The 1153433-nt window shown below is 35.6% G+C and overlaps 4 protein-coding genes and 2 pseudogenes across 18 annotated transcripts; 3 read left to right on the top strand and 3 right to left on the bottom strand.

The window, feature by feature from the left end:
• Positions 1-90205: 90205 nt before the first annotated feature.
• On the bottom strand, positions 90206-97106 carry CCDC59 (coiled-coil domain containing 59). Its single transcript, XM_079143070.1, has 4 exons — positions 96854-97106; positions 95564-95873; positions 93059-93158; positions 90206-90616 (listed from the first exon to the last, which is right to left on the bottom strand). Exons 1-4 carry the CDS (start codon positions 97005-97007, stop codon positions 90455-90457), a joined length of 726 nt encoding a protein of 241 aa, XP_078999196.1. The 5' UTR covers positions 97008-97106; the 3' UTR covers positions 90206-90454.
• Positions 97107-97184: 78 nt separating this feature from the next.
• On the top strand, positions 97185-296024 carry METTL25 (methyltransferase like 25; the record flags this gene model as incomplete). Of its 11 annotated transcripts, none has more annotated exons than XM_079143067.1 (14): positions 97321-97446; positions 102591-102692; positions 104995-105085; positions 106292-106456; positions 108725-108831; positions 114075-114674; positions 117776-117923; positions 144424-144518; positions 148489-148518; positions 152608-152681; positions 174420-174513; positions 192136-192210; positions 192776-192847; positions 194685-196307. In XM_079143067.1, the coding sequence occupies 10 exons, from the start codon at positions 108751-108753 to the stop codon at positions 194775-194777; spliced, it is 1362 nt and encodes a 453-aa protein (XP_078999193.1). In that variant the 3' UTR covers positions 194778-196307. The 11 variants fall into 11 exon arrangements, 10 of the variants coding, with proteins under 10 accessions (XP_078999185.1, XP_078999189.1, XP_078999188.1 ...); XM_079143060.1 differs by lacking the exon at positions 97321-97446 and adding an exon at positions 97463-98675; XM_079143061.1 differs by lacking the exon at positions 104995-105085.
• Positions 177036-179512, top strand: LOC306662868 (AP-5 complex subunit mu-1-like). Its single transcript, XM_079143069.1, has one exon. The coding sequence runs from the start codon at positions 177245-177247 to the stop codon at positions 178715-178717; it is 1473 nt and encodes a 490-aa protein (XP_078999195.1). The 5' UTR covers positions 177036-177244; the 3' UTR covers positions 178718-179512.
• Positions 296025-296534: 510 nt separating the features above from the next.
• Positions 296535-755516, top strand: TMTC2 (transmembrane O-mannosyltransferase targeting cadherins 2). 3 transcript variants are annotated; one of them, XM_079143057.1, is made up of 13 exons: positions 296535-296702; positions 308258-308432; positions 529978-530548; positions 567219-568047; positions 590207-590321; positions 628026-628111; positions 628570-628754; positions 629873-629951; positions 646196-646317; positions 677835-677916; positions 698386-698500; positions 710389-710452; positions 752855-755516. In XM_079143057.1, the coding sequence occupies exons 2-13, from the start codon at positions 308416-308418 to the stop codon at positions 753032-753034; spliced, it is 2445 nt and encodes an 814-aa protein (XP_078999183.1). In that variant the 5' UTR covers positions 296535-296702; positions 308258-308415; the 3' UTR covers positions 753035-755516. The 3 variants fall into 3 exon arrangements, with proteins under 3 accessions (XP_078999183.1, XP_078999184.1, XP_078999182.1); XM_079143058.1 differs by lacking the exon at positions 296535-296702 and having other exon boundaries at positions 308178-308432; XM_079143056.1 differs by lacking the exons at positions 296535-296702; positions 308258-308432 and adding an exon at positions 374673-375485.
• LOC306661269 (AP-3 complex subunit sigma-1-like) lies at positions 329959-331082 on the bottom strand (annotated as a pseudogene). Its single transcript has one exon. The product of its transcript is annotated as an AP-3 complex subunit sigma-1-like (transcript).
• A 150986-nt stretch (positions 755517-906502) lies between the features above and the next one.
• LOC306661564 (ubiquitin-ribosomal protein eL40 fusion protein-like) lies at positions 906503-906977 on the bottom strand (annotated as a pseudogene). The gene has a single exon. The product of its transcript is annotated as a ubiquitin-ribosomal protein eL40 fusion protein-like (transcript).
• Between the last annotated feature and the right edge of the window lie 246456 nt (positions 906978-1153433).

Consider the following 1153433-nt stretch of genomic DNA (forward strand, 5'->3'; position numbering starts at 1 on the left):
AGCTTCCTGACATGAAGTAAATAGAGTGGGAGTAGAGAACCCTTGAGGATCTACCATAGACTATAAAACCAGTGGCACCAGCATCATTAAATATTGCTTCACAACAAACTTTAAATATTCACTTGCTCTAGTACTCCAGTTAATTTATTGACCTGTTTGCAGTCAAACTTCACAAAACCTTAAGTTTTAACTGGAAGTACAATCGAAAGTATTAATAAATATAGGCCTTTCTGATCCTTTTTTTCTTCAGATTACAAGAATAATGCATATACTTATTCTATGAGTTAAGTTAAACTAAACCATGGTAGTGCATTCCAGAATTTCTAGAGTTTAATCCACCATAGTGTATTTCATCCTCCTATCTTCCCTGAAATAGCTCAGGACCAAGTTTCCTTTCATCTTGTGGCTATATCATTCTTATCAGCCTGTATAAGCAGACAGAACTAGAGGAAAGAAATCATTAAAGAGGCCTACCCACTCCTATAAAAGTCAAAGAAGAGAATGACACATTTGCTTTTCATTCACACATTGAACATATAACACTTCCACCACAAAGCAGTTAGGAATAGGTAGTCTATGTTCATGATGATAATCCTATGTATACAAAAGGAAAGAATGGATTTTTGAGAAAAGTTCATGCTTGCTCCACATTTATACAAAATTGAGATGTAAAATGTGATTTTAAAAATAAATCACTCCTTATGACAATCCCACAAGGATAATTACCATAAAGGGTTTGTTACAAGTCCCTATGAAACTCATTGTAGTCATACATTTAACTATAATGAGTTAAATGAGTTCATAGTATACCTAACATTTTTCAACTTTAGAATAGAACCAAAAATTCTTCATAAATCTAAAAGGATGTCAAAGAGTCTACTTATGGACTTCATTGCCCCTCCTTCACTGCACAATAGCCACATGATGCTTCCTTCTGTTCTTAGGATATTCTCTTCTACTTTGCAATTTTCTTTGCCTGAAACCTTCCAAATGGTTACAGGAATGGAGCCTTCCTATTCTTCAGGTCTCAACTCATCAGACATCTCCTCAGAGAATTCTCTCTTCAACTCTGATCTGGGACAATCCACTCAGTGATTCTATCTCAGGAGTATATGTAATTATTTTGTAGCAGTTATCACCATCTAAAATTATTTTATTTATTTTTCTCTATAAGGATGTAAGTTCCAAGAAGAAAGAACCTTGTCTTTCTTGTTCAACACTGTTTCCCTACATGTAGAATGTCACCCTGGTACACAATAATTGCTGAGTGAGTCAATCAATCAGTATTTCTAAGGCTATGTGACAACCTGGCTGAGAATTTTGAGACTTAAATTAACAATGATTTCTTATTTCTTGACCCTGTGGATTATGAATTCAGACAGTGCTCAACTGAGCAGTTCTTCTGCTATATGTGGTATTGCAACTGCAGTCAACGTGGAATTAATCTAAAGTGGCTTCTCTAGCTCCATGCAGTCTCCAACATTCAATAATCTAGACCAAGTTTCTTTACATCATGGCTACTGAGATCCAAGATGGAGGAATGAAAGCTGTAGTCTGGTAACACATCTAATGTAGACATTCCAGAATGTCATTTCCACTCCATTCCTTTGGCCTAAGCCAGTCAAGTTCAGCCCAGATGCAAGGAGAGAGAAAGCAGAACACATTTCTTGAAGTTTCTGCATGCACAGTGAAGTGACTGAGGAATTATTGACAGCCATATTTGGAGACCTGTCTCAATAACTGTTATCAGTTAGGATTCAATCAGTGAATCACTAATAATTAATATAATGATCATAGAATAAGTTATAAAATAGTTAAAATAAAGCAACGATTTTATAGGAATTAGATCTTAAACAGTTGTGAAAGAAGCTCAAAAGTTAGAGTCTGAAAATGGAAGTTCGATGTTCAGCAGGAGTCATTAACAGTGTGACAAGCCAGGTAGATCCAGCTACCAAAGAAGAACCATAAAAAGGGAGCAGACTAGAAAAATCTGTGGAGAGCTGTTACCTCTGTGGATTCACATCAGAGTAGTGACAGTCCTAGGTTAGGGTCAACAATTCCAAAGAGGAGTTAGAGACTGGAGCAAAGCAAAGCAGGAATCCACTAGAACCTGTGTACTTCTTGTTAAGATTTGAAGCTGATATTGGTCAGCAGGACCAGGAATGACAAAGGGCTGGACCTGTGGTGAGGGGCAGGAAGACAAGACAAGGTAGAGTCCAACAGCAATCTCTATAACCACCCCCAGGTAATCATGACAACTTTCATAAAGTAAAATATCTGCTTTGATTCTACCTTCCATATCTCATGCAAATTCTTCTTTTTGTCAATTCTAACCAGAACCATATATGAAAGAAATTGGGAAAACTTAATTATATTGACATTGCAAAAATCACAAAAACATACTTTTTTGTTGATATACAACATATACGGTGTAAGCAGTATATCTTTCAAATTTTATACACGTAGCTCCTCCTTATTTTCTAATTTAAAATATTTAGGATGTCCTAGATATCAACTTTTCACCTGATATCTCCACATGAACTCTTTCTCTAGCTTCTAATCCCACCCAACTACTGTCCAAGTCCTTTCTCACCTCAAAACCTACCATGACAACTTTCTAAAATATAAACCAGAAATTGTTTCCTCCTTCCTCAAAACCTTCACACAGGGTCCCATTACACTTAGAAAAAAATCCAAATCCTTTACCCCAATTTAAATGGGCAATCATGATCCATGGTCTGGCATTTTTCTTGCACTTTTACATTATCTAATCACTCCCCTCTCTTGTTCACTCTTCAGCAACATTGGTCTTCTTCATATCTTCAAATAAAACACATTCAATTTTTCACTTGCTTATGCCTCTGATTTTCATGCGCCTAGCTTTTTGTCCTTTCACTGTCAATTTGGCACTTCCACAGAAGCTGATTTTAAGTAACTATGTGATCTCTTATATAAGGGGCTTCTTTATACCAATGGATATTGGTATTATGCACTGCCTGCTTAATTGTTTATTTGTTTTCCTCCACTAATAAAGTTCCATAAAAGTGGAGATCTTTTAGCCAGGATTTGCATCTTAAAAAACAGCCTTAGTGAGAATTTGTTAAATGCATTCATAAACATCCCTTTTTACCAAAAGGAGCTAAAACTTGAAAAAGAGCTATTTAAAGCATTTCTGGGGAAAAAATTGAAGATGTGAGTAATGACTTTCCCCTAAATGTTGCATTACCTTCTTTAATTGCCTTCTACATAAATTTTCAGTTGATTAGTGCTATTGAATTGCTAGTTAAATACTAACTGGAAGCAAAGAACCAAACATTAGATAGGATTCCTAACATCAAGACAATTGAGGATATGAATATACACATGAAAAGTTAAGTAGCTGCCTGGCAGCAAGCAATGGATGTTGGAATGACTGACACAAATATAAATAAGGAGAGCTATAGTGAAATTCAAATGCATTATTTTACAGATAATTATTGAGAACATTTTCCCTTCATGTTGAAATATAATTGCAATTTTTAAATATTTTGAGCCTAATTTCTTATACAATCTGGTAGCAAGTTTTTGAGAAACCTAAAAAAACTATGTTAGCCAATTCAAAAACAATAAAGACAAAAAATATAAATGATGTTCTCAAAAACAAAATGGAACAGAAGGGTAAAAATTGGTGTGTTAAGCAGAAATGGACATATTCAGCTATTCTAATGTATACATTGGGGAGATTATTTGAAAGCTAGTAATATGTTCTATAGATGTAATTTTTAAATAATGAGTTCATTGTATATTTATATCTGTAGAAATTTCTACCACCAGTGTCATTTTTTAAAAGAATTAAAATGTTTCCCCTAGTGTAACTCTCTGCAGTCATGACTTCAGAGTCTACATAATACCACTCAAATACAGTGATATGATTTTTAAAAATAAAGCACAGTGTGAATGGGATTAACGAATTCATTTATTACTGTTAGGAAGGTCTGAGGTAAGGTGATCAAATGTCTAAAGAAAATAAAAGATGCTTTACTGGGGAAAAGGTTAAAGAAAGGAAAGTGTAAAAAAGATAAATGTTTCCTACTTTTGAAAATAACCAGACTGAACATCCACCAATAGCAAAGTTCTTTAATTATTCTTAAAAGAAATGGCAGGGAGGGCGAGTTTAAGTAGAGTCTATCAGCAAAGACAACAATCTCAGTTCTCCCAGGAAAAAACTCGCAAGATGTAGACTTGAAGTCATTCTGTATGGCCATATCACCATGGTAACCTCCAGCTCAGGCTACATTATATCTGCAGAGCAGTAAGAACATTCCTTCAAAAAGAAAAGAATGCATGTAGGTCACACTTGGAGCAGGGAGACATGATGCCAGAGAAGAAAAGATTCATTTGCAGGGTTGTAGAAGCAGAATGTTGTAGGCATGAAACATTTGGACAATAAAACCTTTTCGAGTTTCTCATTATGAGGAAACATGCAAATTTTAACCTCAGCTACTGAAATTAGGAGTATGCCTGATATGGCAAGAAGGACAAACTATAAAATAAAAATGGTTGAAACTCATTGGCTATATAATCCACAATATTATTTTCTCCACCTAAAACCAAGGTGGAAGAAATGTTATTTGTCCTCATCTGGAATTACGAAATACTTTTTAGAAGTCATGTACATCCATACCTGGGCATTATGATAGAAAGACATTAGTGAGCTACATTTGTACATAAGGAAACATGCACCTCATTCATTAACAATATGTGTATCTGTTTGAGAAATGAACATGAAAAATTAACTAGAATAATTATGACATCAAACACTTGCATAATGCTTATTATTCGATCAATGTTTTATAGGTATTTGTTTTCTTAATTCATCCCTTAACACCAAAGAATAGATACCATTATTTTCCCTATTTCATAGATGAAGAAACTAAAACACAAATAGGCTTAGAAATTTCCCCAGGGAAACATAGCTAATATATGTCAGATGCAGATTTCAATCTGGAAGAGCTTTGTTCCAGAGTCTATGTTTTTTTCCTCTTTGTTGAGGTAAGACTATAATAACAACACATAATTCATTATTTTTTCTTTATGTACAAATGATCAAATTCCTCAAATTTGTTGTTATGTGAGTTACCTGTTCTTGTAGGCCATGAAGTCAAGAGTAGCATGATTCTGGCTTGGGGTTCTTATGAGGTTATAATTAAGATGCTAGATGAGGCTACATTTATCTGTAGGCTTGATTAAGATTGAAAACTCTGCTTCCAAAATGGTTCACTCATGGCTATTGGCTGGAGGCCTCAGTTCCTTGTTACTTGGACTTCTGAATATAGCTGTTTGTGTGTCTTTACAAAATGGCAGCTGACTTCTCCCAGCATGAGAGCTTCTCCCAAAAGCAAGACCCAAGTCAGCAGCCAAAACATCACATTTACCATCATGTTAGACAAATTCTGTTGGTCACTCAAAATGCCATGTATTTATAAACACCACATACAAAGGCATGAATACCAGAAGGAGAGGATCACAGGGAACCATATGGAGATCAACTATCACAGCTGTAATTGTAATTTCTCTGATTAGTGCAAAGCAGGACTGGGATCAGGGCAGGGCAATCAATTAAGGCATTTAGAAAGCGGAATGCAAAAAGGTACTTATCCTTGGTGCCACCTTGCATGAAATTTCATGTCCCAGAGAATGACTGCCTCTTTTTATTTTGTGTCCTAGGTATCTTGCTTTCTTTATTCCCAACCCTGGTACAGAGGATAAACACTTTTACATGTTTTATTTTACTATCTTTATTTACTGCCAGATCAGTCATTACTTATCTCTTACAATCTTTATCTTCTAATTTTGGTTGGTTGTCATTAAATATTAGATATATTAAGCCTATATTCTTGTCATAATTTTTAATAGTGCACTTTGTTTTAACAGATGTATTTAATATTCATGTATCAGTAACCTGTCTTAGGGGACTAGAATGGAAACAGTTTTTCCAAAGTATTCTTAACCTGGTTCTCACAAGTATGTTCTACGAAATATCATAATATTATGATATTTGGGTTATATTTATTTCAATTTTTATGGGGTAATCCTCTTTAATTTTAACCAAAAAAGTTATTTTATTTTTCTTAGTTGTAGGTGTACACAATACCTTTATTTTATTTATTTTTATGTAGTGCTAAAGATGGAACCCAGTACCTCACACATGCTAGGCAAGCACTCTACCACTGAACTACAACCCTATCCCCTTAACCAAAAATGTCTTTAAAAGTTACTTCTTCATTGTGAATTACAGCATCATATGCAGACTCTGAGGTGTTTGCCCTCATTTGTGCTACAAAATTCATCATTTTTCAATGCAAGAATACTTCTTTAATTAACTAATTATTGCTTGACAATATAAGAACTAGAATTCATTTTAAATTTAACTTTACTTAATTAAACTTTATGAGAAAGATTTATATAAAATGTTTAAGTTGATTTAAAATTTATATTTATCATATAAGAAATTCTGCAAAATAAAGTCAATGCCAGAGGAAAGAATGAATCCCTTCTCTGACATATCAGCTTCCTTTTTTAAGTGTATTTTCTCCTAGTCATGTCTTACTTGCACACAATAAATCACATTAGACCTATACTTGTCTATCTCTTATACCCTAAGTACTTCTCTATGTACTAAGCACCTTATCATATAATCCTTATAATTATTATTTCACATTTTATTTTTTCACTTTTACTTCAGAAATTTTAATTATACATAAATATAAGGAGACTGGTAAAATAAGCCTTCTGAACCCATTATCTAGTTTCAATAATTATCAATCACCTTGGGATAAATCTTAAATCAGAACCTTTCGCTGAGATGTATATCATCTCTCCAAATCTCATGAAACTATGAACTTAATTATTAGCTTGCAACATAGATTTTTAAGCTTTCCACAACTCATAAGATACTTTGACTACATTCCTGGTTCATCATGAGGTAAACCACATCACCATGGAAGTATCTTCCATGGACCATAGCTGACAACAGAGGTAAGAATGAGTGATACATCTCTTGAGTTGCCCAAAGAGTTGAGAATATATTAGAAATTTCTACATTGTTACATATTTTTAACTGAGTGTGAAAGCATATTAGAAGCAATTAAAAATCATCCCAAGTTAATTTAAAAATAGCAAAGCTTCAAGACTAATCACTTAATGGTGAATTGTTTATCCTTTTCAATTGCTTTAATCATTGTAAAAATGCAATTTTTAAAGAAAAAAATTACTGGTTTGAAAAATGATAAATCTGGGGCAAAAAAGAAAAAACCAAAATGTATTTTGTTATCTGAATCCTGGGGAGAGGAGCGATTGACCGCTGAGTTCAATTAAGTTTCAGCGAAGAAAGTCAGAATTAGCAAATCCTTAACAAGTCATTCTGGCAGGAAATTAATTTTTGATTAAATAACATGATTATAGAGTGAAAGGATTTAATTCATAGTGAGATACTGGATGGCTTCCAAATACGTTACTTATTTCTAAGAATTAAAGAATTACTTAAAATAGCCTAAAATGATATTTTAAACAGCCTAAAAATAATAACTTAAAAATTGGAAGCAAATAGTTATTATGGTTAATACTTAAATATGTTGGATTTGGCAATATATTCATTCTAGTGATTTTCTAAAACTTTTGTTTCAAATATGCCAAAATTCTTCCATTACTGATTTGAACACCCACACATCCCTAAAATAGGTAATTATGAAGCCTGGACTTCAGAGAGAACTGGAGCAGTAAAGAAAGGAATATGCTATAAAGGAGCTCAGGAATCATCATCCCACTCTAACAAGTACAAACTCCAATAGACATAAAACATCAGCCACCTTTCTTAGATTCTAGATCTGTCAGAGAAATGAGCTCACAGGGCAAACCACTCCCCCAAAACTGGAAAGACAGACAGGCAGATACCAAGAAATTCAATTTACCAAGAAGAAACTCTACAATAAACCTCTATGGGAATGGGTACCCAGGGTAGGAAAACCTGGACTGTAATTGACAAATTGCTGGAGGTTCTTTGTGAATAAGTACAGAGTTAGGACCTCTGAGAGGACTCCTTTCCTTTTGTGGATTTTACCTCCAGGAGCTCACACGTCTCACAGTAAATAAACTTCAGGAAAAAATACTCTCGTGCTCCCAGCAGGGGTAGGGGAAAAGTCATCATTTTGAACTACACCAGAACACTTGATTCTTCTGCATAAGGTCCATCCTCACAAGATGCTATTTTATCTGATACTAACATTTTGGGGGTCCAGCAAAACCTAACCTAACCAACTCTAATCAGTCCTTTCTTCCACAGAGAAAGGGAAATAAGCCACACTCTGCCCATTCTATCCTTCCCATCTCACCTAAGCAGGGGAGAAATCTGAAAGCAAACACTGGTTTACAGGTTCACAGTTTAGGGGCATGTGCTTAACAAAAGATCAAGATTTAATCATGGGACAGTATAATACTTTCCCTCTCCCTACATCATACCACCCTCCTGTTACCATCCAGTGGGATGTCCAGTTAGAGTCCAGGTTCTCAGTGTCCTGAACGAAGATATCAAGTAAGACACTCAGAAGTGACAAAGATATATTGAAGGTGAAAATAATAGTTCATAAAGTAGAGCAAGCACACTTGTATTAGTCGGGGTTCTCTAGAGGAACAGAATCAACAGGAAGTATGATTCTAAAAGGGGATTTGTTAGATTGGCTTTGTCCACAATGGAAGAACCAGCAGCTGCGTAGTCTGAGAGGCAGAAGTATCATAACAAGAAGGATCAACAGTGCTACCCTAGTCCAAAGCTTCTGGAAACTAGCTGGAGAATCATTGGCAGAGTCCGATTTGGAAGAATAAAGAAGCAAGAGTCTGATATCCTCAGACAATTGAAGCAGAATCAAGAACCCATTCAAGAGGAGCAAAGCTTGCATCTATATCTGCTTCCTTGTTCTTCCAACCTTTATTCCATCTTATAGGGCGGTGCTGCCCACTCTTAGGGAGGGACTCCACTTCAGTTCACTATCCCACATTCCCGTCATTCTTAGACAGGCCCTCATTGACACACCCAGAAGTCTCTTAATCTTTGGCATCTCTTAATCCAATCAAGTTGACAATTTAACCATTACAACTCTCCATAAAGCAGAGGGGAAGGGGGAGGCTTGAGGCCCCAATCTCAAGGGATTATTTTCTTATCTGCTGAGTTGTGAGGTATTCCCTTCCCCGCACAGACCTGATTGATCCTGCCTCAATTTTTCCCATCAGTCACTTTATGATACCAAATTAGAATACTGCCCATTTTGCCCCCATTGGTCACTATATTTTTACCTAATTAGAATACTAAACCTGTGGAGAGAGTTGTCATAGGCTATGAGCCCTCAGTTGCAAGAGTTGTCATGGTGATGTTACTTATTGTATGCAGGGACATGATGACTCCTCTCATCTTGTACTCCAGCCATTTTTCTTATACCCTGCCTCTACCATCTTGGTGTCCCTAAACTCCTACCTAACACTACTTACTATTAATGGCCTACTAATGGATGTTTGTTTTATACAATAAGTGAACTCAGGGACCAAGATGGCTTTATGGTGATACTAGCCATAAATCTGAGAGTGGAGCTGTGTGTCTTCTTCCGGCGCCGGAGCTGTTCCAGAGGCTCCGTCCACAGATAGTCCTGGAGATAGAAGCTGCTACAATCTGCCTAGTATTAAATTTAATCAGCTAAACACTAAGTTTCAGTACAAAGTCTTGTAGTGACCTCCTTGTCCTATCCCTAGTGAATGAAATCCTGTGCCGCACGATGCTGCCTGAGTTTGAGGTTGTGTTGGTGAAAACAGAGCCTTGAACTTCTAGGCCAGCACTAAGCTGGGTCAAACCTGAATCTTACAGCCACAAGGACCTGCACAGACTCAGTGGTGCACTGAGGCCCATTCCATAACTGGCAGTAATCCAGGTTCACACAAAAGTCTGTCCCTGTGGGTACAGATCTCTTCCTAATAGCAGAGCAATTCTAGAGTCCTGTCTGTGCCCAAGTTCATCATGAAGACACACAGATCTCTGCCTAGTGCCTGGGCAGATCTAGAGGTTCAGTCTGTGAGCTCTGATCTGTATGGAGGACCCTCATTTTCTACCCAGTGTTGGGTCTCACCATGGCAGTCCTGGAACTAGTCCCATGCTAGCTGGAGCTAGCTTTCATGCTTTGCTCCCCAGCATATAAAGTCTGGCTCCAAGCTCTACCCCACAAAGTTGGAGGGGTAGGTGTGGTTGCTGTCAGCCACCTGACCTGACCTAAGGCTATTCTACCATCTCAGGTACTGGCCTTTGGTTAGGGGATGTGGGGCTTTTCCTAACACTGGTTTCACCATGCAGGACTGGCACTGCATTTCAAGTCTCAGTCCTGGACTTAATACTCCCTCCCTCCTGCAAGCCAGAGGCCTCTTTCCCACACTGGACTGCTTAGACTTAGGTTAGGGGAAAGCTTGACACAACTTTCCTGCTTGCCTTCTTCTATACATATTTTTCTTTTAACTTTTTATAGGTTCTTTTTAGTTACATATAACAGTAGAATTCACTTTGACAAAATTATATAAGCATGGAATATATCAATTCTAATTCAAACCCCATCTCCTTCCCCTTCTCTTTTCTCTCTCTGCTCCCTTCCTTCCATTTATTCCTTTTCTTTTTTCATACTGTTAGAAATACTGAGGTGCTGCAAGAAATCAAGTGCATGCTCTGAAGTGCAAGATGGGCAAGGCAAACTTCATTTCTGCAATAAGGGCAAGCAAGCACACCTGGGTGGGCAGTCGGCCTGCTTTTATCCCTCACATAGCACTCCCCTTTCCCCAATTGGAGGTGCTCAGGGTTAGATTTACACAATTACCTAGTTTTAAAATTGAGACTGGCAAAAGGAAGGACTATAGTTAAAAATGGCTATAATTAGTTCTTTACATCCCAATTAAGGCAAAATACTATATTCTGAAGGATCATCAAACTTTCTATTTCTCACAATACTATAAGCAGATATTATGGTCTCTCACCTGATTTCCTTTGCTTTTATGAAGGTTTTGTGTGAAATAGCTGTTCAACTTGGAGTGTCTGTGAGGGGATGATCACAAGGCTCTGACTGGGCCACCATCTTGCTCCAACCTCGAGAGGAAAAAAAAAAAAAAAAAAAAAAAAAAAAAAAATTAACAGAACAGAATATCCAGGAACTGAGACAACTCCATATGATGCATATGGTATAATAATGCATAATGGAAGTGTCAGAAAGAGGTAAAGGAACAGAAGAGATATTTGAAGTAATATCTTTCACTGAATGGGATCTGAGGAGGTCCCCAGAAGAAAAGAGGACCTCAACTCAACCCTGGCAGTTTCTGGACTTAAACCACAGAAAGGAATTTCAGGAAGCATCAAGAGGTACAGGCAGAGATTTATTACGGTAGGCAAGGTGTTGTGCCATTAACATAAACCAAACATATTTGTGTCTTTCCACAATGTCAGAATTTGTTGATTAACAATAAAATTCACAGGCTACACCACTTCATCACTGGCAGTACACCAACTATGTGTCACCTTAGTCACAAACTGGGCAAACAAGTCTTTATTTCAATCTTAATTTCTAATATCTATAGTACTCAAGTCAACTTTATACACACACATATACACATACACATTACAGAAAGGCTAATAAAGGTTTGAGCCACAAGGATTCAGAGTGAGCATAGCCAAAGAGCAGACAAGAATGCAAAGAGTCACTGTAGATGATAGGTAAGGTAAGTAGGAATCAGCAGAAAAAATTTGTCAGGGCTTCCGGGCACAGAGATGTCAAAAACAGGAACTATCCAGGCTGAGGTCCAGACAAATGTTAGTTTCTGAGTGTCATGTCATCTTGAGGTGCTCCTCCTTTGATGAGCCTCATGTGAAGAGGTTGCTTCTTTCAGTGGTCTGTAATGTTTGATAAGTTCATGGGCCTGGTTTTTCTGATAGAAGTTTGATATGCCCATGTATCTGATATGTTTCTGATTAATCCAATATGTTCATAGGTGGTTATTTTTATTAGCATAACTAATTTATCATTTTGTGCCTTACAGTTGTACTAGGCAGATGGTGGTTTTCACTTGTACAAACCAGGTATAGAATCATTCTCTGCCCTAACACTTAAACTTAAAATGGAGTAGCTTATGGCAACCAACTGCTTTATAAAATGGAGTAACACAGGTTTAGGCATGACCTGAGGATTATTGTTCTACAAGTCATGAAGTAACTCAGAGCAGCGACTAGTCTATTCTCCATACAAGGAGATTTATTCAGGATATCAAGCTGTAAAGCAGGATATACTCTCAAAGGGAGAGCAAGCATGAGTCAAGTTTTGGGAATCCTCCGTCTTCTTCTCTTAAGGAAAATGTTGTAAATGGTAAGCATGAGAGGAACGTGGGATAGCATCAGCCCAATGAACTCAATTTTTTTTTATTATTATGGACAGCAGAACAGATCTGGTGGTCTGGTTCTTCTCAACATTTTCAGGTTGACATTGTGTAGTACTTCACCTATGCCCACAGCATGGATCTCTCACATTCTTGCTCTGTACACTTTTTTTTTTTTTAATCAGTCTAAAAGTACTTAATATAAACTAATAAAGTATATAGTCACAAATTAACTAGACTTAAAGTACTCTAAGGTTTATTGGACCTTCTAAGAATTCAGACCTGGAGGAAAACAGGCCTGGGGACTGAAGGTGAGGGTGTTGATGGAGTTTTTAGACTTGAACTTGTAGACCTTCTTTCCTTCCCTGTTTGTTTGCTTTCTACCTGTCCTTATTTATTCAATCCTACTTCAATAATGAAAGAAACTTCCCCAAATTAATGTCAGATACCAAACCATGGATTCAGGAAACTCATAGAACATCAAGGAGGATAAATGCTCAAAATACTATGCATAGGCATATCATATTCAAATTTCAAACATAAAGAAAAATCTTGAGGAAAAAACAAAGGAAAAACACCATATATAGAAAAGCAAAGTTAAAACTTACATAAACAGGCTAGGGTGTGACTCAGTGGTATAGCATGTGCTAAGCATACATGAGGCCCTAAGTGTAATCGTTCAGCCCCCAAAATACGAAATAAAATAAAATATGAAAAGAAGAATAAACTTGGAACTTAATGATAGAGAACATTCTTAGCATGCACAAGGCCCTGAGCTCAATCCCAACACCTCCTCCCACACCAAATTGTATATGATTTCTCCTCATAAACCACACAAGAAAAAAGAGAGTAAAGTAAAATATTTAAGTATGGAAGAAAACAAAATATGAACCTAGAAGTCTTTATTCTGAAAAATTATCTTTCACAAGTGAAAAATAAATTTAAAATTCTCAAAATTTTAAGGCATTTGTTACTAGTAGATCTTCCTAGTGAAAAAATTTTAAAAGTTCTTCAAAGAAAAGAAAATTGATGGAGCTTAAAAACTCAAATATACATAAAGAAGAGAATAAGGAAAGAAACAAAAGTAAACAAAATTTTTTCTCATTCTACATCAATCTACTAAAATGGTTTTTAAAAATGATAATAGCAGCAATTTGTTTGAATATCTATGCTTATATAAATATATGTACATTTATGCTTATGCATGTAAGTATATATGTGTGTATACATATATATATATATATGAGAAAGAATGAAAATAGTGATTTTTTTAGGAATGGGGAAGAATTAGGATTATTTTGTTATTACAAAATGTGAAGTGATATAGTGTTATTTGAAAGTAGATTTGACTTACCTGTAAATGTGAGTTCTAAAAAGTAATGAAAACTCTGGAATAACCACTTTTAAAAGTTAAAACAAGTCTAACCGGCATGCTAATAAAAGTGAAAAATGAAGTCATGTTTTAATTTAAATGCTTGATTAAGGCAACAAAAGGCAGAAAAAGGGTAATAAACAAAAAACAGAGCAAGAGTAACAAATAGAAAATAGTAACAAATATGATAGGTATTAATCCAGCTTTATCACTAATCACCTTAAATGTCAATCGTCTAAATGAACCAATTAAAAAACAGTGATCATCAACGTGGAAAGTATAGTGAAGTATCATAGAGGAAAGCAACAAACAACTGGGTTTTGGTTTCAAATTGATTTTTTAAAAGATCCATAAAATTGATAAGTGTCTATGCATGTTAATAAAAAAGAGAAAGCTCACAATTAACTAATATCAGAATTGAAAAGAGAGAGCATCACTACAGAGCCCATGGACTTAGAAAGCATTGTGACATATAACAACTCTAGACCCTCAAATTTGATAACCTAGATGAAATGGATCAATTCTTTGAAAGACACAGTCTGCCAAAACTCAAAGAAGAAATAGTAATAGAAAACCTGAAGAAGCCTATATCTATAAAAGAAATTGCATAAAAATAACCTTCTAAAACAGAAACATCCCGCCCAGATGGATTTCCCTAGTGAATTGCACCAAGCCTTTAATGAAGAAATTATTTACTTTTGTTACAATCACTTCCCAGAAAATAGAAGCAGAGTAAATGCCTCAACTTTTTCTATGAAACTATTTATTAATCCCATACCAAAACCAATAGACATTAAGAGAACAGAAAAATAGACCAATATGCAAAAGTTCTAAACAAAGTCAGCACAGAAAGGAAAGTTCTGGCATCTTGTTCCTTTATTATTAGAAAACAACAACAAAAATAAACTTGTACTCAGAACCAAGTTGAAAATATGGCTTCTATTTAACAACTCTGTGAAACCACTTGAGCTAATGATTTCTACATCTCAGTTTGCTCCTCTGTAAAATGAGGAATTATAAGTAAGGGAATAAATCAGAAAGATACCTATATCATATAGAGATATAAAAATAATATGTTGTGTAAAATATACTAGGTACAAAATTTTAAAATGCTACTCTAAAATATTAGGAAACATAATTGTATACAATTGAAACTATATAGGAAAAAGCATTGAGTTCTCAAGTTTGCATTTTCATCAGAATTGGTATTAATCTGCCAGTAAAAGGATGGAATTGGAGATTATCATGCAAAGTGAAATAAGCCAGTCCCCAAACCCAAAGGCCGAATGTTCTCTCTGATACGTGGATGCTAACTCACAATAAAGGGGAGGGAGGAAAGAGTAGAAATTCAGTGGACTAGACAAAGGGGAATAAAGGGAAGGGAGGGAGGATGGGATTAGGAAAGACAGTAGAATGGATCAGACATAACTTTCCTATGTTCATATATGAATACCAGTGAAACTCCACATCATGTACAACCACAAAAAGTAGATCCTAAGTAGGATAAGTTATATCCCATGTATGTATAATATGTTAAAATACATTCCACTATCATGTATATCTAAAAGAAAAAAAATTTTTTTAATGTTTTAAAAGAATTGTGTGTTAATCATACAGATAGAAAAAAGAAGAAGAAACAAATAGCAGAATACTCTGGATTCTTTTAATCACAAGAGTGAGAGAGGCCAAGAAAAGCAAAAGAAACTGATGAAGTTGAATATCTCTTGTGCAACTGCAATGTACACTCACCTTTCTTGGTTGTCCTGGTAGCAGACATCAACCCCACTTCCCTCTGCTTATGCAAATAGCATTGTAATGAGGAAAAGCACAAGTAAATAGAACAAGCATTAATTTGAGGTGGAGCCACACATGGTTTACACCAAGGAAGAACTGGGGAGGACTATCACAGAGAGACCCATGTCATCAGGGGAAGACTAGGTCCCATATATCAGTCAATTAGCTTGCACCTGTGAACCAGAGACAGCCTTTGACCTCTTCCTTTTCCTCATTAATCTGGTCAAATCAGTGTGCATTATTTAGACGGCCCTGAAATAAAAAATATATTTATCAATAATAGAGTGGCTTTAAATGTAGACATTTCTTTCTTTTAATCATAGTCTGAAGTGAGCAGTCCAGACCAATAGTCTGCCCTGCTCTCCAGTTAGTCAAAAGTCCAGGATCTTTCCTTGACATTCTGCCACCATTCCATAGTGTCTCACCTTATCTGTAGGAGAGAAATTGGGTACTGTCATACTAAGGTTACACTGGCTAGTGGGCAGACAAGATTGTGTTGGAACATACCCAGGACTAGGTCCTCAGGGGGCACACACTATTCCACTCACATATTTTCAAAGAAAATTTAACCACATGATCACTTCCAACTGAATAATTTGGAAATAGAAAGAGCTATAGAAGGAAAGAAGGAAATATTAAGGGCAACGAGATCAACATTAAAATAACTAAAAACTAAAAAGAAAGATAAATGGGAATTAAAATGTATCTTTAATTTTGAATTTAAAAAATTAAAGATTACATTGGTGCTTCTTTTGTCACTGAATTAAAGTGACTATGATGAAAGTGCCTTCCAATAGTTTTATTTGTATAAAAATTCTCAGACTATTCTAAAAACAACATAAAGAACATTCAATTTTTACAGAAAAATGTGAAGTATAAATCATCTCCACTATTTTTGGAGATATTGATTGAAACAAATATTATAATTATTTTATCTTCCTAATTATTGAGAAAATATATTTTTTAAATCCATATTATGTGATCTAATCTTTTAAAATCAAATTCTCTTTACATATAGCAATAGAAAGAATCCAAAGGAAAACTTTTCATTTGATAAATTCAATTCAAGACAATATATTTTTGTGGTACCTAGGTAATAGTTGCTATAACTCTGGAATACATGATAAGTTTAACATTATATTCCTAATTAGTGCTACATTATAGATTCAAGTTATATTTTAAACACAGTCATAACTGGATAGGTTAAATTTTTGCATTTTTCCCATCAATACCAAATATTCATATTTGTTCCATCATTGTCAATATTTCAAATTCCAATTTAAAATTTATTCTTTCCTGACTATTCATCCTAAGACCAACGAGTTTTATAAAATTTCTATATCTATGTTTGTATCTATGGATATTGGTCTTAGAGACATTAACACTACATAATTGAATTTATATAGAAATAAATGTCAAGTTAATTTCTGTACTAAGATACATTTGGAATATAGACCATAATCTCAAAAGATTTTTAATATGTTATTTTACTAAATAGGTCAAAAACAGTTATTTAACCAATCAACCTTTACTTGGAAAATCAAAAAATTTCACCTTAATTTCCATGTATTATTGTTTATATCTTTAGTTATTGGATTGGAATTCATTCTGAAGTACTTAAAAGTTTGGTGAGCACACAGGGGCATAAATAATTGTCCCTCTTAAACTATTTTAATCAAGAAGTAGTATTGCACATGAGAGTAAGTAAGAACCTAACGAAGGACTCACAATGAAAATTCCATGTCTGCAGCCATGTGATTTTGAGCAAAACCACCCAAAACTCAGGCCCTCAGTTTTCTTATCTCTAAAAGACTTTCACAGGATCATTTTCAGTATAAGCATGATAATACAAGTGGGGAAGAACTCCTTATAATAGTATAAGCCCAGACAATTACAGAAACTTAACCATCAATTAATTTTTCCTCTATTGGTTTAATTGTAGATCCAGAAATACAAAGTAATTGATGGTGCTTCAAACGCAGTTTATTAATTTGTATTGATTATTGATATATTTAGATGTAGGTATCCATAGCAGAAACTTCTGCATTAGAGAAATTTGTCCAAGTCTTTTTCCAAAAGCATAGTGTTTTAAAGAGTTAGTATTACCTATATTCTAAAACAACTGTAGCATAGAATAATTTGACTGGTTTCACCAGATCTCTCTTCTAGGAGAAAATAGAAACACACACACACACACACACACCCCACACAGCCTCTTTTTTCTCAAATTCTAATTCCCTTCTCCTTAACATGCTTTTCAAAAAGTCTTTAATCTGTGCTAATCCAGTGACTGACACTTCTCCTGTCAAAGTTGCTATTGATTTCCATTTTACCATTTCCAAAAAATCAACAATTAGTCCTCATTTTACATGACCCTAACCAGGAACAGTAGCATATGCCTCTAAACCCAGTAATGACTCAAGAGAGTGAGGCAGGATGATTGCAAGTTCAAGGCCAGCCTGGGCAACTTCGTGAGACCCTGTCCCAAAATAAAAAATAAAATGGTTGGGATGTAGCTCAGTGGGCAACGCCTCTGGGTTCAATTTTCAGTACCCTAAAGAAAAATAAGTGAGTAAAAAAATCCTTGGCTTTCCAGGACACCAAATCACCAAATCTCCTGGTGTCTTTCTACCTGTCTTACCGTTCCTTCTTTGTAGCTCTTGATATCTCTTCTTCTTAGTCTGAAGTTTTGAACTTTGTACTACTTTGGGGCTTAGTCAAATTACTCCTTAGTCACATGGCTTAGTCAAATTCACTTCTTAGTCACTTGGCCTCGAATCCATGGATGATCTTGCCTACTCACATGGTTTATACATTTCATCTCTGTGTTAATGACTCCCAGATTTAATCTCACATTCTGCTTCTCTTATAAGCTTTGAATGCCCTTATCAAATTGTTTACATGTCAGCTAAAAATTTAATAAGCATCTTCAATTTCACATACTCAAAACAAAACTCTATCTTACCACCTAGACCATAAACCTGTTCCTTTTCATTTACACATTTTCTGAGGCCATAGACCCAGGAGTCGCCCTCGATTTCTCTCTAATTCTCATTTCCCAAATTCGACCAAACAGAAAGTCATGGTCTTTTTTTTTTTTTTTAAATGTTTGTTGTTTGTTTTTGCTGCACTAGGGAGTGAACCAGGATATATATCTACCAATGAACTACTGAACTACATCCTGGCCCTTTTTTTTTTTTTTTTTTTTTTTTTTTTTTGAGACAGGTTCTTGCTAAGTTGCCCAGACTGGCCTCAAACTCATGATCCTCCTGCTTTGTCTGCCACATAGCTAAGATTACAGCGTGCACAGCCCCAAAACTATCCTTATTGTGTATATCTGATTTCTACTTCATCACACTACCCTATCACTAATTCCCTATTGCAAGTCACCACATTCTCCTGCTAGATTTTTATAAAAATGCAAAACTAGATCAGGGTACCCACATTCAAAACCTTCCACTGGCAATCCATGGTACTTAGAAAATATCCCAGTCATAGCCCTTATGCTCCTAGCCTCCCTTCCCAATAAGAATGGTATTATACGTGGTTTTCTCACCATCTATTTAAAATAATCTTCCTACGTCATTTTCTCTTCTTACCTTGATTTTATCTTCAACAAACTGATAGACAAAGACATGCTGCTCTTAAAATTTCCTTTAAGAAAGGATCTGTCTTTCCTCTCTTCAGAAGATGAGTGGGACTAACTGGCAGCCCCCAGCCAATAACTCCTTCAAGACCCACCTCAGCTTTTGAGTGCAAGTGATGCTCTTATCTGGGTGTTTTGGTCAGCTTTTTCACTGCTGTGACTTAAAGATCTGATCAGCACAATTATAGAGGAGGAAAGGTTTATTTGAGGGCTCATGGTTTCAGAGGTCTTAATCCATAGAAGGTCAGCTCCATTCCTTGGGGCTCAAGGTGAGGCAGAACATCATGATGGAAGAGCTTGGCAGGGGGAAGGAGCTTGCATCATCAGGAAGGAGAGAGAGAGAGAGAGAGAGAGAGAGAGAGAGAGAGAGAGAGAGAGAGAGAAAGAGAGACACTCCACTCTCCAGATACAAAATATATCCCCCAAAGCCATGCCCCAATTCCAGTCTCCTCCAGTCACAGCCTACCACTTCAATTACCACTTCAATTAAGACTCTTCCCCCTCTGAACCTTCCTACATTGTCTCACATGTGAGTTTTTGGGGGACATCTCATATCCAAACCATAACACTGGGTGACCTCAGTCAATAGCTGAGACATCAGTTAATACAGGGGCCTCACCATTTCTAATGAGCATTCTTTGCTAAGGAGTATTTCAATAAATCGGTAGAAACATTGTTGGATGCAGCATCATGGCTGACTTCACTCCAGTCCCATTCTCTCCCTTTTACTTTCACAAATTTACTACCCAATCTTTTCAATGCCACCTCCTCATGAGTTTCTACTTTCTAAAGAACCCCAGCAACATAGCAAAGTATATCACATTTTTTAATTTTTTGTCCATCAGTAGAATGCAAGTTCTATTAGGGAAGTGACTTTGTCTGTCTTATTAATCATTGTACTGGCACATCCCCAGTATTAGTCAGTTTCATGTTACTGTAATAAAATACTCAAGATAATTAACTTAATGATGGAAAAGGTTTATTTTATCTTGCAGTTTCAGAGTTCCAATATACCCTTCAAGGATAAGTCCCTAATGACCTAACTTTCTTCTAGTAGGCTCACCTTTTAAAGTGTCCACCATCTCCCAATAGTGTCACAGTCTGACAAACCAGCCTTCAACACATGGACCTTTGAAGAACACTGGTCCAAATCATAGCAACCCCTACCCCACAAAAAGCCTAGGATACAGTAGGTTGTCAATGCAAAATGACTTTGAATAAGTAAATTACCTAATCCACAAACAGCATTACGGCACCATAATTAAACATGAAAAGGGAAGAAATAGAAATACACAATTTTTAACCCAATGTATCAAGTTTAAAGTTATGTTCTTTTTCTTTCATAAAATTCTTACAAAATTAGTTTTATTCACAGAATTGCAAACATAATTTTTAGTCAGCTAATTCATTTTAACTCAACACAAAAAAGTTTTAAGTTTGCCAGAGTACTCAGATTATACATTTTAATGGTATCTGTTTCATTAGATACATCATTCATTAAATTGTTGGAATTTTAAAATCAAAAATTTTAGTGTAAAAGAAACAGTACAAGAAATTTCCTGTAAAGATCTCATTTTTTTCAGCAGACAGAGCAAGTTTAGGTATACTTCAGAAATATTAGGTTAGGAATAGAGAATAATTTTCTACTGTATAAACCCCAGTTTTTTGCACTTTGCCAAAGGCAATGAAATAAATGTTAGAAAACACTCTCGCATTTTGGATGGGCCTGGCAGAAAGAGCATAAATTGAAGGGAGAATAAGCTAAGAGTTTTATGTGACCTCTAGAATTGTAGTTGAATCAACTATATATAATCTCCAGAACTGCTTTTAAATAGGCAGGCAAACTTAGATGTGTGTCCTCCAGCTCTGTGCACAGAAGTTATAGATGCTAAAGTGAGGTTGTAAATTGATGGTACTAAGTTAAAACCACTGTAATTTGAAATATCTGGGCATTAATGCTCAAGTTGTTTGATTTTAATACCAAGAGCCTTTCTCAGTTCTAGACTCTTATAATGGTCTCAGAAAGTTGACAATGTAGCAAATGCATATCTTATAACACTTTGTGATATTCTGAGAAAAGTTGATTTAAAAACCCGCAATCCAGTGGTACTTCCAAGTCCTTGTTGTATTCAAGTAGGAGCTTCCTGACATGAAGTAAATAGAGTGGGAGTAGAGAACCCTTGAGGATCTACCATAGACTATAAAACCAGTGGCACCAGCATCATTAAATATTGCTTCACAACAAACTTTAAATATTCACTTGCTCTAGTACTCCAGTTAATTTATTGACCTGTTTGCAGTCAAACTTCACAAAACCTTAAGTTTTAACTGGAAGTACAATCGAAAGTATTAATTAAATATAGGCCTTTCTGATCCTTTTTTTCTTCAGATTACAAGAATAATGCATATACTTATTCTATGAGTTAAGTTAAACTAAACCATGGTAGTGCATTCCAGAATTTCTAGAGTTTAATCCACCATAGTGTATTTCATCCTCCTATCTTCCCTGAAATAGCTCAGGACCAAGTTTCCTTTCATCTTGTGGCTATATCATTCTTATCAGCCTGTATAAGCAGACAGAACTAGAGGAAAGAAATCATTAAAGAGGCCTACCCACTCCTATAAAAGTCAAAGAAGAGAATGACACATTTGCTTTTCATTCACACATTGAACATATAACACTTCCACCACAAAGCAGTTAGGAATAGGTAGTCTATGTTCATGATGATAATCCTATGTATACAAAAGGAAAGAATGGATTTTTGAGAAAAGTTCATGCTTGCTCCACATTTATACAAAATTGAGATGTAAAATGTGATTTTAAAAATAAATCACTCCTTATGACAATCCCACAAGGATAATTACCATAAAGGGTTTGTTACAAGTCCCTATGAAACTCATTGTAGTCATACATTTAACTATAATGAGTTAAATGAGTTCATAGTATACCTAACATTTTTCAACTTTAGAATAGAACCAAAAATTCTTCATAAATCTAAAAGGATGTCAAAGAGTCTACTTATGGACTTCATTGCCCCTCCTTCACTGCACAATAGCCACATGATGCTTCCTTCTGTTCTTAGGATATTCTCTTCTACTTTGCAATTTTCTTTGCCTGAAACCTTCCAAATGGTTACAGGAATGGAGCCTTCCTATTCTTCAGGTCTCAACTCATCAGACATCTCCTCAGAGAATTCTCTCTTCAACTCTGATCTGGGACAATCCACTCAGTGATTCTATCTCAGGAGTATATGTAATTATTTTGTAGCAGTTATCACCATCTAAAATTATTTTATTTATTTTTCTCTATAAGGATGTAAGTTCCAAGAAGAAAGAACCTTGTCTTTCTTGTTCAACACTGTTTCCCTACATGTAGAATGTCACCCTGGTACACAATAATTGCTGAGTGAGTCAATCAATCAGTATTTCTAAGGCTATGTGACAACCTGGCTGAGAATTTTGAGACTTAAATTAACAATGATTTCTTATTTCTTGACCCTGTGGATTATGAATTCAGACAGTGCTCAACTGAGCAGTTCTTCTGCTATATGTGGTATTGCAACTGCAGTCAACGTGGAATTAATCTAAAGTGGCTTCTCTAGCTCCATGCAGTCTCCAACATTCAATAATCTAGACCAAGTTTCTTTACATCATGGCTACTGAGATCCAAGATGGAGGAATGAAAGCTGTAGTCTGGTAACACATCTAATGTAGACATTCCAGAATGTCATTTCCACTCCATTCCTTTGGCCTAAGCCAGTCAAGTTCAGCCCAGATGCAAGGAGAGAGAAAGCAGAACACATTTCTTGAAGTTTCTGCATGCACAGTGAAGTGACTGAGGAATTATTGACAGCCATATTTGGAGACCTGTCTCAATAACTGTTATCAGTTAGGATTCAATCAGTGAATCACTAATAATTAATATAATGATCATAGAATAAGTTATAAAATAGTTAAAAATAAAGCAACGATTTTATAGGAATTAGATCTTAAACAGTTGTGAAAGAAGCTCAAAAGTTAGAGTCTGAAAATGGAAGTTCGATGTTCAGCAGGAGTCATTAACAGTGTGACAAGCCAGGTAGATCCAGCTACCAAAGAAGAACCATAAAAAGGGAGCAGACTAGAAAAATCTGTGGAGAGCTGTTACCTCTGTGGATTCACATCAGAGTAGTGACAGTCCTAGGTTAGGGTCAACAATTCCAAAGAGGAGTTAGAGACTGGAGCAAAGCAAAGCAGGAATCCACTAGAACCTGTGTACTTCTTGTTAAGATTTGAAGCTGATATTGGTCAGCAGGACCAGGAATGAACAAAGGGCTGGACCTGTGGTGAGGGGCAGGAAGACAAGACAAGGTAGAGTCCAACAGCAATCTCTATAACCACCCCCAGGTAATCATGACAACTTTCATAAAGTAAAATATCTGCTTTGATTCTACCTTCCATATCTCATGCAAATTCTTCTTTTTGTCAATTCTAACCAGAAACCATATATGAAAGAAATTGGGAAAACTTAATTATATTGACATTGCAAAAATCACAAAAACATACTTTTTTGTTGATATACAACATATACGGTGTAAGCAGTATATCTTTCAAATTTTATACACGTAGCTCCTCCTTATTTTCTAATTTAAAATATTTAGGATGTCCTAGATATCAACTTTTCACCTGATATCTCCACATGAACTCTTTCTCTAGCTTCTAATCCCACCCAACTACTGTCCAAGTCCTTCTCACCTCAAAACCTACCATGACAACTTTCTAAAATATAAACCAGAAATTGTTTCCTCCTTCCTCAAAACCTTCACACAGGTTCCCATTACACTTAGAAAAAAATCCAAATCCTTTACCCCAATTTAAAATGGGCAATCCATGATCCATGGTCTGGCATTTTTCTTGCACTTTTACATTATCTAATCACTCCCCTCTCTTGTTCACTCTTCAGCAACATTGGTCTTCTTCATATCTTCAAATAAAACACATTCAATTTTTCACTTGCTTATGCCTCTGATTTTCATGCGCCTAGCTTTTTGTCCTTTCACTGTCAATTTGGCACTTCCACAGAAGCTGATTTTAAGTAACTATGTGATCTCTTATATAAGGGGCTTCTTTATACCAATGGATATTGGTATTATGCACTGCCTGCTTAATTGTTTATTTGTTTTCCTCCACTAATAAAGTTCCATAAAAGTGGAGATCTTTTAGCCAGGATTTGCATCTTAAAAAACAGCCTTAGTGAGAATTTGTTAAATGCATTCATAAACATCCCTTTTTACCAAAAGGAGCTAAAACTTGAAAAAGAGCTATTTAAAGCATTTCTGGGGAAAAAAATTGAAGATGTGAGTAATGACTTTCCCCTAAATGTTGCATTACCTTCTTTAATTGCTTCTACATAAATTTTCAGTTGATTAGTGCTATTGAATTGCTAGTTAAATACTAACTGGAAGCAAAGAACCAAACATTAGATAGGATTCCTAACATCAAGACAATTGAGGATATGAATATACACATGAAAAGTTAAGTAGCTGCCTGGCAGCAAGCAATGGATGTTGGAATGACTGACACAAATATAAATAAGGAGAGCTATAGTGAAATTCAAATGCATTATTTTACAGATAATTATTGAGAACATTTTCCCTTCATGTTGAAATATAATTGCAATTTTTAAATATTTTGAGCCTAATTTCTTATACAATCTGGTAGCAAGTTTTTGAGAAACCTAAAAAACTATGTTAGCCAATTCAAAAACAATAAAGACAAAAAATATAAATGATGTTCTCAAAAACAAAATGGAACAGAAGGGTAAAAATTGGTGTGTTAAGCAGAAATGGACATATTCAGCTATTCTAATGTATACATTGGGGAGATTATTTGAAAGCTAGTAATATGTTCTATAGATGTAATTTTTAAATAATGAGTTCATTGTATATTTATATCTGTAGAAATTTCTACCACCAGTGTCATTTTTTAAAAGAATTAAAATGTTTCCCCTAGTGTAACTCTCTGCAGTCATGACTTCAGAGTCTACATAATACCACTCAAATACAGTGATATGATTTTTAAAAATAAAGCACAGTGTGAATGGGATTAACGAATTCATTTATTACTGTTAGGAAGGTCTGAGGTAAGGTGATCAAATGTCTAAAGAAAATAAAAGATGCTTTACTGGGGAAAAGGTTAAAGAAAGGAAAGTGTAAAAAAGATAAATGTTTCCTACTTTTGAAAATAACCAGACTGAACATCCACCAATAGCAAAGTTCTTTAATTATTCTTAAAAGAAATGGCAGGGAGGGCGAGTTTAAGTAGAGTCTATCAGCAAAAGACAACAATCCTCAGTTCTCCCAGGAAAAAACTCAGCAAGATGTAGACTTGAAGTCATTCTGTATGGCCATATCACCATGGTAACCTCCAGCTCAGGCTACATTATATCTGCAGAGCAGTAAGAACATTCCTTCAAAAAGAAAAGAATGCATGTAGGTCACACTTGGAGCAGGGAGACATGATGCCAGAGAAGAAAAGATTCATTTGCAGGGTTGTAGAAGCAGAATGTTGTAGGCATGAAACATTTGGACAATAAAACCTTTTCGAGTTTCTCATTATGAGGAAACATGCAAAATTTTAACCTCAGCTACTGAAATTAGGAGTATGCCTGATATGGCAAGAAGGACAAACTATAAAATAAAAAATGGTTGAAACTCATTGGCTATATAATCCACAATATTATTTTCTCCACCTAAAACCAAGGTGGAAGAAATGTTATTTGTCCTCATCTGGAATTACGAAATACTTTTTAGAAGTCATGTACATCCATACCTGGGCATTATGATAGAAAGACATTAGTGAGCTACATTTGTACATAAGGAAACATGCACCTCATTCATTAACAATATGTGTATCTGTTTGAGAAATGAACATGAAAAATTAACTAGAATAATTATGACATCAAACACTTGCATAATGCTTATTATTCGATCAATGTTTTATAGGTATTTGTTTTCTTAATTCATCCCTTAACACCAAAGAATAGATACCATTATTTTCCCTATTTCATAGATGAAGAAACTAAAACACAAATAGGCTTAGAAATTTCCCCAGGGAAACATAGCTAATATATGTCAGATGCAGATTTCAATCTGGAAGAGCTTTGTTCCAGAGTCTATGTTTTTTTCCTCTTTGTTGAGGTAAGACTATAATAACAACACATAATTCATTATTTTTTCTTTATGTACAAATGATCAAATGCCTCAAATTTGTTGTTATGTGAGTTACCTGTTCTTGTAGGCCATGAAGTCAAGAGTAGCATGATTCTGGCTTGGGGTTCTTATGAGGTTATAATTAAGATGCTAGATGAGGCTACATTTATCTGTAGGCTTGATTAAGATTGAAAACTCTGCTTCCAAAATGGTTCACTCATGGCTATTGGCTGGAGGCCTCAGTTCCTTGTTACTTGGACTTCTGAATATAGCTGTTTGTGTGTCTTTACAAAATGGCAGCTGACTTCTCCCAGCATGAGAGCTTCTCCCAAAAGCAAGACCCAAGTCAGCAGCCAAAACATCACATTTACCATCATGTTAGACAAATTCTGTTGGTCACTCAAAATGCCATGTATTTATAAACACCACATACAAAGGCATGAATACCAGAAGGAGAGGATCACAGGGAACCATATGGAGATCAACTATCACAGCTGTAATTGTAATTTCTCTGATTAGTGCAAAGCAGGACTGGGATCAGGGCAGGGCAATCAATTAAGGCATTTAGAAAGCGGAATGCAAAAAGGTACTTATCCTTGGTGCCACCTTGCATGAAATTTCATGTCCCAGAGAATGACTGCCTCTTTTTATTTTGTGTCCTAGGTATCTTGCTTTCTTTATTCCCAACCCTGGTACAGAGGATAAACACTTTTACATGTTTTATTTTACTATCTTTATTTACTGCCAGATCAGTCATTACTTATCTCTTACAATCTTTATCTTCTAATTTTGGTTGGTTGTCATTAAATATTAGATATATTAAGCCTATATTCTTGTCATAATTTTTAATAGTGCACTTTGTTTTAACAGATGTATTTAATATTCATGTATCAGTAACCTGTCTTAGGGGACTAGAATGGAAACAGTTTTTCCAAAGTATTCTTAACCTGGTTCTCACAAGTATGTTCTACGAAATATCATAATATTATGATATTTGGGTTATATTTATTTCAATTTTTATGGGGTAATCCTCTTTAATTTTAACCAAAAAAGTTATTTTATTTTTCTTAGTTGTAGGTGTACACAATACCTTTATTTTATTTATTTTTATGTAGTGCTAAAGATGGAACCCAGTACCTCACACATGCTAGGCAAGCACTCTACCACTGAACTACAACCCTATCCCCTTAACCAAAAATGTCTTTAAAAGTTACTTCTTCATTGTGAATTACAGCATCATATGCAGACTCTGAGGTGTTTGCCCTCATTTGTGCTACAAAATTCATCATTTTTCAATGCAAGAATACTTCTTTAATTAACTAATTATTGCTTGACAATATAAGAACTAGAATTCATTTTTAAATTTAACTTTACTTAATTAAACTTTATGAGAAAGATTTATATAAAAATGTTTAAGTTGATTTAAAATTTATATTTATCATATAAGAAATTCTGCAAAATAAAGTCAATGCCAGAGGAAAGAATGAATCCCTTCTCTGACATATCAGCTTCCTTTTTTAAGTGTATTTTCTCCTAGTCATGTCTTACTTGCACACAATAAATCACATTAGACCTATACTTGTCTATCTCTTATACCCTAAGTACTTCTCTATGTACTAAGCACCTTATCATATAATCCTTATAATTATTATTTCACATTTTATTTTTTCACTTTTACTTCAGAAATTTTAATTATACATAAATATAAGGAGACTGGTAAAATAAGCCTTCTGAACCCATTATCTAGTTTCAATAATTATCAATCACCTTGGGATAAATCTTAAATCAGAACCTTTCGCTGAGATGTATATCATCTCTCCAAATCTCATGAAACTATGAACTTAATTATTAGCTTGCAACATAGATTTTTAAGCTTTCCACAACTCATAAGATACTTTGACTACATTCCTGGTTCATCATGAGGTAAACCACATCACCATGGAAGTATCTTCCATGGACCATAGCTGACAACAGAGGTAAGAATGAGTGATACATCTCTTGAGTTGCCCAAAGAGTTGAGAATATATTAGAAATTTCTACATTGTTACATATTTTTAACTGAGTGTGAAAGCATATTAGAAGCAATTAAAAATCATCCCAAGTTAATTTAAAAATAGCAAAGCTTCAAGACTAATCACTTAATGGTGAATTGTTTATCCTTTTCAATTGCTTTAATCATTGTAAAAATGCAATTTTTAAAGAAAAAAATTACTGGTTTGAAAAATGATAAATCTGGGGCAAAAAAGAAAAAACCAAAATGTATTTTGTTATCTGAATCCTGGGGAGAGGAGCGATTGACCGCTGAGTTCAATTAAGTTTCAGCGAAGAAAGTCAGAATTAGCAAATCCTTAACAAGTCATTCTGGCAGGAAATTAATTTTTGATTAAATAACATGATTATAGAGTGAAAGGATTTAATTCATAGTGAGATACTGGATGGCTTCCAAATACGTTACTTATTTCTAAGAATTAAAGAATTACTTAAAATAGCCTAAAATGATATTTTAAACAGCCTAAAAATAATAACTTAAAAATTGGAAGCAAATAGTTATTATGGTTAATACTTAAATATGTTGGATTTGGCAATATATTCATTCTAGTGATTTTCTAAAACTTTTGTTTCAAATATGCCAAAATTCTTCCATTACTGATTTGAAACACCCACACATCCCTAAAATAGGTAATTATGAAGCCTGGACTTCAGAGAGAACTGGAGCAGTAAAGAAAGGAATATGCTATAAAGGAGCTCAGGAATCATCATCCCACTCTAACAAGTACAAACTCCAATAGACATAAAACATCAGCCACCTTTCTTAGATTCTAGATCTGTCAGAGAAATGAGCTCACAGGGCAAACCACTCCCCCAAAACTGGAAAGACAGACAGGCAGATACCAAGAAATTCAATTTACCAAGAAGAAACTCTACAATAAACCTCTATGGGAATGGGTACCCAGGGTAGGAAAACCTGGACTGTAATTGACAAATTGCTGGAGGTTCTTTGTGAATAAGTACAGAGTTAGGACCTCTGAGAGGACTCCTTTCCTTTTGTGGATTTTACCTCCAGGAGCTCACACGTCTCACAGTAAATAAACTTCAGGAAAAAATACTCTCGTGCTCCCAGCAGGGGTAGGGGAAAAGTCATCATTTTGAACTACACCAGAACACTTGATTCTTCTGCATAAGGTCCATCCTCACAAGATGCTATTTTATCTGATACTAACATTTTGGGGGTCCAGCAAAACCTAACCTAACCAACTCTAATCAGTCCTTTTCTTCCACAGAGAAAGGGAAATAAGCCACACTCTGCCCATTCTATCCTTCCCATCTCACCTAAGCAGGGGAGAAATCTGAAAGCAAACACTGGTTTACAGGTTCACAGTTTAGGGGCATGTGCTTAACAAAAGATCAAGATTTAATCATGGGACTGTATAATACTTTCCCTCTCCCTACATCATACCACCCTCCTGTTACCATCCAGTGGGATGTCCAGTTAGAGTCCAGGTTCTCAGTGTCCTGAACGAAGATATCAAGTAAGACACTCAGAAGTGACAAAGATATATTGAAGGTGAAAATAATAGTTCATAAAGTAGAGCAAGCACACTTGTATTAGTCGGGGTTCTCTAGAGGAACAGAATCAACAGGAAGTATGATTCTAAAAGGGGATTTGTTAGATTGGCTTTGTCCACAATGGAAGAACCAGCAGCTGCGTAGTCTGAGAGGCAGAAGTATCATAACAAGAAGGATCAACAGTGCTACCCTAGTCCAAAGCTTCTGGAAACTAGCTGGAGAATCATTGGCAGAGTCCGATTTGGAAGAATAAAGAAGCAAGAGTCTGATATCCTCAGACAATTGAAGCAGAATCAAGAACCCATTCAAGAGGAGCAAAGCTTGCATCTATATCTGCTTCCTTGTTCTTCCAACCTTTATTCCATCTTATAGGGCGGTGCTGCCCACTCTTAGGGAGGGACTCCACTTCAGTTCACTATCCCACATTCCCGTCATTCTTAGACAGGCCCTCATTGACACACCCAGAAGTCTCTTAATCTTTGGCATCTCTTAATCCAATCAAGTTGACAATTTAACCATTACAACTCTCCATAAAGCAGAGGGGAAGGGGGAGGCTTGAGGCCCCAATCTCAAGGGATTATTTTCTTATCTGCTGAGTTGTGAGGTATTCCCTTCCCCGCACAGACCTGATTGATCCTGCCTCAATTTTTCCCATCAGTCACTTTATGATACCAAATTAGAATACTGCCCATTTTGCCCCCATTGGTCACTATATTTTTACCTAATTAGAATACTAAACCTGTGGAGAGAGTTGTCATAGGCTATGAGCCCTCAGTTGCAAGAGTTGTCATGGTGATGTTACTTATTGTATGCAGGGACATGATGACTCCTCTCATCTTGTACTCCAGCCATTTTTCTTATACCCTGCCTCTACCATCTTGGTGTCCCTAAACTCCTACCTAACACTACTTACTATTAATGGCCTACTAATGGATGTTTGTTTTATACAATAAGTGAACTCAGGGACCAAGATGGCTTTATGGTGATACTAGCCATAAATCTGAGAGTGGAGCTGTGTGTCTTCTTCCGGCGCCGGAGCTGTTCCAGAGGCTCCGTCCACAGATAGTCCTGGAGATAGAAGCTGCTACAATCTGCCTAGTATTAAATTTAATCAGCTAAACACTAAGTTTCAGTACAAAGTCTTGTAGTGACCTCCTTGTCCTATCCCTAGTGAATGAAATCCTGTGCCGCACGATGCTGCCTGAGTTTGAGGTTGTGTTGGTGAAAACAGAGCCTTGAACTTCTAGGCCAGCACTAAGCTGGGTCAAACCTGAATCTTACAGCCACAAGGACCTGCACAGACTCAGTGGTGCACTGAGGCCCATTCCATAACTGGCAGTAATCCAGGTTCACACAAAAGTCTGTCCCTGTGGGTACAGATCTCTTCCTAATAGCAGAGCAATTCTAGAGTCCTGTCTGTGCCCAAGTTCATCATGAAGACACACAGATCTCTGCCTAGTGCCTGGGCAGATCTAGAGGTTCAGTCTGTGAGCTCTGATCTGTATGGAGGACCCTCATTTTCTACCCAGTGTTGGGTCTCACCATGGCAGTCCTGGAACTAGTCCCATGCTAGCTGGAGCTAGCTTTCATGCTTTGCTCCCCAGCATATAAAGTCTGGCTCCAAGCTCTACCCCACAAAGTTGGAGGGGTAGGTGTGGTTGCTGTCAGCCACCTGACCTGACCTAAGGCTATTCTACCATCTCAGGTACTGGCCTTTGGTTAGGGGATGTGGGGCTTTTCCTAACACTGGTTTCACCATGCAGGACTGGCACTGCATTTCAAGTCTCAGTCCTGGACTTAATACTCCCTCCCTCCTGCAAGCCAGAGGCCTCTTTCCCACACTGGACTGCTTAGACTTAGGTTAGGGGAAAGCTTGACACAACTTTCCTGCTTGCCTTCTTCTATACATATTTTTCTTTTAACTTTTTTATAGGTTCTTTTTAGTTACATATAACAGTAGAATTCACTTTGACAAAATTATATAAGCATGGAATATATCAATTCTAATTCAAACCCCAGTCCTCTCCTTCCCCTTCTCTTTTCCCTCTCTCTGCTCCCTTCCTTCCATTTATTCCTTTTCTTTTTTCATACTGTTAGAAATACTGAGGTGCTGCAAGAAATCAAGTGCATGCTCTGAAGTGCAAGATGGGCAAGGCAAACTTCATTTCTGCAATAAGGGCAAGCAAGCACACCTGGGTGGGCAGTCGGCCTGCTTTTATCCCTCACATAGCACTCCCCTTTCCCCAATTGGAGGTGCTCAGGGTTAGATTTACACAATTACCTAGTTTTAAAATTGAGACTGGCAAAAGGAAGGACTATAGTTAAAAATGGCTATAATTAGTTCTTTACATCCCAATTAAGGCAAAATACTATATTCTGAAGGATCATCAAACTTTCTATTTCTCACAATACTATAAGCAGATATTATGGTCTCTCACCTGATTTCCTTTGCTTTTATGAAGGTTTTGTGTGTAAATAGCTGTTCAACTTGGAGTGTCTGTGAGGGGATGATCACAAGGCTCTGACTGGGCCACCATCTTGCTCCAACCTCGAGAGGCAAAAAAAAAAAAAAAAAAAAAAAAAAAAAAATTAACAGAACAGAATATCCAGGAACTGAGACAACTCCATATGATGCATATGGTATAATAATGCATAATGGAAGTGTCAGAAAGAGGTAAAGGAACAGAAGAGATATTTGAAGTAATATCTTTCACTGAATGGGATCTGAGGAGGTCCCCAGAAGAAAAGAGGACCTCAACTCAACCCTGGCAGTTTCTGGACTTAAACCACAGAAAGGAATTTCAGGAAGCATCAAGAGGTACAGGCAGAGATTTATTACGGTAGGCAAGGTGTTGTGCCATTAACATAAACCAAACATATTTGTGTCTTTCCACAATGTCAGAATTTGTTGATTAACAATAAAATTCACAGGCTACACCACTTTCATCACTGGCAGTACACCAACTACTCATGTGTCACCTTAGTCACAAACTGGGCAATCACAAGTTCTTTTATTTCAATCTTAATTTCTAATATCTATAGTACTCAAGTCACACTTTATACACACACATATACACATACACATTACAGAAAGGCTAATAAAGGGTTGAGCCACAAGGATTCAGAGTGAGCATAGCCAAAGAGCAGACAAGAATGCAAAGAGTCACTGTAGATGATCAGGTAAGATTAGGAATCAGCAGAAAAATTTGTTCAGGGCTTCCGGGCACAGAGATGTCAAAACACAGGAACTTATTCCAGGCTGAGGTCCAGACAAATGTTAGTTTCTGAGTGTCATGTCATCTTGAGGTGCTCCTCCTTTGATGAGCCTCATGTGAAGAGGTTGCTTCTTTCAGTGGTCTGTAATGTTTGATAAGTTCATGGGCCTGGTTTTTCTGATAGAAGTTTGATATGCCCATGTATCTGATATGTTTCTGATTAATCCAATATGTTCATAGGTGGTTATTTTTATTAGCATAACTAATTTATCATTTTGTGCCTTACAGTTGTACTAGGCAGATGGTGGTTTTCACTTGTACAAACCAGGTATAGAATCATTCTCTGCCCTAACACTTAAACTTAAAATGGAGTAGCTTATGGCAACCAACTGCTTTATAAAATGGAGTAACACAGGTTTAGGCATGACCTGAGGATTATTGTTCTACAAGTCATGAAGTAACTCAGAGCAGCGACTAGTCTATTCTCCATACAAGGAGATTTATTCAGGATATCAAGCTGTAAAGCAGGATATACTCTCAAAGGGAGAGCAAGCATGAGTCAAGTTTTGGGAATCCTCCGTCTTCTTCTCTTAAGGAAAATGTTGTAAATGGTAAGCATGAGAGGAACGTGGGATAGCATCAGCCCAATGAACTCAATTTTTTTTTATTATTATTATGGACAGCAGAACAGATCTGGTGGTCTGGTTCTTCTCAACATTTTCAGGTTGACATTGTGTAGTACTTCACCTATGCCCACAGCATGGATCTCTCACATTCTTGCTCTGTACACTTTTTTTTTTTTTTAATCAGTCTAAAAGTACTTAATATAAACTAATAAAGTATATAGTCACAAATTAACTAGACTTAAAGTACTCTAAGGTTTATTGGACCTTCTAAGAATTCAGACCTGGAGGAAAACAGGCCTGGGGACTGAAGGTGAGGGTGTTGATGGAGTTTTTAGACTTGAACTTGTAGACCTTCTTTCCTTCCCTGTTTGTTTGCTTTCTACCTGTCCTTATTTATTCAATCCTACTTCAATAATGAAAGAAACTTCCCCAAATTAATGTCAGATACCAAACCATGGATTCAGGAAACTCATAGAACATCAAGGAGGATAAATGCTCAAAATACTATGCATAGGCATATCATATTCAAATTTCAAACATAAAGAAAAATCTTGAGGAAAAAACAAAGGAAAAACACCATATATAGAAAAGCAAAGTTAAAACTTACATAAACAGGCTAGGGTGTGACTCAGTGGTATAGCATGTGCTAAGCATACATGAGGCCCTAAGTGTAATCGTTCAGCCCCCAAAATACGAAATAAAATAAAATATGAAAAGAAGAATAAACTTGGAACTTAATGATAGAGAACATTCTTAGCATGCACAAGGCCCTGAGCTCAATCCCAACACCTCCTCCCACACCAAATTGTATATGATTTCTCCTCATAAACCACACAAGAAAAAAGAGAGTAAAGTAAAATATTTAAGTATGGAAGAAAACAAAATATGAACCTAGAAGTCTTTATTCTGAAAAATTATCTTTCACAAGTGAAAAATAAATTTAAAATTCTCAAAATTTTAAGGCATTTGTTACTAGTAGATCTTCCTAGTGAAAAAATTTTAAAAGTTCTTCAAAGAAAAGAAAATTGATGGAGCTTAAAAACTCAAATATACATAAAGAAGAGAATAAGGAAAGAAACAAAAGTAAACAAAATTTTTTCTCATTCTACATCAATCTACTAAAATGGTTTTTAAAAATGATAATAGCAGCAATTTGTTTGAATATCTATGCTTATATAAATATATGTACATTTATGCTTATGCATGTAAGTATATATATGTGTGTATACATATATATATATATATATGAGAAAGAATGAAAATAGTGATTTTTTTAGGAATGGGGAAGAATTAGGATTATTTTGTTATTACAAAATGTGAAGTGATATAGTGTTATTTGAAAGTAGATTTGACTTACCTGTAAATGTGAGTTCTAAAAAGTAATGAAAACTCTGGAATAACCACTTTTAAAAGTTAAAACAAGTCTAACCAGCATGCTAATAAAAGTGAAAAATGAAGTCATGTTTTAATTTAAATGCTTGATTAAGGCAACAAAAGGCAGAAAAAGGGTAATAAACAAAAAACAGAGCAAGAGTAACAAATAGAAAATAGTAACAAATATGATAGGTATTAATCCAGCTTTATCACTAATCACCTTAAATGTCAATCGTCTAAATGAACCAATTAAAAAACAGTGATCATCAACGTGGAAAGTATAGTGAAGTATCATAGAGGAAAGCAACAAACAACTGGGTTTTGGTTTCAAATTGATTTTTTAAAAGATCCATAAAATTGATAAGTGTCTATGCATGTTAATAAAAAAGAGAAAGCTCACAATTAACTAATATCAGAATTGAAAAGAGAGAGCATCACTACAGAGCCCATGGACTTAGAAAGCATTGTGACATATAACAACTCTAGACCCTCAAATTTGATAACCTAGATGAAATGGATCAATTCTTTGAAAGACACAGTCTGCCAAAACTCAAAGAAGAAATAGTAATAGAAAACCTGAAGAAGCCTATATCTATAAAAGAAATTGCATAAAAATAACCTTCTAAAACAGAAACATCCCGCCCAGATGGATTTCCCTAGTGAATTGCACCAAGCCTTTAATGAAGAAATTATTTTACTTTTTGTTACAATCACTTCCCAGAAAATAGAAGCAGAGTAAATGCCTCAACTTTTTCTATGAAACTATTTATTAATCCCATACCAAAACCAATAGACATTAAGAGAACAGAAAAAAATAGACCAATATGCAAAAGTTCTAAACAAAAGTATCAGCACAGCAAATCCATCAAAGGGTAAAAGGAATTATACACCATGACCTAGTGAGATTTATCCCATGTATTCAAAGCAGTTTCAAAAAGTCTGAAAATAAATTAATAAAATCACTAAGCTAAAGAAGAAAGCCACAAGATCATATAACTATATAGAGAAAAAGCATTTGACAAAATCTAATAACCACACATAATAAAAATTCTTAGCAAACTAGAGATAGAGGAGAACTTCCTCAGTTGACAGAGAATATCCACAAAAGACCTATGTACAACTACCATCATATATAATGGTGTGAAATATAAAATCTTCCCAAGAAAAATTATGAAAAAGGCAAGGATTTATCCTCTCACCACTATTTTCAGCATTGTACTGGAACTCTAGCTAATACAAGAAAATAACAAAAGGAAATTAAAAGTACACATATTTTGAAGGAAAACATAAAATTGTCTTTGCTTGCAAATGACATGATCATCTATGAAGAAAATCTCAAAGAATCAACAATAGCAAAAATGAAAAAAAAAAAAACAAGATTTCAGGATACAATGCTTTCCTACATACCATCAATGAACAGGTGGAGTTTGAAATTAAAAACACAATAATTTAGCACATCCAAAAATGAAATACTTAGGTACAAATTAACAAAATATGTTCAAAACTTATATGAAGACAACTATGAAACTCACATGAGAGTTATCAAAGAAGAATCAAATAAATAGATTCTATGATCATGGGTATGTTAAGATGTCAGTTCTTCCCAAAGTCATTCAGTCAACAAAATCTCAATTCAGACAGATCCCTCCCATTATTTTTGGACCTCAATGAACTGATTCTAAAGTTTATATGGGAAGGTAAAAGGCCTAGAATACCTTCCTAAAACTATATTGAAGAACAAAGTTGGAGGATTGACATTAAAATCTTCAAGACTCACTACAGAGTTATAATAATAGAGTGTGATATTGCTGAAATAATACACAAATAGATCAAAAGAACAAAATATAGAGCCCATAAATGGACCCAAAGACATGAACCATGAAGGAAATAATTCACATAAAACTTCATTAAAAGCAAAATCACTCTGCAAAAGACAATGAGAGAATAATCATAAATTGAGCCAGAGATGGGGAGAAAATATTTGCAAAAGACACATCTGATAGAAGACTGATATCAAAAACACCTAATCACTCTTAAAACTTAATTTAAATTTAAAATTTAATTTAATTAAAAAAAACAGTTATAAAATGGACAAAAACCTGGACAAGCTCCTCACCAAAAACGATAAAGATGGCAAGCAAACATGTGAACAAATGTTCAGTATCTTATCATTAAATATTTGCAAATTAAAACAACAATGAAGTACCACTGCATACCGAATAGAACAACCAAAATCCAAAATACTGACACTACCAAATGCTGAAAAAATGTGGAACAACAGAAGGAAACCTCATTCATTCTTGGTGGGAATGCAAAATAGTATTGTCATTTTGGAAGGCACCCTGGGAGTTCTTCCAAAACTAAATATACTCTCACTATATAATCCAGGAATGACATTCCTTGGTGTTTACCCAAATGAAAACTTATGCCTACACATAAATCTGCATGTGAACACTTATAACAGCCTTATTTATAATTACTAATATATAGAAGCAAAAAAAAATCAACAGATAAAAGGATAAATAACCTATGGTACAGCTAAAAACTGGAATATTACTCATCCCTGAAAATAAATGAGCTAGCAACCTATAAAGAGACATGGAGGATATTTAAATGCATGTTACTAAGTGAAAGAAAACCTGAGAAGACCAGATACTATATGATTCCAACTATATGACATTCTAGAAAAGGCAAAATGATGGAAGCAGTAAAATGTCAGTGGTGACCAGAATTATGGTTGAAAAATAGAGCACAGAAGACTGTTGGAAAAGGAAATTATGTTGTGTGATACAATGTTGGATACATATCATTGTGCATTGGTCCCAATCCTTAAAATGCACATCAAGTGAGCCCTAGTATAAACTGTGAACTTTGGGTGATAATGATACATAATACAGGTTTAGTAACTGTAACCTATGCACCATTCCATGGGTGGTGTTGATCATGGAGGCAATTATGAGCGTCAGCATTGGGGTTTATTGGAACTCCATAATTTATGAATTTGGCTGTGAACCTAAAATTGCTCCATAAAATAAAGTTCATTAATTTTTTTAAATAAAAAATGTTGAACTAAGTGCCAAAAGATTTAATTACAAATTTCAACTCAGTCTCTAAGTGGGTATGTTTTGGGGTCTCAAAATATCTATCTAAAAAGTATACAATGAACTATGTCAATATATGATGACCAAGCTAAAATATAAAATGAGAATGTGCTCCAATACACATAGAATGAAAGGACATGATGAAAATGTAAATGGCAATTCCATTTAAGCTTCTATTTCAACAGAATTTTTTTTAATCTTCATAATGCCAAAAGTCAGAGCGTAACTGATATTCAGACAAGGGGAAAAAGAAGTGTGTGTAACTATATGATAATGTTACAATATGAAATCACCAATTGGGCTTTCTTCCAAAAACTAAAACTAAAAATACATACTGAGCATAGCATAAGCCATTTTAGAACACCTTACTAATTATTAAATCTGCATTGAAACCTCTTAATATGCATTTGGTTGTAAATGCAATTAATAGTTCCCATTTGGAATGCAATGCTCAATAATGTGCCCAATTATTGAACTTTTGAAAAATGATTCTGGTGGGTATAGATTATTCGATACATAGTACAGGGCATAATGCATTACATATTCTGTGTAGGAATACTCACGAAATACTCTAGATTGATGATTTTCAGCAATCTGGGAACTTCTAATATTTCCATATTTGTAGATCCAACTCCATGCCTCATTCATCAGAAATTCTGGAACTAAAGTCAGATAATCTGTTTTTAAAAGCCCTTCAGCTCATTCTGGGTTATGCTAAAGTTTGCGAAGTTGTGCTCTAAATATTTTGTGGAAGAATGCACTTAATACAGGTTAGATACTTACAGTGTCATTAAGATGGCTGCAAGAGAGCTCAGAACAGGGTTTCCAGAAATAAAGAACAGAATAGAAATGACTTCACAGAGCATTACCACCTCTGGATCCACTACTAGAGTAACTGATTTCAACAACATGTGCTATGACCATAGCACAGTATCAGGATGCTGAAATTAAGCCACCATTGTCTACGTATATGTGCATCTCAACACTCAAAACTGGAGAATGAAGCCTGAAAAGCAGCAGCAGGCAAGCCTCATGTTCATGATTGTTTCTCACAGAATAAAAAAGGGGGTACAAATACTGATCCTGTCTCACAAATCTTGGATCACTGTATTTGTTTGGTAGATCCACAGTACACAACTAGAAACACAGTAAGAAAATAAACTTTGTGCTACTTATTGCCACCCAGTGAACAACCTGGTTAAATCATCACTTAGACACAATACATTGTGTTTTGAAGTCAGTAACTAGAATCATCTTTGGTTCTATAGCTATCTTCAAGCATGATTTAAGAAATACTAAGGCAACAACAGTTTAGATGCAATTATATGTTCAAGCAATCATTATCAACCTGTTACATGTCATTGCCATCAATTTGTGAATTTATGTGCTTGTATATTTACTGATTAAACTGATCAAATGAAATGATGCCCAGTTATGCCTTGGAAAAACACACCTAAGCAATTTACATGGAGTGGATGGATGGGTAGGTAGAGAGATAGGTCGATTAAACTCATTTTGTATAATATAGCACTTTGTTCTTTGTGTACTATAACTGAGAGAAGCAAGAGTACAATGTGTTAATTTTCAAATAAAGAAACTGAGTTCCAAAGCTGTAAACTTCCAAATGACCATGTGACTAATAAATGAGCAAAAGAATGTGTACCTTCCAACTTCTCAGCCAATGTTTATTCCAATACACTTAAATGCTCTTGGTTATGTTTTCTAAAATTCCTTACAACAGCAGCAAAGCATGACAGAAGAAACTGGGCACTGAGCGCAAGGCAAGAATATAGTGTGAGTGCAGAGCATCAAGAATATGGAGCAGTAGCTCAGGGAGAGGTTTAAGTAACTATCATATCTAAATATAAACATTGTACATCTAGTGCAATTCCATGTACATGTACACATTAGTCAAAACAAGCTTGACGATGCTGAGATAACAAGCAATCTCAAAATCCCACTGACTTAAACAATGAAGGTTTATTTCTTGCTCCACCGAGGGATAGATTAGGGCCTCAATTCACCTTATCTTAATTCAGGAACTCAGGCTTATGAAGCAGCCATTAACTGTAACATTGCTGATCATGAAAGCCCAAGGAAAGCACACTCTAGAGAACCACTTACTGAGATTTAAATGATACACATCACAACTACTCACACCTCATTGACCAGAGTAAATCACATGGCCTCATCCAATTACAATGGAATTAAGAAGTACAATCCTATCATATGCTTGTAAGGTAAAAGGAAAAATAGAGATAGTTGGTGAATAGCATTACTGATGATCACAACAGTGTCAAAGTCAAATTAGTAAATAAAATGTTTAATCAAAAACTTGAAATTGTAGGTCAGAAACAACCAACAAGGGTATATAGAAAAATGTTGATAGAAACTCATTATCTGTGAGTGACCATTTTCCATCGTGGATATGGAGAAATCGAAGTCAATTTATAAGGAAAGAAAAAATGAAGCAGATATTCTGGAAAAATAATTCAAGTCCTAACATCTTTCTTGATCTTGACTCCAGTCCAGAGACCCATGCTGCCCTTGATGCCACTGGATAACTCAATATCTGTCGTTAAATTTTCTATTTTTCTTAAAGTTGATTAAGTAAATTTCTATTGTTTGCAATCAACAGAGTTTTAATTAGGGCATTGACACTAATAAATTTTTAATATCTCTCTATCAAGTGGAAGACAATTAGGTTCTCACATAATATATTAAAGTAGTTCCTATCACAATTGGTGAGTTTATTTTATTTTCTCTGTATGTAATGTTGTGGCACAGAAAATCATTTCAAACTTGAAATTACTTATCTTAAATTTAAAGAAAGGGAAATTACAGTGATAGAGAAAGTGGATTTTTTTCAAAGTTAAAAAGTTGAGTGAGATTTATCTAAATGAACACCCATGAAGATGTTGTTACTTTTCTGTTTTGTTTTGTTTTGTTTTTTGCCAAAGCAGAAACAAACAAGTGAAACCATAAAGTACTATTTTTAAAAACTGAGAGAGTGCCAATTGATCAAGCAACTCTCATCTAGAATTTAAAATACTAAAATAAAATAACAGAGGACTAATTATTAGACTGTATAGTGATATTCAGAAAACTAAAAAAATAGAAAACTTAAAGAAGTTTTCAAATGAATTAAGCAAAAATAAAATGTTCAAATTCACAATGAAATTTATATTACCCCCACCAGAGAAAGTGGAATATAAAAGAAAAAGGTTCTAAAGTCCTTAACATAATTTGTATAGTAACATTTCATATCAACTATCCTTATCTCTGAATATAGCTGTAAAGTTTCTATAAATACTCAATTGGCAAAATAACAATTATAGGAAATAAGCCTTTTGTTGTTAACTTGATATACAAGAAAATCTTTTGGTTCACTATGTGGAAAAATTAGATAATCACAGAAGAGAGCCATCAAATAGGCCAAACTGTCTGTTTGGTTTGAACATTTCTCAAAAGAGGAAGTAATTTGACCAGAACTGCCAAAAATATGCCAACCACTTCAGTGCATGCTTGAATAAACATGAGAAAATATTTATATATACTGATTAAAGATAAGATTTTGTTATAGATTATAAGATTCCATTCAAAAATTTTTCTGTTAGAAGGTCCAGTAATGCCTTCAAACATAAAACAAACACTGAAATCTACTTTTTTAGAAAATATAACATGAAAATAGTATGATATTACTTATACAAATGTTGTTTAATGATTTAAAGTAAAGCATATGGCCTGCCTTATGATTAAAAATTTGACTCCCTGCATAATCTCATAGTTTTCTGCTACAAAACATCCTTCTCCAAATAAATATTTTTCTTCTCTACTTATGTAGGGTGTAAAATTGTGACTATCTTGTTTTTTCTGTTTTCCAGTCTCAAGCAGGTTCAAAACTATGGACAAGCCACACACATTAGCAAAGTGGGAGCCAGTGTTGAGTGGCTCTCTGCACTGAATTAGTATTGATTTATTTTTAAAAAACAGTTGAGTGTCTACTGGGTGCCAGACACTATTTTAAGTACTCAAGATTCAGCTGGGATCATTATAGGAAAGGTCTCTGCTTTAGTAAATATTGTTAACTAGTTAGAAAATATTTTTAAACAAGGAAATAAGTGATATGACTGCTACAAATAACAGTTAAGTCAGGAATTATGACAGAAATATAATGTGCCTTGTTAGGGCTCAAACTGGCTATTCCAACAACCTCTTTTAGTCTCATTTAATAAATTCAACATTACAACTTTAATTTATCTATAAACACTTTTAGCATGTGCACAAGTCATTACTTTTCCACACAATACCATAGTTTAACCATATATACATATAACCATATATTAAAACATATTTATATATAATCATGTTATATGTTTATATATAATCATGTTATATATTATATGTAAACATGTTATATATTATATATAAAAGCATGTTTATATGTATGGTTATATATGGTTTTATATGTTATATATTTTATATATAATGTTTATATATGTATATATATTAGCATTAGCCTATTTTGTCTCAAAATGCAAATATAGACGCTTACTTAGTTACTTTCCTTCATATTTATTGGTGCTGGGGATTGAACCCAGGGTCTTAATGCACCCTACCACTGAGCTGCATACCCAGCTCCAAGCAACTTTTTAAATATCCATTTTATAAATGGAGAAAATGAGCCTCAGGGACATTAAATATCTGACCCAGGTCTGTGTAGCACACCTGGGACTTGAACCTAAGTTCATTTAAGAAAATTCTTTTAATTAGTTGATATATCAGGCACATAATAGATATTATATATTCGTTTCCCTGATTGCTGAAGATGTTGAACATTTTTTCCTTTATTTTTGGCCATTTATATTTCTTCTTCTGAGCAATGTCTGTTAGTTCATTTGCCCACTTTATGATTACTGAAATTTCATCTCACTCTGGTTAGAACAACAATCATCAAGAATACAAATAATAAGAAATGCTGGCAAGGATGCAGGTGGAAAGAAACACATATCTTTGTTGGAAATGCAAATTAATACAACCATCATAGAAGACAGTATGGAGATTACACAAAAGTCTAGCAATGGAACTATCATATGACCCTGCTGTCCCACACCTCAGCATTTATTCAAAAGAAATGTCAGAATACTATAATGATACCTGCATACAGATGTTTATAGCAGTGCAATTCATAATAGCCAAATTGTGGAACTAGCCTATATGTCTGTTAATAGATGAATGGATATAGAAAATTTGGTTTATATATACACAATGTAAAGAAGAATAAAATTATGTCTTCTATTGGTAAATGGATGGAACTGGAGAAGATCATGCTAAATGAAATAAACCAAATGAATAAAATTCTGGATTGTATGTTTTCTTTCACATGTGGAAGCTAGAGAGAAAAAAGAATGAAGAAAGGATTTCATGGAAAAAGAAAGCTAGGGAAGAAGGGAAGCAGAAGTGAGAAGGAAGAGAAGGGGTGGTACTGGAAAATGAAATCAACCAAAATATATCCTGAGCATGGATGAAAATATTGCAATGAATCCACTCTTGTGTATAATTATACTGCACCAGTAAAAAATAGATATTATAAAAATAAATATGGCCCAATTCTGGCTTAAAAGTATTTTATCAAGAATGGTTCATTGTTCTTAATCCCTGAGTCGCAGCATGATTTGATCTTCTAAAAACAGCAGGGCAAGAACAAATGAACAAACAACACTAACTCTTGGAAGATACCGCATGAGCCTGGAAATAATTGAGATGCTTACTGTCAGCCATTCTTCCTATTGTTTGGGTAATTCCTTCACCTCCAGAAGCCATCAGAGGTTGGAAGCAAAATATTTTGGTGACCTGGTTTAAATTACATTTAAATTGCATCCCCGTATTTCATAACTTACAAATGTTACCTAAGGTGAAAGAAGAACCAAAGAATGAGAGCAAGAGGTCATCAGGGACATCCTGGTTTCCCCCACAGGTGACAGCGTATCCCATCTGAAGGCTGAGGAGTGTGTTTTGCACAGCCCCAGTGGGCATTGCCAGAGTTGTACTCAGCATCATGTGCAAGATAGGGGAAGTGGCTCTTCACCTGTTTAAATGTGATCTGATAAAAGTAGCTTCTTGAGATCATTGATGTGGTGCTAAATGATTTTTTGAGAATTGAACTTCACTAATTGAGAGACAATCCAATAGATTTCCCTAGAGGTGCACCAGATAGATTCTCAAAGTGAAGGGTTGTTGAATCCTTAAAGGTGTCATCTTTTGAATGAGATTCAAAATGGAAGCTTTCATGTTAGTGCTAAAAGGCCTAATACTGGCTAATGTCCACAGCAGGACTGAACGAATAGAAAATTTAGGAAATTGCCCTCATTGATGCCTCCAATAATATTGGAAATGATTGAATACCATCTTCTTCCTTGTTTAAATGATTTTATGTTCTTTAATAAGTAGCAATGTATCTTTTTAAAAGTATATCTACCTTTATTGTGTACTATACTGCAGGGAGATCCCTTATGTATCACCAAACATTACAAATTTGCATGAATAGCATTTAATCATTAGACTTAAAATATTAAAAGGGGAATAATTCACTATTTTTCATTTCTATTGCTGGTTTCTTCTCCTTTAGTTTTCTAATGAGCATAACCAGTTACCTTGAAGACTGTACTTCTATATAGCTTTTTGCACTTGGGAATGTGGTCAATCAAGGTTTAGACTTGAGAACAAAAACACAGGAATCTCTGTGACAGTTGCATTCACAAGTCCCTCCACTCCTCCCATGCAATTCTGGCACAAGCCAGACCCTCATCTGGAGCCTATTGTGTTCAAAGGAAACAGCAAAGAAGCGCTATTAAGCCAGTACATAGAAGAGATTGGTTCTTCAGATGACTCTAATACAAGGCCCCTGTGTAAGCACTTCTCCCATATTCACTACTAATGTGCATCTAAGTTTAAAATCTAGCTAACTGATTAAGGCAAGAAAGAAAAACAGGAAGAGGAGAGAGATAAAGAAAGAAAGGGGACAATGAATGATGATACTTGTCAAATCAATTAATTAACAGGTACAGAAAAGTGGAGGCATCCAAAAAAGCGAGCATGATAGTGTCAAATTTACAAAGCAGGTTAAAAAAAAAGTAAGTCAGGAAAAGATGATAACAATTTTTGACTTAATTAACATGACTTTGATAAATCATACAATGAGTAATATTCTAAAACTGACAAAATTGTAGGACTACAAGGGACTCTAAATATGCATTTGATTCAATTCCTTATCCTTGGAAAGGTGAGTTTCCACACTGCCCAACAAAATGGTTCTCTCATCTTTTCTAGAAAATCTCTAGAAACAAATGATTCGGATCTTCTTGAACAGATTGGCATAAAAATTTCATCAGAGTAAACCAGTGAAAGAGATGATTAATCACTGTGCCCTTTGAAACAATTTTTCTTAGTTTCCCATTAAATCATTTATAAGGCATATTTTATTTCCTTTTCATTTATCATGGTAAAAAAATTATAAATACTGTATAAAATTTAAAGTTCATTTTCTTTGTGAAAATATTGGAAAACACTAGAAACAATGGAAAAAATAAACCATTTATGAATCTACCAAATCCCAACATAAGATATTCTTTAATATTTTTGTGTAGTTCCTCTAAGATGTTATCAATTCACACATTTTAGTCAAAATTAGTACTATTTACTCAGAGTACGTGTGTGTGTGTGTGTGTGTGTAATACAATCATACAAACAAAATTTCTATCATCTTTTCTTAATTTAACATTAAAAATGAATATTTCTATAGATTTTAACACCAATCAAACTAAGATTTTTAATAGCACTGTAACAATATAACATATTGTAACAGGTTGAAGAGTGACCTCCCCAAAATATATGTCTACATGGAGACTTTGAATGTGACCTTATTTGGAAAAAGAGTCTTTTTAAATGTAATTAGAATCTCAAAATGAGTTTCCCCTTGATTAGAGTGAACCCTAAATGCAACCAGGATCCATATAACAATATAGAAGAAAAGACACCGAGAGGCGATTTGAAGACTGTGGTGTGGATTGTGGTTGTAGTCTCTGAATTAGGAAGCCTGAAACTAATTCTCCCTCAGAGTCTCCAGAGGAAATAGACCCTGCCAACATCTTCATTTCAGACTGCTGGCCTCACAGTTTGGGAGTTTCTAAATTTTCTGTGAGTTAAACTACCCACATAGTGGTGATCTGCTACAATGGCCCTAGGAAATTTGTACACATGGGGATGAATCACTGTTTATTTAACCACTTCCAGCCAAAGAGGGATGTTTCCTGTTTATTTCATTTGCTATCATAAATAAGGTTAGGATGAACACTTTTGACATTCAATCATTCAACCTATATTTATTATAAGATGCTCTTCCAGATAACTGGGGGAATAAGACACCATGGAACAAGACAAAAGTTTAAGTCTGTTGAGCTTAACATTCCACTGAGGGGAGACATTATCATACTATATATGAAAAACATACAAATTATATTAGGATATATTATGTGCTATGAATAAAAAGAAAGTGCAAAATTTGGAAGTATGGATTGGAAGGGTGAGATATACAATTTAGGTAGGTTGGTTAGGGAAGGTCTTGTTGAATAGTTGATATTTGAGTGATGATCAATGACAAGGTAGTGGAGAGTAAGGAGTGTCACATTATCTGAAGAAAAACCTCTAAAAAATACAAAACATCAATGTCTTCTGGACAAATTCTCAGAAAGGTAATGACCAAGTCAGAGTGTGTGAACATTTTTAAACAGCTTTAAAAAATCTTTCAGTTGCCTGAAAGATTGCATCAGATTAAACATTCATTGAAAACGCATATCAATTATCATGTACCCAGTTTCCAACTATTTATTATCATTGTTTTTGCCCACCAAATAAATGCAAAACCCAAACCTACATTGTTTAAGTATGCAATTTCTGGTGAGAATGCATCTTTTTCTCATATTCAGTAATTATTTGTATCTTTCTTTTAACAAATGCCTATACTTTGAAATGTATGTTTTATTGCTAAATATTGAATTGAGAAAGTTTATTCTATGATCAGGAGAGTATATTCTGTGATCTGTGGTTTTAACATCTTGTATTTATTCCATTTTCAGTTTGGAAGTTGCGCCTGTTAAGTTTGATTATATTTATTTTGATATGCAGAAATATTTTTAAGTTAATATACTAAAATATACTCAGCTTTTTCTTTCATTTTGAAATAGTACTCAAATATTTTTTTACCTCCAGGAAAACATAAATAATCAAATATATGTTTTCTACTTGTTTTATAAGCCTATTTTCAAGTGAATATATATCTATATAAGGATACTCACATGTTTTGTGAATTATGACTAGAAATTTTTAAAAACTACAATTAAATTTGTTTTTTTTAGCAAAGTTCAAAACCCAAGTGCTCATATTGAAAAAATATTCTGAAATGGAAGATGGAAAATTCAGTAATGATAATTTAAATATATTATTCTAATATTTACTATATAATTTTGGCTATAATCTAAATAGCATATATTTGAGAAATTTTAGTTTAAATATAAACTTACAAATCATTCTCAATGCATTATTGTCCCCTTGTTTAATTTTCATAATATTTTATCCTTTGCAAAACTGGATTGACATCCTAATATTAAATATTTAAATACATATATGTATATATACTTGTGCATCAGATAATGTATCTTAACATCAAACAGAACTAAATCTAGAACAGAAATGAAATGGATATATCAAATTCAGAGTAATGGAGTTACCCTGATAAAGCATTAAATTTAAGACTAAGCTTCCTGGCTTAAAAAATATTTGATACAACAAAATCAGGTCTACCTCTGCTATCACATAACAAGTGGCCCACAGGGCTTTTGTAACCTTTGCTTGATTGAATTACTGCCACTGAGACGTTCAGTGAAGCGTTTTCTACTTCATAGCAGTCTCCATCATTCTGATATTTATAAATAGCAAAGAGCAACAGACTGCAAACAAAAACTTGCCCTGGAATCACACAGCTTTTTCAAAATATCCATTAGCCCATTTATAAGTTCCTATTAAATTATTAACCCCTTTTTAGTTTATCATGTTTGCAATGTCTTCTAATTACTTTAGTGTAAAAGACAGGCACTTCAAAATATTTAGTGTTGTTCTTCAGCCAAGACATTCATTTGCTTACATGCATATTCTCAAGTTAGAGAACTGTATTCATGCGATCAAATATAATTAGTTAAATAACGTATTTATTAATTATTCTACAATCGCCTTTCGATTTCTCCTGACTTCAATCTCCAAAAACAAGTAGGAATAACGTTTAAAATACTCAATAAATTATTTCAATTTTATGTTATCCTTTTTGTGTGCATAAACTAAATTTTGCCCAAAATTCTCCTCATTCAAAAGGAGATTTAGGTTCATCCCTGAATTCTGTGATTTATGGAGGACTTTTAAATATTTAGGCAAGTTTTGATTATGTAGGCATACACTTTGATCAATAAAAATATCTGAGTGAATAGCTTGAATTTTTATATTATTCCATAAATCAGTAAAAGAATGCATTTTAAAACAAATTTTAATTTCTCAAGAGAAAAACAGTGCCTTGTACTCCCTCTGCTGGCTTTATGAAGGTAGTTTAAAAGACATAATATTCTAGCATGTAAACAGAAACACTTATAAGCACTTTAAATGTTACATAATTACTTCAATTATAATAAAATCCATGAAAAATTAGGAATGCTTATATTCTCTCAGCCTTAAAAATATACCTTGGAGTCATACGAAGTGAATATTGAAAGGATATTAAAATGAAACTACACCAATTAACATGGTTTAGGAAGGCAGAGGTAAAGACAGAAAGATTAGTATAAAGAGTAGAGCATCTGAAAGAGCCTTTTAGGAATTGAATAAATTTAAAAAAGAACAAATTAATCAACATAATGTATAGTTTATTAGTAATGTATATTAACCTAATCAGTTAGATTTCTGGAAGAAACCAAGCAATGACTTCTACCTCATACTTTATGCTACAGTAAATTGCACATAGAACTTTAAAACTTTAAGTTATAAATTATATCATATTTTAGAGAATTATTTATATCTTTAGATAGGAAAGATCTTTTTAAACAAAACAAGAAACTTAGAATCCACAAAGGAAAAGACAGTTGTATTTAACTACACATATATTCTGGTAAACAAAGTTAAAGGCAGATGATTGCTGGCAAATATTGCAACAGACATAATAGATAAAGGCATAAATTCCCTTACATGTGAAAAGCTCATACAAATTTATAAGAAAAAGAAAAGGAACTCAATAGAAAAATAAAGACTTACATTAAGGAAATTCATAGGAGAAGAAATATAAATAGTCAATAAGCACTGTATAAAGTTGCTGTTCTTCCCTAGGAGTAAAGGGAAATGAAAACAAAAATGAAATGCACACTAAGTTTACAAATCATTAATGGGATAGGTAGCTTAAGCTTTGGGCTAGGTGGCAAAAATTAAGACTACAATAACATTCATTGTAAACTGCTGCAATATTTTAAAAAATATTTTAGCAATATCTATAAATCAGTTATCCATGCAACTTTTGATGAAGTAATCCCACTTGAATGAATCTAGCCAATAAAAATAAAGGACCAACACCCAATAATATACATGTAGATGAAGAAAAGAGATAAAGAAAAAGAAGAGATAAAGAAAAAGTGTTATATGTATGCAGTGAAATATTATTCAGCCAGAAAAATGAAATACTGTCACTTGCAGCAAAATCAATGGAACTAGCGAATGTTATGTAAGTGAAATAAGCCATACCTAGAAAGATGGCTAATACATATTCTCTTTCATACATGAAAGCTAAAAATTGTTGAGGCAAAAGTAGAACAATTTTTAGAAATTGATATGGATATGGGGATGGTGAATAAAGGGAGGTTGAATTTTATCAGTGCATGTTGTATGCATGTATGGAAATATCACACTGTGAAACTCATTAGTATGTACAATTAATACACATTAATAAAAATAAAAGGTAAAAGGAATATACATGTAGTGACATTTAGTGTAATATATTTGTAGTAGCAAAAACTGGGAAACGTTCAAATATCAAAGAATGAACAAGTGAATAAATTTTAATATAGTCATTCTATAATTATTAAGTGGAAATATGTAATTAGATATATGGGTATTGATCAGAAAGAAATATAAATTAGTCATGTTGAAGAATCATTGAGATGAATCATGATGGATCTTCAAGAAAAGCCATAACAACAACACTCCAATTATACAGTTTTCATGTTTGTGTAAGCATAAAGTAAGTAGTGAAAAGAAAGAACTAAGCCCTTTATAGTAACAAACAAGGGGGGCAGGAGTAGAGAGGGAGCAAATCTTTTTATATATACATCTTTGAAAGTTTTTACTTTATAAAATGAACATTGATGTATCTATCATGTACTGACTTAATAATTTAATTTTAGTAAAGAAAAAAATTACAGAGAAAGTTAATATGAAGTAGTCATGTCTATCTCTGAGAACGTAAGACTTGTTCTACACATCTTTTATTTTTTTTATTTATTTATTTATTTATTTATTTATTTATTTATTTATTTATTTTTATTTTTTTATTTTTTTGGTACTAGGAATTTAGGAATTTAGGCCAGGACACTTTACCACTGAGCTATATCCCCAGCCCACCACCCTGCCCTGCCTTTTTACGCTTAAGGCCTCTCTAAGTTGCTGAGGCTGGCCTCAAGCTTGCAATCTTCCCGTCTCAGCCTCCCAAGTCACTGGGATTACAGGTGTGTGCCACCACACCCAGCTGTTCTACACATCTTTAGTTCATAGTAATTTTCTTAATATATTTTGCTTTTTTTTCCCACCAAAAAGTAAAAGAAATCTTAACCACCCAGCAGGGATCCATGAAATATGGGTGGGGAAAATATAGGGGTAGTAGGGGAACTTCCAGGGAAGAAGGAGATAGCAAGACCCCAAGCATACAGGTATATGGGAAACTCCCCAACCCACATCATGCTCTCTGCCATGAGCATTACTGGCTGGACAGAGAAAGCCTCCCCACTTGAGTTCACGTGTTTCTTTGGGGCTGGCTGTGATCACAGGTGCAGTAATACTGACTCCCAAAATAGCTTCAAAATTGTTCCAGAAATGTAGTGTAATACCTTTCCCTCCGCCTTGGCTTCACCTTAGAGATCACTGAGGAACAAAAAACAAACAGAACAGTGAACCATGAAAGACATGTGAAAACTGTCTAATCAGATGAAAATGCCTTTCATCTGATTAAATCCAAATCTTGGAACTGGGGATTGGATCTTCTCTACCAGTGTTTTTAAAAACTCCCCAGGTGATCCAGAAGCATTGTGTGGGTTGAGAACCATTAATAGGCTGAGCATCCTCTCCCTGATTCTAAAGCAGTAGCTCGAGTCTGTTGATGCCACCACCAGGCAGCCAGAAGGGAAAAAGACGGTTATAATGCACAGGGAAAAAAAATTTTGTTTTTAAACCTAGAGCTTTATAATAACGGCCATACATCTTATTTTCACTCTTTTAAAAACAACTTTATTGAGATATAATTTGTATATCAAACATTTACCACTAAACATACATTTGATAAGTTTAATAACTTTACACAGTTGCACAATCATCACCACAACCAAGTTCAAGAACATATTTATCATTTACCAAAAAGTCTCCTCATGTACATTTATAGTCTAACCTGACCCCTAATCCAATCTCAAATATCCATTGACTTTTCTTACTGTCTCACAATTTTGCTTTCCTGGAAACTTTGTTTTGTAATTGTACCATATATGCTCATTTTTATCTTGCTTCTTTTCCTTAACACAATATTTTTAAAAACCACTCTGCTGTTGCATGTATAAGTGGTCTATTCTTTTTTATTGCTAATAGTATTCCACATTAGACTTGACTGTTCTTCAGTAGAAAGGCATTTGGACTTTTTCCAAACTGGGGATATTATGAATAATACTGTTATAAATATTCATGTGCAGGTAGTTGTGTGTGAATATATGATCTCATTGTTTCATTAAATAGATACCAAAGAGTAGCTTCACTCAATTTTATGAAATGACAAAATTTCCAAATTGACTGTACCATTTGCATTCTCACCAGTTATGTGTGGTTGCTAGGAGATAGTTTTCACGTGTCTTTCATGTTTCTGCACATTTTGCAAGCACAGAAATTAACTGCTCTTTTGTTTCAAACTATCTTTTTTAAAAAGAATATTTGCACAGTGAATAGATTTGAAAAAGCCTATTATTCACTAAGCTAGTAAAGAAAATGTCTTCCTTTGGGAATAAAGTCAGGAAAATTTGTTTATAACCCATTACCAAAGATTCAGATTCCTCAGGCTTAGAGGCTGCGCGATATATATCTAGGCTTAGATATAAACCCATTTTATCCACAGCATTCACACGGCCCACCTGTCAGAATTTGAAGTCAGAGAACTGATACAAGAATGATAATACTCTGACCACTGCTATTTTTTAAAATAACAAACTGTTTTTTATCTCAGAGTCAGGAATCGTATGTTTTCTATCAGAATCCATATGACATAGAAGGAATACTCATTAACCTTAAAAGTAAGGTAAAATGTCAGACTGTTTACAGTTCTTGATAGAGGTTTCCAGTTTCTCCGCATCTTCCTCAACTCTTGATACAGACTATTTTGGATTCTAGTCAGCCTATTAAAAGTGTGGCTTTAATTTTCATTTTCCGAATGACTAAGGATACTGGACATCTTTTCCGGTGCTTTTTGCCATCCCTATGCCTTCTTTGGTCTATTCAAATTTTTGGTCCTATTTTAAATGAATTATTTGTTTTCTTATCAAGTGCTTTTTATATATTCTGTACAAGTCCTTTATCTGATGTATAATTTGCAAATATTTTATCCCAGTCTGTGGTTCATGTTTCATTCCCTTAATAAAGTCAAATTTATCAATGTTTTCATTTACAGATCTTGCTTTTGTTGTTATAGCTAAATAATCTTTGCCTAAGCCAGGATCACAAAGATTCACATATTTTGTAGATGTTTAATAGTTTTAATTTTGATGTTTAGGTCTATGCATTATTTTGTATTTTATACCAATTAAAATTCTTCTTTTCCTGGCATAAAAATATTCTACTAAAAGCGCTATGTGTGGGCTTCCCCAATTAAATAACCTTGTCAACAATGAAAAGCTTGATCAATTATATATGCACAGATCTATTTCAGGATTCAATGATATTCCATCCATCTTTATGACTATTTTCATGCCACTAGCACAATATCTTGATTACTGTAAATTTGTAGCAATTTTAAAATCAAACAGCTAAATTCTCTAAATTTTTTCTTCTTTTTCAAAAGTCCTTTTCTAGGTCTTTTGCATACTAGTCTATTTTAACATTTGTGACAATAGGCCAGTTCAGGATGGTAGGTTAGAGTTGAAGTAGGAATTTAATACAAAGAAAGGTCATTTTTTAAAATTTTATTTATTTTTATTTTTACAGACTGCATTTTGATTCATTGTACACAAATGGAGTATAACTTTTCATTTCTGTGGTTGTACACAATGAAGATTCACCCCATTTGTGTAATCATACATGTACATAGGGTAATGATGTCTGTCTTAGTCCACCACCTTTCCTTCCTCCAACCCCCTCCCCTTCCCTCATTTTCATCTACACAATCCAACATTCCTCCCTTCTTCACTTATAAGACCCCCCCCCCCTCGGTTATGTATCATCATCCATTTATCAGAGAAAACATTCAGCCTTTGGTTTTTTGGGATTGGCTTATTTCACTTAGCATGATATTTTCCAATTCCATCCGTTTACCTGCAAGTGACATAATTTCATTCTTCATTATGGCTCAATAATATTCCATTGTGTGCATATACCACAGTTTCTTTATCCATTCATCTATTGAAGGGCATCTCAGTTGGTGCCACAATCTAGTTATTGTGAATTGAACTGCAATAAACATTGATGTGTCACTGTAGTACATTGATTTTTAAGTCCTTTGGGTATAAACCGAGGAGTGGGATAGCTGGTTCAAATGGCAGGTCCATTCCAAGTTTTCTGAGGAATCTCCATACTGCTTTCCAAAGTGGCTACACCAATTTGCAATCCCACCAGAAATGTACAAGTGTGCCTTTTCCCCCACATCTATGCCAACACCTATTATTCCTTGTGTTCTTGATAATAGTCATTCTAATTGGAGTTAGATGAAATCTTAGTGTGGTTTTGATTTGCATTTCTCTAATTACTAGAGATACTGAATACTTTTTCATATATTTGTGGATCAATTATGTATCTTCTTCTGTGAAGTGTCTGCCCAGTTCCTTAGCCCATTTATTGATTGGGTTCTTTGCATTTTTGGTGTAAAGTTTTTATTTCCTTACTTTTCTCACTCTATTTTCCTTTTTGTTTACCTGTTTCCTCAGAGTTTCCTTCTTGCTTTTCTCATGCTAACAACCAACTTCTTTCAATTATACTTTCACCCTTTCTATGATCTAGAACTTCTATATACTCTTTTCTTATCCCAGTAACAGCTACATCCTACACCCCTCCCCATTCTCTTTTTCCTCCATTAGAAACTGCAGACCTTATTACAAATCTATTTGTTATACTGTAGATAATAATTGAACTCATTCTGTTTATTATGACAATATTGTTAATGCTTTCATAGGGGCTATTCAGTTTAGGGCTGCAGATTGTCTGTACTGGGCACTGCTATTATTGATCTCCCCCTTAAAGATAAGGTTTTGGAAACCTGCAGGGTCACTATAAGCCTATGGGGGGGGGGGGACTTTAATACCCCAGATCTGCAATGCTAGAGGTGAAGATACATGAACAACATGAAAAAACAAGGGAAGAAAATGATCCAAACAGACCTAGATTTTATATTAATAGAATCCAGTGATAGCATGGTAGAAAAAATGTCAGAAAAGGGATTCAGAATATACATAATTAAAATGATTCATAAAGCAAAGAATGAGATAAGAGAGCAAATGCAGGCAATGCATGATCACTCCAATAAGTAGTTGAAAAAGCAACGGCAGGAAGCAAAAGATCATTTCAACAAAGAGAGATTCTCAAAACAAACAAACAAACAGAAATCCTTGAAATAATAAAACAATAAACCAAATAAAACACTCAATGAAAAGCATCACCAACAAACTAGATCACTTGGAAGATAGAACTTCAGACAATGAAGACAAAATATTTAATCTTGAAAATAAAGTTGCCCAAACAGAGAAGATAGTAAGAAATCATGAACAGAATCTCCAAGAACTATGGGACATCATGAAAAGACCAAATTTAAGAATTATTGGGATTGAAGAAGGCACTGAGATACAAACCAAAGGAATGAACAACCTATTCAATGAAATAATATCAGAAAATTTCCCAAACCTGAAGAATGAAATGGAAAATCAAATACAAGAGGCTTACAGAACACCAAATGCACAAAATCACAAGCAGATCCACACCAAGGCACATTATAATGAAAATGCCTAACATTCAAAATAAAGAGGATTTTGAAGGCTGCAAGAGAAAAGTATCAGATTACAAATAGGGGGAAAACAATACAGATATCAACAGATTTCTCAGCCCACACCCTAAAGCTAGAAGGGCCTGGAAAAACATATGTCAAGCTCTGAAAGAACATGGTTGCCAACCAAGAATCCTATACCCAGCAAAACTAACCTTCAGATTTGAAGATGAAATGAAATCCTTCATGATAAACAAAAGTTAACAAAAGAATTTACAAGTAGAAAGTCTATGCTACAGAATATTCTCAGTAAAATATTCACTGAGGAGGAAATGAAAAACAACAATGTAGGTCAACAAAGGGAGGAAATACCTTAAGAGAAAAATCAATCAAAAGAGAAACCAAGTAAAGTTAAAAACCAAAAATAAGCCAAATGACTGGGAATACAAACCACATCTCAATAATAACTGTGTATGTTAATGGCCTAAACTCATTAATCAAAAGACAAAGACTGGGTGGAAGGGGTGGGGGTAAGGGAAAAATAACAGAATAAATCAAACAACATTACCCTATGTAAATTTATCATTACACAAATGGTGTATGCCTTTACTCCATGTACAAACAGAGAAACAACATGTATCCCATTTGTTTACAATTTAAAAAAATGCAAAAAAAGAGATAAAAAGACATAGACTGACAGACTGGATTAAAATGAAAGACCCAACAATATGCTGCCTTCAAGAGACTCATCTCAAAGATAAGGACATCCACAGACTAAAGGTGAAAGGATGGGAAAAAACCTGCCACAAACACAGACTCACTAAAAAAGCAGGGATTTCCATTCTTATTTCAGATAATTGGACTTCAAGCTAAAGTTAGTGAGAAGGGATAAAGAAGGACATTTCATACTGCTTAAAGGAAACATAAATGAGGAAGACATAAAGATCATAAATATTTATGCCTCAAACAACAGTGCATCCATGTAGATCAAACAAATCCTTCTCAATTCCAGGAATAAAATAGAAAACAACACAATAATTCTGGGTGGCTTTATCACACTGCTGTCACCACTGGATATATCTTTCAAACAAAAACTAAACAAAGAAACCATAGAGAGATCCAAGATGGTGGACTAGAGGGAGGCTGCATTCCTTGTCGCTCCGTAACAACGGATTCAAGCAGAGGATATCTGTTTCTCGGTGAGGCAGTTTTTGCTGCTTATCGATCCCCTGATGTTTACCCATTTGTCTGCTGTGATGACCTGCAGTCTGCCAGCATATCGATGCCTTTTTTGAGAGCAGATTGCTCACTGTCAGGTGTCTATCATCTGCCATTTGCCTGCCTCTTGCCTGTCCATCGCCTGCCTTACTCCTATCCATCACCCAATGCTCGAGGTTCACCTCCCGATCATCCGACAACAGTCAGCAAACTGATCGCCAACTACCAGTGGAGGACCAGCTGCTTGCTGCTGCCCGAAAGTTCACTGTTACAATACCTGCAGGTTTGATTACACGTGGCTGCCGACATTTTGAGACAACAGCCAGACCCTGTAGGACCCCTGGCTGGACTGACGGAGCCCCATCTCCAGGATCCCTCAGCCCGACCGATCACTCCCTGCCTCTGGGGCCTTCACATCGACTGACTGCTCCCTGCTGCCAGGACCCCCAGACCAACTGACTGAGCCCTATCACCGGGACCCCATTCAGACTGATTGAACCTGGCCTCCAGGATCCCACAACCACACCAAACACACAGGACCTCCAGGACCCCTGCTGGACCAACTGCATCCCGTCTCCAGGACCTCCAGCTGACCACGTCCACCCCTGAGCTGCAGCTCCCCATTTGCCAACACATTTAGAAGCCAGAGCAGCCATCTTGGATAATCCTGGAAGCCATAGCTCCCATCTTTGAGTGGGGCAAATCACATCCTGAGATGCCTGCTGGAGGCTTGAAGCTCATTGTCAGGTACTTCTCATGCATCAGGCTACTGAACACTGGGAGATTTCATTAGTATAAGACTGCTATACAGTAGATTTTCTTTTTTCTCCTTTTTAAAAAAATTTAAGTTTTTATTTCTTTACTTTTCTTGCTCTCTTTTCCTTTTGTTTACCTGTTCCAAAAGTCTCTTTCTCCCTTTTTTGCATGCTAACATCCGATTTCTTTTGATTACACTCTCACCCTTTCTATTTTCTAGAACTTCTGTATATTCTTTTCTTATCCCATTAACAGCCACATTCTACACCCCTCTGCATCCTCTTTGTCCTCCATTAGAAACTGCAGACCTTATTGCAAACTGTTTGTTTTACCAAAGATAATATTTGAACTCACTTTGTTTATTATGACAATTTTGTTATTGTCCCCATAGGGGCTATTTGGTCTAGGATTGCATAGTGTCTGATTTGGGCACTGCTAATATTGATCTCCCCTTAAAGAAAGGGTTTTGGAAACCTATAGGGCCACTATAAGCCTATAGGGGGAAATCTGCAATACCCCAGATCTGCACTGCTAGAGGGGAAGATACATGAACAACATGAAAAAACAAAGGGAAGAAAATGATCCAAACAAATCTAGATTCTATAGTAATAGAATCCAATGACAGTATGTTAGACGAAATGTCAGAAAAGGACTTCAGATTATACATGATTAAGATGATTTGTGAAGAAAAGGATGAGATAAGAGAGCAAATGCAGGCAATGCATGATCACTCCAATAAGTAGTTGAAAAAGTACCTGCAGGAAGCAAAAGATCATTTCAACAAAGAAATAGAGATTCTCAAAAAAAAAAAAAAAAAAAAAAAAAAAAAAAAAAAAAAAAAAAAAAGGAAATCCTTGAAATGAAGGAGACAATAAGCCAAATAAAAAACTCAATGGAAAGCATCACCACAGACTAGATCACTTGGAAGACAGAACCTCAGACAATGAAGACAAAATATTTAATCTTGAAAATAAAGTTGCCCAAACAGAGAAGATAGTAAGAAATCATGAACAGAATCTCCAAGAACTATGGGACATCATGAAAAGACCAAATTTAAGAATTATTGGGATTGAAGAAGGCACTGAGATACAAACCAAAGGAATGAACAACCTATTCAATGAAATAATATCAGAAAATTTCCCAAACCTGAAGAATGAAATGGAAAATCAAATACAAGAGGCTTACAGAACACCAAATGCACAGAATCACAACAGATCCACACCAAGGCACATTATAATGAAAATGCCTAACATTCAAAATAAAGAGGATTTTGAAGGCCGTGAGAGAAAAGCATGAGATTACATATAGGGGGAGACCAATACGGATAGCAGCTGACTTCTCAACCCAGACTCTAAAAGCTAGAAGGGCCTGGAAAAACATATTTCAAGCTCTGAAAGAACATGGTTGCCAACCAAGAATCCTATACCCAGCAAAACTAACCTTCAGATTTGAAGATGAAATGAAATCCTTCCATGATAAACAAAAGTTAAAAGAATTTACAAGTAGAAAGTCTATGCTACAGAATATTCTCAGTAAAATATTCACTGAGGAGGAAATGAAAAACAACAATGTAGGTCAGCAAAGGGAGGAACTACCTTAGAGAAAAAGCACTTGAAGGAGAAACCAAGCCAACTTAAAAATCAAAAATAAGCCCAAATGACTGGGAATACAAATCATATCTCAATAATAACCCTGAATGTTAATGGCCTAAACTCATCAATCAAAAGACATAGACTGACAGAATGGATTAAAAAGAAAGACCCAACAATATGCTGCCTGCAAGAGACTCATCTCATAGAAAAAGATATCCACAGACTAAAGGTGAAAGGATGGGGGAAAACCTACCACACACACGGACTCAGTAAAAAAGCGGGGGTCCATCCTTATATCAGTTAAAGTGGACTTCAAGCCAAAGTTAGTGAGAAGGGATAAAGAAGGACATTTCATACTGCTTAAGGGAACCATAAATCAGGAAGACATAATGATAGTAAATATTTATGCCCCAAACAATGATGCATCCCTGTACTTCAAACAAATCCTTCTCAATTTCAAGAATCACATAGACCACAACACAATAATTCTGGGTGACTTTAACGCACCGCTGTCACCACTAGATAGATCTTCCAAACAAAATCCAACCAAAGAAACCATAGAACTCAATAACACAATAAATAACCTAGACTTAATAGACATATATAGAATATTCCATCCATCAATGAGCAGATACACTTTCTTCTCAGCAGCACTTGGAACCTTCTTGAAAATAGACCATATGTTATGCCACAAAGCAGCCCTTAGGAAATGCAAAAAAATAGAGATACTGCCTTGTGTTCTATCAGATCATAATGGACTGAGAGTAGAAATCAATGACAAAATAAAAAAGGGAAATTACTCCAACACTTGGAGACTAAATAATATGCTATTGAATGAAACGGATAGCAAAAAACATCAGGGAGGAGATTAAAAAATTCTTAGAGGTCAATGAGAACGATGATACAACATATCAAATATCTGGGACACTATGAAAGCAATACTAAGAGGAAAATTCATTGCATGGAGTGCATTCCAGAAAAGAATGAAAAGTCAACAACTAAATGACATAACATTACAGCTCAAAGCCCTAGAAAAAGAACAGAAGAACAGCAAAAGTAGTAGAAGACAGGAAATAATTAAAATCAGAAATGAAATCAATGAAATTGAAACAAAAGAAACTATTTAAAAAATTGACAAAACAAAAAGTTGGTTCTTTGAGAAAGTAAACAAAATAGACAAATCCTTAGCCACACTAACAAAGAGAAGGAGAGAGAAGACTCAAATTACTAAAATACATAATGCAAAAGGAAATATCACGACAGACACCACTGAGATACAGAACATAATGAGAAGCTACTTTGAAAATCTGTATTCCAACAAAATAGAAAGTACCGAAGACATTGACAAATTTCTAGAGACATATGCTCCTCCCAAACTGAACCAGGAGGACATACACAATTTAAACAGATCAATATCAAGCAATGAAATAGAAGAAGCCATTAAAAATCTACCATCCAAGAAAAGCCCAGGACCAGACGGATTCTCAGCCGAGCTCTACAAGACCTTCAAAGAAGAACTCATTCCAATACTTCTCAAAGTATTCCAGGAAATAGAAAAGGAGGGTACTCTACCCAACTCATTGTATGAAGCTAATATCACCCTCATACCCAAACCAGGAAAAGACACATTAAGGAAAGAAAATTTTAGACCAATATCCTTGATGAATATAGATGCAAAGATCCTTAACAAAATATTGGCAAACTGTATCCAAAAACATATTAAGAAAATTGTGCACCACAATCAAGTGGGGTTCATCCCTGGAATGCAAGGATGGTTCAACATTCGTAAATCAATAAACGTAATCCATCATGTCAATAGACTTAAGGATAAGAATCATATGGTTATTTCAATTGACACAGAAAAAGCGTTTGACAAAATACAACACCCTTTCATGCTAAAAACACTAGAAAAAATAGGGATAGTAGGAACATACCTGAATATTGTAAAGGCTATTTATGCTAAGCCCATGGCCAACATCATTCTTAATGGAGAAAAACTGAAACTATTCCCTTTAAAAATGGGAAAAAGACAGGGATGTCCTCTTTCACCACTTCTATTCAACATTGTCCTTGAAACTCTAGCCAGAGCAATTAGGTAGACTAAAGAAATTAAAGGGATACGAATAGGAAAAGAGGAACTTAAGCTGTCATTATTTGCGGATGACATGATTCTATATTTAGAGGATCCAAAAACCTCCTCCAGAAAACTTCTAGACCTCATCAATGAATTCAGCAAAATAGCAGGCTATAAAATCAACATGCATAAATCTAAAGCATTTTTATATGCAAGCGATGAAACAGCTGAAAGGGAAATGAGGAAAACAACTCCATCTGCAATAGCCTCAAAAAAAATAAAATACTTGGGCATCCATCTAACCAAAGAGGTAAAAGATCTCTATGATGAAAACATTGAAGAAAGAAATTAAGGAAGACCTTAGAAGATGGAAAGATCTCCCATGTTCTTGGATAGGCAGAATTAATATTGTCAAAATGGGCCATACTACCAAAAGTACTATACAGATTCAACGCAATTCCAATTAAAATCCCAATGACGTACCTTACAGAAATAGAGCAAGCAGTCATGAAATTCATCTGGAAGAAAAAGAAACCCAGAATAGCTAAAGCAATCCTTAGCAGGAAGAATGAAACAGGGGGTATGGCAATACCAGAACTTCAACTATACTACAAAGCAATAGTAACAAAAACAACATGGTATTGGCACCAAAATAGACAGGTAGATCAATGGTACAGAATAGAGGACATGGAAACAAACCCAAATAAATACAATTTTCTCATACTAGACAAAGGTGCCAAAAATATGCAATGGAGAAAAGATAGCCTCTTCAACAAATGGTGCTGGGAAAACTGGAAATCCATATGCAACAGAATGAAACTAAACCCCTATCTCTCACCCTGCACAAAACTCAACTCACAATGGATCAAGGACCTTGGAATCAGACCAGAGACCCTGCATCTTATAGAAGAAAAAGTAGGCTCAAATCTTCACCTTGTTGGCTTAGGATCAGACTTCCTTAACAGGACTCCCATAGCACAAGAAATAAAAGCAAGAATCAATAACTGGGATAGATTCAAACTAAATAGCTTTCTCTCAGCAAAGGAAATTGTCAGCAATGCTAAGAGAGAGCCTACAGAGTGGGAGAATATCTTTGCCACTCATACTTCAGATAGAGCACTAATTTCCAGAATATATAAAGAACTCAAAAAACTCTACATCAAGAATACAAATAACCCAATCAACAAATGGGCTAAGGAAATGAACAGACACTTCACAGAAGAAGATGTACAAGCAATCAACAGATATATGAAAAAATGTTCACCATCTTTAGTAATAAGAGAAATGCAAATCAAAACTACACTAAGATTCCATCTCACCCCAATTAGAATGACGATTATCGAGAATACAAGCAACAATAGGGGCTGGCAAGGATGTCGGGAAAAAGGTACACTCATCCATTGCTGGTGGGGCTGCAAATTAGTGCAGCCACTCTGGAAAGCAGTATGGAGATTCCTTAGAAAACTTGGAATGGACCTACCATTTGACCCAGCTATCACAACTCCTCAGCCTATACCCAAAGGACTTAAAATCAGCATATTACAGAGATACAGCCACATCAATGTTCATAGCTGCTCAATCCACAATAGCCAGACTATGGAACCGACCTAGATGTCTTTCAATTGATGAATGGATAAAGAAACTGTGGTGTATATATACAATAAAATATTACTCAGCCATAAAGAATAATAAAATTATGGCTTTTGCAGGCAAATGGATGAAATTGGAGAATATCATGCTAAGTGAGATAAGCCAATCCAAAAAATCCAAAAGACGAATGATCTCACCGATAAGCGGATGATGACACGTAATGGGAGGGGGGCAAGAATGGAGGAAGGAGGGACTATATAGAGAGAAAAGAGAGGTGGGAGGGGTGGGGGGAAGGAAAAAAATAACGGAATGAATGAAACATCATTACTCTATGTAAATGTATGAATATGCAAATGGTATGCTGTTACTCCATGTACAAACAGAAACAACATGTATCCCATTTGTTTACAATAAAAATTAATTAATTAATTAATTTAAAAAAGAAACCATAGAATTCAATAACACAATCAATAACAGACTTAACAGATGTATACAGAATATTCCATTCATCAATGAGTGAATACACTTTCTTCTCAGCAGTATATGGAAACTTCTCAAAAATAGACCCTATGTTATGCCACAAAGCAGCCCTTAATAAATGCAAAAAATAGAGATACTACCTTGTGTTCTATCAGATCATAATGGAATGAAATTAGAAATCAATGACAAAATAAAAAACAGAAATAACTACAACACCTGGAGACTAAATAATATGCTATTGAATGAAGCATGGATAACAGAAAACATCAGGGAGGAGATAAAAAAATTCTTAGAGGTAAATGAGAATGACAATACAACATATCAAAATCTTTGGAACACAAAGAAAGCAATACTAAGAGGAAAATTCATTGCATGGAGTGCATTCAAGAAAAGAATAAAGTCAACAACTAAATGACCTAACATTACATCTCAAAGCCCTAGAAAAAGAAGACAAGAACAACACCAAAAGTAGTAGAAGACAGGAAATAATTAAAATCAGAACCAAAATCAATGAAATTGAAACAAAAGAAACAATTCAAAAAATTGACAAATCAAAAAGTTGGTTCTTTGCAAAAGTAAACAAAATAGACAAACCCTTAGTCACACCAAAAAAGAGGAGAGCGAAAACTCAAATTACTAAAATTTGTGTTGAAAAAAGATGAAAGACACCACTGAAATACATACATAATGAGAAGCTACTTTGAAAATCTATACTACAACAAAATAGAAAATATAGAAGACATTAACAAATGTCTAGAGACATATGATCCTCCCAAACTGAACCAGGAGGACATACACAATTTAAAAAGTTCAATTTCAAGCAATGAAATTGAAGAAGCCATCAAAAGTCTACCGTCCAAGAAAAGCCAGGACCAGACAGATTCTCAGCAGAGTTCTACAAGAACTTCAAAGAACTCATTCCAATACTTCTCAAAGTATTCCAGGAAATAGAAAAGGAGGGACCCTACCAAACTCATTCTATGAAGCTAATATCACACTCATACCCAAACCAGACAAAGACACAAAAAGGAAAGAAAATTATAGACCGATATCTCTGATGAATATAGATGCAAAAATCCTTAACAAAATCCAGACAAATCACATACAAAAACATATTAAGAAGATAGTGCACCACAATCAAGTGGGTCCTGGGAATGCAAGGTTGGTTCAACATCTGGAAATCAATAAATGTAATTCATCACATCAATAGACTTAAGATAAAGAATAATATGGTAATTTCAATTGATGCAGACAAAACTTTCAACAAAATACAACACCGCTTTATGCTCAAAACACTAGAAAAAAATAGGGATAGTAGGAACATACCTCCACATTGTAAAGGCTATTTATGCTAAACCCATGGCCAACATCATTCTTAATGGAGAAAAACTGAAAGCATTCCCTTTAAAACGGGAACAAGACAGGGGTGCCCTCTTTTACCACTTCTATTCAACATTTTCCTTGAAATACTAGCCAGAGCAATTAGACAGACTAAAGAAATTAAAGGGATACAAAGAGGAAAAGAGGAACTCAAACTGTCACTATTTGCTGATGACATGATTCTATAATTAGAAGATCCAAAATACTCCACCAGAATGAATTCAGCAAAATAGCAGGATATAAAATCAACACAAATAAATCTAAAGCATTTTTATACATAAGCGATGAAACATCTGAAAGGGAAATGAGGAAAACAACTCCATTCACAATCGCCTCAAAAAAAAATAAAATACTTGGGAATCAATCTAACCAAAGAGGTGAAAGATCTCTACAATGAAAACTACAGAACATTAAAGAAAGAAATTGAAGAAAAACTTAGAAGATGGAAAGATCTACCATGTTCTTGGATAGGAAAAATTAATATTGTCAAAATGGGCATCCTTCCAAAGGTGCTTTACAGATTTAACACAATTCCAATTAAAATTCCTATGACATTTCTCATATAAATAGAAAAAGCAATCATGAAATTCATCTGGAAGAACAAAAGACCCAGAATAGCCAAAACAATCCTGGGCAGGAAGAGTGATGCAGGAGGTATCACAATACCAGACCTTAAACTCTACTATAGAGCAATAGTAACAAAAATGGTATGGTATTGGCACCAAAATAGACAGGTAGACCAATAGTACAGGATAGAAGACACAGAGACATACCCACATGAATACAGTTATCTCATACTAGACAAAGGTGCCAAAAACTTACAATGGAGAAAAAATACCCTCTTCAACAAATGGTGCTGGGAAAACTGGAAATCCATATGCAGTAAAATGAAATTAAGCCCCTGTCTCTCACCCTGTACAAAACTCAACTCAAAAGGAATCAAGGATCTAGGAATTAGATCTGAGATCCTTCACCAAATAGAAGAAAAAGTAGGCCCGAATCTCCATTATGTTGGCTTAACAAGACCCCCATTGAGCACGAAATAAATGCAAGAATCAATAAATGGGATAGGATCAAACTAAAAAGCTTTTTATAAACAAAGGAAACAATAAATAATGTGTAGAGAGAGCCTACAGAGTGGGAGAAAATCTTTTCCACACACACTTCAGACAGAGCACTCATCTCCAAAGTTTATAAAGAATTTTAAAAACTTTGCACCCATAATACAAAGAACCCAATCAATAAATGAGCAAAGGAACTGGAAAGACACTTCACAGAAGAAGGTATACAGCTGATCAACAAATATATGCAAAAGTGCTCATCATCCCTAGTAATTAGAGAAATGCAAATTCAAACCACACTAAGATTTCATCTAACTCCAATTAAAATGGCTTTTATCAAGAACACAAGCAATAATAAGTGTTGGCATGGATGTGGGAAAAAAGGCACACACATACATTGCTGATGGAGTTGCAAATTGGAGCAACCACTCTGGAAAGCAGTATGGAGATTTCTCAAAAAACTTGGAATGGGCCCACTTTTTGACCCAGTTATTTTACTCCTTGGTTTATACCCAAAGGACTTAAAATCAGCATACTACAGTGATGCAGCCACATCAATGTTCATAGCAACTCAATTCACAATAGCTAGATTGTGGAACCAACTGAGATGCCCTTCAATTGATGAGTGGATAAAGAAACTGTGGTATATATATACAATGGAATATGACTTGGCCATAAAGAATGATAAAATTATGGCATTTGCTGGTAAATGGATAAAGTTGGAAAACATCGTGCTAAATGAAATAGGCCAAGCCCAAAAAACCAAAGACTGAATGTTTTCTCTGATAAGAACATGATGATATATAACAAGTGGGGGTGGCCAGGGGAAGAGAAGAATGAAGGAACTTTGGATGGTGTAGAGGAAAATGAGGTGGGAGGGGGTAGGGGATGGAAAGGTAGTAGAATGAAACAGACAGTATTTCATTCTATGTACATTTATGATTACATGAATGGTGTGAATCTACACTGTCTACAGACATAGAAATTTTTAAAAAAATTTTTAAAGAATCCAGAAGAATAGAAATTAGTTACATAGAATCAAATACATGAATGAGGCATTTTTAATTTTGGTCATTCTTTTGGCATGCTATTGATATTATTTCTAGAGATCTATTTTCTGATTAGTTTTTGAGGAAACATTCCCTGTACTTACAAATCTCTTTCTAACCTTCAGTAAAATGGACTGTGCTTTTACAAACTGAAAGGAAATATTTTTTAAATGATATTTGATTCTCACTTCCCAGAGTTCTGAAAAGATGCTTTCACTGAGTCTTCTTACTCTTCATGGTGATGCATTTATTTCATGAGTTTATTTAAGAATTCATCCTTCCTTAAATCAGAGTATATTTGACAAATTGATAATGCAACCAAGATCATAAAACAATGTTATATATGATGAAAAGTCTCTAGAGTTTGCCAATAAGGAGTGTCTCATGTTACATGTAGAACCAATATTCACAACTCCTCATACCAAATTGGACTGAGACCTATTATATGACTTATAAGATCCTGCTGTCACAGGGATGACAAAAGTCATTTTCTGACAAGCCACGGATTTCAGAATATTTGAGGAATTTTGAAGAGAGAAGAATTCACCTAAATTTAAAGACACTGAAATAAACCTTGTGTAAATAGACTTTGGTCTTTGGTTTTTCTAGATTCAGAAAAAAAAAAAAAGAGGAATTTTAAAACCCAATCCTATTTTTCTCCTAAATTTCCAGGCAAAAGTTAATTTCTAACCTTTATTTGCTCAACCCTGAATGTTCTCTGAGATTCATATTAATTAACACATTTTAGACCACCTAATATAAAGAAATAGGACCAAACACTTGTGAAATTAAACATCTTTTATTAGAAATAATCTTTGGGGCTTACTTATCATACAAGATGGGGGAAACTAGCTCTTTCAAAGTTTAGAAATAGATTTTTTGTGTTTATTAAACCCAAAATAATCATTTTAAGGTTTGTACCAGATAACCTTTCTCAACATCTTTCTAGTTTGAGGGTTAAAGGAAGAGCAGCATATTCTTTCAATGTCATATTGGAACATTATTTAACACATCAACCAAAGAAATATTTTGTTATCTAGAAGAATTAATAAGTCTACCGCTGTTAAATCATGATCTTCTATTAACTAAAGACCTAAACTGTGTGATTGTACATGTTAAATTTTGTATTTTTCTGTAGCATTTTGTTTCAGTAGATGACATAACCCCAGAAATTATGCTTTTATTGATCTATAAGGTGTTAACCATCTTATGTCTAACTGACAAGCTCATCTAATAATGTTTTTCCAATGACGATAAAACTCGAATGCCTTTGAACCAGCTTACGATTCCCGTTAGTTGAATTGAATAGGTTTTGACAAGCATTTATTCAATATTTTGTAGTAATCATATTTTTAACCTTTAGAAAAATATACTATGTCCATGGCACAAAACTAACAGAATCCTTGCTTTCACTAATTAGAAGTTGATCTGTGGAATTGATAACTGAAATGAATTCACTTATTCATTTAATATGTCAGTTAAAAGTATTTATTAATACCTCACACACAAGGATCTCACCTAGACATTATAGGCATAGTAGTAAATGTGGCATACTATTACCCTGCTATACAGGAATTTAATATATTCACATGAAGAAGGATGAAGCAAACACAGAAGATACATATACCTTAGTAGGTTTTTTTTAATATAATAAGGCAAAGAAGGAGGAAAAGAGATACATTTTGTGGATGGAGAGTATTGCACCCTTATAATCATTGTGCCAGGTGATCTTTAACAGGACAATCAATGTAGCAAGTTATTTACTATCTAGTAGAGGAATGATCTAAACATTAATTCTCAATCCTTTTAATATCAAAACTTCTCCTCTTTTAAACTCAAAGTCAGGTGTGATGCTGTACACCTGTAAACCCAGCTACTTGGGAGATTGAGGAAGGAAGATCACAAGTCTGAGGCCAACCAGGGCACATTGGTGACACAGTTTCAGAACAAAAAAAATAAAAGGAGCTGGGAACACAGCTCCGTGAGAGAACACTTACCTAGCATACACTGGACCCTGAGTTTGTCCGAGGATTTCAATACATAAATAAATAAATAAATCCAGATTTATTAAGTAAAGAAAAAATTTTATACAGACACAGACATACACACACATGCACATACCTGGTCTTACTATATTATAAAATATAACTGCATAATTTAAAAACTAGTTACGTATTTTTTAAAATAGCAGTAAAAACCCATTACATGCTAACTTAAATGATATAATTTATGCAAAAGAACACTTCTCAAAATGAAAGATGTGTGGTGAGAAAAATGGCAGTGTTCACTTTCTGCAACTCTTTTTAATGTTAGGCTAAGTAAGGGACAATCCAATATATGAATCTGCATTCAGTCTGTTGGAAAATGATGTTTCCATTGAAGTATATAAAGAAATTCCTGCTTCACATAGTTATGTAGTTGAGGAAACAATTTTTTATAATGGTTGTTTTAGATAATCAGTTTAATTTTAATTAAACCAGTCTAAACCTTGGTCTAACCTCTTAAAAAATCCACTCCCACACACACCTGTTGATCTCTCACCAATACAGACTGTGAAGCACTGAAACCCTTTGTGGGTACAGGCTGTCTTTTCTTGGTGCAATTCTTTTACTCTTCATCCATTCTAAATCTAGAAGCATTCATAGGTTGGTTATGAGGATCAATTACCTGTGAAGCAAATACATTCATTAAAAGGTTTTTATCAGAGGAAATGTGTCCTTTTAGTTATCTACATGTATTATATTTGAGAAAATTGATGGCAAAAATGGGGAGAACATCAAATTTCTCAGTCTCATCCATGCTGCCCAAGTGTCCCTGTCTTATGATTCAAAATCTCCACTCCTTCTCCACGGATATTTTTCCATCAGTGAGAGGGATTGTGGATGTATTTGAATTAAAACTCTGAAACTTCTCAATAAGACATTGGACCTAGTTTTCTTCCACAGCCTCCATGTGTCCCTAGGAAAATGAAAGATTCAAGATGGCTCCTTAAACTTTCTGATTATCCATGCATGATATCTTTTATCAATTGCACCTAAACTGTTCTGACCATCAAAAGAAGTCAGGTAATACCAACAATTTATAATCGCTTTTTATCATAGAAACTAACTTTTATAATTACTTGAGTTCTCAACACCTTAGCCTGCTTATATGCTTCATCCAGTGCTAACACCTGTGATCACTTGAGTAATAATACCACTTCATGTCATGAATTATCTATATCCCATTTCTTCTCAGCACTTCCCAAATATGTGAGCGATCTGTTCCTCTAATTTGCAGTTCTGTTTCCTGGGGCCATTTTTGGTAGTCAAGGTGCTGTCAGGGTACAGATGACACAAACGAGAGAAGAGATTCATAAAAAATAAAAACAATTTACACAGAAACAAATAAGGTATAGGGAAACCAAAAGGTATCATGCATAATATTGTAACATTCCAGATACTTAACCCTCACACACACATCATACACACCATGCTTGGAACTTCAGTTTACTTTTCACTCAAGATATAAATTGGAGTCATCCAAGATTCTCCCTCTGCATTCCACTCTTAATTGACTAAATACCAAGTCCTATCCACTTTGTCTACTAAATACATCTAAAATGTCTTCTCTTTTTTACACCAACCCTCCCCAATGGGACATTGTGGTTACGTGCTTACTAAGTAAAAAAAAATTTTTGTATAACATAGATTATACAACAACAATAGGAGAAGAAGTTGGAATAACGGGAAGATCAAGGTCATGGAGCAGGTTCCTACATCACGTGAGGAAGATCATTTTTCTTTCATTTACAGCAAAAGAAAAATATGGGCATAGCAGATTCATTTATATGTCCACATTATTTTTGCTTTTGCATTGACTGCTGAGCTTGAGAAGATGCATTAATACAACATCAGCATAAAAGATATGAATTTTAATATGTAGCACATCCAGTTAAAGCACTACAAAGAGAATTAGGAGAAAAGAAGCTATAAACATCCAGCTGCAGTTTAAACAGTCTCATGCTGTGACTTCAGAGAATGCAAATTACATGTTCTCAACTCATTTTAGAAACCAAAAGTACATTATATTAAGCTCAATCTGTGTTACGACCTGGGAATTATAAACTTCAACACTACTGAGGGAATGTATAAATTTGTTGAATTCTTTATTTTGATTAGTACCACCGAAGAAATGTTAAAGTACATTACATGACATAAAAAGGGCAAAATAACCCAAAGTGTCCCAGTCTGAACTATAGTAATTCGACAAAATTTCAAGGTAAAAACATTCATAGTTCTCTCTACCTATACTGTATTATCCATATACTTTATATTAACTATGATATAATATACTAGACTGAATTTATAACTTTATATTAAGTATAAGATGTGAGGGTAAAGCATATCATTAGTCTCCTACCTGTGCTGTAGCAATATTTATTAATATAAAATGAGCTGCTGCATTATGAGCAAATTAAGTAAAAATTCATGGATCTTAGTCTTTTTCTGTTTTTGTCATCTGAAGAGATCTAAAATATATCATTTCATAGTAACTTCTTGAATATTATAAAGAAGTAGCCTTGCAGGAGACTGTTGAGAAGGAAACAACATAATATCCAAATAAATTATGTATATGAAGACCGAAACCTAATTTATTCATCCTACTTTTCTTCACTCAATAGTATTTCTCTGGCTCATTTACTTTACCCTCAAAATTGAAGGCATAGACCTTTTTGAGGAATAATCTTCACTATGGAATTGGATAGAATCAACTCTTTCATGATACTCAACACACTCTTCAGTTGCTAGAACAAATTAGACCTCAGAATCTTGAACTTTTACAAAGCAGTATAAAATTTTTAAAAAATCATAAAACACAAAGGAATGCAGAATGGAGAGATCACTTTTCCTTTATTTTCTAAACTTCACAAAGGATTCTTCAGGCCAGACAGTCTTTAACAATTGGCTAGCTTTGGTGCATAGAGAACTTATCTGTTAGAAACAAAGGATAAAAGTCATGTGTTCCAAGGAAAGAAATGATTCCTTTTCAAATGTCAGGGTTTTTCCTACTATTCTGAAATTAATGAGTGCATTTTTAAGAGTTATTTATGTGCCCAGAAAGGGAAGAGAAAGCTGAGAAAGTTCATCTGGACATGGTGGCACACACCTGTAATCCTAGCAACTCAGGATCACACATTTGAGGTCAGTCTCAGCAATTTAGCAAGGCCTTAAGCAACTTGGTGAGAACAGTCTCAAAATAAAAAATAAAAAGGGCTGGGCATATAGCTCAGTGATCAAGTGCCCTTGGGTTCAATCCCTGGTACCCACCTACAAAAATAATAGTCCAGGCCTCCACTCTCCCCCATAAATTCTGCCCATCAAATTGACATTCTTAGATTCTCTAATTGGGTGTGCTTTGTATTTTCAAGACTTAAGGCACTTAATCAAAAATGTCATGTTGAGGCCTAATACTAATTACTTTAAATAAAAGTTATTTTTAAAATCATTTTTATAGTACAAAGTTTACTTTTGAATGCATGGAGACATCATTACACATAAAATATGTTAAATTATTGAAAGAAAATATTAATCATAGTACATATGGTAAAACTTTCTTGAGCATATTATAAATATTGAAAGGCAAGAATCATGCTGTTCTTCCCCTCTGGACTTGGCATTATACCTCAATTAGTGCTTTTGTAACAATATGTATTCAATAAATATATTTGATGAATTTTATTAATTACCTGTTTCTATGATGTTTTTTTTTTAAGTATTTTTCTTTTTAATTGACACATATAAATTATATATATTTATGGGGCACAGTGTGATGATAATTCAATACATGTATATGATGTGCTGATAACAGCAGGGTAACTAAGTATTACCATGTCCTTATATATTTATCATTTATTTGTGTTTGAAGATTTTGAATTCTTCTCTTCCAGTTCTTCAATAAGGATATAATAGGTTGTTGTGAACAATCATCACCCTATTCTGCTATAGAACACTAGAACTTATTCCTCCTAGTTTTTGAAACCCATCCGTCCTCCCACTATTTCTTCTTTCTTCACCCTGTGCAACCATCTAGTAAATATTGTTCTAATCTCTGTAAGGGTCAATGTTTCTACTTCTACACATGAGTGAGAACAGGCAGTATTTCTTTCTGTGCTTGGCTTATTTCACTTAATACATGTCCTCCAGTTTCATTCTTCATAAATATTTCTAAAAGCAGATTTCCTTTCTGGAAGATCTGGATAAATCAGAAACTTCTAGTGATTTGAAAGTTTCTAGAAATATACTACAATATGTCCAACATTATTGTGTCAAATTAGTTAAGAAAATGAAGCATTCTTCAATAAGTGGTACAAATTATTGTAGTTTCCGGTAACTTAATTAAGCATTTTCATCTTTCAATAAATATACATAAGAAAGAGTTGGAAAATATTCTTTCATTCTCTTTTAGAACTATGTGATGTTGTTTTTCTACATTTCATTTCCAATAGAATTAATTATTTAGATTGTCCAAGAGAGTTTTTTAAAAGCTCAAAAGAAAGACTTTATAACATACAACTGGTATATTTTTTAATTTTTAATTTTTATTTTTACAGACTGCATTTTGATTCATTGTACACAAATGGTTGTGCATGATGTAGATTCATACTATTCATGTAATCATACATGTACATAGGGTAATGATGTCTGTCTCATTACACCATTTTTCATACCCTGCCTCCCTCTCATTTCCCTCTACATAATCTAAAGTTCCTCCATTCTTCTCTCACCCATCACCCCCCCCACCCCCATTATATATCATCATCCACTTATCATGGAAAACATTTCAGCCTTTGGTATTTTGGGATTGGCTTATTTCACTTAGCATGATATTCTCCAATTCCATCCATTTATCTTCAAATGCCTATTATTATTATTATTCTTTATGGCTGAAAAATTGGTGCAGCCACTCTGGAAAGCAGTGTGGAGATTCCTCAGAAAACTTGAAATAGACACACCTTTTGACCCAGTTATCCCACTCCTCGGTTTATACCCAAAGGACTTAAAATTAGCATACTAGAGTAACACATCTACATCAACGTTTATTGTAGCTCAATTCACAATAGCTAGATTGTGGAACCAAACTAGATGCCCTTCAACAGATGAATGGACAAAGAAACTGTGGTATATACACCTGGTATACACTTATGATGACAGTTAGTATGCTAAAATTTTCCCAAATACTTATTTTAGTATGACCTATCATATTTATTTCTCTAAAGACATTTTGTATGAAATTGAAATTTGTAAAGGAAAACATAAGAACAATGTTTAAACATTTATTTACAAAAATATCAATATGGTATCTTTTTTCTAGGGTAGTTAAAATTCCAAAGTCAATTTTTGGAAGTAATTAAGAGATTATTGCTCAACATTATAATAAAATGTTATTTGACTATAAATTATTAAAATACCAATCTAGAAGAGTATGCAATGATGTAAAAAGATGTTTATACTACTATAATTATGATATAAAACATATTTGGAAGATGTGTATCAATACATTAATAGTTCTTACCCCTCCACATTTTTAAAAACATGCATTTTCATCTGTGACTAATATTTAGAAAAAAAGCAATATTCATGAACTGCTACTCAGTTATTCTTTAGCACAATTAACACCATACGAAAATTTGTTGGTCACCAGATAGCTGAAAGAACATTTTTGTGTATGGCTTTGATACAAGCAGATAAGAAGAATTAAGCGCAGCTACTTTTTGTCTACAATTTTCTTTGGAAACATATTATACATTAGAATGATAACTTTTAAATACACTTTTCAAATGTTCATAACTGTAAAATGATTCACTGTCTTAACAGAAACTTTCATCATTTCTACTTAAATCAATTGGTATACTAAATTTAAAATTCTGCACACAAAGAATAAATATTGAGAAAGTTAATTTGGATGAATACTATACATCCTGGCTTGCACATAAATTAATTCATCAAATACGATTAAGGGGCAAAAGGAATTATAATTTACTAAATTGTAAGAAGGCACCATTTATCAGAGGACTGTTGAGGGAATTAAATGAGAATGTACCTAAAAGTATTAGTACAGAATTATACAATATTAATATTATTATTTTTATCATATTATTGTTATTAGGCAATCATAGGATTGTGTGAAAACACAGGGTTTGTTGGGGAATTAAATAAGATATTTATAAATCTCAGCACAGTGCCAAGTAACTATAAAAACAATAATAACAGTATTTTACTTCCAAAATATGCACAATGTCAGAATAATAGTCTACAAATATTTACAAATTCCTCTAACATTTGTGTTTTTCTTGATCCCAGATTACTAGTTTACTGTTAAATGACCTCAACATGGTAAATATACTTTATGTGGAAATATATGATGATTATAAGGGGAAAAAAGTGTTCAACATTCAGCAACATTGATCCAAAACTCAAAATGTCTGAGTTCTTAGTTTATATTGTTAAAAAAAGGTGTTAAGAAATCAACATTGGAAAATTTATTTTTCAAAATAAGTCTTCACAATCAAATTTTGAGAAAGATAAAGCTTAATTTGTGTCATACAATATAAATTTATTTTTAAGAAACAAGTGCCTAAAGAGTTTTCAGAGATAAAGAAACATGAATGGATAATTCAAATGCAGACAGGTTTTATTCAGAAGGCATCTGGCACTCTGGATTTTTGTATGCTCCCTTTAGTAGCCATAATTGCCATTATTAATTGAATGGGTTTTTATACTGTAATAAAAATAACATGATGTCATGTTTGTCAATTAGGTACTGCATGATTGTCAATTAGGTACTATAAACATGTTACTAAAGATTATTCATGTAGAATATAAAGCTATAAATTATTAAAGAAAAATAATTGTAGTTAGAGGTAGTTGCAAGTGTTTTATATTGACAACATGCTTTTATCTAATGCCTTAAGTAATTTTGACATTTAATTTTTCCTCAACACAAATTCCATCAACAAACCTCATCCAAGACACATCCGGTGTAAAACTTTGGTGTAAATCTTATTTCCTTGCAAACAAGATGATTATGTCAATATGTAACATTGCAAAAATAAACCAAGGTACATAATATATTATTATTATTATTACAAACATATATGAACATTTAGTATGTGCCAACTACTTTTTTAATTACATGGCATGAACTAATTTATTTATTAAGTTGCCCTTTGATGTACATATTATTTCAGATCTGCAGTCTCTTACTTACAATTTTGAAAGCTGAAAATCTCTAAATACTTTGTTTTGTTTTGTTCCCACACAGGCTGAAATCTGATGAGAAGCTTTTCGTATACTTGAATTATCCCTCTTAGTTTGAATTTATTTTGCTGCAGCTATTTTATATTTTAAAATGCTGCCTCAGACCTTACTTTCTAAAATCCTAAATATTCTTAATTCTGAAATACCCCTCAACCCAAGAAAATAAGTATGAGGTCTTGAGGTGTGACAAGGTGGTAGAGAACTAGCCTAACATGTACAAGGAAGGAAGGGGGACGGCAAGGGGGAAATAAAATATGAACTGAACCATTATATGCTCATTTCACAGACAACTAAAGAACAGAGAAGGTAATTAATCTTGCAAAGTCACACAGCTAATAAGCAGTTGATATGTGATTCATTGATTCATTTCTATGCAAACAAAAATAATAGTATTTTACTTCCAAAATATTTATTGTGGTCTTAAATATTTTTCTTATCCTCCCTGCTTTCCCACTGAGTGCAACATCTAAAACATGGAAAGTAAGATGTATACCTATAGATGAATGTCATTTTAAAAATAATGTAGAAAACCTTACGGTTCCCAATGCTGCAGGCTAAAAACTAATTTTGTCCTCCAAGAAAGAGATCATATTGGTCATCCCACATAAGTCAGTTGAAGATGAAACATTAATTTATTTGAGAGTGTGTGTATGTCATGGTAGTGGCGACAGGGTAGTCAGCATGGACTGTCCAAAAAAAAAAAAAAAAAGCAGCCCTGTGAACTACTATCAGTCTGAAATTGTGATTACAGAGCAGGCACAGCTTCTCAAGGACTGAAATATATCTGTCTTGATTGAAATTTCACATATGAAATTTCTAGAGCTATCCATATAGTAGATTGAGATGGACGTCAGGAAACCGACTTTCTGTTTCTAGCTCGGAAACCAAATTGTTGTATGACCTTGAATAAATAACTAAGTGGTATTTTGCTTCATTTCTTTCTATTCCTAAATTCTAAATTATATTTAAGATTCTGTTGTCATGAATTCTAAATGGAATAAATGTACATGAGTACGGTTAACCAAGTCATTTATAGGAAGGTCTAAAAGTAGTATTAACTATTTTAGTGTGTAATCCTGAGAGAGTATGTCCTATTTCACAGTATCAGAAGCAAAAGTAGAATTTGTCATCTGCAGTATGCCCCAAGATATATTATTTAAGGTTTCTCGGAGACTTTAATAGCTTTTTAAGGACTGGCAAAAGAATAATAATTTCATAACTCTAAATATAAATGCCATCTTTAGTCAAGTTGTAAATGTGTAAGCTAATAATTTAGACATTTTTGGACCCTATCACACTCTTCATAAATTGTTAATGGTGTTCCTCAATTTCAGTAACTAGGGATAGCCGAATACTGAAAACTGACAAACTATCTCAAACAAGAGCAAAGACAAAGCTCACCTTTTACACTAGATTAGTGGTTTTTGATTCTAGAAAGTGCATATTCCATTACTGCTAATGGACTGAAAAGGTCTGTAGGCATGACTCATGTGAATGGCCCTCTTATTAGGCCACTAATGCAAAACATTCCTATGAAATCAAAGAATGTGGATAACTTTTTTCAGTTGGTTATAGAGAGTACACCTGTAAAGAATATGTGAATGTCCAGAATTATAAATCATGATTATTCACATCACATAATACTATATCTCAAATATTTTTCAAGGATACTCGAGGGTTGCTGTAAATAGTAAGCCTTTCTTTTAAAACTTAAATTTATTTTTTATAAGTTTATTAGTAAACTGTACCAAAAATAAATTTGCCTGGGAGCAGTTTGGAGAAAAGAATTAATAGATTAATTTAGCAGCAGTTTATCACTTTTTACTAAGGGATGACAGTTATTGTGACAGATTATAACTTAAAGCATAACTTAAGATGGTGTGACTGTTTATAACTTAAGACAATTGTAAACCCAGGACAAAAGAAAATTGAACTACTCTTCTTTTTTTTTTTTTTTTTTTTTTTTTTTTTTATTGTAAACAAATGGGATACATGTTGTTTCTCTGTTTGTACATGGCGTAAAGGCATACCATTTGTGTAATCATAAATTTACATAGAGCAATGTTGTTTGATTCATTCTGTTATTTTTTTCCCTTCCCCCCACCCCTCCCACCCCTCTTTACCCTCTATACAGTAGTTCCTTCCTCCATACTTGCCCCCCTCCCTAACCCTAACTCTAACCCTTCCCTCCCCCCCATTATGTGTCAACCTCCACTTATTAGCGATATCATTCGTCCTTTGGCTTTTTGAGATTGGCTTATCTCACTTAGCATGATATTCTCCAATTTCATCCATTTGCCTGCAAATGTCATAATTTTATCATTCTTTATGGCTGAGTAATATTCCATAGTATATATACCACAGTTTCTTTATCCACTCATCAATTGAAGGGCATCTAGGTTGGTTCCACAGTCTGGCTATTGTGAATTGAGCAGCTATGAACATTGATGTGGCTGTATTTCTGTAGTATGCAGATTTTAAGTCCTTTGGGTATAGGCCAAGGAGTGGGATAGCTGGGTCAAATGGTGGTTCCATTCCAAGTTTTCTAAGGAATCTCCACACTGCTTTCCATAGCGGCTGCACTAATTTGCAGCCCCACCAGCAGTGTATGAGTGTACCTTTCTCCCCACATCCTCGCCAACACCTGTTGTTGCTCGTATTCTTGATAATCGCCATTCTAATTGGGGTGAGATGGAACCTTAGGGTGGTTTTGATTTGCATTTCTCTAATTACTAGAGATGTTGAACATTTTTCCATATGTTTGTTGATTGCTTGTAGATCTTCTTCTGTGAAGTGTCTATTCATTTCCTTAGCCCATTTGTTGACTGGACTGTTTGAATTCTTGGAGTAGAGTTTTTTGAGTTCTTTATAGATTCTGGAGATTAGTGCTCTATCTGAAGTATGATTGGCAAAGATATTCTCCCACTCTGTAGGCTCTTTCTTCGCGTTGCTGATAGTTTCCTTTGCTGAGAGAAAGCTTTTTAGTTTGAATCTATCCCAGTGGTTGATTCTAGCTTTTATTTCTTGTGCTATGGGAGTCCTGTTAAGGAAGTCTGGTCCTAGACCAACAAGATGAAGATTTGGACCTACTTTTTCTTCTATAATCTGCAGGGTCTCTGGTCTGATTCCGAGGTCCTTAATCCATTTTGAGTTTAGTTTCGTGCATGGTGAGAGATATGGGTTTAGTTTCATTCTGTTGCATACTACTCTTCTTCATATGCAAGCATTAAATGCAAGTCACGCAAAAATGCTAATGTTTTTAAAATGGATTCACATTTTAGTCTACATTTAAAGCATGAAAATTAACCTTCAAAACTTACAGCCTTTATAATTAATTCAAGTAGAATTTCCAAAAGACTTTTAGTTCCAGGATGTTAAAAAGGAGTAGATGACATTAAAGTTGCATTTACTTGACTTTGCCCACTGCTGTGAACAGATAATTAGACCCCTATTCAGATATACACCCAACAAGGTCAGTATTTTCTAACCAAGCCAGGTTCTTCTAGTAGTTTCTGTATTCTTGTATTGTAGTAATTATATCTGCGTGTATGTGTTTGTGAATATAATTAAATAATAAAAGATCAAATATTAGAGATTGATAAAAAAGGATTTTAGGGAGAAAAAAGGGTTCAGGTCTTCTATAACCACAAAATTATGAACCATCCCTATTTCATATTAGGAAATTAAGAACTTTCAATGATGATTTTTATCTGAAATCATGGGTTAAATAAACACTGGGCTGGTTGGAATGTCCTTGTGGTGCTCATTTTAAAATTATTCCTTCTAAGTTCCTCTGCTTTGTGAATCCCATCCTTTGGAGTTGTGGCAGTAGGCTGAATCAACTGTATAGGTATTGCGCCCAAGGGAGCAATTTCTGCAATTCCTTTCTTTCAGTTTTTCTTTTATTCCAGAGGAGAAATTCTGACCACAAGGAATTTGTTCAACTCTGGCACAGAATCATCATTTAAATGTCACTCTACATCTGAGGTTCAGCTACAGATAAAACTGGTTCCTTTGAGTTAATGATTTTCTGGAAACTATTCAATCACACTGTATTATTATTATAAATATAACCATAAATAGAATTTTCCTTGAACCATGTGATCTGCATAACTAGTGATGAAAAATTTCTGATGGATGGAATATTGCTTTGTCATCTGTAATGTGTCTGTTAGCGGGGACAGGATCGTTTGGTCCAGAAATGTCAGAAAGGAGACCATGCTAGGTACTGTGGGCATACACAGCCAAGGCTTTAATTGAGGCTCCACTGAAGGGAGACAGCACTGATCAAGAGGGGGACCATGCTGCTCCTGGAACAAAGGCAGGAACCAGCTTCTTGTTGAGTGTGTATGTTGGACTGGGGACTGGTATTTCTTATTGGTCATGAATGTGATATTTTTTTCAAGGAATCTCTTCCTCGTGAAAGATACAGATCAATAGTTACATAGTTTATTCTTGGAGATGTTATGATATTAATATTCTGTGTTTTTGCACCTGGTCTCATGACTGTCCTGGTACTTGGAATAATATTGTTGAAAAATATGGGAGGAAAGGAGGAATGAAAGAATGCATTGCAATTTTAAAGAATGACAGGTTAGGGGCTTAAGGCCTTGAGTGTTTTTCTGTCATTTCTGCACACCGTTCTTTTAATGGATGACAAGTCAGAGGCTGAGGCTTTGGGTTTTTCATCTTCTGTTCCCATGGCAGCCCCTGTCTCAGGTCCTGTACAAGCTGCAAGGTTGACATAAAGTAGGCTAAATTACTAGGAGAAATCACCTAGCAGGTAACATCCATCAAGAACCAGTTCCACAAATCCAATACAAGGAGGAAGGAAATACTCAAAAATCAATCCCTAGGGAACTATCACCAAAGACATTTTGTGTTATTTTCCCCTATCATTTTTATATTATTTTTATCTCTTGAATATTGCTGAAAAATGACACATTTTTGATAACTATTATGTGATTATTTTTACTTCCTAAAATTCGATTTTAACAAATGCTGTCCACATTCAGACTCTCTGATCTGTGTTTTACAATTTACTTATTTTTTATTTGTTCTAATTAGTTATACATGACAGCAAAATGCATTTCGATTCATTGTGCACAAATGATTTTGATCAGGCAAATTGAACCTCTATTGAGAATCACAACAAGTTTTTCACGAAACCTTTTTTTTATGGATTATGATCATTGAAGACTACAGTAATACAGAATACTGCACCTAACTGGAATTATAAGGAACTTGCAGTATGGAGATTGATTGTATATTAAAGGGGAAGTTCCCATATACCTGACCATTTTTGCAACTGCAGATGCACAGGCTAATCTGAACCATATATTTTGAATGTACTAAGAATTGAATATGGTTAAGCTCAAGTAGGCTGAAGGAAAACAATACTTTTATAGTATTTGGACTAAATCACCAAAAAAGTAACATAAATTACTAAAAGAGAAATGTTTTCAAGGAAATTCATTTTGCTGACCCTTATTTTGTTTTATGAAGCACAGGAAATAACATCATGTTCAATTCATTGGTTCAGAGGGTCTTGAGCAGAGCTATATATGCTTCTAGAGACTTTTTTAAAAAAATATAGCCTTGGCTGAAGATCATATTGAATGGAAATCCACTTATTTGGGTTGGTAGTTTGTTTGCACAGAGACAAGAATCCTAAAAAGGAACATAAATTGTATTCCAGCAATAGTATAAAACATTTTCATATTGGTTTGAATTATAAGTTTGTGTTTGTCAGAAAAGATATGTTGGATTTTTAACCCCAGGGCCTTGGCATGTGGTTTTATTTGTAGATAGGGTAGTTACAGAAGTAATCATATTAAAAAGAGGTCATTGAATAGACCTTCCTACAATTACTAGTGTCCTTAGAAAAAGGACATTTGGACACAGAGTTATACTCACAGGAGGAACACCAGGAGGGACAGTTATGCTGCCATGACTTCCAGAAGTTAGAAAAGAGACCCAGAGCAGATCTTTCTCTAGTGCTTTCTCAGAGGGAGCATGACATTTCAAATAACTGGATTTTGGATTTCAGGCTTTTGGTCTCAAACTGTAAAACAATACATTTCTATTGTTCCAAGCCACCTGGTTGTGGTGATTTTTAATGGCATCCCTAAGAAAGTAACACATCATGTCTTCTAAAAGTCATGATTTCTGACTGAAAGTTTTGAGTGTTCCCTTTGGAAAGCTGTCTCATCCCTCCTGGGTTTCAGACCGAGTAAAACAGGTTATTCTCTGGCAGTATTTCGGTAGACCTGCATGTGCAAGAAAAGTATCAGTGGAGTCATTCCCAGTGGTAGAAAATGCCCTGTAATTATCTTATAGAAAGAAAGCCTGTGTGAGTTCTGATGAGAGAACTGTGTGGTTATTAATGTTAGTAGCAAAATTTAGGCCAGCTCCAACTCTGTTTATGAAAATTTGGACAATGTCATCTTTTATATCCCATTTACTCTTTCTATTTTTCCTTATGGTTGGGGTAATATTAATCATGACTTTTTGGATTAATGGAAGGATCAAGCAATTCCTCTTTAACTGTTCCCATAAAATCAGTTCCATTATTTGGGGATATGTATAGCATTTTAACAACTGACAATGTTAAGGAAGAGCACCTAGCCAGTCAAACATTTTACCAACAATAACTAATGTGTATATATAGCCTGAAGATTTGGACAGTTGTAAAAAGCCCATTTGTGAATCTTGAGAAGGATCTTGAGGGTAATTAAACTGTGTCTTTCTTTACACATTTAACTGGTTTATGATTGTTATTCACCATTATTTATTTAATGATAATTTTTTCAAAGTCCAACGTTCATGCCATTACACAGTGGAACCCACAAAAAACTTTTTCAGTTTCATAATATGAATAAAGTAAATTGACCTGGGTCCATTGAAGGGATTGTGATGCTACAGGGCACTTATCTCCAAATCACCAAAATCTATCTCTAGGGAAAATGAGTCTTTGTGATGGTCAATTTTATCTTTCAGGAGGTTGAGGTTATCATTGTAAGCCTACCATAATAAGTTTAAATTAAGACAATTACCCTTCTGGAGGTTTGATGGTTACATATGTTAATTTGAAAGCATTACATGTAACCCAATGGTAAAGCTACTCATCCAGCATGTGACTCTCCAAGAGCCAGTGCCCTCAGGTTTTGGTCTATATGTGCACTTCCGTCTCAAGAAATCATGTGTTTTTAGTAGCTTCCATGACCCACTGATCTTTCCCACTGGTAGTCAAAATATATGGAGGTCATAAATCCTCTGGTCTTCATATTATTCCAAAATCATGAACAATTATTAAAGTATATCTACTCCTTTTTATCTTTTAATATAGGCTTCAGCTACCTGGGAAAATTGAATACAATATAATGGAACTGCTTTAATGGCTGTATTTTCAGTCAATACAACAAAAGGGGATGCCATTGTAATTTTTAAAAGTAAAATCCATCTATAAACTTATTAAAGCAGGAATAACTAAAGATTGTGTGTAAGATCTGACCTGGGCATAATAAACTTCTGGGTTACTTATAGTCCTGTGTTTCATCTTCATCTCAAAGAGTGATATTTGAACAATGTTACATAGTGATAAGCAAAAGATGATAGGATTTCATAAATGGAGAAGTTGCTAAGAGAGAAATGTTGGATGTTCTTAGCTGTAACAAGGACTTTTCAGCAACTGCCAACTTCATAAACATGACAAATAGGTCTTCATTATCAAATAGGCATAGAAAGCTTCTAGTGAGTTAGTAAGCCCTATGCAACAATCTTGCCTTTTTTCAAACAAAAGAGAAGTTTTGACATAATAGGGACAAAGTGGGAGGTTGGTAAAGAAAAGAAGTCAAAGAGGAGAAATAGGGAGAGGCTCAAGAATTGTTCTTAGAAAATTCATGAAAGGACTGAACTATTATAGATATTTATTTCTTGCAATCGCCAATCTTTCCATCATCATTTAGCATAGTGCTTTATTAAAATGGAATTCTCTGCTCTGTGAAGGACAGAAATTACTAAGTGCTGACAGATTGTGATACAAATACTTTGCTCAGTTTTGATAATGACTTTTCTCTAAACTCCTTATGCCCCCTTTTCAGCTAATCTTGAAGAGATAATATACAGTCTTCCTGTAATCTATGCAGACCAAGTAGGTACAACAGTAAATCATCTACAAATTACATGAGGATGGATGCTCAAAGAAAAATCAAACCATTTTTTAAAATTTACATTGAAAGTAATATGAAGGAGAGTCAGTTAAACCCTTACAACTCTCCATGGATGCTGTTAATCTTCACACAAAAACAGCAAACAAATGACAACCACCTTTATCTACGTGTCTACTAAAGAAAGCTACACATAAATCTACTATTATAAAATACTTAATTCTTAAGCAAATGGAGGATGGAACACCTAATGTTATAAACTGCCAGAAATCTATTTCTTCCTCTAAGTTCTTGATCAATGTGGGTAGCCTTTTCTGATGAGCTTCCTAACTGGCTGTATGAGAATACCTCAAGAATTTAAATGTGGCCATAGGTATTCTAATGGAGACTGAACAATGGGTTTTATTCAGTTTTGAGTGGATATTAGGATGACCTCCCTAGGGGTTTATAAGAATTCATTTGAACCTTAGTAGGTCAGTTCCAAATATTCTATTACTGTCAGTAGAATGTTTAAGCCAAAATTAAAAGTAATCTGATCTAATAGTGCATAGGGAGAGCTCAGTGGATTCAGAACTGCTGTAATGTAGATTGTGCTGATGTATTGCCTTCTGACAAATGATTTCCTAATTCCCTTAGAGTTAAGTCTCGGTAAGTTATTTGGAGCAGAGACATAAAATTGAAATTGACAAAAAATTCAAGACTGGAAGGATCATATGTTATCAATATTTATTGACATCCTCCACAGTTGTATTATTGGTGCTCCGAAGAGCACATTGAGATCAGGTGGTGAGGTTTAAGGTAGAAAATAGAGCATGTGTCTCCCCTAGGAATTGGAAGGCTTGCCTGGCAAACCAATATAATACTATCTACCAAGGTACTACCTCGGAGGCGTATCACTGTTTAATTTCTCATTTAATTTCATAGACTTCTTTCTTGGTTTCAGCAGGAAGACCCTTTTTCAGTGCCCATCCTTTTTACACCCATATAAGAGACACAAATATTCAAGGTAGATTTATTTTTTATTTGATCTTTTATATATATATATATATATATATATAAAATGGTAGAGTATATTTTGACATACATACATGAAGTATAACTTAATTAGGATCCCATTCTTGTGGTTGTACATGATGTGGAGTTTCACTGATTGTGTAGTCATTTAAGCACATAGAAAGTTATGTCTGATCCATTCTACTGTCTTTCCTATTCCCATCCCTACCTTCCCTTCATTCCCCTTCATCTAATCCAATGAACTCCCCCGACCTTATTGTGTTAGCATCGGCATATCAGAGAGAATATTCAGCCTTTGGTTTTTTGGGATTGGCTTATTTCATTTAGCATGATAGTCTCTAGATCTTTCCATTTACCAGCGAATGTCATAAAGTCATTCTTTTTATGGCTGAGTAATATTCCATTGAGTACATATACCACATTTTCTTTATCCATTCATCTGTTGAAGGGCACCTAGCTATTGTGAATGGAGCTGCTATAAGCATTGGTAGGGTTGTCACTGTAGTATGCTAATTTTAAGACCTTTGTGTATATATTGAGGAGCAGGATAACTGGGTCGAATAGTGGTTCCATTCCAAGTTTTCTGAGGAATCTCATACTACTTTCCAGAGTGGTTGCACCAATTTGCAGTCCCTCCAGCAATGTCTGAGTGTCACTTTTCCCCCACATCCTCACCGACATTTGTTACTTGTATTCTTGATAATTGCCATTCTGACTGGAGTGAGATGGAATCTCAGTGAGTCAATCTGCATTTGTCTAATTGCTATAGATGTTGAACATTTCTTCATATATTTGTTGCATGGTAGCTTTACTTCTGAGATCCAAACACTGGGAACACCCACATGGCAATCTACAGGTGAATGAATAAACAAAGCATGGTCTACCCATATATAGAATACTCAGTGATAAAAGGAACAAACCACTGATAATACAATAACATGAATGAGCTGCCAAACAATGATGCTGATCAGAAAAGCTAGACAAAAGTAGAGGAGAGTATATAGTTCAGTTCCCATTATATAAAATTTTTGAAAATGCAGACTATATTGTAACAGAAAACAGATCATGGGCCTCCTGGTTTCAGTTTGGGAGGCCACTAGTATTACAAAGGGCCATGAGGTAAATTTGGGAGGTGATGGTGATGAATAGGTAATTGTTGTATTGATTTCCTGAGAGCATACATGTGCCCAAACTCACCAGACTATACATTTCAAATACATGTAATAAGTTAGAATGTGATTAATCTGTAAAATTTAGTCACCAGCCCTGTGAGGTGTGCATTTCTTCCATAGGGCTCTGTATCGGCTCTACGTATGATTCAATTAGTTGTTCTCAATGGGAATTACCCAAATGCATAAAGAGCACCCAGCAAAATAACAGTAAACATCAATGTTCCCCATTTTAGCATAAATTTTCTCCTTATCCAATTTCTAGAGGAGGAAAATGAGGTCTATATATTAAACTACCTTTTAAGTTAATGTCTAAAGACAAAAAAAATCAAACACCAGAATTAAATCCTCTTGCAATTATAAGGTTAAGAATTTTGGAAAATTAAAATTCTTCCAGTTAATTTCATTCCCTTAACCAGAAATGTTCTTAATGTCTAGGTAGGTTCCTTCAGTGGCTGTAGCCTATGTGACTTCTTAAGAAAAGATGTGACTCAATGAGCCCCTTGGTTAAATCAACTCAATATTAAGTCTAGAGTGTGCCTCAATTTTTAGAAGGTCCAAAGAGTAAAAAAACAAAGATAATCACACTAGCCTCATGCTCATCAAATTTAAAAGGCATTTACCCTATACAAAATTATGGTCCCAGAGCCCACTCATTAGTATTGTCAAATACAATAATGCAGCATAAACCCTATAATGGAAACTCACCAATCTGTAGGAAGATAGTTTTAGTTCAATAGAATGCTATTCAAATCAACTGCACACTTAAATAGGAAGACATTTGTCAGCAAGAAGTTAAATTTATCAGCATGGTACATTGTGTCTCCTCTCAGACAGTGGTGTTGGAGATACTGATACTCTTGCCAAATACAGAATTTGCAGTGGTGCAGTAACCAATCACTGGGTCGCCTTTGACTTAGTTCTGATCTTTCCTTTCTAAAATGTTCAAAATCTTTTTATTCAAAATTTTATCTTTAACACAGCAATTCAATGACCAGCATGACCAAACTGTACCTTGAGCTTCTCCAGAAGTGCCCTCAAGGCATCTCCCTTGAAGTTTAAAAGCGGCAAATATTGATAGTTAATGTTTAGGTTATCTATGCCATTCTATCATTAAGTTCTTGCAAATGAGATAACTTTCCAATCTTCTCAGAATCTGAGGCTCTTGCCACTTGAACATGCATATTTAATGCAGGTCAAGGTCAAACCATAATAGACTGCATCTGAGGCTACCTACTCAAGCCAGAGACTTTCTTGATGCTGGCACAGCTAGGGTAGCTTGCTAAACCTCACCTTAGCTGACATCTGCTAAGGCCATCCAGGAGGCCAGCTTCTGGGTGAGCCCTACTACATTCTGTGCTTTGCTGAAACCTGTATGTCTCCACCACACCAATCCCATACTTCCTTGTTTGTTGACGCCTGCACACTTTACAGTCCAGCATTGCACTCTGCCTTTAAAAAAACTGATTTCCTCTTTAGGAAAGAAAGCCACTTTCAATTTCAGGTCAAATTCTCACAAGCTTTAAGGCTTTTAAGCCTTTTACCAAAACTACAGCAATTAAAAGTCTACTCTTCACTTATAAAAACTGCCAAAATAAATACTTCCTGTGTATAAAGCCTGAAGCCTAAAACCAGACTCTGGATACCCCCAAAAGCTCTCCACTTGTGTATGCTGCTCCCTCAAATTTTATTTTTTGTTTTACTTGACACATGAGGCATAAATGAGTAGATGTTACATTTTCCAAAACATGGACCTCTCCCTTGCTCTGCATTCATTCTCCTCTTACTCTTCATTGATAGAGTCAATTTTTTAAAAATAATACACAGTATGACAATAGTAATCAAGAGTATGAACACACAGACCAAGTGCTGCAGGAAATGCCTGTAGTCCGTTACTTGGGAGGCTGAGGTAGGAAGATTCCTTGAATCCGGGAGTTAACAGGACAGTCTGGGCAATATGGTGAAGCTCCACTAAAAAAAAAAAAATTCTATACACACATACACAGACACACACACACACACACACACATATACATTATACATAATTATAATTTTACAATTACGTTCTTATATAAAATATTTTATATAAAATTATATATTTATACATATGTAAAAACACACACACGGGCAGGGGAAAGGAGTTCATGACTGCTGGCGTTATTGGTGTCTCCTTACAGAGGCACATTCAGAACAGACACGAAGTGTTACTTTCCATTAGCAATAATATATTTCATAACATTTTTTCGTTCTTTCAGTACTCAATGCTTTCTTTCCCTTTCTAAAATTTTCTTAAATTTTTCCTGATTTCTTTCAAATAAAACCTCTTTCCAGAGGCTCTGCCCTGATGCTTTGTAAGGTGTACCTGCAAATCACTTGAGGAGCCCATCTATATTAGCCAAATCTTTGAGGGTAGAGCCATTAGATACACTTTTAATGAAGTTCCTTGCGTGATTTCCTAGTTTACTAGAACCTTTTGAATCTGATACTGCTTACTTTTTGCCTTATAATGTCAATTGACATTTATTCCCTGTAAGATCCACGTAATCTTTCTTTTTAAGAATATCTCCAATAAAACCTTGCATATAGTAGCTGCTCAACAAAAAAGTGAAAGTGAAATTTTCACTCATCTCTCAAAATGACTAGATCCCCTTCCATGTTTTATACTAAACTATCTAGAGGAATACAAACTTGAAATGATTATAAAGTTCACTGCCATCTTTTACTAAGCATCATTATGTATTGTCTTTACCAACGTAGCCAAATATTGGTGGTCTTTCCAGTCTGCTTAAGTACAATACACTGTAGTGCAAATTTCTAAGTACTATTTTGCTATGCAATAGAAAATAAATTTAGTGTTTCCTAGGCATTCCCTACTGTACTTTCAAATGCAGGAAGAAATCAGCAGAGAATGAAGGTTCCCTAAAACCTTAACACAAGTTTAGACTGTATTTCCTATCATTTAAAAACATACAATGCTTTACAACTATTCTTGTACAATCTTTTTGCTTATAATGATATAGTCAAACTTTTCTTATTTTGTTGCAATGACAAGGCATAGAAACAGTTGTATTTTCTCTCAGCTTACTATACCAACAGGGTTACATGGTGACCATGCTCTCATGATGTACCTCCCACAGGATCTAGAAAGCTTAATTCTTACTGTGACCCTGTGGGGTTTCCATAATCACTTAAAAGATTTTACATTAATAAGCTATGTGTTTCCACTTAAGGGATTATTAATAAATATCAAACTCAATTCTTAAGCCAAACTGCTTTACTGAGCCTACCTTGTTATGATGGCAATAGGTTATTTGAGCACCCACGTATCCTATTCTCGGGTGTCTGGAAAATAAATTCTCCTATAGCATACAGTAATTTAAAACAAATAAAGAAAATTTAAAAACATTAAACATTCCCAAGGAGTCTCTGCCTTCCTCCTCATCAAAATGAATTTAAAAGCTATATTCGGTAGGTGATTACTAAATTGAAACATGTACTTGTACCTGAAATGCTTCATTGAAAGCTGATGCCCTTATTTTTAAAACATTTTATTTCACACAAATTTCATATGATACAAAAGCAGTACACGCTTGAGCATGTTTCGCAAATAAAAGGTTCTTTCAGTTCTTCAGGTCATCCTTCCTCCAGAGGAAAAAAAATAAAATCACAAAATCTATAGCATATATAGAAAATTTTCTTTTATAAGAACAAAAATATTTCCAGAATTTAGTAGATATTTAACCTTTAATCATTTTTCCTTAAGGAAAAATTATCTGCTTTAACTTTTTTCTTGTATTTTTTGAAGAAGATACTCCATTTGCAAATTCAAGTTTGGCTGGCCCTTTCTAGTCTTTTTGCTCAATATTTTGAACACTTCCATTTTCTTCTTTTTGTAGAGTCTTTGAGCTTCTTCTCTCTCTTTTTTTCTCCTCTCGAACTCCTGAAATTATTAACGTATGTGACATTCACTAATCACAAGCAGTAGAAATAATTTAGAAATGGTCCTAAAATAGCTATCACCATGCAGACACTCTTCAGGTTTGTCTCTTACATTCTGCAAGATGTAAACATGTTCCCAAAATTGAAGCAGTATATAACACTTCGCCTTCACAGCATAAAAATGCATGGTATGACATGGAATAATGTAAAGCCATTTTACATATTTATATGCAAATAAAATTATGTCAAAGAAGAGAGAAGATAGATATACCAATGTACTGATTTACTCAATTAAATCCACTGAAGAGTTAGAGGAGACTTTAAAGGTTATCTAGTGTAATTTTTCACATAACACTAAAAACTTCATTTCCAAAAACTTGCATCTAGTATTCCTCTTGTCATCTAATTTGCAATTTAATTTCAAAAAATTTGTTGACTACTTTCTATATATGTGTTAGACATTATGATTTTGACCACTTAAGAACTAGAGTTCTTTTGTATGCTAAAATAAATATTCAAGTTTGAGTATAAAGAAAAAAAAAATCAAAGTTTTAAATGGTCCTGAAAAGCCACTACTCAAAATGTACTATAATACTCTTGCTACATTAAATATAAAAGTTGAAAACAAGTTCTTAAATAATGTAATATGTGCACCGATTTCCAATTTCTCCTGTGATGCACATAGCCAAAAAATGACACATTACACAAATACAGTATTTACATTTACTCATAATTAACAAAGTACTCGCTCATAATTATGTGAAACCACAGTACATGCCATTCTTTTAAAGCTTTTAAATAGCTGGGTACAGTGGCACACACCTGTAATCCTAGTGACTCAGGAGGCTAAAGCAGGAGGATTCCAAGTTTAAGAACAGCCTCAACAATTTAGGAAGACCATAGCAACTTAGTGAAACTTGTCTGAAAATAACAAGTAAAAAAAAAAAGGCCTGAGAAGGTAGCATGGTGGTAATGTACTTCTGGGTTCAATATCCAGAAGACCGCTCCCACAAAATTAAAAATAAAACTTTTGATGCTAGTTTATTATGTTTATATTACAGATGAGGAGCTGAGCTAGGGATTTCTGACAGGGCAAGCTCTCTGACAAAGGGTAGAGATGACTCTCATATCCAGATACGGTAAGTTTCCAACATACTACATTATATCACTTAAAATTAATTTTTATATGGCATTTCATTTACTTCTATAAGCACTTAAAGATTTGAAACATATTTGTAAATTTAGGTATATGGAGTCTAGTTTACCCCCATGAAGTTTCTCTAAGCAAAATATATGTATTTTAATATCCTTACCATCAATTATGGGTCTGTATTTAACATTCTTAATTTCTCATGTGTAACAGTATTGGCTTTAAAATTTGAAATCTACACAAGTTCTAAGAAATGGCTAATTTCATGATACAAAGCCCTTGTTCTACATAAAGGAAAAATTTTAAGTATACTAAATGTTTTACAACATAATGGTGCTTACTATGCTTTATCTGATACACTGTTTCTAAGTAGATGCTTAGAAAAAAGCACAAGGGTCCAGTATTTCCAGAGATATTTCTGCTTCATCCTGGTCTGCCATTGTTAAACTCTGTTTTCTTAGCTACACGTATTTATTCTAAATCAAAAACAAAAAGGCAATTGATCTAACCACAGCCTCTATACTATGAAAATTTTGTTGAAGTTATAGATCACTGTTTTACTCTTTGGAAAAGGTTATTAAAATTCTGATTTTCTGAATGATAATTGAGTAGCAACTTTCTGCTAAGATAAAGTAGGTAACAAAAAAAAAATAAAGATTATACAAAATAGTGGGTTTTTTGGTTGGCAAAATCAACTCTCAATATTTTATTCTAACACCTCCCCTCTGGTTTTTACTTGCTTTAATGCAAGATTATGAAAATCATTCATATTATGTAGGTCAGTGGTTCTAAATTTTATTACGCTTAAGAATCTCTTGAGGTATTTGTTAAATGGGCCAGCTCCTGGATCATTATCCCAAGTGTTCACATTATTAACCCATAAACCGTATCTTTAAAATCCTATTCTTGACCTAGCAGTATTTCTTGAGATAATATAAAATAACCAATGTATGAGAACATGATGCAATTCTATCATTCAAGAAATATTTACAGTTGGGAGGCAGAGGCAAGAGGATCACAAGTTTAAGACTAGCCACTAGGCAACTTAGTGAGACCTTGTCTTAAAATAAAAAAGGGCTGGGATGTCACTCAGTGGCAGAGAACCCCTGGTTTCAACCCCAGTACCAAAAAAAGAAAAAGAAAGAAAAGAAAAGAAAGAGAGAGAGAGAAAGGAAAATATACATAAATTTATAGAGAGAATGCTATGTGTCCAACCCCAAGAATCACAGTTTACATATACATTCCAGGTAAATAAGGGAAAATGTACACAAGTATTTTAAAACTATAACTTACTTGTTTCTTGGCAGCACGTTTGGCTTGTATCTGTTCATATTCTTCTAGTGCTTTTTGATTTGATGTTTTCTTTTTATTCTTTTTTGGAACAGTCACAGAACTTTGCAAGATAAATTAAGACATAAATCCCAAGTTTTAAAAATGACTTAACCAAAATTATGACGCAATTGTATCAAATATACATTTATATAAATCTTTCCCCCTAACTTTTCATAGTCAAGTTTCTAGAAAGAATAGAAAATAGACTGTCATTCCCATTCACTCCTTAACTCTGATATCTTAATCTCACTAATGCATATTGAGACAATATTATTACATATTAATAATTAATAAGATACTAAAAACATACTGGCAGCTTTTAAGACTATGGATCAATTACAGGGGGGTAAATGGAAAATTTGGGGAATATTTCACCATGGAAAATACAGAAAGCTTTGAAAGATCCTAAAATGTTAACAAAATTTTAAAGACAGACTGAAAATATACATTACTTTGAAAGACATTATAGAAGTTGCTGGTATGAAGAAACTTAAATATCAAAGTTCTTTGACCTTGTCTCTCTTCTATTTCATTCACTACCATGCCTTAGACTTAGTTTCCATTTAGAAGTATTCTACCTTAAAGCAGTATCACTTCTTCGAATGTGTTCCTCCTGCCAAGGCTAATCCAACTACCTAGGACACCAATTATTTCTTAGGATACCTTACTAAGTAGTAATCTTTCTTTCCTTTGTCTCTCAACTTACTACTATCTTCACACCACCACTACAATAAAACATTTTTCTGTTGCTCCCTTGTTAATGTAAATAATAAATACATTCATTATCCATTATCAGAGTATATGTCCTTTTTTAGCTCCTTATCTTTTCCCCTAAATTTTCAAAGACAATTTCTTAGAAAGAATAAAGCATAGACTATGATTGTCACTTCCCATTTGTTACCTTTCTGATATCTCACTTCTTATCCACCACTCCAATTAAACTACCCAGGCCAAGACAGTGATGCCCTCCTACCCAAGGTTCATCAATGGGTCTTTTTGGTCTCTCTTAATCGAAATTCACTACTTTTAAAAATTCTACCTATTAGTTTGGGTGACTTCTTCTGATCCTTTCTAATTACTTCTTCTTTGTCATGTTAGAGCCTTTTCCTTTTCCTTACACCTGATTTTCCCCCAAGGTGGTTCTCTTTTTAGTTTCCATTCTTTGTCTTTGGGCAGTTAGATCCATGATCATGGCTTCAGATGCCACGTGTATGTGTCGCTGAATGCTTAATCCAGGTTATCTATTGAATATCTCACCAAGGTCACCAAGAATTGCCTAGGCCACAAACCTAAAAATCTGTTCTCAGTTCTGTTTTCTTAGACCTTATAGGATTTGACAGTTGGCTAATCCCTATTTCTCACAACTTTCCTCTGCTGACTTAGCTGTCCTTCCATTTCCCCAATTCTCCCATTTTGACAAGTTTATTTAGCTTCTTCAATGAGTATTTTCTTTTGTTTTGTTTTCACCTCAAAATAAAAAGCATTTTTTTCTTAACTTGATTCATGATTTAACTCTCCTCACTTCAAACATCACTGGAAATAACTTGAATCTATAGTGCTAGAGCTTACTTTTGTGTAATAATATGACAGACAAGTCTACTGAAAAAACCAGAACTTTCAGTGTCTATGCCTTTATCCCCAACTACACTGTTTTTCTATAGTCCTAGTGTATGTTAGTTTTAGCACAAATAATTCACATTAAAAGAAAAAATGGTCTCAAGTATTATCAGACTTCTTTGCAAGTTTAGATTTTTAGTATGATTTTACCTGAAACATATTGAAGAAACAGTTTTATAAGTTAGCTCTTACAATACCAAATTTTTTGTGGAGCCAAGTCATTTGTTTTTTAATTATAACCCATTTCCTATCCTCTGAAGAAAATTCAGATTAGTAACAGCAGTAGTAGTAGTTCACACTTATAAGCACTTACCCTGTGTTATACACCTTTTTAAATGCCTGCTATAAATTAACTCTGTCATCACATGTCACGAAATACTAATACCATTCACCTCAGTGAATGATCCACTCGAGTTGTGCATCATGGTAACTCTCAATTACATACTATTATCCTTCCCATTTCAGAGACACTATGAAACAACATGCTAAGCCTGGCTCCAAAATCTCAGCTGTTATCAACCACACTTAGAATAACTCCCAAATATTACTTAAAAATATTAGAAATAGGAGTTAACTATGGTCCAAGTAAGTTACATGTACATAAGGCAGAAAGCCAAAACTCAGATATCCTAATTTTAATTTCATCACTCTTTCATTTATGCTAACCTTGTCTAATTCAGTCATTTAAAGTTAAAAAGAATTGTCCCCTGAAAATATGCTTACCTACTTACACCTTGACTTCTAAAATATGTTAAAAACTATCCCAATTCCTATATAAATTATCCTATAATACCTGTCATAAAATACTACTTACATTTAAAATAAAAGATTTCAGAAGAACATACATACTTTTCTGTTTTGCTGCACTGTTCTGGTTGAGGCTGATGAACACTATATTGGTCTTCAGACAAAGTCTGGTCTATGCTATACTCTTTTTCAGGCAAAGGTTGATCAACTTGTTCTTCTGACAAAGGCTGTTTAACTTTTCTCAGTTCCTTTTTGAGTCTTTCTTCCTCAGCTAAATAAAGATGTTTTAGGTGATCTGGGTAGTGATCTGTGAATTGGGATTCCTGTGATGTTTGAGCCTTCTTTTTCTTCCATAGCAATTTCTTGTAATGTTTCTGAATCTTCAGTTTTCTCCGAAATGCAAAGCCTTGTCCTACATTGAAGGATATCAGCAATGATTACTTTCACAAAACATAAATTGAATGAAAAGATAAAGCTGTTAATTAAAAATGAAAACCTTTATACATTACATTCAAATGTTACAATTATTTGTTTCTTTAAAAATTCTTTTAAATTTGGCAACAAATTTAAGCAGAGGGGCTGAACAGCAAGTTGACCCTCTGCAAAAAGATTAGGCAGACATTTGTCATACAACCACCTAAAAATCTCAAAAACTGACCAGTTCAGACTTGAAAATTTGAATTTATAACTACTCACAAATCAAAACCAAATTTCTTTAGTTCATCTAACATAATCAGGACCTTCAACGAATACTTAGAAATAAACACATCTTTTTACCTTAGAGAAACTTACTACACAACGTATTGTAGAAAATAATGCAACTCAAAGAAAAAAGGACAGTGTATGCCTTTCTGAACAACTAGCAATTATCAGAAGGCTGAACTTATTTTATAGATATGCATTCAGAATGGACTCTGAGGGACCTAACACCAAGGAAAAAAAAAAAAAAAAAAAAAAAAAAACGAAGGAAAAGAAGACCGTGAGATGCGAATGGCTACTGGTAATTTGTAATCAGTAAAGTTTAGAGACTATTTCTAGCCCTATCCTCCTCTCCATCCTCTACCATAATACAAGTACAAAAGTATATACCTAACATACACCCAAGTGGACCTCTAGACACTCTCTGCTTAGGGCCATAGAGGAAGAGTTCTCATGATGAACGGTGTTACTTCGAAGGAGGTATTTTAACCAGATTTAAGATGATCAACACTTCCTTCATCTTCCCATCCAGAGCTCTGGGAAGCTCAGGGTTTTGGCGGTTTTAGGAATGGCTCCCTCTGCCCCCAGCAGGACCCGGTCTGGTTCCTAAAACCTCCTTTCAAGCTTAGGCGGGTCGCGCATCCCGCGACTTGGTAGGCCTGAGGACTTCTAAATGGCTGTCTTCTTACGTACCCTCGCGAACGCTTCCCGAGAAAGCCTGAGGAAAGTTAGGCCGCCAGGTCCTCCGTTTCACATTCTTATTCCTGCATCCGGCAGGTGAAACCCCCTCCACACGGGGCCCCAAACCACCAGTTCTCAACCTCGCTGCCGGCCTTACGGGCGCCATAGTGAACCAATTCTGTCGACCGATAACCACAACGGACGCTCCCAAAAGACGTCACCAAGCCGAAGCAATCAATCGCCAAACTAAAGGCCGGCTCGTAGCTCAACTGATCAGGCCTGCACTACTTTTGTCAGAGTCGAAGCCGCGCGGCCATGTTTGCGCCACCTACAGCCCCGGAGGATGCGCGTCATGGCCGCTGCTTGCCCTCTCCCGGCGACCCAGGACTTATCCATGCTGCATGCCAAGTTACAGGGACTGCTGCGGTTCCTGAGGGATGCACTGCCCATTTCCAATGCGCACACGGTGGACTTTTACACACAGTCCGTGTGGGAAGAGCTGATTGACTTGTCCCCCGAAACTGTGCTAGCGGCATTGAAGAGGTCCACTGGGGAGGCCGGGCTTTCGGAGGCGCGCCCCCTGGTGGAAGCAGAGACGCGAGCAGGTGAATGACGGCGTAGGCGGGGTGGGAAGGGAGGAGCGAAGGGGCCCGTTTGCGCCGCTCGCCTCCTGATGGAAGCACACTTGCCTGGTGCAGCGGCGGCGAATCCGGGGAAAACCGGGATCAGGATACTGAGGACTGGACTATGACCGCCCTTCTGCGATCCCTTTTTGTAGTAGGGTGTATTGCGGAGTACCATAATTTAAGGAAAACAAGCGACGTTCGTTTAGTAATAAACAACTTTTTGACTTGAGGGAAACCAGGGAACAGTGCTCTCACCGGGTTTATAGATTATAGATGGAAACATGGCAGGGAATAAAGTTAACAGAAAAAAGGTAATTTCAGATGTTGATGGTGGCCAAGAAGAAGAGAAAAACAGTATGAGGCAATAGCGATTGTGTGCAGAACCTGCCTCATGGGAAGATGAGAAGGTACTGGTGGTTGAGAGCCCCAGGAAGGGGATTCCAGACCGTGGGAAGCTCAGCCTAGATTATCCCGGACCCTGGCGAGGGCAGCAGCAGGTGCCCTCATGGAAGTACGCAGAGGACAGATCCCACAGACCTTTCTGGGCCTTACAGAGACTTGGTATTTTATGTGTGGTGGGAAACCTTTGGAGTCATTTAGGCAGCATGGTGACCTAGTCTAATATATATATTTGAAAAGCTGACTCTGAGGGTTTTTTGAAGAATAAACTACACAGTGGTGCAAAAACTAGTTAAGAAACTGTCATGCCACGCCTCTATGCCCGCGGCTCAGGAGGCTGAGGCAGGAGGAGTTCAAGTTCAGAGCGAGCCTCAACAGCTGAACCAGGCCTTAAGCAACTTAGGGAGACCCTGTCTCAAAATAAAAAAAATAAAAAGGACTGGGGATGTGCTTCAGTGGGTAAGCACCCCCTAGGTTCAATCCCTGGTACTAAAAAAGAGAGAGAGAGGAGAGACTAGTGTAGGAAAGTAATGACTTGATTTGAATTAGGATGGTAGCAGTAAAGATTTTGCATATTCATTAATGCAGCCATGAATTTTTGTGGGCTCTGGAATTTCCTGCCCTGGAGTATTGTAAATTCTACCAGAATCTATATTTCAGAAACAGAATGACAAAAGAATACCGCAAGCCTGGGATTTCTTCTACTTTGTTTCCAGACTTTCTAAGCCCTGCCTTGCTAGTGAACTTCATTCATCAAGCATTTTCTAAATGCAAAGAACCCCTGAAGTGGCCCCTTATAATGGCACTTGGTAAATATTGGTTCTTTGAAATCACTTTTTATTGTTGGAAAGTTAGGCATCTCTTCAGCTTGCTCTGATAATATCCTGCATTTAATGATAACATGACAACTTAAAGTCATAAATAGCAGGAACCATGTTTGTCTTGCCAGTTGATATATTCCCAGCACCAAGGAAATTACTAGGCATGCGTTAAGTACTCAGTGAATATTTATTGAATTGATTGATGACTCATGTTAGCTTTCCAAAGAAAAACTACCTTTAGATATGAAGTCCAAGAATTTCATATAGGTTTAACCTGGTCTCCCTATAATTGGAAGGATTGTCTTCCACACCTTAATAATAATTGGATTAATTGATAATTACTATGTACCCGGCAGTTGGCTAAGTACTTTCACGTGTATTTTCTCTCTTAATCTTTACATCAGCTTTGCAAGATGGGTTCTTTTATCCTCCATTTGTGGGATAGCAACTTGAGATAATTTGCCAAGGACACAATTTTTAATGGAAAATTCAGACTTAAACCTGTGTCCTCTGACTCTAGAGTTTGAGCTCTTCATATCCATTTAAAAGTTTACTCTGAATTACTTAGCAATTAATTACCAAGTGCATTTATTATCAAACTCATTATTTAATGGTACTAATACTTTATTTAATTATTGTGTGTTTCCCCTTCATGAATATGAGAATTGCTTTGTTCACTACTTTAACTCTAGGGCCTAGAATAATCCTGGTGAGAGTAGGTGATTAATAGGTATTTGGAGAGACTTAATTGAATGAGTGAAGAACACCACATATTTGTTTTTTGAAAGTCAGAATAAATGCTGACATCTTTTGGGAAAACTTTAGAAACATTTTTTTTTTTTTAATCTATCCAACAGCAATGGAATCTAAAGAAGAGTGTTAACTTTTGAAATATCTATAGATCTAATACTTTATACAAAATATTCAATTATACAACTGCTCAGCCACTTGTATTTAAAAAGTGAGTTTTAATAATCTGCATTGTAAGGAATCTTAATTTTTGGTGATGGAAAGATGGGTATTTCCCTGTTATACGAGGCCAATTATTTGTGTCAGAGAGGAGAATTAGAATCATTTGACTAGATTTTTTTTTTATTAAATAATTGTCAGTTATTATGGACATTATAAAGTAGCTGTGAAATTTGTAAACTTTGGAGTCAGAGTTGAAATTCCGTTTCTATCATTTACCAGTTCTGTGATTTTGGGGAAGTTCATTTATTACTTCAGTTAGTAAACATTTACCAAATGTCATCTGTGTGCCAAGTACTTTTCTAGAAATTAGGGGATTGTAAAAGGATGAAATAGACACCCCTCCCTCCAAAAAAAAATTTTTAAGTGCTAGAGAGACAAAGTAAATAAGGGGAGACAGAAGAGGAAGATATGTTTGCATTTTAAGTAGATTGTCCTGGCAAGACCTCATTGAAGTTAACTCAGGAGTAAAAGATGTAACTAAGGAGAAAAAAGAACCATCATAATAGTGGAGGGTGAGAAATCCAGATTGTGAGATAGAGTGTTCAAATGGGAACAGGTACAGTGTGTTTAAGGAGAAGCAGAAACAAATATGTCCAAGTCCAAGTAGAGATATTTGAGTCATATTTTATGCCTCCCCAGCCTCATCATCCACCTACCAACTTGATTTTTTAAAATTAGTTCACATTTTTTTTTTAGCGTAGTATAAATTATCACAGCTCTGGGCAATAAGCTAAGTCAATAAGAACTAGAAATGGCTGAATTTAAGCTTATTGCTATTTGAGAGGAATCGGTAGGCAATCCTTGAGCCTCTCTTCTGCGACTTCAGTAGGGTCATTATTCTTCAAAACTTATGTTGTCATTCATAGAGCTAAGAATACGTCAGTAGTCTCTAAGCCTTCCAACCCAAGTGTGCCTGATTATTTTTATTTTTGCAAAAATTACTTAGTATTTTCTGAGTAGAATGGTGAGCTAGGTGTTGTGAATACAATAGTGAACAAGGTATAATCTCTTTCTTCAAAAACTTACATCCCTGTAGGCGAGAAAAAGACTGTCAGCAATTGCTTAAAACAAAATGAAAAGATAAAATATTTCTTTTTAGGAGACTTTTATTCTGGTTTCTTCTTCTTTCATGTGATCTGGTAATTAAATTACTATACTTTTTCTAGCTCAAGTAATATGTTAAAATTCTGTGCTCTTGAGTATTGCTCTTGAAGTGCTTTTTGATTTATATATATGTATATATATATATAATTATGATTTAATTTCAACTGTGTGACAGTGCTCTTATCTAACATTAGTTGGTTTCATTTTCCAAATAAATGCTCAACCATTTTTTAATCTTTAAGATCGAAAATGTGTGTGTCAATTGTTGTATTGCTTTCTGAGTTAATTTTTAAAAATTTCCCTGCACAAAATTCTGGTCCCATATCCCACAAGTCAAGCTGTTCGTCCTTTATTATTCTACTCTTCATGTCCTTAAGAATTTTAGTGTCATTTTATTGGGAACCGAAATAATCTTCCATGACAACTTTTTACATAGTAGGTACCCCTGATTTAACTAACTTTTTAACTTGTTTATCTTTTTATTTATCAAATAAAAGTCTGAATTTGTTTCTTTGAATATTTCATTCCCCTCAAGAGAAAAGAATCTGATGGAGTTAAAATACTATGGTATATATTTAATGTCATTTTTATAAATATAATTAAATGCTTTTGGCATGATTAAATGAACTTATCCATTCAATGTGATGTTGATATTGGTGCAGTACAGCCATGACTGTGATTTCCTATTATTTCTTATTCCTTCCAAAAGCATGGTTTAAATATTTGTTACCTTCTTTTTAAAATTTCATATGCAACAGTAAATTAAGCTATAATAACTTAATCACAAAGTTTCCTAGCACATAATTGGGTGATATTAATTTCTTTTAAAAGTAACAGGGTATATTCTGTTTTTTTTCCCTTGGTAGATTATAGGAAGATAGATAAACTCAAACATTTATAAAATGTAGCTAAGCCTATCTTTAATTTTCAAAAATTGATGACAGATTTTAGCTTTTATTAAATTAAACTTTATTAAAGTTATTAAAGATTGAAGTCACAAGTTAAGCCAAAACCTTAAAATGCTTAACCTGTATTCATAGAGGCTCAGGAGGCTGAGGCAGGAGAATCTTGAGTTCAAAGCCAGTCTCAGCAAATTAGCAAGGCCCTAAGCAACTCAGTGAGACCCTGTCTCTAAATAAAATACAAAAAAGAGCTGGGGATGAGACTCTGCTTAAGTGCCCCTGGATTCAATCGCCAGTCCTAAAAGAAAAAGAAAAGAAAAGCTTAAATTTGAATAAAAGTAAGTGTTTATTTTAGAAAACATTGTGCTGTGGAACTTTAATCAATAAGGAAAATAAAAACTGTGAAGCCATTGCAGTAGCACTGATGAGAGTTAGTAGGCTTTGAACCACAGCAGTGATAGAGGAGGAGGTTTCCAAACGAAAGGCATTTTTACATCCAGATGAGGGGTGGCTGGATGTGTGCATTAAGGGCACAAGAAATATTTAAGATAATGTAAAGAGTTTTAATTTTGGCACTGAATGGAAATGCTCTTAAAACAGGAAATAGGAGAAGAGAAAGATGGGAATCTGAGAACATTCAGTTTGGTCTGACCCTTTGAACTGAAGAAATCCTTAGGACATTTGTGTAGAAATTAATACAAAGTATTTGTGTCCTTTTGAAGATGTTATGAAGAAGGCACTGTTGGTTTCTTGAAATTCTGATCCACAGGCTATGTGATTATTGGGTTTCCCCTCCTGTAACACAAATTTTAATACATAATTGCATTTTATCTTATATCACATTCTAAGTGTTCTAAATCTCTCTCACCTTACCCTACGGTTATAAATATTTGGGCTGAAATGAGATTTTATGCTTCTCTAACAGGCTCAGTGGTGCTATTGAAGTCCTCGTAGTGACCTCAGTGATTACATCCACAGAGTTTTAGGAGAATTCGTTTCTCTTTCTGTAGCTGATGATGCTACAATAGTAAGTGTATTGAAATATTGCTGTCATTCATGCATGCAGGCATTCATTGTTCATTCATTCATGCTGTGTGCAAAGTACTTGCTTTATAGTTGGCTTGTAGCAGTAGTATTTTGTCTCTAGAAACAGATACCACAGTAAAATCTTATGAAAAGATTTTTATTCCCCTTTCAGAGACTTATCAATTATTTTACATGTAAAAATTACTTCTCAATTTCTGGAAACTTTTAGAGCACTCTTGTGAAGAGGAAAATGTTAAAGGGGAATGAAGAAAGTGTTTATGAAGATAGAGTACAAATTACTTTTAAGATATTATCATATTATAAACTCTACAGGAGGAAATTATTGCCAAACCTAATTCTGACAGGTTTGCCTAATGCTTTTTTTTGTTTAAATGCTATTTTGCCTGATTTCCTTTGTTGTCCACTATACTTATTACTGTGACATGATAATAGAATGTGGAAATTAAGAGGAAGGTCTTTACTCAAGACTGCCTCAGTTTACATGCCCTGCCACTTAGTATCTGCAAATTTGAATCAATTACAGCTTCCCTATGTCTGTGTTTTTCTCTGTAAATGGAGATAAAAGCATTATCTAACTGGCTTAGAAAACTGTCTTATGAAAGGTAAAGTGTTTGGCATAGTACTTGGCACATAGCATATATGCAGTAAATGCTAGCAGTAATAGTGAAGAATTACTGTGAACCCTGATGGGTGTCATCTTCCTTAGTATTTCATAACATTCAAGTAAGAGACATTTATTTTTGAAACTTTGTTTTTACTATTAATTGTAAATGTACATTCATTGTATTTTTAGTTTTGAAATTTTATTATGAAATTGCCTGAAGACTTTCATAATATAATATGTATGAATGACTTTTCTATCTTCCCTTATAAATTGATCTCTGATATAAAAAAAGATAGTCTGGTTTCATATTTATAGAAAATACCTCCCTCCCCACGCTTCTCACTCAACTAACCTATCTTATAACAACTATCATACAACTTATCTTAGAAACTTCTGTGAAATAATAGATTACATGAGAAATGAGAATATGTAAAGACAAGAAAAGCATATAATGAAGCAGAACAGGAACTTCCAGTAGAGGGTGTTATGGACAAAATAATCAAGCCACATAATATACAGGTACATTGGGCAACAAATTTAACAACAGAGTTTTCCCTGTACAAAAAGAAAAAAAAAATCTAAGAATTAGCTGAATATAAGTAATACTGTTTCTGTTTTACTAGTTGCCAATCCCAAACTGATTATACAGGTACCCAAAGAAGTACTGTGCGGACTCTTGACACCATTATCATTGCCTTATAACTAACTTTTCACATACTGTTTCAGAGACAGAAGTAAAGACAAGATCATTGACATCTCTTTCTTTGAATCTCTAAAACCAGCAAGTCATAGAAGTTATAGGTGGGCTGAATCACTTGAAAACAAAATTTGTATAGCAAATACAGTTCCATAATTCAAAAATATTTTATTCATGGAATTCTGACCTGAGTAAAATGGTGTTAAGCCTAATGAGATAAACTTTTGGGCTGTATCAGAACACTGGTCTTTTGAAAGTTAATCATTGTTGAAAAATTATTATCATTGTAATTCAGACCTCCAAAACTTCTGAAGTAATGGTTTGTGTGGTGGGCTATTATTAAAAGTAAATTAACAACATTTAATTCAGGTTTGATTGGAATTTTTTCAAATATTTTCAGTAGGATAGTTAAGTTGATTTGAATCTTTACTTTTCCAACAGAAACATCACATTTCTTTCTGTTGGCAACATTGTCCAATAACTGACTTTTATAATAGTCCCTTTGCACATTGAGATTTAATACTCTTATTCTGTCACACTCTAAGAAATTGCTGCCCTGGAACCTGGGGATGTTGAGACTGCTCTTAAACCTGAGAGTTTCACTTAATAGTTGACTGAGTTTTCCCCTCTGTATCATGCCTAAATATTTTGATGTGGATTTTATTACTTTTGGCTTCATCAGTAAGTTCAGTATGTAAAATGTCCAAAGAACTTCATATAATACATAAAATATTTCTTAAATAAATTCACTATAGTAATTTTGAAGTCTTGTTTTTTTTTTTATTGATTCAAAAATAGAAGTTACATTTCCCTGCCAGTTTTCTATTAATTTGGTAAACATTGCCACCATCTACTTAAAAGATATTAGCTTTAAAAAGATAATAGCTTAAATATGTTGTTTTTATTTAGAATTCTATAAACCTACATCAGTTATCTTGCTTTCAGGTCTTGTCAAATAGCATCGTTATTCTTTGTGTTTAGGTGGATTTTTATAATTTTATAAGTAACTGTGAGGATCAGCTATGCTAGAGAAGACTTCAGTGGTATATAGATTGTACCATGCTTTCATAAGGTGAGCATTTTACATATTTTATTTTACCGCTGGATGGGGTTTTTGTTTTGTTATGTCAGTTTTTAAAAAAATAATTGTCAGCAAATTACTTTGACTCCTCTATCTAGAGTTATTTTGAACTACTACAATTAAATTGGAATGCCTTTTTTTTTTTAATCCTCTTAAATAAATTGACTTGACTTTAAAATGACCATAGAAAAGTAAGATTAAGCAAATCTATCAGTGTGCCTTTATATATCCATCAGGATAGGCAGGGTTATGCAATAGTAGTAAACCTAAAACCTCAGTGACGGAAAGCAATGCAATTTACTATTCATACATGTCCATAATAGTTTGACAGTACCGCTGACTTTGTCATAGTCACTCAGGGACTCAGGTTGAGATAAGTTCCATCTTCACAAATCACAGAGCTAGGGAAAGTTCTTCTGATTTTCTTAAATCTTCTGCCTAAAATGATATATTTCACTTACGCAAAATGTTGCTATACCTGAGTTTAATAGGGTATTTATACACACTCCTTCTACACAGAGGGACACTGATGTTTGTAAGTAGGTACCACCTTCCCATATTGTTTTGAATTCGTGAGCCTTTGGAAACTATCAACAGTTACTATACTAAACTTAGAGAATATGTGATTTCAAACTGACCATGAAGGAAAGTGAACTGTTTCACCAGATCATAACCTGATTAGTTTTAGAATTATCCGACTGACAACACCTTAAGCACAAACCTATACTCCCCCCACACACACATACATAAACAAGTGAGTCTATTTTACTGTAACATTCATACCACGGGGGTTATTACCATTGTTCTATAGGCAATGTGGATGGGAAGTTAATAGTGTTATAAGGATTGAATTCCTGAAAATGCATAGTCATAGGTCAGAAAGGACAATTCATAAGTTGAGTAACTATCTTACTGTTAAGATTTAGTCTTTTTTTTTTTTAGCTCTTGAAACAAGCAAAAATTTAATTTGACATTTAAATACGTAATTGAGTAAAATGTTAAAACTGGATGCTACAAATAGTTTAAATAACAAATATAAACGGAACTTTTAGAGATATTGCCAAAATTCATACTAAAACAAAAATATTGTAATTTGCTATAAAAATCTGACATTTATCATTTTAAAATCTCATACTGATTAGTTATGAATTATTTAGTTATTGCTAATGTTTCTTTTTTTATCCTGATTTTTTTTAGGTGTTAGTGATTTTCCAAAAACATTTTGTGAAACTTCTCGGAAGTTAGTGAGTGTGGAAGCCTTTGCTCTGGCTGCAAAATATTATTCTGTACAGAACTTGGGAATATGTACTCCTTTTGAACAGTTGCTTGTAGCTCTTCAAGGAAATAAAAAACAGAGGACTGGTATGTGTGTTTATGTGTGTACATGTGTTTTAGATATTTAGAAGATATTATCTTTCCAGCCTATTCTTCTATTTTTAGACCTTATAAGTCATGATAAATTAACTTACACATAGAAGAATTCGTTTTCTTTTATACCATATTAAACAGAATTTTTTCTTACTTTAGCCCCTATCTCCAGTTAGTGCCTGCCTCTCAAACATTGATTGCAGTGGAATAGTATAAATTGCAAAATTCTTCTATTTATTTTCATTGCAGTGGGCTACTGGTTGCTATGGCTGGTTCTTTAAGAAGAGGGTGGGATAAGTGGGCTGTGGTTGGGGATATGGGGGAGAAATCTGAGTGTGAGAAAGTAGGGATGGCACAAATTAAAAACCAAATGGCAGCATAGTAGATTAAAACTCACTTGATTAAATAATTATATTAAATGTGAATGACTTATATGCTCCTATTCAGATAGAGATCAAATGACTGATTTTTTTAAAACAGTCTGATGTTGAGGTAGGAACCAATTTTAATTATTATTATGGTAATAATAAAATAATGAATTACAACCACACTTATTGTCCACAAAGCTCCAAACTGTTATCTCATTTGATCTTCATTATTTCCCCACCTTTTTATTTTGAAAATTTCCAGACCTCCAAAAGGTTGCAAGAATAGTAGTGAACCCTGTGTAATTTTCACCTAGTTAAAACTTCCTCACGTTTGTTGTAGTTCTTTACACACATGCACGTGCACACACATACTTTTATCTGAATCCTTTGAACATTAACACTTTACTCTCAAGTATTTCAGTATATATCTTGCAAGAACAAGGACATTTCCTAAACATCTCATAACAAATTAACACACTCAGGAATTTAACATTGCTACAGTAATACTGTCTAATAAGCAGTTTATATTCAAGTTTCTCTTAACATTTCTTAAAAATATTTTTATGGCCAATTTTTTTCCTTAATATAGGAATCAGTCCAGGCTTATGTGTGGTATTTAGTTTTAGGTTTAATCTCTTCAGTGTAGAGGTCTCTTCAACCTGCCTTTTGTTTTTCCTGACCCTGCTACTTTTGACTCATATAGACTGGGTCTGTTTGATTATTTCCCTGTGATTAGATTCAGCTTATGCATTTTTTACACGAAGACTACTTACGTAATTCCTTTCTCATTCATGATACAACTAGGCACAAGTAATTTTGTCCCACTATTCGTGAAAATAAGTTTTACTCACTTGTTAAAAATGAGTCCACTGGAGTTCTCCATTATGAAGGGAGCTTTTTCCCTTTAAGTCTAATTCTTTCATTATTTTAGTCTTTTTCATTAATCTCTAATCATTTTAAGCAAAATTATTCCATAATTTTTCTCCTGGAGCAAATCAGAGGGGTTTTTTTTGGATAAATCATCACTCTTGGTAGGCATATTCTGGTTGCAAATAATTCATCAGCAACATTGCTATAGTGCACTGAGCACTTTTTAGCTCAGATGTTGCTGACTTGCAATAACTGAGTGGGCTTCTGCATCAAGGATAGCACCCTTGACCCTTCCCTTGATTATAAAGTTTAAGAACTGCATTTTGAGCTCAAAAGTGAACAAAACTGTCATTCTATAATGATCATCCCAGTACTACTTTTCACTTCCCTACTGCCCAATTCCCATATGTCTGATGATGTTAACTACCTCTCACATGCTTTTTGGCCATTTTTATAATGTTAAGTATATATCTAGTATATACTGTAATGTGCCATCCTGTGTGATGTTCTGCATTGATATAGAAATGTGCCTCTGTGCTTCTCGGAACAATGAAAACTAACATGATGTAGTTGTTGAGCATTTTAAGTGTACCTAATGCAGCTCAGAAACAATTTGCAATTTTACTTGAATTATTTTAAATGTAAGTTTAAATAATCACGTGGTTATTAGCTACTGCACTGGACCGTATATAAGATTTCATTTTGTTTTTGTATGTATTGGAAATATCTTTTCCTGCTTTGTTGCTTACCTTTTCACTTTTAAAGTTGTCGTTTAATGAAAAAGTTTCTTTCGTAGTACAGTTTGTTGGTCTTTATGAATTGCTTATATCAAAGGACGATATGTGGATCTTTATTAATTCAAATTAGATTCATAGCAGCTAAGCTAATAGAAATCTGTCAGACACTACAATAGGATTTCTGTCTTGTTTTCACATTTAATTCCAAAAAATGGGCATTGACTGATAATTCATATTAAATTTTACTTTAGTAGTGTTATTTTAATTTTGTTTTATTTTTCGTTTAGGTGAAAATTTGGAACCAGTTGAGTTTATGAATATGAAAAAATCTCATGAAGTTCAGGCAATGTCAGAGCTGATCTGCAGTATTACTGATTACTGTGGAATAAAGCAGGTAAGAAAATTTCCATGTATTTTTAGTAGCCAGGTGTGATTGGGCATGCCTGTAATCCCAGCAACTCTAAAGACTGAGGCAGGAGGATTGTAAATTCCAGGCACATTCCTGTAATCATAGAAATAGCAGTTGCTGTAGGGTACTTAATCCAGATACTCTCAGAGCTTACCATATCATTGTGCTAGACTGATTTCTACCTCCGCTGTCAACATTTCTTCCCTATGGGCTTTCTCCTATTGCACTGCTCATATACAAGTTCTAGAAGTTAATTCCTGCCTTTGAGCAGCTTTGAACCAGTAACTGATGTAACATTTCAGGTGGTATGATGTTTTAGTCAGCTTTTTTGCTTCTGTGACTAAAAGACCTGATAAGAACAGATAGAAGAGGAAAAGTTTATTTGGGGGCTCACAGTTTCAGAGGTCTCAGTCCACATTCTGCCAGCTCCATTCTTTGTTACTCATGGTAAGGCAGAACATCGTGGTGGAAGAATGTGAGAAGAAAGCCAGCTAGAAACAAGGCACCCAGGAAGCAGAAAGAGAGATATTCCACTCTCCAAATTCAAAATATATACCCCAATGGCACATCCCCAATTTCCCACCCTTTCCAGCCCCTTCCTACCTGTCTTAGTTAACCCTCAGTTAATCCCTACCAGAGGATTAATTCACTGATTGTGTTAAAGATATCTTAATCCAATCATTTCACCTCTAAGCCTTCTTGCATTATCTCACGTGAGCTTTTGGGGGACACCTAATACTAAACCATGACAGATGATTCTTAGGTATGTGCTTTTACACTAGGCCTCAGCTTCTGAGTGGGATTAAACACAAGTTGCCCTAAAGTGTTTTGTTATCTTGTTTAAAAACACGCCTTTATTAGGCTGCTTTTTTTTCTATTTTTCTCTTTTTTACTTTCCTTCCTGTGTTTTATCTACCAAATAGATCACTTACACTTCAATCTTTGTTGACAGATCTGCCTCTGGGGTAACACAAATAAAATCAGAGATATTTACTTTATAACTATTTATGTTTATATATACGTGTATGTGTATTGTTTATTTTTATCTGAAATACAGTGTGATTGTACATAAATTCATGTTGATAAGCCAGATTTATTTGTATTTCTGAAGTACATACAGAATATTTTTAAATAGCTTAATGTACCATCCATGTTAGACCTTTTTTAAGGAAATTTTTCATAGCAGTGAAGATTGTTCCTAGTAAATGAAACAAATCTAAAATTCATGACACTTATAAGGTCCAAGTTAGTACAGATTAGAGTGTCCTTAGCAAGCAAAGACTTTCAGGATCTTTCTCTTGAAATCACTTAATAAACATATTATTTGATTCTCTTAAAGTTTACATTTTAATGTATTCTGTGTATACTAATTATACTTTTAAAATGGAGATTAAATGCAGATTTGGTAGACTGAGGCTTAGATTCTGAAATACTTAACCTTAGCAGTAATCACAGAGAACTAGAAAGGAGGAAAAAAAGTTCATTTCTACCTTAACCATAGTACCACCTGAATCTCCAAAATTTTATTTCTCACATTCATATTACCAAGGCTTCTTAATTTGTATTTCTTAAATATGTGCATTCATTTGTATATTTTGCACATTTCCATGTATTTATTCATTTAACCAATATTTTCTTTAGTTTCTACCATGTTTCTTCATTGTTCAAAACTTGGTGTGGTGTTACTTATAGCCCAAATTTTCTTGATTCAGTAGAATTATAAACAGTTCTAGGAACAAAATCAATTGCTTCTTGGTAAGCAAACATTTTAGATTTAAGGGAACAAATGTGCTGGTGTTTTTACAAAGCAGCCCACCCGTTGTAAATGTTAAGCTTGTCACTGGCATCATGACTATGTTTTATAGGAAGAAGGAACTGGAGAACTTTACTTTCTCTTCAGAATAAGAAATGGGGGAATTGATGAATAGAGGTTCTGTATAACTTTTGCTTTTGTGGTAAATTCAGTTAGATTTTAGTTCTTAAAGTAAGAAGTTACTGTATAGTCCTTGGATTTGAGTACAGCTATTGAATCTTCAGAGTTTCGTTTCTTGCAGGATATATGTATGGTATATACACACATACAGTACTTCTCTATTTCTCATAGTACCTAGCTTCAAAATTAGTATAAAATAGGGTATAGAGGATGGTTTGTAAGCTAATCTCTTATTTATGGAAGTTTGGAGTCTTAGCTTTGAACTGGTCTAATTTTAAGACCATGAAATTTTTTAGGACTTAATGGCATTCACTGATTCACATATAGAGGTGTTTCCTAAATTAGTTTATACTAATGTCAGAGTTAATTAACTTTAGGAATTAAAGATGTGTGTATATCTGTATAAATAATAATATTAGGTAGTGGTTTGTTACGATAGTTGTTATGGTTTGGATGTGAGGTGTCCCCCAAAAGTTCATGTATGAGATAGGTAGGAATATTCAGAAGTGAATTGATTAGATTATGAGTTGTGGCCTAATGGGTGGATTGGTTTAATCCAATCAATGGGTAAATAATTTGGATTCATGGGTGGTAACTATAGACAGGTAGGGCATGGTTGGAGGAAGTAGGACATTGCAGGGGTTGTGGGGAGAGGGTATTATGTCCTTGAGGATTATATTATACCTGGCTTCTTGCACTCAAGCTGTTTCTGCTTCTTGGCTCCCATGAACTGAGCAGCTTTTCTCTCATGCCCTTCTGCCATGATGTTCTGCCTCACCTTAGACCCAGAGCTATGGAATCAGCTGACTCCATGCTTCTGAAACCATGAGCCAAAAAAATGTTCTTCCTCTAAGTTGTTCTTGTTCATTATGTTAGTCACAGCAATGCAAAGCACAACTTTCTAATTCCTTTTTTTTCTCATCTTTATATTTATTGAGGTATAGTTCAGCTATTCACCAACTTAAGGTTTGATGAATTTTGGTGATTATATACAGATATAAAAATGTTTCCTTCTCCAATTCTGTAGGATATTTCCTCCTTCATTCTCAGGGAACCACTAATCTGGATGTAGTATATTTTTTGGGGGGGGGGGTCAGGTACCAGGGATTAAATTCAGGGGTACTTGAACTCTGAGCCACATCCCCAGCCCTATTTTGTATTTTATTTAGAGACAGGGTCTCACTGAGTTTGTATTTTATTTAGAGACAGGGTCTCACTGAGTTGCTCAGTTTTACTGAGGCTGACTTTGAACCCAATTCCTCCTGCCTCAGCCTCTTGAGCCACTGCAGTTAGACTTGTGCCACAGTACCCACCTGATTGTAGTTTTGACTTTCCTAGTACATGGTATAAATGGAATCATAGTGTGTAGAATTTTGTGTTTTGAGGTCTTTTACTTAGTACATAGCTTTTGAGAGCCCTCCATGTTGTCTGTATTGATGACTTGTTGTTTTTTTGAAATTATATTGTAGTATGGATATAACACAATTTGTTTCTCTATTCACAAGTTGATAGATTTTGAGTTGTTTTCCTTTTTTAAAATTTACTTATTTATTTTTCTGCTATGAATATTCACATACAAGATTGTATGTGGACATATTTTCATTTCTTTTGGGTAAAAAGCTGGGATTGAAATTGGTAGGTTATATGTTAAGCACATGTATCAATTTGTAGTAAACTGTATTTTTCTTTAATCTTTGTATACAAATTGTCTATTACGTAAATTTTTAAAAATCTTGCTCTTTTTAAAGTTTTAATAGTACATAATGGTTGGAGTTCATTTTGACATCAACATGCATGCATGGAATGTAATTTGCTTTATTTCAGTCCAGGTGACCATATCATTTTACATTTGTGTATCTCATTGTGGTTTTAATTTACATTTCTCTGATGACTAATAACATCAGGCATCTTCACATTGACCATTTGTATATCATTTTGTAAAGTGTATGTTCACACATTTTGCCTATTTTCTAATTGCATTGTTTGTCCTCTTATTATTGAGTTGTAAAAGTTTTTCATATGTTCTAGGTATATGAGACCTTTCTTGGTTACATGTTTTGAAAATATTTCTTTTCCTTTTGAGCTATATATTTTGAATAGCAAAAATTTTATTTTAATAAAGTTTTAACTATTTATTTTGTTATTCAAAAGAATAGTTTCTTTTGTTCCATATAGGAAATCTTTGCCTGTCTCAGTATCACAGAGATTTTCTCATATTTCTTCCACAAAAAAATTTTCACTGTGTTATTTAGATCTGTGATTCACTTTTCATTAATCTTTGTGTTTGATGTGTGACAGGAAAAGTTCATTTTTTTCCTGTCACACATCCAGTTTTACCTACGAATTCGTTGAAAAGATTATCTTCTCCTTAGGCAGTTGGCAAAAGTCAGAAGACTATTTAAGTCTATTTTAATCTGTTTCCAGAATTTATTTTTTCCAGTGATTTTATATGTCCATTTTTATATCATTACCAAACTCTTTTGAATAGAGTAGTTTTACATTCATTCTTGAATCAGTAATATTCCTTAACCTATTCTCTTCCAAAACCTTTTTTGTTATTCTCGGAACTTTATCTTTCCATATAAATTGTAATATCTGCTCATTATTGTCCTTAAAAAGCCCTTCCAATATTTTTATTACGATTGTGTTGAATCTTTAAGTCATTTTAAAGAGAATTGCCATCTTAGCATTTGGCTTGTTATTTCATGAATATGATGTCTTTTTATTTAGACATGAATATGATGTCTTTTTATTTAGACTTTCTAAGTCTATTTAGACTTTCTAAGTTTTAATGTAATGTTTTTTAGTTTTCAGTGTGGGGGTCTTGTATGTCCTTTGTTAATTTATTCCTAGATATTCTATTATGCTGTCTTATTTCAATTATTTTTAAATTTTTCCTTCAAATTATTCATTACTACTATGTTGCATATATTTTAATGGTTCATTGTTAATTTCTATTGACTTTGTATCCTAAAACATTGCTAAGTTTACCTGTTATTTCTGTTAACCTTTTTCTGTTTTTCAGGAATTTGCTTTGGACACAGTCATGTCATCTTTGAATAAAAATAGTTTTTCTTTTTCTCTTCCAGCACTTATCTTTTACTGCTTTTTCTTGGCTTACTATACTAACTAGAACTTATAGGAAGAGGTTGAATAAAAATGATATTTAAAAGAGAAATAGTAAATATAAATGACTGTGTAAATATATAATCCATTTGTTTACTTGCTTTAAAAAATATCTAAACGCTTTCTATTATCAGCTGACATTTAATTCATTCTGTTTTTCTTACTTCAGGTAATTGACTTGGGTTCTGGGAAAGGCTACCTAAGCTCTTTTTTGTCCTTGAAGTATGGCTTAAAAGTTTATGGAATTGATTCCTCAAATACCAATACTCATGGAGCTAAGGAAAGAAACAGGAAATTGAAGAAACATTGGAAACACTATCATACTCAATCAAGAGTAGATGTCAATGGAGTGGCCTTAAAAATGGCAAAAGAAAGGAACGTGCAAAATGAAATTAAATGTAAAGCAGATATTGAAAAATCATATAATAACAGTTCTACAAATCAAGAAAAAATGACTACCTCAGATTATTTGCCAGATTTTTCAGGCTCTGTAATTGCTAACATCAGAAAAGAAATGGAAAACCTACACGCTCAACCACATGGAGAAGAAAATTTGTGTCTTGAAAATCCCTTTTCTCTCATAGACTTTTTGCCTATCGATGCTGTAGAGCCAACCTCTTCATCTCAAATACGCAATAGAGAAATAACTGAAGCAGATAAAGAGAGAAGAAAAATGGCATCAAAGTCAAATGAATCAAATATATATTCACCATTAACCTCTTTTATCACTGCTGATTCTGAACTACACGACATTATTAAAGATCTGGAGGTGATTTGACTTTTAAATTCTTTTATTTGATTTAAAAAAATGCTGTAAACATAGAATTTAGTAACTTACTTAACATTCTAATGTAATTTTATCCTGTCACATTATTCTAGAAAATAAAATCCTAAGCAAGCATTCATTATATACCCTCAGCTGAAAATCTGACAAGAACTCATTCCAGAATAGAGAGAGTACCCCTCTTCTAATTTCAGTTCTAGTAAGCTAAATCTCTTCCTCCAATTTAGGTATTGTTAAAATTCTAATTGAAAATTATGTGTTTTTATAAGATTTAATTCACATAAATATTTTACATGTTTATGGAGTACAGTGTAATGTTTTAACATATGTATACATGGCACAATGATCAAATTAGGCAAATTAGCTTGTGTTACCTTCAGCACTTGCATTTCTTTGTGATGAAACATATTTAAAGTAAAGAAGTTGCTAATACAAAATTAAGTTTGATGTTTAGACTTGGTGATTAAATATATAATTTCCTTCAGTAAAAATAACTACTGAGTATTCTTTCAAGCTTGAATTTTTTCCAAATTACAGGCATATCAAATTATGTAAGTGAAAGACAGTATCTTAAACTCAGGTAATATTATACTTTAAAAGAATGTTATAGAGAAGCTTCTAGAGATTATTTGGCTTAACTCCTCTCAAGAACAAGATAGATTTTGGAATTGTGTTCTTTCACATGTTAAAGTTTTTCGAAATTCTCCCCAAAGAAATGAAAAGATGCCAGAGTTCTTTATAAACTTAAATCCTTTTTTGATAACCTGCTAGTGTTTTGCCATATTTTAAAAGTGGAAGTTTTCTTTTCCCACCTATTTTGATGGAACACTGATGAAAGAAATCTAGTTAATCCTCATAAATTGTTTTTCGTATATATGAATCTGGTAATTACATTATCCTTAATTTGTTAAGGTTAAACGACCCCATTAATTTAACCTAACTTTGGAATATTTAGTGCATATTATCACTTTTTTTCATGTTTTTCCAAATCTATTTGAAATATCTGAAAATAGACAATAAAAACTACATGCAAACTCCTAAGAATTATTTAAAATAGAATATGAGACTGTTCCTTGGGTCCTGTAGTAAATTAGCAATTTAATAATCAAAATTAACCAATGTTCCTATTGTCCCTCCACTCACAAACAATACTTAAAAGATTTTACTATTAGGCTATTGTTTTGTTTATGTCTTTGTCTCCTAACTCCACCCTATATGATGAGTATAGTAAACAGTGAGTGAGAGTCAATGTTCTTATATTTTCTTTAATAAGAGTTTATCTAAGTTTAAAGAGAGAAATTTATACTTCTTAATTAGCAATAAACCTTTCCCGACTGAATTCTTTTTTATTTATAGGACTGTAGCATGGAAAAACCTATCCAAAATATCTAATCATCAAGAAAAGCAAAATGGTTACAATATCCCGTCAAAAACTACTTTGAAGAGAATAGTAGTTGAAACAATTGAGTTTTCTATCAGGTCAAAGCCAGCTTAGCTTAGGCACAATTTATTTCCTCAGTAATGTTAGATTTTAACCCTACTTTGTATCTAGACTATGTGGGCTGAAATAAGATTTTTTTTTAGTAAAACATTTCTGAATATGTAAATTTGACAATTATGTGTTCCCAAAGATAATTATGAAAAAATACTTGAGTCACAAGTTAATACTTCTATATTTTTGTATTTATAATTTAAAGTAAATAATAATAATGACAAAATAGAAAACATCTAAATTTTATTGTATGCCTATGGTTGCACTAAGTCATTTAGAGCAATTAACTAAATTTTCAGTTTTGCAACAATGCATCAAACTTAAGTACTGTTATTATCCCCATTGTTCTAGATGAGGAAACTAAAACACTGAAAAGTTAAAAATAAATTTATCACATCACACTTGTGACTGAATTGGAATTTAAACCCAGATTATCTGTTGCCCAAGACTGTGCTTTTCATGATTATAATATAATTCAAACAATTAAATTTATTAATAATTATTTGACACTCTTAAGTAAACATATATCATTAATATTTTACTTATAAAATATTTAATTTACTTGGTATTATAAAGAAATTGTTAGATTAGTAATATTTTAGTTAATATGTGAAAGACATGATGGCATAGTTTTTAAAATACTGAATTAGAAATTAATATTTAAGTCACAGGTCTTACACTAAAAATGTGACCTTTGGACGATAAAGGCCTACAGGTATCTGGAAAATTAAGAGGGCAATAGAAATTCTCTAAAACTCTTTAAGTTCCAAATGGTAAAAGTAAGTTCTAATAGGGCATTTATTTCTTGAGTAAAAAGTCATTTTTTCTTCTTTTTAACTAAACTTCCATGAATGTGTGAAAGACAGAAAGATATTTTATTGAATTCAACTTTTTAATGATTGCTAGACTGAACCAGGTTCAATGCATGTGTGCATTTGTACCTGTTAAGCATTTGTGTGTAAACTTTTAAATTAAGTTTTAGATAAGTAGAGGAGAATTTTTCCATAAAAAAAAGTTATAAAATTTAGAATGAAAATTTTTATATTGAATTTTATATTGCCATACTTGATATAGTGAACAAACTCAACTTTTTGGTGTTAGACTAGAAATACCAACTTTACACCATTTGTTTTTTATAACATTGTTTTAGAAGATTTTTAATGGGCAATCTGTGAAATTTAATCAATAAAAACTAGTATAGTAAAAGAATAATATAAACATGTTTCAAATCACAATTTTGTACTAGCAGTGCATGCTGTATTTGTTTGGTCCAACCTTTAATTAACTTTGTCTAGTTGTCAAGCAAAGAACTAGTTGTAAAAATTTTGCAACATGGTTGTAAAAGAGGTCAGAAAAAATAGAAATGGATAAATAACCCCAAACACTGAAAGAAACTCAAAAGTCATGATAAGGGATCACAGCCATTTTTTAAAAAAGCAATTATTTATTATAAAAATAAAAAGCATTTAATACTTTGTAGGTAGAATTTGGTAATTATGAAAAACTTCACATATTTGAATGATCTTTGCAATCTTAACTTGAATTGTTTTTAACCCTCCTTTTAATTGCCAAAACTTATTTTTCTTCTTTAAAGGAATGTTTAATGGTGGGTCTACATACTTGTGGTGATCTTGCTTCAAATACTCTGCGAATATTCACTTCCAATTCAGAAATCAAGGGAGTTTGCAGTGTGGGTTGTTGCTACCACCTCTTATCTGAAGAGTTTGAAAATGAACATAAAGGTACAAAGTTCTCCATCAAAATTTTTATTTATTTGAGTAAAAATAGCTGTTTTTTATTTCATGCACTTTTTTCTTTTTGCCATTGTTGTGATTTAATGTTTAAGATAAAATCTGATTTCCTTGCAAATTTATTATTACAGTATATTTGAAATTTGATGCAATATCACTTTATATATTTTAGTATCATTTATTTGCTCATAAAATGGTTCTAATTAGTGCTGAAAGCTTTGCAGATATTTGAAAATTTTATGTGATATATATTTTAGAGAACTTCTGTTTAAAAAATACTTGTGAGGTATGCATTTACTCAGACAGTAAAGCTAAGTTATTTTGTCATGAATATAGTGTTTCAGGATTTGCTTTTATTTCCATAGCCTTCCCCATTTCTAAAGGAATATTGATATTTCTAAAATAAAATAATAATTGAAGAGTTAGCTCACTAGGATTTTAGAAAACTGCAAGACTGTGCTTGCATTAATATAATTACATTCAAACTATTCTTCCTGGACTCAGATGCCTGCAGAGCAAAGTACAAAATAGGTTGGGAAATTTGAAGCACCTCACAGCGCTTCATCCAGAGGAGTTCCTGATTGGTACATTTTATGTATTAAATCTCGCCATAAAATATGATTCCAAAACTGCAGCTTCAGATTACATGGTTAGTCTATTAATATTAGCAGTTCTCTTTTATATTAGTTTAATGTCATCTTTACCAATATTTATCATCTCTTTCTAAGAATTTTTAGGTTAGAAAGTTGTATACATAAGATGACATTATTTGTTCTTTTTCTTAATATTAAAGCCCAGTTGAATGTGAAATTTTGATTATTTTTCATTTTGACAGGTTCAAGGGGCTAAAGTCATAATTATAGAAGTCTACTGAAGTAAGATCAGGTGAAATAACCATCTTTAGAAGTGGCAAAATATTTTATAGAATAGTTAATTGAATTAAAATTACTTTATCAAGGTTTTGAAAAGTATCTTATAGGAAAGATGCCTAAAGTAAAATTATGAATACATAGAAGTAGAACGAAAGAAAAGAAGAAATTGGCAAAAAGCTAGCTGTTGCTTAATTTAGATGAAGAATGTATGAGTGCCATGCTAAATACAAAAATTTTCAATATGAAAACTAGGGGAAAAAAGTAAACCTAAAAGTATAAAAAGAAAGAATTTCTATTAATTACGTACTCCAATATATTATAGTATTTCATATATCTTTCCAAAAGGAAATAAAGGAGAAAAATCTTGAATGCAGTCACAGTTCTATAGCTTTTTAAATATTAAATGTGTAATAGTTTTCTTAATCAGTAATATTATACAACTCTATATAGGTAAGCATTGGCTTCTGGAGTATATTATTTAGGTCTTTGTTCAAGAGTTTCCTATCTGTAGTCCAATGAAATTCAATTTAATAATTGATCCAGTTTGGGGGCAGAGGTAAATATTTGTTGTCTTTAAATTCAGAGATACCCTCCTACATTTTAAGATCTTTAATTTTATCTGCCTGCTTCCTTCTTGCAATTCATCATCATTGCCCCCAAGGATGCCTTTTTCCAACGTGCTTTCCTCTACTCTTCAGGCAGTATCTTAAAACTGCCGTCGCTGCTCCTGCTCACCTTAGCAGCCATTGCCTCTACTGTCAGGTCTCAGACCTAGTCTCAGTACTTCCCCACCAAGGATGAGATCCTCTTTTTGGGGCAATGTATCACTCTTGCACTCCGTTTTCTCCACTGTCCCCACCTTATTCTCCCTCTGGGGTGATTCCCAGAGCCGGTCATGCCAATTTGAGATGTTTATTTAGTAACATATTTAAATCAAAGTTCATTGTATAGTTGTGAGATATGATTAATTTTATTTCTTCTTTTATTTGTCAAATATGTATAGAGAGGCCAATTAAGGTGAAAATCACTATGTTATGGCAATTGGAAAGTATCAGTGGTATATTTTTTTATCTGATATCCTGTCGTTCAGTTCTATTCATAAAGAGATTGGCAGAAGCAACTTGCCAGGATTGAAGAAAATTAAGACATTGAATAGTTACTCCTTTGCCAATCTATTTTAAATCACTCTTCAGGTACCTTTTCTAATAGATTGTTAAGAAGTATTTATTGACCATGCTTTCTAATTAAAATGAATTTAAATAGGACATGTTAGAGAGTTCCTTTGAAGAGCCTGAAAGGAAAAGGAAAATTGGTATACCCACATATTCTGTCACTTCCGTTTCTTTCCTGCCAAGGAAAGATTTGTTAATTGATGAGCCTTAAGTGTATAGAAACTTTAGCTTATAGATGAGCCTATAATGTATTTATACACTTTTGTGTCTTTAGAACTAAGCACACTAACCACATTAACTTAAACATGATTGATGTAGCCGAATATTTATATGATGGGTATTGAGTAGATCATTGAAAATAAGTGACTAAAATAGAGTTTTATTCAGCCATGAAGAAAAGTGGAAATATGTTATTTGCAGGAAAATGGATAAACCTAGAGACCGTTGTATGAAGTGAAATAAGCCAGACTCAGAAGGTTAAGGGTCATTATGTTTTTTTCTCCTCATATATGGAAGCTAAGAAGAAAAAAGAGAAGAAGCGGAGGCAGGTATCTCATGAAAATCAAAAGATCAGTAGAGGAAAGGGGGGGCGGTTGGTGGGAGGGAGGGAGAAAGTGCTGGGGAATGATATTGGCTAAATTATATTGTTATATTGTGTGCATGTATGAATATATTACAGCAAATCACATCATTATAGACTACTCTAATACACCAATTAAAAATATGGAGGAAAGAAAACAAGTGACTATGAAAAATCACTGTTCCCTACCATGGCAGCTGCATTTCATGTTGTTAAGAGAGTATATGATTGAGATGAATAAACTTATATTAAACTGCTACTATTTTCAAAGGACAGTATTTGGCACTTTCTATATGATAAAGGGAAATTGGAGAGGGGCTCATAAAAAGTCAATACTTTGGGAAATATTAGAAAATAAAATAGAGGGGAAGCAGATTTCAACTCAGTAAACTTTCATTGAGTGCCAACTATGTTCCATTCTAAATGTTGATTATACAGAAACATGAAAGATGGTAACTTTACCCTCAGAGAACCTTTTTTTTTTTTTTTTTTTTTTAAGTTCTTAATTCTGGGAACCAGCTAATATTTGCTAGTAACTTACTTTAAAAAAAAAAAAAAAAAATTGTGGAAATTATTTAGACTAGAAATACAAATAGCAGAAAAAACTGAAAATACAAAGTTCCTACCCTCTCATCTTCCCAGAAAGTGGTATACATACACATTCTGTATTCTTATGTTCATGGAAACAAATATATAAATTTTTCCATTATCTTACTTTTCTCACATATATTTTGGTGGTCTTTCCCTAACAGTACAGAGAATGTTCTTTTAGTCTTTTTAGTGATTCCAAGGCTATTTCATACACTATATTTATGTAGTCCTAAAAGTTAATATTTATTAAAGCATTGGTACTTTTTTTTGCACCCCATGGACAACTATATACTATTTTTTTTTTCCTTTTTAGATGTACATGACAGTAGAATATATTTCGACATATTATATATACATGGAATATAACTATTCTATTATGATCCTATTCTTGTGGGTGAACATGATGTGGAATTACACTGGTCATGTATTCAATATGAACATAGTAAAGTTATGTTTGCATTCATTCTACTGTCTTTCCTATTCCCATCCCCCCTCCATTTCCTTCATTCCACTTTGTCTAATCCATTGAAACCTCTATTCTCCCCAGCCCCCCACCTCAACCCCTTATTGTATATTAGCAGCCACATATCAGAGAGAACATTTGGGCTTTGGTTTTTGGGGATTGGCTTATTTCACTTAGCATGATAGTTTCCAGTTTTGTCTGTTCATCAGCAACATGCCATAATTTCATTCTTATTTATGGCTGAAATGTACTCTTAATAAACCAAAATTTAGTGAACAGATGATTGGTTCAATGTAAAATTTAGAGATCACAAAATATGGCACCAGTGTTTATCTTTGTCTTCTTATCCTCAGATATTAGTTTCAAAATAGTGTAGTAAATGTTCTTACGATATAATATCTGTGTTGTTTTATTGCAGTGTAACATGTAGCTTAGTTTGTGAGGTTGAGGGTATAATCCAATGCAACCACACCCATTATCTCTTAAAAGATCAGTAGAATTTAATCACAGAAGGAAGAGGGAAATTCATTACAGTCAGAAAAAATAAAGACATGGGATAATAAGTGTTTCAAGTCAAATTTCCTTCTCTTTGACTTTCATATTAATTATTTCTCTTTGTAACTCTCTTCTCTGTTGTATTTTTTCCTGTCTTTCTCACAAATAGTGATAATCCTAATGTTCATTTAATTCTGGAAAAAGGCACAATTTGTAGAGCAAATGAGAAATCCTTTGTCATTTCAGTTTACATTATAACCTGTTTCCCCACAATCTCTTCTTGGTTCACTTAATTTACTTATTTAGAACTCAGTAATTCATAAGATAATCTTTTGAATCTTCTGAGTAAATTAGTTGAACAAAATAGTTCCACACATAATGGGGGGTAGGAGGGGGGAAAGAATGGAGGAAGGAGGGACTGTATAGAGGGAAAAGAGGGGTGGGAGGGGTGGGGGGAAAGGGGAAAAAAATGACAGAATGAATCAAAAACTATTACCCTATGTAAATGTTTGATTACACAAATGGTATGCCTCTGCTTCATGTACAAACAGAGAAACAAGATGTATCCCATTTGTTTACAATAAAAATAAATTTTAAAAAATAAGAAAATAAGAAAAAAAATAGTTCCAAATTTTTGCACACTAGAAATTGAAGCCTCTGTTAACATATTCTCAAGGATTGGTCTTCCATCCTACCTGGATAAAGGCAATTTCGCCATTTCTTACTGGAGTGGAAGTTAACCATCGTTCACTGTGGGTTAATAGACCATTTTTGGCCTCAAGACTCAGACAAAAAGAAGTGTTAGAAAGTTCGTTATACCAGAGACTGGTAGCTACAAACTCTTCATTTTCCCTCCCTGTAGGCATAATCAGTTTATGATAAGTTCTTCCTATCAAAAATACCCACAAGGAATCATTGATATTATCAAATGGGTAATGCTGGGCTTCAGTGGAGAAAAGCAAATATAATATCTTAGTCTTGCTGACTGTCTTCATACATACCTGAAATGAACTGAGGATTCGGTATTTTGTTTATTAGAAATGGAGAAACAGGACTGAGAAATACAATGAAACAGGTAGAGATGTGTGTAACAAGATTACCCTCAGTTACTTTGGAAGCCCATAAAAGGTTGGAAATCAAGCGAGAAGAGGAAAATGTAAAAAAAATAAATAGTAGGAAAAATAAAAGTAAAGTTGGTTCATAATGTGGTTTTGCCTAGCCCTGGACTGCCATATTTTTTCATCCCAAAAGCCAGTTGAGTGGTGGGGAGTGGGGCAGGGTGGGCAGCTGGAAAAGGTAACTTACTTTCTTCTTTACCACACTTCATCTCTATTCTCACCTTATCTTTTCAGGAGAAAAAAAAGAAGTTATTCCATTTCTGCAAATTTTTGACAGTGTTTCTCAACTCTTGCTGTCTAGTTAAAGCAAATGTGACCTTTTTTAAAATATATTTATTTTTTGGTTATCAATGGATATTTATTTATTTATTTATATGTGGTGCTAAAGATCAAACCCAGGGCCTTACACGTGCCAGGCCAGTACTCTACCACTGAGCCACGTGCCAGGCAAGTACTCTACCACTGAGCCAAAATACTAGCCCCAAATGTAGCCATTTTTAGTGTGCCATGGACCTGCTTCTGACCTGAAATGTAATTTCTAGATGTAAGACTTGAGTATTTTTAAGAGGCTCCATAGTCCATACTAATGAATAGCATGTTTGAAAATACTGTATTTATAATGATCATTTAAGAAGACATGTAGAATTCTGTAGGATGATTTGTAGAAGTATGCACAAGATAATACATATTTATTTCACCTTCTCCCATGTACACTTAGGTGGACTCTACTCAGAAGACAGTTTGTAGGTTCAAAGCAAAAATTGAACCCGCAAGGGCCCAACAGGGTACATCAAAGTCAGAGTGCAGAGAGCCCCAATAATTAACTCAGAACAAAATTCGTGAATTATAGAGTTCAAACAAAAACCTTGGGAAACCAAACACAGATCCAGGAGGGCAGGAATCTGGGTTTTAAATATGGAATGAAGTTAAGGGTTATAAGCTAGAAAAATTCAAGGGGAAACAAATCTAAAACATGCAAGGAGTATACAAGATAATTATTATGGGTACCACTGGAATTTTGATAGCTTACTTTTTATTGATAAACAGATGTAAGATACAGAAAACTGTGGAGGGTGGGGATAGTGTGTGAGAGAGTATGTGTATGAAGGCAGACAATAGCAAACAGTTTGTTCTGGGCTATTTAGCAGTCACTATTGTGATAGGAGCTTTATTGTAATATGCGATATATTTTATATAGTCCTACGGTTCCTTACTAAAATATGTATTTTGATCATTATATAAAAATAACTGACAAAGCAAATGGTTTATGTGCATAATATTAGTATATTTCCTGTCATATATCAAGTACTAGGTTCCATGGAGTTCTATCCCTAAATGACCAAATATGTCATGTGTCTCTGTCTTCATATCTTACACACCTGCCCCTTACCTTACTTTATTTGCACAGCTGTTTTTAAGTTTTGAATTGGGGCAGTGTTTTGCCCTTTGGGATGTAAATTTGAGTTATTAATAGTACATCATAGTATAGTAGAAAATTCTGGTATGTATACTGTAGCTTTTTATTTTGATATTTACTGTGTAAACAATAGGTGTTTTACATGTTTACCTAAAACCACTGTGGTAGACCATAGAGGTGGTCTATCATGAATGTCAGTTTTCAAAAATACCTCAGAGCTTTGTGCATCATTATGCATACTGAATTTATGCCATATGTTTTAAAAACTGCTTTTAAATGTTTTTGTTATGAGCCAGTAGGCCCTAAGAGAACAAGAAATACCAGAAACTGTTTTCTTACAGTTCTTTATAGAATATTCATTTTCCCAAGATTGACTAATATTCCCATATTTGTCCTAATATTGATTATTATTATCATAATTAACTTGAAATATTTGTTATTTTTTCTTTTAGAAGGTAGGACAACCAGTAAAACTTGGTTGTTTTTCTCAAAGAGGTAGAAACAAGGTGATGGAAACACTACTGGTTGCTGATCTATACTACATCTATATACCTCTTCCTAACTGAACCATAATTTTGTTCAGGTATCAGTTATCAGGGATATTGAGCCCTTCTGTAGCCACAAAATTAAGTAAATCTCAGTTACTTTAAATTTTAGTAATTTCATTGATTTAGGAATGAATATGAGACACAGTTATTACCAATAAGTCTTGTCTCCTAGGGTGTCTCTGTTAATTTTATTTTCTTATTTTGTTCTTAAAACTGAACCCACTTTTGTGGGGGGTAAGGTTCATCTGTTTGTTCAACCTGACAGCATTATTGTATCTGCTTACTCTTGGCTTTAAAAATGTTTTCTCTCTAAAACTGTTGTTAGTTTGCTGACTGAGCTTTTCAGATCCATTCAAAGGATTGAAAGGTAGTTTATGAGTTTATGTGATTATTTCAGTGATGTAAGAGTACAGAGAGATGTAGGAGTGTAACTCCTCCAAGTCTAGTATACTGCAGAACTGCAGTGTCAAATATCCAGTGTGGCCCAGGAAAGCCCACAGCCCAACTTCATATTAGCCATCACTCATTGATGTTATGAGATAATAAGGTGATTCTCCTATATAATTATGTATTCATTTATTTATTCATTTTATAGCCAGCAAATGGTCACAGCCACCTTTAGGTGGCATATTTAAACCTGGTGCTGCTATTTCCCTATGAAACAGATTTAAGGGTAAATGATACCTTTCCTCAAGTAAGTTCTTAGTTTATGTCAACTAGAATAATTTTAAAAATTTTTATTTGTTTTTTTAGTTATACATGTCAGAATGCATTTTGACGTGTTACACATTCTTGGAATATAACTTCCCATTCTTATGGTTGTACGTGATATGAAGTTACACTGGTCATGTATTAATATATGAACGTAGGAAAGTTATGTTCAATCCATTTTACTATCTTTCCTATTCCCATCCCTCTACACTTCCCTTCATTCCCCTTTGTCTAATTCAGTGAACTTCTATTCTTCCCTTCCTCCTCGCCTATTGTGTATTAGCATCCACGTATCAGAGAGAATGTTCGGACTTTGATTTCAGGGATTGGTTTATTTCACTTAGCAGGATAGTCTCCAGTTCCATCCATTTACTGGCACATACCATAATTTCATTCTCCTTTATGACTGAGTTATATTCCATTGTGTATATTTACCACATTTTGTTTATCCATTCATCTGTTGAAGGGCACCTAGGTTGGTTCCATAGCTTAGCTATTGTGAATCGAGTTGCTATAAACATTGATATAACTGAGTAACTGCAGTATGCTGATTTTCAGTCCTTTGGGTTTTGACCACAGAGTGGGATAACTGGATCAAATGGTGGTTCCATTCCAAATTTTCTAAGGAATCTCCATACTGCTTTCCAGAGTGGTTGCATCAATTTTCAATTCCACCAGCAGTGTATACCTTTTTCCCCACATCCTCATCAACATTTATTGTTACTTGTATTCTTCATAATTGCCATTCTGACTAGAGTGAGATGAAATCTCAGGGTAGTTTTAATTTGCATTTCTCTAATTACTAGAGATATTGAATATTTTTTAATTTATTTGTTGACTGATCCTATATCTTCTTCTGTGAAGTGCTTGTTCAGTTCCTTTGCCCATTTATTGATTGGGTTATTTGGTCTTTTGGTGTTCTTTTCAATATCTTGGCAATTAATGCTGTATCTGAGGTGCAGATGGCAAAGATTTTTCTCCCATTCTGTAGGCTCTCTCTTCATGTTCTTAATTGTTTCCTTTACCATGAAGAAGCAGTAAATGGGATGAAGATTTTAATGGGATGTTAACATCCCATTTATTGATTCTTCATTTTACTTCTTGTGCTTTTCAACTAGAATAATTTTACATGAGAAGGCTAGATACTTAGTCTTCTTTACTATCTTAGACCTTTAAAAATTGGTTTATTGTTTGAAATTGAGAAGTACTTCATATTGAAAAGGTATCATTAGGTTATAAAAAGACATGTTGAGCATATTGTTTAAATATATAACTCACTATTTAAAAACAGGTGCATCGTGTATTTCTGGACCTTTCATATATTTAGTATACAATATTAAAAACTGCCAAGACAGAATTAACTAGTTAATTTTAGCATTAAACCATGTGTTGTATCATATGGAAAGATATGACTAGTCAAGGAACTGGACATGAACCAATCCCATCACTGCAATGATGCATACAATTGGTTTCTTTTTAATATAGATCTGACAGTGTTTTCTGTCACATAGAAGACATATTTTATTAAATAAACCTGTTTGCTATGAATTTTTAGTACTGGAAATTTGAAGGCTATTGAGGAATAAAACATGGTCTCTCTTTTCAAAAATCGTGAAGTTGACTTAAATTTCTGCTAGTGTAGGAAGTGGGATTTTTCCTTAGGTAGCTTCCTGCTTAGGATTCATCTACAGCTGGCTAAATTAACTCATGTATTATTTTTTTTTTTCTTTTGAGACATTTCTGAGTCCACATAAAATAGGGAAATCTCCATGGATCAAGAAAAATCAAAACCAAAAACTTACAAAAAGAGGAGGGGAAAAGAGAGGAATGGGAATTGAGACCAAAGTAGGAAACTGTGAGCCATAAGATGGTAAACAGTATTGCTCTGAGGGAAGTGCTGTTCACTTTGGGATCTAGAGCACAGTATTGGGTCTCCTGCACAGTAGGGGAGCTGACCCTTTGACATCTATACTAAGGAATGCTTTTGAATCAAAGGAAGCAGTCTTTAGATTACTCCATGCATAAGCAAATTCAAATCATTATAGAGGAAAGGAGTACTTCACAAATGCAGGCCCTCTGAATTTCTACTGATTAAAATTTACCAAATATGAACTCCAAAACTAAACTACGATATACATGTGACTAAGAATCTTGGCTCATCCTCCTGTATGCAATTAAAAATACTGAATATAATTAGTTTTGTTGTTTTATAAGCATTCAAGTTCTGAAAAGATACTTAATATTTTATTATCAGGTCAATATATAGAGAAATGCCTGAGTTCAAAAAGACAGAAGAAGCACTGAAGCTACTGTGGGTATATATGTGTGGTGGCAAACTTGAGCATTGGTTTCATAGCTTTACAGGGGTGGGTTCCAAATGATAGAACTCATATTTAGGCAAACAGAGTGGAGTCTCATAGAACACACCTAATTTGAGACTAGAATGGTGAGGACTGAAATGAGGGCAGCAGTAGTTGTAATAGAATTTGATAAACATTGAAAATTGTTTGGGTATAGGAGGTAAAGGAGCAAAAATTATCAGAATTATTATCAAGTTTCTGTTCTGAGAAACTGGGAAAGTGACCGCTTATACAATTTGCATAACAGGAAATACTAAGGAAAGGGCAAGTTTGGGGGCAAACTTCTGAATATGTTTATTTTTATATTACTTTGTGCATCAGTGATCATTTAAGTTTTATAAATACAGTTACCTAAAAACATGGAAATAGAACTATTATGGCATAAACATATAAGATTTATTTTTGTCATGTTTTCTGGAAAAATCTGTAGGTAATAGTGACATTGGTTCATATGGTTCAAGAAAGTGAGGGCCAAGTATTGCAGTTTTATTGACCTTTCACATGTTTACATAAAAGCTATGACTGCTCTATTACAGTCTAGATGTAAAGAAATAATTATGAAGATGGAAAAGCTTCCCCTGTGATAGCCTCTAAATAACTTTCTTGTAAATTCTATCCAACTATTTCCTTTTACTTTTTATAGGCATGAGTAACAAAAGAGAAATTAGATATTGTGTAGGCAGCTAGCATTTTCTGCTGCAAAGTGTCTGTATGCATGTATGTAATATTTATGGGTAAGGCACTGGAAGAAGGGGAGTGACAAGATGAGTAGGCAGTGTAATAGTATGGAACAATGAAATAATATTCATTGTCCTCTTTTTAATAACATGACCCCTCTTTTAGCAGGGCAAACATCACTCGAGTACCTATTTCTCATGCGGACAAAGTTCAAGCCAGAAGAATGTGAATCAAAATAATGTGTGCAACTTGTAGTTCCTTTCCTTTACCCCATATTTTAAATAACAATAAGGAATAACAGTAACCTAGATGTGAAAGTCGATAACCAATTCTTGAGGATGCCAGAACAACCTTACCTGTCTGGCTTCCTGAACAGCATATTCTGTACTGTCTGCCTTCCTCTGGACTATGACAGAAGGAAAACAGACTGTCTTATTAAGAGCCTATATTCTAAGATCTTTTGTGATAACCTATCTAATACAGTTGAATCCAAGATCTGGTTCTAAATATTTATCCTTTCTTGTAAATTTTGTGAAATTTTTTCCTTGAGATCATAACTGTTTTTATGTACTAGGAATATACAAGTGTATAATAATAAAAACAAAAAGAAACTATGATTTATGCACATATATAAATATACATGATATGAATATAATTCCTAAGGGGAAAAAACCATTATCTATGTAAATAGTAAAGAGCCATTCTAACTAGAAGGGAAAAACTATTTCCTCTTAGGAAGGGATTTACCAAGGTAGTAACATTTGAGTTCTATTTGTAGGGAAGGATGTAGATAAACAAAATTATGAAGAGGAGCATTCGAAATAGGAGTGTCTTAGTCCATAAGTGCCGCTCTAACAAAACATCACAGACCAGGTTATTTGTAAATAATAGAAGTCTATTTCTCACATTCCTGGAAGCTACAATGACCAAGATCAAGGTGGCGGTAGGTTCAGTGTCTGGTAGAGTCCTGGTATTTCTCCTTCCAAGATGATGCCATGTTGTATCCTCTGGAGAGATAAAAACTGTCCTCACATCACATAAGGAACAGAGGCCAAAAGGGACCAATTCTAGTTCCAGCCCTCTTTTAAGGTCACTAACTGTGAGAGTGCTACCTTGGTGGCACAGTCACTTCTTAAAGCCTCAATTCATAATACTCTTTCATTGGAAATTGTTTAAACATACAGTTTTGGGGAATACATTCAGGCCGTAGCAAGGAATAGATACACCTAAGTTAAAAAGTGGTAGGACTTTCATTAGAAATGGATAGGTCCTCTAGGTAAGTGGTAGGTGAGGTAGAGAAATATGCTATAAGGTAGAAAAGAAAGGCAGGAATCAGTCTAACAGGGCCATATACAAAAAAGAACATTTTGGTAATAAGAACATTTGAATAGAACAATAACATGACCAAAAGCAGAGTTTGTCAGTACCAGTGATGCTCATCCATGTGATTCACTGGGACCTTAACAGTGGAACAGTGGGAAAAGGAAAATTAAACAAGAAATATTGTCACTGAGACTAGTGAAATTAACCTAACAAAAGCATTCACCCCAAAGAAAGTGCCAGCCATTTACACTGGTATTCAAAAAGCAAATTCCATTCAGATATGAGTTTGCATGTCTTATCAAGTCTTATTGGAAAATTGAAGTCATGCAGCAAGAATTTCTTACTAGATATAAAATTCCCTGTTAATAAAAGCAAGTGTTTTTAATAAGTATTTATAATTTCTGAAGCATAATTCTAAGTGCTTTACCTTTATTAACTCTTATTCCTCATTACATCTATATGAGGTAATAGTGTTCAGTTTCATTCTATTTCATAATACATCTGTTAGGTTATAATAATACTGTTATTATCATGTTCATTTTTGAATGAGAAAACAGAGAGTTTAGGTAACCTGCCTAAAATCACATAGCTAACAGTGAAGGAATTAGAAGTCAGTCTCTATAGGGTTACACTACTAGAACATCATATATGTAGGTACAAATTGTCCTCCTATGGAAATTTCATTAAGTTTAAAAACATCAGGACTACAACCCAATGGGTTAGCATTTCAGAATAGCCTCCAGTCTTATGGGAGGGTTAGAATCTCAACCAGAATTTGAGACAAAGGCATCCTGAGACTTGCTGTAAGTAAGGGTGAGTAGAGGGAGCTGCACTTTAGGGAATGTACAAATAATACTTCTTCCCAGATTTATAGTAAAAGTTAAGCATTCTCACCTGTTGGTAAGAATAGGGCCTCTTGAATGTGGAAAAGCTTGGTTAGTTTGAGTTTAGAAAGTGGGTAGGGGGCTTTGACTTTGGCAGAGTTTAAGATAGTTTGGTTGATAAATCTGTTTTTGCTAATATTGGTCTCCCTCTCTCAGTTTTGAACCTAATAACTTTCAGAGTTGAATAAAGTAACTGGTGCTGTTTTTCTTTCCTAGAATGTTATAAGGATAAGGTATGTCTGTTCTAGGTCATATGGCATTTGCCATATTTATAAACTTGTTTTTTGTATAGATATCAGATATTTTGTTTATTGGGTTTGAGATTGTGTTAAATTAGTATGATTGCACAGGCTACATGGGCTCTGGGAGAAATAGATAGAAGTTTAAGATAAGTGCAGGCTTTAACATAGGCGGTATGTGACTCCTGCAGAGCCACATCTTGGAAAAAAATAAAATATTATTTAGCCATATGTATTTCAGTTTTAAATACTTAGGAAGACAAAACAATAGAAAGTTTACCTAATAGTTGGGAGGTAGCAATTCTAGGGTTGGTTCACTGGTTCAATTACTCTGGAACCGTAGGGTGATAGTTAGGCTTCCTTCCCAAGACTGAAAAGTCACTACTACAGTTGTACATATCATGTCTTAATGAGAAGTGGGCATGTGGTAGAAATTTTCTTCTCAATTATCTCTTTCTTTAGGTCAAGGAGGGAAAAAAAATGTGTCCAGAAATATCTTAAAATTGCTTTTTGTTTCTTTGTTTGAAATGGTTCACAGGTAACTTTTAGCTGCAAGGGAATTTGAAAGCATGAATTTTTTTTTTTTTTTTTTAGCCTCTGTTGTAAGACAGGCAAAATTAAAAGGAGTAAAAAAGACTCTTGTAGCTAACTAATAGCATCTGCAAAAACATCCTTTTTCTTTCTAGCCCCTGGTCCTCTGTTTTAGTCAGCTATTTTGTTGCTATGACAAAATGACCTGACCAGCACAGCTATAGAGGAGGAAAAGTTTATTTGAGGGCTCATCGTTTCAGAGGTCTTAGTCCAGAGAAGACCAGCTGCATTCCTCAGGGCTCAAGGTGAGGCAGAACATCATGGCCGAAGAGTGTGGCAGAGAGAAGCAGCTCACATCATCAGGAAGCAGAGGAGAGACTCCACTTGCCAGATCCAAGTATATACCCAATTCCCACCTCCTCTAGTCACACCCTACCACTTCAGTTACCACTCAGTTAATCCCTGTCAGGGGATTAAATCACTGATTGGGTTAAGACTCTCACAACCCAATCATTTCTCCTCTGAAACTCCTTGCATTGTCTCCCATGTGAGCTTTTGGCAGAACACCTCACATCCAAACCATAACATCCTCCTTCCTCCTTTCTTTCCTATCTCCGCTCTTTAGTATCCTGTATTTGGAGTCTGAGCAAGGTAACATGAGAGCACTAACTCTTTATAAGGAGAGGGAAGATGATTTCTTTGTACTTTCTTGTGCTCTGGCATCCACTGCATTATTTAATCATGGTTCCTTTAGTGTTCATCTCTCATCATGGACTCTGAGTTCCTCTAAAGCAAAAAGCTTGTCTTTAATATTTTTCTTGTAATTCCTAACAGTTACCATAATATGTAGTATACAGATTGTACTTCAAACAGAAATGACTTGTGAAATAAAATTATAAATTAAAAAAAATTGATTTGTCACTGGTTAAAACTAAAGATATTCTGTGAGAAATCTTGAGAAGAAATATGTTGACATAATTTAGGTCTTATTTATCAAAATCTACACACACTCAGATTCTTTTGTGATCATAAATTAAAATTTTTCTCTTCAGTATTCCTTGAGAAGTAACAAGAAATTCCAGATATTCACTTATTAACTACAAAGCTTTTATTTCCTTTCCCAAGCATGTGATCTTTAACCATAAAGCAGTGGATGACTACAAAGGTTGTAAAACATGCTCATGGAAGAAAAACATTTTTATAAAAATTATAGTGGTGATATCACCTTTTTTTTTACTTAGGCCCATATTTAAAAATACATTTTATGTTACTACCTAATATGTGTAGTGAGAAAAAATCTAAAACTAACACATAAATTTTATTACAAAAAACTACTTACTCGCCAGGTGTGGTGGCACACATCTGTAATCCCGAGGCTTGGGAGGCTGAGGCAGGAGGATCGCAAGTTCAAAGCTAGTCTCAGACAAAGTAAGGAGTGAAGCAACTCAGCGAAACCCTGTTTCTAAATAAAATACAAAATAGGGCTGGGGATGTAGCTCAGTGATGAAGTGTCCCGAGTTCAATCCCCAGTACCAAAAAATAAAATAAAAACTACTTACTCATTTTCTTTTTGGTTAATATGTATTCTTTAATAGGTAGTCTTAAAACAATGCAGGTTTACATTTTTACCCCATTCCTTTCTCTTAATTTTATAAAATGTGCTTCACAATCCAGTAAATTGACTTCACAATACATTAGTGGGTTGTAGCCAGTAGTGGAATGGTGTTTTAATAGTTGTTTCTTAGAAAAACCCTAATGTATAGCATTTCCTGATTTCTGTGGTATAAATATACCCAGGTTGGCCAGTTTGAAGCTACCAATCTGATGTCACTAAAAGCTAAGTTGGGAAGACATGCACAAAATCAGGTTTTTCTGGAGCCACTAAAAACAAGCAAGGAGCTAGCTCCATCAGTACATTGCCTGTACCTGCATTATTGCTCCTTAAATTTATTTATCATAAGTAAGTGGATTTGTTTATTTAGACTGAAAATCACTTTATCTGTGCTGTGTTCAGCATCCTAATATCTAGTATGTAGAAGTTGTGTATATTTGTTAAAGGAATGAGTTGCTTTATTTTGAAAAGTACGAAAAAATATTTTTATCTTCCTAAGTTTTTCTTATTCAGTCATCCAGCTTTTCACATAAGAACTTCAATTTCTCAGTTGAATTTCAAAGGGATTTTCCAGATTGTAAACTTCTGAGTTGAAAAGGAAATATTTTACTTTGCTTATCCATCATGATGCCTGTAGCATCACATGTTCATTACTAGAATTTTCTCTAAGAATTTTAGCATGCAATTTAATAAAGCTTTAAATCAAGTTACATGATTGATGATATTTCAAAATCATAATTTGAAGAAAATCTTAAAAACAATAGTGATTATATTTTAAATCATTTCTTTTCATTACACTCTTGGCATTTCAATACTTGATCAGGAATCTGGAGATTGGAGCATGAAAAATTTTTAGCAATTCCTAATTGGAAACCAATGTGAAAATAAAATGAGAACTCTAAAATTAGGAGAGCATAGAACTCAGTACAATAACAGAGTACAATGAGAATATCACTGCACATTTTAGTGTAGAATTGTGCTTAGATTTAGAAAACACTCAGCAAATTCCATACTCATAGCCCACTTTGCTAGAGGCTGGAAATATCCAATTGAAATGATTTAAAGAAATGTATAGTATATAGTAGATTTTGTTATAGATAAGACAGTAATAGAAAGTGATAGGTGCTCTGATACCATAATATACATGTGATGTATATTTATATTGTATATTATGTGATTTATCTCCCACAGTGTGATATTAGAGTTATATAATAAGATATATTAGAAGCATAGGTAAAAATGATGACTGCTAAATATCTACAGAAGAGATCCTTTGACTGACTGGAATTCTTGTTCTGTCTCTGCAGCTTTGGATAAGTTAATTAGCCATTGTGGGTTATCCATAAAATTAGTGAAACAAGAGAAGGATTAAATTAGATTGTCTGTCTCTTATGACTCTAATGAAGTTCTGTGACTTGAATTAAGCTTTCCAAAACATGCCTATTGCTTAAACAGAACCTCACTTATCAAAATATTTCAACTTAGTTTTTTCTCAATTATATTGGCTTTGTATAAACAAATATTCTGCTTTACTGCTATGATTCTGCATTTGGATGATAATGTGAAGTTTTTGAAAAGTACACTTTAAATCTGTGTATACTAATGGCCATTAATGTTGTTATACTTCCCAGAGTGTTTTGTGTCTGACTTTTAAGAACTAAAACTATGTAATAATAATTCATGACAAGTACATGTTTAAATTTTCATTTTCTTAATTATTAATATTTACAGTTTATTAGCTAATTAAGTAATTCATTGAGAAACTATTCATTCAGGTCCTATCAGCATGAAAAGAAGTTTTGACGGTAGCTATTTTAGGGTATTACACTTTTCAGTCTTAGAGTAGATAAATAGATTCTGCTGCCAACTTGGTAGATTTAGCTGTTTATAAGTTTTTGTTACAATATCACATTACTTTTCAATGCCTGAAACTATGTCACAGAAAAATTCTTGCCAATTAATATGGGATGAATAGAGGTTTCTAGATGTACTTAGCGTTCTTTGTACAGTTACTGCACACTGACAGCTGTATCTGATCTTCCGTTAGCTCTGTTTCCTTGAATGTTGGCACTGATTTTATTTTTGCCCTGAGGCACCGTTTTGCTGCCTAGCAGTATTTAGAAATGGATCTTTAATGCAGTTTGCTCCTCTCTTTATTTAATTTGTACCTCATTTTTTTTTTTTTTTGTGATGAATATAAAGTGATTTTTGAAGCTCATACGTATTGGATTTGTTCAGCATAAGTTCTCTTTGCGTTCATGGTAAATAAAAGTAGCCAAGAATGTGATTAAGTTTAAAATAGAAATTAATATATCAACTTAAAATAAGTAGTAAAGAGAATTTATTGTGCTTTGAATATAAAGTAATATGAAAGCAAAGCTGATAAAAATTCACAGAGTTGATTGTGATTTTATAATATATAAAGCAGGCTTTTAAAAAATAGTTTACAGTTTACTCGTTTGTAATCTGAATTTGGATACTATAGAGCAAATACCTTCAAAACATATTTTGATAACAATATATACTGCTTTTAAATTTCTTTTTTCCCATGGTAATGAATTATATGCAAGTTGTTTAAATTTCCTTCATTGTCAGTCTGAAATTTTCATAGGAATGAGGTTACATGATCCATAATACTCTTACAAAGATGTTTCAGGTGTTCCATATATGTCTCAATATAACTTATTTTATCAAAAGCAGAGACTTAACAACAAAGCAAGCCTGTCATAAACAGTGAGAAACTTCATTGGTTTGTGGCTATCACAGTGTTTACCAAACCAACACAGTATTTTTTTTTTTAGCACCTGGACTTTGCCATTCTATAGTCATGCATAAAAATACCAAGAGAGTAGTATCTTGATTGATTTATTTATAAGCTGTTTTAATGTAGGTATGACTGTATTTAAGTAATGTGTCTGTCTTTTTACTGGGTTTTTTACCTTCTTTTGTACATACACTATAATTTACATGAATACCATGAAATTATATATCCAACTTGTGCTCTTAACCAAGGGATAAGTGAAATATTAAAAACATTGATTATATAACAGAACTGAAAATTGGGGTGAGATGTCTCTCTTATGAGGGCTGGAGACCCAGGAAAACTAGTAATGTTCTTTCCAGTCTGAGTCCAGGAGTGACAATTGTCTAAGTTCAGTTCAAAGACAGGAAAAAACAGATGTGTCAGCTCAAGCAACCAGGTAGAGAGGGAGAAAAATCAACCTTCTTCACCTTTATAGTGGATTAGATGATGCCTACTGGGGAGATCAGTCTAGTTTACTCACTCTACCAATTCAAATGCCACTCTCTACTCCAAACTTCCTTATAGACACACCCAGAAACAATTTTTTTTTTTTTTTACCAGATACTAGTACATCCTGTGGCATAGTCAAGTTGATGCATAATATTAATTACACTTGACATGGTCTAGAAGGAAACAATTAGAAACAATCAGAAATAATTATTCTTTTAATATTTCTGCAGTAATAAAATTACTATTTTGCCATTACCAGCTATATCCTTTAGAATCTTTTGTGAAGCAAAAGCCCATTTATGGAATCTATATCTCAAGTTACTTAAATTAAAGCTGCATTCTAGTGAAGACAGGAAAAGAGAATCTGTAGGGACTCAGTAAATATTTATAGTATGAATCAATTGACATGCGTGTGTGATCATTGTTCTATAATTTTCTTTAAATATCTTTGAATTCTTGGATTTTTCTCTAGTACTTCATTTATAACTTGAATCATCCCCATGGTTAGCATCTACATATAAACTTTTTAAGTTGCCAAACTTTTACATTCATGTTGTTTCTAATTATTTTAAGTAGATAGGGCAATTTTTAGAACTTGCCTGCTTTTGAATTAGCTATTTATTTCTTTCTGGTTATGCTATTTAAAAAAACTTATTCTTCGTTTTAGTATGATCACGATTAATGCTGAAGAGTATAGATGTGATTTATACAATCATTTAATTATATTTTTTGTTTAATATATTTGAGAAACCAGTAAGCTATTAGAACTTCGGAAATCTTGTCAGTTTGATACTATATTTATCCTCAAGTAGTATTTTGAATGCCATATACATTTGACTTCGTTTAAAAACTGAAATGATTCAGTTGATTTTGGGGGGAAAAGCTGAAATGAAAATCAAGAAATTCTCATAGAATTGGCCTATAGACTGATGCTAATTTTCAAACTGTCAAACTCTTAGGAGGAAAATTAGATTTTAAACTTACAACTAAAACAGAGATGTCATGTTTACTTAGGAGCATGTCAGTCATACATGCAATTCTTCAAATACCCTTGGAGGACAATTTCAAAAGAAGTCTAAGGAATCTGAGTGAATCATTAAAGAGAATAACACAGAATAAAGACTAAATTTTACAAACAAGGTAAAAGAATTGTTAAATAATATATACCTGACCTTTTAAAAAAAAAGTATTATTTTGTGGAAGACTGTTAAAGATGCCTACCAAATTTTATCTTTTTGTTACAGAGCATTACAAAATTGACATAGGTATATGCCATATAAAAAAAAATTTAATATACAATTTTAAACTGAATGACCTCAAATGTAAGTAATACATACATATATTCTTATTATAAAATAAATTCTGATAGTATACAAACATACCAGTAAAAACTTGGCATTGACAATGACATTGTCTTTGCACATTTCTTTCTCTACATGTACATATACAAATATGTACTTATACAAGTGTTTAGGGTTTTTTTAGCAAAAGTAATCAAACCAAAAGTAATCATTCATTTATCTGTTCTTTAAACAAATATTTATCAAGTGTCCACAGCACACTATAGAAGATACTTTTGAACTAAAGGTGGAAAATTTCCTGTTTTCATGTCATTTACATTCTGGGGTAGAGATAGAAGAGTATATTAACAAATAAATAGTATATTAGATGATGATAGGTACCATGGAGGAATATAAAATGAATGAGATTGGAGGGATGTTATTTATTTATATAGCATAACCAGAAAAGACCTTATTGTTAAGATAACATCTGAGCAGCCTGGTGAATGATAAAGGAGCAAACCATGCAGTTATCTTAGAGATTCAGTGGTCCATACAGAGGGAGTAATAAGTAAAAAGCCCTGAGACAAGGTTTGCTTGAATATTTTTAAGTTACATCAAAGAGACTGCTATCTCAATGCAAAGTGTCAAGACCAGAAGGAAGTAGATTCCTTGAGGAGCTATTACTGTAATCCAGATAAGAGCTGATATAAGACTGGAGAAGGGAGCATTAGGAGAAATGATTAAATTCTGGATATATTATTAAGTTTTCCAAGAAGATTTTATTGTCAAAATATCTGGAGATATGAGAGAAGCAAAGTATAAATCAATGGAAATATGGAGTTGTCATTTGCTGAGCTGGATATGACTATAGAAATAGAACTGAGATTGAAATTTTTCATTTTGAGGCAGCTTGAGTTTGACATGTCATTTAGAAATTCAAATATGAAAGTTCTTTTTTCAGTTGGATAACGATTTTGGATTTCTAAGGACAAATCTTAAAGATTGATAAATCTGTGAATTACTAACATACAGATGTTATTTAAATCCTAATCTAAATGAAATTAATTAGGGAGTACAGAGAATTTAAAAAGGAAGCAAATAGTCTGAACTTAAAGAACATTTCAAAGGAAATTGAAAAGAAATGAGAACAGCACGATAATCTGATAAGATAGAACAATGTCCTTTTATTTAGCAATATGTTGTGTAAATCTCATGGTTTTTGTGTGTATGTAAATAAATATATATTTATTACCCACATATGTATACATATACACACATGTAATTCATTTTACATACAAATATTCCATGAAATAAGTGAACTACATTCTGTTTAGCCTTTCCTGTTGTGATGTATTTTAAAATGTTTTCCTCTGACTTTTATAATTTTCATTTTATCTAATTTCATAATACATCTGGGTTTGTTTTGTTTATGGTTTGAGAAATAACTAATTTAATATTTTTCTAAATATTGTTTATGAATAGTCAGTGGTTCCTCACAATAATAGGAAATGGCTCCCTTTTCATACATTGTATTTTGGAATATATTCTAGTTCCTTAATATGTTTATTCCTAAAATAATACCATACAGTTTTAATTACTCATTTATTGGAACTTTTGAAATCTGGAAAAGCATCTCCCAAATTTCTTGTTTTTCAGAATTTTCTTAGGTTCTCATGCATTTGTTCTTGAAAACAAATTTTAGAATCAGATTGTTACTGTCCATAAAAATCCTTTGAGATTTTGATTGGCAAGAATTGTATTTATAAATCAGTGTTGAGATCTTATGTCATTGTGATTTACGTTTCCTTTTGTAACATAAATAGCCCTCCATTCATCTGATTCTTTTCTTGCCCAGCTTTAATTTGGTTTATTCCTAAGAATTTTACTTTTTCCATTTGTATATGAAATATTTATTGGGTGTCTGCCATGTGTTAATCACTGATGGTAAATAGTAGCTTTACAAGCTGTAAGGAAGAACATAACCCTAACTCCAGCATCCTCAATTTTATCAGTACAAGTCAGGAAACATACCTGAAGTAAGACCGTTCTTTACTAACCTCCATTTCTTCAGTGATAACTGAATGTGTTTCAAATGGAACTGCTCTCTTCCCTTGTCCTAGGCTGTATCATCTGCAAAATGAAGGGATTCTGTGTGTCTCTAAAGGTCTGTGTCTTCATCACCAGAAGTGAGAACTTGGATTTGGAAAGTCCAGAACACTCTATCATTCCATTAGAAAAATTCCCTCCCCTCTCTTCCTACTGTTACAACACTCCTAGCTTCACTACTGTCCCTGTAGGGACTCAGAAAAGTAATCCCATCATGCCTCTTATCTCTGTACATGTCAGCCGCCACCCCAAGTCTCATAGCCCATTCCTTATTTTCAGGATGCTAATCAAATGAATCTGTATATGCCCTTTATTTTGTCTGTGTTTTCCACTTCTCTCCAATTCCAAAGTGCTACTACAGCCTCTAGAATTCATTCATTCATTACCAAAATTGTCTATGTCTGCAGCAGCATCTCTGAAAGGTCATTTGTTTTCTTTTTTAATCCCTCACAAAAGAAAAATATTCCCATACTTCCCAAAGAGTAGATTTTTCTGTCTACATCTCTTGTATGGGATAATTACCTCCTCACTCCTCATTGCTACTTCTTGGCTGCATTTGTTACCTAAAGTTGTCTAAGAAATCACCCCTGAAACATAATGGTTTATAGCTTACAGCTAGAGATAATTGCTATATCGCATAGTTTTCTGCAAGCAAGTCAAGAATTTGAAAATAACTTGGCTGTGGATTTCTAATGTTATATTTTTTTTCTGCAAGTGATATACCCCTTCCAGTGTAATGCATTTTTCAGAAATACTATATCTTTTAATCTAATGTTACATAATATATTTTTTCAGCTCAAGTTTTCTTTAGCTTTTTTGCTCCAGGAGTATCTTTCTACTTTTTTCAGGGAAGTAGACATGTTTGTTTGGTTTTATTCTCTCTCCCATGGAAACCTAAGGTAAATTGCAATGGAGTTTATGGTCCACTAAATGTAACTTTCATTATAGATCCATTGTTTTTTGATTTTGTTTTGTTTCTAGTAAAATTTGTTTCATGTTCTGCAATAAGTTGTTTGTCATCTTCTCTTTTCCAGTATGACAAGCTAGCTTTTTGCTTTTTAGGTCTTTAGTTTGGATATTGGAAGAAGTTGAGAAATTGTTATGCAGTTATTTTGAATTGTTAAGATATTCTGTTGTTTTTGGAGAGCGTGTATTGTTTATTATAAGCTTAGTGGTTTTTGGTTTTTTGTTTTATTAATCATCCTTTTATATAGTTATCCCTTAGTTTCTGCAGGGATTTGGTTCAGAGGCTCCTAGAAACTACCAAAATCTGCAGATATTCAATCTCCTTATAAAAAACAGTATAATATATGCATATAATCTACATATATCATCCCTTACTGGTTGCAGATAATGCCTAATAAAATATAAATGTCACGTATATAGTTGTTATAGTGTATTTTTTAGGGACAATGACATGAAAGAAAAGTCAGTACATGTTCAGCACAGACTCAGTTTTTCATGTGTTTACATATGTATGTATTTTTTTATTAGCAATTGGATATAGAGCACAGGGCATATATATATATATATCTTTTTTTTTTTTTGATTGGTGATTGGATATAGAGCACAAGGATACAGAGTGGACTGTATTGTCTTGACTTGATTCCTCATTTAATTTTAATCTCTATTCAAACATCAGATCCTCAAAAGGGACTTGCATTAATTATGAGAGAATTATTCAACTGTTGTTGTATGTGAATGGTCCTGTGATAGTGTTTCCTTCATCTCCTGGGTTTTGCCTCTGAGCATCATCTGTTTATTTCAGTGTGATGTACAAAATTTGCTATATTCTAAGAGTGCTGAGCTAATAGGTTCAGAACCAAGGCAATAGTGACTTAAGACAGAGGGATATTTCTGTTTCAGTTCAGAAGTAGACAATTAAAGTGGGTGTGGAAGCTGTCTACCAACCCAAGTCTTATAAGAACCCAGGATTCTACTGTTTCATTTTTCTATTCTCCTAGTGGGCCTACAACCACAACCATATTCAGAGAAAAAATGACATTTAAAGGAATGGGGAGAGAAGAGGAGAAAGAGCATCACTCCCCAATAAGCATGTGACGTAGAATTTACTTATTCACATCATTTCTACCCACATTCAATTGACCAAAATTTAGTCTTGTAGCTATTGTAATAACTGCACGGGACACTGAGAATTTCAGTCTTTAATGTGGACAGCTGAGTAATCTGTTACTACAAAGAACAAGAATAGGATGGATTTGGGGTTGGAAAACTAGCTGTTTTATTGGTTGGTTCTTTTTCTAACCACTAGATAAAATAGCACACTCTCATTGTTGGGAGCCCTTGTGTGAACTATGGACATTGTTTGAGCCAAGGCAGGGGAGCTACTTTTCTGGGAACTCCATGAAATCCCCCATTCAAGAAAGCCCATCAGGCTAGTGCCCTGACCTTGCTCACAGCTCCAAGTTCAAACACAGCCTCCAGAGATGGGTGCAATCTTCCAGGCAACAAACAACTTATTTACCCTCACCCCATCCTGCTTTTCATGAAGAAGCTCCCTATGGAGCCCCTTTGGTCTGTACTGTTATAAATAAACCAAGCATGGACTTTTTCTCTGTTAGAGTCAGATCCCATTGATCTACTCAGTCTGTCTTGCCCCGGCTTCTAAAATAATTCTGGCTTTCTGTATGTATTTCATAATACTACTTTCCTAGCTTTTATTTCACAGCCATTCCACACCTCCCTTGGCTACCTGTTCCCTCGCCCATATAGGACGTGGGCAGGATCTCATCTCTCCAGCCCCTCACTCTTTACAGTAAGTACTTGCTGTAGTAACACTTTCATTTAGCAATAATCAGGTCACCTAATTAAGTCATAAAACCTTGAGTAAAATTCAAACCACTGTTTCAAATCATTTTGAAAATAAAAGTAACCCAGAGTTCCTAGGACCTGTGTAGGCTTCCAGGACTCTGAGTCCTGTGCAGTTATAATAAGTGAAATTATTTGTGAACATACATTTATGTAGCTTGGTAGTTAAGAGCATGGGTCCCAGAGTTAGATTTCCAGGTTTAAATTTTAGGTCTCTCGTGTGCTCGATGTGTAAATTAGGCGATTTTCTTAACCTGCCTGTGCTGTGTTTCCCTATCAGAAACATGAAAATAATTGTGTACCTGCTTCATAGGATTGCTGCAGGGACTAGAGCAAGTTAATACATTTAAATACTTACATGAGTGTCTCTCAATATTAAGTTATATATAAATAGTAGTATGATCATTATTTATATTCTGGGGGGTGCCCAGTTTTCAAATGATTAACAGTAGAGGCTATTATAAATTCTAATTTAATGCCTGAAAGAAACTGCTTTCACAGACTATGAACTGCATAAAATTTAAACTTTGGGAATGGGATGTAGCTCAGAGGTAATACTTGGCTAGCATGCACAGGGCCATGAGTTCCATCTCCAGCCCATAATATAAGTGAATAAAATGAATTTAAACTTTCTTTTAATCAAGTCATTTGATCCTTCAGAGTGCAGAAGTTTATTTAGTGAACTCTACCTCGGTTACACTTTTTAAAGAGTTGTCCTGTTTTCAAGTTTAGTTTTGTTTTTTTAACCTAATAGTAATTTATATTTGTCTTAGTTTTCTTTTAATTGCCATAGTTTTTATGAAATTCAAATCTATTTTCCAGACTTTAAGAAATTGGTCTTTTTTTTTTTTTTTTTTTTCCTTTTTAAATATCCTGTGGATCTTATAAAATGAGGGATTTGAACATGAGCAGTTGAATGTGTAGTAACTCCAAGTTGGGGAGTTTAATATGTGATTAAGCAAGAACATGTTCTTTTTTTTGAAAAGTGGTCATAGTGGCAAAAAAAAAAAAAAAAAAAAAAGCTTCAATATTGTTAGGAATGAATTCATATTATCCTACATAAGTTGACAAACTTCAGAGTCAGATCACAATAAATGTCTAGTATTTCATGAGTTACCTCCTACATTTACATCAGATTTGCATTTTAAATTCTTGCACTAAATCTTAGAGAAATACTTTTGGCAAATTGGTTGGTATGGGACCTGGAGCTTAAACACAAAGCAGCTGTTTTTGAGCAAATACTATTTTCATAACATTAATATGCTTTCAGTTTACAAACTGGAATGAACTGTTAAACATCATCACTTCCATGTTTAACAACTGTTTGACTTTCTCAATGAATGATTTGCTTTCTTAATAGATTATTTACTTTAACTGAAAGAGGAAGAATTTTATTTAAATATCCATATTTTCCCCTCATCTGCAGAATGTACACAAGAAAAGTGGGGATTTCCAATGTGCCACTATTTAAAGGAAGAGAAATGGTGCTGTGGTCGTAATGCCAGAATGTCAGCTTGTTTGGTATGTTTGTATTTTTTCCTAGAATAAGAGGTTTATCCAGATGTCGCAAAATTTATTATTTTTGGCTAATATATGTTAAATGCTGAAATTTCTAGAGCATCAACATTAGTGCTTTTATATATTGCGATGAGAAAAATGATTTGTTCTTCTGGCATTGACATAACATGTTTGTATGTAATTAATTACTGTGTAAAATGTACCAACTACCAGCTCTTAAACACAGAATCAGTTCAGTACTTTATACACAGCCATTTAATGTCTTCATGTTTGATTACAAAAAGTCTTTTATTCTTATAAGCACAAAAGGATGGGCAGCAGACCTCAACAGATTCAAAGAAGCCTTTATTCCTTCACAGATTCGGACACCATTCAGGCCCATTTTCCGAATGGGAAAATGGCCATTAATTATAGAATGTTTTTGGTTTTATAGGGTACAATGATATAATCATTGGGAGCTGTGTACGTGCAGTTTTGACAGTCAGGGGCTAGTTGAACAGGTTAAGACTTTAATTTAGGAGGGTACTTTTAAAAAGATTGAAACTGAGTGTTGTCCAGGGAGATGAGCCCAGATCCCAGGGATGAGTACTCAAATCTTGCCCATTGGTATTTGCTGTGCTTCTGTTTAGGACTAATTAGCCATGGGGGAAGGTCATGGTTTAGGGCCCAGCATTCAGTTTCTGCCCCTTTCCCCCCAGGGCCCATTGTTCTTTGGCTAGTTTCCCCTCCCTCCTCTTGAGCCGCACCTCTCTCCATTTGTCTTTGGAGAGCTCTCTTTTAGGAATATTATTTTCCATAACCCTTCACTTCTGATTTTTTATAGAATAAGAAAAATGCTACTGTACCTGGGACACGAAATAGCCATTGTAGTTAAATAAAACTATTTTGTTTGACTAGACTAACATCCTTAGATTCAGAACACTGTTAACACATGGTGTTCTTTGTTCAGGATGGAATGTTGTTTTATACAGGAACAATTTAAATAGTGTAAGTGGATTTTTTTGTCATCAGAAATTTAAAATGTAGTTATATAGGGTGATTAAACTAGACAGCTAAATAACAACATGAGGACTATAGTTAATACTATTATATTATATTTTGAAAATTTTATAAGAGTAAGGTTTTAATGGGTAACAGATATTTTAAATTGCTTATCTATAATAATATTTTGATATGTGTTTATCAAAATATTGCATACCTTAAATTTATACAATAAACTTTTACATTAAGTATAGTTGATTAGATAATCTGTTTTAGTGCCTAACCACAGAATAATTCTTTTACGGCCCATAATCTCTATGACAGTTATATAGCAACATGAGAAATAATATACCAATGTTCTAGATTACATAGCCTAGAGATCTATTTATACTCTTATTTTCCTATGTAACCCTACCTGAAATACTGTTCTGAAAATTTGTCTTGTTCCTTTATTTTATGTGTAAGTGATACTTATTCAGTATCTTGTTAGAATGACAGGTCATTCTTGGAACCGTGTAGTTTCTGGAATGCTAACAGCCAGGCTTACACCCTACAGGAAAAATACTAAAATAGTCTTTTTTAGGGAGTATGACTATCCTAAGACCAAATACTTGAGGATACTGGCATCCGGTATTTTACAATGAAACAGAATAGATCATTCCTCTATGGAGAGGCCCACAATCTAGTACTCACACATAAGCACAATGTATTAATCAGGTTTATGGTATACCCATTGTAATGAACAACAAACCATCAGAATCACTAGATGTCTAAGGAAAGTCCCACATTAAAAACAGATCAGATTTTGTAAAAATTGAAGAAAGGCAACTTGGAGGAAGTGGAGACTATTCAAAATAAATTAACTCTTAAGGTTCTTTAAAAAGATAAAAGAATATTTTTTACTCACAAAACAGGATAAAGAACTAAAGAAAAAAATTTTAAAAAATAAATCTCATACATAAAGAATTTACAGACCATGATGCTCTCAAGAAGTTCTCCTTATCAGTGTCTGTCACAGAATTCAGCTCCCTTGCTCACCTTGACAACTTTTTCTTTCTTTTTCTAATTCCATAATAACTTGGGAAAGTTTAAGGAATGTTTCTCTGGGTTTATCTTTGCTCTATAACTGAAATTTTCCAAAAATATTCAAAGTTTTAGAGGTTATTAAAAATTTGCCTTTTATAGGAACACTTACAGATAAAGTTACTAGCCAGAAATAAAATTTTAATCAAATTAGAACAACCTCATCAATATTTTTAAACCTAGTAAAACTGTAAAAATATTCTAGATTGGTATGAAAGGAACCCTTGATATATTTTCTTCATTACCTTTGTTAATTGCACAACAATATTAATGTTTACTAGAAACTTATTACCTATCTTCTATTATGTAATGGAAATGTATCATTTGTATTTCTAAAATAAGTTCATCAGTACCGTATACCAAAAGTCATTCTGTTTATACTTTAATTTTAATTATTTGATACCAAATAATTTCTTTTTGAAAATTCTTCTTTTTCTTTAGCCTTTAGAAAAATTCATAACAAAGATCAAATCTGAAAATTACCACAACCAGTACTATAAATGAAAACTCATTGTATCTTCAGTGATTAATTTGTTCTGGGCCAGTTGCTGCTTAACTTCATGTGAAAATTATGTTATAAATATCTGCTGTGTTCATAGCTTTCTGTTTGACTCTAAATGTTCAGTGAAGGTGTCCTTCGTGTAAGCATCAAGTACTTACACAGTATCCTATCCTTCAAGAACATTTGTTATGTAATTTTCAGAACAATTTTGGTGAAACATTTTCATCCAAAATTCTTTTTGTACCACTAAATCTACCTAGTAGGGGAGGACATAAGAAATAAAGCAGGAGAAAGTTCCTGCTCATTTGCTAACTAGGTATACAACTTGAGGCAAGTTACTTACCTTGTCTTGGACCTTATAAATCTGCAAAAATTGCCCTTACACAAAATAAGTTGCAATTATCTTTTAACAGTATATGCTTCAGCTATATCTAAAAAAACTTATTTATGAAAACCTAAAAACCTAAAGCATGACTGTCTAATATTTGAGTAGCTTGTATATGCAGATCCATTATATATTTACTACCTTCTTTATGATTGGGATATTTGCTAATTAATATTTCAAAAATAAAATTTAATTTAAATTTTAAAATTCTAATTTAGTTATAAAAACTGGAAATATGAAAATATATGTCTAGAAAAAATTAAAGTTTCAGAATATCCTATTCCATATTTAAATTATGACAAGTCTTTCATATATGTTTCATATATGTTGGATTATGAGATTTTATTAGAAATGTTAGGAAACATTTTGTAAAATTGCTATAGATCAACTACTATAAATGTAAAATCCAATACATATAAGATTATAAAAATATGTGTTATAGTGCTTTCTCTTCTTGACACTTGATCATCTGCATGTATGATTTGAATTTGCACAACATGCAGACCAAAAATAAACATAGTTTTCTAAAAAAATAAAATAAGCTATCAACCATAATCTGTTCATTTTTGTTTGCTAAAAGATGAAATTATATGATCATTAAAAATTCTAAGAAATACGTTAAATAGTATGTAAATATGTCTGTGTTTCTCTGTGTATACATACTAGCAACTTGGATTTAGTTGATTGTTTAGCTACACTAAAAATGAGGGAAGACTACACAGTTTCGTTCCTTTCCTGTTTCCTAGTCGCTTCTGAAATTCAGGTTGTATAATTGGAGTATGTATGTGTTTATATATACAACACACACCCATTATAAAATAGTCTTAAATTATATAAGTATACTAGTTAACTTTTTAATGAAATTAGCACTTTTAATTGTGTTAACTTACATTTTATCATTTAATTCATCCTTTTAAATGTCACTTTTACAAACCCTTATACAGTGTATTTGTAACTTTATAAATCTTACAAAGTAAGACTAAATATATCAAAGGTCCTTGTCTTGTTTTTTCTCCTTAAAGGCATTGGAGCGGGTTGCACTTGGCCAAGGGGTAAGTGAGAGTGTTTACTTAAATCCAGTTTATGAACACTGTAGTTTTTCTTTCAAGCCCTCTTCATACTTGACCTGCTGATGAATTTAAAACCTGATGAATTTTCATAAATATCCTCTTGTCAACACAATGTATTCAAAGCTATACAGGTTCTATACATTTACTTTACAAGTGAACTTTCCAAAAGTAAATTGAATTTTTAGGAAAATTTCCCCTTCATTCTCTATGCTAATCTCTCATTTCTTCATATTAAATTAAATGACCCATAACTATTTCTGAAGACATGTTATTGCTGACTGACCAGGTATTTATAGGCTTAGTTCAAGCAAAGATAAATAAGGGGTGCTGGGGATATAGCTCAGTTGGTGAAGTACCTGCCTTGCATGAACAAGGCCCTGGGTTCAATCTCCAGCACCACACACACAAAAAAAGATAAACAAGGAATATAACATTCTGTGTATTCTTTATTTGTAATCCAAATCAAGTGTGTCAGTTAGTTGATGACTTTTATTTTAGTGACTCAGTCATTAGTTGCAACAGTCATATGGTTTTGCAAGTATAAATAAAAGTTTACTCTCTCCCCCAAATATTCACATAATTGCATTATTCTACCATGTATCTGTGAAGTATATTAGGAATATTTTTAAAGGTTTTTAAAAGCTTATCACAAAATTATTTTTATTGGACCTAAATTTTGGAGATCCCTTTTTTGCTTCTTTTCAATGAACATTTATAATATCAATTTGAATTTTTAAAATTAATAATTTTAAAATAATAATAGCAATAACAAGTGTCATAGTAATTACTAATATAAACTGCGTGCTTACTCTAGGTGAACAACCTTGATAAATATTGTGTGTTGTTGTGGTTGTTGTTTTTAAATGTATTAATGTGCCTATCTGAAAATTGATAAAAACTGGTATTTTCAAAGTCATCATTTTTTATCAATTTTTAGAATTTATTAAGTGTGTGGATTTTAGTCTTAGACTACTGTTTTGCATCCTGTCTTCATCACTAACAAGTTTAATGGCCTTGGACATTGACATCATAATTTCTCTGTGCTTTATTTTCTTTGTGAAATAAGAAGAGTGACAATAATACTATTAATATTTTGCTCATAGTATTATTACAGTTAAATAAATGAAGGATGTGACATGGTTAAAACTTGGCTAGCACATAGTAAGTGCAAAGTAAATGTCAACTCTTTTGATTAATAATAATTTTAATAATGAAAATAAGTTAAATCTTATACAGTGCTTACCAAAGTACTGTTCATAGATCTTCGCATCTATTAAGGTAGTAAATAAATAGAACTATGAAATATGTGCTGTTATTTTCCCAGGATACACATGAGGAAATTGAAAAGTAGTTAATGCTGAAATTTGAATTTCTTTCTCACTCTGGATTTCATGCCTTTAACTACTACACTACATACCACCTTAGTGGTTCCCTATGGATTAGAAAAAAAGAACTTTTATTATCATAATGCTCCAATGGTGTGGTGTTTTTAATTTTCCAAGTGTTTGCTCATGCTTCCAGTCAACCTTACGAGTTGGTTATTTTGCCAAATTTATATGTGAACTTGCTACACAGCAGCATTTAAATTGTGATCTAGCTTCCTTAATTAATTACAAAGACCTTACTTCTAGCTTATTACCTCTTCTACTAGATCTGTAAAGTGCATCTCTGATACGTATGCTTTAAGAGTGTACACTTTTTGTTTCCTCCCATTTTTAAAATGCATTAAAAGCGTTAAGTAGATTTATCACTTGTGAGGGAAAGAACATAAACTCTGGGCTACTTTCAGCTTTTTTCTGGAATAATCAGGCTGCTTAAGAAATGTTGACTCCCTTCCCACTCACCCTCATCTGCATTTACCAGGATGGATAGTCCTAGTTATGCTAGGAATGTGCATTTAAAGGCACTGCATAACTCTTCTTTTTCTTTAGGAAAGCTATAAAGCCTTTATTTACTCAGGGTAAATTTGGAAGTGATGATTTATCCTATCCTGTTTGCATTTCTTTGTGCATTACATTTGTGTATACTCTCTTGCTTAAAATGCATTTCTTAATCTTTTGCCATTCTACAGTTTTTCATAAAAATATATACTTTTTTTATAAATTATGTTGATACCATTTTATATGATTTTTCTCAAAGGCATGATAAAGAATTGTTAAATTATTTTTAGGTATTTCATATAAAATCAAAGTTCTCATGTATTGTAGGTTATCAAACAGAAAGCTAAGAATTTTGTAAGCAATTTATAGTACAAAGAATATTTCAGTTCATGCAATAGTAGATTTAGCAAAATGCCTTGAATTTCAATAGAACATTTCAAGATTAGGTGTTAATATATGAAAAGGGATTTCAGCATTTTTGTGAGAGAAGTTATTTTCAAGGAATGAGGGATAGATGATAAAGTTGAGATTTTGGTACTGCAGCAAAGTATTTCTCAAGATGAGAAAATGTCAAATGGAAAATATGTCTGGATCAAAGAATTCAAAATGAAATATATGCCTTAGACTTTAAGGGAAGGAAAAATTTTAAATTAGTGAATTATAAAACTGTTGGACAGTTAGGTCCACCTTATTTGACTTCTCAAAAGCATTCATTATTGTTGGCCTCTTTACTTTAGCTCATTTTCTCTTTCTTTTCTTTTCTCAATAATAACTTTTCAGAAATCTAGATTGTTGTTGCTAACATTGTTTTGTGTTGTATGTTTCTGTACTGTTAATATCAAGAGATCTATAGGGGTGTGGTTGGGGTTTGATGTTGTAAGGCCTCCAAAAAGGAAACCCCAACTCTGTCCCATGGATCTACGGCAACCCCAATCAACCTCAGGAGGCGTCACTTGATGCAAACCGCAAGAGGTGTTTATTCCAGCACGCTGGGACCCAACTCAAGGAGTCGAGGAGTGGAGTCCCTAGCAGAAAATCTTATAGGTTTATAAAGGCAGAAACCACACATCGGGAGGGGTCGCACATGAAAGGGAAAAGGGGGACAAAGCTGCCGGGAAATTTCAAAGGGGGTCTGGGTTTGCTGATAACATACAACATGTTTCACAATGTTTTACAACAGGGCGTAGATTCTGGTCAATAGTTTCTGGTAATCCTACTGTTTGAGCACTATCTAGCTATCTGGCTCAATTTACCCTTTTACTCCCTGTTTGGGGCTGATTTCTTGGAACAGCTTTAGGGGCTTTGTTCCCATTACTGGGAGGGTGACTTTAGGGAGTTGAGACAATGGGAGGGAGACCTTAGGGAGTTGAGATAACTGGGAGGGTGACCTTAGGGAGTTAAGATAAAACAGACAGCTTAAAAAAAATGCCCATTCTTTCAATGTCCTTTGTAAGTTTCTTACTTCAAGAGTATCATCTCTGTTTTGCATCAGAATACTATTTCCCTAATAAATACTACAATACTTTTTTTACTCTATTCATCTTTGAAACTATTAGGTTTCATTGAGGCCTTTCTCTTCAGCCTTTTCTTCTTTTTTTCCAAAATCCTCTGAATCCTGGTGCGATACCACCCATCTCTCATTCCCCCAGAAGAACTGTCTTGCCAAGAACTCAGTTTCTTTTGACCTTTCCAAGCCTTTGCAGAAGCCAAAGTTATGATCTTCAGGCTTCAGACATATTTTTAATATTACCTTACATAGGTAGTATCTTCTCATGCAGTGTGTGAATCCTAATCCATATCTTTGTTTTACTTCCATTAGGAAAAACCTTTTTTTTTTTTTTCCTCTTTTACACACATTCTTTCTGACTCCTGTAGGCTTCAGAACTAATTGGCTGGTCTTAAAAGTTTATTTGTACATTTTTATGTTATAAGCAGTCCATTTGGGATACTAGCTTATTTTTCATTGATTATGACTTAACTTCCTCATTTACTTCTATTTCTCTTATGTATTCTAATGTTTTCTTGCAAAATTAGTTTCATAGTGAGAATTAATCTTAGGATAACACATAGAGTGGAGAAATTACAATGTCATCTTCTATGTATAACAGCAAAGTTAGGTTTCTCACATTCATTACGGACCCAATTCTCTAGTATTAATTTGATTTCTGGTTTTTGTCTGCCTTTTTTTCAGCTGCCTACTGAATCACTCTTCTATCGTGCTGTTCTTCAAGATATTATTAAAGATTGTTATGGCATCACCAAATGGTATGAGGATTTTATTTTAATAAAGTAAACTTATAAGTGAAATTGTTTTTCATCTTCTAGTGAATTTATTAAGAGTCACTTAGTTAAAAATAAAAGTGTGAATTTGAGCTAATGTAAGTAAAGAAGTATACAGTCACAGTATCTTAGGTAAATTCATTATTAATGTATAGATTCTAATAATTTCTTTTTTTCCTGAAAGGTTTTTGTAATGCTAAAGTGATGTATTAAGTGATATACTTAAAGCATACTTTAAAGTTTTGAAGTATTAAAATGTTATGTGTAAATAATTCATTGAATATTTGAGTAGCAGTTATTTTTAGTTGTTTCACAACCAGTGCAACATAAACACTTAACTGATTTGAACAAATATCCATCATAGGCAACCATTATAGCCATTCTAGTTTCCATTGATTGGTGGACTAGTAGCCCTGCATTATATCATTATTTTCATTATATTCTCTTTCTTTCTTCCTTTCTTTCTTTTTTTTTTATTTTAATGTTACTTTTCTCCAAATAATTTACTGGGCATATAGAGATACTAGGGGGTAGATTAATTTTTTCATAATATTGGTTTAAAACTTTCTTTATTCAAGCATACATTTATAATTTTGGCAAAGTGTATGAATGTCCTCTTGTTAATTATAATTTTAGGATTCTGGTAGTCACTTGGTACAAAACAGGATTCTTCTTTAATGTAGGGTGATTTTTAGGTTTTCAAAAACCAATCTATTGGCATAAATGGAAGGGATTTTTAGATTAGTTATCTCTTAGCAAGAAAAAATTCTTGATAGAAATTTGTAGGTGTATATATCTACATAGACTATTGGTTTCAACTATCATTTCTCTGCAGTTAACTCCCAAATCTTTATCTTTTTTTGGAGAGTGGGAGAGTGAAATGAGAGTTCTGGGGATTTAACCCAGGGGCAATTTACCACTGAGCTACATCTTCACCCTTTTTTTTTTTTTTGAGACAGAATCTCACTAAGTTGCTTAGGGTCTTGATAAGTTGCTAAAGCTGGCCTTGAACTTGAAATCCTCTTGTTTCAGCCTCCCAAACCACTGGGATTACTGGTGTGCAACCTTGTACCCAGCCCAAATCATCATCTTAATCTTTATTCCCTTTTGCATAAATTTACCAATCTTTGAAGTTTCTAAAAAAATGAATTCTTCATGTTCTCCTAAAAGCCATCTTCCTTCCTTGAACCCACCCAAAGATGTCATACTTGTTGAAAAAGTAGTCATAAAATTATGAAAAGTAGTCATAAAAACTCATATCCACTCAAATATTGACTCTCTGCCTAAGACCTCAAATCTGTTATTGATTTGTCTCTTATTGACTTCTTAAATTTGTCTCCATTCTTTTCTCAGTCATTATTTCACTTAAAAATTCAACTTTCTAACATTCCATATTTCTACCTACCTTTACTACACAGGAAGTAAATGGTATTTATTATAAGACTTCTTTCATTCCAAAGTCTCATTGATCATTCAGCCACATTTGACCATGTTGATAATTGTTTTTTCTCTAAACTTTCTTGCTCATTGTCTTCTGTTATGTTCCAACCTATTGTTTCTTTTTCCTACTCTAAAACATTCTTCTTAAATGCCTAGAGGGATCTGCCAATTTGTTAATAGGCAGCTGCCAATCAACAGGGAAGACAGACTGAGCACAGCTTTCAATAGGATAACAGTTTTAGTGAGGCAGAAGTTAAAGTTCATGTTCTACGTGGGATGAAGACTCAGGAATAAGCCAGGTAAACCACCCATACTTTGAGTTAGGTCCCTAAAGGTTCACACTGTAAGAATTAGATACACAGTAGTCCCAAGTTGGACTAAAGCCCCACTTCAGATCATCTCAAGCTGTGATTACAGTGTTTCTGATTATTGCTTCCACTAGCTCTCTGCAAGAAGCAGATTCTCTCTGGACAAAAATAATGTAAGTCCAGACGTCAAATTATCACAACAGTTTACTACATACAGCATCTGGCCGTCAATCTAAAATAACCATTCATGTTATGAAACAAGACAACATGGCCATAATCCAAGGTAAACTACGATTAACAGAAATAGACCTTTAGGAGATCCAGAGAAAAGCTTAAATAACTCTACTGGAGAGACGTACACTCTAGGAAAATGAAAGATATGTCTTTTTCTTGCAAAGTCTAATTAAAACCCTGCACATTCTATACTACAAACATTAGAAAACTGAAAGAGAAAATAAGGAAGACTGGCTATAGATTTTGGAATCCAGGGAACAACACAATAATTTCTTGGATTCTCTTTTTGCCTTATATAGTTCAGAATTGGAACTGGAAAAGCTCACAATCCAGAAACACCAGTGGGCACACACAAAAATTCCTGATGAGAGATTAAATGGTACAAAGAAATGTTTGGAATTTTTCAATCTTAAGAAATAAAACATATTAACAAGTACATAAACCCTTTGACAAAGAAAAAAATAGAAGAGTAAACATAATAATGAGAAGAAATCGAAGAACCACCAACTTCTAGACACATAATAGTAAAATTGCTGAAAACAGGCCAGGCACAGTGGAAGACACCTGTAATCCCAGCAATATGGGAGACTGAGGCAGAAGGATGGCAAGTTCAGTGCCAGCCTCAGCAACTTAGCAAGACTCTGTCTCAAAATTTAAAAATATAAAGGACTGGGGATATGACTAGTGGTGGTAAGCCCCTGAGTTCAATAGTTCAGTCCCTAGTACCAAAAAAAAAAAAAAGAAAGAAATGTGAAAAGAAAAGAACAAAGATTGCCAAAAGTAAAACTAAAGAGAAAATTATCAAAGCAGTGAGAGGTAGTAAATGGAAAAGGGGAAGGCATGATATCTTCAGTTAGACTGACCACTGAATTCTTAGATAAACAGTGGAAGCCAAAAGTTAGGATATCTTCAAGGTGTTAGAAGAAAGTCACCTACAACCTATGTGATATAAAAACATTCTCAGACACACAAAAGCAACAAATATGCAACTAGCACACAGCCCTAAAAGAAATACTAAAAGATTAAGGCAAAAAGAAAATTATCATGGGTTGAAGTTTGAGAATACAGGAAGGAATATAAAATATAAAATAATAGGAAAAATAAGTGTGCACTAAATCTAAATGAAAATTGATTATGTAAAACTACAAAAGCAAAATCATATATAAAAATAACATTAATAAAGTTATAATGTTCTGATTGCCTTGAATTGTTCATAGCAATATAAAAATAGTCACTTTACGTGGACTTCATACAAGTCAAGGATGTATGTTGAAACCTTTGATATCAAATAAATGGTAAAAGAGTATGTAACTAACAAGCTAATTGAGAAGATAAAATATAATGAAATATATTTACTTACTTAAAAAGAAGAATAAACAAGAACCTGAAAAGACAAAGACATGCCTTCATCGCTGATGGATGAGAACCGTAGCTCGAAAATTTATAGAGATTAGGCATTTAATATTCTTGTACAAAGTAGAACTTATTTTGATTGTTACTGTTATCAGCTGTATTAGTTCATTATTTGTGGCTATAACAATACCACAGATTGGATAAGAAGTTTTTTTGGCTAATTATTCTAGAGGTCCAAGATTGAGGGGCCACATCTAGTGTTGACTTTTTTGCTGGCAGAGTTTTAAGGTGGTACAGGATATCACAAGGCATAAGACAGGGAGTGCACGTGTCTCTTCTGCTCTCTCCCCTTCTTCTTAGAAAGCTACCAGTACTCAGTCATGGAGGTGTCACCCTAATGACCTTAACTGATCTTAATGACTTCCCAAAGATCCTACTCAAAACACCATAGTTGATTATTTTCATCCTCTTCAGGTATTAAGATGTGGATGATTTTTCAACTCAAGAAACCTTAAAAATGGGACACATACAAGTACAATACAAATCTAGAAGTAATGTTGATCTGAATATGCACAGAGCTCAAGAGTAAACAGCTCAATACCAAGGAATCGAATAGTCACAACAAAAGCATTTAGTGCAATCCTAAAATGTTTGAAATCTGTTAAAAAAAAAAAAATGGAGTTGAGGGCTATACACCAGGAAGGAAAACTGTGATAACTTTTCTTTGGAACCTTTGAACCTCTCTAGATTTTCTATTTTGGTTATGTGATATATCATCTAAAGGATAGTGTTTAATATAATACTGTTTCATGTTGGAGTAGTCAAGTCCACTTTTTAAATGCCAATTGACTGGATAGACATATTAATAAACATTTTGAACAAAAAAAAATTGTTAAAATGAAAGTTTACAAAAACAGCAAGAGAAGTAAGAGATTCAGTGCAGTTAATGTAGACAGTCAATACTCAGAAAAAGAAACATAATTGAGCACCTAGACAGAGGTATGTAGGGAATACCTAACTTGGTGCCAGAGTTAATGGTTTAATCAACATTACCATTTAGTACTCAGGCTCAGACATCTGATTTACTTCAGCAGTGAGCCCCTCTTTAATAAGGTATATGCAAGGAACACCAGAGCCTCTATTAGGGCAGGGATGGAAGGGGGTTCAGATTGTTAAACAGGAGCTCTGTAGTTCACTAAATAATGTTCAGCATGATTCAATTTTTATTTTATATGGAAGTTTTGTTCGTGTTGCCTTTATCCTTATGCTTTGAAAATGCTACAGGTTCAGCATATTATTGTAGAGGAATTAAATCAAATAACTGCAAATTATATAATTACCATTAGGCAGTTAAAACACAGCATCAACTATAATATTAGTTACTTTGAACCTACTATCCTACTGTGATTTGAGGATTAGCTAAAAAGGAAAGTTCTGAATTAAAATATCAACCAGAGTTGTATTTCTAGCAATATTGTGGATTTAAATGCCTACAAATAAACTATGAATAAAATAATAAATTTTTAATGCTCTCCTGAGCTAAAAAGAGGAGGGGGAAAAAAGGGGAAAAATTCTTAAAATCCCAAATCAAGTGAATACAGTGAATTCAAAGGTAACAGAAGGAAAAAAAGATAACTCTGAAACCTGTATTCTCCCCAGGGTTAACTCTTGAATCCTGATGACATTTAACTTTTCTTTGCACAAATGCCTGGGATAAGAGAGACAGGGACTAAATCCTGCTACCTCAAAATGAGTTTTCTAACAAAATCTCCCCTTACAAAGATAGGATAATGAAAGGCTATAACTTTATTTAAGGGTGAACTAAAAGTGAAGCCTTCCCACACAAAAATATAATAAACTTATCTTGATACTGATTTGGGGATAGAGGAGAAATCTTTGCTGAGAATTTATAACCATAGCCTTTATTATGAGGATTTTTGGGGAAAAAAATCACAACTTTAATGCAGAATTTATTTCAAGAAGTTTCAAATTAATAGTGTTCTTTAGTCTTCAGTAGAAAGTGACACAAATACCTATGGAGGAATATACCTTCAAAGTATACCAAGTGATAAAATTCCAAACAACATGACATTAAAAAAAAAAAGACCTCAAAATACTTTTGGAAAAAAAGAGTCCACAAGTCAGGAGAAAACCAACAACAGGTTGAGATGTCCACTAATATGATATAAACTTCATATATTTTATCATATGTAAGAAAAATGTAATTTTTATTCATAGGGATCAGATAAAGGGAAAATGTAATAAAATATGTGGCTATAAAATCATGACCAAACATACTTGAAAATGATTCAAAGCCAAAACTCAGTGTACAATATTGAAGAGAGAATTAATGAGTTGGAAGATGTATACAAAGAAGTTATCCACAATAGAAACAGAGATCAAGAAGTGGAAATTGTGAAAAATAAGATAGTGTAAATGGCCAACATTGATATCACTGGAAATACAAAAGAAAAGATGAGAAAATTAAGAGAGGTAATATTTTAAAAGAAGAGCTACAGATGTTTCAGAATTTGATGAATGCACCAATTTAGAGATCCAGAGAACTCCAACCAATCCCAAACAAACTAAAGGAAAAGAACCCCACATTTAATCTCCCTGAACTGAAAATCAAATCATCAGAATCAGAAAGATAAAAGCAGTCTGAAAGGAAAACAGGGGAACAGATTATATCAAAGGAGTAACTATTAAACTTTCTAATAGTGACAATAGAAACCAGAAGAGGCGGAATAATGTAATCAATATCCTGATTTGAAAAAAATTTTATCTTAATCTATATACTCATTAAACTTTTTTTAAGATCTTAATAATGCTTGAGAGAGTTTAGCTTCAACAGATCTGCAAAATGAATATACTTGAGGATATAGAAAATAAAACTTATATGGCAGGACCAGTGAAGAAAAAAATTGTTGCGCACAGAAACTGGCAAACATCTAAGCAAGCATTATGCATATGTGAAACTAAGTTATAAGCACATGTGAAACTATAATGATACTGGCTAATTGGTGAAATCTTTGAAAATTATAGCTAAGATACATAAGCAAGTACATATGTTTGGAGGGATTAATCAGAGCATCTATTCTTATATTATCATATACACATAAAAATGATGATTAAGATAACTCCTTTTAAGAGATTTGTGTTAAGCATTACAGTCTCATCACTTTAAAATATAGAATTTCTAACTTCCAAATTTGTAAATAAAAAAGAAAAAGAAAAATGCAGGACAAAATAAACATTAAATTTACCAAATAACCAAAGTAATCTTCAATAAAAACAACAAAAAGACATTATGCTACCGGAATTGAAAATATACTACATAGCTCTAATAAATAAAGCAACATACACGCCAATGGGACTAAATACCATGCTTAGAAATAAATGTATATATTTATGCTCAACTGATTTTTGACAAAGGCACCAAAAACACACAATAGGGAAGGGACATTCTCTTCAATAAAGGGTGCCAGGACAACTGGATATCTTTATGCAGAGGACGAATTAAATCCTTATCTCTGACCTTATAAAAAAGTTAACTCAAAATGGATTAAAGCCTTAAATGTAAGACATAAAACTGTAACATACCATAGGAAAATCTCCATAACGTTTGTGTGGGCAATGTTTTTTTTAAATGTGACCCCAAATACACAGGCAACAAAAGCACAAATAGATAAATGGGATTACATTAAACTGAAAAGTTTCTATTCAAGAAAGGAAATACCAGAGTAAGAGACAACATATAGAATAGGAGAAAATATTTGCCAACAATATACTGTCAAGGAGTTATTAACCAGAATTTATGTGAAACTCAAAAAACTCAATAGCAAAAACACAGATAACCCAATTTTTAAGTGAACTAAAGACCTAAATAGGCATTTCTTGAAAGAAGACATACAAATGACCAATGGATATATGAAAAAAAATGTTGAATAATCACTACCACAAGGAAGTGCAAGTCAAAACCACAGTGAGATATCACTTTTTGCTAGAATAACTAACATCAAAAGACAAAATAATTAATAAATAAATAAATAATGCTGGTGAGGCTGTGGAAAAAGGGGAGCTCTTGGTGGAAATATAAATTGCAGCCTTCATGGAAAATAACAGAGGTTGCTTAAAACAATTAGGGTAGAAGAGGGAAAGATGTTGGTCTGAGTATACACAATTTCAGTTAAGATAGGAGGAGTAAATTCCAAAAATCTATTTCATGGAGTCTGTAGCTAATAACAATTTATCATATTCTTGAGAAAACAGAGTAGATTGTAAGTGTAAACACAAAAAAAGATAAGTATGCAAGGTAATGCATATGTTAAATTAGCTCAATATCGCCATTCCACAATGTTTACATTTTTTAAAATAACATGTACACAATTAATATATATATAACTTTCTTTGTTAAAACTTGGGGGGAAAGGAGATATAGTTATAAAATTATGTTAGTAAATGGAAATAAACAGAAATGAATAAAAAAATCAAATATTAAATCAGTCCAAAAGAAACTGGAAGAATGAGGGCAAAAAGAAACAAATAAGAAATAATGGAAAGTACAAATTTAATATTCTTCCCTAATGTAAAACAAACTATCTTAGTAAATTACCAACAGTTTGTAAGGCTGTATCATTAGCTTGAAAATGAATTTGTATCTTAAAGTGTGCATGAAATGCCTTGCTAAATGGAATAACATTAAAAGTAGTCTGGTCAATATCAGGAACAAAGCAAGAATGCCTGCTGCTACAATTTAGAATCAGTATTAGGCTAGAAGTCATAGCCAGCATTGTAAGACTAGAAAAATAAGAACAGTGTAAGGATTGGAAAGGAAGCAGAAAAACCATGATTATTTTCTGCTGATATGGTATACTGTGTAGACTATCTAAAATAATGTACAAATTATTAAAAGAGCTTAGGAAACAAAAGGACTTGGCCAAATATTCAAAAAGCTGTTGCTAATTTTAATTAAAAAATGATATGTCTAGAAATAAACCTGCCAAAGGTGTGACAAAAATAATAAAATGTAAAAATATTAAATGCTCAGCAAAAGAACAAATATACCATGTTTATGGATAGAAAGATTTCATAAAGATGTCAACTCTCTTTAAAGTATTTTCTAGAGCACTGCAACTCAGTGCATTTAATGAACATCCAAAAAGGTATTGTGTATGTGTGTTTGTGTGCCAAATTTATAAGTTGTTTCAGAATTTATTTGGAAGAGCTAAAGACAAAGCCCAGACTTTACTGAAGAAGAAAAAAAAACTTGTGATTCACCAAATAATCAGCACTTTTGAGCTACAGTGATTTAGATGATTAGCAGTTAGACCAGTGGAACTAAGTAAAGTTCAGGACAAATCTTTTTTGGTGTATCTTTGTTGATCATTGGAGAAGAGAGTCATTAAATAGTAGTAGTAGAGTAGTAATGTATTCAATGTATCAGTTTCCTTTGTTGCTGTTACAAATTATCACAAACATAGTAGCTTAAAACAACACATTTATTATTTGGAGTTCTGGAGATTTAGAGTCCAAAATGGGTTTTCACTGAGCAAAAACTCAAGATGCCAGAAGAGAAGCATTTCTTTTGAAGAATCTAGAAAATAATCCATTTCCTTGCCTTTGACAGCTATAAAGGCACTCTGCATACTTTGGCCCATGGCTTCTTCCTCCATCTTCAAGTCCAGCAGCATAGCATCTTTTTCTGACTCTTCCTCTTCTGCTTTCCTCTTCTACTTTAAAGGATTCTTATGATTACTTTGGGCCACATGGATCATCCAGGATGCTGTCTTTACTTAAAGGTCAGTAGATTAGCAGACTTAATTCCATCTGTGTCTTTCATTCCTCCTTGCTGTGTAACATAATATGTTCATGGTTTCCATAATTTAAAATGTGGACATCTTCAGGAGACCACTACTCTGCTTATCTCTTGCAGAGAAAATTTAAATCTGACTTCTACTTTATACCAAACATAAAAGACAATCTACTGTGGATTCAAAACCTAACAGTGACATACAATGCTGTAGTACTTTTAGGAAATAGTATTGAAAAAATTTTGTGACTCTGGGATAGGAGAAGGATTTCTGAAATATAAATATGCAAATTGTTAATGAAAATTAAAACACTAATATTAAAAAATTCCATTGTCTTAAGATATCATGAAAAGAGTGAAGGAATATGACCACTGTCAGAAGCTAATTCTAAGACTTAGAGCTAACAAGATTAATATCCAAATAATACAAAGAATTATTGCTACTCTGAGGAAAATTAGCCTGCGTGAAAGGAAAATAGTTAAAAGACTTGAGTAGTTATTCACAGAGTCTCAGATGGTCAGTCAACAGAAAAGATTCTCAGTGTTTATAGAAAACAGAAAAATGTAAAATATAACGAAATAATGTTTTTAGAATATTAGATGAACAAAAATTTTAAGATTTGACTTAAATTAAGTCTTTGCAAGAACATAAAGAGCAGCTAGAACTGTCCATGTTGCTGGTTTGAAAAAAAAAAAAATAGTTGAAATCAAGTTACTATTAAGTAATAAAGTTGAAAATGTTTGTATACTTTATCTCAGCAGTTCTACCTCTCAGTATACATCCTGGAGAAAACTTTGTATTTTCCTGTATATTTATACAATAATGATCAATAGTAGCAGTGCTTATAAAAGCAAAAGTCTAGAAATGAAAAATTTATTAATATTAGAATTGATAAAATATCTTCATATAGTAAAATACTGTGGCATAATGAAAATTTATGAATTGTAACATCTATTAAAGTGAATAAATCTTATAATTTTATCACAAGTAAATTAAAAAATTCCTAAGATGGTTCCATTATGTAATTTACAAACAACAAAACTATATAATAAATTATTTAGAATTATAAATATGTGTTAAATAAGAAAAGCATAAGAATATGAAAACAGTATTTTGTTATGGGAGGGGCAACAGTGGATTAGGCAAACTAATGAAAAGAAAGAGAGAGTGCATAAGTCAATCAGTATACCGATAGAGGTATATTTCTCAGGTTTGGTGTTGAGTATAAGGGTTCATTTTATTTACACTCATATTTTATATATATTTTGTAAATGCCTATGATTATTTGTGTTCAATGTCATTAAAGTTTTAAACTTTTAACAGGCTACACCACAGGGTCAGTTTAGCCACTTATGACATTCCTAATATCTATTAAAGGCATTTTACTATAATATTTAAAAAATTAAAATAACAGTTAAAAGCTTATCTAAAGTTTTACAGCCTGAATGAACCAAATTCACAATCTGGAAGTGCTTTCACTATCTATCTTATGCTTATTTTTTATCATAAATTCTCTGAGATTTTTTTAATGTGAGTTGAGTTGCATGGTTCTTTATATTAGCATTATAGATCAAACTATATTTGTTTTTTTACTGTAACAAAACAAGTACTCAAGTTCAGTAATTATGAAGAAAAGAGGTTTATTTAGCTCACAGTTATGTAAGTTCAAGGACATGTATCAACATCAATTCTACTTTGATAAGGGCTGGTAAATGGCATCCCAGTGGAACATTTGCAGAGGGACAAATCACATGGAAAAATCGACATTATTACCCATGTACATGTATGACTGCATGACCAATGTGATCCTACAATATGTACAAATAGAAAAATAAGAAATTACACTCCATATACGTATGATTTATCAAAATATATAAATGCATTCTATTGTCGTGAACAACTAATTAGAACAAATTAAAAAATTTAAAAAAAAATAGGAAGATAGTGCAAGGAAGGTTTTGTTGTTGTTGTTGTTGAAATCACAACTCACTCTCTTAAGAAACAATTCAAGATCCCAGGAGAACTGTCTTAAGCCCTTACCAGGACAGCCCCCACTGGCCCAAATAACTCCTACTAGGCCCTGCACAGAGGACCAAGCTTTCTGTTCCTGAACTCAAAAGGATAAACCATCCAAATGATAGCACAAGGTTAATTTGATTGGAATCTCAAGCCAACAAGGGTATTGAAGACAGAAAATAAGATTACTTACTTTCTTCTCTCACATATTGTTTAGTTTGTTTCCTTGTGAACTAAAATAAATTGTTCTTAATTAACACAGTATTCAAATATCTGAAACATTATTCTGAAAGTTTCTGAAGTATAATTCTTCATATGACTTAAGATTAGAAGTAAATATTTTTCGTGGTCTTAAAACATTTTTACTGTATTAGTTATAGTTTTGATTTAGACAACATGTATGTTAAAAACCATAATTTATAGAAAACTCATTATTTTGTATTTAGGCCTTAGCTGGAAACTTTTTTGGGAATAAAATATCAAAAAGGAATTTCACGTGATAAAAATATCTTAAAACACTTGAAAAGAAGGCAGGAAAATACAATATGTACACAGTATTTTTCTCTTATTTTTTCCTGTATTAACAGTTAAATTTCAGACCCTTGCACGTGCTAAACAAGAGCTGTACTGCTGAGCTACTTCTCCAGCTCCAACTGTTTGTTCATTTTATTCTCATTAATAATGAGAACTGTATTATACAGATATTTAGGAAACACAAAATGTTTTTCTGCCTGTAACTATGAGTTACGGCACTTAATTTTGTTACAATCAAATAGGAAAATGAGGGACTGGAATTGTGGCTCAGGGGTAAAGTGCTTGCCTAATATATGTGATGCACTGGGTTCAATTCTCAGCACCACATATAAATTAATGAATAAAATAAAGGGCTATCAACATTTAAAAAAAAAATTTTAAAAAGAAAAAAACAATAGGAAAATAAAAGTCCAGGTCTTGAAAACTGTCTCACAAAATTAAAGCTAATTACTTAATCCATAATGTGTGGTCAAGTTGAAATTATAAAGTCAATATTTTTTAAATTGCAAACTAATTTAAAGATTTTTATGGAGCTCACATAAGGGGTCTTTTAAGTCTTTTAATATGTTTTAGCATATAAAAGGCACAGAACAATTTTTCACAGATAACTTTGTGACGATGGAGAAACTAAGTTTTGATAATTCTATCCTGCATGCACTTGTTTTTGTTTATTTTGTATGAATTCATTTTTTACTGTTTCCTCAGAGTCCCTGCAATAGTGCTGTTTCTTTAAACAGTGCTAGGAGTAACCATGCTCTTAAAAATTTTTTTTTTTGGAAAAGCATGTGGGTAGTATTGGATTCACTTGAATAGAATTTTAATTAGTTCTAGTGCATTCACTTTTATTAACAGAAAGAATACTAATTCGCTTTTAGCATTCTGACCATGCTTTTTTCTGACAGAGGGCCCCCTTCTAATCTCTTCTTAACTTCACATCATTTATTTTTCAGAAACAGTCATGTCAGTTCTCTAACATGTAGAAAATGTTTGATAATTATTCTTCATCCTCTGCAACCTGAGCAGCTGCCCATGCACACAGTCCTGGTTTTCCACATTATTTGCCATTGTTTGTGCACCTCATTTTGTACCGTATATGCTTCCTTAGAATCTACTGGGAATACCCTCTTCCCTGTTTCTGCCACTCTTCCTCAGAAACTATGGCAAGTTAAATCCTCAGTGTTTTTTAAAACCAGCTTAGAAGACATGTCTAATGCCTTTTTTTTCTCCTCCTTGCCCTCATCTCTCTTCCCATAACGCTTAATTAAGCTAAACTAAGATTCACTGTTCTCCATAAAATTATTGCTTTATCTATTCCTCTACTACCTTCTGAGGTCCTTGATGACTAAGTGAAAAGTTCTCTTTGGACTCCACTTTTTCCTTAACAACTTCTGCCTTAAATCTCTTCTTTCCTTTACAACAAAACTTGAAACTACTGCCAGTTTCTTATTAATTGCTTTTGAACACATTCCTTTCAGTTTTTACACTCTCGCTCCAGTAGACCACCCCTCTCAGGGTACTAATGACTAATGTCAATTAATTAATGCTGGTAAATCCCATGGTTAGTTCTCAAGCCTCATCTTACTTTGTTATCAATATCGTACCTGATTTACCTCTCTATATTGAAGCACATTTTCTCTCATTTTCTAGGGAAATACTTCACAAGGTACTCACTTTTTCTCCTTTCTCTTGCTTTTCTTCAATTCTTTTCCACTTTTTCCCCTTGGTTTGTCTTCCTCTTTCAAATCTCTATTTTTAGAGTACATTTTTTGTTCATATCTGCTACCTAGTTGATTTCATCCCATTTCATCACTCTAAATACCATCAATATATTAACAAATGCCAGATCTATAATCCAGTTAATGAAAGTGATATTCAGGTTGCCAAATCCAGAAGTGCTGAGTGTATTCATGACTTTTCTCTCACTACCTCAGTCCAATTGTTCAGCATCTTTATAAGCACTCCCTTCAAATATAGCTATAATTTTACTACTTTTCACCATTTATAGGGTCGTGGTCCAAACCAGCATCATCTCTTAACTAGAATATTTTAATAAACTCCTAATTGATCTTCCTGCCTTTGCCCCTGGAGTCTATTCTCTCTGTTAGTATGTTCAAGTGAGCTAATGCTCACAATCTTCCAGTAGCTTCTTTTTTTTCTCTGAAGTAAAGCTAACGTTTTTATTATGACCTGCAAAGCCTTATGTTATTTGACACCTCACTTTCTCCCTGACCTAATTTCTGTTCTTCCCTTTGTTTATGTTTGCATCAGGCATGCTAGTTTTCTTGAAAATGCCAGAAACATCCACTTCTAGGTCTTTGCATACAATGTATTCTCTGCTCACCCCAGACATTCACTTGGCTAGGTCACTCTCTTCCTTCAGTTTCTCACTCAAAATTATCACCTCTGGGGTATGCATCGATTACCATTTCTTCCTCCTGACATTTCATCCTGCTTTCTTTCCTCTATCACTAGGTTTTATTACTAAGATATTTTTCCCTGTTCGTGTTGTTGATTTGTCTCCCAATTCATATGATTTTTGTTGTTTTACTTGGTTCACTACAGGGGACAGAACCAAGTAACCTAGCTCTAGAGTATGTTAGAAAAGCTTTTGAAAAAGGATAATTCAGATTTTAATTATTCCATAACAATGTTCTCCAGATTGTTGTCATATAAAAGCAATGATTCTGTGAAAATATTTTGAGGAAATATTTCCTCACTAAGAAATATCCCTTCTCTTTGAGAGTCTTAGTGAACATTCACACTTTAAAGACTCAATAATTTGATGAGAGACAGCAAAGTGTCACCATTAAGGAACATAAGCACAGGAACTCTACTGTTTGGTTTCCAATCCCATTCCCCTCTGCATAATAACAGTATTGACTTGAGCACATTGTTTAACATTTTTCCTCTGTTCTACCATCTTTAAATTAGGGTTGATAATAGTACCTTAATGGGGTTTTGAAGATTGAGTTAATTCCATAAAATGCTTTAAATAATACTTGAAACACAAGTGATTATTTTTAAAAATAAATCAGTTATCTTTGTTGAAACCAGTGTTTATTTGTTAATACAACCTTTCTTCTCCCAAACTATACACATACATAATATTTGGTAACACTGTTTTGTGGAGTACACTGAAAAATAATTATTGTGACTCCTCCAAGGATCTTCTTTGGAATTTAAATCATTTGCCTATCACATCAAAGGAAATAACAAAATGGAGCTCTTATGATTCTTTTGTGAGTAGTCAAACACTAGGGAGGAGTCTTGTGAAATAAGAATTTTTTAAATGTTAGTATTTTCTGTTAACTGTATTAAACTCAGGCATGCTTTAAATCCTGGGAACACAATACCACATTCATTCTCTTTGGTGACTGGTCTTTGTTTTCCTTTTACAATCTTTATATCATGTCCATTTAGTGACAGAATTTCCTATTTCCATAAGACTTTAAATTGTTTTAAATTTTTCTTCTGGGTGGATTAAACTATTACTATGTAAATAAATTTTATTTTTATTTCAAGTTATTAAACATGAAGAGTAAAACTTTGTTAGAATGCATCTCTTGATGAAATTGTTGGGAGTGGCCTTTACAATACTTGTAGTAAAGGAATTATTTTATTTCTTTGATGCTTCAGAGGCTCTTACACCTTAGGATAAATCAGCATAGAAAAATGAGGGAGAGCTGTGCCTTTCATCTCTCAAGCTACAGTAGGAGAAGGGCTATTTATAAAGAGACATAGAAAATAAAATTTAGACCACAGGCACCTTCTCAGATGGATTTGTTCTAGGAAAATGGGTTTAAGAAAGTAGAGTCTGGAAATTGATTTCTTTAAAACCATAGCCAACAGTGTACCCCTTTAAAATTCTTTACAGACCTCTCTCATGCACTCATATGAAGATCCTACTTTAAATCATGACACTTAACCTATTGAATTGTATAAGTGGACACTGCATATTTGTACTAAAAGTAAACAAAACTTTTATCAATACATTGATATTTACTAACATACAGAAGGATTTCTATTTGTCTTCAAGCACTTCAACATAAATTCAGACAGCAGTGAGTCTGTGATATCAAAAGGCAGATTCTATAGTGTTACATAATGAAAAAAAGGTCACTTAATTTTTAGACTTATGTTCCTAAGGCACCTTAGAAGACCCTGATGTCCTAAATAATACTCTTCTAAAATTCAAAAGAATACAGTTTTTTATAGCAAGCTCTCACCAAAATAAGACTGACATTAAAGTAAAGATAACGTCCTATATTCCATTTGTGAATAATCTCTTTCCACATATTGAGTTATGAGGTTCTTGGGCCTGCCCCATTTTCTCTTATTAACTAATGAAATTATAATATATATCCATTAAATCATATACCTTATTAAGTACAATATATCAGATTTTTAGAACCTTTTGAAGTTAAAAGTTAGTTTTTCAGGACATGGCACTATTCTCTAATGTCTGGGTGTCTTATAATGCAATCAAAGGGGCATGGGAGTACGAATGATAGAGTGAAACATGTTACCTCATGTACATGTATGACTGCATGACAGATATGTTTCTACAATATGTGTAATCAGAAAAATGAGAAATTACACTTCATTTATATATGATCTATCAAAATGTATAAATGCATTCTACTGTCATGTCAACTAATTAGAACAAATTTTAAAAATAAAATAATTGCAGAAAGAATTTATGATATAGAATGTGATCTACTCATTTATAGTTGTAAAAAAAGGATAATGTCTCATTTATTAGGATTTAAAAGGGTGCTTCTCACTTTTCCCATCAAATCAATAAGATAAATTTTTTTCAGACTTCTTTAGCAGTAGAACTATTTTCAAATAGTCTCATACACACGAATTTTATAGACTTTAGGAAAAGAATTTATTACATATTACACTCATTTTATTTAAAATTGTAATCTGTTAAAACACTTCCTTGTAGCCCTTAAGAAACACAATTTTTAAACAAATTGTTGTACCCTCTAGTTTTGTGCTTTAGTCTCATTTTAGTATGTTAATTTATTGTGTTAATATTAATATTCACAATACTGTTGGAAACATAGACTTTTTGAAACTTAGTCATTTCCAGATAATGAAGTCACTGTCTGCTTTATGCTGTCCTCTGCAGTCTTTGAGTAGCTCTACCACCATATGTTTATCCTATCATATGATAGTATTTGTTCACCTGTCTTCTTTTTGGGGGATGAGGATGAGGGCAGGAGAACCAGATTGAACTTGGGCACTCAACCACTGAGCCACATCCCCAGCCATATTTTGTATTTTTTTAGAGACAGGTTCTCACTGAGTTGCTTATGCCTCACTTTTGCCGAGACTGGCTTTGAACTCATGATCTCCTGTCTCAACCTCCCCAGCTGCTGGGATTACAGGTGTGCACCACAATGCCTGACTCACCTGTCGTCTTTAATAAACTTTGAAAAAAAATCTTCATTTTTATAAAATGAAAAATTTTTTATAAAATCTTTATTTTTATAAAATGAATGGTTCAACCCTTAGAGCCCAGCATAATAACAAAAAAAAAAAAACCTGTCATTAATTGTTTGTCAGACATTGAGTCAAGCATACTACATAGAATAATTTGTCTTCAGCCTTATGAGATAGATTTAACAGCACTTTTCCAGTGATTAAAGAGAGAAGCAGGGGCTGGGGATATAGCTCAGTGGGTAGAATGCTTGCCTTGCAAGCACAAGGCCCCTGGGTTCAGTCCCCAGCACCGAGAAAAAAAAAAAGAGAGAGAAGCAAAGAAAGGCTAAGTGTTTAATAAATGGTAGAGTGAAGCTACAAACCCATTTCAGTGTTGGGTTTAAAGCCTGTGCTAACCCATTCTACTACCATGCATATACAATATTTCAATAAATGTTTTTAAAATAAATGAACAACTGACCTAATTAGCATGAGTACCATTTGGAATTCAAGTATTTCTGACTGACCATGAATCCTGAACAGTTTGGGTAATAAATCTGGCAATGACTTGGAAAGAGTAAGTCCCTTCTAACCACATGTTCATTCCCTTTTCTTCTCATATCATTTTTTTTAATTATTAGAATTATTTACCATTGTTTAAATTACAGTTATATCATTGTCGAACAAATGTACTAAAACTTTTTCTTAAGGACAGCAGGAAAGTCTACACAGCTTTTCTGTAAAAAAAAAACAAATACACACTTACTGTGGTGGGCTGTCATGAAATAGGCCTGTGGCTGTTTACCTAAATATTGAGGTGGCCATTGGTTATCATCAGTTCACAATATTGAATGTGAGTCCTATCCATACTATACTGGAGATAGTATTGACTAGTAGTTAATATCCCAGATTCTGAAGACAGACATTGGGTATTTTGCATAACCTATCTGTACTTTAGAATGGGACTAGTAATGAGATCTTAACTACATGGAGTTGTTGTATGAATTAAATGTGTAAATGCAGCAAATGATTTAAGAAACATTGGCACATAGTAAACATTAACTGCTGCTGTGAGTACTGTTTATTTTGCACTTTACATATTTACTCAGTAGTTCTGTGTATTTTAGATTAAACTTATTTGTATTTAGTGTATGCAATAAATAGGCCCACCTAGTAAATTAATGCATTCCCTATACTATGTAACAAGATATGCTTGTCTCTATAAGCTGAGAGATTGTCTATTTAATTATTTAATCCCTTTATTGAGATCCTGTTATGTGTGCAGCACAATGCTAGGCACTGTGAATATAGACATGAGCAAAACAGGTAGAAAATGCTCTCTAGTGCTTAGAGTAGTGATCTCAAACATATTTTTGAATATTGCACCTTTGTCAACCTTTTTAAGATGCACATAAAAATATTTAATTACTTGTAAGTGATATGCAGATGATACAGCTATGTCTATTCACACTATGGTATAGATTTTCCAATAAACTCAAAAATGGAAATTAAAAATGGGTAAAAAATGAAATAAAAACTAATATTCTGTTTTCTCATTGGAAAATATTCACCCCATTTGGAACGTCCACTGGCTTAAAATGTCAGGGGATAGAAAATGAGAAAAACAAGAAATGTGCGAAGGAAATGTATTCTATATCAGGACCTTCATCTGGAGTGCCAGAGAAGGCTACCCTAAGGAATCAACATTTGAGATAGAATCTGAATGGAGTGTAGGGTTCCTGAGGCAAAAATATTGAGAGTGAAATGTTCCAAGATAGTGTTTATAGCTAAAAGCATAGTGTGTTCAAGAAACAAAGAATGCCAGAGTTGCTGAGGAGGTAGTATTACAAAATAATCTTGGAAAGGTCAAACCAGAACATATAAGACTTATATACTCTGTTAAGGATTTACACCTTAAGATGTATGGGTAGCTCTTGAAGAATTAAAAGAGGAAAAGTGACCTGAATGAATAACCTGTGTAGTTCCGTGTGGGTGATATTTTTTTTCTTCCTGTTGTTGCTGAAAAGAGATAATAGTATAAGATGAATAAAGGATTTCAAGAAACAATTTTATGTAGAAAATTATTACTTAATGAATTAAAGAAATCTGAGGATAATCATGCTGTTTTTCCTTAATAGTAAAAGGTAGTATATTCTGAAAAGGAAAAGAGAAGGGCAAATTAAAGTACAAAATGGTTTTATTTTCAAGTGACCTGAAATACAAAAACCCAGAACACAGATCACTACCACCTATACTTACATTTTTTCTTCAGATGTGAACATCTTATTCTGTTTTTTTTTTTAATACTAATATAAAAAAAAATCTAGACTATAATTCCGGTAATGATAAAAACAACGATAATGATGGTAACAGTTCACATCATGTCTCTATTCTGAGCACTTTACATGTGTTATCTAGTTTACAGTGACTCGACAAAGTAAGTGCCATTGATGTCTCATTTTGATAATAAGAGAACTAAGAGATGATAGAACTAGTCTTAGTGGAAGCCAAACCACATTCTTTATTTTTTTAATTGTAAACAAATGGGGTACAACTTGTTTCTCCAGTTGTACATGAAGTAGAGGCGTACCATTTGTGTAATCATACATTTACATAGGGTAATGATGTTTGATTCATTCTGTTATTTTTCCTTCCCCCATCCCTCCCACCCCTTTTCCCTCTATAAAGTCCCTCCTTCCTCCATTCTTGCCTCCCTCCCACCCCGCATCATGTATCATCATCTGCTTATCAGCAAGATCAAGCCGCATTCTTATCCTCTGTGCTATACTTTCTCTCTTGACGTACTCCATAAGGCAGCAGTGAATAATATAAGAACTGGAATCATGGACTCATGGGAAAGACTTAATTGGTTGTCCTTTTAGATTAAAAAAGAAATGAAAGCATAAAAACTTTTTTAATGTGAGCGGCAAGAAGTAAACATTAAATGAAATCTTTTTCTGGCTATATAATCTATTTACTATTCTATGACACATAAGATGTACATACCTATTATATGATACCTATTATATATAAAAGATATAATTATGTGTGGAATCTGAGATTGACACAGAAATGTATAGTTTCTACATCCTGGGAAACCATACCTGTTCAGATGACTTTATTCATGGCAGTGGTAAAATAAGAAATGAACAGAAGACTAATAAGGTTGATAGAAATTCAAAACAAGAAAAGATTATTATCAGTCACTGTACAAAAAGAACATGTAAACGTAAGCTTTGTCATTAAGTATGACTCTAGTTCAACTAAGCTGAAGAGTAAAGAACCTCGTAATTCATTAAGAGGTGACTGCATCATCAAACACATCAAGGCAGAAATGTGGAGGGCATTTGGAATCAATGAGTATACTCATCTGAGGAGAGAAAATTAAATTCTGGAATGTAGTGGAATATGAGAGAATGGGAAAATGTGGTTATATATTGGGCCAAGATGGCTAAATTAAGGATTTTCAAATTTGTAACAAGAAATAATTATTGAAAGCTTTTGAAGCAGGGAAGTGGCAAAATAAAAATGTTCTTCCAAAAATGTTGCTTCTGAGAAAATAATATAGGCAGAAATGAAGGAGGAAGACTTTAGTCAGAGGCCCAAACTAGAACTAGTTGTAATAATCAAGACAGAAGTGATTCGAATTGAGGCAGTCATCTTGAAATGGAACTTAAGGAATATATTTGAGATCTCTCTCTCTCTCTCTCTCTCTTTCTCTCTCTCTCTCTCTCTATGGAGATTGAACCCAGGGGAACTTAATCCCTAAGCCACATCTTTGGGCCTCACTAAGTTGCTGAGGCTGGTCTCCAACTTGGATTCCGCCTGCCTCAGCCTTCCAAGTCCAGGGATTAGAGCATGCACCATCATGCCTTGCTTGAGATATATTTCAAAGAACGAACTAGTAGAATGTATTATGTTATTAGTCATAAGGCTTATATTTATTCTGCCAGGAGTAAATGAAGATTTATTCATTGTTTTTGATAACTTCTAGGTGGTGGACTTTTATCTTCAATTTTCACATTAACACCAGAACTGCAACCCATATCGTTAGATGTAATAGTCTAAGTTGTATTATTTAAGTTGAAACCCTTTCATGATACTTTGTTTATAATGCAAATACACAAAGTACAAATTATATCAAGTCAGACCCAACTCAGCATATGGTGCTTGATCACTGGTTGGCATTGAAGAAGTTCTCCACATAACTGTTGAATTACTGCCACCATTAGCAGGTGTTGCAGTGAAATATGCACTGTAATGTTAAGCCAGTAAAACCAAAATGTATTCTGTAACACAGTGGAAACATCTGAAAGACCTATTAGTTCCCTTTAAAAATGAGGCTAAATTTTTAATATAAGTTTGAAACTTCTTTCTCATAGCATTACCTTCATATTATCTTCCATTGCTGTATGTTGTAAAAATTCTCTGAAGCAAATCATGAAAATGTTTACCAAAATATTAATAGATTTTGATCACATCTGGATCTTGTGTTGTGTACACAGAAGATATTTTTAAACATGTCATGTCTGAATTTAAAACCATTTATAATTTAAATTGGAAAAACTAAAAAATTACTCAATTTTGTTTTGCAGCAATCAGCATGTTGGTAAAATTTATTCCAAATGTTCTTCTTTTCTGGATTATGTAAGAAAGTCTCTAAAGAAGCTTGGATTAGATGAGTCCAAGGTCAGTATATGATTGCCTGTTATTTTCACAAGAGAACACAAAACTTTTGTGGAGTAGTGAATAGAGATAATACAAAATAATTTGTCTTCTATTTTTTTCTCCCATTTATAAAAAAGAAAAAAGTCTAAATTATAATGAAGCCAAACTTCTGCTTTTTTGATTACAGTTCACAGTCCTATCACTATAGTCTGTGATTATATACTCCAGAAAGTTAAATTGTTTAGGTTTATTGAGTAAAACATGTACCTATTAACAAATCAGAATAGAGTTGAAAAATAAGACAACAGTACAAATGAAATTAGAAGTAAAGCAAAAGAGAATAGTTTTAAATATGCTTACTGAGAACCTTTATAACAAAGTTTTGTTTTTTGGTACTGGGAATTGAATCTATGGGCACTTTACCACTGAGCTATTTCCCCACCCCATTTTATTCTTTATTTTGAGACAGGGGTCTCACTAAGTTGCTTAGGTCTTACTAAGCTTAGGGCTTGCTGAAGCTAGCTTCAGACTTGGAATCCTCCTACTTTAGCCTCCCAAGTCGCTGGGATTGTAGGTGTGTACTGCCACACCTACACCCAAAGTAACAAATTTAAACCTAAAATATTAAGCTTAGAAAGATTTTAAATGGAAGAATTTTAGAAAGTACCATAACTGGAGTTCCAAGCTAATAATTGTTAACACTGTTAAAGACAAAAGGTAAGCTGGTTGCCTGATAGTAATAAATGTTCTGAGAACATAATAAACTGAATGTATTTCAAATGAATCAATAACAAAATATTCAGTTGAACTTGGATCATTGTATTTTGAATTGAGTACAAATTGAAGCGAAGAATCATGCAGGTGGTTAAAAGAATGATATTGTTCTATTGCAAGAAAAAAGTTACACAAAAAATAAAATTGTTATATCAAAATTTATTTATTTTGTCAATTATCCATGTAGTACCTATTTGCTTTATGAATTAAAGCAGTTGGAATAATAATAATCAGTTTCTTCTCCTGTAAAATCCAAAATTGTCAAGAGAACACTAAAGCAGGAAAATACCAAAACATCTACATCTAGGCAGATATTATCAAACTACAGAAAATTAAAGGAAAAAAAAAAATATTAAAAGAAACCAGAGTAGAAAAACACCTAACCAGTATAGGAGCAAAGATAATGATTACTTCCAAATTCTCCCCAGAAGCCATGCAAGCAATAAAAATATAAAGTGAAATATTTTAAATGTTGAAAGATAAAACACACAAACATAGAATTCTTTATCCTGTGAAACAGTTATTCAAAAATGAAGGAGAAATACTTTCTTAGACAAAATTGAAATAATTCATTACCAATAGATGTACCAACAATAAGGCCTAGTGGCATATGCCTATAATCCCAGTGAATCAGGAGCCAAGGGCAGGAGAATTACAAATTATGGCCAGCCTATCTCAAAATTAAAAAAAAAAGGTTTGGGGTTGTAGCTCAGCATTCAGTCCTCAGTACTGAAATAACTAATAACTAAGCAAACAAACCACATGCCAAAGAAATGTTAAAATAAGCCATAGTTTTTAAATGGAATCTGTCTGAGGTATACAAGCCCAGTTCAGCACTGAAATATCCAATTAATATAATCCATCTAATCAAACGAATAAAAAAGAAAAACCACATGATCTTATCAACAGACATGAAAACCTTTGACTAAACCAAGCACCTATTTGTGATTAAAAACTCACTGGATACTTGGGAACTTTCTCACTTGATAGAGAGTATCTACAGAACTCCTACCCACAGTATTATTTAATGTGAGAAGCTCAAAGCTTTTCCCAAAAGATCAGAAACAAAGTCCTGGAATATCATATATCAAGATCTGAAAAAAAATGGATGCCAACCAAGAATTCTATATCCAACAAAATTAAGCTTCAGATTTGAAGATGAAATAAAACACTTCCATAATGAACAAAAGTTAAAAGAATTTGCAACTAGAAAGCCTGCACTATAGAACATTCTTAATAAAACATTCTATGAAGATGAAATGAAAAAAAGGCAGGGGCAGGGAGGAACTACACTAAAGGAAGTCAACCAAAGGAGAAACTAAGTCAAATTAAAAACTAGAAATAAACACAAATGACTGATTTCAAAGATTTCAGTGCATGGTTGCTTGGCTCCATTGCTATGGCCATATGATTCAAGATACAGAAATCAATAAATCAGTAATCCATCACATCAATAGACTTAAAGACAAGAATCATAGGATTACCTCAGTATATGCAGAAAAAGCATTGGACAAAATACAGCACCCCTTCATGTTCAAATCACTAAAAAAAAACTAGGAACAGCATACCTCAACATTGTAAAAGCTATATACACTAAACTCAAGGCCAACATCATTTTAAATGGAGAGAAAAATAAAAACATTCCCCCTAAGAACTGCAACAAAACAAGAATGCCCTCTTTTACCACTTTTATTCACCACTTTTATTCCTTGAAACTCTAGCCAGAGCAATTAGATGAAAGAAATTAAAGAGATACAAACAGGAAGATTCTTAGCACTCTTTATGGTGTGATTTGACCAGGATAGACTCAGAGGTTTTATTCTCCTCAGTTGAAGGAGGCAGCTTCTCTAGTGAGCTCGTGTGTAGCGCAGGGCCAATCTCAGGACTTCCGTTAAGAGTCCTGCGGAGAAAGCCGGTCTGCGCTGTTGCTCGGTGGCGACTTTGATTCTGAGATGAGCTGATGCCTTAGTGGCTTACCATGGCCCAGCGGGCAGTGTGGCTTATACGCCACGAACCAGGAACTCCGCTTTGTGGCACCGTGAGATTCTCCAGACGTTATCCAACTGTTGAAAACAGAGCCAAAGTATTCAGTGGAGCAAGTTACGTGCCTATTCCCGAAGATGGTCCCTTTCTTAAAGCACTATTCTTTGAACTTAGATTACTGGATGATGATAAGGACTTCATGGAGTGTCGTGATAGTTGTACACACATCAATAAAACATCCATCTATGGACTTTCAGTAGGAAATGAAGAACTCTGGCCAGTAGTTGCTTTTCTGAAGAATGGCATGGTATATGCTAGTGTTCCACTCGTCGAACAAACTCACTCCCCTCGTCCATCATTAATTAGCATTAGTGGAATTTCACAAGGCTTGGAACTTCTTTTTGGGATACAAGATTTTCTTTACTCTAGTCAAAAAAATGACACTGAACTGAATACAAAATTGAGCCAATTGCCTAACTTGCTTCTACAGGCTTGTCCATTTGGTACTTTATTAAATGCCAACTTACAGAATTCAGTGGATAATAATAATTTTGCTTCTGTATCTCAGCCACAAAAACAGCCAGCTTGGAAAGCTGGAACATACAAAGGAAAACCACAGGTGTCTATTTCTATCACTGAAAAGGTAAAATCCATGCAATATTATAAACAGGATATAGCAGATACATGGCAAGTTGTTGGAGCAGTCACTTGCAAGTGTGATTTAGAAGGAATCATGCCAAACGTCACCATCAGCTTGAGCCTCCCCACCAATGGATCTCCACTTCAAGATATTCTAGTTCATCCTTGTGTGACTTCTCTTGATTCTGCCATTCTGACTTCTGGCAGCATTGATGGAGTGGATGATTCTGCATTTAGTGGGCCTTATAAATTTCCATTCACTCCGCCCTTAGAGTCATTCAGTTTATGCTACTATACTTCCCAGGTACCTGTCCCACCAATTTTGGGTTCTTATCAAATGAAAGAAGAAGAAGTACAACTAAAAATAAAAGTTAATTTAAAACTCCATGAAAGTGTGAAAAATAATTTTGAATTCTGTGAAGCTCATATACCTTTTTACAATAGAGGTCCAATTACACAATTGGAATACAAAGTTAGTTTTAGCCAACTTGAAGTATTTCGAGAGAAAAGCTTACTGATCTGGATTATTGGCCAGAAGTTCCCCAAATCAATGGAAATTAGTCTTTCTGGAACTGTAACTTTTGGAGCCAAGAGCCATGACGAGCAGCCATTTGACCAGATTTGTATTGGAGATACAGCATATGTGAAGCTTCATTTTAGCATCTTAGATTACACACTTACTGGATGTTATGTGGATCACCATTCAGTTCAAGTTTTCGCATCAGGAAAACCAAAAATAAGTGCACACCGGAAACTAGTATCTTCTGATTATTACATCTGGAATTCTAAAGCCCCTGCTCCAGTAACATATGGATCATTATTACCATGATTTTCTTTTCATATTTAAATGGAATTCATACAATAGTAACATAGCATAAATGAAATCGTAGGTTTTTATTTTCATTGTGTATTCATATAACCTGTGAGTGAAAAAAAATCTCTGAATGATTTTAATTATAAAATATTCATATTTAATGTTTTTAATCTGATTAGTTTGAAAGAATATCATAACATAATAATGTTATGTCATATATAACATTATTATATATTCCATAAGTTCTTTATTGTAGCATTAATATATAATTATATATTGTATGTATAGTGTGTATTACTGTTATGTAATATTATACAGTCTAATACCTCCTGTATTTGTTACCCTTTCATTTTCTGTCACTGTGATTCAGAATACAGAGAATTCGTAATTCACTCTGACTTATTTTAGACTCATCCTGGGTTAGTATGCCATATATGTTCCCTCCTGCCCCTGTAGCAGACATTGCTAATCAATACAGCCCTATTTCTACTGTGAGCTTTTCTGGGTAAGAGCTCAGACTTCTTAGTGCAGAGTTTTATAAGCAGCCATTCCAATGGTTTGTAGCTGGCATGCAAGATAACTATTTGCTCTTTCAAACCTAAGTACTAAGCCAGGGTTGGTGGGGCTCACCTGTAATCCCAACAACTTGGAGGACCAAGGCGGGAGGATCATGAGTTTGAGGCCTCTTGGCAATCTGAAGAGACCCTGTTTCAAAATAAAAAGGAATGGTGATATAGCTCAGTGGTAGAATGTCCTTGGGTTCAATCCCCAGTAAAAAAAAAAAAAAAAAAAAAAAACCTAAGTACTAATCTCCCAGTATATTGTGCTGGTACAGAAGATCAGTGACCAAGATAGAAACAACTATAAATCTCCTGAAAAATCAGCCAGTGGAGATACAGGAAAATTGCTTAAATAGTAACCTGTTCTTAATCAGAACTATCCCATTGACTAATGAAGAATCTGCATAATTCTATTAATCCCTGTTCTAGAGTTAATTTTTAATTAAGTTTGTTAATCGCCACAAAAACATTTTGCTTAAGAGTCTATAGGCATATTAAAAAAAAAAAAACAGATGGGTGGGATACCTTTAGAAGATGAACACAGTGTTTTGCAGTTGTTTAATGTCTTCAGCCAATTTCTGAAGATAAATGTAGATATAATATTGTTCTTTCCTTGTTTTACTGAATTAAAATCTATTAATGAATAAATTTATGTAAAAACTGAAAAAAAAAAAAAAAAGAGAGATACAAACAGGAAAAGAAGAACTCAAACTATCACTGTTTGCTGACAACATGATTCTCTATTTAGAAGATCAAAAAATTCCACCGAAAAGCTCCTTTGTTGAATGAATTCAACAAAGTAGCAGGATATAAAACAACACCCATAAATCAAATGTGTTCCTATACAAGAGTTATGAATTCACTGAAAGAGAAATTAGGAAAACTACTCCATTCACAGTAGCCTCAAAAAAATAAAATAAAATACTTGGGAGTCAATCTAACAAAAGAGGTGAAAGATCTCTACAATGAAAACTACAGAACACTAGAGAAATTGAAGACCTTAGAAGATGGAAAGATCTCCCATGCTCTAGGATAGACATAATTGTCAAAATGACCATACTACCAAAAGTGTTATACAGATTTAATGCAATTACTATTAAAATTTCAATGACATTCTTCGTAGAATTAGAAAAATCTATCATGAAATTCATTTGGAAAAATAAGAGACCTGGAATAGCGAAAGCAGTTCTTAGCAAGAAAAGTGAAGCAGGAGGCATCACAATACCAGACTCTAAGTTATACTCCAGACCAATAGTAACAAAAACAATATTTTGGTATTGGCACAGGATAGGAAACAGAGAGACAAACCTACAAAAATACAGTTTTCTCATATAGGACAATGGTGCCAAAAACATACATTGAAGAAAAGATAGCCTATTCAACAAATGGTGCTGGGAAAACTGGAAATCCATATATAGCAAGATGAAATTAAACCCCTATCTCTCACACTGCACAAAAATTGACTCGAAGTGGATCAAACACTTGGGCACTAGAACAAAGACCCTGCGCCTAATAGAAAAAAAGGTAGGCCTAAATCCCCACCATGTTGGCTTAGGACCTTAACAAGACTCCTAAAGTGCAAGAAGTAAAATCAAGAATCAATAAATGGAATGGAATCAAACTAAAAAGCTTCTTCACAGCAAAGGAAACAATCAGTAATGTGAAGAGAGAACCTACCGAATGGGAGAAACCTTTTACTACGTGAACCTCAAATAGAGCATTAATCTCCAGGATTTTTAAAGAACTCAAAAAACTGAACTCTAAAAAAAAAAAAATCCCAATCAATAAATGGACAAAGGAACTGAACAGACACTTCACAGAAGAAGAAATATAATTGATCAACAAATATATGAAAAAATGTTCAACATTTCTAGCAATTAGAGAAATGCAAATAAAAGTTCTCTTAAGATTCTATCTCACTCCAGTCAGAATGACAATTATCAAGAATACAGGCAACGAAAAATAAAAGAATGTGGAGAAAAAGGTATACTCATGTTACTGGTGGGGCTGCAAATTGGTCCATCCACTATGGAAAGCAGTATGAAGATTCCTCAAAAAACTTGGAAACTCACCATTTGACTGAGTTATACCCAAAGGACCTAGAATCAGCATATTACAGTGATGCAGCCACATCTATGTTTACAGCAGCTCAATTCATAGTAGTTAAACTGTGGAGCCAACCTAGGTGCCTTACAACAGATGAATGGATTAAGAAATTGTGGTATATATGCACAATGTAATACTACTCAACTTTAAAGAAGAATGAAATTATGGCATTTGCCAGTAAATTGATGGAACTGGAGAATATCATGCTAAACTAAATAAGCCAATTCCAAAAAACTAAAGGCCTAATATTTTCTCTGATATGCAGATGGGGGCTAGGGAAGAATAGAGGTACTTTGGATTATTCAGAGGGGAACGAAGGGAGGGGAGGGGTTTGGGGGTAGGAATGATAGTGGAATGGATTGGTCATTATTACCCTATGTGCATATATGATTACATGACCAGCGTAACTCTACATCATGTACAACCAGAAGAATGAGAAGTTACACTCCATTTATGTATGATGTGTCAAAGTGCATTCTATTCTTATGTATAACTAATTAGAACAAATTAGATAAAAAGAAGCACACATACAAAAGAAGAAATAAACAAGGATGCAAGGATGTTCTCTTGTAACACTGCTTTTCAACAGCATACTATATGTACTAACTAATGTACTAAGACAAGGAAATGAAGGTATACAGATTGAGAAGGAAAACTGGTCAGCAATCACTATGGTCTGATCATCTGTGTAGTAAATGTTGAAAAGAACTGATGAAAACAACTCTTTGAACTAATAATTAAAGAAAGTTTGTAGGGTACAAAGATAATATGTAAGACATCAGCCACTTTCCTATGTACCAGATATGAACAAGTGGAATTTGAACTTAAAAACACAATAGCATTTACATTTGCACCCTCCCCCCAAATGAAATATTTAGATTCAAAGCTAACAAATTATGTACAAAATCTATATAAGACAAGCTACAAAACTCTTACTGCAAGAAATAAATGGAAAGACATTTCATGTTCATGAATAGGAGAATTCAATACTGTCAATGTGTCAGTTCTTCTCAACTTGATCTAAAGATTGAATGCAATCTGAATCAAGATCCCAGAAGCTTTTTTATGAATCTTGACAAACCCATTCTGAAGTTTATATGGAAAGGCAAAATACCCAGAATAGCTAACACAGTTTTAAAGAAGAACAAAGTGGAAGTACTTAAGTTATTATGTAACTTCAAAGATTTGCTGTAAAGTTACGATAACCAAGACAGTTCAATATTGGTGAAACCATACCTAAATAGATCAAGATCAGAATTGAAAGCTTTGACAAAGAAGCAAAGACAATAATACAATGGAGCAAAATGGTCATTTTAACAATGTGTTTGAACAATGGGACATACATTTGTAAAAGATGAATGTAGGCACAATCCTTGCATCTTTAACAAAACTTAAAAACAATCATAGACCTAAATGAAAAGCACAAAACTATAAAATTTCTAGAAGATAACAAGAAAATCCAATTTTCTGCTCTCTGAAAAACTCTGTCAAGGGAATGAAAAGACAAGCCACAGAATAGGAAAAAGTATTAGTAGAAGACACACCTGATAAGAGACTGTAAAGTATATAAGAAAAACTGTTAAACCAACAATAAGAAAGCAAACAATCTAGGCGGAGATGTTAACAGACACCTCCCCAAAGAAAACATAAGCATATGAAAAGATGCTCCCCATCATATGTCATGTAAATACAGATTAAACCATTAATGAGATATGACTATATTCCTATTACAGTGTGCAGTGTGTCAGTCAGTTTTCCATTGCTATGACAATATACCTGAGAAATCAACTCAAAGGAGGAAAGATTTACTTTGGCTCTTGATTTCAAAGGTTTCAGTGCATGGTTGCTTGACTCCATTGCTATGGGAATATGATGTGGCAGAACTTCATGTGAAGGAGCACGTGGCAGAACAAAGCTGCTTACCTCATGACAGCCAAGAGAAAGATAGAGGAACGTCCAGGAGACACAATAAACCTTCAAAGATAAGCCCCCAGTGACCTACTTCCCCCAGTCAGACCCCAGCTCCTAAACTTGCCACCACCTACCAGTAAAGCCATCAGCCAGGAACCAACCCTTCAACCCATTAGCCTTTGGGCTCTTTGTTCAAACCATAGCAGCCAATACACTAGCAACAATAATGCATTGAAAATGTGGACCAACATGAACTTTCATTCATGCCAATCAGTATATAAAATGGTACAGCCAATCTGGAAGGTAGTTTGGTGATTTGTTACAAAACTAAACACATTTTTATTATACAAACAATTCCTCTCTTTAGTATTCACCTAAAGGAGTTAAAAACTCCTTTACACCATTTCCTGTATTGAATATTTATACACTTTGACTAAAAGCATCAAAGATGTCCTTCTGTAAGTGAGTAGATAAGTAAACTGCTACAACCATACGGTGAATATCTTCAAACACTAAAAAGAAATTATCTGCAAAACATTGAGACAGCATGGAGGAAACTGAAATGTATGTTACTCGGTGATAGTAGCCAATATGAAAAGGCAATGTACAATATTATTACAACAATGTGACATTCTGGAAATGTTAAAACTAGGGAGAAAGTAAAAAGTTAAGTGGTTTCCAGGAATGGAGGTAGGAAGACAGACTTTAGGGCAATGATATACTCTGTATTATGGTATAATGGTGGGTACATGTTGTTATACATTTATCCAGTCCCACACAATGTATACTGGCAAGAGTGAATCCTAATATGAACTATACTCTTTGGGTGTAATGATGTGTCAGTGTAGTTTCATCAACTATAAAAAACATATCACTCTAGTGGGTGATGCTGGAAATAGAGGAGACTCTTATGTGCACAGGCAGGGTCTATGGGAGCACTCCATGCTTTCTGCTCAATTTTGCATGAACCTAAAACTTCTAAAAAATAAAATTTGTTTAAAAAAACACTCATGATAGGTATTTTTATTCCCAATAAGTGATCTAAAAAGAATCTCAGAAAAAGATTCTGCTGCAGAGAGCCAGTTAAGGTCAAAACCCTTAACCACCACTAAGGAAAACAAAAGCAAAAAGGCTAATGTATGTAAAAGTCTTAAATGATTGCTTTATTAGTTAATGTGATAACAGTGCCCCACTGATTTTCTCATGAAAATCCCTATTTAAGCACATTTTTTAAAAATATGTTGCATAAAGCAAGTTTTTAAAAAGAAAAAAGAAAACCAGGAAACCCAAGCTAGAAGACATTGAAGGAGGAATATACCAAACTACATGATAAGACCTGAAAAAGATGTGCTGGTGTAACCATATAAATGAAAAGCAGTACCCCATTTGTGTACAGTGAATCAAAATGCAGCCTATAAAAAGAAAAAGAGATACTGGTGAAAGGAAGCAAATAAACAAATATGTAGTTGGGGAGACTTTTATTTTAAGCAAGAGATATTAAAAGAAAAATGTCTGTTAGGCCAGAACAGGTAGAAATATGAAGTTATCGAAACCAAAGTTATGTTTCCAATACAATATAAATATCTTATTTTACTGTCACATCAAGCACAATAAACAGATTGACATTTAATTTGACTTCAAAAATAATTTTCACATGAAGTTGCTGAGACTGGCTTTGAACCCACAATCTTCCCGTCTCAACCTCCCGAGCTGCTGGGATTATAGGTGTGCACCACTGCCCTGCTTATAACTATTTTTTACATGTATCTATAATTGGATGTGTAGTGAATGCATTGATGTATAATCTTTATATCTCTTTATATTTAAAACTATGTAAGCAAGCAAATTATTTAAAAATCTCCTATAATACTCTGGATAAGTTCTTAGCCACAAGAAATCATATTGAATGTTGAAGCCAACATAATATTCCCAATCAAATTCCAAAGGACACCAAAACTCCATGTACTGGATACATAAGTGCCTCATAAACAGCTTATAAGTTTAATCCATAACTCATAGAGTCAGTTGTGAAAAACAGCATTGGACATTTATTTGAGCCTACTCCATCAAACTCAGCACCATTGCATTTGGATAATTCTTTGTTGTGAGGGATTAACCTGTGCAGTATGACATTTAGCAGCATCTCGCCTCTACCCACTAGATGTCAGCAGTAGCATAATGATCAGAAATTTAAAAAAAAAAAAAACAGTCTCTAGACATGGCCAAAATTGATCCCATGTGAGAACCACTGTCTTCAAGCATTTGTCTTCTTAGTGATTTCATTTGTAGTCATCTACCATTCTCACCATAAATCCCATTTTTTAAAAACTTACCTTAAAAGGGGACTAAACAACAATTGAGGTAAATTGTTCTTAGGTTTTAAAGACTTTCTATACAAAATGATCCCTTCCTGAATCTCTTATTTAGGATAGCTGCCACCACTTAAGAATGATATTCTTTCAACATTGCCCCCATAAAGCATGTTTAGATTCTATAGCAAAATTAAGCCTAACTGCACCACTGAAAACAATAAGTTGTGTCAGAACATGGACTACTTTGTGGCAGTATAGTTTTTTGAAGACTAAATAATATTCATGTGTATGTGTGTGTGATCATGTTTACACCACAATTTCTTTATCCATTCATCAATGGACCAATAGGTTGTTTCCATATCTTGCTATTATAAATAATGCTGCAGGGAACATCGCAGTGCAGGTATATTTACAAGGTGATGATTTTTTACTTCTTTTGGATATTTACCCAGAAGACAGAATCTAAGTTCTTAATGATTAAATCCCAATCATTATTTGTAATGTCTCCAAATTTTATCTCAGTTAAATCTTCATCACTTTAGAATGAGACTTAATTATATTATTAATATTGCTGTTAATGTAGGAGAAGTCATTAATTTACATGCCATATTAGTTTATATTATTAGAATTATTGAAATATACAGATCTGCAAATGACAATTCATATGAAATATATAATAATTAGATGATGTGTTAATACTTATTTTTAGAATGAGGTGAGTATAATATATGTAAATTTTACTATTCAAATAGGAGCAGTTTCAAATTTTGTTTTCATTAGCTAGTAATTGAACAGGTGTGCAGTAGGAAAGATAAGAACTTTATTTTCCTTTCTTTTTTTTAAAGCAAACCTCTGTTTTACTGCCTGTAAATTTGAAGCTTAGAAATATTAGCTACATATATAATTATATCACTTCTAAAAGTAATAAACATATGAATCAACTTTGCTTTGTGCTTTGCAAAAGAGCATAGTAATAGTAATTTTTTGACTAAGAGCATGGATAACTTCCTCTGTCAGCCTAAGAATATCTGAACTGCTTGACTGCTTCAGCCTTCTTGCCCCTGGTTTTGTTTCTTCTTGCTCCCTTAGCAGGATCAGCTGATAAACCTCACCTCCATAACTACCTACCAAAGTTCTTGAGCCCATTATGATCTAGTCAAGGCTATACTGGCAGCTTCAGTCTCACCATCTAGTGATGAGATTGTGTCAAATACCAAGTCATCCTCTGATGATATATAATGTGGGGATGATGTCTGACAACTGTGTGTGTTATGTACTCATCTACCTACATTCCATGAAGTTGCAGTATGGTCCACCTTTGTTTTTCTGGAGACCTTTATGGATAGCTGGGTTGGAAAAAAATAGAATAAAAGAAGAAGAGACAAATCTCTTATGGAAAAGAATTCCAAGTAATTTATGCAGGTATTCTACCCTTGAGGAGATGGAGTATAGCTTCCCATTCATTAAGTGTGAGCTGTACATGGTGACTTTTCCCCAATAGTAGATTCTGGAAAGGGGGACAAAAAAAGGAACTTTTTGGTGAAGAAACCCAAGAAACACTGTTGCAGCCAGGTAGTCAAGGTCAACAACAAAATTCTAAGTCAGTAGAAGGGAGGTTTATCAACAGAGTAGAGCAAGCACATCAGGGAAGAGGAGGGGAGAGAAAGGAAGGTACTGCAAAATGAGAGTCATCAAATTGTGTTATGTGTATGTACGAATATGCCATAATGAATCCCACTCGTGTATAATTATAATGCACCAATTGAAAAAAAGAAAAGTCCAAGACCCCAAAAACATACCTTACTTTTTAATGTCTATACTCTTTCTTCTTTTGTGTATCCTGCTCTATTGTTTTCCTGGATAAATCTTGCCTTCCTACATTAAAAAAAAAAGAAGAAGAAAAAAGGATGATAAATCACATGGGTAACATAATTTTGATGCAATATGAGGATCATGACCTTCTGTGATCTTGCTTTTAAAAACTACAGCCTTAATCTGTAATGAGGAAAAAAAAAAAATTAACAAATCCAAATGGAGGAGTGCTAGGGAAATTGGCCAAGTTATTTTGTTATGTTTTGTACATGTACAAATATATAACAATGAATCCCATCATTATGTACAACTATAATGCACCAATAAAAATGTGGGGGAAGTGCAAATGGAGGAACATTCTCTAAAATATCTGAACAATATTCCTTAAAATTATCAATGTCATAAAAATAAGGCAGATCTGAGAAACTATCAGAATCAAGTGGTCTACATGTGATGAGGTATTCTGAATGGGATTCTAGAACTGAAAAAATCAGATCACAGGTGGAAAATCTGAATATAGTATCAACTTTAGTTAATGTATCAATATTGATTCCTTACTTATAACAAATATAACATAGTGTAACGTGAAGTAGTGGGGATAGAATAAATGGAAATTGTACTGTCTTCAAAATGTCTTTAAACCTAAACTGTACTAAAACATACATGTATTTCTTTTTAAACAGTATAAGATAAACCAATGTTTATCAATCTTTTGCTTTATGCCAGGTATGGTGCTAAAAGGTTTATTTATATCATCTTTTGGAATACTAAGGACAATAGGATTGAGATGCAGTTAAGTGGATTTCTTTAAAGAACAAAATCTAGGAAATTGGGGAAGAATTCTAATCTATACTATCTAATTGTATAGCCAGTGCTTCCTTTTATCAAACTTACATGACAAGAGACATCACACAAAAAAAGAATGATTATTTGACATTTTTACAAAACTAGCAGTCATCAAGTGAGCAAGCCTAAGAGGAAGAATAAGAAGAAAATTCATACTTACCAACAGACTAAGGAGTTTTTGTTTTGCTTTTCTTTTTGGAGTACTAGGTATTGAACCTAGGGCCTCATACATACCAGGAAAGTGCTCTCCCACTGAGCAACATATACCACCAGCCCTTTTATTTTATTTTGAGACAGCATCTAAGTTGTCCAAGCTGGCATTGAACTTGGAATCTTCCTGCCTCTGCTTCCTGAGTAGCTGGGTTTATAGGAGTCCCTCACTGTCCCTGGCTAAAATGAATGTACTTCTAAAGCATATTGAAGAATTGAAGTTTGAAGTAAAGGCAGATGAAATTCATGAAAAGATAAGTCTTAATGAAGAGTTGAAGAAAGAATGCTTGTATCTAGAACTTTTAGAATTCCTACAGACAGGATGAACTTGGTCAGTATGAAACATACACGTGCTGGTTAGTAAGACACACTCTGTGACCTCTTTGGTATATTAGAGTCAAATAGCTGTCAAGAAATTGCAAGGAATGGGGTGTGGACTAAAGAACTTGCATGATTGCTCAATTACTGTCTCCAATCCATTTTCTCTTTAGAACTATATATCTCCTTGTCCCTGATCCAAAGCCAGGGCCCTGTTACACAATTCATATTATTCCTTTTTTCTAGAATATAGGCTTTGGACAACAGGGAGCAAGGGAGTCATGTCCAGTACTCCAATCTGTCATTCATTTTACATTTTCAATTTATATGTTTTTGTATATGGCCTTGCTTGAGTTTGACCTCTGCTGGGCAGTGCCTCGGTTCTGATGCCTTCTTTAATCTCCATGAAGTTGACCCTTCATAGGCTCTCACTGATTTTAACACTCAGCAATGCCACCTATTAAATATATATATATCTTAAAGATTGATGTTGAGATTAAATGAGATGGTGTCTTTGTTTAAAAAAATTCTTAAAATTTCTGTGATATAATCTGAAGGGTTTTTAAACATTTTGATGAAAAAGTTGATCTAAGTATGGACTTATACCTTAAGCACTGAATTTTTCTCTTAGAAACACATGATTATACTTTTATTCATCAAATTTTTGGTGTCAGAAGAGGACCGTTTGTTTAGTTTTGTTTACACAAAGGTTTGTATTTGGTATCACTGCTTGAAGGTCTGCCTTCACTCCTTTTGCATCAAACATACTGTAATGTATAATCTATATAAAGTCCAGCCTTGGTTCACTTAAAGTAACACTTATTTTTTTTTTTAATAACAGAGTAAAGATAGTGTTCTCCCCTTTTCTCTCCAGAGTCACTCCAAAGCAACAAATACAATGAGAAGTGGAAGCACAGATTCCCTTTTTGATAAAATCATGAGGGCATTTTATCTCAACCTATGTGTATTTTAAAGTACAGTGGATGTAATAGAGGAATGAGACAGAAGCTGAGAGGAAATCCCAGGGTTAGAAATCTCAGATAAACCAGAAGACAGTTCTCCCTAGTAGCATCTCCTGAAAAAGCAAAATCAACAATCCCTAGTTGCAACAAAGGCAACTTTAGCACGGTTCTTCCTAGTTTAGCACAGAAAAATGAGAATCTAAGGAATCACGTTGAAAACTGATGTCCATAGAAAGCAAAATAGTAAAGATTATGAGTTCTAAGGCGTTGCTTCCCAGCTAATCTGAGGATGGTAGTCAAGTCTAAAGGCTATGATTCTCACATACAATTTTGTGAGATGAGAATTTTGGCTGCCTTGAAATATAGGCCTGAATTCAGATTAAGTCATTCTACTGTAAAAGTTTGTTATAGAAGATAACTCAATTTAATTCAAAGATGGGCAGGATTTTTAAAAGGGTGAGGGGTACATGATCTTCTTAGAGTCTATACCAAGGAGGAGATCTTTTCTGGAATGGTGTATGAGAAATTTGGTGCCACAGAGCTTTGCTTTTCACTGTTTCCTTTTTATAGTTTTTAAATTCAAAATAGATTTATGGAGAATATCATGATAAGTGAAATAAACCAAACTCAGAAACTCAAAGGTCAGTTGTTTCATATAGAGAAACTAGAGTAAAATAAAGGAAAGCAGGAGGGAAGGATAGGATAACATATAAAACCTATCAAACGTAAGTTAATAGAAGAACTAAAGAAAGTCTAATAGAGTAGATGAAGGCAAATGGGAGAGGGGTAGGAGGACCAGAGGGTAAAGGAGGCAATATCATGAACTGAAATCAGTTATCATGTATGTATGGATTTGTCTGAAAGAACCCAACTACTATGTATAACTATGAATCTCTTAATTTAAAAAAAAAAAAAAAATCTCTTAAAAAGAAGGTTTTAGTGCAAGAAGAAAAGGGACAGGGGACGGGGTTATGGCTCAGGAGTAGAGCGCTTGCCTAGTATATGTGAGGCACTGGGTTCAGTTCTTAGCACCACAGAAATAAGTAAAATAAAGGTTCTTTGACAACCAAAAAAAAAAAAAATTTTTTTTGAAAAAAAGGGACAGGGACTTTGAAAAATAATAAATTCATTTAGAGATTTGCCAGGAAATCTGGCAAATCCTTTCAGATTTTTGACTCTTTTTTATGAATCCAGGCTTTCATTTGTTTTGACATGTTTTGTTTTTGGTTTTTTTTTTTTTTGGAGTGCAGTTTTTCATTTCTCTGATTGTATACAGTGTAGAGTCACACCATTTGTGTAATCATACATGTACATAAAGTAATGATGTCCATTTCATTCAACCATCTTTCCCGCCCCACTGCCCACTCCCCTTCCCTCACTCCTCTCTGCCCTATCCAAAGTTCCTCCATTCTTCCCTTACCCCCTCCTCCACCCCACAGTGTCAGCATCCACTTATTAGACAAAGCATTTGGCCTTTGGTGTTTTGGGATTGGCTTATATCACTTAGCATGATGTTCTCCAGCTCCATCCATTTACCTGCAAATGCCATAATTTTTTTCTTCTTTAAGCCTGAGTGATATTCCATTGGGTATATATACCACAGTTTCTTTATCCATTCATCTATTGAAGGATATCTACGTTGATTCCACTTTTGACAGCAGTTTTCTTCTGGTGACTTCTTTGTTAAACCCTTCACAAAGTCATTCAACTTATTGAAACAACTTTTCCATTTGCATTCATCTTTCACTGGTTATGCAATATTTATATTTTCACAGTAACATAATAGGCATAAAAGATTAGAAATGGTAACAATTGGTTCAGTAAACAAAGTTAAACTGGTGGGTGCAGAAACATGAGCAAGAACTAAGTGGCCTCTTAAAGTAGGAGTGGTCAGCATACTGTGGGTACAACTTTTAGAGAAAAAAGTAGAAAGTAATACTTACCAATGAATTTGCTAAGTGTATATTATAAAAAATTCCGTGAAATATGAACATATGATATTGTGTTCCTGTTTTATCCTTAAATCTTTCTCTAGGATATAGTTTTAGTGTTTCAAACATTAATTTTATTCAAAAAATGTTTCTTGAAATCTTATTTATAGTATAGTAATAAATAAAAATAAATAATCACTATTGAATTAATATTAAGATATTAGTGATATTTATAATATGCTGAATAACCTTTATCAGTGCAGATTTAAGTGAAACAATTTAGTTACGTTGACTTGCTTCAATGTTACATTGCTTCAGTAGTTACAGTGACTTGCTAGAGGGAACTCTTCAGACATCTTAAGGATATTTTAAATTAACATTGTATTTATTTTAGAATGTATTTGATAAAGAAAATTTTTAACTGTTTTTGACTATTGATAAATTGTTATTATTTTTATCTTAAAGTTGCCAGAAAAAATTATAATGGACTACTATGAGAAGTATAAACCTAGAATGAATGAACTGGAAGCGTTCAATATGGTAAATCTTAATATTTAAACTTATTAAATTGGATCTGTTGCTAGACTTTGATTACCATTCTACTAAATTGTATTATGAGGCCAACCAACCTACATTGTTTTTCTCATTCTGTAGAAAAACTGTTTTGGATCATTTCCTTCTTCAGAACTATATTAGGTGTCAGTAATGTAATAAAGAGAGCACATGGTAGATTCCTCTTAAAATGTATTATAAATGCATGGAAAGGCATTTCATAGTCCTTTGAACACATATTGGTCTCAATGCAGTTCTTTCAAAGGCATTCTTTTTAATGAATTTCATTCTTAGGACCCCTTTAAAAGCTTTCTCACATGATTGCTTGTTGGATTCTACCTCAAAGTCACTTAAAGGACATTCTTTTCCATTATTAAAGAAAAACCTTTGATCTCTGCAGTATTCATTTTCTGAAGATGCACAATGGGTATTCAAAATTTGACCTATGTAAACTGTAGATGCATTTTCTTAAACATAAATATTAAGGAAATAGGCTTTTTTTTTTTTTTTTTTTTTTCTTAGTACTACTTTCTCTTCTTATTCTTTCTTTTAGTTAAAAGTTGTTCTGGCTCCTTGTATAGAAACATTGATTCTTCTGGATCGACTTTGCTATCTTAAAGAGCAGGTAAATTATATTAGTTTTAGATGCATAACAACTCTTTATTAAACGTACTAATATGAATCCACTCGTAGTGAGGATAATTATTTTGCACAAAGCTAGTAAGATAATTTTTTCATTGTATTTTTATAGTTTTAGATAATCATACCATCTTGTTCATATATAAACATGTACAACAGATATCTTCAGAAAAACTAATAAAGTTTACATTCTTTTAATTGTATGGTAATTACAATACATAGGCAGTGGACTCATGCTGCCATACATGACAGATTGTTTGGCCAAAATTAATAAAGGCCAGACATAAAAAAAATACACGTTTGATTTTGAAAGACTTTGCCTTTTAATTCACTTTTGGATTTTCGAACATATATATGTGTTCAGCAGTATTCATTAGTGGAGATTATTTCTTTTTTTTTCCACAATCTTATTCCATTTATGTGGAATGACAAAATATTGCCTTTGAAGTAATCTGTAGGGAAAATATATTTTTCAGATCCCACTTAGTGCTCTGTTTAAATTACTGTGAACTATTTAAATGAAACCCATTCTAAGATTTGGCCTAATGTTCTCACTGTAAACCCTTTACTTTAAAAAATTTTATCATATGGGTAGCTTTATTTTCTTTCTGCTGGAACAAATGGATTTTAATAAATGGGTTTTCACACTAATTTGGATTTTTATGGAAGTGATCAGTTTTTAAGTATTTAAATTGTGATGTACTTTCCTAAGTGAAATCACTTACCAAATCACTGAAAAGCTTTGATTTGCAAATTGTAGGTAACAGAACAATCAGTCCCTGCCAAAATACGTATTAATTTTCTTTCAAAACAATTTCCATTAACCTAAGTACAATAGTCAGTATGCACTCAGATTAATTGAGATCATAATAAAATAATGGCATATAATTATTGTTTAATATTTTAAATCTTCTAAAAGTAATACATTTATGTTACAAATCTAAAATACATAAAGATTTTTTTTCTATTTTTTTTATTGTAAACAAATGGGGTACAACTTGTTTCTTTGTACATGAAGTAGAGGCATACCATTTGTGTAATCATACATTACATAGGGTAATGGTGTTTGATTCATTCTGTTATTCATAAAGATATTTTAAAAAAAACAAATTAAAAGTAATCATAATCCTACCTTTCAGTATTAACTATTAAGTATTTGGTATATTTCTAAATATGCTTATACAAAGATATATGCATTTTGCATGTATATGTGTGTACACATTAATTCTTTAATTAAAATTGTAAAAAAATTACAAATGCAGTTTGTATGTAATTTGTTTCATTCATGTAAAATTTTCCCACCTCATTGGCTATCCTGCACAGTGTGAATGATGTTTCATCATAAAATAATTTATTTACTATACATTTGATTGTGATAGTTTTTCACAGTCACAGTAAAATAGACCTCGTAATTCAGTATCTGTGTGCTGCTTTATTTAATCTGCATAACTGCTTGAAGATGAAACTATAAATGTTAATTTTATTCAACAAAGAATAGTGTTCTTTTATACAGTTTGTTTTTTACATGGGTTTTGGTTTTTGTTTATTTGTTTTTGGTACCAGGGATTGAACCCAGGAGCACTTAACCAAGGAGCTTTATCCTCAGCCCTTTTCATTTTTTACTTTGAGACAGTCTCGATAAGTTGCTGAGGCCATCTTGAACTCTCCATCCTCCTGCCTCAGCTTCCTGAGAGGCTGGATTACAGGAGTGCGCCACCACACATGCCAAGCCATAGTTTTTGTTTTACAGTATGTAGTCTATGTCATCTCTCCTTTTCTGTTAAACAAATGGTTGTATATCTAAATCACTTATCAATTTGCAGGAAGATATTGCATGGTCTGCCCTTGTGAAGTTGTTTGATCCTGTGAAATCTCCCAGATGTTATGCTGTTATTGCTCTGAAGAAGCAGCAGTGATTTCAAATGAAGCAAGTTTTATCTGTTTGTATGACTTGTTGCTCACCTTGCTTTTCTAAACATTTGTGTCCTATTATGTAAATATTTTAAAGTAATTGCTATATATTTTAAATAAACAATAAAACAAATAATGGCTAACAATAGGTCATAATCCATTTTCCACTGAGAAAGCATGTATAAATAAGAACTTGTGAAAATATTATGAAAAAATCAACCTACATTTCTAAACTAGTGTTATCAGTAGGACAGGGTGATTAATCTTCATTCCTGTTCAATATTTGAGACCTATGGTATATGCTGTCACATTTTGATTGATATTTACTAAAAATAAAAAAAAAAAAGAAATGAAAGGTACTGGTTCAGATATAGTCAAATGCTGAGAATTATTTGCATTGTCCTCCACATTTTGGAAGGATTTTTCACATTACCATAAGGGGAAAATCCACATTTAAAGGGAAGAAATACTCACAAACCAGTCCTTTTATAAAACAGTTCCTCGTATAAAGCACATTTTATACTGCATTTTAATCTGTTACATAATATAATATTCTGTACCCTTAAAGGAGTGTGCTCCTTGTGAGATTCACTTTTGAGGCTCTTTGTCTTACTAAAATTAAGAATAGGTTGATATTTAAGGGAATTATTTTGTGCTCTATGAAAAACCAATCTTTGTAAAGCAAAATTGAATGGAAGGGGCCAGCACCCTGCCCAGTATGGAACGATTTCCTTTTATTAGCAGAAAACTTGATCTAATGTACACAGACGATATGGACAGCTGAGATAGTTTTCTTGATGCTCAGCTAGAGAACATCTCTGATTGTTTAGAGTAGGAAAAATAATTCTTGAATTTTGGAGTCTCTTCCTGGATGAGAAGAACAATCATTTTGCTTTGAATGGTAACATTATTGAGTTAGCAGCCAGTATAAATATAAGTGATCAGGTATTGTGTATATCTACTAAAAAAAAAAAAACATTTTTAATACTTTATATTCTGCAAAATTTCAAGCATATCTAAAAGTGCAAAGTAAATTTTAAAGAATTTACTGTGTATTCATTACAAACTTCAGCAATTATCAACATTTTGCCAGTCTTATTCCATCTATACATGTGTAAATGTACACACATACACTCTCTACCCAAACCTACCCCTGCCGGAGAATCTTAAAGCAAATTCTAGGCTGTTTGTTACGTGTCATAAATACTTTAATAAGTATTTCTAGCAGCTAAGGGTTCTTTTCTATAGTAACATCTGGTCAATCACATCTGTGACTGGCTCAAGAAGTCTTTTTAAATTCAGGTTATTGTTACATGTTTGTTTTTGTCTTTTGGCAAAAATACTTCACAGGTGAAACGTACTTTCTATTGCACCACACCAGGAGGCACATCAAGTTTGGCTGACCCACCTTAAGTGATACTAAGATTGATCAGCAGATTTCCATTGTTATAAGCCTGATTTATCTAGTATAAAGTTCCCCATCTCCTCTTAACCCTACTAGCAACTAGTTGAAAACAGGAAGGAAGGGAGGAAGAAAGAAAGGAGAGAAGGAAGGAAGGAAAGGACCACACACTAGTAAGTTCAGTTGATTATTCATGCTGATTGGTTGAGAATCTTCTCCAGTTTCAGTTTAACTACATATTTCATTATTCTGAGAAATTGCTTGTTTGTTGCAGTGTACTGTTTTTTTTTTTTTTTTTTTTGATGCAAACCGCAAGAGGTGTTTATTCCAGCACGCTGGGCCCCAACTCGAGGAGTCGAGTCCCTAGCAGAAAATCTTGTAGGTTTATAAAGGCAGAAACCACACATCGGGAGGGGTCGCACATGAAAGGGAAAAGGGGGACAAAGCTGCCGGGAAATTTCAAAGGGGGTCTGGGTTTGCTGATAACATACAACATGTTTCACAATGTTTTACAACAGGGCATAGATTCTGGTCAATAGTTTCTGGTAATCATTCTGTTTGATCACTATCTGGCTATCTGGCTCAATTTACCCTTTTATTCTCTGTTTGGGGCTGTTTCTTGGAACAGCTTTAAGGGCTTTGTTCCCATTCCTGGGAGGGTGACCTTAGGGAGTTGAGATGACTGGGAGGGTGACCTTAGGGAGTTAAGATAACTGGGAGGGTGACCTCAGACAGCTTAAAAAAATGTCCATTCTTTCATTTCCCCATTTTCTTTTCTGGTAAGTTCTAAGCATGGAACTTCTGTCTCTATATACTCTTCTCCAAAGCTATTTCCTTGGCGGAGGGACTGGTATTATTGCCTGAGCATTAGTACCTGTACAGCACTTATTCTTTCCCTGATGAAGGTGACTAGGTGATTTCAGGCAGGCAAGAGCCGAGGGGGCAGGCCACCAATTAGCAGCCCCTTGTTTGCAGTCCTTGATAAACAGTCCTTGATAAAGGCAGGTAAATTTGGTAATCAATGGCCTCCGGAGATCCTTGACATTCCATTCTTCCAGGGGCAGTCTCCAACTTGCAGAGGCAGATGACCTCATGGCTTCATTTCCTCAATTTGACCCGATCCCCTATTTCTACACTAACTACCTATTCCCAATTCTGGCTTCATTCCCCCCTTTAGCTTTAGGAACCCATAACTGCTTGTTAAGAAAATGAAAAGGGGCGTCGGTCATTCTGGCTGCTTCGAAGCTGAATGGGGGCAGCGAGGGGCAAGCAGTTTGGAGTTCCTTCTTTTTAAAAAATCGGGTCAATCGAGGGGTCCCAGGAAGAAGCCTGGTTGGGGAAGAGCAGGTTGTAAAGTCATCTGGGGGTGGCTGCTTCTATGATAGAAGAACAAAAAGTCATGAGTACTGAAATGAGATTAGTACAAAGTAAATGTTGCAGCATCTGAAACATGCCACTGAATATCATGAAAATGACAGAAGTTAATCTCTCACCAGGAGGTGAAAGAACTGAGAAATTGTTCCCATAACTAGGCCTAGCAAAGGCTGGAGAGGACAAGGCCTTTATTTGGGGACTTTAACATTGTCATAGATGTCCCCAGAAAATATAGTTAAGCTACTTAATGTCATCTGATTTTGTAAAATATCCCTTTATTGGTATAACCTGTGTTTAGTAGAGATCTCTATACTTCTGTTACTTAGAAATAGATAATCATACTGGCAAACATAGATTAAGTCTACCTGTGTAGCTTAGGAAGGTCTGCAGGCCTTAAACTGACTAAAAACTTCTGACTCTGGCAGTTTCTCTTGATAGTTATCAGGCACATTTGCTGAAGAATCTTTCTCTCATTTGTAGCTTCCAGCCTTTATTCTAGTGGGCTAATACAAGTGTACATCTTAAGTTACATTTAATTATTATTTCCTTTAAATGCTCAAGAATGGCTATAGTTTGGTTTTAACTGTTTTGCTGGGTATCTAAGATCAAGCTGGTCAAATTGACCTGGTTCCTGTCTTGTTAAAGAGTCAGCTGAGTTCCCACAGGGGTCACTCGTACAGAACTTAAGAGCGGCTCCTTAGCTCCACCAGTGACTTTGGTTAGGCAGGGTCTCTTGATGGGGTGACTTCCTTTAGAAACATCAAGGGATGTTTCCCCTTTTCCATGACCCTCCTCTGCAGCAGATGCACTGGATGATTTTTCATCCTCTAGTCAACAATCTCCTTGATCAGGAGGTTGTGTGACCCAGAGTTGCAACGCTCCTTAGAGAAGTTCTCTTATTCCCTGGGTTCAGGCTAACGTTGAGGGCAAGACCCAAATATGGACTTTTCTCGACCTCTGTATTTAACTCCAATTTCTAAGTTTGATCTTAATTATCCAGCAAGCCAGTCTCACCAGTCATAAATTAAGAGTAATGGGCTTTAACTTTAATGTCCATAACTTTACAGTTATTTATCCTTTTATCTAACTGGAGTCTGCATTAGTACTGGAAGTTACCACTATCTATTCTATAGGTGATGGCTTATTATCACAAGTTACCTAGGTTGTGTGTTCTTGGAGCAGCTACTTCTGCAAAACATTAACAGGTAACAGTTTTACAAAATGAAATTAGCAAGAGTAAAAATATATTCAGCTTGTATAATAGCTATCTTGAATTTTGATTGAGAACTACATTCTATCCCCTATTTGAGATCACACTACTTTTACAACAAGAACCAATCTTTTGACTATAACTTTAAATAAGCTGAAGTCTGGCTTATTTTGGAGTCACTCTAACATGCAGTAAGGTGGGAGGCAGAGCCTTATCTCAGGTAAGGCAGGGCTCTTTACAGATCTTAAGTGTTCTAATTCTGATGTTGATCTTTGCTTCTTCCTTAAATATCATTAAGTAGTTTACATATACTGTTTCCTGAGTCTATATAAACTTTATAATTAACACAATTTAACATAGTATCTAAAACATGAATCAAAGAAAGGCTGAGAGAGCTTTTAACTTTCCTTTTGTGATTAAGTGGCAAAATGTTTTCATGTTTCTTTCATATTTCACAATATTAACCTTTAAACGAATCAGACTCTAATGTTTAGAAATACATTTACATTTGAAATTCTTTATCTCAGTGTAAAAAGTAACAAATTTTACACATACCCTATTGATAGCAGGTCCTATAATAGAACATTAAATGATAGAAATAAATCCCCAATAAAATTTACTCTTTATAAGATTAAGATTACCATTACAGACAAGTTTAATCTGGAGGATAGCAGAGCTTAATAAATTCCTTGCTTTAAAAACTTGTGGTCCTGAAAAATATGAACACATTTAATATACAACTAGTGACCATTTCACAATTACCTTGACACTTTTATCTTACCAAATTTAGTTTTTAAAGAAAAATGTAGACTCTGTAACAAAGTACAATACTCTATAACAGTTGTTTAACCATAATTGTATATACCCCAATTTTTAAGACTAATTGTTCTAAAGAATAAAACTTAATAGACACAAAGTTAAGAGTAAATTAGTGTTTCAAATCCTTGTCATTCTACCATATAGATTAAACTTTGGTTTATATAAGAACGTTAGTATTTCACCTTAGGAAAAACCTTCAATAGTTTTAGCTGTCTCACATACATATAACCAACTTAGTTACACACAAACTTGTTGAAAATTGCCCTTTACTTACACAGACTTTCTTAGCACTTACTTAGACCCTCATGTATTTCATCACACAAGCACTTTCTTACCCAGAAACATTTCCTTTTTCCTTTTACTAAATATATTTCCATACCCAGAATCTTTTATTTTCTCTTTCCTATTCGTTGTCCCCTTTTTGTTCACATTCTGAAACAACTCTTATGAAATTTCTGAATTTAGATAAATTACTCTATTTTAATAAGATTAAATATTCTTTTGTTTATAGTACTCCAATTGAAACACAGTTGAAACTTTTGGGACCCTTTGTATATAGAATTGCACTTGTTAGGACATAACTCTTAGTAACCTTGTTTTTAGTTTAGTGATGACACAAAGCAAGTTTAAACCCTTTTATTTACCAACCTATGAAAACACCAATAATGTTTAAGTATGATACCCCATGGAATTTAAGGAGTTAAAAGTACTCGATGTTATTTAACAATTAGCATTTTAACTTTGTAAATTAATCAGATGTCTCTACAAACACATTAGAGTAATCCCATACATGTTAACTCTAATTCACTTATTCTGTAAAAACCAAGATATCAGACAAGTGTCCTGAACAGTATTTGCTGTTTCTTCCCTGTTGAAGAAAAGTCCTAGAAACAATTGATATTAGACATTTTATTAACATCAATATTTTATTAGCTTGACCACCTAGAGACTTGCAAGTTATTTTCAAAGACATTTTACTCTTATTAGTTTACCCAATTTGAACCTTTTTTAAATCACGTAAATTAAAAGTATCTGGATCCATTTTTAAATTTTAATTTTAGGAGCGCTCAGTTTTGATACAGACAAAACATGACATCAGACAGCACAACATACAAATAACACAAAATCAAGCCCTTGTAACTTTATAGGTGAATCTCCATTGCAGTGTAACAGATGTTCAAAAACTCTAGTTGAATAAAAAATAGAACTGATCAAAAAATCATGAGCTCAAAAAAACATATAATTAAAAATATAGCATTTACTTTGCTGGAGTTTTAAAGACTCTTTTTACCTTTTCTTTCCCTGGGTTTGAGACCGGTCTCCTATTGAGCATTTAGGCTTCTTTTATTTATATTTCATTGTAAGCCTTGACTGAGATCTGGAAGGATCTAACAGGTTTTAACAGAAACTCTGTGTCTAAGGCATTTTAGCCATCTCATCCGGACAGGTTGGATGTTAAAATTATGAGACCTTATTTCCCATTACTTTTGAGACTGAAGCTACTTTGCTAAGTTACCCTTCAGGGCTGTCGGGAGGGGGAGTCCAGAGAAGGAAGCTTTGGGGTCCACCCGAGAGTAGCCCGGGCCCAGAACCCCCCAGTTGTTCCAACCCTTCCTCCACCTCCGCCACAAACACACAACAGAACCAGATACAGACGGGCGCCAATCTCTGATCCACCAATTGAACCCCATCAGCGCCCTTACCGACGGAGACTACCAGGCGTCCCTGGCTCTCCTTCCACCCTTAGGGCGTCCCCCAGGGCTGCAACCTGTGGCCCCCCAGGCACGTCTACCGGCCACTGTCCGGCCCCTCTCACGAGTCACCGAACGGTTGCCACCGAAACCGAAAGCGCGCTCACAGAACCAGACCAACTAACAAAACACAAGACAAAGACAGACAACTTCGGGGTACCCCTTCTTACCTCCAAGGTCGACTCCGCGGATGAGGGGGGGGCCGTCTTATCCCGGACGAGCCCCCAAATGTAAGGCTCCCAAAAAGGAAGCCCCAACTCTGTCCCATGGATGGACGGCAACCCCAATCAACCGCAGGAGGCGTCACTTGATGCAAACCGCAAGAGGTGTTTATTCCAGCGCGCTGGGACCCAACTCGAGGAGTCGAGTCAGTGTACTGTTCTTTTATTTTCCCATACTGTTTGCTGTATGAGTAGCTATCTTAGAAAGAACAGAAAACCTTTCCAGCCTACTTTTTTTCCTTTTATCAATTTACCTATATAAAATTTTAAAATCTTTTCCTGGTACTCAAATATTTATATAACATCCATTTCTCATGACTTTATATGTGCAAAACACTATTTAGAAAAGTAAATTAAAGCTGTTTCATCAGCAAGGGAACTTTGTAGGAATTTCCCTATGTGTTAAAACATGGTCAGATGCTGGGCATGGTGGTACCCACCTGAAATCCCAGCTACTTGGGAGGTTGAGGCTGGTAGAGCATAAGAATATCTTGTCTTTCAATGAATAGAAAGAGGAAGAGGAACTCACTGATGTTCAGTTTGAGTATTCCTCATCGGAAATTGTTGAGACAAGACAATTCAAATTTTATATTTTTCTCAGATTTTGGAATATTTACATATACATAATGAGGTATCTTAGAGAAGGGAACCAGGTCTAAACAGAAAATCCATTTATGGTGTGTACACACCATATTCTCATAGCCTGAAAGTAATTTTCTCAATAGTTATAATAATTTCATGCAGAAAACAAAGTTATATGGTCTGGAATTTTCCATGTGTGGCATCATATTGGTGCACACAAAAAAATTGGAGTTTGGAGCATTTCAGTTTTCAAATTTCAGATTAGGAATGCTTATTGTGGAATACCTGAGTTTAGATTCATGTGGCCTAAAATATTTTGTATCATTGGATAAGTCACTTAACTGTTCAGTGTTCTTCAGTTTTCTCATCTGTAAGAAAAAAATAATAATAATGGAATTTACTCATAATGTTGGTGATATGATTTGTATGTGTTTGTTCCCTCCAAAATTCATGTGTTGGAAACTTAATCCCCACTGGAATGGTGTTGGAAGGTAGAGCCTTTTGAAAGATGTTTAGCTCATGGGGGCCCACCCTCATGCATGGATTAGTGCTGCAATAAAGAGGGGGCACAGCAGTGGGCTCACTCTTCCACCCTTATAATTTCCACCATGGGAGGACACAGTAAGAAGACTCAACACCAGATGCCATCACATTGATCTTGGACTTTCCAACCTCCAGAGCTGTGAGAGAATGTATTTATATTCTATAAAAATTACCCAGTCTCTGGTATCATGTTATAGCAGGGCAAAAACAAGACAGATATAGAGAACACTGCCTTGATAGTCTTGACGGTGTCTCTGAAAGAGGAAATCAGGAGGAATTTATAGGAATTGAATGTCTAGGCTCAAATGTAGAGAACAGACTAGGATTTGAACAGGTTCGTGACATAATTGTCTAGGATTAGTATATATAGCAACACACGGGTCTTGAAATAAGTTTTGATGAATAAACTGTTGCTTGATAACTGAACTCTTTGCCAAGGTGAGAAAATTGTTTGTCTGAGATAAATTAATATATAGGAATTCCTGAAACAAACAATGAAGTTATTTATTGGTATACAGTCTTATCTTTCCTAGGCAAAGTGTTCCCATAACAAACAAATAAATCATGTTGACACAGGGGGTTTCAGTTCTGGGACCTGATAGCTCTGTCATGCTGATACAGATGGTTGCAGTTCTCAGTATAAAACACTTAATTCTTGGAACATAATGCCTAGTATTTAATAGTTGCAGTTGTTAAATGACCTAGAGGGATAGAAATGGGAACTTAGCCATATTTATAACACTGATTTTGTGGAGGAAAGTGTGTTCTAAGTTCTAATCAAACAACTTACAAATGCATTTTTATTGTACACAGTTAAAATCTATGAAATTGTTCACATTTAAAACTGTATTTGGTTATTGGTTGGAGAATATTACCTTACATAAAATAGTCTTACAGTAATTTCGTTTGCTGAGGTAATGTATTGTCTTTAGATTAATATTTATTTGTAGGATAATTTCTGCCTACTATATATCATTTCTGACTTAGTGATTGCTCTGTATCTATAGGTATAAGTGCAGAGACTTATGTTAAAAAAGAAAAAGGCTTTTCCACATTACATGCATCTGAAGATTGTTCTTTGATTTGTGGTTCTAGATAATGCACATCATGATTTTTTACTATTATTAGTATGCACTATCACCCTGTTTAGCATGCATAGTCCAAAGTCATCTTCATGAGACATGAAGTTCCATCCTTTTCTATATTGTTATAAGCTTAAATTCACTGTTCTTTTTTGTTTCCTAGCTTTCTGCTATTCCCCATTCTTTGAAGTTTCTCTTCAAAATGTAAGAAAACACATTTTGTATCGATTTCCCCAACTTTAGTTCATTTTTCTACGACCACTTAATATTGTTGTCATCAATTCTTTTGTTAATGTGTGTAACTGAGAGACACACATAGTAGATACAGGTGGACAAGCTTCTAATCTAAAATTACTACTAGTAATCCTGCCTTAATAATTAGTATCCAGGAGACTCCTAGAATATATCTAGATATAACATCTAAAAAAGGACTCCACAAAACTGCCACTCTGAAATCATGGTGGATTATGTCACCCAAAATAAGGTTAAGCATATTTCTTTACCTAGAATCTAGCACAGTGCCTGCAACATAAAATGTTCACAGTATTTTCAAAATAAATGTATCATACCTTAAATTACTTAGCAAAATGTCTTATAGAAAGTAGTATTTGATGGATGTCACCACTCTAAAAAGCATTGATTTTTGTTTATGTTGTCCTAAGAATTTTTTATTTATTAAACCATTTGATCTTCACAATTCATAAAGTAGGTCTGTCATTATCCTCTTCATGTAAATTAGGAAACAGGCAGAAGCAAATCATCTCTGAAAAAAAATCTCATTCTTCATCAGGCATTATTTCTACAGTTTTACAAATAAATATCTTACACATTAGCAAAAATAACCTGACTTAGAGAGGTTAAGAAACATGAGAAACTACAGGATAGAGTTAGTCATGGGTCGTCCATATATTTCATTTATGAGATACAGTCAAGAAATGAAAGACAAAGAATTTCAGGAAAGCTGGAAACTATAAAGAAGTATCAAATGGAAGAGCTAGAAGTGAAAAAAATGCCATTAACCAAAATTAAGAATTTAGTTGATTAGACATCTGGAAGGAAATTCAAAATTAGATATTCAGAAGGAAGCCCAGAGACAGAGGGATAGAAAACAGTATGACACAGAGAATACATTAAAACATCTGACATACATATATTTGGAATCTCAGAAGACAAGAATATAATAGAGGCACTAATATTCAGAGAAATAATGACTAAGAACATATATTTTAACTGAGAACCATAGATTCAAGAAAGAATTTTTAAATACTATATCTAGGCATATTAATACTGCTAGAAACAAGAGACAGCATGAAAGTCGAAAAATTTGGCCAAAAGCAAAAAAAAAAAATTATTCAAAAATGAAAACACCATTACACTGAAAATGGACAGAAATAATGAAATGGAAGACAATTGAAAAATACCTCCAAGGTGCTAGGATCAAAAGAAGAAAAATTTCTCTTCCTAGTGAAAATACCTTCCGAGAAGGAAAACACTGATCTCTAGAAGAATTATAAAGAATACAGCTCCAAAATAATAGAAGGAAGCAAATGAAGTGATGAAATATTCTCAATGGGGGTCACCCCTAGAACAAGAAGAACAGCACTGGCAAAAATTTCTTGGCAGGATTTTTGTCTACATAAACAGTATGAATCACTCAGGATGAGTCTGTACCACTATGACAGCTCAATTTTGCAGAATTCTATGGAAAAATACAGTACTAGCCAGCAGTAACAACCCGTTTACCTGGCCACCCTTTTGGAACTGTGGCCTGTCCCCATATGGGGACATAAATGGACTTTATCAGAATAGTTCTCAGAATTTGGAGAAACATCTGATGTCTGAGTCCACACATGAGTTTGACGCTGGGAGGAGAGTGACTCGAGTGAGTTCTACTCAGTACTCAGGCTGCCCTGCCTAAATGAGACAATCTAGCTGTTGCTAGACACCAGAAAGGACTCCCATATTCTATGCAACATGAGGCTTGGGGCCCAGTACAAGAACCTCCTTACCTAGAGAATCATGTGATACTGATTCTTACATTTCCAAATAAAGATAATGAAAGAGAGGAAAAGAAACATAGGTCAGAGCACATAGTAAATAATAGGATAGCAGATGAAAGTCCAGATATACCAGCAATCCCATTACATGTAAATTAAATCCTTTAATGAAAAAACAGACTTGTTGGAAAAGTCAAGTCCAACAATATACTATTTAGAAGAGACATCTGAAATATTATACAAAACATTTGAAATTAATAGCAAGGCCATGCAAGGTAGTTTGTGCCTGTAATCCCAGCAGCTGGGGAAGCTGAGGCAGGAAGATCATGAGTTCAAGCCAGCCTCAGCAATTTGGCAAGGCCCTAAGCAACTCAGCGAGACTGTCTCTAAATAAAATATAAAAAGGGTTGGGGATGTGGCTCAGAGGTTAAGCCCCTCTGGGCTCAATCCCTGGTACCTAAGTAAATAAATAAATAATAGGAAAAAGGCATATTGCAAATACTCATCAAAAGCTATATTGATATCAAAGTGACTAATGGTTTAATTAATTTGGGCAAAAAGCATCTTTAAAGACAGAGATCCTTCATAATTTAAGAAAAAAGTTTCAAATTTGCCAGAAAATACAATAATTCTAAAGTCATGTCTTGTTGGTAACATGATCTCAAAAATAAAGTATTTTGAGAAATCAAATTAACTACAAAAAGAAATAGGTAAATCTACAATCATGCTGGGAATATTTTTGTGCTCCCATTTATTGAATGGAAAAAGCAAACAGGATTATAACAATATATGATTCAAAGAATGAAACAAAGTAGAACTTACCTAACAGACAAATATAGTATACCCAAGCACAGAACTTTTTAACTTTTGATTATGTGCTGAATTTTAAAGCAAATTTCAAAGATTAGAAACAAATAAGGTGTACTCTCAGACCACATGTAGAGTTAAAGAAAATTTTTTTTAAGACAAGTAGAAAATCTCCATATGTTTTTATTTTTGCAATTATGCAGCAAAATAACTTGTTAGGTCTAAGAAGTCAGAATAGAGATCAGAAAAATGAAATAAAAGAGTAATGAAATTTAATGCAAAAGTCACATCAAAACCTGTAGGATGGGCTGAAATCATACTACATGAAAAGCATTATCTTTGAACATATGTACTGGAAAATAAAAATTCTGGGGTGTGGTGTGACTCGGTGGTAGAGCACTTGCCTAGCATGTGTTAGGCACTGAGTTCAATTCTCAGCACCACATCAAAATAAATAAATAAAGGCATTGTGTCCATCTATAACTTAAAAGAAAAATTTTGAAAATCAAAAAATTAATAAAAGAAAAAACAGGCGATTAATAAAAGAAAAGTTTGTTCTTAGATAATAATAAAATTAATACAACTCTGGCAAGACTATTCATTTTAAAAGAAAGAACATTAAAATAACCATGTCAGGAATGGAAAAGGAAACATAATAAATTCCTGTAGAAACTAGAAAGATAATAAAAAATATTATGAACAATTTTTGCCAACGAATTTTTTAAATTACATAAAATGGAAATTTTTCTTAGAGAAACACAATATGCCAGATTGCCTCAAGAAGAAAAATAATCATAACTATTTAGTAATTTAATTGAACCTATAATTAATCTTTTATTGATTCTCTACCCCTCAGTAAAAGTACTTTGTAGATGTTGCATATATTTTGATCAGTCACAATTTGTTAGTTAGCTACTGTTATGACTAAGACATATGGTAGACACAAAAGGTTGGGGAGAAAGATTTAAAAACTGATAGTTCCTAATTTTAAGGAGTTGTAAATCTAGTTATTGAAACACATACAGTAGGTATATGGAAGAATTAAGGTAATGCCTTAGTCATTTGTTAAAGAATGTTGGGAGTAGAAAAAGAAAGTTGCTATATAAACACACTGTTACCAAGAACCATGTCCTAAACTATTTTACTTCTCTCCCATTCTCCCTGTTCATTATAGTTTCCTTTATGTTGTTTTTAAGTGTGCTCCATAGAATAACTTGTTTTCATGGAGTAGGACTGTTTAAAAAATAATCTGCTGTATGAAATATGTACTCTGGTTAACCTGTGACCAAAGAAACTCCAAGCCCCCAAGCCTCCCCAGATGATTTGTACTTGGCCAGTGATGCTACTGTCTGCATGCATGGGAATTTATTAGTTGATGTATTTATCTCAGTGGATTGCCTCATTAAGTTTGCAGATGTTCTGTCAATGGAAGACCTTTTTAAAAAATGGTACTGTTTATACTAGAATTTTCCAGTGCACAATCCAGCATAAGAGAGTTAACACATTTCAGCATAGAACAAAATAGCATGTATTTAAATCTCATGAGAGGAAACGCCTTTAACTTGTACTGAGACAGTTGTGATTGAACATGCTGCATTTTAGAAATGGAGAGAAAGTATGCAAATTCCAACCAAAAATTTACCACGTTGCTTTCCATTCAGTCAGCATGGGATTTTGTGTGCCTCAGCTAATCATATTGAACTAAATGCACATGTATTCTGAATTAACTGCCCTCAGAAAAAAATTCACAGACTTCTAATGGTGCTGTTACTCTTTTTAAACAGACTTGATCTGAAAGGTGGTATTCCACCTAGCAAAATATACTCAAATAATGTATTTCAAGGAAAAATAAAACAATTCTATAGCCCATTTGATGATAACAATGGACTTGTTTGTGTGGGTTCTGGTGGCTTCAGGATATTTTAAATTTTAGTAGGAAAAAAAATTAGTAGAAAGTATACTTCTGTGCAGGTAAAACTTCTGTGAGAATAAAATAATAAAAACTTCATGTGAGACAAATTTTAAATCATAAAAAAAAATTAGTGCTCTAATTCCATTTAAACTAACTCAAAAATTAAAGGCAAAGGGGGGTTCCCTTGTAAAGTATAGGATATTGAACATTTTTCTACATAAGCAAAAATGCCTTTAAAGAATTCACATTTACATTCACATTACCAGCTTATAATAGGTTTAAAAAGCTCAAGAAGCCATTTCTTAACAGCGGGTTATACCATACTAAAGAATGATCGTTAAGGATTTTGAGGGTCATCATTCTGAGTGTGAGAACTGAAAGCAACTGCAAGATAAATTATTTCTTAGCTAATTTTTCTCTAAGTAATGGCAAATGCTATTTGTCATGCAGATAAGCAGGCTTTAAAATTCTTTAAAAATATGTTTCATGTTTGGGTGGGGTATGTAGCTCAGTAGCAGAGTACTAGCCTAGCATGTGTGAGACCCTGAGTGAGGAGGAAAAAAAGGCTTCATTTCTTACATCTCTATAATAGTTTTGATATCCATATTTTGGTGACTTTTTTATTCTAATATATTTGTTATAAATTCTAAAACTGTTGTGATTAATAGCATAGCTCCTACCTTTAGGATAATTAAAAGCATAGCTCCTACCAAAACAAGGATAAATCACTCTTCTTTTCTTTTTTATGAAAATTAGAACTAATTCTCATGGAACTTTTTTAGTTAAATAAATGAGGCAGTGTTTTTTGAGTTCAAAAATCATATTAGCTAGCCTACTGAAATTACATTATATACATACACTTAATGTATGCCCTGATTTTTAGATCCTAAACTCTCTACAAGATGTTAATGCATAAGAGGGAGAAGATAATTGTTTGTAAGATCCAAAGTAGGAATATCATCTTGGAAAGAGGAAACAAGTGACCAAATCTCTATAACTTTTGAAAGAACAGGTAGGTACTAGTGTGTGTGTGTGTCTGATCAATTAAGACATATTCAAATCCAATGAAATTTTACTGAATATCTTCTATGAACTGGGCACTGTGCTGGAGAGTTACACTCATCTTAATCTCAGAACAATAATTTAATAATATGCACTAGGGTTATGGATCATTAATATCTAAACAGTAATAGATATTCAAAAAGAAAGCAATAATTCTTCAATTTCATTCATTACCTATTAACTCTAGGGATTTAATTATCTTGGAAGCATAATTATTTGAATGTCCAGCATCTGTATATAGACTTCTCTTTTGTTCTTTCCTTTTATCTACCTGTATGATCTCCAAACCTTAGGCCAAAGAACCTAAGGTGTTCTACTTTTTCAGACAAAAACATGTAAATGTATTTTTCATATGAATTTGTTTTTATAAGAAATACATTTTTTAAATCTTTCAGTTTACTGTTCACAGCCAAAAAAAAAAAAAATTCAGTAAAAGAATCCCATTGATTCCAAATAATGTATATTATTTTTACCACTTTGGGTAATATTTTTCAGACCTCACTTTTATTGTCCCATAAGTATGTGATAAGTTATAATTAGAACTTTGCAATTAAAAGTTTTAGCCTGAGGCCACTTTTGAAAGAATTGAACATTATGATAGTGTTAATTATAACTTACTTAAAAAAATCTTTGGAAACCAAGAATCTTCCTGTGTAAGATGTTAACTTTAATTTTTAATAAAGCATAAAGTAATTACTAAAAATAAAACTGAAGGTAATTGTTAATTAACAAATACTAAATACTTTAGCATTTTATAGATCGTATATCCAAGGTCAACCAAAAAATCGAAGAAGGGGTTTTATAAGGAGTTCTTGAAACAAATTCCAAAGCAAATTTTCAAAAGCAGCAACTAAACAGATGTCCATACATCACAATATTAAGGCAGTAATATTCCAAAAAGCGGGTGGACATACATTAATGTCTAAGACCTACACATTAGAAATACAGGGCATATTCCTTGGTTATCAATAATGATCTTTCTAGACACCAAAGTGTCAAAAACTGCAAAAACTTGTTCTAATATACAGTAAAACTTCTTTTTACATTAGAATTGACTCCAATGATTTGCTTCCTTGTCTAAAGGTTTGTTTCCATTCGTAGAAATAATATGAGAAGCAGAGATTATTGGGCACTTATCTCTTCATTTCCTCAAGTAAAATTAGCTTAGAGTCTTACTACTCAAAAGTCTAGTCCAGGGATGAACGGCATCATTATCACCTGGGAGCTTGTTAAAAATGCAGAAACTCAGTCCTCACTTCAGACTTACCCAATCAAAATCAATATTTTAACTAACTCCTTAGATAGCTTTATGCTCAACCACACAAAAGTAGACACCTTCAAGCTCCATAGTGTCTACCACATTCCAAACTTGGGGCACTCACTATATGGACCCACATCTTGGCTCATGATCAAGAAATCTATCAAAGATTGGACCACCACCTTTGTGGTCACTGTCAAAGAACAAATACAAAGTGGTCAGAATTTCCCAAATACATTCCATCTTTATTCTTTAATGGACATTGCTCCAAGACAATTTGTTAATGTATTTTGGTTTGGGAAGTATGCTTTTGTAATCATTTCTCAAAATTGGCTTTGTGTCTGTCTTTTAATTATAATGTAAAAGATTTAATTTGAAAGTAAAATTTAAGAATATAAAAAGTTCTGCATTCTCTAAAAATATAACTTCTAAATTCTGTGTATTGCAGTTAAGAAAACATAATTCTTCAAAAGCCCTTCCTATCTTTTGGTGTTCTCTGCACACTATATGCCTGTGCTTTTCCTGTTCATCTCTGATTATGATTATCTTTTTACACATAGAATCTTATCATATTCATAAAGGTAGCATTGAAATGTTCACAAAATTTATTAAGAAAGTCAAAATATAAAGCTCAAATTATCTTAACATACAAAGTGTGATTTTTGCAAATCCATGAAAAATGAACAGGGATATTGGCTCTTGCATAATAGTGAAGGCATTTAAAACTGTTTACTTGCCCTTTTTTGTCAAAGGAAAAGAAAATGGAAGAAAATGCATTTATTTATATTCTCACCACTGAGCAGAGATTTTCATTTGGTCTAAATGCATACATTGTTTATATATTCATGATTTTTGTATTGCCTTTATGATTATCATTTTAATGACTTCAAATGAGTTCTTCCTAATGTAATATACTCTGCTTATCCATTTGCCCATTATTTTATTGTTAGAATTTTAATTTGTCTTAATTTCTTGCTATTAACCTAAGACTTCTATGAGTGTATTTAGCCAAAACATTCTTTCTTTTTTCCAGTTATTTACTTTCCCAGAGGATATATTCCCAGATGTAGGATTGATACAGGCATTTTATACATTCTTATTTGGGAGCTGTTTTTTCCAAGTCCTTTTGAAATTTCCATGGCCAAATTTCCATTTTTAAACAAATATATGGGACCTTGAATTCAGTTACTCTGCATGTAAAAGCTGCCATCTTGGGAAATCATTGGTAGTTAAATACAGGATCCATAGACAGCTTCATGACAATGAACTGCAAACCTTGAATATTCCCCTGCCTAGATAGACATTTGTACTTAAAATACCAGATAACATAGGTAAGCAGTCTACTAATTATCTGACAAATCAATTTAGATAACTGAAGTGTTCTACATAAATTTGTCAAATGCATCTCATAAAAATGCCCAAATGAGGACCAGGCTCAGTGATGCACACCTGTAGTTACAGCTACTTGGGAGTTCACTTGAACCCAGTTAGAGATGAACCTGGGCAACATATTGAGTTCCCATCTCAAGGGAAAAAAAAAAAAAGAAAAAGCACAAATGACCAGTTGCCAAATATATACATAGCATTTTTTATGTGCCCCATGTAAAAGAAAACCTATAACTTCATATGTGCTGCAAACTGTTTTTTCTGCCCCAAGAAAACTAAATCTAATCTAAGAAATGCAAAAATGCAGATAGTATAAGTAAAATTATGAACAGCACAGAAGCCCAATTTAAACATGTCATAATCAAAACATTTTACCTTACTACCTGTATTAGTTAATAGATATCTAAATGGACAGCTTGACAGCAGAAGAATGAGGTCATTTCAGTTATAGATTTCATGAAACCCCTCAGAATTTCCATTTTTAGTGGCCTCTTTGAGTCCAAAGGTGTTGCATAAGCCCCTTCCTGGCACAGAGAAGCACGCCATCAATTTTTTTGACAGTTTTGAAGTTTACTGTTCTAATTGATGTTTCCCATCCCAGTCATGTTAGAAGGTTCCCACATGTTAACATAATTTCAACTTCACTCTTCCCAAGTGTGCTGGCATCTGAGCAGATCTCATTGAAGGAATCTTCTTGAGTGATCAAATCTGTTTTTAAAATATTGGAGGTGACTCCTACTGTAGATTTCTCCCATGCCCGTATATATCGTTCATACACAGTGTCCTTGGCAACTACTCAATTTTTAAAAGGTTTTTTAAATTCCAGATGACATGATGAATTATTAGAATAAGGCCAACTGAATATTTATTGGGTGCTTACTCTGTGCTAGGTGCTTGTTCTAAGCACTTTATATTTATTAACTTATTTAATCCTTACAACAATCCTAAGTGGAAGGGACTATATTACTTCTGCTGTTTTACTGAAGAGGAAATAGAGATACAAAGAGGTCTAGCAATTTGCTCCAAATAGGAGTAGTACGCAAACTACTAAATGATAAAATCAGAAGTTTTTAAAATCAGAAGTCAGGCATTCTGCCTTGAAAGTCTAACAACCATTATAGGCACTGCCTATCCCTTAATTATTTGAGCATGTTCTATGATGTTCTTCCATTTTTTCAGTTTTCTCTTGAGAAAAGATATTACTGGACACATAATCCTAGAGACTGTAAGCAGTTGATAATATCTTCATGTCCTGGCTCTTAATAGGTAGGTCTCATCATCCTTCAATTAGATTTTTTCCAAGTGAGTAGAATAATATTTTGCTTTGTCTTAGACATTAACTTTAAGGATGTGACCTTATTAAAATGAGGAAAAGATGTATACAACCAAAATCATATATAAATTAATTTTGAATTTTCTCTCTGAAATAGTAAGAGATAGTAATTTTTGTAATATAAAATTAAAGTTGAGTTATAGTCACTTTTCCCAAAATTTAAAACTTGAAGATGCTAAAACTCAAATAAAAAATTACCAGTGGTTTTCACACAGGGCCACTCAATTGCATATCTACAACAAAGGAAATCATTTTCATCCACTCTTCTTACTAACATGAGTGACTGCTACTTCTTAACTCTAGGCTTATTTAATCCTCTTGCTTCCAAAATTTAAAAAGAAAAATTAAGATTAGTTGTTGAAGTTTCCTAGCTTTTTGAGAATATCTAGTCCACAAACTGAACCTCATGGTTTTGGGTCCTCCCTATAAGCATGCATTTCAAACCAAAGCAAATGAAACAAACAAGAACGTGAACAGAGAGGCTACAGAATGGGAGAAAATCTTTACCACCTGCACCTCAGACAGAGGGTTAATCTCCAGGATATTTAAAGAAGTCAAGAAACTGAACACCAAAAGAATAAATAACCACATCAATAAATGGGCAAGTATTGGACTAAAGTGAACTGAAGTAGCACTTCACAGAAGAAGAAATACAAATGGTAAAAAAATATATGAAAAAAATTTTAACATCTCTAGCAATTAGAGAAATGCAAATTAAAACTACACTTGAGATTCCATCTCTCTCCAGTCAGAATGCCAATTACAAAAAAATACAAGCAACAGTATGTGTTGAGGAGGATGTGGGGGAAAAGGTACATTCATGCATTGCTGGTGGGTGCAACCACTCTGGAAATCAGTATGGAGATTCCTTGGAAAACTTGGAATGGAATCACCATTTGATCCAGTCAAATGGACTTAAAATCAGCATACTGCAGTGACTCAGCCATATCAATATCTATAGTAACTCAATTCACAATACCAAACTATGGAACCAACTTAGGTGCCCTTCAACAGATGAATGGATAAAGAAAGTATGGTATACATACACAATGGAATATTATCAGCCATTAAGAATGAAATTATGGCATTTTCCAGTAAATAGATGGAACTGAAGAGTGTCATGCTAAGTGAAATAAGTCAGTCCCAAAAAAACCAAAGGCCAAATGTTCTTTATAATATGTGGATACTAACCTACAATAAGGGGAGGGTGGAGAGAGGAAGAATAGAAGGTCATTAGATTAGAGAAAGGAAAATGAAGGGAAGGGAAGGGAAGGGGAATAGGAAGAACAACAGAATTAATTGAACATAACTTTCCTATCCTTGTATTTAAATACACAATTAGGGTAACTCCACATTATGTACAACCAGAAGAATAGGATCCTAATTAGAATAAGTTATACTCCCTGTATGTATAATATGCCAAAATACACTCTACTGTCATGTATATCTTAAAAGAACAAATAAAAAATTTTAAAAATCCTATAAGACTCTCCTGCCAGACTCCCTTTTACTGAAACAACCCAACCCATGGTTGCTTTGGAGTGCATTCTTTATGGCTGCCATATTTAGCAAATAAATCTAACATAGACTAGTGTTATGTTCCTAGTACTCTTAGGTTGATGGACTTTATTCATTTCTAGATTGACTTGATGAAAGGTGACACTAGGGCACACTGAAGAACAATACTTGGGGGAAAAAAACTGCCAATGTTATTTTAGACATGTTGAATTTAGGATACTGTTTAGACATGCAAGTAATTAAAGACGCATTGGTCTATATGATTCTATGGCACATAAGGGGTGCTTGTTTTCAAATTTAAAAGTTATCACATAAAAATTGAAGCTAAGATGTGGAAAACATCAGTTGGTATTAAAAAGTATAGGGAAAAATAATGAGGAAGCTAGTCCAGAATCTAGAATGACTCTAATATGAAGATTCTATAGAAAAGGATAAACTACACAGGCTGGAAAAGCACATTCAAAGATAAAGGCCAGGAGCAGAAAACCACATAAACCAAGGAGGACACCATTTCAAGACCCACAAAGTGGCCAGTGGTTGAAAGTATTTATGAGAAGAACAAGAAGACAATTTAAAAATTCCCTTTGGACGTTTTTTGTCATTGAAATTTTGTGTAAACAGTTTTTCAAAATTGTGATGGAAGCAGAAGCCAGATTAAATGAAGGGGTATGAAGTAAGCTTAAGCGTAAATAGTGCTATAAATGGTGGTTAAAAATGTGGAATTCTAGAGTTTAAATCACAGTTTTATCCCTTATCTGTTTGACCTTGGTCAAGTTACTTATTTGTGCCTCAGTTTCCCCATCTGTTAACTAGGGGAAATGCAGTAGCTGATCATATAGGATTATGAGAACTAACAGATCAAGTATTAGAAATTCTTGAATATAGAAATCTTTCAATATGCTGGGTGTGGTGTTGCACACTTTCATTCCAGTGACTCAGGAGGCTGAGGCAGGAAGATCACAAGTTCGAGGCCACCCTCAGCAACTTAGCAAGGCCCTAAGCAACTTAGCAAGACCCTATCTCAAAAAATAAAAAGGACTGGGGATATGGTTCAGTAGTAAAGTACCCCTAGGTTCAATCCCCAGTACCAAAAGAAAAAGAAAAACAATCTTTCAACACATATTAGAAAAAAATCACAAAAGAAAAACTAACAACCTGACATCACCAGGGGCTTAAATGTAGACCCGTGTGAATGTTGAGTATGGAAATAAGACCAGGTTGATGGAATTAACAGGATCCTACACTTGGAGGACTTTATATACCATGCTTCTGAAGTAAAGTTCTTCTTAAGTCACAAGAACAAAAAAAGGGGTAATAGATATGATATAGTTCTAAAATCAATGTGACTAAAATTGAACTTTTCTATCAAGTATGCCCTTCCTGTTAGTGGCAGGAAACTCAGCTAAAAGCCAAAGATCATCCTATAATTCTTTCTCCTTCCAATCCATTTAAACTTCAAGTCCGTTTCATTCTACCTCTGACAGTTCTCTTGACTGACTCCCCTCTCCAGTTCCACTGCTACTGTCTGTTCATAGCATCTGAACTACCTTTTTTGTTTTCCTTGGTATTGGTCTCCTAACCCTGCTTATCACTATTCTATGACTGCCAATATCCTACAGGAAAGCACTTCAGCATGTCCATCAAAACCTCCGTGATGCTTTCCCTGGCTGCTTCAGCAACACAGTCTCTTCCTACACGCCACCCAACCCCATGTTTCAAATTATCCAGATTCTTGTGACTCCCACAGCATCTCAAGCCATTACCTCCATCTGGACTTTACTCTCCCTGATCCCTGTTCAAGAACGCAAACTTCCCTTTTTCTTTCTGTCAACACTTCCCACTTCCCTGTTATCCATCAATATTTATGGTCCTGCCCCCACATTTAAATCACTTTCTTTTTATTATGTCCCAACAATCCTCCAGAGAGATGCCTATGACAACATCAATAGCACTTTACTGCACTTAATTTTTAAACCCTTGTGTTTAGCCTTGAGAGGCATAAAATATGTCATTTTAACTGTTTATCCTATGCCTCTCAATGAAGGCATTCAGAACATGCTTTGGAGCAAAGGAAGGAAATGCATATGCTGACCCTCCTGGGCAGGGGAGACTGGACTATCCTCTGAGAGAAAAGAATAATGTCAGGCAAGTGAAATCCGAAGATCTTATAGTTATAGTTTTAATACACTCCCCTCCTCCCCCAAAAAATGCCTTCCCACTGAGGGCAAGAAAGTACCATCCTCTTCTTCAGAACATTGTAATACACCTCGGTGGAAGGAAGCAGGAGTCTTCGGAGGGAAATCTCTTGTGTCCTTTAAAGATAACTAAGTGAAGGATACTATTCTTGAACTACAGAGGAATTCCCAGATAGGAAGACCTCCGTCTACTTATGTATCTTTGAAAGAATGCTGGGCAATAGGCATCTGGAATTTGCTCCATTTAGATACTGGTAAGCAAAATGAAAATGGAGCCCTTCACAGAGGTGTGGTTCCAAATACTCTGGCAGAAAGGAGGCAGAAAAGACTGTCATAGCTGATAACAGTGCTAAAGTGTCTGTTCGTGTCTAATTAGCTGAGGAGACCCTGCTGCTACCAGGCTTGAGAAAACACTTTAAAGACAGTTTAAATTGGAATGTCTCTTAGAATGTAATAAATAGCTTATATAATCAAGGGTGAGACAGGACCTCTACTGCTCTAGCTAGGTTAGGTCACATGAACTGAGGTACTGAAGGAGAAATAGGGTCTGTGAGTCAGAATCTGTTATGTCTACCACTTGCACCACTGTCATTAAGTGCACAGTCACGTGGAAGGAAACTGGCTAAAGCCAAGAAGGCACAGTGAGGGCAGGAGGTGAGGAAGGGCATAGGACACAGGGCAGCCCCTGTCAGGAGGACTTCTTCAGCCAAGGATTCTGCACCTCCTCACAGTTTCTGGAGGAAATAGGCTGAGAAAGAACTTTTTTCTGCCAGAATAAAATGGTAAACACAAACTGAACATTCTAGTCAAGAGTGGGAACCTGCTTTGGCTTCTTCATTTTGAGGAGCATTTCTTCCTTGGCACATCATAGAAAAGTTGGGGACAGCAAGGAATAATTCCTCCGTTGGCCATTTTGTGATCCCAGAATTTTATGCAGAGTTATTTATTTGATACTTACACTTGTTTCCTCTGTAGAAAGCACTCTCTTCCATCATTCCTTAATGCCTTCTTACTGTTCCAGTTAATGCAGGTTAACTACCGTGCAAAGCATTTCCCGATATTCTGTCCACACCTCTAGAACCACACAAGAATGTTGTTTATGTCACTCCCTGCTATAGTTATGATGTTGAATGTCCCCCATAGGCCTATATGTGTTAAAAGCTTGATCCCCAGGGTGCTGCAGTGGGAAGGTGATAGAACCTTAGTGGAAATTAGAGGTCTTTAGGTGATTGGGGTTGGGCCTCAAAAGATAGTGGTACCCTGAACCCCTCCTCACTCTTTGGCTTTCTTTTGTTCCACCATGTGCACCCACCATGACATGCTGCCTCACAACAGGCCCAAAGCAATAGAGCCAACCAGTCAAGGACCAAACCTACAATACAGTGAGCCAAAATAAACCTTTTTTCTTCGTAAGTTCGTTATGCCAGGTGTACAAATTATGTTATACTGATGGAAAAATAACACACTCCCATGTGCTCACATGTCCAATTAACAAAAGCAAAAGCTGGTAGTATCACAATATGTTAAATTGAATATTTTAAATTGAATATACTTGGCAGTATATTAAAATATAAGCAATAAGTCTGAGGAATGGGAATATAGAAGGCATACATAAAATATTTCTGTGCCATAGGCCCTTTGACACTATGGAAATGTTTTTAGATCTCTTCTCAAGTATTTTAAGTAAATAATAAACTATTTAATATGAAAAGCTGAATACTTCTAGAAGAAAATATAGGGGAAAATCATTGTGACCTTTTGGTTAAGAAAAGTTTCTGGGCCAGGTTATAGCTCAGTGGTACAGCACTTACCTAGCATGCATGAGGTCCTGGGGTTCAATCCCCAGCACCAATCAATCAATAGATAAATTAAAAGAACAAAAAGAAAAAAAAATGTTTCCTAGGATACAAAAAGCATACATCATGAGGAAAACTGTGACAATTGGATCTCATCAAAATGCAAATTTTCTTCTCTTCAAAAGACACTGCTAAGAAAAGGAAAAAAACAAGCCACAGGCTGATATTTTAAAAATTTGCAAAGCACATGCCTGATATAAAACTTGCATACAGAATACATAAATAATAAGACAACTCAGTAAATAAAGTGGCAAAAAGGTCTGGCTGAACATTTCATCAAAGAAGACAGGAAGTGGCCAAAAAACACATGAAGTTGTCAAGTAAATATGAGTTGAAAGTACAGAGACAACTTATCACATACCCCCAATAGAATAGCTAAAATTAAAGAACAGATAATACTAATGGTTGGAAACAATGTAGAATAAACCACAGCACTAATATGTTGCTGATGGGAATGCAAAAGAGTTATTTTAGAGAACAATCTGACAAACTTTTATAAAATTAAATGTACTTACCATATTTCCCAAAAATTCCACTCAAAGGTATTTACCCATAAATGAAGAAATAAAAACATATGTCCCCACAGTAAATGTTAATAGTTGCTATATTCATGGTATATTGCTATATTCATGGTAGCCAAAAGTCCATCAACAGGAGCATAGAAAATTTTGTGGTGTATTTGAATGGTGGAATACTTCTGAGCAACAAAAAAGGACAAACTACCAATACAGGCAATGACAGTGATGACTTTTAAAGAATTAAACTAAGTGGCTAAGTAAAATAAGCCAGGCACAACAGACTACATGTTGTAGCTTCCATCTATATGACATTCTAGGAAAGTCAGAACTGTAGAAACAAAAACCAGATCACTTTTTTTTAAGTCACTGTCTTTAAAGAGGCATGAGGGAACTTTCTGGATGGAGACATGAAAAGTATCCTATATCTAAATTTTGGAGGTGGATACCCAACTCGTGTTTTGATTAAAACACATGAGTTGAATATTATTGCTAAATCACAATAAAGCCTGACTTTAAAAAAATAAAGTTTAATCAGAAAGAAACTATGAGTGATATTTTGTTATTAGAGGTAAATTGTCCTACTACAGAATTTATCCTCAGGATGCACTTCTCCCACCCCAAATGGAAAGGCATCGGAGAATGCTCTAAATACAGAGAGAAACAGATGCATTGGCTCAGTGTCTGTCTAGGTTTGTGTGCTATTTGGAAATCAGATTGCTTTGATGAATTACTTGCTAGCCAGGAAAAGCATTAAGGGATTATTTGTTCACCATGATTTCAAATTTTTCCCTAATGATAAAATCATTTGAAATAAAAGAGTGCAGTCAAAGTAGTTTTACTCAGGGAGATATTTTTTCATACATGGATATGTCAAAAACACTAAAAGTATGAAAAGAAAATATACTCTGATTTTCTAGTTTTGTTATTTTAAGTATTATAAATAACAGTACCAAACAATTTTAATCCTACATAGTACATATTTCAGAATTCGTTTTACATACTTGTCATCTTAAAGACTTCCAGTCACCTGTGGATGTGGGTTTTGTAAACTTCACTCTGCATTTTGAAGCTTTACTTCGCAGTCATATTTAATACCTACTTTAATGCTATTTGAGGACATTACCAGATTATATTGTGGTTTTTACTTGTTTATATTCTCTTTTTTTCTACTACGCTATATAGCACATTTAGCTTTAAAGACCCCTATGTGTTTCATGCATTTCTTTGCAAATAAAGGGTATTTTCTTCAATACTGCACAGAAAAACTTTAAAATCTTCATAGAGGCAATTTATTTGTTAATAGAACATTAACATTTTCTGCCTTATCCAAAAAACTATTTTTCTCATACACAGTTCATAGAATGAATAATCACTGTTTAATTTAAATGAGTTCCTGTATAACTACAAGATTAAATTAATTTTTATTTTTAGGCATTTTCAAAGTATTGTCATAACATTAGTTGCTTTAGTGAACTTGTGGTAGAAATTGTAAATTTATTTTTATTAGAATTTTTGTTTTTTACCAGAAAGACCTAACTACAAATTTAAGCACATGTTTTTCAATTTTCCCTTTAATACAGTTAAACTCCAAGTAATTACTTTATTTACTCTATTTGCACAAAGTGTTCATTTATATGTTTAGATCTGTTGATGTCCACCACAGTAGCTGCTAGGCAGATGTGATTCTTTACATTAATTAAAATGAAATGAAAAAAAAATGTTCAATACCTCAGTCACACCAAGTTTCATGTCTCAATACATGAATATGTGGTTCCTATCTGTCCATTGCAGAGCACAGGGATAGAGCACTCCTGTCATCCTAACAGCTCTGTGGGACAGTGGTAGTCTAGATTAGGGTGAAAAAAATCCCTTAAAGGGCTGGGTAGTAAATATCTTAGAATTTATGGACCAATAGACAAAATCAAAGCTATTATTTAGGTACATATATAACCATTTCAAAAACAAATTCATCGAAAAATGGCGGGGAAAGCATTCTTCACGAGAGAGCCATTAAAAGCAGTTAGTGGCTAGATTCAATCCATAGTTTGCCCACCCCTGGTGTAGATCGTTTTATCTTTTATTCATTAAGTGTCTCTATACTGAGCATGCCTGTATTTCAAGTATTGGACTAAATATTAACTCTAGAGCAATTGACAGGAAAATATGATCCCAGCCCTCCTAGAGTTTGGAAAAGAACAAAATAGATATTAAATTAAAAATTACACTATTAATCATTTATTATAATTGAACAAATATAATGAAGATGTACAGGATGTTATGAAAGGAAGTAACAAAGGAACCTAAACAAATCAAAATGTTCACTCAATTCTAAAAATCATCTACAACTAGCATTTTTTAATGTGTCAATTACTATTTGTTATAACTTTACAGCTGACCTATGTGAAAAAGGCACCATAAAATTTAATAAATATACATAATATTGCTGAATAGGTTTATATTCATATCCATACAACATTCTTACATACCATGTATCATGTGTAAAATGTAGAACATCTAATAATAGAAATCATTTGCAAAATAACATGTTGATATTTAAATTTTTCTTTTTTCCATTATCTACAATCTTTTGTAAGAATAAAAGTAAATAAACTGCTTTCTTATGACCAGAAAAATTTGCCACAGATTATCCCTTAGTTGGTCCTAATTTCCTATAAACTACTGATGTCAAAATTCAAGTGGAGACCCTCATTAACAAAATATTATGATGCAAACAAAAGAATCTCTGATATGTGAATGCTAAATCACAGTAAGGGTGGGTGGGGAAGATGAGACGTACTTTGGATTAATCACAAAGGGAAATGAAGGGGGGGGTGGGATTACATGACCAATGTAATTCCACATCATGTACAATCAGAAGAATGGGAAGTTATACTCCTTATATGTATAATATGTCAAAATACATTCTACTGCATAAACTAATAAGAACAAAGGAAAAAACCACCAACTTTGACAGATTATTCTATGAATACATGACTTCACTTATTAGAACTCAATATGCATAATCAGCAAAACAAAACAAAATAAAAATGTATGGCCATACTGATCATTATATGTTGGCCATTGTCAAGATTACATTTGATTTTATGAGGTCTTTATTGCACTTTACAGCTCATTTAATTGTTCCCTTTTATTGTTGTTTTCAAAAAACTTCATATGAATCTGAATATTTGATTACTTAGGATATGAAAGAGAGTTGAGAGAAAAAAAGATGTCATTCTACACTGAGAATGCCCTGAATGACACAAATAGCCCAAATTGCAATGGTTTAGAGATTATCTTATGTATCACTTATCCACTTTCTGGCAATAAATAAACTCTAAATTGTTAAATACAGCTGATTATACATCGAAATTAGTATGAAATAAAGAGAACGAAATACTTCCCAAGGTCATGACATTGAGTTTCAATTCTTTAGTTTCACTAAAATTAACAGGTCCCCTATCAAATCTTTCTGCTGACTCAGGGTTTATATTGCTTTTTTATGGTGACAAATTAAGTGTAACAAGAATTAGAATTTGACATTCCCTTCATGGTTTCTTAAAACAATACAAGTTGGAATAGTGCCAAGAATACTAGAGTTTAGAACCAAATAAAAAATAGTAAGGACTGAATCTATCAAGAAAATAGATTCCCTTTCTGAAGCGGTATCCACAATACTGCTTTTCTTTTGATCATCTTAACACAATTTGTAGCCTAGAGCTGGTACTGCTATTCTTTAATGCAGCTTATTATGTATAAGTTAAAAGATGATTTCAAGCAAATCTTCTCAGTTTATCTTTATTGAGAGAAAAAAATTACATTCATTTAATTCATAGAATTGAAGGTCTTCAATAGTAATAAGGTCTTGATGTCACCTGAGTGGGTGCAGTGAGAAGGGATATTGTCAACTGGAATGTAATTCCTTGTAAAACATGGAACTTCTCCTGAGCACCTGGTAGTCACTCTGCAGAAGAGCTCATCTCGTGCTGCTTCTTTGCGTGGGTCTACTCAGTCCCCAGACAGGGGCTTATTCAATACCATCACTGCTGGACTCAGAGGTACTCTTCTGACAGTTTCCATTTGAGACCTTTGACATAGGAATGGGCACTCGTGCAGAGGTGGAAAAGGGAAACATCTGCTTCTGGGGTCATAGGAGGTGATAGTAATAGAATTAACCTCTTTGGGGCCTACTCTACCTTCGCTTTTGTATGAAAACTGCCTCAGTGGACTAGTAATCCTGATTCTTGAGGTTTTACCATATCAGAATGGGTTTGGGAGCAATTTCCAAACATTTCAATGCATTTCAAATATTCCACCATTATCTCTGTCACTGAGACACCCCACAAGTTTCCTATTGATTCCTCCAATCCCATGAGAAAACGAAGAGTTGCTGAGATCTCTTTTCCTAGCAGAGTCTTCCTGGGTCAAAATCAATCCTCAGTCTCTAGGGAAAATAATAAGCAAAAATTGCCCTTTTATTTCAAGTAGTTTTCCTTTCCTTGAAATTTTTTCCCATGATATTCCCTTACTATCTGAAACCCAGTCTCAAAATAAAAAGGGCTAGAGATGTATATGTCTCAGTAATAGAGCATTCCTGGGTTCAATCTCCAATAACACACACACACACACACACAAAATTTTATCTTTCTTGTTTATTTATTTTTATAATTTTTAAACCTTCTTACTTTGAACTCTTTTAATACATTTTTATTAATGTAATGTTTGAGAACTCACTTCTCACCCTTATTTCTGTTCTTTTAAATTTTGAACATGGGGATTATTGAGGAAAAGATCTAAGTATGTTAACTGGGTTCATACTCCTGCACCTAACCATCAGACACACACACACCACCTGCACATATATACGCAAATGGCACTTCATGGCATGTGAATTTTTTCAGTCTACTCTTAAGGACACATATTATTTTTATTTTTAAAAATAAACTTTTAATTTGGGGATAATTTTAGACTTACAAAAAGTCAATAAATTGAGTTCCCATATTCTGCTTTACCTCAGTTTCTTCAATGTTACATCTTACATTCCCAGGGCACCTTTGTCAAAACTGAGAAATCAATATTAGTATATGACCCTTATCTTAACTGCAGACTATATGGGTTTAAATAGTTTTCCACTTATATTTTGGCTTTTGTGGTTTTGTTTTGCTGTGTTTTTTTCTATATCAGGATCTAATCCAGGACACTATGTTGTATTTAGTGTTTTGCAATATTTTTTAAATTGATGTTTTGTAAAGTTCCATATTTCTTAATTCAGTGTTCTGTTTTTACTTCTACATGAGCATTTATTGCAAGTGTTCATTTGAGAATTGCTTTTGAGTGCCAAAGTGCCATGTTTTCACACTCTAAACTCCTAGGCAGACCTGTAAAGACAACTTGTTCTTTATTTATGACACTATATATTAAAGTCACAGAAAATATTCAAAATAATGCTTACTTTGTGCAGAGTCCATGAACTCCAACCAGAACACATAAATGTCAAATTTGAGCAATAAATTTTGATTGATTTTGAAATTCCACTTAAGGAACTATTTTTCTGAATAGATGCTCATGGAAAATATCTTAAAATATTGTTTTATAAAAAATTGTTTCCTATGGGATCTGACATTTCTTTAGGTAGACTTTAAGTAAAATGTATGAACAATTTAAATACTTTTTCAGATTGTCAGAATTACAAGTGTTTTTTAATTATTTCATTATTGTGATTTATCACTCAAAATGACAGTACTCTAAACATTTTTCACACTCCAAATAAACAACTGGCATTTTTCTGTTTTGTTCTTTTCCTTGCTGTGTACTCTTCTCTGAAACACTTTCGGATTTTAAAAAGGGGTATTTTATTTTGGGGCCATTAGTGAATGTGTATGAGCCATTACATGAAATATGCATTATATGATTAAAGATTAAGTAAGGGAGTAGATTATGGTTCCATTAAAAATGCCAAGATGTTCCTGGAAAAGCTATGAAGATACAATCTTTAGTTAAGGAAAAGCACTTACCAGTGCTGTCTGTTCTGGTAAAGATTATCTTCTCCACCACGAAGCAGACATTTCTTATAACAAACATAAGGGGTCATCTTCCAGGTAGGACTTCAACTTTTGAAAGGAACTTCATAACTCTCATCAAGCAAAAATTACTGCAAAGCTTGGCACCAGTTGAAGGGGGTCACCATGATCCTGATTAAAGGTCTGGACCGAGAGGGCCACATGGTAAGGCTCAGAATTAACATGACATAGCCTAAAGAAGCAGCTGCTAAAGCACTGATCACATTGTCTATAATCTCATATTATTTGACCCAGACAGTGAGTGGGTTTTTTTACAATATTTAAATAAATTGTTAGAAATTACACTATCAAAATCTAAATTGTCCTCATTTTTAGATGTTGCTAACAAAGAAGAGATGAATAGCAGGTCCTTTTTCCATTGGGTATGCCCTTCCCAGCTGCACAGCCCCACCACATCCAATGGTACCCGGTAACTACCACTACCATCACTACTTATACAGCTATTTTTTATGATAAAGAAGCTTTTGTCCAAGGTGCTGACAAAGTAGGGCAAGGACCTGTGGCTTGAGTGGACATGTTCTTCACTCGCTGATTTTTTTGTCAGTACCTGAAGATTCCTGACCTTGTTACCACGTGTAATATGGTGACATAATGTTCATCAAGAGGAGAGTCCTTTTCCTCTGGTTCTCAATTAGAACTGAGGTTAAGCAGTGGGATTTACCCCCTCTTAAGTTTCTTTTACCTTATTGCCCATGGCAAGTTTCATGGTTTTAAGCAGAGAATCTACAGCTAATCTACCTTGGTTCAGATTTCCTCTGTGCTACTTAAAATTATGTGACCTTGGAAAGTTGCTTAACTTCTCTATGTCTCAGTTTCCTTAACCATCAAAATAAGATAAAGATAGTAGTTACATCATAGGTTAGTCATCAGGATTACATGAATATATTTGCAGGGAGCACTGAAAATAGTGGCTGGTATGTAAAATGAGCCCTGTGTTAGCTATTGCAATCATTTATTTTCTGGTTTTGCTTGTAAATCACTTATATTGCTGGTGTTTCCTTTTAATTTTCAAGTAACTGGTGAAGAAACTTGTCTCAATGGTATCTGAGATTCACCCACAATTTACACCTCCATAGGTCTGTCCCCGCCCTACGATCTGGCAGTGTGTTTGCATATATCCAAAGAGGTAAATAGCTACTGTGAATAAAATATATTCAAATACATTCAGAAATTTAGCACCTGGACCTTAGAGAGCCCTAGCCCAGGAGTTGGCAAACGTTTTCTGTTAAGAGCCAGGTTGTAAACATTTTGGCTTTGTGGCCGCATGATCCGTGTCAACTATCTTAGCTCTGCTGTTGCAGCACAAAAGCAGCCACAGATGGTATGGAATGAACCAGCGTGACTCAGTGCCAGTTAACACTTTTACTGTGGACATGGACACATGAATGGCATGTAATATCATGAAATGTTATTCTTCTTTTGATTCTTTTCAATCAATCATTTTTAAATGTAAAGACTTCTTGAGTGATTTTTTACCATCTTCACACCTTATCTCTGAGCCCTAAAAAAATGGGTGAAGGATTGCACCCTGGAATTCCATCTGGGAGTTGTTTGCTGAAAAGTGAAGCATCCTGGGCCCTACTCCAAACCCTTGGAACGGAAACCTCTTGGGTGATGGGACCATGAAAACAGTATTGTGAAAATGCACGTGATCCCCACAGTGCACCTCTAGGGACCATAACTCTGAGAAACTACACTAGGTCTTCAAATGAGTAAAGAGATTTTGTGTCCCTCTTCACAGATCTAGAGATGATTTATGAAGGTTAAGTATAATAAGTACCACATTGTAAAAGTGAACATGATCACTTTTGACCTAAATTACTTACACTCGCTTTTTACATTCTTTTGTTGTTATTATCAAAATTTCCTGTCAGCAAAAGTCATTTTTCTCTTGTTTGAAGAATGTGGTAACACCTAAAAATTACTCTCAAATAACTGCATATTAAAGAAATCTCATTTCATCTTTTTGTCAGAGTAAGAACATGTGCATGTTTATTGGCACATTCTTTGTGGTGACCAGAAAATAGAATAGAATATGAAAACAACCTAACTGTCCTGGTGAATATATTCTGATACATGCTTACTTAAAATACAGTGCCTCGCTTAAAATATGATACCTCCATGTGAGGAATGTGTTCACACTGTAGGTATCACCCTAGAAAAGGGATGTCTATCGCATACCAAGAACAACAGAACAATAACCAAAGAAAAATGGAGAATAAAGAGCATGCACAACAGGTAAGAGGAAACTCATTGGCAATATTGGTTGCCTCAGACAAGACTGAAAATAGAAGAAAAAAGATTAATTTTTTCTTTAAACCTATCTTTATTATTTGAATCTTACAGGAATAAGTTTAAAACAGAAACACATTTTAATGTAAATTTGAAAAAAAAAATCCTCAAATAGCCTTCCTTGTATATTTGGGACAAGAATCCATTTTCCTGATAGGAAAGAGAAGTCTGCTTCTGAGACTCACAGACCCAGGCAAAGTGGAAAGGTTTAATTTATAATATGAATCTGGCTGCAAAACCACAGAATCATCATCTTTCTTTCCTAACTCAAGTCAGCAGTTCAAGAGAATCTTTGAAGTGGAATTACATTTATGTAAATCTCATCTAAAGTCAGGTAGAACCCTGACTTTGAGTAAGCCCCCAGCTTTGTCTAAAAAAGCCAGAAAGAGGCAATTCATTATGTTTTTCTGTCTTTTATTTTCAACATGGAGAGTATAATTTTAATACAGAGTTTGTTCCATTACTGAACATTACTTGGAAAAGTAATCCATTTAAATAATTGTGATCATGCACTCTTGTTAAACTTCCACTTTGCCTTAGTATTTTTTTTTTTCAGCAACAGAATTTGTAGGAATTGTGGAGGGCATCATTACCAAATGCTTCTCTAAGTTACTCTGCCTCACCCACTTGGATATACCTGTCATATCCATGCAATTATATTTGAGCATTAGAAAACATGCTCTCTTAAGAAAATAAAGAAAAATGAATAGATCTAATACATCAATGAAGTGGTCCAAATTAAATCTACTCAAGATCAAAGTATCAAAGTGATACTCCAGATGAAAAGGGGAACTACATTCTCTAATTGCAATTTACCCCTTTGTTCACCCACCATTTATTGAGTCTACTGTGTCAGAACCTGTGTGTGCTAGTAAATTTATATGTGATACGGCCCAAAGGAAACAGTTTATCCTCTTTTTATTCATTAGAAAAAAATAAGCTTGGAAAAGTTAGGTAACCTGCAGTCACATACTCATAAATTCACAAGCATGATTTAACTCAGGCCTGCATGTGAATTTAACAAGCATTACAACAGCACAATATCAGGAGCTATTCTAGATACTTGATAAATATTAATGCCTTGAATCTTCATAATTCCAGAGGTCAAAACTTTTGTACATACCACTTTGTAGGTGTTAGCACAAAATAACCCAGCCAGGTGCAAACTTCACAGATCAGCACAACCTTTATTCAGCAGTGGAGTCATACCTCTGGTGGACCCACTTTCCTGATGGAAGACGAGCCACTGTCTGAAGGGGTGTCTGTGCTATATATATGTTGCACTGAGAAGTGACTTAATTATTGACAGAGTATGCCAGTTTGGGCACTCAGGAAACAGGTTTGTGAGAATTGGAAATTTATTTTTACTGGGCAATATTTTTACTTAGAGAAGAATGGAGGGTCTGGGGTCAACGTTGAGTGCTTCTCTCTTTCACTTCTGTACTGTCACTGGGAAGGGATTCCTTTGGGGAAGGATCAATGCTTTGGCTTCCTCCAGAGACTGCCATTCTAGGCTTGACATCTCCTCCATAGCAATCACGGTGTCACTAGATGATATTTTCTTCCTTTCTAGGGATTGTCATGTCACTGGGAAAGAATATATTGGGAAAGGATCAATGTTATCAGTGTGTTGCCTTCTTCCTCACTCCCTCTTCCTGGGCCACTATTTCGGGGTTTGTCATTTTCCATATCTTACAATAGGTGAGTTCATTTCAAAGGAAGGAGGTGAAGCAAATGGCAGAACTGGAATTCAACCCCATGCAGCCTGCTATCAGAAATCTTGCTTTGAACCAACCACCAGAGGGCCTTTTCCATCCTAAAGGCATGTGGGACACCAAACTAAGGGGGATGCCCTCTCTAAATGTCGGTGGCACAATCCAATAGGTTGGGGGCCTTGATGCAACAAAATGGTTGAAGAAGGAGGAAGCCAATGCAGGATGGCATAGGAGCTATTTTTCTTGGGCCAGTGTTTCAATTGCTGCCATTGCCTGAGGACATTGGACTCCAGCTCCTTCACTCTGACCAGTGACTCTTAAGGGAGTTTCCAGGCCTTCAATCTGGACTGGAGCTGGTCCTTCATTTTTCAAAGCTTCAACTCCTTGGACTGAGCAGCTTTTTAGTCTGTAGTCCCTTGTGGTACTATCCAGCTTGTGATCCTATAAGCAAATCTAATAAATCTCTCCATTTTAAAATCAGATATGTATCTATATATATGTATATATGCATAAGTGAATATATATATATATACATCTATATGTAGATATATATTCTGTTGATTTTGTTCCTCTCTCTCTCTCCACACGCGCGCACACACACACGCACACATCTTTTACCAACCCTTGTATGTTTGTGCTTTCCTCTGAATTGATATTATTAGCTTAGTTCTGTCTGTGCTTCCCTCTAGGCTAGCGGTGCTCTTCGCGTATGGTCCTCATGAAATCTCAGGGAGAAAAATGCGTCTCTTTCCCCACAGTTCTAACAAAGGGTTGCAATTGAGCTCTACTGGCCTAGCTTGCGTCAGGTACCTACACCTGAACCAGACCAGTGCAATGATTACAATAGTTGGCTAAGCCTGGGTAGGTCTGTTTATCTACTCCTACGACCTCCAGCCTCAGATCAATCCCTGGGGAATTTTAGGATTTAAAAATTGGGTGAGATGTTCCATAAATCAGAATGGCTGCATCAAAATAGAAGTGAAGGGACATCAGGCAGACAAAACCAGGTCTACCTCAGTGAACTTTATACCAGGCCATTACTCATCCAACAAACCTGCATGCTGAAATAATTTGGGAGTTTGTAAAAACTCTGCAAATACCAGAAGCTTCCGTCAAAAATACTAATTTGATGATTTCCCTAGAACTCATTTTAGGACACAGGGACCAAGAACTCTTGTCTTACCTATTTTTTCTTTGAGTTTGATATATGCTGATATAAGTTATTGGGCAAGAGATTTCCAGTTCCATCATTTTTAAAATTTTTATATTGGTATAAAATACTCCTACTAAGATCCACCTGTGATTCCTTCAAATGAAAAGTAATGAGTAAAAGGAATAATGTTAGCCTTTAAGCAACAAAATTTAAGATCTATAATGAATGGATTCTAGTATAAATATGCAAAGCAAACCAGAAGAGCCAGAATAGTGCTCAAGACCAACAGGACAACAAACATACCAAGGATTCTTATGGATTCACTTTCGTGAATTATGATGTAAACATGGACAGCTCTTGGTGCTAAGAAGAAGCACTTTGTTATGGTTTAGATATGAGGTGTCCCCCAAAAGCTCATATGTGAGACAACACAGAAAGTTTAGAGGTAAAATGATTGGGCTATGACAGTCTTTAACCCCTGATAGAGATTAACAGGGCAGTGACTATAGGCAGGTAGGGTGTGACTGGAGGAGGCACATCATTAGGGGTATGCTTTTGGGATTTATATTTTGTCCATGGTGAGGAAAGCGCTCTCTCTCGCTCGCGCTCTCTCACTCTGCTTCCTTGTTACACATCCTGAGCTGCTTTCCTCCTCCACACCTCTCTGCCATGATGTTCTGCCTCAACTCAGGCCCAAAGCAACAGAGTCAGTCATCCATGGACAGAGGCCCTAAAACTCTTGAGGCCCAAAATATACTTTTCTTCCTCTATGTTGTTCTTATCAAGTCTTTTGGTCATGGCAGTGAAAAAACTGACTAAAATACTTCCAACAAGAAAAGATCTACAGTATATTTTACACGCAACTTTCTCCCCTCCAAGCATTGATCTCCGCTACATGTGCTAATTTTAGAATGTTCATTGATATCTTATTTCTATAGTTCTGGTTTATTGCTTATGTGAGAAATAAACATGGAAATAAAACTCAACCAAAATAAGCAGAAGAAAGAAGAGAAAGAAAGAAAATATTGAGTCCAGAAAAGTTCCGAAGGCCTGTCCTTCAAAACTGCCAAATTTTCTAGCTAGAGAAGCAGCATAGACATTCAACGAAAAGGCAACAAAGTGAACCTCTTTGGGCCAGCAGTTCTCAGCTGGTAGTCTTGCTCTGAAACTGTTGAGGGAAGAAATAGAAATGGGAGGTTACATAACAATGAGAAAATAGTTGCAATATTCTCTGTGAGCAACAGAAAATAATTTTGGCTTTATTCTTTAGAAATGGAGTTTATTAAAATAAGAAAAGTTAGCTCATAGAAGCACCATAAAATTTTAAAAATTCAGGCTTAGAATATGGGCAGAAACAAGGTCAGAGCAGTCAAAATCAAATGTGAAGCCGGTCTAATGATGAAACCACTGCTGCCACCATGGAAATGAGGATCCCCAGTCACAAGCATTCTATGGCTGGTCTTAGGTATATTCAGTATAAACCAATGATTTCCAGGATGGTAAGTCCCTCATGCAAGGTAAGTCGACTCTTGCCAGACTCTAATTAACTCATCTCAAAAATGTTCAATTTACCAATATCTAATACCAATAAGTATGTTTATAACTTATCAGTCAGTAATTCCACTTTGGGACGTATGTTGTGGCACACGACCCCCTCGACATCCACCAGCATCTACATTTCTGAGGACATTTTTTTCCTATTCAATTCTTTTATCAATGACTGAAGTGAAGATTCTTTTAAAATACAAACTATCAAAGGGTAAAACTGAAGTAGGGATTAAAAATATTCTAAAAAAAAAAAAACAGTTTGGCTGAATTTGAAGAGAGATTCCAAATATTTTCAAAATCCTGAACACTAGGTTAGAATTAACTTTTTTCATAACCAACTGTACAAGTACAGGATGGGGAAGAGCTGACTTGTGGGGGTATTTCCTATGAAAATTACTTGAGGGATTTGAGTTGACCACAATACTAACATGCATGTTATATGACAGCTAAATGAGCTCTGCTCTTAGGTTACATCTGGGCCTGGTGTTCAACTAAAGGAAGACATAACTGTCTTCTAATATTATGTGGAAGAGGGGAAACGCCTAAAACCATAGAATTCCAACTAAACATGAACTGTATTCCTCTAGGAGATAGAACATGAGTAAATGGATAGAAATTCTATGAATATGGATTTGGTTTTACTTTAAGAAAGAACTCTGACATCTGTAGGATTCTACTAGCCTAATAAGGTAGTGAGTTACTGCTGGAAGTAATCAAGAAGAAACTTGCTGGCTTTCTAATTATTCTCTACTGGGTGAGAGATTTTAAACATCTTAAATTTTGTTAATATTCGCTTGCATTTTAAATTTTTAGATCTTATTTATGAAAATAGGCCTACAGAGCAAAGAAAGAATACCAATAGCTTTGAAAACACAGGGTATTCAAGGTGTAAACAATGATTTTCCAAACAGTATAAGATACAGGGAAAGGAATAGTCCCACTGAGTAGGACCAAGGGACAAGAGAGAGAAACAGATTATTTTAAAACTATATCCCATTCTTTATGAGAACAGGATGAGGAAGACCTGGCTTGAGGGGGTATTTCCTATGAAAGAAACTTGAGGGGTGGGAGTTGACCACAAACCTAATATGCATGTCACAGAATAACATACATTATACAAAATTATTACAAAATAACCATTTTTTTTGTTTGTTTGTTTTGTTTTGTTTTGGTCTCCTTTCCCTTTAGTAGGGCTCAGCGGGGCTATTCATTTACTTTTTTTTGGATGAAATCTTGGGCCAGCCTATGCCTTTACTGGATACCTGAGATAGTAGTCCTACAGTTGCTTTAAATTGCATACGCAATCTAACATAATTTAAAACATCCGTTATTGTTTTACAATCAAAACTCCATGCCTGATTTAAAGCAAAAAACACTCCTGCCTCCTCATTCCCATTGGCCAGAACCTGTCTTTGGTTGGCTGCTTGCACTGGGCGAGAGCAGAGAAGGCTCATGAAGAGAGGAAAAGATTTCCCCCCACAGGCAATTTTGTAAGATGCCAGGGTGTTCTATAAGAAAGAGAGTGCAGGAGTGGGGCAGTTGTTTGACACTGACTTATCTCTGGGGAACCCTTTGATTGCCAGAAATTCCCTTCTGGAACCCTCCTCCCCTATTTTTATGGGTAGTACCTCAGCAACTGCTTTGTAATGGGCCAGGCCTCAGCTGGCCTCTGTTATCCACTCCTCACTTCCTGACTCAACTAGCATACTTTCCTTTTTTAAGGCAGTGCTGAAGATTGAACCAGAGGCCTCACACGTGCTGGGCAAGCACTCTACCACTGAATCACGTTGCCAGCCTTCCTGGTGAGTATAGATGCTTGTATCTTCCATTCCTTTTCTCTGGAAGACTGTGTATGTGAGTAGAATCCCTTTAAAAACAACCCCAAGTTGGTAACACAATCAGCTTCCATGTCTGGTCCTGGGTTCAGGGAACTTTAACCTGTCATTGGACAGGACGGTGACAGTTACTTCCCAAGAACACCTCTCAGCTCTGTGGTCAGCTGCTTTTATTTTCTTAGGCCACAACCAGGCAGGCTCAGGGATGCCTATCATAGTCTCTGAGTGGACTCTCACCTGACCAGCTCAGAGAGGTAGCACTTCTGTATTCCCCCAACCAAAGGGAGGTAAGACTAGCTCTCACCTAAGTCTCCTGACAAATCCTCCCCAAATGCTCTGGCTCTTAAGGTTGTTCATAACCATGCACTAGGTAAAGCACCCCCAAGTAAGGACAAGAGATTATTTTCTTCATAAATTTGCACAAGGACAAGGAACTATTCTCTTCATAATTTGGATTTTATGTGTCTTATTTCTAACATCTATTATACATTGATGCCTTGGTCAAAAATTCCATTTAGACCAGGTGTAGTGGCACACAACTGTAATCCCAGCAGCTTGGGAGGCTGAGGCAGGAGGATCCAAGTTAAAAGTTGGCCTCAGCCGCAATGCAAGACCCTAACTCAAAATTTTTTAAAAAAATTTTAAAAGGGTTGGGAATATGGCTCAGTGGTTATGTGACGCTGGGTGTAATCCCCAGAGCAAAAAAAAAAAAAAAAAAAAAAAAAAAAATCTAATTAAGCACCTCTATTATACTCATTTAGTTCCCTCAAGACATCTATATAATAGCTCTTAATAGCCACATTTTACACTCAGGGACATTGAGGCATTGAGAGATTAAACAATTTGCCCAACCCATAGTCATACAGCTGAAATTGTGAGACTTGACATGAACCCAGACTCTGTTCTCCACACTGTATAATATGTTGTTAGGATTAGCCTATTTCATTGTAGGGAAGAATCAATCTATATATCTGTAATTGTCCTGGGACGCTGGTGAGAATGGGAAAGATTTTGCTACTATGCAGCTGGAACCAAGTATAGAATTCTAAACACAATATTTTAATAAATGGCTACTTAAAGCTTTCCTTTGTATATGGTTATATCCTTGTGTGTGCAGAAAAATAGAAGCTCCATTTGTCTGTTATTCTGCCAATTTTTCAGTTACAGTTATAGGACAATGGATAATAATTAACATTTGCTAATTATTGCCCTGCACTGTTCTAAGTGCTTTATCCAAATTCTTTCACTCTTTTCCTATAACAACATCAGGACAATATTTTTCCCATTTTACAGATGAAGAAAGGGAAGCCCAAGAAAAACTGCCATTTGCTAGTACTCAAGAGTTTGGGGGACCAATCACATACCCCTTAGTGCAATATTTTTTTCATCTCTAAAATGGGAAGAACAATAACAATCCTATTTGTCCTGCAGGATCCTTGTGCAATTCAAAAAAGACAATGGATAGGTAAGAACTTCTAAAGCTCATTCTACTGTCCTGTTTCAAGGAATCCTTATGACTATTCTATTCCTAAGATCATCCTCCCATAGAAGGCAGCTGTAGTGGGTAAAACTGCAAGTTCATCCTTAGCTGAGTACCACCTGACAAGGACCTCAGAGATGCTACCCACAGAGAGCAGTTTGCACGTACTGCAGAGGAGAGACGATTTCCTGAAAATCATTTAAACATAAGGAAGGCAAACTTAGAAGAAAAAACCACAAAAATAATGTTGCATTGCTGAGACAGAGCCAAGTTGGGAAACCTTTGGGAAACTTGTTGCTCTTGAGAACTATTATGCTTGAAAATGAGAGCCAGGTGGGGAGGGAAGAGGAAAGCCACAGAGGAGGAGCAGCAAAAGAAGCACACACACACACACAACTTCAGGGCAAGCTAGCATAACGATGCAGAATAGTAATTTTAAATCTACTCAAAAACTGACAAGATATTAAGATACTACATGTTTGTGAAACGTAACTGCTTCAGTCCACAGTCTAGAAAAGAGATCATGGAAACTTTTCTCTTTTCCAAGACAAAACAAAAACAGAGCTGATGTGATTAATGAAAAAAAGATGGCTATTCGAAACAGTGGAGGCTCTGAACAACAGAATGGAATGGAAATGAAGTCCACATTTAGGGACAATTCATTATGTATCTGCTGTACTTTTTATGCATGCTCTCTCCAGGGAGAATACCCAACCAGGTTGGTAAGCAATGCAAGTATGAGCAGTTAGAGGCCAGGACATGAGCATTGGGTCAAGGGAATTATTTCTTGAATATCAATTAGCACAGTCCATCCAACCTGAAGACTCTTGCAATTGAATATTTCAACTTAATGGATCTCTTTTCAAATTCCCTTTAATGACCCTTCTGCGACCATAATATCTACTTTTCCAGACATCCTAAGTAGAAACCATTATGGACAATGTATGTGGAATCCCCTAAGGATCACATATGGAGGGGAGAATGTTAGTTGCCAAATTTAGCAGCTCTGGAGAGAGTGTTTTTGAATTAAACTTGAATCTATGGGGATTAGAGTCCAGTTATGACTGGCAAAACATATCTTCCCAATCCTGAAAGGTAAATCCCACTGATATACATGTGGATTTCACAAGCGTTTCTCAAAAATTGTAAGAAAAATATCCTTTCCACAAAAAAATGCAAACATTCTATAACTAATTTGGAATTAAAAGTCACATGTTACTTTGACAATGTTCTTACTAGTAAATGGAGAATTTTGTAAGTACTATGCCAACCCTCACCTGAGGAAGCTCGGATCAGAAGTTTCAGCCCTGAGATATTAGGGCAAGATGTTCATTTTGAAAGAATTAAGAAAGTGAAGGACTGATAGGGAAGTGACTACAGCCTTTGGGATTTTAAAAATAAGCAATATTTCAAAAGTGCACAGAAAGGAAACTTTTTAGGAGAAGTTTTTCTTTTGCTGGATAAGATCAGTTGAATTCTGATATTTTTATCAATTTTAATCTTATTCTATTTTCATTAAAAAGATGATTAACAGTACAAATATTTACTAAATAAAGCACAGGTCTTCAGATTTAATGTACCTACCTTCATGAAAAAATATATTTATCTTGGTGTTCTAATTTTACTGTGGACCAATGAAAATACAGTGGCAAACCCAAGCTAGTCTGTAGACCTCCAATTGGAAAGCACAAACCTAATTCAATTTTTAGTATGAGCTAACCAACCATTACACTCCAATTCAGAAACTTCCAAAGTCTAACTAAAAAGCAAACACCTGTAATTTTAGGACAGAATAACTTGATCTTTTAATGAATGTTTACATTTACTAGAGAATGGTATTTTATAATCATTTAGTAAATTCCTTGGATTAAGTTACTTTTTTTTCTTTATTTTCAAGGACTTGCTGTAACTAGGATTTTTATCCACCTTTGAACTGTGTATGAGAAACTTCGAGTTCACAGAAATTCCGATTTTCCATCTTTTTTCATTTTGAGTGTAAGAAAGCTCTTTTAAGACTGAGATTCATTTCTTATAGGTAAAATCAAACTATAAACTCCATTAAACTACTAAGATTCCTTTTTTTTTTTACTGGCATTATATTAAATATCTAGTAATAAATTGTCTACAAGCAGAGACTGAAGAATCCTTGTAATTCAGCAATTTTAACATTTCTAAAAGAGATTTGGCCTATTATAAAAAAATTTATTTTTGCTGGTTGAGGAGTTTTCATTGAAAGTTGAGTCTAAAAATCAGGTTTAACGCTTTATTAAACATGGAAAACCTAGACTTTGGTTATTATCTACCATTCAACACACTTTTGTTCTTTTTCCTACCCATTTAGAAATTAACATTAGTGCTACAGCACATTTAGGAGAAAGACCCAGTTAAGTCTTCCCCCTGCCAAAATTAGTAGGCAATCTCTTGGAGCTTTTGATTCTTTAAAGGAATGGAACAGAGGGGACTGTCTCTATGTATTTATTTATTCTTTTACTTATTTTTGCCTCCTTACCTTGTTACTCTGAAAGTCAGTGCATGATTAAATTCTACACATATAAACTAAGCCTAAAATCCAAATCAGGCAATCCACACATCAAAAATACATTTTCTCATGATAAATGATCTGATTTCTGGAAAACTGGACAAGGGGAAGTATTGACAAGGTGCCTCACTTTTTTTTTTTAATTGGTGTTCCTTCTGGTGTATCTGAATAAGTATTTAGAGATAGCTTGTGTCTGTTTTGTAGTAAGTAAAATGTATCAAGCATAGTCTGTTGTGGTAAGAATATATACTATGAGATGTACCCTATTAACAGATTTAAAATCGTACCACATGGCATTAATAAATACAGGCATTGTGGACCAGGTGTGGTGTGGAAAATGCCTGTACTCCTAGCGGCTCCAGAGGCTGAGGCAGGAGGATAGCAGCAAATTCAAGGCCAGGCTCAGCAACTTAGCAAGACCCCAAGCCACTTTGCAAGACCCTGTCTCAACAAATAAAGTACTGGAGATGTAACTCAGTGGTGAAGTGCCCCTGGATTCAATCCCCAGTACCAAAAAAAAAAAAAAAAAAAAAAAAAAGAGTAGAATGCATACATCCTGAAACACTGAAACTTTAAGCATTGCTTTTGAAATTTGAAGTATGTACTTAATGAATTTTATAGCAACTTTGTATTTACTCTCAAAAGTAAATAAAACAGATGAGTTAAGACCCAAATGCACTATTTGAACTGGAAAAATGATTGCTTATAGAATTGCAAACTATAATGCAATCAGCAAGGGACTGTTATTTTCATAAGTATTTACTTTCTACTTTTTAATACATTCTGGTGACTTTCCCTTGTGCATCATAGAAAAGCAACTACTATGTATGCAATTTTCAAGGTGATTTTGGCTACACTAGCTTATGACCAGTAGAGGTCGTCATGTACCACATTCTAGCATTTCAAAGCCAAAAAAAAAACCGACCAAACCCTGAATATTTGATTGGTTAGTAAAAATGTTCAAAAGGGTCAGAAGTTTTCAATATGAAGCTTTCCTCTTGGAAGCTTTGCATAATTGAACCAATATTTAAGTCAGAGAAAAAAAGTATAAATAAAAATAATGAATACAAGATGTTGGTGTTATAGAACTTCAAAAAACAGAATTTCTTAGAAATTACATAAAAATTCTTCTAGTTGACTTAGTTAATACAAACCCTTCTTTCTGTCAAAATGTTGAAAAGAAACCTCCAAAATGTTATCGAATCTAACATAGTAAAATCCATATATTTGTACAATGACATTGTAGTCTCTTTCAACAGCTATGTGTTTAAAACTCCTAAAAATCTCAAATGTTTTTTACCCTGATATATTCTATGACTTTTATTTTGTATTTTAGATTTTTTTTAAATGTGTGAGTTTTTTCAATTGCACAGTGAAAGTTAACTGGCAGACTGCTAATGTAGCTTGTGGTGATCACAGCTTACAAAGCACATTGAAACTTTGACATATAGTTACTGCTGCTAGTTTCCCAAAGAAAGTATAAAGTTTAATTTATGTTCTTTAAGAAATGACTGAACTGAAAAGAAAAGATACAGCTTGGAGGTAGACTCTATTCTTATCTTGAAATAATAAAAGAGTGCCCTTCACAGGAGGAAATAAGTTTATGCTTGGTAATTCTAGAATATGCAAATGAGTAAATATATAGAGATATGCAATTCAAACTACCGGAAACTTTTCCAATAGACAGGATATTTTTTAAAGTAATAGTTTCAGAAATTAGTAAACTTGTCATTATTATAAATATTCAGATGACTTAGATACTCACTTGGTGAGAATATATTTGAGATTTGAATTCTCACATCTGGGTGTGATGTTGTACTGAATTTCTAAGAAAAATCACTTTTAATTCTTAGGTTTTTAAACTTTAGTTTGATAAAGTGTTAAGATTATGTTGTATTGGGATAATACTGGCTGATATGACAAATAAATCTATAAGTTTTAGTGGTTTAACACAACCTTTTTTATTTCAAATTCATGTACTGGTCCCAAGATTTTATTGATAATTGGTGGCTTCTCTATGAGCAGATTCACGGATTCAGCTTCTATCCATTTTATGACTCTGCCATCTTCTAGGTTATTGAAGTACTTTGCCCCCACCCAGCAAAAGGGGAGAAAACTAACCACATGATCCCACATACATTTAGGGAGAAAGAGAAACATAAGTTTTGATCTACATTTAGCTGTCTGCTCCACTGTCTGTCCTTCTGACAATTAAATATCTATATATATTCTTCTATTCTATGAGATGAATGTATTCCCTCTAAAGAGATCCCACTTGGAGTTACATTCAGTATCACCTTTCACCTAAAAGTCTAGAAAATCTGGGTGCTCAGTGCTCTCCATGTGGAAGATTCGCATCTCTTCATTCTTGATGTGATATGATTCCTTACAGTCCAGTGACTGCATTTATTTCCTGAAGTAGACTGCAGCATTGACCCAAATCTTAGCAATTCTTTACATCTGTGTCCTTTGCCATGTAAATTTGCAGTATCCATGCATGGGGAATAAAGTTCTGTTCTCTCAGTCTTTAACACTGGGCTTGCTTTCACCACTGAGATGTTAGCAAACAAAATTTAAGCAGAAACTTGCCCTCATCTTATCAAGATGAGAATATGCTCATGGATAGTCTGCAGAAGGTTGAGTGATACATGAAACAGACCCAGTTGCTTCATCCAAGGCATCCTAGATTAGTTGACAGTCAGCCAACCTCTAGATAATATAAGTGAGCTAAGCAAGACAGACCTGCCTGGCTAAACCCTGGCTGATTCTAGGCCTATGAGTAATAAAATGCTTAATGTTATATGACACTTCAGTTTTTGTAATTATTCATTACTCAATCTTATTGGTGTCATAAACAACTGACAAATTTACTGAACTAAACCATGAACCCTTGACAGAAATTTGTCTTTTTTTAAATTCTTTTCTACTTTTTTCTTTGTTTGTTTGGTTGGTTTTGACCTATAGTCAGCATGATATAGAATACTGGGCTTTTGCAGATTAGAATTCAAATTTGTTGAGCTAAGTTTAATATATGGCAAAATTTAGCTAAAAAAATTGCATTAAGGATTGTGAAACAGATATGCAGGGATTTTTTTTATATCTTTATAGCACTTTTACCTTCTCAAATCACTGTGTCTTCTTTCATTTGATTTTCATAGCAAACTTGATTGAATTTTAAATAAATATTAACTCTGTATTCTTGGCTACCAAATCTCAGAATCTGAGTCACTTCTCCACTTGTAACTGATTAATGACAAAACAAAATCAAACACACTGGAATCTATGTATCCTGGCTCCCAGAATATACCTTCATTGCTGAACAGGCCTTATCAGAGAACTGAGAACACAACTATTTTTCCATAGGCGTACTATGATAAATATGGTCATTACACTCTTTTCTCTCTAGTGGAATACTTATACCCATATTTTCTACCTAAAGAATCTGTTGAACTGATAAGTAAATAAATATCAGATACAAAAGAATTCTCATATAATAGCAGGGTTCTCAATTTCAGCATTATTGACATTTTTAAAAAATCATTTTTATACATAGTTTTAGTTGTTGATGAACCTTTATTTTATTCATTTATTTACATGCAGTGCTGAGAATCAAACCCAGTGCCTCACATATGCTAGGCAAATGGTCTACCAATGAGCCACAACCCCAGCCCAGTAATATTGACATCTTGAGCTAAATGATTCTTTGTTGTGTTGTGATTCTCTGTTCCTTGTTGCATATTTCACAGCATCCTTGGCCTGTACCCAGTAGATTCCAGTATCATTGCCTCAGTGTGACAAACAAAAATGTCTCCAGATATTGCAAAATTTTCACCTCTGGTGGGATATTTGTCCCTTCTCACATGGGGAAACATAGATGTACAGGTTAAATGCAACCAGGATTATGCATGAGTGTCAGATTTCTAGACTGCAAGAATCATAGGAATGAGACTTGAAAACTTTTTTTGAGAGGGGGTTTGCTGGGGATTCAACCCAGAGCCTTGCACTTGCTGGGCAAGTGCTCTACTGTGAGCTTCCTTCCCAGCCCACCTTTCATTGTTTAAGGGAGGAAACTACACCCAAAGGAGTGATGCAAGACCATGGAATGGTAAGTCCCTGCCTCTCATAAAATAATTTTATATTCTATATATGTGTTCCATTTTACTCTGCAAACACAATTACCAGTTTTAGATAGTTCATGCACTTTCCAAGTCCCATTCTGGGTCCCAGTGATGATTTATTAGCTTGCATTTGGATTTCTATGCAAACGCAATCACCTGGATAACACCACAGACATGTCCTCAACTGACTTCTCTGCTTCCCTAAGTTAATCACAAACCTGACCATCTTTGTCACTGTTCCCTAGGCCAGGCCCTGGTGACAGTCTTTCCCTTTTATCTCCTCTTTCTCATCTGTTTTTAGGTCCATATCTCAATTGTTACCAAGATGATTTCTTTGTTGTAGCCTAGATTCTATAAGATTCTATCTACTGTTTGCCCTTTTCCTCTTTTAGCCTTCTTTTTCTATTCAACAATTCTAGTCCTTTAGGAATCCGCTATCCCAAGGCAACTCCTCCCCAACATAAGAACTCCTTTACAACCCCAAATAGGCATATCTATTTTTCATTACTATCTCCATCCCAAAGCCTATTCAGGTATTCATGAGTCATATTTACATCTTAAAAGACAAATGAGTTGTTTTTACTTAGAAGTTCCCAATGATCAATTTTTTTTAATTGTAAACAAATGGGGTACAACTTGTTTCTCTGTTTATACATGAAGTAGAGTCACACCTTGTGTAATCACACATTTACATAGGGCAATGATGTTATATTCATTCTGTTATTTTTCCTTCTTCCCACCCCTCCTACCCCTCTTTTCCCTCTATAAAGTCCCTCCTTCCTCCATTCTTGCCTCCCTCCCACCACCCCCTTTATGTATCATCATCTGCTTATCAGCGAGATCATTCTTCTTTGGTTTTTTGGAATTGGCTTATCTCACTTAGCATGATATTCTCCAACTTCATCCATTTGCCTGCAAATGCCATAATTTTATTATTCTTTTTGGCTGAGTAATATTCCATTGTATATATATACCACAGTTTCTTTATCCATTCATTAATTGAAGGGCATCTAGGTCGGTTCCACAATCTGGCTATTGTGAATTGAGCAGCTATGAACATTGATGTGGCTGCATCACTGTAGTATGCTAATTTTAAGTCCTTTGAGTATAGGCCAAGGAGTGGGATAGTTGGGTCAAATGGTGGGTCCATTCCAAGATTTCTAAGGAATCTCCACACTACTTTCCAGAGTGGCTGCACTAATTTGCAGTCCCACCAGCAATGTATGAGTGTACCTTTTTCTCCACATCCTCACCAACACCTATTGTTGCTTGTATTCTTGATAATGGCCATTCTAATTGGGATGAGATGGAATCTTAGGGTAGTTTTGATTTGCATTTCTCTTATTACTAGAGATGTTGAACATTTTTTCATATATCTGTTGTTTGCTTGTGGATCTTCTGTGAAGTGTCTGTTCATTTCCTTAGCCCATTTGTCAATTGGGTTATTTGTATTCTTGGTGTAGAGTTTTTTGAGTTATTTATAGATTCTGGAGATTAGTGCTCTATCTGAAGTATGATTGGCAAAGATTTTCTCCCATTCTGTAGGCTCTCTCTTCACATTACTGATAGTTCCTTTGCTGAGAGAAAGCTTTTTAGTTTGAATCTATCCCAGTTATTGATTCTTACTTTTATTTCTTGTGCCTTGGGGGTTCTGTTAAGGAAGTCTGATCCTAAGCAGACATGATAAAGATTTAGACCTACTTTTTCTTCTATAAGATGCAGGGTCTCTGGTCTGATTCCGAGGTCCTTGATCTATTTTGAGTTGATTTTTGTGCAGGGTGAGAGAAAGGGGTTTAGTTTCATTCTGTTGCATATGGATTTCCAGTTTTCCCAGCACCGTTTGTTGAACAGGCTGTCTTTTCTCCATTGCATATTTTGGCACCATTGTCTAGTATGAGAATACTGTATTTATTTGGGTTTGTCTCTGTGTCCTCTATTCTGTACCATTGATCTACCTGTCTATTTGGGTACCAATACCGTGCCGTTTTTGTTAATTTTCTTTGTAGTATAGTTGAAGTTCTGGTATTGCAATACCCCCTGCTTCATTCTTCCTGCTAAGGATTGCTTTAGCTATTCTGGGTCTCTTATTCTTCCAGATGAATTTCATGATTGCTTTCTCTATTTCTGTGAGGTACGTCATTGGAATTTTAATTGGAATTGCATTGAATCTGTATAGCACTTTTGGTAGTATGGCCATTTTGACAATATTAGTTCTGCCTATCCAAGAACATGGGAGATCTTTCCATCTTCTAAGATTTTCTTTAATTTCTTTCTTTAGTGTTCTGTAGTTCTCATTGTAGAGGTCTTTCACCTCTTTTGTGAGATTGAGTCCCAAGTATTTTTTTTTTTTGATGCTATTGTGAATGGGGTAGTTTCCCTAAATTCTCTTTCTGAAGATTCATCACCTATGAATAAAAATGCATTAGATTTATGAGTATTGATCTTATATCCTGCTACTTTTCTGAATTCATTTATGAGTTTTAGAAGTTTTCTGGTGGAATTTCCTGGTTCCTCTAAATATATAACCATGTCATCAGCGAATAGGGATAGTTTGAGTTCTTCTTTTCCTATTCGTATCCCTTTAATTTCTTTGGTTTGTCTACTTTCTCTGGCTAGAGTTTCAAGGACAATGTTGAATAGAAGTGTTGAAAGAGTCACTTCTTAGAGGTAAATGAGACCAAAGATACAACATATCAAAATCTCTGGGACACTATGAAAGTAGTACTTAGAGAAAAATTTATTTCATGGAGCGCATTCAATAAAAGAAGAAAAAAATCAACAAATAAACGACCTAACACTACAGCTCAAAGCCCTAGAAAAAGAAGAACAGAGCAACACCCAAAAGTAGTAGAAGACAGGAAATAGTTAAAAATCAGAGCTGAATCAATGAAATTGAAAGAGATACTTTTGGCTTGTGCATGAGTTAAAAAGGAACCATTTTATACTTAGCATATAGGGAAATTATTTTTAATGAAGGCATCTTATAAAGAATTTGCTTATAGCTGTATGTTTTTAAGATACCTAGTAATGAGTTTTTTTAAATGGAAGTAAATAGTATATGAATGAGATTACTAAATACATTTATTAAAGTTCAATTTCACACATAATGTTAGAATGAACATACTGAAAGCATGTACTAGATCTGTAAATTATTCAAATGTCTATAAAATGCCACAACAAAGTTTTAAGTGCGATAGATTTTTGTTTTAAAAAAAGACCACTGTTATCTGTACAGTACTATTTTACAGCTGCCAAATGTAATCCAGTAAGAGTGTGGGGTGCCTGGTCATTTACCAAGTTAGAATTCAGACTCTCTTAGAAAATATCCCTCTCCCCTTTGATTTAGAGAGGGAAAACAATCTTCCCTGACATGCTACCAGATTTTATTTTTACTGATTTTATTCTCTCGCTTGGAAGGCCTGATAGCATCTTGCGATTACAGTTGCTTGTTAGTGCAGCCTTTTACAAAGAACTAAAGTGTGCCACTGAGTGTCATTTAGACTCAGTCAAGCTGATTTATATAAAGTAGAATGAGTTGGAGATAAGAAAGGAGTAATAATTTTAGATCTTTTTAAATTTAAAAAGCTTTATGCCACCATTAGCATGTTCATTAAAGTATTCAATTATGAGATGGGGTTTTATGCATATATAATATATCAAATTAGGCAGAAGAAAATAACTTCAAACCTTCTTATTTTAACTGTCTTTGACTTTCACAGTTATTGGAAAAGTAATTCTTAATTTTTTAATTAATTTTTTATTACAGTCTCCCAATGGGAATGTCAGTTCACTGAATACTTTGAGAAAGAGATTAGTCTAAAGTAGTATTGTTACCTCTAGGGATGGTCATTTCCGTATTCTACATTGAAACAAGCCTAGACACTCTTTTTGTCCCCATTAACTATTGTGTTGCATTTGGGTATCAGAAACTTAAATGCTTGAGAAACCAGACAGGAAAATAGAGGGGCACGTGCTGGGGTAAGGCAATAGATATAGGAACAGTGGAAAACTGGAGCCAGTATGACTCATGTCAATACAGAAGGACTATTGAGTTCCAGCTAACTATGGAACTGTAGTCTGATTTTTGACAAATAGTCATATTTATGGAAATTCTTTAAGTTCCTAGATGTTGGAAAGTAATTCACATTCAAGGGGAAGATGTGTTGTGAAAAATCTAATCTGGTATGGGCCAAAAAGGAAGCAGCTAAGAGCCAGAATCAGCCCAGAGCCTGTCCAGGTACAACATCTGATCAAGAATGAAGTACAATTAGAAGACAGAACTGTCAGAAAGATCAAAAATAATATACAGAAAAGATAGGTCAGGAGTCCTTTGGTTGCCAAGGATAGAAATTCAACTACTGTTTAAAAGAAGGGAGAGATTTACCATCTCTACTACCTCATGTAAGTGAAAAATTAAGATGGGTTTAGATTTAGGAAGGGCTGAATCTAGCAATTCAATGATGTCAGAATCATTTCTCTCTATTCCTTCCCTCAACCTGTAAGATCGCTATTTAATCCTCAGGTTCCATATACTAGCACTCAGTAGATTCAGGCTTTTCCATAACACTCGAAAAGTAGCCATTATGACTTCATGAGTTCACCTTACACCTACTAAGAGAAGGATGATGCTTAAGTCCCTTAGAATAGAGATAAGTTTTCTCTTTCCAAAAAGGGCAAGAAATTGTTTTTGTAAATAACTAATTCTTATGAATTTATATACACTACCCTGCACAGCTACGACCAGGGGATGGAACTATCATTTAATTTAAGTCATTATCAGGGGATCCCCTGATACCATTACCACTCAATAATACACTATGAGAGGGTAAGTTCACAGTATTATTAGGGATTACCATTGTTGAGAAAGGAAAATGGACTCAACTACAACAATAGTTGTGTATCAGATTGGGGAAAAACAACTAAGAAAACAAAAAAGAAAATAATGAATTAGAAGGAAAAGTTAAAGAAAAATAGTGCCAATAAACATGAAAATTTTAATGAGGAAGGCAGTCATTTCAAGTAAATAACATACATGAACAGAAAATATCCACTATAAAAGGACTGGAAGAAAACATAAGAGATTTTTAAAATTATTTATTTATTTTTAAATTAAAAATCATAAATTTACATAGGGCAATATTGTTTGACTCATTCTGTTATTTTTTCCCTTCCCCACCCCACTCCTCCCACCCCTCTTTTCCCTCTATACAGTCCTTCCTTCCTCCATTCTTACCACCCTCCTTATCCCTAACCCTAAACCTAACCCTAACCCTAGCACTAACCCCACATGCCCCCCATTATATGTCCTCATCCACTTATCAGAGAGATCATTTGTCCTTTAGTTTTTTGAGATTGGCTTATCTCACTTAGCATGATATTCTCCAATATCATCCATTTGCCTGCAAATGCCATAATTTTATCATTCTTCATGGCAGAGTAATATTCCATTGTATATATATGCCACAGTTTCTTTATCCATTCATCAACTGAAGGGCATCTAGGTTGGTTCCACAATCTGGCAATAGTGAATTGAGCAGCTATGAACATTGATGTGGCTGTATCTCTGTAGTATGCTGATTTTTAGTCGTTTGGGTATAGGCCAAGGAGTGGGATAGCTGGGTCAAATGGTGGTTCCATTCCAAGCTTGCTGAGGAATCTCCATACTGCTTTCCAGAGGGGCTGCACTAATTTGCAACCCCACCAACAATGTTGAGTGTACCTTTTTCCCCACATCCTCGCCAACCCCTATTGTTGCTTGTGTTCTTGATAATCGCCATTCTAATTGGGGTGAGATAGAATCTTAGGGTAGTTTTGATTTGCATTTCTCTTATTACTAGAGATGTTGAACATTTTTTCATATATCTGTTGATTGCTTGTACATCTTCCTCTGTGAAGTGTCTGTTCATTTCCTTAGCCCATTTGTTGATTGGATTATTTGTATTCTTGGTGTAGAGTTTTTTGAGTTCTTTATAGATTCTGGAAATTAGCACTCTATCTGAAGTATGAGTGGCAAAGATATTCTCCCACTCTGTAAGCTCTCTCATCACATTACTGATAGTTTCCTTTGCTGAGAGAAAGCTTTTTAGTTTGAATCTATCCCAGTTGTTGACTCTTACTTTTATTTCTTATGCTATGGGAATCCTGTTAAGGAAGTCTGATCCTAAGCCAACAAGTTGAAGGTTTGGACCTACTTTTTCTTCCATAAGATGCAGGGTCTCTGGTCTGATTCCAAGGTCCTTGATCCATTTTGAGTTGAGTTTTGTGCAGGGTGAGAGACAGGGATTTAGTTTCATTCTGTTGCATATGGATTTCCAGTTTTCCCAGCACCATTTGTTGAAGAGGCTATCTTTTCTCCATTGCATATTTTTGGCACCTTTGTCTAATATGAGAAAATTGGGTTTGTGTCCATGTCCTCTATTCTGTACCATTGATCTACCTGTCTATTTGGGTACCAATACCATGCCGTTTTTGTTACTATTGCTTTGTAATAGAGTTGAAGATCTGGTATTGCAATACCCCCTGCTTCACTCTTTCTACTGAGGATTGCTTTAGCTGTTCTGGGTTTTTTTATTCTTCCAGATGAATTTCATAATTGCTTGCTCTATTTCTGTAAGGTACATCATTGGGATTTTAATTGGAATTGCATTGCATCTGTATAGCACTTTTGGTAGTATGGCCATTTTGACAATATTAATTCTGCCTATCCAAGAACATGGGAGATCTTTCTATCTTCTAAGGTTTTCTTTCATTTCTTTCTTTAGTGTTCTGTAGTTCTCATTGTAGAGGTCTTTCACCTCTTTTGTGAGATTGATTCCCAAGTATTTTATTTTTTTTGATGCTATTGTGAATGGGGTAGTTTTCCTAATTTCTCTTTCTTAAGATTCATCACTTATGTATAAAAATGCATTGGATTTATGAGCATTGATCTTGTAACCTGCTACTTTACTGAATTCACTTATGAGTTCTAAGAGTTTTCTGGTGGAATTTCCAGGTTCCTCTAAATATATAATCATGTCATCAGCAAACAGGGATAGTTTGAGTTCCTCTTTTCCAATTCGTATCCCTATAATTTCTTTGGTTTGTCTAATTGCTCTGGCTAGAGTCTCAAGAACGATGTTCAATAGAAGTGGTGAAAGAGGGCATCCCTGCCTTGTTCCAGTTTTTAGGGGGAATGCTTTCAGTTTTTCACCATTTAGAATGATATTGGCCATGGGCTTAGCATAGATGGCCTTTACAATATTAAGGAATGTTCCCACTACCCCGATTTTTTCTAGTGTTTTGAGCATGAAGGGATGCTGTATTTTATCAAATGCTTTTTCTGCATCTATTGAAATAATCATGTGATTCTTAACTTTTAGTCTGTTGATATGGTGAATGACATTTATTGATTTCTTGATGTTGAACCAGCCTTGCATCCCTGGGATAAAACCTACTTGATCGTGGTACACTATCTTTTTAATATATTTTTGTATGCAATTTGCTAAAATTTTGTTGAGAATTTTTGTGTCGATGTTCATTAAGGATATTGGTCTGAAATATTCTTTCCTTGATGTGTCTCTGTCTGGTTTAGGTATCAGGGTGATATTGACTTCATAGAATGAGTTTGGGAGGGTTCCCTCCTCTTCTATTTTATGGAATACTTTGAGAAGTATTGGAATGAGCGCTTCTTTAAAGGTTTTGTAGAACTCGGCTGAGAACCCATCTGGTCCTGGACTTTTCTTTGTTGGTAGGCTTTTGATGACCTCTTCTATTTCATTGCTTGAAATTGATTTATTTAAGTTGTGTATGCCCTCCTCGTTCAGTTTAGGTAATTCATATGTCTCTAGAAACTTGTCGATGTCTTTGTGGTTTTCTGTTTTGTTGGAGTATAGATTTTGAAAATAGCTTCTAATTGTTTTGTATTTCACTCGTGTCTGTTGTGATATTTCCTTGTTCATTCCGAATTTTAGTAATCTGAGTTTTCTCCCTCTTTCTCTTTGTTAGCGTGGCTAAGGGTTTATCAATTTTGTTTATTTTTTCAAAGAACCAACTATTTATTAATTTTTCCAATTTTTTCTTTTGTTTCAATTTCATTGATTTCGGCTCTGATTTTAACTATTTCCTGTCTTCTACTACTTTTGGTGTTGGTCTGCTCTTCTTTTTCTTGGGCTTTGAGCTGTAATGTTAAGTCGTTTAATTGTTGATTTCTACTTCTTTTGTTGAATGCACCCCATGAAATAAATCTTCCTCTAAGTACTGCTTTCAGAGTGTCCCAGAGATTTTGTTATGATGTGTCTTTGTTCTCATTTACTTCTAAGAATTTTTTAATTTCCCTCCTGATGTCTTCTGTTATCCATTCATCATATAATACCATATTATTTAATTTCCAGGTATTGGAGAAGTTTCTGCTTTTTATTCTGTCATTTATTTCTAATTTCAGTCCATTATGATCTGATAGAGTACAAGGTAGTATCTCTATCTTCTTGTATTTGCTAACAGTAACTTTGTGGCATAACACATGGTCTATTTTAGAGAAGGATCCATGTGCTGCTGAGAAGAAGTGTATTTGTTCTTTGTTGGATTGTATATTCTATATAAGTCGGTTAAGTCTAAATTGTTGATTGTGTTATTGAGATCTATGGTTTCTTTATTCAATTTCTGTCTGGATGATTTATCCAGTGATGAGAGAGGTGTGTTAAAATCACCTAGTATTATTGTGTTGTGGTGATTTCTGGAATTGAGAAGGATTTGTTTGACATACATGGATGAACCAATGTTCGGAGCATAGATATTTATGATTGTTATGTCTTGCTGATTTATGCTTCCCTTAAGCAGTATGTAATGTCTTTCTTTATCTCTTCGGACTAGTTTTGGCTTGAAGTCCACATTATCTGAAATGAGGATGGATACTCCAGCTTTTTTGCTGTGTCCGTGTGCATGGTATGTTTTTTCCCATCCTTTCACCTTTAGTCTATGAGTATCTCTTTCTATGAGATGAGTCTCTTGCAGGCAGCAAATTGTTGGATTTGTCTTTTTAATCCATTCTGCAAGTCTATATCTTTTGATTGGTGAGTTCAGGCCATTAACATTCAGGGTTATTATTGTGATATGATTTGTATTCCAGTCATTTGACTCATTTTTGTTTTTTGACATGATTTGGTTTCTCCTTTATTTGGCTATTCCTTTAGGCTAGTTCCTCCCGTTGCTGATTTGTATCATTGTTTTTCATCTCTTCCTCCTGGAATATTTTGCTGAGAATGTTCTGTAATGCTGGCTTTCTTTTTGTAAATTCCTTTAGCTTTTGTTTATCATGGAAGGATTTTATTTCATCGTCAAATCTGAAAGTAAGTTTTGCTGGATATAAGATTCTTGGTTGGCATCCATTTTCTTTCAGGGCTTGGTAAATGTTGTTCCAGGCCCTTCTAGCTTTTAGGGCTGGATTGAAAAATCTGCTGATATTCTTATTGGTTTCCCCCTAAATGTAATTTGATTCTTATCTCTCGCGGCCTTTAAAATTCTGTCTTTATTTTGTATGTTAGGTATTTTCATAATAGTGTGCCTTGGTGTGGGTGTGTTGTAATTTTGTATATTTGGAGTCCTATAAGCCTCTTGTACTTGGTTTTCCATTTCATTCTTCAGATTTGGGAAATTTTCTGATATTATTTCATTGAATAGATTGTTCATTCCTTTTGTTTGTTTCTCTAAACCTTCCTCAATCCCAATAATTCTTAAATTTGGCCTTTTCATGGTATCCCATAATTCTTGTAGATTCTGTTCATGATTTCTTACCATCTTTTCTCTTTGGTCAACTTTGGTTTCAAGATTAAATATTTTGTCTTCAATGTCTGAGGTTCTGTCTTCCAGGTGTTCTATCCTATTGGTTATGCTTTCTATGGAGTTTTTAACTTGGTTTATTGTTTCCTTCATTTCAAGGATTTCTGTTTGGTTTTTTTTCAGTATCTCTAACTCTTTATTGAAATGATCTCTTGCTTCCCGTATTTGCTCCTTTAACCGTTGATTGGTGCGATCATTTAATGCCTGCATTTGCTCTTTCATCTCCTCCTTCAATGCCTGCATTTGCTCTTTTATCTCCTCATTTGCTTCCCTGATCATTTTAATTATGTACATTCTGAACTCCCTTTCTGACATTTCTTCTGCTCTGCTGTCATTGGGTTTTATTGATATAGTATCTAGGTTTGTTTGGGACATTTTCTTCCCTTGTTTTCTCATATTGGTCAGATGTCGGTGGAACTTTGTGATATTGCAGAATTTTTCTATTGGCTTACAGTGTCCCTGTAGATTTCCAGTGTATCACTTTCCTGCCTTCAGTAGCCTGAAGTCTTGGAGTAACTTGATAATGCAGTGCTTCCAAAGAAAGCTACCCCTAACCTGCTACTGGTTCCAGGACTTAGAGCTGGCTCTGTGTGGAAAAGCTCTCACTGGGGGGCCTGCTCCAAGAAGCTAGCCTGGAAAGGCGCTTCCCGCCGGAGGGAGACGGGCTGATTGGGGAAGTCCCTGGCTGCCCTGTCCTGGTCCCTGAAGCAACCTGAGGGCAGGAACTCGCCGCGCTGGCTCAGGGACTTGGAGCTTGGTTCTGTGCAGAAAGGCTCTCACTGGGGGGCCTGCTCCAAGATGCTGGAAAATCTGGCCCTGTGGGAAGAGCCCACCGCCGGAGTCACAGGGCTGCCTGGGGAAGACTCTAGCTGCCCTGCCCTACTCTAATAAGCCACCCAAATCTGGGCCTGCCGCCCGGGCAGAGCTTCACCGGGTGGGGGAGACTCACTCCATGGCTCTATTTTAGTCCAAGTCTCTCAATGCCTCCCCTTCTTGAATCCTGGGTTCTGGAGCTACTGGAGATGCAGTCACCCTCTGGTCTGCCATCTTGGATCGCCCCGTGGAACAAGCCTGTGGCTGGGGGGTAGGGGGGAGGTCCGCCTGGAGAGGTCTCTGCCTGCCCTGCCCTGGTCTCAGAGGCTGCTTGCGGGTCAGAGGTTTCCGCTGGCTTGGGGACTTGTGGCTGGCTCTGTGTAGAAAGGCTCTCACTGGGCAGTCTGCTCCGAGAAGCTAGCCTGGAAAGGCGCTTCCCGCCGGAGGGAGACGGGCTGATTGGGGAAGTCCCTGGCTGCCCTGTCCTGGTCCCTGAAGCAACCTGCGGACAGGAACTTGTGGCGCTGGTTCAGGGACTTGAAGCTTGGTTCTGTGCAGAAAGGCTTTCATTGGGGGGCCTGCTCTGAGAAGCTGGAGAATCTGGCCCTGTGAGAGGAGCCCACCGCCGGAGTGCTCAGGGCTGCCTGGGGGAGACTATAGCTGCCCTACCCTACTCTAATAAGCCACCCAAATCTGGGCCTGCCACCCGGGCAGCGCTTCACCGGGTGGAGGAGACTCACCCCGTGGCTCTATTTTAGTCCGAGTCTCTCAATGCCTCCCCTTCTTGAATCCTGGGTTCTGGAGCAACTGGAGATGCAGTCACCCTCTAGTCCACCATCTTGGATCACCGTAAGAGATTTTTAACTCTTATGATTTTAAAGTGATGGAATCTTTCTGGTTAAAACACAAAACTTGGAAGCCATAAAGGAGTAGGTAGATAAATTTGGAAACATAAGTTTAAAAATTCCAGATGTCTACAATAACTTAATTTTGTTAAAAATATATGTGATAATATATTTGTAAGATACATGACACACAAAAATAATTTCCTTAATATTTAAAGAGCTCTTTACTAATCATTTTCATACATCACTAATGGAATTTGACATCAAGGACTGTGTCTGTCAAAGGGTACCAGGAATACATCTATACTGAACTAACTGAATTTAATATTTGTTGTAGCAAGGGAGAATGAATAATACAGAATTGCAGTATGTCTCAGTAAGAGGGTATGGTTCCTAACCTCCTGATATGGAATTTTAATTTTGATTGGATTATTTGGGAGAGAGTTAAAGGAAGGGGACTTTGCTCCGAACTGGATGTGATCCTTTTGTGGGGTGCAGCTTAAGAACAGATCGATCCCCACTGAGAAATCCAAATTTGAGAGTCTTTAATAGTCAACCAGTTGACTATCTCACAAAATACCCCAAAAATGGCTATTGGGAGAACAGCCCAGATCATAGGGTTACAGGGGTTTTTACACCATAAGTCAGTACATCAGTCATAAGTGTCTGTTGCTATGATTCAAAACTACAAACTAACATCATGAGATCTAAAATCGTAAGCAAAAGGGGTAGTGGGTCAAAATGACCTTAGTTGGATATAAGTTAAAGAATAGTCACTAACATCTAGACAATCACTGTTGACAGGGTACATTGTCTAAGAAAAATAGGAATCAAAAAGAGAACAATTTTACATTATATAAGAATTGCCATTTTGTGTTGCCAAACATGCTACGCTAAGCAACTATAGATGGGTACAGAGGTGGGGGTGTTCCCACAGAAGAAGCATTTCCTACATAACATAGAGTCTCAGGGTAAAATGGAGTCGGTTTAGTCATTGCCCATATAGCCTGGCCTATAACATTTCCATAGAGTCAAATATGTCAACCTGTGACAATTCCATTTGGGAATCTCAATCTTATCTAGGGGGAGGACTGAATACAAGGAGGCTAAAATTGTAATGAGTAAGGAAACAACAACCTACTATGTGGGAAAAGAAGATGTTTGGTATTTTGTGGTATATGTACAGTGTTCTTGTTTTTGTTTGTGCTCAGACGAAATTATGAGGTGGTCTTGTTTTGACTAATTTTCTCATAGTCTTGGAATGACCATGTGTAATGTTGGTGTTCTATGAGATTATTTATGTCCATTCCTTTCTTTCTCATATCTTAAAGATACATTCCTACTTATGCAAACAGATTGATGCATGAAGATGTTTAATATAGTAATATTTAGGGTAAATTCTTTCTAAATATTCACCAGTGGAAGACTGGCTAAAGAATTTATAATGGAACCTATACAGTGGATTACTCTATAACTATGAAAAATGCTGTAAACATGGGCTTATAGGAAGAATTCTAAAATATTGTTAGGTGATAAAAGCAAGATATAAAAGAGCATCTGTTCCTAATTGAATTGAAAGTCATTAGTGCCTTTTGATAAATACTTCTGTTCCATCCCCTTTCTAAGCCCATAATAGCAAAACATTTCTTCACCCTTTTTTTTTAGGCCACTTTGCTAGTTACTATAAATGAGTTATTGTGAGTTACTTCCAAATTGTAACACTTCATTGTTGGTCTGAGGCCTTCTGGAACTTTCCCTTTGTCAACCCTATTGGCAATGATCCAGATGGAAGTATGGGTCTTTTTTTTTTTTTTTTTTTTTTTTTTTTTCCAAGATACATGTTTTAATGCAATATTTTTTTTCCTTTTTTTTTTCCTTTTTTTATTGTAAACAAATGTGATACATGTTGTTTCTCTGTACATGGCGTAAAGGCATACCATTTGTGTAATCATAAATTTACACAGAGTAATGTTGTTTGATTCATTCTGTTATTTTATCCCTTCCCCACACCCCTCCCAACCCTCTTTTCCCTCTATACAGTCCTTCCTTCCTCCATTCTTGCCCCCCTCCCTAACCCTAACTCTAACCCTAACACTAACCCTTCCCTCCCCCTATTATGTGTCATCATCAACTTATTAGCGATATCGTTCATCCTTTGGCTTTTTGAGATTGGCTTATCTCACTTAGTATGATATTCTCCAATTTCATCCATTTGCCTGCAAATGCCATAATTTTATCATTCTTCATGGCTGAGTAATATTCCATTGTATATATATACCACAGTTTCTTTATCCACTCATCAATTGAAGGACATCTAGGTTGGTTCCACAGTCTGGCTATACTGAATTGAGCAGCTATGAACATTGATGTGGCTGTATCTCTGTAGTATGCAGATTTTAAGTCCTTTGGGTATAGACCAAGGAGTGGGATAGCTGGGTCAAATGGTGGTTCCATTCCAAGTTTTCTAAGGAATCTCCACACTGCTTTCCAGAGTGGCTGCACTAATTTGCAGTCCCACCAGCAATGTATGAGTGTACCTTTCTCCCCACATCCTTGCCAACACCTGTTGTTGCTTGTATTCTTGATAATCGCCATTCTAATTGGGGTGAGATGGAATCTTAGGGTGGTTTTGATTTGCATTTCTCTTATTACTAGAGATGTTTAACATTTTTCCATATGTTTGTTGATTGCTTGTACATCTTCTGTGAAGTGTCTATTCATTTCGTTAGCCCATTTGTCGAATGGATTTTTTGTATTCTTGGGGTAGAGTTTTTTGAGTTCTTTATAGATTCTGGAGATTAGTGCTCTATCTAAAGTATGATTGCAAAGATTTTCTCCCACTCTGTAGGCTCTTTCTTCGCATTGCTGATAGTTTCCTTTGCTGAGAGGAAGCTTTTTAGTTTGAATCTATCCCAGTTATTGATTCTTGCTTTTATTTCTTGTGCTATGGGATCTGGACCTACTTTTTCTTCTATAAGGTGCAGGGTCTCTGGTCTGATTCCAAGGTCCTTAATCCATTTTGAGTTTAGTTTTGTGCATGTTGAGAGATATGGGTTTAGTTTCATTCTGTTGCATATGGATTTCCAATTCTCCCAGCACCATTTGTTGAAGAGGCTATCTTTTCTACATTGCATATTTTTGGCCCCTTTGTCTAGTATGAGAAAATTGTATTTATTTGGGTTTGTGTCCATGTCCTCTATTCTGTACCATTGATCTACCTTTCTATTTTGGGACCAATATCATGCCGTTTTTGTTACTATTGCTTTGTAGTAGAGTTGAAGATCTGATATTGTAATACCCCCTGTTTCACTCTTCCTGCTAAGGATTGCTTTAGCTATTCTGGGTTTCTTATTCTTCCAGATGAATTTCATAATTGCTTGCTCTATTTCTGTAAGATACGTCATTGGAATTTTAATTGGAATTGCATTGAATCTGTATAGCACTTTAGGAAGTATGGCCATTTTGACAATATTAATTCTTCCTATCCAAGAACATGGGAGATCGTTCATTCTTCTAAGGTTTTCTTTCATTTCTTTCTTTAGTGTTCTGTAGTTCTCATTGTAGAGGTCTTTCACCTCTTTTGTGAGATTGAGTCCCAAGTATTTTATTTTTTTTGATGCTATTGTGAATGGGGTAGTTTTCCTAATTTCTCTTTCTTAAGATTCATCACTTATGTATAAAAATGCATTAGATTTATGAGCATTGATCTTGTAACCTGCTACTTTACTGAATTCACTTATGAGTTCTAAGAGTTTTCTGGTGGAATTTCCAGGTTCCTCTAAATATATAATCATGTCATTAGCGAACAGGGAGGATAGTTTGAGTTCCTCTTTTCCAATTCATAGCCCTATAATTTCTTTGGTTTGTCTAATTGCTCTGGCTAGAGTCTCAAGAATGATGTTGAATAGAAGTGGTGAAAGAGGGCATCCCTGCCTTGTTCCAGTTTTTAGGGGGAATGCTTTCACTTTTTCACCATTTAGAATGATATTGGCCATGGGCTTAGCATAGATGGCCTTTACAATATTAAGGAATGTTCCCACTATCCCTATTTTTTCTAGTGTTTTAAGCATGAAGGGGTGCTGTATTTTATCAAATGCTTTTTCTGCATCTATTGAAATAATCATGTGATTCGTGACTTTAAGTCTATTGATATGATGAATTGCATTTATTGATTTCCGGATGTTGAACCAAACTTGCATCCCTGGGATAAAACCCACTTGATCATGCTGCACTATCTTTTTAATATGTTTTTCTATGCGATTTGCTAAAATTTTGTTGAGAATTTTTGCGTCAATGTTCATTAAGGATATTGGTCTGAAATTTTCTTTCCTTGATGAGTCTCTGTCTGGTTTAAGTATCAGGGTGATATTGGCTTCATAGAATGAGTTGGGAGGGTTCCCTCCTCTTCTATTTTATGGAATACTTTGAGAAGTATTGGAATGAGCTCTTCTTTAAAAGTTTTGTAGAACTTGGCTGAGAACCCATCTGGTCCCGGACTTTTCTTTGTTGGTAGGCTTTTGATGACTTCTTCTATTTCAGTACTTGAAATTGTTCTATTTAAATTGTGTATGTCCTCCTCATTCAGTTTAGGTAATTCATATGTCTCTAGAAACTTGTTGATGTCTTTGAGGTTTTCTGTTTTGTTGGCATATAGATTTTCAAAATAGCTTCTAATTATGTTTTGTATTTCAATCCCGTCTGTTGTGATATTTCCTTGTTCATTCCGAATTTTAGTGATCTTGGTTTTCTCTCGTCTTCTCTTTGTTAGTGTGGCTAAAGGTTTATCAATTTTGTTTATTTTTTCGAAGAACCAACTATTTATTTTGTCAATTTTTTGTATTGTTTCTTTTGTTTCAATTTCATTGATTTCAGCTCTGAGTTTAAGTATTTCCTGTCTTCTACTACTTTTGGTGCTGGTCTGTTCTTTTTCTAGGGCTTTGAGCTATAGTGTTAGGTCGTTTATTTGTTAATTTCTACTTCTTTTATTAAATGCGCTCAATGAAATAAATTTTTTCTAAGTACTGCTTTCATAGTGTCCCAGAGATTTTGATATGATGTTTCTTTGTTCTCATTTACCTCTAAGAATTTTTTAATTTCCTTCCTAATATCTTCTGTTATCCATTCATTATATAATAGCATATCGTTTAATCTCCAGGTGTTGGAGTAGCTTCTGCTTTTTACTCTTTCATTTCTTTCTAATTTCATTCCATTATGATCTGATAGAATACATGGTAGTGTCTCTATCTTCTTGTATTTGCTAACATTAGCTTTGTGGCATAATATATGGTCTATTTTATAGAGGGATCCATGTGCTGCTGAGAAGAAAGTGTATTCCCTCTTGGTTGGATGGTATATTCTATAAATGTCCGTTAAGTCTAAATTATTGATTGTGTTATTGAGATCTATGGTTTCTTTGTTCAATTTTTTTTGGAAGATCTGTCCAGTGGTGAGAGAGGTGTGTTAAAATCACCTAGTATATATTGTGTTATCGTCTATTTGGTTTCTGAAATTGAGAAGGATTTGTTTGACATACATGAATGAGCCACTGTTTGGGACATAGATGTTTATGATTGTCATATCTTGCTGATTTATGCTTCCCTTAAGCAGTATGAAATGACCTTTTTTATCCCTTCTGACTAACTTTGGCTTATTATCCACATTATCTGAAATGAGGATGGATACTCCAGCTTTTTTGCTGAGTCCATGTGCATGGTATGTTTTTCCCCATCCTTTCACCTTTAGTCTATGGGTATCTTTTTCTATGAGGTGAGTCTCTTGTAGGCAACATATTGTTGGATCTCTCTTTTTAATCCCATCTGCCAGTCTATGTCTTTTGATTGATGAATTCAGGCCATTAACATTCAGGGTTATTATTGAGATATGATTTGGTTTCCCGGACATTTGGTTCATTTTTTAAATTTTATTTATTTATTTATTTGACACGACTTGGTTCCTCCTTTATTTGACAATACCTTTAGGTTAATTCCTCCCTTTGCTGATTTGCTTCTTTGTTTTTCATCTCTTCCTCATGCAATATTTTGCTGAGAATGTTCTGTAGTGCTGGCTTTCTTTTTGTAAATTCTTTTAGCTTTTGTTTATCATGGAAGGATTTTATTTCATCGTCAAATTTGAAGGTAAGTTTTGCTGGGTATAAGATTCTTGGTTGGCATCCATTTTCTTTCAGGGCTTGAAAAATGTTGTTCCAGGCCCTTCTAGCTTTTAGGGCTGGATTGAAAAGTCTGCTGGTATCCATATTGGTTTCCCCCTGAATGTAATTTGGTTCTTTTCTCTCACAGCCTTTAAAATTCTGTCTTTATTTTGTATGTTCGGTATTTTCATTATAATGTGCCTTGGTGTGGGTCTGTTGTAATTTTGTGTATTTGGAGTCCTATAAGCCTCTTGAACTTGATTTTCCATTTCATTCTTCAGATTTGGGAAATTTTCTATTATTTCATTGAATAGATTGTTCATTCCTTTTGTTTGTTTCTCTAAGCCTTCCTCAATCCCAATAATTCTTAAATTTGGCCTTTTCATGATATCCCATAGTTCTTGTAGATTCTGTTCATGATTTCTTACCATCTTCTCTGTTTGTTCAACTTTGTTTTCAAGGTTAAATATTTTGTCTTCAGTGTCTGAGGTTCTGTCTTCCAGGTGTTCTATCCTACTGGATATGCTTTCTATGGAGTTCTTAATTTGGTTTATTGTTTCCTTCATGTCAAGGATTTCTGTTTGGTTTTCTTTTCAGTATCTCTAACTCTTTATTGAAATGATCTTTTGCTTCCTGTATTTGCTCTTTTAACTGTTGATTGGTGCAATCATTCAATGCCTGCATTTGCTCTTTCATCTCATCATTCAGTGCGTACATTTGCTCTTTCACCTCATCGTTTGCTTCCCTGACCATTTTAATTATGTACATTCTGAACTCTTTTTCTGTCATTTCTTCTGCCATGCTGTCATTGGGTTTTATTGATGTAACATCTAGATTTGTTTGGGGCATTTTCTTCCCTTGTTTTCTCATATTGTTCAGGTATCAGTGGACCGCTGAGATATTGCAGATTTCCTCTATTGACTTATAATGTCCCTGAAGATTTCTATATATCCCCTCTTAGCCTTCAGTAGGCTGAAGTCTTGGAGGAAGTTGATAATGCAGTGCTCCACAAGGAAGCTGCCTCTCTAGGGATGGTGGCCTTCAGGTGGGGTATATTCCCTGCTAGTGGGCAGAGGTGCCTCCACTTTTTGACCAAATGGTCATCCAAAGGGGAACAAGGCTGCAGGCTGAGGCAAGGTCTGTTTGGGCCTGTGTCTCTGGTTTTACTGTCCTTGTGGGGAAACCTCACCTGCCAGGGAAGACTCACCTGGTGGGGAGGTCTCGCCAGTCAGTTCCCCTCCTAGAGGTTCCCCTCAATTTACAGCTACCACGTGGGCTGGGCTGCCTTCCTCTGCAAAGTTCCCAGGTGCCCGGCCCTACCTCCTGGGCCTTGCAGCCTCACCCTTCGCAGATGAATCTCCTTAGGCTGCCCCTCCTCAGAGAATCTGCCCACACTCCTGGAACCTTCGCTGTGCCCCTTAGCATGTCTCAGTGTGGCTCTTCCACCAAGAAGCCTCCTAGATCCTGGGACCCTGCTCTGCACCTAATCGCCTGGCTATGTGGCCCCTCCTCTGAGCAGCCACCTGGAGCCCCGTACAATCGCTCTGAGCCCCAGAGATCTGCCACACGCCTCTTCCTCCAGACAGCCGCCCGGTGTTCCCATGCGGTCACTAGGAGTCCAAGCAACTCACTGCGTGCCTCCTCCTTCCACCAACCGCCCGTACCCCTGGGCAATCAATCACTCTGGGTCGAAATGACCCTCCCTGTTCTTCCTCCTCCTCCAGGCAACCCCCCGGGTGTTCAGGAGCAGTCGCTCTGAGTGGCTCTGAATCCATGTGACCCGCTGCATGCCTCCTCTGGGCAGCCGCCCGGAGGTCTGGTGCTGCCACTCGAGACCAAGCAACCCACAGCGCTTCTCCTCCAGGCAGCCCCCCTGTGTTCAGGAGCGTTCGCTTTGAGTCCAAACAACTCACCAATCGCCTCCTTCTCTGAGCAGCCGCCTGGAGCTCTAATGCAGTCACTGGGAGTCCTAACAACCCTCTGCGCTCCTCCTCCTCCCCCTCCTACTCCTCTGGGCAGGCCCTGGGGTTCAGAAGTGGTCGTTCTGAGTCCATACAGCTCGCCACGCAGCTCCTCCTCTTGCAACCGCCTGTAGCTCTAGTGTAGTCACTCCGAATCCAAGTGGCTACGCTCCTCCTCCTCCTCCTCCTCCTCCTCCTCCTCCTCCTCCTCCTCCTCCTCCTCATCCGGGCAGGCCCTGGTGTTCAGGAGTGGTCGCTCTGAGTCCAAACAGATCTCCTCGCTGCTCCTCCCCTGGGCAGCCGCCGGAGCCCCAGTGGTTGCTCCGAGTCCCAGTGCTGTGCTGAGCGGCCTCCTCTACGACGCTCCCAGTTGTCTGAGTTCACTGCTCCAGCAGCAGGAGGGGTGTCTCACTGGGCAGCTCTACTTCACAAAATTCCCTGAGTTCCAGGACTACCGCCCCATCCAGAACACCTCCCCAACGGGAGAGACTCACCCAACTGCTTTGAGTTGGTCCCAAGTCTCTCAATATCTCCTCTTTTGAATCCTGAGTCCTGGAGCAACATGAAATGCAGCCACCCTTTAGTCCGCCATCTTGAAACGCCGGAAGTCTGGGTCTTAAAACAAGAACATTTTGAATCACAGCCTCCAACCAACCTTCAGTAGAGACACAGAATGAGAAAAAGCCTCCTTCTTTAACAAGCTTAGATTATGGGATTTTAGTAAACTCAGTGTAACCTAGTCTATCCTGACTAGTGTCTTATTACCATGCAGTAAGGAATATGTGTCATTGACTTAGAAGTAGGTGACAGTCCTTGAACAAACCTTTATCTGAGACTCTAAGGATACAAATTCACAGGAAACATAATGTCACCAGAAAGAAATTGGAAGGCAGTTCATATACACATTAGAACTGAAGCTTTTTGGAGATGAGTTGAAAGACAGAATGTTAGTAGTGTCATTCTTATTAACTGCATTTGACAAGTTTTTATGAGAAAGAGAGAGACAACTCAAAATAGAATTAACTATTTCATAAGCAGGAATACAGCATACTCTTTCAACATGTGGTTTCCAGGCATTTTTTGTTTCAGTAAAGTCCCTTGATGTATATGCTCCAGTATTTTTCTCATCTGTTACATTAGTCTTTGTTCTCTACATCTCCTTTTACCTGTATGTTGGATCTTCTTTGTATGTCATCTGGAATTGATGCTGTCTCTCAAACATCTTTTAACTTGTTATTTCTTTTTGTTTTTTACTTTATATTCCTGTTTCTCTTAGGACAGTCATTATTTGTTTTTTGACTCCCTCTTTTTTTCTTCCTTATTTGTTTTCAGTTCTGAAATTTCTTTTTCTATGAACAACTTTATAATTTTGTGAGCTCAAATTTTGAATCTTCCTACTATTTTCTCGCTTCTCCAATTATCTCGTGAGTTTTTGCAATTATGATTTATGTTGTTTCATAGCTATTGATGTTGCCTAAAATTCTTCTGTCTCTGAGATTTTTGGTTATAGTTTTCACCTTTATTGTGTATAGATTATCCTGTCATGCCTTTATTGTTGGCAGAAATGTTGTTTTATTTTTTATTATAAAAACTTTAGTGGGATCTGGTCAAACTTCTTTCCTGCTGTAATTTTCATGTTACTCATTTTTCTGAATTGAAAGGGTTGGTGAAATCAGGATATTCTTCCTAGCTTCATGGCTCTAGATCTCCTTTTAGTTATTTTCAAATGTGCTCAAAAACAAAAAATGGACGTCTTCCTGACATCTGGTGACAGGTTCCTTCTCCCTTTATTTTCTAAAACTTTTCTTTTCTCTGCTCATATTAAGGTTCTACTCTTAGTATTTTCCGCACAGTGCAGGATTTGATACTGAAAGGGACTTTTAGTTGGTTACTAACTAGGGATTTGAATACCAGACCTTTCCAGCACAGTCATGCTTTCCATGATCCCTATTTCCATGACTCCTAGTGCACATGCTCTCACACTCTTTCACTCTCTTATAGATGCCAACTTGTAAATGTCCTCCTGAGTGTCACAATGAGTACCTGCTTCTCGTGTAGTGTTCTTTAGCTCTCAGGCACATCAGAACCTTCTTTGCTCTCCTTCCCTTTCTCTCACATCATTGTAGATACCATGTGGTCTCTTTTGGTGGAGATGCTTGGTTCTCATCTGCTCATATTTGAGAGATTATGATTGAGTGCTTGCCTAGCATGCACAAGGCCCTGGATTCAATCCCCTGTACTAAAAAAAGGAAAAATTAAAATTAAAACTCTGCCACCAATGTCCTTGATGTTCTCTCTCCTCCATGTCTGAATGTTTAAAAATCTACCTTTTTATTTTATTCTGTTAGATATATATTATTCTTTATATAGTTATTTATATAGTTGTATAGATTCATATGAATGCATGTGTGTATGGGTACAAGCATATGACACAGTTAGTGAAAAAACAATTTAAATGCATGACATTCATTCTATCTTTATAACTATCATAACTATCATAAGTGATCAAATCTCATTATAATCAACTAGCATCCATGTTTTGGTGTCCAGTCTTCACACACAGATGCACACATACCCATGCACACACAATGAGGTGCCCCGTGAGAGGCAAATGAGTGCAAATTTTAGGGGAGAAAAAAAAATCACTGTGGGTGAGAAACATCTACTTGTTGCTCCTTATTTTATAAATGAAGAAGTTGAATTCTAAAAGTGGCTGTTGTTAAATGCAAGAATGCTTTTGTCTTTTTTTTAGGATGTCAGCGAAAGTGCTAAAATAAAACAAATTACTAAGGCCTTTATTAAACAAATGTATACAGTTTGAGCGTTAAATAAATGATGATGGAACCTGGATTATAACTTAGTGGTAGAATGTAGCTTAGCGTGTGCAAAGCTGTAAGATTGATCCCCAGTAGCAACTAAATAAGTAAATAAATAAAGATTGGCATAATATTTATAATTAGCTAAATAAGTTGTATCTAAGAAAGTCTATAACTTTCTAATAATTCTCAAACAGGAAAAGTTTACATAGGTTTAGAAAAAATATTATAATCCATCATAAGAATAAATATAACATTTTGCTTAATATTTGAATATGTAAAAAATAATAGATAAAAGAATTAATTATATATCTGTCTATGAAGCTTAAGTATGTCCTTTCTTTAATCACCACAGAGTCCATAAAGAAGCCATCTTATCCCAGCAAAAGTGAGTTCAGTAACAAGAAAGGGAAGGTTTAATTAGCACATCTAATTAATCAGATTCCAAGGGTATCCACAGCTAATCAGCTTCAGTGATCACACACAATAACCAACTAAAAGGAGGGTTCAGAGAGTGTTCTAAAATGACACATTAACCAAATGCACCAAAGAGGAGAGCTGACTCACAGACACAATCACTCGTCTCCTAGGAGTTGACAATTCTTGATGTTCCAACTAATTATAATAAAATACTAATAAGAAATATATTAGATTTTAATAGTACTAACAGACCACACTAATACATCAAAATGATGAGCCAATGAATAGGTAAAACTTAAAAGATTCCTTCATTCCTTGGAATGCTTCCAAATCTCAAAAAATTAAAATCTTTATAAAAGAAAAAAATAAAAGTTCCATTATGAAATGATTAGACTCTTATTATAAGAAGTAATTTAGCAGCTTAGAAATCACCTTAGGTTCCTTAGCCAAGGCCATCTCCACGCAAAGACTTTAATCTTTGTAACCCATCTAGTTAGCCTGAAATGATGCGATTTTCTTTTTTTCTTTTTAATTTTTAAAGTTCTTCTTTTTAATTATACATGACAGTAGAATGTATTTTGACATATCATATATACATGGAGTATAACTTCCCATGCAATTTTCTTAAAGATGGCAGATTATCAAAGCCCCAGGTAGGGGTTTAAATGAAAATCTAGGAAGACAAACTGAAAAATAATAAAAATAAGAACAAGAATAGTACAGGGCATATTTATCCCTAGTTTTAGAGTAAATGCATTCAACAGTTTTATAATTCTTATAACAATGTATTCACTTTTCTTGAAGATATTTAAAACATTGGAAGTAACCTAAAATATAAAATGTTTAGAAGATTTTTTTAATAAGTAATATTCAAATGTTTGGGAAAATTTACTTTGCTACATTCATAAATTTATAAAATCCTACCACATAATTGAAAGTTATTAATAAAATCATAGGGAAAGTATAAATTTATAAAGGAAACAGATAAGCAAGGGAATTTTCAGTAGTCGGAGAGACACAAAGTAGATTGATACGATAGGGCCAAAGAGAGTCTTAGACCTAGATAACAGGAAAGCATCAGTTGTATAAAGATCTGGTCAAATGGTGCTGACCAATAGGCAAGATGGATAGGAGAAAAGACCAGTCAAGTTCAGCCTTGTGAGTAACAGAACTGATGGGAATTTTATTCCAAATATAGAGTTATCAGAGGATTGGACACAAAGAAGTCAGAAACCTAATAACTTAGCCATTGTTCCTGTTGGAAGTATAGATTTGTGGCAAGTGAAAGCATAAGATAGGAGACCACTTAAACCTGTTTAAATGTTTCTTGTTTCATGAAGCCTTCTCTGTTCACATAAATGGACCGTTTCTTTTATGTTTATCTTTGGTAGCACTGTGCTGCTATTGTCTTATGATATTCATTATATCCAGCCTTATATCTTAGAACCTGTTATGTTTTATCTATCCTCACAAATCCTGGGGCATAAGATCCTACCGGGTAGAAATTATACTTTACATATGTTTGCATTTTTAACAAAGTTTAATCCAGTGGCTAATACAAAATGACTATTATATGAATATAAGGGAATAAAAACTTACTTTTTGGGTGACAATATATAGAATTGATTCAGGTTCAGCTCAGATGAGTATGGAATGAATTAAGAAATAAATGACTGTTGGTCTCTACGTTAATGGAATGTGGACAAGATGGGAGAAGAGGATGTTCCCATTTTTTACTTAGGACCAATTTATTGTCTCTTCTGCATGGATAGAGAACTTAGAACTGTTAAATTTTTTAAGGGATTAATTAATCTGAGTGGGAAAACAAGGTTGAAAATGTTACTGCAGTTGGACAAATTTCCCTAGCAAAAAAAGAAGAAAGAAGCTTATAGTTTATTGTTTATTGGTAAGAAAGCAAGAAAGCACCTCATGGACAGATCACTATCAGAAGAGAATAAACAAAGGTCGTCCAGGAATAGCAAGATGTATTGAAGTTATTGTAGAAAGGTGAGCAGTAAGGAGAATGAATAATGCTGCAGGGATGTCCAACACTAAGTCTGTTAATCCATTTAATCCATTAACAGTGTTTCCAAAAAGAAGCAGGAAATGAATAAGGTCTATAAAGCCATTAAGGAATATACAGGTTGACATGGACTTATTTACCTAGGGAAAATTCTGTGAAGTTAGAACAACCCCATTTGGGGAGGTGAAAAAAGTACACAAGAGGTGTATTAGTTATCCTCTACTGAACTCTTTCTTAAGTAGGTGAGGAAGTTGATATAGAAATATGAAATTGCATGCTGCGGTCCCACCATTAAATAATGGAAGAAGTGAAATTTGAACCCTGGTTTCTCAATTTTAGTTCGTCGCTCTTGCCAATATTCTCTGCAAATTGGAGGATTACAATACATTTCCCCTCATTTTTGACATAGCATTCCACATCCTTTTAGAGGAATTCATTCCTGCCAGTTGTCCCCAGTCCTGGGGGACTGGTGGTCAGGGTCTTCCCCAGTGAGAGATGAAGTACATGACAAATCAGATTCAAATGCCAGACAAATCAGATTCACTCTCTGGGACATTGAATCCCCAGCACATTGATTCTAGGACAGGAAAACTGATGGAATGGAATCATCGCAGCAGCAGCATGTTGACAAGCCTGTCAGTTACATTCAACTACTTGGATCCCTGGAGCCACCTCATTTTGGCTCCTAGTGAACCTAGTTCTTTTGCTTTTCCTTCTGTTCTGGAATTATCCCACATTATTCACATTCACTTATTTTGTTATATTTTTTATCTTTTTTCTTCGCACAGCAGAGTCTATTTCTTTTACTTACAACCAAAAAACCCTAATTGTTGCTATGCTTCTAAGAATGCAAACACATCAGAACATGAGATGAGAAATTAAAGAAACAGTAAAAGGAAAAGGAAATGACAAATCTGAAGTTTTATAAGCAAGACTGAAGCAGAATTCTAGATTAGGAGTATCCTAATAATTAGAACCACTCATGACTGAGCCAGACAGTTAATTTCCTTGGGTCTCAATTTCTCTTCTGTACAATGAAGAAACACTACCACTCTGTTTACCTCTGGAGTCTCAGGAAACATGAGAAAATGATTGCAATAGCTTGGTAAATTGAGAAAAAGTATCGAGATGAAAATGTTACTTTTCCTTTAGCATCATTTTCAGTCTTTGTTATGAACAGGCATTTCTCAACCATGGCAGAGAGAGGAGTTAAAAAAAAAAAATAGTGAACTAAAGAAAAGGAGATTGTGACAATGTAGCCGGCTTTGAGTTATGAAGCCCCTAGAAATAAGAACAGAACATAAGCAATGGGAAGAATTTTGACAGAAATTAAAGCACAAAAGTATACTGCAACTGAGAAATTAGCAGAGTATTTATTCAAAAATACAGTCATTTCCATTAAAAATGGTTTCTTTGGGGATGAGAATGTATCTTTTACTTCTGAATTCCTTGTATATAGCATAGATATATTACTATGAATAAATGAATGAATGAAAATTGCTCTTGTCTTGGTCCAAATACATATACTTGTTTTAATCCTTGTGCAGTGTGATACTCATGTCTTCTAAAGTTGTGCCTTGACATGATGTTCAGGATGGCAAAGTAGTTACAGAGGTTTGCCTATGATCCCTCTGGACTCTATAATTTTACATCACTGAGATAACATTATAGAAATATAAAACAATTGTTCAGTTCTTGGCTTCAGGGAGATCTTCAGAGAGGTCATATGAACTACTATGTCCCAGAACAACCCATTTTGGGGAAGAAAGATTGTTCTTCTAGTTTCTTTCTAGTCTGTATCTCCCACTGTTGAAATACATTCCATATCTCAGATTGTGTTACCCTTTACCTCCCTTTCTGGGTAGTTCTAGAAAACCTGCAAATCCAGTAAAGTCATGGCACAGGCCCTTGGTCAGGTCCTTCTTGACTGCTGGCACCATGGTTGGGCCACCTCAACTGTAGTGTGGCAGCAAACTGGTACTATGACTGTAGGAATGGTATTAGCCACTGCTGAGGTTACTATGAGCAAAAAGTAAGGACAGTAGGGGCTGGGGCTGTAGCTCAGTGACAGAGCACTTGCCTAGCATATGTGAGGCACTGGGTTTGATCCATAGCAGCACATAAAAATAAATAAAGTAAAGGCATTGTGTCCATATGCAACTAAAAAATATATTGAAAAAAAAAAAAAAAGAAGTAAAGAGAGTAATTGAAGCACACAGGATCTGGAGTACCACTTAAATTGCATCTAGTAAACATCCTTTTTCAAGAATTTCCTTTAGCCCAGCAAAAAGGAGAGAATAAATGTGAGTTCCAAGAAGGAGAAAAACAAAGCTGAGGATGAACGAAGGAAAGAATAACAGCTATGGTTAAGACTGAAGAGCAACCAATGAATAATAGAGAAGAAAAATGGAAGCTTCTGTGTGAAGAGTTGAGCTGAGTATGGTAGAGCAGACCTCTAATTCCATCAACTTGGAAGGCCAAAGTACAAGGATCATGTTAGAAGCAATCCTGGAAAACTTAGACAATGTCTCAAAATTTGAAAAAAATATGTTTGAGGATGTAGCTCAGCAGTAGAATGCCCCTGGGTTCCATCCCCAGTACCACAAATTAAAAAAAAAAAAAAAAAAAAAAAAAGAAAAGAAAGAAAGAAAAAGGGATACAATGATATACTTAAAAACAGTTTAAGATATGAAAAAGTCATTGTTCAAGAAAAAATGAAAGGCAATTAGAAACTCCAGGAAACAAAACCAACCCAAACAAAAAAATGCTATGAGAAAGTTATGACAAAACATAAAGTAAATTAATTGTGAAATGATCTTAAGTGATACAAAGGTAGTATAAGAAAATAAATTCAACTTTCATTCTGGAAACATTGTATTTTGATCAACCCAGAAAAGTAATGATAATAAGAGTGCAAATTTGGACCAGATTCAAATAATATTTACATTGCTACCATAACATAAATGCTACTTGGTGATTTCCAATATTTATAGTCAACCTATGAACAAAGTAAAAATGGTTAGTGGTTGTAGAGCCAATTATACATGATAATAACTTGAAAATCTCAATGCGAAAGTGTAGTGGTTAGAAATTAGACTAAGATAAAGACTTGAATACATAAAATAAAAGCTGGAGACATTCATATATTCAACTTACATAATGCAGAGCTGAGATATTGATAATCAAAAATAAATATGAATTATTTCAAATGTCTTTAAAACAGTTATTTGTACATTCCTAGCAAGATTTATCCTAAGAATGAAAGCATTAAAAAAAATTAAACAATATTTACTAATATTTTTATAACATTGTTATATTGAAAATTATATATTAGAGAATATAGCAAATTAACAACTGTGCTAATGTCTTATTGTTTTATAATAAGAAAAAGAAATAAGATAAAAGAAATTTAATAAAAGTCATGTAAGTTCTTTGTGAAATATCAGGCAACTTACTTATTTTATCCTGCTAAAATAACTAAAACAAAAACAATTTCCTTCCTGACAATATTGCAAAGATCTAGAATCAATGATAATCTGTCAGTGAGTAACCTCAGTGGTCATATTTTAGTCTCTAAATCTCATTTTCAACTAAAAAGATATAGGGGTTCTTCTAAAACTAACTTCAGATCTGTAACAGGAAAAACACAGTGTATACTGAGGTATCCTGTTGAGTTAAACACTACTACTAGTGTCATGGCAAAAAGTCCCAGGAACCAAAGTGAAGAAGTTTTAACTTCCTTAAGAAAAAAAAAAAAAAATTGAGAGTCAAAAGAATAATGACTTCACTGTATAAAAATATGTAGAAATCTGTAATGCTGGGGAGTGGGAAGATAACTTCATTAGTTTGGCAGGACAATAACCCTTTATTCTAAAAATTTATAACTAAGGAAATGCCAAGCATTTACCATGTCTTTCTTATGCAAATTGTATTTCAAGGTAACAGTTAATCTGAAACACTTCCTTATAGTAGAATATATCATTCCAAGACATAGTAAAATTGGAAAGTAAATATTTTGCAATCCTTAGTGAAATAAGAAGTCTGGTCAAAGACCATCAGTGAATTCTCTAAAAACATTAGGTAAATTGTTGGTGATAAAACTTTTATGATAAATGTATTGAACTGACCATTTTTGTACCCACTGATTAATTTTCATGACTAAAAGTAGTGCAACCAGACCTGTGTCCTCTTCCAAGTGACACAACAGGATGTATACAGCACCATCCTTGAAATATTTCTGCAAACAGAATATTTAATTTTACTAACATGAATTTACTTAACACTAGAGGCCTAAAGAATCACTCATTAAACAACAACTTGACATGATAAATCAAATTCAGCTATCGGTAGTTCCATTTTCTCTTTCTTCATGTGAAGAAAATCTGAGTTTGAGCCACCATGAAAAAAATTATGTCATTGGAGTCTAAAGGCAGGAGGATCACAAGTTCAAGGGCAAGTCTGGCAACTTAGTGGGCCCCTGTCCCAAAAAATTAAAAATAAAAAGGGCTGGGGATGTAGCTCAGTAGTAAAGCACCCCTGGGTTCAATCCTCAGTACCAAAAATAATTGACCAATTAATTTAAATGATCTCAAAAAGATGGTTTGATATTTATTCAGTGACTTATTCCACCACGTTTTTGTTTTGTTTGGCCATTTGTTGTAGCTCTGGCACTGTGTTAAGTACTGTGGATTCATAAATGCACATTAGAGAGTCTTCTGGATTTGATTAAAGTTCTCTCAAAAACTGGATTCCATTCTGTTAGATAAATTAACTGTTTAGAGATCTTCAAAAGGGAATAAGGGAAGAGAGCTCTGGCCTAGTTATCTAAATACTTCATAGCTGATAAAGTAGATATGATCCAGGGCTGTATTAATGTAAATGGCAGTTTTAATTTTAGAAATTAAAATGTAAATTTTTGTACCAATCACAACATGTTCAATCATAAATGTTCATGGTTTCTCTGATTTGAAAACCAAGAGAATTCAGGAATTTTGTGATCTGGTTATAAAACACAGCTATTATTAAAAATGAAATTATATAAACTTACAATTAAGTGAATCATGTTATTTAGGTAATAAATATTCAAGTCTCATCATTTCCTAATTATTTTCCTGTTATCTATTTTAATATTATCTTACATTTTACTACAGTCTATTCTCTGGAAACTAATTACTTTTAATGTGTTCGTATGTTAGTAATAATATATATTGATATGTTACTGGGAATCTCTTCTCAATTCTGCAAACAGAAAAATTTATTACTTCATGGATGGTGCTGTGTACTTTCTGTTACATCACTTTGGAGATGACACAGTTCTGGTTGCTCCACTTTTTGTCATTTTTAGATTAAATCAGGGGTTCAAACCATGTCAGTCAAATCCATTTATCATATTTATCCCACCATCAAAAGCATATCATTATATAGTATAGTCCACATACAAATGTAACAAATGTAATTATTTAAAGAGCATAGATAATAGTAAAATATAAAGTAGATAATATTAAAATAGATAAAAGGAAAATTGAGAAATGAAAAGGCTTGATTATTTAATACCTAAGTAATATGATTTACTTAATTGTATTATTTTTGTTGGAGTAAGAAGAAAAATCAGAAAATTCTTCACATTTGAAGATGAAGTTTTATGAGTTAGTCAGCAGATTTTCCCATTACAGATTATGTTTTTAAAAAATGCAGAAAAATACTCTTAGGATAAAAATCAACCAGTGGTGCTATATACATTTTGTGTCATTAGTAAGCAATGGATTTCTAGGAGAGTTAGCTGATTTTAAAATTTACAAAAAAAGAATAATGGAAGCTGTGGAATTTTATTCTCATGGCAGAATTCAACAAGGAATCCCTGAGTGGTGGCTTTATCCCTGTCAAGCAGATAGTGTATCCAGCTTTGTCGTGTAATTGGAATAATACATCACTTGTGTAGTGGGACTAGTTGCATCGTTCTGTACTGTAAGCATTTTTCTATCATCTTGCCTGGGAAGAAAGCTCAGGAGAGCCTCCAGTCTTCATAATAATTTTGAAAAAGAACGCTTCATATTTTATAAAATCCATTTTTCAACAAATTATCCAGAGTTATGAGAGTTTGGAAAAATAGTTCTTCTTGAACTTCCTGAGGTTAGTAAGAGTTTAACTTTCTTTCTGTTTCCAGAAAGAATCTCTCTGTTTTACCTGCTCTCTCAGGGCAACCTGAAAGACTGCTTCTGCACTTAAGTTTATGCCAATGTCCCATTTTAGAGGGAGAGACCAAGCTTGCTGCTCATGCTTGGTAAAAACAAACAAAACAACAACAAAACTGCTTAAGAACAGTGGCCAGAAGCAAGAATGAAGAGAGAATTATGATACCAAGAGGGGAACTGATTGGGACACTCCAAGCATCTTCATGGGGGAAACCTTCAGGAGAAAGCTCTGAACAGGGGATGTGACTTTGGTAATATAGTGGGTAATTTGGGTTTTATCTATGCAACATCCTTTTTCTGGAAACTTCCTTGTATCTCAGTTCATCAACAAAGCTATCTTGATAGTTGAGTCTTTGAATGCCTTCGTGAAATCTATGAATCTTAAAACCTCAGTCTGTGTTTCTTGCCAAATACAACTGGCTGATAGGAGGAATTGTAATGTATAAAGCTGTTCCCCTGCCCTTTCCATTGCAGCCATTTTCCCCGCCTCCCAACCACTTGTCAGTCTGTGAACATCCTAGGTAGCTATTGGTTCATCAGTCAGCTTGCAAGTATCCTTCTCCGTTACTGGTCCCCTGTTAGCCCCGCAGAATTCAACCACCATCTTTTCTCTCTTGCTTTTCTCTCCTGGACTCACTTTCTTTCTCCTCCTTGCTTTCTACTCTCTCTAGCTCGTGCCCTTTCTCTTTTCCTCTCATTTTCTCTCTTACCCTGCAGGGAGACACTCTGTTTGCTTAATAAACCTCTTATGTTCTTTCCTGTGTCCAGCATGGTTTCTGTGGGATCCCTTACAGGAACAATGAAACAGACATAAAAGGACAAGAAAATAGACCATTCTTTTGGGTAATAGTAAGAGTCCTGAACGGTGGAATGCTTGAAATTATTTAGCAAACAGTTCTGTTGTTTGTTCATTTAAAAAAGAGAAAAAGTCCTGATTGTAGCATTTACCAGTTTCTGTAGTGTAAATGCGCTGAACCATGGCTGTTTTCAAACTAATAATATTATGTAATTGAATATGAGTTGAAAATAAATGCCCAATAGCATATTATTATATATTATTGCCAACATACAACTACAGAAAATGTAATTCATTTAGGAGTAAAATATAAAATAGATAACAGAAAAATAATTAAGAAATGATGAGACTTGATTATTGAGTACCTAAATAATATGATTTACTTAATTGTAAGTTTGTGTAATTTAATTTCTAATAATAGCTGTGTTTTACAACCAGCTCATAAAATTCCTGAATTTAATCATTGACTCTGATGAGCTGGTAGGGCTGGTCCTGGTGATACCACTGGTGACGAAAATCAATCAGAATCAAGTTCCGTGTCCCCAGATATGAAGGTTGAACACCTGAGAAATGCCAAGGCAAGCGTAGAAAGCAAGTTTTATTTAAAGGATATGAACAGAGATAGACTTCTCTGCAGAGAAGGGGCCCAGAGCTGGATATCCAAAGAAGTGGGTGTGTCCTGCCCCTTTGATGCATTTTAAATTTCCTTTGTTCTCATGTTTTCCTTCTCCCCTTATCTTGCCTCTCTCCTCTCCCCATCCTGAGCACAGTGACCACTGTCCAAGAAATAAGCCAAAAGGTGAGAAGGAAGCCCTCCAGGGGTGCTTCTCCATGTCTGCCCAAACCAGCAGGGGAAGGGCTGCCCATGAAGTGCTTCATTAACAACCTTTTGGGAGGACAGTTCCCTGTAGGCAAGAAACCTTGGTAATGGGTGGAGGAGGAGGGGGAAGGGCTCTGAAGGTATTAGTGTTTCAATATCCCAGAGGCAGTCTCCATCTTCCCAGATCCAAATCGGCTTCCATCTCCCCAGTTTGACCTGACCATCTATCTACACTAACTGCCTGTCCTTTGTTCCTGCTTCACTGGAATACCAGTGTCCTGATGGCACATACCTGCTAGTCTGCTGCCTCTGAAGTCCAGCAACTCTACTCTTGTCCTTGGATTACCCAAGATAGCTCAGTGTCTTTATAATAAGTCCCCCTCCCTTTCTCTTCCTCCTCCTCTCTCTCTCTCTCTCTCTCTCTCTCTCTCTCTCTCTCTCTCTCTCTCTCATAAATAAGCTAATTCATGTTGGATTTCAGTCATGTGTAGTGTTTTTTTAAATTATTTTTTTAAAATTAGGGATTGACTCTTCTTTAGATATATGAAGAATATATATAGAATGTATATATATAGAATATATATATATAGATATATGAAGAATATATATATAGAATATATATATATAGAATATATATTGATAGAACTTACTTTTTTTGAGGGGCAATACTGGGGATTGAACTCAAGGACATTCCCAGCCCTATTTTGTATTTTATTTAGAGGCAGGATTTCACTGAGTTACTTAGCCCATTACTGAGGCTGGCTTTGCACTCAGGATCCTCCTGCCTCAGCCTCCCAAGCTACTGGGATTACAGGTGTGAGCCACTGTGCCTGGCTTAGAACTTTTTTTTTTTTTTACTGATACCTCTTATAAATATTGTGGTTATTATTTGATATAAGCTAACTTCAGTTTATTTTCCTCATGATTGCCTGTACTGATGATCCTTATTCTACCATCTAGGCAGCCAAAATAGCTTTGCATATGAATGCCCTCAGGGATAGAGAGAATATGACAGAGAATAATACTTAGCTTATCTTCTAGATTCAAATTAAACTTTTTCTTAAGTTCATGGTCTAAGAATAGTCTTAAAAACAAGCCTCTCTATTATAGAATTCGGGCTTTTGTGAATGATAAAATGGTTTTGTTGTTGTTTATTTGTTTTTGTTGTTGTTGCAGTGTTGGGGCATGAACTCAGTCTGACTTAGGCTAAGCAAGCACTTTGCCACTGATCTACATCCTCAGCTCTTGAATGATAAAATGTTCTGATGATCTCCAAACCTTGAGTTCTCAGACCACAATGTTTATTCGTAAATTAAAGAGTAGGAAAGAATATAAGATGATGTAAGGGCAATTTTCCATCTCTAAAAGATAAGAAAGTTCAACAGTGTTAATAAGGAAAAATTATTACAGACATGACTAGAACTAGATTGTGGAACACTGAGGGATGCTGAAGGGTTCTACATTTCAGGAATGAGGGTTAAGTGGGTAGCAGCATAATAAAAACTGTGATAGATACTCAACACATATTTGGCAGTCTCCCAGAATATAAAAGACCATAAAGTTCTGCAGGATATTACTGCAAGCTTCCAACACAATCCTGAGTCATAAAGCAGAATGACCAAGGAGAGTACACCAGTGGCTGGTTCTGAGAACAGTCTCATAGATTTTTGAGCTGCAAGGAGAAATGCCAATGCTAACAGACTAGAAGAAGCCTAGTAATAGGGAAAATATGCATGATCTACATTCATATTAACCAGAGACTGTCGCAGTGCTGGCAGTGTGGCAGTGAATTCAGTAAAGACCCACTGCCCATTTCCCGACTCATTGACTCACAACTGCAGAGCCCAGAAAGAACAGAAGAGGGACATGGACCAGAGACACCAAATTGGAGTATGGGAGTATGGGCATTGCTCTTACAAATATGCTCCCAGAAATTCAACTGTCTCCTCACAGATCAAGAGAAAGACAATGCAGTTGAGAAACAAAGTCTGAATTGACTGAGTAATATAGAGGTAGCTACACTTCTCAATGAAAGTGATTGAGTTCATCTAAATTGATTTTATTTTCTACCTTTAAAAGATGCAGGAACTGAAATATTGTGGTTAATATTTTGATGTAAACTAGCTTCAATTCATTTTCTGTTGGGGGCTGTGCCATGTTGGCGGCGCCGTGATGGCGCCTGAACACATCGGCATCGAGGAGGTTAATAGACATAAGCACACTCAGGTGATTTTCTCGTCCACGCACACAATGTATGCGCATGTGTTCCCGAGCACTAACTGCCTGCTCAGAGCGTCTCGCCTAATCTTTGCATAAGAGGCGTGGCCCTGCTCTCCGCGTCCTGGAGGTGATATAAGCGTAGGTGGAGCGAGACAGAGACAGCAGCCATTAGAAGCAGCCAGAGGGAAAAACACGGACAGCAGCCATTAGCAGCAGAAAAGCAGTAGCAGAAGACATGCCACAGCAGCCATTAGCAAAAAAGCCAGAAGAAAGAACACAGCAGCGAGTAGGGGCAGCGGTGGAAGGCAAATCGCAGAACAGAGAACTGAGACGCATCACTAGGGCACCTTAGGTGGACGTACCCTTAGTTCACAGGATGCAGGACTTTAAGGTGTAGCAAGTCTCTTCCTCTAAGCTCTAAGCAAAGCCTGTCTTTCTCTCAAAGTTTCTCTCTTAAGCAAAGTCTCTTTCTCTCTGATAAGCAAAGTCTCTCTCTCTCCTCTCAAAGCAAGTAAACCTCATTTCCTCTATCCTCTATAAATAAGCAAGAAAGCAGTGCACTAAAGAGAAAGATAGAAGTGCCTCAGTTTCCACTCCACCACCCATAAGACCCGTGCAAGTTGTTGCTGCAGGCAGTGACAAATATCCATGGATTTTGGAACCGCAAAGAGCCAGCGACAATTTTCCTCATGATTGCCTATATTGATTCTGAGCAAAGAAGTATTGTGTTATATGTATATGCAGAAATTTTAAGTTTCTTTATCCCGCCTGATTTTTTTTCCAAAATAATTTTATAGGTACTTTGTGTTGGAAATTTTTGGTTCATTTTAGCATCAGAAACAGATCATAGAGTTTGAGATTTATGGCCAAAGTATTCCTAACTCCTACTTTCTTGACTGAAATCTACTTAAAAATAAAGGTGGACTCCAAGGACCACCAGAGTGCCTATGGAATTTGTTGATTGCTCTGAGGTGTATTCTTTTCATAATAAACATATAAACCCATGAATACATGTCCTGATGATAGTTTTCTCCCTCCAGTTTTGACATTTCCATCAGCATTTGAATATTGGAGTAAGTCCAAAGTGAATATTAGGCTTTTTCCATTTTGAGCATTTTAGTCTGAATCCACAGTAAATGTTGTTTGATAACAAATTCAGAAATTATCAGTTATTTTCAAAAGAAATAAAGGAGAAAAGAATCACCAGTGGAGTTTATAAAGATGCAGGTTTCTGGGACTCATCTTCAAAGATTCTGATTAGATGAGTCTAGAATGACCCTCGGGAATGCTCACGTAAAAAGTAGCAGTCTCAGGAAGTAATTTTGCAAAGAATCAATTCTACTGATCTAAGCACAAAAATAGTCTCAGACAGTTTTGAGGTAGATCTTTTTTTTTTTTTTTTTTTTTAACTGAAAAGCCAACTGGGTGTGATGGTGCATTCCAGCAACTTGGGAGCCTAAGGCAGTAAGAGAGGCCCTAAGAAATTTAGCAAGACCCTGTCTCAAAATAAAGTAAAATAAATAGTTGGGATGTGTCTGAGTGGTTTAGTGCCCCTGGGTTCAACCTGTTGTACTAAAACAAACAAACAAACAAAACCTGGAAAACCAAAGTAACAGAAATTAGTACAAAAAGTTCTCTACAATATTCCTCTCCGAAACAATGAATTATACTCTTGTTCATTCATTCTCTGCTTCAGTTATGAAGTCAAGCTTCAGAAAGAGAGCATATCATAGGCTAAGTTATGTTCTTCACTTGACCGGGGGAAGCCAAGACAAGATCACTAGCAGTCCCATCAAAGGGGAAGGTAGGTCCCCAAACTATAAGGCATATTACTAGCAAACTAAAAGTTTGGTGATGGGACAACAAAACCACTGTTATCAGGTAACTCAGAGGCTGTAATGAAAACTACATGTAGGAAGATTTACAGTGAAGCTTTGATGACCATGTCTATATTGATTTCTAAGGACTGCACTAACAAATAATCACAAAGTGGATGACTAGAATTCTGGAGGCTAGGATTCCAAAATCAAGATGTTGATAGGGCTGAGTTTACTCTAAAAGCTTTGGAAAAGAATCCTTCTTGCCTCTTCCAACACCTAGTAGCTACAGGCGTTCTTTTGCTTAGGGCTGTATAATGTGAATCTGACTCTGCTTTTACATGGCCATGTTCTCTGTTTCTCTGTGTCTCTTGTCTCAAGTTTCCCTCTGTTTTTCTTCTACAAGGACCCTTTTTATTGGACTTGAGTGAAACACAAATCCAAGTTCATCTCATCTCAAAATCCTTAATTACATCAGAAAGGCCCTTTTGTCCAAATGTTACATTGGGACTTTCTAGAGACTAAGACATTGATTCATCTTTTGGGGTCCACCATTCAATATATTACGATGTCCTGAAAACTTTAAAAATTATATGATCGATTGCAAGGATGATATAACTTTTAACTATAAATCAAGGTACATCATGGGAAGTACCAAGCAACATTAAAAGGTTAAAAAAAAAAAAAAAAAGAAAACGGAGCTGAGACAATGATTGCAAAGGAAGTTCACTTTTTGAGAAAAATGAGAGAAGATGTTATGGAGAATGGCATTTGTAAGAGGTAGATTTGATAAAGAGTGCATTCTAGGCAAGGAAGGGAGGGAAAGAGGAAGGGAAAGGAAGAAGGAATTTTGGAACCTGGAAAGTGAAAAATGTATTCCACCAATTAGGTTAGTATAGGCTTTTTAATTGAAAGCAATACAAACACTGTATAATTTAATCCAAAAAAACATCTATTAAAGGTATTGAGTAAATCATAAAATCACCAGTAGGACTAAAGAACCATCTTTGAAAGCCAGGACCATCATCATAACCCTGAGCTTGTGAGGAAACCATGCTTTGGACCTCCATCCTGCAATTGGGCCACACCTTCTCCTGTTATTTTCCAGTGATACCACAGCTGCTAGACCTGGTGCTGTTGCTGGAAATTCTGCTACAGCTGACTCTGAAAGTGAGATGGAGTTTATACATTTTTGCCACCATGACAGTCAATTCTATGCAATCCCAGAGATTTAAAAACATATCTAGCATTGGTACACCTAGATACTAACCTAGGTACTAACCACAAGGAAAGCTGAGAAATTATCTATCAATTTCAGGTCTAAGGATGGTAGTGGTTTCCATCTTCCATCAAAACTCAAAAGCTGGGAGTCCCTCCAGATAAAGGCAGGACAACAGGAAGAAGAGCAATTCTCTGCTTCAGCTAGAGTGTATGTATACATATGGGTACAATAAGAAAAGTAGTTGGAAAGATAAACTATTCAAATTATAAAGTAACTTTTTTTTTTCTTCTTCCCAGTCTCCTCTTGAATTATTGTCAAGGACTGGCCCATTTTGTAGGTAGAAATCTGTGACAGTACTCATGATGTTCTACTCTGATTTCCAGAATTGTGAATGTGATGAGATATTGTGACTGTGATTCTGTTAAAAAACAGCCAAATAACCTGGCCAAAGGAAAAAAAAAGGATCTATAGATGTATTTAAGGTTACTGATCCATTGATGCTGGGCAGATTATCTGACTGTCCTAATCTAATCTATCTATTTTAAACATTTTTCTAATTTAATGACAAAAGGGAAAATCAGAGACGTAAAGCATAGGAAGGACTTGATATGCTATGGAGGCTATGTATGAAGAGAGTGGTCTCTAGGAGCTAGAGTTGACCTCTAGCTATCTGCTAGCAAGGAGCTGAATTCTGCCAACACTCTAAATGAGACGGGAAGCATAGTCTTTCTTCCCCAGAGCCTCCAGGTAAGAGCTCACCTAGATTCACACCTTGGTTTTGACCTTTAGCTATCTGAGCAAAGAACCAGATAATCCCACCCTGACTTCTGCCCTATAGCGTGGGATCTGTCTCCTGTAAGGAGGCCTATGTGACATTCTGTTGGGAGACAGACACGCCGAACAGGTCACTGGGGACTAGGGCTCTGCCCTGCCCCCTGGAAGGAGGCCAACATAGTGTGTGCCTTTCAGGCCACTTGGGGACTAGGGTCCCATACCCCTTTTCCTGTGCTTTGTGAACAGGATGTTCTTCTGCAGTTGGTAAAACAGTTCTGCTGTGTCAGTGAATCTGTCACCTGTGTTCACAGAATTGCTTGTTACTTTCTGTTACTGACCGATAATCTGCCAAATAGGCTGGTAACTACTTATGCAAGGCTTAACCTTTGAGATATATGGCTAGCTTCATTGTAAGCATATAAAAGATGATGTTATATGCAATAAAGACAGAAGCAGTTTTCTTTGTGACAAGCGCTCCATCTCCCCTGAGTAAAGCTCTTCTCCGGTTTTGGTGTGCGGTCTGAGTTCCTACGTTTCTGAAAGGTTGCTGCAGATTAAGCCCTCCGGTGTTGCAGCCCCATGCAATACTACAGAACTGTGAGCTAATATGTGGGCATCGTTGTAAGCCTATATGTTTGTGGTAATTTATTACAGCAGCAATCAGAAACATAGCCAGCTTCAAGAACACTTTATTAGATCACAGAGCCAAGATCAGAATCTTTCAACACTCCATTTTGTTGGAGTCTTATAGACTGTGCAGTAAGGTTATCCCTGCTACAAGAAGAGCAGGTCTCTTTTCTGCTCCACTTTGGATCTCTTTCTTCAGCTCTCTCTGACTGTGTCTCTCCCATGTGCCTAACCAAATTTAAATAGAAAGATAGAAAACTCCATCCTAAGAGATCCTGGAATGACCTGCACAGACCTTGGTGGTGTTAGGCATTTGATTGTACTAGCTTGCCCTTCTCTTCCAGATGGCTAGAAGGTACAGAGGTATGTGTGCTCACTTTTTCAACTCAGATTTTAAACCTCTTAAGAAATGAGAAAAATAATTGACAGAGAAATGTAAATGTCCACTTTATTCAGCCTGGGCAACATAATGAGACACTGTCTCCAAACAAAAGATCCATCTTTTTTTTTTTCCCTAAAACAACAGCAATAAAATTGGAAGTATTTTTTTAGTTGTTGCTATTTCTAGATTTACAAGTGCAACTAAAGCCTTAAACTGTGTTTTAAATCATAAACATCAGGTTTTATGTAAATTATTAAAACATTGCTTATGTGAAACTGTTGAAGTTTCATTGATAATTTCAAAATTTTGAAACTTATTGCCCTAACATAAAGTTTCTGAAAAGTATAGAATAATATTTTGCACCCAGAGGGACCAGAATCCAGATTGCAATCTTATGCTCATTTTGCAATTATCCTTTTCTTGAAATTCACTTAAGTAGAAAATGGTTACTTTTATTTTAACTCTCTAGTACATAATGGTAAAATTTCTAATAGCACTTTCTGAGATTTTTCATTCACTTTTTTCACATTCTTTGATTCAGAGTCTTGGTTTTCAGTTTGTAAATGTTTTATTGTGTGAAACTGATGTACTTTTCAATTTCGTCATTATTGGTAATTTTAAGTTTTCATTACTTGAATCATGAGCTTTAATCAAACATGAGAAAGATTCTGAAGGAATGTAGTATGGAATGCTTTTAGCTGGAATGCTGAAATAATGCAAACTTGGGCACCGTTTCCATCAAAATTTACATTACTAACTGTAAAAAATTTTTTTTTTAATTTCATTCACATTATTTAATTTTATAAAATTTCATTCACATTATTTAATCTTTATGGCTTCTCACTTATTATTGAAGACATTCTTGGGTGTTCTGATTTTTGTGATTTCAGATTGTGGTTTGATATTAATATCATTTCTTTTCAATTATCCTAAATATTTGGAATAATTATGTTTACAAAATGTGACATGTGCGTTAAGAAGTTTAAACATTAGCTGGGCATGGTGATGCACATCTGCAGTTCCAGCTATTTGAGAGGTCAAGGCAGGGGGTGGGTCACAGATTGAAGGATAGCCTCAGAAATAGAGAAATCAGTTTAAAAAAAAAAAAGTATAGAAATTTAGAAGTTTAAAGGAGAGAGTCTCTTAAATTCAGATATTCACTTAAAGTATTTTATTATAAACTCTTGAATTTCAATACAGCTGCTCCTCAATTTATGGTGGGATTATGTCCCAATAAATTGAAAATATCATATTTTTAAAATTCATTTAATCATCTAACCTAACAATCATAATAGCTCAACCATACAGTATACTTCAAAATATTAGTTGTTTTATCCCCCAAACCATGTGACTATCTCAGAGTTGCCACTGATGACCATTGAAAGAGAGAGAGAGAGAGAATTAGATTGCATATCACTAGCTCAGGAAATTATCAAAATTCGAAATATGGTTCCTACTCAATGTATATCACTTTCCCACCCTCTTAAAGTTGAAAAATTATAAGTCTAAAAATTGTAAGTCAGAGACATCTGTATAACAAATTGCAACCCAGTAACAATAAAACCAGTCAAAATTAGACTACTTTGAGGCAGTATCAACTAATGTGAAGAGAGTGAAAACTGACGAGGAACATTTGGTCAAGATTTTGCAACATACCTGCAGTACCTATTCTGATTTGGGCTGAACAGCCTGCAATGGATTTTCAGATGGCCCCATGAAAACAACATGACTTAATAGCTTTAATTATTTAGTTTATAATTATACTATTAATATCCCATGCCTCTTATAAAACACATAGAGAAGGATTTTGTTATTCTAACAACTCTGACAGTCATACCGGTGTGTAGGGGGTTTTCCATGTTTCGAGTGGGTGAGGGGAAGAGCTTCTGTTGGAGGATGATGGTGCCAATGATCAATTAAATATTAATAAACTTATCTAATCAATAAACACAAGATCCAATACTCTTTTCAAATCCAAGGGGGTATGATGGATCGGGCCATACCAGATCTGGCCTCCAACAAGATGGAGAAGCCCCACCTTCACCTTTCTTTATAGTCTCATGGATAAAGAGGCCAAGACTGGGAGGGGCTTCTTCTGTGAGAAAAGGATGGGGTGAAGTTAGGGAAGCCATTTGCTTAGAGTTAGCATTCCTTCAGGCAGTAAGCCTCCTGCATGGGGTCATCTACCCCAGGCTGTCTGAAATAGTCTCTCATGACTGCCAGTTTCTGGGAGTCAAGCCATGTATCCCATGGCTCAGTCAAGCCTGATTCTGCTAAACATGGATGGCTCCCCACACCAGTGTATTCCTGCTGATTACCTACCCATATTTTCTTTTTGTTTCTTTTTTTGGTCCATGTCATTCTTGATTATGTTTTAAAACATATGTTCTTCTTTTCATATTTTGTTTATTTATATTACAATGCCATTTTATCTAGGAGGCAGAGAATATTTAATAGTACACCCATATTTTCTGATAAAGGTGACATTGGAAAATATGGCATAGGTGTGTTACAACAATGTACTTTTGTTTTGTCTGCAGTAAGAAGGATTGAACCCAGGGTCTTGCACAGGGTATGCAAGCACTCTACCTTTGAGCTACAACCTCAGCCCTTTATAAATTTTTATTTTGAGACAGTCTTTCTAATACCCAGGCTGGACTTGAACTTTCAATCCTCCTTCCTTGCCTGCTTAGTAGCTGGGATTATAGGCATGTACCACTATAGCCAGTCAATGATGGTGTCTTTTTCCCCATTTTTAAAATTGATTCATTATAGTTGTATATATTGGCAGGATATATTGTTACATATTTATACATGCACACAATATGACAATTTAATTTGGCCAATATCATTCCCAGTATTTCCCCTTTCCCTCCTCACTTTCCTCTTCTTGTTTCCTTTCCTCTATTCTGCTGATTTTCCTTCAATTTTCATGAGATGCCCCCACCAAACTTTATTTTCCTTTTTCCTCTCTAGCTTTCGCATATGAAAGAAAATATAATGCCCCTGACTTTCAAAGTTTGTCTTACTTTGTTTAACATAATATTCTCAACATTCATTGATTTTCCTGCAAATGACATAAATTCATTCTTCCTCATGGCTGAATACAATTATACTGTGTGCATGTGTGTATAAATTTTCTGTATTCATTTATCCATTGAAGGATAACTAGGCTGGCTCCATATTTGGGCTACTGTGAATTGTGTTGCTATAGACATGGATGTGCATGTATCTCTGAAGTATAATGACTAAATTCTTCAGGATAAATACTGAGGAGTGGAATAGCTGGGTCATGTGATTGTTCCATGCCTACTCTTTTGAGGAAACTCCATATTGATTTCTCTAGTGGTGTACTAATTTACAATCCCACCAAAAGTGTAAAAGTGTGCATTTTTTGCCACAGCTTCTCCAGCATTTATTATTATATGAATTCTTGATGACTGCCATTTTGACTGGTGTGAGATGAAATCTTCAGTATAATTTTGATTTGTATTTCTCTAATTGCTAAGGATGTTGAGCATTTTTTCACGTATTTGTTGGTTCTTTTTGAGTCTGTTTATTTCATTTGTCTGTTACTAATTGAATTTTTTTTTGATCTTTAGTTTTTTGAGTTTTTAAAAATATTCTGGATATTAATCCTCTGTCAGGAGAGTAGATAGCAAAGATTTTCTCCCATTCTGTATCTGCTCTTTCTACATTCCTAATTGTTTCCTTTGTTGTACAGAAGCTTTTTTAATTTGATGCTATTCCATTCATTAACTCTCGGCATTTTTTCCTGAGCTTTAGGGGTACCATTGAGAAAGTCCTTGCCTGTGCATATCTGTTGAAGTGTTGACCCTACATTTTCTTGTAGGAGTTTCATATTCTAATTCTCAGATCTTTGGTCCATTTCGAGTTGATTTTTGTGCACAGTGAGAAATAAGGGTCTAGTCTCATTCTTCCACAAATGGATAATGGTTTTCCTATCATCACCTTTTAAAAAGACTCTCTTTTCTCCAATGTATGGTTTGGCACCTTTGTCAAGGATCAGATGACTGTATCTGTAGGTTTGTCTCTGTGTCTTCTATTCTCTACCATCTAACCATGGTCTTTCTTATATCAAACAACATACTCAGACAAATTTGGCCACCCTACTCCTTGGCAGTATTGGAACACTATAAGCCACCTGTGGGAACCCTGTGGAAGTTGCAGTAGTTTTGTAGTGGGTAACTGACCCAGGCCTAGATATAAAGTAAACTGAGGACCCTGCCCAGGGGAGAGTGAGAGTTCCCCTCCCCCTGTTCCTGCCAGCTGGGTTTCAGGAAAACTAATTAGCATCATTTACTCCTTCCTTTTAGAATGTAAAGGACTTTCCCTGAGACCTAACCATATACCCTTTGAAGTGAAAACACTCCTGTGTGTGAAAACTCTGGACTCAACCTAGAGATACCAAAGGCCTTGCAAGCCAGCTTCCCTAATCACAGTCTGCTTTTGTAAACTGTTCCCACTTGAAGAACCTAATACACAATCATGTTGTTTTGTAAAAACGTGTGTCCAATTATGTACTGTTTTAGACTAGAAAATTTATGATACTAGATAGCCTGTAAATGTTATGAAAAATTGGTCACAGGTGCTCAGAATTTTGAAGTGCTAATCTCCTCTCGGCCCACTGGTGTAAAATAAAGTTTGGTTTCTCCCACCCTTTAAGTGCTGCTTGCTATTTCCCACATTCTGAGATACCTAATATGTGTTGGAGCAAGTCTAAAAGCATTTAGATTCTGTGAGGAAGAGACTCAGGAAGAGGGTGAGCTACAAAAATGATCCAACTTACCAAGTCACTCTAAATCCACTGTAGAAAAGTTGGCAACAGAGTGGAGATCCACTGCGTGTGTTACATTAGCGGATGTCTCTCCTCATAGATGGATTCTTGGATAAAGGAACAGAAGGGTTTCCCTTGGAATATTGCTCAGAATTCTGTTCTTACAACCTATTTGGTTTGAGCTAAAGTGTGGCTATTTCTCTCAAAGGAGGAATTTGTCCAGAAAGTCCTGTTATCAACTCAAATGTCAATTTTCACAAGTGCACTTCTGCCTTATTGAGTGACCACCAGCACTGCTGGTATCCAGTATGTGTTTGACCCTTCCATGTTCCAAAATTTTTCAGAATACATTAATTCAACAACTCAAGAACATTCTCCCATCAGGGAAGAAAATTTGGTTTCAAATTATGTTAAACTGTGTTTTTCAAACAACTAATCAAAGATTCAACAATGAAATAAGAACATGGCATAAAATAGAATTGCTAACGACAAAAAAGATAACCTAGATTTTAGTATAAACCTCTCCTACTATGAACTTCCTGGGGAAAATTAAGTTTCAAAGATTAAATCTTGCTAAAATCTTTAGACATAAATTCAGAAATCTAATTGTCTATTCTCATTAGCTAAATTTCGAAAGAATTGAAGTTACAAAGTCTGCAAGATAAAGTCCAAAGAAACTAAAATTTAAAATCAAATACATCTGTCCCTATGAATTGTAATTCAAACGAAAGTCCAGAATTCATCTCACACGCGCGCGCACACACACACACACACACACACACACACACACACACACATACATCCCAGTTTCTTTTCATACTCAGTTTTGGTCAGAAAGTTTGTTAAGGTGACTACAATGCAAATACATTTTCTCACTGTAGCTGATAAAGTTACTTAGGGTTCATTAGAAGGGAGAACTCAAACAACTAGTGTGACAAAGAAAATTTCAACAACAGCTCTGGACTCACAAAATTTAGAAAATGAACCTATTATTCTAGGTTTCACATAGTTTCCCCAGATTTCAATCTTCAGTGTTATCAAAAACCATAGCACAGGCGATCCAAGATGGCGGACTAGAGGGTGACTGCATCTCCAGTCGCTCCAGAACCCAGGATTCAAGAAGGGGAGGCATTGAGAGACTCGGACTAAAATAGAACCACGGGGTGAGTCTCCCCCACCCAGTGAAGCCCAGCTGGGCAGCAGGCCCAGATTCGAGTGGCTTATTAGAGTAGGACAGGGCAGATAGAGTCTCCCCCAGGCAGCTCTGTGCAGTCTGGTGGTGGGCTCCTCCCACAGGGACAGATCCTCCAGCCTCGCAGAGCAGACCCCCCAGTGAGAGCCCTTCTGCACAGAAGCAGTGCGGCCAGCTCCGGCCTGCCCCGCTGCCAGCTCCGGCCCTCCCGCAGGTTGCTTTAGAGACCAGCACAGGGTGCCAGGGACTCCCCCAAGCAGCCCAGCCCCCTCCAGTGGGAAGCGCCTCTCTAGGCTAGCTTCCCGGGGCAGACCGCCCAGTGAGAGCCTCTCGACTCAGAGCCAGCCACAAGTCCCCAAGCCAGCGGAGACCTCTGACACGCAAGCAGCATCTGGGACCAGGGCAGGGCAGCCAGAGACCTCTCCAGGCAGCCTTGTCCCCCTCCAGCAGCAGGCTTTTTCCACGGGGGCGATCCAAGATGGCGGACTAGAGGGTGACTTCATCTCCAGTCGCTCCAGAACCCAGGATTCAAGAAGGGGAGGCATTGAGAGACGTGGACTAAAATAGAACCACGGGGTGAGTCTCCCCCACCCAGCGAAGCTCAGCTGGGCGGCAGGCCCGGATTTGAGTGGCTTATTAGAGTAGGACAGGGCAGATAGAGTCTCCCCCAGGCAGCTCTGTGCAGTCTGGCAGTGGGCTCCTCCCACAGGGACAGATCCTCCAGCCTCCCGAAGCAGGCCCCGCAGTGAGAGCCCTTCTGCACAGAAGCAGCGCAGCCAACTCCGGTCCACCCCAATGTCAGCTCCGGCCTGCCGGCAGGTTGCTTCAGTGACCAGCACAGGGCGCCAGGGACTTCCCCAAGCAGCCCAGCCCTCTCGGCGGGAAGCGCCTCTCTAGGCTAGCTTCCCGGGGCAAACCGCCCAGTGAGAGCCTGTCTACACAGAGCCAGCCACAAGTCCCCAAGCCAGTGGAGACCTCTGACCTGAAACCAGCCGCTGGGACCGGGGCTGGGCAGCAAGAGACCTCTCCAGGTCTCTCTCCCTGGAACCAGTAGGGGGCTAGGGGCAGCATTCTTCGGAAGCACTGCATTATCAAATTAATCCAAGACTTCTGGCTACTGAAGGCTGGGAGGTGATACACTGGAAATCTACAGGGACACTGTAAGCCAAAGGAGGAAATCTACATTATCACAGAGTCCCACTGACATCTGACCATTATGAGAAAACAAAGGAAGAAAATGTCCCAAACAAACCTAGATACTATATCAATAAAACCCAATGACAGCACAGCAGAAGAAATGTCCGAAAGGGAGTTCAGAATGTACATAATTAAAACAATCAGGGAAGCAAACGAGGAGATGAAAGAACAAATGCAGGCATTAAATGAATGCACCAATCAACAGTTAAAAGAGCAAATAAGGGAAGCAAAATGAACATTTCAATAAAGAGTTAGAGATACTGAAAAAAAACCAAACAGAAATCCTTGAAATGAAGGAAACAATAAACCAAGTTAAAAAACACCATAGAAAGCATAACCAATAGGATAGATCACCTGGAAGACAGAACCTCAGATATTGAAGACAAAATATTTAATCTTGAAAACAAGGTTGACCGAACAGAAAAGATGGTAAGAAATCATGAACAGAATCTACAAGAATTATGGGATATCATGAAGAGGCCAAATTTAAGAATTATTGGGATTGAGGAAGGCTTAGAGAAACAAACCAAATGAATGAACAATCTATTCAATGAAATAATATCAGAAAATATTCCAAATCTGAAGAATGAAATGGAAAACCAAATACAAGAGGCTTATAGGACTCCAAATATGCAAAATTACAACAGAGCTACACCAAGGCACATTATTATGAAAATACCTAACATTCAAAATAAGGACAGAATTTTAAGGCCGCGAGAGAAAAGAATCAGATTACATTTAGGGGGAAACCAATAAGAATATCAGCAGATTTTTCAATCCAGACCCTAAAAGCTAGAAGGGCCTGGAACAACATTTACCAAGCCCTGAAAGAAAATGGATGCCAACCAAGAATTTTATACCCAGCAAAACTTACTTTCAGATTTGACGATGAGATAAGATCCTTCCATGATAAACAAAAGCTAAAGGAATTTACAAAAAGAAAGCCAGCATTACAGAACATTCTCAGCAAAATATTCCATGAGGAAGAGATGAAAAACAATGATGTAAATCAGCAACGGGAGGAACTAGCCAAAAGGAATAGCCAAATAAAGGAGAAACCAAATCATGTCAAAAAACAAAAATGAGTCCAATGACTAGGAATACAAATCACATCACAATAATAACCATGAATGTTACTGGCCTGAACTCATCAATCAAAAGACATAGACTGGCAGATTGGATTAAAAAGAAAAATCCAACAATATGCTGCCTGCAAGAGACTCATCTCATAGAAAGAGATACCCATAGACTAAGGTGAAAGGATGGGGAAAAACATACCATACACACGGACACCGCAAGAAAGCTGGAGTATCCATCCTCATTTCAGATAATGTGGACTTCAAGCCAAAACTAGTCAGAAGGGATAAAGAAGGACATTACATACTGCTTAAGGGAAGCATAAATCAGCAAGACATAACAATCACAAATATCTATGCCCCAAACATTGGCTCATCCATGTACATCAAAAAAATCCTTCTCAATTCCAGAAATCAAATAGACCACAACACAATACTAGGTGATTTTAACACACCTCTCTCACTGCTGGATAGATCGTCCAAACAAAAATTAAATAAAGAAACCATAGATCTCAATAACACAATCAACAATTTAGATTTAACTGACTTATATAGAATATACCATCCAACAAAGAACAAATACACTTTCTTCTCAGCAGCACATGGATCCTTCTCTAAAATAGACCATGTGTTATGCCACAAAGCTACTGTTAGCAAATAGAAGAAGATAGAGATACTACCTTGTACTCTATCAGATCATAATGGACTGAAATTAGAAATAAATGACAGAATAAAAAACAGAAACTTCTCAAATACTTGGAAATTAAATAATACACTATTATATGATGAATGGATAACAGAAGATATCAGGAGGGAAAATAAAAAATTCTTAGAAGTAAATGAGAACAAAGACGCATCATATCAAAATCTCTGGGACACTATGAAAGCAGTACTGAGAGGAAGATTTATTTCATGGGGCGCATTCAACAAAAGAAGTAGAAATCAACAAATAACTGACTTAACATTACAGCTCAAAGCCCAAGAAAAAGAAGAGCAGACCAACACCAAAAGTAGTAGAAGACAGGAAATAGTTAAAATCAGAGCCGAAATCAATGAAATTGAAACAAAAGAAACAATCAGAAAAATTAACAAAATAAACAGTTGGTTCTTTGAAAAATAAACAAAATTGATAAACCCTTAGCCACGCTAACAAAGAGAAAGAGGGAGAAAACTCAAATTACTAAAATTTGGAATGAACAAGGAAATATCACAACAGACACGAGTGAAATACAAAACAATTAGAAGCTATTTTGAAAATCTATACTCCAACAAAACAGAAAACCTCAAAGACATCAACAAGTTTCTAGAGACATATGAATTACCTAAACTAAACGAGGAGGACATACACAACTTAAATAAATCAATTTCAAGCAATGAAAAAGAAGAGGTCATCAAAAGCCTACCAACAAAGAAAAGTCCAGGACCCGATGGGTTCTCAGCCGAGTTCTACAAAACCTTTAAAGAAGAGCTCATTCCAATACTTCTCAAAGTATTCCATAAATAGAAGAGGAGGGAACCCTCCCAAACTCATTCTATGAAGCCAATATCACCCTCATACTTAAACCAGACAGAAATACATCGAGGAAAGAAAATTTCAGACTAATATCCTTAATGAACATTGATGCAAAAATTCTCAACAAAATTTTAGCAAATCGCATCCAAAAATATATTAAAAAGATAATGCACCACGATCTTGTGGGTTTTATCCCAGGGATGCAAGGTTGGTTCAACATCCGGAAATCAATAAATGTCATTCACCATATCAACAGACTAAAAGTTAAGAATCACATGATTATTTCAATAGATGCAGAAAAAGCATTTGATAAAATACAGCATCCCTTCATGCTCAAAAAACTAGAAAAAATAGGGATAGTGGGATCATTCCTTAACCTTGTGAAGGCCATCTACGCTAAGCCCATGGCCAATATCATTCTAAATGGTGAAAAACTGAAAGCATTCCCCCTAAAAACTGGAACAAAGCAGGGATGCCCTCTTTCACCACTTGTATTCAACATTGTTCTTGAGACTCTAGCCAGAGCAATTAGACAAACCAAAGAAATTATAGGGCTACGACTTGGAAAAGAGGAACTCAAACTATCCCTGTTCGCTGATGACATGATTATATATTTAGAGGAACCTGGAAATTCCACCAGAAAACTCTTAGAACTCATAAGTGAATTCAGTAAAGTAGCAGGTTACAAGATCAATGCTCATAAATCCAATGCATTTTTATACATAAGTGATGAATCTTAAGAGAAATTAGGAAAACTACCCCATTCACAATAGCATCAAAAAAAATAAAATACTTGGGAATCAATCTCACAAAAGAGGTGAAAGACCTCTACAATGAGAACTACAGAACACTAAAGAACGAAATTAAAGAAAACCTTAGAAGATGGAAAGATCTCCCATGTTCATGGATAGGCAGAATTAATATTGTCAAAATGGCCATACTACCAAAAGTGCTATGTAGATTCAATGCAATTCCAATTAAAATCCCAATGATGTACCTTACAGAAATAGAGCAAGCAATTATGAAATTCATGTGGAAGAATAAGAAACCCAGAATAGCTAAAGCAATCCTCAGTAGAAAGAGCAAAGCAGGGGGTATCGCAATACCAGATCTTCAACTCTATTACAAAGCAATAGTAACAAAAACGGCATGGTATTGGTACCAAAATAGACAGGTAGATCAATGGTACAGAATAGAGGACATGGACACAAACCCAAATAAATACAATTTTCTCATACTAGACAAAGGTGCCAAAAATATGCAATGTAGAAAAGATAGCCTCTTCAGCAAATGGTGCTGGGAAAACTGGAAAACCATATGCAACAGAATGAAATTAAACCCCTATCTCTCACCCTGCACAAAACTCAACTCAAAATGGATCAAGGACCTTGGAATCAGACCAGAGACCCTGCATCTTATAGAAGAAAAAGTAGGTCCAAACCTTCAACTTGTTGGCTTAAGATCAGACTTCCTTAACAGGACTCCCATAGCACAAGAAATAAAAGCAAGAATCAACAACTGGGATAGATTCAAACTAAAAAGCTTTCTCTCAGCAAAGGAAACTATCAGTAATGTGAAGAGAGAGCCTACAGAGTGGAAGAATATCTTTGCCACTCATACTTCAGATAGAGTGCTAATTTCCAGAATCTATAAAGAACTCAAAAAACTCTACACCAAGAATACAAATAACCCAATCAACAAATGGGCTAAGGAAATGAACAGGCACTTCACAGAAGAAGATGTACAAGCAATCAACAGATATAGGAAAAAATGTTCAACATCTCTAGTAATAAGAGAAATGCAAATCAAAACCACCCTAAGATTTCATCTCACCCCAATTAGAATGGCGATTATCAAGAACACAAGCAACAATAGGTGTTGGCGAGGATGTGGGGAAAAAGGTACACTCATACATTGCTGGTGGGGTTGCAAACTAGTGCAGCCACTCTGGAAATCAGTGTGGAGATTCCTCAGAAAGCTTGGAATGGAACCACCATTTGACCCAGCTATCCCACTCCTTGGTCTATACCCAAAGGACTTAAAATCAGCATACTACAGAGATACTGCCACATCAATGTTCATAGCTGCTCAATTCAGTATAGCCAGATTGTGGAATCAACCCAGATGCCCTTCAGTTGATGAATGGATAAAGAAACTGTGGCATATATATACAATGGAATATTACTCTGCCATGAGGAATGACAAAATTATGGCATTTGCAGGCAAATGGATGAAATTGGAGGATATCATGCTAAGTGAGATAAGCCAATCTCAAAAAACTAAAGGACGAATGATCTCGCTGATAAGCGGATGAGGACCTATGGGGGTGGGTAGGAGGGGTTAGTGTTAGAGTTAGGGTTAGGTTTAGGGTTAGGGATAAGGAGGGTGGTAAGAATGGAGGAAGAAAGGAATGTATAGAGGGAAAAGAGGGATGGGAGGGGTGGGGGGGGAGGGAAAAAATAACAGAATGAATCAAACAACATTGCACTATGTAAATTTATGATTTTTAATTAAAATAAATAAAAAACATAGCACAAACTCAGTCACATATGAGGTAAGGGGGAAGACAGAATGATGAATTCCTGCCTCACTGGGCTACCTAAGTTATGGTTAGCTGTCCAAGATCAATGACCCAGCTTTTTTTTTTCAATAATCACTTTATCATTTTATTCACAAAATATAAGTAAGACTTAACATCTCCTTCCTATTGAGACTTTTCTTTCCCAATAATTTTATGTGGAGGGTTCTTTATATATCAATTATAAAAGATGTTGAAATGAAAATATTTTTAAAATTTGCCAATACAGACCTGTACTTTATACAAAGTTTGTTAATCAATGTAAAAAGTATTTTGTTTGAACTGAATATAAGGCATGTTCAGTTTATGTTACTCTACAGAATCATTTTTGACTCATCGGAGATATTTCTCTTCACCAGTCCTATTTTTCTTTGATTCTCTGGAATGGTCAGAGTATCTGCCAAATGTTTTCCATCATCTCTCAGCACCATTCTGATACCTATCCTCATCACTTTTAGAGTCTGAATGTTTTCTATTCTTTTATGACCCAGCTTTTAAAAATTTATTTGGAAAGAAAATTCATGGAAAAGTTAATTCTGATACTGATTGTAGTATAAGTGACAGGCAGATTTATCTGTACATATGGTTTTCTCTTTCAGAGAGTGACATTTTTGACATCACTGCCTTTAGTAAAGTTTTGAAATTTCCTGTGATGAAAACCCGGTTGTCAGATCTTAAACTAGGGTGTCATTTCTGTATATGAAATACATCATAATTTACATTTCCTCACTGATCTTGTGCTTCTGACCTACCAATGTTGAGTTGAGTGTAACTGTACCAAGTGACATAGTCTCGATTACATGTTATGTCCCCATACTTTGTTTTGCTACAGAAACATTTGACAATCCCTCTTGCTGTGGAATAACTTCATTCAAAGAAACCTTCCTCCTAGGAACTCCTTCATTTTCACATTTATTTCAGCTAAAAAGTTTCCCTCAACAGATTCAAAACCTGAAACTTCTCTTTAGCCCTCTGTAGTTTATACTTGTGGAGGGGGCAGTTTATGGTAGACACATAACTTTGCTATGTGTCCCAAAGACATGGAACTTTCTCACATTTTTAATGTCCTGCTACAAACAATCCTCTAATTCTGCCTCAGGCATCTCTTAGTTCTTTTCAGGAAGCTGAATCTGCCTCTTAAATGGACACTGTCCCTCTTTAACCAACAAAAAATCATTGCCCCCTGTTATAAGATTTCAAGATTTTATTTTATTTTTACTTTTCTTTCTTAACAAACATTTATTTCTCTAACAATTCTTCATACATTTGGTACAGGTGAGATCTTTCATAATGAGAAATAGGAAAAGAATGATATCTAGACCTGGTAACACAACTTAGTTTTCTAATAAATCTTGTCTATCTCCATTTCTAGGAACTGGATATTTTCATCCTGGAAGAATTCTCTCAAAAGATCAATGTCAGTCTAAGGTTTGGCCTTCATCTGCTATTCTCCTGCCCAGCTTTCTTTTAGTTCATTTGTTGCAACTTCTCTTGGAACCTGAATTCCATAAATCTCTTCATCAGTTTCCCCCAGGACAAAAGCAATAGTGATTGCTTCCCCTACACAGTTAAGAGTTTCATTTCACTTTGATCCTCAGTAATTCTTTGAATATTTTATGATGATCCTCTGGCTTTCCTCTTGAAGACCAGTCCAACTTATTTTATCACTTGGAACAGTTGTCATAATCATTAAGGGGTGATTCCCAGAAAAGTCTTATATGCACAACTGTTATTACCATAACAGGGTTTCCTGCAATGCTGAATTTTCCTGGGATATATCTGTTCCTTCCAGGGACATTTATTCTAGGAAACTTTTTGAGTCTATCTCTTTTTATCTGCCAGTTTCCACTAAAAACCTGCACAACTTTCATTTTGACAATAAGTAAAATATCAGCCCCATTTCAAAAACACATTTTAATGTTTTTATTCATGCATTATAATTACACATAATAGTGGAGTTTATTTTGACATAATCATACATGCATAGGATATAATCTGCTCCATTTCAATTCCTAGTACTTTCTCTTTCCCTCCTCCCTCCCTTTCTCTGTTCCACTTCCTCCATACTCTACTGGTCTTCTTCCCTTCTTTTTATTTATTGTTTTTTTCATGGGCAAAAGAACTGAATAGACACTTCTCAAAAGAAGAAATACAAATGGTAAATGAATGAATAAAAAATGTTCAACATCCCTAGCAATCAGAAAAATGCAAACCAAAACTACATTGAGATTTCAGCTCACTCCAGTTAGAATGGCAGTGATCAAGAATACAAATAAATGCTGGTGAGTATGTGGGAGAAAAGGTATACTCATACATTGTTGGTGGGACTGCAAATTAGTACAGTCACTCTGGAAAACTACAGAGAGATTCCACAAAAGGCTTGGAATGGAACCACCACATGACCCAGCTATCCCATTCTTTGGTATTTATCCAAAAGAACTAAAATCAGCATACTATAGTGTTACAGGCTCATCAGTGTTTACAAGAGTGCAATTCAAAATATCCAAGTTATGGAACCAGCTCATGTGTCTGAATAGATGAATGGATAAATAAATTATGAGTTTTATGCAACATAGGGTATCACTCAACCATAAGGAAAAATGAAATTATGGCATTCCAAGGGTTGAATGTTTTCTTTCCTATGTGGAAGCTAGAGCAAAATAAGAGATAAAGAGGGGATATCACATAAAAATTGAAGGGAGATCAGTGGAGTAGAGGAAGGGAAATGAGGGAGAGGGAGGAAGGATGGAAAAAGGAATTGCTGAATGAAAATGACCAAATTATGCTATGCACATACATGAATATACCACAGTGAAATCCACCTGTGTGTGTATCTATAAAGCATCAATTCAAAAATCAAAAACACATTTCAAGAACAGTTTGAACTAAGAACTTTCTCCTTTGTACTTACTCTATCTCTATTTGTTCCTTCATGGTTTCCTTTTTCCATTCATCCCTCTCTAGTGTCCTCCATGTTGATTTTTTTCTTGGTTCTTATCCTTATGCTGATCTTCTTCTGCTAGTAAAACTGGACAATATTTTTCAAACTACTCTACTTTCTCCTTGATTTCTGAGCAAAACAAACTCTTACAACCAGAAAATGCTAGAACCAAGACCCTTAGTAATATTAGTCATTTCTTTGAGCTGTTTCTCCTTTACCATGAGAAGATGACATATGTCTTTTTAAGAGAAATCTTTTTTCCCTTTTATTTTATCAATCAACTTGGGGCATAAATAAGTTTTTATGGTTTGGATATATGATAGCTCATGTGTAAGACAATGTAAGAATGTTCAGAGGTGAAATAATTGGGTTATGAGACCATTAACCTAATTAGTGGAATAACCCACTGATATGGATTAATTGGGAGGTAACTGTAGGCAGGTAGCATCTGTCTGGAGGAGGTGGGTCTCTGGGAGCATGACTTTGAGGTTTATATCTTGTCCCTGGTGAACAGAGCTCTCTGATTTCTGATTGTCATGTCCTGAACTTCTTTCCTCTACATACCCTTCTGCCAGGGTGTTCTGCCTCACCTTAGGCCCAGAACAATGGAATTGGCCATCTATGGACTGAGGTTTTTGAATGTGAGCCCAAATAAACTTTTCCTCCTTTACGTAGTTCTTGTCAGGTCTTTGGGTCACAGCATCACAAAAGTTAACCAAAACAAAGCTTGTATGATTTTATGAATCCCTTTAAAAAAAAAAATTCAAGGAGGCTGGGACTATAACTCAGGAAGAACACTTGCCTAGCATATTCTCATACCTGATCCAGCTAGGATTTTTAGGACCAACTGCAAGTTAAAGCATTTCCCTACCAAATTCAGTATGTAAAATCAGGAAGAAGTGACAGCATTTTCAAATGCTTAAAAAGCAATGAAAGACCTACAAGGAACATGAAATATTAAGGAAAATTCATGCTACCAAAGGAACATAATAAATTTCCAGTAATCAATTCTAAAGAAGTAGTTATCTATGAATTCCCAGGCAAAGAATTAAAAGTAGTTGTTTTACAAAGTCTCAATGAAGACCATCATTGGAATTTTGATGGTAATTGCATTGAATCTGTACAGTGCTTTTGGTACTATGACCATTTTGACAATATTAATTCTGCCTATTCAAGAACATGAGGTCTTTCCATCTTCTAAGGTTTTCCTCAATTTTTCATTAGTGTTCTGTAGTTTTCACTGTAAAGGTCCTTTACCTCTTTTGTTGCTTTGATTTCCTTTACCTCTTTTGTTCATTGATTCCCAAGGTTTTTTGGTTGTTGTTTTGGTGGTTGTTTTTGTTGTTTTGAGGTTATTCTGAATGGGATTGTTTTCCTAATGTCACCTTCAGCTGATTTGTGGATGTGGAGGAATGGAGGAGAATAGAAGTTCAGTAGATTAGACAAAGGGGAATGAAGAGAAGGGGGAGAGATAGGAAAAGGAAAGACAGTAGAATGAAGCTGACATAATTTTTCTATGTTCAAATATGAATATAGTGAATCTCACCATCATGTACATCCACAAGAATGGGGTCCTAGTTAGAGTAAGATATATTCTGTGCTTGTGTAATTGTATCAAAGTAGATTCTACTGGCATGTATAACTAAAAAGAACAATTTTTTTAAAACTGTGATACAATTTTTTTTAAAAATGTACCAATGGACTACAAGAGAACACAGTTAAATCAATCAGTGAAATTGGAAACAATAAATGAACAAAATCAGAAGTTCAACAATGTTAAGGCAAGATTGCAATAAATCACTCAGTCAATCTCAAAGTAGGAGGTGGAATTTTATTCACCAGCTGGTGGGCCAAAGGGCAGGATGCAAGTCTGGACTCTTCAACCCCCTCCAGGGGTTAGAGCACATCTTTTATAGTTCAAAACCACAAGTAAAGCATGTCAGTAAATTAATCATAAGTGGCTGTTGCTATGATTCAAAACCCACAAACAAAAATCATGAGATCTAAAATCATAAGCAGAAAAGGAAGTTGGCAAAAATAACCCTAGTTGAGTACAATTTAAAGAATTGTTACTAATGTCTAGACAAACATTGATATTCCATGCATTTAAGGCACATTGCACAGGTACAGTGTATAAGAATAAAAGGAACAACTTTGCCATTTTGCATTGCCAAATATGCTATGCTAAGCAACTGTTGGTGGGTACAGAGGTGGGGTTTTCCCATGGGAGAAGCATTTCTTACATGACATGGAGTCTCAGGATGAAATGGAGTCTGTTTGTTCAATTGCCCAAATCGCTTGGCCCATAATAGCAAAATGATAGAAATAAGAAAAATAATCAAATCAATTTTACTGTAGGTGAACAATGCAATGAAAAAAATAAAGACCTTCTAAAGCAGATTCAATCAAGCAGAGAATCAGTAAACTTGAGAATTAGTTATTTGAAATTATTCAGTCAGAAGAGAAAAAAAGACAAATAAATAAAAAGGGTGAAGAAAATCTATGAGGCACCATCAAGTGAATCAATAATAGAATATTCAGAAAAAGAATCAAAGAAAGGAGAACATAGCTTATTTATATATACTATGACTAAAATATCCCAAATTTGGGGGAAGAATCCCAAAGGGCCTCAAATAAGTTGAAGATAAAGAGATCTACACAAAGACACATTATAACTAGTAAAAGTCAAAGACCAAGAGAAGATTTTTGAAAGAATTAAGAGAAAAACAACTTGTTATTACGTAAAGGAACACTCATAATACTATCAATATATTTCTTTCCAGAAAACTTAACAGGATAGGAGAAGATAGAATGACATATTCAAAGCACTAAAAGGAAGAAGAAAAGGAATAGGAGAATGAAAAGAGGAAGGAAAAGGAGAAGGAAGGAAGCTTTCAAATAAGAATACCATACTCAGAAAAACTGTCCTTTAAAAAGTAAATAGGAAAATCGTAAACACCGAGGAATTCATCATTACTAGACCTGCCTTACAAAATATGCTTAATGCAGATTGAACCAAAAGTACACAAAAAAGTACTGTGAAAACATATATGAGCATACATCTTATCATGAAAAATAAATATATGATAAATATACATTATGTGTTATGTATATTATTTTTAACCCAAATATAGTTCAGAAATAAACATTTGCTAATGGATATAAGATATAAAAAGGAGCCAATAGACTACAAGAATACATAGCATGTGCTGGGACAAGTAAAAATATAGACTTCTTATATGTGTGTGATTGAAACAAGTTGTAATCAATTAAAAACAGATGGTTAATCTCCAGGATATTTTAAGCAATCCTCAAGGTATCTACAAAGAAAAATCATAGTTGATTCACAAAAGATAAGGAAAAATCAAAACAAATCATTCCCAAAAAAATCATCAAATAATAAAAAAAGATGATAAGAAAGAAGAAAGGAACAAAATAACTCCAAAACTGTCATAAAATAACCAACAAGATGGCAATAGTAGCTCCTCATCTATGAATAATTTAAATAATGTAAATGAATTAAATTCTCAATCAAAAGACATAGAGTGGTTGAGTGAAAAAGAAAGAATAACATCCCTCAATATGCTGTTTATAAAACACTCACATTATATTTAAGGACACATGTAGGATGAAAATGAAGGAATAGAAAAAAAATTTTCCAAGCAAACAGCATCCAAAAAAATAAATAAATAAATAAAATAAAAAATACCAGGAGCGACCATAACTTAAACAATAGACTTTAAGTAAAAAATTCCCTCTAGGGAAAAAGAAGGTCAGAATATAATGGTAAATGAGTCAATTCAACTGGAAGATAAAACAATTATAAATGCATCCAACATCAGAGTACTAAGTATACAAAGAAAATGTTTATAGACCTGGAGGGAGAAATCAATAATAATAAAAAAAGGATAATTTAATGCCTCAACAATTGATAGGACATCCAGGCAGAAAATGATAAACAGCTGACTTGAATAATGTTATAGACCTAACAGTCATATACAAAACTTCTCCCTTGGCATCAAAAGAATGCACATTATTCCCAGGTGTGCATGAAACATTCTCCAAGATAGACCACATGTTATTTCACAAAACTAGCTTTAATAAACTTAAGATGATCAAAATCATTCCGAGTATTTTTTCTGAACAGTGAGATGAAACTAGAAATCAATAGCAGAAAAAGAGAAAATTCACAAGCACCCAGAAACTAAATAACACATTTCTGAACTGTCAAAGAAGAAACCAAAAGAGAATTTTTAAAATATATTAACCAAAAGAAAAATGAAAACACAACATATCCAAACTTATGTGAAGCTGAAAAAAAAGCAGTAGTAAGAAAAAAAAATCATAGCAATAAATGCCTACACTGAAAAAGAAAGATTTTTTAAACCTAACTTCACACCTGAAAGAATTAGGAAAAGAAGAAGAGAGCTAAATCCAAAGTTAGAAGAAAGAAGAAAATCATAAAGATTAAAGAGAAGTAAATTAAATGGAATAGAAGCCCTTATCTAAACCAAGTAAGTAAATAAAATGAAAGAGGAGATATTGCTACAGATATTTCAGAAAAAAAAAAAGAAATTATACAGGACTTTTAAGAACAACAAATTGGATTACCTAGGAGAAAATGGATAAATTCCTAGAAACAGACAATCTACCAAAATTGAATCAAGAAGGAACAGAAAAACCTGTCTGTATAGACCATTATTGAATAAGAAGATTGATTTAGAATAGAAAACTTCCCAACAAAGAAAAGCCCAGGAGTGAGGACTTCACAGGAGAATTCTACCAAAATTCAAAGAAGAATTAAAGCCAATCCTTATTAAAATCTTCCAAAAAAATAGAAAAGGGAATGCTTCCTTTCTCATTTCATGAAATTAGCATAACCACAACAACAAAGCCAGACAAAGACACAGAAAACTACAAGCCAATATCTCTGATGAACACAAATGCAAAAATACTCAGCATACTAACAATAGGACATTAAAATAATCATACTCTGTGAGCAACTGGGATTTATCCCTAGGATGAAAGTATTGTTTAATAAATGTAAATCAATCAATGTGATACACCACATTAACAGAATGAAAAATAAAAACTCACTTCAATAGATACAGAAAAAACATTTGGCAAAATCAGATATCCATTCATGATCTAAAAAAAAAAAACTGTCAAAATAGTTATAGAGGGAATCTACCTCATTACAATAAAATCCATATGTAAAAAACTCACCATTAACATCATAAATATTTGGGGGAAATTGAAATCTTTTCTTCTATGATCAAAAACAAGATAAACACTGATTCTCACAATTCCTTTTTTTTAAATATTTTTTTCTAAATGCTGATGGACCTTTATTTAATTTTTTTTTTTATATGTGGTGCTGAAAATCAAACCCAGTGCATTACACATGCTAGGCAAGTCCTCTACCACTGAGCCACAACCCCAGTCCTCACTATTCTTCTTAACATAGTACTGAATGAAACTCCTGACTGGAACAATTAAAAGAAAAAGAAATCAAAAGCATTCTAATTGGAAAAGAATAAGTGAAATTATGTCTGTTACGTATGACGTAAACATATATGTAGAAAAATCCTAAACATTCTAGGGACAAAATCTGCTAAAACTAATACAGAAGTCCATTAAGTTAGCAGGATAGGAAACTACATGCAAAAACCAGTTGTGATTTAAAATATTAATGATAAATAATCCAAGAAATAAATTAAAGAAATAAGCCCATTTACAATAATAAAAACAAGAATAAATTTGGAATAAACTCAACCAAAGAAAAGAAAGGCTTGTACACTGTTAATTCCAAAACACTAAAGAAATTTTAAAAAGACAAATGGAAAGTCATCTCATGTTCATGGACCAAAATAATGAATATTGTTAAAATATTTATACTGCCCAAAAGAATATAGAGATTCAATGCAATCCCTATCAAAATCCCAATGGCATTCTTTACATAAATAGAAAAAGCACTATCCTAAAATTAATATGGGACCACAAAAGACCCCCAGAGCAACTTTGAGCCTTCCACTGGAAACTGCCCCTACAAATCTCATGGCATGGAGAAACAGAGGAGAATATATGTTTCCTGCATGTACTTGGTCCCCAAAAGGAAGAGTGAGAGACAGGAATTGAATGATCTATCCATGCTCAGTTATTTGTCCCAAAGACCCCAGGAGGAAAAAGGAGTTTAAGGCATTGCAAGGAGCAGGAGGGTTCTGCTCATACAACTTTCTTCAGGAGTCAGAAAGCATTTCCTTTCAGTAGAATAGTATCCTTGTTTAGAACTTTTCCCATAATGTGGTTAGTACCAAAGGAAAGGCAAGATTCACACAGATGTTAGGAGGGGAAAAAAAAGCAAAGGAAGCATTAAGTTTGCCTCTGGAATATGTAAAGAACCTATGTAGTTCAATTATGGTCACCATGAGACTGCTGCATTATGGTTTAGGGTTAGTTTCAGGGTGGTAAAGCATATGCATTAGCATGGTCTTGTCTTCTTTTGACTTAGTGGGAAGACTTGTGGAAAGGGAGGAAGCGATGTTCGGGGTCTTGCATTCATCTCAGCTCCTTCTCTGTCACCATCTCTAAAATAAATTACATTTGATAGTCATGAGTGGGTGAAACTTCTGGATTAGGGGAATAAATGTAGAATCATACTTTAGAGAGAAAACATTTACACACCCTGTTCTAATATGTTTCAAGAATAATACTACTTCAAAATATTTCTCCTTTAATTTTTATAATAAAACTGTGAAGGGAGAATTGTCAACTTAATTTTACAAATGGGGAAACATACTTAGAGATATTTGGAAACAATAAGTGATAGGACCAAAAATGGAACTAAAATTAATATTGTTCAACTCTAAAACTTCCATTTTCAAAACATTTTATATCTTATGTAAGATTGAACAAGCATGAACTTTCTGTTAAATTTTTTTTTTCCAAAATGGATTAATTACAAAGAAAAATATCTTTTCCTTCCTCTATGGTCAAATTCAATATCTAATGAGTTTTTTCAAAGCTGGGATTCCCATTTCAGGGGGATATTTTCATATTCAAGAGTCTGTCTAGACTTAACATTCTTATGCTTACAGTCAGGTCCTAGAAGTTAAAATCTCCTTTCAGTTAATCATATTGAAAAGTTTTTGGTCTTTCACATAAGCTAAAGAGCCTGTGTATATAAATGACATCTCTTAATATTTACAGACAACCAAAATGTTAGTTTATACAGTTTCTGTCAAGATTTCATATTGCTATTAAAAAGAGGCACTAAATACAAGATACTTTTATGAAAATACTTTCATATGTTAAGAATTACTCAAGATTTAATGTCGCAGAGTAACCTTATGCCTTTCCTGAAACAGAAGGATAAAACGAAATTGAATTTTTACAGTAATTTAGCTATCTTTAGGTAAATTATAAGCTCATTTACCCTGAAATATTTTCATTCTCCGTGACATTTTCAATTCATTTTACTGAATTGTTGAAATAAAATCAAGAATATTTGAGATAAAACATTTAATTTTATTAATATTATTTTTCTTTCCACTTTTTTATTGGTGCTTTGTAGTTGTACATAATGATGTGATTTGTGTTCCATTTTCTTACATGCATGCAATATAAAAATATAATTTGGCCACTATCACTTTGGGAGGTCTTACACTTGTTGGTCCCACTCTACATTATATCTAACACTAAAATACATTACATTCTGAAAATATGACACAATTAATACTAGCTAAATTTTTGTATCACTTACTGATGGGCATGATCAAAACATTTTATACATATGTAACTGTCACAACCATGTTAGTGGTATTATCCACATTGGACCAACAGGAAAAACAGCTAAATTACATACCAAAGGACACATAACTAGTATAAGAGGACCAGCATTTAAACATGGAACAGAATTATTCACAACACCACAAACTTGTATCAATTAGTGGTATTGACAGTGGAATGTTACCTAAATATTTATTTAAAAGTTGATTTTTCATATGTTGGACACAATGCATTTTTTCGAGCTTCCAAGTATTTCATATTTCCTTCTAAAAAGTATATGATCCCTTTGTTCTGTTTCCAGAGTGCCTAGTCAGTAAAACAACTCTACCTCCCCTCTCACATCATGCTATTCTTACATACCTGTGTCCCTTTATAGATTATCAGCTCCATATTTCTAGAATTAATTAAATGCCATACATAAACACTCCACAAGTGTTTAATAGAGTCAATTTGAAGAATGTCTATGCAGAGAGAAGAACTTAAACTGAGTTGTTTGCTAAGACAATGGTACAGTTTTTCTGAGGATGACCATATTAGGGTCTATTATTTGAAGGAGGGAAGTACACTAGGGAAATGGTCAATTAGTTAATCATGCAATAATTGGGCAGGAGTGGGTATGTTATAGAAGGATGACAAGGACATCATGCTCCAAAATCATACTTGCAAATCCAATGAAAGGTTTTATTTAACATTTTCATAAAGAATTTTAAAAAAGGAACATATAATATCAAAGATTACCAACAAGCAGATGATTATCTGACATCTTTCAAGGGGTCATATATCTCTAACATTTTATTTTTATATGCCTTGAAATTTATATTATGTATAAAATTTTACTCTATAATTTTATTATATCCATTATTGAATATTTCACTAAGCCTATATTTTATAATAATTATAGCACATTGTTATCAAATAAATGTATTTGAAGCCAATCCTTTAACTTTCTGAATTCAAGATAATATTGGTCATGCACAACCACAAAAATGTAAAGTTATACTCCATGTATGTATGATATGTCAAAATACATTCTACTGTCATGTATAACTAAAAAGAACAAATTAAAATATTTTAAAAAAGAGTTGGCCACCAGGCAGGGTGGAACATGCCCCCAGTACCAAAAAATAATAAAATTTTAAAAAAGAAAGATAATATTAGAAATAATTTGCTTACTTCCATAAGGGAGTCCATGAGATTAAATCATTAAGTTTTGACTACATGCTTATCATTGGCAAAGAGGCAGGGAAATTTGCCTTTTATTATCTAAGTGACTGAAAATACATGTGCATGCCACTTAGTGAAATAACAATGTTAAGCAACATACCATCACTACTTGTATGAATAATATGGAAAATAAGTGCCACAAATGAATGAATATTAATGTAGGTTGAAATCATCAAGGATGATTTTCCTGGGCAGGGCAACATTAGAGAGTTTTTACACATGGGAATATGAGTTTTAAAGTCAAAGTTACCTGAATTCATATCAATATTTATTTTCTTTATTATTTAGGACAGTTATTTATTATCTCATATCTCACCTAGAAAACAAATAATAGTCACTCATTGAATTGTGGTGAAGATTCCAATGAGACAATCATTGTAAAGTGCTCAATACAGGGTCAGGCACATCCTAACACACCTCACTATTGAATAGTGTAGAGATAAGAGTAAAAGATGGAGACATTGGCTGATCATAATCTTAGTGGTGTCAATGGTACATCTAACAGCAACTGCCTGAGTTGAGGGATGTGTATCAGCCAAGAGTAGAGAGAATATTCCAATGGTGGCAACATGGTGAACAGAGAAGGAAATGGTGATGAGTGCTTTGTTTTTAGATCAATGAGATTATCTCTTTAAAATATTTAAAGAGGCAGAAATAGAAAATAAAACTGCAAAAATAAATTAAAGATGAATTGCAAATTATCAAGGACAGTAACTTTTTTTCTTTGTCAAAGGTGAGAGTGGGTGAGACATCACCAAATAGCCCTAACAATTTTTAGTTGTCACTGAGATGCATACACCTGGCTGAATAGAATGGAAAGTAAGCTATTATCTTAAACTAAAGAAAAAGAATATTTGGGTACATTTTTATTCTCTGTCATTTAGCAATCAAAAGAATAAGAAAAAGCCTAAAATAATTTAGGCTTAGGATGCAAGGACACTATCAACTATTTGAAAAGGACACTGGCAGGTATTCCTATTATTTGTGTAATATCTGCCAATCCATTTTAATCATAAAAGTTTCTGAGGGAAAAAGTAAGAAAACAAGGTTTCCAGGGAGCTAGAAGTTTCTAGCCCAGTTAACAAGTAATCCCATGCAAAATAACTTTCAAACTAAAAAGGAGTTTCAAAAGCAGCCAGCACTGGTTGCCATGACACCAAGAGTAAGCTCTACGCCTGCCTTCAGATATGTCTGCTTGAGGGGATATTTTGTGCCATTTGTGCCCCAAGGAAGAACCAGGCAGTTAATCTGGGCTGGGATGTTTGGTCCTCTGGGAAAAGAAGAAAAGACTGATCATGGCTCAAGGGAATAGGGCTCATTCAGAGACAACGCTGGCAGGTGTTTTCTCTCTGAATTGACTAGTAACTAGAGAAAAACTTAGCTGTGGTGGATTTCCAATACATAAAAGCTAGTAGTGCAAGGAAAAGGAGAAGTAGACAGAAGGGATCCACCAACAGTGACCAGCCATCCCTTTTTGTTTACAACCAAACAGTTTCTTTGGATGTAGGTTTTTCAGTTTTAAAACTGGAACAGTCCTGGAAAAATTGGAATGGTTGGTCACAGCTTTATCTGTGCACACTGTACACTTCTGTACTGAACACAGAAGGATAAGCAGAACACAGGTATAGAGCACCAATCGGTGGTTAAACCATGAGCCAACATGTGCAAAACCATAAATAGTTCATCCAAAGTCCCCATCAGCAAATTAATAGGGAGACATAATATTTTAAAACTACAATATTGATCAGTAATAATTAATCTGACAGTATTCGAAAAAACATTTTTAAAAAATCTTTTTTCCTTGGTCTTGACAAAATTTTCAATCACTGTCTCCCACGTTACTGTGAGTGACTAAGTTTTCTTTTTTTTTTTAATTTTTCAACAGGAAAGCTGTCTCACTTCAGTAGAACTATGAAGGCAGCATGTTATCTGCTAATTGGGGAACCTGCCCTACAGATGTTGGACCCAGAACCAACCACCTCTGCCTTGATCAGTGCTTTCAAAATAGCTACCTCACAACCTGCTTCTCTTCTCTTAGAATAGAGTTTCATTCAGAGCTTGCATGAGAGCATCCAGTTGGTAAGCAACAGAAACTCTGGCTATAATATAATCTGAGAAATGTGTGAGCTTCTACCTGTTCTTTGGGGTCAAAAGAATTTCAATTTAGCCAATCCTTAGCTCCCACCAGGGTTTCTATGTCAGTTGTCCTGTTTTATTTACACAAATGGACAAAAACACCTATAATATTGCATTGAAATTTTAGCACACTCATTTCTTGATAATGCATTGTCTGGTCACTTAGTTTAAATAAGAGGTTCTTACTCTAAGACTACGCAAAAATAAATATTTGGCACTGTGCTAGTGTGTACTCAGGACATGTGAGGAAAACACGCCCTCTGTGATATGAGTTAGGTGCTTTCATTGATGGTCTACTTTCTCTGTATTTGGTTGATCTTTGGCTAAATCTAATTCAAATGTAGATAGAGGACAGGGCCTTTTGTGGCAATCATACATTGCCAATAACCAAAAACATTGCTAATGGTAAACAAAAACTCAGGAGCATGTAATTATCAGTGGTTAAGTAAAAAGGCTCTACATTGTCCAAAGAACTTTGCAACTCTTTGACCAGGTAGGTAACTGCCTAGATCTGAAGAGACAACAGAGGAATCTCCTTTTCTGAGATAGCTATCATCATGGAGAAAAGTAAATATTGATTGAGTTTTTATTCTGAGCAGAAGCAAACATTTGAGTGACATCCTAAATCATGGTTTGATGGGAAAATGATGATGATTAATTAAGCATGGCCAAAGAACATAGAAACTTAAAAAAGTATTTTTAAATTATGCATATCTTTTAGTGAATAAATTTAAATGTAGTGTGTTATCTAATGATGTGCCAAGCATTTCCCCTCTTTAAAATCAAAGGACTATAGCATTTAGAAATAATGATTCTTCAATGCAGTGGCTCTTGACAACATGTAAATGATATGTGATTGCTCCATAAAACCCTCATACCAGGTGCAAATGACAGACATAACAGGGATGATGACAGAGAGGTCTTGTAAATAGCAAAAGGAGGGTTAATTTATTAAGAGTTTCAGCATCCACAGCTGTTTCCCTTCAACTAATGTGACTGAGCTTTGTTAATAGACCTTTTAATATACTCTCTGATTATGTTACTTTGTTTCTCTGCTACATTTTTGAGTATCAGGTTGATATGGCACTGAAAAAGCACTTAAAAAGATTCTGATGAAACCCAGAAAGATGTCAAATCCAATGGCATTTGCTAGGTGCTGTGCTTTTCACTTATGGTTGCTTTAATCTAAATGGCTTTGCCCGGTGGGCATAAAAGTCCCTCAAGTGTTATTTTTTACTGTGAAGTGAAAGCATTTTTATTTGAGGCCTACAAAGCGTATGCTTCAATGGAATTTATCAGTGGTTCAGTCTTTGTTCAGGAATTTGAGTCAAATCATTTTCATCAGACTGATTGTAGTTATGACTAAGATTATTTGAGTCTGTTCACATTTCATTATTTGGTACTATGCAGGCTGTTGTGTTCTCTAGGGAGGTTATTCTATGGTCATAGAAACCAGGTCAACACTAACAATACAGATCCTTCTGAGTGCGTGGCTGATGGTACTGATTCACCACCACAGCTGGTGGAGGCTCTTCACAAACCTAGGACAGCACTCAGGTATTCAAATGATACAAAACAATCAACTTCAACATTTAAAGGAGCATTTATTGCCAATCTTTTAATAATACAAAAAGCCTAATATATCAAAAGTGAACTAAAGTAAATTACAATAAGACCTGCCAGATCCTGATGATTCAGTGACATTTCACACTGACCAAGGAGAAGCTATTTCTTCACTAGTCCTGACAAGGTAATGTAATGAAGGCAATCAATCCTATGGGGATTAAGGCCCCATGAAAGCAAGCAAAATTTTAAAACTTAGCTTCTGAAACATTGTGAGCATGTGAAATTATTCTTTCCTGATAAATTATAGGTTTCAGGTAATGAAACCTAAAAAGTTTTCTTCTGGGTGTAGGATAGAATAGAATTTGTTCCAGTTATCTACCCTCCTATGAAAATTAAAATTTGAACTCAAGAATTCAGAAAGATTGAGAATATTTCTATAGTGTTATCTGCTATTGTTAGAAATTTGATCTTGGTCTTTTCTCTTGTGTGAGCCTGGGAAATAGCTGATATATTGAAGACATATGGGGATATCTGTTTTCAATTGTATAATCTTAGTGGCTGGAATTATGCCAATGGGAACTAAGTTTAAGTAGTTACTAAGTACCATATCAAAGTATGCATTTATGTTTTAAGGGTTATAAGGAAATTTTGAACTAGCTTACACTAAACTCAAAAAGAATCATCTATGATCATAATTTAAGTTTAAAAAACTTTTGGACACATAGTACACATATATTCCATATAGTTATTTTCTTTAAGGTTTTTGTAAATCTTGTAACAACCAGCAGAGCCTAAATCTACTCTAAGATGTTCTATCTGCTTTCATGGACTTAACCTGTCAAAAACAGAATTCATCATCTTCCTCTCTAAAAAACACTTATGCTCTGAGTCATTTGACTTGGTAGAAGATGTCCAAGTTAGAAACCTGAATGTTATCTCTGATTCCTTCCTCAAATTCCTTCCTACCTAATCTAACAAAAATGCTCATCAATTCTGCCTCTTAAAAATGTTTTTACAGTTCATTCATTCTCTTAATGGATGCCTCAAGTCTAGGTCAGAGCCTTGAGTTGCTGGATTGGGTCTATACCCCCTTATTATATCTCTTTGTTTCTAGTATTTGTTTGATCTATTTGATTTTCTATACTGCAACTGTTTAAGTTAACTGTTTTGCTGCTGTGACCAAAATACCCAACAAGAACAGTTAGAAGGGGAAAAGTTTATTTTGGGGGCAATGGTTTCAGAGGTTCAGTCAATAGTTGCCAGCACCATTACTTTTTCCCTGAGATAAGGCAGAACATCATGATGGAAGGATATGGTGGAGGAAAGTAGCTCAGGACATGACAGTCAGGAAGCAGAGTCTTGCTCCATTGACAGGGACAAAATATATACCCCAAAGGCATGCCCCCAATGACCCACCCCCTCCAGCCACACCCTACCTACCACCCAGTTAATACATTTAACTGGAATAATACACTGATTAGATTAAGGCTCTCATAACCCAAACATTTCAAATCTAAATTTTTTTTGCATTGTCTCCTGCATGAACTTTTGGGGGACACCTCATATCTAAACCATAAACCACACCTCATATCTAAACCTCATATCTAAACCAAAAGAACATTTGTAAAATTCAAATCTGCTGCTCTTCTGCTTAAATCTCTTCAGCAATTTCCCACTATTCTCAGAACAGGTTCTAGACTCATTGTGAAACAAAAGACCTCAAGTACATCTTTCTACTCTGTCTTTTCCATCACTATAAAGGTAAGCTTTGATCTCAAATTTTTGTCCACTCAGTTCTACCTACACAGAATAATATTCTCCTTGAGTAAAACTTCCACTGGGCCTTAATGGGAAGCTCTAGTATTTTTCCAGGAATCTTTGTAATTCTCCAGCCTAAAGGCTACATCATGGTGTGTGCTCCCATTGTGTCTCCACAGCACTCTGTGTATTTTTGCCAAGACACTTGTCACTCAGTACGGTAATGACCTGCTTTTTTTGTCTGTATTTGTCTATTTCATGTAAACTCTCTAAACAACCAAAAAAAAAAAAAAGTCTTATTTCCTTCTCTGCACAACCCCAAAGCCTAGATGTATCTTGTACATAATAGATGTTTAATAAATATTTGTGGAATGAATTAATGGTATGCAAATTTAATTAAAGCACTTCAAGATGTAAAACCATTTAAGTCTTCTTTAAAATGCCCTTTTTATACATCAGAAAGCAGAATAATATATATCCTTTGTTTAATGAATACATCAGAAAGCAGAATAATATATATCCTTTGTAGAAAGGACCTAGCAAGGAGTAGTCTCTAGCTCCAAAAGTTTACAATCCAAAGCAAGGTTGATTGCTTGATTGCTAGGCATCCCCAAATTTTGTACATAATGATAATGTTATCTATGAAAGACAGATATATAAAAGGGAGTTAAACATCTAATAGACAGCATGAACCTCAAAAGGGATTTAAGAAGAGCAGCAAAAAATTATGAGAGAATAACATTATCAAAAAAACCTGAGTTCATGACTGAGGCTCTGTAATTTACTAGGCATGTGACCTTAAACAAATTACTTAATATTTCTATACATAAGGATATAATGACTCCTGTCCATAGATTATAGTTAGAAGTAAACTCAATATGTGTGTACTATTCTTAATACCTATGTATTAGTCAGAGTTCTCTAGAGGTACAAAATCAACTGGAAGTATATTAAAAAAGGGGATTCACAACCAGAAGCTGGATAGTCCACAATGACTGTTTGCAGCTGAAGTGCTGGAAGAACCAGCAGCTGTGCAGTCTGAGATGCAGAAGCCCCAGAACAAGAAAGATCAACAGTGCTACCCTAGTCTGAGACCAAGGCTTCTGGAAACTACCTGGAGAATCACTGGCAGAGTCTGCTTTGGAAGAATGAAGAAGTGAAAGTCTGATACCCTCAGACCATCAAAGCAACAATCAAGAACCCATTTAAGAAGAGCTGAGCTTGCATCTGCATCTGCTTCTTTGTTCTTCCAGCCTTTATTCCATCCTTTTGGGCAGTGCTGCCCATGCTTAGGGAGGGGCTCCACTTCAGTTCTTATCCCACATTCCAGTCATTCCTAGATACACCCTCATTAACACACCCAGAGGCCTCTTAATCATTGGCATCTCTTAATCCAATCAAGTTGACAATTCAAATTAACCATTACAACCTATTACATAAGTTCCCAATAAATGGTGTTTACATTATAACTTAACATCTACCGTATAATAGGTGTCCATTAAATCTTTGAATGAATATTAAGTCATGACAATGAAAACAAAATGTTGACATACACAGAACCCTAAAGTTGGTATAAGATGACAAGATAGGGAGGGAGTCACTTAACAGGTCCTTTACATTAGTCTAGGCAATGTTTTCTGACCACTGGGAGTGAAGCATTTTATCAGAGATCCACAGAAAATTTCCCAGCCAAAGTTATTTATAAATATTTTTTGCCATTAAAATCCATACAAATATTTGAAATTCTTCTTATAACATGATTTTCTGTAATTTTGCATCATTTTGTGAATCAAAATTTGAAAAGTATAGGAACTTTCTAATATAGTAGGACTACCCTGATAAATCTAGAGTCAAAGGAAAAGAATTCACCTAAGATGTTATACATTTAAGATAGAAATTTGTTTTAAAATAAATGTATTCCTTTTTAAAAAGGTATTCATTAAACGTTCTTTGTACTTCCATTCAATCCCAGGCAGTGGCTGGGTATTCCAAACAAAAATGAACATTCTGGCTTGTGATAAGTAACAGTTACGTGGCACTGCTAGACAGATAAACTGAGAATTATATGATGTGATATATTCAGTGGTATGGTTAGACATGGCTAGAACTGTGCTGTGGTCTGAATGCTGATGTCCCCCCAAAATTCCTGTGTTGAAACCTAATTCCCTTTGTGGCTGTAGTAAAGAGTGAACCCCTTGGCATGTGATTAAGTTGAGGACAGAGTCCTTGAGGGAGATTGTTCACCCTTTCCACTGTGTGAGGACACCTGTGGAAAACTGCAGCTGCTTGCCGACAGGGCTGCTTCAAGTGGCTCGCGGCGGGGCTTCTCTTACGGGAAACCGCGGCTTCTTTGTCTTTTCGCTTACCAACAACCGCTTGGGGAAAACTGCCGCTTACAGCCCGACCAGGGGAACAGAAGACACGAACTCTTTAGAAGTTCATGAAGCAGCTTCCCCTTTATTCCAATAACACTTTCAATATATAAGCAGTCTCATGCATAAGCAATTATAACCAGATTGTCCATCCAATCCTGTTAAAGGTCAAGCAGTCACTTGCTCAAGCATATATGTAAAGTACATCTGTCCACGTGCTAGGCAGCTGAACTGATTATCCTACAGCCAATTGTAAACGCGTTCTGCCTTTCTCCATGCATATTCAGAATGCCGTTTGCTCTCTGCCAGTTGCCATCTTCGGCATAACCCTGGGCCCCGGGTTCCACCGGCCACAGACACCAACAGTGCCATATTCATAGGAACCCTCAGTAGACACTGAATCTACTGGTGCCTTGATCTTGAACTTCAAATCTGTAGAACTATATGAAACATAGTCCCGTTGTTTGTAGACCATAAGGCTTATTTTTTGCTACAGCAGCCTGAGCAGACTAAGATAAGCTGAGATGGTCATAGGAAAGAGTTAGTAAAGATTTTCCTGAAATTACTCCTTGGCAGAGTCAAAATGTTATCCAATGTCATAAATGGATGAGGTAAAGATACTCTAAGCAGAGAAAAGGTGAAGATAGTGGTAGTGTGTTGGGACTAATGACACGTTAACTAACTCAGGCTGACTCCTTACTTCCTGGCGGGTGAGCAAGATCAAGGCCTCAAAGGCAGTTTCAAAAGTAACTGACGATAAATCAGACCACGGTCAGGGATTGGTTCACAACAGTTCCCCAAACGTGATCAGCTCGTGCTTGCCATTTAGTCCTATGGGACTCTCACCTGCGTGAACCCCATGCCTTGCTGACCTTTAAGCTGATTGGTTCCCGCCTAGCCCCCACCCTACATAAAAGCTGTGTGACTTCCTCAATAAATGAGTTCCTGCTGTGACTGGTCTCTCTGATGTGTCTGTCCCCCGCCCGGAGGGCTGGGTGCGGGCGGTCAGTTGGCCCTACCTTTCCCGGTCTGGCCTTGTTGGGGAGTGCTCCCTTCCCTTGTTGCAGGTCAAGAAGAGCAAGGGGGCTAAAGACCCCACAGTAGTGTGTTTGAGTGCTATAAACTGTACAATGTTAATAGAAAGGAGTAAAAGAAGGAGTTGAAGGGCAGGCAGGGGGGTCAAAACCTGGAACTCCTCAAATGGCATGCTAGAATTCTTGGAAGCCATCCTGAAGGCAATAGGGAGCAATGCAATATCTCATGCAAGGGAGGGATGCTGAGGATAAATGAGCATTTAAACAAAACGTGTATTTCTTAGGCTAAATGTAGGAGAGATTAGAAGCTTCCCCCTTTCTGCTCCAATAGGAATTTATTAAAAAAAAAAACAAAAAAAAACAAAACAAAACAAAAAAACCACCTCATATTCACCTTATCAAAATTCTTTGGCACTCTAGTAGTTTGTCTGCTTTTCCTTCTTAGATCAGTGGTTCTCAAACCTGAGTATAGATAAGACAACCTGGAAAAGTCATCAAAACGCAAATGTTGGATGAAGTTGGAGGCCTGAGATTTTACATTTCTAGCAAGTTCTAGGCTAACGATGCTTGTCCTTGACCATCCTATGAGAACCACGGCTTCACTCTATGATTTCATTTATCTTTTCTCCCCAAACAACTAATACAACCTCTGGCATTTAACAGGTATTCATTCACTATTTTCAAATAAAGGAATGAAGGGAGGGGAAAATGCCAAGTACAAACATTAAATATATTATAATCATTTCTATTTCTTCATCAGAAATTAGGCAAAATGATAAAGTATATGTGTTGATATAAATTACACTAGGAAAAATAGAGGTACAATAATAATGGTAGGAATCTGAAGACTACTGTTTGATTTCCAGTGCCTACATGAACAGAGTAACCTTGAACAAGCCATTTTACTTTCCATGGTGCCCTATCTGTGCCTTAGCTGGATAATAAAGTGGTCATTAGAAATTCTTCTTTGAATAGGTCCTTTTGAAAAATGTCTCAGAAAGAATTTATTCATGGAAAGCATATTGAATTTAACTTTAATATAATGAATGCTGCACATAGAATAAAGAACTCAAATGCACTACAGCAAAAGTTCTCTTGCATTATGTCTTAAATTCTTTTCTACTTGATGAATCATTTTACAAAGAAACTACATTCATTGTGTATTGATTCTGCTGTACTTCACATATGAATGCTTCAGTTACAAACTACACTTCACGTGGGTGGATTCTCTTGATTAGGAAGGTGAAGGACTCATGCTTGGGGTCTTTTTCCAGAATGGTTCACATTTATATCAAAGTTATATCTTAACTTTGTCAATCTGTACATAGTGATTAAATTTTCAAGAAGGTGGACTGCTTATTTGCTGTCATATGTGGTTGGAATTTGTCACTTAGTTAAGGTTAAAAATCTTCTTACCTGAAATTTTATCTGACTCGAGATCTTCCTAAACAGGAAGTGGAAAGTCCAACTCAGTCTTTTTCCAAGAGGTACTTCCTGTTATCTCAAGATTATGAAAAGAAACTGGGACTTATTAAACCCAGGAGAAGAGGAAAAACTTTGGTCTCATGCCCCCTCCAAAATTCATGTTCAAACTTAATCTCTAATGTAGTAGGATTAAGAAGAAAATGATTAGATCATTAGAGCTCCTTCATGGAGATGAAATTAAGGCCTTAATTTTTTAAAAAAAGACTTCACGTAGCCTTCAGCATTTTGCCCTTCCACCTTTAACCATCTTCTACCATGTGAAGACACAGTATCGTGGCACTATCTTGGAAGCAGAGATCCTGCCTTCATCAGGCACTGAGCCTGATAGTAGACTTTCAAGCCTCCAGAACTGTGAGAAATAAATTTATATTATTAACAAATTACCCTATCTCAGGTATTTTGTTTTAACACAACAAACAAAACTGACACTCTATAATGATCACCCCTGAGATGCTGCTTCCCCAAACCCCTAAAGAATACTTGAAAACCATCTCCCCTAAGGTTAGATGCCAAGCTCAACCACCGATCCTAAGCAACTGTGGAGTTGTTCTCCCCCTCTCCACATACCCTGAAGTTCTAGTACCTTCTTTAATCCCATCAGAGAACTGATCCATGGTCCTCAACTATATTCCTAAGTCCCCAGGACATTCCACCTTCTAATGTTGTTCCTTCTTCCCCAGCTTGAGTCACCACCCTTGATCCAGCCCTCTGTCTAATCACTCTAGGCTAAGTCTTTGATGGAGTTCAGTTTTCCTTTCTCAATTAAGATATTCAGTTCTTCATCTGCACTGAACCTAGTTCCACCTGGATTAATCCTATGGTGTCTTAGTGACTCTCCTTGCCTCCTCTCCCTTTTCATTCAAATGACTCTTTTATATCCCATAACCATCTGGAAGCATAGAACTGATTATTTTAGAACAGGAATTGACAAACTATAATAAGGTACCCAGGGCAAATATGACCCTCTCCTTTTTCTTTTCTTTTAATTACCCTCAAGCTAAAAATGGTTTTTACATTTTTTAATGATTAAAAAATTAAAAAGAATATTTCATGAGAAAAATACAGGAAATTTGGTTTCTAGTATCCATGAATTGTTTTATTGAAATGCATTCATGCTCATTCATGTATGTACTATGGTCTTTGGTTATTTTGACACTATAACGGCAGAGTAGAATAGTAAAGGTCATATACAGCACCTACTATATTTACCACCCGGCCTCTTAGAGCACTGTCAGAAAAACTTTAGTAAATCACAGTAGACAAGATCCATCTCAGAATATAATATATCTATTTCAGAATATAACAGTGAAGCAAATATTGGTATAGGCATTAGCATAATCACTAGTACATGGGGAGAACCCAGTATATCCTATTATTTTAGTAGGAAGAGAAAGGTTTTGCTTTTTCATTTGGGGAATGCGAAAAGTTTATATGATGCATTTCAAATTTTGTAAAGAATTGAACTTTTTTGTTTTTCTTAGAGAAGTGGGTATTTTAAATTAAGAATGGTTTTGAAAAGGAAAATCTGATCCATCTCAGTTTCATTGTATCCACTCATTCTAGGTCATTTTGACATTGAGGCTGATTAATGTGCTTATGCTTGTAAATTAATACTTAAGCCTCTTGTATAAAATTGTAGGCTATCAGACTAAAAATGATTTTCCAAAAACATAAATAATATCATAAATTGAACCTCAAATTATGTAGATCTACATATATATAATTGATGTCTTGTGAAAATGCCTAGAAAAGTTCATTGCATTGGGTACATTTAATAACATTTACTTATCTTTTGCTCACCTCTTATCCCATGCTTTCTTCTTACATTTACTAAGGATCTGGGCAATCAGGCCTAACACATAAGAGCTGAAGTTAATATTAGTTAAATTGCTTATAAACATAAGAAATGTGAAGTATTGTTACAGAAACTTAAGAAACATTCTGTAGGCCAGATTTTAGCAAAAGTGACTCTTGAAAATAATTATCTAATAGCAAGTTTACCACCACTCTAATCTGGAATACCTATTCCACTGTTGTGTTTTAGAAGAGCAAATTAATCACTTTCCCCCACATTTTCCTACCTGAAAATAACTAAGGCTGAAATGATTATGGATTTTCTTCTTAAACCCATACCTAGCTAGGTGGAAAGAATTAATATGTAAATAATTCCAAGGCAGATCAAAGATTTCCATAGACACACTCTATTTTGAAGGATAACTCTCAAACATTTGCCTTTGAGAGCAATTAAACTTACCAAATCTCTTAGAAAGTAGGTATTAAAGGTATGTTTGTTTTGTTTTCATATATTGTCTCATACTTGAAATGAAAACTAGATTCCCACCAAGGATTATAAGAAAGGAGTATATGGGGCACATGCTGGTAAGGAGACAATGGGACAATGATGTCTAGAGTCAAATAAGGGAAGAATATGTTGTTCATCAGAAAAGGATCTATATCCCATTCACAACACTTCCTTCTGCACCAGAAACCAGCAAAAGGAGAAATAGAGAAAAGAGTATATAAATGGTTTAGGATTCAAGTAATCAATAGTAACCCTCAAACACAAAAATGCCAACGCCATCCAAAATCAAAGTTAAATGCTATGTTCTATGAAACTAACTGTGAAGATGATTTAGAAAATTGTGCAAATTATAGTTTGTACCCTTCATTTATCTGCACTACTATTTGTATAACATTCCAAGGCAAAATTATATTCCTTCTCACATCAGCTTGTTGATGTCTAGACTCTCAAATAAGTGCTGGCTTCAGAACCCACAAATTTAGCTTTTGATTCTAAATAAGAGGCGATCAAAGAATGTCCTGAGTATCGTGCATTCTTGAGATTCCCTATGATTTTCTGATCTTCCTTTAGCTTAGTGACTGAATATCCTTTTCCTCCCTGACACAAATGAAGTAGATATTATTTTTATTTTACATAAATAAATATAAGTGTTAGTCTGTACCTTCAACTGCTTTAGTCCCAGAACAATTGCATTACATGCATCCAGGTTATAAAGGAGTTAAAGTTAACAAAGAATAGTGGAAATAGGAAGCAGTAATAGGAGAAATAGACTCTTGAAAGCCTAAAATAATTCCAAGTTATCTATTTTAACTTTTAATCAGATTGTAGAAATAAAACCCAGAATCACATAAATGTTAGGACCTAGAAAAAGTTCATTTGATTCAACCTTAAATCCTTTGATCTATATCAAAAACAAACTTATACTCAATTTCTTAAAGGCTCAGACTAAGCTGGGGGAAAAAATAATACTTTGGGAAACCAAAGGTGAACTGGCCTTGGGAAAGCAAAGGCTCTCTAGGACCTGACCACACATCCCTCCAGGCTTTTATTGACATAAAACCTGTTTTCTTCTGTTTCTATGCCCTTTCCCACGTACATTTTCTTCCAAGTCAGACCTCTGTGCCAGAAAGGAGGTTTGTGGTAGAGGTCAAAAAAACAAAAGTTGCTTATAGACAGCCTGCTTCCTGGGCTTTAGTTTTCTAAGGGGAGATATACAGAAGGAAAGGAGAGGTGGACAGTGCTCTTAGAATAGAGTGAGAGGACAGAGAGTAAAGGGGGACTGGGAGGACAAGAGTAAAAGTGCCAATGAAACCTGGAGACAGGAAAACCTCAGAGTAAGGATTGCAGAGCATCCCCAGAGAAGTCATTTCTCATGGTCAGAGCACAAAACATCAGCAAATTCCAAAGTGTTCAAACCCAGTACTGCGGCCACAGAGCTGCCTGCTTCTAAGGTCCAAGTGGACTTGGATGGTGATACTTCAATTCACTGAAGGGTCTGTCTGCAGAGCCAGGAACAATGCAAGTCCATTAACAAGTCCTCAACATGTGTTGAATGAAAAAACAAAATCAGTAGAGAACATGATGATCAGAAGCAGGACCATTCACTGGGGGCACTACACAAGTTAATTGAAGTTATGAGAAGTCTCATTTACCCAACCTCCCAAATCAATGGTGATGAATAACCATTCTGGCAAGATGCACTTTCAGAATCATATTTAATTTGGTTTCTTTCACAGTTGGATTTTGAGAATAGGATGCATACCCATACAAAAATGTACCCATGAGATACTAAGTTAATTCTGGTATCTGGGAGATGATGATAGAAGCAAAGATCCTTGGCAGGAGCCTCCAAAGATTCTTTTTTTTTCCCCAAAGAATCTTGATTTCCCTGTTGGTGGCAGTTCCAGAACTTTTATTTACATAACATTTTTTTGTCTTAGGGTTAGTGTAAGGTCTAAGGGGATTTAAGAAAAAAAAGAGTCCCCAAAATGCTATGAATGATCATTTCTCAAGCATTTGAAATTTTTTTCAACTAAATATTTAAAGAATCTCTCTTTGCACTTGCTAATATTTTTTATTGATAGGTAGCTGGAGTCACCATCATAAAGACCATAAATTTTTAACATGGAATAAGTAAGTAACTTTTTACTATGCACTAATGTGCATAGAATAGTAAATAAAGGACTGAACTTGAGCCAAATATGGTAATCTTTGACTTCTATGATGTCATTGGAAAACATGTTTCTGCATATTTCATTCATGTTATGAAAATCACATTAAACACATGAATGCTCTGGTTAATTTAACAACCACAAAACTACTGAAAGAATTTATTTTATTTTTTTCTCTTAGGTAATCCTTTTTAACATTTGGATAGATTGCACAACTATTTTCCTACAGTCATTTATTAAACAGTTATTGTTTATAATTTTTCACTATCAAAACTGCGATAGACATCTTTATACATACATTTTTTTTCCAGTTTTAGTAGTATTTCTTTAGAATTGATTGCACAAAATGAAATTACTGATCCAAAAGCTATTACCATTCAAAAATTCCTGAGTCATATAAGCAAATAGATTTAAAAACCAGTATAACCCAGGCATTGTAATTAGTCCTTGTGTCATTTCCCTGTAGTATGACTTGGGCAAGTTATCTAACCTCTCTAGAAGTTTCTCTGGAGGACTGGGTGGATTGTATTCAGCAATATACATACTTCTTCATAAAGACCATGAAAACCTCTCAGGAAATGGTTCTAAGAAAAATATTCTAACAGCCAAGAGTAGTTCATGATTGAATTATCTTGAATATTTGCAATTGTCTACTTCTTAACTATTCTGTTAGCTCTTTTGAGTACTGTCTACTAAATGTCAATTCTTTCTAATTCTCATTAATTTCAATATTTTTAGAGTTAAGAAATAATAGTTTTCATAATATTTGTCAATATTTTCCTCTTTTAGTTGTCACTTGAATTTTTAACTTATAATCTACTAACTTATTTTATCATATCTACTAACTTATTGCTTTCTTTGTTACTGCTTTTATTTCTTATAACTCAGAAAAGCTTCCTACCTCACCCCAAGACTTAATGTATTCAACTGTATGATTCCTTTTTTATAATGGAGTATTTTACCTTAAATCATTTATTATTAATTCATTTGGACTTTCTATTAGTATGCATCATTGGGTGGTTTAAAATATTTCTTCTAAAATGTTGGATCAAAATGTTAATTGAAAGTGAGGGAGAGAGAATTGTTAAAATGACCATGTTTAATCAAATGAACTTTTTTATTTTCATACTCCCTCCCTACTTATTGAGGTTTAGCTTCCACATATCAGAGAAAACATTGGGCCTTTGGTTTGGGGGGAATTGGCTTATTTCACTTAGCAAGATAGTATCCAGATCCATCCATTTACTGGCAAACGTCATAAAGTCAGTGGAGCAAACAAAGGGGAAAGAAGGGAAGGGAGGGGGATGGGAAAAGGAAAGACAGTGGAATGAATCTGACATAACTTTCCTATGTACATATATGAATATACTATAGTGAATCTCACCATCATGTGTAGCCATAAGAAATTAATTTTAAAAAATAACTATGGGTAAATGGCAGAAAGAGCAGTAGAGTACGGAGATGGGAGCATGGGGTCAGGGAAGGGAAGGAGAAGGGGAGGTAGTGGGAACTGAATTAGAACAAGATATATTCCATGCTTTTATGATTCGTCAAAATGGATTTTACCATCATGTATAACTAAAAAGACCCAATGAAAAAATAAATAAATGCAAAAACTGTTAATTGAAATACTGTTCTCATTTCTGTTTGGTTATGGGATCTCTTTGATTGTATATTTCTTATATGTAATGGAGTTTGGGGGTCTTTTTCTTCCTTTAGACTCTTCCTTCTCATATCACCATTATCCCATTTATTTATTTCAGTTTTTAATGTGTTCTATTATCTACTGAGGTTGGGTACTATAGTTGTTAATTCTTATTTTCATTTTTTTTAGCTATGTACTTCCCACTTATTTTCCATCTGATTTTTAGTAACTAACAACTATAAATATAAAATATAAATATAAATATAAATCTTTTTAGAGTGCTAAATGAATTGATATTAACTCTAATTACTTTAAAAATGTCATTTTTCAGACTTTCCCTTTCAGTATATATATATTGTCATATTTATACAAGTCTTTGGCACTCCATAAGCCTTCTAGAATTCTTTAGGTCATATATGTTTCATGTTGATTCTCTCTTTCTTTGTCCAACTCACCCTTTATTGATATTTAGAGGAGAATTCAATTTTTTTCTGTTTCTATCATCTGCATTTTGATTGTTTCATTTGTGAAATGCAGAGGATTGGAAGGATAGGTCCTTTTAGACAAGAATTTAATGAACCTCAACACAGGAGTTCACTAAAAATTGCTAAATAAGTAATTAAATGAATGAATGAACATGGGAAATTTCTATTGGATTTTAATTGCTTGCACTAAGAGAGGAAACACCATATTAATATAATTCTATTATTTTTATCTTGACTCCATCCCATCCTCGATGTCTATACTCACCTCTACCTCCTATCTTTACTTGTATTTCAAATATATTCAAGAGGAACCCTTCAGAACAGTATGTACATGCTCAGAAATTACTTGGAATGAATATTATTCATTCTACATATTATTCATGATGTAGAATGGGTGTTATCCATTCCCTTAAGAACATATCAGGGGAAAAGAAACACTTGCACATTGTTGGTAGGAATCTAAATTAGTACAGCCATTGTGCATGGAGATCCCTCAGAAAATTAAAAATATAACTACCATATGATTCAACAATCCCACTTGTGTATATATATATATCCAAAGGAAATGAAATTAATGAATCAAAGAGACATCTGCACTCCCACGTTCATTGCAGCCCTATTCACAAAAGCCAAGAAATAGAAATAACCTAAGTATCCATCAGCTGATAAATGGCTGAAGAAAATGTGGTATATATACACAATGCATTACTATTCAGCCATAAAAATAACAAAATCCTGTCATTTGTGACAACAAAGATGAAACTGGAGATCATGTTAATGAAACAAGCCAGGCACAGAAAGACATGTATAGCATAATCTTTCTCAGAAATAGAATCTAAAAAGGTTGATTTCATAGAAGTTGAGAACAGGGTGGTGGTTACCAAAGGCTGGGGAGGTGAGGTGAGGATGGGAAAGGTTGATGGGAAAGGGTACTAAGTTGTAATCAGATAGGAGCAATGAGTTCTGATATGCTAATATGCAGTAAGGAGACTACAGATAATAATAATGTACTACATATTTCAAAAAACTAGAAGAAAGGATTTTGACAGTTTTCACCATAAAGAAATGATAAATATTTAATAGCTGTGTTTCATCTGATTTAAACATTATACGGTAATGTATACATGTATCAAAGCATCATTGTTACCCCATTAGTATGTACAATTTTAACTTTTTAATATATCAGCTAAAAATAAATTTAATTTCAAAAATGAAGCAGATCATATCTCTTTCATTTCCTGCTCCCTGATGTCCAAATTCCATTACTTTCTCACTACAGGGAATGTGCACAGCTTTTTACTTGGTGGTTCTATGCTCCATGACTAAGATATCAAAGGTTTCTCTGACCAGGCTCCATTTATTTCAACTGGAGACATTAGACGGACAATTTGAGTTCCTATTCTAAGTTTATAACAAATGTTTCTTGCATAGTCCCTTCTTATATTGTTAAATTATAGCTCAATATCCCTAGCTTCACATTATAAGAGACACATATATCAAAATAAACTCTTATATGTAAAATGTGCCATTATCTCTACTATTACTATATCATATCTAGGAAATTCTTGTGTAGGAATTTGGGCAGTTCTTCAAGATGAATTTCCTCATTACACTGTGGTTATAAAATGCAATCAGTTAGCAGAGCCTCCTGTCATCTGACCATTAAAATGTGATGCCTGAGGCTTTTAGCTTTGCTCATTGTCCTCTTCTGATTCCTTTGTAAATACAGTTTGCCATTTGGATTGCTTTGCTAATTACTGAGGACTATTCTATTCCTACAAGCCAATTAAGTACACAATACTTCAGTGAAATGGAAGAAGAAATAATTTGACCCTTCAGCATCAGGATAAAATTAGGTGGAAAAGATAACCTGATGCATCAATTTTAGCACAGGGATATACAGAAGGACAGGTTCTGTTTGTCCCTCCATGTTCCTAGAGGCTTGAAGATAAGCTATTACAGAATCATAAGAAACTTTTAATAATGTACATTTGGTCTGGACATTCAAGTGATGCAGGCCTGTAATTCCAGATGCTCAGGAGGCTGAAGCAGTAGGATCTCAAGTTTGAGGCCAGTCTAAGCAAGAACCTGTCTCAAAATGAAAAATAAAAAGAACTGGGGATGTAGCTTAGTGGTTGAGCACTTGCCTAGCATGAATGGGGCTCTGGGTTCAATCCCCAGTACTAAAATAAAATCACATTTAGGACCTTTGACACAAACTGTTAAATGAGAATCTCTAGGGTCATAGTTTGCCGGTATGCATTTTATAAAGGCTCAAGTGATTCTTAAATACAAAGGTTGAAGAATCACTTATTAAGTATTATAAACCTACCAGCTCTTGAAACAGCATTATATTTTTCTATACAATGTTTTGATTAAAGATGTTTGAAGATCACCATCTTGTTTTTAGACTCAATTCATTGTGGTCTCACTGATGATTTTACTAGCACAGAAAACAAGTGATTATACCATTCAACTGATTAAGATTAATGCAATTTATGCACAAACCTAACAAACAAACATTAAAAATACCTTCAAATACCAAAATAAGAAAATACAATATATTCCGTGTTGAAAAATGTTGTATATTCCCTTTTGTGACCTCAGCTGTGATCTCACAGCAGTTCAGCAACATATTCATTCATCTGAAAGATGTCCTACCACATTCTCCACAACTGCTTCTGCCAACTGTTCCTCCATCTCTCTGAGCATCTGTTTCTCACTCCTGGGTGTCTGTAAAGTCAGAAGCTGTATCACAATTGGTGCTTCCAACTTCTCTTCTCTCTCCCTCAATATTTCTCTATATCATTTTGTCATTTCTGCATCTGTGTGCATGAAAAGTAAGCATCTTTCTTCTCTCCTGAGGATAATCCTTTCCCAATCCCCAAACTTTAAGTCCTTTTTTACTTAAAAGATAAGAATGTGTAGATTCTAGAAGGAAGAATGACCTCTGCTGCCCTTGAGCAGATGAAGGCAAGAGAAAGATGATAAGGAGTCCTCAGAATAGTGATAGGGTTGGAAGGTTGAAATATCAAAAGAATACAATCAAAGGGACAGATGCAGATGGCAGGATACCTACAAGTAAGGATGAATCACAGGATCCAGTAAGTTAAGATCTGAGAGATCAATAGAGACACTGAATCTGAACTTCACATTGGTAACAAAGCTGCAGTAGCTGAATTTATAGTCAAATAAAAAGAAGTAAAAAATTGAGGATGTAAGTGAATTCCGTCAGAGAAGACACAGGGATCAAAGATTCTAAGTGTAAATTTTGCTGAAAGTTTGTGCGTGTGTCGTTGTCAACCAGAGGATGATTCTTTACACTTGGTTTACTTATATAGTCCTATTCCTATATGCCTGAAGAATTACATCTTATGAAACTTTTCTATCTAAATTTTCTTGCCATTTCCAAGATGCTATATTATGTATATTTGAAAAATGTATGAAAATTATATTACACAAGGTGTGTTTCCTTTGGGTTTTTGTTGTTGTTGTTTTATTTTGTTTTGTTTTAGTTGTGCATCCTACCTTTCTGCTGTGTAATCCCCAACTCCTGTGAATGTTATTTGAACAAAATTGATCTCAGCTTCTGGCTTTCAGGATGAGCATGTAACTCAAGTTTGGCCAAAGTGCTTCATCCCTCTCGTCTAGTGATTGGATCATGTTTGGTGCATTTTCCAAATTCTGTTTACCAGAGATGATGAGCTTCCGCCTAAGAATGTTTTAAGTCAATAGGAAGAAAGTAAAGCTGAAATATGGAGGAAGAGAAATAAGATCCAAATGACAATGAACCCTAATTCTGTCTGAAATCTAATCCTGCTTTTTCTGTCACAAGACCTAATAAATTTCCACCTTTGTTTAAGCATGTTTTAGCTGGATTTATTTAATTTACAGGAGAAAGCAATCTCACTATTAGAAATTAAAATGTAGTATAATCCTATCAAGTAATCATGTGGGCTTTAAGGAATGTATAGAGTCACAACCACATCAGATAATATTGCAACTGTGTACGTATGCAGGATTATGTGGTAAACCTGTACCTGAACCTCATTCAACCTGTACTCTTTTAGCTTAGAAAGTTTCTTCCTTTCTCTGGTTGATATGTATAATTTGCATAATTTTGGTTTTGATGCTATGCTGTTTAAAAGACAACCCACTCTATGTATTTGTTTACTGAACACTTCATTAATTTTCAATATCTCCTAGTGGAATCAGTCTATCTTATTCTTAACCCAGACTGGATGGTGTGGACTGTATCCCAAACTCCAGGCTTGTGGGGTGCATGACCCAAATCAGGTCAATTCCCTGGGAATTTTGCTGGAGTTTTTAGAAAAAAGATCTCTCTATCCTCTAGGATTGCTAGCTATGAGTATATTACCAGTTTTAGGCTGACAATGGACACATGAGTGACACTCAGTACATATGTGAGATTGAGGTCATCACAGAAGAAAGTAAAGCCAAAAGACAAAAAAGGGAGCAGTTTATATAGCTATCTTTGAACATCAATCTGCCAATGCCTGAAACCATCTTTACCGCTTAGACTTTCTAGTCATGCAAGCCAACCTGTTTCCTTACTTTGCCCTAAACTGGTTTATGCTGGGTTTTTGACATGTGGTACCAAAATCTTGAGTAACTGTACATTGGCATGAAGGTTTAGTACTTATGGGTTATTGTCAGCTGTCACAGATTCTGAAATCCCATGTCTCAAAATTTGCTGAGAAGATATTAATGACTGACTGACTTCTCTGAAAATACCCTTGGTTGTCATGGTGATGAGAGGGAGCAGGTACCATATGAGAATTGTGAAATATTTTCATATAAAATCAGAACTCGGTAAGAAGCACATTTAAACCAGTTCTGAATATGCTACATTCATAGAACCCCTAAGATGCTTGGAGAAACAGAGACTTCACATTCTCTATGTTGTTCAAGGCATCTAAAGGGACAGTGTCATTTAAAGAGGGAGTCAAGTTTTGATATCCCCTCAACCCTAAAACCAAGACCAGTGTATCTCAGAGATTATCTAATTTATTCTTCACATTTTATCCCCCACTTTGTAACTATGACAGGAAGCAATACATAAGCAATGAGACTAGGCTTCGGAATTTTTTTTCTTTTTCTAAGACGTTAACATTCACATAATAACCTATGGAATTTACTTAAAGGATCAAAAATAAATTTAATTTTATCCCTAGTTTTCTGAAAGTTACCAATAATAATCATCTGTAATGACTATGAAATATTACTTGTGAAAATGCTGAGTTTCTATAGCACTTAGATGTTGCTAAATTTCTTATAGGACCCTGGTATTTCATCTCTTTCATGTAAGATCACATCTAAGATGGTTTAGTTCTTTGGTGATCACCTGTTTAAATCATAGTATTTCCAATAAAAATTATCAGGATCAGTTCTCAAATGTCTTATATTTAGGGGTAAATTTTATGGGAGATTAAGATTTGGGGGTACAAATATAAAATGCAGAAAACTAAAAAGAAGAGCTTTGGTTTTTTTTTTTTTTCAATTTTGAGTCTGTGCTTTTATGTAGCATAAGCAACACTTACAAATAGGAATTAGCAAATGATTACAAATCTTCCTTGTGCCATACTAATAGATTAATTTCTAAAATCACAAGAAAGTCAAGTTATCAGAGCAATTGTTTAAGTAGAGGAAAGTTGTGCTGACATTTCATAATCTACTTTTGGTAGCTGCTTCAATTCTTGAACTTGATAACATGACTTCAGGAACTAAGTTTCTTGGCCATGTATCTGCAAATAAAAACCAACATAGACTCCACTACTACTGATGAAGATGAGCTACTCAGTTGCCCTCCAAGAAAGGACTTGCTGACCAGAAAAGGGGAATGTGGTCTGCAGTCAACCTAGGCTTCAGCTTCCTTAAGGAGAGCCATAGCTACATGGAGGCACAGTCTGTATTCCATGACAAAGAGGGAGTATACGGCCCCAGTGCAGGACCTTCCAAGGATACTCTCACCCCAGGGATCCCTGTTGGGTTGATCCAAGCGTTTTTAGGGACTGAATCACAATTTAACTTCTCCCTCTGCCCAGTGCTGCTTCCTCCTCTTTCCTTTCAAATGTATTGATCCCTTATAAATATCTTATACATCAAACTCCATCACTGCAACTGCTCCCAGGGAATGCAGACTTGGACACTATAATTAATTAGAAATAATAAATCCATGCATTCATCTCTCTTTACCACACATATTTCCAGAAAGATTTGGGTACCAAAGTCCAGTTCAGTATTCATAAAGGTTATTTCTGGGTAGTGGGAGTATTTTTTTTTCAAATTTTCTTGGAAGTATTCTGTTTTTATTCAATTTTTCGAAAATGTTGAGCAAGTATATATATATATATATATATATATATATATATATACCTATATATATTTACCTATATATATATTTACCTAAAAATAAAGACATTACAAAATAAGAAAAATAAATAAGTACAGTATTAATAATACAATGGGGTAGGGAAAAAGGAATAAATACATAAAAAAGAATCATCAGATTTTTTAAAATTTTTATTTATTTTTTCAACAGTGATAAAATATACTTTTATTTACTTTGTTGAATCAGAGGGTCATAAAAAAATTATTGCTAAAGTAGGTATCAGGCAAACAGACAGGTGCTTTTAGAAGTCCAGTTACCTTGGAATTTATTTAAACTAAGAGAAAAAGGTCATAATGTTTTCATGCAATACACATTTGGTTCTTTAAATAACAATTGTGACAAATAGCAGAAAGAATTAAAGAATGCTGCACTGATGATTCATACAAAACACCAACATTTTAGGTTGTACATAATTAAAGAAATATCTTACTTTTCAAAATACTGTAATAGCCAATACACAGAGGCATGCCTTAGGTGGGCATAGGAATGCAATTTTTAAAAGGGAAAAAAAATCACACTGGAACTACTTAATTTCGTTAAAACCACTGAGCAAGAAAAGCAACATTGAACTTCCATACTGATTTTACACAATTTCTATACAGTACCTTGACTTAAATCCAAGAGCAAAAGTTAAGACTCTCCTCCTCTATTTTGGTAAACAACTGCATGGTAAACTTAGATGACTTTTCCCCCTGGATTTTACCTGGGAGTGGCCTTTTTAATGTCTTATTTAAAAGAGGTCAGGTTTGGCACTTTTATACTGATGTCACCAAAGTTAATATTTCTTGGGATCTCAGGAAGATTCATATTCTTTACAGCTGATACAGCACAGGCTGGAGCTCCTGCTAAGCCAGCCTCAGATTTCTCCAGTTTATTTTGTGCATCAATTTGTGTAACGATCTCATTCATGTTGGTCTCCAATATCATTCCCTCCATCACCATTTCTGCAAGAATGTTGTGAACCTTGTCTACATGGAAAATTAAACCCAGTTCACATTTTCAAAACATTTGTCTAAAGTTTCCACGAATACTTGAATTAGATCTAAAATGCCAAGTTCACTTTCTGAAGAATCCACACAGAAGACAAAATATAGGGTTGCATAATGTCTATAAATCAGTTTGTTGTCAGATCCTCCAATTAATAATCCTCCTTTTAGGAAATTACAAACATTTTCATCTCTCTTAGATACCAAATGGAAAGTCTCTCTGATGGTTCTCTGTTGTGTATCTTCACCGTAGGGTTGGTAGAACTTGGAGAGCCGCGGCTTCCCATGGTTGTTGAAGATGATCGCCTTGATCATGGCTGGGCCAGGTCGCCCGGGTGGGCGCTGGGGGCCAGGGCGGGGGCGGGCTCTCGAGCCTTGCCTAGGGATCTCGCAGTGATCCTTCCCCACCTGCTCCCTCGAATCATCGGATTTTAAATCACAACTAGTCTATTTATTTCTGACTATAACTACAATTGGAAGCATTGTAAGATTGTTATGAACTCTTTCCAATGTGTTTATCTCGTGTTAGTGTCCTTACAGAAATGAATACTAAAGATTCTTTGAAAAATTACATACTCTGAAACAATTTACCAGGCATAAGATAAGCAACACACCCAGCATTGCTATGGATTTTAATATTTGAAAGTTTGACAAAGCAAAAATTCTTCTATTAATAAATCAAATTTTGTACATGATTTGAGAGGGCTCAAGCTATAATAGCCATTATCCTACCCCATGTGCCTGCAAGTGTTTGTTATCTGAACAGGCAATAATTTGCAAGACCCTACATATCCCCACATTTTATGGAGAGAAGTTTAACAGAAATAAATAGGATTATATAAGCATATGTAAAAGTCTTTCCCAGACAAATTTCAGATGTCTAAGTATTAATTAGAATCATGTGTGATAACTAATATGGAGAGGGACCTTGTGACCATGATCAAGGTGTCTTAATATTTTTGTGCCCTGGATTTGCAGACTCTTGGTCAATTGCTCTAGTCTCAGTCCTACCAGGACCCCAAGCTCAGCATTACATCTGAGAGACTCCTTCACTTGCAAAGCCAAGCATTGCTGCTGGCAAAGAAAATTCTTTGGTCCTAAATAAGAATAAGAAGTAAAAATATCTCCTTAGTTCTATTCTAGAGTATTACCATTTTCCATCTATGCTATCCACTCTTTCATTAAAAACAAAAGCAAAAACAAAAAAAAATCACACACACTTTGTTTTCCCCAAGTACTATAAAATAAAACTGGAACTATAGTCTCATAAACAACCTCTTTCCAAACTTTTCTTTCTCCCTTTTTTCACAGGCACACTTATCAATATAACCTTTTTTCCTCTCTTGTTCTACAGAATGTCAAGGGCAATCTAAAGATCAAATTTCCTTATAATAAAAACTTCTGTTAAAAAACAACAAGAAAAAAAATGCTTGTTGAAATAACATTTGATAGATAGCCATTCCCACTATAAATAAAGAATGCAAAACCTTCTTTATGTTTGTTGTTATGGAATTTTTAGCCATAAAAATGGACCAAGTTAGAAACTAAAGAAGACGAAACTAAATCTCACTAATTGAAATGAATGGGCCCAGAGCAAGTGTTCATGATCAGAAACGTGGTCAGAACAATTTTCCCCAAGGCAGCATTTGTTAAAGGTCTCTCTGCAGTCACATTTACCAAGCTGCACCATATATGGAACAGCTTCCCATCCATACAAGTCAGGGCAAAGATGCACCCGTGGGGAAGAAAAACAATAGCTCCAAAAAGTGGCATTCCAGAGCTCTGGGGTGTATTTGAGATTTCAATTAAAAGTCCCTACCCACAGGTGGATTTCTTCCAAGCATTGCCCTTTGGGCCCTTGCTCTTTCATGAGCCAGAATGACGACCAGCCATCTATCTATAGAGCTGTGTTTTCTGGGTGTGTTGTGAGACAATGGAATAATGAACAGCAAATTCAGCTGGTGCCAGAGCTCTGTCACACAGCCTGGCATCTGGGAATCTGGCCTGTTTACTCAGAGCAGCTGTGTAAGTTTGGAAAGACATTCCAGTTTGAAGATCCATTAACCCCTGCAAAGGGCCACATTTTAGTATGAACATTTTTTAAGGGATAAATAAGTGTTGAATCCTATTGAACCCAAGCCCAGACGGTGCTAAAAAAGAGTTGCAGTAAAGTCTTCTCAGTCTCACAGGCTTGTGTGCTTCAAAATTCACATTTTGAGAGGTGTTGGCAGTTATCTTGATAATGTGGGTAGAATGGTTTTTTAATGTTGTGCTTTGTTCTGTGAAAAGTTTGAATATATATAAATAATGCCCTTCACTTAGAAGATGCCCTATACTTCTATGAATGAGTGAACAGTTTTATAGTTGTTGTAATTGCGATAGAAAGATAGTGCCTTCTTAATTCATTCCACAAATTCTTATGGAGCACCTACTATGCCAACCAGCATTTTTAGGCACTTCAGATTGAGCAGTAAACAAAATACAGATCCTGCTATCATTCTATTACCCCTAAACCAGAAGCGTTATTTCTACATTAACGCTAAGTCATGCATATGTGAAAAATAGGAATGGGGGCTCTCTCTTTGGACCCAGCTCATTATTCTGGCTTTTTCTTCCTATCTTCCACTCAAACCAGATAGTTCATTATAAAAAATAATTTTTTTTTACAGTTTTTACTACTTAATATTTGTACCTGTTCCTCCTTACTTTTGAAATACCATCACATTCATCTTTAAAACTCTTAAACTTTGTCATCCCTCAAGATTCTATTTAAAATTCCCTATTCTATGTCTGTCATCTCTATCCCTCAGGTTTAAAGGTTTACTTCCTCTTCTTCTGGGTCTTTATTGGAACACTTTTAGACACATTCTAAGTAAATTATTTTTATATGACCTTTCACCCTTCTCTCCTTCCCACACTCCCAAAAGTCCCCCAAACTCTTGTCACCTCATTCGTCCCATTCTTTTGGTAAGTGTATCATAATCTTTACATGTTAGTCTAGATACTAGATTACCTAATTATTATACATAATTTTAATTATATTAACCTTTTGTGCTATGGTTTGAACAGGATTTGGAGTCATCTATGATGTGTTATCAGTCAAGATTAATCAGGGAGGCAGAACCCACATCAGATGGTTAAATAGGAGAGACTGGAAGAATAGAATATCTACAGAAAATAATGAGACCATCCAGAAAATAGCAAGAGCAGGAAGCCAAAGGGAGGAGGCATGATTAACAGAGCCCAAGAGCCCATGTTCCTTTTGAGAACCAAGACCTTCACAGAGATTGTCCAACAGGATCCAGGACTACAGAGGGAGCAGTGTTCTGGTGGGAGTTAGAAGTATGGAGAAGATACAATTATTGCTGAGAACACTGCCTGAAGTGGAAAGGGGCAGATATCTTGGTTTCTTCATTTCCCTGCTGTACTCTGATCCTCAGCCAGTGCCACTCACACATAGAAAGCAGTAAGAAGCAGCAAGCAAGGGAGTTTGAGAAATACACTGGCCAAGCTTCAGTTACCTATAGTCCAGAGCAGAGAAGAACCATGGGCGAGACAACAGCCAAGTCACCAATGCAGCTGCTTAATCAAGACTTTGTTGCTCATGCCAGTCTAAACTGAGTAAATTGTCTACTTTACACATATTTTATCTTCAATTAGAAGCCCAATTTGATTATAAGATCCTTGAACATGGACCACTTTTGAGCTATTTATGAGACAGCAGTCTCAAAAAAGAAAGAATTATGGCATATAATGTTTATCACTACCATTCTGTCATCTTCTTTTTTCTAGATTTTCTATAATTTGGTTTGTCGTCTCCTCCAGGTACTTCCTTGCTATGGAGGCACATCTAAGTCTTTCTGTGAACAGATATCACAGGCAGAATTTCCCTGTCACACTCTATCTGATAATGCCTGGTAATGTAATTTGTAGAAAAAGATAGAAATAGCTCAGCATGGAAGTCAGTCTGCTAGATGGCCCCCAATTATTTCCACCTACTGGTATTCCACTCTTCATTTCTTCTTCTTTTTTTCTCTCCTTCTTCAACCCCTGCTAGTCATACTTGTATGTAGTATCTTCTGCTTTGAAACAGGGCTCAAAGTAGAAGTGATGATGTGTCATTTCCAAGAGTAGGTTACAAACAGCAGAGCAGCTTCATCGTGGCCTCTTGGATAATTTCCTATGGGGGATTCCAACGATCATACTGAGAAAACACTCAAGTAGCTCTATATGGAGAGGGGCAGAAGAAATATTGTTGCAACTAGGAGAAATTATAAGTGAGAAGTGCCAGATGAGCACTTTCCAAATTCCTGATCCCTAGATTTCATAAGCATAATAAAATTTTGGAATAACTTGTATGCAGCATTAGATAACTGGTGACTTAGTTACTATTCCGATGATAGTTTTTTAAAGAAGAGTTTGTAAAGTTGATGCTCAATATTGCTGATGTCCCCCATCTCACATTACTCTGAAAGTTGTACATTAGCTTTCTTCTTAAACATTACTCTTTTTTAAAATAAGTTTATTCTATTAGCTTATTTTTTTTTTTAATGTAGTGCTGGGGATGGAACACAGTGCCTCACATGTGCTAGGCAAGTGCACTACCCCTGAGCCACAACCCCAACCCCACTAAACATTATTCTTGTAAGAAGCTTGAGAGGTGAGTATGACAGAACTTTCTAATTAAATTTATCTTACAGTTGAAGAAGTGATACTCAGAGTTTAAACAATATGTCCAAATTTCCTTTGCATCAGATCTGCATCCAAAACTATGTCTTCCAACCCACTATTGTACATTGCTGGGGGTTTTAGCACTGTAGCAAAGCATCAAGAATTCCTGTTGATACTCAAAATTTTAGCAAGGATGTACCTGGATGATCCATGTTTGCAAGTAAAGGATCAAATGAAACAATACACAGTATAGTTGTGGAACTGACCTATGGTAGATAACTAGGTGAGAATGAGCTCTGCCTGTTACTAGAATACTCCACACAACTACTCTTGTTCATTCCTCTGTCTACTAATACTTTCCAGACCCTCAAATCTAAGCATCTTGAAAATCTAGCTGCAGCTTTTCCTTTCCAAGGATTTGGTCAAGATCATAGACACATGTGCTTGGAACAGCTTGACTCTCTGTGTTATAATGTGTTTCTCATTTGTGATTTAAATGAAGACTTCTAATATCTAGAACAGTCCCTCAGACTCCAAGACACTTAACACCAAGTCCTGTTTGATAATATATACATTCTTTTTCTCTGACAGATCAAAATAAATGTGCACACAAAGGTTTTTGCTGATTACTCATTCATATTGCAAAAATGAAAATTTACAGTTCCTGCAATACATTTATTTTCATGTCTACTACCACTTTCCAACACTAAGTAAGAAATATCTTGATTTCTTTTTCCAAGTTGGGCAATTTGATCAAAGGCAGATTTTCCATTAGGTTGTGAAGTCCAGTATGAATGACACACTCATATTCCACTACCCTTCCTATTTTTTAGGAAACCAAATTCAAATAAATATCAATGGTAGCAATGGAGAAACATATGTTATGAAATAATAGCTAAAAGTGTTTCTTAATGAGCAGGGTTTGGTCCAACTATTTTACTCTGATAAGTCTTTCTTTTTTTTTCTATTGAACTGTGATTAACTACTTTACCTTCATATTCAGAATCATCAGGAAATCTTAGAAGCATCTACCATTGTCCTAAAGCCTCACCTCAGAGCAATGAAATTAACTGAGACTCTCTGGGATGGAACTTTGGCGTCCAGGTTTTCAACCAGTTCCCTGGGTAATTTCAACATACAGCCACTGTAGGGAGCACCAGGCTAAAGCATGATATGGGGGTTGCTTGCAGATGACAGAGTTTTCTCATTTCCCCCCACCAGCTTGTTTTCTAGTCATGAATTGCCTCTGGCATAAGTAGAGGTAGTTGGGATGATCAGGTCAACCTCCTGGGTATGCTTCATGGTCCGGCCAGTACTGAGCCAGACTCCAGACTCCAGAGGTTTATGTTTTCTACCTTGCCCTGAGAAAGGCCGATCTTAAATGTCAAGACATTTCAAGTTTTTCTGGCTCTATTTGCCTTCATCACCCCCAGTTCTTGCAGGTACAGTTACCCAGAGGGCATAGTATATTTTATTTAACAGGCTGAGGGCAATGATGATAATAGCCCGAGCCTGTGTTAGTTGTAGCCACATTTTAGAAGTAATTGGGTTTAATGCTACCCATGTTTTAATAATAGGCAGGATATCATTATAAACTAAGTTCATTGTTGCTTTCAAATGGCTCCCATGTGCGCGCTTCCTGTCCTACTTATTTAATCCTGCCAGATACTTAGATGCCCTCATAGATCACTTTCTCTAGAAACTCCACTTTCTCGTAAAGTTTCCTCTCCTGTGAGAAAGGCTTTGTGGCTTTTTTCCTAATTGTCGTGTAAGTCATCAAAGGGTACACAGATATGTCATCATCCCTTTTGAATTTAAGCTCTGAAAGTAGTGATCTGTTTTTCATAACTCTCTATTCAAGTGACTATTACAGTAATCAGCTCCTAATAGATGTTTTACAGGTGCGAAAAATAAAGGCATGCAAATATCCTCTGCCTAATTTCCCCCTGTACTGGGGAAATTTTTTCTTAAGTTGGAAAAAGGAAAGTCAAAGTACAGAAGTGGTAACGCTATGCAATATATTCTTTTCTGCATTGTGTTGTTTTCCAGAATTTAGGAGTAATGAACAGTATAAATCCTTGAACATTAAAATTATATAAGCTTCAGCTTCTAAATGAGCCAGAAGCATAAGAATGACAGAATCTTAAATATAGCTGCTCTGGGAGTGCTACATTTAAATGGTTGGGAGAGGTAGTTAACCTCAGCTTGTATGCTAGATTCCTCAGGCTAATTTAATATCTCTTAGTGCCTACACTCTGTTTTCCAAATCATATGTACTGGAGACAGAATAAAATTAGAAATTTAAATTGTAAATATTTTTAAAGATGTCGGTTTTCTCTCTGAAATATTACCTTTAATTTTTTTATGTTCTTACCCACCTGAAAGTTTTGGAATGTTCATGATAAACAGAAACACTAATAGAGATCAAGTGGTGATTTATTATCCTATTTGCAATTTCCCTTTAATATATTAAATTGAACACTTCGGCAAATAATTATCAATTGTTTTATTTACAATGCCTATTGCAATATCACTCTACCTGTTTTACAAACATAATAGAAAATTGATTTTTCTCTTTCTATGAAGAAAAAATCAATAAAGATTAAGTACAGGCTAAACAGATTGAATAATAGGATTTGACTCAGAACAACATTTAAAAAAGGAATATTGTATAAATAATAGTATGAAAATGGAATACTTCAAGTCCTCCATATCTCAGCATTAATGATGCTATTCTGTGCTTTAAACCCCAACTAGAGAGCAAACAACAGGTGAAAAATACCTACTGATATGCATTATGATTAATGGGTATTTTTGTGTACCCATTTATGTGTATTCTTTTCCTGTCAATGATCCTTTCCAACCAAATTCCTTCAAAGAAATACACATATAACATATACATATATATACAAACACACACAGACACATCAACACAAACATACACACACACGTATTTCTTTGCATTTCAAAAAGTAGTAGAAAGAAGACAAGGCTTTAGGACTCTCTGATGGTTCTATGAAAAAACAATATAACATAACCAATAGATTTTCTTGTGTCCAGTTAAAAAAATATATAGATTAATTTTTATTTTAAGGAGAAAGTTCCTGTTTTTTATTTTGTTTCATATATTCACAAATTCATTGAGTGCTTACTGAACCAGGGAAACAGTCAAAACACAAATAAGGTTTCTACTCACATAAATATATGTTCTGTCTGAAGGAAACTGAAAATAGATAAGTAACCAATTTATAAATGAGATAACATTCATGTTTGGAGGAGTTAAAACCAAGTAAAAGCACAGAGTGTTTGGGCAGGAAATGCAAAGCCTTTCCAAGGAAGAGTCATGTGGGCAGAAACTAGACTGTCAAAAAGACTTAACCCTGTAAAACATAAAGCAAAGGAAACTTGCTTCAAGTGAGGGGAGCAGCTAATGCTAAGGGCCAGTGGGGAGTTAGCCAGTTCACAGCACACATCATTGTTTATGATGTCTGTCTGAATCGCCCTTTGCATTAGAGGAAATTACTGCTATCATCATCAAAGCAAGACTTACTAAGTCAGTCATTACCTGTCCTAAGGACACTGATGATTTGCATTTATTTAACCACTTTAATTTTCATACATTTTGATTCAGCAGACAATTTATAATTTTGTGTCCAACAGAATCTCCCTATCGCATTGTAGTATACCGATGAGAGGAAGCTTCTGATTTATCATTCAAGTCATCCAGTGCTCAAATCACAATCTATTTTTTTTAATTCCAGTAAAATAATATGACCATTTCAGTGCACTGACAGGGCTTTTCAGGATTCAGTCCATCTTGCAATTGCCCATTTCCACAGGATTTGGCCGGCCACCATCTGCAGCACGCATTTTATCATGAGAACAGTGCCAGTTCCACAAGATCAAACAACATACCCAGGGCAGTCATGGAAGAGAGACCATATCTGCCACAATTACTAGTAGATCTTTGTGCTGCTGTTAGAATTTTTCTTAAGAAAGATCACTTTCTAACATTAGAGCTGGAGACCGTAACTCATTAACAAGAATAAAGTCTCATTTGGTTTTGGTTAAATATGAGATGAGAATGTATTTTGAAGAGATGAAAGTCTAACTTAGAAGGCAGCAAGTGCAAATAACAACTGGAACCTGCCTTCAAAAATTTTAGGCAAACTGCGCCAGCAGGAAAACAGAAAAGAACACAAATTTAAGAATCAGAAGTTCGAATAGTTTTTACTTTTGACTCATCACTGTTTCTACATCTTATTAATAGTGTTATGCATGCTGAGAATTATAGCATATTTCTTATACCATAGGGGTGTTGTGACATAGGTAATGAAGAATAAAGATTGAGACATTCCTAAAGCTGGAAACCATCTGCACTTACACCTTGATAATTCTGAATGGTTTGATTACTAAAAAGTAATTAAGGGATATCTATAAAGACAGATTTATTACTTTCAAGGGCGCACCTCTCACTTAATGTAATCTATAACGAAGTTCTTCCAAGTAGAGGTCATGCAAGAATTTATAATTTGGGAGTGATTGTAATTAAGATGATTGTTTATGTGAAAGTATTGTTTTTTGTTTTCTTTTGTTGTTTGCTTTTTTGTTTTTTGGTACTGGGGATTGAGCCACATCCCCAGCCCTATTGTGTATCTTTTTTAGAGACAGGGGCTCACTGAGTTACTTAGTGCCTTGCCTTTGCTAAGGCTGGCTTTGAACCTGCAATCCTCCTGTCTCCACCTCCCAAGCGACTGGGATTACAGGCATGAACCATGGTGCCTGACAAGTATTTATAAACATTTAACCTTAAATGCATTCAATATTCCCTTATACTCTTTGAACAATGTTGATTCAACAATTTGGTTTTGCATTTGGATACATTAGCATTGTACAAAAATAAGCCGATGCCCATATTTCATCATTTACCTACATGAGAATATCAACCACCACCACAATAGGTAAGAGTGGCCCTATTTTCAGAACTCAAATTAGTACACATAGAATTAAAATTAGAATTTTAACAACTTTACAAAAATATTTTTTCAGGAGATAGACCTGACTATTGAACAAGACTATCCATCAAATTGCAGGACCCATAATGGTCTCATGAATACATTTTAGTTTTTAGGGAATTTTCAGCCATAGTCATAAATTTGTATTTTTTTATATCCTGGTTCCTTTCACTATCAGTCTTAATTTCTTCACCTGGTGAATTTTTCCTCGTTCTTCGGATCTAACTTAAAGAGTAATAATTTGTATATGTGAAAATTAGTTCCTGTCTATTGAGTAGTTACTAAATGCCAGGTATTAAGCTAAGCCCTTAAGTATTTTCCAAACACCCTGTCATATATTACTTAAAATAAATTTCAGGTCTTTTCCAGATAATTCAAAAAAGTAGCTAATCTGCAATGAAAGATCATTTTATGTAATAAGAATAAATTACTAAAACCACGACATTATAAAAACAATAAAATACAAGCCTTGCTTTATTTATTAATAGATAAATAAACATAAAATTATCAATCTGTTTTAAAGATTTCTAAGTATATACTTCTGTGCTTTTTTGTTCCTGACTGGATGGACCTGCTTCAATTCAGGGACTGTACTTTGAGTAGGATTATTTAGCAGCAGATTAAGATTCTTTTGACTCCATGTTTTGTTCTGAACTCTTAAGAACACAGGCTTCTCTGCATGCTTCAGGAATCTAGGCCAAATTGCCAATAGGCCTCAGAAAGAAATGCTTTTCTCAGACTCTGTTTCACACTAAGGCTTACCTCATTTCCTGTCCCCAGTCTAACCCTTTGTCTGAATGACTGACAGTGGAAACATTAATTTAGGAATTATTAACCACCTCCCACCAGGGTGTGGTCCTCTGACTCAACTGCACAAACAGAACACTGTGGCTGCAGTCAAGTTATCTAATCTTAGATAACACCACTAATGGGGTGTCTATTTCTGCTTGCAGGGGGTCCCTGGAGTGAGGTTTATTGCCCACTAGTGTTTCCAACATTCCCAATGATCTCAGTTTCAGATTTCCTGTAGACAGTTGCCTGAAGGACAACACCCTATGAATAAGTGATAATCTATAGCACTGGGCAGTTTTTGAAAATTAGCATTTCTCTTAGAGACAACCAAATCCACAGAGGCCAGGTTTTGCTGAAAGGTACTCCATTTACATTTCCAAACAGAATGAATAACTTCTAAGGCCCGAAACATCTGCATGCAAGTAATTCCCTGTAGATCTAGTTTTACAATTTTTATCACTAAAAGTCCTGTTGTAGAGTGAGTATGTGTATGTGTGTGTGTGTGTTTTCCAGAAAATAAGTGGGTGGTCTACCTCAAAGGTAGGTACAAATGATGCTAGAGATTGAACTTTTGACCCAGGGACAATAGAAATGAAACCAGGTCAGAGTAGGAAGCTCAGGAAAAGCTTCAGTGGGGTGGTTGTGGTTTGGGGTGGTAAGCCTCAAAGAGAGGGAGACAGCACTGTAAGAGAGGGATCAGGCTGTTAGCTGAATAAGGAAGGGACAGATCTTTATTTGGTTAGGTTCTGGCTGATCAGTATCTCAGTTCTGGTTTTGTCAAGTGGCTCTGGAGAAGTCCTTATTTCTTGTGGGGCAATTGGTTCCCATGAGATGGTTGTTCCTGCTTGGGGAGTTTTAGGGGACTGTGGTGATCTCAACAGGAGGTGATGTGCCTACAGGTTCCGCTGTTCCTTGGTGGTGAAGGTAAATGACTTCAGAATTCTAAGTGACACTCCAGGGTTTCTGGAACAGAACTTTGTAAAAACTAGCAGTTGAATGTCTCTGCAATTCTTGAAAGTACCTTAGGTACTCTTATTTTTTTGTTCTCAGTCTTCAAGGGGGAAGAAATAGGTGTAAATTTAGGGCTAACAAACCAGTTTTTAGATAGACATTCCTTGAGATCAATATGCCTATATACAGAAGGTCTCAGGAGTGCATCTGCCTTTTGTCCCTGTAGTGGTCTGTTATGGTTTGGATATGTGGTGTCCACTAAGATGCAATGCAGGGATGTTTAGAGATGAAACAATTAGATTATGAGAGCTCTAACCATTGGGCATCCATTTGACGGATTAAAAATTTGCATGGACTAGTGGGGTGGTAATTGTAGGCAGGTGGGACAGGGCTAAGGGAAGTGGATCACTGAGGGTGAGACAGGGCAAAGGACAAGTAGCTGATTATCAAAGAAAAGGAAATGGGTAGATAGACTTCCCTGTCTATCACCTGGTTGCTAACAGCCTTGGGAGAGGAAAAAGATTGCACTTTCCAACACAAGCAATCACCCCTTGGATGGCTGTCTTCCTGCCTTTGGGGTCACTTTTGGTTATGTAGGCCTGAGAAGGAAGGAAACCTAAAATCTACAAAGGTGCAAGATAACCCCACTCTCTCAGGCACCAGCTCTGCTCTTCCTCCTCTCTGGAGAAGTCTCGTGCTCCCTGACCCCCACCCCAGTTCTCTTTGTTAAATAAAATTTACTTTCTGCTCTTGTCTCTGCATTTCTTGGGTGTTCAATCTTCACACCAGGGGACCTGATCCTGATTTTCAAGACTGGTATCAGGGATGTGCCTTGGGATTATATATCTTATTCCTGGCTCCTCATGCTATTTCTCTGTTTGCTGTCTGCCATAACCAGAGCAGCTTTCCTCTGCCACACCCTTCTGTCACCTCTGGCCCAGAGCAATAAAATTCACTAACCATGGACTGAAACTCTAAAACCATGAGGCAAAAAAAAACCTTTTCATCCTCTAAATTGTTCTTGTCAGGTATTTTAGTCACAGTGATAAAAAGCTGACTGACACATGGTCATTGACTGCCTCACAAGTATCCAAAATTTAGACAACTAAATTGTATAGTACCATTTACTATTTTTTCCCCTAATCCAGACTCATTAAGTGTTTTTAAAAAAACTTAACACCTTCTTTCAATCATTATAATTCAGAATTGAATATATGTAGTCTATTTCAGAATTTAATAACTTGCTATAAATACCAATCACCTCCTTTCCTTGAAACAACCCAAACCTCAAATGAACATTGGAATACATTTCTGATACATTTACAACATGATGGGCATCTACTATAATTTACACACTGAACGTTACCACAGGAGAAAAGATAGGTGAACAGATACCTCTAATTTGATGTGAGTTTCTTGACCTGACACTTAATCAAGCCCTGAGCACATGTACTTAATGCTGCACTCATCCCTACACTTCTGTTTGTGGACATATGGATCCACGTTTCAAATAAACAACCAGCACAGGCCTGCAACCTCCCAATTCATGACACAATTTGCAGTGATGCGGGAAGAAACTTTCTTCTAAAATCAACTATAAACAGCCTGAGGCTGGCAACAAATTATCCTGTTGGTGGTCTCTATAAGTAACATTTTTAAATGTGGTAGCATTTTATCTTATAGAGACCACCAACATGAAAATTTTAGAATGTTCTAGAATATTCTTCATTGTTATTATTTTAATTATATATTCCACTACTTAATTATGTCCAAATGTTAGCCTAAACTTCTGCTTTTCTGTTTTTCTCTTTAGATGACTGCCTCATACGACCTAAATAATTCACTCTAAAGGTACATGGTCATCTTTCAGTTACCTGGGATGGAATTTCCAATTTGTGGATTATCCATTATTTTTACTTTTCTGGTCTGCTTTGTGTCCTTGGTTATTTCAGTAATTGATTAATGTTTACAGAAATCTAATGGGAAGTGGGTGAATGAATTCTGCCACATAGTAGACATTCTCATAAAGTGATGACTGGAACCAATGGATATGGTAAGATTTTTCTGTGCAATGCCTGCATATCATTAGCATGGAGAATCAAGAGTTATCTCAACACCCACAAGCAACCCAGCAATTTAGAGTTGTCCAGAGGCAATTTTCAGTTTTCTGGCTCCTTTCTTTAAAAGGAATTCTCTTCTCTGTAGGTATGTTTGTTTAGTTATTTATCTTGCATTTTCCCTTCTTTCAGGGGAACAGATTTTCACTCTTGTGTAGCAAATATTTTATAGCATTTCTTTTAAATATTTTACCAGGACCTCAAAAAACTTACATGCATATTGTATTAGCTTAGACTTTTAAGTTGCAAGAAACAGCTCAACTTCAGCTAGTTAAGGTAAAGTTGGTTTGCTGGAAGTGAACCAAAGTTTCTCCCAGAATGGAAACAGAATGGAAAGAAGAACTAAAACACAGCAGCTCCAAGGTCACAGGGACTAGCAGTGAAGACTCTTGTGGCATCTCTCCCATTTCCTTTCTTTCTGGATGTTGACCTTATTCTTTCAGGCTTTCTTCCTGTAGAAATATCATGGTTAGAGCAACTTTGTGTCACATCCGTAAGGTTATATGACCATAGAGAAAAGGGAATTTTTTCTATAAGGCCTGCTTAGAGAATCTTAAGGGGAACAATTTTCTAGTTTAGACTGGTCTAGGTCCTTGTTCTCAGTCTCGTTACTAATCAGATGCTACTGATTAGTATGCTGGGGCTGTTTCTCTTTATCTTTATTAATTAGTTGTTTTTTAAAAATATTCCTTTTGATCTCATTTTATTAACTTTGCCTTTCCATCACAAATTAAATGCCATTATCATTGTTGTAACAATTTTAATATTAGAGCTAACATTAGTTTAATGCTTACTATCAACTATGCCAAGTTTTATGAAAACTAAAATTCATATAACCACATTTAATCCTCCGATAACTATGTAATGGGTCCTAGGCTGATCAATTTATATTGAAAATTTGTTGAAAACGATTGTTTTACTGCTACTAGTGAACCTAAATTAATCAAAGTTGAAGAAGTCTTAGATATAAGGCACATATAGACACTTAACATATTGTTAGCATTCCTTATTACATGTGAGGTAAAGTCCTTCAACTATTCATCAAATTTGGCCTCTCTCCTTTGTGGACTCACATGTAACTACACTACATTTCTAAGTACCCTTGTTCTTAGGAGTAAATAAGCGACTAAATTTGAGTTCGTGGAAAGAGATATATGCATCTTGCAGACCTTGTTCAAAAGTCTCCCAGGTATTGCTCCAAACACTTTCCACTGGAGGAATGCAGACAATGACAAGGCATGAGGTGGGGGACCAGAAATGGACAGACCCAAAGGAGAGTTGTTCGGGCTACTTGAGCAGCTGCCTGGGACTGTACCCTGAGATGCCAAGGTCTGTTGTGTAGTGGAGGGAGAGATCAGCTCCCCTTCCCTCAGTTTTTAGGAGTGTTTTTCAGCTGCGTCTAGAACTCAAACAGACACAAGACAACTTAATAAGATAAAAGCATGCTAGTTTTATTAATCTTGTACATGGGGACCCTCACAAGAGAGTGAAGATCTGAAGAAATAGCCAGCACACATGCATGTATGTTTTTAGATGAAGGTTGATGATCTGTGAAGAAGTAACCAGGACAAAAAGATAAGTGGCTAGGAACAATAAATTTTAGGGGAAGGAATCCTAAGATATATTTGGTGGAGGAGGTATATGCAAATTTAGAGAATGACAAGGGTTACTTTACTGAGTTTCTTTATTCAGGTCCATTGCAGCCCAATTATCAGTCTCTGATAACAAAAGCTCTTTTCTTCCCCTGGTATGGATCCCTCTCCCAAAGGATTCTATGTGGCCAGCTGCAGTAGGAAAAAAAAAAAAAAAAAGTCAGATAACCCTTTCTGCAACTATAGTTTCGACAATCTTTTTCAGTACAAAATAATCCAGCATATTTGGGGATGGCATGTCTTTGACCTTTTCAGTGCCTATATAGTCTACCCTATTAGAACACATCCAAGATTTACTTAATACTTTATAATTTTATCCTAGTTACAATAAATAAACAATAATAAACTAACTTAAAAAATAGCATCTTGCGGATGGATTTCCAGAAGTTGTGCTCCACAGGAAGGGAAAAAAATTTTTTAATATATATTTTTAGTTGTGGGTGAATCTTTATTTTTATTTATCTATTTATTTATTTATTTATTTATTTATTTATTTATTTATTTATTTATATGCAGTGCTGAAAATCAAACCTGGTGCCTCACACGTCCTAGGAGAGTGTTCTACCACTAAGCCACAGCCCCAGCCCCCAGAGAGGAAAAAAAAATTTTTAAACAGATTTCTGAGTAATTCAGACAGCTAGGCTTTCACAGAGGTCTTCTTTGAAGAAATGAAGTGTCTTCAAGAATAAGTCTCCTCATCATAAGATTCAAATCTTACAATTAAAATACTTGGGTTATTTTGAGGGGCGAGTAGTTCAGTAATGTTTTAAATTTCTTTTCAGTGGCAAAACTCTTAACTCTACTTCAAACATGAGGATACCATATAAATTTTCTGTTGCTTTTATTAAAAAAATTGCCTTAAACTTAGTGACATAAAATACAGACATTAATGATCTTACAGTATTATAGGTCAGGAGTCTGATATGGGTACCACTTGGCTAAATTGGGGTATCTATGGGCCTGAATTGTTTCCCAGAGCCTCTATGGGTGAATCTGTTGCCTTCACTTGTCCAAGTTGCTCACATTCCTGGATTGACGATTCTCTTCCTCCTCCTCAAAGCCAACTATAGCAGCTTTGAAGTCTTTCTTGTACAACATCACTCTGACTTTTTCCTTTATCTCTGTCATCCACTTTCAAGGCCCCTTGTGCTTACATTGGATAATCTCCCTAGTCTCAGATCCACTGGCTAGCAAAATTTAATTCCACTGGCAAACTTAATTCCTCTTTGCCATATAACTGAACATATTCACAGATTCCAGGGATTAAGACTAAGACACTTTGGGGGGGCCCAATATTCTTTCTATCACAGAAACAGGCTCACTGATGACAAGTTGGCTTTACTGTTGTTCAGACACACCCCATGACTTTGTATTTGTATATTTACTATCTATTCTTTAGCTCTTCCTTGCTGATTAAATTCATTCTTTCTATCTCTTTTAGCTAAAATAAATATTTTTTTCTATAGTAAGGTCTCCTCCTTTTTAAAGAAACTTGAATTTTTATTACAATTTTCCTATGCAACTAACTCATTCTCATAATCCAGACTTACTTAGTACACACATATTGCCAACCACATTTCTCTAGACTTTTGGAATTGTTGAGATTTTAAATATCTCTTTCTTGTAGTACAATGAAAGTCTCCATTAATGGAGATACTTTCCCTCCCATGGCATAAATAGAAAATCTGACTGTGTCCACACTCTTTCTACAGATCCATTTTCTACTCTCCTCTGACACAAACTATTTGCACAAGAAGCTCAGCCCTGTGAACAGCAAACCCAAGGCATCCTTACTAATTGGCTTCAAATTGGGTTCAATCAATGGGAGAAAAGGGCAAAAGGTTAAGAAAGTACAGAGCATTTCTCCCCTGCACCCTGCCTACTTAGGCGCCATATTTATGTTGGGCTGATTTCACATTTTCCCTTGACCATAGTTTCTACGGGAGGCACCTGTTATAGTCCCAGCAGTTACTAAGCCTTAGGGTCACAATTTCCTTCTCTTTCTACTTTGGTACTAAGGGTACCAATAGTTTCCTGCTGATACTGTTCTCTGATTCTGTACCATCCCTAATTCATTTCCTTCATTTGCCCAGGTAGAGGTTTTTCAACAAGTCTCTTCATTTGAAATTAATCCTGTTTTCTCTAACACAAATCTCTGATACAACATCCCCAAACAAGTTTGTCCAAAAGGGCATTTTTAAAATCTTTTGTTAATGTTAAAACCAACAGATCTCCAGCTTTGATTATATATAACAATGATTTTGAAGGTAGTCAGTGTAGTCTTTCTGCACTCTCCTTTTACATTTTTTCCCTCTTCCCTCTCTCTGACATTGTGTTGCTTCCTCATAAGGATCATAACTATTCATTTATTCATTCATTCATTATTTAATATTTATTTGTAATAAAATAGTGATTTTATTACATCTGTGTACAAAAAAATGTTGATGCTTTTAGCAAAGTGAGGGAGATGAAGGGAGACAGTTCTCAATTAATCACAGAAATATAAAATTACAGATGTTCTTACCTATTAAAAAAAAAAAAAAAAGAACTGTGAGCACAGGAAGGAAGTGGCTAATGACCTTGGGGGAAAGGTTAAAGGAAACTTCCTGATGAAGTTCATTAAGTGATGTGTGTGCTGAGATTTGAAAGAAATAAGCAGAGATTTAGAGTGGAGGTAGAGACAGGCAAAAGCATGTAGTGTGGTTGTAAGAAAATCTGCAGCAGCGCACAAAATGTACAAGGCCTTGAACAAGCATAGGACACTGTGAAAAAGTAAGAAGCCAACGAAGCTCTATGGTAGAGTAAGGAGAACAATAAAGAACAATAAAGTCAGAATTCTAAGTAAACATGCTGGTCATCATCCTATGAACAATTAGAGTCCAGTACGTGATTTTCAAGCAGATAGGTGAATTTTGTGTTTTTAAGTAATAACTGGTTTCCACAGAAAGGATAGTATGAAAGAAGTAGCTGGACAGGAAGTTGAGAGTAGAGGTTTCTCATCCAGGCAAGTTATGAGGGCAGCCTGGACCAGGATAGAGGTGATAGATAGAGTAAAACAGAGACATGATTAAGATGGTCATAATGTTGATTTAAAAAAAAAATAAAGGATGAGGCATATGGAAGTATCAAGAATGGGTCCTGAATCTTCAGCTTGTGCAAATAGATGAGGCCTTTATTGAGACAGGTGCCTTAAGAAGAAATGGGGTTTAGAGGGAGGAACGGCACATGTTTAGTTGAAGATGTCATCTTAGATGACTGACATTTTGAGTAAAGAGTTTGGAGAACAAAATGAGAATAGAAGATGATTTCAAAGAAGTTTAGAGTTTAGTGGAAGTGGGTATTATAATTAATCCAAAAAACATTGGTTGAAATATGTCATGCTTTGTGTTTTAGGTAAGTTTACCAAAGTTTTAAGATCCTTTGTTTCTCTACTTCCCATTTCTTTATATGAGTTGCAAACTACCTCTTTCTAAAAGGAAATAACTTGTCGATATCTAATTGAAATAAATTAGGCCAAAACATTGAATTTTTTCCTCATATTCCAAATAAAATTAATATTTTGTTTTCTAGTAACTAATTATGACTTGGTTGTAAAAATGCAGTTTTTTCTTTTCTTTCTTTTTTTTTTTTTTCCTTTGTGGTACTAGGTATTGAATCCAGGGTTGCTCTGCCGCTGAGATCCCTCTCTAGCTGTTTTTATATTTTATTTTATGTTTTACTGAGACATGGTCTTGCTAAGTTGTCAAGGCTGATCTCAAACTTGCAATCCTCCTGCCTCAGCTGCCCAAATTGCTGGGATTAAGGTGTGCACCACCATGTCCAGCTAAAAATGAAAATTTTTATTTAAAAAATTTTGGAATGATGTTTTCTTTCAAGTGGATCTCAATAATGAAGTGACTTGGACTTTTGAGAATCAAAGGAAGTGGTAGAATCTTGTTTCAGGAAAAATCAAATATGCCTACATTCAAAATTTTGCAATAAAATTCATGAGGCTCAGACCACCCCTGAAGCCCATCATCCATTCCTGTATTCCCTAAGATGGGAGATTAAATCCTCCTGCCTTCAAGGGACACAAAAAGTGTTTTTCATTTTTCTTTTTACTTTAATGATAGACTGCCTTGATTTGGGACATATTAGCTATTTTTTAAAGTCTTGAATTCCTGATATTTTACATATGTTTTGTTTCAGAACTCATGGATTTTAATGGTTATATATTTTGATACTTTTCATTGTCATTGAGCTTCTCCACAAATGACACAATGAAAGATCAAAGATGTTTTGAAGGGGGAAAAAAGAAGCAACCTTCATTTCACAAAAACTCTCTCTCTGGAGAGTTACTTTCAACCTGATAAATTTTCCCTTTGGGAACCAAATCATTTTTTCTTTGTGCACAAACATATTTATTTGATTTTTCCTTATTCTTTTCCCCTGAAGGAGTAGACTAAAACTAAGCTGCATACAAAGTAGAGCAATCTCTTCTAGACCTTTATCTAAACTATAACAGATTGTAAACATAGTAATGTAAGATATGCAAAATTAATGTCTCTGATTTTCCCATAATTTTTTAAATAGCAACTATTCTTCTTTGTGACAGTGCCTGGCTGAGACTGTGAAGCCACCAGTTTTTATTGTGGGTTTTGGTTTTTGGCGTCCCATTTTAAAGCAACATACTGCTTGTATGTTAACTTTCTAGTGTGAAGTTGCTACAGATGTGGAAGATTCTTTAACATATGTATGTAGTCAGACATGTTTTATTCAGGGCCAGTCACCTGGATGTTCTGGCCACTGGTCCAGGCCCTTGAGTTAAGGAAAATTCAATTACCATGACCAAATTGGCAGACAGCAGTCCCTCGGTAAGTAATTGCTGCCGCTAAACAAGTCAAGCATGACTTAGTGATGGTAGAAAATCTAACTCAGATCGCAGCCTCACTCTCACCCCATGCGAAGACGGCACTCAGAAGCATTGGGTTGGTGAGACTGGTTCCTGTGCTTTGTAAACATTTCCTTGGAGAGAGAGTCTTGTGTCTGAAATGGAAATGAAGACAGCAACATTTCCAAGGCTACAGCTGTTCCAAAAGGAGGGGAGAGATGATCACAGAGTTGCCAAACAGAGAGCACATGGTAACCACAACAGAGGTGGTGGTTCAGGAGGTGAAAGAGAAAACAAAGCAAGACTAACACAGTGCTCTGGACCACATGTCAAAGATATGCCAAATTTTAAATTTATAACCGAAATATGACAACCCAAAAAGAGGGACAAGGCAGGAGATTGCTAAATATGTCCATGTTTTCAATTTTCCTTAAATATGTGATTTTGGAATTATAGAAGAGGACCATAAACAAACTCAAAGCTTCATTTTTAAGAAGCCTCTAGATTTATCCTCAAGACATCTGTGGTTTTAACACAAATACCTGTGGCAAGAATAAAATCCAGATGCAACAACATTTTCCTTCGTGGTTAGTTCTCAGAGGCTGTCACATGGTGAACCCTGAGATTTTGAATATTGGGGAATTTTGAAACTGACACACAGCATATCTAAGCATAGACATGCAATGCAATGTCACCTAAAGCAATCTATTAAGGTATATGTGCAGAGTGGGTCAGAGAAAGTGGGAGATTCCTACTGAAGAAATTGACTTTAAATATTAAATAACTATAGAAAGACCAAGTCAATCAGACTATGAAGCCACTATTCAGACTTAGATGACCAGAAAAAAGAAACCTATAATATTAATAATAGCTCACATTTATTGAGAACTTAGAATGTGATACCACAGTATGAGTTAATCCTCATAGTTATCCAACTAACAACATTACCCTATGTACATGTATGATTACATGAATGGTGTGAATCTACATCCTGCACAACCATAGAAACAAAAAGCTGTACTCCATTTGTGTACGATGAATCTCAATGCAGTCTGTAAAAATAAAAATTAAAAAATTAAAAAATAAAAAGTAAGTATCAGGATCAGTTATATTCCTACTTTATGGATGAGAAGACTGAGACTTAGTGCAGCTAAATAACTTGTCCTGGCCACACAATTAAGTGGTGGGGTATGAATTCTGATTTAGGCCTTCTGGTTCCAAGATCTGTGAAAATATTGACAGGGTATTGTGAGAGAAAGGACAAAGATATCTGACGTTGTGTGTTCAGTTCCTAATGCACATCCATGTGAAGGGTGAGAGAGATACATCAGGTGATTTTACCTTAGTGCCATCAGAATACATTCAATTCATTATTTGCCTCTTTGACAAATGCTACTGCATATGTATCATGGTCAAAACTGCAAAGCAAGCATTGGGATGCACAATCCTAATGGAAAACAGACACGATTATTTCCATTATGGAGCTTATAAATATAAAATAGCCACGATGATTAATGCAGTAAAGAAGAATTGAATGGGGCCATGAGAACCTGGACTAGGGCATGTCAGCAAGGCCTGCTAAGGCTTACTTGAGGAAGTGCTTTTGAACCAAGATCTGATACTGTGCGGCGGGTAACTGAAGATGAGATGGGTATGAGAGAGTGCTAGACAAGAGAAATGTTATGTGCCCAGTACTGTGTCTTGGGGAAATACAGCGAATATAAGAGGGAAGCACCAGGTGGTTGAAGCAGTGGAGGAGGAAGGATATGGAGGAAGATGAAGATGGAGAGGGGCACTTAGATCATGCCAAACCTCAACTAGCATTTAGGAGATTTTCCCCCTAATAGCAGTGGGAAGTCATTGCTGGAAGGGGCTATTGTATGATAAGCCCTTTAAATAAACCACAACATCTATAATACGAAGAATGAATTGGACAATGGAAATACAGAGATGATTAGATGCCAATATAGTTGGCCAGATGACAGATGAGGATCATTTGAATACAGTTTTGTGGGTGGCTATGGATTGAAGTATAAGCATTGGTGAAAGATTTTATTTACTTATTTATTTGGGGGAGGGAAGTACTGGGGATTGAACCTAGGGGCACTTATCCCCACATCCCCAGTCCTTTTTTAATTTTTTAATTTTGAGACAGTGTCTCGCTAAGTTGCAAGGGCTGGTCTTGAACTTGTGGTCCTCTTGCCTCAGCCTCCTGAGCTATTAAGATTACAAGTGTGTGCCACCATGGTGAGAGATTTTAGAAGCTAGAATCAATAGAATTTGGAGAAGAATTAGTTGAGGGTGATAAAAGAGAGGATGTTCTCAAGGATGACTCTTGGGATTCTGTCTTATTTAGCCAGATATATATATAGTGCCATGTACTGAGACAGAGAACATGAGGAGTGTTGACTTTGAGGGAAAAGCTTATGAGTTGACTTGGAGACATATTTACTTGGAGATGCAAATGGAAATGTCAAGTAGGTAGTTGAATATGTGAGTTGGAACTCAGAAAAGGTTGGGGGTATGGGAGGTAAATTTCTAAGTCATCTTCCATTCAGCAAGACTAAACGTAAGGGAGATAACTTGAGGACAGGATATGAAGTGAGAGAAAGAGTGTCAAAGACTTTATCAGAAGAAGGTTCATCCTCTATTCCAAATTCCTTCTCTCTGGTTTCTGCTTTCCAAGAAGGCTTCTGATTCTGGGATGTCCCAACTGCAGAAATAGAAAGCATATATCCTGGGAATATCAAGTGTCTTTTTCCTGTGCCAGTTCTCACAAAATAGATTCAAAGTTGTTTCTGGTAGTGACGTAGATCCTCATGTGAAGCCACACATGAGGATAAAATGTGCAGGTCGTGTGGATAATATTTTGTGCTTTAAATTAGTAGATGGGCATTCTGCTGTCCTCTTACTTTCATGCATTTCAGATATGTGAATCAGTTTCTCAGACCCGCACAGCAGAGTCTAGAGACGCTGTCACTTACAGAGGACCACGTCCAGCCTGACTCCTCCCTCCACAGACATCACTGGCAGACTCCACATCACTCCTTTATTTTCACATCCCAACTTTCAACATTCAGGAAACCAACAGCAAGGTTCTACTATCAAGAGATTCCGTAGAGACCCAGACCTGAAGGATAATGGAAATGGTTGGGATAGGTGTTATGAGAAAGTCTAGGGAATCAACATCATATAAGTGAATAATTGTTTGGCAGTGAAGGCCCAACTTAAGGTAGAAATTCTGAATTTGTAGAAAACCTGGACTGCTCTGTTACACAACATTTCCCCCAAAACCAGGCTGTCAAATCTTACAAGTTTTTATTAATTACTCTAGATGTTCTTTATGGGGGAAAAAAAAGCAGTTCATAGTTAAACACTTAACCATGATTAATGTTTACAGCAGGGAAATACAATGAGAAAATCTATTGTATTTTGGTTTATACTTTTATTGTCAAAGGCATTTTCTTTAAAAAAAAGCTTCTTCCCTGATTTTGGTTGTTAGTAGATGAACGTGTTCACTTCTCCATAATTATGTTCACATTTGACACATTTTGCTTTTAGACCTTTTGTTTTGCTGTCATGTAATCAAATTATGTCTTACAAATAAAAGTATAAATAGAAGCAAATTTAGACAAGTTACTTAACCTCTTTGTACCTCAATTTTCTCATCTCTCAAAAAAGTACAATAATACCTACAGAAGGGGAAAACAATTTTCTCCTTATTTTCTTATCTCCTCACATTTCTGCCTCAAAATAGAAACAACTTCTCCCTCTTAGGAATATTGGATTAAAGGTTTCTGCTCTTTTTTTTTTTTTCTTTTTACACCCTCTCTGGCTTTTCCCCACTGGATGAAAGTAATTTTTGTGCTTGGTATATGAAGAGAGCTTGACATTCCTTAATCTGTGTTTCTCCACTGGGCAGACATAATACATTAAAGTTTGGTGTTCACAAATGGCATTCCTATTTCTACCTCTATTTTGGTTAGGTAAGTCTACCTGCAATAAGCTTTAGACCTCTAGTATGGTGATTGGTCATATAAATAATCCAAAACAAGTGTGTCTGATTCATGGGTACATTACCTCCTTAAGGTAATTCAGAGGCTGAAAATGTTATCATCTGTGGTTTTTCAGTCCTCCAGCCTTGTAGGTATCTGCAACCCACTGGCAGAAAGGGAAAGACTAGATAGAGGGACCAAACCTTCTTTAAAGCCTTGGTTCAGAATGGGCCGCATCAGATCATCATATTTATTTATTTATTTTTTACAAGAGATTGAACTCAGGGGCACCCAACAACTGAGACGTATACCCATTCCTCTTTAGTTTTCTTTTGATGACAGGGTCTTGCTTAGTTGCTGAGGGTCAAACTGCATAACTAAGGCTGGTTTTGAAGTTGCAATCCTCCTGCCTAGCCTTCTGAGTTGCTGAGATTACAGGTTTGTGCCGCTATGCCTGGCCCACATCAGAATTTCTGGTGAACAGTCAGTAATTTCTCAGACTCTTGGCTTTTTAGCCTCCCCATGCTTGGTGGAATCAGGGGCAGCCAGTAATTCTCCACAGTACTCTCCTAGTCCGAATTTATAATGTGTGGGTCCAGAGACCTAGATCTAGGCCATTGTACTCAGAAGTCTCTTCTGACTTCAGAGCTAAGAGAAATTCTCCAATGCAACTTCAGAGAATACTGGTTCAGAGTGCCTGCTTCTGAAGCCAGACTTCTTGGGTTCAAATACTGGTCTGCCAAATGATTTCATTGTCTTGTTGCATAATCTCCCATGTTCCTATCTTTTTCCTATCTCTGTCTCTCTCTCTCTTCTAAACAGTGAAATGGGGAATAGTAATAGAACATACCACAAAGCATTATTAGGGTATTGGCTTAATTTATCCCTATAAAGCAGTTAATACACAATAAAAATGAACAAATACTGTGCCTAGTGAAACAGGTCTTACATCAATCTCTTCCTAACTGCTGTCTATAGTTTATCAATTGGGCTGGGATTTAAAAAAATAGAAGCACATTAATGATCATCCCAGTTCTCTAACACTTACTTTCATTGTGCCTGGTACAAACTAGAAATATGATAAAGGTGGAAATATTTGTTTTTCTAGTTTATTCTCAATTTGGGGGCTTACTTTGTGTTTTGTTTTATCTTGAGTCATTGCAGGCGCTGCTATGCTATTCTCATTTGTGGTCTATAACTTGCTCTATCAGGATGTTTAGATTTTTAAATCTGAACTTAATGTGCATAGATTCTTCACAGATGACTCCCGACTTGGTCTCTGTTTATTTCTTAATTGATGTTCAGCCATGCTTAGAGACTACCTCTGTCTCTTTAGTAGCCTGTGAGCACTGAACATGATTTTTTGATGCTTTCCTCAGAAGCTAAGAATCACTGTCTCTTTAGATCTTCTGGGGGAACTTATTACTTCTGAGTCTTCCCTTCTGAAGCTCTCAAACTCTTATCTAATTTCCTTCTCAGAATCAGATCCTCATTATTATGAATATGGATTCCCTTTGGCTGATTTTCCAAGGATATTTCAATCAGTTCATTTACTTAACTAATTACCACCAAACATTTATTACCTTGGATATGTAACTTGTGGAACCACAGTGCTACTAGAATGATCGGTCTTTTACCTGTACAGTGCTTCCCACTTCACAAAATAGTCATCCATGAAATCGTTTAATATCCAAAAAAGGTCTATATGCATGTAAACTCAATTTCTAGAGAAACAAAGGTAGGATCTAAGAGGCTGAGCAACTTCACAAGATCCCTCACTTTTTGGAGGAGCTTATGTGGCATCTCAGAAACCCCGGTTCCATATAGGACATTTTTTTTCCCATTCAGACCACACTTCCTTTGAAATTGTTAAATAGACAGGGTTTCGAATCTCAGTTCTACTCCTTCATTTACCTTTTATGTCCTCCACCTTTACACTTCAATTCTTAGATGGGATAAATAATATCAACCTCTTAGGATCTCTGTGAGACTGAATCCCAGCAAGCATTCAATTATATTTAAAAAAGAAAAAGAGACCAGAAGAAGCAGAGGGGTTAAGCTCTGAGAGAGAGAGAAAGAGAAAGAGAAAGGGGGTGGGGGGGGAGGGAGGGAGAAAGAGAGAGAGAAAATAATTATGAGATACTATCTTATGTTTTAATCTGGGCAATTTTCCAACTTCTCCCTAGATCTATATCTAAGAAGGTGTCCAGGGCTGCTGAGCTCCATGATCTTAAAGGAGTGCGAGGCACACCTGAAGGCAACACCCTCTTCCTGTCTAAACTCATAGATTAGAATGTGTTTTGGTATCTCCAAGATTACAAACTCATGGGATTGGTGGGAACACTTGGTCATTTTCAACCCACTTTCTTATAGTACCTGGAGAAAGTGAAAAGTCCTTAGAAAAAGCTTGGTGGATCTTGGAAAGTTGAGCAATTGGTTCTGAGATTTGAGACTAATGTGATTCTTAATCCCCAATCATGGCAGAAGGGTTGCTCAACTTCAAGGGTTTACATAAGCTTATGCAATGAATTATCTACAGCAACCATGATAGGCCTAGCATAAAGCACTCCACTTCCATTTTAGGGAGCCACATAAGATACTTGTAATAGCTTTTCATCACTATAACTGAATAACTAAAATAAGCAAACTTTTTAAAAACAAAAAGACTTATTTAGATTATACATTGAGATGCTAAAAGCCCAAATGTCATAGCACACGCTCTAGTGTGGATCACCTCAAAATGGATAGTGATAGCAGGAACACATGCCTAAGGAAGGGATCAGATCAAATAGGAAGTCAGAGACTCAGGGGTCAGATTCATGATTTTACAAAAACTCAGTCTCATAAGAATTCACCAGGGTCCCGTGAGAATATCTTAATTCCTCTCAAGGGCACACCCTCAGTAGACCAATAACCTTCCATGAGGCCCCACCTTTTAAAGCTCCACATTGCCACTCTAAGGACCAAGCCTCCAACACATGAACCCCAGGGGTTAAACCATCCAAACCAATACTGGATATTCAAGACTATTAAGGAAAAGTGGGGAGTTTTTAAAAAAGACAGAGTTATTTATTCATTATATAATTGATTTTAATCTCTAAACACCCTAGTGATAGGAACTCCAATGAAACTTCTTTAAATTAAACAATGTGATACTCCTTATCCAATTTATTTGTAGGTCTAAGATTTACATCCATTAAAATAACATAAGAGAGATAATGGAGAAGGCAGAAAGGTTTATACCAATGTTTAAATCATTAGGCAAGGAGAGAAATCTTCACGTGAGAGAAGGAGAGAATGCCAAAATATTACTAAAGGGGTAGAAGACCAGAGGTTTTAATGCCAAAGGACAAAATTCATGAATTTCCACAAATCTTGTTGCTATGGAATGAATGTTTGTGTCCTCCCAAAATCCATATGCGAAAAGCCTAACCCTAAGAGGATAGTATTAGGAGGTAGGATCTTTGTAAAGTAATTAAGTTATGAGGTTAGAGCCCTTATGAATATGATTAATGCCATTATAAAAGTGGCCCTGGGTGCTGCCTTGCCCATTCCACCTTATGAAGACACAACAAAAAGGCACTCTTTGTGAGCTAGAAGGGCCTCACTCATCGCTGAATCTGACGGGCCTTGATTTTAGACTTCTCTGCCTTCAGAATTTTGAGTGAAAAATCTGGTATTTATAAACATTTCTGTTGTTTATAAACCACCCAGTCAATGACAGTTTGTTATAGCAGCCCAAACAGACTAGGACAATTGTCAATTTGCCTGAGGAGTATCATCATAACTTCATATGTAATGGTCACTTATTGGGCAACTACTGATCAAATGCCTTTGTTCTTGGAAGCTTGGTTTAAGTTGTATCATCCATTGCAAAATACCAGAAAGTAATGTTATTCATCTTATTTCTGTGTTCCTTGATGATAGAAACTATGCTACTTCTTATTTATCTTTATGCACCCAGAACTTTATAAACAGAACTTTATTAAGTTTCCTGAACATGTGGTATACTGAATAACTGAATGAATTCCATTTTATATAATAACTTTGGGACATCTCCTACAGATACTATTATGGTTTGGATATGAGGTATTCCCCAAAAGTTCCTGTGTTAATGAAGGAATGTTCAGGATTGAAATGATTGGATTATGAGAGCTTTAACCTCATTTGGCCCATCCTAGTTTGATTGGACTAACTGGATGATAACTGCAGGCATGTGGATCAAGGATGGAGGATGTGGGTCACTGAGGGCATGCCCTGGGAAGGTACATCTTCCATTTATTCCCTTCCTGTTTTGCTCTCTCTACTTCCTGGTCACCATAAATGGAGCAGTGCTTTTCTACCATGCCCTTCTGTCATGATATTCTGCTTCATCTTGGACCCAGAGCATGGAGTTGACCAACCATGGACTAAACCTATGAAACCTTGAGGCCAAGTAAGCTTTTCCTCCTCCAAGTTGTTCTTGTCATGTATTTTGGCCACAGCCATGAAAAGCTGACTAACCCAGAAATTTCACTATGTACTAAATGGGGACCAATTAGTTTCATCAAAATTTGTCTAACAGAACTAAATAAGCCTAACCTCTCAACATCATTTTATGTTTACAATAATCATACCTTTCTGAGGCTGCAGCTTACTTATTCAGAGTGATCGTTGTTTACTAATCAAAACTCAGAAAAATACAGATTAACTTTTCTTTGCTTTAAAACAGTCAGCAGGATATAGAACACATAATCACTCTCCATCTGTTTCTTGATGATCACATATGAAATAACAAGCGTCCTCCTTGCAAGCAATAGCTCTATTATGAGCATCTGGTGGTAGAGTAAAGGAATGCACTGCCCTCTGGTTTATGGTTCCACTTTAGCAACTAAAAAAATAAAAATAAAAATAGGAAGACTGTGTATATTTCTCTCCCCTGTTGGTACTCATCACTTTCTAATAGAGTTAACGATTTAACATATGCTATTAACTTGGACTTTACCATAGAAACCATGTTTTTCTTTTCAAAAATCAATGTTTAAATTGATACTTTACTTTAAACTGCCTCCTGTAGAGATAAATGCAGGGAAAGGCTGCGATATTTCAGTTCAGCAAGCACTTACTGTGTACCCACTATGTGCCAGCCTTATTTGAGGAATTTGCCTTTAACCATATGAGGGGCATTTTGGTTTAATTTTTCTTCAGTCTATTTGAATATTTTCAGGTTGTTTGAATTTTAAAAACTCTTGATGCTCATCTCATGTTGGAGGTGGAGGAAAGGTCAAGCAATATGTTTAGCTTAACCGTGGGCAAAACAAAGATCTTATTTCTTCTCTGCCTGGAAATGGAAAAATAGATAAAGATCATCTTATTATTTAAAGAAAAAAGGTCAAGATTCTTTTGTGATCATCAGAGTCATTTGGAAGCAACAATTTTGGTATTCCTAAAGTCAGGAACTGTATCTGGGGCAAAAGAGCCTTGTGCTAACAAAAAGTGTTCCATGTGTGGCCTTTGTGTGGCTGTTTTTTACATACACACCACAGCTGACCAAAGCAACTGGTCTTTTTTGTAATCACCAAGAGGAGTGGATTTATCTCTTATAATTGGAATGTGTGGGAAATCTTAAATGCTTACAATAAGTATAATTTTTTAAAAATTAATAGACAAGTTATAGTCAAGTAAGGGAATAGGTTAAAATAAATGCAGAGCAGTCAGGAGTACTTCAGTGATGTCATTACTTATTTATTTACTGTGCACTGAGTTTTAGCATCTAAGTCCTAGGGTGGAGATGTATAGGAGCATTACTTGCTCTCCTGATCGTAGCTTCTTGTGCATCAGAGGCAGCAGCTGTTTTAACTGGCACATCAACACAACCATTCCTGAAGGGCAGTGTGTTAGGACAATGAATGTAATTGAAGCTGCAGAATTTAGGGAGGAAGCATACCATTGGCCAACTTGGAATGTAGCCAGAAGGTTGCCATTAATGCTTCTTTCCATGGAAGAAAGGCTGTCACCACACAGAGTCAGAGCTTCATCTCCACTGAAGGCCTTCTCTCCCCAGAAGTCCTCTGTCTCTCTCAGTGTTGACTTGCACCATTTTAGGATTATTTAAAAAATACCCAGTATGATAGATGAATGCCAACTTCCTCAAAATATGTTTTGCAAAAAAAAAAAAAAAAAACACTTTTGTAGTTTATGAAACCAGATCCAGATTTGTACAGAATACACAGAGAAAGATACATAACAGAGCAGATGAACTAGTTGGGATATTATATGGTAAAAGGATGAAAGTATTTTTATTTTACAAATTAAAAATTTTAAACAGATCACTTGAGAATTAGACAATTTATAATCCCACTCCAGCGATGTGCATTTATGGAGCAGGTGTTGTACGAAGGACTGGAGCACGAAAGGAATGAAGCTGTCTTTCAACATTTTTATCTCAAGGGAAATCTTACAGAGCCAATAGCATAGATGGATACTGAGCCAACAGATGACAAGAGGACTTGCTCCATTCTCTGGAAAATATGATGATAAGAAACAGATTTCAGCTGTTCCTTAAGTTTTTCCTCTACTGGACAACTAAGCTGCCAAGAAATGAGGATACACAGATTATGATACCCTCCTCCCCACCTGCATCATGTCCTGGCTAGTCACAGCCTTTCTTTAATTCAAGAGCAGAAGATCTACCCTTGAAGAGAAATCATTTTCTCATATGAAATATTGTATCTCATAGAAGAGTCAAGCAAAACCAATGAGTATTTCTGTCACATTCCTTAGAAATCCATTCAAAATACCTCTCAACATTGGTAATCAGCGGCTCACATAAACACTAGTCTAGAAAGTAGAATCCCAATTTCAAACAAAACCACAACCATAATAACACAGACAACTAAGAGAGATTACTGTAATTCCAAGTGTACATTATTTTTTAATTCTTGTGATTCAAAATGGAACTTAGACCTGCCCCTAACATTCATAGACCCCAACAAACAAATATTAAGGAAGACATATATAATGTCTTTTAAGTCATATAAACTGATTTTCCTTTCTACTGTGACAAATACACTTGCATAACAAAGAGAAAATTATGAAATATATGTAAAACTTTATATGACTTATTTTGGCAAAATGTGAAAACAAAATTAATTTAATTACTATTAATTAATTTAATTACTATTGCTTAGAGTGTTCAGTTGTTGAGCTGATGATATGGTAAGTCATAAATAAGCGGAATGCATACATTGTTATATATTTTTATAAAATTTATTTTCTCATTAATTTCAATACACTAAATATGTTTTTGAAATCAAGATTTTTACACAATTTGGTCTTTGATAATACTGATGATCTGAAAAACTAAATATGCAATTACATTTAAAGTATACAAAATTTGATATGTTTTCATAAAAATGTATGTAAAAGTATAAACATTTAAATTGTTTTGTTTTCAAACACAATTACATTTCTTCTAAAATATTCTTTAAAGGTAAATTTTAGTTATAACTTTAAATCAAACCAGGCACTTAGGTGCACACCTGTAATCCCAGCTACTTGGGAGGCTAAGGCAGGAGAATAGCAAGTTTGAGTGGGACTCCAGAGAGATCCTGTCTTAAAATTAAAAAATGAAATAAAAATGGCTGGGAATGTAGCCCAGGAGTAGAGCACCCCTAGATTAAATCCCCAATACCACACACACACACACAAATTATTCTTAAATCAATATTACTTAATAAATCTTATTAAATAATTTTATAAATACAAATCAATTTATAATCTTAAAATTCAAGGTCCATGTGGTTACCAAGGTAAAGAATAAGTATCACACATGTTATTGGACCTACAAATAAACATTTAAAAGAATGTCCTTCCACTGAAACAGTTGAGAAGACCACACTAAATTTGTGAATACCAACAGAATTATAAATAGGAACACATAAAGAAGCAAGACACAATTGGGACTTAGACAGCATAATGTGGTTGAGGGTGCTGGAAAAACAGTTACCAATGGAAGAGAAACTACCCCAGCTGTGGGGTGACTTCACAAAGAGAATCTCTTGTGGTCCAACTTACAGAGTCCAAAGATGTGTGATGAACTTGGGCTTAGTTCCAGAAGTTATAGCTATCCAAGGAAATTCAATCTGCTGAATGGGAACACAGCCAAAGGAGTCCATAGGCATCAGTCTGCACGAGGAGTCAAGAGACGGATGGAACTGTGGTTTAAAATGATATATAGCAGAACTTCCTTGAGTAGAAGGAAGGTCCAGGTAACAGAACTCAGTCTCCATATATGAGCCTGTCAAAATCAGGTAGAACGTCAGGGCAGCCAAGTGGGCTTCAGTGCAGGGAAAATATCTGTGTCCAGATGGCTTTCAAAATGATGAGAGAAAACAAAGCAGTCTGATATAAACATAGATTCAGCCAACACAACCAGGGTGCAGGGAAAGCAGTGGTTCGCTAGGCAAATGATGGGGGTGAAATAGGAAGCATATAGACTTGCTGATGGTATTGATGTATTTCCTGCCATGGTGAGAAATGCTTCTAGTTTTGGTTGAGGTTGACTATAAATATATGGAAAGGGCATTAGTGAATATAGGTGAGTAGCTCTCAGGAAGACATGGGCCAAGCAATATTAAAATAAAACAGTGCTATGGGGTGGTGCATAATTTTTAAAATATACATATGTAATTGTTGGGAAAATTGTTTATTATTGTTTTAATTCATAGGCCAAATATGTTGATAATGTTTAATTTTACTTTTACTGTGATGACATTTTGACCTGATATTTATGGGAAATTTTTGCATGAAATCATTAGGCAAGTTTTTATTATTGATTTCAAGAGGAAAGATATTAAGATCAATTTTGGAAAACTGATACAACTTAAGACTCACTAAATCGCTCTTCCTATGAGTTAATATGAGGTCTTGTGACTTAGCAATTACTTTATATGAGTAGTTTTTGTGACAATGCTAAATGGCTGAAAGTGTGTACTGATTCTACATCAAGCCTAAAAACCCATCTCAATTATGAGACTAAGTTGATCCATGAATTAGCTCTGCCTGTGAAAATGCAAATTTTAGAACACAAAATTTTAGAAGGAAAATTAAGTATATTCCTTCAAGCCTAAAAAATATTCTAGATTACCTTTACAATGCAAAGATGACTTTCAATACTACTGACATTATATTTCAGAGCAAAACAATTCAAAGACTTTTCCAAAAGATTTCATAGACCTTGGTGCAGTGGTGCACACCTGTGATCCTAACTTTTTGGGAGGCAGGGGCAGGAAGATCCTATATCTGAGGTCAGGCTGACCAAGTTAGGGAGATCTGGTCTCAAAATAAATCATAAAAAGGGCTGGGGGTGTAGCTCAGAGATAAAGCAACCCTGGGTTCTATCCCCAATACCATCTCTCCCCCAGCCCCTCCAAAAATGTTTCATAAAAGAAGGAATTTTAGATTTAGAACTTGAGTTCTAAAGAATTAGTGAGAATAATGAATTAACTTTGGCTTTCAAGACTCCAACTCAACAACGTTGTTTTTAAAGACCACTGGAGAAGCATAATCAAGGAGTGACGTGTTCACTTGGTCTGGGTGGGGGGGGGTTTCTGTGATTTAGTAATACATGGTAATAAGTAAATCATAAGAAGTAGAAATCATTCTTATTGACCCTTTTCCTAAAAGGTGCTATTTTAAATAACATTTAGCTCCACTAACTGATCTTTGACAAAAGATTGATTCTGCTGATATTCAGGAAAACACTTTGATTTAACTGTATGTAGTTCCATATTGCTTCCTGCTTATATCCTTTAAGAGTCAACCGATCCATTTGCCTGCAAATGCCATAATTTTTGACACATAATGGGGGGGGAGGGAAGGGTTAGTGTTAGGGTTACAGTTAGGGTTAGGGAGGGGGGCAAGTATGGAGGAAGGAAGTACTGTATAGAGGGTAAAGAGGGGTGGGAGGGGTGGGGGGGAAGGGAAAAATAACAGAATGAATCAAAGAACATTACTCTATGTAAATTTATGATTACACAAATGGTATGCCTTTACGCCATGTACAAACAGAGAAACAACATGTATCCCATTTGTTTACAATAAAAAAAAAAAAGAGTCAACCGATCCATATTCTTTTACATACACCCCCTATTATGTAGAAATTATTCTTTCCACAACTGTTGACATAAGTGTTGGCATTACAGAGATATGTGGTAACCGTATTTTGAAAACATATTTAGTAAGGTAACTTAAAAAAAAAAATACAAGTGAGCTGAGCATGGTAGCACATGCCTATAATCCCAGTAATTCTGGAGGCTGAGGCAGGAGGATTGCAAGTTTGAGGCCAACCTCAGTAATTTAGTGGGATTCTCAGTAACTTAATATGATCCTGCCTCAAAATAAAAAATTTTAAAAACCGGGGATGTGACTCAGTGGTAGAGTGCCCCTGGGTTCAATCTCCAATCTCCAGCATAGTGGGAGGGGGCTGTGGGTTGGGGGCAGTGAATAATAATTCTTAATTCCAATGACATCTGACAACCAGAATAATCAAATGACTTAAAAGGTAGTTCTCATTAATGATCACTTAAAAATCACTTCCTAGCACTACTTTTTTAAAAATTGTAGCGAAGAACACACAACATGAAATCTGCCTTCTTAATATGATTTTAAGTTTATAGCACAGTATTGTACAGCGATCTCTAGAACTTTTTCATCTTGCACAATTGAAACTTTATATCCATTGAACAGCAACTTTCTATCTCCCTTCTTCCTGGACTTCTGACAACTTCTTCCACCATCACATTCAGTGAATGACCCTTTACTTAATTAATTATAAACTTCTAGAATTCTTTAAAAATATCTATTCACATTATTAAAAGGGTTTTTGTTAGTTTGAGTACCTCTTACTAAATTATTGTTTCCAGAACCTCTGAATATTCCCAAGGATGGAAAGTCAATTTCATTTCTTTGTTATCCAGTGTTTCTGTTAGAAAACATAATTTTAAGAGGCAATTTTAATAAGATGCACAGATAAGAAAAGTAATTGGTATATCTTTGTATTATACATTCTATTCTTTAATCGCTATGTCTGGCCTCAAGGTAAAAGGCTATTTTTTCTCTATCTATACAATAGTAAGGTATTTCTTGATGTCTAGCTGTGTGTAATGGCATCACCCCCTGCTTGGCTCTCTATCCTAGACTGTAAGGTAAAACTTCAAACAGTGGTTGTCCATTCACCCTTTCACTGCCTGAATCTCAGCTTCTTGGTGTTCTCTATAGGAATTTCATTTTTCTTTTCCTTCTTTTTTTTCAATTCTGGGGCTTGAATTCAGAAATGCCTTACCACTGAACTACACCCCCATTTTATTTATTTATTTTTTATTTTGAGAGAGGGTCTTGTTAAGTTGCTGAGGGTGTTGCTAAATTGCCCGGACTGGCCTCAAAATTGCAATACTATTGCCTCAGCATCCTGAGTTACTGGAATTTGAGTCATGAACCACTGTGCTTGGTTCTCTACAGGAATTTATTGCCACTCCATTAGTTTTTCTATATTTTATATCCCAAATTCTTTATATCCTGTCAAAATTCAATAGCTCTCAGGACTTTACCTCCATTCTTGGTTATGCAAAAATTTTAAACCTGTCTGTGTTTGTATGGTCCACAGGTTTATCTCCTTCCATTCTATTCCTTCACGCAAAACACAAACTGAAACTCCCAAACCTTGTTTCTTCGCCACATTACAAAGAAGGAAAAAGGTGCCCTTTCCAGCCTAAAACTTTAAATTATGAAAACGATTCTTTCTACTGTTATTAAGATGGACATTGCATAAGATTTTTAAACAAAAGAAAAGGTCTTTGGAACAGATATGAATGCTATAGAAACCTAGGTAATCATTTACTAGTTGCATGATCTGCAACAAGTTACATAATATCTTTGACCCTTGTTTTTGTTTTTTTCATTTGTAAAAAGACAATTATAATATATATCTGGCCAGACTGCTGTGAGAATAAGTTCTAGAGTACATGTAAAATACATGGCACATTGTCTGTGGGTAATAGATGCTTTACAAATGCAAACACCTTTCCTTCTCTGTTCTTACTTTAGAACCTTGATTTGTTTTGGCAGCATGTAAAAGAAATAGTAATGGAGGTGGGGAGATGATTAGGAGAAACACTGCATTCAAACAAGACATAGGCATAGGTGTGGGTAGCCAGAGTGCTTAGCTTTTAGTAGTACCATTTGGGCAAAGAAACTGGCACCTTTACCCAGAGCCAGGTTAAAGGATCAAGAACCCAGAATCACTTGGGCAGCTGCCCAGTGCTTTTATCCATTGGGAATACTAAATAACCAATGAAACAAATTGGAAAATAATGTGCATGTGACTCCTTTCATAACTGGCAGAATACAAAAAATGATTGATCTCTTGAATTGTGATGCAAAATCATTTTGTGTTGTAATCAACCTATCTGTGTTAGATATTTTTGTGGTATGCTTCTGTTCAGTAGATGGCATGGTGCAATTACTTCCTAGGTCACTAAACCCAAGACTAGGGTCTGTAGTTGTTGGTGGTGAAAGTTAAAATTAGAGCCAGTCATGGTGGCACACTCCTGTAATTTCAGATTCTGGAGACTGAAGGAGGTAGATCTCAAACTTGAGGCAAGTCCAGGCCACTTAGCAAGAATCTGTTGCAAAACAAATAAATACAAATAGGGACTAGGGCTCAGATGTAGCTCAGGGGTAGAGCCAAAAACCCTGTTGAGCTGTGTTGCTCTTCTGATTACAGGGAGTTAGTGAACTTGTGTTGCATTAAGCAGGTAACATCCAAAAGAAAGAGAAGTGCCAAATGATTTGAAAGGCTACCCCACACTTAAGGGAATGTAAAATAGCCTAATCACTTGGGAAAACAATTTGACCATTTCTTAAAACATTAAACACTACTAACCATGTCCCAGCCATCTAACTCCTAGGAATTTGCCAAAGACATATGAAAGCATATGTCCATACAAAGATTTTCATGAATGTTTACAGCAGCATTGTTTGCAATAGCTAAAAACTGGAAAAAACTCAAATGTTTATCAACAGTCATGTGGCTAAAGAAATTGTGGTATAGCTACATGATAGAATATTTGTCATAAATATAAAAAAAATGAATTATTAATATGAACAAAGCATGGATGAATCTCAAAATAATGATGTAGAGCGAAGCCAAGCATGAAAACGAACAAAGGAGAGCACACAGACTTATTTATATTAAATTCTAGAAAATGTGCATCATCTATAGTAACAAAAAAAAATCCCAGATAAGTGGTTGGTTGTGTCCCATGTTTACAATGTAAATCAGGAGAGACACTGCCAAATCTTTGTTGGCAATGGATTGTGACCTGTGAGCCTAGCACTGTGATTAACTTTAGGAAAACAAGTTGAGTAGGGATGAGAGTCCTTGACCCAGGTTCTCCAGTGGTGCTTAGCCTATAACTGACAATTCAACATCATCTTCATAATTTGTCCATTTCAATTCAGCAACTGAGTTTCTCAAACTGATTGCCAAGAAAATAAATGTCTTAGGTTTAAATCCATTATTGAAGATGATCTATTTCATTAGTCTGTGTATCTTGGGGCACATCGCAGCTTTTGTAAGGGCAAACTGTGCAAAATGGGAAGAATAGACTGAACAGAACAAAAAAGATAAAAGAAAGCATTTGGGAAGAAAAATATAGGGTGGTGGGAATCTACATGTAAATCTATAAACACATCATTTCCTTGTAATCATTAAATAAAGTAACAGTATACAAATTACAAGATACTTAGTTTTTTTTTTTTTCAAATGGGCAACTGTATTAAATCTACTGGAAAAAATTTAAGCATATTGACCTTCTGTTATTTATTATAAGATTAATAGGCCAACTGCAAATTGACTTTCTAGTCATTTCATAGGAATAATAAATGGAAAGTTCTATTGAAAAATGCTAACTTAAAAAGGTCCATGTTGGATGAACATCAAAGCTAACTCTATGAATAACTTGTTAAACTAACGCTCACATGAAAACACGTCTTAGGTGCAAATTTATAGTGTTTTTTAAGCATAATATTGACTTTTATAAATCCTTTGTTTGACTTTTCAATTTGTAATTTACATTAATACTTTCATTATGATGTTGGAATTTGGGTTATGTTATGTATCCCAACTATTTTTCCGATAGTATGGATTATGCTAGAAAAAATGTAAATGCATCATTTGAATATATTCATTATTAAAATGTGTGTGTGTGTGTGTGCGCGCATTTTGTAGAGGATGGTTTCTACTATAAATTAGAGTATAATTTTTGTAAGTTTCCATCTAATGTAAAAAAAAAAAGTTAAAAAAAAAACGAGTTACACATATTTCATTCAAAATGATCTGAGGGATGATAGAAGAGGCAGAATATGAATATATTCAGAGCATCTTAGATGTAGCCAGGAATTCTTTCCCTTGAAGTTGGTCCTAAAGAGAATATGGCCATTCGAATGGGAGGATGAACAAGATGATGTTGTATTGAGTAGTGGTTAAAGCATAGAACTCTGGACTTAAAAGACATAAGTTCAAGTGTAAATTCTTCCACTTAAAGCTATAAGATTATGGACAGTTTACTAGACTTCTCTGTACCTCTATTTGCTTCTCTGTAAAACAAGGATAGTAATGGTACCTATCTCCCAAGGATTAAGTGAGATTATAAATAAGGTGCTCAGTACAATGACTAACACATAAAAGTACTCAATAGCTGGCAGCTATTTTATAAATAAAAACAGGTTACATGTGGGAGCAGAACAGGAAGAGGAAATGATTCAGGACTAAAGCTTGGACTAGTGGGAGGATGTTGGCAACTGGCTTTCACATGAAATCCACCTTAAGGCACACAGAGGTCTTCCAGGAGGCCCTCACAGCATAAGCTGTGCTGTTTAATATAGAAGCCACTAGTCTTATGTCACTAAGTTAATTGACATTAGATAAAACTCAATATTCAGTTCCTTAGTTGCACTAGGCACATTTCCTCTGCTCGAAAGCCACATGTAACTAATGGCTACAATATTGGACAACACAGATGTAAAACCTCCTTTGCAGAAAGATCTTCTGGAAAATGCTAGCTTAAAAGGTTGAGGTTGGACTGAATGAGGCAAAATCTATGAATAACTGGTTGATTTAAAGTAATGTTCACATCAAAATTAATTTTCCCTCTACTCCTTTTTGCTTTCCAGAATCTAAGTCTTATCAAAATTCTTGTTACCCAAGATTCTGTGCAATTTTTCAAGCTGTTAGAATATTTTTGATCACTGTTTATACCAGTGCATGTGAATGCATTTGGAGAGATTCTATGAAGGAGGCTGTCCTTGCTTTTCTTGAATTTCTGAATTCTATCATTAGCTTCAACATCTCTGCAATTATCCATATCTGGTTATTAACATGTTATTTCTACACTCCTCCTCCTCTTCTCCTCCTACCCAACCCCCACATCCTCTGAATTAGAAGCTAGGGAAACTGTGAGATTCTTAAAGTGATCATTATTTTGGTAGCAGCTGGTTCTTAATAGCCCCGGTTTTGTGACAGAGGTGACAGGATCTGTTTCTATGGCTGCATTGTCCTAATTATATTCCTAATGGATCACAAGCCCTGGGATAAAGCAGTGTTATATGCCGTAGTGTCTTCAGGGCAGCACTTTATGGTATGCTGGGAAACATCGAAATGTAACATGTGCAGCCAGTGCATTTACTGTCATTAGTTAACCAAGCAGCCCATGTGCCTCTTTCAGCTCCCTGACCCACATTTCATCCACGCTCTGCTGTTTTTCTCCTGCAGGGTTATTTCCTGAGCAAAGCCCAGAGCTTATGAGTCCCCTAGCAGAGTGCACCGTTCTGACCTCCCTAAACAGGCAGTTTCACCTGCTGGGCTAGTGTTTTTCTGCTACCTAGTCAATCTGTTAAGATTTTAGCAGGAGATTCCTGGATACCTTTTCAAAAAACATATGGGAGATTGTAATTACTGTGGCCTGCTTCAATTTTAGAATTGCGAGAGTAAGAAAGAGGTGCAAATCTTCTGTTCATAAATAGCCAAATCTGTGGGCATTTTAAAAAGCATTCTGTGCAGCACACAAGAATTTATGTGCCACATTTCACCCTTGGCACACTTTCCAAATGAATTGTTCAAAGAGAAGTTATATTAGGACAAATAGAAATGACGACCAACACCAGATGTGGATTTTTAGTTAATATTTATGCAACACCCAAAGGGAAGATGGTATTGCACAATAAACTAAAAATGTCTTAGGCAAATAAGGAAATCTTTACCCTGAGGAACTGGCACTGCAAAGGTATGAATTATACAACAAAGGCCTGGGAATGCAGAACAAATGCAGGGTAGGTCCAGGCAACTATAAAAAGGAATTCATTGAGGAAGTGGTGAGGTAGCAGATGTGTGGAACCTACTTGAGAAAATAAGGGCTTAGCACTTTTTTGACCAATCTTGTGTCTAAGGTAGAAAACTCAAGCCAACCAGTCTAATTTCCTTCATCTGTAGAGAGCAACAGTAGCTTTAAATAGACCATATATAAATTCAGAACTGAGGCAGCAATCTCACATTGGATAAGTACACCTTAATAAACTAAAAGAGCTATGTCCCCAGATTTGAAATGATCTTCAAGGATGTGATGACATCTTTAATCCGATTTCCTCCCTGCAGTTGTTCAAGGAAGGTAGAAAATGCAGGAATTGGCTGCTTCTCAGCCCTTGGAGAGCAATCTGAAAGAGACCATGGCTTAATGCACTGGAAAGATATTAAGACCCATGTTAAATTATAATAGAAATTTTGTTAAAAGCAACTGTATTGCTCAATCGCAGCTGGATTTTTAGCCTTCCATTTATCAGGGATGGTAAGGTGCACCAATTTACTGGCACATGTCATAGTCCCCTAGGCTTCCAATTTAGAGGAGTGGGGTGGGGAGGAGAAAAGGAGGAAATGGAGGAAGGTAGAAATAAATATTTAAAACTACTGGAGGTTTGAAAATGGACACAGCTCTGGAAAATGCTTACAAGCTTTTAGCATGCTGAATCTACAAGTCTCTAGTACCTTTTGTGCCTTTAAGTCTTCTTAATTATTGAAGAGAGCTGTCCATCTGTGACTTTCCACCACAGATATTCCTGCAGAGTCGATGCACTGTGAAGAATTTTTAACCTACTTCTTCCCTCTTGTCTTTGTTAATGTTTCATCATGTTTAAGAATGACAACACATCAGTTTATACTCTGATGAAGGATTTGTGGATTTTCAGTAATTTTATAGTTTCCCTTAATTATAGTTTCCCTTAAATATTTATTTGCTTATTTATTGTCAACTTTTTTTGTGTGTGTATCTTCTACATGTCCAGACATTATAGGCTCTGCTATTGTGTGAAAAATAAAATTGATAAGGTCCCCATCCTTATGAAACTTCCATTTAAGTGGTAATTTCAAAATCTAATGTATACTAAAATCATACAGAGTGATGAGATAGATACAGATGGTGGGGGGTGAGGCTCTTTATAGAGTAAACTAGGAAAGACTTTCTGAGGCAAGACCTAATGGTGAGGAGGAGCCAGAGAAGGTCTGGGAGCCAGAGAAGGTCTGGGAAGAAAGAATTTCATTTAGAAGGAAGAGAAACTGGTTGGTTTCCGAGGAGTATATATGGTTGTGTGCATGTGCGCTCATTGTGAAGGGGGAGAGGTAGTCAGGTCCAGATAAGCCATGGTAAGAATCAGAGAGTTTTCTTCAAAGTGCAATAGGAAGTCACTGATCATTTTATTTATAGTAGGGAGATGGTAATATTCAAAACTTTCTGTTTAATACCTGAAGTTAAGACTGCGGAGAGGGAAGAGTTGCAGGAGTGGAAGTAAGGAGACCACTTAGAAGGTACTATTAGTACAAACAAGCCATGAGGGTAGCTGGGACTAGGATTAAGGCAGTGTGGATTGATATCTTGGAGTAAACATCTAGGTTTTAGATAAAAAGTGACAGAAGAAGTGGGAGAAAATACCAATAATAGCGAATATCTTATTACACTTCCCAGGGCCCTTCTGGTGCTTTATAGTTTACCTCCTCTGATCACAATAATAGTACCCATAAGATAGGTGCTTATTATTGTCATTGTCTTATAGATGATGAAACTGAGGAATAAAGAGATTAAGTGACTGATCAAAAGTAACCCAAACAAGTAGCAGAGTGAGGACTCAAATCCAGGCATCTGATTCCTGAGTATGCTTTGTCTTTCTTCTCCCAGTGTCCTAGGATCCAATATCAACATACAAGACCAACAGAAAGACACAGAGGACTTTGATGGACAGACTGATATGACTTAAAAAACTTTTTTTAACAATGAGCTGAGATCATGGGGAAAAAAGATAAAAGATCAGTCATTGCCAAACTGAGCGTGGTGGCATGCCTGTAATTCCAGCGATTCCACAGTGGAGGCTGTGGCAGGACGATTGCATGTTCCAGGTCAGCCTGGACAATTTAGCCAGACTGTCTCAAAAAATATAAAGGACTGGGGGTATGGCTCAGTGGAAAAGTGCTCCTGGGTTCAATCTCTAGTATGCCCCTAATAAAAATCCATCATTGCCTTTAGTGATGTAATCCCTTGTATATCAGTGTTTACATTTTTTCCCAGGGCACATTTGCTTGTGGCAGATAACAAATATTTATCATTTCATCTGCATCTATACAGGTTTCATGGATTTTCTTGTAAAATCAGGAAAAGATGCAACTTTATTTGGCAGGCGCCCAAACTTTTCAGGTCACTGCCAGATATACAGGGAGCTCAATTTTTTACACTTCAGGAAAACTTGCGAGTTGGGTGCTGCTCTCTCAGTGTGGGCAAGTCAGCCTAACGTGGAAAAAAAGTACTTATTTTCCAAGCCTTGTGGGTGCCATGCAGCAGGGGGCGCTGCAGTAGTGTTCATCATGATCACAAGTCCAGCAGGAAAAGGGACAGAAGCCGGAGGAGGTGTGGCAGGCAGCCCGCAGTCCTCTTTGGTCTTGTAACTTTAGTACCCAGAGCTCGTTCTACCCGGGCCATTCTTCTACACCATATTTCATCATGTTGGATGCCGTCCATCCAGTACTGCATCCGGGCGGAAAGGAAAGGGCATTAGCGTTCCGCTTTGCTAGGTTCAAGAATAGCGCGATAACGGGTTGCACTAGCGGAGAGTCTCTTCTGTTTTCTCATGGTCTGCCTGGCAGTCCTGAAATCACCAAAGGCACCCCACCCGCAATACATGCGGGGTATGTGTGTTTCTTTTTTTCTCTTTTGAATTCTTTCTTTTTAAGCGCAACGAGGGGACATTTCTCTCCCAATACGTCTTTCCACTAACATTGGGGTCAGTGGTAGGCTAGGCTCATAGCTGAAATCTGTCGCTCCCAAGATGCCTCTCAAGCTCTCCAATATGCTCTTTCTCCCCATTTCGGTTCAAGCATCGGGTGCGTTTCTGAAAGGCAGCGTGTATGTTTGTGGCAACCAAAGCTTCAGCACTGGCCAAACCTGTTCTTCCTCTCCGTGTCCCCAAAAGTCTGTCCAACTGACCACACTTACGCCTGGCAGCGCTTGGCACACATAACGCTGGGTTTGAGATCTAGCCGGTGCTAGGCGCCGCCTGGCAGCAGCTGAGCGAGCGACCACCTCCTCCTGTCTCCTTTCTCCTCTTTGCTCCCCCTCCCAGGGCGCACTCCAGCTACTCCTTTGGGCTGTCTTCCAGCACTCGTCCTTGTCCCGGGGGCTTTCCAGACAGGCATCGAAGGTGAAAGAAACAAGAGGAGGGCGGGAGGTGGGTAGGAGGGGCCTCCAGCTCCGCGCCGAGTGGGAGGAGTCTCCAGCCAGTCGGGGACAGGGTGGGAGGAGCTTTCGCGGAAGATCTGGGTGGGGAAAGGGGCTGGGCAAACGCGGGATGGAGGGTTGGCCACGCAGGCGCCGGGGGCCGCGTCGAGAACCCCACGCGGGAGCTTCTGGAGTCCCCAGCGACCGCTTCTCACTTCACTGGAGAAGGGGCTGGGGCTGGGAGGGAGCTAATAAAGAGTGAATGTGCTGCAGCCGCTGTGGCGGCCGGAGTCAGTCCCAGCGACACCGGAGCAGTGCGCCCGGGAGGCGGCGAAGGGAGGCGGTTCGCCTTGTCCCTCCCACCCGCCCCTCTTTCTCTCTCTTCCTCCACCTGGTCCCAGAGCCCGGCTGGGTCCGGCCCCTCGGCTCCCATCCCGCACTCTTCCACCTCCTCCGAGTCCCACTCCTCACCTAGGGCTCCCCAAACTGCCATGGGTTAGGGTGGGGGCCGCAAGCCGCGCGAAGGACCAGCCCTGTGCATCCACCGGGGGGCGCGGAGCCCTAACGCCGCTCGCCGCTCGCGAGCGCCGGGCATGGGGAGAGCGGTGTAAGCCCGCACCCGGGGAGGAAGCAGGAGCTGCGGAGATAGGCGCGAGGAGGAGGCGAAGGAGAGGAGCCGTGGATTGGAAGGACCCGAGGGAGGGAGAGGCGGGAGGGTGGGGAAGCGAGGGAAAAGTGAAGCTGGGAGGAGAAGGCGGCGGAAGGTGGGGATTGATGCTTCTGTTTTTTGTTGCCGCTGCTGCCCTCTCGTTGGGAGCCGAGCCGGAGGGAAGGCGGTGGAGAGATGATTGCAGAGTTGGTGAGCAGCGCTCTGGGGCTCGCCTTGTATCTCAACACTCTGAGTGCGGATTTCTGCTATGATGACAGGTAAGGGGGCGAGAGGAAGGGACGATGGCTGCATGGGGACTCCACGGTGGCCCTGGAGCCTCCAGCTTTAAGGTTGAAGTGCATCTTGGAAGAACTGCCTACGCACCTTTAGCTTTAGGCGACATGTAAACATTAACACCTAAAGCAAACACCCGGGACGCGAGCGCGCTGGGCGGGCTGAGGGAGTTTCCGCTTCTAGTTTGCAGCAGGTTCTCTCTCTCGCTTCTAGCCTGTTGGCAGACGCCTAAGTTTCTTAGCGGAAATCCCGGCAGTTTGGGAAACTGTTTAATGAACGTGTTAAAAAAAAAAAAAAAAAAAAAAGTCTTAGGTATTCCTTGGTGTAACAAAAGCACATTAAATGGCTTTTTACCTATGGAAGAAAGCCTCTCCTCGCGCCCAAATAGATCTTCCTTGTACCGCCTCCTTTTATTGATAGGACACTTATTTCCCGAAGTTAAAACGCACGTTTGACAGTTGCCAGAATAGTGAAAAGAGAGACGGTACTCTGCTCCAACTTTTCCCTTTTGACGTGTGCGCTAGTTTGGGCGAAGATAATGCTGCTGATTGTATCTCCCGCTCCCCAGCCTCCTTCACCAATCGATTGGGCAGCACTTTATAAAACCCTTGGCTTCCATTTCTGTTTGGGAGTTTTGCATTAGGCATTAGTGATTCTCTTGTGCTAATTGGGGAAGAAGACGCCCCTAGAGACTGATTTGTCTTCTGCATTTAGGTTAGTTTGGGTGGCTAATGAGACCCGAACTGTGTTGTCAAAGAAACTGCATTGATTCCTGGAAAATGTCACAGTTGTGCTGGTGTCTCTACCTATTTTTTAAACTTTGTTAGTGTTTAGAAGCTAATGAAAAGCTCCAATAGCCATTAGGGAAAATTCCAATTTGTGCCTTTCCGGTGACTTAATCTGATTACAATTAAAACAGATGCATAATTAAAATATATTAGGGAGAACAGCACGCCTGGCTAAACTTATTAACTGTCCTGGGGTGTTTCATGCTCCATTGAAATTAAACCATCCAAAAAGTGAGCACAGATTTACTTTGACAGCTTTTCAGCAGCCTCTTTGGACTATGGAAAGTGAATGGGTCCCCAGGGTTAGGGTGAGGCAGAGTGAACTTAAGCAAAGTGGTCAATAGGAAGGGAGGTGAAGGCAGACTCTTCTTCTGGTGCTAATTAGCCATATTCTATATTTTTTCCTGCATCCGATCTCCAGCTAAAAGCATGTTCATGGATGTATGTGTATGCTTTAAATCTGTAAGTCTTGGTTCACACCCACATGTCTGTTATAAAGTCTGCTGATAATAGATATGAGAACATCCTGCAAGTCCTTCATAATGCATATTATGTAGTGTCTGTCAGAAGCCAATTGATAAGAAGGCACTAGTGACATAAACTTTTCCTCAACTTTTAAACAGTGTACTGATTTTAGCAGTTATGCTACAAGCTCTGACAAATGGTCTGTGTGTAAGAGTGAGGTGAGCTGAACTGGCTCTCTTTTGTCTAGTTTAGTATGATGTTGCACCTGCTATTTATTGGTCTCTTGTGGAAAACAGTCCTTGTTTCTAAAGATGGGTGACTTTTTGTTGAAATGAGCTTGGTGATGAATTTGGCCAGTTGCTGGCTTTGTTGGGGACAGTTTGAATAGTGAGCATTTAGACCAGTATTATAGAGTTTATAAGATATAAATATTATGTTATTATCTGTGTTACTGTCATCATTGTAGAACACTGTGATAAACCAACCATTCCTATTGTATGCTCCCCTTGATTGTTGTCCAGTTCTTAGAAGAGTCTAAACTAAATGTGCAAATACATTTTGTGTATGCTTTTAATTATGAGTCAAAAATGTTAGAACTTTGTAACTTTGGAAGAATGGTGTGGGTGTGATGATGAATTAGTTGCGCTTTGATGGTTGGCATTTGTTACAAGTTCTTCACATACTGTATGTAGGTCAAACTGAGTCTTAAAATTCCTGACTTCTATTTTCTAGCTACACAGATGAATTTAGTGTGATGATTTGCTCATATCATCTAATGGATAGCATGTTCAATATAATATTTAGACATTATGTGCTGATATAATGTTGAAGGCCTGAAATATGCATCATACTTTGCTACAATTTAAAAAGGACATTTTACCCAGAATTCTTAGCAGAACTACATGTGCCACCATGTATTGTTAAAAATATGAAATCTTAAGAATAGCAAGCTTCATTTTTATGTATTTTAGGGATTTTAGGATAAATATTAATGGAGCCCTGAACTTATTTGATGCATGCATAGCATATTAAAGTGATTAATTGCCAAGGTGCACTGTAAGTTGTGGCTTTTCAAATATGCTTTTCTAAGTACTATAACTCACTGGTGTGTGAAAGAGGACAAGAGCTAGGGAGCCAAGTGGAAACTTCAGGATGATGATAATGTGTTTATTTCCACTACTCCATTTTAGACTGCAAGGATTCATGTTTAAAATGTTGCTTAAATTGCCATCTGTGGATTCTGCTGCCCCCCAGGAACTTTTGTGAAATACAGTTGTGTAAGGAGAAGTCAATGCTTGAAGTGAAGAGAGAAGTGTTCTAGGAGAGAGAGATTGCTCTTATGTCTGACTTGCCTAACTAAATCAAGACTCTGCGTTTTAGCCTGAAGAATCTGGCATATATTTTAGGAGGACTTTATGTTGTTGGAGCTTAAGCATTATTGCTGTGGTACTTCTCAAAGTTATCATTTCTTTTAAATATAGTGATCGAGTTTACTTTATAAACTGTATATGTAATTACTTGTCAATGTTTGATGTAGCGTGGTTGAAATTAAGTGGTAACATGAAACTTCTTAAAGTAAAATCAATTTCCCTATGGTAAAATTTAATATTTTACAAGTGTTTCTATGCTGAACTTAAGAATATGTCTATGATGTGTTGAAACAAACAGTAGAAGAGTAGCATTCGCAGGATCTGATGAGAAGGCATATATGGTTTCAGCTGTGTTCTCCCTCCCCTTACATTCAGTGTGGTATAATGACTATGTTAAATGTTAAATTGTGGTTAGAGTAAAATTGGAATTATAAATATGCAATCTTTGCCAAATTTAAGTCATGTTGCATATGACTTCTTGAAGGAAGCTCTCTCTTATTTTCTGGAGAATTTTGGTGTTTAGGCCAGTGGAAAAAACATGCTGACCCCAAATTCTCTGTTCTCTTATATACTTGTTGACAATGACATGCATCATTTTCCCTCCTTCCTCTTTAAAAATACTATGATGAGTTTCTCATGAAAATAACACTACGATAGGAATCAGTGTACTTCACAACAAACAAAGGTAAAGTGTGAGCTTGTTGAAGTCTGATTTCGTTTTGCGTGTATCATCTCATTGATGACATGCCCTCTGATGACATATGGACAAGATAAAAATGTAGCTTCTGCATGTTTTTAATTCTCTCATGAGTAAAATAATTCATTAGTTAAAAAAAAGACAACTTGAGGTTTTGAAAGTGGAAAAAATATTTGTCACTTGTCTGAATAATTTTTTCTTACTGCTCATTTTGCATTTGTGAAACCCAGCCAGGATCATTAATATTACTTATAGCCCTCTTAGTTATTGTTTTGTACAATAACTGTGTGAACTTAGGAGAAACAATTTCACAGTAGAAATTTCTACTCTAGAATTAAAAGTACTACTCAAAATGCTTAATAGCACATCCCTGGTTTAATTTTCATTTGGATATAAATTTAAGTTTAGGTTTTTATAGAAACACTAGATAAAATTTTTTTTTCATAGTGATTATGATTAACTATATAAAATGAAGGAAAGGAAGATTTAAAGCATATTAGCAGATTTTTTAAAAACTTTTTTGTTTTGGTACAGGTTATTGAACCCAACAGTGTTCAACCATTGAGCCACATTCCCAGCCCTTTTTATTTTTTATTTTGAGACAGGGTCTTGCTAAGTTGCTCAGTACCTCACTAAGTCAATAGTTGCTGGGATTACAGGAATGTGCCACTGTACAGCTAAAACTTTATATTCCCCTAAAAATATTCAACTATTCCTTCTGCTAAGTCTTTTAGTGTTACTGTTAGTTTGGGTTTTGACCAGGTAATAAGAATCCTTTGTCAAAAGATCAATCAGTCATTCTGTTATTCTCTTTAAAAGTTCTTTTTAATAGATTTGCCTTAGGCATTCTAGTAGTATTATGTAAAAATTCCAGTATGTTTAAGCATTGAAGGCATGCCTGGCATTTAGTAAACAGTGAGAAAGAATTACTGAGAAATATGGGACAAGTTTGCTTTGTCCCTAAGGTCGTCTCATCAGGTAATTATCAGATGAAGCCAGAGTATATGAAAGTATTTTTTAACCCTTTGTTTTCCTTCCCAGTTTATAATACACTGAAAAAACAATGTATTTGGGAAGAATTTATAGTTTATGAACTATTTCATATGGTATTTTTTTCCTAGCTGTTTTGGTTGTTTAAACAAGTCTGTTTGCAAATGGTTCATCTTGCTATTTTGAACAAGTGTAACAATTGTTGGTAAATTAGAAATAAAATGAGGTGAAGTCCATATGGACTGCTTTGCTTTACCTGCATTGAGCCCGTCACATGGTGTTTATCGTAGCAAATGACCCAAATACAACCCTGATTGGACGTGCACAAATGCCAAAGGGAAAATTGCTTGCCAGCCATCTGTCCCTTAGTTGTTTTCATACATGGTTGCATGCAAACACACACACACACACACACATACACACACACACACACACACACACACACACAATCATTAATTTACATTGATGGTGCTATGGGCTGTTGTCTTGTAATCTACACTTAGTAGGTCAGTGCTAGTGTGCCCCTGTGCTAACACTGAATTCTCTGCTGCTATAATTCTGAAATAGCTACAACCTTTTGGATTCAAACGTGAGTTAGGAGCACAGTTTGTCTTCCTAATGTCTTTGGTGATGCTTAACACACTAAAAGCACTTGTTTAAAATGCTTGTGATGGTGTGACTGTTTATCATAAGACTAAGGGTGCATTACCTCTAAATCAGACACCTTCACAGTATTAGTAAAGGACAGAGTTTGTCCTTAAGGCACACTGAAAAGTCTCTGGCTGACAAACATGCATTATTATTACTTTATTATCCTCACCCAGAGTGCTTTTAACGGACTAACATTCATCCTTTAAACTTTCTGGTCCTCTCTTGGGATCTTGGTGGTGTATCAGCTTTGCATACTTATTTTAGTGGCTTTACAAAATTGACAAGTGTGTCAGCCTTGAAGGAAAGGGCTGGTGGGCTTTTTAAAATATAAATACCTCTACAAATAGCTCTCCTCATTTAGGGAATTAGATTTTAAAGAAAAAAGTGGAGTGACATATGATTAGAACTGCTTACCTTCAGTTTTTCTTAGGATGAAAGAGGTGTAATATTTTGGTTATGTACAGGTGTAATTATGTGCAATGCTAGATGATTTCTTTGAAGACATGATTTGTATGTGCTTTTGAGGGATAAACTTCTACATTCAGTAGATCACTAATTATGAATAATACTAGATGGGCTGCTTTTGTACGTGGAGCACAGTATAGCAGTTGCTCACCCTTGGTATCAAGCCTACCGCCAAATGTTGTCCTTTGCTGCCTGCATTCTAGCAGGTAAAGTATTTGCATCTGGGACTTTTATGATAGATCTATAAAAATGCTGAGATAGCCTCTCACTTAAATATTTGTCTTTCTTTAGTTAACTTTTAATTTCATATTCATGTCTATATTCATGGACATTCATGTTTTAAAGTTTTTATTGGGACTCTGTCACCTTCTTCCCCAGAACACTGTGTTGCAATTAGGACCTATGGTGGAGGCTTAGCCTAGCCTTATTTTTGGTCTGGTTCTGTTGGCACCTTATTCACAGGTGTGAGAGCTTTGCAGTGTCTCTCCCAAAGTAGTTGTCCAGTTTACTTGTTTTCAGTTTAGTTGTCTGCAGTGACTGAACTCTCCTATTAACCAGATTTGCCTTAACTGGACATAGGGATTAAAGCCTTTTGCCTCAGAGATTTTTGACTGTATTACCTAGGCCATTAATTCCAACAAGATATGACTTTATAAAATTTCTTTCAATTACTCTTCCTTCCTTTTTTTCCTTTCTGAGAGCTTAGCTTTTCAATCACATTTGTCAGTTTCCCTGGCATTCAAAGTTTCTAGAATAAAAGCTATAATTCATTTCAGTCTTGCAGAAGCTTTTCAGGATTATTTCTTTGGGTTTACAACTATGACCTTTTCTTTTTACAGATAAATGGGAAACAAGTAAACCTTGCTACACAGAAGATTTTTAAGGAAAGCAGGAACATTGAAATGTTTATTTTCAAAATTTGGCATTCAAATAGTTGTCATGTTTTTAGAGTAGTTTATTTTATTTAAAATGAACTTTTCATAAATATAGTTAATTTGCCTAAAAAAGTATATTTATATCTGTATATCTGGAGATTGAACCCAGGGGTGTTTTACCACCAGGCTACATCCCCAGTCTTTTTTATTTTTATTTGAGATGGGGTCTCATTCAATTGTTGAGGGTCCCCCGCTAAGTTGCAGAGGCTGAACTTGAACTTGTGATCTTCCTTCCTCAGCCTCCCTAGTTGCTGGGATTATAGGCACACATCAGAGTACCTGGCATATTCCTTTGAAGGTTATGAATATGCCACATTTGCTTAACACTAAACTACTATATCCATGTTAGAAGTACCTTAGTGTTTGGCAGAAGAAATGCTATTTGCTTACGATAATTTGATACAGGCTTGATTTCTTTACTGGTCCATTTTGTGATATCAGAGTTAGACAGGGTATGAAGTGTGGCATAGAATGTAGTTACAGTCAAGGTGACTGGCTAAATTACATGATTTGTCAAGTGAAACACACATTAGTGCCCTTAAAATTGCAGCGCTGTGCTAGGTGTTGTGGTCAAATAAAATGTTACTATCAGATCTCTTTGATTTTGATGATTAGCCTTCATTTCTGTGGAATTTATTAGGATCCATTTGTAATTACTCCTCAAAGCATCAAGTTGGAATATGAGATGACTATAGGTATATGCTCGTGGTTTATTTAATTAGAAAATGTGTATAAAAAGATTGCCTTGAGGGGGACATTCATGGGAGATTTGAACTGAAAAAGTTACAGGTTTTGATAATGAAGAGTGCTTTTTTTTTCCTAATGGTAATTCCAGAGATCATTGATTTCTTTAAAGTAGATAAGTTTAGATAAGTTTGACTGTACTAGCCTACGAGTTCACTTGGCATAATTTTGGAGTACTTTAACTTCAAAGGATATGTTATGTGCTGAGGAGTGGCCACTGGGGCGCAATATGGCTCTTGACATTTTGAACAGTATTAAATGATGAACTAAAATATTTCAAATAGCCATGTTTCAACATTGTTTAAAAATCCAGTGGGAAGAATGATGGTCCCTATAACCCTGCATACTTAAAATTCTTTGGGTATTAATTCTTAAATGCATTTCATAAGTTGATTTCTTACAAAACAAGTTTAGGATAAATAAGATGAGTAGAATCTTTACAGCTATGTCTTATGAAATTTTATTTTATTTTTCAATTGCTTTTAAGTATTCTGTAAAGAAGTGGGAAGGATTTGAACCACAGCCCTGTTTTTTTGCTTTCATGGTATCAGTTAGGTTATACGTTTGTTAATAAGTATGTTCTTATAAAGCATATTGTTTTGGAGCTTCTGTTGCAAACCCAAGATTACAAAACCAGTGTTTTAAGAGAGGCAGATAAGTGAGAACACTTTGAGAAAAGTAAACATCTTGTTTTTGTGAATTTCCTATTTGTTCCACAATGAAAGCATGTCCACCCTGCTCTCTTGTCTGTTAGTGGTGTTTCTTGGATTAAATATGAGAGTCAATAGTTAAGCCGTTAGTAAGGCTCCTCATGAGGGAACAAGGACTTATTGAATGTCTGTGCATGTTGAAGTGACAGCCCTGTATATTGTGTCCTCTGCAGGGGGTGTTGTAGGTGATGGCCACAGAGATCACATTCACAGGCCTGCTGCCTTCCTCATTTTGGGGAAGATGCTTGTCATTACAGAGCCATCTGAGAGAGGAGATTCTCAGATGGTACTAGAAGCTGCAGTGACCCGTACTGATTCCCTTGGGACATATCTACCTGCTCATTGTTTCCTACACTGCTTTTTGGCTACTCCTATCTTCCTGTTTTCTGGCTCTTAAACATTTGACTGTTTAGCCTGCTACTGGGGCTTGACCCAAGGTCACAACACTGAGCTACATCTCTAGTTCTTTTTATTTTTATTTTAAGATAGGGTCTCACAAAGTTGCTCAGACTGGCCTTAAACTTGTGATCCTCCTGCCTCAGCCTCCTGAGTTGGCTGGTTTGCAGGCCTGTGCCTGTGCCCCTTGGCCTGCTGCTGTTGATATCTTAAGGTAGAATACTGTGTCCACATCTTTTTTTTTCCAAGTGTGTTGCCTTTAAAACAGGTTACTTTTCTCCTCCCACAAATAATTAACTATAGGACTACTCACCCAAAGCAATGGAAAAGAGCTCATTTTGACAAAGCAAGCTTCTAATGACAAATATTCCAACTATAAATTTACAGAAGAAAGGTTTTCAGGTGATGAAAAAGTTTAATCAGGCAAAAAGACATTTTTATTTGCAGAAATAGGCCCCTTAGAGGGAGGCAATTATTTATAGCTGATGTGAAAAACTGGTATACCTGAATTCATCTGGTAAACTGCATTTAAAATAGGAAGGTTATTCTTGTTATTCTATTGAAGGAAAAAAAATTGCACTGAATTGTGTCACTGAATTTATATTAACGAAGCATGGTTTTATAGTTTAACTCTTCTAGGGAAACATGCTACTTTACTCAAAGTGAATTTGGGATTTGAATAAAAATCTCCAAAGATATTAAAGTCTTTGACATAGGTCTGAACTTCTGCATTTCTGTTATTTCTGAAATGACCAACTATAGTTAAAATACCTCATTTAAAGTGATCGCTTTTGGATTCTACCCTTGCACCTCTGCTTGAGTCTTTCTTTTTCCCTTTTCAAAACAGTGTTTCTTAATTTTGTTCTGTATCAGAGAAAGTTCCATTGTTTTAAAACCTCTTCTATGTCTCTGGCATGGATAATGTCAACTATTTCTATGAGTTTTCGATGGCTACTTTTAAATGTTCTAGTGGTTGATGTTGAGGTTGCCAGTGGCAGGCAAGGTGGTTTAGACTGGTCCTCTCTTGTAGCTTGCTTCCCTGTGTTCATAAGGGTAATTTAGTTTAAGAAAAGAAAAAAAAAAAAATTGAAGTTGGCGGAAACCTCCAGTTTCTTGAAATTAGGTGGTAGTTCCTAAGCCTCCCTTAAAAAGTCATTGAGAGCTGGGGTTGTGGCTCAGTGGTAGAGCACTTGCCTGGCTCTGGGTTTGATTCTCAGCCCCATATATAAATAAATGAATAAAATAAAGGCCTATCAACATCTAAAAAATATTTAAAAAAACATTGAGATGGGCGTTTGCTGGCTTTCTTTTTATGTATGTGCATGTGAGTCTAGATCAGCTCTTCCTAAACTTCAGTCTATATAGGAATCAAATGCAGATTCTGCCTGAAATAGGTCTGAACTTCTACACGTCTGTTATTTCCAGGTGCTGCAGATGCTATAGGCTTATGAACCACACTTTGGATAATAGGCTTTATTTTATTTAAATATATTACGAATCAGCTTAGTGATTTACAGGATCTTTGGAAAGGCTGCCTAAATTCCTGGGTCAAAAAAGGTTGAGGGTAGGTGTTTCTCTTCTGCCTAGAAAGTTAGCCAGTGTATTCACTCTGTGCTTCATTTTTGCTCTTTTACTTGCTCTATAAAGACATCTTCCATAAGTTGATCATATGGGTTTGAGTTTTTAAATTTTTTAAAATACTTCTTTGGAACTGGGGATTGAATCCAGGGGTATGTAAACAGAGTCACATCCCCAGCCTTTTTTATTTTTTGAGACATGGTCTTTCTAAGTTGCTTGGGGCCTTGCTAAATTGCTAGGGCTGATCTTGAACTTGCCATCCTCCTGCCTCAGTTGTCCAAGCAGCTGGGATTACAGGTGTGTGTCACGAAGACTGGCTAGTTTTTAAATTTTAAAAGGTGAAAAGCATGTTAAAATTCTGGAAGATAATCTTTATTGAAATGTGTGTCATCATCATATACAAGAATACCATCTTTGTAAAGTAAGTGTATATAGATACTGTATTCTGAATTTGACAAACTTTTTTGGAACTGGGGATTGAATCCAGGGGTATGTAAACAGAGTCACATCCCCAGCCTTTTTTATTTTTTGAGACATGGTCTTTCTAAGTTGCTTGGGGCCTTGCTAAATTGCTAGGGCTGATCTTGAACTTGCCATCCTCCTGCCTCAGTTGTCCAAGCAGCTGGGATTACAGGTGTGTGTCACGAAGACTGGCTAGTTTTTAAATTTTAAAAGGTGAAAAGCCTGTTAAAATTTTGGAAGATAATCTTTATTGAAATGTGTGTCATCATCATATACAAGAATACCATCTTTGTAAAGTAAGTGTATATAGATACTGTATTCTGAATTTGACAACCTGATATAGTCACCTTGGTATAATTCTGAGGTCTGGTTCCCTTGGGGCAAGAAAAACCTTTATTGGCAACAAGCTTGCAAACTGGGAGACAAGTCTTTTCATCCAAAACAAAACAATACAACACAACTGTCTTGGTTAGGGGGTCACAGGCCAAGGCTTATATAGAAATTTTGGGAGGTACATTTTTAGTCTGTGACAGGTGCTTGGAGGACAGGGTAGTCATAAATTTCGTGGGATTCTGCTTTTCTGACCCACATGCAAATATTTCTGAAGGTCACCAAATGTTCTGTGTTCTGTAACTCTAAAGAAATGTTACTAATTAGAACTTTTCTTGTTTCAGGAATAGCTAACATTGCAGTTAATACAAAACAGGGGAGAACAAAAGGTAACTTTTCCTGGAGAATAGTTTTAGTTATGCAGCTTCAAACAGAGGTATTGTCTCATATATAGCAGAGATATTGGGAGACTAAATATACTGCTTAGCTACAGTTACCTGCAAAATTAGTGATTTTTAAAGTCATCTAAAAGTAAGTAAAGCTAGGGTTTTGTTGTTTTGTTTTGAGATTTTCCCTAGTTTCATTGGGCTTATTAATTGTAGAGGTCCTGATGCCTAAACTGAGTCTCTAGAGTCAGTATCTATTGGTTCGTGTTTCTGCTGAACAATCTATTTTAAGAAAATTTGGCTTGCATTTCATGAAGACTTTATAAAGTTCAGGCAGGCAGCAGAGTATATAAGTTTATGCAGCTGAGAGTGTGAAAGAAATTTATAGATGATATTCAGGCATTTGGATAATGATATTGGGTGAAGGTTTCTACATACTATTGGAAATGCTTGGGCCTGGGTTGCAGATGTAGCTAGGTAGTAGAGTACCTGCCTAGCATGCACAAGGCCCCAGGATTGATCCTCAGCAGTGGGGTTGGGTGTTGGGGGAGAAAGAAGAAAAGCAGGCTTGGACTTCTATGATATTTTTAACCTAGTGCACTTGAACTTTAGCTTTCAGGCACCTGGGGGATTTTTGAATAGGTGAATGCCTCATAAAACTGAAATTTAAACATCCTACTTATAGAAATCTTTTTAAAGAACCCATGCAAAACTGAGTTACATTTTCTTTGTTCTTTTTAAAATACTGTATGTGCTATATAGTATTATAGTATTGAGGTAGTATTGTGAACGAACACTAGACTAAGAAAAAAGGTTAGGGTTTTAGTCTTGGAATTATCACTTGACTAGCTAAGTGCTTGAGGTCTTCAGCTCTCTTGAACTCTGTATTTTAATTGCTCAGGAAGTGAAAATAATAATAACTGCTGACCACAGAGTGAGGATCAAATGCAGTGGTATGATGGATGTTCTCTGGTTTTAAAAAGCTGTGTCGTTACATACTTAGATGTAATGTGTTGGACTGGAGGACTGAATGACTCAATTAATCACTGGATATGGAGTGTCTCACTCTTCACCCTGGGAACAGAGCTACTCTTTACTTCCTTGATGTAGCTAATTTTTTCACTCAGTCTATAGTTGAACTCCTGCCGTCCAAAGCTTTTATTGTATATCATATCTTCTTCCTTCTCCCCCAATCCGCCACTTCTGCTTATCTTTATCCACTTGTGTGGCCAGTAGTCCCTAGTCTCACCACATCAGCAGTTCGGTGGCCTTGTGTTTAGAAAAGCTGTATGATTGGTAACTTGGAGTTTTTTTGCATTGAGGTGTGTGTGTTCATCAGTTGTATGTTGAGAATTTGGAGTAAACGTGCTTAGCATGTGTGCTGAATGGCAGTGTCTAACATCGAGGCCTGGTGGTGTGTGTTAGTGATTTCAAATAGGTCTTTTTCTCAGGACTTTTCAAGCAACAGGATGCTCGAGTAAAGATTTTAAGAACTTTGGACTCAGACAACCTATAGAGTTTTAATCCCAGAACTGTTTCTTAACTTATGGTGATTTTGATTGTGTTAATAAAACTCTTTTAGCCTACTTCCTGTTCTATAGAATGGGGATGGTTCTACTTCCTACATGAAGTTATTGGGAGAATATGATAAGAATGAGATATGATAAGAATGAGATAAGTTACATAAAGAATATGGTAATATATGCAGTTTTGAGGCTATTGATTAAATATTTCTCTTAATCAAGAAATTATCTTTGGCTAGGCATGGTGGCACACATCTATAATTCTAGCTATGTGGGAGACCGAGGCAGAATTATCACAGCCTGGGCAACTTAGGTGGAACATTTCTCAAAATAAGAACATAAAAAGGGCTGGGGAGATAGCTCAGTGTTAGAGTGATTACTTAGGATGTATAAGAACTAAGATTCAATCCCTGGTACCATTCAAATTAAAAAAAAAAAAAAAGAATTATCACTAGCTGTGTTGCTGACAGATTAAGAAAACACCGTATAGTAGTATCTGAAAGATTTATAAAGCAAATAAGAATTCTTCTTAAAAGCAAATATGCAAAACTTAAACATTTCTAACAATATTTAACTTTATATTTCAGACAGCATAACTAAAAAGGTCCAATGAACTGTAAAAATTAAATAATAATTTTGGGATTTAATTTTCATCCTGAATTTTAAATTGAGAGAAACCTAATCATTTTACAGACACTTGTGTCTATGCATGCATGCACACACAAAGTTTGCTAAGAAATTGCAGTGAATAGTTAAAAGTATACAGAAAACGTAACAAGCTCTCTTCCGTATTCTTTACTGTAATCAACTTGTTCTTTTAAATTGAATGGTATGATATATGAAAACATATGTAAAATTATGATTTTTTAGCATTTTTAAAGAATGATTTCACTCTATGGTGTACAGCATAGACAATGACTCATCCTAGTGAAAATACATAGTCATTTTTGGTTCTGTTGGAAAAGATGACGTTAAGGGTTATCTCAAATCTCAGAAATACTTTATATACCCTTTGGTTTACAGTGAGCAGAATCGAATATGAAAACTCTGAAATCTTTTTTGGGAAGCTTTTTCTCCCTCTTGTTGCTTGCATTCCCATTAGGATGTACAATTTGCATTAATTTATTTACAAATTGCTGAGGTTGCCCATGAATTTGCAGTTCTTCTACCTCATTCTCCTAAGTCCCTAGGATTATAGACATGTGCCACCAGTCCCGGCATTATTTGTGTTTTTTTTTTTTTTTTTTAAGCAAAAGATGATGATTATACCAAAATCCTATTTGCTCATCTTTATTTATTTGGAATTTGAGTTCTGAGAATTAATTGGTTAGTTAAGTGTGTGTGGTGTGTGCTGGGGATATAGCTCAGTTGGTAGAGTACCTGTCTTGCAAGCACAAGGCCCTAGGTTCACTCCCCAGCACTGCTGGGCGGGGGGAGGTGTGTGTGTGGTTTTTTTTTTATTTCAATTTAAAGCCCAAGAGAGTAAATTTAATGTTAAATCAGATGGTTTATTCATCTACTACATACCTTACAGACTTAAGGTAGACCCTGGGTCTAAGCATAGTCTCAAGTTTAATTTTTATTTTTCCTGTTTTTGCATATGAAAACTAATTGAAAATGAAATTAAAAGATTTCCTTTAAATTATGAGATTTGATAAGAATATTGAAACATAATAAAAGTCTAAAAAGTATAAAAATTATAAGCCAGAACTTAGCCCAAATGTTTTTTTATTCTTTTCAAAATTTTTGGAAGTATATATAGAAATAGAATAAGTGCTTTGCATGTGGTATATTTATTTCATTCGAAGAAAATCTTTTTGTGGCCAGGCATGGTGACGCATGTCCATAATCCCAGTAGCTCTGGAGGCTGAGACAGGAGGATTGCAAGTTCAAAGCCAGCCTCAGCAACTTAGTGAGACCCTGTCTCAAAATAAAAAGGCCTGGGGATGGGACTCAGTTGTTGAAATGCCTCTAGGTTCAATCCCTGGTACCCAAAACAAACCAAACCAAAACAAAACAAAAATCTTTTTGTGTGTGTCTGTGATCTACTTGTATTTCAAAAATTTTCAGACTAGACTGAAATTGCTAGGAATAAATAGCACTGCAGCTGTAGTTCTATTGAAACCTGAATGGTAGTCTCTCTCTAAATCTTTAGGAAATGGCAATTAATGAATGCTTCTTTTGTGAAATAATATTTGTTTCCATTGACTTAAAGAAAATGATTTGCTTTTTAAGAATTTTTGTCATAGAAAATTACATCAGTTGCTGCTAAGTCTTTGGCACTCTTCAACAAATTTCTGTTCTCTCTCAATAGTGATATTGAGAATGAACATTATGAAAGCAATGCTAATGATTTGGAGATCACTGTCTTTATATTTGGGTCAACTAAAAAGATTTCATGACATTTGCTAATGCCATTGTAGATTGTTTTGGGTATGTTGAGTGCTTATCTCAGGGGCCAGAAATGACTGTTGTTACTAGAAATGATGGAAAGAAAGGTAAAGTAAGGGTGTGTTTACCATTTTAAGTATCCTGATGTTGCAGAGAAAGAGGAGTGATGAGTTCCATCATCTCTGCTCACAGACAAATATGGTGTGGATGCTTTGGAGTTTGTAATGCCTGTATCGCTACTTGAAATTGTTTTTGAAACTTTGTATAAAAATATGGTAATTCTAGTCAAAAATTTGGGGGAGAGATTTGATTTTGGTTCATTTTAAATTCAGGAAGTCAGCTCAAATAGGCATTGACCTTTATTTTAGAAGTAAGTCATTCTTATCTTGAAATTTTCTTTCTCTGAAGAAAACAGCAGTATGGGATGCTTTCAGTTCAGATCACCCTGTTGTTCTGATGGTAAGCATTTCTGGGTGCTTGACTGCATCGTGAACCATGTCAGCTGTGGGGCAGTGACCTGGAGGAAGATGAAGTTCGTAATCTTAAAGAGCACAAGGTCTTGGTGGGGAGGGCACTGAAGTAAACAGGCACAGTTACTCTAAGATCCAGATACAGTTAAGATCTTCCAGCCTGGGAGGGAGGAAGGCACTTGAGAGAGATTATTTTTGAATTGACTCTTGAAGGATAAGAATCAGTTTAATAAGGATGAAGGAGGAGGAGGAGTGTTTGGGAAAATATGTGTAGAAAGAGAAAGACTTTGTGTCTCAGAGCTGGGCAAAAAGCTAGAGGGGAGCTTGAGAAGAAGGGGAAACGGGAAGAGATGAATCGGCAGGTTGGTGGATCCAGATCACAAGGGCGTTTTATTTCATGACAACATTTGGAGAATTGTTTGCAGTAGGTGAAATTTAAAGCAGAGCTGGGAATTGTGACCCATGACTGTAGTCCCAGTGACTCTGGAAACTGAGGCAGGAGGATTCAAGTTCAAAGCCACGCACAGCGAATTAGTGAGGCCCTATCTCAAAGCTTAAAATAAAAAATAAAAAGGTTTGGGGATATGGCTAAGAGGTTAAGCACCTCTGGGTTCAGTCCTTGGTACCAAATAAATCAATGAAAAGGGTTGCGGATGTTGAGTGCCCCTGAGTTTGATCCCCAGTATGACGCCCCCCCACTCCAAAAAAATAAAAAAAAAAAGAAGAAAGAAATAAATTCGTTCAAGGTGATATAGCATTATGTAGGCTAAATGGAATTATATTGGAAGACTTCTATTTCTAGTGGTGATGAGGATTAAAATAAGGTAGAAAGAGAGCTCAAGATGAAATTTGAGTATATTAGAAATGTAAAGTTGACTTCACTTGGTAATCAACTAAATGCTGTGGTTCTAGGGGAAAGAAGAGTTGAAAGACTATAATCAGATTTCTCTCTGGGGCAAGTGATAAAAAGGAAACACAGGTGATCACATTTTGGTGAAGGGAGACAGAGGGACATGGTTCCTTTCCTGAGGAAAAAGAGGAGTGATGAGATGTTCCATCATCTCTGCTCGCAGACAAATATGGTGTGGATGCTTTGGAGTTTGTAAAACCTGTATTGCTACTTCAAAATATTTTTTAAAACCTTGTCATCCACACCTTTATTTTTGCTAACACATTATTTTGATAACAAGGAATCTTAGTTGCAATTGTCTAGTCTGTTCAGGCTGCTGATAAAATGCCATAAACCAGTGGCTTATAAGCAACAGCCATTTATTTCTCACAGTTCTGTAGGCTGGGAAGTCCCAGATCAAGGCACTTGCTGACACAGTATCTGGGGAAGACCCTTGTCCTGGACCACAGATGGCCATCTTTTCCTGTGTCCTTGTATAGCAAAGGGGGCAATGGAGTTCTCTGGTGTCTCATCAAATGGCACTAGTCTCATTTATGAGGGCAGGCCCTCCTGATCTCAACGCCTCTTACAGGGCCTTTATCACCTTGGTCATTAGGCTGTAAAATGTGAATTTTGGAGGAACACAAACATTCAGTCTTTAAAATATATTTTTCTTATTAGTGCATTATAATTATATATTAACAGTAGAGTTCATTGTTACATTGCTACGTATTTGTACATGCACATAATATGACAGTGTGATTTGGTCAGTTTCATTTTCCAACAAACTTTCAGTCAGTAGCAGTGATATAAGCCCAATTCAGGGAAGTTGGAGCTTTTTGCTCATCTGAGCAGACCTCTAACTAACCCATGTGAACTTTACTTCTTTCATCTCGTGATCAGGGTGTCATGGTCAGTGGGACCAGTGACAACCTACAGTTTTATCCCTAATTCTCTTAGAAATGTTCTGGAAAGGATTTTAATTATCCTGATTTAGGTCATCATCCATGAAACAGTTACTACCAGGGGGATGGGGGTAGGGTGTTCTGCCTAAGCCTGGGCCATGTGTCTGTACCTATAGTCTGTCTTAAGAGTGGAGAATTGGGACAGGACCTTCTTGGAAAGTCCTTAGGGGACAGAGAAGACTAGATGCCCATGAAACCGATGAGGTCCACTTCCATTCTCTTCTCATTACTCTTGACAATTTTAGTAGGACTTTGGTGCCAACTAGAATACAAATGTGATCTTAGAAATCAGATAGCCTTATTCTGCTGTGAGATGGTTATCCATATGAGGTAGAATATTCATATAAATATGTATATGTGTGTGTGTGTGTGTTTTGGATTAATGTCTAGATTGGAGGTGTGCACCTTTAGCACCAAATCCATTCTGTTTAAAAAGTATCTGCACCCATTCATTTGTTTATGGACTGTGTCAGCTTTCTCTCTGCAGTGGCAGTGTTTAGGAGTTGTGACAGAGACCTTGAGACTTGCAAAGCTTAAAATATTTACTGTATGGCCTTTAACTGGAAAAGTTTGCCAAGCTCTGATCTAAATGGAGACACATAGTTTTAAAACTCTTCTGGCAGCCGTACTGATCCCTGACAGCACATCTGGACACTCTTTGGGGTTTCCTGACCACAGTTGAGAAATACAGATCTGTGATATAATTGTTAGGAGCCAAAGCTCAAGGTCAGACTTAGAGATGTAAAATTTCACTGACTCCCCTTTCCCTCACTCTGTGGTGATATTTGTAGAACTTGGCACACGTGCTGCCTGAGAGACCAGGATAGCATTAGTGACTGGATGGCCTGGACCCCATGCTACTGTGATCCTTACAGGTTTTGTCCCAAGGAATCCTTTGATCCTGAGCCTGCTGGTGAGCAGTGGTTTTCATGTAAGAGTAAGGCTTTGTGAGCTGGTCCCCACAGTCCCTGTCAGTGGTCCTGGCAATCATGTTTGGCCTGCAGGAAGTGCCTGCTGTTGCCTCCAGGATGCTTGTGCGGCTGTTGGTTAACCTGGCCTCCTTCTGCCTCTGTAGCTGCAAGCCTGTGTTTCCAAGCAGTTGTTTCCCAGCTGTCTGCAGCTTTGTTACATTGTTTCAGGCTGTGTTTCAGTGTGCTCTCCAAGTGTTTTGCTTGACCTCCCCGTGGGTATCTGCCTTGCTTTAGTTCTGTGCTAAGCAGCTGTTTGGTATTCTTCTGGTATCCATTTTCTCATGTGGTCTGCCCACTGGTCGGGATTTTCTGTGATTGAGGTTTTGACACCTGCAAAGTGACTCTGCGTCATTGCTTGGTTGTTGACAGCTTCGTCTGGAAGCTTTTTTTGTTCTTTGGGTTACCCAGGAGGCACCCTTGGAAAAAAATGTCAGTAATGCACTGCTGTAATAGGAGGTTTTTGCCTATTGGCAAGGGAAAAGACCATCCGTTTTTCCTTTGATTCGGATTGCCATCTTCTGTCCTCTCTGAGAGGGCCCGGTTTGTTGAAAGGTTGCAGTTTGGGTGTAGTTGTCCTCAGGTAGAAATAGCAGTGTCAGAATGAGGATTGCCTATTGAAGAATTATATCTGATTTTTGTGTTTCAGGAATGTTGACTTAGGTAGCTAGAAATGGAAGTTTTGCAAAATAGTAGCATCTGGCCTTTCAAAATCTATAGCTTAAATATTGGTTTGCAGATTTATAATAATACACAGATTAATCCTTTCTGAGTGGATAATGCTGCATTAGATACGATTTTCAGTGGTGAATTTGAAAAATGACTAACTTTGTATATATCTGAAATGAAAAGACCTGATGAGAAAATGAAGTACATTTTAGCCAATGTTATCTGTCTGCTTAAAAAATATATATATTTAATTTAATTTTTAATAAGAACCTATTAAAATTGTTAATTCATAAGGCATTTAGTAAACGATTTCTGTAAAAGCACATGTTTAAGTGGAGAGGTTTTGACCTGAAGAAGCAAATTCAATTTAAAAAAGATTAAGCTAGAGGAGACATATTAAATCCAACATGTATTAGAATACTTGTTTAAAGGGTTTCATGATATTCTGAGTATTGGGAAAGTTCAATCCTAACATTAAATTTCATGAATAGATATATTCATGCCTGTATTCATTTTGTGGCATTGGGGATTGAACCCAGAGGGGCTTTACCATTGATCCACATCCCCACCCCTTGAGTCTTTATTTTTTTATTTTGAGATAGGGACTCACTAAGTTGCCAAGGCTGGAGTTGGGAACTTTGTGATCCTCCTGTTTCATTTGCGCCTTTATGTGTAATTCTGTACTTGCTACAAGCTGAAGAAGGAGCCACATATTGCCAAATAGCACAGAGATACAAATTTGTTTGTTATTATTCTATAGGTTGTGCCCCGCCTCCCACCAGTTAGCAAGTGGTGAATTGCTGATGTTACTAGGAACCAAAATTGTGGTGATATGTGAACATGTCCAGGAAGTACTTACAATATGTAAGACTTGGAGGTACTTTGATAGCAGTAAAATACTTTATGGGAGTAATAAGAAAATGTGAACTGTTAAAATCATATCCATATAGTAGTGTTTATGTCGAAGTCACATTTGAGGTTTACAGGTTTTGCTTGGTGCTCTTCATGCTGTGTGATCAATTGAGACATAGTTCCCCTCTGGCAGGTGTTTGTATCTGAACCCAGATATGATATTGTCTGTGCTCTTTTAATCTCAGTGACCATTTTGAGCTGTCATCAAGGAAAACACGACTTCTGGCATGGATGTTCTGTTTTCTCCTTTTAAGATTCAAAATACATTATGGTCTCTCTTACTTCTCCTCTTTAGATCTGGCTGACATAATTCATCTCTTTTGCTTAGTCCAGGGCGATTGCTATACACAGGCATAGGTTTGGGTTGCTGCTTCTTTGAGAGTCGTGCTTTCCTTTCTATGCAACCTAGTACTTCATCTCTAGTCATCTCCAATTTACTTTTGGAATTACCTAAATCAAGATATGAATGCATTATGGCAATTATGAGCATGTTAATTGAAGAACGCATTAAAAGAACAAAATTTTTAATGTATATTTTAATTCTCCAGGGAATAAGACATTGAGAAAACAGGCATTTTTTTTTTTTTTAAAGGAAAGAGAAATCATGTGGTATATCATTGACTAATGAACAGATGTCCTTAGGTTTAGGTTTATTTTCCAATCTTTCACTTTCTGGCACTATTCTTAGGACTGATTTTTACTCATCTGAACTTGGTTTGCATATCTGTGAAGAAGATAGTAATTTCTGATCTTTTGTGGATGGTATGCATGAAATCCAATTTGGTTTTATATATTTTGATTTCCCATCTAATCTGTCAGGCACTAACATATTAGAGTAATGTCGTGCAAATGATAAATAATATGGTCTCTGATCTCAGAAATCTCATAAATCTGCTGGATGAACATCATATATTCTGTTTTGCTACATGAATGAACATGTAAGAGATAAGAGAAAACACTGCAGAGAACTGCAAGAAGGAACAATTGCTTACAAAGGAAATAGAAAAAGATTCATGGAGGAAATGTCAGGTTGTTGGAATGGTAAAAAGCTCACAACTGTGATTTCAGAGTTGTACACGTGTCCACAGTATGGACAATGGAAGAAGAAAAGAAAGTTGCCCAGGATAGACCTTGGCCTAGAAGACAGTGCAGGCAGGAAGAGGCAGTGTGACTGGAATTTGGGGCTTAAATTTGAACTTATTATTGAAGCTTTCAACACAATGAAGTGAAGGTGGAAATAAGGACCAAGTCGATGGTGCTTTGCCTCCTAGCCTGAGATCTTTCAGGACCATGAATTATTTTGAGAATACATGTGCTCTGATTTTCAGATTTGTGGACAGAGTGATAGTACACTGGCATTGGAGAAATTTTAGAGATTAGTAAAGTTTTATGGAAATATAATTGTATTATGAAAAATTATATAAAAATAGGCACAAAGTATTGAGTCTTTGTAAAAATTATATGCAAAATGTCATATTCAGTTCTTTATATATTTTATTTCTGTTCATACCCTTCAACCCAATAAAGCAATTATTACTGTTACTCTCTTGTGAATAAGAAAACAAGTTCTACATGATTAAGTAACTTGCTCAAAGTCATTAGGCCATTACATGATGCATCAGATTTGAACCTAGTCATGTCTATCTCTGGTGGTCACTCTGCTTCTCTTTCTCCATAAAAGCCCTGGGATGGGGGAGTGTTTAGATCTGAGTGAATGCTATCTTTTCCTTCCTCAGCTATCTCTGTAAGCTTGTACATTTGCTCAAGCAACTATTTACTTATCCTTACCAACTTGTTTTTACAAGGCATACAAATCAACCTGAATGAATTTTTGCTTTCAAAGTGCCCATTTTGTGTTGTGGGACCTTTTGATCATTTGTTGAAAACAATGGGACTTCTTGCCTAGAGTAATATTTTAAATGCATTTTAAAATGCATATAAATAAATATGTTGAAATAGAATTACCAGAATACTATGTGTTAATATATCCATCCTTATTAAGTCATTTAGCAACAAAACCAGGTGTGGGCCCATTAGCTGCTATAACATCAAAATTGTCATGAGCATAAATGACTTTGAAAAATTTGTAGCAACTATATTGATAGAAAAGAATCTGTGTTTCTTATTGGTGACAGAACAGTGCAATGATTTGTTGCCTTCATTCATAATTGAAGGCAATGCCAAGTTTTGTTAGAGACTAGTGAAAATAAAGCATACCCTTTTTATTTTCCCATCCAAGTTCATGACCTCTTGGACGTCTCCCTGTATATCTCCAGGATGAGAACCTCTGGTAGGACAGGAAGATGTTTACTAAGATCCTGTGAAGAAACAACACAGAAAATTAGGGTATAAATGTAAATTTCTTGGGCTATAACCTTGAGTTTGGCTGTGGTCCGTAATTTGAGGTTTGAGAAGGGTGTGGGAACCTCAGAGACCACCCTCAACTTTCGTTAAAACCCCAAAACTTACAATTATCTGATAGAAGATTACTGAAGCTATCAAAATGTGGGGTTGTTTTGTTTTAGGTTTTGGTAAAAAATTATATAAATTCAAGAGTCTTAGCACTGTGTTTCTTATACAGGTCAGAAAATTTGATTTCTAGGCTTGAGTTTTGACTACTGGGGAATGGCATTATGGGGACAAAAAAGGAGAAGAAGAAGAAGAAGAAGAAGAAGAAGAAACAAAGTCCAAGAAATAATTTCAAAGCTGGGCCTTGGGTTGAATGGGAGAATGGATATGCTTAATGGGGTCTGTGGAGAAAATTCTAGAAACCACTGATTAGGATATTTTCTAATACCTTTAACTCTTGATTCTTTCACCTAAATATCTTAGCTACTTATAACATGTTGAAACAAGTCTAGTTTTTCATGGATCCTGATGAAAGAATAGGGGAGAAAAAAAATAGAAAATGTGAAAAGTAATTCACGGTTGATTGACGTAAATGTTTTAGGAAGAAAATGAAGTGTTGTCTCCAGAAGATGGAAGTGTATAAATTTTTTCTCCACTTTAGAGCTAGAATCACTGTGAGAGAAGTTGTAATATTATCATTTGTGGGAGTGACAGGAAGTGATCACATTTTTACCGAAGGCTCTTGCCAAAAGAAAGCCTTCCCTGAGATGTGAGACCTGTCTTTCCTCCTTCTTGTCCTCAGGGAGTACCTCCATTTTTTCTTCCTTCCTTTCCCTTCTCCCTTCCTGTTCTTTTTCTGCTCTCTGCTTCCTCTCCTCTCTGTGCCCTCCTCCTTTCCTCACCCTCTACCTTCTAGCTGATGCTGAAGTTGGGCTCCAGAAGAGGTGCCTTTCTGATTTGATGGCATTGAGAGAGCTCCTTTTTGTACATTATCTCTTTGAGCTCTGGAGAGAGGAGAGGTCCACAGATCATGTTAGGAGGTCTGGTGAAGAAAAGAGATAAGACTTAAAAGGCACATGGCAGACTTACAGAGATGCTGCATTGACTGGCTTGTTGGGAGGACTAAGGGTAACTCATACATTCATAAAGTTGTAGGATGATGATTTCAAGGATGTGTTCTGGAGATTGGCCAGAGGTAGAATCACATAGGTAGGCAGAAATCAGTTTGTGTGGACCCTTGGTGGTAAACTGAGGAGCCAACTGAAGGTTATGGAGAGGCTTTGAAAGAGAAGAGAAATGAGACTTGTATTTGAAGAGAGAGTTCTCTGACAGAGTAGGATAGACACATTGGGGAGGAGGACCCCATTTGAGGGAGGGAAGGAGAACAAGCAAGATACCAAGTCAGAAAAAAAAAAAAAAAATGTGAGGATTGTAACTAAAACCCAGGAGAGAAGAGGAAGAGGCAAATTCAAGGAAGTAAAGAGGTTGTCTGTAGGTGTTGGTGACTGGATGTAAGAATGAGTAAGAATTTAGGAATTCAGTGTAGTTTCTGATAACCTGGGTGTTCATCGTATTTCCTGTGTGAAAAACACAAGGAGGAAAGTAGTTTTGAAGTAATAGTTTGGTTTTGAGTATAATGAATTTGTAGCTATACCAGCAGAGAAACCATCATAGAGTTATAAGCAAGGAGTGTTAGCATCTGAACTACTTTACTGTTAGTTTATTGTGCACTTGATATGTGTTATCTGGATTCTGAGTACTTTACATGGATTATCTTATTTATTCCTATAGTACCTCTGTGAGGAGTAAGATATAATTATTGTGAGGAGCTAAGCTGAGCAAAGTGACTTCACTGAAATCATGTGTTTAGGAAGTGGTGGAATTTTGCATGATTCCATCTGTATGAAATGTCCAGAAATAAAGCGAATCTGTAGAGGTGTTATGGGAATAAGTCCAGGCTGCCCACCATTAGAAGGATAATTCTTGGGAGAAGAAAGTTGGCAGGAAGGAATCAGGGTTATTCAAGGGACAACACATCTGAGAAGTTCGGGGTTATCTTCTCAAAACTTCATCTTTGGGTGTTCAGGGATGCAAAGGACTTTTATAGGGAGGGAATGGAGGAGCAGGGTGGGAAGGCCATGTGCTAAGTGTGGTCTTCCTTATCCAGGGTATATGTCTTCATTTTTCTTCTGAATATTGCAATGGACCTTGATCTTCTGGGGCCAGCTTTTGGCACATCAATTGGTACATCAATTTATATGCTTTGTTTCAGTACTAAAGACTAAGGAAGGGAGTTACAAAGGTCACTAGATGCTCTAGATTCAGTAAATCCAAAGATTTAGCAGTTAAACCTTTACCATTTAGGTGGGGCTTCTATTTAGAATGCAGAGCAAAAGGAAAGGGACATAAAGGAATTGAGGGACAACAGCCTTGTGGAAGGGCACCAGAAGTAGCTGCCAAGAATCACTTCAAAGGAGTGGCCCTGTTATAAAGGCAGAAAATAGCTTAGTGGTTGCCTGAGAGTGGGAATGAGATTAATCTGAGTGAACATCAGGGGTCTTATTAGGGTGATGAAAATATTTTAAAATTGGTTTATGGTGATCATTGCCCTTCTGGGCAAGTTTGCTAAGAATCATTGAATCGTATGCTTGAAATAGGTGAGTTTCAGGATATGTAAAAATAAGCCTCAATAAAGTTGAAGAAACATGAAAGTGTTTGGAGTTGGAATCATTACAAATAATTTATTTTCAGCATTGTTTTCACAGGACTGTAATAGAAAAATGGTTTTAAAGGTAGCAAGGCACAGCACCGTGCTGCCTTTTCAGAAAGGTGCCCTCTACTTTTAAATAAAAAAAAAAAAAAGAAAAACAGATGTTTGGGTCTTTCCTTCTTATGTCAGACTTCCAGCTGCTCTTGATTACTGTGTGAAGCCCGTTGCCTCTTGTGACTTGCTCTTTCTTATCTCTGTGTACCACATAGCTTAGTTAACTTCCCCCTTCTCATTTTCCTTTGCTTCTCCCTCCTCCCTTATGTGTTCAGGAATGGAAATTAAAAGAATAATAATTAAAACATTCACAAGTAACTGACATTCTAAGATTAAGTATTAGAAAGTTTTTAGTGGAGCTCTCCTCTTCCTGCCTGGGCACAAGGGAGGAGGACCTTCATGGGCCTGGCTTCACTCTGTTGGGTGGTCCTCGGTTCATGAACCTTGAACATAGGTGTGATGCATTCATGTTTAGGAAAGTACACGTTTTATTACAGTCAATGCAGAGAGTTCCCTGTGACTGTGTTAGCTATGAAGAAGCCAGGAAATAATGATAAAAGAAAGTACTTCCTTCTTCATCACTCATCCTGAGTCTTATCATTATCACTTAGTTATTTTCATTGAAAGGTAGTAGATTATCCAGTGTTTTATATAATTGAATAAGAGGGAGATAAAAGATGATTCCATTCTTTGGCTTTGTTTTGGAAAACTGGATCTTTAAAACATGTCTTACTGTTTTGGTCAAATGGATCTAATTTTGAGTGCAAGAGGGAGTTTTCTGGTAAATCTTTGACAAATTGGGTGTACCTTTGGACGAAATGGCAACTTGACATATTAGTTTAAATATTGTATTCCAAAGGAATAAGGATTTAAAAAAAAATCTGTTAATATTTGTGTTCTCAGAGTATTTGCTGATGGTAGAATTGTGACTAATAATGATATTATTAGTGTCAGTAGACACTAGTCAAATCTTAAAGGTGTGTGCACATTTGGATTCTTTGAAATACTTGGTACATCATTTCTTTTTTCTTTTTTACTCATTATTGGGGATTGAATCCAGGGGCACTGTACCAGTGAGCTACATGCCCAGCCCATTTTATTTTATTTTACCTTTATTTTTTGGTACTAGGGATTAAACCCAGGGATGCTTTACCATTGAGGGGTACCCAGTCCCCTTTCTTAAAATTTTGAGATAGTCTCTTGTTAAGTTCTGAGGCTGGCCTTGAAGTTGCAGTCCGCTTGCCTCAGCCTCTGGAATTGCCAAGACTGCAGACCTGAGCCTTGGTGGCAGGCTCGCTGTTTCTTTGAAATGTGGGGGAGACATATGTCAGGTGGCTGGATTTATCACTGAATCTACATAGAGTATGGCTAACACTGTACAATTGTACCATGTGTTGCATCATTCATTAAATAGAAAATGAGAAGACTGACTCGCAAAACTAATTATTAAAGTTATGGAAATGCCTGTGAGACTTTTTGGCTTCTAACACACAGCATTGCTCCTTTTGCAATGTGTTGAGACAGGATTGAGTGGGGAGAAGGAAATGTATATACAGAGGAGATAATACTCACTGGTCCTGAGGAACAGAAATAAAAATCTTCACATTTACAGTATCGCAAATCTAAGTGTGGAAGTTGGTTGGATGATTTAGACTGCTTGGGATGTTCGTGCTGATGAAGAGTATATCACCTCCGCCCTTGTGTGTCCCAAGTTGAGGTCCTTTAAGCAGCCCAGTAATAAAATTCCTCATCATGCTGTGAACTTGCTCCCAGGACAAATTTATTATCTGTTTGCTGATTTTACTTGTGGGAATAACAGGCGAAGGATAATTTGTATATGTGTACTGTAATAGGCTTATCTTAGGTACCTAAATTGAAAAAATAAAAAGTACCTCTTTGAAACATTGGGAACAATCAAACAATGCAAATCAGGGAATGAACTACCCAAATACTTTGAAATTCTCAAGGTACCCGTATTAATTATCCAGAGCGTATTCACTCAGTAGATTGTTAAGCACTGACAATGTGTCAGACATTTCGCTAGGTTTGAAGTTATAAATTGGCAGCTCAGTTTTTAATTTATCCTGTATTGTGTTGTTAAAACAAAAAAAGAAAAAACAGAACAAAATAAAACAGTCAACAAATTAGTAGCTTAATTTTTTAAAAATTAGGACTTCCTGATTCATATTTCCAGCTTTCTTATTGAAAAAAAAAGTCTTTAAAGAAATTGGCAACAGTGGACTCTTAGTCCTGCATGGAACCAATTAGCAGGAACAAAAGAGTGGCTTCCCCTCATTACCAGTTTTATAGATGAGGCAACTTTCAGAACAGTGTCAGGCAGCATCCCCAAGGACATAGAACAGATTACTGTGGAGTTTGATTTCAAACTTCATCTGATCCAATTAAAAAATAAAAGCCAAAAAAAGTTCTTCTGCTCTTCCACATTGCAAGGTATTGTGGAAATTCCAAAACTAAGCAAGATCCAAATTCCTATTCCCTATGTATGGAAGTGCTCGAAAGTGATGAAACCTGAATTCCACCTGTGAGATCCAAATAACCACTTGTGAATCCAGGCAGGGGTTTTAATCCCAGGTTTCAGAAAAAGAGCTGCAAAAGCTCAAATATAGTTGACTCACAATCCCAAATATATTAGTTGACAGCATCTAAATTTGAACCTTGACCTCTGGCTTCTGGTGTTGGAGAATTTGAAATATTGTGAGGATCAAAAATTGGTTAACCAGCTGAACGTTAAGTTTGAATTCAGAAAGTGTGTACTTCTTATTGTGGGATGAACCACACAAAAAAAAGTGCCTTTTTTTCTGTCAGGATTGGGCCCAGATCAGCAATTCTTTGTGGTTCAAGGAGTACTCCTAAAGAAATCCACCTCTATGTTTATTTTTGATCTGTTATGGAGATTTAACTCTTCATAAGAAAATGGAAGTTAGAACTATTCTGTAGAATTCAAAGAAGTTTGGGGCAAGTTTATTAAAAGCCAAATAGGAATTCTGGATCCAAGTGAACAGATGAAACATATGAACCTAGAATTTATACCTGTATATACTAAATTCACATCTATCCTGGAGCCCGGAGAGTTAATCTTGTTAACTACAAAGAGGAAACAGCCCTTTCCCTTTTTATTATGTATTTTAAGAACACAATATTACCATATAGAGCTTAAAACATTTGTATAGCTTTTTGCTGATTATATGTTGAATGCGGTTGAGTTATAAAATATAGAAACAATTTAACTTAAAATTGAAAATAAATAAAATGGTCTTTATTTTGTGATAATAGGTATTGAATACAAGGGTACTCTACCTCTGAGCTACTTCCCCCATTCCTAGCTTTTTTTTTTTTTTTTTTTCCCAAATTTTGAGACAGGGTCTTGCTAAATTGCCCAGACTTGCCTCAAATCTGCAGCCCTTCTGCCTCCGCCTCCCTAGAAGCTGGGATTATGGACATGAATCACTACGCCTGGCTACACTATCACTATAAAGTTTTGTTTTGTTTTTTGGTATCAAGGATCGAATCCAGGAATGTTTACTCACTGAGTCACATCCCCAGCCCTTTTTATTTTTTTTATTTTGAGATAGGTTCTCACTAAGTTGCTTAGGGTCTCACTGAGTTGCTGAGGCTGCCCCAGCCTCCTGAGCCACCATGTCCCATCTGTTTTCAGTTTCTTATAGGCTTTGGAGTCACATTGCTGATCAGATGGTAACTCTTGTGTTCAACTAGTCAAGGAACTGTTGGACTTCAGCACTGGTCACCATTGTGCAGTCCCACCAGTAGTGTGTGAGCGTTTCCAACACTCTTTACGGTGTCTTTGACTCTAGCTCTCCTCCGAGTATGAAATGGCATCCTGTGATATTGATTCCCGTTTTGTTGATGAATGTGTTGTTGAAAAATGTCTTTTCACATTTCCTTGTCATTTAATCATGACTCACAAATGAAGCAGAAGGCTTTATTTATTTATTTATTTTGGAATATTTGTCTCTTCTAACACCCAATGGCCAGGCTGGTGCGGGGAGGATTTATTTGGGTGTGGGAAGCTCAGAACAGAATGATTTAATAAATGTTTCTCACCTCTGCTGTGTTTTAGCTGAAGCAGATCCGAAAAGGAAAGCAAGAAAAGAACTAATTGCTCATCAAGAGAGTAGTAACAAATATAAGTGCTTCTGATACGCATTTAAATTAGATTACATTTAATGAGAGGTTTTCTAAGTGGAGTTAATTTGAAAGGACACACAAGTCATTGGGTTTTAATCTGTGTACCATTGTAAATAGCTCTAATCCCTCCGCCCCTCTCCAGTTTTTGGTAAATAAAAGTTACTCTTCAGAAAAGCATTTTACTTCCATGTTTCTCCTACTCTCTGTGGATGGGAGCTGCTGGGTGTGTTTACAAGTAAGTGTACGTTACCGGTTAGACCAGTGTGCACTTCTCATGGGGACCAGAAAACATGGGCATTTAATAAAGTGGCAGGAGAAGTAAGAAAAAAAAAATTACAATTCTGTCTTTTTAAAAATTTGTGTTTTGGTCACTTTCAATATTAAAAGAAAATAAGAAAGATTTCATTTTAGTTTCCTAATAAGGACTGTGTCTGCCATTGTGAAATGAACCCATTGTCTGACAAAGACCCTCTGCATCCAACAGTTACTATGAGATAATTTCTAAAAATAGTAGAGTAAGGGGACAACTGATTTAGCAAACTCCTTGAAAAAAAATTCCGGGTTAATTTTGGTGAGAGAAGACAGACATAGGGATTAAAATATGCAAGCTATTTAAACATTTATGGAAATGTCAATGCTGTGTCCCCACTAAATCCCTCAGATTTCTGTAACGATACTTGTGACTATTTATATAGGATGTCATCTTTTATTTTCAAAGTACTTTTTCCATCCACGACTGAGTTTGCCTGCTCATGAGAACAATGTGGTATAAATAGGTCAAGCAGTGTTATCCTTATTTTAGAAATGAAGAATTGGAGGTCTGCAGATGGTAGTGAGCTCCCCAGGTCTGTCCTCTGGTTATTGATAGAGGCAGCATTAGAATCTGGGTTTCTAATACTACTGGTGCTCGGTGACTGTTTCACTTTTGCTGGATTGCTTCTGGAATAGCTGTGAGGTTTTTTCTTTGTGTATTTTGCAAATTGTTCACCAGCTCGCCCGCTCCTGCCATTATAAAGACTCTCCTCATGAATTATGCATCAGTATTTGACTTAAAACAGAAAAATCAAAGGACTTGGATTTAAGTAGTATTCTCACACAGAAACATACTACTTCTTACATGTTTTTTTTTCCCCTAAAATTGTTCATGAAAGAATGATTTAAATACTAATGTGAAACTTCATATAATGCTGCTGCCTCAAGAAAGCATGATTCACTAAGCTGTGGGATAGAGATAGTTTTAAAGAAAATTTAGTTTCAGTGGCATGAGAAGAGTTCTGGTTCTATCCTCCCTCAGTCCTTTTGAGTGTCAGTCAAATCCTTCCTAAGAAACAAAGTGGATTTTGACCAGCGGCCCTCACTGACTGCGTTATGTTATAATCATTTGAATTTATTCCATCTAACTCATCTAAAAGACTTAGATTTTTTCCATGCAAATATTTATTCCTTGTCTCTTCATAGCATAACAAAGATTTAGACTCTTCAATTTTCCCTGCAAATGTCCAATGGGTGACTAAAAGGAGGATTAGAGACTTGTCATCCTTGCCTCCATTTTGTATCCATCCTTTTTGCTCCCAGGCACCTTGAATCAGGAATAGGGTCTGATTGGATGGACATCTTGTGGTAATTGAAGCCACACCCCAGGCAACAGCAACTTTCTTTTGTGGGACAAGACCCTTCCTAACAAATCCAGAGATAATGATGGACAGGGCACACCTGAGCAAGATCACTTACTTGGCAGCAGTGTGATCCCTCCAGCTGTGAAATACCCCAAATGCTTGCACCCATTCCCCTTTGTGTAAAACCTCAAGGTCACTGTCAGCACCTCAAAGACAGGACTAAGGACGTGGGTCCCCTTGTACTCCTAGTGTAGCTACACTGATTAAAGTTCCTTTTGTGCTGTTTATCATTACCTTTTCTGTTTGTTTTTTTTTGGGGGGGGGCAAATGACAAATGACTAGATCTGATTTATCAGATCCTTAGAATCAGACCTCTGACAACAATAGTGCTTATCACAGAGCCTGATACATAATAGGTGCCCAATACATATGTGTGGGACAAATAAATGAAAATTCAGTGGTTCATAATCTGATGTGAAGAAGGAACATAACCATGGAATTTAAAGAGAACATTTATCAGTAACAATTATTAGACCATTGTTTTAGTCAGTTTTTCCTTGTTGTGGCCAGTATACCTGACAAGAATAACTTAAAGGAGGAAAAGTCTATTTTGGCTCATGGTTTTAGAAGTTTCGTTCATGGTTGACTGACTCCATAGGTTTGGGCTTGAGATGAGGCAGAACATCATGGAAGAAAGGCATGGTAGAGGAAAGCAGCTCAGGACATGGCATCTGAAAGCAGAGAGAGAGAGAGATAGAGAGAGAGAGAGAGAGAGAGAGAGACCTCTGCTCACCACCAACAAAATAGAACCCCCAAAGGCACACCCCTAGTCACACACATTCTGCAGCCACACCTTACCTATAGTTACTGCCCAGTTAATTCATCAGTGAGTTAATCCACTGACAATCTCTAATCTCTTATCTAAGCATTTTATCTCTGAAAATTCTCACATTGTCTCACATGAGCCTTTGGGGGTCACCTTATAGCTAAAACATAACAACCATAGATGTTGTAATTTGATGCTTTTCTGTTATGCTAGGCAAGTGCTTTATAACTGAGCTATATCCCCATATCTTTATTTTGAGACGGCATCTCCCTGTGTTGTTCAGGCTGGTCTCCAACTTGTGATCCTTCTGGCTCAGCCTCCCGAGTCCCTGGGATTATAGGCTTGTGTCACCACAGGCTCTGCTTGTTGTAATGAGGCAGCTCTTTGGAGCTGTCCATGGCAGAGTAATCCCTTTGCCCTTCCACAGATGGTTGCTCCCTCCCTAATCCATTTACCTCCTTTACCTTTCTCCTGAATTTTAAATTCTAAAGAGAAACCTCATCTCCGTGGTTAAGATGTTAACTGTTAAATTTTTCTTCACAGAACCCAGAACATCTAGTTACTTTAGTGTTGTTAGTTCATCGTTTTTAGTTCTATGCAGTCAATAACCACAGCATATCATTGACATGATGTTTTTAAAAAGAACTCCTATAGCTACTCCTAGGAGGTTGAGGGTCAATGCAATGTTCAAGAGAAGATAAAAGGAGGCACACCTCATGCATGAAGTAGACCTGGCTCAGCATGTAGCCTTCCTGTCTTGTTCCTCATTTCCCTCCTTATAAAAGTCTTTTGTGCCCTTGAGTATCCCTACCTCACTGAGTTGGAGCTTTGAGATTGAATTTCTCTGTCTTCCAAGATTGCTGGCCCTTGAGTAAACCTAATTCTTTTCTACCAACACTTATCTTCTGAATATTGGCTTTTGAGTGGTTGACAACCCAGACAGGGCTAACCCTGTCACATTGTCAGTGGTCACCCTGAGGAGTGGCTTAGTGTTGGACACCCACTGTGGTTTTCTAGGTCCTATTTACTTGACTGTGCAAAGACTGAGGGTTGGTATCTATTATGGCTTTTTCTGCATTACCAAACCAATGTCCAGGCTAGAGTACATTATAGAGCATCCTAGGGCTTGTTACCTAACCTGTTCTGTACTGGAGTCAGCTAGAATAATGGCAGAGTATAGGCTTCCTAGCCAAAGAACCACCTGAGTTCTTTGTGCCCTGCCTTGTCTTTTGTGGTTGGATGGTCCTGGATAACCCATCTAATTTCTCTGAATTCTGATTCTCTCATTAATAAAATGAGGATACAGAGGCCTTCTGGGTTTGTTGTAAGAATTAGTGATAATACGTGCAAAATGCAGTGGGGGTGGATAATCCTGTGTAGTTTCCTCCTGATATAGTTTAAGTTTGAGCACAAGGCATTGATATGATGTAAGTCAGGCTGAAATGTCAGAAGTGATCATTTATTAATTTTGGGATTTTAGAATTGGGTGCAATAGCATGCAAAAAGAATCCATCATTATCTTATGAGGAGTCTAGAGAGATTGACTTTTTTGTCAAAGCTTTTCATCTGTCAGTTTTAAATAGAAGGAACATAACAATTATGCTACTTGTTAGACTCCAAGAAAATCATTGCATGAAAAACTTGGAAGGCGACTGATAATCAATTGTCAGGTTCACATTCCACTGCAAGTTCTTAAAGATAGATTGTTTTGGCTCCATGAGAACATATAACTGTTATTAAATGCTCAGTAAACACCTTCATGCTCCTAATGGGGAGTGGATGATCCATGCAGACCATAGAGCATCAGGCAATCAGGGGATGTGAAGGTAATTAATAAGCTAATCACCTCAAAGTTTGGGAAGCATTTACTGTTCATTATTCAGAATTTCAGAGTGTTATCTTAGAAGAGAAGGAAGTTATAAATTTTGAGTGAGGGGCCTTCCTTTTAATAAAAGAAAAAGAAGTTTTGCCCATCAGTAGAGATTATATTTTGAAGGCATGCAGAAATCCCAATTTGGAATTGGGAATTGGAGGAGCCCCCCCCCCCACACACACACAAGACCTTTTTATTCTGTATAATCAAAAAATGTTTTTTACCAGTTACCTTTGTATAGGCCTATTTTCTATCAGCTTCCCAATAATTGGAGTTTTCATTAAATTTGATTTATTTACACTGAATAATTTTCTTTTGAGCAAGTTACCCTTAAAAATTGAAATTATAGTTTATGGATCACATCTTAGAAATGAATAGTACACAAAATTTTTATTCTCATTAATTCTTTGATGTTATGGCAAAGAAAGTTGTTGGGGGTCTTTTTGCTATTGAGTGGAAATGGTTCCATTTGTGCACACACTGGGGCTAAAAACATTGGGACAGCCGAGCAAATAGCACGCCTGTAATCCCAGTGATACAGGAGGCAAGGCAGGAGGATTCCAAGTTAAAAAAACAGTGTCAGCAACTTAGCAAAGCCCTAAGCACCTTAGTGAGACCTTGTTCAAAAAAAAAAAGAAAAGAAAAAGAAAAGGGTCTGAGGACGTGACTTGGTGGTTAAGTGTCCCTGGGTTCAATCCCTGGTACCAAAAATAAAACAAACAAAAAATTAAGATCACCAGACACAGGATGACAGTGAAGCATGCTTCCAGGTCATGATAATGAGATGGTCATGATGCTTGTGCTTCTTTTTTCTAGCAAAAACATGTTCTTTTGAACTTTTTGTATGTACCAGATATTGGATTGACTCTTTGCATATACTTTACCCTACCCCTCCACACTTCCTAGTAATGCTAGCAGGAAGGCTCTACTGTCCTATTTTGGCCACTGAAGCCTCCAGTTGTTAAAATAATTTGCCTTAAGTGGCAAAGCCAAGATTTAAGCCCAAATAGTACACTTGTCTTTTTTTTTTTTTTTTTTTTTTTTTTTTTAATTTTGGTACTGGGAATAGAATCCAGGGACTCTGCCATGTCTCCATGTCCCCAGCCCCTTTTATTGCCCAGGCTGGCTTTGAACTTGTGATCCTACTAGCTTAGCCTCCTGAGTTCTTGGGATTACAGGCATATACTACCACGCCTGGCCCAAATAGTGTACTCTTAACCAGTTATGCCACACTGCTTTTGAAAAGCCCCTCTACTTTCTTGAGCCAAAGTGGAGTGCCCTGTTAAATAAGGCAGGGCAGACTTTTTCTTTATTCGGCCTCTATTTTTGTTTTCTTTTCTTTCTTTCTTTCTTTTTTTTTATTTTAAGCAAGGATTTTGAAGGACTTAGAGGCTGCTTTTGCTGAAAACACTGACTTGGGCCTGCAAATGGACAAACCTTGGCATCTCTGCCTCTATTTTGCATCTGTGTCAGTTACCTTGGAGTCCAGGAACAACAGGTGTGGTTGATAAACATCTTGGGGCAAGTGAAAACTATCCCCCAGGCAACGGCAACTTTCTTATCACTACCACCAAGGCTGTGCCTGACCAGTCAGACCAGAGTCCGACCAAGACTGCTTGACTCCATATGTCTTGTCTCCTCTATGTAATATGGGAATTCCTGTACATAGGACTGAGGATGCTTTGTCTTCCCAGTATAGCTACACCAATTGCAGTTCCTTTTCTGCTTTTCACTATTAGTTTTTCTATTTGGTTTTTGGGGCGAATGACCAGACCTGATTTGTTGGGACACTCCCCAAAAGTTCAGTTTCTAGTTTAGGACTGGCAATATTTTGTGTTGGTTATTTAAAAAATATTATTCTTATAGCATACGCACGTACAGATACATAACAATGAATCTATTATGGATAATTATATTGTACCAGTAAAACTATGGAAAATAAATTAAACATAAAAACTGTAACATTTATTTTATTATTTCCCCTCTTAGGATGCTTACAGAAAATGGGGAGGTGGGAGAGAAATTAGACTGATTCTACCACCTCAACATGGATTCTGTCTTATCCCTTTGTTATGTTTTCTTATAACCCTTTTCCATGTAAGTATTGATATATTTATTTCACTGAGGTTAAACTACATTACTCACAAACATTTGTGTTCCACTTTCTGTACTTTAGATTTTTGATTTGATTCTGTTATTAATCTTTATGAGGGATGCCTTGGCTGAAAATGCTGGAATCATTCCCAACACTAGTGGAATGGGAAATTATTTTCAAGACTTTACCCAGAAACCGGGGGGATAGAGGATGGGATCACTACATCATAGAGCTCTACTTGAAAGTATACCAGCTACTGTATATTCTAAAAGGGGGGGAAATAGAAAATTCTAGAATACTAGCTGGCAGAACATGTTAAAGGTCTTAAGTGCTTTCATGTGTGTTCTTTTATTTGTGTGTGTGTGTGTGTGAGTGTATGTGTGGTTTTTTGGGGGGGGTGGGGTGGGGTGGGGTGGTCCTTTTCACACTCCTGAGCTGTAGTTTCAGGAGGCTAAGTCAAGGATGTGAAATTCCTCAGAGTGGCAGAGCCATGACTAAGGATCCCACCTTCCTTTCCTCCTTGACTGTTCTGGTGGTGCCAGTCGCTCTTTGGCATTTGTGTGCACACTTTGGGGTAGATGGGAGGCCGGGCTCCAGTCCTTTGCCACTGGCCACGTGCCTGGCTGCAGTGCCTGTCTCTTTGCTGGTGCTCTAGTTGCGAGAATTTTGGTAACAGAGATGAACTGTCTTCCGTATTTTTATTTTTTATATCCCCAAATATTTCTATGCCATAGGAAATGTAGTACTTAAAATTAGTTTGGGATGATCTAAGTGTCTTCGTTTTTGAAAGAAGTTGGTTTTTATTAAAGGGATCTTTCTCATTTGAAAAGTCAAAAGTACTAGAAGACTTTAAATTAAAAACAGCAGACTCTGCCTTACCCAGTCTCTGTATTATTTCCCAAAATAATCACTTTCATCTCCTTTGGTTTTTCTTATGGTGTGGGTATCTGTGTGCTCCAGTAGAAAGAAAATAGCCTTAGAGTTATGTAGACTTGAATCTCAGCTTTGCCACTTAACAGTTATGTCCCCATAGGAAAGGAGTAGAGGTGTGTGCCTTGTCTACACCCTCAGTCCACTTGAAACAACATTGACTTTAGAGGTGACAGATTTGTGCTTATGTCTGGTAAGCACACACTTTAATCCATGTCTGTTGCTGAGATTAACACCAGTTTAGCTGTTTTGTTCAGTTGCATATAGCATAAGCATTCTTTAGTGAAGCTACTAGATGTAACAGTGAGGTGGTTAAAGTAATCTCAGAATCAAAAGAATGGAATGATAAAAGAGGTTGTTTAGAGCCCTCTGGAAATTAAAGTTGTGGTCATATATCAATACTTTCTACTTTATTGTAGGCATAGCTCCTTTGGGATTCCGATTAACACACTTGAAAAGCAAGATCTTCTTGGAAACTCCGGTATAAAATTTTCTGGGGAGATAAAATGAAAAAGGGAGGTATATAGATATCTAATTTTCCTTTTCAAGTATACAAGTTGTTCTGATTAATGCGTTTGCGCATGGAAAACTGTTGCATTCAGAGTAGTTAACAGCTATTTCTAGTAGCTTTTGGAGAAGCAGACATCTTCAATAAGGTAATTACTTTAAGTGCAACTATAGTATGTAATGTGCACATGTGTTTGTAATTACAGTTGAAGAATTTTGAATCAAGTGCCAAATTTATCAGTGTTTGTACATTCAACAAATGAAAAAAAAAATCTCTTTAATATTGGCTTCTACCTTCACAAAAATGCATTGTCTCTGAGTTTGCAAAGCACACTACTTGATAGTTGTCACCACCTAAATTTGCTGCGTAATATGTAGCACAATAAGTTGTGCTGGGTATTCTACCAGGCTTATCGTTGAACTGAGCAGATGCTGCTGTGTAGGTTGCCAGCATGGGGCTCCAGCATGTCTGGCTCTGTGGTGGTGAGATTTGGCATGTATGAGTTCAGGGTTTGTTCTCATCTTTTAAAGAAAGAAAATTATACGTTAGTGAGTACAGTAATATTTTCAGTAAGTAGAAATAACATGCTGTCATGACATAATTTATGAGATTTAGTAGGCTGTGTACAAATTTTAGAACAGTGGGGATTTGGGGCTAGAAGTTTGCTCTTAACAAAATCGGAGGCATCAGAAGCCTACATCAAAATACTTAACATATGTCTTAGTGTGTGTCCCTCTCCATTGATGGAGTTTTAGGTGTTCAGTATAAATAATAGGCTTTACTTTGGGCAAAGTGAAAAAAAATAGCAAATGTAGAATATAGCAAAACTAATGTCTTAGATATGCAGTTATGTTTGTGTACTGCAATTAAACCGCTGTGTAATCAGGAACTAGTAAACCAAGTAAGTGTTCAGCTGACAAGGTTCTATTTTACAAGGAATGGTTTGTGTAATGAATGACTAAGTGGTGCTGGCTGCAGTTCCTCGATCATGCTAATATATGCAAAAACAATATACAGCCAATTCTTGATTAATAGGAAGTTTATCTAATTTGTTAGTCATGAGGGCTTTCCCTTTTCTTTCTGCTTGTTTATTGCCTCTTCCCCTGCTCATTTTCATGTTAACCAGGGTGGTTTTTAGAATAGGTTTGGGGTGGGAAAGTGAAGGGAATGTATTTGGTAGAGAGTTTGATATTTTTGGAAGCTACAAATTGTTAAAACATTTTGCTGGTGTTAAATTTGAGAATTAGTTATTTCTGTATTTAGAAATTATTCAGCCATCTTTATAAAAAATAATTTCAAGTCGACTGTGTAATACTGGTTCTGGGCATTTAAAATTCTCCTTCATGCTGTACTGTTGGGTTTTGTTACAGATTGTTGTTAGAGAACATGTCTCAGTCGTGTTTATTTCCTCTGTTCTGGGCTACTGGTTAATGAAGACCAGAGATGAAGTCTCTGTATTTTAGTTTTCTTTGTCTTTAAGGCACAGGGAACAACTGATCATGGTAACTGCTGATATATGAGAATTAATTTAGGTTTCCATTGTGTGGAAGGATGGTTTGATTTGTATTTGTGTAATCCACACAATTAAGTAATTTTCCAATTCTAATTTGGAAAATTCTAGTACCTTCCAGAATTTACACTGTTAGCTGGAACTTAGAATATGATAGAGGTTAGATTTGTTTTGGATGCTGTCCAAATAGGGTTAATAGCCCTAAAAGGACCTGGTTGTAAGGAACTTCCAAAGCATGAATACTAACACCAACATCATGGTGGGATGTTAGTGGACTATATCTACATAATTACAAAAATTACAGACATTGACTAATATATAAGAAATCTTTTGAAGGGGGTTTTGATTTTGATTGTTCTTGAGAGCATCTTATTTTTTTCAAAGTGCCTTTAATTTGTGAAGCGCTTTTTACATTCATTATGCACATGTAAATGTAAGAAACCAAGTTGAATAATAGGAATAATGCAATTAAGAAAGGGTGAGTTTTGAAAAGATCATTTATTTTAACCTGCTAAATTATAAATAACTCATTGCTGTGAGGTGAGGGTAGCATGTGTTTTTAAGGACAGCAAATTTTATAGTTCAACAGCATGTATTAAGCACTTACTATGTTACCTGGGGTTTTGATCAGTGATTCAGAGATGAATAAATACAGTGTGCACACTTGCTCCTTCCTCCTACAGAATTTAGGGTTACGATGAAGGTCAACATGAAGCAACTCATTACTGTAGTAAGATTTCAGTCTGTGTGATCATGCACAAGTGTGTAGGGTAGTCCACTTTCTAAGAACTGCTTATAATTGCTAGCTAATTTCATTTTTTTCTTCTGTAATTGATAGAAACTTTTGAGTATACCCTTCTTAGAAGCCAAAATCAGTTTTGAACAAAAGGTTTTACAAAGATTATGATGTTAGTTATTAAATTGGCAGCAAAGAAAAAGGTAGAAGACAGGGCAATTGGAATGAAGAGGAGTAAGGAACATGGTAGCATTAGAGATATTTTATAGCTGGGCACACACCTATAATACCATGGGTGTCTGAGACAGACATGGGAGTCTGAGACAGGAGGATCACAAGTTCAAAGCCAGCCTCAGCGAGGCCCTGACTCAGAATAAAATATAAAAAGGGCTGTGGATGTGACTCAGTGATTAAGTGCCCCCTGAGTTCAATCCCAGTACCCAAAAAATAAAAAAATAGAAACATAGACATTTTTTTCTATCATCTTTGTGGAAGATATAATGTCAAAGTTGATTAGTCTGTATCTAGTAGTGCTTAGTGAATTGAATTTGAATTTATAGTCTAGTAAATATTTTAAGTTTAGATTGTGATGCTGGAATTAGATTGTGATGCTGGAATTTAGCTGCCCACCAGGATATAAAAAGATAATTTTGGCTCACAAATATGGAGGGCCTATGTTATATGCAAGTCACTTCTTCCTAATTGTTGCTGTCAATACCTTAAGCCTTTCCTAATGAATAAGTATGTGAATTCCTTTATCTCTTCAGTCTCAGCTCTTTGCCTGGCCATTGACAAATCACACTGGAGTATGTGGGGAAATCCCTCAGCCTTGATAATGAGCCACATGTATGAATAGTTGTCATGTTTATGATATGACTTAGTTGTGTATGGGTTGATGTATTTGTCTTCTACTGTTACCTTGGCCAGGTTCTCTGCTCAGGGTTTAACAAGGCCAAAGTTAAGGTGTTTGCTAGATTCTCCTCCAGTGTCACTGGGAAAGTGCTGCTTTCTAGATTTTTCAAGTTGTTAGTGGAATCCAGTGCCTCATGATTATATGTCTGAAGTTCCTGTTTCTTTGCTGGCTTTCAGCAGGGGCCATGCCCTGTTATCAGAGACAATTCAGGTTTCTACTCCTATGTTCTCCTTCCATCTTTAAAACTAGCAGTGATATGTCAAGTCTGTGTTTTCTTTCTTTCTTTTGACCTGGGGATTGAATAGTTCTTTTATAAGAAATTTATTATTTTGAGACAGGGTCATGCTCAAGGTTGCCCAGGCTAACCTTGAACTTGTGAGCCTTCTTCCTCAGCCTTCCAAGTAGCTGGATTACAGGTGCATCCCCCTGGGCCTGGCTGTCAGATATATTTTATCTGACACTTTGAACCTTGTGATTTCCCCTTTTGCTGCCGGCTAGGGAAAACTCTGTCATAAAGGGTTCATATGAACCTTTTTGTCATGATTACAGCAATAGTACTGGGAAGGCAGGGTGTGAAGATCATAAGGTACAATCTTAAAAATTCTGCCCACCACATATGCTACTGGAAACAGAAGAGCAGCTTCAAAATCCTACTGGTGAGGTTTAGGAATGTCTTTCTGAAGAGTGTAGTTCCTGAACTGGCAGGACATGTACTTGGGATAGGCCTTGCTGTCTACTTATTGCCTTTGTCATTATTTATTTACTGAGGACCATGTCAGGGTCAATTCACTTCACCATCCAAGACTCAGTTTCCTTTGTCATAAAGTAGAAATAGTTACTTCTTCTTTAAATGACTCTTATAAGAATTGGAGGTAATGTTGAATAAAGGGCCTAACAGAGAGAGGCACTCAGTAAATGGGGTTATACAAGAAGACCTGTCTAGTATGTTGGGAAGAATCTGATTTTTATTCAGGTGGAAGGGAAATTGTGACATAGGTTAAATCACACTTTTCTGTCTCTTACTCAACAGATCTTTATTGAATCCTAAAGGACAAAGCTGGGTCTAGGATAAAGAGAGGGAGATACTTGCCTTGCGCTCAAAATTTTAGGGAAAGGAACCCTCAAACTCAGTAAGAAGATATTTATATACATACATATATATCTTCTTGGTACTCGGGATTGAACCCAGGGGTGTTTCTCCACCGAGCTACATCCCTAGTCCTTTTTTCGGAGACAGCATCTCACTAAGTTGCTGAGGCTGGCCTCGAACTTGTATACTCCTACCCCAGCCTTCTGAGTCACTGGAATTCAGGCCTGTGCCAACCTGCCCGGTTAGTATTAAGAGAAATCCTATGCTAATATAATGTAAAATAAAATTAATACAAAAATGTGTAACAAACCAAACACCAAAATAAAGGTAGTATTCATATCTGCTTGTATTGAGACACACTAGTCTGAGGCAAAAGGCAAACTGAGTAATGCCAATATTAGTCCTGTCTTTAACCATCTTTTGCATTTTAGAAAAATATTAATTTATTTTCCTGATTATTATAAATTTTTCTCCTGAGATGAGTGCCTCTCTGACGTCACCCTAGCCTTGGTTAGATCATCTGATGTATTTTTTTTTTTTTTTTTTTTCTGTTTAGGAACCATAGGAAGAAATGTAGACGTTAAATAAATGATTCAGAAACTTTAATCAAAGTTGAACTTTACTTAGGATATTATTTTGACTACATCTGAGTATTATTTTAAGTTAACTTCCTGGCATTCTTCTCAGTTTCTCAGTTTCTTCATTTATTAAAATAATTGTCAGCAATTGTCTATGTGATTAACTTTTTATTTTTTAAAACATGTATGTTTAAAGCACAGAATTCCTTTTTATTTGAGGGTTGCTTTAAACATCTTCCAATATTAATAAAGTCCTATTATAGTGCTCAGATAATAACAAGCCTGTGTTTTTGCTTTCTGGTTTAATTCCTCTTTGATTTCAGGGGCTTCGTAATGGTTCTTTTTAGCTATTGCTTTCTATGGTGCATACTTGCCAGTAATGAAAGTGGTTAGTGTAATTGTAACATAGTATCAGAATGACATTATTTCAGACCTTTACTACATTGTGTTTGCCTTCCACAGCCTTGTCAGAGATGGCTGAAAGGTTCTATGGTCTGGCCATTATTCCCAGGATGGTTATTTAGTGCCATGATTGCTATATTATTACTAGCATTTTAACATTTCTGAGAAGTACAAGCCAAGATTGCCACTTGCTATGTTGAATGTATGCTAAGTAATAGAGTTTGCGTAAGAAAAGATAGTCGGAAAAGGAAAATCCTGGAAACAGTTTATGCAAGGTGAAATGAGTTCTCTAATTTTTAACAATATACAAGTTATATAGCTGTTTTTTTTTTTTTTTGGATACTGGGGATTAAACTCAGGGGTGCTTAACCACCAAGCCACATCCCCAGCCTTTTTAACATTTTATTTAGAGACAGGGTCTCACAGAGTTGCTAAGACTGGCTTTGAACTTGGGATCCTCCTGTCTCAACCTCCTGAGCTGTTGGGATTACAGGGCTGTGCCACTGTGCCTGGCAAGTTGTACAACTTTTAAGAGATAGTAGGACTTGTTGGGGTGGTGCATGCCTTTAATCCTGGTAATTTAGGAGGTTGAGGCAGGAGAAGCAAAGGTTTGAGGCTAGCCTGGGCAAGTTAGTGAGACCTGGTCTCAAAATTAAAAATAAAAAAGGCTTCCCCACTACTGGGAGGTGGTATGGGGAATGACTGGGAGAGAGAGAGAGAGAGAGTAGGGAGACTTAGCCCTTTCCTTTTTCCTTATAAACTAACACAAGCCCTACTTTTACAAACTAACATGCTCATTATTTTACATGTTCTTGATTCATATAAAATGCAAGCAACTAAAGATTAGTTAGAATTTATAACATTAAATTAAAAACTCCATGTGGGAGATAGTATTAATAGATGTGAGGGAATATTTCCATTTAGAAATTGATTCTAAATGATTATAAACTGTAAGTGACTAATGCCATGAGTGTTTTTTTTTTTTTTTTAGCAAAATTTTTACTAGAGTTAATAAATTTTGGTATTGCTTAATATCTTCGTCCTTTTAAGAAACTTACATTATAAGGTAATGATAAATTTAAATAACAATAAGCATAACAGTAATTAACTTTACCCCCTCCCCCCAAATTCTTCCTATGCTATTGAACAGCCTAACTTTTTAAAAATGTCATATCTAAAATGACACTACTGGGAGTTTAATGATGATAATTAAAATCGCTATGCACAGCTCTGATTAGGAATGAATTTCAACCTGTACTCATGGCTTCTGGACTGTAAGACTCAACCATCATTTTTACTGCTTTAAAGCAGCCACTCTGTGGGAAACTTTTAAAAACAGTCACATTATCAATATATTTATTTAAAATGGTAAGCAGCTCTGTCTACTCCAGGAAATGAGCAGAAAGGAGATGTCACCATAAGGAACATAATAGACTGGTAACTTGCCTTGGTTTATATACATATTGCAAATAGTTCATGAAATACAAATGGGTAGTCAGAAACAAAAGATTAAAAACAGAACAGAGCTGTCTCTCTGTAGGTTTGAGTATTTATATAGAAACATGAGGTTGACTTAAATCTCTGATGTTCAAGTTTATGAACAGTCAGCCACAAATACTCCATTCATTTTTTGATGTTTTTAAAAAAGAATATTTTAGCTTTGTAATACCTAAATACCAGTCCCCAGTGGGAGATGATTCCCTGATGGTATTCTTCTAAGGGTGATATTCAAGAAGAGAACATTTCGGGCAATGTTGTGGAATAATCGATAGGTTTGGAAAGAAAGGAGGATGTCCATTTGTGTGGAAAACAAACTTTAAGTTCTCTCTAAACTTTCCCATTACTAATTTATTAGGTGACATCGCATGCCTACAGTATTTTAATTTTTGTCTTCCTTAGACATTTACAACAGTTCCAAGTTAAACAGTGCATTTGCAAGTTTGGAAAGGACAAATGACTGAGATTACTGAGTTCCTTTAAATTACTATGCCAGAGAATGGAGCTATCTTATCTGTAGTAAACAAATGGAAGTGTCTTCATTATTCATAAAAGTGCATCTGTACCTATGGTGAGTTGTTGGAGTGGATGTCATAGAGGAATTGATTTTTACCCACAATGTTAGATTCTTAGACTTCTCTTCAAGTTAGTTTATGAGGACAGTTTGATTATATAGGAAGAATGACATGTTGCTTTTTAAATTTTGTGATCTCTTACTAAGTGACGGAGACTTTTGTACTTTTCTGTAGTTTGGATCTTAATTGCCTCCAAAAGCCTGTGGGTTAAAGACTTGGTCTCCAGTATGGTGCTGTAGGGAGGTGTTGGAATTGTTAAGAGGTGGGGGCTTGGTGGAGGTCTTCAGGTGATTGTTACCCTTTAAGGGGATAGTGAGACCCCAGTCCTTTCCTAAGAAATGTTATCATAAGTAGTTAATATTGCATGATAAGAATCAATTCCTGTATGACATGCATTCCATCAGTTGCTCATTGGGAAAGATGTACCTTTATGAATAGTGAAGGCACTTCCATTGTTCATTATGGATAAGATAGATTCCCTGGTATAGTAATTAAATGGTAATTTCAGCCATTTGTCCTTTCCAAACTTGCAAATGAATAGGGGAAAATTACCTAAAAATTAATACTACGTAAAGCAATACACTAATTAAACTTGGAATTGTTAGAAATGCCCAAGGAAGAAAAAAATTAAAATATCAGAGCCACCCCAGTGTTACAAATAATAATGGGAAAGTTGAGAGAGAATTTAATTTTATGTGCCACCACACCCAGCTTGTTTTCTTTCATAGAGACATAGAAACAGGTTGACTTTTGTGTTCCTTTTAGTTATGCAGTGTATTTCAAGTTTTTGTTCTGAGTTTCAGAGTAGGAAACATTCTGAGTCACTTGGAATAAATTGTCTGTAGGTCTAGTAAGAAAGTACAATAGTTAAAAATGGTTAATTCACATGGATGAGAGTCCTCAATTATTTGAGTCAAATATTTAAACATTGTAAGGCTATTATTTTATACCAGAGACAACTATTAGTATCAGTTATTTACATATAATGGTGCCTATTTTTATTAGTGATGAAAAAATTAATAATGTGACACCATATTCTTTTTTGTAGTTAATTAAAAATGACACATGGAAAGATGTATGATAAATGCTTGCTATAGAAATGAATATGGCAGTTATTATGAGTATCTGATGCCCAACATTTTAAAACATTGCCAGATATGTATTTGGCACAAATATGACTAAGATGCATCTCTTTCCTCTAAGAACTCAGGTTCCCCAGCCTCATTTTGGGTAGGTTTGGCCATATGATCTCGTATCTGTCCAGGGGCATATAAATAGAAGAGTGGTGAGTAACTCGATTGGTGCCACTTCTTTTCTTACTTTCTTCTGACTGGAGCAGCAGTGTGATGGCTGGAAAGGGCTGGAGCAAAGGAAAATGCCGTGAGTTAAATAGAGCAGAGCAACATAGAAGGAATCTGGGTCCCTTATCGTGATGATCTGCCATTCCCAGCACTGGACTGTATATTTATGTAAATGAAATGAAATTCCATCTTGTTTAAATCACTATTATTTTGGAATTTCTGTTATTGTTGAACTGAATCCCATTTTAAAAGATGATGAAAAAGTTTTGTAATTGTTGGTTAGGAAGCCAGAAAGGCTAAGTGAATTGAATAATGGATAAAAGGGGCTATCTGTTAGGAATAGAGTATAATTAGTCAAGCGCAGTGGTGCACACCTGTACCAGTGACTCAGGAGGCGGAGGCAGGAGGATTGCCAGTTTAAGGCCAAACCTCAGAAGATTAACAAGGCCCTAAGCAACTTAGCAAGACCCTGTCTCAAAACATAAATAAATAAATAAATAAGGATTAGGTATAAAAAAAAAAAAAAAGGAATAAGGTGTGCTGAAATGTAATTAAATCAAGGATTCAGTTTTCTACCTTCACATGGGTAGAAGATGCTAGATAGGAGTCCAGGAAGACTGACTCAGGAAAAAAAAAAAAAAAGGGAAGCAGCCAGGCATAGTGGTGCAGGCCTATAATCCCAGCAGCTCAGGATGCTGAGGCAGGAGGATTACAAGTTCAAAGCCACCCTCAGGAATTTAGTGAGGCTCTAAGCAACTTAGCAAGACCCTGTGTTCAAATAAAATATAAAAAGGGCTGGGGATGTGGCTCAGTGGTTAAGTGCCCTTGGGTTCAATCCCCGGTACAGGGTAGGGGTGGGGGGGGAGGGAAAACAAAGAGGTATTTTTGGGTCTTGACTTTATAAAACAAGTAGAATCAGTATTGCTGTTTACTACTCTGTGATCCCTAGTTTCTTAAACTGTTGCAAGGGTGATTGTTGAAAATAAGAAATTGAACATGTTTTATGAGTTGTTTTGTAAAGCCTTTCTGGCAGTCAGCACATTTGAACACATAAAAACACAGATGAAATCACTGCAAATTTAAGTTGTGCTTTCTACTCTCCATTTAATATCTATTCAGAAAGGAAAGTTTATCCTCTGCTATTAGTGAAAATTCTAATAGGTCCTCTGATTTTTCTGGTAGTAGAAAGCATTATAATCTCTTTAATTCGGTATTACTATCTCATTTGGGAAATAAATCTTTGCCTCTGGTCGACCCTGTTATAGAAGTGAATCTGCATTTTGGAAAAGGGTGTGCTATGGGTTTCCATTCATTGAACAAATATTCACTGAACATCTGCTATATAGTAGACATAGTTCTAGGCTGGGGACTACAGTAGTAACCAAACTGACAAAACCCTGCCTCTCAGAGCGTACTATCTAATGACTGTGCCTTTCTTCATTGCCTTTTCTTTTTCACTGGTTGCTGTCACAGACCCCTCTGAGGTAGAAGGGCCCATAGGGAAGGTCTTTGTTTGTGTTGTGGAATTAAACTGGCTTTGCATAGTCTGGACCTAGCAGATGTTCAGAGCTGACTCATTTTCTTATGGGTATGCCTGAATTCATCCCAGCCTTCCCTGCCAGGATTCTCTGACCACAGTTGCCTTGAAGTGTTTTATTTTCCCTCTGGCTAACACTTCCCCTCAGTCCTTGGTTTGTTGGTTATCTGCTCCACAGAATTCTCTGTCTGACCCTTCTTGCAGCCTTCTTAGGAAGGATTCAAAATGGCTCTGTGGTGGTTGCTCCTTGGGCCAAGTCTGCTTCTCCACAGGAAGCAGTCTTGCACATTCACCTGCTCTAAGAAGGGAAGACAAAAGGTACTTCTCAGATTCGAAACTCCGGCATTCCATTCCAAGCTACCTTATATTTCTCAGGTTAGAGACACTAGTAAAAGATGGCTTTCAAACTACAGGGCAGCAGACTATACTCTCCATGAGGTTTTGAAGTGAAGGAATAGTGCTCTCACCCCGCTTTGAAATTTGCATTTTAGTTTGCATTTTAGTTTGTCTGATTTATCTTCTGAGGCCTCAGCCCAAACTTTTATTTTAATATTTGGCTCTATGTACTTTTCAAATATAATAGTTGTTTATTTGTATTTTCTCTCAAGAGGGCTTTCCTATAGATAGCTTTTTCTTCCCTGCCTCAGTAGAGGGAAAGTATAGCTTTACCCCTGATCTATACTCCCAGCTCTTTATTTTTGATTTTGAGAGAGGGTCTTGCTAAGTTGCTAAGGCTGGCCTCAAACTTAAGATGTTCCTGCCACAGCCTCAGGACTTGCTGGAATTATAGGCAGGTACCACTACCAAACCCAGCTAGGTAGTTTGAAAAAAAAATTTTTTTAAATGTTAATGCATGGATAAATTATTCCCAGCTCAGATATTTAGAGAAAAACCAGTAAATACTTCTCTATTTTCTGAGCTTACCTTCCTTACCATCTAATAATAGGGAGGGAAATCACTGTGTATCAAATAGAGGAAACTTAGCCCAAGGAAATGATTTAAATTGTATCTTTACATAAAATATGAAGACTGTAGGTCTATACCCAAAGGACTTAAAATCAGCATGCTACAGTGATACAGCCACATCAATTTTTATAGCAGCTCTATTCTCAATAGCTAAACTGTGGAACCAACCTAGATGCCCTTCAATAGATGAATGAATAAAGAAACTGTGGGGTGTGTGTGTGTGTGTGTGTGTGTGTGTGTGTGTGTATACACATGCAATGGAATATTACTCAGCCATAAAGGAGAATAAAATTATGGCATTTGCAGATAAATGGATGGAGTTGGAGAATATCATGCTAAGTAAGATAAGCCAATCCCAAAAAACAAAGGCCAAATGTTTTCTCTGATATGTGGATGCTGATCCATAATAGGGGAGGGGCAAGGGAAGAAGGGAGAAACTTTGGTCAGTGGGGAGTGAGGGGAGGAAGAGGGTATGGAAGTAGGAAAAATGGTGGTGTAAGACAGACATTGTTGCCCTATGTATATGTATGATCACACGAATGGTGTGACTCTATATTGTGTACTACCAGAGAAATGAAAAGTTGTGCTTCATTTGTGTACAGTGAATCAAATGCATTCTACTGTCATGTATAATTAATTAGAACAAATAAAAAAGTCATAGTACATTTAAACAGTACTATATTAAATATTAAAAAAATATGAAGGCTGTAGGGTTTGCCCTCCTATCTGTATTCCTATGAGATGTTATATGGGTATAGAGAGGAGGAAGTAGGTCATTGGGTAGAAGGGGAGGAGAGGTCTAAATGCATCCCTCTTCCTATGGCTTCTGTTAATGTTGTTAGGACAAACAATTGCTGAGATGCAAGAAGTTCTTTTTTATTGTTGAATTCTGTACAAATCCCTTTGTTTGGATCTCAGTATGCTTCTTCCAAACTTTGTACATATTTTTTAAGAATGGATATTCTCAGTCACATGAAAATTTGATGTCTACGTCATGTGATGTGGAGGACATCATAAATCTAGTATGGCCAAGGATAATTATCAATGTCCCTAATATTTGGGGGCTGCTCCTAAAATAACCCATCTGATTAAATGCAGGAACACAACACTTAACCCTCAAAACCCTCTCGTGTTCTGCATCCTTATGAACCAAATCCTTCAAGACAAATAGGCATAAATTCATTTTCTTCTTCCTGAATGTTCCCCTGTGTCATGACATCCTACTTAACATCTTCAGTCTCATGAGTAAGCCTAAGTAGCTGGTGGGGCTGCAAGGTAATGTAGAGACAAGGGGACCTAAGACAGGAGATCTTTCAAGAAAATTGTGATATCTACAATATTCATATTATATGCCACCACTGTATGGTAGCTAGCAAGAGGAAGTAACTGTATAATGTTCAAATGAGAAGAAATAAGAACTTAAAAGTAATTGACTTCTAAAGAAGATGATGTTCCACCCAATCCTGATATCTTTATTCTTTGGATCCAGTCCATTTTTACTACTACACCACCATTTCATACCCAGGCCATGTGATCCCCTTGTCTCTCATTTTTACTCACGCTGGTGCATCTCAATTGCTTCATATGTAGACAGTTACCTTTCTGTATCAATTTTTATTGTGACCTATTGGCCGTCCTGAATATCAAGTTTCTCCTGCAGGTGTGACAGAAGCTGTGTGGTTTTAGTATGTCACTTATTTTCTAAGACTTGGATTACCTTTGGGTAAATGAGGATAATAGTACCTACTTCACACAGTTATCATGATTAAATGAAAGAGCAGATTTGTCACATTGTAGGCCAGGCAAGAACTTTTAGGCAATCAGTAAATGGTAGTTTTAAAAATTATTATTATTCATTTTCATTTTTCCCCAACACAAGCCTTTCTTTTCATCAGGAAGGTGGTGTTACTTTCCTAAATAGTCCATGTCCAATTTCAATCTTGGTTCTCAAATTTGGCTTTTATGCTACAAATTTTTGAGTGCCCTTCCCTTCTACCTTGCAATTTAAGTTCAACTCATTTTTTTGAATCCACATGAGCCCGTTTTGTTTAACAGGTAGTTTTCTGAGAGCTTAATTTCCCACTGATCTGCCCTTTCTTTAAATTCCCTAATACTACAGCATATTTAATCCCCTTGTCACAGTGCATTGTGGTGTAGCTATTAGATTTATATTTTGTATATTTAGTTTTTCTCTAATTTTTCTTTGTGTTTCCTTACTTTCTCCAACCATGTAGTATGCTCATGGAGAGAAAAGCTTTGTTGTCTTTTCTTTTTATAATTAAACAAGTGTATATTAAGTGTGTGGTTAATTTAATTGTTAATTAGTAACAATTGTCATATAAATCGGTTAATTTAATGGTTACATAAATATGAAACCTTTATTCCTGTTGACTTGCAATAACTGTTAAATTGCATGTATTAGACACACATGGCTTCCCAAAGGTAGTATATATCAAACCTGTTTAGTTTTTATATGTTTGAGATATTAGCATGTATTTAGGAAGCCTGGAAGTTGAACTTTTTACTTTCCTTAAAAAGAATAAACATCAGGTAGACTTTGAGTTTGAAATACTTTTGTCTGAAGTAATAGGAAACTTGACTCTGGGGATGTTAAACAAATAAGGGTTTATTTTTCTCATATAACAAAAAGTCTGATGGCCAGCAGCAGTCCAGAGCTGCTCAGCCAGCACCAGAGACCAGGGTCTTCCTTTCTGCCCCAGCATTCCTAACTTGTGACTTGCCTTCTCACATGCTGTTTCATTTTTGTATACTACAAAATGTTGTCCCTACACTTTTAAGTGTTAGGTCCACATTCTGGGTAGAAAGAAGTAGGGGAGGTGAAGAGTAGAAAGGGGCACATCTGCCAAGCATTTAGATTTTTTTTTTTTTTAATTAATATTGCAACATAAATTTCTAAGGCCAACAAACCTCCACTTCCATTTCCTTACTTGGAATAATGTCATCTAGTGATCCCTTTCTAGAAAGCACATGGGAGCAGGGGCTTCCTGCTGGTTGGTACCAACAACCAATAGTATCCCACACAAATACTAAGCCTCAATTTAAGTAACTCATTTCCTTTGGAAACCCCACTATGAAAGTGCCCTCTACTATATGTCTCTCAGAAAAATAATGATGTGGGCTAATGAAACTACTAATTTACCTTCTGAAGGGAAGTTTGTACTTTTCTGAAGGGGTTTCTGATACTTATTGGCTTTCTTTTGTTGTCAAAGACTGTCTACAAAGGATATTGTGATTTTAGGTTTGGATTCAAGAACTATGCAGAATATAAATCCTTGTTTTATTGCTGGAAGAAGAAGAAGGAAGAAAAAAAAATGAGGCACTGATTAGCATCTTGCAGACACAACAGGGATTTATTTCCCCTTCTCTTCGTGTGTGTGCCCTTTAATTTTTTCGTTCCTCAAGCAGAGCTCAGGCAACCCTGAATTAAAACAGTTCATGCTGTGCAGCACATGATGATTAAATCTTATCTGACTGTTCTGGAGATGGACAGATAACAGTTCTTGCAGAAAACCTTTTGTAGGGTCTGAAAAGACAACTGTCACAAAGAATGCTGTAACTCCCCTGTGTTACAAGATAAAGTTAAATTGGATCTGCAGAAGTCCTTTGCAGGTAGTGATCCCTTTAACGATATTTGAAATGTGTTGATTGAAGGAAGTGGCCAGTCTTAAGTGAAGTTTCATTATCCACAGGAGCCAGCTATAAATACCACAGTGTTGTGATGTATGTTTAGCTAATTTCATGTCCTTTTGAAACTGCTCTTCAGTAGCTAAAAATGCTTATTACCAGTAAACATTGTACATTAGCACACAAGAAGTAGAGAAAAACATCACTTACCCTTTGGTAATGGACAACTGGATGATAGTGGAGGATGAGAATTAATTATCTTTATGTGGATGTCACATTACTCTGCAGTATAATAGGATTATTTGTGCTTTAGGAAAAAAAAAAAACACCAATTTGCTTTTATGAAGATGCAGAGCAGGCAGATAGCTGCTCAAGAATAAATTATTTGAATTGCTGTTAATTCAGTGACTTAGAGCATCCAGGAATATAGTGCACATTTTTAACACCGATCACTCCCTTTTGCAAATTCAAGAAGTACTGAAAACTGCTTGAGCCGTCTGAGTTAGGAAGTATAGCAGAATGACTTGCCTCTTTTGTCCTGCTCTTAACCTGGGCAGTCTGCTTGTCTGCATTCGGCAGATCCTAAATTTTACACCTATTGGCTCTGGCTGGAGAGAGCTTCACTGACCTGTCCTATACTGTGAGTGAGAGCATTATTCAATACATTTAAGAATTCTTATGGAGAGGCCTTTATACCAGATTTTTTCAGCAGTACAAATAGCCTGTATACCTATTAGAGAAAGGTATTGTACATTAGAATTTGGAGAATAAACAAGAACTGTATGTATATTTTAGAAATTCTTCTTTTCCTCTTTCTCTTATTTAGCTTTTGATTGGCATCTGGCATTTTTATATTGAAGCAACTAAGAATCTTACCCATTAGCCTAATAAAGTATGTGCTTTGATGTAGATACATCTCCTTTCTATCTCCTCTTGTTGCGTGTGCCCCCTCTTTTAATGCAGGCTGTGCCTGCTTTAGAAATTAATCTTGACACATTCGTATTCACACAGTGAAAAATTCTTGTCCTCCTGGATTTGTATTCTAGTGAGAATTTTTCATTTGTAATCTATTTGTTGACTCTTACCTGAGTCTGAACATTTGGATATAGCTCCACCTTGTAGATTTGATGCTTTATATGTAGATGGTCAGACTCCTGACTGTTAGGCCCAGGCTCAGCTAAGAACTCTGTCTCTGTTTCTCTTGTGTTTCTTGATGCAGATATAAGCAGTAGCATGGCAAATGTTTCAGGAATAAGGATAATGATTGTGCTTACAGATAGAAACTGTATATTTTATTGTAGTTTTTAAAGATGGAAAAGAGGATAGTTCTCACTGATCATCAGTTCATGTTTGTGTGATACTTCATTGTATACTTAATGTAATTTCCCCCCAATTTTTTATTCATATTCATATTTAGTTCAAGTTACAAGGTTTCTCTTTAGTTTTCTACTAGTGAACTCTGAAAGCTAAAACCATTTTTTTTATAACAAGGAATGATTGACTTTAAATGCTTTTTTATAGTTCTGATCAAATTATGCAGGCTTCTGTTAGAAAACAGCATGCATGATTAAGATCAAGGGACAAGGTGGTCCCTGACATCTTTTCTTCATGTTTTTGAGAGGTGACTTGCAACAGCATGGGCTTTGCCATTTCTAAAAGAACTTAGTGACCATCTTGGCATTTTTTTCATGCCATTAGTCCTACTCCCCACCTTTGGTAAGTAGAGCTTACATCAGAAATAATAATGATACTGATTTTTTTATTATAAGAATAACTGATATATAGAGAGATTTTTAAACCAAAGACTGTTTTGTATGATATAGTTTATTGAATTTTTATAATGTGAGATAATGATAGGTAGTTACCATCAATCCTGTGATATAAAAATAACTAGTATCAATGTTTTTTGTGACTGTGTGGCTATTGTGTATCGTCTATCTTTGTTTCAGACACTGTACAAAGTGCTATATGGGTATTATTTTTCTAAGTTCTGACCACAGTCTTCCTAAGTATTATTCTACCAGATTATAAACTCTGTGCATGCTGTGATTCTTTTCTTCTTTTGGGCTAAATGCCAGGACAGCAGTTAGCATAGAGCCTGGTGTATCCTATGAGCTTAGTGCATTGTTAATGAATGAACATGTCACCCCCACTCCCATGTTTTGGATGAGGAAACTTAAGCTAAGAGAAGTGAGAGTAACTGGCTCAAGTCTGGAATTTGAACCCAAGTGCATGTGACTTAAGAGCCTGTAGTCTTTATCTGGGCGCTGTGAGGGTTATTAATTCATTAACACATTTCCAGGAATAATGTTAAAATCTGAGGCAAAATGATGAGTACATGTAGGTTTTGAAAATAAAGCTTATATACCCTATGTACATGTATGATTACACAAATGGTATGAATCTACATTGTGCACAACCATAGAAACGAAAAGATGTACCCCATTTGTGTACAATGAATCAAAATGCAGTCTGTAAAAATAAAAAGAAAGGAAAAAAAAAGAAAAAGCTTATAGCATAAAGTTATTTTAGAATATTCAATGTTTTGAAATTGTAAATTAGTGGGAAAGCTTATAGGTTGAGTACTAATCTTCAGGAAATCATGGATAATAAGAGTGTTATTTATATAATATGAATATTATTATTTATGTGAAGGCAGGCATGGTGGCGCATGCCTGTAATCCCAGCAATTTGGAGACTGAGGCAGGAGGATTGCAAGCAAGTTCAAGGCCAGTCTTGGCAACTTAGTGAGAACTTGTCTCAAAATAAAAGAGAATGGTCTGGGGATATAGCTCAGTGGCAAAGTGCCCTGTATTCAATTTCTAGTACCAAAAAACCAATATATATATATATGTATATAATAAATAATATATATATAATAAATATATATATATCTCATCGGCTATTATTTTCAGAATTATTTCAATTTTTATAGAGGAATAATGACTTTACTTTTAAATTTGCATTCTTTGGTGAAGTTAAACAATTTTTTCATAGATTATTAACTAGATACACCTCTTCCCATTAACTACTTTTTTATTTATTGAAAGCACCATTTTGGCTTTTGAAGTTCTCTAGTTGCTTACAAGAATTTCTTGACTGGGGTTTTGTTGAGTTAATAATATATAAGTTGTTTATATTCTTGAGAGCATGAATTAGAGAGCAGCCAGTCATTCTTCTGGTGAACTGAGTTAGAGACTTCTTAAAGACCAACTATTGCCTCCAGAAAACTAAATCTGGGATGTAAAACTCTGTAACATCAAACAGAACGAAACAGTAAACATTAAAAAAACAAAAACAAAAACAAAAAAAACCCAGTGGACCAGTTTCCTGCTGTCCTTGAGGGTTGCTCTGAGAGTTTTCTCTTTGGGTCTTTTCATTGTCCTTTTTTTTTTTTTTTGTACCAGGGAATGAACCCAGGGGCATTCAACCACTGAGCCACTTCCTAGCCCCTCCTTTTTAAAAATAATATTTTTATTGTTGATGAACCTTTGTTTGTTTATTTGTATATAGTGCTGAGATTCGAACCCAGTGCCTTACACATTAGGCAAGCGCTCTACCACTGAGCCACGATCTCAGCCCCCCTAGGCCTTTAAACATTTTTTTTGTTTTTGAGACAGAGTCTCACTAAGTTGCTTAGGGCCTCACCAAGTTGCTGCGGCTGGCTTTGAACTGGTGATCCTCCTGCCTCAGCCTTGCATGTGCCACCAGACCTGGCTTTTCATCATGTTTTTTAATAAGCAGTGTTCTCTTAAGCCACCAAGATAGAGGCATATTACCTTGTCAACTTTGTGTCTTTTGTTTCTGATAAAAACCCTGTGGACAGATAGTGGCTCTATGAGTGGTCTTTTCAGCTGCTCACTTTCTGTGTTCATCACTCTGTCCTCCTGCCCTAAGGAACCAAGACATTCTCCATAGATGACCTGTGCCCAAGGAGGAAATCATTTATTTCTGCAGCCTTAGCATTGAGATTTTTATGTCAGTATGCTAGCTGAAAACAAAAATTCTCTGGTTTAAAAAAGAAAGAAAAAGACTGACCATAAATAAACATTCTTTTAACTGGTTCTTCATTTGTGGTTTTGCTGAGTGGAGGGCCAAAGCTTAAAAGTAAATATGATGTTGTTATAACAAAGCTTTATGACCAACTAGTCTTTCATATTGGGCAGTGTTTTGGTGGCTTAATAATTTTAACGGGAGAATATAATTAGGAAAATTGCTATTCACTCCTCCTTGCCAAGTTGGGAACAATCCATAAAAAAGAAACTGCAAAGATGTTCTTTTCTTTCAAAGAAGGTCTGAGAACTTTGCACATAACTTGCGAAATTTAGGTCTCTCTCCTGAGACAGCCAAAGCATTGTAAAATCTCTGGGAGGCCAAATTGATTAATGTTTAAAACTATAAATTTTCAAAGATCTTCTGAAACAGTTCTTTAGTTTTTTGATGCAAAAGTTGACTGATTTTGAATGATAGTCTTTGTCTTACAATGAAAATGTAAGTGCTTGACCTTCCTAGGACTATGTAGGTAAAAATAAATTATATTTTGTTATTTAGAAAACATTGATGGAATTAGAACCCACATCAAATAGATTCTCTAGGGAGTTTTAGTAGGTCATATTTTACCAGGCATTGGGACATTCTGGGATCTTATAGTTAGATCTGTGAAGGGACAAATGCAGATGTCACCAGCATCAAGAGATTGAGATTTATGCCTGGAAGTTCCCCTGCTTTTCTGGGAGATACCCCAAAGGAATGGCATCTGGCAACATTTTCACTATTCTATCTTTCGTTTTCCAGAATAAGTTGAGAGAAAATCAAGAAATTAAGACTTTCCTAAGAGTTTAAGAGTAATTGAGCTGTTTTATTAAATGCACTTCCCACTTAACGGCTTCTGGAAACAAATATTCCGTTATTGACTTTGTATGTGTGTGTGTCAGTTGTTAAATTCAATGTATTTAAAAAAAAAAAAAAACAAAAAACAAGAAAAACACATGGGGTTTTAAGACTTAGAAACTTTGTATTATAAGTAGATAGTAGATAGCCCTTGGTTAAAATAGTAGCTGTGTTCTGCTTATTTATTTTTAGAACAAAACTTTGCAAATTAAACATTTCCATTGTATTAGAGGTACTTGCTTTAAAAAAGTACTTCAGCTGAGTCATTTCATACACTAGTGCATCATTTTGGAATGTGAATAAGTACTCATGAATTTACGTGGCCTGGAAATTGGTTTTCTTATATTTGATTTTTGCAAAGCACAGAACGACTGCACTCGTCTGCCTGTGAACAGGAATGTTTGAGGCTGGGTTAAATGAGCTATAGAAAGCATCTCAGTAAAGGTGTCATGCAAAGCATAATTATTTTCCAAGTGCTATCTGTGAGCAGCTTTCACAAATCAAAGCTTCCTTGAAATAGAGATTACAATCAAAGTTCATCTGTACACCATTGTATTTGGAGTGCCTGCCAACATTCCAACTTGCAGTTACTTTGAGGGGAAAATTCTTCAAATTCATCAGTGTTGTAAGCAAATGTAATTTCAGTTCTGATTACTGGGAACCTTGTTATCGAGGAAGCAGCAGGCTGGTGAGTGGAGCTGCTCAGTGTGTCTGGCTTTTCCTTTTTGGTTCTTTTAAGTTGTGAAACAGCAACGAATTGTTGTGGGGATCTGTGTGTGCCTGGCCAGCACCAATTCCCCCCCTTTTATTTCTTATGGTGTTGGGAGTTTCTTTTGATAATCCTCTTCTGTCATCTCTATCTGGATTACTGGAAGGGTTCTTCTTACCCCATCCTTGTTGAATAGACAAAGATCCTTTCTCTTGCCCATAGGCAGATGACTAAGGAACTGAAATTGGTCAAGTGAGGGTCAATTCCTGGAATTGTTGTTTGAATTATTGGTAAAGACTGACTTTACCCCCTTGGGATTTATAGACCAGTAGTAAACAAGGCGGCCTAGTGTTGGTAGCTCTTTTGCTACCAAGGAAGGAAGGCGGGGCTTGGGGCTGGAGATGGAGAATCCTGACAACCCAGTCTGTGTATCTCATTAGTTATCTGAGCTAATGAGTTCTCCTGTTTTTGTGTTAGAGTTGAGTTTCTGTTGGCTTGTGAGGGAAACAGCCTTGATTGACAGTCTTAATACTTTTGTGTCAAATCTGCCCTCACTGTCAAAGTTCACTTCTGGTGGGTGTATCATTTTTTCTTGTTGGTAACTTAATTTTCTTTAATTAAAAAATGTGTGTGTGTGTGTGTTGCTAAAAAAAAAAAAAAAAAAAAAAAAAAGGAATAGCTACTAAACATAAAATGGTACAGTAGAAAGTAGAAAAACACAAAAACTCTTAAGTCTATGCTCCTAAGTGACATTAGACTGCCCTTGTCTACATTGGAAGTCAAGGTTATAGTAGCTCATAAAATGAGGTAGGAAACGTTCCCTCTTTTTCTATTCAGCTGTAGAATTGATATAAGAATAGAATTGTCTCTTTGAATATACAGTATAATTATCTGCAAAATTGCCTAGTCGTAGCTTTAATATTTCATTGTATTTTCTTTGGGTTTGCTTTGTGTAATTTTTCTTACTTGGTTTGGTTGCTTAATATAATATCTTTATTTACTTACAGCAGCCTGTAACATGTACAATTATAAAAATAAAATAAAACAGTACTCTCCTCCCATTCTTCTCTCATCTATATTGATTTAAAATGTTCTCATATAGGAACATCAGTACTTATCGCCTTCTAAGTCTTTGACTGGCAGAGTGAGTAGGCTAGTGTAGTCTGTGTCAAAGAACTGAAGGGAAAGCATTTTTTTTTTTTTTTTTAACAAAAGAAGAGGTTGGGTGTGTTTGGGAGCAGTCATCCTGCCAATAAAGCTGCATGAGGGTTTCACCTTACTGACATGGCCTCACAGCTTTGGCAGGTATTACTGCTTCCAGATTTGGTCCCAGCATGGGACAAAGGAATATACAGACCTCCCCCTGACTTTGAATAATTAGCATCAGCATTGCATCCTCAACAGTGAGGGATACAAACAAAGCAAGCACACGGAGGACCTGGAAGAGATTTGGCTTTGGGGAGTTATTTAGCTAGGATCACCACCTCTGTTGAGTGTGGAGGCATTTATGGATTTGGACAGCATTTTCCTTTGCCCTAGCAGTGCTTGCTCTGCTTTGGAGGGTACCCACCACATGGTGCAAGCGATGGCCCTACTGGCTGTATACACAGATGGGCAGCTACTGATCCAGATATCACACAGCTACAGAATTCATCCAAATGGCTCTAACTGAGTCCTCTGCCTCCAGGGCCTTTTCCTTCCTGTGAAGAAAATTTGAATCAGTGCTCTAGTAGTGATAATAAAAATATTGCTATTTTAGAAGTACTTAAAGCCTCCTGTGTATTTGAGTCCAGGTTGTTTTCTTAAAACTCTGATTTCCAAGGATAAAAAGAAAACGTGAAAAAACCCCAGTAGTCTCAGTTTTGACATGACTTACAGTGTGTGGATGGTTTTAACTTTATTTAATAGATATGCTCCTGTTAAGTTGAAAGTAAGTGGATTTTATTTTCAGCATAGTTGTAGAGCTTACTCTTTAAATAGTTCCACTGGGAATCTATTAGAGAGCAAATGAGAGCCTCCTCCAGTGATGCCTGGGAAGTGCTTAGTGAAGCATTCCTCTGTTATTTCTTGTTGTGCTTCGTTCATCAGGGTCTAAGTCAAAATAAATACTGCTTCATTTGTGCAGTTGTTTTCTTTTGCAATTTGCTCATAAAAAATCTCTTTACATATTAACATCTGATTAAATGTACTTGAAATGCTTAACTGTTTTTCACATGAATTGCCTTGCTCATCTTTAGAGCTGCATTGAGGAGCTTGTTCCTCTTGGTACATTGATGTTCCTCTTGGTCAGTTCATTGAAGAGCAATATGAGGCTCTGTAGAGGTTAGGAAATACACTTCATGTACTCTCTGAATCTAACTGGTACAGTGCTTGTTATCACAGTTCTGTGGTTATGAGTTTGCTCTTGAAAATAAGAAATTATTCATGATTTTTTAGATTACTCCTCATTCTTATCTTTCTTTCATCATCTTGATGCCAAGAACTTCTTCACTCTTTGGCATCAAGTGTTAATATTCCCTGTACCATCTTCTGTGAAAATCTCAAAACCATCCATGTACACCATCCAAATGCACAAATTTCCATCTTGAAAAAGATGCTGGATTCAGAAGTCTGTGAAGGTGACTCAGTAAAATCTGAGTTGATACACAAACCCACAGACACATGTGGGTATGGTAGGAGTGGATCAGGCAATTATCACCATGGGTTATGACAGGAGAAGTCCTTCAAAGGAATATGATTAAAATATCAAAGGATTAGAGGAGTCTCTCTGGAAATCAAAACTCTTGACTATTTTGACAGAAATTGTGTTTTTTAAGTTTTTACTATAAGTGAAGTGTGAAGTAAGAGTTGTGCAGGCTTGATATCATTTTAAAAATAGAAATTTTTCCTTATTTTATATATTCTCTAAAGAATATAGAAATTTTATACATTCTAAAGAATATAATATATGAATATCTGTGTGCTTCGTCAAATCATTTATTTCTGTATCACGAAAAACAATTCAGAATTTTGTTCTTATTTTTCCCACTTTTACAAAAAGTAGTTATAAAAGTATATGTGTGTGTGTGTGTGTGTGTGTGTGTGTGTATCTTTCTACATTAGTCTAGTTTTGAGCTTCATAAACATGATATTGAGCTCTATAAAGCCTTCTGGTATTTACTTCTTAAAAACTCAGTATAATGTTTTAAATATTCATCCATGTTGTGGCATGTAGCTCTATCATATTTATTTTTCCTGCTGCAATGATGTTCTACAGTATTACTCACAATATCACAAGTTGATATGGAGACATGGGGATTCCTACATATTGCTGTTGCGAATGTAAATTGATATAAAACTTTGAAGAACAGCTTGCAATTAACATGTAAAGCTGTTTGTGCAATTGATTTATAGATATATTTCTGGGCATAGATTCTAGATCCAGAATGATAAATTTGAGCTATAAATGTTAAACAATGATCCATGACAGTGTTCATTTTTAAATGTAGTGTATAGAAGTTTAAATATAAAACCTGTAAGTCATGGCATTGAGCTGCACATAAAGCTATGGAATAGTTATTTTTCCATTCAAACAGCAATTTAAATCCAAACCATATTATTCATTTTGATAAGAACAGATTTTAATAGTAATTAAAATCCTAATGACTTAATAAAATAATTTTAGGTATTTTGGATATAAATATTTATCCAGTGACAGATCCCAATTTGTTAAATATTTAACATGAACCTGATTTGTGAAATGCACAGTACTGTTTAAATACAAGATATCACTTTAGGAGATAGTATAGACATCTAGGGCAGTATACTGGATTGAGTGCCAAGAATTAGGATCTATTCTGCGCTCCACTTCTCAAGCTTTTATGATCTTAGTCTCTGAGCACCTGTTTCATCACTGGTAAATTAGGGATGACAGTATCAAGCATGCCTCCCTGCCTGGGTACCCATTAAGTGAAATAGAATATGGGAAGATATTGTCAATCATACAGTGCTATGCAAGCGGTTTGTTATTATTGTTGTCACCATTGTTGTTTGAAGAACCCTGCAAGGAAGCAAATCCAGTACACATATTTTGAACATTTAAATCAGGAGAATGTATCTTGAGAATCCTAGGGCATATCAAAAGCCTTTTAAAAAGATTGCCTTAAACCCTGCTTAATACCCAAACTTGCTTTTATTTCTTTACATAAAATGATTAAGAAGCTGTCATATGAATTTAAAGTAATTTTCCACTTTCAAATGGTTTGTCTAGAACTTATCTTTAAATAGACCTAAGATTCTAATTGTAAATTCTACACACTTTCTTTGCTCTTTATGGAAAAATTCCCAAGAATGATACGAGAGCAATTTTAGGTCAAGAAAATACCCTGTAACATTCAGTTCTTGGTCTTATTCAGTAACTCTGAAATTAATACATAAGCATGGGATTATGGTTCAAGCCTTCTTGCAAAACCCCAGTCCTTGATTGATATATTGTAAATTTTAATGATAGTGACTTAAAATTTTCCATTTGACTCTTGCTTGCTTTATGGAAAGGTGAAATGTAAGAGGTTAAGAATAATTGATGGTTTTTCTAAGTTCTAATTACAAATAAGAGCCACAGCCTTTTATAGATAACAACCTGGAGACTAATTCGTAAATTGTAAATAAATTGTAAATATCCATTGAGCTGTACCCAGAATGGATTAATGCCTATCAGTTAGAAACCCTGGAGTTGATGTATGAAATGGTTTAGATGAACACGGACATGTCTAAACCTTCAGAATGCCTTTAGATAAATGTAAAACAATACTATTTTAACAGGCTTTGGATTACCTTGATAACTGTTTCTGAAGATGTGTATCTAAAAGTATTATCTTGTGAGTATTGATGCCACTGGATTGTTTCCTAATTTGTCCTTTCCCTATGTGAAATTTCTTGGTTTCTCAGATCATACTAATATTTCTATTCAAAGTTAGGCTTTAGGATTAGAATAACAAACACACAAAGTAAAGTTGGAATGTAACCAACTTGTATAGGGAAAATAACTGGGGTTTCTTTCTAAATTTTTAATTTTTATTATAAAATTATAATCAACACTATCACAGAATTCTCTTAGTTAAATCTACATAGACCTTTGTGCCTAGCATCTTGCAAGCAAGGTTTCTGACAGACATTTGTGATGTCTTTTATTTATAATCAGTGTCAAAGCCCAGAAAAATGGCATATAAAATTTTGGATTTTCACTCAGTGAATTGTATTTTCTTAGCTTTAGGAGCATGTTAAATCATCTCTTGAAGTTATGCCTTACTGGACTTTGGTTTGCACTAGGCCTTAAGTGTCTTTGGAAATCCATCAGTGGCAAATTGATTGCCAGAAGGTGAGCATTCACCCACAGCAAGGGACATGTTAGCTGGAGTATGCAGTGGAGTGGACGGTAAGGAGTGTGGGGCATAGTTTTATCCTTGCCACTCAGCAACAGTGGGGTTGATCAAGTTTATTCGCCTCTGAGTCCATGTTCTCACCTCTGGGGGCCTGAATGTTAAAGGAGAGGCTGATGTAAAGTACTTACCATTCTGCCTGGCTGAACGATGCTCAGTGATGTTCTGTCATTAGGAGGATCAAGCGAGGGTGGTCAGGTAGGGGAAACTGCCTAGCGGGGAGGGTTGGATGAGTATGGCATCACTTGGAGTGGAGATGGCTTATCAGGAAGACACATGCAGACCCAGCCATGGCCATCCCACCCTCAGAGTTAAATAAGCTTTAGCTTGAGTTCCTGTCCCACATATGGTCGAATTCCTTGTGACCCTGTCATCTGTGGGGGTTTACAGAACACTCAACAATTCACACAGGTATAGCCAATTATAAATTTCTGATTTTGTTGAGGTCTTGATCTTGTTATAGTTTGTATTTCCCCCTTGCGGCCTCTTTTCCATTCCCTGGGATCCTGCTTTACTGAAATGACCTCTTTACTGCTAAGAGTCCTGTTGATGTCAGTTTCTGTGTATCAGAAATGCAGACCTGATGTAAGTGAGGGGGTGTGGTACAACAGATAACAACTTAGAATAGACCGTGACAAGTCTCAGCCTTTTAAAACCCTCAGCTCTGGGAAATGTTCATTGTTTCTTTCTACCCTCCCCTCAGGCACCAGCCTTCCCCTGCATTGCTGGGCCTTGTCTCTTTCCTGCTTGACTCACTCATCCCATGCTCCCAAGCACTTGTGCAGTTTTACTGGAAGGCTGTTTAAATGTCTCTAAGCAGCATGGTCTTCACATGCATAACACCAGCTGTACCCTCAGACACTTCTGAGAGGAATGCAGTGGCCATGCAACCTCTTATTTAAGGCATTATTTCCTTTGATGAAACTTGAGAGATTGAATAGAAAAGCTAAAGGCAAGAGAATCAAGTGATTGTAGAATTTCTAGATTGAGAGACTACAGGTCAAGTGGGATTTTTGTTGAAGGGAATTAACATAGTGATATAGGGGACAAGAATCTGAACGCTGTTATTCTGATTAGCTGACATTTTCTTTTGGTTAGATGTAGAATAATCTTCATAAAATGTAGGCTAATAGATACAACTGTGGAAGTGCAGATAGCTGTAAAACCAATTCATTATTAATCGTGGCTCCTCTAGGAAAGAGGAAATGAAGCGCAGGAACTAAGTCAAAACAGTGCAGCCAGTGATCACTCACGAGACAGATGTTTGTCACCTCTTCTAGGCTTAGGGAAGGATCATCACAGGGATAGGAGCTTAGTCAACACCGTCTTTTTTCTTTGGGACATTTAGTAGATGAAAAACAGGAAGCTGGGAGAGATAGACTAACATAGTTCATTAGGATTCTCCTAGGAATGGTAGTGTGTGGCCACAGCTGAGAGTGTATTGACTGATGTTCCGGAAGCCTACAGGGGCAAGCATGCAACCCGCAGGGCTGGCGGGCAGTTGGAATTTGAAGCATACTCAGCCCTGTGATGTGGGATAAATAGGTAGAAGGCTGGAGCATTTTAAGCATGAGCATGGAAAACCCAGGCACAAAGAAACTTCCAAATGCTTGTGGTCCAAAGCAGCAAGAATCTTTTAACTCTAAAGCTGTTATAGATCTCCAGGCTTGCAGAGCCTGGGCCGGGACCTGAAGCTGTTTTACTTTGTTTTCAAGTGTTGATAATTTGTTTTCTAAGTTTTACCCTAAAGAAGACTTGTATGGGGAGAACTCAATGATGTTAAGACCCCTGGAATTCTTAAACATTTTTAAGGGTTCTTAATTTAAAAATCTTGTTGAATTGTCTATCCCTATTTTGAGTTGTCTTTTCTAATAAATGAATTCTCTCTTCATTTTTTTTTTTTTTTTCTGTTTCTGACAAATACATTGGAGCCCCTAGTGATATAAACAGAATGAGAGTATGATGGTGTGATGACAGGGTGCCTGTTTTGATGGAGGTAATAATCTATCAGGAAGGAGGAGGGAAATTAAGCACCCAGCATGCTGTCCAAATGGAGGAAACATTTGATAGGTATTCACTGAATGGACCATTGAGTGCTGTGATGTAGAAGGGTGGAATGAATATACAGGCTGAGTGTGGGCTTTCAACAAAGTATCTTTGAGCATTTACTCTTTAAAAAAAATTCTTTTCTGGATATTCATTTGGATTTTTGTGAGAGCAGACGTAAATGCGTGTGTTCACTCTGTTGCCTTGAAGAGAAAGCCTCCATTTAAAAGAATGTGTATAAATAGCTGTCTAGTTACCCATATGTTTTTTTTTTTGCTTTCAGATACTGACGTAAAGAATTATGCTAATAATTTTCCTATAACTAAATGAATATTGCACCAGAGAATAAAACCAATGTAAATACAGCATGATAGATTAATACACTCTTAAAGTCTGTTTGTAAGTAGTTTATTTTTGTAGCTGTATTCATGAGTGAGTTTGGACTCTGGTTTTCTTTTTTTAGGTTGTATTTTTCAGGATTATGCCAGCATCATAAAATGATTCGGGAAGCTTTTATGTTCTCTGAAACATTTTATGTGACAGGAGTATCTGTCCCTTGGGTTTGTGTGAATTTATCTATGTAACCGTATTAGTCTGGTTCTCTTTAGAAGGCATTTCATTGACAACTTTTTATTGCTTTTGTGGCTATTGATCTGTTCAGTTTTATTTTTCTTCTTCATTCTTTTGAGAGTCATTCATGTCTTTGAGTGTTTACAATTTAGAATGTAATGGTTTATAATAATTTCTTATTAATTGAAAAATCCTTATCATGTATTTTGTGTCCCTTATTATTATCTTCAGCTTATTTATTATGCTTTAATTTATTTATTTACTCTTAGCTGGGTACATAACATTTTCTCAAATTCCCAGAGGATTGTTCTTGGACCATGGGTCTTAGAACCAGTGGGTGCTAGTTTATGGTTCAGGGGTAGAGAGCTTGCCGAGCATGCATGATACCCTGGGTTTAGCAAATGCACTGCAAATGGGAGTAAATAAAGTGACAGTCCTTACACACCATCCTCTATGACTGAGTTTGCATTTTTGATAATTTCCCCAAGTACAATAAAATTTGAGAACTAATTTAGAGGGTTCTGTTTTTCCTAATGCTTGCTCTTGGATGCATTAATCAGTTTTACTTCATTTTCTGTCTTACACTCAATTCATGATTCAATTTTTATTTCTTTGTTATTTTTCTTATATTTCTAGCCTCTTTGGTTGAATGCTTATTTAACTTTGATTTTCCATTTTTCTTCTATATTTATAGTTTTGAATCATTGTGATAAAAGAATGACTTTCTTTTTAAAATGTGCCAAAATCTTTTTCTGTTATAATGCATGATTAGTTTTAAAAAGACTCCATGAAAGTGAACGATCTATCAGTTAAAATATTCATATTCTCTCTATTACCTATTTCTTTTGCCTGATTGAATGGAAAAAGAAGTAGTATTCTCTGCCTTATTTTATTTCTCCACTTATTTTTTCTTTTATTATGTATTTTAATACTTTTTCTTGGGATACTGGAGATTGAATTCAGGGGTAACCTACCACCAAGGCACACTTCCAGCCCCTTTCACCCCACTTTTTTTTTTCTTTGAGTTGGGGTGTTACCATATTGCTGAGGCCTATGTCCAATGTGATCCTCTTGCCCACCAAGGTGCTGGAATTACAGGCATGCACCACCAACTCCAGCTTGTAATTTTAATACTTTAAGCATAATTTATATGAAAGCTTAATTTGTAGATATTTTCACTTGAAATTTAGGAAGAAGGCCTACTCCACAGATTTTGGTATTGCTCAGATGTCATAATGTAGGCATTCTTGGCACAGTTGCTGAAATTGTTCAGTAGAAAAGGTTACGGATATGTGTTTACCTTGCTTCTTTCTTTATCCTTTTTCCATCCCCCACATGTATCATTTTTTTTCGTAGAGTTCGATGCTTTTGATGGATTTTTATTTTTTTAAGTTGAGAGGAATGCATCTTTTATATTCCCACACATATCTACTTTACCTTTTTAAAGAACACAAACATTTTCTTAGTCATTTATTAACATAATAGACAAATTATTTAAAAACTGATATTATTTACTCAATTCTGCTTCTTTCACCACTTTTTTCCTGCTGATTTCACTTGACATCTTAATTTCATGTTTTTATATATGTACATGTTTTCTTTAGCAAGTACGTGTTCCATTTGCTTTCTCTTATGGCAGGATTTACAGGTTTCTTCATTCATTTGATGTTGGCTCTGAATGTGTGTGAATGAGCACTGGCTTTACATACAGCTGTGTGAGGACCCTTGCACCCCGTCACTTTTCTGTTTTTAATCATAAATGGAACACTTGTGTCATTATGTGGCTCTTGAGTTATAGTATTGCTTCCTTATCTTCTGGGAAGTTAGAAGCCAGACTGACATTTCTCTCTTTTTGTAACTTTTTGATTTATCTGTCTTGATGATTCCAGGATTCTTTTTAAGTTCTGTACTGATTCCCTTTAGCCTGCAGGTTAGCATTTCATCAGTCTGGGAAAGTTTCTTCCTCTCAAATGCTTCATCCTTTTCATTTGTCTGGTTACTTCTACAGTTATCTGTAGGTTGGTTTCCATTCTTACTACTCTATCCCTAGTATTATTTCCCTTGTTCATCTGTTTTTGTCTTTTCCTTGGTATAGAGAAAGTTTATTCTCCAGTGGTTGGCTCTATTGTTTATTTCTCCTTATGCGCACTTAAAACCTGCTGTTGAATTTTCAATCTTGGAAAATTATTTCTTTAAAAAAATCCAGCTACCTTGAAGTTCTGTTCCTTTGTCTGTTAGTCCCCTGTTCCTTTGCAAAATATCATTCTGTTTTGTCCTATCTCTTGTATCATACAGGCCATGTTTTCTCAAGTTGTACTGAAAATACAAAGGTGAGTTTAAAAACTCTTTTGTTCCTGGAAATCTTTTTATTTTATTTTATTTTATTTAGACAGTGTGTTCCTGTCTCCAATTCCTGGACTCAAGAGATCATTCTACTTCAGCCTCCAGAATAACTGGAACTGCAGGCATGTGCCATTGTGTGCAGTTCATTCTTTTTTCCAAAAGTGGGTTGTTCTTCATATTATTTTATGTTTTAAAGGATGCCATTTCCTTCTGTGCAAATGGAGAGGCCTGTTCAGAATAGAGTTCCGTGTCCTGCAGGATTGTCATGGGATCCTTCTCTCAGAAGTTGTGCTGGAGCACTAGCTGACATAAACCAACACTGCAGGTTACAGATTCTAGAAGTTACAGGGGAGCAGAGAGGAAGAAGCAGCTGTGCAAAACCAGCAGAAGAGTTTGAGTCTGCTTGTTTCCCTCTCCATTTGGTGTCTCTGCAGTGCCAGACTTCACACGGAGTGTCTTTGTTTTGCTTTGACCTTTGCACCTGGCTTGTGCTATGAATGTGTCTTAACCCCCTTTCTCGTACTTCAGCTTTTTATAGAAGGCAAAGGCCTTAGAACGCTTCTGATTTTCTTTATATGGACAAAGCTGTGTGAATCATGAGCCTTTCAGCACAGCTGCTCTGAGTTATGCTAAATTGTGTGTGTCCCATCTCCCATGGCCTGTCCACACTTCCAGCTCTCAGTCCTGCAAATTAAGATGCATTAGTGGAGTTCTGCCAAACACCTTTTATTTACTTCCCACAATGCTGGGTAGCTTTTCTGGTGGCGGGTCTGGTTTTTTAGGCCCTTAGTGTCATTTTTAATTAAGTTCCACAAGCAGTATATTCAGGAGAAATTCCTCCAATGTTTCTGGCATCTTGCTGGTGTGCTTCTTTAGTTTCTAGTGTCAATGCAGGCTTTTCTGTGGTTGTATATTTATTGGTCATTAAACTGGAGTTCTGAGACCCTACTCGTTTTTATTTTGGGTAGAACCAAGTGCGAAAGAGATACAGGGATGAAGGGGATCACACACTGCTTAATTCTAATAAAACTATTTCAGGTGGTACAGATTGTGACAATTGAACATGCTCATAATTTTTCCCTAATGGGGCTTTCACACCCAGTCACAGGCAGCATGACCAGAATGGTCCTCCTTTTGCAAGGTCAGAGCCTGCCTAGCTGCTGTGGGGCCAAGAAAACATACAAAATACATGCATCAGATTTCAAAGGGTGCCAAGAAGGGACTGAGCCACTGTGTGCAGCTCAGTCATTGGCAAGGCTCTCTCTTTCTCTCAGGAGGACCTGTCGAGGGGTCAGGAATGTAGCCATGTGCTTTCACAGCAGCATGGCATATAAGGGTTAAGTGCAGCCAGCCACTGGACCATTTGTGATAGCCACCTAGTAGTTGACCATGCTCAAGCTATCATCCTCTTCTAAATTTATCTGGAGCACAAAAGTCAGAAGTGATGGAGGAACACTGATGTTTCATGGCTATTAAAGTTTTGTTTTCTTTTGATGCAGTTTTCTTAAAACCTGAAGAATCAAGATGCCGATATCCTCAGTGACTTTTCATTGAAAATGACATATTTTACCTTCAGCGTAAAACGCTTACTACAAGAGTTTAATTTTTTGGTGTGGATGTGAATCACATTAGAATTTAAGTGTCCTTGAGTAATTTATTATTATACCCTTAATAAAATGCACAACTGCAAGTTAAACTGTGACTTTTACTTGAGTTTGCCTAGGAAATCATAAACCTCCCAGTCCATGAAATTTAGTATCCCATTTAGTATAATATGACTGTTATAAATGACTAGGCAATTAAATTTCTCAAACATATGCATTTGGTGAATTGATTTGCTTCTGATGGTGCTTGATCTATTGTTTATAAGAGTATCTAAAAAATTTAGGGTTTCTGATTTTTAGATATGTTTTACTTTATTATAGACAATTAGAATAGAGTAGGATTGTTCCATCTGTTTGAAGGGTCAATGACTTTCTCCAGTAGACTCTAGCATGCATATGTGGATGTATTAATCCTTAAAGCAAATTGCAGAGATTAAACCACTGACCTTACCTTTGAGCCTTCCTTGAGGTGATTTTATCTTTTTTTTGTGTCAGCAGAGTCAAAAGAAAGAGTGAATTGAAGCCAAAGGAAAGATTGAATTGCCTTGAGCATTTCATCCCCATGAGCCTCTCACTCTTTTGTCACACTGCTCTACTTTATTGATTGATTGATTGCTGAGGATCAAACCTAGGGATGCTTTACCACAGAGCTATCTCCCAAGCACCTCCCTTGTCTTTTATTTTTATAAGACAGTGTCTTGCTGAATTTTTGAGGCTGACCTCAAATTTGGGATCCTTCTGCCTCAGCCTCCGAAGTCTCTGGGATTACAGGCATGCACTATCATGCCTGCCACTAACTTATTTTCTTATTTGTTATCTGTTTGCCCTATCAAAACATAAGTTGTATCAGAGCAAGTAAAAATTTATTTTTGTTTTGTTCTTTGAAACAGGGATTGAACCCAGGGGATCTTTACAACCAAGCTAAGTCCCCAGCTCATTGTATTTTTCATTTTGAGATGAGTTTCACTAAGTTGCTGAGGTTGGCCTTGAACTTGCAGTCCTCCTGCCTCAGATTTCTCAGTAACTGAGATTACAGACATGCACCACCATGCCTGGCTGTAACAATGTCTTGATCAACAACGTGTTTCTAGCTGACATGAAACAGTAGTCATTGAATTCAAGAAAATGAATTTGCCTAGTGCCGTTATCTATTTGGGCAGAGGTCAGAAATCAATGACCTGTGGCATCTTGCCAGAATGTATTTGTTTGATACCTTCAGTATCATTTTTTCCTTTTAATTAAATAAGTTAAACATGTATAAGTTGTGTTTTAAATAAACACCTGAGATTCTGGCTGAATGAGCTGGCAGTGAACTAGCAGTGTTGATCCCATGTCCCATGTATCTCCATCAGCATGAACTGGGTAGTGGTTATGACATATTATTAGATGAGCATCTGGGAGTTTTATTATTGTTGTTGTTTGTTTGAAGATGCTGCTTGATCACAGAAGGCTTTTGAGTTTCCTATCCTTGGTTTCAAACTAGTGCTTGATTTTCTTATAGGCAAGAATAAATAATGAAGCTTAAATGCGGTGGTTTTGCTTTTTGACAAGATAAATTATATTGGCATATAGGTAAGAAAATGATAAATAATTGAGAAGGACAGAAAGGTTATTCATAAATAACTAATGAATAATAGAAAGTGATAAGTGCTATTTAAGTCAAATTCCATCATACCTATATTTAACTTACATGAATTGAAATATCTAGGGTGGTTGCCAGATAGAGGCAGAGACAGAGAAGGGAGTGGGTAAGGAAAGAGAGTAGGAAACTGAGAAAGGGAGAGCAGGTGAGAAAGAAAAAGACAAGAGGTCGCTATTGCATAGCTTCTTCGATCTCATGCTCATGTTGGCACTAGAATAAGGGGCTGAGGGGTGAGCGAATCATCTAATGTCATTGTTCATCTCATTCACTTTGTCTTTCTCATAGGAACAGCATCTCCCTCTGAGGTTGTCAATTGGATGTCTAGATGTGAATTTTTGTTATATCATGGTCCTTACATGCAAATCAAACTGCATTTGATGTTTAATTGAACAAGGGGAATTTGTTCCAACTTGAGAGAAAAACTGGCTAGGCTTAACTTTGGAATTACTGATTTTCTTTAAGGGATTTTTAAGAGTAATTTTGATTGGACTAAAGGTTTACTTATGCAACCTATGCAATCCTAACCTATGCAATTCCTCTGTGTATATTTATATTGCTGTGACATGCCAGATAAGAGACATTTAACTGCTAGGCGACAGGAGGAGGGACTGCTTCAGAGGAGGCAGCCCTTTCAGTGGAGACTTCAAAGACTGGGAAGATTGTGGAAGAACTTATTATTATTATTTTGTCACTCCTACGGATTGAACTCAGGGCCTTGAGCATGCTAGGCAAGTGCTCTACTGCTGAGCTACAGCCCCAGGCCTTTTTAAAATTTTATGGTGAGACAGGATAGGATCTTACTAAGCTGCTCAGGTTGGCTTTGAACTTGTGATCCTCTTGTTTTAGGCTCCAGAATATCTGGGATTACAAGTGTGCACGACTATGCCTGAAGAAAGAATGATTTAACTGGTATGTTAGCTGGTAGCCACATGTGACAATTCAAAATAATTTAAATAAATTAAGAATTCAGTCTTCCTTTATGCCATTGACCACATTTCAAGAGCCCAGTAAGCTCTGCTGACCAGTGGCTACCATGCTGAAATGTGCAAGACATTTCTGCCTTGCAGAAAGACGTACTGACGGTGCTGGTAGATGTAGCTAGCAGTTTGCATGTTGCAGAAGGAACCAGGTTTTGACTTCTGTAAAGGTGAACAGTAACCAGTTGACTTAGAGTTTTCTCCATCCCCTCCCTCCTCCCAAGAATAAATATAATTATTAATTTTTTTTCTCCTGGAACCTGAAACTAAAGCCAACTATTGCTACTTGCCTCAGAAAACTGTGAAATTTACAAGCATTTAAGTTCCATGCTGGATGCTTATTTTAGTTAATGATCTGTGGAATTACGTATATGTTGGTACCAACTGGAACACAGCATTGGGGTGGGGAGAGATATCTCTTTCTGGGAATAATGATGAGTTATTTAGAAAATTTGTTCCTTCTACTTCTTTATTTACAAAAGTTTGAAAAAAAAATTTTTGTGTGTGTATGTATGTTTTAAAATGTGATTTGGAGTTTTGATGTATATATAGTTTATGGTTTTTCTTCTTATAATTTATGTGCCATATTGGGTTTTTGATGGGAAAATTGAGCCTGAGTGAAAATTTATATGTTGCTGGCTGCTTCTAAACTTTCTCCTGCCTCTCTTCTCCTCACAGTTATTCCTGAGTTAGTTATGTTGGTTGTCACCAGGGACTACCAGCTTCTATGTCTTTTTGGCAGTTTTAGAGTCTTGTTTCAAATTATGTACAGTCAAAAGCTTGACAGTGATTTGTTACTGCTCAGCCTAATGTTCTTTTGATTGTATTGCAGTTTGTGATAAAATATCTGTTGATTTGTGATAAATAATTAATATTGTTCAGACTGTTGGAGTTTCCTAGGTAGTGGTTTATGTCCTGAGGACCAAAGAACATTTGTCTAGCATGTAATTTATCCCCAGCAAAATGAGAAGGGATATTTTTGTAGCCAGGATATTAATGCTGGAGCCCTAAAGTGGCCCCGGGAGACCTTCTTTTCCTTCATTTTGTTAAAGCACAGGTAACTTTTTTTTTTTTTTTTTTTTTCTTGGCAGTTTTGGAGATGACAATTTTAGGAACATTTTTCTGTCTCACAGTGACACATGGCACTACGTAAATGTATTTTTTAAATGTAAGAATTGAAAATTCTTTAGAATTGATATTGCCCTATCAATAGGAAGAATACCTGTATCATCCAAGGTATCTTCACTTTTTTCTTCTATTATTTCATCAAAGAGATAGAGAACAATGGAGAGAACAATGTATTTATTCAGTTTACAGGTTCATGCCTTTTTTCTTTAAAAAAAAAGGTCAAAATTACAGTGGCCTCAGGATGTATGATGGGAGTTTATTTCTCCCTCACATAAAAATTCTAGTCTAGGGCTTTCAAAATTCCTAAAGCCATCCTTGAGACCAGACATTTATTTCCTCTCTTGAATGGCTTCCCCTGCTCCAGCATGTCCTCAGCCCAGGCAGGGGAGAAGAGGAGGGAATGCTGGTCCCCATTTTCCTTCAAAGGCAGAACCTGGAGGTTATGTTTATTTCTTTTACTGTCTCCCATTTTCTAGAATTTGATCACTTGGCTGTACCAACTTCCAGGGATACTGAAACATAGCCTTTGAGTATTCCTGTCCTTGGCCAGAACAGGGTGTTCTGTTATAAAGGAAGAAGGGGAAAATCTTATCAGGGAACAAGCTGTTTCTATAAATCAACTACTTGATATTCATTTGACTTTCAAATAATTGTGAATTTTGTCATTGCTAAATTAGGGTTGAGTTTGGTGTGAATATTAAAAAAGAATCAATCACAGGGGAAAAAATTAAGGCAGGGGCTCCCTAGTTTTTAGAGCCTGTGTGGAATGGAAACAGGACTCCCATATTTGAGAGCCATATCTAGGGGCCTGTAGAGAGGAAGCTATTTGAGACATGCAAATGAAAGAAGAGTTAAGAGAGGACATATAGAGTAATTATTGCTGGTTTTAGGCCTCATGAAATACTTGGAGTTCTAAGGAACTACTAATGGTCACTGAAATTTTTCACAATCTCAAAAAGAAAAATATTTTTACTGGAGAATAAAAATGTTCTGCTTGAGGCCAGCCTTAGACTCTAGTAGCAATAAAAGCCTGTGATATATAATGATGCTCATATTTCTTCCATTTTCAGTAGCAATGTGGTAGGGAAAGTAAATGTACCAACTCGTATCTAGTGGAAGGAGACAAAATTCAGCCCGTTTTCCTTTTATGCTTGGTTTGATTTTTCTCTGACACATTTATAATCTTTCAGTTCCTTTAGTCTTTAGTTGAGGGCTGGCAGATTTTCATTTTTTAAGAGGAGTGTGTTCTTTCATTTTGAGAAGAAACATAATTTAGGAAAAATAAAGCTGGAAATGGGTTGTCTGTGTGTGCATGCGTGAAACCCACTTTTTGATTTTACCAAGAAAAACAGCTCCTATGTGTGTAGAATATCCCACAGAATTGAGTCAACTTTTATTGTTTCCAGTGATACATACATAAATGCCAATATTAGCAAATAGATCTTAGGAATGTCTTGGCATTTTCGTGTAAATATTTCAGATAATACCTGCTTTATGTTTAGGTTATTTTTCTTTTCAACATACATGTGCAAAACACAGCAGGGGATGGACTGAATGGTTCCAGGGCATTACCAGAAAGTCTGGTACCATAACTGATCCCCAGGAATGGGAGCCAAGCATCTTGTTTCCTCTTTGTTTATGTGTTGGGTTTGAGGTCATCTGTACATTTTATTTCATTTCCTAATGGGTATGTAGTTTGGACACTAAAATCTGCAAGACAAATGTGTGTCTCATTAAATGAAATTTAAAAGTCTACATACGAGCAAACACACTTTGACATCCATGGTACCCCTTTCTTCTGTGCTGGTCAGTTCCGAGAAGTGTCATATATCTATAGATTTCACTGTGAATGCTGCCACTTGAATGGAATGAAGTTTCTGGTCACAGCCTTGAAATTGCTATGTCAGTTGTAGTATGTTTTAGCTAGTATGATTTTATCATTTGTTGTCCAAGGTGGAGCACTTTTTGAGAGTGAGAGAGGATATGGTTAGTAACCATACTGGAACAGTGTGAATGAACTTGGACTCTTCTGGAAAACTGATTGTTTAGGATTATTGAAATCAAGAGCCTGGTTGGTTATTGAGATGGGTTGAATAAACTTCTCTTTAAAAATTTCCATTGATGCAACACTGAAAAAAAGAATGAAAAATAAACTAAAAAAAGAAAAGAAAGAAAAGAAAAAGGAAAATGAAATATATAAAGAATGATTTCCCCATTCCGTTTTATTTTCTCTAATTTTTAGAGGATGCTTTTTTTTTTTTTTGTTGTTGTTGTTGTTCCTTTGTTTTTGGGGGGCATCTTTACAGAAGATTCAAAATATTCCACTCTTTTGAGTCCAAATCCATGTTTCTCCAGCTGCTAAGCTGTTAAACATAGTGAATTCTAGTGAAGTTTTCTCATAAAATGTCCTGGAAGTGTGATTTGAAATATCTTTCTTAAATTCTTTAAATTTGGTGCTCTTGCTCTTAAACTGCCTGTAGCAACGTCTGTATACTGTTTCATTCAAAATGCCTTTTCTTGGCCTTGTTTCTCTGAGCTTCATTTCTCTTACCCCAGCTGAACTTTCTCTTGCTTTTATAGATCCAGCCCTTCAATGGCTGGCAAATTGTTGATGTCCGTGCTTTGTTTCCATCGTTTCCCACCATGACTTAGCTATTTTCCCTATTTCTCACTGCCTGCCCACATGCTTCCCATTCTTCCCAGCTTCTGTCAAGGGTCCTTTGCCTGCTTTCTCTGTGGGGACCGAATGTAGGAGAAAGTGAAGTGATAATGAGTTAGAATAATGTCATAAAATCACATCTGGGATCCACCATTAGGACTCACTCTGTAGCCATGTGACTCAATATATTTTGAGTAAATTGGGTAGAATATGAATCATTTCTCTACCCAGATACTAGAATTAAATTTGGTAATTCTTGGAAATTACTTTAAAATTAATTATGAAGTACTATATTAAAAGTTCATCATCATCCCAGTCCTTAACTTTTGATCACATTTTATTAGGGTCTACTAATTACATACAGCATTTTCATCTCCACATCAGTAGTCCTTATAAGGGCAGAGACTGTAACCTTATAATGTTTTTATTATCCCCCAATCTTGCACTGAGAGTGATGGACAAATAATTTCCTATTTATTTAAATATTGATCATTCTAAGTCCATCCAGCATTTTCTCTCTCCTTTAGCATTTCATCCTTCTGGAAAAGTTTGAAATACAAGTTGCCAAGAATTGGATTGGATGGTTCCTTTTACTGTGTTGTCAGTCAATTAAGAATTCCTGAGCAGCCTGACAGTTCAAGGCTGAGTAGTTCTTCTAGCAAACAATGTGGGAAAGGAGGGCCTTCCAGACAGAGCATAACATATGCAAAGGCAAAGAATCCTAAGAAGATGGCAGAGTGGAAAGGAAGGAGCTTTGAAATGGTTGCAGTGCTGGATGGGGATGTGGGTGATGGTCGGAGCCAAGGTGGGAAATATTGACAAGGACTAGATACTAATAGGATTACTGGAATTACTGATGGAGAGATATGGAAGGATTTAGGTAGGGGTGCCAGTTGTTAAATAGGATCTATTAAATAGACTATTCTAATGTACTCATTCTTTAAGATACTAAGTAGAATATTTCATGTGATCAGCTTTTCACGTGTAACTTGCATGTATTATAATGAGAAACTTGATATTCAGGGGACAGCTGTACACTGTAAAACCTATCACAGGAAGTTTGTAATTAACATCTCTGTCATTCAGAAAGCATATACTAGCAAGTGTAGGTTGAACTGTGATCTGGCATTGTAAAGGCATAGCAATAGATGGGATACTTTACCAATTTCACTTGGCATAGCTATTAAACTAAATAGCAACATTCTCATGATGTTACCTGTCAGAGTTTTAGCTTTGATTAGATTTCTATGTTGGGGTAAAGGCTGTTTCTTTAAATATGGCTGTGGGTTCTTTTCTGTACCATTTATTTGAAAATATTTAATTACAGGAAGGATTATTTTTACTAATTATCTATTCTCAGTCTTTCCTGTTTGCCTTTTAGCAATATGTCCTTGCCCACTGCTTGATTGAGTTGTTTAATACATCAAGCAAAAGAACAATATAGACTTCTTGCCAATATCTGCTTTTTAAACCTTTAATTAATTTATTTAGTTATTTTTGCAGTGTGAGGGGTTGAACTTAGGGCCTCGTGCATGCTAGGCAAAGTGCTGTACTACTGAGTCACATCCTCAGCTCCTTAAATCTTTATTTTAAATATTAATGTAAAACTGCTGCTTGCTTATCTTCCTTGGATGATCGCACAGTGGAATTTCTTGCTTATTTTCCTTATCAAATGAGTTTAACAATGTTCTAATGTCTAAGAAGAATGTTTTATTTTAGCTTCAAATGAGCAACAATAAAGTAATTTTTTTGCTTTTGTTAGAAATATGGAGTAGATAGCTTTGTGATAATTTCCCTAGAATATCAGACTCAGTGCTATCTTGTCATAGCAGTAGTGACTGTCTTGTTGAAGTCTATGTAGGCAGATACCAAACATGTTACTGAAGTGGGATGCAATATACAGATACCTTGTGGTATGATTATATAAAAGCATAAATAACATATAAGAGAAGTTAAGAGTTATGAATGACAGAGAAAGATGAAAAAATATGTTTCAAGATTTTATTTTATTTTTTAGAAACATAAGCAAAAAAAATGTTTGCCTCATGAGAAATTTGAACTAACACTTTGAGTTTTGTGGTAAAAATGTATTTGTATTCTCAGAGTCAAATTTAAGGAATGCAGGGACATAAAATATAACTGCATATTTGAATAAAACTGGTCTATTTTCCTTTTTACTATTTATTGCTCAGTGTTAGAAGGGTGTTTTTTTTTTCCCCCCTTCTTTTTTTTAAGTGGACTTAGTGGGCTTCTTGGATGCAGAAATTTTTATTTTTAAGTGACAGTCTAGTGTGGAGAGTTTCTTAATAGGGTTATATCTTGTATTTTTGTTGCAAAGACTTTTTCTATTTTAGAAAGTAGGACTAGAATAGTGTTAGATTTTCAGTATTTTGAAGTACTGTTTCTTTTTTAGTTATCTTACAAAAATGTTGCCTTTGCAATTTAAAATTTTTTTGACCTTAAATAACTTGATTGCTGATATATAGTCTATTCTCATTCAGAAATTCTGAATAAATTTCCCAACTTACAGAGGAACAAATGTGGAATTAAAAACAAACTTAAAGGACAGGGGATTAGGGTTATTGAGCAAATCAAAGTTAATAAGATTTAAAATGCAGAAAAGATTGCCCAGTTTTTTCCAAATCAAATTTCTGCAATTATCTTGCAGTCATTTGAGGAAGGCAGAATTTTTATTGCTAGGAGAATGGAAAAACCAACAGACCTATAGTACATTTTAAGAAAAGAGTTCTGTGTCACATTTGAATAGAGTATGTGTGTGAAGTTTGCTCTTTATTATTATTTTTTTTCCAACAGAAAAAAAAAAATCAACAAGTTGGCAGTTGGTTGTACAGATTTCCCTTTGTGGTGGAAATACTGGGGTGTTGTGGGAGAAAACCGCTGCCCATCCTAACACAGATGCTAATTGTATTCTGCCATTCTTCTTGGTTGCCATTGCGATGTTCTTAGCTGCCTTTTATTTGTTGTTTCTCCAGTACAGAAGTGATTACTAATTGCGTAGCATGCTGCACCGAAGAAGCAGGCCATTTGGTTTTCTTTTCTTTCCCTTTCTTTCTTTTTTAGGAGAAGAAAGTGGAAGGAGGATGGGAGGTTTCAGTGCTGTGGCTAGTCCCCTACATGCCTGGGCTGCTTCTCTAATTTGCATGGGTACCTTGGATATTGTCCTCTGGGGCTGGGGTAGCTTGACCTCCTCCTCAGTGTAGTGACCCTTGTCATCCTGCTGTTCATTCCTGGGGCCTGTTTAATGCTAATTAGGCCTTCAACCAGTTGCTGTTTACAACTGTGTGCTTTAGAAAGCAGGGCCTTCTCCAAAGACCACATTGGTGGTCTAAACTGAACTGGTAGGATTGAAGACCTCTCATCCCAGAGAAAAGCCTCTTAACATTCTCTTTATTTAGAAATATGTAACAATCATCTCATTAGCATAAATCAATTAACAGTGAAGAACTGAATTTTTGACCTGTATACTTCCTAAAGATGGCTGAATTCTCTTTAGGAAATTGTTTTAATTCTTAACTTTGGGGTCCTAATGAAACACATCATCTCAGCCTGCCCTCCCACTGGAAACATTGATGTCAAGGTAGAGTAGCCGTGCTAAAAAAGAGGGCATTTAAATGGCCCCAAGTTTAGGACCTGTTTATATTATGGTTATCTACTCTTGGATTGAATTGATTGAACATAAGAAAAAAAATTCATCGACCCCATGCATGATAACCTTGGTAAATATCAGTCTTTTAGTCCATAGACATTTTGTTTGCATTTCAGTTGAGAGCTTTGCCAGCCCTCCTGGTGCTTGGCTAATGGAAGATCAGGAATGCATTACAGACCTCTTTGACCAGTGCTGTCTCCTGTCATTCTAATCTCATGGAAGTGTCCCCTGATGCTAGAACAAGTTCCAGAACTTGCCCTTGATCACTTCTGAGAGCTGCTTACAAAGCCACGCTTTGAAAAAGAATCTTTGAGATTAGTGTTTGGTGTAGTCACTGACCCACACTATTTCTGGAAAGAAGACAATAGAAAGAAATCAGTGTTCTGTGGACAATGATACTCTCCAACATTCACAGACTAAGGATAACATGGGTAGCAGTTTGTAGTGTTAGGATTCAAGGCTTATGAGATATATAATATGTTTGGGTTGCTTCTAAGCAGCTTTCTACTTTAATTTTCATAATGTGATGTATTTACTGTAATGAAATTAACAAAAATTGTTGAATGTGCCTTTTTTTTTTAACAGAAGGAGTATGTGGAATTTATGAAGGAACATGCCTCATTTTAGTCTTTTGTGGGCATAATAAATCTCATGTTGATAGGTTACTTTGTTTAATAAACTTGTTTATGCTGTTTCTCATACAATGGAAACAGGGTACATTAGAATTTTTGATTAGAAATGCTTAAATTAAGGTCAGATGAGCTTGGTTGCTAAATGGATTTGAATAACTTCCTAGACTTAGGAAATTAATAGTTAAAAAAGCAAGTAAGGTGAGATGGATGATGCATGCCTATAATCCCAGCTGCACGGGAGGCTGAGGCAGGAAGATCATGAATTCAAAGTCAACCTCAGCAACTAAGCAAGGCACTAAGCAACTCAGTGAGACCCTGTCTCTAAATAAAATACAAAAACGGGTTGGGGGGTGTGTCAGTGTTTAAGTGCCCTGGGATTCAATCCTCAGTACCAGAAAATAAAGAAAAGAAAAGCAAGTAAAGCAGGCTATTTAAGTAAAGTCCTTAGTCCAAGACATATTAGGAGATAAAATATTTTTGTTTTTTTGTATAGGTTTTCATGTTTTAGAAAAGCTTTTGTAACAAAATGGTTATAAGAAATAGGGTATATCAGGCCAGGCATGGTGGTACATGCCTGTAAACCCAGCTACCTGTGTGACTGAGGCAGGAGGATCACAAGTTCAAGTCCATCCTGGGCAACTTAGTGAGATTCTGTATCAAAATAAAAAATAAAAGGAACCCAGGATATAGTTCGTGGTAGTGTCTGTAGATTCAATCCCCAGCATCCCGTCCCTCCATAAAACAAACAAGCAAATGAACAGAAGTTGAATATGTATATATGAGAAAGTGATATATAAAAGGACAGATGGACTGACAGGCTGGTCCTAAGGCCTCCTAAAGGTCCTCCCTTGCCTTTCTCATTTCTCAGCCTTGAATCCCAATCAGATATCAACAAGGAACTGCATGGGGGCAAGCCTTCTCTTTTGTCGCTGTTTGTTTCGCAGTAGATATTTGTAGCCCAGTGAATAAAAATGTGTCTAATCTATGCAATTCTGATTGTGGATTTTTCTCTATACCTGAATTCACATTCTTCTAAGTAGGGGATAGAATTAGGATTTCATTAGTATTTTTAATCTGGCTGGATGAATGGTTATGTGGTTGTGAAAATCTGGTGAAAAAGAGCTCCCTGCCAACTTTCAGTTTGGTAAATAGTTTATCTTACCGTCCCCCCTCGCCCCCAATGTACACACGCTTGAAGGATCTTCAGGGGTAATTTTTGCTCCAAGGATACTCACTTCTTTTTTATTTTTATTTGTTCTTATTCGTTATACATGATAGTAGATTGTATTTTGACATTATACACGTACAGAGTATAACTTCCCATTCTCCTGTCGTACATGATGTAGAATCACATTGGTTGTGTATTCATATATGCACATAGGATAGTAACATTCGATTCATTCTACTATATTCCTATTCCCATTCCTCCTCCCTTCCCTTCATTCCCCTTTGTCTAATCCAAAGTACATACTTGTCCAGCAAAGGAAGTGAAGGAGAGGATCCGAGAGCAGGCCAGGGAGAAGGGCTGGAGGAGCATTCGACCTCGGGTGGTCCTCTCCAAGTCCTGGTGTCCTCGTTTGTTAAAAACTGGGATTGTACCTCCTAATTGCTGTGTCTTAAGGTTGTGATAAATGAGAAAATGTTTGTAACAGTGCTCTGTAAGTAATAGAGTAGCATAGGCAAGGATGATGAGGTTTCTGGTTACTGCCTTATTGGTCCTTAATTCCCCTTGGTAGATACAAATATGTAAAGTGTGCCTTCCTGTACCAGAGAAGTTCTTTGTTTTGACCAATTTTCCTCATCATTCTGAGAAGTTTCAAAACATTTATATTCTATATAAATATTTATAAACATATATAATACTGTATTATATATTGTATACCATGCTAATACTGTAAACATTTATAAAACATATGTAATATATATGTAATACTATGGTAGTATATTTTGTGTCCTACAAGCCTACCAAAAATGGAAACAAAAATAGCAAAATCAAAGCTGCATCATTTTTTCTCCTGCACCCCAGTTAATTATCTTGTGTCAGCTGCTCTTCTCCGCTGTGTGGAAACCCCCTGTAAGCTGCTGGCTAGTGATTATGTCCTGAAGGAGTTGGTCCCTGTTAGTTTTGAAAATGAAATGGGTGCATGAAGTTGAGCTGTGTCCTGAAAGTGTATCCCCAGGTGGAGTAAGTGCTGGGGTCATGAATGACTGTGCTTCCGTGGCTTGGTAACAGGGTTTCCTCCCACCCTATCAGGATACAGTAGAAGGGCAAGATTTTAATCTGTGACTTGGTCTCCTGCTTTACGGCAGAGAGCCAGCTGAAGTTGTGGACATTCAAAGGAAGCACTACCCTCACCTCTTGTACCCAATTTAAGGCTGTCTTCAGATGCAGGCAAAAGTTGGTTTCCTTCTAACTTCCATTTTGAAGTCAGAAAGTGGTTAGGAAATGTAAAGTTAGTGTGATTCTATGATTCAGTTTTTGGTTTTTTGGTTTTTAATTTTCCCGGCTTATATTCATCTGGAGTTAACAACATATTAATTTCCGTAGTAGAGAACATTGGCTTTATTGCTGAATTCTGCCCTGGAGCTTTCTTAGCATCATTGATTTCTCTTCCTTGTGTGTTTTTTCTTTTGTTTTGCTTTGTTTCAGCCACTTTAGAGAATTTCCAGAAAACAACCTAGGTTGTAATTTTTATGGTCTCCTTTTTTTTTTTTTTTCTTTGATTTCTGTTTGGGAATAATAAGAGTGAATAATTGAAGTCTATTACTTGGCTTAAAAGGGAAGAGATTTGTCCTATCTTGTAGTTTTTGCTGCTTTTAAGGACACAGCAATGTGTGGGATTTGTTGATAACCATGTTAATAGGAAGAACTCAGTTTTCCTTTGAAGACTCTCATTAGGGCCTGAGGCTGCAGGGAATCTTGAGCACTAAAATATTAGATGAGACAGATTTAAAGGGAAAAACCATGTAGCTTGTGATTTCATCTAAATTGGGAAATACTACTGGAAGGAATTACCCTATCCTATTCCCTATTCTGAGCTTTGTTATTCTTTCCATTGGTATCATTTATTTTAATTTTAATCTAAAAATGAATGAACAAATTCCCATTTCCCACTGCTTCTAAAAACAAAAACATAAACACTAACAAGACAAAATAAACCTGAGCATGTTATTCCAAAACTAAGATGTGAGAGTGTGACTTTCACTTTTCTTTGTATCATGTGACCTATACTTACCTTACCATGTTGCTGACAGGGTTTGGAAAATGTACTTTGCAAAAACTATTTGAGAGTTTTCCTTCCCCCGCTTGAATCATAGGAAAAATAGTGTCAAATGAAGGAATTTCAAAATATTTTTGACCAGTTACTACTTACATTTTATAAATCCCTTTCTGAAGAAAATCTATTGTTTGTCTTCACTAATAACATTTTCTACATGGTTTGACCCTTCATGGAAAATTTGAAACTAATTTTGAACTCTTCCAATACATTTACAACTATAGAAAACTGTGGTGGGGAGAATTATAGAAACTCTTCTCTCTGTTCTGATAGATGGGAGTAGATTCTTAGATGCAGGAAAGTTTTTTTCTAAGAAATACTTGTGGTTTACATGTGTGTACATATGTATCTATGTGTCTCAGTCTGTAACCATTGTTTAACTGCATAATGAAAGCTGATGTCACAAACAGGGCAGCAGCCCAAGGAATAGTTTATTATTACATCCATTCTAAAATCCCAGATGCCTAAAAGTAATGATATTGATGATAAAATGACAGTCTGTCACAGCAAGCCTACCCTGCCAGCCTGAAACTTGGTTTTGTTTATGACTTTCCAGTTCTCTACTCTTCCTGATACTAGAAAGACTCAGAGCTGACTCCTGATCAGTAGAGGATTTGGTTCACTTCTGCAATGTTTGTTAAATATCTGATAGGTTGAAGTACTATACTGGGGAGGAACTTGTGTTCTTTTTTTTTTTTAATTAAAAATCATAAATTTACATAGGGCAATGTTGTTTGATTCATTCTGTTATTTTTTTCCCTTCCCCCCCACCCCTCCCACCCCTCTTTTCCCTCTATACAGTCCTTCCTTCCTCCATTCTTACCACCCTCCTTATCCCTAACCCTAAACCTAACCCTAACCCTAACGCTAACCCCTCCTACCCCGCATTATATGTCCTCATCCGCTTATCAGCGAGATCATTCGTCCTTTAGTTTTTTGAGATTCGCTTATCTCACTTAGCATGATATTCTCCAATTTCATCCATTTGCCTGCAAATGCCATAATTTTATCATTCTTCATGGCAGAGTAATATTCCATTGTATATATATGCCACAGTTTCTTTATCCATTCATCAACTGAAGGGCATCTAGGTTGGTTCCACAATCTGGCTATGGTGAATTGAGCAGCTATGAACATTGATGTGGCTGTATCTCTGTAGTATGCTGATTTTAAGTCCTTTGGGTATAGGCCAAGGAGTGGGATAGCTGGGTCAAATGGTGGTTCCATTCCAAGCTTTCTGAGGAATCTCCATACTGCTTTCCAGAGGGGCTGCACTAATTTGCAACCCCACCAGCAATGTATGAGTGTACCTTTTTCCCCACATCCACGCCAACACCTATTGTTGCTTGTGTTCTTGATAATTGCCATTCTAATTGGGGTGAGATGAAATCTTAGGGTAGTTTTGATTTGCATTTCTCTTCTTACTAGAGATGTTGAACATTTTTTTCATATATCTGTTGATTGCTTGTACATCTTCTTCTGTGAAGTGACTGTTTATTTCCTTAGCCCATTTGTTGATTGGATTATTTGTATTCTTGGTGTAGAGTTTTTTGAGTTCTTTATAGATTCTGGAAATTAGCGCTCTATCTGAAGTATGAGTGGCAAAGATATTCTCCCACTCTGTAGGCTCTCTCTTCACATTACTGATAGTTTCCTTTGCTGAGAGAAAGCTTTTTAGTTTGAATCTATCCCAGTTGTTGATTCTTGCTTTTATTTCTTGTGCTATGGGAGTCCTGTTAAGGAAGTCTGCTCCTAAGCCAACAAGTTGAAGGTTTGGACCTACTTTTTCTTCTCTAAGATGCAGGGTTTTGGTCTGATTCCGAGGTCCTTGATCCATTTTGAGTTGAGTTTTGTGCAGGGTGAGAGAGAGGGGTTTAATTTCATTCTGGGAAAACTGGAAAACCATATGCAACAGGAATTTGTGTTTCTGAGTCAGTTTAAGTAAATACCAAAATTTGGAGTGAGGCAGAACTACTTTGTATTGAGTCCTTTTCTGATTTTTAACTTTCTTCCAAGTTTTGGGCATTGCAGTGACTAAATATTTTCCATTATCTGTAAAACCACGCAGAAAGATAATGGTTATGTGATTCTTGATTTGCTAGTATCTTTCTTCTCTTGGTTTCCCTGTGTTGTTTGCTGAGGTTTCCTTTTCATTAAGAAGCCATAGATCAGATTGTCTGAATTTGTGTATATCTACGTGTGTGTTAAGTATTAGGAAAATCAACAACAACAACAAACAACCCCCCTACACCTTATCTTCTAGCTTCTTTCTTTAAAGGAATTATAATGTAGGTGAGAAGTCATGACCTACAATTTCCACCTTTCTCTAGTGAGATAAATGATTTCCTCCCCCCAGTTTAAGCAACAGTATGAGAAAATAACAGAAAGGAGATGTGAGGTGCGCTACATTATATATTACCCAGTATATTTCAAGGGCCCTCACAGTGCAGAAATGGGGATTCCTTGATTCTTTTTATTGTGATCATTTTATTATCATTTTATTCATGTTCACACAGACATCAATGGTCATGAATTCATTTTTTCTAATTTATACTTTGAGAATTATATATTTCAGTTGGCATTTCTGATACTAGATTTTGGTTTAAAGTTTGGGAGAAAATGAGCACCTGCCATTATTTTAAATTAACACAGATGAGGTAGTTTTTAAACACTACTTTGCAGACTCTCATTTACTGGGAAGTCCTTGATTAGAATATTGCTTGATATATCTCTTTCCTTTGACTCTAGCAGTGATCTGGGGCTGGTGAATAAAGTGTTTGAAGCCCTTTAGCGTTTTTTTTTTTTTTTTTTTTTTTTTGGAACTGGGCATTGAACCCAGGGGTGCTTCACCACTGAGCAACATCCGCTGCACTTTTTAATACTTTATTTTGAGACAGGGCCTCACTAAGTTGCTGAGGCTGGCTTTGATCTTCCTGCCTCAGCCTCCTGAGTCATTGGGATCACAGGTGTGTACCACTGTGTCTGGCCTTTTTTTTTTTTTTTTTTTTAATATGTTTTAGTTGTCAATTGACATTTATTTATTTGTTTATTTATTTATATGCAGTGCTGAGAATTGAACCCAGTTCCTCACACATGCTGGGCAAGCGCTTGACTACTGAACCACAACCCCAGCCCCCTTTAGCACTCTTAATAAGAAATTTTCTTAGTCTCTGCTGAGGAAGTAGAAGCGGATAACTCCAAGGAATCTTGTTATAGAAACTTTTAAATTTCTTTCTAAGAACATTTTTACTGTTTAGTTGATTTATGTATATAGCATTTTAAAATGAGTTCCTCATGCATACCTGTTTTCTGGATACAAACTGAAGCAAATGACAAGTGCCTACTGTGTTTGTCTTCATCATGCCTTAGAAGCCTGTGTAACTACAGTTTGCATTCAGCTCTAATACTGTTTTGTTGCTCAATGAGCTTTATCAGGCAGTTTTCCCCCCTGCTGTGGTACTAGAGATTGAACCCAGGGGCCCTGTATCACTGAGCTACATCAGCAGCCCATTTTGTTTTTTATTTTAAGACAGGGTCTTTCTGAGTTGCCCAGGTAACCTTGAACTTGAGACTTGAGATCCTTCTTGCCCCAGTCCTCCCACCCCTCCACCCAGCCCCAGCCCCAGTCCCAATCCCACAGACATGAGTCACCTCATCCAGATCTATCAGACTGTTTCTTTCTGACAAATGTTTTGCTTGGAGGTTGGGTTGTACATTTTACTTTTCATACCCAATGGGAACTAGTAATTGTGTTCATGTTTATGTATTCACTGTCTGCTAGATAAAAGTTTCTTTCTTTCTTTTTTTTTTTTTGTATTTCATGTTTTATTTTTCTTCCTAGAGTTAATTTTAATTGATGTGGGTAAATAGAGTGAGATGGCTAAGGAATATTATTTATGAATTGTCATTGTACTTATTTCTGAACTGTATATTTCCTTTTATGTGTGGTAGCATCTTTGCTGTTTTAACCCTTTCTGGTTTGGAAAGGAAAGTGTTAAGATACTGTTTATAATGATGTTTAGACCTTTATTTTTATGTAAGTTGTCAGTAATATGGAACCTATTTATATGTAAATGATTTACATTTTCCCCTGTAGTGTTAATGTTTGCTAAATTTTCTCAGATTGCTGCTTAAGTCAGATACTTAAAATTATCCCTTAAAATTATTTTTGACTGACTTCATTTTATCTTACCAACATGACTTTGTATTTTTATAATTTTTTTTTCTTTCGGTACTGGGGATTGAACCCAGGAGCACTCTACCACCAAGCTACATTTCCAGCCCTTTTTATTTTTTATTTTGAGGCAGGGTCTCACTAAGTTGCCCAGTCTGACATTGAACTATCCTCCTGCCTCAGCCTCCAGAGTCACTGGGATTGTAGGTGTGCATGCTATCTTCATTATGTTTCTATAATTCTCTTAACTGATGAAAAAGTCATTGGAAGTCAAATGTCCTTAGACTAACAGTAGGCTAAACTTTTATTTTGTTGCTCTATAAAGTATGTCCTATCTTAAGACAGTAATAATATGACTTCCAAAAGTGGTATTTTTATGTGAAATTGGAATTGTCTTTTCAGTATCCCAACAATCTTTAAATGATTTCTTCATGAAAAATCTGTATGGGTTTCCTTAAAGTAAAAGTTATACTTGCTACTATATTTTAAATATGACTTGATAAAAATATTCTGTAACATTTTGGATACATCTTTTGGATAAAGTGCTTTTTATTTTGGGAGTTGGGTTTATTACAGCAATATTATTTGATTATAAGGATGATGTGACAGTACTTTGACCTTTTTATATATTTAGAGTAAAGGAAATACATATTTTTCTCATTGAGAAGTCTTGCGTTGATGAATCTGTATGGAACTACTAGCAAAATTGAGGTTAAATTGCACAAATTTATTGAATTCTCCTGGGTACATGATTTTAAGTTTTTACTGCAATGTTTGGTAGCCTAGTAACAGCAATAAGAGAATCGTGGGGCTACTTGGCAGGTGGATTGGCAATGTGAAGAGTGTAATTGTGTCCCTTCCCTCTGTGCAGTTAGTTCTGCCTCTAAATTATGCTGCCTATACCTCTTCACCCTTTTTATAATTCCCTAAGTTTTTTTTTTTTCCATTCCTTGATGATATTTTTTACGTGAAGGCAAAGGTGACACTCAGTAGTTGCTGGCTCTAAGTTGCAAACTTGCTAATACAATGAGGAAAAAAACTACTAGCTTAGTTGCCTTGCCTTCATCTCCCTCTCAGCCTTCCCAGGCTCTTTTCACCGTCAAGAACTGATAGATCTCATCCTTTACTCTGGTACTTTAGCAGCACTGGAGCATGTCTATTACAGTCACAGGCTCACCTGTCTTCTTGCACTCACCAGAGGTACTCACTGCTCTTGGCCTCTCCACCTCCTTTGTGTCTCTTTCCAGAGTGCTGAAGTTTTAGACCTGGGCAGTTGTTCATGCTTCCCTTTCAGAACCAAGAAGCTTGGAATTGACTTTTAAAGGAAAGCCTGCCACAGATTTCTGTCAGTCACCAAATGTTCCTGACTCATTTAGGGATGCTCCTTTTAGGTGACGGAGCACTTGGTTTTGACAAAAATCTTCTTTGGGTTTCCGAGTTCATTCCTTTTGTCTTTTTGAAATCAGCTACTGAAATATGGAGTAAATCAACTTAAATGGGTTGTCTAATCTAGTGACTGGCAGATGTAGGAGGTCAAGCTTGCCAAGTAATCAGTATCATTCAAAGCAGTGTCAGGGAAAAAGAATTGAAACCTGTTGGCTCTGATTCAGCTTTATGGTGAATTCCAGAGGTGGTCAATAAAGAAGGAAGAACAAATAAGTTTATAATGGAGGTAGAACATTTAAAATAGAAAATAAGACCAGGAACTCTGATCACCATGAAGAATTAGCAACCTCAGCAATGGACAGATTCATTAAACAAAGTTTCCTGTCCATCTAGTATGAAGAACACTATTTTGAAGTGAAAGGCCATCCCTGATTTAACTTATGTAGAAATACTAACTCTCCACTTGGATATGTGGACAACACAGTCTGATGAATGAAGCTGGGAATCTAAAGAGACTTGTGCTATTAATACTGTGGAAAGATTCCTGGCTGATGGGCATATGCTTCCTTCCTTTGAATGTTTATTTGGACCTATTTTAAGATCATGATAGGAATATAGAGAATAAGAGATTATTATACTTCATGCTTTCAGTTTGGTCTCTGTGGTCTGTTGTGTTTGCTTTTCACATTGAACCTATGAAGTAGAAAAGAGATGAGTAATCTGCCCAAGGCCATGCTGTCAGGGATGCAGTCCTGTGTGTTCAGATGCTGAGCAGAGAGCTTCTATTAACAGTCCTGTTATCATAATTTTGGGGATGGGTTGCATTTGTAAGAGTTGGTTTTCTGTTTGGCTATGGTTTATTTTCCCTGTTTGAAAAAACTTGAGATTCGAAATTTCTCTTATGTTAGTAGTCTGTCGTGCATTTGTTTGGAAATGTTATTTGATAATACTCCCCTCCCCCCTTGTAAATTCCCTTTAGAAGAAGGGAATGCTGATTTTCCTGGGAAGAAGTCAATTGCTGGACCAGATTCACTGTATTTGAAAAAGCTTTCTTTCCTAGTCTCCTTGCCTCTCTCCCTTCTTTCTTAATGTATTTGGAACAGAGTGTAGTAATTGCTGGGGTGCTAGAGCTGCACTTAATCCCAGTTTAGGAGAATTGGTTGAGAGAGTTTATGCATACCTCTCGAATGACGTGAATGGGGGTGAGCGTCATCTCTGGGCTTCTGTGTTGTAGGGCCAGATGCTGTGCTCAGAAAGCACTCTAAATCCAGCCCAACAAACAAATCATCTTGGGGGTTTGTTTCTGCACTAGGGAGGGAAACCTGCTCACGAATACATGTTTTAAACTCCAATCATGAAGTAATATTCTTTCCCAGTTTCAGGCACTTTCAGTGAAAGAAACTAAGATATTATTAGAGTTTTCTAATTATAAAGCACATTCAGGAGGAGGTATATGCCTCTACTCTAGAGAGAAGCTACAGTTGTGGAAAAATGTATCCTCTGGGGGAGTTACTAAATCCCTTCCCTTTTGATTTTAGCATGTATCAGGGAAAAAAAGCTCTTCACCACTTTTTTGATGACAGAGAACATAGCTGCCACTAGTGTTGGTAATAGGTAGGTCTGACTCTTCGATATGAGAGGATATTCCTGTTTTAATTTAACCATTCATTCCATAACTTATTCTATAAAGTGTCTTATTTTGTCTACATGAGTTCCCCTCCAGTTCATCACTGATTCGTCAGTTCAATTAAAAGTTTCTTTCTATACTATGTTACATTGATTCTTGAACTACCTTTCCACATTGCTATGGTTTTCACTGAGATAGCTATAGGTCACGACTATCTTTACCTCTGCATCCTGTTATTGTCCCAGTTGAAGTTTTTATTGTTTTTTTTTTTTCACTTTGGATATTCTCTTAGTCTCTGCTACTGGTCTTAAATAACATAATATATATGAAATACAGTATACTGATAAAGTTACATTTTTCTTCTACTTAAAAACCTCTTATTCTGTAAGCTAAGGGTTCTGAAATTACAGTCAGTGGACCAGCAGCATCAACATCTTGGGAACTTGTTAGTAAAGCCAATTCTCAGATGCCACCCTGGACCAAGTGAATGAGGAATCTGTGTTGTATGAAGCTTTGCAGAGGTTGTGACACACCCTGCAGGTGGGCACTGCTGCTGTAGAGAGTGGCCTGGAGTTAGACTTCTCCAAGGCAGGTAAGACCTCTGACAGGCTTATGCCTCCACTGCTACTGGTTTAAGCTTTTTCTTTTCTACCTCCCTGCTCTGGCTGTCACTCTTATAGATATCTCATCATTTTCAGAACATGACATATACTTCCATGCCCTGCATTTGGCTATGCTCTTCTGACTTTATAAAGAGTATTCATTCTTGCATACCTGCTTGGTGAATTCCCACACAAGCAAGGAGCTGCGAAGTGCAGTGGAAGGAGTCTGAGCAGGCTTCATTCAGTTCAAGTCTGTCTGCTGTCACTTAAACCCAGTGTGTGTCCACTTCTAGCCTGGCTTTCAGTTTTAGTCAGCTTTGTCACTGCTGTGACTAAAAGACCTGACAAGAACAATTTTAGAGGAGGAAAAGTTTATTTGGGGGCTCACAGTTTCAGAGGTCTCAGTCCATAGAGATCCAGCTCCATTCCTGTGGGCTTCAAGTGAGGCTGAAGATCATAGTGGAGGAGTGGCAGAGAGAAGCAGCTCCCAGGATGATCAGGAACCAGAGGCTTGCCCCCAAGAACCCATCTCCTCCAACACACCCTACCTGCCTTTAGTTACCTCTCAGTTAATCCCATCATGGGAATTAATTCACTGATTGGGTTAAGGCTATCATGACCCAGTCATTTCACCTCTAAGCCTTCTTTCACTGTCTCTCATACGAGCTTTTGGAGGACATCTGACATTGAAACCATACCACTTTCATCAACTAAAAATGGGGATAATGATAAATCAGCCTCCTTGTAAAGACTGAGCAGGATGGTCTGAGCAAGCTGGTCTGTATAAAGTACCTATCACATATTCTGTGAAATAGAGTTCAATTTTGCAATTCTTCTTAAGGTGTTTCTTGAGGGAAGTCTACTCAAGAATAAATTCATATAACATAAAATTAACTGTTGTAAAGTATACAAGTGGTAGCATTCATTTCATTCACAATCTTGAGCAGCCTTCACTTCCATCATCTTCCAGACATCTCAGCACTCCCAGGAGACCCTGAACTCATTAAGCAGTCACTTTCCCTTTCTTCCTTTCCCCTTAGTGTTATTTTATATTTTTCTTTTTCTTTCGTTCTTTCTTTTTTTATTTTTTTCGTACAGGGTTTTAAACCATGTACTTAACTACTAAGCCATATCCTCAGCCCTTTTTATTGTTTATTTTGAGACAGGGTCTCTCTGAGTTACTTAGAACCTTGCTAAATTGTTGAGGCTGGCCTTGAACTTGCCATCTTCCTATCTCAGCCTTCCCAGTTGCTGGGATTATAGACATGTGCCACTGCACCCAGCTACTTTGTATTCTTTTATGTGATAGGTCATGAATAATCTCATATTCATCTTGGATTCTCTGAAGATATTATACAGTAGTTGCCACATACTCTGAATATATTATATAGTATTTCTCCAACTCAAGTTTAAGTAAGGTAAAGGCCTGAATTATTCTGCAGAACATGATTAATTTTTGCCAAATGAAATTAATATGTGTTGGATAGACATTATAATTCCTTTAAGATTTCGTCAATTATGTTGTATTTTTTTCTTTATGTGGGCAGAGCAACTTTTCATAGAATGGGTCATATATGCTTTTTATACAACCATTTCAATGTTTAACTACACAATAGCTGTATGGTTAAATATTCTGAGTCATTTCCAGAGTACACTTACTCCCTAGGTATTCACACAAACTAAACAGTTGATGATGCAGAGATGGATAATTATTTTCTTTTTAAGGCCCTTCTGTCTTTTGTTTTCTGAGTCTTGGGCTCCTAAGACTTCAAAATAATATTTAACATTATAAAGGACTTTATATTATTTTGAGTGCTTTCATTTCTGCCTCATTTACTCTTTATCCTAGGATAGGAAAACTATTGACTTAGTCTTTTTTCTTTTAATTAAAAGACATCGTCAGTTCTGCATTTAGGTGCAGATTTACTTTGAAAGTAATAAGTCGTAAAAAACATTATCCAATTAATGTTGATTGAATAATTTTCCAGTGACAATGCAAATGCAGTTCATCCCTGATATTTTCTATGCAGAAAATATGCTTTCATTCTAAATGACTGTTACCTATCTCAAATGACACTTGATTTTACTTTAAACATATTAGTTGTAATAAGGAATTAACAGCATGAACTTTGAAGAATTTTTCCAGGGCCTTCTTCCTGTGCTAGTGATGACTTAGGAGTTCAAAAGGTGGTGTGGGGGTGGGAAGAGGAGATTTTCAAGTTGAAACACTGGAGCTCATTAGCATCTTTCAAACCCTAATGCTGTTTTGTTTGAGATAGATTTATTACACTGTCTTTCTCCCCAATTCACTGCAGCATGTGAAGGCTCAGTTGTAACAAACAAAGGAGATATATAACCCTTGAACCAATTAGCATAGCTTACAATGTTCTTAATAGGCTTATCTACTGTATATGAGACTTGGGAAAATGACTTCACTTTTATGCTTCCTTGATCTCTAGGGAAGTTTTTCAATGTCAGCTGCTTTGTGCCCACAGTGTAAACCTCACATATTTGATTTTCAGCTTTCTGGTAGAAAACCTTTTCAGTTTGATGGCTCCAGGGTCTGTAGCCACTCACTTGCGGCTCTTCTCTTATTTGCACGGGGTCTGTTGATGCATGAGAAGATGGCACACGTGACTTGGTCCAGGGGCAGCTTGTTGGCCTCGGTTGGCGTGTGGGACAGGGCACAGGCCTGCAATTTGTTCAGCTAGTGCTGACTCCTGGGGTGCGCTCCTTGTTTCTAACCCCTCTGCTTAGCCTTTGTCCTTTCTCTTTTTACTGCTTGTCATTGGAATTTGGTTCATCTTTTGTTCTTGAAAGGTATAAATGATGCACATTTTCCCTCTTCCCCCACATCTACCCACTCACATAGAAAAAAGCATTTGTGTTGGGAAAATAAATTGAGACATATTGTTAGTGACATTTCATAGAGCAGCTGAAGCCCTGCCTTGTATACAGAATTTTGATTCCACAAACAAATGAAGGACTATACCTCTTGTGCATTTTGCTGTTTTATGTCTTAAGTAAAAGCATTTTCTAGTTTTATTCTGTTAGGTCAAAGAGTGTATTTATGTTATTATCCATGTTCCATATTTTATATATTATCTGTATTCCATGAAGGTTTATATTATAAACATATTAAAGTGATATTTACTCCAATTATTGTATAATATTTCAATTTGAGATGGTGGGTTTGACCCTCTTGAGAGTGTATTTGTTCAGAGATTGGCATGTGAAGCCAGATAGCCATGCCTTAGTTATTGAATGTTTAACTTTAGGGCTGTCATTTAACTGCTCTAAGTTTTAGTTTATACATCTGCAGAAAAAGAGTCAATAATCATAGAATCATCATATTTATTTACATAATCTACTGATTATCTGTACCATGTAGTAAGCACTGAAGAAAGAAATAGTAGCAGTGATGTTAACAGAAACTCTTTGGAAAAATATGGAAAAGGTGCCCAGGATCCTAGGAGATGGAGGGCAGCATGGAATAGTCTAGTCATGACTCACTTGAACCAGAAGAGGTTGAGAAAATGATGTCATGACAGCCTGTTCATTCTGCCCTTTAAGTCTACTATAGAAAATTCTCTCACATCCTGGTATCATGGTCCCATGTTCAACCTAGTTTTTTTTTTGTCCCTTATGGGTAGAAATTTGGTTGCTGGAAATGAATGTTGGGTTCTGCAGGTGCTGTGATTTGCATGTGTCCCTACAAAACTCAGGTGTTGTCAGTATGATGGTATTAAGAGGTGGGTCCTTTAAGAAGAGATCTGGCTACAGGGCCCCCTCCGAATGCTTCTTCTGATGAAGTGTTCCCCTTGTCTAGTGCAGGCTGCTCTTGCTTCCTAATTGTACCTTGCTCTCATACTGGATTCCAGAACTAAAAGAGAATAAATGTCTGTTCCTTACAATTAGTCTTCAGTATTTGGTGTTAGCAGCACCAGATAGGCTGAGACAGACCAGATAGGTAGACATCATGATTATGTGATCTCACCTGCTTTGCTTTTTTATACTGTAGACTTATTTAGGTTCATGTGTTATCAGGAATTTTGACCTTTCAGAAGTAATAAGAAATGTTAAAATGCCAGATGTGTTCTGAGAACAGTGCCAGCCAGATAACAGGCACTGAGACGGGACTGAGAGGCCTCGTCTGGGCCTACTGAGTCCTTGGATTTTAATAAGATGAGACGCGGGGAGGAGTCCTGGGGTGGAGACTGTGTGTAGCCAAGACGACCCAGCCAGACTTATTGCAGCCCTGTATTTCAGTGAGAGCACTGAGAACTGGAGGGGTGGGGGGAATAGAGCTGGTTACTAAGGTATCTTGAAACAAGGCTGAAGAATGATTTTATTTGCCTTAAGAAAAAAAAAAAGTTTTATAATAGATGGATACACCAGCTGAAGGCTCTCGTGGTAAAATTGAGCCCTTTGGCTTTTGGTTTTAGTAGTGAAAAAGTTTTAGACAAAGCTAGTGGCATTGGGCCAAAATATATAATGAGTAATTATTTCTTGTGTTTTATGTTTATTTTAACTTGGTCAACAGCTTCATTTATCTTTTGGGGAAAAGACATGATAAAATGTTAGCCTGTTCCAGCATTTTAATGTAAGTAGTTGGTCTAGAAAAACTTTGTTAGTGTGGTTAGTTAGGGGGAAAAAATACTTTCATAGCATATTTAATAGGTGTTTTAAGTAAGAAATATATTGGTATATCTTTTTGAATTAAGGTTTAGAGATAATCTTATTTATCCTAGAAGGTAGTATTTTAAAGGAGAGGTGATATTTGTAATCTATGCAACCTGTTGAGAATGGAGTAAAAAATGTACATGGTAAAGAATTTAAGAAAAGTATTATACTTTTAGCTGTTAGGGCAAGCTACTTAATTTTGTGAAGAAGGTGAAAAACGTACTTGGGTTGAAGTGTGTAGTAATTTCATAATTTAACTTTCATTCTTTATCTTTTAATATGTTGTAAAATATTTGAATAATGCAGTATATGAAAAGCACAGCCATTGCATCAGTCACACCAATGGGATGAGACAATGGAAATCTCAAAATCTTCTTGAACTGTTTGATGTCTCTGGTCATCATGTCCCTTAATATGGCATTGTGTTGTACAGAAATCAAACAGGCCTGGCTTTAGATCCAGCCTGTGCTTCTTAGTAGCCACATAATTTTTGGGACTGTCATTAATTTCTGCAACCTTATTTGTTAACTGGTGAACACAGTATCTGGCACAGAGTACTCACTGAAAAAATAAAAGTTCTCTCTTTTGAGTAGTACGTTTGAAAGCAGCTTGCACAATGTTTAGCACCTGGTAGGTGCTTAGTAAATGTAGATATATAGATATAGGTTAAATTTAATGTCTTACCACTTGAAGGTAGCTAAATGCCTGTGTTAACCAAGAATATGACTTCCACTTGATTGTCAGAGACTTGTTACTCAGAAATGGAAAAACAACTTTGAAGGCCTGGGAGCAATCTTGCCCTGTGACTGCTGCCCTGCAGTAGGCTGACCTACTAAGGCTGACCTTAGTACGAGGCTTCTGTTGATGTATAGGATATACCAGGGGGTGCCCTGGTGCCCAGCTACATTAAGCTCAAAGGGTCTGGAAGTTAAAGGGGTAAGGATGAGATTTTAATCAATAATATACTGTTGCAATAAGGAAAGAATCCTGTGTGAGTTGAACTCAACTTCAACTTTTACAGGTGGCTGAGTGTTTTAAAGGTAGAAAGAACTAAAAGAGGGGAGTGGGTAGGGTTTTGAAAAGTTACAAAGAATAGGAAGTTGGGGCTGATGCATGTGAAACCCATCTGGGTGTTTGCTCATGGGAACACCTCAGTGAGGCCGCTGTCTCCCTGCAGAGGCTGGAAGACAGGCCCTATCTTCAGGTGTTTAGAATAGACAGTAAATCCTTTAGGCAGCCTAGAGTTTCTCATGCAGCCATTTGAAGGGGACATAGGGTCATCCCAGGGATATGACCTTAAGGTATTAGATACTACATCAGTGTTTGTTCAAATATTTACAGGCCAAGGTTGAAGCCTAGTTGGGAAGAGGACTCTGTTGGGTCAAGGACACACAGATTTGCTCAGACCAGTCAGGATCAGTTTTAACAAAGAGGCCTCCTCAGAGGTTGTGAGTGTCCTCCTCCCTAACGTCTTTAGCAGAACCTTGGCTAAAACTTCTGCCCAAACCCCCTTTTTCTAAGTTCTTTGTGGAAGCAGGATGGCCCAACCCCCAAGAACAACCCCCATTCTGACTAGGATGCATGTATAAGTTCTCAGCTCACCACCTGGTTATAACCCTGGTTAGGTCATGTGACTCTTAAGCCCTAGTTGCCTCACCTGTGAAAAGTGGGTGTCCAGGTTTCTACATTTTCATAAGTATTTATTGAAAACATTTTATGAGTTGATAGAATCAACTCAAAAGTTAGCTATAATAAAGGATATCATGATATGTCCATGTAATATAAGGGCAAATGTTGATTCATGCTATGGTTTATGTGAGTGTGCAATAATAATTTTTAATTACCTTTCTCATGCAAACTATTTATACCATATTATCCATACTTTATATTATTCATAGTATTATCTTCCCTACCTTGCTTTGTGCAATACTTGTTATTTTTAGGAAGATTCTGGGTGTTCTACAAGTATTTGGAGTTTTTAAATACACACACACACACACACACACACACCCCACTGGAAAATAATATGATGAAGTAGTTCACATATCAATTAGGTGCTACTGTGAAGCAACGTGTTTTCATTACACTTTTAATAAGGAGGGGGAAGACTGTCTTCTCACTTATTGTTTTATTCACAAAGATAGCCATTGTACTTCTGTAGTATAATGTATGAGATAGTCACTCTTACCTACTTTAGAGAAGAAGACCTTTAAATCAAAGTGACATAGCACTACATTTCTCCTAGAAATGACTGTGGAGCCCTTCTTTTTTGTTAAACCTCACAGATGGTGTTTTTGGAAGAATGATTTTCTTCAGGTATCATGACATTGGTTGCTGCGTGAAATAAATTCTAGGCACCCACACAAAAAAGTCAAAAGCATGTGTAAGAACATCTCAGTATCTGTATTTTCTACATTCTGTAAATGACACAGTAAATCAGTTGCTAAGATAGTAGACTATAGTTTATCAGCTTTGAATTATCTGAGAATGGCTTATTCATATATTCATTGCATGGTTTTGAAGGGCTTTATGTAGGAACAACCAGGAAAATATTATGTTGAAAGATATGATCACACAATTTATGTAAAATATTGTGTAACTTGTGATTCCTAGGTACTGTAGATGTCTCTCAAATTTTGTTCACAAGGTAGTTTTCATTATTTTTTAGAGTGGTTGTTTTAGCATAACTGGTCCATCCTTTATTTTAAAATATGTAAAAATTTGCTGCTTAGAGAAGTTGTTCCTAATGGACAGCCAGAGGTAAAAGAAAAATGTATGTGTGAAACAAATCCAAGCCATGACATTTGCAAGAAATAGGTGGCTTTTAAGTGACCTCTCAGTGCACTCAGAAAACAATTGTTGAATTTGTAACTTCAGCAAAAGATGCAGTTCCTCTTCTTTAACATACAATGCCGTCTTCTGTCACTCCATGTGTCAGCCTGGCTGGTTGTCAAAGGATATTCTCATGGGAGAATTAATATCAGAGTATTATCTGCAGAAGGTGCTTATAATTTTATCTATCTATCTATCTATCTATCTATCTATCTATCTATCTATCTATCTATCTATTTATCTATTTATTTTTGGTACTGGGAATTGAACCCAGAGGTGCTTTCCTGCTGAACTACATCCTTAGTTAGTCCTTTAAAAAATTTTATATTTTGAGACGGGGTCTCACTCAGTTGCTGAGGATCTTGTTATCTTGTCCAGATGGACCTCAAACTTGTGCTCCTCCTGCCTCAATCTCCTGAGTTGCTGGGATTATAGGCATGTGCCACCATGTCCAGCACTACTTATACTTGTAAAACTTGCCTAGAATGATTATACTTTAGACATTAAAATTAAAATCTACTCAGTGGAGAAAAATGTACTCAGTCCATTAGTTTAGTGGTGCAGAGGCCTGCCTTAATGGGGATCACTTAGCTGTCCTGTTTTCAGCCTCCATATTGCAGAAGGAGAGGTTGTGTCCTGCTCTTTCCCAGAATTGATAAGAGAGCTTTATATACTAAGAGGCATTTCCCAGGGCATACATGGAAAGGTAGGTGGGAAACACCATCTCTAAGTACCATGAGTCTTTGAAAGGGGATGTATTAGTTATACTGGGCTGCTGTCATGAGTGTCACAGGGTGGGTGGCATGAACAGCAAAAATTTATCTTCTGGAGACTGGTCGTCTGCACTCAAGATCTCCGCAGGGCTGGTTTCTTCTGCCAGCTATGAGGGAAAGTTCTGTTCCATGTCTCTCCGTCCCTCAGCATCTGATGGTTTCCTGGCAAGCTCTTGTAGAAGAGCTTGGCTTATAGCTTGTATGGCTTGTAGAAGCACCACCCTGATCTCTATTTTAACCTTAATGGTCATTCTCTATGGGTGTCTGTGTCTAATTTCTCCCTTTTTAAAATTAGGACATCAGTTGCATTGAATTAGATCCACATTGATGACCTGATTTGAACTTGATTACCTCTGTAAAGACACTATCTTCAAAAAAGGTCACATTCTGAGGTGCTAGGTAGTAAGATTTCAGTATATATTTTTTGGGGCAACACACTTTAACTCATACAGGGTCTTGCCAGTGAACCCTACGTACTTGATTTTTTTTTTTCGTTAATTTTACCAGTGAGGACCAGGGTGAAGCAGCTCTCAGAACATGTATCAGCTGTTAGCCATGTTTCTTTGTTAAGGGTCCCAGATCCCACATAGTCTCTGGCCTTTTGTGATACATCAAAATAAACAATGCAGTGATGGATGGTAAATAAACATAAATCAGTATACTATATGTCTCTAGGTATGATGCAGAGAGTTGAAGAATTTAAGTCCCGGAATTGGACCTGTTTCCAAATTGTGGCTCTATTAACTGTAGCACCTTGGTCATGGCACTCAGACCTTCATACTCTCAATTTCTTCATTGGCCAGCTGAATACTTTAATAGTGTCTTCCTCACAGCAGATTGCAGTGGAATCCATGAGATGGTACTCTTAACAACCCTGAATACAGTGCCTGATTTATAGGAGGCGGTACTAAATAATAGCAGGGAAATGAACAAACAGAATTGCCACCCCCTTAGAGATGCTGGGAAGCAGACATATGACAGCCTGGAGGAGCACCTGGCTCCCTCCCTTGCAGTGGCTCACCTGTGTCTCCTACAGCTGAAGACTCTCCCCTGGTGCTCTGTGTTCACCTTTGTTTGAGCTGTCAGTCTCAGAATTGGCACCCAGCTGGACATCAGACTGCTTTCTTCTTCAGACTGTTTCATTTGTTGAGTTTTCAGCGGAGAGCTCATTTTTATCATTAAAGCTGGTTATTGGAGGAAAAGTGGAGAAAATGGTGAACATCAGAATTCTTGAACATCAAGTTCTTAAAATAATAAATAACTAGTTAACAAGTCCCCTGACGCACACCAGAGTCGGAGTAGTTTTAATGTTTCCGCACTTGAGAACTTGGAAATGTATGTATTATTCTCATTGAAGAAATAATAAAAATATCATCCCCATACCCCCCCCCCCCCCAGGGATTACACAGTTTTTTTTTTTTTTTTTCTTGTTGATTTGTAGAATCAAGTCCCATACAAATACATTTTTTTTTTTGGTTAGCATTTACTTGGAAATATGGAACGTGTTTGTGTTTGGTGTAGGGTTGTCCCTGTTGGTTGTAGATCATTCTTAAATAACAGAGAGCAGGTTAAATCAGAAACACACAGTGACATGTTGAGAAGACATGCTAATGTAAGTTCAGGATACCAGGCTGTGTTTTTCTTAAAACTTTTATGCATTTGTGTATCAACTGTGTTTATTTATAAACCTTTCAAAAAGAAGGAAGAGGTTTTGACAGCTTTGAAAATCTTTGACCGTTATTTTAAAGAGTGTCTTATTGCAAGGGGCCTTGGGAAGATTTCAGGCATAGTAGGATGAGGGAGACTTCCAGTGATAAGGGACATAAGGTAGCTGGTGAAAGACATTTGAAGGAGAATTGATTTCTAATTAGGGAAGTCAAAGAGACTTTTTCTTATTTTCCTTAAAGGATGAAACTGATTTTGACAATGAAAATAGAATGAAAAAGGAGGGAATTCCAAATGCATGACACATGAAAAGTGAATCACCTGACTTGATGAATGAAGTTTAGAGATGATGCTGAAAAGGCAGAATGACAGTTAGTTGCCCAAGTTTGGGAATGGAAAGTTAAAGAGTTTTCTTCTCATGGTAGGAAATTAGGAACCACTGCTTTGGGCAAGTAGTTGACTAGTCTGAAAATGTAGGCTACTTTGAGAAAATGGTCTGGTGATGGGGAGAGCTGGTAAGGAGCTTCTATAGTCTGTAGTCCAGATTTATAGTCCTGAGGGCCTAAAATTGTTAATAAAAACTGGAATGTGGATATAATGTGTGAAATACTGTTAAAGTGTTATCACCAGGGCTTGATGTATATCAGCATATGAAAGGGAGTCAAAGATGGCTTCCATGCTTTGACCCAGGGTGTCTGAGGAGACTGGGTGCCATCAGCAAGCATAAGGAATACTGGAAGATGTTACATTTTGGATGTTAACTTGGAGTCTCACTGTGACAGCATGGTATCCACATGGGTGTACCTATGCAGGCAGTTGGGAATGTGAGATACTTGGTGAGAAGAACTAACATTGGACTCATTCTTTTTTTTTTTTTATTTAATTTTTATTTGTACTAATTAGTTACACTGATAGCAGAATGCATTTGGATTCATTCTACACAAATGGAACACAACTATTCATTTCTCTGGTTGTGCATCATGTGGACTCATACTATTTGTGTGATCATAGAAGTACCTAGGGTAATGATGTCAATCTCATTACCCTGTCATCTTTCCTATTCCCCTGTCCCCTTCCCTCCCTCCACTCCCCTCTACCCAATCAAAGTTCATCCATTCATCCACCCCCACCACCCCCAGATTATGGATCAGCATCCATGTATCAGAGAAAACATTTGACCTTTAGTTTTTTGGGATTGGCTTATTTCATTTAACATGATATTCTCCAACTCCATCCATTTACCTGCAAATGCCATAGTTTTATTCTTCTTTATGACTGAGTAATATTCCATTATATATATATATATATATATATATATATATATATATATATACACACACACATATATATACTACAGTTTCTTTATCCATTCATTTATTGAAGGGCATCTAGGTAGTTCCAGAGCTTAGCTATTGTGAATTGAGCTGCTATAAACATTGATGTGACTGCATCACTGTAGTATCCTGATTTTAAATCTTTTGGGTATAGACCAAGGAGTGGGGGGATAGCTGAGTCAAATGGTGGTTCCATTCCAAGTTTTCTAAGGAATCTCCTTCCTGTTTTCCAGAGTGGTTGTACTAATTTGAAGTCCTACCAGGAATGTATGAGTGTTCCTTTCCCTCACTTCCTCACCCACTTATTGTTGCTTGTATTCTTGATCATTGCAATTCTGCCTAGAGTGAGATGATATCTTTGAGTAGTTTTGATTTGCATTTCCCTAATTACTAGAGATGTTGAACATTTTTCATATATTTGTGGATCAATTGTATATCTTCTTCTGTGAAGTGTCTGCTCAGTTCCTTAGCCCATTTATTGACTGGGTTATTTGTTTTTATGGTGTTAAATTTTTTTGAGTTCTTTATACATCCTGAAGATTAGTGCTATCTGATGCGCATGTGGTAAAGATTTTCTCCCACTCTGTACTCTCTCATCAGGTTATTGATTGCTTCCTTTGCTGAGAAGAGTCTTTTTCGTTTGAATCCATCCCATTTGTTGATTCTTGATTTTATTTCTTGTGCTTTAGAAGTCTTGTTAAGGAAGTCAAGTTCTAAGCCAACATGATGAATATTTGGGCCTACTTTTTTCTTTTGTTAGGCACAGGGTCTCTGGTCTAATTCCTAGATCCCTGATCCACTTTGAGTTGAGTTTTGTGCAAGATGAGTGAGAGGGATTTAGTTTCATTTTTCTGCATATGGATTTCCCAGCACCATTTGTTGAAGAGACTGTCTTTTCTCCAGTGTATTGTTTTGCCACCTTTGTCTAGTATGAGATTTATGTGGGTTTGTCTCTATGTCTTCTATTCTGTATCATTGGTCTACTTTGTTTTGGTGCCAATACCTTGCCATTTTTGTTACTGTGGCTCTGTAGTATAGTTTATGGTCTGGTATTGTGATGCTTCCTGCTTCATTCTTCTGGCTGAGGATTGCCTTGGCTATTCTGGGTTTCTTATTTTTACAACTAGATTTCATAATTGTTTTCTCTATTTCCATGAGGAAAGATGTTGGAATTTTAATTGGAATTGTATTGAATCTGTATAGTGCTTTTGGTAGTATGGCCATTTTGACAATATTAATTCTGCCTATCCAAGAACATGGGGGAGCTTTCCATCCTCTACTGTCTTCTTTAATTTCTTTCTTTGGTATTCTGTAGTTTTTATTGTAGAGGTCTTTCACTTCTTTTATTAGATTGATTTCCAGGCTTTTTTTTTTTTTTTTTTTTGAGGCTATTGTGAATGGGTAGTTTTCCTAATTTCTCTTTCAGAGGATTCATCACTGATGTATAGAAATACATTAGCTTTATTGGTGTTGATTTTATATCCTGCTACTTTGTTGAATTCATTTTTAAGTTCTAGAAGTTTTCTGGTAGAATTTTTTGGATCCTCTAAATATAGAATCATGTCATCCACAAATAGTGACAGTTTGAGTTCTTCTTTTCCTATTCATATCCCTTTAATTTCTTTGGATTCTCTAATTGCTCTAACTAGAGTTTCAAGAATGATGTTGAATAGAAGTGGTAAAAGAGGGCATCTCTGTCTTGTTCCAGTGTTTAGAGGGAATGCTTTCAATTTTTCTCCATTTAGAATGATGTTGGCCTTGGGCTTAACATAAATTTTACAATGTTGAGGTATGTTGCTACTATTCCTATTTTTTCCAATGTTTTGAACATGAAGGGGTGCTGTATTTTGTCAAATGCCTTTACTGCACCTATTGAGATGATCATATGATTCTTGTCTTTAAGTCTATTGATGTGATGTTTATTGATTTCCATATATTGAACCAGCCTTGCATCCCTGGGATGAACCCCACTTGATCATGGTACACTATCTTTTAAATATGTTTTTGTATGTGATTTGCCAGAATTTTATTAAGAATTTTTGCATCAATATTCATCAGGAATATTGGTTGGAAGTTTTCTTTCCTTGATGTGTCTGGGTTTTGATATCAGGTGATACTAGCTTCATAGAATGTTGGGGGTAGGTTTCCCTCATTTGGTATTTCATGGAATACTTTGAAGAGTATTGGAATGAGTTCTTCTTTGAAGGTCTTAAAGAACTTAGCTTAGAATCTGTCTGGTCCTGGGCTTTTCTTGGTTGGTAGGCTTTTGATGGCATCTTCTATTTCATTGCTTGAAATTGACCTGTTTAAATTGTGTTTGTCCTCCAGATTAAGTTTGGGTAGTTCATATGTCTCTAGAAATTTGTTGATATCTTTGAGATTGTCTATTTTGCTGGAGTACAGATTTTCAAAATAGTTTATAATTATCTTCTGTATTTCAATAGTGTCCATGCTGGTATTTCCTTTGTCATCACAAGTTTTAGTAATTTGAGTTTTTTCTCTACTTCTCTTTGTTAGTGTGGCTAGGGGTTTATCAATTTTATTTATTTTTTCAAAGAACCAACTTTTTGTTTTGTGAATTTTTTCAATTATTTCCTGTCTTCTGCTTTTGGTGTTGAACTGTTCTTTTTTGGGCTTTGAGATGTAATGTTAGGTCATTTGTTTGTTAACTTTTCATTCTTTTAATGAATGAGCTCAATGCAGTGAACTTTCCTCTTAGCACTGTCTACATAGTGTCCAGAGATTTTGATATGTTTTATCAGAATTCTCATTTACCTCTAAGAATTTTTAATCTCCTCCTCGATGTCTTCTGTTATCCATGCATCTTTCAATAGCATACTATTTAATCTCCAGGTGTTGGAGTAATTTCTATTTTTTATTTTATCATTGATTTCTAGTTTCATTCCATTTTGATCTGATAGAATGCTGGATAGTATCTCTATTTTTTGTATTAGCTAAGAGTTGCTTTGTGGCATAATGTATGGTCTGTTTTGGAGAAGGATTCATGTGCTATTGAGACAAAAGTGTATTTGCTTGTTGATGGATGGAATATTCTATATATGTCTGTTAAGTCTAAGTTCTTGATTGTATTACTGCTTTCGTTTTATAGTTTCGTTTTTTAGTTTTTGTTTGGAAGATCTGTCCAATGGTGAGAGAGGTGTGTTAAAGTCACCCGGTATCATTGTGTTGTGGTCTATCTGATTCCTGAAATTGAGAAGGCTTTTTTGTTGTGTACAGATGCTCCATTGTTTGGAGCATAAATATTTATAATTGTTATGTCTTTTTGATGTATGATTCCCTTAAACAGTATGAAATGTCCTCTTTATCTCTTCTGACAACCTTTGGCTTGAAGTCTACTTTATTTGATATGAGGATGGAAACCCCTGCTTTTTAATACAGACCGTGAGAGTGAATCCTTTCACTTTCAGTCTGTAGATCTCTTTTCCTCTGAGATGGTCTCTTGAAGGCAGCATGTTATATTGTTGAATCTTTTTTTAAAATCCAATCTGCCAGTTTTTGTCTTTTTTTTTAAATAAGTTTAGACCATTAACATTCAGGGTTATTATTAAGATGTGATTTGCATTCCCTGTCATTTTGTTTTATTTTAGGTTTTTAACTTGACTTAGTTTCTCCTTTGATTGGCTTTTCCATTAGTGCAGTTTCTCCCTTTAGTCTCCTTCATTCTTGTTTTTCATTTCCTCCTCATGGAATATTTTGCTGAGAATGTTCTGTACTGCAGGTTTTCTAGTTGTACATTCTTTTAACTTTTGTTTATCATGGAAGGTTTTCATCTCATCATCAAATCTGAAACTTAATTTTGCTGATATAAGATGCTGGGTTGGCTTCCATTATCTTTCAGAGCTTGGTATATGTTGTTCCAATACTTCTTACCTTTGAGGGTCTTGGTTGAGCAATCTGCTGAGATCTGAATTGGTTTCCCCCTCTGTGTAATCTGATACTTTTCTTGTGGCCTTTAAGATTCTATCGTTATTTTGTATGCTGGGCATTTTTATTATAATGTACCTTGGTGTGGATCTGTTGTACTTTTGTATATATTGTGTCCTTTAAGTCTCTAGTATTTGATTTTCCATTTCATTCTTCAGGTTTGGGAAATTTTCTGATATTATTTCTTTGAAAATATTGTACACTCTTTTGGTTTGTGTCTCTGTGCCTTCCTCTATCCTGATAATTCTTAAATTTTGCCTTTTCATGTTGTCCTATATTTCTTGGAGGTTCTATTCAAGGTTCTCACCATCTTCACTGTATGGTCAACTTTATTTTCAAGATTGTATATTTTGTCTTTATTGTCTGAGGTTCTGTCATCCAAGTGATCTAACCTGTTGGGGATGCTTTATGTTGGGTTTTTAAATTTGTTTTATCTTTTTCCTTCATTTCAAGGATTTATGTTTTTTTCCCCCAGTATCCCTATCTCTTTATTGAAGTAATCTTTTGCTTCTTGCATTTGCTCTCTTAGCTCTTTATTGAAGTGATCTTTTGTTGTCTGCATTTGCTCTCTTATATCATCCTTTACTTCACAGATCATTTTAATGTGTATATTCTGAACTCCTCTGACATTTCTTCTACTGTTATGTCAATGAATTATTTTACTGTGGTGTCTTGGTTTGTTTGGGGTGCTTTCTTCCCTTGTTTTTTCATGTTGTTCACATTTCTGCACCTTCAGCAGCATGGATCCAAGGTATTAAGGTTTCTACTCTATAGATTTAGAATGTCCCTATAGGTTTCCAATATCTTGCCTTTAAGGGGGAGATCAGTAGTGACACTGCACAATGCAAACAATATGTAGCTTTAAATCAATTAGCCCCTATTAACATTTACATTTTTGTCACAATAAACAGAATTGATGTGTTTGGTTATTATCTACAGTATAAACAGTAGGTTTGAAATAGTGTCTATGGTTTCTAATGGTGGACCAAAGGAGAATGGGGGGGGTGTAGGGTGTGATGTTTATGAGGTAGGAAGTGAGGATGTAGAGGTATAAGATCATGGGAAGAGTGAAAGAAGAATTAGTAGAAGTTGACTATTAGCAGGAGAGAAGAGAGGAAGGGACTCTCAGGTGTATCCAAGCCTATAGGAGCCTTGGAAATGGTCTTCCAGGTTCTGACTGTTGTCCCTAGATAGAAGGGGCCCTGTCCCTAGTTGGTGGTGGCAGTGGGGCTAACCTGTAGGTACCTTGATATTGGACTTCTAGTCCCTGATTTGTGTCCCACAATGGAAGCTGCCACAACTAAAGATGGTGGTGGTGGCAGCACAAGTAACCCCAGAGGGCAACAGAGGTGACCTAGGATGGATGGGACCATTTTCAGAGATGAGGCTCTGAGGGCAGGCTGTGTGATGGCCTGTTGCTATGCAGCACTGTGGTGGGCATTGTTGCAGGGGGCAGTTGCCTCCAGGCCCTGTCTGTTGTCCTGAGGTGGAGGCTATCACATGGGGGTGGGTGGCTGTGGCAGTGGCTACAGTGTCCCACGATGGAGGCTGGCCTGGAGAGCCATGATGACCACAGTGTGGGCGCTCTCTTCCGCGTGGACAGGTGCCCAGGACTCCTTCTTGTTGAAATGGGATTGATAAGATAGTTTAGTTCTGTGGGATGGGTGCTGTTTCGAGAAAACAATTGGATTAAAAACTTTAGGACCTGGAGAAGGAAGTAGAAACAGAAAAGGAGACAAAATGATCTTCAGAGAACAGAATAAGGAGTGCAGCTCCACAGAACAGTAAAGGAGGGAATGTTTTGTCTTGTTTTGCAGTATTGGAATTTTGTGCCCAGGATCTCCGGCATGCTAGGCAAGCCCTCTACCACTGAGCTACATCCCCAGCCTTTCTTATTTTTTATTTTCAGACAGGGTCAGGTTAGCCTCCAACTTGCCATTCTCCTAGTTCAGCCTCTTGAGTACCTGGGATTACTAGTGTGCACTGAGGAGACAGTGTTACAAAGGAAATGCAGTATTCCAAATTAATAAGTGTTTTTGTCAGATTGTTTGGTCACCTTTTGAAAAGAGTTTTTGGCTAAGAAGTTGGAGGTCTTGATCAAAGTATATTGAGTCAAGGAGTCTTTAAGTATTAAAGTGGAATATGCTTTTAACTTTTTTCCTCTTCTGAAAATTTCTAGAATTTGTTTGTGGGGAAAAAATCATGATGAATTATTTTTGTTACCAGAAAACTGTCTCAAAGAGACAGTTTTTATAATGGAAAGATTGATGCATCTTTATCCCTGGGAACTTTCTAAAGCAATGATGATGAAATTTTGATTTTAATAACAAAGGGCAGGCTTTGCTAGGGACATAAGAGTTCTTACATATTTTGAAAAATTGTTCTTTTGCAACACAATATCTTCATAAAAGGGCTTTTTACTAAGTAAAGACTCCTTAAATGCTCATTGATCAGCTGATTCCAATTTGAAATTGAAAGGTCAGTTTTCAGAAAGAGAAACTTCTTCCAGTGATAAATAATGCAACGAATTTTGTATAATAATGTAATAATAAAGAATGCTTTGTTACCCAGAAATTTCTTTAAGTGGAACTTACTCTTCATGAAGATCCTGGAAATTGAGTTTCTTCAGAACCATGGGCCTATATACCTAGTGGACCCAATCTGTGACAGGGTGTGACCCCTATGTAAACTTAGCAGGTTGCCTGTAGAGAATTTGCCTTTCCACATTCATTTTTTGCCCTGTATGTTTTCATTGCTCTTATCAGTGATGCAATATAAGATTTTTATGTTTGTAATTAACTCACCAAGATTTTAATGAAGATCTATTTAGTCCTAGACCCTGCTGGTTCTGGGAATGTAAAGATGAATGACATGGTTCTTATCCTTGAGGCATATGCAGTTTAGGTGGGGGAACCAGAGATGTAAACAGATACAGCAGAGTTCAACCACTATAAGAAATGAACAAAGTGGTAAGGGAGGCATTAGAAGGAATTGCATGAAAATCTTGTATTCTGTAAGTGGATTTGAATGTTGTCAGATAACAGCAACCTGAGTGGTTTGCAATTGATAAATAATTCAGAAAAATCTTTTTTATTTTTTAACTACGATCTGTCTACTCTGACAGCTCTACATTGTTCTAAAGCAAAATGGCTCAATTAGACACACAAGTAGGGTAACAGTTAAAATTACTTTAGTAGTTAGGAGTTATGGCTGACATTCCATAAGAAGTAGAGTTAAATTTTCCAAATCAAATGATAGTACTACAAATGATAGTATTTGGCATTTGTATTCATTTTCATCCTTGGCATTTGGCATTTCCATTTATGTTATTTCTATTCATGAGTACACTGATTATGTGGACATTTTATCTACTCTCAGAAAACACACCCATGATTGTATTCCCAGTGCAGAGAACCTTGCTCAGTTCAAAACAGACACAAAATATATATGATTGAGAAGTCATTTGCAGCAAACAGGGATTTGTATGTAGATCTTCAAATTCCAAGTGACTCAGAAATATTGTAAGATATGAATCCATGCTCACCCAGTATGGTTTTTAAACCTTGAGATAAGCACATAAGGTATTTTCTCTTTATAAAAGGATTCACCCAGGGTTCCTTTAATTAGGTAGTTTACCGAGTGCATTTAAGTGCTAGTTTCCAGACCATTAACTCCTTGACAGAAGACTAGAGAGGCAGGGAGCTTATTAGACCAGAGTGTTAGGAACAAACCTCTAAATTTTATTGTTCATAATGGAGCAAAAAGAAGAGCAAATAGTTCCCTTTGATTCAATGTCAGTTGTTGGGAAAATATCATTTCATTTTCATATCATATGTGAGTACTACTTGTATGAGAAAAAGTAAGTAGATCATTGTAAGTTTCATTAGTGATATAATGCATCAAATATAGACCTAGATATATCAAAAGGGTGATCCACAGGACAGTACATGTTTCTGTAGTTGATGTAAATGATATCCAAACATCTATTTCTGAATCTTAGTAAATTATATATGGTCTCTGAATGTGAGGCCAAATTAAGTGAGAGCATCATCTGAGACAGAATTCATTATAGAAATGGTCAGCAAACACAAAATATTCAGATTACTCTATTCTGGGATTCCCTAACTAAACCAGTGACAGAATATTAGTAGAAAAGGTAATAGAATCATCCTAATTGATAAGTTGAGATTTAGTATAGATGGAAATAGTCTGTATGAAAGAGTAATTACAAGTAAGTGAAATTAATGGAAAACTTTAAAAAATTTAGATGGACAATTAAAAGTAGAATTATATAATTCATGTTTGTAACTGAAATTATTAGGCTATTCTTATAATGTGCTTTAAAATTTTTGAAGTCTTATTTTGAAGTCTTATTTGAGGCTTTTTAATAATGACTTGGCTATTTTAATTGGGTACATAAATCGACATTTCTAGATTGAGTTTCTAAAAAAAATTGTTGCTGTTCTTTGGGGAATAAAAAGCAAAAGAAAATATTAATATAAGCTAAGTCAAAATTTCATTAAAATTCCAGATGTGTCCCAGTATGTTATTAACTAAATTACCTAAAAACAATATGAACTTTTTGGAAATGTTTCAGAAAAAGGAAAGTGTTTCGTAATCTTATTATTGCACATACATACTTTAGAAAATGTTTTTCTCAAATTTTTGTTATGCTTGCTTGAAAAATGGTTGACAGCATAATTTAATTTCTACATATGAGAAGATAATACCTTAATTACAATAAAATAACTTGCTGGCTCAGTACTTTGTAGTTTTAAGAGCCCTTTAATGTTTATAACCTTGTTAAATTTTAAAATAAGCAGTTGGTGAAGGAGTTACTGCTGTCAGTAGACAGGGAAACTGAGCCGAGACATTAAATAAATCAATCATCAAGTGTTATAAACTCTCTCATCTTTTCATTTATTGTTCAGATACTTACTGATCAACCCTTTATATGCCAGAGGCCCTCTATTGGTATTAGAGGCAAAACTCATGCTTAGGTCTTCTAATATCTAGTCTAGAATGCTTCCGTTGCTATTATTTGTTGCATCTCAAATGTAGTTTAAAATTATAATTTGACCTCCTTTTACCAGGCAGTTTAAAGTTGCTTTTTATTTTGTGATGGATGGATATATTTTTCTTTTCTGGTTAATTTTTATACATGATAGTCTCCTCTTATCTGTGTTTTACTTTTCTGTAGTTTTACTTACCTGTAGTTGAGTGAGATCTGAAAATATTAAATGGAAAATTCCAGAAAACATTCATAAGTTTTAAATTCCATATTCTTCTGAGTAGCATGATGAAATCTTAATCCAACCCACCTGGGAGGCCAGTAATCCCTTTGTCTAGTGCAAACACACTGCAAACCCAGTGGTTTGAGATTAGGATGTGAGTGTGAGTTGGGATTCTTATCAGGGGCAACTAACATATGTGAAATAATCCTTTCTTAACTATTTTCCTTGGACTCTAGAGTCTCTAGACACTAGAAACAGGAGTATTGTAGTTGAGATGTGAATCAGTCTGTCTTTTGTGTTGGATGAATATTTGTGGTATAGGGTTGCATAATTTGTATATTCTATAAAATGAACTTTTTTTGGTATCACCCTAATCTCTTTTCATTTTGGAGATGCTGATGCCCTAAAAATTTATGTACAGAACCTCTTTTCTCTGGAGAAACTTGGAGTGCTTTGGTCATACAGAATGCTATTTATTTTTCAATATGAAGAGGAAATGTTGATCATCAGATTCTGTATATGCTTGATGAGAGAAGGCTGAATTACAATCAGCTACTTTTACGTGCCACTGCCTTTATAAGCATAGTAAAAGTGAGCCATGCATAATGGCAAATGCCTATAACCCTAACTACTTTGGAGGCTGAGACAGGAGTGTTACAAATTTGAGGCTAGACTTAGCAACTTAGCTGAAACCATCAGCAAATTAGCAAGACCCTGTTTCAAAATAAAAAATAAAAAGGTTTAGAGATATAGCTCCATGGTAAAGCACCACTGGGTTCAATCCCTTGTACCTAAATAAATAAGTAAATGTATGGTAAAAGTGAATTTCCTCCCCTTTTTTCATCGTCCAAGGATGCTTATACTGATTACTATCAGATGTTAGATTTTTATTTTCTTTAAAATATAGTGGATGAGATTTTAATTTGCCTTTCATATAAAAGGCAATGCTCCCCTGAGTTTCACATTACAGACTGTTTCTGTTGTAAACATGGAAACTAATTACAATTTACATTAATAGAGCTGTTAGAAAACAAAACAAACATTCCACACACACAACATTGATCCCACAATTGGGTTTCTAAGATTCTCTTTAAAGTGGGGAAAGTTTTACATTCTCCAGCAAGGTTTTACAAAATAGAAATGATCTGTTTTTCATTTTACTTTATGCATGAAATATATATTGATCACCTATTGTGTATTGGACATTCTTGTAGGCATTGTGGTTGAGAGGCTGCTTCTCATCTCTTATAGAGATTATAGTCCTGTGAATTAATGAGATTTTGGCCAGTTTCTTTTTTATTTTTATTCTATAAGAATTGTGTTATTTTAGTTGCCTACCATACAGATTTCTTCAGGTGCTATGAATACATTATAATCAGTGTTGTTGGAATATGCAAGTGGACAAAGTCAATGTGACTATGTGCATTTTATAAGGAATTCTTTAAGAAAAATAGTTTAACACTTTATTATTTTCAAACTAAAGAAAGATCTTAAATTTAATATACTTACAAATTATTTTCCAAATTCAAAATATAATTTTTTTCAATTATAGAAATTTAAAATTACATAACAGGAATTAGGTATATTTTTCTGAATGAATGAATCATTTATGAAATGAAAAGTATTATCTCTGTTTTAGGTAAAATAATGCAGCTTTTGACATCTATTTGAGGGTTTTTTTTAGCATGCTCCAATTCTTCAGATATCTTAACATATCTGAAATTTTAGGAGAATGTTAGTGCCTTGCCTTTTCTTCCATAGTATCTAATGTATTTCATATATTGAAACATGCAGGAAGTAAAACCAGTTATTATAGTTGTCTTAGGCCGACTGGCACTGGAATTTATTTTAACTGCTTCTCTCTGTAATAGTGATTGTGTGGAGAAAATTGATCCATGAATCCTCAAGTTCCTTGGGAGTTTAAAAAAAATCATATTAGGAGTTAAGGAATTTATTTTAAAGTGAGGACCCACATGGAAATCTGGATGTAATACTACTTGTCCATTTAATAGAAAGCATCATCAAACTTAACCAACTCTTTTGAGTGGAAGAAATATTTAAAGTGACATTAAATCAATTTGAAATGTAGATAGAACTAAAATCAAATGGAGTTTTATTAACTTAATCTATTGGACATTTTCTGTATTTTGTGGAATAGTGATGTCAAAGACAGTTAAGCTAGAGTTTTGGAGGTCATCTTTTATATGTGATAAATGACTGTCTTTCTAGGTTTATTGAAATGAATGAATCAAATGAGATTAGATTGTAATTTCTGACTGCCTTGATTTGTCTCTATCCTTTTTCCTTCCTTTTCTTATCATGCCTAATTCTTTTCTGAAAATCTTGAAAATATAAGAAAGAATATTAATTGCGTATTTTTTTATGCAGGAAATGTGGTGGCTCTAAAACATGAGTTTTAAAAATTGACAAATTTTTTAAAAATAAATCATTTATAATTTTTATCCCTAAAGCAACCAATTTTTACTATTCATTGTTAGATTTAACTGGTATGTATAACTGAGTTATTTATTATCAAAGCATCCAGTTTTTATCATTGTGTCTCAGAGTTTCAAAACTATATTGGACCAGTACATTCATAAAATATCCAACCTCAGTTTAATGTTTACCAGTGTTTTTTTTCTTTGAATGTGTGATTCAGGTATGTAATACTGATGACAATGTATATATATACATACATATACTTTTATATATGTGTGTGTGTGTGTATATATATATACACACACATAAATGTATACACACATACACACACACACACACACACATTTTTGCGGGGGAGCAGTGTTCTGGGTTTGAACCTAGGACCTCACTTATGCTAGGCAAGCACTCTACCACTGAACTATATCCCCAGCTCTGTTATCCATGGTATCCTGGAACTTGTGATCCTCTGGCCTCAGCCTGCAGGGTAACTCAGGTTATAGGTGTGCATCACTGCCAGCTTTGTGAGGTGGTGGTTGTTATTTTAGAACTGGGGATCAACCCTTAGGGCATGTTAGGCATGTGTTCAAACACTGAGCTATATACCTCCAGTCTTGGAATATATTTTTAAATTTTCTAACATCTCTGGCAGATGTGACGCAGTTTCTGATTGAATGCTTATATTTATGGGGGACTGACTACTGTGTCACAGCTGCCTGTTTTGTGTCTGGGCATCTTTAATAGCATTCTGTCATGTTGACTCACATGTCCTGTCCTTTATGTTTTTCCTTCCTGAGCCTTGTGAGACCATATAGGAGTTAGCTGTTCTCTCTACTAACTAACAACCTTCTACGTATTTCAGGCAGAGGTCCTATTCCCATTTCAGTTTGTCTTGTCTGGAAGAAATACTTATTTCTTTTGTTTAGAAGTTGGTTTGGCTTAATTTTTCAACCAGTAAGCATCCTGGCCACCCTTTTCTTGACCCATACCATTTACTCAATGCCACATTTTAGATACAGCTCTACATTGACCATCACCGTGAGACTCCTAACTCCTTTGATCTGTGAACTGTATTTCTGCAGTTTCAAAAACTTTTCTGGCAGCCAGTTTACAGTATTGGGCTTAGGAAATTTATTTTTGTATTCCCTACTTTTAAATCTGTATTTCTAGCATGATTTCTATGTGCAGTCATGTATTTTAGACATAGTTGTACAGCTCACTTTCAGGTCTGTTTATTGACTTCATGTCTGTGGATGGATTTATTTCTGTATAGTTTCCAAAAAGATTTATTGAGCTCCTGTGTTACAGATGTTCTAGTAGGTACTGGTAGATAATGATGATCATGATAGAATACCAAACTCTTTAATTCATCTAAAGTCATGTTACATTGATGATTACCATCAGAGGAAACAGGGAATGATAAGAAAGAAGATGTTGAAGACATTTGCCAATTATGGAGCACTTATCAGGTGCTGACATCTTAAGCTCCCACACTGGTGCTTAAGGTAGGCATACTGTTATTCCCATTTTTCAGATGAAATCTGTGCTTACAGAGATAAAGTAACTTCCTCATGGTGAGCTATGGGTGGTAACTTTAGCATTAGAGTCTATGTAATCTGCCAGCAAAGTCTATTTTAGTAGCTACTCTATTAAGACAGAAACAAGTTGTTACAGAAAGTTTGTTTTCAGAATGAATGATGAAGACTTCCTGGAGGAAATGCACTTTTGAAAAAGATTTTTCTAGAAGAGAAACTCCCCAGATTGAGGCACTGAGGTGAAAGAGTATAAGGGAAAATCCTATTTGTGTGGTTTGGCTGTAATGTGACATATACATCAGGCATGTTGAGGATAGGAAATAGGGAAAAGAGGCTGGAAACACATTATTGAGAATCTTAAGTGTCATGACAAATGAGTGTGTTACATTGACACACAATATACATTCTCAATGTTTTTTAAGCAGGAATGTTCCACAGCCATCTCATACCTTAAAATTATGATCTCACTGTAGTGTTCTGGGAGGATTAGAAAGGAAACTTATAGATAAGAATCAGATGGGAAATAAATTGGGGACTTTCAAGTAATCACTCTGAAAGGAATGAGAACAAGACTTACAGTTATTAGTGGAAGGATCATAAAAGACAGATATAAAAGAGAACATTGTTAGAATTGTTTGACCAAGTGAGAACTGGAGCAGTTGAGAAGTGGTAACTGTAAATGAAGATGCTGTTAACAGAAATAGTCACATGTAGTTGAAGAACTTTTGTTTTGTTTTCTTTTAACAAAATGAGTTGACCTTTAAAAATGTTGAGTTTGAAGTACTGCTGGGGAATCCAGGTGCAAATATCTAATGGGCAATTTGAGAATCAGCCCTATAGCTCAGGAGAAAATGGGGATAGAGAAAAACATCTGAATATTAGTTGCCTAGAGGGGAGAAATGAAATATACCTGGAAGCAAAGATATAGGTGCGAGAGGGTTGACGGTAAAGCAGAGAGCACGGGGCATGAAGGAGGGCGGGGACTTTGGGGATACAGCTTCTACGCTTGATGATGATCATGGAATTTTCTGCCAAGTGGCATGGGACAGACACTAACTCAACTGTTTTAGTAGGGTCTTTGTGTACAATTTTAACTTCCTTTCTTTGTTCATGTATTTCCTAAATTTTTATGCTCTATTTCATGAGTGGGTCAACCTCAAACACTTCATTATGAAGACCAGATGTTAATTATATTATCTCTGCCAACATTTCATATTTACCTTAAATTTAACAACCAAGTCCTTGCCTTATTTTCATTCCCTTTATCAGCAGCAGCTTAAATTCTTTATAGTCATTTCTCTGAACTTTTCCTTCTGTAATCTATAAATTTTACTGTCTCTTCTCAATGCCTCAATTTTTTTTTCTTTGCATAATTTTAAAGTTCCTTATCTAGTCATCATTTTGTGGCCCATTGTCCCATGTATGCTTCAGTATTTGTTTCCTGTGTGCACAGATTTCTTTGAGTTTGCTGTGAAGTATTGCAGTTTATTGGTAGTTGAGAAAAGTAGCTTGATTTATGTTATTTGGTAATGACTTATTTGGAATTCCTGTGTGGTCTTCAGATTCTCAGCAATGCATGGCCTAAAATGCCATTAGCAACCTATCAAGCTTGTACTGATTAGTGGTTAGATTATTATATATGAAGGTATTCAAAATCATCCTCTTTGAATACCATACTTCTAATTTTACAAATTTTAGAGAAATAAATAAAACTTCCTTGGGGCTTGATCTGACCTTACATTTAACATTTATAGGGTATATATAGTTCCTCTGACATTTAGGGTCAGGAATTGAATTCTCTATTAACTTTGGATTTTAAAGAGATCATAATAGTCAATCCCATTGTGGTTTTATTCATGGAAATTTCTCCTTCAAGTTTTATTGGTGTTGGCATCTGTTCTGCGCAAGATAAATACATTTTTGTTTACTCTATTTCAGAAAGAAGCCAGAGTGAAAGTGTGTAGGTCAAAGCATTTAATTAACCACATAGTGAAAGTGTTACCAGCAAATGTAAAGAGCCCAGTGTACTTCAGATTGACAAGTTGAATCAGTCTGAAAGATAATACTGTTCATTCCCAGGAGAGAATAATGGGCTTCATTAACTTCTATTATGCAGGTTGATTCTTCATAGGTTCATCAGTTGAGGGTGAAGTGGGAACAGTTTAGTCTGAGAAAATCTCCCCCTGCCCCCGTATTCCCCAGGGATTCTAGTGGATCTATTTTGTTGCACATTTCTCCCTCTATAAGCAAATTGTTCTTCTCTTTGCATTTTTATAACCAAACATAATACTGATATAGTAGGTACATATGAGATAACCATATGTACACACACACCTGTATACATATACATATACATATATATGTAAATGCATGAATGAACCAATTTTATTTTAAGTTGACTGATCACAATTTTTTAACTGAGTCGAATGTGCTGTTCTTCTAATTCTTCATGTTAGAAATGAAAAATGATTTCCATTTGGAGAGTATTATACTTGCTATAAAATGTATAAAACCTCAGGATATTAGGAAAACCTAAACCATTTCAAAATGACCAGACGTAACAGTAGCTAAAATTCCTTCAGTGAAACTAAGCTTCAGTTGTAAAGACTTCATGTTAAATTTGAAAGACCTTTATTTGATACACATATGCAATTCCACATGTGTGTCTCCCCTTTGAATCGACTACTTTAATACTTGTTAATTCTTTGAGGGTCATAGATGTTGCAAGTGACTGCCAGGAAGTGTACAAAGACTTAGGGTCAGAGGGTGCCCTGGTGATATTTTTAAAATGCTGTGACCTCTTGAGACATAGGGTGATTTTGTATTAAGATAGAGTATGTGGGACTGTGGTTGTGGCTCAGGAGTAGAGCACTTACCTAGCATGTGTGAGGCACTGTGTTCTATTCTCAGCACCGCATACAAATAAATGAATAAAATAAAGGTCTATCAACATGTAAAAAATATTTTTAAAAAAGATAGATTATATATGTCCACTATTTTCCTGAATATGTAGGAAGGTGGCTCCATTACCTCAGCACCATCAAAAAATTTGTTTTACTTCAAATAATGTTAAAGATTAGGGAAGAGAACTTTTTTGGCCTGCAGTGCCATCTAAAAATAGAAATGGCAGGTTTGCAATTAGAGAAATTTCCAGTTGCTAGAAGTATATGGTAGATATTGGAAAAATAAGAGAAGATTAAACTTTGGGAAGAAGATTGGATAAACTTCATCTAAGCCAGTAAAACTTTTTATTCCAAGCCATATGATACAAATAGTTTAGATTGAATTGTTGAACTGAATATAGAATAGCATATGAACATAGGAACAAAAGTCAAAACTTTTTTTTTTTTTTTTTTTTTGGATGATACACATCCAAACACAGGCCTTGCATATGCTGGGCAAGTGCTCTTGAACTACATCCCAGCTCTTTTTATTATTTTTTTATTTAGAGATAAGGTCTTCCTAAGTTACCCAGGCTGCCCTTGAACATGCTAGCTTCCTGCCTCAGCCTCCTGATTAGCTGGGATTACAGGCCCAGGATTTTTTTCTTTTTCTTTCTTTCTTTTTTTTTTTTTTAACACTTAGTGTTTTGATTTGCCATAATAAGAAATTAGAAAACCCATGTTCTTTTGTTCTTTTCAAGCACATATAGAATATCTAAAAACATTGATCATGTACTGAACCATAAAGCAATTTCAAAGAGACAATATTATATAGATTGGTTTCTGATCACAAAATAATTAAGTTGGAAAAGCAGTATATTTTATTATTGTTATTTTTTTAGCAATTGTTTAAGGGTCTTTTATTTACCAATCCCCTTCTTGGGGAGAAAGTGGTAGGAAGGAATTGATAATGATGCTGAGATACCTAATGGATACCTGGATGAATAGAGGGTCCATTAAGCAAGATCCTTAACTAACTTATTTAATAGGTATTATTTAGTTCTGTTGTGCTGTGGTATATGACACTGAGAATCTATTGTGAAAGGTTATGGCATTTTGACCTTATCAACATGAACCCTTTCAAATGCAAGCCAGTCTCTTTCTTATGCTACAGAAAAAAGGTGGTTCTGAATGAAGGAGATCAGTCCTCACACCTCCACCCAGCTGACAATTAGAAAACTAGAATGGTTCTCCACAGGGAAGGAAAACAAATGAATTTCTTCATTTTCATACAAATACCTGAAATTAAAATTATCTGGATCTTGCTTCAGTCACTGGCGCACAATGTCTACATGAGTCAGAAAACTTTTTCTTATGCAGACTATCCCTGAATTTCTGTCAAATTCACCAAACCTTTCCCCTGTCCTCCAGGCTCCAAAATGTTCAAACGCCCTTGAAGTCAGATTTAGCCACAGGATCAAGTCCTTAGCAAGGAAATGTGTGCAGATGTGATTAAAACTCAGTATGGTCAAAAACTGCTGTATGTTCTCCTTCCCTTTCTCTACCCACTAGCTGAAAGAAGAGGAATACAAAGATTAGTTAAAAAACAGACCCGTTTTTGAAAGTAGTTTCTTTCCCCCCCTCCCCATATAGAATTCTAATCCTTCTACCTCTCAGTAACTTTTATTTACTTACTTTAATTGACCTATAATTATTACACATGCTTGTGGTATACCCTGTGATATTTTAATACATATATAGATTGTGTACTACTCAAATCAGGGCAAATTTATCCATCTCTTTAAACTCTTACCATTTCTTTGTTGTAATGATATTCAAGATTTCTCTCTTTAGGTCTTTTGAAACATATGGCACATGATCATTATTTTTAGTTCCCCACTGTGCATTAGAATAGAACACCAGGACTTTTTTTTTTTTTTCCTATCTAACCATAACTTAATACCTGTTGTTCAATAAGGAAATTTTTTTTCTATAAAAGTCAATGTTTTATATTTTCTGCATGGTATCTTATGAATTTTCCTGTTCATTTTATTGTTATGCAATATTCTTTTTAATAGGTGAGCCTGGAATTCAGTTCTGTTTGATATAGTTTGGCATACATCCTGCATGAATTTTTGAATGTGGAATGACAGAAGGTCATTTGTACTGTTAACATCTATTGCACTTGGCAAAGGAATAAAAGAATCACTCTATGCATGTCAGTGTTGACTACCAGTGACTTGTGTGAATCAGATTCTTCACTTTGATTCATTAGGTCATTTATGTCTTTAGTTGTTAAACTTTGTCTAGGTCCTCAGTGAGAGAGGGCACAGTGAGACCATAAAAGAAGAAACGGGTACTTTCATTCTTCCATAATAGAACTTCCGGTTTCCATCAGAATCTGAGTTGATTAGATGAGCCTGATAACTTGTCTTTTTAAGCTCTGGATTGCTTGCTTTTTGCTTCTCTTCATTTTCTCCCCAGCCAAATCTAGTTTGGTGGCTCACCTTTGTTCTTGGGTGTGTATGCTGACCTTTGTGATAATGGAAAACTTGTAATTTCCATCTCCACTATCTTGGGTAGCATTTTCTGTATTGTATCAGGTAACAGATTTAACTTTTATACCTTAAGGGAGAAAATGAGCTGGAGGTGTGATTTTAAGATGGGGGTAAAATCCCTGATTTCTCTCCTCATGCCTTATCGTTCAGTGCTTATATCTCATCTTTCCTTGGGAAAATAATTTTGCATTTTCATGCAGTTCTTCTCAATATAAGATTGTCATAATGAGTCTTCGTAAAATTATAACTACTTCTTATGAGAGGTTTGAAAATGATGTATGACTCAACTTCAATACTTCATTCTTCACCAAAAAAAATATTTTGCCTAAATAGTCCCATGCCCTTGACCACATTATGGACTGATCCAATGAAGAGGTCAGTTGTGAGGTTCTCTAGGTCTTTGGTAACAGTGAGCATGGATGTAGGTGAAGTCTCCGTGTTTACTTCATGTGTAAAGATATTGAGAGAAAGACATTCCTTGTTTGTGTACATTTAGAGAGCCGAGACCCTGAAATACTTGGTGTGGCAGTGCCTTATTAATGCTGTTATTATTGTTAGGGTGTTCAGTTGGGGTACAGGTCCTTGGTGTCCTGAACAAATAATTGAACAAGGCACATACAAGTAACAGGCACAGTACAGATTTATTGAAGGTGAAGGTGGAAGTATCTCTCCGTAAGGTAGAGTCTGGTGGGCAGAGCCCAATAAAGGGGCTCAGTGCCCCAATCTCTGGAAATTAGTGTCTTACGTGCTGAGTCATGAGGCATTGTCTTCCCTATACCTGATTGAAGACCTTACCCTGTTTGCCCCCAATGGTTATCTTCTGATGAGAATATTGTTCAATTTTCCCCCATTGGTTACGGTAGAAAACCTAATTAGAATACTGCTCACATTACCCCCATTAATCATTTTAAAATACTGAACCTGTTGCAGGAGTTGTCATGGTAATGGGACTTACTGGTAAACAGAACATGATTCCTCTCCCTGTCCTGTCCTTCAGCAGCATCTTTCTTATAAACAGCCTCTGCCATCTTGCTGTCCCTGAACTCTTACCTAGCACTATGAGATGTTAGATAGTTTTGTAGCATTTTCAGCAATCTTTTATTTACTCACTCATTCTCAGCCTATTAGAATTTTATGATGAAGTGGGGCTTGTTCTGAATAGATACCTGTTTTGAATCTTGTGAATTATAAGGTAATTATGTTATTTTAATGTGAAAATAAAAAGTGGATCTCTTGATCACTAACTGCAGACTTAGATTTATCTCAAATCCCAAAGATTTGTAATGTATAAACTTGCTTACCACCAGCATGTATTTACTTATTTTTAAAAATTTTGCTAAATAAAGGTAATCTTACAGCTCAAATTCATAGAATGTAGTTAAGACCTATTTTTTCATAAGGATTAGTTGAATGGACGTGTTACAGGGTGTAAATAGTGTCTCATTTAATTTTTAGAATTAATGGAGAATTCTTGATTTATGGCATCTACAGTATTACTTAGAAATTGTCACCTATCCTCTGTTTGAGTACTTTCTTAAGAGGGAGACTACTGATTTAGGACACAATTTTTTCCATTTTTGAAAAGTCCTAGCTATTAGACAATGTTTCTTTCAATTGAAAGATATTTTTCTTCCTTGTACCTTTCAACTCCAAGTCTGATTTATCTCCTGATGTGGTGTCTCTTTATCAGACTTAACACATCTCATTTTCTAGCCTCTGGATTCTGTGGTTCTGAGGACCCTTTCTCTTTTGGTATTCTAGATAATCTCCAGTTTATATCGTTTCCATTTGAAATGGGATATTCAGAACTAGACATTGCTAAAGACCTCATATTACTTTCTAAGGAAACTACATTGATACTTTATATTCTTATTAATTCACACTGTTTTTAATATTTTTTGCAAACTTAATCTTGAATAACCTTGTAAATAATTAAAATACTCATATTTTCTGCTATTTAAACTAGAAAATTCTGTGTCTTTTACTGGTACAGTTGATTTGTGGACCAGCATTCTAAGTTTTTATATACAAGTACATTAAATATCTTCTTGCTGGTTTTGATTCTTTTTACTAGTTTATAAACATACTTTTTTTTGGTGTGGGGGGTAACTGGGGTTTGAACTCAGGGGCACTTAATCTTTGAGCCACATCCCCAACCCCGTTTTGTGTTTTATTTAGAGACGGGGTCTCACTGAGTTGCTTAGTGCCTTGCTTTTGCTGAGGCTGGCTTTGAACTTGATATCCTCCTGCCTTAGCCTCTCAAGATGCTGGGATTACAGGGGTGCACCCCTGTGCCTGGCTTCTGACAACTGTTTGAATGTTGGCACAGCAAGCAGAAAATGAATCTCCTTAAATTTTATGCCAGAGACATCTCATTCTTGTCCCAGCCCCACTTTCTTCCTCCTTTTACCATTTGTATTTTGCAGGAACTGGAAGATTCATGACCCCAACTTTAGAATACTGTTTTAATGATCCTTTCATGGTAATAGTGAACATTGGCAACAGGTCCTTTAAAAACGTAGTTTTCTAATTCTCGCATTAAGAGAAAAACATTACCTTCATTTTGCAGATGAGGAAAATGAGGCTTTGAAGTGTCAAGGGATTTCATTTTTTATGTTTGTTCAATAATATAGTAATTCAACAAGGATTTACTAGATACTCGCTGTGTGATAGATACATGGACGTTTTAGAAAAGACAGATGTGGCCATTGCCTTGTACCTCTTCCATGCTGTGGTAAAGTTTTCATCAGAAATACTCTGATACAAGGTAATATTATTCAGTGCTAAAAAGAAATGAGCTATAAAGCTGTGGGAAGATATGGAGGAACCCTGGGTGCATATGACTCAGTGAAAGAATCCGATGTGTAATGGTTTTATACAACTTGATTCCAACTAGGTATATACTGGAAAAGGCAAAACTATGGATACTGTAAAAAGTTTAGTGACTGCCAGGGAGTGGGGAAGGGTGACGAAGTAGAACAAAGTGGATTTGTAAGTGAAACCCTTCTGTACTGTACTATAATAGTGGAATCATGTCTTTATATATTTCTAAAGCCAATAGAATGTATAACACCCAGAGTGCACCTGAAGTAAACTATGGATTTTGCTTGATAGTGATAGAGATTGATTGCTTGTGAAGCATGTATTGTTGTGGTGTGCTGTCTCCACAGTGGGGGAGGTCATGCGGGGGCAAGGCACGTGGGAGCTCTCTGTACTTTCTGCTAGGTTTTACTGTGAACCTGAAAGTGCTCTTTTAAAAAGTTTTGCTTAAAACCAGGCAAGGTATTGCATGCCTGTAATCCCAGCAGTTCCGGAGGCTGAGGCAGGAGGATCACAAGTTCAAAACCAACCTCAGCGAGAAGGTTGGTGGAATGAGACAGACATTATTGCCCTATATACAGGTATGATTACACGACTGGTGTGACTCTGCACTATGTTTGGAAGGAGAAGTTGTACACCATTTGTGTACAGTATATCAAAAGGCATTCTTCTGTCATGTATAACTAATTAGAACATATTTTTTACAAAAGTTCTATTTAAAAAAGACTTTTCTGGCCTCTGTTTCTCCCCTTTTTTTGGGGTGGAATGGTGGTAGGAATCTACAAAGATCACGAGAGCTTTATGAAACAGAAAACTAAAAGTCACTTGCCCCTGTAACAGGGTATTCCCTTAGTGGAAAAGTCTAACCTCAAGTCTGTGATGCCAAGTCAATGCTGTTAGGGTGATTTTTGTGACAAACCTGATTTTCAGTGATCATGTTCTTCAAATTCTCAACAGCAAGTAGAGATATTGATATTGTTACTAAAAATAGGTGACCTATTCCTGAAACAGTTTCGTACAAATGCTGTGACGGTCCTGCCGTACACAGAGCAGCAGAGCATACTTAGTACGTGGTATTCTTTTTCCACACAGTGGTCTTACCAAACAAATTGTCCTCCTCATCTTCACAGAGACTCGGAGTTTTCCACAGATGTGAGAGAAAAATGCCAGAAGACAAAAAAGAAAGAGAAGGGGGGGCATTTAAAAAGACTCCTTTGAAATGATATTAAGTGAAAACACAGAGTATTGGGAGCACTTTAACTTTAACTTTTGAACTTTATGGGACTGAGATTCAGCTGTGCTCCTTGGATTTCTCTTATTTCTTAGAAATGAAGAATCCCATGAGTTAGTTCTCTTATTAATAACATAATATTATTTTATGTCCTGAAACATTTCATTTCATAAGTTAGTGGGAAATCTTTCCAATATATACTGTATATTTACCTTCATAATTGAGTCACATGACTCAATAGCATTATGGTCACGAGGAGTGACATTTGCTCTAATATCTAGTCACATTCAGGAGCTTATTATATTTATAGGAATCTTTCTTCCTACACAAATTAGACCCAGACTGTTAGTTCTGTTTCAGTATTTTAAAAAATATCTTCAAGGGTTTTTTTCTATCCTAATTAGGCTGCCAGGTATTATTTCTTGCTGTTCATAGGGGTAATATAAGTGACTTTCCCACCTTTCTGGATTATTTAAATCTAATTTGCTATGAAATGAAAAAAAAAAAAAACACATTTAGCTTATTTGTATTTTTGAATGTGATTAATTATAAATATAAATATTTCCCTTAACTCAAAGAATAGGTAAAAATCTACAGTTGGTGAATATATAGTTATTTTAGAAATATTTTAGAAATTGGACTTTTCAGTAATTCTTATTTCTCATGTTGGCTGTCAATCATTATGTTCACAGGGAAACCTGAGGTTGTACTGCTCCTGAGAAGGGGATGTGTTGAAATTTCTTACTTTGGCCCAGTGTTCTGGTCCTACGTCTTCTCTCATACTTCTTTTGTCTCTCCCTTCTGTTCATCCATCCCCATCAGGAAAAAAAAAAAAAAAAAAAAAAGTAGTAAAGGAGAGACAGAAGAAATAGTATGTAAATATGAAGTCCTGGTGTTGGCCGTTATTCCATCTTTTAAATAACAGATATTTTTTCAGGGTCTGAAATTTATGCTTCAGAGACTTGAACTTTGAAGAGGGGATATACAGTAATTTATGTAACAGACTGAGTCCAGAGTCCTCTTTGAATGATGAAATTTGGTGGCCAGGCTATATCAAAGTGGGATCTTAGTTCACTAATAAAAATGTGCACTATTGTGAAGCACAGTGTGCATTTGCTACTTAGGAGGTGAAAGCAGGATGAGCCAAGTGTGAGGCCAACCTCAGCAACTTAGCGATACCCAGTCTCAATATAAAAACATAAAGAGGGCTGGGGATGTAGCTCGGTTGTAGAGCAATCCCAGCTCATTCTGTAGTATGGTAGATAAAAGGTAACAAAACAAAAACACCAAATAAACCACTATTTATTTCAATCATTTGTTTAAGGTCTGTATTATATTGAACTGTCAATGTGTCTAGCGCATAGCAGGCACTCATTAAAAATGTGTTGAGTGAATTTAAATGAAATGTTATTTGGGTTGTTTGGATGAAAATTAATTTGTCACATATATCAGTGTATGTAAAAAAGATACAATACCAATATATTCTGTAAGAAAGATACAGAATGGATTATAAAGAAGTTAATAAGAATGTTATGCCTTTAAAAATTTAGTAAAATTGAATGATCTTGGAAATTGCAGTTTACTAGGATGTTAAAAATGAATGTCGTAGATGGTATGAATTGTTATCAAATAAGCATTTGCATTTTAAATTCTAGTTAAGTAAGGGAGAAGCTAAATATCTATAGGATTATTTTCTGGAAAATAATCTATTAAAATAGAGATGTGAGCGGTTCAGACACCACTGTATATGTTCCACTGTGATTTAGCCCTTCTTTCATGGAAGGGGTAGAAACCTAAGTAGACTTTCTTAAGTAGAGTTATTATCTGAAGTCAATTTTATTTGAAAAAAAAAATTTAACTGTGAATAGTACTGAATTCAGAAAAGATTTATAATGGGACAAATGTGAAGTGGGATGACCATTTTCTTACTTTCCTGCTGAACCTGTATAAAAGGGCAGGCAGGACTCCAGGATTCAGTCAGCCACGAGAGTAAAGAGAAAATCTACAGAGCCAAGAGACAAGGAGGAACAATGAGGCTGTTTTTAAAGTAACTCTGATTTTTCAATTCAACAAAGTATTTTCCCTTCTTCATCAGTAGTTTCCCCTGTTACTGGTGCTTCCTTTTCTGCTTTTCATTTATTTATAGGTAACTGCTTTTTTTTTCTGCTCCCTTCTTTTCTAGACATACAATCTACCATTTCCCATCTGGGTAGGATGAAAAAAACAACAAAACTAGAGTGTTACTAAAAAAAACAAAAAGAAAATAAGAGAAAAATCTACTTACAAATATTTGTGTGTATTTACCTATGCTAATCATAATCATTCAAATAATCTATTGGAATACTTGGCAGAAGACAGTTTAAGAAACAGAAGTTTTCTTCTAAAAAGGAATTTTGTGTCCAGGTGCGGTAGTACAGGGCTATAATCCCAGTGACTCAAGTGACTGAGGCAGGAGGATCACAAGTTCAGGCCAGCTTCAGCAACTTAGACCCTATTTCAAAATAAAGAGGGATGGGAATGTATCTGGGGGTAAAGCATTCCTGGGTTCATTTGCCAGTTCTGCAAAATTTCTAAGAAAATTATTATTTCTGTTTGAGGTTTTATAGTTTTGCTACCTTTCCTTAATATGTTTTCCCAATTTGTTCACTTTGTAATAGTGGGAAAAAAAATTAAAGACCCACAAAACAAACCCACTAGGTTGCTGGAGATTATCCAAGTTTCTTCAATACCAGTAAATAAGTGAGTTGTAATTAATGAGTTGCAATTTTTATCATAGCTTCAAAATACTTTTAAGTGAGGATTAAATTGAAGGAGAAAGCAGATAATGTTGAATTTGAGTAAATTTGCACCTCTCATTTGATCTTCAAGACTTAAATTTTTAATAAAAGGATGTTTAACTTAAATAACCTATCCTAAAATGTAACTTAAATGTCTTTCATCCAGTGGAAGAAGTTGGCAAATGGGTGCCTTCCTCAATGTGGTTTGGGCTTTGCTAACAGCAGAGCATACTGCATATCCTGTCCTCATCTTGGTGCGTCCTTTGTTCTTTTGGAGAGTTCACAGAGAAGGCAAGTTATGATGAATGTATGTGAGAGAGCACATTGACATGCTGCTTCATACATTAGGGCCTCATAGTGCCATGCCAGTGTCCCTGTAGTGGCTTTAATGTACATGTACTCTTTTGGTTTTTGACTTTGTGCCTCTGAAGATTTTTCTTGTTCTCTGCTGAGTTTTAGAGTCCAGAGTATAATTTTAATGGTGTGCTTTAAAAAGATATTTTTAATTTTGCATTCCATTTCAAATCATTTACTGACATAAAAGGACTTGCAGAGATGGAGAGCTTCAATTATGTTCATATGTAATTATGCAGCAACATTTGCTTCAAATCATTGCACATCTTTGGTGGGGGTAGAACGTATTTCTTAATTACTGGCTGGACTGATTTTCCCCCCTCTGGTTGAATGTACATGGCCTTCCTGATGAGCTATTTGAAATGCTTTGTGACATGACCATGTAACATATATTTTGCTTACTGGAGATTGGAATGTTTTTGTTGGTGACCAAAGCATTTCAAGCCCATTTCCTGGAGCCCTGTCCATGTTTGCAACATATTAGAGTCTGAAATTTGGCCCCCTTTTCTCTGAAAAATACATGTATTTGATCATTATATTGTATTTTAATTTTATCCATTTTCAATGTTCAGAAGATTTCTGGGGGCTCTAATTTCCTTATTTTACTGATATGGAGATTGGAGGTTAAGGATGTTAAATGATTTACATCTAGTGTTTTTTTTTTTCCTTTTAATTGGTGTATTATAATCATACATACCAGTGGGATTTGTTGTTAAATATTGTGTCAAATTATTCTTAAAATTACTGATGTTATGACTTGAGTACAACTCTCTATAAACTTATTTTGAGATAAAATTATAATGCAGATTTATTTATTTACTTATTATAGATTATTTAAAAAATGATCAAAACATCCAAGTCTTAAAGATTAGCTAAACTTGATCCCTGAATTAAGTGACCTGTGGTAATCTGGTTTTCCTTTGTGTAGAGTTAAAAACCTTAAAAATGAATACTTCCTTCTTTTCTCTTTCGCATAATCAGAGCAAGAGAAATGTAAGTCACATCAGCCAAGTGCCTTCCTACTGCCAAGCAGTGGAGGAAAATGGGACACAGAGAAGTTACGGAAATAGTCCAAATTCATGCAATTAGTAAGGGGCCACCCTGGTACAGGACTCATGCTTGCTGGCATTCCAGGCGATTATGTTTTGCATCAGAGATTATCCCTGGCTGAGGATGTAGCTGGGTGGTAGAGTGCTTACCCACTGTGTCTGAGGCCCTGGGTTTAATGGCCAGTACCAACAACAAACAAACAACAACAACAAAAATCCCAGATGAAGATGATTTATTTTTTAAATATAAGAAGGAAACATCTCTGCAATTTCTGTGAAGTTTGAAGATACAATTTACTTTGAATAACTAAGGTTAGATTTTATCTTTGCATATTGTGGGGGGCCAGATCATAGATCTAGAGTTTTATGAAAAGATGAAGATATTTCTTGTGGGGCAGCATTGACTAGTAACCATGCTGTGTGATACGGTGCAAGGATGACCATCAACTCTGTATGACTTTGATGTACTCTGAGGAGAGAGCTTCTTTGTAAAATAGGCCAATATTTAAGCATTTATTGTCAGTGATAGACTTTGATAGGTTGTTTAAAGAAAATGGAGCATCATAAAGGGTTTGTGTGTTAAGACTATTGTGATTTAATGTGGTCTACTACTAGCACTCATAAAACCCTTGGACCATATGCACACTACCCAAACAGCTGCTCAGTTGGGTTACACAAAGTGCAGATGAGGGGGTCGTGACTGAAGGGGGAAAATCTGGATGTTGAGACATTGAGATAATATAATAAAAAGACTGATTCAGGAAGTTCTTATTCTCAGGGCCAGTCATTTGGGAGGTTACATAGTGTTCAACACAGTGATGAAAATACATGCAAAAGTTAGTGTCATCTTCTGAAAAGAAGTGTTCTCAGATCTTTTCATCTAAACCAAAATAGGAAAGAACTAGGACCCTGTTATAGAATCGAAGCATAATAATGTGAGGACTGACTAATAAAGCATTTAATGTGCAATCCCAAATGGCCAGCTATCTTGTTCTAGGGTTCTCTGGGTTAGGCAGTAAGTCTTTTAGTTCCCTGACTTTTAGTTCCTTGACTGCACTATGGTTTGTCAGTTTGCTTGCTTGCTTCCTTCCTTGCTTCCTTCCTTCCTTTCCTTTCTATTCTTTCTCTTTATTTGCAATGGAGGAATCAAAAACATAATTGATTATAAGAGCCTTTCAAGGTCCTCTGAAAAATTCACAATCAGAACCCAGCCTGCTTGCCAGCGCTTGAGTGGTTTTCATGGTCATACTGCAAGAACAGAGTGCTAGAGTTTGAAGGAGACTCAAAATAGTTGTCCTGACCTCTCAGTTATGCATGAAAAATGGCCTTTTGCTGCACAGCTGGTGAGTTGCAAATCCGGGATTATCTGCTAAGGTTTTGTTTGTTTGAATTTTGATTTCAGAGTGGCTTTTTGTTTTCATTTACAAGAGCATTGATGCCATCCAAGTTTTTTATTTTTAAAAAACATTTTAACAATATTTCACAGTGAAGAGATCATTGACTTTAAAAAAAGAGGCATCAAAGCAATCCCAGCTCTATGATAAAAATTAGTACTAATAACCATGTCATTAACTAATTTTGGCAAGTGCCACTCCTAATTCATATTACTTAAAAATTATACAATTTTATCTTGTTCCTGAATAATTTTTTTTTTTCTGTTTTTGACTCAATTTCTTAAACCTTTTTGAGGTTACATGACTTTATGTTTATAAAGTTCTTAGGACAGTGCCTGTTGTATACCATGGGCTACAGGTGTATTTGTTAAATAAGTACGTAAATATTAAATATATGACAGTTGGTGATATATGATCAATGTTTTCTTGTTCTTCAGGGAGAAGAGATAGGAAAAAAATTGAAAATCTCAGTATTTTGAATTGCGAAATTGAAAAATGTAATTTATAAATATCAAATCATTGATCACTTACATTTTCATCTGCCTTAATATGTTTCGATCAAATTGATGTTATTTCTAAATAGAATTAAAGTAGATGTGTGTGTACAGAGTGTACACATCAGGAGAGAATAACTGTAGCGCAGTCAAGACTGTGAATGAGAGTGTTTGTGAGAGTCATTCCATTTAACAATGATGATTTTCATAATGTTCATGTACCTGAGGAGGAAAAGACCAAAATGTGTGCTGCAGTATTTTTACTTTATATAGGTACCGAGCCTGTCACTTGGATTTCAAATGCTTGGTATTATTTGAGATTAGTTCATTGACTGCATTTACGGGGTGTCTGCTGTGTGGCAAATTCTATGACACTGGCTTTGCAAAATTTTACTATTTTTGAGGAGTTATTCAAGCACCTCATATGTTCCAAGCACTTCCTCGTGTTACAGGAATAGAATGGTAGAAAAACAGCATGATCCTTGCCCTTACAGCCTTTGTATTTGAGTAGAGGCGATAACCATTAAATTAGTATCATTGTGATAGGTGTTCTAAAGGCAAAACAAGGGGACCTTATCTACTCAGAAATGTCAGGAGGATTTCTGAAGTCAGCTGGAAAGTGAACTTTGAAGGATGAGAAAGGGAAAGGGAAAGGTGGATGGGGCAGAGATGGGAGGATCACTTTAGAGGGTTTTTACAAAGACATAGAGGAGCCAAGAGCTCTGTGACCTTGAGGGGGAGGATGAAAGTCCTGTGTAGCTGGAGGTTTGATATCAAGGGAGAAGTGGCTTCAGATGTAGCCAGAGAGGGCTGAGAGGCCAGATAATCCTGTACTATGTAGACAATATTAAAGATTTTCTTTTTTTGTCCCAAGAACAATAGATGCACTTGAAAACAATTTAAAGAATGGAGTTATAAAATGAACTTTGCAAATTTGCTGAGAAAGGAACCTGACACCACCCCCCCCCCCCCCCCCCCCAAAAGGAGTTTATTTGGTTTGGAAATGTTGAATGCAAATTTGGAAGGTTTGAAAAAGCATATTCACAAATTAAGCTGCATTGTCTCAAATTGAATTCTTCTGTATTTTTACTGGTATGCTCTTGTGTCTCTGCCCAAGACAGTGGCCTTAAAGTGTTCATTGACTAGTCTTTCCTTGGTCTACTATAAATATCTGTGCTATGTTGTGAAGTAGTTGTTTGGGTCCCCATTGATGCACAGTCCATCTTGCCATATAGTGTTAGGAATAGTTGATTGGTGACAGTGGCACTCGTTTGGAAAAAACTGGATATTATAGTGTTAGAGTATCTGACCACATGGTGTCTCCTGACAGATCATGGGTTCCTGTAGCCTTTTTCCTCACCGTGCTGTCTTACATTGTCCTAGCAGTTTCCCACGACGTGGTACTAGGTGTCTTTAGTCTTGATTATTTTTCTGTTTTGTGTATAATTGGCAGGCAAAGCAGGAGCCTTTGGTTTTATGTGTTAAAAGCATACATGTTGGATGAAAATGGAAAGATTCCCAGTGCCTGCTAGTACAGTTCTGGATGGTGTTAAGTGCCATTCATTGGTATGCTCTAGTACGCGATGGTGGAAAAGGCATATAAATACAGAGAAATCTTTGAATCTTGTGGAGTAAAAATGCAAATCACAGAATGGTGTTTGTTGATACTTCAGTAAGTTTTAAATTTATACAAAACAGGGTGACATCTTTTCCATGGAAAATGTTTAAGTAGTAAAAATTAAAAAAAAAATAAAAAACAACAAACAGGGCTAGGATTGTGGCTCAGTGGTAGAGCACTTACCTTGCATGCGTGAGGCCCTGGGTTCGATCCACAGCACCACATAAAAATAAAATAAAGGTATTGTGTCCACCTACAACTATATATATATATATATATATATATATATATATTTTTTTTTTTTTTTTTTAAGTGTCTGTTTAAAAAAACAAAAAAGGTAGAGAGTCATACCAACTTCAACGTGGTGGTGACCTCTGCAGGGAACATGTGGGATAGGATAAAGTTAGGTTAAAAAGTACATATTGACTATGTCTTTTGCTTCTAAAGAAAAGCATACTTGAGATTAATATCACAATAATGGAATATTTGTCAGTACAAGGCAGTGAATAGTATGTGTGAAATATTAAATAAGTTTAAAACTGGATTTTTAAAAATTTTGGTGACAACAGATTGTTAAAAATGGCTTAAGTATAAGAATGCATTTATTATTTAACAAGCCTGGGGAAAGCCATTTGAGGGTTGGTTTGATGATGTAACCATGATACCAAGGACTCATCTGTCTGTTTTTGTGCTCAGTGGTTTGTCTCATACTGTAAGGCGGCCATGGCTGCAGAAGTCAGGCTCTCAATTGAGGTCACCCAAAGTGGGAAAGCAAAGGGATGAGAGAGCTTCTTTCTGTTATCAGAAAGAAGCAATGAGCAATGTTTTCCCTCCCCAAACCTGTTAAGTCTTTTTGACCAGAACCTGCTCTAAGTCAACTCATAATAAATGGCCTGGCAACTGAATAGGTGCTAAATATGTGATAAATTGATGTTTAAACAAGTTGAGTGTGATTGTTTTGTGAAGTTTGGGTTTGTGTGTGATCTTCATCTTCAAGCTGGAATCTTCAATTGATGCTCATATTTTTACTGAAATGATTTCTGGTGCTTAACTTACACATTTTCATACGGTTTTAAATTTTTTAATTTATTTTGTAAGTAAACTGAAAGAGAGTTGAGAGATCCTCTCAATTCCATTTTTTTTCCCCAGATGAGGAAGTAGATGTTCAAACAGTTAAGGCAGCTGACACTGGAGAGCTCAGATCTTGATTCTTGGCCTTGGTGCTCTATCTGTTCATTCCTTGTCAAAGACTGGATGTTATTAGCACAGTGTATCTTCTGCAGGGTAGTACTAAGAAGTTTTGGTGAGGCTACAAGATGTGCTACAAAGATATTTTGAAAGTATAGAAGTCCTGGACTGGTGGTTTAGTCTGACCTTGAGACTTGATAGGTAATTGTTTCTGTCGAATGCTTTATCTGTGAAATAGCCAGCCATTCCTATTTCATAGTGACCTGAGACCTGGGTTAGATTCTCAGGCTAGACATTGAGGTTAATACCTACTTCTTTTTATGGATTTAAACATACCTGGGTCTCTGACTATTTTCTTGAGTCAAATTCATTTGGCTGTGAAGTTTTTCAAAATCCTAAAATATAAGCCTGCAAGTCAAGAGGTTATATAGTAAAATTTTGTGCTTGATTTCTTTGTTCCTCCTTTCTTACCATGGCCAGACTTTATGTGCAGTTTGTTTCATTTGTTTTTTTTAAATGCAGTTGCTGTTTTAGTTTAATGTGGAATTCTTTTGTAAGAGGAACTTATACTACATTTTTTCAGGCTGAATAAATAATATACTACTATATCCTGCTTCATTGGTTATTTATGTTACAAATGGTTATCTTAGTGAGGTCCTTAAAGTATTTCTGTGTCTTATCCTGTACAATGATTTCTCTACTTTTTGCCTGTGCTGTATCTTTCTGTAATCCCAACAAAACTTCTTTCACTAAGTAGAAGTGAAGTTTTATTTAGCTCTCATTAATTTATAATGCTTTGCCAAAAAAATTAAAACATTTCACTGAAAGGCACAAATCTTCACTGTAAAATGGTATGCCAATGGCAGCTAGTAATTCAAAGCAGTTTTTAAATTTGAGCAGAAAGTTTTTAAATTATCTGAATTACCTTTAACTTAATTTGTCATCCAAAGAAATGAAATGACTTCTTGAAAAGGAGGGAAGAGGGCTTGAAAGGAAGAGAAAATGTCATAGATCAGTGCTGGGAAGCAAAAGTTTTAGATGCAGATTTGTCATCCTAGTTCACAGCTGTGCTTACCCCCCAAGGCAATATAATGTACAGTTTGGACCATGCCCAGGGAAGGCATCCCAGAGATTTAGTACACTCCAAGTCCTTCCCAGGATGGCCTCTGTCTACACAGTGCTAGGTCTGTCGAGAGACGTGACTCTGTTTAGAGCAGAGTTTGTCTCCCTGTGCATTTTTGTTTTCTTTTCCAAAGTGTCAGTAAACTTTATGGAGTAGAACATATAATGTGGCCATATTTTCTGAAGTGTTTTTAATGACAAAGTTGTTTATTTTTTAAGGTAGCGAGATAGAAAATGTTTTGTTTCACCACAACATAATAAACCAATAAAAACAGCTGGACAAACATTTATTGACTAAAGTAGGTGCTAAAGTCAGGCGAGAATCCCCATATGAAGCTTGATCATGTGCTAAGGAGCCTTGTTTCAGTTTATGGCAGATTATTTTCAAAATGACTGCTGAGGCTACAAAGCAATGTCAACTAAATGTGAGCCAACTAAAAGCTTCCACATTTTAAATCTCAGTAGTTTGGCTCTGACTAGTTTTTATTATTTGTTGAAGTTCTTTCCTGAAGAAATTGTAAAAGCAAAACAATTAGGCACATCTCTTTGTTTTCCTCAAAATACTCCTTTATTCATTCAATTGATTTACTCTCACAAATTGTGTGGTATATTGCCAAATAAATCTGTAAGAAGAATGAAAATCCCAAACAAATATGCCAAATATACAGCTGTTAATCTGTTAGCTAATTGGAATATTGACAAATTCAATAATGTATTCAAGGTTTTTGAGCTCAACTTTAAGAAATTTTAATGTTGACCAGAGCTGTATGTTGACACTTAAGGCTGTTATCCATTATATACATAATTGGTTTCTAAAACGTGAAGCAAATATAGCCAAGTAAGTAGGAAGCCTGGGGAATGTTTTCCCACTATCCTCTTTAAACAAAACAGCACACTAGTAATACCAAACTGTGCTAAATGTAATTATCCACTAGGTCTCTTTAAGGAAATTTTCAAAGCTTGGAATATATCTAATTAAAAAATTTATGTGCTTTTGTAATTAAGTGAAAACTGTGTTTACAAGTGTGGTATATACGCTACTGATGTGAGGGGGTATACATGAACTTTTTGATATTTTAAGGATTATTAAAACTGGTGTGTCAGAGAGGCCATGGATACTATTGCTGAGAACAAAGCAGAATATACTAAGGAAAACAAAAAGGAAATAAGCTAAATCAGTTAGGTACAATTAGCACATGAATGTAGCCAGTATCATGAAGGGTGGATTTGAATGGCTCATACCTGGGAAACACTGTGTTATGATCTGTCTGTTTTAGAAGTGATATTCTACAGAACTATAAAAATGTCAAATCTCAAGGTTTGGGTTGCCCATAAAATTTGTCTGACATAGCCCTCATGACCATCTTGTTCGTTTTTTTTTTTTTCCTTTTTTTAAACATTTTTTTAGTTGTAGATGAACACAATACCTTTATTTTATTTATCTTTCTGTGTTGCTGATAATCAAACCCAGTGCCTCACATGTGCAAGGCAAGCACACCACCACTGAGCCACAACCCCAGCCCCATTCTTCGTTTTTGACCTTCCACTGATGGAGAACTCACTCCGTTCTGAGATGGCATGTTTCATCACTAGACATATCTAACAAAGTTCTTCCATATAACTTAATGCCTAGCAGTTAGTAATCCCAAGATTTCAGTCTTGGGATAAGTATAGAATAAATCTAAACCTTTGGTGTGATACATTTTCAGTAATTTGAAAAATCTATTATTCTTCCATTTCCAAGTCACTTTTACTGGATAAATGAGCCTATTTTCTGAAAAAGTTCTCAAAGTAATGCAGTTACAAGATGCTCATATCATCTTTGTTTCTTATTTGAATGCTTTCTACTTTTAAGGATTTTTCTATAATGGTTCCCTAACATTGAGTGACCTTGGATGATTCACCAAATCATTCTGAAAATAGGATAATCATTTAATTTTCACAAAAACTGTGAAGTGGATGGTGAATGAAGTGGATGTTGTACACTGTGTTGCATCAACTGTAGTGAATATTTGTATCCATTTTGTTAACATGTAGTAAGTCAATAGTAATATTCATAAAAACTTAACTGTAAGTACTATTCATAAAAGCTAGCCTAAGTACACCATAAGTACATAAAATTACTGAGGAAATGTTTTAATACTATATTCTATAGTACATACAGGATAGCTTTTTGATTATGTATTATATTTGTTCTGTCTTTTTTTTCTTTGTTGCTGTTGCTGCTTTTTTTTTTTTTTTTTTTTCCTTTTGGGTACTAGTGTTTGAACCCCAAGCCTTACTCATGCTAGACAAGTGCTCTACCACTGAACTACATACCCAGTCCTTTATTTTTATTTTTTATTTTGAGACAGGGTCTCACTTGGTTGCTCAATCAGGCCTCAAAGTTGCAATCTTCCTGCTTCAGCTAGCAGAATAGCCAGGGTTGCAGGCATGCGCTACCCCATAGGGCCTGTATATTTTTACTGAAGTCTGAGTTTGCATTGCATTTGGCTTTTTTGGTCCGTTGACTCTCCAGGTATGTCTCCATGCATTTGCTGCAGACTCACATGTTCTGTTCTGTACCTGGTGACCCAGTTTCTGGTCTTAGGATCTAATCCTTATCCCTCATAAACCTTGCTTACTTTAGTTCATTCTGACAGAATCTTTTTGGGCACTGTATTCTGCTTATCTCATCATTCCTTCTTCCTTAGAAGGACATAAACATATGATATTCTTCATCCTTTGCAATCTAACTTTATTTCCCTGATTTATAAATGTAGGATACATATACTTGCTGCAGTAGCCATTTGTCAGTTGTATCATTTCTGTTGGTGACACTAATATTTAGATAGTGTTTAAATGATGATCTGAAAATTGCCTTCAATAAATTACTTCTGCCTCTTCAGATTCTCCTCTTTGGACTTTCTGTACCCTTACCCAAGACCACATAAACCTCTTTGTGGCCCACTTACTGAAAGTTAATGCTGAACATAGCAGAGGCCCTGTAAAACTCTGCTCCAGTGCTGTAACCATTGCCTGTTCTGTACAAGTTGTTAAAATTTTGAATATCGCCCCTGGGTCTAACATAGTATGTGTGAATTTCAGTGTATGTGTGGCTCTCACACTTTATATCATGCTTTCTTTGTTTATATGATAGAGCTGAATTCTGGAAGTTGAAAAACTATAAAGAATAATTTGGAATATTTTAATTGCCTGCTTTTGAACTTGTTATTTAAAGACTTTTGGTTAAAAGCAAGGTCAACAAATGCAGAATGCCATGGCAAAACCCTTCCACTCCAGACAGCTTTCTAGTAGGTTGCGCTAATTTAGCATCATTTAGACTTTTTAGTCAATACCGGTAGTTGCAAAAGAAATGTACCAAAGGGAATTGACTGAAACCTCTTGTGCTGCTTTATTGTGCATTATTCTTCTTATGGAATAGCTTAAGTTTCCTTTATTTAAAATCATGAATTATAAATGGAATGGGGCAAACGGCCTCTCCATTATCTGGAGACCCCGTGGAGTAGCAGAAGCAGCACTACAGCAACCAAACCAGAGAAGTGGTTTATCCCTAATTCTGCTACATATGATGTTATCTTGGATAGCAATCTTTACTTTCATCACTAAAAAGATGGGAAAAACATTTGTCAGAACACGTGGTGTATATAGAAATTACTTTGAAAACCAGAAAGTTCTCTACATACATGAGTACTGGTGGTTATGGTATAAACTTCCCTATCATTTTTCTCATTTGGCCTCTTTGGGTTCCAGATGGGATCACACGACAAAGGGAGGCTGGTGCGGCCGTTGCTGACTGTATTGTGGGAACAGCATTGGTGCCCTGTTGGCAACACCCTGTGATGACTGGCTTTGTTATTCTGGTGCTGAATTACTCTACTCCTATCATTCCCCTCCCTCGAAACTACTAATGCACCATAATCAGTATTAAAGCAGTGTTAGTCCCAAGGAGGTTGTCTGTGAGCATAATGTAGATAATGAAACTCTTGTTTTGTTTGCAAGTTAGGCTTTTGGTTGACTTTTCTTCCTGCCATGATGATCATTTTCAGCATGTGGAGCCCATTAAGCCGTGTTGGAGCTTGATTCACAGTTTAATGTGCTAACATTGCATCTGTTTCTACCCTGATGATAACACCTGGATCAGCTTAGAACTTATGTAGAAGTTTAAGATATGGTGTAGTTAATTTCTAAAACAACTGTTGATCTTTATATGTGTGAACCCCATGGTCTTTCACATTCCAGACAAATCCATTGCCATTTGAACATGCTTATACCTGTGTATGCTTTCAGAATGGGAAATAAAAAACATGTGTCCTCTCTAGGAGTTTTATTTCCATTTAAATTCAGCAGAGTGACAATGACGAGGTTATTATTCTTTTTTATCTTTCCCTTTGGGGTGAAGAGGAAGATGCCTTTATGTTTTACATTTGCAACCTTTATCAAATGTTCATCTAAAGTGAATAGTTGATGGATGATTTTCTTTCTTGCTTTGTCAAAATACATGCATATTCACAGTTCAAGCTGTTTTTGATGCCATCAGTATGCCATTGATTCCTCTTGGGAGCTGTGAAATGGACAGGCATTAAAAATTAAAGAAAGGCGATTCAGTTACTGAGGCTGCACACCTTATCTCTGTGGCTAGCTAAAAGCAGAGTGCCAGTTCACTGGATCTTTGAAAAATGACTTTTCCCAATGACCTACTGCCTTTTAAAGACTGTAGAGTTTGGAGTTCCTTTTTAAAGTGGTGAATGCCCTCAGAGAGTTTTAGTAGTACAGTTTTATTCCCATTAGAAAGATTGAACTTCACCCCAGGATGCCCCCAGAAAGGAAACCATTAGAAGACAGAACCAATATAACTTTGGGCATGCCTGTTCTGTTATCTCCCTAAGGCAACACTTACTGTTTGTTCGTGTTTTTTTGTTTGTTTGTTTGTTTGTTTTTTTCCCAATGTAAAAATCCATCTGCTCTGGAGTGAGCATGGTAAAGTGTATGACATTGTCTTTTTTCACAGAGTGATCACATTTCTAATCTGAGACTCTTCTAGCTTATGTTCTAGGCCATCCCAGGTGATAGCCTATTTATTTCCCACCTGTATATGGTTGGCTTATGAAGACTTTGAAGGGGTCACTCTCAAATATTATGTTGACCTGTATTTTTTATTAGCGAACATACAAGAGGTTTAACATATATTGCCTCTTTGTCCTAAAGAGACTTTCTTTGAAAACATAATAGATATTATATGTTTTGAAATGCCTGGACTAATTCTCTTCCTACTGCATGCAAGAAAAAAATAGGCCTTGCATTTATGGCTAAAAAAAAATCCAGTGTTCACAGACTATATTATGGTCTTTTTATTACAAAGGATGAACTTTAGTCAAGAAGCTGTCCCCTTGTGGTAGTGTGCAACTGTGTCCCTACCATGATTCTCTTTCCCAGAATATCCTAATTAGGTTGTGAACTATGATGTAAGTCCTATGGCTTTTTCCTTCTTCTTTTATGTTTTTTGATCTCCTCACTTAACCTTGTATTCATCTGCCCTCCTGGCTGAGTTAGACTGCTGTGAACATCATTTTTATGTTTTTATATTGGCTAATGGGCTTAATTTATGATTAATACAAACACAAATCCGCATGGACGCCGTGGCGGGAGAGAGGAGTGAGGTCCTCGAGAGACCCTTACTCCTCTCGTAATCACTTATGTTAAGAGAAAACATAAGTGATTCCAGTAACTGAAGGCTGTGTGTGTCATGCTACTGACTAACCTTTGAGCTCTTCTCTTGTATCAACGAAGGTGAGGCAACTGAACAGTATAGCCCTATCACTTCTTAAACATATATTGTGTTCCAAGCACTGTGCTTTGGAATTAACCGGATGACCTTATTTAATCTTCATGAACATGGCCAGCAGTTTATAGATGAGAAAACTCAATCATACATGCTAGTGAATTCAAGAAGAAGGATTTTATTCGAGATTTGGTTAACTCTGAAGTGTGTGTGTATGTGTGCGCGTGCGCGCAGGTTTAACATTGAACATGAATTTTAGGAGTTGTTTCGCATAAAGGATGAACCCCCCGACACACATGCAGATTGGAGTGAAAAATTACATCTGTTTTGCCTTCATTTCTCTGACCAAACACCATATCCTAGTCTTGTTCTTGGGGTCTGCTTTTTCATTCTATGCCTTAAAAATGTAATTAGTATTGTTACTTGTAAGTTGAAAAAATTATTTTATTGGCAATGGCTGGGTGACAGAAATTATATTTATTGAATGCAGCGATGGTCAAGATTGTACTGTCCAGTGGTCCTAGTTTGGGATTTTAGTCTTATGGAGGTTAGCTGATTTAGCCATCTAGAGATCAAGTGTATCCTTGTATTCAACTGTTCTGAGTTTGCAAATTTGGAGTCAGTAAAAGGGTAAACTACACCACACTCAACATTCTGCTCTTCCTAAAGAAATATGGTAGTGTTTCATAATTTGTTCATAACATGAGACCTAAAAGAGCTGATAGTTTTCACATAGCATTTAGCACATGTGCATTGAGTGCCTACCATGTGATTTATTTAAAAGGCTACAGAGCAAAAAAAAAAAAAAAGTCAGCTCTCCAAAGTTTAATTTATTTCTTGATTATTAAAGTTTGGTCAAGGAATGACCTCGAGATTAGAAACTACTATATATTAGAATGTCAGAAAGTTTTAATGGTGGAGCTTAATACCTCTTCTCTCTTCATTTTTGAAAGAAATACCTCTTGCCTTCCATGGCAGATTAGAGAATGGCTGGCAGTTTGTGGACCAAATGTTTGGGCACTTTGTGTAGGCTCATCTGTGTTAGTTTTAAATTAGTGTGTTTGCCTCCTTGCTATCTGTTTTTCATCAGGGCTCATATATTCTTGTGTCCAAAAGGACTCTCTGATTTAGCTGTGAGGCAGATTTTATTGTAGGGATGTCTGCGTCCCCTGTCATCGCAGGCAGCGCTGGTGAAGCTTCCCATGTTCTCCGTGTGCGTTGCTGCAATATGTTCAAAGTCTGATCTTTCTCAGATGTATGTGTGTGTGTGTAACTGTTTTATAGCCGAAAAGAGATGCAGGCAGCAAGGTTTCTGCCAGGATATGTTTTCTATTAGATTTTGTAATATGAAATTATAGGTTAGTTTTGGGCTTTCATAAAGCTGCCTCTTTCACCCGTCATGGGAAGACAACTAACACCTTCCTTTGACTCACGTTTTCCAAGATTCCTTAGTGTTAAAAGAAGACTTTCTTTTTGAAATGCAGAAATTAAAAGAATATGGTACAAAAGCATTTTTATAGCTTTATTGAGTCTTGAGGGCAGATATATGGATTCCAGACAAAATGCAATAGAGTAGGATTTTACTTTCAAATCGCCTTACCAACACTTCTTGCTTGAGATTTATGGTACATGTGCAGGAACAGGGGCTGCTTTGAAGGTTAAATAGAGCAGTTTGGAGAACAGCGTGTAAGTCTTTTCTGCCTCTTATTAAGTGTGAGCTCTTCTCTGATTAACCCTTTCTGCTGGTTTCTCAGTTTGCAGCATTATTGCAAGAATAAAATAATATGTGTGCTTTGTAAACTTTGTTAATCTCAATGTAAATATGAAGTAGCACTTGTGCTTTATTATGTCTATTTAGTTAGCATTAATGCTCTCTGTGTTAGCCCCATTGGCAAGATGTGAAATTTTTTCTCAAAAAGAGAATCTGGCATGAATGAGAATAAGATACCTCTTAAAGCCCTATTTTTACTCACAAAGCAATTCTACCTATTGTCAAAAATGGAACACTAGGCACAGTACTGGAGAAATATGGCTTGTATAAAACGTAGTTTCCCTGAAACTCTGTAAGATAAACAGTAGTGAGTGTAATTACATATGATTGTATCTTTAGTGTAGTAGTGTGTATCAGTTTGCTGGAGTTCCCATAACATAATATTTCACAGACTTGGTAGCATCAACAATGGAATTTTATTTTCTTCTAGTTCAGGCAGCTAGAAAGCAAGGTCAAGGTGTCAACAGACTGGTTTGTCTTGAAGCCTTTATCCTTGACTTTGAAGACGGCCTTCTTCATGATATGTCTGCACATGGTCTTTGTGCTATCCACCACACATATCCGTGGTATCTCTCTGTATGTCCAGATTTTCTTTTCTTGGACACCAAGCAGATTGGATTTATAGGACCCACCGTAATGGCCTTATTTTAATTTAATCACCCTCTTTAAAGATTCTGTCTCAGCCAGGTGTGGTGGCGCATCACTGTAGTTCCAGTTTCTCAGGAGGCTGAGACAGGAGGATCTCAAGTTCAAAACCAGCCTCAGCAACTTAGCGAGGATGTAAGCAATTTAGAGAGACTCTAAGCAACTTTGTAAGACCCTGTCTCAAAATAAAACACAAAAAGAGGACTGGGGTGTGGCTCAGTGGTTAAGGGTCCCTGAATTCAATCCCTTGTACCAAAAGAAAAAACAAAAAAGATCCTGTCTTCAAATATAATCATATGCTGAGATATTGAGAGTTAGTGCCTCGACATACACATGTTGGGGGACGGGGAGGGGAAACCATTCAACCCCTATCAGGAAAAACAATAAACCAGGAGTGGAAACCTGGGTTCCAATGTTGGCAGCTCTGATCCTTGCTGAACTAATAGTTGTGGACAGGACTTTTAACTTTTCATGTCTGTATCCACATCCCTCCACATCTGTCTTACTCAGAACCATGATGAGGATTGGAAGAAAGTCGAACATGAGCACAATTTGTAAAATGTAAGACTATACAAATGCAAAGTGGTATTATAAATAATTGAGAATACCAGTGAAGGGATAAAATTGGCAGCATGTGAATAATTTTAAGTAGAAAATGCAAGGGATTGTTGCAAATATTTGGCTAAAAAATCTTCTTGGCTATTCTATTTGGCTGAGGAAGAGGTGTGGATAAAGACAGGTGATTTGGTTAAGACTCAACTCAGACAAAAACAGTAATTAGGTGAACAGATAAGCCAAACATCTGGATAATGGAACATGAATGTCTTCCCATCCCCAACACCTTATTTTTTAAGTTTAGCTTCTCTTTTAAAAATTTTTACTCCAATTTTCATGGTCTGGCAGGGTTCAGGCTGGAGACCTATAAGATTGAGAAGCAGTGACTGTAGCCAGAAGGAACGTCTCCTAATTACCTTAGGTAGAGATTATGAACCCTTCACAAGGATGTGACTTAAAAAAAAAAAAAAAAAAGGGTAATACAGTTTTTAGGATGTTCAGGTAATTACCCTGTATTTTAGTATGACTGTTCTGAAATTCATACAGCATATTTATCTATAGAGCTTCAGATTTAAACTGACTAGGTATATTCTCAGCTCATCACCTCTGCCTGTTTAGGGTGCATTGGATAACCAAATCCTTAAGTGCAAAGATTTTATCTTTTATTCTATAAAAGCACATTGAACAAGACCATGCACGAAGTAGGTGTTCTTAGAATTTGGTAATTGTACTTGGGTCTCTTTCTGAGCATTTAGTGTCTGATAGAGCCCTTTTATTTTTGAAAGCATTGGACTTCATAAAAAAAAGTTTGGTATTTGTTTCATCTCTTAAGTAGTCAAACATTTATACTATTTTTAATATAGAAAAAAACTATAAGAAGCAAGTTATACTTTGCAACCGAGTACAAATGCTCAATACCCTATCATAAGGGAATTACTTTGTAATATACAAAGTAACAAGTAAGTAAAACATAAACCTTTGTAGCCAGGCATGGTGGCACATGCCTGTAATCCCATCAACTCCAGAGGCTGCAGCAGGAGAATCCCAAGTTCAAGCTAGTTTCAAAATAAAAAATAAAAAGGGCTGGTGATGTGCAGTACTCCTGGGCTTAATCCCCTGCACCAAAAAAGCAACAATAACAAACAAACAAAACAAACCTTTCTATATAGTTACAGATTTATGAGAACCCACAAGACTGACAAATTCATAAATTGTATCATTTATTAAAGTGGTGCATATACTTGATTTAATTAGACAGTGAGAAAGCTTCATAATGCCCCTCCTAGTGGTTGTTATTAATTTCAGGTCTAGAAAATTAGGAAAAAAATTTCATTAAGCTTTTAAGCTGATACTGATTCAGGGTAGAACAGTGGGAAGCTGTGAAGTATGCTGTATTTTGTTGTGTTAGGAAAACATGGTATGGACATAATGACCAAATAGTTCTGTAGAAATAATAATTTTCATTGTGCAAATTGCAGTGATTTGAAAAATCTTTCAAGTTGGTCAAGGAATGAGTATCGAGGTGGAGGATTCTTTTAGTCTGTGAAGCTAAATGCTTGGAGCATGGTATTCCTGATATTTTCATGCTATTTTTGATTTTATCTTGTGAATGCTTTCACATAAATAACATTTAAAAATATCTGCAGATAACTGAAGTTATAGATGTAAATAAGTTTTCTTGTACATGGATTATTAGTTTTCAGGGACACTTAACAGTTTTTCTTTGGATAGTTCCTGCAGAAAGTTTGAAAATGCATCAACATTGCTTTATCTGAGTACTAAAAATTTTTATTTCTCTCTCCCTTTATTCTCCCAGTAAGAGGAGAGAGTAGAAAATTCTCGGGCTAAGAAAGGAGCTGCCTCACCCAGGGAAGTTCTAGGAGAGTGAATCTCCAAAGCTTGGAGGCTTTGTTCAGCTGTGCCAGGGTCATCTTTAAACCAGAAGTTTATTTTTCTTGCTCTCAGGAAAGTGGTGAGGGATAGGGAAGGATTGTTGTACAGTGTAGTTCATAAAACTCTTTTATTGCTTATGGGAAAAACTCCCAGAGGGATGGAAGAAGGATCCATTAAAAACATTCCTTTGGTTGCAAAGCTTATTAGCATTCTTAGGTTTACCTTTTCACTACACAGGCAGTTTACTCTGGGTAAACTTGGATGTTTGACTGACAACTGGCCCTTTGTTACTTCTTGTGATCTCTTTTCATTCAACATCCAGACAGTGACAATTTATTAAGTGCCAGTTGCTTATGAAGTCATCATTTCTGCCCTTGAACGGTTTACAATCTAGTTGGAAGAGATCAAGATGGAAGCAGGCAAATTCAGCAAGGTGTTATAGGTGTGATAGATACACACATAAAGCCTTGTGCCTTCTTTTGCCTCCAAGATCTGGAAACAACTCTACCCCAAAAGCCTAGCACCCAGCTCTAAAATGTATTTGCCCCACCTGTAGGAATCGGTAATACATTGCTTATCCCAAAATTAAGACAAGCTTAAGATGTTACTGTATTTTCCTCCATTCCCTTAAGCTATTAGCCAAGTATTTACATATTAACTGGAGCTTTCTCAATATAATGGCTTATCCCTAAAGAGGTACTCTAATGAAGGGATTATAGGTTAAGTGGCAAATGAGTGCCAAAGACATTTGGGTAAGCCAATTAACCTGATGGTTTTTCACAGTTAATTATCATAGTGTGGGCAGAGGTTAGTGCCCAGAGTGAGTGAACTACTTTTAGATGCAAGTGATAATTCCCTACATACTTGAAACAATCTAGAATTTTTACAGAATGTGAATGCAGCTTGTCAGCATCAATCATCTCTAATTAGAATTCAGTTCATCAAATATGTACCTGGTGCCTACTGTGTGTTAGGTTTTCTTTCTATTTCTAAGGAGTTAGCAGTATAGGAATGGTAAAGAAATCCCAAGAAGTCCATAAATGAATCAAACCTGAAGATCACTGGGGAAGATTCATGTCCTGCCAAATCTTTCTCCATCCCATGACAATGGTACCCAGCACAGTAACTCCAGTCATTCATGTTCTTCCATCCCTCAAATGTCTTTCCAGTCAAGATAGTTTGGTGTATTTTCAAACTTCATTTTCCCCACTTCCATGGTCTTTGAGAATAGTGACTATTGGTCTAGAAACATATTCACAATTGCCTACTCCTTCATTTAACTCCTTCCTCGGATGTAGGTGCACATTCTTGGGGAACTCTTGACATTCAGTGTCTGCCTTCTGTTTTCCTGTAGCAGTAACATTTGTGTTAGGATGGTATTTATCATCTCATTGTGACATTTCCTGTATACTTATTTGCCTCTTCTACCAGGCTGAATGTTTCTCAAAGTCAGGAAATCTACTCTGCTAACCATTCTATCTGCAGTGTCCTCAGCAGTCCTAGCTCATTATTGAATGGATGAATAAATGGGTGAATGAATAATTTTCTTACAAAAGAGTCAGTCTTTTCATTGGGCAATAATTTTCAATAGGGGATGAAAGCAGGAATGTTAAAAACATCTGTATGCTGCTCCTGAGAGCCTTGGTTGCTTCCTCATCCTCCTGAAATCTCTTTCACACATCATCCCATTCGAGATCCCTGGTATGTGTAGTATGAAGTCAGCATTGTTTATGGGAATGTGTGAGTAAAGTCAAACATATTCTGCAATAATTACTTAGGAAAGGCTTTGGGGAGATAGTAGTTTGCAAATGAACTTGAAGGTGGGTGTTAAAGCACAAATAGAAAGATAGCAGTTGAAGAACAACAATCCAGGCTAACCTGGAGGAAAGAAATGGTTTGAGCCAAGGCAGAGAGGCTGGGAAACTTGGCTGACATTAGGATGCATTTGTGTAAGTAATTAAAGATTGACCTGGAAGTCCTAAAGAGGGAGGCAGTGAATGCTGGTCTTTGAAGGGTATTTATTATGAAAAGAAATAGGGCGTGATAAGGGAATTTTGAGGCAGGGGGTAGAGTTGGTGTTATATTTCAAGAACTTTTTCCATCCATAGCATGCTTAATGGATCAAAGTGAGAACTAAAGCAAGCAGGGATAGCCATTCAGTTCAGTTTAACAATATTTATTACATGCTTAAGATGCATTAGACACTGGGAGGAAGACATAATTCCTTTCCTAAAGGGACCTGTAGTGTAAAGAAGGCAAGAGAAAAATGATCAGGCAATTGCAATGAGCGTGCTAAGCAATACAGACAGAAAATAATGAATGCCTGCCTGAGGGTAGCAAAAAGATAAGTTAGAAGCAATTCCAAGGGAAACCTCGGAGTTAGATTTTCTGATATCCTGAGAAACTTTTAAACATCTTTAACCAGTTTAAAAATAGAAGTAAGAGAAAAGAAACAGTGCACACCTATAATCTCAGTGAGTCAGTAGGCTGAGGCAGGAGGATCCCAAGTCGAGGTGAGCCTTAGCATCTTAGCATGACCCTCTCTCAAAAATAAAAAGGACTGGGATGTAGCTCAGTGGTTAAGTGTCCTTGGGTTTAATTCTCCATATAAATAAAAAAAAATAGGGTGGGGGGAGAAGGAGTTCTTACAGCTCACATACAATCTTGATTTCAGTGGTAGAATAATGATGGTACTTAATGATGGTAGTTAATGTGGGGATTGAATTAGAAGGAGATAGATTGTGGTAAAAATTGGTTTGGATTCAGACTTTTTAAGCTTAGGAAAACAACTACTAATGTTATATGATGATGACATGGTATTATATAGTTTACTGGGTATCATGTCAGAACAGCAACTCAAGCTAGTTTATGATTAACAGCATTTATTGACACAGTATGAGCCTCAGATGACTGGATCCAGCTACACTAGGAGTCGTCTCTGGCTTTTTGTTACCTTGGCTTTACTCTCAGATAGACATTGTCTTCAGGGAATCCTCCAATAGCCCTAGGATTCCCTCTTATTCTCAGAAAAAAATATGTTGCTTCTCAGTAGATATTAGTGTCATATTGACTCCGATTAGCCTGACTTGACTGTAAGTCCGTTGTGTGGCCACGGATGGAGATGGGGTGATACGGTACACTTATCAACTTTGTCATATGACCTTTCATAAGGTGGCAAGGTCTTCCCATGTGGACTGAGAGTAAATGTGGGCTCTTCTCTAAAGAAAAATCAGGATTCTTATACTTGCAAAATAGCAAGTGTCCATTGCACAAGGCTGTGTAAATTTCAAACCCATAAATTAACATTTCCTCATTTGCTTTTTAACAGAACCTTGTGTGAGACAAGTTGTTATTATCTGTACACCATAGGTAAGGAAGTGGAGTTAAATTAGAGCAGCTAAAGGTAACACACATGGTATTAGTAGAAGAACTAGGATTCCCTTACCCTTTCTTTCAGTGTAGATACCAGCTAGGCAGTAAGGGCTCATGAACAACATCTAGGCTCGAGGTGTGGAAGAAGTCATTCCCTGTTGCAATTGTTGGAGACAAAAACCTCAAGGTGGAAAGGGTGCTGGTAGAACCAAGAGAGAAACACCTGTATTTGGGCTGAGAAATGTGACCAAATGCTGGCAAGCAGAGTTAGGATAGAGGTCACCCAAAAGAGAGAATGAGAAACCTGTATTAAAAGACCAAAGGGGACACTTTGTAAATGGTTATTATCTTGCTTTGAAAGTGTCATTAAAACTTAAAGTAATCTTAAGTTAAATATTCTTGACCAGCTGAGCATGGTGGTGCATGCCTGTAATCTCAGTGACTTCGGAGTAATGGGAAGGAGTATTATAAGTTCGAGACGAGCCTCAGCAACTTAGTGAGGCTCTAAGCAACTTTACTAGACCCTGTCTCAAAATTAAAAAGAAAAAATTAAAAAGCTGGGGATGTGGCTCAGTGGTTAAGTAGTTAAGTGCCCCTGGGTTCTATCCCTGGTACAAATTAAAAAAAAAAAAAAAATATATATATATATATATATAAAAATATAAATATATATATATACACACACACACATAATTTTTTTTTTTCATGACCATGATTTTGAAACCTGTAAGTTTGTGAGAAAGCAGTACCATTGACTTTGATGGATTGATGGCTAGGTTCCATTGTAGTTGTCAATGGCATAGACAATAACAATAGCTAATATGTGTTACATATGTTGTGTTACACATTCACTGCATTACACACTGTAATCTCCTTTTTGTTTACCTTCTCATTTGCCCTCACTTATTTTACAGAACAAGTACAGTTATCTTTATTTTACAGACGAGGAGATCAAGGTACCAGAGGCAAAGGAATTCTGTGTGCCCACCCTCTCACCCTGTGTGTGTCCATTTGACTCTAAAAATCTTCATTGTGCTTTTGGGCTTGAGTTTGGATAAGCACATTTGGGTAGCACCAAGGTGGGACAGGTTAATGAAGACCCTTTTTCTTATAAAACAAATTTCAACCCATGGCAAAAAAAAAAATGTGTGTTTTTTACTTTGTTTTAGTTTAAGGTTTGGCCTTTATATAGCTTTCAAGTCGAACAATCAGAAGTGCCTCAGAGCCGTGTACCATTTGATGTTTGAAGCATCTAAGCATCCCTCCTGCTCTGAAGGACTAGTGGTCATCATTTATGTGGGCGCTTGTGACTGAAAAGGTCAAGGGACAGAAACAATAGCAGTGAGAAATGCACACACAAGGACGGTTTGGATGGCAGTGTCACATCATCCATCAGCTTTACAACAGCGCTGGCCTTTGTCAACATTTCCTAAAGGAAAAATCACAAGGCAGCAAAACAAAAGAGCCACAAATGAACACAACTGGAAACAGGTTAAGACCTCCTTGAAGACTTGAGAGACTGTTCTTCAAAAGACAGTCTCTGAGTCCCATGTTCCCCGGAGGACTCTGCCTGCGATTGTTTCTTTTTCACATCTGCTGCTCTGATTTTTCTCCACCTTTCCCAGAGTGGAGAATTTCCTCCTTCTTTAGTGTCTTTCTGAATTTTCAGCACCAACTCACCAAGAACACTCAGAGACTATATCAGCATGAAATTTTGTTTTGTGCTAAGGTGTTTCATTAGCTGCCAAATAGCAGAACTGAAGAGGTTTCACTGTTTCCATTTTGGACTCACAGAAGAAAATGCAAATGGATCAAAATCTATTATGCTCACTGTCGAATAACTACCTTTACTTCTCATTTCGCAGGCAGATTATACTGAGACTCATTTGGTCAAGATCTTTCTTAGTCCAAAGTTGAACGGTGGTTTAATGTATCCCTTATCACTAACTTGTGACATGAAATATACTAAAGCCCAATACCATTTAGTATTATTCTGTGTTCTTTTGCCATAATATTCATTGGTTAAATAAAAACATGCTGAGGCAGATAACACCCATTAGAGGGTTCTATCATGCACAGTCTCCCTTAAGTGTGTTTGGAACATGGGTGACGTGTTCCCTTTTTCTTCCATTTTGTTTTATTGACAGTGCTTGTTGTCCTTTAAATGTTTTTCTACATTGTAAATTTTGGGCCGTTCTTCAAAGTTTTCTTTCTTGTAATGAAATCTTGCAATTTATCCATTTTGTTCTTAGGTTTGAAACCCTCATTTCATGAGAGTTTGATGTAGTATGTCTTGTGGCTGCTACAGGTTACTCAGTCTTTTGCTATAAAATAAGACATTCCAGCAGCTCTGAACAGACTTTAGTTTTTTTTTTTTTTTCCTTCTCTGAAAGTCTTTACAGATTTGGTTCTGGCCTTGAACTAAAAGCATGTAGTAGAAAAACTGGTGCAGGAAAGACAGTTCTCCATCTATTCTGGATCTGCCCCTGAAAAGGTGCAGTACTGTCCCAAGTGAACTGTGCCTTCTTCCCAGTTGTCCTCTCAGTGCTAGGAAAAGCCTTGTCTCAGAAGCTTTGCCACAGAGCAGTCCACTGCCCTGGCTCTGGTAGGAAGGCTTTCTACGTTGACATTAGAGGAAGTCTAGGTTTATTTCTAGAAGAAGCCAGTGGGTTTTCATTCTGAATTACTTGGATTCAGCTCTCTCTGTGACAACACTGTTTGGCAGTTTGGCAGTTTTTCATATTTCTTTTAAATTTTAATTATAACCTATCAAGTCTTAAGCAATTACTTCTGGGTTAGACTCTTGATGAATGTCATAGCAGGGTGTTTTAATTTAATGGATCCAGAAAAACATCTGTTTCTAATATTTTAAAAGGCAATTTATATGGAAATTCATTTAATACACAGTCAATACACGGAGATTTGAAAAATCAAAATCAAATAGGAAAATCAATCCTCTGTGATGTAATCAGTCTTCTGTTAACAAAGGATTTCACTTATGACTAGGATCACCTCTTCTAGTTAACACTCAAAATATTGCAGTTTTAAAAAGGTAGCTATTTATTTCTCATTCTCAGGTAATTGGGAGGTTGTTAGTCTACAGCTAGTATACTATTGTATACTAGTAGTCTACTTTGACTGGGACTCAGTTTCCTTCCTTTTTACTGTGCTGCTCTGCTGTGCATGATTTCTATCCCTAAGAACACTTTATGGGCCAAAATGGCTGCTGGAACTCAGCTATTACATGTGTGCTCCACATAGCAAGAATGAGGTAGGGGATAAGGCAAAGGTTAAGGTTTTCCTTTTAAGGACGTTTTCTGGAAGTAGTAGCCAAAAGCCACATGACTACTTTTAGCATCAAAGGAAGTATGTCAGATGACCATGTGTCCAGGTATAACCTGAAATTCTATTAATGAGGAAAAAAAGAGAGACTAGATATTGGGAAACAGTAAACTATACCACATAGAGTAATTTTTAGGACCTGTTTTTACCAGATCTTCTGCTTTATTATTTGAGCATGTAGAAAAGGTGATAGTTTTCATAAATGGATAATATATGTAAAAGGACCCATATCCTATTTGGCACATAGTAAATAATCATCAGTTTGTTTTTTAATTATAACCCCCAAGTGCATTTAATTTTATAAGTTATGGGCTAAGTGGATTTTAATAAGGGACATTTTATAGATTATGCATTATATATTATTGTATAGTATTAATAAGCAGACAATAGAGCATAGATATTATTTGCACTGAGGTCTCCAAAATACAAACAATATTCTCTGCATCTCTACATAGAGGACAGAGGAACAATTACAAGTGTTAAGTGATTTCAAGGTAAAACTGATATTACAGAAACTGAAGCTCAGAGAAGTTAGTTGAGATGCAATTTAGAGATTGTCCAGTCATTTCATCCTAACTGGAATACTAACTCCATTTCCGTTGGCTGTGTCACTTTGGATGGGATATGTTTCTTAATCTGTTTGGATCTCTGTTGTGTTTTCTTGCTTTTTGAAGTCAGGCAGTAAATTACAGAGCTGGAGCTTAGGAATGTTTCCTCTCAAATCCAGGGCTTTTCCAGCCTGAAATTTGGTCATATTCATATGAAAGTTCCTTTGATCACACCTGCCTCATAACAGGTGGTGGACCTGGTGAAGGAATTGGAGGTAATTGTCCTTAGGGCAGCTTCCCACCACATGTTCTTCAGCTACATGAAGACCTAAACTTCCTTAAGAAGCCCTGATGTCAGAGGAGGCAGTTTTCTAGTTCTGCAGCTTTATAATCCTGCCTTTTAGCTCATATGCCTCTTTTGGGTCATATAGGTACTCTGGGTGCCACCTATTCACTGGAAACTGTAATGGCATAGGGATCTTCTGAACTGAGTGGTTTACATGACATCATCAGCATGTAGAGTTTATCCATATACAAAGCACTGTTATTTCTTTCATATTTGCCTTCACATTGACTTTTAAATTTTGACAGTGTCATTCTGAGAAAATATCTATAAAATCCACCACTGATGTGATAGTTAAATTTTCTTTCAAATACCCATTCAAATGGATGTGGCTATTAACCTTTTTGCAGTTTATGTCTATCTTCTCATGTGCCCTCATGTGTTCTAAAGTTTAGATGACAGATGGAGCAAAGGAGATCAATACAGTGCTTTGTAGATACCAAGTGCTCAGCAAATAGTAGGTCCTTCCTTCTTGAAGTTTGCTTGGAAATACAGGGCATGCAAGCCTGGCACTATTAATTCTTAAATCAGGTGACAGTGAAGTGCCATAATATACACAGTAAATCCCATGAGAGCTCAGAAGCAGGAAATTACTCTAGAATGCTGAAGGAAGCGAATGGCATGGGGGAGAGCCATTCTGCCTGTTCGCTCCAGCTCTGTGGGCTCTTGCTACTCTGTGTGATCCAGAGACGCAGCAGCAGCAGCAGCAGCAGCATCACCTGAAATTTCCTTACAAATGTGGAATCTCTGGCTTCTCTACTGAGTCTGAACCTGCCATTTAATAAGATGCCCAGGTGATTTGTGTATATTTCTCATATACACAAATATGCCCTGGGTACTATTATTCTATCTAGAATTAAATTTCTTTTTTTATTTACTAGGGGCTAATCCTGGTTCTTTGTGCATTCCCTAAACCAGAATTATCCCAGACTTAATCTTAATGCCTCATGTCAGCCTGGAGCCAGGAATCTCCATTTTCAGACAGTATGCTATGTGATTTTCAGAGAAATTGTTTGGCAATGGCCACACTAAGGCTGAAATCACTGATAGAAACCCTGTCTTTATTCCTCAAAGGTGTTTGCATTCCAACAAGGAAGAAAGCTTTCCAGGAAAAGAAATGTAGCCCTAATTGTGGTGTTAGTCAGCATTAATGGGAGGATTCAAATTCACCCATATGTACTTGGAATCCCACCTAAAACCACGTAATAATCAAGTTTCCAAGGAAGGCAGTATCTTAGCAATGTCATAGTATTTCTTTTTTTTTTTTTTCTTATTTTTGCATTTTACATTTGTTTTTTCTTAACATTTTGTTTTTTAGCCGTGCTATCAAGACTAATCAGGACCTTCTCCCAGAAACTCCATGGACCCACATTTTCTACAATGATTTTTGGGGGACTCTTCTGACTCACAGTGGCAGCCACAAGTCCTACCGACCACTCTGCACTCTTTCTTTTCGTCTGAACCATGCCATTGGAGGGTTGAATCCCTGGAGCTACCACCTTGTCAATGTCCTGTTGCATGCGGCTGTCACTGGTCTCTTCACAAGCTTCTCCAAGATCCTCCTTGGTGATGGATACTGGACCTTCATGGCTGGCTTGATGTTCGCCTCCCACCCCATTCACACAGAGGCGGTGGCTGGAATCGTGGGACGGGCCGATGTTGGGGCCAGTCTCTTCTTTCTCCTCTCCTTGCTCTGCTACATTAAACACTGTTCTACGAGAGGCTGCTCAGCCAGCACTTGGGGCTGGTTCCTGGGGACAGGACTGTGTGCAGGATGCAGCATGTTGTGGAAGGAACAAGGAGTGACTGTTCTCGCGGTTTCAGCAGTTTATGATGTCTTTGTCTTTCACAGGCTGAAAATGAAACAGATCCTACCTGCCATTTACAAAGTAAGTGATTGTTGGCTCTCGGGCATTGGATTACTGAGTAATCTGCTTGCTTGGTCCTTTGCCACCATTTAAAAAGCAAATTTGTTCCTCTTCAAGTGGAATTTAAAATAAGTTCCTTTTTGATCTTCAGTAAGTGGAAGTGTCCTTTTTGACCTTCCTCTACTAAGCAAGGTTTCAGTCACTGCTTGTTTTATTTCTCGGGTTTCTTATTTTCATGATTTCAAAAGTGGTAAAAGAAATAATTTTGCCTTGAAATGAATATGTATCTTTATTGATTTTAATTCACTGTTTTTGCCAAATTCTCTATAATCCAATAAATCACCTATAATGTATATTTGTAAAAATAACATAGCTGATAATTGAGCTAGATGCTATAGGGTATACAGGGGAAATCCTCCCTCATTTGTTAGTATTACTTTTCCTGAGTTTGGAAAACAACTGTTCTCTAGTGTACTGAGAAGTCAAATTCTTAAATAATGACTCATATTCACCTTTCTCAAAGTGTATAAGAATAGAAGAGTCAAAACAGAAAGTGGTTATTTTTAAGTTTTGTCCTGAGGCCTATTAAGACCTTTGCCTCAGGGTTTTACATTTGTTCTTCCGTATTTCCTTAGTGGTTTCAAAATGCTGTGCTGTTTCAGGGTCACAGAAGTGGCTTAGGAACCTACATGCTTAGAGATTGAACTGTTTTTGCTACTGCATTAGAGGGAGACTCTGGCAGGACAAGGTATCTCTTGAAACTGCCTACCTTCCTACCTCCTCAATCTTCCTTTATTCAAAAAACTCACCTTGGTTCGACTTTAGGGGTAAACACTGAACAGGGCCAGGGGTTGAAAACTTCAGCCATGTTTTAGGCAAGTTCCCACCTTCCTTTTGGACACAAGTGAGGAATATGTTTTTGTTTGGGAGAAGACTAGTTCTGTGTTTTCCAGGCTGGTTTTGAACTAGTGGCTCAAATGTTCTTCCTACTTCCACCTCCTCTGTAGCTGGGACTGCCACTGTGCCCAGCCAGCAAGGAATTATGTTTTAGATTCTTGCTTGAGAAAGCTCTCAAGTTTTCCTAGTTTCGATTACTTTTTCCTCCAGTTCCCAACTTGTCCTTAAAATTGAATTGGGAAGAAAAAAAAAAATTTTTTTTTTTTTTTTAAAGTGGGAGAAACAAAAGCCAAAACATTTATTTATTTTTAATTGCTATTTCTTTCACTTGGTAGGCAGTGTAATTCTGGCTGTGCTTTTGCTCTGTGGGAGGCATAACCTTTTCACTTAGAACTCAAGTATCAAGGGCTTAATGACATTCCTTTGTAATTTCAATTAAACACCAAATCTTTAAAGAAAACTCTGGGTAGAGTTTGATGCTGGAAAACAACATATGGTTTAAAAGCCAAGTTCTTAATTTCAAATCAGTTGTAATTCTTTCAAGGATATTTAGAAAGAGTAATCATTTTTTTTCCTCTAAAATGATATCATCAACAATAACAATCTTTTTAGGGATTCAAATAGAAAAAGTATGGCGTATGATCCTTGTCCTCATTCTCTTTGAGGATGCATGCTCAGAAGCTTTTAGGACCTCATGTTGCTAGCCTATGATACATTGTGGTTTCTTATGCACCATTTCCATTTTACCATCTCATTATTTTGATATGTTAATTTAGGACTTGCTTTTAGGACCTTTGAAGTTCTCTGAGATGTTTTCAGTTTTCGAAGCATATTTTTAAGGGCTGAGTTGTTTACTGTAGAGTTCCTTACTGTAAGAAAGTTCCAGGCAATCATTGGGCCATACTTAGAAAATTATCTGTTTATCTAAAATTAAAATTTATTTGGGCATTCTTTATTTTATCTAGAAACCTTAACTCATGTCACTGCTGCCTGATAAAAATGAGAAATACCAGTAGCAGAGGAATCTTAAGAGTAGAGTGTGTGAAGTCCCCTGTTTTATGGAAGGGACTTAATTCTATTGAGGGTTCAGGGTCCTGAGATGTTTCCAGATGGATACTTGCCCAGAATTCTGGCAGCTGCTGCTTACAGACCAGAAAACAGCTGTGATATCATTGGGGACAGCATGACCCCTCATCTGCTAGTTACTGTCCTATCTTAGCTCTTTGTCATTCTTAGCTTTTGGGCCACTGTGCTTAATAAGGTCATTGGGATAATAGATTTTGTGAATCTGGAAGGAATCATAGAGATCATTTTGCAATTCACCTCATTTCCAGTTGAGGTGAAGGTCACCCAAGAAAGGGTAGAATACTAGGATTGGAGACTGTCTGGTCATCTTTTTACTATATGTACCCTGAGGTGTGGAGATGAACAGATAGATGTATTCTCAGATGACTGCATGGTAGAAAGGAAATATCTTAGCTCATAAGGGCTGAGTAACCTTGGGCTGGTTGCATTATCTATCTGCTTCTTCATCTGGAAATGGAGACAGTTATGTTGTCCTGAAGTTGTTCTGATGATGATATGATTTGTGAGGTGTTCGGTGTGACCTGGAATGCTGGGTACATGGAAGGCACCTGATACATATCATTAGAGAGAAAGAAGAAACAGTGATGTATATTATAAGACTTTACCCTAAGAAAGTCAAGACCAGAAGATAAACTTCTAGTTGTCTTTAAATATACATTTGTTTGAAGCTAGTTTGGTGGTGAATGTCTGTAATCCCAGCAACACAGGAGGCTGCAGCAGGAGGACTGCAAATTTGAGGTCAATCTGCACAATTTAGCAAGCCCCTGTCTTAGAAATGTAAAAAGGGCTGGAGATATAGCTCAGTGGTAGCTCTACCACTACCCCTGGGTTCAATTCCCAGATACCCCCAAAATGAACAAACAAAAACCATAGAGTGATTTGACAGAGTATGAAAAAAGGACTGCTTAGGAATCCAGTTGAAGCTTATGGATGCAGACTTAAGCACAGGCTTTCACAGATGATCTCATGACTGTGAGGCTTGCAAACACTACAGAGCTAGCATAGGAAGTTACAGAAATCCCCATATTCTGTATGTAAAATATATGGGTTTTATGCCTAGGGTGAATGAAAAGAGATTCTTTCTAATAGAAGTGGATTGAAAGACATTAGAGGGTGTGTTTTAGTCTGAAAAGAAGAATCATTTTAAATCTCACCAGTCAGCTCTGCATCGCCAATTGTCATAAACTTCCTTACCCTATGAAAATATAACATACATGGACAGAAAACCCCAGTGTGCAGATGTTCAACTCTGTTATGCAAATTAGAGAACTCATTAAAAGTAGTGATCCTCTTGCGACTGGAGTTATGGCTTAGTGGCAGAGCACTTGCCTAGCATGAGTGAGACACTGGGTTTGATTCTCAGCACTGCATATAAATATATATTAAAAAAAAAAGCTCCATCAACAACTAAAAAATTATTTTAAAAAATAGTGGTCCTCTTAAATCTGGGAATTTTTAGGATCAGTCAGGGGTCTTCATCTTTACAGTTTAATCATTAATATTTTTATCAAAGTAAGAATACTGAGCCTCTTTCTTCATAATGTTGGTGGTTCTCGTTTTGTAACTTTTATAATTATATCCTGGTCCCCAAATTCAAATGTCTGCCAGGGCCAGGCAGAAGGAACTCTGGGGAACTAGAGATCAAGTCCTGGTACTACTGTCTTCTCATCTCTTGTTATTGCATAAAGAAATGCAGGTTTCTGTGTGACAGAGCTTGGAAGATTTCTTTAAGAAGAGAGAAATCTAAATTCTTCTGAGACATTTTCTATCTTTATATTTTTAAGTCTATCTTTAAATATTGGTTACTAATTAAAAACAAACCCTTTGGGAGCAAGACGAGATCTTTAATATGGTGGGATTTTGACACCAGCACTTGTTATAAAAGATACATATATTGTCTATACGGCTTTTACTCTTCTGCATAGGAAATGTTGGAAGTTATATTTTTCTTTGGTAAAGTATGAGAGAAATACTAAGTACCCAACATACAGTAGATGTGGATATTTTATTCAGTATTTAATGAATACTTGGAGTGTTTATACCCGCCAGGCACTGTTCTCAGTATACTAAAAATGTTAACACATTTAACTTAACAAATGCTTATTGAGAGAATATGACGTATGAAATAATATGGTTGAATACTGACAGACTATAATTTTTTCAGTAGTTAGATTTGTCAGAAAACATTAAACACAAAACCTTCAGAAAAGTGTGTGAAAAAAAAATCAGTGTTTTAAAATATTCTTAGCTGTTAGCCTTGGGATCTGTTTCATGTGCTTCTTATGTTATCTTTGGCCTCTTGTACAACAGCTAGCACATAGTAGGTACTTAGTAAATTATTTAATTCACACTTAAGACTTAGCTTTTTAAAGTACGTGACTGTAAGGGTAAAGTGAATCCTTGTATTCTTCCTTTACACAGTGAGAATTTCCTTCCTGGGCTAATGAGGTCTGGAAGGTGAGATTGGAAGACACACGTTAGAAAAATAAATTTTCTTGACCTCTCACCAAATGATTGTTTTAGCATTCCTTATATTACTTTCACTTACTTAGTCTCATATGGTCAAAAATAAGGGGTAGGGAGAGGATCCTTGAATTACTTACTTAAAATAGTCTTGATAAAAAATACCGAACTTTTTAATCTACCCACAATTTGTTTTTTAAATAAGCCTCCCATTATCCTAGGACCTAGGATGTATTTTGGTAATAAAATCAATAAAAACAATACTTTTCTTATCCCGAGTCAGTCATTGCTTGTCTAGTAGCCATTTTCTGTGCTTGTAAAACATCTGTTAACTGTTTTAATGTGGAAACATCTTTTTTAAAAAAATCCCCCCCCCCCCTTTTTAGCCTCATAATCATTTATTCAGTTACAGGTAGAAAAATGTAAAAACAAAGAAAAAAAGGAATCAGAAGGTCTTTGTAGTAATTCTGATACTAGCTTTTGATTTGGAAACATGGAGCCCTTTTCAGTTTGATCTTTTGAGAATTTCTCTAATGATGATGACGTTTGTTCTACTGTAATTACTTCCAAGATGTGCATTATCTTATAAATTTGGTGGCTGTATTTCACATGAACAAGATAAGAAGACTAAGTTCCTATACAGGACAATGGGAGGCATTGCTTCATTTGAAGAATGAGTCATGTGTTTCTCAAAGTAACTTTTTTCGTTTTAATGCCAAAAAAGATGTAGATTATGGAGGGTACCCATAGTCAATGAAGTTTATTATTCTTAGGTATTATTTAAGCTTGTTTCTGTATTCAAATGTAGTATTCAGAGTCAAACCTAACAAATGACCCATACTGCCAAGCCATTTGGGAGGTTTGTCTTGAGAATAATTTTCAAAGGTAAGAGTTTGTTGTGTTATAGGATTTGGATTCATCACTAGCTGAACACCAAAGATAGTATACATAGTGCTTGTGTATGTCTGACTCTTTTGTGTACTGAAGAGCAGAAGGGAGATGCATGGCCTATTTGCGTGTTGGCTCTCCATGTCCTTTTTATTTGCTTAACTGCTGGACTTGGCAAATGATGGAATCTTTTATCATTTCTGGCTCTGTCCCTTTTTGTTTCTAGACTAGGTTGTGATTTTGCTCAAGTTGTGGCCCTCATTTCAATTGCACTGAGTGAAATACAGTCTTATTTGGTGTTTCTGATTTTCTTTAATTAACATCTGTGCCACTCTATTTCCTTATGAATTTCCTTTCCTTTCCTTTCCTCTACCCTTACCCTTGACTTATAAGAACCTAGATGGAGCAGGATACCTGATTCTGATCTCAGTATTTCATAGACTTATTGAAACTGTTGGGCTATTTGTCATGCATTTAAAAATGAATTTGGATTTCCTCCCAGTAAACTGTTGTAGCATTTAATATTCATGACCTGTAGTACTATAAAACTTTGAACAGCTGCCAACAGTGCTAACCAGATAGTAACACAAATAAAGCCGAGGTTCAAAAATATTTTACAATTCAAAAAGTCAAAGATTAATAAGGTTGGCCCCTCTGCTCAACTGATTTAAGATGATTCCATAGTCTAGTTGTAGTTTAGGTTCAAGTTGAGTAAAATGGGAAGCTGATTACCTTCGCAAGCTTCTGTTGTGCTTGCAGTAGAGACTTCATACTTGACATAGTGATCTATTCACAAATTATTTTAAAAAGAAAAATTCATCTTTGTTTTTTCCCTTTTTGTTCCAGGGATAGAACCCAGGAGCACTTTACCACTGAGTTACATCCCCAGTCCTTTTTCATTTTTTAGTTTGAGATAGGGTCTTACTAAGTTGTGCGGGCTGACCAGTAACTTCGGATCCTCTGCCTCAACCTTCAGAGTGGCTGGGATTGCAGGCGTGCATCACTGTCCTTAAGGATGAAATTCCTCTTTGTATCAGGCACTGTATTGGATGGTGTGGGAATTCAAAGATGGATTGACAATAATCTTCTCTGAAAGACTTTATTGGAGTAGTGTGAAGATGCGATTGTGCATGTAAAATACAGAAACGATATTCATGCTGGAAAGAGGTGGGGGAGGTGAGGGAGTCATTGGGAGTACCAGAGGTGTTTAGAGAAAGGGGAAGATGCTTTCTACTGAGTTGGTTGAAGAAACACTTTCTAGAGCAGGGAAGTGAAAAATAGATACAAACATTTACAATGAATGAGACAAGCCAGAAACTGGATGTTATTACAGAATGAGCAGAAACTCACGGGTGTTACTAGGGACCATTGAAAAGTGGTTTTACTTATTTATTTACTTTTCTCATGCTGGGAATTAAATCTTGGTCTTCATGCTTGCTAAGCACATGCTGTACCCCTGAGCTAAATCTTCACTCCTAGGCAGTGGTTTCAGCAGCCTGATAGGGTGCATGAAGTTTACGGAGGAGAATGAATCAGGAAAGGTAGATTGAGACCTGCTAATGTGTGTAATGATAGGAGATCATTTTAAGGCATATTGTGGACCCCCAAAATGTTGGGCGACAGTACCTAGGTTTTACATGTATTTGAACTTTGGCTGGACCACAGGAGGAGTCTAGGAATGTGCAACCTTGCTCCAACTTGTTTCTTTGGACAGAAGGAGGGTCTCTAACCTCTGTCCTTCCAGAAACCTGAGGGAGGGTTTCTTCCCTAATGAAGCTGAGAAACTAGACTCAGGAGTTGAAGTTTATATCACATTCAGTGAGTATGCCTCATACTGGTGTATATCTCATATTTTAGTATTAAAAAAAGCATTTATTTTCTCAAGATAAGTATTATTTTGCTTTTTACTCAGTAATATTTGATATTTATTATATATCCCTAATGAGAAAAGCAGGGAGTCCTTAAGGGCTTTCTTCCATGTCCATTCTTCCAGCATTGCTGAACAATGTTCAAATATGAGTGTGAATGGCCACAAGTACAAAATCCCTCTTTGTTTTGTAGTCTTTCATACAGGAAGACAGAAAAAAAATTTAAAAGAGTCCTTTTTTACATTCAGCACTATCAGCACTGAATTTCAACCAGTTAACTCAATATATTGTCAGTGAAAATGACACCCAAATTGGACCTTGTGATGAATAAATAATGAGTCTCATTGAAATCGTCTATGCTGTTCTCATAACACCATGTCTGGGGTGCATATTACATCACTCGGCTCAATTTTCCATAACCTGCTGCCTGGCAGGAATCAAATTGACTGAGGGGGATCTTGTGATTATCAGGTTACTCATACTTAAACTCAGCGCTGTCAGTTTCACAGAAAACGATATGATTTGCACAAATTTGAAATCCTTGTCATTGCCTGGAATGGCTGATTCCTGCCTTTAAATCCCGGAACAATGGAAATGCTAATTTAGTGTTGACTTCTCAGATAAAATTTAAGCTACAGAAAGCCTGATTCCTTTGAGTATATTACAGATTCTTTAATAGATACGAATGGGATGGGGAGTGGGTTGGATAGAACTATTAAATCAAAAGCATCCCTAGCTACAACCCATATGGAATGTGATAGGATGGTAAGGTAGTTACATGATGTTATTTATAGGTTTTAGTTGTCCTTAAAAATTCAGGTTTTGTAATAATTGATCATAATACTCCTTTCTTCAGAAAGGAGAGCGAGAAATCCAAAGAGAAAAACAGCACCTTGAATTGGCTACGTCTGCAACGGTTTGGTGGTGAGAAGGTCAACGTGCCCTTGCTCTCTGTGTTTGTCTTTACAAGGCTGCGGCACCCAGATGGCTCTTGTATGCTCTGTTGGTCTGATTATAACTCTTGTATCAAGCGAGATAGCATGAATTCACAATATAATACATGTTTCTTCAATGATTATGGCCTTCATTAGTGAAGTCAGTGTTTCTAAAGAACAGTTTTTTCCCTTTCTCTAGATGTTTATCCACTTAATTTTATAAAAAATAAAGTACAAAGATAAAAATGCCTTGATAAGAGAGGGAATCTGTGATTCCTGTGCTTTGGTATATTAGTTGTCATTTTGCTTATAATTAACGTTAGGTTCAAAGAAATCAGCAGGAACAGCATGGGGAAAACGAAGAACATTTAAAAAAATAAATGACGGAGTTAGTTTTTAGTAGATGAAGAAATGGAACATACATCCAGAGTCTCCAGTGAGATATGGGTAAATGTAAACCACAAACCAGGGCACATTAAATGCAGAGATTTTGATTACCTGCAATATTAATTATGAATTTCAAAGTAACCAAATTTTGTATATTTAGAAAAAGAATGAATTAAATATTTTAGTTCTGTGAATTTTGAGTTGTTAAATCTGTTAGCAGGACCATTCTAGACTTTCCAGAGCATTATCTTAGTTTTTAACATATAGACACCTTACTTCATAAATGCCCCTCAATATAACATAATTTATATGATAACATGTTTGTGTTGTGTGTTCTGTAAGAAGCATTTGCATATATACAACCATGTATAATGAGTCAGATTGTACTGATCTTATGCATGGATGATTTGAATGTATTTCCATAAATTTTATGAAATGGAAAACTTCAAATTGCATGGAATTTTTATTTCTTCTAATTTGAAGATTCAGGCAAAAATCTGCAAGTTTATGTGTTCCATTGTATGTAATTGCTTTCTTTTTAAGTCCTCATAACATAGTGTGATAAAAATTAAGTACATTTAATTACGTAAAAGGAACCACTGTTTCCTTTGAATAACCATTTGGTGTCTGGCTAAGCTTTTCATGCAGACATTCTCGTAAGGTTGTTGTGGAAAAGCCATGGGACTAGAGCTTGCAGATTTAGACATTAGAATATGACTTTAGTTTCTGACTTCATTGGAAACTCAAGTCATTTTATAATCTTGGATAAATTACTAAACTTCTTGGAACATCAGTTCATGATCTATAAAATTGGGAATATATATTTATGTGGTGGTGTTTAGGTATGAAATAGTCAACTTATGCTTTTCCAGCCACTCCTTTTCTATAGAGGTATCATTTCTGCAGTATTTCAACATTCATGAACATTTTATCTGTCATTTTATGGACCACTCAGTAAGCATGGCTGTGTCTGTTTTTGACCCACATAGGCTAGTTAATGGAATGCATGGTGAAATGTCAATCAACAAAGAATGGAGTGTTTGCTATCCTGTTCATCAGTGCTGATAATTAAAGGAAAGTTGAGGAAAATCATTTTTTCCAAGGATAATTTTTCCGAACAGCATGCTTTGATAATTTATCTTTTGTTCTATTGACTGAAGACAGGTATATATGTCAGTCCTTTATTTTTCTCTGTTGCTGGGACCTTGCCATCATCTTACACTTTTATAGCCTGATTTTTCCCTTTTGGGCTCAGGAGGGTGCTGTTGCTTATAGATCTGAAAGTAAAGGGGAGCCAGGCTTTCCTGTTCTCCTCCCGCACCTCCCTATTTCCCACATATATATATATATATATATATATATATCCTTTTAGCCAGGTTTATAGTAAGGAAGATTAGTTCAGTGACTGCAATTGCTTGCAGCCTTCAAGTCTCATTCTTCTGAGAAGAAGGAAGTACTGTTATCACCTGAAGGTGAATGCTAATCTCTTTCCTCCTATTCTTCCACAACCTGGCAGGCAATACTGTTGCAGCTGATTCCAGAATCTCTATTACAACGCACCTTTTCACAGAAAGGTTGAAGCTGGACTTCTTTTTGTTATTGGCCAACTGTTTAGTTTATTTCCCTGCCTCACAGGGAAGACATAAAAAGCAGACATTATTGTCTTTAAAGCAATAGAAAACACTGACAAACTTCCATAAAATGTTTTGAACACCTTAAAACTCAGATGAAATTTATTTTGAAAGAAACTGAAATTTTAGTAACTTTGCCTTTCTGAGATAAAAGAAAGGTAAAATTGGTTTCATTTCAGAAAAATCCAGTATTTAAAATTCTGATTTAATTAGCAGATGACACATGAAACGGGCAGCCGGGTGAATAGGGTGACCATTTCCTTTAAAGATACTTTAGGATTCATCATGAATTTTCGTTGAAGACCAAACTTGGGTCTTCATCAGCCCTCCTGGGTAAGCTATTTTAAACTAGACCTTGTAGCATAAAACTGGTAGCTACTGAATATTTTGATCTGCTTATTTTTTTGTTTGGTTTTTGAGGGGTTGAGTAAGAGCTGGTGGAGAGGGAGCAGGAGGAAACTTTAAAAAGCTTGCTCCGTGATACTGATGAATAGCTCAGTTTGGGACCTAGTAGTGGACTCAGAATCTATTCTCCCATGTAATGTGATAAAAAATAATTTTCATAAAAACAAGGTTTGATGATGGGAGAGGAATGTGAGAAATCATGTATCTACATATCACCCTCAACAGAATTTGAAGCCCACAGAAATTAGGCACTTGATCAGTCAGGAGAAGAGCCAGCATTATAGCTTCTGACACCACACACATTGAGGCCTTTCTTTTAATATTTAAAACTTGATGCTGGACACCTGTAATCCCAGTGACTCCAGACGCAGAGGCAGAAGGATCTCAAGTTCAAAGTCAGCCTCAGCAGCTAAGTGAGGCCCTGAGCCTCTAAATTAAAAAGATAAAAACATCTGGGGTTGTGGTTCAATGGTTAAGCACCCCTGGGTTCAATCCCTGGTACCAAAACCAAAACAAAACAAATCTTGTTACTATGGAAGTGTTAATTGGCTAGTTAGACTTCTGTGACATGCTGCTAATGGAACTCCGTGTTCCATTAATGTATCCGTTACTCAAGTCTTCATTAATTGAAATTCTTTCCTTTTTGTTGTTGTTGGTACTGGGGATTGAACCGCTAGGCAAGTGCTCTGCCACTGAGCTATATTCCCAGCTCAATTCAGCCCTTTTGATTTCTTTAGGTTCTCTTTTCCACATTAATAATTCCAAGCTTCCTTTTGAAATTGTTAGTTGTTTTGTTTTTGTTTTCCTTTTGCTGTCAGGCTCCTCCTTTTTCTCCCCTCCCCTAAACTAGCTTCAATGGGTTTCCTTGTTTGAATTTTGTACTCTTAGTTTTCCAGCTTCAGTTAAACCCATACTCAGATGGCTTGTTTACTTTTATAGCAACTATGAACTTGACAGACTAAAATCACGTGTATTTTTCTTGTTAATTTGGTTCATTTCTTTTACTGACAGTGTGTCGTATGAAAGAGGTTATTCCTTAATAGCAGTCTCTTGTTTTTGATGATGCTAGGCTTAAGATTGGTCTAGAAGTGGAAAATTAATGAGTAGGCATCTCCTCTCCACCCTTTCCAACTCTTCCAGGAACCACTGCAAAAACTTGGAAGCACATATTGCTGCAGACACATCAGGAAGGTGTGTGGTCATTCATCTTGTTACCTGTAACTCCATGACTGAAGTAGAACTTTTTAAGATGACACGGCTATAGTCTTAATGCTTTGTAAAGCTTCTTTGACCCCCCAAATATGACTTTAGTTTCTTGCTATCTGGTGAATTTGAATGTGTGACCATCCTAATGTGAAACATGAGAACTGAACCCCCACCCCCCAAATGAACATATTTCAGAGGTAAAATAGCAAGAAAGGAGAAAATGTGGTAGTGCCAACTGGAAGTAGGCTGGTCGACTGAGGAAAGGGCTGAATTTAAGTTGTCAAAGCAGCAGCCTGAAGTTTCTGGATTTTGGACAGGATAATTTGTAGTCTTTGATTCTTTTGCATTCTGCAGTATAATCTTCTCCACTGCTGTACTGACTTGCATATTGTTCAAAGAGAAAGAGAAATAGCCCATCTGAATTCATTAGCTTTCATTTGCATATACACAGATCTGGTAGTAATCATGATAACACCCACCATTAGGCTTAGGGTGTGCTAGGGAAGAGTCTTCTGAGCATTATTTGGTTCCATTCTATGAGAGTAGGTATTATTAAGGTCATTTACATGTATGATAAGATAAACTGAGGCTTATGGAAGAGAAAAAATTGGTCCAGTGATTCACAGATCATACACATTGAGGAGGGAATCTCATTCTGAATGTCTGACTTCAAAGCTTATTGTCTTCCTATTATATTATTCTTGCACAATCTTAGTAAAAATGGAAGATCCAAATAGAATTATGAAAGAAATAGCCATTTTTTTTTATATTACTTGGCTTTAGGACCAATGCTATTTACCCATAATAATCTTAAACATAAATAATCTGTTCTTCCACATACAACAGCTAGTTTTATGGCTGCTAAAAATACAAAGATGTATCATCTTTTATCCCCAACCCCCAGGAAGTAGCAATAACTGCATTACTCTGCACTAAGTGCTAATAGAATTGCATATAAAGTGCTAGAGAAGCACAAGTGTCAGGCAAATTAATTTAGCCTGGTTACGGAAGAGTCAGAATGACAGAAAAGTAGTGGCATATAAACAACTCAACTCAGACAAGTTTGTTTTTATTTTTTTATTTTTCAAAATTAAAGACCATTTCATGCTTAGGTATTTCTTTTGGGTTCTGAGTCAACTTGACTTTTCCCTCAGTGTCTTTCAGGTGACAAGATATTTGTTACATGATTTTATATTTTTTGCTTTTGAATATGTAATGATTATCTTCTATATTCAGCACTCTCTTCTAGATATTGAGGATAAACTAGTAAAGAAAATTGGCATATATTGCTCCCTTGGAATTACATTTATTTTCTCACAACAGACTCAAGACTCAATAACTTTGTGAATTCATTATTTTTAATCCCATTTTGTAAAGAGGTTGAGTGAACTCCTCTAAATCACTCAGTATGCAGGAGGACTGAATTTCAAAGTAAAAAGTAGCCTAATTACTTAAGGTTTAGATAAGTAGTGGGGCTGGAAATGTAGCTCAGTAGTAGAGCACTTGCATGTGTGTGAACCTTGGTTCAATCCCTGGCAACACAAACACACACACACGCTGGATGAGTAGAACTGGCATTGTGTGTTCACTGCTTCTTCACTGGGTAGTCCTTTTCCTATGTATTCCTGTCCCTGAAGGGGACAAGGCATTGCAATCTTGGTATTCTGAGCCTGACATCACATTGCTCTATGGGTGTACATCATTTCCACTGTGGTCTTGCCCTCCATTCAACAGACCTTAAGGAGAGGCTTTGTGCATCTATCCTTGAGGTTGGACTTTACTAGATTTGCTTCATAAGCCTTTGTCAACTTCCCCTACCTCCTCTGAAATACATGGTATTTCTTAGAAGCAGGCAAATTAGAATTATCTGGAGCTAGTTTATATGGAAGCATTTGGTTTGTTTCTGAATTTCATATTCCTACATTATCACCCATTGACCATTTGACCATATTGACATTTATGTGTTCTTTTTTTTTTTTTTTTTTTTTTTTGTGGTGCTTGGGATTGAACCCAGGGCCTTGTGCTTGTGAGGCAAGCACTCTACCAACTGAGCTATCTCCCCAGCCCCATTTATGTGTTCTTGATGGTGCATTCCTAATGGCTTTGTGTGGGAAAGGATAAGTGAAATACAGAGATGACTTTGTAATTCAGATTTAAAAAAAAAAAAATATTTTTTTCCTGCAAATTTCATTAAAAATACGAAGTTGTTTAGGCCAGTTGTGATGACATGATGCCAAATAGTATTTATATGTCATATGGGAGTCCTAAACCGCACAGGACATTTGGTGTGGAGTATAAAGACTACTTTTGATGTCTGACCTTCTCTCTACATAAAAAAAAGGTCTACACATTTCCTGAGTCAGTGTCTAAAGCCCATGAAGTCATATACAATTTTACTTTTGAAAAAATTATTATTCAATGGCACTAGGGTACCTAAACCATGTGTTATATAACATTTCTAACATGGTAGTTCCTTGTAATAGTAAGTATTTAGTATGTCTGTGGCAATAATCATTATTAAAGTAAATAGAATAAGTAAAAACTGTAGATTGTCTCATTTCAGTTCAGGCCAAGTGTTTTTGTTTGTTTGTCTTTAATAGTTATTATTGAGATATAATTCATAATATCATAAAATTGGTTCAACCAAAGTACATATTTTGTTGGTCATGTGTATATTTAGGGTTTTTGCAATTATCATGATCTCAATTCCATATTTTCATTAAGGGATATGAATTTTGATGTGTAATTGCCTTTTTTTAAAAAATGTACTTTTGTTTGTTTGTTTTTGTTTTTCTTTGCAAGTCATAAAAAGGATCTGTATGGAGGTTTTGACCTCAAACAATGAGGGTCAGTAGACCTGGGTTAAGTCAGTGCAGTCCCTGAGTGTTTTTACTGCTGCTTTTAATATGTGTGACTGCCTCATTTACTGTTTAACAAATTCATAATGGAGTTTGGGTAACCAGGATATCTTCTTTAGGTTATGTTTGGGTCAGAAGGCTTAGATCCTTAATTTGTTTTTTCAAAATTATGATAAATTGTAGGCCCCTACATAAATGTCATTTTCTGTAAAAAAAAATTTCATATCACTATTTGATTCTTTCTTGCTTTGCTTGGTGCGTGCAATCCTTGATTTTTGAGTAACAGTGGCTTACCAGTGTAACTATGAGCACGGGCACTTCTTATTCTTTCCCACATGTTTGCTTTACTGAGTTGTTGTTCTATATGTCTTATACAAGTAGCAGTAATTAGGTTGTATTTCTAATATAAAATTGACTTGTTTTTAACTTTGACCAACAGTTTTGTCAAAGTGTGAAGATGCTTGTAAAATCTAGGGTAAACCAAATTTCTGGTTTTTTCATATGTGAAAAAAGAAAACCATTTTAGACAAACTAAACATATGTAAAGAAGAAACTGAATTTGGAGTATTTCCTGATGTCTTTAAAGAATTGACCATCCTAAAATACACCTGACCTTACTTCCTTGAGGCAAATTCACTACTGAGCAACTTTTAAAAGAGCACTAACATAAAGTTAATTATTGGAGAACGATTCCATAAAAATTTAATATGCCATTAGGATGTTTGCTGATTTACATCAGATTTATATAAAGGTTGCTTGAACCTGCTCCTTTGTGTCCAGCTGGTGGCCGTTTTCTAGATTAATTACGCAAAAGCCTCTGAAAAATGTTAGACATTTGAGAGAAGTTGTGATTTCAGAGATAAAGGGAACATGCTGTGAAAAGTATGGCCATATGGCATAATGACATGAACCCTGCAGTTCTAATCAGGAGACCCTGGCTCTCACACAGGTTTTGCTGCTACTTAGTTGTGTAATTGTGGACAAATCATTTAACCTCTCCAGGAGGGCATTTCCTCATATGGGTGTGTCTGAGGATGCTGCTTCAAGGCCCAAATGATTCCATTCTGTTTTCATCACTCTTAAAAAAAAAAAAAAAAAAAAAAAAAAAAAAAAAATTCTTGATTTTCTTTTACTTTTTAGTAAAATCAAAACTTTGCTTGTCTTTGAAATGATAAGATTGGAAAGATGGGTTTTTTGCACGGATATTAAGTTTCACATACATTTCCAGGAACAAGAGATTAAATCCCAAAGTTCTTACGATAACGTTTTGTGAGTGCCAAGTATTTACTGCAAACTGAAGAAAGCTGTATGTTTTGAGTTTCATCTTTCAGAAGAATCTATTCCTACTTAAAATAATACCCCCATATCTCCCTTTTGTCATGATGAAGTCATCTTTTTCATTGTTTCTTAAATTCAGTTAATACTTGATTATCTAAAATGGAATCTTTCCCAAGTCAGTTGTATTTTCTTAGCTTTTAATGCATGTCATTTTAAAATTAGCTTTGCTCTCATCTTATGCATTGAACCAGGAGTGACTTTGATCCTTTGTTCTTTGCAAGAAAAATAGCATGCTTTTCCTTAAATACTGAAATTAATTTCCCATTTTCTCTAGTGAAATTTTAAAAAGACCCAAAGGAATAATGTTATCCAATGTCAAACTCACCACTCATGATACTCAATCTCAGAGGTCTGCCTTCTCTCTCTCTAAAGAGCCAGCTGGTGTGGTAGTATATGCCTGTAATTGCAGTGGCTCTGAAGACTGAGGCAGGAAGATCTCAAGTTGAAGGCCAACCTCAGCTCTAAGCAGCTTAGTGAGACCCTGTTTCATAATAAAAGGGCTGGTGATGTGACTCAGTGGTTAAATGTTTTGGATTCAATCCCCAATACAAAAAAAACAGTAAAGAGCCAGGAGCCAGGTGGTAAATGTTTTCTGCTTTGATGGCTGTGGATTCTGCCACAACTACTCATACTCACCTCTGATGTTTATATTGTGGAAAACAAATAGAAGTGACTCTGGCTGTGGTCTGCTGATTCCTGATCTTTCTAGTAACTTATACTATAACTTATACCTACCTGTGTAAGTGATTCAGACTCTCTTTGGAAATTAATTTTAGAATAATGCTTTGTATCACTACAAGTTGCATGCATCTTACAAAGGACTTTTCCACTTACTTTTAAATTTTACCTGGACCTTTAACACTTATCAAGAGAACATTAATTTTTTTTTTAAATTTTCACTTTATTAATTAAATTTTATTATTGACTTATTTTTGCTTTGTTCTTTTATTTTTGTAGTTGAGAGAAACTAAGAGCAATTTAATTTACCCAGGCTGACCCCGAGGGCATGAGGTCTTTTTTCTATTTTTCTACTCCATATTTTATCAGAGTTCTAAGGGGCACATTGGCTGCAAATCTCCATTCCTGCTTTGTGTTAGTAGATTCTCCTTTATCCTAAAATTTTGAAACTAAGTCCAGACTTAGCACTACAATCATTCTTTTGATACTGAATTCATTCAAATAATCAGACAACATAAACTTCAGTAACAATTCTCCCCTAAAGAAAGCAGAAAGTGGTTTCCAAGAAAAACTACTTCTAGAAGTTCTTAGCAGCTGTAAAAATATATTTTCAGTTGAAATTAGCTTATAGGATAAGGGATATGTATATTTTTCTTTTTCATCTCTCTCTTTCCCCCCCAAGTTACTTAGATATATTGAACATATTTATTTGTTTTTCATAAAACAAATGCTAAGTACTTCTATCATGAAGAACTGTCACTGGAAAAAACCAGGAAGTAAATCTCGTATCAGCTTAATATCTTTGTTTTTCTTGTTTCCCCCTTGTTCAGAGTTGTTGGTGGTGGTCTGATGTGGAGATGGTATGTCTCCTACAGTGCTTACCTCCCAGGTAGATATGAAGCGATTGACTTTGGTGGTGATTATTTAAAAAAAAAAAATCTTGATGGTTAGAGCATAGGCAGTGGTGATATATTTCAGCTGGGTTGTAGCAGAGATTTAACAATGTTATATTTACTATTTTATCTCTGATTATATCTCTTTAAAAATAGGTCATGTGTTCTGTCCAAATCAGGAGCAGTTAGGGCACTCAAGCACCTTTAGAATTATTGGATCAGGTTTAGGAAAATGGAAGACTTAAATTTGGAAAAAATCAATGTGAATTTGGTATTTCCCATTGTCTTTCAAACTCATCAAGTCAAAATCTCAAATCCTTAATGTTCTATAAATGCATACTAATTACAATTGCTTAGTTGGTCTATTTTACCTTGTCCATTTCCAAAGTATTTCTTTTTCTTTTTCAAGGATTTATAGTACTTTCTTCCCTTTTTTGTTCAAGCGTGGGCTGTATGAGGCAAAATAATGCCTGTTCCTTTAAAAGCAGCCTGATCTGGGAATCCTGACTTTTGCCTCTTTGTACTTCAGTTCCAGCATTTCAAATAATAGGGTATTGAGGATCAAATGAGTGAATGCATAGAAACCTCTAAGTGCTTGCTACCTGTGCTCAACTAATGTGAGCCATTTTAATACTGTTACCCTCTCTGCATATTGGCTAACTTAAAAATATATGCTGGAGAGATCATATGTTTATACCCTTTACCATTTTTTTAGAAGTCAAAATTCATTAAAGAAATTTGCAATAATTGTGAATACTGTGATACCTTATGCACAAGGACATAGCCACCTATTTTTTTATTCTCAATTGTTGAATTTTGTCATTCCTACAGTGATAGGTAGGATGTAGCTGTATTTTTAACAGAGATGTTTACAAAAGAGATAACCAATAAGCTCCTGTCTGGAGCCACATGCTCAAGTAACAGGGAAACACACAGTTACATTGAAATTAGGTGAATTCCACAATTTCATCTTTTTTTTGAAGGAACCACTAGTTGCTATTCCAAGAATATCTTGTCTTTCCTATCAATAACCTCTGCTACTCTCTACTTCTGTATTGTTTATAAAACTTGATACCTGAGCTCACCTCCTGAAGACCCCAGGAAATAAAATGGATATTTTAAGATCTTTCATTTAGAGATGGAATTGCCCAGAGTCATTAAGTAATTTGAGTACTATCATCTTGTTCACGTGGAGAAAGTTTAATGATTTGAAGTCTCATTTTCTTGTCTCCCTTCCTTTATCTCTTCCTCTTTTCATCCTGAAGACACTGTATGAATCTGCTGCTCTTCAATGATTACACATAGCCCCAAAGATTAGGAGCTTGACCTGCCTTCATAGTTCAGGCATTTAAAAAATATATTGTAAAACATTTCTTCAGTAAGGAATAGGTCTTATTTACCAAAATGAGCTTTAAATGCTTTGCCATTGTTTTAAATCCCAAATTAATGTAGTGCCCTCTAGGGGGAAAATAATCAAACTGTTAAAAAAAAACAACAAGGGACCTTCACATGAAATGTGTAAAGAAACACAGAGCTGCAGTATCACCCAGCCTCTTAGACTTAGAAAATGCCAAAGAAGCCCCTCGCTATAGTAGTACTTGGTGTCTGTAGGTGGTAATTTCCAAGACTCCTGATCATGCAAGAAACCATAGATTTTCCACACCCTATATATACCATGGCTTTTCCTATACAAAAATAACACAAGTTTAATGCTTTTTTCATTTAAAATAAGTACTCAGCATGCATTGTGTTCATGCCTTATGTAGTTTGATGCATGACAGCAAAACTACCACACATTTCCTTAATTCTTCTCCATAGTTTCCCTTGGTGGGGGGGACAACAAAAGAAGAACATTCATTCTTACTGTAGATCTTAGCAGCCTTAGCATATTTCCTCCTCCCTAAAGGAACCACTTTACATCTTCTCTTTGCCATATCCAAATTGCCCACATTACCATTCTTGGACTTTGGAGTCATTATTAAGCAAAATAATTACTTGAACACAAGCACTGTCATTAGGACAGTCATTCTTATAACTAAAAATCTACTAAGTGACTAACAGGCAGGTGAGGTATGTAGCATGAGTACCCTTCATCTTGGGCAGGACCAAGAAATTTCATTACACTGCTCAAATATGCATACAATTTAAAACTTAATAGTTTATTTCTGGAATTTTACATATAATATTTTTGGACCATGGCTAACTGTGGGTAACTTAAACCAAGGAAAGTTAAACTGTGGATAACTACTCTATGCTGTTTGGTATAGGTCCATAAACTGTAGAGACCAATTTTGGCACTTTGATCATTGTATCAAGATTCTGATGTATCTATATAACTGCCCCCGACCCCTTCTAGTCTGCTCTCTTTGGTCATTGTGAGGGAGGAAGGTAGACCACCCATATGCTGATAGGATAAGGGCCTCAGAGAAGGGAAACAGTGAAGGAGACTGTGCCATCCTAGAAGTAGACTCAGGCCTGGGGAACATCCTGTCATTGCCCCTGACAGTTTCATCTACAATAGCTCTTCCTTATTTCCCCCGACCCCTAATACCAGCCAGCCACAAAATCTTCTCTAACGCTCTTCCTCTTGTACCAACAAACTCTCACCCCCATCCATATGTTAACAAAGGCCTGAAAACACTCTCCCCAGATTTGTTGAAGAAGACAAAATAGAGTTGATTGACCCCTTTCTGAATCCTGTATTTATGTGTCATCCCACCAATCACCTAGAAAGACAGATCAAGCCAATAAACCCCCCTAGAAAACAGACACCTAGACAACAGGCATCTGTCCTCTAAGACCTCCTCCCACTTCTGGAGTCCTTCCTTCCTTCCTTCCTTCCTTCCTTCCTTCCTTCCTTCCTTCCTTCCTTCCTTCCTTCCTTCCTTCCTTCCTTCCTCCCTCCCTCCCTCCCTCCCTCCCTCCCTCTCTAATCCTATTATTTTGCTCTCACCTTTATGTTCATGAATTTCATTCTTCAAATTCATTAGACAAAGAACCCACTTATCCATGCTCTGTGTTACAATTTTTAAAAAATTTTTGTTGTTGTTGGTGGTGTTCAGTCATTTGTTCAATCATTCATGTACTTACGCATCGACTTAATGTGGCATGCCTCCTCTAGCCAGGTGCTGATCTAGTTGCTGTGGATGGCCTCAGTCAGTGAATCAAATACCCTTACAGAGCTAGTATTCTGGTGGGAGTAGTGAGACTTCTTTCTGTAATAATGTGATAATAAGATTAAGGTTGTATGTTTAGTGTCACTTTGGGTCTTAACCACTGTAGATCTAACCTTTATAGTATTTGATATCTTTCATATATGGTGAGGATTATAATGCTAGAGAGCTTCAAGAACACAGTGATTAATGCAGCCTGGAGAAGTTGGGAAAATCTTGTGAAGAACTGGAGTTTAAGTGGGAGATGAGGAATATTTAAGAGATAGACAACTTTTGGTATATGGGTGTGAATTTGGTTTACATCTAGAATAATAAAGAGAATGGTAATAGAGGATTTTGAAGTTTTGAAGTAACAAAAATATCAATATATTTTGACTTTGGGGATTTTGAAACTTAAGTGTTTTTATCCTCCAAAGTATTTTTATCTTCCACTTTTTTTTTTTAGAATATGGAAAAAGAAAGTTTATTGCTTTGCTAGCAAAGGGGAAACACAGGGACTTCTGTCTCAGAGGCTGTGATTCTCAATCCCATACTACTTAAGTAGTGTGTTGAAAGCTTGGTTTCCAGCTGATAATGCTGTTGGGTGGTCGTGGAACTTCTAGGAGGTGAGGGCTAGTTGGAGGACATGGTTCACTGGTGTTCCTTGGAAGAGTAGATGCTGTTCCTGATCCCCCCACCCTGCCTTGGCTCTTTGGTTGCCATGCACAGGGCAGCTTTCCTCCACTGTGCCTTCCTACCATGATTTTGTTTCTCTACATTCCTAATAGCAATGGATCCAGCAGATCATGGACGGAAACCTCTGAAACTTTGAACCAAAATAAACATATAAGCTGTTATTCTTAGGTATTTTATCACAGCAACAGAAAACTGATTAATGCAGATAGTAAATATAGGTTAAATTGTGGACGACTTTGGACACTAGGCTGAAGACATTGATTGTTCGTTCTTTAGGGAATACTGTGTAGATTCTTGATGAAGAACAGCGGTTGACTATTTAGATGTATGGATAAAATACCACTTCGTAAACAACAAAGGAAGATGGAATTTCTAGGCCTGACCATGACTGAATAGCTCTGTGTCATTGGATAACACATGTAAACTGTATAGACATGAGTTTTGTCACTGAAAAATAAACATTGAAGAGATATTTTTCAGTGTTCTAGATTTTACAAGTATATAAATTGCTGATTTATATGTCTCTTCTAGCATTTACCACTTCGTGGCTCTATGAGCTTTCTGTGTAGGAGTTGACTTTTTTTTTTTTAAATCAAAGGTACTGAGTCACAACACTAGCTCTTTTTATTTTGTATTTTGAGATAAGATTTCACTAAGTTGCTTAGGGCCTCGCTGAGTTTCTGAAGCTGACTTTGAACTTGTGATGCTCCTGCCTCAGCCTCCAGAGCTACTGGGATTACATGCATATGCCACCACATGCGGCAGTTAATGGATTTTTATGTCAGATATTACCTTGAGGTCACAGAGGTTGAGGGTAACTTGAGGAGCTGATGTCAGGTGAAGAATTGGAGATGGTGTGTGTGAAGCATACAGGGTGTGCTCTGGGTGATTAAAAGCCACGGAACCTCATACTTAGAATCAGGGCCTTTGACTTGGTGTCTTGTTCTCTGCTGATTCTTGTAAAGTCTGAATAACACATTTAAACTTCCTGAATTCTACCTGTCTTTTGGAAAATATGAATTCACAAAGTTTGTAAACATCGCAAGGTTTTAGAAGGAACTACTTGAGATGAACATATAAAAACACTGTAAAATATTTAATCAACATTCTTAATTAGTGTTGTGACTAATAATAAATAATTTCCCCACATCCCATAGTGAGATACAATAACTGAATAGAATGTTTTCTAGGCACTGCTCTCTTCACTAGATGCCAGGACCCCATCTGGGAAGTATAAAATGACTTAACAGGTGTTTGAATTCATTAGGCAATTATGTACAATTCTCCCTTTCCTCATAATATCTGTTCTCTCACAGAAAAATATAATGGTGCTTAATTTGTTCTCCATTTATCATATCATTTGAGTGACCTGCATTTATTTAGATTGTTGAAGAAATAAGATATGTGGGTCGATTTGAGATATGGTTCAGAATAGAATAAAAATGGATTAGGAAATATGATCCTTACTATAAAATTTCTGGTGTTTTTAGTTTAGGAGTTATTACAGAAACTTATTCTTGAATGGAATTTCCTGCTGTTACTTAAAAGGGCTAGTTTGGGTTAAGGGCTAGTAAAGACTAGTGCATCTTGCAATTTTTATTGTTTTCTGGTAATCAGATTTACAGCACAGTGTTTATATATTTTGTCTTTTGGTTTTTTACTGTTTAACTTGCTCATGGCATAAGTTTCATAAATTTTCTGCACTTTTGAATGTAGTTGGTGCTCACTGTTACAATAAAGGTGCCTAAGAAGGCACCACAGAAGGGGACATGGACCGCCAATGCATTTTAACAAGAGTATGTTTAAATAAGGAGGTCCTCCCTAGAGGTCCTAGTAAGGTATCATAACTGATTCCTTCCACTTCCACTTCCCTTTTCCCTTCATTTTTGCCTAATCCAGACTTACTGTCAGTCACACACCTGGAAAAAACTTGTTGCTTGTCTCTCAGTAGGGTTCCAAGGGCAAGAGCCAGTCAAAAAATGATTGACAGTTCAGTCAGAGAGAGTCTGCTAAACCACAACTGTTAAAGCAGACAGAATTCCCAATAGACAAATGCTTTTTGGACTTAGTCCAATGATAACAATCTATTAAAACAAGTTGTCTAATCTTATGAGTTAACTTGAAAAGAGAAGTGGATGCAGGATGAATTGCAAAATGTTTGCACGTGTAAGTTCAATTTATTTAATTTTAAATAATTGGGGCATGGCAATGATTAGTGCTAATTGGAGCTGTGTCAGGCTGAAAGAATTATCCAAATATGTTTTGAAGACTCATGAGAGATTTGTGCAGTAAATCTTATTTAACTCTAGGGTTTTTATTGATAATGTAAAAAAAAATCAAAGACACATCTTAATGAAAAAAACACCAACTTTTAACTCAATCTGAAATAATTTGAAATCCAGTACTTTAATGATAACTACAAAGGCTAAGCATACTTGAAAAGGAAGATTGATGGTGAGAATTTTAATGGCTCTCAAAATAGGTATTTAAAAAATAGATAATTATTTTTTAACTAATTTGAGGTAAGATCATATTTGGGGGTTTCATTGAAGTCTCAATTTGAAGATAAATCTGCCATGGTTATGTGGGTTTTTACGGGTTCAAGACTTTTCTGTTTCATAATCTTCCTGGGAATTTGCCTGTGAACTCTGCACATTTCAGTTTCCACATATGATCTTCGAAAGGTAGTATATGATCAAAATTTAATTTCCAATATCACATTAGAAGAGGGAAAGAAAGAAATGGGGTAGATTACAACCACATAAAAATTTTATCTGTTTAGATTGGTAGCCAGCACCAAAAGCCTCCAAAAATTGCATATTGCCAAGTTGCTCCTGGCAAGAACACATATTTTTGGAAAGGCTACTAAAATGGAACCTTAACTAAAAAAAACTTAGTAGTGTTTTTATTTGTCCCCAAACATCTAACCAGTAGCCAATTGGCAGCTGCATCAATAATTCCTATTTCTGTGTAATATAAAATGTGTAACTAGTTTATAAAATGTAAAGCAGATATAATTTGAGGGTTACCCTTTTGGTGATTAATTCCACCAAATGAAGGTAGTCATTTAATAAATGCATATTTGATGGTGCAAATGTTCATGCTTTTGGAAAAGCCCATTTATTGGCCAGGCACCGTGGTGCAGGCCTGTAATCCCAGTGGTTTGGGAGGCTGAGGCAGCAGGACCCTGAGTTCAAAGTCAGCCTTAGCAATTTAGGGGGCCTCTAAGCAACTCAGAGATACCTTGTCTCTAAGTAAAATACAACAACAACAACAAAAAGGACTGGGGATGTGGCTCAGTGATTAAATGCCATTGGGTTCAATCCCTGGTACCAGGGGGTGGGGGGAGCCCACTTATTGGTAATAAATGCTGCCATCAACATTCATTGTTTTATCCTTAAAAAGGAACTTTGCCTTCAGAGTAGTAAGATGCATGGGCCCGGAAGATGACTTTTCTTCATATAAAAATCCAAATTATATTTTCCTATATCATCCATCCCCTGAGTCAGTTTTGTTTTGTCAGTGTTTGTTTAAAATGGTTGAAAGTAATGGGACAGGTACTATCACCATTTAGCATCTTCTCACGCATTTTCCAGTACCAAAGGAAGCAAACCAAAGAGTCCAAACCAACAAAGATTTGGAAGTTCGGTTGCTTTTTTTCTGCAACATTCTAGTAACTAACTGCTTTTGCTACTGTGATGTACTTCAAAATTTGGCATGACCATCCATTTATTCTGTTTTCTTTCTGATGGGGGTGGGGAACAGGTGATGACCTCACTGCTTGCTCAGTAAATCCAGAAGGTCCTATTTGGCTGACCTTGTGAACATTCCAGTTTGATTCTGCTCTGAATGACTAATAGCTATGATGACCCTGTCAGTGCCACAGTGTTGCCTGGGAATTGCTGAATAATCAAAATTGCTGGATGTTGAAACACGTCAGTGGATGTTTTCCATGTGAAAATTTTCTTTCAGACACTACTGTGCATCAGTTGCCCGATTAAGAAAACTAATGTTATATTTCATAGATCACTGTGGCTTTTTGAGAATAGACAAGGTTAAGGTGACATGTCTAAATAAAAGGTTGCATATTTGTGAGAAACAGTAAATAATCATTTGTTCATTTAACATTGAACTTACTCCACATTTAGCAGAAGACACATCTTTATAGTCAATCATATTCCCATATTAAAAAAAAACATTAAACTGATGCTATTATGAAAGAACGTGTATAAGGTATAGGTATATACTAAGTTGTATTTGTATATAAAATCTTTTCCTTTTGATGTCTTTTGTTTTTTCACAGGAAAACTCCCACACTCATTAAGTGGCTGTCCCATTATGATATCTTTGAGAGAAGACTGCTGTATCTTAGCCTCCCCACTGAGTGAAGTCTCATTATAATTTGTCTCTTTATGTTTCCAAAATGCTGGACTCACATGCTCAACTCATTAATGAGACTGGAACGCATCTCACAATGGCGAGTTTGTCGCACTAAAGCCACACAGTTAAAAGAATGTTGCAGTTTAATCCATTGGTGCAGGAAATGAATTTGAACTGTGCACTTGCCCAGTTGAGGAGAGATTGATGGAAAAAAGTTCCTTTTCAAAATTAAATTAATTGAGAGCTATTTTAATTTTATCCGCCCCCCCATTACGTGTATTCTTAAAGTATGGGGAAAGGAATTTAATACAAACCGAAGCGTTTTGCTAGTCAATCAAAGAAGTGTCCTCTCTACTTTTGTTTAAAACATTTTTTTGTTGTTGTTGTTCTTGTTTCTTAGGTCACAAAGGATATTTTCTTCACATATTTTCTTCATAAAGGCTGAATTGTTTTTGTGGCTAACCTGATTTGACCATAGTGCACTGCCTGGTGGGAAGTGTTAAACCTCTTATTTTAAGCTAAACAAGATTACTCTGAAGACTGGCATTCAGGGCTTGCTTTTAGTGTAATGGGTTAGGGGCTGTAGCACACCCCTTGCAGTTGTACTAATTGAACTCTTTGGGCACTTCAGTTTCAAATAGTTAGCTCTAGAAAGGGCTTGCCATGGGTACGCACGAAATTGCTAAGTGCTTGATTCCCCCATGTTAAGTTAATGAGGAAGAATGGGTCACCATGCCAACGAAAACACCATAGCAATGGGCTGAGAAGCATCTTTCCTGGGATATTTGCTTCCCATTTAGGGGCTTCTGATATGCTACAAACGCTGCAGAGTGTCAGACAAAAACCAAATAGGATCTGAAATCAGTGTTATCTCATGCAATGCACATATGCAAGTGTGGTCAGTCAACCTGAATTTCAGTTCATTCCATTTGGAAGGCAGTTAAAATGTTCATGTGGTGTTAATTTTTAATTGTTCATTTTTCTTTGGTAATAGCTTTCAACAGTGATTGAACAGAGACTATCTATTTCATTTCCTTTGGTTTCTAAGTGCATTTTATTTGAACTTTTAACAACCACTTTAAGTGGACTTTATTTTTAGGACAGTTTTAGGTTTGTTGAAACATCCAAAAGACAGAGTTCCCATGTACTTTACATTTAGTTTACCCTACTATTAACATCTTGCAGTAGTATCATATACCTGTAGCAATTAGTAAATCAGTACTGATACATTATTAACTAAGTCCATAATTTCTTCAGAAGTCCTTTTTCTGTTCTAGGGTACTGTGTAGGATGGTACCTTGCATTTATTTATCATGTCTGCTTAGGCTTTTGATCATGACAGTGCTTCAAACTTTGATTTTGAAGACTTGCAGTTTTGAGGATTCCTAGTTAGATATTTTGTACAAGTGTTTTTATTTGGAATTTGCCTGAATTTTTTTTAAGTCTGGGTTCATAAATTTTGAAAGGAAGAACAAAGATGTCAAGTGACATTGTCATCGCATCACAACAATGATCTATTTATTCTTTAAATAGCCTGTCCTAATGCTGACCTAAATCACCTGCCAGAGATGGGGTTTTCAGGTTTCTGTGCTGTTAAGTCACTCCATCTCTACTCTCTCCAAACCCTCTTCATCTTGTAGATTCTTTGGAAGAAAATCATTATGCACAGAACACATTTAAGTAGTGGGTCCTTGTCTTTGAGGATAACAAATTATTTGGAATTCTTCTGCAAAGGAGACTTGTCTCTATTATTTATTTATCATTATGGACTCCTGGATATTTATTGCATATTTTGGGTTACCTTATAATCTGATACTACTGTACTTTGTTGTTCCAATTGCTCTAGCTGCAGCCGTCCCAAGCCCTTGAGGCCAATGCCTGCTTCCCATTGATGCTTTGCTCTCCTTATAGCTGTGGTTTGTTAAGCATCTCCAGCCTTTCCTGCACTACAGCTGACTCTAGGCTTATCTTGTATATTTCCCATCAGTCCATTTCACCAAGAAGCTCTCCATCTTTTTCTTGGAAGGTGGTGTTAGGAGCAAAGATCTAGAGACAGGGTAGGAATCATTGAAGGAGTAAATGAAATATTTTAAAATCAAACAAATTTTAAGCAAAATTAATAAAAATTTCAGATATGATTAAAAAGAATAGATGATCAACTTAGGTTTTTTACTTATATATTTTTAATATTCTAAATAAAATATTTATTGCTGTTAGTTGGTGTCCGGTATGAATAAAGACTGTGAGAAATTTTAAACAGACTGATAGTTGCAATTGTAATTGAAAGAAGAAAAAGTGTATAAATTACTGTCCTTGGTGATCTTTTACTACAAATTAACTCAAATGTGTTTGATTTTAAACTTTGGTTTAATATCATATCATTAAATGAGATTCATTTAATATGCTTTGATGCCCTGAATTTTTGTGAGCATTGTCTCCTTTCAAGAAAACATTGCTTAGAAAATTATAATGAAGTCTAATTTTCTTGCAAATTTTCATAAGCAGATTTCAATCTGTAACTGATTTATTAAGCTACATTACGCGTTTAGATGAGATGTACTCATGGTTTCTATTGGTTATTTGTACTCAAAGAGAAACATGGTATGTTAGAGTCAGATTAAGTAATTGAAGAATTCCTCGAATCCAAAATGATGAATTTCCTAATAAAAGATTTTTATGCCCCTAGTGTTTAAATTCTTTCTTCACAAAGAATAGATATGCCCATTCATTGAAATTCTTTATATCTTTTGAAACACCAAATATTAAAATTCTGTTATGTTACCTGTTAGCATGGGTAATTATTAATAAGAAAACCCATTTTTCTTTCTTTCTTTCTTTTATTTTTTTGGTACTGGTATTGAACTCAGGGGCACTCACCCACTGAGCCACATCTCCAGCCCTATTTTGTATTTTATTTAGAGACAGGGTCTCACTGAGTTGCTTAGCACCTCGTCATTGTGGAGTCTGGCTTTGAATTCATGATCCTCCTGCTTCAGCCTCCGAAGCCATTGGGATTGCAGGTGTGCGCCACCGCCCAGCTCCTATTTTTTCTTTTAAAGGGAAACAGAACTGCCTTGATAACTTCATTATGGCAGAATTTTGATTAGTCTCATGAATACGACCTGGTAATAATTCCTAATTATATTTGTAGCCATGCATTTCTTCATGTCATGTATTCAGAAAATTGTGCTTTTATGTTCCATTTCAGGGGTGACTATTCAATGAGAACAATTTTGGGAAGAATGGGGGTTAAGAGAAATCCTATATTGATGTAAGGAAAGCTATGATTTCAGTGATGAATGGGGGATAGAAAATAGATGGTGCTGGGTTTTTGTTATGTCTGGATAGACTTTTCTCTCAGTCTTAAAACTTTCAGATACTGATTTTTATCTACTTCATTATTATAACTACTATCATTGCCAAGGGCTTAATTTGGAATTAAATGAGCCTTGCACTTAAGTAATTTATTCTCATTTGTTTGCCAAAACATGTGTCTCATGATGGTTTTAATACTCCAAGGCAGAATGTTTACATTTTTCTTTCATTGAAACTCAAATATTCCTTTCAATTTCATTTATGTCCCAGAAAAGCTGATATTCAAAGACAATATTGAGGCTGCCATCATCAATGGCAATTTTCCATGAGTAAAGGGAGAGGGTAGCTGTTGTAGATGAATTAGTTGTATTTTGAGTCACTTTTATTTTAGTTTTTTTAATCAAAAACTTCCATAGAAGAAGATAATCCACCACAGGGCTCTTTAAAGGCATCAACAGTAATTAATATGGCAAGCACTTTTCATGAGCTCCTGCTTCATAATTCAGGCGCTGCATTGGGAAGATTTTGGTGTTCTGTGATTAGTTTCGCATCATTTGCTTCTTAAGCGATGACTATGTTCTTTTACTCCCGTTAGTGTGTCAAAAGAGTAGAAATAAAGTTGTTAGCTGCAAACCTTATATTCTTGGCTGATTTTTATTCTATGACTTTTCTATGTTGGGCAGTTCCCACAAAACCCCTCTAAGCCAGTTATGGTGGCATGCACTTGTATTTCCGATGCGGCATGAGGATCAAAATTTCAGCAAATGTACTTCAGCAAAGCCCTTAAGCAACTTAGTGAGATCTTGTCTTAAAAAATAAAAAGGGCTGGGGATATGGCTCAGCAGAAGGAAAAAAATGAACTCTTAGAATTTTATAATTAGAAAATATTGAGAGTAGAGCTAATATCCCTCTTTATTTTAAAAAAGAAATCTAAGAAAGATGAAGATAGTGGAACTCAAATAGTTAAGATTTTCACAATGTCATTTTGTGAATATGTAAATTAAAACATGAAGAAACCTTGTCCATTTCATCAGTTGGCACGGAATGTGTTTGATGAGCATTTTTTTTGTGAATATGCGAAAATTTCCCATTTCTAATTTTGCTTTTAAAAGAAGTTGTAGTCAGGAAAATGTTCCTGAGGAACATATACCACGGCTTCACTATGTGCGATTCATGAAAAGAGGGATTGAGAGATGGTGTGTAAATGTGGACAGGTAAAAAGGCTCAGTTTCTATGTGGTGACAGTCAAGTTTTGGGTAATGGTGCATTGAAGTTGTATCCAGTATCACTTATTTTATGAGTCTTCATGTAGGTTATTGGGAGTACAGATTTTGTATAACAGGATTAACTTTCAAGTAAAAGTTTGAGAGTCAAAGTTAGTTTAAGAATCCTTTCGTCAAATGCCTACAAATGTCAGGCTCTATGGTACCCTCTTGGTGATTCAGAGATATGTCAACCTTTGTAGATTAAATCTAAAAGCAAGCTTTTGGATGATAGTGAAATTTTATAGCCCAACCTATGTGCATTGTGTGATGTGATTTTGTCAACTTGAAGGATTTTCTAGCAAAATTATGGTAAGTTTCACAAAACAATTGTAGGTAGTATTTTGACATGGCAAATAATTTTATTTTAATTTTGGAAACATGAAATAACTCCTCTAAATAACAAATATAGAAATGTACAAGAACTAACACATCAGATACCTAAGTTACTATAACCAGAACATAGATTTGTTAACTTATTATTTAAATATTGTTTCAAGCAATATTTCATCACATAAATATAAGTTTAAATGTATTGGATTATCACATCTGGTAGGGGGTTTTGTGTGTTTTTAGGGGCTGTGGATAGATAAAACCACTCACAAATTCTAAGCCAGTTTTGCCTCTTATCCATGGACCCATCTCTCAGAGATTTCATCTTACATTTGGTGTTTCACTTGGAGGAAAATGCCTTGTATACATATATATTCATTTATGAAAAAAAATTTTTTGAATGACCTCTATGCATATTTTGTATCTTCATTTTATATATAGTTTTTTTCCTTTAATTGCCATATGAATTCAAATTATATGGATAGTCTATGACTTATTTTTATAGTGCCCTATTGAAATTTTTGGCAGTTTTTTTTTTTTTTTCTTTCTTTCTTGGTATTGGGATTTAATCCAGGGGCCTTCTACCAGTCATCTCTATCCACAGCACTTTTAAAATTATTTTTATTTTAAGAGAGGGTCTTGATACATTGCTGAGGCTGCCCTTGAATTTGTCATCTCCGCTTTAGCCTCCTGAGTTGCTGGGATTACAGGCATGCTTCACCAAGACTGGCTCTTTTTTTTTTTTTTTTTTTTTTTAATAACAATTTTGCATTAGATGCTATGTATTTCGACTTGAGGGGTTTTACTACTATGTATGTAATAAATGCATATTATGAAATCATAGGTGAAAAAATTTTTATCTTACTATACTTCCAGTATACTATACTTCCAGTATACTATACTTCCAGATTCCCCACTAAAACTGACAATTTGTATTTTCCCAATAATTTGCGATTGTTCCTGTTTTGACACAATTTCAGGGATATTGTATCCTAGTGTGTAATTTTTTCATTTCTATCTCTTTGAAATAAATTTAACTTTTAACATTCATTTTAATTTTTATTAACTAATGAGATTGTGCATCTTTTCAGAAGTTTATGGTAGTTTCTGAATTTTCTGTCTTTATATATTTATTCATTTATTTACCCATACTGGAGATTGAACTCAGGAGCACTTTACCACTGAGCATTATTCCTAGTTCTCTTTTGTCTTTTATTTTGAGGAAGGGTCTCACTAAGTTTCCCAGGCTGGCCTCTATTTTGTGATTCTCCTACCTCAACCTCCTGAGTCGCTGGGATTGCAGGCATAAGTCATTTCATCTAGCTCTGTTTTTATTTTTAATTCCTTCTTTCCGTATTATTTTTGCTTTCGTTATTCATAATCAAGAGATTTTTATTTATTTATTTATTTATTTTTTGCAGTGCTGGGGATTGAACCCAGGGCCTTGTGTTTGCAAGGCAAGCACTCTACCAACTGAGCTATCTCCCCAAGCCTGAGTTTTTTTTTTTTTTTTAATTCTGTAAAGAAACCCTGTCTTTAATGTGTTGCAATAAGACTTGGATATTTCAACCCTAAGTTCTACTTACTATTATGACTTCAATGCCTTTTTAGCCTGGATACTGTGATACTCATTTATTACATTTAAGAATTCAATTTGTGCCAGAGTCTAGGTGAAAACATTACTTATGTTTTATTTATTTTAAATGAGGAAAACATACCTTAAAACTGTGAAATTAAAGTCAGAATCCAACAGCAATTTTATTGTCTATACTAAGAACTGGACTTGTACAGATGTGGAAAGATTCTCAGCTTTGTGCACGATAGAATCCAACAGAAATTTTACTAAGCAGAAGTTATTCAGTTTTTAAAAAGCTTATAATTGATATGGATGGACCTTTACATTTAAAAGTTGCTATCTAAGACACTATGACTCTTCTCCCAGAGTTTTTTTTTTTTTTTTTTTTTTTTTAAGACAGGGCAGAATGTGAAACTCCGACAACACATGGTCTCTCATTTTTCTAAGGAGAAGTCTACAAGTCATGGGTTGAAGAGTACCTATCCTATCCAACAACCTTAACCATGTGTTCAAAGAAATAATTACAGTTAAGCTCCTGAGCTGTAATTTTTACCTATTGCTCCTTGTCAAAGATTGTATTTAGGTCATGTTTAAGGTTGCCACACTTTGAAGTCTCACCTTTGTGTGGATTTTGCTCATTTTAGCTTTCAACTTTCTTATCAACTCATTGGAATGCTTACACCTCATCTCTGGGCTCATCTCAGGAAAGCCGTTGCTGAATCAGTCTGATACAACAAACAAGCAAAAAAGATGTCAAGGCAAACTGTATGGTTTATTAGTTCCTGGTCATAGCCCAATAAAAATTTGCTAATTTAATTCATAGGCTAGAGCATAGTGACAAAATTAGAAATTAAACCTTTTTAAGGCCTTAAAAACAAGATGAAAGAAAAGAAAGATTGTAGGATGAGTGAATGGGATTAGAGAGATTAGGTTTTATCAGAATCCCCTTTTTTATAGGTGATAATTTTTATAAAATTTTATGAGAGACCATTAAAGAGACTTGAAAGTTGCAATTTAAAATTTAGGCTAATGTACAGGTAGTAGTACATTTCAAGGCTTAGAAACTCTTCTATTGTAAATATTTTAGTATCACCCTTACTTACTGGTTGGCATATATAGTGGCATTTATATAATAACCCTTATAGATCGCACCATTCAGTTAGAATGAGTGGATGTGAACATTTGTTTCAGACCCTTTAGTACCTATTAATCTTAATTATTATGTCTGTTGTTGAAATGGAAAACTGTTTATGAAGTGTTTTCAAATATGAAGTACTACATTATTGTTAGCATTTTATTACTTGTGTTCATTTTATATATATTTTTTTATAATGGGTAATATTTATTTTCTTACTCTTTAAACATTTTTTTCATTTTCCATTATTATTTATTTAAAAATCATTTTGTTGAGGTCTAATATGCATCAAATGCAATACATAAATTTCAAATATTTAACATAATTTCATACATATGTACATATATAAATGCAAATGTACATATACATATGAAGTCATCATATAATATATATAATATTTCCTTCATGTACTTGCAATTTTTTAAATTTGTGCTTTTAAGATATACATGACAGTAGAGTATATTTTTATGTATTATATGTACATGGAATATACCTTTCCATTTTTGTGATTGTGCATGATGTGGATCCTTTTCTTAATTCTTAGACTTTTATATATTTTCATTAAGAAGTTTTCGTTATTCACATTTTTGTTTTGTAGTTCACTATATTTACATGTTATTTTAGCATTGTAATCACTATAATAATTTTGAACACATCTTCAATCCCAATGTTTCATTTTGATAATTACTAAGATTTAATAAATTATTAAACATAGTTTGTTTAAAGTTAATAAATGAATAAAGTAGTTTTGCCTTAGGAAAGGATAGGTAGCTTTGGTTGGGGAAATAAAATCAAATTGTATAAATGTTAAGGCTGACTTTATCTAGAGTTTCAGAAGTAGGAAAGAACTGGACCATACTGATCTTCCCAAGTGGAGCTTTTGCTGTCTACTTCTCTGATTACCAATGTTTTTGTAATGCTTTTTCTCTTCTTCCTTGCTTCTCTACTTATTGCCACCACAAAGTATCCACAAGACATTGTAATAGAACTGTCTTGTTTACACTTTGAAAATGGTCTTTTGGTACAAGTTCAGAATTTGATTTTTTTGGGGGGAGTGTATTGGGGATTGCAGGGGCACTTAAACACTGAGCCACATCCCCAGTCCTTTTTATTTTTTATTTTGAGACAGTTTCACTAAGTTGCTAGAGACATGCTTAGTTGCTGAGGCTAGTCTTTAGTTTGTGATCCTCCTGCCTCAGCCTCTAAATCTGCTGGGATTATAGGCATGCCACCACCATGCCTGGCTAGAATTTGATATTTTGAGATAAGTGTTCTACGTCCTGTGATGTCTTATCCCATTTATTTTTGTCAAATCCTATGTTTCTTCCTTGTGTAATCTAAAATACTCAATTATATATGACTAATTGAGTTGACTAAGATAGAATAAAGTATGATTTTTATGTCATTTTATTTTTATTTGCTGAAATTAAGAAATTCTTGGGCTTTTCTTGTGTACAGTTTCAAAAGAGCAACTGAATGGTTTGCAGAAGTGCTTAGGTATAATGAAGCTCTGCACTATATCATTTTACCAAGACAGACCTGGAAGTTCAAGATTCATGATGGCTGAACATGATTAATCCTTCTACCATTGAAAATTCAACATAGTATTTGGATTAATGTCAAGCAAAAGTCTGCCATGGGTAGTTGTAAAACACTAAGGCAGTTAATGTTATGAAATTAGCATTAAATATAACAGTCCTACCTCTTAAAATTGTTCATAATTTCAACCTGTTTTCTATTTCTCATTTATCTCTTTCTGAATTTTTGTATTCTAAATTCCTATCCCTTCACTTCTTTCATTCTCAGAATTACCTCTCACTAGATTTTTAAAAATTTTCTTCAAAGTAATTTTGGAAGAAAAAAGGGACATGATCACCAAAATTGGGGGAAGGGTGAACCAACACATCCTAAATGAATCACAAACTTTTGAAAACAATTGTTAGTAGAGGAAAACTTTCAAGATCTTAGGATAAGATCTCATTACTGAGTTTAAAATTGGGAAATACCATAATCTGTGTTTAACAAAGGTCAGAGTCATCAAGTAGAATATTGTGTTGCTCCCATCTTTAGATTTTGAACTAGAGAGGACAGAAGAGATGAAGGAAATGGGCAAATTTGGAATGAATTATGAAGTTGAGGTTGAGACGACTTGATAATGAATGGAATGGGGAAGGGAGGCCCTGAAGGAGACATGGTTACGTGGTCTTACCATTTTCTAAGGGTGGGAATGGTTGGAGTAGGACCTATTTATTAGTTTGCTGGAGGTGGGAAGTCAAGGGTTCTCTTTTAAGTTTTTCGGGTTTGAATATTGAGAGTGAATGTGCCTATCGGCAAGTCAATAAATGACAACAGAAGTTAAAATGCATGAAGGTGAAGTCTTGTAAAGCTTGGGATTCATAAAGAGTGCTAACAAATGTTGGATTCCACCAATGTCGGTGACACCATGGGACAGCCAATGGAAGCCTAGTTTATAAATTCTGCAGGTAGATTCAAGACAACGAAATGGAGACTGGCATAGACAAAACCGCATGCTCTGACTGCCTTAGATCTGAGAAGAATATTAACATGCCCCATCTTTTTTGCCATGACTCTTTGTTTTCCCCCCAAAAAATTTAAATTATAAACTTAAAGAAGACATTTATTAGGTGCCTACTATATCTTATGCAATGGAAGTACTATGCCAATTGTGGTCTTTTGATTGGACACCAAGTCTAAAAGGGTAATACTTTGAACCATTTCTCAGAGGTTATGATATAGAGGTTTTGGAATTAGGAAAAAAAAAAAAAAAAAGAAAAAAACAAGAAAGGAAAAGATAGCCAAAGTTGCCTACATACCAGGCATGGTGGCACATGCCTGTAATCTCAGTGACGTGGGAGGTTCAGACAGAAGGATCACAAAATTGAGACCAGTCTCAGCAATTTAGCAAGGCCCTAACAATTTAGCAAGTCCCTGTCTGAATATCAAAAATAGAAAAACAAACAAACAACAACAAAAACAAGGGCTAAGGATGTGTCTCAGTGGTTAAATGCACCTGAGTTCAATCTCTAGTACTAAAAAATTAAAAACAAACAAATAAATAAATGTTATATACAAACTAGGATTCCACAGTCCATTTTTTTTGAGGTTAATATTTCCCAAGCATCTTTAAAAGGCAGTGAAAACAAAGTCACATATTGGAGACATGATCCTGTGCATCCTGTGGTTTTACTGTGTATTTAAAAATGTATTTCATCTCTTACTGTTAAGTGAAAATGTCCCCATACTGTATTGACAATGACCTTTATTTTTCTCCCTCTCTTTTGGTTTCAGAGGAAGAACTTGTCTCTCTTTCTCAGCATTAGTTTGTTAACTTTCTGGGGAACCTCCCTTTTGGGGGCCCGCTTATACTGGATGGGAAACAAACCACCAAGCTTTTCCAACTCTGACAACCCGGCTGCTGATTCCGATAGCCTGCTGGCTCGCACGCTCACCTTCTTCTATTTACCAACCAAGAACCTCTGGTTGTTGCTATGCCCAGATACTCTCAGTTTTGACTGGTCAATGGATGCTGTGCCTCTGCTCAAAACAATTTGTGATTGGAGAAACCTACACACTGTGGCCTTCTATACCGGACTCCTCCTCCTCGCCTACTATGGATTGAAGAGCCCAAGCATAGAGAGAGAATGCAATGGGAAAGCTGTAACAAATGGCAAGCAGAATGCAAACGGACACAGCTGCCATTCAGACGTGGAGTACCGGAACTCAGAGATTAAGCCCAGCTTTGCATCCAAAGTAGAAAATGGCATTAAAAATAATGTATCAGAGAGAACTCAGCTCCCTTCTACGGAGAACATTGTTGTTCTGTCTTTATCTTTGTTGATAATACCCTTTATTCCTGCCACAAACTTGTTTTTCTATGTCGGCTTTGTAATTGCAGAGCGAGTATTATATATTCCTAGTATGGGCTTCTGCCTCCTGATTACAGTGGGTGCCAGAGCCCTTTATGTCAAAGTCCAAAAGCGGTTTCTCAAGAGCTTGATTTTTTATGCTACAGCTACATTAATTGTTTTCTATGGACTCAAGACTGCGATCAGGAATGGAGACTGGCAGAATGAGGAAATGCTGTATAGGTCAGGGATAAAAGTAAACCCAGCTAAAGGTAATATTTTATTTTATGCTTTTGCCTGGGCAGGTTAAACTTTTCATTTTTTTTTTTTCTCTTTGCTTGTTACCTTAAAACCCCAGTATTACAGACGAAGAGATCCTTTTATGTAATGCCTGTATCTTTCATTATTTTTTAAGAGATGTACAGTAAAACACATTTAGAAGCATATTCAGCATTGCATACTTGGAATAGGGGAATATTTTCCTGTGTTCCTGAAGAAGTAGGACTCATGTTCTTTAGACATATTGAGTGTCATCTGAATTTAGAAAATGCTTGGTTTCCACACTTCACAATACTGACTTTGGATATATCTTTCATCCAATAATAAAAGTCAGGTCATCTCACATTAAGAATGTTCTAGCTTTTCTGTTTTCTAAGGATTGCCTGAGGAACTCCCAGAAGCATTGGAGGTAAGGCTCCCTCTGAATCCTGGAGCTGTGTCTCTAGATGTCAGTGTGTGCACTAGCATTTGAGAGTCACCTCTACCTTACAAAGGTTAAATCATTCAGGTGTCACCAAACAGTTGGCCTATTCTTAGTAAACAATTCTTAAATCACTTAGGGAAACCATTTTTTCACTACAGAAAGAAAAAAAAATTGATTAGAGCTCTCTTTGTAAGCTTTTGGATTAGAAAAGTATTTTAGCAAATCTCAAAATTGATAGCATAGAAATTAGTTTCCTTTAAAGCAAAAATGAATAGTTAAAAGCTGTTACAGTGGATTATTCTAGTTTAGGCCATTTAAATGGTGATGGAAACCAGAGAATGATTGAATGAAAATAAGTGTATATTTTTAGTGCAGAAATATATCATAGTAAATAGTGCCAAAAAATCTTGTTCTACATAAGTCATTTTTTATTCACCCTTTAAATTATGACTGTATAGAATTTGAACTAAGATTTTTCTAGTCATTCCAATATAATTCCATATCAGTATTCAAATACCGAAGGTGGGAAACTGTTCCAAATGTATAAAATGGCCTGCTAATATGTATTGGGATATATATCCAAAGATCTAGATACCCAGAAGCAGCTTTGGCATCCTTGTCTGATTGGCACAAATTAAGTCAAGAAGTTCAGTAAGCAAATACACATTTCCTTAAGCCAAGGAACTAATTGTTGGTACTTACAATGCTTAATAGATTGCAGGGATTTTAATGGAAAGTAGAAGCATTAAAGTTGAGCTAGGGCATAGCATATAATTCCTCAATTCTCTTTAAAAAATCATTACCATGTGCCTTTTTTAGGTAGTGAGTACTGCACAATTTATTGAATGCCTGAATCCAAGTCTTGCTGTAAAAATGTTTGCAAGTCATTTTTGCAGGGTACTTTTCAAATTGTTTTTTCTTCACTCGAAGATATAAGTATGCGGAATCAGTCTGTGTTGCCAGTGTATTCTCCCGTGGTTTAAAACGGATGCATGGCAAGGAATAAAACAAAAATCCCCAGCATGTTATTTGTATCGGTGTTATTTTGAGGATTTATTAAAATTTTGGGTTAAATTTCAGGCTAAGCTAATGTCACAAAGGGTTAAGATAACAAGGGCTTAAATAAGATAGAACTGTATTCTTTCATGTTGCAATCTAAGTGTGTGCAGTGCAAAGCTGATAAGGTGGCGCCGTGGGTTTTCAGGATCTGTGTTCCTTGTTTGTTCCCTTGCCATCTCAGTGGTGTCACCCTGCCCATGTGGTCCAAGCTGTCTCATTATCACATCAGCACTTCAGCTGACAGGAAGAGGGGAGAGAAAGGACCAACTGTGGGTGTACCCGTTCTCACTGAGAGCAAATCACTGAGATTGCACGTACCGTAGCAGTATTTGCTTACACACTGTCAGCCACACCTAGCTACAGGGAAGGCTGTGAAGCGAAGTATCCAGCCAAATTTTATTAATCTAGAAGATACTCAGATACTAGAATGGAATAGCATCTCTGTCCCAGAGTATGCGAAAGCATTTTGTAAACTTATAGGTATTTTTCAGCACTATTTACTGTTACTGCTGTTATTTAGGATTTTGAATATATTTTTGTTACATGGTTAAAATGTTCAATCATTTCTTCATTCATTCACTCAAATGGTTATTACCTTGGTTTCTAAGATATTCCTAAATTTCCTAACCTTAAAAAGTGCTATAGTATATGGGAACTCCAAAATACTATTGTTAAATTAATGTATAACCAGTAACTTAAGTCCCTCGAGACATCAAAAATTGAATTCCTGAAACTAGCTGACCCACCCCTGTCCTAGCCAACTGCTTTGCTTGCAATCTTCACCATCTCCTTTGATGGCAACTCCATTTTCCCAGAAACTCTAGCCAAAAACCTGGAAGTCCTCCATGCCTCTTCTCTTCCTTTTCTACCATCACATCCATTCCACCAGTCATTCTTTCTGCTCTGTCTTCAAAAGTACATCAGGAACTTGACCCCTTTGTACTACCTCCAGTGCTACCATCATGGCCTAAGCACCACCATCTTTTACTTGGAATATTATCAAAAGACTCTTAGCTGATCTCCTAGCTTCTATTGTCTTGCCTTTCAGCATGCCTTGTAATATTTTATTTCAAGGCAGATGTAATGTGTTTTGTAGTAGGAAATGAGGCTTTAGTGTGAGGTTTTGTGTTAATGTGGCTAGGAACTGAACTATATTTCATGCTTGCTATAATCTTAAGTGGCAGAAGTGTCACATTCCTCTAGTGTCCTCATGTTTTGTATCCCTTGTTGCCTTTGAGCTTCCTTAAGGACTTAATTTATGTTTTGCATATCTCTATCTACAATCTATTATTATATAGGAGCCTTCTGGGTGTGGCATAAAAGTGTGGCAGAGGTGTTCTATTATCTCATGATTGAATCTCTGCTTCTCTGGGATGTGACCTTCACAAATGCTTCTTGACTTTCCCTGTGTGTCACTTCCAGTTGGGACCAGAAGGCTAAATGTTGCTGGAGAAGAGGATGCCCTTCTTCCATAATTCTGGGATAAGGCTTTGGTAAGGTCTTTCTCCTAGAGAGTAGGTATTTGTATGTATAATGCTGTGGGTATATTTCATAAAGCTTTTACTATCCCTACCATTCCCCTTGCCAGAGCTGGGAAAGCATTTGTCTTGTTTTTTTACGGTGATATCTCAAGCAACTGGTCAAAATTACCAGTTAATGGTTTCTAACAGTTTCTGTCTTCAGCAATTCCTGCTCTGGGTTAGCTCCCCTCTGCCATGACTCTGGATTTGCCTGACTCTCTAAATCTCAGAGTTGCAGTGACCTTGTGACTACAGAATGCTGATGGATCCAAGAGAAGTCATTGATTTTCAGTTAGCTCAGCTGTTGCTGCTTATAAGGATGGGAGTGATGACTTCCTAGCTCTTTAAAGTCTGAGTCGAACCTTTGCTTCTGATGTTGTATGCCTTGGGTCTACACTGAGCCAGCACCCCTGTGAAACATGTCAGAGCATGTGTGGCATCTGCTACCCCTCTTCTACTGGTTTTCCATTTCTTTCCAAGTAAAAGTACACAGTCAGGGATAAGACCTTATACACCTACAAGCCTCCCTCTCTCCACTCCAGACCTGTCAGCTCCTTTGATGTGCCTTCTATATGCCTGGCAGACTCCCAATACTGAGCAGTTGCTTCTTACTGGCATGTGTTTCCCCAGATATCATCACAGGGGTCTCCCTCACCTCCTTTTAGCCACATTATCAGGAAGTACTTTATGTTCAATTATCTGCCCTGTTGCAGAGTACAGCTACCCTCTACCTCCGCTTTTTGAAGCATTACCTGCCCTCTTTCCATGTCTTTATTTTTCTCACTTATCACTACTTGGCATACTGTGTTTTCTCTACTTCCATGTTTATTGTCTGAATGCATTGTTGGCATGCAGTAAAACATAAGATGCAACAAGGAGGGGATTTTTGCATTTTTTGAAAAAAATTCCATATATGTACTAATGACAGTGCCTGGTACAGAGAAGGCAAACAGCAAAGAATATGTTGAATATAAATGTCACAGTGATTGTCCTTCTTAAGGAATTTATAGTCTGGGTAGAAACAGAATGTACATGCATGAAATAAGGCAAAAGTGTGAAATATGCTGTTGATGTACCACGCACTGAGGGATGCTTCATAATAAGAGAGATAGAATTAGTAGTAGAGTTGGTTTTGGATTCCAGGATTCCTTTTCATGACATATGCTTTCATTTTGATACAAGCAAAACTCTTTCATTCCAGGTTTCTAAATTTTTCTATTTATAACATGCTAGCGATAATTCTGGCTATAGTTACTTCCTGAGCAATTATGAGACTGGCAGTAATCTTCCTTAAGGGCAGATTTTTTTTTTTTTTTAGTATATTATGTTATGTGAGCATAGCTAAAGATTAGAAACCCTTTAAAGTCAGTCTTTTCTGAAGGTTTTTTGAGATTACAGACTGCAGTTAGTTTTATTTATTTATTTTTACCCCTTTGAAAGCCTTTGCAGATTTTGGAGTACTTCAGTCTATCATGAATATGATTTTAAGCCTCATGAAGCATTATCCATTAAAACTGCTGCCTTCAGTAATGGGTCCTGTAGACAGCTGCCAGTCATTAACTGATTGGATGCAAATGAGGATGGGTAAAGCCTGTCATAGTAACTGTGCTGCTAATTTATGGTTTAAATCTGGATAGTGGAGAATGATAGCTGATTTAGACTATGTAAACCACAAGTCCTGTCTCATTATGTGGTTGATAATGTCAGGAAAATACTAGACATAGTTGATTACTCTAGTTTGCTGATTTCACCATGACTCTTTACAATTTTATGCTTAGCAAAGAGGAAATTTTCTGTAATGACTGCCTTAATGAGTAAGGTCTTTGTATTTGAAAGGGTTTTCCTTTTTTCTGCCTTTAACACATCTTAGAAGCCATATTGATTAATAGTTGCTTGATAAGAGCATTTCTTAACTCATTACTAATCATTTCAGTCTGTGATCATTCTTGCTTGGCCTCTGACTTCAGCTGAATCCCCATGTGTCCTTTTCTCTGGGGAATTTGACACCATTGATCTCTGCTGTTGTGGCTGTCAGGACTCTATGCAGTTTTGACTGTCTCTCATTTCACACAGCACTATTTTCTATGATTTTCGCCTTCTCTCTCAATCAATGTATTCTTTAGGTTCTGTCCAGAACTTTCCCTCACTTCCCTTTCTCTATAGTATCTAGTATATTGTCTGGTATTTAGTGGGTAGTAGTGGCATGGAAGTGGTGTCAATAAATATGTCATTGTCTTAGGTTAGGTTCCCCATGACCTCATGTCTATGGGGAGAATTTTCTACCTGGGTGATTTGCCAACCTCTCAACCTCATCACCTCTCCTCTCTAAAATGAACAAATTACAAAATCCTTTTAGTTAAGGTCATAATCACAGACTAACAAAGTTATTGTAGATAAACAGATCAGTGAGCACACAAACATAAAATAGAATGATAGCATATATGGCAGCATATGTGATGTAACAAATGGAATTTAAAAATTAAGTTATAGATTCAAAATTAAATCAGTGTTCTAGAACAGTTGACCTTAGAGAACATTTTACCACGATTCGTTTTTTTTTCCCCTTTCCTTTCCCATACTGGGGATTAAACCCAGGACCTAGCAAATGTTAGGCAAGGCCTGAGCTACATCCCCAGCCCTGTCTTATTTGTTCACCATGCTTGACTCTATGATTTTTAGTTGTTTGGAAGTAATTTTTTAAAAAATAGTGAAGAATACTAGGAGTGGTGCACACTTGTGATCCCAGCAACACTAAGGAGGCAGGAGGATTCCACTGCCAAGTTCAAGGCCAGCCTCAGCAACTTAGTAAGACCTGTCTCAAGGCAAAAAGAAATAGGACTTCAGATGTAGCAATAATAATGGGCCCCTGGATTCAAGTGCCAATATTCACAAAAAAAGTAGGGGGGATTAATCTAAGGAAAATTTCATGAACTAAAGTTTGTGCTTCATGCCTGTTTCTACTGTAAATATGGAGACTGTAGATATAAAAGATATATATATATATATATATATATATATATATATAAAACATGGTGAACATATTTAAACCTCTCAAGATAATTACTCAAGTATGCCAAGTTTGCCCCCTAATGCAAATGACAGCTATTACTTGTTTAAATAGGAAAATACAAACTGTTTCAGCTTTTCAATGTTTAACAATTTTTCTTTGTGTTTGATTACTATAAATCAATAGTTCTGTTTCAATTATACATGGTTTCAAATTTCAAGAAATAACTGAGTTGAAGAAATATTATTTTCTAAGAAATAACTCAAAATTTAAATTCTAAACTTGTAAATCATGTGAAAATTGACAGATTAATTTTGGATTTTATGGTATAATTTTGAATTGTATATCCTTTTTTAACCATGGTACAGTGTAATTCACCACCTAACTGTAATTATATAATAATATTTTTAATATATTTCCAAATAATTTGTCATAATAATTACTTCCAAAAGATGCAAATTTTTCAAAAGAGGTATAGATTTTTGTAAAACATAAACTTTACCCATTAAGCCAGGAAAGGAAACCATTATAGTACTTTGTTAAGATCAACTAGCCCTGGGGCTGGGGAGAGAGCTCAGTCAGTAAGTAGAGTGCTTGCCTTGCAAGCACAAGGTCCTGGGTTTGATCCCAGCACCGCAAAAAAGATTGACTAACCCAAATTAAAAAGCTGTAAAAACGAAAACCCAAATTTTCCCTGCCCTTCCTCTTCCCCTTCCTTCCTTCCTTTCTTTCTTTTGATGGAATCCAAGGGTACTTAAACCAAGTCACATCCCTAGACCTTTTATTTTGAGACAGAGTCTCACTAAGTTGCTGAGACTGGTTTTAAACTTGTGATTCTCCTGCCTCAGCCTTTCCAAGTCACTGGGATTATAGGCAGGTGCCACTGTGCTTGTTTTTAACAGAGAGACATAGTTGAAAAAAGCTACTGCTAAAAGAACTGGTAAAGGCTGATTGAGAGAGAAATAGTAGAAGGCTTACTCAGGCTTCTATAGAGTAAAGAAATTCTGTGCTTGTCTTCTCAGTTTATCTCTTTTCTATTGAATAGAAAAAGAAATGTAAAATAATGGGGCGTACAAGAATAAAGTGAAAATATCTCATTGACTGAACTAGACTAAAATATTTTTTTAAAATAATATTTGTTGAATTATTTAATTCATGCCCTTTAAGAATATCTTATTTTTTAAAAAAATCAAGTATGATCATTTTCCAGTTGGGAAAAAGTAGTCACAGAAGTTCAGTATACTTTGTGTCTTTTAAGAATGAAATGGCATGCACATTTTTCTATTGTCCCAGCTGTAAGGACTGTGAGTACAGTTTTTGTAGAAAACAATATCATTGCTTACAAACTCAATGCAGATGGCTCTATGGTGTCTTATAATGAAGTGGTTGCTATGCTGCCAATTTGAAGTCATTGAGATTACCCCTAACAAGACTTCCAGGCTCTTTATGGGCTTTTGAAAAACATCAATCCTAATACTAGTGTTGTCTTAGATTATTATACTTAAGGAAGGCTTATATACTGAAGAAATTGAGAATAGAATATGACTAAATGAAGTATGAAATTAAATTATTGTTTTCCATTTTAGTTTTTTGTTTCTTAAAATGCTCGTTCATAAAATACATTAAATATACCATTCATAGAAAAAAATGTGTTGTCACCTATTTGTATAAAGAATATTGCTAAAACAGGTATCCATTTAGTAGCCTAAGAGTATTACCAATATCTTCGAAGACCTCTTTCTGTATCTCTTTTGTCAATTTTGTTTCTTTAGATTCATTTATTTTCTTTTCCTGATTAGATCCTCCATTACTATGTTAAAAAGGTGATGACAGCAAATGTTTTTATTTTCCTACTTTCTTATTCTTGTCGAGAAAAAAGGGTTTTGACACTTTGCCATTAACAAAATGCATTTTATAGGTTTTTCGATAGATCACTTTAATTAGTAAGGGTTTTCCTCATATTTCTAGTTTAAGATTTTTTATGAATTAATATTGATGATGATAGGTTTTTGCTACTCAGTATATTAATGACATATCAGTAGATTTTAATGACACATCAGTAGATTTTCTGTTGTTGATGCTGTTTTGCCCTCCTGGAATAAACCCAGGAATTAGTTATAATGTATTATTGCTTATAATTCTTCTAAATTTGTTTTTTCGCTTTTGTTTCTCTGTTACTGATAGTTCCTGCCTTGTAATGTCATATTCTGGTATTGAAATCATCTGAGGGCTGGCCGTGTAGGTCAGTGGTTGAGCACTTGCCCAGCACTGTGCATATGCATACATGTGTACACACACACACACACACATACACACACACACACACAGAAGAAATAAAATGAAATCAGTTGACCTTAACCTTAAAGATTCAATTTGGAATTGTTATCTTTTTTTGTTGTTGTTCCTGAAAGATTTTTATATCAAATTGGAAATATGTTTTTTCTTTATTAGGTAGAAGTTATCTGCAGAACTAACTACACTTGAAGTTTATAAATGAACTTTTATTTTATTAATTTAATTTCCTTCATAGTTTTAAAAATAATTGTATTTACTTCTGGGCCAATTTTAATGACTTCTTTCCTGGATTTTGTTCAGTTTAACTAGTATTTAAAATCCCTTTGTACAAAGTTATATATAATATTCATATCTTTTTTGCAATCTCTACTGCAGCTATAGTTTAAGACCTAGTTTTGCTTTGAGACTCTTTGGGCATTGTATGTTGTGCTATGCCAGATTTTGTAATGGTAATGTATGTCTAAAAATTCTAAAGAAATTTATTTTCTTTTTTCTGTTTGTGTAAATTTGTTGGACAAATAGTGTATCCACCTTCTCAGCCGCTCAGTCTGCTTCCTGCTGGGGGGCAGGGTTTATGTGGCTTCTGCATTCTGACCTTCCACTTGCCGCCCAAACCCTGGCTCATTGTGCTTGGACAGGTACATGCAGGTGAATGGCATCTCCAGAGTCTGTTTATCTTTCCATATTCCTACTCACATCAGTTTATAGACTTCAGGATAGCTCCTATTTTCCTACTAATTAATACTTTTGTTCAAAAGATTAAAACATTTTTCTGTCTGCCTCTCTCATAGTTTCTGTAGAAGAATCTGTTCTCTGGACGTCAAACCTGACATGTATTAAGGAATAGCTAGCTATGTTAGGAGTAGTATTTGAGAATGGAGTGTTTGTTTTGGATCATAGAAGCTATTTTGAAATTTTAATTTAACAGCAAAACAAAACAAAGCTGCTAAGTAAGCAAAAAAAGTATATGAGAACTAGCATGTGCAAAAGGAAATTACAAGCATTGGTCTCCTATAAAGCACAGAAGGGTAAAATATGTTCATTTCTTGTTGTAATGTAACATGATAGATAAAATGTCACAGAGCAGGTTTTCAAGATGCTTTGTTTCAGCCTCCCTCTCCTGTTCCCCCCACCTCACAAATCTATCATGATGATGGATTTAAAAGAAAATTCCAGATATATCTTGAGGGATTATGGAGGAACTGAAATGTTCAGATTGAAAAGGGTTGGATGTGAAGGCATGTTTATATTTAATTCTGTTAAAAGATGGCTAAAACAAAGTGTGAGCCCTGTTTTTACCTTTATGCATGTGGGTGTTAAAATAGACATCTTTCTAGCTTTCTGTATCAGTTCTACACTTTTGTATAATTTTAAAGCTATGAACATTAACATTCAAGGGGTTCTAATAGGAAAATGAATGTTATGTGCTTACTAAAAATTAAATGATGATCAAACATACTAACATTTTTATTTTAAGGAATAACCCTGTTTTCCAAAGAAGTAAACTCTATGCAGATTTGATGAAACAATGGAGGAACATATGTGTGTGTACACACACATGCATACCTTCTGGAGAGCATGTCTATATTATAGACTTCTTTTGTTTTTAGTGTATATATAATTTTAGTTATATGTGGACACAATGCCTTTATTTATTTTTATTCAGTGCTGAGAATCAAACCCAGTGCCTCATACGTGCTAGGCGAACATTCTACCACTGAGCTATAGCCCCAACTCCTTATAGGTTCATTTTTAAGGAATCTAATTTCTGTTAATATTATCTGCCACTCTGAACATTTATTCAGTCATTTTAAATAGAATAATTAATACCTTTGTGCAAAACAACATTGGATATTATATTAAAATATCAGCATTAATATACTTTTTAGAAGCATTATATATGTGTGTGTTAGTATTTCACTAAATTTCCAACATACCTGACCAAAAGAACTTAGAGGAGAAAAAGTTGTATATTTTAAGCTTTTAGTTTGGGAGGCATAGTCCATGGTCCAAGGAGTCCATTGTTCTGGGCCTGTAGAAGAGAAGAGAAGAAAGAAGAGACACCAGGGCAAAATATCAAGCCAAAGGCACGCATCAGTGACCATAATCCACCTGCTTAGAGTTGTCACCCACTTAGTCCATTCAAATTTGGATGGATTGATTAGGTTACAGTTAGTTTATAACCTAATCTTTTTGCCTCCAAACATTCCTTCATTAATAAAGGAGATTTTTGGGGACACCTAATTTCTAATCCATAATAATATATATTTAAACTTTGAAAAATTTCTGTCTAGAAAATTTTAGAGTAGGGAGAAGGAACTGAGTTAGTTAATCAGTACATCACCTGAGAATCAGGTTTTGACAGAAACAGGTAAGTGAGGTGTCAGTGGAAGACATTTCTTCGTGAGTTGCATGGAATGCAGAGGAAATTTAGTTTCTTACAGTGTTGGGGGCACTATATTTTGTAAGTTAAAGTTTATACGATAAGAAATGGTGATTAAATTTTTTTCTGGCACTACTACTTCCTTGGGATAAGAGCAGATTGCTCAAACGTGTAGATCGTGAGACCACCAACAAAGACTACAAGGGCTAAGCTATTTTGATGTTTTCTGCTTTGTCAATTGACTTAATCTCCTTAAATTTTACAAATAAACTTTGGTAGTTTTCAGTATTGCAAATACTTCTCTTTTTTTTTTGGAATAATCTGAGTATTTTCTAAGGAAGACTTCAAGTCATATTCAGTTTGGTGGCTGAGATTGAATGGTATTGTCCATATTTATATATGTATCAAAACTAAATTTAAAGTAGAATGAGTTCCTGGGCATTTATAATGAAAACATTAGCATATTAATTACTGATTTTGTACAAACCCATGTATTCTGCATTTTTCTTATTGCTGGTCAAGTGATATATTTAAAATTACTTTTGCTTTTGAAACACTGTTATTTGGAAGGAACAATACAGGACTTAAAAATTTCTTGCTGTTACCCGTGAGGACAATGATTTTGAGATACATTGAGGGCAGTCGATGTAGTCACTGAAGTGGTTACAGTGCCATTCCTCTGCTTTCTGTGATACAGCTCCAGAATCAGAAGACTGTATAGTGCTTTGGTCAGAGGACTGTCTTGCTTTGGTGTGGCAGTTTCTCATTCTAAGCTCATTATGAACTTGAGCTTGGAGTATAAATTTATTTTCAAGGTTTTTTTGTCAAAACATAAGGCTAAACGAAGCATATCCTAACCCCAGTTCTGATTATTTGATAGGAAAATGTGACTTCTCATGGATTTTAATCATCTTGACTTGTAAATATTCTTAATAACAACATTATTTAAGGCTCGATGGATGGAATATATGGACTTAAATTTCTAAAGTCACAGAGTTATAATTACTAACTAGTAAACAACCAGTGGATGTTTTTGGTGGGGAAAAAAAGAAGCTTTTATGACCTTTGAACATTCCCTGTTAGAATTCAATCTAGTTAAGACTGCAGCTGCAGAACAGTAAATCGTGATGTGATAATGTAATTTTGATACATTGATCCCTCTTATATTGTCACATTTCCTGCGTTTTTCCTATTTGTCTTACTTAATCCTCTATATACTAGCTTTCTTTTACTTCTTTGAAGCAGAAGTTTCTGAGTTGAATATTTGAGACTGTTAAATAGGTAATATCCTTCCTTATTTCAATATTGCATTTTTCAATTCATGCAAAAGTGCCTCATGTTCAAGTACTTGCTGCAGCATCTTTCAAGAATTTTTGAAACATTTATCCTTTATCAGCAAAGAAGCCAAAGAAAATTAAACTCCATTTTTTTCAACAGTTAATAGTCAGCTGAAAGTACAGAAGACAACCATTAAAACAATTGTTGCCCAAGATTTATGCTTACAGCAAAGATATTTGATATTTGTTTTTACGAATCTCATAGTATATTTATAAATATTACTCTAATTCACACATATATTTTTCTACTTAACATACACATTTTAATTCTTGAAATTTATATTTCTACTTGCTGTTTCTTATCTTTTAAAGTCACCTTTTCTCTAGAATCATTTCCACTTTTGCACTGTTTAAAAATAGCTCCTGGGTTGATCAAAGTTAACTGCCAAAAATTAGAATATGCAAATTAACATAGGGTGTAGTATTGAGATGCACTATACTTGTATCTTAGAAGCAGCTTTTCTAAAAATTAGGACTTTCTTTTATTTTCAGTTTTAAATTTATTTTCTAGAGTATATTTAATATTCCTCTGGTGTATGGTTTTGTTGGCATGGGTTTGGTTGATAAGGTAATTCTTAGTAACACGCCCATAGACACTGAATAGAAAAGGCACATTCCAAAAAATGTATATCTCCCTGATTATGCTTTTTTATGTAATAATCTATGCAGGAGATACATCTTTTAGATAATAGTGGACTTCTCAGTGTTAGTGATCTAATTTAATCCCAGTGTTCCCAGAATTTAGTTTAAGTAAGCATCATTACATCCATTTTACAGATGAGAAATAAGGAGGATCAGGATGCTTACTGAAAAACAAAATGGTAATAGCTCATTAATAACTGTTAGTTTCCTCATAGTGTATCATCACAAACTCTCTGAACCTGAAGTAGGTCACCTGTGTAGTGAGTACATAAATACCATCTTGTGGGATAGTATATGTAGCATATCTAGCCCAGGACTTGGCTCGCATTGTATATCCCGTGCTTTTACTATTGCTAATGGTTAGACTGGTTAAGTAATTTACATGGGTATATCCAAATCTAGTTGGTGACAAGACTAGTACTAAACTCAGGTTTTGGACCTTTTGTCTAATGTTTCTGCATCAAAGTTCCTTTAGTGACGCATAGTAAGAAACTAACCTGAGGTCTAGGTGGCAGGGACTCACCCAAGATGGCAGGATCCACTGTGAGATAAGGTAGTTTATTGGACATTGGATTATAAAAGAACAAAGAGAAACTAGGGAAAAATTGGATGTCCCTTTTCCCTCTGGACTAATTTAGAAATCATAATATTGTTGTCTAAGAACTCATGCCCTTTCTAAAGGTTCTTCATCTTTTAGACCTGAACCAAACTCAAATGATCCCAGTTATCACAGAAGCAGACTGTAAAGACTCCTTTAAAATAATCCTGTTTGCAATATGCACTCAGAGAAAATTCAAATACTCTTTAGAATTTACCATCAATTTGTAGGTATTAGGCAGATGACTTTCATGGGCTGTGAGATCAGCCATGTATAAGCAATTTCTAAAGGCCTTTTGTGTTTTGGTATGGATGTAATATAAATAGGATTGACATTTATGGAATTTAATGTATATATTCACCACGTGTTGTTTTTTTTTTAAACTACTTGTTCTTTGTGATTAGCAAAACAAAAAGGGTGGGGGGGTGGTTCTTTGCACGGGTTGAAGTTATCCTTGATCTGCAAAATTTTTGATGAAGTAGCCCTAGTACTATATGTAAATACAGTTAATATAACTGCCTTTGCAAATATAATAACTGGCCAAGGGAGAAGAAATTTTGCAGAGAGCACATGGCTATTAGGGATAGGCAGGTATGTTTTAATGGACAGGCCATGGGAAAAATTCTACATAGAGAAGAAATTAATGAATGAAGGGAAATACAGGCCAAACCATGTATCAGTTACTCTAAGTGGTACTGACAGCAGACCTGACTGGATGTAGAGGTGGTTCATAGTCAAAGTTAGAAATATAGCACTTAGTAGATGGTGAAATGCTGAGAAGGATTCCTTAGATATATTAAAATAAAGACATAGATGATACATGTGAATACATACAATATGCATGTGGTTGTTATAGTAAGTAACCATGTTGTCAAGATGAACAGTGTTGTTACATTATTGAAATACTAAAATTAGGAATAAATTAAATTTCAGATTCCAAAGCAAATTAAATTTCAGCAACCAAAGACAGCAAAACAAGAGAATAACTGTGTATTATAACATTTCTATAAGATTGTATTTTGGTATCAGTATTCATGATCTTTAAATCATTTCTACTTCCACTTAATTTTTCAACTAAAGCTGTTATATTTACCCATTTAACATGATATTCTTTATTGTGATAATCCAAGGTATAATTGCTTTAGGGAAAATAAGTTCCCGTGGCTTAGAAGGGCTCTTACTTCCCTGATATCATATGAAGTGATTATCAGACAATTAGTATAAAGCCCAGACTACACATGTTGACCACCCCCCCCTTCTAAATTCTTATTAATAGATGAAGTAAGAGAGCATCTGATACACAAACACACACACACACACACACACACACACACACACACAGATGACCCCTCTCCATGTTATGTTTATCTTAAATTCCATGCTGTTAAGTGGCTTTTCCCCCTTCCTTTGCTTTCTTTAATCCCTCTCCATTGAGATGATTGGAAAATTTAGCACAGTTAACCTTTATATTAAAATTAGTTTATTTGAATTATAGTTTTGGCAAGACCATTTCTGGAACACATCTAAAGTCCATGTACTCCATAGTGCTTGAAACCAAGGACTTTAGAACCAGAGAGACACATGTGTCTCAGCTTGTTTTAATATTTTGAGTCTCACTTTGCTTCTCTGAGGCCTTGTTCCTCTTCTAGTACTAAGGGAATGATGTTACTGTTATAACAATTCAGAAAGACTGTATGTAGACAAAATGTAACCTAAAATTGGTTTTTAATTGAAATAGAAGTAGTTCTTATCAGATACATTAGGCACTAATATATTAGGGATAAATAAATTAATTATTTAATGTCTTTTGCAGTATTCCTGACACAGATTACTGGCAAAATGCCAATTTTTACCCTTTTTGGAAATAGCATTCTGATTCTAAACAAGTAACTCAAAGTTGGGGAAAGCGAAGTTTAGGATTAATCTCCTTATTTATGCAGTTAAATACTTCAATTTTGGCAGATCTTTACACATTAGTTAACATTTTAATATCAGGACTAAAGATAAAAGATTAACATTCCAAGATAAATTATAGCTAAGAGTCTAAGATAAGAGTCTTTACATATTTTGGCGTCTGTGTATTTTACTACTAAAATGACTATGCTGATCTGATAGCCCAAAGAGGCATGTTGACTCATGTAGACATGAATGTTAAGTAGCTAAAAATGAAATATTAATATTAAGGAATGTATTTTTAGCTAATTTTTCAAAGAGAAATATTATATGCCAAATCATGAGAAAAATGTTATATTTCTTTTATAATAAATGGTATATATGAAATTTCTTCAAATTTTAAATATAAAATTGAAAAATTCTTGAAATGTGGGTCAGATTTCCCAGTGTTGATTTTTTGATGTGAAATTGCAGTAGTTACTTCAGAGGAAGTTTGAATTTACTCTATGAACTTGAAAGTTTCGTGTATTTGGATGAGGACTATGAGAAACATTGGAAGTCCTTATTGACGCAGATCACTTAGCATTTTCAGAGGGACTACATCTTTGATTTTCTCTTTAGAACAAGTTTTACAGGATGTGAATATTTAATTGTTCCTCTGCTTTTCAAAGAACATAAAATAAACCGTGGCAGATTGTAGACTGAAATACAAGAGGAGCTTTCATTGTGAATTAAGGTCAAGTTTCTTAGTAAGAGGATACCTTTTAGATGTTGTTGAATATCAGTGTGAAGGGTCCTTCAGGTGTAAGAGTGAGTCCTACTTCACTTCCTGGTTTTTTAATAGAAGAGTTCCTTTTTGAAAATAAAGCAAAGCACATTTGCTAGGCTTTATTTAGTGATGTGTAGAAATGCCCTTTTGCACTCCCTTACTTTACTCTGTATGCATAGCCTAGGAAGGAAGTCTGACATTTATTAAACAGTGCTTGTTCAGTCTCTGCCACATCTCCATAGCACCAAAATCATTGTACCTGTATCTAAGTCCCCAGCATCTTGGTCACCTTTGAAGCAACAGCTGTTTGTTGACCGTAGGTTGAGTATGTTCTATTTCCATTGTGTTAACAGGAAAATGTGACCTTTAAGATTATAATCTCAAAGAAATGTAAAACAGTATATTTTTTGATATAAACTTTTCTCTGACCTGGAAAATATATTATGAATATGTGTACCAACTAAGTATTGGAAGGTAAGGTGGCCTTTCCTGTACATTCAGATACCCGGGAACAAATCTGGATCTCCTTTGTCATTAACTCTGTTACTTGGTGAGCCAGTCTTCAAAATTTTTCTCATCAGTAAATGGTATATTAATATACCTCAGATGTTTATATTAGCTTGAATAAGTTTAGATCATTTTCAAGTATATGGCAAGCTTTAAACAAATATAAGCACTATATTATTAGTTCATTATAACATTTTATTCTTTATCTTCTCCTTTTTCCTTTTCCTTTTTACTTGTTCCACTTCAATCATCATAGTGGTTTTTAAAGTATTGGGTATTCAACCCAGGGGCCCTCAACCACTGAGCCACATCCCCAGCCCTCTTTATTTTGTATTTTGAGACAGGGCCTCACTAAGTTGCTTAGGACCTTGCTAACTTGCTGAGACTGACTTTGAACTTGCAATCCTGCTGTCTCAGCCTACCAAGTAGCTGGGATTACAGGTGTGTGCTACCACCTCTGGTTCAGTTATCATACTGTGGCAAGGAAGGGCCATGAGATTGGGTAGCAGCCTCTCCAAATTAGGACAGTTTCTCATTAAATTCATTTGTATAATAGGAAGTAGATGTGTACTCTGAGTATTTGAAAACTTAAATTGAGAATTTTAAAAAATTTCAATGAGATTTTAGAGCAAACATTTTTTAACTTCAAATGAATGCTTTATTACCCCAGAATGTAAAGTGTGTATGGCATTCATCCATACTTTTTATTAAAAGATAGACTTTTGAAACATTGATAACTGTTTTGAGCTTTATCACAATTTTTTGGAAGAATTTTAAGCATTTTATCCCAATAAAACTACACTTCTGAAAGTCATTGCATGAAATGATCACATCAGTAAAATGTATTGACTTAAGTGCAAAAGATATAACATTAAATATTAATGAAAATGCAAGATGTTTATGTTCAGGTGGTCCAGTGTATAAGTTTGAATGTGAAAATTTGAAAATAATCCTGTACATCTGTTTTGAATTTTCATAGTATAAGAAAAAGTTTGATGTTAAAGCTCTTTATTTCTTAAGTAGGATATAGTATAATCCCATCTCTATTTTAAAAGAATGTGAAGTATGACTTTAATTTTCCATTTCTACCTCTCCTTTCCTCACCTTCCATCCCTTTCCTTCCCCCTTTTTTCCCCTCCCCTGGATCCCAGGCTGTTGGTTAGATTAATTATATTCTTTGGTTCATGGTCAGTTTTCAGGGTGATCCCTGCCAAGTTTTCTCTTTCATTCATCTCTTCATTCTCTTTTATCTCTATATCTAACTTCATTTTCCCTTTGCACCATAGGCAGCTGTTCTAATGCATTTGATTTGTATCCTTAGATTTACAATGTACCCTTTTAAAATATACAGTGATATTTTGAGTGTTAATTTTTATGATAATTATAAATGTTATTATGTCACAATACATTCCAGTTTTTAGTCTTGAAGACTTTTACAAGCAGTCATGTTACAGTATTTACATGCTTTATGTTGGTCATAACTGCAGCATAGTCATTCATGAAGTAGACCTCATATCATACACCCTTGGATGGACACACTGATTATTTTCCATTGTCAGCCAAAAATACGACTCTGAATTAAACACCATCCTATATGTTCTCATAGGTGAGAATTCTGGGTGGGAAATTTTTGGTCCCAGCTTATCTATGACTTAGTTCATTTGTGATTTGACTGAGTACTCTCAGATGGCATAAGGGACTGGCTGTTCCAGGTCACACTGTCAAACATAGCACTCAGGTTGCTTCTACAGTCCCATCAGTTTTTGGGTTCACCTAGTCTCATTTTTGCAAGCTGTGTATAAAAGACATCTTGCTGTTGTAGTTTGTGTTTTGCTGAGTTACTCAGAAATTTGGGTACTACTATATTAGTTTAAATACACAAGATTTATTTGGTTTCCCTTTCCAGTTTATTCTCTTTGCCCTTTTCCTAGCGGATTTGTTACCTGTTTCTTGTTGCTTGAAGGAGTTCGTTTACTTTCCAAGTAGAGTGCTTTCTCTTTTTAAATATTTGAAGTACATTCTCCAGGTGAATTGTGTTTTTAACTTTGTCTGTAGTGACAAAGTTATGGGAGCTCTTCATTTTGAAGTCTTCAAATTCACCAATTTTTTACCTTTTGAGTTTTACCTGGAGTCCTTTTATGGAGTCTTTTCCCATTCTATGAAGATATTCCCTACATAGTCTTCTCTTAGCTTTACCTTTTCAGGTTTAACTTTGTAAGTATCTGGAACTTACCTTCGTACTTGGTGAAAACACCATTAAAAATCCAGTTTCATTTTTCTCTTTTATATATGGTTAGGATACATTCTTTGAGTCCCTTAAATATTACTAAAATATTTATTTACATTATATAGAATTTATGGATTAATTTATACAAAACTGATGTTTTTATAGTATAAAATTGTCCCATCTGTGAACCTTAGAATATTTCTCTGTATCTTAGAGGTTTTGTAGTGAGACTAGTTAGATTTAAAAGTTGACATAATGTAAAAAAGGCACACTGAATAATTCTGCAAGTGAATTATATAGAAGTAGAATCAGCACATGGGCAATTAAGGTACATGTTTTATACTTTATTTCAATATATTTTCCTTTATAATATATCAAAATTGGCTGGAATTGAAGCGGGTTATCTGTTCAAGTGTGATATTTTATCAGTGGAATACAAAAAATGAATAGTGTTCTTGAAAACAATTGCTATTTAGATGACTGCTAATAGTATTTTTTAAATTTTGAGTCATATTCTCTGGGATAGCTTTATGTTTTCATAGTAAGCTCTACTTTATGGTAGCATTTATTGATAGCATTAATGAAAAAAATCAATCACTTTTATTTGTGAGTATGGAAACACAGAAATTTTCACACACAAAAAAAAATCATGGGACAGTTTTAGTTTTAAGTTTGGCAACTCTTGAACAGTTTAAAAATGTGTTTTGATAAACACAACATTGGGGACAAGCTACCTAAGGAAGAAGGGATTTTGAAAAGGAATTTTGATTTTTATTTGAACATGATGAAATCTTGTCATGGTGTTAGTGCCCTTCAACTGAAGGGACTGTACCTGGAGTAAAAGAATTGGCAGACTCCTCTCCTGCACACACACACAAACACACACAAGCACATGCACACAGAGAACATTACACCATGGAGAATCCTGGGGTATCACTTGTCCAGTTGCAGGATTTTGACTTTGGTCAGGTGTGATATATCTAAATTAGCCTCACATATATCACCTAACTTTGTCGTACTATTTATAATCCTTACCACTCTCTGAAGTTCATTCATTTATCTAATTGTACATATCGTATCTTCTTCACCCCTTCCACTTCTCTTCATCATATCATGGGCTCCATATAGGTGAGAGCTTGATTATTTTATTTCAGTATTGTGTACACATCCCCTAATAAAGTTCCTGGCAAACAATGTAATTAACAAGTACTGTTTAATCAGTGATTACATTTGTGAATTAATAAATGAACACACAACCAAAGGAGTGGACATATTTAAATGTAGCTGTATTCATGTTGACTACTAAAAAGAGCTTTACTTAAGAGTAATTAGCATTAATTAAGATACAAATATCTAATAAAACGAGCAATTTGCTTCTATGGACATATGTCCCAAAATATTCAAAGTAAATTTTTGCTCTGTTTTTCCTACCTTTGTGTTCTAAGACTGTGGTTTGAGTGGGATAGCATTAATATGATGTTTTCTTGGTGCTTAAATTAATATTTGGATGCTTTCTCTGGAGTATTTTCAATGCAAATCAATTTTCATTTAGTAATCCCACAATCAAAGCAGAACTTTGTGGAGGGATGAAGTGGGTTGGAAACTAGCCTAGGTATTAGAAGTTTCCACAGAGCCATACTTTATTAATTTGGGTGGAAAACTAGTAGATATAAAATGCATGTAGTGTTACACCTGTTAAGTTTGAAGATAATTATAACATTTTACTATTATGCTTACTATCTTTTAATTTCATAGCTCAACTGAACAATATTTTAAACTGCTTTCTGTGTGTGCATGTGTGTGTAATTGTGGATGGAACCTAGAGGTGCTTTACATCTCCAACTCATTTTTTATTTTTTAATTTTGAGAAAGGGTCTTGCTAAGTGCTAAGGGTCTTGATAAGTTGGTGAGACTGGCCTCACTCTTGCAATCTTCCACATGTGGCTTCCTTTCAGTTTAAAGATATGATATTTTATGAACTCATCATTTCAAGGCCTAATCCCTAATGTGTGAATGTCAGTTTGTAATAAAAGACAAAACATAGTGTAAGAATATCAAATGTAGCAAGAGTAAAATCTGGAAATAGTGAGCTGTGGGTTGGAATTTCTCCTCTAATATTTCAGGATCAATTTGGCAAAATCTTTAGTGCTTTTGAGTCTGCTTCCTCACCCACGGGACAGGCATTAGCTTTATGTACAGGACTCTGTAGACAGCTTAGTGAGATGACATATGTCAAGCATGGCATGGTAGGTGGCACTGTTAGATGTTGGATAATGATAAGTTCATTGCCTTTCCTGTTTTCCATCAGAAGCATAACTTGCCAAATATGAAAAATTAGGATTCTCTGAAGACAATATGAGGACAGAAAGTACATTATATTTAATATTATTTCTATCATCAGTGTTTGAAAATTGTAAATTGCAGAGCATCAACCTTGATAATATTAATGATAATAACCAATATTTATTGTTAACCATTGTTCAGGCATTGTCTGAAACATCTTATGGTATATTAACTAATTTAACCCTCATCATGAAGACAATAAGTCACTATGAACCCATTTTACAGATGAGTAAACCACAGTGCTGGTGTGTTAAATTACAGGCATGCAGGAAGTTCTGACTCTGAAAGATTCCAAACTTTTTAAATGCATTAAAAATTGATAACCTTTCATTATTCAGGCATGGTGAGTAATCATCTCAATAAGTGTTGATACACATTAGTCTTTCTTTTGTCTTCCTGATGAGGAAAGAGTCCATTTTCAAGATTCAATACCTTTCTCCTTGTGGGGAAGAATAACTTTTAATATTGAGAAACTCTAATTAGATGGGGAGAAAATTAAGGGCACACAGAAAAAACATGATTTTTCAACATGATTATGTGTGGTGAAATATTTTCCCTACAGCAGACTCATTTGTTGGAAGGGTATAAAGAAACATATCTGAACAAACCATATATACTTCACTGTTTTAAGAAGGGTAATGTTTTACTGATATATTCTAATGCCTACTGAGTATCTTTATAACTTTGATCTTGTTTAGATTTTGTGCTTTTCATCTTTAGATCTTCTATGGCATTTATCAGGTTTTTTTCATACTTGAATGAAATCTTTGTTTATTTTAAGATGATTTCTTACAGTTTCTAGTCCAATAAGTATACTGTACTTTCAGACCATGAAGACCCCTACGGAAACTTGAAAGAGCATGAAGTCTTTGTAGGTGATCTTAAGATAACATTGTTCTTGGCCTTATGATGAACTGTATATGTGTATCAGCTTCGAGACATAATAATTACTTTAATTATGTTTAGGCTTTGATTGTATTTAATCTTCTGGCTTGATGAAATTTTAGCGTATAAGGGAAATAAATTTTACTTCATAAAATGTTTTATGAAGGTTTTTTTCTCCCCATGGTACTTCCTGATGGCCTGATATTATGTTATGTGTAATTGGATTGACGCTTAGCCTGAATGCTTCTTTTTCTTCTTGCCAGCATGGGGTAACCTTGGAAATGTTCTGAAGAGTCAGAGCAAAATTTCTGAAGCTGAAAGCGCCTATAGAAATGCTTTGTACTACCGCAGCAACATGGCTGACATGCTTTATAATTTGTGAGTATGACTTGCTTTCTCTGATTGGGTTCATTTTTGAAACCTGTGGTGAGAGGGACTATTGATTTAACTGCTGGAAACAGAGATGGTGATAGCTGTTTTTCTGAAATAGTCTTTTCATTAATCATGCCTCTGAGACTCATAGGTGGATAGTATTTGTGATTTCTTTGTTTGGAGCTATATCATCTGTATGCATGAGTATTGATGTATTATGTCTGAGGTGTTTTGAAGTTGTATACCACATTATAACCTCAAAGTTGGTTTAAATGCTTATAGTTTTTCACAAAGTTTGTTCCACTAATACTGAGACAGGTATTAGGGTTCATAAAACAAGACTTTATGTATGATACTTATACAATTGATGTGTTGGTTGTTAATAATGATAGCTTTTGTCCTCATTAGGAAATTGCTCATGTCAGAGTATATATAGAATATTTGATTTTCCAGGGAGTTAATGAACAGGATCATGGCTGTAGTAATGGGGGTTCTTTTTCCTCTTCTTCATCCTCATCCTCTTCATCTTCTTTCCTCTTTGAAGGTACTGATGATTATCAGCAAGGTTTGGATAGAGGGGTAATTTAGAATACCTGCATGTTGAGTTAGAAAAATCCCTATGATTAAAATCGATTTTGTTCTTTGTCTGGAAAGTCTTAGGAGCTATTAAGAAGTTTGAGCTGGTAAATCCAAACTAAACTTAAGTCCTTGCTTGGCCTCTTATCTTTATGAGAACATTTTGTTTGTTTGTAAGAGAAATCTAGCTTAAACTTGCTTAGACACAGAAGAGAATTTATGAACTCCTGTAACTGGGAACTCTTGGGGTTGTCTAGATGCAGGCACAGTTAAGTCCCAGTGCCTGATTATGTTCTAGGAATCCCCCCCCCCCCCCCATTTTTGTGGCTCTGATTTTCTCTGGCTTTGTTCCATTTTCTGTGCTGCTCTGTCACTAGGGATGAGAAGGGGGCTCCTGCACCTTTATTTGTGTTATCTCCTGACTCTTCTCAGTCTTGGAAGAGAAGAGAATTTGTTTTTATTGTCACGTTGTCTGTATTAATCCTGCAAAAAGTTCTCTGAGTGACTCTCCTGGGTTCTCTGGGAAGAAACAGTGGGCAGTGTGGGATGGACTGAGAGACACTGCCATTGAGAGCTTTTCAGAGTTGGTATGGAGTGGAGGGGGACCCGTTTCCTACAGGAAGGTGATCAATCTGAGGCAAAATAGTTTAGTTCTACCAACTTGTTTAATGAATGTGGCATAATATCACCAGTATCAAAAAATGTGTTTTTAATTTTTGGTACATTTTTATACTGGCTACTTTAATCATTCATACTGGTTAAGTCTAAAAGCACTGAGATTAAAAAAAATAAATAAAGTACAAAGAGAAAAAAAATCCAGATATTTCAGGGAAGACAGAAGAAATGGCTCATTTCCTTTTCTGTTCATACATTTACCTTTCTTTAAATTCCTACTCTTCCCTACTGGGCTCTCAGCTGAGGGGCTGATGGCATGAATTAAGTTAGCAGATGTGTTTTTTGCTGTATTTCACACTGTTTAATTTTTCCTTTGTTACCTGGATTTCTTCACACGGAGCAAACTCTTTCCATTTTGCACCATCCCTTCCACCCACTCAGCTGTTTCATGCATCACAAATATATTACCATCCTCTTTCCTGAACTAATTTGAATGAAAATATTAGGCTCATGAGTATAGAGACTTGTGTACTCTGCATCTGAATAATACTACATTACTTTTTTGTTAATAACTGTTATATCATGACCAAGGCCTGTATCAATTTAATACACTTACACACACTGCTATTTATATAGAACATTTTAAAAATCTGAATGTGATGTCAAAATGCCTCTTACTTTGCAATGTAGAATATCAGTTTTTTTGGTATCTATTCTATATACACTTTCAGGGGAAAAAAGCAAGGTGAAAATCAACACCTTCTTATTGAACTTTGTTTTTTCTCTCTTATCCATAGCCATTGGTTACTTAAAAAAAAATAAAATAAATTTGGAGTGCTGAGGATGGAACCCAGAGTTTGGTGCATTCATGGCAAGTGCTGTGACATCCCCAGCCCCAACAACCACTGGTTAAAAAACTAGCAAGCTCTTCCTGGTATCTCTTGTGCAGGGGTTTAAAGGAAAAGGAATTGTGTTTATTCAGGTTGATACTTTTTTTCTTTTTTTTTTCCTTCTTTTTTTGCATTGCGAGAAATTGAACCTAAGGCCTCTTACGTGCTAGGCAAGGACTCTACCACCGATTTGAATCCCCAACCCCTCTTTATTTATTTATTTATTTATTTCTATTTTGAGACAAGGTCTTGCTAAGTTGTTTAGGTGCCTTGAACTGGTGCTCCTTTTGCCTCAGCCTCCCAAGTTTCTGGGATTACAGACTTGTGCTACTATGTCTGGCTTATCCAGGCTTGTTCTTTACTGAAATCATAAATTTATTCAGTTAGATAATCCCACTTCATATGTAACTTAAAATCTTCATCTCACAACTTCATGGGTCTCTATATAAGCTGGGAAAGCATATGGATAGTGTTACCCAGTCCCTACTGAAAAATCCTTGCTGAAGAAATAATTATTAGAAATAATTATTAATTATTATTAGAAATAATTATTAATTATTATCAGTTTTACCTGTAGTAAGTGGAATGTGTCATTAGGGCCACATATAGTTCCAATGTATTTTTACCAATATAATAGGTTTCTAAGTCAGACATAATTGTTAGCTTAAATGATTCCCCCTGAAAAATGTTACCAGTGATTCAGAAATACTGAGTTATGTAACCTATATGGTTGACAGAACTCTGATACTCACTAATTATTTTCCAAAATAGATGTATTACTCCATGATTTTAAAATCAGATATTAATAAAATGCACAAGGATAAATCTTTTACAACTTTCAATGTTAATAAGTTTGGTATCATATGTTCCTTTGAAACAGACTTTTTTTCTTTTTCTTTACATAGGTAGACAGTTTAGAAACTATTAAACAATTAACAGTTTTACTCTTTAAGATGTATATGCTATTTCCACTACATACTTTTCTCTGATGTACAGAAATTATTGCATATTCTGTTTCAATTCCTAAAATGAATTTGCTTTTCTCAGTCATTCTAGTAAAGTTAACCTGACAATTCTCCTTTGTGGCTAGAGGAAACATTAATTACTCTTCCTATTATCAGTCACACTTCTATCTCTTAAAGATGTTTTGTGAAAGCAGTTTGAAACTGATAAACCTATGTATAGTAATTGGTACAAAATACCTATATTTGTTAATGAAGCTTAGAAACTTTTGGGAATCATAAGTTTCTGTTATGTCCTCTACTTAATCATAATTGGTAACCTAGATTTTTTTTTAACATATTCAGTGTTCATAAGCCTACTTGCTTTGAAAATTACTGGAAAAGTTTTTTATATCTGAAATCTTTACTAGAAAAATAATCTGGAGGCATGAGTCATCGTTTCACTTGAAAGCTATACAATCACTAAAGTGAGGTACCCCATAACTGACCAGACACAGAGTAATTCTAGGTTAGAGATGATCCTCAAATTGGTCCCTTTATTTTATTTTTATGTTTCTATTTTAAAGATATAATTAGCACTTCTTATTAAGTGTATCTGAATATTTTCAGTGAGGAGGGAGAAAAAAAAATAGATGATTTAGAAAATAGGTAAGCAGTATGAAATTTTATTATCTTTTATAGGATGATAAAAATTTGAGGAAAGTTTTTTTAGGGAATGATATCAGATTATTGCTGACAGGTGCAGACAAAGGGTTGTGTTCCCTGCTTATATAATATTGGAGTAATTTTAATTTTTTGTTTCTCCAGTAGCTATTTATTTATTTCGTACAGGAAATTGAACTCAGGGGTGGTTTACAACTGAGCTACATTTCTAGTCCTATTTATTTGTTTATTTATTTGTTAATTATTTTAGGGAGGTACCGAGGAATGAACTCAGGAACACTTGGTCACTGAGCCACATCCCCAGTCCTATTTTGTATTTTATTTAGAGACAGGGTCTCACTGAGTTGCTTAGCTGCCTCACTTTTGCTGAGGCTGGCTTTGAACTCGAAATCCTTCTGCCTCAGCCTCCTGAGTTGTTTGGATTACAGGTGTGAGCCACCTCGCCCAGCCTTTTTGTTTTTATATCCTGATCTTGCACAGTTGCCTAAGCTGGCCTCCAATTTGCCTCCTGCTTCAGCCTTCTAAGTCATTGAAGTTATAGGCATGCACTTCTGTACTTAACTGTCAATTCCTTTAATTGCATTAACTAGTTGTGTGTGCCCAGTTCTCTTCTTGGTTCTTTCAATGTTATCCCAGTTTGCCTTCAAATGAAACTTACAAAATGAAGAAGATAAGACTTAGTTACTTTGTCTAAGGTCATACAAATAGCTTGTACAGGGACCATGGTTTGAACCTAAGATGCTTGGATTCTGTAGCCATGCAAAGCTTCTATTTCTGCTCAAATGGGCAGAAACTTCAATAACCCAGGTACAGTGGCACATGACTATAATTTTGGATCAGAGACTTGAGGAGGAGCACAAGTTTGAGGACAGTGTGAGCAATTTAGATCCTGTCTCAAAATTTAAAAAGTAGTAAAAAGGACTAAAGATGAAACTCAGTAGTAGGATGTCCCTGGGTTTAATCCCTGGTATTGCAAAAACAAAACAGAAAACAACAAAACAAAATATCCCAACTCTACAATATGTATGTTTCAATTAAAAAAATAAGTATATACACACACACATATATATATTTGCTTCAAATGACCTGTAAATGTAGAAAGAAAATATTTGACTTTCAATCTACAATACTACATATTAATTTTTAAAATAGTTACTGAGTTGAATTAACTCATGGTATATTATACTACTACATTGTCAGTAGAATTCGTAACTGCATTAAGAGTTGTTTTCAAGAAGAAACTGCTGCAAAAAGCAATTTTCTTTTCTTTTGGTACCAAGGTTTGAACCCAGGGACACTTAACCACTGAGCCACATCTCTAGTCCTTTTTAGTTTTTATTTTGAAGGTGGGATCTCATGAAGTTGGTAAGAGTGCTGCTCATATGCTGAGACTGACCTTAAAGTTGAGATCCACGTGTTTCAGCCCCCAGGTTGCTAGGATTACAGACATGTGCCACCACACTTGTTTCCAGGATTTTTTTTTTTTTTTTTTTTTTTTTTGGCACCAGGGACAGGGGTTGAACCCAGGGGTGCTTAACCACTTAGCCACATTTTATTTTGAGACAAGTTCTTACTAAGTTACTGAGACTGGCTTTGAACTTGTGATCCACCTTCTTCCACCTCCTTAGCTGCTGGGATTACAGGCATGCGCCAACTTGCTTGGCCTGAAAGCATTTTTAATTATAACATTATTTGATAACCTTTTAATCTTTGTGTCTAGACAGTGTTGTATCATGTTTAATATAAAACAATTATTGCCAGTTGCAGTGGCGTACACCTGTAATTCTAGCAATTTAGGAGGCTGAGGCAGGAAGATTGCAAAGTTTGAGGTCAGTCTGAGCAACTTAGTGAGACTCTGAGAAACTTAGCAAGAACATGAAAAATATATGATTTTGTGTTTTGTTTTGTCTCAAAAAAACAAACAAATGAAAACCAAATCACTATGTAGTGGTAAAGTACCCCAGGCTTAAATCCTTAGTATCAATAAAATAAAATAAAGTAATTCTTAATTATGATCTCAGTAGCACTCAATATCATACATTTTTCCATAGCTTATGGTCAACCTTTCATTTATATTTTCAAATTTACTAAAATTTAATATTTTACAGAAGACATTGTTTAAGACCAGTTTTAATGGTTCTTAGTGCTGATGTTGGTTTTTCTTTTTAAGCATAATAAATTTTCAGAGGCAAAGCAGTTGAGCCATTGCTCAGTGATTTACACTGTCAAATTTTATAAATACATAGTTGACTTTCAACCTTTTAACTGTACCACTCACCACTGTCTGAAAGATAATTGATTTTCCTGCAAAAAAAATACTTGATGTCCTTTATAGATTTGTCTCAGTCAGCCTGCTCCAAATGATATTTAAACAGGTAATTCAATCGAACATTGAATATTTCAGTAGGTATTATCTTTCAAAATGTGGATAATAAATTTTATGTAGTATAATCAATTGTTGATTATCTTACATAATGTAGAAATCATTTCTGTGGATAATGGGGATTTAGCCACCATTAGTTTTCCTTTTTCTTCTGTGTTGCAAGAAGCTAAATAAATATCCAGTCTGAGATGCTAGAAAAGGAGAACGAAAATAAGCCTATAAATTTCAGGGAAGTAAAAATGAAAATATTAATGACAACATTTGGAGACACAGAGGGAAGTAATGCATAAATCTGAGAACTTATTCTCTGAAATATCAGCAACAGAATAAAAAAACTTACATAATAATTTGATATGTGGAAGTTTAAAATAAATGGTAATGTATATGAAAAGCATGTAATATATGTTCTTTTCTGGGAAAATGTGAGTGATCAATATGGACCCAAGAGGAGACAGACAATCTCAATCAAAAGGCTTGGAAAAATTTGAAAACCATCAAAGAGTTTTCTCATCAACGAACAAAGTTAAGGTGCTTGGGAAGTGACTTCTGTCAAATCTTTAGTGAAGTGATAATTCCTACACTAATTACACCTCTCATTTTTATGAAGCTAGATGAATTGATGGTAAAATACTGACTAAATTTCACACACACATAAGCACAAAAGGAAAACAAACCCACCCACCCCCAAAAATATCAACAATCTAGAAGAAAACAGAACCCAAAATAGGCTGGCAGACACTTATGAATACAAATGCAAACATGTCTTCAATTAATATGGTGGATGCAGCAATGTATTAAAGATTAAAACACCACTGTTAGATGGAATTTTGGCTGCGATTTATGGTAGGCTGTTTGATACAGCAATCTAATTACTATGCACTTAATTTAAAAAGTCAGAAAATTAAAAAAAATTGATCATCTCTAGATATGCCAAGAAGGCGTTCAATCAACTACTGCTTAGAAAGCAATTTATTTATAAATTAATAAACTAGGAGTGAATAAATACTTCCATAACATAATAAAGAATATTCAGTGAAAGCAGCAATACTATGTTTAATATTGAAGCATGGTAATCTTTTCTATTAGTATTCTGCTTGTAATAGTGGCAATTTTTTCTTCTTTCTTGTGTCCCTCATACCTAGAGGACTTCTAACTATAATTGTTGATTTGATAAACGAGTTAAGGAATCCACAGTAGAGTAGAAAAGAGCCTGGTAATGGGTATTAGAGAACCATCTTCTTTGAAGTATATATTTTGATCAGTCACTAAACAATTCTGGCTTATAAAGAGCCTCCTTTTTCTGGAGGGGGAGGGTGCGATTACCAGGGATTAAACTCAGGGATTCTCAACCATTGAGCCACATCCCCAGTCCTATTTTGTATTTTATTTATTTATTTATTTATTTATTTATTTATTTTTTTTATTGTAAACAAATGGGATACATGTTGTTTCTCTGTTTGTACATGGCGTAAAGGCATACCATTTGTGTAATCATAAATTTACATAGAGCAATGTTGTTTGATTCATTCTGTTATTTTTTCCCTTCCCCCCACCCCTCCCACCCCTCTTTACCCTCTATACAGTAGTTCCTTCCTCCATACTTGCCCCCCTCCCTAACCCTAACTCTAACCCTTCCCTCCCCCCCATTATGTGTCATCCTCCACTTATTAGTGATATCATTCGTCCTTTGGCTTTTTGAGATTGGCTTATCTCACTTAGCATGATATTCTCCAATTTCATCCATTTGCCTGCAAATGTCATAATTTTATCATTCTTTATGGCTGAGTAATATTCCATAGTATATATATACCACAGTTTCTTTATCCACTCATCAATTGAAGGGCATCTAGGTTGGTTCCACAGTCTGGCTATTGTGAATTGAGCAGCTATGAACATTGATGTGGCTGTATTTCTGTAGTATGCAGATTTTAAGTCCTTTGGGTATAGGCCAAGGAGTGGGATAGCTGGGTCAAATGGTGGTTCCATTCCAAGTTTTCTAAGGAATCTCCACACTGCTTTCCAGAGTGGCTGCACTAATTTGCAGCCCCACCAGCAGTGTATGAGTGTACCTTTCTCCCCACATCCTCGCCAACACCTGTTGTTGCTCGTATTCTTGATAATCGCCATTCTAATTGGGGTGAGATGGAATCTTAGGGTGGTTTTGATTTGCATTTCTCTTATTACTAGAGATGTTGAACATTTTTCCATGTGTTTGTTGATTGCTTGTAGATCTTCTTCTGTGAAGTGTCTATTCATTTCCTTAGCCCATTTGTTGACTGGACTATTTGAATTCTTGGAGTAGAGTTTTTTGAGTTCTTTATAGATTCTGGAGATTAGTGCTCTATCTGAAGTATGATTGGCAAAGATATTCTCCCACTCTGTAGGCTCTTTCTTCGCATTGCTGATAGTTTCCTTTGCTGAGAGAAAGCTTTTTAGTTTGAATCTATCCCAGTGGTTGATTCTAGCTTTTATTTCTTGTGCTATGGGAGTCCTGTTAAGGAAGTCTGGTCCTAGACCAACAAGGTGAAGATTTGGACCTACTTTTTCTTCTATAATCTGCAGGGTCTCTGGTCTGATTCCGAGGTCCTTAATCCATTTTGAGTTTAGTTTCGTGCATGGTGAGATATATGGGTTTAGTTTCATTCTGTTGCATATGGATTTCCAATTCTCCCAGCACCATTTGTTGAAGAGGCTATCTTTTCTCCATTGCATATTTTTGGCCCCTTTGTCTAGTATGAGAAAATTGTATTTATTTGGGTTTGTGTCCGTGTCCTCTATTCTGTACCATTGATCTACCTTTCTATTTTGGTACCAATACCATGCCGTTTTTGTTACTATTGCTTTGTAGTAGAGTTGAAGATCTGGTATTGCAATACCCCCTGTTTCACTCTTCCTGCTAAGGATTGCTTTAGCTATTCTGGCTTTCTTATTCTTCCAGATGAATTTCATAATTGCTTGCTCTATTTCTGTAAGGTACACAATTGGGATTTTAATTGGAATTGCATTGAATTTGTATAGCACTTTAGGTAGTATGGCCATTTTGACAATATTAATTCTTCCTATCCAAGAACATGGAAGATCTTTCCATCTTCTAAGGTGTTCTTTAATTTCTTTCTTTAGTGTTGTATAGTTCTCATTGTAGAGGTCTTTCACCTCTTTTGTGAGATTGATTCCCAAGTATTTTATTTTTTTCGAGGCTATTGTGAATGGGGTAGTTTTCCTAATTTCTCTTTCTGAAGATTCATCACTTATGTATAAAAATGCGTTGGATTTATGGGCATTGATCTTGTAACCTGCTACTTTACTGAAATCACTTATGAGTTCTAAGAGTTTTCTGGTGGAATTTCCAGGTTCCTCTAAATATGTAATCATGTCATCAGCGAACAGGGATAGTTTGAGTTCTTCTTTTCCAATTCGTATCCCTTTAATTTCTTTGGTTTGTCTAATTGCTCTGGCCAGAGTCTCAAGAACGATGTTGAATAGAAGTGGTGAAAGAGGGCATCCCTGCCTTGTTCCAGTTTTTAGGGGGAATGATTTCAGTTTTTCACCATTTAGAATGATATTAGCCATGGGCTTAGCATAAATGGCCTTTACAATGTTAAGGAATGTTCCCACTATCCCTATTTTTTCTAGTGTTTTGAGCATGAAGGGGTGCTGTATTTTATCAAATGCTTTTTCTGCATCTATTGAAATAATCATGTGATTCTTGACTTTAAGTCTATTAATATGGTGAATTACGTTTATTGATTTCCTGATGTTGAACCAACCTTGCATCCCTGGGATGAAACCCACTTGATCATGGTGCACTATCTTTTTAATATGTTTTTGTATGCGATTTGCTAAAATTTTGTTGAGAATTTTTGCGTCGATGTTCATTAAGGATATTGGTCTGAAATTTTCTTTCCTTGATGAGTCTCTGTCTGGTTTAGGTATCAGTGTGATATTGGCTTCATAGAATGAGTTTGGGAGGGTTCCCTCCTCTTCTATTTTATGGAATACTTTGAGAAGTATTGGAATGAGCTCTTCCTTAAAAGTTTTGTAGAACTCGGCTGAGAACCCATCTGGTCCCGGACTTTTCTTTGTTGGTAGGCTTTTGATGACTTCTTCTATTTCAGTACTTGAAATTGGTCTATTTAAATTGTTTATGTCCTCCTCATTCAGTTTAGGCAATTCATATGTCTCTAGAAACCTGTTGATGTCTTCGAAATTTTCTATTTTGTTGGAGTATAGATTTTCAAAATAGCTTCTAATTATGTTTTGTATTTCCATCCTGTCTGTTGTGATATTTCCTTGTTCATTCCGAATTTTAGTGATTTGGGTTTTCTCTCGTCTTCTCTTTGTTAGTGTGGCTAAAGGTTTATCAATTTTGTTTATTTTTTCGAAGAACCAACTATTTATTTTGTCAATTTTTTGTATTGTTTCTTTTGTTTCAATTTCATTGATTTCAGCTCTGAGTTTAACTATTTCCTGTCTTCTACTACTTTTGGTGCTGTTCTGTTCTTCTTTTTCTAAGGCTTTGAGCTGTAGTGTTAGGTTGTTTATTTGTTGAGTTTTACTTCTTTTATTAAATGCGCTCCATGAAATAAATTTCCCTCTAAGTACTGCTTTCATAGTGTCCCAGAGATTTTGATATGATGTTTCTTTGTTCTCATTTACCTCTAAGAATTTTTTAATTTCCTTCCTAATATCTTCTGTTATCCATACATCATATAATAGCATATTGTTTAATCTTCAGATGTTGGAATAGTTTCTGTGTTTTACTCTTTCATTTATTTCTAACTTCAATCCATTATGATCTGATAGAATACATGCTAGTGTCTCTATCTTCTTGTATTTGCTAACATTAGCTTTGTGGCATAATATATGGTCTATTTTAGAGAAGGATCCATGTGCTGCTGAGAAGAAAGTGTATTCACTCTTGGTTGGATGGAATATTCTATAAATGTCCGTTAAGTCTAAATTATTGATTGTGTTGTTAAGATCAATGGTTTCTTTGCTCAATTTTTGTCTGGAAGATCTGTCCAGTGGTGAGAGCGGCGTGTTAAAATCACCTAGTATTATTGTGTTGTGGTCTATTTGGTTTCTGAAATTGAGAAGGATTTGTTTGACATACATAGATGAGCCACTGTTTGGGGCATAGATGTTTATGATTGTTATATCTTGCTGATTTATGCTTCCCTTAAGCAGTATGAAATGACCTTCTTTATCCCTTCTGACTAACTTTGGCTTGAAGTCCACATTATCGGAAATGAGGATGGATACTCCAGCTTTTTTGCTGAGTCCATGTGCATGGTATGTTTTTCCCCATCCTTTCACCTTTAATCTATGGGTATCTTTTTCTATGAGGTGAGTCTCTTGCAGGCAACATATTGTTGGATCTTTCTTTTTAATCCAGTCTGCCAGTCTATGTCTTTTGATTGATGAATTCAGGCCATTAACATTCAGGGTTATTATAGAGAAATGATTTGGTTTCCCGGTCATTTGGTTCATTTTTAAAATTTTGTTTATTTATTTGTTTGACACAACTTGTTTCCTCCTTTATTTGACAATTCCTTTAGGATAATTCCTCCCTTTGCTGATTTGCTTCTTTGTTTTTCATCTCTTCCTCATGGAATATTTTGTTGAGAATGTTCTCTAATGCTGGCTTTCTTTTTGTAAATTCTTTTAGCTTTTGTTTATCATGGAAGGATTTTATTTCATCGTCAAATTTGAAGGTAAGTTTTGCTGGGTATAAGATTCTTGGTTGGCATCCATTTTCTTTCAGGGCTTGAAAAATGTTGTTCCAGGACCTTCTAGCTTTTAGGGTCTGGATTGAAAAATCTGCTGATATGCGTATTGGTTTCCCCCTGAATGTAATTTGGTTCTTTTCTCTCACAGCCTTTAAAATTCTGTCTTTATTTTGTATGTTAGGTATTTTCATTATAATGTGCCTTGGTGTGGGTCTGTTGTAATTTTGTGTATTTGGAGTCCTGTAAGCCTCTTGAACTTGATTTTCCATTTCATTCTTCAGATTTGGGAAATTTTCTGATATTATTTCATTGAATAGGTTGTTCATTCCTTTGGCTTGTTTCTCTAGGCCTTCCTCAATCCCAATAATTCTTAAATTTGGCCTTTTCATGATATCCCATAGTTCTTGTAGATTCTGTTCATGATTTCTTACCATCTTCTCTGTTTGTTCAACTTTGTTTTCAAGGTTAAATATTTTGTCTTCAATGTCTGAGGTTCTGTCTTCCAGGTGTTCTATCCTATTGGATATGCTTTCTATGGAGTTCTTAATTTGGTTTATTGTTTCCTTCATGTCAAGGATTTCTGTTTGGTTTTTTTTCAATATCTCTAGCTCTTTATTGAAATGATCTTTTGCTTCCTGTATTTGCTCTTTTAACTGTTGATTGGTGCGATCATTCAATGCTTGCATTTGCTCTTTCATCTCATCGTTTGCTTCTCTGATCATTTTGATTATGTACATTCTGAACTCCTTTTCTGTCATTTCTTCTGCCATGCTGTCATTGGGTTTTATTGATGTAACATCTAGATTTGTTTGCAGCATTTTCTTTCCTTGTTTTCTCATATTGTTCAGATATCAGTGGACCGCTGAGATATTGCAGATTTCCTCTGTTGATTTACAATGTCCCTGAAGATTTCTATATATATCCCCTCTTAGCCTTCAGTAGGCTGAAGTCTTGGAGGAAGTTGATAATGCGGTGCTCCACAAGGAAGCTGCCTCTCTAGGAGTGGTGGCCTTCAGGTGGGGTATATTCCCTGCTAGTGGGCAGAGGTGCCTCCACTTGTTGACCAATGGTCATCCAAAGGGGACCTAGGCTGTGGGCTGAGGCAAGGCCTGTTTGGGCCTGTGTCTCTGGTTTTACCGTCCTTGTGGGGAAACCTCACCAGGCAGGGAAGACTCACCCAGTGGGGAGGTCTCGCTGGTCAGTTTCCTCCTAGAGGTTCCCCTCAATTTACAGCTACTGCCTGGGCTGGGCTGCCTTCCTCTGCAAAGTTTCCAGGGGCCCGGCCCTACCTCCTGGGCCTGGGAGCCTCACCCTTCGCAGATGAATCTCCTTAGGCTGCCCCTCCTCAGAGAATTTGCCCATAGGCCTGGAACCTTCGCTCCGCCCTAAGCCTGTCTCTGTGCGGCTCTTCCACCCAGAAGCCTCCTAGATCCTGGGACCTTGTTCTGCACCTAATCACCTGGCTGCGTGGCCCCTCCTCTGAGCAGCCACCTGTGGCCCCGAACAATCGCTCTGAGTCCCAGAGACCCGCCACAGGCCTCTTCCTCCAGACAGCCGCCCAGTATGCCGGTGCGGTCACTAGGAGTCCAAGAAACTCACTTCGTGCCTCCTCCTCCCACCAACCACCCGTAGCCCGGGGCAATCAATCACTCCAAGTCGAAGTTACCCTCCCCGTTCCTCCTCCTTCTCCAGATAACCCCCCGGGTGTTCAGGAGCAGTCCCTCTGAGTGGCTCTGAATCCACGTGACCTGCTGCACGGGTCCTCTGGGCACCGCCCGGAGCTCTGGTGCGGCCACTCAAGACCAAGCGTCCCACCACGCTTCTCCTCCAGGCAGCCCCCCTGTGTTCAGGAGCTGTCACTTTAAGGCCAAACAACTCACCACTCGCCTTCTCCTCTGAGCAGCCGCCTGGAGCGCTAATGCAGTCACTGCGAGTCCAAAGGACCCGCCGCGCTCCTTCTCCTCCTTCTCCTACTCCTCCGGGCAGGCCCCGGGGTTCAGAAGTGGTCAGAGTCCAAACAGCTCGCCACGCAGCCCCTTCTCTGGCAACCGCCTGTAGCTCCCGTGTAGTCACCCGAATCCAAGCGGCTGCTCCTCTTCCTCCTCGTCCTCAGGGCAGGCCCCGGTGTTCAGAAGCGTCGTTCTGATTCCAAACAGCTCGCCGCGCGGCTTCTCCTCTGGCAACCGCCTGCAGCTCTGGTGCAGTCTCTCCGAATCCAAGTGGCCACGCTCCTCTCCTCCTCCTCAGGGCAGGCCCCGGTGTCCTGAGTCCACACAGTTCTCCCCGCCACTCCTCCCCCGGGCAGCCGCCGGAGCCCCAGTGGCTGCTCCGAGTCCCAGCGCTGTGCCGAGCGGCCTCCTCTACGGCGCTCCCAGCTATCCGAGTTCACTGCTCCAGCGGGGGGAGGGGCGTCTCGCCGGCAGTTCTACTTCACAAAGTTTCCTGCGTTCCGGGACCCCCGTCCCATCCGGGATGCCCCCCCAGGGGGTGAGAGTCACCTGGCTACTTTGAGTTGGTCCCAAGCGTCCCAATATCTCCTCTCTTGAATCCTGAGTCCTGGAGCAACACGAAATGCAGCCACCCTCTAGGCCGCCATCTTGAAAACCCCTCTGTATTTTATTTAGAGACAGGGTCTCACTGAGTTGCTTAGTGCCTCACCATTGCTGAGGCTGGCTTTGAACTCAAGATCCTCCTATCTCAGCCTCCTGAGCTGCTGGGATTCCAGCCACATGTCACCACACCCGGCTTGTAACAGGCCTTCTTGTATCAGATATCTACTGTAGCATTTTCTTTCAGTTTCCGAAGCCAAAACTTTTATGTTAGGGTTGGTTTCTGTATTAGTTTTGTTGAGATGGTCATAACAAAGTGTCCTAAATTTGGTAGCTTAAAATTATAGTTATAGTCTCCCAAGTCAGGATGCAAGAAGTTCAAAAAGATGTCAGCAGGACCATCCTTCTCTGAAGTCTTGGGGAATCTTCACTGCTCTTTCTGGTGGTGCTGACATCTTTGGAATTTCTTGGTGTACAGCTACATAACTTCAGTTTCTTCCTGCATTTTCACATTGTGTTTCTCCCGTGTGTCTCTTGTCTTCATGTGGCCATCTTATAAGATGCTTGTCATGCTGGAGTAGGGGCTCATCCATGGTAACTAATTACAACTGTGATGTTTGCAAGTAAGGCTGCATCCTCAGGTCATGGGAATTAGGACATCGGCATATCTTTTTTTTTAGGGGAACCAGGCACAATTTAACCCATCACACCTCCCTATTGGGTTTAACTGAGGTAGTAGTTTTTAATGGGAAGGTAGACAAAAGGGACAGGAAAAAAGACAGCTTTAAGAAGTTAACATTTTGTACATATTTCTTTTTAAAATTTTTTTTAGATGTTGATTGACCTTTATTTTATTCACTTATTTATATATGGTGCTGAGAATTGAACCTGGTGCTTCACATCTGCTAGGCAAGCACTCTACCACTAAGCCACAACCCCAGTCCTAACATTTTATACGCATTTCAATGGTTTATATCTCATGATGCCCAGAAGTCTATCTTAGGGAAAGGTAATTTAGAGAGATACAGCAAGGTGGGAAAGGTAGTGTGTTAAGTTGTTATAGATCCAGTTTTTTTGAGGATATGAGAGAGTTATTTGCAAATTCAGGGATAAATTTTGAGAATCTTTGAGCGGTTAGAAGGGTCATAGATTGAAGAATACAATTGGTAGGACTACTTGGCAGAGTTCAAAAGCAGAGCTTGGTCCTTGAGAAGCGAGAACTTGTGGAAATGTAAAGAAGTCACTGTTAGCCAGAGGCCCACAGTTTTGGATGAGCTTTCCTGCCAAGATCCATGGGTGTAGGGAGGTGCCCAGGGAGTGAGAGGTGTCCGAGGAATGCCAGGTAAGCAGATTACTCTTCCAGAGTAGAGAATTCCTGTGATCTCACAGGTGTGCCCAGACGTGCTTGGTGTGCTTGACATGAAGTGAAGGGAATGAGAGATTTTTGTTGTGACTCCCTTGATTGAGGTCAGCTAGAATGAGCAACTCAACTGGCCCTTTACTTCTTCCCACAATGAGGTGGGGATTATTGCAGGTGCTAGCTTATGCACGTGGCATGAACAAGGCTAGCACTTACTACAGGACTTTCATTTTGATTTGCTTGATAATGTTCATTATACAGTTAGTACAGGAATATTATCTTATGAACCATTCAAATAGTACTAGAGAATATGGAATAAAATATTGGAGATCCTATTATTGGATTTTTGTATCCTTTTCTCTTCCTGTGGTATAGGTCATATAGGTTATTGATAAGCATTTATACACGTAGTGATAGGTACACATTTCTTAGTTTTCCCCTGCATTTATTGATCACCACTGACTTAAACGTGTGCAGATGCATCACTATTTGTGCGCTTGTTCCCCTTCTGATTAATATTAACTTGTTTACTGGAGCTTTTACATTGACAGCTTTAATGAGTATTCAATGGGATGATTTCAAAACTGTGTTGCTTCATTTTTCCATTTCCCTGATTACAAGTGGAGTTAAGTAATTTCATGTTTTTTGGCTCTTTGTAATTTTCTTTGGAATTAACTGTTCATATTTCTTGCCTATTTTTATTTTGGGTGGACTTTTTTTTTCGTATTTATTGGCAGTGTTGAAAGTAAAATTTTCTGCTTATGTATATACACAGACATTTGTTTTGCTTATATTTTTCTCCTAAATTTTGCTTGTATTTTTGCTTTTTAAAAATATTTTGTTTTAGTTGTAGGTGGATATAATACCTTTATTTTATTTTTATGTGGTGCTGAGGATCGAACTCAGGGACTCACGCATGCTAGGCGAGCACTCTACCAACTCAGCCACAACTCTAGCCCTATTTTTGCTTCTTATAACCTTTATTGTGTACAACTTTAATTTATGTATAGAAAAATATCTTTGTCCTTTCATTTAAAATCTCTATATTTTGTGTCTCTGTGAAGATTATTTTAGCCTAATGTTAAACAATTACGTATTTTGGGGATATTTTTAGAATTTCTCTTGCTTTCTTATTTTGGTAATTAATTCACCAGGATTTATTATTTTTGTGCTAACATCTAATTTTTTCCCCCACAAGAACCAATACTCCCATCATACAGTGCTGAACAGTTACTTATCACCTAGAGTAAATTCTTAGGTAAACATATATTATTCTTTGGACTCTATTCTAACTTATTGGTAACTGATGCCAAGAACAAGTTGTTTTATTGGCTGTATCCTCTAGTAAATTTGTGTTTTATCAGGTAAATTTCCCATTATTGCAATTTGTTTCCTACACTTCTTGATTATTCCTATGTGTTTTATCTTCGATATGAACTTGATCAGAGACTTTTTAAAATCACATTAAATGTCTAGTTGGGGTTTTGATTGGCTTTGAAATAACTTTCTGTACTAAAGAGAGATGAACTAATTTTGTTTTATATTCTTAATTTTCCCTTCTTGATACATATATTTGTACATTTCTTTCAATTTAAAAAATGTCCTTGTTTATAATTTTGTTCACAAAGGTCTTGCATATTTGAGGTTGATCTATTCTGTGTGTATGTGTTTGTGTGTGTGTGTGTGAGAAAATTCTTGCAAATGTGAATTGGGCCCCCACCCCAATTATATTCTAAAGTTGTTAATCCCAATTTCCTGGATTCTACTTTTTCTAAATGTGTATGATTTCAAGTTTTTGTTGTGAATGTTCTATTATATATGTAATTTTTAGTTGAAGGTTTTCTTTCCTTGGAATTTTCCCAAATGTTCCTTATTCTTACCCTCTTGAAGGCCTCTGCATATACTTTTTGTTCTGTCTGAAACATTCTCCCCCTTTCTTCCCTTTCTGAACCCTTGCCCCCACTCCCCACCATTTTGACAAGGCTACTCCTTTCTCAGTTTAAGTGACACTTCTCTAGGAATATTTCTGGAGACCTCTTTAACGCTCAGAGTTGGAAGAGAGGTACTCATTCTAAGTCTCACCGAGCAACTAGTACTTGACTCTTATTAGTCTAGATCATATTTGAATTTGTGATACATGGTTCCCCTTAATTATACTGTAGTCTCTTTAAGAGCCATGATTTTGGGACTGAGGTTGTAGCTCAGTGGTAGAGCACTTGCCTAGCATGTGTGAGGTACTGTGAGGGTTGGACCCTCAGCACCACATATAAACAAACAAACAGGCAAATAAATAAAAATAAAGGTCCATCAACAACTAAAAAAAATTTAAAAAAAGAAGAACCATAATGCTTAGGTACCATTTTATCCCCAGTACTTAGCACAATGCCAGGCACAAGGGCTTTAAGCTCTGTACATGTTGATTAATAAATGATGGAATTTATTTATAAACTAATGAGCTAAACTATATACATATTGATAATCTAATGGACAGATTAATGAATAATTAAAGAATGCAATTCAACAAAGTTTAAATTTGTTAATTCCATGTCTACAAACTGTCTATACTTGTTGACTCCTGTTCATTTTACCCATGTGATTCACTCCTTTCCTAGTCTGTATTACTCTCTCTGGTCACTGAGCTGATTCTCCATGTTGACTGATTGAAGAGCTTTTTCCCGTCATATGTAGCATTGAAAATAATCACTATCCCCAAAGTCTAAGAATAATGAAATTTTCTCCCAGAGACCTTGGCTATTATATATGTACTGATGTGGACTAAAGATTTTGTAATATATCCTCACAAACTTCAGTGTCAAGTTTTGTGTTCTTTTCCCCTTCCTACCACCAAACCCTGGAAATATTTTCTTTATTATGAACATATTGAAAATAAATCTTTTTTTCAAAATTGGTAAGAATTTAATGGATACGTTACTTAAACAGACAACCAGCCAAGTGGTAATGCAATGAAACAAATTCTAGTAGTTCCATTTGTTAATAAGATACAAAGCATATACTTATATTCTGAATTATTAGGAATATTAATAAATTTCATAGTTCTTGAAATATCAGTAGTCCCTTAAATTTCACTTGAATTATAATAAACTGTACAGTTGACTTTTGTTCTTAGAAACACATTGTTCAAATTCATCCTTTAGTAATTTTCAGTTCTAATTTGTAACATTACTGTAATATTAAATATCCCTATAGGACAAATAAATCTGATAAGAATATATATCTAACCTTTATGGAGAAAATTTTTGAAGGTAAAAATTAGAGATTATTTGAAACTAGGGCAAATTAACCATGCTTAATGATTTCATCAGCCAGATATGCATTTGTACACATAAATTCTTGAATATATTTTAGCATTAAATTATCCATTCTTGAGTTTTGGCCAAGACATACTGGATTCAAGAAATTTAGCTAAGTCTGCCTTGTCAAAATGCCAGGCATGGATTTAGGCAAACAAATTACTATATAATGACCCGGATGTCTACAGGATGGTAAAGGGGAAATCAGAAATGATTTTATGGAGAATCCAGAGTTAAATATACATTTGGTTCAATTTTAAAAATCAGCCAGCAAATGATGAGGCCTTTTCCTTTTCAGTTTTTATGGAATTAATAATCATATGTGATTTTTAGTTAAAATTATAAATCGTATATAACGTGAAAATTCACCTTGTACCATTTAGTGGTATTCAGTAAGTTTCTGTAAGTGGTCTGCAGGAAGAAGTTGGATTTGTTCAGATGGTTGGTACTCAGGTGCTTGGGGAATCAGTCCATAAGAGACCTACTTATATAAATAAAAGCACAGTAGGGCTGAGAAAGTGCCTGTGTGCCTGTGTTTTCATAGAATCTCCCTCATTATATTGCCACAGGTACTGTAGAGACTCGAAGTCCAAATAAGTCTGTGTAGGAATCACAAGTTTATTTGATGAGCATAGGTATTAGTGTGTTAAAACCACTTATTTATAGGAACATCCAACCAGGAGTACTGGACAAATCAATTTAAAATGGCATGAGTCTAAGACATCTCGATGCTGTAAAACCCCTGAGGAAAACTGCTTCCCTGGAAAGTGCTGGAAAAAGTACTCTTGTCATTTGCCTCTGTAAGTCTTCTCCCCACCCCCCAGTATAGGAGATTGCATCCACAGCCTCACACATGCTGTGGAAGCACTGAGTTGACAGGTTCTTGCTGAGTTTCCCAGTCTGGTGAAGAACTGAGATCCTCCTGCCTCAGCCTTCCAAGTTCTTGGAATTGCAGATGTGAGCCACTGCTCTAAACTTATTTCAGTAAACCTTTTGTAGAGCTTTCTGATTCTCACTGTCTCTTCTTCAATGCATACTTTCACATGTTCTGCTCAGCTCTTCCGTTAATAAGGTCAGTGTTCATATCCACTAGTTTCAGAGCCATCTTCTTGCACAGTTATTTGCATATCTGTTCTCTAATTTATTGTGAGTTGATTTTGGTTTAGCTCTTAACAAGAAGACTTCCCTCTACTCTAAAATTCCTAATTCTTGTAAAAATTATTTCAAACATCACTAGTTCTCATGGAGTTCTGAGAAAGAATGAGCTGCTATGAGGTTCAATCAATACCCATTATGTTTTTTATGTACAGATGTGAGCACATTCACATGTTGGAAGTAAGAATCTGTTCATTCATCCAACATTTACTGAGTGTCTCCAGAATGACAGTCATTGAATTAGAAGCTGGGAATAAGTTCACAAAGAAAATGTAGTTCCTCTTGGGCATTGTGGTGCACATCTATAATCCCAAGCTCTTGAGAGGTTGCAGCATTAGGATCACACATTCGAGGCCAGTCTCTGGACAATTTAGCAAGATCCTGTCACCAAACAAAAAACAAAAAACAAAAAACTTGGGGGCTGAGACTATAGCTTCATGATAGAGCACCTGCCTAATACATGCAAGGCCTTGGGTTCAATCCCTGGTACTGCAGTATAATATAAAACAAAACAATATGTTCAAAGAGAAAAACAGAGACGGAGACAGAGAAAATGCAGTTCTTGCTCTCAAGTAGCTTGAAGTCCGGATTTTAAAATACAATGTTACATAATAAAATGACATCTTTTCTAAGTGAAATGGTGGTATTTTTGTAAGAAGCTAGGTCAAGATTGTTAGCCTAGAGAAAAGGAAGGAAAAAAGAAAGGGGATCACACCAGAAAGACAAGTGAGTAAGGTTGTTTGGAGAGAAAATTTTTCATTTTGGGTTACTTAGTTCTGAGATGCTTCTCATTTATCTAGGAAACTAGAATTGTGTTTCTATAGCTCATGAGAGCTTTGGAACTAGATTTTGTGGCATAATTACTTAATTATAAACATTAAAACTTTTAAGTGTGTGTGTGTGTGTGTGTGTGTGTGTGAGAGAGAGAGAGAGAGAGAGAGAGAGAGAGAGGGGGAGGGAGAGAGAGAAGGATAAATGAGAAGGCTCATGGGTGGAACCCTGGAGATTCCCAATATTTATGGAGCTCGGTAGAGAAAGTACCATATAAAGTTTCTTCAAGGAGAAGGGTAAAGAACTGTGTGTATATGTGTGTGTGCACGCATGCATGCTCACACGTGTGTGATGTTATTGGAGCTGTTGGATCAAACAGTAAGAGGGGAGAAAATGAGCTAAAAATCAGGTACTAGAAAAGTTAAGTATTTCTATGTGATTCTTACTGCCCCACAGGGAAACAATAGTGGCTTCAATCCTGAGCCTGGAGAGTTGGAAATATTCCCTTTTGCGTATAATATTCAGATAACAGCATTATGTGATCACAAAGCAAAAGGATGTACCAGAGACGGTATTAATCTTATGAAATACATGGACACAATGACCAAAGAACTGACATCCATACTAGAAGCTCCTTGGCAGCTGGGGATGTAAATTATTTATGTTTTTATTTGTAGCACATAGTGAAGTCCTTGACACTTCTTTTGTGCTCAGCCAAATACCTTTGAATGGAACTGATCAAACAACTTATTGCACCCTCGTTCATTTTGCAACAGTGGAAACTATGCATTGTAGCATTGGTGTCTAAGATTGCCTGCTGAACTGTGAAGCCTCGACTCTCCCAGCCAACCCCAAAGTAAAATGGGGGACATCACAGTCCTTATAAAAATTCAAGCCTGGCAGGAGAATGAAGGTGCCTGAGTCATTCCTGGGCTCAATTTTACTATATAGGTTTCCTCTTACAAATGTAGTTGTACAATGCCACTATGTAGGTCATGGTGTTCTCGAGAGAAATATTCTTTCAATATTAGCTGTGTAGACTGAGTTAAACTACTTTCCATGTTGGAAACAGCCATGAAAGGCATTTTTTTCTGAAATCTCATTAAAAGGCCTTTAATTTTATAGTCATTTTCATCCCGAACACTGTAGGTAAAATTGAGATGTGTATTAGAAGGCCCATAAAGAGGTTTATAAAGAAGTTCATAATCACATCCTGCTTTAATGCTTCTTGTTTGATTTAACTTTAAAACTGAGTGAAAGTTGCTTATGGCCAGAAGCTTTTTTTGTTGTTGTTATTCCTAAAATTATGTTTGTGTGGAAAGAGCAGGGTGACGTGCAGCAGAATTTCAAGTAAATTAATTTCAGTTTTCTCAGAAGGAGGTTTTTGCATTATAAAAAAAGTGTCTTTCTTTCTCTGCTCCTGAAGAAAAATGAACAGATGTAAATTTCTTATTTGTGTAGTTCCAATCAGTACTCTGCAGATTTCCAATTACTGTGACTTAAGAATTATTTTCTAGACACACCAGGAATTATAGTAATATTGTCTTCCCCTTAATTTATTTTCTCTGTAATAGAAAACCTAACTATGGTTTTGCCTGTATGATGGAAACTTGCTTAAAATATAATTGAAGTCTGAGGACATTGGGATATTTAGAGATAGTGAATTTAAAAAATTAATATGACATCTGTTGCTTTTTTAAACATATTATTCATTGCAAAATAATATATTATTTCCATGGCTAAATTATATCTCATATCACTAATTTCAATTATTTACTTTGCTATTCCCCTTCAGATAAGTCCTCCAAGCCATCCACATTTATTTATTTTTATATATTTCTTGTTGGTGGATCATAATTATACATAATAATGGTACTTGCTGTTACATTCTCATGCATGCACACAATATAACAATGCAGTTTGGTAAATTTTGATACCCAGTTCCTTTCCCTTCCCTCCTCCTCCCACTGGTCTCCTTTTTTTACTCTACAAGTCTGTTTTCATGAGCCTCCCACCATTGTCCTTTTTCCTCCCCAATTTCCACTTAAGAGAAAACACATGCCCCTTGACTTTCTTTCCTTCCTTCCTTCTTTCTCCTTCCCTCCCTCCCTCCCTCCCTTCCTTCCTTCCTTCCTTCCTTCCTTCCTTCCTTCCTTCCTTCCTTCCTTCCTTCCTTCCTTCCTTCCTTCCTTCCTTTCTTTTTTGGAGTATGACTTATTCTAATTAGGATTCCATTCTTGTGGTTGTACATGATTTGGAGTTTCACTGATCATTTTCCCCCTACTCCCTTATTGTGTGTTAGCATTCATATATCAGAGAGAACATTCGGTTTTTGGGGACTGGTTTATTTCACTTAGCATGATAGTCTCCAGTTCCTTCCATTTGCCAACAGATATCATAATTCCACTCTTCTTTATAGCTGAGTAATATTCCCATGTGTATGTATATATCCCATTTTCTTTATCCATTCATTGTTGACTTTCCAAGTTTGGCTTATTTTGCTTAATATGATGTTCTCAAGTTCCTTCCATTTTCTTGCTAATGGCATAATTCCATACTTCTTTATGGCTGAATAAAACTCCATTATGTATGTATAATTCATTTTCTTTACTCACTTATCTACCTACAAACACCATGCTGGTTCCATGATTTGGCTATGATAAGTTGTAATGCTGAAAACCTGGGTGTACATTTATCACTATAGTATACTGACTTTAATTGCTTAGGATTGATACCTAGGAGTAGTATAGTGTGGTCCTATGATGGTTCAATTCCTAGTCTTTTAAGCAGTCTACATGTTGATTTCCATAGTGGTTGTAAGTATTCACAATCCTACCAACAGTGTATAAGCCTTCCTTTTTCCTCACATCCTTTAGAGCATTTATTATTTGTTTGTTGTTGTTGGTGGTGGTGATGGTGGTCCTGGCAATCCAAGGAATGTTCTACCACTGAATTACATCCCCAGACCTTGAACTTGTGATCCTCCAGCCTCAGCCTCCTGAGGTGCTAGAATTGAAGGTGTGGGGCACCGTGCCTGGCTATTTGTATTCTTGATATCCGCCATTCTAACTGGAGTGAGATGAAATTTCAGTGTTATTTTGATTTGAATTTTCCTAGTTGCTAAAGATATTGAACTTTTTTTGTGTATATTTATTGACCATTTATTTTTGAGAATCTTCTCAAAAGAAGAATTCTTCTTTTGAGAATTGTCTACTTAATCCATTTTCCCATTTATTGTTTCTTTTGTTTGTAAGCTTTTTATGTTTTATAATACGTTCTGCATATAAATCTCTTGTCAGAAGAGTAATTTGGCAAAAATTTTCTCTTATTCTGCAGTTTCTGTCTTCACATTCTTTTTGCCTTTGCATTCTTTTTGTGTAGAAGATTTTTATTTTGATATCATACCACTTATTAATTCTTGGTATGATTTCCTGAACTTTTGGTGTCCTGTTGAGAAAGTGTTACCTGCAACTATATGTTGGAGTGTTGACCTTTGTTTAATTTGAGCAGTTGCAAAACTTCTGGTCTAATTCTTAGGTCTTTGATCCATTTTGAGTTTACTTTTGTGCAGGATGAGAGATAGGAATCTAGTTTCTTCTTCTACATGTGGATAACCAGTTTAAAAAAAAAAAAAAAAACCTCACATATGTTTTTGGTGCCTTTGAAAAGGCTCTTATGAATGTATCTGTGTGGGTTTGCCTCTGTGTCTTCTATTCTACTTACTTGGTCTGTGTGTCTGTTTTTACATCAGTATCGTACTGGTTTTGCTACTATAGCTCTGTAGTGTAATTTGAGGTCAGTTTATTGTGATGCCTCCAGCATTGCTTTTTTTTTTTTTTTACTTTGAGTCTCTTCAGCTATTCTGAGCTGTTTATTTTTCCATATGAATTTTGGGACAGTTTTTTCTACTTCTGTGGATAATGTCGTTAAAATGTAAGGGAGATTGCATGGAATCTGTAGATTGCTTTGCATAATATGACCATTTAAATAATATTAATTCTCCCTATCCAAAGAACATGGGAAATCTTTCATCGTCTGTTGTCTTCTTCAGTTTGTTCAGTGCTCTGTAGTCTTCATTATAGATGGCTTTGACCTCCTTGTATAGATTTACTCCTAGGCTTTTAGGAATGGAATTGTTGCTTGATTTCTTTTTCAGAAAATAAAAAAAGTATTAGTATATAGCAAAGCCATTGATTTTTATATGCTGATTTTATATCCTGCTACTTTCCTGAATTTGTTTATTAGCTCTAGATGTCTTCTGGTGTAACTTTTTGGACCTTTCTTAGTATAGGATCATATCATCTGCAAATAGTGATAATTTGACTTCTTCCTTTTCTATTCATATCCCTTTAATTTCTTTCTCTTGTCTGATTGATCAGGCTAAAATATCAAATACTATATATACTAAATAGAAGTGGCAATGGTGGACATCCTTCTCCTATTCCTGATTTAGAGGAACTACTTTCAATTTTCCCCCATTCACTAGTATGTTGGTTTTGGGTTTGAAGACAACCCTATTTAAATTGCAACCTCTCTGCTACTCACACACTCCAGTTTACCTTTTTTTTTTTTTTTTTTCTTTTTTAAAATATCTATCACTATGAACTATATATTTTACTATCTGAAATTATAAATAATGATATTAAAAGTTAACATGGGTTGAATTTGTGGCTCAGTGGTAGAGTGCTTGCCTCATGTGTAAGTCACTGGGTTCAATTCTCAGCACTGCATATAAAGAAATGAATAAAATAAAGGTCTAACAACATCTAAAAATTTTTTTAAATGATAAACATATATTTATAGTTTATTTTGTGTATTGTTGATGTACAGGGGTAGAGATGTAGCTCAGTAGTAGAGTGCATGTTTAATATGTGTGAGGTCCTGAGTTCAATTCCAGCACCATATAGCCTCACACATATACACAAAACCAAAAAACTAGGAAAAACTTAAGATCCATAAAAGCATTGTTTTTGTATATAGCTGCAGTGCATAGAATACTGCTTAGGGTATATATGTGCTCAGTAAATGTTGCATGCATACTTACACACACTGCCCATGAATTAGGTATATCCATTTTCCTTGAATAGCTCATGTGTGAAGGGTATACCATGAATTACTTTAGAAAATTTTCTTTCCTTTTTATCCTTCTTCCTCCCTCTCTGTCTCATTCCTCTGCAGAATCAAACATCACCTAAGGATGTCCTTTTTGCTTCACACCTTCTTTGCTCCCTCATTCCACTTTGCCTCCAGGTCTCTTGTTGTTAGAGACGATTAGCCCAGGGTGTCGCATGACATGGGGTTGGGAGTTATCCCATCTTACCTTTCTGATAATAAGGAAAACTGTGAGGAAATGTCCACCAACCATCTGAAGAAGGAGAACCAGAGCTGGCCTAGTTGTTATAACCATATCTTCTCATCAGTCTCAGAAGGTGGCAGGCAGGCACTTTCTTAGACGATAGAAATTCCAACCTAAGGAAATAAACCAAGTTGCTCTGAGGCCTAAAGGGAGATTGGCCTTTAATTCCATTTATATTCTATAAAGAGCCCTTTAAAAATGAGTATGTGTTTTTTGTGTCTATTCCCTGTACATTTGTCTATTATAGGTAACATTTATTGGAAAAATATTTAAAATTTCAAATACCAGTTGTAACAGTGGCTGCCAGTCTTGGGTATAAAGTGTGTCCTCAGTCTCCTTAAACTTCAGAGAGTACAACTTTAATCAAAAGCAACAATCCATGGCTTCAGAAAGACAAGCAAGTTACCAATTCTTAGACCCTGTTTTCAAAAAAAGAAAAGTGAAGGGCAGTCCTTGTGACTGAGAAGTTTCTCTGGGGCAAGGCCAGTGCCTTATAAAACATGAATTAGAATGAACAGTAAGGAAAAGAGATTAAAAATAAGCACTCCTGAAAGTGTCCACCAGTTTTCTCTATTTGGCATCTTATGCACCAGCCTTCCACCATTTTATTTGTTCTCTGGGCTCTTTATTTTTTCCCGCATTAGCTACCATTTTGTCCCCTGTTCCCACCACTAGCACCTGTAAAGTGATGACCATGGTCATGGATTGATCCTTACTCTCTTGAACCTGTAAGTTGAGTGAAGGAACACCCTCCCTGCGTCAAAATTAAACAGGAAAGTACAGTTTGAGGAACAATTCTTATAAATGGTGTTTTCCCTCTGTTCTTTAAATACCTCAGGAGAAGTGTGTGAGTGAACAGTTTCTAGGTTGAAAAAAATCTGTTCCAAGCAAAAAGAGATAGACTCAGACTTTCATTTTTGGAACTCATCTTGCTTGTTCTTAAGTTAGAAACTGCTTGCATGACCTAACACCTATTCCTGCTGGTCCGTGAGACACATGATACCTTTTCCCCTTTTATAATTTATTGCTTCAACTGCAGACTTTTGTTAGAGCACTGCTGTTAAGGGACAAAGAAAACACCCACTTTGTTGAACATTTATGTTTAAAGTGAGTACATTGCACTAAATCACTGGGTGCCCATAGGGATATCTCTAACCCAAATTACAACCATATCTATGATGGAATCAGGCCCTGAAGCTTGCTTTTCTTTTGTAATATTTTTTTCAGTGTGTTGATTCCAGGGGAATTCACAAATGTTTTTTTTTTCCACCCTGCCTGAAACAAACTCCTTTAAGCTTCTTGCTATGGTCTTCCATAGAATTATACTATACCAAAGTATCCTTGACCCAGTGTCATGATGGCTTTTGGAATAATTTATCTTTTCCGCTAGTCGTTAAATATCCATAATGGCAATTTTAAAGTATATTTTGAATAACTGAATTAAAAATCCAATAAACTAATTACATTGAGTTTTATAGAACAGGGCAGGCTTTGGCTTCTGCCCGAGGGGTTCCATTTTTATGATTGTATGCCATCCAACTGATAAAGAGTTTTTCCTTCAAGAAATCACATTAGGATGAGACATCCATATGGGACAGCCACCATAAGTACCAAGGAGTAAGTTACAGATCTCTATGAAGTTTAAATTAAGTCATTGGTGGTTAGTGTTTTTAATTTGTGTTAGATACTTTTTAGTTCCTAATATTGTTTGTTTTAGAACTCAGAATTTTCCTAGAGGACAAAGAAAATATTTGAAAGAAATTTGACTGTGATCCCATAAAATATATGTAGGTTTACCAGAATAGTATTTGTTTTCATGGGGAAGAGAGGAATGGGGAAGAGGGAAAAGTTTCCTTTTATAAAAATTTACTTCTCTGGCATCATTTGCCTTGGAGGCAGTTTAGTGGAATACTTCAGATTCTGGGCTTTGGCATTATACAGACTTGGGTTCAAATCATCTGTTTATTGGTCCCGTGACTGACCTTGGGCAAATTGCTTAATCCTTCTTCCTCATCTGCTAAATTATGTTCACATTATTGTGAGAGGATTAAATAAAATATGCCTGGAAATGAAATAATTGTAAAAGCAGAAAAGTTTGTTAGGTATTTATTTTATTATCTTTCTAAATATTCCCTAGATTTGTGGAGATATGCCTAGATTCACTAGCAGATATTTCCATGAAAAGAAGTCGGTTAGGTATACAGTAGTCACCCAACAAAAATCCTTTCTGAGTATATTGGTTACAATAGATTTTTTTTTTATTGGTAAAAATATAGGTTGATTGACTTTGCAGGAGTTTATCTACACTGAAACAAATAAAAAATGTTTAGCTATTGTGAAGAGCAAGTATAATAAGGTGAGAGAAATTTGTTAACACAAATAATGAAGAAGTACTGGACATATGAACCAGAGGAAGAAGGCAATTGCAAATGCCTAAACTGTGAACAGGAATGCTTTCCCAATGAACCAGTAAGGGATAATGGAAAATCAGTTTGCTTTGAAGCCTGAGAGCTGAATTTTAATCTTACCTTGAGTCTAACTGACTGTGTTAGCATGGCAAGTTTTCTTCTCTCCCCTCTGTTTTCATATCTTTTCGTCAGAGTAATATTTCTATTGTTAATTATAAGGATGGGAAGAATCAATCTGGAATAGTTACTATCATGAAGATACCCAATATTAATTCTCTTTCTAGCTCTCTATGGAGTACTTTTTTTTTTAATCTAGGGAAATATATTCACACCTATTATTATTTTTGACATGTAGGGGAAAATATAGCCTTAATGTATTTGGAAGACAGGAATAAAATTGTGCATATATTAATATGCAGCATAGTTCTGTGAATCCTCCATCCAGCAGTAATTAGCTGTATGAATTTCTTTAACTTTCTTTCTGATCTTTGGGCTTCTATTTTTAAATGAGCATGATGTCTTTATGGGTTTATCATGAGAATTTATAAAGGTAGCAATCCTTAAGAATCTTGTTCAGAACCTGAGTAGAAATGTACTGTTACAGAATATATAGGTTTATTTATATGTCTTCCTCCAAATTCTACCTCAGGAGAAGTCACTTGTAGTAAATATTCCATTGAATTGAGACTTATAGATTTTTTAACACATACTGTAGCAAGATATATTTGTCTTCTTTAGACCATAAGAAAAAGCTGATAAAATTCATTTTAAAAGCTTTGACTTGTTCTCTTTTTCCTGTAATATTAATTGGCAGGATTTTTACATTTGAAATATATTAATTTTGATTGGATGTCTATTGCTTCACCTTTGACAGGTTGGAATAAAAATATAACTTCTTTATGAAATAGGATGGCATCATTGTACTTTATTTAGTTTTCAAAGGCTAAACAAAATCCAATTTTGAGCAAATAAACAGGTCTGCATCAGAGAAAGATAGCAGAGGGGAGACTTAAATGTATTTTTTGAAACCTCCTTGGCAGTTTTGTGACACTTAGAAGTGACATACTTTGAAAGAGTCTTCAGCTTTGGGGAGCTCTGTAATAGAATCATGTGTCCTCATCTGTCTAGTTCATGTGACGTGGTAAGTTTTTTTCCCATCTCCCTTTTATTATTCTCCATGCAGTAAAAGGACAGAGTGGAATAATGCACCCATTAATCTGTTTAGTGGAATTTAGCCTTTTCAAAAACAGCACATCTTTTTGCTCACAATACTCAGAGTACACCGTCATGTGCTGTGACTTAGCAGTAGTTTAAAGTAAGTTTCCAATTCAATGCTTTCTGTAGGAAACATATTTAGTATTATTGTAAGAAGTGGAAGTTATTTGTTTTAATTTAAAAATCATTTATATTTACTTCATCTTTTAGTACCTTTCTCCCCCAAAACAATCTTTGTATAATTTAAAAATCATTTATATTTACTTCATCTTTTAGTACCTTTCTCCCCCAAAACAATCTTTGTAATGATGTCATTTTTACCTTCTTTAAAATTGTTCAATTAAGTAAAAGAAAGGGAGAAAAAGAGTAATTGATTGGAGAAAAAAAATAAATAAGTATAAGGAGAATCCTTTTGCTTGACCTGCAAATAGTCTATTTATCCTCAGATGACTGAAAGGCCACACAGGACTTTGTAAGACCAGAAAATACAGCTTTATCTTTGATATGTCCCTTGGAAATCAGATCTTATGACTTATATTGCTTTTTTCTTAAATGCAAATCCTACTTATTTCTCTTCCACTTGATAATTTTTGTAAGTTCCATCTTTCTAGTATGTGAACATTGAGAGAATTGATAAACATTTTTAAAAAATACCATCAATGTTATTACTCCTTTTGGCAAAGAGTAATATCTCTGACCACCCTGATATCTAAGAGCTTAATTTAAGAGTTCCAATTTCATGCACCTATTATGCTCTTAAATTATATAATTTTAATTAAATATTTTAATTCCATATTTTATACTTAGCAGTTGCCTAGTCTGGTTATTACTCAAAACCAGACAGCTTATACTCTGTATTCACTTAAATATAATTAAAAGAAATTTTCCTTAAAATTATCTGAGACTGAGACTGTTATTTGATATTACATATTTTGTGACTTTACATAATTTAAAAAACAGAAAAACAATGCATATGGCACTTTGTAATTTGGGAAGAGGTTGGGTGACAAATGACAGGAAATTGAAAATAATAGGAGATTTAACTAGTTATAGTTTTATTCCGTGTCTTATAACTAGAAGTCCAGAGATGTGTAGTCCCATGTTGCTAGTTCAAATTCATGAAGTCTTGGTTTTGTGGGCTTATTTTATCTTACCCTCCACCATCCTCCATACAGGACTTCTACCTTAGAGTCAGCAGGTAAGAGAAAAGGTTAGGGAGGACATACTCATTCTCTTGAAGGACAATTCCAGGAGCTGCTTGGGACACTCACACTTTCATCTCATTGGACAGTTTTAGATACATAATGGAAGTTTGCTATGTGATTGTCAAGGTTCTTTATACATAATCAGTACTTAACAGAATGGCTCATTCATATTGGGTACACAATTTCTAAACTCTTTTGTCACTTTAAACCTTAGAATTACTGTAATTTCACGAATTAAGTAATGACTACTTAATTCAAGTAGTAGTAACACATTAACTTTGCTTATAGTCTCCATATTTAAAAAGGACTTTGAGTTTGATCCCAGTAATTGCTACTGTAGTCACTTGAAAATGTTGCCAGGTGCCTATTTCATCAAGCAAGATATGATAGCATTTGTGTTTTATGAGCGTGCCATGTGCTACTATTTATCACTTCTATTTGATATTAAACATTAATTTTTTCAAGTGTTTTATTGTAAATATTGCCTAAAACTAAGCATAAATTTTGAAGAAAAAAACAGAGGAAATGTATCTATAGTACCATTTCACAGTTAAAATATACAAAATCTCACATAAGTCATTAGCTAAATGAGCAGGTTTGAAAATTGAATAAATGTGAAGTTCAAATATGACTCTAACTTTTTAAAATTAATTTCTGTTGGGAAGTTTCGCATGTATAAGGGACTTGAGCACCTACAGATTTGGGCATCTGAGAGGGTTCCTGAATCCAATCCCCACAGATGCTTAGGAAAGATAATAATTGTACATATATAATGTTTTGATACATGTGCACATTGTGAAATGATCTCACGGCTCTATGCAGAAGTTGATCTTATTATAAAGAGGCACTGCCAGTTTGTTCAGAGGCAAGGAAGGGCATGCTTTCTCAATTTGTAGAAAATTTTGTTTTTTGTTTGTACATAATCAGTACTTAACAGAATGGCTGTTGACAACAGTCAGTAGAAAAGATAGGTTGGATTTTTATTGAAAAATAACATGACCCTTTTAGTTTGCTTCCTATATTCTGTATTCACTGAATATACACATGCATGATTGAAAGGGATATGAAGATCTTATTTTCTACAGAAATGAATTGCAGTTAGTTAATATGAAGTGCTAATCATAGTTTCTCAATTTCAGTACTATTAAGAGTTTGGACTGGATTATTCTTTGGTGAGGTGGGAGCATGGGAGCATCTACTCCTTGTTAGATGTTTAACAGTGTCCCTGTCCTTAACCCCAGAGATGCCAGTGGCATCCTCCCACTTGTGACAACAGAGATGTCTCCAGATTTGCCAAATACTCTGTGGGGTGAGAAGTCACCCTTGGTTGAGAACCACTGTGCTAAGTAAATATACCCATTCAGTCTGTGTCAATGTTTAGAATCCACTAGAGATTTGCATTCCTGTTAACATTTAATTTTGTATTTAACTCTGTCCAATCTACAATTAACATGAGTTTGACTGGTTTTCATCAATCAACTATCTGGATTATTGTTTTTTAAAAAATGATATTTTAGACAAACGGTTGAGGGAGACTGAATAAAAGATATGCTTTCTCAGAAAAAAGAAATTCTGTGCACACAATGGTAATTTCTAGAACATACAATCAAAATCAGAAAAAAAAATCCTAAAAGGACTTAAGGGAGAACATTTTGTTAATTTTTCTTGAAGTGAAAGTCTAGAATTTAAGATGAATAGAAGTATCTCATATGTTTATATATATTTTCTTTCAACTAAGAAAAGTCTTTATTCTTCCTCTTTCCCAATTTTAGTTGTCTTTACTTGCAATTGATTAAGTTTCTATTTTGAAAGACAAATCACTGGAGGAGAAACGTGATAAATAAAATTTTCATTAAACAAGCTATAGTGTACCTTCCTACATACATGGTTATATAAATTAATCCTATCACTTGTAATTTAGAGATCAGGATGATTTTTTGTTCCAATTTTTCCCCAAGAGGCACTGTGATGTCACATTAATATATACTCTTTGCATACTATGGATGAAATTATTTCTAACCAATTCTGGCTTTATGGTCTATGAAAATGTGTCCTTGTTTTTAATATCTAAAGAAACCAGAAGAATTTATTGCCATGATCAACATCCAAATAAATTACGTTATCAGTTTAAATAGCTATAGAAAAAAAGCCTTTGCTATGAATCAACTAAAATACAGTCCTAAATTACAGCCAGAATGTTGGGCTAGGATTTGGATGTACTTCTTAACACTAAATGTGTGACCTTTGTATATTATTTAATTTTTCTTTGCCCAGGATTCATCATCTATAAAATCAGGCCAGTAATAATGACTGCCTCTTATAAGATTACTGTTGACATATTGCAACTACTGAATATGTTTAGCTGCTATAGTATTATTATCACTATTAGTAAAGGATTTCTGTTGCTCTATCATATCTTCAGTGTAATAAGGAATAGTTTCTATCAATGCAGAAACATCAGTGACAGAAACCTAGTGGAAACAATGTTAGGATTGATCCAAGTTCATCCTGAACTTCCAATATGACACTTGATTCCTTCTCAGTATATTAAGACAGGATAGTGTTCTAAAAATTTGAGAGTTGTAGAGCAAAAGGAAGCATAACAGTGCATACATATCTAGAATTTGATTATTTTAGCTCTTCTCTTTCTTCTAGATAAGGCATGGGATTTAGTATCAGAATATGTTTTAGTTCTGGCTTTGTCTCTTTTTAACCATAAAAGCTAGAGTTAGTTAATTCTTTGAACTTCTGTCATATCCGTGTACTGTGGGGCTGATGACAACACTTTTAATGCTATTACGTAGCCTCTGCCAATGTCACTTGGGCTATGTGAACCTGCCCTTGTCTGTTCCTGGGCTGAGGCAGTGTTGGTCCACTGTCCTCTATTGTAGCAGTTTTCCACACCAGGAAATTCATCTTTCCCAGAAAATTGTGTCTATAGGTGTTCGCATCTCTTTCTTATTCACATTTGTGGCATACATACCAATTTAATCCTTACCCATGAGAAATCAGTCACTGTAGCCTTCTACCTTGGACTCACTTCATTGATAACTTTATTCAGATTATATAGGTAGATACTCTACTTCAAAACACCACATTTTATGTAATCCTGGAAACTTGCCTGCCGCATGGCTGCATATGGCTAGGGTTCTCCCAAGAACAAGGCAGGCATGACAGGATTTTCCAGGTATGGTTATAATACTATTTATTACTTCCTCTTCTGTGTATCTTTTATGAATTGGAAAGTGACAGAATGTAATATATCAGCACTGGGCATCTCATGGGGCTAAGTACATTAGTTTTCAGGGTTTATGGGCTTTGGGCACATTGTCAGAGATCTGTGCCTATTCCTTTCATGTTCAGTTCATCTAGCCTAATAGCATATTTGCCCTTTAGAAATGCAATTATGTGGAGACTAATTAGTGGACTTTGCAATTATTCAGGTGGCAGAAAAGATAAAAGGGTTCTGACAAAGCCATAAAGATGAACCTTGAGGGACAGAGTGAAGAGCCTTAGAAAATAAGGATCAGTGGGCTTCAGAGACTTTGCAAAGCATGTAATTGTTCAAATAAGTGAAGAATCAAGATTGATCATCAGGTTTCTGATTAAAGCAACTGAAGTAAATGATGGTGTTAATTACCGAGGAGATTTTTCTTCTTTTATTTCATTTATTTATTTACTTATTTACTTTTGAGTGATAGACACTGTTCAATTTTTGAATGTGTTGACTTTGAAATTCCAGTGAGCTCCTAGATTAGCTTGGTTCAGTCAGCTGTTGCAAACAGATCTGGATGTCAGGAGAGAGTCCATTACTTCAGCATGGGGAGCATGAGCTACATAGATGAGCCACATTTGTGCATGATGTCATGCAGAGACTATTTTCTAGAGAAGAGACGGAGAAAATTTTCTGAAACATAACTTCCTTTCAAGGAGTATAAAAGTGAAGTGGCACTTTTTTTCCCCTCATTCTGCACAGAATGGGATAAAAAAATGGAATAGACTGAGGGAGACTGTGGTATTCCAAAACCAAGGAAATAAAATTCAGGATGGAAGATGAAGTCAGCAGTCTCACGTGCTGTGGTTGAGTGGGAAGCTCTCATAAATCCACTGTTTTGGGGGGTTTGATAATTAGTAGAAATTAGATGTGAGTTTTCGGGAGGAATTCTGAGAATAGAACCTAAACAAGATTGAAGGGTTAAATGGAATTTGATGTATTAGATATATGTACCACAGACTATTTTTAAAGGAAATCTGACTTTAAAGGGAAGAACAGTAATAAGCAGTAAAGGAATAAGCAGATGAATGAACATTGTAGGATGTTTCCTTCCCCTTTATGCTAAGAGTCTCATGAACCTTTTTGTAGCTTTAGGAGAAAGGAAGCTGTAATGGGAAGTATAATGAAGGTATTGGACAAATAGGAGCTCATTGATAGACTTTATTCATAAAGAAAACCAGAAAAGATAGAATAAAATATTTGGATGCTATTTCTTCTCTGGTGCTGTTAGCCTTCTACCAGAGGAGAAGAGCCTTTTTATCTGAATTTGAAAGGAAGTAATAAAGACAAAACTACAGATCTTAGCTTCATTAACTGAAAAACATTATGTTCATACGCTTATTGTTATAAAGAATAGTATCCATTAATGCGTTCCTTCTCTTTTTCAATTTAGTAATGTAGGAAGCTTTGCCTTTTCTTCTCAAGCTATAATGGGCACCTAATAGCAAAGCATAGTCATTTCATGGTCAAATTAATCATTGCTCAAATTTTTTATAGAAATGTACATTTATGTTACATGAAAAGTGATTTAATATGTTTGCAAATTCTCTGATCTAGTCAAATGACACTTTGCAAATATTAGAGATAATAAGGTTAATATATGCTGATGACACAAATGAACATTCTTGTATTTCAAATTGATTTCTTCAAATATTTTCTCAATGTGTCCATTAAATAAGCTGAGTATTGCCAGATGCAATGGCACACGCCTATAATCCCAGTGATTCAGGGGCTGAGGCAGGAGGATGGTGAGTTCAAAGCCAGTCTCAGCAATTTAGTGAGAGACCCTAAGCAATTTAGAGAGACCCTGTCTCTAAATAAAATATAAAAAAGGACTGGGAATGAGGTTCAGTGGTTAAGTGCCCCAGGGTTTAATCCCTGCTACCAAAAAAAAAAATAATAATAATAATAAGCATTTTACAGTACTTGTATTACTCAGCTTTCAGTTCTTAACAAAACACCAGAGTCTTGGTAATGTATAAAGATAAAAAATTTATTTAGCTCACATTTCTGGAGATTCAAATTCCAAACAGCATGGTACCAGCTCTGGCTAGCTCCTCTAGCTGCCTCTCATCATGGTGGGTGACATCATATTTCAGGAGCACATGAGAGGGAAAGATCTGGTAGTGAGATGGGAAGCCAGAGAGTGGGGAGGAAGGGTCTTACTCTTTTACAACAACACTCTCTTGCAAGAATCGATTGCTGATTCCTTCCATGGGTGTTGCCCTCATGACTCAACCACCTCCCACTAGGCTTACCTCTGAAAGGTCTTTTCACCTTCTAGCATTACCACATGGAGTACCAAGCTCCCAAAGCATGACTTGGGGGACAAACTCCAACCATACCTGACCATAGTAATTTTCAACAAAATAGTGTTTTTATCAGTAGTATTCTTTTTTCTCAGATCTCCACTTACTACCCTTTCAAAAGTCTCATTAGCAGCCAATTTTGATGTGTAATTTGCAGTAATAGTAGGAATACTCAGGTTCAATAGATATGCCAACTATAAGATATATACCCATTACAAGAAAATGGGGATAGGCCAAAACGCTTCTGTCAGAGTATTTTGACATCTTATTATCATAAAAATGATTATGATTGATTTTCATTTGAGTCATTCAGGTGAGCTCTGGAATGGCTAGGATAATACATGTGGCTACTATTTAAGGAGCCTCCTAGGGAGGCCCATAGTGCCTTAGGGTTCATAGAGAAAGATGTTTCAAAAAAACAGTGAATTTGAAGTATGCACAGTATTCTGAAATATAAGTGTATTTGACTAAAACCAAATAGCAAGGAAATAGCAACGTGGATAGCCTTCAGTTCTATTCTTTATTCCTTCATGGCATCTGATTAAATTCTGACTGTTTCTTGCTGACCTAGACTACCTTTTGCCTTTCAAGGAGTCATGGACAAATGTTTTCCAAGGAACAGCTAGTGAGAGAGAGACATCTCACGTTTCTGACAGGTTTCCTTTCTAAAGTGATGAGAAAGTGTGCATGCTCCTAGAAGAAATACAGGTGGTTAGTGACTTTGTGGGAGGGAAGAGACACACAGGGGAAAGTTCAGGGTTATAGAAGACTTTTTGAAAATATTCAATACTTTCTAATGGAACAGAAGTGCAACAGTTCTCTCCTGAAGAATCATTTCCTTCTACTTAAAATTTGTTTATAATACCAGGTCAGCGTTTGATTGCACTCCTATTTTTATTTTTGGAATGTAAAATAAAAATTTGTGGTTTTATATACAGTAATATAGTCTCATCTCCAAATTTCTCTTTTCCTCCTGCAGAGGGTTACTTCTACAGGAGAACAGCAGGTTCGCAGAAGCCCTACATTATTATAAATTGGCCATTGGGAGCAGGCCCACCTTGGCTTGTAAGTAATATTTGAATTTTTTGTGATTTTTTAAAAATAGTTCTTTTCCATTTGTGAAAATTATCTTTGTGACTTACAGCTTCACAGAGAAAACCCTTGATGCTCCTTTTCCTGAGTACTTGCTAGTCAAGTGATAAATCTCTAACAGTTTTATTTCTCTCAATTTCATATTTTGATGTCCATTTCCACTTTCAGAAAATATGATGATATCTATAACTTTTATTCTACTAGATTTTAACCTCAAACATATTTGGAGTTCTGTGAAGGGAGAGACTATTTTATGTATATTTTTAGTGATGCTTAAGGTTCCCACTACTGTTCTGGGTCCCATGTATTTGTTCCATGAATATTTCTCATTTTTAATCAGAAATAATCTATGGAAACCAAACTGAAGCAAAGATAGCTATTCCATCCATAGCGTATATGATCTCCTCACACTTCTCTAATTTCTCCCACAGCTGCGTACTTAAACACCGGCATTATTCTAATGAATCAAGGAAAGACAGAAGAAGCCCGGCGTACATTCCTAAAGTGTTCTGAGATCCCGGATGAAAACCTGAAGGACCCTCATGCACACAAGAGCTCTGTGACCAGCTGTCTGTACAACCTGGGAAAGCTCTATCATGAGCAGGGACGTTACGAGGTTTGGCCACAACCTGTCTGTCCTTTTCCTGCCCCCTGTTTTGTTCCAGGCTTCATGTTTCTTAACCATAATCTCCTTACAGGGCCACTGCTGGCCTTGAGAAACTATGTATTCACAGTCAAAGGGTTTTGTGATCAAATTTCTTTGGGACAAAAACTTTTGCAAATAAAATTGTAACACGTTTGTTTTCTGTGAATTTCTCAGAAAAATGATGTCAATATATATTGTGACCATTGGAATAAAAGTCACATGCATTGTTTCTCAAGCTTATTTGCTCATTGATGATTTTATGATCCCAGAAACAGTTAACAGAACTGTTTCCATATAACCACTGTCATAATTTAAAAAAAATATACATTTTTTTCTTTGTATTCCAAGTATGAAGTGGCTTGATGTAAATCCTACCTGTTTCTCTTTAGTTCTTTTAAAACTTTTTATGACATAAAAGCAAATTATGTGTTTTTTTTTTTTTTTTTTTCACTGTGTGGGGGAGTAATGTAACTGTGTTGTTAGGAGGTGACCAGCCTAGTCTTCCCTTGCTCACAGAAGGCTGGTCTGCATGTGACCCTGTTACCCCTCTCTTCCTCCTTTCAAACTGGCCTCTACCCTGCCCCCCAGGGTCTCACACAAAGACTGCAATATAACAATGAAGGTATTACTTTTAAACTAATTGCATTTAATAATTTGAGCAAATGTCAGTAGCTGGAAGATTTATTTGTTTGCTGATCCCACTGGGTTGCCTGAATTAAAGTAACTATGGACTTTATGAATGATGAATAACTTCCATGTATGAACTTTTTTTTTCTTTTTTTATTGACTAATCCATGTGAACTGGAAAATTTATATTAAAAGAACCTTGCTAACATTCGATTCCTTGTTAAACTAAATTTTTAGATAACATTCTTCACTAGGCTGAGCATTTTCTTTGTGAAATTAAGGTAGTAAGCTACCAAAGGACAGCTCAATTATTTTCCTCTAGTGAACCATTTAGAAATAGCAATGGGTAGTTTTCACTTTGGAGAAATGTTATTATCTTGTTTTCAGTGAATATCCCTGTACTTTAATGATGATTTATCTCCTCTTTTTTTTTTTTCTTCTTCTTCTTCTTCTTATTTTAGGAAGCCCTGAGTGTATACAAGGAAGCAATTCAGAAAATGCCAAGGCAGTTTGCCCCACAGAGCTTGTACAATATGATGGGTAAGTAAAACTTTAATATTTCAATTGACATTTCAGTGACCTGTGGAGAAATTAGAATCTGGGCTTGTGATAAATGGAATTCTAATACATTATATTATTAGTACTAACAAAGAAAACCTTGTTCACAATGGTTGTCATGTTCAAATTCTGACCGCACTTTTTCTAACATTAGCAAAATAAATGCATTAAATTAGTGATTCCCAGCACATAGACCAGTTTCTAGAATTGTTGTAAGGGACTCTTAAAATCATTTGGCTACCAAGCATTGTCTATAATCTAGAAAATGAAAAAGTAATACCTTCTATATATGTGTATGTTTTCATTTATGTTTAGGGATTAATAAAGTATATATTCCTTTCAATTAATGTATTAAATTCTTTGTAATTTTTATTATGTTATTTTCATAATCAGGAGAGTCTCACAACTAATCCCGTGCTGGGTGCAGTGGTGTATATCTGTGATCCCAGCTACTTGAAGACTGAGGGAAGAATATCGTAAGTTCTAGGCCAGCCTTAGCAACTTGGCAAGACCCTGTCTTAAAATAAGGAATAAAAAAGGTTGAAGATACAGCTCAGTTGTAGAATGCTCTTCGGTTCAATTCCCCATACTCCCCAAAACAAACAAACAACAACAACAAAGAAATCTGCAATAATGTGGAGATTCATGAGCTTTGATGCACATAAAAGATAAGAATAACTGAGCCGCTTATATTGGTTTCCATTGATCAGGCCTTGGATCTCAGTAGGTTTTTTCATATAATATTTTAGAATGCACAAGAGTATGAAGACCATAAGTGCATTCCTATAATTATCCCTTTTTCTAGTTTGAGTAATTAGCTTCATTCTCTTGTCAGTCAGACAGCATATACATCCCTGGCACAGATTTTTCTAGGTATAAGAGGTCACGAACTAGAATAAAATGGCTTTTACCTGCAATTAATTCTGACTGTCCTATAGAAAAGTATTAGCACAGCTGGGGGCCAGTGGGCACAGCTGAAAACCACCTGCTCAGCATGTGATTCTCAGAAACAGAATCCCCAACATTTAAGGAACCCTGCTGATGTTTAGATAACTATTTCTAGATAAAAGGAACTTTTGTCCTCAAATCAAATACTTCTTGTTTTTTTTTTCCCCAAAGCACAAGCTGCAAACTCACATTTTCCTTTTTCATTAAATCTTGTTAAGTCTTGTACTATTTCTAGGCCTTCCTTATGCATATAAAAATGAGATCAGACTATGTGACCTCCAGGATTATATAACACTTCAAAATCCCATGATTTAACTAATTTGTGCATGCACAAAAAGTCCCAAACCCTCTCAGACTAGAAAACATGCGTCTGCAGGAACACTCATTCTTTTTTCCTAAATGACCAAAAATTTAGAAATAGTTCAAAGATGGAATTGGACTCAGTGTGGTTTTGTTCATTTGTTTTTACTTTTGTTTTCCAATAAACAGAAAAAAAATCTTCATTTGGAAAAGGAAGGTTAATAAATCCATTCCATGTTTCTGAGAGTCTCACCCTAGTTTGCCTGTTCAACTATAAAGCAATTTAATGTTCATGTTAAAAAGGACCCTGGAATGTTTTTTAGTTCTTTTTCCTCTTTGATATGATTACATGAGGTAGAGTCTAGTGTCATTAAAGGTACTTTAGCCCTTAATTTTGTATGAGTTAATACAGTGCCTTTTACTCTCCAGCATTTTGCCATTCATCTGTCCACAGGAGTGAAAGGTATATATATGTGTAAAATGTGTGCTGAGAATGTGCAACTTTACCAGAAAATTCACCTATCTTAATGCCAGATATTTTTCACACCAAAATGAATTCTAAAGGGATTGTTTTTTTAGCTTTGTGTAAAGAGGCATAGTGGTTTTACTTTGTGATTCTTTTTTCAACTGGTTCTTAGAAAGGCCTTATTCCCAATTTTCCTCAATGATCCAATTAGACATCTTTCTTTAAATTAGGATAGAATTTTGAGATCCTTGGCAACAGACTGCATGTAATGTAATATCTTTATTGTTAATGGAAAGTGGAGGTGTTCACTATAATTAGTGATTTCAGAAAATTCATTCAATTATTTTATGTAAATAAATTGGATTGAAAATTCAGCTGTTACTTTGGGATCTGTCTCTCATATGGTTTTACAAATGCTAAGTTCACACAAGCAGCAACAGATAAATGCATCCCTGGGGTTATTGCCTATTCCTTTGTCTTATTTTCCATTATAGAGGGAGGTGGTCTCTTTACCCAGACTTGAAAAGCACACTACCAATTTTCTAGAGGAGGATCTTCATATAATTTAAAATTCCAAATTTCTTCTATAATTATGGTGGCTGACTTCCGTTTAATTTTATGTGAAGATCTGTCAGCTGATCAGGTTTTATAGTTTCAGTTGTTCAGGAAACTATAATTTTCTCAGAAAGTGAGTTCACCTCCTAATCAAATGGGTTAAATCCCCTGAGTGTTTGCTTTAACTCCTAATACATTTTGATTAGCCTCCATTTGACAAGGAAAAAAATGGCCTAGGAGATAAGCTGCCCTATCAGTTCATCAGTTTCATTACTCTGTCAGCATGTGCTGATTATCCTATCAAGTTTATCAACAGCCTTGAATGTGTTTTCTAATTCACACATTTACATATTATTAGTGCTCTTTAGGGATCAGTGATGGATTACAATGTCTGGCTAGACTTAGCCCACAAGGATTCATTTTCTCATGTCTCATTCATTTACCCCTTCAGGACTACCTCCCCTCAGCACTTGTATGTATATATACAAACATTGGGTTTTTCTCCCATTCTGTTTTTTCTTTTTTAGGAAAAGTTTGAAGAAATAAAGGAACACGCATGAAAAAATACACTTGTACCTTTAAACATTTTGTAAAATATGTCTTACATGACTGCATGATGCATACTAGTTTACTCATCTTCAACACCAAATGAGCATACTTTTCTTACTTGTGAATTAATACAAAATGAGTTTGATTAATTTCCTCCCCAACTTCAATTTTCCATCTATTATTTTAAGGTTATTTATTGAATTTTATTGTGGTAGTTACCAAGCAAACTTAAACAATGTTTAAAGATACATTCTTAATATGCTCTTTGATTCCGTAAGACCAGGATATTTGAGTAACAATTAGGTATCTTTCCTTCCAGAATTTAGGTGAACTGCAAACACAGAAATATCATAAAACAGATATTACTTTATTTGCAAAAATTAAACTTTTACCTAGGTTCTTATACTCAGTAGTATGTGAAAAACATGAAATATTAAGAAATGAAGTCACAAAATAAATGTCAAAATTTTTCTTAGACAGTTCTGTCACTTTAATTCTGTGTGTCAGAGTTTCCTCTTTAGATAACAGGGCGAATTAATGACAATCTGTGGAACAGGGTCTCTGAAATGAGACAGGCTGGGTTCAGATTGTCTCTGACATTTACTGACTGAGTATCCCTGGGCAGACTACTTAATGGAAGCCTCAGTTTCCTTGTGGATAAGATAGCTGTAATAATATCAGTTTGAAAATTGCTTAGAATAATGAAGGTAGAGCATATTGGCCCAAATGCCTGACCTGGGTAAGTGTTTTATAAAGTGACCTTCCCCACTTCTGTGAGACTTTAAGCTCCTAAAGTGGATGATTGTCTTCTCTGTCAGTCCATTTTGTAGTTAGCTGTGTAAATAGAATTACTCCATAGATAAGATTTTTGTCATCATGATGGCCTTGCAGTCACCAAAGTTCAATAGGGATTCTATTTAGTTCTGACTTGTCTGGAATTGTGTATTTTCTATCTAGGCTCATTTCTGTATTTCTCTCAGCAGCCACAAAATCTTTCATTTATCATTAGCCATTTTAAAACAAAAAGTCAAATAGCATACTCAGCTAATGCCAGTTATTTTAGTTCCATTAATAGCGTTCTCCCTATAAATTAAAATAGTCATGTTTAGGTGAAATTTTTTTTCCTTTTTCTGTGATGTATTTTTCTTCTAGTCTTATTCACAGTGATTTTTTATTCTGTCAGCCATTTTTATAGGCATGTGTTGGATCGTGGTCTCTGCTCTTTTCATCTCAAGTTTTTGGTGTAACACATTTCATACATTGCAATTCACTAACATTGTCTCTTTTATTTTCCAAGATAGGAAATTAACACCCAAAGAATTGATTTGACCTGTTCAGGATTACAGTTTATGTTTGACCAGAAGTAGTATAGTCTCTTGACTTAAATTCAAATGCCATTTCTGTAAACTGGCATGTTCTATACTATGTCAAAACACATTTTCTGTATACATTCAATGACCAGTAAACACACACACACACACACACACACACACACACACACACACACACCTCCAGTTTATCTATAAAAAAATAAAGCATCGACAAAATTGTGTTTTTGTCACAAATGCAATAGACAGTATATTTAAAATTTTTTTTAATGCAGCGTAATTTTTGAACACTCAGTTTTTTTCTTCTTTCTCTAATTGTTTATTTCCCTTATTATCTCTACTTCAGCATTACTCTTGATAATCCTAAAGGATTATAGGAAATAAAATTAGGCTATAACTTCCAATTATTCTTATCAGTTTGAGCTCTTCTAATCCCAAAGGTCATTTTGCATCTATTTATTATTTAAAATAAAATTACTTCTCCTTCTCAATGCAAAGTAATTGTTGGGTTTAATTATACAAGCAATTTAGACCATTTTATCTTGGTAATATATCTTGACAACAAAGGGGCATAATCTGTATGGAGTAATGGAGAATTTAGGGTTACTGTCTCATCAAGATAGTCTACAATCACAGTTTAGAATAAGTTCTGAGAGTAAAAAAAAAAGGTATTTTTTAAAGTCACAAGTGCAAGGTGGTGGTAGGAAAAATAGTCAATGTCATTCCTGTTCCCATGGAGCTTTCTGAGAGTTCAGAGCTCTTTAGTGCTTCTCCCTTAATAGATAAATACCTACAAATGAAATGGAAAATTACTATTCTAACCTAGACAGTATTTTGCCTATCAGAAAGTAGGCTGTGCTATGCTGATTGAACCATATAAAATGAGTAAGAATTCAGGTTTATACTTTCTAATGTGATACTACTATCACAATTGGCAAACATATTTTTATGTTTGCTGAAATCTATGTCTTTATAATGGATGCTATGCATTCATCTTTGGGAAACATTACATTCTTTTTTTTCCTCCCAGAGTAATTGTATGATGATGGTCCATTTGTTTTAATTGCCTTATTTTCCATTATTTTTATCATAGTTTTTGACTCTTGTTAATTTCCAGTTTTGTTTTGTATATACTCCTGTTTTTCTTTAATCTCCACTTAATATTGGGAAATATGTTTTCTGCCATTAGCCTTCAGCTAACAAGTCTTTTACTCACATAGGTTTGAAATTGAAAAAATGTTTTCATTCCCTCATAAGGGCAAAATCTTTTGATTAAATTTTAGCTCTTTGAAGTAGCTTTTTAGTTAGAAAAGGTTTTTCTAATTGTATTGGACTGTTCATAGAGAACACAGAAACAATGAAAGGAAAAAATGACTTTTTTTTTTTATTAGAGCAGTGTATGGTGTAAAAAACTTGTGCAAATTTTAGAATTCTATTTTTGAGAAGGAAACTTATCGAGTTAAATGTAAATGTCTAACGAAGAATCTTTATTATTTTGCTAGAAAGAACTGACAAAAGAGGTGCCTAGTGTACCTTCTGAAAATAAAATGCAAAGTCTATTTGTAAATTCATCCCATCTCTACCTAAATATGTACATTATATGCTGAGTTCAGCAGGTAGAAAGGGTATAAAAGAAGTCTGTTTCTCTTTCAGCCATCTGTATAGGATGTGTTTTAGTTAAATCAGTTATTTTTGTTGGACTACTCTGTGTATGTGTGTGTGTGTGTGTGTGTGTGTGTGTGTGTGTGTATGTGTGTGGTGTGTATACAACCTTGCATATACCAGAATACATTTTAGAGTGAACATGTTTAGATTTTTTGCTCTGATGGTTTACATTCTTACTGTTTTCTGTGACTAGTTAAGTGACTTGCTCAGGGAAGTTAGCATTCTGACTGTGAAAAGAGATGGTTTTTAACTGTGAGATTGAACTTCACATCTTTCGAGTGTGGAAGCATTAACACTCCAGTAGTGTTAAGCTTCTTGTACCACCTGCTTCCTCTATTTTGAGTCTGGTGAGTTTTCCCATGATCGCTTCTGTTGGCACTCCTGACGACCCTGAGCCAGTCCTATAGATGTCAGTATGACCATATAAGTGGATTAGTCACTAATCTATACAACTCCCAAAAGAACATTAACTTCTAATTTTTAAGATAAGTCTACTTATTTCACTTCCATTTTTCTATCTTCAGAAAAGAAAGACCAGGAGATGTGGGCCAGATATGTAAAATTCATTAGTACTGAGAGACAAAATATAGATTTGAGAAATGTTAGAAATTTACTTCATAAGTAGCCAAAAAGAGGAAAATTGTGAACTTTTAGTTATTTATCAAAAAGAATGATTTTTTTTATGACCAAAACAAAAAAATCACAGATTTTTGTTCTAAAAAGTTCATTTTTCATTATCAAATTGCCATGGCTTAATTTCTTTCTTTTTACCATTCACACTTGGTAAAAATTCTGTTATGTACCATTTCAGACCTTAATTGTAAGCATTAGTCTATATACTACAAAGGGCAGCATCCAGTTCAGCTGCATTAAATAGGTAATATATTTTGTTTAAAGTTTCAATTAAATCCAGGGACAGAAGATATATGGTCCCGTTGGGGAGTGTGCACACTTGAATGTCAATAGAGGGGTTGCTGAAGGATCATGACTTAGGTCTCAATGTCGCTTACTTTCCTGGAAATATGATATGAGACAGTTGATTATATTTCATTGCTATTAAAACCACACAAGCCCACCTGTTACATTAATTCATGCTTTTTCCAGTTCTGTGGTAAAGTGAAAGGCTGAAGCTTCTTAAAAACTTTGTTTTTAAATTGAATTATGAGGAAATGAATGTACTCAAATTAATACCTAATTATATCCTCCTTATTCTCTGAATCCCAAATTGTTTCATTGTGTTCTATTTGAAAAAATTGTTTTCTGATGCTGCAATAGAAACAAATGAGAAAAATGTACATATTTTCACCTTTTGTTGGGCAATAGCCATGAGTGCGTGTTTTACTCAGTTGTAAATTCAGCTTGGATTGTATTTAGAAAATTGAGGTGATTTTATGTTACCACTGGGAAATTCATTAACTAGATTTCAAAATCTGGCACTCTCAAAGATGTCAGCTTTGATGTCATTTAGTTAAATGGACATAGTCATGTGAAAGAAGAAAATTTTGTGTGAAGGATAACATTGAAAATTAATGTCAAGGAAATGAGAAGTTACTGTTGCACATATTTAGAATAGGTAACTGTCTCAGGGCAGAAAGATGTGGTACTTTTCCTCATCCATTAAAACAGCCATCCCTGATACTCCTATAAAAGAGAGACAGGTCCGTAAAAAAAAGGCACAGCCGTTATATTTAATCAAAGTTTTATGTAACTGGAGTCTTCAGAAATGAAGATCTGAAGACCCAGGGGAAATTATTTTTAGGCTTAGGTTTGAGGAAAATTTGGCAATGGTATAGAAATACATTTGGATAAAAGGATGTGACCTAATGGTAATAAACTGAGAGGGAACCCAGCAAGTCCTGTCTGTCCAGGTACTTCTTGGTTTTCCTGGGTATCACTCCTTCCTGTCCCTGCCTATGGGACAGAACCCCTGTGGAATGAGCATCTTTGAGAAAGAAGGGAGAAGGGAGAAGAGAGAGATTGACCTTTCTAGGTCATTTGGTTTGCTTCTTTTTGGGGAAAAGAATTGTTTTATGACTTTACCTAGGAAAAGAATTCTAGTTTCTACAGAGGCAGAAGATAGTGGTACGGGGAAAAGGTCAGATAGACCTTGCTTCTGAAGTTCTTCCAGTCTCCTTCGGTTCAACTACTCAGCATGCCAAAAAGCCTTACTTTGGGGTATTATATTCTGATTCTCAAGAAGAAGAATAAAGTGAAGTTTAAAACTAAGTACGTTACTAATTCTGTGTACTTTACTGTGTGTGTATTTAATTCTATCTTTCCTAGAAGGTAGGAAAAATTGTTTTCTGCATGAAAATCTCATATAACTTTCCAAATGAGCTATTATTTAGTTTAAATTTTACCTGCATTGATAGAAATCATTGTCTTCTTCAAAACGAGTAAAGATGGACTAAAGCATATAGTGTTTTGTTCCAGAATGTAAGTTGTTTTTGCCAACATGTTAATTATGGAAATGGGATTTTTGTGAATTATCTTAGAATCTTATTCTCAAGTATTATCAAGTATTCATTAAAAAGAGGATAAATTTTGAATTTTCTGATATGCCTTAGGAATTAACACCAATATAGCAATTTATAGCACAAATGAATTATTCATTGCGTGTTATAGAGACATACTGCTTGATTTCAGGAATGCACATGAGAATATATTTCTTGAAATTTTGGTGTAAAACTGAAAAATCTTCCCTTGGACTCTTTTGACCCACAGGAGGGTTCCTTCTCATTTTCTTGCAACTGTTTGAATTCCTCTTTCTCTGATTGACAGTTTATTCATTAAATCTTTCCAGGCTAGTCTAACATTTAGTCATTCTTCTTTCCTCAGACCCTAAACTTGTTTCTTTTTAAAAACACAGTTAACACTTCTTTGCTTGTTTTTAGTATTCCCTAAGTATTCTAGTAATACGAAGCCATTTTATTTACTACATTGTAAATCTAAGTAGTATAATAGTACATTTGGGGGGAAAGGATCCTCACTTTCCTTTACATGCTCGTGAATACACACACACACACACACACACACACACACACACACACACACAGATTTCATACACGCAGGATTCTCACTTTCTCCCAAGTTTTGGAAGATCTGAGCACCTGATAGGGTTGACTCCAACACTGGTGGGTTGATCATTTTAGTAATGTATTTCCTTGAAAATATGAAGGAGATTAGCTGGGTGCGGTGGCACACACCTGTAATCCCAGCAGCTCAGGAGGATCAGACAGGAGGATTGCAAGTTCAAAGCCAGCCTCAGCAAAAGTGAGGTGCTAAGCAACTCAGACCCTGTCTCTAAATAAAATACAAAATAGTGCTGGGGATGTGGTTTGGTGGTTGAGTGTCCCTAAGTTTAATCCCTGGTACCTCTGCCCTCCCCCAAAAGAAAAGAAGAAAAGAAAGAAAGAAAATATAAAGGATGTTGATTAGCCTGGAGAACTTCAGAATCCCCAGTTGCAAGTAATGAAATGTTGACACAGGCCCCTGGTTTCTTTCCCAATTAAATTTTTGTGGCACATCCGATGCTCCCTATATATAACCTCACACTAGAAACCAGGAACCCTTGAACTTTCATTGAAGTTTAACCTATTTCTTGATGATTAGTGTTTTTAACTTAATGAAACACATATTCAGTTTTTTTCTTACATTTCTTTTGTTTACAATGTTTCTTATATTTCATTGGTTTAAATCTACTTCTCAGGCTTAGAATTTACGGAAGAATTACAATTTGAACCTCTTCGTAACCCTTCTTAATTTAGGATTTGGAAATATTTCATTTTACACCAATCTCTTCATCCCAGAAGCTCTAATTGTTAAAAGTCTATTGTCAGATAGAAAGTGGCCTCTTTTGTGATAGTGTAGATTTTTTTTTCGTTTATTTTTTTCGTTTATTTTTTTCTGGATCTGCCCTATAGCCATTGAGGATTTCTGGTCAGAACCATTTTATCTGGGCAACTGGACTATGTTATTTTATAAGAATAACACAAGGAAAAGATTAAGATTGAAACTCGAGAGATTCATAAAATCTGACTGTTAAGAGTTATAGCAATTTTGTGGCATAGATACATTAAAAACAAAAGCCAGACTCCCTAATGTTTCTATGTCAATGTTAAAACTGTGGAGTAAAAAGTGAGAATTAAAATCACAGCAAGTTAAACTCTTGATATAATTCACCCTGATGTTTTATGTTTCTGTCTGACTACAGATTCTGGAAAAAGGAATTATTTGGGGATTGCTCTTCAACAACTTAGTAAAAATGAAAGATCTAAATCCAAGTTGATACAAAATATAATTATCAATTGTATTTTGAGAACTCATTGGAGCCAGAGGCATCTGGACTTAGGTTGAAAGACAGGAAGAGATGAACAATTTTGTGTGACTTCTGTGCATGTCATAGTCTAGTTGGAATCAGATGAATATAATTGCTGGAGTGGATGCTAAGGGAGATAAAAGGGGGAGGGGCATTTGACTAAATGAAGAATTGCATACTAATCTTGAATGGGGAAGCTCTATTTTGTAAAAGTTCCCTTTTATCAAATTTATTCATAAATTTTAATGTAATAGCGATATATATTCCAAAAAGAATGTTACCAAAAACTTGAATAAAAGATTCTAAAGTTTCCTTCATAGAATTAAAAGAAAGTAGAGCCAAGAAGATTTAAAATATGATGGATGAGACTTGCTGTACTAGATTTTAAAATATCAAAAGAAGTTAGAACAATTAGAACAATGTCATAGTGAGATAAGAATAGGAAATCAGACAAATAAGACAAAGGCCCTAGAAACAGATCAAAACTTATGTAAGGCTTTTGTAGATAATAAATGTGGGATTAATATTTATGAGGGAAGGAAATCTTATAAAAGTTAATCTAGGATAATTAAATATCTATCTAGATAAGAATTAAATTAGAAACTTGCCTCCTACCATAAGGCAAAATATATTTCATATGGAATAAGTAACTAATTTTAATAATAAAACTATGTAATTAGAAGAGAATTCATATCCCTATTAGATAGAGAAGAAATTTTGTAGTATTAAAAACAGTCCAAGAATTCTGGCATTTTATATTTATATATATATATATATATATTTTATTCTAAGTTTATAAAAAGGATGTATTTTAAAAAGTTACAGAACAAGATAATTGATAAAGTAGGTACAATTGGTACATGAAAACTTAGTAGGGAAATTTGAATAAACAAATGAATAAATACTGATCCTGAATGAGAAAACAAAATTTTTTAAATCTTTCATAGTCTTATTTAGAATAATAGAGTACCAGAAGAAACTTAAGTACTTAAAGGTGACAAAATATTTTACTATCTAAGTAATTTTTTTCAAAATGTAAACTAAATTTTTGGGAAACAAAAATTTTGTCATTGCTTAACTGTGGGTGATATAATTTATATAATTTCATGAAATTATGATCTTTTAGAATTTCTACAGTAAGCAGGTGAGATGTTTATATTAAAAAATATAAATATAATAAAAAAGAATAATCAAGACTTGGTCTAGACACACAGATTCAATGGAATTCCCAAGTAATAATTAATTTAGAAAATTGTTTTGAGCACATGTACAATCATATTTAAGAAACACTGAAAATTTTGTTTCCTTATCACTAAATTGTAAGTACCTTGAAGGAAATAAATATCTTTATGTTACTAACATAGTATTCATGACAGTTCACTAAAATTTGTAGGCAAGATACCAAGAATTTTTATTTTTTATTTTTTTATTTTTTTACAAATATATGTAACAATTACTTTACTTTAGAAGTTGTGAAAGGGTAGTTTTGGTAAAGGTAATGACAAAGGTTTACCAAAACAAAATCTATACTGAATTTTAATATGTCCAAAGATATGCTCCATTCTTTATCTGTAAGTAGGAGCTGTCCTGTAATTTGAAACATAAGAAACAGTGAGATCTAGACTATTACATCATCAATAACCCAATATTTTTTCCTTCAGGAGTTGGCCTTTGCCTGGGTTATTTGACATGGGGCTTTCTAGGGAGGAAGAGTGACATTATTTGTTCTACATCTGAAACTGGTTTACATCTGCCTGAAGCCAGCCTAGAGACATCCAAATCCCTTTTGTCTGTGAGTGAATTGGAAATAAATCTGGGTGATGAACCTGATCGCTACATCATTGCACAGCAAATCTTCTCATTCTTATGAAAGGACCTCTATTATGTCATTTTTTTTCCAGGATGGGAAGGAAAAATAGTCATCATTGCTTCTTTGCCCCTGGGTATTATAAACACTTTTTCTATTATTGTAAGTTAAAAAAAAGTAACAGTACCAGAGAAGATAACTTAACCCTCTTTTCCCCAACCTGTTCCTGGCCACCTATCTTTATTTTCTTCCTAATTAAATTTACTGAAGTTTCTTTTCCTGTGGTTGTTGCCTTTATGGGATTTTAAAAATTTTATCTTTTTAATCAAGTTTGAAGTATTATATATATACCTCCCTTCTAAAAGTAAATCCACTTATGGAACTTTTGCAGTTATTTTATCCCCTTTAGGCTTATTTTTTGGTCTTATTTGTATAGCATGATGTAGTGGAAAGTGCCAGAGAAAACTCTTAATGTGAATTCTGAATTTGGCATTTGCTTGTTTTTGATTTTGAGCGAGTTAATTAAGCTCAGTGAGCCACGTTCACCTCATTTATAAAATGAGACTGATGTGAATTAGTATATGGATAATGTAGAAAGAAAGATATATATTTAAGATATCAGTAGGTAGCCAATAAATAATAAGCTTCATGTGTCAAGCAGCTTGGCACAATAGAAAAAACATCATGGCTTTAGAGCCGTTTGGACCTTTTAGGATGGCATTATTAATTGTCCCTGTGCAAGTCACTCCTCATTCTTGAAACTTCCTCTCCCTCCATAAAATGGGTGTTTTAGCCCTAATTGTAGATTGTAAATGAGAAATGTGAAGTTCTACCTTCCCAGTACTAGTACTTATTCTTGTATTAATTGTTGCTTAAATCTTTAAAGAGTTGTCTTTTTAACACATCCCATTTATCCCTAATTTATTTTCTTGCAGGATTTGTATCTTGATTTTATTTTCATATTTATGAGCGTGTGTGTGTGTGTGCATGCATGTGCATGCACAGGTTAACCATAAAATCAATTTATGTCTTATATGCCATATATTTTCCTCTTAAGAATTAAATAACATATGTGTAGGAAGCATTTTTAAAGGTCAGCCCTGGATCACTATTGCTCTTCCTTATTATTTTAATTCAATAGATAAGCCCAAGGCAAAATGAAATGAATCTGATGGCCAATATGTTACAGCTAGAAAACAATTTTCTATGAGCAAAAGTATAATTTTCACCTGAGCTGGGGAGTTGGACTATTTGTGATTATCCTCTACCATCTGGTTAAAACGATGTGTTGAGGACAGGTTGTCCTGGGCTTAAATTGCAGCTTTATTTACCACCTCGTATGTTTTTGATTTTTTGTTACCTAGTCACTCTGCTGCTCATCTTTTACTTCTGTAATATCCAGATAATGACATTCCTTAATAACCAGTGAGAAGTGTATATAAAGCAACTAATACAGTTTGAAAATATGTTTCAACACTATGAACAATTGATTAGTGGGATGATGGAGTAATGTGTTAACTCTGCTAATAAAGCTAATAGAGAAAAAGTTCTGTTTGTCCTTCCTTATGTGTAGAATAGGAGTGGGCATACATAAGTAGGACATCTGCCACTTGCAGCGTGGTACCCAAATTCATAGTTGACACTTATTGTAGAATTCTTACTGTCCTCATTTGCTATTAAAATATAGTGAACGATTATATGAAGTGTTTCCAAGCTAGAATGAATAGTACCTAAGGAGGCTAGTTATTTATCCATTTTCATATGCTTGCCAAGATGCATCATTACATTACTTATTTTAGCCCTTTAATATTTCCCTATCTCACGAACCATACAAATTAATTTTACTTGTGACTTCTTACTGAAGAAAATGGACCATCCACTGATTGTTTAGTAAATTAATATTTTATTTCAAAATAGTTTTCAATAATGATAAATTTCTGGCATAAAAAAAGCAGTACTACTTTCTGAAATGATTTTTAGACATTAACAAATGTAATAAATGTTTGAATCTCAAAAGTACTCTGGATTTGGGATTATTGTATGTTTTTTGTACAGGGGACCTACTGTTATTATTCTAAAAATAAGTTCATTTTTTTATAAATAAGAAGTGGAAGCCACATTAAATGCAGTCACTGTACAGCTTTCAAAAACTGCCCTGTGAACACTTGAACAGGTGAATTAGAAGTAGAACTTCAGGCTGATTCCAAATAGAACCTATGATGCAGGATCATCTTTCTTCTATCTTACGATCTGTTTTTGTTTTTTGTTTTTTTATAGATACATGTTTAGCCAAAATTTGTCATTAATCATTTTAAACCTCTCAATATTTTAGTGTTTGCATCTTTTCTGTTGTATAAATCATATCTTATTGTTTTAGTCTGAAAAAGTACCTCACTTCTCCTAAGAACAGTTATTTACCTTATCCGGAAACATTTGTTCAAACCCCCCCAAATCTATCTGACAATATACCAGTTTTCATAGAGGTATTAAAGTATAAACAAGAAAATTATTACAGAAATTTTGGAAAATTAAAACAAAATTCATTCCCAAACTATCATTCTAACAACTAAAAGCATTTTGGGGGTATAGTCTTTCCTATTCTTTGATCTTTACTTCACTGTATCTTGCTTCTTATCCTTAACGTGGGAAAAGAGCACCAAACATATTTTCACCTCTCTTTTTCATGATGGTGTAGTTTACAAACTTTCCTGAGAAATAAAAACACATAAATATGTTTGAGTATATACATACATTTTTGTGCATATTATACATTATTTGTCATTATTATTATTATTATTATTATTATTATTTTTACTAACCAACCTAGCGAATCCAAATGCAAAAGGTCAGGGGACTCAAACCAATTCAGTTCATCAGACATATTTGTATTGATAGTTACTGTGCTAATAAAAAAGAACATGACTTTTCAAAAGCTAGAGAGTTCTTTGAAGCAAAAAAAAAAAAAAGACAACCAATGTGGGTGATACATTAGGAAAGAGTTCTGTGCTTCTAATGGAAAAGACTATAATCATTATGATTAGTTAAGCTATAAAGGTCTATCTGGGAAATAGTACAAGTTACTAATCTATTTCCTGGAGTCAGAAACTGAAGAGCATCTACATTTGCAATATTTATTACACTACAATATTCAACTTAAATATACTAGTCATATTAAAATATAATTTTTTTCTATAGGTTGAATAACCCTCCATACTCTTTTAAGAGGGAGAGGGGAATGATAATAACCAGTCAACTGGTACTCTTTTGGCTTTATTTCCATATTTTTCTCTTGCTTAGTTATTGAAATGCTGTTTTGTAGCTAAAATTTGTATAACTTGAAAGTAATGGCTAATGACTGCGAGTCCCCAGAGTAGCTTTGTACAGGATCAAAGCTGAGCATGCTTGATAATTGTCATGCACTCATTAGATTTTTCCAAATGAAAGTGGTAAATTTTATTTACATAGTGATATATAAAATGCAAGTGATTCTGAAAAAAGTTGAAACCCAACACCATTGTTTAACTCCAAAACATTTTCAACTTTTTCTCAACAAGGTTATACTACCTTAGAGGGTAGGATATCACACTTTTGTCCTGTAGTCCCTACATAGGGCTCTCTACTTACTAGCTATTCAATAAATACTTGAACATCTAAAAGAATGAATGAATGAATAAATGTAAAGAAGGAAGAACCAATTTATGTCTGCAAAAACAAATGGTGACAAACGACCTGTGCTTAAGACTCAGTTGTCACTAGGTTAAAAATCAAAACTATACTGTTTAACAAATTTTTAGCATTAGTTATTTTACTTCATTTTCCAATCATACATTTTTTCATCTCTTAAATGAAAATCATAATGACTTCTTTGGAAATAAAATGAAAAAAATGAATGAAAGAATGGGCACAGTATCTGAAATCCCCTGGAGTGTAAATACGATAATGGTGGTGGTGGTGGGGGTGGTGGTGGTGGTGATGGTGGTGATATTGCAAATGCTATTGGAAAAGTCTATTGTCCATTTTTTTTTTCTTTATAGCTTTCATTATAAATTTATTTTAGCTGATGCTAAACAGCATTAAAATTATACATATTTATATGTCACCAAGTGTATGTGATGTAATGTTGAAATCAGATTAAACATATCTAACTCCTTTATTTATCATTTCTTTATTTTTAAAACATTCAACTTATTGTTTTTCTTGATTTATTGAAATGTTATCTACAATCATGCTGCTGTTCAGTAGCTCACTAGAACCTGCAGCCTCAGTTTGATCTTCAGATTCTCTTTCCAGGTGAAGCATATATGCGATTAAGCAAGCTCCCAGAAGCAGAGCATTGGTATATGGAATCATTGAGATCCAAGACTGACCACATCCCTGCCCATCTCACCTATGGGAAACTGCTAGCTCTAACAGTGAGTAACTAACTACCTTCCTCACTCTTTATAAGTTGGTTTTCTCCATGCATACTGGGATATATGCGTTTGAGGCAGTGGTTCTAAGCCTATTAACTCAGGTAAGGAGATAATGACCTGATATTGTTAGAACCCTGTACAGAGATTATAGAGCATTTGTTATCCAGTGTTTGGCCTAGATAAGATCTAAAATGTAATTTAATGGAAAAAAAAAATAAATGGAGAATACCATATATGTGATTTCATAATCACTTTGTCCTAACTGCAATATTTACATAAACATTGTGTTCTACAATCCAATGTTAGCTCTAAATTGGTTGTAATTAGAGCTAAATCTGATTCTTTCAAATGACCATCATCACATAAAACTTCACATGTGTTGGAATTTCATCTAATAAAATCTTCTGTGAGACAAGTGGAAGATAACACTTGGTCACCCACCGTGTGACAAACACTCCCCATGGGCACAGTTTTGTGAAACTGGTGTTAGATGAAGTATAAGAAATTGCTAATATTCTACCATTGTGAGTTGCAAAACTGGTAATTTTTATGTATTTAAAAGTAATTTTCATTTCTTTATTTTACACAATAGGGGATGGTTAAAAAAATTAAACTTTCTGAGCTCACACAACTAAGTGGCAGAATTTGACTTTATTCCTAATATCTGTATTCTTTTAGTTATTTCACCTGATCTTGCCAGTGTTAATAAAAATAAGTGCATGTTAGAAAAACAGAGCAAATGGTCAGGAAGGTGAATCCAAAGTGAATTCATAAATGAAGAGCCTAAAATGTAATAGATAGGAATTGAAACAAATTATTAGGTGAAGCTAACTTAAAGAAACCTTTAAAATAATAATAATCCTCGAACAGAGATGTTACCATAAGCGTTTCATAAGGGTGCTCTGAAAAATATAACTACCAAAAAACAAAGAGCTTTTTAGAAATAAAAATATAATACCAAAAACAATTCTTATTCGAAGGAGAGGAGGATAAAGGTTAAGAAATATTCTCACACACAAACAGAAAAAAATAAGAAATAAAAAGTATGACAGAAAAAATTGTGAAGGAAATCACTGTGGGGGTCCCACAAAGAACAGGAGATGATCATAACTCAGATTTGAAAGGTACAAGTTGCTATTTCTGTTTAGAGCATCCTAATGTACCTTGTTTAACCACTTAGAAAAATAATTATTTTACCTTATGAAAATCTTTCCTGGTTCCCACTGGTTTCACACAATTTCAAGTAAGAAAAGAATTCCTGTATTTTTTGTTCTTCCTTCTATCTAAGCTTTTGTTATGGAATGGAAATGGAAATATTTTAAGTTAAATGGCTAAATGATTACCTTCAAAAATAACTATAAGTTACAGATGCCTGATTCAACCCCCCCAAAAAAAGTTGGAAATTAAAAAAATTGAAGCATTAATATACATAATTCTGAATATGCCTAGACCCTGATACTGGATATAGAAACCATGTGTCCCTTTTTTTTCCCCCCCAAGGCTGAATATTTTAAGTTTCCTATACCCAAAATATGATTTTCAAGGCTGCTTTCTTCTTTTTAGAACTTTTTTTAAAAAACAAAACCAAGATTTAAAGTTTTACTTTACAGAAACATATGAAAGGGATGAAAAGATTCATGTATTACAATCCAAATTTTTAATTCCCCCCCAGTAAGACTTTTATACTTTCCAAATTGCTGATTAGATGAAATACAAACCCTATTATGAAATGACTTAAACTCACAATGCCAAAACCCCACAACCATCATTAATAGTTTCTTTGTAAATTATAACATTTGGCAAATTTCTGATCCCAGTAGATTTTTTTTTCTTTTTTTCTTTTTTTTTTTTTTTTTGGTCTAAATGTGGGTTTCTTAGCCTGGTAATATGCCATTTACTTAACATGGAATTGACAAGGTGGAAAATACCACACATTTGACTTCTGGATGTTTTAAATGTATTATGAAATGGAATTGGCTTCTAGTATCAGTAGAAGAATAATAGAAATGGATTTGTTGTGTTTTTACCCATTGGTCAGAACTGACCAAAAGCAAACTGTGTAAAAAGAACTTGTAGCTATAGTAGATTTACAATGTAGAGTAGGGTTTTTATATAAGAATTCTTTTTTATTAGACAAATTAAAGAAAAATGATTATTAGTACTTTTATTATATAGTCAGTGGAATGATTCACTCAATAAACTTTTTACAAGTTTTTCTGTAAGAATTCATGTATATTTATAGTATTTAGAAAAGTTCAAAGGGATTTAGGTTTCCCAGAATGCTTTGGAACATTCTATAGATCATATCCTTTTTTTCCATTCCTCTGCCAAAAATGTCCTTTTCCTTTCTCTGCCTGTTGAAATTTTATTTCCTCTGTAAAGTCTTGCCTGTCTCTCTCAGTGTATGTATATACATATATATGTGATTTTCCTTTCTCTGAAGTGCCTTTCACACTGTTCTCAGTATCTCAACATTAGCACTTCCAAAGAGAATAGCACACATAAATCTGTGTCTGTCTTTTGACCTGGGCATGGGGCAGGGAATAAGTCTTTACTAATCATTTTATTTCTTTAGTATGTGGCATTTCACTGTCCTGTCTTTTCAAGTTTTTTAAGAGGTATGTGCAAGGCTTTTAAAATATTTTTCCCTAGTCTGACACCCATTCCTTGGTTTGTTACTCTATGTCAGGCATGACTTTAATCCTCAGCGATCTAGTGATCTGTGTTGAGTAATAGGATGAGAGTGATGTGCTGAGAGAGTGGACACAGAGTCATCCTCAGAAGTGCTCAGAGGAGAGGTGTATACAAAAGGGATGTGCATGTCCTGAATTCCTGTGCTTGACACGTTATTCCAGATAAACTTGACAAACCTTAGCAAATATGATCTCCTTTCTATAAATGAAGAAACTGAGCTTCAAATATTTGAGGAACATCCCTAAAAGTTCTGTAGCAATTGAATAAGTAGAATTAAATCTAACCTCAAGGTTTTCTGAACATGTCACTGATTTTCAATCTATATTAGATAATATTTAAGTGTGGAATTTTTTCCCCTTGGTATGCCTGATAGAACCGATTAGAGATTCTGAAAAGTAAGTCACCCCATTTCACTTACCTCCTTTTTGTAACTTATTTTACATTTTTCCTTTAAATACTGGTTTAGATTATGTGGTTAAGCACATTTTTATTATGAGTTATGATAGGTCATGAACATAGGACTTCAGTTTTAGGCTATTGGCACTTTCAGATCCTACATTATACCTCGAATACAAATTTTCCAGGGTCCCCTGGGGAATATTTCTTCATTAAAGTCACTAGTAGCCTCCATGTTAATACAGTTGGACCCAAGTGACATCTCTTTTAATATATTTGGAACTTTCATGCCAATGTCATGTCCAATTAAAATACTAAACACAAGCTGAGTTAGAATTGCTCTGCTTAAAATCATGATTTATTTCTTGTTTGAACTTTGTTACCTAGGGCTAATGCCATGAATTTAAAATTGGACATGCATTAAGAGAGAAAGGAAGGAATAACATTTCCATTATTGTATTTCAAGTAATTCTCTAGCTGTTTCTAAAGCCGTGTGACTTCTCTTGCTTTGCGCACATGCTTCTGAATATTTTTTTCTTTCTTTTTTTTCCTGTTGAGTTTATTCAAGCCAAATATTTTGCAGTTTTTGTGAGCCAATAAAATTAATATTGATTTAAATTGTAATAAAAACTACTTGGCTGTTAGCTTATTTTCCAGATTTAGGTTAGTAGGAGAGAAGGAAGGATATTGGAGACTCTGACAGTGATTCTTGATACAGAAAACCTTTATTTTGGCTACTACATGGGAACAGTGAGCCAGACTTCTGTGTCTAGCCAAAGTTAATTGGGCTACATAAAACTCCAGTTGTGAAAGTACTTGAGGTTCCACTGAAAAACCCCATGCCCCAGGCTAAAATGGTGTCAGTGTAGTCTATCTGAAAGTACAGAGCTGTCTGTTCCTACTGTTCTTTTAAAATTATTATTACTATTTAGAGCTGAGTTATTGTTGTTGTTGTTTCTAATTTGGTTTTGTCCAGAGCAAAGTATTTTCAGTTTTGCCCGTTGACCAACATTGAGGCTGCTTTATGTATTTGATTGTAATCGCTGCATAGCCATGTTTAGATTGGAGAGAGAGGAGAACAAAAGGTAATTTTCCCTATAATTTTTACTCACCGATTGTTATGAATATAGTCAAGTTGCAAAATTAATTCTGTGAAGAGTGAAGACATAATACACACTTTCCATGCTACTGAAATAGATGAAATATTGAACTCCAGTACAATATTCAGCTAAGTTTTATGTGAAGTTGCCTTATCTAAACTTTATTACTTATTGTGGAAATATATAGTTATTGCTGTATTATTTTTACTCTGAAGGATAGTGAATCTGATGGTTCATTTTTTAGGACCCCTTCATGAATTCAAGATATTTATTTTGTTGTCTTATAAAAACTCTAAATTATTATGCCACTAAATGACAAGAATCCAGATCTCTCTAAAATATCCCAAATTTGTATTCTCCTTTCATATGTCAGTGAGAAGTTATCATTAGAGATTTTTTTTTTTGCTAGATATACTCAAATTCTTTGACACTAAAGCCTACATGAAAAAAATTTTTCCTCTTTTGTTTATAAATAAATGTGTTGCAATGTTTGAAAAGAAATGTTTCCTTTTTAATTTATGGGTAAATAAGATTATACTGCTTTTTAAAATAACTTATATTTTATTCTTTTATTTTGTTGGCTTGGTTGGTTAACTTTTGTATTTGTTCTGTAGTTTTTCTTTGATGCAATTTAAATAGTCAGCCAGCTCAAGCCCTCATAATTCCCTAAATGTCCTGATATCTCATGTTCTTGGAGAGAGATAGCTGAAGAAGTGACATGCCTCTTAAATAGAATGTGACATTCTTGCAGAATTCAAATAATATTAGCCTTTTTCAAAAACCTGTATTGGATACATATTTGCTGCCCCCAAACTATGTCTCAGCTCTCTTGTAAGCAGTGACAACACAAAGACCAACAGGGTACTTTCTTGACTTCCAGAAGATCTGGGTGCATTTTATTTTTATTATAAGCACGGGATCACACATCATTTTGTAGGCATGTTTTTTTCCCTCTATTTTGTAGTTCTTTAATTTGTTAAAGTACCATTGATACACTGTGATACTTGACTTCATGGCTTCCTGTCTTTAATTCTTTTAGGTATATCATATTGATTGTCTATCATGTAACAAAGCATGAAAATATTTTAATGTGAGTTAAACTTTGCTTTTGTACCTTTCTTTTTCTAACTTGATAATTTTTTTTATTTATCTATTTACTAGTTTATTTTTTTACAGACTGCATTTTGATTCACTGTACACAAATGGGGTAACTTGATAATTTCTAATGATCTATCAGACAGTAGAAAATTTGAGTATCTCTCCTTGTTTTCTGGTCTAAGAATATGTTCACTCTTGGGAAAGGTGGTACAACCAATGTATATTTTAACAAGGAATGCCCTTTCACACGTGGTTGGGCCAACACTTTTACAAATAGAGATTGTCTTTTTTCCTGTGGCATCTGGATATGGGTGGACAGGTGCTCCGCTACTCTGCATACAATTATTTTGCAGCAAACCCACCACAAGTTGAAAATATTGTTAAAAATCAAAAATGAACTTAATATACCTAAGATACCAAACATCCTATGTTAGCAACACAGTCTACATAGAGTAAGAGTTGTTTTCTCTTAACCATCACAAAGCAGACTATGACTTGCTGCTGTCCAGTTACACAGGACAGTATCATACTGCATCAAATTAGTCCAGGAAAAGATCAAAATTCAAATGTTTGAATGCATATTGCTTTAATACCAGTGCAAAGTAGAAAAATAAGCTAAACCATTATAAGTCAGGGACCATCTGTATGTATCTGCACTCACATGTGTAGTCCAGAATGCCACACCAGTTCCACGATATTAAAATAGTCATTTTTTGCAGACTCTTAAGAGGTTCAAGAGCAGCCCAGCCATGCCCGTGTTCACCAGCCTGTCAGATTTCTGTCATTTCTTATTGTTTACCCTTTTACGCTTGAGGCCTCTGAGCTTGTGTAGCGTGAAGCGTGAGGCCTGAGGAACTGTAGCTTGCATCCTTACATTTATTAAAACTACACTTGCTTCAAACACAATTAATTCTGGGGTCAGTGCCATTTGTTTTTCAAAGTCTTGAGCTTCTCAGACCATAGAAACTTGCCATTAACTTCATATATCTCTGGCATAAATCCCCAGAGGTTGCTTTCCTAACCTTTTAAAGAGTTAAATGTCATGCGCAGTAGAGGACGGCTCCTGGCCCTGCCTCTTCAGTGGTAATATCAATCACATTACCTTCAGAGATGAGCTCATACTCCTCTCACGAACAAGGTATCTGCAAACTAGAATCCCATTTTATAGATGAGGGAGCTAAGGTTCACTCAAGGTAAATCCAAGTCTGTGTTCAAAGCCTATTGTGTTATACTGCCCCTTCTTTTTCCTTCAATATAAGTTATGCCATTTAAATTACTATCTGCCCTTTCATTTACTTTATTATGCTGACACACATGCATGGTTAATTTCAGAATGCATAAACATTTGCGTTGAAAACAAATATACAGTTTCTGAGTGGGAAGGCATTTTCAATGTGTATCTTTAAATAAGAAGAATTCTAACATAGCTATTGGTAGAAGGATTTAAGTATCTGTACATGTGAAGTAAGAAAAAATAGTAAATGAAATTTAACACTTGAGTTTTTAACTCATGTATGGTGTGTATAGATTTCCTCAGATTTGAAAGTTTAAAGGAGACATTGTGGTATTGAAAATTGAAAGGAGTAGGGGTAGGGTCTTGGAAGGCCAGAGTAAAGTGACTTTGACCTTTACCTGGTAAACATTTAACTGGTAGAAGATTAAGTTGGAGCTGGAGCACTTACCTGCCTAGTAATTTATTTCTTCTCACATTGGAAAGGATAATTTTTAAAGGTTTAAAATTGCAGGATTCTCATTTCTAAGACATAATTGAGGCCGTTTGTCAAAAGTGACAGAATGAGATACATTCTTTAGTGTACACTGTAATTCAGTGTGCATGGTAATGATGCTACTTTTAGATGGCAGAGAGCAACGTGCAGAAGGAATCACATCTAGATAGGACCTTTTGGCCAATCTGACATTAGCCATGTGGCATAGATTTTAATGTAGGCACTGACTATCATGTAAAGCCTGTATTATAATGTCATAGGATGGAGAAATAGGTGTTGTAGATATAATTGATCTGTCTGAGAAATTTTTGTCTCTCAAAAATGAAACTTGAAGACATCATCTACCATATAGTTTGTTCTACTTGTTATTTTTAGGGATAAAACAGCAATAGCTAGATGACTTTCTGACTGCATCTGAAATTTACTTACTTTAAGCAGAAAATTACTGATGAGGAGCCTATGGTTTTATGTTGTGAGATTTCTTTGCATACTTCAAAAAGATTAACTGCAGACATATAAGATTAAGTTGATACCTGTTGCTTTGGCTCAAGATGCTAGCCTGTGGGTATTGATTTTCCTCTTTTCTATTTGGGATTCACATTCCCACATCCGCCATGAGTGGTAATTACCTTCTTCCCTCCATTTCCACTTATGTGGAAGAAGGGTCTTCCATCTAGTCCCCCTTTACCACTTTGTTTCCTTTACATGTATATAAAGAACAGTTTTGAATTCAATATGTACTATGGTTTGGATATGGTCTGTGTTTCCCAAAGGTTCTTGTGTTGGAAGATTGGTACCCAGTATTGATCTTAGATTGATATCTAATCAGAAGAGTGGTATTTTTAAGAGGTGGGTCTAGTGGCAAATAATTAGGTTATTAGAGGGCATTGCCCTCAGTGAAAATTAATGTAGTTCTCATGGGACTCTGGTTAGTTCCTGTGTGAGGGTTATTATAAAACAGCAAGACTGACCCTGCCTGTACTTTGGCTTCTTATCTTGCCATATGATATCCTGCTCTTGTATGTGTTGTGTTCATTTTAAATGCCCAGGATGCCTTCTCTAGAACTTATTCTATCCTGATTGGACTTTCAGCTTCCACAACTGTGAGCTAAGTAAACCTCTTTTCTTTTTAAAGTGTCTGGCCCCAGGTATTTTGTTATAGTGATAGGAAACTGACTAAAATATTTGTTCTGACTGTAAATACAACACTGATTCAACAAGGAATGTTACATGTTGTAATAGTTTTGCATCACTAATGAAACATCTGACACAGGGTACCTATGAAGTAAAGAGAAATTATTTTGGCTCTTTGATCCAAAGGTTCAATTCCAAGATCGGGTACCAGTTCTATTGGATTGGGCCACTTGTGAGGGTGGCATATCATGGCAGAATTGTGTTTCAGAGCAAGAGGGAACATCTTGAACAGGAAGCAGAGATAGAAATTGAGAGATGGGGTTCCCACATCACTTTTGAGGGAATATCTCTAATGACCTAAGGACCTCTCCCTAGGCCCTAGTCTTTAGAGGTACAACACATCTCCCAACACTGCCACTGTGTGGGTCAAATCTTTATGTAGTGATCTTTGGAGGACATTCAACATTCAAACTGTAGCACATTGAAGATTGTATTGTCATTGTTTGGAAAAGTTCTGTCGTGTAGCTTGATGGTAGAACTCTTCCCAGCACCACACACACACAAAAAGAAAAAAGAATAAAATGAAAAATTAAGAATACTAAAAAGATGTTATATCTTCTATTATTGCATTGGTGGTTTCTATTAAAGCAATATTCCCAAAATGTGCAAAATACATTCCTAACATATATTCACCAGAACATTTAGATTTAAGTGTTGAGATCTTTTCTTTTCTTTTCTTTTCTTTTTTTTTTTTTTTTTTTTGTGGTGCCTCACAGATAGTAGGCAAGTGTTCTATCACTGAATCATCCCCAGCCCTCCATGTTTCTTTAAAATAAGCAGTCAGGCAGAATGAGGTGGCACATGTCTGTAACCCCAGCTACTGGGAAGGCTGAGGCAGGACGATTGTAAGTTTGAGGTCAGCTTGGGCAACTTAGCCAGACCCTATAAAAAATAAAATGAAAGACTGAGGAGTATAACTCAGTGGTGGACTGTTTGCCATGCATACATGAAGCCCTGGGCTCAGTCCTGAGTACTGAAAAATAAAAAAAAATAGTAGTCAAATTAGTGTGGAAAAAACTGCATACTATATTATTTTCTTAAAATATGTATGCATATTATCCATTAAGTCTCTGAAAGCCTTTCTGCATTAAAGGTTCCATTTAGTATATTTATTATAAAACAGTAGTTCTTTTTTTTTTATCAAGTCGAACCTCTTACCATCCTGAGAGAAATAACTTCTGCTAAATATATTTTAGGGAATTTTACAATATATTAAATTGAAAGGTGGCAGGACATAGACAGTACAAAAATGTTAGGATTATGCATCAGTGAAAAAGACTGATTTTTACCTTGTCAACTGGTGAACCATGAAGTTGGAGCAGGAACACCTGATCTGTTGCTTATGAATAGCATATTTCTCATGTAGTCAGTATTAAATATCTAAAAATTTAGTAAAAATGAGTGTGCTTCTTTGCTTTCCTCTGTGATGAGTAGATAGGATAGGAGGAGAAAATTCTAGAAAATCAGAAGTACCATCAAAGTCAATATTTTGAAAGAAGAAGCTCTTACTGGTGTCAGGACAATATCTACCTAAAAATGGAAATATATATGAATTAGTCCAAAACAGTAGAGTTCAACTACCAGTTGATAATTTTATAATATGTTTGAGGATGTATTTATAGCCTTCAAAATGCTGGTAGAGCTCACTAACCTTAAGCCATAAATTTTAAGGAGGGAATTTTATTAATGTATAATCATAGGCAAATATATTTTAATTGTGTTTAGTTCTTAAAATAGAAATAGCATTTGTTGATTGCAGTATTTAAAATCTTTTCCTAATATATCTATGGTATGTTATTTTTTATATCCTATGCTGAATAATACATGAGAGGAAGCAGTTATGACTTCATTTGAAGTTTTAACTAACATGCCCTTACTCTCCACATATTACAGTTCAAGTCATTAATTTTTTAAATTTTATCTTATGAATTAATTTTTTTGGAAACACTATCAAACATGAAAAAAGAAAGCATTAAAAAGGACACTGTGTATTTTTAACTAAGATAAGCAAATTTTATGGCATTTATGTTAGATTTTTAATGTAGTTAATCTTTAATAAAATTTTTGAAGGATATTTTAGATTATAGAGCCAACATGAAGTTCTAAAGCATGTTCCCGTTGTCCCAACCCATTTTCTCCCATATATATCAATGATTTTATAATATAATCTTTTTAATATGCTGTTGCATTTGGTTCTAATATATTTAAATTTTTTTGTTTTAATTGTGTATGAACCTTTATTTTAATTTATTTATTTTTACATTGTGCTGAGAATTGAACCCAGTACCTTACACATACTAGGCAAGCATTCTACCAGTGAGCAACAACCCCAGCCCTATGGTTTGCTAACATTCCATTGACAATTTTTACATTCATATTCATGGGGGGTTTAGGTCTGTAGTTTTCTTTCTTGTAGTAAGTAGTGTCTTTGTCCAGTGTTGACATCAGTATAGGTGCTGATATCAATAGGTAGTATAGGGTGTTATACACAAGACATTAATTTGTTAGCATAGCTTCCTCCTCAAATTTTTGGAAGACTATGAGAAGTATTGGTGTTAATTCTTAATTGCTTGATGGAATTTATCAATGAAGACATCTGGTTCTAAACTTTTCTTTTTTGTGGGTGACAGTTAGCTCCATGATTCATTATCCATTATCATAATAGGTCTGTTCAAATTTTTCTTTAAATTTTTAATGGTTCAGTCTTGCTAGGTTCTATATATTTGGGAATTTATCTATCTCCTCTAGATTATCTAATTTGTTAGTGTATAATTGTTCAAGATTCATTTTTTTTCCTGTGACATCTATTGTAATGTCTTCTCTTTCATTTCCAATTTTTGTTATTTGAATCTTTTTTTTTTTCTGAGTCTTGCTAAGAGTTTCTCAATTTTATCTTTTCTGAAAAACAACTTTAGTTTTGGTTTTTTTTTTCTATCCTCTATTCTCTATTTTTTTTTTTTTTTTCTTTTTGAGACAACATAGCTGGGTTGCCAAGCCTGACATTGAAGTCTTATGCTCAAGTGATCCTCCTGCCTCAGCCTCCCAGGTAGCTGGAACTACAGGCAAGAACCACACCCCGCCCCTCTGGTTTCAGTGAAGCATTTCATCTGATTTCATTTTATTTCCTCTCCTAGAGTATCAAGAATAATTCTGTTAAAATTTTATAGTGTTTTCCCTGGAATTTAGAGTAGGCATTTTAAACTAATTTAAGTACACCTTTAAGTAACACTAACTGCTTCATGTTAGTATGGTTACCTCATAATGGAGTATTGCACATATTCATTTTACTTATATATATGCTATAATCACCCAATAAATTACTACTATTACTTTAAACATATAGTTTTCTTTTAGATCAGTGAAGAAAATATATTTTATTGTACCTTCACTTATTCTTTCCATAACACTTTCTTTATATAGATCCAAGTTTCTAACATATCATTTTCTTTCTGCCTGAAAATAAATTTTTTAATATTTCTTATAGGGAAGTTTGCTGGTAATGGATTTCCTCAGTTTTTATTTGCTTATAAAATCCAGAGATCTTTACTTTTAAAGGATCATTTTGCTGGATATAAGATTCATGGTTTCTGGGTGTTCCTCTCACCCCAACATTTTGAATATTTTACTCTATCCTCTTTTTGCTCAATAGTTACTGATTAAAAGTCCATTGTAATTCTTAGCCCTGTTGCTCTGTAGGTAAGGTGATTTTCCAAGAGTTCTTGTCTTGTCTTTGGCTTTCTGCAGTTTGAATATAGTATGCCTACATGCAGTGCTTTAGGGATTTATCTTGCCTAATGTGCTCTGAGATTTATGAATCTGTGGTTTGGTGTTTGTCATTAATTTTTGCAAAGTCCTCCATCATTATTACTGCAGCTCAGCTTTCTTTCTTCCTCTTCTGATATTCCAATTACCCATAACTGACATTTTTGGAATTTTCCCTCAGGTCTTAGGTGTCCTATGCTTTTCATTCTTTTTCTCTTTGTATGCCAGTTTGGGAAGTTTTTATTGACCTCTATTCAAGCTCAGTGATTCTTTCCTTGGCCCTGCTGGGGCTTCTGATGAGCCCATCCAGGACAGCCTTGATTTCTTTTACAGAACTTTTGATTTCTAGCATTTCCTTTTCCTTCTTTATAACATCTCCCTGCTTTCATTGCCCATCTGTTCTCTTGCATGTTGTCCACATTTCCACTAGAACCATTAATAAATCATAGTCGTTTTAAATTTTGACTCATAATTCCAAAATCTGGTTCATATTCTAGCATCTGAGTGGTTCTGATACTTGCTTTGTCTTTTCTGATTTTGTTTTCTTCCCTTTTGCCATGGCTTGTATTTCTTTGCAGGATCTAAGTCCTAGGAACTGGAATACATATGCCTTTCTTTTGAAAGGATATATATTAATCTAGCTAGGAACTGGGCATTGTTTCATGTTTTTTGTAACCATAGGTGCTAGAGGCTACACATTCCTTTAATGTTCTTATTTTTATTTTCTCAGGTGTTATTAGACTTGTTTTAATTCTTTTTCTCGGGCACCATCTCAGGTGTCTGCACTATATTACACTGGAGTTGCTGTGTGTGTGTGTGTGTGTGTGTGTGTGTGTGTGTATGTTCCACAATAATTCAGTTCAATCCCAGTCTTTGGGTGTGGGCTTGTTTCTCTGTCCTATGACCCTCCAACATTTTCTCACTTACATAGCTCCTTCCCCTTGATCCCCTTAGAGTAGACTGAAAGGAGAAGGGAGGATGAGGGAAGAAGAATGCCTTCCCTACAGCCATGAGCAAAGTCTCTGGTAAAGGCTGTCATGCTAGATAGTTGGTCTTTGTTAGTGAAAAGACTCTGGGAATAACTCACAAGATGACTATTCCCCTTCCCTTGCCATCACCAGGAAGGAATCCTCTTTTGGTTCTTCACTATATACCTAGTCCTGTGCCTGGCGGTTGAAGAGTCCCTAGGACTGGGGCGCTAGAGAGTTTTTCTCCTTAATGGTAGTTCACACTCAGCCTCCAGCAAATCTCAAATTTGCCATTTTTGTGTCCCTTGTGGTTTTTTGTCTTCACTGACTTCTGCGTCAGATGAGCACATCCATACTAAGAATTTCTAGACTCTCCTGTTCCACACTTCAGGGTGGCTTGTCTTTCAACTCAGTTCTCTGATGGGTCCAAGAAAAACCATTGTGAGCCTGTTCAGTTTTTTCTTGTAAGAACAAAAGTGATGGAGTTTTTAATGACCTGGCTCAGATTTATCTACCTTCCTTCCTCCCATCCCATCCCAGAAAACCTCTGTAAGAACTAATCTCCTCTTCCCCACACTCAGGACATTCTTTCATCCTCTTTCAAAGCACTCACTGTACATTGACTAACGTTACAGTGTTATTAGCATTGTGCAGGCACACGGTTTCAATCTGTTTATGTCGGTCTGTATCGAGGGCTATGTCTATGTATCAAGAATCATAAATATTCAAGGAATGTGTCACATTTTCCTTTTCCCATGGCACAAAGCATAATGTATGGTAGATGCTCAGTTTTAAAGCATTTAAAACATTGTGTGGTAGGCATGTTGTAAGATTGTAAGGACTCAGTAAATGGTAACCATTCACAACAAGAATATTATTGTTACTATTATGTCTTTGCATGACATAGAACATGGTTTATTATTTGACTGTAGCATTTCTTGTTATCCTCATCAATCATCAGCCCCACAATATCCAACTTCTAGGCCCCCCCCCCCCAAGGATGTTATATCCACTTACACATTATCTTTTCCAAAGAGTCTGCTCCCTTGTCCCTGAATATCTTTTTCTTGTCTCTCCATAGCAAGGTCCTAACCACCTGGGTTCAATCCCCTGTATTGCAAAAATAAATAAATAATTAAATGAACAAAGAAAAGGACTCAGCATGTAGCTCAGTGGTCCAGTGCTCCTCTACCACATATAAATGTGTATATACATATATTGTATTAACACAATTTATTATTATAAATATAAGTATATATACGTATAATACTTACATATTTATATATAAATATATTTGATATATTTAAACATTTATATATATTATATATAATATTTGATATATTTATATATATTGTGTGTTGGGGGAACACTGGGGATTGACCCTGGGGGTACTCTACCACTGACCTACATCCCCAGCCCTTTTTATTTTTTTATTTTGAGACAAGGTCTCCAAGCTGGTCTCAAACTTAACGATCCTACTGCTTTAGTCTTACAAGTTGTGTCTGGAGGTGCATGCCTGACTCACTTCCAGTGTTCTTGTCACATGTAAAAACCTAGGTGCTAGCTGAATCCTATCAAAATTATTATTTGTTTTTTTTTTTCAAGCAGTGGGAGTTGGAACCATGTCTGTCTATAATGAGTGCTAGCTTGGTGTTTTCCACATAGTTGGTCTATAAGTGCTTGTTGAATGAATGTAAGTTCAATGACTCAGAACAGTGATTGACCTTGTTCATGTATAAGCTATCTAACTATTGTACTGACATCACTGCCCACTGAGTTAATTCTTCTCTTATCTGTACCTCCCTGAAAGTGAGGTGCATCTTTTATTGTTGTTAGGTATTTTTACATCTGTCCTGCCCATTAGAAGGGGAGCTGGTGTAGGGTGTCAGCTCAGTCTTATTTATTTTTTTAGATGTGGAGGGAGGGAGCTGTAGGACAGCAATAAATATTTGTTGAACAAACCAATTAGTTTGGTGTTGCATGATAGAAGGAAAGCACAAGAGAAGTAGAACTTTGTTAAAATGTTGAAAGGGATAAATGGCAAAGTCAACCATTTGAACAAATAGAAAGAGAGAAAATGCTTTAAATGGGTTAAAGTAATAAAAATGTGAGAAGGTATTTTTTCATTTTATTTTGTTGTTTAAAATCCTGTTGGCAGAGATCATCAGTATTAAGAGGTTGAAGAGTACATTTAAAGGGTCAAGTTGTCAGATAAACATTTAGGGCATTAAATAATTTAATTCTATTTTTGTTTCAGTGAAAAATGATAAGGTAATCCTATGAATATAGACATAGTTATCATAATTGGAAGCTAGAAATGAAGGAACCCTAAATGGACCACATCCCTACTTGTTTCCTATTTGATAAAATCGTGGCCACCTTTCTTGTTCTGATAGCCCTAGAATAGAAACTCACAAGTGTTTAATATAAGCTATCCACTTTAGAGGGAGTTTCTAGAATTTCATGCACAGTAGTGATGATAATGAACATGTATTTTTTCTGACAGGTGTAACAGAACACAGATAATTCTCTGTTCTTTTATAAAGTATGATGTATGACAGCCAGGAATAAGATCATCTTTTATAGGAATTATCATAATATTTGTCTGTTTCATCTGAAGAATTGGCTTGGTATGTAAATTTGATGGAATGAAAGCAATATGAAACATTTTCTACAGGAAGTGGTTAGGTTGAATTTACATTGATGAAGATTACAGAAGAAGAAGATGGGATGTTGCTCTAATTTTGCTGAATTTCATTATGATCTTAGAAAGTATTAACTTTTGCTTCATGTTATATCATTTATTCAACTGTAACACTTATTCTTGTTCCAAATATTAAAATGACTATTGTTATAAACTATATTTAAGAAAACTTTATTTGGAATTCTCAAGAATATTTTTCCATAATAGGCAGAAGTTTCCAGATATTTGTGAAATGAATGGTTTTGTTATTATATTAAGCCACACAAATCTGAAACGCTCTAAGATGACTTTGTACTATTGTATAAAACCTTCCTTAGAGATAATATGATATTTTTAGGGGTAATAGGATTAAGTAGTCCTTCTTTAGGCATGTAACTTGTTCTCCTTATACTTCTCTAACTGCATTGGGTCATTAATCCAGTTGGTCTAGCATTACTAAAACTGCCTTTTTAAAATTTTATTTTCACTCTCTTTATTGCTTATCCTTCAGTACAAAAGCTATGTAATGTCTTCTCTGGTTATTTTCTGAACTTTACTTTCCCTTCTATTGCCTGTCCAATATTTTTATTTCATTATTATATTTTAAAAATAATAGAAATAATTAGCATGCTGTCTATAGCCATTGAGTTTAAGAAAAAAATCTGTGAAATATGCAGAAATGAATAAAATTGTATTTTGGTTAACTGATTTTTTTCTCCTGTGAAGTGACAAGTCTCTGTATTTTACAATATTCAAAATTAACTATAACTCTCCTTAGAATTTTAAGATTGGTAGCTGCTTAAACCTGAGCTTACCACCATGTCACCATTTTAAAGAGAAAATTGGCCTTCTGGAAAATACATACTTCTAGGGGATAGGTAGTAGGTGATTTCTTATATGTCACCAATATTTATATGAGTTTTCCAGTTTGATCAAAAGCAATCCCTAAGTTCTTTTAACTCCATCTTCCATCTTGGGTTTTGGTATTCTCTCTGCTTTCTGTTTTCTTCAAATTATTTGAAGAAATTTTCCCACAGTCTTCTAGAAAAAGAGGCACATGGTCTTCATGTGGTTGTGTTACAAGAATATTGTTTTAAGTGTAGTCAAAATAATTATATATGTCCATGATATGCCTGTGGGTAAGTAGATTCAGGTGGAAAGGTTCAGTTAAGAAGAGAACCAGTCTTTATTCTGTTTTGTTTTGTTGTGCTTTTTTTTTTTAATTTTTTTGAGCACTCACAAAGTGTCTCTGCGCTATTAAAATATATTTTATTTCATTTAATCCTTTTAAGATGTTATACTTTTGCTACTACCATCCCTATTGCACAAAGATCATAACAGCTAACATTTGTTGGGCACTTACCATATACCATGCACAGCTATAGGAGCTTTATGTGTACTTTCTCAGTTACAACTTTCATCAGGAGGTATCATTATTGCTGTAAGGAACTGAATGTCTGGAGACTAAATAACTCTCCCAAGTGGCCCAGCTCTTCTTAGATCATGCTCAAGGAGATGATCAAGCTCAGGTGTGATTCTCAAGTCAGTATTCTTTCCTTTACACCAATGCTTCTCTTTCTATAATACATCTGTGCTTATTTTAAAATATAAATGGCTTTAAATGATTTGATAAACAACTTTGATTTTTCCTCAGATTTCTAAAGCCCTGAGGTTTTCATATTCTGTGACAAGACACTGTGTATCCCAGTGTACGCAGTCATTTCATTTTGAGAGGCTGAGCAAGTCAACGTCTTTTTTCCACAGCTTGCTCTGTATTTGTAGGAGTTGTGCAAAATATGATGTCAAGTTTACTAAAGAGCCATCCTGTATACTTCCGCATTGCTTTGGTGAATTGCTCTAATGGCTAGTAGTGTCAGTTTAGTCCCTCCTGCGTCTCAAAGATAAACCTGCCAACTTGGGTGACAATTAAACTGCATGATGTGATGAACACCATTTGGGAGGTTGATGTTTAGTGTGTCCTGTGTCATCTACATCGTGCATTTTTCCTATCAAGGTCGAGAGGGTCTTTGACGTTGACAGTGATAATTTATCCCTGAGCCAAACTATACTATTAAATTGTCTATCAAGAGGAAAAGAAGTTGATACTGTCTATTTTTCATCACCCTGTTACCTCTCTACTCATTTTTCTTCTGAAATTGTGACCCACAATTTCTTGTGAAATTACACATTTTCTCTTACTGTCAGAGAGAAAGAATTTCATTTTGTAATCATACCAAAACACATGTGTGTGCTTCAGCTGCACGCTGTACTGCTAGGACTTGGGAGTGATCCAGTCCAGTGATATGCTTGTCATATGTATTTATACATACAGACTTGTTCTCTTGGCAGGGTGCCAGCCTCTGGCCATTGTGTGTGCTTTCCCCTTTCCACCTAGTTTAAAAGTTCCTGTCATCTCATAGGTACTGCTTCTAGTCCCTTCACCTCTGGAAGTGCCAGTGAGCAAGTGTTTCTTACTAACCAACACTCTTTTCAGTAGTTCCATCTTTCTTTGTAAGTCACAGAAAATTATTTGCAGAAGGTAGCATAATAATCATTAGTTTGGCAAAAAGTAAAACTTTCGTTACATTTGCTGTTAAATAACCTTATTTTCTCAGATAAATGTGTTTTAGATTGTTATCAAATCAATCTTTGGAAGCTGCAGATCCTTTTAAGTGGTGTTTAGTAAGAAAAAAATCTTACAGTTAGTAACGTTCTCTGTCCAGAGTCACCATGTGTAAGAGCAGGAATTATCTCAGGTAATCTATCCAGTGCCTGATACAATGCCAGGCATACAGTAGATACTTTTGTACCTGGTGAGGAATAGGTGGATAGATAGACTCATGAGTTTGTCTTTGCTCTCTATAAGACTTGTTTTGAAGTAGCTGATGGTTCTCCTTCCTGGTAATGAGCTACTAGAACATGCCTATGATGTGATAGCACAAACTGGGGAGCCAAATTATCTTGGTTTGAGTCCCAGCTTTGCCAAACCAATCTTTTATACATTAGGCAACGTACTTAACCTCTTCATGTCTTGGTTTCTTCTTCTGTCAAAGGGGTGTCTTAATAGAATCTCAGATGTGTTATGAGGATGTAATGTTACAATGAATGCAAAATACTCAAAACAATGCCTGGTGCATAGTAATTTGTTTCTGTTCTTGGAAAATCTACAAAGAGAAAGTAGAGTTGCAGTAAGCTATGGCAACAGACTATTTGAAAAATGTGTTTTGGTAAGCGGAGAGGATGAGTGGAAGCTTAATTATACTGGACAAATTCCCACGGTCTTGTGCTGTGAAGTGATGTCTTCGTTAATGCCAAATTTGTTAGGAGTGTTTGGGGAGTGCAAAGCTGAAGTCATAGTAGGTTCTAGCTGATACTTCTAATGGAGCCTAGTGGCTTCATCTGGTGGGACATAGATAGTATCATAAGCACCATCATTTGATTCATCTGATGTAAGTGAATACTTGCGAAAAGTAAGTTAAGACTAAGGGTAACTAGAATTTATGTCTGAATCAGGAAGGAACTGCTGTTATAATCACATTGGAACAGTAGACATGGACAGAAATTTCAGGGAAACTGAAATTACTTAGTGTTGGGGCAGGCTCCATAATGACTGTAGTTAGGCTCTCTCACTGAGTCTTCCAGCAGGCTGTGTTATGTTTTTAGTGCGTATCTAGGGCTGGGAACCAATTGTGTTATGCTTAGTCAAGGCCAGAAACACTGTGATTTAGCGTACAGACTCAAGGTCATAAACATTAACTTGTGAACATGTGCCTCCCTCCCCTATGTAACCTGTTGGCAGTGTGTTGCCTGTTTGGCCTGCATTAAAAAAAGGGTCTATGGAAAAGACCTGGGGCAAAAGGGCTAAAATGGAACTGGCTGGGGACTGAAGCTGAAGCTGGGGGCTGGCTAATGGCTGTGGCCATCCCTGAATAAAGCATGTCTGCTATCCTAACTGTGTCAGATCTTCCACCTGCCGAACCCCGACTGTTTCCTGGGTCAGAGCCCCTGCACGACACTTAGAGTCACAATATATACTTTCGATATGTAATATGTATGTATATTATAATAACCTAGGCTAGTCTACCTTTTATGGTCATCTTTACTTTAAAAAGATAAGTAGATCATTTATTCCAACTCTGTTGAGTTTCATTTGTTGGTGCAGAAAATGAACTTCAGGTGGTTTTAGGTGTCAGTTATTTTTCTCAGTCTCTTAGTTTCAGCTGAGAAGACATGAGGAAGTGATCCAGTTCCTTCTTTACTGTGGACTGGAAACCAATGGAAGCAGAAAAAAAAAAAAAAAAAAAATGGATGACATGAATTTTAAAAGATAAGTTTCCTTTAATCTAAATGTAACCACTTCTTTTGAATCGAATTCCATTTTTCTCACAGAGAATTATAACCTGTAGAGTTCAGTTTACCCAGTTTCTTTGATTTACAACTAAAGAAAATGAAACTTGTTCAAATTGGTGGCTTTCCTTGGCTGTTTACCTGCTTGTTGTCAGAATCAGACTAAAACTTGGTTTCTATTATTAATCCAGTGCTCTCTTCAGTACCCTGGTTAAATTACCAAAGAATTTTATGTCTAAATAAGTTAAATAACACTCTATGTTCTTTATTGCTGAAGTTTTTTTTTTTTTTTCCAAAAAATGAAATGAAACTAGGGAATTATTTACATCTGGCTTCATCCTCTTGCGAGAGCATTTGGATTTGAGAGCAGGTGGCACCCTGCCAGTGACAAATGGAAGCATCGATATTGCCTTCCCATCATACGCTACCTTTTATGGTGTCGAGAGATTTCTTGCTCTCCTTTTTGACCCAGCTGCAAAGCAGCTGTTGTTTGGGCTCCAGCCTTTCCACTCTCAAAAGGCAGCCATCCTGACTATCCCCACCGTGTTTGAACTTCTGCAGGGCGAGTGAGCTCAAACTGACCCCACAGGGACCAAGGCAGCCCCCTTGCCATTGCTAAACAGTTTGGATGGAGTAATTTAGTGAAAGTTTATAGATCTGGTCAGGACAAAGAAACAGCATCTATTACAGCAACAGCCCAGCCGTTTGGACATATTGCTACTAGTTAAGATTTGAGGGCATTCCGGTTGCACTAATTCCCTAATTCCCTACAGGAATTGACCACTTTATTCATCTGAAGTTTTTTCATGAACTTCTATTGCCATCTTATGATGGACCATGGAATGCTGACAAAGTCTGCATATTTTTTTTTTTTACTTTTTCCTTGTAAATGCTACCAATGATGGTAGTAGGCACAAAATTCTGAGTATCACTCAAGCATCCAGATTTGATCATATTTGCTCACTGCAAACAGTGCCTTCTGTCAGAGGGGCAACAGCACTTCTCAAGGAGGCTGTATGTTTAAAGAGACATCCTAGCCTCCAGAACCATAAGAAATGATTTTTTGTTGTTTACTTAAAAAGAAGTGTGATTTCAGTGTTTGCTTTTGCAAGATATTTAACGTTCTTCATGCATTTTTGACCACCTACTATGCATCTGGCCCTTGGATAAGTGTTGATTTAACAATCCTCCTAAAGTGGTTTATAATTAGAAGAGGAGATTATGAATGAATTAGAATTGGTAATTAAAGTACATATGGTAAGTGTCGAAACAAAAGTAGGAATAAAGTGTTGTTAGTGCACCCAGGAGGAAGAGACTCAGCTTGAAGCATTCCGGACAGGTTTAATTTGGCCACAGCAGTAAATGGAAATTCTAAGACTCCTCTAAGAGTAGATTTTTTTTTGGTTATTTTCCCATCTAATTTTCGATTTTGAAATGTAGGCATTAGCTGGGTGTGGTGGTGCATACCTGTCATCTCAGAAGCTTAGGAGGCTGAGGCAGGAGGATCACAAGTTCAAGGCCAACCTCAGTAACTTTGCAAGGCCCTAAACAACTAAATGAGATTCTGTCTCAAAATAAAAACCAAAAAGGGGGTGGGGATGGGCTGTGGTGGTTTAAGCACTCTGGGTCCAATATCCAGTACAAAACAACAATAACCAAAATGACCTAGGTGTTGTTTTTTCTGTTCTTGTTGTGAATTATGTTTTGATTTTCCATGCTTCCCTCTCCCCAAATCCTCATTGTTCTCATTTCCTGTCTGTGGCAGGTAGCCTCACAGACAGATCCACTGTTTTCTCACCTTCCCCTCTACTTTGCCTGTAACTTTTTGCTTTACAACCTATTAAGCACACCTTACTGAGATCACCCATGATCTCTGTCACCAAATCCAGTGGGCATTTTTCAGAATTGGACATGATCGGCTACTACTGTTTTTTTAAAATGCTTACTGTTTCACCTTGGTTTCAGCCTCTTGATTCCGCCTGATTAACAAATCACATTTGGACATCTCCTGTATCTCCTAAGTATAGTAATCTCTGCAAGCCTTAAAACTGAGCTGATAATCTTATCCTCTAAACCAGGTCCTCCTCGATTATTTAATATCTTCCCTTAGTCACAGTCTAAAACTCAGGGCTCATCCTTGTTCCCTCCATCTCCCTGGTCACATCCCCTCTCTAACCTATTTGTCATTGTGGGTAGATGACCAATTCTGTGTTTTCTCTCATGCCAGCCCTCTGATCTTGGCTTCTCTCTGTCTGTTGTCTGTGTCCTTCTGTTCCCACTGAACCTGTTATCCTCACTGGCCTGGGAGTGACATTTACAAAGCATCAGACAATATCTTCCTGTGACCTGTAAGCCAGGTGTGCTCTGCTGTGCCCTGCTTTTCACAGGGCTCAACCTCACTCCTGTCTGCCTCACCCACTCCCGACTTTGTGTGGTGTTTTTGTATTCCTGTCACAAGTATTTTATCTTTGCTGTGTCTCCACTTGGAATCCTTTGGTCTCTCCTTCAGTAAGTTAATCTCATACGTCTTTTGACTTTTAGATCAAGCATCGGTTCCTTTGGAATCCTTGCTGTATATTTTGACTCCTTCAAACCACCTGCTACGGGTCACACTCCCATCTCTTGTGTTTGTCATGGGACAGCTGCAGTTTTTTAAGTTTCACCAGGGCAGGAGTTGTGTCTGTTATTATAATTCATTTTCATCCCACTCAAAACAGTGCTGGGCATGTGGTAGGTGCCCAATAAATGTTGAATTAAGAGAGTCAATAAATAAATGCAATGAATTGCTAAAATTTCATTGTCTTAATTAAAAGTAGATGGATCTTTTGTTTTATAATTGAAAGATAAATCATAAGCCCATTTTTAGTGTCTAAAATGACCTATTTTAAAATTTGAAAGTATCTGCATAAGTTTAAAGTAAAAATTTTGTATGTATTACATGCAGTCTTACTATAAATTTGATATAAACAGAATTTCTACTTACTTTACCTCAGCTTTTTCAGACAATTTAATGAAATGTCTGAGTACTTTTCTCCTCAACTGAGAATATGGATGGATACGAGGTATGATAAGATGTTGGTGTTAGCTTGACTCTGAATGTTGACAACACAGTATAACAGCCTAAGTAATTTGCCCAGGTGGAGTTATGATGCAGTTGTTTTCCATCAAATTAATTATCTCCACTGAAATGTTATTACAGTATGTGTGGATGATTCCTTTAGGCTTGGAGGAAAAATATACAAGTGAACAGATGTAGAAAGGAAATGAAAATTGTAACATAACAGGAAGTCTACATAAGCTAAACACCTTCAGTTATGTACTATTTATAATAGTCATTTTGTGTTTCCTTTTTAAAATGTATCTTTATTTAACCTACTCTGAATGTCAAAGTTGTGTAAAAAACAAGTTAAATCTGAATTTTAATACATTCAGATATTTTAGATACTTCTTTATGAAAGATAAGTTTCTTATAATTTGAGATTTTTTTTAAAAAATGGTCCTGTATATTGATATTTTATATTGCTTTTTAATAATTTTTCTCAAAAATATTACAATTATAATGTAAATAAATGAGGTACAGGTTTTAAAATTTATTATTATTATTATGTTTTTTTGCTCCTTTCTTAGCATTTTAGCAAGTTTACTCCCTTTGCTTTCTTCTCATACAAGGTACCGGATATCTGTTGTTCTTATTTCCTGTCAGTGTTTGGTCTGTGGCCCCTCTCTGGCCAGTCTTTCTGAAGTCGTCCTCTATATTCTGTTGCCCTAGCATCTCCATCAAGCAGAACTAGTACTCCACTGCACATGGATGTTCCTACTAACACCAGCTCCCACAAAATCTTTCTCCTGTGAATGAATAATACCTGCATCCTTCCAACTGTGGTGAATGAAAAGCTGTAGTCATCCTCGATTCTTCCTTTTATGCTACACCCACATCGGATCCATTGGCCACTGCTCTTCCAAAGCTATCCCAAATCTGATCACTTCTCACTACTTCCACTGTTACCACCCTAGTGTAAGCCATGAGTATGAACAACCTCCTGAGTGATTTCCCTATTATTCATTGGCCCCTCTTCCTGTCAGTGTTCCACCCCAAATCTGGAGGTTTGTTTTGTTTTGTTTTAATAAAAGCGAGGTCACGGTGTACCTCAACTTAAAATCCTCCATGGTATTCCTTGCTCACTCAAAAGAAATTGCAGTGCCAACTCTGGCATCATATATACTAAAGTCCAAATGATCCAGAGAAGATTTGCATGGTCTCTGTACAAAAGATGACACACAGATGACTGGAGTGTTCCAACTTATGCAGTTTCCAGAGATTACTGTTGCTGGTTAACACTGATGAAAACATGAATCAAAATATCATGTGGCATCCAGTATTGATTGGTTTTTACCCTACCGAAAAGAAAAAAGAAAAAATTCAGAAATTACCAGCTCCTTCCAATGCCTGATAAGTCCTGCACCATCTATACCCTCCTCTCATGCCTCTTTCCTATGATTTTAGTGGAGTTTACTCCACTGCTGCCATGCCGTTTGTTGATGTTGTGTTTTGTGGTTTTTCTGAAAGTTCCTAACACTGCAGGCATGCCAGATCTTTGTGTGACCTGTTCACTCCCTTTACTTGGGTCACTTCTCAAATGTCACTAAAGGCCTTTCTTGGTCACTTTATCAGATATAACCCCAACCTATCCCTAGCTGTGGAGTATTGCTCTTTCTATGGAGCCTGTGTTGTTTTTCACCAACATATGTAAGAGTGATGTGTTACTTGTCTGTGTGTGTTAGCTGTCCATTCTGCAACCAGAAAGGAAACTGCGTGAGGGCAGGAACTGCCTTGATTACCAAGATCTGGAACACAGCCTGCCATATGACAGGAACTTAATCCAGTTCTATGAAGTGAAACCCACATTTGGGAAACCTTCTCTCCCTTCTCAGTAGACTAGGTTGTACTGTGCTGTTTAGACACTTGACTTGATGACTAATGTAGTACATTTTTTTAAAATCTCTCTACTCTAGATGTGTACTTCTCCCCTCCCAGTCTTAAAATACCAGTGGATTAACCTTTTCCTTCACCTACTGTTGAAACTCCAATAGTAAAGAGAGCCAGTGACACAGATGTTGCCACTAAGAGAATGTAATTGGGCTGTAAATTTCTATTGCAGCCTGCTTGGTTCACTTAGCAGTGGATCAGGAAGATCTCTTAGGGTTTAAATAATTTTATACGAACTTATTTTAATAGATGCACAGTATTTCATTGAAATGACATAGGTTAATCTAGTCCATGCTGATGGACATAGAGTTTATATAAACAAGGCTGCAGTGGAAATAAACAGCAACTATGTTGTATTTACATGTGTTTCCTTAGGACCAATGCCTGGAAATAGAATTGGTTTGCCAAAGTGTGTCTATGATTTAAAAGCTTTTGATACATGTAAAATTGCCTCCCAGGAGGATTTTATTACATTTTACTATATTTCAACAATGTGTTTTGGAATGCCTATTTTTATGGCCCCTTATCATTACCGAGTTCTCTCATTTTTTGCAACTTTATTGATAGATGAATAAAAGCATGTTAATGTATTAATTTCCATGATAGGCTAATTAAATGTTGCATATGTTTAACATAGTTTTAGAGGGATTCTGGTCTTTTTTTTTTTTTTTTTTTGGTATTTGCCAATGATTTGTTTGTGCTCTTTGTTGATTTAACACGTCTTATCATATAAGAAATGCAGTTACATATGCACAATATACTTACCTTTTTGCATGAAATTCCCTTTGTTGCAGTCTTTCAGCCCTCTTGGTCAGCTATTGCATTTCAGCTAGGTTTCAGTGATTCATAGGTTACCTACCTCTTCTGTCTGACTTGGCTGTAAATCAGAGATAACCATGAATGCCTTATGGAGTTCATTTTGTTAGAGTTGCTCACAGAAATGAAGAAAACGGATTACTCACTATTGCAAATTTATTACAGAGATATTTGAAAAAATACAAACGAACTGCCAGCTGAAGAGATACATGAGAGAGGTTGGTTGGAAAGGAATGTCTGCCCTGCTGGAGTTAGGGAGCTGCACCTCCTTCCTGTCACTTATATGTGTTCTTGTTTACCAACCCTGAAGCTCCTTGAATCCCATCATGCAGGAATTTTTACTTAGACTCATCATACAGGCATAATCATTCAACTTCCAGTCCCTTTCTCTTTCCTGGAGAATCAGGTGGGGGTTGGAGGCCAAAGGTTCCAAGCTTCCAATCATGAACTGGTGTTTCTGGTGATCTGATCCCATCCAGGAACTCACAGAGTGGCCTCATTAGAACCAAAGATGTTCCTGTCACTGAGGAGAGTCCTAGGGACTAGTAACTCTGGGTTAGGAATCAGGCTTAAAAGAGGAAATATTAGAACAAAAGATTCTTAAGCACCTCTATTACTTAGAAAATTAAAAGGGTTTTAAGAGTTCTGTGCCAGGAAATATTCATAAAAACATATATATATAAAATTTATGTATTATATATTTGTAACATATAATCATAAATATATTATTTGTAGTATATTATAAAACATTGTAATATAAACCATAATAGCACTATTTATATATTTAAACATATGTGCACACATAATGTATATCCACAGAACGTCATAATGTGATGCAGCAATTCAAGGTCTTGGTATTTTCAGGTGTCATTCAGTAGAATAGCAGTTCTGAGCAGTGGTATCAAGACACATTGTAGGTGTTGGATTTTGTCCTGAATAATTTGTCACTAAAAATAAGTACAAAGCCTTGAGTGTAGTTTACTGAAACCTTAATGGTATAATTCTCTCTTGCTTATTCCTATGTGCTTTCTTAAGGGAGGTTTCCAGGAATGATTGTTGGAGTCTGTGTGTGTGGGAGAGTATGTAAAAACCTCTATGTGACTGTTTTTATATTTGTAGGTTTTGTAGTTGGAAATAGCATTGACCACCACTGGGTGGGATGCTGTTTGCTTTGTGTACCCACTCAATGGGCTTCTGTTTCTGAGTTGTGATAGTATTAGCATTAGTTTAATAGGAAAATGTAGTATATTAGCTGTAAACTGATCCCACACTGTGGAATAACCTATATAAACTTTACTGGTTCTTAATCATACCTTCTTATGTTTTAACACTGCCAGTCAGAAGAGGACCTGATTAAGGTGGAGGTTTTCATCGTTGTTTTTCATGCGTTTCAACAATATTGTCTTATGTATGGTTTTGAATAATTAGCACATCCCTTTTTCCTTCCCCCCACCCCTCCCACCTCTCTTTTCCCTCTATACAGTCCCTCCTTCCTCCATTCTTGCCCCCCTCCAACCCCCCATTATGTGTCATCATCTGCTTATCAGTGAGATCATTCGCTTTTTGGATTTTTGAGATTGAACCACTGCCTTTGTCCAGACACCTATGAGTACACAAAATGCACGTTGTTTATGTTTTGCTTCCTGTATGGGGTTTGTTCAATTTGTGGCTCTTTCATAATACTTGCTTATAGACAATACTGATATAATCTCAAAGGTGCCATGAAAAAATCTCCTAAACAATTTTTTCTTCTCCATTTTCTTAATTACTGTCTCCATAAAACAGTGATAGTTGAAACAGTAAATTTGATTAAACATTGTATTACCTCCCAATAATCCTGACCCCTTCATAGAAACTGGTGATGTATTTACCTGATTGACTTAGATGGTCAATTGATTCCTTATTTTATATACTCTTGTGAGGGTTGTCTTTTCATTCTTATTATTTGGCAATTAGTCTTCATTAAACAAGTAGTGATCATATCCCTCTGCCCTAGAAATAATGTTCTACATGTCCAATTTGTATATAGGAGATTATGGGACTCGTTTCTTTTTTTTTTTTCTTATAAAATACCATGTTTTTGAAATTTTGTGAATATATGTTTTTCTTTTTAATTTATTTTTATTGTAAACAAATGGGATACATGTTGTTTCTGTTTGTACATGGGGTAACAGCATACCATTTGCATATTCATACATTTACATAGAGTACTGATGTTTGATTCATTCCGTTATTTATTTTCCTTCCCCCACCCCTCCCACCTCTCTTTTCCCTCTATACAGTCCCTCCTTCCTCCATTCTTGCCCCCCTCCCACCCCCCATTATGTGTCATCATCCGCTTATCAGTGAGATCATTCCTCTTTTGGATTTTTGAGATTGGCTTATCTCACTTAACATGATATTCTCCAATTTCATCCATTTGCCTACAAATGCCATGATTTTATTATTGTTTATAGCTGAGTAATATTCCATTGTGTGTATATATATATATATATATATATATATATATATATATATCACAGTTTCTTTATCCATTCATCAATCGAAGGGCATCTAGGTTGGTTCCATAGTCTGGCTATTGTGAATTGAGCAGCTGTGAACATTTATGTGGCTGTATCTCTGTAGTATGCTGATTTTAAGTCCTTTGGGTATAGGCTGAGGAGTGGGATAGCTGGGTCAAATGGTAGGTCCATTCCAAGTTTTCTAAGGAATCTCCACACTGCTTTCCAGAGTGGACGCACTAATTTGCAGCCCCACCTGCAATGTATGAGTGTACCTTTTTCCCCACATCCTCTCCAACACCTATTGTTGTTTGTATTCTGAGACTCGTTTCTTTTAATAACTTAGACCAGTGAGCAGCCAGAGATCACTGTCTCTGAGTACTGATGCATGTTTTTAAAGCTTCATACTTTTGTTTTGCCAATGAACAAGGAGTTTACTACCCAATTTACTGTGGCATTGATAAATGAACCAGTTTCTTCTTTTCTGTCCTTAAAACCTTGTGTGGAAGAAAGTTGAAAGCCCCTCTTTTATTTGCATATAAAATCTTTACAGATTCTTTATGAAATGATAGGTTATATTTTGTATATTTCTTTTATTATCCTCTTCTGCAAGTTCTTTGTGTATTATTTTCTGGAAATGACTTAAAGAATGACCCTATGTTTTAGGCTACGTATACAACAATACATATTATTTGTCATTCATAGGTCTTCGTTCTGTTCCATATTACCTGTGCGTATCAAATGATAGTTAACATTTGCTACAAACTTATACCTAAGTAGTATAATAAATAACTGCTTTGTATGTATTGGTTCAGATAACTCAATAATCTTTTGAAATGGGTTTTATCTTTTTTAAAAATTCGTAGATTTTATTTTCTAGAGCAGTTTTAGGTTTATTAAAAAAAAATAAGCAGAAAGTACAGAGTTCCCAAATTCCTCCCCTCCTTCCCACCACCATATACACAGTTTCCCCTATTATGATCAACTTGGGTTAGGTGGCATTTGTTGCAACTGACAAGCCAATTAAAGTCCATAGTTGGCTTTATGGCTCACTCTTGGTGTCATATATTTATTCTAAGTGTTTCGATACATATATGAAATTTATCCACATAATAGTATCACACAAAATGGTTTCACTACCCTTAAAGTCCCCTGTGCTATACCTATCCTCGTTTTTTTATATATAGAGAAAATTACATCTAAAAGATTAAATAATTGCCCTTAAGTCACATAGTTAAAACAAGTGTGCAAGCTGTTCTGCCTGTCTATCATCTCTGCTCCTAACTCATACATAGCCTGTCTGATTCTTTAAATTTATTGAATCACTTGGAGAACCCTTCCTTGGTAAAGCTTATTGCTAGGTCTTGCTGACTTTACTAAAGAATACGTAAGGGAAACATTTTGTCTTTTTCCCTTTGCCATTAAAATTTGGGAAATATTGAAGGTAATTTTGTCATTTTAGTTATTGGATAGTTGATGAGACTTATGAATTAGGGGGAAGTTCTTCAATGGAATAACAATATGTAAAAGGAAGAAGAAATGCAGAAGTCCATTAACTCATTATTTGGTTATCATTGTTTATGTAGGCTGGTCTCTAGTTGTTAGAACAAGGAATGAATGAATGAGATAGTTAACAGAGTGATTTTCTTTTAAGTGAATGAACAAAAAGTGAGGGTGTGGGGAAATGAATCCGTTGCATGGAATGTAGACACTAGGTTAATTACATACCTTTAACTTTTGAAAATTGATCACCATCACAGTGATTTTAAGAATATTTGTGAAGAAAGAAAAAAAATGCCTGGAATTCAATTGAGGGATAGTGTATAAATTAGAAGGAATGAGCAGGCGAGATCATTTCTCTTTACCACAATGGCATCTGGGCATCACCTTCAGTGTCCTGCTGATACCGCTGGATATCAGTGATGAGTTCTGCTTCCTCAAATGTTGAAGTTTGAACATTAGAGAAGCATGCTAAGGCAAGCATATAAAACAGGTTTTATCTAAAAGCAGTAACACAGACTTCTAGGAGGGAGAAGGGGGACATAGCTGGTATTCTGGTATCCCAAGAAGTGAGAGTGCCCTGTCCCTCTTATAGACTTTTACTTTCTTTGTTCTCCTGCTCTCTCCCCCTTATCTCTCTCCTTCCTGCACTTCCTGACTAGGCCCAGGAGATGCCAAAAGGTGAGAAGTAGACGGGCAGGAGCAAGGGCAAGGGTCAAATGGAGTACCCAGGCCAGAAGCAGCCCAGGGGGCATTAATTAACAACTCCCCATCTGCAGCCTTTTGGGAAGGATAGCATAGGCAGGTAATCTTGGTAATCAAAACACTCTGAAGGCACTGACATTACAGTCTCCCAGGGTGGTCTCCAACTTCCCAGATCCAAACTGGCCTCCATTTTCTCGGTCCATCATCCATCTACCTTACTAACTGCCTGTCTTTAATTCTGGCTTCACTACTGCCACTTTTAGTCAGCATAGATCTTCATTCTAACCATGCAGATGAGAGCTCTCCAGGAAGGTTCATCTTAGGGCTGTTCTACTTCAGGCCACCTCTTTATGTTACTCTGAATGTCATTGTGTTTCAGAAGCCATAACCAGGTAAAGAACGTATGGTTTTACAATCTACCTGGATCATACTGTTTAATGAAAAAGCTCAATTTATTGCAGGTAAACTTTCCCCTTATTTTTAAATTTATTTTCTTGTGAGTGTTACGATGTTCTTACTTAAAAATGTAGTTAGGCAAGAGACCTCGCATAAGATTAAATTCTGGATGAGCAGAATTTTCTATAGTAGCAATAAGGAGTAGCTGTTTCAGATCCAATGAATTGTGACCTTATTTCTTCAAATGATAAGGGTGTGATTAGAAGTGTATAATTAGGTCAAACTTCTGGTACAAGAAAAAATAAGAAGAAAATGAAACAAATTGAAGGGAGAAAATGATGGTTCCCGAAAGCCCTCTTATTCTTTTGATTTCTATGAAACTTTTTTTTAACTTTTTTTCTTACTTCGCTAGTCTCTTCTTTTTCTCCTCTTTGTGGGGCTCACACTTCTAAGTGTTTCCTAGGATTCAAACCTCCATCTTCGCTTTCACATATTCTCCTTCATCACCTTCATTGAGATAAAAACAAAACAATTCTTTTGCAAAGATGGCCGCCAGTCCACATGAGTCTGCCCAGTTTTGCCCTTGAGATGAAGAATCCCTCATGATTCATTGCTGAATCATCCATGTTCTCTGTTTTTCAAGGGTCGAAAGAGTGAGGCTGAAAAGTTCTTCTTGAAGGCTATCGAGCTGGATCCCACCAAAGGAAACTGTTACATGCATTATGGTGAGTGACTGATGGTTTTCTCCAAGTCCCCCTAATAATTTGCTCCTAATATGGATATAAGATTTACTGACATTTTTGATTACAGATATAGCTTCAGGCTACGTTTTTATCTTCCCATTCAGAGTAGTCACGTTAGGGCTGGGTGGTAGCTCAGAGCGCTTGCAGGCATGTGTGAGGCACTGGGTTTGATCCTCAGCACCACATAAAAATAAATAAACAAAATAAAAGGTATTGTATCCATCTACAACTAAAAAAAAAGTGGAAAAATAGTGGTGACATTAAAGCATCCTATGCATTGTATTTCCCTGCAGTAATTTTCAATGGGGAAGGCAATTTCACAGTTGTTTGTTTCAAGTTCACTGTGGAGTTCATATGAGATCTCATCAGGAAAGCATCTAGCCCCTTGCCTGATGTGTACTTTATAATAAAAATATTAGCTTCCCTTTCATTCTAAATGATATTGTGTTAGTCATTGAGCATGCCATTTTGAAATTTTAGAAGTTTACATTTTGACCAAAAAAACTTGCTTTCTGGAAGATCTGAATGTACACCAGTCTATAAATGCCTCTGAGTGAGGCCAAGGATAAGCTATAATGGGTATAAAGGATAACTGTCTCATTCTATGTAGTCTTGGCCTTCATCAGTCCAGAATGAGCTTATACAACTCTGTCACACTCCACTCTATCATTAGTAGTGAGTCATGTGTTTAGTGAGGCACAGTATATAGCTGGTTTGGTGTTGGGTAAGATATGCTTATTTCTACCAGATTTAGAATGGCTTTCAAGGAGCCAAAAAACATTTACTTTTGCTGATCCCTTGGAAAAAAATGTTTTTCTTTTATCACTATTGGCTTTGATGTTTTAGTTATTATCAAGCAGTAAACTTAAAAGTGGACGGAAATCAAATCTCAAGGAAATAAAAGTAATATGCTTGTATAATATTTAATTCCTTTTCCCAGTTTCCAGCTAGTAAAAATAAATCAGTGGCAGGCTGCATGTGCAGAAGAATGGAAATAATAAAATGGAGGAAACACTTAACCAACCACAAGAGCATTTTTAAACTTAGATTATTGTGTGTATTTGTCTATAAAGCTAGGGTTGTGATGCTTTATCTTCCTAACATAATGCAGGATGTAATTCCACGTAATGTATTATATAAACACTCCTGATTTTGTTTCACAATGCACTTTTACTGCTGTGTTAAGATAGCAGTCAACTAATTTAAGTTGCTACAGAATTTATTTTTATTTTCACAGGTTTTTGTGTATGGAATATTTTAAATTAGGATTTTCTCATGACTGTTATTTGTGGTAGTTCCATGATTATTTTCTCTGAGTGCTAAAGGACCTCTTGATATTGCATTTTAGAAAATAGGATCTCCCCATCTTTTTGCCTTTATTTCCTTTGCTTAAAATTAATTGCACTTACTGTATCCTCTAACCTTGTTTCCAACAACATTGTTATATAGTATGTAGGTATTTCACAGTAAATTTCTTGAAACTTCATCATTGCTGCATTTGAATTACAATTGCTAAAAATCACCATTATATCAATTTTAATAGGTGACTCCCTTATTATTCTGGCCTGTCTATCCTTTACCTACTTCCTCTTATTTTTATATTATATCATGTTCCTGAAATTTCCTTTCCCAGTGTGGTGGTAGAGAATATTTTTCTCATGAGAACTTTTTAAAAATTTATTTTATCAGAAAGTGTAAGAAACTCTTTTTTGTGTGTTATTTGTAAGATAGTAATGATACATGTCCTTAAATGCAGATGTAAAAATTGTTCTTGGTGCCTCAGAATGTTTTAAATTTGGGAACATATACACATTATTAGAAAGTATATTTATTTTTTCAGAGAACAACTGCATAATTTAGTATAATTGTATGAAATGTAATTTTGTGAATTTTGTGAAATTTTACAATTTTCAGCATTACTTTTCTACTTTGTAATCAGATACCTAGAGAATTCAAAACATGGCATCAAAAGAAAAGATTGGTTAAGGCAAAGAATCTAATTGGACAGGAAGCTCATAAGTGAGTGCTTGATAGTCCTTGCTTATCTGCTTGGGTTATTAAAAAAATGTACGTTTTAAGGAATTAATCATTCTCATTTTGGAGAATTCACTTCAAATAATTAAAATTTAAAACTGTTAACAGTTTCTTTTTTTTAAATTAAGCCCTCTGCTATACACACAAGTAGATTAGAATCTAGGGAAATGAAGATGATTTGACCAAATTAGTTGTAGGTGAATAAATTTTGGATCCTGTAATTACTTTCATTGCTTTTTATTCTATAACATATGTTATTTATTTTCATAATACTCGTAGAGAGGCAGGCAAATAAACAAACATTTCCGTCAGTAGGTTCTTCTGTGCAGTTTTAGAATGTCAAATTCCTATGTCATGACTTCACTTAAAATTCTTAGGGAAGGATCTTTATTTTGATATGTGTAAGATGTGTCTACTAGGTGCAAACCTCCATTTTCAGGAAGTGAATAGTGCTGTACAGTAAATAAACAGGACAATGCCATCTTTAGAAGGTGACAGGTAGAAAGTGGAGTACTTCTTGAGACAAGGTGGTCAAAGCAAATGGCTCTGAGTGTGTGGTATTTGAGATCTCAGAGCTTAAGCTAGCCACTTGAAAAGCTAGATTCAGACAAAAGAAATAGGAAGTTCAGTGGTTCAAACAAGAATAAGCTATGTTCACAGCAGGGAAACAAGTTTCATGTGACTAGAGTATGTTGAATCAGAGGGGAAAGTGGGAGTAGATGAGGCTGCAGAGGAACCAGAGGTAAAGCCCATAGGGCTTTGTGGACCAAACTAAGGAGTTTGTATTTTATACTAAGAATAATCGAAAAGATCACAAGGAGGAAAGGGGATTATAGAAAGGTCAGAATAGAGCAAGGAAAACTCTTTAGAGACCTATTCTGTTTTAGACAAAAGAAAATGGTGACTTCTACTTTGGAATGGTTGCATAATATAAATATTTATATTGAGGTTACACACTTACCTCCTTTAGAAGATTCTAAATTGAGACTAGGGAGGACCTGTTTTCCATTTTTGTACCATCAATATCTAGCATATTGCCACATTCACAGTAATGTGCAATAAATATTTATTGAGCTCAGTTAGGGATTGTCTCCATTCTAGAACTGGATCTGGGATACAAAATTCACTGAAAGAATTCTTCATTTGAATTTTTTTTATTATTTCATGTCCAAGAAAATATATACTATAATTCCTATATCAGTTCATTGCCAACTTACTGCCTATATATATTCTTAGGGTGTTTATACCCACAGATTGAATGAATAAAAACACTTCCTCAGTTTAAAAATAAACGTTTAAATTAAATATATGTGTTTTGAGTCTTTTAAAAATGCTTTTGCAAATGCCAATGAAAATGCCAGAGAGTGAGCAAATTTTGTTTTATGGGAAATTCACTCTCTTGGGTGATTATGTGTTTTTAGTTTGCTTGTTAATGATACAAGTGACTTGGAAAATACCATAGAGTTGGGACTAAACAGAGGGAATTATAGGAATTTATATTGGCTTCAATAGTGATTAGAAGATGATATTTTTAAATGCTATCAGTTACTTGTGTTTTGAATCCGTGGGTTTTGCATTCTGAGAAAGGAACTACATTGCAGAGTAAACCCCCTCCCCCACCCCTTTTCCCTTCAGGTTGACTTGCTGGTTGATTCCAAGAGTGAGTTAAATGTTGACCTCTGGGGTACCTATAGTCTCTGGAGGAAAAACAGAGTCTCTGGAATTTAGATTCCTTGTCTTTAAATTTAAAAGCTTAATGTGGGCTCCTAAAATGTTTTCCAGTATTCAGATTTCAGGTTGTCTCTAATATATATTCATTTTTCACTGTTCCATCAAAAATTTTAAGGAATGTGTAGAAAATAGGTTTCAAACCATATTTTTGTGTCCATATGTTGTCAAGCTTACAGTGTCCATGTCCGTGTGACAGCAATCAAGAAAAGTCTTAATGAAATTTAGTTTATAAATCTGTGTGAGGATTTGGTGTCTTGATGTCTCAAGTAGGTCTGTAATTCAAGGGATTCTCTGTGGATTCTCTTGTCTCCAGGAGAGAGCTTCTGCCAAAAGAACCAAGGTCAACACAAGCCCCTTTTTTAAAAAAGTGTAAGGAAAAAATATTTAATCATATAAAATATGTTATACATCTTTTCTTTAGGTATATAGTGGTAAATGTGATATAGATTAAAATAATTTAGTCATTAAATATTCTGTTTAAGGTACCTACTATTAACACATCCTGGAAGTTAGGAATTTATTAGATATTAAGGACAGGGTATAAAACTTTGAAAAATGAGCAGGGGCTGTAGCTCAGTGGTAGAGTGCTCACTTAGCCTGTGAGAGACCCTGGGTTCAATCCACAGTAATTAAAAAATAATGGAAGGTAGGAGGGGTTAGCGTTAGGGCTAGGGTTAGGTTTAGTGTTAGGGATAAGGAGGGTGGTAAGAATGGAGGAAGGAAGGACTGTATAGAGGGAAAAGAGGGGTGGGAGGGGTGGGGGAAGGGAAAAAATAACAGAATGAATCAAGCAACATTGCCCTATGTAAATTTATGATTTTTAATAAAAAAAATGGGAAAAAAAACTACATTTGTCATATGGCTGAAATCAGGAAGTGTTATTGTAGATGAAATCATATTTTTAATTTCTTTTTTGAATAATTCCTTGTGTACCTATTAAAACACTTTATTTTAAAAAAAAAAAGTGCTATTAGAACAAAGCGATCTTTTATGTGGACCTTGATAAGTAACTTTTTCTCCTGTCTATCTCTTATCTAAGAGTAATGCTTGTACCTTCATTGTCTGTATTGGTCTTCTCTGGGTGATGTTTTCTATTTCCAAAGGTTTGAGTGTATAGTAATGAGTCTTGAACATCTTCAAGTCTCCAGCTCCATATTTATCAACCACCATACTAAATACCAGGGCACATCAGGGAAAAGGCAAGCTGCCAAAGTGGTATCGAAGGTACAAATTATAAAAGTCATGATTTAATTATAGTTATTTTTAGAAAGGAGAAATAGTATAATTTAGGGGCCTTGATATGGGGGATTGGGATGCTGGAAAAATTCACCTGATGAGCTCATATTTACCAAATATTTGAATGATGAGTAGCAGCTCCCCAGTCAAAATGTAGAAATGGAGGTGCAGTGAGCATTAATCCAGAGTGTGCTTAAGGTAGAAGACAGCATGTGCCTGGGAAACAGTTCAAGGACAGAGCCAAGAAGACAGCTAGATGTGACTGTATAGAAGGAAGAGCCTCTGAATTAGGAGAGCTGCCAGGTTATGAAAAGACTACCCACGGAAAATTTCCAAATGTGGTGTTTATAAGGATATTAGAAAAATTCAGACATTGCCAACAGTGAGAGGGTTGATCTCAACAACCATCATATCATTTCCAAAACTGAGGCTCAGTTATTAAATCATTCTTCCTTGTGAGCCCACAGAAAGTATGGAATTTTTAAAAACTATAATTTTCCAGATTTTTATTAGTTGACTCTACTGTCAAATTTAGATTCCTGAAAACATCTTATTTATCACACACTTTGCCCTCTTTCCAGTGGTTTTTTTTTTTTTTTTTCTTTTTTACCTCTGATATTTTTGGTCATGATTTAATACCTGTGAGGTTAAAATGGATCCCAATTACATTTGACTAATAAAACAGAAGTTCCAGAATGTTTAAGTGATTTCCTGAACCAGAAATTTCCTAAATAATTAGTTGAAGAACAATTTGGGAAGTCCAGCTTTCCAACTTTTAAGTTCAGAACATTTTGCTGATAATATCCTGTGTTTTTCTGTAGGGTGGTTTATATATCATTTCAATTTCATTTTAAAAAGTAAGTTCTGGGGAAAGATCGCTAAAATATTGGGTTTAACCTTTCAACCATGAACACGGAAAGAAGAGGTTTGAAGTACTCCATGACTTGAATTGGTGAGAGGCCTGTGGATGCTTTATTAAAACAAATTAGAAGATGGACATGGAGTGATATCATATGGAATCATTTCATTTTCAGTCACTACAGAAGCAATAGTTTTTAAAGTTAAATAGTGAACAAAATTATGGTCTTGCCTTGATTAAAAATAAAAATGTGTTTTGGGTGACTCTGCAAAAATTACTTTGAGACTAAAATTATGCTAAATACTTAATATGGAAAAATGTGTATTTTTAATAAAGTCCCTTTACTGGTTCAAGTACAGCATAGGCAGTCCATAGAAGTACAATCAGTTAGGAGTTTTATAAATGTTGTTTTAAACTATTTCATGCCTCACCCTATTAAACATATATCTAAAATTAGTAAGATTTACTGTTCATACTTGTAAGATATTTTCTAAAACATTTTAGAATTAAAACTTGCCCATGTTTAAAATGGGAAGAAACAGGCAAGAGACTTTCTAAGTTTAAAACACAAAGAATGAAGGAAAAATTAAGGGATTAATAGTGTGTTTCCAAAAAAATATAATTAAAAGACAAACAGTAAACGTCTAGAAAATAATTTTCATTAAAGCAAATAGTAAAAGATTGATCAACTTGGGATGGGGTTGTGGCTCAGTGGTAGAGCACTTGCCTCACATGTGTGAGGCACTCTCTATTCTCAGCACCTCATATAAATAAATGAATAAAATAAGGTCAATCAACAACTAAAAAAATTTGTAAAAAGATTGATCTACTTAAGACACGAGATACTCTGCCTAAAGTTGGAGAATTTATTTAATTTTATGAAATACCTAGTATATAATATATGCTCAGTAAATCATAGCAATGAACATTTGTTATTTTAAAATTATAATTAAAATATATTCCGGAGAATGAATAAATTGTGTAGGAAAAATTTGGATCAAGTATATAAATAATGGACAGAAAGAAGTTAAGGAAAGAGGCAACTGAGTGAAAAACTGGGATTAAGAAAAAGGGGAAGGTTTATCCATCAATATACAGACAGAAGGCCCAGAGAGGAAGGAAGTAATTGCAAATGAGAATTATGAATAAATGACAAATGAGAGGGTAGATATTGTATTTAACAGCCCATATAGCCGCATAAGGTAAATAATGGATTGTTTTCATTATCCTAAGTACATGTTCACTTAACTGGGTCAGTCCCAAGGGGTTTTCTCCATAGCTGGCCATCTCAGTGCGGCTGTTCTGGGAGAATTTTGTAGCATCAGTGAAGTTTGTATTTTGTGATGATTAAATGGGAAGAGACACACACACACAATATGTGTTGGCTATTTTGATTTAGTGATGGGATGCTTTTTGAGATTCTTATTTGTAGTTCTTTTTTTTTTTTTTTTTTCTTGCTAGTTAATTAAAACATTTGTTCTCAAAGTTTGGGTTTCTTGCCATTAAGAGCTCTGTGCCTGGTGGGCAAGTCTGGAAAGCCCAGTGAGATGATATGGAGGCACAAGGAGAAGACTTTTAGCTCTTCCCGGGAAGCAGGTGGGAGCACTGGACTCTGTGAGCCACCCTGCTCCATGGCTATTCCCTGGTCAGGTTGGTCTCAGAGCTGTACTTCAGTGACTACAGCACCTGTGTTTGAATCCTTTTGTCTTCTCTCATCTCATTCCTTCCAGTGTCCTATAACTAAATGAGGCCACTCACTTCTGTGTCCTTCATGAGATCATACCCCTCATTAGTGGCTTCTTTCCCTTCATCTTTATGTGATAATACTGCACAGATGGAAGCCCAGCGTGGACTGACTTTCCTTTTGGAAGCACACTTGATCCGTGTTGAATCTACTTATTGCCTTATCCTTGCTAATGGGATTGTGCTACTTTCCCTTCTTGTCCCTCCGCTCACTTCTTTTCCTTTTTCTCCTCTGCCACCCTTTCTCTTCTCTACCTGATCCCATTCTAGTTCTTACTCTCCACTAGAGAGTCACCATATCTATATGAATGGTTTCTGGCATCTCCTAACCCTTTAGAAAAGAGTCAGGGGAAATAAATTGAATAACGCACTGCTCACCTTCCCAACCTCTTTTCCAGTGCTCACAGGGTCCTGGTCTGCTGAATCTCTAATCTCCTTTGCACTAGACACCTTCCTTGCCACCTGTCCAATTTGGGACACATTTTTGGCCTCCTGTTCAATTAGATTCAAAACCTCCTGACCTCACAACAAGCAGTTCAGATTGATCTCCTGGGTGTCTTTTCCTTCTTCACCTGGACTACCTGTTTTCTTGGCCAACAACTATGGCACATTTATCACCTTAGGCCTGTCTCAGGAAAATGGAATTTCTGTTAACTCAGACTGCCAAGAGGACAGACACTCAAGCAATAAAACTAATCAAAGAGGAAGGGAGAGAGGATGGTTTTAAAAGTGAGAGCACAGCTAAAATGCCAGCGTGACTAGGGGCTCAGAGAAAAGCACTCAGCAAGTCTCCCTCAGAGGCACAGAAGAGGATTCCTTTCCTATGTTTTTTAATCCTCCTAGGCACAGGTTGTGCACATTAACACACATCCTCTCTGCAGCAGCATCCCCTTCAGACAACAGATCTAAATCCTAATCACTGTTTTACCCTGATAATATGGTTCTCCCTTCACCAATGAACCACCCATGGAAGACTTTCATGCCCCCCTTTCCCTGCTCATCTCACTACCACCATGACACAGAAACCAGTCAATACAAATATTCTGTCATAGCCCTTTTCCAGATCCAATCATCTGAGTCCTCAAGATGGTCCCCAGGTGCAGATAGTTGGCTATTAGAATGCTGGTAATGTTCTGCTTCATGGTCTGGCTGCTGCTACACAGCAGTATAGCTATACAACTCTTGGTGACATTCAAGCAATTTCCTTATTTGGTCCCTTTATTCTTTGTTTATTCAACTTAAATTATAAGTTGAACAAAACCAAAAAATCACTTCCATCAAGAAATGATGCATTTCACCTGTACTATTTTGTACCTCCTCTTTCAGATTTATATGCTTTTTGAAGGTAAACTATCCCTGTAATCTACTTATTCCACTGATAGATTAGAACTATTTTAAGAATATTGCATTTAACTTTGCACTGCAAGTAGCTCTCCATCTTATGTATAGAAGGCACAGTATAAATTTCGTGGATATATTAATCCATAGAGGAAACTGAAAACACCCAGAAAGCCACTCCAGATGGTGGAACTGACACAAGAGATTTTATTAAGCAGATGAGTAGAGTATCTGCCCTTAAGGATGAGAGAGAGAGAGAGAGAGAGAGAGAGAGAAAGAAAGAGAGAGAGAGAGAATGGCAGGGCAGCTATTCTCAAGTAGTGGAAGTTTGTGGGCTAACGATCTGTACTAATGACTGACAAGGAAGTTCACAGGCTAACAATCTAGGTTGTAAAATGGCATGGGGGGCAGGCAGAATAATGGCAGCAGCAAAATGGTAGAGGAGAAATGGCTGCAGCCTTATTAACCCGTTGTGCCTTCATTCCCCTGTTTTTGTTTTTATAAGATCCCTTTTGGGCCTATGGGCAAAAAATCCATCTTCAGTAACTGCTTCCTGCTGGGCGTGGGCATAGAACTGATTCAGGGGAAGGAGATGCCATTGCAGTAGATGGGATTTGGGGACTGGATAGTTCCCCTGGGGAGTGAGTGCACTTGTAGCCAGGCTCCAATTCTTCCTTTATGAGGTCCCGATAGTCCTGTAATACAAACTGATTAATAGTCTGATTAGAAAATTTTTTTGAATCTCATTTTGTGGAAATTTCAATGCAGAGGGGGAAAAGGCCAGTATGATTGTAATTATAAGGATGGGGGACATAAATGTGAGAATAAGTTGCCATAATTGGTCTGAAATGAGCCACAAGGATCCTCTGGTAAATTTGTTCCTTCTCTTCTCCAAGTCCTTCTGCAGCTATTTGGTCTTGTCCTTAACAATACCTGATTGGTTGACATAGAAGCAGCACTGTTCCTGCGAGTGCTTCCCTTTTTCTAGTGAACCCATATGGTAGCTTCCATTGGAAGATATGCACATGGAAGCAAATTGGAATAGAGGCACTCCTTATAATTTTGGGGTGATATCCACTTTCTCTGAGGAGGTGCTGTTGAAAGTCAAAGAGCTGTTAAAGTCTAGGGTACTAGCCAGGAGATGAGAGAGCTCCACTCTCATGCACATCCAACATTCCTGCGCCATGAGAGAGTTAGTTAAATTGAGTAATTGGTGTGTGGTGGCGATTATGTGTGTTAAGAGTGGATCCTCTGAGCATCAACTGTGAACATATGTAAAATGGGCAAATCATCCCTGGGGGACAGTAGGAGTCTGTCTTCTAGAAGTCACATGAGCAAACTGGGAGAGAGGAAATGGCTGGCACCTGGACAGATCTATTGGGGGAAAATTCAATAGTTAGGAAAATGGCAGACAGGGCAAATGGCAAGGGAGGCAAGAATGTAGCTGGCAGTTCAGTCCTCATGACTTGGTGTGGTTGTCTGGCGCCGAGGTGTTCTGGTCCTCGGCCTCCCGAATGGGAAGAAGGGTGGAAGGCTCTTCAGCCTAAGCTGGAGAGGTCCCACTGGGGTGGCCAAGTATATGTTGGAAGAAACCTGAGGGTTAGATGCTGGAGAGGAGTTTGTGGATTGAGAGTAGTTTAACCAGATAAATGTGTAGCCATCCTGGTAAACCTCCCACCTTAACTGCCATTGGCATAGCCAGGATCACCACATGGGGTCTCTGCCACTTGGGAGAAAGAGGGGCTGTAGCCTCCTGAGGAGGAGAGATAAGAACATGGTCTTCTATTGAGGAGGCAGAGCCAGGGTACCAAACAAGGGTCTAGGCAGGGAGGAGTTGGCATAACCCCATAGAAACACCTGAATGTGTTTTAGGAGAGGAATGAATATATGAGAAGGAAGAGGGGAAGGAAGGGGCATTATCCCAGGGGGAAAGGATGGAATAACCGTACATCAGCTAAAAAGGGGAGATATTAGCAGGTTTCTTTGGGAGTGAGTAAAGATGCAGAAGATCAAGAGGAAGGAGTTTAACCCAGCCAAGGTGAAGTTCTAAAGAAAGTTTAGTTAAGACATTTTTAAGAGTTTGGTTTGTTCATTCTACTTTACCCAATGACTTTGGATAAAAGGGAATATGGAAATGCCAAGGGACTCCAAGAGCCCTGGCAAGTTTTTGGGAAACTTGGGAGATGAATCTGGCCCAATATCTGACTGGAAGGAGGTAGGCATTCTAAAGCAAGGAATGATTTCATCAAGGATGAAGGCAGAGACAGTTAGTACCCTTTTATTGTTGGTGGGGATGGCTTCAACCCATCCTGAGGAGGTGTCTATCATGACTACATGGTATTTAGAGTTTCTTACTATGGGCATGTGAATGAAGTCAAGTTGCCAATCTACCCCTGGAATGGTGCCATGGGCCTGGTGAGTTGGAAAAGTGGGGGGTCTGACAGCTGTAGGATTGGTTTGTAGGCAAACTCCATATGTGGAAGAGAATTCTTTCAGAAACAAAATATGAGGAGGATAGTAGCAAATAAGTCTTAGGAAATTGTGAGAGCAAAGAAAGGTTGGGGTGGAATAGACAATGGAAGTAGGAAAGTATCTCCCTGTTGGGTGGTGGTGGAGATAAGGGATCATGGGGAGTCAAGATGGGGGCTAGCTTGGATGATAGAGTCACTCTTCTAGCCTCCTCATCTGCCTTGTTGTTGCCTGAAGAGATGAATGATTGGTCTGTCTGATGGGCTTGACAATGTATAAGGCCTATGGTTGCTGGGAGATGAAGAACTTCTAGGAGGTTTAGGATATATCTAGAGTTGGTGATGAAGTTCCCTTTTGTGGTAAGAAGGCCCCTCTCTTTCCACATAGTGGTATGGGAAAGGATAATGGGAAAAGCATAGTTGGAGTCAGTGTAGATTGTGAGGGATTCTCCCTTTGTGAGGGTGAATCTGGGGCAGGGGAGTAACTTCCAGAGTCTCAAGGCAGCTATGGGTTACTGAAGCATGTATGTTGGAAGGCAGGAGTAAGAGGGTGTCTGGATTTAAAGGAGGGCATGTCTTAAAGGAAATGGAAGAGTCCTCAATAAGAGCAATTTGCAAAGCTAACACCTGACAGGGTGGTAGAGTTTGTAGACCTTTATAAGTAAGAAGTTCGAACAGATAATGAGGTGAGAGCACTTCAGTGGGAACCCCAAAGGAAAGGTTTTTTGATTCTTGGATTAAGACAAATGCTGCAGCCAATACCCTAAGACATGGTGCCAGCCTTATAGTGGGGTCTAGCCTTTTTGATAGGTATGCCACTGGGCCTAAGGTGGGACCAAACATATGTCCTAAGACCCCCAGAGCAAACAAACTTTTCTCAGAGACAAATAGGTAGAATGATCTGGTGATGTCAGGCAGGTATAGGACTGGTGCTGGAGGAAGGGGTTTCCTTAGGATCTGGAAAGGGGTTTCCACTGGGTTGAGGAGAGGTTTGGTGGTAGTGCCCTTTGAAGCCTCATACAAGGGGCTGCCAGGATGGAAAAATTTGGGATCCAGGATCATAGATATCCTGCTAGCTATAGAAAGGAAAGGATTTCTTCCTGGGTAGTTGGAGTGGGCATGTCCTGCAACAATACTTTTCTCTCTACAGTGATGGCTTTAAATCCAGGTGAGAGGCTGACTCCTAAGTAAATAACCTGAGGTTGGGAAAGCTGTACCTTTGCTGGAGAGACCCTATATCCTCTGTCAGCCAGAAAATTTAGAAGCTTAATAGTGTCTCCTTGAGAGTCCTCGAGAGAGGAGCTACATAGACGATCATCATCATACTGTTAAGAGGAAGGAGGAGAAAAAAGTAAGAGAGGCGAGATCATGAGACAGTGTTTGGCCAAAGAGGTGAGGGCTTTTCCAAAATCCCTATGGGTGAACTGTCTAGGACAGCTGAGAAGAAACTGAGTGAGAGGGTCAATCCAGGTGAAAGCAAAGAGATCCTGTAAGTCAGTATGAAGAGGGACAGTGAAAAAGGCGTCCCTCACAGAGAAGAATGTGATGGACAAGGGGATTCCACTCGCCTAAGTGGCGGTAGAAGAGCCCGAATCACAGCACCAGTGAAAGCAAACTACTCCAGACACGGGAACGCACAGAAGAGGTTTTATTAAACAGGTGAGCAGAATGTCTGCCCTTAAGGGTGAGAGAGAGAGAGAGAGAGAGAGAGAGAGAGAGAGAGAGAGAGAGAGAGAGAGAGAGAGAGAGAGAGAGAGAGAGTCTGAGAGAGAGAGAAAATGGTGGGGAGCTATTCTTAAGTAGTGGAAGTTTGTGGGGTAACAATCTGGATCAATGACTGATATTCTCTGACTAACAATCTAGAGTGTAAAATGGTGTGAGGGGGACAGAATAATGGCAGCAGCAAAATGGTAGGGGAGAAATGGCTGCAGCCTTGTTAACCCATTGTCACTTCAGAAACTATTTCCTCCTAGATTATTTCTTTCCTCTGTTCTTAGATTATTGAATACATTCCATAATATAATGGAATATAATAGATGCTAATCAAATTACATAGTTTGCACTGCCTTGAATTTAATACATCTTTGAAGATATAATTAAATCTATGGTCTAAGAGAAAATCAGAGATCTAAAAACAGGACCATATATTATTCAAGCCCAGAGGGAACTATCATAAAAAACTTCACTGTGGCTGGATGTGTTAGCCCACATCTGTAATCCCAGCAATTTGGGAGGCTGAGGCAGGAGGATTGTAAGTTCAAGGACAGCATCCACACATTAATGAGGCCCTAAGCAATTTAGTAAGATTCTGACTCCGAATAAGAAATAAAGGTGGGCACAGTGGCACATGCCTATAATTACAGCGGCTTGGAAGGCTGACGCAGGAGGATCAAGAATTCAAAGCCAGCCTCAGCAATTTAGCAAGGCATTAGCAGTTCAGTGAGACCCAGTCTCTAAATAAAATATAGAAAAGGGCTGGGAATGTGGCTCAGTAAGCACCACTGGGGTCGATCCCCTGTACCAAAAACAAAACAAAACAAAAAAATCTTCCCTGTGAATCATACTCTTGGAGGTGGTGCAGGGCCCGGCACTTGTGGGCATTTACTGCAGTCCTGCCTAAAATCACTAAGGAGTGAAGAACTGGACCCAAAGTGCATAGTGATGTATGCTGTCTTGTTCATTTGAAGATGAAGCAAGTAGCTACCAAAATGTATTATTATTTAGTCATGCCCTTAAAGGTATATTTATTAAATCCCCACAATGTGCTAGGAGATTAGAGGGTGATCCACTGGGACATCTGAAGAAAGAGCATTCCAGGTGGAGGAAATTGCAAAGTAAAGACTGGAGCAAGTCTTTGTTCCCCTGATGTGTTAGAGGAAGATTAAGTGGGGAAGGGTCTAATATTACAAGAGGTGTCAGGCCAGGGTAAGGATTCTTGGATGCTGGTAAAAAACTAACAGTGATAGCATGATGCACTTTGACCTCCATTTTTTTTTTCTGCATTTTGATTTTATTTTTTTAAATTCTGGATTTATTTTTTTAATAATTTTTTTTTTACAGACTGCATTTTGATTCATTGTACACAAATTGGGTACATCTTTTCATTTCTATGGTTGTGCACGATGTAGGTTCATCTTGTAATCATACATGTACATAGGGTAATGATGTCTGTCTTATTCCACCATTTTTCATTACCTCCCCACTTCAGTTTAATCAGATCACTCTGAATGCTCTTTTGAGAATGTCCTGTAGAGTCCAGGGCAGAAGTACAGGGATCATATAGGAGAATATTGCTGTAATTCAAGGTAAAATGATGATTTGATATAGGGTGGTACAGGAAGAGATCAGATAATTCTGGATGGGGAATTAGTGTACCTGCTGTGTTTTAATTGTTACTTTCTGAATAAGATTTTAATTTGTCTTTGAACATTTTTTAAAGCTGCATGGGTATGACATCTATTATAGATGGTTTTGGGTCTTTAATTTAGTTACATTTAATTTAAGAGTGAGTTTTCCTTAATAGTTTTTGCAAGAAATGGCTGATCCCAACTAATCTAGGGAGTTTATATAGAGAAATTTTACAAAGCATTATTTGACCTTATGGTTTAGGCCAGCTTACATTTTCACTGCTTTTTACCTCATGACACAGCTGCTTTCTTTCCCTATCAGTACTAGAGATTGAACCCAGTGGTGCTCTACCACTGAGCTAGATCCCCAGCCCACTTTTTAAAAACTTTTACTTTGAGACAGTATCTCACTAAGTTGATGAGGCTGGTCTTGAATTGCAATCCTCCTGCCTTAGTTCCAAGTCATTGGAATTACAGGCATGTGCTGCTATGCCTGGCTTAACAGAGCTTTTCAAATCCAGGAATTACTGAAAGATTGATCTTCACAGGCCTGTTGTATTGAAATATTGGTAAAAAACTAACAAGTAGTTTGTAATGGTTCATTGAGTGAAAAAAAAAAATGACCAGAGGAGATATGACTCTGATGTTGAAGCAGTTGAATCCTGAACTATCAGTTGCTTTTTCCCTCTTCCAACCTCAGTCTCTGAAGAGACTTAGACTCTTTATCTCTGGGTCTCTAGGGAATTCTTTCTCTTTTTGAATCTTCTGTTTTTCCCTACTCACATTTTTTTTTATAAGTTCTCAACTTGTTTTTTTCATTTTCCTTTGCTCTTCCTTTTGATTTGAGAAAATGAAGTAAAATGATGATAATTAACTTGGTATGACAAACTCCAAACCAAAGAAATAAAGTATGGTAGCAACAATAACAGATAAAAAAATATATTTTAGTTAAGATTTTCTTTATTTGCAATTTTTACTCAATTACCAAACACAAAGGATGTGCTGTCTCCCATATGTGGATAAGAAGTGATTTCTCAGAAATCTATTCTTGCATGTGAAAGATAAAACTCTTAACTCTCCTTGAGAGTTTTGAAAGAGTAAACGTATTTAATGAGTATGTCATCATGATACATGCATCTTCCTACCTGCACATGAGTGTAATCTAGTCATTGTGCCACATAATAGGGGAAAGGACATGCCAGGTGCAGTTGATGACCAGAAGAGCTAAATTGGACTGGTAACTAATCCCAGGTGTAATTTGAGTCCAGAGTAGGATGAAAATGTATCTTGTTTATAAGATAAGATACTAATTCTCAAAGTGTGGACATGGCCTATGAGCATTGGCATCTCTTGAGAACTGATTAAAAAGGCAAATTTGAGACTTTATCCAGACCTACTGCCTCTGAAACTCTGGAAAAGGACTCTTGCTCTTTTAGTACCCCAGGTGGTTCTGATGAACACTAAATAAAGTGAATCCAGGTAAATCCACCAGTTAGTGGGGACTTTATGATATGCCTGCCTTCCTCATTCTCTCTCTTTTCCTGCAGAATCCTGGTCCCATCTTGTAGTACCCACACTCTTTGTGTCCCAGCAGATATTCCTGCTGACCATACCACAGGATCTGTCTCGGTCTTAGTGGACTCAACCGTAATTTTTCATTGAAGAGCTCCCAGGTCTTCTGCTCCTGTGTCTTCTGCTAGCAGTGATTCAGTGCCTTATTATACAAACTGTTCACTTCCCAGTGGCCTGACTTGTCACTCGTGCTCTAAGGGGGTGGTCATCCTGGTACAGTTCTGATTAATACCCTGGTTCAAGCAAAATTAATAATATTCCTGTATTAAGTGTTCTGGTTTAGATGATAAATTATACTACAGTGAACTTATTAGAAATTGGAAAGAAAATATGTAGGGAACAAAAATGAAAGATACTTATTTACTATAGGTAGATGAGACAGAAATGGTGATTAAAAGGGGACAACCTTAGAGAACAAGAAACCTTAGAGGCCAAATAGTCCAGACCAATAAGCTTATGAAGCAGTAGAGTACACTGCAGGAAGCATGAGTAGTTCAAAGGAGTTGGTTTCTGGTGGAAGTAATAATAGGCAAATATGGTTACAGAGGAGTGATTTGAGTCTTCCAGAAGTGGTACAGGCAAAATTGTTCCTCATTATTCCAAAATCCATTCCAAAACAAATCCATTGAGTTTCTTTGGGATGTTATTAGGAAGAAGGCTAGTATATTTTTGTTTCTCCTTTCGGTTTGGTTCTGTATATTTGAAATGTTTACTACTCTATTTTCCAACAGTTGTGGACTGTATTCTTCTAAAAATCAGTCATTGTTAAAACCTGGAAAGGTCCAGTTTAGGAATGGGAAAAAGTAAATGTAGACTGTATCTTACTAAAACTCCAATACATTCTAACCATGCCCAGTTTTTAATGGGATTGTGGTCAGTGCCTCATTCCTTATGCCTAACTGAAAGAGAATCACCTTGTGGTGAAAGATAGTGTTATCTAAAACATCTATGGTTCTTAGAGGTTTTCCATGCAGTGTTCAGAATACAGTCCCAAATTACTGGGCATGTAGAGAGAGATTTTAATGGAAACCTAGAAACCCAAATGTCTATCAGTGAGTAAATGGATAAACGAATTGCTGCATATCTATGCAATAGAAGCAAATGGATTTCTGATACACAACACAATCAGTAGTTGTATAACGTGGCAGAATAATAATTTACTTTCAATGTTGGTAGAGGCATTTCAATTCAGTTTAAAAAATAGTAAACAATTCACACTTAATAATATGCCTTTATCATAGCAGAGCTCTTATACCAGACTATTGAGATAATATGGCCTGTTGAGAAAAGAGCGGTGGAATTATGGAAATGCTTAAATAATATGTTGTGATACCATTTTTTTAAAATAGTAATAGGATGGATAGAGTCTACTATAAAATGTTGACCTGGAAACGTTTACCATAATACATTATACATTTGGAATAGTTTCTGGACTTAGCAAGCAGTTTACAAAATGCATATTGCATGGCATTGCTACTTAAACATATAAAGAATGCTATTGTGATAAAGTAGAATATTTGATTTTACACAGTAGTACATGTTGTTCTTTGGTGTTGTCCTTGAACATAAAAGGTATGCTTAGCATTGACAAAGTTTTTAGAAGGCTTTGCCCTGTTCACACCTGTAAACTGACCCCATGTGTTACAAAGTATCATTATCTTCAGCACATAGACAACATGTCAGCATCCTTCTCTTTTTCTATGTGAATATAATAGAGCTATACTCTTTTCTTTCTTTTTGTTTTATCCAAAATTAATATATTTGCTTTTCCCCTTTCAGTCTGGAGTAATGAGTTTTAAGAAAATAGCCTTCATTATTCAATTAACTGTTGCATTTTCCTATTAATTTGTTACATTCAGCATTAATAGCTGCCTGGAAAGAAAAAGAATAATTAATTTCCTACATTGTTCTTTGTTCAAATGTCACAGAAATAATTATCAAAGCATTTATTTAGTTAAATATTGTTTTTTGAAGACAGGTAGTAATTAATACTGTTTTAATTTAAAAATGATCTCTAACAAAATAACCAGTGGGCTTGTTTGTGTCATTTATTAAGAAATATGTGAGGAGGTGGTATTTTTTACTATGCCATGTATTATCTAATTTTTGGTTTACTCTTTTAAACAAAAGCATGCACTTTAAATGCCATCTCGTATCTACATATATGTAAAATTAGCATATACAAGAATTTCATAAGTAATATTATTTTAGTCAGTTTTTGTGTTGCCATGACTCAAATAGTCAACACAAACAACTTAGAGGAGAGAAAGTTCATTTGGGGAACACAGTTTCAGAGATTCAGTCCATAGATGACTGACTCCATTGCTCTGAGCCCAAAGAGAGACAGAAAGAACATCATGGGGGAAACACATGGCAGAAGGAAGCTGTTCCCTTCATGGAAGCAAGGAAGCTGGGGTTGCAGGTAATAATGAGATGAACCATTCCAGGGAATGCCTCCAGTGACCCACCTCCTCCAGCCATGCTCTACCTTCTTACAGTTACCACCCAGTCCATCCATCCAAATTAGGATGGACTGATTAGGTTACAGTTCTTGTAATCTAATCATTTTGTCCAAATATTCCTGCATTTACTTGAACTTTGGGGGGACACTTTATATTCAAACCTTAACATGTTTCCTACATTGTTCTTCATTTAAATATCACAGAAATAATTATCAAAACATTTATTTAGTTAAATATTGTTTTTTTGAAAAACAGGTAGTAATTAATACTGTTTTAATTTAAAAAATAATCTCTACCAAGTATAGCTAACTGGAACACGGGCTTCCATCTTTTTTACTTATAAATATGTTTATTTGCAAATAACTCTGTTTCCTTAATAATTTTCTGGCCCAAGAATTATGTTTGTTTTGGAAGATGAGTAAGACTCAGAATGTAAGAAAATAGTGTGAAATATTTTGTAAAAATAGCTACGCATTGTCCAAGTCCAAGTCCCTGTCTCTTAATTTAAAATAGGCTTTATAATCACGGGTTTAACTTTACTCACCAGCTTTTAACTAATCAACATTTGAAATACTTAAATCAAGCCATGACTGCTGATTATTATAAATCCTTAAAACATATTTCCCCTTTTACTTTAAGAGGAGATATTTTGGGGTTGAAAGACAATTTATAATAGTTACTGGAGGAACAGTAAATAACAGGCTTTCAACTCTTTCAACTGCCACCACTACTTACCATTTTTATAGTTTTTCTGTTTCTGTATGCAGCTCATGGTTTGCAACTCATTTTTATAACTATTCTTTTCTAGTTGTAAAGCCTTGAACTTTAAATAAAAAGGGAATCCCAAACAACAAGAAATGATAATCAGACCATAACTCCATAAGTCTGGCAGTTGTATAGATGGCTTCAGCATATCCTTTATCCTTAATAATTTGGTTTCTATTTAAATATCCATATCAGATAAAGTTTAGCATCATAATTTTGCTCTTAGTAAATCTCTAGGTATAAAACGATGCCATCTATTGTTTCTGAATACATATTTGCATCCTTAAAATTCGACCCAACATTTTTCTTTTCCTTTGCAGTATGTTTCCAGGATAGTATTACATAGCAATTCTTGAGGTGCAATTTTAGGGAGTTGTGTGGCTCTGTCTGCAATAATTCTAACCTTCCAAAGCTGACCTGAAAGTAGTCTCAAAAATTTGAACTTATGAACATTTTCTCCACTTCTGTTACTAAAATTCAGAGTGAGTCATTGTTATGCCTGCCTATGTTCTTTCAATAACTTTAATGTAAGAAATAAGTGTATCAATATGTATAGACCTGCTTGTGCATGTGCGTCAGAGACAGAAGCTATTTTAGAGTACTGTTAAAAATCATCTCAACTCAAATTTGTAATATACCTTTAAATATGTTCATTTTTAGTATGCAAATAGTCTAGAGAACATTTAAGAAAAAAGAATTTTAAAAACAGGAATTCTTGCAATGTTCTGCAATTAAAGGAAAGGCATATAAAAATATGACTAAATAATGAGCATGACATTACATCTTAGCCTCAAATCACCTTTTCCACTGCACTTATTCTTCTTTAAATGCAGTTTTATCATTTTCTACAATTACCATTTTCTGAGTTGAAGCTCACTTGCTTTTGTACTTTGCAGGTCAATTTCTTCTAGAAGAAGCTCGCCTCATAGAAGCAGCAGAGATGGCAAAAAAAGCAGCCGAGCTGGATAGTACAGAGTTCGATGTTGTCTTCAATGCTGCCCACATGCTCAGGTCAGATTTTGCTACTGTACCTTAAAAGACCAATGCCCCGATTTGCCTATCATACTATGCATTCTGTATTATAAATGTAAATCAGGCTACAAATCCGTGTAAAAATCAAAACTATTTTATTCATTGTTGTCTAGTGACCAATGTGCATGGTGGATGAGCTCTCAGGATTCTGAAAATAACTGAGGACCACCCTCCCACTTGCTTTACTGGTCAGAAAATACAAACACATGAACTGCAAAATTGAAGTGAATAATTGTCTAATTAAATGCCTCCAAAACAAAACATTGTGTCAGTCAATTGCATATCCATATTTGTGGTTTTTGTATTAATTATAATTGATTGTGGCATTTGGATGCATTTTAATGTGTTTGATAGTTGAAAGGATTATCAAATACAAATATACATAAGGTCTATGAAATACTTAAAATGGCCCTGTAATCAGTACTATTGCTGTGCTGTGAAACAATACATTTTCTAAACCATTACTGTTTCTATTTTCAGAGGGTTGTTACATAGGCTAATTACAATAGTGAAAAAATAAAAAGGCACATCAACGATTTTACTTGTGAATATAAAGAGAGTCAGTGTATCCATTAGTGGTGTTTTAGGTTAAAGGAGGATATTTTAATGAAGCTCAAATGATATATACAGTTTTTAAAAAGCATTATTTGCTCTGTTTGCAATATGTATACTCCTTCACCCATATTCTTAATGAATTTCATTCCATTAAATTCCCTCCCACCAAGTGCTTCATTAAGTGACATTCATGCTATGGTCTTTGTGCTTATCATCTACTGATGGATTTGTAATTATGTAGATTATTCTTACAAGGTAAGAAAAATAGCAGAGGAGTTGGTTCACATTTGGGTGATTTTAAAATGAGGACTTTTGTTCTGGGGATGTAACACAGCAGCAGAACATGTGCTTAGTGTGCACAAGATCCTGAGTTTAACCCCAACATACATATATAAATGGCTTTTGGAAAAAGTAGAGGAACTAATTTGTAATCATTTATTTGGAGATCATTATACAATCACATGTACTTTTAAGATATAATACAGAGAAATCTCCTGTACCATTTATCCAGCTTCCCCATTGATAATATCTTACAAAACTACAGCATATTATCTGATTGCACAACTGGGGTGATTCTACATCATGTACACCAGAAGAATGAGAAGTTACACTCCATTTATGTATGTTGTGTCAAAATGCATTCTATGGTCGTGTGTAATTAATTGGAATAGATTAAAACAAGATACAGTATAATTCCATTGTCACAGATATACCTCATGTTCTTTTCTGATCACATACCCCTCCTTTCCCTTGTTCCCTAGGAACCAACATTTAAAGCAAATTTTGTTGACTAATTTGTTTTATCATTTGAGAATATTATTAGACTGTATATTCAGGGCCTCTTACTTAACTTTTTGTTAGTTTGAAATCAGAAATTTTGAGCCTGGCTGGGGGTCAAGGGGTCTACACTCTGAGGTTGAAGTTGGATGCCTACACTCTGTTGTTAATGTTCAGCATCCCTAAGGCACTTGTTTTATGATGACCCCAAGAAAGCTGACACTATACAGAAAAATCAAAATTCAATTGACTATTAGTTGTCTTTATAAAATGAATTATAGTCAATCTTCAAGAACTTTCAACGCAAGGGTAGTTTTTAAAAAAACACTTTCATTCTCATGACAAGGTTAGGTGATATTGCTGGGAAGAGGACTTTTTGTTCTTCATGAATAAAACGCTATGCTTTTTTTCACAATAAACCATTTGTAAGGATGGGAAGGCACAAGCTTCTGTAGGGCTAATGTATCTTACTTATAATAAGTATTTTCATCAACAGGTCATTTTGCTACATATTAAATCAGTATCTGGAATTCAAGGTCTACCAATGGAAACCCATTATAAGAACATTACAAAAAAATGTCCTTGTTAAATCCATCACTCATAATTTTTTCTGACTTACCACAGCTTTAGAAAACAGTGGAAAGTTTTTGTTACATGTTGGAGATGTGGAAATCTTCAGGATCGGTTTTTCAGAACCTTCCCTAACTTGCTGTGGTCTGCATTCCTCATTAAGTTTCAGTCACTCAACGCCCTCCTGTATTGACTGCGCACGTGACCATAGCAGCCTGACAGTGATATCCTACCCAGCTTGGTGGCAGTCCCAATGAATAATTTTATGTAGCTTTTCTGCTTTTCAACTCCATCAAATGCAAATATTTCTTGAATGTTTAATTCAAATATTTCTTGAGTGTTTTCTGTGCAAGCTGAACACCCATCTCTTATCAGTTAAGATAATTCAGTGCTTCATTTGCTGATAGAATAAGAAAGGTTTTTTATATATTTTAATGTATTTTTATCAAAATGGTTAGCTGTCAGAATTTTGTTATGTAATGTTCATATAAAGTTTCCTCTCAAAAACTGCCAAAGTCCTAAACTGATTTTGATAGTCATTCTTCCCTAAAGTGCTGAGTTCTCTGAGAGATGTTTAGGAGACAAAATTGGCAAGGTTTAATGAACAGTTGTATGTGAAGAAAAAGGTGAATTCTCCCTCTTTGGGACTTGGTTAGATAGATCCATGGTTTGTCTGAGGTACCAAATCTGCAATTTAGGGACAGATTATAGTTCAAGGTATAGTTCCACCATACAGATTTAACTTCCCTTTTTTTGGCTAATTCCTATTGAAATGAACAAAAAAATCTATTAACAAGGTGGAGAAAAACTTGTTCTTTCTAAATTTTTTTTAAAGTGACTCCCTCTGGATATGACTAGATGGAAAGAAATGAGAACCTGTGGCTAGCCCTCTAGGGGCATATCTTTATCTTATTGAGAAATTAAGAGTCTTGAAATTTGAGAAGCTTCTATCAGAACGTTTGCATTTTTCAGTAATACCCGAAGATCATCCTCTGTAGAATAAGCAGATGTAAAATTTTGAGATATATGGTTTGAATTTGGCATTTCGAGTAAGAATGACAAATCAGAGAGGTATCAGAGTAAGACTGCTTGATGAAGCAGACGGACTATAAAAACTGAAGGGTCATTTAGAACATACCTAGTTCTGTCGTTCTTGAACATACCTGTTTCAAGGTGATTCACAAGAACTCTAGGAGGTGTGGAAGTACGAGTAATTCTGGTTACCAAAAGTGTCTGGCTGAGAACAAAAGAATTGCCCTTTCCTGTGTTCTTTGAAGTTGAAGACCTCCACAGGCCTTCCTTAGGTGATGAAATGTGTGTGAACATGATGTATGTCACATACAAGCCAAAGATAAAAGAGTGAGCTCTTCCCTTTCTCCTAGTTGGAGACTGGAAACAAGAGGATTCAAATAACCAAAGGTAACAGAAGTAATCAAAGGAACTCAAACCTACCTTGTCACCTGCATAAGTTCAATGAGTGAGAAATAAACTTTTTTGTTTTAAGTCAGTGAGATTATAATGTGTTTATTACCATAGTACAGCTTAACTTACCCTGACCCAAAATATATCTGAAAGTAAAATAAGTAGTTGGAGAGTGGAACTTGATAACATTGGAAAAGTTAACAAAAAGATTAATAGGATATTTGAAATTTTATCTGCAATAGAAGCAGTGTACAATTTATAGACTGATAAAAAGAAGTTCTACATGTTTTCCCAACACTCAATGAAAAATCATAAAAATTTGAAAATGGTGACTGACAGATTCAAAGACTGGAAGATAGAAACTCACACTTGTAACTGTATGTAATTACACTAATTATATATACATCCATATATATATTCGTACAATTATATATTATAGATATATACTCATGTGTTTATATAAATCATATAGCATGTACAAAGTTTTATATAAATATATATTTAATATTTAGTATGTGATACTTAATTGTATTTGTGTTTATATAAATGTGTATATAATTAAATGCTGTAGATAGCATATATATTATAATTTTTGTGACATAAGTGTTAATAAAAGTAGAAATTTCTGAAGGAGAGCATGGGTCAAATAAGCAGTTAGCATTAAATAGGGAAATTTGCTAAAGCAGGATGGAGGCTTTCAATTACCATTTGAAAGCAAAATTGACAAAAATAGATCCACTCCTAAACTATCGGTCTTGTACAGGTCATAATTTTTTAAATGCAAACTAAATAATCCAGTCTGGCCAAGTTAAGCAGAAGCAGGGTGTATTGAGGCGTACTCTGGGATCCACAGATTCTCTCTAGGAGCTTGGGAGCTCTTTTGACACAACCAGGAGCAATGCCCAGCCACCCAGCCTTCCCCAGGCCTCAGCAGCTTCTACAGTCCCAGAGCTGTGCCACCATCATCTACAAGCAACCAAGCAGAGCAAATACCAACACCTTGTTAAAAGGCAATTGTCCTGGGCACAGTGGCCTCCCATAAGCAGATTTCTGAATCCCATTCTGGAGATTGCATCTGATTTATGAAAACGGAGTCATGTGCTGTAAGAAAGTTGGACAATGAAGGGACTTGTTGCTTCTGCCTTGCTTGGGAAGGTGGCATCCACATTGCTGCCAATCAATCAACTGTGTTTGCAGGGAGGGTGATTACAGATGTTGGGTGGTCTCATATAATGAATATTGACAGTACATGGTGTGATACTTTTAGTACTTTAAATCGAATGGGAAAGTACTTAGTGCTTCCAGATAAGACTTTCTTTTTCTTTTCTTCAAAAGCAGTTTGGTTATCATCAAAGGAAATTATCAAAGGAATTCAAATTCTAGAAATCAGTGAAGTTATGTCTATATAGTTGTGAGAATAAACAATTAAATCAACTATTCTGTTAGAAGCATTTTGTAGGAACAGATTTGTTCAGTTTTTTTATTTTTTTTAACTCAAAGCTGGAGGGAGAGCATGAATATATTTGATGCCTGAGAAGCAGGTACAACAAAACAAATTTTACCTAATGCACTTTTCATAGTCTCTGGTGGAAGAGTTATTTTTGTTTGTTTTAATCCACTTTTTTGGTAAGGAAGAAAAGCATTCATTAAAGAATTTTCCATCTGCCTGGCACTGTATTTTGCATTTATGTCTGTTACCCTCTTAATTCTGCTTATGTATCTGTCAAGTAGCTACTAATATTCCTATTTCATAGATGAGGTGCTGAGGTTCAAAGTTAATCCTTCTCAGAGTTGGTAAAACTAGTGTCTTCTGGCCAAGGATGATATGTGCTTTCACTGTGTCACATTGGCTCCCTTTGTCTTTACAACTGAGTGACCACCCAGAAGCTATGATTATTGAATTTATTATAGGACAAAAGATTTATAGAGAATAGCAGGTTGCCAGATGTATAAATCCTAAATAGTCAGACCTCTCTAAAATTGTTAAATTATTTTCACATGGTAAGTTTTAGAAATTATATTCATGGTCATTGGGGAGACAACTCCAAGTTTGTATTTTCAAAGGTATATTAAATTTTTAAAAATATCATCATGGTATAGTGTCTGACATGTCACACTTAAGAGCTGAGGAAAGCATGCACATTTTTCTTTTCTGGGTGTAAGGGTACAAGCTCTCACCTTCTTACTACCTGCTTACAATACAGTAAGAAAAGCAAGACTGTATCCCATCAACTGGTTCCAATTACTTCCCAAATTTCTAGAGAGCAGTCTAAATATATGAGAAAGAATCATTATCTTTTTAATTCTATAGTCAAGTAACATAGTATTTTTAATTGTGTATTTTATAAACATAGAATTTAGAAATACTAACTTCTTTATAAATTCTACTGTAAAGTGACATAAAATTCATGTGCTTTTTGCTTGGGTTAAGGTGGGGGGATAGTTGGAGGTTCAACCTAGGGCCTTCTTATATGTGCCAGGCAAGTGTTCTACCACTGAATTACATCCCCAGCCTTACAATTTAAGTTCTAAAATGAGAGAGAAACAGAATTGGATTGCTCTTTCAAAGAGCTCACATGTACATGTGTGTCTATCAATCTGTACATCATCAAGAGATATATACAATCTGCCTTATATATCCTTGGCTTCTACATCTATAGATTCAACCATGCATGGGTCAAAAATATCTGGGAACACTGTCTCTACTGAGCATGTATGGACTTGCTTTAATCATTATCCTCTAAACAATACAGCATGGCTCCTACTTGCGTAATATTTATGTTGTGTGAGGTATTAGAAGTAACCTGGAAAGGATCTAAATATAGGGAGGTTGTGCATAGATTATCTGTAAGTACTACACCAATTTATTTAAGGGGGTGAGCATCCTCAGATTTAGGTATCTGTTCACAGGTAGAGTCCTTTTGTAACCAATTCCTCAGGATAAGAAAGAACAGCTGAGTCTCCAAGACCCTGTAAGCCATATACTCTCTACTGTAACATTTTTTAAATAACCAAAAACCACTCAAAAGTCACTGGATTTTTCCAATTATAAATGCCATTTTACTGCCAACCTTGGTCAGGAGAGTCTTATTTCAACCACATTGTAATGAGCTGTTAAGGTCTTTAAAGCAAAGCAGGTTGAAAGGTGGGTGTCTTCCAATCCAGTGTCTCTCCAGTATTTACATGTGAGCAGATCACCCAGGGACCTTGTAAAATGAATATTCTAAGTTGTAGGTATGGGTGACACCTGAGATTTTGCATTTCTAACAAATCCAAGATGATGCTTATGATGATTCTGAGACCACAACCACAAGCAGGTTTTGTTCTGCCTCTTTTCATTTTTCCCAACTCCTTCTTCCCTCCCTAAATTACACCTCAAATATAAGTGATGATTTACTGTAAATCATCGTCAATACATTTACTCCCTTTTAATTTTTTCCAGTTCTCAACAGTATGTAGTCTTTCTAGATAGAAGCTTAACTGTCCTTAAGTAGTCTGCAAAAGGTTTGAGGCCATGGAAGAACGGGATCAAACTCTCATGCAGCATCATGAATTTCTGACTGAGAGGGACCTTTGGTGAAGTGACATGATCAGCACAATCTTTTTTTTTTTTTTTTTTTTTTAAATCATGTTACCTCTTCAACTTGCTATCTTGTACCTTAAAAATTAAGATGGATACTTTGAGTCCCGAAGGCACTTTTGGTGTATTGACAGAGAAGTTTTCATCTAAGAAGGGCTTAAAGGTCATAAACAATTTATTGTAGGAGTTTCATTGCGAGGATCTTTTTTGCTCCATTGTTTTTACTTGTGGGGCTCTGGTTTTGCTATCTTAAGATTTTCCATACATTTTAATGTCATCTATTTCAGTTTTATTTCTGTCCCTACTATACAACTTACCTAGAAATTAGCATTAGTGCAGCTTTAAGTAACTTAAAGCTAAGCCTTAGGTTATTGATTGGTAGGAATCAGAAAAACCTAGCTACTGTTTCCTTCGGCAGTTGTTATGAGAATGAACATCTGTCTACTTGGAAAAAAAAATTCCATAAGTTATCCTTGAAAATAATCACCTATATTTTAGTAAAATATATTTTATATAAATCAGTGGCTGTTGTCCATATTAAGTAATTTTTAATTCAAAATTAATATTTACAACTATTAACTATATAGTTAAAGAAAGGTCTACTTCTAAATGGCACTAGAGGTTTTTAAAAATATTTTCAAGGAAGTAATTTTAAATTTAGCAATATTTAGTTTTACAGCTCTCACAGAATACATAAAAATGTAGGTAATTGTGAATGATTCTTTTAATCAGATTCTCTTCAAGCATTCCATAGGGTATATTAACATTATTTCATAACCATTGATTCCCACATTTCTTTTATACATCTAATGGGTCATAAACCTGTATTCCAAAATATACTTTTCTATTACAAAACCGCACCAGAGAGAGAAATTAGGCACATGAAATATATGAAACAAATATATATGTAACAGATATAAGTTTTATGGTCTTCTATGCGAAAGTGGAGTTCAGTGATATGTAAATGATGATATTTGTGATTTTCGTTATTGTATATTTGTTTCTGATCTGCACCTGATTTTTCATGGATGGCAGAAAAACAGAATCAGTTCAGTCTAATTATTCCTTGGGAATTCACGGTCTATCCATAGTCCAGTTCACAAATACCATCTAGGTTTTTTTTCTACCTCCTTGCTTTTTTGGCCCTGAGAGTAAAGATAGTTTGAAGACAGGAAGTCTCAACAGATAAGATGTGTATATGAGTTGGTGGTGAGAAAAGAGCCCCCGTCTGAATCTCTAATTGGTGTCCATTATTAGATTAGTGACTAGATCTTTATTCTCTAGATATATGACATATCTTAATGTTGAATCCTAAGATGGCATATTTAAAATGAGGGTCATTGCCTGTCTGGACCCAGGGTAGTTTCTTGAGGTGAGTGAATTATATTTTCACCATCCCATTCATTCCTGCTTTGTCCTGTGACCAAAACACAAGGTTGTCTGCATCTAGCCTGGGAGTCTCCTGACAGCACAAAGTGTTTCCTTTTTTTACCCCTTTGTGAGCCTTCCACTTGAACATGAGGGAGATTTATGACTTCCCTCCATATCAAATTTTTTAACTTTCTAAAATGGGGAGATTGCAGGAAGTATGAAGGGAAGTATCTGTCCATGTTTTGGCTTTTTTTTTTTTTCCCCCATCTTTAAAATGTGGTTAATAACAGCAGTTGCTTCATAGGGCTGTTGTAATTAGTAAATGAAATAATAAATTCCTGGATTGAGAACTTACTAAATTTTTTTTTGTCCCAGGAAAGAAACAGTGAAGGAAGAAAGGATGAACATGTAGGAAAAGTATGATATCAAGCTGCATCAGCGGCTTTTTTTTTTTTGTGGTGCTGGGGATTGAGCCCAGGAGTACTCCACTACTGAGCTATATCCCCAGCACCTTTTTTTTTTTTTTTTTTTTTTTTTTTTTTATGGTAGCAGGGATTGGGGATTGAACCCAGAGGTGCTTAACCACTGACCCACATCCCCACGCCTTGAACTTGTGATCCTCCTGCCTCAGCCACTCAGGAGGCTGGGATTATAGGCATGAGCCACCGGGCCCAACTTTTTTTTTTTTTGCAACAGGGACTTGATAATTTGCCCATACTTGCCTCAAAGTTGAAGTTATCCTGCCTCTTCCTCCAGTCACTGTGTTTGCAGGTGTGTGCCATCATACCCAGCTTATCAGCTGCTTTAAATAGCCATATCCTAATAACCTGAGAACCTAAGTCCTGTAGTCAGCTCCTAATAATGTCATGGTTGAGGTGCTTGACAATATGAGTAGAAGCCCCCAAGCAATTGGCAGGATATTTCTAATTTCCCTAACTTTTCAAATATTTGTTAATGTTTTAGTCATCTATGAAATTAAGATTTATTAAGCACTCCCAATGCTTCTTGCAGAGGGTAGTATGAAGGATACCATACAGTGCAAACTGGACATTGGACAGGTCCTCATGAGTGCCTCATGAGTTTTCTGTTTTGTCTGAAATAAGGACATAAATGAGCATTCTGTGGAAACAACTGACATGATTTCCCTGCAGTTTCCCATGTTCACCCATAAATACCTTCTAATTAGCAGTCAATAAAGACTATTTAATAATAGAAGCAAAGTCCTAGAGTGAAAATTAATTTTCATAGTTATAGTTATATGATATATAATAAATTTTATTTTTTTCATTTAATTAGAATATAATCAATCCTACGTATAGTTTAAGAATTAGGTCTTCTAATGTAAATATTTTCTTCAGGCATTAAACGACTGAAGAATATGATAACTTTAAAAAGGAATAATAATTTGGGAGGGACCTTTTTGAAATTTGATTATTATTTTATAGACAGTTCATCTAATGGATTCCCCAGTTTCTCTTTTGATCCTTATCTACCTTATAAATTGAATGCCCATAAAGATGAATATTAATAGTAGTTGTACTTTTTGTGCTTGACATCTATTGGTTGATTGTGCTTCAAAGTAACTGACTTCTTTGTAGTATTAAGTTACTCTAATTTCCTACCTCCATGCCTTGTATTTTCCTCTGGAGAAAACCCTTCCAGGGCATGACCTAATGAATTCTGGTTCAAATTTCGAAATGAATCTGAACCAAAGCCATTCTGTAATTTGGTGGAGGGAACCTTCATTAAATACCCTAGTGAGTGAATTTTTACTGTTTCATACCAGACTAAAGAACTTTTCTTGACATATTGAAATTGAACTTTAACATTTATGAGAATATAAATTGCAGCAGCACATTGTAACATGTCATGGGTCCAGTGGAGCCTTAGGTCAAGGGTTTTTACTTTCTTTAAAACTTCCATTAAAAATAGCAGTGTTTCTAATTATTTTTTCCTTTAAAAATTAGAAAAATGTGTCCTGCTCTCCAGAGAGATGTTATCTTCAGTTATTCCTATAATTTATATGGTTACATGGGGTATGTATTTATGGTTTTTATTTGGCTTGACCAAAGTGCAAATTCAATTTTATAGGTATGGCTAGTTAGCCTTCTCTTTTAAAACTTCGGTGTGGTTTTCTAATTGACTAAGTTAATTTTGGTTTTCTCATCTTTATTCCTCACCCCTGTCATCTTGTCACCAAAGCTTAAGACACAGTTTTAAGAGACACTACTCCATGTTACATGTAGGCTACACAACCATTTACTGCTTTTGTCAAATCAATGTTGGGTGCATCCAACATTGCACACATGGAATTTTTCTACAGCATTTCTTTTGTACCTTTCAAATATGGTGCCAAGATTCTGGCTTCACCTGTACAAGCTCCCTCAATCTGCTGTCTTTGAAGATCTAATGATACAGGATAGTATTATCTCAAAACATTATATTTTGTTTTCTATAGTGCTAGGGTTTGAACTCTGGTCATCCTACATCCGCCTGCCCTTTAAAAAACAAAAAAAATTGAGGCAGAGTCTCATTAAGTTGCTCAGGTTGGCATCCAATTTACAATCTTCCTGCCTCTGCCTCCCAAGTAGCTAGGATTACAGGCATGCACCACTGCACCCAGCTTATTTCGTGTTTTGAAGACTAACTGGGTTTGTCAACACCCTGACACTGAATTTCTTCTGTTAATAAATTGGCTGAACCTAGGTTTTTGCTGTGAATTACAAGAACAGGCAGTGAGCGAATTTACCCATAAAATTCAGGTGCATCTTATTTGTGTAAGTCAACTGTGCCACCCACGTGATATTTGTCTTTAAGCAAGAACACTAAACGAGCTATTTGAAGGCTAAGGGAATTTAATTCACTATTGACTGGAAGGCTTGAAGCAACAGGAAATAAGGTAGCCCCAAAAGGCCAAGGGAGTGTGATATTGTAGCAGTCCTTTATAGGGAGAGTCTGACCAGGACACAGCCACATTGCTCCACCATTGTCAGTGAATTCTGACCATCCTTTCATCTTTCTGTCAGTCAGGAATTAAAATTCCAAGTAAAAACATTCACTTATCTGAGATTAGGTCATGTTGCCCACCATAGTGACTAGAAAGCAAATAGAAGGATATTCTGGCCCTGTTTTTTATTTTTAAAACTGTTTACTACACCAAATGCAAAGTTTCCCCCGAGACAGTGACTTTCTAGATAGAATGAACAGAATTTTTTAAAAACCTGCAAAGTTCACTGTTTCCCATAAAAAGCTCAACTAAATGTTAATTTTGACAACTTTTAAAAAGTAAGTGAGACATCATGTTAAAATTGAAGTCTCAACATTATTTGGGTTAACTTTGAAAATTGTAACTGTATTTGTTAATATGTAAACTTAAAATGCCTACCATCTGAATGGGATTATGTTGAGATACTATTTATAATACTTTAAACATCATAATGCATTCATTGCAATCACTCAGTTTTCTGTATGGGCAACTTATTGTTTAATTGGTGTGATTGTAATTTTTTAAAGTTAATGTTTTTTGCATGATGGTTCTGTTTGCTTATCTACAATTTTAAAATAAATGATATAATTTTTCTTTCTTTAACAGACAGGCAAGCCTGAATGAAGCAGCTGAGAAGTATTATGATCTGGCAGCCAGGCTGAGGCCAAATGTAAGTACATTTCTAATGAGAAGCGTTACTCAGAGGAACAGTCTCACTGAATATAGTTTTAGGATATAGATGCATCATGATGATAGGTTATTTTTCTTAATCTCCTATTTTGAATGCCAACTATACAGCTGCCAACAAAGAAATCTTTGGGTCTCAAGCTTCCCCCGCTGCCCCAACCCCAGAGGTAAAATTAATGTTTTCTAGCTGTGTAAAGTGCTATAAATTTTTATCATTTGCAAACAGGTTTTAGTGTTTCTAAATACTTTGCATTTGGATGACTTTTAAAATTCTTTGAAAAGTTATTTTTTTTATGTAGTTTTAAATACCTATTGTTTGATTCTCACATACATTAGACCTTGAACATGTATCTCTTTTCCACTTTATAATACCCATTTCTAAGAACTGCCTTTCAACTTTATCAAAAATGTTTTCATGACAAGTTTTCCTTGAGTAGTCACACATCTGTAACATAAAATAGATATAAATTAGATCATTACTATTGAAATAGAATAGCTATTTCTGAGAAAATAAGAATGAGTTTTGTATCTGTCTTCTAAGCATTGTATTCGCAGCACCTCACTGAATTCTAGCCCATTGCTTTTATTCTCGTATGCATTCTGCATCATTCTTCCACGCTAAAAACTTTGGCCCTGCTCTCCAGATCTAGACCATATATCAAGAAATGTAATTTTGAAACAGTAACAAAAGTACGTGTGTGAAGTGAGTACAAATAATGGGATCAGTCTCATTTCGTTCCAGTAGCTCGTACATTGGGCAAACATCTACAGAGTGCCTGCTTTGTGACTGGATGCAGAGATTTCATATCCTACCCTACAAGACTGCACAGTGTAGCAGAAAAGACCAAACATCATCAACTAATTAAAATACAATGATAACGGTGTACCAGTTCTTCTAGGGGCTATACAGTCCTCTGGGAGCACAGAGGTGGAAAATTGATGCTCCTGAAAGAAACGTACATGGGATGTGTTTTTGTTTGTTTGTTTTAGGGGAGGAAAAGTAATATAATATGTCTTCCTTAACCTATCACATGGTTCACGGCTGAGACCTGTGTAACAAAAAACATTAACGTACAAATTTGTTTAGTAGAAATTTTACCTGACAAGGGAGACTTCAGAAGTGAAGGCTCAAAAAAACAGGGAAACATATGTGTTTTTATGGCTGGTTGTACAGAAGTATAATTGAAGGACAAAGGGGTATGCTGTTATGGTAATTAATTGGGGGAAGCTTAGCAAGGCCTATGTGCTCAGATTCTTCTCTCTGTCTTCAGAAAGAAGGAAGTTAATGAAGATCTTAGGACTACTTCAGGGGAGAAAGTGGGGAGGTCACAAAGTGGCCATCTTGCTTCTGTGATTCTGTTAATTTCTTTGAACTTAAAGTACTCACTATCACAAGATACCATGTTTTGCAATGACTGTTCTGATTTCCCTTGACATTAATTGTGAGATGCTTTGAGAATTGATAAGTTCTTTACAACAGAAGAAAATAATTTAATAATCCTAATGGTAGGAACAATGATGGCTTAAAATCATTAAGCACTTTTTATATATCAAGCACATTTCTAGGTTCTATTGTTCTTTTTTTCCCACATTTTTTTCCACTGGTGCATTATACATGCTGATGGATTTTGTTGTTACATATTCATACGTGCATGCAATACACAATATAACAATATAATTTGGCCACTATCACTCCCAGCTCTTTCCCCCCTCCCTTATCATTTCCCACCCCTTGGTCCCTTTCCTCTACTGATCTTCTTCTGATTTTCATGAGATCCTCCCCATCTTTATTTTCCTTTTCCTCTCTAGCTGCTACCAATGAGAGAAAACATACAACCCTTAATCTTCTGAGTTTGACTTATTTTACTTACCATAGGACTCTAGTTCCATCCATATTCCTGTAACTGACATCATTTCATTTTTCTTTATGGCTGACGTTGCTAGGTTCCACATCTGAGATTTTTCATTTCTTTCTAGCAATAACCCACAGATACTGTTGTGATTCCCATTGTACGGAAGGTTAGATAAATTAAGGATCCATCTAGCATCATAATTAAGTGGAATCACGTTGTAATCAAGGGTACATAAGGGAAAGCTTTATGGAAAAAATGTGATCATATATTAAAGAGAAAATTCAAGCCTGAAGTCTGGGAAACAAAAATAACAGTAATCTTCTTATTCATTTAGTAAGCATTTACTGAGTCTCAGGCCTTATTCTAGGTGCTGGATATATAGCAGTGAAAATAATGGGCAAGAGTACCTGCCTATTAGGAACTTCAATTTTTCCTAACTTAAGCAGATAAAAAGAAGGATACAGTATGTCAGAAGAGATGAGGGCTTGGGGAAAACAAATGAAGCAAAGGCAAAGAAGTTAGGAAGTTCAGAAGGGATGGCCTTATAGATATCCAACTTAGGCACCTTCGTGCAGTCTTTCTAAGAAAAGGGTTGAATTTACAGTCTTAAACTTGTTATATTTCATAGAAGGAAGGGATCAAGGTTTTCTTCATTTGTTCTTTTTACACTGATTAATATAATGCTCTAAATACATAATACAGGAATTTAGTTCAACTTTTATTCATTTTGTGTCATTTGAAAGTTAATGTTATTTTAAGTGGTTGGGCAGATGGGGTTCTTCAACACAATATCATGGAATAGTGAGAAAAGAACTCTCTGAGCTATCTGACCTACACTAAAAATGAAAAAGACACTTGGGCACTGCAAATCAAGCCTGACTGATGAGATTGTTTATTCTAAATGACTAGAAAATCATGAAATCAATATTTAATCTCCAACTCAAAGCTATTTTTTCCTAGGCCCCCAAAATGTTGATTCATAAACATACTCAGACTGCTATTGAAAATGTATTTATTCAAATGATATTTTCCTTATCTAGTAACAGCAAATTAAGTATCTTTCAGACTTGACTAGAATATGAAGTTCGTATTTAACAATAAATAAGTGACATTATGATTGATGAATCAACAGATATATTTTTTCATAGTCTGCTTTAGGCTTGAGTTCTGATTTTCAGTAGTCTAGTAAAGTAAGGTTTCACTGAGGCAAGAGTGATAAAATACAAACCATGGGAATAATCTAAATTTCTATTCTGAAACTGCGAGACCTATTTAAATAATAGACTATGATTTATTAGGAGTTTTGCATTTAATCTAAATTAAAGCATCCACCTAACATTCAACTTGCTGTTTATTGCCTTTGTTCATAAAAACATTCTTTGTTATTTTTGTTTCAACTGAATAAATTTTAGTTACCTGCTTATGAAAGTATGGCAAACAGACCTCAATTTCCTTCTCTATTTAGGTAGTCTCATTGCCTTTTGTATTTTTCACATCTACATGGTAATATAATTTTACTCTTATTTTTAACAATGAATTTCCTTCCATTTTTTGAAATCTCCCTGCAACTACCATGACTAGGAGCTGTGTAGGAAGACTCTGAGAATCTTTTAGCAACACAATTAGGTCAGGTTATGACTACACAAAATAAAGTGTGTTTACAACTGCTTATTAATGTCATATTTAAAAAGATTGTTGATTATCTCTGAGATATAGATCTTTTAATAAAATACTGGTTTCTTTAATATTTTCCTTAATGAATTTGGTTTTTTTTCTACAAAAATCACATTGTTCTACATAAATTAGTTAATAAATTAGCTCTAAAATGATTGACTTTTTGATTATTTTATACGCAAAGAATTTCAACGATCAAATGCAAAAATGATGGAAGAACTCTATTAGGCACAATGTAAGTTTTAGACTATGGTCTTGTATCTTCTTCAGGAATGTTCACTCTTATCATTTACTGAAGTTCGTAGCTAGAGAATTGTATATTAGTTTTCAGTATATAATGCAGGCATTGTTACACAAATGGCAGATACCAATTTTTAAATCTCATTTAGTTGATCTTGGGGGTGGTTTCTCCAATATTAGACATCATTTTATGTTAAAAGATATTTCTATAACAGGAAAACTTTACCAAAATTCATTTTGTTTTTCTAGTTTTAGTTATCTATTTCTCTAAGTAAATTAGTCTTTCTGTGGAGTTATTTTAAAAAGACATCAATCTTCTCTGCCTTCTCACCCACTTTTGCACACCAAAAAATGCTGACTCTTGAGGACTATAGGGAACATGAAAATGGAACTGCTTTGTTCTTCCTGTGGGAACTAAGCCAAATTCTGCATTAACTTATGGATTCTAATTTTTTAAATGGGAAGAGTGAAAATGTTACCTAGTACAAAGTCTCTTTTACTTATTATCAACTCTGGAGTCAAGAGAATGTAATTACCAATGGTCAGAACTTGTATTCTTATGGATATAATTATTTTTAGTCAGAACTCATTTCTACTTATTTTTTAACAAGTTCCAACTTTATATGTAAGACTCTGCCAAGGGCAATAGGATTTCAAAGTTATGAAAAATTAACTCTGACCTTGAGAAATGTACAAGCTAATGTGGGGATGTAGGGGAGGAGAGAACACGTGCATCCCCATCCTTGTGCATCAAGGCAGTAAATAATGCTGTCTAATCAAGGCTTAGTGAGAGATAGAAGCTGGTGCTAGCAAAGTACACTGGAGAAATCACTTGCAGCTGAATTGATCTGGAAAAGCACCCAGTCAGAGTTGGCAATCTGAGAGCAGCTTGAAACAATAGAATGTTTATAGGTGAAGAATCTTGCAAGAGGAAGAGAAAGGAGGGAATCCTGGCAGGTAGATGCATAGACATAAATAAGGGCAGAGGAAGGGTAGCAGAAGATAGACCTGAAAATTAACATAAAACCAGAGGAAAGTCATGATAAAGATTAGGTGTTTGTATTCCAGAATTTTGTTAAGCAGGAGGACTAGTGAAAGCAGAAACTTAGGATGTCCATTAGATGCTTCAGTGAAAAATGTGTGTTGTGTTCAGGGATGTAGAGTTGGGAGATAGGGCCTTTAAAGAAGCAAGAAAATAAATAAAAGGACATCATCATAGTATAGGCATAATGGTGTAGCCACTAGAGTGTAGGAATGAGTGGAATGGAAAAAAACACACAAGAAAATATAAGCAATAGATTATTTGATAGGATGTGAGTAGGAAAATGAGTTAGCCACAACAAATGACCAAAATTTCGAATTTAGATTTAATTAGGAAAAAATATCATAAATAGACATAGGGTCATCAGAGTGGTATGCTTGTTTAAAGAGAAAAATCTTAAGTTTGGACTTAGCAATGTCAGTGTAAAAAGTAGCTATTCTAGTTTTCTAGGGAACATTCCTATCGAATAAACAGTTGGGAGAACATGCATAGATAGGGATAGAGATGTGGGAGTCATTTACAAAAACAAAATAGTACCAGCAAAATGAGTCAGGTCATCAAGGAAGGGATGCATGAAAGAAGAGAAGAGAGCCAGTTTCTAACCCCTGGGAATTTCTGTATTTGTAATACAGGATATAGAAGACAACCAAGACAGAGTCAGGACATAGAAATCAAAGTTGGTGAACAGTGAACACTACTGCTAAAAGGCACAGGAAAGCAAGCACTAAAAACATGCATCCATGTCAGAGAATAAGATGACATTGGTAGCCTTCAAGAGGGCATTTTCACAGTAGCAATGTGAGAAGTTTTTAAGATGTTAAGGAAATGGAGGATTGGTTTTGAGGAGTATAAAACTTATTCCGTAAATAAGTTTGGAGATAAATGAAAAAGAAGGGACAATACGAAAAACAAGTGTGAACTTATAAAATACCAAAGATAGTTGTGTGTAGATTTGAGTAGGAGATTGAAAATATGTCCCAATAAAGAGTAAGGAGGGAGCAAAGGGAATATTATAGATCTCAAAGGATCACTTTCTCCTAGGGACTATGAAAATATGGGATGGGACAGACCTGGATGTGGAGGAGAAGAAAGTTAGGTCATAAGGGAGTAGATCTCGGGGTAGATTACTTCAGTCATGATCATTTGAATATTTGCTAATCCCATGGAAAAAAAAAATAATTTGAACTTAGAGATGTTTGGACCACTCTGAGGTGCACAGCAGATGATATTTCATATAGGCCTGTCGTATCTGTGTGCCACCTGCAAGTGCCAGTTAAGGTGCATTTTCTAGTGAGACCCGGAATTCAGCAATTAGTCATCTCTAAATGAATTTCTGAAGTCATTAGTAGATTAATTCTAGTTTTGACTCAGCTCTCTGTGTCACATGCTAGATGTTTTATTCATACTTTGTATTTCTAATATGTATAATATTTTATAAATCTTCTGCATGTGTGTTCATTATATATAAATTACAAGGGAATGTATCCCCAGGGTTATTCCATAGAAATCTGTGTGTGCACATTTTACCTTTCCCAAGCACTCAAAATATAAATTATTTCAGAACTTTATTATATAATTAAAGCCAATGTTATCTAGTTGTGCTCTTTAGTAATGATTATATGTCAAAATAAAAATGAGGAACATAGGAAGAGAATTCAAAGAAATGAGCTTACTGTGACAAAGTGCAGCTGTGATATGGAAAAGTCCACATGTTCTGTGATATTTTACTTACAATTTGAATTATACATTTTATGGTAAATATGGTTGTGGGGAAATAGCCATGGAAAAGAAATAACCACCAAGAGTAGAATCTGGGGTGGAGGGGGAGAGATTGAGAATTAATGTATATGAGCTAGTCTAATGGAAGAAATATGAAATATTCCAAATATATAGATGTTTTCTGATGGGAAATGTATTTCTGAATCCTAATTAGAACAAAAGACCATGAAATTAAGTTAAACAGGACTGCTTCAGATTTGACCATATAAGGGATTTGGTTTTTGTATTTGGGGATGGGGGGATTTTGAGCTCATCATTTTGTTAGACAAAAAAAAAAAAAAATGACAGGGTTAATAATAATTTTCTGGTAAGCAGTTAAGGCACATTTCTTGTAAATGGGGAAGGACTCATATGGCTTCTTCCAAAACTTTGTATGAGCTTTGTAACATGGGAAAACTACAGACCATGCATCTCTTGACTTTTAGGCATTATTAATATATGATTCCAATATCACCAGATTGGATGAGTAAAATATGTTCTAATATTGAAAATATATTTCCCTTTCACTACTTTTTTTTTCAGTTTCTTACATTTTGTAGTTAAAAAGTGGAGTTAGGTAAGTTGGCAAACCCAGAAAATAATAGGTTGCCATCAAGAGAGAAACTTAGTTTTTCACTGTGTTTTATCTGATTTTATTAAATTGACCCAGAGATATTATTGAAATAACACCTTTGGTCTTGGGTTTATTCACACTTACCCAAATTTAGTGACCATACTCTTGTTCTCCTTTGTCACATAAGTAAGTTTCCTCGCATTTAGATTATGTATATAACCAATAGGAATCAAACGTCTTAATTCTTCTTGTCTAGTTTCAGCAAAATAGAGACTCCACTTCCCAGAGGGCTGCAGTTGTGACAGGATCAACTTTAATCTCATCCCACCTCTGTCTGCCTTCAAACCCCTTTCAACCATAGAGGTCTTTTTCAATCTATTCAGTTATAGTGCTTTTCTTCTAACAAATTTCCCGTTCTAGTTTTTGGTGCATTCACTTTTTTTTTTTTTTACATTTTAGTTACTTTGGTTAGACAAAATTAAACAAAATGTATTTCTAAAGTGTTTACTGTTTTCTTCTGTTTATCAAATTTTCTAAGGCTCATACTGGGAAGACAGGGTTAATATAACCCCACTTGTTGACTAATTGCTAGTGTGGACTAGTTGCAGCCCAGACCTGGGGCCAGATAGTCTGACTGAACTAAATTGAATTTATAGTTCTTCCATCCTTGGGGTATTGTCATGCATCACAATCCACATGCAATCATTTTTTAAACACTTATCTAAAAAAAATGTGGGTGGGGGGGGCAGGGCGGTACAGATTCACATCAGAAAAGCCCAGAGGAGGTAAGAGTTGGGGCAGGAACTTAAGTGGCTGTTGGTTAAAAGGAAAATCTACTTGAGTTTGATAGTTTTAAGAACATCCAAATCTTTGGGGAATTTCACTTAATTATATTTTTCTAAGCATGTTTATTTTTACTCACATTTTTTTGTCAGAGTATCCTTCGTAAGGAGATGTAGCTATAATTTGTTTGAATTGTGGGACCACACAGTAAAATCATTCTCTTCTCCAGAAAAACTCAATTCTTTGTTTCTTTGAAAATTCAGTTCTACCCATCCTGGTCCCCATTCCCACCTGGGAGGGTGGGCTCATGGCTGCTCCCCTACCCCCACCGCCAGTCCCTACGCATTCTTCAGAATCCCTTTTGGTTACTTCCTTAGCTCGCCTCCTCTGCTCCTTTTATCTTCATAGGCATTCATATTTCTGATCCTTGGTCTTATGGAGCGTTGTTTTATTCAAAATGTACCAAAAGTGATAAAAAGCTGCCTATGAGTGTAATCTTTATTCTTCCCTAAGCATTCCACCCCTCTTCTTCTATTTCCAGGACTTTCCTTCTCTGCTCCTAACCCATTGTTATATATTTGAACTCTAATCTGCATCTACAGATAAATTTTATTATACTTAAAGACAAATAGGTTGGCAGATCCTGAAAAACTAACAGACTGGTTGATTAATTTCTCTTGAAAGTCCTGTGTCCTTGTAAAAGAAAAAAAAAAATATCCTGACACATTTTAAAGTGGGAAGGAAGATTTTATTTAGCACTGTTGTGATAGGGTCAAGACAATTATGATCAGAAAGAGAAGTCAGGCTCAACTCTAAATATAGAAAAGATACCTGAGGGTGAATAGTGACAGGGTTCAGGAGATGCTGTTACAAAATATGGCAGCTTGGTATGTGGAATATTTTAAGCCGAAGGAATTTGAGAAATGGCAGGTGCAAGAAGGACTTTCTGACCTCAATCAGGTCATAAGACCCTCATGTGAGTGGTGTCCTCCATATACGTGGGGTTCCCTCATCTCCAAAGACAGAGTGACAGAGAGGAATCTGAACATAAAGGCCTTGCTAAATTCTCCCCAGTTTGCTACACTTACCCGATGCTCCTTGTGTATTTTCCCCACGCTATTTTTACTGTTCTTCAGTCCTAGCATTAAAAACACTTGGGTTTTAATGATTGTCTTCATTTTGTTTTGAAGGCTTCCACGTCGCAAGTCAGGTACAATGTTAATAAGTTTGTGTGCTTTTCACTTGTCAGTCAGTCTTTTGTCACAGGAACCCCTGTGAATAAATTAAGGGGGCAGGAAGAAATACTTTTCCTCTCCTGCTATAGCTCACTAGCAGAGTGAGGGGTGAGTGGATGGAAAGTTACTAGAAGACACCAAGGATAAGGGAGTTCTTGCTAAACTGACTTAACAGGGCTTTTTTGCTGAAAGCAGGCCAAATGATCAGATCTCAAGGGTAGGATAAGAAATGTGACCAGATACTGCATGTAATCAGATTCAGGTTGGGAGAATTATTGTTAAACTACTTAACAGGCTGAAGACAAGACTCAGGGATACACCTGGTCCAAAAGAGAGCTGAGAAGAGCCTGTCTGATGCTTGGTCAAGGAGAATCTTTGTCATACTGGATGACAATTTTCCCAGATGGAGATTTTACAATGTTAGACTTCTCACTTGGAAAAAGTCAAAATCAGCAGTTTCTCTTCACTTGAGTAGGATTTAAATACATGACTGCATCATTATCTTTGTTAAGCCCTAGAAAAGAAATAAGAAGAGCTACATATTTAGGAAGGGGGGAAATGTTTGTGTTATGAAATATTTCCATCTTTATCTTATAAACAACTATTATTTCCTTATATATCAAGTGTCAACAATGGGTGCTAAGAGACAGTATTCACAGTCTTAAAATTTATAGTGAAACTGCATTATGGTCACATTAAAATACTAAAAATGTAGACTAGAACTCATTTTCTTGAATATTGGACCTTTATGTTTGCACAACTTCCATTATTCCTTTGTGGTTTTCATCTCTAATTTTTGTCACTTTCTTAAATTATTTGTACTAAAATAACTCCCAGAAATGTACCTTTACTACATATGCATGTTTCCTTTTTGAAAAATAAATGGCAAGTTAAAAAGAGCAATTGTGATGTTGTTAGAGATCTTGTGAAAAGAACTTGAAATGGTTAATCACTCAGTTGGTTTCATTGGAAGAGTCACTTACTTAGCTTGGGAATGCTGAATTTCATAGAAGCAATTTTGAAAATATTTGTTAGAATGATTTAATAAATAATACATGTAACCTACTTTCAACAATTCTTAACTGATAAAAATTAATTGTTTCACTCATATGAAGAGGGATGAGCAATCTTGTTTTTGGAACTGTGATAATAATAGACCTCAGCAAGTTCTGAGGATACATGTAGAACATTATGGCTACTTCTGTCAGTTGCTTTCTCACTTATCAATCTAAATTATTCTACCCTTATTACATCTGTCTTTCCTCATACAAGAGATGATTGGATCTTCCTTTATGAAATCTACACTTATCCTAGTTTTCTTTAATTCCATTTGTAGTTTTTACTTGATTATATAAGAATCCTGATAAAATTCATAAAAATAAATATACAGAATTTCTTACCATATACTCATTTAGTTTCCTATTTCATGTGCTACAGTTTGTACTCTTCTAACCACAGGTATGCTATCAAACTATCAGCAAATCCTATTATTTTTTATATGTATTGATACTTTTTTACCTTGATTGGATGTACTATTCAATAACAGAAATAATTAAATTTTTATTTGAAAAGTGCTAATATGCAAATATTGGAAGCCAAAGTGTTTTAAAAATGCATTTCTGAAGCTCACTCTACTTAAGCAACAGACCTCAAATACTTGAATACCTATTTTTGTTTACCAATTTTCTTATGGGAAAAGAGATTAAGAATTCTAATTTCTCACCTATATTAAGTCACTTTTCTCCCATGTTATTGTCTGATTTTTTTATATAGACTTAAAAGGCTCACATAGCCTTTATTGTGTAATTAATATTGAGTATCAGAATTGGTAATGCTTAATTTTAGTCCTTAATGTAGTTGGAACTATAGCAGGAAGATGTCATACAACTAAATTCCATTAAAAACTTGGTTTGCATTTTCAGGTCTGCTTGGATGAAAATTTATCGCCTTCTCAAATATGTGCATGCTTTATCACCTAAGATGTGCTGGAAAATGCTAGGCTCTGTGAAGATCCAAAGCTGTGCCAGTTGGGTATTTGGGATGGCCTTGGGAAACAGCATGTAGGATTTTTCTGTTTATAGGTGTTGTTAAAAATAACACACCTCAAAGCATTCCTCAATTATATAACCCAATTTGAAAGAGCAGTCTACATGGACTTACGTCACTTACCTGACTGTTAGGCAGTATAGCTTACCAGTTTAGACTCTGGAATCAAATGGTCCACAATATTGATTGAGGCTTTACTGTCCTCTGGCTCCAGAACCTTCGGCATGCTGCTCAGCATCCCTAAGTTTCATTTGCCCATTCTGCAGTTGGTGGTAATAGTAATTACCTCAGAGGACTTGTTATGGAAATTAAGCAATACAATAAAGCACTTAGAAAAAAGCTTGGTCTATAGGAAGTGCTAAAGCATGTACATTATAGGAATCCTTCTATATAGTCTTAACACATGATCTCTATGTAATTTTAAGTAAAAGAGTCAATTCCACTTGCCAGACTATGGAGACAGTAAAAAGATTGGCATGGTCTGTCTTAGGCTCAAGCATGCTCCTTCCTGAGAGCATTGATGCCCACTCTTTCCTCCAGCTTCGGTGCTTCTCCTCCGAAGAGCAGTATGGCTTTTGCAGGCACTGTATTTAATACTTGCTCAAATAGCACCATGTGTCAGTAATTCATTGCATCACCAAGGCGTCCTCTTTTTTTTTTTTTTTTTTTTGACTCCTGTGCCCTTTTTCCCTGATGCTGATCATCTAGCCATATGTGCATGTATGATCTGCCTCTCCTCCCTGGATCATAAGCTCTGTGATGTCAGAGACTTTGCTCTCTTTACTTTGTGACAAGCACATAGAATGGTGCCTGGGTGCTCAGTCCATATGGTGAAGGAATCTGTGGGAAGCTCCTGTCCCCTCTGTGCTGGTTTCCTGTGCTTTCACAATGTGGACATCTTGCAGCACTGAGTGTGATCGTAGCATTTTAAACATGTTGCCTGCACCTCCCCCCACCCCCAATAAAACTTGGCCTCTAAACACAAGCCAACCACAACATGAGATGCTCAGCACAAACATGGTGATATTTTACAATGCAGGATATAAAACCAAAACACAGCAAAACTGATTGCCAAGAGCACGTTGAGAGGCTGTACTTGATGGTTTACTCCAAGAGAAATGTGAGAGATTTTTAGATTTTAAAAGATGATGTTTTCAGTCTTTTTTTTTTTTTTTTTTTTTGGTAATGTTCACTTTTAACTCTTACTGAATATAGATTCTTAACATGTCCTCTCCGTACCTATGATACGTATCCCTTGGGTCTCTTGGTTCTCCTTGTCTCTTTCTCTAACAATCAGGAGACAGTGGTTACAGTGAATTTCAAGCCCTAATTTTAATTTATACTCATGAAATTTAGAGTGATTCAGATAGTTTGGTCTTTCATTAAATGTTCATAACTTCAAATTCTGAAACCCAGCCCATGGTAGAAATGACAACAAATCCGATAGAATAGACAAATGTGAGACAGCTGATCTGGAGCTGTATATTCTAAATAAGTTACATTTTTATTATTAATTTGAAAAGCAGTATAACTCTTAAACATTTTTGCTTGGCTTGATAATGTACTTTACAGGCCTCATTCATGTTACTCTTGAAAAAAATCTAATAAGGTAGACACTGATTTACAAATTTTTGCAGACTTTTTGAAAACTTAATAGTGGTTTCAAAGAAAATTAACTGCAAAGGGGCATCTGTTCCTCTCCATAGGTTATTTACCTATGAAAGATTTCTTTATTTAAAAAATTATAAAATATTTCAGCAATGAAAATAATAAGGCTATGTGAAAAAATTTAGGAAATAAATAATGAACCAAAATAGTCCCCATTCATTAGTCAATTTTATGGGGTGGAGGAAAGGACTAGAATTTGTTTATTTCCCTCTGCTGTTGTCTATGGCTGACCTATTTGATATTTGGAGGAAAGCCCTACTGAATGCGGAAATTGAAAAAAAAAAAAAAAAAAAACTGGCATTACATGCATACTGAGAGGGAAAGTGTGTCAGGGATCTAAAAGAACAGGTCAGAACTCTGAATCATGGTCTTGTATCTACCACGTCATGATGAGAAAGGCATGCTCTCTAAAGAGAAATAGTTTGTTGCTTTACAAAAACCTGACTGTGGCTAAGAAATAATTTTAAAGGTGAAAGTAACAAATTGGCTATCCAGGGAGAATATTTTTTTCCCCAAACTTTCACTATCCCTGTGCAGCTGGCTGGGCGCAGTGAATCTCTTGGGTGAGGGAGCCAGGCCAAGCTGACTGTAGGCACCTCCTGTGTGGGCTGGCTGGGATGGCCTGTTGTTTTATTTTGTTTTGTTTTGTTGTCTTTTGTTTTGTTTTGTTTTGTTTGGTACCAGGGATTAAACCCAGGGGTACTTAACCTGAACCATATTCCCAGCCTTTTTTTGTTTTATTTTTTTAATTTTAAGACTGGGTCTTACTAAGTTGCTGAGGGCCTTGCTAAGTTGCTGAGACTGGCTTTCAACCTGCGATCCTCCTGTCTCAGCCTCCTGGGCCACTGGGATTACAGGTGTGTATCATTGCACCCAGCTGATGGTCTGTTTTTAGTGAACTTATGGAATCAACACTCTCATTGGAGATGAGCCTTCTGTTTTAACCCCTTCCCCAATTTACATGTGCTGTTAGTTCTTTTCTTAGTACAATTGATTGAAGACTCCTAAAATAAATGTTGTAGTGGGGACAGAGAATGTGGTTACATTTCGTTCACTGCACTTTTGAGAAAATATCTTGATGAAATCAGCATTTGTTCCCACTTCCCATAGCAGTTAAGGTTAATCAAGCATTATCCTTTATCTGCTTCACATTTTACTCAGCACTATTGATTTGCCCAGGAGAGAAAGGGCATAGTTTTTTTTAGGACATAAATGGACACTTTCCATTAGTCTACAAACTGTTTGACATCCAAGATTTCTCAGGGACTTCATTTGTTTGTGAAACTATACTCATAAAACAATGAAGGAAATACAGTGTGTATTCAGTTGTATTGAGAGTAATATTTCTTATTTCCAGAAAATCTTACCCTCTGAGTCTTATCAGAAATAAAGGGCCATGAGTAATAGGAGAGAAAGAAATGGAGATTTTAGAAATTATCCATTTGCTTGAGCTCAATTTTAGAAAGATCCTGCAAGACCTTTACTAACACAGTATTCCTGAACAATTTCAGGAAGCAATGTGGTAAATTTACTATCTAATTAAAACTGATAAAGTCAGCTTTGACATTCACTAAATAAACCCTGCACTCTACATCTACTCTGGGTTGCTTCGTTTTAGGTTATCTGCAATTTTCTTGTTTATAATCAATGCTAATAAATTTCCTACCACAGCAAAGACAATAGTGGTACAGTTGTTTTGTGGACTACTGATTTTTGAATCTACCTCCTGTCATTGACCTTGTACACAAACGTTATTTGTTGGAAATAAAAAAAAAGAATTTTGCCTTCATGTAATGCAGTGGTTCTCTGCTGTGACTGCCCATTAGAATCAACTGGGGAACTTTTATAACATACTGAGACCTGATCTTCACCAAACACTGAATTTAATTGTTCAAAGATGTAGTCCAGGATTCTGGTTTTTAAAGCACCACAGACAATTCTAGTGTGCAATTAGGACTAAGGACCACTGGTTCTTGCTTGGCTTTGCTTCTGTCACCCAGTTCCAACTTAACCATGTACTATATGACCTTGATTGTGTCACTTAACGTCTCTGTATTTCCATTTCCTCCTCTGTAAACTGGGCATTAGTATCAACTGAGACATAGAATTGTTTTGAGAATCCAAGGAGTTAATGAATTTTAAGCATTTACTATAGTTTCTAGAAGATAACAAGAGCTCAGTAAAAGGATAATAGTCATCAGCATTATCATCTCAGTTTTTTTAAATAAAAGTGATAATGATGAGCTTTTGGATTGCTTCTTAATGTAAATTTCCTAACTTGTGCTCTTCAGGAATATCTTATAATTCTCTGTGAAATTTTTGCTTTATTCTGATTTAACCACTTAAATGTATTACCTCACATGTATTAACTTGGTTTCTTTATTATATCCATTGTATAGGGTTGTTTTGAGAATTGAGAACATTGAATGTCACATAGTACGCATCCAATAAATGTTACTATAATTATTATTGCCTTTATTAGTTTTGTGATACCATTACTATTTTTAACTTTCAAGTATTTATGTTGATAGTTAGTACACAGTTCAACAGACACACTTTTGTATTTTATATGGACTTTAAGCCAAAGCATCCTGACACTCAATCGAATAAATAGTAATGATCTGCTCTTTAGCCAGCATGATGCCTAAGGAGAGAGTGTAAGAACAAAAATATAAGCCATGTACTATTCCTTAAAATCATTATAACCTCATGGAGAGAATCTCACTTTGAAGCATTGGGTGGTAGTGAGCAAAAGAAGCTCCTTGAAGCTCCAGATGCTGACCCTTCATAAACCATGCCTCTTGTGTAATGATGCTGACCCTCAGGGTTTCAGTCATACATCTTGACTTAGTAAGGGCAAAACAAGGGATCAGCTTGATAATAGCAAAAACAAAAGTAACCCCCCCCCCCCAAAAAAAAAGAAGAGAAAAACATATTTCTTATTTTGGGGGGGTTTCTGTGCATGCTTTTCCTACCCCTTCTGGGCTCCAGGAGACGTTTTGCAAGATTCAGTGTGTGTCTTCTAAGATGGCAGTTGGCCTGGGTGTATGGACTCCAGTTAGATTTGTGATAGCAGACATAGCATTTAGCATTTTTTCTGTCCCAAATTCTTAATAATGGGTTCAGAAGGGCTCTGAATAGTATAATATTCCGTAAGGTTGTTAATGTTGTTTAGGTGTTTTAAGTGTAGTATTAAGATATCTAATTTTCAGAAGCATTTGGAAGAGAAAATTAAATGTGGATATATTTTCCTAGGTTTGGTTCGTGTCTTGAAGACATTACGTAAATCCGTGTAGTAGCTGAGAGAGAAAAGAAGGAAACCAATTATGCTTGGAAAAATCACATGAAATATAATCACTAAAGTACTTTATTCTAACATCACATCCTGTGAGGAATGTCACGATCATGGCCTTTAGAGAGAAAACTCATTTGTTATAATTTAATATTGAAGGTTCTATTTCCATTGTTATGCATTAAAAGACCTGCAACTGATTTATCACGAGTCTCTGCATTTTAAAAAGCCAACCTCTTTGGATGAAATGATTCTTTAACCTCAGCTCTTTCTCCTGAATTCATGAATGGCACCATCATCTGCCCAAACACTGATGCAAGGGACTGAAAAAGCAGTTTCTGTTCATTATGTTAAGCAGTGTCTTGTTTCTCAAATCATTCTCCCTGCTCTCTCTCAGCCTCCCCTCTCTCTCTGCCATCACTGTCCTGTACTGACCCTTACCATGATCCCACTGTTGATCAAGTTGGCTCCTTCCTTCCTATTTCCATTTCTGACCTCATGCATAGTGGTATTTCTTAGATGAAATTTTCATCACTTCACTCTCCTGAATTAAGTTAACAATTGTCAGATTTTCTGACATAACTTTCCTATGTATGTCTATGAATACACCACAGTGAAACTCAACACCATGTACATGCACAAGACTGGGATCCTAATTAGAATAAGATATACTCCATGTTTGTATACATATGTCAGAATAAACTCTACTGTCATGTAAAACTAAAAAGAACAAATAAAAATTTTTTAAAAGTTGTCAGATTTTACCTACTCCAGGTATTGAACTGTTGTAAAGCATCAAATATATCCAACCAGATCAGATAAAAAGTGGATACCCCAAGACCTCAACATTCCATGATTGTCAAGTTCACCTTGCCTTCACTGAACTCTGTCACTTACATACCTTCAGGGTAGCAGAAGAGTAGCTCTGTGCGGTGCTTAAATGTCTGGGTGCTTTGCTAGTCACCATAGCCAGCCCGTCTCTATCGAGACTTGATTTGTTCTAAAGCCTAGCACATCATACCTTCCACTCTTCACTGCCATTCTCCCAGCATGCTTTGCCCCAAATCCCCTTTAATTTCCCTATGCACAGGTAACACTACTCTTTGGCACTTAACTGAACTTTGTAAGATAATGAAACGTGACCAAAGATCATTGTAATGAGGAGCAGAACTTAACCCATATATTACTATAATTTTGCAAATTTACCCTATTAACAAACATTTATTTCACTTGCTTCCTTTTTTCCCTCAACTGCAGTAATAAACAAAGCTGCAGAAATTCTCCTATGAAATATTTCCTACACGTCTTTCTCGAAGATAAATTGCTAAAGGTGTGATTGCTGAACCAAAGAAGATGAACATTTTTAATTTTAGTAGTTGCTATACTCCAAGATTACTTTCCAAAAAACTTATAGCAATTCATATTCTCACCAGCATGAATGCCAAATCTTAATAATGTCCATCTTTTATTATTAACCTGAAGAATAAAAATTGCTCTTATTGTTCAAGTTGCATCTTCTGGAATCTGTGATAACATGTCTCTTCATATGCTTATATATTAATCTTCTGTTTTTCATCTTCTGAGGCTTTTCATATTTTTTGCTACTTTTTTAGCATGTGTTCTTCATATCAAGTGTGTTTCTTTTTCACTGCAGCATTCAAGAAACCTGTCTTGTTTAGGAAGGCCTCCTTCACAATGAGATTTTGTTTTGCTTTTAATTTTCCATTTAGATTTTAATTCATATGGAATTGTTTATGGTTGTATATGGGGTCCATATAGCGATTGTTGCTCAGCTATTAAGCAGTATGCATTTGTATATGAGCTTTCACCCGGAACTGTACATGTGATTATTGGAAATAAAAGTTGTAGATGTGTCACTGTGATGCCATGCTATGGTTTGTGTGCACATACTGGAAAGGGATGGAGGAGCATATGTGAGAGGACACATACAAACATACAAATTTGGACGGGAAGGGAGAAATGGAAGTTCAGGATATATTTGTATTCCTTCAAGACAGCCGCCTTCTCCTGGGGCACCCCTCCTGCGTCACCCCTCATGGCTCCCTTCTCCATGGCTTCAGGCCTGCCACTGTGTTAAGGTGAGAATTCAGCCCTCTCCTAAAGTGTATGCTTTTGCTGTGTTCCCTCCTGTGCAGAGACCAGGCCCAACTGTGCCTGTTAATGCACAACAGTGGAAATAGCACCTTCACATAAAGCCTGAGGAGCTGCTTCTTTATTGTTTAGTCCTGTTCTTGCTCGGAGCCCTAGCCCTTTCTCCTGGGCATAGCTGACTGCAGGCATGACTCTGTCCTCGAGTATCAGAGAACAGAGGGAAGTTCAGGATAGAGTTTCCTTTATGCAAGTCATGCATGTTTATTCTGTTCATATTTCACTGGTGAGAACTTAATTATTTGGCTGCTGTGATTTGGATGAGCACCTCCTAAAGGCCATATGTAAAGGCCTGATCTCCAGAGTGGGAAGTTGTATAAACCTTTAAGAGGTGGGGTTATGGAAGGTACTTAAGTTAGTGGGGGTGTGCTCTCCAAAAGAACTGTGCTTCTGCCTCTTACTCATTGGGGAAATGAGCCCTTGCTCCAACACATGTTCCTATCATGGTGTGCCATCCTTACCAGTGGCTGAAACCACTGGGGCTGCCTGATCTTCACCTCAAATCTTCAGAACTATGAGTCAAAATCAACCTCTCTTTCCTTCAATAAGAAAGAAATAGGAAAAAGGAGAAATACAGGTATTTTGTTATAGTGTCATGTGGTTGATTAGTACAATAGCCAAACAAAGCCACAAGGGAAACTAAGAAATATTGCATCTAGCTGGCAGACATGAACCTAGAAAGAATGGAAAACCATATTGTATTGGGAGATCAATTAATCTCAGCAATATTATTTACTTTGTTTTTATTGTTTACTCTTATCTTTCTAAATACAACTTTCTGTGTATACGAGGTTGTTTTACATAGTTCAACTAAATAGAAAATAACTTCTCTGTTCTTGGTACTTCCATGGTTAAAAATGAACTTTTTATCATAGGCCCCTTATCAGTCACCCCTCTATCAAACATTGTCAAGTTGTATTTACTACAACTGTAAAGCAGCAGGCAGGTATTATTGGGTATCCCTTGTCTTGAGAAATAAACATGGCAAAATTAAATTAAACCAGAAAGCATTCTTTCCTTTCTGGTTATATAAACAGGTGTTTGAAAACTAATGGTAATTAGATATCTGTTCAGTATTGAAGTATTGGCTGCCACCAATGCCCTGAAAGGTCCCTGCCTTCTCCCTTGGCAGATGTACGGGGAGCTGTGTTGCCCTTTCAGGATGTCACTCTGTGTTTGTGTGTGCACATTCCCATGCCCCTCTGTGGGAGTCTTTTGGTCCTTAGAATCATGTGGAACTGTTCAGCAAGATGATGAATAATGAGGTACCAGAGAGAAAATTCTTCCAAACACAAGGTGCACAGCTAAATTTCTTGTCATCAATTCATCAATATCATAAAGTGATGTTTTTAAATATTACAGTTTTGCACATTCTACACTTGTCTGAACTTGACCAAAAAAGGAAAAAGGAGAAAAGGGAGCAGGGAATAAAATGCAATCCTCCAGATGTTTCCAGGCTTTTCCATTTCTTTTGTGCCCAGGGGCTGAAACTGCCAGGTTCAGTGAATAAAACAGCTCTTCCAATAAGTCCCCAAATGTATTATACAACAGGGAAGAAAAGGCACTAAAATATTTTTATATCTCTTATTCCAAACCTTTTTCTGTGTATTAAATAAGCTGTCAGCTTATTGTTGGGTCTGTTTCTGGGAGAGTGTAGAAAGGTAGCAAAGGATTGAGATAGATGATTTTATGTCAAGCTGGTACCTGCTAAATCTCTGCAAAGGAAAACCAAACTCACCTTATTCCTTTAACCTGGCAGAGGAGGTAAATCCTAGGTCTAGGAAACAAAGTGAGTTCTAATAAAGCTCCCTAAAAGCAACAGAAGAGAAGAGAATGCGTAGCCTGGGACTTGAAAGAGGAGTAGGATTTGGTTAAGAATTGCTTGGGGTGGGGATCATTCTCACATATAAAAGATGATGTGAGCCATAGTATAGAAGAGACAGTACCTCAGATTTAAGAGTATAAATCTGGACATCTGGAGTGGCAAGCAGAGAAGCTAGCTCATGAAAAGCGGGTGTGAGGTTATCAAAGTCCCCACCTGCCATACTTGGGATCTATTTAATGGTTATAAAGAGGGCAATACAATTTAGATAAGTATGTTCTGGTACCACTGTGAGGGTAAATTTTATGGCAGTAAGGTTAGGGCAGAAAAACCAGTACTTTTGCAGTAGTCTAGGTAAAAAATTATAAAGAACTGAACTAGAGCAATAGTAAGTAGAGAAGGAAAGGGAGGCATATCTGATTCAATTCAGGAGATCAAATGGGGAGTCATTTCTGATTCCTTACTAGAGATAGAAGTAAGGAAAAGAGAAAAGTTTCTAGCTTGAATGAATAAGTAAATTATGGCACAACTGTGTTTTAAATTGAGGATCATCTCACAGGAAGGACAGTGTCAGAGTTGACTATTGGATATCCTGGAGGCTTGTCAACTCAACTACATATGAGTTTGAAGATCAGGAGCAAGGGCTGGAGATAATTGGTTTTGGAAAAATCCCAGAAAGAACAGGAAGAACAGATGTTCTAAACCTGGGGTCCATGGAGAAATATCAGGAGACTGTGGATCCCCAAACTTTGGAAAAACTTGATATGCCACTACCAGTTAGAAGAGAATCTTCCAAAGGTGACTAAGAGGATTGTTCAAGATGCCGGAGGACTGAATGTGTATGTGTTTAAGCTGGAACCTAAAGTCCAGCTGATGATCGTTTACTATAGGGAGAGAGAGAGAAGCTGGTGCAGGGGTGCGAATAGGGAAAGGAGTCAACAAGATTTCATGTATATCAGCCTGAGAAATTTTCCCAAGGATGGAGTTGCCATCTTTTTAAGTAAGGAAGACTCCCACAAAGCATGTTTATTGAGTGTACAAGTAAATGAGTAGAAGAAAGAATGAATGAGTTATTTTTAAGAGAAATCTGCCTATCACGGTGACTTAACTAATGACCATTGTGACTTAACTTACTAGACCATTGTAAGGAACAAACTAATCCATATTTAGTAGCTTTCGTTTGCATATAAGTCACGTATTATAAAGTAGTTGGCTTTGAAAGTAGGTTAAATATGCCTCCAGGAAACCCTTTTTACAATATTAATTTACTTAACAAGATCTTTGTTCTTCAGTATTAGAAGTGGGACTTAAACTCAGATGAGGAAGACTTCATCTAGATTTGAAGTCAGAATTGATGATTTCTTGTTACAGAAATTTGGCAGTATGAGCTTTGTACTTGATTAGGAGGAAAACCCCTGCAAATACCAAGTATGTGCCCCTGTGTACCAACATAAATGTAACTTACTTTCCTTCACTTTACTGGCACCTCATAGATTATTCAAATAATGCCTTCCATATATCTAGAAGAGAATAAAGTTTATATTTATAGTTTTTGGAACCACACTTTAGAATATATTTTCTGCCACATTCAGACAATTTATTGAAATGCATATCCAGAAGTACATGTAGTGTTATCAGAATGGGATATGAAGCTACCATGTATGGCAGCCTGTAGGGTCTCCTTCATTCACCAGGGTCTCAGTTCAGGGTACCAGGCATCTGGAGGGAGATTGAATCTGGGAGATATCTAGCAAGGTTCCAGCCATGCTATAATGTGGGGAGGAAGAGCTCATTAAAGGCCTGAAGACAAGATAGGAAGCAGCTTGGAGTGCCAGTGTGAAGGGATGATATGAATGAGAGAGGGAGGGAGGTGGTGCTGAGGATGGAGTGATAGGCAGGGTTAGACAAAAATCACTTTGGATTTTATTTTAAGTATAGTGGGCAACCTCTTGGATGGTTTAAATGTGAAAGTAAAATACATTTATTCTTTTTTTTTTCTTTTTTTAAAATGTAATTTTTTTATGTTTTACAGACTGCATTTTGATTCACTGTACACAAATGGGGTACATCATTTCGTTTCTATGGTTGTGCACGATGTAGATTCATGTCATTCGTGTAATCATACATGTGCATAGGGTAATGATGTCTGACTCATTCCACCATTTATTCTTATTTTATAAGGATGTCCGGGGCTACTCCGTGGAGAGTGGATTAGAGGAATAGGCTGGAAAAGGGGGAATTAACGGGCCATTCCCACCATCCATGCTGTTGAGAGGGATGGTTTAGCCCTAGGTAGAAATGAGAAGGAATGGATATATTCAGACTAACTGACTCCATCCTTCTACCCTAGAACATCTCTGCTCCTGGATTCTTGATATCAGTTATTACATCCACCCTCCACTCGAGTGGCCATACTAGTCGTCTCATGGTTACCTTTAACTTTCCTATTCCCTCCCTCTCAACCTGCACTCCATCAAATCCTATTAGATAACTACAAAAAAAAAAAAAAATGGCTTGCTGTGATATTCCTTCCTTATCTCTCTTTTCACCACCTTCCCTTAAGGTTCTATAGTTCCTTGTGTGAAATTTTTTAAGAAGCCTGTAACTCCTCTGTCTGCCTGAAGCCTCTCGTCCCTCATATCTGTTCTCCAATCCTATCTGGAAAGCTACATCCGTTTTCCAATTGCTTTTAAAAATGCTCTTTGACTCCTCTTTGCTTATGACATTATTTTTCACCCTTTTATCTAGGGGTACAAATGTTTTTTTCCTGTGGTGCTATGGATCTTGAGCATGCAAAGCAAGCACTTTGCCACTGAGCTATATCCCTAGCCCCAAAAGCATTCTTCTAAAAATAGTTTTATCAGAAATCAAATATGGAGAAGATGAGCTCTTCTGAGCAGGGATGCCACACCCCTCCCTCCGTGAACACAGCCACAGTATGCAGGGCACCCCCTCTGGTCACATCCCAACCTTCCACCTCCCCTGGCCACCCATGCTGAATGCCGCGGGCTCTGAAATATGCACTTGACCCTTGTATTGTGGACATTCCCCTGTACATGTAGTCCACCCCATTCTTCTCCTTGGCCCCATGGATTAATCCTTGAAAATGTATATCAATACTATCTCTGGATACTTCAGTATTGCTGAATGGTAAAGAAAGTAGAAACAATCTAAATACCAAGAAGACCTTTTAAGATGAATTGGGGTCTTTCATATCCTTTTAATGAACTACTAGGCTACATTGGAGGAGTCCTTTTCAGTGGAGGAGAATGACTTTTTATAAACATAAGGTTTTCTTAATGCCAATATCTTCATGTAAAGTCTTGAGACTTTTTTCAGTTTTATACTTTACAAAACAGTGACATATAAGATTCCCCTTTCCTGGGGAGCTGTTAATTTCTTGATTAAAAGCTGAATTTCATTCTTTCTTGCACAGTTGGTGTTATTCTTGGGCATTTATGGTAAAGATTTATAATAGTAATGAAAGTTTTCAGCCTAAATAGAAACAACCCCATTGGCAAACAAATGAGTAAGCCTCAAATTTTTTGCTGTACTAAGAGTCTAACTGTGAACAACATCTCTTTTTACTTTGGATTTTAAATATATAATGGTGATTTGGAGCCAAAGTTCAAACATATGCTGTTTTGAATCTCCTTGTGCTTTTATTAATGTATTTTACTTTTTTCACAGAGTTAAATTCCTCCAGGATTAGGAAGGACATTTCAATGTATAAATCAAGCTGTTGAGTTTTATTCCTAAGATGTATATATATTTTTGTAGATGTCATATACAGGGGTGTCTTTGATCCTCAGGTGACTTTTGTGAGGAAGACAAATTAAGAGCTTCTCCAAGTCCTATTGTTCTTCTTCAACTTAAGGATTTACAAAACAGAATTTATTTTCATGTGTTTTTTAAAAAATGCTTTTCTTCCAGTCTTGGGTTATTTTGCCCTCTTTTGTAGCCCTTGATAATTTTCACCTATAATCTAGTTTTATTTCAGTAAGGAAGTACCACCTGGAAATTTGCATATTGCTACTGAAATATTACAGTTTTTATTTGGGTAGCATAATGTAAAATCATGTCTTCCATTTCTGCAGAGTATTACAATTATTCAAACTATTTCATTATCTACTCCATCACTTCTTTCTCATAATTCCCAATAAGGAAAGCTGAACAGCTGGTTTCACAGGTTGTTTGTTGTTGTTTAGTTGGGAAACTGACTTGGCCATGTTGAGTAGTTTTTCTAAAGTGACCTGCACAATAAATGCTGAATTGAGGATTAAAATTCATGTCTTCCTACTACTAGCCCAGAACTGGTCATTCTTGCCATTTTCCACATATCTCTGTGATATATCAAGGGTTTTAGTATATCCTTTGAAAACATTTTCTCTTCATTTAGGAATAAGTTTATCAATGTCCTTATAATCAGAGGTCTTCCTGTTATTTTCAGCAAGAATGACCTGTCTAAACAAAACATAATTATTTAGATGAAACAGCTTGGAAGAAAATCTTGGAATGTTTCCTAAATTAATGATGTAGGCAAGACTATTTCATATTTTACTTCTGGAACATTGTAGATTTTTTTTATTAAGGAATGCTAGCAAAATGGACAATAATTAAGATACACCTTCCATTTTCAAGACCTAATAAACACTGATGTTGCTGTTAAACCCCTCTGAATCCTTTTCTAGGAGAGAAGTATGCTGTTCCCAACACATCCTTGATGCTTCTGGTGATCAGATTTCTTTATTGTCTGTTTGGATTGCCTTAGCAGCACTGAAGTTCATGTTTTATAATCTTAGTTTTCCTCTTACTTCAGCAGCTAGCTATAAACAATATTGATCACACTTTAAATCAGTCTTCACTCCATAGAACTTGATAAATGAGAAGTAAAATTTTAAGTGAAATAAATTATAGCAACACAAGCATTTAGCATGATTGTGGGTAATATGATTTTACATTTAAAGACAATTCAAATTGACTATTTGGTATGATTAATCTTGGACACTAGCGTTTTGTTTTTAACTATCTAAATTATGGTTTTAACCCTACTGTTTGAACAATGGGCCAATTGTAAAGAAATAGATTTTGTAGATATTGATTCAAGTAGATATTGATTTACTTTCCTTTTTAGTGTTCATGAAGCAAAAAATAAGGACTAAATCGAGAACAATTTTATAGACCCCCAAATACTTTTTACTGTTTTTCAGAAAAATCTTAGAAAATTCATGTGGGTTCACATATCTCTCAGTGCCTTTCTCTCATTCTCTCCATCTTTCAGTTAGCATTATGCCCCTAAATTATGGCTTAGAATATTGTCAATGTGGTCTATCCAAATGCTTGTGACAGATATTTTGAATCACTACCAAGGTTTGCCAAAATAAAAGTCATCACTGAATAAACTGAAATAGTAAGAGTGGAAGGGAAGAGGGAGTAGAGTAGGGAGAACTGGGCTTTGGACTCAGCTGTACTGTATCCTCATTACGTTCCTTTGAAAAATTTACTTAATCCTTCAGGGCATAGATCTCTCTGGGTCAATTATGAGGATAAATTGAGACCATGGTAAGCATATATGATTTGAAAAATATGAAAGTAGCAAACAAATGGAAGGTACCTATAGTATAATTAACGGAAGTCAGACTTTCTTCCCAGAAGACAAAAGATCTAGGGACTTTTTATATAATACACATTGAACAAATAATTGCATGAGAATGAAAATGATGTGGTGCTTAAGGCTAACATCCTGCTAATGCTGTTTTCAGTACAGAAAGCAGGTAACAAATTAATATTATGGAGATAATTCTAAAATACTGCAGTCAACTGTAGTACATACATGACTAGCTCACATACTGGCATTAGCTCCTTACAACTGGGTAGACCTTTACCAGTTTCAGACTTTGAGGGTACAAAGAGGCGTGTGGGTATATTTGTGCCCCCATGAGAAAATAGTTTCCATTTTGATAGCAAAGAAAGCAGTTATATGAGTCACTTATCCATCCTGTGAACATCAATCCTGGCAGCAGGGAAGGTAGGCTATTTTTTACTCTTCCTCTAAGTGAAGAAAGGGGCAAATATATTTAGTCTAAAGTAGCAGTGCTTGTGCTCAAGTAGGACTTGCTCTATAATTTGCCGCTCAATGATAAAGGGAGAGGAGAGATGAAGGAAGGCAAATTAGAGTTTATCTTGGCAAGAGGTGGAATTGCTCTGCTAAAAATATAGTCTCAAATTGAAATTTCTCTATTATCAGAAAGTGGTTTTGTCGAGATGCAAAATAGTCATGTATGTGATAAGTATTCTTTAAAGGAAAAAAATAAACTGTGTATTGGTATCTTTGGATAAACAAACTGTGAATTGTATAATGATAATTGTAAGCTAAACGAAGTAAAGTACTTCCAAAAGTGGATAAGGCTCCAAGAGGATGTCAAAGAATTTCATTAGCTGTCTGCATGTTTTTATTTGCTAATGTTTCTTATCTCTGTTTGCCATTCCCTCTCTTCCCTTGAGTTTGACAAAATTTCCAGAGTAAAAGCCAGTTCCTTTTCACTCTCCCTATTAATTAGAATGGCCTTATAGGCAGGATGCAACTCCACAGTTATTGATCAACTCTTTCTTAATATTCCACTCTCAAATTATTTTGAAGCCAACTTAGAATTGTCGAAATTCTAATGACCTTTATAATTGCTTTTGTTAGAGCAGAGCTCAAAGATTCCCTTTCCTAGATGCTTGTTATAAGATAAAATACTATTCTCCTTCTGAAACGCTGTTGGGCTTTCAAGAGGGATATAAGAAGCATACTTCCAAAGGGGCACAGTGTTGAGGAGGAAAAAGAAAAGAGAACAATCACAAGCTAGAGTTCAGGATCTCCGTGGTGGGTCACCTGTGTGAGCAGGGTTATCCTGAGCATGAAGTCCAATAGCAGCCCCACATTCCAGCTGCTGATTCTTGTGCCTACACCAGTATGGTGAAGGAGAGCCTGTAATTTCCAACACTGAGTCAAGACCCTCAAGGGGGAATGTCGTGGTTTTCAGTTGTTAGTGCTTTCTAGCTATTTGCAAAGGCAGACAGAAATCTTCTCCAGAGAAGAGCATATCCAGCTTAACCTTCTGTATTCCTCCCAGTACAATCAAGAAATGAAAGAAAATGCAGAGGTCACCTGACCATAGGGAAGTAACTGCCATAAATGAGAGTCAGCAGAAAGAAAACATTTAGGCTTCCAAAGACTAGATATTGGAATGGTTAGAAAAAAAGTAGAATAGCTCTGTATGAATATTTAAGAAATAGAAAGTAGAATAATCTTGAAAGGAAAAACATAATATCAAAACTGAGTGAATGGATTAAACAGCAGTCAGATACAAATGAGAATGCCAGGGAAATTACAGATCATGTGCAAATGAGGTTGCCACACACAAAAAGAAAAATCAGGGAAATTAAGAGAAGTTAGGAAAACTGAATAAAATAATGAGATGTAAAATCTATTCAGAGCCCCCGGATGGAATGAAGTAGTGAATTTTTATGGTGGCTAAAAGATAAAACAGTCCGATATGTTCCAAACTGAATAAATCAATAGAAATCTATACCTTGGCTTACTCTGGTTATGCTATACGAGAGACAAAGATGGTCACCTGAAAGTATCCAGGAGCAAAAGACACTCACCTATGGAGTCATACCAAGATGACCCAGAGCACATGAAATCAACAATGAAGGGCAAAAGATGATGCAATGACCAGTTTAAGATGTTAAGATAAACTTTCTTTTTGCTCTTAGCATCTAGGTTAGCATTTAGTAGGTACTTTAGAGATTTCTTCAGTAAAAGGCTACTGGTGGTGATACTTTTTCATTTTTAAAAACCAGTAGTCTTTTACTTTGGGAAAAGTAAATAGTTTGGGCAAAGTGAGAATAATTCTAGAAGGAGATATTAAGATGCAAGATAAAATGGTAAGCAGATAAAATATTAAACATATATCTAAGTGATTATTGCATAATCTAATGTCAGGGATGACACATTTGGGTGCTGATGTTTGAGCAGAGGACATAGGAAATCTTCCAGAAATACAGTGTTCATGTGCTCTCATACATGCCTCATAACTAAAGATGTATGGCCCAAGTGAACTTTTTCTCTTAATGTGGGAGACTTCCTTTGAACTCATGCCAATAGGGAAGCCCTGTGGAAGTGTGATCTTACAAACTGAATATTTGTAAAAATCATATTTGTAATAATCACATATAATATCCAAATAATGAAATATTAGCATTTGTGAAATAAAATATGAATAATAGCAAAAAATATATGCCTCTGAACATATCATGTAACTTTAAAACTAATCTTTGTCACAAACTGTCATTTATCTGTGTTTTACCTGGTCCTATCTTATGTCTAAGAGGTAATCACTATTTGAATCACCACACTCAATAGGGAAGTTTTAGTTTTTTGAAAGAGAGTTGATACCACTAATTATCAAAGTAAATATATGGTTCCATATGGTTGTTTTACTTTATTTGACTTATAAATTTATTGTTCATTTATTAAATGATATTGCGGGGACACTAAGTAAAAGGTATCAATATTACTTTTAGCTAGGTATCAATATTACTTTTTCCTTGTACTGAAGTACAAGGAAAATTAACACAAAACATGTACTACAAGTCTACAAAAGCAATCCAATCATAACATTCAGAAATGCATTCATCGGTTTTCAGAAACAACTTAGGACATGCCTTTGGTACCACGTTTGCTTTCTCAGTGAAGGGTCCCAAGGCACAGAAACAGCTACTTCACTGCTTAAAGTTAGGCATTAACAAATGGAGACTACCTTCACTTTACAAAAAATCTGTTAGCATCTATTAATGAAATTATTGTGTTATTTTCTTCCTTGGTGCCAACAGAACGGATCTCACTGATCTTCTTTATCTCATCTCTGTCCTCTTCAAGGTCATACTCAGCTGACGACCTTATTTACTCTATCACTGGAAATTTAGAAGTAATAAGAACTTCCAAGGGCTTCTATCACCACATCTAACCATCTGTCAGCACCTGGTCCTTTCAGTGCTATATTTTCTCCTGTCATTATGGATAAACCCTTTATGCTTCTAACTCAAACCAAACTGCTCATTCCGATGCCTCCGTTATTGACTGGTAAAGGACATCACTCCAGCCCATACTCCCCTCTCCTCTCTCTCACTTTCTCCATTTTTCTGTCTGTCAGTGTTGCTTAAGCATGATAATATTTCTCCCAAAATTGAAAAGCAAACCTCTTAATCCCATTTCTGCCTCCAGCCGTCACTCCCTTTCTCCCCTTCTCTTTATAGTAAAACTTGCCATTTTCATTTGAGCCCACCCCGAACATGCTTTTTCCCCCCAATATGTCACCAAACCTGCTTTTGTCAAACATACTAGAACAATGCTCAGTGATCCTGAATCCATTTGTTTTTGTTCTAATTTTACGTGTCCTGTCAGCAGTATTTGATACAGATGATTACTTGTCCCTCCCGGTTTTAAGGATACCTGCTCTGATACCTCCTAACTCTATTCCCTTTTATTCTTTAACCCCTTGGCTGGTCTTTCCCATTCATCCATGTAATTCTCATTTGTCATGATGTATTTTTGAGTATTTCCTTTTTTGGATTAGTGGTGAACCAGACACGATTCACAGACAACTTTGCTGACTTCTCTTCTTCCATATTTCTTAAACACTACCTTTTATTTTTCTTTTTATCTTCTTTGTGTGTATTATAATAGAAAAAGTCCTATGTTTTACTTAATTTTTACTGTTTATTATCTAGTAGAATATAAGCTCCAGGAGACCTGAGATTTTGATTGTTTTGTGTTGTGTTGTAGAAGATGCTAAATAGTTAGATGTTGATAGAATAAATGACTAAAAAGTTACATTTAAAAAGATAAAAAAGTGAACCTATAACAGATGGGATGAACCCATATAACTTAAAAAATTACAATTAGAGAACTGCAGCAAAATATCATTTTAACTATTTGCATCCTAGAGAAAAATACTCAGTGACTTTCTAATTAAGCTTTTCATTTTATCTCATTGTTATAAATTTCATTTCATCCTCCCTAAATGCTAACTATGCAGTAAGAGATGCTTTAATGCACATGGTTCCTGTTCTCCCACAAACAGGTTTCAGAGTTGAGCTGACCTACACACAAAGCAGCCTGCATTCCTGTTCCTTTGCTGGAGGCTATTGCTGTAAGAGATTATGCTCACTTAGCATCCAGGACTTAATTTACTATGAATATTACCTTTATAATTTCCATTTAATTATTACTTCTCCTGGATGAACCAAGGAGTGAGCAAAGTTCTTAAACTTATATCTTTGACTGAATTAAATAAAAGTGTCGAATTATAGGCATTAGAGCGCAGCTTAATTTCTATGAGCCATTTCAAGATATTGAAATTGGATTTAATTATTATATGCAATGGGCATTATACATTTATGAGACAAATGGCCTACAATTTAATTAGATAGTTAGTGAAGTATTCATAAGGTACTTTGTTTTCAGGATGATTTGTAAGAGCAGGAAAGGATCATGACTCTGGTTTCCTACATAAAAGAAATGAAATGATGTGCCTTCTTGCAATTCTGGAGAAGTGTTTTTTATTTTGCTTGTTCACATACTAATCATCAGTAGAGGTGATATGTGGCCAAGTTTTAGTTGTCGTCAAATATCAGATCACTATTTCAAAGTTTTTATACTCTTAATACAAAATTATACTCTTTGAATAGGTAAATATATATTGCACTTTGATTCTGTAAACATATTTTATATATACCATATTATTATTATCTAACAGTATTGAACATGGGTCTAAAAGAAATCAGAGCTGGCATAATGATAGTAATTCATTGAGTCTGAAATTATTTACTTGGGTCTGCCTTCTTTTTCAAATCTCATTTTTTGTTATTTGAGAATTTGGGTCTCATCAATATATTTGAGACTTGAACTTCGGGCATGTGTACGATTGTATTATTGATTGCTAGTTATTTGCTTGCTTGTTTCCTTTTTTATATTAGCATGCTAGACCAGGGTAGAGAGGCAAAAAGATAAGGGTATAAAGTTTTCAAAAATAGGGAAGTGATGAGACATTGGTATGTATATTAGGCAAAAGCAATGCAAATTCTATATTAGGTAACAACGTGAGGCTATTATTCAGAAAAATGCCATCAAACCTGTCTTTAAAATCTTCTTAATAGAATAAAAATGTGCTGACCATACACACTTGAACTTAGGAGGTGCTTGATGTTGTCCAGTTGTGATAATTTCAGATGCAAACTCTTCAGAAATAAAGGCAAAGTATGCAAGGATATAGAGATCTTAAAGGCAAAATGTAAGCTTATACTGTGTGAGTGGCAGATATTTTGCCCTGAGTCCTCCCTTGATTGCCATGAGTGTAGACACACAAGCCACATTTATTTATTTTTACAGTTTCAGCAGGTGGGACACTGGCAAGTGTAATGACTTGCAATAGAGCATGGCTTCACCTTGATCAGTGTGTCCTGATGGAATATTTTCTGAAATGATGTGTGAAGATCTTGCATCATTATTTTTCCAAGCATGTACCAACATTGGCCCTATAAAAGTGCAAATAGAATGCCAGGCATCAGCCAGTGTGTTTGCATTTTATTTTTAGTCCCTGGAAAGATTTATAGTTTCTGGAGGATTTGCTTTGCTCCTGCCCATTAGATTTCATCTGGTCATCCTTATTCAGAGAACCTGAAACACTTCCCACTTGCCATGTGCATGAAGGCTGTGGAGAATTTGCTCAGTGAAATGTGTTTCTTCATATTTGCTCTGTGAGTGGACAGTTGCTGCCTTCTGATGTCACACTGAAGAGTGATTACTCTGAATGAAACTGTCATGTCTGTGTTAATCCTGCTTGCTCACACCACAGTCCGCATCTGTTTTGTGACAGATTAAACAATTGTATTGCCCATCTGCTGTGTATGGAATGTTTGTATCCTCCAAACACACAGGTTGAGGCCCTAACCCTAACATGATGGTGTGAGGAGGTGGGGCTTTGGGAATAATTAGGGTTAGGTTAGACCACGAGGGGAACCCTTGTGATGGAAATAAAGCCATCCTTAGAGGAGGTACAGGGAATCCCTATGTGTACACGCCAAGGAAAGTCACATGAGGACAAAACCAAGAAGCAGATCCTCACAAGAACCAGTCTAACCTACCCTGATCTCAGGCTTACAAATTCCAAGGACTGGGAGAGATCAACGTTGGTTGTTTAAGAAACACAGTATATGATGCTCTATTATAGCAGCTATCCCAACTGAGAAACCTTCTTTAGAATGTGTGTTCTTAATTTTCTGTAAATATTACCTCTGTAATTACTACTTAATTCTTACATCTCCTGAAATTCTAAATTTCACTTTAATCTATTATTCAAGGTCTCTGACATGCTTATTCCTGTATTTTTAAAAAGTGAATATTTTTCTCTAAGTCCTATTCAGGAATACATCTGTTATTTCCCCAATCTAGAAACCAATATCTCTCAGTTGACCTTCATCAAAAGAAATCAGTTTATTGCAAATGTAGAAGTCAATTAGAGAAGTGACTTGTGTACATTCAATATTCTCCCAGATGATTGCTGTGCCATCTGTTTAGTCCAGCATGCCTTTGATTGTGTTACTATATGTCTGTACCACCTGATATGTACACACACACAAACACATAACCTTCCTGATACACCTGTATATGTAGAAATAATCAATTTGCATAGCAAAAAAGGCCAGAAAATGAGTTTCTGCTTCTATCTTCCATGACAATGCATTCTTACATATTATAAATATAAATATCAATTTCTGACCGATCTCTGAAATATTGACTTAATAACAACATAATTATTCCAGTAATTTGTTTCAACTCCTTGGAATGATCAGTCATTTTATGACATCTATTCAAACTTGTGCCTCACACATACACACTTGAATGGTCAGTCCAGCTGGAAATCCTCCTCTAATATGATTATGATTGAGGAAGTAATCACATGTTCCTCCTTTCTCCTCATGCTAAAAAGTAATGGATAAAGTGTAGAGTGAATTATGTTGTTCAAATCACATTTGGAATAAAAACAGGCAAAGAATTTGGTTCAAAGAAAAGGACAAGAAGATTCTGTGGAATTTTAGTAGCAGCTGTCTAGATTGGTGTTTTGGACTTATAGATGATGCTTGTCTATCATACATATTCATTTTTAAGTTTCTTGGATTCTATTTATTTTCATTCTTATTCAAATCTGCATGCAGTTTAAGTCATCAGCTATTTTTTCTTTCATGTAGAAATTTTATTTTGTACTTTTACTTCAAATGATGAGCTTGATGCTTATTACAAATCAAAATAAACAGTGTACTGATTGCATTTTAACTAAAGTTATGAGTGCAACTTAGGTAGCCTTGGATCTAGGTGTTCCTTTTGGATCCTGCAAAAGATATTCCTGTGAAATTAAGGACACCAGAAATCCCAGCTTTGAAATAGGATGATCTTCAGTGAAGAGTAATGTCAGAGGTCATAGTCTTAATTTAGTAGATGCACTTTAGAGTCTGTTAGAAATAACCACCACCTTTGAAATTATTGTTACAATCAGTACTTACTATCCCCCAAACCACAGCTATTGACATTTTGATGGCCATAGAAATGAATAGTGCTTCACATGGTGGCAATCACGCCCATCGTAAAAGTTAAATGAACATTCTAGTAACACCCTCTGGGATGGGGCAGATGTAGGAGGGATTTCATCTGTGCACCAGATGAAATGTGTCACTGACAAATTGAAGTTACTCCCTTTACACAGTGTTGTGTCTTCCATGTCACCTGTATCTGTTTTATTTATTCAAAACTACTTTGAAAATACAAATACTGTGTTGGAACTGAGAATCAAAATGAATCATTTCTATTATCTGTCAGAATTTGCCATGCCATTGCTAGATTTCCCATGTTGTTTTCCTTTGCTCTAACTACAATTTGGTAAATCTTTTTGCAAAGATGCTCTGTTCAAAATATGACTGTAATCAAAATATGACTGCAAAACTATCATCTCTGAATTGAGACTCTTGCATTGCTGGTGTTTTGTCATAGTTCTTTGTGAAGATCCTTTGGTTGATCACATTAATAGTTCATTTTAATAGGGATTTTTTTTCTCCCAGTTCAGTCTGGTTCCAGGAGGGTTAACAACGTGGATATCATTTTTGACAACTTAATCTCCAAATTAATTGCAATTCAGACTCCTGTATATTAGGACTATTGTCCACACTTGGCTCTGCTCTCAGCAGCCTGTTGAAAATGCTTTTTAAAAGTAAAAAATTGATTTTGATGCCACCCACCAATTTCAAAAGTTTCATGTACCATTCTCATTCTGGAAGTGTAAAAAACTTTTGAAACAGCCTCATAATACACCTTGTGCTATAGCCTTAAAACCATAAGAAAATAATCTTCCCTGCCCCCCCACAGCTCAATCTTAATAGCTTCCCTGTAGACAAACCTGATCCTTCTTTGCAGTGGATGAATTTGTCTCCATGCACTGGACTGTAAACTCCTTGAAGACAATGAATCCTTCATGTGTGCAGACCTCTGTAGTGCTTACATCAGTGCATGGATAAAAGTTTTATCTACCTCTTCAAATTGAGGGGGCATAATTGAGATAATAAAAGTATATCGCTTTTGGTAAATATCAGGGTGCGTTACAAGTTAACCAAAGCCACATACAGAGTAAAAATAAAAATGTGTCTTTCTTATTCATTTCTTTATCTAGTGACTGGCAGAGATCTTGAAATATTTGTTAAATTGCATTGAGATTGGTATAGAATTTCTATTCAGGTCAGTTCTTTCTGCTAAACCATAAAAATTGTCTCCTTTCAACAAGTTTTCATTGAGGGCTTCTTTCATATGCCAATGCCTGGCACTAGCAATATAAAGACAATTAAAATAAATTCAATAAATGTCTTACCCTCCAGCAAAGAAGACAGAGAGTTATAACAAGTAGTTATAATTCATTGTAGTAAATGTTGCAATTAATGTATGCAGCCAGTACCATGGGAACATAGACAAGTAAACTATGAATAGAGATTGTTAAACTCTTTTTTTCTTTTTTTATGATCAGAGTTTGTCAGAGACAGAATGGAGGAAGGACTTTATCAGAGGAGAAGTCTGTGTTAAGAATGAACACAGCAAAAACCAAAGTTTCAGATGTCTCAGGGAGAACGTACATGGAGGGGTTATTTTAGACGCCAGGTTGTAAAGTGCCTCTTAGTTCTGGGCCAAAGATTCTGAACTTTTTACAGGCACAGGTTGAAATCTCTGGAACATCATTTGTGTATAAGAAAAATCAACATTTAAATGGGAGACACATTGGTGTAAGGAAGAAACTAAAGTGGGGAAACTCATTGGGGCTGATAGAGTTTCGGAATGGGGTGGGATGCTCAACTTACATGATACCAGTAGAAATGCGGAATGGTGAAAAGGTGAAATATTAAGCATATTGTTCATTTTCAATTATTTTCTCTAGTTGTCCCTGAAAAGAGAACTAAGAAGGAAGTCAGAGAGCAGCCAAGCTGGAGAAAGACAGAAGGGCTAGAAAGAAAAGTCTGTTCTTTATGCTGGCTTGCTGGGAGCTATCCTTGTTCTCCCAGAAACAGCAGTCCTGGATTTTACATAGTCACTGTGTGACATTCATGGGAATCCCTGTGGCAGCCCGGATTTCTGACCTTACCCTCTCTCACCACTGAAAATGAACTTGTATCAAGAATTTTTCGTTTTGTTTGTAACCTATTTTTCTTCTTAGAAGTGGTTGCTTGGTTCTCAGTCTTGGGAAATACCAGCAGGCAGTCCTTCTTAGGCTCTGTCTTGAGGAGGCTGTCTTTCAAATATCACCATGTGGGTGAAAACCCTTACCAAACTTATTCTGTCCAAATGTTAAAAAACAGATGGGTCACTGAAGAGAAAATACGTAAAGCAATAAATTTATGATAGTGGTATTAACTTCTCCAGTAATGAAGGAAAATAAACTAAGCACAGAACCACATACTTTGTCAAAACTTTCAACTCAGCGAAACTGAGTTAGATAATATTAAGTGTTATTAACCTACTCTGTCCCATTACCCCAGATATGGAACACCTGTGAAAACTTAAATTGAGCAACAGATATGCCATTTATAGTAACTCTGAAATAATATGTTTTTTTATAATATAGAATTGAAAACTCGGGACTTATTAGGTTAAGCATATGGAAAAAAGGTACCCCATGTAATTTGTCCACTCTGAAAGGTTATTTGGTAAGATTTAGCAACATCAAGGATGCCCTGTGATCCAGCAGATTCCTTCCCAGCAGCTTTGCCATATCCATGTGTAGAGATATGCACAAGAATGTTGTTGGCAGTACCCTCTTAGAGTCTGTAAAGAGGCAGTCCTTCATTGAAATTCATGCAAAAGAACTAAGCCCTACATCTATCAGGATGCTATATCTGAACAACAAAGTGATGAGCAAAAAGTTTGAGTTTCAACTGCATGCTTGGTAGAATGGATGGTGACAAATTTATAAAATTAAAACTTACAAAATAGTATTTGCATTTATTATAGGTATACAAGAAATAAACATGTAAAACATGCACTGGAATGATGAATACCTGCTTGAGGATAGTGGTCTTCTTTGGGAGGTATTTGGGCCTTCATTTTTTTTTTTTTTTTTGAGGTTTCTTTTGGTGAGTTATAGTCTCTGAAATTTTCAAATGCCTAAAATGTAAACTGAAATAAAACCCTGTATATGATTTTATTTTTTCATTTACTTTATCACTTACCATTCTGCTTAGCTACATATTCATTCTTTTCTGTCAAAGTAATTTTATTTACATTAGCAAAGAAAAGATGATTAGATCTTAAACCAAGGTAGAAGCAAGGGGCAAGGTATAATTAGCAAAAGAAAGATTAAAGAGATATTTTGAGGTGAAGTTATTACCAGGACTTAACAATTGGATGTAAGTATATATTAGTTGGTGGGAGGGATAGACAAAGAATCAAGGATCATTTATTCAGAATTCTAGGCCATTAAGCACACCAATGCAACAAGAGGAGTGATATTGGAACTAAGGAGAGTAAAATATCTGTTATTGCCTCTGCTTTTTCCATAAGCCTAACTGGTTGTCTTATCGCTGTGTACAATGCCCAAATATATATATGAGATAGTTTACATTTATGCATAAATGCTCTTTTCCATTAACTTGTTTCTTAAAATGTTTATACCATTAATTTTTAAATACGGTACCGTCACTGCTTCAGTAAATTCAATTGGGTGGCAATTTCAGTGGAATACAGTTGGATGGCAGCTGGCAGCCTTCATTAAGTTATCTAGTAACTATTTTAAAAATTCGTGAGAACCCAAGAAATACTTCACTGTGTGCAAACTCATCTGTTTGAAAATTATAGTCTGAAGGAAAATTGAAGGTGGTTGTCTTGAAAACATCCCCCAAATGTGTAGAATACTAACTGAGTTATGACTAGGTGAGGCTGGTTTCAGTCATTCTTTCTTAGAAGTTGTTTAAATCATACAAGAATAGATCTACAACTCCATAGATCATTTCAGTAACATGATTAGATCCTTTGAAAAGGATAAATTAGAAAAAAAATACTTAAAATTAGTAATATTGATCAGTTATCTCTATTTTCATCTTTTCCATAGTTTCTCTTGCCTGTCGATCAGCCTTCCTAAAAGGGAAATAGCCATAAGGGACTAATGGGGTACAGAGATCCCAACTATTACCTGTTTATAACATCTTAACCAGTCTTCCTTCTTTTCTCTGGGACCCTCCCAAGTCTTCTTTTCACAGTTCTACATTTTAGTCCCATTTCCAATAGAAACCAAAAATCCTACCATTAACTCCCCATACTAGTCTTCTTCCATGGCTTTCTTTGAAAGCCTACATGATAGGCTAAGGCCAGAAAAAAAGTGATGTTGTGTTCCAGCCCTGGGTAGTCAGCATACCCTGTGAGCTCAGTTGGGTTCATTGGAGTCTCAAGAGCCTTGGATCAAAATCAGACTTCCACAATCTTGCCTTTACTCTACCTTACCCCAATATAGATATCTGTTGTTTTAATTTTGCTTATTTTCTTCAACATTGAAGAAATAAGCCAAAGACCACAGTAAAATAGCAATTCAGTCAGAATCCCCTAGTTACTTGGAAAAGATGTCATTTGCAGCTTCAGTATGGCTGCCAGTCATCCCATTTGATTTGAAGCATCTGTTGTCTTCAAGGAATCAAGAAAGGTCTGGTTCCCCTTTCTCGTCTGTGAAGTGGGTGGTAGTGTCATTTGTTGTAGAAAGCCAGGAGTTCAATGTTACTGGCTGCAAGCTGCCGCCTGTCTTGGTTAACAGGCTGAGAATTTCATCGGCTGTCTTCAATAAAAGACAATGTGTGTAAGGCAAGAAATCAGCAGTTGTGGTTGGGTTTCTCTTCCCCAGCCCATGACTCACAGCTGGCAGAGAACAATGACACCAATCAGCTGGCCACCTGAAATTCTTACCTTCAGTTTCTTAGTGAGATTGTCTGACTATTTAGAAACCCCTGGCATGGTCTTATCTCCATTCCCTCTTCTTCTAGTAACATTTAATCCTTTATAGCTTCATTAATAAAATTTCATTTGAACATTTACTGACTTGAATAATTGCATAACCAAGAGAAAAATTCTACTTTATGAGGGGATAGATATTAAATCTAACATACTTTGTTCTATATGCTATAACCTCATACAGAAAATTTTATCACAAAAGTCATAAAATGATAGCATCATTGATCTAGAAGTGACCCATACAGCAGTACTTCTTTAAATTTTAATGAGGATACAAAGCACCTGGGGATCTTGTTAAAATTCACATTCTGATTCAATAAGTGGAGCCTGAGACTCTGCATTTCTGTTCAGAAAAAAAAAAAAAAAAAAGGACCCAAGCAATGCCGTTGATACTTTCTAGACTCCAGTTTGCTATCCTAAAAGGCCAGAAGGTGTTTGGATCAGTGGGCATCCACTAGCTGCCTTGGCCACCTCTGGAGGGGAGACATGACAAGCTTAAAAAACAAGACCCTGTCTTTGAAGAGATAAAACAACATCCAATTTATTCTGAAAATTTTAAATACTGAGGTCACTTATGTTTAAATAACTGTTGACACTTAAGGTGATGATACCCCTGTCACATTTTAGTAGAATTGTAAATTTTATCAATTTTCATTCACTCAAATAAGAAGGCATAATGATGTTTAAGCATTCTATTAAAAGAGAAAATAAAATATAAAAATAGTTCATACTGAAATGTACAACTGCTTGAAGATGTGGAATGATCTTAAATGTGGACATTTTTTATTTACATGTACCTTTACTCTTCAGGGAAAGCAGTTAGTGAGTATATGTAAGCGTTGATGAAATTTGTTATCTCACATTAACTTCATAATACCAGTTTGTGATTATTTTTGTTTGAGTAGCATGCTAAGATAGATAATGCAGAATTAAAGTTATTACAGAAACGTCATTATAATTAGCATTCAGAATTCATTTAATCAGAACAGGTTTAACTTCCTTTTTGTGTTTTCTTAGATTACTATTGAAATACTAAAATTGCATTCCTTATTTGATATCAGGAAGGTAACTCACACAGACAGAAGAACCTCAGGCTGTAATTTAGAAATAGCAGTCAAGTTTATTGATGTGGCTGGGTTGATGGTATTTCACCATTTATTTTAACTTCCATCTCTTAATGGCTTAATCTAGGGAAGTCCAGGAAGCCAGGAAGGGAAGAGCCAGTTTAAGAATCACCAGCATCTAGATTCGGTGTTGATCAGGCACATTAGCAGGAATGTCTGTGTTCTCATGATCTCTACAGCAACCCCATGAAGCACGACGGTTGTCATCCCTTTTGTAGAAGAAACTGAGGTCTCAATCCCTCACCTAGATTGTTCAGGTGCACACTTCCCTGTGGTGGAGCTTGGATTGAACCTAGGACATCCAACTCCATAGCCTCCATTGCATTGCATTTACAGGTACAGACACTGTAAGTACAGACTCTTGGTTACAGAGCGACTCAAGAAATCATGATTGTCCCCAGGGCCATCTGTTTTTCCTCAACCCCATCACTGGGCCTCTTCTATTTCTGGTTAGTGAGGAATGGTCTCCAGCAGTGGTTCTCCCTTCCTGTTTCCTCTCTTCCCACTCAGGATAGCAGGAAGTCTGAACATTTTATCTATTTAGCATCTCTCGTAATTCAGTCTGTGGATACACTTCACCATCAGTTTAGTAGCAGTTTATTGATAGTCATGCCAAGGACTGTAAGGGGACATAATTCAGAAATGTCTAGGCATCAAGGAACTCAAGAAAAGAATGGTGGTGTGTTAACAGTTCTCTTAGGAAGATGGAGTAGGTGGTGTTATTTTCAGTTTCCAATGTGGAGCTTTTCACTGCACATGTAATTTAGAGCTGTGTTTATTTGGACTGGTGTTTAAAATTAGAAACTGACCATCTGTATTTTTCTTGATAAGTATGGAGTCATCCTGACCAAAAGGTTTTCAAAGATCAGGAACAGCTTATATGTGCAACATGGTTTTTGGAAAGGAAAAAAGACTGTATAAAAGTCTGAAAAAAATGCCCAGTGGTTGAGAAGAGAATTTTGATATGCATGCAGAGACATATAGCTATTGAAATCAAAATTATGAAGGTTATACAATAACATAAAAAGTGCAAAGCAACATATGCAAAACCTCAACTAAAATAAGCCTAGGAAAGTAACCTTGACATTTGTAGAGTGTTTGCTTTGTACCTGCATTCTGCTATATGGATTTATTACTTTTTTCCTATCTTTCTAACAACATGCAAAAAAGTTGATGTTATTTCAGTATTTCACATCTGAATGAATTAGGGTACAGATTTATTAGGGGACTTCACCAAGGTCACAGTGGTTGAGCAATAATTCAAAATCCAGATCTTTGAAAATCCAATTCATGTTTTTCCCCAGTTAGTTTTTTCCAAGCTTTTCCACTCTCTCCGCTTCATTGTTTGGTTCAGAAATGTTTTTACAGTAGAGTGGAGTGATAGAAATTCAGCCAAAAAATGCATGCATTGTGAGAAGACTACATCGTAAAAATGATTGGGAATTATTTTAGGCTTTTTACAGAGTTGAAGGACAATTAATAGTTGACACTATCTGTAAAATGAAAGCATAATCATAACATGAAACATCTTATTTTATCTGATAGTTGAAATATGCATTGATGTCATTGCCAAAATGTTAGCTCTTCCTGTTACCCAGAATGTTTTAGAGACAAGACAAGAACAGCCTTTATTTTTAGATAACAAGCAAAATGTTTTTCCTTTGGGTAGTACTTTCATTGTTAACTGATGTCTCAGAATTTGAGGATGGAAACCTTTATATCAAACTATTTCTACATACTCATCCTTTCAAAATATGTTTTAGAAGCTTTTTAAAACTTTTCACATGATAGTTTTATATTGCAATTATCATACATTACTGAAAAGTCTATGAAAATTGTTTAACTACTTTTTTAACAAGTAATATGAAACCTTCCTTCTAAATGTTATATTTTTTACATTTTGAAATTGTGTTCTTTGCCATATTTATACTAAACATTTATCACTAGAAATTTACTAGCTTTAAAAATAAGGACTTTTCCTTGGTAAAATACTTAGGTTCGGTTTGGAAAGAACTTTAGTGGTTGCATTTGAATTGTTTCAGGATTTTACTCTGAAAACATCAATAAAATTTTATATTTTAATTTTTTGCATAAAAAGCCTGGAATATTGCTAAAAAAAAAAAGACAAGTGGCTTAGAGATTTTTCACTTAATTTTTTATTATGTATAAATTTAAAAGAAGTTTAATTCTTTCTATTTGAAGTTATATCACTATAACCTTTGTTTTCAAAAATATATTCTGACTAGATCACTAGACCTTTGTTACCTATGCTTTTTCATTAAAGAAAAAATACTATTTCCTAGGTGCCTATCCCCCTTACAAAGCATAAAGTACAAGGCAACTGTTCGAAAACTTTTTGTTTCTTCCAGTTATCTTTGTCAGTTTGTAAAAATGGCTAAATTTGCTTCCATCAAATGCCTCTAAGAAATGAGGGAATCATTTGCATAAATGGATGAAGATTTTTGTCTTACATGAAGGACAGCTTGAAATGGACACATAATCAATCCTTTTATGCCTTTTTCTTGTTACAGTATCCGGCTGCTCTGATGAACTTGGGGGCTATTCTGCACCTTAATGGCAGACTTCAGAAGGCTGAGGCCAACTACTTACGAGCTCTACAGCTCAAGCCGGATGATGTCATCACACAGTCCAATCTCCGAAAATTGTGGAACATCATGGAAAAACAAGGTTTAAAGACTTCCAAGACCTGACACAGGAGGACAGAAGCTCATCCTCTTCCATTTTCAAAATCTGGCTCCCTTAACAGACCAAACTTCTCAGAAGTGTTATGCGAAGATCTCACTTTGCACTTCCAGACTGGGGTAGAGGTCATTGAGGTTACCGCCACTTCTGGGAGAATTCACTTTGCTATTGGCACAGCCTTTAACACCAAAAAGGGGAACATTGAAAGCCTCCTTGAGAATGTAATTGTTGCCCCTAGACTGTAAACCAGAGCACTTAACACAGGATCTTTTGGCGTTCTTAAAGGGGAGGGGGGTAACTCAGTTTATAGATTTTGTTCATTTTCAAAAGCTAATTTTGAAATTTTATTGTTCCTTAAACACTGTGAGAGGAAGTCAGAGTGTCCATTCAGCCACAGTACACTATTAAGGTTTTTAGTAGGGATTGATTAACAAGGTGTGAATCACAGTGAGCCTCCGGTTGTCCTAACGCTGCTTCCATTTTTGGGACAGCCTGCTTCTCGGTTTCTGAAGCTTAGAAAACTTTTTGTTCGGTTTAATATTGTATCAGGACCTATCAGAATCTGCAGTTGTTTCTCAGCTAGTGCACAAGATGATTTGGATGTTGATTCTTTTGAACATCATTTGCTTTTCATGTTCTGAAAGGATATGGAGAATAGAGGTAGTCTTTTGAGAGGGCTAGAGAAGCCTTATATCTGTCAGGCAGGCATTTTTGTTTTAATGTTGTCAATATTTTCTCCAAAACTGCCCAGTAGAATGCATTGTATTAATTTCCTTTTATATTTCTTTTTTAAATGGCCGTTCTTGGTTAACGTACATGGTTGCGTAAGGATAAGAGAAAGGGAAACTTCTAAGTGTTCTAGTTCCAATAACTAATAGATAGCAGTTAGACAAAGGGGAAGGTATGTGTGCTTCCCAGATGTTGTTGATTTAAAAAATCAAGTCTGCACAAAGGAGTGTATGATGGTTATTTGCCAATAATTTTGTATTTTGCAAAGAATTGTACAAAATGATAACCAATTTCTAATAGATACCTAAACAGCAGTGCAGATCAGTTTTCAAGGGATTATTTTTATCTTATTTGTTCTTCCTGAATGGTGTCAAAAATAACTTATTTTAAACTGCAATAGAATATAGCATTAACCTGTGTATGGATAGGTCTTCTGCCAAGTGATTTTCTCAGATGAAAATTATTTTTCACTAGCAAATTGGGTATTTTATTTCATTACCTCTTATTAACCACTTCAATGATCATTTCACAAGTAAAAGACTATAAATGAAGCAGAGAAAAACATTTATTGAACAGTTTTTGGCTCGCAATCAAACTTTGCTACTAAAAATTAATTTCATAAAACACCAGTCTATTATCAACTTCTTTATAGAGAAATTAGCTATACTATGCCCTACATATTTATTTATTTATTATTATACCATAGAAGAATAACAAAAACAAAAAACTTGATTCATTAAGCTGGTTCTTTGCAACTGAAAATTAGTTTTTTCTCCTTCCCTTTCACACTCCCTGTATATATAAGATCAAGTTTCCATTAAGGGGAAGATAGACATGCAAATACATCATATTATTTCTCCATATTTTATGTGTTTTGTCATATATCTGAATACAGTGGGATAAAGAATTTAAAGTAGTGTTGCTATGGCACTAGTGTTTTTGTGAGAAAGGCAAATGTAGAGAGAGAGATTTTTTAATGGCATTAATAAGAAGGCCCTCCTGTAATGTGTGTATTATTTTGTAAACATTTCATTGAAGGGCCAACGTTAAGTTATAACTAAATCACTGTGTTTCCAGAATGATATTTAACACTTAGCAACCACAAACCCATGGTCAAACTGAAGTAGTGGGTTGAAGTTATGTTTCATCTTATAGTGCATTGGCAATTGCAAAAAAGAAAATTTAATATAAGGCTATAAAGATAAATTCAATGTCTAACATTTTTATTTATTTAAATAGTTATTGACTTATGACAACTTCCTAGTCTTAACATTTTATGTTTCTTTATTATTATTGGGTTTTTTTTTTTCCTTTCCAATACTTATTTCTTAATAGGTTCACTGAATGCACAGTAGAGGCACTTCATGTGACTCAGTTCCCAAGTAGCATTAATAATTGGGCCTGTGTCATAAAATGCATGGATTTTTAATAACTACATGTCCCTGACACTTTTCACTACAGGGCTGGACTTAGTAACTGACCAACTCGGGTTGGGGGGAGGGCTGGGGGGGGTGTCAGAACATGATCAAAAAATGTCTCCGCTCAGGGATTTATGGTGGATTATTGCAGACAGTGCTAAAAATATAGAGCACAAGACAAGTTTACTAAATTAAAATTTTATTTTTTGAGAAACTGTTATTTGTATAAATTATCAAGATTTGTAGGCTTTCCTTTTGTAGAAATAATTGTTTTATGTGCCAGAGAATTTCAATTTTGTTTTCAACAATAAAGCATTGATAACAAATACATTGTGTAAGCTTTTTTAAAAAATTTGGTACAGTAATGGTACTTAAACTCTGAGATTTTTCATGGAACTAGGAGAAAAGCTAAACAGAATTTGAGCATCAAAGATACATTATTTGAATGTATAATTGATAATGATAATTAATTTCTAGTAATTATAATAATAAAGGTTGCCAGTATCATCAATTTTACCTGTTAGGATGTTACAGTAGCAAAGTTTTATCTTCTTTGGTTGTTCAACTATTGGAAAAAGGTTCTTGGAAATATTCCAAGTATAGCATAATTGCCAGTTATTGCCTCAATCAATTGTTGGTTGAAACTGGCCATATTTAGAAGACCCTATTTCTCTAGTCTGTTTTTGGATGAAAGCAGAACCCTGTTCTGCTAATAAATGTCAGTAAAGCACATTTAGAAGTCAATAATGAAGAAACCTGGGGTTCCAGAGAAGGTAAAAACTGACAAGGAGTTTCAGTCTGGTTAAATTGTTGTTTTATAACACTGTGGTTATACACTGCCCATTTAGTTGTGCATAGGATAAATTACCTTTGAGCACTTTACTGTATGCTGAATATCCTATAGGCATGTGAGGTTATGTTCCAGTTTTACAGGTAAGAAAAACAAAACTCAGCAGTACGGAACAACTTGCCCACTGTCACCAAGCTTGGAAGCAGCAGTCCTGTCCCGGAGTCATCCAATGCTCACGTGTCCGCTGTCATCTGGGCTCTCAGGTACCAGAATTCAGAAGCCTGGAAATCAAGTTTCAACTCTCTTGGTATTTTCCTAGCTATTTCACTTCTACAAATCATACTCTCTGCCTTTGTCACTGCAGATGATCATGAAGATTAAGAGGTAATTTATAAGACACTTTTTAAAAATTGAGATTGTGAGAGTCATAAAAGATTTAAGTGTTCATGCAGCTAAATCCATTTACTTTCCTTCTAGGGAATGTAAGTCCTATGAGTTAAGTAATTCAGCCAAAATCCCCAAACTGGTTAGTAGCAGCACCCAGTAGGCTTTAAGAAATATCAGTTTATTAACAGGTCTTGGTGCACAAAGTAATTGTGTAATTAATTCTATTTTTAAATCAAAGTATAAATGTAACTTGAATTTGAAGTGCTGAACCAAAGGAAGGGACTTTCTTTTTTTTTTTAATATACAAGACTCTTTTTTTTTTTTTTTTTTTTTTTTTTTTTTGCAGTGCTGGGGATTGAACCCAGGGCCTTGTGCATGCAAGGCAGGCACTCTACCAATTGAGCTATATCCCCATCCTCATACAAGACTCTTTTATCTTTTTTTTTCAGACATTGTTTCTCCAGTCTAGCACATTGTTGCTGAGTAGACCATAAAATATACTATAAATGAAAATTCCATCTATTATTTGCTCATGAGCGACTTGATATTTTTTAGAAATCACTTTGTAAAAAGTTGAAATGTGGAATTTCATGACTCTCCATTTGATATTTCCACCAGAGTGATGACAGCTTTCATAGTACATGTTTCCAGTAAAAAGAAAGAAAGTATATTTGAGTCTTGACTGTTCTTGCTAAATGCAAGAAAAGAACCGGGGTTTCTGTGGATAATTTAAATATTATACTATTTCCAGTTCATTCGTATGGACCTTTGGAATATGATTTTTCACTTAATTTAAATATTATATTCAGTAATTATAGAACTTGCTTCCTACCATTTAAAACTTAATATAATGAAAGGATATTTGTAGAAAAATTGGCCTTTGTATAGAAAGTGGTATACACTATGGGAAGAGCAAGCTCAATGGCAATGCAGTTGTGCTGACTTAGGCTGAGATTTGCAGTAGAAAAGATGCACATGTACTAGGACTTGATCCTGCTGAGTCATTCTGGTTGATCTTCTTCAATAAGAGGGGTCTTTGATTCAGATTTAATGCCGTCCATCACTTCACCACTTATTGGCCTTTGGTTGTTAATGTTGTTCTATAGATATGTGGCATATGTTTTCCCCCTGGAGCACTGTTGGGATTTGTTTCTTGTTAACTTGAATTCCTGTGACATTTTTCTTCTAGGTTTCTCAAACAATTCCTTCAGCTTCTTCCAGCTGATCTCTGATATTATTCGTGTTATTGTTCTATTTAATTTTCTGCCTCCAAAGAGAGAAGAGCTTTTGTTGAGGAAAAAAAGACTTTGCTCAAGTAAGAAAACTATAAATATATGAGAGCATGTGATGAGATCATTAAAACATACCTAGAGGAAGCTAAGAAGCCAGTATGCTATATGAGAAAAGTTTCCAGACATTCCAAAAAGGAGAAAGTCAAGGTGGGGAAAGTGTAGACACATGGGGGAACTAACTGTAAATTGTCATTAATCATAAAACTGTTGCATTGTAGATATAGGAGAATTGATTAGTGTGAGACTATCTGTGTTCTTTTGGTTGCCCAATGATCTAGCAAATTTGGGACACTATACTGGGAGAAAAGCATGTAATAAATAAATAAGTGAATCATATAACTATATAGAGGCTAGAAAATGTTCAGCCAGTTTGAAGCCTAGTCTAGCACTGGCTCTCTGTTCTGATCTGAATATATTTAATTTGTCCCTACCTCCTTGGGATTTGATAGATCTATCATGTATTCAAGACAAAGATATCAGCCATTATTTATTTACCTGGAGAGAATACTGTTCTATATTTCAAGTAATAGTTTGGGACTCCTAGAAATGGTTTTTCTAATAATTTTCCATTGTGTCCTTTGCTTTTCCATCCTAGAGGACTCACCATGAAATTGCTCCCGTAGGACCTTTCTCTGGTAATATCATTGGACAACTAGAGACTAATGAAATTTTTCTAGAATGTACTAAGAGAGAGATATCAAGCAATTTCTATTGAAAATAAAAAACCAAAAACCTCAAAATACCAAAGAATTAAAGTATCCTTTTTTCCAACAGGACTTTCCTGTCATATATTATTAAAGATAATATAGTACCAGAAAATCAAAATTGGTGCAGGAAGAAAGGAAGGAACGTGGGGGTGGATGTGAAGACAGTGATCACCTTTAACTTTAACATGGGCCTTTTTCCTCATCTCATTTAACAAGTAATGGAACATTGACTGTCCTTAGCTTTTTAATTCTTCAGACATCACCTTACTAAATACATAGAGCCAGTAAATAATAGATTTCACTTGTTTATTTTTTGTATTATTTAAAATATATTTCTATGCTTAATATTTATGGACATTTTATATTTCCTTTGCAGTAGACTATTATTCTATAAATGTGCCCTAACATGTACTTTATGATAATGACAATTAGAAAAGTTCACTGGAATTAAGGTTTTTCAAACTATATTTTTAAGAAACTATCCTATGCCACCAAATAGTTTGATGTTATTAGATAATGTTCTATTAAAATTTGATGTTTGCATTATATGCTATGAAAGGGTACATTATTGTTATTTTTATTATAGTCTATTGTCTTTCTCCCAAATGCTCTGCTGATAAAGTGCAGTTATTCTAGCAAAGTTCATCTCTTTTTCTTTCAAGAGAAAGTTCAAGGAAGTTTCTTGGTTAACTTGTTGTCACTTCTGTTGATAGACCTGCTATGGTTTGAATATGAGGTGTCCCATGAAGGCTCATGATTAGATTATGGGAACTATAACCTAATCAGTGGATTAATCCATTTGATGGATGAATAATTTGAATGAACTAACTATATGGTGACTATAGGTGGGAGGGCGCATGTCAAACAAGCAGCTTACTGGGGGTATGCCTTTGAGTTTGTATTTTTGTCCTTGGCACCTCACACTATCTCGGCTTCCCAGTCACCATGAACGAAGTCGCTTTCTTCTGCCACTTCCGTCATGATGTTCTGCCTCACCTTAGGCCCAGAGCAATGGAGTCAGCTGATTGTGGACTAAACTTCTGAAACCCTGAGCTCTAAATAAACTCCCTCCTCAAAGTTTGGGTATTTTGGACATAGTGATAAAAAGCTGACTAACACAGACCCAGTTATTGTTTGGGCTCATTTTCCAAAATTTTGATCTGCGAGCAACAGTGAAGATGAATTAATCTGCTGCTATTTCTCAGGCAGCCAAAAGTGATGCTCTTAGAAATCAATTACAATATCAGAGGGCAAGAGGAAACTTAGATTTGGCCTCAGCACTGTACAAAAGAAGAAGCTGTTCTTAGGTCAGTTAATTGACATAGCTATACTTAACACACTCACAACAATCCAACACAGTATGTAAAAAAGTGAGGGGCTAGCTGCAGGTTATATTCCGCAGAGCCCAGTGCTAACCAGACTTTGTGAAGAATCTTCATTGGAGTAGAAAGGAGACAGAAGTTCTGACTAAATTCAGTTCTGATTCCTGATGTAAGACATAAAATTTTTATTTTAGGATAAATTTATAAATATTCTAACAAAATAGTGTGTCTAAATAAAAGTGGAACACAGAATCTTCTTAGGATAGATTAAGCTGTTTATAAGGATCTATTCCTGACACATAGTGACTGCTTGATTAATTCTTCTAACCTGTTCATTATGCATCAAAAATCTGCTTTCTTTGCCTATTGCAGATGGTTACAATATGTAAGAGTCACAGTAGACAACTAAATGGTGATTTTTTTTTTCATGGAAAAAAAAAAACTAGTTTGCTTCTTTTTTCTTTTGAGGCTATTCTTTATGAAATCGAAGGTTTCAGAGCTTACTAGCTAGTTGTAAGCTCTTCATATGCCAGAGAATTATAAAATATAAACTACATGTCATTTTTCTTTTGCCAAGTCACAACAGAAAATACATTTGCTACAATTCTTTATGATATTGGCTAGTTTGATTACCTTTCACCGACTTTGTTCCTCCTCTGTTAAACACATGCACACACATACACCCCAACTCACCATGTGTCTAGGAAGTCCACAGCTAAACCCAAGATCAAACATAAGCATCTGTGCATTTGATCTTCCAGGAGAGGAAGTCATTATGAGGAATGAGACATAATTTGAAATGTTTTGATTAGCAGAGGAAATAAAGTGAGAGCAAACCTCTTGTCCTTAGGTGAATGATTTAAATCCAGACAAACAAGTTGAGAGGAAATGAGGGCAGATACTTACCTCTCAAGATGTTGTTATAAACACCTTGTATATCTCCTTCACACTGTACTACACCTGCCACCATCGAACTATTGCTGTGAATCACCAAATCAATCCTTTACACACAGCATTTAGTTTTTGTTCTCATTTTGGAAAAGAAAATGCCATTTGGAGAAAGGGAAGATCTGACATATGTAGCTCTGTAGCTCTGTTTTCAGGATAAGAAATTTTTCCAAATTAACCTTTAAACATCTTTGTTTTCACTTTATCTTGGAAACGTTAGCCAAGTGATCAAACAGTACAGACTCTCTAATACAGAAAGCAACACTGTAATTCTTAACACTGGTGAAATTGAGGTGACCACTGGAATATCCTGATCCTATTGCCTTCCTTTCTTTTTTGACTTCAACTGACAGTTTATTCCATTGCTTGGCAACTCCATGCAACTTGCTTCTTGGAATTCCACAGCAGTTGGACTCTTCTCATAGAAATGAATCTGAATGAACAGAGTTTAATGATTTCGTTCTTTCATGCCCAAGGAGATATTGTTCCTGTTACATATGTTTTTTGCATGCAGTGTGTTTTACAGTTTTCAAAAGGTTCCATATCTTTTATTTTCATCTTTTAAAAATCTGACAAATTAGACAGGAAAACCATCATTATCCTCCGAGTCAAACTCCAGATGAGAATTCAGAAGCTCAGAATGTCATGTGACTTGCCCAGGATCACATCCAGTAGGAAAAGAGATCTTCTGTCTCCTAATTGTATGGCTTCAGCCTAAACCCAGGGCAGATATGGATGAGGATGGACACAATCAATACAGTAGGGGAGCCTTACATCCTTTTTTATTTCCTTATCCTTTGAAGTCCAGATATGATTCAAAAATGTTTCCATCTGAAAGACATTCCCTCAAAACTGGGGGCGGATTCCAATTACAGTTCTACATGGTGAGAAAGATAAGGGAGGCAGCCACGATTCCAACATGCCATAAAAATGACTTAGCTTTTGTCTGATCAGTTACTCTTATTTGTTTACCTGACCTGGGCGTTTGGTGTTAATTGCTTCTACTTAAAGCTCTGTGTCTACTGAAGCTTTCTCTTGCTATTCAGGTGATAGCCAAGCGTGACCTAATTTCTGGCATCACATTGCAATACAGAATGTCTGGTGCCATTTTCTAGCTTTTATGAATACCAGGTTTTTGCATCCCAAAGCTCTGAGTCCCTGCTTCTGGTATTCTCTTGCAGCTTTTTCTTCTTTTTGTTTTGCTATTTACCAGATGTTAACCACAAACTCTTTTCTTCTACCCCCAAGAACCATTTGCACAGGTCTTTGAGTGTGTAGTTGGCTTTAAAGATTTCTGGTGGCAGAGTGGTTTTAATCAAATGACTTAAAATTGAATACTGAACAAACTCGTTCTTACAATTCCTCAAACTGCCCATGCTGACCAGATTTTCCCACTGCTTACCTATTGCCATGGGTGTTTGCCTATTCTCAGACAGTCCTCTCTCTTCCATGGGTCACCTCAGTCTCAACAGTTTGTTGTGCAAAGCTCTCCAAACCTGTCTTACGATATGGAAAGTGGATTATCCTAGTGTTTTCCTAAAATGATTGAAAACCTGAAACCTATAGGCTGTGTTTGTCCTTCACACATGTTTTGAAATACATGAGCAAATATTTAGGAATCTAGAGTTAATTGTTTTATAAAACCTGAATTTCTGGCTTTTCTTGAAATACACCATATCTGGCAGCTGAGGGTTATATCTCTGCATGGTATCAGGGAGAGGTAGGTGACTAACAGCTGTTCTTCTTAGCTAGGACTTACTGTCATATATGCCACCATCCCAATCATCCCTCTCCTTATGCCACCATAGTATCTAAATGTAAGACTCCTTCTCTAATGAAAGACAGCTCCTTCCCTAATAGGTGACTCTGAAATATGCTGATAACTATATAGTCTTATAAACATGTATTAGAAGTGTTTTAAAATGGTTATTACCTAGAGTTTTTAAATATTTCAAAATATCTTTAAGACTAAAAATTTTATAATACCAATTTTTATCTCTATTTTAATGAAAATAAAAGTTTATAAATGAATTGGGTAAATAAGAGGTGACATTGTGAGACATTATTTTCTTCTCGAGTAGATTTAGAGTCATTGACAGATTCAGATAATGCCTGGATCATCAAACTTAACCATTCATTTGTGTTTGCCTAATGAATTTTTGTTAATTCATTATCCTACAGAAAAGACCCTTTCCTAATGTGCTATATTTCTCTAAGAATAGTTATTTTCCATATCCCTTATCTTGCAACTTTATAGCATTTAGCTAGATATATACAAATGGTATTAAATGATCCCAAGTGAAGATTTTAATTCTCATTGATGAAGACTCAGTTTCAAAGCTACAAAATATAGGATCCTGTGGTAACAAAAAAATGAGGCAGATACTTAAGAATATATATATATTCGATGTAACCTTTTGAACATTAACTGGAGATAATAAATGAACACCAATAAAATAGTTAAGATGCAAGAATTTTGCTCAAATTTTTCATGCTGCATATGATTTTATTTTGATTAATAATAAAATAAATGATAATCTTTGAATTCATAAGATATATGTATAGTATATATAGTATGTATAGTATATGTATAGTATATATAGTATATGTATAGTATTCATAAGATATACATATAGTATATATAGTATGTAAGGTGATTAAAGTCAATTTACTTATTTACTTATTTTCTGTGCAGAAAACTATGACATACCTTATTAAAAGTTCCACCATTTTAGAAATTTCTTATCTGAAGTGTCTGTTTGCCCTTTCTCTCCCCAAAATTGTCTTCAGTAGAGTGAACTTGATTAATGAGCTGTTTCATTTTTCAGGATAAAGCTAACATTTTCCTTTTCCCAGTAACACTGGCAAATTACTTGATTAATATCAAAAAGCTCTGATTCACACATAACCTTTGAATAAACAAGTTGTGATACTGTTGGCAACACGCTAAGAGGTATTCCTGTAAGTAGGCTTTAAAGGAAATTGCCTTTGTAATTAAATGTATAAAGAGGGAGTGTGTTATTTGCTTGCCACAAATCTTTTTTTTTTTTTTTTTTCCTCTTGTAAGTAGAGAATGTATAATGAGATTGGGCCGGAATATCTTTTTCTATACTACATTTCCATTTGCATACCCTTTCTACGTGAAGTCAAGGAAGAAAACTGAAATTTATCAAACTTGAATAGTTTCTAATTCATAATTTCAGGGTTTTCCAGTTTTCTCTCTAAGTATGTCAATAAGAGGTAATCAATTCCATGTTGACTGAAAAATATTTACCCTTCCAAAAGATGTTCCTAATAATTAATTACCTAAAGAACAAAGTCTGGATATCAACTAATCTAATAGGCCAGAAAAAAAGGTCTTTGTATAAGGAAAGATTGTAGTCTAAAGTGGAAGAAGGAGAAAGGAACCAAAATATTCTGCCTTGATCACTTACCAAATACTTGAAAAATGTCTTATTTCATGTAGAAAATCACAACTGTCTTTTATTGCAGCATTCATAGTTGTTTGTCCAGTATTCACTTTTCCCTTACAATTGTGAGAACACCAACTGACTAACACAGTCCCCCCCAATGCACGGTGCTGGGGTACCATAAGTCCAAGCCAGAGATTGACCAACTGTGGGTTCATGGGCCAAACCAGACCCTCCATCTATGAGATCAGATTGATGTGCACGTTTTTGAGTAGTTGAAGAAAAAAGATCAAAAGAATATTTTATTATATGTGAAAGTTATATAAAATGTCAGTGTCCATAAAGTTTTATAAGAACATAGCAATGCTCAACCACTGCCTATTGACTACGGCTGCTTTTCTGCGACAATAGGTGATTACACCAGCAACCCCATGCCCTGCAAAGCTTAAAATATTTATTATCTGGACTGTTAGAGGAAAAGTTTGCCGACCCCTGGTCTAAGCCAACTATGATACTCCTGTCTCTTGCTTTTCCAGGCTCCAATCCAGCTGGCAGTACCCATGTGACAATGAAACACAAGCAGAGTTCTGCTAGGGGGAATTCTGGAAAGGCTTTGCTTTCTTCACATAGGTTGGCATCTTAACTCCCCTTCCGGCCTTGAATATGAAAGCAAAGTCTGATTGTGAGAGCAGCCATCTCACAAGCATGGGGTGATGAATATAAAAGTAAAATTCAGGACCCTAGAGGAAGGGAAAGGACCTGAGTCCCTGATAGAATTGTTAAGCAGCTGGACCCAGGCCAGCCTTACTGCCGGCCTTCCTGTTATGTGAGAAAAAACAACTCCTGTCGCTGAGGCACTCATCACTGGGCATTCAGTTGCTTATGGGCAAATCCCTTTCTTACTAACTTGTCTCCTGTTTCTTCACTAAGCTCAGGACCCATTTGGTCTTGATTTTATAAGGAGAGTGTGGAGACTGAAGGACCCTTTCATATATTCTTCCCAGTTTTTTTTTTTCCTCCATAGGTAAAGTTACTCTTGAATTGCTCATACGTAACAAACTCGTGTCCTCAGCAGCATTATCTGGAGTTTTGGAGAAATAGTTTCAAGAACCATCTATTTCTCTTTGTAATTTCAAATAGATCAGAGCAGAAGGACAGCTATGTTGCTATTGGAGTGGTACCCTCCCCACCCGATCCCCATATCCTCAGTTAAGTTAGAAGCACCATCTTCTGCCCTTCCCAATGCTTAGGTCAGAATATTATTCCACACATGACACCACATGTTGGTTATGTACTGGGCTCTGAATACCTTAAGGACAGCAACCAAATCTCACTCACCCCTGTGACTCAAACATCTAGCACAGTGCTATATATACATTACAGGTGATGAAAGAATGAATGGAAGAAAAGCAAGTAGCACACTTGTCAGATACAAATACAATATGGATTGTACAAACGTATTCTTTAGTTTACCATATATCTATTGAGGGCCTCTTGTATGCCTTTTTCTGAGTGATGGAAATAAAGAATAAAACCAGCATCACAATGAAAAACTAGCATTAATTTCATAATAATGCCAGATACTGTTCTACACACGTTACATATGTTGATTTATTTAATCTTCACAATTCTACTGTCATTCCCACACCATGCATGAAAACCCTGAGACTTGCAGAAGTTAAGTAACTTCCCCAACGTTGAAAGTATAGAGTTGGAACCATGACAAATATCCAGTAGGTCTAGTTCCAGGATACTATTTACACACTTGCTACCATACTTTCAAGTTGCTTTTCTGATGCTTTAGGTGCAGGGAATACATACAACATAAGGAAAACTGTTGTACTCCACTATGGGACTCTAAAGCATAATAAAATAAGGTGCGGTTTGCATAATGGAAGGAAAGCACAGGTCGAGGGTCAGTCTGCAGGATTTCAAGTCCTGCCTGCAGAAAGTACTGTATGACTGTATTAATTAACCTCCCTTTGCCTGAGTCTCCTTATTGGCAAATTGGAATCACAATAATATCTAATTCCTAAGGTTGTTGTAGGTGTGCATGCATAAATAAAGTATGTAAACATAAAGAGAATTACTTTTAAAAATTAGCTCACATGATTATGGAGGCTCTGAAGTCCCAAGAGACCTATACTCAGTAAAAGGGAGACCCAGGAGAATCATTACTATAGTTTCAATCTGAGTCTGAGGTCAAGAAGCAGGCACAATGTTCCGTTTAAATCTGAGTCTGAAGGCAGGCAAAAGACCAAATGTCCAGGCTAGAAGACAGCTGGGCACAGAAAGCAAATTCTCCGTTACTAGGCCCTTTGTTCTATTTGGACCTTCAACCTCTTGAACTGGATACCATTGGTTGGCCCCCTGCTTTACTTGGTCTAGTGATTCAAATAACAATCTCATCCAGAAAGACCTTCACAGATATATCCAAAATAATGTTTAACCAAATGTCTGGGTACCTTGTGGCCCAATGAAGTTTACACATAAAAATTGCCCTTGTAAATCTGCCTCTTACCAGTTTGGCATCCATGCACAGCTTCTTCAATGATACTCCATCTCCAAACAAAGATCATTAAAAGGACATAATTCTGCCTAGCATAATAAAACTACCTTTCATACAACCAAAAATGCATGAAGAACAGGAAGTAAAGTCCTCGAGGAAATATATAATCTTATATCACACAACTTAAATGCTCTGATATAATATTAAAAGTGCTTAACAACTATGATACAAAGCCAATACCTAATTCATTACATAATAAAATAAGACAAGAAAGAAGACAAATACATTTGCTATTCATATTCAAAGCAAAATAAGGAAAGAATAAAAATGGCAATTAGAGTTCACATTTATATGACTGCTCACCTGGGCATAGCTGTTATTTATATCTATCTTCTTATACTACCCATTCTGTATACCATTTGCTGTCTTTAAGTACCTTAGCTGGCTGTGGTTCTTCACCTGGTAGTGAATTGGATTGTTGCTATTGACCTTATTCACAGGGCATGGTAGTATTAAGAGATGTTGTAAGGGATCTCCAAAATGCCACACAGACCCCTCTTTATATTCACTGTGCAGCAATAGTCCAAGTTTCCCTCAGTATTCAGGATCAGTCACTCCAGCCAGCAGAATATCTTCCTTCTTTGCCAATTGATTCAGAAAAATGAGGAGACTAACATGATCATGGGGTTGTCTTAATTTCCAGCTCAATGGAATTACTGTTGTATCTCCTGGTGGAATCATTTCTTACCTTGGTACTCGGACCTCTAAACCAACAGAGTATAAAGTCATAGTAACAGAAAGCAAAAATTTTGCTGGTGGGTCACTAGGTTAATAGGGAATGGTATAAGATGAAATCTTAGAGTTGTTTTAATTTGCATTTCTGTAATTACTAGAGATGTTGAACACTTTTTCATATATTTATTAATCACCTGTATATCTTCTTCTGTAAAGCATCTGTCCAGTTCCTTGGCCCCTTTATTGATTAGGTTCTTTGTATTTTTGGTATAAAGTTTTGTAAGTTCTTTATAAATTTTGGAGATAAGTGCTCTCTCTGAAGTACATGTGGAAAAGATTTTCTCCCACTCTGTAGGCTCTCTTTTCACATTATTGATTGTATCCTTTGCTAAGAAAAAGCTTCTTAGTTTGAGTTCATCCTATTTATTGATTCTTGCTTTGATTTCTTGTGCTTTGGGAGTCTGGTTAAGGAAGTCTGATCCTAAGTCAACATGATGAAGATTTGGGCCTACTTTGTCCTCTATTTGGTGGAGTTGCAAATTGGTGCAGCCACTCTGGAAAGCAGTGTGGATAATTCTCAGAAAACTTGGAGTGGACCCACCTTTTGACCCAGTTATCCCACTCCTTGGTTTATACTCAGAGGACTTAAAATTATCATACTACAGTAACACAGTCACATCAATGTTTATAGCAACTGAATTCACAATAGCTAGATTGTGGAACCAACCTAGATGCCCTTCAACAGATGAAGTGGATAAAGAAACTGTGATTTATATACACAATGGAATATTATTCAGCCATAAAGAAGAATAATATTATGGCATTTGCAAATACATGGATGGAATTGGAGAATATCATGCTAAGTGAAATAAGCCAATCCCAAAAAACCAGTTTAATGTTTTCCCTGATAAGTGGATGATGATATATAATGGGGGAGGGGTGAGAGAAGAATGGAGGAACTTTAGATTATGTAGAAGGAAATGAGAGGGAGGGAGGTATGAAAAGTGGTGGAATGAGACAGACATCATTACCCTATGTTCATGTATGATTACATGAATGGTATGAATCTACATCTTGCACAACCATAGAAACAAAAAAAAATACCCCATTTGTGTAAAGGAATCAAAATGCAGTCTGTAAAAAAATAAATAAAAAAAAAAAAAACAGGAAATGGTGCCCTACTTTTTGCACCATATGAGTCCTGAACTTATAGACCCTGACTCACATTCACATAGAACACAAATATCTTCCTTTCATTGCACACTTGACTAGGTCGATATACATGACTTTTCACCAGATTTCCTTGTCACCAAGTATCCAATCATGTTCTTTCAAAGTCCCTGCCCATCCTTCTGAACCACTGACCACAGCCCATGAATTGTTACATAATAGCACTTCCAGACATTTATCCTTCAAGGCAAAGCAAACAGCTAAGTACACAGCTTAGATATCTGCCCACTGGAGGATTTTCCTCCATCAATGTCCTTTAGCCCCAGAAAGAGGCTGTAGTGCTGCCAGTGTCTACTTTCAGGTAGACATGTTTTGCATAACCACCTGTAAACCAGAACCACATCTTCTTTTCCTCTGTCACCTGAACATGGCCTCCCCATGAGGCCATAGATGCAGGCTAAGAGAGAAAAGACACTAAGTAGAAACAACAGGCATTTGGAGGGTAAGATAAATGTTGCTCTCTCTTCCAACTCCTTTTCCCCATGAATTTAAGATGGTCTTTGATGTTGAATGATCAAGTGGTTAGACACTTCTGTCACACCCATGTCAAAGTTGTTACACATAAAAACATTTCATCAGAACATTCTTTATCTTCTGATTTCTAGATTTAAAAAGGTCTTGTATTATGTTGTATTAGCGTCTGCTGACATGAGGAGACCATGTGATGATGGAGACTCAAGGATGAAAGCATCACAGCTTGGGAAAATATGTCTAATTAATGAAGGAAAACATCTGGGCTGGGGCTTGAGCAGTTCTCCATTGGGTAGGCAGCAGGGGTTTGAACTTGGGCTAGACCTACAACGAACAGAGGAATGTGTGCCTCAAAGGAGGAAGAGCAGACATTTCCAATGATGTGCCTCAACCAAGGCCTGGGGAAACTGGAGGACCCATGCTCAGAGAATCAACCTCACGAGGCCACTAAGTGTAAGCATCAGAAGTGGAATCAGAAATAAAGAAAGGCCCCCCTGAATCAGAACCTGGATCCAGCCAAACTGTGAGTAGAAATGCCAGAGCAATTCAAGGTGTTCAGACAATTGCTGTAAAAAGTACCCAGCGTGTACTTGGGTTTTTCCAATGGGCCTCAGGTTGGCTATACTTCCCCAGATACTTAGAAGACTATGGTTCTTTAAAGCATGGAGTGAAATAGAGAAGATAAATAGAATCACCTGATATTCAAAATACCACAGTTTTTATAACTGTTTTTACCACAGTTTTTATAAGAGATTGTGGCTTTCTTCATTTATGTATAGAACTGTTCATTTGTTTATTCCTTACCTGTCCCATAAGGAGTGAAGAAGATTTTAAAAACCCGATGCAATACAAAGAAATTATACAATGGAAATAGAGATGGAGAATTATGTAAAAGAAAACATGAATACAAATGGAAAATTGAGATGAATAAAAAGAAGACAGGAATTGTGTATACTTAATTCCTCAATATTGAATTGAGAGCCTCGAGAAAAAATGACAGAAGTACATCTTAAAATATTTTAATGTACAATGGCATCAAAATGAAGACTGAACTGGATTTTCCTGACTCTAGTTTCCTCATTCCAGCTTTGTCATTATCTAGCATGTTCATTCTCTTTGAACAAATTGGTTTCAATATCTTCTTCCACAAGACAACCTATCATTGCTTAATGAAAACAGCCAGAGTTAAGATTCAATAATCTCTAGGTCTTCCTCTGCCACTTGACCTTGGAAAATTTATTCAATCTTTCATACCCTTAGTTTTTTCATCTGTGAAATGGAGAATAGTGTAGTTATTTAAAATATAATACATATGACACACTCAACAGAACACTCTTACTACGTTTGAAAATATCCTATCATTGTAGCCACTTAAAAATAAATGTTTAAGTAAGTGCTCTTTATGGTTTCAGATAGTTCAAAAATTCTGATTCTTTAAATCGACTTGTTTTCTATGAAATTTTAATAACTATTGCCTTTTTAAAAAATCCATGTTTGCTAGAAGAACTTATCTTCAAATCACACAACTGATTGTATTCTCTGTATAGATGAAGTAAAATAAATGCAAACTGATCACCAACTGACTGCAGAAGTTTGTAAATCCTTAGAAACGAATGGGCTAGGGATGAAAAATTTTGCCTTTACATAAAACAGCTTGAGGCAAACACTTAACCAAAATACTGGTGTAACAATAAAAAAAAAAAAAGATAAAGTATATAAAAGTTCTCTAGTTCTTTCTCCTTCCCATTCTATTCTGCAACAATAGGAATTCTCTTAAGGAATGAATTGGAAAGCTACTTTGGATCAAAAAAAAAAGTATGACAAAAAGGTAATTTGTCAAATGAGTATCATTGAAGTTTACAGAAAGAAAAAAAAACATACTTTCTGTATATATTTTGTAGTGAAAATACTTTTCAGTGGGGAGCAGTATGGAGAGTTTCTAACATAGTGGGCTTTGCAATGGATGATCCTGGTAGCTACTTGGCTACTACCAAAACAATACAAAAATTGAGATGGGATGAAATCAGGAGACATCTTTACTATAGCCCTAGGAAGTCACAGAAGCTATTAGAAACCCAATCTGTTTTCTAATTTAGCCTTTTGGTATCCTGAAAGGTAGTTCAATTCTTTCTAATTTAGCAGGAGGGAACCAAGTTCCAAGAATTTCAAGGACTGATTAACTTCCTAGGATTCAATTGCTGCTAGGTAAGCAGATATACCATCATTAGAAAACGAGTTTGAATATCAGACTTACACTTTTCCCCTGCTTGTCAGGCTGAGAGAAATTTCCTTTTGGGAAACCAGCAGCAAACCTATTTCAGCAAGTCCTGGCTGCTATTTATCACCAACACAGTAGCTGCCATCATCATGATTAGGATGCAAAATATTCAGCTGACCATGCACAGGGAGGATTATGTATTTGTTCTTTTATCTCCTTTATCTCCTTGGGGTGCCAAGGTGGGGAGCAATATGATAAAAACAGTCTGAAGAAGGACACAAGAATGCCTGTGGATGGCATCTTGCTGTTCCTTTCTCAACTTCCCTGTAGAGAGGGGAGAGGTGACTGATGATAACAATGTAAAAATGCCTTGTACACAGTCTTTTTATAATCCATAAAGAATTGGCATATATATTTATTATAGTCAATATATGTGAATATATATACACATTATTCTACTCATCCTAATGACCTTGATTTATGGTTGTGAAGAGGGTACTGAAACACAGAGATCTAAAATGCTAGCAACTGGCAGACACAAACACAGGTCTCCCAACTACTTTGCATTATAATTCCAACACTCCCTAGAAGACATCTGTCTGTTTTAATAAAATTTGCCAGTTCCATAGGGGAATTACAAAGCTTACTTCCTCTTTGAAATTAAGATCCTTTACTCTCTCAGAAGAAAGCTTCTACATCCAAAACATAATGGCATAATAATGAGATTTCCTGACTTAATCAACCATCTCTGCATACCCTCAAATATTACCTTACTTTTGCTTCCTGTGGTATCCAAAGTATAGTTCAACAAGAACAGTAGGAGGTTGGGAGGGCATGGAAATTAGAAATTCAAAAAGGTTGAATAACATATAAGAATAAGCCCTTATGAATAGTGAAATTGTGGTTTAGAAAAGCTATCTTTTTGGTAGAGCCCTCAGGGTGGAGAGAAGTGACCCTGTTACTGGGAGACAGATCTGGAACTTTGAACAATCTCTCCCTTTTTAGTTTCTTTTCTTTAAAAATGTGTGATCCTGCTAAAATAGTTCTTGGCAATTGAATATCCATCGAACAAAAGGGATAGATGGCATTCTGAGTAGGTATGAGATGCTGAGAAGATTTTTTAGATGCAGTTTCTCTGTTTCTTTTTAATTATGTACCATAACTGATATTTTGAGAGCAGCACGAGATATTTATTGGAGGTGAAATTAACATGTATCAGCAGTTTGGTGTAAGAAATAACTGTTCTCCACCTTGTACTGCTTGACAATAGACAAGAAGCAGTGTTATGCAAACACAGGAAAATCCCTTTTGGGCTCCTGATGAATCGTGTTGCAAAACATGAGATTTGGGTACAATGATTTTATTCATTTTTATTTCTTTATTGGAGAACATCAAGAGCTAAATATGTAGAAGACCAAACTCGTTCATCACAGATATTCAAAATTATAGAAGTGGAGAAAAGAAAACATTTATGGCAATGATTCTGAACTAATACTGAAACTGAAACATTACTTGATCTCAAATTACTTTTTTTAAATCAACTTGGGAAATGACATAACCATATTTAATTCCTCTGAGAAGAATTGTACAGTTCCAACCATCTGCTAAATTAAGCAGAGTGATTATAATGAACATTTACAACAGACCTGATACAAAAGGGGATAATAACTTTAGGCATAAAACAAAATCCTGGGAGGCCGCTGCAAACTTGAAAATGAAGATCAAAATTAGGAGAACAGATTTTTCAGGATCTACCTGCTGTAGGGGTGGTGAAGGTCAAAGTGTAATATAACATTGCCTTTAATTCTTTGTTTCTTTTTAGGAAGAATTGCCACCGAACTCTGTCAGGCTGCCACTTGTCATAATTTTTTTTCCAGCACGTCTCATCTACCCTCTAGTTTTATTTTGTTTTTCCTTATTCTTGGTGGTAAGGTAAATTTTGTTTCTTATTCCTTCATTATCCATGTCTGTACAGATGAAAACTTCAACAAACTCTTTAAATTGTCAGACCCAACAATTGAAAATAGCCAGTCAGTGAAGTACCAGCAGCCTTGTGAGATGGATCATTAATTAGTTTAGTGGTTTTCTTCTTTGGTATTGAATGTGTTTTCAGTGTTTCTGCAGTTTTTGAAGAGTGTTTATATATGTGTGCAGCTCTACCCTTAGACTGAGATAAAATAATAATGATGATGAGGAGGAGGAGGAGGAGGAGAAGGAGGAGGAGGATGTGTACTTGACTGTCTTGACATGTCTATGCCTAGAGAATTTATTCTCATAGCACAGGGTTGCATTACTAAACATTAGCAGGGATTCCTCATCAAAAATAGAAAGGAAATCTATGTTTACATGTAGTTCCAAATTCACAGAAAATAAGATTACAAGTTTTTTTTTCCCTTTTCTCTTAAAAGGCCAATGAAGCTAATATGGTAGTGGCACTAAGACATCTGATAAACAACTAATTTATGTCTTAGATTTTCAAAGATATGGTTCTAATTACGTTGCTGCCCCATTGACAGATGATGAAAGTCTGATAACGGGCAGCATTTGTCTCCTTCTTTATGTGCACACTCACCACTGTGAAAAATATTATTTATGAGTCTTTGAAATAGACTTGCTTCACTGTACTTTACAGTCTATGGAATAAAGAGGTCTAGAAATTAATCAAAAGTACCAATTACTGTAATTGTATTTATAGATGTGATTGACAGGGCAAATCCCAGTGAAAATTCAAACAGGGTCTCCTACACTAGAAACTTACTCATATGTTAATTTAGGAGAATTAAAAATTGTAAGGTTACATAATATTTAGGCAATGCTAGTGTGTTTAAAAAGCCCAGAACTCCTAAACAGCATGCCTTCCCTCTGTAGCACTAACTGTACTTAGTGGAGTTAAAGAAAAGGTTTAACAAGGCTTTTTTTTCTTTCCTTGGCATTAGCATATTTCCTTATGCTACTTTAAAGGGATATTAGAATTATTAATTTTAAATAATATTGATTTTTTGTGAGGCACAAAGTCTTTGAGAAAGTACCTGCTTAGTATTCCTCTACCTTCCACATTCATCCATTTATTTGCTCAACAAATATTTCTTAAGTCACTACCATGTTCCAGGCACATAATGAGCAAAAATAATATGTTTTTCCCTCCATGTGGCTTATACTCAAAGTATACAAGACAGAATATTGGTGTAGACAAGAATATTGGAAAGAATGATTTATAGCTTTTGACAGGCACTGTTTGATTCAGCCAAGGTGCAAAGATTTCTCTTGAATGCAGTTTCTTGTGAGACAGTATTCTAGGCACATGGACTCTTGGATGTCCTTAAGATTTCTTCCTTCTAGCTTTACTCTGACACAGAGACCTTCAGAAGTAAATAGCCACCTGGGCTAGTTCAATGTACATCTTTGTGGTGCCCTTAGAAGACAGGTACCAGGCATAGATGATAGGACACAGTGCCAAAGAGAAGGAAGTATGTGGTAAAACTCTGGAAGTATGCCAAAGAAACAGAAGTGGATGTTATATTTGCTGAAAGGTGTAGTACTCCTTAAATCACAAATACATTGAACACGATTTTGCCTCTTTAAAGTGAAGATTGTTACTTTTACGTTAAATAAGGCTATATAAAGAAAATGTGAATGTGTATTGCCCACAGAGGAGGAAAAGGATCCAAATGCTCTTCCTGTACATTTCTGGAATCCAGAGAAGCAACACTTATCTGGGATTTTTGCCTCTTCCTGGGGCATTGCTAAGAACTGCTTGAAGGGTCCACAGATTTCCATTCCCTCCCCATGTGGGGATTCTCTCACCCTCTCCTTCCCTGTGGTTGCAACTATAGCTGCCCTGGGGCTGAAATACAGCAAAGAACTTGCCAGTAAACAGGAATTTACAATCTACTTCAATGTTTATATACTAACAATTTTCTTTCTGCCTCAGCTTTCCCAATGGTTGGCCCATGCTGAACTAACTCTTCAATTTTTAGGCAATATTTGCACTATCTTGAAGAATATTTGCACTATCTTGAAAAGATCTGCGCAGATCTTTTGGAAATGAATGCATCCAATGAATTATTTATCAAAACTCTTGGGGATATAACTTTTGCCTTGACAATAACTTTAGCTCTTGAGTGAACAGTAGATAGGGTCCAGGGTATTGGCCCTAAGGAATGTCTGAGAAGGACAAGCAAAGTGGTATGTTTTATAACGACACTCAGGAAAGGGCAAGAAAAGTGAGACAGTAGGTTTAAAAAGCTGCCTCTTCAAACTGCTTATGCCTTCATTATCAGTGCCAGGTTTATATTCAAAAATGGCATTCTGACCATGAAATAATTAACAGAAAAACTAAAGCAACCATCTAAGCATGAGAATTCTGTCAATTCAGTGGTTTTGGATCAGAGAGACAAAATAACCCATTTTACCACAATCTGTTTTAGGGGGAAGAGATAATGTGTTTATTCAGTTCTGTACATATACACAGCACTAGTGAGTATGTCCTTAGGATGTAGATTATTTACTGTGACTGCAAAGGTACTGGAAAGTTTGGGGAAAGATGCTTTTATTAAAACCTGTAAATTGCTTGCAAAGTTAGATCTCTTTTTGCCTTGGGTCTGCTTTATTTGAAGATCTAAAACATTTCCTATTTCTGCATTTTAAATGAAACTAATAGCATATATCTCTGATTCCCAGCTCTGTCCCCTCGCATGGAATTGTGAAAATATTTTATATATTTAATCTCCATTTTATGATCCAGTGACAGATACTGAAGTGTTTGCATGACAGGGCAGCAGCAAGAGTAACAGTTCTTCATTTCTGTCCCTGTGCATCTACTCACTCTGTGATAAACTGACCTTCTCACATGGGCTTGTCAATCAGAACTCCTAACTAAGTTTTCTGTTCCACCACTTAGGTCTCTTCTCTGATTGCCACAATGATGTCTTCTGCTCCTTAAGTATCTAGCATTTGACTTCAGATCTGATTTTTCCTTCTGTGGTTCAGTCATTGTATGTCTAATTCCTGTTCATCCTGTACAAACTTGACACCAGATGTGAAAAGCTGAATTAGCATCAACCAAACCACATGCAGTTACAAATGCGACAAGGCCCTGCTGTTTTATGCCCTTCATATCTGGCAGATCTGTGGTAATGTGACTCATGTTTTATTAATTAAAAAAAAAATCATACAATTTTCCCTGGATCTCGTAGGGTCTCTTAGAGGTTAGGTGCTGGACTGGAGGGTCCGGCATCTCCTACCTAGCACTACTCATAATTATTCTCTGATACTTTCATTCTTTAGTGACTATTTATTGAACACCTATGTGCTAGACATCGTGCTGAGTGCTGAGAACAGAATGTTGGACGAGACAGATGCAGTTTCTCCCCTACAGGGTCTAATAATCTAATGTGCTGATAGATACAAATAATTAATCAGTAATAACATTTCTTGATGAAACAATTGTAAATGTGAGGGGTTTGCTACATAGGAAGTAAAGACTTCATAAGAAGGTATAAAGAAGGTAAATTAAACAACCTGAGAGGGTCAGGGAAGGATTCCTAAGAAAATAATACCTAAGCTGAGATCTGAGCAATTAGAAGAAATCAAATAAGTAAATGGCTATCTGAGAAATTGGGGGAAAAGCAAGAGTGCCTCAGGCAGAGGGCCCTGCATTCCCAGAGAGCAAACTTCTGATACCAGAGAAGAGCTGGAAAGCCAGTGAAAAGTGGAAAAAGGGGAGACTTATAATTCCAGATAAATGGCTTTATTTTTAGAAAATGAAAAATCACTGAAATTTCTACTAAAATATTTAAAATTAAGTATTCTAAAAGCATAAAATCACATAAAAATCATATTAAACTTCTCTGTTTTTTGCATTTGCTTCATAATTTTTGAAGAAATCTTTCATGTCAGCTAAAATTCAAAGCTATGTCCCTTCTTCCTCCCTCTCTTGCCATTTTTCTAGATAACTACTATCCTGCATTTGGAGTATATCATTCCTATGTAGTGATGCAGTACCTATTGAAGCTCAAAATGTGCACTCCCTGTGACCTTGCAATTTGTCTTCTAGGTATCTATTTTAAAGAATCTTTCACACATGTGCACAAGAGACATTTTCAGGAAACTTAATCACAGCATTGTTCCCTGCAGTGAAAAAGTGGGACAAATGTAATAGCCCTCAATGGAGGGATGAATAAAGAAACCTTGGTTTAGTCAAACAATGAAACACTATTCATTTGTTGAAAAAAAAAGTGCCTTGGAACTTATGAACTGATGAGGATAACATTAAAAAATAAGATGTTTAGTTTAGAAGACTTGTTGCAAAAGAATATGTAGTATGTATTTCATCTATGTAAATTTTAAAAGTATAAAAAAACAGTATCTATTATTTATGGAAACAAATATAGGTAGTAAGCATAGAGAAACATTACCGACTTCCGAGTAGGAAGCTATGTATTAGAAATTGTGTTTTAATAGCTCAGTCTGGTTGTGCTATTAAGAATGCATTCATGATAAGAGAATGATGATATATAATGGGGGTGGGGAGGGGGTGAGAAAAGAATGGAGGAACTTTAGATTACGTAGAGGGAAATGAGAGGGAGTAGGGTGTGAAAAATGGTGGAGTGAGACAGACATCATTACCCTGTGTACATGTATGATTACACGAATGGTATGAATCTACATTGTGCACAACCATAGAAACAAAATGTTGTACCCCAATTGTGTACAGTGAATCAAAATGCAGTCTGTAAAAATTTTTAAAAGTGCATTCATGAGGGGAGATTAATTAGGAAGCTGAGTACCATATTTTGATTAGAGAGAAAAGTTTACAGATTTTATAGGACTCAAAAGGACTTTTTGTTTGTTTAGGATATCATATTTGGCTTTGAGGGCATGAGGGATGGAAAGGAATCACGTGACACTCAAGTTTCTGGTGTGAATAGTGTGCTCACCTCTGCTTCTATTTACTGATGTGGGACACAAGGGTGGTGTGATGGGTTTTGGGTGGAGGTAATAAATACAGCATTTGAAAAATTAGTTTGGGTAACCCCTCAGCTGGAAAATTCAAAGACTTATGGGAAAAGTGTCTGAAGTGCAATATTAAATTCTGGAATTCAAATTCAAATCTGAACTTGAAGTCATCAGAACGTACTATAAAAGGTAATTAAATTGGAGTTGATGAAATTGATTTGGTACAGTATACAGGAGGAGAAGAAATGATGGCCTACAACTGAGCTTGAGGGATTTTGTTCAAGTAGTCTGGGAAGTAAAAGACAAAATTAGGCAGGAGCTGGGGGACTAGGTACCTAGGACAAAAGAAATTTTTCTATGTTTTGTGCATGTTTCTTTAAGATGAGGCAAATTTCAACATGTTGAAATGCTGCTGGGAAGGAGTAAAGGTGGGCTGCTGGTGGTTTTATTGTAAAGGAGTAAAAATAATCTGGGATGTAGCAGAGTTTATGGTGTACAAATTTTCATTATTGTTATTTAGTCATCATAAGTGAAGGTACAGAGAAAGAGAAGGCAACCAATGTGTGAGTTTCCCCAAGGAAGGTAAAACCAATCCTAAACATTAAGCAATGATTTATTACTGAATTAATTGGTATGTATAGGAAGAAAAATGCGATTTCTTTGGGATGCCAATAAGTTTTCTGATTGGGGCCGCGGAGGTGGAGGGTTTTTATATTTGATTGCTTCCATGGTTTTCCTGAAGTAGGAGGTGAAATCAACCATCTGTGGGGATAAAAGGAAAAAGGAAAGATTTCAAAGTTTTTGGAGAGCTGCATTTACAATAGTTATGGAGAGTTGGAGTTAATTTTGGCTAAGGAAACAGCATGGGCTTTCTGTTACAGATTGGTTCCAAGTTGAAGTTCAAGATTGTGGATTTATGGTAGTGTTAATCTCCTTGGACCACACTTGTGTATCCACACTCTATTCCCTTTGGATTAATTCTTTCGTAAGAGTCTCTTCATTTCCTCCTGCAGACAAACTACCCTCCAGATGCACCACACATGTCTGAATGTATATTGAATATAAAGCATAGGTCAGCCTCCTAGCCCACGTTGTTTCCTTATCTATGTCCAGTATAGTTGAGAGAATACTATGGAATGGTAATTCTCTGCAACTCAGCAGTCACTATGTCCTAAGCAACCATGGACTTCCATATTTGTGCTTCTTTATGACCTGAAGAAAGAATTGAGCATTTCAAAGCTCTCTATAAATCACAATGTGAAACCAAAAATTTATATCTTTCAATAACACTTTATATGGCCTTTGATATAGGTCTCATCAACCCTGTGACAGAAATAAAGGTCCTGTGCCTCTTGGATAAGGCAGGGTTCGTGGTGTGCAAATTTTAATTATTGTTATTTAGGCATCATGTTGATTTGGTAAACATTTATCCAGAAGTCTGAGACTACTGAGGAATATCTTATTATGGTTACTGTGGTCTGATTTACTCAGCGGTGTATTGACACACATTTGCTTTTCCATGTACCCAAAAGAACCAATGTTTTCTTTTTAAAAGTGACTTCATCCTCCATCATAAGTGCCTGTACTCTAAGCCCTGGTGAGAGAATTCCTTGGAAACCAAAGAACATTTAGTCATTTGGTGTGTATGTGGGTTCTTTTTTTCTTCTTTATGAAGTCCTTTGAGTGAGTAAATTAAAAAGTGGTGTGTCAGTATTTCACATTTTGTAATTTTTGAAGAGAACATTTAATCCATAAGCAAGTTTATAATCTAAACAGTGTTTGTGATCTTCTGTGAAACTCTTAGTTACATGTCTGTTACACAAACGAACTAAACCATTTTTACTGGATTTCAATCTGAATAACATAGGATGATGACTAGTCCTGGAGTAAGAAAACTTGAGTTCCAGTCCAAACCCTGACACTAATAACTATAACCCTGAGTAGTTCTTTGTCTGGACCCCAGTTTTCTAACCTTTGAAAAGAGGGGTTTTATTAGGTGATTCTCAAAACACTTTCCAGATCTTAATCTCAATTTTAGTAGTTGACGCAGCTGTTTGGCAGTATGAAGAAAGACTGAGAATTTTAAGATTATTAATTCTTATATGGTACAATTAAAATGTGAATGTTTAAGCATAGCATTTAAGTTTATACTATTCATTCATCCATAATACTATCATTCAATAATCAGTACCAGAAATTTAGAAAACAGCAATGAACAAGAAAATGTTATCAGTCCTTAACTGGTTCACACTACAGCAAGGACGATAAATGTCAACTAATTATGAGAATAAATATGGTAAGGGATCCTGTAATAATATCTACACCTCAAACCTCTCTTCTTAGGATAGCCAAACTCCTATCTGGGCTCTACACTTGGCCATCTGACAGTGCTTCAAAGTTTACCTCTTAGGTGGCACAGGTAACTTTAGTCCTTCCTTTCAAAACTCATTTCTTCTTATTTTTGTGAAAGACTCCTTGATTCCTGGACTTGCTCAAGTCAGAAACCTGAATAGTGCACAATTTCTGCCTCTTCATCACTTCTGCATTGAGTCTACCAGCAAACCCTGGTCAAACTACAGTTTCGAATTTCCGTAGTTATCACTCTTGTCAAAACCACCATCATAGCTTCCCTGGATTCCTGTGAGAGCCTCCTTTCTGTTCTGCCCACTCCCATTCTTAACCCATGCCAGTCTATTCCCCCAAAGCAGCTAAGAACAATCTATTAGAATATAAACCCAGTCATGTCACCTCCTGACTCCAGGCTTCCATTGGTTTCCAGCTGTATCTCAAATGAAATCGCAGAGACAAGATTTGCTCCTCCCTGAAGCTTGTATCGCATCATGGTGCTCACTCTAACTCTTGACTATGAATCTTGAGTCAGGTGGTTTAAGCCCCTCCTACCTCAGGATCTTCAAAAACTGGTACATCACTCTAGTGTGTTCATCTCTCCTCTCTAATTTTACCATGACTGGCTTCTTCTCATTCTTCAAGTTTGAATTCAGATATCGTAGTCTTGAAGACAGCTTCTCTTAGCATCCAAAGAGATGAACTTCCTTGCTTCTTTTCTCTTTCATTATTGGCATCACAGTATGTACCACACATTTTAATATCATCATGTTCTTATTCTCTTATTTTTTGGCTTACTCTATAGAATGACACCTGCATTAAGGCAGGAAGTTGTCATTTTTATTTACTTGGCATCTAAAATACTCCTTATTGCAGAGCTCAATAAATATTACTTGAAAAAATCCAGCCCAATTATTACTGTTTTTTTTCTATTTTGCAACTGAAAATATTGAGGAAATAAAGGCATCCTTTGACACTTCTAATAAATGACGTGTCTAAACCAGTTACCAATTATACAAAGATTGGCATGATTCAAACAATAATTTGCAATTTTTAGTCTTATACATTTGTTATTTTTTTCTTTAAAATGATGTTTATGAATAAACATAATAGGAGAAATTCTTACTTGGACTAGATCCAATTTTATTTGACTATTTATTAATATAGCAAGTTATCGGAGAGTTTTAATTAGTAATGCACTTAATGTTTGTCTCACAATTTTCACACAAGAAGTGGTTCAACTTTTACCTCTGTATACTTAAAAATAGTAATAAATTATTTCCTTTGAAAAATTTTTCACTCACAAAATCTACATGTTAATGTGTTTGTAAGTTACCCTCAATCTTACTGTGAAATAACTTATACACTTTTTGACTTTTTCTATTATGTTGCCATCTTATTTATGTTTATATAACATTTCATATCCTGATTATAAACCTTATGATTATAAATAATTAAAAAGAAAGGAGGTATAAAAATAATAAATAATTTTTCATTTGTATAGCTATTATAAATTATTGAATGTGTGGTTGATACAGATGAAATTATTTAAGAAAGAAAGATAAATATGGATTGTTCAAATTTGTAGTAATAAAATAGTATAGCACATTTTCTACACAAAATATACAGTAGGCTATCTAGATCCTATTAATATACAGATGTCTCTTTTTGTATCATTCTCATTTCCTGGAATAATTACAGTTCTCCTATTAATATCCACTATCTCTAGTATTCTTAGTGTTTAACAGAGTCTATCACACAGTAGGTGCCTGATAAAATTTTTCTGACCTGCTGTGAACTATTTCTTCAAATTATCATTTCTCCTAATTATTATTTCTCCTACAGTGCTTATACTGTATGCCATATGAATTATCAAAACATCCGATTTCTACTTCATATTGTAAAAATAGTATAATCACTAAAATCTCAATTATTTATAAATTCTATTAGTTTGTATAGGTAAGGCCTGCACATAATATGAAGTCAAAAGCACAAAAGAATAAACAGTGAAAAGTCACCCTGTTCCTCTCTCCAGGGATTTCTATTATCACTCATTTCTTGCATGGCTTTAGAAGTAGTCTAAAAAATTCAGGTAAACATATTTTTTTATTTATACAAATGAGAGATTTAGCTTTTATCATTTTAAATATAATTTTACATACATCCACAATAATATCTAGAGTTCTCTCATTCCTTTTATGAATGCATGGTGTATATACTGTATTAACCAATAGAGATTCTATATTGTATTAACTAATCCTATCTTAATAGACATTTCAGTTGTTTTCTAAACATGTTATAAAACTGCTTCAGTGAATATGTGTGTTTGGCTATGATATCAAAATACCAGTATATCTAGGTACATAAAATACCTAGAAGTAGAATTTCTACATCAAAGCTATGTGCATTTTAAATTGGATAGATAATGCCACAGATATTTAATAATATTAGGTGATTAGCAATGCAGGATTCTTTTCCTCCATCTCTCTGAGAAACAGTGGATCAAACTTTTGATATTTGCCAATTAATTTTTAAACATTAATCTGAAAAATCTAGTCAGTGCTCTCTAAAATGAATCAGAAACAAGGGAACATAATTTTTATATTTCCTTTGGATTTTTCATTTAACCTATCATACTGCTTAAGATGTTGTTTGCTTAATAATCTGGATTGTTTTCTAGATGTCAAAAGAATGTTGTGCATACACATCCATACATTTTTTACCTTGTTTCTGTACTGCCCAGGGGCATGAACTTGCTCGTGTGTGAACTAGGTCATGGATTAAAGAAAATATGATTAATCTACAGAGGAATTTACAATACACAGAGCAACTTACTCCACTTTTCCCTTTACTTCATTTTCCCCTGACCCCTTTAAAATGGCGTTCTCACCAACTAAAAGAATGCTTCACATGTTGGTCACTAGTACCTGTTTAAGAGGAAAATTCACACCTTGAATGATGTCAGTCTAAAAAAAAGCGCTGCATTTCATATCTTTTCTGCTTTTATTTACTTTGATATAACTGCATAATGTGTTACTGATAGAAAAGTTCAACAATAGGCTTCTCTTACCCACTTAACAGGTGAACATTTGAAGAAGTTTGTATCTGTGCACAAATATTCTGCACTGAACTAATCTATAAATCATCAAAAAATCTTAGAAAATATTTAAAATTTACATTATAGAAATCCTTATTAGTATCTCAAAATATAGAAAATGCATACAAATCTTCCCTTTTCTAAACATGCCTCTTTAGATTAACAGCTTCCTGTGGCAGGAAAGCTGAGTACACACAGAATACTTTATCAGGTGTACACCATGAATACTTGTTTTCTCATATATGTGGCCATATTGATATATTCAATCACTTGTTAACAGTATATTTCACTGATCTGAATACCATGTAACAAAATAAATGATCAAAGATAAATATAGAAGATTATCAAAGAATATCAAAGATGTCATTCTAATGAGGAGCTTTTAAACAAGGGAATAAAATATGGTGAAATTAAAATCTGTGTTAAGTGCTTTGTCTTTGAAAAGTTCCCATTTCCAAAAGTTGGAAGGACATAGAGATAATGGCATTATCTTTATGGGGAACTTTGCACCTTTTGGTTTTCTTTTAAAACAGATTAGATATATAGACAATACATATTTATATATATTGTTATACATATGTATGTATATATATATTTATACAAATGTAGGGATGGTAAAATTATATACAATGTTTTAAAATGTTTTAATATTATAAGAATTTATATTTATTGCATGAGTATGGGAGAGTAGACAAGCTTAAATAATAGGAGAAAAATATCCCACTATTATGCTTTCAGGGAGGGACAGCCACTATTAATATCTTGGAATACTCTATTCCTTTTTGGTATATTTTGTATGCATATTTTATTTTGTTAAGGTCATACCATACAGTGTTGTTGTTTTCACTTAATAAAGTACTATAAATATGATCATGATTTTTGTGTGTGGTGGTGTTGTTTTTGTACAAGGAATTAAACCTTCACACATGCTAGGCAAATGCTCTACCACTGAGCTACATTCCCAGTCCATCATGGTGCTTTGTAATAACTACACAATATTCTATCTGTAATTGTATCATGATACTTAATAACTGTCCTATTTTAAAATGGCTGGGTTATTTCTACTCTACATTAAATACCAATCAAATTGCAATCAATATCTTGTAGTGGGTTATCTTTCTGTGCACATTGGAACAGATGTAGCCACTGTGAAATAGCATTAAAATGCAACGAATTTTAATAATTGCGTATTTTCTCATTACACCTGTTAAGTAGGTATTGGTAATATTCAACTTTTTAAATCCAGGCTTTAGACAGCTCAAGTAAAATGACCAAGGTCACATTACTAGTTAATGCTTAAACCAGGTTTTAAGCCTGCTTTTTCATTTCCTTATGGTCTGAAATTACATATCCCTATACTATGACATTTGTAATATGTTGCTAAAGATGTTCTAACAAAATATCACAGACTGAGAAGCTTAAACAATGGAAACTGGTTTTTTTTTTTGTTTTTTTTTTTCCATGGTTCTGGGAGATAAACCTAATATCATGGCCTCAGCAAGTTGGTTTCTTCTGAAGCCTTTGGGGTTTGCAGATGGCCACCTTCTACTGTGCCCTCATGTGGTCTGTCTTTCCTCTGGGCCTGTGCATATGTGTGTCTTAATTTTCTCGTAAGGACACCAATCATATTGTAATAGAAACCACCCATAGGATCTCATTTTACTTTAATTAACTCTTTCAAAGCCCTGTGTCCAAATACAGTCATATTTTAAAATTTGTTCTAATTAGTTATTATACATGACAGTAGAATGTATTTTGACATGTCATATATGAATGAAGTATAATTTATTCTTCTGGTTGTACATGATGGAGAATCACATTGGTCTGCATATATGACTGCAGTCATATTTTGAGGTTAGAACTTCAAGATATGAATTTTAGGTGGTGCAGGGAACACAATTTAATCCATGATAAACAAACATTTTCCTGAACAAATAACCAACAGGACACTCAAATGTGCAATAAAATTTTACTTCCTTTGTAATGTAGAATAAAAGAGAATACCAATTTTTATTTTAATTAAAATATATTTTATTTTAATTTTTCTGGAACTTCTAGGCAAAACAATTTGACATAAAACAACAAAGTACCTGCATAGTAAAAAATAGCAAACAGAATTCTTATCTGCAGATGATATGACTCTACAACTGGAAATACACCCACCTGAATTAACTGAATATTCTTTTAAATTCTGAGGTATTTTTTAAGATTATGGAAACCAAATAAATATTCAAAATCAATAGTTCTATTTTCAATTTAAAGGATGTTGTTCAAAAGCAGTTACTTTGTGGTAAAAGTGTTTATTGTGAAATATAAATTCAGAAAAGTACATATATAGTTGTATATGTACTTCAATATATAAAGAAAAGGAAACACACATATATTTCATATCAATTTAAAACATGGAATAAGAACTGAACCTTGACCTCTGGCCTCTACCCTGGTGTCTCCTTTCCTCCTTCATGGTGGAAGCACCATTCCCTTGCATTTATCCTTCCTGTGCTGCTCTTCATAGATTTCTCTCATAGATGTGTATCTCTCAAGCATACACTCTTCATTTTGTTTGAGACTTTATATAAATGCAGCAATTCTGTGTATGCTCTTCCATGAGCAGTTTTTTTACATTATGTTTTTGGGATTCATCTGTGCTCATTAGTGTAGCTACAGCATATTTATTATTTTAGTCTAATATTCCATCATAAGAAAATACCACTGTGTCCTTATTTTCCTGTCAAAGAATGCTCAGAGTCGTCAGTATTATTAAATTATAAACAATGCTGCTATCAATGTTTGTGTCTCCTAGGATACATTCTAGAGAATTCTAGGGCAGTGACTTTCAAGCCATTTTGACTCTACTTTCAGGGATGAACTCAAGTATATGCAAATTTAACTAGAACAAAATTTTCACAAAATAATGGGGCATGCATTATTGCGTGACATTTGTTATTATATTCTATTTTATTTTCAAAAATGCTCATTAGGGCCCAATAAGTTGATTAAATGATGATGACAAAATAGCTAACTTAAAAGGAACTAAAGACTATAGAGCTTTACTCAAAATTTTGTGAACAGAAAAAGTACAGCTTTAAAATTTTACTAATATGGTAAAATGTTCATTAAATCCATTTTAATCATCTTTGTTCTTTTCTCAAAGTTTCTCTTAATTTGGTAACTATACATCTTTTACTTCTCTCTAATAAGTTTCTTTGTTTTTATTGCTTTTTTTTTGTTTTTTTGTTTTTTTGCTTTCCTTCCTCCATTTCTACCCATTTCTAGTGTTGATCCACCAATCTCCTTACCCTTTCAAAGTCTTTAAAGCCCTTGACAGGTCTTAAATCCTTTACTGTGCATAAAAATCTAGCCTTAGTATCAATCCACCTTGAATCAGGAGGTTTTATATAACTTATTTATCAAAATATAGATACTCTTCTATTAAAAGACATAAAATCAATGTGGTAAGACCAGTGTTTTTTCAGTGAAATAAAATAGAGATCAGAAGATGAGTTTTGTTTGTTAAAACTTTTGCTACAATCTGGGCATGTGTTTGTTGCTTTACAATAAAATATATTTCTTCTTTGAGATATGTAATTCCTTCCAATATATTCTTCTTAGTGAAAAAACTCTTAATTTTCCTTCACAGTGGGTTGTACTACTTTCTCTGAAAAATGATCCAACATCTCCCCAGTTTATCACTGAAATCTCCAGAGATGTTATTATCTGGCACAGACTGATTGAAGACTTTGGGACTTGGGCAAATATATTGGTATTAGAATTTCATTGTGACTGAGTGGAATAGTTACTTTAAATATTAGCTCTACTTATGTCTTCAATAGGGATCAGTGACTTTTCTCAGATTTACTTTATGATAATGAAATCTGTGGAAATTTCCAGTTCCCAAAGGTTCAGCAATATTGATTGAGCAATATTGGATTGCGTCTTGAATCATTTCTGTTTGTTTTGTGGTCTGGTTCTAATTCAACAGGGTCTAGGTGACTGTGTGATACTGTTTCCCTCATAAGTCACCACATTTAATGCAGATTCATAAGCCCAAGCTAATTCTGAGGAGCCCTTGGTAGGTTCGGAAACTTATGGATCTTCCTTTCTGGGGACTTGCGTGATCAAAAAGTCAAACTCAGGTAGCCAAGGCAGTCTACATCAGCTAGCTGATCTGGTGCTCATGAGTTTTCGTATTCCTTCAGGGCCTGAACACCATACAATTTGTCTCCCTTCATTCTGATTTAGCTTTACTAATCTATAAGATTTGGGATTTCTTTTGGGAAATCCTCAGATTTTTCAGTCCCTTGTGCTAATGTGCTCATACACTGTCCATTCCAATTTGTTCCAGGAATTTCTAATTCTTTAGCTTGAACACCACACAACCTTCCAAACCTTAGTCCAAAAATATTTTGATTTTGTATAGTTGATTAGGGAAAAACTTATCTAATGTTTTATATATGCTTACAAGAATCCACACATATCTCTACCTTTTCTTTAGCTCTTTTGAAAAGAAATACAATGTTCTTCTACAGACATAGAGACTTGGGGCATTGTATTCCCTTACAATTACAGTGATGAAATCCTGTAAACTCCTAGGTCATCTCTGTTATTGTCTATCTTTGAGCTTGTTATACCAATATAATACTCAGAGGCATGATCTAATCATGACTCAGAGGGTGATATTCCATCTTTGTGTATATATTTTGGTTTCAATATTTTAGGTATATAACATAGCTAAATAGGAATATGTCACATTTCTAAAGTAAATATTTTCCCAAACCCCAAGTTTTGTGTCAATCACAAACCCAGAATTTTCAGTGATTAAAATGTTTAAGTTTTTCTACATAATAAAACATTGCAGAAACCAAACGGGAAGATTTTGAAATGGCAAGGAGGATGACTAATCAGTATTTTCAAAACTTATTTGATGATTTAACTGCAATCTCTGGACATTTCTCTGATCAATGGATAACTTTTGAGCTGATGAAGCAGAGTGAGGGTCTAACCCTGTTCCAAATTTGTGCCTCATACCCAGAGTGCTAGAGACTAAATCTACTGGCTTGAGAGTTAATTGTACAAAATGATTCCAGACTCACCTTTATGACATCATGTTGGTAGGGTGAAATGGACCATGATGGGCATATTAACACCACAGATATTGGTTCATGTAAGTTATAAAAGAACAAAGAGTCTTTACTAGACATTTACTGAAATGTTTGTTCATACCTGATTTATGATCTTTCTTTTCCAAGAAATAACTATTTATTAAGAAGCATTATATCCAGAAAGATTGGGTTAAACTGTAATTCCAATCTGGAGTTTTTCATGGGATTGTCTTGCATTATTTCATGAGAGTAAGTTTTTATAGCATTGTGTCCATCTGCCTCTCTGATACAGACTGCTAATCTTGAATACTACTGCAACTCCCTCACCTATCAAAAATTGAAAGAATGATTGAGGAAATCTATATTTGATGTGGCTTTCATTATAGTTTCTGTCAGTTCAATATCCACTAACTTGTCCTTTGCAATCCTTATAGGGATGCAATCTTGACTCATATATAAGTAGATAATTCTAAACTGAGTTGCAATGGAATCTGCATTTGAAGGTAGATATTACAAACAAAACCTTCAAAGGTTAATCTGAATGTTATTGGATTCACTTGGAAACCTCTGCTCTTGCATTTGACTACATTGATCCTACTCTACACATCCAAGGAAAAAACAAATACTAAAAAAATATGTAATACAGATATGCCTACTAAAATTGCATATAACAAATCAAAAGAAAAACCATAAACCTTTACTAGAAGTTTTGAGATAATATCTGTGGTTCTCAACAATGAATGATTTTGCCCCCTACTGCCAACTCCACTTCAGGGGACATTTGCCAATGACTGGAAACATTTCTGGTTGTCATAATTAGGGGAAAGGTTGTACTGCCTCTGGTGGGTAACACCCACTGCTAAACATCCTGGATGAGTAGGAATAGCCCCACAATGCAGAGTCATTCAGTCCCAAATGTCAATAATACTCATCTTGAAAACCCTAGATTGGATGGAAATGGGGCTTACATGACCCATAACCTTGCAAAACTTCTTTAAAGTCCATTTTAATGACTCTGCTCTTTGTCTTTGGCAGCTGCCACATCTGTTTCCACAATTCCAATCTTTAGCCCACCCTTCCTCTCATACGCTATACTTCCTTTTCTTATTTGAAACAATTTAGCAATGATTTATATCTCTCTGTGCCTTCCTTCTCACCAGCACTCTCCAAAATTATTTTTGTGAGGTACTCTACTCAGCAGGGCAAGTGAGTATCCTTAAGATCTATTCTCCTTAGAGAGAGAGATACGGGAGAGGGGTGAAAAGGGTGGTTGTAAATAATAAACTTGATTTTCTTCTCTCGTACATGGGAGAGTTAATTTTAGAATGTATGAGTAATGGTTTTCTTAACTTTAAATTCAGCTTTTCTATTCAAGTTTGTCATGCTTTCAACTTTGTTCTTTATTTGGGTAATTAAAAGGTAGTAACTCAGCAGGTGGATTTTCCCCAGCTGTCAAATTCTTGCTAAAATATGATTTAGAACAACTTGACTCAAAAGGGATCTGACAATTAAAGTGGTTTTCTAAAGAATTGTACAATGAATGTGCTTCTTTGGAAAGTTTATTTTCTATCCATTACTATACTTTGAAGTAGAATTTCTAATTGTTATTCAACTATATTTCATTACCGTTAATTGGCTTCCTACATTTGAAAATGATTTACTCCCACTAGTTCAGAAGCTGCTAATAGCATCCCCTAAATCATAATCTTGACAGAACTGCTTCATTTTGTTTCCTGATTATATTGTCTTTGCAACTCCAAATTTAACAAGGTGATTATGTCCTTGAATTTTTGTAGTTTGTGCTTTTAGAAGAAGGTTATGGTGATGCTAAACAAATCCTTTTTTAAAAAATTGGAATCTTCAGTCTTCCTCTAATGTAAATGATGTTCCCAAATTTTGTCATTCAAATAGCAACAGGCTTAACCAGTTTCTGGGAAAAGTAGGCAGAGTTCTGCAAGGGTATTTAGATGTGATCCCAAGGTTGGAACTAGAAGCATTTCAAAGACAAATTTGCTTCACCCTAGACAGTTTTGTCATGGAAATCAAAGGCAGAGTTGCATACACCAAATCATGGGAACTTCAGGAAAGAAAAATAAGTAGACAGACACTGAGTAGTGGATCAGTTATTATCCTTCATGAACGGAAACTAGATAATCAGATTAAGTTGTGGTTCTGCTATTGTTTTGGTTTAGATGTGGTGTCCCCCAAAAGCTCATGTGTGAAACAGTGCAAAGAAGGTTCAGAGGACAAATGATTGAGTTCCAAGAGTCTTAACCTAATCAGTGATTTAATCCCCTGATAGGGATTCACTGAGTGGTAATTGAAATGGTAGGTTGTGGCTGGAGGAGGTGAGAATTGGGGCGTGGCTTTGGGTATATATTTTGTATCTGGCAAGTGGAGACTCTTTCTCTGCTTTCTGATCATCATGTAAACTGGTTCCCTCTGCCACTCTTCTGCCATGATGTCCTGCCTCAACTTCAGTCCTGAGGAATGGAGCCAGCTCTCTATGGATTAAGACCTCTGAAACCATGGGCCCTCAAATAAACCTTCCCTCTACAGTTGTTCTGATCAGGTCCTTTAGTTACAGAAGCCAAAAAGTTTACTAAAACAGCTACTGTGATCCATAGTCAACTCACTTTGTTTTTTGAAATGTCTTTAAAATGGGAACAGTAGTATCTGCCATGTATCTCTCAAGTGCAGAGTAAAACTTGTTGAAAATTCAGAATCTCAGGCCTAGCCCATATCCATAGAATCAGAATCTGTATTTTAATAAGATGCCTAATTAATTCACACATACATTCAAGTTTGACAAGTAGTAAAGTTAGGCAAATGCTATGCAACTATTTTGAAAAGGCAAAGTACTCATAAGACTAAGAAAAATAATTATTTCTAAAATTTCAAAGAATTATTTATGTATGTTTACATAAATCACATAATTTTTATTAAGTCTAAAGGAAAAGACTTTTTATTTAGATGATTATTAGACATTCATTTTAACACTAGAAAGGTGCAAGTATAAGATATGCAATATTTCCAGAGGAAGGTTTCAGTTGAAACTCATGTGAAAGAAAACAAGAGGAATGAAGCTGGCAGGTTCAAATCAGTTTAATCATAGAATCATCCTAAAGTGAATCTTGGAAAATATTATCTCATAGTGTGCTTGCTCTTTATGGAATCACAAGCAAAAACATGAAGGGGGAAATACTTCTTTCCCTTTTGGAGAAGAAAGTATAGCCAAGGCAGAGAATGAGAAGCTGGATGCTGGGAAGTAAATAATAGGGAAGACTTGAGACAAGAAATGAGTCTGAAAGGGAAAGAACAATTTAAAAAGTATATGTGGTGTCTTCTGCGGAGACTCCAGACATCAAAAAAGAGTATACAATGTATTTGAGGGCTTGATATTCCTGAACAGTCAGAATAGCCAAAACTGCTATCAGCAACTTAGCAGGGACAGTATGTCAAGGACAAAATCCACACCTACAACCTTCTACTCAACCAAATTGCATGCAATTGCCAATGACAGGTCCTTTTTTGGAATCCTCTTATCATGGCAAACATCCTCAGCATTATAAACAGTGCCATGAAGGCAGAAAGACATCTCTGAGCCTGAGGCACAAATCTCCTGTGAAACTAAGACAAAAAATTGAATGACTCTACAAGGAACTGTGGCTCATGTACAAGGATGGACATAAATCTTATAGAACATATACATATAAGATACACACCATGAGGCATTGTTTCATAAGAGCAAAATAAATAAAGGTGACTTTTGTTCATTGAGCAGTCAGCTTCAGTTTAAGAACTGAGAGGATTCAGGAATGGACCATCTTATTATTGATTTTAAGCTTGCTAAAAGAACACAAATACTGGGAACACAGCCAAAAATATTGTGCCAACAATATAGGATTAAACACTTTCCAAATTCTGCTATTTGAGCAGCACACTATTCAGTGATGGAGTGCTTAATAACAGAAGGAAACTGAATCCAGTTCACCTTGTCCTTGGGAGGTATTTATAGTGTAATACCAATATAGCTTCAATCCATCTACTCAATGAGTATTAATTAGGCCACTAATGTGTGCTAGTCATGGTGAGGTGAGCAAGTATTCAATCAAATTGAAGGTATGAAAACCATAATAGCAACCGAATGAATGTCAACCTCAATGTCTGGGAAATCAACCCCAGGCTTGTGTTAGCTGGCTGCGGTAACATCCCCTATCAGCAGTATTATTGTCTACATGTTGCCAGTGGTGGGATCAGTTAATTATAAGTCTATAAGGCATTGTATATGAAGCATTAACTTGAAGTCTGGAGGTAGGAGCCATCTCAAATAGGAAAGGCAAAAACAACTTAATATTAACCTTCAAACGTTTTAGAGCCAACTGTAATAATAGTCATTACCAAAAATTCATAAAGTGATGCAAATTGCAAACTAGTTGCCTCACTGGACCTGACAGAAATAATCCACAAAGTAAACAACAGCAAAACAACAAGAAATATTCTAGGGTAACATCTATCCTTTTATCCATCTTCTCAGCTGTAAGCTCCCTGAGATTAGGAATTGAATTTATCTTGGATAAGAATTTATCTTATCTATTTATTCTCTTTGTAGCAAGTAACACAAGGCTTGACATGTATTCATTCTGAAACTTTATTGAGCATGCTATATGCTTACGGCTCTAGCTACAGGAGAAAGGAATAGTCACAAGAAAATAATGGCCCCTGTATTCTCAACTTGTACAAACTATTGAGAAGGATAAATATTGATCCCATGATTTTACCTGAGATAATGATCCAGTGCTATAGAAATGTATTATCTGGCTGTATATTTCAATATGGGGTCAGGGACATTTTTCTTTAAGAAAGTGATATTAAGCTGTGACCAAACGAATAAGGTGTTAGTTTGTTGATATGGAGAAGGAGGAGACGTTCTAGGCAGAAGAAATTACAAGCAAGTTCCCTAAGCCTTGGAGGAACTTTATACAAATAATAAAAGCAAGACTTACTTCACTGGATCTTAAAATAAACACAGGGACAGTAGCCTAGGAGTAAACTGGAGTTTTTAGCCAGAGGTGTTTATGCATGACCTGGGAAGTCATTTAAGGATTTTAGTATTTATAATCAAGTCACATAGAAAGGATTTAAGCAGTGGCCTGATTTGATGCAATTCACACTCACCAAAAGACAAATTTGAACTGTATATAAAAAGAATTGATAAGAATGAACCATATTGAAAAGGCAAGATTGGTAGAGACTTGCAGTGGTGAAAGGAAGAGGACACTGAACGAGACCAGAATCTTGACAGTGGAGAAGGTGAGATTCTGGGGCACAGGCAATTAGAGAGAAATGTAGGGAGTAGAATTTACAGGACACTTTCTTTGGTGGAGGGAAGGATGAGAGAGACAGTGGTAGAGCCAGTGAATCGAGGTACTCATTTAGCAACTGAAGAAGGCAGCTGTTAAAAACTCTTTTTGAGACTTTTGTGTCCTGAAATAGAACATGTAACAAGTAAGTGAACCGGATACAGGATAAGAAACATTTTGTTAAACATACAGCTGTTTGGTGTAAAGGTAAAGAAATCCTTCAAAGACTATAAACAAGCAAATAAAAAAATCATCACTCAATCAATCAATTCACAAAGTGTAAACAAGTTTTTAAGATTTTGATTACTACATAGGTGGTATTGGCCAATCCCTAGAGGCTTAAGGCCAGAATTTCTTTTTTTTTCTAATGAAAAATTTCAAATATACTTAAAACTTGAGAGACATGTGCAATGAACTGCATGAACTCATCATTCTTATTTCATTCCTATCTCTCTATCCACTACCCTCCTGCCTACATGAGATTGTTTCGAATCATATCTAAGATGTTATACCATTTCATCTGCAAATATTTTAGTTTTTTGTTTCTAAAAGATAAGGATTTTTCTTTAAATATAGTCATCATAATATCATCACATCTGAAAAATGAACATGATTTTTAAATTGTGAATATGCAATGTTCAAATTTCCCCAATGGTCTGACTTTTTTTTGTGTTTTGTTTTTGTTTTTGTGTCTTTGAGTCAAAATCCAAATAAGATCCAAATTACTACTGATTGATAAATACTTTGTAATATATAAACAATTGGTTTCCCTGTGATTTATTTATTGGAGAAACCATATTGTTAGTCTTGCAGAGTTTCCCATGTTCTGGAAAATGGAGTCTGTATTTAAGGGCCATTTATTTAAAGATTGGGAGAAAATCCCTGAATAGAGAGTAGACACTGATCAAATAATCTTATTAAAAAACAAACAAACCAGGAAATTCAGTGACACCCTCAGTAGAGGAATTAAATAAAGGAATTAAATAAATATTTTTCAGAGGTAGAAAAGATATTTGCCTTTCTTGCACTACGGGAAGAAGAAACTGGCAGAAGAAAGCAAACATTATGAAAGGCTGCATTTAAAAACCTGTCTTAAAGTATTTCACCAAAAAAATTCTAAAGAATATAAGCTGAGTGCCAGGCACAGTGATGTAACCTGTAATCCCAGTGATTCAGAAGGCTGAGGCAGGAGGATCACTAATTGAGGCCAGCCTCAGCAATTTAGCAAGGCCCTAAGAAGCTTAATGAGACCCTGTCTCAGAATTAAAAATAAAAGGTCTGGAGCTGTAACTTAGTGGTAAAGCACCCCTGGACTCAATCCCTAGTAACATACATATACTTATCTATGTATATACATTTGTCTATTTATCAGTTCATCATCAAGAATCATCAAACGTATAAAGAAACAAATGCCATCAATGGGAATCATTAGAAAGAAACTGTGAAATAAGAGTATCACAACTGCTGGTATAAAAATTGTCCTTACAGAATTAGAAATAATTAACATTCCTAAAAAAGAGATACATTAAAATCATCAAGGAGAAGTCTGTCTTTGCTCTTAGATATAATCATTAACTGATATTTCACTAAATTTTTAAAATTAAATTTACATAGTGGTTTTCCTTAGAATAGAAAGAGAAACCTTTGGGCTGGGGATATAGCTCAGTTGGTATAGTGTTTGCCTTACAAGAACAAGGCCCTGGGTTCAATCCCCAGTACCACAAAAAAAAAAAAAAAGAAAAAAAAAAGAAACTTTTAAACTATTAATTCTGATAGTGCAATCTAATAAGTTTGATAGAATTTTTTAAAAAAACCCTGAATTAAATTACAATGTAAAATGTAGAGACACAGTAGCAACAATTGCACACAGTTGGAAAAAGTTGTAAATAGGTTAGATCTCAAGAGAGTATAGAAAACTCACACAAACATTTAATAGAGAAGTTCTATAAGATAACTGAAATTAATGAAATCAATTGAGAATGGAAGGAGTTGTAATTAAAGAAATGGCAGAAATTATTTTTAAAATGATGAAAGACATCTAACTCCAGATTCGAGAATCACCATGCCTGCCACAATCTCAAGCAGGATAAAAATAATCCACCTAGAAACAATATAGTGAATATAAGATCATTAAAGCTTAAAAGGGGGAGAAAGTAAAGAGAGATGGAGACAATCTATAAATATCTTTGGTTAGAATTAGACTCCAAGGTAACTTTCAAAGAATGATGGAGAATTTCTCAATATTGTAACGGAGAAAGGGAAATTATCTTCAACATGTTAGAAGAAAATTGTCATTCTAGAATTCTATTCTCTGTGGATTCTTATTTCAGTTTCAAGAAGGAAAGTGAAAAGTAGATGTTTTCAAATCAAGAGTGAGAATCTTTATTTGTCATTACAGGAATGTCTGAAGAATGTACTTTTAGGACAAGGAAACCAGTCCCAGAAGGAACACTACTATGCAAGAGGACAGATGATCACAGAGAACCCCAAAACATGAGAGAAAATCTCAACAAACTCCCTACAAACAATAGCAATGATGCTTTATGTCTTAAGTAGAGAAACCAAGAAATATTTACATAATTTCTCAGAAGTGAAAATGAATGAACTGCAGCCTTTGTATCTGTATGGATGAAACTAATACAATAATTTCTTATACGAGTGTTTTTCTCAAACTTGTGGTTTTAGTACTGAGTTGTGATAAGAGGGGGGGAAATGGAAGACAATCTGTTTTTACTTGTAGCTTGATTACAATGTCTGATTTTTGATATAATTTAATGAACTGGGTTACTTCTCCATAATTGCATCAGCCAATCTCATATAATCAACGAAAGAGAGTCTGGGTCAACCTTTCTTCAATTTACTAATTATAAGAATAATTTATCATTCCTTACTTCCTATCATCTTTGAATGTTTTAGTCAGATGAACCCTGACTTTCTAGATATATTGCTTCAGTTGATTGTCAACATGTGACAATGTAGTTAGATAAACACCAGGGGAAACATTTTTCTCTATCATTTCACTGCATATAAAATTTGATCTGAGTGTGGCTTTAAAAAATAAGAACTTCTCTGTGACCAGGAATAGCATCATTCCTACAAATTAACAAACTATTTATTATAGTCTTAATTTTCAAAATCTTTTCCCCCTTTCATTTAAATATATATTTAGTTTTTTCTTAGGCAATGTATACTTTGAGTTATATTTAAGTATGACTTTGACCAGGAGAGTTGGCATAAAAAGGAAAGACTAAGTCTTGGCTGCAAGCAATTAACACCCTTCATGTTTCTGGGAAATAAAAAGTGATGGCCAAGGTGAAATGTAATACATGTGTATGAGGAAAGGGGAGGGGCTCATCTATTGACAAGTTAATTAGGTAGAGTAAGTTTTAATATTTTATATAATTGTTTGTTTTAATAAATATATTAAGGCCATTCTATTTGTCAGTGAGAAAAAATGGGTTTCAAGTTCTGAAATGTTGTGGGATCCTATAGTATCTTTTGGTGTGTTTTATTGGATACCCATCATTTCTATTGCTCTGGTGAAATAGGGTTTCTTTGTCAAATCTGTTTGAAAATTTCTAAATATTCTTTTCATCTCTCAGAGACTAACCATATACTTTGTCTTATGAAGAGCTCTGAGAATTTATACTAAAGATAAATCTGCTTCACTTTGCTTGACTGACATGTCCCTGCCATCCTTGCGTATGGATCTCTTTTGTTATGATGATTTTTTTTCATGTGCTGCCTGCTACCATTTTATAGAAACATGCTTTGGGGAAGATGTGAGTGGTGATAATAGGATAAGTCTCACATTTGTTTATAACAATAAGTAATAGTAGAAGTAGTGTCAATAGTTGACATTTGTTAAGCATTTGTGTGTCAGATATTAGTATAGGTTATTTGTATACATTAATTTGCTTAGTACTTAAAGAACCACCAAAAATTGAATATTTTAATTCCCTTGTTTTAGAAATGAGAAAACTGGAACTCAGAATTGCCAACTAACTTTCCCAAGACTAAATGATTGTGTGAGTGGAGTCAAGACTTGAACCTGAGAAGCTTGGATGTCTCCATTAGCTTTATTTCTGTGTCTTAATGTCTTAACCTCATAATTTCCAAAGCTTCCATTTACATCTCTGCTAAAAAAAAAAAAAAAAGTCTTAACCTCATAATTTCCAAAGCTCCCATTTACATCTCTGCTAAAAAAAAAAAAAAAAAACAAAAAACAAAAAACAAATGGAACTATACTCCACTATACTCCAGTCTCCTCTTATGCATATGAAGTTCTACATTTGCCATCAAATGCTTAAAAAAAAATTCAACACAATTACCATTATCATTTATATAATGGTTTCTCTTAAAATAAAAAAAATTCTCTCTTGAGGAACCACATTAAGGACCTGAATTAATTGTTTGGATTTTTATGACTTTTTCTTGTTTACTGATGTTAATCTAAGGTTATAGACATTTTACATATTTGGGCACATATATTTAGCATAATTTTCAGGTTTAAGTTGTCTACAGTTTCATTTACGAATCAATTCTTCAGTATGGGAGGTTTATTCTTCCAACTTTGAGATATCATTATTAATTAAACTGATAATGAAGTCTACTAAGACTTTGAAGACTTACAATAAAAATAGATTGAAGGTAACTACAGAAGATGTTCTATGGAAAACATAAAATTTACTCTCAAATTTACCTTAGAAACAAATACATGAAAAATGTAACTTTTATTAAACATCTATCATGTACTAGTCACTATACTGGATTTATGTCTCATAAAAATTTTCTGGCCTGAGTCAACTATTTCGAAGACAAATAATACTGAGAAACTTAGTTTCAGAGGAATTAAATAAATTGCTCAAAACCATAAAATTAATAATTAAGAAAACTAGAATTCAAACCCAGATTTCTTTGATTCCAAATCCTGGACTACTTTACATTTCTAATCAACTGTTTAAGGAGTATTGAATTTAGTTTAAATGAAAAACATATAATTAAACCATAAGTATCTGTTTTCTGTGTGTATGAGACTATGTTGTGTTTGTTTTACAAGGACATTTTAATGTTATGTATTAGATTTTGCTATAAGGATTTTTAAAGTAAATGGCAATGGTTAATTTTAAATATGTTCTATAAAATGCAATATGCAGTTCTATGAATGGGGTTGCTTGTTTGATTTTGTTCATCCCGGGCACCAGAAGCTTGACTGCAGAGCCACGTAAATATATCTCATAAAACACCCAGAGTGTAATTTATAACAAAAGACTTTGTGCAGATGGGTCTAGCTTTAATCCAATGAACTAAATACAATTTTAAAGCAGTTTATTATAAGAAACAGTTTATTACAAAGTTTGTCTAAGTGAAAGAATACATCACAGATATAAATATAAATGTGATTCTTTTACAAACACCCTGTAATGTAGTACTGAGGAAATGAGGTGGTTCCTGGGTCTATAATTAATGAATGGAGGTCACAATGTTTTCTCTCATAGTTCCACTCATTATCTCTGCATCAATAATATCCATATTTACAATTCCTATTTTTCACTTTATTAGACTCTGGAACAGTGTATTTAATTTAACATTATTTATTGATTTTTCCCCTTGTCTCTTCCACAAGATTGTTAACCTCAACATATTCGATGGTGACAACATACTTTTATCTTTGCATACCAACTCTTCCTTCATTATTTACTTTAGCATACGATGATGTACCCAACTGCTCTTAACTCAGAATCTTGGGCATCACACTTAATTCCTTGATTTCCTCAACTCCCTATATCCAATCCAGTGCCAATTCTTTTCTTTTCATCCTCTAAATAGCTTATAAACTAGCCTACTTCTCCTCATCTCTATTTCTAACTCCTGAGTCTAAACCAAGATATCTTTTTCATGGATAACTTCAAAACTTCTCAACTGGCCTCACTGCATCTACTCCTGCCACCCATTCAATCCTTATGTTATAAATTTTTATCCTGTCCTTTCTGTGTTTAAAATCCTTCAGTTATTTCACATTTGTCTTAGAATCATGTCCAAATATTTTAAAAATAACTTACAGAGCTCTGCATATTATGATCCCTACCTCATCTTGAAACACTTTCCACAATCTCTACATTCTGTACTCTAGTCATATTGATATCCTTTCAGCACTTGCTATATGCCATATTCTTCTCTTCCCCAAGTAAAACAATTGGGAAGAATCAACACCTTGACAACATGGAGTATTCCTATCCATGGACATGGACTATCTCTCCATTTATTTGGTTCTTTGATTTCTTTTATCACAAATCTGTGATTTTCCTCATATAGATCTTGTACCTATTTTGTTAAATCCAACTATGTTTTTTTTTAATTAATCACTGAATTATCTGTAAAAAAATTTAAACTATCTTCCAGATATACTATTAGCTACAAGGGAGCAAAGCACATGACTATGCTGTTTACCACTGTATATCTACAGGAGAATGGTAGACATGTAAGAAATATTTTTTAAATGAATAAAATAATAAATGCATGCCATATGTGCTGAACTATATCAATATAATAAAAACTGGAGTTGTTTCTCCAACATTTAACTGTACCCCAAATGAATAGTGTAGCCACATGGTAACCAATTTACCCCTTGTCATTGATTTGTTTTGAAATGGACATGACAATTCTTGCCCATGAAATGTTAGGAGAAATCTGCTGGAAGAAATTTCCCTCACTCCTAAAAGAGGCTAAAAGAGATACTTTCTCTTTTTTCTCCACATGTGTTGGTTCTGTGTCCAAAACCTGATACTTAGGCAGTCATTTTGCTGATAGCCCCAGCAAGAAGACAACATGAAAGAGGGGCGTATAGAAACATTGAGCAAAAGCAAGTCGCAAACTGACCCCTGAATAATATATTGTGCTGAACTGATCAATCTTGAAGTCAACTTTTCCTGTGGATTTATATTCCCCTAATATCATGTTATATAATAAGTATTGTGGTTCTTAAAGTGAATTTTAGACTCTGCTTTAATGAGGAAAAGTTTAATATTTTAAAATCCTTTTAGTTTGAAACATTCCTGTTTGAGGACTACCTAAGCTGAAAACAAATACTCCCATTGGAGAGAAGCATAAAGGGCTTTATAGTCTTTGTTGACCCTTTTTGGTATATCTGCCTTCTTCTTACGCCCACTTCCAGAGAACACCATGTACTTGAGTTAAGTTTAAGTCAGTTTTGCACATGTATCTTTACTGGATTGTATGAGGTAAGTAAATAATTTCGTTTATGAAAGTATAACATAAATATAGTGTTTTAACATCTTCTCAAGTGGTTTTTGTTTTTAATTTTTAATTATCAAAATAAATGTCCTTCCTCCCTCTCTCTCTCCCTCTCTCTCACATACACACACACACACACACACACACACACACACACACACCATAATCTTTCTCACAAACAACCTTTTAAACTCCAACAATTATCTTCATGCTGCCTGCATAACTCTGAAATGAGAGGAATTTGAACTGTTAAGTGGATTAAAAGGTTAATTGCCTAATCGTCTTTTCTTTCCTGAAAAGACTATTTTGACCTATACAAGTTTCCTGTCAGGAAGCTAGGAATCTTTTGAAATATAATTAAATAAACCAGTCTTATCTCTAAGGTTAACTGCCTTTACATAATAATGTTAGTGTCCTGGCAGCTGATATTTTTTACATTCTTTTCTTAAGGAAAAAAAATCCTATTTCTTTGTGTGCTGTTACATGTGGAAAATTATGATGTGTAAGCTTTTTTCTACAAACAACACATATTTTGAGAAAATATTTCAGAATAGGCCATAAACAGTTGAACAAATCTTGCATATTTCCCTCTTTGCAAGACACTTGCAGGCTGGAAATAAGCAAACATCTGAAAATTTAGAGATGTTTCAGAAAATGTTCTATTTTCTGTTCTTATTAAATACTTATGATGACAAAATGACTCTTCAAAGGTGTTAGAGAAATACTTTACTCATAATATATTACATAACAAAAATCTTTGATAGGTCCCAGTATAATTCACTAAAGTGCTAATAAAAAATTGCAATTATTCTCAGCATATCATTAACATTTAAGTATTTCGTATTTAGTAATGTGAATTTGAAATATTTCATGTCTAAAATTTCCCCAAAGAGTTATTTGCTTGACTTTTTATTCATTATTTACATGATAAAACTATTATTGATTTTATTGGGCTTGGTTCATTCTAAATGATTATACTTTCACTTCTGCACATCTGTTATCTTTGGTTTGGTTTCAGAAATATTTAAAATGTACTGTTTCCTTGGGATATTAAAACACTACTGAAGAAGTGACATCTAAAAACTCAGTTTTTGTTTCCGCTTTTTTAGGAACTTACAGAAGTAAACAAAAACCTCTGGTAAAAGCTGTCAGAGAATGTTCTCATTACCTGGGAATATATATAATTTTCTTTTACTAGTTGAGATGACAAAGTCTGTAGTTAATGAATTTTAATTCTCACTTTCTTCTGAAATAGTGCCCTTCATTTGAAGAGAGACCAAAATCTATGTTTAGATATTTCCATGGAGGAAATGCAGTGGAAAGAAAGGTCTAATGCAATAGGAAGGAAAGATGAAAGTCAAAGTGGAAGAAGGGAGCTGAGGGTGTAAAGACAGGGAGAAATGAAAGAGTAAGAGAAAGGAGCGACATCAGGAGCGAGAGAATGAATAGCACTAAGAAAAGTGCTTAGATTTCTGATACAGGAAGTTTGCTAGGCCAGGGTGGAAGTCAGCTGCAGAGAAGGTGGTGATTAAAGAGAAAAAGCAAATAGAGTTGACTGAGTTGGGCTGAGCATAGTCATTACCTCATGAGAACATTTAATATGGCTTGTCTCTAAAGACCAATAAACTCACATATGATCTGGCCGACATGAAGCACTGAAGCAAAATGGGTCAATACATCAGAGGAAGTCTAAGTAGAAAATTGGATAGGAATTCATTTCCTATTTCCTTGGACTTAAAACAAATTTTTGAAATATAAAACGCATACAAAAGTGCACATTAATAGGGCAAGACAATGAAGACAATGCTTCTCCCACCTGAATATACATTAGAAAATAATATTAATACCCAGATACCTCGGCATCCTTTTTTTTTTTTTTTTTGTACTTTAGGCTTCTTATAGAGTCTCTTGTGCTATCTGGATTGGGAACCAGTAGTAAAAAAAATGATAACATAGTGAATACTGATAGATCTATTGCACACTTAGAATATTGAACACTGCTCATTTCTTCAAACCTTCTGTTTCTTTTAACAGAAGTACCAGTCACTTGTCTCCCCACACCAAGCATATAAGGAATCCATATTCTACATTTTACATCAGTTATTTTTTTGCTAATCTATTAGGCATCTCTAAACATTTTAATTTACAATTTTTTTGTCTTAGACCTCTATTATATCAATGGAGTCATACTGAATGAATTCTCCAATATATTTCATTGAATTATGTGTTTGGTTTTTTGCAATATACAAAGGCTACATCCCCAGCTCCCTTTCTTTTTAAATTTTGAGACGGGGTCTCACTAAATTACTGAGACTGGCCTCAGACTTGCTATCCTCCTGCCTCAGTCTCCTGAGCCTCTGGGATTATAGATGTGGGCCATAGTGCCTGGCATGGATTATGTATTTAGGCTTAATCTATCTAATGCATGTAGTTATTATTGTTTCATTTCATTGTTGATTAGCTTTTTGTTTTATGACTAATAGTCATTTTACTAAAATATCTTGCAGAATCTTCTGTGAAGAGGTCTAAGCAGTTTCTCATCATGCATTAGCTACAAGGAAATTTTTATGTCTCTCAGTGTGGACAGAGGGAGAGGGGGTAATACAGCAGGATGAGATTCTATGAGCAGCTGCACCAAGTTCATTCAGTTTACCTATACTTTGAAGATTTGCTTAACTTGCTATCTTTTATACCATTTCCATTTTGTTTTAAATTGCTGCTCTGCATGCTCAACTATGTTATGGATTAGTTTGAAAAAAAATCTATTTCACATTTCAGGATCTTCTGATGCTCAATGGTCAGTCTTTCCCAGAGCACAGTAGTGAGCAGGGGCTGTTTGTCAATAAGAAGAGTGATGTGCAGAAGAGGATATGATTTTGCTATGATTGCTTGTGGGTTTGCGTTGTGGTTCTTCTATTTGAGTTGGCCAAAAACTCTCTTCAGTGCCCTCCTGGCTCTGGATAGTTTAAGCATTATTGGACTTTCTGGGTCATAAAATTCAATTGGTAGAACAAATTTCACTGTGGTCAGAACTGTGGCAGTCATTGCTTGTTTTAAACCACAGTTCTTGGGTTTATAGTTATTTGTTTAATGAGTCAGAGCAGACACTCAAATATGACTTTTACCTTCCAAATCCAAAGATGCCTACTAATAATTGTGACTCTTCTTTAGTGATAGGTGGAGTTAAGTGTAACAATTTTTTTTTGTGTGAAGAGGATATCTCAACACTATCAATGAACCCCTAGAAACTTCACAAGAGGCCAGACCTCAGAAATTTATAGGGCTTTTGTCTTCTGGTTAAAATGACCTCCTAAGGTACATACCATTGTTCAACAGATCCTGTTAGCAGTGTTGGCAGCAATGTCATGAACCAGTTAGGGATGACAAAGTTACACAAGTTCTCTGTGGGCTGAGTGTGGCAGAGAGCATGGGAATTGAAATGGCTTTGGGGTAATGCACTGGAGATGACCTGGGCTGGTGACTAAGGACTTTTCACACCCACACTGCTGTCTCCCTTACCCACACTGCATCTTCCAGGAGGCCTCTTCTTCTGTAATGTCCCTCTCATACTCTGCACTGAGAAATCTCAACATTATGCTCATTGTGCAGGAGAGAATCTTAAAGGAATCTGTTGTTTGTCACAACACTTATATTGAAGGGTGCATTCAGCTGAGAAGCAATAAATCGAAAACAGAGTAGGCTTTAAATAACAAGACAGAATGACTCAGTCATTCTGCTCTTCACACAATGGACCCTTGCATGAAATAGGGATGGCGGCATGAATGGAGTTTCTAGGGGTTCCTCTTCATGACTGCCACTGTTGAACATTTTACCTAGCAGAAAAGAGACCAGTGTTGAACCACAACATGGTACCATTCAATGAGGATAGCAAAATATAGTAGCTATTTAGTAGGAAATTGAGTATACTGCTTTCCTTACATTTTAGAAGTCAGTGATTTATCTTGGCAGGAACTGACACATATTTAAAATCCATGTCATACTTGCCTGTGGAGCTTTATCCAGCACCACTCTATGAGGATCTGCAGTTGTTTGATCCACTGATGGGGGATATGGTGTAACACACTGAGCCCTATGAACACCCTCTCATGCAAAGGACTAGAAACCGTGGTCATATCACTTGGGATCCATTGATTCCTGTCATCTAGCACACCACTCCAAAGTGCTGGCCTAATAAGGCAAAGGAATGGGTTTTGAAAGATGCAGCTGAGATGACAGTTTGGAGACTGTGCTCTGAGGTCAGGGCACCATCCTCTAGGCACAGCTTATGTACACCCTAAGTTGCAAGTATTAAAAAGTGCTCTGTCTTTGGTAGTTAGACTACAAGGGACCAGAACCCAAGGATATAGGAATGACTTCACTAACCACCACTTGGTGATTATCTGGAAGGTTTTATATTTCCAAACCTGCAACTTTCAGTCTAGAGTTCATTATTCATAGAGAAGGAATGTTTCCAACAGACAGCACAGTAAGATTCCTATAAAACATTACACCATGGTTTCTAACTGATTTCTTTAGGGTTCTTACTCCAGGAGACCAGCAGTCAGGTAAAGGAGTCTCCATGCTGGCAGGGGTAATTGACCCTGTCCTTAGGTGAAGGAAAAGCTTCTGTTACACAGTGAAGGCAGGCAAGAATACGTTTGGCACCCAAATGACCCAGATATGTATCCATTGATTTCCTTGTCCAATTTTGATGGTAAATGGGTAAAGGACGCAACAGAGAAGATTATGGTGAAGAGGCTCAGAAATGAGTGCTTGGGTCACCCCACTGTATAAGCCACCTGTATGAGCAAAGGTGTGAGCCAAGAGTGAATCTGAAATGGTGAGTGGATGAAGGGAACAGCAAACATCAGTTATAGCTCCAAGAACAGCTGCACCAGTGAGGGCCCTAATGTGTCCATTAACTCTGCTTTTAAAATTTACACAGGAAAAGAAATAGACCAGACTCCTGGAGGAGTTATTCCCAGGTGGATGAACTTATTTTAAAAAGTGGCTCCAAACACACAGGTGTGCAGTCTGGTGGAGGCTGTAGTGGACCGCCCAGCTGCCCCACTTATTCTTAACATTCCCAGCTGTTAGGATCACTGACAGCTGACAACTCACAGCAGAGTCCCTTGCTTGGCAGGGCCCTCTGCCAACAAGAACGGCTTTACTTTTGTTCATGCTACCTCCCAGAGGCAACTGCATTAAACAACACACTGGGTAGTGGTAAAAATGCCCAATGCCTGTGCCTCAACTTGGGACATCTCTGAAGGACCATCTAGTTCCAGAGCGCCTATAGGAGGAACTACGGCCTTTCCTGTCACCGTAGCTCAGTTCAGCTTCTCCCTCTGCTCAATTGCACCTCACTCTCCTGCACTGTGGTTTCTGGGAGCACTCTTTCTAAATCTCCAAGGGCAAACCTTTTCAACCGAAGAGGCCCTCTAGGATACCTAAACAAAGACCACAGCTTATAATTTTTACATTCTTTTATGTATGTTATGGTTTGGATGTGAGGTGTTGCCCAAAGTTCATGTGTGAGACAATGCAAGAAAGTGTAGAGGTGACATGATTGGGTTATGAGAGTCTTAACCCAATCAGTGAATTAGTCCCCTGACAGGATTAGTTGAGTGGTAACTGAAGGAGTTAGGGTGTAGCTGGGAAAGGTAGGTCCCTGGGGGTGTGCCTTTGGGGTATATGTTTTTTATCTGGTGGGAGGAACTCTCTCTGTGCTTCCTGATCCTCATGCCTTGAACTGCTTTCCTCCACTACACTCTTCCACCAGGATGTTCAGCCTCAGCTCCAGCCCCAGAAATGGAGCCAGCTATCTATGGACCGAGACCTCTGAAATTATGAGCACCCAAATAAACTTTTCCTCCTAAAATTGTTCTTGTTGGGTCTTTTAGTCATAGCAATGAAAAAGCTGACTAAAGCAATGTATGTTCTTTTCATTTTTACTCCAATTTTTACAATCTATTTTCTAGTTTGCTAATCCTGTTTTCAGCTGCATTCAGTCTGTTCTTTGACTTATTTAGTCATTTCTTCTCTTCAGGTATGTTATTTTTACTTTCATTTTCAGAGGGTTCATTTGGTCCTCTTTTATAGATTTTAATTCTCCTCTGAATTCTCTGCCCTTTGACCAATTTTGTTTTTAACAGAAACTAGGTGTGTTGAAAATCCTTTGCTAACTCAGATATCTGAGTCTTCCCTTTCCTTTTCTCCCATGAGATGGTCATATGGTCTTGTTTCCACATTTCTAGTAATTTCTTAACGTGCGTTGGACACTGTAATGTAATATACCTGGAGAGGCTTTCAAAGTGGTTATTTTCCCTTGGTGGAAAACAGAGAAGGACAGAACACCTCAATCTGCTTGGGCATAAATGAGTGGGGCTGGGTTTCAGTTTTAGAGACTCAGTCTCCTTTTCCTTTGCCTTGTTCATGTTTTCTGTGTCCCCCACCCTTCACAGGTGTTTGGTTTTGAGGTGGTTAGAGTTTGTGTCTTTACGTTTTGAAGACTGCAGAAAATTCAACTAAGTGCTTCAGAAATCTCAGTCCAGCTTCCTCAGCACCTGCCTTATATGGTTGATGGAAACTTCCTTGAAGGTAGGGTGAGTAGTATGGCAGACTCCTGAATAGGAGCTTCAGTGACAACTGTTCAGGGAGAAAAAGCAGTTGCTTACATTCGCAACTCTTTGGGTTTCTAGTTTGTCACACTGGTACAGCAGAATCACTAAAATTTGCTAATTTCTGGTTTCCCTGGACAGCTTTCTGACTGGTCAAGCCAGATTCTCAGCAAGGAACTCAGTCAGAAAAATGTCCCAGGGGAAAGAAAGATGAGACTCCTTGTTCATATGAAAGAGTTTTTCTTCTTTCTGGAATTTTTGTTTGTTGATTCTGAAGTTCCCTTGTGATTTAAAAATATGACATTTGTAATTTCTCTGGTTTTGTCCAGTTTTGCAGCATGATTTTACCCATTCTGACTGAAACGATTCTAAACAGAAACCCTTTGGCATTAATTTTTAACTCCACTTATTATACATACTATTATTTTGATGGCACAAACCTTTCAATTATTTCTTCATGTTTACCATTGTCTATGCTAGCAGTACATTTTTACATCTTAGATTTTCTTCTTGGATAAAATTTATTCTCAAAGTGCAACTGTTAGAAGTTCCTTTCATGAACATTTGTTCGTCATAATTATCTTAGTAAATGTTTGCATAAAATGTCTTTAATTTACTCCAGTTCTTGAAATACGGTCTAATTGGGTATCCACAGAAAGTAATTTTCTCTCTGCACTTTGAAGATTTAATCCAATTTCTCTCTTCCTCCATTGTTGAGAAATACATTGTCAGTTCAAATGTTAGTTCTTTGAATTGTTTTGTCCTTTATGTTTGGCTTTTAATATCTTCCTTTTGCATTTGGTGTTATTCAGTTTTCCTGGATGGGTCTGATTGAACTTTCTGTTTGTTTGCTTGTTTTCTTTTCTTCCCTTCCTCCCTCCCTCCCTCCCTCCTTTCTTTCTTTCTTTCTTTCTCTTCTTTCTTTTCTTTTCTTTCTTTCTTTCTTTCTTTGGATATATTCAGCTTCCAGAATTCAGAATTGCATTTTTTAAAAAATATTTATCCTGGAAATCTTTGTAATCAAGTCTGAGTATTCCTTTCTTCTCCTTAATTCTAATTTCTTCTAAAAGTTCTACTAAATGTTTATTGTCTCTTATGTCCTCTAAATGTTTTACTCTCTTGTCTGTGCTTTGCTGCCTTTTCCCCACAAGTGTCATTTGGGATAATTTATTTTTTTCTTTTTCTTTTGTGGACTGAGGATTGAACTCAGGAGTGCTCTACCACCGAGCTACACCCCCAGCCCTTTCTGGACTTTGAGATGGGGTCTTTCTAAATTGACAAGACTGGCCTTGAACTTGCAATTCCCCTGCTTAGCCTGGAATAGCTGGAATTATAAGTGTGTAACCACACCTGGCTGAGATAGTCTGTTTTGATCCACTCATAAGATCACTAGTTCTCTGTATACTTATTCTACTATTAAACCTGTTCAAAGATTTTTAAATTGGGTTTATGTTTTAAGAGTTCTAGAACTAGTTCTTTTGCTAATCATCAGTGTCAAGTTTTATAAACAAATTTTTGAACGTCTACTGTATACATTTCTTAACCATTTCTTTCTACGCTACATTCTAAATAATGTCTCTATGTCTTTCAATTCCTTTTTCTATCTTGAGAATCAAACTAGTATCTAATCTGGAGTTTTTAAACTCAATTATGATATTTTTTTGTTTCTAGAAATTATATTGATTTTTTTCCAAATCTACATGGTGAATTTAGAAACTCTTTTAATGCTAAATTGTCATTTTAATTCAACATTTTATTAACACAAGCATTTTAAACACATCGATTTTATATTTTTTCTGTATTTGTCCTAATATTTGTAGCTTTTGCATTTCTACTTGTGCAGTTTGTTCCTTCTGCTATTTTGCTTACTGTGTCTTGTTTCTGACATAAAATTTTTATTTGTGATATAGTAATACTTCAAATTTTATTTTTAAAAATATTCTTTCTGAGATTTAAAGCCTGTTTCCTGAAGAATTTGAATTTGATTCTGCAAGGAACTTAAAGGACTCGAATAATTTGAAGTCACCTCTAATTTTTTGTGTACACTTATCTTTTTCCCTACCCTACCTATAAGCAGTAATTCCAGAATCATACCTGTGTGAGGGAAGATATTCCTGTTCTTTCTCTCCATGGGACAATTTGTTTTTCCTGGTTCATTTATTGCAATAATCAAGTCAGAGTAAATGCAGTTAAAAATAAACTCCATAACCTTTTTGTGGCTTGGGAAAGTTAGGATTTGTTTCCTGTATGCCAATTCTGAGGTGAAGCTGGCTGTCCTATATTTTCTCCTATTCTGTCTGGAATACATTACCTTCAAAGGACCACGTCTGGAAATGCAGGACAGTGATTTCACCCACAGTCTACTGGCCAGAGTGCCATCTACAATCCCAAATCTACTGCGGGGTGACTAGGAATTAAAGCCTCCTGTGTCTAGGAGGAGAGACGTGTATTGCCTCTGTCACTTTCACTGGGGGTCATAACCTTTCAGGTGTTCAGCATTATTTGGAAATCTCTGTATACCTCCCAACTTGCAAGAAATGAGAGAGTGACTTTTTTTTTTTTTAATGCTCTATTAAGTCAGGCTTGTGGTCCATTAAAACAAAACTCTTGGGAATGTTGGTTTTAGTGCTTTGGGGCTTTATGGGTTTGTACTTTGCTGACAGTTCTGGCCTCAGAGAATTTCCCTTCTACTTATGCCAGCTCACTCATTATTTTTTTCCCCTAAGAACTTTGTGTACAGTTCTTAGGTATTCTGTACCAGGAGGTTTCTTAGGAAAACTAGTGTGCCATGTGATTAAAACAGAAATCAACTTCAGTCTATTTGTGAGAGTATTCTGACTCCAACAACTAGCCTGATAAATGAAAGCTAAGTTTTCAAAGGGATTGCTATCATCCAGCTTTCATTTAAACTAGTACTATATCAAGTATCTCATTGTCTTTCTCAATTTTGTTTAATGTAGTGAATTTTAAAAACCAGGGTTATCTGTTCTTTATTTTTTTTTAATTTAAAAAAAAATTCTTACAGACTGCATTTTGATTCATTATACACAAATGGGGTACATTTTTTGTTTCCATGGTTGTACACAATGTAGATTCATACCATTTGTGTAATCATACATGAACATAGGGTAATGATGTCGGTCTCATTCCACCATTTTTCATACCCCAGGCCCCTCCTCCCTTTCATTTCCCTCTACATAATCCAAAATTCCTCCATTCTTCTCTCACCCTCCACCCCTCCACTCCCATTATATATCAGCATCCAGTTCTCAGGGAAAACATTTGACCTTTGATTTTTTTGGATTGGCTTATTTCACTTAGCATGATATTCTCTAATTCCATTCATTTATTTGCAAATGCCATAATATTATTCTTTATTGTGACTGAATAATATTCCACTGCGTACATATACCACAGTTTCTTTATCTATTACTCTGATGAAGGGCATCTAGGTTGGTTCCACAATCTAGCTATTGTGAATTGATGTGGCTGCATTACTGTAGTATGCTAATTTTAAGTCCTTTGGATATAAACCGAGGAGTGGGATAACTGGTTCAAAAGGTGGGTCCATTCCAAGTTTTCTGAGAATTCTCCATACTGCTTTCCAGAGTGGCTGCACCAATTTGCAACTCTATCAGCAATGTAAAAGTGTGCCTTTTCCCCCACATCCATGCCTACATCTATTATTTTTTGTGTTCTTGATAATAGTCATTCTAATTGGAGTAAGATGAAATCTTAGAGTTGTTTTAATTTGCATTTCTCTAATTACTGGAGATGTTGAACACTTTTTCATATATTTATTAATCACCTGTATGTCTTCTTCTGTAAAGTGTCTGTCCAGTTCCTTGGCCCCTTTATTGATTGGGTTCTTTGTATTTTTGGTGTAAAGTTTTGTAAGTGCTTTATAAATTTTGGAGATGAGTGCTCTATCTGAAGTGCGTGTGGAAAAGATTTTCTCCTACTCTGTGGGCTCTCTTTTCACATTATTGATTGTATCTTTTGCTGAGAAAAAGCTTTTTAGTTTGAATCCATCCCATTTATTGATTCTTGCTTTGTTTCTTGTGCTTTGGGAGTCTTGTTAAGGAAGTCTGATCCTAAACGTACATGATAAAGATTTGGGTCTACTTTGTCTTCTATTTGTTGCAGGGTCTCTGGTCTAATTCCTAAGTCCTGGATCCATTTTGAGTTGAGTTTTGTGCAGGGTGAGGGATAGAAGTTTAATTGCATTTTACTGCATATGGAGTTCCAGTTTTCCCAGCACCGTTTCTTGAACAGGCTACCATTTCTCCATTGTATGTTTTGGGCTCCTTTGTCTAGTAACTGTATTTATGTGGGATCATCTCTGTATCTTCTATTCTGTAACACTGCCTGTCCATTTTGGTGTCAATACCATGCCATTTTTGTTACTATTGCCCTGTAGTATAGTTTAATGTCTGGTATTGTGATACTTCCTGTTTCACTTTTTCTATTCAGGATTGTTTTGGCTACTTGAAGGCTCTTATTCTTCCATATGAAGTTTATGATGGCTTTCTCTATTTCTATGAGGAATGTCATTAGGATTTTAATTGGAATTGCATTGAATCTGTATAGTGCCTTTGGTAGAATGGCCATTTTAACAATATTAATTCTACCTATCCAAGAACATGGGAGATCTTTCCATCGTCTAAGGTTTTCTTCAATTTCTTTCTTTAGTCTTCTGTAGTTTTCATTGTAGAGGTCTTTCACCTCTTTTGTTAGATTGATACCCAATTATTTATTTTATTTTATTTTTTTTGATACTATTGTGAATGGAGTGATTTTCCCAGTTTCTCTTTCAGAGGATTCATCACTTACGAATAGAAATGCATTAGATTTATATGTATTGATTTTATATCCTGCTACTTTGCTAAATTCACTTATTAGTTCTAGAAGTTTTCTAGTGGAGTTTTTTGGATCCTCTAAATATAGAATCATGTCATCAGCTAGTAACAACTTGAGTTTTTCTTTTCCTATTCATATCCCTTTAATTTCTTTGGTTCATCTAATTGCTCTGGCTAGTGTTTCAAGGACAATGTTAACTAGAAGTGGTGAAAGAGGGCATCCTTGTCTTGTTCCAGTTCTTTCAGTTTTTCTCCATTAAGAATGATGTTGGCTATGGGCTTAGCATAGATGGCCTTTACAATGTTGAGGTATATTCCTACTATTCCTATTTTTTCTAGTGTTTTAAGCATGAAGGGGTTCTGTATTTTATGAAATGCTTTCTCAGCATCTATTGAAATAATTATATGATTCTTAACTTTAAGTCTATTGATGTGATGAATTACATTTATTGATTTCCAGATGTTGAACCAACTTTACATCCCTGGGATAAACCCCACTTGATCATGGTGTAATATCTTTTTAATATGTTTTTTGTATGCGATTTGCCAGTACTTTGTTAAGGTTTTTTGCATCTATGTTCATCAGGGATATTGGTCTAAAGTTTTCTTTCCTTTATGAGTCTTTGTCTGGTTTTGGTATCAGAGTGATACTATATAAATCTGCTGATATCCATATTGGTTTCCCCTTACATGTAATCTGATGCTTTTCTCTTACAGTCTTTAAAACCCTATCTTTATTTTGGATGTGAAGTATTTTTATTATAATATGCCTTGGTGTGGATCTGTTGTAATTTTGTGCACCTGGTGTTCTGTAAGCCTCATGTATTTGATTTTCCATTTCATTCTTCATATTTGGGGAATTTTCTGATATTATTTTGTTGAACAGTTTGTACATTCCTTTGGTTTGTATCTCTGTGCCTTCCTCAATCCCAGTAATTCTTAAATTTGGTCTTTTCATGATATCCCATGGAGGTTCTATTAATGATTTCTTACCATCTTCTCAGTTTGTTTAACTTTATTTTCAAGATTAAGTATTTTGACTTCATTGTCTGAGATTCTGTCTTCCATGAGATCTATTCTGTTGGTGATGTTTTCTCTTGAGTCTTTAATTTGGTTTATTGTTTCTTTCATATCAAGTATTTCTGTTTGGTTTTTTTTTTCAGAATCTCTCTTTATTGAAGTGCTCTTTTGCTTCCTGAATTTTCTCTTTTAACTGTTTATTGGAGTGATCATGCATTGCCTGCATTTTCTCTTATCTCATTTTGCTTCATGGATCATTTTAATTATGCAGAATCGAAACTCTTTTTCTGTCATGTCTACTGCCATGCTGTCTTTGGATTCTTCAAAATAACATCTTGGTTTGTTACAGACACTTTCTTCCCCTGTTTTTTCATATTGTTTCTGTATATTTCCTGCTAGCAGTAAAGATCTGAGGTACTGAAGTTTCCCCCCTGCAGGCTTATTGTGACCCTGCAGTTTTCCAGTACTGTTCCTTTGAGGGAGATCAATATTAGCCCCACCCAATACAAAGAAAATGCAGCCCTGAACCAGTTAGCCCCTATAAAGACTTTAACATTATTATTGTAATAAACAGAATGAGTTTGATTATTATTTACGGTCTTTCTAGTGGTGAGCAAGGAGGATGGGGAAGGGTGTAGGATGTAAGTGAGTAAATAGAGGTACCTGTCAAAGGGCCTCTGGTCTCCTGTAGGTGTTCAGGAAGGGAGCCACCCCTCCAATAATGGCGGCCATGCCCTCAAGAATACTTCAAAATGTCTGTACCAGCCTCCAAAGAAGCTGGGGAGCCACAGCGCAGGTGCTCTGAGTCCACGCATGGGCACCAGTGCACTGCCTATTCTATAGAGTGCTACATGAGTCTGTTTTATGTTACTGTAATGAGATACCTGAGGTCAACTAATTTATAAAAAAGTTTCTCACAGTTCTTGAGCTTCAGAGACATGACATCAATGACACCAGCATCTCTCAGCTCCAGTGAGGAACTTCTCTAGTGAGAAGCTCATGGTGGAATGTCATCACAACCGCGGGAGTTGTGGGGAGTCAGAGATCACCTCCCCAGTACCGGAAGCCACAACTAAGACACCCCATGAGGCTCCTCCTCTCTTTCCTTTTTTTTTTTTTTTTTTCTTTTTTGGTACCAGGGATTGAGCCCAGGGGTGCTTAACTACTGAGCCATATCCCTGGCCCCTCTTTATATTTTATGTAGAGACATGGTCTCACTAAGTAGCTTAGGGCCTCACTAAGTTGCTGAAGTTGGCTTTGAACTTGGGATCCTCTTGCCTCAGCCTCAGGAGCCACTGGGATTACAGGTACACACCACTGCAACCATATTGCCATACAGAGAACCCGACCTCCATCATGTGAATCTTTGGGGAGCAAACTACAAACTTTAGCAAGTGTTAAACTTAAGTTCTATTGTGAGAAATAGATTAAAATTATTTTAAAATATTTTTCATAACCGGAGGAAGTACCTGATTGAACTTCATTTTGCATTTTAATTCTAAATTAGCTCTAATTCAATATCTTGATAAAGTCCCTTGGGTTTTTGTAATAATATTTTTAAAAGTGAATCTCATTTTAGAAATATTCTTTTATCCACAGTTTTCTTTCTCTTTTTATGAACTGATTTCTGGAACTTTATTCTAAGTGTTTGCTGTGGAGTAAAATGACCAGCAAATAAAGCTAACAAACTTTTTCAAACTCATTTTCTGAAGTCATACCTTTTAGCTCTTCAAATGAAGAAGTTGACATTCCCTGTTAAAATTTTCTTATATTGCTTCCTTTGAATATTTAGTTTTCTTCTGGTTTTTTAAAAAGTTGATTTTATGGAGGAATTTTAGATAGCATAAAGATCAATGAGAATGAGGATGGGGCAGCAGTATGAAAGATGGTGGAATGAGACAGACATCATTACCCTATGTACATGTATGATTACACAAATGGTATGAATCTACATTGTGCACAACCATAGAAGCAAAAAGTTATACCCCATTTGTGTACAATGAATCAAAATGCAGTCTGTATAAAAAAAAGTTGATTTTATAACCATAATTGATTTAAGCTTACTAATACTATTACAGTTTCAATTGTCAAATTTATGATGTATATCAACACCATATCCAGTTTGGTTTTGGAGGGCAATCATTGTTACTTTTCAAATACCACCATTCTTGAAACTTTTTCCTGTCTTTTAGATTTGATAGATCAAATTCCCTTCTCTCACTGATTTTTTTTTTCTTCCCCCATGACAGCATTGTTGATGCATAGATAGGACAGACTACAGCTTACAGATAGTACTTAGAAGATAGTTTACTAGGCAGCATGTATTAGCAATGACCATAAAAAGGTCCTGTTCTATGGCCATTGTGTAGGTTTTTTCCTCAAAAGCTTTTCAATTTATTCACACTTTCAGCAAGTTTTCCAACTTCCATTATATAATTCACAGTTAAAAGGGGAAATATTGTCTTCCTAAAAACAAAATTGGCAAGATAGAGTTGGTCAGCAGAAACAGAAGCAACTAGAGGATCTCAGGAAAGGATGATGATATTTGGATTGGAGAAATCATGGAAAAGCCCAGAAAGGGGTGCAACTGGAGCTAGTGGATTATAGTTTTTTTTTTTTTTTTTTTTTTTTTTTTTTTTTTCCGTAATGCAAGTCTCTAAGATTCTAAAATTTTTATAGGTGATTTTTTTTTTTTTTTTGTATTCTTTATTTTTCTTTATTTTTGTCAGTTAGTTTGGCAAGGGAACTTTTATTTACATAACAAACACTGGGAAAACCACACATACTATTCATGTAGGCAGATGTTTGTGTCCTTTAGGAACTCTTGTTAGGGGACCCTATTGAGATTCTCTCACCATAAGACTTTATATGTACTTTGATTTTGCAAACCATATTGGAAGATTTTTGGGAATTATCCTCTGACCCCAAGTTAAGAACTTCTGTTCCTTTATTAAAATAATTTAGTACCAATTGAATCAAGTTTGAAAATCGCTTAAAGAAAAAGTAGACTACAATAAAATGAGAGAGCCAGTCCCTGGAAGTAGTTTCTACCACCTTTTCTGTGTCCCTTTCTAATGAATTATCTATGTTGCTTTGTGTCATTTTGGGAAAAGGAGTTCAGAGATGGTTACTGGAGTCTGTGTGTGTGAAGATCCTGGGTAACAGATTATGATAAAGACTGGAGACTCTCAGAATATGTTTTAAACCAATAAATAGCAGAAAAGAGCATTTCAGAAATCCAGATTCTGAGCCAGCTCTATTCAACTATTCTGGCAAAATAACAAAGCTCCATTTGTGTACTTAATGAAAATAAAATCTCTAGATTTTAGATAAGAATCTCAGTCTTAAATAATACCATCATGTGATTAATTTGTATACTAAATATGGAGAACCACTTACTTAAATATTTAGAAAATAACCAGTTGCTTTTAGAAAAATTCAAAGTTTGTATCAGAAAAACATTTTTAATGAGCATTTATTGAACTCATGCAATGTATCAATGCATGCTTAATAAATACTGTCTAATAGTTTTATTGCACCCAAACAATGAAAGAAAGTGTTTTTTTCTCCCCCTCAAAGTTTGCAGTGTAGTTTAATTTGATCAAGAGTATAGCCATTTGGGCACACGTGAAGAAAAGGAGGGAAAGGAAGGAAGGAAGGACAGCCAGACAGGAGGGCAGGCCTTGTTCTTTGTTGATACAGTTCACTCAAATTCCAAGGAGTAATGTACTAGAATTTAATGGAAAATTTTGAGGAAGGTAATGAATTTCTCATTGTGTAAAAGAATCTCAATACATAATAATAATAATAATAATAAAAAGGAAGCCTTTTCTTTAAATTGTCAGTCTCTCAAATTGCCAAATTTGCAGGAGGGTAAGATGAAGAGGAAGCCTGCCTTTTATTTAGTGAATTGATTATTGCACTGTCGGATGTCCAGGGGCAAAAATCAAGCAGGAGAAACGAGTTACTATTTGCAAAGTGTTAAAACAACAGCCAGATTGTTTCTTCTTCGCTTACTGTGCACAGTATGGTCTGGCACCACTGTGGTAGCTTAGAAATCGCAAATGCTGTCAGGAAAAACAAACCAAGGCCTCCAGATAGAATAAAAGGGTGAGGAGACAAGCCAGAGGGAAGACCAAGAATTTATCTGCAGTTAACAAAAGAATGATGTATTTGCTAACAGACTGATGGAAACTGCTCTGTGAGGAGGGAGTGATCTCGGGAAAATTCTTTCTCCCACTTTATTGTCTTTGTTCCAGAGTGTAGCATACATGTTGATTTAATTAGTGGTGAGTTCTTTTAAGATGTAAAATTTCCGTTATGACCCAAAAACTTATCTAGCTTGTGAGATAGTGTTGAATTGAAGAGTTTATATATTATTTAGATGTTTTGGAAAGAAGTGTCTCCTCACGAAATTTTGCAGTGAAATGACCTTGAATGGATCTAAATAGAAATAAATAAGAAATTATCTTTTGTTACATTATAGTACTTCTAAATTATTTACTGGGGGTATGCTTCAGGGCAAACATTTGTCATCTCTTGTGGTAAATAGTGTCTCTCTTTGTCTTCTATTCCTTTCTTCCCTGCTCCCTCCCATAAGAAATATTAAATCTGTGGAATTTTTTTTTTTTGGGAGGATAGTTGTATTACCAGTCTTTAATATTGTATGACAATCTCAGCATAAACACAAGTTTAAATTGTTAAAAATGTTCTTGTTATAGTGGCTGGAAAGATAAACCTTACCAAAATAATGCCAATTAGCCAGTGTTACTAGAACTATGAGTTGTTTGACAAAAATAGCCAAATGACCAATTTTATGCTTTCTATCATTTGGTTCATTTGCAGCATTTTTCTTTTCACTTAAATTGAAATGCGCACTATCTGCTCACCATACCTCCTGATCATGTTCATAGTATTTTTAGGAAAATAGTTTGATAAAAAGAATGTCTGTTCCTCTCCATGAAGAAATCTCCAAATTGGTTGGTCACCTTTAAGGTTTTATCATGTCATGTAGTCTAACTTAAAAATTAGAGAAGAGAAAAGATTTGCTAATATCAAGACACATTAACTGTGAATATCTACACAGATATTTCCCAATAATAGACTCTTTTACCAAATAATAAATTACTTACAAAGTAAAGGATAATTACAGTAAAGTGTTTTAGCCACAGGAAGACTGTGATCTGAACTTTGGAAAAATCATTTTTATTTGTACACACTTAGAAAAAAAAGTGCTCATTAAATGTGTCAAAGGAAGAAATGGAAAATGAATGTAAAATTAATATACTGATTAGCAATAAAAATTCACCTGCCAATCATGATTGGAGCAGCATGGGATAAAATTCTATGCTTCAGGACTTAGTAAAAGTTTTATGTCAGATTTCCATCAGGAATGCACACCTGTCAACCCCTCCAACCACCCAATTAGGTAGTGATAAAGGAAGCTGAATCAGAGGAGGATAATTAAAATTATCTTATTTCAATGTGAATTATTTTTAGCACAATTGTCTTGAAGTCTGAGACCATCAAATATTTCTATGTTTTCAAGTTCAAGCAACTATTCCCAACTATACTTTTGACTAGAAAATAGATGCTCAAAAATATCAGTTCAAAATGATGAGTGAATGTATGAATGAAACAACTTAAGAAGCAAAAACATAAACCTAACATTGCATGTAGCTGACATTACTATTCTTTCATCTTACTGCAAATTCCATTCATCATTCCAGGTGAATGGAGTCCAACTCCACTCTCCTACTTTTTAGAATGGCTCCCTTTTAGCTTCATATTATCGAGAATTTTAATTACATCCCTTCATCCCTTCATTCATCTCCCTTTTTAAATATTTGTGCTGCTGGCTCATCTGATGCCCTAGCCACGGAGTCTGTGATTCCATTCCAAATCATAGATGATTGCTGTCATCTGGAATTCCTAAATACCTCTGTAATTCCAATTTTCCCAAAAACTTCAGAATACCTCCTAGGAGTCCTACCTTTATCACCTTATTGAAAATGGCTGACTGAACGTTACATCACTCTAACTCCTAAAAACACTATCCTCTTTCTTGTATTATCCATAACTATCAAGAAATATATTATATGCTTAGTAACTTTATTTATCTATCTAAAATGAGGATTATTAAGAGGATAGGTGTTTTGTCTTATTCATTTCTAAACCCTAAAATCTATAACAGTTATGAAATGCAGAGTGAGTGTTTGATAAGATCTGTTGAATTGATGAATGAATAAAAAATTCAAGTGAATCAGGGAGGGTTTTTTTTTTTCCCCTAAGAAAGTATTACTTATCAACTATATCTTTCCATCACATCCACATCTGCTCTTGTTGCATAGAACTGGCTTCAGGCTCAGTCTTCACGGTAGAAATGATTTCATCATGTGACAAAAACATTGTTTACTTGAAATCATCTCAGCGTGCACATTGTAGGATGAATATTTCTGAGCATGCTTGTGCTTGAACATGATGATAAATTAGGCAGATTGTCCTTCATGATTGAGTGACATTCCATAGTCCTGGTTACCTTGATTACCCTCAGTCGAAAGACTTCAAAGGTTAAGGAGCCAAAAGAGCAACACATTTACTTCATTGTAACCAAAACTGTGAGCTAGGAAGTGATGCATATGTTACAGGAAATTTTGGAACAAAGCCTGGATAAATGATATGTGAAACTTCTTTTGCATTTCATCCAGAAATAAGAGTATTCTCTAATGCATTTTGGTTGGGGTCATCTGAATAGGTTATTTTATTTCCTTCCTTTTGTATATGAGAATGTAATTCTACTCAAAAAAAGTGTAATTTAATTGTGAAATGAGAATTAAGCAATGATGTGAATTTTCACTCCGTGCTGGCATTACTTATTTACAAAGTTTTGGGTAGCATGCAAGTGAGATCTCTGGAACAGCAGGGATGGCATTTTATTAATTTTTGTGTCACTCCAAGAAAGCAAAAACACCGTATTTGACATTTGGCAGGCAATAGGTGCTTGTAAAATGATCAATCAGATTTATATTTCTGAGATCTGACATTTAATATGAAGTTTAATTCATTTTCTCAATATTAGTTTTGCTTTTATTGTTTGTCTTTTGTTGTTCAAGTCACTTGCTCTGCGATGAATTTCCACAATCCAGTTAACAACCTAGAGTTGTGAGTTCAAAGCCTCCTAGGGAGAAACTTTGAAATCAGATTTTAGGTCCCAGTGGGTCGTCAGAGGTCAACTAGTACCACCTTTCTATTTTATTGATAGGCGAAAGTGTCCCTGAGAAGTGGGATGACTTAACTGATCTACAGCTTTTTAAATTGGGCTGAAATCTAGACACTCAGTTTTGGCCACCCTACTGGGTACCGGAAAATTCAGTGAGAGAGTAATAAACCCAGGCTGTGTAATGTTCTCTAAAGCAGTATTTCCACATTTTTGACACACCCTAATGAGTTAAAAATTTTGAGAATACCACAATATATCTAAAATTGTTCATTAATTACTTACTAAAGTACTATTATTTTCCTAATAGACTTTTAAAAGAATGAAACAAAGGCAATAGCACTAGAAATAATTTATTTTTATCAACAGCACAAACATCCTCATCTGCTTGCCCCAGGAATTATTAATAATATTTCAGAGAAAGAAGTGTATTTGATTATACTTCATTGTTTAGATACTGTTAGCTCCAGTAACTTAAAAATCAAATTCTAAGATCAGTATATTTTGATTATTAATTTTTAGTGGCTACCATAAGTAGTAGATTTAAATAGAAGAAATGTTTCATTGGCTGCAGGCAATGACACACAGAATTGTTTTTTAAATTGCTTTTACCAATTACACAAAGATTAGTAGCTGGAATTCATCTGATAAATTTTAATCTCCCCTGGGACCAAAAAATTCATTCTTGCAAACAAAATTCTAGGTTTTGAACAAATAGTTTAAATTTCTAAAAGTCCTCTTTTGGGTGAGTTAGAAAGATTTGTTTTCAATTTTTCAAAGTGTATCGGCATATTATTTTCTTTTTAAATGTTGATATGCACACTCTTTTAGAAGAAACCATATATGGAAGACAGATATTCTCTTTGTATCATGAAGTTCTTTCGAAAACCAATCGTTTTCTCACTTATCATTAATTCACAAACATGCTATAATAATGCTCATTGTAAATAATATGTAAATTCACATTTCAAGAGCATTTTAGATAATTTAAACTTTTTTTGCACCTTCTTGTCAGCTAAAATTAGATTGTCATTGTTTATCTTTCAATGTGATTAATGAGATGCTGGTTCCAGAGATCAGAATAATTGGTTCTGTAATTCTCAATGTCCAATTTTGGACCTCTTTATTGATAACGTTTTCAATCCACAGCATTTTGCAAAAATATGCTGTAGTTATTTTCTAAGTCAACAAGAATTCGTGTATTTAAAACGGAACTAGAATCCATGAATCTATTTCCTGGTTACATGTGCACTGAAACAAGATATTCTGTTTTGAGAGTAAATGAATGAATGAGACCATTCTTATTAACCACTCTAGTTGTGAAACTTTTTTTGGGATAACTGTCCTAAATGACATGAAATTTTCTGATAATAGACTGAGAACGTCCAAATGAAGCCATATTAATTGCTAAATACAGGTAACATTGTTTTGTTATTGTTTTCATTAAAACTATGAGATTCTAATATTTTATCTTAACAGACCATTTTACATAGACAAATGAGTGCACACAGCTCTCTTTAGAGACGAGCACTCTTTGTGTTACTTTTACCTCTTTTGCCTTATTTTAAAACTAGAATCAAAGCTGTCATAAATAATATAGTGAAAATTTATTCAGGTCAGGTTTCTACCCAGTTCTAAGATCTTTATTTTGGTTCAGTCTGGAATTCTCTTTGAGAATTGTCTAAATTTTGGTGATGTGTCTTGTTTGAGTTGTTCTAGGATATTGTTTTCTTTTATTGAAATTAAAGTACTCTTTACAACATCGTTTTTTGATGTTTGTAATTGTACAGTTAATGTTATGTTTCTTTGATACTGATGATACACTTTACACAAGATGGTCATCAAAATACTCAGTTCTGGTTATTTCTTACTTTGGAGATTGTGTTCTCTTATTTCTATTATTTTGGAGTTATTCTCTCTGCTGTAAATATTCTGTGAGCTGCTCAAGATTGTGATTCAAAAAGTGTTTATCTTGGCTCAGATGGGATGAAATGCCAATGATGTAACATTCCATTGTAACTCTGCTATGTACATCTCCTTCTGTCATTTAAAATACCTTTTAAAAATTCTTTTTCAAAATTTAGACTACATGTTTTCCATGTTCCTTAATATGAAACTGTTAGATATTATACTAAACCTTGAATTAAAAAATGTCTTAAATGTGGTATAAGTAAAATTTGGTTACATGCTTCAATGATATCAAAGAATAGTATTTTAACATTCTAGAAGTTCCCTACTTTGTACCATCTATATAAATTAACTCAAAAAACAGATAAAAGACCTAAATGTATGAACTAAAAATTTTAGAACTGTTAGAAAAAATAGAGGTGTAACTCTTGAATTAAACAATGGCTTTTTAGGTATGAAACCTAACCACAAATAAAGAAAAAAGGTAAACCAGAATTCATAAAAATGTAAATTATTTTTTATTATCTTTTAAAAAAATCTGTTCTAATTAGTTATACATGAAAATAGAATGCATTTTGACACATCATACATAAATGGATATATTTTCTCATTCTTCTGATTGTACTTGATGTAGAATAACACCAGTCAAGTAGTTACATATGTACATAAGATAGTAATGTCAGAATCATTCTACTATCCTTTCTTTCCCTATACTCCTACCCACTTCATTCCCCTCTACCTAATACAAAGTAACTCTATTCTTCCCTAGCCTGCTGCACCTTATTGTGAATTAGCATCTGCACATTAGAGAAAACATTTGGACTTTCTTTGTTGGGATTCACTTAGCATGATATTCTCCAGCTCTGTTTTGCCTGTTTTTAAAACTAGAATCAAATGCTGTAGTTTCCTTCTTCTTTAAGGCTGAGTAATATTCCATGATGTGTGAAAAAAATATATATACATATATATATATATATATCTGTTGAAGGGCACCTAGGTTGATTCCATAGTTTACCTATTATGAATTGAGCTGCTATGAACATTGATGTGGCTGCATCACTGTAGTATGCTGATTTCAAGTCCTTTGAGCATAAACTAAGGAGTGGGATAGCTGGGTCATATGGTGGTTCCATTCCAAGTTTTCTGAGGAATCTCCATACTGCTTTCCAGAGTGGCTGCAACAATTTGCAGTCCCATCAGCAATGTATGAGTGTATCTTTTCTTTTACATCCTCGCCAACAATTATTATTGCTTGTATTCTTGATAATTGCCATTCTGACTGAAGTGAGATGAAATCTTAGGGTAGTTTTGATTTGAATTTCTCTAATTGCTAGATATGTTGAACATTTTTTCATATATTTGTTGATTGATTGTATTTCTTCTGTGAAATATCTGTTTGAACCTTAGCCCATTTATTGATTATTTGTTTTTTTTTTTTTTTTTTTTTTGGTGTTAAGTGTTTTGAGTTCTTTCTATATCCTGGAGATTAATGTTCTATCTGAGGTGTGTGGGGTAAAGATTTTCTCCCATTCTTAGGCTCTCTTGTCACATTATTGTTTCCTTTGTGGAGAAGAAGCTTTTTAGGTTCTTTTATTGATCCCATTAATTGATTATTGATTTTACTTCTCGCACTTTAGGAGTCTTATTAAGGAAGTCAGATCCTGAGCCAACATGGTGAAGATTTGGGTCTACTTTTTCTTCTATTAGGCACAAGGTTTCTATTCTAGTTCCTAAATCTTTGATCCACTTTGAGTTTCATTCAGGGTGAATTCTTTGTGCTCAGAAAGACACCATCAAGAAAGTGAAAAGACAACCCACAGAGTAGAAGAAATATTTTCAAATCATTTACTGGGTGTCTCCATATCCATAATATATGAAGAACTCTTACTACTACAACAGGACAACTGAATCAGCAAAAAATGAGCAAGGTTCCTCTCTTATTCCAAAGAAGATACACAGTGGGTTAATAAGCACATGAAAAGATGTTCAACAGCACTAGTCATTAGGGAAATGCTTATCAAAACCACAATGAAGTGCGCTTCACACTCATCAGGACAGCTGTAATTTAAAATAAAGGTAAATATGAAGCTGTGGTGAGGAGGTAGAGAAATTGGAAGCCTTGTATATTGATAGTGGGAATGTAAAATAGTGCATCACCTTTTGGAAAATAGTATGACAATTTCTTGCACAGTTGAACATTAAGTTTCTATTTGTTCCAGAAGTCCTTTTGTGTATATATCCAAGAGAGTTGCAAACAAGTGTTCCCAGATATACTCGTACACAAATGTTCATAGCAGCATTAATTATAATAACCAAAGAGTGGAAACAATACAAATGTTCATCAAATGATGAACGGATAAGCAAAATGTGGTAATCCTGCAGTAGGATGTTATTCAACAATAGAAAAGAATGTAGTAATAAAAGTACTAAAATATATTACAATCTGGACAAATCTTGAGTATTGATTAAAAACTCTAATTTCTTGTCCCAGACAAAACATTTCTGTGTATAGCCAATGATTTCACCACACATCCTCTTAACCACATTCAAGCTTCCTTGACCACATTCATGAACCTCTAAGACTCACTGACCCAAAGCAGTAATCACTGGTCTGCAGGATGCTATATGAAATGATTTTGTCATAAATAATTCTTTTGCAGGCATCTGTGTACTAGTTACAACATTACGGTGTTCATAACAACCAAATTGACAACAACAACATCTAATGTTTACTGGTAATTTATTCTATACCAGGCACTGTGGCAAGTGCTTTAAAAGCATTTTCTCATGTAATCACCCCTGTGGTACAGATGAAGTATCATGGCTCCAGAGCACATACTTCTGATGTTATATCTGCAAAATGGTAATAATAAAAACCACCTTGCCTACCCCACAATTTAAGTGTGAAATTTTTAATGCATATAAGGCATTGAGTAGAAATGAGTGGGGTGTCTCCAGGTTGAGATAATTCTATTAAGTAGCTTGTATAGCTTTGAGTAACTTTTTCAGGTTTTTGAACATTGATTACAGGAGTGAGGTCAAGGAAGGTCATTTTTTAAATTTCCTTGAAGCTCATATATTATTTCCTAAGCATAAATTCAATTTTGTGTGTGTAGATACACATATAATTTATATAATGACATATTAATTGACTGTTATTCATACATGTGTATCCACACATATATAATATTTAATGGATGATGACTAAATTATTAAAAGGCAAATACAATATTTCCAAGTCAAATAACCTGCTTTTCAGAAGTTGTTTTGGGAAGACATACTAAAAATAAGAAGACTGCTTGAGCTGTAGGTTCAAGACCTTTTGGAGATTAAAGATGGTAGGAGTCCAAGATAAGAAAGAAGGCAGCTGCTTTGTTCATCTAGTCAATTCATCTACAACAAATAATTTCCCCAAGGTAGGCAACAATTAGTTCTAACTATTTGCTTAAGTACCAGGGGGACTCTACTAGGAGAGGATTAGCTAGGAAGTTTCAAAAGAAAATCAAGTGATTCTTGAATATGTTTACAGAATAAAATCAAAGTTTAAACTAGGCTATTCCCATAAAGTCTTATTTTCTGATTGAACATTTGCCTTAGCTGAGGGGTTTTGTGCCTTCTTCTTTCTGAGGTTTCTAAGTCACATATTAAACAGAGACAATATATATGGCTAGAAAATTGGGTCTTCTCTGTGACCCTTCTAATGGAAAAAAGAAAAAAAGTAGACTTAATCCTGAAAGAATAAAAATATCCCTGAACTAAATTGATTTCCTGTGACAATTGGAAAAAAGTGCTCAGGAAATCGAGTTGCTTTCAGTCAGACATTTTGTTACTGGGATAGTAGTTACCTGGTTAGAAATGGAGAAAGACGGTAAGGAAATTGAAGAATAGTTAAGAAGGGGTCCAGAGAAAATAAGCAATTGGGAAAATGTGAAAGAATATATAGAGCAGAAAGAAAAAGAAAAAATATCAGTGATACTGATAGCTTTTACTAGGGATTAATTGTATTTTTCACAGAGACTGAGGGAATAATAGTATATTCTAGAATTTTTTAAATAGAAGGTATGAAAAGCACAGCATCTTTTTTGTTTACAAGTAAAAAAGTGCTTCTAGTCTTAGCTTATTCTTGTTTTAAAGCAGTCATTTGCTTAAATGAGATACCCTCTTTGTTTCATAAAATATTATTTACCCAATATATTGGTCAGCTTTGTGTTATTACAATAGAATACAGAAAGCAGCTAACATATAAAGAGAAAAGGTTTATTTAACTCAAAATTTTGAAGGTTCAAAGTCCAAGATTTGGCAGAAGGAGTGTCTTCATTGGTTTGACCTCTGGCAGGGTGATGAATGATGGGGTATCATGGCAGGAGCATGTTTAGAAGCAAATAGTTAGCCTCCAGCTGGAACAAAGAAAACACCCTACAATGACCAAAAATCCTCCCACAAGGCCCTACTCCCTATGGGTTCCACCGTCTTCTAATATTGCCACACTGGAGAACAGCCTTTAACATATGGGGGACATTCAACATCCAAATCAAACCCCCCTTAAAGATCAAACTTTAGTGTTGCTTTTTCCCCTCTTTTCCCCTCTTCATTTTCTGAGGGCCTGATTACTGTCCCTTTATGATTCTGTTATACTGAGTACATTTGTACATATTTTGATCTCTGATATGCCTCATGCTGCATTGCATTAGCAGCCATTTGCTTAGCTGTAGGTTTTGTCTAAGTACATGAGTCCCTTGAGAAGGGGTTGTGTTTATTTTAATAGTATCTAGCCTGTGTCATGGCACATGGCATTCAGCCAAATTATCATGTGACTTAATGAAAATTTATTCCTATGATCTTTAAATTTTAGGAATAATAATATTGATAGTAACTATGCTTGATTTTGTCATCTTTTAAAAAGAGTCTTTTTGGTTCTGCAACCACCAAAATTGCAGACTTCCTGGACACAAAGGTCCTAGAATGTCATCTTCTTTAGAGACCAAGGGGACCAATCTGCTTTTCTAAGAGAGAGCTGATAATAGAGTGGAGAATAACATGACAGTGAATACACAGGCATGCACTTAGTCTATAGTTCGGGGCTTTATAAAATATGATACACAGAGGGGAAGGGACTTAGCAACATCTCAGCAAGTGTGGGCTAAGGATTGGTTGTGAGGAGGAAAGGGTTGCACATGGATTCTAGTTTAGAAATAGTATAATACTGCCTGACATGTACATGTTAAAAGTAGGTCACCAACTGTCCTTACCTTTCCCACTGATCCATATCTGTGAAATGTATCAAGGCAAATGGATTGAAGGAAACTTCATACACAGTGGGAGAAAGACTGTTGTTGATCCAGGTCATACTGGTTCTTGCAGATCAGAAATCATGAGGTCACACCACAGGAGTATGGAAGAGAGAGCTAATCAAAAGAAAGTGAAAAGGCATTTCACTTGAAAACTTTGCTGAAAAGGGAGATCCAAGGGAACTGAATGGTTGGGTCAAGAAAATGATTTTCTTATTTTAAAATGAGGAAATGATTTCAAGTTTGAAAGTCTTATAAAGATCCGTACATTCAGTAAAAAGTGAGCAAGGAGATGAAAAATCAATTAGTATAAAAAGCAAAACTACAGGTTGCAAGCAAATACATGAAACTATCATGAACTTTAATTGAAAAAAGAAGAAAATTCACTTGGACAGTATTGTTTTTCAGATAAAATATTATGCTTTATGTAAGATCAAATTCTCTTTTCTGACAAATAAGTCCACTAAGAGCGGTTATCAGCTTCATCGGTACTAATCATTGTATCAACATATTTTAAACAAAATTCTCAACTTCACATTTATTAATAATAAATTAGTTCTCATTAAATATAATAATAAAACACAATTGCCAATCAGAGGTTTTCATGAGAATGAAATAAAAAAACAGTACCACATCTACTTATGAGTTCAACCAAAAACAAAATTTAAACTGTTGTTAGATTGTTCATTGTGATCTTATATAAATACACATTAAGTTTTTAAAAGTTATTGAAAGTGACTCAAAATACCCATCGTTTCTTTTTTTGCATGGTTTCTCACCAGTGGTACTACTGACATTTGGGCCAGACAATCCTTTGTTGTCCGAAGGCTATCCTGTGCATAGCAGAATGTTAAGCAGCATCTGTGGCCTCTACACACAAATGCCAATAGCTTTCTCCTAATTGTGACAATCAAAAATAACTCTGGACATTACCAAATATTCCCTGAGGAGCAAAACTGTTCCCAGTTGAGATGTGATACAAAGAAGTCTGGATTGAAACTCAGTCACTTAAAGGGATCAGGCAACAAAAGAAATAACAAATAGAACCAAATAGATCCAAGAGGAGGAAGACAGATTTTAAGATGGAACTACCCATCTTCTTTCTAGGAAGCCAGCACTGGATGTAAGAATTGCAAAGCAGGGCTGCCATCTTTCTGCTGTCTGAACAGGAGTGCATTTTACATAGCATTGAATGACAAATTCAAACTTAGATTACATACACAGGAAAGTAAGGGGAGTGCCTCTTTGGGATTTTCCCCCAAAAGAGAAGTGATTATACAGAGAAAAGTAAGAGACTATGGATTTATCAGTTGATTGTTTCTAATTCAGTTGAAAATTCTGCCTGTCACAGCTTTGCAAAGGCAGAAGACTGATAAGAATTTGCAAGCTTTTCAGGCTTCTTAGAGACAAGCTTTAAATTACCCAATATGCTGTTCAACCTTTAACAAAATGCCCTTTGCAGTAATGTGTATTTGGAATTTTCTTTCTTCCCATCTATCACTTTCTAAATTCAGGGGTTGAATTCTACCTGAAACCAGAATCTCACATAGTCCTATCGTACAATATAAATATTGCTTATCAATTTTCAAGACTTTAACTTCTATAATAGTGACTGGGCAGATTTAAAAGGGTTCTATAGTCAGATTTTTTGGAACTATTTTATTCAGATTAAAATATTAACCCTTGTCTAGGAAAAGTTATAAATTAAAATTGAACATAAGGGTTTTCATATGAGCACTATCATTCTATCAGCTGAAGAATAAATCATGGAGGGTGTGGCCCCAGCTGGCTTTGAGCAGCCAGTTTATGACTAATGAACTGGCTTAGGCAACCCATTAGCAGGATAGAGCAACCAGAAGTGATCTGAAGCTGCCTGATTGAACCAGGAGTTTTAAAAGTAGATTGTGGAAACTGGGGTAATGTAGAAGAGAATTTAGCCTGGGGCTCTGACACCATAATTTTTATATACAGGAATAAGAAACAGAGGAAAATAGGTAAGCTCCACTGAAATCTTTACACATACTAAAGGGGGAGTGTTTCCAAATTCCTAGCTGAGTAGTTTGTTGCTGCTATTAACTTCTATTACAATTACTACTGCTGCTACCAACAAGAACAGTTGCAGCTTTAATCGATATATTAGCCTCTACAATATTCCAATACTTGGCATTTAAAATCATTATTTCAAATTCTCAATACCTTTAAAATAGTACTATTCCTAATCTAAGGATGAAGAAAATGAGTTTAGGACAAGTTACCTTCCTCAGATCAAATTGCATTAAGTGTTAAGTGATAGAGCCTGCATGGACCAGATTGATTACTTTTCAAACTACACGCAGGTTTTATTTTATTTATTTATTTTTAACCATATCACACAGAATTCATAGCAAAGTTCCTATGATGAAGAAAGACCAGGACAGAGGTGAGAAGACTGCTAAAAAATCAGCCTGCACACCTGCTGTTTCAGAATAGAAGACTTCTCCCGAAGGCAATCTCCTTGGTGATCAATATTCAGGAATTCCCTGACTCCAATCTCCTATCCAGTTGAATTTACACATAGGAGTTATTTTCTCCCTCTTATTTTCACTCATCCTATTGTTTCTCCTAAGACTATTCCCTTTGAGGCAATGAAACCTTACATATAATTCAACTTTGTGATGTTTTATTTAGTTTTGAGACACCAAATATCCATTATAGTTTTTCTTTTCCTGTTTTTGCTTGGAGGTAGATGTTGCTGCATATGCTAATTAGAAAGATTAGGACCTGAACATGTTCTATTCAGTATTAAAAATAAAATACGTAGTCACAATGGGAAAATGACAATTATCCTTAAGCTCAGTATGTGAAAATTTCTACTTTCAAATATGTATATATATTTGCCCAATTACATCATGTTGAGGGAATATTCATTTTTACAAGTTTGAGAAACATAAGCACCCTTTCTTAATAAATGTATTCTTTTCTACAGCAGAAAAAATCATCTAAATGATAAATCAGACTAGTACATGATTTTGGTAAAATTTGCCAAGAATAAACTATTCTGTGATAATTAACAATAATCCTTTGTTCCATGGTACCAAAGAATATGCTTATAAACTATTATTTATTAATGATGTCTAGTAAGTGGTTAGTACCTTCTCTGTCCATTTCTAGTGTCTCTGTCCCTTCTATTGCATGCTCCTCTATGGAAGTCTTATCTATGAGATCTAGGATTATGGACTCTAGTACCAAGATATAGCACTTTTGTTTAAGGAAAGGAAGAGAATTGACTCAAAGACCAGAGGCAGGGGATCACAGTATCGCATACGTGGGGATTGAGGATGCTCTGGATTATGAGGTATTCAGGTTCAATGGTTAATGGAAGTATAATTTTCCATCTAAGTTGTAATGATATTAATGAGTTGAAGTCAGCTTTAAGCAAAAGAATAGCTAATGGAAAAAGAAGAAAAACTATTAAACATTGAAAATGGAAAAAAGTTCATAATTAAATATCTAGCTCTGATCAAACCACAGGTTTTTCTCCCCAAGTAGTTTTTTGGTAGAAATTAGAAAACTATATCTAACTGGCACATAGTTGATGCGCATGTGTGTGCACTCTTTTTCTCTCTCATTTATACACACACACACACACACTGAACAAATGAATTAAAAACTCTCTCCTTGATTAAGTAAATTGTAACCCCCCCCCCTAGAAATAGTGACTTACAAAGAGTTGTAAAAATCAGCAGTTTTGAATTTTATTGATAGTGGTAAGGATTAGAAATCTGTAGTAATTTTGCATGAATGGGGACTTTTTAAGATACATGTAGGTTTTCAGAGCTGTCAACCTATGAGAACAAAGATACAAAGGCAGCAACTTTTTTATAGAGAAAGTATTTACCTTAGTTAAATATTTTGGAGATATAATGTCCTGAATACAGTATTGTAATCTACAATGACAATGCAATATCCAAGTGAACTAATAGGATTTCATTCTTTTGTCATGCAGTCCTTGTTGTTTGGCAATATTAATCAGAAAAAAATGTGTTACCTTATACAAAGAAGCATTATCCATTGGCTTAGGAAGTTCTCCAAACATGACTAATTCACTTAAAGCTTTTTAAATGTTATATTGTGTTGTTATTCAGTTTGTGATATAAATGTTCTTGTTGAATTTTACCCTTGTTAAAAGTCATTTTCCCTTGAAAGATAAATGTGAAATGGTCAATAGCTTCAAGTCCTTTCATTTCTGGATTTTAAATTATGATGAAGTTCAGATAATGTTTAATTTAATTGAACAATGATTTAGTAAATGCCAAGTTTTTAAGCAAGCATAATTAAAATTACAGACTTCTAGGGAAACTACTGAACATATATCTACTCCAAACCTACATTTTGGGTATTAGAAAACTAGAGAACTGAAGATTAAAAAAGTGTTCAGCTTAGGGTTGTTCGCCTTGATTGGCAAACCACTATTACTTCTACTAAATCACAATGCTTTATTTATCTCTATGGGCTGCTTTTGTTTCAGATAAAATAGTTTATGGAAGTTTACACACATTCTTAAACTTGACCTAGTCATATTTTTATGCTTTTTATTTGTTGTGTTTTCATTCTTTTCATAATTGGCTTGTCTCTTTTCCTATGACCTATGAATATCCCATGAAGAAATATTTTAAAGAAGGAACTGTAAAATAGAGATGGTTATTTGCAAGAAGGGTTAACATTTGACATGTATCAGTTGATGGACTCTTAACCATATTGAGCTTTAGTTTTTTCCATTACCATTCCTTAGACTCGCCTCTGTTCTTCCCTAAAGTATAACCCCATACAAATATAATGGCAAGATAGAATTGTTTGGTGTGTATTTGTCATTAAAATTTTCCCAGTATAACTGGGAATCTATTACTGAGGTTTTCCACTTATACTGAATAAAATATAAATTCTTTCTTTTCCATTGATGTGCATAGATAAAGATATCTGTTTAATCACATAGTTTATAAACAGCACCTGTTTCGAAAAACTTCATGTCGAACATGGCAGATAAAGTGGCATGTTAGTCAACCTTGCATTGCTGTGATCAATATACCCAACAATAACAACTTAGAGAAGGGAAAGTTTATTTTGGCTCACTGTTGCAGAGGTTCAGTCCATGGTCAGCTCAGCTGACACCATTGCTTTGGTCTCAAAGTGAGGCAGGTCATCATGGCAGAAGGTGTGCAAAGGAAACAGTTCAAGACATGTCAACCAGGAAGCAGAGAGAGCGTGACTGCAAGAAGCCAGGATAATTGAATCCCTGAGGGTATAACCTCAGTGATCTACTTCCTCTAGACATGCCCCACCTGCCTACAGTTACTATCCATTAATTCATTCAAATGATTAATCCATCAAGTGAACTAATTCACTGACTAGGCTATAGGCCTCATAATCTTAGCATTTCACCTCTGCACATTCCTGCATTATGTCATGTATAAACTTTCAGGTGACAACTCATATCCAAACCATAACAAATTGCATATGTGTCTGTTGACCAAAGAAGTCTCGCAATAGGGAAATGATTGATATATATTAGTTGATCCTTCCTCAATCAGGTAATATTGAGCCTATTTGCTTGTATGCAACACCTGAAAATTTTGCTTATAATTAAGAGACAGAAACTAAGTTTATTTTTGTTAGAAAAAGTCATTTCTCTGAGTAATATAGTTTATGGCAAATAAAAAATAAACAGGGAAGCATTATATCATTGTTGCTTTCCACTGCTACAGACAAAAAAATCCCATGACAATATCTCTCTGATTTATATTACTTCATCTAGAAATATCTTATTTTGGCATTGTTTTGTTGCTTATTTAGAAGTTTTTAAAATGTGCTCTTTTTAAAAAGTGTGTGTGATACAATGCCTATTTCTTCAGTTGCCTCATTAATAAAATCTAAAGTTGCCATGTAGATATTTCTAATGTTACTTCCAGTTCGAACACTCAGATTCTACTATTTAGTTATATAACACATAAAACAATTCCTCCTTGGTGAAATATATATGTAAGCACAAACACATATTTTTGTATGCATGCATATTTCCTGACTTATTTATTCAAATTTATTCAAATTTTAATATGTGTGTACCACGCACCTGACAATTTGTACATCAGGCATTGGCAAACTATAGTCCCAGACCATTATGTAGACTGAAACTTGTTTTTGTGAGCTCATTTTTTTTTTTTTTTTTTTTTTTTTTTTTTTTTTGCAGTGCTGGGGATAGAACCCAGGGCCTTATGCTTGCGAGGCAAGCACTCTACCAACTGAGCTATCTCCCCAGCCCCTGAGACTTGTTTTTGAAATAAAAATTTTTAGGACATAGGCACACTCATATGGTTGCCTAAGTCTCTGGCTGCTTTCACTTCATTATACACCATGAACAAACAGTAAGAGAGTTCATTGCTGTCAAAGCCTAAAATACTTTTTTTTTTTTTTTTTGGTACTGTGGATTAAACTGAAGGGTACTTAACTCTTGAGCCACCTCCCCTGTCATTTTTATTTTTTCTTTTGAGACAGGGTTTTGCTAAGTTGCTTAGAGCCTTGCTAAGCTGCTGAAGCTGACCTTGAACTTGTCATCCTTCAGCCTCAGTCTCCCCAGTTACTGGGATTACAGGCATGTACTACCATGCCAGGCAAAGCCTAAAATACTTAATGCCTGGTCTATTGAAGAAAAAGTTTGTAAACAAAAACATTTTATTGAATCTCCTTATGGATTTTTACTGATTTTATTATAATGAGATTTTTATAGATGGTGGTATTATTGTTTTGTTTGAGCGTTTGTACTCTTTTTTAAGTGTACCTTTGTTTTGTTCGTGTTTAAATGTTATTTTGCTCTCAATGTATTTCAACTGACTATACGTTGAGTTAACAACTGGTAACTGATCATTCCTGCATTAGTTATTTGGAAGAAGGGTTAAACCTCACCAATAGGGGATATACACACACACACACACACATATGTGTATATCTCTCTCTATATATATCTGTATCTGTGATTAATTATGGGAATTGGCTTACAAAATGATTGAAACCAAGAAGTCCCATAATCTGTTGTCTGAAAGCTGGGGGAGCAAAATTCTCTACCTCTTAACACCATTGACTTGGGAATTAGGATTTCAACATAGGAATTTGGGGTATGTGTGGGGGGACAGAAGCATTAAGACTATAGCCATCTACTTATTTATTCAAATACTAATCTCTTCTGATCAAGAAGACACACCTAGAAATAATACTTTGCTAGCCATCTGTACAGTCCTTAACCCAGTCAAGTCGACACGGAAAATGTAATTATCTCACTCCTCTTTTCACTTAAAATTATCAAGTCACTAATGTATGGGTCACAGTTCTCTTGCTATTTAAGGATGGTAGTTCAATCGCTTAAATAAAACTTGTAATTATGTTCACAAAAACACTGTACTGGATTGAAGATCCATTTCTAAGTTCTATGTAATTCTAATATGTTCCACTGGACTATTACCCTTATATGAAAATCACAGGGGATTATGCTAATTATAATTTTTTATTACTTTTTAGTTGATTTTGGTAGTACTTCTGGTAGATTGAAAAGTAAAATCCTATTTGATAAAATAGAAGATATTTAGCATGTTCTTTTCTCTCTGAAGCAGTCTTTCCATTTAAAGTCTATAGTCAATTTTCTTTGTGTTCACTCTTCCATATTATGTTTGTGAGAAAGGGAGGAGGGATGGAGAAAAAAGTTGCCAGAAATGTAACACACTGGGGCACATGAGGAAAGAGCCCTGTTTTAGTTAACATTTAGATCTGATAGTTGCTTAAGTTTCTCAGTTCCCCTCACATTCTTAGGAAATTAGACTTAATACAATTTTTACAATTGACTCCATTATATGAGAGGGTGATTAATGAGGATGACATTTACCCTGATTGTTGTGCTCTTTAAAAAGATATTCTCCATGAAGAGCTCGTGTTTCTAGGCTCCAGATGGAGATGACATTCTTCAAGGAAGATATACAGTTTAACTCTGTTTCACTAACCACATTTTCAGGTACAGATTCCCATCAGGGTGCTCCTTGTCAGACTCATCAGAAGAGATATATTTCTTTGAAGTACAGCAATCATCAGTTTCTGTGATTTGAATTACATGATTCATTTACCTTTTTAAAAAAAAGCTCATCAAAGATGCTAACATTCTGCCTTAAACTGTGTTGTTTGAAAAATTCCAGGAAACTTTTGTTTAAGAAGTGTGAAGGCTTCAATTGTGACTTTTCAGTTAGTAGCTCAGGTCATGAGTATCTAAAAGCAGACAAGGTTTATGTACCACAAGTTACCTTTTGGATCACAAAAGCAGGAAGGCTTACCAACCAGCTGCTCTAATCTTGCAGGGACCCTGACACCCTGCCCCTTGGATGTGGCTTTCAGTCATTTTCTCAAGTTGGCATCAGACATTAATAACCTTAGAGATATTTGGGAGATAGTGGGAGCTAAAGGGCCAGAAGTGGAGTTACTCCAACTGCAGTGCAATTAGACATAGAAAACAGCATTAATTCTGTACCAGTGGTGAGGTGGTCTGGAAAAGGGGAAACCTGTCTGAATTACTCTTGTGGACAAGCAGATACAATGGTTGTTGGGCCCAAACTAGATTTATTTGTTAAATAATAAAATATTGATTGAGTTCCTTATACATATCAGCTACTATATTTGTTGTCATGGAACTCAGAACCTAGCTGAACTTCAGAGGCTCAGACTCTGCCTCTGATCAGGACAGGAGAGATCCATAAAACTGATTTGAGAAACCTGGACTATGGATCAGGATAATCTAAAAGACAGTTTTGAGGGGACAAATCTGAAAATGAAATTCAGAGTTGATAGTATAAATGGGACATCATTTCAAAAAGACATGGCTGATAGGTAAAGACTAGATTTGAGTCCATCAGACTGTTACCAGAGTTATTGACCAAACGTGGGAGTCTTTGGATTAGACTATGCAATGAAGAGAGTTGGGAGAGGATCTTGGAAGGAGCTGTATAGGGTACAGAGCTGCCTACACAGAACTTGCCTTCTGTGGAGCTAATCCAAGGGAAGAGCCTCCGAAATACAGAACAGTCTTAATTGCAGAAAATTTGAAGAAAATGTTTTCTTAAGTTTTTGTTATAATTTCTTTATTTAGAACATGAAAGTATTTCCCAGCAGTGACCTCTTAGGAATAGTTTTAATGAATAAATGCTATGGATTTGTAATTACAACATAATGTGTTTGTATATTTGTTATTGCTTCTAATGTATTTTAAAATTCTTTTTGCATACTTAGATAAAATGTTTTCCTTGCAATTGAATTCACACTATTGCTTAGTTAAGCCTTTTTCTATGCATTGAGAGAATTTTTTTTTCTTTTAATGATGTAACTACTTGGTCTTAAATCTAAGATTACCAGATTTCAAAGTGAACCTTCCTTAGAAATATCTGTATGTTATTCTAAACTAGGAGAAATGACAACTTTTTATTTTTTATTCTACTCCTTTTTAATTATTACTAGAACTTTATCTTATTGTACAAAATAGTATGTATCAATAAGGGTGATATATCAAAATAGATTTAGAAAGATCGTACAATAAGTCTCCTGAGAATATAAAGCGTTCAAAGAGAAGACCTGTTTTAGAATATGAATGTATTTTCTCAAATACATTTTCCTATTTATAGAACCTAGATATATAGAAGATTTTTACAAGCTACAAGTTTTAAGATTTCCTTTCTCGTTAAAGCTTTCATTTCATTGACACAGTGCCTTGCCATTGAGGGTTTTGGGGGAAATGATTGTTTTTAAAATTCTTTGACTTTTTCATATTTCAGTTATCTGCCCTTTTGGATCTACCTCATTTCAACCAATAAGTCTGAGATAAACTTTTGCTTCTGACCCTAGTTAAGCATTCTGTCTCTACTCACCCCTTTGGTCATTAATAATTACTTTGCTCTACAACTTTATAGCCTTTCAGTTCTTTTTCCTCTTTCCAACAGGAACTATTACCATTTTCCTTAAGATTTTCAATTCATCCTTGAGCCTTCACTTTCAAAGGATGACCTTTTTGTCTTGATCAAAATAAAATGGTCTTGGTCAAATTTCTCCCTGTCTCCAACATCCTAAACTACATCTTTACCAATTTTTACTTCTATTATTTCTGTTGAAGAAAATGATTTTTCATTCCACACCTATTTATATCTAGCTCCTTTATTGACTCCCTTTTCCTATAACACCTTCCATTTTCTCTGTATTGATTCTTTCTCTTCAGATTTGGTTTATAACTGACTCTCTTGTAACTCAAAATTATGCTTAATTAATTTTATAAATAAAATTTGAACAATTTGTTGACCGATTTGCTTTGAAAAAGATTACATTCACTATCATTGCTGCCCACTGCTGTCCCTTAATCATTCTTCAAAGTACATTCTCTTTGTTGATGTTTCTCTTTGTGTTTGGCAATGCTGTCCTGGTTGTAACATCTAATGATGTTTTCTCAGAATTTATCCTTTTGACATGTACAGAAATTATGCTCATGGTCTCTCTCTTAAGCAACTTCTGTATATTTTTCACATTACCATTTTTTCTCAGCATCCTCAACTGAGATTATTTTAAATTAAAGAATGAACTTTAAATAGCCATATCTCTAGACATTTTGACATTTGGCAGGCAAATACCTCACCCTAAAAGAGTAGTTCATACAGGGTACCAAAGTTATGACTTAGATATGAGGTATCCCCCAAAGTCCATGTGTGAGACAATGTAAGAATTTTCAGAGGCAAAATTATTTGATTATGACAGGTGTAACCTAATCAGTGCAATAATCCACTGTATGGATTCACGGTAGGCAGGTGGGGTGCGACTGGAGTAAGTAGGTGATTGTGTTTGTGCTCTTGGGGTTTGTATTTTGTTCCTGGTTCCTTCCTTCCGCTGCAATGGTCTGCTTCCACTTGGGCCCATAGCTATGGATTTGGCTGACCATGGACTGAACCTCTGAAACGATGAGCCAAAACAAACCTCTCCTTCTCTATGTTGTTCTCGTCTTCTTTTTTGATCACAGTTATGCAAAAACTGACTAAAACATTTCATTTCTGCTTTGAAATATCATGGTTTAGAAAAAATTATTCCTAGATCATTGTGTTCCCACTTTCCATTTTATTTTTTATCACTTCTTGATTTACAATTTCATTTACTTTGATGTCTTAACATAGTTTTGATATACTGATTGCTATTAAATATATATTAATTTGCTTTCTGTATATCATTGCCTAGGTGGTTATCTCAAACAGTGTATCATCTTATTTTCAATATTATCTTTGATCTATAGATTTAGGAACCCACAAGACACTGCTAGTTATAATCAATTCTTCCTATTCCATTACTAACTCAATATATCACATAAAAAACAAGTCCTCCAAATTCTACCTTAAAAATATCTTTTCCTGATCTTTCCCTTTTTATCCTCTTATCACTAAATTTTTAGCTCAGTTTCTCATTGCCATAAAAAATTCAAACTCCATAGTCTGTCTCAAAGCTGTTCAAATTCTATTCCTGACTGACCTTTACAGTGTATTCTCTTGATGCTTTCTCCCCATTCTCACCATATATAATTTCCTGAATAAGAGTTTAAGAGGAAAATATGTTGAAAAGCCTACTACTTTTTTGCTCTTGATCACTCTGCTTCCTTGACTTTCAGGACCTGCCTTTCCTTCTTAACCTGGAAAAATCCCACTCACTAACAAAATTCCCAAACAAATGTTCTCTTTAAGAAAATCTTCCCTACATTTATACTCAGGCAGAAGCTATTCCTCCCTTCTCCGTGTCTCAGCTGTGACTTTTTTGTTTTTAAGTAACAGACAACAAAACCATGTGCTTTATTATCTGTTGCTGAGTAACAAATTAGCCCCAAACTTTGTGGTTTAAAGTAACATGCGTTTATTATATTGTAATCTCTATGGATGAGAAGCCTAGATATAGCTTAGCTGTATCTTCTACTTCATGGTCTCATAAAAGGCTGAAATTGATGACATCCCAGGATTTGTAGTTTTAATGCTTAACAGGGGAAGGATTCACTCCCAAGCTTAGTACAAAGCCCCTCAGTTCCATGAGCACTGGTAAACTGAGGGTTTTAGCTCCTTGCAGACTGCTGACTGGGGATACCCCCAGTTCCTTCCTTTGTAAGCAACTTCTTTAACCCAGCAGCTTGCTTCATCGAAGCATGTAGGAGACAAAGACAGAAGTTACAGTCATTTGTAACCTAATCATAGAAGTGGCACCCCATTATCTTTGTCCTACTCTATCAGAAGTATGCTACCAGGTTCAGCCCACATAGAAGTGGGAGGACTGCACATGGATGTGAGTACAGTAGGTGGAATTAATTTGATCCCACATTGGAGATCTTCCAGACCATTTGATCTTCACAAGATCCCTACAAGGTTGGTAGCAATGGAATCATCTCCATTTGCTACAAAGTTTAGTAACGAGAGTTTAAATAACTTGCTTGTGGTCACATCACCAATAAGTGGAGGAACTCAGAACTCAAACCCAAGAATTCTGCCTCAAGAATCCCTGTGCTTAGTCACCATTAACACCCAGGAAAGGAAAAAATCAGCTTAACTCAGAGAATGGTAGCAGCAACTCTGGAAAAACAGTATTAATTAATGTAGTGTTTCAGTCTGGCATTTCACTAATAACATCATTGAAGTCGCAACTTTCTGTGTCTATGTCACTTGGACCTTATTTTCACAAGAAAGTCCATTTCTTCCTGCCAGACAGTAGGTAGCTTCCTTTGGTCTGATTGTGGCCTTTGATCAAACAAATCATAGCCAAGAAGGTAGTTCAGACAGTATAGCACAGCTTCAAAATTTCTGGCAGAAGGGCTTTTCACAGAGAAGTTATATGTGAGCTAAGAAGATAGGTCTTGGAGCATGCCCTTAAAGTAGCATTCTTTCTATCATATTGTATCTCAGTGATTTAACAGTATTCCTATCTTCCAAAGCTGTTTAGAAGCAGGACTGATTATGCCTTAATCTCTTGATTCCTAAGTGTCTAGCACAATGGAATTGAGCCTTACTGAGAGATTCTGGGAAAGCTATATTTATTCACAAATGTGTTTGATCTTTATGGTACTGGCAACCTCAAGAGTGGGAAGATCTGAACAACAAGACTTTAAAAGGACTTGTTGGTGACAAGGACTACACAAAAACTAGTCATGCTCTTCTAGGGATTTTCGCTAAAGTTTTGTTCTGTTGTCATTGATATGTATCTGTGTAACTGTCCAAAATAAACAATTTTGCTCCATTCTGTGATATTGGCATGTGCTCAGAATGGGAGAAATAAAACCATAGTGGTAAATCCCACACTGTTTCTCCAAATTGGAATATAGTCTGTTAAGCACCTTTATTTTTGGAAAGTTTACACAAGCTGCAAACTTTCCCCTCCTTTAAGCCTTCAAAGATCATTTAACTTTCACTTTAAAAATGTGTGTAATATATGATCCAGAAGGCAAGACATTGATGACCTATGAATATAACGGTTCATGCTTCCCAGAAAATTGGTCCACTTAAAAAGACTCAATAAACAGACATAAAATATTGGTAAATTTATGTGATATTTATAGAAGGGAAAGTCAAATGTAATTTCTCTTTTCTAGATGATCTAGAATATTTGTATTTGAATAACTTAGCTGTTTCTGTATTAGCTCAATTCCTAGACAGTAAATTCTTGAATAGTGTTACTGAATGAGATTGTTTCCTTCAAATCTTAGTTTAAGAGTATCTTTCTGGTAAGCCTTCTTTGACTTCCCCCATCATATACCTCGTGTCTCCAAAGCCTCTGGCTCTAGCTCTATCTCCTTCTTTAGTTGGCAAATTCCTTATGGAAAATAATTATGTTTCACATATCTTAATCTGAAAATTTCTGGCAATGCACTAAATCCTGGCCATTCAAGGAGTGATTCATGGGATGACTGCATTGGCATCATTTCTGATCTTTTCAGAAATGCAGAATCTAGGATTCATCTCAGACTACTGGATCAGAATCTGCATATCAGCAATGGTTACCAATGACTATGAACACATGAAATTTAATTTACACTCTTCTGAAGGATATACTGCATCATAACATGCGGTTTTCCAAATGTAGATGAACAACCCTCTGTAACACAATTATTGTATTTGGTGTGGGGTCATGGTTTGGAGATAGTGGTGGAAAGGGCTTATGGATTTGTAAAAATTACTATTCCTCATCTCTACATGGGAACCTACTCAAAAAGGATGGCATTCATGTTTTTTGTATTTTTACCACCTTTTCCAAAGTGATTTAATTTTTTCTCATAGTTGTTCCAGAAGAGTCTGGGTGAACTGTTTGAACTTCTGGAGTTAGAGTACCTCAGTTTTCTGCTTCATAATATAGTACTGTGATAATACCCAACCATTTGCCTTGTAGGGCTGATGCAGGATTGTAGTAGGTAATATATGCATAGCGCTTACATAGCACATTGCTTGGTGTCTAGTAATCATATGGTAAAGTTAGCTGCCAAAAGCTGCTACACATGCTTGTTGTTCAACATATGCATGTTTGCCTTCTCAAGTTACTGGCAGTGGTAGCTACTCAGTAAATATTTCTTCAACTTCTTTTATTTTCTTCTTGCTTACTCCTTTGCCTACACTTATTTTGTGTGTTCCCCTCACCCCACTTCCTTCCTCTATTTCTTCCCTGAGATTTTCTTTCACAGTGTTTGACATAGAGAAATTCCTTGGGGAATTCAGTTACATGAAGCATTTGCTGACTGTAGTAATAAGAGACATGAAGCCGTAACCAGGCAAGGAAAGATAATACTGTAACCCTGAGAAAAGATGCATAAGGAAAACAATACATAGATCATAAAGAATCATTGTTTTATAGCAAGTTCGAAGAGACAGCCACAATTCAATTGGCCCTTAGAGGAAGCCATATAAAATGTACTAAGCATTTTCACATTTCACAGTCCAACTGGACATGACGACAGTCTGAACTGATCTTAAAATTTTCTGACTCCAATGTGCCTCCAAAGATATTTTTTGAAATTATTTTCAAAACATATATTTTATATTCTCAAGCTTTTATATCATTAATTGGTTAACTGTTATTCTAAAATGAAGACTGAGACCTGTTAAATTTAATAACACTCACTTCAACAAGATAAAATGTTGTAGAATCAAGTAGAATGCCCTACCTTTGCAGTAGCATGTACAGACTATGTTTATAGCCTAGAAAAGGAAGTGATATCAAGAAATAACCAGGTAGTCTGCTGTGGGCATTTTCCTTAGAAAAGCACGGTCTAATCAGTGATTGGCTGGAGCTTTCCTGCTGTGATTGTCTGAGACTCAGTTATTTGGTTACAAGGGTATACCTTTGGGTTGCAAGTTGTTTAGGAATTAAGGTAGGGTATGGTTCACTGGAGAAGGAAGCTACTTTGGTCCAAATTTTATCATTAAAGTCCAGACAAATGTTTTTGTCAAACTTCCTTCAGTTTAACAGTTATAAAATTCAAGATTTCCAAATGGAAAGAAGTGAAGAGTAGAAAAGATGGAAAAATGCAAGGTTTATGTTTTAGCAGAGCTTTTAAAGATATTTAACTAGAGCAGAAGAACAAATTCAAAGAAATGGATTGGTTTAAAATACAAATTAGATTGTGTCACTTCTTTATTTAAAAATTTTGAATAGTTTAATAGAAAATCAGCACAGTGCTCTACACCAACAAGGTTTTAATTTAATTTAGTTTATTTTATTTTACAGACTGTATTTTGATTCATTGTACACAAATGAGGTACAACTTTTCAATTCTATGTTGTGCATGGTGTAGATTCACACCATTCGTGTAATCATACATGTACATAGGATAATGATGTCTGTCTCATTCCACCATCTTTCCTAACCCCGTTCCCTTTCCCCTCTCATTTCCCTCTACTGTAATCCAAAATTCCTCCATTTTTCTCTTACCACCCACTCCCTCGTCCCCATTATGTATCATCCTCCACTAATCAGGGAAAACATTTGGCCTTTGGATTTTTGGAATTGGCTTTTTAACTTAGCATGATATTCTCCGACTCTATCCATTTAGCTACAAATACCATAATTTTATTCTTCTTTATGACTGAATAATATTCTGTAGTGTATATATACCACAGTTTCTTTATTCGTTCACCTGTTGAAAGGCATCTAGGTTGGTTCCACAATCCAGCTATTGTGAATTGAGAAGTTATAAACATTGATGTGGATGCATTACTATAGTACACTGATTTTAAGTCCTTTGGGTATAAACCAAGGGGTGGGATAACTGAGTCACAAGATGGGTCCATTCCAAGTTTTCTGAGGCATCTCCATACTGCTTTCCAAGATTTTTTGAATGGGCTCCTGTCTTCATCTCTGACTTCATGTCTTAGCACCAGTTCCCCAGCTCAGTTCTGTAGCAGGTCTCCTTCCCATTTCCTGAACATACCACATAGAAGTTTCTCCCCAAATACTGTTAAGTTCACTGATCGGATGAGTGAATAAGTGAATGATAAATGGATGATTGAATAGTGTGTTAAAATGAAAGTGTTTTGTTAGTTCAACAGTGTATTATGACAGAGTTGAATTAATAAATTTAAGAAAATTTGCAAGTATAACTAGTGAGATAGAGTTTGATAGTTTTGTCTTGTTGGACTGTATGACTTTCTCTCTACATCCAGGTTCCTCTTCTATGAACTTGAGCCTCAATTTCTCATTTTCTACATAACAAATCTACTTTATTTATTTAACTTCCTTCTGAAAGAAACATTTGCATAGATCAGTTACTCCTTCATATTTCAGATTGAAACCTAATCTAAATTTTTGAGAGGGACTAAATTTGCACCTGAGAGGAAGATATTGTTTCATTTCAGTTGTATAATTTATCAATTTGGGCAGGAAGCAAAAAATTCTCTATTTTTTCCCTAAGTAAATGTAGAAGGTTTGAATTGGCAGATGAAAAGTTATTTCAGTATTATGTAGTTTTAACAAAAAATTAACACCTCTATATTGGCAACCCCAAATATGTGTAAAAGTAGAGACTTAAGTTGCAAGAAAGGTCTGGGTTTAGCTTTGAATTAGTCTTTGAAATAATCTTTGAAATATTTCTTTTCACCATCAGCAGATACCTTATAATAGTTAATTTTATATAACTGTCCTTTCCTTTTACCTCATAATTAAACCTTCTAGTGGATGAGCCAATTAGGAAGCAAAGTAAATAAAAATAATTGTCTTGCTGTTGACTCCTCTAGTAAATGATGGCTATGTAGATATGAACAGCACTGAAGTTTGAGCTAACACTGTTGAGAACTTTGCACCAAAGACAGCTGGTACACCTCAAAGGAGTTTGTAATCACAGAAAATTATGCTTACAGAAAATGTTCACGGGACTTCTCCGGTGACTTGCCAATCGTCTCCATCTTTTATTGGTGCCGAAACCCGGGATGGAGTTAGCCTTCAAAGGCACTCCATTCCTCTGTTGGCAGGCCACCCTCGTCCTCTTGCTCCGGCGCTGGCTCTCGACACTCAACACCGGCTTCGAAAATTCGTAAGTTTCCCCCTGGAAGAGCACACCTTACCTCAGCTATACGCGGGAGTACTAGCTGTGACCGTCTGGTAGCCTCCCGACGCTGAGTTAAGGGGGGACAACCTCCCACCACGACTTTCATGGTCACAGTGGACCCCTGTGCACTTCCGTCAGAACACAAAAGAGGCCAATAGAAGACACTTTATGAGGAGTGAGGAGCTTAATCTACCCCCGGGGAACCCCAGTCACCTTTCCTCTCTAACTGCCTAAATCCAGTACTGGTAACCTCGTGGCCATCTGGGTTCCTTACCCCTTTGGGAATAGCGATCGAGGTGACGATCTCCATCGCGCTTTCCCTTCCGTTCCGTCTCCGGAACCTCCGGATCCTTCTCAAGGCATTGGGGACGCCCTTTACCTTGTAGATTGATCCCCCTCCGGGTCTCTCTCGAGGCATTGGGGACGCCCTTTACCTCGCAGACTGCACCCTCCTCGCCCGAGGTCTTCCGCTCCCTACACCCTTCTTCCCTCTAACCATGGGGACCTCCCCATCTTCCCCGGTGGCAGACACGCCCCTCCAGTGTCTCCTCAAAAATTTAGGACCTCTTTCCCTTAAACCCAAATTATTGACAAAATTCTGCACTCAGGATTGGCCCCATTACCCTCTAGATAACCAGAACAAATGGCCCCCTGAAGGCTCTTTAGATCCAAATCTTTTAAGGGACCTTTTCAACTATTGCCAGCGCCTGAACAAGTGGAAGGAGATCCCTTATGTCATCCTCCCCTCCCCCATCCTCCTCTCTTGATTCTTTTGACCCGGCTGATGAGCCTCCCCCTTATAGGGCCCCTCCTCTCAACCCTATACTCTCGGAGCCACCTTCCTCCCCTCTCTCCCCACCCCCGACCGCCTTGGCTCCCGCGCCCATAGCTCCTACACCCACCGCTCCACCTATTTCCTTCAGCCCGCTGCTCACGCGATCCCATGGACCCCCTCCGGCCCCTCCCACTTTTATGGCCCCATTAAGGGAGGTAGCTGGAGCTGAAGGTATTGTCCGTGTCCACGTCCCCTTCTCCCTGGCTGATTTATCTCAGATGGAGCGCAAATTGGGCTCCTATTCCTCCGATCCTACCACTTACATAAAGGAATTCCAATGGATTTTACAAGCCTACAGCTTAACTTTTAAAGATATATTTATGCTCCTCGCCAACACCCTCCTGACCGAGGAACGGCGAGGAGTTTGGGATGCAGCTCAAACTCATGCGAATGAAACACATCGCACAGACCCTACTTTCCCTTTAGGGCCTGAAGCGGTCCCAGAAATCGATCCACAATGGGACTACAATACAAATCAAGGCATACAAGCCCGAGATCGGTTTGCCTCGTGTCTCGTTGTGGGCCTAAAGAAGGCAGCCCGCAAAGTAGTTAATTTTCAGAAGGTCCAGGAAATTATCCAAAAAAAGGATGAAACCCCCACTGAGTTTCTAGAGAGGCTTACTCAGGCCCTCAGGCAATATACCACACTGGACCCGGACACAGATGAGGGCCGTTATATCCTTATGACCAGTTTCCTAGCTCAGTCCTACCCCGATATTAAGGCCAAATTAAAAAAATTGGAACATGGACCGGCAACTCCTCAAAGTGAGATTCTGTCGCTGGCCTTTAAGGTTTTCCATGGAATGCCTAAGGCATAAGGCCAGGCAAACTGATTTACTAATGGTTGCTCAAATGATCAGGGGGACTCCTCATCCTGTTCCCCATTCACAGAAATTCCCAATCCCTACAAGGGCCCATCCTGGAGCTTGCTTTAAATGTGGAAAAGAGGGTCATTGGTCACGCTCCTGTCCTCAGCCACGGCCCCCCAATAAACCCTGTCCCAAATGTAAACAAACAGGACATTGGGGCTCCGATTGCCCCTTCTCCCGAAGGGGTGAAGGGCCAATCGCTAGAATGCCCCCCTCTTGTCCTCCGATAGTGGGATTAGCTGAAGAGGACTGACGGAGCCCTGGGCCACACCCGACCCTCAATATCACCACTCGCGAGCCTAGGGTAACCCTTGTAGTGGATGGCCGGTCTGTCACCTTTTTATTAGATACAGGAGCAACCTTCTCACTTTTGACAGAGTTCCATGGTGCCACCACTCCTAGTTCCACTCCTATTGTCGGGGTAGGAGGGAAACGCATATATCCACTCAGAACTCCCCCACTTCTGTGTAGCCTTAAGAATTCCTCTTCACATTTTATCCACTCCTTTTTAGTCATGCCTCAATGCCCAATTCCCTTGTTGGGACGGGACATTCTTTCCCAATTCAAGGCGTCTATTTCCTTCCCACTTTTCGATGCCTCTACTTCCTTTTTTATGGCCCTATTGCAGGATCCTACCTCCTCACATCCACGTATTCCCACCCTGTTAACCCCTCAGTTTGGGACACGGACAATCCCTCCATAGCTCAGTGCCCCCCAGTCTCCATCCAATTACGGGACCCTACCAAATTTATTCATCAGCCTCAGTATCCCTTAACCACCTCTACCCTTCTCGGACTTTCTCCCATTATTTCTGACCTTCTTCACAAAGGATATCTACGTCCCACTCAGTCCCCCTATAACACCCCCATTCTGGGTATAAAAAAACCTAATGGTTCCTACCGTTTGGTACAGGACCTCCGCTCCATAAATGCCGCTGTCATACCCATCCACCCTCTTGTTCCCAATCCCTACACTCTACTCTCTCTCATCCCAGCTTCTTCCACTCACTTCTCAGTTCTGGACTTGAAGGATGCCTTTTTTTCCGTACCTCTAGACCCTTCCTCACAGGACCTTTTTGCCTTCACATGGACTGACCCCCACACACGACACTCCGAACAGCTCACTTGGACGGTTCTTCCTCAGGGTTTTAGGGACAGCCCACATCTATTTGGACAGACCCTCTCCCATGACCTCAAAAATTTCTACCCCACTTGTCCTCTTTCCACACTTTTGCAGTATGTTGATGATCTCCTTCTCTGTAGCCCTTCTTGGGATATCTCTCAACGGGACACGGCTGCCTTGCTTAACTTTTTGGCCCAACATGGATACAAAGTGACACCTTCTAAAGCTCAAATCTCAGCCTCCCAAGTCACTTACCTAGGGTTCTTACTCACACCACAACATAAATCCATTACAACTGACAGGAAACAAGCCCTTTCGTCCTGGCCCGTACCTAAAACCAAGGCTGAAATTCTCTCTTTTTTGGGCTTAGCAGGGTATTTCCGTGCTTGGATCCCTAACTTTTCTCTTTTAGCCAAACCCCTTTACGATCTCTCTAAAGGAGACCCAAATGAACCACTCCCCTCCTCTCCTAAAACGCCTTTTAATAACCTACGTCTCAAACTCCTATCCGCCCCTGCATTACACTTACCAGATTTAACAAGGTCCTTTCTTCTCTATGTTCATGAAAATCAGGGACAGGCCCTAGGGGTACTGGGACAAATGCAGGGCCCCACATTTGCCCCAGTAGCCTATTTATCAAAACAACTTGACCCCACAGTAAACTTTTAAACTTACTTTTGGAGCCCCCTTAACTATATGCTCTCCACACCATCTAAAGGATCTCCTAGCTTACAAGTCCCTGCATACTTTACCCCCCTCACGAGTTTTAGCCCTAATTACTTCCTTTTTAGAAAACCCTTCTATATCCTTTCAATCCTGTTCTCCTCTCAACCCAGCCACTCTTCTTCCTGTTCACCCTACCCCAGAGCCTCCACTTCACAACTGTCTAGAAACATTACAATCCTTAAGTCATTCTCCCTCTACCATTGTCGAGGGCCCCTTACCCCATGCGGATCACAATTGGTTCACGGATGGATCCTCATATAGAAGTCCAACAGCCCCCAAAGCTGGTTATGCCATAGTCTCCCTAACAGCCACAATAGAAGCCCAACCTCTCCCTCCGGGTACCACCAATCAGCAAGCTGAACTTATTGCGGCAACTCGAGCATGCATTCTGGCCGAAGGGAAAACCCTAAACTTATACACCGACTCTAACGCGGCATTTAGCGAGTCATCTGAGACCCCACCCCCCATTCTTCACTTGTCCTCTCCCAGTCCAATCCCGGACAAGAAACTTCTCTTTCAAATGCTGCATGACCTGTTTCACTCCAGTCCTCAAAGCCTGTCTCGTTTCTTACAATCCTTCTTTCCTCTCACATCCCAAGATAGAGAAATGCTAAAACAACTTTCTCAAACTGTGTTATATGCCAAAGAACCAACCCTAACACCACTACAGTTCCTTACCCATATCCCTCACATCAAGCCCGTGGTTCCATTCCGGCGGCAGACTGGCAAGTTGATTTCAGACACATGCCTCCTGTTCGCCGACACCGGTACCTCCTAGTTTTCCTAGATACCTTTAGTGGCTGGAGTGAGGCATTTCCTACTACCAACAAAAGGGCCTCCACTGTTGCCAATCACCTCCTTACCTCCATTATCCCACGCTTTGGGATGCCTACCTCCCTTCAATCGGACAACGGACCGGAATTCACAGCTCAAGTAATCCAATCTCTCTCTCAATCTCTAGCCTTACCCTGGCATCTACACTGCCCATATCGTTCCCAGGCCTCAGGTAAGGTTGAAAGAGCAAATCGGTCCATAAAGGAGACTCTCACCAAACTTTCCCTAGAACTCCACTTAGACTGGATTTGCCTCCTCCCTCTGGCACTCTTTAAAGTACGCTTACTTCCAAAGAAACCTACCAATTTGTCCCCTTTTGAGGTGATGTATGGAAGATCTCCTGTACCCCCCAGAATCGTTCCTACCTCCCTAAACATCCCAAATACCCTCAGCCTTCCTCTCCTTTCTCACCTTAGAGCTGAACTTTGGAAACATCAAGACTGGTTACTTCCCCGTCCTCTTGCAACCTCCCCTCCTCCCTCCTTGAACCCAGGGGATCTTGCCTATTATACTCCACCAACCACACCTGAACCCTTATCTCCTAAATGGCTGGGACCATACCCAGTAATCCTTAGTACCCCCACCGCAGCTAAACTCATCCTACCTTCTAACGAGACCACTCCTTGGATCCATATTTCCAGGTTAAAACCCTGCCCGGCTGACCAAGGAGACTCACCCCCTACTCCTCTGGATCCTGACCCTATAAATACGGGCAAGCCGAACATCTACTTTCTTCTCAGCAGCACATGGATCCTTCTCTAAAATAGACCATATATTATGCCACAAAGCTAATATTAGCAAATACAAGAAGATAGAGACACTAGCATGTATTCTATCAGATCATAATGGATTGAAGTTAGAAATAAATGAAAGAGTAAAACACAGAAACTATTCCAACATCTGGAGATTAAACAATATGCTATTATATGATGAATGGATAACAGAAGATATTAGGAAGGAAATTAAAAAGTTCTTAGAGGTAAATGAGAACAAAGAAACATCATATCAAAATCTCTGGGACACTATGAAAGCAGTACTTAGAGGGAAATTTATTTCATGGAGCGCATTTAATAAAAGAAGTAAAACTCAACAAATAAACAACCTAACACTACAGCTCAAAGCCCTAGAAAAAGAAGAACAGACCAGCACCAAAAGTAGTAGAAGACAGGAAATAGTTAAACTCAGAGCTGAAATCAATGAAATTGAAACAAAAGAAACAATACAAAAAATTGACAAAATAAATAGTTGGTTCTTCGAAAAAATAAACAAAATTGATAAACCTTTAGCCACACTAACAAAGAGAAGATGAGAGAAAACCCAAATCACTAAAATTCGGAATGAACAAGGAAATATCACAACAGACAGGATGGAAATACAAAACATAATTAGAAGCTATTTTGAAAATCTATACTCCAACAAAATAGAAAATTTCGAAGACATCAACAGGTTTCTAGAGACATAGGAATTGCCTAAACTGAACGAGGAGGACATAAACAATTTAAATAGACCCATTTCAAGTACTGAAATAGAAGAAGTCATCAAAAGCCTACCAACAAAGAAAAGTCCGGGACCAGATGGGTTCTCAGCCGAGTTCCACAAAACCTTTAAAGAAGAGCTCATTCCAATACTTCTCAAAGTATTCCATAAAATAGAAGAGGAGGGAACCCTCCCAAACTCATTCTATGAAGCCAATATCACACTGATACCTAAACCAGACAGAGAAACATCAAGGAAAGAAAATTTCAGACCAATATCCTTAATGAACATCGACACAAAAATTCTCAACAAAATTTTAGCAAATCGCATACAAAAACATATTAAAAAGATAGTGCACCATGATCAAGTGGGTTTCATCCCAGGTATGCAAGGTTGGTTCAACATCAGGAAATCAATAAACGTAATTCACCATATTAATAGACTTAAAGTCAAGAATCACATGATTATTTCAATAGATGCAGAAAAAGCATTTGATAAAATACAGCACCCCTTCATGCTCAAAACACTAGAAAAAATAGGGATAGTGGGAACATTCCTTAACATTGTAAAGGCCATTTATGCTAAGCCCATGGCTAATATCATTCTAAATGGTGAAAAACTGAAAGCATTCCCCCTAAAAACTGGAACAAGGCAGGGATGCCCTCTTTCACCACTTCTATTCAACATCGTTCTTGAGACTCTGGCCAGAGCAATTAGACAAACCAAAGAAATTAAAGGGATACGAATTGGAAAAGAAGAACTCAAACTATCCCTGTTCGCTGATGACATGATTATATATTTAGAGGAACCAGGAAATTCCACCAGAAAACTCTTAGAACTCATAAGTGATTTCAGTAAAGTAGCAGGTTACAAGATCAATGCCCATAAATCCAACGCATTTTTATACATAAGTGATGAATCTTCAGAAAGAGAAATTAGGAAAACTACCCCATTCACAATAGCCTCGAAAAAAATAAAATACTTGGGAATCAATCTCACAAAAGAGGTGAAAGACCTCTACAATGAGAACTATACAACACTAAAGAAAGAAATTAAAGAACACCTTAGAAGATGGAAAGATCTTCCATGTTCTTGGATAGGAAGAATTAATATTGTCAAAATGGCCATACTACTTAAAGTGCTATACAAATTCAATGCAATTCCAATTAAAATCCCAATGACGTACCTTACAGAAATAGAGCAAGCACTTATGAAATTCATCTGGAAGAATAAGAAACCCAGAATAGCTAAAGCAATCCTTAGCAGGAAGAGTGAAATAGGGGGTATTGCAATACCAGATCTTCAACTCTACTACAAAGCAATAGTAACAAAAACGGCATGGTATTGGTACCAAAATAGAAAAGTAGATCAATGGTACAGAATAGAGGACACGGACACAAATCCAAATAAACACAATTTTCTCATACTAGACAAAGGTGCCAAAAATATGCAATGGAGAAAAGATAGCCTCTTCAACAAATGGTGCTGGGAGAATTGGAAATCCATATGCAACAGAATGAAACTAAACCCATATCTCTCACCATGCACGAAACTAAACTCAAAATGGATTAAGGACCTCGGAATCAGACCAGAGACCCTGCAGATTATAGAAGAAAAAGTAGGTCCAAATCTTCACCTTGTTGGTCTAGGACCAGACTTCCTCAACAGGACTCCCATAGCACAAGAAATAAAAGCTAGAATCAACCACTGGGATAAATTCAAACTAAAAAGCTGTCTCTCAGCAAAGGAAACTATCAGCAATGCGAAGAAAGAGCCTACAGAGTGGGAGAATATCTTTGCCAATCATACTTCAGATAGAGCACTAATCTCCAGAATCTATAAAGAACTCAAAAAACTCTACTCCAAGAATTCAAATAATCCAGTCAACAAATGGGCTAAGGAAATGAATAGACACTTCACAGAAGAAGATCTACAAGCAATTAACAAACATATGGAAAAATGTTCAACATCTCTAGTAATAAGCGAAATGCTAATCAAAACCACCCTAAGATTCCACCTCACCCCAATTAGAATGGCGATTATCAAGAATACGAGCAACAACAGGTGTTGGCGAGGATGTGGGGAGAAAGGTACACTCATACACTGCTGGTGGGGCTGCAAATTAGTGCAGCCACTCTGGAAAGCAGTGTGGAGATTCCTTAGAAAACTTGGAATGGACCCTCCATTTGACCCAGCTATCCCACTCCTTGGCCTATACCCAAGGACTTAAAATCTGCATACTACAGAGATACAGCCACATCAATGTTCATAGCTGCTCAATTCACAATAGCCAGACTGTGGAACCAACCTAGATGCCCTTCAATTGATGAGTGGATAAAGAAACTGTGGCATATATACACAATGTAATATTACTCAGCCATAAAGAATGATAAAATTATGGCATTTGCAGGCAAATGGATGAAATTGGAGAATATCATGCTAAGTGAGATAAGCCAATCTCAAAAAGCCAAAGGACGAATGATATCACTAATAAGTGGAGGATGACACATAATGGGGGGGAGGGAAGGGTTAGTGTTAGGGTTAGAGTTAGGGTTAGGGAGTGGGGCAAGTATGGAGGAAGGAAGTACTGTATAGAGGGTAAAGAGGGGTGGGAGGGGTAGGGGGAAGGGAAAAAATAACAGAATGAATCAAACAACATTACTCTATGTAAATTTATGATTACACAAATGGTATGCCTTTACGCCATGTACAAACAGAGAAACAACATGTATCCCATTTGTTTACAATAAAAAAAAAATCTGAAAAAAAAAATGTTCACATTTAACTGAAAATTTTCATGCTGCTGTCCTGTAGGTGGGCACTATAAATATAAATCATTAAAACTTTACAAACCAAATGGTCATACTTTGTGATGATGTTTAAATGTTTGAGGATCCTGGCAACCTCTGAAATTGTATCCTAAATTTAATGCATTTAGAATATGTATTTTCTTGAGAGTCTATAGCTCTTATGAGATTTTCCAATTTCTATAATATCTTTATACTTGTTTGCATCAAATATGTTTTATCTATATTCTTCACTAAACTCTAATCATTATCAACTAGGAATCTTATTTACTATTGAAAAAGCACAGTACTTGGTACTGAAGAGGTGCTCAAGTTGATAAATAAGTGAATATATTATTGAGAGAACAAATAAATGGACTGCATCATTCATACACCCCAAATATTGAAAACTATCACTATATATTTTAGCCATACAATCATTGTGATGCATAATTGAAAGAGAATTTAGTGGACCTAGTGAATTGAGTCAGATATAGTAATTTTACCCGTTGAGGTAAATAGCTTACATATTGAACTGAGATTAAGTAGCACAGGCAGAGCAAGGCTTACCTGTCTAAAGCATGATGGTTTCTACCTTTCTGAAATATGGTTCCAATTACCTTACCCAGCTTTTACCTCTTCTCTTCAGTGTGGTCAGTCATCTTTCTAAAACATGAGTCTGACTGAATAATCTCCCTGATTTCAGCTTTTCAAAAGATCCACACTTAACCTTAGGATAAATGCATTAAAGAGTCTTCAAAACCAGTTTCTGTTTAAATGTCTTATTTTCAGCTCTAAATTGGAATTCCCTGCATTGGAACTCTGTGCTTTCCTTTTAGTATCCTCTCTTATTCTGGTCTTAGTAGATGGTATTTCATCTACCTGAGTGCTCTTCCCCTAATTTCTTCACCTGATTAAATTTCTTAGAGATTTTACCTTAGATTTCAAATCCTGAGATTCTTCCTTGCTCCTTCTCAGCAATTACTATTTGTAGCATGTCTGTCAAAGGTGGCTTACTATTCCTCACTGGACTCTAATCATTAACAAACAGGGGACATACTATCAAAACCCTGGTATCAAGCTCGGTTCTTAAAACTGAAAAAACACTCAGTGTTGATGAGTGAGTAAATAAATGAATGTATTAGTTGAATGAATGCATAAACTACATCATCTGAGGCTGGCATTTAGTGTCTTCTAGAGTCCTTCCATGCAGTTTTTTCCTTGGTATGGGGGAAGGATAATATCCAGATTGTTTTTACACTAAGGACTCCATATTAGAGTTTCACTTAGTAGATGTTTATGCTTCTGAAAGTTTTCATAATTGAATTGAGAGAAGAATAACTTTTAGCACATTATATAATGATACCATTTCAATTCTTGTCCTCATGAGAATTAACAAAGTTGATAAGGTTTTACAGAAACATCATCTTCCTGAAATTTTAATTTTTATCAGGCAGTTTATCATTAACTTGACAATCTTATTTGTAGTTTATCACATCAGTTAAGGTAGCTTACTCATGGACCATTTTTCAGACTTCTGGTATATGATCCTTCTCCTTTTCTGTGACATATTTTTAAAACATGCGAAGAAAGCATGTGTAATAGAATTAAAGCAAAACATTTACAACATTCATTATTTGTCTAATAGTCCATGCATTTAATGAAGGCTCTATGAGTGCATTCTCATATTTATCTCTACATTTCAACTTAATAAATATTTGCAAAGGAACATTTGATACTGAACAGTTTGGTCAACTCAGCAAAAATTTTGTGAGTCTGATGAGAAAAGGGTATGTGTTTGGAGGGGAAAGCAGTTTATGGGAATAATTCTGATGAGAATCAAGCTCATCAGGCTCATACCCAGATTCTGAGGCATTTTTATGGAACATTTTCTTCAATGGTGAAGTGGTCACTCCAATTTTTGATTACCCTGTCCCACTCAGCCAAGTAGAATAACCAATTCCAGTAGAGCTCCTTGGTAGTATACACACCCCTTCGCAGAGGGATAATGGGAATTTGGGTATATGAAATTTCTTAACTCAAGTATGTATTTCAGATTCATAAGTAAATACACATCTCAGGGCTAAACCATCTGCCATTTATCTCGCAACTGATATACTTGGGGAGGAAAACAGATAAGCACCATTTACATAGGAAGGAAGGAACTGGGTGCTGAAGGATTAGACATTTTCTCTCAAGTCATTTTTGCACCAGACTAAATTGTTACTTTCAGTCACATGGAATACACTTTTTCTCTTTTCTTTTGAAACCATCGGTATTAAGCATTTTAACATAATAATTCAGTTGTGCTTTTATTTACCTAAAATAACACAAAAGATGTACCAGCTAAAATTGTTAAAATATGTTGAAGTGTCTATCTTAAGTAGCTTTATGTCATTTCCTTCACTTTGTTTCTATCATCTGTTCTATTAACAGGTCATAAAAGTGAAAATCTAAACCTTTGCTTTTAGACAAAATGAGTACTTTGAATACAGAAACTTCCTTACTAAGATTCTAGTGTACACAAATGGATTTTATTTTTTTCTATTTTTGAAAGTAATTGTGGTGAGGCATGCTGGTCCTTTGTCATAATTTTTTGATCTGGAATCTCAAAAACCATGTAAAAAGATAAGATGTAGTGACATACAAAAGCTGCTCAGCTGGAGTATGTAAAGTTGGAAGTTGGCTCAGCACCCATGACAGAGGAATCCAATTCAGAGAAAAAATAACACTGCATTAAAACCAGCTCTGTGAGTTTTCAGCTGCCTGGCTTTTAACTTTCCATATGGGTAGAGGCTGTTAGCTCCAGGAAGGTTTTAGACCTTAACCTAATTTTTACCTTGAATTTATGGGAAAATTCAGGTCAGAGAATGTTACGGACAATATACCTTGTACAACGGAAGTCATGTACATATTTAGAATCTGAACTAGAAGTAGAATACTGGATTATTTATTGCACATATTTATTACAATTAAAACTGACTTCTGCCTAAATCTTTATAAGAAATACTTGAAGAGATTCCTCAGATGACTTTCCTAACATTACTGACTATATTAGTTAGCTAATTGTGAAAATATCATTCCAAGATAGTCAAATAACAAACACATATGATTGGAAAGTTTCTGTGGTTTGGGGACAAGTTGGCTGGATCCTCCAGCTCAGGGTATACCAGAAGGCTATAGTCTTCTCAGGGCTCCACTGGAAGGAGGGTGCTTTCAAGCTCACTCTATGATTTCTGGCAGGATTCTGTTCCTCTTAGTCTGTGGCCAGAGGTTTTCCTCTGTTCTTTGATAGGTTCCCATTCCTTAAAATGGTAACTTACTTCAGCAGAGCAAGTGAACAAAAGGGACCAGAAAAAGAGAGTGCAAGCAAGAGAAGAAGCACAGTTTTTTTTTAATAAAATATTTTTTTCTCTATTCATTAGCCACAATTCAGCAAGTCGATAGGTCCAACTTTCACACCAGGGTATGATACCAGAAGATAGGAGTCCCTTGGTGGTTGTTTTAGATGTTGCCTACCACATGGATCAAATAACTCCCTTTGTAGGATTTGACAGTTGCATTATTGTTTGAGTAGAAAAATAGATTGAGGTGTTGGCAGCAGGCAGTGATCATCTTTGAACTGGTCTCATTCATATGCCTTCTTATTAATAGCTCTCTCCTTCCTTGACTATGAGCTGCATGAAGGAAGTGCATGACCCTTCTCAGGATACCCAGGGACTGAGCCAGTTCCCCATGCCCCTTTCTCTCATATTTCACAAGAATAACTGAAGAATATGCTGAGGATGCAATATTTGGAGATGTGGGAGAGCTGTCCAAAATAGCCCAGGTTCTGTACAGTACCCCCTTTAGAAAAGAAGATTTTTTCCAGTGCTTTAGCCCAGTGATTCATAAACCCCAGGGAATAAAACCTTGTGTGGGTTGCTTTTGCAAGTTCCTCCGCTGTCATGCAAGTGGGGCATGTTTTCACAAGATTTTATCTTTTTCAAGGTTTTCTGTTCCTTAGGGAATAGTCTAGTGATGAATTTTAGACTCATATTATCCTTTGTTTCCTACCTATAAATAATAAACCTAATTCCTGTAACTTGTGTATAAATGTCTCACTGGATTCAAGATGGTAACCAGTGTACAGTGAATCAGCTTCACAGGCATATGCCTAGTCTTACTTACCTCTGTCTTCTTCTCTGTCCCCAACATGCACATACCCTACACATTCTATTTCCAGGACATCTCACAGTGAATGGCACAAAAAGGAATATAATAACTACTTCATGAATAAGTGATTTACTTGTCCTCAGAGAACATTAGCTTTGCATGTGGATCTCCTTTAGGGTGGTGGTGTGGTGTGGTGTGTGTATACAGAATGAAAGGCCACAAGGCATTTCCTTACCCATTAGAATCCCTTGGTCCCTCGTTTCTTTACATACCACTCTATACAACATCCATTCATAAATCTTACATCACTATAAGTATGAAGTTTATTCTTAATAAACAAACAGATGCTTTGAAGTAAGGCTGGGCTTTTTTTTAATCACTTAGTCCCACCAATCATCATGCAGTGATTTTGGAGATTTACCATGTGTTTTAGGTTCCCTGCATACTTTATGTGGCCCATAGTTAAATATACAAAATGTTCCCTCATGTAAAAGAAACTTATCTAATCAGTGCATTGAGACTGATAGTTGAAAAGACAATTAACTTTAAGTATATGTTGTAAGTGTGAAATAAATTCAAAGGACAGAGAGAGGTTAAAGGGTGATGGGAATTTTCAATGGAACTCATCAAGGAAGGCTTTACAGGATTTTCATAGTTCATCTGTATTTTCAAGGATGGCTAGGATTTAGAGGATGGCTAATGAGATCAGGGGAAAAGAGCATTTTTTTTTTTCTCAAGAAAATACTGTGAATAGGAAAGGGGCTGGCTTAGATAAGCTTAATAAATCCTAGAACAAATTAAAGAAAACAATGCTTGAAGGAGAGACAATTATGATAAGGTACTTATTTTCATTGGCTTCATCTTGAAAGGTAGAAACCATGGCCATGAAAATTTGTTTCTTTGAAGACCCTTCACTCTGGTCTTTCTCTAAGATGTGGGGATCAGTAAGACCAACCCTAGGTAAACTTTGGAAGAAGTAACTATATTCCTAGTATGTTTCTAAGTTCTGACTGCATTGATTCTCCTTTGTGTCACCTCAAACTCATTTACTTTAAACTGTAGGCAGGTGGGGAGTGGCTGGAGGAGGTAGGGTCACTAGGGATTTATATTTTGTCCCTGATGAGCAGAGCTCTCTCTGCTTCTTGATTGACATGTCCTGAGTTGCTTTCCTTTTTCACACCCTGCCACCATGATGTTCTGCCTCACCTCTAACACAGACCAATGGAGTTGGCCATCTATAGGCTGAGACTTCTGAAACTGTGAGCTTTGCCCAAATAAACTTTACTTCTTCTAAGTTTGTTCTTTTCAGGTCTTTTGATCATAGACCTGAAAAAGCTGACTAAAACACTCTTCTTAAATTTAAAAATACTCCAGGCAGGGGTTAATTCCATCCATTACTTTGGGAAAAATGAAAGCTTTCCCAGTTTTTGAGTTTCAGGAGGGAGGCCAGTCTGTATGCATGCACCTCTTTCAGATATTTTGTTTCTTCAAACAAACTGAATTCTGCCCAGTCCATTCATTCCAGTACCTCCTTTCAGTTTAAACCAATCATATTTTCTTCAATGAAGTTTCACAGGCTTCTATGCTGACCCACAGCAAGGACTGGACTTGTTTGTTTTATTACATCTTGAGGTTCAGTGTGTTAGATGTTTATATTAGTTTGTTAGGGGGAGCATATAAAATACTGCAGCCTGGGTGGCTTAAGCAAATAAATATATATTTTTTAATACTCTTGTAGAGGTGGAAATTCTAAGATGAAGGGGCCAGAGATGTAGATTCTTCTGTGATCTCTTTCCTTGGCCTACAGATGGCTGCCTTCTTTCTATGTCCTCACATGGATGGACTTTTCTCTGTGCATGCGCATACCTGGTGTCTCTTCCTCCTCTAAGGACATTCATCGAATTGGATTATCATGCTATGACATCATTTAACTTTTGCTCTTTAAAGGCCTTCTCTCCAAATATGATCACTTTGAGGGTTACAGCTTAAACATATGGATTTGTGGGGACAATATTCACTCCATGACAGACAACTTTTACTAGGTAAGTTCTCGAGGAATAGTACATAAAGTTACACTGTATAGTATCCTAGAGAAACAGAGTCAAGTCTCAAATTATGTCACTTTAATCAAATCTTGATTGGGTGCTTATTTGGGACCCAGTACTAGGTAAGACCTTAAATAAAGGCAGTTAAAATACTCTCACACTCCTTGTTTTCTCAATCTAACAGATAAAACAGAAGTATAAATATATATCGTGATGGGTAACTATGTATTGATTTGGCTGGGTCACCTTGCTCATAGATACTTGGTCAAATATGATTTTGTGTTGCTGAGAGTGTGCGTTGCAGATGAGATTAATATTTAAACTGATGGGCTTTGAGGCAAATGGCCTTCCATAAGGTGATGGGTTTCCTCTTGTCAGTCGAGGTCTTAACAGAGAAAGAAAAACTCTCTCCAGGCAAGAACTACTCTGCCAGCTGATGGCATTCAAACTTGAATTACCATATCCTATTTTTCTAACTGGTCCACCCTGGAAACTTTGGACTTGCAGCCTTCCTGATTGTGTAAGCCAATTCCTTAAAGTTAATCTCTCTCTCTGTCTCTCTCTCTCTCTCTTCCTCCCTACACACCCCCCCCCAACACACACACATGTCCTGTTGGTTCTGTTTCTCTGGAGATGTCTGACAAACACACAAGGTAAAATTCAATAACAGAATGTACCCTGTTCCTTCAGTCACCTGTGTTCCCCTCTATGGGCTTCTCCTGTTTAGATTGTGTCTCCGCTGGGAAGCAGGGGCAGATGCAAAGCACTAGAATGTCAGATTAATTGAATTCTGTTCAAACCACTAACCAGAGTCATTCCCTGTAGTCTGGTTTTCAAACTATGTGGTTTGATTTTATGGTCAACAATTCATAACTTGGCAAAAATTAGAATAAATAGACAATCAAATTCTTCTTTCTGACTTTTTTTTATTCTTTTTTTTATTTTTGTAAAAAAATGGGATACATATTGTTTCTCTGTTTGTACATGGAGTAAAGGCATACCATTTGTGTAATCATAAATTTACATAGGGTAATATTGTTTGATTCATTCTGATATTTTTTCCCTTCCCCACACCCCTCCCACCCCTCTTTTCCCTCTATACAGTCCTTTCTTCCTCCATTCTTGCCCCCCTCCCTAACCCTAACCCTAACCCTAACCCTAATCCTAACCCTAACCCTAACCCTAACACTAACCACTCCCATCCCCCATTATGTGTCATCATGCGCTCATCAGAGAGATCATTCGTCCTTTGGTTTTTTTTGAGATTGGCTTATCTCACTTAGCATGATATTCTCCAATTTCATCCATTTGCCTGCAAATGCCATAATTTTATCATTCTTTATGGCTGAGTAATATTCCATTGTATATATATACCACAGTTTCTTTATCCATTCATCAATTGAAGGACTTCTAGGTTGGTTCCACAATCTGGCTATTGTGAATTGAGCAGCTATGATCACTGATGTGGCCGCATCTCTGTAGTATGCTGATTTTAAGTCCTTTGGGTATAGGCCAAGGAGTGAGATAGCTGGATCAAATGGTGGTTCCATTCCAAGTTTTCTAAGGAATCTCCACACTGCTTTCCAGAGTGGATGCACTAATTTGCAGCCCCACCAGCAATGTATGAGTGTACCCCTTTCCCCACATCCTCTCCAACACCTGTTGTTGCTTGTATTCTTGATAATCGCCATTCTAATTGCGGTGAGATGGAATCTTAGGGTGGTTTTGATTTGCATTTCTCTTATTATTAAAGATGGTGAACATTTTTTCATATGTTTGTTGATTGCTTGTAGATCTTCTTCTGTTAAGTGTCTGTTCATTTCCTTAGCCCATTTGTCAACTGGGTTATTTGTATTCTTGGAGTAGAGTTTTTTGAGTTCTTTATAGATTCTGGAGATTAGTGCTCTATCTGAAGTATGATTGGCAAAGATTTTCTCCCACTCTGTAGGCTCTTTCTTCGCATTGCTGATAGTTTCCTTTGCTGAGAGAAAGTTTTTTAGTTTGAAGCTATCCTAGTTATTGATTCTTGCTTTTATTTCTTGTCCTATGGGAGTCCTGTTGAGGAAGTCTGATCCCAAGCCGACGTGTTGAAGATTGGGACCTACTTTTTCTTCTATAATCTGCAGGGTCTCTGGTCTGATTCTGAGGTCCTTAATCCATTTTGAGTTGATTTTTGTGCATGGTGAGAGATAGGGGTTTAGTTTCATTCTGTTGCATATGGATTTCCAGTTTTCCCAGCACCGTTTGTTGAAGAGGCTATCTTTTCTCCATTGCATATTTTTGGTCCCTTTGTCTAGTATGAGAAAATTGTATTATTTGGGTTTGTGTCCATGTCCTCTATTCTGTACCATTGATTTACCTTTCTATTTTGGTACCACTACCATGCCGTTTTTGTTACTATTGCTTTGTAGTATAGTTGAAGTTCTGGTATTGCGATACGCCCAGCTTCATTTTTCCTGTGAAGGATTGCTTTAACTATTCTGGGTTTCTTATTCTTCCAGATGATTTTCATGATTGCTTGCTCTATTTCTGTAAGGTACATCATTGGGATTTTAATTGGAATTGCATTGAATCTGTATAGTGCTTTTGGTAGTATGGCCATTTTGACAATATTAATTCTGCCTATCCAAGAACATGGAAGATCTTTCCATCTTCTAAGGTTTTCTTTAATTTCTTTCTTTAGTGTTCTGTAGTTCTCATTGTAGAGATCTTTCACCTCTTTTGTGAGATTGATTCCCACGTATTTTATTTTTTTCCGAAGCTATTGTGAATGGGGTAGTTTTCCTAATTCTTCTTTCCAAAGATTCAGCACTTATGTATAAAAATGCATTAGATTTATGAGCATTGATCTTATATCCTGCTACTTTACTGAATTCACTTATGAGCTCTAAAAGTTTTCTGGTGAAATTTCCTGGTTCCTCTAGGTATATAATCATATCATCAGCAAATAGGGATAATTTGAGTTCTTCTTTTCCTATTCGTATCCCTTTAATTTCTTTGGTCTGTCTAATTGCTCTGGCTAGAGTTTCCTGTGTGGTCACTCCAAGTCCAAGCAACTCGCTGTGCACCTCCTCCTCCTGGCAGCCACCCAGAGCCCCAGTGGAGTCGCTTTGAGTCCAAGCAACCCGCTGCATGCCTCCTCCTCCTCCCAGCAGCTGCCTGGAGTTCTGGTGTGGACACTCTGAGTCCAAGCAACTTGCTGCATGTCTCCTCCTCTAGGCAGCCACCTGGAGCTCTGATGGGTTGCTATGAGTCCAAGCGCTGTGCTGAGGCGTCTCCTCTATGATGCTCCCAGTTGTCTGAGTTCACTGCTCCAGCGGGAGGAGGGGTGTCTCGTTGGGCAGCTCTATTTCACAAAGTTCCCTGAGTTCTGGGACTACCGCCCCATCCCTGATGCCTCCCCAACGGGAGAGACTCACCCGTGGCTTTGAGTTGGTCCAAAGTCTCTCAATATCTCCTCTTCTTGAATCCTGAGTCCTGGAGCAACATGAAATGCAGCCACCCTCTAGTCTGCCATCTTGAAACCCTTCTTTCTGATCTTAATTGACCTGGTTGTAGTGCAGGGACTTCTCCTGTGTGATTCTGATGGGAACTTTGCATGTGGACATGGTACAGCACCATTGGGAGGCACTATGTATAATACATGGTGCAGCAGAGGTCAAAGGCCTGAACTGGGCTGTGTATGATTTTATTTGTAAATGGCATGAGACTCCATATCTCCAGAGAACATTTTTGGTAACTTACTAATTTATAATCTTTTTCTAGTTAGCTTCTTAACCTTGCCTGAGGAGTATCAATGGTATGCATTATTAACTCCTTAGTGGCATCTAGGGACAATGAAATGCAAAGAGGAAAGTGACCTGCCATATATCATGCTTCAGTTTGAAGAAGATTCCACTGTACTAAATACTCTTGAAAGCCACAGTGGGGGTCTGAAACTTCAGTCATCCCATAAAATAATATGGTCCCTGCTTTGTCTTATGGGAAACATTGCTATGATCTGTGTAATATAAAAAAAGAGAGAGAAGTTCTGAATGACAAAATTTTTCATTCCTGAAATGGCAAAGTCGACCAGTGTAAGGCTGTGTTGACTTAAAATGAAATATAAAAGAGAACTTTGTCAGTTCACATTATTGTGATATTTATTTCCCTATGCTATTTGCATATAGAACTGTAGGCTCCATGGGAACTAAAAAAAAAAAAAAAAAAAGGTAAGTTCTCTAGCTAGAGAGTATTTATAGGGGGCAAGCTGCAAGAACCCATTTTTTTTCTCTTCTGAAGGAAATATATGATTAATGTCTACCAAGAAGTTTTCTTTTCCCTCACAAAATCATGATTAACACATTGCATGTTATTTTTTCAGTTTTTGCCATCTTCTCTAGTATAATTGCCTTTAAGACAACTTGAAAATGGTTTTCCTTTTCTCGTATCCTAAAATCCTTACTCTAGAGACCTTCCTGCCAAATACACATTTTGCTTTAGAAAAAACAGATTCATGGATCCTAAATGACTTGCCACTTATTACACAGCTATTTCTATTTTATTTTGTGTATGTATATATGTGTGACTGATAAGGCTGTCTTCTTTTCTTTTCCAACATAGTGAAGTTTCCAAATACAAAAGCAAGATAATTTTTGCTGCCCTGAGTACTACTTTCATTTAAACTTTGCCAGTCACAACTCTAGTAAATTATGTAAAAAGTAACTGTTAGAGCCTATGGTGGAGGTGACTACTGTTCTAAGTGAACTCATGGGTACAACTGAATCTGAGCCAATGGTTGGGATAGGTATTATGGGATATGAAGACTGGAGGGTGCTCTTCTTTAATAGCATTATCCTATTTGGAGGGAGTTAAAATGGTCCCCAAGTCTCTATTCTATCTTCTCAATCTGCACACTGGATGATACCAAGGATTTTGAAGTCAAACAGACCTGAGGTTCAATTCTTGCTCTTTTGTTTTCATTTTTTTTTGTGACCTTGAGAAAGTAAATCAGCTTTTGATAAAATGATGCTTACTTTACAGAGGTTAAATCATATAATGTCTGTAAAGTGTTTCTGAAGATAGATTCTATTATTTTATGATTTTCATTTGTATAGTTGTTATTGATTTTTCTCCTTTCATTTTCTTTCATATAATTTTTCATTTCCTTTTGTTTTTGTAAAACCTACAATGTCAACTAGCACAGGGAACTGTCATGGTCAATGAAAAAGCCAGGGAATGGGGTGTATCTCAGGGAAAATGAGGGGTCAAAAATATGTTACAGTAAAAAATATCTCTTTACTTTCTCCAGAGGAATAAAAATGATAGCACCAAAAATAATGACAACTGCTATTTATAAGTATGTACAATATTCATCATTAGGCATTTTCCATATGGTACTTCATTTAATTTTCATTATAAATACCATAAAATTATTGTTATTATTCCAACATTTTGATAGGGAATTGTGACACAGATAGTAAGGTATTGTATCATTCGTTTTTCTGTTGTTATAACAAAATATCCAATATTGGGTAATTATTAAAGAAAAGAGGTTTATTTGACTCACAATTCTGGTGACTGGAAAGTCCAAGTAACATGGTACCAGTGTCCTGCCAGGACCCCTGGCTGCACCCCAAAATGTTGGAGAAGCAGAAATTAAATTGGCCATGTGCAAAAGGGTCAGGATTATGGGCTGGTCTGGCTTTATAATAATCCACTCTTAGGAGAATTTATTCACTCCACAAAGCTAGCATTAATCCCTTCTGAGGGTGGTGTCCCTGTGACCTGTCTTCTATGCGGTCACACCTTTCCAGGGTGATGTCACCTCAACACTGCCACAGAAGGACAAAGCTGCCAGGACATCAAACTGTGGGGTACTATGATGGTTTGAATCTGAGGTGTCCCCAAAAAGCTCACATGTGACACAATGCAAGAAGCTTCAGAGGAGAAATGATTTGGTCGTAAAAGTCTTAACCCAATCAGTGATTTAATTCCCTGATAGGGTGAACTGAGTGGTAACTGAAGTGGTAGCTTGTGGCTGGAGGAGGTGGGAATTGGGGCATTGCTTTTGTACCTGGAGCCTGGAGGCTCTCTCTCTGCTTGCTGATGATGCGAGCTGCTTCCCTCTGCCATGCTCTTCCGCCATGATGTTCTGCTTCACCTCCAGCTCTGAGGAATGGAACTGGCCTTCTATGGACTAAGACCTCTGAAACTGTGAACCCTCAAATAAACCTTTTCTCTATAATTTTGCTGGTCAGATCCTTTTAGTCATAGCAGTGAAATTAGCTGACTAAAACAGCAACACTCTCAAACCACGGCAAACAATTACTGAATTGTGGAGTTTGAATTCAAACCCAGGTGGGTATGATTTTAGGACTTTAAATATTTTAAAATATTATCCTATCGTATTCTAGAATAGAAAGATGAGATTAAAAGTTGATAAAACTTAAATCATTACATGCTCCATTTCATGAAGACCACAACTTCCTATGGGTATTTGTCATACAACTTCCAACACTGAAAAATCCAGGAAATTTTTCACATAATTTTTCAGTGAAAAAATGAAAAATTTCAATAAGTGATATGGGGCCAAAATAAAATGATATCTATGCTAGTTTGTTATGGAAAAGAAAAAGAAAATCCTTATGACCGTAGGAGAGAGAATTCCTTAAGTAAACACAAAGAAAAACCTATCCTAAATTAAAAGATGAACTAATTTAATTCATTCAATTACATTTAAAGTTATTATTAACTCTATTCTTCCCTAGCACCCCACTCCAGCACTGTGAGTTAGCATCTGCATATCACAGAAAACATTTGACTTCTGTTTTTTTTTTTTGCGTTTAGCTTATTTCACTTAGCATGATATTCTCCAGCTTCATCTATTTACCAGCAAATGCCATAATTTAATTCTTCTTTAAGGATGAGTAATATTCCATTGTATGTGTATACCACATTTTCTTTACCCATTCATTTATTGAAGAACACCTAGGTTGGTTCCATAGTTTAGCTATTGTGAGTTGAACTGCTATAAATATTGATGTGACTGAATCACTGTAGTATGCTGATTTTAAGTCCTTTGGGTATAAACCAAGGAGTGGGATATGACTGCATGACTGATGTGATCCTACAATATGTACAATCAGAAAAATGAGAAACTATACTCTATGTATGATTTATCAAAATGCATAAATGCATTCTACTGTCATGCATAACTAATTAGAACAAATAAAAAATTTAAAAAATATTATTATATGACAAGATACCATAGATTTAATAAAAGCAAAAGAGGCAGAAGAAACTTTTTCTAACAAATATATAACTGTCAAAGTTTTGTTTAGAGAACAGAAAAAAAAATTCCTACAAATTAATGAGAAATTAATTGAAAATACCTGAAAAACACACGAAAGATTTTATGGACTGAGCATCCTTCATCCAAAAACCCCAAAACTGAAATTTTCAAAATATGAAAATTTTTGAATGCCAAAATAATGCCATAAGTGGAGTGAAAAGTTCTATATCTAATCCCATGTGACAGGTTGCAGAAAAAACACAAATACGCTAAAAATGTTGTAGAAAGTTATTTATAGATTACATGCATAAAATCTTTGCAAAACATAATTGAATTTTGTTTTTAGACTTGGGTCCCATCTTCAAGATATCTCATGGAGCATACTGCAAAATCCGAAAATATATGAAATCTGAAACACTTTTGGTCTTAGGCATTTTGGATAAGGCTAGTTCAATCTGTATATCATTTCAAATGAGTTTTGGGAATTAAGACCACAAAGAACTCAAAAAACTTAAAACACACACAAAAACAAATAATCCAGTCAATAAGTGGGCAAAAGAACTGAACATACATTTCACAGAAGAGATAGGATTAGTTAACAAATATATGAAAACATGTTCAACATCTCTAGCTGTTAGAGAAATGCAAATTAAAACTACACTGAGATTTCATCTCACTGTAGTCAGAATGGCAATTATCAAGACTACAAGTACAATAAATGTTGGTGAGGATGTGGGGAGAAGGTACACCCATACATTGATGGTAGGAATGCAAATTCATGTAACCACTCTGGAAAGCAGAATGGAGATTTCTCAGAAAACTTGGAATGTAACCATCATTTGACCCAGTTACCCCACTCCTTGGTTCATATTCAAAGGAGTTAGAATCAGTATAGTACAGTGATGCAGCCACATCAATGTTTATAGCAGCTCAATTCACAATAGCTAAACCAGCCTAGGTGCCCTTCAATAGATGAATTGGTAAAGAGAATGTGGTATATGTACACAGTGGAATACTATTCAGCCATAAAGAGAAATTAAATTATGGCGTTTGTTGGTAAATGGATGGAACTATCATTCTGTAATGGTTAATTTGAATTGTCAACTTGATTGGATTAAGAAATGCTGATGATTAAGAGGTTCTAGGTGTGTCTATGAGGACATGTCTAGGAATGATTGGAATGTAGGCTAGGAACTGAAGTGGAGCCCTCTATAAACATGTGCAGCACTGCCCAATAGGATGGAATAAAAACTGGAAGAACGAGGAAGCAGATGCAGATGCAAGCTTGGCTCTTCTTGAATGAATTCTTGATTGCTGCTTTGCTCATCTGAGGATATTGGACTCTCACTTCTTCACTCTTCCAAAGTGAACTCTTGCCAGCGTTTCTCCAGGTAGTTTCCAGAAGCCTTAGTCTTGGTCTTGGACTAGGGTAGCACTGTTGATCTTTCTTGTTCTGGGGCTTCTGCGTCGAGGACTGTGCAGCTGCTGTTTCTTCCAGCACTTCCGTTGTAGATGACCATTGTGAACTATGCAGCTTCTGGTCATGTAAGCCGATCTAATAAATCCCCTTTTTGTTATCATACTTCCTGTTGATTCTGTTCCTCTAGAGAACCCTGACTAATACACATGCTAATTGAAATAAATCAATTCCCCCAAATCAAAGGTTGAATGTTCTCTCAGATATATGGGACGCTAACTCACAATAAGGGTGGGGTAGGGAAGAATAGAAGTATTTTGGATTAGACAAAGGGAATGAAGGTAAGGGATGGAAAATGGGAACAAGAAAAGACAGTAGGATGAACTGGACATTGTGTGCCTATGGTCATATACAAATACATGACCAATGTAACTCCACATCATGTACAACCAGAAGAACGGGAAGTTGTGCTCCCTATATGTATAATATGTCAAAATATATTTTATTGTCATGTGTAACTAATAAGAACAATAAAAAATTTGGGGGGTCATATAAGTGTATAACAAGGTCATCATCAACTATTTCAAAGGCTGGATGGCAATTCTATTATTAGTGGCCCATGGTCTTTTTAAACAGTCGATATGTCATCCTCTGTATGTAGTTCTCAAGATGACCAGCCTTAAACTCACATGAAGGCAATGGAAGAAGAGATGGGCAAACTTCACTTTATGGAAGTTTGTTAGATGCTACCACATTTCTGATCCGTTTTCATTAACTAGAATCTTGATGTATGACCACATCTAATTTCTTTAGAGGCCTACAAACGAAGTCTTTTAAAAATTAAAAAAAAAAATTTTACATTAGTAATTCATTGTACACATTAATGGCATATAGTGTGATGTTTCAATATATGTAATTGTGCAATAACAAAACCCAAGTACTGAGCATATCCATCACCTCAAACATCTATCATTTCCATGTAGTGAGAACATTCAAAAGCCTCTCCTCTAGTTCTGTGGAGAATTTGGGTGGTCTAACTACAAAGAGAGGGTTGTATTCCTTGAGAAGACAGCTATTGCTGTCCCTAGTAGGCTAAAGACATAATCAAGAATTCTACCAAAGGGGAAACACAAAAGGACAATATATACTTTAAAAATTGTTTCACCTCTTCAAAAACAAGGAATTATAAATGAAACAATGTGACATTTCATTTTATATGCATTAGATTTGTAACTATGTAAAAGCCCAAAATATTCATGTAGAAGATGTAGAGCGAATAGTCAATCTTATGACACTGCTTCTGGATGTGTGTAAATAGGCAAAAAAGCAACAATATTTATAATAGCTAAGGATGTACGTGCCTTTCAACCAAGCATTTCTACTTTTCAGTGTATTCCCTAATAATACCATGGCACATGCTTAAGAAAACGTGCTTAGGAATGCCATTGCAAAACCCAATATAAGTATGTAATAGATGAGAGATTGAATGGAAAAGATTAAAAACTTTCTAAAATTTATTATCAGGAGAATGAGTAAATCATCATGTTATATTTACAAATAGTAGCATGTGCATGTCATATTGAAAATAAATTAGCTCTAAATATATCAGTGAATCTATCTCTCCAACAATAGTGGGTGGGACAGACAAATGTAAAAGAATACACATATTATGATATTTAAATTTTAAACTTTTTAAGTTTAAAAAGACACAAAAACATCAGCTAATATATGTATGTGTATGTGTATATATACATAATGTGTGTATATACATACCGTGTATGTGATATACACAATCACATAAACATAAACATATGCATACACACACATACATACATATACACACACATAAAGCAACGCGAATTATGTTTGCAATGCTTCACTTCCCAAGCTGAGTAATGGGTAGGTCAGCATTATTATATTTTCTTTATACCTTTGTGTGACTAATAATAATATCAGGATCAATTACATTACAAATGAGCAACTTCAGATAATCACTAGGAGAAGAGTAGTTAGAGAAAGAAGAGGAAAAGAACCCAGCTACTTAACTAACTGCCAGGGATGCTTCTATTGTTTAGAAGCTAAGGGATCAGTCAAGAGGTGAATTTAAGGAGATATAAATATCAGGCTATCTTTTCGTGTGTGAGGGTCAGATCTTTAAAGTACTTAGCAAAGTGGTGATTATTCTAACAATCAAGAGCATGATTTAATAGAGGTTTCTAACATACTGAGTTTCCTCAAGGCAATATCTAATAGTTAACTGGGCTGCCACACCTGGTAACTGCATTTCCTTCTTGGGGTTTGAGGGGTAGTGGTCAATGTGTGGACTTTGGTTATCACAGTGAGGGAGGAACAATATTATCATTTGGTGGATAAGGACCAGGGAAGTTCTATGTCTAATACTGCCCAAAATATTAACAGCTCCTCAGGTGGGTAGTGAGGTGTTGTTGTTGGTGGGCACACTGGAAGAACTAACTTTATTCTCATACAAGAAGTGTGCGTGCGTGCGTGCGTGTGTGTGTGTGTGTGTGTGTATTACCTTAGAATTTTATTTTTACTTTTTAATTTTTTCAAAGTTTCATTGATTGATTGATTGATATTATGTGGTTCTAGGAATTGATCCCAGGGCCTTAGGCATTGCAAGGTGAGTGCTCTGCCATGGAGCTACAGCTTCAGCCCTACCTTAGAAATTTATGTCCTATCAGAATGACAGGTGTATAAAGGAATACTCCATAAAATCAAGGTAATTACTAATTTCCTTCTACATTAGAAATATGTAAAACAAAGTTTTTTAGACTACTTTCACATAAGATTTATTCACCCTACCATCTTGTTCTATCCTTTTGAACTTAAGTTTGTACAGAACTGGTTTTCAAATATTCCTCTCTGTTCAAAACAAAAGATAAAATCAGTAGGAAAAACACTGAGCAAGAATATCCACACAGACCATGGATTTATTGAAACTAGGTAGATCTACTGCCATTCTAGTTGTCATGTAACTAATGATCTTGCAGTTTTAACATTTAAACCAAGCACCCCAAACCTCTGTTTGGAATAAGTATACAATGTTTAATTTGGAAACTTCAGCTCCTAAGTGTTGCCTGGAAGTGAGATCTGCATTGTCAAAGAGTCTATTATGGATGTCAGAGAACTTTACATCTGCAGATGGAGCAATTTACATTCACTGTGGCTGCTACCACAGAGACTGATTCTTAAATTATTTATGCAAAGAAACAAATTGTTCTGTTCTTTATCTGAAATTATGCCAATTGCACATTTAACAAGGATAAACTTTTCACTGAAAGATCAGCCTCTTTCTCAAGTTTATATTTGTTATCTTGTCACTAACTGTTCGCACCGATGAAGATGAATCGTGATCACATAGCATAAGACTTTGCCCAGACTCTTGATAAGATAATAACTAGAAACCATGATGGCAGATTCCACTAGCAAAAACTAACAGGTTTTTACTTTAGTCGGCAGGCTATTAGGGCTTCTTGAAGTTATACTGCTGAATAAACAAGTTTTGGGCATTATTATTTTTGCTCAGCAGAATGTATTCTTAGTTAAAAAAAAAATTGGACATTTTTAAAAGACCGTCTTCCAAAATCTGTTTGCTATAAAACTAATGAACTTCACGTGCCAAAGAAAACTCAGATATATCAGAGTTAGGATTTAGTTTACTAAGGAAATTGGAAAGAACATAGCTGAAGTGGTTTGTAAGAAATATAAAAATTTAGAAAGTTGGAATTAGCTTGGCATTAATCATTAAATCCAAAACAAACCAACACATGGGGCATTCAAATTTGCTAGGTGTTGTGCTCAGTGTTTTTTTTTCTTTTACATAAACTGTCTTTTTTATTGTTAGCAAACTTCTGTGTAGTATACAAGATTGTCCAGACTCAGGCAGGAGAAATGGCTCAGTCATAATCAACAATTAATTGATCACAGAACAGAGCTGAACTTCTGAAGTTTTATTTTTATATGATGGGCATCTAATGCTTACTCAACTTGAGAATCTGTGATTTTCAAGGTTTCCAACAGTACAGCAAGAAGAACAATATCTTCTCTTGTATTTCTTGGAGTCATGAAGACTAATTGGTCTAAATAGGTCTTTTTTAAAAATTATTACTCAAACTGGATGTGATTACCTCTTTGGTATAAACTGCATGACCTCTCAACAATATAACTTTCCCTAAGCTTACACAAGGAAACATAATTCTTTGGAGACAAAAAAAGGCAGAGTCAATTTTTGTGGGGAGGGGCAAAATCAAATAGGTCTAACTTCATTTTTTCTTTTGTTCTCTTGGTCTATATACATTTTCTTCCTATGCCAGTAAACTGCTTCTATTTCAGTGGATTTAGAGTACATTTAAATCATACTTGGAAGTAAATCTGGCTACTTCTTCCTTTTACTATCTTTTTTTTTCTGGTTCCAGGGATTGAACCCAGGGGTGCTTAACCCCTGAGCCACATTCCCAACCCTTTTTTGTATTTTATTTAGAGATAGAGTCTCCCTGAGTTGATTAGGGTCTCACTAAATTGCTGAAACTGGCTTTGAACTCACAATCCTCCTGCCTCAGCCTCCTGAGCTGCTGGGGTTACAAGCATATGCCAACACACCTTGCTCATTTTATTATCTTTTTTCCTCTTGAATATTTTTGGTCATATTGGGGAAATTTGTTCATCTATATTAAATTGTTATTTTTCTATTTTGTTTTGGTTTGAATCTGAAAGTCCCTCAAAGGCTTCTATGTTGAAGACTTGCTTCTCAAAGCTGCAATGTTCAGAAATTGGGGCTTTTAGAAAATGATAGGCTCAACAGGACTCTAAACTCACTTGAAGATTAATATGCTAATGAATGGGTTTATAACTTGAATAAACTCTTGGGTGGAGGAAAGGAGTAGGAGGTGAAGGGAGTGGACCCTTGGGGATGTGTCCTTAGAAACTGCATCTCTTTCTGGATCTCTTTTTCCCATCTTCTCTCTATTTTCTGGTTGCCATGAGGTGAGAGCGTTGCCACACCCTTCTGCCATGATGTTCCGTCTCCTCTCAGGCCCACAGCAATGGAACGGGTTGGCTATAGACTGAAACTGTGAGCCAAATTAAATATTTTCCTCCTTTAAGTTGTTTTTCTCAGAAATTTAGTCAGAGTGAGGAAAAACTAACCTATACTTCTTGTTCAAAAAAAAAAAAAGTTCTTTGGGTTTTTAAATTGAAGTTACATTAAACTAATATTAATTTGCTGGAGAAATTGCCTTTTTATTATAGAGCTTCTCAGACAAGAATTTGATGTTTCTAAATATTTGATATTGCATTTTATTCTTCAATAAGACTATATAGAATTTTTTCACCCTTAAAAGTTGAATACTAATATCATTTGCATTTTAATTGGTTACTTCCATTAGGAAAAATATATATAGACATATATATATATATATATATATATATATATAAGAATATTTTCTTAGGAAGTTTTACATGACTTACAGGACTATATAAGAAGAAGTACTCAGGAAGCAGACATAGATTTTGATGAATGAAAGTGGATATTTCTTTTTTTGGGGGAACGCGTGCTGGGGATTGAACTCAGGGGCACTCAACCACTGAGCCACACCCCAAGTCCTTTCTTTTTTTTATTTAGAAACAGGGTCTCACTGAGTTGCTTAGCACCTTGTTTTTGCTGAGGCTGGCTTTGAACTTGTGAACCTTCTGCCTCAGTCTCCCAAGCCACTGGGGTTACAGGTGTGCACCACCACACCTGACTGAAAGTGCATATTTCAATAAGGAGACTTTGGTTAGGATGTTGCATGATTTCAAGAGAAAAAAAGAACTGAAGATTAAGAAAATTATGATTGTACAACCAGAGTGTAGTTTCCATAACGTGTCCAGCTGCATGTGTTAAGGAGTTAATTATTTAAAAATTCTACAGGATTATTAAAGTGGACTAGATAGAAATTTGCAGTTGTAAAATGAATAGTATAAAATGGAGGGTTTTCCCTTCTAGATATATATTTTGGGCAGAAGGGAGAGATGAGATTGAAGGTAGGAATGAGGTGAGGGAATAAATTGGGACCCAAATGTATTAAAGGCAAATGCCATAATTTCATTTCTTTATGGCTGAGTAAAACTCCTTTGTGTCTATATACAATTTTCTTAATCCATTCTTCTATTGGTAGGCATCTGACTGGCTTAATAACTTGGATATTGCAAATTGTGCTGCTATAAACACTGAAGTGGTTGTATCACTACAGTATGCTGATTTTAGTTCCTTTGAATAAATACCAAGAAGTGGGATAGCTGGGTCATATGATGGTTCTACTCTTTGAGAACTCTCCATTCTGCTTTTCAGAGTCATTGTCCCACCAACAATGTATGAATATGCCTTTATCCCCCACATAAATCCTTGCCAGTATTTATTGCTATTTGTATTCTTGAAAATTGCCATTCTGACTGGAGTGAGATGAGATCTTAGTGTAGTTTTGATTTGCCTTTCCCTGTTGCTAGAGTTGTTGAACATTTCCCCCATATATTTGTTGGTCATTTGTGTTTCTTCTTTTGAGAAATGTCTGTTTAGTTCTTTTGCCCATTTATTAATTGTATTAATTGGGTTTTTTGGTTTTGTTTTGTTTTTTAATTCTCTATATATTCTGGATATTAATCTTCCGTCAGGGGAGACGGAAAGGATTTTCTCCCATTCTGTAGACTCTCTCTTTACACTTTTTAATTTTATACCATCCCACTTATTGATTCTTGGTTTTATTTCTTGAGCTTTAGGGGTCTTATTAAGGAAGTTGATGCCTACACCAATGTGCTGGAGTGTTGGCCCTAGTTTCTTGTGGTAGTTTCTTTGCTTCTCCCCTAATTCCTAAGCCTTCTATCCACTTTGATTTGACTTTTGTGCTGCATGGGAGATGAGGATCTAGGTTCATTCTTCTATATATGTATATCCAGTTTGCCCAGCACATTTTGTTTAAAAAGCTACATTTTCCCTAACATATATTTTTGGCTCCTTTATCAATATCAGATGGCTATAAGAGTATGGGTTTCTCTGTAACTTCTGTTCTATACAGAAGGTCTTCATGTCTATTTTGATGTCAAAACCAAGCTGTTTTATTGCTCGGGAGTATAATTTGAGATCAGGTATTGTGATGTCTTCAGCATTTGACTCAAATTTGAAGTTAGGTTTTTCCAATTGAAAAATGTGTTCGTCACATGTATGAGACTCTTTATTTCATGGGTTACAGATTGCAAACAATGCTTTGACTACCACTAAATTTTTTACTAAATGATTTAAATATCAGACAGTATGCTTTTACCTTCATGTTAGACTGTGATGTGAATGTAAATAGTGTTTACTATGTGTCAAGTAGTGTTCTAATGCTTTGATGTGCACTATCTCATTTAAATTTCACAGTAATACTATGAGGAAAATAATAATCCTTTCCTTATTTTGATAGATGAGAAAGCTGAAACAGAAAAGTTAAGTAATATCTCAGGTTACAAAATTAATAAGTGGAGCTAGTATCTAAACTGCTGAAATCTGGCTCCAGCTAATGTGCTTTTACCAAATATATTTACTGCCTCATTTCATTCCTAAAATATTTGTAAATAACAAAGGAAAAATGTGCATGGTAAATGGAATAAATATATTTGGAATTTTGTAGAAATTTGGAATTATTTTACTAAATACAACTAGTTATAATGTACAAATAAGTCTTCAGTTCATTTAAAACATTTTGAATCTACATCATGTACAACCATAGAAATAAAAAGATATACCCCATTTATGTACAATGAATCAAAATGCAGTCTGTAAAAATAAATAATTAAAAATTCAACAACATTTTTTATAGGAAACCTTTTGGTTTATAATGGTCAACTTCATAGAATGTAGAACATATTTTATATATGTAAGTTTTACATGTAAACATAAACTTGGTATATAAATCTTGTGTTTATATATCACAAATTGAATAGAACATTGTAACCCAACAATGTATGGGCTCCATGCAGTTTGTTCCTATATTTCGATTTTTCTTTCTGTAATGTTCCCTCTCTGTGGTGTTTTTACCCTTTGGGAGGATTTATGTCCTAGTGCAACTGGACTCATGAGCAGTTATTTAATTTGCTTCAGTCGAAGAAATGAGCTCAAAATGATCTGTTTGTTGTAGGTAAGTTACAAGGGTCTATAGCTGGTTGTCCATGTTTTGCTTTACTCTGCCAAAGATTATCAACATTTCAGCGAAAGATCCCCATCCTTGAAAGAAGACAGCATGCAGCTGGACTGTAGCAACCCTTGACACATAGATAGCTTGAATGAAAATTAACCTTTGTTGTCATAACTCACTAAGATTTTGTGTCACTTGTTATCTAGCATATCCTAGCCAATTCTGCTAATAAAGAGTATAATTTGTTGATGTCATTGTTATGGTTCTGCATTAAAATTGCTTTTTTGCTATTACTGAAAATATTTTTGAACATGACTCTTCAGAGACCCAAATTTTGACTACATTTGATATTTTGTTCAGACAATTAAATGGATTTTAAATTCACAACCAGTATTCACAAGATGACAAAACTTATGATGATGATGATGATGAGATATTTTTATTTTATTTATCTTTTCTAGCATCTTGTATTCTTTCTTTTCTAAAGTGACTTCATATTCATTACATCATTTCCAGATTTGTTTCTGGAATGAGATAGAATACACAGTTGATAAGGTAATCTATAAAAAATTATATGAATTTACATGTATTGTTTTAATTTATATCTCAGTAACATAATTTGTCTCACTTTACTCTCAGAAGGAAATATTTTTGTTGAATGAATAAACTGGAACTGGTGTACATAGGCATGAAATTTAGAGACTCTTTAGGTAATTAATAAATATTTGATGACCAGTTGTTTTGGCATTGCTTGAGCAAACAATTCTTTGAGTGCACAATGAACAACTTTGAGCAACTACCAAGAGTTTCCTTTATGGGAAGCCATTTGATGGCAATACAGTCTCAATTTCTAATGATTCCTGTTATAATTCCATTTTGGAGCTCAAATCTCAAACTACGTAGTTTTATCTGACTTAACTGTGTGAAATGTTTATATTGATTGACAGTTCACATATGACTTTCTTGACATACCTGAGTGCCTGGTTTGCCTATCTTTATGAGGTTCTTACTAACATGAATATCCCAAAAGATTGTGCATATACTAAAGAGATTGCATTATAACATGCAAATCTCTAATATTGGTGAAAAAGTGACCTCATTTTTTTGTTGTGTGTTAAAAACAATGGTCAAGTCATAATTTTCATAAGTTAACACTGTAGATAGCTAGCAAGCTGGTAGTAGGTAGGTAGGTGGATGATAGGTAGACAGGCAGATAGAAAGATGATTATGTGATCATGGTATTTATTTTAGATGGGTGTTTTTTTTCTCGTAAATGTTTTCAATAAAGACCATCAGATTAGAGCTACTTAGAATATGTCTTGATTTATACTTTAGGTAAGATGTGGATGAAAATTTGTGAATGAGTGGGCAGAAAATGATTTTAAATCAGAGAAACAGTTTTACTTATATCCTACATTTTACTAGTGTAGGCTCTAATTATTCTGTCTAGTATTCTTATTCTATTGAATAAGAAGTAAATATGGAAGTAAATAACATTTTATTCTATAAGCAACTTCTTCCAATTTTGAACAAGTATACAATGACAGAACTAAAACAGTTGATGATTATTTGGCCCACTTCCCTTTTTTTCAGCAGTTAGAAAACAGATGTACTGAATGACTTGTCCAGTGTCTCATAGCTAATTAGGGGCAGACTCAGGAGGCTGATTCTCAGTCCAATATTCTTTCTCCTCTGCTCTTAAATTCTGCCCCTTTATAGATGCAACAAATTATTTTTTTGCATTTGGTTAGTTACTAGAGGAGTATATTTGGAGGGAAGTAATGGGGAATGAAGCGAGGAAATTTGTTGTTTCATTTGATTTTCAACAAGATAAGCACCTTGGTGGATGGACATGAGACATCTTATAAGCAAATGTCACATGTAAGGGACAGAATGGACAGAGTCAGAATGCACAAATCTGGTTTCTTTGCTTTTAAGAAAACAAAGGTGACTGAGAGAACACATAAACTGGAATGCAAATTTTGTGTTTCTAGATGCCTTAATTAAAATACCAGGATATATACTTGTTAGAAAGAAGAAATTCAGGATACTTTGTCATATCTAACAAGAAACAGCCAATTTTCTTTGTATCCCTAGACCCATAAAAGCATATTATACTTCTAGAGTCAGGATACCAAAATCATAAAATCTCTTGAATTTAGAAAGAATGTAGATATATAGTAGAATGCTATTTTCCTTATCTGACCACTTGACTAAATGACCACATCTAGACAGTTTTAAGTTGGTTTGTTTCCTATCCTCTAACATTGGAATACAAAATGTACACTTTATATATGTTCCAGGGCCCTTGGTAGGTCAGGATGAGCTAATGTCTGAAGTGGTTATGAAAAATGTAAAGACCCATGTAGATTTTAAGTCAGCGTTTTGTAAACAACTGAGTTCGGAGTAGTTATTGAATCTGTAAGACCTCTCTGTGGCTCTGACAGTTGTAGAAAGTGACACTGGCAGGTTATTTATAGTTTATTTTGGTAAAGGCATTTTTTTTTTTTGCATAGCACAGCATTGACAGGAAAGGTAAAAACTACTTCTGATATACACTATGAGGTTTTTTATTATATATTTTACATAAACATGCAAATAAAATACTTTGGTGTTATGGCACCATAAAGTTTCTGTAGTTAAATTTAATATGTAAATATTCATTTGTAGCTTCAGTATTATTCACTGCAAACAAAATAGAAGAAAGTTTAAAGTAGCATTTGGTACCTGTTTAGGGGTGGGGGTGGAAATCACATTTACCACCAGTTTTATAAATTGATGGTAATGAATACTGCTGTTGGAGGCAGTCTTCCCAGGTTCGAAGGCTCTTTGGATTTGCATACAGTTGCATTTTCTTTGATTATTAATAGCCTCACTCATTTGGGTCATGTTTGCATTTATTACTCTGTATGTCAATAGCATCTATCATATTGTTAGGAGGATATTTGGATAAGATTCTGGAAACTTTATGATGCTCTTTTGAGATATGTTTATAAGAGAAAAACACTCTGATGGCCTGCATAGTGATGTGAAAAATGTAATTCTGTCAATTGTCATATGGCTATAAATCAAGAACTAAGACACTACTTTTTCTGTTTCTCTAAGATACTGATCCATGTAAGTAGAAACTTCTGTATATCATAGCTATAGCATTTGAAGCAGGGATTAGAAACTAGAATTCATATTTTCTGCATAGAATAGTCATAACTATTAGATAATAAGTGTTGACTATGGAAGTTATTTATTAACTTTAAGAGAAAATAGATAAATACATAAGATGGGCATATACAAAGAGTACCATTCTTAGTAGAACATTCCAACTTTGATGTCTTAATCAGAATTACCAATACAATATACATTATGTAAATTCATTCTATATACGCATGTGCACACAAAATATAAATAATAGTAAGAAAAGCCTTCAGTTTTTAGGAATCTGTCATTGAATGTCTATCCATCCTCTATGTATTCAAACATTGATTCATGTATTCATTCAATATATATTTATTACACATGGATATTTATTTTTTAACTTCAAAACTTCACTCACTTCCATTTTGGCAAATTTCTGCATTACAGACCTGTTCTCTCACAATCTACTCATGTCCGTATCATTTTCAAAATCATGTAATACACATAAATTCTAATCTTCACTGAATTTTATGAGATATCATATTGACTTTTGCTTGATATATTTCTTCCCTGGTTAGAGTCTGGCAAATCAGACATTTTTATGGGTGACAAGGTGGGGAAAATGTGAATCGAATGCAATAAAAATCTGGATGTTTTTCTGGAGAAGGAAAAAACAAACCTCAAGATGTATTATATTTATCCACTAGGTTATATGGTGGTTTCTTACTAGCAAGATCTTACCAGCAAATAATCATTTTACAATTTAATCTGGTATTAATATTTTCATGAAAAATATTTGCTTTAAAGTTACATATATTGGTTCCTGGAAGGCAGTCTATGTATATAATACAGTGTCTATTCTATTGCTACTTAGAGATTTTGGTTTGAAATTTGATACTTAGATCCTTTTAATGCCACAAGAATTTTTACTGAGCAGTGATTCTGCCATCAAGGTCATTCGTTGGAGGTCACTCCCCCACCCCCTGCACCCCTCATTTTTTGCAGGTCTGCTATAGATCACTTATTTTGTGATTAATGCACGTTGAAGAGATTCTTCTGTCGTTTGGCAGTAAATTCCAGACACACTTCTTCTCTGGAAATAGTAGACAGCCTTCTTGAGATGACTGTGAAAATACCCATGAAAAATTCAGCTTTTAAACATTATCAAGGTGTCTCAAGTTTTCTGGGAGACAGGGCAAGAAAGGACTGAGAGAATCACGGAATTTAAAAGGTATGATTAATTGAAATTCTAGTCGGAGTCAGCAGGGCTTGGTGTCATTCATCACACTGATTTGATATGAGGGATGTGGGACTTCAAGGTTAGGCAAGGTGAGGTGGGAATTTCTTGGGAGCAGTGCTTTTCTTTATTCTCTTCTGAATGGAGATTATCAACCCATAATAGTCAAAAGAAAAGAATGAAAGGCCTTAAAGAGACTATACTCTGTGATGCCAAATCCTGTTTTTGATTCATCTTTTAAATTCATTCTTTTTTCTTATTTATGGGGAAGATTTTTTGAGCTTTAAATATGGCTACAAAAAACCTAGATTAAGCAAAACCATTGCTTAATTACCTTAAAGTCATGGTACAATCATAACAGGGGAGATGTGAACATTCATTAATCAAACCACCATGCCATTTAGCAAATTACAAGGAAAGTTAAGTTGGTCATTGGGTCAAGGCATAACTCACCTCTCTGTATCTGGAAGGACCTGAGAAATAGACATCTAACAGTTGTGATTCAAAACCATATTTGGAAATTCATGACATCATCTGTAATACAGAAGCTCATCATGTGTGAATTCAACCTACAACATAGTCACAGGCATTTCTAAAAAGTTGCTACCTCCCCACCACTATGGATTTGACTGTGTAAGATTTAGGGATAGGAGGGGTAGAGATTCTGTGCTTCCTGTGGACAGCTGCCTCTCACCAAGAGAAAAGAGAGATGAAGGGGCATGATGCATCCCTTCTTCCAAGGTCACGATCAAATGATTTGTAGCCCTCCCTGCAAAAGAATGAGTAAAGGGTAGGGATAGAGCCAAGAATTATATGCCAGGAAAATCCCTCTGCATGAACTTCTTGGGGGTGGAAAATGCATGTGTCCCTTTACTTGTTTACAGTATTGGAGATCTGGAGTGAGTTCAAAACTGCTAACAATTAAATAGTACGTTCTATTATGTTTGTTAACCAGAATCCCAAGAATGTTTATTAATTTCTCTTGCAAGAGATTGAATTTACTTTTCTGGGTTAATATTGAAGGACCTGCAAAAAGTGGGATTTTATTTTTCTGATTAATTCTTAAATTTTTATTTATACATTAGTTTTATATATTAATAAATTTCAGTGTGATATTTCTACACTTTCATCCAATGCACTCTGGTCGAATCCACCCCTCCTATTCTTCCCAATATCAAGTAATCACTATGGTACCTTCAGGTCAACTTTTTTTAGCTTGTACATATTAAAAATAACATGTGGTACTTGTCTTTCTGTGTCCAGCTTATTTTACTAAACACAATGATCTCCAGTTCCACATATTTTGCTGCAAATTACAGTATATTATTCTTCTTTATAGCTGAATAACACTCCATTGTGTATATATACCATATTTTTAAATCCATTTATTTGTTGATGGGTACCTAGGTTGATCGTATCAGAGATATTGTGAATAGTGCCACAATGAACATGGATATGCAGTTATTTCTACTGTAAGCAGAGTTAATTTCCTTTTGAATAACTAGTTCATATGGTAGATTAACTTCATAGATTTTCTTGTTACTATTTTATTTATTTATTTTGTTGTTGATGGAGCTTTACTTTATTCATTTGTATGTGGTGCTGGGAATCAAACCCAGTGCCTCACACATGCTAGGCAAGCACTCTACCACTAAGTGACAATGCCAGTCCCACCTATAGATTTTTGAGGAATCTCAGTGTGGTTCCCCATAATGACTTCACTAATTGGCATTTCCACCAACAGTGAATAAGAGTTTCTTTCTACATTCTCACCAGCATCTGTTATTTTTGCTCTTTGATCATAGTATTTCTAAATGGAGTGAGATAGTGTCTTCTTGTAGTTTTGATTTGTATTTCCCTAAGAGCTAACGTTATTGAGTATTTTGTTCATATATTTGTTGGCTATTTGCATTTCTTTTAGAAGTTTCTCTTTGGTTATTTCTCCATTTTGCTTTGGGTTTTAAAATATTTTGAGTTCTTTCTAGATTCTGGATATTAACTCTGCCAGATGAATAGTCAACAAGTATTTTCTCCAATTCTGTGTTATGGTTTGGATATGAGGTGTCCCTCCACAAATTTCATATAGAAAAGCAGGAATGTTCAGAGGTTAAATGATTAGAATGACAGCTGTATGTAACTGATCAGTGGATTAAACCACTTGATGGGTTAAAAACTTGAATGTAGACAAGTGGGACATCACTGGAGGAAGTAGGTCACTTGGGGTTTGCACTTGGGGATTATATTTTTGCCCTTTGCTTTCTCTCTCTTGCTGCTTCTTGTCTGCCATGAGTTGAGCAGTGTTTCTCCACCTTACCTTTCCACTGTGATATTCTGCCTAACTTTGGACCCAGAGCAATAGAACTGGCCAGCTATGGAATGAGACCTCTTTAACTATGAGCCCAAAATAAACTTTTTCTTTTCTGGGTTGTTTCTTGTGAAGTATTTTGGTCACAGTGATGCAAAATTGACTAACACATGTAGGTTGTCTTCTCATTCCCTTGATTATTTCCATTGCTGGGAAGAAGCTTTTTATTTTGATGTAATTACATTTGTTTATTTTTGCTTTGCTATGGAATTTTTATAAGTGCATTATTTCTCTTTGCATTATTTTTATAAGTGGATACAATACTCACTTTACAAATTCTTAGTTGTATGGAGGGAAAAATATACCAAAACAAACAAACAAATAAAAATTTTAAGAACATCTTTAATTCAAATATTTATTATGGTGTTTGAACAATGGCATATGCTATGGCTTGGATGTAGTTAGAACTTCAAGGGTTCATGTGTTGCAAGTTTGGTCCCTAGAGTGGTGATGTTGAGAAGTGGTGGAACCCTTGAGAGGTGAGGCTTGGTAGGAAGTGATTGGGTCATTGGAGGAATCACCCTCAGGAGGGGTTAATGCTGGTCTTGCATTGTTCATTTTCTAGAGATTAATTTGTTGTAAAATGGTGAACCTGATCCCTAAATAGATCTTTGGTTCTCTGTCTTGTTATGTAAATTGTCCCATACACGCTGCCAACATTGTGCTACTGTTTGCCATGAGGCCCTCAGCAGAGCTGAGCCAATGCAGATGCCATGTCCTTGAGCCTCAAAAACCTTGAACCAAATTAAACATTTTTTCTTTAAAAGTTGCCCAGCCTCAGGTATTTTCTTACAGAAACAAAAACAGATGAATAAAAAAAAAAATCTACCAATTATAGCATGATCAGTGAAGATTTGTCTTGAAGTGTTTTGTTAGGCAAACTGGAGATAATCTGTAGAAGTATTAAAAATTTATTTCTTTCAAAGTGTCCTATAATTACGATTTAAATAAATTATGTGTGCATACCAATTATGTGTGTATCAACTAATACTTTCTTAAGAAAAATTTCCATATGAATAACAAAACATGAAGAGTGCCTTCTGGAATGTTAACAAGGTTTTAACATGTCTTTCTTTGTGGGGGATGACTTATGCCTATAACCCAAGAAAGACATATTCTTTCTTTTTTAACCATTACTTATTGGGTAGGTTGTGCAGGTGAACTTTTCAAAATTTCAGAAATTTTCAGAGGTTCCAAAGTGGTACATTTTCTTTTCTTCTCTGTAACATCTGTCCCAGATGCAGGATTTTTCACTCTGTGTAACTCTTCTCCACAAATAACATTTTCTTTTAGTAGGAAACATACAGCACATTTTTGACTAAGTACTGCTTCACCATTTCAAGATAAATCAATATGAATGAAAGCAGAATTTTATGCTGTCCATTAAATACTAGACTGTATCAAACATTAATGATTTCTTGATATTCTAAAATATTTTGGTCACTTGTAAGTCTACATCTATGGAATGCCCTGTACCAGATCATCTTGGCAATGTTTTTATTTTGCAGAAAACAAAACAAAGTAAACAGAGTGTATTTCTAGGAAAGTTGGAAATTCCTGCTCCATTTCTGTTGTCAATTATTTAAGGAAAAACTGGTTCAAAATCCTAAGACCTCAGGGTTCAATTTAGTTGAACTCTCTTTCTTGCTTATTTGAAGTCCAAACTATTGTTCTTTTTCATTATCAGGGGTTCAACAGCTAATAGTCTTTCCTAATCATAATATAGAGTTTCAAGTATTACCCTTGATTCAGTGGGAGGACATGGGAAGAACATGGAGAATGTGCATGGGAGATTTTTTAAGGACAAGATTTGGAAGTGATGTACATTCTATGTGTCGCTTTCTATTGTCTATAACTCAGTCACATGACTTTACCTAACTGCAAGAAGGCTTGGAATATAGGTTGATACCCAGGAGTAAAAGAAATGGTTTTGATGAATTCTTAACCAGTCTCTACTATAAGTAGGTAAATCATGAATAGGTGCCAATTGGTGTTGAAGAAGGTAACAATAATAGCCATCTCTATTGGGTAATAACTTGTGCTAAAATACATTTAAAGTATACTTTCATGAATAAAATGAATTGATGCATAAATAAAAAACTTAATGCTTTAAAATTATTTATAAATATAAATCACACTTTAAACCTTGCAACAATCTGGTGTGATAGATAGGATTCTGATTTTTACAGATGAGGAAAAAAATTAACGTGATAGCCATCACCAGGCTTTGTGAAAGTCAGAAATAGGATACATGTTTAGGTTCTTCTAATCCTGCTTTCTTTTCATTCCATTTCTGGTATCTTGGGTAACAGAGTCAACAAAATAGTGGAAAGTGATCTTTCAAGGGTGATTGTCATGAGGATACCTATTAGATTGAATGTTCATGTAGTCCTTACTTTGATTATCATTAATATCAGAGAAAGTCCTTCTTTTCAAGGAACTTACATTTTGGTAGAAAGGGTAAAAATAAACACATTTGTGTACAAAATGTACACACATATGTCACTTATCCAGCAGCAGCAAGTGTTGTGAGGACAATTAAAGTCAGCTACGACAGGACAGAGGGTGGTAGAGGATGATCCTTTAGGTAGTGGGGTGTTACTAGTCTTCTCTAAAGTAGAGCTTTAGAGAGAAGACCTGAGTGGAGCTATGTTTGCAGAAGACCATCGTAAGTGCAGGGAGGAACAAAGGTAAAGGCCTCAAGAGCCTGCTAACATGCTGAGTGTATTAACAAATGGAACAAACAATAAAAAAAATAAAAAAATTTGGAGGACACACACACACACACACACACACACACACACAAAGCAGTGACAAGCTCATGAAACTAGCATGGAATGAGAAAGGAAAGCAAAGATTACTATGTTAGGTAGTACCAGGGTACAAATCATATATAGCATCACAAGAACTCTGAAAGTTATTCTAAATGGAGTAGGAAGTTACTAGAACATTTTGAGTCTCATGACCTGATTTAGATTCTAGATGTATCACTCTGTTACTGAATTGAGGATGGAATTTTGAGGCTATGGAGGAAAGCAGGGAGGAAATTTGCCCATTCAAAATATTTATGTAGTGTTTACTACATTCCTATTTTAGGAGGAAAAGATACATCATTGAATAAAACAGAAATTATCCCTGCTCTCATTAAACTTACATAAAAATAGATTATGATACATTAAGTGATACTCTGTAGAAAAGTAACACAGAGGAAAGGGACATAACGTGGTGGTAGAAGTGTGTAGAATACTTTAAAATGGCTAGAAAGAGGGTTCCCAGGATGGTGACGTTAGAAAAAAGACTGGAAGGAAGTACAGATAGCTGAGGGAAGAAACCATGAGGAAGCCTCCTGTGTGAAGGCCCTGCTGGATCATGTCCCTGAACTGCGTTGGATTCTGGTGAATGGAAGGAAGGGGTTGGATGAAGTCAGAGGAAATGAAGAGACAGATGAATTAGGATCTTCTAGGCCATGGAATTTATGAGTGCCATGAGAAACACGTGGAGGCTTTTGAACAGAGGAATGACATGATCTGCCTCACATTTTGAAATCTGCTACGTGTAGAACAGATGGTGAAGAAGTAAGAATAGATGGTAGGAGGGCAAAGGTGTCCCGGCAGAAGGAAGCTGGTGCCATTTTAATCCACTTCAAGAAGGACTCACTTTCCCAGATGAAAGTGTGGTTAGCTGACTGCCTCTAGTTGTTAGCTTACTCAGGGTTCTATCTCAGTTCTTCAGGTGAGTCAGACTCTTCTTGGAGCGGCCTTGGACACTCACTGAACAAGAAAGGTGCTAGACATTTCTTCCAAATGTGAGGCTCCTCTAGTGGGTAGACTTTGCCTCAGAATGCCCTGCTGGCCTGGCAGAGACTGCCAGGTGGTCACTGTCTGACAGTAACCTCTGCAGAATTCTGCTTCCTTTTCCTTTCACAGTCTTTTTCCCTGATAATCTTTTAGTACACATAACTCTGTCTCAGGTCTACTTCCTGGAGAACTCAATCTGCAACAGATGCAGAGAGGGAGATGTATTAAGATGCTCACTTAGGCAAGAAATGCTAAAGCTTTTGACTAGTTTAGTGAAAGTGGAGCTCTTGGGAAATATATTGTAGATGTACTCTAAAGGTGGACTCAACAGCAGTTGTTAAGTGGTCAAACGTGAAATCTGATAGGATGATAGGAGTCAAAGGTTGACTTCACATTTTGCCTTGAACAATTGAAAGAAAAGGCAGAAAATGGCAAAAAGAGTACCAGGGAATGGGGAATTGAGTTCAATGATAGCATGTCAATTTTCCTATGTTAAATTGGATTTACTAGTTTAGATTTTGGGTGAATGTTCATTGATGTACATTTGAAAGTTAGCAGCCTATTGCAGTACTTAAGCCAGAGACATGGAAAGCTCACCTAGGAAATGAGAATAGGTATATGAGAGAAATATTGTACTTCCCAGCACTACAAAGTTTAGAGGAGAAGTGAGTTAAAAAGTTTTAAAAAGCCAGGAACATGGTGCACACCTGTAATCCCAGTGGTTCAGAAGGTTGAGGTAGGAGGATGATGAATTCAAAGCCAGCCTCAGCAATTTAGTGAGGCCCTAAGCAACTCAGTAAGACCATGTCTCTAAATAAAATATTTTTGAAAGGACTGGGGGTGTGGCTCAGTGGTACCTGGGTTCAATCCCTGGTACCATTAAAAAAAAAAAAAATAAAAACAAACAAACAAACAAATAAAAAGGCTAAGAAGACATAACCACTGGGCTGGTAAAAGAGGCAGGAGAGCTTGTCCCACAGGCTAACTGAGGGAAGGTTTTTCCAGAAGGAAGGAAAGATCACCTGATCCAACTGTTGAAAGAAAGGGCTTGGTAACTTTGATAAAAATGGCTCTCAGAAGGTGGTATGGTGAAGACTGAAGATCATATGATGTGAGTTCAAGAGCAAATGCTAGACAGGAAAGTGAGCACATGTAAACATGTAGCTCCACTTCTTAGATAAACCAGGAACAGCTGGAGGCAGGTGTGGCTAAAGTCATGAATTATTTAGGTGATTACTGTTATTTTCATAAACACGTATATCCATTACACTGTTCAGACATTTTTAACTTGCCCTACAAACACAGCCAAGTTAATACTCAGGACTACTTTAGGAGGGCAGCACTACTGTTATTTGTTTTAGTTGGGAATTTGAAGAAAGAGATAGCAAGTATATTGTCCACAGTCACACAGGCAGTCAAGCGTGAAAGTGGTAATTGAACTCAGGTCATCAGAATTAATGGTCTTCTCCTCAGTCGATCATCCTAAATCTAAACTCATGCAGGATGTTTCTATGTCAGAGTTCAATACTGATGTGATTAATGAGTACAAGGATAATTTGATGATATAAAAAAGAGTGAGAGAATTGTAGGAGCAATTCCTTGAGTACATGAGAGAGGATGCAAAGACTGCCTAAATGGAGGCTTTGAATAGTACAGAGTGGTGGGCAGAGCTCATCCACTGTAATAGAGGAGAAGATTAAATACGTGAGTGCAGATGCAGGTAAGTTTTTAGCTTTGGTGCTGAGAGAATGAGGAAGTTCTATTCTGATTGTTTTTATTCTCCAGTGAAATGTGCAGAGAAAGGAGAAGGTGTGAAATATTTTCTTTCTGTTTATGGGAGAATAAAATGACTAGGAAAATATGAAAGGATTGCCTTGGAGTGGTAACAGCCTACGTGGTATTTTTGGTCATAAAAGAAAAGGTGAGTAAATCAGCACATTTCTCATAAATGTTTTCCTATAGCCAGTGCAGCTGCATATACATATCAGTAAAGGAGGTGAAGAATTGTACTTCCAGTGTTGGCAAATAATCTATGGAAATGAAAGTACTAGAAGGAGTCCACTGAATTTGAAGGCACACTAGCATTAAGTCTGTCAAAAATCAGATAACTCTACTTAAAAGTCAAAAGTAACTTCTAGGGTCATTAGAAACAGTTTAATTCATGGGAAATGAGGCTACTCAATCTCAATGAATAGATCTACTGGAATCGATTATTGTAGGTTTTAAATTTGGTTGTCATGGGAATGCTTTCCTATGTATTCAAAATATAAAGCAATTCTGCTACATGGATATGTGGTACTCAGTAGTACTGGCAGTGAAGCTGGCAAAGCAATCATTTGTCTGCTTTGGTGTATGAGATTTAAAAAGTAATTGCAATTATAATGGTTATATGCAATATTATTAAGTACTATGTGCAAGCATGGTACTAAGGACCTAACATTATTAATTTATTGTCTGATCAAGAATATAATTTTATAATTATTATCATGCCAATTTTGCAGATGAGAAAAGCAGGACAGAGTGAGCCACAAGAGAGCCTGTTGTCAGCGCTGTTAGCTAGGGATAGATACCAAAGATACCTATGAACTTCATAACTCACATAGGAGGAAAGTCCAGGTGTTGTCCAGCACAGCTGAGTTTAGGGTCTTCAAAAAGGTCATAAACCCCTGAATTTCTTATCTTTACTTCACTCTTTATTGGTCTTATTCTCTGCTCCAGTATTCCCAAAACTTTCCCATGATGGCTCTGGTCACTTCAGGCTCAACTCTTTCAACTTGGTAGTTTTGATGGAAAAATACCCTTCCTAATAGAACCTCACTATGTCTTAGGATCACCTGGGATAAATGATATCTCTGAACTGATTATTGGAACCAGTGGGATGAAATCACTGATTGGCTGACTTGGGTCAAGGAGGGATTGGTATTAGTGCACTTGAACTTTGTGGATTAAGCATTGAGGAGAGATTGTTTTTAGAGGAAAATTGAGAGGTTCTAATGAAAAAGGGGATTGGAAACAAGAGAGGCCAAACTAATAAGATGTTGTTTTTATTGACTACTTTTATTGACTATCTCTTAAGGTCATTTGTAGGTTCTAAGATCATCTGAACAAGCCTAATAAAAGAGCATCATATGTTTGTCGAGACCAGGAGAATCAGCAGTGTTTATTTTCTTAATATAGATGATTGATGCTATTTGAGTAAAATTATTATAGATTTTGTTTTTCCTAACACTCTTTTGTCCACTCCTGAAAATGTGCAAAATTACAAGTGTTTCTCAGTGTACTTCACTGAATTGTGCTTCACTGTTATTTTATTTAACTGCAATTTGCACTTATACAATGATGCTACTGTAGGAAGGGTTATCTGTGGTATTTTGGATAAATAATAACTGTAGTTTCATGCATGGAGAGACTGTTCTCAAACGTTAAGTTGTTAATTCCAAGATTTATGTGGGTCAAGATGGAAATAAGTACTCAGTTTTGACTTATTTTCTTATTCTTCCCTATTCCCATTTTTCTCTCAGTGATTAATTTTTTCTGTAGGAAAAAGTTGAAATTAGATTTAGCAATGTGAATAATGAGGATGCCATCAGAGATCTAACCTGGGGTACAAAATACCTAGATCTGTTTGACTCTAAGTAAGGCCTTTAATAGCAATGTATAGCTGAGAAACACTGTAATGAGCAATTGTTACTATCTTATTCTGTAGTTGTTATACAAATCTGTTCTGAAATTATTTTATGTGTATTTTCATATGCACAAATGCAGATTTCATATATGAGTTCTCATTTACATACCACCTATCTTCAAAAATTCTCAAATCATGACCATTTCTTTTTTCTGTCATGATCAAATTTGCACTTTATAAAGTAGCACTCTTTAGTTGAAAACTAACACTGGTAGAAATGATTTGAAATATAGTGAAATGAGTGTGAGAAAAACTTTTAAGTAGCAATGGTGCTAATGTAGGTGTATCTATCTATCTATATAGATATAGATGTAGATAGACACAGATACATAAAAATTATATATATATACACACATACACACACACACACACACACACACACACACATATGTATTCAGAATCTAAAGAACCCTGTCACTGATTAAATGAACTATGCTCTAAAACATTCTGACAAAAGAATGCTTGAGGTTATTTTACTCTTTTTTCCTTCTCTTTAAACACCACCGATATGCTATTCAACTATCTGATAGCATTATAGAACTCTCCTTGGCATCACTTAAAAATCACAATTATATACTTAAGTGATTTTCCTGATTAAAATTTGTGCCACACAATTTTGTTTAATGAAAAAAACGACTTGAATTTGTGTTTGATTTTTTCTGATCTTTAAGAGTAAAACACATAGGAAGGTACTTGACAAAAAATAGAGGCTTAATAAATGTGTTTTGGGAAATAAAGTAGTCCCTTGGTATCCTCAGGGATTGTTCCCAGGACCATGGAACACCAAAATCTGTTTATGTAGAAGCAGTGGTATTTAGAAGCAGTTTATGTAGAATCTTTAGTATTTGCATGCAACCTATGCAAATACTACAGTACACTTCTGTACAATTTAGAGTCTCTGGTTTACTTGTAATACCTCATACACTGTAATTGCTATGAAACAGTTGTTGTTTTATTTAGGAAATGATGAGAAAAAGAGTTTCTATATGTTCAGCAGAATAGAGGTTCCCCCCGCAAGCGTTTTCAATTGGTGGTTGTTTGAATCTTCCCGTTTGGAACGTGTGAATAGAGAGGTCCAACTGTACATTACCCATAAAATACTTAACAAATCTTTAGTTAACTGAACTTTAAAAAATCGTCTACATCTAGAAATTGAGTTTGTTTTTAGTAAGACTTCAACAGAATAAGACTGTGAAAGTTCAAATGAAAGAGGGAAAAACCAAACTATAAAAAGGGAATGAAGCAAGTAGATAATTAATACCTCAATTGGCTTAATTATGCTCCTTCTGGAAGTTAGGGTTTGGGCTGATTCTATTATCATTTTATGTTGCAAGTAATACATTTTTTTAATATACTAGTATTTAGTGACCCAGGAGGCTTACTTACAACAGAGCTTGGTTTAATATTTAGCTATCACAAAAAGAAAAGAAAAGGAACATGATTTGGAGTCCATATTGTCATTTCAAATACAACAAATCATGAAAAGTGACTCTCCTCCTACCCTAGCTTTAGATTATAACAACAGAGAGGAAGAGAAATCCTGTCCTTTGGTAGTCAAAATACAACATCTATATGAATTGAGCTCTTACACATAATATTATGTGAGTTGATACTTGGGGAAAACACACTGGAATAGATAAAGTGCAACCTTATTTTTTTGCCTTGGACATTTCATAATTCCTAATGTAAGAAAAACTCTTCCTACCCTTCTTCTCCCACCCCCACCAATAATGATAAAGCATATCTTCCAGTTATATGTTTGGATTCCTCACTGCCAGAAATTGCAGTGCAAAGCTATTTATATACAAATCTGATTAGCATTCTTTGGGGAGTTTCTACTTCATTGGTTCTATTCTGTCGGAGAGCAGACGGAGCTCTAAAGTGAGACTATTCTTATTTTTCAAAAGCATAACCTATTCTGGAAGTGTTCTCTTTTTAATGAAGTGAGCCATCAGAGTGAGGAAGAATTTCTTACTTGTCTTAGGACTAACATGCATGGATAATTGATCTTCTGATGTGAAATATATAAATCTCTTTGGAAACCATATTTTACTCCTCGGCTTAGGGCAAAGATTTATTTTAAAATTTAAAATATCATCTGGGATTGTCTCCATTTTAATTTAATTATATTAGGATTTTATGGGCTTTTTGGCATCCAACAAAAAGTTGGGATCCTTTGGACTAGCGGTCCCATCCAATGAAGAGTCCCTTTCCAATTTCAGGAAATTAGCAAAACTTGAAGATTTCTTGTATCCTTCAGACATTTAAAGTCAAAGTGGCCTTGTAGAAATGTGATTCCTTATTTATATTTACAAACATTATTAAAAATAGCCATATGAGGACAGTCTTTCCTTTTGATTAAACAAACTAACCTAATTAAGAAATTGGAGCTCTAGGAGAGATGCAAGTATTTATTTGATCATTTCCCCATTATATAATTCAATAAATATTTACTATCAATAATACATTTTATCCTGTGGTAAGATGTTAAAACTTAAAGGATGAATAAAATGCATCCATGCTTTATATCATACATCCACCATATTTAGTCTAAAATATGACCAGGTTTCATAGCAACAAGAATTTGAGTTTGGGCTTAAAATAGAATTCCCCCAAAGTAGAAACCCACTGACTTTCCAAGCACTGTGCCTATGAAGTTTCTACAATAGTTTGATAGAAGTAGTAAGCTCAATGAGCATAATGTGATGATTCCATGTTCAGCTTCTGAACAGATATCTTATTTCATTTCTGTATTTTTAAAATACTTTCAGAACCTAAAACAGAGACTGCCACAATAAACATTTGTAAAGGGGGTGAATAAAGCAGTAAATTATCAGTACGTCAGTCATAAATACTGATTGGGAAATTTTCATTAGTTCACATTTGTATTTTTAGATAGATAATCTCTCTTGACTGAAATTAAAAATTCAAGTTGACAAGAAAACAATTAAACTAATAAATGCAGCTTTCTACTTCCAGTTTTAAAATTGAGAATGTAGTGTGAAGAATAAAACACCATCTATGAAGTTAAGTGATGGTAATCAATTGAATTTTAATGGTTGTGTGGTCTTTTCCATACTTAATATATAAACATGTTTTTGTTTTGTGGTTATATAGAGATCCCATAAAATATTTATAAATAATTGTGGCTGTCACATATAGTTCTCCTTGAATGAATGCGAAAACTAACCTGTCTAGACTTAGATTTGAAGGCCACTTCAGATGGTAAAGGGCAGAGTGCCATTTATTGTGAGTGCATGAATGGACTGGCATAGCCTTTAGAAGTGGGACTGAGGATGAAAAAAACCTCTGTGAGCCATGTTATTGTTTACAGGGTCTACCTCTGCTTCCAGAAAAACATGGGAAAATTCCTCTTTAGTTTTTAGTTTTCACAAGTTAGTATAGACAGAGATCAGTAGAGAACATTTTTCCTTATTGTTCTACTATGATTAGAAATATTTGATTTGGAAATGAAGATTAAAAGCATTTAAAAACATAACTCAAAATCAGCAATACTCTAAATAAAAAATAAAGTAACCTGAGTATTTTGAGCACTAAATATGAGTCTGTCACAACTGTAGGTAGTTGGATTCGTCAATATAGACAACAAAGAACCAGACTTTATGAGCTGCTATTTCTGTTTATTTGAGGAGAGAGAAGAGAGAAAAAAATACTTGGATAGGGATTCAGAGTTGTATCCACACAGAGGCTAATTAGCTTTTGACATTGGCAGACATAGTGCCTTTACTTCTGTACCTAAAATGACTTAAATTTGGAATTTTTAGTTTGGATAACAGTAAGCTTATAGAAAAGTTGGTAAGAATAGTACAGCAAGCCCTCATAAAATGTTTATTCACAAAACACTTTCATTGACGATTATAGTAATGGCTTTTCTAGCGGAAGAACCCAGTCCAAGATTACATGTTGCTTATAGCTCTCACATCTTTTCAGTTGTCTTCCGTCTAGACCTGTTCCTCGATCCTTCCCTGAACTTTGTCACCTGTAGGTATTTGTTTATTTGGAGAATGGGGATTTTCTGATGTTTCTCTTATTCGATTCAGGCTTTGACTGTCACAGAAGTGAGTCTGTGCCCTTCCTCTGCATTCAATCAGTTGGCACATAAGGTTGCTTTTGCCTCGTGACTGGTGACGTTCACTTGTATCACTTGAGTGTGATGATATCCTCTGGGTTTCCTCTACTGTAGAGTGCTTCCTTCTTATATAAATGATGCGTATTTTGGGGAGATACTTCATTCAACATCACCCACTAGTTTTAACTAGTTTTGTTGATGTTTCTTACCTGAATTAATTATTATGAATGACAAATGGTAATTTGCAAAATTCCATTACTGTTTTCTACATTTATTAGTTGTTATTTTACTGTTCAGAAAATATCATTCACTTTCTTTTGCTTCTTTCCTTTCTTTTTTTTTTTTTTCCAATGTAGACTTAAGGATTTCTATTTTATACAGTTGGATATGATCTCTTACTATTATGAAGAATTTTGATCCTAAGTTACCCTAGATTTGGCCAGTGGGGTCCCCCTTCAGGCTGACTTTGGTATCTATCTGACACAGTCCCATCATTTTTTGTGTATTTCCTTAATTTCTGCCTAGCAAATTCTAGGATTTTATTGGTAATTTTTTGGCCCTAGTTCTAAAACTAACTGTATAATCCAGGGAGCCCTGAAAGGTCTTAGCGATGTTTGGGCTAATTGCTATTAGAGTGATACTGTTCCCAGACTCTCTCAGAGCACAGGGCTAATGGATCTGTCTCTTAATATGTCTATCTATATACCATCTAGGTTTGCCCCTTTAACATATATGACTTATTTCTCTTTCAGTGAGAAAGCTGACTTTTGTTTTTAATTTATATTTTGATTTGTTGGGATGGGCTGCTGTCCCACTAAAGATACTTTGCCTTGCCCTCTGCCATATCTTTCTTCTTACTGATAGGGATTATCTAATGGCTTTTTTTTTTTTTTTTTTTTTTTACTATATTATTAAGAAGAGAAACAAGGAAAGAAGAAAAGGGACACTTAATTTTAAACAAGGACAACAGTGGCAATCAAGGTTAAAAAAAAAAAACTAATGTAAGTTCATATTTGTTAAGTTTTCAGGGTAATACTGTGACACTGAACTAATAATGTCATATCTTATTAATAAAGCTAAAATTCAGAATACATTTCTAGTTTTCATATATGTTCCTTCAAGTGCCCTGTTCCTTACAATCTAACATTCTTTCCTAACGGCAATAATAATGTCTTTGGAGTCCATATTTGCTGTTTACACTATTTTTCAGTCTTCGAAGAGGAAAACAATGACTACATGGATGTCTTGATTTCATTTGGCTAACTACTGACGAACATGCTGTTCAATTTTTTGAAAAAAGAGTGAACAATTTTAATTCAAAAAACATGGGTAGATTAAAAATAAACTTGCTATGGAGAAAAGAATCTACAATCTCCCAATAGTTTGTGATCTTTGAAAGAAGTTAAAGACAGAAATGTTCTGACATTCTTGTTTTGAAAGGTTGAGTTTAAAAATAAAAGTGACTTGACAAACAGAAACCCTAGATTAGACATTGCACCAGAGCATTACAAGAACAAACAAGCTAAAAACAAATAATCCAAAAATGGTAGAGCGCTGTGGGGTGAGAGGCAGACAATATTCTCCCAAGGGGAAAGCAATGAGGAGATGCTGCATGTGTCTGACTAGTCATTTATGATTGGATAACACTCTGGGGACGGGTCTGGCATATGTGAGTACCCTAAAATTAACAAAAGAACCACAGCTTGAGAAACTTGCATCTTTGACTTTCTCAGCTCTCATTCGTTCATCCCTGTCATGTTTCTAACACCTGGAAACCTACCACTTCTGACTTACAGGAGCATTTCATTTTCACAGTTTTTTCCCATCACTACTTCTAAATCTTCAAAATATGGTTCATATTTTAAAAGAAGCTGGGTTTTAACAAGATAATGAGTTTCTCCAGCTATTTTCCAGGATCTCTGTTCCTGATTTTCCCCCCTGCCATGAAGAAGGTGTATCATAGACTTATCCCTACTTGGGCTGGTGGGTACCGAGTTTCCTGAGTGAGAGAATTTATTCAGTCATTAAGCTGTTTTCAGAGCACCTACTATGTGCCATGTCCCCATGAGACAACATTGCCTCATTAAATATTTTTACATTCATGGCAAAGATTAAAAACTATTATCACTGTATAGCCTCCCTGAATTCTTCTTTTTGATTTGCCTATTTCAGTAAGGTTCTTAGCTGCAAGTAGCAGAAAATAATTTTTTTTTTTTTTTTTTTTTTTTTTTAAGTAGAAAAGGGAGAGTTATAGAATCAGTAGAAAGTGGAGAAAACCCAGCTCAGGAAATCAACAGGAAACAAGGGTGGCCTGGTTATAAGAAATGGAGGCAAGATTTGGATGGGACTCTTCTGGATAATGGATGGATTATACTGAGAGGACTGGTTAGGTATGAGGCCATGAGGACAGTTCCTGTCCTCTCCACTATTTATAAGCCTGCAGGGTAACTGAGAATCCTAGGTCTTTTGGGAAACTCATGGTTTTAGCGCTGAAAGTCCTGTGTCCCAGGAAACATTTCAGTCCTAGACAAACTGAGATGGTTGGTCACTTTTTCAATAACATCTGGCTGAAGTTTCCTTGTATAAGAAAGAGATTTAAATGTCTTAATTAAAATATAGACAGGTATGTTCATAGTTAATATATAAAATGAATATATGGGGTGAAAATACAATGAAAATATGGGACAATGAAATTCTGGGGAAATAGCAGTTTAGCCCAGTTTAAGTTAGTGCTTTTAACTCAACCAGGTACTATGGCTAGCCTTATTGATTCACAATTTTATGTAGGTACAACCACAGTTATATTTATATAAAATTTCTCCACATACTTTATGATCCATTTCAAACTTGCTATTAACCATGTAATCTGAACAGTTCCTGGTCTCTACTGGTGTCTTCTTCCTACTAAAACATTCATATTTGTTAACACAAAATATAGACATTTCACTGTGTCTTATTCAATAGCCAATATTTTTTTACAGGAACTTGCAGAATGTTCCATCTGTATTATCTTATTTAATTCTCACAACTCTGAGAGGTCCTATAAGTATATTACCAAGAAAGCCCCTGAGTCAAACAGAACTTGCTCATGATCACACATCTAGTAAGTAGCAGAACTAAAATTGAATGCTCATTGACTTAACTCCAGAACACGGGCCTTAAAAACTTCATCTCATTGTCTCCCAGTGGTTACTAACAATTTTTAAAATTTGAATTATCTCTTTGAAAATAATATCCTTGAAGGCAGAAAATATCTCTGTAATAGCTGGTATATTAGAGCTGCAGTTATCAAACCTAGGGAACTGTTTAAAATATTGATATCCATGCTTTCTTCACAAAAAATCTTAGTTAGCTTGTTTGTTATGTGTCTTGGCCATTTAATTAATTTAAAAAATATCACTAGGTGTTCCTGTGTATTGCCAGAGCTGAGAAACTATTGTCATGGTGTATTGACAAATATCTTTCTGCTCATGGGGTTGTGAACAATTGAGAATGAAGAGATGATTCTGGGGAAATTGAGGTAGATTTGAAGAATCAGACAGGTGTCTAGGAAACACTTGTGAAACTTGATTTTGGTATTCAAACTAAATCAAACACACAGACACATCAGGGCTTAGATTATCTAACTAGGCAAACATAAGTCTATTAAGTTCCTCATCCAGATAGATCAACTCATAAATTTATTTAAAAAATATTTTCTTGAAATTATCACCTACAATGATGGCAGCATAATGGCTCTTGGAGGGCTGATAGAATTGCCCTATATTTGGGTTAGTTTGGTGTCTGTTTAAATTCATAGCACTGTCCATCAAAAAGTTAATTTTGTAGTATAATAATTAAGCAATGAGAAAGCATTTTTGAAAAGTCTCATAAAATAAAATGCTTCCTTAAAAGGAAGTTATTAACTTGAACATTTTGAACTCAAATTGTACATATATTCATGTATGTGATTATCTTAAAATTTAAATATCACCAAGTAATATCATTTGATCTCACTGAGATTTTTCTGAAGAATATTGATCTTTTAAAAAACTTTTCATATTAACACCAGAACTGCATTTATTTCATCTCTTTCCAATTTAAAAAAAAATTTCTTTTCGGTCATTCGCTGTTAAAATAAAAAGGCACCAGTGAAACGGTGCCTTATCAGCTTAAACAATTTATATGAACCCCTGTCTATATATAGAAATGTAAATGGGTCTATGTGTATGAATGATGTCTGAGCCGAGGGCTATGATGAGGTCAGAAGATGGAGAGAGAAGAGTTCAGCCAATCACCATGTTGCTGCCTTCCATCAGGCATGTTTCCTAAATGAAACTGCATTGTATCTGATAATAAGTGAGCACAGTGTGACATGCATCCCTCTTTCTTTGATTTCCAAATCCTGTTTTGAACTCTTCTCAGGTAGGAGAACAGAGACCATGAGACAGAACAAGGAGGGATATCAAGTCTAGACATCTGGGGAATGGGAGAGAAATAAAAATTCCAGGCAGGTACACAAATGATATATAGGCACTAAAATATAATGTAAAATAAACAACCAGAAGGGCAGTGACAATAATCTGGAGATTTGTATAACTGGTACCCTGTGTCCTAGGGCAGGGGCATTTTTGGAATCCTGTTGAGGCAGGACCTGATTCTTAGTTTAGCTAGCTTGTCAGGTTGAGTACTTGAGTGTTGTGGGCTCAGAGGCAGGAAAAGGAAAGTGATTTTTGACAGCATAATGGATGACCCCAAATCCTTTTTGATTGAATTATGTCATAGTTAAAGATAGGGCCATTATACTCTATTGAAACAATTAACCAACTTACTCTAAATTATCTGCATGACTGTTGATGGATAACAGCTCTTAGCAGTTAAAAAAAAAAAGCACACTGAATCTTTTGAATGTTTTCCTTCTGGATTTGGAATGACTACACTGAAATCTGAGTTGAAAATACTTTCTAGCAAAGGACTATATATATCACTTTATAGGAAAAACACGAACTCAGTATAAGAGCAGATGTGGTACTTCAGAATAGCACCAACAGTGCAATATAGTTGTTAAATTGGCCCCAAACACCAGCACATATATATTTTTTTAAAAAGGGCTGACAGGGAAAACATATCTCTTGGGAGTGTAGGCTAGACCATCTGTCAAATGGAGAATTGAAACCATATTTCCATTAGTGTTGGTCATTGATCATTTGTTGAAGATTTCTGTAGACAAATTGCATAGACTATGTCATCTTCCACTATCTTATCTTACACGTACAGGCCTCAGACATTCTTCAAGGAAAGGCAATTTGGAGCTCAGAATTTGAGCAGGATTGTTAAAAATGTGATTCCAGGAAAGGAGCTCTACGGACATCAGTTGGAGAAAATGTAGGTGGATAAAATTGATAGAGGCTGTAAGTTAGATCTGGGTACCACTAAATCAGTAATCACACTTTCTAAGGCCAAATCCAGAAGCAGTTCTAATTAAAAAATAATAATTTTATTTATCTATTTGGCAGTAAAGGAGAAAAAAAATACTTATAAATGAATTAGTTGGAAAATCAATGAAGAAAGATCTGCTTTCACTGAGACATATCATATAGGTTATTCACTTGCCTATTACTTATTACCAATTTTCCTCATTGAGAGTGGAAACAGGTAGGTTCTTTTGTGGGTGTTCAGCTTAAACAATTTATATGAACCCCTGTCTATATATAGAAACGTAAATGGGTCTATGTGTATGAATAATGTGTGAGCCAAGGGGTATGATGAGGTCGGAAGATGGAGAGAGAAGAGTTCAGCCTCTCTGTCTGCTGGCTGGGTACCCTCTTCTACCGACTACCTCTTTAGGTGATGACTTGACAGGGTTTTACCATGCACCTGAATGTTTTAAATCTTCTCATATTAAGACAAGTCTTGGGGACTTGTGTTTTCTGATTGACTCAGAGATCAGTGTTGGTCTTATGTGTTCATAATGTCTCTATGCCTTGGTAAATCACAGTGAGATATGTATATATATATATATATATATATATATATATATATATATAAAATCAGATACAATGGGAATTTAGAAGTACTTGCTTGAATAAAATATTTTAACATATGGAATTATATTCACATCTTGTAATATGAGCAACTTCCTGTTCCATTCTACATAATTTTTAAGTCTGTATACACACGAATAATTTGAGTTTTTAAAATGGTCATATTTTTCAGCATGAAAATTCAAAGTGCCAGTATTCTTGTCACTTGCATTTTAATTATTAGGCAGGTTTCTTTTCTTTCTTATTTGGGCATTTTTGTGATAAGCATACCTAAATCTTTAAAAATACTTAAAAATGATTTCAACACATATCTACCTTTCCTACATCTACCTCAGTACAAACTTTAATAATCATGAAAAAGTTTTTTGACTGATCATTTCCATTGTTTCAAGATTTTTATAGTTAGCTATGGACCTTAGTGATGAATTGGAGTAGTTTTTAAGTTTTATTCTGATTACAAGATTGTCTTTGGGTATATACCAAGGAGTGGGATAACTGGGTCAAAGGTGTGTCAAGTCCAAGTTTTCTGAGGATTCTCCATGCTGCTTTCCAGAATGGCTGCACCAATTTGCAACTCCACAGCAATGTAAAAGTGTGCCTTTTCCTCTGCATCCATGCCAACATCTATTATTGTTTGTGTTCTTAATAATAGCCATTCTAAATAGCAGTTCAATTCACAATAGCTAGATTATGGAACCAACCTAACCTAGATGCCCTTCAACAGATGGATGGATAAAGAAACTGGTATATATACACAATGGAATATTATTCAGTCATAAAGAAGAATAATATTATGGCATTTGCAGATAAATGGATGGAATAGGAGAATATCATGCTAAGTAAAATAAACCAATCCCAAAAAAACCAAAGGCGGAATGTTTTCCCTGATAAGTGGATGATGATATCTAATGGGGGTTGAGGGTGGTAGGGGTGAGAGAAGAATGGGGGAACTTTAGATTACATAGAGGGAAGTGAGGGGGGTATGCAAAATGGTGGAATGAGACAGACAACATTACCCTATGTACATGTACGATTACACGAATGTTATGAATCTACATTGTGTACAACCATAGAAATGAAATGATATACCCCATTTGGGTACAATGAATAAAAATGAAGTCTATAAAATTTTAAAAAATATAATTAATTAACAAAAAAGATTGCCTTTCTGTGAAATAGTCTCAGAAATGGTTAATTCTCCTCCTTTGAAGACATAATTTTTTGGCATCTTATTTCAAAGGATCCATTTAAAATTATCTTTAAATCTCTCTTTTAAGCTCATGAACTTCTATTCCTGAACTCCTACTCCTGAATTTTAGATAAAATCTTATTTCCTAAGACATCTTTTGAACATATATTAATGCCAGACTATCATGCTTAATGTCTATTTAAAGCTCAAGCATGCATTTTAACATGGAAATGGACTTTTAGTCCTTGCTGGGAATGACTTCCCCACAGTTCTAATCAAATCTCACTCAAAGAATAACAACTCCCTGATGATTAGTTCACAGAGTGGAGTGGGAGTCCATCTGCACAAAACGTAACATGAATTTCATTTCCATTTTCATTCAGCCACGCCACCTCTACGGTGTAATTCTAAAAGAGCCAAGAATTTAAAAGTTTTCAAAATTAACCCAACTGAAGAAAGTCATTCATGTAGATGTTTAAAAACAAAATCCTTTCACCTACAGTTTAGCGCTTTCCTAAACATCATTACGTGTAAGGAAAGTTCACTCAGGACAGCAAAGCATTATTGTTATCATTTCTGTTATAAAAATGCCAAATCCGAAGATATATTCACATAGTCTACCCCAATAGCGTTGCACTGAGTGAACAAAGGCAAGACTGTCATGGCATGTCTCTTGGGAAGACTCCTTTTCCCTATTCAGGCAAATGTATCACATTTTGAAAGGTTAGATCCCGAGGACAGAATAAAGCAATAAAACAAGACTAGGAAGAGCTGTTTCTCATGCTGTTATTAACATCCATCAAAAACCCAGAGTCTTTTTAAATACTACTTTCAAACTGACTCTTTCCCATCAAACGAAATTACTTATGACTTCATTCACAAAAATAGGTTTTTGGTTCCCCGTCAATAAGTGGCAACATGTTTTTGCCAATCCAACCAAGAAGTCAGTCTATTTTACGTCTGGTATAAAGTGCAGCTTCAGTCAGCAAAATCACTTATAGGTATAAGGCAGGAGAAGAAATCTTAAAGTAGACAGGGGCTAAATATATTTAATCCACCGTGTATATTTTGCTATCCCAGTGGAATCAGATGTAAGTATTTCTCTCACTAAGCCTTCCTTCACTGTTTAGAAAGGAGCTATGAAGTATGTTTATTATGAACTTTTGAACTGTCTGAACTTATTCAGTCCACTGAAATATTGCCTGGAAAATACGTTTTTTTTTTTTTTTTTTCCAAGAAGTGACATGACAGCTAAAGCTGTTGTGCTCTGTATCATTCAGCTGGAAGGTATTAGTCTGAGAATTACATTTACTAACGTTATCCTGAGTTCTCTGAAAATGGGTAAGTTGTGTGGTGAATAATTAATATTGGCAGAGTCATTATAAACCTTCATAGATAGACTCCACCATACTTCACTGGAGTACATCCCAAGCACAAAGCGGCTTTGATTTAATTCATTGTCCATTCCAGATTTGTTTTTCTTTTACTATCCTGCCCTCGATGCAAGACATCATATAAATAAAATTACTGTTTCTGGCTTGAATCATCACTAGGCTTGAGTTAGTGGTTGCATGAAAGACTAATTTAAACAACAGGCAGGGCCACTGCCTTGTGCAGAAGGCAGGAAGGAGCCCAGTCCTCGACCATCCTTGGCAGTGATGCTATGTCCAATTAGAATGAATCATATTCACATTATATGTAAAATATATCATACTAAGGTAAACCAAGAATTTGTTCTCATAGATTCCAGTATGAAAGCAAGCTTCAAAGGTCATTAGCCTGTCTTCTGGCTTTCTGAGGACTACAATTAAAAAGTCCTTGGGAATTATCTGCCAAGTCTTTAAAATTATTCAGACAAGTAGGCACCACAGTCTCCTTCTGAAAGTCATTACCAGGGCTGCCAGCCTTTATAGTTAGTAAGATCTGCTTGCTATTTAACCCAGCCATGAAAATAGTCTCTGGCCCAAGTACAGTGCTCCCAGAAAAAGATAGGCAGTAGATCTAATTTTAAAAATGGTATGGGAATAAAACAATTTAATTTTTTCTCTCTCTAGTTTCCAGAAACTTTTCCTTTTGGTTTTCTTGGTGATCAGCCTTTTTTGAAAAGCCTCAGCTTATTAAAGTGGTGAGACAGACTCTTATTACAATATGGTACTTTGACCCCAGCTAATGTGCCAAGTCAAAATATATTCCCTGAAGAGGAACACACAGTGAAGAGCCAGCAGCCTGTAACATTGACCCTATCTTCTCCCCAATATCAGCAAAATAGCATTAACATTTACTGAGCTTGCTCTATAATGGGCATGAATTTAAGAACCTGCATTATATAAAATTCTTATAATACCCTTATGAGATAGTTCTTCCACTTAAAAAGTCAGAGCATGAGATTCAAAGTATGTCAAAAGCTTTCATTTAAAATTTTGTTTGTTCTTTTTAGATATACATGACAGTAGAGGGTATTTTGACATATTATACATATATGGAATATATCTAGTTCTCATTAAGGTCCCAGTCTTACATGATGTGGAGTTTCTCTGGTCATATATTCATATATAAACATAGGAAAGTTATGTCTGATTCATTCCACTGTCTTTCCTATTTCCATCCCTTCTCCTTTCCATTCATCCTCCTTTGTCTAATCCAATGAACTTCTATTCTTCCCTCCCCTGCACTTGTTTTGCCTTAGCATTCGCGTATCAGAGAAAACATTTGACCTTTGGTTTTTTGGAATTGGCTTATTTAACTTAGCATGATAGACTCTTGATTCATCCATTTACTGGCAAAAGTCATAAAGTCATTCTTTTTTATGGCTGAGTAATATTCCATTATACATTTATGCCATATTTTCTTTATCCATTCATTTGTTGAAGGGTACTTAGGTTGGTTCTTTAGTTTAACTATTGTGAATTGAGTTGCTATAAACATTATGGGGATGCAAAACTGTAGTATGCTAATTTTAACTCTTTTGAGTATATACTGAGAAGTGAGATAATTGGGTCAAATGGTGGTTCCATTTTAAGTTTTTTGAGTGATCTCCATATTGCACCAATTTGTAGTCCCACTAGCAACATATGAATGAACCTTTTCCCCACATCCTCATCAACATTTATTATTACTTGTATTTTTTTTTTTTTTTTGTGATGCTGAGGATAGAACCCAGGGCCTTATGCACGCAAGGCAAGCACTCTAGAATTTGTGCTGAGCTATATCCCCAGCTCCCTTGTATTCTTGATAATTGCCATTCTGGCTGGAGTGAGATGGAAAATTGCCATTCTGATTGGAGTGAGATGAAATTTTGGTGTAGTTTTAAATTGCATTTCTCTATTTGCTAGACATGTTGAACATTTTTTCATATATTTCTTGACCTTTTGTGTTTCTTCTGAGAAGTACCTGTTCAATTCCTTTGCCCATTTATTGATTCGGTTATTTGGTGTTATAGTGTTTTCCTTTTTTTTCAATGTAAGGGAAACTTTATTGAGGTCCCAAGGCTATACATGGGGCTTGGGCAGGAGGCTGCCCTTTGGAGAAAGGAGTCAGCAGAGGGGCTTTATTTGATTTTCTTCTTAGGGCAGAGGTTGTTATTGTGGCCACACTTCTTCTCACGGCAGTTGACAGCACGGGGGTGCAGGCGGGCATAACACTTGCGACAGATCATTTGTCACAGTTGTACTTATGGGCAACTTATGCAGGGAAGGCTCAATGATGCCACCTCACAGGGGAAGCATCAAGTGCAGGGTGGACTCTTTTTGGATGTTGTAAACTGAGAGAGAGCTGCCATCCACCAGCTGTTTGCCCACAAAAATCAGACACTGCTGGTCAGTTGGGATGCCCTCCTTGTCTTGAATTTTGGCCTTGACATTCTCAATGATGTCACTGGGCTCGATCTCGAGGGTGATGGTCTTGCCCGTCAGGGTCTTCACAAAGATCTGCATCTCTGCATCCGCTTGGAAGTGCTTTTTGTGTGTGTGTGTGGTTCTGGGGATTGAACCCAGGGCCTTTTGCATGTGAGGCAAGCATTCTACCAACTGAGCTATATGCCCAGCCCTAGTGTTGAGTTTTTTGAGTTCTTTGTATTTCCTGGAGATCAATGCTTTCTCCGAGGTCCAGGTGACAAAGATATTCTTCTGTTCTGTAAGCTCTCTTGATCGTATCCTTTGCTGTGAAGAAGAGTTTTAGTTTGATACCATCCAATTGATTGATTCTTAATTTTACTTCTTGTGCTTTTTAGGAGTCTTGTTGAAGAAGTCAGTTCCTAAGCTGACACAATAGAAATTTGGGCCCACATTTTATTCTAGTAGGTGTGGGATCTCTGGTCTAGTGTCTAGGTCCTTGATCCACTCTGAATGGAGTGGTCAATAGGGTCAATAGCTTTCTTTTGTTACCTACTGGAAAATGGCAGATTTGGGGTCTGAACTTGGGTTTTTTTTTTTTTTTTTTTTTTTTTTTTCAGTACTGGGGATCGAACTCAGGGCCTTGTGATTGTGAGGCAAGCACTCTACCAGCTGAGCTATCTCCCCAGCCCTGAACTTGGGTATTTTGATGTCAAAGTCTATTAACTCCAACACAATAAATGCTATTTGATATTTAAATATTTACATATTTCTAGGCTTTGTGGGTAAAATCTGACATTAGAAGTACAGAATAGAGAAGGAATTTGTGGAGGAAAATTATTAATTGCCTATCTACATTTGACATTAAGTACTATGAGAGGTCTTTTGATATAGTGAGGAACTGCTTGTCACATAGTCATGCATAAGAGAATTCTGAGAAACATCTGTAGCACATTGTAACTTATCATTTTAATTATTATGATCCTGAACTACAAAATTGATAGAAATGGGCTATAGTAAGGTAAGATTCTAAATATGATACAACTTTTTGTTATCTTACAGGAACATTCCAATAGTCAATAACTCATCTTTTTTTGAGGGGGGATTGAACTCAGGGGCATTCAACCACTGAGCCACAACCCAGCCCTATTTTGTATTTTATTTAGAGACAGGGTTTCACTGATTTGCTTAGTGCCCGCTGTTGCTGAGGCTGGTTTGAACTTGTGATCTTCCTGCCTCAGTCTCCCAACCCCTGGGATTACAGGTGTGTGCCACTGTTCCCCGCAGCAATAACTCATTTTTAATTTAATATTTCCTGAGCTCTCTATTCCGTTTGTGGAATAACATCTTTATAACATCTATAAGCATTTTTATTTGCCTATATGTTTCTCAAATCAGCAACCCTTTCCCTAATTTTCAGCAGATTGCTACATATCCTATTTTAATGGGAACAGAATGACATAAAATAGAAATTTTTCCACCCATAAACCAACAAACATTCTCATCTCTGATTTCAGTTCTTACTATTCAAGACTCATCCTTCCACTTGTCTTCCTAGGAACCATCTTCTATGGATCCCTCCTTCTCTTTTCCCTCTTCTATTTATTCTTCCTATGCATGATTCTGTAAATAGGACTATTTTTGTTATTATAGAATGAAATAAGTAAGCCAAGAAAAATGTCAATATTTGACCTGTTTTCTGCCTTCAGTTTACTTCCATTTTCTCTCTTATCCTTTGCATGCAGCTTTCTTGAAATAGTTGTCTAATCTAGCTTGTTGTCTAGCTTGTTAATCTCCTCCTACATTTCTTCTTTAATCTGTCTGGCTTCTACTCCCCAGAATTCCATTATTCTTTCTCCTGTCAGAGTTTACACCTCCTTTTTAGAAAACACCATGGGTGCTTCTCAGAGACTTCTCAGCATCACTTACCCCTGTTGAGAGACCCTTCCTGAAATGCTCTCTCCTAGATTCCATGACACCTCACTAGCTTGATTTTCCTCTTATTTCCTTGTTCTTACCCAGTTGTCTTACATCTTCTTCTATTTGATCATGTAATTTTTATGCTCCATTCTCTCTTTCCTGAGGGAGAATTCCCGTTCAAATTATGTCCAACTTCATGACTTTAATTCCCAACTACTATATATGCTACCGATTCAAAGAAATAATTTCAACCAGATATTTTTAATTAACATCAAATTACCCATCTAACTTCTTACAGACTATACCACACGTGGCTAGTCTGACTCTTCAAATTTAATCAACAAAAATATGAATTTATAGTTTTTCTTCTGTACTTCATTGCCTGCCTTCCTTCCTTCCTTCCTTCCTTCCTTCCTTCCTTCCTTCCTTCCTTCCTTCCTTCCTTCCTTCCTTCCTTCCTTCCTTCCTTCCTTTCGTTGATTCACCTTAGCAAATGGCAAATCATTTACCCAATTATCCTACCAAAAGAAGGGTGTGTTCTTGACCGCTTCCTCCTCAGCTCTCAGGTCTATTCAGTATCATCCTGGCTGTTCAGTCTTCTGCAAGTCTCTCAAACCAGTCAGCTTTTCTCCACTGCTATTACCCAGGATCAGACTACCTCCATCTCTCACCTGGATTATTGTGATAGGACCCTAGTTTGTCCCTCAACCTTTAATATTCTGCCCCATTTTGCTGATTGTATGTTTCTAAAAGGCATATCTGATCATGTCACACTCTGTTTAACTTTCTTCTGTGGCAACCCATGATCTCATGCTAAAATTCAAAGGTAACAGATCTTGCAAACCACTTCATGACTAAGCCCCTGTGCTCTGCTCCAGTCTTACCTTATCCCTGAATGAACTACTTTGAATTTGTTGAATGCATGTTTTTTCTGTGAACGCTGAACTTCTACCCATTGTTTTCTTGATCTTGAACATTCATTTCTCCATCTTCCTTGGTTTTCTTTTACAAATTCTTCAGTTTAGATTCTCCTTGTGAATTATGAAATTTGGGTTTAGAAATTGTTGCTGTGATTTTTTTCAGCAGTATCCAGATCTACCTTCATTAGAGGATGTCTTTTCTACCTTTTTAAAAATAAATGTCATTTGAAATTATGAACTTAGTGAAGGGAGGAGACTTTTCTAGATTTTTTTGTTATAAATTCAGATTTTAGTGTAGTTTCAGGCAATGTGAACTTTAATGACTTATTGAACACAAAACTAAATGATAAGAATTCATGGGAAATAATATTTATTATAGGAGTTATGTATTTGTCTTTCTATACTATATTTTAAAATTTAACTTATTGATAATTCACAATGTGGGTTTTGATTTAGTCTTTTGAGAGTTCACATGATGCGCCATCTCAATTCATATGATCTTATGGTTCTAAGATTTATATCTTACCAAGGTTGGGATGGAAAATTTCAGAAATTACTTTATTTTGGATATTTGGGATGTCCTCAAAATGTGACTTGGTCTCTGGGAGAACATTACAGTTGTTGGACTATTATAGGGTTACTTTTTATTTTCCTCAGGGGAAGGAGAAGAAGACAGATGACCTGGTCTAATTATTGTCTCAACTGGCCTTTTGTATGAACAGATTAATACAATTTGCTAGGAGCAGAGACCTTATCTCTGACACACCCCCTCATATGATTTCATTGGCAAGGTGTTCATTCCTACAGGAAGTAGAACCTATTATTTAGAAGACACAGCTCACTGGGGAATGTCATATAAATCATGCACTTCTCTGAGATATAAATGAAATATAATTGAACCACCCTAGAACAGAAACACCTTAGCTTTGTGGAGGACTTCAGAGTGTCATGTAGAGATCTCATCTTTTCTGGGTCAAAGGACAACTCAGACGTGGGAAGGAAGTAGCTGAAGAATATTGTGTTCAATATTGTGGGCCTTTCAACATTTTCATATTTTGTTTGAGATCTCTGATTCTTGTAAGTGTGACTTGATCATCTGATCCTTTGTGTTACTTTGGACTGAATATTTTCTTGGACTAATTTAACATGTTTTATGTTGATATTTATACTATAGTATATGACTTACAGCAAGATAACTGTATTCATGCTCTGCCCCCCAGTTTGCTTAAGCAGAATACCTCAAACCAGTTTTTTTTCCTCATTTGATTATAAAATATTTGAAAGAAAACTCCAGCTTCGCTTTACAGTGCATTCATAACTCTAATAGTAAGTGCATTTTAAGCAGATTTAATTTAATAAATTTATTTCAAAAAGCATATATATATATTCTTTCAGAGAATAATGATAAGAACAAAAATGGGTATTTGTTGAACAGTATTACATGCTGATAATTTCATTAGCTAGTTTAATCATATATCTGTAAATAAAGACTGGATCACATATTGTACTTGGCCTTATAGTGTAAAAGAACTAAGTGTCCATTTATTACAGACGGGCTGTGGGTATATCAGCTATTCTGAGAGTTCCTGGAAATGTGGTTATCCTATATACCTTGTAAGGGGAACAATTGATGTTTACTGTCTTAGGGCTGATGTTGAGTGGAGGAAGGGATGGAAGGGGGAGCAGAAGTAAGTTATGAGAACAAGATGTATTGCCATGTTTGTGGCAAAGGCAGATTGAGCACAATGAGTCTCAGAAGATAGCATATAAATCAGAATATTCTGACATAATAATATAGGAGAGGTCTTTTAATGGAACTGATTTCATAGTCTTGGTGAGTCATAAAAAGTCTATTTGAAAAACTGCAATAATAATTAGACATCTGCCAAGTTTTCAGTGTTGACATTTGCTGGAGGACTGTGAACTTTCCAGAAATCCTTTTTTGTTTTGAACATTTCTCAGCTAATTACAAAAGTAGTTTTTTTAAAAAAAAATTTTTTTTTATATCAGTGTATCATATGTGAACCCTTTAAATAAAAATAAATATGAAGGGGAAATATGTCACAGTTTCTTATTGACATTTCTACCAACTTAAAGAAGTCAGGAGCAGATTCAACTCTACTGACATGCAAGTAGTAATTTTAAAATAGCTAACTTGCTGTAAGTACTTTACAATTTCCTTTGATAGTCTCTAAAATTTTACTTTGTAAAAATTGAAATGGAATTTGAATTTCACAGAAATAGCTTCTAAGAAATTAGCAAAATCATATTTGCTAAGAAACATTTACTCAATTCAACACAATACAGATAATTTTATGCTAAATGCATTAGGTTTGGAGAAGTGTGAAAATTTTGTCTTTCCCATCCCATCAGCAGAATTTATTCATTCATTGCTTTTTAAAATAAAGAAATTAGACTTTTCTGAAATATACTAAATGAATGATTTCATGAATTAGAAGCCTGTGAAGGATATTTTTTCCCTCTGCCCACTCATGAGCAATTACCATTTTATTTTAGCGACATGTTTTGATTTGTTTTTATGTGTGTATACAACATATTTGAAGTTGGGAAAAAAACATGCCTTTATAGTAGTTTAAGAAAATTATGTGAATTTAAGAGCATTTCTTTACTTCCAAACAAAATGCGGAGAAGTAAGTGTGCAAAGCTAGTGTGATTTAGTTTACAAGTGGATCCTGAAATGCCTCTCTGCACAGTAGAGCTGTTAGTTCTTACTCTCTCCTATACTTTTTGGTCTCAAATGGATGTGGCCATTTAATCCTCTCAGAATGAGGTCCAGGAAGGTAACTAACATGAGTGAAGGGGGCCAGAGCACAGCCAAAAGGGATAGATCCAACTTCTACCTAAGGCATGTAGTCTTTCCTCAGTGCCGGCTGATCGTGGCCTGCGGGAGTGCAGGTCAGTGGAGTACAGTCATTCTTTGAAGGACATTTGAGAATCACTACTGGTATGCAGATTCTCTCCTTTTTAAATGACAAATTATGAATGTAGCTTTTTAAGTGGCCTAAGAGTGGCAAGTTTACCATATCTAATATAGGGACTATATGTTCTACGTGATGCAGAAAATGAATTAGTTTACCTTCCTAAAATAATGTCTTTGTTGAATTTTATTTAATATATATTTAGTTTTCATTGATAATTGCACATAAACAACACTATGAAGAATATATTTGAATATGTTATAAAACTTGTCAGAAGACAAGTTGTAGTAGGTGTTATATGTCACTTTTATAAGGATTCATGAGATCAATTCATTTTAGAATTTAATACCAGTAAAATATGTGTTCAAGGTAATGAGCATTACATATTAAAAATTTACTTTAAGGATGAGAAAATTAAAAAGTAAGAACACTTAAAATTCATTCTCAGTCACTAAAATTATGAATTCAAGAAAGCGATAATTTGTATTTTTCTCCTTTTACAAGATTCAAGATTTCGAATTCATAGTAGTCTTGACAGATCATATGTGCATCTGTGCATGTTTGTGTGTCTGTGTATGTGTGTAAGTACATATATACATATGTTTGATTTTTAAAAATGCTTGAAATCATTCTTTGGAAGATGAGATACAGTTTTAAGTGGAAATAAAAAAATATTTTTGTTAGAATGTGTGAAAATATTGATAATTTATCAAAATCTTAAAATATCTGATTTAAAACCTTAATTATAATGAAATTGGGAATTGGCCAATATTTTTAAAATATTCTTCCTTTTTTAGTCAGGTCAGCATATTTTGTTTATTTTTATTTATTTATTTATCTATTTATTTATTTTTTTGCGGAACTGGGATTGAACTCAGGGCCTTGTGCTTGTGAGGCAAACACTCTACCAACTGAGCTATATCCCCAGCCCGCAGCATATTTTGTTTAGAAAAATCATATTGATTTTTATTATTATGGTGGGTAATTTTAGCCAGAAAATAGATATTTTCCTGAAGAAATTTTGAAATTTTTAGATTTCATTTGTGTTAAAGTTAGTGTTCCCCATTTAGTAAATTTACCAGGTAAATTTTTTTTTTTCACCAAGTTCAGATAGATCACATTTCTGGGAGAGAATCAGTTTTGCTTGTGATAGTTAGCTTACAATTTGTGTTTGAGAATGACTTCAACATATTTGTAATCCTTGTATTTGTAACCTACGGTCAATAACAGCCATATTGCTTGTTTTCTATAAAGGGTTGTTGAACTCTACTAAGGAGATATACTATATTTAATAATTTTAAAAATATAGTAATGGAAAAGCCTTACCATATACTTTTGAGCTAAGCCCAAGGTTATTTTTATGGAGAAATTTGGTTTCAGGTTAGAAACAGAATTTTTCCGAATGGTTATTTAGTAGTTTCCTCTTTTGTGTATTTTTTTATAATACGTGGAATCAGAATAATAAATATTGTGTTAAATTCTCATATTTAATATAATCTTTTCAGTTAGTTATTGACATGTTCATGAAGTCCAGTGGGAATACTCTAAAATTGCTTTGTTTCCCACATTTTTTATTGTTGTGCTGTGGTCGTACATACTGATGAGATTTGTTGTCACATATTCATACATACACACAATCACAATATAACAATATAATTTGGCCAATATCTGCCCTCTATTCCCCCTCCAAATTTGTTTGAATAATATTAAGAAATTACAGATTTCCAAATTCATTTTCAAAAGTATACATTTAAAATGCTTTTTATTTATGTTCCTTAGTTGTGCAAATGCTTCTCCTGAGATCACATTGAAAATGACTTTTCATTAACTGCAGAAGGGACATATTTTCTTCCAGTGATTTTGAGAAAATGCCTTTCCTAGCAATACTAACTTAACACAGTGAAATAGGGCTTTTTGGTTTAAAAGAAGCTTTATGTTCTTTATCTCAGGCTTTTATCCCTGTCCTGAGTGAATAATGGATTAAAAGATGGAGTTTCCAGCCTCCTCCCCACTCCATTTCTAATCTGCACAGTAGAAAAGTATGTATTTAGAAAAAAAGCTCAGTAGTCTTAAGTTTACGGTACTTTACAGAAGGTTAATGTCATTTACATTTCTAGATTTCCAGATGGCTACAAATTTGAGTATTCCTAAGGAATTGGTAGAGTGTATATAAACGAATTTATCCCAAATGCTGCTTGTAATTGGTATCAGTTAAGATCCTCATAGAATACCTTACATTTGCTATTTCTTCTGTTTGCCTTGCTGCTGAGTCGTTTATCCAACTCCATGTATCATGTGAAGAATAGTGTGAATTGTCCTCTATCCAATCCATGTTGCTCTACCAAGTCCCATCCAGCTTCTGATGTATAGTAAGCAAACATAATTGTATGCAGACTAATAGCTAATGTATAATTACCTTTACTCTTCATTATTCAGTTTAAATAGTACATTTCTTTTCTGGTTTTTTTTTTTTGGGGGGGGGCAGGTACCAGGGATTGAATTCAGGGACACTCAAACCCTGAGTCACACCCCAGCCCTATTTGGTATTTTATTTAGTGACAGGATCTCACTGAGTTGCTTAGTGCCTTGAAGTTACTGAGGCTTGCTTTGAACTCATGATCCTCCTGCCCTAGCCTCCCAAGCCTCTGCGATGACAGGTGTGCACCACCACGCCTGGCTTAAAGAATACATTTCTATGGCAAGACAGGTCATTTTTCTCAGAACACAGTAATACATTGCATGGCAAAGGGAACTAAATGCATATATGCATCATTAATAACTGGGGATTGGTTATTTGCCAGTTGAATTGAACTAAGCGATGGCTAATGAGTTTTTAATTTATTGTTTATTTTGTACTACAGGTATACTATTTACAAATAGGCTTACAAAATGTTCACATTTCCTTGTGGTACAGTAAAGGAGTCAGATTTTTCTCTGAAGATTTAAAATAAAATTTATTGTGTATACAAAGTATACAATTTGATGTTATGAGTTATATAATAAAATGGTTGCTATAGTGGAACAAATCAGTATATCCATCATCTCATAGTTATACATTCTATCATCCTATGGCAAGAACAATAATCTACTTGTTTAGCAAAAATCCTGAATACCGTACACTATTATTACCTATATTCCTCATGTTGTACATTAAAACTTTCAACTTGCTCATCCTTTATATTTGCTCATCCTTTTCCTTTTATCTACATCTACTTCCTCTCTGCAACCCTGACCCTGAGAACCACGGCTTTATTCTTTCTCCACGTTTGAGTTGAACATACTTACATAGGGAGAAAACTTTAGATGATGTCTCTGAGAAATCTCTCTTGTACCCAGGTCCTAGATCTCCTCCAGTGTCCCTGCTGTGCCTTCTATCTATAGTCCCACTTTTAAAATAATGTCACACTTGATTGTAATTGTTTCTTTACTTGCCTGTTATTCTCTTTAGACCTTGAGAGGAAACTGGTTGCTTTCTCTTTCTCATCATTTTATCTTCAGCCCACAGAGTGACTAAGACCCTAGTAGATAGAGAAAAATATTTGATGAAATGGAAGAATGAGTCAACCTCTTAAGGAAGTTTGTCCAGGCCAGCTGTTCTTGGTTTCCAAATTATACAGTGAGTATTTCCCCCTTCTATTTCTCAACTATTGCCTTGGTCTGTTCCTGTTGCTCTAACAAAAATACCTCAGAGGGAATCATTTATGAAAACAAGAAATTTATTTCTCACAGTTCTGGAGGATGAAGAAAGTCCTGGCAGGTGTGGTGTCTAGTGAGGGCTCATTCCTCACAAATGGTATCCAGTGTCCTCACCTGGCAGGAGAGAGAAGAGAAGGGAGAACCCTTGTTCTCTGTGCATTTCTGACTTCTACCACATGGGGACATGGCAAGAAGTTGCAAACCCTCACCAGACTTCAGATTTGCCAGTGCCTTCATCTTGGACTTCCCATCCCTAGAACTGTGAGAAATGTCTATAATTTGTAAATACCCAGTCTGTGATATTTTGTAGCAAAAATGGGATAAGGTGACAACTCCACTATGTGTTTGAGTCACTTAGTTCACTAAGAGGAAGTGATTTTTGTTTTAAAAGTATAACAAATATCTTCTATTTTCTAATTGGTTAGTAAGAATCTACAATTGTTTGTTAGGAAATTCTTGAAATTAGTGTAAATAATTTATCCAGTGAAGGTGATCTTTGTGGAAAACTTCAGAGGGATCAAGGAAGAGAGATCCCTAGGTTTATGTGAATTAACACTTGTTATTTAAATCTGGTGCTTTTAAATTAACCATGTTAGTCATTGAATTAATATACAAAGCATCCCTCAGTGACAGATATACTGTTTTTCAAACCAGGAAATTGAGGAGCAATGCGTTAGAATTACTCGTTGGGAATCATAAAGCTGCAAGCTACCCATGTATGTTTCAAACCTAGAGTTTCAGACATAAGTAGCATTCCCGTTTTGAACCTTAGTTATCTATGCTGACCTTTTCATTTCCGTGATGTCCCATGTTCTGAGTCTATTTTTTTTTTCAAGATTTCAGATTTGTAAATGTTCGTTTGTTCATCTACACTTTCCTGCTGGGGTCCCTGTTTAATTTTACTAAGATGCATTTCGGCCAGATGACTGGATTCACAAAACTTGGGAGAATTCTGGCCACAAATGCAAACAAGCTTAAATGGAAATTGACCCTATCATGTAAGACTTACTAACATTAAGTTCTCATTAAAGAAAATGTGGAAGACAATCAAATTTAAAGTGCATATGGATGAAGATGAAAGGAATAGTTGACTTCTACAATTCTCCAAACAAATAAGAAATGGTGCTGAGATTTTGAAAGAAATGCAGAAAGCAATACACTATTAATTTGTTTTGTTTTCTGGTTGCTACAAGACCATCAGTTTAATATTAAGACTTTAATAGTATACTATAAAACACAATTATTTACATAATAAATACATTATGTTTCAATCATCAACTCTCAATTCTCTTTTTTGTTCATGTTCATTGTAACAAATTTGAGGTCAGAAAGGCACAAAAATAAATATAAAGTTTTTCTTGTTAAATTAGTCCTAATTCTTTAATTATAAATGTTTTCCATTTTTGTGTCATCTTTATTGTTAGAGAATCCTATCTCTATGTGCTCACTTTGAAGAAGGAAAGTAGAGTTTAGAGCATAAGTTTTGATATTTGGAAAACACAGGAAATCCAGTTATAAAATGTCAATAAAATTTACTCCAATTTTACTTTACAAACTAAAATGAAGAACCACTCATGTTATCTAAAAATAACAATATATATAAAATATATTTTTAATAAACATATTTAGTTTAACTGTAACCTTTATTGATAACAAGATTTATCAAAGTAATTATCAAAAAATAGAAATTTGGTACTTACGTATTTTAGGAGAGTAATTTTACTTAGAAAAATATATGTGACATTATGTAATATAATAAAAATTCAGAATTATTGAAATTATTTGGAAAATAAATGACTAACAACTGGAATTATGATTCAACATACTTTTTTTCTAAAATGGTTTACTAAAAATACTTTAACTAAAACCTGTGAATCAGAAATAATGAGCAAGTTGGAAAGATGAAAGTCTTAAAAAACTTGAGTTGGAGACAGAGAAATTTTAGAGTAAACATCAAAGAGGTTGAAAGTAGATTTATTGAGTGGAAATTTTCCAGTTCATATTGCTGGTTATACTTCAAGATTCAGCCACAAAGTGCTTCTTGTAATTCAAATCATAGTCACAACTTATAAGCTGCATTCTTGAAGATTTTGGTTAAAGGTAACTACAGAAAAGGAAAAGAAAAAAAAAAACAGGAAAAAAAAGGAGAATTTTCAGAGTATCAAGAAAAGTTTTTGCAATAAAAGTCATCAAGAAAGATTTTTAACTTTGCAATCAAGTGCACAGAACTTCTGATTTTTCTGTCTTAAGGCCTGGATGTTCTGAGTTGTAAAACCTATGTCCAATAAACACAGACCTTTATTTGTTGTCTTCTTATTTAGGACAATTTGGATGAGACAGAAAGAGTTTGCTTGAGAAACTCATTGTCTAAGTTTCAGCTGTTTTAGACCTTGATGACATCATATTCTCAGATTTCACAGCCATGTTCCCTGTTCTATCTCATCTTGCTTCTTGTCCCAGTTTTTGTCAAATGCGAAGCCACAGTTATAGGTCAAAGGTATCCTTTTTGTTAGTTTGGATCTGAACGATTGAAACTAATTGACTGTATGTGTTCCTATCCTATTATGAGCTCTTCTCAGTATTTATCTAGAAGAATTATAAGTCAGCATACTTTTGTGATATGTGTGTGTTTATAACAGCACAATTCACAATAGCCAAATTATGGAATGAATCTAGGTACCTGTCAATAGATGAATGAAGAAAATAGGGCATATATACATACAATGGAGATTTATTTAGCCATGAAGAAGAACGAAATTATGTCATTTGCAGGGAAATTACTGGGACTTGAAAACATTATTTTAAGCAGTATAAGTCAAACTTGGAAAGGCAATGGTCATATTTTCTCTCATGTGGAAACGAGAGAGGAAATTAAAAAAAAGGAGAGGCGGGGGACAGGGGAGGGAGAATTTCAAAAAAATAGAAGGGATACCAGTAGAGTAGAAGAAGGGGACCAAAACAAGAGAGGAGGGAAGGGAAAAGGGAGGTACAGGGGAATGAAATGGATCAAATTACATTGTGTGCATGTATGAATATGTAACAAGGAATCCTACTTATATGAATAATTATAATGTACCAATAAAAATGTTTGCAGTATTTGCTAATTTCTATGGTGTAAGTATACCCACCATGACCAATTTGAGACATTGTTTAATGCAGGATTGAGAAGAAATCTGTAGTAGTCCTTCCATACAATATTTCCACTCTATGGATACAATAGATGTAAATAAGCTCAAGACTGTGCAATCGAAAAATGCAGTCAGTGATGAGGAAGCAATGATATATACATAAATTATTAACTTTATTTTAAATCTGATTTATTCAAGTGTTAATTTATATATTTTGATTTTTTAAATAATTGCTTTGTTAAAAATCAGTTGGCAGAATTCCTGAAAATTCAACAATCCACTCTCACAAACTGTTTTAAACTGGCTTCAGCATACCAGTGGAGGAGGTGTGAGTAGAGGAGACATCATCTATCTCCAGGAGGCAGTTGCCTTAATCCAGACAGAGACTAATGAGAGTTGGGCCACAGTGGTGACAGAGGCATGGAAATGGAATGAAGCCCAGGACATAATGTAAGGGCTCATGAGCAGACTGGGACACTGCCCTAGGAAAGGGAGGTCCCTTTAAGAGAAAGTAGTACTTTAAAGAAATGGTAAACTAAATCAAATGTAAAGGAAACATCTGGAATTGGGAGCAAAATTGGAAAATCTACTTGGCTTGAGTCAAAATGCTTCTAAGTTTCTGAGTGTTTTGGTAGACTGACATAGTAGTTAGAGGAAGGAGTTAAAACTAAACTTTTTAACTGTAACTGGGAGTGAAGTCCATTAGAGGAAAGTTAGTAAAAATAGACTAGTCTTTCAAAGAATGCAAATATTTTAAACGTGGGAAAAATTTGAATTTATTTTTAAGAAAAAGGAAGAAGCCAGTGTAGGAAACAAGATTAAGGTTACTGAATGTTACAGTTTGCTGTATTTTGAATCTCAGTTTTTCTATTAAGAATCTAGGAGATAAAATCACTGCTGAAATGAGCTCTTTCCAATGCAATGTAGTATCATCTGAAAATGTAATAACTGATGAAACTTCTTATTAAAAGGACAAGATTAATTCCAAGAGAGATAGAAAAAGCTAGCCTAGGACCACAATTTCTTCCTCTTCTTTCCCCTTTACTCTTTAAAAGATCTCTTTAGGCTCACTAGCTTAAAGCGAGCTCAATTAAATTTAATGGGTATTAATTTATAATTTGTTGAATATCATGTTCTCTTTCTTTTGTAAGAGAGCTCTGACTTTTTAGTTAGTTTTGAGAATTAAGAAAAAAAAAAAAAACTCAGAGTGAAAGAGTCATTTATTAGTCCACACTTCAAAAACAAGCTGCAATTTCTTTTGAGACCCTATTGTTAAAGAGCCCTGGAGGCCTGCTGTTTTGTGAGGTCATCTGTCTTCTTTCAAAGACGGATGCTCCACATCTTCCATGATTGAGCAAGAAAGTGACAGCAGGCGTGTTGTAAATTTACAGGTCAAAAGAAGCTCAGTGGTGTAAATTACATTACTTTGAAGTCTACATCTATTGCTGATCCCTTCGGAAATCTAATTTTCCTCAGTCCCTTCCATCATACAAATATTATTTTCAGTGAAAATGGTGACATGGCTTTAGAGAATAGAAGTGTCCACAGTAGAAGTTTTAGTCCATTTTGTGTTGCTCTGATAGACTATCTGAGACTGGGGAATTTATAAAGCACAGAAATTTAGTCTCTCGGTTTTGGAGCTTGGAAGTTCAAGATCAACAGTCCGGTATCTGATGAGTCTTCTGCCAGTATCATGTTGTGATGGAAGAGCCAAATGAGGGCGAGAGAGCAAGAGGTGGAAGCACAGCCTCAGACCTTTAATACTAGACATTCACCCATTCATGTGGGTAGATCCTCATGACCTCTGTACTTCCCATGAGGCCCTCTCTCCTAACCCTGCTGCATTGGGAACAAAACTTCTAACACAAGCCAGAGTGATAGGACACAACAAAGGAAAGAAATGTAACTATTCTGACTATGTGTTTAAAGAAGTTAGTTTTTGTTAGTACCACTGAATAATCAAGCTCAGATGAGTTTATCCTATTTGCCTGCTGTGAACTGGGGTGGTGTTGATCTTCATGCCCATGTGCAATCTCCTGCCCTGCACTGTAGGCTCCAACTGTTAAAGATGTTTACTTCCTTTTGATGAAAAGAGCATGACAAATATAATGGAAAGTCACATTACAGATGGTTTCAAAAAGACCCTGCCTTCCATTTCATTTGTTCACTTTGACTCTTTCCCTTGCTGACTCTAATCCCAGTCAGTTACCATGTAATGAAACGGCCTATGAAGAGGCCCATGACCAAAGAACAAGGATGGCCTATGAGTGACAGGTGCAAGAAATGAAGGCTACCAGCAGCCATGAGACTAATCTTGGAGAATCCTGTCCTTGTCAGGTTTTGGGATGACTATAGCCTACACTGATGTCCTGATTGCAGCCTGTAAAAGACCGTGAGCCACAGGACCCACCTAAACTGCATCCAGATACCTTACCCACAGAAATCAAGAGGGGGGATTTTTTTTTTTTTTTTTTTTGCGGTACTAGGGATGGAACTCATGGCCTTGTGCTTGCAAGGCAAGCACTCTACCAGCTGAGCTATCTCTTCAGCCCGAGAGGGGGATTATTTTAAGCCACTAAATTTTCTTGTAGTTTGATATATAGCAATGGATAACTAATGCCAAGCTAGGCCCTTTCTATTTACTTCATGTATGTCACGCTCGCATAAACGGGAGTCCAGTAATCATATGCTGCCTTCCGTTCACGTCTAGGAATGATCGTATCACTCGCGGGGCCAGGTGGGAAATAGGTTACCTCTCAAAAAGGAGTGCTGATGGCAGTCCATGAACAGACTATTTATAGAGGGGTAGAAAGCATGATAGGAACCAAAAAGGACGGTGAAATACTCAGAAACTGGCCTTACTGGAAGTTGTCAACAACCAAAGCATGGAAAGAGGTGTTGGTGCCCAGAGCCGGGCTGGTGCTGCGGACAGGGAGGCCCCCGTGGGAGCTCTACTTAGAATGCAGCCGCTGCCAGAAAAAGAAGATCACTGGTGGGAGGGTGAGCGAAGGGAATCAATAAGCTGATCTCTCTTTCTTCCTGACTTTAGATCTTCTCTCCACTTACTGTCCAAATGACTAGAAGCCAGAGGGTTGGCTATCCTGGAGTCTGCAGACCAGTTCAGGGAAGGGTGGGATATGGTCTCTACAGGACACGAAGAGAGACTAAACTGAACCAGTGCTTTGCAAAGGTGGAGATTCAAGGCAGCCTGGCAGTAGATGGTAATGGAGAAGAGTGGTTGAGTGAATTTGGGGGAAAGTTGGATATATGGCCTCTTCATCCTGGATACAGACCACCCTACATTCCTGTCCACTTTTGAAGTTTGCTATATTATAGTTGGCGGAAGGACACCAAAGTACTCAGACCTCTTTCAAATCTGACTCCCAGAAACCTTGACTACACTGCTTTATGTCCTTTCTTTACTTGCCACTGTCTTGGGAGAATCATATTGTAGATGGTAGAGCTTCTCCTAGAGGCGTGGTCCCTGAATGATGGTGTAAAGCAAAGTTGACAATCAAAACCACTCAGAACTACTAAGAAAGCATGAAACAAATGATTTTGTTCAAGACATGGTTTTCAATACTTCTTTCCTCCTGTATCCTAGTCAATTTTTTTCTAATTCAACGAGAAAGGGATGAAACCATACTAACAGGGCTTCTTCTGTATCACAAAAGTCACTGGCCACTTTGCCTTCAAGGAAGGCTGTCTCCTATCTAAATTGACTTAATAATAGCTAAATCAGTCAAGATTGTAAAGATCCAATAAAGACCCTTTAGTTTAAAATGACCAAACAAATAAAAATCCCCAGGGTGGGTGATTGTGCTGTACCAGAATAGATAAAATATTATCTTCAGTCCCACACAAGCTTCAATTTTGTCTTTAACACTTCTCTTACTGAGAAGTAGGGTATATGATGTTCCTTTTTCTTAAATCTGGAATGCTTATGACCATAATAAAGTGATGTTCTGTGGCTGCCAAAGCTAAGCTATTAAGGCAGTGCTGCTTCTGCCTCCCTTTCTTGGGGCGCTCCCTCTTCTGTGAGAAAACAGGCTGAAAGAAACTGCGCAGCTGCAAGCATGGGCTGGTTCCCCTGTAGGGCAGGCAGGAAGACTCAGAAGGCAGAGTCCAGAGGGCAGAACCAGGAGCTTAGAGGAAAGAGCAAGAGCCTTAGAAAACAACCCTCAGGCAGAAGGTCTTAGTTTTAACTGACAAACATGCTGGATTTCAAATTTGCTATGGAGCAATGCTTCCTGTGTGTTTCCTGGCTCCACTATTATGTGAATAATTGTGTTCATAGCTCTTATTCTTTGAATCTCCCACTCTTATATTTTGTTTGTGTGTTGGGCAGATAACTTGAATTTATAAGCTTTCAGACTGAGAGAAGTGGTAATGTAGAAGGTGCATGAAATAATCTTATATGAAGAATTCTATGTGCTTTTGAACCCATTTACATAAAAAGATGCTTAACTAGAGGCTGATAGTATAAATGGTTTAGATTTGAGGATTTTGATGGACATCAGACATATATTTTGCAGGTGAAAACTATGTGAATTTTTGGGGGTCAGAATGCAGACAGCAGGAATTATATTTCCCCAAAATATATTCAAAAATATTCATTTGTCACACAAGATGTCCTTAACACTGTTCCCACCAAGAGGTGGGGATGCTGTGGTCTCCACCAGGCATTTGGATGCATTTGTGATTACAGCTGCTACTTCCAAGTCAGCTTAAAGGCAAGAAAAATCCTACCTTGTCATCTTGAGATTGTTGCTCTTGAAAACCAAGGAAAATTGCTCTAGCCAAGATCTGCACATACCGTCTGTGTTACCTGTTGCATATATGAGATAATAAGTATTTATATGATTTCATCGTCCATTTGTTTTGTTACTTCTAGCCTTGAGTTTCTTAGCTGAAACACCAGACATTATGAAACAAAACACACGAACAAAAATAACAATTAAAAACTGTCATAGTTCCAGCTTTGCCCTGCACATTCTAAATGCCTGACCAACACAATCTGTGAACATAATAAAATTGCTGTTTGCATCACTGAATTTTGGGAATTTCATTTTGCAACCATAGAAATTGGAGCTGCTTGCTTTCATTCATAGCTCATTCTATAACAGACTGATTTTTGAGGAGTTTGAAAGATCTTAGAAAGGTCAGCAACTTTACAATCCTTTGTTTGTTCCTTAGCCATCTGTCTACTAATTCTGGATTATTGGATGATTCATCACCAAGATCATCAACCTAATTACTTTGATACTTTACTGATTCATTGACCAAGCAATTTGGGGTGATTGCCTGACTGCCACAAACATGTTTGCCTTGAGTTTATAAAACATATGGCATAATAATAAAAACACTACTCATACACCTACTGCATTATCATTCATATCAACATGTGTATATGTGTATATGCCAGTATAAGTATGTGTGTGTGTGGGGGGGTGTGGGTGTGTATATGGGCATATTCACATATACACATATGAGAGAAAGAAAGTTCATTCATTAAGATGTGACAGATACATCATAGATGATCACTTTTAGTTAAAAAGAAATGCTGGGGAGCCAGAAGACCTTCACTTAGTTTGTAGCTCTGCTATTTACCAGCTGCATGTAATTGAATATTCGTTGAAACTCTATAAACTTTAATTTTCTTTTGTAAGGCTATGAAACAGGGTCAGTTCAAGATTTAAAATGGGGTTGAATGAAAAAATTCTTTATAATATCTAATGACAAAACGCCCAAGAAAAGTACCTGGCTCAATTTCACAGTACTTGGAATTTTATGTTCAATGTATGGAAATGCATTCTGTCAAAGTAACCTATATTTAGAATTGTTAGTCTTAGGAATTAGTGAGTTCTTTGTTCCCAAGGATTTTCAAGGGCAGACAGAAATACCATAGAGTAGTTCAAATATTAGATGGAAGGGATAAACTCTTCGTTGTTGTTGTCGTTGACTTTCCCAATTTTGAGATTTTTTTTTTTGTTGTTGATATCATGCTGCTTAAAAGAATGAGGATTCACCCTCAACAAGAAATTCTTTTATACAAATAATGCTGTGTTTTCTTTAAGAGCCCCCAAATAGGCTTTTTCTTGTGCAAAACACAGTAAACTGAGAGAGACCCATCAGCACCGGGCAAGGGGAGGCCTGGACTCCACATGCATGGGATATTCGTCTCTTACCTCAGATTGAAAGAAAGATGTTTACGACTCTAAGAGATGTATGCAACTGTACATTAAATCAGCTATATAAATTATGAGCCACTTCTCATTTTTCTACTTGTTCTGTGACCATGTATCATATATGTTTTCAAGGTAGTAAATAAAAATAAAGAATGATACATACCTTTTCATGAATAGATGTTTGCTATTGTATCACTGTTTTCCTATTTCTGGAACAATATTCCTATGGTTCCTTTTTGCTTCTCTTTTGTAGACTAGGAACTTCTCTTCCTACCTTACAGGTGTCTCCTGTTAGTTAGAGCATCACTCCATGTTTTTGCTTTCTTGTGAGCTCTGTGCATTTCAAGGACTGGTGGCATATGGAGCAAAGTCCATTCAGGTGTTATCCCAGGGACAAAACTGAAGTTGCTACATCAAACCGGCAATTGAGTATGGATGGTTAAATGTAAGGCATAGGTTTTAGCGGTCAAGGTATAGGTAGGCAATCAAATGTAAAAAGCTCAGCTGTGTCTATTACACTTAGGCCTTTTTTCTCCATTCCAGATTCTAGTAGTGTTCAGTATTTGGGCATAATAAGACATGCTTCATTTGATTGCCTTCTCTAGTGGGAGATTCTACTTGAGTTGAAGTTAATTTAACTTACAATATTTGAAAGTACTGTTGAAATTGTACATGAGGGATCTATTTTCAGGAATACTGAAAGAACCTCCCAGGAAGGTGTCTCATACTCAAGGAAGACAGATTCAAGGTCAAGATACGTAGGCTTTCTTGGGACATCAAGAGGAACCAATAATAATTACTACAGTGTTAGCTGGGAAACCCATTTCTAACTGACTTGAGGAAATAAGAGCATTTACTGAAAGATCTGGATATCTGATTTTAGATCTGTATTAAGCTGAGAATCAAAGAATATCATTAGCATGTATTTTATCTCAACTTCTGAGTTCTTTTTTTACTCCCTCCCCACCCCATACCAGGGATTGAACCCCCCAATGCTTAATTCTGAGCCACATCTCCAGACCATTTTTAAAATTTTTATTCTGAGACAGGGTCTTGCTAAGTTGTTTAGAATCTCACTAAGTTACTGAGGCTGGCTTTGAACTTGTGATCCTCCTGTCTCAGTCTCCCATGCCACTCATAAATCAACTATAATAGGTCTTTCCATGATTATTGTTGAACATTAGGGAAATTTTTCCTACTTGACCTCTCCTATGATTCTTGACAGTTGATGATTATCAACTTCTTAAAAAGTTCCTTTTGTGTTTTCCTGAGACCTAACTCTCTTTTCACCTACCTCTTTGTTCCTTCTTAGTCTGTTGTGTTGGCTTCTCCTCTTTTACAACCATAAAAGTCGGAATGGCTCAAGTCAAATCCCTGAGCCTTCTCTTTTCTTCTCCATATTTCCCTGGTTGATGTTATTTACTTATATGCTCTGACAGGCTGCCTCTAAGATGGCCCCCCGTAATTTCTGCATTTTGATATTCATACGCTTGTGTAATCCTCTATCTTTGACTGTGGTCTGGACTTGGTAGTAAGTTTTCAACAAATAGTATGTTAAAATTGGTGTGATGCCAAGATTATTTTACAAAAACACTGGCTTCTTTCTCAGGTATGTAATTACTCAGATTTGTTCATCCTAAGGGAAGCCAATGATCTGTTAGGTATGGGTTAAGGAACTGAAGGATCATTTAGTCCAACAACCTAGGAGCAACTGAGTCTTGCCAAAAAACCACACAAGTCACCTTGAAGATGGATCTTCCCTTAGCTGAGATTTCAAATGAGATCACAACCCTGCACAACAATTTGACTGGAACCTTGTAAGAAATTATGAATTAGAGGTAGAAACCTCATCAATAGCATCTGTGAAATCATAAGCACTTGTTTAACCTTCTATGTTTGGGTTACTTTATCATTCAGCAATTGATAACTGCTAGTTAGTTCTCCATAAACAGAAGTTCTGCATCCATAAATTCAACCAACTAGGGATAGAAAATATTAGGGAAAAAAATTCTGTTTATATTGAACATGTATAGACATTGTTCTTGTCATTATTCACTAAACAATGCATCATAACAAGAATTTACTTAGCATTTATATTTATTAGGTATTATAAGCAACCTAGAGATAATTTAAAATTATGCCATGGAAATGCTATGCCATTATTATGTAAGGGACTTGAGCATCTGTGGACTTTGGTATGAGCAAGATATCCTGGAAATAATTATGGATACTGAGGGATAACTCTATGATGATTTCAAATATTACTTACATTGCTGATGATTTTGAAATCTAATACCTCCCCTCAGAAGTTGAAACTTTAATACTTAATGCTTGTTTTATATTTATATTGAGCTTTATCATGACTAAAATAGAACTTCTTTTTAAAAATTATCCTAGGTCAGTAAAGGACACTAATATCTCCCCACTTGCAAGTAAAAAAAAAAATACATATAAATATATATATATATGTACACACACACACACACATATATATATATATATATATTTAAAGCATATTTTAAATTTCACATGCTTCCCTCCATGTCCTTCATCCAAACTTTCTTCATCTCTCAGCTAGACTCATTTGTGCATTGGAGTTGATCAGTACCAACTTGGGAGTGCTGGTAGTTAAATTTTTAGGAATTTGGTGAGCTGGTTGTTAAACCTTTGGTAACTAAAACTAGGTGGTATTTGTTGTAGAAATTGGCAAATGTACAAATCTTCCTTTTCCCTTCCCTTAGCAGGTTGTTAAAATTTTTCCAGGATAACCCCTAGCTCAACTAGATTCTCAACAGGCTGTGCTGTTTTTGAACTCTCTCTCAACTTAGTTTATTACCATTGTAATAGTTATGGTGGAGATTTTGAAAAATTAGATTATGTGATTCCACTGCTTATACTCTTCAATGTCTTCCCATCTTACTTTGTTGTGGCATTGCTCAGCTTGCCCCTGTGGTTTCTAGCGTGTCCTCATGAATTCCAGCTTGTCCTTTCTCATCCCTCCTTTATGCCCATGTTTTTCTTCCCAAATGCCTGCCTGATGATCTCAGGATCAGAGCCAGACAAAGAAGCAACAGCCAAGCTGTTTAACCATCTTCCACAATTGTAATAACCTCCCCTTTTCTCTATCATTCTCCGTGGTTCAGCTTCTCTAATTGAACCCTCACTAATGCAACTGAGAATGAAAACCAAACTTCTTGCTTGCTTACCAACTGCAATTCAACTGCCTGCTCATCCATTTCTGACCTTGAAACAGGCCTCTCTCTCCCTGGTCCCCTATTGTTGCCATACTGGCTGCTTTTCTGTTCTGGAACACGTAATTCTCACTACTTTAGGGTTTCTGTGTAGTTTCTCCCTCGCTTGACCTGTCTGGTTCTTTTCTTTTCCTTGCATTTTGAGAGCAAATATCATCTTCCAAGGAGAGCTTCACAGATAACCCAATTTTCCATCTGAACTCAAACCTATTGTAATTCTTTTTTTTTTTTTTTTTTTTGCAAAGTCCTGGTCACTTGATATTTTCATTCATATATTGATTATTTATTATCTTCCTTCTCTCAGTAAAATCTAAAGACTTATGAAGCATAGATTTTTATGGCTTGGTTGATATTGGATGCTGAATAAATATTTGTTAAATTGTGTTAATACCTTCTGCATTGTTATTTACATCTTACACAAAGCAGAGAGAAGATAATTTCTGATGATCAGAATTCCTGTTAGGAGAGCACATATTTCTTAGTAAAAATGGCTTGATGGGTACTTTGAACCAAAGTGGGTAAAGAGAGCGTTGAGTGAAGGGAGTTCAGATAAAAGAAAAATCCTATTATGTTTTGCTTTGCACTCTGAGATTCTTTCATGTTTCTTCCTTAAAGATTGCTAGCTTGTTTAAATCGATGGAAGATAATTTTCCTCCTAACTCAGAGTTTGCTATATTGCATGTTATATTTATGTTAACTTAGAAGGAAAACAAAAATTGGCCAGAGTCAGAGAGAATTACAGGAACTTAGGTCTTGAGAGTATTAAAAATTATAGATGTCAATTTCTATCCTTACACAGGCAGAATCTGGGAATATTGAAGGAATTTTAGTTAATTTTCTCATGGAAGGGAGGTCCCAATTAATACCTTCATCTCAGAAGTCTGGAAGTTACCTTAGCTTAATAGTTAAGAGCACTGGCTTTGTGTCAAAATTTGAATTAATACTTTCTCCAATACTTATTTATTAATTTCTTTATATTCTCTTTGCCTCATTTCCTCATCTGGAGTTGAGGGCTAATGATAGTACCTATTTCATAGATTTACTGTGATGACTAAATGAAAATATTTAAAGCACTTAGAATAGTACCCAATATAAAATCATCATTCATGTGTTAGTTCATTTTAATCTGAATTAACATGAGTGACTTTTCTCTCCAATCAGAATTCAAAGTTAAATATTATACATTATATGTCTATGTTCTGTATACTTAATCAGGTTATATTTCTATAACAACAAGACAAAAACTGCTTATTAAATTATGTTTTCCAATTGGCTTTACTGGCATTAATATTTGTAATTAGTAATGTCCACAAACATTTTTCACATGTATCATGAGAAAGTATTGTATGCATTTGATAAAATTAGATGCATAAAGAATTTGCACTATAAAAATTCCTTTTGGTATCATTTATTCAATGAATCTATTTCAAAAAAAATTTAAACATGTTTAAAAGATTGATAATAATGGTTTGTGTTACCAAATTCACAAGCTGTAAAAGATTTTACAGTGATATATATGCTTGCTTCCCATACTAGTTGCCTAAGTCGTAATTCCTTCCTTCTGACTAGGCAACTATGGTTACCATCTGGAGATATCCTGTATCTCCTAAGGGTCTTCAGTGAATGTGAGACATAGACAATAGCTTCTCTGACTCAAACAATGGCCAGTACATTTTAGAGATGCAATATTATGTCTACACATCTCCTGATGACTCCTGACAAGGAGATATAACAGTAAAGGCACCAGAAGACTTTCTCTGCCCACAGAAAAAATTAAAAAATAAAAACATCAAAAAACTCCCAACAATAAAGCACAATGAAATACCACCTTAAGCCTATTATAATGGCAAATATTAAAAAAATACTGGCAAGGAAATGGAGAAATTAGAACCTTTGTGTTCTGCTGTTGGGAATATTAAATGGTGCAGCTCCTATGGAAAAGGGTATACCATGGAAAAGGCACCTCAAAAAAATAACAATAAAATTACCATATGGGCCTGCAATTTCAGGGTCTAGAAAAAATATCTGCACACTGATATTCATGGCAGCGTTATTCACAATAACTAAAAGATAGAAGCAACATTCTAGATGAACTTTTCAGTTAAGTGATTGAAAAGAATATCTGTAATATCTCATAGAAACCTGAGGTATATCCATTTAGATGGTAATAATTATGCATTGCCATTTAATTATTTCTGAGCAATATAAATTATGACATGTGAAGTGGTACTATTACAGAGTAAATTCAAAATATAAGCTAATTATAAGGTGCTAGAAAATTTTTCCTATGGGAGTGTCTACTTATTTGGGTATGGTAACTTCATTACATCATCTGAATTATTTTCTATAAGTATTTTTTAATAGAAAACTTACCTGTTTAAATGGGAATTTTTGATGCTTTAATTTTTTTCCTGAAAATAAAAGAATTACATACTTGTTATAAAAATTTTGGAAAGTATGGAAAAATATTACTGGCCAATTCATCACCCATTAGCTGCCTTATCTTCAAAGATTTTTATTCCTGTGTGTTCTGTGTGTGTATGTAATTAAAAATGAGACCATTCTATATATGTTATGATGTTTTTTGCTCTTTGTTATTTAATAGTCTATTGTGGGGATGTGAATATATATGTAACAAGAATATACCTGAGTTAAATGCACATGTACACACCTGATGGGCAAATTTTTAAAAACACCATTTTTTAATGACTGCCTGAGATATTGTTTCACTTAATGTATTATAGCTTAGATTTTGGAGTTCAATTCACTATGTACTACCTGTATGATTTTGGGAAAGTTATCTCGTTCCTGGAAATAATAAAGTTCACCTTTCCTGAACGTTTGCTATTTGCTGGCCTGTTGCAAGTGCTTCACATGTTGAAAAATATTCTTTTGACATATGCAAAATATGAGGCACAGAGATATTAGTAATTGCTTAGTTTAGAGTTAGAAAGTGGTGAAACCAGGATTAAAATTCAAATAGTTGACCTCCATAGCTGGTGTTCCTCATCAGATTATACTGCCTCATAGTATTAAACAGCATAATTTTCAGAGGGTGAATATAAGGATTAAATGAGAGAATTCACAAAGTACAAAAAATCAGATAGTGTTTTTTTTTTTTTCAATGACTTGCTCTCTTAAAAAGTTAATTATGATAAAATACACATGACACAAATTTTATTCTTATTTTTTCAGTGGTTATATTCAGTGGCATTAATATGTTCATACTGTTGGGCAATGATTACCATTATACAAATTCAGAATTCTTTTTCTCTTGAAAAACTGAAATTTTATATCCAATATATTTTGTTAAGTTCTACAGTAATTCTCTATTGTTCCTTTCTCTGAGTATGTTGCCTTTATTTTAATCTGCTTGTTTATTTTTTGGTTGTTGAGTTGTTGGAGTTCTTTATATATTCTGGACCTTAATGCTAATCAGATATATAATAGGTAAATATTTTCTCCCATTCCATGTAATGCCTATGATTCACAGAAGTTTTTAATTTTGATGTAGTCTGATCTATTTTTCTTTTGTTCCCTACGCTTTTAGTGTCTTATCCAAGAAATTATGTCAAATATAATTTTTTTAAAATTTATTTTTATTGTAAACAAATGGGATACATGTTGTTTCTGTTTGTACATGGAGTAACAGCATACCATTTGTGTAATCATACATTTACATAAGGTAATGATGTTTGATTCATTCTGTTATTTTTTCCCTTTCCCCCATCCCTCCCACCCTTCTTTTCCCTCTATACAGTCCCTCCTTCCTCCATTCTTGCCCCCCTCCACCCCCCATTATGTGTCATCATCCGCTTTATCAGCGAGATCATTCGTCTTTTGGTTTTTTGAGATTAGCTCATCTCGCTTAGCATGATATTCTCCAATTTCATCCATTTGCCTGCAAATGCCATAATTTCATTATTCTTTATAGCTGAGTAATATTCCATTGTACACATATACCACAGTTTCTTTATCCATTCATCAATTGAAGGGAATCTAGGTTGGTTCCACAGTCTGGCTATTGTGAATTTAGCAGCTATGAACTTTGATGTGCTGTATCACTGTAGTATGCTGATTTTAAGTCCTTTGGGTATAGGCCAAGGAGTGGGATAGCTGGGTCAAATGGTGGTTCCATTCCAAGTTTTCTAAGCAATCTCCACACTGCTTTCCAGAGTGGCTGCACTAATTTGCAGCCCCACCAGCAATGTATGAGTGTACCTTTTTCCTCACATCCTCTTCAACACCTATTGTTGCTTGTATTCTTGATAATCGCCATTCTAATTGGGGTGAGATGGAATCTTAGTGTAGTTTTGATTTGCATTTCTCTTATTATTAAAGATGGTGAACATTTTTTCATATGTTTGTTGATTGCTTGTAGATCTTCTTCTGTGAAGCATCTGTTCATATCCTTAGCCCATTTGTTGATTGGGTTATTTGTATTCTTGATATAGAGTTTTTTGAGTTCTTTATATATATTCTGGAAATTAGTGCTGTATCTGAAGTATGAGTGGCAAAGATTTTCTCCCACTCTGTAGGCTCTTTCTTTGCATTGCTCATAGTTTCCTTTGCTGAGAGAAAGCTATTTAGTTTGAATCTATCCCAGTTATTGATGCTTGCTTTTATTTCTTGTGCTATGGGAGTCCTGTTAAGGAAGTCTGATCCTAAGCCAACAAGTTGAAGATTTGGACCTACTTTTTCTTCTATAAGATGCAGAGTCTCTGGTCTGTTTTTAAGGTCCTTGATCCATTGTGAGTTGATTTTTGTGCAGGGTGAGAGATAGGGGTTAAGTTTCATTCTGTTGCATATGGATTTCCAGTTTTCCCAGCACCATTTGTTGAAGAGGCTATCTTTTCTCCATTGCATATTTTTGGCACCTTTGTCTAATATGAGAAAATTGTATTTATTTGGGTTTGTGTCTGTGTCCTCTATTCTGTACCATTGATCTACCTGTCTCTTTTGGTGCCACTACTACGCTGTTTTTGTTTGTCAAATATAATTTTAGGAGTTTTTCTCCTAAGAATTTTATACTTTAAGCTCTTATATTTAAATGACTGATATATATATATGTATATATATAATTAATTTTTGCACCTCATATAAAGTAAATATCTAACCTTTTTTGCATTTACAAATGCAATTGTTTTCTTAATTTGTTTTTTAGGATTTTTAAAATATTATAGAAATGCAAATGATTTTTGTGTTTTTATTTTGTGTCTATAATTTTGTTGAAATTGCTTGTTAATAATTTTAATGATTTTTATAATTTTTATACATTATCAAAATCCTTTAAAATTTTTTCAACTTTTAAGATATTAAAAATAAATGTATAAAATAAATTTTAAAAAATTATAAAATAATTTTTTTATTATTATAAATAATGTTGAAAAGGGTTACTGTAAATCTATCTCTCACTATATATCTTTAGGACAAATTTCTAGAGGTAAAATTAGTTGAGCACATGGTCTGAACATTTTTGTTTTTGTTGCTATCCAATGCTAACTAGCTTTGAAAGTTTGTTAAAAGATAATTCTCTGAAAAAAATGTACAATCATGCAGATATAAAATGAATACCTGTTTAAGGACTTACTTTCCTTTGAAGATGTAAAGGAATCAGGAAAATGTTGTAGCCAATTCAAAAGAAAAGTTGAAACAGCAAAAATCAGTATGGCATAAAGGGATGCTGAGGCAACAGCAATAGAGACAAGACTGGTTCTTTATGGTGAAGGGGTGGTGAAGTCAACAAAAACCAGCAGCATGCTTTTACATATGTTAGTTACCTACACTATTTTGCATCAAGACAATGAATAGTGCCATAGTATGATAATCCAGAGAAATGTGATAGGATGCAGTTTTTTCCGAAACACAAAAAATATTTCCGGTAAATTAACCAGAAAACCGGAGCATGATGATTTTCAAAGAAAAGAACCTTCAAATAGAAATTAAATTCTGAAACTGTTGCACATCTTTAGCATCTCACTTTCTAAAAGGTAACAAGGTGCATGAATATAGGGACGACTAATCTTGTATAGCACTAAACACTTGTTCATAGCTCAGGGGCTCAGAAAGATTTAAGATAAAATTAAATACAATAAGTCACAGATGCCAAATATCCATTTGCAACAAGCGTTTTAAAAAGCACAATGCCAATTTTATTACTTTTAGCATTATCTTCACATAATTAGGGTCCATTTCCCTTTGAGATTATAATTTATTCTTAAGTTTGCTCACTGGAGAATGAGGCAAAGAATATCAAATGTTTAATGTATGAAAATCCTGGTGAATCTGTATTAAGAAATGTCTGTAATCAAGCCATTTCTATTCCTGTGTACTTCTATGGTATATTCTAAATTTGTTAAAGGAGTAGTGCTTTCCCTATTTAAAAAAATATTTTTGTTTCCTAGTTTTAAATTGTTTGGATTGTTTAAATTATTTGGATTGTTCTCTTTTTTTAGTAAAAAAAAAATGGTTACCATATTTCTGTGCAGAATTATTTAAGCATCCAATTAGTCCACATTTATGAAAGAACACACAGAAATGATGATTGAAAAGAGATGAGAAAGATTTTAATATGATATTTTTCAGTTCTTTTTATAAACTTCTTTTGCCTTCCCCAGACATGAGCTTACCCAATCTGTCCCAAGATCACTCAAATAGTAACGAAGGAATGATGGCTTTCTCTTTATCACCTTCAGACAGGAACAGTAGAGAGCCAACAAAGAATTAAGGTCTTGACTTCTGATCTCTTAGGATTACTAGAAAGCTCTGGAAAAACCCTTAACCAAGAGCCATGGCACTCAGCTGAATGGAGATGCCACTATCTGCTGGGAGACGATGTGCTTGTTATTCTGGTTTTAATTCTGAAATCTTTACTTTTAACTCTAAGCACAAAATCCTACAGAATACAGAGTCTTAAAATATATTCTATAAACCTTAGAATGGAAAAAATTTTGAGGATATATAGTCCCTTCCCTCTTTCCATGCAAAAGCAATAAAAGGAATTAATGGAAAAAAATCTTGTGTTCCATTTCCTATGCTAAATTCTGGAGAGAAATTGCATGACAGAAAGTACAATTACAATGCCTGAGAAGTGGGGGAGGGACTAATATCAGCATACAGAATTGTGTCTGGCTAGCCTTGGGTGTGCCTTGGTCAAGAGGAAGCCCCTTGTAAAGAAGGTCAGAGTCTGGCATGTCTGACAGCAGCATTCCAGAGTCCCACTACATGACCCATTGCAACCTCTAGGAGGAGCTAGGACAGATGGATGTCTAGAAGAGAGACCCTGTGATGTGTTTGTTCCTGACAATAGCAGGTTATGGGAATATAGTGAATGAAATTAATTTCAGCTGAGTTAGATGACACAGCCCAACAGAGTGATAAAGAACAACTGGACAGAAATGGCAGAAAATCATTGTGGGTTAAATGCAGAGATATTGTATAAACAAATGAACAATGGCCAGCTCATACATAAAAATAATCCTCTGACCTACGACCTTTGGATAGTCATTCAATGAAGACAAACCACAATCTTCAGCAGAGAGTCAAAAAAGGCTAGGATTTGGGTCAATAACTATAAGTTTCTTGAATTATCACACTGACTCCCTCCCTATTTCCAGCTTAAGAGGGAGTCAAATAAGCTTCCCTAAGTAATCAAATACAATTCTCTGTCAGCAACATCAAGACAGGGCACGCTGAAATCTTCCCTTTTCCCTACCAACAGACTTTCCGACTCTTCTGCCTGCTTTCAAGCCTCAGCCAAGAATAGACAATCATGTCTGGCTCCCTTGCAATCTCTGAATTAATAGTCTTTGCTGGTTTCTATTTGGGTAGTCTTTATTTCTACAATATACATTCCTCTCGTGAGGGCACAAAATTATATATACTCTTCCCGAGTCTAGATACCACCTGAGGATAAAACAAGAAGTGGCAGGAGAACCCTAAATTGACTGAGGGTCAACCTACAGTAACTGAGTTTTAAACCAAATAAGACTGAGTTTTTGCAGGTGCAAGATTAAATTTTCTTACTCCAGGCAGAAAAGGGAAGTTGTGATCTAAGTTTAGATAAACAATTTTATATTTGCTTTTTTTTTTATTGTTCCAGTGCTACAAATTACATGATGCCATAAACTAATATGCTGGGTAAAATGTTTATTACATGGATACTATTGCCTTTGTCACTTATTTATGTCAAAAAAGAAGATTTAGCATTCATTTTTAATTTATCTATGCAATCATCAAAATTTATTGAGATTTTAGTATCTTCTGGATACCACTGGTATAGAGAAGAATGAAAACACCATATGCGCTTGCAGCCCCAGTGGGAACACAGCCTTCTCTTACTACCCATGTGACACAGGAAATAGGCTAATGTCATTATTTTTGTCAGAAGTTGCTTCCTTTAGACCTCATGCCTATTAGAAGAGAGGGCTGTGCTCTAATGCCCAAGTCCTATAGCTCTTCAATTCCTAGGCAAATCCTATATTTAAAACTTTTAGAAAACTAATATTTTTCTCATACTATCTCAGAAGTTACTAATGCATCAAGGTATCTAAAACTTTAGGTTCCAGATCTCTTGTCTGAATAACTCAGCACTTAAGTTGTCAGTCAATTCAGCTCACAATCTCTTTGAAAATGAATTTGAGATGAAAAGCAATTTAAGGAGTTCTTTTTCAAACCTACTGTATTTAATCAACTACCGCAGTCCAAAATAATTAGGAAACAGATATGTAATTTACATAAAAGCTGCTAAAGCAGATGTTTTTTAAAGTGCAATTTACTTCTTATAGAGCAATGAGAAATTTAAATTGAAGACTTGGAGAATGTGTTCCTTTTCACTCCAACCCATGCTTGCTTGATCAGGTGTTGTAGATTGCCTTTCTCTTAAAGCGCTTTTATTTTCTCCTTGAATAGCTTCATGTCTTTAAATGTGTTTCACCTGTTTGAGCACCTAATGCTTGCCAGACCCTGTAACCCTTATTCTCAAGGAGCTTACAGATATATAGGGGAGAGAAAAAAAGTAGTGGTCCTATTTAGATCTTAAATTTTTTTCTAATTATTCATATTTCACTAGGTATGAATTTTGATGCTATTGTAAAAAGTTGTTGCATTATAAATTACATTTTTGTTTATTGTTGATATGTGCAAATGACAATTGATTATTTTGTATTGACCTATTATATAATAACTTTGCCATGTTCCCTTATTAATTCTGTAGTTTCTTTTGACATAGAGCATGTATAAATCATGTCACCTGTGAATATGATAGTTTATTTTTTCCTTTGTGATACTTATGCCTTTTATGTCTTTTTATTATCTCATTGTGCTAGTTTGTAGTTTAGTGTAACACTGAGTAGAAATTGTAATTTTTCATGGGCTTAAGAATGTTTTTTTTTTGTAATCCTTTTTCATGGTATTATTTATTAGATTAAGAACAATTTGTTCTTTTCCTATATTTGGAATAGTCCAGATATTTTAAGTAGCATGGGTTGTAATAATGTGCATACAAAATATTATACATGAGTTATGTTGTGGTTATGAACTTGTTGGAGGTCCTGGAGGAGGCCATTTCAGAGGCTAACACTGGAGTCATTGATTTCAGGAACTTATTGCCACATCTATAGTGCAGGGATCAGGAAACTGCTGCTGGATTGCCTCATAATACTCATGTCTCCACTGCCTTACTTTCTGGGAGAACTGGTGTTGGGATGAAACTTCCACCTTACATAAGCTTCCAAATGTCCCCTGAGTGCTTCTAATTGGCAGAAGCAAATCCACAGCTGCAAATAGAAGTGAAATGCGAGATTCTGTAGTATAGAAGACAAGAGGATAGGGGTATAAAAACCCCAGGGGCTTGTGGATGATACTTGATTCTCAACATCAATTCATTTATGCTTTACCCATTCTAAATCTTTCAAATAGTAAAAGCCATGATCAAATTCTCCTGATGAACACAACACAGTTTTCCCTTGTATGAAGTTAGATGAACTCCTTTTCTACATCAAGACCCTGGCTCTGTCTTTCTATCCCTGAATGGGTAATGTTCATTTATTCTTGCAGTTTATTTATTGTCCTAACTTATTATCTTTAATAGAAGTAGACAGTCATAAAGTTAACCACTCCACTATCAACTTATAGTTGTATATTAGTTATGATGTATATGGAGATGAAAAATGAAAACTTAGGTGCTTACCTCCATCTTCATTTTTACTACTGTTCATGACATCAGAGTTTTGTTCTTTTACCTCCTTTTACTACAGCTCATTCCAGCTACCATTCATCATTAGCCAGTATTTTAGATAGTTAATTTACGGAAGTGTGGGGATGCATATTCACATTCCCTAGGATCTGACTCCTTCTTGATTTATTTTGGATTATAGTAGCCTCCTGTAAATGTTTAATACTGAATGTGGCAAACTTAGGAAGCTTCAGGTATCAACTGTGCTTCTTCCACTTTTGATTTTGTGCAGTAACATTATTTCCTTATGATATTCAGAAACAAACTCACCCGGTATTTCTTTTTTTTTTTTTTTTTAGTAGTTGGTTTCTTGACATGAGGATCTAAAAATGATCAGGCAGCTATCTGAATTTCCAGTTCAGGTCATTGGATTTCTAACACCCTACAACTAGCCAACATGTGTCCTATGGACAGGAAAAAAAATTGTTGGACTTAATTATAATAATGATAGTACCCTCTTCTCCATCTCTTGATTTTAAGTTCCATGTGATATTTCTTCTTTTTCCTAGGTACCAGGGTTGAACCCAGGGGGCTACTTAACCATGGAGCTATGTACCCAGCTTTTCAAATGTTTTTCATTTTGAGACAAGGGCATAAGTTGCTTAGGGCCTCACTAAGTTGCTGGGGCTGGCTTTGAACTTGTGATCCTCCTGCCTCAGCCTGCTGAGCTGCTAGGATTACAGTTGGGTGCCATCACACCTGGCTCCATGTGTTCTTTATAAGTCAGTAATCCCATAATAAATTGATAACTGGTTCAAAGAAAGTAGCAACATCTAGGAAAACACCCAACAGGGATGAGTTGTCAAAAAGATCTTGAGGTCTACCTGAGCAGGTAGACTGCCACCTAAATCTTTGGGACAACAGTCGGCTGGCATATTTGTGATGTTTAATAAGTCCTCTAGTCTGATGCAGTATTTTGTAGAATACCATAAAAATGAAGAAAGCATTCATTCAGTCCTCCACTGTGGATGGTGGTGAAAGCATGACAGGTGGGCTAAAGAAATGCATACCTAGAATCAATCAATACAATTTACAATAAGGAAAAACTGCCATGTCCTCTGTAAGTTCTTTTTTCAGTTTTTCTTCAAATCCTGCAATGTATCTCCTTTCCAATGATGTCTAAGTTATCTCCTGATCATTAGATCCCACAAGCATGACCTTACCAATGTAACTGAACAATAAGATATTGGTCTCTGAGGACGATATTATATTAAAAATTGAGAGAGCTCATTTAGTCTTGAAGTAGGACATTGGAAATGACCTGTTGTTCTTGTCAGATGAAAGTAATTGATTCTGATATTCTATGTTCATTGAGATACAGGAAAAGAAAGTTTTTTTTTTTCTGATATTGCATTAGCTTCCCATCACTGAAACAAAATACTTGATATAAACAACTTAAAGGAGGAAAGATTTATTTGTGTTCATGGTTTAAAAATATTCAGTCCAGGTTTCTTGGCCCTTCTGACTTTGGGTCTGCTGGTGGGTCAGGGCACCATCACAGAGAGCACGTGACAGAAGAAACTGCTTACATCATGGAGTTGGGAAGAAAAAAACAAACAAACAAAGGAAAGGAAGGAGAAATGATCTCAATTTCCCCTTTAAGGGCATAACTTTCCTTCATTTTTCTAGACCCTATTCCTAAAACTTCACCACCTCCCAATTGTACCACAGGCTAGTGACCAGGTCTTTAGCATGTGGGCCTTTGTGGGACATTTAAGATCCAAACCATAACAGATATGTAATGAAATGCCAGGCTCCAGGGACTGTTTTGAATAAAAATGATTATACATGGAATAGCAGTGGCTGCTATTAAAGTCACAGGATGTTTGTGAAAGTTGGTTGCAATTCTCCAAAATATGTCTATCTGCTGATGGACCAAACGAGTGAATTAAATAAGTATACAAGCTAAATCACCAATTATTGATCTTCAAAGATGTTGATGGTTGCACTATTTGATCTGCTAAAGAGTCTATGCTGCTTTTATTTTAATATTTTGATAGAAAGTGGCACTTAATATGGCATTTTTGATTTTCTTTTTATGGTACCTCTCACTTCATGGATCAGATGGTCAATATGGTAATTCTTCCAATCAGTAAGTCATCTCCAACTACGCCCTCTGGTATTGGAGAAAATTATGGGGTGGTGTTTTTAGAATCTCTTAATTTATTAGGAAGAAAAATTAGTTTCATAACTTCATGAATTGCCTGACAATCATAACCTGCTAGTCTGACCAGTGCAGGCAGCATTATTATTTGTGGTAGAGTGACCTAATTCTCTCTCTGTTGCAGCTGGAAGCTGGAATCACTGCCATGAAATGTGCAATGGCACAGAGATAAGATTTGGATAAAGGACTATGATTCTTCATTGTGTGAAGTCAAGGGGGACATTTTATTTCTCTGTTCAGATCATACACAACTTTCTTTTACTTTTCTCTTTAAAGCTATGCATCCATGTAAATCTTAATAATCTGTACTAGTTTTCTATGATTCATGGCAGACTGCCACAAACTTAGCCACTTAAGACAACACACACTTATCTTAGTATCTATGTGCAAGGTCTAGTTGGTTGCCATGAAGATATCAGCCAGTCTGCATTCTCATATGTAGGCTCAATGGGGCAGAATTCACTTTAAAACTCATTCAGTTTGGCAAATTCATTTTCCTGTGGCTGTATGACTGAGGACCCCAGATGCTTTCTGTTTTACTACCTGGACATTGCCCTTGGGTCCTAAATCCTACTGCAGTTTCTTGACATGAGGACCGCTCCAACATAACCACGTATTTCAAGATCACAGTGAGAATGTCTAGCCTCTGTTCTAGCAAGACAGTGTGTGTGTGTAGTAATCATGAGCATTACTTCCCTCAATGTTTGCCATATGATATAAAATCATAAAAGAGTTGCCTTTACCATATTCCTTATTCCCTTGGTTGGAAGCAAGTAGCAGATCAGTCATACTCAAGGGGAAGGGACTGAACAAAGGCACTCACACCAGGAGGTAGAAATCATTGGGGTCACCTAGGAGTCTGTCTGACACAGACCCCTTGTTGAATCAGCCATTACCAAAGGTCAGTGGTGATCAGATCTGGCTGACTGATGATCACTACCCAAAGAGCAGAGGGGCTCTCTCCCAGGTTATGGGCAGGATGTTGTGTCTGGTGGCACTATGTACCCGAGCACTTGAGAGGAAGCTTATTATTCACACAGAGGGAAGCTTATTAGTCTCTCCTAGAGAGAGCAGGGTAGGCACAAGCAGGTGTAATGTGAATGCTATGGTTTGAACTTCCTCTGGTGCCACTTTCCCAGATGGGCAGAAGAAGAAGAGAGAGGGGTGGGCTTAAAAGCTGTCAGCAATCATCAAAAAATGCAGCCATACTCTTTGTCATAGTACCACATTAATTCTTGTCCTGCCTGAATCTCATTATAGTAATTGCTCTTGCCCTGTTTCTGGTGGTGGAGAGCTGTGTCGTCACTCAGGAATTCTATCATGCCTATCAAACTGAGAGACCCATTCAACGACAATCTCTCTTCTCACAAAAGTCTATTCCATAGAGGATAGCCAATTTTGCAGTTTTCAAGGATGTGGTCGTCCTTCACCAGTTGTTTTCCAATGCTTTGGTAAAGGAAGTGTTCTGAGCTAGTTAGAGGATGAATCAGTAGGTTTTGAATGGTAAATTCATGACAACGCTCCTGTCTTCCTAAATATTTGAAATATTTCCTCTACATTTTACCAAAGAAGTTTTAGAACCTTAATTACTAATTCTAGGCTCCAGTTAAGTTCAAGTTTCATGAAGCTAATTGAGCAAATATTAGAAACGCATCCAACTGCTTTATTTAACATATTGAATCCAAAATTTCCAATCAGCATATCTGCTTAGATAAGTTTGACCTGATCTAAATTTATGTTCTTCATCCTGGACTAGGATCCACATATTTGATCTAGGCTTCTACCAATGAAAATTGGTAAAATTATGTAGATTGTTTTGGTTCCTAAGTTCTAGAACAAAATTTGGCCCTTCATTGAGGTATTTTAGGGATCATATGGTAGCTATGATGATGTTTTGATACACATATATATGCATATATATACACACACATATATAAGCTATATATAATATTAATATATAGGCTATATATAATATTAATATATAAGCTATATGTAAAACAGGAAGAGTAGGGATTTCAAATTGAACAAAATCAAGTTACAATTCCTTTATGGCAGGATGAAACAAGAACCTCTTCATTTGCTAAATTGCTTACTGACTATACAAGAGGAGAATTGGGTAGATAGTATTTTCTGTACATATTTGACAATGGGATCTTTTTTTTCCACAACCATTTTATGGAACCTTGGAAACTATAAAGAAATGAAGAACTCTAGGTATAGGGACACAAGATTTTAGCCTTGATTTATCACTAGCTGTTTGATTTGGATAACTCACTTTACCTGAATGTGCTTTATTTCTTCATCTGCAGTGGAAAAGAATGAATCGTATGGACTCTGAAGACCCTGTTCACCTAAAATTATCAAACTAGAAATGTTTCTTAAAGCATCCATAAAATGACATTTCTTGATTTTTAGCCACATGAAGTCTTTTTTTTTTTCAGTGAAATATTTTAATAATAATAAGTAGAGATGGACATAAAATTTTGATATTTGGTAAGTTGTGTATTGTATAAAAAGGACAGGAAAACCCTTCCACATTTGGAGATAATTCAATTATAGAGAACTGAGGGCAAGTAAAACTTTAAATTATTTTTTCTCAAGCCTTTACTGACTTAATATTTGACCTGTTTATACTCTTTCACAATTTAATCCATATGGTGGGATAATGTACTTGAAATCAGTAAATTGATTTGCAAGAATTGTTTGAAGTCCTAAAGCTCTTTGAATTTTCTTTAATCAGCTAAAATTTTCTTTCCTTTAGATACTGAAGAGTATATTTTTGTCTAAATTAAATCAACATAACATATTTCTAGTCACTTGGCTTAGGAAATAAGACCCTGACGTGATTCTGAGCAGTCTCTTGTAAATTCTTTTATTTCCCTTGCTTGCTTACCAGAATAGGCATTTCTTTTTATAAACTGCTCAGTAAAACTTGTTGTAAAAACCCTTCCCTGATTAATCTAGAATGAGAGAGTCTTCAACTTGTTCAGGAATTTAGAGATTTTTGAGTGAAACAGACTTCAATTTAAGATGAAGAATGTAAAATCCAGAGAGAATAAATGAGTTTCCAATTCATGCAGCTAGTTAGTGAAAAAATTAAAACTAGAATCTAACTTTACCAGGGTTTTTTGAACACTGCCTATTATGGAAAAATAATCCCCTGGTTATTAAAATGCCACTTCTTCCTATAACCATTTTTTCTTATTTAATTGAAAACTAGGCATTTCAACAAAGAAGTTTCCTTATTCTTAAATTTATATGCATATCTTAAAATGGTGAGCTATATTAATGTTTAATAGTAGCATTTACATTTTCTATATTATATTAGGCATGTATGCACAATTTCAAAGGACAAATCCAGTTTGTATAATACCCTTTTTCTAATCACCTGAACTTTGAATTGTCCACATTTCGATATAAATGGTCAACATTTACTATGCCTGATAAAGTCCTTGAATCTTGCTACCAACTTTGCTTTGTTATCTGGTATAATCTGAGGGGAAAGAAAAAGCAGTATGTGCCTTCAGAGTCCTGGCAACATGCAGCCTCTCTGAGAGGCATGACTGTGAAGAGCCAAGGCATGCAAAGAGGGAGTGTTTGTTTCCCTTGATGTTTGTAAAACACCTATATTAAGTGCCAGGATTTATTTAGGTAGGAAATAGCTCTAATTGGTTTCATCACTACAGACAAAAGAATAGACTGAACACATGAGCCTGGCCTGTAATAGAGTAGGTTGGAAGGCTGTCCTTGTAAAACTTTTCTGATAAGTAACTATAATCTGTTATTCTCATAATGTATTCTTTCTTGTATTCTATCTTTGTAAATGAGCAAACAGGACCCAGAAGGTGCATGACAGTGTTCATTTGGTTCGATCCCTTTTAACAAAAAGCCATCTGATGGTGGAAATTAAGATTTTATAAGAAGAAATCTTTTCGATATTATTTGGATTAGATGATTCAAGGAAAACACTTCTCTGGAGATCTTTTTATTTTGAAATTGTCTATTTTGATTTCATGAGAGGTGGTATCAGCCCAGGTCTAACGCTTTTTTTTTTTTTTTTACTATGGGAACCAGGAACAAAATATAGGTACTTTATTTTCCATTTACACTTTGTGATGGAATTTGGGACAGAAGGGAGAATTTGTGGCACTGAGACACCAACTTGAACATAGACACATATCCCGAAGACTTCACTAGCCTCTTAAGTTCACTGCATAATTCTCTAAAACGTGGATGTTTGAGTTAAAGAGCTTAAATTATAATTCTGAAAGTGTGGTCCAAATACTACCCAAAGTATATGTTAGACTACAGACTCCTGGGCTACACGACAGGCCTCCGGTTAGAATCTAAAGAGTTCAGACACTGAAACCTTCTGTTTAAAACCACCACTGGCTCCTCACCTTTGTGGACACTTGCCTGAGGTCCTGGTCTGGAATGCTTCTCTAAACAGCAATTCTAAAGTGCTTTCTGGGAATAATTATGGATTTTCTTAGTTAATTTTGTTTTTCTGAATGTTAGTCTGTCCTTCTCTGCTGTGGTCAACTTCACTTCAGCTCATACTCTTCTAACCTCTCACCTGGTATATTGAATATTGGTGCACCGGATGCTAGTTTTCAATATGCTATGTAAAATTTTACCTGAAACTTCCTGTTTGCCCTTTTCCTGAAGTTTTTGCCTAAAAAGATGAACTTAAAGAGCAAGTATGACAATTTGATAAACAGATAGTACTTCTGAAAATATTGTTTCAAGCAAAAACAAATGAACATATGGAAATAATCATTTGAGAAAAGGTTTACAGAACAGATCATCTTCTACTATGTTTAGAAACAGGTTTTAAAATCTTTTTTCTTTTAAGTATGATTGACAATCTCCACAATTTAAAACTTGAATCTAAAGTTAGCCTAGCTCTATAAATGAACATCTGTTGAGTAAAATAGGCTACTTTTGATAAAGTAAACAATATATTTGAATTTTGGCAAATGAATGTGGATTCCTAATACCCTCAAGCTCAACTGCAGATAGTTTAGATTTTTATGAGATTAAACTTTACTTCTAACTATAGATTCTGAGGACTTTCCTTGAACCCAGAAATTCAGAAATTGGGAGAGAGGGGAGGGAGTGGGGAGGAGAAAGAAAGAGAGATTTGTTCTTTGGTTTGCTTATAAAATAATGAAGACTTGATGAGACATTTGTTATGTAGACTGGTGGAAGATGATTTGTCATCAAGAAAACTGTGTAATTTTTTTTTTTTTGTTCTTTACTCTTTATAACAGATCTGAGAGCAAAAAACATTCTTTTAATATCACTATCTATTAGTCATGGAGCTAAGCAAAACGAAGGTACTTGGTGGTTGTCTGTTGCTTCCCAAACTGGCTTATTTTATTATCAACTATAGGAAATATTAAAATTGTAGATTTCTAGCTCATTGTCCACATTCTGACTTATTTGTTCCATGACAGGGCTTTAGGATATCTGATTTCTTTTTTCTTCTTAATTTATGTCACTTATATGATCCAGTAAGTTTGAGAAACACTGTTAGGAGTCCATTTTCTTCTTGGCCAAGATTTACCTTTTTAAAAATGTATGTTTTATACTTCAGAATTGGCTAATTCTTACAATTCCCACTTCAGCTTTTTTACTTCTGGTGATTATCAAGTTAGTTTGCTTATGCATAAAATTATATCTGTGTTCTGCTCCTGCTTCTGCAATTTAGTATGAACTACAGAAAATTATACAAACTTTTGTCTTCAAATTTGCTCATTTTATTTCACAAATATTTCTCTATTGCTTCTAGATATTTATAAAAGAAAGGAATGGGAGCAAATATCCCTTAAGTTCCTTTTACTTAAAGATACTATGAACAGAACTTAACTTTTTCTATTAGAATAATTTCTAAGATATGATAGATTTTATCTTTTTTTTTTTAATTGGCAAGTATGCCTATAACACACTCTTGCCTTTTGGCCTGTGGTTTATTTCGATGATTCTTATTCTTAAATAGTCCAATAACTTTGGAAGTACTCCTGTCTTCAGGTTATCTTTTGGACTACAAAACCTTTAAATATCAAGAAGTTCCTGGCCTAATACAGCTGTTTTTTTTTTTTTTTTTGCGGTACTGGGGATCGAACTCAGGGCCCGAGGCAAGCACTCTACCAGCTGAGCTATCTCCCCAGCCCAATACAGCTGTTTTAAGAACCAGTTTTTTTTTTTTTTTTTTCTCTAGTGACTGGGGAGGCTGAGGGAGGATTGCAAGTTCAAGGCCAATCACAGCAACTTAGTGAGACCCTAACCAATTCAGTGAGGCCTGTCTAAAAATGAAAAGGGCAGGGGATATGGCTCAGTGGTAAAGTGATCTGGGTTGTGTAACTAACAAACACACAAACAAAGTAGAAAAGAACCAGTCTTTTGGTAAAGTGCTCTTCAGTAGCCAAAAGACCTTCAGGTATGATCCATTTTTTATCAGTGACAGAATAAAGGTTGAACATTGGATTCACAGAATTTCATAGTCCAGACTTTGTCATATAGTATTATCAGTATTTTAAATAAAAATAACTTGGTCTGTAAGATCTGGTAATCTTGGAAATGATAATATAGGGATAATTGATAAACTCCATCTTCCGAAGTTTAAACTCGTTTCACAAGAAGCAAGAAAATGAAATATTTCTGATTTCCACATTTCATTTTGTGTTTCACAGTCTTTTCAATATAACACTCTAGGAGACACTCTTTGACACATATTTTCCTTGGGGAGTCAGGTAATAAATTAAAGCTGAAGGAAAGGGCATGGTGCATTGGAAGATGTGCTACTTACTGAAGGGAAATGAACAGTGAGGAGGATGGAAGTAGGGGGAACGAGTGTGGTGTTCATGGTGGTGTGTGGTCGTCACTGAGAACATCTCTCCAGCAGAGACAGGAAGGAGGGGAGTGTTGGGATGTCAGGATATCTGTATCAAGAATGTCCCAGGCACAGGGAAGGAAGAGTGCAAAATCCTGAGGCGGCAGTATGTTTGGGTAGTTCATGGAATTTCTAGGATTGAAGTGGAACTGGGGTAGGGAAAGCAAGGTAAGTGTTAAGACATGAGTTCGGAGAAATAATGAACTTAGATCATGTGGAATATCATAGATCATTGCAAAGGCTCAAGTTTTTAACTCTGAAGGACTTGAAAGCCCACTGGGGTGAGCTTTCTAGTTAGTTAATGAGGTTGCCAGGATTACTGTATTGCCGTGTGTGTCCCATGCCCCTTTCCTGCCTGAGTTTCTGTCTACTGTGCCTTTGGGTATAATGTGAAACTGACCAATAACAAAACTTTGCAGGAGAGGTTCAGCTATGTCATAAAGATAAAGTCATGAGACTGGTGAAACTGGTGGCATTAATAAGTCAAGAGATTTTCTGTTAGCATGAATAGCTGCTGACATATTACACAACTGTCTGTATATTTTTATACATTTGAATTCCTTTTAAGGAAACTGTTAGGCTGCCACTAATTAAGTTGCATATTTTTAAAATTCGTTCTGATTTGCTGTACATGACAGTAGAATGGATTTATACATTCTGATAGATAGTACATAAATGGAGTGTAATTTCACATTTTTCTGAAGATGCATATTTTATAGTTATAGTTTTTCTGTATCTGAATTTCTGTAGGATTAGGAAATGAAAAGATAAAAGGAGAAATGAAAAACTGGAAAGCTAGTATTCTAAATAGAAGCACATTCATTTGAGTTTTGTAGTATTTAAAATGCAAAGTATTTGAACATTTCCGTGACTATTTGGTTCACTTTTGAATGTACTTAACACAAGATTTTAATGATAGAAAATTCAATCGATTGACTTAAAGAACTTTTAATTTTAACTACTAGCAGAAATTTAAGAAAATACTCTAAGTCCTTAATATGCTAATATGCTTTAAAACTAAGGTTAAAAATTCAGCATTCATATAGAATTGAAGTTTTTCTTTTATTTTTAGAAATATTAAACCACAATTCTCTTAACTTCTTAGTAAGCATTTGCAAGAGCATATTAAATTTAACATAAGCTACTGGATATATTTTAAAATCTGTAGAGCAATAAAGCTTTAATATATTTTCCAACATGAAAAGCAAAACCTCATTTCTATATAAAGTTTAATAAAAAGGATTCTTAGATTGTACAGAATGGAATCATTTCATTAACAGGTTTCTTTCATTTTTTACTAGGAAAATCTCATACTGGTTTGAATAATGACTCATTTAATTAGAAAAAAAACTTTCTCTGTAAAACCATGTCCTTATTTATGAATCATTATATGTTCCAAAACATATAAGGTATATGATACTAGGTTTAAATTAAAGCAAACATCCAGGGAAGCTTGGAAAATTTATAGACTTCATTCTGTTGTTTAGTTTTGTAGAATAATAGCTTTTCTTTCATCTTTTTAAAAAATTGACATTAACCCCTCTCATTTTCAGCTTGATCTTTTCCATATATTTCTACACCAAAGCTGTGCATAGGAGGTCTAAGTTCAGGGAGTATCATTAAGGTGAACTGATACATTTTCCATTTTCTAGGAATACATCTTGTTGCACCAATGTTGTCTGATCCCACCATATGTTGTTTTAAATGCAAAGCACATTTCTCATCTGATATTTCCTAATCTTACTACAACAAAGTCAAATGCTTCCAATTTTTATAAACTTCAGAGAATGTTGTTCAGAAACACCCAGTAATTTATTTTTGCATTATTTTGCAGTACAGCAAGATTACCTCACCATTGTTAACAGATGTTTTTGTACCCACAACAGTTTGCTGTTATTTCATCAAGCACAAAGATAGAGAGAAATGCAATGAGAAATGTATATTCTTTTCTCTCATACCATTTATCACAATCAATACAGTCTTGGAGTGATACTAATACTTCTGTGGTCCCTTGAGGCTGGAAGTGTTTGTAGTGTAGCAATGGTGCTATGAGCTGGTGCCAGGATATATTCATGGAAACACTTAACGATAATACTGCTTCAGTAGAGGCAGTAATGGTATAAACAGGGCAAAGGAAATACCAGGATTGCAACAGATGCAATTGATTATATGCCTTGGGGAATATTCCACTCATTTATTTTAAGTCCAGTCCATGTAAATCAAAAGACTGCGATGTTGTCAGTAAGACATATCACAGACATAGTAATATGCTATGACAGTGCTCCTGCATTACTGACACAGCACATCATGTCTTTGGACACGAGAAGTCGTCTGAAGCACAGATCTTGCATCGTCAATTGTAGCAAGAATCTGACTGAAGTATCTGAATCACTGCAAACTGTAACATGGCTTGTTCCAAAACTATGAAGTGATAGGACTGCGTTAGGTAAAGTTAACATATGTATTTAAACTTTGTCATAAATCTCTTTCTCACTGAGGTAACATAATAATTTTCAATAACACTCATAGTTGTCAATCTACATTACTGCAAAACATTTTTAAGAACTATAGAAAACAACTCTTCAAATCAGGATCTTAAATGACATGTTCTCCTTGGAGAGAGGTTCTGAGTGAAGGAGAATTTGCTTCATGAAGACCAAGTGTCTTTTCCTTATTCCTCCCCTGTCAACTAAGTGGGTATTTTCAGAGTTAAAAATTTCTCTTCTTCTGTCAGAATTCAAAGATTTGTACCAGATCAAAAAAACTATGTCACATTTCTCTAATAGGATGCAAGGATGGCAACTGAGATCAGGAAAAATAATTTGCATTTCCTTTTATCTTTTACTGATCGAAAGATCCAGCATACCTGATTCACCTTGAATGTATGAGAATGGCCAGCTAGTTCTTTGAAAGTTGGACCTAAAGGAAATTACTAAGCTTTTCAATAGATGGAGGAATGAGAAGTCTTGTAATTAATGCTAATTCATGGCCTCATGAAGTTACACATTACAAGCCAATTAATTATGATTACCATTCCTTCAATGAATGGTGAAGGAAATCATAAAGATTTTTTACTTATTTATGAAATGTTGCCACATGATCTTTTCTAAAGAATGGGATTTACTTGCCCAATAGATAAAAAAAGGGATGTTCAATTCCCAGGATCATGAATTCCTTTCACTAGATAGTTCATAAAATAAGTGAGCAGTGGATTATTGAGATTCCACTTTGTTCCTTTTTAAAAAATCAGTGTGGCGATTTAACTTGTGACTTTGAAAAGAAATGTATCATTTCTTTAAAGTGAAAAATGGAATGCAAGCATATCTTTATTATTACCATTATACTACTTTTGAACCAAAGACACAACCTAAGCTCTCATCCAGTCTTGTAAGAACTTGGGAATGATGGAGATAAAAATTTGAAATTTTGTATAGGTGTTACCTATATACTTGCTTCTACTCATATACAGTGATATTCATATTAATACTTTATTTTTTATCAGTGGTGATTCATTGTCTATAAATTCAGAGCGGCAAATAATGACATTTTTATGTACAAACACAAACAACCTAACTTTGAGCTTGTAGGAAGTAAAGTTTCAGTTATCTAATCATTGTCAGCTGCACCCACAACTTCCACTGTAGAACAGAGATCTGACAACTGAAGGCAGACCTTCTTCTTTTGGTCTAGCAGTGCAGTTGTGAATGCACTCCTCACTGGAGCTTCTGGTTAATCATCTTTGTTGCTTTTATCCAAATATAGGCATAAGAACCTTTTTAGTGTCCAAATGTCTCTGTGAAAGGTTCAGTTTCCCCCAATGCAGCCTGCAACTGAAATCCTGCCACATCATGAGATGCTACTAGGGGCTGTATGGGCTCCTGCTATTCTAATTCTTAGAATCCAATGACCTCTGTCCCCCAGTTATGTGGCATCTCGGCTCCTTCCTTATTTATTTATTTTTCCCTTATCCCTGTCAAAACTCTTCTACTCTTTCTTTTTCACCCTATCGTCATCTCATCCTTGAAGTTTAGTTTTCGAAATGCCAAGAGTGGGAAAGGAATCTGCAGACAATTAATGCTGTTAGCCCTGTAACTACCAACTTCCCCTGTAATAAAGAGCAAAAGGACCCTGAACATCTTATGGGAACATAAGCAGGGAAAAATATAGTGAGAACAGTACACAGATTAATCGCTCAATAAATTACCCTGCTTCACATTGCTTGAAAATTCCCCCTGAAGTTTTTAATACATTGGTAACCATAGTTAATTTGGAATTATACATTCAAAAGCAGAAATGGAACACACACAAAGGGGAAAATGTGCATTGGCGCAATCATTTCCCAATCCAGAGATTCTGTGTATGATTCACAGGGAGACCTCGGCAGGCAAGTGAACCACAAAAGAGGTAAAGGCTGTGCTGTTTCTAGTACGTGCATATTTCTAAATGAGCTGTACCTTTCAGCAATCCTGATTTTATCAGGGAGTTCTTGGCTTTTAGAATTTTGAACCACATATTATAAATCTGGAAAATAATGGTCCCCCATCCAATTTCCATCATATTCAGACATTGGTTAAAAAAAATTCTTCCTTTGAGACAAATTTGATCTCACAGAGCATCTAAAACTTGGTTGCCAGTTTGGTTGGATTATACTTATACTGCCAGTCACCACTGTAACATAATGTTCATATTTTCATTGCTGAATATAAAAAAAAAAAAAATCCCTCAATGCCCAGGATTGAGAGTGGATGTAGGGAGTTGGCATAGTGAGTTACTGAGGACCTTGTAGGTTAGTAAAGTGATGCTAGCATTGATGATGATAACTGACACTAATAGGTTGTTTATCTCTGTAACAGAATGGTTCCAGGGATTTATAGATATCAATTATTTTAGTCCTGACAATACTCAGAGAGGCTGCTGGGATTATTATCCCCACTATGCAGGTAGAAGAGATGAGGTGGTGAGTATAAGTGATTTGCCCAAGCTCACATTCGTGACGGTAAGTCAATTGGGATCTGAGCCTAGTAGTTTGAGACCTGAATCACTCCTGTTCACCACTGTACTGTACCATAATTTCTTAGAATGGAAGACAGGTACCACCACCTTTATTCCTATCCTTTCCCAAGCCAACTTGCATAAAATGTATACACGAGTTCTGTTTCAAAAAAAAAAAAAAAGTAAGTTTATGCTTATTGAATGAAAAAAGTATGTAAAAGTATTTACACAGTAATGAAAAACATCATAGAATTTAAATAGTAATGATGAACATCTGATCAGAATGTATATTATACATATATAATGTATACACCTGATGTTTAACATATAGTTGTATATATTAAATTAAGTATTATGTAATGGATTGGAAACGATTGAGCCAATACACATTTTTCCCTTTGTGGGTGTTTCATTTGTACCTTTGAATGTATAATTCCAAATTAACTCTGAGAAATTATATATATATATATATATAAAAATATATAAAAATATATAAAACATCTGACATTTAATATACTTGTGTTATGAAACATGTATACTTAAGTGTAATGCAGTGTAGTCCCTATGAATTTGTATTCAAAAACATCTATATATGAAGTTTGAGTGTTTCTATTCTTTCATAATTCCAGGAAGATGTACTGAAAGAAATTTTTATCTACAATTGCTGCTACACATTTCTCATTGTGTATTTAAATATCTTTTCCAAAGGGAATCTAATGAGTAAATAATATGAACACCTATAATGTTTTGAAACACTGTCAGATTACCTCCTCAAAGTCTTCTTGCACATTACCCTATGTAAATTTATGATTACACAAATGGTATGCCTTTACTCCATGTACAAACAGAGAAACAACATGTATCTCATTTGTTTACAATAAAAAAAAAAAAGTTGTCTTGCTTTATCTTTCCACAAATAGTGCAAAAGTTCCCTTTGCAATATATCCTGGGAAATGCATGTTTCATTCAAATTTCTTTGTTATAAGCAAGGGAGAAAGGTTTACTGTATGTTATTGGGTTGTTTTAATTTCTTCAGTGAGTGACTGTTTTCCTTGGCACAGGAGATAAACTTTTTTTTTTTTTAAATTGTTTTCCAAGTATGATTTCCACTGTAAAAATAAGCAATCTTTGACTTTCCCATGTGTTGCAAATATTTTTTCCTACTTTGTTGTTTGTCTCTAGTATGCTTAAAGTCATTTTTAAATAGAAGTTTAAAAATGTATTTCAAAGACTTCAAAATTTATCACAGTGTTTTCTTAATTTTCACATCAGAGTGGATAATCTCACTTTAATATTACAGAAGTAATCAATTTACCATCTTCTCTGATTCTGTTTGCTTTCATATTTTAATTTCATATAGTATAATTAATCTGGAACTAACTTCGGCAAAATGATATTTAATTAATTTGCAGATAATGACATTTTACAACATTGAATTTTTCATCAGTTTATTCAGACTTTCTTTTATTTCTCACTAACTTTTTATGGTCTTCATGTGAACCCTGGTTTCTTTTCAGTTTTATCACAAGATATTATGCACCTTGGATGCTGTTTTTCCAACTCTTTATTTTTTTTTAGGTGGGGGGTGGACGGGCCCTGGGGATTGAACTCAGGGTCACTCGACCACTGTGCCACATCCCCAGCCCTATTTTGTATTTTATTTACAGTCAGGGTCTCACTGTTTCACTGAGTTGCTTAGTGCTTCCTTGTTGCCCAGTCTGGCTTTGAACTCAAGATCTTCCTGTGTCAGCCTCCCCAGCTGCTGGGATTACAGGCTCCGCATCACAGCACTCAGCTGTTTTTCCAACTTTTTCTATTTCCATTTTTAAAAAATATTTTTATATTCCATAACTTGCCTATATTTTAGAAGAAAATGTTAATAAACTTTATAAGTGAAATATAAAAATTGGTTAGCTTATTGAAATTCCTAATTTTCACCCTACTGTTCTAAGTCATACAAAAGTTGTGGGCTATTAAAAAATATGGTCATAACCATCTAAAAATGGAGTTTATCTTCATTTTTTTCCTACTTTTTATATGCCATTGCTTTGCTTTATAGTAGAATTTATTTTCTTCTGCCTTTTAATAATTGTTTACTCTTAATAAGAGCATTAGCTACTGTTGAGGTATTTACCCAAAGATATTCATTAAGCCCCTAATTTGTTCCAAGTACTTCTGGTGATTCTAGAGGAAGAGGCAAAGAACAAATAAATACAGGAATTTATTAAATTACTCAATAGGAAATGTTAAGGATAAAAAAATACACAAGAAAGAGAGTGAGGTGTTTGGGAGGTTAATTTCAGATAGAATGACTAGGAAAGAATTCTCAGAGAAGATGATTTTTGAACAAAGACGTAAAAGACACGAAGAGTCATGTTGATATCTGGACAAAGAGCATTAATTGAAGAGGAAACAGCAAATGCAAAGACCCAGAGGTGGGAGCTTGTCTGATATATTTAAAGAAAATGAAGGCTAGTGTTCCTGGCACAGAAAATGGAAGATGAGATCTGACAGTTACTGAGGGACCAAGCCATGTAGCCTTATAGGTCACAATAAGCACTTTGGCTTTTTCTGAGCAAGATGAAAAGTTGTTAAGAAAGGGTTCTTGACTTTTTAAGAGTTTTTTTTTTTTTTTTTTTTTTTTAATAGTAAGGAATATTGAATCAATGTAAAAATGAAGGGATTTTATCATGTGGATTTTCTCAGAAGGGTCACAAATTCTCTTAGCTCTGTCTCAGAATAAAAGTAAAAATAAATGTAAGCCTTAAGCAGATAATATAAGCGAACCTCCTCTTATTACAACACTGTGCAGCACTTTGAGGAACACAGCAGTGTGCCCATCTTAAGTCTTCTTAAGATGATTTAAATGAGATTGCATGTGTAAAATATCCAGCCTACTTGTTGGAAAACATGAAAAATGTTAGCATGTTACTAAAGTTATTTGATTATGTTATTATATAGCAAGAACATTGCCATAAGAATTTCATACACTATTTGTAAGAAATAGAACTTTGGTTTTTAATACAGAATTAAACTTCATTAATCAAATAATGGCCATCATTCCTTTAAATTTCTACTTGTAATTTTGGAACACTTCTTTAGTGGTCATGTTTGCCATGCAGAAAAAACCTTACCTTTGCTTGTGGTGGAAACAGCCTAGGTGTTTTAAATATAAGAAAGTGAGTAGCAAACCTAGTCTTTAGGAATCAAAAATTTACATAGTAAATCACTACCTCACTATTTTTGAATACTTCTCTTGTAATAGTGTAGATCCAAGAGAGAGAAAGCAAGACTTTTGTGAGAAACCTGGAATTATGCTAAATTTTCTGGGTCTTGAAATGATGAGAAAGGAATGCTGGTAATAATAAAGGGATATATATGTAAGTATGTGAGAATGTGTGTGTGTGTGTGTGTGTGTGTGCGTGCGTGCCCATGTGTGAATGTACAAAGTTATTTGGACATCATATAATCATTAGTTTATTGAATGCTTGTGTAACTTTTGGTCTTCATTGCATCCAGCTTCATAAACATTTCAAATTAGCTGGAACAATGAGAATGAGTAGACTCACCTCCAGAATATCAAGTCAGCAGTTTTCTTGACCTGTGTTCTAACTAGTAGTACCCAAGTAAACTTAGATTGATGGTTTGCAAAGGAAGCCATTCATTTTCCTAAAGTCTGCCCTTGACCTGGATTTTATTTAAAAATGTTTATACACTTGTGCATTCTGATTGAGCTGCTTACCTTCTGGAAACAAATAAAGTAAGAGAAGTCTGTTTTTATTAGACTTTATGGACATATAATATGATAAGGGCTATATACATTATCTGTTCTCTCATGTGAGAGGGTTTTGCTGAAAGCTAGTCTAAGCTGAAAGTGACAAGAGAGCTTTATCTCTTGTTTTCTTATCTAATATTAGATAAGAAAAATCTTTAGTTATGCAGGTGCCCAGCATATCCAGCAGTTTCTTGCAGTGTACTCAAAAAGGAAAGAAATCTGAGATAAACAGTCTTCTCTTGCTATGAGCCTTAAAGGATAAGGAATAATAAGTTATTTTCTGCTTGCAAAAAATACTAAAATAAATTAGATGATCAGAAACAAGATAATTTAGTCATATTTTATTTATTAATATATTCAAACATTTGAAATATTAATTGTGTTTGTTCTTGTTAATTCAAGGTGACTAATCCCATATATGAAAGCCAAGTTATTGTAATCATGAAACACATTCATTGGGCTGTGCTTTAATGTTAATGAAGTTGGTACCTTGTGAAATTCTGTTGCTGTATTTGCTCTTTGAATGTTTGAGGTTATTTTCTACATGACCATTTAAGATTGCACACTTTAAAGATCCATGTAAGGCATTTTCTTTATAATCCAGTTCTTGGGGGTGGGACGACTTTCTGAAACATAAAATTATGTAACTGACTATATTTTCCTCCTTCTAGTCTGATTTTCTGGGGGCTTAAACACTAAAGTGGAGCCTAGCTTTCTATTCCATTATGACTTACATGTTAGAATTCTTTTTAATTCTTAACTTTCTCTTCTAATCACTTTTTGTTTTCAATTCTATAATTGTATTTCCATTTTCTTGTGTGATTTTACTTGCTGTTTTAAATTGGTGTGTGTGTATGTGTGAAAAGCTAAAGTTTGTATATAAATATATGGATAACAAATGTTATGTGGCCAAATTTAATAACATTGCAAAAACCTCTTCAAAGTTTCTTTGTCTCAGTTAGTAAATTCATCCACAGAAAATTAAACTCTCTACAAACAGACTAATGATCAGTTAGAATGACCTAAAATTAAATTAAGGAACTATGCCAACTCAAGACTAAAGATTGATAAATCTTCAAATCAGCACTCAGAGCCTTTGTAACTTGATATAACCATTTAAATTTTTTTTGTCAGAATTTAATCTTATAGTAACTAGTGTGTAACAAGGCCTATAATATATTTTTTATGGGTTTATACTTGGGAATGTGTGGTAACATTGTATTGAATTTTTTACAATAAAGGAATATTTTAATGAAAGCCTTTCCATCTTTGATTTTTTAAAATAATATTATTTTAACATCCCAAAATTTGTATATATTTTAATAATTCCAAAGAATAATAATTCTGCTTTCCAAAACACCATTTTCTACAAAACCTCTTAAAAAGAACTTTATTTGAATATTGTGTCCAATTTGAAATCATACAAATCAGAAAACTGGAAAAGAGTCAAGAGAGCATAAATATGTGATTGAAGGAGTGAGAAAATTGAAGAGAGTTGGCATTATTTATTCTGGAAAGATGAATAAGAAGGGGTAAACTAATAACTGTCATTGAACTTTAAAAAATGTATTTACAAGGTGACATTCTTCTGCTTACCTGTTCATCTTTTCAGTGTGTACTTAAGAAAAATATGGATTCTATTTGTTGTTAAGAAAGTGTTCACACATGAGGAAAATGTTTTTGACAGTAATATAGATCAAGTACTGAAGTAGGTTACCAAGGATTGGTGGTTGTTGTGAATCTTAATCTCTAGGGATTCACTGAATTTCCTGACAGCTATGTGATTGAATGACTTAGACAGTATATTTGGTAGTGAATCCCTAGATGCAATAAGAATTGTGGGTTTTTCTAATTTATGGTTGAGTGATTTTATTGAAGCAGACATAGCATATCCAAAGAGGTATTGCTACTTCTTCATAAATTAAGCATAGAGACATAGACTAAATTTATAAAAATTTCACTCATGAAAAACAGCCATCTAATACCTCTTTTTAAAAGCTCTGTTACCCTCCATTGGGCTCCTAGACCATGTTGCATATGTATCTATTGAAGCATTTAATATGTTGCACTTGGGGTCATACATTTTGTTCCTTCACTAGATAGTAATTTGTTTGACAGCTGAGACTATGGTGAAAATTATTTGCATTCCCAGAATATAGCACAATGCTGCACATGATGCCTGCAATGAAGACATGGTAGATGAATGTAGAAAGGAAGAAATTCCCTTTCTGGCTCATGTCTTATAAAGCTGGTCCTGTAATATTGGCTTGCAGACATTAGGTGGCAGAAGTGTGTCATTGCCAAAAACTATTCACTCATATAAAATATGTAATTATAGTAAATAAATATATCATTAATACATATTGATCATACATATTGATGGGATTCGTCATGGTATTTCCATATATGTACACACCGTGCATTGGTCATTTGATTCCCGTATACATTGGAAGCTTTCCCTTTTCCTTTCCCTCAGAGCCATGGCTTTACTGGAGTCCTAGGAACTAAAATAAAAGCATTGTCTAATCTAAAAAATGTCTTACAAAACAAATATTTGTTGACTGAACAGTCTTAGGAAGTTGGAGGTATAATGGTGCTAAAAATGGAGCATTCACTAATTTTCTCTCATATTCTTGCTTTTCAGGTGCCAGAGGCACTATTTCTCTTGAAAGTCCTAGTTTTAAGTTGATCTAATGAAAGCATTCTAATTTAACTGAAATGTTCCTTTCACTGGTTTTCTACTCTATATTTTATGAAAATTTTCCTCTGGTAGAGAGAAAAAAAAAAAAAAAAAAACCTTACTGCTATTATTATTGGACTGGTTACCATTCATTGTATGTCCATAAGATATCACTTCATGTGCTTTATTACTTTTTCCTCCTGCTTTTCACTTTGATTTAATAGGTAAATGCCCTTTTATAAAGATGAGGAAACTGGGTTAATAAATATTTAAGGAATTTGCTCAATATCTCAAATGGAGTTCCAGGAAGAACTAGGAATTTATGCCTAGTTTTGAGTTGTTTCAACTATTTGGACTAAAACCAAAATGAGAATAGTAGAACAGAAAGATGGAAGAAACTGTTGTCGAAACTGATGTCACTATAGGTTTCTAAATGCCCTTTATAAATCCTCCTAATGTACTATATCATTTAATCATCAATTACCTTGTCTGCCATTTGTGTACCTAGGATTATTATAAATTTTCCTCTATGACCAAATATAGGTATAATTGTGACATACAAGAAACTTATAAGAAAATTCTTCCTCATAACCCACAAGTAACCAGGTACTTCTTATAGCTGTTAGGAAGGATCCAGACGCCACTCACTTGTAGCAGATATGGCTGTTTGATACAGGTCCAGGACACACTTCACAAGGCTACTTATCCACAGGTTGGAGGCTGTACAGTGACACAAAATTTGTGCTTTGCTCTGAAAAATTTAACAATATTTTCTTTCAGTTCAGCAAACTTGCAAGCAATGTAAGCTGTGTGACAATCCAGTCAGGGGCATAGCCAACACTGATCTGGCCTGAGTGGTTTAAAAGAATCACCTGAGCAGTGAAACCAACTGCTTCCATTGGCGGGTCATTTTTGCTATCACCAGCAACGTTGCCACAATGAACATCTTTGATGGACACATTCTTGACATTGAAGCCCACATCGTCTCCAGGAAGAACTTCACTCAGAGCTTCATGGTACATTTCAATGGACTGTACTTCAGTTGTGACACTGACTGGAACAAAGGTGACCAACATACCAGGCTTGAGGACAGCAGTCTCCACTCGGCCCACAGAAACAGTACCAACACCACAAATTCTGTAGACATCCTGGAGGGGCAGACACAAAGGCTTGTCAGTTGGACTAGTTGGTGGCTGGATGCAATCTAAAGCTTTGAGCAGTGTTGTTCCACGGCACTGCCATCTTTACAGGTGACTTTCCATCACCTGAACCAAGGTATAGTAGCACTTGGCTCCAACATGTTGTCACCATTCCAACCCGAAATTGGCACAAATGCTACTGTGTCAGGGTTATAGCCAATTTTCTTAATGCAGGTGCTGACTTCCTTAACAATTTCCTCATATCTCTTCTGACTGTAGGACAACTCAGTGGAATCCATTTTGTTAACTCTAACAATCAGTTGTTTCACGCCCAGTGTGTAAGCCAGAAGGGCATGTTCATGGGTATGCCCATTCTTGGAGATACCAGCTTCATTCACCAACACCAGCAGCAACAATCAAGACAGCAAAGTCAGCCTAAGACATGCCTACAATCATGTTTTTGATAAAGTTCCTGTGTCCTGGGCATCAATGATAGTTATATAATACTTGCTGGTCTCAAATTTCCACAGGGAGATGTCAATGGTGATACCACACTCATGTTCGGCTTTCAGTTTATCCAAGACCTAGGCATGCTTGAAGGAACCCTTTCCCACCTTAGCAGTTTCCTTCTCAAAAATTTCAATGGTTCTTTTGTCGATCTCACCACGTTTGTAGATCAGATGGCCAGTAGTGGTAGACTTGCCTGGATAGCATTCAATGACAATGATGTTGACATGGGTCTTTTTCTTTCCCATTTTGGATTTGATTTAGCAGTGTTTTTCTGGTGGCAAACCCATTGTGAAGAAGGTGGTTTATTTGATTCTTGAAGTTGAAAAGAGTTTGATGTACATAGATGCTCCATTGTTTGGCACTCATATATTTACAATTGTTATGTCTTATTTGATGTATGATTCCCTTAAGCAGTATGAAATGTCCTTCTTTATCCCTTGTAATTAACTTTGACTTGAAGTCCACTTTATCTGATATGAGAATGGAAATCCCCACTTGTTTATGAAGTCTGTATGAGTGGTATATTTTTTCCCAACACTTCACTTTCAGTTTGTGAATGTCTTTTCCTAGGAGGTGAGTCTCTTGAAGACAGCATATTCTTGAGTCTTTTTAAAAATCCAATCTGACAGTCTGTCTTTTGATTGATGAGTTTAAGCTATTAACATTCAGGGTTATTATTGAGATATGATTTGTATTTCTAGTCTTTTTGGTTTATTTTTGTTTTTTAACTTGACATATTTTCTCCTTTGATTAACTTTTCCTTTAGTGCATTTCCTCCCTTTGCTGGTCTTCTTTTGTTTTCATTTCTTCCTCATGAAATATTTTACTGAGAATGTTCTGCAGTGCAGGCTTTCCAGTTGTGGATTCTTTTAACTTTTGTTTATCATGAAAGGTTTTTATTTCATCTTCAGATCTGAAGCTTAGTTTTGCTGGATGTAAAATTTTCGGTTGGTATCCATTTTTTTTTCAGAGCTTGATATATGTTGTTTCAGGGCCATCTGGCATTGAGAGTCTGGGTTGAGAAATCAGTTGAAATTTGAATTGGCTTCCCCAATATGTAATTTGATTTTTATCTCTCGGAGCCTTTAAAATTCTATCCTTATTCTTGTATGTTAGTCATTCTCATTAAAATGTGCCTGTGAATCTGTTGTAATTTTGTGCAGTTGGTGTCCTGTAAGCCTCTTGTAGTTGATCTCCCATTTTATTCTTTAGATTTGGGAAATTTTCTGGTATTATATCATTGAAAAGGTTGTGTATTCCTTTTGTTTATACCTCCATGTCTTTACCTATTCCGATAAATCTTAAATTTGTTCTTTTCATGTTATCCCATATTTCTTGGAAATTCTGTTCATGGTTTCTTACATTTTCTCAGTATGGTCAACTTTATTTTCAAGAGTATATATTTTGTCTTCATTGTCTGAGGTTCTGTCTTCCAAGTGGTCTAGTCTGTTGGTGATATTTTCTATTGAATTTATCATTTGGTTTATTAATTCCTTCAGTTCAAGGATTTCTGCTTTTTTTTTTTTTGTCAGTCTCTCTTTACTGAAGTGCTCTCTCATTTCCTGTATTTTCTCTTTGATTTCACTCCTTATACTATCCTTTACTTTGCAGAGCAGCTTAACTATGTACATTCTAAATTCCTTCTACTGTTTGTTTTGTCTGCAAATTCTATTTTTGGAGCATCTTGTTTTGTTTGAGGTGCTTTGTTCTCTTGTTTTTCATGTTGTCTGTGTGTCTTCCCAACTAGCAGTATGAATCTGAGGCAATACAGTTTCTATTCTGTAGTCTTATAGTGTCCCTGAAGGCTTCTAGTACCTCACCTTTAAGGGGGAAGACCAATACTAACAGCACCCATGCAAACAATATACAACCTTAAACTTAATAGCTCCTATTAAGGCATCTACAATTTTGTCACAATAAACAGAAATGATGTGTTTGATATTGTCTACAATATAAACCGTAAGTTTGCTAAAAGCATTTACCATTTCAAATGGTGGACAAAGTGGGAACAGAAGTAGTGTAGGATTTAATGTTTATGAGAGAGAAGGAGAGAAGAAAATGGTTAAAAATTTATAGTAAGAGCTAAGGAGGAATTAATAGAGGTTGACCATGAGCATGAGAAGTGAGAAAGAGAATCCAGGGAGACAGATAAGTGAGAGAAAAGATATATACAGATTAACAAAAAAAAGGTAAAAATATAAGAATAAATACACAACCAAAGTGTACTATACTATTCAGATTCCCACTCTTTAATAAATTAATGCATGAAAAATATTTGAATTCAAAGATGGTAGAGTTTTGATGGGGGGGTGGATAAAAAGGAAAGTCTCTATGGAAAATTACTGATTGCTTCTGTTGGCTTTCAAAAATTTTCTCAGTTTCCCTTTTCCACTGGTAGGTGGGGTTGTCTGAAGTTTGATAGTAGGTCCAGTCTGGTGGGTGCTGGACCAGTTGGCAGGGTGAGCAGATAGCAAGACACCCTCACATTCTCTTCCAGTCTTCCCATTCCTTGTAGAGGGCCCCTTCAGTCCCTTCACCCTTTAGGAGTCAATGAGCTGGAGAAAGCCCAGTTTTCTCCAGTTTCTCCAACCTGTGCTCCCCCTGGGGAACTGCCTCTAATCTCTGGCTTTCCATAGGCTTGCAAGACCTAGATGGCCCACACAAACCCTGTTGCAATCTGATGGACTTGGGCTTCAGATTCCCCAGGTTCTGTCTTATTGCAGTCCCATGATGTCTATGCAGTTCCAACTTGCAGAGAGACCACCAAGGATGCACTCATACAAAGGAGTGATCCGGCAAAAAGCTCATCAGATGGTGGACATCAGCACTCGATGTACCCCGACAATATAGGGCCTGGTTGGTGTTCCCAGACTGACGGAGCCGTGCCCTGAGATAGCAGGAGTGACTGCAGCAAACCTACAGGCCCTGGACTCCCAGGTCCTGGTCAGTGTCCCAAGATGGTGGTGGCCTCATGCAACCAAACTTGCGGGTACCCTGACAATGGACTTCCAGGCAGCAATGGGCAGCGGGTGGTTCACAGGCAGTCTTTGGGTGGTCTGTAAGCAAATGGGAGGCACTTGGTGGGTGTCGGCAGGTGGAAGTCAGGTGGTGGGCGACATGCAGGCTAAAGGCTAGTGACAGGCAGGCAAAAGGCAAGGAAACAGGCACCTGCCAGGTGCCATGGAGGTCAGCGAGCGATTGCATGTGAAAGGCATGTGATCAACTGGCAAAGGGCTGGTAATAGGGGCCGACAAATGGGGAGTCAGTGGGGATCAGGGCTGTCTTACTGAAAAACAGTATTTCTTCTGCTTGAGTCTCGGGTCACAGAGCAACAAGGACTAAAGCCTCCCCCTAGTTCACCAACTTGGAGCCTCCTGGCATTTGTTTTTTTGAGGATTAAAATTTGGCAAATCATTTTTGTGTGATAAATCTGGAATAAACTTAAATATCATACATTATTGAGTCCTAAAATTTCATATACATCTATCTCCCAACTTGGAATCATTCAACCTATGATTTTTCATCTGTATGCTGCAGTGAAAGTAATATTCATTCTGTCAAAATTGATTTTGAATTTGAATTTTGGAGTGAGTCATATCTTCTGGTCAGCCACTATTACAAGGATAAAAAATGGCCACTCTGCAGTGTGCTGTGTTGATAAACAATGATGTTCAGCAGGCTAAGTGAAGTAAATCCATTTTTACTTGCAATACTTTTTAGTTTACGATGGGTTTATCAGGACATAATCATATCCTAAGTCAAGGAGCATGTGAATTTCATTTTTTAAAACATATCAGATAAGATCTTTTTGTTAAGTCTGATGAGTTTATGAGAGTAATTTTCTTTCTTTTCAGCCCAAATTTTTCCGATTTTTTTTTTTTAAAGTCAGACAGGAAACAAAATCAAAGGGTTGCAAAGTGATATCAGCAGTTTCACTAAATTGCCTTGCAGTTTGTCTTCTTGCAATTTATGTTCAGAAACAACACCTCTTTATTATTCCTGTAGAGAAGTTCTGATATTTATAAAACATTCTCTATTGTGACTGTCCTCTCAATGTTTTGAATATATGTACAGTTTCAATAATTTTGTTTTAAAATAAATCAATGTTGAGAAAATAAACTACAAAAATGATCTCTCCTTCTTTAAGTTTCATATTAAATAAAAGATGATTTATTTTTTAACCTGAGCAACCAGCTGTTATAGAAGAAAAGATACATAAATTTGGCATTAGATAAAACAATATCTGATTCTGCTCCAAGCTTTTGAGAAGCTCATGAGAATTAAAGTGTTATTGAGATTGAACCCTCTCTTATCTCAGCAGGGTCAGGAAACAGAGAAATAATTATTTTCCAGAATGGGATCTTGCTGGATTTTGCCCACTCCTGTCACTGACTTGTGTAGCAGATACATTATAGCTGAATGCATGCACATTGAGCTACCTATGTGGATTGTTGAATAGGAGAAAAAGTAGTTTGGCTGTACTGTCATAAATATGTTTCAATTGCTACAACCATAATTTTGTTAATCTTGGGCAATTTGAAATAAGTGCCCAGGCAATTGAAGCATAATTTTTTCTATTACCTAATTATTTATGTAATTGTGAAAAAGAGAGACTATTATACTGACCTCTACATTTACACCAAACCTTTCATTTTTGTACTTAAGAATTATGAGAAATTATTTTTAATATTAATTCTGTGCATGCATTTTCTATATCTTGTCTTTTGAAGTATATAAGATAAATCTCTTTTTCCAAGAATTTATCTGCTTGAAACACCTTGGTATTAAAATTGTGAAATTGTTATTATGATAATTTCTCAGTGGTAATGTATCAATATCTCAATTTGAGAAACATATATAAACTGTAATATTCAAAATTTCTGTTTTGGAGTACATATGCTATTCAGTTATAAGAGAATGCCAATGCTTAAAGAATATGCTGATTTTTTCAAAAGAGAAGTATATTGATAATTTAAAAACTTTTTTCACCCAAATTATTCCTCTACTATTTGCCTTGATTGAAAATATATACATTCTAGACCTATTTTCACTCAAGACTTCATTATATGATATGAATAAAATTCTTGATAATTTCCAAATCATTCAAAATGAAAGTGTTGTTTATCAACACTGATCATCACACAATAAAACAGTAAAGTCTGCTACACTGGAGAACCATTGACACATCCAGAATAAAGAAGAAAGACATTTAAGGAATTGTTCTGGAAAGTTTCCTTTATCACCAGATAGTGTGGCACAAACTTAGCCCAAAGCAGATCCATGGTCCAGGAAAGCACAATGAGTTATTGGGTTACAGAAAGTGCCAAACGGTCATTTTCCTTCTCTTTTCATAAATAACCCAGAAGATAATAAAGTGATAGATTTTATTTAATTTCTTAGTTAACAGATAATAATTAAATTATCTAAGTGTTCCTCAGATTTCTAGGTGCATTTCTGTCAACTCTAATACATGTACAAAACACATTAACTTCACTCAAAATTAAAACAGATATTAACATGTTCAAGGAATGAAGTCGATTTCCCCATAAAGTGATCCTCATTATTGTTTCAGAGTGCCTGTGTTAACTGTTGGGTCACAAGGAAATGGACCATTGTCAGTTTACTGAAATATCTCCTGGGTCTTAACATAACAGCAGTTTGTGGTGATAGTCCATTTGTAGTAAGTAAGGGTACTGTGTTCTTCACTGTAAGCAAACTTCATGCCACAATCTAACAGAATGAAAACTTCATTCAAGATCTGAATTGGCACATCACACAAATCCAGAAGCTACCATTAACACTGCTGTGCCCCATAGGGAGCTTGCTATTCATACTGCAGTCTGTGTGAACACCACTCTCAATCCCTGAAGGTGTGCAAAACATCATCCTTGTAGGGCACACACAGGTCTCACACATTATTGTTTTGTCTCCTCAAAGTAGCAGATGTCATATTCTCCTCTACATTACACCAGAGTCATAGTGATTGAAAGAATACATATGAAGTCAGACAACCTGGCTTCACAGTTTTACATGTTTATTTATATTTTTGAATTTTGGTTTATATTTATATAGTGATTATTATGCACCATGCAATATTTTAAGAACACTTATCGATATTAATTTCTTTGGTCCTCATAATAGTAGAGCAAATATTCCAACCCATAACCCAGAGTTAGCTCGACCATTTCTGAGCTCTGACATTGAGCAAGTACCATCAGTTTTGTAAAATGAATGTACAATTTTATCTCCATCATATTCTTTTGAAGGATACACATGGTAAGCACCTAGAGTCGTGCCTGGACTTGGCACCTAGTAATTGTAAGCACCCTTACCTCATCACCCTACCTACAATACTATATCAGAATGGCGCCTGGACTTCCCTCTCACCATTATCAACAATCTGTTCTATTTCTTTGTTGTTGTTGTTGTTTTTGTGTCTTTCTATCTTTTCTATGAACAATGGCTCTTTGTCTTATATTCAAACTCCCTGAGAAAAAGAATCATGTTGATTTCACTGGTGAATGTCAATCTACAAAAGATTGATTGCTAGCTTTTGAGCCAGTTATTGAGTCATCTATATAGATTTCTGGCTTTTTAGTTAGATTCCTATCTGTGGGCCAATGATCTATGGCTAGAATCATGCAGCCATGAAACAGCTTTTCTTAAAACAAGAATAAGTGCATAATTGACTCTTTTGTTCTGCAATATGAAGATACATTTTGTATTTTGAATCACTCCCAGCTTATACTCCTTTCATTATATATACATATGCTCTATGCCCAGTTTAACTAATTGTGTAGTTTGCTTAGGATCTGGCCACATTGTGGTTAGCCAGAGAAACTCAGATCCACCTCAACATGTAATCCCCTTGTTGTCATGAATTGCTTGTCATGTTTTCATGTTGTCATGATTTGCAAAATAACAGGTCTGATATTATTTTACATTAGATTCTCATTTTTATTTTATTAAATAAATTAATTACTGTTCGCATTAACAGGCTATGTAGAAAGTTACTTTTTACACTGTCAAATGTTATTAACTCTTTTCAAGCATCAATTTTGTTTCCCAAAGCAAAATATAAACTTACAAGTAGAATTGAGTCATCTCTCAAATAAAGCTATAACTTAGAGTGAGAGTGGGTGATGAAATGTTAGACCAATGGTTCCCAGGCATTGTGTTGAATTGGAGAAAGGACACTGGGAAGGGTAAGCTCCTAAAGACAGAGACTGAAGAGAGTGAGTAATTTCTATCACAAGTCAGTGGACTGGGAATGAGCCTTACTGCAACAGTTAGAAGGCAAAATTTGAAGCTAATTTTAATAAAGAGTGCTCTGAGACACAGGGACACAAATTGTGACCTTAATGGATAGATGACAAAACATGTCATTGAGACTTTAACACATAACTCTCATAACTGTGGAAGTCAGGATAGTCTTGATCCAGGAGGAAAGAAAGTTACTGAATTCCATTTTTGTCACATCTTTTCTTGGGATCTCTGGGAAGAAAGTGTAGACAACTATGAAGAGATCATCAGAGCTGACCCAGAACACATCAGTAGAAGGAACTTATGAAATTCATCATCTTTGAAGTGTTGAAATTAGTGAGAGGATTTATTTAGTCCATTTAAGGTGCTCAGACATGTCTGGAGTGAAGGATGAATGGAGCCACAGTAAACTGTTGTTGAATGCATTGGAGATATTTCTAAAGAGTCTCCCAGGAGTAAGGAAGAGGCTAGAAATCTAGAACTAGAGAGGTAGTAGCAATGTGCAACTGAAATTCTATTTTTATTTTTCATGGGGCTAACTTTGAATCCAAAGTGTGTTAGAATGTGAGAAAATATTATTTATGTACTGATTTTAAATAGGATACTTCTCAATTATACTGAGAAACTGGGTAATGGCACAAAAGGGAGAGATTATAAGTTTCAAAAGGCCATGAATGTACATCACAAAATAAATTCCAAGACTGGGGACTTTGTGAAGCAACTATTTATTTTCCACTATATTTTTTATGCTCTTTTCTGATTTTCTTCCTTCAGTGTTGGATGAAACTAAAAATCATATAATCAACTTTTTGAACTTCCTAGTGATATTTTTATAACAGAGTACAAACTTAAATCACATATTTAACATTAATTAAATATATAAATACCTATTTAAAAAAGACTAAACACAAGTTTTTATATTATTGCAATTATGAACACAACTTTGTTTTAAATATATAAACATGAACCCATGTGGTACAGGAAAAAGAAAAGACAATGTGGTATGAGTACTTCTATTTCTGATATAATCCACGATTCACTTCATTTCACTCTATCAGTTAAGATGGTCAGGACTTGTACTCATTCCCAGGGAACCGAGTCTTGAGTTAATGTAAGTTAAAGCAGAGACTATTTGAATTAAGGAAACTTAGATGCTGCTGATGATTTGGCCACATTGGTTCTCCAAGTATAATGGGACTTGGTGCCTTATCTCTATGAAACACACTATGGAAAGTACACATTCTTTACCTCTCCAAGTGAGGTAATGGGCATATCCCTGTAAGAGGTGGGTGAGTTGATCACAGGGAGTAGTTAGTGTATTAATTCTGAGAAGCTTTAAAAAATATTACAGCATCTCAGACACAAATGAAGTCAGTTAAAATAAGAATCTCAAAAGGTAGGACCTAGGCATCCATCATTTTGAATCTCCCCTGGTGATTCCAATGTGCTACAAGAGACCTACTCAGCTAGGGAAGCATGCTGGTCTGAGCCATCCTCAAAAGCCATACTTCACTTCTTGGTTTATATATAATTCCACAGTTGACCAACTCTACTTCTGATTTGAGTACTTTTAAAATTAGATATATTAGGACACCCTCATGTGGAAGTAATTCAGAATTCTTGAGGTGACTATATCTCTGTTCTCATTATTATGAATTGATTTATAGGTTCATGCAAAGACATAGTTTTGGGGTAGGGAGAATGGAGTGCACTTATATCACCAGTTGTAGAAAAATTCAGAAAGATAATAATAGAAGTTTAACTATACTGGCATTTTTTTTTTATTAATAGACTCATTAAATTTTAATTATCTTACCTCCTATTGTTGGAATTGGCTGAATGGATTTTAGAATGAAAGGAATTTGCCTGGTATTTGACTCAATAGAACCCTTTACATTGTTAGGAATTGCATTTGATACATTTGACATTTATAATTTCATAGGGATATATTAGTTTTCTAGAGCCTTCAGAAATCAGCAGGTTTATTTAAATATGATAGAAAATTCAGGTCAAATTGAGTGTTGTGGCATATATATGTAATCCAAGTGACTGCGGAGGCTGAGGCAGGAATATTTTGAGGCCAGCCTCAGCAATTAGGGAGACCCTGACTCAGAAAATAAAAAGGGTTGGGTATGTAGTTCCATAGTGAGTACCCCTGGGTTCAATCTCCAGTGCCTGGGGGAAAAATTGGGGTCAAATTTTTTGTCATTTCTTTATCTGACCATCCTGAAAGACATTGACCTGCCTGTGGAAACAGCTTTGAGTTTGGGGATATGTCTGTGAAGTCATTGTTTCTCACCATGGAAGGGAAACTATCATTCATTTTCTCACCATTGTAAAATTACATACTCCCTTTTTTAATGCATGTAAATTTGGGGATTAAATTTTCTTGGATAATGTAGTTTAATTTTATTCATAAGTTGAGGAATTAGGTGGAAAAGGATATAATATTGAGTTGTTGAAAATGTTTTGAAGTTAATGAAAAATACCAACCATACTTTAAACAGTTCAAAAACTATTTGAATTTCCATTCAATTTCCAAACTTATTTTTTTTTTCACAGAGGGCATTTTTAGTTTTCTCTTTAAAAGACTTTGTACTTGTCTTCAAGTGAAATTGGCTTTAAGGCACTTTATACTCAGCTTAAGAAGCATTCTTTTATATGTATTGGCTTTGATGTTTAATTATTACAAAGCAATCATAATACAATTAAATTGTGTTGATGTTTTCTTGAATTGTTTATCTGCTAATTTCATTGCATTTCACTTAATTCAATTATATCAAATAGTTATAATATATGCTTTTTATGATTGTTTCTATTATGGAAAATACAGTTTATCATTTAATTGGAAAAGGTTCAGGGTGTTCTTTAATGCCTTTTGTGTTTCTTAATTTGAGTTATTCAAATATATGAGAATGTGGGAGTTATGCCACTTAGGATGATTTTAATGCTGCAAGTTAACTGACAACTCATTTCATTTTAGTAAATAATATTTCATTTTATTGAAAAATCCAGAGCTATGTTAGCTTCAAGCAAAGTTTGACTTAGTGTCTAGAAATGTTATCAAGGTTCACATTTCTATTTATCACTCTGCCTTTCTTGGATTCAAATTCATTGGTAGTTTGGCTCCCTTTGTAGTTTCAAAGTGGCTACCAGCAACTTGTGGACTAGATGCTTCTAAGCATGCTCATCAGCTTTTCATACAATGTCTTAGGGTTCACTCTGAATATTCAATTCAGACCCTGTCCTAATTAAGCTCATCACCATGCACCTAGAGATGAAATATACTGATTAGCTTTATGTCCCTAATTTCAATAATGGAATCAATTTCTTTAGAGCATTATTGCTCCCCATATCAATGATTTGTTACTACATAACAAAATAAAACTCAGTGACTTACACCCACCACATTTATGTGTGGACTAGGATATGGGGAGGTCTTAGCTGGGTCTTCTGTCTCAGGACCTCTGTCAAGCACCGGGTGTTGCCTGGGGCCATAGCCACCTCAAAGCTCAACTAGGAAAGGATCTGCTTTAAGACTTTTTCCCATGGTTGTTGGTAGAGGTCACTTCCTTGTAGATTATTGGATTTAAGGACCTAGGTGCTTGATAGCTATTGTCCAAGACCTCTCAGTTCCTCCCCACGTGGTTCCCTTCAATATGGCACATTGTTTTATTAAAGTTTCAAGTAAAGAAGGCAATAGAGAAAGAATTCCAGCAAGAGAAAAAGTACACTTCTTTTTTAAACAATCTGATCACATAAGTTCTATTCATTACTTTTTCTGTATTCTACTCATTAAAAGCAAGTCACTAGGTTCTATCCACACACAGAAAGGGTAGCATAAGGGCTTGAATACTAAGAGGCAGTTTCCACTGGGAAATATGTCAGCAGCTATCTACTACCCTTGGTCAATTCAATTTGTCTGATTAGACTTTTACTATTTTATATAACTGGTAAAATAATTTTGAACATATGACCTCTAAGTACAGATTCACTATGGTTTTCAGTTAAAATATTATCTGTATGATGACTCATAGATTAAAATGTCTCTCCTTTCTGAGGCATTGCATTAATAAAGTAGACATCATTTGTAGCAAAAAGAAAAGGAATAATTAAGTTTCTGAAGCCAATAGGCTTAGAATATGGATTTAGGGCATCCAAATTATAGCAGAATAAATGATTGGTCCATGAAAGAAAGTAGCCTTGACATCTGTCATTCACCAGCCAACTCTGGCAACATAGATAAGGGAATGTTTTTCTCTGAATTATCAATAGAAGTTTAAAGGCTGCATCTCTATTAGAAAGGTGTAGGAGAATATTCGAGTCCTATAAACCTTCCAAATCAGATCAAAAAGAACTATTTTACTCATTTTAAACACACAAAAAATATAAAACCATGAGTCAACATTAGTTAACTGATTTCTCATGTCATTTCTCATGATTACTTTTATTTTGTTGGTACTAATTTTCAGGAAAGACAGTCAGGTAGATAAACAATTAAAACACAGAAAGTCGGTATCATGGGATAATTCAGAACCATTCTCTTGGTAGCTTAGAAATGTCTTCTTAAGAGGTGTTATGACTGAGTGGAAGAAGCTGTTGATCTGAAAATTATCAGATGTAATCCTAGCTTGAACTCTGACTCCTCTGAGACTTGAATGAACTATACATCCTCTATGCATATACACTTTCTTGTTTATGAAAGGAAGGTGGTAAAGCATCACTTCTCCTTACCTTTGCTGACAGAACTCTTATAAATCAAATATAAGTGTTCCAAATGAGTTATTACTCCATTCTTTCCAAGGTAACACTAAGATTTACAAGAACCCCTTTTCCAGCTTAAGTTTGATTTGGATTTGATACACTTAGATTAAAAATTTATACACACAAAATTTCAACATTTTCATTGGCAGTTACTTTTATTAATATTTACTGAATATTGATTATGCATAAGGCAATGATTTTCAGTTTTTTAGAGTGGCTTATAGATTTCTGTGTTGAAAGAAAAAAAAATTATGTCTAAGAGACAAAGTCAATTCAAACCAGTGAGTTTTCCATTTGAGAGAGTTAGAAATAAGTCTCCATAAGATGGGCAGTTTTAAACAGGATAATGAAGAAAGGATTCAAAATGGATTTGGTGTGGGACTTGCAGGATAAGTAGGATTTTAAATTGTGGAGATGATACATCAGAGCTTTTACTTCAGAAAGAAAAGAGGTCAAAATGTAGCTGGCAGAAGTATTGTATAAGCAACGTGCACACACTAATAGCTCCATGTGACTTGACTTGCATGTAAGGTGCGTACAGTGAAGTACTAGGGTTTGAAGTTCCTAAGTGGGCTGGGAGTCAGACTCTGGAGAACCTTGAAGGCTAGTTGAAGGAGTCTCATGTTATTTTGTGAGGTAAGGGTAGTTATTATGGGTTCTGAGTGACAGGAATGAAAGTGGAGAGGCAGAGTTCGGAAGCTGATGTAATAGTCTCGAAGTGGCTTACCACATTAAGTATGGTTTTCTTTACAACCAGCTGCTCAGTAAAAAATTGAATGACTAACCCTGAAAATAACTTCCAGCTTTAAGTGGCTGACATCACTTGAAATTATTTCCTCATTAAATTTCCATGTAGTAGGTCATTTCTAGCTTTCAAACTATATCTTTTTTTCCTCTTTGTAAAACTCATTGTTTTAAAAGAAGAATATAATGTTTTTGGTTGTTTCCTATGTCTTGTTCTTGATATAGGCTTTGTTTCATATGAGAACTCTTGTTTTTTCAGGCAAAGTAGATTCATCTCTCTCTCTCTCTTTCTTATAAAGGACAAAGTTTATAATCCTGTGGTTGTGACATCTTGTCTGTTTCCATGGGAATGGATGCAACAGAGCATATTTAGCACTATGGACTTGATCCAGGTGGAAATATCTGTAGGAGTCTGAAATGTGAGGTGGGTATAAGGCTATGGGTGTTCCTGGCTCTGCCTTGGTGTTAATATCTTCATTGAAAATGTCAGAAAGGAAATAAAATGGCAAAGATGGTGACAATCCTGCAGAAGTAGTTTCTCTAACACCAGCATTAAGTGGGTTTGGTTTGCTCTTAAGGATACTTAGTAGGGCTTGTGTGTTATTAACCAAATCAATAGATCCTTCTCTATCCTTATTTCACATTATGATTTTATCTACAGTAGAAATACAGTGAGGAATATTTAGAGATGTGACATTTTCCTCTTTTTAAGAAATGATTTTCCTTAAATACTTCCAAAAAATAAATGTAAAACAGTTACAGGAAGACAGAGTGCACTATAGGTCAAGAATAAGACTTTCCAACATGGACAGTGCTAGTGTGGGTGCCCCATTCTCTGGTGTATTTATGTGTCCAAATTTGGGAAGAGGATATGGATTCACAACTCTTCATCTTTAGCTCAAGTAGTTATCCTCAAGGATATCTTTGTGCAATCTTCTCAATTTTAGAATGTGAATAATAAAAAATCATTTATAGACATCTGAAACTTCATTATGAAATGAACAACTCTTTTTTATCAACTAATCACTATGGACACCTATAAATCACTTCTCCTCATATATTACCCTTCTTTCCTTAACAGCTGTCTTAAACTCCTTCCCATCTATTCAGTCTTATGATTAATGTGGAATTGTGCCCATCCTCAAATGTTAACCTGGGGATTGCTTCAAGGATAGGTAAGGGTTGTAGGTTGTGTTGTTTTGACAAATATTCACATGCTCCTATCCATTGTGAGAATACTTTCCCAACTCACAGCTGTTCAATTTGGTCAATGCCAATGGAACATGAAAAATGGTAATCTATTCCACATTTAAGCACCACTTTAAATGTGACCTTCCTGTCTGCCAGGGAATGGGAGTATGAGTCAGGATTCCAAAGGGAGACAGAATCAATATGAGATTTGTAGGATGAGGGATTTAAGAATTAAAAATTATACAAATGTGGAAGGAGATGAAGCAGTGAAGGTTTAGAAGAGATTTCTGAAGGTCAGAGAAGAAGTCAAGAGTCAATCTGAGAAGTCAAACACATTCAGACACAGAAAAGGAAGCTTGCAGGGTGGTCTTTTGCCATGTGCACCCACAAGCAAACATCTGGTGGTGATCAGGAGGCTACTATTGGTGAGAAGGACAGTATTCAGGAAAGATAATTAAATGCAGAACAAATGAGCAAGAATAAACTAGTGGGGCACTTCCCAATCTGTTCATCACGACATCTTAAATTCACAACTTTCAGAGAGTAGATAATGACTGCTTCTTTTGCCAAATCCTCGTCTGGCCAAAGGTAGCATTGAGCTTTATGGAGAAGGGTACTCTAGGAAAGAGTTCCCAGATTAACAAAATACACAGTCCACTTACACAATGGGCACGTGCCATGTTGGGAGAACTCCTTCAACCTGGGTCAGAACGAAGGGCACAGAGTATGGAATCACAGCTAGTACAGAGCCTCAGTCAGCTTTCATATAATGTGAAGAAGTTAATATTTGATGTAGTGAGCCACTGAGACATTGGGGTTGTAACTGGGAGTGCACTTGACCAATAATGAATTAATAGTGGAAGTGAGGGACTGTTCAAATTGAAAGATAAAAATATGGATTGTTTCTTTTGTTGTGGGCTAGGGAGGAAAGAATCTGGAGAAAGAGTGACCTGTACTTTTGATGTTTAAAGCAGATAATAGAAAGTTATAATGGATAACTTGCAAGAGGCATAATGACTTGATGAATTGAGGCTGTGGGTGCAAACATTTTGTAAAAGAAGTTACTAGAGTGAGCTGGTTGTTATCAGCTGCATTGAATAAAGTTTATGAGAAAGATACAAACTCAAAGAATTTATCTTCTTTAAGGAAAGAATGAGAAACAAAATAGATAACTTTGGAGGCTTGAAAATTGGGAAATAGAGTATTTCTCTCTTATATTTAAAATATGTGAATAAATTGTGTAAGTCACAAAATGTGATTAATATTGAGGTTAAGATAGTTGTGGAGCAAAAAAAATAACCAAAATGAAAAAAGTCATGGTTACCCTGTTATTAAATCTTTTAAGTTTTGATTAGATTAGTGTACTCCCCTGATAATTTTGAGTTAGACAAAATTGCTTAGGAAAAGAGAAAATTTCAAGGAAGCCTAAATAAAGAGCTGTAATTAAGTTGAGTTAAGCATATTTCATTAAGAATTGTTTAAGTGTAGCTATAATTACATAGACCTAAATAGAATCAGACAGATAATAAGATATAGTTTTTGAAGGGTTGTATGACCAAAACAACATCAGCCTGGGTCAAAATCTGATTGTGACTGAGGTGTTAAATAACATTTCAACTTCATAATGAAACTTTTCAAGTTCATGGCAATTCATCAGGAAGACCAAACAATTTTTAGTGCACATGAACCTAATAACAGAGCTACAAAATTTATCAGGCAAAACCAGACAGAACTAAGGGAAAATTTTTCAAAAAGCATTGGAGAATGAATTAACCTTCTCTTAGCAACAATTAAACAAGAAAATCCAAAACTGTATTTGTAGAAGATCTGAATAGTACTATCTCCCAACCTGAGCAAACTGACATTTAACAAAGATTACCATCAATGGCAATGCAGGAAATATTCAACAAGATAAAACATATGCCAGATAATAAAATAACTCTGAATAAATGTCACAGAATAGACATAGAGGTACTTTTTCCATAAAATCATAATGGAACAAATTAGAGATCAAAACTTTAAATTTGCAGAAAATTTCCAAATATTTGAAAATTCTCCTTCTAAGTAATTCATATGTCAAAGCGGAAATCAGAAGGGACAATAGTATATAAAATCATTTCAAACTTTATGTTAATGAAAATTTATGGGATGCAACTAATTAGTGCTTAGAGGGAAGTTTTAAAATTTAGTCCTATTTTGGAATATAAGAAGAAATTAAATTGCAGGAACTATATGCTCACTTTGGAAGTTAGAAATGTAAATGTAACACTTTGTAGGATAAATATGAGTAAATAAAGATAAGATCAGACAGCAACAAATTAAAAATCAGATGAACAGAGAGTATTTATAAAGTAAAAATTTGTTGAACTTAGTAAAATAGATAAACCCATAACTAATCAAGAAAAAAAGAGATATTAAACTAATGTATAATATCAAAGAACAAACAGAAAACATTACCAGATATTCTACAGAAAATTAAAAGATAATAAGTGACCATAATTTTTATGCCAATAAATTTGAAAAGATAGATGAAATGGGTTCATTGTTTGAATTATGCAAATTATTAAAAGTGGAGTTTTACCCTATTACTAAAGAAATAGAACACTGAAATATCCATAAATTTGTCAAAGACATTGGAGTTTTATTAAAAATATTCTTAAAAAATTTCTTCCTACATAGAAACTGCAGTTCAAGTAGTATCACTAGTGAATTTTATGCAATGTTTAAGAAAAAAAATGCCAATTCTACATAAACTATTTTGGAAAATTGAAATTAGGGAGTCCTTTCCAATTCATTTACTGAGGCCTACATATTCAAAAAACTTTTGATAAAAACATTACAAGAAAATTATTATAACCTGCACTTAGGAACATAGACACTAAAATCCTTAATAAAATATTTAAAAATCAAATTAACAAAATTAAACATATCTATGTTAGTTAATTCCAGGAGTGGAAAATTGATTCAATAGTGAAAATTCAAACAAAAAATTAATTATATTAATAGCATAAAGGAGATCATATCATATACAGTTGACAAAATTCAGTATGTATTTATGATAGAAATTCCTATGGACTAGAACTACGGAAATCTTCTTGGTGTGATAAAGAACATCTATAAATGTCCTTCATTAACATAATATTTATTGGAAATTATGTATGCTTTCTACAAAGGAAGTATTAAAGACCCTTGCCAAAGAGGAAAAAAAGAGACATAAAAAAGTAGAATGGAAGTATTAAAACTTTCTGCATTAGTAGGCATTCTCTATGTAAATTAACAAAACAAGGTTCTCAGAAATACTCCTACCATTAAGAAGTAGCAAACCCACAGGATAAAAGACCATTACAAAGAAAAGAACCAAATGTGTTTTTCTATAGAACAACTAAGAAATGGAAAATCAAATAAAAATAAAGTACCACTTCCAATAAAAAGACGTATAATATATAGGATTAAACTAAACAAAATATGTGCAAGACCTCTAACTCTAGACTGCTGTGTCAATTGAAGAAATAAAGGAAAATGAAGAGATATATCAAGTTCATTAATTGGAAATCTAAACATTATCAAAGATGACCAATCTCTCAAAACTCAGCTGAGGATTCAAGATGGTTTAACCAAAATTCCAACAGACTCCTTTTGTCCTTTTGGTAGAAAATTAAAAGATAATTTTAAATTACATGAAAATGCCAAGCACCTAGAATAGCTAAAACAGCTTTTACAAAGAAGAAGAAAAGTGGTGTACTTTTCTGGCCTAACTTCCAGAATTACATAATGGCAAACCCATAAGTTTATGGAACAGAAGATGGTGTCCAGAAAGAGAACCACCTCTACATTGTTATATGATGTCTAATAAAGGTAGTTACTGATAGTTCTTTGGAGGAAATGGTAACTTTTCAACACTTGGTGCTGAGACAACTGAATATTTTCCTAAAAAAAATAAAATTCACCCTAATGCTTTACACAGATTACATTCACTCTCAGTTATATACATAAATGTAATAGCAAAAATATGATATTTCTACAAGAAAATAGTAGTTTAGGCAGATTTCTTGGGTCACATAAAACATTAAACATTGCTGGGTATGGTGGCCCACACCTGTAATCCCACTTGGCTTGGGAGGCTCAGGCAGGAGGATCACAAGTACAAAGCCAGCCTCAGCAATTTAGTGATGCCCTAAACAACTCAGGGAGACCCTGTCTGTAAATAAAATACTAACAAGGGCTGGGGATGTGGCTCAGTGTTTACGTGTTCCTGGGTTCAATCCCTAGTGCCAAAAACAAACAGACAGACAAATGAAAAACCCCAATACTAAATATTTAAAATACAATAAATTGGGTTTTGTAAAAATCAAACACATTTTTAAAAGCACCAGGAAAATTGAAAGACAGTACACAGGAAGAGAATATTCTGAACACCTGTATTTGACATAAGAAACTTTTACAACTAAAGAACGAAAGAATATATGGACTAAAACAATGGGGATACATGTTGAATTTGACCAAACACTTCAAAGAGGATAATGTATAAATGGACAAAAAATACATAGCTGGAAGTATAAGGTGATCAGTCATTAGCAAAATGGTAATTAAAACTCTAGAGAAATATCATTTATACACAATAATGTGTAATGTGTAATTACACACAGTAATGTTTAATAAATTTTGAAATAATACCATAATGGATTTTGAGCAAATGGAACTATCATTAACTGGTATTAGGAATGTAACATGGTATAATTACAATGGAAAATAGTTTGAAAGTGTCTAACAAAGTGATAGGTACACTCACCATATGACCAGAGAATTCTTTTAGGTGTTTTTCCAAAAGAAAAAAAAAAAAAAAACACATAGATGTGTACTAGAATATTGATAGTATTTTATTTGAGTTATTTATAATAAATAATATGCATTAGTTTTAATAGCCAAAATTTAACACAGCAAAAGTTTTAATCAACAAAGTAGTTGATAAATTTTATTATATTCATGTAATGAAATACTACTCAGCAATAAAAAGGAATGACTGACCATTACGATATAGGAAACATGATGAATGCTTGAGTTGCTAAACCATCCTGAGGGAAAGAAGTCAGACATACAGTGCAAACTATAGAATGAGGTTTGACATTTTTTTTTTCTATGAATATTGTGGATATTTCAGGTTCTCTGAACCCTCCAGTCTCTATCACAAGTAGTCAGTTTTGGTATTTGAGTATAAAATCAGGTATAAACAAGATACAAATGAATGTCACTGTGTTCCAATGAAGTTTTATTTATGAAAATAGGCACAGCTTGGTTTGCCACATAAGCTATACTTTGCCAACCCCTGATCTATAATTTATTCATAAAAAATTATAGAGCAGAAAAATGTAATATCTAGGAATATAATTCAAAATAATGATAGCCCAGGATGGAAGTAAGGTAGTAACTTGGTTGCTAAGCAATGGGAGAGTGTTCTCTCTTGTGAACATGTGAAGTCAAGGTTCCAGATCTTGATTGGAGTGGTAGTTACTTGTGGCGGACTTCTTCCAAAACTCATCCACTTGTTTTTGTAGAAAGAAAGGCATATGTTCAGGTGTGGAGAGAAGAAAGTAAATCTTGGAGAGTGAAAGTAATCATATGAAAATTTGCATTAATGGAGCAGTAATGGAGAAGGCATAGCGAGTCAGAGTGTAAAGTTAGAAAGATTAAGGAACTGCTCATGTCCATGAACACTATGAAGTAGTAAATGGTGTATATCATACCATATTAGATTTTATGTACCATACTGCACATCATATTAATGTACATTTTAATTTTTATGTTTAATTTTGACTTCTGGTTTAGTTAGGTCTGTAACTTGATATTCAATTAGAATTCACTCTTAGTTTCTAACAACCTCCAAGATGATTTTTGCCAAATAGCTCCACATTCCCAAGGAAGAATAGAAAGTAACAGGACTTGCAAAGAAGGAGTGATCTATAATTTGTTTTGTAATCCTCACCCCTCACTTACATTACGTATATAGAAGAGTTGATATGAAAGTGACCAAATTTGTGGGGAGAATTCTTTGGAAAGAGTTGCTGAAATGCTGGGAAGCTCTTCCTCCACAGTGAAGAGAAGGCTTCCTCCTCAGCTAAGTCTAGAGGGCTTTAAGGAGACCAGCTGAAGAACTTCACCTGTGACCCCAGTAATTTCTGAGCTACAAGAAACTCACATCTGGGAAATCCAGAGGTGAGAAGGTGACTAGACAATGGTCCTAATGGTGGATCAGTAAGACAGGCTTTGGAAATAACTTGTACTCACAGGGTTATTCCAGGCCAAAGATGACCCTATTCTTCCGTGGAAATGAAAAAAATGAAAGCTGGGCTCAAGAGGAATGATGTAACCACCAAATAAAATGTCTCCCTACAGTTATTTAAACAAAGGGCTTTAATACAGGGCAGAGGGAGTGAGAAAAGTTAGCATTCACCCACAGGAGGCAGAGCCCAGAAATGTAAGGACAGAAAGAAGCTCAAGTAAAAAATAATACCTATTTTTTTTTTTTTTACTTTGATAAGTCTAGAGAAAGTCAATTTCAAATCACATTGGTGGCATTCAAGTGAGATTTTTATATCCACTACTGCTTTTGTATTCCCCTGCATCAATTCTAAAGGACCTTGACACAAGCCATGGAGTGCAGAAGCCGAAGTGAGAGGCTTGGGTCTAAAAACGAGAAGACCGTCTCACTTTTTGCATTGTGGCATCCTGTCTAGAAGAGGGTCCAATTTAAAAATCCAAGGCATTTACTTAGACTTACACTGTGAATATTAGGATATGAGGACCTTTGCAATAACTTTGTTAAGTTCCAAGGACCTATGACCAAGGACCCATAGGTTGAGCAACCACCTATCCTGACAATCTGTATAGATATATGACAGACACACATATACTTTTATAAAGCAATCTAGGCTGATTTCCTAGTCATTTCTTTAAAAATTTCTAATCCTTTAAGTCCTTTTACCTCTCCAGCCTTACCTCCTACTATATTTTATCATTTCTTACATGACTCAGGATCATTTAAACTCCCTGCGATTCTAGTCTTACCTCTTCTTTTAAATTTTTTTTTATTTAGTCACACATGATTCATTGTACACAAATGGAGTACAACTTTTCATTTCTATGATTGTACATGATGTAGTCATACCATTCATATAATCATACATGTACCTAGGATAATGATGTTTGTCTCATTCTACCATCTTTCCTTCTCACCCATTTCTCTCTACACATTTGAACATTCATCCATTCTTCCCTTACCCCTTCCACATAAACTCCTCCCCTGTTGTGTATCAGCATACACTTATCAGAGAAAACATTCAGCTTTGATTTTTTGGGATTGGCTTATTTCACTTTGCATGATATTCTCCAACTCTTTGCATTTACCTGCAAATACCATAATTTTATTCTTTATGACTGAGTAATATTCCATTGTGTAAATATGCCAAAGTTTCTTTATTCATTCATCTATTGAAGGAGCACTAATCTCCATGATTTATAAAGAACTCAAAAAACTTAACACCAAAAATACAAATAACCCAATCAATGAATGGACTAAGGAACTGAGCAGACACTTCATAGAATAAGGTATATAATCGATCAATGGATACATGAAAAAATGTTCAACATCTCTAGCAATTAAAGAAATGCAAATCAAAACTACCCTAAGATCTCTTCTCACTCCAATCAGAATGTCTATTACCAAGAATACAAGCAACAATAGGTGTTGGCGAGGATGTGGGGAAAAAGGTACACTCATACATTGCTGGTGGGATTGCAAATTGCTGCAGACACTTTGGAAAGCAGTGTGGAGATTCCTCAGAAAACCTGGAATGGAACCATTTGACAGAGTTATACCCAAAGGATTTAGAATCAGCATACTGCAATGACACAGCCACATGGATGTTTATGGCAGCTCAATTCACAATAGCTAGATTGCAGAACCAACCTCTCTCATTGTTTTGTTAAAACACCTCTAGCCCTTTTAAACAGTCCTGGTGAAACTGGGTGGCAATTCCCAGTGTAGATAATAACTAATTGGGTCAGATGGGAATGGATAGGGGCTGGTTGGAAAAGAAAGAAAATCAAATGCTAATCCCTTCAGAGCCTTCCTCCTTCTCCCCTACTCCTCCCCCTGTTGTCAATGTGACCTGCTTCCAGGGAATTGTTCCATTCATTAACAGGGGCTGTTAATGAGTGCGTGCTCCCTTCCTGACTGGACCCTGGGTGACTTCCTTTCTGCCCTTGGATCACTCCACCTTTGGCCCACCTTTCGGTTAGGAGTCACTATGGTCTCTAGTATGCAGGATGGGGATGGGGGATGAGGTCATGAGGACAAAGGAATTCTAAAATGCATAAAAGGGGCCAGACTCCCCACTTCCTTGGATACCAGCTCTGAATCCATTCTCTGCAGAGAAGTTCATCTCTGTTCTACCCTTCCAATAAAACTCACTTTCTAGGCTTACCTCAGCATTTCTTGGGTGGTCAGTGTTCACATCTGAGGAAACAGAATTTGACCCTGATTAATTTTCATCACAGGTAACACTGGCATACCTGGATTAATTTGTACTGATTTTTGTGCCCCTTTTTCTTTCGGTGTCTCTGTTGACTTAGTTTCCCCCATCTCTACCTGTTGAAATCCTACTCATCTTTAAAGACATTTTCAAATGCTACCCTCTTTATAAATTATTTTCTTACTCAGAAAAAAATAATTTTAATTTTAATTAATGAGAGACCCAGAATAGTCAAAGCAATCCTTAGCAAGAGAAGTGAAGCAGGAAGCATCACAATACCAGATCTCAAACTATACTACAGAGCCATAGTAACAAAACAGCACCAAAACAGGTACAGAATAGAAGCACCAATGGTACAGAATAGAAGACACAGAGACAAACCTACATAAATACAGTTACCTCATACTAGACAAAAGTGCCAAAAGCATTCACTGGAGAAAAGAGCCTCTTCAACAAATGGTGCTGGGAAAAATGAAAAGCCACATGTAACAAAATGAAATTAAATCCCTATTTCTTACCCTGCACAAAAATCAACTCACAGTGGATCAAAGACTTAGGCACTAGAACAGAGACCCTGCAACTACTAGAAGAAAAAGTAGGTTCAAATCTTCACCATGTCAGACTAGGATCTGACTTCCTTAACAAGACCCCTAAAGCTCAAGAAGTTAAATCAAGAATCAATAAATGGAATGGATTCAAACTAAAACCCTTCTTCTGAGCTAAGGAAACAATCAGGAATGTGAAGAGAGAGCCTACAAAGTGGGAGAAAATCTTTACCACATGCACCTCAAATAGAGCATTAATCTCTAGGATATATAAAGAACTCAAAAAACTTAACATCAAAAAACCAAATAACCCAATCAAAAAATGGGCAAAGGAACTGAACAGACACTTCACAGAACGTACACAATCATTCAACAAATATATGAAAAATGTTCAACATCACTAGTAATTAGAGAAATGTAAATCAAATCTACTCTAAGATTTCGTCTCACTTCAATCAGAATGGCAATTATCAAGAATACAAGCAACAATAAATGTTGGCCTGGATGTGGGGAAAAAGGTACACTTATACATTGTTGGTGGAAATGCAAAATGGTGCAAACATTAGGGAAAGCAGTATGGAGATTTCTGAGAAAACTTGGGATGGAACCACCATTTGACCCAATTATCCCACTCCTCAGTTTACACCCAAATGACTTAAAATCTGCATTTCTTTTTGAAAGAATAAAAACACATATAACTTATAGTCATTCATACATATAGGAATGAATGGAAAATGTCCATATTGAAATTGGAGGTTTACAATTCTTATTTTTGCTATTAAAAATGTTGCAGTCAACCTACTTTTATGTTTTTTGTGTGCAAAGACTCAGATGCGTCTGTAAAATGAGCTGCTAGTTATTAAGCTGCCTTGTCTGACACTCTTTTGTACTTTAATTGTATGAAGGGAATATGTCCTGGCTTTTGTGTTATGTGTATATTTCTAATTTAGGAAATTGAGTTAGTTGAGCCTTTCATTTTTAAGAGAAGAAGGAGGATGAGAAAATATTAAATTTTAAATGTTGTACTTAACTATTTTCCAGGTCTCATATTTTTCTATCCAAAATAAGAATGTGGGAAAAGATAAATTTGGTAAATCTGAGTATATGAAAAATTTACTAACTTTGGTATGATCTTAAATAAAAATATGGTTGTCTTTTAGCCTATTCATAGCAAAAACAGTGAATCAATGACTGTGTACTACAGAAATGGAATGCATAAAGTCCTATTTCTCCTTCACATTAATATCTATGACCAATTTATGATTGAATAGAATAAATGTGATCAAGTGCTGTATATAAATTTATTTTAACTAATTCTGTCCCCTTAAGAAAGCATTCATATAATTTTAGTAACATTTACACATTTTGGAATTTCTTCTTGTGTTTTTGTGAGTATGTGGGGCAATGTTTTACAAGGTAATTGTTATTATGCATCTTCATCATAAAGGGTGAAAGAGCTAAGCTCAAGGTAGGTGTAAAGAACCTTGAACTGACAACAGAAAGAATTAATTTCCTTAGAAATGAAAAGGTAATTAGTTCATGAAAGGTTTTCAGAGCATCTCCACTCTAGATAAAAGGATTTGTAAATATATTGGGGGCACAAGTTTTCCCTGACTGATGTTGTCGAGATTCTGATAAACCAAACAGATCAGAGAAGAAGAGGAAATCTTGTCAAACATACCTTTAGAATTTGTGTTTCTCTTGTAATGGGCCCTTCTTATTTTAGATCACCACCTTTAATAAAGTTTAGGTAGTTAGAGGATAGGAAATTTCAAGAATACATAAAAGCTATATCATACTAACGTTGAGTCTGGAATGATTTAAAATACTTTCTTTGATATGATTTCTGAATTCTATATAAAGTAAAGTAATAGTGCAGAAATAAAACATGATGTGGCATGTCTAGAACTTTTATAACTAGCCTGACTTTGAAACTGAGTGAAATAATAAGAGATCAAAGCTCTAATGATTTAGTTTTTTCTCCCTGGTTCTCTCTCTTCTCTCTTGCTATCCTTCACAGGCTCCACCTCCTTCTCCCTCTTCTTTTTGTCTCTCCCTCTCGATCCTCTTTTTGAAAAGTCTGATCTATGCAGAAATTAGCACATTTTACACTTCAAAGCAAAATCACATTTTTAGTCAGGTACATAAAATGGTCATCTTATTGTGAAGCTTCATAGGTAATGTGAGAAATAATTTTACTTAATTTTTTTCTTTTCTTTCTTTTTTTTTTTTTTTTGCAGAGCTGGGGATTGAACTCAGGGCCTTGTGCTTGTGAGGCAAGCACTCTACCAACTGAGCTATATTCCCAGCCCCTATTTTAATTTTTTAATTGTATTTATTGAGGTCATTTAGAATAAGTTGGCTAAATCTTTGCTGAAAAAAATGGGTGGGACAATTTTAAATATAGTAATAAAATAGCATAGCATAATGGAATGGTATAAAAACATCTTCTCCAGCTGAATATGTTGAATCTGTAGGAAATTATTGCTACATGTTATGATAGTGAACAATTTTATCAAATCATTCTCTTTTCCCTGGTCATAAAAATTCTTTCATTTTAATGCAGCAGATGTGTCTTTAGGAAGAAGTTGGCAATAGTCATCCCAAAGGGGAAAAAACATCAGATTTGGCTTTGTAAAATATTCCAAACTCTTGTAATAAATGTATCTCTTCAAAGATGTCTTTTTAGGGTGATCAATTCTAATAAGGTTGCATTGTTAGGGATGTCCAAACTGAAATGTTTAATTACTTATGGGTGATCAAATCATGATTGGTAACTAGGCCTCCTCTATTATAATTTGATCACAGGTCATCAGGTAAGATTAATTACCTCTATTAGGTCTACACCATGGGCTATACCTATTGTTCTCAAAGTTGAACTTGCATCAGAATTATCTGAAGGGCTTGTTAAGCATGTATGGTGCGGCCCACCTGCACAATACATAGTAACTGATTTTAACAGGTGTGGGGCAAAGCTAAGGATTTGGAGAGCTCAGAGTTCCCAGGTGATACTGATGGTGCAGCTTTGAGAACCCTTGACTTATATGCCCCCTCCTCTCCTTTGCTTCTGAACCTAATGGTGTGGAATTTCATCATCCTTAGGACCAACTGAAATCTAAGCAGCAGGGATGCACTTATCCAGTCCTCAAAGTCCACTATTGTAAATTTTGCTGACCTTGAACACCAGCTCAGAAAGTAACTTTATAATTTGTAACTGCTCTTACGTGTACCAACTTTCCCTTATGGTCTTCTTCAGTCTTTTACTTTATTTCAAGTCTTTGTCTCCTAACACATCTCCTGCCTCCTTTTTTCTCTCTTCTACTAGGTTTTATGTCTTATCCAGATAAATTTTCCCAAACATTGGTTTGCCTATACCCCTCCTTCCTGATTATGTGAAATAATGTGTATTTTTTAACCTTTAATATATTATTTACGTTGTTTTTGTACTGATATCCTTTCATTATTCCCAATACCTAGAAATATTTTAAAGCTGTTGATCTGTAAGCCAGGAGGACACAGGTTTTTTTTTTTTCCCCCTAGACTGTGCAAAGCTCCTTTATCTATCTCTTGGGTCTTGTAGTTGTTGCTCAGATTCTGTCCAGCATCCTAGGCTCCATGCAGAGGAATTAGTTTACTTGTTCACGAGGAATAAGACAGGGAAATTGAGTGAAAAGCAAACCTCCAAATCCTGAATGTGAAATTGAAGTCTCTGTTTTATCTTTTACTGCTCAAATTCTCTCCCTCTCTTTAGATCCTCTGGATTTGTTTTCCACCAGACAGACTTAAAAGTCTTTGCATACCACCTTTCTGCTGCACAAGGCTCACTGTTCCATTTCATTCCTCAATTTACCTATGTTCTACCCTTGCTTTAATCCACTGCACAATTCTTTAGCCTATGGAGTTTCTCCTGAGCCTCCCAAACTCCTAAAACCCATCCCTTCGTGGCTTGCCCTGGTCTTCTCTGGCCATCCTTACTATCCTAACTTCCTTTACTTAACTCGCAAAGACTGACCGGTAAGAGGTAGAGATTCTGTGACTGCTCTTGTTGTTATGTCCTAACAGTAACATTTGGTAATTTTTTTTTTTTTTTATGAGTATTGTAAGAAATTAAAATCTCAAAGACTTGGCATTCTGTGAAAGAAACAGATCCAACATTTTAGGTTTCCATATTTAAAGTTAGATATAGAGTATTATATGTATTGGAAGATGATTAAAAGAGAACAGTTTATGCTGTTCTCTGTCTCAAGAAAATCGGCCAGCATTAGTGTGGATGGATCACCCTGGTCACAGTGCCATGCTGGTGATACTGGATGCCAGCATGCTATCTTATTATGACCTCAGGCTGTTATCACAGCCGTCAACAACTGATGAGCATAGCCTGTGAAATTTCTTGTCATGTAAGGAAGAGTTCCACTGGTACCTAAAGTTGCTTTTACTTACTTTGGCTTATCACTCCTGATTAGTGAACTTCTAATTACATTATTTTAAATGGTTTGTATATTGATTTTGGTGTTTGCGTTTTTAAATATTTATAGATCATTAGACAATTAAACTCAATACACATTTAGTTCATTTTTTGAACTAATTTAAATTCACAGGTGAGTTCTAAGACCATAATGAGTTCCAATTTCCTTCTCAATTTTCCATTAATCTTTTTTAATTAATTAATTTAGGGCTGGGCCCTTCCATTTCCATTATAGAACTTAGCAATAAAATATCTCTACCAATTTTGCTAATGGTAAGAATGAGGTGGTTATACAAGTGTAGGTTATTATTTTACTACCTTTTAACTCGTTAGGCTATTAAGAAACAAGAGGAGAAGTAAATAAGTAGAAAATCAGATGATGTAGAGTATACCTTGGGAGGCATCCACACTAGCAAATGATTTACTTAATTTGCCTAACTTGACTAGTTCCCTTAAAAGAAAATTGCAGATAGGAATAGTTTGGCTTTTTTTTTTTTTTTTTTTTGGTAGTCAAATCCAACATTAAAGCAGTGAATTACAAAGTTCAGTTACTATGGATGTGACAGATTGAGGATCTAGATGTGGTGACATGACTGCAGTCAGGAATTTTTGGATGTTGAGAGAAATAAGAAAACCAATAGTGCTGTCTCCTATCTCAGTGTTGAGTGTTGTATGCATAAAGGCAGCAATGTTAGCATAAATGGCATGATGAGTCTGAACTACTAAAGTGATCCTCATCCTTCCTGAATCTTGGGTGTTCTGAGGGAATACATGTCCCATAAGGGGACTATTAAAAAAAAAAAAAAGGCAAAAATAGCCCTACTCAGTTTAAGATTGCATTTGAGGAACTCCTCAAATGTAATCCAGCCATTACAGGCAATGTTTTCCACAATACTGTATTTCCTAAGGTATAAACAGAATTTAACAGTTTTGAATATTTCATTGTTTCTGATTTGCTTGACTATCTAAGGAGAGTATTCTGTGTGTTACTTCTTTAACCAATTGTGCCATTAAGCACTTCCTGTTCTGTTAACTACTGTACTTCTTGGCAAGAGAAGAAAATAGAGATATAAAAGGAATGTCCAATAGGTGGCTTATGTTCATAGATAGCATCTATGTACTGTCTGTTATGCCATTCTGATATGCTCAACTTATCTTACTAGGCTTACCAACACCTTCAAGATGGTACTGATTCAAGTTCACACAAGGTCCCCAAAAGCCCATAAATCCTAAATAATTCCCTATTCCATTTCATGTACTCTCTGTTTTGTTTCCATGGCTACCACACTTCCTAGGGTAAAATAAAAAGAACAGGAGTGGGAGGGGGTTTCAAGATGGCGGCCTAGAGGGTGGCTGCATTTCATGTTGCTCCAGGACTCAGGATTCAAAAGAGGAGATATTGAGACACTTGGGACCAACTCAAAGCAGCCGGGTGACTCTCACCCGTTGGGAAGGCGTCCCGGATGGGACGGTGGTCCCGGAATGCAGGAAACTTTGTGAAGTAGAGCTGCCGGCGAGACACCCCTCCCCCTGCTGGAGCAGTGAACGCGGACAACTGGGAGCGCCGTAAAGGAGGCCGCTCAGCACAGCGCTGGGACTCGGAGCAACCACTGGGGCTCCGGCGGCTGCCCAGGGAAGGAGTGGCGAGGAGAGCTGTGTGGACTCAGAACACCGGGGCCTGCCCTGAGGAGGAGGAGGAGGAATGTGGCCGCTTGGATTCGGAGTGACTGCACCAGAGCTACAGGCGCTTGCCAGAGGAGAAGTTCCGTGCGGCGAGCAGTTTGGACTCAGGGCGACTGCTTCTGAACACCAGGGCCTGCCCTGAGGACGAGGAGGAGGAAGAGGAGCGCGGCCGCTTGGATTCGGGATGACTGCACCAGAGCTACAGGCGGTTGCCAGAGGAGGGGCTGCGTGGCGAGCTGTTTGGACTCAGACCACTTCTGAATGCTGGGACCTGCCCGCAGGAGTAGGAGAAGGAGGAGAAGGAGCGCGGCGGGTCCTTTGGACTCGCAGTGACTGCATTAGCGCTCCAGGCGGCTGCTCAGAGGAGAAGGCGAGTGGTGAGTTGTTTGGACTTAAAGTGACAGCGCCTGAACACAGGGGGGCTGCCTGGAGAAGGAGTGTGGTGGGTCGGTTGGTCTTGAGTGGCCGTACCAGAGCTCCGGGCAGTTGCCCAGAGGACCCGTGCAGTGGGTCACGTGGATTCAGAGCCAATCAGAGCGACCGCTCCTGAACACCCGGGGGGTTATCTGGAGAAGGAGGAGGAACGGGGAGGGTCACTTCGACTCGGAGTGATTGATTGCCCAGGGCTACGGGTGGTTGGTGGGAGGAGGAGGCATGAAGTGAGTTTCTTGGACTCCTAGTGAACACACCAGAATACTGGGAGGCTGTCTGGAGGAAGAGGCGTGTGGCAGGTCTCTGGGACTCAGAGCGATTGTTCGGGGCCCCAGGTGGCTGCTCAGAGGAGGGGCCGCACAGCCAGGTGATTAGGTGCAGAGCAGGGTCCCAGGATCTAGGAGGCTTCTTGGTGGAAGAGCCGCACAGAGACAGGCTTAGGGCGGAGTGAAGGTTCCAGGCCTGCGGGCAGATTCTCTGAGGAGGGGCAGCCTAAGGAGATTCATCTGCGATAGGTGAGGCTCCCAGGCCCAGGAGGTAGGGCCGGGCCCCTGGGAACTTTGCAGAGGTTGGCAGCCCAGCCCAGGCGGTAGCTGTAAATTGAGGGGAACCTCTAGGAGGGAACTGACCAGCGAGACCTCCCCACCGGGTGAGTCTTCCCTACTGGGTGAGGTTTCCCCACAAGGACGGTAAAACCAGAGACTCAGGCACAAACAGGCCTTGCCTCAGCCCACAGCCTAGGTCCCCTTTGATGACCATTGGTCAACAAGTGGAGGCACCTCTGCCCACTAGCAGGGATTATACCCCACCTGAAGGCCACCACTCCTAGAGAGGCAGCTTCCTTGTGGAGCACCGCATTATCAACTTCCTCCAAGACTTCAGCCTACTGAAGGCTAAAGGGGGATATATATAGAAATCTTCAGGGACATTGTAAGTCAATAGAGGAAATCTGCAATATCTCAGCAGTCCACTGAAACCTGAACAATAGAGAAAACAAGGAAGAAAATGCTGCAAACAAATCTAGATGTTACATCAATAAAACTCAATGACAGCATGGCAGAAGAAATGACAGAAAAGGAGTTCAGAATGTACATAATTAAAATGATCAGAGAAGCAAACGATGAGATGAAAGAGCAAATGCAAGCACTGAATGATCAAACTAATCGACAATTAAAAGAGCAAATACAGGAAGCAAAAGATCATTTCAATAAAGAGTTAGAGATATTGAAAAAAAACCAAACAGAAATCCTTGACATGAAGGAAACAATAAACCAAATTAAGAACTCCATAGAAAGCATATCCAATAGGATAGAACACCTGAAAGACAGAACCTCACACATTGAAGACAAAATATTTAACCTTGAAAACAAAGTTGAACAAACAGAGAAGATGGTAAGAAATCATGAACAGAATCTACAAGAACTATGGGATATCATGAAAAGGCCAAATTTAAGAATTATTGGGATTGAGGAAGGCCTAGAGAAACAAGCCAAAGGAATGAACAATTTATTCAATGAAATAATATCAGAAAATTTCCCAAATCTGAAGAATGAAATGAAAATCAAGTTCAAGAGGCTTATACGACTCCAAATACACAAAATTACAACAGACCCACACCAAGGCACATTATAATGAAAATACCTAACATACAAAATAAAGACAGAATTTTAAAGGCTGTGAGAGAAAAGAACCAAATTACATTCAGGGGGAAACCAATACAGATATCAGCAGATTTTTCAATCCAGACCTTAAAAACTAGAAGGGCCTGGAACAACATTTTTCAAGCCCTGAAAGAAAATGGATGCCAACCAAGAATCTTATACCCAGCAAAACTTACCTTCAAATTTGACGATGAAATAAAATCCTTCCATGATAAACAAAAGCTAAAAGAATTTACAAAAAGAAAGCCAGCACTACAGAACATTCTCAGCAAAATATTCCATGAGGAAGAGATGAAAAACAAAGAAGCAAGTCATCAAAGGGAGGAATTATCCTAAAGGAATTGTCAAATAAAGGAGGAAACAAGTTGTGTCAAACAAATAAATAAACAAAATTTTAAAAATGAACCAAATGACCGGGAAAACAAATCATTTCTCTATAATAACCCTGAATGTTAATGGCCTGAATTCATCAATCAAAAGACATAGACTGGCAGACTGGATTAAAAAGAAAGATCCAACAATATGTTGCCTACAAGAGACTCACCTCATAGAAAAAGATACCCATAGACTAAAGGTGAAAGGATGGGGAAAAACATACCATGCACATGGACTCAGCAAAAAAGCTGGAGTATCCATCCTCATTTCCGATAATGTGGACTTCAAGCCAAAGTTAGTCAGAAGGGATAAAGAAGGTCATTTCATACTGCTTAAGGGAAGCATAAATCAGCAAGATATAACAATCATAAACATCTATGCCCCAAACAGTGGCTCATCCATGTATGTCAAACAAATCCTTCTCAATTTCAGAAACCAAATAGACCATAACACAATAATACTAGGTGATTTTAACACGCCTCTCTCACCACTGGACAGATCTTCCAGACAAAAATTGAACAAAGAAACCATAGATCTCAATAACACAATCAATAATTTAGACTTAACGGACATTTATAGAATATACCATCCAACCAAGAGCGAATACACTTTCTTCTCAGCAGCACATGGATCCTTCTCTAAAATAGACCATATATTATGCCACAAAGCTAATGTTAGCAAATACAAGAAGATAGAGACACTAGCATGTATTCTATCAGATCATAATGGATTGAAGTTAGAAATAAATGAAAGAGTAAAACACAGAAACTATTCCAACATCTGGAGATTAAACAATATGCTATTATATGATGAATGGATAACAGAAGATATTAGGAAGGAAATTAAAAAATTCTTAGAGGTAAATGAGAACAAAGAAACATCATATCAAAATCTCTGGGACACTATGAAAGCAGTACTTAGAGGGAAATTTATTTCATGGAGCGCATTTAATAAAAGAAGTAAAACTCAACAAATAAACGACCTAACACTACAGCTCAAAGCCCTAGAAAAAGAAGAACAGAACAGCACCAAAAGTAGTAGAAGACAGGAAATAGTTAAACTCAGAGCTGAAATCAATGAAATTGAAACAAAAGAAACAATACAAAAAATTGACAAAATAAATAGTTGGTTCTTTGAAAAAATAAACAAAATTGATAAACCTTTAGCTACACTAACAAAGAGAAGACGAGAGAAAACCCAAATCACTAAAATTCGGAATGAACAAGGAAATATCACAACAGACAGGATGGAAATACAAAACATAATTAGAAGCTATTTTGAAAATCTATACTCCAACAAAATAGAAAATTTCGACGACATCAACAGGTTTCTAGAGACATATGAATTGCCTAAACTGAACGAGGAGGACATACAGAATTTAAATAGACCAATTTCAAGTACTGAAATAGAAGAAGTCATCAAGAGCCTACCAACAAAGAAAAGTCCAGGACCAGATGGGTTCTCAGCTGAGTTCTACAAAACCTTTAAAGAAGAGCTCATTCCAATACTTCTCAAAGTATTCCATAAAATAGGAGGGAATCCTCCCAAACTCATTCTATGAAGCCAATATCACACTGATACCTAAACCAGACAGAGATTCATAAAGGAAAGAAAATTTCAGACCAATATCCTTAATGAACATCGACGCAAAAATTCTCAACAAAATTTTAGCAAATCGCATACAAAAACATATTAAAAAGATAGTGCACCATGATCAAGTGGGTTTCATCCCAGGGATGCAAGGTTGGTTCAACATCAGGAAATCAATAAATGTAATTCACCATATTAATAGACTTAAAGTCAAGAATCACATGATTATTTCAATAGATGCAGAAAAAGCGTTTGATAAAATACAGCACCCCTTCATGCTCAAAACACTAGAAAAAATAGGGATAGTGGGAACATTCCTTAACATTGTAAAGGCCATTCATGCTAAGCCCATGGCTAATATCATTCTAAATGGTGAGAAACTGAAAGCATTCCCCCTAAAAACTGGAACAAGGCAGGGATGCCCTCTTTCACCACTTCTATTCAACATTGTTCTTGAGACTCTGGCCAGAGCAATTAGACAAACCAAAGAAATTAAAGGGATACGAATTGGAAAAGAAGAACTCAAACTATCAATGTTCGCTGATGACATGATTATATATTTGGAGGAACCTGGAAATTCCACCAGAAAACTCTTAGAACTCATAAGTGAATTCAGTAAAGTAGCAGGTTACAAGATCAATGCCCCTAAATCCAACGCATTTTTATACATAAGTGATGAATCTTCAGAAAGAGAAATTAGGAAAACTACCCCATTCACAATAGCCTCGAAAAAAATAAAATACTTGGGAATCAATCTCACAAAAGAGGTGAAAGACCTCTACAATGAGAACTATACAACACTAAAGAAAGAAATTAAAGAACACCTTAGAAGATGGAAAGATCTTCCATGTTCTTGGATAGGAAGAATTAATATTGTCAAAATGGCCATACTACCTAAAGTGCTATACAAATTCAATGCAATTCCAATTAAAATCCCAATGACGTACATTACAGAAATAGAGCAAGCAATTATGAAATTCATCTGGAAGAATAAAAAACCCAGAATAGCTAAAGCAATCCTTAGCAGGAAGAGTGAAACAGGGGGTATTGCAATACCAGATCTTCAACTCTACTACAAAGCAATAGTAACAAAAACGGCATGGTATTGGTACCAAAATAGAAAGGTAGATCAATGGTACAGAATAGAGGACACGGACACAAACCCAAATAAATACAATTTTCTCATACTAGACAAAGGTGCCAAAAATATGCAATGGAGAAAAGATAGCCTCTTCAACAAATGGTGCTGGGAGAATTGGAAATCCATATGCAACAGAATGAAACTAAACCCATATCTCTCACCATGCAGGAAACTAAACTCAAAATGGATTAAGGACCTCAGAATCAGACCAGAGACCCTGCAGATTATAGAAGAAAAAGTAGGTCCAAATCTTCACCTTGTTGGTCTAGGATCAGACTTCCTGAACAGGACTCCCATAGCACATGAAATAAAAGCTAGAATCAACCACTGGGATAGATTCAAACTAAAAAGCTTTCTCTCTGCAAAGGAAACTATCAGCAATGCGAAGAAAGAGCCTACAGAGTGGGAGAATATCTTTGCCAATCATACTTCAGATAGAGCACTAATCTCCAGAATCTATAAAGAACTCAAAAAACTCTACTCCAAGAATTCAAATAATCCAGTCGACTAATGGGTAAGGAAATGAATAGACACTTCACAGAAGAAGATCTACAAGCAATCAACAAACATATGGAAAAATGTTCAACATCTCTAGTAATAAGAGAAATGCAAATCAAAACCACCCTAAGATTCCATCTCACCCCAATTAGAATGGCGATTATCAAGAATACGAGCAACAACAGGTGTTGGCGAGGATGTGGGGAGAAAGGTATACTCATACATTGCTGGTGGGGCTGCAAATTAGTGCAGCCACTCTGGAAAGCAGTGTGGAGATTCCTTAGAAAACTTGGAATGGACCTACCATTTGACCCAGCTATCCCACTCCTTGGCCTATACCCAAAGGACTTAAAATCAGCATAGTACAGAGATACAGCCACATCAATGTTCATAGCTGCTCAATTCACAATAGCCAGACTGTGGAACCAACCTAGATGCCCTTCAGTTGATGAGTGGATAAAGAAAATGTGGTATATATATATACAATGGAATATTACTCAGCCATAAAGAATGATAAAATTATGGCATTTGCAGGCAAATGGATGAAATTGGAGAATATCATGCTAAGTGAGATAAGCCAATCTCAAAAAGCCAAAGGACGAATGATATCGCTAATTAGTGGAGGATGACACATAATGGGGGGGAGGGAAGGGTTAGTGTTAGGGTTAGAGTTAGGGTTAGGGAGGGGGGCAAGTATGGAGGAAGGAAGTACCGTATAGAGAGTAAAGAGGGGTGGGAGGGGTGGAGGGAAGGGAAAAAATAACAGAATGAATCAAACAACATTACTCTATGGAAATTTATGATTACATAAATGGTATGCCTTTATGCCATGTACAAACAGAGAAACAACATGTATCCCATTTGTTTACGATAAAAAAATAAAAAAAAAAAAAAAAAAAAGAACAGGAGTGGGTAAAACCAGAGAAAAACTGGGACTCTTGTGCTTGAGGCTCTCCTTTGGTCTGTTTCATTGAGTGTGTTTCTTCAGTAATAAATAGGAAGATTAGGAATATACAGTATTTTAAGTTATCTTCTGATTCTAGAGTTCTGATTTTTTGACTTCATATAATCTGAGAGGTGTTCAGAATATTAAAACCTTAGTTTTGAAAACAAATTTATTCAAGCAAGAAAATGATCGACTCATGAATATAAAGAGAGTGAACTGTGGAGACAAATGGAATTTTTTATTTTTCAGGAAGACTTCAATTCTTAGTTTGAAAATTCAATCGAGTTTTGATCACATTGAATAAATACATATCAATTGAGTTACCTGTAAAGCAAATATATAGAATGTATTGATGGACATAATCTATTCACATTTGTATTTTATATGTTAGAAACCTATAAATACACAATATTCATAAAAAACATTTGTTTTTCAAGTTAATTTCATTGCAATAAATGGAAAACTACTAATCTATTAATACAAAAGTATTTCCCTAGTGTATCTCTAAAAACCTGTAAATATGAATCAACTTACTGATTAGGAAGTAGGTTTGGCTGAGTAGATTAATGATGCAAATGCATTGGCCAAATTTCAGATCTATAAGACACCCATATAAATCTAATTTTTTGGTTAGGCCTTTAATTCTTTAACTCCTTTGTCCTTTTTCCACTTATTAGTTTGCTTGAGCTGCCATAACACAATACCACAGATTAGGTGGCTTAAAACACAGAATTTTATTTCTTATAGCTCTGGAAGCTAGAAGTCTAAGATCAAGGTTCTGGCTGATTTGATTTGGGATGAGGCCATCTTTCTGACTTATAAATAACTGCCTCACATGCCCTAACGTAGTACATGTGCAATGAGAAAGAATGCATGCACAAGAACTCTGGTGTATCTTCTAAGGACTTTGATACTATGGGATTGGTGCTCTGCCCCTGTGATCTCATTTTAACCTATTTACTGCCTTAGAAGCCCAGTCTCCAAATACGAGGGCAGAGCACTCCAACATAGGAGTTTTAGAGGAGTTACAAACATGATAGCCTGTTTTGCCTTTTTTCTCTGATAATATAGGTCTTTCTTTCATGCTGTGTGGTTTCCTAAGACCTATAGAATCACTATCTTTTGAGGCAAACAACGAAGTCAACACATTTAATGAGCATTTTAAGAATGTTTAATATATGCTAACATTTGAGATCAGTTGCTGTAATTTATGGAGTGTGTAGAGAAATTGTGTTCACAGATTTCTTAGATGTTGAAAGACTATATGTTTAACAATATAATAATTCCACGTGAACATAAACCTAGAAATAAAAATGATAACTTACTGCTAACTTCTAAGTGATTACAAACAAATGACTATGTGTTCCTAAGAAGCTGTTCCCATCAAGCTTCTATCTTTACATAGTATCTCACAAATTATCTGTCTAATGTCAATGGGTTTCCTTTTGGGCATTTTCAGAAAGCCAAGAAATTTCATGTTTGCCTTAAGTTTTCACTTGAACTTTCATTTTTTCCCCCTCATAATATATCACGTCATCTTTACATTTCCTTTCTGCTTTGGATTATAGACCTTCAGGTACTAAGAGTCTTAATAGTTCTCTATTTTTTGGTTAAGAATTTCTAGTTTCTTAGACTAGGGTTCAGACCATTGTCTGGTTTTGTAAATTAAGCTTGATTTAAGAAAATTATTTATTTGCTGGGGATTGAACCCTGGACCTTGAACACTCCCCCCACATGCTAAGAACACACTCTACTACTGAGCAACAAACTTAGACCATGTAAATAAAGTTTTATTGAAACACAGCCATACTCATTCATGTAATTACCTTTCACTGTTTTATTGCTGTAACAGCTGATTTGAGTAGTTATAAAGTAGTCTTTATAACCTACAAAGCCTAAAATTCTTAGTAAAGGGGAAATGAGTGAGGATGGGAACAGGGAAGGCCCAAGATGTGCCTTAAACATCTTATGAAAAAAAAATTATAAAGGGAATGCTAAAAAATAAAAATAGTGATGATGTCCCACAGTAGGGACCAAAGAAATCAGTTTGAAGGGATTCCCACTGGACAAATGGAGGGTGACTTGAGCATCAAAATAATGATTATAATGAGTTAACTCCCATTTAATAAAATAAAATACATGAATGTATATTGATAAGTCTATGTATCTTGATATATCAGTATACATAGAATATCAGTACACACACACACACACACACACACACACACACAAAGTAAAAGGAAGAGGAGTGGAAGATTCTTTCTCACAGTCGTGTTCCCACTAATACATGTTTGGAAATAGAGAATCTCCACTTGACAGCTATCAGAGGAGTTTGATTCAGTTGGGAATTGTCCAGAGATAAAGCTGGTGGGTAGATGAGTTGCAGGATATTACTATAATTTTGGCATACTTTCCCAACACACACACACACAAGACAAACAATTACAAGGGAGAAATCTGTGAATTGAAGGTAGAGAAAGGTGGTAGACACTGCCATGTCCAAGTCATGAAAACTGACATCCCCAGTGCCAGGACAGGTAGAAACTATGTGATACCAGATGTGATGCAACAGAGAAAAAAGTAAAACTTCTGTGGTATTCCTGCTGAGAATGCATGAGTGGAGGTGATCAGAAGGACTCTTGAGATGGATCTACAATAAAGGCCATTCTACCAATGTCTTCAAACTCATCAAGAACACAAAGGATAGAGGAAGACTGAAGAATTATTCCAGTCTGAAGGAGTCTGTAATACATAACAACTCAATGCAATACTATTTGTAGAATATTGGTCTGGCAAGAAAAATGAGAGACTGTGAGGTGTTTTGCTTATTTATTTAAGGGTAAATGGTACCATGGAATTTAGTGACACAGAACACACCCATTGGATGATATCTCATGATTATGCAGGTCAAGAATCTAACTAAGGACAGCTTAAGTGAATAATTCTCCTGTTCAGTGTTGTATTTACCATTGTCAGGTGGCCCTACCTAGAGAGGGTCTCACTGGGCTTGGATCACATTTTTTGAGTTTTGTATGGCTGGTTGGAAGGCTGGATTCAGTTGGGACTATAAAAGGAGTGCTTACATATCACATTTCTAGCATAATGGTCTCTGGAAATCTGACTTCTCAGGGTTCCTTGCATTGTTTTGGTGAAGAGTCATGTAGTTAGCTCAAATCCAAGGGGAATAAAGTCCCTTTGACTCTGAGTGAGAGAAGTAACAAGGTTATTGAAGCCCTCTTTGATCTACTGCTGTGGGGACAATTGGCGAATTTGGAATAGGGAGTGAGGAGTGAATAATGATTGTATATCGATGTTGAAAAGCTCATTTGGAGAATTATGTGATAATTATGTATTTCTACATTATATTTTGGGTAGTTATTTGTTTTACTTTTGGGTAAACAAACACTGGAATGTTTGGAGTATTTAGGGAAAATAAGACTTCTACAGTTTGCACTCAGTAGGTTCTGGAAAGGACTAATGTATGTGTACATACATGCACATGGGGTTTGTGTGTCTCTAAGGAGAGATTTAGGGAGAGGATTGAGAAGGAGGAGAATGGGACAAATGTGGTAAAATGTTAACCATTGAGTATTAATTACAGATGAAAGGAATATGGGGCATCTGGCTGCCTACATTTAAGTTTGAAATTTTTAAAAATGAATTATAAAATTTAAATTTAAAGAAATTTAAAAAAGGAGAGTCTAAAATAAGGCAGCTACTATGAACATGAAGAGTAGAAGACGGATCAATAACGGAACTGAGTGACCACATAGAGGTGGCATTGAGAGATGGGCTGCTTGGAATGCTGTAATCAGCACAGAAGTTCCACTGGCTGCTCATTTACAGACAGCAGCAAACAAGCAAAGCTTGCCAATAATGCTGCAGCTCTAACATTCTGCTTTGTCCTTTAATGATCACCCTGGAAAACAAACGACCAGCCAAGTTTAATTTTATAAAGCATTGAGACTATTTAGAGTCGGATTTACTCCAAAGTATAATGGATTCCTTAGTTCAGAGCAAAACTGTGGCTCTTCTTTATTTGTTGGAAAAATTCTTCTTCCACATAAGCTTATTCCAAATGGATAAATAGACTGCAAGTAATATGGTTTATTTTGTGCATAATATATATTTCACAGGAGAAGAAATCTATGGTAAAATTATATCTTATTGAAATGGAAATAAAGTACCTTTGGGGACTAAAATAATGATATCAAATGTGACATGGAATATGTTATAGTCTCCATAGGAGTTATTAAAATGTCAAAAGAAACAAGGTACAAAGCAATGAATTTTAGAGCAAGGAATTTAAGAAAAGTGTTGGGTTCAAATGTTTGGATAAGGAAAACTTAAGTGAACAACATGTGTGGCAAGAATGTAACCTCACAATATTCTGAAACCCTAAGGTAAACAATGCAATTGTTTCAGAATGTCTGCACAGGGTATAATGCTAACATCTCTCTCTGTGGGAGGTGCTGACATTTTGCCGAAACCTCATAAGAAGAGGACTCCTGCAGTGCACAGGAAATGCTCTTCCATCAAAAACGAGAAAACAGAAGTCAAAATAAGCTGTAAAATAAGTTCTTATCAGCTTTATTATCACTCTCTAGTCATTTTAACTCTGACTGAATTTTTAAGTCTACAGAGTATAATTTTAATTCATAGATACATAAGCAGCTGAAATTTTGGCAGGAATTAATTTCCATGAATCTAAGTAGTTATGGAAACATAGCAACCACAAAATATGAATCATCTCGGGTACTTTGTCTGTACCCTACAGCAATAGTAAACCTGGCTTGCAATGAAATAAGCTTCTCTGTGTGTGCATGTAGTGTGCACGTGAATATTGTTTGTGTCCATGTATGTACATGTATCCACAGTGGAGGAATTGGAAGTGGAGATGTAGAAGATAGATTCTACCTGACTGAAAATTGGAAAGTCTAATCAGAGACATAATCATGAGATGTCTGATATTGATTCTTAAGGACTCTACACTTGTATTTTATGTTTTCATAGGTAATGGTTATGTAATAAGCGCATAAACAACATGAAATCAAACATGAGATACTTGCATCTGCAGGTTATCCATCTCTGCATACTAAGTCACCCTAATCCTAGCATCTAGAAAAAACAAACATTATTTCAATTTTTCCAGGATGAGAAGTCCATATACAACTTAACTGTGTGTCTCTGACTCGGTCTTTTACAAGGCTGTAATCAAGGAAAGATCTGAGATCAAAGCTCCTTCAGTAAGTGGAGTTCCAAGCACATCCCCCTGGCTTTTGATAGGTCTGTTTCTTTCTGATTATTGGTGGGAGTCTTAAGCCTTTGCCTTTAGGACCTCTCCATAGGGCTCCTCAGAACACAGCAGTTCCAGTTCCTTGCACTCAAAGTGAGTCTGAGTCTGGAAATCTAAGATGAGAGGCATTATCTAATCACATTTGCAGTATTATTTGTTAGATGTCAGTCACTAAGCCCAGTGCATTGGAAAGGGAGGGCATTCCTCAAAGGCATGAAGACCGGGGGACAGGGGACATTGGGAACAATCTCAGAAGTCTAGCACAATGATGTTAAACAGTTTTTTTTGGTCACTAATTACTCCCTGTCCAACTCTCCACTATGCTCCAGCCTACTGCCAAGTTAAGGCATTGTCTCATTCCTTCCTGCATCTCTGCCCTTCTTTCCTATTTTCTCATCTTTTCCCCCATTCCCCAAATCCCTGGTTTAACTTGGTGGTCATCCAACAGGATTTCTAAGAGAGGCAGACAATTTCTAGCTCTTCATCTTCCTCATGTACTTCCTCAGTGATCTATGCTAAGATCACTCTGCCTGAGATATTCCTGATCTCACAAGACACTTCTACTGTACTTTCAAGAGAAAAGATCTAATATTATACTTTAATAATAAACTGTACAAAACCAAGGCATATCCTATTGTCAATCCCTAATCCTGCTCTGGTGTGCTGTTCTTGCATGTAAATATCTCTGGGATACAAAGAGTACATTCCATTTAGTAATTAATCAAGGAATCCTGAAGCCTGAGTGCTATGCATTTTCCCTTCCCTGTGAACATTACTTTTTAAAAATGAAGAATGATTTCATAAATGGATATTTTGGTCTTTTGTGATATTATGAATTCAGATATACATTAGTGTAGCATCTCGGAGATAATGACATTTTTCTTTCCAATAATTTTTTCTCCTCATCTTCATTACCATTCCCACACTCACCATTTAGAAAAAATTTGCATTTTCCCCTCTGTGAGAAAAAATACCTAACAGCTAAAATAGCATCTTTAAGTTAAACATAAGCAATTCTTTTTAGCTACTCTAGATCCTCATCTCTAGCATGTGTAATTAGCTAGAAATAAAAGCAGCCACAGAGTGAAATAGATTAGTAATGCTAATTCTTTTTAACTAAAATGTTTTCTGTGCCTACAAAAATTATCAATGTACATTGGATAAATCCCAAAGATAAAACTTTTATGTTATTGCTTTAAGACCTAATGTGGAATGTTAAAAAAGGTACAAACTGATCGTATCAAATCATATCATGAACTCTTTGTTCCAGTCTTAGTAAAACTTCATTTTATTTCTCTCAATGAGGTTTAATATTTTGTGTTTTATCTTGACACTATAAAATTTATAGCAACTGGGTCCATTTTTATAACAGTTTATAATTTTTCTTTGGCTAAAAACATAGAGAAGTACAATCATGATACATATTGGCATTAATAGTCATTGTTAATTTTTGTTTATTTAATGATTTTCAAAAGTTGAACACCAGGATTTTGATAAATATATGCATGTTCAAACAAATACATGCTAAAGGAATTCCTCACTTCATAAATGCCTTCTAGTGCTAATTGCTCATTACACTGAGGTATTATAAAATAATCAGCATATTGATTTATAACCTTATTTTTCTAACTCAAAATATCTAAATTAAGTATGTTAGATCTGTATCATTTTACTTTTGGCATAATTCCTTCTATTTTATTTACCTGTCTGCTTTTTATCTTAGTATTTTTAAAATAAAATTTATTAAATTAAAATTGAAATAATGTTATATTTTTATTTATTTATTTATTTATTTGCGGTACTGGGGATTGAACCCAGGGCCTTGTGCTTGTGAGGCAAACACTCTACAAACTGAGCTATATTCCCAGCCCTAATGTTATATTTTTAGACTTAAGAAAAGATCTTACTGATTGTTCTGACAATGTGGCCTGGCTTTGTCAAATAGCTTATATAGTTAAACATTTTTTTTTTAAATGAGCTCAAATTTGCAAAGGAAAGGTTTTAATTAGAATGTATTTAGATCATACTGAAAACAAACCATTTTATCATAAATATTTGCAACTTTGTGACAAAGTTAGTAATATTTTGATTTTCCAACTGTTTCAGATATACTGAGTTTAAAAAGTGCCACTAAGGGAAAAATAATAGGTAAAAGTGATAATGACTTGCTAGGTCTTGGTGAAGCCTACCTTGGTGTCCTTCCCAGAATAAAAAGTGCATGGTTCCAACACCGGGTCACCATCCTATGGCAACTAAAGTTGTTTTCAATTATTTGCTTTTAACCAAATTTGAAAGTAGACTTAATGGGATCTTTAAAGAGTAACTTTTTTGTTTCTTCTGTGATTTCATATTTTATTTTTAAACCACTAATTCTGGTGTTTCTAGACCTTTTGTTGTCCTTTAGTACACAAGCAGAAAGAAATCACAATTCCCATTCTCGATTTTCATTCACCCAGCAAAGAACTCAGCATGGTTATATAAACAGCAATTACTACTTCACACCTTCCTACCCACCACCCCTCTTGACAACTGTCCTTATTCAAAAAAAGTATAACTGGTGATGAGCATAAAGTAATTTTTTTTCAGTTTTATTTATTTATTATTTTTATTTTTTATTATTTTTATTTAGCTTTTGATTTTTCACAGACTGCATTTTGATTCATTGTACACAAATGGGGTACATAATTTCATTTCTATGGTTGTACACAATGCAGATTCATACCATTCGTGTAATCATACATGTGCATAGGGTAATGATGTCTGTCTCATTCCACCATTTTTCATACCCCGCTCCCTCTCATTTCCTTCTGCATATTCTAAAATTCCCCCATTATTCTTTCATTCCCCACCCCCTAACCCCATTATATATCATTCTCCACTTATCAGGGAATACATTTGGTCTTTGGTTTTTTGGGCTTGGCTTATTTCACTTAGCATGATAGTCTCCAATTCCATCCATTTATTTGCAAATGCCATAATATTATTCTTCTTTATGGCTGAATAATAGTCCATTGTGTATATATACCAGTTTCTTTATCCATTCATTTGTTGAAGGGCATCTAGATTGGTTCCACAATCTAGCTGTTGTGAACTGAGCTGCTATAAATATTGATGTGACTGTGTTACTGTAGTTTGCTGATTTTAGGTCCTTTGGGTTTAAACTGAGGAGTGAGATAACTGGGTCAAAATGTGCATCCATTCCAGATTTTCTTAGGGTTCTCCATACTGTTTTCCAGAGTGGCTGCACCAATTTGCAACTCCACCAGCAATGTACAAGTGTGCCTTTTTCCCCCATATCCATGACAACATCTATTATTGTTTATGTTCTTGATAAAAGCCATTCTAATTTGAACAAGATGAAGTCTTAGAGTTGTTTTAATTTGCATTTTTCTAATTACTAGGGATGTTGAACACTTTTTCATATATTTATTAATTGCTTGTGTGTCTTCTTCTGTAAAGTGTCTGTCCAGTTCCTTGGACCATTTATTGATTGGGTTCTTTGTATTTTTGTTGTAAAATTTTGTAAGTTCTTTATAAATTTTGGAGATAAGTGCTCTATCTGAAGTGCATGTGGAAAAGATTTTCTCCCACTCTGTAGGCTCTCTCTTCACATTCTTGATTATATCATTTGCTGAGAAAAAGCTTTTTAGTTTGAGTCCATCCCATTTATTGATTCTTGCTTTGATTTCTTGTGCTTTGGGAGTCTTTTTGAGGAAGTCTGATCCTAAGCCAACATGATGAAGATTCGGGCATACTTTGTCTTCTATTAGGTGCAGGGTCTCTGGTCTAATTCCTATGTCTTTGATCCATTTTGAGTTGAGTTTGTGCAGGGTGAGAGATAGAGGTTTAATTTCATTTTACTGCATATGTTTGCCAGCACCATTTGTTGAACAGGCTATCTTTTCTCCATTGTATGTTTTTGGCTCCTTTGTCTAGTATGAGGTGACTGTATTTATATGGGTGTGTCTCTGTGTCTTCTATTCTGTACCATTGGTCTGCCTGTCTATTTTGGTGCCAATATCATGCTGTTTTTGTTACTATTGCTCTGTAGTATGGTTTAATGTCTGGTATTGTGATACCTCCTGTTTCACTTTTTTCTATTCAGGATCATTTTGGCTATTCGAGGTCTATTGTTCCTCCAGATGATGTTCATGATTGCTTTCTCTATTTCTATGAGGAATGTCATTGGGATTTTAATTGGAATTGAATTGAATCTGTATAGTGCCTTTGGTAGAATGGCCATTTTGACAATGTTAATTCTGCCTATCCAAGAACATGGAAGATCTTTCCATCTTCTAAGGTTTTCTTCAATTTCTTTCTTTAGTGTTCTGTAGTTCTCATTGTAGAGGTCTTTCACCTCTTCTATTACATTAATTCCAAAGTATTTTATTTTATTTTTTTTTTGAGTGTGAATGGAGTGGTTTTCCTAATTTCTCTTTCAGAGGATTCATCACTTAAGAATAGAAATGCATTAGATTTATGTGTATTGATATTATATCCTGCTACTTTGCTGAATTCATTTATTAGTTCTAGAAGTTTTCTAGTGGAGTTTTTTGGATCTTCTAAATATAGTATCATGTCATCAGCAAATAGTGATAGCTTTAGTTCTTCTTTTCCTATTTGTATCCCTTTAATTTCTTTGGTCTGTCTAATCACTCTGGTTAGTGTTTCAAGGATGATGTTGAATAGAAGTGGTGAAAGAGGGCATCTTGTTCAAGTTTTTAGAGGAAATGCTTTCAGTTTTTCTCCATTAAGATTGATGTTGGTCATGGGCTTGGCATAGACAACCTTTACAATGTTAAGGTATGTTCCTACTATTCCTATTTTTTTTCTAGTGTTTTAAGCATGAAGGGGTGCTGTATTTTATTAAATGCTTTCTCAGCATCAATTGAAATAATCATGTGATTCTTAACTTTAAGTCTGTTGATGTGGTGAATTACATTTATTGATTTCTGGATGTTGAACCAACCTTGCATCCCTGGGATAAACCCCACTTGATCATGGAGCACTATCTTTTTAATATATTTTTGTATGCGATTTGACAGTATTTTGTTAAGGATTTTTGCATCTATGTTCATCAGGGATATTGATTGGCCTAAAGTTTTCTTTCTTTGATGTGTCTTTGTCTAGTTTTGGTATCAGAGTGATACTAGCCCCATAGAATGAATTTGGAAGGGTTCCCTCCTTTTCTATTTTCTGAAATACTTTGAGGAGTATTGGTATCAGTACTTCTTTAAAGATCTTGTAGAATTCAGCTGAGAATTCGTCTAGTCCTGGGCTTTTCTTGGTTGGTAGGCTTTTGTTGGCTTCTTCTATTTCAGTGCTTGAAATTGATCTGTTTAGATTGTGTATGTCTTCCTGATTCAGTTTGGGAGGATTATATGTCTCTAAAAATTTGTCGATGTCTTTGATATTTTCTGTTTTGTTGGAGTATAGATTTTCAAAGTAACTTCTAATTATGTTATGTATTTCTATGGTGTCTGTCGTGATCTTTCCATTTTCATCACAAATTCTAGTAATTTGAGTTTTTTCTCTCCTTCTCTTCATTAGTGTGGCTAGGGATTTATCAATTTTGTTTACCTTTTCAAATAACTAACTGTTTTGTCAATATTTTGAATTATTTCTCTTGTTTCAATTTCATTGATTTCAGCTCTAAAATTCCTGTCTTCTATTTTTGGTGTTGATCTGTTCTTCTTCTAGGGCTTTGAGGTGTAATGTTAGGTCATTTAATTGTTGACTTTTTACTTTTTTAATGTATGAGCTCAATACAATGAACTTTCCTCTTAGTTCTGCTTTCAGAGTGTCCCAGAGATTTTGATATGTTGTGTCATTGTTCTCATTTACTTCTAAGAATTTTTTAAATTTCTTCCCTGATGTCTTCTGTTGTCATTGAATCATTCAGTAGCATATTATTTAATCTCCAGGTATATGAGTAGTTTTTGTTTATTATTTTATTGTTCATTTCTAATTGCATTCCATTATGGTCTGATGGGATACAGGGTAGGATCTCTGTGTTTTTTTTTTTTTTTTTTTTTTTTTGTATTTACTAATGGCTTTTTTGTGGCATAGCATATGGTCTATTTTGGAGAAGGAACCATGAGCTGCTGAGAAGAAAGTATGATGGTGGATGAAATACTCTGTAATTATCCATTAAGTCTATATTATTGATTGTATTATTTATTTCTATAGTTTCTTTGTTCAGTTTTTGTTTGGAGGATCTATCCAGTGGTGAGAGCGGTGTGTTAAAGTCCCCCACTATTAATGTGTTTTGGTCTATTTGATTCTTAAAATTGAGAAGGGTTTGTTTGATATACATAGATGCTCCATTGTTTGGGGCATATTTGTTTGATATACATAGATGCTCCATTGTTTGGGGCATATTTAATGTCTTGCTGTTTTATGTTTCCCTTAAACAGTATGAAATGTCCTTCTTTATACCTTCTGACTAACTTAGGTTTGAAGTCTAGTTTATATGATATAAGGATGGAGACCCCTGCTTTTTTATTGGGTCCATGTGCATGGTATGTTTTTCCCCATCCTTTCTCCTTTAGTCTGTGGATATCTTTTTCTATGAGATGAGTCTCTTGAAGGCAGCATATTGTTGGGCCTTTCTTTTTAATCCAATATGCTAGTCTATGTCTTTTGAATATTGAATTTAGGTCATTGACTTTCAAGGTTATTATTGAGATATGATTTATATTCCTGCTCATTTTGGCTTATTTTTGGTTTTTTACTTGTCCTTTGGCTTTTGCTTTAGGGTAGTTCCTCCCTTTGCTGACTTGTATTGCTGTTTTCACTTCCTTCTTATGAAATATTTTGCTGAGAATGTTCTGTAGGGCAGGCTTTCTATTTGTAAGTTCTTTTAACTTTTGTTTATCACAGAAAGATTTTATTTCATTCTCAAATCTGAAGTTAGTTTTGCTGGGTATAGTATTCTTGGTTGGCATCCATGTTCTTTCAGAGCTTGAAATATATTGTTTCAGGCCCTTTTTGCTTTTAGAGTCTGGGCTGAGAAATCTGCTGATATTTGTATTGGTTTCCCCTTATATGTAATCTGATGCTTTTCTCTAGCAGACTTTAAAATCCTATCTTTATTTTGAATGTGAGGTATTTTCATTATAATGTGTCTTGGTGTGGATCTGTTGTAGTTTTGTGCACCTGGTGTTCTGTAAGCTTCTTGTATTTGATTTTCCACTTTATTTTTCAGGTTTGGGAAATTTTCTGATATTATTTCATTGAACAGGTTGTTCATGCCTTTGGTTTGTATCTCTGTGCCTTCCTCAAGCCCAATAATTCTTAAATTTGATCTTTTCATGATATCCCATAATTCTTGGAGCTTCTATTCATGACTTCTTAACATCTTCTCAGTTTGTTCAACTGTATTTTCCAGATTAAATATTTTGTCTTCATTTTTTGAGATTCTGTCTTCCATGAGATCTATTCTGTTTGTGGTGCTTTCTAAGGAGTTTTTAATTTGGTTTATTGTTTCTTTCATCTCAAGTATTTCTGTTTGGTTTTTCTTCAGAATCTCAATCTCTTTATTGAAGTGTTCTTTTGTTTCTTGCATTTTCTCTTTTAACTGTCTACTGGAATGGTCCTGCATTGCCTGCATTTACTCTCTTATCTCCTCTTTTTCTTCATAGATCATTGTAATCATGCAGATTCTGAACTCTTTTTCTGTCATTTCTACTGCCATGCTGTCATTGGAGTCTATCACAATAGCATCTTGGTTTGTTAGCAACACTTTCTCCCCCCGTTTTTCATATTGTTTCTGTATATTCCCCACTAGCAGTGAAGATCAGAGATACTGAAGTTAGCCCCCTGCAGGCTTATTATGACCGTTCAGTTTTCCACTACCTCTCCTTTGAAAGGGAGCTCAATACCAATATTAGCAAATATAAAGAAAATGTAGCCCTGAACCAGATAGCCCCTGTAAAGACTTTAACATTTTTAAAATAAACAGGATCAGTTCAATTACTATTTACAATATTTCTAGTTGTGAACAAGAGGATGGGGAAAGTGTGTAGGATATGTGAGTAAATAGCGGTAACTGTCAAAGGGCCTCCAGTCTCCTGTAGGTGTCTCAGGAAGGGAGCTGCCCTTCCAATGATGATGACCATGCCCTCAGGAATAATTCAAAATACCTGCACCAAATTCTAAAAAAGCGAGGGAGCCCCAGCAATGGTGCACTGAGTCAGCATGGAGGCAGGCGCAGTGTCCCTCAGCAGTAGGGGGGCAAGTGGGCGGGCAGGCTCAGCTATGGGCCTCTGACCTTGGTGTGGGGGGCGGGCTCAGTGACAACGTTCTACCTTGGTGTGGGTCAGGCAGGCTCAGCGCTGGGTCAACCTCAGTGTTGGGGGCCGGCTCAAAGAGTAACTTTTGATTTCAGATCACTATGTAGTTTTTGGCGCATACTTCAAAATGTGTTAAAAATTGAAAGACATTTCTGTAACAATGCCTCTGATTTTTACCTACATACTTACATGAAAAAATGCACATTTCTTATAGATATCAAAACAAAACAAGAATAAAATTGGTGCTGACAACTATATCCTTCTAGTATTAAGCCCTTTTCATTCAAAGGTATAAAAATTAAATTTAAAAATGTCCTTCACACCACATTGAGGTGAATTTCCAATATAGTTTTGTGGACTTAGTATTTAATATTAATTATCAATATTTGTCAGTTTTAGTCAATTGTAAAATGTTAACAATAATGATAACTTAGATACTACCTTTGGATAAAATTTTGTCAGATAAGTAGAATGAAACTAGTTCAAGGAGAACTATTAAATTTTGTTTGTAACTTAAAATATTGAATATAAAATTTGTATTTATTGGATTAATATCAGATTCATTTGGAGCATGATACTGCCCTCTTATTTATACTGTCAACATTTACTCTATAGTATAAATTATATCACACAATTTATTTATGAAGAGTTTTAAATATCAAATTAAAGATTTGTCAGGGTTATAAAGCTTTTCAGAATTGTTTTGCATTTTAATAGAACAAAGAAAAAGTTAGGGTCATTGTTTGAAATCTTAATGCAAAGAATGCTTGCTCCCCAGATATACTACAAATTAGCTTGCTAATGAAGTAAACTTTGTTGCTTATTGCAATAAAGGAAATCTCTACATTGACAGACTCTTAATATTATTTAGAAGAGTGAGGTGGGCATAAATTTTATGACATTTTGGAAGGCATTTCAGTGTGGATTTGATTTGAAGTAGGTAAAGTTCATGGTATAATAGCTGGCAATTATGGTAAAAGATTGGGATTTAATCACTCAAGTCAGAATGGCAATTATCAGGAATACAAATAATGAAAAGTGTTGATGAGGATGTGGGGAAAGAGGTCCACTCCTACACTGTTGGTGGACTGTAGACTATAAGCTCTTTGGAAAACAGTATGGAGACTCCTAAAAAAACTGGTAATGGAACCACCATATGACTCAGTTATCCTACTCCTTGGTATAAATTCAAAAGATCTAAAATCAACATACTATTAGAATGCAGTCATTTTAAGGCTTATACAGTACAATTCACAATAGCTAAGTTATGGAACCAACTTAGGTGACCTTTAAAAGACAAATGGATAAAGAAAATGTGGTATACATACACAATGGAGTATTACTCAGCCATAAAGAACAATGAAATTATGTGACTTTCTGGTAAATGGATGAAACTGGAAATAATCATGCTAAGTGAAATAAGCCAGATTCAGAAAGTCAAAGGTCAAACATTTTCTCTGCTATGTGGAAATTAGTCTAAAATAAGGGAAAAAAATTTAAAAAAAGGAAAAAAGGAGGGGGGAATTTGATCAAAATAAAAGAAAGATCAGTGGAGTATACAAAGGAAATTGAGGGTGAAGGAAGAGGAACGGGATAAGGAAAGAACAGTGAAATGAATCTGACATAAATTTCCTATGTACATATATGAATATTGTGGTGGGGGAAACCCGGGGCCCAGGGTTACGCCACGTGCATCCAAAGATGGTGACTGGCAGAGAGCAAACGGCGTTCTGATTATGCATGAGAAAGGCAGAATGCGTTTACAATTGGCTGTATTATAATCAGTTCAGCTGCCTAGCGCATGGACAGATATACTTTACACGTATGCTTGAGCGAGTGATTGCTTGACCTTTAACAGGATTGGATGGTCATATCTGGTTACAATTGCTTATGCATGGGACTGCTTATATATTGAGGGTGTTATTTGAATAAAGAAGCTGCTTGATGAACCTTTGAAGTACGTGTCTTCTGTCCCGCTGGTCGGGCCGTAAGCGTGAGAAGCGGCGGTTTTAGGTAAGTGAAAAGGGAAAGAAGCCACGGTTTTCCTCCATAACCGGAGCTGCTTAAAGCGGCCTGTCGGCAAACAGCAGTGGTCTTCAGTAGAATATTCTCTCCAGTGAATCTCACCATCTTGTATATCCACAAGACACTAACTAAAAAAAAAAAAAAAAAGAAAAAAAAAAAAAAAGAAAAAGAAAACAAAAAATAAATCCTATAATAGCAGAAATATCAATGGAGTAGAGGAAAGGAAACAGGGGAAGGGAATAGGGAAGGCAAAATGAAGTACCTGGGACTGAATTATAGCAAATTATATTCCAAAATTATGTCAAAATGAATGCTAATGTCATGTATATTTAAAAAGAAACAATCACACACACACACACACACAAGTTTAAAAAATTGAGATTTAAGACTAGGCTTTCAAAATGAGTTTTGCCTAGAAAACAATCATTACTATAAAATGAACTGTCCAATCATATTAAAAATACATTTTAAGGAAGCTCCTGAAACCAATAATGATATTCACAATATCTATCTTCCTGAGCAAGGGACCTTGGGAACAGTAAATGTGAATGTAGACGATTTTGTTTCCAGTTCTTCATGTGTTTCTCTTAATTGTCAAACCTGGATAAAATCTAATTCCTCCTCTCTTATTATTGTTGTTCAGTACTTTTTATTTGAACCTCCTGGAGCTGCTATTTGATATGGTTTACTCTTTGTTTGATGATTTTTTACTCAATATTTACCACTTTAATTTTTTGATACAATATTCTAGAATAATATTAGATTAATCTTCTAGACCAACAGTTTCCTTTTCTACAAAGTCCATTCTATTATTCATCTCACTTGTTGAGTTCTTAATTTTGGTAAAATGTTTTTAATCTAAGAAACAGAATTCCCTAATGATAACTTAATTTTTGATATGATTGCTCCACTTGTCTCCTTACTTTGGGAGTCTCCACACTGCATTTTGCAGGGAGATCCTCAGGAACTAATCTTGGTTTAACTCTTCCATAATTTTTTTACTTAAGAATCCCTCTGGGTAAACCATAGGCACCTGCCTTTCCAAGTCCCTGGTACCTCAGATCTTGGTTTTTGATAGAATTCCATGGGTAAAGTTACTTCTTCAAAGCTCCAAAGTTATGTTTTTCCAATACGATAAGAATGAACCTAGAATTTGTGAAGGATGCTGCTATTCCCATTATCAACTTCTGTGTAATCACGACCTCAAAATCTGTATCTTAAAACAACCACCAGAGTGTTATGTCTTAGAACGCTATTGGTCAGGTATTTAGATAGAAGCCTTGCTGAGCAGTTCTTTTCAGCCTCATGACATGGAGTGGAACCACCTGGAGGTATTTCATGGACAAATGGTCTGGGCTGAAAGGTTCAAGATGGCTTCACTCACAGTTCCTGGTGTCAGTAGGAACAATTGGAAATAGGGACTCCGCTAGACCCTTCTCCTTCTGCAGATATTCTGAGGGTCTCTCCACAAATTATCTCCTATAAATTGGTGGGATTTTTTTTACATGAGGAGAGTTTCTTCTCGAATAAACATTTCAGGAAATCAAGACAAAAGACACAGGATATTTTCTGACCTGGTTTTTGGTATCCATATTGTCATTGCCATTACATTGTATCGGTCAGAAGTATTCTACTAAAGCAATTCAAATTCAGAGGACGAACTAAAATTCACCTCTGGATGGGAAGAGTATTAAAATTATGTGTGTGTACATGTTTAGTCTGCTACAGTCTTTTACTGACAAAAATTTAAATTTCCAAGGAGTTAGAATGCATAATCTAATTAACAGTTTTTAAATTCGTATCAGTCACTGAAATCATATACTTTCATTTAGTATTAGTATTATAGACACAAATATTAGCTCTAAATTAGAGGTAGAGAATTATGAAATAAGACCTGTATCATATTATGCCTACAATATAGGAGTTATGCCCATAATACTTGAATGTTATTTTTATCCTCTCTATTGGTAGTTTTTGTCAGAACCAGAAGATCCTTCAAATAAAAAGTGAGATTTTATTCCAACATAGTGAAATATGTAGATTATTTCTTCCCCACAAAAGTTACCACATATCTTTAAGTGTGACTTCATTTAGAAATAGGGTCTTTGCAGATGTAATCAAATTGAGATGAGCTCATTCTAGATTAGGGTGAGTCCTATTTTAATGGACTGGTATCTTTACAAGAAGAGGAAAATGTGGGCACATGTATGGACAAATGGTCACACACACACATGTGAAGATGGGGAGAAATGAGATTGAAGCTATAAGTTGGGAAATGCCACGGACAGCAACAACTGCAAGGAGCTAGAAGAGAGACATGGAACAGATTCTCTCTTGTGCTTCAAAGAGGATGGCCTGGCTGACCCGGAGAATACGCTCCTTTTGATGGAAGTCACTCAGTTTTTGTACTTTGCTATGGCAGTTCTGGTAACTAATATAGATAATGTTACCTTATATTAAATCAAAGGCCCAGAATAATGTACTCTGATATGTCTCTATCAAAATTGCTTTTTAATATGCTGATTTGTGACTAATTTCTTATTGCTTAACATTAAAATATAATTAACAGGTCTGAACTGATGCCTTCTTAGGATTTTTCAATTACCTAAGTTATACGATAATTGGGAGAGAAGAATCAACGTTTATTAACATGCTACTCTATGACAGAGTGTAATTGGCTTTTAATGCTTATTATGTAACTCAACCCTCACAAAAAATCTTATGATATAGGCATTGATTTCCAAAATATGTCAGTGTAGAAACTGTGGTCAAGATATCAATGTCTGTTTTTTCCCCTTTGAGTCTAAGTGTCTTTCATCATGTTGTCAGTATTGACTATGTAATCTGGTAAGTATTATGAATTTAATGAATGTTTAATGATAGAAATTTGAATACCTGAATATCGTAGAATGGAAGAATATATATTTTTAAATTGGGAGTACAATCATGAGGAAAAATTCCTCATGTTGGATACTTTTTGTTTTGCTTGTTGTATCGGGATATGGCCTAAATCACTTTTTTAATGAATAAATGTAATTACTTTAGAGCAGCTCTAAATCCACAGCAAAACTGAGTTAGAAAGTAGAGTTTTCATATACTACTATTATTACTCCTCCTCCTCCTGCTTCTCTCTTTTTCAGAAACACACACACACACACACACACACACACTCCCTCGTCTACCATTAACATCTTGCACCCCAGTGGTACCCTGAACCACTTCAGCCACTTTGGAATCTGCGACACAGCTAGAATTTGACTTGGGATTCTTTGGTTTCCTACATCTATGTTCATGTCACTAGGATACCTGTTATTATTAAAAGCATTAAAAGCAACAGTAGGGAGAGGTCAAGGATTCTCACACAGGATCCAGTTATGGTGGACTTTTCAGATCTTAACTATGAAAAAGGCAACTATGGATACCTTTCTATTTGGCTTTGCTCATTCACCAGTGTAAGTTACTTACTAATTTTGTGATAATGTTGAATTTAGTATACTTTCTATATGTTTATGGAAATACTGGTTGCATTAGAGATAAATAATTTGCAGCTTGTGGTCTTTCAAGGAGGGAACAATGCCCTGTTTCTGCCTTCATCCATGATGCACATCACAATATCTGGCACATTGAAGATATTCAAGATGTTTATGAACTTAAATTTCATAAACACCATGCGTCAGGCTTTGAATTAACTATTTAATGCATTGAAGTTTTAATCCTAAAAACAACCACATAAAAATAACTACTCAGTATTATTTTAAGAATGAGAAAATAGAAACTGAGAGGATGCAATTGATTTACAGAATATCACATGTACGGTCAAGCTGTTGTGTCCTCTAGATGCTCTAGATACTGTATCTGGAGCTCACAGCCCTTTAATGTACATGACATGTAAATAACATTGTCAAAAATAAAGGCAACTTCAAAATCAGAAAAAAATAAATGCTTGAATGATCACTAAATTCAATAGCCTCATTACATGTAACACTTAACATTCATAAAATATTTATTATATTAACTTAATCTATTCATAAAAATTTTATTATGTTTAAAAAGAAATTGTGGGTAGATTTCTAACTTCATAGAGTGATTGCTAAGAAATCATATACAATGTTGAATTGATTTGTTCATTGACAAAAAGATCAAAATCAAAGTTATTTTAAAATTTTGAAATTTTACTTTATAGTTGTTATGGTTTAGATGTGAGGTGTCCCCAAAAACCTCACATGTGAGACAATGCAGGAAGGTTCAGAGGAGAAATTATTGGTTTGAATTAACCCCTGATGGGATTAATTGAAATGGTAGGGTGTGGCTGGAGAAGGTGGTGGTTTGGGCATGGCTCTGGGGTATATATTTTATATCTGGAGAGTGGAGTCTCTCTCTGCTTCCTGATCTCTTGTGAGGTATACTTCAAATTTTTCCTTGATGTTTCTTTTACTCTTCCTTTTTTCCTGGCTGCTTTGTGAAATCCATTTAGCATCTTAAAGCAAATTAGTTTGGATTACTGGTACCTTGTTTATAATAAATCCTAAACTTTGCACTAATTTCCTCCTCACTCTTTGTATTATTACTATTATGTAAATTTCATAATACAAGTTATGCATTCACAAAAACAGTTTTGTAATTATTGATACGTGCAGTTATCCATGAAAATAGAGGAAAAGAGATGCAATAAAAATAGGCTTATATAGGCTTTCATTAATTCCTATTTAGTTACTTTTATTGGTAATTTTTCTTTTTGTATGGATTTAGATTACCATCAAATGTCTTTTCATTTTAGCCCCAAACTCTCCATTTAGTATTTCTTCTGGGGCATATTCACTGGTAACGAGCTTTCTCAGTTTTTCATTTATCTGGCAGTGTCTTAATTTCGGCTTCCTCTTTGAAGGAGATTTTATCTGAACATAGAATTCATGATTGACAGTCTTTTTCAGAACTATGAAGATGTTCCATTGTCCATTTGGGTCAGAGGTTCTGATAAGAAATCCACTATTTTATTGTACAACTAATTATCATCTTACTGTTTTCAAGTTTTTCTCTTTCTCTTTGTCTTCTTATCAGTTTGCTGAAGAGGTGTCTAGGTGTAAATCACTGACTTTATTCTACTTGATCTTTCTGAATAAGTCAACTGATATTTATTCATCAAATTTGTGAAGTCTGGATATTTTCTCAAATTATTCTGCCCTTTTCTCTGTCTTCTCTTTCTGGAACTCTCATTTATTTCTTTGTTGGTTTTATTTTATTTTATTTTATTTTTTTTTGTTGGTTTGATGATATCCCACAGCTCTCTCAGGCTCTGGAACCCCCCTCCCCTTTTTTCATTTTCTTTGATTGTTTCTCAAAGTAAATAATCTCTATTGCTCTGTCTTCAAACCTACAGATTCTTTTCTATAGTTTCAATCTATTTGTTGAGTCCCTCTAAAGAGTTTTTGGTTAACTTATGGTATTTTCAACTGTGGAATTTCTTTTGTTTTTCCTTTGGAACTTTAAAAAGTGTTTTAATTAGTGTGTTATTGTTATATGCAATGGTAGGGTTGGTTCACTTTAACATGTTCATAAATTCATATAACATAGTTCGCTTCTTTTCAATCCCCAGTACCTCCTCTTTCCCTCCCCTCCTCTATTCTTCCATTCCCTTCCTCTACTGATCTTCTTTTGCTTATTGATGTTTTTAAGGTACATTAGAGTTATATATAAATGAAATCCATTGTGATATATTCACACAAGCGCATGGCATAATTCAATTCAGTCCCTGGTTCTTTCCCTTTCCCTCCTCTCCCCCTTTCCACTTGGTTCTCCATCTCTTTAATTGTAGAGTTTCTATTAGACATTTTATAGTTTGTACCACTATTTATTGATACTGATCTTCTATATTTTGGTGAAATGCTATTGTCTTAATTTTCTTTAGTTCTTTCAGCATGGCTTTATATCTTTACATGCTTAGAATACCTGATAATAGTCTTTATCTACTAATTCTAATATTTGAATCCCCTGTTTGGGACACTATCTGTGGCTGCTTTTGATAGTACTGTGCATGTGGCAGACCTTAATGCTTGTTTGCATGTGTTACATGGTTTTTGAAAAACAGAAACTGTTGGTAATATAGCAACTTTGGTATTAGATTTTTCCATTCTCTAGCATTTGCTGTTATTGCTATTTTTTTTGTTGTTGATGATGATGCTTATTATTTGACAGTCTTCCTTAATTAATTTTGTGGCTTCTAAAGCCTGTGAAGTGTGTGGAAATTGGGTTTTGACTAGCTTTTAGTTTTCTTGTTTCAAATTCTTGTTTTCATTTTTAAGTCGGCTTCGTAGGGGTCACATCTATGTGAGTATAATTTAGTAGTCTGCCAATGATTGGTTGGATTTCCTTAAATGACTTGCCTATGTGTTTTCTACTGTTTGCAAGCAGGATCTGTGTGATAAGGTTCACCTAAAATGTCACATGTTTTACAACACAATCTTATCTTTCACTGCCTGATTGTGCAGGCTTCCAGGGCAAGTGTATGTGAGCCACTGGTGCCTTCTCCTGTCCCATCTTTCCTGGGCAGGTACTCATCTTTCTAATATCTCTAGGGCTATATCTAAAAAACGAGTTTACCATTTATGTAGTTCTTCTGGGTTTCCATTAAGTTCCTGGCCAGTCCCCTGCTTTCCCCAATCAAAATCACTCATGTAGGCAGCTGAGAAGTTGTTAGTGGTTCATTATTGTTTGGGTAGTGTTCTGGGAGTAGGTTTACCTGTACTTGAAACAACGAATGAAGTATTGCATTATGTGAATGAATTACTGAGTTTTTCCTTAAAAATTCTATGCTGACAATGAAGATGAGTAATTAAGGTTTACATGCTCCTTTCACATGAATTAAGTTTTTGTTTAATCCTAATTGTGATGTGGACCTATGGACACTTCACATGGGAGATACTAGTCAAAGTACTTGGTACATGAAAGAGGAATAGCACTTTTCAGGAACTATTTATTGATTATATAATACCATATTCAACACAGTATTCACCCAAGAATACAGACTTTTTATGTATGTATAAAAATTTTTATGTATAAAAATGTTAGAAAATGTCGTAATTTTATTGAAATGTTACATTTTTAAAAAATTGTTTTTATTCCAAGTTAGTCTCCTTTTATCTAGTTATAGCCTGATACTTATTACAAGGAAGGCAGGCAGATGGGTAAAGTTTATGAGAAATGTTAGGATTTTAACTTATGTGTATATTCTTAGCAGGCTGAATTACAGATTCATTAATTACATTATTTATTATTTAAAAAAAATCTAGATTTCTATATATTTTCTCTGAAATAGAAGACCTTGGAGTACAGAAATCAAATCTATCTTTGTCTTTGTACTTCCCATTCTCTCTTAGCATAGTCAGTGCTCAGTTTATATTTTGCTCAATAAATGAATTTTACCTTAGATTCCTGCCTTGAGTAGACAGAGTATTTTTTTTTTCTCATATGAAAGCTTGTAAAACACTCACAGAGAGTAAATCAGTATAATGTAGAGGACTGCTGAAGGCTGCTTCCTTAGAATACTTGTCACATCTAGTTTTGAATATCTTCTTTCTTTTTCTGTTCAGCAATTTGCCATGGTTATGAATCTTTTTAGGTAAAGACCACTTTCAAAATTTCACAAGATATATGTGGGCCCTTCCCTCAGGGTAGGAGAAAGAATACAGTTCTTTATCCATCTATCCACACGTAATCTTTTTCATACAGTCTTGTGGTTATGAAGGAGGGTATGAGTTTAATAACCCTTTAAGATTCTATCAGTCACTTAAGGTTAGTTTTACTGTAGTAATAGAAGTTGAAAAACCATTGAAACAAGCAAAGCTGTTCTTTTATTTACATTTAGGTTCAATGTATATAAATCAGTCACAGCTCTAGATCCTGAGCCTTTTCACTTGGGTTCAATATTAAGGAGACGTGTCGTTCTAGGGCAAGTTCTTTATGGATAGGAGGGAAAATTCCATCTGCCTGTAAGTGGGATTGATCATATTCACTTACTGATTGCTATTGGACAAATCAAGGCACAAGGCATAGACTTATATTGTTAATGGAGTGGTGAAGTACGGTTCTTCATGGAAAGTGGTACCCCTAACTATCAATCAAGTCTGACTTTGGTGTTGTTCCAAAGGAGGGGGCGGTCATAATAGTGGGTAATATATATGCTTATCCTGGTCCCTGAGTAAGCACTTGAATTATTTAACTCTTTCTGATAGGTTTATTAGTCATGGTTCCCTAGAGAAATAGAATAAGTGGTATATGCATACACACAGACATAGTAATTTTTTTTAAGGAATTGGTCATGTGATTATAGTGATAGGCAAGTTGAAAATATGTAGTTCAAGTCAAAGGGTTGTTAGGCTGAAGATCTTGGGAAAGGCTGATGTTTCAGTTCAAGTCCAGAGTCCATCTGCTAGCAGAATTCCTTCTTGCTTGAGTGATGTCAATCTTTTTTATATCCCCATCTTTAACTGATTAAATGAAGCCCACCCACATTACCAAGTGCAATCCACTTTATTTATAATTCACCAATTTAGAAGTTATTATCAGTCCAAAACACCCCCACAGAAACATCCAGAATGATGTTTGATCACATATCCAGGCACTGTGGCCCCACCATACTCACTCATAAAATTAATCTTCCCATAATATATATAGCCGCCCTAGGACATTTATTTATCTATATCATATCATGTACATGGGTCAGCCCTCTCAAAATACTTATTGAGCATTTAGTTCAATTATGATATTATGCTTAGCACTGGAAAAGATTCAGTATATATGAGAGAGTCTGTTTCATGTAGCCTAAGTCCTGAGTATGTTGGTTTTTTTCTTGTAGCAATCCTAGTACTGTGTGACATAGAACATACTCATAAACATGGTGTTAATGAAAGAAAAATAAATGAAATTATCTGGGATGTCCCAAGAAGTATACAAGTAGCTATAAAATAATCTGGGATATATTATCGACATAAAATGTCAACCATATTCTATGGAGAGCCAAGCGAAGAATACAGTTAAGAGTTATAGATCCGTAATATTTGGAAAACCCTGCATGACATTTGGATACAAATTGAATCAGGTAGCAAAGGGAGGGATTATTAAGTGGGCGACATAGCTTGATTTGTGCACCAAAGTGAAGAGGATCTAGCATATTTAATTTGCTGGAAATAAACTTGTAAAAATGATTTGTTGCCTGAGTAATGTAAAAGTTGGGAAGAAAGCTCATGGACCTTGTATTGTGACAATGAATGACTCGATTGAAAACGTTTTATGAAAGTTTTTCTGACAGTTGTTCATATAAAGGATAGTCCCTGGATCTCCATCTTGAAATCAAGAAAGTGACTGTGCCCCAAGACTGATCCGTGGATGGCAGTGGAAGAGAAAACATGCCACCATGCATAGTAAGGGTTGCCATGTCCCTAGAACTCTGAATTAGACAAAGGAGGGATCTTCCTGTCTTCATTAGTGTTCTAAAACCTGCATTTCCCATAGTAAATTGTAATAATGTACCTTATGGGTGAGAAATACAACCACCGTGTTTTAGTTGAGTACAATGTTGGGAAACCAGAAAGATGAGCCCTACGAGAAAGAAATTAAGGAAAGAAGGTCTAACTTTTAAGTGAAAATCTTTTAAATTATTTTGATAAGACAATAGAAAAACAAAAATAATTCCATCATTTGAAAATTCTTATATTTCCTCAGATGTCTGAGAAGGAGATCAATATAGTGAGGTTAAAAAACATTATGGGTATTGGTTATGTAATTCAAATTAAAATTTAAGTATTCCATACCCAGAAGTTCTACTGCTTGAAGTGCACAGGAGGAACACATTTAGAATGTACTCAGGAAAGCATATTCACTAGCATTATTGAAATGACAAACATTTTGAAATGAGAAAATGTACATTAATAAGAATCAATTCACTGTGACATTCCCATCCTATAGATGATGATGAAAAGAATCAAGTAATGTGATAAATTGTGAAGACATTGCTTTGTCATGTTTAAAAAAAACCTTCATTATAATGCACGTTTTCCTATGGTGCATATACTATATGCATGCACAGACATACATACATATAATTATATTATCTAGGACTGGAATATATGATGTGATGGAAGGACTTTAACTTTTTCTGTAACTGAAATTATATTTTTATGAGAAAATTGTATTCACATATTACTTGGGTAATTTAAAAAATGTACAGAAGGAAAATGGTAGTTAAGACAGTAAGAGAAATAATTTTAATCTCATATGTACCTTTGAAAATAGGCAAATAAGTTATGAATCTAAAGCTCTCAGGCAGTTAATCATAGACAGTCTCTATTGTCATTTTGTCTTGAGAATTGTTAAAAAATGTCATGAAAGGACAATCATGGAATCTAAATTTATAAAGAAAAAGCAAATTATAAAAAGTGGAAAGAGTTGGCAGGAAAGAAATGGTAAATTATTGGCAAACAGAAATGTGAATTTCTGAATTCTAATTGGGCAGAGTAATTGGCTAGATCAATTAGTTGTCATGGTGGTTTGGGAAGAGGAATGATATTTTAGTATTCATGCTGAGAATAAAAACTACAGATGCCCTTTTTTTTGGCACATATAACTGAAAAATCACACAAAAAAGATTTAATTATGAAAGGAAAAACAAACATTTGTTCCATTGTCTGCCAGGTTTTGACCTAGAAAGAACTGCAACGATTCATGAAACAATTTCAACTCTTTCTTGTAAACACAGTCAATTCAGTGCTTTAACAATATATGGAATAATTTCTTTACATAGTCTAGGGCAGAAATAATATGTTCAAAGTTACTATATAAGAGGACACATTGAGTAGAATACAGTTTCCTGTAAGAGAGTTAGGCATTTATTGTGAAAGATATAAAGTATAACAAAACAGAGTATCGTATTTTTTTCCCTCTTCTTGTTCTTGTTTTAAGGACAAATAAGCAGGGACTGTGGAGCTACAGCACTCTACTTATAAAATAAGCAGGGACTGTTATAAAATAGCAGGGACTGTGGAGCTACAGCATTCTACTTAGAATTTTACATGTGATCTAACATACTTATGATTTTCTTGTTCTCTATCTTCTCCCTATGCCTCCATTATCTTGGCACTCTGAGTTTCTTTGTTCTATATGCTTGAATAACACCAGTATTAGAGAATTTATTTTCTGTAATTATAGTTCTATCTTTAAATTCTGTCTTTGAGCCATCCACACTGTTACTGATGTTTTATTTAGTTTTCTTGTGCCTTGGTCTTTACCAAGGCAACTATGGGGATTTTTTGCTCTTTTTTCCCCCAATGTATCTTTTTACAAGGGTTGTATGAATAACATGTTAAGGAATGATATATAAATATACATCTAATTCCCTATTGACATTTTAAATGTAAATAAGTCTCTAGTACTAGATGTTTTATCCAGTGTGAAGTTATGGAACTAGTAAACAGGTGAGATCTATGATGAAGGATAAGAATGCAGAAAGCGTACATAAATATGACCTTCTGGTGGGAAGTGAACCTGGTTTTTGTAAAGGGAAATCAGGCCTGACTATTGTAGATCTTTGAGTGGGTAAGTAAAATAATGGATTAGTGAGGGCAAGAGGATATATGTTATTTAGAATTCATTTTATATTTTGGCAAAGTTCCTAATCAAAGATTGTTTTGTAAGTGTGTGAATTACTGTGAAAATGAGGTGGAAAGTAGGGGGAGTTGTTTAGTCATGGATAGGGAATTATCTTAGTGACAGAAAACAATGATGAACAGGCACTTTCCTACATGGGCAAAAATAAATAGTAGAGTCCTCCATAGATAGCTGCAGGGCCCAGATTTATTTAACCTAATCTGGGGAAAGAGCAATACCTCAAAAAGCTCACAATCTCCATATGTTCTGGAGCTCTTTTGCATAACAAAGTTCAATTTTAATGGGTGTACAGCTGCAGAAGATCTCCTGAGGCAGGGTGTGCATAGAGACGTCACATATGGCTTTACATAAGAGTGAGGTTAAGGAAAAAGAATCTAAACTTTGAATATGTTTATAGGAGAGCAAGTCACAAGCAAACTTCATGACTAAAGAGCGGGATATATACTAACTCAACAAAGTTATTGTTCTGTAGTTAATGAGGTTATCATGACCGATGGCATGATTAGAAAGAGGAATGGATTAGACAGAAGTGTCTACTTTGGTCTATTATAAAGTATACTGAAAGAATGGACATTTTTTTAAGCTGTCTGTTTTATCTCAACTCCCTAAGGTTTCCCTCCCAGTAATGGGAACAAAGCCCTTAAAGCTGTTCCAGGAAACAGCCCCAAACAGAGAATGAAAGAGTAAATTGAGCCAGATAGCTAGATAGTGCTCAAACAGTAGGATTACCAGAAACTATTGACCAGAATCTACACCTGTTGTAAAACATTGTGAAACATGTTGTCAGCAAACCCAGACCCCCTTTGAAATTCCCCGGCAGCTTTGTTCCCCATTTTTCCTTTTTTCCCCCCTTTTTCCCCTTTCATGTGTGACCCCTCCCGATGTGTGGTTTCTGCCTTTATAAACCTACAAGATTTTCTGCTAGGGACTCGACTCCTCGAGTTGGGTCCCAGCGCGCTGGAATAAACACCTCTTGCGGTTTGCATCAAGTGACGCCTCCTGCGGTTGATTGGGGTTGCCGTCCATCCATGGGACAGAGTTGGGGTTTCCTTTTTGGGGGCCTTACAATACTTCCTCCAAGAGTACTATGGGAGTCCTCTCTACCCCCCAGCCTTTTAACCTAAGGGAAGCAGAGGTTAAGTCATTATGTGGTTACCATAATAAGAAATCAACGAAGTATAGAAATTAAAGATGTAGAATCTCTAAAGTCTTAAACATTATAAATTTAACTGCAAGGCACCTAAACATTTATTGTGCTTGGACAAAGCTTAAGAATATATGAAAGGAAGTAGTGTTTTGACATTAACAATGTATGAAGCTAATATTAATTAGTGCAGGTAGAAAAATACATTGAGAAATTGTCCTTTCCAGAGTAATTGTAAGTTAGGAAGCTAGGTGCAGGTAACTGAATATTTGTGGCCACTCCAAATTTATCACTGAAGTCCTAACCCCCAAGTTGATGATATTTGTGGGTTAGGCTTTTTGGAGGTAATTAGGTCAGTAGGGCAGGAGTCTTCATGAATGGCTTATACAATAGAGTGGAGAGAGATTATTATGCCTCTTCAGTCACATGAGAACACAATGAGAAGATGCCTATGAACTAAAAAGTTGACCCTCACCAAACAGAATCTGCCAGTGCCTTAATCATGGACTTCATAGTCTCCAGAACTGAAAGAATTATAAAGTTCTGTTGTTTATAAGTCATCTAGTTTATGATATTTTTATTATAGCCTTCAAAAGGGAAAGACAATGGCTTTTGCAATCACTTCCATGGGGAAACAATTATGGAATTTTTATGTGTGTTACCACCTGCATATAGCAGCAGACAAGGGTAAAAAGACAACCTCATTTTGAATTTAAATAAATTAATTCTATAATTTTAAAGCTTCTGCTGATTATTGTTATAGAAGAGTTTTGTTATTTCTCATTTGCTATTATATCTAGGTACCACAGACCCACAGAACTTAGAAGCTTTGTTCAGAGTGGTTCATTCAGCTGAGGTTAAATAATACCCTCATAAAATTCATATCTTTTACAGAACTTCTATATATAAGCTTATTTGTAAATAGGATTGCTGCAGATGTAACTAGTTAAGACAAGGTTATAATGGAGTAGAGTGGACCCTTTATTCAATAAGAACAGTGTTCTTATGAGACACAGAGGCAGACACACAGAGGAACATCATGTGATGATTGAGGCAGATCAGAGTGATACATCTTGAAGCCAAGGACTACTCAAGATCTTTTCCTGGAAGCTTCAGAGTGAACATTGTTCTGCCAAACCCTTGATATCATACTTATGGCCATCAGAATTTTGAGAGAATTAATTCCATTGTTCAAAGCAACCAGTCTGTAGTGCTTTGTTATGGCCATCATAGGAAACAAGTATAGGTAGATGGTTGTGAAGTCTTACCCTCTCTCTGCATAAAGTGGTACTGATGTTACCCATTGTTACTTGAGTATTTCTGGGTGTTTCCTTCCTAACATGGACCTTGACTATTCTCTGAAAAGTAAGAATGAACTATTTTCTATGAAGACATGGGGTAAGTGAATATGTATGTGCCAGAAAGAGAAAGAGTTGGGGGGGGGGGGGGAGAGAGAGAGAGAGAGAGAGAGAGAGAGAGAGAGAGAGAGAGAGAGATTGCATGCATGCACGTGCTTATAGGACAGAGGGAAAGAGAAATTTCTTGAATAATTTTGAATTCTCAAAACACTTCTTTCCCTCATCTCTTTTGTAACTCTACACCAAATAGAGACTTTTGGAAATGTCCTTCTTATGATCCACAAATGCCTGGTGAAATAGGAGATAACAAATTGAGGAGTTCAAAGGATATACTTTATCTAAAGGGGGTGAGATATTTGTACAGAATAGAATTGAAGATATTCAAGAGTAAAATTCATTTGATGACAAAAGTTAAACAGAATTAGGGTAATAGGATGTATTTACAAGGAAATTTCATTTTGAAGGGGTTAATATTTTGAATGAGTATCTTTTGGATGAAGATGACAAGTTTGCCACTTCTCATGTCTTTATGGTAGCAGAGGAAAATGCATCCTGTCCTACACTAATCTCTAGTGAATTTAGGCACCATTTGTATCTTACTCCAGGCCCCCATACTGTGGCCAACCAACAATGGAGACTCCAGGAGTCTCTGTGAATCACGATTTCTACATATATCAGGAATGGGTAATACTTTCAAGAGGAAAATGAAATCTTATACTTGAGTTAAAGCAAATTATTCTTCTAAATATTTTTTCAAGTGTTTGATGAATACCTACTATATGCCAGGCATTTATCTTGCTCCAGAAATACAGTATGAATAACACAGACAAGATCTACCCTCCTTGCTAATTTTGGTATCCTAAATCATAGTTCTGTTGAAATAGTTTATTCAAATTTGTCAAAATGAATATATTTGTAATGTTGTCTTAAGAGAGGTCTTCAGTTTTTTGTTTTTTTTTTTTAATTTATTTGTTTTTGTGAGGCTAGGAATTGAACCCAAGGCTTTGTGCATGATAGGCAGGTGCTCTACTACTGAGTTACAACTGAAAAATAGTACAACCACTCTGGAAAGTAGTATGGAGATTCCTCAGAAATCTGGGAATGGAGCCACCATATGATCCAGCTACCCCACTCCTTAGTATATATCCAAATGAACTAAAATCAGCATACTACAGTGAAGAGCCACATCGGTGTTCATACAGCATAATTTACAATAGTCAAAAACCTATGGAGGCAACCTAGATGACCTTCAATAGATGAATGGATAAGGAAAATATTGTATATACACAATGGAGTATTACTCTGCCATGAAGAAGAATGACTTTATGGTGGAACTGGAGACTATCATGCTAAGTGAAATAAGCTAGCCCCCAAAAGTCAAAGTTTGAATATATTCTCTGACATGTGGAACCTAAGTCAAAATAAGGGGGACAGAGTAGAAAAAAAAAAAAAAAAAGAGAGAGAGAAAGGGGAGAAGAAAGGGGAAAAAATGGGAAAGGGAATTTCATCAAAATAGAGGAAAGATCGATACAGTAGATGAATGGGATTAAGGAGGAGGAAGGAGAGAGGGGAAAGGGAAAAACTATGGAATGAATCTGACCAACCCTCTGTATGTACATATATGAATACAGCACAGCAGCGTAGTGAATCCCAACAACACAACAATGAGTATATCACAAGACACTTTTTTTTTTTTTAAATTCTAAGTTATAGACATATCAGTACAGTAGAGAGAGGGATGCAGGAGGAAGGGGGAAGGGAGGGAGTGGGGAAGTGCTGGGAACTGAATTAGAGCAAATTACATTCCATGCTTTTGTGATTATGTCAAAATGTATCCTAATGTTATATACAACTAAGAATAATTTTTTTAAATAAGAAGAGGGATCTTTAGGGAGGAATTGAAAAGGGATTATCAAAATATTGCATTTTATGTCAAACCAGAGCCTTCTTGATCAGTTCAAGATTAAACATATTTAAGTGTTGGGGAGAGAAAATGAGTTTCATTACAAAAGTGTTGAGCAGTAGAAGGACTAATACAGTTATGTAACTAAATGCATTTCAGGTTTATAGGGCATTTTATAAATATATGCTCGGTTCAATGGGGTTGAATGTAGGAATGGGTGATTCCATAGAATGGGCTGAAATTTCATCAAGTGTTCCATAGAAAGAATGGCACTTGAGTCAAAATGGTGAACAAAGAGAAAGAAGAGAAATGAGGTTGGAGAGGTACAGAAGAGTGGAACAGTGTGGTATGTTCATATTTTCATACTTTGACTATATTTCTACCTTCTCATCTTTGTTCTAACAAGTGATTCTCCATCCTGCAGACAGGGCAAAATTTTTCCAAATAAAAATCTGATGGTACAGATGGCTTTCCCTTAGGCCTAGGATAAAGCCTCAGTGCCTTACAATGATTTCTCAACTCTGTAAAGTTTTGAAAGTATACAATTTAAGAGATTTGTGTGTTGTAGTTCTCTTTAATTACTCTCAACCCTTGAGTAAAAAGTCTGCTAAAACCATACAGCTTTTGTATGGAGAGATGCTAATTCATGAACAATAGTTATGCAGTCACAGAAAGTGAAAATTCCAAGTAAAATTTTGCCTGAAATACATAAATAGTAGAGCGGAAAAGTTTACATTTTTGATCTTTAATTATCCAGATAATTACTTCAATTCTCCTTCATGCTTTTATGTACAACATTGGCTTGATTTTTTTCTTCTATCTTTTAAAAAGTTTTAGTTGTTAATTTTTTCTACTTTATTTATTTCTGGTTCATAGTTTAGACTGACTATTATCTGTTCCACTGCTATTATTATTGGAAACAGGACACTTATTTTTTTCTTGACCTGACAATATTCATCTATAGACATGATTTTTAAAGACTTTTAAGGCAGTTAATGTGATTATTACAGAATTCTTTATGGGTTTTGTTAGACAAGACATTTTCTTAAGTCTATTTTCTGGTATGTTTTAAGTTTTGTTTTTACAAGATCAATAACCTTTCTGTATATTCTTTCATGCATTTTGATTTTTTTTTTTGCAGTTTAGGTGTAGTCCTTGCTTGGAAACTTTTGACCTCTGACTACATTACTATTGTAGAAAAATTGTTCAAATCCCCCATGTACCAGGGCTGACAGTCCAAGAAAAAGAAAACATATACTAGCTGTAAGAAAAATAAATTCATAATCAATGTTTTTGTCACAGTTACTAAAAGTATTTCACATAAAAATGTCTTCATGTGGACTTTGTGGATTGATGTGTTTAAAATCTATGCAAGATTATAGAGGATCCCACTTTACATTTTAAAATTAGAGTTTTAGTATGCATTTAGTTTAGTAAATATTAGTTGTTAAAAACGTACTGTAAATGTATCTATAAACCCCTGCATGTTTTGCCATTACTTTTCCAGAGGAAAAATTTTGAGTTTAGTTATTTGGTCACAATTCCATTTGAAATTAATGAACACTTCACTTATGTATTTCTGCATGAGATATCTCATTAAATTTGCGTTGTTTTTAAGCCAAGTGTTGAAATGATGCTAAATGATTTTTTTATGTAACATCTCCCTTTGGTTTGATATACACTTATTTCATCCTCCCGTTTCACCATTTTTTAAAACGTGTTTGGAAAGCACCATGATCTTCTGTTTTAGGCTTTATGTTGCTGGAAGGTAGTGTTAAATCTTATTACATGCCAGAAGCTAACATAGCAAGGCAGGAGTTTATCATTTAGAAAGGAAAAATGTAATTTATCCTTGGTATTTTCTCTTTCTTTCTCTTTCTCACATGCGCACCTCTCTGTTAGTTACTATAACTTTAAGACATGTTTTTGTTTCTAATTTTTCATGTAATTTAAATAATTTACTTTAACATATAAGAAGTCACAGTTTTTTCTATTTTCCCTGTATTAGCTTTATATGCCACATATCAAATTGCCACAAATTTGGTGGCTTAAAACAATACTTTTTTATCTCACTTTCTGAGAGACAAGAGCACAGGTATAGCTTAGTTGGTTCTCATCTGGAAGCTCTCTGTTGAAGAGATGCACTTCCAGGCTCCCTCAAGTTTGTAAAATTCATCTCCTTGTTACTATAGGATTTATAGACATTTATTTTTCAAAATCCTGGGGTGAAGGGGCAGACAAAATAGGAGAGACAGAGTCCCTAGATTGAATAGATTACATTTTAGAAGAGCATTATGTAACATAATTATGGAAGTGACATTCCGTCACCTCGCTGTGACATTCTATCACATCTGCTGTATTCTAATAGACAGAAGCAAGTCAGTTTCCAGCCATACACTAGGGGAAGCAGTTTTACAAGGGAATGAAGACGAGGAGGTGAAATCACTGTGGCCACTGTATAGTCTGTCTCCTATACCACATCACTTCTTGTAGGCTACATTATGAAAACTTTATTTTAAATACTTTGCCTGAATGCATTGACAGGTTTTTTTTTTTTTTTTTTTTTTTGTGTGTGTGTGTGTGTGGTTCCTAATTTCAATCTACAGCAAGAAGAATTGCAAATTGTATGACTATATACTATTGATTTATAAACAGAGGAAAAAAATAGTAAGTGGTTTTAGATTTTACTTCCTCTTCTAAAGAAAATTGATTTCAATTTGAATAAGGCTACAAAGAAAAACTACTTCCATATTTTTCTGTTTCTGCTTTTTTTTTTACATAGACTTTTATTATAAATGTAAGTAAAATGTTCATGGTGAAATATTTAAATAGTACAGCTGAGAATAAAGGAAAAATATGCTATTAAGTGGAAAATCATGAAAGTAACCACTATTCATTCACTGTTTGTGTATGAACACTTACATGTGTATAAATAGATTTTTAAAAACTTTTCCAAATGACTCTATAGTGTACTTCTTAGAACTTATTCATACACTGGATGTGCATCATTAAAACTATGTATAGTTCTTTCTCTCTTTGTCTTTAATGACTGTTTCATGTTCAAGTGTTTCTTAGTTGTCATAATTAAAATTCTCTGCAGAGATGATTTTTCTATTTGTATACTAAAACACCATCTTTCTATTACTAAAATCCCATTGAAACCAATTTCAATAGAAAAGGAAATTTGCCATCACAAATCAATCAGGAGTCTAACTTTTGAGTGCAATTGAGAACAAGGCCTTAGTTAATATTATCTGTAAGTGATCACTCTCCATCTTTCTGCTTGCTCCCCTCTGGAATAAATCTCCCACTGAGCTGGTGATCTCCCTTTAAGATGGCAGAAGGCTGCCAGTAGTTCTAGACTCAGTCTCATCCCAGAGAACCAGCCAAAAAGAAAACCCCTTTCATGTTACCTCAAGCAAAAGTGATCGAAATAATTCTGCTTTGGTCTGATTTGTAAGCTCTTCTCAATCATTTTTTTTAAAGTTAAGGGAAGAAATATTCTGATTTTCAAGTTTGGATCATATCATAGTCTATTCAGACAGTGTAAAAACTGGGTAGCTTATAAACAGAATTTGCTTCTCACAGTTCTGGTTGCTGGGAAGTCCAAGATCAAGTGCCCGCATACTCAGAGCCTCCTAAGAGCCACTTCTCTGTTTCATAGATGGCAACTTTTAGCTATGTTCTCACAAGACAGCAGGGACAAAGGATCTCTCTGGGAATGCTTTGTTTTTATGCTTTTATTATTGCTTTATAGTAATACATAATAGTTGAATCCATTTTCATGTAATCATACATGCATGGAATTTAGGTTACTCCATTCCTGTCCCAAGTGTCCCCCCTTTCCCTCTCCACCTTCCTTCCTCTATTCCCCTTTTCCTACTTTACTGATCTTCCTTCAACTCATTTATTTATTTTAATTGGTGTTTTATAGATATACATACAGGTGGAATTCACTGTGGTATATTTATACATGCACGTAACATAATTTTGTTAAATTCATTCCATATTTCCTCCCTTTCTTGTCCCTCCTCCCACCTCCCTCTTCTCAATCTCCTCTGTTTCACTGATCTTCACTGGGAACTCTTGTAAGACACTGATGCCATTCATGATGTCTCTACCCTTATAACTTATACCTCCTGAGTACCCCACCTCTACTACCATCACTTTGGGTGTTAGAATTTCAACATATGGATTTTGTGTGTGTGGGGGGGAATCTTAAATATTCAAACTATTGCAGGTCACATGCTGTTATTGTAGCATGGGGCATCAGCCCCACTGAAAGAATGTGAACAAAAAGTTGGAGACAGGCAATTCATGCTGAACAAGCGGAACAAAACAATGTGTATAACTTAGTGTAAGTATAGCTTTATAAATATGTACACTATATTTGATAAAATATTAGGAGCACAAACACTGTGTTAAATATATGTATATGTGTATTTTCATGGATATTCTCATAACTTCCTGTATAATGAGTACCTCAGCTGACACTTCTGCTGATAATGCAGAACTATGTCCATTCTAGGTCTTATCACTTAATCTTTTCCAATCAAATAGTGAAGAAATTAAATCTCACTGTTGTTTCATTAGGCTTTCCTCTAACAATGATTCTTAGTGAGTGTGTCTTTTTATTTCCCTTTTAGTATTTGTTATGTGTGTGTTGTTTCTTTTGTTGCAAACCCCCTACTTGTATGGCTTCTAATTGTGCCAAAGAAAGTAAGTGTTAAAAATTAACTTAAATATTTGTCAATTTGTGTTATTTTAACTCACGGATAATTTTACCTATTCATCAGAAATTAAGTTTATGATTTGGTAACCAGATGAGGCAAAGAGGGATTACAGAGAAGGGAGGAAAATATTTTCAGGGTCACATTTTTTTTAATGACACTGAACTCTTACTATGATAAAACTTCATCAAATAAGAGAATTGTTGATTACAATAGTTGATGTTCTGTTCTATTCTGAGCAGAAATGATGATTCGCTAAGAAGCTTCCTGTACATTTTTCAGAGCATGACAAGGTGTGAATCTAGTCAATTTCTGGGCAACCCAGAGGGAGAAGGGCCATCCAATAGAAATATAGTTAAGGAGGGCTCAGTCTTTTTGAATATTAGAAGCCTTGAGATCTATGGGATTGAAGATGGTCAAAGACAAACTTCAAAGTAAACATAGAAGAAAACAAAAAGTAAAATAGCCCTGTGATCTAAAGCCTAAAACATTGTTTTGCAGAGTTCAAGTGTGCAGAGGTCAAGAGAAAGTGTTGTAATTTCAATAGCAACAATGGTAACATAAAACATTCGCCTGATCAGTTCTTCAAGCAAATGATAATACTAGCTTCTCTGAAAGATAAGATGTGATATGACTCCCTAAAATTAAAGCCCCTGATGATATGGAAAACTATGGGAGCTCCATATTAAAAGATTAATTATTTTAGACAAAAACAAGGCTAAAAAAATGTGTAAATGTATTTGATGAATTTTAGTTCTGTTGCTTTATTAAGAATACATTTAGTACTTAGAAAAAGAGTAGTTATATAATAGATAAATCAAAATTACATATACATCTACATTAATTGTCAGTGAATGGTTATGAGGTATACTTAAGGCAATGAGTCACATTTTTCATAGTCAAAGGGAAAAAGAAAACCAGCTAGGTTTGTCTTTTGGAGTTTTAAAAATCTATTTAAATATAATTTCTCAGTTCAGTAATTATTTATTGCACATATACTAGGTGCTAGACATTGTGTTTTTCACTGAGTTTGCAATGATGATATGTATATAAAAAAGAAACAAATACACCTGCTTAATGGAGTTCTTAATGATCCAGGGAACACAGATTAAGAAAAAAACCAAAAAGGAGCAAACTTATAACTAAGTAATCAATCACTTTGAACTATGACAAAAAGTAAATTTGGGTATTGAAAAAACAGTGCCAGAATCAGTACTATGTGTTTATTTATTTTAACTAAGTCAACCTTCTCAACATATGAGGCAGGTACTGCTGTCATTTGCCCTTTATAAATGAAGTGACAGAGGCACAAAGTGGTCAAAGTGATTTCCCATTGTCACACAGCAGGACGATATAAAGCTGGGCTGTAATCTTGTGTAGTCTGTGTTCTCAGCTCTTATGGTCTATTGAACAGAGAACCACGATAGGGAACAGACTCTATTGACAAGGTGGTGAGGGAAGGTTTCACTGAAGAAGTGACATTTGCATTGAGAATTGAAGAATAGATTCAGAACCTGGAGACCAGCATTGCAGGTAGCAGAACAATATCTTTTGTGTCCCCAAGTTGGGAGGAAAAACTGGTAAATTTGAGGATATCAAATGTTGCTAATAATAATGAAGAGAGGATATAAAGAATTGGGGAAAACGATCAAGAGTCACACTCTGCAAGGACTTGTAAGCCAGTGTTGCATCTAAAGGGCAATGGGAAGATATTAGATCTGACCTGACCTGATTTGTGTTTAAGTACCTGCTGTGTAACAATGGATTGGAGAAAACCACAGGAAGACACGGGAGGACACCTGCAAGGAGGCTGTTTCGGCAACCCTGGAGAAAATTTTTGATGAAGGTGGTAAAAGATGTGAACAATAGACATAGTCCACATATATTTTTGAAGTAGAAATCATGAGATTTGCGGACAGATTGAATGTGGGTGGTGAGGAAGAACATTGAAACTAGGATTACTCCCAGTTTTCTAGAATTATCACCTATGTGGTATCACTTTAAGCAATTTGAGTATGTAGCAGTGTAATCCAGACCTGGTTGTGAAATGAAATTACAAAAACGTTATGCTAAGAAACCAGTGCCTGGGAAAGGGGTCAGTTCCGCTTCCCTCTCTCAGCCTTTCTCCAGCAAGCCTGATTAACCTGGGTCCCTACCTTTTGGATTGTAAATAACTGTCCTAAGAGTCTGACTACTCCCTATTGAAATGTAACAGATGCCTGTTAAAAGAGTCATTTCTTATCTGTTTAGAGACCCTGCACAAGGCCTTCAGCCACATAGGTTAGGATTTTTTTTAAAAAGAAGAGGAAAAAGTCCCAATGATAAGATGGGTATAAGATGACATCAGATAACCTATAAATATTTGCTGCTACTCAACCAGTCTGTTTCCTACAACTGCAATATGATGTAAATTCAGAAAAAAACAAAAAAACAAAAAACAAAAAAACCAAAAACTGACTGTGAACATTGTACAGTGTTTGATTTGGAACTTATTTAAATGCTTGTAAAACATTCAATTAAACATATCATACAGGAAATTGAATATGAGAGCCTGGAATCCAAGGAGAAGCAGGAAAAAGATACAGTTTGGAAATTGTCAGTGTAGAGAAAATTTGAAGCTATAAAGTTCATTAAAGTATAATATCCAACATCTGTGGGACCCTGGGTTCAATGATCTCCTAGCACAAAACAAGGATAAAAAAGTGTATCCAGGTAAAGGATTCAATACCCTTGACAGAAAAACTCAGCAATGGGAGATGATGGGACTTGAAGACCAATACAGGAGAAAAAAAATTGAGGAAATGCATCAGAAAATAAGGAGAAATGAGTATAAAGAGTAGGGATTGATTTTATTGTCAAAAGACTTTGAGATGTTATGTAAACTGAGAGCACAATAATCTAGATATGTTCTTGATACCTAAGCATCACCCTTTCGCCCACCTCCAGTATGGGGGATTAAGCCAAGGGACAATTTACTACTGAGCTGCACCCTATTATTTATTTTGAGACAGAGTCTCACTAAGTTGCCCAGGCCAGTCTTGAAGTTGACACTCTCCTGCCTCAGCATCCCGAGTTGCTGGGATTACAGGCGGGTCTGACTGCATCCCTATTTTATATTGACCCATTCAGGCCATAGATTACAAACCATAGATTACAAACTGGTTAGCAGCAACTCAAGGAATGCCCTTCAGTTGACATGCTTTCATTTGTTTAATAGCCAGTTGGCTATTTATCTCGTATTGCATTTCTTTCTCCTAGATTCACCATAATATTTATCTCTCAAAAACATCAACAACCTAAAACCAAAAACTGTGAAACATTTGTAATTAATACTATCAAAATATCTGTCATTGCATAATTAGTCCAAGAAGAAAGAGCACATGTTTAGAACTCTTTTGAGACATGGCCAAGGAACTGGCTTAGAGACTTAGGATTCACATTTAAGAATGATATAGATGAATCAAACAAAAAGGGGACAGAGCTTTCTGAGCTAATTGTTTAGAACTGGATTTTTGCTCCAGCTGCTATAAAGTAGAAGATAGATGATGTGAGAATTTGTAATTTGTAATTTAAAACTTCATGAACCTTGAAACTTTCTGGAGACTTTGGTCAGTCAGTTGATTTACTAGAAATGATGAGACCACCATAATCCATAAACTATCTATTTTCCCACCACCATGGCAGTGAAATAGAGGAGAGAAACATGCAAATTGCTCATTTATGGTTTTTTTATTTGCTTTCCTAAATTGCTTCTAAGCTCACTGAGTCGGATTTCTATAACATCTTTAATTATGATGAAGTCTTGGCTTAAAAAAAGAAAAGTTGTTTAGTTAGAACTTTATAATTGGCAATGAAACATTGAACCAAAGTGCCAGCTCTCACATTTTTTGTTTTTTATTTGGACTATAGAAATAGCATCATGGGATCTACAGAGTTTGATATTAGAACTTTAAAATGCTAGTATAGAGATTTATAAAATAATTCCAAACAAAATCAACCATTATACATAACATGGTGAAAACATGAACAAAGTTCTGAATATATTTGAGTAATGTAACAGATAATAAAGTAACAGAACAGCATGGATTATTGAGGTTTTTCTCTCTTTTAATGGGAAAGACAATGTAATCTGTGAAGCAAAATCTGCCATTTGTGAAGTAGGAATCAGCTATTCTGTGGGAATTCTTTTGAATAACATTGAATTGACTAGCATATGCAGCCCTAAGGCAACATTTTCAATTCTAAATTTCTCTTTTCTTGGAAATGTCAAAAATATTAATGAGAAATTAGCATTAGATAATGTTCTCACAGCTACTTTCTTAATAATTGATTTATCTTCATTTTTAATAAACATTACATATTAAAATTAGATTCTCAAAAGCAAATAGTCTGATATGAAGTCTTAATGTTCAAGACTTAATGTTTCAGTAAAATTAAAGGAATGATTGCTTCAGATTTCCTGTTCAAAGATTTACTGAAATGAAGGTTTCAAATGCTATAGGTGCAAGTGACACTTTGATCTGTTCTTGTTCAATCACTTGAGATTAAAGGGGCCACAAATTCTTTATAATTCTGTTACCTGTTTAAATAGAATGCTTGTCCTCATTTCGAGATGATTCACACTGTGCCATTTTTTTGAAACTTTAATCCTGCTTCTGAGTAGAGTCCTAATGATTGTATCTTCACTACAGAAGGTTAAGGGAAATTTCAAGGTTCCAAGTAACTTGTGACATTTCTGTTTTTCTTACCCTTCTCATCCTCTCTCCTTCCTTCCCTGCTCTTTTGTTTTAAACAGTTAAGTCCATAACTGACGTCAGAACCAGTTTATGAGGAAAGTGTTTCTATTATATATTGATAATAAATGCAGATTAGGTTTCTTCAAAAATAAACAAAGTGTTAAGCCACACATTAATTGCCTTAGAGGATTGGCAGAATTGACCAAGCCCGGAGTCTCTGACTCCTCTAAATACATCTCTTCTACAAGTGTTCTTGTAGCTTGATGATATGGTATGCTTGTCATAAGAGGGGTATCTTAGACTGGACTAAAGCATGGAATTCTGGGCAAATGGTCTTATCATCACTCCAAAAGGTCTGAGGCTCCAAGTTTGCAAGATATTTAGGAAATAATTAGATTATAAAGGGAATTCTAATTACAGTCAAGAATAACAGGAAAGTTATTCAAGCTTACATCTAGTGAGGGTTTGTAAATTTAATTTCATAAAAGATCTAGGTTTTTCATTTTGGAAAATTGTGCTCAGTACTTAGAATTAGTGGTTACTTTTTCTCTTTTTTCTCTCTTAGATGAAGGTTTTACTATGATGCTTTCTTTGTAGATGAGTGGTAAATCTTCAAGAACATATTTATCTCCTTCAGTTCATACTGAATTTGTAAACTATTTTTTGTTTTTATACTATCCTAATAGTCATTGGTTCTCCCTGAACTTATTCATCTTTTAATCAATTTGACTTCTTATATAATGAGAATAAAAAAACTATCTTGTTATTAATTTGGCACTTGGAATTATCATGATTAATAATAACAGATCTTATGCACAACAGATATATAAGCAATATTGTCATGAATTGAAGCAAATGGCATAATTTTATCTTAAAGTCAATTAATTTCTCTTTAAAAATATGTCACTTTATTCAATACTATCATGACAAAAACAAGGTGATTCTTAGTTGTTTATAATTAAAAATCCATAATTAAAAATCATTAATCATGCCTGATCTTGAAAAACTGACAAATGTTGAAAATCATGAATTATTTTGTCTTAGATAAAAAAAATTTGAAATATGAATTTATAATTTTAAGTTAGTTTCTTTTAATATAGTGATTAACATTAAAGTATCAATTTATAACACAAACAATAATTATAAAAGACTTTTTTAAAGTTTCACAGATTAATAATTTGCATTTCACTGAAACACAAATATATTTTTTGTAATCTATTAAATACCCTCTTAATTTTGGGTCTCTCCATGGATTCTCAGGTGACTATCTTGATTGTACACATACATATGTGTGTACATATATAAGTGTATGTATAAAATTTTATTTTTCTAATTTTAACTTTTGAGTAAAAGCCAAAATAATTGAAAACAAAAAGTCCTACAAATGGCACTATGGATACCAAAACAAAATGCTTGTTTATTTGATTAATCAAATATAAGGAAAATATGAGATTTTAAGGAAGAGAAGAAAAACATTATCTCAATTACATAAAAAGTTAAAGAATTAGAAGATGCCACCATATACAAATCTACTTGAACTTATCACCTATTGGTGAAGTGTCTTTTAAGTGAAAGAAAGGGGTCATTTCCCATCAAATTAGAAAATATCAAAATTGACCAAGAAGATGCTTAAATACTTCAATAAATAAATTAACCTAAAAGATAGTGGATAGACAATTCAATATTAACTATTAGCAAAGTGACCTGCTAGGTTCACCGCTAAGTATTACCTAATTTTAAGTGATGGAGAAATGCATCTGTGCATATGCAAGCCCATGTTCATGTTGTGTATGGTTATTCCAATAAAACCGAAATTTGGAATGATTCAGACTCCTCAAAGGGAGATAAATTAAGTGAGAGGAGAAGGGAAAGGAAAATAAAACGTATGCACCTCCAAAAGAGCAAGGTAATTTCAGACGGTAATTAAAAATACATGCCAAGCAAAACAGGAGGAAGAAGGTGACATGTTGTTCAAGGGTCATGTGGTTTATAATGGCATATTTTTATGTAAAATTGCAAATTTATGTAAGGCATATGTGAACAAATGAAAAACAGAAGAGGGTGAAAAAGGAAGAAGGAAGAAGAAAATGAAAACATGACTCTAGCAACACTTCTTTAAGGCCTACATAAGACTTTTATGTAGAAAGACAAAGAATAACACAAAACTTTCTTACAAAGTGATGCCAAGATGTAAAGACGCTGAGGTCCAATACTGGAACTAGTCGCCTTTCCTCTTTAGAGCTGGGTAACCCTCACCTGTACAAAAGACAAAAGTGTTAGAGAGGCAGAAATTGGGAATATATTAGTCAAGGATACAAACATTCAGTTAAATTGGAGGAATAGGTTCATGAGACCTATCATACAACAAGGTGACTATAGTTAATGTATTATATACTTTAAAATTGCTATTAGAATAAATATTATCACCAAAAAGTATGTGTATTACACAGTGTTTATTTCAAAATACTGTGTTTTACACCACAAACATGATTTTTACTTGGTAAAGTAAAATAAGAATCAATAATGATAAAAAGTTAGTAAATTTTGAATTATTAATTTGTGGTAGGCATTGATTCATTTAATTTTTACATTAACTGTATGGCTATTGACCATATTTTAGATGAGGAGACTAACGAACAGAGAACTGGAATTAATACCTTGCCAGAATTTGGGCCTTTTTAGTCTTTTTCTCATTAAAATAAGGCCAAATTTATTATTTAAATACACACAAATTTCTGTGAAAAAACGGTCATCACATTTATATTGAAGACATTGAGAGAATGACCATTCTAATGGTTTTAAGATGTTTATTATCTAATTTAAAAGAGTCAAAATGCCAGCTTTTACTACGTATTTAAAATGCTTCTATTTTTAGATTTAAAAATAGAAGTAGTTTGAATATAGTCATATGATTCAAATGTACAAAAAAGTCAAAGATTGCTTATAGACTTTCTTTAGGACTTTGTTATAATGACAGCATGTTCCAAAAGTTTTCAAGCCAAAAGATTAATTTAGATTTCTATTCATTAAAACTTTAAATCAGCCCTTTTAGCAAGACCATTTTTAAGTAACGTTGCTGAGTAAAACAAAACGTAGACATTTCAACCAGATATCCCTGCTCCTCTTTGAAATATTCCTCATTTTGTCTACCTTTCAGCAACAGATCATTTGACAGATGAATTCTAGCACATCACAAGAAGCCATGAATTATTATTGTTATTATTATCACCATTGTCATTTTGCATTTACAGAGCACATTTTCACTGAGAGAGAGAGTGTGTGTATGTGACATGCATGGCATGAATTTGTTGATACAGAATGGAAAAAAAAATAGCTTAAGACTTTTGAAAAAAGTATTCATCATTATAAGTCAGGGACAAAAAAATTAGTCCCCAACACAGAATTTCTGTTAAGGAAAAATACCATTCAATAAATACCTTGAAGTATTCTTTAGGAATGAAAAGGAGAAGTCTTCTGTGACATGGCAGTTATGGGGGTAGTTGAAACAAGATTTCTAAAATGCACTGTGTTGTGAATGAGAAGAATTCGAAGTTTCCTATTGTAAACTGGAGCTGGTGTGAGGAGTTACAGAGAGAATAGAGGAGTCAGAGAAACTGCTGTGTTCCTGAAGGCTAAGAGGACAGTCTGAACAACCACTTCCTCCAGGTCAGAATGACAAAGAGCATTTGGAAAAGAGATGATGATTGACGACTTAAAAGCAGGTTGTTTTTATCTAGCTTAAGTGAGAGTTCCTAGAAGAAAGGTAGCAGAGATGGTGCAGAAGGGAAGGCAGGGATTCTGACTGTGGGAAGGATTTAGGACACCATTGCTGGGTCAGGGATACAGGTGCCAACTGCAAGGAAGAGAGAGAGATGTCTCTAGAAGTTAAAGAGAGCCCAAGCTAGCAGCCAGTGAAGAAACAGAAACCTTTTCCCTACAAGCATAAGGGACTGAGTTCTTCCAAGGAACTAAATGAACTTAGAAGTGTTTCCAAGAATCAATCTTTAGAAAATTTCCATCTGGTTCTTGTGAAACCTGCACCATAGGAACCAGCTGAGCTACACTGTCTTCTGATTTCTGAGTCATGCAAATGGGGAGATAATATATATTGTGTGTACTTCTAAATTTGTGATAATCTGTTATGATAATAGAAAAATTTGATGTCTAAAACAATCATAAGAAAAACAGGCAACATGGACTTCTCAAGTAATGCTGTGTGTTACGAACTTTGCTAAGGGCTTTATAAGCATTTCATTTGATTGCGTGATAATCCATGAAGTAGTGTACTTGACACATTCTGAGAAGTCTTTCAACCAAGGCCTCTAATCTCTGAGCATCATTCCTCACTTGCACATAGGAGTGTGATTTTGCCAGTGGTGGTAGTAGTTTATGATTTCATTGCTTGGACCTTAAGTAGTCCAGTGGTGATCATCTAGCTGAAGGTGGGTCAATAAATTCTATCCTTTTGGGTTTGAAATTCCTTCTGAGAGATCTTTGTTTCATGGACATGGATATATAAAATAAAATTAAAAAAAAAATCCTGTAGAAGGTATGTGCCTGGAAAGGAAAACTAGAATAATGAAGATATATAAGGTAAAATATTTATTAAAGATTATGGGGCCAGAGGTGAGAAGAAAAGATTTATAAAGTGACTTCTGAGGTTTTAGATGGCTTTCCTCATTTCTGTTTAGCTTAAAACTAGCTTGAGTGGAACCATGTTACTCCCAATCAACACACGTTAGCTAAGGTAGGTTGTATTTTCATTTAAAGAGGTTTTATTCATTTAAGGTGGGTTAAACTGCTGTAATAAATAGGACCCCTAGAATTCAAAGCAATGCCTTCAAGTAGAAGTCAAAAAACATTCCATGTCACCAGGAAGTTGTTCTCCATGGTGATTTCAGAAACTATGCTATTTCCAGTTTATTGTTCCAACATCCCTCAAATTTTCACCTGAGTCAACCAGTCAACCTGTGTTTAAAAAGGAAAATAGAGGAGAAATATTGGCTTACAAAGCCTTAGTTCTAAAGTCACTCATTGCTTTTATGTTCATGTTCCATTATTAAGAACTGGTCAGATGTCTGTGATTCACTGTGGAAAGGTTGGGAGCTAATGTCTAGTCAAGAACCTTGCTGCAAATGTCATGATTTTATTCTTCTTTATGGCTGAGTAATATTCCAGTTTGTATATATATCACAGTTTCTTTATCCATTCACCAATTGGAGGGCATCTAGGTTGGTTTCACAATCTAGCAATTGTGAATTGAGCTACTATAAACATTGATGGGGGAGGATCCAAGCTGGTGGATTAGAAGGAGGCTGTGTTCCTTGTTGCTCCATAAATCTGGTTTCAAGCAGAGGATAAGTGTTTCTTGGTGAGTCAGATTTTGCTGCTTATCAATCCCCTGCTGTTTACCCCATTTGTCAGCTGCGATCACCTGCAGTATGCCAGCATATTGATGCCTTTTTTGAGTGCAGATTGCTCACTGTCAGGCGCCTATTATCCACCATTTGCCTGCCTCTCGCCTGTCCATCGCTTGCCTTACACCTATCCATCACCCAACGCGTGAGGTTCACCTCCCGATCATCCAACAACAGTCAGCAAACTGATCGCCGACCACCAGTGGAGCACCAGCTGCCTGCTGTTGCTTGGAAGTTCACTGTTACAGTACCTGCAGATTTGATTACACATGGCTGCTGCCATTTTGAGACAACAGCCAGACCCTGTAGGACCCCTGGCTGGACTGACTGAACCTCGTCTGCAGGATCCCTCAGCCCGACCGATCACTCCTTGCCTCTGGGCCCCTCACATCAACTGACTGCCCCCTGCCACCAGGACCCCCAGACCAAGTGACTGCGCCCTATCACTGGGACCCCAGACTGACTGCACCCAGCCTCCAGGATTCCACAACCACACCAAACACACCTGACCTCCAGGACCCCTTCCTGACCAACCACATCCCACCTCCAGGACCTCCAGTTGACCACATCCACACCCTGAGCTGATGCTCCCCATTTGCCAACACATTTGGAAGCCAGAGTGGCCATCTTGGATAATCCTGGAAACCATAGCTCCAATCTTTAGGTGGGGCAAATCCCATCCTGAGATATCTGCTGGAGACTTGAAGCTCATTGTCAGGTACCTCTCATGTATCAGGCTACTGAAGACTGGGAGGTTTCATTTCTATATGACTGTTATACTGTAGATTTTCTTTTTTCGCCTTATTGAAAAAATTTAAGTTTTTATTTCTTTACTTTTCTTGCTCTCTTCCTTTTGTTTACCTGTTCCCACAGAGTCTCTTTCTCCCTTTTTTGCATGCTAACATCCAATTTCTTTTGATTACACATTCACCCTTTCTATTATCTAGAACTTCTGTATATTCTTTTCTTATCCCATTAACAGCCACATTCAACATCCCTCTGCATCCTCTTTGTCCTCCATTAGAAACTGCAGACATTATTGAAAATCTATTTGTTTTACTGAAGAAAATATTTGAACTCATTCTGTTCACTATGACAATATTGTTATTGTCCTCATAGGGGCTATTTGGTCTAGGAATGCAAAGTGTCTGAATTGGGCACTGCTAATATTGATCTCCCCTTAAAGAAAAGGTTTTGGAAACCTATAGGGCCACTATAAGCCTATAGGGGGAAATCTGCAATACCCCAGATCTGCACTGCTAGAGGGGAAGATACATGAACAACATGAAAAAGCAAGGGAAGAAAATGATCCAAACAAATCTAGATTCTATATTAATAGAATCCAATGACAGTATGTTAGAGGAAATGTCAGAAAAGGACTTCAGATTATACATGATTAAGATGATTTGTGAAGCAAAGAATGAGATAAGAAAGCAAATGCAGCTGAAAGAGCAACTGCAGGAAGCAAAAGATTATTTCAACGAAGAGATAGAAATTCTAAAAAAAAAAAAAAAACAAAACAGAAATCCTTGAAATGAAGGAAACAATAAACCAAATAAAAAACTCAATGGAAAGCATCACCAAAAGACTAGACAACTTGGAAGACAGAACCTCAGACAATGAACACAAAATATTTAATCTTGAAAATAAAGTTGCCCAAACAGAGAAGATGGTAACAAATCATAAACAGAATCCCCAATTACTATAGGACATCATGAAAAGATCAAATTTAAGAATTATTGGGATTGAGGAAGGCACAGAGATACAAACCAAAGGAATGAACAACTTATTCAATGAAATAATATCAGAAAATTTCCCAAACCTGAAGAATCAAATGGAAAATCAAATACAAGAGACTTACAGAACAACAAATGCACAGAATCACAACAGGTCCACACCAAGGCACATTATAATGAAAATGCCTAACATTCAAAGTAAAGATAGGATTTTGAAGACTGTGAGAGAAAAGCATCAGATTACATATAGGGGGAAACCAATACAGATAGCAGCAGACTTCTCAACCCAGACTCTAAAAGGTAGAAGGGCCTGGACCAACATATTTCAAGCTCTGAAGAACATGGTTGCCAACCAAGAATCCTATACCCAGCAAAACTAACCTTCAGATTTGAAGATGAAATAAAATCCTTCCATGATAAACAAAGTTAAAAGAATTTACAAATAGAAAGACTGTGCTATAGAATGTTCTCAACAAAATATTCCATAAGGAGGAAATGAAAAACAACAATGTAGGTCAGCAAAGGGAGGAACTACCTTAGAGAAAAACCACTCAAAGGAGAAACCAAGCCAACTTAAAAACCAAAAATAAGCTAAATGACTGGGAATCCAAATCATTTCTCAACAATAACCCTGAACGTTAATGACCTAAACTCATCAATCAAAAGACATAGACTGGCAGAATGGATTAAAAAGAAAGACCCAACAATATGCTGCTTACAAGAGACTCATCTCATAGAAAAAGACATTTACAGACTAAAGGTGAAAGGGTGGGAAAAAAACTACCATGCACATGGACTCAGTAAAAAAGTGGGGGTTTCCATCCTTATATCAGATAAAGTGGACTTCAAGCCAAAGTTAGTCAGAAGGGATAAAGAAGGACATTTCATACTGCTTAGGGAACCATAATCAGGAAGACATAACGATAGTAATATTTATGCCCCAAACAATGGTGCATCCCTGTATATCAAAGAAATCCTTCTCAAGTTCAGGAATCAAATAGACCACGTGCATAATTCTGGGTGACTTTAACACACCGCTGTCCCACTAGATAGATCTTCCAACAAAAAACCACCAAAGAACCATAGAATTCAATAACACAATCAATAACTAAACATAATAGACACATATACATATTCCATCCTTGATAGTGAATTCACGTTCTTCTCAGCAGCACATGGAACCTTCTCGAAAATAGACCATGTGTTATGCCACAAAGCGCCCTTAGGAAATGCAAGAAAATCGAAGATACTGCCTTGTGTTCTATCAGATCATTATGGACTGAGAGTAGAATCAATGACAAAATTAAAAACAAAATTACTCCAACACCTGGAGACTAATAATATGCTATTGAATGAAACATGGATAACAGAAAACATCAGAGAGGAGATTAAAAAAAAATTCTTGGAGGTCAATGTGAATGATGATACAACATAGCAAAATCTCTGGACACTATGTGGTACTAAGAGGAAAATACATTGGCATGGAGTGCGTTCCAGAAAGAGATGAAAAGTCAATAATTAAATGACCTAAACATTACAGTTCAAAACCCTAGAAAAAGAAGAACAGAATAACAGCAAAGTAGTAGAGACAGAAAATAATTAAAATCAGAGCTGAAATCAATGAAATTGAAAAAAAAGAAACGGTTCAAAAAAATTGACAAAAGAAAAAGTTTGTTCTTTGAAAAAGTAAAACAAAATAGACAAACCCTTAGCCACACTATGAGAGAGAGAGAGAAACTCAAATTACTAAAATTCATGATGAAAAATGAAATATCACGACACCACTGAGACATAACATAATGAGAAACTACTTTGAAAATCTATATTCCAACAAAATAGAAACTACCAAAGACATTGACCAATTCTAGAGACATATGCTCCTCCCAAACTGAACAGCAGGACATACACAATTTAAACAGATCAATATCAAGCAATGAAAGAAGAAGCCATTAAAAACCTACCATCCAAGAAGAGCCCAGGACCAGACGACAATTCTCAGCCGAGTTCTACAAGACCTTCAAAGAAGAACTCATTCCAATACTATCAAAGTATTCCAGGAAATAGAAAAGGAGGGTACCCTACCAAACTCTTTCTATGAATCTAATATCACCCTCATACCCAAACCAGGCAAAGACACATCAAGGAAAGAAAATTTCAGACCAATATCCTTGATGAATATAGATGCAAAGATCCTTAACAAAATATTGGCAAACCGTATCCAAAAACATAGTAAGAAAATTGTGCACCAAAATCAAGTGGGGTTCATTCCTGGAATGCAAGGATGATTTAACATCTGCAAATCAATAAATGTAATCCATCATGTCAATAGACTTAAGGATAAGAATCATATCATTATTTCAATTGATGCAGAAAAAGCATTCGACAAAATACAACATCCCTTCATCCTCAAAACACTAGAAAAAATAGGGATAGTAGGAACATACCTGAACATTGTAAAGACTATTTATGCTAAGCCCATGGCCAACATCATTCTCAATGGAGAAAAACTGACACCATTCCCTTTAAAAATGGGAGCAAGACAGGGATGTCCTCTTTCACCACTTCTATTCAACATTGTCCTTGAAACTCTAGCCAGACAATTAGACAGACTACAGAAACTAAAGGGATACCAATAGGAAAAGAGGAACTTAAGCTGTCACTATTTGCGGATGACATGATTCTATATTTAGAGGATCCAAAAAACTCCTCCAGAAACTTCTAGATCTTATCAATGAATTCAGCAAAATAGCAGGCTACAAAATCAACAAACATAATTCTAAAGCATTTTTATACACAAGTGATGAAACATCTGAAAGGGAAATGAGGAAAACGACTCCATTTGCAATAGCTTCAAACAATATAAAATACTTGGCAATCAATCTAACAAAAAAGGTAAAAGATCTCTACAATGAAAACTACAAAACACTGAAGAAAGAAATTAAGGAAGACCTTAGAAGATGGAAAGATCTCCCATGTTCTTGGATAGGCAGAATTAATATTGTCAAAATGGCCATACTACCAAAAGTGCTATACAGATTCAATGCAATTCCAATTAAAATCTCAATGATATATGTACCTTACAGAAACAGAGCAAGCAATCATGAAATTTATCTGGAAGAATAAGAAACCCAGAACAGCTAAAGCAATCCTTAGCAGGAAGAATGAAACATGGGGTATCACAATACCAGAACTTCAACTACAAAGCACTAGTAACAAAAATGGCATGGTATTGGCACCAAAATAGACAGGTAGATCAATGGTACAGAATAGAGGACAAAGAAACAAACCCAAATAAATACAATTTTCTCATACTAGACAAAGGGGCCAAAAATATGCAATGGAAAAAAGATAGTCCCTTCAACAAATGTTACTGGGAAAACTGGAAAACCATATGCAACAGAATGAAACTAAACCCCTATCTCTCACCCTGCACAAAAATCAACTCAAAATGGATCAAGGACCTCAAAATCAGACCAGAGACTTTGCATCTTATAGAAGAAAAAGTAGGTCGAAATCTTCAACTTGGTGGCTTAGGATCAGACTTCCTTAACAGGACTCCCATGGCACAAGAAATAAAAGCAGGAATCAATATCTGGGATAGATTCAAACTAAATGGCTTTCTCTCAGCAATGGAAACTATCAGCAATGCAAAGAGAGAGCCTACAGAGTGGGAGAAAATCTTTGCCACTCATACTTCAGATAGAGCACTAATTTCCTGAATATATAAAGAACTCAAAAAACTCTACATGAAGAATACAAATAACCCAATCGACAAATGGGCTAAGGATGTGAACAGCCACTTTGCAGATGAAGATCTACAAGCAATCAATAAGCATAAGAATAAATGTTCACCATCTTTAGTAGTAAGAGAAATGCAAATCAAAACTACACTAAGATTCCATCTCACCCCAATTAGAATGGTGGTTATCAAGAATACAAGCACCAGTAGGTGTTGGAGAGGATGTGGGGAAAACAGTGCACTCATACATTGCTGGTGGGGCTGCAAATTAGTGCAGCCACTCTGGAAAGCAGTGTGGAGATTCCTTAGAAAATTTGGATGGACCCACCATTTGACCCAGCTATCCCACTCCTTGGCCTCTACCCAAAGACTTAAAATCAACATACTACAGTGATACAGCCATATCAATGTCCATAGCTGCTCAATTCACAATAGCCAGATTGTGGAACCAACCTAGATGCTCTTCAGTTGATGAATGGATAAAGGAACTGTGTATATATAAATAAAATATATATATATATATATATATATATACTGTGTGTGTATATATATATATATATATAATGAAATATTACTCAGCTATAAAGAATAATAAAATTATGGCATTTGCAGGCAAATGGATGAAATTGGAGAATATCATGCTAAGTGAGATGAGCCAATCTCAAAATACCAAAGGGCAAATGATCTCACTGATAAGCGGATGATGACACATAATGTGGGGTGGGAGGGGGACAAGGATGGAAGAAGGAGGGACTGTATAGAGGGAAAAGAGGGGTGGGAGGGGTGGGGGAAGGGAAAAATAACAGAATGAACCAAACAACATTACCCTATGTAAATGTATGATTATGCAAATGGTATGCTGTTACTCCATGTACAAACAGAAACAACATGTATCCCATTTGTTTACAATAAAAATAAATTAAAATTAAAAAAAAGAATCTTGAAGAAATGAAAATAATTGTGATGATTAACTAGTAGCCTCTGCAAACAGATGTCCACTAATTTGTTCAACATTAAGACAACTGATATTAACAGAGGTGGGAGTTGAAACACAGATGTCCAACTCAGGAATTTAAGATCTTAACCATTTTTCTTCTACATTTTATATTTTACCAGATGACTTCCATCTCCATAGTTAGTTGATTTAAAGTTGCAAACCCATTAAATTGTCAGCTCAGATATTTTTTTCCTATTGTTTTACTTTTAATTTAGATAATATTGGAAAAAACCTCGAGTACTCACTGTATTTGAACAGGGTTAGCAACACAAGACTCAATTAGGCTACTGAGTTCAAAGCTCAAATGTATAAATCATGGGCTAGATTACTTAATGACAAATCATAGCCAAAAAGTTGAGACCCTATGTCCTCTTTCATATCAGTACTTTTGATAGCTCAACGTAGTCATTTGTTTTTACTCTATTGGTATGAACTATATGATAGTAGGTAATCAAGTTACATTACAGTTAATTGATCTAAAATTTTTTTCTGAATATATTTTGCCATTGTTGACTTCTGTCCTATCAAATTTCAGGGGTTGATATGGTCTGGATTTGGTTTGCGGGTGCCACCCATGGTTTGTGTCAATTCCCTTCATGAGGTATTAAGAGTGTGGGAAACATAATCCAACTACTGTGATTAGAGATAGGCTCTTTGGGACATGTTTAGGATTATATGGGGTTGTCAAGATGTTTCCCTCATGACTGAATCTGGTGACTTTATCAGAAAAGGGAGAGTCCAAACCAGACATCCACATGTGCTCCACATCCCTTGCCATGTGCTATCCTGCTCCACCATGGCTGTCAACCAGTAAGAAGGCCATCAAAGATAAGAACCCTTCAACCTCCACAACTGTGAGATAAATAAATCACTTTTCTTTATAAAGTTATTCAGTCGTGGTTACTTTGTTATAATATTGAAAAGCAGATTAATACAAGGTTTATTGGTATTGACAGGATGGCTGTGATTGGTCTGCCCCTAAACATATATGGAGCTTAGATTAAACATTTAATTTAGTGAGAAAAGGGGCAGCAATGTGGACGGCCTGCTTGAAAAATGTGTACTTATAATACGTGCTATTGGGGGCATATGAGATGGATTCCACAAGTCTACAAGTCATCTCTATTTATTATTCAGGTAAAATAGTTGGCTAAAAGGTTCCAAGATAAACAATTGAAACAGGGAGGAAAGAATTGGTAGGTCATCAAGACAGGTGTGTTGAGCAGGTTTTACTGCTCATGTAAGCTATACTGTGTTTTCAGTAACAATATATTGATAGTTTGACATTGGCTGTGATATGAATATTTATTCTATGAAATTGAAAATATTTATAAAATATTTATTCTTAAAATACTACAGGAGATCCAAGATGGCGGACTAGAGGGAGGCTGCGTTCCTTGTCGCTCCGCAACACTGGATTCAAGCAGAGGATACCTGTTTCTCGGTGAGGCAGTTTTTGTTGCTTATCGATCCCCTGCTCTTTACCCCATTTGTCTGCTGTGATCACCTGCAATCTGCTAGCATATCGACGCCTTTTTTGAGAGCAGATTGCTCACTGTCAGGCGTCTATCATCCGCCATTTGCCTGCCTCTCGCCTGTCCATCGCCTGCCTTACCCCTATCCATCACCCAACGCTCGAGGTTCACTTCCCCATCGTCCAACAGCTGCCAGCAGACTGACCGCAGACCGTGAGTGGAGAATCAGCTGCCTGCTGCTGGCTGCAAGTTCACTGTTACAGTACCTGCAGGTTTGATTACACATGGCTGCTGCCATTTTGAGACAACAGCCAGACCCTGTAGGACCCCTGGCCAGACTGACTGAGTCCCGTCTCCAGGATCCCTCAGCCCAACAGATCACTTCCTGCCTCTGGGGCCCTCACATCAACTGACTGCTCCCTACTGCCAGGACCCCCAGACCAACTGACTGCACCCTATCACTGGGAACCCAGACCAACTGATTGCACCCAGCCTCCTGGATCCCACAACCACACCAAACACACCAGAACTCCAGGACCACTGCCAGACCAATGGCATCCTGTCTCCAGGACCTCCAGCTGACCACGTCTACCCCTGAGCTGCAACTCCCTATTTGCCAACACATTTGGAAGCCAGAGCAGCCATCTCGGACAATCCTGGAAGCCATAGCTCCGATCTTCGGGTGGGGCAAATTCCATCCTGAGACGCCTGCTGGAGGCTTGAAGCTCATTGTCAGGTACCTCTCATGCATCAGGCAACTGAACACTGGGAGGTTTCATTACTATATGACTGATATACAGTAGATTTTCTTTTTTCTCCTTTTTAAAAAAATATTGAAGTTTTTATTTCTTTATGTTTCTTGCTTTCTTTTCCTTTTATTTACCTGTTCCCTCAGAGTCTCTTTCTCCCTTATTTACATGCTAACATCCAATTTCTTTTGTTTACACTCTCACCCTTTCTATTTTCTAGAACTTCTGTATATTCTTTTATTATCCCCTTAACAGTCATATTCTTCATCCATCTGCATCCTCTTTGTCCTCCATTAGAAACTGCAGACATTATTGTAAACCTGTTTGTTTTATCGAAGATAACATTTGAACTCATTTTGTTTATTATGACAATTTTGTTACTGTCCCCGTAGGAGCTATTTGGACTAGGATTCCATAGTGTCTGATTTGGGCACTGCTAATATTGATCTCCCCTTAAAGAAAAGGTTTTGGAAACCTATAGGGCCACTATAAGCCTATAGGGGGAAATCTGCAATACCCCAGACCTGTAGGGTTAGAGGGGAAGATACATGAACAACATGAAAAAACAAGGGAAGAAAATTACCCAAACAAATCTAGATTCTGTAGTAATGGAATCCAATGACAGTATGTTGGAAGAAATGTCAGAAAAGGACTTCAGATTATACATGATTAAGATGAGTCATGAAGCAAAGGATGAGATAAGAGAGCAAATGCAGGCAATGAATGATAATACCAATAAGCTGAAAGAGCACCTGCAGGAAGCAAAAGATCATTTCAACAAAGAGATAGAGATTCCCCCCCCCAAAAAAAACCAAAAAAACAAAAAAAAAAAAAAAAAAAAAAAAAAAAAGCCAAAGGAAATCCTTGAAATGAAGGAGACAATAAACCAAATAAAAAACTCAATGGAAAGCATCACCAAAAGACTAGACCACTTGGAAGACAGAACCTCAGACAATGAACACAAAATATTTAATCTTGAAAATAAAGTTGCCCAAACAGAGAAGATGGCAAGGAATCATGAACAGAATCCCCAAATACTATGGGACATCATGAAAAGATCAAATTTAAGGATTATTGGGATTGAGGAAGGCACAGAGATACAAACCAAAGGAATGAACAACTTATTCAATGAAATAATATCAGAAAATTTCCCAAACCTGAAGAATCAAATGGAAAATCAAATACAAGAGACTTACAGAACAACAAATGCACAGAATCACAACAGGTCCACACCAAGGCACATTATAATGAAAATGCCTAACATTCAAAGTAAAGATAGGATTTTGAAGACTGTGAGAGAAAAGCATCAGATTACATATAGGGGGAAACCAATACAGATAGCAGCAGACTTCTCAACCCAGACTCTAAAAGGTAGAAGGGCCTGGACCAACATATTTCAAGCTCTGAAAGAACATGGTTGCCAACCAAGAATCCTATACCCAGCAAAACTAACCTTCAGATTTGAAGATGAAATAAAATCCTTCCATGATAAACAAAAGTTAAAAGAATTTACAAATAGAAAGACTGTGCTATAGAATGTTCTCAACAAAATATTCCATGAGGAGGAAATGAAAAACAACAATGTAGGTCAGCAAAGGGAGGAACTACCTTAGAGAAAAACCACTCAAAGGAGAAACCAAGCCAACTTAAAAACCAAAAATAAGCTAAATGACTGGGAATACAAATCATTTCTAAATAATAACCCTGAACGTTATTGGCCTAAACTCATCAATCAAAAGACATAGACTGGCAGAATGGATTAAAAAGAAAGACCCAACAATATGCTGCCTGCAAGAGACTCATCTCATTGAAAAAGACATCCACAGACTAAAGGTGAAAGGATGGGAAAAAAACCTACCACACACATGGACTCAGTAAAAAAACAGGGGTTTCCATCCTTATATCAGATAAAGTGGACTTCAAGCCAAAGTTAGTCAGAAGGGATAAAGAAGGACATTTCATACTGCTTAAGGGAACCATAAATCAGGAAGACATAACGATAGTAAATATTTATGCCCCAAACAATGGTGCATCCCTGTATATCAAAGAAATCCTTCTCAATTTCAAGAATCACATAGACCACAACACAATAATTCTGGGCGACTTTAACGCAGCACTGTCACCACTAGATAGATATTCCAAACAAAACCATAGAAACCATAGAACTCAATAACACAATCAATGACCTAGACTTAATAGACATATATAGAATATTCCATCCATCAACGAGTGGATACACTTTCTTCTCAGCAGCACATGGAACCTTCTCGAAAATAGACCATATGTTTATGCCACAAAGCAGCCCTTAGGAAATGCAAAAAAATGAGATACTGCCTTGTGTTCTATCAGATCATAATGGACTGAGAGTAGAAATCAATGACAAAGTAACAAAAAGAAACTTACTCCACCAACATGGAGACTAATAATATGCTATTGAATGAAACATGGATACACAAAAAACATGCAGGGAGGCGATTAAACATTTCTTATGAGGTCAATGAGAATGCTGATACTCCATATCAAACTCTCTGGACACTATGTGGTACTAAGAGGAAAAAGAATGAAAGGTCAACAATTCAAGGACACGCCTAACATTAGAGTTCAAAGGGGGGGGCCCTAGAAAAGAAGAACAGGAATAACCGCCAACAAGTAATAGAAGGACAGGAAATAATTAACTCAGAGCTGAATCAATGAACTTGAAACTAAGGAACTATTCAAAAAATTGACATAACAAACAGTTGGTTTCTTTGAGAAAGTAAACTAAATAGATAAACACTTAGCCACACTAACAAAGAGAAGGAGAGAGAAGACTCAAATGACTAAATCCATGATGCCAAAAGGAAATATAACAACAGACACCACTGAGATATAGAACATAATGAGAAGCTACTTTGAAAATCTGTATTCCAATAAAATAGAAACTACTGAAGACATTGACAAATTTCTAGAGACATATGCTCCTCCCAAACTGAACCAGCAGGACATACACAATTTAAACAGATCGATATCAAGCAATGACATAGAAGAAACCATTAAAAATCTATCATCCAAAAAAGCCCAGGACCAGACAGATTCTCAGTCGAGTTCTACAAAACCTTCAAAGAAGAACTCATTCCAATACTTCTCAAAGTATTCCAGGAAATAGAAAAGGAGGGTACCCTACCAAACTCATTCTATGAATCTAATATCACCCTCATACCCAAACCAGGCAAAGACACATCAAGGAAAGAAAATTTCAGACCAATATCCTTGATGAATATAGCTGCAAAGATCCTTAACAAAATATTGGCAACCGTATCCAAAAACATAGTAAGAAAATTGTGCACCAAATCAAGTGGGTTCATTCTGGAATGCAAGGATGGTTCAACATTCGTAAATCAATAAACGTAATCCATCATATCAATGGACTTAAGGATAAGAATCATATGGTTATCTCAACTGATGCAGAAAAAGCATTTGACAAAATGCAACACCCCTTCATGCTCAAAACACTAGAAAAAATAGGGATAGTAGGAACATACCTGAACATTATAAAGGCTATTTATGCTAAGCCCATGGCCAACATCATTCTCAATGGAGAAAAACTGACACCATTCCCTTTAAAAATGGGAACAAGACAGGGTTGTCCTCTTTCACCACTTCTATTCAACACTGTCCTCGAAACTCTAGCCAGAGCAATTAGGCAGACTAAAGAAATTAAAGGGATACGAATAGGAAAAGAGGAACTTAAGCTGTCACTATTTGCGGATGACATGATTCTATATTTAGAGGATCCAAAAAACTCCTCCAGAAAACTTCTAGACCTCATCAATGAGTTCAGCAAAATAGCAGGCTATAAAATCAACACACATAAATCTACAGCATTTTTATACGCAAGCCACGAAATAGCTGAAAGGGAAATGAGGAAAACAACTCCATTTGCAATAGCCTCAAAAAAAAAAAAAATACTTGGGCATCAATCTAACCAAAGAGGTAAAAGATCTCTACAATGAAAATTATAAAACACTGAAGAAAGAAATTAAGGAAGACCATAGAAGATGGAAAGATCTCCCATGTTCTTGGATAGGCAGAATTAATATTGTCAAAATGCCATACTACCAAAAGTGCTATACAGATTCAACGCAATTCCAATTAAAATCCCAATGATGTACCTCACAGAAATAGAGCAAACAATCATGAAATTCATCTGGAAGAATAAGAAACCCAGAATAGCTAAAGCAATCCTTAGCAGGAAGAGTGAAACAGGGAGTATTGCAATACCAGAACTTCAACTATACTACAAAGCAATAGTAACAAAAATAGCATGTTATTGGCACCAAAATAGACAGGTAGATCAATGGTACAGAATAGAGGACACGGACATAAACGCAAATAAATACAATTTTGTAATACTAGACAAAGGTGCCAAAAATATGCAATGGAGAAAAGATAGCCTCTTCAAGAAATGGTGCTGTGGAAAACTGGAAATCCATATGCAACAGAATGAAACTAACCCCTATCTCTCACCCTATAGAAAAATCAACTCAATATGGATCAAGGACCTTGAATCAGACCGGAGGACACTGCATCTTATAGAAGAAAAAGTAGGTCCAAATCTTCACCATGTTGGCTTAGGATCAGACTTCCTTAACAGGACTCCCATAGCACAAGAAATAAAAGCAAGAATCAATAACTAGGATAGATTCAAACTAAATAGCTTTCTCTTAGCAAAGGAAACTCTCAGCAATGTGAAGAGAGAACCTACACAGTGGGAGAATATCTTTGCCACTCATACTTCAGATAGAGCACTAATTTCCAGAATCTATAAAGAACTCAAAAAACTCTACACCGGCATTTCAAGATGGCGGACTAGAAGATGGCTGCATTTCATGTTGCTCCAGGACTCAGGATTCAAAAGAGGAGATATTGAGAGACTTGGGACCAACTCAAAGCAGCCAGGTGAGTCTCTCCCGTTGGGGAGGCATCCCGGATGGGACGGTAGTCCCAGAATGCAGGGAACTTTGTGAAGTAGAGCTGCCCAGCGAGACACCCCTCTCCCTGCTGGAGCAGTGAACTCGGAAAATTGGGAGCATTGTAGAGGAGGCCGCTCAGCACAGTGCTGGGACTCAGAGCAACCACTGGGGCTCCGGTGGCTGCCCAGGGGAGGAGCGGCAAGGAGAGCTGTGTGGACTCAGAACACCGGGGCCTGCCCTGAGGAGGAGGAGGAGCATGACCACTTGGATTCAGAGTGACTATACCAGAGCTACAGGCGGTTGCCAGAGGACGAGCAGAGCAGCGAGCTGTTTGGACTCAGAGCGACTGCTTCTGAACACCAGGGATGCCCTGAGGAGGAGGAGGAGGAGCATGACCACTTGGATTCAGAGTGACTATACCAGAGCAACAGGAGGTTACCAGAGGATGAGCAGCGCAGCGAGCTGTTTGGACTCAGAGCGACTGCTTCTGAACACCAGGGCCTGCCCTGAGGAGTAGGAGGAGGAGGAGGAGCACGGCTGGTCATTTGGACTCGCAGTAACTGCATTAGAGCTCCAGTTGGCTGCTCAGAGGAGGAGGCGAGGGGTGAGTTGTTTGGGCTCAAAGCAACCGCTCCTGAACACAGGGGGGCTGCCTGGAGGAGAAGCGCGGTGGGTCGCTTGGTCTTCAGTGGCCGCACCAGAGCTCCAGGTGGCTGCCCAGAGGAGGAGTGCAGCGGGTCACGTGGATTAAGAGCCACTCAGAGCGACTGCTCCTGAACACTTGGGGGGGTTACCTGGAGGAGGAGGAGGAACGGGGTGGGTCACTTGGACTCAGAGTGATTGCCCAGGGCTACGGGCGGTTGGCGGGAGGAGGAGGCACGCAGTGAGTTGCTTGGACTCCTAGTGACCGCACCGGAATACTGGGCGGCTGTCTGGAGGGAGAGGCATGCGGCAGGTCTCTGGGATTTAGAGCGATTGTGCGGGGCCCCAGGTGGCTGCTCAGAGGAGGGGCCGCACAGCCAGGCGATTAGGTGCAGAGCAGGGTCCCAGGATCTAGGAGGCTTCTTGGTTGAAGAGTCACACAGAGACATGCTTAGGGGCGGAGTAAAGGTTCCAGGACTGCAGGCAGATTCTCTGAGGAGGGGCAGCCTAAGGAGATTCATCTGTGAAGGGTGAAGCTCCCAGGTCCAGGAGGTAGGGCTGGCCCCTGGGAAACTTTGCAGAGGAAGGCAGCCCAGACCAGGTGGTAGCTGTAAATTGAGGGGAACCGCTAGGAGGGGATCTGACCAGCGAGACCTCGCCACCGGGTGAGTCTTCCCTGCCGGGTGAGGTTTCCCCACAAGGATGGTAAAACCAGAGACACAGGCCCAAATAGGCCTTGCCTCAGCCCGCAACCTAGATCCCCGTTGGATGACCATTGGTAAACAAGTGGAGGCACCTCTGCCCACTAGCAGGGAATATATCCCACCTGAAGGCCACCACTCCTAGAGAGGCAGCTTCCTTGTGGAGCACCACATTATCAAATTCCTCCAAGACTTCAGGCTACTGAAGGCTAAGAGGGGATATATATAGAAATCTTCAGGGACACTGTAAGTCAATAGAGGAAATCTGCAATATCTCAGCAGTCCACTTTTACCTGAACAATATGAGAAACCAAAGACAGAAAATGCCGCAAACAAATCTAGATGTTACATCAATAAAACCCAATGACAGCATGGCAGAAGAAATGACAGAAAAGGAGTTCAGAATGTACATAATTAAAATGATCAGGGAAGCAAATGATGAGATGAAAGAGCAAATGCAGGCATTGAATGATCAAACCAATCGACAGTTAAAAGAGCAAATACAGGAAGCAAAAGATCATTTCAATAAAGAGTTAGAGATATTGAAAAAAAAAAAAAACCAAACAGAAATCCTTGACATGAAGGAAACAATAAACCAAATTAAGAAGTCCATAGAAAGCATATCCAGTAGGATAGAACACCTGGAAGACAGAACCTCAGACATTGAACAAAATATTTAACCTTGAAAACAAAGTTGAACAAACAGAGAAGATGGTAAGAAATCATGAACAGAATCTACAAGAATTATGGAATATCATGAAAGGCCAATTTAAGAATTATTGGGATTGAGGAAGGCCTAGAGAAACAAACCAAAGGAAATGAACAATGTATTCAATGAAATAATATCAGAAAATTTCCCAAATCTGAAGAATGAAATGGAAATCGAGTTCAAGAGGCTTATAGGACTCCAAATACACAAATTACAACAGACCACACCAAGGCACATTATAATGATAATACCTAACATACAAAATAAAGACAGAATTTTAAAGGCTGTGAGAGAAAAGAACCAAATTACATTCAGGGGGAAACCAATACGGATGGATATCAGCAGATTTTTCAATCCAGACCTTAAAAGCTAGAAGGGCCTGGAACAACATTTTTCAAGCCCTGAGAGAAAATGGATGCCAACCAAGAATCTTATACCCAACAAAACTTACCTTCAAATTTGATGATGAAATAAAATCCTTCCATGATAAACAAAAGCTTAAAGAATTTACAAAAAGAAAGCCAGCATTACAGAACATTCTCAGCAAAATATTCCATGAGGAAGAGATGAAAAACAAAGAAGCAAATCAGCAAAGGGAGGAATTATCCTAAAGGAATTGTCAAATAAAGGAGGAACCAAGTCGTGTCAAATAAATAAATAATTAAAATTTAAAAAATGAACGAAATGACCGGGAAACCAAATCATATCTCAATAATAACCCTGAATGTTAATGGCCTGAATTCATCAATCAAAAGACCTAGACTGGCAGATTGGATTAAAAAGAAAGATCCAACAATATGTTGCCTACAAGAGACTCACCTCATAGAAAAAGATACCCGTAGACTAAAGGTGAAAGGATGGGGAAAAACATACCATGCACATGGACTCAGCAAAAAAGCTGGAGTATCCATCCTCATTTCAGATAATGTGGACTTCAAGCCAAAGTTACTCAGAAGGGATAAAGAAGGTCATTTCATACTGCTTAAGGGAAGCATAAATCAGCAAGATATAACAATCATAAACATCTATGCCCCAAACAGTGGCTCATCCATGTATGTCAAACAAATCCTTCTCAATTTCAGAAACCAAATAGACCATAACACAATAATACTAGGTGATTTTAACACGCCTCTCTCACCACTGGACAGATCTTCCAGACAAAAATTGAACAAAGAAACCATAGATCTCAATAACACAATCAATAATTTAGACTTAACGGATATTTATACAATATATCACCCAACAAAGAGCGAATAAACTTTCTTCTCAGCCGCACATGGATCCTTCTCTAAAATAGACCATATATTGTGCCACAAAGCTAATGTTAGCAAATACAAGAGGATAGAGACACTACCTTGTATTCTATCAGATCATAATGGATTGAAGTTAGAAATAAATGACAGAGTAAAACACAGAAACTATTCCAACATCTGGAGATTAAACAATATGCTATTATATGATGAATGGATAACAGAAGATATTAGGAAGGAAATTAAAAAATTCTTAGAGGTAAATGAGAACAAAGAAACATCATATCAAAATCTCTGGGACACTATGAAAGCAGTACTTAGAGGAAAATTTATTTCATGGAGCGAGCGCATTCAATAAAAGAAGTAAAAATCAACAAATAAACGACCTAACACTATAGCTCAAAGCCCTAGAAAAAGAAGAACAGACCAGCACCAAAAGTAGTAGAAGACAGGAAATAGTTAAACTCAGAGCTGAAATCAATGAAATTGAAACAAAAGAAACAATACAAAAAATTGACAAAATAAATAGTTGGTTCTTCGAAAAAATAAACAAAATTGATAAACCTTTAGCCACACTAACAAAGAGAAGACGAGAGAAAACCCAAATCACTAAAATTCGTAAAGACAAGAAAATATCACAACAGACAGAATTGAAATACAAAACATAATTAGAAGCTATTTTGAAAATCTATACTCCAACAAAATAGAAAATTTCGACAACATCCACAGGTTTCTAGAGACATATGAATTGCCTAAACTGAACGAGGAGGACATACAGAATTTAAATAGACCAATTTCAAGTACTGAAATAGAAGAAGTCATCAAAAGCCTACCAACAAAAAAAGTCCAGGACCAGATGGGTTCTCAGCCGAGTTCTACAAAACCTTTAAAGAAGAGCTCATTCCAATACTTCTCAAAGTATTCCATAAAATAGAAGAGGAGGGAATCCTCCCAAACTCATTCTATGAAGCCAATATCATCCTGATACCTAAACCAGACAGAGACTCATCAAGGAAAGAAAATTTCAGACCAATATCCTTAATGAACATCGACGCAAAAATTCTCAACAAAATTTTAGTAAATCGCATACAAAAACATATTAAAAAGATAGTGCACCATGATCAAGTGGGTCTTATCCCAGGGATGCAAGGTTGGTTCAACATCAGGAAATCAATAAATGTAATTCACCATATCAATAGACTTAAAGTCAAGAATCACATGATTATTTCAATAGATGCAGAAAAAGCATTTGATAAAATACAGCACCCCTTCATGCTCAAAACACTAGAAAAAATAGGGATAGTGGGAACATTGCTTAACATTGTAAAGGCCATTTATGCTAAGCCCATGGCTAATATCATTCTAAATGGGGAAAAAACTGAAAGCATTCCCCCTAAAAACTGGAACAAGGCAGGGATGCCCTCTTTCACCACTTCTATTCAACATCGTTCTTGAGACTCTAGCCAGAGCAATTAGACAAACCAAAGAAATTAAAGGGATACGAATTGGAAAAGAAGAACTCAAACTATCCCTGTTCGCTGATGACATGATTATATATTTAGAGGAACCGGAAATTCCACCAGAAAATTCTTAGAACTCATAAGTGAATTCAGTAAAGTAGCAGGTTACAAGATCAATGCTCATAAACAAAACGCATTTTTATACATAAGTGATGAATCTTCAGAAAGAGAAATTAGGAAAACTACCCCATTCACAAAAGCCTCAAAAAAAGTAAAATACTTGGGAATCAATCTCACAATAGAGGTGAAAGACCTCTACAAGGAGAACTACAGAACACTAAAGAAAGAAATTAAAGAACACCTTAGAAGATCGAAAGATCTTCCATGTTCTTGGATAGGAAGAATTAATATTGTCAAAATGGCCATACTACCTAAAGTTCTATACAAAATCAATGCAATTCCAATTAAAATCCCAATGATGTACCTTACAGAAATAGAGCAAGCAATTATGAAATTCATCTGGAAGAATAAGAAACCCAGAATAGCTAAAGCAATCCTTAGCAGGAAGAGTGAAACAGGGGGTATTGCAATACCAGATCTTCAACTCTACTACAAAGCAATAGTAACAAAAACGGCATGGTATTGGTACCAAAATAGAAAAGTAGATCAGTGGTACAGAATAGAGGACACGGACACAAACCCACATAAATACAATTTTCTCATACTAGTCAAAGGTGCCAAAAATATGCAATGGAGAAAAGATAGCCTCTTCAACAAATGGTGCTGGGAGAATTGGAAATCCATATGCAACAGAATGAAACTAAAACCATATCTCTCACCATGCACAAAACTAAACTCAAAATGGATCAAGGACCTTGGAATCAGACCAGAGACCTGCAGATTATAGAAGAAAAGTAGGTCCAGATCTTCAACATGTCGGCTTAGGACCAGACTTCCTTAACAGGACTCCTATAGCACAAGAAATAAAAGCAAGAATCAATATCTGGGATAGATTCAAACTAAAAAGCTTTCTCTCAGCAAGGAAACTATCAGCAATGCAGAGAAAGAGCCTACAGAGTGGGATAATATCTTTGCCTATCATACTTCAGATAGAGCACTAATCTCCAGAATCTATAAAGAACTCAAAAAACTCTACTCCAAGAATTCAAATAATCCAGTCGACAAATGGGCTAAGGAAATGAATAGACACTTCACAGAAGAAGATCTACAAGCAATCAACAAACATATGGAAAAATGTTCAACATCTCTAGTAATAAGAGAAAAGCAAATCAAAACCACCCTACGATTCCATCTCACCCCAATTAGAATGGCGATTATCAAGAATACAAGCAACAATAGGTGTTGGCGAGGATGTGGGGAGAAAGGTACACTCATACATTGCTGGTGGGGCTGCAAATTAGTGCAGCCACTTTGGAAAGCAGCGTGGAGATTCCTTAGAAAACTTGGAATGGAACCACCATTTGACCCAGCTATCCCACTCCTTGGCCTATACCCAAAGGACTTAAATCAGCATACTACAGAGATACAGCCACATCAATGTTCATAGCTGCTCAATTCACAATAGCCAGACTGTGGAACCAACCTAGATGTCCTTCAATTGATGAATGGATAAAGAAACTGTGGTATATATACACTATGGAATATTACTCAGCCATAAAGAATGATAAAATTATGGCATTTGCAGGCAAATGGATGAAATTGGAGAATATCATGCTAAGTGAGATAAGCCAATCTCAAAAAGCCAAAGGACAAATGATATCGCTAATAAGTGGATGATGACACATAGTGGGGGGAGGGAAGGGGTAGTGTTAGGGTTAGAGTTAGGGTTAGGGAGGGGGGCAAGTATGGAGGAAGGAAGTACTGTATAGAGGGAAAAGAGGGGTGGGAGGGTTGGGGGGATGAGAAAAATAACAGAATGAATCAAACAACATTACTCTATGTAAATTTATGATTACACAAATGGTATGCCTTTACGCCATGTACAAACAGAGAATAACATGTATCCCATTTGTTTACAATAAAATGAAAGAAAGAAAGAAAGAAAAAAATACCAAAAAAAACTCTACACCAAGAATACAAATAACCCAATCAACAAATGGGCTAAGGAAATGAATAGACACTTCACAGAAGAAGATGTACAAGCAATCAACAGATATATGAAAAAATGTTCAACATCTTTAGTAATAAGAGAAATGCAAATCAAAACTACACTAAGATTCCATCTCACCCCAATTAGAATGGCGATTATCAAAAATACAAGCAACAATAGGTGTTGGAGAGGATGTGGGGAAAAACGTACACTCATACATTGCTGGTGGGACTGCAAATTAATGCAGCCACTCTGGAAAGCAGTGTGGAGATTCCTTAGAAAACTTGGAATGGACCTACCATTTGACCCAGCTATCCCACTCCTTGGCCTATACCCAAAGGACTTAAAATCAGCACACTACAGAGATACAGCCACATCAATGTTCATGGTGGCTCAATTCACAATAGCCAGACTATGGAACCAGCCTTGATGCCCTTCAATTGATGAATGGATAAAGAAACTGTGGTATATATATACAATGGAATATTACTCAGCTATAAAGAATAATAAAATTATGGCATTTGCAGGCAAATGGATGAAATTGGAGAATATCATGCTAAGTGAGATAAGCCAATCTCAAAAATCCCAAAGAGGAATGATCTCACCGATAAGCAGATGATGACACCTAATTGGGGGTGGGAGGGGGACAAGAATGGAGGGAGGAGGGATTGTATAGAGGGAAAAGAGAGGTGGGAGGGGTGGGGGGAAGGAAAAAAATAATGGAATGAATCAAACATCATACTCTATGTAAATATATGAATATGCAAATGGTATACTGTTACTTCCATGTGCAAACTGAACAACATGTATCCCATTTGTTTACAATAAAAATAAATTAAAAAAAATACTACAAACCATTGGGTTCCCACATCCACCAGAGAGGTGATGCTTAAACATTTACCTGCATGTCACTGGTGTCTCTAGCCTAGGTCGACTAATAATAACCATTTGAGAGTGTTTTCCCTAGTTACTGTTACTGCCCAGCATCAGAGTTACACTTGCTGACAAAAAGCAAGTGATTCTCAGTTAATGGGCTACTAGAATAAGAACGAACGATCAGTGTGGTCTTAGACCTTCTCATGCAGTGGAGTTATGACGGCTTGAAAACCCTATTGTAAGAATGTGTGAGTGATAGAATAGTAGGCAACACACAGGCAGCCTCTGCAGGGGCCTTTGAACTAATGCTATTCCATTATCAGAGATAATCATGATTTAATACTAACTCTGTGTTTGTACTACTTGGGAAAGATGGGGAGAAAATAAATTCACCTGCAGAGGAGATAAAAAGACACATAACAGGGTTATACCTGTGTGATTTTAGATCTTTCTCTCTTCTCTTGGTGGTATCCTAAGGACCCCTTTTTTGACTTTTTCTCCTCAGCCTTCAGTAGGTGTTACATATCATATTCAGAAGCAGAGACTAAAAATTGAGAGAGAAATGACAGAAATACCAGTGACTCAGAAGCAATTTTGTTCCCAGGGAATAAATGACCCTTAAGTTGTGGGCGCAGCTCATGAGAGAAAACAGACTGGACACATCTCAGTACTCCATGCATGTGTGGGAGGCAAGGAGAAGAACATGATGATTAGTATGACCCATTGTCTAAAGATCTAGGTAAATGCATCCTTAGAAATATGAGTTGCTTTCTTCCCTGAGGGAGATCCTGATACTAGGTGACCGGGAGATGTCAGAACGCATGTCCAGTAGCCTGGTAAATGTACCTCAACGTTGGCATATATTGTCTGAGAAATTATTTCCTCTTTTACTGAAAGAAACCATAATAAAAAGATGGGATCTTTTTTAGGGACTCTTACCCAGCATCAGGTTGGGGACCTGACCCAGGGGTTTCAGTGGGCTTTTGCTGGATAGAGAAATATCAGAGTCAGAAAACATTGTACTTTGACATGCTGGGCCAAACCAAAGCATATAAAAATAAACAAGTCAGTGACTGTGGAAAAATGTGTAACGTCTTCAAGTACTCAAGTGGACTTTTTGGTGAGTAAACAGCTGGAGGGCCGTTCTGGCTAATTTCTAAATCATTTCCCAGAATACTAGGGAAAAAAGATTTTCATAGAATGAAAATCTATGGAATCTGGAAATAAGTTCAAATATTTTAAAATCAGTTTTAGCTGCAAACTTTTCCAAGTAAATTGCTCCAAGGGTAGAGTATGATTCCTCTCCTTCCCCCTCAACATCTTTTAGACTTCCCATCTGATCAAGGAAGGAGAAGGGTTAGAAGTCACTGAGGGAAGGGACACTGAGGGAAGAATAAATAATAAATTCCTTGGAAGAGTATGTGGACATGACGCAAGTCACAGTTAAACCCACCAGTGCCAGTGAGAACATAACAAAACAGATGTTAGTTTCAGTGGTTCTAAGTTTCAGAGAGCTCAGGGTGGATGTTCCAGTTAGGGGACGTTGATCTTGTCCTTCATCCAGGGAATAAAGAAGCACAGTGATGGATGAGAATGAGGAGGTTCAAGCAGAACATGTTCTTTGAAAATCATGGGAGACATCTCCTGGTTTTTACATTGTCTTTTATTATTTTCTTATGCACTTTTCTCACATTTTTTAACCTTCCTTTATTTTATTTTTTAATTTTTTGGTTCAGTTCCTGAACCTAGGCATATCTAGGTAATGACATCACTACATCAGAAAGTTCTTAATGGTTAATAATGACATTTGGTAGGTAGCTATTGCTATAAATACATGCACAGACTTGGAATGGAATGAGTTCCTAAGAATTTAGGCACTGATTGTGATAAATCCCAACATTATTTTTAAACTACTGACTCAGCACTCAACAGCAGGAGGGATTCGATGCTAGATGCTTTTCTTTCTCACATTCTGTGTACAATGCAAGAGAGGTAGAGCAGAAAGACTGCCTTGTCATTCTCTTCTATTCTTTTCTCTCATAAGGGTGGCAACTGGAATATTCCCTATAACAAATGCCTAGAAAATGTGATTTGTGAACTCCTCTCCCAGTATATTCAGAAGGAAAGAAAAATCTGTGGAAGAAACTCCAAACCAGAAGAAATGACTTCTCCTTCCATGCATAATACAGAAGAAAGTTGAATGGACTTAGGAAATTTTGGGAAAAGGAGTACAGTGTTGTTTGAAATCAAGAATTTAAAGAATCGCTGAAAATTTGCAATTTAGCATCAGAATCTCCCTGTTGTATACCATTTATGCATATTTATGGTTGTATAGGAAAAATAATCAAGTAGAACTACACTAAAGTGAATGAATACTTCATGCTCTGAGTTCAAAATTCACTGGAAAGATCCTTGGGGACCAGTGGTCAATTCTAAATTCAAGGGATTTTTAGGAAGTAGCAAACTTGTGAGGACAAACAAAACCCTGCCACCACCACCACTAAAAACTACCTCATAGAACTATTTAATCTCCTTAAATTTGTTAATTTTAATTTGGTGATAAGACTTCACTTGAAATATTATTATGCTATTTAAGTTAAATATTGACAAAGCTATTATTGGTACTAGGTTCCTTGTAGTGTATAAGCTTAAAATGTCTCAGATAGGTATTAATTTTTCCACACTTCTATGAAATATAGGTTTGGTATTGTCTAAGCAATTGTTTGACTACCAACCTTAAAAACTATCCACCATCACTGATGGATCTTAACCTATTCATTACAGAAATTGGTCATTTGCCAGGGTAGTGGTTACTAAGGGAATACCGAGGAGTGTAACTTGACTATTAAGCAACTGAGGGTTTATCTCATAATTATAAAAGAAGGTTCAGTTGCCCCTAAAAGAGAAGATTGTTCATTAAAGATCTGAAGATCTTTCTAAATTGGAATGATGAAGGAAGATGCTGTTATCCTTTAGATCTGGAGTGTTCCCCAAGAAGTTCATATATCAAAGGCATGATTCATGGGTGGTGGTTCAGAGGTGGGGCTTTCAGGCATTTATTATAAACCTCTGACCTCATCAGTAGACATCCATTTGCTGAATGGACTCCTGAGGGTGTGGGAAGAAGTTGAAGGATGTAGTTTACAAGGTATTCCCTGAAAGGGTTTATCTTTTCCCTGGCCCTTTCTCACCCACTACTGCCCTCTTTGTCTTCCTTTCCTCTACTATGTGCTGAATATCTTTCTTCCTCCATGCCCTTCTACCATGATGCTTCTGCTTTGGAGCCAGCCAACCATGGACTGAAACCTCTGAAATCATGAGCCTCAATAAATCTTTCCTCCTTCAAGTTTATGTCAGTGACAAAAAACTGACAGGCACTTAAAACATGAGAAAGCTATTGTTCAAATGCTCTTGTTTTAGCTTTCTTGGATCTTGATAAACTTACTGCAACAAAAAATTAAGTGTGAAGGAAAATTAATGTGCATACTTGAGGGTAAGAACATATCATGGGATGCACATAGGTAATAAAGTGGTTACTATAGTAAAGTAAAGCACATTAACGTGTCTGTCATCTTACATATGTTTTTGTGATAAGATCATCCGACATCTAGTTATTTAACAAAATTCCCTACAACAATAGGGTTTTATTAACTATAGTACTCATGTACATTAGATCACTGGACTTGATTATCCTAGATATTTGCTACTTTACTGTGACCTATAGCTGCCCCCGCAACATCTATGATAACTACTGATTTACTCTCTATCTGTGTATTTGAACTTTTCTGGCTTATTTGCTTATTACAGGTTCCATATGTGAGATCATGTAATATTTTTCTTTCAGTTTTTGGTTTATTTTACTTAACACAGTGTCTTCCAGTTCCCTTCATGTCATGGCAAAGGACAGTTTCCCCTGTTTTAAAGGCTGCATGATATTCCATTGTGTGTGCATGTCCAAGTGTGTGTATCACATTTTCATTATGCATTCATTCATACTCACTTGGATATGTGAATAAGAAACACAAGAGTGCAGGTGTCTTTATGAGGTAGTGGCATCATTGACTTTCGGCGTATACCAAGAAGACAGCTGCTAGATTGGATTGCAGTTTTAATTTTTTTCTGGAATGTACTACCACTTTCCATACTGACTATATATTAATCTACATTCCAACCAATAGTGTGCTTCAGTTCTCTTTCTGCATACTTAACCAACACTCATCTTCTGATAATAGGTATTCTTATGTGGGTGAGACAATAGCTCTTGGTGGTTTTAATTTGCCTTTTCCTGATGACTACTGATGTTGAACATGTTCATATACCTGTTGATCATTTTTATGTTTTTTTTTTAGAAATATATGTTCAGATCCCTTGCCTACTTTTTAATTGTTACTTTTCTACTATTGAGTTATAAGAGTACTTTACACATTTTAGATATTAATCCCTTAAAATATATGTTGTTTGCAAGTAATTTTATTTTCCATCCAAAGCCATTTCATTTAGTTGATTATTTCCTTTACTGTGCAGAAGATTTTTTTAAAGTTTGATATAGTCCTATTTGTTTATTTTTACTTAATGTAACCTTAACTTTTTTGTCATATTCATAAAACCATTGCCAAGCTGTTTTTTTATGTATTCTTTTTAGGAATTCTATGGGTTTGGTCCTAAATTTAGGTCCTTATCCATTTTGAGTCAAATTTTCTGTTCTATATAGAATGTCCAACCTCATTCTTAGCTTTCCCAAAACTATTTTATTGAAAAGACCATTCTTTTTTCATTGTGTCTTCTTGGTGCCCTTTTTGAAAATCATTCAATCATGTGCATTTGTACTTATTTTTTTTTTTATTGTAAACAAATGGGATACATGTTGTTTCTCTGTTTGTACTTATTTATGGGCTCTTTCCATTCCACAGGTCTATGTGTCTCCTATGCCAGTAATATACTGTTAGGATAGCTTTGCTATAATAATTTAAATTATCATATGTGTTGCCCTAACTTTGTTTTGATCTCTTGGTGTTGCTTTGGCTATCTAGTGTCTCTTGTTGTTCTACACAAATTATATGACTTTTTTTCTATTCAGTAAAAATAAGAAATTGTATTTTCTATTTCTGTAAAGAATTCCCTTGGTATTTTGATAGGGACTGCATTCAGTCTGCTGTATGTTGCTTTAAGTGGCATGTACATTTTCACAATGTTAATTCTTCTAATTCATAATTATGGGATATCTTTCTTTTTTTCTTTTTTTCCTTTTTTCATTCCTTTGTTAATCAGACCATCATCATTATAACAATGGGATAATTTACATAGAGAAAAGCTTTATTTTTGTTCTAACTTTAGAATTCCCAGTCCACGATCAGGCAGACTAATTGCTTTCTTTTGTACCTCTGGTGGGGTGCTAGATGTCATTCATGGGGAGCTGTAGAAGAGCAAAACTACTCATCTCTCAGCCAGGGAACAAAGGAGCAGAAGAAGGTAGATCCCACCATCTCCCTTGAGGATACACCTTGCATCACCTAACGGTCTTAAACTAGGCCATTCCTCTTAAAGGTTCTACCACAGCCCAACAGTACAGCCCTGGAGATCAAGCCTATAAAATATGGGCCTTTGAGGGACATTTAAATCTACATTTAAATCTATTTAAATCTCTATTTAAATCTATTTAAATCTACTTCCTTGGTTGAATTCTATTTTTTGGATGAATAGAATCATTCTCCTATTTCATTTAAGTGACCATTCACGTATAGGAATGCTACTGACTTATGTGTATTGTGTTTGTATCCTGCAACTTCACTGAAACTGAATTCAAACAACTCTTTTGGTACAGTCTTTGAGGTTTCCTACATATAGCATCCAAAAAGAGAAATAAGTTTATTTTTTCCCTTCTGATTTGGATGCCTTTTATTTCTTTTTGTTGTTGTTCCATTGTTTTTGCTAATTCTCTCAGTAGGTAGTACTGTAGTATGTGTTGAATAGAAGTAGTGCCTTGTGTTTGGTTTTAGTGAAAACAAACTTGAGTTGTTCCCCATCAGTTATGGTATTTACTATGGGCTTTTCTTAAATGATTTTATCATGTGGAAGACCTTTTATTCTATTAAATCTTGAGAGTTTTATTCTATTAACTCTTGAGAGTTTTTATTTGATTGAATATTGAACTTTGTCAAAAGCTTTCTTTTTGGGGGGTTGGGTACCAGGGATTGAGCTCAATGACACTCAACCACTGAGCCACATCCCCAGCCCCATTTTTTATTTTATTTAGCAACAGGGTCTCACTAAGTTGCTTAGTGCCTCACTTTTGCTGAGGCTGACTTTGAACTTATGATCCTCCTGCCTCAGCCTCCAGATCTGCAGGAATTACAGGCATATGCCACTGTGCACTGTGCCTGGCATTTTTTTCTTTTTTTTTTTTGTATTGAGGATTGATCCTAGGATTGCTTTACCACTCAATTACATTCCCAGTCCTTTCTGAAATTTTTATTTTGATATAGGGTCTCACTAATTTGCTAAGATTTGCCTTAGTTTGTGATCCTTCTGTCTCAGCCTACGAAATTGTGGGGATTACAAGTGCTCATCACCATGTCCAGCATAGATATGTTCTTTTGAAGAGTTTAAGAACTAGTGAGAATAATTCCTCTTTGAATTTTTGGTAAAATTAAGCAATAAAATTATATAGTCTGAGGCTTGTCGTTAGTGAAAGGTATTTAATTTTCTCTGAAGCGCCATTAAGTCGAGCTTTTCCTTGCTAATTTTCTACCTAATTGATACATCCATTATTGAAAGTAGAGAATTTCAATCTGTGAGTACACTCTTATTGATGTATATTTCTCTCTTCATAGCCATGAATATTTGCATTATGTATTTAGGTGCTCTGATATTGGGTATATTTATAATTGTTATGGCCTCTTGATGAATTGACTACCTCATTATTAAATAATGGCTTTCTTATCTTTTTCTGAGATAGAAGGATTGAAAGTTCAGGGCTAGCCTCTGCAATTTAGCAAGGTTGTAAGCAACTTAGAGAAACTGTGTCTTAAAATAACAAAAGGGCTGGGAATGTAGTTAAGTGGAAAAGCATCCCTAATAATAGTAAAAAATAATAATAATAATAATAATAATAATAATAAATTTTAAAAATCTGTTTTAGGTGAATGTAGCTGTTTCTGGTCTATTTTCTTACATTTGCATGGAATATCTTCTGTCCCTTCACTATCAGCTGGCATGTGTCTTTTGGGGTAAAATGTGTCCATCATGGGGGCAGCATACAGGATTTTGTTTTGGTTTAATCCATTTAGGCATTTTATGGTTTTTGATCAGAGAGTTTAATCCATTTAGAAGCAAAGTTATTTTTAATGAGTAATGATTGCTAACAACATCCTGTTGATTATTTTCTGGTTGTTTTGCAGATCTTTTGTTCCTTTGATTTTTTTTGCTTTTTCTTGTCTTTGTGATTTGGTGACTTTTCTGCAGTGATAATTTTTTTATTTCTTTCTCTTCCTTGTCATTTTTGTGGTTATTAAGAGGTTTATATTATATTTCTTATAATTATAGTACACCACATTCAGTTGATAAACACTTAACTTTGGTTGTGTACAAATACTCTATCCTTCTATACTTCCCAGTATAATATATATTTTACTCATAATTTACATCTTTTGTATTATGAATTCTTTACCAACGTATTGCAGCTATTATGTTTGACCATTTTGATTTTAAATCTTCATGCTACAGATTTAAAAAATTTACACACCATCAGTACAGTAATAATATTCTGAATTTGACTATATATTTATCTTTACCAGTGAGTTTATACTTTCCCATGTTTTCATGATACTAACCATTAATTTGTTTTCAGTGGAAACCTTCTCTTGTAAGGGAGATCTAAGGTTACAAATTCTCTCAGCTTTTGCTTGTTGGAAAAGATTCCATTTATTTTTCATCTTTTAAAAATATTTATATTCATTTATTTATATTTTTTAAAATCATATATGAGCATGGGCATTTTCTTTTCTTCCACATCTTTTTTATTGCTGCATGATAGTGTACGTGTGGTGGGATTTGTTGTTATATATGCATATATGCACACAATATCACAATATAATTTGGCTAATATGGCTCCCCAGTGTTTCCCCCTTCCCTCTCCACCTTCCACCCCTTGGTTCCTTTCCTCTACTAATCTCTTTTCTCTTTCATCTTTTAAGAACAACTTTTCTGAATTTAACACTGAGGCCTGGCTATTTTTTTTTTTCAGTGAGGATTTTTAATGCATAATACCATTCTCTGCTGATCTACAAGGTTTCTTCTCAGAAATTTAATGATAGTCTAATATAGATCCACTTGTATGTCTTTTGACACCACTCTTCTGCTCGATTTAAAATTCTCTTTGCCTTTACTTTGGACATTTTGATTATAATGTGACTTGGGGAGAACATTTTTTTTTTTATTGTTTGTTTGAACCTGTTTGGAAGACTTTGAGCTTCAGGGATCTGGATGCTTATTTCTCCCATGATTTGGAAAGTTTTCTGGAATTATTTTATTAAACAACTTTCTGAACTTTTCTCCTCCTAGCTAAGACATTTCCTCTCAGTGTTGGGTATGACATGGGTCACAGGCAGCCACAGTAGCACCATGTTGTAAGGCATGGGTGCTTAGCATGCTTGTGGAACTATGGTCTCATCTTAATGTCTTATTGAAGTACTGTGAAACCTGCAAAATGAGTGCAGGCTCAGTTTCTGAGGAACAGGTAGATGCAGATCTCCCATAAATTAGAGAATTCTGTCTCAGAAACATTCCTCAGAAGTTTGTGATGTGGAGGCAAGGAAGTAGTTATGACCCTCGTTATGGGGATCAGAGTATAGCAGTACCACTGCTCTGAGAAAGAGTAGACATTCCATGGGCTCAGACCCTGTAAAGCAAAACACGGATGTAATTTGGATCTTGGAGTCAACAGGGCACAGTAGCTACTTGGACCTCATGAGAATCTATAGTGTTGAACTTGGAACCCTGGAGTGCCAAGATAGCAGTGGCCTAGGCTCTGAGAGGCTGCATGTGGCAGCATCAAAGGACTCAGAAAAGGTGGGGCACAATTGTAGCTTGGAATCTGGGAATTGGGGAATAGTGCAATATTAGCATCACTTCCAGGGAGGTAGAGCTCCTCATTAGCTTAGACTCTAAAGGGCTGCTTCAGACTCAATGATGTGAGGCTTTCTGGCTATTTTACCTAGGTGGTGGGACAACACATCTCAATCAAGGTTCTGTTTCCCTGGGAGTAAGGTAACATGGTGGCTCAGGTAACCGTGGGCCCAACTACTTTGCAGGGCTGAATTATGGGTCTTCCAGAGGCTGTGATCAAGACCATTCTTTGGAGAATAAACTCTAATTTAGGAGAGTGAGCAACTCGTTTTGGGCATGACTTCTCAACTGGGCCTGGGCTCCTGATAATGACAGGGAAAGATGGAAAAATGAACTACATGGGCTCAGGTCCTGAGGTTACAGCTATAAGATTGAGCTAAAACTCTGATTACATGGGACCAGGATTCTGGGTTGGCTAAGATGCTGTGGGGAGGGGTATAGGTATTCCACTGGACATAGGAAACAAGTAACAAGGGTCAGGGCATCACAGCAACTCAGATGGGATAGATGAAGTGACTCCAAGATAGCTTGTTTTCAGGGGATAGGGAGTTTAATCATTTTGGCTGGTACACTACTGAGTGCACAGTTGCATGCTGCACAGATGGCAGAGCCTCAGGGATGAAGGCATGAAGTGACTACTAGCCCACAGAGCAAGACAGATGCTAGCAGGTGCTCTGGTATCAGGATGCTGAAGCACGATAGCAGTTGGACCACCGAGAGTAAGGTATAATATGGGCTCATTTCTGGAATGAAAGTCTTGTGAACTCTAGGCAGCTTCCTGAACCGGGTTCAGAGTCTGTGAGGATTCCAGGATTCTCCAGTAGTAAATACTACGGGTGTCTATGAAGTGATGAGCACCACTGGTGGTCTCCTGGTTAAATTTTTTCCATGGGAGATGTCCTTCCTGGTTTAAACATATGCCAACTTTGGAGATGAAAGCGTGATGGTAAGGTGTTCTATTTCTTTCTCTATGGGGCCATTCTCAATTCTTGTGCTCCACAGGGTTTCTACCATTTCCTTTCCATACTCCAGTTCTCTCTTACAGTTACCCTGGTTGAAATGTAGTTATTTATCCATGATTTAATCTTTCTTAGTTGGGGAGAGATTAGTGTTAGTGGTCTCTATTTGGTCATCTTTCTGATGTCATTTTTGTGTGTGTGTGTGTGTGTGGTGTTAGGGTTTGAACCCAGGGCCTCACATGTGTTAGGCAAGCACTACACTACTGAAATCCTTCCCCAGCCTTGATGTCATTCTTAAACTCACTAATTCTACACATGAATTTGGAGACTATAGAAAATTTGGTCTCCATTAAGATATAAATGCTATTAGATTATGCAAGTTTTGACCAGTCTGAAATTAAAGTTCAAATTTTTACTTGTGAATTATTGATCTTAAAATTGGTTATTAGAGACATATTTTTAGAAATTTATGAACTGGATGCTAATGAATTTATAATAATTTACTTATATTATCAATTTCAAGTCTCATACTAAGGTTTATTGATTAATGCCCATAAAAGTAACTTTAACTTTGATATTTAGTACAGGTCATATCTTAGTAAACAAGATACATAAGCCATTTTGTTTGCTCCTGGGTAGAAAAGGGTGTCAGGTCACATGGAAAGCAAAGAGGTACTCATGATGAAAGAATTATACCCAGAAGCAGCCTTCTAATAGCAGTCAATTTAATGTGAAGTGAAAAGATAGACCTTTTATTTCCATGAAAGATGATTGGATTTTGTTTTGGCACTGAGCTATTACTGAGTAAAGATTAGCAACTATCAATGAATGCATGTGTCTACCCAGTTTTATTCTTTGATTTCTGGTTGATAAATATTTTGCAGTTCATATCTTATCCAATGATTCAGACAAAAGTAAATCCCATAGACACCATACGTTTTGGTGAGATCAGAAGACCTTAACCCTATCTGATAAAGTTGAGATTGGACACAGTGGGATGGAGGAAGGTCCTCTATGAGTTAAGATAGCAGAATATATGCAGCTTCTGGTACATAGTCCTTATCACAAGCAATTGTTTTCAAACAAGTAAGCGATGCAGTTCCAAAATACTATTCCAGAGATCTATTTTGTCTATTTATGGTATCAATATTCTTCACCTAGGTCCTCTAGGTAATAGTCTAAAATAGGGATTAAAGTACTGATATATGTTTGAGAAGTTCAAGCCGGGAGTCCTGCCTGGGAGGACTAAGGAAAATAAAGATCATAAAGGGAGGTTGCTATGCATTACTCCCAAGCTACTGCTTCTCAGTATGTTGGAATGAGAAAGCAGGCTGCTAGTTATGTGTACATGTTTGCAGTAAGGACATCAGAATGTAAGGAAAACTTCAGCTAGGTGTCATTGGGAGAGTAAATCCCCTCTCATTTCCTACTGGTCAACACCTATCCCTCCCTCTCCCAGGAAAAAGTTCCTGCCCTTTCTATTTGAATGATGAATCCAAACATTTAAACTCATAATGTGATGTTTTATTCAAATCCAATATGGTTTGTATGAGAAGGAGGCAACTGAGTGAAATTGAGAGCATATATAGGGTGTAGGTCCTTATACAACATCATCAACAAATTGAATTATCTGGATGCAACCAGGTCCTAGGGACATTTGACAGTTTTACTTGTATGTGTATACACATAAAACAAAGGTTAAGAACTACACTTGGAGTTCTTGTTTTGATATTCAGTTTCTGGAAACAAGGGAAACAGGCAATAGAGTTGGCAAAAACAAGAGCTCTGAAATCATGCAGATTTGAGTTTCATACTCACATAAGCCTCCGAATCTTCATATATATAATGAAGAAATTGTGCCCAAGCAATAGTTTTGGGAAGGATTAGCATAGTGCCTAATTCATAGAAATATTGGATTCATTTTTAACGAAGGATTCTAATCCCACTCTTACCAAAGATCCTTTAATTTATTTCCAGTATTAGTTCTTACAAATTATATTACTTAAAAGAATAGCAAAAACTTTTATTTGTCCAATCAGGAGTCAAAATACATTTTGAAGTAGGTACTTAGTGTTGTATTTGTCAGTCCTTAAAATCTAACTTATACTGAGAAATCTAATTTTTATATGAGAGACTTTCCTGTAGGACATTTTGTAAAGTACTGTCCCCTCTTTACTCGTTAACCACAGAAATAATTTCTTTCTGCTAACTTGATTCTCTCTCTCAGAAAAGCAAAAGGAAAGCTTTTATTTCTGCTCCTTTTGTCAAGAAATAGACACTTCTTTGGAGACTATAAATGGAAAAGGAGCGTCCTATGGCGCAGTATCAATACACTCATGGGGCACCGACCTAAATGTGCTCAGGGCATCAGTAGGTCAGGACTGTCACTGTTTAAGTATATTAAACTTGACACTCTTTGTGCTACCCTGAGAGGACCAGGTAAAATCAAAGTATTAATCAATTAAGATCTTTATAACAGTGTCTGTAGCAAGGCCTCCCACTAAATACTCCAGGACCAAGCCAGGGAGCCTAAGTGAGTGAGGCTGGCAAGAAACATTTTTTCCTCTCTTCCGAGAAAATAGCAGTGTAATAACAGACGGCAATTGATCCTCAGTGAAAGGAGTCGAGCATCTATTGTAGAACTGGCCAGAGTGACCTCCTCAGCAAGAAAAATGAAAAAGGTGTCTTTCTACAAGAAAAAGTCCTGAGTGTTGCCAGATGTTCATATTTTTCAAAACAAAGCAGACAAAAATAACCAGAATCCCCATTTTTATGCAAGATATTTACAGTAAAAGTAGCTGTAGCAATTGGTGACAGATTTGATAAAAGGACTGAATGGCTCTCCAATGGTGTAGATAAGAGAAATCATCTGTGGTTCATTTCTGTCCAGTAGACAATGTTTCCTTATTGTTAATTTTACATGGTTAACCTCATAATTTTGAATAGATTTACTGCTGTGTAAGTGAAACATAAAGTTGGACATATTTAAAGAGCATAATGATATATTTTTGCATATGCATGCACCTGTAAAACCATCCCCACACACAAAATAATAAACATCCCTATCACTCATAAAAGTTTCTCCTTGCATCTTCCCAATACCTCCCTCCTGTATTGACTCTCCCTGACATCTCTCTCTCCAGAGGACCATTTATCTATTTTTGCCTTTATGATAATATTTTCTTATTATCCTTTCAATATCTGCAGTATCTGTAGTATGTCACACCATTTATTCCAACTTTGGTAGGTAGCATCTTCTTTTTTTGTTTCCTATTCAGTCCGGATAGAGGTTTATCAATTTTACCTGTATTTCAAAGAACCAGAGTTTAGTTTCATTGATTTCTCTTTTTTCCTATTTAATCAATTTCTGCTCTTAATTATTTCCTTTTTCACTCACTGGGTTTAATTTGCTTTTCTTTTTCTCTTATTTATTTGAAGGTAGAGGATGGGGTAGTTGATTTTTGATTCCTATTTTTTTCTAATACAGAAGTTTAATATTGTAAATTTCCCACAAAAATCAAACTTTATCAACATCCCCAAAATTGTGGTATCTTGTGTTTTCATGTCTATTCAATACAAAATACTTGATAATTTCCCTTTTTTTCTTTAAGAAAGATAAGGATTCTAAATGTTATTCTGTTACTGATTTCTGATTTACAATTTAATTTCATTCTAGTGAGTGAACATTTGTATTTCTTTTTCTTTTCTTTCTTTCTTTCTTTTTTTTTTTTTTTTTTTTTTTTTTAATTTGGCATCAGGGATTAAACCCAGGCATGCTTAACCACTGAGCTACATCCTGCATTCTCATTCCTTTTTACTTTTTATTTTGAGATGGAGTCTTACTAAGTTGCTCAGAGCCTTGCTAAGTTGCTGAGGCTGATTTTAAACTTGTGATTCTCCTGCTTCAGTCTCCTGAACTTTGGGGATTACAGGCAAGTTCCACCATGCCTGGCAAACATTTGTATTTTTTAATTCATTTTAAATTTTGGAAACTCTTTTATAGGCCAGAGTGGTCTATATTGTTAAAAATACTCTTTGCATTTGAAAAAATATGTTTGTGTGTTTTGTTTGTGTGCATCTACACACATACTGATCTTTAGTGGTGGAGGATTCTATAAATATTAGCAAGGTCAAGTTGGTCAATAATGCTGTTAAAATTTTAAATGTTTTTACAGGAATATTTTTTCTTTTATAATTTATTGAGAGTTATTGAAATCTACAGTGATTACTCTGGATTTGTCTGTTTCTCCTTGAAGTTTTAGTTTGTGACTGATGTTTTGAAGTTCTCATATTGAATGCATAAACATTTAGTGATCACTGTGGTTTTTAATGTTCTTTCCAAAACTTAGGCTAAAATTTAATTGCCATTTTTGTGATATTGGGAGATGGGGCCTTTAAGAAGGTCTTAGGTGATTAGAGTTTTGTTCTTGACCTGTATTAAGAACTCTATCATGGGATTGGGTTACTTATGGTGAGAGTGAGTTCTTAAAAACCTAGGTTTATTAATTCATATAAACCTGGTTCTTTGGCTTTCTCTGACTCTCATCACTCCTTACATACATGCTTGCTGTATACCAATACATCTTCCATGTGATACCATCTTCCATGTTATGATGAATCAGAAAGGTTCTTAACAGATGCCAGCACCTTGATATTGGACTTCCCAGTATCCACAACTATGGGAAATTATTTATTTATTTATTTATTTATTTATTTATTTTGCGGTTCTAGGGCTTGAACCCAGGGCACTGTGCTTGCAAGGCAAGCACTCTACCAACTGAGCTATATCCCCAGCCCTAATAATTTATTTTAAAATAAATTACCCAGCATGTGGTATTCTATCAGAGTAGCATGAAACAGACCAAGATAGTATTATTTATGAATTGGTTTTTAGTTAGTATGAGATGACTGCCCCTGGTATTCTTCACTTTGATCTACTTGACTCATATTCACATTGAGACTCTACCTCATTTGATTATTGTTGTCATATGGTGTCTCTGTCCATCCTTACACCTGTCATGTATATGGGTCATCATATTTTAAAGAGGATTTCTTATAATTGTTTCTTGTTCTTTTATCTAACCTGACAATCTTTTAATTGAGAATGTTTAGATGACTCACTTTAATGTGGATTTGATATAGTTAAGTTTAAATTTATCATCTTGCTCTTTGTTTTCCATTCATCTATTGTCCTTTATTCTATTCACTTATTTTTTTTTAATTTTCTTTTGCCTTAGTTGATTGTTTCTATTTTTAACTCTTGTTGTCATAGTATCTGGAAATCTTGCTTAATTATTTTAGAGGTTGCATGGTTTATGGATTTTGAACCCTTATCTTTTTACGATATTATTTCTGATCTATTACTTCACTACTTGTGTAAGAACTATCCAAAAGCATGCTCCTGGCTGTGGTGCTATTGAGTACATATTTTACTTTTGTTTATGTTATAAAACTCATACTGTATTATTATTTTTTAAAGAGTAAGTATTTTTTCCCATTGATCATGTACAATTATTTAGTTTTAAATGTTATGGATACTTGGGGGTTTGTGTGTATAAATTCTTTCACTATAGATACATGTAATAAAGAAAAAATTAGAAAATATAGATGAATTAAAAAATAAAATATTCTTACTCCCTCTGGGTTAAAATAACAGTGAGAATCTTTCAAATCAGATGAAAATAATAGGAATCATTTTGCTGCTGAAATATGAAAGGAGATAATGCTATATATTTTATTTTCTGATCTAATTTCCCCTACACATTATATCAGATACATTTTTTCATGACACTAAATAGTCTCCATCTTTTTACATGCTATTATATGTAATTTCATATTTTGCAATGGAAATATCACTCAATATTATTTAACATTTTTTGTTGAAGTTGCATGCAGCTTTTTGTGCTTGATTTTTTTATTTTGCATAAAAACTTCATATAATTTTAACTCAATTTTTTGAGAGAAATATAGTTTGCATGTAGTTGTAAGCAATCATACCAAGGATTCTCTTGTAATTTTTACTCAGTTTACCTCAATGGTAACATCCTGTGAAACTATAAAAATATCACAATTTGGATACTGACACTGATAGAATCAAGGGAAGCATCAATCCAAATTACCATAAAGATTCCCTCCCTTTTGAACATGCCCTCTTCCATTTTTCCTGCCTGCCCATGTCCTGTACTTAAACTTTAGTAATATTAATCTGGTTTCTGTTCCTATAATTTTGTCACTTCAAGAATGGTATGTAAAAGAAATTACACCATGTGAAAGCTTTGGGGCATTGAAATTTTTCTTTCAGGATAATTATCTAGAAATTCATGCAAGTTCTTATGGATATTAATAGTTTATTCCTTTTTATCTGAGTAGTATTTCATGGTATTGAATGTATGACAATTTGTTAATAATTCATCTCTTCAAGATGCTGAGCTATTTCTAGTTTGAGGGTATAATGAATAAAGCTGACATGAACTTTCAATTTTAAGTGACAACCATAGTTTTATTTTCTGTGTGATAAATTCCCAGGAGTGCAATTTATGGGTCAGGTCATATTGTAGTTGGTTACTCAGTTTATTAAGAAATTGTCCAACTGTTTTCAAGAGTGACTTGTACACTATTGCATTGTCACCAGCAATGTATGAGTAATCCAGTTTGTCCATTTTAGATATGTCATTTGAGATATGTGTAGGGATATCTAATTGTGGTTTAATTTGCAATTTTCTAATGATTAATGATGCTGAACATATTTTTAAATGTCTTTTCTTTCAACATTTGTATTATTTTGTTTTTTTAGGACTTCCAAAATCAGGGTCTCTACCTGACAAGTGGAAAAACAGAAAGGTCTACTATCTTTAAAAGGCAACTAGGAAAAACAACGACTTACTTGGGAAAGGAGCTCCTAGGGCTGGAACAAACACTAGAGTTCGGCCACGGCACAATGTTGTCTGCAGTATTGCTGCAACAATAGAAATTAACTGTGTACCTCTTATCCTGAGATTTGAGACTGACATTTCTCTTAGAGGTGGGGCTGCAGTGAGGAGGCCTGTCTCACCCCTACTAGCTAGCCCAGTTCTAGAAGCAGAAGCAGGCCCTTGTTCTTTTCCACACTGCTGCTGGGTGAGGCTTGGGCAGTCAGGATGAAATTCTGGATCAAGTCTGGTGAGTCGTTGCTCTCAAACTTCCCCGTTCCGTAGATCACAAAAGGGAAACAGGGACTATGGTCTGGCTGTGATACGGCTCCATCATGAATGTGCGGGCAGTCTGCTATGTTGATTTGGAGCTCACTGGAAGACAGCATTTCCAACTCAATCAAGAATTCTTGTCATGAAACAGAATCTCTGTTTCATACCTGGGTGGCTGTGACCATGTACAGGTAGCATAGAGACAGTGCAGCTTATCCGTGGTGGTAGAGACACACTGACAGATTCCTCAGCAACTCTGCAGGCCTGATCCATGTAGGTCTTGAAATGCACAAATGTCAACTCCGGATCTGTGAACAGAGGCCTCTGCCCAGTTGTCCCCTATGACTTGGGACAAGGGTCAGTGTGGTGCTTTCTTGGACCTTGTGTACATCTTTGACATTGATATGCCTTCTTCAGTTAGGCTCTTTGTTTCTTTTATCTTTTATTTATTGTTTAATTTGCATTTCCCTAGTGCTGTGGAAAACCTTTTCATTTGCTTACTTGCCTCTTTTATGAGGTGTCTATTTAGTTCTTTTGCCCATTTTTAAATCAGCTTATTTGTATTCTATTACTCAGTTTTAAGAGGTTTTTCTTTATTTTGGATAACAGTGCTTTATCAGAGATATCTTTTGCAGATTTGTTTCTAGATTTTCTCATGTCATATTCTAGGAGTTTTATGGTTTTGTTTTTTACAGTTTGGTCTATGATAACTTTTGAATGAAAATTGTGAAGAACGTGAGGTCTACAGCTAAATTCATTTTTTTTTTTTTTTTGGCATGTGTATGTCTCAGTCCAGTGCCAACTGTTAAAAAGACCATCTTCAATAGATTATACTTCCTTTACTCCATTGTCAAAAATGAGTTGGATGCACTTCTGTGAATCTAATTGGAAGCTCTCTATTCTCTTCCATTGATCTATTTGTCTATTGTTTTTCCTACACCGGTCTTTGACCACTGTAGCTTTACCATCATTCTTAATTTCTTAATAGCGTCTTTCCTCTATTGTTGTTATTTTTTCAATATTATGTTGGCTGTTTTTGATTTTCGTCTCTTTGTGTAAATCTTAGTTCAGTTTGTTGACATCCATACATTGGGATTTTGATTGAGATTGCTCTAATATATAGATCAAGTTGGGAAAAATTAATGTCTCTAAAGTCTTGAAATTTCTTATTCATGAATAGGTAATATTTTTCCATTTACTTGTTTCCTCATTGGTTTCCTCATTATTTTTCATACAGACTTTGTTTAAAGCTAAATATTTCATTTTGGTGTATGCTTATGTAAATGGTATGTGTTTTTGATTACAAATTCTACTTGTTCCTTGCTGGTATACATCGAAGTAATTGACTTTTGTATATTAACTGTGTATCTTGCAGCCTTGGTAAAATTGCTTTTTAGTTCTAGGAACTATTTTGTTGTGGTGGTTGATTGATTCATATTTTATACATAGACAATCAAGTCACCTGCAGATAGTTTTGTTTCCTCCTATCAGTATACCTTTTATTTAATTTTCTTATTGCAGTAACTAGGACTTCCAGTACAATGTTGATAAATAGTTGTGAGTAGACACATTCTTGCCTTATTCCTGATCTACTGAGACTGTTCTAGTTTCTGATCATTAAGTATGATGTTAGCTATTGGTGTTTTTAAAGTTCAAGTTGAGATTTTTCTGATTCTTGGTATGACAAATGATTTTTTGAATTGGCATATGGACATTGTTTTGTTATACTTTGCGAATCTGGATCACGTTTAGGTTTTTTGTTACTTCTTTCTTGCTAGTATTCACTGGAAGCACTTTGTGGGGAGGCTTGTTACTACCTAGGAGAGATGAAAGTCCTTCCTTTTGGGTCTCTCTGACACCACCTTGGCAGTGGTGGGGTGTTGGAATGCCTCATTACATCCTTGCTAGCTGACAAGTCTGACTACTCAGCCTGAGCTACAGTTTATGTGACTATAGGGTTTTTAGGGTTTTTTCCCCCTGAACTGTTTGGATTAAATAGAACAGTTATTGCCTCAACATTTTCTGAACTGCTAGCCTGCCCCTTTCCTGGTCTATCAGAGGCTGTGTGTGTGTGTGTGTGTTTGTGTGTGTGTGTGTGTGTGTGTGTATGTACATAGAGGCATTTTTGCTGTTTGATATTCACTGTTTTTAAAATCACTTGTTTCCTACACTAAGCCTGTTCATTTTGTGATTTTTAAGAAGGGTAAATCCAGTTTCTGATATTACAAGTTGGCCAGAAGCATAAATCCTCATTTATTTTTAAAATAAATAACTTTCTTCATAAATGTTCTTTCTGTGGGTTACTGACTTCTGCTCCAAGTTTGTGATATATGAAGCAAAAAGAAAACCCAGGAACTCACCACCATCTCATTCCTTGGGTCCCGAGTTCCCTAACCAGTCTGCCTTCACTTTCCTACCTTTCAAAATCTTCTTATATTTGTTTTATTTGTAATGTTGAGAGGTTTGGGTTGTGCTTAGCAGAAGAAATGGAGAAAAGCACTTCTCCATCTTTCTGGAAGAAGAATCATAGTTTTTTTCTATTAAATAAGTTTACATAGCAGAAGAAAATAGTTTTATCAATTTAGTGTATCTGATGATCTTCAACACATTGTTTAGGTCTAGACATTGTGAATTTCACATTTTTGTGTCCTGATATTTTTTTAGTGTTCATAAAGGTATACTTGAATTCTTCCCTGTCGCATGGTTGAGTTACCAGGAAAATTATTTGATCTTTTTGGGGTCTTGCTTCTAAGATATATTAGGTAGAACCAGATCAGTGTTTTTACTGTGACTAATTATTTTTTTCCTACTACTGATATGAAGTTTCCCTGAGTCCTGTACCCAATGTTCTATGGAATAGAGGTTTTTCATTCTGGCTCAGAGACAGGTGCTATTCCTGTTCTTCTGTGTACTTTGAGTAATATTTCTTCTAATGCTTTTGGGTAGCTCTTTCCTGGATTTGAGTAATTTCCTCATACACATGTGGTTCGGTACTCTGCTGAACACTTCAGTGGTCTTGCTACAAGTCTCTGGAATTCTTATTGTGTGTAACACATCCCTCACCAGTATTTTGCCCTGTGGATTCACTTTGGTATCCTGGCTCTCAGCTTCACTTCCTCAATTGAGGGAGACAATTGAACTCCATCTGGATTTCCTCTTCTGGCCTCACGTCCTGGACCGTCTCTGAAGATAGAAAGCAGGTGCAGTTGTGGGACTCACCTCATTTGCTTCCTGCCTCTGAGCAATCACTGTTCTTTGTTGCTTGGTATCCAACATCTTGGAAATCAGTTTCCTTCACTTCGATTGTTTTGGATGTAGTTTTTGAAGCTTGGGTTTTTAGTCAAACATAGTTGTGAAAATCAGCCCTACCCTTTACTAAGTGATCTTGAATGATTTATTCAATGTTTTTGGTCTTAATTTTTAGTTGTTAAATCTATAAAAGTTAGTGGTAACCTTTTAAAATGTGATGTAAACATTAAATGAGATGATTTAGCACAGCTTCTAGAATATTGGGAGTGCTAATTTAGTGATTCCCATTATTAAGCATTTCTTTGAAGTTTGATTTATTGAGTATAACAGACATATTTTGTATTGTTTTTGTCACAGCACCTGGAACAGGTGGTGTCTGATATGTTTGATATTGTCCATTGGGAATGGTGGCTATACCTAGGGGTAATTGGTACCTAATAGGGCTAGCTTTGGTGGTTACTGGACTTGAGGTGATACGGAGAAAATTTTGGGTCTCGGAAGAGGTTAACAGTTTTGGAGAGGACAGCTCTATCTGAGGGATTTACAATATACCAGAGAAAGACTTTGAAGAAACTATCTGAATTTGAGAGATGGCCTAAACTATCTCAGGAATTCACCATAATTCTGTATGGAGCAAACCAGGAGTCCTATTTTGGCAAATGAAAGGAGCAAACAATCAATAGAGCTTATTGTTGCTCATGAATCTCCATATTAAACCTTGGGTTGTGTGTCAAGGACCAACAGTTATTCAGACAGCAGGTACATATTTGATTAATATAGACTTACAAAAACAAAATTCATTTCCCAAATTAACTTCAGAAAAAGGGTATTATATAAATGAAAGATAAGTTGGAGAAATGCATCATCAAACACAAAGTTTGGCAACATAAACTTAGAGTTTGCAAATATTGGCGCACATCACAAGTTTTCACTTATATAATTGAATTGCACAGACCTTCTTTTTTGTAAAATTGAACTGTGGAAAGTTTTGTTGTTTCATTGACTTGATTGCAAGGATCTTTCACCTTCATTGAACCTTGCTAATGTAGAAAAACACAATATAGCCACAGAGTAATTATTTTGAGTACAATCAATGCTTTCAGGTATTAGTCTCTTGAGAAAAACTATGGCAGTAGATTACTTATAAAATCACCCTTCTAAATGAAAACCTTGGTAGAAGAATGCATCAGTAATAAAAGATAGCAATAGTTTTCTTGGGATTTAGTTTTCTTTTTAATGTTAAGTTATCGCTTTGAGCATATATATGTATCAAGTGTGCTGTTAAGTGTTGATACCATACAAATGTAAATGCCAAGATTATTCAGAATGACAAAATAATTAATGTCATAAATATGAATAAAATAAAATAAATCCAGAGGCATATTGTTTTGAAAATAATATGTAAGCAGAATGTTTAATAGAATTATTTTAAAGAATACTGATTGTGTTAATTTTTTAAACATTTTTAATGCTTATTTTATTTTTGTATTTATTTATTTTATATATTTATGATATAAATTAGATTCCTTGTGATATTTCCACACATGCATACCATGTGTACTCATTGAACCAACTTTCCCTTATCTACCTTTCTTCAATACATACCCTTTCCAACTTTCATTAATCACTATTCTACATTCAGTTTGACTAGTTATTTTTTAGCTTCCACATATGAGAGAGTATAAGACTTATTTCACTTGACATAATGTGATCCATTTCCATCCCTTTTGCTGCAAACTTCAGTCTTTCTTTCTTCTTTATGACTGGATAATATTCTGTTGTGTGTATATGCCACAGTTTTATGTAGTCATTGATGAGAGTCTAGGCTGTGTCCATTTCTAAGCTGTTATGAACAATAACAGCACAATAAACATGGGTGTGAAGGTATTTCTTTGTTATGCTGTTTTCATTTCCTTTGGATTTATATTCAGAAGTTGGAAAGAAAAGTTACAATGAGGTACCATTTCATCACAGTGAAAACAAATATATGGGAAAACAAAAATTTACAAATGTTAGTGAGCATGTCTAAAAGAAGGAATTCATACACTGTTCATGGGAATATCAATTAGTATAGCAAAATGGAGAACAGTGTGGAAATTATTTTAAAAAATTCATTGATTAAATTCTGAACAATAGCCACAGCTTAAGTCCTTGTCACTTTATCTATGTACATCAAACAAACCCTTCTCAATTTTAAGAATCAAATAAACCAAAACACAGTAATAGTGGGTGACTTTAACACATCACTTTCACAACTGGATAAATCTTCCAAATAAAAACTGAACAAAGAAACTTTAGAACTAAATAGTACAATCAATAATATAGACTTAACGGCATATACAGAATATTTCATCCATCATTGATCGAATACATTTTTTTCTCAGCAGCTCATGGATCCTTCTCTAAAATAGACCACATGCTATGCCACAAAGAAGCCATTAATAAGTGCAAAAAAATAGAGATACTACCTTGTATTCTATCAGACCATAGTGAAATGCAATTAGATATCAATGATAAAATAAAATAAAAAAACTACTCCTACACCTGGAGACTAAATAATATGCTACTGAATGATGCAATGATAACAGAAGACATCAGGGAAGAAATAAAAAAAATTCTTACGGGTAAATGAGAACAACAACACAGCATATCAAAATCTCTGGGACACTCTGAAAGCAGTACTAAGAAGAAAGTTCACTGCATTGAGCTCATAAATTAAAAAAATAAAAAGTCAACAACTAAAAGACCTAACATTACACCTCAAAGCCCTAGAAAAAGAACAGATCAACATCAAAAATAGAAGACAGGAAGTGATTAATTTTAGAGCTGAAATCAGTGAAATTGAAACAAGAGAAACAATTCAAAAATTGACAAAACAAAAAGTTGGTTATTTGAAAAAGTAAACAAAATTGATAAACCCTTAGCCACACTAAAGAAGAGGAGAGAGAAAACTCAAATTACTAGAATTTGTGATGAAAAGGAAATATCATGACAGACACCATTGAAATACATAACATAATTAGAAGCTACTTTTCCAACAAAATAGAAAATATCAAAGACATTGACAAATTTTTAGAGACATATGATTCTCCTAAACTGAATCAGGAAGATATACACAATTTAAACAGATCAATTTCAAGCACCGAAATAGAAGAAGCAATCAAAAGCTACCAACCAAAAAAGGCCAGTACCAGATGGATTCTCAGCCAAATTCTATAGCACCTTTAAAGAAGAACTAATGCCAATACTCCTCAAGGTATTTCAGGAAACAGAAAAGGAGGGAACCCTTCCAAATCCTTTCTATGAGGCTAGTATCATTTTGATACCAAAACTAGACAATGATTCATCAAGGAAAGAAAACTTTAGACCAATATCTCTGATGAACATAGATGCAAAACTCCTTAACAAAATACTGGCAAATTGCACACAAAAAACATATTAAAAAGATAGTGCACCATGATCAAGTGGGGTTTATCCCAGGGATGCAAGGTTGGTTCAACATCTAGAAATCAATAAATGTAATTCATCACATCAATAGACTTAAAGTTAAGATTCATATGATTATTTCAATAGATACTGAGAAAGTGTTTGATAAAATACAGCACACCTTCATGCTTAAAACTCTAGAGAAAATAGGGATAGTAGGAACATACCTCAACATTGTAAAGGCTATCTATGCGAAGCCAATATCATTCTAAACAGAGAAAAACTGAAAGCATTCCCTCTAAAAGCTGGAACAAGAGAGAGATGCCCTCTTTCACCACTTCTATTCAACATCGTCCTTGAAACACTAACCAGAGCAATTAGATAGACCAAAGAAATTAAAGGTACATGAATACAAAAAGACAACTCAAGTTGTCACTATTTACTGATGACATGATTCTATATTTAGAGGATCCAGAAAACTCCACTAGAAAACTTCTAGAACTAATAAATGAATTCAGCAAAGTAGCAGGATATAAAATCAACACACATAAATCTAATGCATTTCTATTCATAAATGATGAATCCTCTGAAAGAGAAATTAGGAAAACTACCCCATTCAAAATAGTCTCAAATAAATTAAAATACTTGGGTATCAATCTAACAAAAGAGGTGAAAGACCTCTACAATGAGAACTACGGAACACTAAAGAAAGAAATTAAAGAAAACCTTAGAAGATGGAAAGATCTCCCATGTTCTTGGATAGGCAGAATTAAGATTGTCAAAATGGCCATTCTACCAAAGGTGCTATAAAGATTCAATGCAATTCCAATTCAAATACCAATGACATTCCTCACAGAAATAGAGAAAGCCATCATGAACTTCATCTGGGAGAATAAGGGACCTCGAATAGCCAAAACAATCCTGAGCAGAAAAAGTAAAGCAGGAGGTATCACAATACCAGATCTTAAACTATACTACAGGGCAATAGTAACAAAAATGGCATGGTATTGGCACCAAAATAGACAGGTTGACCAATGGTACAGAATAGAAGACACAGAGTCAAAAACCACATAAATACAGTTACCTCATACTAGATAAAGGAGTCAAAACATGCAATGGAGAAAAGACAGCCTGTTCGACAAATGATGATGGGAAAACTGGAAATTCATATGCAGTAAAGTGAGAAAAGAATGGAGGAACTTTAGATTATTAGAGGGAAATGACAGGAAGGAGGGGATATGTAAAATGGTGGAATGAGAGACAGATTTCATTACCCTATGTACATGTATGATTACATTAATGGTATGAACCTACATCATGCACAACTATAGAAATGAAAAAATGTACCCCATCTGTGTACAATGAATCAAAATGCAGTCTGTAAAAATAAAAAAAAAGAAATTTTGTATTTTAATGTAGAAAAACCTTTTCATAAAAACATTATAAATCTCATTTATAGGTTAAAAAAAAGGAAAGTGAAAAAAAATGCCTCTGGCCACACAGTGATAAACATACTCAAATTTTGTTTAAAAGTACTTTTCATATTTTTTTTTTTTTTTGCTAATAGTTAGTGCAGGTAAATCTGTTGCTTCTTTTACAATTGTATTTTTAAAATTTTATTTTATTGGTGCATTATAGTTTTATATAATGGTTTTATTTTAATTTATTCATACAAGCACAGCTCACACTTCTGTGTTTCATTCCATTGTCTCCCACTTCCTCTTACCTTGTCCCTTCCCAAATTCCCTTCCACTAGAGTGCTGGTCTCTTCTATTTTCAGGAGGTCCCTTTTCTTTCTTTCTTTTCTCTGTAGCTTCTATACATTCCAGAGAAAATCATATGGCCCTTGACTTTCTGAATTTGGATAATCTCACTTAGCATAATGTCTATTTTTAATTGATATAAAATATCTGTACTTGTTTATTGTATGTATAATTCAATACATATGTAGAATGAGTGATCATCAAAATCAAGGTAATTAGCATTCCCATTTCCCCATTATCATTTCTGTGTGTTCAGAAACTTCAAAGTCTTCTACAGTAATTAAAAAATATCTGATTGATTGTTGTAGACTATATTTACCCTACTGAACATTAGAGTTACTTTTTACCCTCTCATTGTATTTTGGCACTCAATGTCTACCCTCACTCTCTCCTTTCTTTTCCTGATTCCCTTCCTAGAATCCAGTGACCTCTATTCTATTCTCTACTTCTATAAGACCAAGTTTATTAACTTCCACCAATGAGCAAGAACATGCAGTATTTTTCTTTCGGTGTACCATTCACAATAACCAAGATATGGAGCTAACCAAGATGTCCATTGATGGATGAATGGATTTTCAGAAGTCTTATGTACACAATGGGAATATTTTCAGTCATAAGAAGAAATGAAATCTGTCTTTTGTGTCATCATGGATAACACCAAAGGATATTATGTTAAGTAACCATATGCTTTGATTGTTGTTATCTTTCTTTTTTCTGAGCAAAACTGTGGTCTGGAAGGGAAGTGACAGATATCTCATGGAACTTGCTTCCTGGTCATGCTAATGAGTTTAGAGGGGGCCACTCTCTTAAGTGCAGCTAGTCATACCCATTCCCTAGGAGATTTTAAACTATTTTCAGAGGAAGAGCTTCTTTAGCTCTTCAAAAATACATGAAAATTCAATCAAGAAGTTATTGGTATTATTCCTCTGACAGGCAGAAGATATCTCTTAGCAGCAAGAGCAAATTAAATCAACGCACAAAGAAACGTAGAGATGAAAATGAAAGGGACAGTTCCAGGGCCTGAAGCCTACAAAATTACACTAAACCCTGACTTTCCAAGAATCTAATTTTTCTGACATCATTTTAGTTTGATGTATAACACTATATAAAGATTTAAAATCTATGTTTGTCTCAATTTCTCATTTTTTTTCAGATTGAGGAACAATTCTCTTCATAAATAACAATTTGCATTATCTCCTTTCTTATGCATTCAGTTTATATGTATTCTCTAGATTTCCTAGCCATATGCTAAAGTGGACAATTTTAAACCTAGTTTGTACTAAAAGGGAGGAAAAATGATAAAAGATCATCCCAAGGCACAGACTGAATCACATCATCCTCTTCTACTAGAGAATTATTTCAGTAGACATAGCCCCTATACAAGGTATACAAGGACATTAAAGTTCTAATTTTGGATGAAAACATCAGGATTAGGTAGACATTTGAAGAAATCAATGAAAAAAATAGAAGCTGAAATATTATGTGTAACTCTCAGACTCAGAAATTTAGAATCAAAGTGTTTACTCACTTCTTTTCAGGCTTCCACTTTCATATATATTTTTTTAATGTCTTCTGACCTTTCATTTTATCTTCTTTTATGGAAAAACTTCTGAATGGTTTAACATTGATGGTCGCTGTATTTGACTGGCTTTTGAATTTTTTTGATGTAATCAAAATTCATTTTTTTTAAATTAAAAATTAAGATAAAAATACCTTAAAATCCGTTATCATGTCGCTCTGGTGCTGACAGTGTAAGTACAGATAACAAACACCCTTGCATCACATTGCAGAGTAATTTTTTGCATGAATTTTCTGCTTACTGCCTTTCACCCACTGTATGAGTCATGCAATTCCCTCATTTCCAATTTTTCTATGTTAAAAGTGAATACAGTGGTTTCCTAAGTCCTTTAGAGGAATTTTCTAAAACACACTTACAAGAAAATGAGCATTACGTCATACACCTGAATGCTTTATAAACATATTTAGTACTATTATTAGAGGTTGGTAAATAGAAAAAAGACATGATTAAAAACCAATTGTGCAACAGAAATGTACTTAAGTTAGATAAAGAATTGAGGGGTAAATCATATATCAGAAGAATTACAACTATATGATGTTTTATTATCTAATATTTCTGTTTTATCAATATGAAAAAAGTATCAATTTTCTACATATATTGCCTCTTTTTCTCTCCTACTAAATTTTACAGTTTCAGTCTATAGCTCTAAAAATCTGTCACTAATTAACACATTCATTCATTATTATGTAATGCTTTCTTTATTCTTCATTCAAGAAATTCTGAGTTCTTTATGCATCAATAACTCTACTAGTTTCTGACTCAATGTATGTTAGATTGTACATCTGAGTAAATGGTTTTAAATGCTATGGAATTTTGAAAATGTATATTAAATTTATTTCTAACTCATACACAAAATCATAAAAATTATATACATTCTAAAGTTTACAGTACTTGAATGAAAAATGACCTGGACAAAATCCATTTTTATTGTTTCTAAGAATGACAGGAAATATTTTCTTGCATTAAAAGTAAAAAAAAAAAAATGAAAACAGAAAAACCTCAAATTGTATCATTATGATAATATTTTTGAGAAATTTATGGCTAAGATCAAGGAGAAAAATCCTAAAGGAAGTTACGGCATTATTTTAATTTAAAATTTAATCTATAATTAAACTTACAATTATTTTTCCTTGTCAATAAATGTTTTAAGTGTTTTCAGCAAGATACTATTCCGTGGCCCTTCATACACAATAAAAAACAGTTTCTAGATCTTGAAGGTAGAAAATTGCACTTAAAAGTACTCTAATCCATAGGGTCATTTGTGTCAGCCCAGTACCAGTTAAGTTGACCAGTATTTTGGGGGAATCAGATAGAATTATGATCACATAAATTTGGTTGGCACCAGATGTCTAGCTGTTCAAAAGATCCTAATTACCACACACACACACACAAATGATAATGAGATGATTTTTAGCACATGTGTGTCAGAGACTATTCTAAGTTAATATTTATAAAGGTAATTTTAGGTGACCAAAAGCTTAGGAAATCATGTTAGCAGTAAAGTGAAGCAATTCTATTTGGATATGGTAAATCAACATTTTAACAATTGTTCTTGATTATTATAGTAAAGCATAAGGATAGTTTCTAAACAGTCATTCATGTGCCTAAATGGCAGAGTCCTTCAAACCAGCATTGAAGGATCATAGCTTCCTGGGGTATTTAGCTTTCAAAGTTCAACTTTCATATCAATATAACAAACTGAACTGAATCTGTTGACAAGTGAAGAAGAAAGATGGCTTTGGGGGATGTCACATTTGTTTTGCAGCCAGAATAACACTGCAGATTTTCTCTGCCTTACAGGGCTTTGTGAATCAGTATAAAAACTGTAAGACTTGAAAGAAGCAGCCAAAATCACTAAAATAAAAGCACAGTAAATGCTTTCATTTATACTGAGTTGTGAAAACCTATAGATATGATTTTATATTCAGTAGATAATGAAATACTAGAAACATAGTTTTCTCTGGTTATATTTATAGGAAAAAATGTGATATTAATTATGTGTGCCATTTATATTTCTTCTCATAAAAATATCTTAGTGAATCATCTACCTTACTTAGAATATAATTCAAGCAATGTTTAAATGGTTGAAATAGTTTTTTTTTTTTTTTTAAATAAATATTCCCTGAAAGCTTGTTAAGTGTGGGGCACAGTGTTACATTCGGTGGTGCATTTAGAGATCTGTGAAGCCTGGGCCTTGTCTTAAGAGGAGCTTTATTTTCTTGGTGAATTAATCGACAGCACCTCATCTCTGAAAATATTCTGATTTATGACTGCAATGCCCTAATTGCTCAGGGTGACTCTTGAATATTCATGTACTTTTGCTCTCAGTAATTGAGTTGTATGCCTACTAAAAAATCAGTTAAGTGTGTTCCAGAATCAGCTGTATTTGCTTTACAAATAAGGTAATTTAATTACATTGCATTTTCGGTCCCCAAGATTGCTTCCAAGTCCAGTGATTTGCTAGAAGGACTCAATATACAGTTGTAATCGCAGCTAAGATTGATTGCAGGGAACGGATACAAAGCAAAGTTAGCAAAGGGAAACAAAAAGGGGTACGAAGTTTGGAGAAACAAGGCACACACTTCTGGGGATTCTCTCCCAGTGGCGTCACCCAGGATACCTTTGTCTAGCCATTACCTGTGAGAATCCATGTAAAATGGTGTCATCTGGGACGCTCATGTGAGCCCAAGGGTTCAGGGTTTTATTGAGGGTCAGTCACATAGGCACCCTCTGCCGGGTGCATGCCAAACTTCTAGACTGCCAGAGGAGAGCAGGTGTTTATCACAAACTATGTTGTTGACACAGTTTTGACACAGTGAGCCACTTCTATCATCTAAGGAATATGTCAGTGTAGTGTATGCACTGTTGACCAGTCAAGTTCTCTAACTCCAGCCAAGGACCAACTTTGCAAGCAGACCTAAAGATACCAGTCTCAGGCCTGCTATGTGAAATATTCTGCATATGCATAAACAGATGAAATGTGGGAATAAAAAAGAGCACGCAAGAGAGCTGTTTTTATGAAAGCAAAGTTTAATATTTTGAAAGGGCTTGGTAAAGGCAATTTGTTAAAAATAATTGCAGTTGAATTAAATATGTACTAAACCATTACTTACCCAATTTTCATGTTTACAGGAATCACTTGGGGATTTTGTTAAAGTGTGAATTCATATTGAATTAATTCTGGTATAAAGCCTGAGATTCTGTATTTTTAATGAGTTTCAATTTCTGATGAGGAGAATACTAACACACAGGTTATTCTTTGAACAGGAAGGTTCTAGAAGACTCTAAAGACAAGTAATAATATTAATAAAACTTTAAGGATTCTGCCCTCAGAATTTTAAAGAGATTCTTTAAGTAACTCTTCAATATTAAAGAACTAAGTTGAACTTGGTATGCAAGGCATTATAAATGTGGTTTATGTGGGACCATGGAAGCAAAACTCTAATCAATAAATCTTCATTCAAAGAAAAGGTGTTGGCCTTACAATAAAATATGCACCATGAAAGTACAACTATGTTTTAATATGGTTATGATGTGAAAAATCTCATTAATGGCTCCCCATTTTTATAGACTTTGTTTATTTGATTTCTGCAAAGTTGTGTGGAATAGTAAGGTATCTGAGGAATGACACAGAAATAAGGCCTCATGAGGAAATAAAAAGGATATAAAGACTTGAGGATAGTGGAATTGCTTCAATCAGAAATATCTGCTTTTTTGTAAAGGAGGTGGCATTTGAACCTTGGAAGGCTTGAAAAATGATTGGATTTTGATAAGCAGTGACAGAATAATGAAAAATGATAACGGGATCTTTTCTTAGAGAATAAAGAGGTATGGAAAAGTACAGTTGAGTAACGTTCAGGGAGTAGATTGGTTCTAGATTGTAGAGCTTTGCTGGGCAGAATAAAAGCATGCATTAATAACAAAAAGAATGGACTCATCCTTCTTCTATGCCTTCAATACATAACTCTCCAATGACTTTCCATGTATAACATTGAGAATGAAAAGCAAAATCTTGACAAGGCCTCTACAAATGTCTTACCTGATCTGGATGCAGATTTGCTCTCTGATAGACATACTGGCCTTTACATTATTTAATGCGCCAAACATTATCATCACACACATTACTGTGTCAAACATGTTATTGCTATATGACAGACATATTATTGTCATACACATGAATGTGTCCAACATACTATTATCTCAGGGTTTTCCTATCTGCTGTTAACTCTGCCTGGTAGTCTTTTCTCAGATTTTCTCTTGTCTTTGCTTCTGCTTCATGTTTTCTTTGCCCATTCTACAAAGGCTCCCTAGATTGCCTAATCTACAATAGCAATGATCCAGAAAGTTCTTCTTTTGCTCTGCTTTAATTTTCCTGTATAGCATCCATCATAATCTAGAATTATTGTTATGCTTTTTCACATGTTCGTCCTTACCAGTAGGATGTAAGTTGAGTTCACTGAGGTATCACCCAAGCCTAGAATGAGAAACAACAGGCCTTCGATAAATATTAGATAAACATACATAAATATATTCATTGAAATTTTTCTTATGTCAGAGGTGATTTAATATGATAATAAGACTTATAAATTGAATGGCATTAGTGATTTAAGTTTTCTCCCCAGGGCTAGAATAATTCTTGGATGTATGTTAGGTGTTCAATAAATGTTATGTGAAGGGATATATATTCTAATTTTTATGTATTTAATTTTTCAGTCTAATGATATTGCTAATTTTATGCAATTAAGTAATAATATGAAGTGATTAATATTAATGACACACATTACATAGTATTTAATTCAGGGATCAATTGCCTTATAATCACCTTAGAGTTGTAGTTTGGGCTGTTATAACAAAGAATCACAAATGGGGTAACTCATAAACAATATACATTTATTTTTTCCAGTTCTGGAGATTGGAAGTCTAAGGGAAGGTTGCTGGCATGCTTGGGTTCTGGTGAGAGGCTTTTTTCTAGGTTGAAGTCTGCTCTTTTCCTATTTTATCCTTCCATGAAGAAAAATGTGAGAACTTTCTGGGGTCTCTAATAAAAAGGCACCAACCCCATTCACGAAGGTGTCACCCTTGTGACACCTCACTCCCCAAGTCCCCACCCTAACACCATCTCACACGGAGCATGTGTCTGAACAGGAGAAAGGTGCACAATATGCATGGCCTTCTCTTCTCCTTGTCACCCCATTAGCAGGAAGCACATGCAGTACCCCATGAGCACAGCATACTGTTGGTCACAGGACATGTGGAATTACCACAAGACTCAAAGTCAAATCCTGGTAGATGTGTTACATTTTTGACTGAAAGAGCAGGGCCTGACCCCTCCAGAAGGCCACACTTTCTGTTCCAACCAACACTTGTTTCTAAACAGATGAGAGGCATGATACTGTGTCATGAAGGACCAACAGCCTAAATAACATTCATACTTGTGTTAGCTAAGCAACCTCACCCAAAATGATGGTACAAGAAAACAAAAATAGGAAAAGCTACAGTTCTTTTTGTCCTTATTCATCAGTTACTAAAAGCAGAGTATGTTGGTGGAATGTGTATCAAAATGTGAAGTGCAAACAACTGAGTTGGTTTTGTGTAATCTTTTCACATGCACCAAGTGTGAACTGTATGTTCAGTGGTTCTGCCTACTGGTTAAATGTTCATAATTGTATTCAAAACTAGAATTGCACAATATATACATGAACAGTAAAATTTATGTTAATAATTGAACATTTTAATTTTTCTTGAGCGAGAATTGCATTAAGATGCAAATAGAAAACACCACGGTAAGTCAATTCAGAGATTGTAGAAGAGCAAAATGTATTTTATTTTAGAATCTAGAAATCTATGTTACTTTCAACCTTGTTCTTTGAACAAGGGGAGCTACATTTTAATTTTTGCACAGGACCTGAGAAATTTTGTAGACAATCCTTCACCAGTTTACAAATGAAAAATGCTGAGTATGTCTAAGTTTTTGTTAAGAAGAAATAGAAGCCTGTGTCTTAGTAATGTTATTCACTCCATAGATAACCCCTGCTTACTTAAGTATTTGGACACAGGAAAGTAGAAGGCATGAAATATGCTATAAACTCACAATACTTTAATGTATGTTCCCAAAAGTTTCTACTCCAGGGAGAAGAAATCTGTGGGATACAGCAACAGTTTCTTTTCTGCCCCGACCCAATTTGCCATCTTTTCACTTTCAGAAATAGTAAAATGAAAATATTTTAGATTTTATTTCAATTCATAGGAATTTTATACAATTAATTTCATCATTAGAAATATGAACTTTTGTAAAGAAAATTTCTATTTAAGACTAAAATCTAATATAGACAAGAGAAACAATGATGGGGGTGGGTGGATTATTCAAAATAGTAGATAATTCACTTTACTCATTACTCATCAGTATAAATGTTGTTTTGTTTTCCATCTCCCCAGGTAGACATATTTATAAGAGATTGCCGTTACATTCAATGGCTTTCTACAACAAATGTACTAATGATGAATAATTTTCCCAGAGTTTCGTCAGTTATGTTCATTCATTCATCACATTTCCTTTGTTCAGCATTTAAGCTGATCTTGATTTATTTGTTTTGGCACCATTTTACTCAGTGCAGATAGAAATAAATGCTTTATAACCTGAGACAACCCTTAAATCCCATCAATTAAGGAAAGAACAGACCATGGCCATTTCAATTACATTTAGAGGTAAAAAATAAATAGATTTCATGTCTTTTTCTTTTCAAATCTAGTAGTTTCTTGAGCCAATGATCCAATTTTTTCTATTACAATTAATATTTACATACGACTTGCTCTCAATTTTCTTTTCCTCATAGACATTAGGTTGGTTCTCTGTAAATGTGCCTCTATGAAATCCTTCTAATACTATTACTTCATTATATTCCTTTGTTTTTTGATGATTACCTAGAAGTTTTGTCTCTAAGATCCCTTTATTAGTCAGGTTTTAATCACTATAACAAAACACTTGAGGCAAGCTAATATTAAAAAGAAGTTAATTTAACTCACAATTTTGGAGGCTGAAGGAACAAATGGCATAGCACTGGCTCTGGCAAAGGCCCCATGTAGAGAACATGTGAGATGAAGGAGTGGGTCTTGTACCAGACAGTAGGGCTGAGTGGGGCCAGCCTTGCTCCTAATATAATAATCCTTGCAAAAGAACTCTCTAGGGTTCTGTGGAAAAAATATTGAAGAGATTTAAGAATCTCTTTTGAGGGCATACCCCAATGATCCAAGGACCTTCCGCCAGATTGCGTCTCCCAGCACTACCATCCTGCCTGGGGACCAACACTTAGACCTTTAGGGGCAACCAAATCATATCCAAATGGTAGCAGTCCCCTATTAAAGAGTGTTTGCTCTCCACAGTTGCAGGTTCTTTTTCATAAAGTTGTCAATGTATCTCTTTTTCATTAAGAAGTATTTTTCTTGTTACAGATAAGAGCCATACTTTGCTTTCTTGGATTATCTGTTTTAGTCAGGTATAATAATAGTACTGACTATTATTATTTTACCACTTTGTGATCAAAAGACCTGACAAGAGTAATTTTAGAGGAGGCAAATTTATTGGGGGCTTACAATTTCAGAGGTCTCAGACCAAACATGGGAAACTTGTTTCTCTGGCCCTGAAGTGAGGCAAAAGATCACAGCAGAAGACAGTGGAGGAGGAAAGCAGCTCAGAAAATGGCAAAAAGGAAGCAGAGTGAGAGGTCCACTCACCAGGCATGAAATATATTGTGTAGAAGACCAAATTCCACCTGCCTATAGTTATTGCTCACTTAATCCATATCAGAGGATTAATGCATTGTTAGGTCAAATCTCTCATAACCTAATTATTTCACCTCTAGACTTTCTTGCATCATCTCAGATAGGAGTTTTGGGGGGACACCTCATATCTAAACCATAATATTGGCTTCACTGATCAGTCTTCTTACAGATAAGGGACTGGGGCTTAACTCTGGGGAGAAATGTAGTAGGGTCTACCTACTTGAGAAGCAGGAGGGCCAAATTTTCTACATCTTTTTGTTTACTAAAAGATATAAGAAGTAAAGCCCTGTCTGCTTACAAAGTATTGCTTGTAATTTAATTATATTTATATTAAAGTTGTAAAAATAATTTATCCTCCTTCACCAAATAGAATTGTAAACTTTTGGCAGGGGTAAGTAGAGCAGGGTGAGCACAAATTACATCTTCATTCTGCATTCTCAGCACTTAGCATTGTATTTTTATAACGGGCACTTAATATACATATGTTGAATGAATGAAGAGGTAGAATTTTAATCTAGATTTCCAGGGGGTCACATTCACAGTTGTAGCTCAAATATTGTTGGCTTGCTGTGTTTACTTGCATGCTACAGGAATTCCAGCTCACTATTGTGGTCTGTGTTACGTATTGTTGTAACTTCTGTGCTCATCAACAGTGTTAACATTGCCTAAGCCACAAAGCTAATGGAAGCCATGTACTATTGGTAAATTGGCAGGGACTTTCCAAAACTGGAAGATCTTGAGTTGTCAAAACAGTATGGGTTCCTTTCCGTCAATACTGTTTTCCACTTAAAATAAGGTCTATGGACTTCTCTACAAATCTGTGACAGGTGTTGTCATTGTTTTTAATGAACGACTATGTGTTGAAATTCTTCTATGCATGAATCATTGTTCAAATCCCAGAAAGACCAAACAATGACTAGGATAGTAAAGGTAAAACAATGAACAAGACATCAGAGGTCTCTTATGGTGGTATTTATATTTACAGGAAAGGAGAGACAATAAATACTTGACATGGTTTTGGATAGCAATATAACACAGAATGTGCTCCATACTTCAAATGCTTTATTTCTTTCCATCTGAGTCACAATATTTATTCATATTTTATAGTTTCTGAAATCAAAATATATTACACTGATATGTAAATTTAATGTAGTGTATTTTTTTTGTTTTCTGTGAAAACTTGTTATTGATAGTATATATGATGAAGAATGGCTTCTTAGTTTCAAGGAAATATTGCAGTCATGTTGAAGATACAGTTTGCAAGTTTCGTTTGATGTCTCTCATGGAATATTGAAAATTAGTTCATTCATATCCTAAACTGAGGATATATAGCCACTATCCACCAACTATCTTTCCTCTAAGATCCTGTATTCAAATATTCTCTTAAAAGCCTTACCCACCCCTTTGAATTAGTTTATACAGTGCATTCTTGATAAGCCTATATGATCTCTTTATTAGTTATGAATGCTTCAGACTTAATCATAGGCTTCATGTATGTTCAGGCTGTAATAATTTGCAACTGAAAATTATCTTGTCGAATTCTTCCCTTCACAGATAAGAAAACTAAAGACTCAGAGGTTGAAATAGTTGAAGTCTGCTCCAGTTTAGAATTGTGATTGTGTCTTATCAACTCAGTAACTAGTAATCTTTCTATGAGACTATGCTACAACTTAATTTAATATGTTTAAAATCATTTCACCTTGCTTCTACACAGTATTCTTTCTAAATTACAAATGTGAAATCCTTAAGATAAAATATCCAAGACTTTGAAACAAGCTATTGGGTGCCACCACTGTTGAGGAGCTATATGGTTTTGGAAGATACACAAAAAGCTCTCTAAACCCTTGAGAATCTGTCTCATGAACAACTGGATATCAGGGCATTGTAATGTACAATCATCCCCTAAAACCACTTGTTGAAGAAGAAAGTATTACTATTTTACAACAAATTTTATTTGATAATCAAAATGATTGTGAATTACCAACTATACCTACATTGGATGCCATTAAACACCAAGGACAGAATAAACACAAAGGGCAATTTAAAGAGAGGGCATAATGTTTGATGATGAGGAAGAAAAGTCATATTAAGTGCATTCAGGGAACTTTATTCTACTCTTTCTTTGAAGTTTAGTTTCTGCCAAGCTGTGGTAAAGGTGATAAAATCCTCCCTTTATGAAAAAACCAACAGTCATATCTAATTTCTTTCTCCTAGTAGTCTACATGCACCAAAGCATCAATGGAAATGATACTCAGAAATTTTGCTCAAATAAAATATGATTTTTTTCTAAGTGTGCTATGGGGAAAATTATTTGAAAGACTCCTTTTGATTTATATTTTAAAGCCACTGAATATGAATAATGCTGTTTTTATAAAAGGTGGTAGGATGACACACTTAATATTAAAAGAACTTTGGAAGAATGCTTCAGTGTTTCCCATTCTACTCTATAGTCTTGATCTTAGGATGATGGCTTTTGTTAAATACCACTCAAGAATTATTTCACAGGGGATTACATATATCATCAAGCACATGTTTGATAGGAAGTCTTGGAAAAGAGATCTACATTTGTAGGCCATCTTTGCTCATCTTGGAATTCATCTTAACACTGTTCTTTAAAATAATAAAAGAGATTATATGAGGGGAGCAGATAATATAAAATAAGCTTGAGAACTTCTATACAAAGTTCCAAGCTACACCCTAGCCCTGAAATCTTTTTTTAATACCAGTAAAGGATAGCTAATTACTTAATTTTGATTTTACCTAGGATGTTTTTCTTCTCTCTCTCTCTCTCTCAACAGAATAATTGCTATGTTCTGAATATTTGTGTCCCCTAAATTTCACATGTTGAATTCCTAACCTCCAACTTGATGATTTTAAGAGGAGAGGATTTTGAAAGTTATTGGGGTTATTACCCTATAAAAGAAGCCGCCAAGAACTAGCTTGCCCTTTCTACTATATAAGAACGCAGTGGACAGGCATTATTTGTGAACCAGAAAGTTGCTCTACCAGATACTGAATCTGAGAGTACCTTGACCTTGGACCTATGGCCTCCAAAACTGTAAGAAATATATTTCTGTTTGTAAGCCAAAGAATTTTAGGTAGTTTAATACTCATTTTATGGTATTTTGTTATAGAACTCAAACAGACTGAGACAATACTCCATTCCTATCTTCATCTTAATATCTTATAAAATACTGTTAAAATGAGGCAAAAGATAAAATTGAGAAATAAAATGTAGATGACTAAACTTAAAGTCATGGTGATGTGAATAGGAAAGAGGACTTGAGATGAAAGTTGTATAAGTAATTATGAAGTATAATGAATAAAAAGGGAAAAAGAACTTCCAGACAAATAGGATATTGTGTGACATAGCACCTGTTGGTGTGAGGACTGCCTTTCAATGCAGAAGAGACCACCCCAGACCTTGATGCCCTCCAGCTAGTCTGTGTGGAACTTGGCTGCCCACTGCTTTCTTATGTATATGCATGGATTAGTTCTGTTCCATGTGTCTCTCATTCTCCCCAGGACGAGTAGGTATGCCCAACATGTCCTTCCTATGGTAATGGGAAAGGTGCAGGACATGTATCTGAGGCCCCTTGAAGCCTGGGCTTGGAATCAAACTGCACAACTTTGCCTGTGACTCAGCCTATTAATTAGAATTTTAGTGGCTCAAATCCTACGTTTTTGTGTGGCTCAAATGCATAATTCTGGAATAGCTGCAGCTTAGTGCCCATACAGTTCACACTTTTTATAAAGTTCACCATTAAAGATGAACATATACATACACCAGATATTCCCTTGGCCAGCCTTTGATTCCGTAGGTCTGGGCTTTAGTTAGCATCACAAGAGGTCATAACTGCTAGGAGGAATTATAGGTTGAAGATATGAATTAAAAATGTAAAAGTTCTAAAGCTGATGTGTCTTTTGTGTGTGGTAGTACAAAACTAACATAATTCCTTTTGCTTTTAGCTTGAGGTGAAATGGATGATGGGCAAAGTTCTTTAAATATGAACGTGTATGCTTTTTTATCTTTATTCTGGGTTCTATTTCATGTGTGTGTGCGTGCGTGTGTGTGTGTGTATAAACCCCACACATATAAAAAACATACATTCACTTTATACATTGGTAAATAAAAACTTTGATCTCTTCAATATAATAAATTACCTGCTTTTTTATTCTCTGCTTCTACTTTCTTACTTTTAAGTAAAAGCAATGTCTTTTACTTCTCCCTGTTGGACCACATTTTCTGATACTGTGTACTCCAAGAAACAAATTGATGGGCTCAGATATTAAAGCTGCAGATATCCTTGGAGATATATACAACTCTTGTGAGCAAGGTGGTAATCTTCAACAACCATTTATTTACTAAGACATAAATATCATAATAATGGTCAGAAGAGACCAGAGCCCACCTGAGAAATGTACCACCAGCATATGTCAAAGTTTTCCAACAGGTGAATTCACTAATAGAATAATAGGCCCAATAATGTATAAGTATCTGTTTGATTCTTGGCTACTTGTGTAGCCAGCTTTCCCATATATGCCACAGGATTCTTGCATTCCCCAGTTTTTCCTCCTGATAAAATAATTTTTCTGGTCTTCATTGATTAAGTTGTTCTGATTCTTGTCTATCTCAGTATTTTATTCTGCTACTGTTGCCAATGCTGACCTCTCCTTTTAAAATCACAGGACCTTGTTTATGCCTTGGCCTTACACACTGATGCTTTGTATATATCTTTTGCATGTTTTTTCTGACTTTTAAGGAACGTTTGTTCTCAATTTGAGAAGTTGGTAATGTAAGGAACTAGGTGAAATAAAATAAATGAGAATAATAATTAAAGAAACAAGAAAACACAATGAAGAAGAGGATCAGATTCTGTAATATTGAAGAACTGGCAAACAGGATGTATAAGGAAGTTATGCTCAGAAAGCAGAAAATTGGTTTGAGGTTTTAGGTAGGGGTTTATAAGGAAGTTGAGTTTGAAGATGTGACATCATGGGTGGATTGACTGACCTGGATTGAAAGGTTGAAGTTGAGTGAGTAAAAGAACTTTTATTTTGTCTGATTATGAGAGAATAGAAAATGTTCTTTAGAGGTTTTAATAATAACTGCAGGGTTCTTCAAATCTTAAAATGTTTTTCGTCAAGCATTCAAAAGGTAATTTCGTGCTTAAAAGCTGCCCCATTAAGGGAGCTATTATCTTACCTTCTCAATGCCCTAATCACCCATAAATTGAATTAAAAGCACTAGTTGCCAGATTTTCTTTTGGATTAATCATAATTACCCAGCAAATAGTTTTCAAAAATCATTAGGTTGCAAAAATAGTATTTGGTTTGTACAGTATTCTTTAATCCCTTCCACATTTATCAGTCAGTTGTATCCCCTGTTGACCTCCTTTGACATCTCAGAGCAACCCTGAGTAATTAGACTTGAAAGCAAGAAATACCTTATAGCATCCACTGTGCGCATGTCTGTATGACATCATAGCTATATGGAAAATGTAAGAAATTAATTCAACTCTTGTTTGAACTTTAAGACTTTAAGAAACGCATTTCTTTATTGCTCTTATCAATCAATTTTTTAGTTATATTTCTCTTGAGAAATAATTTGCTGCAGTCACATCAATAAGCAAACTTTATAAGTGGAGTTTATCTTACTGAGTTGGTATGGAGTTATTTCATTAGGTTTCTTTTTGGAAAACAACATTTTTTTTTTTTTTTTTTTTATTCTCCTGAAGGACCAATTCAGAAAAGCAAAGATGTTTGCCAGACATATTTTAAAAATTACCATAACATTTTCTTTTAAGGAGTTTCATAGAAAATTTATTTTCTTATAAGAGATTTATTATATATCAAATAGTTGAATGTATTTTGAAAAGTAACCCTATATTTGAAGTACTAAACATTTTTAATATCTGGGCATGTTTTAGAAGTAATAGTAAGACTGTTCTCTAGTATTTAATCCCTTATATACTTTCACATTTTAAAATAAAATGTGTTCACTTCAGGTATTTCATTTTGACTTTGCAGTAACTTTAAAATCCCTAAAATGCAGATAATATTTTTGACCCTCAGACAATAAACAATTCAGGGCAGTGAAATAACTTCCCAAGAAGTCACATGGCAAGTTAGATATAGAGGGCACTTGAAATAGTTTATTTCATTAAGTAAAATTGTGGGCTATAGGTACAAACTCAGGAGTTAGGATGTAGATGATAGAGCATCATGAGACAAGAAAGGACCCTGAAAATTATCCCAGGGCAACTCAAAAATTCAGAAGATAGAGAATCCATGTGAGCTGATTAAGAACTCTGAAAAACAAAACAAACCAACCAAAGGAGTGGAGTGAACAGAAAAGTGACTAAGTGGAGAAATGTATGAGAGGGAGAGGAGGGTAGACTCTGTCAAATGCTGCAGCTAAATAAATGAGATCATGACCAGAAAGCAGCCATAGGGTTTAGCAACAATGGAGATAATTGCCACATTTGTCAACTGTTGTCTCAGTGGAATAGCAAAGACAATGCCTGATTGGATTCAAGAGAGAATGAGAGAAGTGGAGCACAGATGACAGAAATGTTTTAAATGCATTTTGCTAACACAGGAACAGAAGAATAAAGACTAGCTGACAGACCACGCAGACCTCATGGGGAAGTCTTTGTTTTGTTTCAGATGAGAGATATTTCAAAATGTTATCTGGTAGGAATTATCCTAAACAGGGGGAGGCATTTATTATTAAGAGAGAGGATGTGTAGAATGCAGAAAGGTGTGTAGATAAAAGAGATCATAATGATGTGTCATAGGAACTGAGGTATTTGCAGAATCTAGGGGTCCCTTTGGTCACTTGGATTTGTCCTTGACTTGCTCAGTATTAGAAACAGATGACAACCTCACTCTGGGGTGAGATTTTGCTACAGATAGTATATTTTTTGTATCGTTTTGCCTTCCAGGCCTATAAGAGATTGGGAAATTGAAATGCTTTCATGGTTTTGTCTTAGTTCCTTCATCTTACATGGTTCTAAGCACTTTTTCATAGAAACTTTTTTTTTGCCTTGAATTAATGCTCCAATCCCTAAAGAGGGTCTTGATATCAAGCTGTTCTGTCTAGACGTGTGTCTTTATATATACTTGGGACAACTTCACAGAAAAGTGGTTTCCAAAACAGGTTACGTGGGATGTGATTGTGGATCAATGGGATGGTAGTGTGGGAGGGAATCACATTGTGTTGAGGGATTTGACTAGGTTTGCCCATAATTTGCCAAGAAAGAAAAGGAATAAGGAAAGGAAGATAAAAATGAATTACTGAAATAATACAGTTCTATAGTCACTGATAAATAAATATCAGTTCCCCACTCATCACCCTCCTGAAAAAAAGTTGGTGATTGGGAAAATCAAAAGAGAAATATGGAATGAGTCATTGATACTATCCTGTATCCATACTATTATAAATTACCTATCAATTATTTTTGGTAAATTATTATTAAATAATATTTTTCTATTGGGGTCTTTTTTTCCTGCAGTGCTAATCTTTTACTGAGCCTTAAACTGAAGTCTACATGACTTCAGTCAGACCCATGCTGACTGGGAGGAAGAACTTCAGCAAGCAGTGAAAGGCTGCTTGGACAGGGGATATGGGAATGGTGCATGTCAAGTATCCCTTGTCCCCAAGTGTAATGATGTGAGTCTATTCAGTTTAGCTCCCTAGGAGAAAGATTTGAGAATTCCTCCCCAGTATCTTGCTAATTGCCAGGGGCTACTTTGGGGCTTAGAGTCTCTCTCCAAACCATGGAAGAAGATTTGCACAAGGGACAAAACAAGATAAGGTCAGATTAATGTTTTGTGACATGGCTCAGTCATTTTCCTGTGGACCCTCATGGAAAGATCTGTGAGAAACACCTTCATGAAGAGCAAAGGGTCTGGATAGGACTGATAGCAGTCTCATCCAGGTAAAGCTGAGTGGTCAGTTGCTAAGAGTTCTGATACATTATGATTTTAGCATTCAGTGGTCATTATGGTGGACTTCTTGGGTCAACTATTCTACATTTAGGCTCAAGTTCCTCATCATTACAGACACCACTCTAAGACTGCTTCCTCTCCTCCCCCACATCCTGAATTCTGCCTATAACCATTCTGCTAGGTCTTTCTAACTTCTTGTATTTGACAAAAATCCCTTTTTATTCCCCCACATGGATTCCTAGCCTCAAATTCTCTCTCATGTAAATCTTAATGAACCAGGAAGTCAAGAGCCTGAACTACAAGGAGCCAAAACCAAGTTTCTTTTCCCTTAAGGGCAAGGAGGTGTATGTTTAAATGTTCAAATACTCAGCAAAAACAAAGTAAAATATTTTTATACTGTTCTCAGAGCAGCGATCAGCGATTGGCAGTATCCCTTATGCTTGTTTGTTTTCTTTTTTAAATGGGTTTTGTCTTTCTGAGACCTTGAACAAAATAAACAAAATGCAGAAAGTTAATTACCTTTTTCCAAACAGACTATTTACACCTTTCTCCATTTCTTATGTTATTCGTTAGATATTGTGCTGAGTAATTAACAGAGTATTGCTGAAGCCAAATACATTTTGATTTACCCAGATTTAAGATCTTCTGAAAAAAAAATCATTCATCTGCTCATGTCTAATAAAAAGAAAGAGGAAGGAGTAGGAGCAGGACAAAAAGGAGGAGGGACGGGGACAAAAGGAAAGAGAAGAAAAAGAAAAGTAAACAAAATGAGAGGAAAGAGAAGAAAAGAAAAGTAAATAAAATGACTTGTATTCCAAAGAGCTGTGGAGAGGAAGCACTTATAATATACATGTGGAGATTGTGGTATTTGTGAAAAAAGGAAAAAAAAAATCCTTTTCTTTGCTTAGCTTTTCTTCTTTACAATGAGCACCAGGGCTTCTAAGCAGGAAGATCTGACGAACCCCTGAGGAAAGGTACTGACAGAAGTGAAATGTTTTTGGTCAGAGAGAGTCTGAGTCTTACTCAGAATGAACAAGGCACTGCTGACCAGATAGTTTATTTAGTAATTGTAGGCTTCCCTCTCTGAAAATATTTAGTGCTGGATACCTTATTTGCTGGTGATTTTGTGCAGCTGGTGTGTCACATCTGGGTGGGCCTGGAAGCTGGTGCAAAAACAGGTTGCATGGAGAGCAGAAACCAAGAACTTTGCTTTCATTCACAAAGAGGCTAAAATGGGTCTGTGCCCTAAAAATGGTAGAATGTCAGGGAGTAGGAAGAGGGAAATGAAGTTAGAGACATTGGGAAGTGAGGGATAACAGGCTTCGTGATAGGATGAAGATAAACAAAAAGGAGAGGGAAGCATAAATGAGGATGGATGACAATAGAAAATCAACTACACAACCTCACACAGTGAATGCCTGCTCTTTTTCAGAGCAGAAAAGACTCTTTATGTGTACAGACTCTCACAGAAGGTGGGTGAGGAAGCCATGGTAAAGGGAAGTCAGGATGAAAGTTCAAGCAGTCTGCTCAGGTTCAGCAGCTGGAGCTAGAGCTGGGCTCCAGGTGGCTGTCTCATTCCACACCTGTGACCTAGACAGCTGTTTTCCACTTTGGAAGCCAGGAGAATTAGATACCATTCACAGAAATAGGGAAATGAATACCACTATTGGCAGGGAGGGTGGAGATGCGAAGAGGGGAAATAGATTTTATGATCATAGTGATGCATACACTTTTTACAGATCATTACTGCCTTCGTGTTACATATAAGGTTGCTCTGCATATGTGTTTGCAAGTATTCCTTGTACATACCAAACAGCCAATCCTTCCAAGAAGGCTCAAACATCAAACCTAAAAATTCTTCAAATAAATCCCTCCACTCTTATTTGTTTCTCTGAGCAGACGTTAGTGGCCTGCCACAGCTGACATCTGCAGAAAATCACTATGAAAGAAACACTTCTGCCTCAGTGTGATTGGTGGTATTTGTTACTTTTCATAACACATTGGGGAAATATGTCTTTCCACATGGCATGGTTTTGCTTTTTCCTTCATGCTTATTTTTCTTGTGGATTGTTTTGCTCTACACCTAACCCATTGTTCTTTTCTTTCATTTTTTTTTTCTTCCAAATAAACAATATTGTTTTTCTAGAGTAGTATTTTCAAAGTCAAAATTAACCCTCCCACGTACCTCAGGGTACTTGTTATAGAAATATGTCTCTTGTGAGATATTTCCAGCAGATTCTTATTTGACTGTCTCATCCTTTATCTTGTGACTCTGCTGCTGAGATGGACAGGGACTTATGCTGAACATAGTCATAGTCATGTATTTAAGAAAAACAAAAAAAGATAAAACCGAAACACTCGAACAAGTTGGAATGAAGATGAGCTTGAGCCATTGTTATGGTTTGAATCTGAGGTGTCCCCTAAAAGAACACGTGTGAGACAATGCAAGAAGGTTCAGAGGAGAAGTGATTGGGTTGTAAGTCTTAACCTAATCAGTGCTTTAATCCCCTGGTGGGATTAACTGGGTAGTACCTGAAGTGGTGCAGTGTGGCTGGAGGAGGTGAGAATTGGAGGTGTGGCTTTGGGTTATATAGTTTGTACCTGGAGAGTGAAGACTCTCTCTCTGCTTCTTGGTCATGATGTGAGTTTACCTCTGCCACCTTCTCTTGCCATGATGTTCGGCCTCACCTGGAGCCTCAAGGAATGGAGCTGGCCTTCTATGGACTAAGGCCTTTGAAACCATGAGCCCTCAAATAAACTTTTCCTCCTAAATTTGTTCTGCTCAAATCCTTTTACTCACAGTAGTGAAAAAAACTGACTAAATCAGTCATTGTGAGAAAATGTCCCACATTTCTCTTAGTAAAATTCTGAGATATCATATGAGGAAAATACTCTAATATAAAGTCAATCACCTGACTTAATGCCCAAAACAGACTTGAACCCATTCGTTTATTTCCATATAGACATTACAGTGTTTCAATCTTGACTTAAAAGTATATTGAAGCTTAGTTACCAAATTTTGAATTGTTAAAAAAAAATAGTGAGAAATATGTCAGCTTTCCTCACTGCCCCATGGTCAGTCCATGATTCCTTCAAGTGCTTCTCTGCTTTCTACCACATTATGACATCTGTCTTTCTTGTTCTCAGTTGTTCAATGCTTCCCTAGAATTGTGAATATTTACGTCTAGTTCACCATAGTTTACATACTATTGGCAAGAAAAAAATATCTGAAGTGTTAAGCAGGCATTCAGAATATCTATAGGATGAATATCTGTATGTAAAACAGTATTTGAGCAGATTATGTGTATGTGTGCATGTGCGTGTGTGTGTGTGTGTGTATGGACACACAGTGGCTCTGGGTACAGATTAAAATAAGATAAAATCCTCTAAGTCACAGAAGTTGTGGGCTTGAAATATGTGGTTATGCTTCTCATTCAACAGGAAATAAAATTTCCACTCTGAATAACTTTGCTTTTATTTTATGATGTTAAACTTTCTAAATCAGCCAGGCATGGTGCTGCATGCCAGTAATCCCAAGATTCAAGAGGCTGAGACAGGAGGATTGCAAGTTTGAGACCAGTCTCAGCAACTTAGTGGAACCCTGTTTCAAAATGAAAAATAAAAAAGTACTGGGAATGTAGCTTAGTGGCAAAATGTCTAGTAACAAAAAACAGCAACAAAATCCTTACTAAATCTTCTGAAACATATTTTATTTGACTCACAACCTGTATTTAAGGATAACGTGATATCAAAGATAGTTATGGCACTGAGTTTGTGATTTCTAATTGCAGGTACTTGTAGCTCTTACATTCATAATTTTATGCTTTTAAAATCTTAAAGAAGAATTTCTGGGAGTGGCTCTTCCTTTTGCAAAAACCTTATAGTGTGTCCTGCTTTTTAATGAACAGGAAAGTATTATTTAGATAAAAATATAAAATGTTATGTATATATTCATGTGGCTAGTCCATGATAAGCATTTTATAATTTCTTTCTTATTTAATACATGTTAGCAGGAATAAAAAGCACAGCTTATGATGTAATCAATACATGACTATTTCTAAATCACATATAATCTCAACTCAAATTAGAATGTCTGGTACCTGTAATTAAACTGAGTTTGCATGCATTAAATCTTTTCTCCTTCTACTATTACCCTGTCTTCACTTACAGGGGCCTGTTTTATACTGGATATTATAGGGAAAGGAAGAGGAGGTATGTAGAGTGAGATTAGCTTCTCCTTCTCTTCTCCCTTAACAACTACTGTTTGACTTCACGAAGTTGAGAAAGGTTTGGTCAGGGTTACGACCAAACCTTAATTTTCTTCGTCTTATTCTCCACCTGAATACTGTTGGTGGGAATGTAAATTACTACAAACAGTATGGAGGTTCCTCGAAAAATTAAAACTGGAACAACCATATGAACCAGCAATTCTATACCTGGAGATATCTGTCTGCCTATCTATCTGCCTATCTATCTATCTATCTATCTATCTATCTATCTATCTATCTATCTATCATTTCCAAAGGAAATGAAATCAGTATGTCAAAAACATCATCTGTACTTCCATGTTTATTGAAGCAGTATTCAAAATAACCAAGAAATGGAAACAACCTAAGTAAACCATAGCTAATAAATGAATAGAGAAAACACAAACACAATGGAATACCATTCCATTATAAAAAAGAAATAAATCCTTTAATTTGTGATAACATGATGCAACTGGAAGTCACTATGTTAAATGGAAAAAGCCAGGCACAGAAACACAAATGCAGCATAATCTCACTCTTATGTAGAGTATTAAAAAGTTGATCTCAAAGAAGTGGAGAGTAGAATGGAGAGTACCATTGTGAAAGAGTGTCATCTTACATATCCCTAGCTTGGGAAAAGATCAAATTTAAAAAATTAAATTATGTTCCTAATGAGTATGTATCATTTTTGTGACATCATAAAGTCAAGAAATCTTAAGTCATTGTAACTTGGGGACCATTTGTGAATTTTTCAATGTAAATCCAAATATAGTCCAAATCTCCCCAGTGGATCTCTCTATATATTGGAAGTAATTTTGTTTGTGGAACACTTTTATGTATCACAACTTACAATTTGTATTTATAAGAGAAATTTTAGTCATCTGGAGAGATTTCTAGGCAATACACGTACAATGGATAAAGCATTCAACATATTCTTCTCAAGGTGTCTTTATAGTTCAGTAACAAGACTGCATTATCATAAAACTTCCATCATAAATTCACTTTATTTCAAATTGTCTTAAGAAATGATCCCTCTTCTAGATAAAATCATCAGTCATAAAAGAATTGAATGTGTTGAATTTAGAGGCATAGTATTAAACATAAGAAGGAAGCCAATAGAAAATATAGTACTTATTTTCATACCTCACTCATTTGCTGCTAAGAATCTGAATCATTTAAAGTAAAAAAAAAAAAAAAAAGTGTTTGCTTCTTCTAGCAAGTACATATAGATCTTCCTATTGTTTCTTCTTTTCTTATGTGAGCTCAACCCTTCTCAGTTATGCAAATGAAAGAATTACTCTATGGGAGTACACACAGAAGATATGTATGTAGGTCAGATAATATAAGTGATTTTTCTTGGCAATTTTACCTACATGAGGTCTTTACTTAAGACTTTGATTATAGAAAATGACTGGTCCCATTTACCTAAAAGGTGGTGTCACAGTGGCAAGGCCTTTTAGTTCAGGGCAGTCAAAGAGTTACTAGTGCAGACTTGAATGACAGTTATTTAAGTGTATAAAGGAGCTGGGTCTCCCAGGCCTTCCCTTTCTAGTGTGCAAGAAGCAGGAACATCCATTTGGAGATATCTCATTATACCTGAAGTGGTAGGATCTCATTTAACCCACTTCTCCAAATTTTCTGTAAATACAAACTCCATAAACTATGAACACCACTTAATATGAGAGCAGGTGTGATATGAACAGAAGAATTAACATTCTAAGGAATTTAGGAGACCACAAACATGTAGCTGTCACTATTACCAGTCCAATCTTAGACACATCATTTAAATGTCTCTGGGCTTTGACTCTTGAAAATGGAGGTAATTAAGACAATAGTAACAATTTTGGCTCATATAGTGTTTTGCTTATAAGGAGTACATTCACTAAACTTCCTTTGATTCTCGTGAGATCCCTGTAAGACAGAAAGTTTGGACTAAAATTTCTGTATTTGATAGGAAAAGAAGCTGAGATTCAAAAAGTTCATGTATCTTACCCAAAGCCAGAGAGCCTGTATGGAGAGCCTTCACAGTTAAGTTTTGGATTTGCATCTAGAATATAGACTGTAGACTCCAAATATAGTTATTTTTCCTCTATCCTCCCTTCCCCTATTCTATCCACATTTTCCGACAAGTGATGTCACAGATTACCAATTTTTCAGTCTGTGCTCCAAATGTTCTATTATAACCTAAATATATTTTAATTGACTCTCTTATAAGTAAAATTAGATACAGCTATTACAAATGGATAATCAGTAACATTTGCCATAAATGGGAGGTGTCCATACAGCACACACACAGCATAAAGCCAAATCTAAATCAGTGTCATCAAAGGCTTGTCTGAGGTTTGCTCTCTTTCTTAAAAAGGGAAATTAGCAAGCCTTAGAAAGAGGTCGAAGACACACTGACCTCAAACTGGGAACTTTCTTAATGTAATCAAAGGCTTTGAAAGAGGACAATTTTCTCACTATGCGATTAACTGTTATGGAAGGCCATGCCTCTATGCCTTCTGAAATCAATTTGTGTACCACCAGTGGGTGTTTCTCCTGCATTGTGGAGCACACTGCACAGCATCTCACCTAGCATGACTGCCTCTCAGGGTCACAGTGAGTTTCCTATAATATGTGTGAAAGCACTTCAGTGGCATTAGCAATAATTGCCACAATGTGTCAGAACCCATGCTCAGTCATTTACATATATTTTATTATTTAATGTCTACAATCTTATGAGGTAGGTATTAGTATTCACATTTTACTGATGAAGAAATGAAAACTTAAAGAGATTAGGTTATGACTAAGTAATTAATAAATGGTAGTGCAGGGATTTGAACCCTGGCTTGTCTAACTCCAGAGGGTGTGTATGTAATCACAATGTCACAGATTTGATTTACATTTAATATTACAGAAAAATTAATAGGAATATTAGGCCAATTCAATTTTGCTTTCTGATCACTTCTTCACTAAAACAGCTGTATAATTCTTTAATCCTTTTAAGTTTTCTTCCATAATTGTATGTCACCTCATTTCCTTTCTATAATTTCTTATGCAAATACACACACACACACACACACACACACCACACACACACACGCACACAGCACTTAAAAGGGTAGTGAGATGTATGAGTTTTTACTAACTGAACATAGCCATTTAGCAGCACTAAGATCAGGAAATAGACCTTCCATAGCACACTAGGAATGCTCTCCTCTTTTCTGCTAATTCCTGCTCAGCTTATCTATTGACTTCTAATGTCATAGGTTAGTTTTGCTGAGTTTTAAATTTGATAACAGAATCATGCATTAGGCACTACTCAACATTATATATATATTTGGTACCAGGGATTGAACGCAGGGACACTCAAACACTGAGCCACATCCCCAGCCCTATTTTGTATTTTATTTAGAGACAGGGTCACACTGAGTTGCTTAGCACCTCACATTTGCTAAGGCTGGCTTTGAACTCTGGATCTTCCTGCCTCAGCCTTCCGAGCTGCTGGGATTACAGTTGTGCACTACTGGATGGGGCTCTTTTATATTTTTTTTAAAGTGGTGTTTATACAGTTTACTGCTGATAGGCAGTTGGATAGCTTCTAGTTTTGCCCACTATAAATAAAAAAAAAAAAAAAAAAAAAAAAAAAAAAAAAAAACATTGCTCTGAATGTTCTTGTATACAGTTATAGGAAACATATTTTTGGTGACAAACAGTGGTATTATTGGGTCATAGAATTTTCATATAGATAGTGTAGGGAACAAATTTATTTAGTTTTCTTTCTTCTTCCAAGCAATATCGATTCATCCTTTGTTACTGCATCCTGGTTTCTTTTGGGGAAAAGACTCACCATTTGTCTTTTAAATTCAACAAATCAGGTTTTTCTACTCCAGAAGCAGACAGGGTCCTTGGAGTCTTCTTTTACTAGAACTTTATTAGAATTTTCCTTTCTCCAGGAAAAATATAGAGGCTTATGATCAAAGCTTATTTGGCAAGATTCTCTCTTTTTGGGTATTTGAATCTTGAGCAGAATAATTTGAAACAGAACAAATGGCTGGCATTGGATCCCAGCAGCAGCAGTGATGACTTGCAGAATCTGGTACGATTTGTAGTTGCCTGCTTTTTGTCACCACCATCCTGGTTCTTTGCCTTCCTATATTATTTTGTCTGTCCCAATATACCCCCCTTTTCATTTCGATCAAAATATCTATGTTGGTTTCTGTTGCTTACAACCAAAGAAACCTGTGCCATTACACAAACTGAACAACTACATATCAGTAGAAACATTTTTCTCACTGTGCTACAAATGATTATCCATTTGACTATATTCTGATGAATACAATGGATGTCAAAATAACCTTGGCAGCTACATAGAGATGAAGATTTCCTTTAAAGCTGTATTTATGCTTTCTGGAGAGGGTATAAATGCTTTCTACTAATGAGTCCTGGGAAAAGTGGCCATATGGAAGAGATAGGTATTTAGAGGGAATTTTGCAGTAAAGGAAACTTTGTGTTCTATAGTTGATATTTACTGACTATAATAATAACATGTTATTTAAAAATGTTATTTTATCTTTCACATTAAGCATATTAAATGATAGTGTTCACAGTATAGCTTTTGTGTCAGGAGTGGTGAGGAAAAGAAGTAGATCAGGGTAGTTTGCCATAAAATTAATAACTTGGGAAAAATCTGTTAAGTATACTAAGATATATTTCACTTGTTTAAATTACATTAATTCTACTTAAGGATTTAGTATTGTTTTCCTCAATTCTTAAATTTTAACTCTGCTTCAATTTGAAGTTGACTTTTCTTTTTTTAATTCATCTTGAATGTCTACAAACAGGAATTATTAGATTCTAGTATCCTTATTTTACCATTGTTTCTAAACTTTAGTTCTTTGAAACGTACATTTATGGAGTTGGATAAGGATTGCTTTAATTCATAAATGTCTAATCTCAAGTATGAGTACTAAACTGCAAGGGTATTCCATATGATTTTTCACAGGATTATGTGAACAAATTGGATATCTGCTTGAAACACCATAGTCACCAACACTTCTCAGCTAAATGACTGTGGCACTAATTTCTAGCATTCTCTTGCCCTGTGGTCTCCCAATTCCATCCCAGATCATCATGAGAATACTTAGTTGAAAAACCAATAGATACTTTTTAGAAGAGTTGTGCCCTAGGGCTCTGGATATTGGCTCTGGAACTCTAGGCTAGGCAGAGGTAATCAGGTACCCTAGGTGACCTCTGAGGGCACAGGTACTGGAGGGAGACTAGTAGAGTTTATATCCTGATAACATCACTTACAAGCTTTGTGTTCTTCATCCAGTTACTTAAGCCACCAAGATTCAATTCTAGACCAATAAAATGGGGACCAGAATGTCTGGTTTGAGGTGATGATTAAGTAAGAGAAAACCTGAAAAATAGTTATACCAGATATTAACCATTAGTACAGAAAGGTTCCCCCATTGCAGTCTGGAGATGTCTCAAAGAGTGTACTCTAGATACAAAATGTGGAATCTCAAAAAGCAGGTGATCATTTTCTAGTCTATTATTTTAAAGTTTCTTATACATATTCTTTAATGCACATGGTATATCTACTTATGATCTCATGATTTTTATTTTGTTTTAGTCTATTTCTGTAATTGAGACAAACTTCATTAGGGCAATGATAGTGTGTATTTTGATAAAGAATTCTCAATACCTAGGCAAATACTTAGCATGTATTAAGTACCAAGCAATACTTGTACATGGAATGAATGAATAAGCTAATGGATGGAAGAATTAAAAATAGCTATATAGGATAACTATAGAGATCCTAAAAGGCCCCTAAAATTGCAGAGGATTTCTTTACACATCAGGCTCAAATTGTATCTCCAATGACTATAATGTATTTATAAACACAGAAGTTATTCAACAAATATTAAATTTAATGATATGAAATTATAAACATTCAATGACTTCTGACCTAAAAATGATAATTTAATATCATTTAGCATAGTATTTGTTGAACAGAGTAGAAAATGTTGTCATTGTGACTTTGATGTTTAAATACACAATGTGTATTTATGTCTTGATTATGTATCAGAAATAACTCTCAGTTATATAATTGTCACCAAAGGGTTTCATTCTATATAATCTCAAAATTTCTGGTGTTAACTTATAAAATGTAGTATTTTAAATAAAACTTCCCAGGATCTTCAGATAATTGCCAAATTTGGGAACTACTAATCTAAATCTTGTCATTTGTGACTCACCAAAACAAAATTATTCTTCCTTTAGAGAATCTTATAGGGTTCTGCTTACTGGGTTTTGATTTCAATCCAGTATTTGCAAATGGACAGTCTAGTTTGTGGAGGTTTTCAGAGTAATACATGGAGAATTTAGAGTTTAATATTTTCTTTTGAAAATTAGTATTTATTGAAGATTATGAAGAATTTTTTGGCAATGGGAAACCTTTAAGGGATGAGCAATATGTACATTTTCTATTTAGATGTAATTATGAGCAACTATAATGTTCAGATGGGGTTTCTAATATTAATTTCTAGTTCCTCTGACCTGGAAAGTACTTATAATCATTAACTTTGCACCCAAGGAAGTAGGCCCTTTTCTGACATGATTCAGACTCTTTATCTAAATTCTACTCTTCCTCTTTTCAGTCTTATGACCATGATTTTCTGGATCGGTGTATGGTATATATGCTTTTGAATAGGAATCATTACTAATAATCATGTTCAGTTCTTTTTGTTTTTTACTAATTGTTGAAAATACACTCAACACAATGAGACATTATTTGTAATTTATACAGAAGACTTTGTGTCACTCCTATCAATATGCATGTCACAAAGTATCACAGTTTGCTTTTCATTTTAAAATTTATATATATATGTATATTTAAATTAGTGATAGTGGCTGTGACTATTAGAAAGTGTGCATGTCTGAATTTGTTTTTCTTGCTAACAATGAACCATATTTCTTTACATTGTGGTTATGGTAAGTGAGATTGTTTCAGCTGGAATTCAGAATCAGGACCTCTGGTTCTAAATTCTGCCTCTTTTTTTTTTTTTTTGAATTTCAAAATATAATCTAAGCTCATTAAGAAGTACAGATGTATGCCAAGGAAAAATGTTTTTATTAAATGCCAAGTAATGTGCCTGGTTTGCCTTTTAATAGTCATGTGTTTGGAAGAAATATCCAAAAGTCTGGTGAACATCTTGGTATTTCCAGAAAAACTCCATTCCAGTTATGTGATCAAATGAAATCCTATTTAATGTTCAAATATCTCCAGGCAATTTATTCTGTAACTTTACTTAGAGTTAGGGTGGAGTTTATCTATCTTTATTATTATAATATGTTACTATAGGACTACACATTTTGCTCTGCTTTTTAATCCTATGTCTTACATAAGCTTCTGTATACTTTGTAAACAATATTCATTATGTTCTGATACATCGTCTTTCCAATGTATCAAACTCTTTTCTAGGTATTTCTTCTGAGGACTTCCTAACCCTTGTGCATTTTCCTGTACTTAGGTAATTTAGAAAGCTTCACTTTCCATCCATGTTGCCCTTCTAGTACATATAAAAACACCTCAGTAACTCATTAACTTTAATAGCAGAAGCACAGCGATGATTTATATTTATTTAGCATACTAATCAGTATGACCTTCAGGACTTCAATTTCATTTTGGGAGACTTACAGCACTGAATTCTCCTTAATTATTTGCTTAAATATTGCACTTGATATTCACTGTTTCATTTTACTATTTATTTTGTGTTTGTTAATCCAGTTAAAATACAGAATGCCTACATTTCCACACTGTAATTTAGCACTGTGAAGGCAATAAACTTTAGTACAAAATCTATGAATAATTTTAGTCTAATGCTTTCTCCTAATATCTGTTAGTTTTGATCTTTGAATTTATAAATATATAAAAAGTTTAAAATTTAGAGACAGGCTTCAGTATGCAGTGTATATATTAAAGTAGACTATGCTAAGGTAAATTAATTTTAGAATTTTCAAGCAATATACTCAACTAAAGATGAAAAATATTGAGCATATTTATGCTATTGTTTTTACCTTGTTCTAACTGAATATTTCAAATCGATAAGAGTTGTTAACTTCAAGGTAGCAATAGAAATTTATTTTATGATATTGTGCTTTTAATTTTATTAATAACTTATGGTGACTTATTTGTTCTAATTCTAAGTCAGAATTCAGATCAAGTCATATATTACAACATGATAGCTCCTAGATTTTAGGAGAAACTACTTTGTGAGTAACTGCCCTCTCAAAATGTTTTAGAAAAAAAGAGTAAAATAGGTTTAAGAGAACAATCTTCTTGATTTGATCATATAAATTATTCTCTGCAGTCAATAAAGAACATTTTTTAGATACATGTAGAGAAGTAAAATATATGCAGAGGAGAAAAGTCCTCTGAAAATAAAATATGTAAAGCAAACTGTAATAAATTAGAACAGATGTAGACATGAGTTTAAACTTAGTTATTTTATCTCTGACTATACTTTCCAAAAAGCATAATATAAAATTATGCTTAAAATTATGGCATAGTAATTTGATAGTATAAATATGCAAACTTGTGATGGAACATAGTCAGAAATGGGTCAAGATCAGACAGTAGCAGCCAGAAATATGATTTTAAAAGACTGGTGGAGGGCTGAGATAAATGTCCTAGATTTGAGAGGGACAAAGATGTGACAAATGGCAGGAAATGCTGTTAGGCTGTTATTTTAGGTCTAGGGAAGTCAGATCCTAGGATGACTATGATTAAATTTGAGTAGTATTCATCTTTTGAACATCATATCAAAGTAGTGCAGATTAGTAACTATCCACAATTTTTAGGTTAAAGTTCATAGTTAAAATGTTCCTTACTAGTTTTATTACTTACCCCAGACCACCACAAATATACTATTTATGGCACAGAAAGCGAGGTAATAGAATCTTCAATAGAATGAAAATTCTGTGTTGCTGAATTTTGTCTTGAATTTTTCTGTTTTTCATTCTTTCAATACTCAGTTATTGTGATTTCATTATTTACTGGGTACTAATATAGTGATAGATTAGCAAGACAGGACCCAAGTCCTTATGAATATATAACTGCTTGGTAGAGATAGTCAATAAACAAGTACATACATATATACTATTTGTGGGGGGATACTGGGGATTGAACTGTTGAACTCAGGGACACTCGGACACTGCGCCATATCTCCGATCCTATTTTGTAATTTATTTAGAGACAGGGTCTCACTGATTTGCTTAGCACCTCTCTGTTGCTGAGGCTGGCTTTGAACTATCAATCCTCCTGTCTCAGCCTCCCAAGTCACTAGGATTACAAGTGTGCACCACTGCACCTGACATATATATATGATTATAATATGTCTTGGAATACATGCTAGGAAGAAAAATAAAGACTATGAGCAAAGAATGAAAGAGGAGGACTATTTTAGAAAGGACTCTCTGGAAAGTAAGTCTGAAAAACATGAATGAACAAGGCTTCCAAATATACAGATGAGGAGAAATTAAGAAGGAACAAGGGCAAATACATTGAGTGCAGGGAAAAAAAGGGATATTAGGAGATGAAGTCTGAGACAGAGGCATGAGGTCCTGGAGAAACTGCTAGGTTCCCAAGGAAAAGAAGCATAAGGTTTCCAAGGAAAGCCAGATGGGAAGCTGTTGGAGGGTTTTGACAACAGAAATGTCATAACTGGATTTTTTAAATTAAAATCACTCCAGTTACTGTGGACATACTTAAGTGCTCACAGTGGAGTTAAAGGGTAATCAGTTTCAGATATATTCTACAGACAGTGAACAAAGTTCACTTATGGTTTAGGGTTTGAATTTTGGATCCGAGAGAAAGAACATGTTTCTCAGGTTTTTGGCCTGAGAAATTATTTGAATAAATAATTTGTCTCCCCAGTTTTAGGAGAGATTTGGGGCAGGAGAAGTAACTGAGTTTCTATTTTGAATACATTAATTCTGTGGTGTCAAAGATGCAAATGAGGGTATAGAAATTTGGCCGTCAAATGAATAAGTCAAGAGATTGGAAGTTCTGAGATGGATTGAAATATAAATTTAGGAGTTATTAAATTATATATGGGACATGTAATATACATAATTATTTATCTATGGGATATATATATATATATATATATGAATGACTGGATGACATCACCTAGGAAGTGTGTGTGCATAGAGAAAGCACAAAGAAAATGATTAAGAGCTGGATCCTTCCAGGATTAATAGGAAGATGAAGAAAACACAGAACATGAATCTATGAAAAAAATAAAATAAAATAAAAACAGAATTATGTTGTGTCTTGGAATTGAAGAGAAGAGTGTTTCAAGGGAAGGAATGTCTGTGTTAGAGGCTGCTAAGAAGTAGAGGAAAATTATGACTAAATATAGACAAAACTCCAAACAGAACAAAAAGCAACCAGAGTTTACCAATATGGAGTTTGTCATTTTCCTTGAACAAAACAATTTTAGTGGAGTGGTTATGATCAAAGTCCTAAGAGATGACATGGAGACAGTAAACAAACAAATCCTTTGAAGAATTTTGCCAAAATGCAAGCAGAAATTGGTCAGTTACTAGTACTATCTGGGCACGTAGAATGTAGAGTTTTTTCTTTTTCTTTAGTGAGTCATTACAGGATGTATGCAAATAGAAATGATCAAATAATCAGACAAAATGGAAAATAATTACATTTGAGACAGTATATTAACTTTAGGTAGATGAAGGGACTTTTCATGTATTTTAAAAGAAGGATCATTCAGGATACATACAGATGGGACCATGAGGGGAGATCATTTTGATTGATTGAATTTGCTCGATGGACTTACAATGAGGTCTTCACCCAAGAAGGAAAGGTGGGTGTTGGAAGTTTGAGGGATTCGTCTTTGAGATTGGGAGAGTGAACTCACTGGGGATACATTTATTTCAGAATCACAGAGCACAGCTGATGTCCCAATGGAGATAAGTGGTCACATATGTATAGTAAGACAAACAAACACAGTTGCTCGCTTTCTAGTCATGCTGAGCATCATGACTGTTGACCAGATATGGTAAGATAGTCAGGTGGAATAAGTATTGAGCTGTTGTTATTTTCTAACTAGTGTAGGCAAAGGACCTAAGAGTTGTGAGCCAGGAATTCAAACTGGATAAAAACAAAATGAGAACATAAAAGGATGGATAGTCAACAAAAAATGTGCCTCATAAGAGTTGAATAGTTGTTGGAATGGGATTAAGATTAAAGTAAGTGAGCTGGAAATAGAAATTCATGTGTAGAGTTCTGAACTTAAGATATCAGATCTTTGAAATAAAGAGAAATGTTATGTTAGCTATCACATGCTCCTGCAGTCATGTGCATCTGCCATTGCAGCTCTCTGTACATGTACTGAGGGTAGTGTTGCTGTTTCCATATTAACAACTGAAACAGATCATCTGTAATGTGATCTGTTGAGTGACAGAAAATTTGAACTTTGTTTTCAAGATGGTGCTTGTTAACATTCATACTCTTTTGTAAAGGCCCTTTCTTGAAATATTTTGCAGTTAATATGATTTAAAAATAAAATTCATAATTCTGAATAGCTTTTATTTAAACCAGAAAGGTTTGAAAGATTAATATAAAATGTAACAAAACCATCTTTATATGCAACCATTATACATATCTGCAGTCATTATTATGAGATAACAAATTTCTACACTGTTAAGACAGTAGTTTAGTTAATATCTTATTAGTGCAAAATCATTCTTGGAACTTATTTTGTTTCATCTGCATATTTTATCTTAGTGGTCTGTATAATTTACCTTTCAGCCTTGGATAAATAAATAGATCATTTTATGCATTAAAAGGCTTCAAAAACAGCACATTTTAAGAAAATTTTGCTTTAATTCTTGATTTTGCTCAAAAACACATTCTTAGTAAATGGAAACTTTAACCCTTGAGTAAATATTAAAAAATTATAGGAATTTGAAGATATTGTGCTGTTTTTGCTTATTTTACATACACATTATTTGTGTATTTAATGTATGTTGCAATGGTTCTTTTTAGAGAAAATGGCAAATTCATTCAATTTAGTCATTGTGAAAAATGATTTTGTATGTTTTCTCTAAATACTAGCAAATTAGCTGTTTGGTTTCAGAGATTAAAAAACAAACACTAAATGTAAACTCACATTAATTGTAATTTCCTAAAAGGTAGGTACTTTCATCAAAATAATTTTAAATATTTAAGGATCATAACAAGTTCTTGGCACTAGTCTGTTCTTGTGATTTAAATCATATTTTCATACAAACAGCATACCTGATGCTTTTCATATGATGATTGCTTTCATAGCAATCATATGGTTGGATTTGGTTTATCAAGTAAGAAAATCTTAGCATTGCCAGAGTAGCACCTGTGAGTGGCTTCTAAAAATTTTAAGATGGTTTCAAGAATATATATATATATATATTTCTAAAATATATTGTTTCTAAAATGTACATAATATTTCTAGAAGTATATCAAGTGTATAAACACATATATATGCATATATATACCTATTTACAGATTAAATCTTTTTGTCTTATATTCTCAAGAATATAGGCTGTTGTCTCACTCACATAAAAATTTGAACTCCAAAATTCAGATCCGAGTGTACCTGATTAAAAAAAAAAAGCATTAATGAAAAGTTTGGGTTTACTTTCTTTGAAGTTTTAGGCATTCTTTTAGACCCTAATTTGATTGTTTATTCTATTATTTCTGCTACTGTAGCATTCTTAGTATATGTTTGCATCATGGAATTTTAAGGATGAAGAAAAGAAGTGAGAAACATTCTGTTTTTCAAAGCAAGAAACTAGTGAAGATAGAGTGAGCATTGCTCAAAGGCCATATCAATAGCAAAGGGCAGATTTTGAACTAAAACTCTGACTTAGAATCTTGTGTCCTTTCACATGGAGTTGCAGCAGGCCCTGAAGTATATTGAAAGGGTGTAATGAAGGAATTTGACCAATAGGAAGTTCATCTGGAAGAGGAAAGCAAGAGCTTCATGAGAAAAACCTGCTGGAGAAAAAGCAAAATAAAATGTAATGTTACTCAAAGTTTGGAGGAAAAAAGAGCAAATGAAATATAGATAAATTTAAAAGAGCATTGTATGTGGCTGATAGCATGTCAATTTGTACTGTTTATTTTGAGCAAGTTGGTGACATTTAGAGAGAAGCGAGAATTCCTGCAGTTTTCAGTAGGTGGTCAGTTTGACATTTCTGTATAATGTCTCACTGGGCTAATAAAACCTGTCGATTCCTGCTGGTTCCATTTTCATTTTATTCTTTCTGTTCATTTTAAAGTAACAATTTAGTAAATCACAGTGGATAGACAAGTGCTAAAGTTAAGTGTTTATACACACAAAAATGTTTTATGCCTGAAAGTTTTTTACATAACAGATGAAAGAAAAGTGAATAATTTTGCCAGAACTCTGTAGTCTTTTTTAAAAATTTCATTTGTCAATGTTTAAGTATTCAGTTTATGTCCAATAAAACAAATCATATTTTAAATAAGCCCCACAATTATTATCAAAACAGATTCATGTGTCTTGGCAACTAGAAAATAACATGGACATCTGTTACTGGCAAAATAAACCAAAATAAATTGGACCATAGTGAATGTTACTATAATTTGGTAATTAATTGATGTTTTAAACTGTAAATTTGTACTACCTAACATGAGCTGAACCTTTGTAATTATGTTCTATTAACAGCATGTTATGTCACCCCCACAGATCTCTTTTAATAATGCTCCAAAAATCTAAAACATAGATCCACCATTCTAACCAGCATTATCTTTCCACAAAATTAACCAGTCTCCTGTATTTCTGTGAGCCTTGTTGCAATTCAGTTAGTTCCTTCACTTTTCTTAGTACTTCCCTTGATTTTAGTTCCTTTTGCTTCCCTCTACCTCTGAGGAAGTATTCCTACTTTCTAATGTATGTTTAGCATCTATCTTTGCTCTTGATTACATTGTCCCTCCTAGGACAATTTTATATCCACTGTCATTTTTTTAAGTGTAATCGGAGTAGCCTCAACACTGCCTCTGTTTGGGACTGTTGGAACTATGGAGTCAATTTGGCTTATTCCCATCCAAGTCCAGAGTTTTATGGAAGGATCTTGCTTCTTCCATCTACTTTTGCTCTGGTTTTCCAGTATCTTATCTTATTTGGAGAGCACATGAGGGTCTGTAGGACACAACAGAATAGATTTCCAGGGGTGGGATTATAAAGGGGGTTGGTCCTCCTGAAGATTGTCAAGTATTAGGATAATATCTGTAGAGCCCAGCCTGCAATAAGAAGACTGCTTAAGTAGCTCTTCTGCTCAGCCATTGTCTCTCTCAAACTAATAGTAGGTATTTATGGAAGAAGAACAGTATTGTTACTGATGTTTCCATTCCCTAACAGGAATGGTCTTGTTAAGTTGGGGAAAACCCAAACCTGCCTCCCTTTTCTACTTCCATGAGTTTTACTATTCTTTAAGCTAGAACCAACATGATCAACAATACTGTAAGATATTGTTTTTTATCTTCTAAAACTATTTTTATGAATAAACTCAATGCATTGCTTCTTTAGGGCTTTGAGTTTTCTATTCTTGATCCTTCTCTCTTTTTTTCCTTCTTGTTAATCATTGTTATTATAAATCAAGATTTTGATGTGCATTGGAGAAATGGGCTTCACATGTTTGTTTGAAAGGCAAAACTGTGCATTGGCTGTTTTCTATGCTCTTTCTTCCAGTCATAGAAATCTTAATTCTCTCCAAGGCAATGAATGGTACCTGCAGTTGAGTGAGGGAGTCATGCACTTGTATTTGTGCAAAAGTAAAAGAGTCAATCTACTTTAAAGTATAATTGAAAATTACATTTTCATTTAATTGCACCTCTGCTCTGTTTTCATTAAATTCTACATCTTTTCATGCTTTAAGCATTTATTGGCTTATATCCATCTTCATCCATCTTATATTTTCATCTTGCCCCTAGAAAACTCATTTATGTTTTCACCACTGATATTTTAAACCAACATGACAACATCATGTCTTTTCTCTGAATTTTTTTTTTTTTTTTTTAACCACGGTTCCAACAAGGAAATACCCACATCCAGATTCACTTACCCTGAAATGTTTCTTACAAGGTGAGATGTTTCTCCTTCTATTCAAGGTTCATCTCTGCACTTATTCTTTGGCTCTCATGAACAATATCCTCTTTTCTCTATCTCCAGAACTTTCCTGCATCGATTGATATTTTTTTCCCAATCTTCAAACTAACTCCAGCTCTCAGGCTCTTTAGCTTCTGTATATAAATAGGTGAAACTTTACAAAAGAATGATTTCACGCAATCCTAGTCTTTGTCTAAGTTATTGTTTTAACTGTCTTTGAAGTTTTTTTTAAACTTTCATTCATTCAGTAGATATTTATTGTTTATTGTGTGCCAGAACACTGTCCTAAGCACTATATATACACAGCAAACATGACAGACTATATCTTGAAGGAGCTCTGTTATCCTTGTAGGAGGAGATGATAATAAACTAAAACATAGAGTGTGCCAATGGGTAATAAGCACAACAGAGAGAAATAAGAGCAGGGGAAGGATTAAATTTGGCTGGGCAGCCTTGCTCAGGAACTGCCTCCAGGAAAAGCCTCTTGAATGACATCACGTACATCAGACAATCAAAGTTGGAAGAACGTCTGAAATAAGAGAAGTTGCTCTAGTCTTTGGTGAGAGGATATCCCAGCAGAGCTAGAGGTTCACTATGTTGAAGTCCTCACAGGATTAGAGAACTGACTCAGTGATGGACATGCTTACTCTCCTCGGATTTCTTAGCTCCTGTGTCATAATTGTTTCACCCTTGATAGTTGCCTTGCAGGTCACCTATTCTGTCTGTTGTTTTATTTGACCCTCAAAATAGTTCAGGTCCCCAATTTTCTTCCTTCAGTTCCTCTCTAATCTTCCTCCTTTCAGTTGATCTAGGGGTCTACTTTTACTTTCAAGTCTTTAATGACCATATACTAGATTGGTCACTCCCAAATCTAGCAGTATAGCTAAGGTAGTATTATCACAGTAGCTCTAGGAGTGTTTTGTACTTTAGAAGTATTACTTTAGTAATAGTAGAAAAGTAGCCACATGTTGATAAGGAAAGATTGTGAAGAAAGTCCACGTAAAAATCCACACATCACCATTTTATTTTCTCTCTTGTTAAAGCAGAACAGTTTACCCCAAAGACACTGAGTAATCCAATTTTTAATTTTGCATTTGGGTTTTAGTATTTTCCAGTTTGAAAATATTACTTATTAACTCTTATTTATTCACTCAGACATAGCACTATATTGTATGAAATGTTTTTGAGGTATTCTTAAGTATAACATGGAAGTTTGTTATTGATTTTTGTCCACCATGTATAAGGAGGACTTTTCTTAATTATTCAAGTCCAAAGTGATTTCTCCAAGGTTTCATTTTAGATTTCTTTTAAATTTGAGCTATGTGTTTTGACCTTTTCTTTCTTTTCAAATAGTGTTATATATCTGGTTATATTCTAGGAGTTTTCTTACTTGTAGAATAGCCTTAAGGTATCTCAACATCTTTGATTTAGGCATTTCAATGTGAAAAACTGAGCTTTGTATCTTAGCTTGTATAGAGGATATACATTTTTCATTTATTTTTAATTTTTTTTTAATTGGTTATATTTGATAGTAGAATGTGTTTTGACACACTATACACAAATGGAGCATAATGGCTCATTCCTCTGGCTGTACGTGGTGCTGAGTCACACCAGTAGTGTAATACATGTTTATAGGGTAATAATGTTTGTCTCATTCCACTGTCCTTCCCATCCCCACTGCCCCACGGCTCCCCTCACTCCCCTCTACACAATCCAGAGTTCCTTCATTCTTCCCTACCTGCCCTCACCACTAAGGATCAGCATTTGCTTATCAGAGAAAATAATTGGCCTTTGGTTTTTTTGGGGATTGGCTTATTTTACTCAGCATGATATGCTCTAGTTCCATCCATTTACCTGCAAATTCCATTATTTTATTCTTCTTCAAGACTGAGTAATATTCCATTGTGTATAGGTACCACATTTTCCTTATTCATTCATTGGTTGAAGTACATCTAGATGGGTTCCATACTTTAGTTATTGTGAATTGAGCTGCAATAAACACTGATGTGGCTGTGTAACTATTCTATGCTGATTTTAAATCCTTCAGGTATAAACTGAGGAGTGGATATCTGGGTCAGAGGGTGGTTCCATTCCAAGTTTTCTGAGGAATCTCCATATGCTTTCCATAGTGGTTGCAGCAATCCACAGTCCCACCAGGAATGTATGAGTGTACCTTTCTCCCCACAGAGGATATACATTTTATCCTTACTGCTACGAAATATTTCTCAGTCAAGGGTTGAGTAAGTGGTCATATTTCTGATTTCCATAGTGATATCAAGCCCTAAATTATTATTTTTGTGATATAAAAACTAATAGATTAATTCTTTCATTAGATGAAAATCCTGAAATGGATAAAGGATAAACACACCTTTTATCTTAGCAGAACTGGTGGTCCCAAGGATAAACACACCTTTTATCTTAGCAGAACTGGTGGTCCCAAGGATAAACACACCTTTTATCTTAGCAGAACTGGTGGTCCCAGTTAGTGCATAAATAAGAACATAGACAGCACTGTAAGATGAAAACATGAGCTTGACTTTGAAAAACCTACTAACTTGCCCAAAGCCACAAATTCAAACTTCTCCATTTACTTTTTTGGAAGATGATAATAATTCAGGAATTGTGTTAGCTTATTGTATGACAAAATACCCGAGAAAATCAACTTAAAGGAAGAAAGATTTCTTCTAGGTCATGGTCTCAGAAGTTTCACTTTGTGGTCACTTGGCTTCATTGCTTCTGGACCTGTGATGAGGCAGTACATCATGGTGAGGAGCATGCGGTAGAATAAAGCAGCTTACCTCATAGTGGACAGGAAGTAGAGAGAGAAGGAAAGCATTCATGGTCAAAACATACCCTTCCAAGGCATGCCCCAGTGACCCACCTCCTCCAGCGAGGTTCTACCTTCTTCAGTTTCTACCACCTCTCAATAACACGACCATATTATGAACCCATCCATGGCTGAATCAACTGGTGAGGTAAGTTAAAACTCATGATTCGATCACTTTCCAAAAGCTCCACCTCTGTACATGTTTCAACACATGAACTTTATGAACTTTTTTTTTTTGTGGGGGAGGTGGCATTCAAGATCTAAATTAAAACTGTTCCAAAAAACAATAAATCAATTTGAATTAGATAAGTTATTGTAGACCATCTAACCTTTATAGCGGACTCAATTTGCTTAATTTCCTATAAGGGAAAGAAAAGTTACTCAAAATTACAGATCCATAAGTAGTTAAGCAATGTAAGGAGTTTTTCCCACAAAAGAACAATTTTCTCAATAGAATTACACATTGCACTTTATATCTTTCAAAACAGGAGGGATGGCAAGAATTAAAGTGTTTAAGAGTTCATGTTTCTTAGTATTCTAAATAACTAGCCATATTTACGTAGTTTTAAAATCCTCATTTTTTTTTTAACCTTGTTTTCTTTATGTATTATTCCTAGAAGGAACACGCTAAATTGTAAGGTAAATAAAAATTTAAGACTGTATTTAGTGTTTTGGGAAGTGGGGAAGTAAAATCAAAACAATGAAATAAACACTGCCTTCATATGAGAACATTTTGGTAATGTTAAAAAAGATAGCATTCATTTCTTAAAGAACAAACAAGATGACATTTGGCAGGAATTGAATGACAGAAACTTTAAGAGTTGAGAGTCATAGAAAATTTAAAAATTAATTTTTAAAAACTATTGACACAAAAAAGTAAAGTATTTTAAAGTGAAAATCACACTGCTATATCACAGCCTTGAAATAATTTCTTATATTGGTGCAGAAATCAGAATTTCAAATATTGCTGATAATAGGATATGACATATTCTCAGACTTAAGTCAAGAATTTGTTGTTGATCCCAAGAGGTGCTCATAAATTAAGCCATATAATTTGATATTTAACTCAGTATTTGAAGATCGTGGATCCCTAATTATGGAGTGATATCCCATGAGAAAATTTCTAGATAACTTCTTTGTTAAAACAGATCCTATTTCAGTAGCAGTAATGTATACATAAGAATTTCTCATGAAAGACTATTCCCTGGGGTGGGGGGAGTATCCACTGGGTCAGTAATGGCATGAAAATATGCATTCAATATGAATTTAGGTCACAAATTTTGATACATAATTTATATTTTTCTTTAGTATAAATTTAGCAATCCAAAAGTGGGCTTACCATGTGTAAGATGAATTACTAGGTGATATGGGAGATGTAGCACTGTGTAGATTTAAAGAAGGGCTTAATTTAAGAGGGATTGGATAGGCACAATACAGATGTAAATATAACACAAATTTATGATCATTTGGTTCCATAATTTCTCACTATTGCCTGAGACAACATCTATCACTTAGTAGATACTCAATATGTATTTGTTGGGCAAATGCATATGATAGATATCCTCAGAGAACAAAAGTGTTATACACATTCAAAAGGTAGGCAGTAGTATATGGTGTATGCAGAGTGACTCATGAATCTCACGCTTGGCAGTCACTCAGTGCCGTGTTTAGTTCTGCTGGATGCGAAACCTATGATGCACAGAACCAGGATGTGAGGGAACTGAATATCTTCCCCATTCATTTGTCCACATTTGTCAATTTGTCATGCGATTGCTAACTGAATTTCTCCAATATGACATCACCAGAGCACAGAAGTGAAAGAAAAGATCAACCATTAGTAAGGTTACCATGGTATGGTAGAAAGAAGTCATTAAAATTAATTATAATAAATGCCCTATTGGCTTCTATGAGTGTGTGAGCATGTGTACTCACAATGTGACAAAGTTTGGGGCAGCTGATATTGTCTCCTGACTGCTGAGCTAAAAGGAATAGGAACTGCTCTCCTGCATTTATCTCTCAGGGTAACATTAATGCTGAACTAGCTCCAATTCTTCTCTAAAACAACATCTTAACATTTGTGTTATGTTCAATATATATAATAGTTTATTGCCATCTCACTCCACATTATGCCTTATTGATATTCCATTTCATTATTTGAAATTTTCACTGTAAAGTTTCTTATTATACTCCAAGTATGTATAGTATGTCAAAATGCACAACTGCCATGTATATCTAAAATGAACAAATAAAAATCTAAAAAATAGTTTTAAAAAGTTTCTTACTATTGTATATGAATCTTAAAAGACAAATAGGAAACTTGCTAACCAATGCATTTAGTAAGTCACATTATACATGCATATTTGCTTTGGACTTCTGCCTTGATGTATGACAGGAAATTGTCAATTTTCATTTTGCTTGGTATTTCTTTCAGTGTTTCCTTTACAATTGTCTGACCTACCTTAAAACTGGGTGCACTTAATAAATGAAAGAATAAAAAACAGAAACTTCTCCAATACCTGAACATTAAATAATACACTATTATATGATGAATGGATAACAGAAGATATCATGGGGAAATAAAAAGATCTCAGAAGTAAACGAGAACAAAGACACATCATATCAAAATCTCTGGGACACTGTGAAAGCAGTACTTAGAGGAAGATTTATTTCATTGGGCGCATTCAACAAAAGAAGTAGAAATCAACAAATAAACGACTTAACACTACAGCTCAAAGCCCTAGAAAAAGAAGAGCAGACCAACACCAAAAGTAGTAGAAGACAGGAAATTGTTAAAATCAGAGCCAAAATCAACGAAATTGAAACAAAAGAAATAATCGGAATAATGAACAAAATAAATAGTTCGTTCTTTGAAAACATAAACAAAATTGATAAACCCTTAGCCACACGAACAAAAAGAAAGAGGCAGAAAACTCAAATTACTAAAATTCGGAATGAAAAAGGAAATATCACAACAGACACGAGTGAAATACAAAACATAATTAGAAGCTATTTTGAAAATCCATACCCCAACAAAACAGAAAACCTCGAAGACATCAACAAGTTTCTAGAGACATATGAATTACCTAAACTGAACCAGGAGGACATACACAACTTAAATAAATCAATTTAAAGCAATGAAATAGAAGAGGTCATCAAAAGCCTACCAACAAAGGAAAGTCTGGGACTAGAGGGTTCTGAGCCGAGTTCTACAAAACCTTTAAAGAAGAGCTCATTCCATACTCCTAAAAGTATTCCAGAAATAGAAGAGGAGGGAACCCTCCCAAACTCATTCTATGAAGCCAATATCACCCTGATACCGAAACCAGACAGAGACACATCAAGGAAAGAAAATTTCAGACCAATATCCTGAATGAACATTGACGCAAAAATTCTCAACAAAATTTAGCAAATCGCATCCAAAAATATATTAAAAAGATAGTGCACCACGATCAAGTGGGTTTTATCCCAGCGATGCAAGGTTGGTTCAACATCCGGAAATCAGTAAATGTCATTCACCATATCAATAGACTAAAAGTTAAGAATCACATGATTATTTCAATAGATGCAGAAAAAGCATTCGATAAAATACAGCATCACTTCATGCTGAAAACACTAGAAAAAATTGGGATAGTGGGAACATTCCTTAACATTGTAAAGGCCATCTATGCTAAGCCCATGGCCAATAGCAATCTAAATGGTGAAAAACGGAAAGCATTCCCCCTAAAAACTGGAACAAGGCAGGGATGTCGTCTTTCACCACTTCTATTCAACATCGTCCTTGAAACTCTAGCCAGAGTAATTAGACAAACTAAAGAAATTAAAGGGATACGAATTGGAAAAGAACAACTCAAACTATCCCTGTTCGCTGATGACATGATTATATATTTAGAGGAACCCGGAAATTCCACCAGAAAACTTTTAGAACTCGTAAGTGAATTCAGTAAAGTAGCAGGTTGCAAGATCAATGCTCATAAATCCAATGCATTTTTATACATTAGTGAAGAATCTTCAGAAAGAGAAGTTAGGAAAACTACCCTATTCACAATAGCCTCAAAAAAAAAAAAAAAAATAAATACTTGGGAATCAATCTCACAAAAGAGGTGAAAGACCTCTACAATGACAACTACAGACCACTGAAGAACAAAACTAAAGAAAAACCTTAGAAGATGGAGAGATCTCCCATGTTCTTGGATAGGCAGAATTAAGATTGTCAAAATGGCCATACTACCAAAAGTGCTATACAGATTCAATGCAATTCCAATTAAAATCCCAATGATGGACTTTACAGAAATAGAGCAAGCAATTATGAAATTCATCTGGAAAAATAAGAAACCCAGAATAGCTAAAGCAATCCTCAGTAGAAAGAGCGAAGCAGGGGGTATCACAATACCAGATCTTCAACCTTACTACAAAGCAATAGTAACAAAAACGACATGGTATTGGTACTAAAATAGACAGGTAGATCAATGGTACAGAATAGAGGACATGGACACAAGCCCAAATAAATACAATTTTCTCATACTAGACAAAGGGGCCAAAAATATGCAATGGAGAAAAGATAGCCTCTTCAACAAATGGTGCTGGGAAAACAAGAAATCCATATGCAACAGAATGAAATTAAACCCCTATCTCTCACCCTGCACAAAACTCAACTCAAAATGGATCAAGGACCTCGGAATCAGACCAGAGACCCTGCATCTTAGAGAAGAAAAAGTAGGTCCAAACCTTCAACTTGTTGGCTTAGGATCAGACCTCCTTAACAGGACTCCCATAGCACAAGAAATAAAAGCAAGAATCAACAACTGGAATAGATTCAAACTAAAAAGCTTTCTCTCAGCAAAGGAAACTATCAGTAATGTGAAGAGAGAGCCTACAGAGTGAGAGAATATCTTTGCCACTCATACTTCAGATAGAGCACTAATTTCCAGAATCTATGAAGAACTCAAAAAACTCTACACCAAGAATACAAATAATGCAATCAACAAATGGGCTAAGGAAATGAGCAGACACTTCACAGAAGAAGATGTACAAACAATCAACAGATATAGGAAAAAATGTTCAACATCTCTAGTAGTAAGAGAAATGCAAATCAAAACTACCCTACGATTCCATCACCCCAATTAAAATGGCGATTATCAAGAACACAAGCAACAATAGGTATTGGCGAGGATGTGGGGAAAATGGTACACTCATACATTGCTGGTGGAGCTGCAAATTAGTGCAGCCACTCTGGAAAGCAGTATGGAGATTCCTCAGAAAGCTTGGAATGGAACCAGCATTTGACTCAGCTATCCCACTCCTTGGCCTATACCCAAAGGACTTAAAATCAGCATACTACAGAGATACAGCCACATCAATGTTCATTGCTGCTCATTCACCATAGCCAGATTGTGGAACCAACCTAGTTGTCCTTCAATTGATGAATGGATAAAGAAACTGTGGCATATATATACAGCTCAGCCATAAAGAATGATAAAATGATGGCATTTGCAGGCAAATGGATGAAATTGGAGAATATCATGCTAAGTGAGATAAGCCAATCTTAAAAACTGAAGGACGAATGATCTCGCTGATAAGTGGATGATGACATATAATGGGGGGAGGGAGGGGTTAGCATTAGGGTTAGGGATAGGTTTAGGGTTGGGGTTAAGGAGGGTGGCAAGAATGGAGGAAGGAAGGACTGTATAGAGGTAAAAGAGGGGTGGGATGGGTGTGAGGGAAGGACAAAAAAATGACAGAATGAATCAAACAACATTACCCTATGTAAATTTATGATTACACAAATGGTATGCCTTGACTCCATGTACAGAGAAACAATATGTATTCCATTTGTTTACAATAAAAAAAAATATTGGCATTCAAGTTAAAAAAAAAAAAAAAAAACTTGTGTGCACTTGTATGAGCTGCCTAAATAGAACATGGCTGGTCTATATTTACACATATCCTCTTCTCTCTCATTCCAGATAAGCAGCTTAGTAGTTTTCGATAATCTTTATCAACTTCCTCATCGGTTATTTAAAATGTTTGACAGGTGCTTGAACACAGGTAAAGAGCTATGCATTTTCAACCTCAATAATAATCTGAAAGGCTGGTCTTAAAGAGATGCATAATATCTCTGTCTGCTACCATTTACAGTGAGAATTTAAGGCCACCCTTCTCTGTGGGACACACTGTAATTTCTTAGAGATAGGAATGTCAAGAATTGTTGTGAAGTGTAAATGCATTACATGTAAAATATTTAGAATGACATCTGCTAATATTAGTTACTTATGTTCATCTTCTAAACAGATTGCCACACACCATTGAAATATGTAGCTGCTAATGAAAATAATTACAACAATGACTAATACTCAGAGATGGATTTGCCATGAATATAATGAAGCTTATTCTTCAGGATCTGTGTCTTATATGAATCTCTTGAAGGCATGTACTTCTGGTAAAATTTTCAAAAGTAGTGTAATAATTGCAACATTGAGAACATTGTTTCTTCCCTATATGAATTTTCCTTCTATTATGCTTCCCTTGTATCATGACTGGGTATTGGCCACAGGCATTACTGGGATTCAGTTAAGGGGAAATTGTGTTGGGGATACACACAGTTTGAGTTTAGTAGGATTTAGTTAAATGGTTCATGGTACCTTGGTTTATAGCTGAATGCTAATTGTCTCTCTTATGAATAGCTTTCAAGAATTCTGTTACTGTTCACCATGCAAAACTGCCAGGGCATTCTGACAGGCCAGAAATTATGCTGAAATATGAATTATGTTCTATGGTTGTTGGCAACAAAAAATGTGTGTGGTAGAGGAGATTCAAACGAAATGTGTGAAGCTGGAATTAGTTGGTGGCAAATCTTTTAATCATAGAGTATAAAATCATATGAGGAGGTTTTGTCTTATCAATTCCTTATTAAACTAACAATAACTTAATAACAGAAAAATATATTTCAATTAATTACATTTTCATGTTTTATACAGAATATGACAAAGTACTTTTGACGTGAAGGGACACTTAAGGAGGATGTAGTCAAAACGTGGACAACAGATTTTTGTGTTTTAGGCAATTAACACAATATTTTTCAAGATATGTATGGTATTTGCCAACTTCTTAAATTTTGTCGTTCTTTGTGACTTTTTTTTATACTCTATACAAATTACAGAGAAGTTTGTAAATTTCATTCTTTTAATTTTTAATGTATTCCTCTGAATTACATAAAAATTTAACTCACAAAACCCTGATTCATCCAGTTGAACAGGAAATGAGTGTTTTTATGGCTTTCCTGGGCCAGGTGTTTGTTTTTCCTTTTTGTGGTGCTTGTGATTACACCCAGGGTCTTTTGCATGCTGGGCAGGTGCTCTAAAACTAAGCCACAGCCCCGGACTTAGTGCCAGGTGTTTAAAGAACCATATAGGTAAACATCACATTTTACAAATCTACATGGTAAAACAGTTAAATATGTAAGAAAACTGGATTTTTAGGGCTTTATCTGAACAAGTCAGTATGATAATTTTTAATTCCCTGAATCCCTTCTCCTCCCTTCCTGCCATCTAGCTTTAGCTCACCTCTTTTTTCTCTCTTTTAGCATAACTGTGATTTTTTTAAATCGCTATGTGACATTCTAATTTTTTTCTTTCACATTTTGTTTCTCTTGCCATCTGCTACTTTGAGGAATTATTTATAACTTAATCCCCTTAATTTGAATCTCTGATCCCTGTGTTAAACACTCCATTATTTCTTACTTCACCAGTTGTCAACCTTCATAAGAAACTGAAATCATCTGGGTGGGTTTTAGAGCTTCTCAGTACCCAGGTGACACCCTGGAGAAATTAAATCAGAATCTCTGATGACTGGCAGGAGGCATCAATATACTGAAGGGTGAACCCAATGGTGAGGCAAGTTGGAGAACCAGTGACTTAGTTGAACTATGTATGTTTTTGATTTGGTATGAAAACAGAGAATGGTTCCCTGAAAAAAAAAGAAAGCACACAGGAAGGCAAAAGTATCCATGTGGAACTCCAAAAGAGTGGCCTTTGCTTTGTAATAGCTACTGGAGACAATAAAGGCAGAAATGTAAATTTGGACCCTGTAACTTTATCAACTTTATGGGTCAGAGGAGCAATGAAATACTGTGCCAAATCTCAGGATCCTTATTTATAACATGGGTAAAATATGTACCCTACAACTTGTGCAAATTAGAAATAACAATAGCAAAATAACTTGTGATTAAAATTGATACTTTCTAGATGCCCTTCAACAGATGAATGGATAAAAAATGTGGCATATGTACATATGATGGAATATTACTCAGCTTTAAAGAAGAATGATATTATGGCATTTACTGGAAATAGATAGAGTTAGAGAATATCATGCTAAGTGAAATAAGTCAAACCCAAAAAACCAAAGGCCAAATATTTTCTCTGATATGCAGATGCTAATTCACAAAAATGGGGGTGGTGTCCCCATCGGCAGAAAGGTGAGTGACTAGAATTTGGTTCCAAACAAGTTGGCTTTATTTGATACACTTGGGACAACACAAACCTTAATATTCCTAATATCACAAATCAATCAAATTGTATGGCACATAAACACACCTCAATCAAATAGTCCAAAGTCCTCTCTGCCTTGTTGGTTCGGTCGACCCCGAATGCGAAGTATCTTAGTTGGAGAGAAGACACGGCTGGTCTTGGAACTTCCTTCAGGTCATGGTCTGGGACTGGAGGACAGGCAGGCCCCGCTGGTCATGAAGCCACCAGAGCAGCGGAGTCTCGGCAGTCTGGATGGATGGATGGGGCTCCCGAACCTGGCTGACGAGGATTCATCAGGAGATCTGGGCTGAGCTGAGGAGCTGTCGGAGAGGAGAGTTTATATCCCTTCTTCTTGGCTTGTTTCCAATTCTGGTCCAGATGGTGTCTTATCTCCCTGGTGCAGCGCTCTCGTGACACTTATGTCTTTTTGGCTTGCCATCCACTAGGGACTTGCCATTTATTTGTCAGGCGTCCAAGTCTGCTCCTTTCAGTTTACCCCCAGCTCTCCAGGGTGCCCCTGTGTAATGCGCGGGGTTCCATGGAGGCCTAAAATTAAATCTATGCATAACGTACACACAAATGTAAAGGCATATGCATACATAAAATATCACAGCAATCAATATAATTACATTAGCGAATTGTTGTAGCATAATTGTTTCAAAATCACACTTGGTCGACATAGGACGGGAATAAATAGAGTAATGGAAGAAATTCCAATGTATTAGGCGTAAAGTTAGTAAGTCCAAAAAGTCTATGATACTATTTAGATATCACTATTCTGTAGAGGGTATTTTGAGGAATTACAGACTGTAATGTGCAATGTTCCGGTTGTCCAATTGGAAGTATTCACGAAGTTTTGTAAATATTGCTAAAAATAGAGGGAGAAGTTACATGTCAGTAAACCAATGTTCAATTTCTGGCAGGGACTCATTATCATAAGGGTCCTGTTGTACAAATGTCCATCTCTTGAGAGGCATGTCAGTAAGTCCAGGGGTAGTAAAATGCATACACATAAGCTTCCACAAATATGTAACATAAGGCCATATTAGGTTTCTGGTAGCACATTCAAACAATGATGGGCTATTTTTTAATGTGATATTTTCATTTGTTTCCCAAGGTAATCGAAAATGGTTATGTGATTGTAACTTCCATAATATTGGTCTTAGATCATAAAACTTATCCATTCTTAGCCATTGTTCTCCCATGCATCTATCAGCATATTCAAAACAAATCAAGGCACCTGAAGAGGCTTTCTTAGCCACATATGTACTAGTAAGTGTACCTAAATAAAAAGGAATAGTAAAGTTAATTTTATGTCTTCCCTACATGATAATATCATCATCAGATATCATGTTGGCAGAATGGTTCCATATATGGTTAACAATAATATGTGTTGTTAACTGTGCTTGGATTGATAATGGTGAGTATCCTTGATCACATAGTGGGCAATCAGTCTCCCAGGGTGAAGTGATGGAAATCAGTTTCCTAATCAGGGGGAAATTGTGTGAGTCGTATTTCTGGGCTGCTATCACAAAAAATTGCCTAACATGGAATTCATAACAGACAGCGCAATGGTTGTGATGTCTTGACTGGTTCTTGTTGGTGGTCCTAATAATACAATGCGATGGAACTCAGCGCCTGAAAGATGATCTTTTTTTCCTGCTTCCTGAATTCATTGCTTGCAAATCATCTGCAACAAAAGAGTTAAGAGTTAATTTTGAAGGTTAACAGTGCAAAGATCAAGAAGGCAAGGAAGTATATTGCTTCCTTGATCCAGTGCCAAGGGTTCCATCGTGTAATACATGCCATGTCTCCTGTAAAGGTTCTCCTAAAGAAGTTGAGAAAAGAGCAGTCCCTACGAATGTTCCATTGTATGTGATCTCTGGTAAGTATATTTTATTGAATGATCATTTTCACATTGTTGGCTGTGTGTGGAAGTGTTTTTATCTCATGCACTATGTCCTTGTGTATCGGTTGTAAGGGTTTTTCATTTTGTTGGAATATCCAATTCAGTTTATCAATGGATTTTCGTACTGTGTTGTATGTTTCTGATTCCGTAGTAGGTGTTTTGAAATAATTAATTCCAAACGTGTGGTTAGATATGTATGTAAATTGAGTTACTACTCCTTTCTGGAGACTATGGTGGAATACTTTCATAGGGTTCTGTGTAATGTGGCAGCCTTCTGATAGTTGAACATGCCTGCTTTTGTGACATGTTGCCATACTGTGATGACATATGGTTTGTAGTGGCAAGTAAGTATTCTGTAATTCCCAAGGTCCTCTATTTTCAACGGTCCTGTATACATAGAAATTCTGGAATATAGTGGTGTGAAATTCAAGATATTAAAGGCAATGTAGGATATTTATAGGATATAAATCCGAAGTAGGTATAAACCAACTTTTCTTGTTTAACTCTGCCCAAATGAAGGTATCATAAGGGATAATCCATTGTCCTTCAATGCATTGTGGAGTGTTGTGAGTACAGTACCCTACTATGGCTATTGAGGTAGATATGTCCCATAGGTGTATTTCACAGTGTCCATTTTCATAAAAGGATTCCTTAGAAGGGTCTAAAATAGATACAGAGTATGGTGTTTCAAGTCCTTTTTCTGTCAGAAATAGGTTGGTAATTTCCTGGTTTGCTTGTTGGAAGAGTGCCTGTATATGTTAGCATTCTTGAGTTGTTTATAAGTTTTTAACAGCTTCATTGAGTGTGTTCAAAGCATCTCTTGTTGTGTCATGATATGCCATTCATTCTTTCCTGAGTATCTCCTGTTCCAGATGTAATTTTTGTATTAAGGCAGAAGCTGAATATAGTCCCTTGGAGACAGAGGCTAATGCTCTAGTTTGTTGTTTCGACAGTGTCTTCAATGTAGTAATCTGTACTCGAATATCCACGACCATGGCACCTGCAATTGCAGCTCCAATGGCTGCTGCAGCAACGAAGGTGCCTACTGCTGCAAATGGCAATGGTCTTCTGAGGTTTCTTGCTCCATGTAAGTTGTAATATAGGTTGGGTGCCAGTACCGGAGTATGAGCACACAAAATTGAGAATCTTGCTGTGTCATGTGTCCTAGATCCAGTTTCAGGAAAATGGGTGTTATCATGGGTTTAACCAGTAATCTAACTGGTTTATATAAAATAGGTTGAAATGCAGGGGCACGGGTTACCTCAGGAGTTTGCCATGGAGGATTCAATACAGCTCTTTTATAGTGTGTGGTGATCCATGAGTGTGTTTCATTAAAGCCACCACGGTGTATCAGGCAAGGTTCTACCCCATCTGGTTTCTGATAGCAGTCTTCCTGTGTCATCTTGTATGAATATACTGCATCCTGAGTTGATCTCAAATGGTCTTTAGAATCAGTTTGATTATGTAAGATAGAGTGTGACACCATATCATAGACATACCATTGATTATTCAGTCCTGGTGCAAGCATGTAAAAGTAGTAAGGGAGTTTTCCAATCGGAGTTTTATATGACCATCCACTGAAGTCCATACCTGCAGTCATCCACCATTTTAGGTTCCTATTATCAGCTTCTTGTATGGCATAATGAAGTATTATGGTGTGTAATAAATCACAATCCATATCTGTCCTTAATATAGTTTCCTCTAATCTGGGTGGTTGATGTCCAAGAAGAGTGACGGGAGGTGTAAGTGGTCTTTGTGTTCCATCAATTCTGTAAGTGTGGTTAATGAGAGATGAATTATAAATGTCCTGTGGAATGTCAAATAGTAGCAATTCTGGGTGTTGCAAGTCTCGATGCATAAATTTCAAGCGTATATGATCTGTAATTGGTTTCATACATTTCAGAGTAGGGCAAGATATATTATGCAATTTTTTCTGTAGATTTAAGGCATAAATGTTAGAAAGATTAAAAATTGGTGTGTAGTCATAGAGGAAGTCTGGTTGTAGATTGTGTCTGACTAATCGTGGATAAGGTTTTGGTCTGCTGGCAAATCCAATCTGGAGTGGTAAGTCACTTTTGTTTAAAATTAGGAGCGGGAATTTGGGTGTTAATCTATTGGTAAGATTCAAAGGCCAAAAATGAAGGTTAATATTGGAAGGGTGGGAGGCATTGGATCTGTTGTGAAAAACGAAATAGTTCATATTCTAAGAGAAGTTTCCTTTCAAATGTTCTGTTGTATTGGCAAATGTTGACCAATACCACCAGGAGATATATGTATTTTTAAATGGAGTTCTGTTTGTGTCCAGCATCTGTTCTTCCTTAAGAGTAAGGTCTTCGAAGTCAGTTTCTGTGCCATTAATAATGGTACAGTTGACAGCTCCAATGAAGACTTTTTGCATGTCATCATTATCTGAAAAGTTGGAGAAGGTTGAGTGGAAGGTAACATTGAAATAATCAGGAAATGCGTCAGTTGTGATGTTCCAGCAATAGTCTTCATTTGTTAATCTACGTCTTGTATGCCTTGCTGTGTCAGAACATTTAAAGGACTGGATTTGTGGTATGCGTATTAATCGTTGGGTTGCAAAGGTTGCTATCGCATTTTCTGAATGATGATTGGTGATATCTGCAAAAACGGATCTCAAACAAACATATGGTTGAAGGTCAATGGGTGTATATTGAAAGTGACTGTCTCTCAAGAGTGTTGGGTATGGTTGTGGAATAGGGTCTTTAAGTACAATCGGATATCTCCATGTTTGTGTGCCCAAAGTCATTATGTTCCACCAGTCTGGGATTGGTAAGAAGGATTTATTTTTGATTGTTAGGTCTGGTTGATAGGCATTTAACAATTCAAATCTTCCAAATATTGGTAAGTTAGTAAACTCTGCAATACAAGTTACTTTGGCCATATTGCCCGATTTTCCCTTTAAGTCATCCACAACGTTAGATGCATGAAAATTTAGATTTAACTTTTCAAATAACACAGCTATATTTTCTGGGCAAAATGTGAGCCAAATGGTTCACTGATCGATGGCAGCCATCTGAAGACTGGTTCTAAGAAGTTAATCCTCGTTCCAGTATGCATCCAATTATACGGTCTGATGGTTAGTGAGTAGGAGCTGGTAGTTGTTGGGCTAGAACTAGATGATATGGAACTAAGTGTAGTGTCCTCCTCATCATCGTCACCTTCAAAATCATAATCATTGTAATCATCATAATAATAGTTGAAACCTTGTGGGCCTTCATTTTCCCACAACTGGAACATCTGATTTGGAAGAGCAAACGTCATAGCTTTTTGGCATGTGAAGTCTGTATCATCCTCTTCCCATACCAGTACCATTGTCATATTTGTATAATTTTTTGAATATGATAATGACTGAACCCAATACTGAGGTGTAAACTCTCTGTAGTGGAAGACGTATATCAGATGAGACCCCCAATTTTCTTGTACTATTTCCATATTATGACATCATAGTGGGTTATTTTCTAGAAGATTGGTGTTAATAGGGTCATCATCTATGGAATGCAATACTGGTAAGTATTGTCCAGTGACATTTGCTTGATGGTACAGTAAACATTTCATGGAGTATATAAAGCCATGCATCTGCACACAAAATTGATATTTATTCCAAAATGCTTGGTTATATGCTGTACGGTTATAAAGCCATGGATCGCTTCTCCAGAAGTGTGATATGTGTCCTCTGGGAACAATGTATTGTTTAACAAATGTATGGAGGTATGATGTGTGATTCAATGAGGGATTTTTAGGTTTTTGTGGCAGTATATTTGTAGTAGGGTTAAATGTTATAGGAGGTGTTGTCGTAGTTGTAGAAGTAGAATCAGCATTAACGTGGCTGAGAAAAGGCAGAAGTAAGTATACTAATAAAAAATGCTTTCTAGGGGGCATAGGTATAGTTTGTAAATTTGCCGCACACATATTTTGTGTTGTTGTGGCAATTTCTGACTGTGTGGCACTATGTGTAATGCATTGTAAGTAAAAATGCATACATCAGAACTATGAGTATGATGGTGTATATAAGTGCTCATATGTATATCTGAAGTTGAAAAAAGCTTGGCATTATTGAGGGATGCAATCTTTAAGTTTAGTGAGTTGTAGTGAGGTTATCAGCCAGTGAGATAGTTTTATCGTCTCTTGATCGTCGGATGCACTTATTCGGTAGAATTCTTGGACACTCTTCGACTTCAGGTATTTCTAGGAGGGAATGCTTTGTCAAATGGTGAGTGTCTATGCAGGCGTTGTCTGTTATTCAACTCATATACAGATATAAGGATTGCTTTGTCTAATCGTGTGTCTTTAAGATTAGTAAGTTTGTTTTTTAATAATCCATTGAAACGTTCCACGTAACCTGCTGCAGTAGGGTTGTAAGATAGGTGAAAATCCCACTGTATATCCATGTCTTTAGCAAGCTTTTGTACAGCTTCTGGTAAAATGTGGTCCTTGATCTGAACTAATTATTCTTGGTGTACCATATGCTGATATCCATGACCATAGTGTGAATATAGTGGCTATCTGGTGTGGTTTAGTTGAAGATCTAGCCAGGCCTAGGCCTGTATTGGTATCTACCATAGTGCAGACATATTTCTTGTTGGGTAGAGGTCCAATGAAGTTTATTTGGACATGAAAGTTGAACGCTCTTGGGGAGGCCATAACTGCTGGTGGTTTAGTCTGGAATCTTAATTGTAATCCAGGGCAATCTGGGCAAGTTCTGATTGCCTCTTTCATGGAGTGCCAGGTGGCGCCTAAGTTTCTTTCAGCGCACCACTGAAATAGGCCATGAGTGCCTAAATGTCCTAATGCTTTATGAATGTTCTGGAGTTTATGAACAGATATTTTAGCTCAGGGTTGATTATTAATTTTCCATTCTGGTTTCCTGGAAAGTTTAATTTTAGTGGGCCCCAATGCAGTAGCCTTCCATGGGGCTTTATTGGTAAGTGTAATAGTGTATGTTCTGGCCAACTGATCAACTATATCATTCTGTTTGGATTTATAGACTGTCTTGCCCATATGAGTGTCAACATACATTCATGTTCAACATATATTTTTAGATTGCTATTAGCTATCGTTTTCCAAATTTCTTGTCCCCACACTGGTTTACCATTAATACAGAAATCAGTTTTATGCCATTTGGCTGACCATATGGCTATACCATTGCAAATGCACCATGAGTCTGAGAATATATAAATAGTTGTTAATTTGTTGGAAATGGAATGTTGAATTGCTAAGTTTGTGGCTATCAGTTCCGCTATTTGTGCCGACTTGTCCACCCCCTGGTCCAAAAGGATAGTTTTAGTATGGGGGTTGTATGCTACGGCTTTCCAGTGTACTTGGTTATTATGTATTATAGATGAGCCATCCGTAAACCATGCATTATGATGCTCGGCATTTGCTCCCCATTGTCCTATAGGTGATATGATTTCTTCTTTAATGGGTACTGGGGATGGAACAAGGGGTAGTGACATATTCTGTCAGGTGTCCTACAGTTTTGGAGGAACTAAGGATAGTGTCCTGCAATGTTTGTTGTAGGAACCATTTCCACTGCAGTTCCATGGGTACTGATGCTATGTCTTTTTCATTCATCTTTATACATTCCAGCAGTGGTATCAGTGTACATATTATTGTTTTGTAATTTTTTAGTGAAAGTCCTAACGTTTGTATGGCAGTACATAAGGTCCATGCTAGCTTTTCAAATAGAGAGTATCTGTTGGGTGCATAAGGAAAGTGTTTGCAATAAAAGCCAAAGGGTCTCACGTAGCCAGGGTTTTTTATATATATTCCCCATGTACCATGTCCATCTACAAATAATATATCTATGATAATATCATCACCAGGTTGTGGGATATAAAGTTGGGAGTATAATTGTAAATATTCTTTAGCTTGAGCAAATGCAATCTGTTGGGGTTCTGATCATTCAAAATCTGCCGCTTTCCTCGTGATTTTGTATATGGGTTTCAATATAATTTGTAAAAAGGGTAAATGCAATCTCCAATATCCAAACAATACTATTAAATGCTGAGCTTCAGTTTTGTTAGTAGGGTGTTTTAGGTTGCTAATCTTATTAATTACATTTTCTGGTACCTTGGGTCCTAAGGCAATCCAATGGATGTCAAGGAATTTGACTGATTGGGATGGAGCACTCGCCGTACAGCAGGCATCAGCTGGTTCCTTAAGGGTGTCATATTTGGGTCTGGATCATATATTTTGCATATTACTGCTAGTTTTCTGACAGCTTTAATGCCTTCTGCTGGTGTTCTCCATCTACATTTATCTTCAAAGTCCTAGATCTAAATTGGGGAAAGCTATTACCCACGCTTGGGCCACCCAGTCGAATAAAGACATTACAACGCCTGGGCTAGCTTCTATGAGTCGGATCAGGGCTTCCTGTACTCGTGCGTGCTCTGCTATAGTTACCAAGTTGGTCATTTCTTTGGCACTTAGTCAGACTGCAGTTCCTCCTTTGTGCCACAGCTTCGCCAGGAACTCCCCATCTGTCATTTCTCTCTGTGCAAAGTCCATTCTAAACTGTTGCAACTCAGCACAGGTGAGGTCGCGAGTCTCCACCGCTTTTATAGTGGATATGGGGTTCGCATCGTATATAGCTTTAAGGAAAGGGTTATTTGATTTCTGTAAGGCTTCTCTGACTAGTCTTTTACCTCTAAGTCTGTCATTATCTACGTCATCTACAATTTTGCATAGTATTCCTGGAACTTCCCGTTTTTCAGCCCTAGACAATATGGGAGCGACAACTTCGGGGTTCCTTAATGGGATTTTAACAGAGGTTCCTTTTTTGTATTTAGGTATCTTTCCTTGTACCAGTTTTTCACACTGTCTCCATGGAGATTGAGACTTTAATTCCCTAGCTTCTTTGCCTAATTTCATATTTTTAAACAACTTACAAAATTTGTTCATTCCTGTTTTTCCTTCACAAGCCATTTTGCCGTCCTATAGAGCACTCTTAATTTTACAATTTGCCCATTCCACCTTATGTAGGAATAATTATCAATATTGTAAGCCAATTTGTTCAGTTCTCTATCATACCAATCAATCATATAATTTAGGGTCCAGGTTTGCACGGACATCCGTCCTTTGACTTAAGTCCTGGGTCCACCTTACAGTCCATTCATCATCTGGGGTTCGGCTACCACTATAGCTAACCTCGAGCATCCGGTACCGATGCAGCGTTCCCACGGTTTCCACTACCACTGCTTTGGCCGACCTAGTCGCACCATAATCCTGACCGCTCTTAGACCAGGTTTCCCTGGTAGTGGCTTTCGCAGTCTCACCTGCAGATGGTGGACCAGAGTACTTGAGGCTTATTCTTAGTAGGTTATCGGTTGAGTTTGGACCTATTACCAATTTGGATCATAGCTGAATTACAGATGGATCCTGCCCACTCCTCCAACTGTCATGAGCGGCAGAGAGGCAGAGAGAATTTGGTTCCAAACAAGTTGGCTTTATTTGATACACTCGGGACAACACAAACCTTAATATTCCTGATAGCACACATCAATCAAATCGTATGGCACATAAACACACCTCAATCAAATAGTCCAAAGTCCTCTCTGCCTTGTTGGTTCCGAGGACCCAGAATGCGACATATCTTGGTTGGAGAGAAGACACGGCTGGTCTTGGAACTTCCTCCGGCCCATGGTCCGGGAATGAGGACAGGCAGGCTCCGCTGGTCATGAAGCCATCAGAGCAGTGGAGTCTTGCAGTCTTGACGGATGGATGATTGGTGGGGCTCCCAAACCTGGCTGACGTGGATTCGTCAGGAGATCTGGGCTGAGCCGAGGAGCTGTCTGAGAGGAGAGTTTATATACCCTTCTTCTTGGCTTGTTTTCAATTCTGGTCCAGATGGTGTCTTATCTCCCTGGTGCAGCGCTCTCGTGACACTTACGTCTTTTTGGCTTGCGGTCCACTAGGGACTTGCCATTTATTCGTCAGGCGTCCAAATCTGCTCCTTTCAGGTGGATAGGGAAGAATCGAGTTACTTTATATTAGGTACAGGGCACTGAAGGGAGGGGAAGGGGTATGGGGGTAGGAAGGATAGTAGAGTGAAAGACAGTATTACCTCATGTACATATATGACCAATACATTTTACATTATGTAAAATCAGAAAAATGAGAAATTACACTCCATTTATGTATGATCTATCAAAATATATGTATGCATTATACTGTTAACAGATTAGAACAAATAAAAAATATAAAAAATTGATAATATTATGGTTATTTTTATAAAGGCTTATAATATACAGTTATGGCTTCAATTCAGTTGCAAGCCTTAACAATAGTATAATGATCTTTACCGAGAGAATTCCCTGACTTCTCTGATTGTTAAGAACTTCTGTCTTGTTCACTGCTACAATCATAGTTCCTAACAAATTGCTAGATATGAACTATCACTTAAAAATATTATTGACTAGATGAATGTATCCTATAGCTTAATCTCATTATTTTAAAATAAAAGGATGAACCCTTCTATTCTACAACTTTTTTTTTTTAGTATTTGATATAACAGTAACAAGAGTAGTTTACTCTGTTTCAGGTCCTATTCCAAAATCTTTACAAAATTAGCAGTTTTGTAAATTGTACAAAATTACAATCCTATGAATTAAAGATCATGATTATTTCCATTTTAGAGATAAGTGAAGGACAAAGAGATTAACTTATTCATCCATGTCACACAGCTATATATAGCAGAGCAGTACAATTATTACTTTTCTTAAAGAAATTATTTTTACTTTGCAAAATGGATAGTATTAATTTTTACTTGTCTTAGACTAAAATGTATAGACTCAAATCAATATGGCTATTTCTTTTCAGTTATTCTGCTTCTGATGAATGACAAATTTAGAATCTTTTCCTTTTTAGTATTGTGTCACATTTCATCAGTTAACAATCATATTTGAGTCTTTTACATTAGAAACATTAGGTTTGCTTTTTTAAAAAATGTTTATTACTTGTAAGGTATTCTCTAAATAAGAGCTTGTGTCCTTTGCCTTTCTCCTAAAAAGTAGAGATCTGAAGATATAGCCTATAGATTTTGTAATTTAATTTCCTCTAATATTCTTTGGAAGATAAAAATCAGTTCAAGATAAAACTTCTCTGGACAATGACAGAACTCAGGAAAACATTAGTTAAGTCCCTAAACTTTAAATCACAGTGAGAAAAATCTCTTTAATGTCTAAAGTTATTTTCACATGGATTAGGAAAAGGGCTGATTGTCTTTAAAATGATATTCTTTTTCCTTGACAATGTTCTAGTCGTTTTTATGATTTGGGGGGCAAAATGAGATAGAAAGTTAGAAGCTTTCTATCTCATTTTTATTATTTTTTAGTTGTGTGGATGTAGCCAAATAAAAAGATTATAGAATTGAAGAAACATTAGTTAAGTGGAACACAGTTGGAATTCTAAGAAATATTAAGGAAATGGTTGGCTATTCTTAATAACAAATATGTTTGTCCATGATGAATGGTAGTTGTTTCTGATGATGAACCACTGACCTATGTAAAATTTGGAGAAATAAAACGGCCCATCTCTCTCCTTCCAGCAGCAGATGTTTCTCTGCTAATATTGAAATAATATTTCTGTTGGAAACATCTGTCAGAGTAACATGTCTGTAATTGAAATGAACATTGAGGATATTAGAATGTGCCAATTAGGGAAAAGACACTCACTGAAAAAAAAATGCTATTTTTTAAAAAAGATTTTGAGGTAAAATTTTAATTATAAATCTCAGTTAATAATATTTACTGTGAAATGTCTTTTGTAGAGTATTCTACCACATGTTATCTGGAGGCAGCTACTTTTTGGTGATGTTTAATTTTAAATACTAAACATATTAAGTTATGAATTCTGTTTGTGTACATTGCCAAATAATGTAGCTAGTTCCTTATTTTGCATAGTTTTGATGTAGTCTAATAAGGAACTCAAACAGTATTTATGAAGAAAGTACAGGGGAAGGAGTTAACATTGTGGAATGTAAGACTTAACATGAGTAGTGTTTTTTCATAAAAATAGCATGCTGCTATACCTCTACAGAGGCACACACTAGAAAAAATAAAATTCACTGAAAAAAATGGAATTTTTATATGAGGTAGCAAGTGATGGATGACATTTAATACAAAAGAATTTTATCATTATAACCAATTCATTTTGTTCATTTCATTTGTCCTACTGGTAAAACATATCAAGTTCATGCTTACAAAGATTAAATTAACACTAACATACTGCAAAAATTATACTGACTTTTATCTTACAACTACCATAGTATCACAAGAAGTCATTTTAAATTTTGAATTTTTCTTACACATGAAACTTTTCGAAGTACTCATTTACAGGTTTTATGGTCACTTCTATGCTGCTTATAGTTCACATGATAATTCCTCACCTTTCAACCAACGGCAACAGAGGTTGCTCTGCCCTTGCCTTTTACTCTGGGGCACATAGGTTGAATATAATTCTCAGACTCTGTAATTCTGCCCAGTGGAATATGGGAGAGAGTGATGATATGTCACTTCAAGTGAGGCTTCCAAAAATCGTTTATACACAATACTTGACTCTCCTACTCATTCTTATCAACTGACTAGAGACACAGGGCAAGGCCAAAACTAGGAGGCAAAGAGACCCCTGAATATATTAATGGGAGGTGCTTTCCAATAGAAATGTCCGCATCAGAGCAAGGAATATGTTTTCATTGAATGAATGTATTAAGATTCTCAGGGGCTGGGGTTGTGGCTCAGTGGTAGAGCATTTACCTAGCACTTGTGAGACCCTGGGTTTGATCCTCAGTACCACATAAAAATAAAAATAAAGGTATTGTATCCACCTACAACTGAAAAAATCATATATATATATATATGAATAAAAAAAAGATTTTCAGATTTGTTATCACAGTAGTTTGCATTATTTATCCTAGTTCATGCACATAGGTTAGATAATTACAGATGAGCACCTCAATCTTTATCTGTATATTATAATGGCATTTTAAATTATAGTTTCAAACAGAATCTTAGATTTACCAACCAATCAATTTTCCTTTACAACATTCTTGTTTTCCTGTTAAATAGCATCATCATTCTAAAAGTTGTCAAAAGTGAAAATGTGATGCAGTCTCTCTAGTTTGGGATTTGAGTGAGACTGGCAATCAGAGGTGTTTCAACAACAATATAGGAGAATTAATTTTTCTATAAAGATTGGGTACATTCAGGTATATTTTAACACATATTGTTTTGAAGAAAAATGAAACCCTGTATAATAATGAGCCATGTTTTATAATAATTTATATCAGTTTTGATCTCAGAAAGATAGTTAGCTAAGGATATAGCAAGCTCCTCTATACTGAAGTCTAACAGAATTCAAATCTTTGAGAGTATTGTACTAGTGCATCCTCTCAGAATTCATTAGAATAAATAGTGTTATGGAAACTATCTGGACACCCATTTCCTGAGTTCAGGGCAGTGATCACTCACAAGGATACCACTGGGTAGTAAGATATGCAAGAAAGCCTCTAATCACATGAGTCATACCATCTCTGCAAATGTAGACAGAGTACGTAATTCCTTTTTACTTCTGAAATAATCAAAGGAATAACTCCAGACATGATTATTACAAAGAGCTGGTGAGTTTCTACCACTGTGGCATGGTTGGCAGCTGTGCTGCAGTTGTTAGAATGCCAAATCCCAGACGTGGCATGATTAAATTCAGTGTCTGATCATTTTGTTATAGTAAATTCACAAAGCAGTCTGATTACAGCATGGCCTGTCTTCATGGTGGTACACATGTTATACATTTGCTATGAAATTACTAGTGTGAATTTGTAACCAAAATGTATTGTTTACAAAAGATGTTTCTCCTACAAGTTTTTCTAAAACCGATTTATATGTTCTACTAGTGTTTTTGGTAAAAGCCATAAAATTAATTGGATCTCTCACTATATTACTGTTAGTATTTCTCTTATTGAACTATAATTTAAGGTTTTCTCTGTTTTCCTTATTATAAAATTTTTATGCATAAGATGTGAAAGGCATCTGTTTAAAATTAGAATGCTCAAAAACATATAGGACTAATATTTATTAATTTATTTCTCTAATACAAATATTAGAGTTGTTTAATATGTACATATTAACAAGTTTGCAAAAATAGATTCTGTGGCTTTAGGTTATAATGGAAAAAATATTTAGAGTTATAACTTATTTTAATATCTTGGCCAAGAAGATATATAGAAACATTTTAAGAAAATATATTAAATCATTTTATTTATCTCTGCATACCACATTAATGGGCAATAGAACACATTTATTAAATTCTCTTGACAATATGTAATATGTTAAATAAATCATTAAAGTTTGGCTATGGATCTACTGTTACAGTGTTTTTTTATGAATAATGGTATATTTGCTATAAATATTTTCTTCTAGCTCATTTCTACCTAAGAAAAACACTTCTAAAAATTGACTTTTAATTTTCTTTTGAGGCAACTTTCCTATTTTGTCTTTGTATTAAAATGTCACTTTATATGTGGAATCTAAAATAGTCAAACTCAGAAAGAGATAAGAATTGTGGTTGCCAGGACCTGGAGGTAGGGCAAAATGGGAGATACCAGTAAGAGGCACAGTTTCAGTTATGCAAGAT

The sequence above is a fragment of the Sciurus vulgaris genome, assembly GCF_902686455.1.
Source record: "Sciurus vulgaris genome assembly, chromosome: 5".
Taxonomy (NCBI): domain Eukaryota; kingdom Metazoa; phylum Chordata; class Mammalia; order Rodentia; family Sciuridae; genus Sciurus; species Sciurus vulgaris.

What these genes read in the sequence shown, in the direction of transcription:
- LOC306662868 (XM_079143069.1), top strand. Translation starts at nt 177,245, where the DNA reads ATGGCCCAGCGGGCAGTGTGGCTTATACGCCACGAACCAGGAACTCCG.
- CCDC59 (XM_079143070.1), bottom strand. Translation starts at nt 97,007, where the DNA reads ATGGCGCCCGTAAGGCCGGCAGCGAGGTTGAGAACTGGTGGTTTGGGG. An exon ending in CTCGGGAAGCGTTCGCGAGG is followed by an intron (nt 95,874 to 96,853) that starts GTACGTAAGAAG and finishes CCTTCAATGTAG; the next exon opens with GACAAGGCTTTGCATTTCGG. An exon ending in CAGTGCAGCAAAACAGAAAA is followed by an intron (nt 93,159 to 95,563) that starts GTATGTATGTTC and finishes TATCTTGCAAAG; the next exon opens with TTCTGTGACTGTTCCAAAAA.
- TMTC2 (XM_079143056.1), top strand. Translation starts at nt 375,403, where the DNA reads ATGATTGCAGAGTTGGTGAGCAGCGCTCTGGGGCTCGCCTTGTATCTC. An exon ending in TCCTACCTGCCATTTACAAA is followed by an intron (nt 530,549 to 567,218) that starts GTAAGTGATTGT and finishes TTTTGGTTTCAG; the next exon opens with AGGAAGAACTTGTCTCTCTT. An exon ending in ATGAGCAGGGACGTTACGAG is followed by an intron (nt 628,755 to 629,872) that starts GTTTGGCCACAA and finishes TTCTTATTTTAG; the next exon opens with GAAGCCCTGAGTGTATACAA.